The sequence below is a fragment of the Schistocerca serialis genome, chromosome 10, assembly GCF_023864345.2.
Source record: "Schistocerca serialis cubense isolate TAMUIC-IGC-003099 chromosome 10, iqSchSeri2.2, whole genome shotgun sequence".
Lineage (NCBI taxonomy): Eukaryota > Metazoa > Arthropoda > Insecta > Orthoptera > Acrididae > Schistocerca > Schistocerca serialis.
Genome location: NC_064647.1, coordinates 142,943,113 through 143,945,087, shown reverse-complemented (window position 1 = coordinate 143,945,087; position 1,001,975 = coordinate 142,943,113). Strand labels below are relative to the sequence as shown.

The window sequence follows — 1,001,975 nt, the reverse complement described above, 5'->3', positions numbered from 1 at the left end:
ACCCCAGCCGAAGGGCTCACATTATTTACACCCTTCGCCAGTTTATCACGCCGCTCACTGTCGCCCATCACGTATCAAAGGCAAGGGCACTGAAATAAACTACTCGCGAAACCATAAAAGCAGCGAGTTCTGGGGGCACCTTCACTACCTGTCTGTCCGACGGCCATCAATCTCGTGGAGTCTGGCGCCAGAGGAGCTCTGAGCTGAGCTGGGGACAATGGATCGCTCATTGCGGAGGGGCAGTCGTATCTTTACTGCGACGGCGCTCCTAAATTTACTTGAAATAGTTGCTGGAACTGCGCTTTGAAGGGCAACGAGAGGGCAGGAGGTTACTGAAGTCAGTACTGTGGGTGTACTGACCTAGTCTGGCGATGACATGTCGAGGACTATCAAGAAAGCAGGCTCGTTTTCATTTATGGCGGGGCGGGGAAGGGGGGGGGGCGGCGGGGTAAGGAATATGAGGATTATCCGCAAAGTAACGTTATAAGGCATGTAGCTATAGCACGGAATGTCCGTGGGGAAAGTTGGTACCACTGGCTTGTAGCGGGAAGCTAGCGGAAGGGACGAGCATTCCCAACGATCAGTAGCTCGTCAATTATTGTTGTGGTGACCGCTAGAAATGACCGTTCTCTTTCCGGTTCCTGCGAAGGTGCGCGCTGTAATTCGCTAACTAAATGCTAAGGGCATGAACGCCGCTGCGATTCATCGCGAAATTGTTTCAGCTTATGGAGAGGACGTAATGTCAAGGCAGCATGTCACGAAATGGGAAGGACGCAAATTCACGATGAAGACAGAAGCGGAAGGCCATCTGTTGTCACTGCTGATGCAGTGCACAAAACTGAAGAACACCTTCCCTCTGATCGCCGTTCGACAATTGACGACCCGCATGTAGTTTGAGTTTGTCCAAAAATGGCGGTGAAAACTCTGCCCACGTTTGAAAATTCGTAGAAACTGCGTTGTCAGACGACCATAACTCACAGAAATGAGCGTGTTCACCTCGCCAAAACAGATGAGAAAACTCCGCAACATCAAAGCCATAACAAGCTGTAGATTGTGTAGCAGACTAGCTACCAACTTAAATACCCAATAGCTTCATGTAAGTAAGCACAAAAAGTGCTGAAACATATCTGGGTAAAACGAAGCTGAAGAGATGTCTTGGAATTCCTCGTCATATTTTCAAGCAAGCACGGATACAAGAGAAACTGCAACCCCACAAAATGATTATTTGCCCAAACATTTCACGAACTCATGAAATCATAACTGATCTAATAAATTATCGCAAGTCGTGTGCGCGATGAGTTCCCAAGATGGTAACAGAGGCACAGGAAATGAAGTCAGTGCAGCTCGCGAAGCCCGCCTGTGCTGCCGAGCGGTTCCAGTCGCTTCAGTCCGGAACCGCGCCACCGCTACGGTCGCAGGTTCGAATCCTGTCTCGCACATGGATGTGTGTGATGTCCTTAGGTTAGTTAGCTTTAAGTAGTTCTAAGTCTAGGGGACTGATGACCTCAGATGTTAAGTCCCATAGTGCTCAGAGCCATTTGAACCTAGAACCGCACGGCCACTCCGGCCGGCCGTTCTCTTGCAGTTCTCCTCTTTATGTGCTGCTTTCCACTTTGCTACCGTTGACGTGTACACTGCCTATGTAGACTGTCACCTTTAATTTTAGTCTTAATTTTCCACTTGCTGCATTTTAGTGACACTCGTCTGTTATTGTTTTCCGTTCGGGCGCTAAAGACCACACTGTTGAGCGCCCATAACACCATATCCATCCACACACAACCATCCATACTGCCGTACCAATTTGCAGTTAGGGTGCGTGGTATATCGAACGTACAAACCTGTTAGTATGACTGTTTGCAGACTCGCTAGCTGTAGGCTACAAGTTAGACGAGATATGTGTTTGCGTGTAGGCCTCAGCTGTCAAACCGCTCCTCCCCTACTGCGTGGCTGGGATCCCCACCCCTGCCATTGCCACCCCCCCCCCCCCCGACTGTGTTCGTAGGGATGTCGGATATCTGATCTTTTACCGGATTCCTGATATTCACAGAACACTCGTGAAATGGTTGTACGCGAAAATCCCCACTTCATCACTACCTCGGAGATGCCGTGTCTCATCGCTCGTGCGCCGACTATAACACAACGTTCAAACTCACTTAAATCTTGATAACCTGCCATTGTAGCAGCAGTAACCGATCTAACAACTGCGCCACACACTTGTTGTCTTATATAGGCGTTGCCGACCGCAGCGCCGTATTCAGCCTGTTTGCATATCTCTGTATTTGAATAAGCTATTTCTTGGGCGTTTCAATGTAAAAACTTAACACTTCATTCATAGTGTTCAGTAAAAATATCTTATGTATTTGTCTACATACATACCTTAATCTGCTTTCTGCACTTCAAAACGGACAAAATGACACGATAAATGGAGTTCTTCAACCTCAGTGTTCACCCTTTAGCACTATTCCTAATGTTCAAATAATGTTATGATCCCCGATAACATTATGACTTTTGAGCAGAGTTTCAAGAAATTACCATAAATAAGAGAATGTTGGTGATTTTCCGTAGTAGTCAACCACTTAGCACTTTTCAAAAATAGCAGCAAATGGTGGACGGAGTAAGTGTTTTTTATTTGCCTATTTAATTTAATATTTTGATTCTATGTATTTTATAAGTGAGGGAGTGAAAATTTTTTAGTCTTTCTTCGATTTCTATGTTTATTATAGGAAACAGGAGGAAAAAAGTCAAAATTGGTTATTTCAGAAACCAGTTATTTTGAGCGGATTTAACCCTCCTGTTAAAATAGCGTTGAAAAAACCAATATAATCGAAAACCGGTCGTTTCAGCAAAAAACGTCATCCCTGCCACCAGACGATATTCAGTCTCACCTGAGCAGTAGTCAAAATCTTTTAGGTGATCAGTGTATAATTGTCCGCAAACGATAATTTTACATGTTAATTGGAAGAACAGAAATAAAATAACAAAAGAAAATAACTCACGTAGAATCTGCATTGTTGGGGCAACTATTCCTAACGAACAATGCGTGAGTCGCGGGCTTAGGCGCGCGCGCGCGCGTGTGTGTGTGTGTGTGTGTGTGTGTGTGTGTGTGTGTGGAGAGAGAGAGAGAGAGAGAGAGGGAGGGAGGGAGAGAGAGCGCGCGAGAGCCCATTTATTGTGACGCTTTAGTCACACATAACGAGATTTTGAAAGGCTTATAACCGACATGCAGATGTGTACCAGTGGGATTTTTGTGCCACGTCTTTACAAGATTTCCTCGTCAGTTACTTTGGTTTGCAAAACCCGTGCTGCTTGATCACATGGGAAATAATGTATGCGAATATTCTCTTTCAGAGCTTTCCAGCGCACTGATATGCAAAGAAATACTCGTCCATTATTCACACAACAGATTCAATTCCGCCGCTTGATGGGCGCAAAAGAGCAGTGCATAATTTCGGCCGTGTTATTGCAACTTACTTTACACGGGAAATGAGACTTTAAACAAAATTTCCGGCGCCGCTGGTCCGTTTAATACTGGTGACCGTGCTTCCAGCTTAAAGTAATATTCTAATAGCTGCAGTTTCTGCTATAAATAATGCACACGTGTTCCAGACTAATAGACGGTGATATTAATAATGATTTTATAATGCAGAATTCACGAACACTGAAATATGTTCTAGATAATGAATGCCTGTTACGTAACAGTGGACAGTAATAGATATAACGATTTTATGGTGTATTACACACGAATATAGAAATACATTGATGAATTTCAGCGATTTTCCAATGTGCCAGTTCGCTCTGATTGGACGTGGCTACTCATATCGCCAAAGAACCGAAGTACTTGAGAACACGGCAAGTGCCATGACCCGATTTCCCAGGAATTTCGCTCAGTGGAACAGAAATAAGCGGGCACGTATCTCGGCTTATACGTCGACACTCGATCGCTTCTGTAGAAAAGCGACAACCGAATTTTCGAGTATTTTCGAGGCACTGTATGTGGTGTCTAGGAATCCTGCGTACTCGATTCGCTAGACAAACATTCAAACAAATCATGTTAACGAGTTTTAATACAAAAAGAAAAGATAGAATACTTAACTTTACAATTAAACAGATGTGTCGCAAGCAAAGAGCGACATACGAAATATTCAAGCTTCATCGGTATAAAAATTCACAATTCCGTGATATAGAGAGTACAAGCGAACTAAATAGATTTGACGCTGCTATAGGACTGGGCTGTCACCATTCGGTCACAGCACTTATGTCCTCTTCACATAGGGGCCACTGCTGTGGCGTTGTCGTCCTGAATGGAGGTCCGGTCAGCGTGCGATTGGCTAACGTCTTCTCAAAGCCTTCTCTTCCCCCGTCGTTCCCGACAGCCGTGCCGGCGCTTGGGTTTACGCTGCAACATGTGGCTGTTATCGCTTCACGTCGTTAGACGAAATAGTGGCTCTGTGGTTAGCGTCTTTGCTTATTAATTTTGCGCCTCGTGTTCGAAACCCGAATATTGTTTTTATTTTTATTATTTTCATTTATCTACCCATGACCGTAGAAGGTTTCTACACGAACGTTTCTTATCAGATTAAGAGATACAAGGGCGTTATATTAACTGCAAAAAAATCAACTGGATTTCACAATGAGGGTGATACATTAATTATATATGTGTGCATAGTATGTTGAGAGGTTACAATATTTTTAAATTCTCATATTATGATATTTCATTCTTAAATATCAATTCTTGTGTTAATTCTTATATTTTATTCGTATGTTTATTCTTCAGGAACGTTTAGTGCATTCCCTTTCATGGTACCGATCGTAGAAACATTCGAATCACAGATATTTCGAACACAATGCGCGAAGGCAGGTTGCCACAGTGACATTTCTTCGTACGTATCTCACTTGGCAAAGGAATGTCGTTATTACTCATGAAACCGAGCAAGATGGCGCAGTGGCTAGCACACTGGACTCGCATTCCGGAGGACGACGGTTCAAACTTGCGCGACCGGCCATCCTGGTTTAGGTTTTCCGTGATTTCCCTAAATCGATTAAGGGGCTCCGGAAAGGCTCAAAATCATGAAAAGTTCAATTTTTACTTTTTTGCGTTTTCTGAATCTGCAGACTATTACCTTTTAATAGATATATAATTTATTCAATTCCGAAGACTACAACTATTTTTAAAATTTTTTTTTGAAATGTGTTCTACATGGGCGTGACCCACTGTGGCGCTGTTAAACTGCTGTCAAATGGTGTTATTATTAACATCCGTGTTCATCAGGTACATTTTAGTGATGTGAGATAAAGTATGTGTTGTGGCTAACCTGTGATGGTTCAATATATATCGCTGGTGTGATTGTCGATTGTTTCATGTTTATTTACTCTGTCGTTATCTCGAAAATATTCGTAATTAATTCTGTTTCTTGAGTCTCTGTTTTGTTGAAGTATAATAATGAGTAAAAGTAAAGTTATTAGAAATCCTCTGAAGGCTTTTAAGAAAAGGAGAAATGTTGGAAAGCCAAAGGTATGTGTTATTACTGTAAACAATAACGACGATAACCAAGTGAGTGAACCTAACCTCTCAAGTACACCTGCCCATAGCAGTCAAAGTGGGAAAGAAAATACTTCACAGAAGCAGCTTGGTTCAATGAGTGAAAACTATGAATGTTTTATGGGCGAATCGGATGTGAATGAAATATTTGATATGTCGGTTCTCAAAGGAATTTTTTCAAACTGTGTAAGATGTATTCATTGTAGTGAAGTTGGTCTGGAACTCTCCATAATAAAGCACGTAGGACTTGCTAGTGAAATACAACTGAAATGTGATAAGTGTTCATACATGACCACCTTTTGGAACAGTGTTGCAGTAACTGCAACTGAAGAAAATGGTAGCAAAATCTACGAACACAACAACGAGCGATGCTTGCTTTAGACAAGGGACGCCTTCGGGCTGCAGACAGGGCTGTAAAGAGTCTAGAAATACAAGCAAGAGTAAACAGGAGGAGGAACAAGAGGAAGCTGGAGAAGGAGTTTACAGAGGATGAAGATAATCCATCCTATGGACCTGGAATGCACTAAAAAGTTAATCCAATCTTTGTCGCTCGATTCCCAAAACTTATTTTCTCATACTAATTACATGTTTTCTAAGGATCTTCGAAACATATTTGTTTCAAACTTTCAATAAATGTTACACAGTACCTTCTGCATAATTTAACACAGCCTTTTTCCAAAAAACTCTATATTTTTGAATACATAAACAAAAAATTGCAAAAAAATGTTGTGAATTTTCATTACAATTGAAAAAAAATCATCTTTAATAACTGAACTAAAATTTTGTAAAATCCCTGTGTTAAGTTGTAGCCCATATTCCAATAAATAATCTGTAAAAAGTTCAACTTCCTACCTCAAATACTTTGTGAGGAAAGATGTAATTTATAAGCGTTATTTTAACATTGCAAGTATAGGGCGTTCCGGAGCCCCTTAAGGCAAATGCAGGGATAGTTCCTTCGAAAGTCGCCGGCCGATTTCCTTCCCCATCCTTCCCTAATCCGAGGTTGTGCTCCGTCGCTAATGACCTCGTTGTAGACGGGACGTTAAACAATAATCTCCTCCTCCACCTCAACGCTGGTGAAGATTTCGCGCGTTGGCGGCAATTTCGCGGCAAACCATGCTTTCCGAAAACTAGCGCTTGCAACTGACTGTCAATCACAATAGGCTACAGGAACTTAACCGAAAACAATTTCAAATAGGATGAGATTTTCACTCTGCAGCGGAGTGTGCGCTGATATGAAACCTCCTGGCAGATTAAACCTGTGTGCCCGACCGAGACTCGAACTCGGGACCTTTGCCTTTCGCGGGCAAGTGCTCTACCAACTGAGCTACCGAAGCACGACTCACGCCCGGTCCTCATAGCTGGCAGAAGTAAAGCTGTCAGGACCTGAAGTGAGTCGTGCTTCGGTAGCTCGGTTGGTAGAGCACTTGCCCGCGAAAGGCAAAGGTCCCGAGTTCGAGTCTCGGTCGGGCACACAGTTTTAATCTGCCAGGAGGTTTCAATTTCAAATAGTTTTCTCAGTCTTTCTTTTTTTAATTCATTGGTCTGACATACAATTAGTAGACGGATAAGGACAATTGGAAAATATTCTTGTAGTAATCTTCTACAAACATATATAAATGAAACACAAAAGTAAAAGTAATATCCGGTTTCGAACACGGGGCGCAAAATTAGTAAGCCAAAAAGGATAACCACTATGCCACCGTTTCGCCTGAGGATATCATGCGTAAAAGGCACATAAAGTACTGGAAAATACCTCGAAAACTTTGACCGTCGTTTCTTCAGAAGCGGTCGAGTACCTACGAGTAAGCCAACACACGTACCAGGTATAGAAGTATGAAACCGGAACTTCCCTATAGATGGTGTTAGCACTCCGTGTAGGACTCTTGAGACAGCGTCTGCAGCTTCATCTGCTTCCTGTCACGGCTGACGACCACCGTCAACACAGAATAACCCAAGTTCCATACATCGGTATCTGTTTCAAACCCGTAAACATGTCGAGTTCTGTGCCTACGAACTACGATTTACGGACAGCATTGGTTTTCTGTTATCATTTGAAGAAAACTGCTGCAGAATCGGATCGAATGGTTGTCGAAGCTTTCAGCTAACATTATCTTCGAAAAATACAGTGTTTCTAGTGATACAAAAAATTCAAAAGTGGTGATTATGACGTGAGCAAGGCCTAGCGCGGGAAACCAACGAAAACGTACGAAGACAACGAATTGCAGGAATTATTGGATGAAGATGACACTCAAACTCACCAGGAACTCGCGCAAGAATTGAAAGTGATGCAGAAAGCCGGCCGCTGGTGGTTCAAAAATGGCTCTGAGCACTATGGGACTCAACTGCTGAGGTCATTAGTCCCCTAGAACTTAGAACTACTTAAACCTAACTAACCTAAGGACAGCACACACATCCATGCCCGAGGCAGGATTCGAACCTGCGACCGTAGCGGTCTCGCGGTTCCAGACTGCAGCGCCAGAACCGCGCGGCCACTTCGGCCGGCGGCCGCTGGTGGCCAAGCGGTTCTAGGCGCTTCAGTCTGGAACCGCGCGACCGCTACGATCGCAGGTTCGAATCCTGCCTCGAGCATGGATGTGTGTGCTGTCCTTAGGTTAGTTAGGTTTAAGTAGTTCTAAGTTCTAGGGGACTAATGACCTGAGATGTTAAGTCCCATAGTGCTCAGAGCTATTTTTTTGTGATGCAATAAGCCTTTTCTCTTCGGTTGAAAGCTATGGGAAAGGTGAAGAAAGTGGGAAAACGGGTTGCTCATCAACTGAATGAAAGACAGCAAGCAAATCGGAAGACCACTTGTGAAATGCTGTTCGCCAGATAAAAAAGAAAGTCGTTTCTCCATCGAATAGCGACAGGTGGCGAAAATGAATATATTTTGAGAATCCTAAGCGTCGCAAATCATGACTGAATGGAGGCAAACCGTCGACATCCACTGCAAGACCAAACCGCTTTGGAAAGAGGACGATGTGTTTGGTGGGACCGGAAGACTGTTATGTATTATGAGCTGCTAAAACGTGAAACCGTTAACACTGATCGTTACCGACAGCAAATGATAGATTAAAAACGAGCATTAACTGAAAAACGACCTGAATATGGAAAAAAGGCAACACAAAGTCATATTGCCCCATGATATTGTCCTTCTGGAATTGCCCAAGTGCGTCAGAATGCACAACGGACATGCGTCAGAGTCGTATCTAAATGTATCACCGGGTCCCGTATCGTTCCAATTGCACACGCCTCACTCCACACATAACCTGCAGCAGTTTGAACAGCACCTGCTGACTGCAGGGTCCGTGGATTCGTGAGATTGTGTCCATATCCGTACACATCCATCCGCTCGATACAATTTGAAACGAAACTCGTCCGACCAGGTAACATGTTTCCAGTAATCAACAGTCCCATGTCGGTGTTGATGGACCCAGGCGAGGGGTAAAGCTTTGTGTAGTGCAGTCGCCAAGGGTACGCGAGTGGACCTTCAGCTCCGAAAGCCCATGCCGATCACGTTTCGTTGACTGGTTTGCAAGCTCAGACTTGTTGATGGCCCAGCACTGAAATCAGCAGCAGTTTGCGGAAGCGTTGAACTTCCGTCACGTTGAACGATTCACATGAGTCGTCGTTGGTCCCGTTTTTGCAGGATCTTTTTCCGGCCGCAGCGATGTCGGAGATTTGATGTTTTACCGGATTCTTGATATTCACGGTACACTCGTGAAATGGTCGTAAGGTAAAAAGCCACATCATCGATACCTCGGAGATACTGTATCCCACCGCTCGTGTGTGGACCATAACACCACGTTCAAATTCACATAAATCTTGATAACGTGCCATTGCAGCAGCAGTACCGATCTACAACTGCGCCAGACACTTGCTGTCTTATAGGGGCGTTGCTGGCCGCAGAGCCGTATTCTGCCTGTTTACATATCTCTGTACTTGAATATTTATGCCGTACCAGTTTCTTTGACACTTCAGCGTATCTGCTAAAACACTACTGGCCATTAAAATTACTACACGTGCTACAGACGCGAAATTTAAGCGACTGGAAGAAGATGCTGTGATATGCAAATGATTAGCTCTTCAGAGCATTTACACAAGGTTGGCACCGGTGGCGACACCTACAACGTTCTGACATGAGGAAAGTTTCCAACCGATTTCTCATACACAAACAGCAGTTGACCGGCGTTGCCTGGTGAAACATGATGCCTCGTGTAGGAAGGAGAAATGCGTACCATCACGTTTCCGACTTTGACAGAGGTCGGACTGTAGCCTATCGCGATTGCGGTTTATCATATCGCGACATTGCTACACGCATTGGTCAAGATCCAATGACTGTTAGCAGAATATGGAATCGGTGGGTTCAGGAGGATAATACGGAACGCCGTGCTGGATGCCAACGGCCTTGTATCACTAGCAGTCGAGATGACAGGCATCTTATCCGCATGGCTGTAACGGATCGTGCAGCCACGTCTCGATCCCTGAGTCAACAGATGGGGACGTTTGCAAGACAACCACCATCTGCACGAACAGTTCGACGACGTTTGCAGCAGCATGGACTATCAGCTCGGAGACCGTGGCTGCGGTTACCCTTGATGCTGCATCACAGACAGGAGCGCCTGCGATGGTGTACTCAACGACGAACCTGGGTGAACGAATGGCGAAACGTCATTTTTTCGGATGAATCCAGTTTCTGTTTACAGTATCATGATGGTTGCATCCGTGTTTGGCGACATCGCGATGCACACACATTCGTGTATTCGTCATCGCCATACTGGCGTATCACCCGGCGTGATGGTATGGACTGCCATTGGTTACACGTCTCGGTGACCTCTTGTTCGCATTGACGGCACTTTGAACAGTGGACGTTAGATTTGAGATGTGTTACGAGCCGTGGCTCTACCCTTCATTCGATTCCTGCGAAACCCTACATTTCAGCAGGATAATGCACGACCGCATGTTGCAGGTCCTGTACGGGCCTTTCTGGATACAGGAAATGTTCGAATGCTGCCCTGGCCAGCACATTCTCCACATCTCTCACCAATTGAAAACGTCTGGTCAATGGAGGCCGAGCAACTGGCCAGTTACTACTCTTGATGAACTGTGGTATCGTGTTGAAGCTGCATGGGCAGCTGTACCTGTACACGCCATCCAAGCTCTGTTTGACTCAATGCCCTGGCGTATCAAGGCCGTTATTAGGGCCAGAGATGGTTGTTCTGGGTACTGATTTCTCAGGATCTATCACCCAAATTGCGTGAAAATGTAATCACATGTCAGTTCTAGTATAATATATTTGTCCAATGAATACCCGTTTATCATCTGCATTTCTTCTTGGTGTAGCAATTTTAATGTCCAGTAGTGTACATGTCTCATTAGTCATGGTCAGATAGTATAGATACGGTGCTGCCATTTAAGTTAGTACGTCTTTCGCACAGAGAGGACCTGCCACCGCGGCTTAGGGCACAGTGCAGTGACCGCACGAGCGGTGTCGAGGGCGTGCTGCAGACGACGCGCTGTCCAGAGCGCGGCGTCCCCGCCGCCCGGTCGATTTCCCTGGGGGTGGGCACCCCTCTCCGGGGGTGTTGCGCCCCCGTAAACACCGGAATTAATTAAAATACTGCCGCGCTCACAACTTCCTCACTCCGGCGCCAACTTGCCGCCGGCGCTCCCAGCCTGGCCGCATGCAGCTTTAATGGCCGCCGGACAGGTGCAGACTCCCTCCCCATACAGCCACAGTACAGCACTGCACTGCATACCGTGGCCCTCCCAGGAGGCCGTCTACGTGGCGGGCAGTTCCCTCTGCGTCTCTATTTCTGCTCTGTACAGTAATTCGTACACTCTGCCGTTTGTGGCGGAGGACATTGCCAACACACCAAATTCATCTACATCTCCACCTGCATGTACACCTTCATGATTACTCTGCGGTTCACAATTGACTGTTTGCCGATGATGCTGTAGTCTACAGGAAAGTAATATCAAACGAAAGTTGTGAACAAATCAGTGAGGATTTGCAGAAATGGTTCAAATGGCTCTGAGCACTATGGGACTTCCCAGGTCATCAGTCCCCTAGAACTTATAATTACTTAAACCCAAGGCAGGATTCGAAACTGCGACCGTAGCGATCGCGCGGTTCCAGTCTGTAGTGCCTAGAACCGCTCGGCCACACCGGCCCGCATTTGCAGAAAATAAATGCGTGGTGTAATGACTGGCAGTTATCTCTCAATATTGGTAAGTGTAACCTACTGCGTATAACAAGGCGAAAATCCCCATTAATGTACGAGTAAAAAATAAATACCCAGTCTTTGGAAGCGGCAACATCCGTCAAGTACCTGGGTGTGACTATTCGAAAATGGAATGATCAGCTTACACAAGTAATGGACAAGGCGAACTCTAGATTGCGGTTTATTGGTAGAATCCTGAAGCCATGCAGTCCTTCAACAAAGGAAATTGCTTACAATACGTTAGTTCGTCCAGTCTTAATTGTTCGTCTGTATGGGACCCTTACCAGTTGGGTGTAGGAGATTGAGAAGGTCCAAAGAAGAGCGGCAAGATTCGTGACTGGTGTATTTAGGCGATCGTGACAGCTTTACAAATCCCATAGGAAGTTCGAAGTGGGACACACTTGTAGATAGGCGACGAGCTAAACGGAGGCTCTGCTCACTAAATTCCGAAATCCGATCTTCGCCGAGGATGTAGATAATATATTATTACCACCAACTTTGAAATCGCGTAATGACCATCATTCAAAGGTAGGGGAAATTAGAGCTCGTAGTGCCCCTGCCCGTTACACTCATTACTCGCGGCAGACAATCTTACCGAGTCCCGTAAGAGCTCGGGCAATATGTGTGCATGCGGACAGAAGAAAAAGGTCAATAGCCTGTTAAACTGTATGAAGGTGGTTTCTGTTCTTTCTTTTGATGTATATCAACGCCCGACGACAGCGTAGGGTCTTGATTTATTTATCATTTCAAACTTATGAAAGGCACTGTAGCTGTTCTACGTGATAGAATGCTCGACGTTTCGATCCCTCTGCTGAGGACTTCTTCAGGTTTGTTTTTGTGTACTCTGGTGCTTCGACACCACGAGACACCAGAACAATCATGAAGAAGTTCTCTGCAGAGGGGTCGAAACGTCGAGCACTCTGTCATTTAGAACAGCTATAATACACGGCCTAAGATCTCGGAAGATGTTATCACGAGGAACGGAGCTCTGCTATCTCGTCCAAGCGCCAGTCCGGAGAACGTTGGCGAGTCTGCTACCGCCGCTGGCTGACGCGCACACGGAGTTGGCTCGGGAACCCAGGAAACGCGCGCAGTGCCTGGGAAGTGCGGAGGCTGGGCCGGTCTGCTGTGGTGACTCAGCCAGCCATTGGCGAGCAGCTGGGCGCTCGCGGCGCGCTTCCCACCCACCGCCCTACCTTGCAGCTAACACCGCCCTCACTGCCCGGGACCCTCACCTACCAGTACTGCTTCCTACGGTAGCGCGTGGTTAGTTCTACAAAAATTCACAGCATAACCGATTATTTTTCAATTCATGAATTGTTAGTAGACCTTGAATTCAAACGAGGGTCATTCAATTATTAAAGAGACAAATTGGTCTGGGGAAAAAACTGTTGGTAGGGCAAGTTTGATACTTTTATGGCTCCAAAGGGATGAGCCCTGATCAGCTGATGTATCAACATTGTTTTGTTTATAACCTGAAAAATACATTTCACGATGGCGAATCGGCTTGAAACGTCCACATTAGTTGAACAACGTTTTGTTAATGTTTTTTACTTGCTGAAGGCGAGAAACCAGTGAATATATAGTGTAGAATGTCTAAACTTTATGGTGAAAGTTGTATGAATCCAGCAAATTTTTACAAGTGGGTAGAGCAGTTCAAAAATGGTCGCGACTCAGCGACTGACGGACACCGGTCTGGCCGACGAGTTGCAGTTTCAACGCCCTCACTTGAAATCGAAAAAAATGGTTCAAATGGCTCTGAGCACTATGGGACTTAACTGCGAAGGTCATCAGTCCCCTAGAACTTAGAACCACTTAAACCTAACTAACCTAAGGACATCACACATATCCATGCCCGAGGCAGGATTCGAACCTGCAACCGTAGCGGTCGTGCGGCTCCAGACTGTAGCGCCTAGAACCGCTTCGCCACCCCGGCCAGCTCTTGAAATCGAATTGATGACGTTATTCGTGCCGACCGCCGTGTGACCGTGGAAATTATAGTTGATAAGGTTCAAGTTAGTACTGGTACAGTTCATTACATTATCTGCAACAAGCTGAAATACATATGCAAGATGTGCACAGAGGCTGCGAGGTGCCGGGGCAAGCAGTGTATTTAACACTAAATTCTAGAATCTACATATGTAAATGATGCTCTAAGCCCCCCCTATTCTAACTCCGACTTTTGCTGTTGCACATGGATTAAAAAATATACGCGAACTGACTGTAATCAACCCTGCAAGTGGAGTAGAAAAGAGTTTGGCACCTGCAATAATTTAATTTGATAAATAAGTTAAATAAAGGAAGGTTTCATTAACGTAGTGAGAAATGATGGGTTGCTCTACCGATTAACAGAATGAAAGTTCTGTCCAAAATAACAATATGATTTATTAAGACTAAACACAAAATAATAAACAAAAACACATGAAACATTTATAATACATCAAATTGGCTCAAATTGGATACCCAAACAAACGCTGTGAAGGTGAAGTTGTCCCTAAGCTAGATTGTGAGGTTTATGACGAAGTGGTATGTGGAGCCAATTCCTTGCCACTCAAATCTTAAGAGAGACACACAGTTAACCCAACATTAATTGCTGCTACTCAAGACAGAACAAAGTTAGAAAAAGACGAACAGGCGCGCTCTGCTGAGCTCTGATTATCACCTAGGAAAATCCCTATCTGCTGGTGCTGCGGACATACATTACCAAACTGTCTTCTTAACTGCCAGAACACGATCTGGCGTACCGGAGGCGATGGCTGGTTGCTTCGACGTCCTCGACCGAAAGGCGAGAGCCGATTACTTCTGAGCACCCGTACAGGCCGAACACAGAACATTCCCGCCCCCACGACAGTGGCCGTGGTTAAACGTTCCAATCAGCAACTCGAAAACCGGCGGAAAATTCCACTCTATTGCCGGAGCACTACCATTCCACCAATGGAGATTCTTGGCGCCAAATTCTGCGCTGATTTTGCTACGTCACGGAGCTATGCCCTGAGCAAGCCAATCACAGTTACTATTTTGCAGAAAGCGCGGGAATTTTCCCGCCACAACTGCCTGGGTACACAAGCCATTCCCACGCCTCGCTGGCAGCCCGCCAGAAAGTGTTTTCGCCAAGTTTCTGCGAAGTAACGGAATCTCTAGCCCAGCCGCTACTTCATACCCCTACGGGCGTGTCTTTTAACAATGTCGGCGTTTGCAAAGCATTCACTCGACTTCCTCACACCCGTCGGCTTAACCCTTTCCAGATCAGCAGTGCCCGCCTGTCACCGGACCACCCGGGTGACGAGAGACGCTGCGTGGGAAGTCCGCGTGTGAAGGAATAGCAACTTTTCACTGCATGCAATTAGAGAGGAAAATCGTAAGATAGAAATATGAGAGGGGGCTCATGCCACCTCTCAAGGTAAAGCAACGTTACGAAAGAGAATATGAGCACTTCCTCAATAAAATTTTAACTTGTGATGAAACTTGGGTTCACTATTACGAACCAGAATCAAAAAGACAAAGCATGGAATGGAAGCACACCAACTCACCTCTCAAGAAAAAATTCAAAACCCAAACATCAGCTAAAAAAAGTCGACAGTGTTTTGGGATGCTGAAGGGCCAGTTTTTTGTGATTATCTCGGAGATCAGCGTACAATGAACAGCCAATACTACTCGGATTTGATTTTAAACAAGGTGAAGCCAACCATGAGAGAGAGGCGTCGTGGATCTCAGAGGAGAGGTGTGGTTCTCCAGCAAGGCAACGCACGTCCCCATATTACTCAACTAGCCCGTGAAACCATCGACAAAATGGGCTCATCCCCCTTAAGGTCCTGATTTAGCACCTCCTGATTTCCATTTGTTTGGTGCACTGAAAGAGGCATTATGTGGGAAGAGGTTCCAGGACAATGAGGAAGTGAAAAAGTTTGTGGGAAATTGGTTCAAACATCAAGATAAATAGTACTTTGCAGCCAGTATAAAAAGGCTTGTAGCCCGTTGGAACAAGTGCGTACATGTTCAAGAAGATTATGCTGAAAAGAACAGATACCAAAAAAAGTTTTGCATCACCCCTGTTCCCAGAACTCCTGAAGATAGACGTTGACTATGTATATTGTATCAAAAACACAGTCCCATTGACTGTTCAGAGATCTCACTGAACCCGCCCAAAGATGTAAACAACCATGCATGAACAGCGGCTACTAGACAGAGGGGGTGCGACAGTCGATCAGTTCCAGTCATTCACCAGGAAGGAGTTACACGGCTCGTGTTCTCTGTAGTTCAACCATGCCTAGACGGTCAGTACCGCGGTTCTATCGCGTCCGCATTGTTACTTTGTGCCAGGAAGGGCTCTCAACAAGGGAAGTGTCCAGGCGTCTCGGAGTGAACCAAAGCGAAGATTTCGGACATTTTAACGTCGCTCAGTGCGGGAATACAGGAGGAAGTAAAATCGATAATACTGGCACGATGTACCCTCCGCCATGCAATGTGCTCTATTTGTGGACATAATGGAGATGTAGATGAAAAATACAGTATTAGGGGTACAAGTGCAGATGTTACTATTGATGGTTGAGGATAATGTTCTCAACAACATTAGGTCAGTATTTACTTAATATGTCCGCCCCTATAGCTGAGTGGTTCCCGGCACGGTAGCTCAGCGTGTTCGGTCAGAGAGCAGCGTGCTCTCTGTAATTAAGAAAAAACTGAGTCAAGGAGTCAACGATCAACTTGAACGGATGTCTTGTGACGTCCGCCTAGACCAAACGCAACGAACTAAATCGGGAAAAAAAGTGGTCAGGGCGGCGGTCTGTCGCGCCTAGGGACTCGGGTTCGATTCCCGGCTGGGTCGGAGATTTTCTCCGCTCAGGGGCTGGGTGTTGTATTGTCCTCATTATCATTTCGTCATCATCAGTGGAAGGCAACGGTACACCACCACTGGAATCACTTCGCTAGACGCTAATGCGGTGGACCTCCCTGACGAGGCTTCCCCCTTGACCAGACCTGCCGCAAGGCAGAACACAAAGTTTAAGTTACTTCATTTGCAGACTAATCGGCTAGAAAAGGAACTAATTCTATGGATCATGCAGTGTGGAGCTTGATCGAAGGGTAACAATGTAACAGCGCCGTAAGCTAGTCTCCTGCGGTCATCAGAAAAGGTGCCACAAACACGTGACCCACTGTACCAAACAACATGAATCAGGTGTCAGAGTTGCAAGAGTTCGGTGCGAGCTGCGAGCGGCGGGCTGCAGCGAACCCTGGACGGGCGCCAGCTGCGCGCAGCCCGAGAGCTTGCAGTCACACACACACACACACACACACACACACACACACAAACACAAACACGCTGCATGTACACTCGCTTCCCGCCGTGACTCACCGCCCACGGTATGCACTGAGAGGAAGGCTGCAGCATCACAGACTACGTCCTTGTATCCCAGCGGGCGCTAACGCCAGTCCCGTTATTCCGTAGATACTTCCCAAGATTATCTTGTCGGGGTGTTAACCGTATGTTTCCAGCGTGTTTCGGGAACAATACTGTATCTGCCCGGCACCACTCCGCAGCTCCACTCCTCCCAAAAAAGGAAAAAAAAGTCCTTTCGGACACCTTGCGAATTGACGCGATTATGAATCCGCCAAGATTTTATAGGAACTCCTCGTAAAGTTTCACATGCGTAACACTTACCCTGCACTCACGCAGACGAACAATTTACCTTCCGTTTTCAATTCAACCAATCTATTCACAAAAAGAGAACATTACTAACGTTTTGATAATTACTATTACTTTCACTACAGACTCTGCATGAATAAGTGTAACGTATGTGATACGCCCGCTAAACCCGCAGGCCAGAACAGGTGATTAGGATTGTGGAAAGGGCCAAATAAGGTGGTGGTCAGTTTCACTTCAAAATTGTAATTTAATAACACATTTAAACCAAAACGGCACATAGCCGAACCTTTACAACTACGAGTTTCAAAATCCAATACTTTCCAAGGCCTCCAAACAAGAAATGTTAAAAATCAACAAGATAAATTTTAAGTGACTGAAGACACGCTGTTAAAATTGCAAATAAAATAATTGAAAATATATGTATATATTATAGTTAGGCTGAAAGCCTTGGGGCAAAAGTGGATACAACAATCATAAACAAGGTGCAATACCAACGGATGAAGGCCACAATTAAATTTCAAAATTTTAAAATATATTACCATAATCTTTTAAGGTAGAAGGCCGCAATGTTTTCTCTTAAGGGGAAATAAGAATAAGGTTTTAAGCGGCTGAAGGCCCACAACTGATTTTCCAAAAATTCAAAATACCTTAAGCCTTTAAGTTTTAAGTGACTGACAGCGCACTAAATGAAAAGATAGCACAACAACAGTAACTTTCAGCATAATATCCACTTGCCAGAATTCAAGCTTACTTATACCGGCTTAAGGCCCTTGATTTACATAAAACACAACAAAAAGATTTTGCCTTTAAAGCATTGGCTATAATAGATTACCAACAGACCATTAAACACCCATGAAAAGGACATTATAGACAACGGCAGAGGGGGAGGTGGACTGCCCTCGAAACATTAATGTTCACTTAGGTGAGACAGGTGGTGGACCCAACTACACTTGATCCGTCGGTAACCCAAGCAAGAGACAGTCACAGACCGACCGACCAATCGACTTGCTAGCCACCAATCGGTACATGAAAACTCAAAGACCAAACTGTTACGGACGTGATTATCCACAATGAAATATGTATTAAGCTGTCAGAACTACACACCGTGTTGGACAGCGACAACAGGTGAGGAAAGCTCACTGCCTGAAATTACGTTAGTGGCCAGGGAAGGTAACCGGAACACTAACGGCCACACGGCAGAAAATTCCGCTGGTGCACTTGAATTGTAGTGAACGAATATAGTTAATTCCACTGCACGGCGGCTCGATTTCACCACTACAAACACTCGGTGTTGCTCACAGGAAAAGCTCCCCAACAGCGAACCACCGGAACGAATGACACAACATGAACGGACGTGGTTTGGGTACTTAACACACCACTCAACTCTGTCGTCCTGGGTCGGTGAGCTACGAAGTTCGTAGCGATCGGACAACTCCACACACGCTCCGACACTGCGCAAGGACCGCCAGCGGACTCAGCCGACTGCGCCGCATGGAGATATCCTCCCTGGTCCGCACCGACCGACCGACTGCCCGCACATCCCCTAGGCGGAAACTACAGGGTGTTTCAAAAATGACCGGTATATTTGAAACGGCAATAAAAACTAAACGAGCAGCGATAGAAATACACCGTTTGTTGCAATATGCTTGGGACAACAGTACATTTTCAGGCAGACTAACTTTCGAAATTACAGTAGTTACAATTTTCAACAACAGATGGCGCTGCGGTCTGGGAAACTCTATAGTACGATATTTTCCACATATCCACCATGCGTAGCAATAATATGGCGTAGTCTGTGAATGAAATTACCCGAAACCTTTGACAACGTGTCTGGCGGAATGGCTTCACATGCAGATGAGATGTACTGCTTCAGCTGTTCAATTGTTTCTGGATTCTGGCGGTACACCTGGTCTTTCAAGTGTCCCCACAGAAAGAAGTCACAGGGATTCATGTCTGGCGAATAGGGAGGCCAATCCACGCCGCCTCCTGTATGTTTCGGCTAGCCCAAAGCAATCACACGATCATCGAAATATTCATTCAGGAAATTAAAGGCGTCGGCCGTGCGATGTGGCCGGGCACCATCTTGCATAAACCACGAGGTGTTCGCAGTGTCGTCTAAGGCAGTTTGTACCGCCACAAATTCACGAAGAATGTCCAGATAGCGTGATGCAGTAATCGTTTCGGATCTGAAAAATGGGCCAATGATTCCTTTGGAAGAAATGGCGGCCCAGACCAGTACTTTTTGAGGATGCAGGGACGATGGGACTGCAACATGGGGCTTTTCGGTTCCTCATATGCGCCAGTTCTGTTTATTGACGAATCCGTCCAGGTAAAAATAAGTTTCGTCATTAAACCAAATGCTGCCCACATGCATATCGCCGTCATCAATCCTGTGCACTATATCGTTAGCGAATGTCTCTCGTGCAGCAATGGTAGCGGCGCTGGTGGGTTGCCGCGTTTGAATTTTGTATGGATAGAGGTGTAAACTCTGGCGCATGAGACGATACGTGGACGTTGGCGTCATTTGGACCGCAGCTGCAACACGGCGAATGGAAACCCGAGGCCGCTGTTGGATCACCTGCTGCACTAGCTGCGCGTTGCCCTCTGTGGTTGCCGTACGCGGTCGCCCTACCTTTCCAGCACGTTCATCCGTCACGTTCCCAGTCTGTTGAAATTTTTCAAACAGATCCTTTATTGTATCGCTTTTCGGTCCTTTGGTTACATTAAACCTCCGTTGAAAACTTCGTCTTGTTGCAACAACACTGTGTTCTAGGCGGCGGATTTCCAACACCAGAAAAATCCTCTGTTCTAAGGAATAAACCATGTTGTCTACAGCACACTTGCACGTTGTGAACAGCACACGCTTACAGCAGAAAACGACGTACAGAATGGCGCACCCACAGACGGCGTTGTCTTCTATATCTTTCACATCACTTGCAGCGCCATCTGTTGTTGAAAATTGTAACTACTGTAATTTCGAAAGTTTATCCGCCTGAAAATGTACTGTTGTCCCAAGCATATTGCAACAAACGGTGTATTTCTATCGCTGCTCGTTTAGTTTTTATTGCCGTTTCAAATATACCAGTCATTTTTGAAACACCCTGTATATGCACAAGACCAAAGATGGTACACGGCGCAAATATCGATACGCATCGCTGCTGCCTCACGTAGGAGGAGGAAGAACCACGGCATAACCGCAACAACGGCGAGAAACCAAACCCAGATAGACAGCCAAGTTCAAGTAAACGCATAGTTCGGAGTGAGCATGGCTCATAAACAGACGGAAGATACATTGTCTTTCGGTTTCACAACTGGCTCTCAATCCCCGGAAACTGTAACGACTGTCAAATTTATAGGTACGTGTGTCTGTAGGAGCGAACTTCTAACAACCACAAGCTGTTATGTCCTCCCGAGATAGAATTCGGTATGCATGCTACATCATGTGTATCTAATACACTGATCCCCAAAACATTATGACCACTTACTTAATAGCTTGCTTGTCCGAACGAACGAAATACATCACTCATTCTGCGTATCAGGGTCCGACAGTTTGTTGGTAGGTTTGTGGAGGTGTGTGGCACTAGATGTCTACGCACAGGTCAGGTAAATCGCGTAAATGACGGGACGCTGATTTGTGTACGCGGTGATAGCGCCTGACAGCTAACCCAGATTGATTCCACAGGATTTACATCAGGCGAATTTGGTCGCCAAGATAACAACCCGAGTTCGGTATGGTGCTCCCCAAAACACTGTACCACGGTTGTGGTTTCGACACAAGGACAGTTATACTGCTGAAAGATGACATAGCCGTCGGGGAAGACATCAAGCATGAAGGGTTGCATGTGGTTCGCAACAGTTAGCACGTCTTCCCTTGCAAGCGCAGGAGATTGTCTCCCACAGCATATACTGCTCCCACCAGCCTGCATCCGCGGCGCGTGGCACGTTTCGAGCCGCCGTTCACTTCAGTGACGGCGTTTGTGGAGACGAATATCGACCTGGTGTAGCAAAAATGTTGTAACACCGCACCCGTCACTCATCCGGTTTTGGCGTGTGTTCACCCTGTTCACCCCAGCTAATTGACTCACAGATCAACAGAGAGTGCAAAACTGCCGCAATGTCGGATAATGCAAAGAAAGTAATAAGGCCCTGTGACTCCTGATTGAACTGTGGTGGCAGTGTTGACATTAATTGATTCAGAATTGTTCCCTTTTAATTAAAAAGGGGTGCACATTGATGTTATATTCAGCTATTGACCACCAGATGCAAATGTTGAACATTAAATTAATTAAGAAACTGACTTGGGATTTCAACTACTTGATTGAAAACAGATCCAGTCCATTAGCACAAATTTATTTTAACTCACGACCTTCAATCATCACATTACATGACTCTCCTAACAGGCAGTGGGAATGAATTGCGTTTACGTGGAGAAAACGCGATAAATCAAAATTAATTCTTATCGACTGACCCAGGCATAATGCGAAATGCAAGAAGAATTCTACAATTCACGGCCCATGAAATCCTCGTGGAAACTTTGCCAGTGTGATCCAACAAATTAATCAGTGGCCTAACTCAAGCCGGAGCGGGCGCAATATCATCGAATTCAGCTTGGCAGGGCGGCGCCGTTGTGCGGACATCGGTCGGCTTCGTGGTGCTGCAAGGCTGTGCTCGTCTATTCACTCCTAGCTATCTTGCTCAGTACATAGCTGAACGAAAACTTTCTATCTCCAAGCTCAATCGTTCCATTTGCTAAGTCCTAAACTGCAGAGATGCTCACTCTCTCTCAGGCAAGCTGAGTAAAGAGTGCCACGTCCGCACTCTAGGCAAGCTAGGAACGGAAGATTTCTACCGAGACTTCTGCCAGTCCGCTCTTCACCTCGGTTTCCCCTCCAGCAAAATCACTTACGCCAATTGCAGTGCAAGTCATGTTAATTATGTGTCGCTCCTCAGCACCAACGACTGTCTGCTCTGGGAAGTGAACAAATTCCCACAAAATTTCCCTTCCTCTCAACTTCTGCTATTTAGCTCCTCCCTGGCATAAAACACAAATTTTTCCGAAATTCTGACTCCCAGGAGAGTACTTCAAATTCCTTGGTCCTACATTCCCATCGGAGGGTGGCGTATTTCATTCTGTCGCTCTTCACCTTATTTACTTCATACTCTGTGGACCGTGAATTCAGCGTGAAGTTTCTATAGTCACGAATACACGTATTTCGGCCTCTGTTGACTGCTCCACCATACCACGGTGCGGCTTTCTCGCATATTTCACTGAAAACGGGTCAACGGACATTTGTCAACAGGCGTGCAAGTTGTCTGCTTTCCGCTACACCAGCATGGAGTCAACCACCCCCTTACTGTCACTCATCTTAAGGCAGCTGGAGGCCGCGCCCCGTTACTGGTTTCTCAGAGGTTGAGCCACCCTAAGCTGCCTATTGTCACTTCCTTTTGCCGCTCCCCAGCCGCGCGTCGCCACCTGGCCGTGGTCCACTCTGAATACTTCCCTGGGATAAACTAGCCTCCAGTAAATCGACGCGTTTCCACAAAGTTTTCATGTCGCGTGAATTACTTTAAAACCATCACCCGACATTAATTATTTCAATACGTCCATACTATACCATCTACAAGATGCGTTGTGCCTTGTCAGTCATTTTTGTTCAGCCCTACTGTTCGGTCAACGTGAGTTCGGTGATATTTAATGACTTCATGTAAGGGGCATAGTTCTTGCCATCTTACAATGTGACTCACCCGAAGAGCCAATACGTTTCCATTGACTGATGGGGGAAATCAGGGTGGCTCGTGTCCACTGCTTTCGTAATTGACCATGTCGTAGAGTCAACATGTGAACACGTAGGGATGGATGCTGAGGAGCTCCATGTTCAACAACGTACGACGAACAGTGCCCCGAAACACTTGTGCGTGCACCAGCATTGTGCTCCTTCAGGAGAGATGCGACAGATCACCACATGTCCTACTTTAGAGAGCAGACAACCCTCCGACCCCCCCGTCCTGTGATGAGTCGTGGACGTCCAACGATTTCCGTAGATGTTCACGACACTAGCACGTGAACATTCTACCAGCTTCGCCGTTTTCGAGATACTCGTTCGCACGCTCTGCGTAGTAATATCTGCCGTTTGTCAAAGTCGCTTATCTCAATGGATATCCCAATCGGCATCCAATGTCACGGTGTGCAGTGGTCATAATGCCGGTCATAAAAACGGGATTTTCGAGAGCCAATACCTCGGGTTCTATTGATGATTAAAAGGTAGGGACGAGTGTTTTGGATAGCCCTTAGGTTATGGACCATTTGTATACTCAACATAAGAATCTTCTATTGTCACTATCCTACAGTATAGTGTCAAACTACGAATATTACACACTTCCTCCTGCTTAGGCAAATGGAGCAAATCGTTTGGTCCCCTTTGCATTTGATGTGGTCTTCGGCGGGCTTGATGGGACTTACGGAGACACCTTTAGTTCACGGGCGGTTCCTCGGAAAACTGCAGAAAAAGGTTTTTTTACTGTATTTTCGCCGTCACCAAATAATGGCTCTAAGCACTATGCAACTTAACATCTGAGGTCATCAGTCCCCTAGACCTAGAGCTACTTAAACCTAACTAACCTAAGGACATCACACACATCTCCATGCCCGAGGCAGGATTCGAACCTGCGACCATAGCAGCAGCTCGGTTCCGGACTGAAGCGCCTAGAACCGCTCGGCCACTCGCCGCCACCAGTTGACCAAAACCCATCCGAGGATTTCAGGACAGTTATCTGCATCAGATGTCTCTAATGTTTACGATGTATTCTTAAAACCCCGATTTGGAAAAAACCTTTAAAATTTTCGTGCTAACTTTACCCGTTTTCGAGGTACAAAGCTACCCTACTTGCACAGGTAAAATACGCACATAAAATTCGATGTAAAGCGAAAAGTAGTTCATAAAGTGACGTAGACACGTCACGTAGTGTCATCTGGGAAGAGTACCATTTGTATTACTGAAATACATGCAAATTTTTTTCCACGTCTAATCCAGTCTGAGGTGTAAAATAAGTTTTCACTTATTTTCAGTCTCGCGCAAGTAAACTACCGAATATTTTGAAGAATCAGCCTCAGTTGCGCAAATTTCTGGTCTTTACCATGTTTCGGCTAAAGTAATCTAGCCTTCTTCAGAAGCATAAAGTTACTACAACATGCCAGAGTAAGGCACAGTCAACACTAAAATTAAAATCTATAGTACCGTGGTACCATGTCGAATTAAAACTACAGGGTTATTACAAATGATTGAAGCGATTTCACAGCTCTACAATAACTTTATTATTTGAGATATTTTCACAATGCTTTGCACACACATACAAAAACTCAAAAAGTTTTTTTAGGCATTCACAAATGTTCGATATGTGCCTCTTTAGTGATTCGGCAGACATCAAGCCGATAATCAAGTTCCTTCCACACTCGGCGCAGCATGTCCCCATCAATGAGTTCGAAAGCATCGTCGAAGCGAGCTCGCAGTTCTGGCATGTTTCTTGGTAGAGGAGGTTTAAACACTGAATCTTTCACATAACCCCACAGAAAGAAATCGCATGGGGTTAAGTTGGGAGAGCGTGGAGGCCATGACATGAATTGCTGATCATGATCTCCACCACGACCGAGCCATCGGTTGTCCAATCTCCTGTTTAAGAAATGCCGAACATCATGATGGAAGTGCGGTGGAGCACCATCCTGTTGAAAGATGAAGTCGGCGCTGCCGGTCTCCAGTTGTGGCATGAGCCAATTTTCCAGCATGTCCAAATACACGTGTCCTGTAACGTTTTTTTTCGCAAAAGAAAAAGGGGCCGTAAACTTTAAACTGTGAGATTGCACAAAACACGTTAACTTTTGGTGAATTGCGAATTTGCTGCACGAATGCGTGAGGATTCTCTACCGCCCAGATTCGCACACTGTGTCTGTTCACTTCACCATTAAGAAAAAATGTTGCTTCATCACTGAAAACAAGTTTCGCACTGAACGCATCCTCTTCCATGAGCTGTTGCAACCGCGCCGAAAATTGAAAGCGTTTGACTTTGTCATCGGGTGTCAGGGCTTGTAGCAATTGTAAACGGTAAGGCTTCTGCTTTAGCCTTTTCCGTAAGATTTTCCAAACCGTCGGCCGTGGTACGTTTAGCTCCCTGCTTGCTTTATTCGTCGACTTCCGCGGGCTACGCGTGAAACTTGCCCGCACGCGTTCAACCGTTTCTTCGCTCACTGCAGGCCGACCCGTTGATTTCCTCTTACGGAGGCATCCAGAAGCTTTAAACTGCGCGTACCATCGCCGAATGGAGTTAGCAGTTGGTGGATCTTTGTTGAACTTCGTCCTGAAGTGTCGTTGCACTGTTATGACTGACTGATGTGAGTGCATTTCAAGCACGACATACGCTTTCTCGGCTCCTGTCGCCATTTTGTCTCACTGCGCTCTCGAGCGCTCTGGCGGCAGACACCTGAAGTGCGGCTTCAGCCGAACAAAACTTTATGAGTTTTTCTACGTATCTGTAGTGTGTCGTGACCATATGTCAATGAATGGAGCTACAGTGAATTTATGAAATCGCTTCAATCATTTGTAATAGCCCTGTACTTAAGTGAAGTCCAGCCCCGGCGTTTCTGCACCACGTGGTCGGTCGGCAGCGGCAACTACGCTGGCACTGACAGTTCAGTGGTGAAGAGATGCCGGCGATGGACTTCAGTTAAGTAGTTTTAATTCGACATGGTACCACGGTACTATAGGTTTTAATTTTAGTGTTGACTGTGCCTTACTCTGGCATGTTATAGTAACTTTGTGCTTCTGAAGAAGGCTAGATTACTTTAGCCGAAACATGGTAAAGACCAGAAAATTAACGCGGCTGAGGCTGATTCTTCAAAATATTTATCACAGTTGCTGACGAGGCTGCAAAAAAAATGGTTCAAATGGCTCTGAGCACTATGGGACTTAACATCTGAGGTCATCAGTCCCCTAGAACTTAGAACTACTTAAACCTAACTAACCTAAGGACATGACACACATCCATGACCGAGGCAGGATTCGAACCTGCGACCGTAGCGGTCACGCGGTTCCAGACTGAAGCGACGAGGCTGCAACATGCTAAAAATTCTTAAACTACCTAAACTTAAGTGACCAATATTTTTGTTTTCATGTGAGTCACATGCTCACGTGCAGTAGGAAACAGAAGGGAACCAGCGGAAAAATGCTGCTATCGGAGAACAAAAATGCGAATATATTTCTGTGTATTTAAAAAGACTGAAAAGTGGGGTACCAGCTGCCTCATTCTGTCTTTCCTCGGCACCTTTAAAATTTTCCAAATTCTGGCTTTTTTTATGCCGAGAGAGAAGGAGACTATAGCAAAAAGGCGAAAATGTAATAAATACTGAAAGATAGGCATAACAGCGCTAGGAAAACAGTGAAGGAGACAGTGCCAGTGGCAAAAAGACGACAAAGTTATAAATACTAGAAGACAGCTGACATTGGTTGTGTTATACAAAGAGCGAACGAGGCAATGGCAGTGTGAGAGAAAGACAGTGGCAGTGGTACATAGCTGACAGTGGCAGAACAGAGCTAAGAAAAGAGGAGGAGACAGTGCCAGGGGGGAGGAATAAAGAGAATGTTGAAGGGGGTGAGAGCCAGCGAAGTGAGAGACAGAGTAATGACACTGACAACGAGGGAGAGAGAGATAGTGACAATGAGAAGAGGCGGCAGCAGCAGCAGGGATGAAGGAATGAGGTTAGCAGTAAGAGAGAGAGAGAGAGAGAGAGAGAGAGAGAGAGAGAGAGAGAGATAGCGGGACTCAAACAGGTGTTGGCAATAAGTTAGGCTGAATGAGCGGGTGAGATAAGACAACTGTCAGTAGATGGTTCAAATGGCTCTGAGCACTATGGGACTTAACATCTGAGGTCATCAGTCCCCTAGAACTTAGAACTACTTATACCTAACTAACCTAAGGACATCACACACATCCGTGCCCGAGGCAGGATTCGAACCTGCGACCGTAGCGGTCGCGCGGTTCCAGACTGTAGCGCCTAGAACCGCTCGGCCACACCGGCCGGTGTCAGTAGATGGATATGAGCGACTCACAGCGGTGGCCTAGTGCGTGTGAGTTATAGTCAAGGGAGCTTGGGGAAGTTTGAGGCTACCTGCACGTTAAAAAAAAGCGCTAATATGTTCACATGCCAAAACTTTTTGAGAAAATTCTTAAAGATGCTGGGGAAGGTAGAACGAGGCAGCTGCTAATTGGAGCACTTTCCGTTGGTGTGTTTATACTGTGGTAAGCATACACCATTCAGCAGAACATTACAAGCTCTGGCCGCTGCCACGCTGAATGCCATCTGGTAGCGTTGCGACCGCGTGACGCTGTCAGAGAAGTTTATAAGCGGAGCAGCGCCGATACGGGCTGCAAAAGGCGGGAGCGACTTTGGCAAAGGGAGGATTGTTATGGCCCGGAGCTTGGGAAACTCCCAAGTCTTTCCGCATGCTACTGTCCCGAGCATCTAGAAAAAGTGGTGAAACAACGGGCAGCTGACAAGGTGTTGGACGACCGCGCCTGATCTCAGAACGTGGATGTCGGAGGCTTGCTGGTCTGTAAAGCAGGAACGGCAGCGATTTGTGGCAGGTCTAAGGACGATGCTGGTGCAGGGACAAGCGTTTCGGAGCGCTTCATTGTGCTAACACTTGCGGCCCCGCAGCAGACGACTCTTACTGTTGTCATGTTGACCCAGCAACGTCATCAATTACACATGCAGGGGACACGCCCCGTCTTGACTGTGAGTCTTCCGTCCGGTTCAGCATCCCCCTCGGCAGTGCGGATACTGGGCCTCTTTATCATTGGCGTCCAACTTGCGACGAGAGCTTTCCGAACAGCCTACCAGTCGAGACTGGGGTCCGTCCATTGCCCATTAGGCGCCAACAACAGCAGCTGAATTACGCTATACGCGTTCGTAGTGTCCCTGAACATCTCAGCTGCCGTATCCTCTTCCCTGGAAGGGAGCTCCACTTCCACATAACAGCGGCGCAGAACTGGGCTTAAAACTGCTGCACGCCTACGCATGTGTTAAAAAATACATATATTGAAGAACTGGCTACGTAAAATGACGCCCGAATTAGAATTGAACTTGGTGTCAAAATTTCAAAGCAATCGGTCCAGAACTTCCGGAGAGTAGCCATTTTGAAGAAGCCAACGTTTACATATTTATAACGTTTCCTCTCGTATTAAATATATATTAGACATAAACCAGGCGGCGTTCCAGTAGGTATAAAAAAGACGGGAGTATTCGACTGCAGCGTTGTGCCAAAATTTCAAAGCAACCCATGAAGAACTTTCGGAGATTTTACAAAGAAACGAAGTTCTACGTTTGTACTTATGTAGAAACTGTAAATGTTCCTAATCCCAATACCCTGAAAGTTTTTGACCAAATGCTTGGAAATTTAGACACACCATTGCCTTGGAATACGCATGTGGTTTTATACAAATATTTTTTAATATCTATAATATATAATTTTTTATAAATTTAAAAATAGGGAAAAGCTGTTACAAAAATATCTCAAAAAGTTACTTATACGTATATTATACATCATGTATTAAAGAACTAGCGTAGCGTCCGCTGCTTCGCTCTCGTAGTCTGTAACGTCTGCAGGGATTTTTTTGTTTTTATTTAATCCACTTTTAATGTTCTTCACAAACTGAAACACCTTCTAAGTGCCGGCCGGGGTGGCCAAGCGGTTCTAGGCGCTACAGTCTGGAACCGCGCGACCGCTACGGTCGCAGGTTCGAATCCTGGCTCGGGCATGGATGTGTGTGATGTCCTTAGATTAGTTAGGTTTAAGTAGTTCTAAGCTCTAGGCGACTGATGACCTTAGAAGTTAAGTCCCATAGTGCTCAGAGCCATTTGAACCATTTTTGAAACTTTTAAGCTTTTCTTTTACGAAATTACTTCTGACAAATAAGCGATTGTCGTAACAGGAGTCCAAAGTTTTTGTTAATCAGGCCTTTTGCGTTCTTGTGGAGATATTTCCATTGCAACTTCCATCTCCTAACAAATATTTCTTTGTACCTGACCAAGAAGTGAGATACTAATTTTGATAAAGTTAGTTTTAAAACTTTTCTAATGTAAGGAAATATTTTCTTAAAAATTTTAATACCTTGTTACACTCCCCTAAGGGTTGAATTTCCGGAAAGACTGATTCATGTTTTTGTCTATTTTTAACCGAGAAGTCAAATACCAAGTGTCATAGATGTAGTATTAAAAATCCTTTAGTAGTTCCGTAGCAATTATTTATTCTCAAAAAAACTTTCACCCACTGTTTTATCGCCTTACTGCTTGAACTTCCAGAAGTGCTGACACACGTTTTTTTCTTTAATTTTCTGACTGAGGAATTGGGTTATGTAACGTGGCGTGTTCCCCTCGTCAGTATCTCTTCTCTGATGACGGTTGCGTCTTCGCCTCTTCCTGCAGTGACGTATCGTGCACACGTTCCCTTTGCTCGTTTTGCTCCTTGGTCTCGGGGTAACGGTGATAAACGCTCAGCTCTGCGGCGAGGAGGCGGCTCAAGGCGTCAGCTTGATCAGACTGACACAGTTGCAACATTATCGCTGGTGTCGCCGTCCGACAGCCTGTTTTGATTGAATGTCAGCAGTCGCGGGACATAGTGGGCGGCGACCGTTCTGGGTGCTGAGAATGTCGTGCGGTGTGTTCGAAAACTGGTCAGTGGCTGATTTTCACTTTTCAGACCATAGCTTCGATTGTGATACGCCGGTATTCGAGCACCAGGGCCTGCATTTTCGTTACTACACTTCCCGGTTCTTCACTGGGAGGTAGTCAGCAAGCAGTCCGTAAGTGGAATACGAAAAACGTTGTGTGTAAGTGGGTAATCACTCGTGCTCGCTAGACGCGGGAGCTTTCACTGTCGCCGTGGGTAGGAGGGCACTGCCCTCTTAGCTTGTGTGCAGACCACTGCGTGAGACACGCATAGCTGCGCTACGCCCACACGTGCTGTCCTGTCTGTCATGTCGGCCGGGCGCGGGCGCCGACACAAACACACAGACAGCGCCGGACGAAGAGCTCAACGCAGGGACAGCAAAGATCCGTTTTTTTAAATATGTAGCCAATATCGGTGTAATTTTTGCTGGTATGTACGGCAGCACGAGTGGTCACAGGTTTGTTTCACTTACGTCATGGCGTCACATAGATTCTGAAAAATATGGACTGACAGACCCTTGAAAATAGACGAAAACCGTCTCGCGAAACCCTGTTCAAAGCTTAGATCTGTTGATATAATATATATCGATATTCTTCGAAAAACATCGATATACTGCTACAATGTGTCTCAGGATATATCGATATATAAATGGCAATAAGTGCCGATAGTTTTATATTTCTTTCGTAATTTTCGATATTGCAGTAATATTCGCGAATATTATCGAGAGATTTGTTACTGTCTATGTTTATGAGCAGGCAACTTCATTGTATACTAAGATAAACAGGTACTGCAAAGATGTAACAAGTACCAAAGAAAATAAATTCCTCCTAACCATGGAGGTAAGAATAAGGGGAGATGGCGCTACGTATCCCAGCCGTACTACGTTTTGAAGCCATGGGGGCGAGGCTCGCTGCCATGACACTCTGACCAAACCATTGCCAGTGTGCTATGGCGCTGCGTGTATTACAGTCGCTAATTGCACCATATACGCATGTAACGTGATCAGACTGGTTGTTTCAAAGTTTTTGTTTAAAATAAAATCTCGTAAAGGCGAAATTCCGCGTTTCTTCTGATTAAAAATAGTTTTTAATGCAATATTACGAATAGCTAGCCTTCAATGTAAACGATACAATTTTGTTAATTCAATAATAAACGTGTATCACAAACTAAATAATAGAGACTGAAAACTAAGTTAGCTATACCCTCCCCATAAATACATCTTGTTTGTAATACGTACTGGGACATTTCAGTTACGTTACACTACTGGAAAACACTGCTCATTACCACCAATATTCACTGAAATACGGTACATAGAATGGCAAATCTACACAGTGTCCTGTTTAGGCCTATACTTTACGCCAGTTAATGTAGTTTTAGCTTTTAATTTGGTACATGATGAAGACAAAGTGAGTTACTCAACACTTCGATTGTCGACGATACGTACGTATTATACTGAAATGTGAACTTGAAAACTAAGAATTTAATTCTTTGAATTAAGATACCTTTTGCAAATGTTTTGGGTGTGTAGCGAAAACTGATGGTACAGCATTTTCTTGGAGCCTTACTGTTGAAAGGGAAGTTCGGTCTATGTCCTCTTCTCGGAAATGCTGAGAACATATAGTGCTCCATTTAGACGCACGCCAATTCTTCCTCCCCACGGCATTCTCCCACACAGCTTTCCGACTTTCATTTTTAGGAAATCTAAAATCATACAGGGGAAAAACACGCTATAGTACAAGTACCGATGTAGCACACGTTCATTCACAATGAAGTTGTAAAATCACACTTAACGGGACAACTTACACACGAAATGTTATTCCCTTCGATTTCGCATCACAATCAGAACGATTCGTACATCCGAACATCACACAAGTCACCATAATAGCGCAAAATCCTTCCAAAAGTGAGCGACAAGCCTATGCACACAAGCTTACAGCAGCAATGTTTTGGTCGGATTGAGATGGCTACCCTCGGCTTCACATAGCTTCACAACTGTGACGTCACGGCGTCTCCCTCTATTCTTACCTCCATGCTCCTAACCTTTCCTATCCTACCGGACACTGAGTCCAAAGATTAAAAGAAAAAGTCACCTGCTTCTAACAGGAATTTCTTTCACCAAAACAATTTGACACTTAGCCAACTGTCATTCAGTTAAGATGGTATACTCGGTGATGAAACAAAGCAGTAGGCTTTACCAGAAATATCGACCCTTAGACAATGTGTCTAATAGCGTATTTTAAATACGAGAGTATGCCATCTTAGGCACTGTATAACACTTGGGAGTAAGCATCACAAATAAGGATACTTATATGGTTGTATCACTTGTTATGTATTTCACTGTTATTGTCTAATATGCTTTCAGGAAACACTTGATAATGGCACTTTGAAGCCGAAATCATGATCGTGTAAGTGTAAATGCCGCGCGGGATTAGCCGAGCGGTGTCAGGCGCTGCAGTCATAGACTGTGAGGCTGGTCCCGGCGGAGGTTCGAGTCCTCCCTCGGGCGTGGGTGTGTGTGTTTGTCGTAAGGATAATTTAGGTTAAGTAGTGTGTAAGCTTAGGGACTGATGACCTTAGCAGTTAAGTCCCATAAGCTTTCACACACATTTTTTTTAAAGTGTAAGTGTAACACTCCAAATAAACAACAGTACGGTACTGACTTTAAAGGCCACTGCATTGTCCGTGGGGAGAGGTAATGCCTGAAATGTTGTATTCTCGGCATACTCTTGACACAGTAGATGCCAGAATACTGAATTCCCTAACGATTTTCGTAATGGAATGTTCCGTGCGTCTTGCTCCAGCTACCAGCCCTTCTTCAAAGTCTGTCAATTCGCGTCGTGCGGCCATAGTCAAGTCAGAAACATTTCCCCATTAATCACCTCAGTACAAATGATAGCTCCGCCAATCCACTGCTCCTGTGTACGCAATAGTATCGTCAAGTGTATATGTGCATATCGCTACACCGTGACATTTGTCAACTCACTGTAAGCTATTAGTTGGGCAATATTGGCATCTGTCAGCGCCTGCCATATTTCTTGAGGCCTCAGGATATTTCACCTGTCTCGTATGCCTTCGCGCTGTGAAGCTAAAGACACCGGGTGTTGGGTTATTTCTGGCGTCGTCGTTTAGGTGAGGTTTTCCAGTACAGGCTGCAGGCCGGCTGAGGCGTCGGGCGCTCTTCTGCTCGCCTCTGCGCCTGCGGCTGGCTGTACCGGCGAGGCGTGGGCGCGTCGTTTTTCGCAGATCGGCCGCCCAGCGCCGCCATATTGGGAGCGGGCGTCGGCGGCGGCACGTGGGCGGCCCACGTGGGGGGGACGGGTGCGGGTATACAGGTACGAGTATATAGGGGCAGGTGGCGGGGCGGCGCCGCCCACGGCGAGCTGCCAGCCATACAAACAAAGCTCCCTCACCCCAGACCAGCGCCGCGGCGGTGTGCCGGCATAACACGGCACCCAAGTGCCGGCCACCTGTCAACATCAAAATCCGTTTTTTTTTTTTGTCATCAGTCTACTGACTGGTTTGATGCGGCCCGCCACGAATTCCTTTCCTGTGCTAACCTCTTCATCTCAGAGTAGCACTTGCAACCTACGTCCTCAATTATTTGCTTGACATATTCCAATCTCTGTCTTCCTCTACAGTTTTTGCCCTCTACAGCTCCCTCTAGTATCATGGAAGTCATTCCCTCATGTCTTAGCAGATGTCCTATCATCCTGTCCCTTCTCCTTATCAGTGTTTTCCACATATTCCTTTCCTCTCCGATTCTGCGTAGAACCTCCTCATTCCTTACCTTATCAGTCCACCTAATTTTCAACATTCGTCTATAGCACCACATCTCAAATGCTTCGATTCTCTTCTGTTCCGGTTTTCCCACAGTCCATGTTTCACTACCATACAATGCTGTAGTCCAAACGTACATCCTCAGAAATTTCTTCCTCAAATTAAGGCCGGTATTTGATATCAGTAGACTTCTCTTGGCCAGAAATGCCTTTTTTGCCATAGCGAGTCTTCTTTTGATGTCTTCCTTGCTCCGTCCGTCATTGGTTATTTTACTGCCTAGGTAGCAGAATTCCTTAACTTCATTGACTTCGTGACCATCAATCCTGATGTTAAGTTTCTCGCTGTTCTCATTTCTACTACTTCTCATTACCTTCGTCTTTCTCCGATTTACTCTCAAACCATACTGTGTACTCATTAGACTGTTCATTCCGTTCAGCAGATCATTTAATTCTTCTTCACTTTCACTCAGGATAGCAATGTCATCAGCGAATCGTATCATTGATATCCTTTCACCTTGTATTTTTATTCCACTCCTGAACCTTTCTTTTATTTCCATCATTGCTTCCTCGATGTACAGATTGAAGAGTAGGGGGCGAGAGGCTACAGCCTTGTCTTACACCCTTCTTAATACGAGCACTTCGTTCTTGATCGTCCACACTTATTATTCCCTCTTGGTTGTTGTACATATTGTATATGACCCGTCTCTCCCTATAGCTTACCCCTACTTTTTTCAGAATCTCGAACAGCTTGCACCATTTTATATTGTCGAACGCTTTTTCCAGGTCGACAAATCCTATGAAAGTGTCTTGATTTTTCTTTAGCCTTGCTTCCATTATTAGCCGTAACGTCAGAATTGCCTCTCTCGTCCCTTTACTTTTCCTAAAGCCAAACTGATCGTCACCTAGCGCATTCTCAATTTTCTTTTCGATTCTTCTGTATATTATTCTTGTAAGCAGCTTCGGTGCATGAGCTGTTAAGCTGATTGTGCGATAATTCTCGCACTTGTCAGCTCTTGCCGTCTTCGGAATTGTGTGGATGATGCTTTTCCGAAAGTCAGATGGTATATCGCCAGACTCATATATTCTACACACCAACGTGAATAGTCGTTTTGTTGCCACTTCCCCCAATGATTTTAGAAATTCTGATGGAATGTTATCTATCCCTTCTGCCTTATTTGACCGTAAGTCCTCCAAAGCTCTTTTAAATTTCGATTCTAATACTGGATCCCCTATCTTTTCTAAATCGACTCCTGTTTCTTCTTCTATCACATCAGACAAATCTTCACCCTCATAGAGGCTTTCAATGTATTCTTTCCACCTATCTGCTCTCTCCTCTGCATTTAACAGTGGAATTCCCGTTGCGCTCTTAATGTTACCGCCGTTGCTTTTAATGTCACCAAAGGTTGTTTTGACTTTCCTGTATGCTGAGTCTGTCCTTCCGACAATCATATCTTTTTCGATGTCTTCACATTTTTCCTGCAGCCATTTCGTCTTAGCTTCCCTGCACCCGTAGAGCTCAGTAATCTACACTTTGATCAGCTGAACATCATGAACACCGACCTGCTATCGATGGAGGTGTCACGTGGCGAGGAACGACTGCTAGCCAGAGACACGCACGGTGCATGTAATATCAGTGAGCGTGTAGAATCGGGAAGGCGCGCCATCTGTTTGACCGAGAGCAGATTGTGATGGTCCGGAGGCTCTGCACGAGCATTTCGGAAACTGCACACCTTGTCCAGTGTTCGAGGAGTGCTGTGGTGAATGTCTTGAACACGTGGCGAAGCCAAGGTGAAACCATGTCCAGATGTCGAGGCGCTGGACGGCCAGCCCTCACTACAGATGTCGGACGTAGTAGGCTGGGCAGACGTAAAATACAACAGGCGGCGAACTGTGGCGCAGCTAACATCACACTTTAATGTTTGGCGTAGTATAAGTGTTTCTGAACACATCGAGTGTGCCGAACTCTCCTAACGCCCGCAGCTCGTGGTCGTGCGGTAGCGTTCTCGCTTCCCGCGCGCAGGTTCCCGGGTTCGATTCCCGGCGGAGTCAGGGATTTTCTCTGCCTCGTGATGACTGGGTGTTGTGTGATGTCCTTAGGTTAGTTTGGTTTAAGTAGTTCTAAGTTCTACGGGACTGATGACCATACATATTAAGTCCCATAGTGCTCAGAGGCTTTTGAATTTTGAATCACTCCTAACGAAGGGCCTTTGCAGCCGACGACCTATGCACGTGCCGATGTTAACGCCACGACATCAGCAACTGCAACTGAAATGGGCACATGACCATCAGCACTAGACGTTGGCGCCGTGGCAGAGCGTTGCGTGGTCTGGTGAATCTCCATAGCCGGCCGCTGTCGACGAGTGGTTCTAGGAGCTTCAGTCCGCAAGTGCGCTACTGCTACGGTCGCACGTTCGAGTCCTACCTCGGGCACGGATGTGTGTGATGTCCTTAGGTTAGTTACGTTTAGGTAGTTCTAAGTTTACGGGACTGTTGACCTCAGATATTAGGTCCCATAGTGCATAGAGCCATTTGGACCTTTTTTTTTAATCCCGATATCTTCTTCACAGAGAAGAGAATAGAACAGAATAGAAGCTTTCGAAATTTGGTGCTAACAGAAGAATGCTGAAGATTAGATTAGTAGATCACATAACTAATGGAGGTAATGAATAGGATTCGGGAGAAGAGGAGTTTGTGGCACAACTTGACTAGATGAAGGGACCGGTTGGTAGGACATGTTCTGAGGCATCAAGGGATCACCAATTTAGTATTGGAGGGCAGCGTGGAGGCTAAAAATCGTAGAGGGAGACCAAGAGATGAATACACTAAGCAGATTCAGAAGGATGGAGGCTGCAGCAGTGCTCCGGTAGTTACTGGGAGATGAAGAAGCTTGCACAGACCACAACAACAACAACACCTTCATCACGCCGATGGGAGGGCGCAAATCAGTCGTCTCCCAGGGGGACAGCTCCTTGACGCCCGCACTGCGGCAGCGAGACAGGCTGGCGGCGACTCCACTATGCTCTGGGGAACAATCACGAGGGCATTCGTGAGTCCAGGGGAGGCCGGGCAGGGCACCTTCACAGCCAAGCAGTATCGTACACAGTTTTCAGACCACGTACACCCCTTCCTGACGACCATGTTCCCCGACGGCGGTGACATTTTTCACCACGATAATGCGCAGTGTCACAAAACCGAGAGTGTGATAGAGTGGTTCGAGGAACACGGTGGCGAGTTCCAGTTGAAATGCTGGCGCCCCAACTTGCCAGATCCGAACACGATAGAGCACATCTGGGATGTAATTGAAAATTGTGTCAGAGCTCATCGCACTCCTCCACGGAATTTGCAGGAATTAGGTAGTTTGCGTGTGTAGATGTGGTGCCAATTCCCTCCAGTGAACTACGAAGGCCTCATTGCTTCAATGCCACGAGGCGTAGCCGCTGCTATTCGTGCTAAAGTTGGACATACCGGCCATTAGGTAGCTGATCGTAATGTTCTGGATAATTAGTGCATGAAAGATTTGAGAACAAGAAAATCACTTGTGTAACACTATAAGACTTACTTAGAGCCATTGACTGTATTACACACTGTTAGAAAGGCTAGAACATATGGTGTTCCAGATAAGATGTTAAAAGTATTTCAGTCATATTTAAGCAACAGAATACAATTAGTGCAGGCGGACAACCAAAACTCAACACCCATCAAAATAAAGAGGGGAATCCCACAAGGCTCAGTGCTTTGGCCTTTCCTGTTCAGTGTGTACATCAATGGCGTACCAAATTACATGCCGTGTGAAAATATACTCTCTGCTGATGACATGACACTAATTAAAGATGGAGAAAATGTGCATGGTGTCTTTCAATACAACAAAGTAGCAACTGTAATGAACAGCGACTGCTGCAGGGCCGATCTTTTACCTATAAATAAAATAAAAACTGACGAACTCAAAAGACATTTTAACCAGATACAAATGGCTGGCTCTGAGCACTATGGGACTTAACATCTGTGGTCTTCAGTCCCCTATAACTTAGAACTACTTAAACCTAACTAACCTAAGGACATCACACACATCCATGCCTGAGGCAGGATTCGAACCTGCGACCGTAGCGGTCACGCGGTTCCAAACTGAAGCGCCTAGAACCGCACGGCCACACCGTTAACCAGATACAAAAAGCGTCAAATTACTGGGATTGAATTTAAATAAAAAACTCACGTTAGATATGCATACAAATTATCTACGTGGCAAACTAGCTCGTACTGCCTTCCTACTGCGCAAGCTGAGACACGTTGCTTGTAAAAACTTATTACACTACTGGCCATTAAAATTGCTACACCAAGAAGAAATGCAGATGATAATCGGATATTCATTGGACAAATATGTTATACTATAACTGACTTGTGATTACATTTTCACGCAGTTTGGGTGCATAGATCCTGAGAAATCAGTACGCAGAACAACCACCTCTGGCCGTAATAACGGTCTTGATGCGCCTGGGCATTGAGTCAAACAGAGCTCGGATGGCGTGTACAGGTACAGCTGCCCATGCAGCTTCAACACAATACCACAGTTCATCAAGAGTAGTGACTGGCGTATTGTGACGAGCCAGTTGTTCGGCCACCATTGACCAGACGTTTTCAGTTTGTGAGAGACCTGGAGAATGTGCTGGCCAGGGCAGCAGTCGAACATTTTCTGTATCCAGAAAGGCCTGTACAGGACCTGCAACATGCAGTCGTGTATTATCCTGCTGAAATGTAGGGTTTCGCAGGGATCGGATGAAGGGTAGAGCCACGGGTCGTAACACATCTGAAGTGTAACGTCCACTGTTCAAAGTACTGTCAATGCGAACAAGAGGTGACCGAGACGTGTAACCAATGGCACCCCATGCCATCACGCCGGGTGATTCGCCAGTATGGCGATGACGAATACACGCTTCCAGTGTGCGTTCACCGCTGTGTCGCCAAACACGGAGGCGACCATCATGATGCTGTAAACAGAACCTGCATTCATCGGAAAAAATGACGTTTTGCCACTCGTACACCCAAGTTCGTCGTTGAGTACACCATCGCAGACGCTCCTGTCTGTGATGCAGCCATGGTCTCCGAGCTGATAGTCCACGCTGCTGCAAACGTCGTCGAACTGTTCGTGCAGATGGTTGTTGTCCCCATCTGTTGACTCAGAGATCGAGACGTGGCTGCACGATCCGTTACAGCCATGCGGGTAAGATGCCTGTCATCTCGACTGCTAGTGAAACGAGGCCGTTGGGATCCAGCACGGCGTTCCGTATTACCCTCCTGAACCCACCGATTCCATATTCTGCTAACAGTCATTGGATCTCGATCAACGCGAGCAGTAATGTCGCGTCACAATAAACCGCAATCGCGATAGGCCAGAATCCGAACTTTATCAAAGTCGGCAACGTGATGGTAAGCATTTCTCCTCCTCACACGGGGCATCACAACAACGTTTCACCAGGCAACCCCAGTCAACTGCTGTTTGTGTATGGGAAATCGGTTGGGAACTTTCCTCATGTCAGCACGTTGCAGGTGCCGCCACCGATGCCAACCTTGTGTGAATGCTCTGAAAAGCTAATCATTTGCATATCACAGCATCTTCTTCCTGTCGGTTAAATTTCTCGTCTGTAGCATGTCATCTTCGTGGTGTAGCAATTTTAATGGCCAGTAGTGTAATTACTGAATTTTTTTCTTCCCAATAATATGGAGTACCACTTTGGCGTAGAAGAAGTCAGTTAGGTGTATATTAGGTCTAGCACCAAGGCAACATTGGAAAGGACGCGGAGGTCCTGTAACATGGCCTGCTAGATCACCGGAATTAAAATCCCCTGGATTTTTACCTGTGGGGACATCTGAAAGGCCCTGAGTATGCTGAACCAATCCATGATGTGCCGACCGTAAAACGGCGTGTTCGTGACGCCTGAGACGCTATTCGGAGAGAGACCGGAACCTGCGAAAGACTGGAGCAATCCATGATGCGACGTGTGAAAGCGTGCATTGCATCCCATGGAAGACACTTGGGACATCTGCTGTGACGTGGGTGCGATGCAGCTCTGTGCAGGGTGTTTAAAATTGGAGTTAACAACTTTGAAAATTCATATAAATTAATACATAGTACCTACAGAGGTGATTGTAAGTTCAGTCTGTAGGGAAATATATAAAGTTTTGTCTCGAGTTTTTCGCTAGTGCGGAATCGCACCGTAAGGAGCGCTAGCGGCAGTTGCGTTAAAGATGGCTGCCTTCATTGGACCCGAGCATGTTTTTTTGTCTGAAGAATCGAAGTCGGCGACAACCCGTTCTGCGTAATTTCCGTAACAAGTATGCTAAAGATCCTCCTAGTTGGCCTGTTCGTGATAGCCCTAAACTGAACGTTTTTGTGCATTGAGCAAGAACAAAATGAACGGCTCCACTTTTCCGTGAGAGTAGCATCAACGGGATAGTGTACCTGGATATGTTACAACAGTTTTTGATACCACAGACCGATTAGGATGACCAAGAACGAACTGTTTATTTCATGCAAGATGGTGCACCACCCCACTACCTGGCTGATGTCCGGGATTTTCTCAGTGACCGCTTTCCAGGTCAATGGATTGACTGTGACGCACCAATTGCATGGCCCCCATGTTCCCCAGACTTGACACCACTCGTTTTTTTTTTTTTATGGGGATTCGTCAAGGATATCGCGTGTGTAGCTACTGTGCCGGCTTTTCTGCCTGAACTCAGAGCAAGAATTGACGTCGCCACTGAGCAAGCTACACCTGCAATGCAACAGCGAGTTTGGGAAGAAATTTGACTTCTGATGGGATGTGTGCTGGATAACCAACGGAAGCCACATACGACATCTTTGGTTTAAGGTAAAAAAAAGTGATGTGTTTCTCTTCAAAGTAACACTAAACTCAGCGCTATATCTTCTCTAAAATTTTGAAGTAGTAAAGTCCTATCTGAAACACCCTGCACTGTGTTCCAGGAAGATTTGTTGTCGATGTGACAACACAAGTTCACAGGATCTTTTTTCCTCTATTTCTAGTCAGATTTCTGTCCATGCAGTTTGTCGGCTTTGTTAAGGTTCACCTTGCACACAGGGTAAACGGTATAATCTGCCAAAATTATACAAGTGGTACATCTCGCTGTGCTTTGCAAAAAGGTCTAATGAAATGTCGTTGTATCATGTTCTTTATTTTTGTATTTCTAAAAGACAGACATTTGTACGTTTGACAGTACGCACATTTCCGTTTACGTTGTCAGCTGACGACACATGACCTTGGTTGTGTATTGCCGACAGTGACGCGGCGTTCATACAAAGGTAACAGACGGACCAGAGCTATGTAAACATTGGACTTGTATAAGGGCGCCGCGCGGCTGCTAGGTACTACCGAAACACGCAGTGTAAACAGTCTCTGGGTTATCAAGAACGTACAATTCGTTTTACGTAAACAATGAATTATGTACAAACAGACGTGTTCTCTTTTACAACATTACCATTACGAAGGTCGTGGTAGTAAGGAAAAGCTGACTTAAAATAAAATGTGTTTTCCTTAGTACGAAATCAACCAATCACAATGTAACTTGTGCGTTAATTACAGTCAACTGATTCCTCTATTTACAACAATACCATAACGCAAATTAAATTAATTATTTTTGTTTTATACAACAGTACCGTGACGAAAATGAAACCACATTAGTTTGTTTCCTATTACACCAATACTGCGACAAGCGTTCAAAATCCCCGCCATTCGAATCGATACGTGCTTAATTACGGCGAAACCAGTTTTGTAGCACCCGTTTGCACACACGCACATTTGTCTTTATAGTATTGGCAGCATCTGAAATCCTCTGCGTCAGTTCGTCCACATCATTTGTTTATTTAAGTTCCTTCTTACGGCCCCAAAAGTAAAAATCCAGTGGATTTAAATCAGGACTGCGTGCTGACCTGAGACGTGGACGAAATTGCCTTATCCAACGTCCTTGAAATCGTGTACTCAAAAATCTTCGTACTCTCTGACTAATGTGGGGTTGCTCACCGTCGTGGAGAAACCACATGTTATGACGTACGGTCAACGGAATATTTTCTAGCAAAGTTGGTAGCAACGTTTTCTCCGGAAAATTCTGGTAATTATTAACAGTCAATCGTGCAGGTAAAATGTAGGCCCAGTACTGTAATCATCCATTATAGCAGCCCAGAGATTTACGGAAAGCGGCACCAAAAACTTGTTGCTACTATTTGGCGCGGATTTCTACATACATCTACATGGATACTCGGCAAATTACATTTAAGTGCCTGGCAGAGGGTTCACCAAAACACCTTCACAATTCTCTATTATTCCAATCTCGTATAGCGCGTGGAAAGAATGAACACTTATACCTTTCCGTACGAGCTCTGATTTCCCTTATTTTATCGTAGTGATCGTTCCTCCCTATGTAGGTCAAAAATGGTTCAAATGGCACTGAGCACTATGGGACTTAACTACTGTGGTCATCAGTCCCCTAGAATTTAGAACTACTTAAACCTAACTAACCTAAGGACAGCACACACATCCATGCCCGAGGCAGGATTCGAACCTGCGACCGTAGCAGTCGCGCGGTTCCGGACTGCGCGCCTAGAACCGCGAGACCACCGCGGCCGGCCCCTATGTAGGTCGGTGTCCGTCGCAACGAAAAAAGCCTTTCTCTTAATGATGTCCAACCCAAATCCTTTATCATTTCTGTGACACTCTCCCATATTTCGCGATACTTCAAAACGTGCTGCCCTTCTTCTAACTTTTTCGTTGTACTCCGTCAGTCCTATCTGGAAAGGATCCCACACCGCCAGCAGTATTCTAAAAGAGGACGGACAAGCGTAGTGTAGAGGCAGTCTCCTTAGTAGGTCTTTACATTTTCTAAGTGTCCTGCCAATAAAACGCAGTCTTTGGTTAGCCTTCCCCACAACATTTTCTGTGTGTTCCTTCCAATTTAAGTTGTTCGTAATTGTAATACCTAGGTATATAGTTGAATTTACGGCTTTTAGATTAGACTGATTTATCGTGTAACCCCAATTTAACGAGTTTCTTTTAGCACTCATGTGAATGACCTCACACTTTCCGTTATTTAGGGTCAGCTGCCATTTTGCGCGCCATTCAGCTATCATTTATAAATCGTTTTGTAGTTTGTTTGATCTTCTGATGACTTTATTAGTCGATAAACGACAGCGTGATCTGCAAACAACCGAAGACGACTGCTCAGATTGTCTCCCAAATCGTTTATATACACTCCTGGAAATTGAAATAAGAACACCGTGAATTCATTGTCCCAGGAAGGGGAAACTTTATTGACACATTCCTGGGGTCAGATACATCACATGATCACACTGACAGAACCACAGGCACATAGACACAGGCAACAGAGCATGCACAATGTCGGCACTAGTACAGCGTATATCCACCTTTCGCAGCAATGCAGGCTGCTATTCTCCCATGGAGACGATCGTAGAGATGCTGGATGTAGTCCTGTGGAACGGCTTGCCATGCCATTTCCACCTGGCGCCTCAGTTGGACCAGCGTTCGTGCTGGACGTGCAGACCGCGTGAGACGACGCTTCATCCAGTCCCAAACATGCTCAATGGGAGACAGATGCGGAGATCTTGCTGGCCAGGGTAGTTGACTTACACCTTCTAGAGCACGTTGGGTGGCACGGGATACATGCGGACGTGCATTGTCTTGTTGGAACAGCAAGTTCCCTTGCCGGTCTAGAAATGGTAGAACGATGGGTTCGATGACGGTTTGGATGTACCGTGCACTATTCAGTGTCCCCTCGACGATCACCAGTGGTGTACAGCCAGTGTAGGAGATCGCTCCCCACACCATGATGCCGGGTGTTGGCCCTGTGTGCCTCGGTCGTATGCAGTCCTGATTGTGGCGCTCACCTGCACGGCGCCAAACACGCATACGACCATCATTGGCACCAAGGCAGAAGCGACTCTCAACGCTGAAGACGACACGTCTCCATTCGTCCCTCTATTCACGCCTGTCGCGACACCACTGGAGGCGGGCTGCACGATGTTGGGGCGTGAGCGGAAAACGGCCTAACGGTGTGCGGGACCGTAGCCCAGCTTCATGGAGACGGTTGCGAATGGTCCTCGCCGATACCCCAGGAGCAACAGTGTCCCTAATTTGCTGGGAAGTGGCGGTGCGGTCCCCTACGGCACTGCGTAGGATCCTACGGTCTTGGCGTGCATCCGTGCGTCGCTGCGGTCCGGTCCCAGGTCGACGGGCACGTGCACCTTCCGCCGACCACTGGCGACAACATCGGTGTACTGTGGAGACCTCACGCCCCACGTGTTGAGCAATTCGGCGGTACGTCCACCCGGCCTCCCGCATGCCCACTATACGCCCTCGCTCAAAGTCCGTCAACTGCACATACGGTTCACGTCCACGCTGTCGCGGCATGCTACCAGTGTTAAAGACTGCGATGGAGCTCCGTATGCCACGGCAAACTGGCTGACACTGACGGCGGCGGTGCACAAATGCTGCGCAGCTAGCGCCATTCGACGGCCAACACCGCGGTTCCTGGTGTGTCCGCTGTGCCGTGCGTGTGATCATTGCTTGTACAGCCCTCTCGCAGTGTCCGGAGCAAGTATGGTGGGTCTGACACACCGGTGTCAATGTGTTCTTTTTTCCATTTCCAGGAGTGTAGATAAGGAACAGCAAAGGGTCCATAATACTACCTTGGGGAACGCCAGAAATCACTTCTGTTTTACCCGATGACTTTACGTCAATTACTACGAACTGTGACCTCTCTGACAGGAAATAACAAATCCAGTCACATAATTGAGACGATGCTCTATAAACACGCAATTTCACTGCGAGCTGCTTGTGTGGTACCGTCTCAAAAGCCTTCCGGAAATCCAAAAATACGGAATCTACCTGAAATCCCTTGTCAATAGCACTCAACACTTCGTGTGAATAAAGAGCTAGTTGTGTTTCACAGGAACGATGTTTTCTAAATCCATGTTGACTGTGTGTCAATAAACCGTTTTCTTCCTGTACACGTTATGGAAATTGGTTATTCCGTCGCGAGTGAAACACGCTTCATCTATGACGATTATTTTGTTTACAAAATCATGTTGCGCACGTTGTAATGAAAGCCACTCTGAGAATTCTCGTCGCGGAGAGAAATCTTGCTCTTCCAACGCTTGCGCGCGTTGAATGTGGTAAGGCTGCATACTCTGCTCTTTCAGAGAGTGATGAACGACAGTGTGTGATACACCCACTTGGCGGGCGATTGTTCTAGTACTCTGCGTAGCATCCTCGTGGATGCGCTCCAGAATTTGTTCCTCAGCTTGCAATGTACACTCATCACGTCCTGGGCATCTGCCTTCCGCTCGGGGCAGTAAAGAGGCAGAATCTCTCAATATGTGCAAATTAAATACGTACTCGTAACCTGTATTCTGTCGTGATTTAGTTAATAATAGAACGAAAGGATATCAGAACAGATAGTACGTTTCCAATACAGAATTGAAGATAACTACTAAACTTTGTTGCGTATGAAACTCAAAACTATCGAGTAAAAGTAGAGAATTATGATGATACAAACCTTTGGTGAACAGAAACAAATGCCGATCGTGCAGGAAGTCTTTGTTGTGGGAAGCATTCTCGTTAAATTCGTACAGCTGCTCTCGCAACACCTTTCGCCTCGATATAAATTAAATGAATAATATAAATAAATAAATAATTTTTATTTTATTTAAAAACTCTCTCTCTCTCTCCCTCTCTAATACACACACACACACACACACACACACACACACATATATTCACAACGCAGTTTAATGCAGAAAACTGAGAATGTTGGTAACACTTAGAAAAACAAGTGAAACTGTGTATTAAAATGATGGCAGTTACAGTGATGTGTAACGTAAACAGTGAACTGTAAGATGTCCACCTGGTTGCCAGATGAGAAAAAGCAATTTGCTCAGGTGCAATGAATTTCAAGTTACCTGTAAGTACCTTTCCATTTGATAAAAAGAAGTTAAGGAACTGTTTTTAAATCTATAACCTAGATGTGAAACCATAACGTATGTGTAAAAATGGACAAATAATGTAAAGTTTGGAGACACCCACTGGAGATACCTTGTAAAAAAGGCGAAACGCTTCTGGGTGCATAAATAAAAATAAAAATTTCGATGTGCAGCATGTAAAAAAGGCATTTTCTCTGAAACAACTGCAACTTATGTCACTAGACGTTTTAAATCAGTTACTTGTGTTCTACTAACAGGATTAACTTGTACCATTTACACCCTGCATATACTTGATTGCTATGTTTGTGATGTGCGCGACTTTTCGATGACCCTGTACTGAACTGAAGTATCGTTCCTTTCGGTATGTCCCGTTCCGCGTCGCGCCTCACGTTTTAGCATATGAGCCCCCCCCCCCCCTCCCTCCCTAATGTGACCGACACTTCCTGTGGGCCGCAGCAGAGCGTGACGGCCTGTCCATCCCGTCAGCGGCCTGTGTGAGAGGTTGTTGGGGATTGGGGAGTCAGGGAGTGAAGTGCCACCGGCCAGGTTTCTGGGACGCCGGAAGCGCCCCGGGCCGCCTAGCTGAGTCGCCGCTTCCGGGTAGCGGTTTCGTCGTGACCGTCACTCCCTCTCTCTTTCCTTCGCCAGCCCCTGTCCACTGGTGTGCCCAAGCGGGACGAACCAGGGCGAAGCACCGGTTGACACGCTGGCGGACGTCTACACCACCCGATAGTTGATTTCTGCGCGCCGATGCCTCCACAGAACGTAGGAGAGGAAGTCGTAGAGTTTTAATTATCACCTCGCAAAAAAGAAGAAAAAAGAAGCTGCGAGTATGAAACTTGTGACATGTCAGTGGACGCCCCAAGATAAGGAAACAACGGGCGTGGGAAAGGGGCTGGACATTTATCACGGGTCATTTGCTACTTCACAAGAGTCCAACAATCTCCTATTGCACAGATACCAAAACACTAATAAAATACGAATGATTCAGCGTGTTACTCCAAAATTTCTTCAGTGAAACCAAAAGAAAGCAGGCGTTGACAGTGTTAAAATTACCGAAGTCACGGCTGCAAAATACTAACACGAATTCTGTTGTGGACTGACAAGACAGCCAGTCCACAGTGACGGGTAACCGAAAGGGACGCACTTAAACTCACGCAGGCTGGCGTGAGGTCTGAAACAGGATACGTAATGAATGCTATAAAGAAAAGTACGTAGCTTCTGGAATACTTAACTTTAATCCACAATTGGTGAACATTGGTCTTGTTACTGTACATGCTTCATTAGATACATAGCAAAGGATAAATGGCGCCTTGCTAGGTCGTAGCAATTGACTTAGCTGAAGGCTATTCTAACTATCGTCTCGGCAAATGAGAGCGTAATTCTCAGTGAACCTTTCATAGCAACGTCGGCTGTACAACTGGGGCGAGTGCTAGTAAGTCTCTCTAGACCTGCCGTGTGGCGGCGCTCGGTCTGCAATCACTGATAGTGGCGACACGCGCGTCCGTCGTATACTAGCGGACCGCGGCCGATTTAAAAGGCTACCACCTAGCAAGTGTGGTGTCTGGCGGTGACACCACAAATTCTTTACAGACGAATGGAAAAATTGTTAGAAGCCGGCCTCAGGGAAGATCAGTTTGGATTCCGAAGAAATGTTGGAACACGTGAGGCAATACTGACCCTCCGACTTATCTTAGAAGATAGATTAAGGAAGGCAAACCTACGCTTCTAGCATTTGTAGACTTAGAGAAAGCTTTTGACAATGTTCACTGGGCCGGCCGCTGTGGCCGAGCGGATCTAGGCGCTTCAATCCGGAACCGCGCTGCTGCTACGGTCGCAGGTTCGAATCCTGCCTCGGGCATGTATGTGTGTGATGTCCTTAGGTTAGTTAGGTTTAAGTAGTTCTAAGTCTAGGGGACTGATGACCTCAAAAGTCCCATAGTGCTTGGAGCCATTTGAACTAATGTTGAGTGGAATAATCTCTTTCAAATTCTGAAGGCGGCAGGGGTAAAATGCAGGGAGCGAAAGGCTATTTACAATTTGTGCAGAAACCAGATGGCAGTTATTAAGAGCCGAGGGGCATTAAAGGGAAGCAGTGGTTCGGAAGGGAGTGAGACAGTACTGTAGCCTATCCCCGATGTTATTCAATCTATATATTGAGCAAGCAGTAAAGGAAACGAGCCGGCTGCTGTGGCCAAGCGGTTCTAGGCGCTTCAGTCTGGAACCGCGCGACCGCTAAGGTCGCAGGTTCGAATCCTGCCTCGGGCAGTCAAGTGTGTGATGTCCTTAGGTTAGTTAGGGGACTGATGACCTTAGATGTTAAGTCCCATAGTGCTCAGAGCCGTTTGAACCATTTGAAAGGAAACGAAAGAAAAATTTGGAATAGGAATTAAAATTCATGGAGAAGAAATAAAAACTTTGAGGTTTGCCGATGATTGTAAATCTGGCAGAGACAGCAAAGGACCTGGAAGATTACTTGAACGAAATGGATAGTGTCTTGAAAGGAGGATATAAGATGAACGTCAACAAAAGCAAAATGAGCATACTGGAACGTAGTCGAATTAAATCCGGTGATGCGGAGGGAATTAGGTTAAGAACTGAGGCACCTAAGGTAGTAAAGGAGTTTTGCTATTTGGGGAGCAAAAACACTGATGATGGTCGAAGCAGAGAGGATATAAAAATATAGACTGGCAATGGTAAGGAAAGCGTTTCTTAAGGAGAGAAGTTTGTTTAACATCGAATTTAGATTTAAGTGCTAGGAAGTCTTTTCTGGAAGTATTTGTATGGAATGTAGGCATGTATGGAAGTGAAACATGAACGATAAATAGTTCAGACGAGAGGAGAATAGAAGCTTTTGAAATGTGGTGCTACATCATCCATTGGTTGGCTATACCATCAATCCCATAAAACTAATCTAATAGGTAAAACCACTTCTTTGAAATGTATGTGCCGGAAACACAAAAAAAAGCATCTTCAACACTCTTTTTAACACGGAACAAAGAAATGGTGGTATACAGTCGACACCCACTTCAGGGCGGTTGGTGAGCCCTCAGAAGTGTTACGCGACATTCTCACGAGGCAGCAGCGCCTAGCAGCAGAATCGCCGGTATGCCACATTTCCTGACGCTGATATTGCGCGTTATCAGGCAGTACCTGAATCTCCTCTACGTGGCACGAATGCTGATTGCGGAAGCTCAGAACCGGCTGCCAAACCCCAATTCCAGATTCGATACGGGGGTGTTTCGACGATCGACGAGTAGTAATATTGGGAAATCGGTTTATGGAAAGCTAGATTCGAGACAATAAACAAATGGAGAGCAGGGTAGGGTAGCTTGGGCGAGTGAGGGACTGTCTCCGGAAACACGAAAATTTGGTCGGGCTAGGAACAATCGACTGCGGTGTATGATATAAGCACGAGAGCTGAAAACTGTTTGCAGGATACTGTGGCGAAATAAATAAAAAAAATTAAATTTTTGGTTTTTTGAAAAGAGGAAAAATTATGGACATGGAACTGTAGCTTTAGAATTTTTGAAAGGCTTTTTACGGACTGTACTGACCGGCTTGAATGCGGACAAATTCAGTGCTGCGTGAAATTTGGTTGTAATATAATTTACCATTCCGATTAATTACATTTTTGAATTCTACGTCATTGTTGATTTATTCAGAGTTCTCACCTTAGACATAAAATTCGTCCTTCTGCCACAATATTCATTAGTCACCATCGATGTTCTTCTGTTTTTTGACCGTGTGTACCTTCCTGAGTCGGCATCGGTTCACTTCACGAAGACGGTGGAAACCAAGGAATACAATGCTACGTCGCTTTAAATAGTTCTCGTAAAACTTAGATACTTCTCACTATTTTTTATTCACAATACAATAAGGCTTGCTCTGCTCATCTCACAAACCATAAACACTAACAATGTGGCTGCCTTTCCGCGCACACCAAAAATTACGTCCATCCTCTACAAGGCAACAATCGAAAGTGTCTCTTAGCTCCTTCTTGGAGTATGAAACAAAAGAGGATCCAATGTGAACATTACAAAGATTATAATCTACATGCCTCTCAATTTAATCTTTAGCGCACCCTTCAAGGTATTGTATGTCTCTGCGTCGGAATGTGTCATTACAATACGCTATTTTCCTGTTTTAGAAACATGATTCGGATTGTTCTTATTGTGATTAATTATAACATCTAAATAGCGTTTATGGTAATATTCCCACGAAAAGTTATTTTTATGTAATTAAAACTTAAAAATTGTTAAATATCAAGTTTGGCCACGTGATCGAAAACGCTGTGTTATTGGCTGAAGTTCTGGTGGGGTCAGAGATTAAACGTAAGACGAGACTATACGTGTGTCATAAGTGTTAGCCGCAGTTACGAGGTTTTTACATGCTTTTTCTGCAAACAGCTTACCTATTTAGTGAAGAAAAACGCAATTACAGCTTTTAAGTAGTAGTAGAAAGAGGTTTTGTGGACGCTGATAGTGGCATCCTTGCGAAAGCTGATAAATTTATGCTCGATCAATTTGGAGTGGCGATAAGTGGAACGATGGGCATTCTTGTCTCTGCTCCCTGCAACATCATTAAACTCGCTCAAAACTGAGGATTGTAGAACTTTTGCAAATGGGTCATTATATTATACTAGATTGTTAACTATCAGTCATGAGCTACTGCCCAAAGCAGAATAAAATTATTCTTGACAAACCTTAGTGCTGATTTACTCTCCAGAACACTCTCACCAGGTGCTTTGTGGCGCAACGGACAGCGTATTTGAGTGCGGATAGAAAGGTCACACGTTCGGGTACTGGTAACGTAATACATTTTTAAAGTTTTACACGAAATGCGAAAACAGCGTAAGCAATAGCTGATTTTAGCACTTGTTTCGATTGTGGGATGTAGTATATATATCTCCATATTAATCTGAGAAATGGACGACAGAGGATAAATGCATTTACTTTACGAAAAAACAATTCACATTTTCTGGAAAGCATTGCTACTACCATACAACGAGATGTAGGACGAAGAGGTTTTCTGTATGAAGAGGTATAAAGCGTGTACAACACGCAATTAGCACAAACGTGACGGTTGCGATATTCGTGAGTGTAAACTATGTCAGTGTCTGAAGCAGACTTACTTCATCTATATGTAAGATGATGAAACTTCATAAGTTTAGACAACAAGAATCCCTAGCTGGACAGTACCAAGATAAAAAGCGTTTTTTGCAATAAAATAAAAAGTGTGTGGCTACATGAACTAGAAAATATCGTTTTGAACGTGACGTGTTTGAACAGCGATTGCAAATGTAAGGGCATGTAGACAGCAAGGAAAAAATAATTTTCAGGTCTGATCGGTAAGGTGAAGTTTTGTAGTTGTGACTGAGTTTTCATATGAGAGGACTGTCAAGGGGTTTTACAAGCAGATTGAAATATTCTTTCGGGTTGCATTCGAACTAGCGATCTGTGGACATCATCTTGTTAAATTCGACGCTCTACAGTTCTAACAAGTGAGCTACCGAATAATTTAAATGAAAGTGGGTAAAATGGCAGTTTTCACGAAGAGTTTAATTTCGTCGAATGACGCTGTCCTTCCTTGTAATAGTGGAAAAACATATCTCTGAGGTAAATTAATGTCAACACATTTTAATTGAGTTTGTTAACTTGTGCGTCGACGTGGTGACAGTCTGCCGGTACAGTGGAACCACATTTTACGCATCTTACCATTGTCTGGAAGGCTCAGTAACAACTTTTCAGGAGTTTTTATAGATGTATTTGTACAGTATGGTACTCCACACCATTTGTAACCCATTTTCCGAAACATAAATTCCAAAACAAGACGTCACTGTGAATTAGCATTATGACAGTAGGGGCACCGAGCTAGCCAATGACGTCTCAGGCATCACATGACTCGAATGGAGCGTTTTGGCGGGTTTTCGGATTACCTGAATTTTATTTCCGATTTTATAAAAGAATACTGGGGCAACGGCCTTGCCGCAGTGAATACACCGGTTCCCGTGAGATCACTGAATTTAAGCGCTGTCGGGCGTGGCCAGCACTTGGATGGGTGACCATCCAAGCCGCCATGCGCTGTTGCCATTTTTCGGGGTGCACTCAGCCTCATGATGCCAACTGGGGAGCTACTCGACCGAATAGTAGCGGCTTCGGTCAAGAACACCATCATAACGACAGGGTGAGCGGTGTGCTGACCCCACGCCCCTCCTATCCGCTTCTACATCTACGTCTACATACATACTCCGCAATCCACGGTGCGTGGCGGAGGGTACCTCGTACTACAACTACTCCCTGTTCCACTCCCAAACAGAACGAGGGAAAAATGACTGCCGATATGCCTCTGTACGAGCCCTCATCTCTCTTATCTTTTGTGGTCTTTCCGCGAAATGTAAGTTGGCGGCAGTAAAATTGTACTGCAGTCCTCAAATGCTGGTTCCCTAAATTTCCTCAGTAGTGATTCACGAAAAGAACGCCTCCTTTCCTCTAGAGACTCCGACTCGAGTTCCTGAAGCATTTCCGTAACACTCGCGTGATGATCAAACCTACCAGTAACAAATCTAGCACCCCGCCTCTGAATTGCTACTATGTCCTCCCTCAATCAGACCTGATAGGGATCCGAAACGCTCGAGCAGTACTCAAGAATAGGTCGCATTAGTATTTTGTAAGCGGTCTCCTTTACAGATGAACCACATCTTCCCAAAATTCTACCAATGAACCGAAGACGACTATCCGCCTTCCCCACAACTGCCATTACATGCTTGTCCCACTTCATATCGCTCTGCAATGTTACACCCTAATATTTAATCGATGTGACTGTGTCAAGCGGTACACTACTAATGGAGTATTCAAACATTATGGGATTTTTTTTCCTATTCATCTGCATTAATTTACATTTATCTATATTTAGAGTTAGCTGCCATTCTTTACACCAATCACAAATGCTGTCCAAGTCATCTTGTATCGTCCTACAGTCAGTCAACGACGACACTTTCCCGTACACCACAGCATCATCAGCAAACAGCCGCACATTGCCATCCACCCTATCCAAAAGATCATTTATGTAGATAGAAAACAACAGCGGAGCTACCACAGTTCCCTGGGGCACTCCAGATGATACCCTCACCTCTGATGAACACTCACCATCGAGGACACGGCGGTCGGATGGTCCCGGTAGGCTACTCGTGGCCTGAAGACGGAGTGCTTTTTTATATAAAAGAATACCGAAATCTAAGAGGAAAAAAAGCATTTTAGGAGTATAAAATGACATAATTATTAGTTTAACAAGGGGAGGGCGCCAATTGTGAAATTCAGATTCGATTCATACTGCGCATAATAAAAGCTCATGGCAAAGCACCAAGATGCACTTCTCAGCCGTTGTCGTGAAGATCGACAGTTAAAAGAAACCTTTGCGGTGAAATACTCTCTACGATTAATAATTTTCTACAGCGTCGTGGCGCAGCGGTAAGCGCTCGGGTTTGTAATCCGAAGCTCGCCGGATCGAATCTCGCGCCATGCAACATTTTTTTTGTATTTGTTTTTTGTAATTCAAATGTGTATATATATATATATGTATGTATATATATATATATATATATAGTATTTGTTTTTTGTAATTCATATATATATATATATATATATATATATATATATATATATATATATATATATATATATAAAATTCCTGGCAATCAGTTGCAACAATTATGCATATAATAAGTTGTTGAAAGTCGTTTGTCGTGGAAAAACTGGCGACTTCGAACATCATTATGTTTTCCGCAAACAAAGTTGTATTTCACAAATGTTATTAATTGTCTTCATAATGTTAACCACGTATAGTTAACGGAAGACGTAGAAACGATATTCCGAAACGAATACGTATAGCGTAAGTCAAACGTTCGAATTAGAATAGAGACCCCACGAACACAAATTTGCTGTGGCGGGTATGAAATATAAACTCCGTTACTCGCTCGTTACTCTTGAAGGACAGTTGAATGGGCCGAAACGAGCCGCTGCATAACAGCGTAGTTACCTGCTAACTTCCAAAGAAGGTAGATGCGGTCCCTAGCGCAACTTATAACATCGTCGAAAATCAGTGCGGACGGGAGAGCTTTGGTACACCCTGTTAAAAAAAACGGAAAAATGGAGGCGGTACAATTGGAGAGCGATCCGCATAAGCAATTCATTAATAGTATATATATATATATATATATATATATATATATATATATATATATATATATATATGAATTACAAAAAACTAATAATAAAAAAAATTGCATGGCGTGAGATTCGATCCGGCGGCCTTCGGATTACGAACCCGAGCGCTTACCGCTGGGCCACGACGCTGCAGAAAATTATTAATCGTAGAGAGTATTTCACCGCAACGGTTACTTTTAACTGTCGATTTTCTCTACAACGGCTGAGAAGTGCATCTTGGTGCTTCGCCACATTGCACCTCTGGCCATGAGCTTTTATTATGCGCAGTGTGAATCGAATCTGAGTTTCACAATTGGCGGCCTCCCCTTGTAAGACAATTTCCAGAAAGCAGTCAAATACCCTATTCGATTCTCGCCGTGCGCAAGTTGTGTGGCGTGTGAGCGCTGGTGAGTGTGTCACCCCGGAAGCCGAGCAAGTGCTGCAGTGGCCGCCAGACAGCGGAGTGCCCGGTGAGGTGTGGAGTGGACAGCTGAGCCGAGCCGAGCTGGTCGCGTGCTGCGCCCGCCGGCTCCAGCTGCAGCCAGTGAGTGTGTGGGACCTCCTGACTCCCCCACCAGGGGGGGAGGGTCTTCCTTCCGGCCAGCTGCCGTGGCCGCGGCCACTTCAACACCTCCAGCTGACCACACCTCTCCCCTACACCGACTGGAGCACTTAAGGACAGACGCAGGGTGTAAAAGGTGTACAACTTTGCTTCCGCTGTTTTTTCCCCAAAATTTGAGGCTTTAATGAAACAAACTGGTTACACGTATATCATTCGAAGTATTTTCCATCGCTGGCCACTACCTTCTCTCATCTTTCGGGCTGTGTACGAGTCCCGCGTCGAAAAAATTGTTCATCTTTTGAAGCGATCTACGAGGCGATCCAGTTTGTGTCTTCTTCATGAAAAAAATGTGTGTGAAATCTAATGGGACTTAACTGCTAAGGTTATCAGTCCTTGGCGGCCGGGGTGGCCGAGCGGTTCTAGGAGCTACAGTCTGAAACCGCGCGACTGATACGTTCGCAGGTTCGAATCCTGCCTCGGGCATGGATGTGTGTGATGTCCTTAGGTTAGTTAGGTTTAAGTAGTTCTAAGTTCTAGGGGACTGATGACAGCAGAAGTTAAGTCCCATAGTGCTCAGAGCCATTTCATCAGTCCCTAAGCTTACACACTACTTAACCTAAAGTATCCTAAGAACAAACACACACACCCATGCCCGAGGGAGGACTCGAACGTCCGCCGGGACCAGCCGCACAGTTAACCTTTGTTGCAGCGCTTAAGGCCCTATAAATCTATCGCTAAGTACGCCTGCCCGTGCGTTGATTGAGAATCGGTGTTGATTCTCCTTTCCTGAATTGCTTGGGGACCTGCATCAGCCCATGCATGCTGGTTATGGAAATTAACAACACCATTTCCTGTGAGCCCCGCCTCATTGGTAAATAAAATCTTGGCTGTTGACCTGCGGCACACTGCAACAGCCACTGACAGAATTGCTGTCTGCCATGATGATCCTGTAGACTTGGCCTGAACGCGGTGTAGATGATATTGTAACTAACCTGTTTCTACGGGTTATTACGTTAAGAGTGGGAATGGAAATGCTTATTGATTGTGAAATTAACGTGAGAAGATTAGGGTCGCCACCGACTCTAACCATACAACTAATCAAATGTTTGGCCGAGTCGGAAAATAAATTAATTTGATCACAGACCAAAAACTCATAAAAATACGTACGTCGTGATATCGCTCATAGGGGATGCGATGTAATAAATAGTATTTCCCGTTCACTATTCACGAGAATCTACCATTTAAAATAAAATAGCACATGCATGAACACTGTGCAGAAGATCAGCTCCCAGCAACACACCTAAAAATAAGACTTAATCTAAAGCATTTGTTTTAAAATAAAAGGGGAAACTCATCACTGGACCTGTGCGTAAGGAAACGCGTTGGATGTGCTAACAGGAAAGCTACGAGGTGAGTGGCTTAGGTGCAAAAACGTAACCTCGTAATGCAAGATAAAATTGTGTATAAAATCATTCATTCCCAAGATATGGATGTGAGGAATGTACACAATTCCTGATAACGTTAATTCCTAAAACATTAAAGAAAAGCATCGATACATTCACCGTTATAATCTACAACTAAAATCATTGGTGTGAATCATTCATACAACTGCTGTTGCCTGATAACTGATCGCAATAACTCGTGAAACGGTACACGTTTCGCAGTACACCCGCGTGCCCATGTGGTTTGTGGAGATGCAATTTCTAGGTATCGTGGCCAAGTTGCAACAATATCACATCACACAATCATGAACAGGTAACATTCTTTAAAACAAACATGAGATTGGCCAGTTAGTGATGACGGTAGCCCAACAAACTCTAATGTTCAACCACGCGGTCGGCTCCCCTAGGAAAATTTACAAGAAGGCAAAGCTATTAATATTTAGAACAATGAAATCTTATACAGGCACAGCTGAATGCAAACAGACATTCGTACAGAAGCGAGTGCTTACTTCTTATCGACACCTTTGTGTGGCGCTCTTCCGGTGGATCCAAGTCTGCTATAGAAATTTACTAAAAGAAAAATCTGCCAAAGTTTTGCATTCCTTGCTGCGACAAGGCAAAGCAATCTTTCAGAGTTGAAAAGCGAGACCAAAAGCTAACAGCTCTCCCCTCGCCAAGTAACAACGCGCCACGCGGTCAGTCTAACTCACCCTTCTTCGACTGGAGCACAGCTGTGGACGCTTCACGTACCGGCGGCAGACTGCCTCCCTCTTTCATCTCCAGCCTCCTCCACGCTCCGCGTGGTCCGGAAAACCCAAGGATGCCATTTCCGCCACCAACCTAACGCAGGTGGATTTCTCACAAGTAGCGCAAACCACTTTGCCTACTTGACCACTACGAGAGTTGGCTATTCTGTACAATTGCTGCTGAATCTATATCACTATCGCAGACTTCCTGCAGCAGACTACGCCACCGTCTAGCAGCGTGACACACAAGCACATTCATTCAATCACACCACTATGAGAGCTATGAGAAAAGAGAAACAAGGAAAAGAAAGAGAAATGCTAGTGAAAATGGGCTACCGTAGTAATGAAAGGTGGCGACATGACCCTTTCAATATGGGTACAGCAATTGTTAATGAAGTATCCCCCAGACAAGTGAGTGAGGCACGGCTTCTGCTGCTGCTAATTGTCGCACACTGGTCCCACGTGTTTCTTCCACCGAACGTAGCACACGCTTCTCCATAGCGTGCGGACCGTACGGTGCCTTCCACTGTCAGTCTTCCGATGTGCCAGGGGACCTCTGTCCCTCAGTCTGCGGTACAGCTTGCCAGACGGCACTCTGCACTGTGGATATCTTTCAGCGTAGAGGGCTCGGGCTCGCAGGCTGCGTCCACTTGCTAAACCATAGCAGAATATCGTATCCTGCATTTCACTTGTCGAGTAGTATGCTTGCATTGCCAGCAAGTTGTGGAAGAGAGAAAACGTAAATGTACCATGCCATCTGTACGCACAAACAGCAAATTAACAGTAATCACATAAGCTAACCCCCATTTGGAAGAAGGTGAAACATCGTGATACGTACCCAGCATTGACAGTACAGTACGGTAAGGCATACAAACACGATAAAAACTAACGTAGCCCACAACATGACGAACCACACAACTGACTGCAGAGCACCTAATAGCCTGTTGAGTACTGTCAGTAAGACATCATAATACACTGCCGACACATTTGACGCAGGACTGTGCTAATATTCGAAATCAAACGTCGCGCAGCCCTTTCTATAAACCCGTGTTTATCTCGGGAAGTATGGGTTTCCGGTCTCATGTTATTGGACTTACTTGTTTTGTCTCGATGAGTACTACCACCTCTCAAAGTATTCGACACTTTTTTTTTAACACCCTGTATGCCGGGGGGGCTTCTTAAATGTTTCAGCGCAAATATCTCTAGTACAACAGCAGATACCGAAAAACGATTTTCACTGTTATGAATGTAAGGCAGGAGCTCATGAAAATAAATACTATGAGACATTCTAAAACGTAAGCAAATATGAGTTTCAACACAAACTTGTGATTCTTTTAATGGACATCCCATATTACGAGGTATGTTCACAAAGTAAGTTCCGTTTGGTTATTTAAAACAAACGTCTACAGACACAGAAAAAATATTTATTGTACAAAAATCTATAACTGTTAAACCACTTTCCTACATAGCTTGCGAAGTTTTGTAGGTACTTGTCATAGCGTGGCACAAGAGTTTGTATGCCTTCTTCATAGAAGGTTGCCGCCTGTGTTTTCAACCATGTGGTAACATGTTCTTTCAGCTCGTCATCATCGTTGAAGTGTTGACCACCAAGGACAGATTTTAGGTGTAAGAAGAGATGAAAGTCGCTAGGAATTGTTGTGCTTAACCTTCTCTTCAATTGTGTGAACCAGTTCATCAGTAACCACAGACGGGCGTCCACTTCGTTCTTCATCGTGCACTTGATCACGTCCTTCATTGAATAGTCTGACTCATCTTCTAACCATGACTCACTCATAGGATTTTGTCCGTAAACCTCGCAGATTTGCCGATGATTTTCCTTTTGTTTAACTTTCTTTGCATTTAGAAAACGAATCACAGATCTGATTTCACACGCGGCGGCATTTTCTATTACGGCTGACATTATAAATGGATCTTGAGCTTGTTTTATTCTTATTTATTTTTTATCACGTTCTGTGGGACGATGTGGGTCAAAGCTGTTAAATAATTGGAAGAGTCACTATATACATAGCCGACAAAAGACAGATACGAAACTCGTCAGAAGAAAATTAAAAGATACCCCATCTGGCGCCGATACAGTAAAGTGAATGATAGGCGGCTGACGGAAGTGGGTCAGACTGTGAATAGCCCACGGTAGCAGCTGCAGCAGCAGTTCGTCTTCTGTTGTATCAGACTGGGAACAACCATTCGAACAAGAAATGAGTCCTATTGTTGTATATAATTATCTTCTGTAATACAGCATATATCAGTGAAGGTCTGACTTAATGAGGTGTCTCGAACGGAATGACCAGCCCCTTGCTACATAGGTGGTACACCTAATAGTGTAAGGACCAACAGAAAGAGCGCCTCCATGCCAGCCAGCCAGGTTTCCGAAAACGCCTGTAGGGAAACCCAAATCCACTTTCCTCACTAGATGGATTCAGTATTTCTAGATGGAAAATCATTCGACTCGGTACCAAATCTTATCAAGGAAATGAAGGTCATACCTGTGGCTGCACTGAGAATTTGTTGATAGGGAGGACGCAGAATGTCGTCTTGCGCGGAGAGTCAGTTACTGAACTAGCGACCGTAACTAAATGACTCTGAGCACTATGTGACTTAACATCTGTGCTCATCAGTCCCCTAGAACTTAGAACTACTTAAACCTAACTAACCTAAGGACATCACACACATACATGCCCGAGGCAGGATTCGAACCTGCGACCGTAGCGATCACGCGGTTCCAGACTGAAGGGCCTAGAACCGCACGGCCACACACGCCGGCGCGACCGTAACTGTTAATGTTTTATCTTAATGATCAGGCCGAGAACATTCATAACACCCTCGGACTTTTCGCTGATGATGCAGCTGTCTATAATGAAGTATTATCTTAAAAAAGATGCACAGACATGTATTCCGATCGTGATAAGATTTAAAAGTCTTTCAAAGATTCCCAAGTTGCTTTAAATGTTAAGAAACCTAAAACTGTGCACTTCATAAAACGCAGAAACTTGAGGTGTGTTTATATATAATGCTTCTACTACCAGTTATGGTTTTCTTTCTTTACTTTTCACTTGACGCATTTCGGGAAGTGATTCCCATTTGCAAGAAGGTCTTTTTGTGTGTATTATGCCATTTCTATGTGATGTCGGTGTATGAGAGTCTGCTTGATTTCGTTTACTTTATTGCAATATATAAGAAACACGCGATTTTTAGTTAGTTATCGATCCTTTTGTGAAGTTAGTGGCGAAATTTAGAAGAATTTGTATTTACAGTTTTCTTATGGTCCATTTGTGCAGAGTCTCACACACACTTAACATCACACAAAACTTGTTGTTCACTTTAAACATCAAATATATCGTACATAAATAAAACAGTTACTAAGATATTCCTACAAGTAGTCAACAGAGATAAATTATAGGTCTTCCAGACAGTATGTGATCTCTGTTGACTACTTGTAGGAACATCTTTGTAACTGTTTTGTTTATGTACGATATTTTCTATGTTTAAAGTGAACAGCAAGTTGTGAGTGATGTTAAGTGTGTGTGAGAGTACACAAATGGACCATAAAAAAACTGTAAGTAGAAATTCTTCTAAATTACGCCACTAACTTCATAAAAGGATCGATAACCAACTAAAAATCGAGTGTTTCTTATATACTGCAGTAAAGTCAACGAAATGAAGCACTCTTATACATCGACATCATCACATAGAAATGCCATAATATACGCAAAAAATGCACTTGAAAATGGGAATCATTTTTCGAAACGCGTCGTATGAAAAGTAAATAAAGAAAAACGTGACTGGTATCAGAAGAATTATTTTAAAAAAATCTATTGTTTTCACAGTCGCAGGCTTTCAGAACCATTTATAATGAATCAAACGCGGAAACTTGATATCTAATGACTACAGTATCAATGAATGTCAGTTGTAAACTGTTTACTCATACAAATACCTGTTGTACGGGTATGGAATGGAATGATGACATGGCACAGTTGTATGTAAACAGGTTGTACAGTTAGGGTCACTGGCAGGATTCTGGGATAATGCAATTACACTGCAAAGGAGACACCTTACAAACACTTGTGCGACCTATGTTGGAATACTGCTCAGGTGTGTGCGATCTATCCCAATGTATATATTGAATGTATACAAGCAAGAGCAATACGAATGGTCATAGGTTTGTTTGACTCACGGCATACTATGACTGGAATGCTCAAGCACATGTATCGGATACACTTTGGGATACCCGCCAGTTACACCACGTGTTTACTTCAGAGAAAATGTGAGCAAAAAGAGGAAATTAGGTAATGATCTACCACAAGGCTCCGTCTTAGCTGTGAGGCCGAGCGGTTCTAGGCGCTGCAGTCTGGAACCGCGTGACCGCTACGGTCACAGGTTCGAATCCTGCCTCGGATATGGATGTGTATGATGTCCTTAGGTTAGTTAGGTTTAAGTAGTTCTAGGGGACTGATGATCTCAGATGTTAAGTCCCATAGTGCTCAGAGCCATTTGAGCCATCTTAGCCCCCCTGTAATTCAACCTATATATCGCCGATCTCCCCAATACCAGGTCAACAAAATTTTGATACGCGGACGCGCTTTGGTTTTAGAACCAAGGATCTTGGACGAGCGGAGACAATTCTCACAGAAGATTTAGCTGTTGTGAGTGCCTATTTTAGAAAGTGGCGGCTTAAACCCAGTAAAAGTGAAGTATGTACATTCCGTCTGACAAACAAACAAGCTAACGCGGACCTCAGAGTAAACTTACCGGAAACACTCATTGCCACAACAAATACCATAAGTACCTTGGTGTCACCCTTGACGGCACCCTTTCATACAGAAAATGTTTTGAAAATACTGCTGCCAAGATAAAAACTCGTAACAAAATTTTTCAAAAATTATGTGGAATGACATGGGGAGCTTCAGAAGATACCTTGGGCACACCATCCATTGCGTTGGTCATCTCAGCAGCCAAGTACTGTGCGCTGGTGTGACTAAACAGCTACCACGCCAACTTCATCGACGTCCAGTTGAACCACACTGTGCTGTTAATAACTGGGACAATCCCAGCAACACCGATGTATTGGCTTCCTCTGCTGAGCAACATCCATCCCAAGCTATAGGGCCGGCCGAAGTGGCCGTGCGGTTAAAGGCGCTGCAGGCTGGAACCGCAAGACCGCTACGGTCGCAGGTTCGAATCCTGCCTCGGGCATGGATGTTTGTGATGTCCTTAGGTTAGTTAGGTTTAACTAGTTCTAAGTTCTAGGGGACTAATGACCTCAGCAGTTGAGTCCCATAGTGCTCAGAGCCATTTGAACCAACCCAAGCTATAGGAGAACCTGGTATTGCCCACACGCGAAGACATACCAAGTTTACGACGAAACAGATTCCGTGCAAGAAACCCACCATTACGACAAACAGAACAGCTAGATGCCAGTAATACCGGGGTGAGAGACCTGTGGGATCAGAGCTGTCAACTTATTGAAAATACTGAAGAGAGCGAGTGGTTCTCGAGGTATGGCTGTGATACTGGTAGCACAGAACTCGACAGCAAACTGTGGGTGAAATTGAACAGAGCTCGCACTAGGCATGGCCGATGTGCATGCAGACTCTCATTACAAATGGGGTGCTACAGAATCTCCGATTTGAGACTGTGGGGCTCCGAACCAGACAATCAAGCACATTAGAGATGAATGCCTCCTGCGTTCCTACAGGGGAGTTGGAGCGACCTCATGAAGGCTGATAATACGGCTCTTATATGGATTAGGAATCTAGATATTGACATTTAGTTAGTTTTACATGTAGTTTTGTATATTCACATTCTTGTATATAGTATTACTAATGTCATGTGCTTGTAATTTTAAGCTGCATGTGAACCGTACGAATAAATAACCCCACGTTAGCTTAATGATGAAGATTTAAGAGCCAATATTAGATAAGGGATCCAACAATATGCAAAAACCCGCTACGTGTCGCTCCCATAGGGATCGAAAGAACAAGATGAGGGTAACTACAGCCCACACAGTTGCATATAAGCAGTGACCCTTTCCGCATTCCATAAGCGAATGCAACGGCAAGAAACTCTAGTAAGTGTTACATTGTGAAGTACCCGTCACCATGCACCTCACGGAAACACTGCAAGAGATCCATGCTTGATCATAATTGCAGATGCTAGCGAAGGCTTGAGGTTACGCCATTGTGTTTGATCGCAGACGGCACCTCTGCAGCGTCCTCGGCACCTTACAAGTGCCTGTCGTGGCCCGAACGGTTGTGAGTGTACCATGTCGCAGGGAAGTGACTGTGAACTTCAGCAAATCATTGGTGTATGTATTGGTTTTACCCTCCGTAACCATGGTAGTGGAAGTTGGTTGGATGACTTGGGGAGGGGACCAAACAGCGAGGTCATCGTTCCCTTCGGATTAGTGAACGATGGGGAAAGAAGTCAACCGTGCCCTTTCAACACAACCATCCCGGCATTTTCCTGAAGCGATATAGGGAAATCACGGAAAACGTAAATCAGGATGGCCGGACGCGGGTTTGAAGCGTCCAGTGTGCTCCACCTTGGTCGGTGGTAGCGGAAGTATTTTACACTACTGGCCATTAAAATTGCTACACTAAGAAGTTGGCGAGCTACAGACGCGAAATTTAACCGACAGGAAGAAGATGCTGTGATATGCAAATGATTAGCTTTTCAGAGCATTCACACAAGGTTGGCGCCGGTGGCGACACCTACAACATGCTGACATGAGGAAAGTCTCCAACCGATTTCTCATACACATACAGCAGTTGACCGGCGCTGCCTGGTGAAACGTTGTTGTGATGCCTCGTTTAAGGAGGAGAAGTGCGTACCATCACGTTTCCTACTTTGATAAAGGTCGGATTGTAGCACATTGGAAGCGTGTATTCGTCATCGCCATACTGGAGTATCACCGAACGCAATGGTATGGGGTGTCATTGGTTACACGTCTCGGTCACCTCTTGCTCGCATTGACGGCACTGAACGTTGGACGTTACATTTCAGATGTGTAACGGCCCGTGCTTCTATCCTTCATTCTATCCCTGCGAACCCCTACATTTCAGCAGGATAATGCACGACCGCATGATCCAGGTCCTGTACGAGCCTTTCTGGATACAGAAAATGGTCGACTGCTGCCCTGGCCAGCACATTCTCCAGATCTCTCGCTTTCTCCAATTGAAAGCGTCTGAGTCAATGGTTGCCGAGCAACTGGCTCGTCACAATTCGCCAGTCACTACTCTTGATGAACTGTGGTATCGTGTTGAAGCTGACGCCATCCAAGCTCTGTTTGACTCAAAGCCCAGGCGTATCAAGGCCGTTGTTACGGCCAGAGGTGGTTGTTCTGGGTACTGATTTCTCAGGATCTATGCACCCAAACTGCGTGAAAATGTAATCACATGTCAGTTCTAGTATAATATACTTGTCGAATGAATACCCATTTAGCATCTGCATTTCTTCTTGGTGTAGCAATTTTAATGGCCAGGAGCGTATGTTTCAAGGGGCACCGTATCGAACTTTTAGACTGCGTACAGGGAAAGCAGAAAACTATCATGGGCCGAGTTTACGTCCTAAGAGTGAAATGTGGCGGCGATTTGGTAGATATTTGGGCTGCCACTTCGTGATATTCCATGGACCCCATGAGAACTTTAGGTCGCATTACTGCCAAGGATTATGTGACCACTTTTGGCTGATCAGGTCCATCCCATGGTTCAATGCTTTTTCCCAGTGGTGGGACTGTGTCCCAAGACGACAGCCCCCTGTCCACACAGCTCGCGTAGTCGTGGACTGGTTCTGTGAGAACAAGGATGAATTATCGCATCTCGCCTGGTCACCACACACACCAGATCCCAATTTTGTTGACTGTCTGTCGTCTGCTTTGGAGTAAAGGATGTGTGACCACTGTCAAAAAAATGGTTCAAATGGCTCTGAGCACTATGAGACTCAACATCTTAGGTCATAAGTCCCCTGGAACTTAGAACTACTTAAACCTAACTAACCTAAGGACATCACACACACCCATGCCCGAGGCAGGATTCTAACCTGCGACCGTAGCAGTCCCGCTGTTCCGGACTGCAGCGCCAGAACCGCTAGACCACCGCGGCCGGCTGTGATCACTGTCCATCTCCAGCATTGTTACCCGAACTTAGCTGTATTTTTGCAAGACATACGGCAAGTTGAAAAAGAGAGGCAGAGAGACGGTGATATATATGTGCGTATGATAAACCCTTTCCCTTGAAAATTTCTCTCCTTCATACCTCCTCTGTGTTACCACAGATGACGTGTCACCGATCTCATTTGTACACGTGAGGTGCCTATTTGCTTCCACTGCCATTAGTGGTACGCTTAGGTTGTAATTAATGTTCACCGACCTGTAGTCTTCTATAGTTGTTGTCCCCTGCGCGGTTCTAGGCGCTTCAGTCTGGAACCGCGTGACCGCTACGGTCACAGGTTCGAATCCTGCCTCGGGCATGGACGTGTGTGATAACGTTAGATTAGTTAGATTTAAGTAGTTCTAAGTTCTAGGGGACTGATGACCACAGATGTTAAGTCCCATAGTGCTCAGAGCCATGTTGTTCCCTGCGCAGAAAACAGCATGTAAGCCGTGAATCCGTTATCTTGAGGCAGTAATAAACTCTAAGGGTGGAACTGATGTTGAATAAATAATTACATCTTCAATTAACCCGCCAGGTTAGCTGAAAGCTAATGCACTGCTTCCTGGACTCGGGTAGGCGCGCCGGCCGCGGATCTAATCCGCCCAGCGGATTAACGACGAAGGCTGGTTTGCCGGCCAGCCTGGATGTGGTTTTTAGGCGGTTTTCCACATCCCGCTTGGTGAATACTGGGCTGGTCCCCATGTCTCGCCGCATTTGCTCGACTCGCAGACATTTGAAAACGTTCACACTATTTCATGGCTTACAGCTGGGCTACACTACTTCCACCCCGGGGGTGTACGTGGTGGTGACAGGAAGGGCATCTGGCCACCCTCTGCCACTAACATTGCCAAATCCATACTAACAGGGCCGACCCCACATTGAAGTGGGACAAAGGCCCAAGACAAATTATGATGATGATGATGATGATGAATGATATCTTCAATTAGTTCATTTATACGGGATGCCACTCACTTTTATTAACAGCATATGAGAAACTGCACAGTTATACACCACTTTATGAATCACAAATAATTTCCTTCCTTCCCACTTTTATAGAAAATGAGCAAAACAGTCAACTACGTATTTGCGTAATTACTATCAAATTTTTCTCAGTTACATGTCCAAATAACCAGAGATTGCTGAATAAGTTCTTAACTGAACCAGCCACGGCAGAGAACACGTCGTCCTCCGAGACTGCCGAACCCAGCTCTGATCGTACAGCCGAACCACTTCCCCCGCCATCCAAGTTAGGCGCGGTCCAAATCCCTGCGAAGCGCTTCATCTGCCTTTTCGTTTAGCAAAGGTTTATTATTCTGCTGGTAAAAAACACTTTTGAAATAATGGAGAGATAGCCTGCTATTGAAAGATACTTTTACATGAAATGCAAGTAAAGACATTTTTTAGTTTTTCAGACAATAATAACAGAAGATTATAATTTTAGCACGCAACTTCCGAACGCAGCAGCTAATAGCTGAGAAGGACCACAATTTAGGCGGTCTTTCTCAGGGTATCCGTACCGAACAAACCATCTGTCACCAATACTTCACATCACATTACGTCATCTTGTCAGTGCTGCCTTCTCAACTAAAGAGCTTTTTGTAGCCGAGTGTGATGGCTGTAAAGCCAGAAATATTACAGAAGAATGGTGTAAGTGTTGTGTACATAGTTCCGCATAGTCAGGACGTACACAACTTTCCCACTAGAGCGCGCCCCGCTAAGCACTACAGCGCAGGCGCAGCACTCGTCCGTCTCCACACTACGAGATGGCGCTGCCATAGAGACGGACCAAATTCTGCTTCCGCTGATCCACGTATTAATATGTATCGCAGCCAATGAGATTACTGCTAACATAGAACCTTTTCTCCTCGTGGATCACACTCGCGCAGTGATACCTGAATGCACGAGGTATTATAAAGAGTGTACAGACCTCCGATTAGTCAGTCTGCATTTATCTGCACCAGTCTGTACCAGTCTGCATTAGTCTGTACCAGTCTGCGCCTAATAAGATTATCCTATTCCTGTACATAGCCATGAAGAGAAATGTATAGACACTTTGTCAAGTATCAGACTAAAATTAACGTACCAAGGAACTTCAGATTGTCAATTGTAAATAGCATCCAGAACCAAGTTAAGTAATTTTTATGCTTGTTATTATTTTAATAAATGTGTGTGAAAATTATCCAAGTTCTGTTTAAAGTTGGTCACCGTCAATCTGCTACTCTAAGCGTGCAAGTGGCATTTCTATCGTCTGACCTAACGGCAGAAGATAAACACGCCACGATAAGACCACGAGACATATTGCTGGCTCTCGCCTACTTCGCTAGAGCGCCAAGTCAAATAATCTGATGGTGTGTGTACCGAAGGTCTTACAGTACGCACACCACAGTAAGTTTACTTTGTAAGCACACAGGACCTGTATTTATTAATTCCGAGGCGACTGGAAGTTGCTTTAAATGCCGACGGTTTTCCTACACCGCATTCGGCACGGTAATGTGTTGTGTTGTTTTGTTTCCGTATTTTTGTCGACCTCTGTAGATGTCGTTGTAGTGCGCTATAGTCCCCTAGCGCCTAACCAGATAACACTGCGCTCGTGTCGAGACAGCTATGCGAGAGCGTGCCCGCGGAGTTCTGGGAAGAGCGAGTGTTTTTGCGAGGCCGTTAAGTGGGTGTGTTAGCGGGAGTAATCGGCCCTGCAGCAGCGGCGGTGACGCGTTAATGAATGGCTTTGGCACGCAGGATGCGTGGCGTTAACTCGGCCGCTGCGCAGAATAAGCGGCCGGTTTAGAGGCGCCCGTGTCTGATGCCCGTGAGAGCGGCCGGGCCGCTCTGTCCGGCGAGTAGCGAGGGCATGCATGCTAGGTGGAGCTGTAAGTGACACATCGTAAAACAGCTTTTGTACAAACACGCTGGAGAAAAAAACATAGTCACTTCCAGGAGGGACCACGCTAATAACGTGCAGCAGCACGTGATGGTCTCAATAAGACAGGGAAGGCCAGCCGCTGTGGCCGAGCGATTCTAGGCGCTTCAGTCCGGAACCGCGCTGCTGCTACGGTCGCAGGTTCGAATCCTGCCTCGAGCATGGATGTGTGTGATGTCCTTATGTTAGTTAGGTTTAGGTAGTTCCGTCTAGGGGACTGATGACCTCAGATGTTAAGTCCCATATTGCTTAGAGCCATTTGAACAATTTAGACAGGGATGAGAGTCGACAGTTTACAGGTGGCGGAAAAACGAAAACTTCAGCAATTGGCAAGGCCATTCTTGAAAAGCAAAAGGCATCAATACACATACTACAGGACGAGCAAAATAAAAGTGATATGGAAACTACTTCATGCATCCTAAGACAGGCTTCCCAAGTTACAGCTTTCGCGTCAAGCTATTGGACGACGTAAGTTGGGCTGCCTATCTAAAGGTGCATGAAGCAGTTTCCATGCACTGTTACATTCCCCACACTGTACAATCTAGAACTTGAAACGAGTTGCAACTGTTTTACAGGCAGTGTGGGGCCTTGCATTGTCATGTTGCAAAAGGACACCTGCTGACGGCAATCCACGTCGCTCTGATTTGATTGCAGGCCGCAGGTGATTTTTTAGGAGATCTGTGTATGATGCCCTGGTGACAGTGGTCCCTCTAACCATGTAATGCTCCAAAATGACGCCTTTTTTGTCCCAAAAGAGAGTCAGCATAACCTTCCCTGATGATGGTTCTGTTCGAAACTTCTTTGGTTTTGGTGACGAGGAATGGCGCCATTCCTTGCTCGCTCTCTTCGTTTCCGGTTAGTGGAAATGAACCCAGGTTTCGTCCCCCGTAACGATTCTTGCAAGGAAGCCATCACCTTCTCGTTCAAAGCGCCGAAGAAGTTCTTCACAAGCGTCAACACGTCGTTCTCTCATTTGAGGAGTCAGCTGCCGTGGCACCCTTCTTGCTGACACTTTGTGAAACTGGAGCACATCATGCACGATGTGGTGTGCTGACCCATGACTAATCTGTAAACATGCTGCAGTGCCATTGAGTGTCACGGGCGGTTTTCCTTCACTATGGCTTCAACTGCTGCAAAGTTCTGTGGAGTCACAACTCGTTGTGCCTGACCTGGACGAGGAGCATCTTCCACTGAAGTCACACCATTTGCGAACATGCATCACCGTGCTGAACCTTCGTTCGTCGATGAATTTTCTATAGGTTTCACACCTTCACTACGCAAAAACCGAATAACAGAACGCCGTTCTTCCCTGGTGCAAGTCGCAAGTGGGGCGACAATCTTTATACTGGTACTGCGACGGTATGTGTGCATCTGGACTATGCTACCACCTACATGCCATTCTGCACGCTGTTTGTAACACGCTTACCAACTTACAGGATAACGGCGCAAAATTTCGGTTTGTTATTATGAAAGGTATGTGCTGAGATTCGATCAGGATAGAGCCAGTGAAAAATGTCGATAGTTCCCAACCGCAAGGTTGGACGAGTAGTACATCTTCGAGTAGTAAGATCTTTGACAGCTAACAGAGCTAGGTGCACGCGGTAAAAGTTTGAGTAGTGGTGAGGAGATGCGCAGAGACAGCAGACGTGTTTCGAGTCGGAGCTAGATGCCTGCAGGAGGCAGCCGGGTCGTGACGGCATCAAAGTAAGAATTGGCGCTACGCACACAATAAGCTACATATTGAGCGAAACTCGGCACACACCTGGGGAAACTAGAAAGAATAATTAATAAAATAGGTTTTATTTGGTTAAATAATGTCTAAAAGCGAGACAGAAATCCCATTGTTGATGCAATAAGCGTTTTGTGAGACTTTCTCGTAAATCCATGCTATAGAAGTTTTTTTAGTTTTTCACATGTGCCTTAAAAGTTTGAACAATAAATATTTTTTAGATAAAATTAGGGTTTCATTTCACACCTTATGTCGTTCTCCGCATCCTGTACTTGCATTTAACCAAAAGGTACATTAAAGTAAAGTTCCCATGAGTGAAGCTAATAATTTCATTTATCAGAGTAAAATAATCTATACGCCACTGCACAGTTGGCAAATTATTCAGATCAGGACAGTATTTTTATTAAGTAACAAACAGGGCCAAAATGAGTAAAGTTATCTAGAATGACAATTTTATGCCGTTGCACTACGGCTGAGTTGAATATATGTTTTATTAGTGGCTAAACGGGAAGGAGCGCACGAGCTAAGTCCACAGACGGAGTCACATGCAGGTTGGTGACTTTCATATATTTTTACCACTAAACTTTCATGCAGTCAGATGTGTATTTTGAGTATTAATTTTCCAACAATATTTTCATGCAGTCAGATAAAGTTCAGTTCAGTTAAATACGCAGTCAGATGCAAGTTTTATTAAAGACTAAAGCAGTCACATGCAGTTCAGTCTAGTTTAAATAGAGAATTTTATTAACAATACTTTCAATTACAAATTTAATGTTTTCATTTGACTTACCCTCGTATATAGAATACAATAGTATTGGTTTATGATTAGAATACTACTACAGAATCTGCATTTGAAATTATAATAAACAAGGTGCAAGGGCAGAGAGACGGGGGAAGAGGAGATGGACAGAGTGGTGGGAGAAAAAGGAGGAGATGGACAGGGTGGGGGAGGGGGCATTGGAGCGGTAAGAGATGGAGGGAGAGAGGAGGAGGCAGACAGAGAAAAGGGGAGGTGGTGATAGATAGAGAGAGGGGGAGATAAAGAGGAGAGGAGGAGGAGATGAACAGGGAAAGCGGGAAGGGGCAGCAGGCGGACAAAGAAAGGCGGAAGGGGAGATGGACAGAGAACGGGATTAGGACGTATATCCAGCTCCCATACATATCAGAAATGTGGGCTTTCTCATTTCCTTCTTTTCCACTAAAGCAGGCGGAACCACAGCAACACGTGGGCCGATACAGCTTTTTAATGATAATAGTGCTAGATGTGACGGCGTCGGTCGCTTGCTCCTCCAGCAGCAGGGAGTGTAGACATCGACGCATGGCCGCCCGGCTCTCGCGACGTTACGTTCCCCTCGCCCTCGCGTGTGATTGATCGCCGGCGCTGACAGCGTATGTAAATATTGTCGATCGTCCCGTCGTTCACATGTCGCGCTTGTGTGTCAGGGACGTCTCGCGCCACAAAAACCAGTGTCGGCGTCTCGCAGAAGACTATTCTGAACCAAATGAAGAATCTGTTTTGATTGCTTTGTGTTGGGTAACAGCTTAATCTCGTGTTTATTTTGGGCTGTGAATCTACATCTGACCCCAGTTCTTTTTGTATCGCGCGTAGCTTTGTTACAATACGACCCTCGATAATCCTTTGGCAGCAAAGGTGAGTAACTTTCATCCTCCGGTGCGCTCCCCCTTTCCACCTGATGTAAATTTCAACTATATGTTCAGGCGTTCCCATTTCATCCCAGTCTCAGAAAGCTATTGGTCGTCTCCATATTCTGTGTGAGTGGTCGGGGTAAGGAGAGTTTCCAGCTAGTCATCTCATCTATGCGGCTCGTAGAGTGTCTTTATCACTTGGAAGAAGGGGCTTAGGGGCGCTCAATGTTGAGGTTGCCGGCACTGTAGCACCCGGGAAAAAGTTATAACACGCGCCTACTGGTAGTCCTATGGTTCCAGTCGCGCCGCCATTCACCTGATCTCCAGGCCCCGGAGTTTGATTCTATTTCTGATACTCTATTTACCTCTGAAATCACTTCCACTCGGTGGAGCTTGTCTCGACATAACATATCGTAACCGAACGGTGGGGCAGTGTTACCAATATACACTATGTGATCAAAAGTATCCGGACACGTGACTGAAAATGACTTAGAAGTTCGTGCCGCCCTCTTTAGGTAATGCTGGAATTCAATACGGTGTTAGCCCACGCTTAGCCTTGATGACAACTTCCACTCTTGCAGGCATACGTTCAATCAGTTGCTGGAAAGTTTCTTGGGGAATGACAGCCCATTCTTCGCGGAGTGCTGCACTGGGGAGAGGTATCGATGTCGGTCGGTGAGGCCTGGCACGAAGTCGCCGTTCTACAACATCCCAAAGGTGTTCTATAGGATTCAGGTCAGGACATTGTGCACGCCAGTGCAGTACAGGGATGTTATTGTCACGTAACCAAGCCGCCACAGGCCGTGCATTATGAGCAGGTGCTCGATCATATTGAAAGATAACAATCGCCATCCTCGAATTGCTCTTCAACAATGGGAAGCAAGAAGGTGCTTAAAATATCAATGTACGCCTGCGCTTCGATATTGCCACGCAAAACAACAAGAGGTGCAAGCCCCCCTCCATTAAAAACACGACCACACCATAACACCATCGTCTCCGAATTTTACAGTTGGCACTACACACCCTGGCAGATGACGTTCAAATGGTTCAAATGGCTCTGAGCACTATGGGACTCAACTGCTGAGGTCATTAGTCCCCTAGAACTTAGAACTAGTTAAACCTAACTAACCTAAGTGTTGTGGCGTAACAAGTTTGCTACGCCACACTGGGAAGGGAGCCGAAAGAAAGGCACTCGTACACACGCGCCGACTGGCGTCAAGTCTGGAACAGGATAACTATTGAATGGTAGCAAGAAAAGTACGTAGCTGCTTTATACTTAACTTTTATTCTTTGATGAATACAGCGTTCTTCTTGAGACATTTATACGATAACTCTCAAACTAGGTAAGGCTAATGGCGCCTTGCTAGGTCGTAGCCATGGACTTAGCAGAAGGCTATTCTAACTTTCTCTCGGCAATTGAGAGGAAGGCTTCGTCCGTATTGTCGCTAGCAATGTCGTCGTACAACTGGGGCGAGTGCTATATCGTATCTCGAGACCTGCCTTGTGGTGGCGCTAGGTCTGCGATCACACAGTGGCGACACGCGGGTCCGACATGTACTAAATGGACCGCGGCCGATTTAAGCTACCACCTAGCAAGTGTGGTGTCTGGCGGTGACACCACACTAAGGACATCACAAACATCCATGCCCGAGGCAGGATTCGAACCTGCGACCGTAGCGGTCTTGCGGTTCCAGACTGCAGCGCCTTTAACCGCACGGCCACTTCGGCCGGCAGATGACGTTCACCGGGAATTCACCATACCCACACCCTGCCATTGCATCGCCACGTTGTGTACCGTGATTCGTCACTCCACGCAACGTTTTTGCACTGTTCAATCGTCCAATGTTTACGCTCCTTACACCAAGCGAGACGCCGTTTGGCATTTACCGGCGTTATGTGTGGCTTATGAACAGCCCCTCGATCATGAAATACAAGTTTTCTCTCCTCCCGCCTAACTGTCATAATACTTGCAGTGGATCCTGACGCAGTCTGGAATTCCTGAGTGATGGTCTGTATAGATGTCTGCCTATTACACATTACAACCCTCTTCAACTGTCGGCGGTCTCTGTCAGTCAACAGATGAGGTAGGCCTGTACGTTTTTGTGCTGTACGTGTCCCTTCACGTTTCCACTTGACTATCAGATCGGAAACAGTGGCCCCAGGGGTGTTTAGGAGTGTGGAAATCTCGCGTACAGACGTATGACACCAGTGACACCCAATCACCTGATCATGTACGAAGTTCGAAGTCCGTGAGTTCCTTGGAGCGCCCCCTTCTGCTCTCTCACGATGTCTGCTGAGGTAGCTGATATGGAGTACCTGGCAGCACAATGCACCTAACATGAAAAACGTACGTTTTTGGGTGTGTTCGGATACTTTTGATCACAAAGTGTAGCTTCGTGTCGTACCGAATACCCCAGAAAGCCTGAAGCCTCCTCTTCACCAGAAGGAACACGAGCGAACGTGCAACAGCTAAAGACAATTGTCTCTGGTGTAAATGCTAGGCGGGCGTTCGCTAACCTCATTCGGTCGTGCGCGGTTCGCATTCGCAGTTGTTCACTCGTGTTCCACTGGTTGTCTGTTTCCAAGCGAACCGCCGAAGGAAGTCCGCGTCCTCTCCACTCCTAGCAGTTTGCTATCTTGTCTGCTCCTATTGTTGATGTGAGTCGCGTGACCGGCGGAGTGGTCCGAAGAGAATGTAATATTGCTGACAGAATACAGATATCATACCTGATTCTGAGATCCAAAACCGCACGGGATTAGCCGAGCGGTCTGGGGCGCTGCAGTCATGGACTGTGCGGCTGGTCCCGGCGGAGTTTCGAGTCCTCCCTCGGGCATGGGTGTGTGTGTTTGTCGTTAGGATAATTTAGGTTAAGTAGTGTGTAAGCTTAGGGACTGATAACCTTAGCGGTTAAGTCCCATAAGATTTCACACACATTTGAACATTTGATCCAAATAAATGGCGAAGAAAAACAAATATGATTGGAGATAATTGCCGAAGCATTCAGTCGGGACGTGAGTAAGACGATAGCTTCATTAGATGGTGAGAGTGAATAAGCACGAGCTTCATAATTCATTTTTATTAAAAGGGAAAAACAAAATATTTCCTCTAAAGTAAACATGTGCAGTGATATAATGTAATACGTATCTATTATGCTCGAAAACATTTTTCGACACGAGGCACCTCCCTCTTTCGTCCCTCTCTTATACAGGGTATTTCGGTATGAGCGTGCAAAACCTTAACAAGACATAGAGGATGATCCACTGAACAACTTGAGGTACGGAACCAGGGATCGGAGAAACCAGCTTAAGGAGACAGCAGGAATAAAATAGGATTACTGTTTACTTTTTTATTTACATTACTTACAGTTAACTGCAAATACCTTCATTGACACAAAGAACGTACCATTTGTACTGTATCTTACAAAGTGTGCTGACGCTGACGGTCGTCAACCTCAATGTAATCATGACATCGGCGAGCAAGGTTCTGACCCACCCTGATGTGCTTCGAATCACATCACAGGCAGCTACAATTCTGGCAACTAATTCCATATCCGTACCCGGTGGGGTCTCATACACCAAGTGACTTTAGATATCCGCGTAGGAAATAATCAGCGGGATTCAGGTCAGGTGACCTCGCAGGCCATGGAATAGGACCTCTGCTTCCAATCCAGCGACCTGGAAATACAGCATTGCGGGCATCCACACGGAAGTGAGGCGGTGCGCAGTCATATTGTATCCACATCCTCTCACGAACAGCCAAGGATACGTTCTCCAAGAACTCATGTAGAAGTCTTTGCACGAACATCAAGTATAGGTGGCCATTCGAACGGCCAGATAGAAGATAGGGCCCATTGAGATTGCCGCCTACAATGCTGGCCCACATGTTCACAGGAAAACGCACTTGATGAGATGATTCTACTACAGAGTGAGGGTTTTCCTCATCCCACACATAGCTATTCTTGCCGTTCGAAATACCATCACGATGAAATGACGCCTCGTCAGTGAACTGCACGATTTGGAGAAAATCTGGTCGATCAATCCACTGTTCGAGGAACCGCTGACACAATGCGACCCTTTGTGCAAAGTCAGTCCGTCACAAGCATAGCGTCGACTCGTTGTGGGTGATGTGGGTGTCATTGTTGTTCGTGGAGTACTCACCGCAAGCTAGTATGTGCAGCGCCCATTTCACGTGTAATTCGAGTACATCTACATCTACATTTATACTCTGCAAGCCACCCAACGGTGTGTGGCGGAGGGCACTACGTGCCACTGTCATTACCTCCCTTTCCTGTTCCAGGCGCTTATGGTTCGCGGGAAGAACGACTGCCAGAAAGCCTCCGTGCGCGCTCTAATCTCTCTAATTTTACATTCGTGACCTCCTCGGGAGGTATAAGTAGGGGGAAGCAATATATTCGATACCTCATCCAGAAACGCACCCTCTCGAAACCTGGCGAGCAAGCTACACCGCGATGCAGAGCGCCTCTCTTGCAGAGTCTGCCACTTGAGTTCGCTAAACATCTCCTTAACGCTATCACGCTTACCAAATAACCCTGTGACGAAACGCGCCGCTCTTCTTTGGATCTTCTCTATCTCCTCCGTCAACCCGATCTGGTACGGATCCCACACTGATGAGCAATACTCAAGTATAGGTCGAACGAGTGTTTTGTAAGCCACCTCCTTTGTTGATGGACTACATTTTCTAAGGACTCTCCCAATGAATCTCAGCCTGGTACCCGCCTTACCAACAATTGATTTTAGTGTAGTAGTGGTGTCCGCTGCAATGCGTCCCAGCACTTCCACTTCAACATCGGGTGCGCGAGTGGTCCTCATGTTTCCAGGTCCCTCTTTTCTTCTTCCCAATGAACCGCATTCGTCGATCGAGAGAAATTGACGGATGATGCCTGTCAGGAAATCGTTCTCTGTATAGCCTTTCAGCAGCGAGAGCATTTCAACGTACTTTCGAATAGACAAGGTGCATGCCACTGAGTTCTGCGAAACTGTACCCGAGCTGCTCCATCGTATTGTATTGCACGTCTGTGAACAGCACCGAGTAATGAATCGGTCTGTCGTTGACTCATAGCGGGTTCTCTCATGGGACAATGTAAATAGAACAAAGATACCTTGTGGACAAGTAAAGTAAACAAAACCTGCATCATTACTTCCTAGTAATCAGGCTCGTCGTCCTAGTTTGCTTGCAGGAAATAAAGAATGTACATGTAAATAAACAGTTCAGTACGTGTGAAGTTATACGCATGTTAGTTGTAAATAAGCTGTAAGGCGGTAATCTAGATAAGGCTGTAGACAAATTGACTTCCATATCTGCTTAAGCTGCCTCCCCCGACTGCACGTTCACTACTTCAAAGTGTTCAGTGGATGTTTCTGTATGAGCAACGTATTTACACCTGCTACGTCTACGTTCTTAGATCATAGCCCACATGTTTGCATGAAAACACAGTGTATTTGGCTCTGAGCACTATGGGACTTAACTTCTGAGGTCATCAGTCCCCTAGAACTTTGAACTACGTAAACCTAGCTAACCTAAGGACATCACACGCATCCATGCCCGAGGTAGGATTCGAACCTGCGACCGTAGCGCCTAGAACCGCTCGGCCATCCCGGCCGCCACAGTGTATTTCACGAGTACACATCGTATTAGAGAAATATGCAGCTAAACTTTATAAAACTGAAATGTGGACGTGAAAATGATTGTAAGTGTGTAACTAGCTGTCACCACAGCGCAAGTGTAATAGTGATAATAGTGATGCTTCATCTTTATGTAAGTAGAGATATATTTTCGACAAATGCTGCCTTGCCACTTACAATTGTCCCATTTGTATCTGTTTAGTCACCAGCAAATAATTTTTTTGCATTTATACAGTGATTTCCAGCAATATAAACTGTTGTGACTTGGCAAGACAGCCAAGCCACTAGGAGGTGAAGCCGAAAGGCACGCGTTTGAGCTCACGCAGGCTGGCGTGAGGTCTGGAACAGGTAAGGGAATTTATAGTAGCAAAGAACGTAAGTAACTACTGGGATACTTAACTTTAATTCATAATTGGTGAACATCGGTCTGGCGGTACATGCATCACAAGATAAATAGCAGTTGATAATGGCGCCTTGCTAGGCCGTAGCAAATGACGTAGCTGAAGGCTATGCTAACTATCGTCTCGGCAAATGAGAGCGTAATTTGTCAGTGAACCATCGCTAGCAAAGTCGGCTGTACAACTGGGGCGAGTGCTAGGAAGTCTCTCTAGACCTGCCGTGTGGCGGCGCTCGGTCTGCAAAATCACTGATAGTGGCGACACGCGGGTCCGACGTATACTAGCGGACCGCGGCCGATTTAAAGGCTACCCTTAGCAAGTGTGGTGTCTGGCGGTGACACCACATAAACATGTACAGGAATGTATAAACACTTGAGGATCGGCGCAAGCCCGAAACCGGCCGTGTGACAAATAAATAACCTTTTATTGTGACTGGTAGCGGAAATTTTTCTACACCCTACATCAGGCGTATTTGGTCAGCGAGACATCAACGTGAGTCTACTATAATGCTCATCAAATCATTGTAGCACGCTTGTAGCTCAGGGACATGGACAGTTGTACTGCTGTAAGATGTTATCGACGTCGGGGAGACATCAGACATGATGGGATGAAAGTCGTTCTTAGCTCTTAGTATGTCTTCGACTAGTACCGCAGGTCCCATGCGAGAGGAGCAGAATGTCTCCCGTAGCATAATAGAGCTCCCACCAGCCTGCGTCCATGGCGCGATATACGTTTCGAGCCACCGTTCGCCTTGATGACAGCGTTTGCGGAGACTGCCATCGAACTACTGTCGCAAAAATGTGACTCACCCGAAGAGCTGACGTGTTTCCGTAGATCGACTGTCGAATCCTAATAGTCCCGTGCACGCAGCAATCGTAATTGACGATGTAGTTGGGTCAACATGTTAACACGAAGGGACGGTGTGCTGCGGAACTCCATGTTCAACAATCAGGGTATATACACTCCTGGAAATGGAAAAAAGAACACATTGACACCGGGGTGTCAGACGCACCATACTTGCTCCGGACACTGCGAGAGGGCTGTACAAGCAATGATCACACGCACGGCACAGCGGACACACCACGAACCGCGGTGTTGGCCGTCGAATGGCGCTAGCTGCGCAGCATTTGTGCACCGCCGCCGTCAGTGTCAGCCAGTTTGCCGTGGCATACGCTCCATCGCAGTCTTTAACACTGGTAGCATGCCGCGACAGCGTGGACGTGAACCGTATGTGCAGTTGACGGACTTTGAGCGAGGGTGTATAGTGGACATGCGGGAGGCCGGGTGGACGTACCGCCGAATTGCTCAACACGTGGGGCGTGAGGTCTCCACAGTACATCGATGTTGTCGCCAGTGGTCGGCGGAAGGTGCACGTGCCCGTCGACCTGGGACCGGACCGCAGCGACGCACGGATGCACGCCAAGACCGTAGGATCCTACGCAGTGCCGTAGGGGACCGCACCGCCACTTCCCAGCAAAATATGGACACTGTTGCTCCTGGGGTATCGGCGAGGACCATTCGCAACCATCTCCATGAAGCTGGGCTACGGTCCCGCACACCGTTAGGCCGTCTTCCGCTCACGCCCCAACATCGTGCAGCCCGCCTCCAGTGGTGTCGCGACAGGCGTGAATGGAGGGACGAATGGAGACGTGTCGTCTTCAGCGATGAGAGTCGCTTCTGCCTTGGTGCCAATGATGGTCGTATGCGTGTTTGGCGCCATGCAGGTGAGCGCCACAATCAGGACTGCATACGACCGAGGCACACAGGGCCAACACCCGGCATCATTGTGTGGGGAGCGATCTCCTACACTGGCCGTACACCACTGGTGATCGTCGAGGGGACACTGAATAGTGCACGGTACATCCAAACCGTCATCGAACCCATCGTTCTACCATTCCTAGACCGGCAAGGGAACTTGCTGTTCCAACAGGACAATGCACGTCCGCATGTATCCCGTGCCACCCAACGTGCTCTAGAAGGTGTACGTCAACTACCCTGGCCAGCAAGATCTCCGGATCTGTCCCCCATTGAGCATGTTTGGGACTGGATGAAGCGTCGTCTCACGCGGTCTGCACGTCCAGCACGAACGCTGGTCCAACTGAGGCGCCAGGTGGAAATGGCATGGCAAGCCATTCCACAGGACTACATCCAGCATCTCTACGATCGTCTCCATGGGAGAATAGCAGCCTGCATTGCTGCGAAAGGTGGATATACACTGTACTAGTGCCGACATTGTGCATGCTCTGTTGCCTGTGTCAATGTGCCTGTGGTTCTGTCAGTGTGATCATGTGATGTATCTGACCCCAGGAATGTGTCAATAAAGTTTCCCCTTTCTGGGACAATGAATTCACGGTGTTCTTATTTCAATTTCCAGGAGTGTAGATGGACAAGGAAATAAACTTCCCTGATTTTTCCCGGAGTTCCCGGTTGAAAACACACCTTCTCCCGGATGAAAATACACTTTTTCCGTGTTAAGTGACAGTATACTTTTCCTCGGCACTTATCAATCCTTTGACTGTTTATGGTCTTATACACTGACGTAGAATTACCCGGCACTTTAGAAAACGAAACTCAGGAGAAAAAAAACACGCTTCGGAAAGAGCTTTGATGTGCAGCAACATGTAGCTGTATTTTTTTGTGTTACGAAAGTATAAATTCGAATTCCACCAAACACCGCATGTTACTTTCCGAAGCATTGAAATCGAGATTGCGACGCGCTTTCGTAAGCCAGCCACAGCTCATGTCACGTGATCTCGCCAGCTGATGACAGCATAGGACACGTGATGTAGTCAGTCAATATCAAGATTACTCATAAGTAGCGCGAACATACAAATAAGGAAAGTTAATGGTTTAAATTAATATACATTTTGTAGCTACAAGAAAAGCAAAGCTTTCATATATAATATGGGTCTCTAAGATTAATAAGCTGCAAGAGAAGCTAAGCTTCGACATATAATCTTGATCTCTTTTGCGCGTGTTACACTTTAAGATACATCACATAAATGTACCAGTAAAATTTTTAATAACGACGTAAATGTCTGATCTTCTGGGCTCGAAATTCTTCTAGATGGTCGTCCTCAAAGAGTTGATTTTTAAATGAGAGTCAAACGCTCTGTGGTTTAAGAAATTCGTCGTACACTCTCTCACATAGTTTATCTTACATAAAAGGAAATTTACTTTGAAAGTAACGCTTTTCAAAGCAATATTTGCAATATTTTTCCGTGACCTATTAGAAAGGTATGTTTCAGCAGTTGCCAGAGAGCACCAGATAACAGGTGTCACTGCACTTGCGCAACTACGATGACGCAGGAAGGCCGTATGTTCGTACATGTAAAACATTAAAGGAACTTTCATTAAAACGAATCTAATGTAAACAGCTCTCACGTCACGCTCATTGGAGGCAATTTGTTGTTAAGAAGCATTGCATAGTCTTCCTAAACCCTTTGACATACTTTCCTGTTGGCAGACGTTTGTATGAGCACTGTGTTTTGTTGAATACAGCGCATTTCCTTTGCGACTTAAGTTTTATTTTTTTTCTCTCCTTCATGTATTGTTCCTGCAATATTATTCTGCAGAAGCGGGATACAGTAATATTCTTTGTTACAGTATTGGTTCTTACCAGTGAAAATCCCAAAAATTTAACTGAAAACTAAAACAATGAAAAATTCCCGGAATTCTGAAAAATTCCCGCGTTTTTCCAGGTTTTCTCCCGGATGAAAAAAATTCCCGGGTTTTTCCCGGATCGCCCGGTTGTCCCGGGTCGTATACATCCTGACAATGTACGAGTAATATGTGATCCGAAACACGTGCGTGTGCACCAGCATTGTGCTCTTTCGGCAGAGATGCCACAGATCACCATCTATCTTACTTTACAGAGCCGACAAACCTCCGAACCCCAGTACTGTGAAGAGTCATGGACGTCCAGCCATTTAGCGCCTAGTGGTACTTTCACTGTCCTTCTACCTCTTTCCCTAGATTCTTACGACAGTAGCACGTGAACACTTGACCAGCTTCGCCGTTTCCGAGATACTCGTTAACAGGCTCTGGGTAATAATAGCCTGCCCATTGTCAAACTCGGACATCTCAATGGATTTCCCGATTTGCCGCTAGGGTGATCGCCCATAGTGTCTGCTCCGCTTACATTCTTTTGTTACCGCGTCACGCGCCCGCAAAGCCACCACACGGCATCCGACGTCTCGGTGAACATTGGTCATAAAGTTTTGGCTTATCAGTGTGTACTACTGATGACTGACGACTCTCTCATGTGTATCTGCTGTGTTTACTAAACTTTTGCGAAAACGCTACGAACTTACGCACGAGCCTAGTAGTATACCGTGTGTACAAATATTGCGATAAAGGCGCTCCTCTCAGCTTGGCAGCATAAGAGACCGCCTGCGTCGCTTAGGCCTACGTCCTCAATTTTGCTGGATGAATTTCAATCCTAGTACCATGGGACTCATTAACAGATGTCCTATGATCCTGTCCATTTTCCTTGTCAGTGTTTTCCACATATTCCTTTCCTCTCCGTTTCTACGGAGAACCTCCTCATTCCCTACCTTATCAGTCCACCTAACTTTGAACATTCGTCTGTAGCACCACATATCAAATCTTTCAATTCTCTTCTGTTGCGCCGGCCGGTGTGGCCGTGCGGTTCTAGGCGCTTCAGTTTGGAACCGCGTGACCGCTACGGTCGCAGGTTCGAATCCTGCCTGGGGCATGGATGTGTGTGATGTCCTTAGGTTAGTTAGGTTTAAGTAGTTCTCAGTTCTAGGGGACTGATGACCACAGATGTTAAGTCCCATAGTGCTCAGAGCCATTTGAACCATTTGAACCATCTCTTCTGTTGCGGTTTTCCCACCGTCCATGTTTCACTACCATACGATGCTGTGCTCCAAACATATATACTCAGAAATTTCTTCCTCAAATTAAGGCCTATATTTGATACTAGTAGACTTCTCTTGGCCAGAAATGCCCTTTTTGCCATTGTTAGTCTGCTTTTGATGTGCCAGTGCTCCGTCCGTCATTGTCTATTTTGCTGCCTGGGTAGTAGAATTCCTTAACTTCATCTATTTCGTCACCATCTACCCTGATGTTAAGTTTCTCGCTATTCTCATTCTGCTACTTGTCATTATTTCCGTCTTTCTTTGATTTGCTCTCAATCCATATTCTGTACTCATTATTCACTAACTCAGGATAGCAATGTCATCAGCGAATAGTATGATTGATATCCTTTCACCTTGATTTTAATTCCACTCCTGAACCTTCCTTGTATTTTCATCATTGCTTCATCGATGTACAGATTGAAGAGTAGGGGCGAAAGACTACACCCATGTCTTACAACCTTTTTAATCCGAGCACTACGTTCTTGATCGTCCACTCTTACTATTCTTGGCTCTTGTACATATTGTAACCGAAGCATCAAAGAAACTTATGTAGGAACGCGTACTCAAATATAGAGATAGGTGAACAGGCAGAATACGGTGCTGCGGTCGGCAACACCTCTATAATTTTGGAAATTTTTGATAAGCTTCTATGGGACCAAACTGCTGAGGTCATCGGTCCCTAGACTTACACAATACTTAATCAAACTTAAACTAACTTACGCTAAGGACAACACACACACACCCATCCCATCTACATCTACATGATTACTCTGCAATTCACATTTAAGTGCTTGGCAGAGGGTTCATCGAACCACAATCATACTATCTCCCTACCATTCCGAACAGCGCGCGGGAAAAACGAACACCTAAACCTTTCTGATCGAATTCTGATTTGTCTTATTTTATTTTGATGATCATTCCTACCTCTGTAGGTTGGACTCAACAAAATATTTTCGCATTCGGAAGAGAAAGTTGGTGACTGAAATTTCGTAAATAGATCTCGCCGCTACGAAAAACGTCTTTGCTTTAATGACTTCCATCCCAACTCGCGTATCATATGTGCCACACTCTCTCCCCTATTACGTGATAATATAAAATGAGCTGCCCTTTTTTGCACCCTTTCGATGTTCTCCGTCAATCCCACTTGGTAAGGATCCCACACCGCGCAGCAATATTCTAACAGAGGACGAACGAGTGTAGTGTAAGCTGTCTCTTTAGTGGACTTGTAGCATCTTCTAAGTGTCCTGCCAATGAAACGCAACCTTTGGCTCGCCTTCCCCACAATATTATCTATGTGGTCTTTCCAACTGAAGTTGTTCGTAATTTTTACACCCAGGTACTTAGTTGAATTGACAGCCTTGAGAATTGTACTATTTATCGAGTAATCGAATTCCAACGGATTTCTTTTGGAACTCATGTGGATCACCTCACACTTTTCGTTATTTAGCGTCAACTGCCACCTGCCACACCATACAGCAATCTTTTCTAAATCGCTTTGCAACTGATACTGGTCTTCGGATGACCTTACTAGACGGTAAATTACAGCATCATCTGCGAACAACCTAAGAGAACTGCTCAGATTGTCACCCAGGTCATTTATATAGATGAGGAACAGCAGAGGTCCCAGGACGCTTCCCTGGGGAACACCTGATATCACTTCAGTTTTACTCGATGATTTGCCGTCTATTACTACGAACTGCGACCTTCCTGACAGGGAATCACGAATCCAGTCGCACAACTGAGACGATACCCCATAGGCCCGCAGCTTGATTAGAAGTCGCTTGTGAGGAACGGTGTCAAAAGCTTTCGGGAAATCTAGAAATACGGAATCAACTTGAGATCCCCTGTCGATAGCGGCCATTACTTCGTGCGAATAAAGAGCTAGCTGCGTTGCACAAGAACGATGTTTTCTGAAACCATGCTGATTACGTATCAATAGATCGTTCCCTTCGAGGTGATTCATAATCGAGGGAGGACGGGCCTCCGATGGCCCCCGATGGGAGGGGGGGGGGGGGGGGGGGGGAGCCGCGCGCAAGACGCCTCAGACAGCGTGCCTACCCCGCGCGACCACCTGTATAAGACAAACAAATGTCTGGTGTAGCTGTTAGATCGGTTACTGCTGCTACAATGGTAGGTTATTAAGATTTAAGTGAGTTTGTACGTGGTATTATAGTCGGCCCACGAGCGATGGAACACGGCATCCCCGAGGTAGCGATGAACTGGCTATTTTCCCTTACGACCATTTCACGAGCGTACCGTGAATATCATCAACCCGGTAAAACATCAAATCACCCACATCTCTGCGTTAGGGAAAAGATCCTGCAAGAACGGGAACGAGGACTGAAGAGAATCGTTCAACGTGACAGAACTGCAACTCTTCCGCAAATTGCTGCAGATTTCGATGATGGGTCGTCAACACGTGTCAGCGTGCGAACCATTCAACGAAACATCATCGATATGGGCTTTCGGAGCCGAAGAACGACTCGTGTACCCTTGTAGAGTGCACGACACAAAGCTTTACGCCTCACCTGGGCCCGTCAACACTGACATTGGACTGTTGATGACTGAGACGCCCGCTAAACCCGCTGGGCAGAGCGAGTGATTAGGATTGTGGAAAGGGCCAAATAAGGTGTCGGTCAGTTTCACCTCAAAAATGTAATTTATTGTAATTTAATATCACCTTTAAACCAAAACGGCACATAGCCGAACGTTTAGAACTACGAGTTTCAAAATGCAATTCGTGCACGCCTGAGGGCCTCCAAACAAGAAATCTTAAAAATCAACTAGGTGGAAAGCCTCAAGGCAAAAGCAGATAGAACCAACATACAAAGTGCAATACAAACGGCTGAAGGCCACAATTAAACTTAAAAATCTTAAAATATATTACCATAATCTTTTAAGGCAGAAGGCCGCAATGTTTTCGTTTAAGGGTAAATTCTGAGAATAAAGCTTTAAGCGGCTGAAGGCCCACAGTTGATATTCCAAAAATTCAAAAATACCTTAACCTTTAAAATTTCAATGGCCGAACGCACACCGAATGAAAAAGTAATGGAACGACAATAACTAAATTTAAGAATAAGGTTTTAAGCGGCTGAAGCCCCACAATTGATTTACATAAATTGATTTACAGAAAATAATTTTTTTTCTTTTGAAACGTTGGCTATAATAGATTACCCACATATCATTAAACACCCATGAAAAGGTCAGTACAGACAACGGCACTCAGACGCCTCCAGGGGGAGGGTTGGGGGGGGGGGGGGGTTGGGCCTGCCCTCGAAACAATAATGCTCACTTAGGTGAGACAGGTGGTGGGCCCAACTATATTTGATTCGTCGGTAACCCAACCAAGAGACAGTCACAGACCGACCGACCAAACGACTTGCTCGCCACCAATCGGTACATGAATACTCAAAGACCAAACTGTTACGGACGTAATTATCCACAATGATATATGTGTTAAGTTGTCAAAACTACACACCGTGTTGGATAGCGACGACGGGTGGGGAAAGGATCGTGCCTGAAATTACGTTAGTGGCCAGGGCAGGTAACCGGAACACTAACGGCCACAAGGCAGAAAATTCCGAGAGTCGTTTCAAATTGTATCGAGCTGATGGACGTGTACGGGTATGGAGACAACCTCATGAATCCATGGAGCCTGCACGTCAGCAGGGGACTGTTCGAGTTGATGCAGGCTCTGTGATGGCATGGGGCGTGTGCAGTTGGAGGGATATGGGACCCCTGATACGTCTAGATACGACTCTGACAGGTGACACGAACGTAAGCATCCTGTCTGATCACCTGTATCCATTCATGTTCATTGTACATTCCGACGGTCTTGGTCAATTCCAGCAGGAGAATGCGCACTGCATACGTCCAGAATTGCTCCACAGTGGCTCCAGGAGCACTCTTCAGAACCATTTCCGCTGGCCACCAAACGCCCCGGACATGAACATTATTGAGCATATCTGGGATGCCTTGCAACGTACTGTCCAGAAGATATATTCACCGCCAGCCGCTGTAGCTGAGCGGTTGTAGGCGCTTCAGCCGGGAGCCGCGCTGCTGCTACAGTCGCAGGTTCGAATCCTGCCTCGGGCATGGACCTGTGTGGTGTCCTTAGCTGAGTTAGGTTTAAGCAGTTCTGAGTCTAGGGGACTGATGACCTCAGAAGTTAAGTCCCATAGTGCTCAGAGCCATTTGAACCATTTTGGCCACCAAACGCCCTAGACATGAACACTATTGAGCCTATCTGGGGTGCCTTGCAACGTACTATTCAGAAGAGATATTCACCGCCGGCCGCTGTGGCCGAGCGATTCTAGGCGCTTCAGTCCGGAACCGCGCTGCTGCTACGCTCGCAGGTTCGAATCCTGCCTCGGGCATGGATATGTGTGATGTCCTTAGGTGAGTTAGGTTTAAGTAGTTCTAAATCTAGGGGACTGATGACCTCAGATGTTAAGTCCCACAGTACTCTTACGGATTTATTGGGAGCCCTGCAGGATTCATGGTGTCAGTTCCCTCCAACACTACTTCCGACATTAGTCGAGTCGTGTTGCGGCACTTCTGCGTGCTCTTGGGGGCCTCCACGATATTAAGCAGGTGTAATATTTCTTTGGCTCTTCTGTGTCTCCTTATAGCTTACCCCTATTTTTCTCAGAATCTGGAACATCTAGCACAATTTGGCATTGCCGAACGCTTTTTTCCATATCGACAAATCCTTCTTCTTCTTGCGTTACGGCCTCTGTAGGACCGCGGGTAGCCCCTTCGTGGACTGAATTTTCCTCTTCTTCTCCCAGAACCTCTTCATTCTTTCTCTTCTCCTCTCCCGCTCTTCTTCCGAGATTTTCAGTTTCCGTTTCTCCTGGCGGCTCCACTGGTGACATTCTAATCTTTTCCTGTATTCTCCTCTGTCATTAATCTCCGGCATATTTGTCGGTGTATATTTGTTCCTCCAATTTTCCTTTCCTTCGACCTTGATCCCCAATTCCAACCAGTCCTTCCGAAGTTCAACAATCCACTTGGTTCCTGTCTTTCCGCTTGTCCTCCCTGTTGTTTCCCACACTCTCTTCGTCATTCTGTCCATACTCATCCTAACTACATGCCCAGCAAACCTTGCCCTTTTGAGTCTGATTTCCCCGGATATTGTTCTCAATGTTCCGGGATCCACCACTGCAGCCGGACACGTCATTCATTTCCGCTGACCCTCACTACTGACAAATCCTCCCCCTGCGGCAACCTGTATAAGACAAGTGTCTGGCGCAGTTGTTAGATCGGTTACTGCAGCTACAATGGTTATCAAGATTTAAGTGAGTTTGAACGTGGTGTTTACTCACCGCACGAGCGATGGGAGACAGAATCTCAGAGGTAGCGATGATGTGGGGATTTTCCCGTACGACCATTTCACGAGCATACCGTGAGTATCAGTAATCCGGTAAAACATCAAATCTCCGAGATCGCTGCGGTCGGGAAAATGTCCTGCAAGAACGGGTCCAGCGAAGACTGAAGAGAATCGTTCAACGTGACACAAGTGCAACCCTTCCGCAGATTGCTGCAGATTTCGATGATGGGCCGTTAACAACTGTCAGCGTGCGAACCATTCAACGAAACATAATCGATATGGGCTTTCGGAGCCGAAGGTCGACTCGTGTATCCTTGATGACTGCACGACACAAAGCTTTACGCCTTGTCTGGGCCCGTCAACACTGACATTGTTGGTGACCGGAAACATGTTGCCTGATTGGACGAGTGTCGTTTCAAATTGTATCGAATGGATAGACGTGTACGGCTATGAAGACAACCTCATGAATCCGTGGACACATAGACACTGCATGTCAGCAGGTGACTGATGGAGGCTCTGTAATGGTGTGGGGCATATGCAGTTGGAGGGATATGGGACCTCTGATACGTCTAGTTATGATTCAATGGGGGAAGAGAGAATGGGACTCTAAATTAAAATGGGTACAACGTTTACCTGGATTTTGTAGAAAGAAGGAACTACACTCCTGGAAATTGAAATAAGAACACCGTGAATTCATTGTCCCAGAAAGGGGAAACTTTATTGACACATTCCTGGGGTCAGATACATCACATGATCACACTGACAGAACCACAGGCACATAGACACAGGCAACAGAGCATGCACAATGTCGGCACTAGTACAGTGTATATCCACCTTTCGCAGCAATGCAGGCTGCTATTCTCCCATGGAGACGATCGTAGAGATGCTGGATGTAGTCCTGTGGAACGGCTTGCCATGCCATTTCCACCTGGCGCCTCAGTTGGACCAGCGTTCGTGCTGGACGTGCAGACCGCGTGAGACGACGCTTCATCCAGTCCCAAACATGCTCAATGGGGGACAGATCCAGAGATCTTGCTGGCCAGGGTAGTTGACTTACACCTTCTAGAGCACGTTGGGTGGCACGGGATACATGCGGACGTGCATTGTCCTGTTGGAACAGCAAGTTCCCTTACCGGTCTAGGAATGGTAGAACGATGGGTTCGATGACGGTTTGGATGTACCGTGCACTATTCAGTGTCCCCTCGACGATCACCAGTGGTGTACGGCCAGTGTAGGAGATCGCTCCCCACACCATGATGCCGTGTGTTGGCCCTGTGTGCCTCGGTCATATGCAGTCCTGATTGTGGCGCTCACCTGCACGGCGCCAAACACGCATACGACCATCATTGGCACCAAGGCAGAAGCGACTCTCATCGCTGAAGACGACACGTCTCCATTCGTCCCTCCATTCACGCCTGTCACGACACCACTGGAGGCGGGCTGCACGATGTTGGGGCGTGAGCGGAAGACGGCCTAACGGTGTGCGGGACCGTAGCCCAGCTTCATGGAGACGGTTGCGAATGGTCCTCGCCGATACCCCAGGAGCAACAGTGTCCCTAATTTGCTGGGAAGTGGCGTTGCTGTCCCCTACGGCACTGCGTAGGATCCTACGGTCTTGGCGTGCATCCGTGCGTCGCTGCGGTCCGGTCCCAGGTCGACGGGCACGTGCACCTTCCGCCGACCACTGGCGACAACATCGATGTACTGTGGAGACCTCACGCCCCACGTGTTGAGCAATTCGGCGGTACGTCCACCCGGCCTCCCGCATGCCCACTATACGCCCTCGCTCAAAGTCCGTCAACTGCACATACGGTTCACGTCCACGCTGTCGCGGCATGCTACCAGTGTTAAAGACTGCGATGGAGCTCCGTATGCCACGGCAAACTGGCTGACACTGACGGCGGCGGTGCACAAATGCTGCGCAGCTAGCGCCATTCGAAGGCCAACACCGCGGTTCCTGGTGTGTCCGCTGTGCCGTGCGTGTGATCATTGCTTGTACAGCCCTCTCGCAGTGTCCGGAGCAAGTATGGTGGGTCTGACACACCGGTGTCAATGTGTTCTTTTTTCCATTTCCAGGAGTGTAGATACGTGTTACAAACTAGACGTAGATGATACCTTGCCAGCAACAGATGACACATACGTAAGCGTCGTGTCTAATCACTTGCATCTATTCTTGTCGATTGTGCATTCCGACGGGCGCAGTGGTTAGACACTGGACTCACATTCTGGAGGACGACGGTTCAGTCCCGCGTCCGGCCATCCTGATTTAGGTTTTCCGTGATTTCCCTAAATCGCTCCAGGCAAATACCGGGATGGTTCCTTTCAAAGAGCACGGCCGACTTCCTTCCCCGTCCTTCCCTAATCCGATGAGACCAGTGACTTGGCTGTCTGTTCTCTTTACCCAAACAACCCAACCGACCCATTCCGACGGTATTGGTCAATTCCAGCAGGACAATGCGCACTGCACACGTCCAGAATTGCTCCAGAGTGGCTCCAGGGACACCCTTCTGAGCTTAACCATTTCCGCAGACAGGATCATCGTTGGGTTGGCAGAAGAGCCAACACCGTGTTACTAAAGGAGGCCGAAAAGCACGCGTTTTAGCTCACGCAGGCTGGCGTGAGGAGGGAAGGACTATGACGTGAGGTCTGGAACATGACAAGGAATTAGAATTCAGAAAACGGACGTAATTAGTTTCATACTTAACTTTCATCCATTACTGATGAACGTCGCTCTTGACGGTACATGATTCACAATATTATCTGTTCAGAATAGTAACTGAATATGGCGCCTTGCTAGGTCGTAGCAAATGACGTAGCTGAAGGCTATGCTAAACTGTCGTCTCGGCAAATGAGAGCGTATGTAGACAGTGAACCATCGCTAGCAAAGTCGGCTGTACAACTGGGGCGAGTGCTAGGGAGTCTCTCTAGACTAGACCTGCCGTGTGGCGGCGCTCGGTCTGCAATCACCGATAGTTGCGTCACGCGGGTCCGACGTATACTAACGGACCGCGGCCGATTTAAAGGCTACCACCTAGCAAGTGTGGTGTCAGGCGGTGACACCACAAACATTATTGAGCGTATCTGGGATGCCTTACAACGTACTTTAAAGAAGAGATATTGACACCCTCGTACACTTACGGATTTATTGGCAGTCCTGCGGGATTTATGGTGTCAGTTCTCTCCAGCACTACTTCAGACGTTAGTCGAGTAGTGTTGCGACACTTCTGGGTGATCGCGGGAGCCTCCACGATGTTAGGCAGGTTTTCTTTGGGTCTTCAGTGTATAATACCCGTGTCTCCCTATAGCTTACCCCTATTTTTCTCAGAATTCGGAACATCTTGTACCATTTGACATTGGCGAACCCTTTTTTTTTTCCAGGTCGACAAATCCTATGAGCGTGTCTTGATTTTTCTTTCCTCTTGCCTCTAACAGCAACCGCAACGTCAGAATTGCCTCCCTGGTGCCTTTTCCTTTGCCAAAGCCAAACTCATCGCCATAGTATTTCGCAAAAGTCGTCGGAGCGGTGAGGCACGTGAGCGCGTGTCGCGGTGACGCGCGTGGGCAGACAGACCCCTCGCCAGCAGCTGATGGCTGGCGGCTTCCCCGGCGCCCACGTGCGCGGCTGCCTCCGTGTCTCGCGCTGTTGCCGCCGCTGGGGCCTGCTCCTCGCTGCCGCCTGCACGGCCTGCGTTGCCGGTTGCCTCCCCGCCGCTCCACTGCCGAGTCTCGCGCCCCGCCCCTCCGCGTCAGACGGAGCAGCCGGCAGCCAACGGGCACCAGTTGGCCCGCAGCCGCTTCAGCGCGGAGGCCAGGCTGACGCCGCGCCAGCTCGCGAACTCCAAGACTTCTCCTCTCTGCCCGCCGCGTCGCCCTCTGGGCGCTACCTCGTATCGCACCCACCGTCCGAGGGCGCTGCCTTCGGGATCCACCACTGCAGCTGCACGCGCCATTCATTTCCGCTGACCCCAGCTAGTGAAGTGGCGACGAAGCCAGTGTAATCTGCACGACCGCCCCGTGTCGACCATCGATTTCAGCCTGTTGGCCTACTCACACTCAGCTCGCACTGTTTGCATTCACAACTGCGTGACTGCAAAGCAGTAAATACCACTGGAAGTGTGCGCAAGAGCCGTCAGCTGTCGAACGCACCAGACTGTTGTTGCAGCCTCTGCTTTTGACTACTACAACTCAAGACTCCGCATGCACCATTGCCAGCCAACTGCAGCTAGTACAGCTGGCCAGCACCAAACTCATTGAGCCTTCCTGTCCACCGCAGCATCGACTGTCGACCACTACAACTGAAAACAATAAGAACAACCACAAGTGTTGCTCAGTGTGGACATTTCGACAGTCGATATTCTACTTCCTGGTGGTACAACGTCGATAGTCGACAACAACAGCTCGAAGACACGTTTAAAATAGTAGTATTTACAATGGTATCTTCGAGATTTGCCCAACTTTAGCCATCACCTACCACTGTCAATTCCTCGACGCCATCAAGAATACCGGTCTTTATTTGTGGACTGTGGACCACTAAACTTCGAAACACTAAGAACAATGTAGGAGCCTAATACAGTGTCACCATTATGACAATCGATTTTTCCTTCCCGTCATTCTAACATCGACAGTCGACAAATGCTGCTCTGATCTGTGAAATCCTCGTTATTCCATTTATAGCTCTAAGAAGAGTCCAGATTCAGCCATCGTATATTGCCCCAACACATGTGACCATGCAAGTCACGATTCCCCCATTAGAACAATGTTTTGTTTCTTCCGACTTCGGCCTAAGATGGTAACAAGTGATGCCTTAAGTTGTGAGACAAGTCGTGCACAAATCCGCTGCTGTGTACTTCATGTAAAGGTTCTTCGGAGTAATACAGCCTAAAATTTCGATTTTGTGACGTATAAAAGCGTGTGACGATAGTAATTACTATACAGCGACAGACATTCATAATAGAAAAGAGCCCATCTTCCTGACAAATTCTCCACAGACCCACTACCGCCTCAGCGACCAGTTTTCCACAAGCCCGCTGGAGGACATTCTATTAGCGAAAGACAGTTCTCATGCTTATAGTTCCAAAATAAGAAACCGTGTGGCGTGTTCAGACACTATCTCGACAGCCTGTGCAAGTGCCTCAACATTGGAAATTCGCTACCTGGGTGGAATGGAACCTGTTTCACTGACAAATGAGTTGTTTACTATCATAGTGCAGTGTCTTCGTGTACTGTTCGGTTGCACTGTGTACGTATGTGACCTGGTGGCTGCTTCTACACCGTTGACAGTGTGTTTACGCCAGGATTAAAACCTGCAATAAAAGAAATATTTGCGTTTTAGGTACTCTTTGACTGAAGTTTTACGCTATTTATCCAGGCGTGTTGCTAAGCCGTTAACGCCGTTTCCTCTGCGTTTACTGTGCTGACCCTTGGTGTGTTTCTACGAGTGGAACGGACGCTGCAGTAAGACGATCCAAGTACGAGATGTTCGGAAGTGAAATCACCATCTAAACATAAAAGGCAGTGTTTTGAACACAGCCCTGCTATCGCGTTGACAGCAACTCCGCCGCCTTATCTCGTGCTTGCCCGTGACCTTGAACCCGTTCTAGCCAGATTGCCGATATCCCGATTTCCCTCTCGGCGAGCTCAGATAACGGACCCGCGTCGCGTGCTGCGCCGAGGTTGTGTTTGCGCCGCGGAGGCGTCGGTTACTTCGCAGCTGCGTGGGAGGCAGAAAAACGGCCGCTTGAGTGGCGTGTGACGCACTGCTAATAACACGACCCGTCCTAACGACGCGCCAGCAGCCAGTTATTTCCAGCGTCGCGTCTTCTGGAAGCTTCAGCGCATTTATGAGCGTCAGCTGGTGCCGACTTCATCCCGAGCTAACGAGGATACATTTCTCGAGAACTTATTTACCTCTCGTGTGGTTCGGTCGTTGAAAGAAGACGACAGCTGTCGCAGCTTGTGTAGGCACCAAGTGGGCCAGTAATCGGCGAAATAGTGACCGGATCTGGGGATTGAGCAGTGATTCACTGGACGCAGACGTGCCGAGCAGTGGAATGCTATCTGCAGTGAAGACGCGCCTTCCTGGTGCTGGCTGACGAATTCCGACGAGCGACGTGCAACGTGCAGCATCGGCGATGCTGATAACGCAGTACACAGCGCTGCTGCTTCAGTCTTCGCGAAGACTAGCCGGCGACGCCGAATCAGGGTAAGCAACTACGAGAGACGTTCAATACGTAACACCCCTCAGAACATATTTATTGTGAAGAGTCAGAATTTTGTGACAATATACATTAACATGTCTTCTCCATGGCCTATTTTTCTGGGTTCTATGGCCGTACGCCAACGTTGTGGATGGGCATGTATTCCCTGCTGGTAAAAGCTCTTGTCCTGTAGGCGTAGCCATATTTTCACTCCAACACTGACACTCCCGTCATCTTCAAAGTGTGTTCCCTGTAGAGAATCTTCAAGCAGCCTAAAGAGATGGAAGTCCGACGGTGCCAGGTTTGGACTGTTGTGTGGATGAGGCAATGATGTCCAACCCAATTTGGCGATGTGTTCCCAGGTTCTCAGTTTTTGTGTGTGGTCGTTCGTTATCGTGTTGGAGCAAGATTTCTGTCCGATCGAACACATCGGAAACGGTTTTTGAGTCTTCACGTATATCTGAATTGATAGTTGACCCTCTTGGCATCACATCACCGAGAATGACGCCATCACAATCCCAGAAGACTGTCACCGTGACTTTTCTGCCAGAGGAGGTTGTCTTGAATTTCTTCTTTTGTGGTGAATGAGGATGATGCTTCTCCATGGACTGCTTTCGTCCCCCGTAGCGATCTGTGACAGAAAGACCTCTCCGTCGGTCTCAAAACGCTCCAACAATTCAGATGAAATGGCCTTTCTTTGAATATTGTGGTCCGCTGTGAGCATTCGTAGAACCCATCGTGAGCACCTCTTTGAATATCCGAGAGTCTTGATCATCGCAGGCGCACTTCCAATGCTGACCGACAACTGTACAGCCAATTGTCGAGTTGTGATGCGCCGGTCGGCACGAATAATGGCATCCGCACGATTCATCAGGAGCAGTGGCTGTGACAAGATGTCCCGAGCGTGGCTGATCATGGAGCTCTGTTTCTGCAATTCCTCAGGCTGAAACTCTCTTTGCCCATCGCCCTACTGTACTATCAACAGCAGCATCGCCGTACACTGCACACAAACGTTTATGGATGTTCACCATGATTTCTTTTTCTGCACACAGGAATTCAATAACAGCACGTTGCTTGTAACCTGAGTGTATGTAGACGCCATTTTGACGCTGTGCTACGGCTCTGCCATCTGCCAGAACGGTTAGAAACTTCACCGGCGCACAGAACGAACATCAAATGTGAAGCAATGAAAGGACATTTCCCTATTATATAAGAAACTATCAGGCTCGATTGCGGTAATGAAACCAACCTTTACCTTGGTTTCAGCCCAAACAATTGAGCCTTCTTCAGAAGATATACCTGAATCTATAATTTGTGTAAGAGGGCATGATCTAGAAATAAAACTAAAACAGCCTGAATAGGCGTAGTAAGGCTGCTTTAGTTTTATTTCTAGACCATGCCCTCTTAGACAAATTATAGATTCAGGTATATCTTCTCAGGAAGGCTCAATTATTTGGGCTGAAACCTAGGTAAAGGTTGCATTCATTACCGCACTCGAGGCTGACAGTTCCTTATATGGCAGATTAAAACTGTGTGCCCGACCGAGACTCGAACTCGGGACCTTTGCCTTTCGCGGGCAAGGAAGTTTCATATCAGCGCACACTCCGCTGCAGAGTGAAAATCTCATTCTGGAAACATCCCCCAGGCTGTGGCTAAGCCATGTCTCCGCAATATTCTTTCTTTCAGGAGTGCTAGTTCTGCAAGGTTCGCAGGAGAGCTTCTGTAAAGTTTGGAAGGTAGGAGACGAGGTACTGGCAGAAGTAAAGCTGTGAGTACCGACCGTGAGTCGTGCTTCGGTAGCTCAGTTGGTAGAGCACTTGCCCGCGAAAGGCAAAGGTCCCGAGTTCGAGTCTCGGTCGGGCACACAGTTTTAGTCTGCCAGGAAGTTTCATATCAGCGCACACTCCGCTGCAGAGTGAAAATCTCATTCTGGAAACATCCCCCAGGCTTTGGCTAAGCCATTTCTCCGCAATATCCTTTCTTTCAGGAGTGCTAGTTCTGCAAGGTTCGCAGGAGATCTTCTGTATAGTTTGGAAGGTAGGAGACGAGGTACTGGCAGAATTAAAGCTGTGAGTACCGGGCGTGAGTCGTGCTTCGGTAGCTCAGTTGGTAGAGCACTTGCCCGCGAAAGGCAAAGGTCCCGAGTTCGAGTCTCGGTCGGGCGCACAGTTTTAAGCTGCCAGGAAGTTTCATATCAGCGCACACTCCGCTGCAGAGTGAAAATCTCATTCTGGAGTTTCTTATATATTATATTATCATGATTGCTGACTGGGCTGCAACGTTGGTTCTCTATGTATATTAATGGATTTTTAAAAGGCAATGTAGGCCATTACTTACTGAACGACCATCATAAGAAAGCCTCTCAAACGATTGCGCATTTACGTTGCAGTATTTGATGATTGGTGTTGTGGGGGGACCTTTACTTTGAGGAAAATGTGTTGTTTATAAGTGATCGAATGAAACAAGTTCAATGTTACCAGTCACTGTTTATACATCTCCACGGCGCGCTTAGAATGTTTAAAACTTATACATCAGGTGGATTTGTGTGGACTAATGTGGCATGTATTTGTTGTGTTACGACTTTGGAGTAACTTGGCCACTGTGTAATAGAGAGAAAGAAACCATTGTTTCAGTAAATAGCCCACAGATTTATGGAGGTTTCCTATTGAAAGGATGAACGGAAATAAATGTAAAAGTACTTACTGGCTGGCTCTGAGCACTGTGGGACTTAACATCTATGATCATCAGTCCCCTAGAACTTAGAACTAATTAAACCTAACTAACCTAAGGACATCACACAACACCCAGTCATCACGAGGCAGAGAAAATCTCTGACCCCGCCGGGAATCGAACCCGGGAACCCGGGCGCGGGAAGCGAGAACGCTACCGCACGACCACGAGCTGCGGACAAAAGTACTTACTTTACTACTTCGTGTCGGGAAGCCAATGATAGTGTTTCAGAGCAGTGTTGGGCCACGTCCAGGGCTTCTTTCTTGCCCGGCCACAAATCGTCAAGGTTGCATCTGTAGGGACAGGCCAGGACTTGTTCCAAGTCCTGCAAAGCACGACAATCGCACTTATCATCACATTCCCATGGTCCCACCTGGTCACGTTTGGTTTCACCGCGGTCACCCCTTTTATTATAGAGTTCACGGTCCTCCATGTTTTCCAGTTTGTTATGGAGCCACCTATTTTTCTTTCACGAGAGGTGGAGTCCCTCCACGCCCACACCGGCATGATGGCCAACTCAAAAGGTCTACCGCCATCTCTGCATAAGGGTTAGTTTCCACTAAAGTGAGGTGTCGCAGGATGTGGGTACTGCGATGCTTGCGTACATCTGGTTAAGGTCAACCATTAAAACGCGCTCATCTGGAGATAGATTGGGTCGAAAGTCGAACGAAAAGTAGCGGTTTGAAGGGCAGAGGGAAAAAATGCCAAGGCAAGAGCTAAGGGAAAAAAGCAGTAGCGACAGTTCATGCAAGGGTAGGCTTTGCTAGTAGTGGGTATCGTGCATGTCGATACCTTTGACGTTGGGCGGTGCAGTTACTCGGCGGAAGTTTGCCATAGGTGGTTATTCCCTAGCTAATAGTGTCTTTGGCCGCTTTTGGTTCCACCTACGATTGTGACCATAGTTTCCCAGACTGAGGATGGAAGGATTTCTGTATAGTCGTGTGGCGTGTTTTTTGAATACTTCCTTGAGCTACCTGTCCTGGTGCATAGTCAGGTGGTGGTTCTTCAGTGGCCATGTTTCAGAACCTTTTACGGGATCTCAGTCGTCCAAGCTCGCACTCACAAGGGGAGGCCGCCAATTGTGAAATTCAGATTCGATTCATACTGCGCATAATAAAAGCTCATGGCCAAAGGTGTAATGTGGCAAAGCACCAAGATGCACTTCTCAGCCGTTGTCGAGAAAATCGACAGTTAAAAGAAACCGTTGCCGTGAAATACTCTCTACGATTAATAGTTTTCTACAGCGTCGTGGCGCAGCGGTAAGCGCTCGGGTTCGTAATCCGAAGGTCGCCGGATCGAATCTCGCGCCATGCAACTTTTTTTTTATTATTAGTTTTTTGTAATTCATATATATATATATATATATATATATATATATATATATATATATATATATATATATATATATATATATATATATACTATTAATGAATTGCTTATGCATGTTGGTGAAGGCGGATTGCTCTCCAATTGTACCGCCTCCATTTTTCCCTTTTTTTTTTTAACAGGGTGTACCAAAGCTCTCCCGTCCGCACTGATTTTCGACGATGTTATAAGTTGCGCTAGGGACCGCATCTACCTTCTTTCGAAGTTAGCACGCAACTACGCTGTTATGCGGCGGCTCGTTTCGGCCCATTCAACATCTGTCATTCAAGTGTAACGAGCGAGTAACGGAGTTTATATTTCATACCTGCCACAGCAAATTTGTGTTCGTGGTGTCTCTATTCTAATTCGAACGTTTGACTTATGCTATACGTATTCGTTTCGGAATATCGTTTCTACGTCTTCCGTTAACTATACGTGGATAACATTATGAAGATAATTAATAACATTTGTGAAATACAACTTTGTTTGCGGAAAACATAATGACGTTCGAAGTCGCCAGTTTTTCCACGACAAACGACTTTCAACAACTTATTATATGCATAATTGTTGCAACTGATTGCCGGGAATTATATATATATAAAATCAGTGTGGACAGGAGAGCTTTGGTACACCCTGTTAAAAAAAAAAAAGGGAAAAATGGAGGCGGTACAATTGGAGAGCGATCCGCCTTCACCAATATGCATAAGCAATTCATTAATAGAATATATATATATATATATATATATATATATATATATATATATATATATATATGAATTACAAAAAACTAATAATAAAAAAAGGTTGCATGGCGCGAGATTCGATCCGGCGACCTTCGGAGTACGAACCCGAGCGCGTACCGCTGCGCCACGACGCTGTAGAAAATTATTAATCGTAGAGAGTATTTCACCGCAACGGTTTCTTTTAACTGTCGATTTTCTCGACAACGGCTGAGAAGTGCATCTTGGTGCTTTGCCACATTACACCTCTGGCCATGAGCTTTTATTATGCGCAGTATGAATCGAATCTGAATTTCACAATTGGCGGCCTCCCCTTGTCAGTGCTAATGAGAGGATGTCGCTCATTGGTGGTCTGTCTGAGCCTCACTGTAAATTCAAGAGATGTTGTTTGGGAGCTGGGACACAGCTCTGTATATCCTATGTAGGGGCGTGGCTTTCATACAACCTGTTCTTATTCTCCATATTTTATTAACACTTTGCCGTCCTCACGCCTCGTAGAAATTTATTCTCTTGGCGGCGGCAGCGCTAACTCGGATTACTTGGCTTGTCGGCGGCCGCTTGTCACCTTTCCGTTGATGACAAGCTTCAAACACATTGACTTATGCGTGCTTTAATTTTCCTGAAATCCTCCATTTTGCCGTATCGTTCCACAAACTCGAATTTTCTTTTTAAGCAACTTCTCTGCAAGTTCTACACCGTTATAATAATCGTCCACGCAGAGGTGATGCCACTTTCCATCACAAGGTGTTACTAGTTCCATCACTGTTTTTACTAAAGGCTGCCTTGAATGAGGAAATGTATCCCGTACTCGAATCACACAGCATCCGAATGAGTATGCCGTACTTCATAATTTTCGACGGATTGTAAACTTTAAAATTTAACCATCCACGCCACGGTATCATTCCTCCATCAATTAAGATGTTTTGACTTAGATTAAGCATTTCTTTAAACTTTGGAAAAACAATCAATTACGAATTGCGCTTTGACATGCCGGTCGGCATTATCCGGTTTATTGTTGCTGTCGGAAAAATGTAAAAATGATAATATTTGTCTGAATCGGTTGCGGGACATCGGTGAGTCTATCAACGGATTCGTTGACCAAAATCATCGATCCATGCGTTTTTTACAATTCCCATAAGGATAGCAAACCCAAACCATTTTCTAAGTTCGGGTCCCGTTACGTCGACAAATTTGGCATTTTTTAAAATCCAGTTTCCTTCCGTTGCAATTTTGACTGTAATACTTGTTGGTTTCGCTGCCAATATATTCACTTAGATCGTTCCCTACATATATAATTACGATATCCTCGACGTTGGGAAATATGTTTGGACCCGGGGATCCGTCAAAGTTCTTACTGTCCTCGGTAAATCAAAGTCTGACCACTGTGCACTGTCTTCTTCGTCTGATTCAGCCGAATCAGATGGCAACCGTAGCGTTCGCCGAATTCTTCTTTGGTCGTATTTCACTATCTTCCTAGAATTCTGCTTCACTTTCATTTTTTTGATATCCAATGTCGGCCAAGTCGTTTGGAACGTCAGACAAGACGTCCGCGCATTCATCGGAAATAATCCTATTGTCTCTTTCGTCCGCCATGATGAAAGGGCGTAAGTACTTATAAAAACAAAAAACTTGTTGTTGGGTGTCACTTACTATTACCTAAACAAAACACGAACAGAATGTAAAGGATACTAAAGTGCTGTCGCCGGCTCCTGCGCCATACTATGCTCACGACACCACTGTGGTGTCGCCGGCCACTGAGCGATACTATGCAGACGACACCACTGTGATGTCGCCTGACGGCAAAGTGTTACGGCTTATGTCGACTTTTCTCATATGGGTCGATCTTGTCCACACTGGGCGGGCATAGTCATCTTTAGAGAAGCATATTGCTTGTGCGGTGGTTCTCGGGATGGTGTGTTTCGCTCCCCATTTGCTGCAAAGTATTATTTCTGGAAGCCGCCTGCTGACGGATTTTTTCTCAGCGGTGTTTATATGTGAGAGATCTGTCCAAAGTCACACCCAGATCGGTTGGTTTATCTGTGTTTTCCAGTGTGGTATTATTCCAGGAAACATTGACCTTTCGCTTTGCTTGCCAAGATCAAAGGAAAGCGTTTGCTTGACTCTTAGAAGTATTCTGTTTAAAGGAGTCCTGGAAAGTCCTCCGCTGAGTTGTGATTGCCAGGTCGTCTGCATAAATTAGGTACTGGCTCGTCATTAGTGTGCAGACAGATTAAAAAGGGAGGTGGCCAGAACGCTTCCCTGGGCCATTCCTTTGGTTTCTCCATCGACTCTTCTTTCAAACGAGAACGACGTAAAATGTTCTATTTTGTAAGAGAGACTCTTTGTAAGAGAGACTCTTTGTAAACACTCAGGCAAAGAAGGTGGCGTCTGCGATGCAATAAGAGCATGTAGGAAAAGAACACTACTTCGGAGCAAGTCGCAAAGCACTGTGGATATCTTTCGTTGTGTAGATGAATACATCTCCAGTGATCCGAGACGGTTTTCTGCAAAGTTTACACAACTCCATTCTTTGTACACACTTAAGTAATCAGGATTGCATATTAGAAACATTAAGTGCAATAGTTATGTTGTCAAAGGAGGCAAAATAGGTATGTAAACAACAATGTACTAATGATTCCTGTCTTACATAGGTGGTTCGTGTGTGTGTGTGTGTGTGTGTGTGTGTGTGTGTGTGTGTGTGTGTGTGTGTTCGCGCATGCGTGCGTGCGTGCGCGCGCGCTCGTTTGTGTGTCAGTGTAAGTGAGGTTGGGAATCAGAGGAAAAAAATTTTGCTTATTCCAGAGCTGTGGGTTGTTAACATTCGTCTGTTGTATACTCTATGAAAATAAAGATTGAACTAAGGTATTGGTTATGAGTACAGATATAGTGTTAATAAACGAAAATATTGGCATTCGCAGTTTGGTAGTGAAGTTTTCAATTTGTGTTAGGGATTTCTTGCAGAAGCTGTCTACATGTACACCCATATTGCGCAAGCCAGTGTGGAGTGCATGGCAGAAGGAACTTGTACAGTAAACACACATCAAAAAAAGTTATGCATCACCCCGATTCCCAGAACTCCTGAAGATAGACGTTGACAATGGATATTGTATCACAGACACAGTCCCTTTCTCTGTTCAGAGATGTCACTAAACCCGCCCAAAGATGTAAACAACCATGCATGAGCAGCGCCTATTAGACGGAGGGGGTCCGACAGCCGATCAGTTCCAGTCATTCCACCAGGAAGGAGGTAAACGGCTCGTGTTGTCTGTAGTTCAACTATGCCTAGACGGTCAATACCGCGGTTCGAAGGGAAGTGTCCGGGCCTCTCGGAGTGAACCAAAGCGATGTTGTTCTGACATGGAGGTGATGCAGAGAGACGGGAACTGTCGATGACATGCCTCGTCCAGGCCGCCCATGGACTACTACTGCAGTGGATGACCGCTACCTACGGATTACGGCTCGGAGGAACCCTGACAGCGACGCCGCCACGTTGAATAATGCATTTCGTGCAGCCACAGGACGTCGCGTTACGACCCAAATCGTGGGCAATAGGCTGCATGATGCGCAACTTCACTCCTGAGGTCCATGGCTTTTGTTGCTGTTCGAGTTATTAACTCTTTTCGAGATACTGTCCATTCCGTTAAAGAGTTCTCCCCTTCCCTTTGACAGAATTGCATTATCATCGGCAAATCTTAAAGTTTTTGTTTCTTTTCCCTGGTACATTCAGCAACATGATGAATAAGCTACGACCATGGCTCACACTCTTTTGAACTGCTGTTTCCCTTTCATGCGCTCCTATTCTTATATCTGCAGTCTGAATTCTGTAAAATTTATAGATAACTTTTCGCTCCCTGTATTTTATCCCTGCCGCCTTCAGAATTTCAAACAAAGTATTCCAGTGAACTGTGTAAAACGTTTTCCCAGATCAACAAGTGTTATAAACGCAGGTTTGCCTTTCCGTAACCTGGCTTGTAAGATAAGTCGTTGGCTTAGTGTTGCCTCGCGTGATCCTACATTTCTCCTGAACCCAAACCGATCTTCCCCGATGTCGGCTTTTACCAGTTATTCCATTCTTCTGTGAATAGTTGGTGCTAGTATTTTGCAAGCATCACTTATTAAACTGATGGTTCTGCAGTATTCATTTATGTCAGCGCCTGCCATGATTGGAATTGAAATTATCACATTCTTCCTGGCATCTGAGGGTATTTCTCGTTCCTCTTGTACGTTCCAGACCAGGTGCAACGGCGTTGTCGTGGTTGACTCAACAAAAGTTTTCAATAGCAGGCCTGGTTTCGTGTTAGGCCTTTCAGTTCACCACGAAACTCTTCTCATTCTTGATTTACTTTCTTCTACCTTCTATAATATTACACTACTAGCCATTAAAATTGCTATACCACGAAGATGACGTGCTGCAGACGCGAAATTTAACCGACAGGAAGAAGAAGCTGTGATATGCAAATGATCAGCTTTTCAGAGCATTCACACAAGGTTGGTGCCGGTGGCGACACCTACAACGTGCTGACATGAGGAAAGTTTCCAACCGATTTCGCATACACAAACAGCAGTTGACCGGCGTTGCCTGGTGAAACGTTGTTGTGATACCGCGTGTAAGGAGGAGAAATGCGTACCAACACGTCTCCGACTTTCATAAAGGTCGTATTGTAGCCTATCGCGATTGCGGTTTATCGTATCGCGACATTGCTGCTCGCGTTGGTCGAGATCCAATGACTGTCAGCAGAATATGGAATCGGTGGGTTCAAGTGGGTAACGCCGTGCTGGATCCCAACGACCTCGTATCAATAGCAGTCGAGATGACAGGCATCTTATCCGCATGGCTGTAACGGATCGTACAGCCACGTCTCGATCCCTGAGTCAACAGATGGTGACGTTTGCAAGACAATAACCATCTGCACGAACAGTTCGACGACGTTTACAGCAGCATGGACTATCAGCTCGGAGACAATGGCTACGGTTACCCTTGATGCTGCATCACAGACAGGAGCGCCTGCGATGGTGTACTCAACGACGAACTTGGGTGCACGAATGGCAAAACATCATTTTTTCGGATGAATCCAGGTTCTGTTTACACCATCATGATGGTCGCATCCGTGTTTAGCGACATCACGCTGAACGCACATTGGAAGCGTGTATTCGTCATCGCCATACTGGCGTATCACCCGGCGTGATGGTATGGGTTAGACGTCTCGGTCTCCTCTTGTTCGCATTGACGGCACTTTGAACAGTGGACGTTACATTTCAGATGTGTTACGACCCGTGGCTCTACCATTCATTCGTTCCCTGCGAAACCCTACATTTCAGTCCGCAGCTCGTGGTCGTGCGGTAGCGTTCTCGCTTCCCACGCCCGGGTTGCCGGGTTCGATTCCCGGCGGGGTCAGGGATTTTCTCTGCCTCGTGATGACTGGGTGTTGTGTGATGTCCTTAGGTTAGTTAGGTTTAAGTAGTTCTAAATTATAGGGGACTGATGACCATAGATGTTAAGTCCCATAGTGCTCAGAGCCATTTTTTAACCCTACATTTCAGCCGGATAATGCACGACCGTATGTTGCAGGTCCTGTACGGGCCTTTCCGGATACAGAAAATGTTCGACTGCTGCCCTGGCCAGCACATTCTCCAGATCTCTCACCAATTGAAAACGTCTGATCAATGGTGTCCGATCAACTGGCTCGTCACAATACGCCAGTCACTACTCTTGATGAACTGTGGTATCGTGTTGAAGCTGCATGGGCAGTTGTACCTGTACACGCGATCCAAGCTCTGTTTGACTCAATGCCCAGGCGTATCAAGGCCGTTATTACGGCCAGAGGTGGTTGTTCTGGGTACTGACTTCTCAGGATGTACGCACCCAAATTGCGTGAAAATGTAATCACATGTCAGTTCTAGTATAATGTATTTGTCCAAAGGATACCCGTTTATCATCTGGATTTCTTCTTGGTGTAGCAATTTTAATAGCCAGTAGTGAACTTTCAAAGTGGTACTGTAGTGTACAGACTTAATAAGGGCTGCATATTACAATACCAAAATCCGCTTAAACCGCCAGTATTTCACTCTGGTAATCCATCAAGGAAAGTGGCGCAGCAGCCGCACGTCAAGTACCTGAATGTTGTGGTTGTTGTGGTCTTCAGTCCTGAGACTGGTTTGATGCAGTTCTCCATGCTACTCTATCCTGTGCAAACTTCTTCATCTCCCAGTACCTACTGCAACCTACATCCTTCTGAATCTGAGTAGTGTATTCATCTCTTGGTCTCCCTCTACGATTTTTACCCCCACGCTGCCCTCCAATACTAAATTGGTGATCCCTCGATGTCTCAGAACATGTCCTACCAACCGATCCCTTCTTCTAGTCAAGTTGTGCCACAAGCTCCTCTTCTCCCCAATTCTATTCAATACCTCCTCATTAGTTATGTGATCTACCCATCTAATCTTCAGCATTCTTCTGTAGCACCACATTTTGAAAGCTTCTATTCTCTTCTTGTCTAAACTATTTATCGTCCACGTTTCACTTCCATACATGGCTACACTCCATACAAATACTTTCAGAAACGACTTCCTGACACTTAAATCTATACTCGATGTTAACAAATTTCTCTTCTTCAGAAACGCTTTCCCTACCATTGCCAGTCTACATTTTATATCCTCTTCACTTCGACCATCATCAGTTATTTTGCTCCCCAAACAGCAAAACTCCTTTACTACCTTAAGTGTCTAATTTCCTAATCTAATTCCCTCAGCATCACCCTACTTGATTCGACTACATTCCATTATCCTCGTTTTACTTTTTTAGTACCTTAATACTGATAACAAAACGAACAGCTGTATTGGCTGACGTACATTCTTGCTAACTGTTCCCATCTGAAGAGTTACTTCGTCTTTGTCATTGCGGATCGCAGGTTACGCTTGAGGCCTGAAGATGACACCATTTTGTGTCGAATCCGGCAGCATGTGTTATAAAGAATAAACGACTTTGGATTCCAATGCAGGTGTTGGCTTTATCAGTATTCGAGGATAGTATTTCACTCTTATACCCATTTAGCCTTGTACAGGAGCAGCTCTCCGGCTGGCACTGGACATTTCCAGAGGCGTGCCTGCATGCTGAACGGCCGGAAGCACTTGCTTCTGACCGCCAGACCGTGGAGGACTCGAGCTACTTGCTGCCGCCTGCTGCTTACTTATACGGGCCTTCTCATGACTCAGCCGGCGCGGCATTAAGGCGCTGCAGTCTCCCCACCCACCACTGACCGTTCTCTCTCTGTCTCTCTCTGCGCACTCCTTTTCCCTGTATACCCACCCCCTCCATCTGCTGAAGGCTTCATAACGTCACGCAGCCAACAGCTCAACATTCCAGGGTACAAAACGCATACAAGTTACAATACAATTAGCAGAGAACATGTGCGCGTCACATCCTGTATGTACACTATCTGATCAAAAGTATCTGGACACCTGTTACTGGACTTTAGTGTGGAGTGTATCCACCCTTCCTCTTCTTGACGGCTTCAGTGAGATGGAGGAATGGTATCCTGTTCTTCCTCAAGGGCCAAAACTAGAGAACGTAGTGATCTTAGGGTAAGGCAAAGAAGCGATATGGAATGGAAAGATTATGTGAAATCAGTATTAGGGAAGGTGAACGGAGGCTTCTGGGAGAGTGCGATGCGAATGCAAAAGAAATCGCGTGAGCAGTATTCCAGTGTTTGGAGTCCTTGTGTTGAAGAAGGGACAGCAGCCATTGGACAAAGTTAGAGACGCAGTGTTACGTTCATAACAGGTCGGTGTAGATCACGCGAGAGTAAAACATAAAATTACATAGGAATCATTGGAAGAAAGACGGCGTAATTTGTTACGAAACCCTGTGGGCTAAATTTCGCGAACAAGTATTCAGGGGCGACTGTGTGACCATTCTGCTGTTAGCGCCGTATTTCTCTCGTAGTGAGCATGACAGAGATGGGTGCTCGGACAAATGCGCTTAGATAGCCGTTTTTGCCTCGCACAGTACGAGAATGAAATAGGAAAGAAAACTGATAATATCGGAACATGTGCCCTCTACCTTGCACTGTACTGTGGCTTGCGTAATATGCATCCAGAATGAACCAGATATTACGCTGTGCACGGTAGAGAAGTAATTTGCATAACCACATTCCTTACTGTGTGTGGTAACGCATAATCTCTGGTTGTTGAGGGCATTTTTGTTCTGTCGTTGCAACTACAAAAAATGCGTGATTTTTTCACCATACGCTTTTCACCTCCTCCTCAAACTCACACTGCTATATACTTATGTCCACTCATCATGGTTTCCCCCCCCCCCCCCTCCCCCGCAAAAAAATCTCCATTGCTCTTCCTTCTCTACTCTTACACAGTACATAAATACACTGAAACATAATTAAAAAGAATTGCCCACATACAATAATCTTCTTTTTTTTTTAATGTTGTAGATCAAAGACAAAGTAGTGGAAAGGTTATGTTGACAACACTACAAAACGCAAAGAACAACACATACTTCAAGTACAAAAACAAACAGAATATAGTGGTGTGCATAAAGGTGTGTTGTGAGAAATGCATAGTGCTGCAGAACATCTAAAAATTAGACCAACAGTGTCTAACACAGAAAAACAACAATGTGCTAGCAGGCGACATTTCCCGATGTAAGCTGGAAATCAACCGAAAAATCACCGTAAGTACAAATCAACCTATTCTTAACGAACTGTTTTCGATCTAAAAAGCAAATCAAAATGTAAATAACTTGATTCCAGACCACTGATGATACTTTACCTCAATAAAGCGAAATTCGCCTGGTGAAAAAATCACCATTTTTTATAGTTGCAACGACAGAACAAAAATACCCTCAAGAATTATAAAGCAACTATGGCCATACAAATGAGGAATTTAATCTCTGTTTGTTTCCTTATTTAAATCGTGAGTCTTTTAGGAGCACCTGCTACCATCGTCTGTGTCATCCTGTCTTTTGTCAGACAATACATCAATTACCTCCCATCAGTAACATCAGTAGATGCCAAGTTCATTTTGTTTGCAAATGATACAAACAAGAAAATGGGGCCCGAGGGAGGTTTGAACAGAGATCTCCTCCTTCGCAGTCCATCATCCTAACCACATTACCGTGACACTGTGGCTACTGAAAGTCACTCGATGTTGCACAACCTGAACTGGGCTCGTTTCTATTTTGCTTCTTTTTTTTCACAGTTCAGTACTGCTTCTCTTGATCTGTGTTCAGTTTTTGACGGGCTATCTACTGGGTCATGTCGCCGTTAAATGTGAGGGGGATGCGATGAGAAGTTTCCCTTGTTCGTAGAGCCGATTAACGTATGGTGAGTCACTACGTCCATCAGTGAGCTCCTTCATTGTGTTTGGAATGAACTGAGAATGTTTGAAGGTTCCTTAGTGTTGCATGCTGTCCGTCTCGCATGTCTCTTTAGTCGTCTCTTTTATAGTATTAATTCACCCAATCGCCGTCTATACAGGTGATTCACAAAACAAGAACAGATTTCAGTTGTTTGTTTTCAAATATGAAAGATAGTGTGAGGCGTCCGCATTTTTGGACCTTACATGAGCTTGATCCATAATGACAGTACGATACAGTATGGGACCGTCAGAAAATAATAATTACATTATATCAACACAAGGCAGTTGCAGTTAATCTCATGTACCAAAACTAACATTTACCATTTACCATTATATGGACAGGGGCATGAATAAATAAATAAGTTAAAGTGAAACGCATTTTGGAAACGAACAGAACAGATGGTTAATGGCATCCGAAAACCCCAATTAACAAGAGAAAGGCGAGCTTCAGCACAGATGGGGATAAGGCCAGAACAATACATTATTCGATTTAACGTAAATACGGCCGCGACCGAGGGTAAGTGGCTGCACGGTATTAACAGGGCTAGGCTGCGACCCAGCAAGAAAAATAAAATTCACCTCTAGCGAGATGGTGATTGGCTAAAACCCTACTGGGCTACGTGGATACGACACGTTGGGGAGATCCCCATTATATAAACGCATTTTGAGACCTAAAATTAAGACTATGTCTCTCTCATCTCGCAGTAGACTGCACAAGTGTGTGGAAATAGCGAGGGCGTAGAGAGCTTTGCTTTCTGCGAAGTAAGGACGGTATGCTTCACGTATTGTGGCGACAGATAGCAAAGAGGTAGTTAATTATGCCTGCGGGAATATTTGTGGGCCAAGAAATTGTGCACATCACTCCAACCCTTGGCGAGTGTGCAGTGGCCATTATTTGGAGCAGGGAAAGATTAACGTTCTATGGAACGCAGGAAAGTTGGGACAGAGCGATTTCAGTCAAGGCCAGAGTAGGGAATTAGCGTTTCAGGTCCAGCACAGAGACGACACCGTTGCAGATGCCACTTGCCAAAGTACCATTGTGCATTAGGCCACAGTAAATGTTGAGTCTAGAATTGCTCACTCCAACTTGCGTACGCTTTGACCATTGAATATCAAAAGCTAGGATACCAACCTACCCTTACATTGAGTACATTGGTTCATTGGTTCAAAAAATGGTTCAAATGGCTCTGAGCACTATGGGACTTAACATCTGTGGTCATCAGTCCCCTAGAACTAAGAACTAGTTAAACCTAACTAACCTATGGATATCACACACATCCATACCCAAGGCAGGATTCGAGCCTGCGACCGTAGCAGTCCCGCAGTTCCAGACTGAAGCGCCTAGAACCGTTCGGCCACTCCGGCCGGCTTCATTGGTTCAAACAGTAAACTTATTGTCCACGAACTCAGTGCATTGACCACCTATGACAACATAGATGTAAATGAGCTGATGAAGATTGTTAGTCATTCTTTCGTGTGATAAAATATTTTTATGGGTAGAGTTAATGATTTTAAAATGGTCAATTCAATATGTCCAGCCGGCCGCGGTGGTCTAGCGGTTCTAGGCGCTCAGTCCGGAACCGCGCGACTGCTACGGTCGCAGGTTCGAATCCTGCCTCGGGCATGGATGTGTGTGATGTCCTTAGGTTAGTTAGGTCTAAGTAGTTCTAAGTTCTAGGGGACTGATGACCCCAGAAGTTAAGTCACATAGCGCTCAGAGCCATTTGAACCAATATGTCCAAGAGTTAAATATTTTGTTATTGTGTGTCAAAAAGTAATTGAACATGATTGTTGTGTATCACTTGAACCCTGAAAGCAAAGATGATAAATTATATTTAGAATAAAAAAGGGAATAGCTGTTTTGTCTTTCTAGAATAGACAACAAACTGTCATCTTTATTAATTCTTGCATTTTAGTTGTGTGACAGCAGCGTTTCTAACGATTTTTGTTATGATCCGCACCCGATATTAGCTGCCTTACAGGACCAAGTTCATATTTATTTAGAATGTCTGTTTAACATCCTGGGCTTGAGAAGACAGTTCAGATGTTTTGTGCATTCGCGTGCTAAGTGGTAAGCTAAGTGTGCAGATACAAATGTCGGACGATGACAATAGAAACAAATAGCGCATGTCAACGGATAGAGGAAGGTTCACACTCTTATATTCATGCAGATATTATACCACATAGTCAACAAGAGCATCATGCGGTGCTCGACAAACATCGAAATTATAATCCATTTCATTCTATATAGGAATCAATAGATCCCTCTTAATTAAATCGACAGCTTCAACAATTCGATTTCTCTGCTCTTGAAGAGCAACTGCCATAGGTGGGACAAAGACTGTGTTTTACGTACCCCCTCAGAAAGAAATCTCATGGTGTGAGGTGTGATGACCTGGGGGGCCAAAAGCAGTGAACAATATCGTGGCGTTCACCTCTTCCAATCCAGCGTTGTGGGATGGTGTAAATAACGCCGGCCAGAGTCGCCGTGCGGTTCTAGGCGCTACAGTCTGGAACCGCGTGACCGCTACGGTCGCAGGTTCGAATCCTGCCTCGGGAATGGATGTGTGTAATGTCCTTAGGTTAGTTACGTTTAAGTATTCTAAGTTCTAGGAGACTGATGACCACAGCAGTTAAGTCCCATAGTGCTGAGAGCCATTTGAACCATTTGTAAATAACGCCGCACCTAAGTGTGAAAGTGAGGCGGGGCTTGTTCATGCAGAAAAATGAAATCATTGGTATCTTCGTAAAGTTGAGAAAACATGTCCAGGCCTGGCTTTTCTGTTACAGTTTCCTCGGCAAAAGATAGGTCCATAAATAGAACCGTTAAAAACACATGCAGTTTCGGTGAGTCTTTTCAATGTTCGATGACAACGCCGGGATTTTCTGCCCCACAAATTCTCAAAATATGGCTGTTTAATGTACTCGATAGATGAAACGTCGATTCGTCCGAAAAGTTGAGTCATTCGGAAATAGTATCCTCTGGCATATCCTAGAGAATTAAAAATGCAAAATTCGCGCCTTGTGTTACAGCGGCCGCGACGCAACTGCTGGAGTAACTGCAACTTGTAAGGCTCCATATGCAGGCGTCACTTCAGAACACGGCACACCGTTTTTGGAGGATGCTGAAGTTCCTGGCCTGTCCGTCTTATGGACTTCCGAGGCCTCCGTGTGAGCGCATCTCGGATACGCTCGACATTTTCATGAGACGTGCGTGGCCGACCAGTTGACTTTCCTTTGGATACGCAACCAACTTCCAAGAATTTTGTATGCCAGTCCTAAATCTGCTTGTGCAGAGGCGGCTGAGACGCCCTGCTAAACCTGCAGGACAGGACAAGTAGTAGGAATTGTGGAAGAGGAGCCAGAATGTGCGGCTGTCAGTTACACTCCAAACATAACACTTTATTTAGTTGTCCAAACATTACAGCGCAACTTATAAGCTTGACTATCGACAGAAAACGTCTTTAATTCTAAAACGGCTGAAGGTGCATGGATTAAATACAACTGCTATGAATATATATATATATATATATATATATATATATATATATATATATATATATATATATATATATATTAGACTGAAGGGTCTAGGCTTCACCTTAAATAGTATTTAAGGCGATGCTTTTGATGACAATCCAATAAATTTTCAACATGCAGAAGGCTCAAGCTTTAAAGACTTACTTTTAAAAGGGCTCAAGGCCTTTGTTTTTAAGAACACAATTACAAGCATACAACTTCCAACCCTCGGCTATGAGCTGTTAAAAATACACAGTTAAACGCTAATAAGTATAGGCAACGGCGCTCAGAAGTTTCCAGGGGGATGGGCTGCTCCTGAAACCTTAACATTCGCTTAGGTGAGACAAGAAGTCGGCCCAACTATACTCTATCCGCCGGCAACACAACCAAGAGACAAAAAAAAAAAAAAAAAAAAAAAATGGTTCAAATGGCTCTGAGCACTATGGAACTTAACATCTGAGGTCATCAGTCACCTATAATTTAGAACTATTTAAACCTATCTAACCTAAGGACATCACACACGTCCATGCCCGAGGCGGGATTCGAACCTGCGACCGTAGCGGTCGCGCGGTTCCAGACTGAAGCGCCTAGTACCGCTTGGCCACAGCGGCCGGCCAACCAAGAGACAGTCAGGGACCCACTGACAAGACGACTTGCTAAACACCGACCAGTATACGAGAATTCCAAACCCAAAACGTTACAGACATAGCCTTCCACAACCAAAAATGCATTAAGCTGTCAAAAGCTACACACCATGTTGGACAGCGAAAACAGGTGAGGAAAGGACACTGCCTGAATTTACGTCAGCGACCAGGGCAGGTAACCGGAACATTAACGGCCACAAGGCAGAAAATTCCGCTGGTGCACTTGAATTTCAAACCGACAAATACAGTTAATTCCACCACACGGCGGCTAAATCTTCACCAACTCGAAGACTCGCTGGAATACCGCCAACAGCGAACCACCAACAAAGGAGACAACGTGAACAGACGTTGCTTCAGTAATTAAATAAAAATCAACTTTCATGTCTTGGGTCGGTAAACCACGAACCTCGTAGCAGCTCCCACACGCTCCGACACTGCATAGAGACCGCCAGCGAGCCCGGCCGACAGCGCCACACGGAGACTTACTTGCTAATCCGCTCCAACCGATCGGCTGACTGCCAGTACGCCGACAACATTTAAAACAAGTTGTCAGTGGAAATGACACCTACTACACACACACTCTGACGAACACTTGCGCGAAGACTTGAACGACACTGAGCAGTGGCTGTGCAATCACGAAGACAAAGCGGGAGTCGACACACACACACACACACACACACACACACACACACACACACACACACACACACAGCCAGCCCATAAGCGACCGGCGAGCCAATTCACGTCGTCCGGTAGAACGACCGACCGACGATCCACGAAGACTGTCCCCAGCTCAAGTGATGCGTGGTGGCAACGGTCGGGCGAGCCATGGACATCCAGGCCTCACCACTGCTCCAACCCGACTGAACTGTCGCCTGATAAACAAAGTAAGAGCCTACGGAATATCATACCAGCTGTGTGGCTGGATTGAAGAGTTTTTAGCAAACAGAACACAGCGTGTTGTTATCAATGGAGAGACGTCTACAGACGTTAAAGTAACCTCTGGCGTGCCACAGGGGAGTGTTATGGGACCATTGCTTTTCACAATATATATAAATGACCTAGTAGATAGTGTCGGAAGTTCCATGCGGCTTTTCGCGGATGATGCTGTAGTATACAGAGAAGTTGCAGCATTAGAAAATTGTAGCGAAATGCAGGAAGATCTGCAGCGGATAGGCACTTGGTGCAGGGAGTGGCAACTGTCCCTTAACATAGACAAATGTAATGTATTGCGAATACATAGAAAGAAGGATCCTTTATTGTATGATTATATGATAGCGGAATAAACACTGGTAGCAGTTACTTCTGTAAAATATCTGGGAGTATGCGTACGGAACGATTTGAAGTGGAATGATCATATAAAGTTAATTGTTGGTAAGGTGGGTGCCAGTTTGAGATTCGTTGGGAGAGTGCTTAGAAAATGTAGTCCATCAACAAAGGAGGTGGCTTACAAAACACTCGTTCGACCTATACATGAGTATTGCTAATCAGTATGGGATCCGTTCCAGGTCGGGTTGACAGACGAGACAGAGAAGATCCCAAGAAGAGCGGCGCGTTTCGTCACAGGGTTATTTGGTAAGCGTGATAGCGTTACGGAGATGTTTAGCAAACTCAAGTGGCAGACTCTGCAAGAGAGGCGATCTGCATCGCGGTGTAGCTTGCTGTCCAGGTTTCGAGAGGGTGCGCGTCTAGATGAGGTATCGAATATATTGCTTCCCCCTACTTATACCTCCCTAGGAGATCACGCATGTAAAATTGGAGAGATTCGAGCGCGCACGGAGGCTTTCCGTCAGTCGTTCTTGCCGCGAACCATACGCGACTGGAACAGGAAAGGGAGGTAATGACAGTGGCACGTAAGGTGCCCTCCGCCACACACCGTTGGGTGGCTTGCGGAGTATAAATGTAGATGTAGATGAACTAGTGCCGCGTTCCAACTCCACGACTGGCAGGTTCGAACTGCCCTCCCGGCATGTTCCAACTGTCTCCACGACAGATTACAACCACGAAGTAATAGCAGTGCAGCGAAGATAACACGTGAGGGTTATATCGATAGGCGCCGCTGGTGCATCTGACAGGCACACAAAGCAGCAACTCAGTGACAACAAAATTGAAACTAACGTAACGAGGTGGCAACACGAAAAAAACAGGATGTAAAATAAGAGATGGCACGAGCACGAGCCACGCACGGCTCAGCGGCTTCTCGCTGAATCGACGGCGGAATGCACGTTTCACATGCACCTCCCGCAAATTTCAACGCACAGAATTATTTGCCTTATGATGGAGACGCCATACTGCCACAAACAACAAACAGCGCCGCTGTGTCGAAATTCCGAAACTTCCTCTATCCAGTGACATGCGCACGCGGTGTCTGTCTATTTTTTAGAGTTTGTCTGTAATAAATAACTGAAAATCTGTTCTTTGTTTCGGAATGTTGTGTACATAGTTCTGCGTAGTCAGCGCGTACACAACTTTCCCACTAGAGCGCGCCCCGCTAAGCACAACAGCGCAGGCGCAGCGCTCGTCCGTCTCCGCACTACGACATGGCGCTGCCATACAGACGGACCAAATTCTGCTTCCGCCGATCCGCGTATTAATATGTAACGCAGCCAATGAGATTGCTGCTAACGTAGAACCTTTTCTCCTCGTGGATCACACTCGCGCAGTGATACATGAACGCGCGAGGTATTATAACGAGTGTACAGACCTCCGATTAGTCAATCTGCATTAGTCTGTAGTCAAGTTTCAGTCTACGCCTAATAAGATTATCATATTCCTGTACATAGCCATGAAGATAACTGTATAGACACTTTTGTCAATTATCAGAGATATATGTGAGAATAAGATTAACGTACGAATACCAAAGGAACTCCAGATTGTGAATTGTAAATAGCTTGTTATTATTTTAATAAATGTGTGTGAAAATTAATCAAGTTCTGTTTAAAGTTGGTCACCGTCAATCTGCTACTCTAATCGTGCAAGTGGCATTTCTATCGTCTGACCTAACGGCAGAAGATAAACACGCCACGATAAGACCACGAGACATATTGCTGACACTCGCCTACTTCGTTAGAGCGACAAGTCAAATAATCTGATGGTGTGTGTACCGAAGGTCTTACAGTACGCACACCACACTGAATCACCCAGTAGTTTGTATCGGTTCTGCGCACGCCTCATGAAGTTCCCGGCTGATGGCGGGACGCCGGTGTGTCGGCCCTGTCGCCCCCTGCGTGCCGCGGCCATTACGCAAATTCGCCGCCGCTGCTGGCCGCGTGTAACTCGCGGCGCCTCCTCCAGGCGGCAGACGGAGGTGGAGTCGGCGGTACTGTATACGTGGCCCCGATCCTCGCCGCCGAGCCGGGCATCCATATGCAGCGGCAGCCGCGGTGTGCCGCACACCGCCCTCCCTGCAGCGGGCATTCCGCTCAGCCCACACGCTGACTCATGCCTCTGTCGAATCTCTCTCTGCCTGGGGAAATCGAGGCCCGCCTCATACCTTACTGGCCTAGCGCCCGCAGCTTCTTCTCTCTCGTAGCTGTACGGCCCACAGACATTTTACTGTTTTTATTTAACAGAATTTTTATGTTGCTCACAAATTGCAACATCTTCTAAACTTCTGATGCTAATTAGGCCCTATAAGCAAGGTGTTTTCCGGATATGCTTTGAGCAAAAAGTAGCGCGAGTCCAACGTTTTTGTTAATAATGCCTTCCGCGTTTTTGTAGAGATACTTCCATAACAACTTTCATTCCCTAACAAATAGTTCTTTATTTAGTTTAAAATTTTTTTTAATCTACCGAAATAGTCTATTAAAATTCCCCAATTGTACCCCAATAGGGGTTGAATTTCCAAAAACAGTGAAACACGTATTTTTTATTTCTAACCGAGAAGATAACACCAGTTGTCATAGATATAGCATTAAAAATCCTTTAGTAGCTCTTTAGCAATTATTTATTTTCAAAAAAGCTTTCACCCACTATTTTACCCCCTTGATGGTTGAATTTCCAAAAATGATGTAACACGTATTTTTTTATTTTTTACATATTTTGCAGCTTAAAACGTGACTGTATTCAAAATGTTGGAGGTATGAATTAAACAACGCCTTCAGTCACAATTTTTTCGTGTTTTATTAACTACACCATGTAGTTTATTAATTACACCATGTAGTTAATAAAACACGAAAAAGTTGTGACTGAAGGCGTTGTTTAATTCATGCCTCCAACTTATTTTTTTATTTTCTGAGAAGCTAAATACTAATTATGCTAGTTATAGCTTCAAAATTCCCTTTATAGAGCCTTTCCCGAGCGAGGCGGCGCAGTGGACTCGCATTCGGGAGGACGACGCTTCAAACCTGCCCCCGGCCATTCTGATGTAAGTCTTCCTTGGTTTCCCTAAATCTCTTCAAATGCCGGGATGGTTCCTTTCAAAAGGGCACGGCCGACTTCCTTCCCATTCCTTCCCTAATCCGATGGGCCGATGACCTCGCTGTTCGGTCCCCTCCTGCCTCAAATCAATCAATCAACCAACCAACTAATCAACCCTTGATCCCGTGTTTCACCTCCTTAGCACTTCGGACAATTCCTTCTTAAACGATGCCTACAGTATATGATCGACAGCCTCTCCAAACTCCTTAGCGGTCTGGACTGGGCGATGAATCAGTCAGAATCTATTTCAGCACCTTAGAGGTTGAATTTCGAAAAATGCCGAAACACATATTTTTTTAGAATGAGATTTTCACGCTGCAGCGGAGTGTTCGCTGATATGAAACTTCCTGGCAGATTATAACCGTGTGCCGGACCGAGACTCGAACTCGAGACCTTTGCCTTTCGCTAGCAAGTGCTCTACCGACTGAGCTACCCAAGCACGACTCACGACCCGTCCTCACAGCTTTAACTCCGCCAATACCTTCCAAACTTCACAGAAGCTCTCCTGCATACCTTGCAGTCCGGCACACAGTTTCAATCTGCCAGGAAGTTTGATATCAGCGCACACTCATTCTGGAAACATCCCACAGGCTGTGGCTAAGTCATGTCTCCACAACATCCTTTCTTCCAGAAGCGCTAGTTCTGCAAGGTATGCAGGAGAGCTTTTGTGAAGTTTGGAAGATAGGAGACGAGGTACTGGCAGGAGTAAAGCTGTGAGGACGGGTCGTGAGTCGTGCTTGGATAGCTCATTTGGTAGAGCATTTGCCCGCGAAAGGCAAAGGTCCCGACTTCGAGTCTCAGTCCGGCACACAGTTTTAATCTGCCAGGAAGTTTCTCGTAATTTTTTTATTTTCTGCCTGGGGAAACCAAATGCCGGTGTTCGTTGGTGTAGCTTCAAAATTGCCTTAATAGCGACATTAAAAAAAAAAAAAGAAAGAAAGAAAGAACCACTTCATCCCCTGACCGTTGGAAATTTGGAAACCCCTCTTAAACGACGCCTACAGTATAATATCCACACCTTCTCCAAATTTCAATTTTCTGGCTGGGCTTTGATGACTCAGTCAGTCAGTCAGGACATTAGCTTTTATACAAAAGACACGGCACGACTTTCACGTCTCGGGGGCGCCGCTTCAGCTGGAGTCGGCACTCAGCGGGAACGAACCGCATTCCGCCACCGGCACCAAAGTTGACGCCCCCGCTGCCTCGCCGATCAAGTCGGTCCACTCAGGAAACCACTGAGTCACTGAGTAGAAATTTTCGCAATTCCGGTTGGGCATCGCTCACTTTATTTTACATCCGCAGCATGCAGAGCAAGGTTGTTGACAGGCCGATATTGACCAACGGAAGACCAAAAGGCGTACACCTCATCAGGGTGCCTGCGACACATGCAGTGAACCAAAGACACTCTGGAGCACAGGATTCTGTCTCGAACGGCAGCACACGTTTGGAAAGCTAGTAAACCGATACTCGCAACGAGACCACGCGGCAATCGGATTTTCGTAATTTTTTTTTTCATTTATGCCTGTGCACGGTTGGTAACTATCAACACTATCAGCACAGGCAGGGTGACGACTCCAGCGAGCGACCAAATGGTGTAAATTGCCCTGAAGATGACCCCATCGCGGGTTTAAACCAGTTGGTGGCAAAATGAAATATACACTCCTGGAAATTGAAATAAGAACACCGTGAATTCGTTGTCCCAGGAAGGGGAAACTTTATTGACACATTCCTGGGGTCAGATACATCACATGATCACACTGACAGAACCACAGGCACATAGACACAGGCAACAGAGCATGCACAATGTCGGCACTAATACAGTGTATATCCACCTTTCGCAGCAATGCAGTCTGCTATTCTCCCATGGAGACGATCGTAGAGATGCTGGATGTAGTCCTGTGGAACGGCTTGCCATGCCATTTCCACCTGGCGCCTCAGTTGGACCAGCGTTCGTGCTGGACGTGCAGACCGCGTGAGACGACGCTTCATCCAGTCCCAAACATGCTCAATGGGGGACAGATCCGGAGATCTTGCTGGCCAGGGTAGTTGACTTACACCTTCTAGAGCACGTTGGGTGGCACGGGATACATGCGGACGTGCATTGTCCTGTTGGAACAGCAAGTTCCCTTGCCGGTCTAGGAATGGTAGAACGATGGGTTCGATGACGGTTTGGATGTACCATGCACTATTCAGTGTCCCCTCGACGATCACCAGTGGTGTACGGCCAGTGTAGGAGATCGCTCCCCACACCATGATGCCGGGTGTTGGCCCTGTGTGCCTCGGTCGTATGCAGTCATGATTGTGGCGCTCACCTGCACGGCGCCAAACACGCATACGACCATCATTGGCACCAAGGCAGAAGCGACTCTCATCGCTGAAGACGTGAAGACGACACGTCTCCATTCGTCCCTCCATTCACGCCTGTCGCGACACCACTGGAGGCGGGCTGCACGATGTTGGGGCGTGAGCGGAAGACGGCCTAACGGTGTGCGGGACCGTTGCCCAGCTTCATGGAGACGGTTGCGAATGGTCCTCGCCGATACCCCAGGAGCAACAGTGTCCCCTAATTTGCTGGGAAGTGGCGGTGCGGTCCCCTACGGCACTGCGTAGGGTCCTACGGTCTTGGCGTGCATCCGTGCGTCGCTGCGGTCCGGTCCCAGGTCGACGGGCACGTGCACCTTCCGCCGACCACTGGCGACAACATCGATGTACTGTGGAGACCTCACGCCCCACGTGCTGAGCAATTCGGCGGTACGTCCACCCGGCCTCCCGCATGCCCACTATACGCCCTCGCTCAAAGTCCGTCAGCTGCACATACGGTTCACGTCCACGCTGTCGCGGCATGCTACCAGTGTTTGCGATGGAGCTCCGTATGCCACGGCAAACTGGCTGACACTGACGGCGGCGGTGCACAAATGCTGCGCAGCTAGCGCCATTCGACGGCCAACACCGCGGTTCCTGGTGTGTCCGCTGTGCCGTGCGTGTGATCATTGCTTGTACAGCCCTCTCGCAGTGTCCGGAGCAAGTATGGTGGGTCTGACACACCGGTGTCAATGTGTTCTTTTTTCCATTTCCAGGAGTGTAGTACTTCCACTCCCACAGACAGTTCTCGTCTCACAACAATGCTTAGAATCTCGCTCCCATGTTTCGCCCTCAGATTGTTACCATCGATATCTGAGTGCTTACAAAATGCAAAGAATAGCAGTGACTACATTGTTTTCAATGTAATGGAGAGTACTGACACACTCCTCGCAACATGACAATATCATGCAAGAGCAGGTGTGTATACAGACTGACTGGGTCGCGATGACAGAAGTCAAATAATAGGCACGGAATGACGTTATTGCTCATATGACGTGTTCGGAATTTACCTGTCATCAGGTATCCAGGAGTGATTATTGCATATTGATATGGCGTTTCAGTTAGTACGTAAAACAAACTACAGAGTAGTCTGCGAATGTTTGTTTCACATATAACTTGGAACGCCATATCTATGTGCAATAATCGCTCCTTGATACCTGATGATGGATAAATTCCGAGCATGTAATATGCGCAATAAAGTCATACCTTGTCTGTTGTTTGGCTGTTTGTGACACAGTCTGTCTTAATCAAGACAATCAAGTTTTACAGCGATATAGCAAATGACAAAAGAAATATTTTTTTCGTGCAATATAATTACAAGTTAGCAATGTTAGAACTTTTTCCTTCACTTTTACTGTGAAACCTTGCTTCTTGCCAATTTTCATAATTCTAGGCCAACGGGAAGTACCCTATGATGAGTGCGTTTGCAAGTATTAAAATATGTGATCTAAACGGCCGTATCTTTTGGTTGTAATTGAGAAGCTTCAAATTTTTACTCCGCCTAGGGCCTATAGACCTCTGTATGTGACATAACGTCTACCCTTTCCTGAGATAGTGGAGTCTTAACAGTCGGACGGACAGATAGTCGCATAACAAATTATAAAAACTTCTTTTCGTGTGATATAATTATAAATTTACGGTTTTCTGATTTGTCCTTGTGGTTGTGTTGTGCAAATTTCATGATACGTGAAGTAAGGCAGTATCTTTTGAGTACATTGACTTAGAGGCTTCCATGTCTTACACCACTGAGGGGCCATAGACCTTAGTATGTGACATAAATTTCAACTTGATACGTCTACCCGTTCCTGGGAAAAATGGCTTGTAACGGTCGGACAGACAGATAGACACAGACGGACAAGAAAGTTATCCTGTAAGAGGTCCTTTTTTACCGAATGAGGTCTGCAACGGTAAAAACTGTAGTGGACACCGGCAGCCTTGTCGGGCGGTCAACAAAATGTGAGACGCCTCCCGCCCAATTCCAACCTTATCCACACACACCACTGATGTAGTGCCCCATGCCTATTATCGTCCTTTCTCGCTGCATTTCGCCGATTTCCTAGAAGTTCGCGCCTCGTTGTACGTCCTCACCTTAATTGTAGGTGTGTTGTCTGTTCTTTCGGACTTGCCCGCTACTTCCCACTAAGCAGCACACCCAAGTTCGAATCTCGGTCCAGCACAGTTTTCAACTTTTCTCGTTGATTTAAATCAACGGCCACTGGCAGGTTATGTATTTAAATCCTTTGCATGTTCGTGTCTGGTAGAAGAATTCATTAAAACCAATACATGTATTTTAAAATCTTGAATAATACGAAGTAACTGGCTAGATTGAAATATTTTCAAAAGGTGGGCATAAGGTGCCTCCTCCACTCCCCTCCCACCTTGGTATCGCGAGGGTTAACAGACTAACAGTACCCCAAATTCGGCAGTTCCGTCTATTCACTGCACCGTGTAGTGTAAAATGTGCTTCGTCACTCTACCGAACACTGTCCGGCCACATGTCATCAACTTCGATCATTGCCAGAAACCGAAGGATCAGAATGGTTTCAGTTCTTTAGGACAAGTCCGAAAGAATAGGCAGCACATATAACGAAGGAATTGAGTTTGAATGGTAGACCAGCTCGCCATTAATCAGGTGTTCATAATGTTTTAGCGTATCAGTACACGTGTTAAAATCTTCCTTGTCATTATGTATGTATTACAGGCTGCGATATTTGTTAAATAGTAAATAATGGAAATCCGCAATAATGAAGTTACTAACATTTCTTTTCTACTTATTTCAGGTAAGCCACGATGCTTGTTTGGATTTCGTTGTGAAACAAAACCTACATCTGTAAGTACAAGCCTGTTTGTTAGCTACTTCTTTTGCTGTGTAGAATTTAACTGGAAATTTTCATTATAGTGTCATAACATCATCTGTGGAATCACATATAAACGTAAAACTGATAATTGTTAGTTGCTTTACTTAATTTGTAATGAACACGCCTTCTAGTAGACGAACGGGTTTGCATTTTTACGGCACTACTCCACTGCCGAGAGACAGCCCTTATTTCAGCGGCGCTTTGAACGCTTTCTTTTTGAGAACTGTGTACAAATTTCAGTTGACGTTCAAATGGTTCAAATGGCTCTGACCACTATGAGACTTAACTTCTGAGGTCATCAGTCCCCTAGAAATTTGAACTATTTAAACCTAACTAGCCTAAGGACCACACACACATCCATGCCCGAGGCAGGATTCGAACCTGCGACCGTAGCAGTCGCGCGGTTCCAGGCTGTAGCGCCTAGAACGGATCGGTCACCTCGGCCGGCCCTGCCTCGGGCATGGATGTGTGTGATGTCCTTAGTTAGGTTTAAGTAGTTCTAACTTCTAGGGAACTGATGACCTCCGATGTTAAGTCCCATAGTGCTCAGAGCCATTTGAACCATTGCGACTGGTTCGGAGCGGCCCGCTACGAGTTCCCCTCCCGTGTCAACCACTCCATTGGAGAGTCGCACTTACACTCAACATCCTCGATTATTATTCTGTATATTCCTGTCTCCGTCCTCCTCCATACTTCGTGCAGTCTACAGCTTCCTCTAGACTCGTATACTTTATTCCCTCAATTTTGATATGTCGGAAGGCTTCTGGATCTGTAAACAAAATAGAATGCAATACGTTGATTCGAGTGATTCCAGAGTTTTGTTCTATCACAGGAATCTATGTCTGGTAGCCACGACAGCAGACATCAGCGAATTCAGTGACGCGCTGCTGGGATCATAACACCTCGATATAATCACAACCCCATCCACGAGCTGATCTCCTCCACTTGGGTTCGCCTCTGGTATATGGATGGTGCGGGCGTTGCAATGGTTCAAATGGCTCTGAGCACTATAGGACTTAACTGCTGAGGTCATCAGTCCCCTAGAACTTAGAACTACTTAAACCTAACTAACCTAGGGACACCACACACATCCATGCCCCAAGCAGGATTCGAACCTGCGACCGTAGCGATCGCGCGGTTCCAGGCTGTAACGCCTAGAACCGCTCGGCCACCCCTGCCGACCGGGCATTGCAGGCGTTACAAAATCCTACTTGAGAGGTGGGATCGGCTCTCAGGAAATGGGTTGCGAATAAAGCGCTCTAACGTGAGTAAAGATGAGGTCGATAAAGAGGCTTGTTTGTGAGACAAGAAGTACACCGTTGCAGGCCGGCCTAAGTGGCCGAGCGGTTAAAGGCGCTACAGTCTGGAACCGCACGACCGCGATGGTCGCAGGTTCGAATCCTGCCTCGGGCATGGATGTGTGTGATGTCCTTAGGTCAGTTAGGTTTAAGTAGTTCTAAGTTCTAGGGGACTTATGACCACAGCAGTTGAGTCCCATAGAGCTCAGAGCCATTTGAACCATTTTTGAACACTGTTGCACCACCAAGGCGGGAAATGTTGTCGTCGACTTGGTGCAGAAAGGAGTTGAGGCGGTAGGAGCAAGTACACTGGGCTGACAGAGCAGAGAGAGTGTTTGCCCGGGTCACCAGGCGGGCTGTAACGGTTCGGCAGGTTTCCGCTGGCGCCGGATCTGCGCGCCGCTGCCTTAACGTCCCGCCTCAAACCCACCTCTCTGTCTGTGCTAGCGTCACGACACAAAATTACCTGCCTTCCTGTCGGTGCACACACCTCCGTTTATGTATCTCCTGCCACGTCATGGGAAAAATTGTGTGTGTGTGTGTGTGTGTGTGTGTGTGTGTGTGTGTGTGTGTGTGGCTGGCCGCGGTGGCCAAGCGGTTCTTGGCGCTTCAGTCCCGAACCGCTCGGCTGCTACGGTCGCAGGTTCGAATCCTGCCTCGGACATGGATGTGTATGACGTCTTTAGGTTAGTTAGGTTTAAGTAGTTCTAAGTTCTAGGGGACTGATGACCTCTGATGTTAAGTCCCATAGCGCTCAGAGCCATTTTGTGTGTGTGTGTGTGTGTGTGTGTGTGTGTGTGTTGTCGTGACGGGTTGTCACGAATGAATTGGGTTATAAACGACTATTGCACACATAAAATGTATACTATGTGATCAAAAGTATTCGGACACACAGCTGAAAATGACTTACAAGTTCGTTGCGTCCTCCATCGGTAAAGCTGGAAATCAACATGCTGTTGGCCCACCCTTAGCCTCGATGACAGCTTCCACTCTCGGAGGCATATGTTTAATCAGGTGCTGGAAGGTTTCTTGGTGGATGGCAGCCCATTCTTCACGGAGTGCTGCACTGAGGAGAGGTATCAATGTCGGTCGCCCCGTGAGGCCTGGCACGAATTCGGCGTTCGAAAACATCCCAAAGGATTCAGGTGAGGACTCTGTGCAGGCCAGTTCATTACAGGGATGTTATTGCCGTGTAACCACTCTACCACAGGACATGCTTTATGAACAGGTGCTCGATCCTGTTGAGCCAATTGCCATCCTCGAATTGATCTTCAACAGTGGGAAGCAAGAAGGTGCTTAAAACATCAATGTAGGCCTGTGCATTCGCCATACCCACATCCTGCCATCGGGTCGCGACGTTGTGAACCGTGATTCGTCACTCTACACAACGTTTTTTCCACAGTTCAATCGTCCAACGTTCAAGCTCCTTACACCAACCGCGTTGTCGTTTGGCATTTACTGTTGTGAAGTGTGGCTTATGAACAGCCGCTCGACCATGAAATCCAAGTTTTCTCACCTGTCGCCTAACTTTCATAGTACTTGCAGTGGATCCTGATGCAGTTTGCATTTTCTGTGTGATGGTCTAGATAGATGTCTGCCTATCATACATTACGACCCTCTTCAACTGTCGGTGGTCTCTGTCAGCCAACCGACGAGGTTGGCCTGTATGCTTTTGTGCTGTACGTCTCCGTTAACGTTTCGACTTGACTATCACATCGGAAACAGTGGACCTAGGGATGTTTAGGAGTGTGGAAATCTCGCGTACAGACGTGTGACACAAGTGGCACCCAATCACCTGACCACGTTCGAAGTCCGTGAGTTCCTCGGAGCGCCCCATTCTGTTCTCTCATGATGTCTAATGACTACTGAGATCGCTGATATGGAGTACCTGGCAGTAGGTGGCAGCACAATGCACCCAATATGAAAAAAGTATGTTTTTGGGGGTGTCCGGGTACTTTTGATCACATGGTGTAAGAAGTGAAATATAGTTACAGTCAAAGTGAACGCTTACCTCTTACTGTACCACTTCTTTGCTGTGACTGTGGGTCGGAGCGAAGGTACATTTACATTGAAGCGACAAAAATCATCGGATAACACATACAGATGGCAGTGGTATCGCACTTTTTTCTGACTTTTTTGGTGCGGCCCGCCACGCATTCCTCTCCTGTGCCAACCTCTTGATCTCAGAGTTGCACTTGCAACCTACGGCCTCAATTATTTGCTGGGTGCATTCCAATCTCTGTCATCCTGTACAGTTTTTACCCTGTACAGCCCCCTGTAGTATCATGGAAGTAATTCCCTGATGTATGTCCTACCATCCTGTCCCTTCATCTTCTCAGCATTTTCTATCTATTCCCTGCCTTGCCGATGCTGCGTAGAACCTCCTCATTCCTCACCTTATCAGTCCAGCTAGTTTTCAACATTCGTCTCTATTATCACATCCCAGATGCTTCGCGTCTTTCCCCTAGAACATGTTTCAAAACCGTACTATGGCGTGCTCCAAAGTAACATTCTCAGAAATTTCTTCCTCAAATTAAGCCGTCTGTTTGATACTAGTAGACTTTACTTCGCCAGGAATGCCATTTCTGCCAGAGCTAGTCTGCTTTTGATGTCCTCTTACTTCCTCCGTCATTGGTTATTTTGCTGCGTAGGTAGCAGAATTCCTTAATCTGCTTAATGACCATGAATCCTGATGTTAAGTTTCCCGCTGTTCTCATTTCTGCTACTTCTCATTACTTCTGTCTTTCTTCGATTTACTCCCAATCCATATTCAGTACTCATTAGACTGTTCATTCCCTTCAGCAGATCCTGAAGTTCTTCTTCGCTTTCACTCACGATGCAAGTTCATCGGCAAATCGTATCATTGATATTTTTTCTCTTTGAATTTTGCGCCGGCCGTTGTGGCCGAGCGGTTCTAGGCGCTTCAGTCTGGAACCGCGCTGCTGCTACGGTCGCAGGTTCGAATCCTGCCTCGGGCGTGTGTGACGTCCTTAGGTTAGTTAGGTTTAAGTAGTTCTATGTCCAGGGGCCTGATGACCTCAGATGTTGTCCCATAGTGCTTAGAACCATTTGAACCATTTTTTCTCCTTGAATTTTAATTCCAAGCCTGTACCTTTCGCGTGCACAAGGTATAAAAGGGCAGTGCCTTGGCAGAACCGTCATTTGTACTCAGGTGATTCTCATGCAAAGCTTTGCGACGTCATTGTGGCCGCACCATGGGAAGTAAGAGAGCTCGGAAGCGGAATGGTAGTTGGAGCTAGCCGTTTGGGACATACCTTTTCTGAAATAGTAATGGAATTCAATAGTCCGAGATCCACAGTATCAACAGTGTGCCTGGAATACCAAACTGTTTGGAATTACATCTCGCCACAGACAACACAGTGGCCGACAGCCTTCACTTAACAACCGGGAGCAGCGGCGTTTCCGTAGAGTTGTCTGTGCTAACAGACAAGCAACGCTGCGCGAAGCAACCGCAAAAATCAATGTAGGACGTACGGCGAGCTTACCCGTTACAACAGTGTAACGAAATTTGCAGTTAATGTGCTGTGACAGCAGACGACCGATGCGAGTGCCTTTGCTAGCAGCACGACATCGCCTGCACCGCCTCTCCTGGACTCGTGACCACATTGGTTGGACTCTAGACAGCTGGAAAACAGTGGCTGGCTTGGATGTCCCGATTTTAGTAATAACCGGCTGACGGCAAGATTCGAGTGTGGCGCGGACCCCACGGAGCCATGGTTCCAGGTTGTCGACAAGGCACTGTGCAAGCTGGTACTGACTCCGCAATGGTGTGGATTGTGTTTACATAGAATGGAGTGGGTCACCTGGTCCAACTGGACCGATCATAGACTGGGAACCCTTATGTTCGGCTATGTGGGGAGAATTTGTGTGTGTGAAATCTTACGGGACTTGACTTCTAAGGTCATCAGTCCCTAAGCGTACACACTACTTAATCTAAATTATCCTAAGGACAAACACACACACCCATGCCCGAGGGAGGATTCGAACCTGCGCCGGGAGACCATTTGCTGCCATTCATAGACTACTTGTTCCCATGACAATGCCCCATGTCACCAGGCCAGAGTCGTTCGAGACTGGTTTGGAGAACATTCTGGACAATTTGAGTGAATGGTTTGGCAACCCAGATCGACCGACGTGAATCCTTTCGAACACTCATGGGTCAGTTCGTGCACAAAATCCTGCACTGGCAACCCTTTGGCAGTTATGGACGGCTATAAACATGGCTCATTTTTTCTGCAGCAGACTTCCGACGACTTGTTGAGTCCACGCCGTGTCATTTGCTGCACTATGTAGGGCAAAAGAAGACCCGGCACGATATTAGGAGGTGCCCTGCAACTTCTACCGTGTCAGTGTGTATATATTGATAAAACCAGGCTAACTCTTGCCACGAATAGACTGTCGTTGGTAATAACGAAGCACTGGTCAGTGGACATTCTTTCTCATACCACTGTTTGTTCAGTACAAGTACGAAAAACAGGAGAAGTAACACAAGATAGTCGAGAGGTCAAGAACTATGGACAAATGATGTAGATTAGTAAGAATAAGTAGAGGACAATAAGTAACAACTCACAGAGATGAGGGAATTTACAGAAACAGTAGATGAGGTGATGGGCTATCAAGGAGAGGAAACGGGGAAAGACGAGTAGATAGCGGTTCTAGGCGCGCAGTCCGGAACCGCGCGACTGCTACGGTCACAGGTTCGAATCCTGCCTCGGGCATGGATGTGTGTGATGTCCTTAGGTTAGTTAGGTTTAAGTAGTTCTAAGTTCTAGGGGACTGATGACCACAGCTGTTAAGTCCCATAGTGCTCAGAGCCATTTGAACCATTTGACGAGTAGATAGATGGGAACATAGCAAGAGGAATCAGTGAAGAATGAAGGGCGAGAGGCACGTTGTAACAGGAGAGGAATACACACATTCTATAAACCCAAATGAGAAGTCCTGGAACGTTCCTTCGGCCGATTATCAGAGCAACCATGGAAATGCGGTTACAATTCTAGTAGTCTTTTCATATTTGAAAAGTAACTTTGTTGACCAAAAAAGCTCACTAGCTGGAGACTTTAGAAAGTTCAGTACAATCTCTTTCTCGTAGCAGTGTTGAAAGATAAAGTTTACAAACAGAGGCAAGGACTTGCAGATTAACTTGAAGAGTGTGATTGGTTCTCTCGCTGCTTGCTGTGGACTAGGCGTTGACAAGAACATAGCCTGGCGTAGGACTGACCTTGGTCCGTGTGTCGGTCTGTATCAAGAGAGGCCGACCTCGTGTCTGTGTGTCGTTTTGTACGAAGAGAGGCCGCCGATGGCCACGCCGAGAACTTCCTTGGACGTGCCTCGCTACTTCCGTGTCGTTGGAGTGGCCAGCGCTACCCCTATCAACTACACATGTTGTGTGAGTGGGTGGATCGGTGAAGCGGATAGAGGAAATGGCTATATGGCGAGAGAATGGAGATGTAGACGGAGAAAAAAATCATGTATAGAAACGAATGGAGACATAGAGACAGAGAGAGAGGGAAGGAACTGTGAAGTGTAACATCCGGCTGCATCTGTGTGTGTCCGCAGCTCGTTTTCTCGCGGTCGCGTTCTCGCTTCCCGAGCACGGGGTCCCGGGTTCGATTCCCGGCGGGGTCAGGGATTTTCACCTGTCTCGAGATAACTGGGTGTTTGTGTTGTCATTTCATCCTCATTCGTGAAAGTGGCGAGATTGGGCTGAGCAAAGGTTGGGAATTTGTACGGGCGCTGATAACCGCGCAGTTGAGCGTCCCACAACCAAACATCATTATCATCATCATCATCATCATCATCATCATCATCATCATCACCTGTGTGCTCGTTCTGTTGTGGACGCCAAAGTCGGTCACTGCTATCTGGACACTTTTCTTTTTGCCAAGCTTCGAGATGATGTGTCAATCTTTCCTTAGTGCACCTAAATGGGTTGTGGTCGGAGCCTACCAGGCTGGCGTAAGCGCCCGTCACCTTCCACAGCCGTAGGTGTTCTGCGGCACCCGTTGGAAAGGTGCTTCTGGAAGAGCTGGCAGGGAGCAGCACTTTGCACAACAGCACTGTTAGTTCGAGTAGGACGCGGCCAACCAAAATGTCTACATTCTGATTCTGAATCCGAATGGCTGAAAGGGTTAAATGCAAAAGTAATAAAATTTTCTGAAGTCTCTTCCGCATCGAGTTGTTACGTGTGCATGAAATTTCGTGCAAGTACTCCTCATCCATTTTTATGTGGTGACTGTCGTGTGGCCTCTCGGATAGGCGTGCTAGCGGTTGTGAAGTCACTGGTGCCCAGTCCATCGCCACATAGGATAATGTTTTCGGTGCACGCCCGCTTCAACCTTCCGATGGGCGGGCGCCCAGCAGAAACATTGACTTACACTGCTGCAAATGGAAAAAAGAACACATTGACACCAGTGTGTCAGACCCACCATACTTGCTCCGGACACACCAGGAACCGCGGTGTTGGCCGTCGAATGGTGCTAGCTGCGCAGCATTTGTGCACCGCCGCCGTCAGTGTCAGCCAGTTTGCCGTGGCATACGGAGCTCCATCGCAGTCTTTAACACTGGTAGTATGCCGCGACAGCGTGGACGTGAACCGTATGTGCAGTTGACGGACTTTGAGCGAGGGCGTATAGTGGGCATGCGGGAGGCCGGGTGGACGTACCGCCGAATTGCTCAACACGTGGGGCGTGAGGTCTCCACAGTACATCGATGTTGTCGCCAGTGGTCGACGGAAGGTGCACATGCCCGTCGACCTGGGACCGGACCGCAGCGACGCACGGATGCGCGCCAAGACCGTAGGATCCTACGCAGTGCCGTAGGGGACCGCACCGCCACTTCCCAGCAAATTAGGGACACTGTTGCTACTGGGGTATCGGCGAGGACCATTCGCAACCGTCTCCATGAAGCTGGGCTACGGTCCCGCACACCGTTAGGCCGTCTTCCGCTCACGCCCCAACATCGTGCAGCCCGCCTCCAGTGGTGTCGCGACAGGCGTGAATGGAGGGACGAATGGAGACGTGTCGTCTTCAGCGATGAGAGTCGCTTCTGCCTTGGTGCCAATGATGGTCGTATGCGTGTTTGGCGCCTTGCAGGCGAGCGCCACAATCAGGACTGCATACGACCGAGGCACACAGGGCCAACATCCGGCATCATGGTGTGGGGAGCGATCTCCTACACTGGCCGTACACCACTGGTGATCGTCGAGGGGACACTGAATAGTGCACGGTACATCCAAACCGTCATCGAACCCATCGTTCTACCATTCCTAGACTGGCAAGGGAACTTGCTGTTCCAACAGGACAATGCACGTCCGCATGTATCCCGTGCCACCCAACGTGCTCTAGAAGGTGTAAGTCAACTACCCTGGCCAGCAAGATCTCCGGATCTGTCCCCCATTGAGCATGTTTGGGACTGGATGAAGCGTCGTCTCACGCGGTCTGCACGTCCAGCACGAACGCTGGTCCAACTGAGGCGCCAGGTGGAAATGGCATGGCAAGCCGTTCCACAAGACTACATCCAGCATATCTACGATCGTCTCCATGGGAGAATAGCAGCCTGCATTGCTGCGAAAGGTGGATATACACTGTACTAGTGCCGACATTGTGCATGCTCTGTTGCCTGTGTCTATGTGCCTGTGGTTCTGTCAGTGTGATCGTGTGATGTATCTGACCCCAGGAATGTGTCAATAAAGTTTCCCCTTCCTGGGACAATGAATTCACGGTGTTCTTATTTCAATTTCCAGGAGTGTATATGAGGCTCGAATGCGCCAGTGACGTCACGCGTGGTAGCAGAGGTGCACATGCAGCAACCATACGTCAGTCAGCACTTGATAGTGAGCATGATAATGATGATGATGATGATGATTCAAATGGCTCTGAGCACTATGGGACTTAGCTTCTGAGGTCATCAGTCCCCTAGATTTAGAACTAATTAAACCTAACTAACCTAAGGACATCACACACAGCCATTCCCGAGGCAGAATTCGAACCTGCGACCGTAGCGGTCGGGCGGTTCCAGACTGTAGGGCCTAGAACCGCTCGGCCAAGATGATGGTGATGGTGATGGTAATAACAATAATAATAATAATAATACTATGGAGCGGCTCTAGAGCCTGGTGCAAGACTGTCTATTGGACGCCACGGCGGCGACTTGTGTGTTCCTAACCTATCCAGTTCGTCCTAATGGCGAAAGGGGACTTACAGTTTAATCTGGAATCTGAACCACATGTCGTTCCTGACGAATTTTGAAATCATTTAGAGATGAAGGGAAACTGAAATATTCCGCGGCCCGACAGGTATTCTATCCCGCGACCTTCTGATTGCCAGGCACACTCTTTACCATCAGACCAGCAGGCCTGGCGAAATGGCCGAGGAGCATTCATCTGAGAGTCGTGGATATTTGAGACGCTGCTTGAAGTTCGAGAAAAATTTTAATAGTCTATATATAGCCGTGAGGTCATGCATTTATACACAGACATAAAATAATTTCGTGTTGCGATTTGCACGTCACGAGTTCGAGAAGCCGGCCGACGGCCCTCATGGTGTAATGAAAAGAAGTCTTCGGTGTTCTCGAGCGGAGAAAAACTTAGGCCTTGGGCGACTGTTGTTCGTCGTTGCCAAGGGTAAAGTTTTTCTTCCGTTCATTAGTAAGGTCAGAGATCGCATTGGGAAAGTTTTAAGCAAGTATGGGGTGGAAACTATTTTCAGACCCACCAGGAAATTAAAAGAATATGTAAGATCGGCAAAAGATTTACGACATCCTTTGGCTACACCGGGGGTACCGTACATAAAATTTATTGTGGTTGTGGACAGGTTTATAGCGGTACCACAAAGAGAAGTGTGAACATAAGAGGAGTTGCCGCCTGGATCACACGGATAAATCGGCCGCAGCGGAACGTGTTTACCAGGAAGCTGATCATGAACTAAAATTCAGCGAGATGAGCGTCATATCAAAAACCTCGCATCATTATGCACGCACATATAGCGAGGCTATCGAGATTGAGAAACACCGTAATAATTTTAACAGGAAAGACGAAGGTGTTAAACTGGATAAAATTTGGATGTCAGCGTTGCACCGCAAGCGTGACGATCGATTACTTTCAATCGAGAATGTTGGCATTACCAGAGACAATCTCATAGCCGACGCCACGTGATCGACAGTGGCGCCCTCTGTACTGCCTATACAGGGTGTTACAAAAAGGTACGCCCAAACTTTCAGGAAACATTCCTCACACACAAAGAAAGAAAATATGTTATGTCGACATGCGTCCGGAAACGCTTACTTTCCATGTTAGAGCTCATTTTATTACTTTTCCTCAAATCACATTAACCATGGAATGGAAACACACAGCAACAGAACGTACCAGCGTGACTTCAAACACTTTGTTACAGGAAACGCTCAAAATGTCCTCCGTTAGCGAGGATACATGTATCCACCCTCCGTCGCATGGAATCCCTGATGCACTGATGCAGCCCTGGAGAATGGTGTATTGTATCACAGCCGTCCACAATACGAGCACGAAGAGCCTCTCCATTTGGTACCGGGGTTGCGTAGACAAGAGCTTTCAAATGCCCCCATAAATGAAAGTCAAGAGTGTTGAGGTCAGGAGAGCGTGGAGGCCATGGAATTGGTCCGCCTCTACCAATCCATCGGTCACCGAATTTGTTGCTGAGAAGCGTACGAACACTTCGACTGAAATGTGCAGGAACTCCATCGTGCATGAACCACATGTTGTGTCATACTTGTAAAGGCACATGCTCTAGCATCACAGGTAGAGTATCCCGTATGAAATAATGATAACGTGCTCCATTGACCGTAGGTGGAAGAACATGGGGCCCAATCAAGACATCACCAACAGTGCCTGCCCAATGCCCAAACGTTCACAGAAAATCTGTGTTGATGACGTGATTGCACAATTGCGTGCGTATTCTCGTCAGCCCACACATGCTGATTGTGAAAATTTACAATTTGATCACGTTGGAATGAAGCCTCATCCGTAAAGAGAACAATTGCACTGAAATGAGGATTGACACATTGTTGGATGAACCATTCGCAGGAGTGTACCCGTGGAGGCCAATCAGCTGCTGATAGTGCCTGCAAACGCTGTACATGGTACGGAAACAACTGGTTCTCCCGTACAGTGACGTGGTCAACATTACCTTGTACAGCAGCAACTTCTCTGACGCTGACATTAGGGTTATCGTCAACTGCACGAAGAATTGCCTCGTCCATTGCAGGTGTCCTCGTCGTTCTAGGTCTTCCCCAGTCGCGAGTCATAGGCTGGAATGTTCAGTGCTGCCTAAGACGCCGATCAATTGCTTCGAACGTGTTCCTGTCGGGACACCTTCGTTCTGGAAATCTGTCTGGATACAAACGTGCCGCGCCACGGCTACTGCACCGTGCTAATCCATACATCAAATGGGCATCTGCCAACTCCGCATTTGTAAACACTGCACTGACTGCAAAACCACGTTCGTGTTGAACACTAACCTGTTGATGCTACGTACTGATGTGCTTGATGCTAGTACTGCAGAGCAATGAGTCGCATGTCAACACAAGCACCTAAGTCAACATTACCTTCCTTCAATTGGGCCAACTGGCGGTGAATCGAGGAAGTACAGTACATAGCCCTAACATGGAAATTAAGCGTTTCCGGACACATGTCCACATAACATCCTTTCTTTATTTGTGTGTGATGAATGATTCCTGAAAGTTTGGCCGTACATTTTTGTAACACCCTGTATAATCATCGCTTCCTCGAGTTCTCTTCGCAATTCGCCGCTGTACCTCGGAGGATGTCTCCCGCAGTCGGGGACGAAACGTCAGGGAAGAGTTTTATACTTCGACCACGGCCTATCAGCCCGGAAGTTTTAAGTGAAGACAGTACTGGTCGCGAAAGCTGACCTTGTATGATTAAGTGGATGGGTGTTTGTAAGATGCGAAATTATAGCCACCTTACAGTAGCTCTTCTACTGAGAGGAGAGTAAAGGCATTCCTTTGGCCTCTCGTGCTGCCGGCAGAGCTGCTGTGGCGTCCCAGTACGGTGCGTGCTGCTGTCCTCTGGTTCTCTACCGGGGGCGGCGTCCGCCTTTGGGAGCGCGCGTGCCGGCAGCCCCCGCCTGTTGGTTGGTGTACTGCGCGCGTGTGCGAGCCGGCCGCCGCCTGTCATTTCCAGCGGGCTGTGACGTCACCGGCGAGGAATGCGCGCCTGCTGTGGCTCCCCAGTCTCCAGGGCCGACCGTACGCTCAGCGCCACCGCCCAGCTTAACAGTCTCGTTTTTGTTAACCCCAGCGATAGCAGCGTCCCAAGCGGCCAGCAAGCAACACTAATGAATTCAATCTCGGGTGAGTGCTAATACTAACGTTTATATTGATCTGTAACATGTTATTGTTGTTGTGGTCTTCAGTCCTGAGACTGGGTCCATGCAGCTCTCCATGCTACTCTGTTCTGTGCAAGCTTCTTCATCTACCTACTGCACCCTACATCCTTCTGAATCTGCTTAGTGTATTCATCTCTTGGTCTCCCTCTACGATTTTTACCCACCACGCTGCCCTCCAGTACAAAATTGGTGATCCCTTGATGCCTCAGAACATATCCTACCAACCGATTCTTCTTCTAGTCAAGTTGTGCCACAAACTTCTCTTCTCCCCAATTCTATTCAATACTTCCTCATTACTTATGTGATCTACCCATCTAATCTTCAGCATTCTTCTGTAGCACCACATTTCGAAAGCTTCTTTTCTCTTCTTCTCTAAACTACTTATTGTCCACGTTTCACTTCCATTCATGGCTACACTCCATACAAATACTTTCAGAAACGACTTCCTGACACTTAAATCTATACTCGATGTTAACAAATAGCTCTTCTCAGAAACGCTTTCCTTGCCATTGCCAGTCTACATTTTATATCCTCTCTACTTCGACCATCGTCAGTTATTTTACTCCCCAAATAGCAAAACTCCTTTACTACTTTGTCTCATTTCCTAATCTAATCCCCTCAGCATCACCCGATTTAATTTGACTACATTCCATTATCCTCGTTTTGCTTTTGTTGATGTTCATCTTATATTCTCCTTTCAAGACACTGTCCATTCCGTTCAACTGCTCTTCCAAGTCCTTTGCTGTCTCTGACAGAATTACAATGTCATCGGCGAATCTCAAAGTTTTTACTTCTTCTCCATGAATTTTAATACCTGCTCCGAATTTTTCTTTTGTTTCCTTTACTGCTTGCTCAATATATAGATTGAATAACATCGGGGATAGGCTACAACCCTGTCTCACTCCTTTCCCAACCACTGCTTCCCTTTCATGTCCCTCGACTCTTATAACTGCCATCTGGTTTCTGTACAAATTGTAAATAGCCTTTCGCTCCCTGTATTTTACCCCTAGCACCTTCAGAGTGTGAAAGAGAGTATTCCAGTCAACATTGTCAAAAGCTTTCTCTAAGTCTAAAAATGCTAGAAACGTAGGTTTGCCTTTGCTTAATCGTTCTTCGAAGATAAGTCATATGGTCAGTATTGCCTCACATGTTCCAACATCTCTACGGAATCCAATAGTTTTTACAATAGGGTGTGTACAGCTTAAAAATCGACAATAACTAAAAAATTTCATCACACCTGTGGTTTTAGGTTACTTCATTTAAAATGTACCTTTACCGGTTTAGAGTTTTCCACCATTAAAAAAATGTTCAAATGGGTGTGAAATCTTACGGGACTTAACTGCTAAGGTCATCAGTCCCTAAGCTTACATACTACTTAACCTAAATTATCCCAAGGACAAACACACACACACACACACACACACACACACACACACCAATGCCCGAGGGAGAAATCGAACCTCCGCCGGGACTAGCCGCACAGCCCATGACTGCAGCGCCTTAGACCGCTTTTTTTTTTCTTTACTTTTTTTTTTGTTCGATATAGTTCGTTGCGTTTGATCTGGGCGGACGTCACAAGACATCCGTTCAAGTTGATCGTTGATTCCTTGACTCAGTTCTTTTATTACCGAACACGCTGAACTACCGTGCAAGCACCGCTCGGCTAATCCCGCGCGGCTTTTCCGCAGTTCATCTTCTGAAGGTTTTTATACTTTTATCAAAAATAAATTATACGTTGGTTTCCTGTGAGTTGCCCTAGGATCACGGTAATTCACAACTATAAATGTGTAACAAAGTGAGTGCGCTAAATATTTGTGTTGGAATGCAACTTACATAAAATGTCCATCTGGTGCATTTGTTTTTGCAGTTTTCTTGCTATAAATTATAATGTATTATCATCATCGATGTTCAAATAGTACATAAGGAGTGAACACACTTCTTGCCCACATCTAAGGTTCAAATGGTTCAAATGGCTCTGAGCACTAAGGGACTTGAAATTTGAGGTCATAAGTCCCCTAGACCGTAGAACTACTTAAACCTAACTAACCTAAGAACATCACACAAATCTATGCCCGAGGCAGGATTCGAACCTGCGACAGTAGCAGTCGCGCGGTTCCGGACTGAAGCCCCTAGAACCACTCGGCCAGAGCGGTCGGCCAGGGAGGAGGTGTCATCGTTCTATAAGAACCTGGATTAATTCGAAAAACTGACGTTTTGCCACTCGTGCACCGAGATTCGTCGTTGAGTACACCATCGCAGGCGCTCCTGTCTGTGATGCAGCGTCAAGGGTAACCGCAGCCATGGTCTCCGAGCTGATAGTCCATGCTGCTGCAAACGTCGTCGAACTGTTCGTGCAGATGGTTGTCTTGCAAACGTCCCCATTTGTTGACTCAGGGATCGAGACGTGGCTGCACGATCCGTTACAGCCATGCGGATAAGATGCCTGTCATCTCGACTGCTAGTGATACGAGGCCGTTGGGATCCAGCACGGCGTTCCGTATTACCCTCCTGAACCCACCGATTCCATATTCTGCTAACAGTCATTGGATCGCGACCAACGCGAGCAGCAGTGTCGCGATACGATAAACTGCAATCGCGATAGGCTACAATCAGACCTTTATCAAAGTCGGAAATGTGATGGTAAGCATTTATCCTCCTTACACGAGGCATCACAACAACGTTTCACCAGGCAACGCCGGTCAACTGCTGTTTGTGTATGAGATATCGGCTGGAAACCTTTCTCATTTCAGCACGTTGTAGGTGTCGCCACACGGCGCCAACCTCGTGTGAATGCTCTGAAAAGTTCATGATTTGCATACCACAGCATCTTCTTCCTGTCGGTTAAATTTCGCGTCTGTAGCACGTCATCTTCGTGGTGTAACTATTTTAATGGCCAGTAGTGTATGTAAGCGGAGCAGGGCCGGACGGGCAATCACCCTAGCGAATATATGGTCTGCAAGCGGGGAAATCTATTGAGGCAAGCGACTGACAAAGGACAGATGACTGTTACGCAAAGCTTGTGAATGAATATCTAGAAAACGGCGAAGCTGATCGAATGTTCACGTGCTACTGTCGTGACATTTACTGGAACAGGTAGAAGGGTAGTGAAACTACCACTAGGCGTTAAATGGTTGGACGTCCACGATTCTTCACGGAATGTGGGCTTCGGAGGCTTGTCTGCTCTGTAAAGTGGGGTAGGTTGCATCTCTGCCACACTAGGTCGACGGTCGTCTCCACAAATGCCGTCATCGAGGTGAACCACCAGTACAGTGCATAGCGGACGCAGGCTGGTGGCAGCAGTATTATGCCATGGGTGGCATTGTCCTGTGCTTGTATGGGGCCTGTGGTAGTAATCTAAGACACGATGACATCTGGTGGACTACTTGCTTCCCTTCATGCTTGATGTCTTTATTTTTCGACGTAGCCTGCTTTTAGACTTCTACACTTCGTCCAACGCTGGTCTAATCTGTTGATCCCTTCCGAATAATAGGAATTGTCCAAGTCTGTAAAATAGCTATTAGTTGCTGCAATCACCTCTTCATTTGAATAAAATCTTTGTCCTGCCAGCCATTTCTTCAAGTTGGGGAACAAATAGTTGTCTGAGAGAGCCAAGTCTGGCGAATAGGGGGGATGTGAAACGAGTTGCAATCCTGTTTCCATTAATTCTGTGATCACAACTGCTGAGATGTGTGCTGTTGCATTGTCGTGATGGAAAAGGACTTCTTTGCGGTCCAGTCGCCGGCGTTTTTCTAGCAACTGGTTTTCAAACGGTACAAGAACGATAAATAATATTCACCTATAATAGTTTTATCCTTTTCCAGGTAGTCGATGGGGATTATCCCTCGCAAATCCCAAAAGACAGTCGCCATAACCTTTCCGGCCGCAGGAATGGTTCAAATGGTTCAAATGACTCTGAGCACTATGGGACTTAACATCTAAGGTCATCAGTCCCCTAGAACTTAGAACTACTTAAACCTAACTAACCTAAGGACATCACACACACCCATGTCCGAGGCAGGATTCGAACTTGTGACCGTAGCAGTCGCGCGGTTCCGGATTGAAGCGTCTAGAATCGCTTGGCCACCACGGCCGGCGCTGGAATGGTCTTCGCCTTTTTTGGTGCAGATTCTCTCTTGGTAACCCATTGTTTAGATTCTTGTTTGGTCTCAGGAGTATAGTAATGTATCCATGTTCCATCCGCAGGGACGAAACGACGCTTAAAGTCCTGCAGATTCTTCCTCAACAGCTACAAACCATCCTTGCAACACTTCACACGAATCCGTTTTTGGTCAAGCTTTGGCAATCGCGGAACCGTTTTTGTGGATAGCTTTCTCATGTCCAAACGTTTATGCAAAATATTATGTACCCGTTCATTCGAGATGCCCACAGCACTAGCAATCTCGCGCACCTTAACTCATCTGTCATCCACCACAGTATCATGGATTTTATCAATGATTTCTGGAGTCGTAACCTCCACAGGGCGTCCAGAACGTTCAGCATCACTTGTGCCCATATGGCCACTCCGAAGATTTTGAAACCACTTATAAACTGTTCTAATCGAAGGTGCAGATTTACCGTAATGTTTATCAAGCTACTCTTTAGTCTCCTGAGGCGTTTTGCCTTTCATAAAGTAATCACCACACGAAATTCTTGTTCGTCCATTTTTTGACAGTCACTCGACTTCCTTGATTCACAGGAATGCCAAACACAAATAAATAGACCAATATGGCTGAAACTTGGCATCCAGAGATGCTACTAACTAAACATGACCTTGATACCCGCCGGTGGTGCCATCTCTCGGACTTTGCACGGACTTTTCAAACACCTGTCGTATGAGGGAGCTACTTGTACCATCCGAACACGAAGGCTTTGTCGGTCCTCGAAATATTGGCTTCAAAATGGCAAACAATAACTCGGAAGAACGTCCGGAAACATCCAGTGAAGATGAAGATGGACTTCGTTTCCGACCCTCGCGCAATCCGAGATTACGCTCAGTTCCTGAGCTCGCCCGTGAAAAACTGTTCAGCGCACTTGTTCTTCTCCCAAGCATAGTGCGAGATAGTGTGCTGCGATGAGGTTTTGGAGTAGCGAAACGTTGGTGGCTGAAGTCTGCGATACCTGGAGATGAAGCAGCAGCCTGTGTGCGCGGAGCCACTCGTGGTGGCTGCGAAGCGAAAGCCTCTAACGACTCAGGGGAAGCGGCCGGCGAACAGGTTGTTCCCGTGAGTCAGCGCTTCCTTTTCCGCCAGCTCTGGGCGCCGAGCAGCTGCAAGTCCGAGAAGCGCCCGCCAGCCTCTCCTCTTAGCATTGCAGATCGGCCCGAGAAGCTCTGCTGAATCAGGCGACTGGCAGCTTCGGGGGGAGACGACTAGGATCGCTCAGAACACACAGCAGCCGGATTTTTCCTTATTAAATGCAAAGTGCTGCTCCATGAAGGGTTTTCTGTCCTGCTACATCTACATCTATACTCTGCAAACCACCGTGAGGTGCATGGCAGAGGGTGAGTTCCATTGTACCAATTATCAGTATTTCTTCCCGTTCCACTCACCTAGGGAGCGTGGGGAGAATGATTGTTTGAATGCCTCTGCACGTGCAGTAATTATTCCGACCTTGTCCTCACGATTCCTATGTGAGCGATGCGTAGGGGCTTGTAGTATGATTTAAAGTCGGTTCTTGAAATGTTGTTAATAGACTTTCTCGGGATAGTTTACGTCTGTCTTCAAGAGCCTTCCAGTTAAGTTCCTATCTGGTACGGATTCCATACACTTGAGCAATGTTCTACAACCGGTCACACGAATGGAAATGAGCGTTTGGCGTCATTGGCCGGGAGGTCCCTTACAGGGCAGGTCCGGCCGCCTTGGTGCAGGTCTTATTACAGTCGACGCCACATTGGGCGACCTGCGCGCCGGATGGGGATGAAATGATGATGAAGACAACACAACACCCAGTTCCTGAGCGGAGAAAATCCTCGCCCCAACCGGGAATCGAACCCGGGCCCTTACGATGGCAATCCGTCACTCTGACCACTTAGCTATCGGGGCGGACGTCACACGAATGATTTGTAAGCAATGTCCTTTGTACACTGATTGCACTTCCCCAGTATTCTACCAGTAAACTGAAGTCCATCACCTGCTTTAGCCACGGCTGAACCTTTATGATCAATCGATTTCCTATCCCTACTAAGTGTTACACACAGGTATTTGTATGAGTTGCCCGATTCTAACAGTGACTGACTGACGCTATAGTCATAGATCCTACGTTTTTTCGTTTTGTTCAAAATGGTTCAAATGGCTCTGAGCACTATGGGACTTAACATCTGAGGTCATCAGTCCCCTACAACTTAGAACTACTTAAACCTAAGTAACCTAAGGACATCACACACATCCATGCCCGATGCAGGATTCGAACCTGCGACCGTAGCGGTCGCGCGGTTCCAGACTGAGAGCCTAGGGCCGCTAGGCCACAACGGTCGGCTGGTTTTGTAAAGTGCGAAATTGTATATTTCTGAACATTTAGAGCAAGTTGCATATTTCTGCACCACGTTGAAATCTTATCAAGATCTGACTGAATATTTATGCAGCTTTTCTCAGATAGCACTCCATTATAAATAACCGCATCATCTGCAAAAATCCTGATTTTACTATTAATACTGTCTGCAGGGTCATTAATACACAATATGAAGAGCAAGGGCCTCAACACACTTCCCCGGATCACACCCGAAGTTACTTCTGCAGCTTACGATGACTCTCCATACAAGATCACTAGCTCTGTCCTGCCTACTAAAAAGTCCTCAATCTAGTCGCAAATTTCACTTGATACCCCAAATGCTTTTCGAAAATCAAGAAATACAGCATCTACCTGGTTATCTTGATCCAAAGCATTTAGTGTCATGTGAGAAAAGTACGAGTTGGGTTTCACATGATCGATATTTTCGAAATCCATGCTGGTTGGCATTGAGTAGGTCATTCTGTTCAACACCCTACTCCGCGTAAGCAGAACACAGTTTATGCTCACTCTTTCTGGCCATGACACAGAGACTGGGGGAACACCCTGCAGTCGATGACGACCGAGTTCACAGAGTGAACGGCTAGTCAGTAGCAGCTGGACGTGGGCGGAATATAAGTGGTGGTAACTGGTAAAGTTGTTGCTGTGCAACTGAAATTAATTCGCAAGCAACTAAACTGATTGAAAAATTTATCCCTCGCACAGACAATGCGGATGTCTTTTTCTACTTGCAGGACAGGTTCGCTTCCTGTAATATTACTGCTAGTGAGAATCGTATCTTGCAGGGCATGAGGTAATTCCTTCCTACCCCCCCCCCCCCCCTTGCCGAACGTAATACAGGGTGTTCATAAAGTCCGGTAACACTTTCAATTATTTATTGCACAAGAACCGAACATTGAACAGATATCATACATATGTCATTTTGAAGAAAACCCCTGAAAGTTTTTTTTTCTTGATGTATAGCGCCACAGCGTACTTTGGCAATTTGCCGATAGTCACCGTTAGTCGCAAACATGTCGAGTTCAGGTGCGGAGAGAGCTTTCTGTATGTTGGAGTTCGACAAAAACAAGTGTGTTACAGCTGTTCAACGGATGGTTAGAACCAAGTACGATAAGAAGCCGCCAAAAAGGAAGGCCGTTTACCACTGACACAACAAATTCGTTACGATGGCTTGCTTGTGCCTGGGAAAGAGAATCGGACGTCCCAGTGTCAGTCAAATGAATGTGGAGCGCGTATGTTGGGACGGGTATGGCAAGAATTCGATTACCGTATTGACGTATGGTGGGTCACTCGTGGTTCGCATATCGAATGTTTCTAAAAAAAAAACTTTCAGAGTCTCTCTTCTAAATGCAATAAGTATGACATCTGTACAATGTTTAGTTCTTGTGCAATAGCCGGCCGCGGTGGTCTAGCGGTTCTAGGCGCTCAGTCCGGAACCGCGCGACTGCTACGGTCGCAGGTTCGAATCCTGCCTCGGGCATGGATGTGTGTGATGTCCTTAGGTTAGTTAGGTTTAAGTAGTTCTAAGTCTAGGGGACTGATGACCACAGACACACCCATAGTGCTCAGAGCCATTTGAACCATTTGAGCCTATCTTGTGCAATAAATAATTGAAAGTGTTCCCGGACTTTATGTGCACCCTGTATTAAGAGTTAGAGTATTCTCTAAGTAAACTTGCTAAGTTTCTCCGTTGAGCTTGGATGGAAGAAGATGAGGCCCTAACCGTCACCATCATTCCTGGCCCAAGCGTTCACAGGATTCTCGACAGCCCAAACGCGCCGACATGTCCGAAAGAACAGATACCATCACCATACCGTTAAGGCTAACTGGCCATTGACCTTCTCCTGTGCTAGTGTAGTGGGCAGGGGCACTACGAATGTAGTGTGTGGACATTAAGTTGGGAATGTGGGTCTCACGGGGAGCGTGCAAGGGATAAATCCCTGCAGTCGCACTATTCTCTGTGCCCTCGGTGGCTCAGATCGATAGAGCGTCTGCCACGTAAACAGGAGATCCCTGGTTCGAGTCCCGGTCGCGGTACACGTGTTCAACTGTCCCCGTTGATGCATATCAACGCCTGTCGACAGCTTAAGGTACTGACTTAATTATCATTTCATTTACACTGAAGCGAGGGTTGACACATTGATCAACAAACTATTTGCAGAAGTGTACCCGTGCAGGAAAATCAGCTGCAGATAGTGCCTGCACACGATGTACGTGGTACGGATAGAGCAGGTTCTCTTGTAGCACTCTCCAGACAGAAATGTGGTCAACGTTACCCGTTGCAGCTAATTGCCTTAAGCCGACACTAGGGTTGTCCTCAACTCCACGAAGAACTTCCTCCTCTCGCTAAGATATCCTCGTCCTTCCAGAGATTAATCGGCTTAAACGTCCCATGCTCCCTCAGACGATGATCAGTTGCTTCACACGGCCTATTGTCGGTGCACTTTCGTTCGGGAAATCTCTCCCGATACAAACTTTGAGCGCCAGGACCAATACTATCTGCTAATACGTAGGTTGGAAATTAAATAGTGGCAACATTGCTGTGGAGACACTATGCAATGGAATCTGCTATTGTCGCTGATAGCACATGTTGTTGACATACTTACCTTACCTCCGAGCAAATGGACTCGCCCGTCCCACGTCACCGACGTGCGCAAAATCGAGGGAAACAGTCACTTGTCAGCGAGCGGTCTAACGTAACGGTGTCACAGTGTTATTGAAACAGGAACAATGGAGTTGTATCAAGATTGAATGTGCCAGAGGTCGTACAGCACGACAGTGTCATTAAGGTCTTCAAGAGGCGTGCGGGGAATCGGCATTGCCGTACTGAACAGTGGCACGTTGGGTAAAAGCCTTCAACGTAGGTCTGCAGACTGTGGCAGTCATGCATCGGGCAGGTCGTCCTAGCGTCTCTGAAGAAGAAGTGCATGCTGTTGCCACGTTAGTGACAATGATCGACGACATACGATTCGTGAGCTCACCCACGAAACCGGATTAGCGCATACGACTGTGCTTCACATCCTGAAGGAACGCCTGGGCATGCGAAAAATTGCATCACGATGGGTTCCGCATGACTTGACGGAAATGCAGAAATGGATGCGTTACGACGCTGCTCAGACGCACTTGGAGCGCTATGAGCGCGAAGGGGAGGCTTTTTTAAGCCGTATCGTAACACTGGAGGAGACATAGGCCACATCGTACAAGCCAAAACTGAAACGCCAATCCAAAGAATGGCGTCATTATGGGTCGCCGAGAAAGGCAAAAGTGCGTCAGAGCCCCAGTGTGTTGCAAGTTGTGGTTATCCTCGTGTACGACTGTGATGGTGTTATGCTAACGCGTTACGTTCCTCCATGGCAGACCGTCAATGGACAGTATTACTGTTCGTTTTTGGAGCGCCACCTGCGACCAGCTTTGCGAAAGAAGCGGCGACACTTTCTGCGCAACCCACCCATCATTTTGCACGACAATGCGCGGGCGTATACAGCGCAAGCTGTGGCTGATCTGTTCGGTCGATGGGACTGGGAAGTACTGTACCATCCTCCATACTTAAGTCCTTGTGGCTTTGGTTTGATTCCGAAGATGAAGGATCCACTTCCTGGGATTCGCGTCAGAACTGTTCCACAGATTCGACAGGCAGCAGACCGCTCCATTCGCGCCATCAACAGAACAGGCTCTGCTAACGGTATACTACGCCTTCCACATCGCTGGCAACGAGTTCTACACAACGCTGGTGACTAATTTGAAGGACAGTAACAGGTACAAACATGTAACTCTTTTGTATCGGTTGAGAATAAATAGTTGCCACTATTTAAGTTCCAACCCTCGTGCATACAGCAAATGGGCATCTGCCAAGTGTCATCTGAGTACACTCCGTTGCACTGTACGGCAAACCAAGCCCTGATGAACACTAAAATCTGATGCTACGTGCTTCATGCTAGGAGAGCGATGCAGTCGCATGTCAACAAAAGCAGTGAAGTGAGTCGCATGTAGACATTAAGTTCGTTCCACTGTAAAAACAAACACTGGCGTTGAACCTAAGAATTACAACTTATTGTACATTTAATCAAACGTAACCAGTAGGGTATTTTGAACATTTCATATAAGAAAACGTTTCGTATACTAATGGTACACTCTATTCCTGTGAACCTCTCTTGTTTAGTGTGATTATGAAGAGAAGAAGAAAATGAGTTCTAACATGGAAATAAAGCGTTTCCGAACCCATTTGAATATAACACGTTTTATTCATCTACGTGTTTCTCGCGTTACCTTTTTGTTATACCCCGTAATTGCACCGACAGCAATCGTAGTACACACACATCAGACTCTAACACCATGCTATTACGCGCTGTGGAAGAAAACACTTTCCAATTCTACGTGCGAACCAATCCTTCGGGATCTCCCAACTATCAATAGTACATTGAATTGATGGGATAGCGATATGGGCAAACACCTTTGCGGTCTTTAATGTCAGTACCGCCGTTACACTGTTGCTTATTTACAGTGTTACATTTACGCTTACAAAATCATGATTTCGGCTTCAGAGTGCCATTATCAAGCGTTTTATGTGTTATAAATTGCCTGGGATGGCATACTGTCGTATTAAAACACACTATTAGACACATTGCCTAAGAGTCGATATTTCAGTCAAGATGGTGTACTCAGTAATGAAACAAAGCAGTAGGCTCTGCCAGAAATATCGAACCTTAGACAATGTGTCTAATAGTGTATTTTAATACACTTAAAACACTTGATAATGGCACTTCGAAGGCGAAATCATGATTTTGTAAGTGTAAATGTAACACTGTAAATAAACAAGTCTAATGGCGGTACTGACTTTAAAGAAATATATGATGACTGTGGCCCCGCATTATGAAAAAATTATTACCTATTGCAGTAGTAGCACGTACACAAGCTATAAACGTGCAGTGCATTCGCAGAGCTGCCTTTTGCACTCAAGTGATTCATGTGAAAAGATTTCCAGCGTGATTATGGCCGTAAGACGGGAATTAACAGATTTTGAACGCGGAATGGTAGTTGGAGCTAGAAGCATAGGACATTCAATTTCGGAAATCGTTAAGAAATTCAGTATTCAGAGATCCACAGCGTCGAGAGTGTGCCGAGAATATCAAACCTCATGCATTACCTGTCACCACAGACAATGCAGTGGCCGAAGGCCTTCACTTAACAACCAAGAGCAGCGACATTTGCGTAGAGTTGTCAGTGCTAACAGACAAGCAACACTGCGCGAAATAACCGCAGAAATCAGTGTGGGAAGTATCCATCAGGACAGTGAGGTGAAGTTTGGTATTAACGAACTATGACAACAGACGACCGACGTTAGCGCCTCTCCTAACAACACGACATCGCCTGCAGCGCCTCTCCTGGGCTCGTGACCGTATTGGTTATACCCTAGTCGACTGGAAAACCGTCGCTTGGTCAGGTGAAAAAACCGTCGCTTGGTCAGATGAGTCTCGATTTGAGTTGCTAAGAACTGATGGTAGGGTTCGAGTGTGGAGCCGACCCCACGAAGCCATGGACCCAAGTTGTCACCAAGGCACTGTGCAAGCTGGTGGTAGCTCCATAATGGTGTGGACTGTGTTTACATGCGATGGCCTGGGTCCCCTGGTCCAACTGAACCGATCATTCACTGGAAATGCCTGCTTACGGCTATTGGAAATCATTTGCAGCCATTTATGACCCGGCGGGGTCAGGGATTTTCTCTGCCTCGTGATGACTGGGTGTTGTGTGATGTCCTTAGGTTAGTTAGGTTTAGGTAGTTCTAAGTTCTAGGGGACTGATGACCATAGCTGTTGCCTCCCATAGTGATCAGAGCCATTTGAACCATTTATGACAAAAAACGACGCTGAAATTTTTATGGACGACGACGCCCAATGTTATTGGTCCATCATTGTTCGGGATTAGTTTGGAGAACATTCTGGATAATACAAGCGAACGATTTGGCTACCCAGATAGCTCGACATGAAGCCCATCGAACACTTATGGGGCATAATCGAGAGGTCATTTCGTGCAGAATATTCTGCATCAGAGTATAGAGACAGCATGGCCAATATTTCTGCGGTGGACTTCCAGCAACTTGTTGAGTCCATGCCACGACGAGTTGCTGCACTACGCCGGCCGCTGTGGCCGAGTGGTTCTAGGCCCTTCAGTCCGGAACCACGCGGCTGCTGCGGTCGCAGGTTCGAATCCTGCCTCGGGCATGAATGTGTGTGATGTCCTTAAGTTAGTTAGGTTTACGTAGTTCTAAGTCTAGGGGACTGATGACCTCACCTGTTAAGTCCCATAGTGCTCGGAGCCATTTGAACCTTTTTTTTCTGCACTACGCCGGGCAAAAGGAGGTCCGCCACGATATTAGGAAGTGTCCGATGACTTTTGTGACCTCAGTGTATGCGACCCTGTCTTTCTTTCTAGCCACATGCACGTGGGTATCACTTCTGGCGAAGTCTGCCAGAGGCGAGTGGCTACACGCGTGCTGTTGGAGACGAGGAGGTACGCAGGACGGCTACACTGCGGCAATGAGAACAGAACCAGGTCTCCCAGGTCTGTCCCGTGCTGTCCTGTCGTGGGAGAGTTCCCAGCCAGCTGGCTGATGCGCCGTGCTCACCGCTTCCGTGTGCTCTGCTGCGCAATTATGACTGCTCTGACTTGCAACAGAGCCAGACCAGGAAGCGTCGAACACAAGTATCGTTGCTACTCAGAAATTAACCTCTGACTGACCACTAACAAAAGAGAAAAAAATAGAAGTTTTTGAACAGTCCCTACTTACATGTAGACATTTTATCTGCACATAGTCGCCACTTACATTCATACATGTGTCATACAGTGATACCACGTACTTTATCTTCATTTTGAGTTCCAGTACAGCACTCGTGGCTGCCGCATCGCGGTCGCGAAGTGGGACCGAGGCAGTGCCAGATACGTCGCTATGGGACTTAACTTCTGAGGACATCAGTACCCTAGAACTACGTAAACCTAACTAACCTAAGGGCATCACACACATCCATACCCGAGGCAGGATTCGAACCTGCGACCGTAACGGTCGCGCGGTTCCAGTCTGTACCGCCTAGAATTGCTCGGCCACCCCGGCCGGCTAAGTTTTACAGTTTGACGATAATTTATGGATTTGTAGTTTTAGCTTGACGATGTCCACTATGGACAAACGGTAGACACTGTTATTCTGAAGGAGGTTGGGTTATCCCGACTGAAATCTAGGTAAAATCTAGGTAAACGGTGCAATTGAGAATGTTCATTATTAAAATTAAAATTAACTTTATTTTATTCTTTGCTGACAGTGTATCTTCCATGACTAAACTACTTTCATAAAAGAACTACCGCTTTCAGTCAAAATCGTGATTTTATTCCAGTGCATGATGCAAAATGGTTCAAATGGCTCTGAGCACTATGGGACTTAACATCTGAGGTCATCAGTCCCCTAGAACTTAGAACTACTTAAACCTAACCAACCTAAGGACATCACACACATGCATGCCCGAGGCAGAATTCGAACCTGCGGCCGTAGTGGTCACGCGTTTCCAGACCGTAGCGCCTAGAACCGCTCGGCCACCCTGGCCGGCTTGACTTGTGTCACCTCAGCTATATGTACATAAACATGTTTACTCACATTGTGCTTCAAAACCATGTATCCAGTACTGGAAGCAGACCGTAATTAACGTAAATTTGAAAAACAAATCGACGTAGACCTGAAGGAGAGTTGCCACGGCTTGAAATCCACCGTGTACTGAAATAAAATCACGATTTCGACTCAAGTCGGTTCTTCTTTATTTTACATATTCTTTATTCCTTAATCGAAGAATGGGACCACCTGGTCAGCCACTTGTTGACACCACACTGGAATTCGTCAATCGTGAACTTATGAGTAACCAGCGAGACCTACATCTTGGGGAAGAGATGAAATTCGCTTTGGTTCCAAGTCAGGATTGTAGGGAGAATGCTGATAAATCTCGCAGTCAAAAAAGTTTGTTTTGAATTGACTTTCGGAGTCTCGTTAAGTCTCGCAGTAAACCTTTCATGAAATCTTGGATGACGACAGTGATGGAGGCAGTGATCGAAAGCTTGGGATTTTATCCGAATTTGAAGTGGTAGATTCAAGGCATCAGTCGCGAATGTCTTTGTAACTATCTCGTAAAATCAAGTGGCTCTGAGCACTATGGGACTTAACACCTGAGGTCATCAGTCCCCTAGAACTTAGAAATACTTAAACCTAACTAACCTAAGGACATCACACGCATCCATGCCAAGGCAGGATTCGAACCTGCGACCGTAGCGGTCAAGCGGTTCCAGACTGTAGCCCCTAGAACCGCTAGGCCACCTCGGCCGTTATCTCGTAAAATCTGCTGTCAACATTCTTTTACTATCGCAAAAAGAAATTATAATCACCATTTTGGGTTTCACAGCAGCTGCTTGAATTTTTTTGGTTACTGACAGAATGAGGGTGCATCCACTGCTTGGGCTGTTGCTTAATTTCAGAATTCACGTACTGCACCCATGTCATGTCCCCAGTCAGAATTACCTTAATAAATTCCTCCCCTTCTTCATGGCTACGCTGGAGGAACATCAAGCCAGCACCCATTCTTTTAGTTTTGTGAACTTCGATTAGGCATTTGGACATCCATTGTGAAGAAAAGTAGTGCTAACGTAACTTCTGTCTGACAATCTGACCCTCGCCCCACCACCCAAACTATGGATACGCGCCTTGGTTCTGGACGGGCTACTTATTGTCTTCGTGGAACACAACATGAGTATGATGTTCAGTTGGCAACCACAACATGTAAACCGCACACAACCGCAACAGGAACAAGTTGTTCAGTGGGCGGTATGAAACGACGACAGGATTGGAGGAATATTATGGAGGGAGTTTGCCGTTGTACGGTGTCTTTCCCTGCTTGGCGTGTCCTCTTTTCCCTTCTGTTCTTTTGTGGAGCTGGTCCCGGGAGCAGCACGCATTCGCGGTTGGCTCTTGACCTCGCGTGGCCGCCAGCTGGTGTGCAGATGGTCTGCACTGCGGTGGAGGGGCCGGGCAGCGGCCGACACGCACGCTTTGCTCAGACACGGAGGACCAGCGAAACGGGAGAAAGTAAAGCGCCTCGTAGCCGCGGGGTTAAAAAACATCCTGAAAGTACTGGATTTCACGGGCCATTACGCACCTAGTCTAGAATTCCACCTCAAATGATCATATTAATAAAAAGTAGAAAGCTGACGATTCGATACATCACACACTACTTTAATATACATTATGTATAATAACACAGGCCAAGGAAATTTAAAAAAAAAAACTTTTTTTACTATGATAGCTGATCTGTATAGATTTTTATGAGCTGCTTTGTAGCACCTGTAGTTTTCGAGCAATATCCTCTTTATTATATAGTATAAAAATCCTATGCTATACGGTTGTTGTTGTTGTTGTGGCCTTCAGTCCTGAGACTGGTTTGATGCAGCTCTCCATGCTACTCTATCCTGTGCAAACTTCTTCATCTCCCAGTACCTACTGCAGCCTACATCCTTCTGAATCTGCTTAGTGTTTTCATCTCTTGGTCTCCCTCTACGATTTTTACCCTCCAATACTAAATTGGTGATCCCTTGATACCTCAGAACATGTCCTACCATCCGATCCCTTCTTCTGGTCAAGTTGTGCCACAAACTCCTCTTCTCTCCAATTCTATTCAATATCTCCTCATTAGTTATGTGATCTACCCATCTAATCTTGAGCATTCTTCTGTAGCACCACATTTCGAAAGCTTCTATTCTCTTCTTGTCCAAACTATTTATCGTCCGCGTTTCACTTCATACAAATACTTTCAGAAAACAGTCCCTCACACTTAAATCTGTACTCGATGTTAACAAATTCCTCTTCTTCAGAAACGCTTTCCTTGCCATTGCCAGTCTACATTTTATGTCCTATCTACTTCTACCATCATCAGTTATTTTGCTCCCCAAATAGCAAAACTTCTTTACTACTTTAAGTGTCTCATTTCCTAACCTAATTCCCTCAGCATCACCCGATTTAATTCGACTACATTCCGTTATACTCGTTTTGCTTTTGTTGATGTTCATCTTATTTCCTCCTTTTTAAGACACTGTCCATTCCACTCAACTGCTATTCCAAGTCCTTTGCTGTCTCTGACAGAATTACAATGTCATCGGCGAACCTCAGAGTTTTTATTTCTTCTCCATGGATTTTAATACCTACTCCAAATTTTTCTTTTGTTTCCTTTACTGCTTGCTCAATATACACATTGAACAACATCGGGGAGAGGCTACAACCCTGTCTCACTCCCTTCCCAACCACTGCTTCCCTTTCATGCCCCTCGACTCTTATAACTACCATCTGGTTTCTGTACAAATTGTGAATTGCCTTTCACTCCCTGTATTTTGCCCCTGCCACTTTCAGAATTTGAAAGAGAGTATTCCACTCAGCATTGTCTAAAGCTTTCTCTAATTCTACAAATGCTAGAAACGTAGGTATGCCTTTCCGTAATATTTCTTCTAAGGTAAGGCGTACGGTCAGTATTGCCTCACGTGTTTCAATATTTCTATGGAATCCAAACTGTTCTTCCCCGAGGTCGGCTTCTACAAGTTTTTCCATTCGTCTGTAAAGAATTCGCGTTAGTATTTTGCAGCTGTGACTTATTAAACTGATAGTTCGGTAATTTTCATATCTGTCAGAAAATGTGTGCAATATTATCGGACTTAACTGCTAAGGTCATCATCCCTATCACATCTGTCAACACCTGCTTTCTTTGGGACTGGAATTATTATATTCTTCTTGAAGTCTAAGGGTATTTCGCCTGTGTCATACATCTTGCTCACCAGATGGTAGAGTGTTGTCAGGTATACGGTAAACGGGGAAATTAATGAAACGCTTTGTTAAAACATAAGAATGGTTTGTATATACAGTAAGCTCCTTAAAACAATGATATGTGTTAATAGAGGTTTCACTTGTCAGCAGGAATTTGTTTGTATTTTCTTCCTCTTTTTGTCTTTGAAGCTTCTTGTTCAGCGTTTTCAACGCTGAGTCGCTTGCTGAACTTCTCGGTGGAAGTGACCAACAGTAGTCCCCCATAATGTTGGTGTTCCAGCGGCCTTGGTAGCGTTTTTCCATCATTAGTTTTGAATGAATCAATAAACAGTCTCCAGTCTTCCTTTTTGTATTCAAAAACCAAACTCATACACTCCTGGAAATGGAAAAAAGAACACATTGACACCGGTGTGTCAGACCAACCACACTTGCTCCGGACACTGCTAGAGGGCTGTACAAGCAATGATCACACGCACGGCACAGCGGACACACCAGGAACCGCGGTGTTGGCCGTCGAATGGCGCTAGCTGCGCAGCATTTGTGCACCGCCGCCGTCAGTGTCAGCCAGTTTGCCGTGGCATACGGAGCTCCACCGCAGTCTTTAACACTGGTAGCATGCCGCGACAGCGTGGACGTGAACCGTATGTGCAGTTGACGGACTTTGAGCGAGGGCGTATAGTGGGCATGCGGGAGGCCGGGTGGACGTACCGCCGAATTGCTCAACACGTGGGGCGTGAGGTCTCCACAGTACATCGATGTTGTCGCCAGTGGTCGGCGGAAGGTGCACGTGCCCGTCGACCTGGGACCGGACCGCAGCGACGCACGGATGCACGCCAAGACCGTAGGATCCTACGCAGTGCCGTAGGGGACCGCACCGCCACTTCCCAGCAAATTAGGGACACTGTTGCTCCTGGGGTATCGGCGAGGACCATTCGCAACCGTCTCCATGAAGCTGGGCTACGGTCCCGCACACCGTTAGGCCGTCTTCCGCTCACGCCCCAACATCGTGCAGCCCGCCTCCAGTGGTATCGCGACAGGCGTGAACGGAGGGACGAATGGAGACGTGTCGTCTTCAGCGATGAGAGTCGCTTCTGCCTTGGTGCCAATGATGGTCGTATGCGTGTTTGGCGCCGTGCAGGTGAGCGGCACAATCAGGACTGCATACGACCGAGGCACACAGGGCCAACACCCGGCATCATGGTGTGGGGAGCGATCTCCTACACTGGCCGTACACCACTGGTGATCGTCGAGGGGACACTGAATAGTGCACGGTACATCCAAACCGTCATCGAACCCATCGTTCTACCATTCCTAGACCGGCAAGGGAACTTGCTGTTCCAACAGGACAATGCATGTCCGCATGTATCCCGTGCCACCCAACGTGCTCCAGAAGGTGTAAGTCATCTACCCTGGCCAGCAAGGTCTCCGGATCTGTCCCCCATTGAGCATGTTTGGGACTGGATGAAGCGTCGTCTCACGCGGTCTGCACGTCCAGCACGAACGCTGGTCCAACTGAGGCGCCAGGTGGAAATGGCATGGCAAGCCGTTCCACAGGACTACATCCAGCATCTCTACGATCGTCTCCATGGGAGAATAGCAGCCTGCATTGCTGCGAAAGGTGGATATACACTGTACTAGTGCCGACATTGTGCATGCTCTGTTGCCTGTGTCTATATGCCTGTGGTTCTGTCAGTGTGATCATGTGATGTATCTGACCCCAGGAATGTGTCAATAAAGTTTCCCCTTCCTGGGACAATGAATTCACGGTGTTCTTATTTCAATTTCCAGGAGTGTACATCAGGCCGGGGATGTGTGTGCAGTACACTAAAGCCCCTTCTTCTTGAAAAAAAGTTGGAAAATTGCTGCTCTCTCTTTCTATACATGTATATGCTGGTTCCAACTGCCAATAAGTTCTTTTCTTTTGATCTAGAGCCAAGCAATTTAACTTCTTCTTTCGTTATGCCCAGATCCCTAACCAAATCCTTAAGCTCGGTCTGAGTAAACTATTTGGGCTTTAGACTTTCTGTATTACAATGGAATTCATCATCATCTGGTTCATGTAAATCAGATTGTACATCAGAAAATACTTCTGTTGGAATAGAATTTAAATCATCTAGTGGTTCAGGAACCAGCAAATCTACACCATGCCCTGGTCGGATGGTGGACGAAAGGCTAGGATAGCTTATTACCTTCTTGTTTTACAAATTATGACCAGTAATATCAGCACTGCAAAAGTAGGAATCATCAGAATGATTTCTTGGCTCCCTGCATATCATAGGAACAGCTAATATAAAGGCTTTTTTTTCTCCTTTTTGGACCATTTTCTCAGATCTTCAATACACACTTAATATACTTTATGGGTCGCCCAAGATTTTTCTTGCTCAACAAGTTTAGATCCAAGGTATGATAGATAAACTTCTTCACAAGTTTGTAATGTTTCTTTGGCGTTTTTTAATCACAAATTCACCACAAATATAACAAAAACTGTCGGCAGAGTTTTTACAACCACGATTAGACATTGTACTGAGCACATGCGCAGGAAACGGGAAAGTGAGGTTAGGTTGACAGTAAACAAAACACCATCTGTTAACACAAAAATAGAATCGACCTTTCTTTGCCAGCAAATGTTTTTCAGCTGTGCTACCAACGTCATCTACATTCACTATACCTCCTTTTTAAATTATTTCAACTATATAAGAGCTGAAACTTCCTGGCAGATTAAAACTGTGTGCCCGACCGAGACGCGAACTCGGGACCTTTGCCTTTCGCGGCAAGTGCTCTACCATCTGAGCTACGGAAGCACGACTCACGCCCGGTCCTCACAGCTTTACTTCTGCCAGTATCTTGTCTCCTACCTTCCAAACTTTACAGAAGCTCTCCTGCGAAACTTGCAGAACTAGCACTCCTGAAAGAAAGGATATTACGGAGATATGGCTTAGCCACAGCCTGGGGGATGTTTCCACAATGAGATTTTCACTCTGCAGCGGAGTGTGCGCTGATATGAAACTTCCTGGCAGATTAAAACCGTGTGCCCGACCGAGACTCGAACTCGGGACCTTTGCCTTTCGCGGCAAGTGCTCTACCATCTGAGCTACGGAAGCACGACTCATGCCTGGTCCTCACAGCTGTACTTCTGCCAGTATCTCGTCTCCTACCTTCCAAACTTTACAGAAGCTCTCCTGCGAAACTTGCAGAACTAGCACTCCTGAAAGAAAGGATATTGCGGAGACATGGCTTAGCCACAGCCTGGGGGATGTTTCCAGAATGAGATTTTCACTCTGCAGCGGAGTGTGCGCTGAGCTTCTGTAAAGTTTGGAAGGTAGGAGACGAGATATTGGCAGAAGTAAAGCTGTGAGGATCAGCCATGAGTCGTGCTTCGGTAGCTCCGATGGTAGAGCACTTATTATGGTAGAGCACTTGCCCGCTAAAGGCAAAGGTCCCGAGTTCGAGTCTCGGTCGGGCACACAGTTTTAATCTGCCAGGAAGTTTCATATCAGCGCACACTCCGTTGCAGAGTGAAAATCTCATTCTATATAAAAGCTGTTAAATTCTTTAAAAATTGTAAAATGTGAAAAAATGGAGGGTGATACAATTTTTTAAGTATCATATTTTGATTTCCCACCCTGAAAAATTTAAGAATAAGGTATTTTCAGCAAAAAAGTTTTTCCATTGTGGGCCTGTGCTGAAGAAAGTAAAATCTTTCACATGGGAATCGGTTGTGACAGTGAATTTTCTCTATTCGTCTATGTTGAGTCAGTTGTCTATGAAGTGTCATAATTGTTATATTTTCAGAACAACCAGTATCATGTAACGTTGCAAGTGATGATTGCCTACAGCTAGATCTACGTCTAGAAGACTTACGGTGTGTCATGGAGGGTACATCTCATTCCCCGTTTCCTGGTCCATTCACGAATCGTGCGCGAAAAAAATGACTGTCTGTAAACCTCCAAATCAACTCTTAATTTATCTAGTTTTCTTCTTGTCATCACTTCGCGAGACGTACGTGGGAGGAAGTAGCACACTGCCTGAGCGTTATTGGAACGGAAGCTCTCGGAATTCTGTGTGATCCAAAATGCCTCCCGTGTAGCGTCTGCTATTGCAGTCCATAGAGCATTTCCGCAACTGCCACGCACCGGTGTCGTGGGGTTTCCTACGAGCAGTGGCGCACTAAACCGGTCAGAGCCCGTGGCTGGCAAAACAAATTGAGGCTCCCCTTGCTGTCCCCTCCAATCCTCGTCACCACACAATAGCTCCTCTTCTCGCCTTATACCGTTGAGTCTTGGAGCTGTCATAATTCGGAATATAATGGTTCAAATGGCTCTGAGCACTATGGGACTTAACGTCTATGGTCATCAGTCCCCTAGAACTTAGAACTACTTAAACCTAACTAACGTAAGGACATCACACAACACCCAGTCATCACGAGGCAGAGAAAATCCCTGACCCCGCCGGGAATCGAACCCGGGAACCCGGGCGTGGGAAGCGAGAACGCTACCGCACGACCACGAGCTGCGGACTTTTCGCAATATATGCCACGAATTCTAATCCTTTCTCTTTCAAATCTTGAAATTCCTGCTTAAAAATTTGGGCTACAGGCACTGTCTTTTCTTCACGAACTCTTTTACTGCTATTATCTTTTCTTAACTCCACATCATTTTCGTCAGGTGAACAAGAATGTTGCTGTTGAGCAACAATTTCACCATTTACAATTTTTAAACGACCTTTGCACCTACTCCGTTCATAATTGACGCACATCCAGTTCGTATATTCTTCATTTTTCCTATAAATACGGTAGCGATGACCATCCTTGATAAGACACGGCCTCCCTTTCGTTGTTATCACTTCCATCGTGTACACTGCATAGAACAGAAGTCGTATAAGAAAACGTTCGGAACGAAAGCTATCGACGACGACACTGACTTATAAATTGTGGCAACACCTGCACTGAGGGTGAGCGACTGGTGTAGACAAGCAGTGGGGGAGGATCAATTCGCAAACATCTCGTTAGGGAACCGGTTGCTCGGGACAGCTTCGCTACCTGCTGCACCCTTGTAGGAAACCCCACGTAGCCCATGCGCCGAGTAAACGATCTTTAACTCTTATGCCAATCTTACTATTACTCCTTTTGTGTGCCTTAATATACTTTCGCCATACACCTTTATTAGACGAGAAGTAGGCTACATGGAGGAGCCAAGACGGTACACAGGATTTGAGCAAGGGAGGGGACAACTCGTATCAGTTTCTCGGCGACCGGGCAAATAATTTTAAAATTTCACCAGAAATGGCTGTGAGGACATTAGCTGCTAGTCAGTATCCATTACGTGTGCCAACTTTCTCCAAACTGACACTGAACTGGTACGCCTCTCTCTGTATTAAAAGCGGCAGTGGCTCTTAACTGCTGGCAATTTATTGTTTTGTACGAATGCATGCATTCGCGGCGACATCTGTTAATAAAACATTCTCGGGTTTCAAGCCGCGTCAAGTTGTTTACTGTCCACGAGCTTTCGGCAGAGGTCTCCTCTGCCATTGTCAAGTGGATGACTGTCGTGTGGTCGTCATTGCCGTGCTTATATAGCCACGCCGTCGCTCGTGACGTCACTGGTGGTCGGTCCCGCATCATATCAACACCGACTCAAAGGAAGGCCTCGGCGCTTGTTCGTGACGTCACGTCAGCTAGGCACGGCGAACGCCAGGTCCGTTGCAGGCATACTCATAATGGTGGTGTCTCCCTACCTGACACAGGAAAATGTGACACTTGGCGGTAGTTGACCAACACACATTGTTCTGAGAGATTTCTAGAATCAATTAATTGTGCAATTCATTACACTTCTTAACGCCGGCCGGGTTGGCCGAGCGGTTCTAGGGGCTACAGTCTGGAACCGCGCGTCCGCTACGGTCGCAGGTTCGAATCCTGCCTCGGGCATGGATGTGTGTGATGTCCTTAGGTTAGTTAGGTTTAAGCAGTTCTAAGTTCTAGGGGACTGATGACCTCAGACGTTAAGTCCCATAGTGCTCACAGCCATTTGAACCATTTTGCACTTCTTAACAAATAGTGTACTCCTGAACTTAAATTTCCACCTGTTTTAAGGATTGACATACAAAAACAATGGTCCAGCAGCAACAGAATTCGTGCATCTTTACCTTATTTGTAAATCTGAGGAGGTTACATTTGTACTGGGTTGCGTTTACAAGAAACTGTGAACATATTGGTGCTCTTCTTTAGGTATCTTGGTTGGCAATGGGGTGAGTAGCATCGAATGTTAATGAAATACACTCCTGGAAATGGAAAAAAGAACACATTGACACCGGTGTGTCAGACCCACCATACTTGCTCCGGACACTGCGAGAGGGCTGTACAAGCAATGATCACACGCACGGCACAGCGGACACACCAGGAACCGCGGTGTTGGCCGTCGAATGGCGCTAGCTGCGCAGCATTTGTGCACCGCCGCCGTCAGTGTCAGCCAGTTTGCCGTGGCATACGGAGCTCCACCGCAGTCTTTAACACTGGTAGCATGCCGCGACAGCGTGGACGTGAACCGTATGTGCAGTTGACGGACTTTGAGCGAGGGCGTATAGTGGGCATGCGGGAGGCCGGGTGGACGTACCGCCGAATTGCTCAACACGTGGGGCGTGAGGTCTCCACAGTACATCGATGTTGTCGCCAGTGGTCGGCGGAAGGTGCACGTGCCCGTCGACCTGGGACCGGACCGCAGCGACGCACGGATGCACGCCAAGACCGTAGGATCCTACGCAGTGCCGTAGGGGACCGCACCGCCACTTCCCAGCAAATTAGGGACACTGTTGCTCCTGGGGTATCGGCGAGGACCATTCGCAACCATCTCCATGAAGCTGGGCTACGGTCCCGCACACCGTTAGGCCGTCTTCCGCTCACGCCCCAACATCGTGCAGCCCGCCTCCAGTGGTGTCGCGACAGGCGTGAATGGAGGGACGAATGGAGACGTGTCGTCTTCAGCGATGAGAGTCGCTTCTGCCTTGGTGCCAATGATGGTCGTATGCGTGTTTGGCGCCGTGCAGGTGAGCGCCACAATCAGGACTGCACACGACCGAGGCACACAGGGCCAACACCCGGCATCATGGTGTGGGGAGCGATCTCCTACACTGGCCGTACACCACTGGTGATCGTCGAGGGGACACTGAATAGTGCACGGTACATCCAAACCATCATCGAACCCATCGTTCTACCATTCCTAGACCGGCAAGGGAACTTGCTGTTCCAACAGGACAATGCACGTCTGCATGTATCCCGTGCCACCCAACGTGCTCTAGAAGGTGTAAGTCATCTACCCTGGCCAGCAAGATCTCCGGATCTGTCCCCCATTGAGCATGTTTGGGACTGGATGAAGCGTCGTCTCACGCGGTCTGCACGTCTAGCACGAACGCTGGTGCAACTGAGGCGCCAGGTGGAAATGGCATGGCAAGCCGTTCCACAGGACTACATCCAGCATCTCTACGATCGTCTCCATGGGAGAATAGCAGCCTGCATTGCTGCGAAAGGTGGATATACACTGTACTAGTGCCGACATTGTGCATGCTCTGTTGCCTGTGTCTATGTGCCTGTGGTTCTGTCAGTGTGATCATGTGATGTATCTGACCCCAGGAATGTGTCAATAAAGTTTCCCCTTCCTGGGACAATGAATTCACGGTGTTCTTATTTCAATTTCCAGGAGTGTATCTTGCGATTGTACACGTTGGGGGAGGGGGTTGGGGACAGAAGAAGAGGCAAAAGAGAGATACTCGTTTTATCAAATTAAATTTTTTTATCTTATAAAGTTTCTCCTTTCAGTTGCAAGAGGGGAATATTTATCTTTTCTAATGTGCATGTTTAAAAAAGCTTTAGCTCTGCAGTATTTTCGATGTATGAAACTATTTTGTTTCCTGTTTAGAATTCATTTCGTTGAAAACGACTGTAATCTAGTGACTGGCAACAGTTGGACATTTACACATGTATATTAGTTCACATTTCCAGTGACGATGTCAAACGAAAATAAATAAATGAATAAATAAAAGAAACGAGTTCATTCTAAGGGGGTTGGGGTAAGTTTCGATAAAAAAATGGATCAAGTAAATATAGTTACTTGAATGTAAAATTTCCGAAGCTTGCAATGGGGCAAAGCATCTTCTCATATTGATCTACGTTTGTTTCGACAGGATTCAGTAACACAGAACTACGATCATCATTTGTAGCTTTACGATAGTAAAAAAATCTTTCATCTAAATAAAACTGCAGAATCCAAAACAATACCTAACAGTTTGTCCAAAAATAAGAGATTTATAGTGATAAGCACGCCCAGGCGTTTCTGCCTGCAACAGACCTGGCGTTCGCCGTGCCTAGCTGACGTGACGTCACCAACAAGCGCCGAGGCCTTCCTTTGAGTCGGTGTTGACCATATACGGTAACGTTTTGGCCGCGCGACCGCCGGGCCCGCTTCAGCTCCCTCAACACCGCATCCCACGCTGTACTCAGCTGCAGTCCACCGTCTGTATTGAAGGTGTCGTCAGAAATTCTAATCTCTATGTCTATCACACTATCCCAGAAGCCATTAGTCCGTTTAATAATAGACGTCTCATCGAATGCAATTCGGTGTCCGTTTTCCAGAGCATGTGCTGCTACAGCTGACTTTTCGGGATAGCGCAGACGGTAACACCTTTCATGTTCTATGCGGCGCTGTTCAATAGTGCGAACAGTCTGTCCGACATAGAACTCCCCACATCCACACGGTATCTTGTAAATTCCTGGCGTTCTGAGGCCTACATCGTCTTTCACAGATATCATTATTTGCCGGAAGATTGTGTCTATTTTATGCCTCTTCAGGAGCCGACTAATATTCCCTGTTGTCGAACCACAAAACGGTAAGAAAGCAACCTGCTTGATGTCTATTTCAGAGGTCTTCTTCCTTTGAGGCTTGGATGACACTGCTTGTGGGATCTCTTTGTTGTTGTAACCGTTTTCCTTAAAAACTTTGCGTAAGTGGCTCAATTCTCTCGGCAAGTTTTCAGCGTCTGAGACGGTTTCAGCTCGATGTACTAAGGTCTTCAGAACTGACTCTTTCAGTGCTGGGTGTTGGAAGCTAGTGGCGTGCAGATACCGATCCGCGTGGGTGGGCTTGCGGTAAACGCTATGACCTAGAGACCCAGTGGCTTTACGCCGGACAAGCACGCCTAAGAACGGCAGGGAACCCTCCTTCTCTGTTTCCATTGTGAAGTTGATGTGGTCATGGATGCTGCTGAAATGCTCCAGGAACTCTTCCAACTTTTCTTGTCCATCTGAACAAATGACGAAAGTATCGTCGATGTAGCGATAAAAACAGCTCGGCTTGGCAGGAGCCGTGTCTGTAGGAATCAACATGGATTCATGAGACAGCGATCGTGTGAGACCCAATTCGCTTTATTTGTTCATGAGATCCAGAAAATATTAGATACAGGCTCCCAGGTAGATGCCATTTTCCTTGACTTCCGGAAGGCGTTCGATACAGTTCCGCACTGTCGCCTGATAAACAAAGTAAGAGCCTACGGAATATCAGATCAGCTGTGTGGCTGGATTGAAGACTTTTTAGCAAACAGAACACAGCATGTTCTCAATGGAGAGACGTCTACAGACGCTAAAGTAACCTCTGGCGTGCCACAGGGGAGTGTAATGGGACCATTGCTTCTCACAATAAATATAAATGACCTAGTAGATAGTGTCGGAAGTTCCATGCGGCTTTTCGCGGATGATGCAGTGGTATACAGACAAGTTGCAGCATTAGAAAACTGTAGCGAAATGCAGGAAGATCTGCAGCCGACAGGCACTTGGTGCAGGGAGTGGCAATTGACCCTTAACATAAACAAATGTAATGTATTGCGAATACATAGAAAGAAGGATCCTTTATTGTATGATTATACGATAGCGGAACAAACACTGGTAGCAGTTACTTCTGTAAAATATCTGGGAGTATGCGTACGGAACGATTTGAAGTGGAATGATCATATAAAATTAATTGTTGGTAAGGCGGGTACCAGGTTGAGATTCGTTGGGAGAGTCCTTAGAAAATGTAGTCCATCAACAAAGGAGGTGGCTTACAGACCTACACTTGAGTATTGCTCATCAGTGTGGGATCCGTACCAGGTCGGGTTGACAGAGGAGATAGAGAAGACCCAAAGAAGAGCGGCGCGTTTCGTCACAGGGTTATTTGGTAAGCGTGATAGCGTTACGTAGATGTTTAGCAAACTCAAGTGGCAGACTCTGCAAGAAAGGCGCTCTGCATCGCGGTGTAGCTTGCTGGCCAGGTTTCGAGAGGGTGCGTTTGTGGATGAGGTATCGAATATACTGCTTCCCCCTACTTATACCTCCCGAAGTGATCACGAATGTGAAATTAGAGAGATTCGAGCGCGCACGGAGGCTTTCCGGCAGTCGTTCTTCCCGCGAACCATACGCGACTGAAACAGGAAAGGGAGGTAATGACAGTGGCAGGTAAAGTGCCCTCCGCCACACACGGTTGGGTGGCTTGCGGAGTATAAATGTAGATGTAGAAGGCGGTGTCTTCGAAATGCTCCATAAAAAGGTTAGCTACTACTGGAGCTCATGGACTTCCCATCGCCACGCCGTCGGTTTGGTTAAAATATTCTCCATCATGTAAGAAATATGATGACGTCAGAGTGAGCTTAAATAAATCCTCGATGGTGTCGTCAAAGAGCTGGGAGAGCAAGTCAATAGAGTCTGTGAATAAGGAAACCACATCGAAGCTAACCACAATATAACCTTCAGCAAGTCGCAGACATGAAGTCCGCCGTATTCTTTATATGGTGTCCACAGTGTCCAACGTTCGTAGAGAGTAGGCTGGCCAGATGTTTAGCAAGTTTATAGGTCGGCGATCCGATGGTACTCACTATCGGCCTCAACGGCGTGTCCTTCTTATGTACCTTCGGTAGACCATACAACGTGGGCGGTCTTGGTGCCTTCGGGAGGAGGTTCTTAATAGTATTTCTTCCAGCGACGACCATTTGAGAAGTGGCCTGTCTTTCTCGTGGGCGGCTATATAAGCACGACAATGACAACCACACGACAGTCATCCACTTGATAATGGCAGAGGAGGTCTCTGCCGAAAGCTCGTGGGGAGTAAACCACTTTACGCGGCTTGAAACCCGAGAGTGTTTTATTAATTTATTGTTTATTTATTGCGATTGCAATTTCGAATATTACCACAAATCGTTAGGCAGGACACTTAATACAAATATCCACAGAGGCTTAAGTACAGCGGCTAGTCCAAACACTAACCGAGTACTAACGGTGTCCAAGTCATAACGTGCGCGAATAATGGCGTTGTAACTTGAACACCGCTAGTGCTCGCTTAGAGTTTGGACTCTCCGTTGTATTTACGCTTTTGTGCGTACGAGGTCCGCTCAAAAAATTCCGAAACATTCATAATTTCGCGCCAATAGAGCGAAATGCGTTTGGCATCCCTATGCACGCCTGTGTTTAATGTGTAACTGCCGGTACTTTCATTGTTAGTCATTGTTCAGTGCTGTACTGAGTAGAACGTTGTGTCACACAGTTTGCGAATTTCGAGACAGCAGACTTAGAGGAGCACCGCGTCTGCATTAAATTTTGCGTGAAACTCAGTAAACCCTTTACAGAGACACACTAAAAGATGCAGGAAGCCTAAGGTGATGAGTGCTTAAACCGTATTCGGTGTTACGAATGGTTCACTTGGTTTAAGAAAGACCGGAAAGAAGTTAAAGATGACCCTCGTTGAGGAGGCTCTTCGACTACCGACGACGCTGAGGTTAGGAACGTCAACGAAATTGTGCGTGCCAATCGAAGACTGACTGCCCGAGAGATTGCGGAGGAATGTAACATTTGAGTTGGATCATGTCACGAAATCCTGACACTGCATTTTGAAATGGATCGTGCTGCCAAGTTCTTCCCACGGTTTATGACTCAAGACCAGTCCGTGGAGGGCTTTTGGATCGCGCAAAAGAGAACGAATGTTGCTTACGAGATTCATAACTGGTGACGAGACGTGGGTCTACAGTTATCATGTTGAGACCAAGATTCAGTCTTCACAATGGATCGGGAAAGGTTATCCAAGAGCGAAAGTTTAAAACCTGTGATTTTGTCGTCTATTTTATTCCACAACCATATCAAATGAATAAGTCATGCTAAATGCCAATAAATTAGCCTGTTACACAAATGTTCTCGCAATTACTTTTGACAGAATTGTTTTGTATAACCGAAGATACATAGTTTGCCGGTGACTTGTGATCCACTCAGCGTAGTCCTGTATTCCCTTGCGACACGCTTTATCAATTTCCCAAGCAGAACAGCAAAATCGTGCAGCAGTGTTTCATTCTAACAGCTCTGACGCAACGTGTAAACATTGATTGCAGCGCTTTTTTTTTTTTTAAGAGCAATGCATTCGTGGGGACGTACCGCTACACTTTTTTATTTTTTTATTTGTTGCCACATATTTTACATACCGCACACACACCATCTTGTATCATACAGCCTACTTCTGCATGAAGACTGACGCGTGATTTCCTTCGATTGTCGAACGGCATGTCACTTACCTCCGTCCTGCTGTAGCTACCTTTTATCGTGGTTAACATGTGCGTCATGTGATTTCCGGGCAAACAATGTTTTGCGGTTTTGTCGTCGGTACTTCCGTATGGTTTATATACAGAGAGGTAGCAACGCTGGAGATTTGTAGCGAAATGCAGGAAAGCTTGCAAAGGACTGACACTTGCTGCAGGGAGTGGCACTTGATCGTGATCGTAAATAAATGTGACGTACTGAGGATAAATAGATGGACACAGCCACTTAAATACCTCAGAGTATGCGCACAAAGCTACTTAAAGTGGAACGGTAACATGAAAGTAATCTTAGGGAGGAAGATACCAGGCAGTTTCATTGCAAGAATCCTAAGGAAGAGTAGAAGGACGTAGCTTACAAAGCCGCCGTCGAACGAAACATAGGACTGACCAAAATGACAAATGCTCCTAACAAAGCACAACAGGCGTCTACCTCCAGCCAGTTGTCTGGGACCAGACACCTGGGTTTCGGTTCTCACCTGAGAAGACTGTGTGTGCCAATTTTAATCGTGCTCGTCGGAGTTTTAACCAACCAGAGCTTACAATGGGGGACCGTATTTTACGTTTCAAGACTCTGTGCTCTTTCTGGGTTTATTATTTGACGCTAAATTAACATGGCTCCCACACCTGAAAGACCTACGAACAAAGGGCTTCCGGTTGTTGAACATTTTGAAATGCCTTGGCCGAAAAACATGGGGAGCTGACAGGTCCCGGCTCCTGCAGTTTTATAGGCCATTTGTTCGACCGCGCCTAGACCATGGCAGCGTGGTCTGCGGATCGGCCCGTCCTTCCTACCTCCTGATGTTAGATGCTGTCCACCATCAGGGCATTCGGATATCGACTGGAGCCTTTCCGACCAGCCCACTTCAGAGTCTGTGTGCAGAGGCTGGTGAGCCACCACTCCGGATTCGGCGACGTATTATTTTGGCTCGACAGACGCTGAAAATCTCGTCACCTCAGTCATTGGCATTTCGTGCAGTGATCCGACCCACCTTCGAACGATTGTTCAGGAATCGGCCCCAAGCGACCCAGCCATTCGGTATACGTCCTACGGCCTGTCTCAATGATCTGAATCTCTCGGGCATGAAAATACACACCCAGAGATGGAACGCACTGCCGCCTTGGTGTCTTCAGAGACCCAAAGTGATTTTATGCTGGACAAACATTCTGCGTGGTGTCTCCCTACCACTTTCGCGCAACGACGCTCTGAGCGTGTTTTTTAGAGAATTCACTAGTTTGAACCTGGGACCTGTTGCTGGTAAGGAGCCGCCAGACCACACATGACATGTAGAGTTCAGAAGAGTTCAGTGAGACTAGCGATGATATAAACAAATACTTAATGATTTCAGCGTCAGCTCCACTGCACTCCCTGTAAAAGAATCTTAATACTAACTAAATTTAGTGGAAGGGGTTCAAGGCTTTCCTAGTTTTAGTTAGCTGGTAAAATAACGTCGAAAAAGCAGTTAAGTTTACCATTGGAAATTTTATTCTACTCACAAAACATTGTTTATAAATTGCACTATTGAGTAAAGGAAATATTTTAATACAGGATGATAAAAACCAACTGCGTTCAACAAAAATGTGAACGAATATTCCCTGAATGGGTTTCCAAGTTCTATAATGGATCGAAGGATGACCTATGCCATATCACATCTATAATCTAGGTTTAAGTTAAGTTTCATAAAACAGAAAACTATCAAAATGGTCTACAGTGACCCTCAATTATCTTTAATTACTTATTTAACTTGTCGTAAATTACAGTGGCTGTTGTGGCTTCTCAATAATTATATAACAGAAAAATCATCGCGTTTCAGGTTTTAACTTCAAGTAGAAAATGTGAACACCATGAGATTTAATTGACGATCGACACTAGTATTACATAAAAAGGGGATGTAACAGATGAGACTTCTGCAGTTCTGAGTGAAGTCTTATGCGCTCTTATGCGGCATCGCGTGTGTTCATTACCTTGTCGGTGGTTAGTCAGCGTCAGGGGGCGGCGGGCGGCACAGCTCCACACACCTCGCCGTCTCGGAAGGAACTCTCTCGAACTTCTCTTTACTACCATTTGGTTTAAGAAAAAGGTATCTGGCTGAGTTTTCAACTGACCAATCAGGGTCTCAGTGTTAACCTTAAGTCCGCCTACAAAAATTCTGTCTACCCAATGAGAAACGTTATACTTTTCGTGGTGGGGCAATGTTTTTAAATTTTGCAACGCGACAGAGACGCGAAAAAGTCTCACGCTAAAACTTGCAGCTGGTGTGGCCCTTTTAGTGTTATCGTAAGATCTATACTGTTCTTCTGGAGTGCTCTATCTTTTAACATGAGCTGGGGGCTTCTCTTGGTGATGTGGGTGTCCGTCCCTTATCGTAGGGCCCTCTAGCTTACACGGCTCTGCTCTCGGCTTCTGTTCTCGTTTCTCCCCTCGGAACTGCGTCTGTTTCACGATGGAAAGGGATGACATGCATTTAGGCGTTCTTGTGGTATTCCATTTGCTGACTCGTTGATTGTATTACTTTGCTTAATTTAATGACGGGATTTATTCGGAGCTATGTGACATACTGCCGGATTTGCTATCATGTCAGGGTTTTCATGGAAGGTGTTGGATTTACCTGACACCTTACAACAGTACACGAAAAGTTGTACTCCAAATCCGGTTTTTACAACTCTGTTTTCGTCTATTGTAAGTATGTGCCATAGTTTTATCGTTATTTATACAGACGGATCCCAGCAGGAGAATGCTCTCGGTTGTTTTGTGGTTTCTAAAGTACGTCTTCCAGAACAATTTACAAATTATGATGCGGAGTTATATGCCATTATGATGGCACTGGAAGAGTTCACAGACATCACCACCGTACGAGTTTTCTTGTCTGTTCCGACTCTCTTAGTGCACTGCAAGCACTTCACCAAATGTATCCGCTAGACTCGCTGATTCAGCTCCGTGACTCCTTACAGCGGCTCCAACGCCTTGACAAGGAGTTGATGTTCTGCTGGGTGCCTGGCCACGTTGGGATACATGGTAACGACATGGCTGACAAAGCTGCCAAGGAAGCATGTCGGGATGGTGCTGTCCATCAATGCGCCATCCCGCTGCACGCCATTATCTCATTTTCCGACAGATGCATCATCAGTGGGAGACTGAATGGTTGCAGGTGTCGGACAACAAACTGCGGTCGCTCAAACCGACCACAAAGGCTTGGTGGACTTCGTGTCAGGCTCACCGCTGGAAGGAGGTTTTGCTTACCATACAGCGCATCGGGCATAGCCCTTTCACACATGGCTTTCTCCATTCTGTGACGTTTGTGGCGTGCTGCTTTCAGCACATTATGGCTACGTGTGTCCTGTATACTGATATTAGGGCAGCCCTCGGTCGCGCTGGAGGTCTGCCCACCGTCCTCGCAGATACCGATACCAGTGTTAACAGAGTGGTGAAATTTTGTGAATTGTCAGGCCTCATCCCTGAACTGGTGGTGAAGGGCGGCAGACTTCTACACATAGTACGCGAAAGAACTTGCCCCCCTTCTAACAGCCGTGTACCGCAAGTCTCTAGAGGAACGGAAGGTTACAAATGATTGGAAAAGAGCACAGGTAGTCCCAGTTTTCAAGAAGGATCGTCGAGCTGATGCGCAAAACTATATCTCTGACATCGATCTGTTGTAGAATTTTAGAACATGTTTTTTGCTCGCGTATCATGTCATTTCTGGAAACCCAGAATCTACTCTGTAGGAATCAACATGGATTCCGGAAACAGCGATCGTGTGAGACCCAAATCGCTTTATTTGTTCATGAGGCCCAGAAAATAGTAGATACAGGCTCCCAGGTAAACGCCATTTTCCTTGACTTCCGGAAGGCGTTCGATACAGTTCCGCACTGTCGCCTGATAAACAAAGTAAGAGCCTACGGAATATCAGACCACCTGTGTGGCTGGATTGAAGAGTTTTTAGCAAACAGAACCCAGCACGTTGTTCTCAATGGAGAGACGTTTACAGACGTTCAAGTAACCTCTGGCGTACCACAGGGGAGCGTTATGGGACCATTGCTTTTCACAATATATATAAATGACCTAGTAAATAGTGCCGGAAGTTCCATGCGGCTTTTCGCGCATGATGCTGTAGTATAAATAGAAGTTGCAGCATTAGAAAATTGCAGCGAAATGCAGGAAGATCTGCAGCGGATAGGCATTTGGTGCAGGGAGTGGCAACTGATCCTTAACATAGACAGATGTAATGTATTGCGAATATATTGAAAGAAGGACCCTTTATTGTATGATTATATGATAGCGGAACAAACACTGGTAGCAGTTACTTCTGTAAAATATCTGGGAGTATGCGTACGGAACGATTTGAAGTGGAATGATCATATAAAATTAATTGTTGGTAAGGCGGGTGCCAGGTTGATATTCATTGGGAGAGTCCTTAGAAAATGTAGTCCATCAACGAAGGAGCTGGCTTACGAAACACTCGTTCGACCTATACTTGAGTATTGCTCATCAGTGTGGGATCCGTACCAGGTCGGGTTGACAGAGGAGATAGAGAAGATCCAAAGAAGAGCGGCGCGTTTCGTCACAGGGTTATTTGGCGTTACGGAGATGTTTACCAAACTCAAGCGGCAGACTCTGCAAGAGAGGCGCTCTGCATCGCGGTGTAGCTTGCTGGCCAGGTTTGGAGAGTGTGCGTTTCTGGATGAGGTATCGAATATATTCCTTCCCCCTACTTATACCTCCCGAATGTAAAATTAGAGAGATTCGAGCGCGCACGGAGGCTTTCCGGCAGTCGTTCTTCCTGCAAGCCATACGCGAGTGGAACAGGAAAGGGAGGTAATGACAGTGGCACGTAAAGTTCCCTCCGCCAAACACCGTTGGGTGGCTTGCGGAGTATAAATGTAGATGTAGATGTAGATGTAGATGTTATAAACTGCTCCGCATGTGGGGACAGACTTCGTCCCCACCCATGAGGTTTCATGTTGGCTTTTCGTCAGGGCGCTGATGACTATGATTTCGAGCGCCCCCTCAACCCAAATCATCATCATCATCTATCCCACAAACTGGCTTCTGGCACCTGTATAACACACGTTTGCATGCTTGCATTCAATATTCTGGCGGTTGCAACGGTAATTAATGTACCAGCACTTTTACTTTTGCAGGGGTTAATCTTGCTCTTTAATTAACCTATGGCCTTGCATTGTTCATCACTCAAATATTTTACCTAGACAAATGTATTCGCGAAATTTCATTACTCTGCATTAATTATTTGTTGGCGTTGCAATTTTTTTTTTTTCTTTTTTTTTTTTTTTTTTTTTTTTTTTTTTTTTTTTTTTTTTTTTTTTTTTTTTTTGTCAGTGTATGGCCGGTACTACGATATACTTTTGTAAACAGATTCTGTGGTATACCAGTATGTTGATACCGTGTGCAACATATGTTGCGGACAGAGTTAATAGCCAATAAGTACTAAATTAAAACTTTATACCTGGTGCTGAGGTTTTACTCCACGAGCAGCGATAAACTTCTTTTCGTTTCCTTATTTTGTGCTGGGTATCAGCGTGTAAATGTTTCGAAAACATTTGTAGTTGTGGGTTGAAGTATGATGGGAGTCGCTAAGCGCTCTCATTCGCAAACACTGGCTCAGTACAGTGTGGACACTTTGCGCTCCGTTTTAAGGAAATACTATTTTTTTCACGCATCTCAATATATTTCCTGAACGATGTGTCGTACAATGATATAATGTAGCAGGTACATTCAGTGGTGTAATTAGATACTGTTTGCAAAATTCGTTCCCTTATGCTGAAGTTTTACTGCATGAAGAGTGAAAATGTAGTATGCGAAGTCATTTTTCCTGTCGTCATTTTGTGCGGCGTGTCACGAGAAAAAATTTCGTCAAGTTTTGAAATTATGTGTGAAGTTTGTTGGAAGTCGCTAACTGCTCTGAGCTTCAAATACTAAATGAATAAAGCCGGGGTAATTTCCGCGCCGTAAGTTGCCCTTCTTCGTGACAGACACACAGATTGTAACTGCAATGCTTGTTTTATTGTGTGAAAGCATTAACATATGGTTATACCTCTGAATGACTAGATTACAGCAATATTTCAGATTTTTGAAGTCCGTCAAAAATTATACGAAATACTGAAAACTAAATGAATGTATCCCTCGAAGCAGTTTGAAACGTATCCTGCTACTGAATCCGGGTGTATTTAGCTGTTTAATAAATATACTCAGTGTTTCCGTAAGGGCGTGCAAAAATTTAACAGCACATAGAGGATGCTACACCGAAGAATTTGAGGTAGGCAAGCTGGGGTCGAGAAGCCAGCTTAAAGAGAAATGAAAGTAAACTTGCCTACCGCTTTGCCTAGCATTACTGTTTCCTAGCTTATATACAACTAACATGCGTACGAGTTTCACGTACTGTGCTGTTTATTTACATGTGCATTCTTTATTTCGTGCAAGGAAACGAGGAAGACGAACCTGAGTACTAGGAAGTCATGATGCAGGTTTTGTTTACTTTACTTGTCCATAAGATGGCTCTGTTGTATCGTATTTACATTGCCCCGTGACAGAACGTGCTAACAAGGGAACCTCCCCATCGCACCCCCCTCAGATTTAGTTATAATTTGGCACAGTGGATAGGCCTTGAAAAACTGAACACAGATCAATCGAGAAAACAGGAAGAAGTTGTGTGGAACTATGAAAAAATAAGCAAAATATACAAACTGAGTAGTCCATTGGCAACATAGGCAATATAAAGGAGGATATAAGTGTACGGTCGCCGTGGTCCCGTGGTCAGCGTGAGCAGCTGCGGAGCGAGAGGTCCTTGGTTCAAGCCTTCACGATAGCGAAAATTTTACTTTCTTTATTTTTACAAAGTTATGATCTCTCCGTTCGTTCATTGACGTCTCTGTTCACTGTAACAAGTTTAGTGTCTGTGTTTTGCGATCGCACCGCAAAACCGTGCGATTAGTAGACGAATGGACGTGCCTCTGCAATGGGAACCGAAAACATTCGATCCAGTAAAACACGTCTTATATATTCTATACGACACTGGTGACGGCATGTGCGTCACATGACAGAAATACGTTGTGGACCCACCTAACTTGCACACTTGGCGAATGGGTAAAAAGATTCTTCTACCTTGCTCCATTTAGGTTTTCTTGTGGATGTGATAATCACTCCCAAAAAAGTGATGAAAACATAAGAGTTTGTCACATAAACTGCAACAAATGAATGAAACAGTTTCCCAGTCGCACAGTTTGCCCTGTGCTCTGTCAAAACGTATGTTTTTAACGTTTTCAAATTTTTCCGTGTGTAGACCTGTATATGTCCAAAGAAATCTGCACATGTCCTGGAATTTTGGAGAGCGAAGTTGATTATGTTTGAGTGCCTGAACTCTGATAATTGAATGAAAATAAAAATTTTCAGTTGATGGAAGACTTGAACCAAGAACCTCTCGATCCGCAGCTGCTCACGCTAACCACGGGACCACGGCGCTACTGAGCTCGCATCATTCAAAAAGTTGCCTATCACGTACATGGACTACTCAGTTTGTATATTTTGATTATTTTTTCATAGTTACACACAACTTCTCCCTGTTTTCTCGACTGATCTGTGTTCAGTTTTTCAAGGCCTATCCACTGTGCCAACTTATAACCAAATCTGAGGGGGGTGCGATGGGGAGGTTCCCTTGTAAGAACCAACGACAGACGCATTCATTACTCAGTGCTATTCACAGACGTACAACACAATACGATGGAGCAGTACGGGAACAGTTTCGCAGAATTCATTGACATTTACCTTGTGTATGGGGAATTACGTTGCAGTGTTCTTGCTTCTGAAAGGCTGTACAGGGAACGATTTCCTAACTGGCAGAATCCTTCACTAAGAGTGTTTATCCCTCTAGGTCGACGAATGCGAGAGACTGGTTCATTGGAAAGAAGAAACGAGAGACCTGACAACACGAGGACCACTCGCACATCCGATTCGGAAGAGGAGATGCTGGAACGCGTTGCAGTGGACCCCACTACAAGTACTCGTCGAATTGCACGTGAAATGGGCGCTGCACACGCTAGCGTGTGGCGAGTTCTCCACGAACAACAATCACACCCACATCACCCACAGCGAGTCCATGCGATGCCTGTGACTGACTCTGCACGAAGGCTCGCATTGTGTCAGCCCTCGCACCTGATGCAGCTGATTATGACTTTCAAATCAACTCCCAACCGCCACTGTTATCTTAAGTTCGGAAACACATTACAACGTAACTAATCAACACATTAAATTAAGTATTACCACTATCAAGACAACACATTTTTAACAGACGTAACCATACACGCAGAAGGTACAAAGGGAAGAACTGTCACATCATAGCTATGTCAAATTTCCATGTCTTGTTTCTTCCATTAAATATGATACAAGTATAAACAAAATTGCTTATCAGTTTACCCTCCATTCAGAGGCTGTTGCACGCAGCGACTATTATATTGACTTGTAAATAATAGATTTCAGCTATCAGTCGTCCTTTTGAAACTTTACTGGCAGATCTAGATTTCAGCTAGAAGCTAGCCATTCTCAATGCACTATCATTTATGATAAATGCCTGTAATGCCTGTTGGTCGGGCTTCATCCACAGTTCATTGAATACTAATGCGCGTTTGTACTTTTTTCTTTTTCTAAAATTTCCAACAAAAAAATAGATTTACTAGCAATAAAACTGAATGTTTATGACAGAACATGTAAAATCTCACAATGTACCACCTGACAGGCAGCAGGTCTTTACTTAAGAAATAAATAAATAAAATAAAAATAAATTAATTACGTCATTGGTGACTCCAGCAGAATTGATCGACCAGTTTTCTTCCTAATTGTGCTGTATACTGATGAGGCCTCATCGTGATGGTATTTCGAACAGCAGGAATTGCCATGTGTGAGATAAGGAAAATCCTCACGCTGTAGTAGAGTCACACCATCAAGTGCGTTTTGCTGTGAATATGTGGGCCGCCATTGTAGGTGACAATCTCACTGGGCCGTATCTTCTATCTGGCCGTCTGAATGGCCACCTGTACTTGAGATTCGTGCAAAGGGTTCTACCTGAGTTATTGGAGAACGTACCTTTGGCTGTTCGTGAGAGGGCCCGATACAACATGACGGCGCACTTCTACATCTACATTTATACTCCGCAAGCCACCCAACGGTGTGTGGGGGAGGGCACTTTATGTGCCTCTGTCATTACCTCCCTTTCCAGTTCCAGCCGCGTATGGTTCGCGGGAAGAACGACTGCCGGAAAGCCTCCGTGCGCGCTCGAATCTCTCTAATTTTACATTCGTGATCTCCTCGGGAGGTATACGTAGGGGGAAGCAATATATTCGATACCTCATCCAGAAACGCACCCTCTCGAAACCTGGACAGCAAGCTACTCCGCGTTGCAGAGTGCCTGTCTTGCAGAGTCTGCCACTTGAGTTTGCCAAATAACCCTGTGACGAAACGCGCCCCTCTTCTTTGGATCTTCTCTGTGGATGTCCGCAACCATCTCATTGCTGTATTTCCTAGTCCCTGGGTTGTAAGTGGAGGTCCTACTCCATGGCCTGCGAAGTCCATGACTATTTCCTACGGGGATACCAAAGTCACTTGTGTACGAGATCTCAGTGGATACGGAGATGGAACTGGATCCCACAACTGTAGCTGCCTGTGATGTGATTCGGAACACATCAGTGATATTTGTCATGGTGCTTCAAAATCCTGTTCCCTGATGTCATGCTTGCATTGAGGTTAATGGCCGTCCGTTTCAGCACGTTTTGTAAGAGACAGTACAAATGGTACGTTCATTGTGTCAGTGATAGTATTTTCAGTTAACTGAACTAATGTAGTGTCGTGTGACTAGGGCCTCCCGTCGGGTAGACCGTTCGCCGGGTGCAAGTCTTTCGATTTGTCGCCACTTCGGAGACTTGCGCGTCGATGGGGATGAAATGATGATGATTACGACAACACAACACCCAGTCCCTTAGCTGAAAAAATTTCCGACCTAGCCGGGAATCGAACCCGGTCCCTTAGGATTGACTTGCGCTGACCACTTTATATATATATATATATATATATATATATATATATATATATATATATATATGAACCTATCAGCAATCCAATTAAATTTATTTTTTAAATTTTTATTTATTTTTTTAAAGCCCCTTAGGAAAATGGAACTAAAAAAGAAATTAAGTGCCACCGCCACTTTTTATCCTATAACAAAAAAATCTGGTCCACTTCAGGCGTTGGCTCCTGAATAAACTTACCCCAGAGAGCTGCCTATATACCAGGGGAAATATGGGAATTAAAGGGTAAGGCTACCCTTACAAACAAAACAAAATCTTCCTTTTTCTGAATTTTATTTTTATTTGTATTTTTTTTCTTTTTGTTGTGTAATTGATGAGAGGCCTTCTGCGTCCCGCTGGTAATATGTTGAGTCACGTCTTCTCGAAATTGATGTGTTCCGTGCAATTGTTCAGAAATGTTCATTGGTTGAAACAGGAAACCTTCTCTCTTGGTTTAACACATTCCAGCTGCGAGGCGGGTCGTGGAAAGCACTCCCAAGTAAGTTCGCGAAAAATTGTCTGTATTTTGGGTGACGGACAACGACATAATGACGGTCATTGAGGTATGTCCAAAAATCGAGTACAGAGTCTACAGTTTGTCCAAATAGGTAGTGAACGGCATGTCCGCGAATCCAATTCACAGCATTGGTCTTTGTCCGAGGAAAATAGTCACGTTCCGGAAATAACAATGAAAGGGGAGTAATCCGATCCGGAATGTCCCGCGTTAGAAAAACCACAATACGACGAATGAATTGCCAAACCTCCGCCGCCGGTCCGAAAACAAACCGATGATCGTCATTGTCTGGCACTCCACACGTGGAACATAGAGGTGATTGGGCGAGGTGGATACGATGAAGGTGAGATTGGTTGATTTGCTTGCCATTGACAGTTAGGTACCAGACAGATTGAACATTCGTGTCAAGGTAACAGGCGAACACCGCGCGCCATACATGACGCCAGTTAACCTGGGGGAACTTTTGTTCAATCGAGTTAGGTGGACGACCTAATTGGAGGAATTGTCTCGTATACTGCCTTGTCTTAAGTAAAAGCTGTCTTGGTAAGGTGAGGCGTAGATAACTGAGTTCAAGAAAGAAGTATCTTACGTAATGGAACTGGTCCGGAACATCCGAGATCATCACTGGGGCTGAGAGTGAGACCGGCGAATATGCCGACAGGAGAAGACCAGTGAGGCCCGTTGGGCAACGTGTCCATACCGTCATCTGGGTGCTTACAGATAGGGCGCGAGCTCTGTCCGGCACGTGAAACAGACCTATCCCTCCACTCAGCTACCGGGGGCGAACACTAATGTAAATAAAGAAGTGCTTTTATACCTATTATCTCCTTAAGCTGGCTTCTCCGAGCTCAGGTTCCCCACCTCAAATTGTGGAGTGGAGCATTCTCTATGTCCTGCAATATTTTTGCACGCTCTTACGGCACGTTGCCTCGAAACATTTACAGTGCTGTTTTAGCACGAGGGGATAATTAGTGTTTTGAGTGGTTGGGGGTACCACAGCCGAGCCGCGGAGTGCACTGCGGTCGACTTCTGGAAAGCCTCTCTGCTGCCAGAGCAGACAGCGCGGATTTATAAGCGCGGCGAGTTGGCCAGCGCGGCGGAGAATTGGAAAGGCGCCGTCGCATACAGATGGCCCACAACGGCCCCAAACCCACCAGTCTGGGGCGGAGCGGCCGCGCCGTTTGAATCCAGGGCGTAGTTACTCTCAGCTGTAATAAATGTCAGCGCCGGCTACCGGCAATTTCGGGAAGCTGCTCGCGGCTGCAGCCAACCAACACTCTGAATGCAGACCATTGCTTACCGCAGGGAACAAAACACTCAAACTAACGAGACTGTTACCTCTGCATACATCTACAGCTACATACACTACTGGCCATTAAAATTGCTGCACCAAGAAGACATGTGATTACATTTCCACGCCATTTGGGTGCAAAGATCCTGAGAAATCAGTAGCCAGAACAACTACCTCCGCCCGTAATAACGGCCTTGATATGCCTGGGCATTGGGTCAAACAGAGCTTGGATGGTGTGTACAGGTACAGCTGCCCATGCAGCTTCAACACGATACCACAGTTCATCAAGAGTAGTGACTGGCGTATTATGACGAGTCAGTTGCTTGGCCACCATTGACCAGACGTTTTCCATTGGTGAGAGATCTGGAGAATGTGCTGGCCAGGGCAGAGGTCTAACCTTTTCTGTATCCAGAAAGACCCGTACAGGACGTCCAACATGCGGTCGTGCATTATCCTGCCGAAATGTAGGGTTTCGCAGGGATCGAATGAAGGGTAGAGCCACGCATCGTAACACGTCTGAAATATAACGTCCACTGTTCAAAGTGCCGTCAGTCCGAACAAGAGGTGACCGAGACGTATAACCAATGGCACCCCATACCATCACGCCGAGTGATACGCCCGTATGGCGATGACGAATACACGCTTTCAATGTGCGTTCACCGCGATGTCGCCAAGCACGGGTGCGACCATCACGACGCTGTAAACAGAACCTGGATTCATCCGAAAAAATTACGTTTTGCCATTCGTGCACCCAGGTTCTTCGTTGAGTTCACCGTCGCAGGCGCTACTGTCTGTGATGCATCCCCATCTGTTGACTCAGGGATCGAGACGTGGCTGCACGATCCGTCACAGCCGCGCAGATAAGGTGCCTGTCATCTCGACTGCTAGTGATACGAGGCCGTTGGGATCCAGCACGGCGCTCCGTATTACCCTCCTGAACCCATATTCTGCTAACAGTCATTGGTTCTCGAGCAACGCGAGCAGCAATGTCGCGATACGATAAACCGCAATCGCGATAGGCTACAATCCAACCTTTATCAAAGTCGGAAACGTGATGGTACGCATTTCTCCTGCTTACACGAGGCATCACAACGTTTCACCAGGCAACGCCGGTCAACTGCTGTGTGTGTATGAGAAATCGGTTGGAAACTTTCCTCATGTCAGCACGTTGTAGGTGTCGCCACCGGCGCCAACCTTGTGTGAATGCTCTGAGAAGCTAATCATTTGCGTATCACAGCATCTGTCGGTTAAATTTCGCGTCTGTAGCACGTCATCTTCGTGGTGTAGCAATTTTAATGGCCAGTAGTCTACAGTTTCCGGAGCCACAGTGCGTTGCGTGGCGGAGGGTATCAGCTCCTTTCCTGTTCCACTCGCAGATGGAGCGAGGCGAGAAAGCTGCCTACACTGAGGTAACAGTCATGGCATAGCTCCTAGTGTCGTGTAGGAACTCCTTTTGCCCGGTGCAGTGCAGTAACTGCACGCGGCGTGGACTCAACAAGTTGTTCGAAGTTCCCTGCAGAAATATTGTCCGCCCCGGTACCTGAGTGGTCAGCGTGACGGATTGCCGCCCTACGGGCCCGGGTTAGATTCCCAGATGGGTCGGGGATTTACTGCGCTCAGGGACTGGGTGTTGTGCTGTCTTCATCATAATTTCATCCCCATCCGGCGCGCGGGTCGCCCAGTGTCTACATCTACATGGTTACTCTGCAAATCAGACTTAAATGCCTGGCAGAGCGCTCATCGAACCATTTTCATACTACTTCTCTACCATTCCACTCTCCAATGGCGTGTGGGAAAACGGAACACCTAAATCTCTCCGTTCGAGCTCTCTCTTATTTTATTTTGATGATCATTTCTCGCTACGTAGGAGGGTGTCAACAAAATATTTTCGCATTCGGAAGAGAAAGTTGGTGATTGAAATTTCGTAAATAGATCTCGCCGCAAATAAAACCGCCTTTGTTTCAGCGACTGCCACCCTAACGCGCGTATCATACCAGTGACACTGTCACCCCTATTGCGCGATAACACGAAACGGGCTGCCCTTCTTTGTACTTTTTCGATGTCCTCCGTCAATCCTACCTGGTAAGGATCCCACACCGCTTAGCAATACTCCAGCAGAGGACGGACAAGTGTAATGTAGGCTGTCTCTTTAGTGGGTTTGTCGCATCTTCTAAGTGTTCTGCCAACAAAGCGCAGTCTTTGTTTCGCCTTCCCCACAATATTATCAATGTGGTCTTTCCAATTTAAGTTGCTCGTAATTGTAATTCCTAGGTATTTAGTCGAATTGACAGCCCTTAGATTTGTGCGATTTATCGTATACTCAAAATTTATCGGATTTCTTTTAGTACCCATGTAGATGACGTCGCACTTTTCTTTGTTTAGTGCCAATTGCCACTCTTCGCACCATACAGAAATTCTCTCTAGATCATTTTGTAATTGGAATTTATCGTCACGATTTTACTAGACGGTAAATTACAGCATCATCTGCAAACAATCTAAGGGGGCTGCTTAGATTATCACCTAGATCATTTATGTAAATCTGGAACAGCAGAGGGCCTATGACACTACCTTGCGGAACGCCAGATATCACTTCTGTTCTACTCGATGATTTACCGTCTATCACTACGAACTGTAACCTCTCTGAGAGAAAATCACAAAACTAGTCACGCAACTGAGACGATATTCCATATGCAAGCAATTTGATTAATAGTCGCTTGTGAGGAACGGTATGAAAAGCCTTCTGGAAATCAAGGAATATGGAATCGATCTGTGTTGCACAAGAACGATATTTTCTGAATCCGTGTTGGTTATGTATCAGTCAGTCATTTTCTACAAGGTGATTCATAATGTTCGAGTACAGTATATGCTCCAAAATCCTATTACAAATTGAGGTCAGTGATATGGGCCTGTAATTCAATGGGTTACTCCTATTTCCTTTCTTGAATATTGGTGTGACCTGTGCTACTTTCCAGTCTTGAGGAACAGACCTTTCGTCGGGTGAGCGGTTGTATATGATTGCCAAGAAAGGCGCTATTGTATCTGCATACTCTGAAAGGAACCTGATTGGTATACCATCTGGACCGGAAGACTTGCCTTTCTTAAGTGATTTGATTTGTTTCGCAACACCTAAGATATCTACTTTTATGTCGCTCATGCTAACAGCTGTTCCGGTTTCGCATTCTGGAATATTTACTTCGTATTCTTTCGTGAAGGAATTACGGAAAACTATATTTAGTAACTCCGCTTTAGTGGCACCATCATCGGTAACATTTCATTCGCTATCGCGCAGTGACGGTATTGACTGTTTTTTGCCACTGGTGTACTTTAGATACGACCAGAATCTCTTTGGGTTTTCTACAGGGTGTTTCAAAAATGACCGGTATATTTGAAACGGCAATAAAAACTAAACGAGCAGCGATAGAAATACACCGTTTGTTGCAATATGCTTGGGACAACAGTACATTTTCAGGCGGACAAACTTTCGAAATTACAGTAGTTACAATTTTCAACAACAGATGGCGCTGCAAGTGATGTGAAAGATATAGAAGACAACGCAGTCTGTGGGTGCGCCATTCTGTACGTAGTCTTTCTGCTGTAAGCGTGTGCTGTTCACAACGTGCAAGTGTGCTGTAGACAACATGGTTTATTCCTTAGAACAGAGGATTTTTCTGGTGTTGGAATTCCACCGCCTAGAACACAGTGTTGTTGCAACAAGACGAAGTTTCCAAAGGAGGTTTAATGTAACCAAAGGACCGAATAGCGATACAATAAAGGATCTGTTTGAAAAATTTCAACGGACTGGGAACGTGACGGATGAATGTGCTGGAAAGGTAGGGCGACCGCGTACGGCAACCACAGAGGGCAACGCGCAGATAGTGCAGCAGGTGATCCAACAGCGGCCTCGGGTTTCCGTTCGCCGTGTTGCAGCTGCGGTCCAAATGACGCCAACGTCCACGTATCGTCTCATGCGCCAGAGTTTACACCTCTATCCATACAAAATTCAAACGCGGCAACCCCTCAGCGCCGCTACCATTGCTGCACGAGAGACATTCGCTAACGATATAGTGCACAGGATTGATGACGGCGATATGCATGTGGGCAGCATTTGGTTTACTGACGAAGCTTATTTTTACCTGGACGGCTTCGTCAATAAACAGAACTGGCGCATATGGGGAACCGAAAAGCCCCATGTTGCAGTCCCATCGTCCCTGCATCCTCAAAAAGTACTGGTCTGGGCCGCCATTTCTTCCGAAGGAACCATTGGCCCATTTTTCAGATCCGAAACGATTACTGCATCACGCTATCTGGACATTCTTCGTGAATTTGTGGCGGTACAAACTGCCTTAGACGACACTGCGAACACCTCGTGGTTTATGCAAGATGGTGCCCGGCCACATCGCACGGCCGACGTCTTTAATTTTCTGAATGAATAGTTCGATGATCGTGTGATTGCTTTGGGCTATCCGAAACATACAGGAGGCGGCGTGGATTGGCCTCCCTATTCGCCAGAGATGAACCCCTGTGACTTCTTTCTGTGGGGACACTTGAAAGACCAGGTGTACCGCCAGAATCCAGAAACAATTGAACAGCTGAAGCAGTACATCTCTTCTGCATGTGAAGCCATTCCGCCAGACACGTTGTCAAAGGTTTCGGGTAATTTCATTCAGAGACTACGCCATATTATTGCTACGCATGATGGATATGTGGAAAATATCGTACTATAGAGTTTTCCAGACCGCAGCGCCATCTGTTGTTGAAAATTGTAACTACTGTAATTTCGAAAGTTTGTCTGCCTGAAAATGTACTGTTGTCCCAAGCATATTGCAACAAACGGTGTATTTCTATCGCTGCTCGTTTAGTTTTTATTGCCGTTTCAAAAATACCGGTCATTTTTGAAACACCCTGTATGTAGTAAGACCTGCACCAAGGCGGCCGGACGTGCTCCGCAAGGGGCCTCCCGGCCAATGACTCCAAGCGCTCATTTCATTTCATTTTTGCAGAAATATTGAGCCATGCTGTGTTTATAGCTGTCCATAATTGCTGAAGTGTTGATGGTGCAGGAATTTCTGCTCGAACTGACTCTTCGATTATGTCCCATAAATGTTCGATGGGATTAAAGTTGGGCGGTCTGGGAGGCCAAATCATTCGCTCGAATTGTCCAGAATGTTCTTTAAAAACCAACCGCGAACAATTGTCGTCCGGCGACATGGCGCATTGTCACGGGAACATTGTTTCTATGAATGACTGAAAAGTAGCCGAACATTGCTATTGCAGTTCAGTTGGACCGGAGGACCCAGTCCATTCCATGTATACTCGACCCGCACCATTGTTGTTGACAACTTCGGTCCATGGTTTCGTGGAGTTCGCGCCACGCTCGAACGCTGCCATCAGTTATAAAATCGACATTCTTCAAACCAGGCTACAGTTTTCAAACCGTCCAGGGACCAACCGATGTGGTCAGGAGCCCAGAAGAGACGCTGCAGGCGATGTCGTGCCGTTAGCAAACGGTCGTATGCCGCCATAGTTCATTAATGCTGAATTTCGTCGCACTGTCGTAACGGATACGTTCGTTATACGCCCCACATTGATTTCTTTCACGCAGTGTTGCTTGTCTGTTGGCGCTGACAGCTCTACGCAACCGCCGCTGCTCTCGGTCGTTAAGCTTAGGCCATCGCCCAAACCGATGACCGTGGTGAGTTGAAATGAATGAAATTTTGTATTCTCGCCACACTCTTGACACTTTGAATCTCGGAATATTGACTTCCTTATCGATTTCCGAAATGGAACGTCCCATGCGTCTAGCTCCAACCACCATTCCGCGTTCAAAGCCTTTTAATTCCTGTCGTGTGACCATAATCACGTAGGAAACCTTTTCACAGTAATCACCTGACTGCAAATGACAGCTGCGATAATGCACTGCCCTTTATACACTACAGACCATTAAAATTGCTACACCAAAAAGAAATACAGATGATAAACGGGTATTCATTGGACAAATATGTTATACTAGAACTGACACGCGATTTGGGTGCATAGATCCTGAGGAATCAGTACCCAGAACAACCACCTCCGGCCGTAATAACGGCCTTGATACTCCTGGGCATTGAGTCAAACAGAGCTTAGATGGCGTGTACAGGTACAGCTGCCCATGAAGCTTCAACACGATACCACAGTTCATCAAGTGATTGGCGTATTGTGACGAGCCACTTGCTCGGCCACCATTGACCAATTGCAATTGGTGAGAGAACTGGAGAATGTGCTTGGCAGGGAAGCAGTCGAATATTTTCTGTGTCCAGAAAGGCCTGTACAGGACCTGCAACATGCGGTCAGGCATTATCCCGCAGCGATCGAATGAAGGGTAGAGACACGGGTTGTAACACATTTGAAATGTAACGTCCACTGTTCAAAGTGCCGTCAAAGCGAACAAGAGGTGACCGAGACGTGTAGCCAATGGCACCCCATACCATCACGCCGGGTGATACGCCAGTATGGCGATGACGAATACACGCTTCCAATGTGCGTTCTCCGAGATGTCGCCAAACACGGATGCGACCATCACGATGCTGTAAAGAAAACCTTGATTCATCCGAAAAAATGACGTTTTGCCATTCGTGCACCCAGGTTCGTCGTTGAGTACACCATCGCAGACGCTCCTGTCTGTGACGCAGCGTCAAGGGTAACCGCAGCCATGGTCTCCGAGCTGATAGTCCATGCTGCTGCAAACGTCGTCGAACTGTTCGTGCAGATGGTTGTTGTCTTCCAAACGTCCCCACCTGTTAACTCATGGATCGAGACGTGGCTGCACGATCCGTTACAGCCTTGCCTCTCATCTCGACTGCTAGTAATACGAGGCCGTTGGGATCCAGCACGGCGTTTCGTATTACCCTCCTGAACCCGCCGATTCCATAGTCTGCTAACAGTCATTGGATCTTGACCAACGCGAGCAGCAATGTCGCGATATGATAAACTGCAATCTCGACAGGCTACAATCCGACCTTTATCAAAGTCGGAAACGTGATGGTACCCATTTCTCCCCGTTACACGAGGCATGACAATAACGTTTCACCAGGCAACGCCGGTCAACTGCTGTTTGTGTATGAGAAATCGGTTGGAAACTTTCCTCATGTCAGCACGTTGTAGGTGTCGCCTGCTCTGAAAAGCTAATCATTTGCATATCGCAGCATCTTCTTCCTGTCGGTTAAATTTCGCGTCTGTAGCACGTCATCTTCGTCTTGTAGCAATTTTAATGGTCAGTAGTGTACCTTGTGTACCCGATACTACTGCCATCTGTGTATGTGCGTATTGCTATCTAATGACGTATGTCACCTCAGTGCGCAAACCTTCGGACGAGTCGTAATTTTCCTCGTCTTACCTTCGTGGTCCTTATGAGAAATGTACGTTGGCAGTAGCAGAATCGTTCTGCAGTCACCGGAAATTTGTCAATTGTGTTACGCGAAAACGATTTACATTGTTTTTCACGAAGCCTGTCCGTAATACTCAGGTGTTGCTCGAACCTACTGGAAACTCTGAAATGTTTCGATTTCTTCATTTAATCCGACTTGGTGTGGGTCACATACACTCGAATAGTACTCAAGAATGGGTCGCACTAGTGATTTATACGCGTTCTCCTTTGCCGATGATTCACACGACTAAAATTCCGCCAGTAAACCGAAGTCGACCATTCCCCTTCCCCACTATCGACCTTACGTCCTCGTTCCACTTTATATCGTTTCGCACCGTTACGCCTAGATGTTTACCCGACGTGACTCTATAGCACATTACTAATGTTCTGTTCTAACATTACAACATTGCTTTTGCTCTTCAGCTGCGTAAAATTACATATTTCAATATTTAGATCAAGCTGCCCTTCATTACACCAACTAGAGTGTAAGTAATCGTGTATGCTCCTATAGTCACATAACGTCGCCATCTTTCCGACCACCGCAGCGTCATCAGCAAACAGCCGCAAATTGCTTCTCACCCCACCCGTCACCGGCATGTATGACCGAGCGGTTCTAGGCGCTTCAGTCTGGAACCGCGAGACCGCTACGGTCGCAGGTTGGAATCCTGTCTCGGGCATGGATGTGTATGATGTCCTTAGGTTAGGTATAAGTAGTTCTAGGGAACTGATGAGCTCAGATGTCCCATAGTGCTCAGAAACATTTGAACCATTTTTGAACCCACCCGTCTCATCGTTAATATGTACAGATATTAACAGCCGTCCTGTCACACTTTCCTGGGGAACTCCTGACGATATCCTTGACTCTGATGGACATTCACCGTCGAGGACAACATATTGGTTTCTGTTACCTAAGGTTCCGTTATCCTCTCTCAGCCCATAAAAAAAGCTTAATAAGTCAGTTTTAGACTACAATGTATTGTTTATTTAAACGAGCGATTAGCTAATTCGACTATGCGCCATTGTCTAGCACATTTATCACATCTGTAATTTCATGTCAGTTTCAAATCACTCTTAATTACAAGAAAAAACTAGCCGTAGGCCTACTTCGTTATTTTACGACTGGATCCACACTACAGTTACTTCTGACAGGGATGCTGCAGTTACCATGTTGTTGTACATAGAGCAAAGTTCAGAATACGATCTTAAAAGATGTCAGTGTAGTGTGCAGCCCTTCGTAAAATGTTGGAATGTGGCTACTTTTTTCTTGTAATTAAGACTGATTTCAAAATGACATGAAATACAGATGTTGCAAATGTGCTTGGCAATGACGCTTAGTCGCAATTAGATAATCGCACGATTAAATAAACATCGCATTACAGCCAGCTGTCGACCATGTTTATGTTTGTTGTGGTTGGCAGGAGAGCCAACACCGGGTTACTAGAGGAACCAGAAAGGCACGCGTTTTAGCTCACGCAGGCTGGCGTGAGATCTGGAACAGGACAAGGAAATTAGAATTTAGAAAAACGGACGTAGCTGGTGGAATACTTAACTTTAATCCATAAATGGTGAACGTCGCTCTTGACGGTACATTATGCACAGTATCAATAGTAATTGGTAATGGCGCCTTGCTAGGTCGTAGCAAATGACGTAGCTGAAGGCTATGCTAACTATCGTCTCGGCAAATGAGAGCGTATTTTGTCAGTGAACCATCGCTAGCAAAGTCGGTTGTACAACTGGGGCGAGTGCTAGGAAGTCTCTCTAGACCTGCCGTGTGGCGGCGCTCGGTCTGCAATCACTGATAGTGGCGACACGCGGGTCCGACGGATACTAACGGACCGCGGCCGATTTAAAGGCTATCACCTAGCAAGTGTGGTGTCTGGCGGTGACACCAGAATGTTTATGAAGCATTTGGAGGCTGTCGATCCCCACAAATAAAAACTTTTATAAAATAAGGGACATTTAAGACTTTTGTCGATAAACTATTGAAACAATGAACGTAAATTTATTTGTACATTATTTGTTGATTCTTGAAAAACATTTTCTGATTTTTAAAGGAATTCAATCGTTATTAATCCCCTCATCCGAGGAGTTGAAGTTGCTCTGTTCAAAATGTGGTGTGTGTCCATGATAGGAGTCCTCCAGTCTGCTGTAATTAGAAAAAAAAATTTTTATTAATCTGTAATATACTGGATAGTTGACTGAAACTTGAAAAAATAATAAAATGGCGCATATTTGAAACAAAGATGAATTTTTGTTGAGTGTTTTTAGTCACGATTTCTGCAATGACTAATGAATAAATTAAAATAAAAACGATTAGTCTATTACTCCTTGCAGACATGCCCGAGGAATATTTCAGCCAAATTTCAGAAAGATATCTTTCTTAGTGCGCTCGCTATCCATTCCGTCAGCATGAGATACAGTGGGTAAAGCTGATGGAGTGTTAATGACGTCGCCATGGTTCACGTTTCCGCGTTCCCTGCACGCACGCCGGAAAGACGTGAATGCCACCGATAATCTCTTGCGTACATGTCGGTGCTTATACACCGTATCGGAGTCAGGCTGAAGCAACGCCCCCAAACGGAAAATTTTTGATCGCCACCTTACAGTTCATCATAAAGAAGTGCATCATCTGGAAAAAAGTCTGATGTTACGAGTCAGATCGTTTTTAAGAGAGCAACTAAACCTGAGTAGTCATGATTTCTTCTTCTTCCTTCTTTCTTCCCAAAATCTCTTCATAATCTCGCTGTGCTCTCTCGTGCGTTCTTCCGACCATTTACGCTCAAGAATCTAAGAAACTGGTACACCTGCCTAATGTCATGTTGGGCAGCCGCCAGCACGCAGAAGTACCGCGACGAGACGTGCCATGGTCCCGACTGAAGTAGTGCTGGAGGCAACTGACACCATGAATCTGTGCAGGGCTGTCCATAAATCCGTGAGTACGAGGGGATGGAGACCTCTTCTGGACAGCACGTTCCAAGACACACTAGATATGTTCAATACCCAGAAGAGTGTTCCTGGAGCCACTCTGTAGCAATTCTGGACGTTTGGGGTGTCACATTGTCCTGCTGGGATTTGAAAAGTCTGTCTACAATGGGCATGAAATGATGCAGGTGATCAGACAGGATGCTTAGGTACGAGTCAGCTGTCAGAGGCATATCTAGACGTATCAGGGGTCCCATACAACTGCACACGCCCCACACCATTACAGAGCCTCCGCCAGCTTGAACAGTCCCCTGCTAACATGCAGGGTCCATGGATTCATGAGGTTGTCTCCATACACATATACGTCCATCCGCTCGATACAGTCTGAAACGAGACTCGTCCGACCTGGCAACATGTTTAGTCATCAACAGTCCCATGTCGGTGTTGGCGCGGGCAGGCGAGGAGTCGTCAAGGGTACACGAGTGGGCCTTCGGCTGCGAAAGCCCATATCGATGATGTTTCGTTGAGTGGTTCGCACAATGAGGCTTTTTGATCGTCCAGTATTGAAATCTGCAGCAGTTTGAGGAAGGGTAGCATTTCTGTCACGTTGAACGATTCTCTTCAGTCGTCGTTGGTCCCGTTGTTGCAGGATCTTTTCCGGCAACGGCCATGTGGAGATCTGATGTTTTATCGGACGGAAATGGTCGTACGGCAGAAAAATGGTTCAAATGGGTCTGAGCACTATAGGACTTAACTTCTGAGGTCATCAGTCCCCTAGAACTCAGAACTACATAAACCTAACTAACCTAAGGACATCACACACATCCATGCCCGAGGCAGGATTCGAACCTGCGACTGTAGCGTTCGCGCGGTTCCAGACTGTAGCGCCTAGAACCGCTCGGACACTCCGGCCGGCCGTACGGCAGAATCCCCTCCTCTGAGATGCTGTGTCCCATCGCTCATGCGCTAACTATAACACCACTTTCAAACTCACTCACATCTTGCCATTGTAACAGTAGTAACCGATCAAACAACTGCGCCAGACACTTGTTGTTAGGCGTTGCGACCACAGCGCCGTATTCTGCCTGTTTACATATCTCTCTACTTGAGTACGCATGCCTATACCGTTTTCTTTGGCGCTTCACTGTATATCCTTTCCTTTTCTCGGTTTGTTTTTGTTTAAGTGTATGTTTATTTAAGATGTTCCTGAACTGTTTTAGATTTTTTGTGTTGTTTTGTGTGATTCCTAGTTTCTTAATGTCTTCTTCTGTCGCAGTGATCCACTTTGTCTACATCTTGCTGGTGTTTGCTACGTCGTAGATTTGCCTTGTGAGCCAGTTCTTGTTCATCCTGCTGACATGTGCGTAAAATTTCATCCTTCTCTTTCTAAAGGTGTCTGTTATTGCTTCCGTCTCTTTGTACACCCCTCTTGTTGGCCTCTTTATCCAAATACCTTGACGAAACACTCAGAATTTTTTCTCTCTTGGTTTTCAGTCTATCTGATTTTGGCGTGACCAAGAATCGCTGTAGTTCCTGCAGCGTAGAGTGCGTCTGGTTGTGGTGGTGGTTAGTGGTGGTGGTTAGTGTTTAACGTCCCGTCGACAACGATGTCATTAGAGACGGAGCGCAAGCTCGAGTTAGGGAAGGATTGGGAAGGAAATCGGCCGTGCCCTTTCAAAGGAACCATCCCGGCATTTGCCTGAAACGATTTAGGGAAGTCACGGAAAACCTAAATCAGGATGGCCGGAGACGGGATTGAACCGTCGTCCTCCCGAATGCGAGTCCAGTGTGCTAACCACTGCGCCACCTCGCTCGGTAGTGGTGGTGGTGGTGGTTAGTGTTTAACGTCCCGTCGACAACGAGGTCATTAGAGACGGAGCGCAAGCTCGGGTTAGGGAAGGATTGGGAAGGAAATCGGCCGTGCCCTTTCAAAGGAACAATCCCGGCATTTGCCTGAAACGATTTAGGGAAATCACGGGAAACCTAAATCAGGATGGCCGGAGACGGGATTGAACCGTCGTCCTCCCGAATGCGAGTCCAGTGTGCTAACCACTGCGCCACCTCGCTCGGTAGTGGTGGTGGTGGTGGTTAGTGTTTAACGTCCCGTCGACAACGAGGTCATTAGAGACGGAGCGCAAGCTCGGGTTAGGGAAGGATTGGGAAGGAAATCGGCCGTGCCCTTTCAAAGGAACAATCCCGGCATTTGCCTGAAACGATTTAGGGAAATCACGGGAAACCTAAATCAGGATGGCCGGAGACGGGATTGAACCGTCGTCCTCCCGAATGCGAGTCCAGTGTGCTAACCACTGCGCCACCTCGCTCGGTAGTGGTGGTGGTGGTGGTTAGTGTTTAACGTCCCGTCGACAACGAGGTCATTAGAGACGGAGCGCAAGCTCGGGTTAGGGAAGGATTGGGAAGGAAATCGGCCGTGCCCTTTCAAAGGAACCATCCCGGCATTTGCCTGAAACGATTTAGGGAAATCACGGAAAACCTAAATCAGGATGGCTGGAGACGGGATTGAACCGTCGTCCTCCCGAATGCGAGTCCAGTGTGCTAACCACTGCGCCACCTCGCTCGGTAGTGGTGGTGGTGGTGGTTAGTGTTTAACGTCCCGTCGACAACGATGTCATTAGAGACGGAGCGCAAGCTCGAGTTAGGGAAGGATTGGGAAGGAAATCGGCCGTGCCCTTTCAAAGGAACCATCCCGGCATTTGCCTGAAACGATTTAGGGAAATCACGGAAAACCTAAATCAGGATGGCCGGAGACGGGATTGAACCGTCGTCCTCCCGAATGCGAGTCCAGTGTGCTAACCACTGCGCCACCTCGCTCGGTAGTGGTGGTTAGTGTTTAACGTCCCGTCGACAACGAGGTCATTAGAGACGGAGCGCAAGCTCGGGTTAGGGAAGGATTGGGAAGGAAATCGGCCGTGCCCTTTTAAAGGAACCATCCCGGCATTTGCCTGAAACGATTTAGGGAAATCACGGAAAACCTAAATCAGGATGGCTGGAGATGGGATTGAACCGTCGTCCTCCCGAATGCGAGCGTCTGGTATAATCACTGTGTTGTAAAGCCTTTGTTTTGCTTTGACAGAAATAGATTTTTCATTTTAGTGAGTCCAAGTGAGCTGATAAATTTTCTGTAATTTGGAGATTCTTTCTTGATTGGCTATGGAGTTCAGTCCTGATGGTTCAATTATCTCTCCTAGATACAACACGAACAGTAAGAATCCAAATATCCGGCGCTGGGGAAAACCTGAAGTTATTTTAAATCTGTCGACGACGCTGCATCGCAGATAACATGGTGTGTCCTCCCTACCAAATAATCAACGATAATAAGCGTAGCGAGTCAAATGCTTCTCGGAAGTCAAGAAATACCGCATCTACGGATTACTTTGCGCCATGGATTTGAGGGTGTCATATAACAAAAATGCAACGGGTGTTTCCCATGACAGATGTTATAGGAATCAGTGCTGGTTGGTCATTCTGTTCGTGGTACAGTATGAACCTATCGTACAAAGAAGGGCACCGCTAATTGTCACAGGTTTGTGAACACACTGCAGTGTGTAAAGACTATGCTGAGGAACCTGTGCTGAGAGGTTGATGATAAAACAAGAAACACACACGCATGCAAATTTCAGACAGATATCTTTATTAGTGCCATGATTTACAGCTGAGGTCTACTTAATATTTATTTCTGTCAATCTAAAGAGTCCCCGTCAATTTACATCCGTGGATACCAAAGTCCACAAATACCTAGGTATTATAATTACAAACAACGAAATTTGGAAGGAACACACAGAAAATGTTGTGGGGAAGGCTAACCAAGACTGCATTTTATTGGCATGGCACTCAGAAAATGGAACAGACCTACTAAGGAGACTGCCTACACTACGCTTGTCTGTCCTCTTTTAGAATACTGCTGTGCGGTATGGGATCCTTACCAGAAAGGACTGACGGAGTGCATCGAAAAAGTTCGAAGAAAGGCAGCACGTTTTGTATTATCGCGAAATATGGGAAAGAGTGTCACAGAAATGATACAGAATTTGGGCTGGAGATCGTTAAAATAAAGGCGTTTTTCGTTGCTACGGAATCTTCTCACGAAAACCCAATCACCAATTTCTCCTCCGAATGTGAAAATATTTTGTTGACACCGACCTACGTAGGGAGGAACGATCACCACGATAAAATAAGGGAAATCAGAGCTCGTACGGAAAGATATAGGTGTTCATTCTTTCCGCGCGCTATACGAGATTGGAATAATAGCGAATTGTGAAGGTGGTTTGATGAACCCTTTGGCAGGCAGTTGAATGTGATTTGCAGAGTATCGATGTAGATGTAAATGTACGGATATAATTACCTTCGTTCGCTTTTTTTTTCCTAAATATGCAGGATCACGCCTTGTCTTCACGCCAGTTATTTCGCCAAATCTGCTAATGACATAGTAATTTCCTGTAATGGAGGAACTTTTGGAATGTTTTATTACAAGAACTGTTTCAGTAGGGAGCTGTTACCTTTCATATGTTTAGCTGTTTCCAGCATACAAATAATGGTGTGTGCTGGTAAGTCTGAAAGTACATTCCTATATGATCGCGGCATTTAAGTCGAAGCGTTACGCAGCTGCTGTACGTTTAAATGAAACCTAACAGAGGCACAAAGGGCACCAGCGAACTGTGTGGCCTTTAATGCCCTTTAAACCACAAAACCTACTGCCCGTTGTTAACAGCGGAACTCTTGGAAAATAGCCCCCTCAAGCGTTTTTTTTTAATTTTTATTCTGAACCGCACGAATGGAGGTTTTGTTGGATGGAGCTGCGTGTTATTCTATATTCCGCAAAAAATCAGCCTCTCTCGTTTTCCAGCAACACACAAAGACGCGGCGTACAGAACAGTGATAAACAGAGAATCCACTGAAAATGGTCTGCAGTCTTAACACAATTAAAGAAATATCATTTGCTTATGATTGTGCAGAGAATAAAAACCACACACACCAACAGGAGCGCGAGCGCGCACGCACAAGACGGCGGTGGGGTGGGTGGACTGCTGTGGCCTGTTGTGGGGTTGTGAACCACTGAGGGCTACGGGGGGACGAAGCCTCTCCGTCGTTTCTAGGTCCCCAGTTTAAATACACAGTACACACACAATCTAAAGGCTGCCCCGTGTAATATGTAACAGCCCTTTTATTCCGTCAGCGGGTCAAGATATCGGTACCAGGGTTTCGGCAAATGACAGGAGGCAGAGGGCTTGTAAATTTGTTACATGGTTAATACTCTCAACCGAGATCCTGAAGGTAGAATAATGGTTCAAATGGCTCTGAGCACTATGGAACTTAACATTTGAGTTCATCAGTCCCCTAGACTTAGAACTACCTACCCTAACTACCCTAACAAGGGAACCTCCCTATCGCACCCCGCTCAGATTTAGTTATAAGTTGGCACGGTGGATAGGCCTTGAAAAACTGAACACAGATCAATCGAGAAAACAGGAAGAAGTTGTGTGAAACTATGAAAAAAATAAGCAAAATATACAAACTGAGTAGTACATGCGCAAGATAGGCAACATCAAGGATAGCGGAGCTCAGGAGCGCCGTGGTCCCGTGGTTAGCGTGAGCAGCTGCGGCTCGAGAGGTCCGTGGTTCAAGTCTTCCCTTGACTGAAAAGTTTAATTTTTTATTTTCAGACAATTATCAAAGTTCAGGCACTCACACATAATCAACTTCGCTCTCCAAAATTCCAGGACATGTTCAGACTTGCTTGGACATATGCAGGATTTGACGATCTACTCACGGAAAAATTTGAAAACGTGAAAAACATGTGTTTTGACAGAGCAGAGGGAAATCTGTGCAACTATGAAACTGTTGCATTCATTTGTTGCAGTTTGTGACAAACCCTTATGTTTTCATCACTTTTTTGGGAGTGATTATCACATCCACAAGAAAACCTAAATCGGGCAAGGTAGAAGAATCTTTTTACCCATTGCCAAGTGTACATGTTAGGTGGGTCGACAACATATTCCTGTCATGTGACGCACATGCCGTCACCAGTGTCGTATAGAATATATCAGACGTGTTTTCCTGTGGAGGAATCGGTTGACCTATGACCTTGCGATCAAATGTTTTCGGTTCCCATTGGAGAGGCACGTCCTTTCGTCTACTAATCGTACGGTTTTGCGGTGCGGTCGCAAAACACAGACACTAAACTTATTACAGTGAACAGAGACGTCAGTGAACAAACGGAGAGATCATAACTTTGCAAAAATAAAGAAAGTAAACTTTTCACTCGAGAGAAGACTTGAACCCAGGCCCTCTCGTTCCGCAGGTGCTCACGCTAACCACGTGACCACGGCGCTCCTGAGCTCACACTCTCCTTGATGTTGCCTGTCTTGCGCATGGACTACTCAGTTTGTATATTTTGCTTATTTTTTTCGTAGTTCCACACAACTTCTTCCTGTTTTCTCGATAGATCTGTGTTCACTTTTTCAAGGCCTATCAACTGTGCCAACTTATAACTAAATCTGAGGGGGGTGCGATGGGGAGGTTCCCTTGTAACAACATCACACACATCCATGCCCGAGGCAAGATTCGAACCTGCGATCGTAGCAGTCGCGCGGTTCCGGACTGAAGCGCCTAGAACGGCTCGGCCACCGCGGCCGGCGTAGAATAATGTGTTTTACAGAAAGATGCACCACACTTCCTTTAACGGCATTCTGAAGCTATTAAAAAGCTGAGTCAGTGAAATAACGCTCCTTAACTTTCGCTTTGAAACTCTTCGCAAAAGTATCCCAGAGTTTGGTGTATAAGTTGAAACACTATGCGGCTGGGATCGGCGACTGTGCTCGTGCCATGTTCTCTTTTTATATGCAGCAAGAAAGTAGGCCTGCTGGAAACTCCCCATAGCATCCCCTTCAAATTTATTGCTTCCCCGTACTTATACCTCCCGAGGAGATCACGAATGTAAAATTAGAGAGATTCGAGCGCGCACGGAGGCTTTCCGGCAGTCGTTCTTCCCGCGAACCATGCGCGACTGGAACAGGAAAGGGAGGTAATGACATAGCACGTAAAGTGCCCTCCGCCACACACCGTTGGGTGGCTTGCGGAGTATAAATGTAGATGTAGATGTAGAAGGTTAACCAGTGGACAAAAAAATTAAAGCAAGAAATCTAAAAGAAGATCAAGACATAATTCTATTTAATAATCTAAGTTCACCTACCAAATTTAAAGGAGGAGGAGCGGCTATTCAAAAACTGAACAAAGATGAAGCATGAAAACGGGAAGAAGCTGTACTGAACTGTGAAAGAAGAAGCAAAAGAGAAACAGTGAATTGTGCAAGCTCAAGATGTGCAACATCGCGCGAACTGGGAGGACACGCTGTGAAAATGTAAAGGGGGGAGGTCCGTGTGTAAATCTCCCTTGTGCCAAACTTTTTTATCCCTCCACAGAATTATGAACTCTCCATCTGGTCATCGACGTGTCCGTTCTTCTTCTGTTGTCTTGGCAGTTGTCATATTATACAATGGCTATGCAACGTGAGTCATGTGGTAAGAATATATTACCGTCGCAATGCCATAAAAAGTGATAGCAGGCGAGACGCCAGATAGACGTCTCAAAGCATGCCACGAGTGTTCTATAGGATTCAGGTCAGGACTCTGTGCAGGCGAGTCCATTACAGGGATGAAATTGTCGTGTAACCACTCCGCCAAGTGCCGTGCATTACGAACAGGTGATCGATCGTGTTGAAAGGTACAGTCGCCATCCCCGAATTGCTCTTCAACAGTGAGAAGCAATAAAGTGTTTAAAACGTCAATGTAGGGCTGTGCTGTGATAGTGCCACGCAAAACAACGAGGGGTACATGCCCCCTTCATGAAAAACACGACGGCGCCATAACACCACCGTCTCCGAATTTTACTGTTGGCACGACACACACTACAGTCTGGAACCGCGCGACAGCTACGGTCGCAGTTTCAAAACCTGCCTCGGGCATGGATGTGTGTGAAGTCCTTAGGTTAGTTAGGTTTAAGTAGTTCTAAGTTCTACGGGACTGATGACCTCAGAAGTCCCATAGTGCTCAGAGCCATGTTTTCTTAACTACAGACGCTGGCAGATGACGTTCACCGGGCATTCGCCATACTCACACCCAGCCATCGGATCGCCGCATTGTGCACTCCACACATCGTTTTCCACTCTTCAGTCGTCCAATGTTTACGCTATTTACACCAAACGAGTCGTCGTTTGCCATTTATCGGCGTGATGTGTGGCTTTCGAGCAGCCGCTAGTCCATAAAATCCAAGATATCTCACCTCCCGCCAGGTACAGTACAGGGTGATTCAAAAAGAATACCACAACTTTAGGAATTTAAAACTCTGCAACGACAAAAGGCAGAGCTAAGCACTATCTGTCGGCGAATTAAGGGAGCTATAAAGTTTCATTTAGTTGTACATTTGTTCGCTTGAGGCGCTGTTGACTAGGCGTCAGCGTCAGTTGATGCTAAGATGGCGACCGCTCAACAGAAAGCTTTTTGTGTTATTGAGTACGGCAGAAGTGAATCGACGACAGCTATTCAGCGTGCATTTCGAACGAAGTATGGTGTTAAACCTCCTGATAGGTGGTGTATTAAACGTTGGTATAAACAGTTTACAGAGAATGGGTGTTTGTGCAAAGGGAAATGTTCTGGACGGCCGAGAACGAGTGATGAAAATGTAGCACGCATCCAGCAAGCATTTGTTCGCAGCCCAGGAAAATCGACTCGCAGAGCTAGCAGAGAGCTGCAAATTCCACAATCAACTGTATGGAGAGTCCTACCTACACGTCAACTACCCGAGGCGATGGATCGGCCGCCAGGCAGCCCGTGACAGAGCACTTCATCACTGGCCTCCAAGAAGCCCTGATCTTACCCCCTGCGATTTTTTCTTATGGGGGTATGTTAAGGATATGGTGTTTCGGCCACCTCTCCCAGCCACCATTGATGATTTGAAACGAGAAATAACAGCAGCTATCCAAACTGTTACGCCTGATATGCCACAGAGAGTGTGGAACGAGTTGGAGTATCGGGTTGATATTGCTCGAGTGTCTGGAGGGGGCCATATTGAACATCTCTGAACTTGTTTTTGAGTGAAAAAAAACCTTTTTAAATACTCTTTGTAATGATGTATAACAGAAGGTTATATTATGTTTCTTTCATTAAATACACATTTTTAAAGTTGTGGTATTATTTTTGAATCACCCTGTACTTGCAGTGGATCCTGACGCTGTTTGGAATTCCTGTGTCATGGTCTGGATAGACGTCTGCCTATTACACATTACGACCCTCTTCAACTGTCGGCAGTCTCTGTCAGTCCACAGACGAGGTCGGCCTGTACGCTTTTGTACTGTACGTGCCCCTTCTCGTTTCCACTTCACTCTCACATAAGCAACAGTGGACCTAAGGATGTTTTGTTAGTGTGGAAATCGCGCGAAGTATGACACAAGTGACACCCAATCACCTGGCCCCATTCTGCTCTCTCACGATCTCTAATGGCTACTGAGGTCGCTGATATGGACTACCTGGCCGTAGGTGGCAGCACAATGCACCTAATATGAAATACGTATGTTTTGGGGGTTGTGCGGATACTTTTGATCACATAGTGTACGTAGTAGGTTCCTTCCTTACACCTCGCTGTTGGAAACGGACGTTACACCACGACAAGACACAAATATGAACACAGCGAACAGAAATGTGAATGATTGGACGGACAGTCCATACATAACTTTGTGGGGGAAAAAATACGGGGCCTAAGGGGGACTTGAACACGGATCCCCCTCCCCCTTTCGGAGTGCAACACCGTGACGACATAACCACGTCGAGGTGGTAGTACACATTTTTCGTGATTTCATGCTTGATCTAAGTTCAGTTTTTGACGGGCTATCCACTAGCCCTTCTGGGCGCTACAGTCTGAAACTGCGCGATTGCTACGGTCGCAGGTTCGAATCCTGCCTCGGGCATGAATGTGTGTGATGTCCTTAGGTTAGTTAGGTTTAAGTAGTACTAAGTTCTAGGGGACTGATGACCTCAGAAGTTAAGTCCCATAGTGCTGAGAGCAATTTGAACCACTGGCCCTTCTTACCACGAAACATAAGGGGAGGGGGTGGGGGGGGGGGCGGGGTTGCGACGGTGAGTTTCCCTTGCAAGATAAGAACGTAAGAGGCCTTGTCTGTGCTAACAAGTGGTTATGCCGGAGCACGGAACCCTGGTTTAGTTGCGGGTTGCCTGTCTAACTACTTCCACGGCATCCAAAATTTGATTTTCAATATTTTATATAAATAAAGGCGCAATTTAAAAATTCAAAATGCTGCCGTAATCTGCTCTTTAAGAGGTACAGTCTACGTTATAGGTTTGATACAATGAATCAGATATTAATATTACAAACTCTGTAAATGTCTCAATGTAGCATAGCTCCTGGCGACTTCCAAAAAACTTGACAGATAATTTCAAACTTTTTCGAAGCTTTTTCTCACTGACCTTCCCCCCACCCTCCTAAAAAAGTAATGAAAGGAAAACAATTACATTTTCGCTGTTCAACTTCCGTAGCAGGCGTGATGGTTTAATTTATTACTTCTTTACTACTAACTCTTTTCGCAACACATTTGCAAACACTGTCCATGTGTACCACTGAAGATACCAACACAAATATATAACTTTACACGTGTAAAAGGGTTATCACTTTTTTGTTGTACCAGTTTTGGTCCTGATTTTTTCATTAATCTGTGGGTGAATAATCCGAAAATAACAAAACAAACCGTTTTAGGTTTTGCGTCTCTAACCATAAATGTTTCACATGCTTAATGCCAAATATTTAACAGTTTAACTCATTTTTAATCAGACATTTGAAGCCATTTTATGCTTTGAGTCTCATTCTTTAAAGAATTGGGAGTGCGGGCTGGGGAGGACGGTTGTTAATGGAACGACAAAATTACGTGCCCCTCTCCGTAATATAATTCGGTGAAAATCTCATTTTTTTTGGTATCTTGAACAGTTTACGAAATGAAAGGTGCGTTACGTCTTACGTGACTCACCATCTACAGTATATAATTGCTGCAACGATCTGAGCGCTTTTTGTTTTAGTCTGCTTGAATCGTGGGAGCTTCTCAAGGAAGTTACAACCATATTCCGGCGATACGGCATCAGCACAGCATTCTCAGCACCTAGCGCTGCAGAACGCAAGGTCGAGCGCACGGTAAACGCAAACACAGATAAGTACGTACTCTGCAGTATACACGAGTGTCCATAATATTTGCGAAAGACTTCCGAAGAGAAACTTTTCCACGATCTATACACGCAGCTCATTAAAGCCTGCCGCCTAAACAACGATTAAGAATCAACGCTGGCGGCAAACATCAAAGAAGTCCTTTCAGTAGCCTGGAACGTGATCTAATCACAACACACAAGACTAAAGTAAACATTATTTTGGACGGAACTAGGAAGCCGAGAGTTTCATAAACTTAAAAACTACAGTAAGGTGTTAAAAATATTTAAATTATTATGAGATAAGAGAACAAAATTTGAAAACAGAAAATTTGTCGTGAGGAAACTATGTTGCATTTATGTGCGCTGACATCATAATTCCCGAGACACTACAGTTCACACATTTGCATAAGAAGTCAAACAAAAAATCTCAATGCCGACAAGTTCCAGAGATGACTCAGAGAAAACTTGTATGACTGACGTTTAATAGCTACCTATACATTTGCTGCTAACAAATATGTGAAACGTTAACACATTTATTTGACAACCAGTTTGGCTCTAGGATTGGTAAAGGCACCACAGAGGCAGTTCTGACGCCATGGAAGCAAGACTTAAACGATCAGGAAACTTTCATAGGATTTGTCGACGTAGAAAAAGCATTCGACAATGTGGAATGGTATACTATCTTCCGAAGTTCTTTAAAAAAATGATGTAAACTTGAGGGAAAGACAGCTGTTATACAATGTGTACAGAGTGGGGCAAATAAAATTGGCCCGGAGCACAGGGCACAAAAAAACACACCAGAAGAAAGGAAATACAGTACTAAACTGACTATAGTAGATGTTGAAATTGAGCACCAATCGTCTCTCGGCACTTTCGGGCTCTGGTCAGCAAGCTTCTGAAGGGAGATCGCAGTTGGACTGCTCGAATTGCTGCAGCATCATCCGAAATGTCCTGCTGCGGTTCTTGAAGACTAGGAGGGTTGTTGCGATACACCTTAGACATGAGGGCTCCCCCCACACAAAGTAATCTGACACTGACTGATCAGGGGATACGGGTGACCAGCTAGGACCACGACCAGGGTGACCTCTACTAACAACTGTGTCAGGCGTGAGGATTGTGCAAATGGGCTCCAAGGTTCGGCCGGCTGTATGGGTAGTTCCACCATCTTGTTGGAAGTAACTGTAGGTCTTTTCCACCTCCGTTAATGCTGCCGCAAATGGTTTAAAAATGTTGGCGATGTAACGCGCCAAAGTCGGCGTCTGATGGAAGACGATAGGACCAATAATGCGGCGTGCAGACACTGTACACCAAACCCCAACCTTCTGACCATGCAATGGTGTTTAGTGAAAGTAATGCGAATTCTCCACTGCCCAGAATCCGTAATTTTGAGAGTTGGCGTAACCAATCAAGTGAAACCAGGCTTCATCAAACATAAAGAACAGATCTGTAGCCGGTCGCTGTGGCGGAGCAGTTCTAGGCGCTTCAGGCCGGAACCGTGCTGCTGCTACGGTCGCAGGTTCGAATCCTGTCTTGGGCATGGATGTGTGTGATCTCCTTAGGTTAGTTAGGTTTAAGTAGTTCTAAGTCTAGGTGACTGATGACCTCAGATGTTAAGTCCCATAGTGCTCAAAGTCATTTGAACCATTTTGAATTTGAACAGATCCGTGTCCAAGCCGTTCATTGTTATCTCAGTGCACAGCCACTCACAAAACTGGAGGCACTGAGGAGCGTCCTCTGGTTTTAATGCATGAACAACAGACACTCAGTAGTGATTATTTGTTTATTTATAGACGCAATCACATTCTTATGACACAGTCATAACCGGTTTCGGCCATACAACGACCATCTTCAGATTATAAAACAATACAAAAGAAAATTTATGTTAAAACCTTATTTTTAGGTTTTAATATAAATTTTCTTTTATATTGTTTTAGAAGCTGGTCATCGTATGGCCGAAACCAGTTATGACTGTGTCATAAGAACGTGATTGCGTCTATAAATAAACAAAAAAATTTTACAAAATAATCTATCACTCACTCCTTGGACAAACTGTGGTTTCTTTTTTTTTTTTTTTTTTTTTTTTTTTTTTTTTTTTTTTTTTTTTTTTTTTTTTTTTTCAAAAATTCAGTAGCGATGCATGTGCAGGTCGAGGTGGAGCATTCGTCCGCATGATCGACGTGATATGCCGGTCTCTTGCAACAGGCGTATTGATTTGGTAGGACTTTGAAGCATTTTCTGGTGAACTGCAGTCACATTTTCTGATGTGCGGACACGTTTCGCAATGTTTTTTGGCTTGTTTCAAAACAGATCCTGTCTGACGCTATTTTCGGACTAAGCGTTACATGTCACTTTGATACTATTAAACTTCTCAGCAGACAACTGACCATACTGTTTCCACGACTTTGTTGTCACGTAACTTCCCACAAAGAACACCCGCTGCTAAACTGAGAGTACCATCGTCCTCTTTGCACTGCTCCACTCACACACTGACACAGGCCGCACTACGCCTTGAACCGGTGTGAATCACGTGGCAGCGTACACGTGGTGAGCTCGTCACGGGGTGTGGTTACATGCCTACATTCACGTCCAATCGTACCCATTCGTCCGGGCCAGTTTCATTTGCTCCACTCTGTGTAACAACCAAGAGGGAACATTAACAACGGAAGACAAGGAGCTCGGCTTACAGGGGGTATAAGACGGGGCTGCTGTCTTTCCACACTGTTGTTGTAACATTACATCCAAGAAGCAATGAAGGAAATAAAATAAAGGTTCAGGAGTGAGATTAGAATTCAGTGTGAAACAATATCACGGGTAAGATTCGCTGATGTTGTTGCTCCCCTCAGTTAAATTGAGGAAGATTTACAGAGGTTAGTGAATAGAATGGACAGGCTGCTGAGCAGAGAATATGAACCGAGAGTGAACCGAAGAAAGAGGGGCGTCATGACGAGCATCAGAAATGAAAATAGCAACAAATTAATATCAAAATTGTGGACTACAGGCATTCTACCACCTCGGAAGGAAAATAACGTATGGCGGGCGAAGCGAAGGGGACATTCAAAGCAGACCGGCACACGCATGGAGGACATTTCTCACCAAAAAAATCTACTCGTGTCAAAGATTAATTTGAGTAAGACGTTTCTGAGAATTTAAGTCTGGAGCTCAGTATTGTAGTGAATAAAAAGAGAACTTAATCGTTTGAGATATAGTGCCACAGAAGGCTGTTGAAAATTAGGTGGACTGATAAGGTTCGGAATGAGAAGATCCTCTGCAGAATCGACGAAGAAAGGAACATATGGAAAACACTGACAAGATGGGACGTGATGATAGGGCATTTGTTAAGACATCAGCGAATGACGTTCATGGTACTAAGGAGCGATAGATGGTATAAACTGTAGAGGAAGACAGAAATTGGAATACAGCCAACAGATAATTGAGGACGTAGGCTGTAAGGTGCTACTCTTGCCCACTCGCCACATACGACGCCGCATATATTCACAGGAATAAATAATAATGGATTGCAGTTTAAACTGGTAGACTTGTAGTATTCGCCAAGCAAAGTTTTCGCAAGCTTTGTGAGATGCAGATTTTCTTCGTTCTTATATTTTGCATTTGTGCTCTCTTTCTCCTTCTCCTGCTTCCTCTCTCCAGTCTCCCATTCCCTTCTTCGACATCTTCCTCCTCCTCTTCTTCCTCCTCCTCTTCCTCCACCTCTCATCTCCTCCTTTTCCTGCTCTTACATGCTCCATGTTCTCTTCCTGTTCATGCCCCTGCTTCTTGTCCCGCCTTTAGCCTGCCATTCCTCCTTCCTGCTTCCTCGTTCATTTTCCTGTTTTCTCACCCTGTCTTTATCCTTCACATCACCTCTTCTGCTCCTTGTACTTCACATTGTCATCTTTCGCTAACACCTTTCCTACTACATCAGCTTCTCCTCCACCTCATCTACATTAACTTTTCCACCAAAATCACGAATCAGGCTGGCGGAATCTGTATAGGAATTGTTTTCTTGATACTATAGTCCGTAATTGACCTGCCTCGCAACTCGGTGCGCGTGAGATGAGAATTCCGGAAGCACAGTGGTACATGAATACTCAACCAACACCAAAAGAATGAACAGATATTGGCATGTTGTCCTTGAAGAAATTTCGTAGTCACTAGTTGTGAAACATGTTCTGTTTTCCGTCTAGATAGTTTTTTTTCTAAAAATGACCTGTTTTGGTTTATTTGAACCATCACAAGACCTGAAAATTCCTGGCAGATGGAAACTCGACGCCGAGACCGCTGCCTTTCGGAGACGAGTGCTCTAGTGGCTGAGCTGCCCCACCACCACTCACCACCCGCCTTCGCAGCTCTTACTTCTGCCAGCAGCTCATATCCTACCTGCAAAACTTCACAGAAGTCCTGCTACATACCTTGCGCGACTAGCATTCCTGGCGGAAAAGAAATTGCGTACACGTGGCTTAACCACAGCCAGAGGGTTGTTTCCAGGCTGAAGTTTCATTGCAGTGGAGTGTGCGCTGGTTTGAAACTTACCGGTAAAATTAAAGCTGTTTGTAGGACCGCGACTCGAACGTGGTACCTTCGCCTATCGCCAGACTGAGGTATCCAAGCACGACTGACGATCTGCCCTCACAATTTTGAGTGAAATTTAGTTCAGGTTGGTTTGTTGCTTGATTTGGGGGAGGGATCAAACAGCGACGTCATCTGTCGCACAGGATTAGACAAGGATGGGGAAAGAATTCGGGCGTGCCCTTTCGAAGGAACCATCCCGGCATTTGCCTGAAGCGTTTAAAGGAAATTGCGGTAAACCTAAATCGAGGTGGCCTGACGCGGGTTTGAACCGTTGTCCTCCCGAATGCGAGTCCAGTGTATTAACCACTGCGCCACCTCGCTCTGTTTACTCCTGGGAAACAATGGGCCAGGCTGTGGCTAAGCGATGTCTACGCAGTAACGTATTAGTAATACAAGTCAGGGAGGAGAACTTCTGTGAAGTCTGAAGGTAGAAGGTGGAGTACTGGAGGAAGTAAAGCTGTGAGGACGGACTGTGGTTGTGTAGCCCAATCGCTATATAAAAAATGGAAAAGTACAAGAAAGAAAATTGTCGATAGAGCACTTGCCGGCGAAAGGCGTACTTCCCAGGTTCGAGACCTGGTCCGGTACACAGTTTTAATCTACCAGGAAGTTTCGAACCAGCGCTCATTTCGGTTCAAAAATGGTTCAAATGGCTCTGAGCACTATGGGACTCAACTGCTGAGGTCATTAGTCCCCTAGAACTTAGAACTAGTTAAACCTAACTAACCTAAGGACATCACAAACATCCATGCCCGAGGCAGGATTCGAACCTGCGACCGTAGCGGTCTTGCGGTTCCGGACTGCAGCGCCTTTAACCGCACGGCCACTTCGGCCGGCGCTCATTTCGGTACGGAGTGAAAATTCATTCTGGAAGTCCTCAGACCCGAGTGTGTCCGTTACAAGGATAAGCTGTGCAATATAGTAGCAAAATTCTACATGTTACGTCACAGGATAACCTTTTACTCTTGTAACCGATACAGCCAGACCCGATGATATACATGGAATGTATTCATAGATGCGAATATCGACTGCCATCAGCTTTATAATGGAACGACGGTAGTGAAAATTTGTGCCAGACCGGGACTTGAAACTGGATTTGCCGCTTATCGCGAGCGGTCGACTTACCATGAGGTTATCCGAGCACAACTCAAGACCAGACCCGACCTTCCATGTTGTTGTTTGTTGTGGTCTTCAGTCCTGAGACTGGTTTGATGCAGCTCTCCATGCTACTCTGTTCTGTGCAAGCTTCTTCATCTCCCAGTACCTACTGCAACCTACATCCTTCTGAATCTGCTTAGTGTATTCATCTCTTGGTCTACCCCTACGATTTTTACCCTCCACGCTGCCCTCCAATACTAAATTGGTGATCCCTTGATGCCTCAGAACATGTCCTACCAACCGATCCCTTCTTCTTGTCAAATTGTGCCAGAACTCTTCTCCCCAATCCTTTTCAATACCTCCTCATTAGTTACGTGATCTACACATCTAATCTTCAGCATTCTTCTGTAGGACCACATTTCGAAAGCTTCTATTCTCTTCTTGTCTAAACTATTTATCGTCCATGTTTCACTTCCATACATGGCTACACTCCATAAAAATACTTTCAGAAACGACTTCCTGACACTTAAATCTATACTCGATATTAACAAATTCCTCTATTTCAGAGACGCTTTCTTGCCATTGCCAGTCAACATTCTTTATCTTCTCTACTTCGACCATCATCAGTTATTTTGCTCCCCAAATAGCAAAACTCCTTTACTACTTTTATGTATCTGCTGGTAAACCATTCGGGATGTGAGGTCGTGGTCCAAGAAACTCTTCTGTTCCTAACGTTTCATCCGGGACTGCGCTGGACATCGTCAGACGCGATCCTCCACTGAGTCTTGCCGTTGGCGGAGGAGCGCTTCTGAGAATGTCCAGCGCAGTCCTGGACTAAACGTTAGGAACAGAACTGCGGGTGTCTAGCGCAGTCCTGGACGAAACGTTAGGAACAGAAGAGAACAAGAAAGTTCCGTTGGCAAGACTCAGCGGAGGAGCGCTTCTGAGGATGTCTAACGCAGAAGAGTTTCTTGGACCACGACCTCACGTCCCGAAATGTTTACCAGCAGCTATGTCATGCGGTCGTGAAAGCCTTCCTTCCATATATCGTCAACCAAGTGTCTATAGCCTGTACTCGTACATCCATTATGTGTATTCCCATACAGGGATACATTCTAATGGGAAGTGGCTTTCCCAGTGTCGGCGCATGAATATGATATTGTAGTGCCTGTGTTATTCTGAATTAGGATGAAAGTAATTCGGAATAATACAGGCGATCTATACGAGCGCCAGAATTTGTTTAAAAAATGAAACGAATTGGGAAGGTGATATGACAGGAACGAGAAACGTAGAGAGCAGGGAATGGTGCGGTGGCGCCGCTGTGAGACGGTCTGTGGAGGCAGAACGCCAGCTGGCTGTCTGCTGGTGCGGCTCCTCGGCTCCTCCAAGGCCCGGCCACTCAGCCGTCAATTGAATTCATTCGTGTGGAGGCAGTAAATCGAACGGCAAGCAACGCACTGAATGAGCGCAATTGTCGGGGTGCCGCCGCCAGTAAACACGCACCAATTAGTGGCCAGCACCCATGCGGGTCTGGCTGTACTGCTGCTACAGCGGCGGTCAACCTTTCTGTGGCGAAAACGTGGTGGGACGGGAGTAAAGCGGCGGCATTTCTGAAGTGAGCTGATCCATTCGCGTGTGGTAATAAACTCGCAACAACTGCGCCACCCAGTAGTGGCTGGACTGAGTACGGCTTAATAACAGACAGTGATCAGCCAGTCCATCAATCTACCATCGATATAAAGCCGTCCAGTCGGTAGTAGCTGCACCTGGTGAAGAATATCTGCTAGTCAGACACAAGCACAGGCGTGTAATATCAGTGATAATGGGAAAGACGCGCGATCTACATCATACTCCATAAGAAACCTAATGGTGTGTGGCGAAGGGTACTTTCGGTACCACTATCTGATCCCACCAATCCTATTCCACTCGCGAATAGTGCGTAGGAAGAATGATTTTCGGTAAGCCTCTGCATTGGCTCTAATTTCTCGAATTTTCTCCTTGTGGTCAATACGCGAGATGTATGTAGGGGGAAGTAATATGTTTCCAGAATGAGATTTTCACTCTGCAGCGGAGTGTGCGCTGATATGAAACTTCCTGGCAGATTAAAACTGTGTGCCCGACCGAGACTCGAACTCGGGAACTTTGCCTTTCGCGGGCAAAGTTCCCGAGTTCGAGTCTCGGTCGGGCACACAGTTTTAATCTGCCAGGAAGTTTCAAGTAATGTGTTGTCCGACTCCTTCTGAAAAGTGCTGCCCCGAAATTTCAATAGTAACTCTTCGTGACGCACAACGCCTCTCTTGTAACGTCTGCCAGTGGAGTTTGTTTAGCATCTCCATAACGCTCTCTCGGCAGCTAAACATTCCCGGGACGAAACGCGCCGCTCTTCGTTGAATCTTCTTTATCTCCTCTATCAGTCCTACCTGAGAGGGATCCCAGGTAGATGAACAATACTCAAGAACCGGTCGAACAAGCGCCTTATAAGCCACTTCTTTCGTGGATGAGTTACATTTCCTTTAGATCCTTCCGATGAATATGAGTTTTGTGTCTGCTTTTCCCACTATCTGTTTTATGTGCTCATTCCACTTAAAATCGCTCTGAATAGTTACGCCTAGATATTTTATGGGAGACGCTGTCTCCAGCTGTTTGTCATCAATAGTCTGACTGTACAATAGTGGGTTTCTTTTCCTATGCATGCGCAATATGTTACATTTATTTACGCTCAGGGTCAACTGCCAGAGCCTGCACCAATCATGAAATCTCTGCAGGTCGTTCTGCAAATCCTTACTATCTTCTGGCGTTGTTACTTTGGTGTAGTCAACTGCGTCACCTACGAATAGCCTTAAATAGCATCCGACGCTTTCTACTAGATCATTTATATATACTGTGAACAGCAACGGTCCTATCACACTCCCCTGTGGTACTCCGGATATTACCTTTACATCTGTCGATTTAGTTCCGTAAAGAGCGACGTGTTGAGTTCTGTCTGCAAGAAAGTCTTGAATTCAATCGCAAATCCTCCGATACTTCGTAATCTCGTATTTTTTCATTAAACGGCAACGCTGGACAGTGTCAAATGCTTTACTGAAATCAAGGAACACGGCATCAGCCTGAGGGGCGTTGTCCACGGCGCTGTGGATCTCATGGAGGAACAGAGCGAGCTGAGTTTCGCAGGATCTCTGTTTGCGGAATCCATGTTGATTTTTACAGAGGAGATGTTCATTTTTCAAATACGTCATAATCTTCTGGTAAACCTTCCGGGATGTAAGGTCGTGGTCCATGAAACTCTTCAGCTCCTAACGTTTCGTCCAGAGCTGCGCTGGACATCTTCAGAGGGGTGTTTCTCCTACGGTGAGTCTTGCCGACTCACCGTAGGAGAAACACCCCTCTGAAGATGTCCAGCGCAGCTCTGGACGAAACGTTAGGAGCTGAAGAGTTTCATGGACCACGACCTTACATCCCGGAAGGTTTACCAGAAGATATGTCATCTGGTCGTCAAAGCCTTCATACTACGTCATAATCCTTGAACACAAAACATGTTTCATAATTCTACAACAGATTGCTGATGATAAAAGTGGGAAATACACGTAACAGTTCCGAAATATCTCAACAAAATGCCTCCTCCAGGTTCTACATAGTCCCTACAGTAGTCCAGAAATTGCTTCGTTACTCGTTTTGGAACAGTTCAATGAATTAATTGACAGCACAACACAGCATTTACTACATGTTGTTGTTGTGGTCTTCAGTCCTGAAACTGGTTTGATGCACCTCTCCATGCTACTCCATCCTGTACAAGCTTCTTCATCTCCCAGTACTTACTGCAACCTACATCCTTCTGAATCTGTTTAGTGAATTCATCTCTTGGTCTCCCTCTAAGATTTTTACCCTCCACGCTGCCCTCAAATACTAAATTGGTGATCCCTTGATGCCTCAGAACATGTCCTACCAACCGATCCCTTCTTCTAGTCAAAATGGCTCTGAGCACTATGGGACTTAACATCTGAGGTCATGAGTCCCCTAGAACTTAGAACTACTTAAACCTAACCAACCTAAGGACATCACAAACAGAACCGCTCGACCACACCGGCCGGCCATAACGGCTCCTATCATTATTATTAGTATTATTAGAATGGTCAGATGCCAAGCATTAACGGCCTGAAGTCATCCAACTTCTGCTAGTTCAGGAGCAAGGAGTTCAGCAATCAAGTGTGATTTACATACAATAAGTATGTCTGAACTTGAGGTTGCAGTACACAGGTCAAGCAAGTGCCGCCATGGAGAGGATTAACGCAGGGGAAGCATGTTTTGTAGCAAGTGTCTGCCCTCACTGCGGATAATTAGCTCTCTTCTCTGAGAAGGAGTTGTGGGTAGCTCTTGCGATGCACCACGAACTGCTTCATCATTTATTATAACAAACACACACACACACACACACACACACACACAAAGGCGCGCGCGCGCTCCTGCCATTAATGATTCATCTTTTTTTTAAAAAAAAGTGTTCTTAGATAAGTCTTTCATTCTACAGTCTAGCTTGGCGCTAAATTCGGTGATAGTGGAGGGGACGGGGCAGAAACGGGAGAAGGTGGGGGGAGATCGGTTGTAGATAATGTCTGTTTGCAGTCGGGGGTAATGGTCTAAGAAAGGTTGGGAACCACTGTTGTACAGTAATTCTGATGATTGAAGCTTGCTTCTTCGAGACACGTCCATTCTAGTGCTTTTCGAAATTTGTGGTAAGGTCTTATGGGACCAAACTGCTGAGGTCATCGGTCCTTAAGCCTACGCACTACTTAAATTACGCCAAGGACAACACATACACACCAATGCCCGAGGGAGGACTCGAACTCCAACCTCCGACGCGGGGGGGGGGGGGGGGCCGGGGGGGGGGGGGGGAGCCGCACGAACCGTGACAAGGCGCCCTTGACCGCTCGGCTACCCTGCGCGGCTAGTGCTTTTGCATTGCGGATGGTGGTGGAGTACGCATTGCCTTTAACAACCACGACTTCGTATCCATCGCGGATAAAATCGAACATCCTAACATAATTTGCAGGTTCTGAAGAGCAGGTATCACACAATCTCGTAATTTAGTGCACACACCGTTCTATTCAGTTGGGTTTCCGTCCACATGTTTGTTGTGGGGCATCACTTCGTGTAAGGCAGGTGTAGTGCAAGGAGGGGGAGCAGACTGCTACGCAGTTGTGGAGCAGCAGCTGGCGCTCAAGGTCGCTTCCAGGGATGTGCTGGCCTCGCACGCTCTGGAACTCCGCATTTCGACCTCCACACTCCGTGCTTTCCTTATCCGCACATGCCAGCCACAGAACCGATATCTACATGTACGTCTGTACTCCGCAGTCCACATTACAGTGTGTGGCGGAGGGTGCTTCTCGTACGGGTATCCGATCTCGCCTTCCCTGTACCATTCGCGAGTGGCGCGTGGGAAGACTGATTATCGGTAAACCTCCATATTAGCTTGAATTTCTGCTATTTTCTCGTCGCGTCATTTCGTGAGACATATGTAGGAGGGCATGATATGTTGTTTGACTCTCCCCGCAACGTACTCTTTCGGAGTTTCGACAATAAACCTTTCCGTGATGCGCAATGCCTCTCTTGTAGCGTCTGCCACTAGAGCTTTGTGAGCAACGCTCTCGCTGCGAGTAAATGACCATGTGACGAAACGCGCCGCTCTTCTTTGAATCTTGTCTGTCTGTTCTATTCTGAAAGGAGCGACTTACTTTTACTTTTATTATTAGTGACTAGCACTATGGAAATCAGGCAGGTGTCCTAGCACTGTATGAGGTGCGACAATAAAGTAATGAGACTGATTTTCTTTGCAAGATATGGCAAACCTGCAGGCTTGCATAGGCACAATATCTTTGACCTTGGTCTATAAGCTGCTTGTAGTCCAAGCGGCACATCGATGCAACTGCTCAGTCGTGAGTTGTGCTGTAATAAGTTAACACATGTTTGTGTCTCTCGTCACGGAAATGGAACCGCATAATATTGCGCAATGATATGCCATTTCTTTTTTGCGTTAAACTGGGTGAAAACGCGACGACAACTTACGGTAAGCTTCAGAAGGATTTTGGAGAGGAGGTTATGTCAAGAGCTCAAGTTTTTCGTTGGCATAAAATGTTTAGTGAAGGCGGAACGAATGTTGAAGATGAAGACCGCAGTGGACGACCATCAACCTCACAGACGGATGTCAACTTGGCCAGGGTGCGTGAACTCGTACGATCTGATCGATGATTATCCGTGAAAATGATTGCAGAAGAACTGAGCATCAATCGAGAAACGGTTCATCTAATAATAACTGAAGATATTGGTATGAGAAAGATGTGCCATCCCATACTGCTCTGTCAGAATAGCAATTTTCAACCTCAAAACAAATTTCAGTACTACCACAACCACCTTATTCACCAGATATCGCTCTGTGCGACTTGTTTCTATTTCCAAGAGTCAAAACGTCGCTCAAGGGACACCATTTTCAAACAACACAAGATGTCCAAAAAGTTGTGACGAGGGTCTTGGAGGGTATTACAGAAGATGAGTTCCAGAAATGTTACCATCAATGGCAGAAGCGTTGGTTGGAAAAAGTGTGTGCAATCAGAAGGGAACTACTTTGAAGGAGACAACACTAAAATTGACTAAACGGTAAGCAACATTTTTTTTCACATCAGTCTCATTACTTTATTGTCGCACATCGTAAGCACGCTTCTAAACGTACGCAACTACAAGTAAATAAAAGGTAACATAAGCCTAATAATAAAATACAGAGAAAGGAACACGTAAGCTGGTTCGCATGATCTCACGGGCATAGAAATGGAACTTAAGGTTGATTTTCACGAAGATAATCTCAACTTCATTCCAGACATCTAGCTACTACAACAAAACAAGAAACCGGCCGCTGTGACCGAGCGGTTGTAGGCGCTTCAGTCTGGAACCGCGCGACCGCTACGGTCGCAGGTTCGAATCCTGCCTCGGGCATGGCTGTGTGTGCTGTCCTTAGGTTAGTTAGATTTAAGTAGTTCTGAGTTCTAGGGGACTGATGACCTCAGATGTTAAGTCCTATAGTCCTCAGAGCCATTTGAACCAAAACAGGAAGTTTAGGAGAATAATGAATTTATGGAACTAAATATTCTTGGCTCGACGTGGTGTGTTTCAGAAACAAGATAAAAATTAGCAGAAAATTGCAATGTTTGACGAGACAACGTCTGGCACTTGGCAAGTCGTACTAGGGCAACATACTTTCATAGATGCTGAATGAAACCGTCACAAAATCGATCGTTGAAGCAACGTTCATATCTTGTAGTTCAAGAATAAATAGAAATATTAAACTGAAATCACTGTACAGGATACCTGTTACATTAGGGCAGGTCGGAGCGTACGTGGGTAACTTCCGTACCTCGCGCCTAACAGCAAGGTAAGAAATGCGGACCAGCTATAAAGAGAGATACAGTATTTAAGCTACGAAGTGAAACGGACTCACCTGGTGCTGAAGGGAACCGGCACGATCGGAAAGGAATTTGTTTCTTGGCACCCTTGGGAGTACAGGGGTGCCAAAACAGCCGAGCATGTAACGGGTAGAATAGTCACCTGGTATTCATAGTTTTTTTTTCATCAGTTTACTGACTGGTTTGATGCGGCCCGCCACGAATTCCTTTCCTATGCTACCCTCTTCATCTCAGGGTAGCACTTGCTACCTACGTCCTCAATTATTTGCTTGACGTATTCCAATCTCTGTCTTCCTCTACAGTTTTTGCCCTCTACAGCTCCCTCTAGTACCATGGAAGTCATTCCCTCATGTCTTAGCAGATGTCCTATCGTCCTGTCCCTTCTCCTTATCAGTGTTTTCCACATATTCCAAACCTCTCCGATTCTGCGTAGAACCTCCTCATTCCTTACCTCATCAGTCCACCTAATTTTCAACATTCGTCTATAGCACCACATCTCAAATGCTTCGATTTTCTTCTGTTCCGGTTTTCCCACAGTCCATGTTTCACTACCATACAATGCTGTATTCCAGACGTACATCCTCAAAAATTTCTTCCTCAAATTAAGGCCGGTATTTGATATTAGTAGACTTCTCTTGGCCAGAAATGCCTTTTTTGCCATAGCGAGTCTGCTTTTGATGTCCTCCTTGCTCCGTCCGTCATTGGTTATTTTACTGCCTAGGTAGCAGAATTCCTTAACTTCATTGACTTCGTGACCATCAATCCTGATGTTAAGTTTCTCGCTGTTCTCATTTCTACTACTTCTCATTACCTTCGTCTTTCTCCGATTTACTCTCAAACCAACTATGTACTCATTAGACTGTTCATTCCGTTCAGCAGATCATTTAATTCTTCTTCACTTTCACTCAGGATAGCAATGTCATCAGCGAATCGTATCATTGATATCCTTTCACCTTGTATTTTAATTCCACTCCTGAAGCTTTATTTTGTTTCCATCATTGCTTCCTTGATGTACAGATTGAAGAGTAGGGGCGAAGGCTACAGCCTTGTCTTACACCCTTCTTAATACGAGCACTTCGTTCTTGATCGTCAACTCTTATTATTCCCTCTTGGTTGTTGTACATATTGTATATGACCCGTCTCTCCCTATAGCTTACCTCTACTTTTTTCAGAATCTCGAACAGCTTGCACCATTTTATATTGTCGAACGCTTTTTCCAGGTCGACAAATCCTATGAAAGTGTCTTGATTTTTCTTTAGCCTTGCTTCCACTACTAGCCGTAACGTCAGAATTGCCTCTCTCATCCCTTTACTTTTCCTAAAGCAAAACTGATCGTCACCTATCGCATTCTCAATTTTCTTTTCCATTCTTCTGTATATTATTCTTGTAAGCAGCTTCGATGCATGAGCTGTTAAGCTGATTGTGCGATAATTCTCGCACTTCTCAGCTCTTGCCGTCTTCGGAATTGTGTGGATGATGCTTTTCCGAAAGTCAGATGGTATGTCGCCAGACTCATATATTCTACACACCAACGTGAATAGTCGTTTTGTTGCCACTTCCCCCAATGATTTTAGAAATTCTGATGGAATGTTATCTATCCCTTCTGCCTTATTTGACCGTAAGTCCTCCAAAGCTCTTTTAAATTCCGATTCTAATACTGGATCCCCTATCTTTTCTAAATCGACTCCTGTTTCTTCTTCTATCACATCAGACAAATCTTCGCCCTCATAGAGGCTTTCAATATTCTTTCCACCTATCTGCTCTCTCCTCTGCATTTAACAGTGGAATTCCCGTTGCACTCTTAATGTTACCACCGTTGCTTTTAATGTCACCAAAGGTTGTTTTGACTTTCCTGTATGCTGAGTCTGTCCTTCCGACAATCATATCTTTTTCGATGTCTTCACATTTTTCCTGCGGCCATTTCGTCTTAGCTTCCCTGCACTTCCTATTTATTTCATTCCTCAGTGACTTGTATTTCTGTATTCCTGATTTTCCCGGAACATGTTTGTACTTCCTCCTTTCATCAATGAACTGAAGTATTTCTTCTGTTACCCATGGTTTCTTCGCAGCTACCTTCTTTGTACCTATGTTTTCCTTCCTAACTTCTGTGATGGCCGTTTTTAGAGATGTCAATTCCTCTTCAACTGTACTGCCTACTGCGCTATTCCTTATTGCTGTATCTATAGCGTTAGAGAACTTCAAACGTATCACGTCATTCCTTAGTTCTTCCGTATCCCGCTTCTTTGCGTATTGATTCTTCCTGACTAATGTCTTGAACTTCAGCCTACTCTTCATCACTACTATATTGTGATCTGAGTCTATATCTGCTCCTGGGTACGCCTTACAGTCCAGTATCTGATTTCGGAATCTCTGTCTGACCATGATGTAATCTAATTGAAATCTTCACGTATCTCCCGGCCTTTTCCAAGTATACCTCCTCCTCTTGTGATTCTTGAACAGGGTATTCGCTATTACTAGCTGAAACTCAATTAGTCTTTCTCCTCTTTCATTCCTCGTCCCAAGCCCATATTCTCCTGTAACCTTTTCTTCTACTCCTCCCCCACAACTGCATTCCAGTCGCCCATGACTATTACATTTTCGTCCCCCTTTACATACTGCATTACCCTTTCAATATCCTCATACACTTTCTCTATCCGTTCATCTTCAGCTTGCGACGTCGGCATGTATACCTGAACTATCGTTGTCGGTGTTGGTCTGCTGTCGATTCTGCTTAGAACAACCCGGTCACTGAACTGTTCACAGTAACACACCCTCTGCCCTACCTTCCTATTCATAACGAATCCTACACCTGTCATACCATTTTCTGCTGCTGCTGATATTACCCGATACTCATCTGACCAGAAATCCTTGTCTTCCTTCCACTTCACTGACCCCTACTATATCTAGATTGAGCCTTTGCATTTCCCTTTTCAGATTTTCTAGTTTCCCTACCACGTTCAAGCTTCTGACATTCCACGCCCCGACTCGTAGAACGTTATCCTTTCGTTGATTATTCAATCTTTTCCTCATGGTAACCTCCCCCTTGGCAGTCCCTTCCCGGAGATCCGAATGGGGGACTATTCCGGAATCTTTTGCCAATGGAGAGATCATGATGACACTTCTTCAGTTACAGGCCACATGTCCTGTGGATACACGTTACGTGTCTTTAATGCAGTGGTTTCCATTGCCTTCTGCATCCTCATGTCGTTGATCATTGCTGATTCTTCCGCCTTTAGGGGCAGTTTCCCACCCCTAGGACAAGAGAGTGCCCTGAACCTCTATCCGCTCCTCCGCCCTCTTTGACAAGGCCGGTGGCAGAATGAGGCTGACTTCTTATGCCGGAAGTCTTCGGCCGCCAATGCTGATTATTTATCAAAATTTTGGCAGTGGCGGGGATCGAACCCGGGACCGAAGACGTTTTGATTATGAATCAAAGACGCTACCCCTAGACCACGGGTACACCTATTCGCAGTACTCGCTAGTAACTACGCTGAACTGTGAGCACTGCACTCACGTATTAATGAAGTCCTGATACAGGGAGTACGAACCGGGCGTCCGGCATCAGGCTTTACTGCAGATGTGTGAAGTCTCCTGAGAAAGTGCAGCTTAGGACCAGTGCGTGGAAGACGAGGTACAACGCCTTTCGCCTGCACTATAGCTAGGGTTGACCGGCCGGGAGGACGGTCGGGAGATGTGACTTGTTGAAGCAAGAGCGAAGACTGAGTCTCGTGATCGTCACGAGCGCTGGGGTTTCTGAAGGGGTTGGTGTTAAAGGTCTGTCGTAGGGAAGCAAGCCCAAGCTAGTTCGGCGAATAAAGTATGGGTTTTTCTCTCAGTCGCTCAAGGTCAGTACAACTGAGCGCCGGAGCATATGCCGTGAGCTGCTAGCAAAGAGATTGACCCATGTACCTGTGTAGAACTTACGTTTTAACGTCATTTCAGCTTTTGTAACACTAAGAAAATGTTAAACGTTGTAAATCTCAACATGAACTCACTAATTAGTTACTTCCAAAATCGCCTTTTTGTAAAATTGTAAGAGGCGCGCAGTATTAAAGCTAGAAACTTCCACTTTTGGAATTAGATGCAGTTTGTCATGAAAACACATCGTAGAACTTCACGTTTTGAATTAGTCTCCTTTTTGGCGAAATATTAGAAGCGCATAGTGTTACAGTTGCAGAGTTCAATTCTCGAATTAGCTTCAGTTTGTCATAAAAACGTATGGTAGAAGTTTCCACAAAGGTACCTCATCTACTTCTTGAATTATTAAGAAAAAGCCAGATTTTGTACCAAAATGTTGCAAGACGTAACAATGGTTCAAATGGCTCTAAGCACTATGGGACTTAAAATATGAAGTCATCAGTCCCCTAGACTTAGAACTACTTAAACCTAAGGACATCACACACATCCCCGCCCGAAGCAGGATTCGAACCTGCGACCGTAGCAGCAGCGCGGTTCCGGACTGAAGCGCCTAGAACCGCTCGGCCAAGCTACAAAGTCATGATGAAGATGTAGCAAATATGAAACTTCCTGGCACATTAAAACTGTGTGCCCGACCGAGACTCGAACTCGGGACCTTTGCCTTTCGCAGGAGAGCTTCTGTAAAGTTTGGAAGGTAGGAGACGAGGTACTGGCAGAAGTAAAGCTGTGAGTACCGGGCGTGAGTCGTGCTTCGGTAGCTCAGATGGTAGGGCACTTGCCCGCAAAAGGCAAAGGTCCCGAGTTCGAGTTTCGGTCGGGCACACAGTTTTAATCTGCCAGGAAGTTTCACATCAGCGCACACTCCGCTGCAGAGTGAAAATCTCATTCTGGAAACATCCCCCAGGCTGTGGCTAAGCCACGTCTCCGCAATATCCTTTCTTTCAGGAGTGCTGGTTCTGCATGGTTCGCAGGAGAGCTTCTGTAAAGTTTGGAAGGCAGGAGACGAGGTACTGGCAGAAGTAAAGCTGTGAGTACCGGGCGTGAGTCGTGCTTCGGTAGCTCAGATGGTAGAGCACTTGCCCGCGAAGGGCAAAGGTCCCGAGTTCGAGTCTCGGTCGCGCACACAGTTTTAATCTGCCAGGAAGTTTCATATCAGCGCACACTCAGCTGCAGAGTGAAAATCTCATTCTTCAAGATGTAGCAAGTTTCAAGATAATATTGTAAAGCTTCAAGGTGTAGAAGATAAAAACAGAGGCAGTGCAGAGTCCCCTATCCGCTGTCGACCCATTCTGGAAAATTCTTAAGTTCAAAATTCAAGAGCTATCGGCCTAAGAATTTTGTAGAACATGAATAAAGTATAAAGATACATAATCTTCAACTAATAACGATATAAATAATTTTGTAGTCATAAAGGGTGCTAGCTTGACACCGCTGCCAGTGCTAGCAACGCGTGAAATAACCGCAGAGATCAATGTGGGACGTACGACGAACGTATCCGTTAGAACAGTGCGGGGAAATTTGGAGTTAATGGGCTATGGTAGCAGACGACCGACGCGAGTGCTTTTGCTAGCAGCACGACACCGCCTGCAGCGCCTCTCCTGGGCTCGTGACCATATCGGTTGGAAGCTAGACGAGTGGAAAACAGTGGCTGGCTTGGATGTTCCGATTTCAGTTGGTAAGAGCTGGTGACGGTGTGTTCACGAAACCATGGATCCCAGTTGTCAACAAGGCATTAGTGGTGGCTCCATAATGGTGTAGGATGTGTTTACATGGAATGGACAGGGTCCTCTGGTCCAACTGAATCGATTATTGACGGAAAATGGTTATGTGCGGCTACTTTGCAGTCATTCATGGATTTCATGTTCCCAAACTACGATGTGATGTCGCTGGGCCACAATAGTTTTCGACTGGTGTGAAGAAAACTCTGGACAATTCGAGCGAACGCCCCATATGAATCGCATGGACCATTTATGGGACGTAATCGAGAGGCCAGTTCTTGCACAAAATCCTGCACCGGCAACACATTCGTAACTGCGGGCGGCTATAAAGGCAACGTGGCTCAATATTACTGCAGGTAACTTCGAGCTATTTGTTGAGTCCATGCCACGGACAGTCGTTGCACTACGCTGAGCAAAACGGGATCTGACTATATTACAAGGTATCCCATGACTTTTGTCACATTGGTGTATACGGTTTCGTTAAACCATAGTAGACTTTTATTTATCCATGCGGATGGTAATTCCTTTGCATTATTCTTAGAGTTCTCCATCAATTTCTGGCTGGCCGCAGAAATAACTTTCATGCCCTTCCAACAGGCTTGTGGTATTCAGAAATCGCACAAGACTACCAAACATTTCAGCTGCAACGTTAGAGAACAAATATAGCACATAATAAAATTTTAATCGCCGCCCCAGAGCAGAAGTTACCAGCGATGGTACGCTTGCTGACAGGAACTTTCCCGGCCGCCGGTGTTTCGTAAGCGGAGCGCGTCGACGGCTGTGTGGAGAACGAAGGGTGTCGCCACCACCTAACGTAGAAACGATTCCAGAATGGTGATGAATACTCAAAAATCCGTCGAATGTTGTGTGGGCACTGAGCTTCCAAATGTACAAATATTAAGCGGAGGTTTACTATCTTTGGCCCGAAAAAAACATGTTCTTCGAGAATTCTTTTCTCGGGATGTGTTATAAATATCAGTGTCAGATTTGGTCAAAATGTTTATTGATGTTTTCTCTACAAACTGTAATTTTTTCTACCGGAAATGTCGAAGAGCAAATTGTGGTGTCACCGCCAGACACCACACTTGCTAGGTGGTAGCTTAAATCGGCCGCGGTCCATTTAGTACATGTCGGACCCGCGTGTCGCCACTGTGTGATCGCAGACCGAGCGCCACCACAAGGCAGGTCTCGAGTTACGGAATAACACTCGCCCCAGTTGTACGGACGACATTGCTAGCGACAATACGGACGAAGCCTTCCTCTCATTTGCCGAGAGACAGTTAGAATAGCCTTCTGCTAAGTTAATGGCTACGACCTAGCAAGGCGCCATTAGCCTTACCTACTTGAGAGTTATCGTATAAATGTCTCAAGAAGAACGGTGTATACAACCCTGATTAAAAGTTAAGTATAAAGCAGCTACGTACTTTTCTTGCTACCATTCAATAGTTATCCTGTTCCAGAATTGACGCCAGTCGGCGTGTGTGTACGCGTGCCTTTCTTTCGGCTCCCTTTCCAGTGTGGCGTAGCAAGCTTGTTACGCCACAACACAAATGTGGAAGTGCCGTCGGAACCAAACAAAATTTCGATGCAGACCTCCACGCTCGGTATGTCACAGGTCAGCCGGCTCGTCTGAAATCAAAATTGAGTTGACGTTAGCGAAGCATATAAGATTCTTTAGGAGTACCTCGCTTAAGTTATTTGGACCACAGGAAACAAAATGGCGGCCATTTGAAAAAATAGGTTTTTCATCAATTTTTCTACTTCGTCGGACAAGTAAAAATATTTATAGTTGATGGATCGGAATAAAAGTGGTACAACGCCTAGACAATTTAGTTAGCTTCGTCGGAAACAAAGAATCATGCCAATAGGTTCAGCAGATTTGAAGTTACCATACCGCGCGATAAAGAAAACGTCGTTTCGAGAAAAGTTTTGACTACATATAAATGCAATATTATGCTTACGTTCAATCTGCTATTCCGGGCCCGTAAACTAGTCATTGCTCTTCCTCGTAGAGGGCGTTCTGCTCGATCTGGGCCATCCTGCGCTGCTCCAGAGCCTCTAGCACTGCCGGTGAAAAGCAGTTTTCGGCCGCTCGAATCCGGTGGTCGTCCGAATGCTTGGCGAACTGCGTCGAATAGAGTCCCAGGGTGACGTCCATCGTTGTCATGGTCTTCAGAATCACTGAACACCCTTCGTTAAAGCTGATCACTGCCAGCAAAGTCGCAGTCTCCACAGTCTTCGCACCAGAATGCAAATGCTTGGGGGCTAACTTCCAAACCCACGCGTTCAAACTTTCATTTGAATTTTGTGTGTTTCCTCCCAAGCACCGGTACAATAACTCGTCTTCCGAAAGAAAAAAAACTGGTGCGTGAAAAAGGACGATTTCAGGCAGGTGCATTTTTTTGTTCAACCGCGAATAACAAACATTTCCGTTCCGTATTCGGAAAAACCGTTTCAGAGGTGGATTCTAAACACTTTTATGGATCCAAAAATGCAGTTTAAAAAAATCGATTTTTTGAACCTAAAGATACAATTCTGGCCATTAAAATTGCTACAGCAAGAAGTAATGCAGATGATAAACCGGTATTCATTGGACAAATATATTATAGTACAACTGACATGTGATTACATTTTCACGCAATTTGGGTGCATATATCCTGAGAAATCAGTACCCAGAACAACCACCTCTGGCCGTAATAACGGCCTCGATACGCCTGGGCATTGGGTCAAACAGAGCTTGGATGGGGTGTACAGGTACAGCTGCCCATGCACCTTCAACACGATACCATCAAGAGTAGTGACTGGCGTATTATGATGAGCCAGTTGCTCGGCCACAATTGACCAGACGTTTTTCAATTGGTGAGAGATCTGGAGAATGTGCTGGCCAGGGCAGCAGTCGAACATTTTCTGTATACAGAAAGGCCCGTACAGAACCTGCAACATTCGGTCGTGCATTATCCTGCTGAAATGTAGGGTTTCGCAGGGATCGAATGAAGGGTAGAGCCACAGGTCGTAACACATCTGAAATGTAACGTCCACTGTTCAAAGTGCCGTCAGTGCGAACAAGAGGTGACGGAGACGTGTAACCAATGGCACCCCATACCATCACGCCGGGGATACGCCAGTATGGCGATGACGAATACACGCTTCCAATGTGCGCTCACCGCGATGTCGCCAAACACGGATGCGACCATCATGATGCTGTAAACAGAACCTGGATTCATCCGAAAAAATGACGTTTTACCATTCGTGCACCCAGGTTTGTCGTTGAGTACACCATCGCAGGCGCTCCTGACTGTGATGCAGCGTCAAGGATAACCGCAGCCACGGTCTCCGAGCTGATAGTCCATGCTGCTGCAAACTTCGTCGAACTGTTCGTGCAGATAGTTGTTGTCTTGCAAACGTCGCCGTCTGTTGACTCAGGGAACGAGACGTGGCTGCACGATCCGTTACAGCCATGCGGGTAAGATGCCTGTCATCTCGACTGCTAGTGATACGAGGTCGTTGGGATCCATCATGGCGTTCCTTGAACCCACCGATTCCATATTCTGCTAACAGTCATTGGATCTCGACCAACGCGAGCAGCAATGTCGCGATACGATAAACGGCAATCGCGATAGACTACAATCCGTTCTTTATCAAAGTGGGAAACGTGATGGTACGCATTTCTCCTCCTTACACGAGGCATCACAACCACGTTTCACCAGGCAACGCCGGTCAACTGCTGTTTGTGTATGAGAAATCTGTTGGAACCTTTCCTCATGTCAGCACGTTGTAGGTGTCGCCACCGGCGCCAACCTCGTGTAAATGCTCTGAAAAGCTAATCATTTGCATATCTCAGCATCTTGTTCGTGTCGGTTAAATTTCGCGTCTGTAGCAATCTTCGTGGTGTAGAAATTGTAATGGCCAGTAGTGGAGTAAACCTCTCCTTAAGGAAACAGCAGTGGGCCACACCGTATTGTCCCCGTGTTAAACTACTTGTTCCGTGTCAGATGCGGGCTATCAGAAGAGGAAATAAATATCAAGCGCCAAGCTCTGTTTGAAAATTTTGTTTGGATGTTTTGAAAAGGAACTCAAAAGTGATAAAATATGAGGGGGCAAACGGGTGGGGTTAGACGTCATTATTCATTCCACAAGGTGGCTTCCCTCGGCTGCACTCGAAGGCGACGTTTGCAAGAATTACCGCCGTCGCCACCAGAAAGTGCCGCCGGCGCCGTTATAAATTAACAGTCATAAGGCGCGCCCCGCTGGAAGAATGCAATTAATCGTTGCCGGAGCGGGACGGCAGGAGGACAAGACGCGACGACACGAGGACGAGGACGAGGACGGCTCGCGGTGAATGCGAGCGCAGCCGCGCAGGCAGAGGCAGCCCGCCACGGCAGGAATAGCAGTGCGGGCACGCCAGCCCCGGCCCGGGCCGTGAATATTTCGTCCGCGGGCGCTCTTCCCAGGGGACACGGCAGGGGCTGCTCGTATTGCTTTTAATACCCTCCGCCTGTCGCCCCAGGATTTAGGGGCGGGCTGCGAGGGCGCCCCAGGCGCGGCGTCTCGCAGCGCACCCTGGGCTGCTCCACTCTGCAGCGCCTGGCGACCGCCAGACGCCGCCTAAAGCCGCCGGCACACGGACCGTGTTGTCGAACGTCAACGTTGAGCGTGCCAAGTTCAACGTGCTGCTGAACGCTCACGAACGATGCGACTTGTGCATACGGTACGTGGGCCCCAGTGTGGGCTCGCGTAAAATTCCCACGTTAGCTCTATTAAAACGCACATTTCCTGCATCGTCCACGAAAAGGAAAGTACCATGTCCAATAAATAAGGACACAGGCTTATAAAAGTTCCATTACAAACAGTGCGGTAGTAATTTGGTTAGTAAAACCCCAAGATCAGTCTTACATGAGGACTGTTCCTACCCCCCCCCCCGTTGCAGAAGCTTTGATACATGTGAATTACGAAGAGTAAAAGAAAAAGGAGCAAAATATCATTATACAAGTAGCGCAAGCAAGATTAAGCCAATCGAACAAAGTCACCCCTCAAAAAATGGTTTACATAATATGAAATATTGTAATATATACTTATATTAAACTAATAATAAAGTATCAGAACCCAATTAAAACGCGAATGTTAAGAAAAAAAAATATGAGAGCGTCGAGACGCGATCCTGATTAGCACCTGAGCAGAGGGCACTGACGCTGCTCATTACGCTACACGAGCAACATACAACAGACTTCCAATTATTTTATGTTAACCGTTGCTGAAAACCCTAATCGTAGATATGTTACTAACTGAAATTTAATCATAGGAAGTTGTACCAAGACCAGTGGTTTTTGGGTGGATCTTCAGTGCGTCGCTACCTTCAAATAGCCTACTCTCATAATACGCAAATTACAATACTTCTTTTGCCACGAATATGATGTTTCTCATTATTTTATTGGAACGAATCACACAGTTAACAATGGGATTTCCAGTGATTCTCAATTTGCTCGTACTGAGAAACGGCACATATAGGCTTGAAATGAATGCCAATATGGCGCCTCACAACTCTGTACTGAAGGGAGACGGCGTGCGTGTGACGTAGGTGGCGTTGTGCCATCTCATTGGTCAACGCTCAGACGCACGCTCAGAATATCTGACATGTCAGATATTGCTCTGCACGTTCGGAAAGACTCACGAACGTGCTATTCTACGCTATGACGCCAGAAACTCGGCACGCTCAACGCTCAACGTTCGGATGCACGGTCCGTGCTGTCGAACGTTAACGTTGAGCGTGCCAAGTTCAACGTGCTGCTGAACGCTCGGGAACGATGCGTCTTGTGTATACGGTACGTGGGCCCCAACGTGGTATACGCGATCGCAGCGCACTCCAGCGGCAGTTGAGGGATGTTTCTAGTTCGTAAATCACACTGTTTTACTCAACGGGACAGCGTAAAATCCCCACGTTAGTTCTATTAAAACGCACATTTCCTCCATCGTCCACGAAAAGGAAAGTATTATGTCCAATCAATAAGGACACAGGCTTATAAAACTTCCATTACAAATAGTGCGGTGCAAATTTGGAATACTTCTCCGCATAAGGAGAACAAATAAAGTTTATTATTTCATCATTCCCACATTTTAGTAAAACCCAAAGATCAGTCTTACTTGATCACTGTTCCTACCCACTAGCAGAATCTTTGCAACATGTGAATTACGAAGCGTAAAAGAAAAAGGAGCAAAATATCGTTATACAAGTAGCGCAATCTGTCTAGTCGATAAAGTCAATCGAACAGTCACCCCTCAAAAGAAGGTGAACTTATATTTACATAACATCAAATATTATACTGTATAATTATATTAAACTAATAATAAAGTATCAGAACCTAATAAAAACGCGAATGTTGGGGAAAAAAAATCTGGTAGTGTATAGGCGCGAACCACCACCCCCACAGTCATTTCATTACATGTTGGTAATTCTACTCATTACGCTAAACCAACAACAATCCCTTGCTACTAACCTCAATCGTAGATAATTACTAATTGAAATTTAATTTTAACAAATTGTACCAAGAACAATGCGTTTTGGGTGGATCTTCACTGTGCCGGTGCCGTCAAATAGCCTACTCTCATAATACGCAAGTTACAATAATTCTTTTGCCATGAATATGATGTTCCTCATTATTTTATTGGAACGGATCACACAGTTAACAACGGGTTTTCCAGTGATTCTCAATTTGCTGGTGCTCACAAACGGCATATATACATATAGGCTTGAAATGAATGCCAATATGGCGCCTCACAACTCTGTACTGAAGGGAGACGGCGTGCGTGTGACGTAGGTGACGTTGTGCCATCTCATTGGTCAACGCTCAGACGCACGCTCAGAATATCTGACATGCCAGATATTGCTCTGCACTTTCGAAAAGACTACCGAACGTGCTATTCCACGCTGTGACGTCAGAAACTCGGCACGCTCAACGTTTGGACGCTCGGTCCGTGTGCCGATGCCTCTAGACACCGCACCCCACCTCAGGCCTACCGGCAGTAACTGTTCAAAATATTCTGCTACAACAGCAGACGGGCTCTACGAAAGGTAGGTCGCGCACGGACAATACTTTCGCTATTACACAAATCATTGAGAGACATAAAAAGGTCAGTAGAGGCACACATCTGCTATTCGTGAATGAGATTTTCACTCTGCAGCGGAGTGTGCGTTGATATGAAACTTCCTGGCAGATTAAAACTGTGTGCCGGACCGAGACTCGAACTCGGGACCTTTGCCTTTTGCGGGCAAGTGCTCTGTCATCTGAGCTACCCAAGCACGACTCACGCCCCGTCCTCACAGCTTTACTCCTGCCAGTACCTCGTCTCCTACCTTCCAGTTGTGGCATGTCCTATACTGATCAGACTACCAGGGTCGTAGAAGACAGGTGTACTGAGCATACGCGTCACACACGCTTACAACAGCCGAGAAAATCGGCTATTGCACAACAATGTCTTGGCACCGGTCATCAAATGGAATATAACACAGACATTGAAACGTCCCCTTAGAAAAATTAATTAATTACTGTGTTGATAAATATCTTATGCCGGCCGGAGTGGCCGTGCGGTTCTAGGCGCTACAGTCTGGAGCCGAGCGACCGCTACGGCCGCAGGTTCGAATCCTGCTTCGGGCATGGATGTGTGTGATGTCCTTAGGTTAGTTGGGTTTAATTAGTTCTAAGTTCTAGGCGACTGATGTCCTCAGAAGTTGAGTCGCATAGTGCTCAGAGCCATTTGAACCATTTGAAACATCTTATGTTATTTGATTTTCAAACAGCTGAGCAAAACTGAACGTACTCAGACATTTACTAAAGTGACACACAATATTTTTAGCGCAACGCAATCAGACTTTCAGTAATCCCTACAAAAGAATGGCCCTAACTAACAATAACCTATACCTTTCATGAATGACTTACCTCACAAAAATCTTCGTTACTCGAACTACTGCAATACAGCGAGCGCCACTAATGCCAGCTAAATAAAAGATTCAAGCTACTGAAGGCACTAACTACTGATAGGCATAGTTAGCAAATGAAAGATTTTGATACAGAACAAACAATGTATTTACCTTAATAGTGTTCAAAAGTCATAATATATATATAGCAGTGGCATCCAGTCTTACAAGTTTACTGTCTCTGATGGACACACGTCCAGATCATTCGCTCTCAAAACTCCGCCATTTCTCTCCCCTCATCCACCACTGCTGGCGGCCCACCTCCAACTGCGCTACGCTACGCGCTGTGTAACAGCCAACTGCCCAACACTACAATAGCGAATATTACAACAATGCTAACCAGCCACAGACTGCACACAGCACAGCCAGTGATTTTCATACAGAGCGCTACGTGGCGTTACCAATATAAAAACCTAAACAGCCTACTTACAACATTATAATATATGACATTATTTGAACATGTTTCACGTAGCATATCCCCGATATTATTCGGTCTGTAAATTGAGCACGCAGCGAAGGAAACCAAAGAATAATTCGGCGAAGGAACTAAAGCTCAGGCAGAAGTAATAAAAACTTTGAGGTTTGCTGATGACATTGTAATTCTGTGAGAGACAGCAAAATACTTGGCGGAGCAGTTGAGCGGATTGGGCAGTGTCTTGAAAGGTGGATGTACGATGAACGTCAATAAATGCAGGACAAGGATAATGGTATGTAGTCCATTTAAATCAGGTGATGCTGAGGGAATTAGATTAGGAAATGAGACGTTTAAAGTAGAAGATGAGTCTTGCTATTAGGGAAGCAAAGTAACTGATGACGGTCAAAGTACAGAGGATACAAAATGTAGACTAGCAATGGCAAGGGAAGTGTTTCTGAAGAAGAGAAATTTGTCAACATCCAATATGGATTTAAGTTTAAGAAGTCTCCTCTGAAAGTATGGTTGGAGTGTAGCCATGTGTGGAAGTGAAACATCGACGATAAACAGTTTAGATGAAAAGATGAACCTTTGATCAGTCCAAACTCGCCACTTACATGAATGATGATGAAATGATGAGAGCTCTCCTGCGAAACTTGCAGAACTAGCACTCTTGGAAGAAAGGAAATTCTAGGAGTGCTAGTTCCGCAAGGTTCGCAGGAAGGTAGACGAGGTTCTGGCAGGAGTAAAGCTGCGAGGACGGGACGTGAGTCGTGCTTGGGTAGCTCAGATGGTAGAGCACTTGCCCGCGAAAGGCAAAGGTCCCGAGTTCGGTTCGGCAGGAAGTTTCATCTGCTATTCATATTGTTGTTGTGGTGGTCCTCAGTCCAAAGACTGCTTTGATACGGTTCTCCACGCTACTCCATCCTATGCAAGTCTCATCACGTCCGTATAACTACTGCAGCCTACGTCCTTCTCAACCTGTTTACTGTATTCATCTCTCGGTCTCCCTCTGTGAGTTTACCCCATCCCCCCATCCCCCCCGCCACACTCCCCACATTTCCGCACTCCCGTCTAATACTAAACTGGTAATCCCCTGATGTCTCAGAATGTGTTCTATCAATTGATCCCTTCTTTTATTCACAAATTTCTTGTCGTCCAATTTCTGTTCAGTACCTATCTAATCTTCAGCATTCTTCTGTAGCACCACCTTTCAAAAGCTTCTAGTCTCTTTTCATCCAGTCCGCAGCTCGTGGTCGCGCGGTCGCGTTCCCGCTTCCTGAGCACGTGGTCCCGGGTTCGATTTCCAGCGGGGTCGAGGATTTTCACCTGCCTCGAGATGACTGGGTGTGTATTGCCCTCTCATCATTTCATCATCATTCATGTAAGTGGCGAGACTGGACTGAGCAAAGGTTGGGAATTTGTACGGGCGCTGATAACCGCGCAGTTGAGAGGCCCACAACCAAACATCATCCTCATCTTTACATCTAAACTCTTTATCGTCCATGTCTCACTCCCACACATGCCTACACTCCAACCACTACTTTCAGAGAAGACTTCTTAAACTTAAATCCATATTTGATGTTAACAAATTTTTCTTCTTAAGGAACACATTCCTTGCCATTGGCAGTTTACATTTTGTGTCCTCCCTACTTCGACCATAATCAGTTATTTTGCTTCCGAAATAGCAAGACTCATCTACTACTTTAAACGTCTCATTTCCTAATCTAATCCCCTCAGCATCACCTGATTTAAATGGACTACATACCATGATCCTCGTTCTGCATTTATTGACCATCTTACATCCACCTTTCAAGACACTGTCCAATCCGCTCAACTGCTCCGCCAAGTATTTTGCTGTCTCTCACAGAATTACAATGTCATCCGCAAACCTCAAAGTTTTTATTACTTCTACCTGAGCTTTAGTTCCTACGCCGAATTCTTCTTTGGTTGCCTTTGCTGCATGCTCAATTTACAGACCGAATAATATCGGGGATAAGCTATGTGAAACCTGTTGAAGTAATGTCGTGTTATAGTTTATCATATTCCATATGATGACCGGTGCCAAGACATTGTTCTGCAATAGCCGATTTTCTCGGCTGTTGTAAGCGTGTGCGACGCGTATGCTCAATACACCTGTCTTCTACGATCCTGGTAGTCTGATCAGTATAGGACATGCTACAACTGCAAGGAATTCAGTAGACACTCGCCTTAAGCAGCCCAGGATCATCCTTGACGGAATCTAAATGGACCCTCATCTTAGATGGAGATCGGAAAACACATTTCCCATCATACGAGGGTCACTCCAAAATAAATGCACACTCTTGTTGTAAAAATACAGTTTTCATTCTGCATGTGTGAAAGTTTTACTGTGTGTAGATACATCGTTCCCGCTTGTTGTCAAACTTAGTTCAACCTGTTCCCGTGAGGGGCGCCGTCACAGTACGTCTTCAAGATGGCTGCTACACGTGACGTTTGTCAGATGCAACATGCTGTCATAGAATTCTGTGCTGTGAAAACGAGACAGTGGGAAACATCCACAAGAGGTTGAAAAAGGTGTATGGAGATGCTGCTGGCGATCGCAGTACAGTTAGTTTGTGGGCAAGCAGGTTACGTGACGTAAGCGGGCACGGCAATATTGAGGATTGTCCTCGCAGCGGCAGGCCCCGTACTGCACACACTCCAAACAATGTGCAGAGTGTTACCGAACTGGTGACTGCTGACAAACGCATGATGGAGCCGTGTTTCATCACCTGTCACAATTCTTCCAAGGAATTCATCTCCACCATTCTCGTACTGTTCCAAAAGTTCTCTGCATACTGTTTTTCTTGTTTCTTTGTGAGCCACTGTCAACATACAGGGAACCCACCTGGCACAAATCTTTTTTTAACGCCAACACTTTCAGTATTCTGCAAACATTTCCTTCCCCTATCCCAACATAGCGTGACAATTCGTTCCCTGTGATGCGTCTGTCAGTAGTTCGTTAACACTCTGCACATTGTCTGGAGTGTGTACAGTACGAGGCCTGCCGCTGCGAGGACAATCCTCAATATTGCCGTGCCCGCTTTCATCGCGTAACCTGCTTGCCCACCGACTAACTGTACTGCGATCGACAGCAGCATCTCCATACACCTTTTTCAACTTCTTGTGGATGTTTCCCACTGTCTCGTTTTCACAGCACAGAATTCTATGACAGCATGTTGCTTCTGACGAACGTCAAGTGTAGCAGCGATCTTGAAGACATGCTGTGACGGCGCCACTCACGGGAACAGGTTGAACTAAGTTTGAAAACAAGCGGGACGGATGTATCTACACACTGTAAAACTTTCACACATGCAGAATGAAAACTGTATTTTTCCAAAAATAGGACTGACCCTCATACATTTCATACGAGGCATCACAAGACCTAACATGCACGAAACGCAAATTGATAGCGGCCCTTATTTTTCACTGCAAACTTTAAGAATCTCTTGCTGTAGTTTACCGAATATCGAAATATCACAATAACTGCGAGTTTTGAACCATTTTTTGAGAACCTGTGGGACCACCTAGGTCCGTCTTCCTCGCCATGGACCCTCAACTGAGAAACCCAGCTCACGTAAGTCTGCAGACTTTCGCAGCTGTTGCCACCAAAGTTAAAATCTTCTGGGGTGTTAGGCCGCGTCAAATTTCTCTCTAAACTAATCGACGTTTCGACCCCTCTGCTGCTCGAACTGTGCTCGAGCAATATGGACACCGAAACATCCTGAAGAAGATACCAGCAGAGGGGTCGAAACGTCGATTAGTTTAGAAGGTAATATGACGCGGCTTAACAACCCAGAGGATTTTTTTAGAAACCTAGCTCAGCTGGCCACAGCACTTGTGTTGCCATGGGTGAACATCCCTGTCGCTGATGATGATATTGCTGGTTTATGGGGCTCTCAGAATTGTGATTATCAGTGCCTGACCCTGTCAGCGCCGTTCAGAGCGTTATTGACCTCTTCTTGCGCGTCTCGCAGAGGTCCGCACTGCAAAGGATGGTTATTCAGGTTCACGACTGGTCAGGTTGAGGTGACTGTATAGTTTATGTACAGTAAATATTTATAGAATCTGTTCAAGCTTCGCTGTTCTCCGTAGTTGCGGCAGCTGATTACTGTTTTTTCCCACTACCACTTCCTCTGCAGTTGATCATTTCGTAGATCCCATCATTGCCACATATCAGTCCAGCACTCCAAATGCGAATTATACGAGGTGCGACAATAACGAGACTGAATTTCTTCACAATATGTGGCAACTCTGCAGGCTTGCGTAGGCACAATATCTTCGTCTGTAAGTTGCTTCTAGTCCAAGCGGCACATCCATGCAACTGCACAGTCGTAAGTTGTGCTGTAATAAGTTAACACATGTGACACACACAGTGGTTACGGTTACTACAAGCCACACCACAAGTTGGGAAACGGGGCCAAATTTCTAGAAGTTCACTGTCGAGTTGAGATTTTCACACACGTTTTATACATATCTTACAGAAACTAGCAGTACGGCGATAAACAGCCTTTTAAACACGCCGCTAACGGCGATCAAATCATTTATAGCAATACAGCAATTTGAAAAAAAAATTCTTTAAAAAAACGGAAATAAAGTCATTTATAGCAATACAACAGTTTAAAAATTTAAAGAACACTAGTAAACAGGCTACTAAAGTAAATACAGAACTTTGTTAATAAGGTACGGTGAGATAGTGAAGCTACCAACACCGCTATTAAAAAAAAATAATGGCAATAAAGGAATGGAGTAATTTAAAAAAGTTTTTAAACAAAAGTGTCCTGGAATATCATTAGAACATAACAGATATGACGAACCCGTGTAAGGCGGCCACAAATCACCCACACAGGGATGCTCAGGCTAGGCAGAATACTGACCAATTTAAATACGCCCGTAAACACAATTGCCACTCTCAGGCTGGTCACTGCACCGACTTTTAGTCAGCGAAAACTTGTAATAAGATGACTTGCTGACAGAATTAGAGCTAACATTGTGCAAGGAAACATTGCACCACACAGTCCTGAATGAGCGACCACATGATCAACCAACAAGAAGCATGAATTTACTCATAACCCACGACAGAATAGTGAAACAATTAAACTGCCAAAACTACACCTCCCATCGGACAGTAACGAGAGGAGGAGGAAAGATCACTGTCTTCAATTACACCTGTGCCGGGGACAGGAAACCCGATCGCCGGAAGCCACAAGGAAGAAGAGACATTGGTTACGCAAACTTATTACTTAATGATTACACCTTCCACTAACTTAACTTGCAATTATGCTCGAACAGGCAGTACACGACCTCCGATGGCAAGGATCCACACATCCGACCGCGCACGCGTCGCCAGCATACCCAACACGCCACGGTCACGCGACAACACGCTCTGTCACCGGAGTTCACGTCTTCTCTGCAACGTTGACGGGTAGTGACCGCTCCTTCATGTTAGGTGTCTCATTTTTAAACTCCAGTGTTGAAACGGAGGACTTAAAGAAGCTTGTTAACGTCCCACCAAGGTGAAATGAACAGCATCTACTCGTGGGGCGATTCTGTATACAACCAACCCGCGGGGAGATCTTCCGTCGACTCGACCCGCTCGTTACACACAACCGACATACATCACGTGGTGACTCGGTACAATCGACCACGCCTGCTTCGCGCTGGAGAGCCACACTGCCCTCCCGTCTCCACCACACTCTGCGCGCCACGCCCCTGCTTCCGCGCCAACACACGAGGTTACAACCGGTCAAAGATCTCACTTCCTCCATAGCAGTTTCCCGGAAGCAAAAACGCACATATCGATAGCAGAGGGAAAAGACAACCAAGCAACCACTTAATGACAGACAACATATCAAACAAACATGTCAGGGGAAGAAAAGGAAAACTATTGCAATCTAAACACAAGGTGTAGCACGAGTCGATACACGGCTCAACGTGTTTGTGTCTCTCGTCACGGAAATGGAACCACATAATATTGCGCAACGGTATGCCATTTCTTTTTGCGTTAAATTGGGTGAAAACGCGACGACAACTTACGGTAAGCTTCAGAAGGCTTTTGGAGAGGAGGTTATGTCAAGAGTTCAAGTTTTTCGTTGGCATAAAATGTTTAGTGAAGGCAGAACGAATGTTGAAGATGAAGACCGCAGAGGACGACCACCAACCTCACAGACGGATGTCAACTTGCCCAGTGTGCGTGAACTCGTACGATCTGATCGAAGATCCGTGAAAATTATTGCAGAATAACTGAACATCAATCTAGAAACCGTTCGTCTAATAATAACTGAAGATCTTGATATGGTCTCCAAAAATCTACCACAACAGCGAGAAACACGGGAAAATGTGGCAGCCGATCTGTTAGAGCAAACGGAAATCAATCCAGAATTGCTGAGCCGTGTTATCACTCGTGATGAAACTTGTTTGTTTCAGTACGATACAGAAACAAAACGCCAAAGCTCGCAATGTTGCTCAGGGGGATCATCCAGACCAAAAAAAGCTCGTAAATCAAAGTCAAAAGTGAAATGCCTGCTTGTGTGCTTCTTTGATTCCAAGGGAATTGTTCATAAAGAGTGGGTGCCTCTTGGACAAACAGTTAACCAATATTACTACAGAGAAATTTTAAAAAGACTTCGTAAAAGAGGTCTTCGTGTGCGTGCCAACATTGCTGATAATTGGATTCTGCATCACGATAATGCGCCATCCCGTACTGCTCTGTCAGTACAGCAATTTTTAACCTCAAAACAAATTTCAGTACTACCACAGCCACCTTATTCACCAGATATCGCTCCGTGCGACTTTTTTCTATTTCCAAGAGACAAAACGGCGGTCAAGGGACACCATTTGCAAACAACACAAGATGTCCAAAAAGCTGTGACGAGGGTCTTGGAGGATATTACAAAAGACGAGTTCCAGAAATGTTACCATCAATGGCAGAAGCGCTGGAAAAAGTGTGTGCAATCAGAAGGGAACTATTTTGAAGGAGACAACACTAAACTTGACTAAAACGGTAAGCAACATTTTTTTCACATCAGTCTCATTACTTTATTGTCGCACCTCGTATATGGAACAGGTAATAGTACATTTATTACAGTACATTTATTACACAGTCATCATTACTTATTGTTATGAATTGTACTCGTATACAAATCCCTTACCTTGAATAGGGCTGTCTATTAATGAAGACCGTATCAGAGTCTCTACAATAGTTCCTGACGTTTAGTCTTTACACATAGACAGAAAAACGCGGTGAGGGAATTTTAATTCATAAAATGTGTAGATGTGCAACCTGTAGAACTTACGCCGCCATCTTCAGTTGTACAACTTCTGTGAAGGGTACGTGAGTTTGTTGGTGAATGTTGCTGGGATAAACGGTTCAAATGGCTCTGAGCACTATGGGACTTAACATCTGTGGTCATCAGTCCCCTAGAACTTAGAACTACTTAAACCTAACCAACCTAATCACACACATCGATGCCCGAGGCAGGATTCGAACCTGCGACCGCAGCAGCCGCGCGGGCTGGGATAAATGAACAGACTATCATGTACATCAACACACACACACACACACACACACACACACACACACACACACAAAGAGAGGAGGGGGGGGGGGGAGGGTACACATAATCTGGTTGATTTGTTACCCACAGCTTTCCGTCTCATTATATTATTTTGTGTGTTTTCTCGGACACACGCGGCACTGTTTTGTGCAATTTATTACGACAGACGTTAACAAGCTACGGATTTTACTGTATGCGGATAATTCTCGTTCACTCGTGTTTGGTAAAACCTACGTATTTGCCTACGGCTATAAATTAACTCGTCCTATTCCGCGTGGAGCAACACTTGCAATCCGATTAATTGGCAGTCACGTCATAACGAAAATTATGCAGTTTAATTTGTATTTAATGTTTGACGGGGTTCGGTGAAAACGGGCGAAACACATCGCTAGCCACATTTGCGTCTACATGATTACCCGCCTGTTTCCCGAACGGATAATCGGGGCCTTTTTAAAACATTTTTTTCTCTTCGATTTTGTGCTAGCTGTCCAATAAAAGTACTTGTGCTCCCATCTTCTGGACTACAACTATAAGGTGTACAACTTTGCTTCCGCCGTTTTTTCCCCAACATGAAACAAATTGGTTTCACAGTTATCATTCAAAGTATTTTCTATCGCTGGGCACTACTACCTCCCATCTTTCGGGCAGTGTACGAGTCTCGCGTCGAAAAATTTGTTCATCTTTTGAAGCGATCCACGAATCGATCCCATTTGTGACTTCTTCATGAGATCGGAAGTGTAGGTCAGCCAGGCCGTGCGCCATTGATGTAAACAGGTGATAATCAGAGGGCACAATGGAGAATACGGCGGGTGGGGTAGAACTTCCCATTTTAACGTTTTCAAGTACGTTTTGACCTCTTTTGCAACGTGGGGTCGAGCGTTATCGTGCTGCAAAATCACTTTATCGTGCCTCTCGCTGTACTGCGGCCGTTTGTCTTTTAATGCTCTGCTCAGACGCATTAATTGCGTTCTATAACGAGCACCTGTGATTGTTTCACTTGGTTTTAACACCTCATAGTATACGACGCCGAGCTGGTCCCACCAAATGCAGAGCGTGATCTTGGAGCCGGGATATCCGCATGATTTTTTGCGTTTAGGGTTATCGCAATGAACCCATTTTTCGTCCCCGGTCACAATGCGATGCAGATATCCCTTCCGTTTTTGCCTCTGAAGCAACTGTTCACAAACACACAAATGCCATTGAACGTCTTTTAGTTTCAGCTCACACGGGACCCAAGTTCCTTCTTTCTGAATCGTGCCCATAGCCTTCAGACGTTTTGCAATGGCTTGCTGTGTCACTCCCAGTAATCGTGCCAATTCTTTTCGAGTTTGACGCGAGTCTTCACTCAGCAATGTCTTCAATTCAGAATTTCGTAAACATTCTCTCTTCCACCACTATGCCGGTCTACGACGTTAAAATCACCGTTCTTGAAACATTAACACCACTCACAACACGTTCTTTTACTAATAACCTCCGTACCATAGGCACTTGAGAGCATTCGATGAGACTCAGCCGCTGTTTTCCTCATACTGAAACAAAACAGTAACACCTCCCGCAAATGACGTGAATTAGGCTCGTAACCTGACATTTTCAATCAAGAACTACTTTATGATGCAGACACAAATCGACTAATGTTTAAATGTGGTTATGTTGACCGAGATCCAAGCTAACTGCCTGACGACTGCGATCTGTTTCTTTCGACCGCTACTTACCGTTGTCGCCACCTATCGGCAAACGGAGTAAGCAAAGTTGTACACCTTCTACATTGCCTGACATCAGATGACTAGAAATAAATTTGTTCTCAAAATATTTTTATGCTGATTTGAAAACTGTTGTCAGTTTTCTTCTTCATTTTCTAAATACCTGCTAAGTTTCTACGTATAAACTGATCTCGAATCTCAATGCTGCAAACGTCTGACTCGTCTTATTCCGCGTTTCAGGCTTTAGAGCACATCGCGTCGTTGTGACGTCACATACATCGACTGGCTCGGCGACCACGCTGGCTGCCACGGCTAAAGCCGTCCTCACACGGGGCGCGTTTGTCATCGCGAAGCACATCAGACGTCGTGCCCGCTCTGAAACGACTTTCTACATCTCACGGAACGTGCTCCTCACCGTGATGGGCGATCACAGCGCTTTTCATCAAAATAGTTGTCGGCTGCATCTAGATGCGAATCGCACATTTGTTAACGAAAATGAACACCCTTGAAGCAGCTAACACTGTTAATGACGATCGGACAAACAAAAAGTTCTACAAAACACTTCGTCAAAAATTATATTTTAAAAGACCCTATTAATCGTAAAATACGTATATTACCTGGCCCGGCTCCACTTCGCTTGTTCTGTGCTATTTTTCTAATGTCCAAGTTTTAAATGTTCTGCGTACTTAAAAGTTTTGTTTGGGGTTGAAGTCAGTACTTTGGCCTGATGCATTCAGCTTTGTCAGACACGTGGGATAGTGCCTCGGCTCGACAACGTCCTAATTCTCTCTTTTAACGTGATGTAAGCGCCACTCCTCCTTGATTGAGTCTATTAAGACCATTTATTCCCATCACCACATGCTATCTCTCTTTGTAGTATACAATGAGATAGTTAAAGTTATGGGATTCCTCCTAACATCGCGTCAAACCTTTTGTCTGGCGTAGTACAGCAACTCGACGTGACATGGTCCCGACAACTCTTTGTAAGTCCTCTGTAGAAATAATAAGCCATGGTGCCTCTATAGCGGTCTATAATTGCGAAAGTGTTGCCAGTCCAGGATTTTGTTCACGAACCGACCTCTCGATTATGTCCCATAAATGCTCGATGGGATCGAGTGTCGGGTGATCTGCATAGCCAAACCATTCTGTCGAACTGTCCAGAATGTTCTTCAAACCAGCTGCGAACAGTTTTGGCCCAGTGACATTACGCATTGGTTCAAATGACTCTGAGCACCATGGGACTTAACATCTGTGGTCATCAGTCCCCTATAACTTAGAACTACTTAGACCTAACTAACCTAAGGACATCACACACATCCATGCCCGAGGCAGGATTCGAACCTGCAACCGTAGCAGTCGCGCGGTTCCGGACTGAGCGCCTAGAACCGCTAGACCACCGCGGCCGGCCATTACGCATTGTCATCCATAAAAATTCCATCGTCGTTTAAGTACATGAAGTTCATGAGTGGCTTCAAATGGTCTCTAAGTAGCCGAAAAACCATCTCCAGTCAACGATCCACGTAAGCACAGCCCACACCAATATGGAGCCACCACTACCTTGCACAGTGCCTTGTTGACAACTTGGATCTACGGCTAAGTGGCGTCTGCGCCGCACTTGAATCCTACCATCAGCTCTTGCCGACTGAAATCGGAACTCGTCTGAGCAGTGCGCGGTTTTCCAGTGTTTAGGGTCGAACCGATATGCTCACGACTCCAGGAGAGACGCTACAGCTGATGTTGTGCTGTTGGCAAATACACTCACGTCGGTCGATAGCTGCGATAGCCCATTAACGCCAAATTTCGCCGCACTGCCCTGACGGGTACGTTCGTCGTACGTCGCTCAATGATTTCTGTGTTTTTTTCACGCACTGTTGCTTATCTTTATTAGCACTGACAACTCTACGCAAATGTTGCTGCTCTCGGTCGTTAAGTGAGAACCGTCGGCCATTGGATTATCCTCGGTGACATATAATGCCTGAAATTTGATATTCTCGGCATACTCTTGATACTGTCGATCCTGGAATATTGAATTCCCTAACGATCTTCGAAATGGAATGTCCCACGCGTCTGCCTCCATCACTTCACGTTCAGTGTCTGTTAATTCTCGTCGTGCGACCAGAATCATGTCGGACAACATTTCACATGAATCATCTGAGCAAAAATGACAGCTCCGACAGGGTATTGCCCTTTTATATCTTGTATACGCAATACTGCCTCCATCTGTATACATGCATGAGACTGTCCCATGACTTGTGTGACCACAGTGTAAACTGTATTGACGAGTGAGGGTTTCACCCGCTGATGGATGAACAGTAAATAACAGCGCTGTATCCGGATCGCTGTGTTGCTGCGGCCGGAAAATGATCCTGCAAGAACGGGAACAATGACGACTGAAGAGAATCGTTCAAGCGCAAACCTTCCGCAAATTGCTGCAGACTTCAGTGGTGGGCCATCACCAAGTGTCAGGGTGCGAACCGTTCAACGAAACATCATCGATATGGGCTTTCGGAGCCAAAGGCCCATTCGTGTACCCTTGCTGACTGTAGGACACAAAGCTTTACCTCACCTGGACCCGTCGTCACCGACATTGGACTGTTGATGCCTGGAAACATGTTACCTGGTCGGACGAGTCTTGTTTCAAATTGTATCGTCGGGGTGGACGTTTACGAGTATGGAGAGAGCCTCATGAATCCATGGACTCTGTATGTCAGCGGGGGACTGTTCAAGCTGGTGGAGGCTCTGTAATGGTGTGGGCGGTGTTCAGTTGCAGTGATGTGGGAACCTTGATACGTCTAGATAGGACTTTGACAGATGTCATGTCTCACCACCTGAATCGTGTCCATTGTGCATTCGGACGGACTTGGGCGATTCCAGCAGAACAGTGCTACACCCCAGACGGCCAGAATTGTTACAGAGTTGCTCTAGGAATACTCTTATGAGTCTAAACACTTCCGTTGGCCACCAGACTCCCCAGACATGATCATTATTGAGCATATCTGGGATGTCTTGCAACGTGCTGTTGAGAAGAGTTCTCCCCCCCCCCCCCCCTCGTACTGTTACAGATTTATGGACAAACCTGCAGGATACATGGTGTCAGTTCCCTCCTGCATTACTTCAGACATTAGTCGAGTCATTGCCACGTCATGTTGCAGCACTTCTGCGTGCTCGCGGGTACCCTACAGGACATTTGGCAGGTGTACCAGTATCCATGAACCATGGACCTTGCCGTTGGTGGGGAGGCTTGCGTGCCTCAGCGATACAGATAGCCGTACAGTAGGTGCAACCACAACGGAAGGGTATCTGTTGAGAGGCCAGACAAACGTGTGGTTCCTGAAGAGGGGCAGCAGCCTTTTCAGTAGTTGCAAGGGCAACAGTCTGGATGATTGACTGATCTGGTCTTGCAACAATAACCAAAACGGCCTTGCTGTGCTGGTACTGCGAACGGCTGAAAGCAAGGGGAAACTACAGCCGTAATTTTTCCCGATGTATGATTAAATGATGATGGCGTCCTCTTGGGTAAAATATTCCGGAGGTAAAATAGTCCCCCATTCGGATCTCCGGGCGGGCACTACTCAAGAGGATGTCGTTATCAGGAGAAAGAAAACTGGCGTTCTACGGATCGGAGCGTGGAATGTCAGATCCCTTAATCGGGCAGGTAGGTTAGAAAATTTAAAAAGGGAAATGGATAGGTTGAAGTTAGATATAGTGGGAATTAGTGAAGTTCGGTGGCAGGAGGAACAAGACTTCTGGTCAGGTGACTACAGGGTTATAAACACAAAATCAAATAGGGGTAATGCAGGAGTAGGTTTAATAATGAATAGGAAAATAGGAATGCGGGTAAGCTACTACAAACAGCATAGTGAACGCATTATTGTGGCCAAGATAGATACGAAGCCCACACCTACTACAGTAGTACAAGTTTATATGCCAACTGGCTCTGCAGATGACGAAGAAATAGAAGAAATGTATGATGAAATAAAAGAAATCATTCAGATTGTGAAGGGAGACGAAAATTTAATAGTCATGGGTGACTGGAATTCGAATGTAGGAAAAGGGAGAGAAGGAAACATAGTAGGTGAATATGGATTGGGGCTAAGAAATGAAAGAGGAAGCCGCCTGGTAGAATTTTGCACAGAGCACAACATAATCATAACTAACACTTGGTTTAAGAATCATGAAAGAAGGATGTATACATGGAAGAACCCTGGAGATACTAAAAGGTATCAGATAGATTATATAATGGTAAGACAGAGATTTAGGAACCAGGTTTTAAATTGTAAGACATTTCCAGGGGCAGATGTGGACTCTGACCACAATCTATTGGTTATGACCTGTAGATTAAAACTGAAGAAACTGCAAAAAGGTGGGAATTTAAGGAGATGGGACCTGGATAAACTGAAAGAACCAGAGGTTGTTCAGAGTTTCAGGGAGAGCATAAGGGAACAATTGACAGGAATGGGGGAAAGAAATACAGTAGAAGAAGAATGGGTAGCTTTGAGGGATGAAGTAGCGAAGGCAGCAGAGGATCAAGTAGGTAAAAAGACGAGGGCTAGTAGAAATCCTTGGGTAACAGAAGAAATATTGAATTTAATTGATGAAAGGAGAAAATATAAAAATGCAGTAAATGAAGCAGGCAAAAAGGAATACAAACGTCTCAAAAATGAGATCGACAGGAAGTGCAAAATGGCTAAGCAGGGATGGCTAGAGGACAAATGTAAGGATGTAGAGGCCTATCTCACTAGGGGTAAGATAGATACTGCCTACAGGAAAATTAAAGAGACCTTTGGAGATAAGAGAACGACTTGTATGAATATCAAGAGCTCAGATGGAAACCCAGTTCTAAGCAAAGAAGGGAAAGCAGAAAGGTGGAAGGAGTATATAGAGGGTCTATACAAGGGCGATGTACTTGAGGACAATATTATGGAAATGGAAGAGGATGTAGATGAAGATGAAATGGGAGATATGATACTGCGTGAAGAGTTTGACAGAGCACTGAAAGACCTGAGTCGAAACAAGGCCCCCGGAGTAGACAACATTCCATTGGAACTACTGACGGCCTTGGGAGAGCCAGTCCTGACAAAACTCTACCATCTGGTGAGCAAGATGTATGAAACAGGCGAAATACCCTCAGACTTCAAGAAGAATATAATAATTCCAATCCCAAAGAAAGCAGGTGTTGACAGATGTGAAAATTACCGAACTATCAGTTTAATAAGTCACAGCTGCAAAATACTAACAAGAATTATTTACAGACGAATGGAAAAACTAGTAGAAGCCAACCTCGGGGAAGATCAGTTTGGATTCCGTAGAAACACTGGAACACGTGAGGCAATACTAACCTTACGACTTGTCTTAGAAGAAAGATTAAGGAAAGGCAAACCTACGTTTCTAGCATTTGTAGACTTAGAGAAAGCTTTTGACAATGTTGACTGGAATACTCTCTTTCAAATTCCAAAGGTGGCAGGGGTAAAATATAGGGAGCGAAAGGCTATTTACAATTTGTACAGAAACCAGATGGCAGTTATAAGAGTCGAGGGACATGAAAGGGAAGCAGTGGTTGGGAAGGGAGTAAGACAGGGTTGTAGCCTCTCCCCGATGTTGTTCAATCTGTATATTGAGCAAGCAGTAAAGGAAACAAAAGAAAAATTCGGAGTAGGTATTAAAATTCATGGAGTAGAAATAAAAACTTTGAGGTTCGCCGATGACATTGTAATTCTGTCAGAGACAGCAAAGGACTTGGAAGAGCAGTTGAATGGAATGGACAGTGTCTTGAAAGGAGGATATAAGATGAACATTAACAAAAGCAAAACAAGGATAATGGAATGTAGTCTAATTAAGTCGGGTGATGCTGAGGGAATTAGATTAGGAAATGAGGCACTTAAAGTAGTAAAGGAGTTTTGCTGTTTGGGGAGCAAAATAACTGATGATGGTCGAAGTAGAGAGGATATAAAATGTAGGCTGGCAATGGCAAGGAAAGCGTTTCTGAAGAAGAGAAATTTGTTAACATCCAGTATTGATTTAAGTGTCGGGAAGTCATTTCTGAAAGTATTCGTATGGAGTGTAGCCACGTATGGAAGTGAAACATGGACGATAAATAGTTTGGACAAGAAGAGAATAGAAGCTACAGAAGAATTCTGAAGATTAGATGGGTAGATCACATAACTAATGAGGAAGTATTGAATAGGATTGGGGAGAAGAGAATTTTGTGGCACAACTTGACCAGAAGAAGGGATCGGTTGGTAGCACATGTTCTGAGGCTTCAAGGGATCACCAATTTAGTATTGGAGGGCAGCGTGGAGGGTAAAAATCGTAGAGGGAGACCAAGAGATGAATACACTAAGCAGATTCAGAAGGATGTAGGTTGCAGTAGGTACTGGGAGATGAAAAAGCTTGCACAGGATAGAGTAGTATGGAGAGCTGCATCAAACCAGTCTCAGGACTGAAGACCACGACAACAACAACCAGTATCTTTGACTCTTCAGCGTAAATTTTACAGCTGGTAGCAATATAATGTAAACCCAGAACAGCAGCTATTAAACCTAATATAATAATTTGCCAAAATGTACCGAATCTATTTTTATTTACGCAATAACAATTAAACAAATAAACATTTAACAGAGATACTTTACGTAATGTGTTTTAACATCTTTTTGAATACAGGGTGGTCCATTGTTAGTGACCGGGCCAAATATCTCACGAAATAAGCATCAATCGAAAAAACTACAAAGAACCAAACTCGTCTAGCTTGAAGGGGAAACCAGATGGCGCTATGGTTGGCCCGCTAGATGGCGCTGCCATAGGACAAACGAATATCAACTGCATTTTTTCAAATAGAAACCCCCATTCTTTATTACATATTGGTGTAGAACGTCAAGAAATATCAGTGTTTTAGTTGGACCACTTTTTTCGCTTTGTGGTAGATGGCGGTGTAATAGTCACAAACGTATAAGTAAGTGGTATCACGTAACATTCCGCCAGTGCGGACGGTATTTGCTTCGTGATACATTTCCCGTGTTAAAATGGACCGTTTACCAGTTGCGGAAAAGGTCGATATCGTGTTGATGTATGGCTATTGTGATCAAAATGCCCAACGGGCGGGTGCTATGTATGCTGCATGGTATCCTGGACGACGTCATCCAAGTGTCCGGACCGTTCAGCGAATAGTTACGTTATTTAAGGAAACAGGAAGCGTTCAGCCGCATGTGAAAAGTCAACCACGACCTGAAACAAATGGTGATGCCCAAGTAGGTGTTTTAGCTGCTGACGCGACTAACCCGCATTTCAATAGCAGACAAATTGCGCGAGAATCGGAAATCTCAAAAACGTCGGTGTTGAGAATGCTACATCAACATCGATTGCACCCGTACCATGTTTCTATGCACCAGGAATTGCATGGGGACGACTTTGAACTTCGTGTACAGCTCTGCCACTGGGCACAAGAGAAACTACGGGACTATGACAGATTTTTTGCACGCGTTTTATTTATCGTCGAAGCGTCACTGACCGACAGCGGTAACGTAAACCGGCATAATATGCACTATTGGGCAACGGAAAATCCACGATGGCTGCGACAAGTGGAACATCAGCGACATTGGCGGGTTAATGTATGGTGGGGAGGAAGGATAATTGGCCCCTATTTTATCGATGGCAATCTAATGCTGATTTCCTACGTAATGTTCTACCGATATTACTACAAGATGTTTCACAGCATGACAGAATGGCGATGTACTTCCAGCATGATAGATGTCCGGCTCATAGCTCGCGTGCGGTTGAAGCGGTATTGAATAGCCTGACGTCCCCGGATTTCTTGCTGTGGGGAAAGTTGAAGGATATTTGCCATCGTGATCCACCGACAACGCCTGACAACATGCGTCAGCGCATTGTCAATGCATGTGCGAACGTTACGGAAGGCAAACTATTCGCAGTTGAGAGGAATGTCGTTACACGTATTGCCAAATGCATTGATGTTGACGGACATCATTTTGAGCATTTATTGCATTAATGTGGTATTTACAGGTAATCACGCTGTAACAGCATGCGTTCTCAGAAATGATAAGTTCACAAAGGTAGATGTATCACATTGGAACAACCGAAATAATTTTTAATTTAAAAAACCTACCTGTTACCAACTGTTCGTCTAAAATTGTGAGCCATATGTTGGTGAATATTTTCAGCGCCATCTATCACAAAGCGAAAAAAGTGGTCCAAGTAAAACATTCATATTTCTTTACGTACTACATGAATGTGTAATAAAAAATGGGGGTTCCTATTTTAAAAAACGCAGTTGATATCCGTTTGACCTATGGCAGCGCCATCTAGCGTGTCAACCATAGCGCCATCTGGTTTCCCCCTTCAAGCTAGACAAGTTTCGTGCTTTGTAGTTTTTTCGTTTGACGCTTATTTCGTGAGATATTTGGTCTGGTCACGATCAATGGACCACCCTGTATAACAACAAAGCTACAAAACGTATTGTGATGCTACTGTGGTTGTTAAACGTTTTTTGTTTCTAGTGTTAAATAAGAAGTTAGGGATTTGGTACCTTTTGGAAATGAACTTCTCGTATGGCACCTGCCAAGTCGAGCTTGTGCCGTAGAACGCTATCTTCCGCCTGATTGCCCACGTTCCCGTCCATAAGAAACATCTGACCTGTCCTCTTCAGTCGTGAGTCCCGCGCTACCGCGCCACAATACCGCTCTAGCCCCTCACGTACGCGGCTTCGCCTCCGCCCCCCTCTGGGGCAGGGTTTCCGGCCGAGCAGAGCCACCGCGTCCCTGCAACGGCAGCCCGCGGCCTTGCAGCGGCCAGTATTTTTAACGCAGGCCAGGCAGCCTCTCCCCTCTTCCGCTATGCTGCTTCCGTAACGAACCACCCGCTGTCCCGTCCCGGTGCCCCAGGTCAGTCCACACGCGGCGCGCGCTATTTTTTTTACCTCTTTTTGAGCACGCGCCAGTCTTTCGACAGCTGTGGGGTTCCCGTCTTTTCCTGTCTGGCACTAACCTTTCCATCTCTGCATATACAGGGTGTCACAAAAAGGTACGGCCAAACTTTCAGGAAACATTCCTCACACGCAAAGAAAGAAAATATGTTATCTGGACATGTGTCCGGAAACGCTTACTTTCGATGTTAGAGCTCATTTTATTACTTCTCTTCAAATCACATTAATCTTGGAATGGAAACCCACAGCAACAGAACGTACCAGCGTGACTTCAAACACTTTGTTACAGGAAATGTTCAAAATGTCCTCCGTTAGCGAGGATACATGCATCCACCCTCCGTCGCATGGAATCCCTGATGCGCTGATGAAGTCCTGGAGAATGGCGTATTGTATCACAGCCGTCCACAATACGAGCACGAAGAGTCTCTACATTTGGCACCGGGGTTGCGTAGACAAGAGCTTTCAAATGCCCCCATAAATGAAAGTCAAGAGGGTTGAGGTCAGGAGAGCGCGGAGGCCACGGAATTGGTCCGCCTCTACCAATCCATCGGTCACCGAATGAGAAGCGAACGAACACTTCGACTGAAATGTGCAGGAGCTCCATCGTGCATGAACCACATATTGTGTCGTACTTGTAAAGGCACATGTTCTAGCAGCACAGGTAGAGTATCCCGTATGAAATCATGATAACGTGCTCCATTGACCGTAGGTGGAAGAACATGGGGCCCAATCAAGACATCACCAACAATGCCTACCCAATGCCCAAACGTTCACAGAAAATGTGTGTTGATGACGTGATTGCACAATTGCGTGCGGATTCTCGTCAGCCCACACATGTTGATTGTGAAAATCTACAATTTTATCACATTGGACTGAAGCCTCATCCATAAAGAGAACATTTGCACTGAAATGAGGATTGACACATTTTTGGATGAACCATTCGCAGAAGTGTACCCGTGGAGGCCAATCAGCTGCTGATAGTGCCTGCTCACGCCGTACATTGTACGGAAACAACTGGTTCTCCCGTAGCGCTCTCCATACAGTGACGTGGTCAACGTTACCTTGTACAGCAGCAACTTCTCTGACGCTGACATTAGGGTTATCGTCAACTGCACGAAGAATTGCCTCGTCCATTGCAGGTGTCCTCGTCTTTCTAGGTCTTCCCCAGTCGCGAGTCGTAGGCTGGAATGTTCCGTGCTCCCTATGACGCCTATCAATTGCTTCGAACGTCTTCCTGTCGGGACACCTTCGTTCTGGAAATCTGTCTCGATACAAACGTATCGCGCCACGGCTATTGCCCCGTGCTAATCCATATATCAAATGGGCATCTGCCAACTACGCATTTGTAAACATTGCACTGACTGCAAAACCACGTTCGTGATGAACACTAACCTGTTGATGCTACGTACTGATGTGCTTGATGCTAGTACTGTAGATCAATGAGTCGCATGTCAACACAAGCACCGAAGTCAACATTACCTTCCTTCAATTGGGCCAACCGGCGGTGAATCGAGGAAGTACAGTACATAGCCCTAACATGGAAATTAAGCGTTTCCGGACACATGTCCACATAACATCTTTTCTTTATTTGTATGTGAGGAATGTTTCCTGAAAGCTTGACCGCACCTTTTTGTAACACCCTGTATAGGATACACCCGATTTCCACCGACAAAATTTCGAAGATTTCTCGGGGGTATTTTCTCAGTATTTTGATATACGGGGGCCGTGCTTTCTGGTGAATGCTTAAAGAGTAACTTCATGTCGTTTCATTAGCCTTCAAGCTCATCTGATCTCAACGTACGCAATTTCTTCTGAGTGGTTTTGAGAAAGAGGTCTTGTATAGTGTGGTCAATTGATCGTGACCGGGCCAAATATGTCACGAAATAAGCGTCAAACGAAAAAACTGCAAAGAACGAAACCTGTCTAGCTTGAAGGGAGATACCAGATGGCGCTAAGGTTGCCCCGCTAGATGGCGCTGCCATAGGTCAAACGGATATCAACTGCGTTTTTCTTAAATAGGAACCCCCATTTTTTTATTACATATTCGTGTAGTACGTACGCTATGGACAACACACACACACACACACACACACACACACACACACACACATGCCCGAGGGAAGACTCGAACCTCCGACGGGGGAAGCCGCATGGACCGTGACAAGGCGCCCGAGACCGAGCGGCTAACCCGCGCGGCCAGAATGATTTCTCTTCTGGTGTAGTTGCCATGTTCCTGCAAACAAGCGACAGCGCTGCTACGCTTTGAATCTTCCTGTATCCGGTGACAAGCGCACGATTGCGTGCCTTTCTATCTTTTATAGTGTGTCTGTAACAAACAACTCCGTTCGCTCTTTTGGAATCACCCGCCTTTCATGTTTTCTCCTGCGATTGGCGATTAGAGGAGTTAGGCCTGGCTCACCTCTGTGGCGTCCGTTCTCTGCGGTTTGGCCGTGGCGCGGGACCTGCTATGCGGACACGTGTCGCCTTCCTGGCCCGGGACGTCGTTTCCTTCCGTCGAAAGTCCGCTGTTTGCCGACGGCAGGTCCCCGGCCGAGTTCCATTTCCTCGATTAATTTCCAGAGTGCGGCCAGAAGCATCGGCCGTGGAACACGGCCGACAGCCTCACCGAGCATAAATCACAGCTCCTTCATAAAGGATTTTCTTGTTGTCCTCTGCGTAGAAAGACACCCTCCGTCTAAATAGTTCCGAAATTGCTTTCATTCCTAGCGTAATAAGCGACGTCAGACCAGTAATTGCTATTGCAGCTTGAACAAACAACTGTGAACAACAAGAGAGCATTCGACCATTCATTTCTGAGCAGTTAACCAGCGACCGTGCGACCGTCGTGTGTCAGTGTCGTGTCACAAAGTGCGGTGGGGCAACAAATTTAGCACTTCTAAATCAAACGTTCAAGACTTTCTCCAGAGAAGTACACCGAGACCTTTTTTTAAACTGATTTTTATGATTTTCACGTATACTGAAGCGCCAAAGAAACTCGTATAGGCACGCGTATTCAAATACAGGGACATGTAAACATGCAGAATACGCCAATATAAGACTACAAATGTATGGCGCAGTTGTTAGATCAGTTACTGCTGCTACAATGGCAGGTTGTCAAGATTTAAGTAAGTTTGAACGTGATGTTACAGTCGGCGCACGAGCGATGGGACACACCATCTCCGAGGTTGCGATGAAGTGGGGATTTTCCGTACGATCATTTCACGAGTGTACTGTGAATATCAGGAATCCGGTAAAACATCAAATCTGCGACATCGCTGCGGCCTGAGAAAGAACGGGACCAACGACGACTGAAGAGAATCGTTCAACGTGACAGAAGTGTAACCCTTCCCCAACTTGCTGCAGATTTCAATGGTGGGTTATCAACAAGTGTCAGCGTGCGGACCATTCAATGAAACATCATCGATGTGGGCCTTCGGAGCCAAACGCCCACTCGTGTCGCCATTATGACTGCACTACACAAAGCTTTACGCCTCGGCTGGGCCTGTCAGCGCAAATATCCGACTGTTGATGAAACTGGAAACATGTTGCCTGGTCGGACGAGTCGCGATTCAAATTGTATCGAGCAGATGGACGTTTACGGGTATGGAGACAACCTCATGAATTCATGGACCCTGCATCTCAGCACGGGACTGTTCAAGCTGGTGGAGGCTCTGTAATGGTGTGGGGTAAGTGCAGTTGGAGTGATATGGGACGCCTCATATGTCTAGATACGACTCTTGACGGGTGACACGTACGTAAGCATCCTGTCTGATCATTGTGCAATCCAAAGGATTTGGGCAATTCCAGCGGGTCGATGCGACGCCCCACTCGTCAAGAATTGCTACAGAGTGATTCCAGGAACACTCTTCTGAGTTCAAACAACTCCGCTGTCCACAAAACTCCCCAGACATGAACATTATTGAGCATATCTCGGATGCCTTGCAGCGTGCTGTTCAGAAGAGATCTCCACACCCTCGTACTCCTATGTATTTATGGACAGCCCTGCAGAATTCAAGGTGTCAGTTCCTCCAGCACTACTTCAGACTTTGGTTCAGTCCATGCCACGTCGTGTTGCGGCACTTCTGCGTGCCCGCTGGGGCCCTACACGATACAAGGCAGGTATGACAGTTCTTTTGGCTCTTCAATGCATATATTTATTAGTGACCACAGCCAACAGCCGTAACAGTAATTTGTAGTTATGAGTTCGAAAAACAGATTTCTTCCAGTGGCGCGACAATAACCTCAAGCGCACATAAGGTAACACTACTGCGAATCAGCAATAATGAAAATAAAACATATTTTACGCTAATCATAGTTTATATTAGGATTTGTTAATCGGCCTTCATTATTACAAGTTAGGAACAGCAGAGTAATATTATTAGGTAGGTAAGGAACATAAAACATAATGAAACTTCCTGGCAGATTAAAACTGTGTGCCGGACCGAGACTGGAACTCGGGACCTTTGCCTTTCGCGGGCAAGTGCTCTACCATCTGAGCTACCCAAGCACGACTCACGAACCGTCCTCACAGCTTTAATTCTGCGAGTACCTCGTCTCCTACTTTCCAAACTTCCCGAGTTCGAGTGTCGGTCCGGCACACAGTTTTAATCTGCCAGAAAGTTTCGTATCAGCGCACACTCCGCTCCAGAGTGAAAATCTCATTCTGGATAAAACATAATATCATTAATTACCTAGTGGCCGGTAAGTTGAGATTGCTACAAAATCAGCAACAAAATCAATTTGCCTTCTCCATTTCGACAACAGACGCAATCCAGTCACAACTGTGAGGCGTGATTTTCATTTAGAGTACGGCCCTGCAGCTCCTACAGATATCAGTTATTTATGATGGTAGGTTTACTTCTCCCGTGCATTGTACATCTGGTCATCTGCATACGACAAACGTTATCTGCTTTTCGTCCGCTCTAGGCCGAAAATCGGTATATTATATCGCATTATTTAGCGTATTACGGTTTGTGATCCTCTAGTTTTGCTTTCCTTCTGTGCGAGTTCGAAATAATAATGTTATCTTCAAGGTCTTACCGTGAAGTGTAGATAGGAGGAACCGATATATTGCTTGTATCTTCTGTTACTATACGGCCGGCCGCTGTGACCGAGCGATTCTAGGCGCTTCAATCCGGAACCGCGCTGCTGCTACGGTCGCAGGTTTGAATCCTGCCTCGGGCATGGATGTGTGTGATGTCCTTACATTAGTTAGGATTAAGTAGTTCTAAGTCTAGGGGACTGATAACCTCAGATGTTAAGTCCCATAGTGCTTAGAGCCATTTGAACCATTTTTTTCTATTATCATACATTCTCGCAATTTTTAATGTAAACCTCTGCGTGATGCACAACGCCACGCTTGTAACGTGTGGCACTGAAGGTTCGAATCCCGCCTCCGGCATCTGCGTGACGCTTTCGCCCTTTTTTGTGAGCTGCCTGCTGTGTGGGTTGACTGCACTTCTTGAGAATTCATCCGATGAATCTTAGAGTGGCATCTGCCTTTCCTGCAATTACTTTCATGTGTTTTTTTCTGTTTTAAACCGATCTGTGCGAATACTCTCAGATGTTTTATGGACGTGACTGCTTTCAGCGACTATTCATACAGTAACGTGTCATCCCGGCTATTTATGTGCAGTACACCACATTGGGTTATGTTCAGGGTCAGCTGCCAACCCTTACAGCAAGAGCCGAACCCCTACAGATCTTCCTGCATTTCACTACAATCGTCTAGCGTTCCGAGCTCTCTATAACAGGTGCTCTCCTAAGAGTTGTCAGGCGCTTGTTCTCTGATGTTTCAGGAAATATCTGCAATTTCGTTTTTGCAACGAGTCGTCCCAAAAATGTATAGCTCATCATGTCTTTCACGCCGCGCCCAATGTCGACGGAGAGAGTCCGTTTGTTTCCCGCTACAAACAACAAGATTTTTAAAGTGGAGTTTTATGTGCCTGTTTTATAGAGCGGATTTTATAGAGCGGACCCAACCTAATCTAGTGCGATATTAGCTTTATCAATATTCGTTAACAGGGACAGTAAAACACGAAAAATAACCAGTGGTGCAGCAGCGACCACGTCGCCCTGGCGCGTACTGACTGCTAGTGCAATGCAGCAGTGCTGCTTGGTCTACATCTACATCTACATCTACATTTATACTCCGCAAGCCACCCAACGGTGTGTGGATGCCACTGTCATTACCTCCCTTTCCTGTTCCAGTCGCGTATGGTTCGCGGGAAGAACGACTGCCGGAAAGCCTCCGAGCGCGCTCGAATCTCTCTAATTTTACATTCGTGATGTCCTCGGGAGGTATAAGTAGGGGGAAGCAATATATTCGATACCTCATCCAGAAACGCACCCTCTCGAAACCTGGACAGCAAGCTACACCGCGATGCAGAGCGCCTCTCTTGCAGAGTCTGCCACTTGAGTTTGCTAAACATCTCCGTAACGCTATCACGGTTACCAAATAACCCTGTGACGAAACGCGCCGCTCTTCTTTGGATCTTCTCTATCTCCTCCGTCAACCCGACTTGGTACGGATCCCACACTGATGAGCAATTCTCAAGTATAGGTCGAACGAGTGTTTTGTAAGCCACCTCCTTTGTTGATGGACTACATTTTCTAAGGACTCACCCAATGAATCTCAACCTGGTACCCACCTTACCAACAATTAATTTTATATGATCATTCCACTTCAAATCGTTCCGCACCTATACGCCCAGATATTTTACAGAAGTAACTGCTACCAGTGTTTGTTCCGCTATCATATGATCATACAATAAAGGATCCTTCTTTCTATGTATTCGCAATACTTTACATTTGTCTATGTTAAGGGACAGTTGCCACTCCCTGCACCAAGTGCCTATCCGCTGCAGATCTTCCTGCATTTCGCTACAATTTTCTAATGCCGCAACTTCTGTTTATACTACAGCATCATCCGTGAAAAGCCGCATGCAACTTCCGACACTATCTACTAGGTCATTTATATATATTTTGAAAAGCAATGGTTCTGAGCACTATGCGACTTAACTTCTGAGGTCATCAGTCGCCTAGACCTTAGAACTAATTAAACCTAACTAACCTAAGGATATCACATACATCCATGCTCGAGGCAGGATTCGAACCTACGACCGTAGCGGGCGCTCGGTTCCAGACTGTAGCGCCTAGAACCGCACGGCCACTCCGTCCGGCGGTCCCATAACACGCTTCTGTGGCACGCCAGAGGTTACTTTAACGTCTGTAGAAGTCTCTCCTTTGAGACTAACATGCTGTGTCCTATTTGCTAGAAACTCTTCAATCCAGCCACACAGCTGGTCTGATACTCCGTAGGCTCTTACTATGTTTACCAGGCGACAGTGCGGAACTGTATCGAACGCCTTCCGGAAGTCAAGGAAAATGGCATCTACCTGGGAGCCTGTATCTAATATTTTCTGGGTCTCATAAATAAATAAAGCGAGTTGGGCCTCACACGATCGCTGTTTCCGGAATCCATGTTGATTCCTACAGAGTAGATTCTGGGTTTCCAGAAACGACATGATACGCGAGCAAAAAACATGTTCTAAAATTCTACAACAGATCGACGTCAGAGATATAGGTCTATAGTTCTGCGTATCTGCTCGACGACCCTTCTTGAAAACTGGGACTACCTGTGCTCTTTTCCAATCATTTGGAACCTTCCGTTCCTCTAGAGCAGGGCCGGCCAGAAATTCTGCACGCGTGCGGTGCTCCTGCACATGTGCAACTTCCGGGCCACAGCGTGCACGCCGCAGCCGTCAGCGTTCATGTAGTGCGTGTTTCTACCCACAGATGTCGCTTTATACACTTGCTGGGATACTCCGTACCGGCGCATTCTAGTGCTCCTTCCACAGCTTGCAAGCCAACCATGGGAAGGTATTTCGCGTATTAAACATTTAAAATGCTGTCACAGTCTACTCATTGGGATGTCTACTTTTATGTTAACAGTTTAACCCAGTAATACAAGTAATACAGTTAACAGCCGTGGGTTTTTATTGAGGCAGCTCGACTGACGGCGACTTCCGACGAACCTTATTCATGATTTCAAATAACATTAAACTAATGCAAGGTTTCCTATAACTAATTCTCGGTGTCCTCAGTTACACCCACATAATTTCTGTCTCACTGACCACTGAACAGAATGATAACCGCAGACCTCTCAATGATCACCTGTTATGTCAATACCATTATTGCTATATCTTTCATCAGTTGCGTCTGAAATCTGCATAATAACCGACAATTAGATGAATGTTATGTTTTATCGACTTCAGCTGACCGTAGCCCTTCACACATTAAAAAAAAACCCTAAATGTAAATATACATTGGAACAATCGATTTAATGACGAACTTTCCTGATAATAATGTAACATGGAGCAGAATGAGGCAATAATGCACAGTTAGTAAATAATAACTTTTAATTATGAAAGGAATAAATCCAAACACGTTTATCACTGGTCAAGAGAAATGATAATCGAGTTGATGTGTCTCATCCATTTTCTTAAAGACATTTAATTTTGCTTGCCGTTCTTCACTCTTGAGTACACTACACTCGTCTTTGTGATATGTATTGTAGGGTCTTTCAATTGAAAACTTACGCTGGCCGCCTATTATTCGGCGGCACAGCAAACACTGAGTTTTCGCCAACGGCTACAAAAAAAAAAAAAAAAACATTGCAGTACCCAGTTATTTTTAAACGACTGAGAACATAGATCTCCCGTGCTTTGCTTTTTCACAGTACCTGCCATTTCTCAGTACTTCTCTGTTAAGGTTACGGTTACCAGGGGTAAACGAGACTGGGTATGTTGCACTCTTGCTTGTACCACATAAGCAGGGACGTGGAGCCGCCGCCGTTCATTTAGGACACATGTCTAATAACAGATGTGGCTGTCGCTCGCTGTCGCACACGTGCGCACATGTGCAGCACTTCCGCACGTCTGCACACTGTGCAGCGTTTGGCCGGCCCTGCTCCAGAGGCTTGCGGTACACGGCTGTTAGAAGGGTGGCAAGTTCTTTCGCGTACTCTGTGTAGAATCGAATTGGTATCCCGTCAGGTCCAGTGGACTTTCCTCTGTTGAGTGATTCCAGTTGCTTTTCTATTCCTTGGACACTTATTTCGATGTCAGCCATTTTTTCGTTTGTGCGAGTATTTAGAGAAGGAACTGCAGTGCGGTCTTCCTCTGTGAAACAGCTTTGGAAAAAGGTGTTTAGTATTTCAGCTTTACGCTTGTCATCCTCTGTTTCAATGCCATCATCATCCCGGAGTGTCTGGATATACTGTTTCGAGCCAGTGGCTTGTTTGACAAATCCGTCGCTACAGATAAGAGCGAATTTCACAACCAAGACAGATCGTTAGAGGCTCTTAAAAGAATTGTAGACTTGTGTGTGCCAGTGGAAAAAATATTCAACTAACGGCTTGCTGCTGCAGCTGAAAAACAAGGAGGGTCGGGAATCCTTTGTGACACTGGGCGGTTATGATTACTTATATATTATGTAGTACGAGCCGTTTCTAGTTATGCTTAATATTCGATTTGTCATTTCCATTGAAGCATGCTGATTTATCTGTATCGCTCGTGACCAGTATTCGATACTACCAAGGTTATACTGTCAATATTACTAAGTATCGGTACTTTTGTTTCGATACGTATGCTAAACTGGTAGAAGCGGACCTCGGGGAAGATCAGTTTGGATTCCGTAGAAATGTTGGAACACGTGAGGCAATACTAACCTTACGACTTATCTTAGAAGAAAGATTAAGAAAAGGCAAACCTACGTTTCTAGCATTTGTAAACTTAGAGAAAGCTTATGACAATGTTGACTGGAATACTCTCTTTCAAATTCTGAAGGTGGCAGGGGTAAAATACAGGGAGCGAAAGGCTATTTACAATTTGTACAGAAATCAGATGGCAGTTATAAGAGTCGAGGGACAGGAAAGCGAAGCAGTGGTTGGGAAGGGAGTGAGACAGGGTTGTAGCCTCTCCCCGATGTTATTCAATCTGTATATTGAGCAAGCAGTAAAGGAAACAAAAGAAAAATTCGGAGTAGGTATTAAAATTCATGGAGAAGAAGTAAAAACTTTGAGGTTCGCCGATGACATTGTAATTCTGCCAGAGACAGCAAAGGACTTGGAAGAGCAGTTGAACGGAATGGACAGTGTCTTGAAAAGAGGATATAAGATGAACATCAACAAAAGCAAAACAAGGATAATGGAATGTAGTCAAATTAAATCGGGTGATGCTGAGGGGATTAGATTAGGAAATGAGACACTTAAAGTAGTAAAGGAGTTTTGCTATTTAGGGAGTAAAATAACTGATGATGGTCGAAGTAGAGAGGATATAAAATGTAGACTGGCAATGGCAAGGAAAGCGTTTCTGAAGAAGAGAAATTTGTTAACATGGAGTATAGATTTAAGTGTCAGGAAGTCGTTTCTGAAAGTATTTGTATGGAGCGTAGCCATGTATGGAAGTGAAATATGGACGATAACCAGTTTGGACAAGAAGAGAATAGAAGCTTTCGAAATGTGGTGCTACAGAAGAATGCTGAAGATAACGTGGGTAGATCACGTAACTAATGAGGAGGTATTGAATAGGATTGGGGAGAAGAGAAGTTTGTGGCACAACTTGACTAGAAGAAGGGATCGGTTGGTAGGACATGTTTTCAGGCATCAAGGGATCACAAATTTAGCATTGGAGGGCAGCGTGGAGGGTAAAAATCGTAGAGGGAGACCAAGACATGAATACACTAAGCAGATTCAGAAGGATGTAGGTTGCAGTAGGTACTGGGAGATGAAGAAGCTTGCACAGGATAGAGTAGCATGGAGAGCTGCATCAAACCAGTCTCAGGACTGAAGACCACAACAACAACAACAACAACGTATGCTATTGCTGTCGATACCATGTAGTCGATAACTGCTTAGTTTCATAAAGGGCACCACTCACGAGCGTCTGGTGAAGCGATGTATCTGCAATGAGCCGTTCGAGTCACGTACTGATGTGCTTGATGCTAGTACTGTAGAGCAATGAGTCGCATGTCAACACAAGCACCGAAGTCAACATTACCTTCCTTCAATTGGGCCAACTGGCGTTGAATCGAGGAAGTACAGTACATACTGACGAAACTAAAATGAGCTCTAACATGGAAATTAAGCGTTTCCGGACACATGTCCACCTAAAATCTTTTCTTTCTTTGTGTGTGAGGAATGTTTCCTGAAACTTTGGCCGTACCTTTTTGTAACACCCTGTATAAATGGCAAGTCTGGCCTCAATTTCACCTTTCAGAGTGTTTGGTGGTCCCTGAATAACTTGTTTCGTTCAGATGAATTCCTTCCCTTTAGATGTTCAATCTCTTGCCGTAGGAATAAAATTTCCGTATAAGCAAATAGGACTACAATACTTATTATTTGTATAAATTAAACGCTCGTTTCCTACAGTAGTCGTAATATTTCATTTTCTGAAGAGTTGCGCCCTGTATATTAATAGCATCTTCATTGGATTTGTAGTTTTTTGTCGATCCTGAGAATCTTTCTATAAAATGTAATATATTTTTAATTACCAATCACCAGAAAATGCTAGTGTTCATAAAAAAGGAAAATTTCGTGCTAAATTTTCAGAATATCAAATAGAAATTAAATACATTTTTATTCCTAGAGATTATGAATGGATACAAACACAATATTAAAAACAGTAATGTGTGTATAATTTTTTTCCATTTAAGTACGTAGGTTGGAAGTTAAATAGTGGCAACACTGCTGTGGAGACGCTATGCAATGGAATCTACTATTGTCTCTGATAGCACACGTTGCTCACATACCTATCTTACCTCCAAGCAAATAGACTCGCCCGTCCCACGTCACCGGCGTGCGCACAATCGAGGGAAAAACAGTCACTTGAGAACGAGCCGTCTAACGTAACGGTGTCGCTACGTTTTCGAAACAGGAACAACGGAGTTGGATCAAGATTGAATGTGCCAGAGGTCGTACAGCACGACATTGTCATCAAGGTCTTCAAGAGGCGTGCGGGGAATCGGCATTGCTGTACAGAACAGTAGCACGTTGGATAAAAGCCTTCAACGAAGGTCGGAAAACTGTGGCAGACATGCATCGGGCAGGTCGTCCTAGCGTCTCTGAAGAAGACGTGCATGCTGTTGCCGCGTTAGTGGACAGTGATCGACGTCGTACGATTCCTGAGCTCGCCCACGGAACCGGATTAGCGCATACGACTGTGTTACGCATCCTGAAGGAACGCCTGGGCATGCGAAAAATTGCATCACGATTGGTTCCGCATGACTTGACGGAAGTGCATAAATGGATGCGTTACGACGCTGCTCAGACGCACTTGGAGCGCGAAGGAGAGGCTTTCTTACGCCGTATCGTAACACTGGGTGAGACATAGGCCACATCGTATGAGCCAAAACTGATAAGCCAATCCAACGATTGAGGTCATTATGGGTCGCCGCGAAAGTTGAAAGTGCCTTATAACCCCAGCATGGTACGACTGTGACGGTGTTATTCTAACGCATTACCTTCCTCCACGGCAGACCGTCAGTGCACAGTATTACTGTTCGTTTTTGGAGCATCACCTACGACCAGCTTTGCGAAAGAAGCGGCAGCACTTTCTCCACAACCCACCCATCATTTTGCACGACAATGCGCGGGCGCATACAGCGCAAGCTGTGGCTGCTCTGTTCGGTCGATGGGACTGGGAAGTACTGTGCCATCCACCATACTCCCCCAGACATAAGTTCAAATGGCTCTGAGCACTATGGGACTTAACTACTTTGGTCATCAGTCCCCTAGAACTTAGAACTACTTAAACCTAACTAACCTAAGGACATCACACACATCCATGCCCGAGGCAGGATTTGAATCTGCGACCGTAGCAGTCGCGCGGTTCCGGACTGCGCGCCTAGAACCGCTAGACCACCGTGGCCGGCCCAGACTTAAGTCCTTGTGATTTTGATTTGATTCCGAAGACGAAGGAACCACTTCGTGGCATCCGCTTCAGAACTGTTCCAGAGGTTCGACAGACAGTGGACCGCTCCATTCGCACCATCAGCAGAGCAGGCTCTGCTAACGGCATATTTCACCTTCCACATCGCTGGCAACGGGGTTCTACACGACGCTGGTGACTACTTTGAAGGACAATAACAGGTGCAAATATGTAAATCTTTTGTATCGGTTGTGAATAAATAGCTGCCACTATTCAAGTTACAACCCTAGTATAAAATACTAGCTGATAAACCCGGAGTTGCCGGGGCCTTCATTTAGTCAATTTTCGCTTTGAAACAAAAACAAAATAGTGAAATATAGAAAAATTCTTGTTTTAAGTTATTCGTAAAAACACGTTTAATATTATGAAACAGTTGTACAAAGAAATATGCATATGTACTACAGTGTAAGTACAGTATCCCGAACTGTTGCTGTATGATGGGTGCAGCTGCATCGCATGTCTGCAGCGCGGTTCTGTAAAGTTTTCTATGGCAGAGCATCTTCATAGCTATATTGAGGGCCACTTTTTCTCCTACAGCCGTTTGCGCTTCCTAGTTGAAAGCTGTCAACAACGCTGCCAGATGACAGCAATTTTCCTGAGGTGACTCGACTGTAGGAGTGTCGTAGTAGTAAAGCATAAATGTATTAAAACTTCATGTATGATGCGGAATTCATTTGACCAATGTCAGGGTTTATTGCGTCATCTCTTGAACTGCGTGTCGTACAGTGATATATCTGTGTAGGTATTTTCAGCGGCTTATCTGGCTACTGTCTGGAAAATGTGTTGCGAATTGAGTTAGTAGCGAAGAAGTATTAAACTTAAGCGTCATGCATGATGCTTTAGTTTCTCACGCATCTCATTGTTTGTGATGTCATATCTCCTGAACTATAATATGTAGGTAGTTATTACTCCCACAGCGATTGTTGCCTGACAGTAAGGGGTGTGCGTACCAAGTTTGGTTGTAAGCGGTCCAGTGTTTTAGGAGAAGATGTTGAACAGACAGATAGACACATATACACTCTTTTCCGAAGTGAACACACAGTGCGTAGTGGGGCGATCACTCTGTTGTAGAAATAATTCAAAAGCCAATATCGCTTAAATACTGTTTACTGGACGACTGGTTTCAACACACTAAAGGTGCCATCATTACATTCAGATCTGATGATGGGACCTTTAGCGTGTTGAAACCGGTTATCCAGTAAACAGTATTTAGGCGATATTGGCTTTTGAATTATTCCTACACATACATCCATTTCTATAGTATGTACGTTGATGTGTCGACAGAAGTGCCGACACAGTGTTATTTTGAGGGGGCCGATATGCACGCTATAAGCTCACGCAGAATATCGTGAAGCCTGAAACAGGATGCTCACTGAATGCTATAAAGAAAAGTAAGTTGCTTTTGGAATACTTAACTTTAATCCATCCTTGTTGTATACATCGTTCTTGTTGAGACATGCTTTAGACGATAATTATCAATTGCTATGTAAGGCTAATGGCGCCTTGCTAGGTCATAGCCATGGACTTAGCTGAAGGGTATTCTAACTATCTGCTCGGCTAATGAGCGATGCTTCGTCAGTGTAGTCGCTAGTTACGTCGTCCGTACAACGGGGGCGAGTGCTATTCCGTATCTCGAGACCTGCCTTGTGGTGGCGCTCGGCCTGCGATCACACAGTGGCGACACGCGGGTCCGACATGTACTAATGGACCGCGGCCGATTTAAAGCTACCACCTAGCAAGTGTGGTGTCTGGCGTCACATATTTCTGATTTCGTGTGATTAGTAGTCTACTTACAAATAAAAGATGTTTTTTTTATTAGAAATTTGTGATTCGTTCTTAATTATCATCTCTGTTGCATGATAGATATAGAATGCGAGGAAATGTAAAAGAAAGTTGTGTCTATGGAGAATAGAATTCCGGCCGAGAATAGAATGCCGGCCGCTGTGGCCTAGCGGTTCTAGGCACTAAAGTCTGGAACCGCGAGACCGCTACGTTCGCAGGTTCGAATCCTGCCTCGGGCATGGATGTGTGTGTCGTCCTTAGGTTAGTTAGGTTTAAGTAGCTCTAAGTCTAGGGGGCTGATGACCTCAGATGTTAAGTCCCTTAGTGCTTTTAGAATAGACTGAGCAACCTCGCGATTACAAAACTAGTACACTAGACAGGCAGATACGGACGACTCTGCCAAAATTCACGGAATATTTCATAGGGTACCTAACTGCGCCCGGAACACGTAAAAGTTGATATTTTTGAAGAATGCATCGCACTGTTTCAGGAAATGGATGTCCGGACAGTGACTATCAAATGGTGTTAAGTATGAAAGAAATCAAAAAGAGCCTGTCCGTAATTTTCCTTTCTTAAATGTTTCACGAATTGTTTTAATTAACAACCCTGGGGCTTAACCTTCACGATTCACGAACTGTTTTAATTACAGCTCTACGTTCGCGGCTGGTTTCGCGTGTTGTCTCACCCGAGCGCCACACGGGACTCGCGAGAAGGCTTGTAAACAGTCCGCTTTGTGCAGCCCTGGCGCTGCGTGGGGACGCGTCTTGCACGGCGGCCTCTCCCTCCCACTCCCCCCCCCCCTCCACCCCCCCGCCTCCTACGCTAGACGCCCACGCGCCAGGAGTGCTCGGCAATTTCGCGCACTCGCGGCGCCGCGTTAAAAATACCCGCCTTCCCAGGGGACTTACCTACACTGCAACAGCGTCTTATGCGGACGCCTCTGCCGTAACCGGCTAATGTCTCTTTCTACAGAATGAGCCGTGGGGGCGTGCTGACGCCTGCGCTGCGTCGAATAGAGGCACGTCGTAACAGCACACAGCATGCAGCACGGGCAAGTATATCACTAAGAAGAGCCACCAACCCTCGCTACCAGTTGCGTGTTGCCTATCCAACGCCTTCCAGAAGCAACAATAATTTGTTCGAAAGAACAGATACCATCGGTGACCTTGCAGCCCATTGTTTTAGAATGAAATTACAATTAAATCACTACGCTTAGCCGCATACAGGCGTTGATATACGTCAACGGGGACAGGTGAAAATGTTGTGCCGACCGGGTGTCGAACCCGGGATCTCCTGCTTACGTGGCTGCAAGGTCACCGATGGTATCTGCTCTTTCGGATTCTGTGCTGATGCACAAACAGTGCCCGAACTCTTACGGGAATCGGCAAAAAGCCGCGAGTAATGAGTATAATGGGCAGGGCCACTATGAATATAATGCGGGACAATAAGTTGAGAATGTAGATCTCACTGGAGGCGTGCCTGAGATAAGTCCCTGTAGTCGCGCTATCCTCTGTGTCCTCGGTGGCTCAGATGGTTGCCGGCACGGCAGCTTATAAACTGACTTTTTTTAATAATAGTATTAATATTTATATATGTGTTTGGAGAGAGAGAGAGAGAGAGAGAGAGAGAGAGAGAGAGAGAGAGAGAGATTGATTTTTGATTAGGATTTTTACTTTAAGTCGTAACTGGTAACTGAATTTTGGTTGCTGCCTCCTCGAATGATCAGCTTCTGCACCAGTTGGTGACGTATGACAATTTGGAGGAAGCTATTGTTCTTTAAGGTTTAAAATACAACTCAGTTACTTGGCCGTATTGCGGATAGCCTTGAGCCCAAGTTTTCGTAGCTTTTCATACCTAAGGGACCAGTGTTGTAGCCGGCCGAAGTGGCCGCGCGGTTCTGGCGCTGCAGTCTGGAACCGCGAGACCGCTCCGTTCGCAGGTTCGAATCCTGCCTCGGGCATGGATGTGTGTGATGTCCTTAGGTTAGTTAGGTTTAACTAGTTCTAAGTTCTAGGGGACTGATGACCTCAGCAGTTGAGTCCCATAGTGCTCAGAGCCATTTGAACCAACCAGTGTTGTAAGTAAATAAGATCAAACAGCAATCTGCTTCCTTCGAACTACACGTCCTGCTACACCAAAATTGGTCAGTGGAGTTCCTCACCATACTATTGTACAAGAACGTAATCAAATTACTGTAATTAAGAAATTATGAGAGATTGTTACGTATTGAATGAAAACTGTAGAGAATGCGTTTCTTTTTCTGTATTTTAGTGAACTTTGTACACTTACAATTTTGTCGACTGATAGACGACAACGACAATGAAGTTCACCTCCTTTTCCAAAAACAAGATATTTCTATTCTTCACTTTCAGAAAATTTGTATACATAAATCTTTGGGAACTCTTACACATACTTTACTCGGTTTTATCACTAAAATATCAATTTTCTTTAAATGTAACAATGCGTACTGAGCGACGGCCTAGCAACATGTCCTCTTTCCACAAGATACAGATTAACAGTCCTTTTTTTGTTAATAAATCAATTAATTCTCTCTCTTTTTTTTCCATACTCAGAGATTCTCTATTACTGAGCTTCACAGAATAAAATCAGGCACACATTCGTTAAAGAAAAAAAGCAGTGAGGCACACATAACATTACAAGCTCAGCGTGTTCGGTCAGAGGGTTAGCCACGCACTGTAATAAAAATCAGTGTAAGGGTCAACGAAGAACCTAACCGGGTGTCATCGGACGTCCGCCCCGAACAAATTCAACGAACAATAAACAACAAAATGAGAACAACAACAACAAAAAATGATGGATAGAGGGTCTACCATGCAAGCAGGAGATCCCAGGTTCGAGTCCCGGTCGGGGCACACATTTTCACTGTCCCCGTTGACGTATATCAACGCCTGTATGCAGCTAAGCGTAGTGATTTAATTGTAATATCAATAATTTGAGTATCAATATTTTTCGTATAATTATTTACCGAGTTTGAAAATTTAAGATCTGCTTATTAAAGTACGCTAAAAGTTTGTCAGTAGATTTCAAGTATCCCAGTTAGAAACTATGCATATGCCCTGTGGCAGCATAGGTCACGGCAGCAAATTGCCCAGACTATTTTCATCCAGAATTTCAGAGTGAGAACACCTAGCGACTTCCAACAAACTTTACACGTAATTTCAGATCTTTTCGAAATTTTTTCTCGCTAACTCCCCTCACACAGTAATTAGACGAAAAAATTGTGACCGCACGGAGTGGCCGCGTGGTTAGAGGCGCCATGTCACGGATTGCGTAGCCCCTCCCGCCGGAGGTTTGATTCCTCCCTCTGACATGGATCAATGTGTTGTTCTTAGCATAAGTTATTTTAAGTAGTTTGTAAGTCTAGGGACCGATGACCTCAGCAGTTTGGTCCATTAGGAATTCACACACATCTGAACACACACATTTTGAAAAAATTGTGGATGAAAACAGACGATACTGGTGTAATATTCACAATATTTATTATTTATTTTACAAACCGTTTTCGGCTGTTACGCCTTCATCAGGAACAAAGATAAATATGCGTGGCTGTGAAATTTTTGTAGTGTCAAATATTTTAAATCAGCGCATCTACACAGAATCTGAGTTCGTATCCAGTGATGACAGTTGTTAATATTCTATTTAGGACTAAAACAAGGGGAATTATTTATGTCAAAATACAATGTATAATTATTGAACTTATGACCATTGCATAAGCAGATATATACCAGATTACAACAGTTGTTTGAGAAGACAATAAACTGAACAATAAACTAAGGTGACATATTGCAGGGGAGTGACTCAACAAAACAAACCTGTCTTTAACACGTCCAGTATTACAGACAGGGAAAACATACAAATGAGGTCAAGCAGGTAAAGAAGCAGTTGTGATTATCCAAAGTATATCGGTTTGTAAAATAAATGAAAAAATAAAATACTGTACAATATTTCACCAGCGACGTTTTGGTTTTTATTCGAAACGTTTAAAATATTCCAACAAGAACGAACGGTAAAGTGAGTCAGTGACAGGAAAGAAGTTTATAGCTTGCAAATTTTTTGCTGTTGATTTAGTAGAACTTAAAAAAATTGGTGTGACGTTTTAATTAATTTGCCGGCCGCGGTGGCCGAGTGGTTCTAGCCGCTTCAATCCGGAACCGCGCGACTGCTACGGTCGCAGGTTCGAATCCTGCCTTGGGCATGGATGTGTGTGATGTCCTTAGGTTAGTTAGGTTTAAGTATTTCTAAGTTCTAGGGGACTGATGACCTCAGATGTTAAGTCTCACAGTGCTCAGAGCCATTTGAACCATTTTTAATTAATTACTTCTTTTCATAGTATGAAGGCTTTCACGACCGGATGACATATCTTCTGGTAAACCTTCCGGAGGAGAAACACCCCTCTGAAGATGTCCAGCGCAGCTCTGGACGAAACGTTAGGAGCTGAAGAGTTTCATGGACCACGACCTTACATCCCGGAAGGTTTACCAGAAGATAATTACTTCTTTACTAATAAATCTATTCGCAACACATTTTGCAGACCATGTTCAATTATATTATGTGATCAAAAGTTTCCGGACACCCCCAACAACATACGTTTTTCATATTAGGTACATTTTGCTGCCACCTACTGCCAGGTACTCCATATCAGCGACCTCACTAGTCATTAGACATCGTGAGAGAGCAGAATGGGGCGCTCCGTGGAACTCAAGGACTTCGAACGTAGTCGGGCGATTGGGTGTCACTTGTGTCATACGTCTGTAGGCGAGATTTAGACACTCCTAAACATCCCTAGGTCCACTGTTTCCGACGTGATAGTGACGTGGAAATGTGATGGAACACGTACAGGAAAAAAGCGTACAGGCCGATCTCGTCCGTTGACTTACAGTGACCGCCGACAGTTGAAGAGCTACGTAATGGCTTGGCTCTGAGCACTATGGGACTTAACTTCTGAGGTCATCAGTCCCCTAGAACTAAGAACTACTTAAACCTAACTAACCTAAGGACATCACACACATCCATGCCCGAGGCAGGATTCTTTCCTGCGACCGTAGCGGTAGCGCGGCTCCAGACTGTAGCGCCTGGAACCGCTCGGTCACAAATGCCGGCGGTACGTAATGTGTAATAGGCAGATATCTATCCAAACCATCCCACAAGAATTCCAGACTGCATCAGGATCCACTGCAAGTACTATGGCAGTTAGGCGAGAGGCTGCTCATAAGCCACACATCACGCCGGTAAATGCCAAACGACGGTTCGCTTGGTGTAAGGAGCGTAAACATTGGACGACTGAACAGTGGAAAAACGCTGTGTGGAGTGACAAATCACGGTACACAATGTGGCGATCCTATGGCAGGACGTGGTTAAGGCGAATGCCCGGTGAACGTCATCTGCCAGCGTGTGTAGTGCCTCGTGATGACTGGGTGTTGTGTGATGTCCTTAGGTTAGTTAGGTTTAAGTAGTTCTACAGGGTGTTTCAAAAATGACCGGTATATTTGAAACGGCAATAAAAACTAAACGAGCAGCGATAGAAATACACCGTTTGTTGCAATATGCTTGGGACAACAGTACATTTTTAGGCAGACAAACTTTCGAAATTACAGTAGTTACAATTTTCAACAACAGATGGCGCTGCGGTCTGGGAAACTCTATAGTACGATATTTTCCACATATCCACCATGCGTAGCAATAATATGGCGTAGTCTCTGAATGAAATTACCCGAAACCTTTGACAACGTGTCTGGTGGAATGGCTTCACATGCAGATGAGATGTACTGCTTCAGCTGTTCAATTGTTTCTGGATTCTGGCGGTACACCTTGTCTTTCAAGTGTCCCCACAGAAAGAAGTCACAGGGGTTCATGTCTGGCGAATAGGGAGGCCAATCCACGCCGCCTCCTGTATGTTTCGGATAGCCCAAAGCAATCACACGATCATCGAAATATTCATTCAGGAAATTAAAGACGTCGGCCGTGCGATGTGGCCGGGCACCATCTTGCATAAACCACGAGGTGTTCGCAGTGTCGTCTAAGGCAGTTTGTACCGCCACAAATTCACGAAGAATGTCCAGATAGCGTGATGCAGTAATCGTTTCGGATCTGAAAAATGGGCCAATGATTCCTTTGGAAGAAATGGCGGCCCAGACCAGTACTTTTTGAGGATGCAGGGACGATGAGACTGCAACATGGATCTTTTCGGTTCCCCATATGCGCCAGTTCTGTTTATTGACGAAGCCGTCCAGGTAAAAATAAGCTTCGTCAGTAAACCAAATGCTGCCCACATGCATATCGCCATCATCAATCCTGTGCACTATATCGTTAGCGAATGTCTCTCGTGCAGCAATGGTAGCGGTGCTGAGGGGTTGCCGCGTTTGAATTTTGTATGGATAGAGGTGTAAACTCTGGCGCATGAGACGATACGTGGACGTTGGCGTCATTTGGACCGCAGCTGCAACAAGGCGAACGGAAACCCGAGGCCGCTGTTGGATCACCTGCTGCACTAGCTGCGCGTTGCCCTCTGTTGTTGCCGTACGCAGTCGCCCTACCTTTCCAGCACGTTCATCCGTCACGTTCCCAGTCCGTTGAAATTTTTCAAACAGAACCTTTATTGTATCGCTTTTCGGTCCTTTGGTTACATTAAACCTCCGTTGAAAACTTCGTCTTGTTGCAACAACACTGTGTTCTAGGCGGTGGAATTCCAACACCAGAAAAATCCTCTGTTCTAAGGAATAAACCATGTTGTCTACAGCACACTTGCACGTTGTGAACAGCACACGCTTACAGCAGAAAGACGACGTACAGAATGGCGCACCCACAGACTGCGTTGTCTTATCTTTCACATCACTTGCAGCGCCATCTGTTGTTGAAAATTGTAACTACTGTAATTTCGAAAGTTTGTCTGCCTGAAAATGTACTGTTGTCCCAAGCATATTGCAACAAACGGTGTATTTCTATCGCTGCTCGTTTAGTTTTTATTGCCGTTTCAAATATACCGGTCATTTTTGAAACACCCTGTAAGTTCTAGGGGACTGATGACCATCGATGTTAAGTCCCATAGTGCTCAGAGCCATTTGAACCATTTGAACTAAAATTCGGAGGCGGTGGAGTTATGGTGGGGTCCTGTTTTTCACGGAGGGGCTTGCAGCCCTTGATGTTTTGCGTGGCACTATTACAGTACAGGCCTACATTGATGTTTTAAGCACCTTCTTGCTTCCCACTGTTGAGCAATTCGGGGATGCTCATTACATCTGTCAACACGATCGAGCACATGTTCGTAATGCACGGCCTGTGGCGGAGTGGTTACACGACAATAACATAGACTGGCCTGCACAGAGTTCTGGCCTGAATCCTTTTGGATGTTTTGGAACGCCGACTTCGTGCCAGGCCTCACGGACCGACATCGATACCTCTCCTCAGTGCAGTACTCCATGAAGAATGGGCTGCCATTCCCCAAGAAAGCTTCCAGCACCTGGTTGAATGTATACCTACGAGAGTGTTTCAAAATGGTTCAAATGGCTCTGAGCACTATAGGACTTAACTTCTGAGGTCATCAGTCCCCTGGAACTTAGAACTACTTAAACCTAACTAACGTAAGGACATCACACACATTCATACCCGAGGCAGGATTCGAACCTGCGGCCGGAGCGGTCGCGCGGTTCCAGACTGTGCGAGAGTGGAAGCTCTCATCAAGGCTAATGGGGGGGCCAATACCATATTGAATTCCAGCGTTATCGATGGATGAGCGCCAAGAACTTGTAAGTCATTTTCAGCCAGGTGTTCGGATACTTTTGATCACATAGTGTATAGGCCATTGAATTGCAACGTCGTACTGATAAGTGTGTTCTGACTCGATTTTGTAATGAGTTCAATATCACATACGCTCTCAAGCCGCGAAGTTTCATTTCGCTGCCTCCTCGCCATGTGGACCATTCTCCTTGTTTGTGAGGCAGTGTATGTAAATCACGTCCGATGTGTGTGTGCAGCCATCACACAATGTGTCGTCTAGCGGACGGCGCCTGGTGCCGGACGCAAGGTGCGTGGGCAGGCTTACGCAGCAGAGCTTTAATTGCCGTCTTTGTCGGCGACTTCGCGCCGCGCAACGCAAGCGCCGATTGTACGGCCGGTCGGCCATTGTATGCAAATGCGATGGGGATATTCACCTCGGCGCCCAGCACGTGGAACCTCGCCGCTCAGATCGCTCTCTTTCTTCTGTTGCAGGTAAGCCACGTTTGAGCTGCAGGCCCACGTCATATGACCAGTCCGTGCTGTGCGGTACGGGTCCTACGTGCAGCCAACTGGTAAGTGACGCTCCAGCTGCGTTGGCCAGCCTATACGGACGTTTCCAGAACGCCGCCCGGAGGATCGACGCCCCACAAAATATCGCTATTCTGACAAGTATGCTGTTCCCGAACGTAGCCTTACAAATATACAGCGGCGCGGAAATCGTGCATGTGTTTCAATAGTCTACAATTTTTTTGTTTGGAAATGAATCTACACTACTGGCCATTAAAATTGCTACACTAAGAAGAAATGCAGATGATAAACAGGTTTTCATTGGACAAATATATTATACTAGAACTGATATGTCATTATATTTTCAAGCAATTTGGGTGCATAGATCCTGAGAAATCAGTACCCAGAACAACCACCTCTGGCCGTAATAACGGCCTTGATACGCCTGGGCATTGAGTCAAACAGAGCTTGGATGGCGTGTACAGGTACAGCTGCCCATGCAGCTTCAACACCATACCACAGTTCACCAAGAGTAGTGACTGGCGTATTGTGACGAGCCAGTTGTTCGGCCACCATTTACCAGACGTTTTCAGTAGGTGAGAGGTCTGGAGAATGTGCTGGCCAGGGCAGCAGTTGAACATTTTCTGTATCCAGAAAGGCCCGTACAGGACCTGCAACATGCGGTCGTGCAGTATCCTGCAGAAATGTAGGGTTTCTCAGGGATCGAATGAAGGGTAAAGCCTCGGGTCGTAACACATCTGAAATGTAACGTCCACTATTCAAAGTGCCGTCATTGCGAACAAGAGGTGATCGAGACGTGTAACCAATGACACCTCATACCATCACACCGGGTGATACGCCAGTATGGGGATGACGAATACACGCTTCCAATGTTCGTTCACCGCGATGTCGCCAAACACGGATGCGACCATCATGATGCTGTAAACAGAACCTGGATTCATCCGAAAAGACGACGTTTTGCCATTCGTGCACTCAGGTTCGTCGTTGAGTACACCATCGCAGGCGCTCCTGTCTGTGATGCAGCGTCAAGGGTAACCACAGCCATGGTCTCCGAGCTCATCCTCCATGCTGCTGCAAACGTCGTCGAACTGTTCGTGCAGATGATTGTTGTCTTATAAACGTCCGCATCTGTTGACTCAGGGATCGAGACGTGGCTACACGATCCGTTACAGCCATGCGGGTAAAATGCCTGTCATCTCGACTGCTAGTGATACGAGGTCGTTGGGATCGAGCACGGCGTTCGGTATTACCCTCCTGAACCCACTGATTCGATATTCTGCTAACAGTCATTGGATCTCGACCAACGCGAGTAGCAATCTCGCGATACGATAAACCGCAATCGCGATAGGCTACAATCCAACCTTTATCAAAATCGGAAACGCTATGGTACGCATTTCTTCTCCTTACACGAGGCATCACAACAACGTTTCACAAGGCAACTCCGGTCAACTGCTGTTTGTGTATGAGAAATCGGTTGGAAACTTGTCTCATGTCAGCACGTTGTAGGTGTCGCCACCGGCGCCAACCTTGTGTGAATGCTCTGAAAAGCTAATCATTTGCATATTACAGCATCTTCTTCCTGTCGGTTAAATTTCGCGTCTGCAGCACGTCATTTTCGTGGTGTAACAATTTTAATGGCCAATAGTGTAGTTGTTCCTGTCTACGATATGAGGTAAGTGGTTCGGAAATGTGGAAAACACAATGCGTGAAAAATTGTGACTTTCAAATGACCAACATTAGCAACCCTACTTATACGCCCTGCTTAACCCGCAGGACAGGACAGGTAATTTAAATTGTGGAAAGGGGCCAAAGTAAGGGGCTGTCAGTTAAACATGCAACTTTAATATTCGATCAAACATTACAAGAGCCCAAAAAAAATTCTTTTAATGCATAGCTTTAACCTTTGTGACTCAATTACCGGCTGAAAGCGACTTTAGTTTAAAAACGGCTGAAGGCCAATAACTTAAAACGCAAGCATAATCAGAAATTTAAAAAGCAAAGCTTTATCTTAAAACAGTTCTTTAATTAGGCTGAAGGCCCAAAGAATCAGACACTTCAAGAGCAAACATGTTTTCAAATCTGCATTAATTTTTTTAAAATACAAAAGGACTTACGTCAAACAGTTCTTTAATGTAGGCTGAAGGCCTTAAGAGCAAAACAAACTCAAAATCGGCTGAAGGCTCAACACTTAAAATTCAACAACATTAAAACGTTTAAAATGTCAAACAGTTCTTTAAATTGGGCTCAAGGTCTAAAGAATGTTACGCCTTAAGGGTAAAACAACCTTAATTTAAATTAAAAAAAAAACGGCTAGAAGCCTTACAAATACAAACAACGAGAAGCAGTAAAAAAAAAAAAAAAAGGCAGTACACTGAAGGGCGTTCACATGTTCTAGGGTCGGTCTGGAATTCAAACACTCACACTCTCTTAGGTGAGACAGGCAGTCGGGCCAACCATTAACGATCCGACGACAACCCAACCGACAGACAGTCAACGGACCAAGCGACAGGAAAACTAATTCAAACGACACAATGTGACCAGTTGGGGCTGGCTGGAAGGTTAAGTAAAGACTCAACCTTCGTGTACAGGATCGGTGAGCCACGGACCTCGTAGCAATGGGAACAGCCCCTCACACTCCGACCGCGCGTGGACGCCCCCAGGCCCCGGCCAGACACGCGCCACGGAGACTTCCTCGCTGCTCCACGCCAACCGACCAGCTGCCCAGGCCCGGAAACGGCGGAAGCACCATGTATACGTCGGCCGATGAGGCGACCAACCAACGGTCGTCCCGCTCCAATCTCCCTCCGTCGCACAGTTCATGTGCGTCGCCAGCGGTCGGCGAGCACTGGCTGTCGGCGCCTCACCGGCGCTCCGTCCCCGACTTCACTGCTGCTGCGTCCCGACTGCACTGCTGATCCGTCTCCAACTGACTGCCAGACACACGACGACCCGGAAATACTACCGGTCGCTCCAGAGATGGTACGACAGTGCTCTTATCGATACGCGCTGCTGCTACCGCTCACGGGCAAGTAAGGCAGGAAGTTAGTGACGTCAGCAAATGGAATAAGAAAACGAGGCGGCAGTACCATACTAGAAGATGACAAACAATAAATGGGATAAACGCGAGCCGTGCACGGTTCACTGACAAAGAGCGTTGTTCATAATTTTGCGAAGTACTACTGGCTGTAATTCGTGAAACTCATCTCGTATAATGTTTTTGAGCTGCTGCATGATTGCTGGTTTGTTGACGTACACAGACCCTTTGAGATGTCCCCAAAAGGAAAAAAATCAATTCCGAAGCGTTTAGGTTTGTAAACTGTCCACGTGCCGCCGTGAGGTAAAGTATACTGGGCACGGCAAAATGGCGGTATCCAAAACTCGTGCCGAAGCAACTGTGGTGCGCTACCGGCCATAGGTGATAAGTGTGCATGACGGCTGCGGAGATGTGTTCGGGCAGCTGTTGAGCAGTTGACCGCTCAGATCAACCAAGAGGCTCCTCAACGACCATTGTCCGCAGCTCGTGGCTAGCGTTGCTGTCTCTGGATCATGGGGTCCCAGGTTCGATTCCTGGCCAGGTTACGGATTTTTCTCGGCCCGAAGACTGGGTATTTGTGTTTCCTCCATCATTTCATCATCATCATCATCATCATTCGTAACAATAGATTGATTGGACTGTGTAAACATTGGACTAGATAAAAATTGGGACTTTGTACGGGCGTTGATGACCGCGCGCCCCACAAACCAGGCATCATCATCAACGACCATTCACCGAACGTTGCTGCGTACGGTCCTCCGTAACAGGCGCTAGGTTGATGCACCCATGCTGACCATCGGCGACGAAGGTTGGGGTTCGCACGACAATATCCCAAATACTTGTCCAGTCAGTGGCAACAGGTGGCCTCATCAGACGAATGACGTTTTATGGTCCATCAGTCAGATGGCCATTGGCGTGAACGGCGTGAAACGTCTGAAAGAAAAGGATGCAGGCTGGGGGAGGAAGCATTACGGTCTGGGGAATGTTTTCGTGGCATTCCCTGGCCTCGAAATCATGGAGGCACAGTGGATGAACACAAGTAGGCATCTATTCTTTCGGACGATGTCCACTCATTCATGCATTTTGTTTTTCCGCGCCACGATGACATCTACCAGCAGGACAATACAACATGTCACACGGCTCGCAGTGTACATTCGTGGTTCGAAGAGCATCAGGCCAGCCGGTGTGGCTGAGCGGTTCTAGGCGCTACAGTCTGGAGCCGCGCGACCGCTACGGTCGCAGGTTCGAATCCTGCCTCGGGCATGGATGTGTGTGATGTCCTTAGGTTGGTTAGGTTTAAGTAGTTCTAAGTTCTAGGGGACTGATGACCTCAGATGTTCTATAATGCTCAGAGTCATTTGAACCATTTGAAGGGCATCAGGATGAGTTAACCGTATTGTATTGAATGGAACCGGGGACGTAGAAACGACGGAGAGGCTTCGTCCCCGTTGTAGCACACAGTGGTTCACAACCCCACAACTGGCTACAGCAGTCCACCCACCCCACCGCCGCCCCCCACCGAAACCACGGTTATTGTGCGGTTCGGCCTCCAGTGGACACCCTGTAAATGTGAACGTCCTATTTCTAGTCGTTCAAGGTGGTATTCTGTTTTTTCTGAACACGGGTCTAGATAAATTAGATGTCGTGGCGTACATTTGTTCTGGTGCCCGGACGCAAAATGCTAACTAGAAACAGGACTTTATTTCTGAGCTGATGAAAACAAATAAGCAGGTGGAGGAGACCTGTGACGCAGAGCAGCCTCGTTTAACAGCAGGAAATGCCTTCGCGTGACTGGAGCGCCCGCTACGGAGAAGTCGCCCGCTCGGCCGAGTTGAGTTTCCTTGTACGGCCGTAACCTTGAGGTGGCGCGCTGCCGCCTGAAAGGTCCACTCACACTTGACGGCACGGAACGGAGCGTCAAGACATTCCACAGTCCGTTTCAAGCGGAGGCATTCACTCAGCCCGTCCCCAGAACGTTCACGTCAGCGTTTCCCGGGAAGAAACTTGTAACGTCGGCCGGGAGACGGAGGCGCTGTTTGCTAGCATCGGACGTTAACCTACTTTCGTTGCCCTCACTTCTGTTGTACTGAAGGAAAAAAATCATTTACGAAGCGTTTAGCTTTTTAAACTGTCCACTTGCCATCGTCAGGTAAAGGATCTGACTGTCATCTAATTTTTCTGTTTGTATTGTATTGTATGTTAACCGGGTGCCTAGAAACGACGGAGAGGCTCCATCCCCGCCGCAGCCGCAGTGGTCCACAACCCCACGACGATTACTGCAGTCCACTTCACCCCTCCGCGGGAACGTCTCACACCAGACGACTGTAAACCCTATGTTTGCGTGGTAGAGTAATGGTGGTGTACGCGTACGTGGAGAACTTGTTTGTGCAGCAATCGCCGACATAGTGTGACTGAGGCGGAATAAGGGGAACCAGCCCGCATTCGCCGAGGCAGATGGAAAACCGCCTAAAAACCATCCACAGACTGGCAGGTTCACCGGACCTCGGCACAAATCCGCCGGGCGGATTCGTGCCGGGGACCAGGTGCTCCTTCCCGCCCGGAAAGCCGTGCGTTAGACCGCACGGCCAAATAATTTTTTTGTTTACTTGCAGGAACGTTTCTGCATTCCTGGTACACACTTAAATCTTGCTGGTCAGAGTACCATAGCACGTCGCTAGAAAAGACAGAACAAAATTGCGCAGCCGACTCGTAGAGCGTAATATCGTGCGATAAACGGGTTCTAGCACTAGCTGAAATAATGGTTCAAATGGCTCTGAGCACTATCGGACAACTTCAGAGGTCATCAGTCACCTAGAAGTTAGAACTACTTAAACCTAACTAACCTAAGGACATCATACACAACCATGCCCGAGGCAGGATTCGAACCTGCGACCGTAGCGGTCGCGCGATTCCAGACTGTAGTGCCTAGAATCGCTCGGCCACCCCGGCCGGCTAGTTGAAATATTACACCTATTTCGAGCCATTCCCGATCACTTCTTTTTCCGTGCGTATTGGTGTAGCTTTCCGTACGCTGTCTCAGCTGATCAGGGGTGTGCGCCATTTCATTTTGGCTCCCATAGCGGCGTGCTGGGGTACTGTGGCGCAGGGAGTTCGTTGCGTCTTCTCAGTGTTGTTGTACTGTTTGGTTTGTTTTCATAACACGTTGCAAGTGTTCCGTGCCGGGAATGTTTGAATTCCATTAGTGTTCTTCCACAGAAGAGCCAAATATCCAAAAATGATTTACGCTGTTTTGTCTAAAACTGACATTTTGAGACCTTGACTGTGTACAAAACACAAATTGATTCTCGCAATGAAGAAAGGAGCGAGCGGCCTCTTTTAGTAATGCTATTTATTTACACAAATATCGTTGTTCTATTGACTGCTTGTGTTCACGAAAAGCAAAAAATATGTATAAAAAATTTTATAAATGAATATGCAGATACAGTGGAGCACTACATACAAGGGATTTTCGCCAGGAGGAGGGAAAACATCCGATAACTACTGTGAACAACAACGGATGTTTTCAAAAATGTCTCTAAGCACTATGGGACTTAACATCTGAGGTCACCAGTCTCCTAGACTTAGAATTACTTAAACCTAACTAAACTAAGGACATCACACACATCCATTTGCTATTTTCTTCTTTGGAAGAACCAACTTGGTGAATGATTTAAGATTTCCGATAAGTGGACAAGAAAAACCCTACAGCTGTCCTGCTTGTGTTCACGAAAAGCAAAAAATATGTATAAAAACAAATAAAAATTACAAATACAACAATATCAAAGTCAGTGTCCTGATTCGACAGCTATAAACGGTGGACATTGCTGGCGTTCGTCAGAAAATTCGCAACATTATCTGCTATCGCCTAGCGACAACCTCTCGTAGATGTACGATAGTCATTCCAAAATAAATTCATAGTGTTTTTCTCAAGCATCCAAGTTATTTGCCATACCTTTGATTACAGTACGTCGAAACTGTCTTGAGAGCAGAATGTCATTTTCCCAGATAACCTCCGTTCCTTTCAACTGCCTCACGCCACCGTGTAACCGAGACCTGTCTGCCGACACGGCATAAGTGAGAAGCAGCACATCTGAGGTATTGTTTAGAAGCTTTCAAAACTCGGCCCATTAAGCGCTTTCTTCAGTCTCTCGAAAGGTAGTAATCATACGGTGCTAGAGCAGGTCTGTAGAGTGGGTGTTTTCGAGCCAAGCTCTGTCATGTCGGTGGTGTTTCTCTCATCGACATGTGGTCCGGCGTTATCATACAACAGCAAAACATTGTGGCTTTGCCGATGTTGTCGAAAGTGACACGTTCGAGCATCAAGTTTCTTAATGGCTCCCACACACTCGTCAGAACTGACAGTGTTTCCCTGTGGCATGATGTCCACAAGCAACAGTCATTCTGAATCGAGAAACTGGAGTAGCCATCACTTTTCCTGCTGAAGACACAGTTTTAAATTTCTTCTTCTTCGGCGAATTTGCGTGGTGGCATTCCATCGATTGCATTTTAGTCTCTGGTTTAAAGACGTGCAACCATGTTTCATCTCCCATCATGCAACTGATGTGTTGGCAAATGTGCCAATACCTTGTAGATAGAGGAGGCCGAAATGCACGCTATCTAACGCAGACGGGCGTGAATTCTGGAACAGGATAAGTAGTGAATGGTAGCAAGAAAAGTACGTTGCTTTGGGAATACTTAACTTTTATATAGTCCTTTGGTTTACAACGTTCTTGATGTTGAGACATTTCATACGATAACTATCAAACTATGTAAGGCTAATGGCGCCTTGCTAGGTCGTAGCCATGGACTTAGCTGAAGGCTATTCTAACTGTCTCTCGACAAATGAGAGAAAGGCTTCGTCAGTGTAGTTGCTAGCAAAGTCGTCGTACAACTGGGGCGAGTGTTAGTCCGTATCTCGAGACCTGCCTTGTGGTGGCGCTCGGTCTGCGATCACACAGTGGCGACACGCGGGTCCGACATGTACTAAATGGACCGCGGCCGATTTAAGCTACCACCTAGCAAGTGTGGTGTCTGGCGGTGACACCACAGCAACCGTGTTTCATCTCTTGCAGGGAAATCATCTCCAGAATTCTCATACTGTTCTAAAAGTTCGCTGCTCACTGTCTTCCGCGTTTCAACTATCTCGATAATCTCCTATTCCCAATGGTTCAAATGGCTCTGAGCACTATGGGACTTAACATCTGAGGTCATCAGTCCCCTAGAACGCATAACTACTTAAACCTAATTAACCTAAGAACATCACACATATCCATGCCCGAGGCAGGATTCGAACCTGCGACCGTAGCGGTCGCGCGGTTCCAGACTGAAGCGCCTAGAACCGCTCGGCTACACCGTCCGGCTCTCCTATTCCCAGTGACAGTTTGTTCACGGTTGTGAGTTTGTCAAAGCGAGATCGTGAATACGGCGCACACGGTCAGGAGTCAGTGCAGTGCTCGGTCACCCGCTGCGAGGGATGTTGCGAGTATCGACGTGCCCTCTTCCACAACACAACACTTCTATAGCTGCTCATTGCTGCAGATGAACGTAAAGTGCTGAACCCAAGTTGACTGGGTGCTGCGACAGCGCGGCTTGCGGAAACAGGTTGAAGTAAATTTGAATGCAAGGGGGGGAGAGAGTTTCTATTACCTCCGTAAATAACAAATGCCTACATCTACATGACTTCTCTGCATACACACTCAAGTGCACGGCAGACGGTTCGTCGAACCACCAGATTGATTGTCCACCGTTTCGCTCTGGAACACCGTGCGAGAAAAACGAACACTTAAATATTACTGCGCAACCTCCAGTTTCCATTATTTTATTACGATGACCATTTTCCAATATTTATGTGGGCGTCAAGAAAATATTTTCACTTTCGCAGAAGGCAGTTGCTGACTGAAATTTAGTGGAAAAATCTGGACGTAAGGAATAACACTTCAGTTTTAATGATTATCTACCCAACTTGTGTATCGTATTCGTCACACTCTCTCGCCTATTTCGTGATAATACAAAACGAGCAGCCCTGATTTGAACGTTCCGTCAATCCTATCTAGTAGAGATCCCATACCTTGTAACAATATTCTACAAGAGGACGGACAAATGTTCGATTTTTATTTATTTATTCGTATGGCTAGGGCTTCCCGTCGGGAAGATCGTTCGCCGGATGCCGGTCTTTCAATTTGACGCCACTTCGGCGACTTGCAGTCGATGAGGATGATACGATGATGATCAGGACAGCACAACACCGAGTCCCTGGGCGGAGAAAATTCCCCGACCCAGCCGGGAATCGAACCCGGGCCCAGAGGATTGACTATCCGTCACGCTGACCATTCAGCTAGCAGGGACGGAAAACGTTCCATACGCACTAGGCAGTCTCTTTACACAGTCTTTGGTTCGCCTTCCCGACAATATTTCCTATTGATGGTTCAACTTACATTGTTCGTTACTGTAATCCCTAGGTATGTAGTTGAATTGAGAGCCTTTAAGTTTGTGGAATTTATCACGTAACCAAAAATTAACTGACTCTTTTTAGTACTCGTGTGAACGCAGTGTTATGTAGAATCAACTGCCGCTTTCCGCATCATACAGATATATTGTGTAAATAATTTTTACAATTAAAAGGTGGAAAACAAAAGTTTGAATACACTCCTGGAAATGGAAAAAAGAACACATTGACACCGGTGTGTCAGACCCACCATACTTGCTCCGGACACTGCGAGAGGGCTGTACAAGCAATGATCACACGCACGGCACAGCGGACACACCAGGAACCGCGGTGTTGGCCGTCGAATGGCGCTAGCTGCGCAGCATTTGTGCACCGCCGCCGTCAGTGTCAGCCAGTTTGCCGTGGCATACGGAGCTCCATCGCAGTCTTTAACACTGGTAGCATGCCGCGACAGCGTGGACGTGAACCGTATGTGCAGTTGCCGGACTTTGAGCGAGGGCGTATAGTGGGCATGCGGGAGGCCGGGTGGACGTACCGCCGAATTGCTCAACACGTGGGGCGTGAGGTCTCCACAGTACATCGATGTTGTCGCCAGTGGTCGGCGGAAGGTGCACGTGCCCGTCGACCTGGGACCGGACCGCAGCGACGCACGGATGCACGCCAAGACCGTAGGATCCTACGCAGTGCCGTAGGGGACCGCACCGCCACTTCCCAGCAAATTAGGGACACTGTTGCTCCTGGGGTATCGGCGAGGACCATTCGCAACCGTCTCCATGAAGCTGGGCTACGGTCCCGCACACCGTTAGGCCGTCTTCCGCTCACGCCCCAACATCGTGCAGCCCGCCTCCAGTGGTGTCGCGACAGGCGTGAATGGAGGGACGAATGGAGACGTGTCGTCTTCAGCGATGAGAGTCGCTTCTGCCTTGGTGCCAATGATGGTCGTATGCGTGTTTGGCGCCGTGCAGGTGAGCGCCACAATCAGGACTGCATACGACCGAGGCACACAGGGCCAACACCCGGCATCATGGTGTGGGGAGCGATCTCCTACACTGGCCGTACACCACTGGTGATCGTCGAGGGGACACTGAATAGTGCACGGTACATCCAAACCGTCATCGAACCCATCGTTCTACCATTCCTAGAGCGGAAAGGGGACTTGCTGTTCCAACAGGACAATGCACGTCCGCATGTATCCCGTGCCACCCAACGTGCTCTAGAAGGTGTAAGTCAACTACCCTGGCCAGCAAGATCTCCGGATCTGTCCCCCATTGAGCATGTTTGGGACTGGATGAAGCGTCGTCTCACGCGGTCTGCACGTCCAGCACGAACGCTGGTCCAACTGAGGCGCCAGGTGGAAATGGCATGGCAAGCCGTTCCACAGGACTACATCCAGCATCTCTACGATCGTCTCCATGGGAGAATAGCAGCCTGCATTGCTGAGAAAGGTGGATATACGCTGTACTAGTGCCGACATTGTGCATGCTCTGTTGCCTGTGTCTATGTGCCTGTGGTTCTGTCAGTGTGATCATGTGATGTATCTGACCCCAGGAATGTGTCAATAAAGTTTCCCCTTCCTGGGACAATGAATTCACGGTGTTCTTATTTCAATTTCCAGGAGTGTATTTTAAGCAATGCTGAGCATTTCTTTTGGACTGACACTCACTAGATCTGGATACATTTGGCGCGACATGGAAGTTAAGTAAAGTACCTTCAACATTTCGCGGCCCTATCAGCAACTGTATAAATATTAATTTTAATTTTAATAATCAACAGCCTCAGTTGCACCGTTTACCTAGAATTTACCTAGGTTTCAGTCGGGATAACCCAGCCTTCTTCAGAATAACAGTAACTACCGTTTGTCCGCAGTGGACATCGTCAAGCTAAAACTACAAATCCATAAATTATCGTCAGACTGTAAAAACTTATCTGAAACTGTCTCGGCCCCACTTCGCGACCGCGATGCGGCAGCCACGAGTGCTGAACTGACAGTCTGACGATAATTTCTGGATTTGTAGTTGTAGCTTGACGATGTCCACTATGGAAAGACGGTAGTTACTGTTATTCTGAAGAAGGTTGCTGCTGCTGATGATGATGTTTGGATTGTGGGGCGCTCAACTGCGCTGTTATCAATGCCCGTATATTAATTCCCAACCGTTTCTCAGTCCAATCTTCTACTTGCATGAATGATGATGAAAGGATGAGGACAACACAAACACCCAGTCATCCCGAGGCAGGTGAAAAATCCCTGACCCCGCCGGGAATCGAACCCGGGACCCCGTGCTCGGGAAGCGAGAACGCAACCAAAGAAGGTTGGGTTATCCCGACTGAAACCTAGGTAAATTCTAGATAAACGGTGCAACTGAGGCTGTTGATTATTAAAATTAAGTAAAGTAATGCGTGACTGGCTGGGAGATCACGAAGGGCAGCAGGTTCAGCTGCCTGAATTAGAGAAGTGCTTTCTACCCTTCGCTACCTAGCCTCCATTTTTCGCGAAGTGTGGGCGTTGTGTGTGTTTTAAGTGTCACTGTTAAGAGTACATGACTGTAATGGATGTGTGTTTAGTGCGGCATCATGTGTGTTGTGTTGTGGTGCTGGTGATGATGATGATGATGATGATGATGAGGGAAGGGAGGGGGTGAAAGTCGGTGCCGTCACACAACCTACTCCTCTCAAATAACAACAAGGGGGATGCCGGGCTTAAAACCACCGGCCAACAGTTTTTTTTTTTTATTATTTAATCGTATGGCTAGGGCCCACCGCTGGGCAGGCCGTTCACCGGGTGCCGGTCTTTCAATTTGACGCCACTTCGACGACCTGCAGTCGATGAGGATAATAGGATGATGATGACGACAGCACAACACTGAGTCCCTGGGCGAAGAAAATTCCCTGACCCAGCTGGGAATCGAACCCGGGCCCAGAAGATTGACAATCTGTCACGCTGACCACTCAGCTACCGCATGATGATGATGATGATGATGATGATGATGATGGAATGGAGAGGGTGAAACCCGGTGCCGTGACACAGCCTCCTTCTATCGAATGCTGAACTTAAAACATCCCCATCCCATGGACGAATCATGATGATGATGATAATGATGATGCGGAGGAGGAGGAGGAGGAGTAGGAGGAATGGAGGGGGGCCGCCGGGCTTAAAACATTTCCATCCGACGGATGAAGCTTCGTCAACAATGTGACGTACCCTCACTTCACGAGACACTACGGAGGGGTTTGAAATTTAATTCAGGACTTTGTGGTGCAAAGACAGCTGATCCGGGAATTAAAGGCCACCACCCCTGCAGTCACCTTCGCCATAAACAGCACACGGCATACCCAGACACCCATCCAGATACTGGCCGCGTCCGACTGTGCTCAACTTCAGCGACCTTACAGGAAGCGGTATATCCTCAGCAGCACGGCCGTTGACAGACGTTAAAGTAAAGGTAGAGGGATTCGAGCTCCCACGAGGGCTTTTCCTAAGCACGTCGTTTTTGTCCCCGCGCAGCATTCGCGACTGGTACAGGGAAGGCGGGAAGTGGCGGTGGTACCGTCCACCACACACCTTCAGCTGCTTTGCAGAGTATAGACGTAGTTGTTGACGTATGTAAGTCTGCAGGCTTCCGTGGCCGTTGTCACTGAAGTTAAAATCTTCTGGGTTATTAGGCCGCGTCACGTTTCTTCTAAAATGTTCGACGTTTCGACCCCTTTGCTGGGCTCTTCCTCAGGATCTTTTGGTGTCTAGCAGTAGTGGACACCAAAAGATCCTGAGGAAGATCCCAGCAGAGGGGTCGAAACGTCGAACATTTTAGAACAGGGCTTCCCAACCTGTGGTCCGTGGACCCCTTAGCGGTCCGCCGGCTCTTTCTAGAGGGTCCGTGGTCTCCTTTCACCAAATCGTGTAAAATAATGAGTAAAATTATTGAATAAAAATGTGAAAATCAAATTCATCACTGTTTTTTTCATGTGAAATGGCTCTGAGCACTATGGGACTTAACATCTATGGTCATCAGTCCCCTAGAACTTAGAACTACTTAAACCTAACTAACCTAAGGACAGCACACAACACCCAGCCATCACGAGGCAGAGAAAATCCCTGACCCCGCCGGGAATCGAACCCGGGAACCCGGGCGTGGGAAGCGAGAACGCTACCGCACGACCACGAGATGCGGGCTTTCGTGTGAAAAACATGTGTACTTTTACTTCAGGTCGTATCCCCAAGCGGCCTTTGCGGTTCCTAAGTGAGAACGTATACACAGTTTAGTGCCGGAGAATGCGGCTTCTCTGATCGACTGTTTCGCAACAATACGGGGCTCGTTTGTGCCCCGGCTCACGGCGGTAGATGCTCTGAAACCTTTTACGCATGCGCGGAGCGAGCTTTGTCGATCAATCAAAGCGCTCGCTGGCACGTATGCGGCCCCAGGCATCATTAAATGCTTAACTTGCTTTGTCAGTGCGCTACCTGTTTCATAAGTCGATTTTTGACCAGTTTATTACTTCTAACATGGATCGTTGGCTGAAGTCAGGATCACTGAAGAAGGGTGCAGTTTCTCCATCGCCTTCACAACAACGGAAGTTTCCAGTTGAAATGAATGACGAGGGAGGTCAAAGGAAGACTTTACATACATTTGAACATTTTTCTTCGGATTTCACGAAAAACCACACACACGCACACACACACGCACACACACACACACACACACACACACACACACACACACACACACACACACACGACTGTTGCGAAATATGCATGCTCCTTACACAACAGTAGCCAAATAGTGGAAGTGAACAGACCATAAGCGACAGCGTGTCAACATCGAACAGTTTGGACGTGACGTTGATTGCTCCTGAAGGAAGACAGCTCCATCGTGTGAAATTTCAATTACCAAGTAATTTTAATCAGGCTATAGCGTGTTGCACAAAGGGAGTAAATCCACTAGTAAATGTCTGGATACAGTGGGAATTCAAATTGAATCGTTAATTTCGTTTTCATTCATCTCTAAACCAAAGACTATTGATACTTCGGGGGGAGGGTGGGGGGGGGGGGGGAGGGAGAGGGGGGTCATTGGGAACATGGCACTTGCATTAAGAAGCTTTCAGTTCCCATGGGTTTCGCTCTGAAATTTAAAGTTCATGTGCTCTTGACTGACTAGGGGTCCGCCATGGATTTTCGACTGAAGAAGGGGTCCGCCAGCTGAAAAGGTTGGGACGCCCTGTTCTAGAAGAAACATGACGCGGCCTAATAACCCAGAAGATTTTAACTTCAGTAGTTGTAGATGTTTACTTGGGCGGGAGAGTACAGTATTTTCGTTAAGGGCGTGTGAAGGCGGTCTGTCTAGTTTCCCTGCCCGGCCGGCAGCAAACCCACGCGGCCCTAGTGGGGCCTCGCGCAGCAGCAAGGCGGTAAACAGCCGCGTGTGGCGAGCGTTAACCTCGGCGTGGCAGGTGGACGAGCCGCAGAGGCCGGCGTGACGTCACCGCCGCTGGCCCGCCTCCAGCAAACGTTCTTCCTCTCCGGACACGGAGCAGGGAGGCGGCAGCCCTCCAGTGGGATTCCGATTCGCTCCCGTGCGAAGTACATCATCCTCATCTTACTTTCAGGGGTTACGCTACTGCCTGTTCCGAACTCGCAAACCAAATCATCCCAATCATTTCTGAGGTCTTCCTATCTCTCTTTTTCCACTCGGCTTGCAGTTCAGGATCCTGTAAGCAGCTCTATGACTTCGCATTCTCATGAGATGTTGTCTCCAATCCTCAAGACGTTTTTTTTATTTTTTTTCATTCGTCTTGAAAATATTTATTTCTGTTCTAATATCTTCATTTCTAATCATTTCTCTTCTTGTACAGCTCTTCGTCTCCCTCTCGCTCAGTCAATTTTCTTTTCTTTTTTTGTTTGTTTTTTGTTGTGTGTGTGTGTGTGTGTGTGTGTGTGTGTGTGTGTGTGTCCCAGCGTTCGGTTCTTTAGGATAACACACGAGCCGCCATCACTTCATAGAATTTCGAGGTTGTTTCTTTTTGTGCTTTATGGTCCAGTGTCACGATAATGGGACCACAGAAAGCTTCTTGGCAATTATTTTCGAATAATTATTTTCAATATCGGAGTCAAACTCAAAACTTACACCACAGCCTATGTAACAGATTCGACAGGTTTGTTCTAAAACTGAATATTTTAAAAAAAATTTGATTTCACTATGTATGGAACTACAGAAAGCTTCTTCGCAATTATTTTCGAATAATTATGTTCTACATCGGAGTCAAACTCAAATCAAAATGGTTCAAAAGCCTCTGAGCACTATGGGACTTAACACCTGAGGTCATAATTCCCCTAGAACTTAAAACTACTTAAACCTAACTAACCTAAGGACATCACACACATCCATGCCCGAGGTAGGATTCGAACCTGCGACCGTAGCGGTCCCGCGGTTCCACACTGTAGCGCCTAGAACCGCTCGGCCACCCCGGCCGGCAGTCAAACTCAAAACTTACATCACAGCCTATGTAACAGATTCGACAGGTTAGTTCTACAACTGAATTATCTAAAACAATTTTTGATTTCACTATGTATTTTCCTCGGAGTCCCATTCTTTTCGTTTTATTACTAGAAACTGTCTGCCCCGATAGCTGTGTAGTCAACGTGTCAGAATGTCAATCCCAAGCGCCCGGGTTCGGCTCCCGGGTGGGTCGGAGTTTTCTCCGCTCAAGGACTGGGTGTTGTGTTGTTCTAATCATCATCATTTCATCCCCATCGACGCGCAAGTCGCCGAAGTGGCGTCAAATCGAAAGACTTGCACTCGGCGAACGGTCTACCCGTCGGTAGGCCCTAGTCACACGACATTTACATTTTGCTAGAAGCATTTGAATTATATTCCTTACAGTTGAAAGAAAAACAGCCCTCGGTCACGATTTTTAACAAATTAACCTGGTTTCAACACTGCTAGGAGTGTCTTCTTCAGAATTTAAATCAAAGAATGGTCTATATTCTATAACATGGTCACAGAATTATGACTAAAACGTATTCTGTGACCATGTTATAGAAAATAGACTATTCTTTGATTTAAATTCTGAAGAAGACACTCCTAGCAGTGTTGAAACCACTTTAATTTGCTAAAAATAGTGACCGAGGGCTGTTTTTTTTTCAACTGTAACTATTCACGGTCTCTGAACGTGCAGCCATGTACAAAATTTTGATATTCCATACACTTTTCGCTGAGCGGGCTAGCGCAGTTGTTAGCACACTGGATTTCCATTTGGTAGGACAACGGGTGATGGGGGAGGCGGGTGCAAAGACTGCGACACATCAGCACATCTCCGTAACGCCTCATGCAGTTTCTAAAAAACAAACCCGCATCCGGCCATCCTGATTTAGGTTCTCCGTGATTTCCCCAAATCGCTTTAGGCAAATGCCGGGATGGTTTCTTCGAAAGGAAAGGGCCGCTTTCCTTCTGCATTCTTCCCTAATCCGACCTTCTGCTCCGTCCCTAATGACCTCGATGTCGACTGGACGTTAAACACAAATCTCTTCCTCCTCCTTCCCCTTGCATTTTTCGTTCAGCTTGTATACTGATCTTTGAAGGTCATCTTTATAATAACAATATCATATGCAAACAGAAGCACATTCGTACACCCGATTCCTTTGTTTTCTGTACACTTCCTTTTACGAAGAGTATAGATGTTAAAAACAGTTGGCGATCGCACACGCCCTTTTCTTACACCTTGGTTAAAAGCTATGAGGCGCATCCAGACAACAAGTTCCCCCCTTTTTTTTTTAAACAAAGACAACATAGTTACACGTTCAAAAATGTTCAAATGTGTGTGAAATCTTATGGGACTTAACTGCTAAGGTCATCAGTCCCTAAGCTTACACACTACTTAACCTAAATTATCCTAAGGACAAACACACACTCTCATGCCCGAGGGAGGACTCCAACCTCCGCCGGGACCAGCAGCACAGCATAGTTACACGAAAAACTTCGTTGGCAACAGATATAGTAGTGTCTGAGCTATTTTTCGACATAATCACCAAAAGGATTGAGACAAATGAGTCTACCGCCAGGTTCTTCGGCACTCATCTGGCACACAATTTCTTGAACAGCAGATGCTTACAAGGGAACCTCCCCATCGCACCCCCCTCAGATTTAGTTATAAGTTGGCACAGTGGATAGGCCTAGAAAAACTGAACGCAGATCAATCGAGAAAACAGGAAGAAGTTGTGTGGAACTATGAAAAAAATAAGCAAAATATACAAACTGAGTAGACCATGCGCAACATAGGCAACAACGAGAGTGTAAGCTCAGGAGCACCGTGGTCCCGTGGTTAGCGTGAGTAGCTGCGGAACGAGAGGTCCTTGGTTCAAGTCTTCCCTCAAGTGAAAAGTTTACTTTCTTTATTCTCGCAAAGTTATGATCTGTCCGTTCGTTCACTGACGTCTCTGTTCACTGTAATAAGTTTAGTGTCTGTGTTTTGCGACCGCACCGCAAAACCGTGCGATTAGTAGACGAAAGGACGTGCCTCTCCAATGGGAACCGAAAACATTTGATCGCAAGGTCATAGGTCAACCGATTCCTCCACAGGAAAACACGTCTGATATATTCTATACGACACTGGTGACGGCATGTGCGTCACATGACAGGAATATGTTGTCGACCCACGTAACTTGTACTCTTGGTGAATGGGTAAAAAGATTCTTCTACCTTGCCCGATTTAGATTTTCTTGTGGATGTGATAATCACTCCCAAAAAAGTGATTAAAACATAAGAATTTGTCACATAAACTGCACCAATGAATGCAACAGTTTCACAGTCTCACAGTTTTCCCTGTGCTCTGTGAAAACATATGTTTTTAACGTTTTCAAATTTTTCCCTTGTGTAGGCCGTCATATCCTGCATATGTCCAAGCAAATCTGAACATGTCCTGGAATTTTGGAGAGCGAAGTTGATTATGTGTGAGTGCCTGAACTTGGATAATTGTCTGAAAATAAAAATTTAAACTTTTCACTCCAGGGAAGACTTGAACCAAGGACCTCTCGCTCCGCAGCTGCTCACGCTAACCACGGGACCACGGCGCTCCCGAGCTCACTTTCTCCTTGATGTTGCCTATCTTGCGCATGGACTACTCAGTTTGTATATTTTGCTTATTTTTTCCATGGTTCGACACAATTTCTTCCTGTTTTCTCGATTTATCTCTGTTCAGTTTTTCAAGGCCTATCCACTGTGCCAACTTATAACTAAATCTGAGGGGGGTGCGATGGGGGATGGGGAGGTTCCCTTGTTAGTAACAATTTCATGCAACAAGGATCGCGATATCTGCGGAAAATGGCTGCTGAGCTCCGTAATCGTGAAGCGACGGTTCTCCAGGATGCGCTGCCGCACCACCTCAGCCAGGTATCATTGATGGGGGACGGTCGCCCACTGCGGCCCCCATCGTGGACTCTTTGACGAACTTCGGATAAAAGCCTACACCAGCGACGCACCGTCTGTGTTTTTGCCTGTAGACCTGAAAGAGCTGATGATGAATTTCGGTGGGCACTGTGCTTTGTGAATCAAGGAACCTTGTGACTACCGAACCTCGCATGCGGTGGGAGAACGAATAAGAGACACCATTTCGGGGCACAGCTGCCGCGGTATTGGTACGATGCAGGACCAGTCTGGCCGGCATTTGTCACGTCATAGATCTGTTGTGCATGCGCAATTTTCTCTGCTAAATACGCCAATTTTAAAGGAAACAACATCGGACAGACAGTAAGTCTGCATGCTCCTCGCATTTCTTCTACAATGTGTACAACTTTGCTTCCGCGGTTTGCCGATAGGTGACGGCAACGGTAAGTGACAGTCGAAAGAAACAGATCGCAGGCGTCAGGCAGTTAGCTCGGACCTCGGTCAACATAATCTCATTCAAACATTAGTCGATTTGTGTCTACATCATAAAGTTGCTCTTGATTGAAAATGTCAGTCTACGAGCCTAATTCTCGTCATTTGCGGGAGGTGTTACTGTTTTGTTTCAATCTGAAGAAAACAACGGCCGAGTCTCATCGAAATGCTCTCAAGTACTTATGGTAAGGTCGCTATTAGTGAGAAAACGTGTCGTGAGCGGTTTCAACGCTTCAAGAACGGTGATTTTAACGTCGTAGACCGGCATAGTGGTGGAAGAGAGAATGTTTTCGAAGATGCAGAATTGGAGACATTGCTGAGTGAAGACTCGCGTCAAACTCAAGAAGAATTGCCACAATTAGTGGAAGTGACACAGCAAGCCATTTCAAAACGTCTCAAGGCCATGGGCATGATTCAGAAAGAAGGAACTTGGGTCCCGTGTGAGCTGAAACCAAAAGACGTTCAATGGCATTTGTGTGTTTTTGAACAGTTGTTTCAGAGGCAAAAACGGAAGGGATTTCTGCATCGGGGACGAAAAATGGGTTCATTGCAATAACCCTAAACGCAAAAAATCATGGGCATATCCCGGCCATGCTTCCACGTCGACGGTCAAACCGAATATTCACAGCTCCAAGATCATGCTCTTCACTTGGTGGGACCAGCTCGGCGTCGTGTACTATGAGGTGTTAAAACCAAGTGAAACAATCACAGGTGTTCGTTTTCAAACACAATTAATGCGTTTGAGCAGAGCATCAAAAGAAAAATACAGCGAGAGGCACGATAAAGTGATTTTGCAGCACGATAACGCTCGACCCCACGTTGCAAAAAAGGTCAAAACGTACTTGGAAACGTTGAAATGGGATGTCCTACCCCACCCGCCGTATTATCCAGACACCTTTTTAGATAAATGGCGCATGGCCTGACTAACCAACACTTGCGATCTCATGAAGAAGTCACAAATTGGAGCGATTCGTGCACTGCCTCAAAAGATGAACAATTTTTTCGACGTAGGATTCGTACACTGCCCGAAAGATGGGAGAAAGTAGTGGCCAGCGAAGGAAAATACTTTCATTGATACTTGTGTAACAAACCTGTTTCATTAAAGCCTCAAATGCTGGGGGAAAAACGGCGTAAGCAAAGTTGTACACCTTGTAATTACTACCTGTGTTTATTATAGTCCTTATATTTTCACTACCTCTATTCGGTGATAAGGATATGGCGAATACACGGCCACAAAATTAAAAGTGAGCACCTCGAAGCAACGGCCTCACACGACTGAACGTCCATTCAACGTTAAACAAACTGTGAGCTGTACAGGATGGTAACCACAAGTTGGTGCACTTATGAATAGACGGTTTTCAGCGAGAATTCCATGTCTTAATAGAACCCGCACTAACTGCAGCACGGTCGTACATGCAGAAGATCTTAGAGTTGTCGGACGTACGCTGGTAATTAAAATACCAGCTCCAGGAAGAATAGCATATAACGAAATTACATGTATTGTGCACATTGAATTAAATCAGGTGAAGATGAAGGAGTTAGACCAGGAAATTATTAAAAGTACGAAGGGACTTCGAAAAGTAACTTAAACATGTTGTTCCAAGCTAAGACCATTGCGCAGCAGGAGTGGCTTATTGTCAAACAGGGTACATGTTCTGGATTTGCTGCCGACAAACTTCTGCAGGTCCATCGCAACGTGGGATTGAATTGCCGTGGCAGTTGGAAATGTACTCCAGAAGTCGAAGTACACCGATCAGTACTATTCTTGTGTGCAAAGTCTAAGTTGCTATACCACAAGAGTAGTAGGGCAAGCTTCATTGTTAGCGCGGGTTGCCTACATCAGTGGCAGATATGCACTTAGGAGCAAACCTATTGTTCTCCTTTGATTGACAGGTACTTAATCTATTGTTCTCCTTTTATTGACAGGCGCTTATCCTATTGTTCTGCTAAAAGGATCCTTTTATCAAAACAATAGGTTAAGTGCCTGTCACTCAAAAGGAAGGATCCTTTTAGCAAAACAATAGGTTAAGTGCGAGTCAATCAAAAGGAAGGAGCCTTTTAGCAGAACGATAGGTTAAGTACTTGTCAATCAAAGGAGAACAATAGGTTAAGTACCTGAGTGCACACCTGCCACTGATGTAGGCAAACCGCACTAACAAAACGTGCCACAACAAAGTTTGCCCTACTACTCACAAGGTCCGACATGTGGGTGATGCTGATCGGGAAACAGTGCCGTCGACATCAACCACAGACGACACTATCCAGGCAGTCGCGGAAGTGTGTATGCAAAGTGGCATGACTCCGATGGGGGTATGCACTGAGGTGACAAAAGCCGTGGGATAGCGATATGCACTTGTACAGATGGCAGTAGTATCGCGTGAACAAGATATGACAGAGTGGAGTATTGGCGGAGCTGTTATTTGTACTCAGGTGATTCATGTGAAAAGGTTTCCGATGTGATTATGAATGCATGATTGGAATTAAAAGATTTTGAGTGCAGAATGGTAGTTGCAGTTACACACACGGGACATTCTATTTCGGAAATCGTTAGGGAATCCAACATTCCGAGATTCGCAGGGTCAAGAGTGGCCCGAGAATACCGAATAGGCGGTATTACCTCGCACCACTGAGAACGCAGTGACTGTTGTTTTCACGACCTAGAGCAACGGCGTTTGTGTAGAGTGCTCAGGGCTAACGGACAAGCAACACTGCGCGAAATAACCACAGAAATCAATGTGGTAGGCACGACCAAAGTAACTGTTAGGGCTATGCAGCGTAATCTGGCGTAATGGGGTATGGTTGCAGACGACCGACGCGAGTGCCTTTGCTGACAGCACGACTTCGCCTGGGTGCCTCTCCAGGACTAGTGACCATATCGGTTGGACCCTAGATGACTGGAAAACCGTGGCCTGATCAGCTGAGTCCCGATTTCAGAGAGCTGATGGTAGGGTTCTAGTGTGGCCCAGACCCCACGAATTCATGAATCCAAGCTGTCAATGAGGCACCGTGTAAGCTTGTGTTGGCTCCATGGAGGTGTGAGGTGTGTTCACATAGTATGGTCTGTGTGCTTGGTCCAACTGAACCGGTAATCGATTGGAAATAGTTAAGTTTCGTTACATGGAGACCATTTGCACCCATTTGTGGACTTCATGTTCCCAAACAACGATGGAATTTTTATGGATGACTCTACGGCGTGTCACCTGGCCGCAATTGTTTGCGATTGGTTTGAAAAACATCGTGGACAGTTTGAGCGAATGATTTGGCCAGCCACATCGCCCGACATGTATCCCATCGAACATTTATGGGATATAATCGAGTGTTACTCAGGAAGTGGGGATGAGGGGTGCACTTAGGATGGAAGTTCAAGGCCTCTGTAATGCTACTCCTCAAACAACAACTGCCTAATACATTGCCGGCCGGAGTAGCCGAGAGGTTCTAGGCGCTACAGTCAGGAACCGCGCGACCACTACGGTCGCAGGTTTGAATCCTGCCTAGGGCATGGACGTGTGTGATGTCCTTAGGTTAGTTAGGTTTAATTAGATCTAAGTTCTAGTCGACTGATGACCTCAGAAGTTAAGTCGCATAGTGCTCAGAGCCAGCCAGCCAGCCAGCCTTTGTTACTTTAATGCAGTGGCGTAGGCGATCCACGTATGTGTCGTCTCAGGGTAATAACTTGCAGCACCTCGAATGCTTGCACAGTTCACGCCAGCCCTCCCAGGGTCACGCAGTGCTTCAGCGGCAGCTCGCTGCCTTGGCTTGTGGGCCGTTAAGAGAGCGGCTGTCGTGTAATTAAGGACCGTCTGTCTCCCGGATACAATCTGCGCCGCCGCAGAAGCTCCCTACTGTGCCATCTCTCTCCCCGCCATCGCTTCATCTGCCTATACATCCTCCCCTTCTGCTCTTTATGTATCGCTTCTGATCAGAGGCAGCCGCTTTGATAATTCTGCTGTGCCGGTGGAAATACGGTGACAGAGAAACAACTCAATTCACCTGCGTGCAGTAGCGGCGTAATAGGAGCTTCATCACAACACACCTGCCTGCATTTTCCCCAGAACAAGCGCCCCCCCCCCCCTCCCCACACACACACATACACCTCTCCCCCTGCTGTCTCTCTCTCTATCTCTCTCTCTAGGACCCTACAGAGCGGTTCCTTGCATACAAACAATACCAAAATGACTCTTAACAAAATGTTATACCGCGCACATTTTCTATAGAAAACGGACTACAAGGAAAGGCGGTCTGACAACACTGTACTCACAAGTCCGACGAGTATCTTCATACGCTGTTGTACAGCTGTTCTGATGAGTTAGTGCAGAGAGTACAGTTTATCGTTACAATACTACCTTTCGACAATTTGGTTCTGTATCTAGATGTAACATTTTTTATTTTTATTTTGATCTGCCCAATGTTTTGTATTGTACAATGTTTCTCGAATGATAGTATCTTACAACTGTAATCTTTTAACAGTGAACTTAATGGTTATTGGTCAGCTTATCAGAGATATTAATGAGGAGTAATAATCAGTTAAAATTAAATTACCCATCAGAGGGCAGAAATAACTATAAAACTTAAATATGTGTGGATGTCAAATGTTTAAGATGCATTCAAAAAGAAACGAACCAGAGACTGTAAATTTAAAGCCGCGCGGGATTAGCCAAGCGGTCTCAGGCGCTGCAGTCATGGACTGTGCGGCTGGTCCCAGCGGAGGTTCGACTCCTCCTACGGGCATGGGTGTGTGTGTTTCTCCTTAGGAGAATTTAGGTTAAGTAGTGTGTAAGGTTAGTGATTTATGACCTTAGCAGTTATGTCCCATAAGATTTCACACACATTTGAACTTTTTTTTCTTTTTTATTTATTTATTTATTTATTTTTGTAAATTTAAAACCCTGTAGGTGCAACCACAACGGAGGAGTATCTGTTGACAGGCCAGACAAACGTGTGGTTCCTAAAGAGGGTTAGGTTAGCGTGTTTTAACGTCCCGTCGACAACGAGGTCATTAGAGACGGAGCGCAAGCTCAGATTAGGGAAGGATGGGGAAGGAAATCGGCCGTGCCCTTTCAAAGGAAATATCCCGGAATTTGCCTGAAACGATTTAGGGAAATCACGGAAAACCTAAATCAGGATGGCTGGAGACGGGATTGACCCGTCGTCCTCCCGAATGCGAGTCCAGTGTGCTAACCACTGCGCCATCTCGCTCGGTCCTGAAGAGGGGCAGCATCCTTTTCAGCAGTTGCAGGGGCAACAGTCTAGATGATTGACTGATCTGGTCTTGTAACACTAACCAAAACGGCCTTGCTGTTGTGGTACTGCGAACGGCTGAAAGCAAGGGGAAACTACAGCCGTAATTTTTCCCGAGAGCATGAAGCTTTACGAGAGCTGCATCAAACCAGTCTCAGGACTGAAGACCACAACAACAACAACAAATTTAATACCACTGAAGAAGTGGTAATGCCATTGCCAACAGAGGAATGTGTGGCCTCTATAAGAGGGCTGAGGCTCCAAACTCCCCTCTGTTCCTTATACTTTGATGGGCCACGTTGTTTATGTTGAAGGTTAATAATTTAAAAAAATAGCAAAATTGGTTTTATTCAGTGATTACTTCGATTTTTAAAAGAAACTAGTAACACAGAAATCATAATAAAATGAAATCAAAAAATAGTATCATCAGAATATCGAAAGAAAAGAAAAACGATGTCATTAACAGTCTTTCGCGGAGCACTTATTCACGCTAGTGTACCGCGAAGCACAGTTTGGGAAACGCTACTCTAGAGGAACAGCGAGCGAGCGCCACCACCGTCCACTGCACTCAGCCCTGCTGAAAACAGGCGAATGGTGACTTCAGAATAAGAGCAAAGTTGTGTAGGTCGCTTCTTGACAGTGGAAGGACTACTGGGAACGGAAATTGATCGAAGAAAGGCACAGTTGTGTGGAGGGCACTGCATGTCCATTGCAAGGGCCAAGGCGTGGCAGTTCAAGGAAGGACTGCATCGTTGACCGATGATACACAGTCTGGAGCACCGCACAGCATTGCCGATATCATTGCCCAATGAGGTGGATGCCCTCATTAGTCTAGCCCAGCGATTACGGTGACAACCTTTGCCCTAGAGATCGGATTCAGCATCGGAATGGCAGCAGTCGCACAATGCTCAAAATGGACAATACATGGGTGCATTTGCGTGGAAATTCGGGCTCTGTCCATGACAGTATGGGGTAGATGGGTTCGTGAGTTCCACAGTCAAAGTCATGCAGCATTTCAGCGGCCCCACTCGACTAGCACCTGAGGGGACAGAACATTGTTCGACTGTGGAGGATCGTGCACCCATGTTGCGTACCGTGTGTCACGAAATGAGCTTGTTCGCAGCAAGATGAGTATCAACTCGGACAGGCGGCGACTTCCGGAGCGCCACATGCTGTCAGCTCGGCGACCATTGCTGCGACTGCTCTGACGGGGCAGCAGAGGGACATAGCAGCGCTGGACATAGCAGTGCCACCACTTCGCCCTTTTAGACCAGTCTCAGTTCTGCGTACAGCATCATAATGGACTTGTCTGAGTGTGGAGGCTCCGAGTTAAACGAACGTTTCGAGATCGCATTCGTAATCGTCATACCAGACCAGCACATGGCCTGAAGGTATGGAATGCCACCAGGAATACAGCATGATCACCTCCGGCTCACATAACCGCAGGTTTTATATTTCTGATGTTTTACAGCAGGTTACAGTGGCCTACCCTAAAGGTCTCCGTGACATTTATCTTTCAGCAAGATAACACAACACCGCAAATTACCCTTGATGTCTGATCAACCTCGATACAGAGGGAGTTAGAGTTTGGCCGGCCGAAGTGGCCGAGCGGTTCTAGGCCCTACAGTCTGGAACCGTGCGACCGATAGTGTGATGTCCTTAGGTTAGTTAGGTTTAAGTAGTTCTAAGATCTAGGGGACTGATGACCGCACCAGTTAAGTCCCATAGTGCTCAGAGCCATTTGAACCATTTGGCGTTAGAGTTTGTCCTGGCCAGCACGTTTGGCAGATCTCTCGCCCACTGGAATAAATATCTGGTGACGGGTTGTCGAGATTCTGGTACGCCACCAGTCACCACAGTTCTGACAGACAGTTGAAGCAGCATGGAATGATTTACCCGTATCTCTCACCCAAGCTCAGTCCGACTCGACGCTTAGCGGGGCTAGAGCTGTTGTTACTGCCAGACGTGGCAACAGCTCTGTGTACTGAAGAATTTAACGTCCTGTATACCCACAAATGACTTAACAAATTTAAACATATACTCTTCGTATTATATTGCATAAACACTCTAGGAATAATCCGAATGGGACTGAAGTCGGTAGATGTGATGCACACATACAGACAAACAAATGATGTGTTTCCAGACGTTTTCGCTGGTCACATGCACTGGTCGTTGGGGCTCAGTTCGAAGATAATCACTGAAGATAATTTTATTCCAGTCAATGAGACTTCAGGCCGAAGATGTGTCTGGACACGCCTCGGATAGGAGTGGGATACCAACCTTAGTGTCACACGGCAACCAGGAATTACCATCTGGGGTGCCATTTCATTACGTAGCAGGACCCCTCTGGTTGTCATCCGCCGCACCCTTACTGAACAGCGGAACGTCGACGATATTCCACGCCAAGTTTTGTTGTCTTTCACGGCAAGCCATCATGGGCCTACATTTCATCAAGACTATGCCCGCTCGCAATCGGCAAGAGTTTCTACTGCTTGTCTTTGTGCTTGCAAAACCCTACCTTGGCCGAATCTCTCCACAACAGAGAAAGTTTGCAATATTGTGGGCATGGCCCTCCAACGAGCTCGGGATATTGTCGATGTAATACGCCAGCTGGGCAGAATTCGGCACCATATCCGTCAGGATGAAATCCAACAGTGCTTATCAATCAACGCCACGCCGAATACTTGCTAGCATAAGGGTCAGAGGTGTACCAATACGTTATTGAAGTGTTCGATTTGTGAAGCTCTTTCTCTTGAAAAAAAAATCGTCCAATTTTCCCGACATCGTGATAATTGCCCGCATCTCGTGGTCGTGCGGTAGCGTTCTCGCTTCCCACGCCCGGGTTCCCGGGTTCGATTCCCGGCGGGGTCAGGGATTTTCTCTGCCTCGTGATGGCTGGGTGTTGTGTGCTGTCCTTAGGTTAGTTAGGTTTAAGTAGTTCTAAGTTCTAGGGGACTTATGACCACAGCAGTTGAGTCCCATAGTGCTCAGAGCCATTTGAACCGTGATAATTTATGTGTACGTACACCGTAAGTAAAATTACGCAATTTCCCGTCCTTCCTTGTGTTGCAGTTTTGGTGGCTTGCACAGTAATTGCGAAATGAACAATTATTTTTCATGGTACCATATTAACAGGCTAGTTTGTCGTGTTTTTGAATCATAATTCCCAACTTATATTTTTGACGCATGTTGGAAAGAAATACACATACACAATATATGTGGACAAATGTGGACAATGACAAGCTCGTTCAGTCTTACGGTTCCAGATCTAGTTGCGTGATGCATTCGGTCACTTCTTCAGATCTGTGGTTCCTACACTGGAAGTGGCAGTATGGCGTATTGACTGTAAGGAAGCATCGCAGCCACAAAATGGTTCAAATGGCTCTAAGCACTGTGGGACTTAACATCTGAGGTCATCAGTCCCCTAGACCTAGAACTACTTAAACCTAACTAACCTAAAGACAGCACACACGTCCATGCCGGAGGCAGGATTCGAACCGGCGACCGTAGCAGCAGCACGGTTCCGGACTGGTGCCTAGAACCGCTCGGCCACAGACGTCGGCTCGCAGCCACAGTTTTCAGAACCAGCCCATTCCCTGTTGTGCATTTGGTGACCACACCTATCTCGTCCGGTTAGAGTGTGGTTAAAGATACTCCATTGACGTCTGGGGAGATGGAAACCTTGCATCCACATGGAAGAGTCCTCAACTAGATGTTTGTTGAGCGCAGATGAATGCCTCCACTGGATTTTGAGTGAAAGAGGATCCAACGAGCCTGTTCGCTGTGCACCGTGACGGTTTCCTCGATTTTAAGCGTAGGCGTTATGCTTTTGCAATACCTCGATGAACGGGTAGCCGAGGATTGCTCAGAATGTTGTTGTGTACCTTCTGGAGAGTTTCTGCTCTTCTTAGAGCTGGAGGTGGGATAGTGCTGAGCAGGAAGCCATAGGGTGTTCGTGCTCCGAATACATACTGTAATTATTCGCATTGCCTGATAGTTGTACGTCTGTTTTCCTAGTGCGAGAATTGTTGGTCCAGGTCGAACGGCCTCTCCATGAGGTACCAGCAAGCTTTTTAAGAATGCTGTTTCTCCTTTTTGACATTAGCAGCTCAATTTGAGAGATGCAGCTTACGTGTTAGTGTTTTATTAAGTGTTTTTCCTAGCTATTTTGATGCACTACAGTATCCCAAGACTTGGCTCTCTTCGATTATACGTTGTATTGTATTGTATGTTAACCGGAGACCTAGAAACGTTGGGGAGGCTCCGTCCCCGCCGCAGCCGCAGTGGTCCACAACCCCACGACGAATACCGCAGTCCACTTCACCCCTCCGCCTCCCCACACCGAACCCAGGGTTATTGTGCGGTTCGGCCCCCGTTGGACCCCCCCCCTCCCTCCCCCCCGCCCCCCTCCGAGGGAACGTCTCACACCAGACGAGTGTAACTCCTATGTTTGCATGGTAGAGTAATGGTGGTGTACGCGTACGTGGAGAACTTGTTTGCGCAGCAATAGCCGACATAGTGTAACTGAGGCGGAATAAGGGGAACCAGCCCGCATTCGCCGAGGCAGATGGAAAATCGCCTAAAAACCATCCACAGACTGGCCGGTTCACCGGACCTCGAGACACAAATCCGCCAGGCGGATTCGTGCCGGGGACCAGGCGCTCCTTCACGCCCGGAAAGCCGTGCGTTAGACCGCACGGCCAACGGGGCGGGCTGAGTATACGTTACTTCACTTCCGTAAGTATAACCTTTAGCTACACGTGAGCCCCGAGTGGTGCTGAGAATCCAACAGTAATGACACCAAAACAGGCTGAAAAGATCTCTCGGCCAAAGGACATACAAGAAGTTGGAAGATTTTTTCACCACAAGTTAGTAGAGTTGGATCACCCTTGCACATAATTCCAGAGAGATTTGATATGCGATTTTTTGGGTGAAACGGAACGCTTATCGGATCACTTCGTTGTCCTATCTGTCTGTCTGTCTGTCTGTCCAACTGTTAAAAACACTCTTACTCAGGATCGAGTATACGTATCAAGTTGAAGTTTATGTCACGCACTAAGGTCTTTGGCCCCTTGGTAGTGTAAAAAGTGTAAGCTTCTAAGTCTTTGCTGTCGAAGGATACGACCATTCTTGTCACATACTTTGATACTCGCAAACCCACTCACCATAACCTGTAGAGTACATCCTGTTGACCTAGAGTCATAAAATTTGGCAGGAACTAAGGATTAACAAAGCAAGTAAAGCAAAAAAACCAGAACGCTGCTAATTTGTAATTACATCACACGAAAAACATTTCTGTCGTAGTTTATTTTCCGACTTCAAAAAAATGGTTCAAATGGCTCTGAGCACTATGGGACTTAACATCTTAGGTCATCAGTCCCCTAGAACTTAGAACTACTTAAACCTAACTAACCTAAGGACATCACACACAACCATGCCCGAGGCAGGATTCGAACCTGCGACCGTAGCAGTCCCACGGTTCCGGACGGCAGCGCCTAGAACCGCAAGGCCACCGCGGCCGGCTTCCGACTTCAGACTTAAAATTAAAACGTTCTCGAAGGTCTTGGAATTTCCGGGACCTATGTCTTGTGAGTGTCCTACTCGAACCTGGCCATTTTTCCAGTCTCTGATAAGCGGTTGACGTTATTTTGTGACAAAAAATGGTTCAAATGGCTCTGAGCACGATGGAACTTAACTTCTGAGGTCATCAGTCCACTATAACTTAGAACTACTTAAACCTAACCTACCGACATCACACACATCCATGCCCGAGGCAGGATGCGAACCTGCGGCCGTAGTGGTCGCGCGGTTCCAGACTGAAGCGCCTAGAACCGCTCCGCCACTCCGACCGTCTTTTTTGTGACGCCCCGACTTAACTGCAGACGAATGTTCTAATGCGCTGCTGCATTTTTGTCGTAAGTAAGAGACGCGATGCCAGCGGGGATTTAGTCAGAGAGCCTGCGACGGCCTCAATGGCGCCACTGTTCTCCTAGCATTAAGTCAACGTCGCAGAGGATACGGTACGCAGCCGCACCGAACCGAGATTTCCTTGCGGCTTTGCGCGGGTTGCGGCGTTGGTAGCCCTGGCGCAATAACGGCAGCCAACCCGCGGCGTCTGGATTTATTAGTTTCATAGGGGCGCACGCCGCGCCGCCAAGATTGGACCCGTAAATTCGGCGCGTGTTGCCGCCGGAGCAGCCGACCCCTGCGCCTCTCGGAGGTTGGCTACCCTGCACAACCTCGCGGCGTCGCTGGTTGTCTATACGGAGCGCATAAGGCGGTATCGGAAATTTCTGTCTTAACGAGATGCTCAGGCGCCACTCTCGCGGATTTAAATTTGCATCGCACCACAAAAAAGAAACAGAATACTGAAAAATACAAGGTTTAATTTCGCAGTATTTCCTTTAGCTAATGTAAGTTTTACTTTCGGGATCCGACCGAAGCGATATGTAGACCCCATGGAAAAAACGGGGCAAGTCCATTTAATTAAAAAATGAGTTTATGGAAAATTCTGATGGCCAGCCATTGGTACCACAAGGCAATTGATTGGTGAAAACACCGAGATACAAAGTACATTAAGTATGTGGTAACACTATCGTGCAATTTAAGAGTATGCTGTATGACCTGAGCCTTACGCTGCATGACGTTAGCCTTTAATGGATACGGCTCTACGCTTGCGCTGTCAATGCTTTTTGTACATTTTTAAATTCGATAGAATGGATGCACATTAGGTTTGTTATATGCAGGAGTAACAGGAGGTCAGTTTCGTTCTCTGTTACAGGATTTTGATTTGAGTGTCAGCTATTGTACTTTTTAGATCTTTCACATGTCAACTGATTGTTTTTCCCTACGTAGGTCGGCGTCAACAAAATATTTTCGCATTCGTGATTGAAAAATCTTCTTGCCATTTGCTTTAATTTTACGATGACTTTACTAGCCGATAAACGACAGCACCCTCTGCAAACAACCTAAGACGGCTGCTCAGATTGTCTCGTAAATCGTACATACATGAGGAATGACAGAGGGCCCATAACACTTCTGTTGTACTCGATGACTTTCCGTCAGTTACAACGAACTGTGACCTCTCTGACAGGAAGTCATGAATGTCGTCACGTAACTGAGACGATATTCCATAAGCACACAATTTCACTACAAGCCGCTTCTATGGTACAGTGTCAAAAGTCTTTCTTCTTTTGCTTGTGCCCTTGTCCGGCATCTACGCAGCGTCAGCATGGTTACTATTGGATTTGATAAGGTTAATTTAGGGGGTTGTAGCCACCCTATACCCCGTGGGACAGAAGTAGTGTACCCTAGCTGTCTGTGTCTAGTGTAAGCCATGAAACAGTGCGACGTTTTTCAAGTGTCTGCGAGTCGTGTAATTGAGGCGGGACATGGGACCAGCCCGGTATTCACCTAGCGGGATGTGGAAAACCGCCTAAAACCACATCCAGGCTGGCCGGCACACCGACCCGCGTCATTAATCCGCCGGGCGGGTTCGTTCCGGGGCCGGCGCGCCTGCCCGATTCCAAGAAACAGCGCATCAGCGCTCTCGGCTAACCTGGCAGGCGGTACAGTGTCAGAAGTACGGAATCAATTTGAAATCAATAGCTTCGTGTAGCGTGTAGAGAGGTAGTTGTGTTTCACAAGAACAATGTTTTCTAAATTCGTGTTGACTGTGTGTCATTAGACCGTTGTCTTCGAACTAATTCATAACGTTGGAGCACAATATACGAGGGTCACTCCAAAAGAAATGCACACCATTTTTTTGAAAAATCCATCTTTTATTCCACACGTTTGAAAGTTTTACAGTGTGTAGATACACCCTTTAGGAACAACACTTTCATTTCTCCACAATTTCCATCCCTCTTGGAACCAGCGCCTGTATACCCGCACGGTAAAATTCTGGACCAACCTGTTGGAGCCACTGTTTGGCAGCGTGCACAAGGCAGTTATCATCTTTAAACTTTGTTCCACGAAGTGAGTCTTTCAGTTTCCCAAAGATATGATAGTCACATGGAGCCAGGTCAGGACTGTAAGGCGGGTGTTTCAGTGTTGTCTATCCGAATTTTGTGATCGCTTCCACAGTTTTTGGACTGACCTGTGGCCGTGCATTGTCGTGCAACAGCAAAACATCCTGCTTGAACACGACTCAGTCGAGCTTGAAGTTTCTTCAGTGTCGTCACATATGCATCAGAATTTATGGTAGATACACTTGGCATGATGCTCACAAGCAAGAGTCCTTCGGAATCGAAAAACATCTTAGCCATAACTTTTCCAGCACAAGGTGTGGTTTTGAATTTGCATGAAGCCACTCCATTGATTGCGTCTTCATCTCTGGTGAAAAATGATGGAGCCATGTTTCATCACCTGTCACAATTCTTCCAAGAAATTTATCTCCACCATTCTCGTACTGTTCCAAAAATTCGCTGCATACCGTTTTTCTTGTTTCTTTGTGAGGCACTGTCAACATCCTGGAAACCCACCTGGCACAAACCTTTTTTAACGCCAACACTTTCAGTATTCTGCAAAAACTTCCTTCCCCTAACCCAACATAGCGTCTGTCAGCAGTCACCAATTCGTTAACACTCTGCATATTGTCTGGAATGTGTGCAGTACGAGGCCTGCCGCTGAGAAGACAATCCTCTATATTGCCGTGCCCGCTTTCATCACGTAACCTGCTTGCCCACCGACTAACTGTACTGCGATCGACAGCAGCATCTCCATACACCTTTATCAACCTCTTGTGGATGTTTCCCACGGTCCCATATTCACAGCACAGGAATTCTGTGACAGCACGTGGCTACTGACGAACGTCAAGTGTAGCAGCCATCTTGAAGACATGCTGTGACGGCGCTACTCACGGGAACAGGCTGAACTAAGTTTGAAAACAAGCGGGATGGATGTATCTACACACTGTAAAACTTTAACACATGCAGAATGAAAACTGTATTTTTACAAAAATAGTGTATATTTCTTTTGGAGTGACCCTCGTATGTTCCAGAATCCTGCTGCATGTTGTTGTTGTTGTTGTTGTCTTCAGTCCTGAGACTGGTTTGATGCAGCTCTCCATGCTACTCTATCCTGTGCAAGCTCCTTCATTTCCCAGTACTTACTGCAACCTACATCCTTCTGAATCTGTTTAGTGTATTCATCTCTTGGTATCCCTCTACGATTTTTACCCTCCACGCTGCCCTCCAATACTAAATCGGTGATCCCTTATGCTTCAGAACATGTCCTACGAACCGATCCCTTCTTCTAGTCAAGTTGTGTCACAAACTTCTCCCCAGTCCTACTCAATACCTCCTCATTAGTTATATGATCTATCTATCTAGTGTTCAGCACTCATCTGTAGCACCACATTTCCAAAGCTTGTATTCTCTTCTTGTCCAGACTATTTATCGTCCCAGTTTCACTGCCATACGTGGCTATACTCTGTACTGTCGGCAGACTTGCCAACACTACGTACACTAATAGAAAGAGGCGGCCAAGATGCACGCGCTAACTCACGCAGGGTGTCGTGAGGTCTGAAACAGGATACGTAATGAATGCTATAAAGAAAAGTACGTAGCTGCTGGAATACTTAACTTTAATCCATCATTTGTATACAGCGTTCTTGATGATATAAGTGAGACTCTCTCTAGATAAATACAATGTAATGCTAATGGCGCCTTGCTAGGTCGTAGCCATGGACTTAGCTGAAGCCTATTCTAACTAGCTGCTCTGCAAATGAGCGAGTCTTCGTCCGTGTAGTCGCTAGCAAAGTCCTCCGTACAACTGGGCGAGTGCTAGTCCGTATCTCGAGACCTGCCTTGCGGTGGCGCTCGGTCTGCGATCACTGACAGTGGCGACACGCGGGTCCGACATGTAGTAATGGACCGCGGCCGATTTAAAACTACCACCTAGCAAGTGTGGTGTCTGGCGGTGACACCACATACTCCATACAAATACTTTCAGAATCGACTTCCTGACACTTAAATCTATACTCGATGTTAACAAATTTCTCTTCTTAAGAAACGCTTTCCTTGCCATTGCCAGTCTACATTTTATATCCTCTCTACTTCGACCATCGTCAGTTATTTTGCTCCCCAAATAACAAAACTCATTTACTACTTTAATCTTCTCATTTCCTAATCTAATTCCCTCAGCATCACCCGACTTAATTCGACTACATTCCATTATCCTCGTTTTGCTTTTGTTGATGTTCATCTTATATCCTCCTTTCAAGACACTATCCATTCCGTTCAACTGCTCTTCTGAGTCCTTTGCTGTCTCTGACAGAATTACAATTTCATCGGCGAACCTCAGAGTTTTTATTTCTTCCCCATGGATTTTAATTCCTACTCCGAATTTTTCTTTTTTTTTCCTTCACTGCTTGCTCAGTATAAAGAATGAATAACATCGGGCAGAGGCAACAACCCAGTCTCACTCCCTTCCCAACCACTGCTTCCCTTTCATGTCATGTCCCTCGACTCTTATAACTGCCATCTGGTTTCTGTACAAATTGTAAATAACCTTTCGGTCCCTGTATTTCACCCCTGCCACCTTCAGAATTTGAAAGAGAGTATTCCAGTCAACACTGTCAAAAGCTTTCCCTAAGTGTACAAATGCTAGAAACGTATGAAACTTCCTGGCAGATTAAAACTGTGTGCCCGACCGAGACTCGAACTCGGGACCTTTGCCTTTCGCGGGCAAGTGCTCTACCAACTGAGCTACCGAAGCACGTATGTTTGCCTTTCCTTAATCTATCTTGTATGACAAGCCGTAGGTTCAGTTTTGCCTCACGTGTTCCAATATTCTATGGAATCGAAACTGATCTTCCCCGACGTCGGCTTCTACCAGTTTTTCCATTCGTCTGTAAAGAATTCGCGTTAGTATTTTGCATTAAACTGATAGTTCGGTAATTTTCACATCTGTCAGCACCTGCTTTCTTTGGGATTGGAATTATTATATTCTTCTTGAAGTCTGAGGGTATTTCGCCTGTCTCATACATCTTGTATATGGACGCTAATTATATGAGCCTGTGGATTACTCCTACTACCCAATTCAGAGAAATTCACCATATTCTTGAGAGAAGTGTTGAGGATGGAGAGGGCTGTGCCGACCACAGAGTCCATGTCAATACCGCTTTCTGGCGGGGACGCCAGGTAGTGAGCTGTGTTCTCGAGAATCCAGATGCGGGGTAGTTGCGCCGGCGCCCTGCTCGCGGCTGTGCAAGTGGTCCCGTTCCCCCCGTGGCGCGCTGCCTTGCGGCGGGGCTTCCCCTCGCCTCTTATAACGAGACGTGACCTCGACCGTGCCCTGTCCCGTTTCGCCTGCTCGCCGCAGGACGTGCTGCCGTCACCGCGACCGGGACACGTGGACGCGTCTCGCAGCAGGCCCGGCCTCCGTCTCCACGGTGGAGGCGGTCGCTGCCTGGCTGCGGCCGCTGGCACCGGAAAACCGCGGCGCCTCCGCAGCCAGAGGTTTTCCAGGCACGCCCGAGGTGCTGGAGAAATTCGTCGGACAAGGGGAACGAGTGGTTGCGTACAGTCTGCCAGCGTCACTTGCTCTTTACTCGCACGAAGTTTTCTTTTTTGTTATGGTTCTAACTAACTAACTAACGCGAATTCTTTACAGACGAATGGAAAAACTAGTAGAAGCCGACCTCGGGGAAGATCAGTTTGGATTCCGTAGAAATATTGGAACACGTGAGGCAATACTGACCCTACGACTTATCTTAGAAGATAGATTAAGGAAAGGCATATACCTACGTTTCTAGCATTTGTAGACTTAGAGAAAGCTTTTGACAATGTTGACTGGAATACTCTCTTTCAAATTCTAAAGGTGGCAGGGCTAAAATACAGGGAGCGAAAGGCTATTTACAAGTTGTACAGAAACCAGGTGGCAGTTATAAGAGTCGAGGGGCATGAAAGGGAAGCAGTGGTTGGGAAGTGAGTAAGACAGGGTTGTAGCCTCTCCCCGATGTTGTTCAATCGGTATATTGAGCAAGCAGTAAAGGAAACAAAAGAAAAATTCGGAGTAGGTATCAAAATCGATGGAGAAGTAATAAAAACTTTGAGGTTTGCCGATGACATTGTAATTCTGTCAGAGACACCAAACGACTTGGAAGAGCAGTTGAACGGAATGGATAGTGTTTTGAAAGGAGGATATAAGATAAACATCAACAGAAGCAAAACGAGGATAATGGGATGTAATCGAATTAAGTCGGGTGATGCTGAGGGAATTAGATTAGGAAATGAGAGACTTAAAGTAGTAAAGGAGTTTTGCTATTTGGGGAGCAAAATAACTGATGTAGAGGGGATATAAAATGTAGACTGGCAATGGCAAGGAAAGCGTTTCTGAAGAAGAGAAATTTGTTAACATCGAGTATAGATTTAAGTGTCAGGAAGTCGTTTCATAAAGTATTTGTATGGAGTGTAGCCATGTATGGAAGTGAAACATGGACGATAACTAGTTTGGACAAGAAGAGAATAGAAACTTTTGAAATGTGGTGCTACAGAAGAATGCTGAAGATTAGATGGGTAGATCACATAACTAATGAGGAGGTATTGAATAGGATTGGGGAGAAGAGAAGTTTGTGGCACAACTTCTTAGAAGAAGGGATCGGTTGGTAGGACATGTTCTGAGGCATAAGGGATCACCAATTTAGTATTGGAGGGCAGCGTGGAAGGTAAAAATCGTAGAGGGAGACCAAGAGATGAATACACTATGCAGATTCAGAAGGATGTAGGTTGCAGTAGGTACTGGGAGATGAAGAAGCTTGCACAGGATAGAGTAGCGTGGAGAGCTGCATCAAACCAGTCTGAGGACTGAAGACCACAACATGGTTTTAGGGCGCAAAACTGCTACGGTCATTAGCGCCCGGTCTGTGACTTAGGAAATGGTAAAAAAAAACGAAACTGGAAACCAGCAGTAATGGGAGCGAAACTCAAAAAAATGGGGAAACCAAAAACAGAGGGAAAGCTTAAAAAAACACTATAGAATGGGGGTTGTTTGTCTCCAAAAAGAGCTTCAAATTACTGACGTCATATCACTGTCACTAATGAACTCAAGAACGCGATTGGCTGAGCACGTGTCATCTGCTAGAATGGAAGATATATCAGGCGACAGCCATAGACGGGCGCGTAACGGAGTAAAATAGGGGCATTCAAGTAAAAGGTGTCTCACCGTCCACAGTTGAGAGCAGTGGGGGAGGATCGCTGCTTAAAAGATGTCGATGGCTAAAAAGACAGTGCCCTATCCGGAGTCCAGTTAAAATTACCTCCTCCCGACGACGCGTTCGGGAGGAAGAGGTCCAAGCACAGGGAAGAGCTTTCACGTCCCGCAATTTATTATGGGGAAGTGTCGACCAATGTGCATGCCACAAAAGAGCAACAAGACGACATAAAACACTCCGTAGATCGGCGAAGGGAATCATGCGAATAGCTGGCCGAAAAAGAGAGACTGCAGCCTTGGCCGCTATATCGGCCGCCTCATTTCCACAGATACCAACGTGTCCTGGGACCAGAGGAACGCCACAGAGACGCCCCCCAAGTGGAGCAAGCGGAGGCAGTCCTGAATCCTGTAAACCAGAGGCTGGACAGGGTAGAGAGCTTGGAGACTGAGGAGAGAGCTGAAAGAGTCTGAGCAGATAACATACTGTATCCGCTGATGGCGACGGATGTATTGGACAGCCTGGAGAACAGCGTAAAGCTCCGCAGTATAAACCGAACACTGGTCGGGAAGCCGAAATCGATTTGGGATGTCACCAACAATATAGGCACTCCCAACACCAAACGATGTTTTGGAGCCATCAGTGTAAATAAATGTGGCATCCTTCATTTGTGCGCACAGATCAGCAAATGCCCGACGATAAACAAGAGAAGGGGTACCATACTTGGGAAACTGACAAAGGTCACGGAGCAGGCAGGTCCGGGGCCGGAGCCAAGGCGACTCGCGCGATGTGTTGAGCGCTATTGACGAGGAATTTCAAATTGACTCCGTATTTCTAGATTTCCAGAAGGCTTTTGACACCGTACCACACAAGCGGTCTGTAGTTCAAATGGCTCTGAGCACTATGGGACTTAACATCTGAGGTCATCAGTCCCCTAGAACTTAGAGCTACTTAAACCTAACTAACCTAAAGACGTCATACACATCCATGCCCGAGGCAGGATTCGAACCTGCGACCGTAGCGGTCGCTCGGCTCCAGACTGTAGCGCCTAGAACCACTCGGCCACTTCGGCCGGCTCCTCGTCAGTCCTGACACATTATCACGGCTTATTTCGTCGCGTCCCCGGCGTAACACGTTATTGATATGGACTCTGCGGCCAGCTTAGAAGGTGTGCACGTATAGACTCGGTTGGGTACTGGGGCCACCCTTTCTGCGAGGAACCGACGCACCAAGACACGCCAACGAAAGTGGATACTGAAAAAAATCGTTTTCTTTTACTCTTTGTCCTGTCTGACGAATCATTTAATGGTGCGGTCTAAATTAAATGTACCGCATTGCACATATAGAAGGAAATACACTGAGACGACAGCTCATGGTATAGCGATAAACACATGTAGTGTGGCGCTAGTATAAAAGGGCAGTGCCTTGACGGAGCTACCATTTGTACTCACTTGATTCATGTGAAAAGGTTTCCAATGTTCTTATGGCCACACAACAGGAATCAACATACCGGGTGATAAAAAGTCAGTATAAATTTGAAAACTGAATAAATCACGGAATAATGTAGATAGAGAGGTACAAATTGACACACATGCTTGGAATGACATGGGGTTTTATTAGAACCAAAAAAATACAAAAGTTCAAAAAAATGTCCGACAGATGGCGCTTCATCTGATCAGAATAGCAATAATTAGCGTAACAAAGTAAGACAAAGCAAAGATGATGTTCTTTACAGGAAATGCTCAATATGTCCACCATCATCCCTCAACAATAGCTGTAGTCGGGAAATAATGTTGTGAACAGCACTGTAAAGCATGTCCGGAGTTATGGTGAGGCATTGGCGTCGGATGTTGTCTTTCAGCATCCCTAGAGATGTCGGTCGATCACGATACACTTGCGACTTCAGGTAACCCCAAAGGCAATAATCGCACGGACTGAGGTCTGGGGACCTGGGAGGCCAAGCATGACGAAAGTGGCGGCTGAGCACACGATCATCACCAAACGACGCGGGCAAGAGATCTTTCACGCGTCTAGCAATACTTTTTTTGTTTTCTTTTTTCGTTGTAATAAAACCCCATGTCATTCCAAGCATGTGTGTCAATTTTTACCTCTCTATCTACATTATTCCGTGGTTTCTTAAGTTTTCAAATTTATACTGACTTTTTGATCAGGCAGTACTATTGAGAAGCAACATGTCTTTATTGAAACGATTTTCAGTGAGTAGGCTGCAATAATCTTTCGCTGACATGTATAGTACATGCTGCGCAGATACGATTTACTGGTGTAATAAGAGACTTTCATTTACATAGATTACATAATAATTCTTTCAGATCAATACTAAAAAGAAAAAAAAAATGGAGAGCACACAGTAGTTGTGCACATTTATGAAATATTGTCTATGAAGTTCATATGTAGATTCCATCGTTTTATAGCTTTATAACTTTATGGATTTTCTTTGATGTATGTAGCCCTCTAATTAAAGCCTTTGTATACGAGTTGTAGGTCTGAAGATGATCACAGTAGTGGTCGAAAGCGGTCACCGTAATAAATAAATTGTGATCAAGACTGTTTTTGATAGTAAATACCGGGTGATCAAAAAGTCAGTATAAATTTGAAAACTTAAGAAACCACGGAATAATGTAGATAGAGAGGTAAAAATTGACACACATGCTTGGAATGACAAGGGGGTTTTATTAGAACAAAAAAAAAAGTACACAAAATGTCCGACGGATGCGCGTTGTTTGGTGATGATCGTGTGCTCAGCCGCCACTTTCGTCATGCTTGGCTTCCCAGATCCCCAGACCTCAGTCCGTGTGATTATTGGCTTTGGGGTTACCTGAAGTCGCAAGTGTATCGTGATCGACCGACATCTCTAAGGATGCTGAAAGACAACATCCGACGCCAATGCCTCACCATAACTCCGGACATGCTTTACAATGCTGTTCACAACATTATTCCCCGACTACAGTTGTTGTTGAGGAATGATGGTGGACATATTGAGCATTTCCTGTAAAGAACATCATCTTTGCTTTGGCTTACTTTGTTACGCTAATTATTGCTATTCTGATCAGATGAAGCGCCATCTGTCGGACATTTTTTTGAACTTTTGTATTTTTTTGGTTCTAATAAAACCCCATGTCATACCAAGCATGTGTGTCAATTTGTACCTCTCTATCTACATTATTCCGTGATTTATTCAGTTTTCAAATTTATACTGACTTCTTGATCACCCGGTACTTTGAACGCATTCCGGTAGTCGGAGCTAGACACATGGGACATTCCATTTCGGAAATCGTTAGGGAATTCAATATTCCGAGAGCCACAGTGTCTAGACTCTGGCGAGCGTACCAATTTACCTCACAGCACTGGCAACGCAGTGGCCGACGGTCATCGCTTACCGAGCGAGAGCACTGGCGTTTGCGTAGAGCTGTGAGTGCTAACGAACAAGCAAAAACTGCGTGAAACAGCCGCAGAAATCTATCTGAGATGTCGGCGAACGTAGCCGGTAGGACAGTGCTGCGAAATTTGGCATCGCCTGCAGCACCCCTCCTGGGCTCGTGACCATATCGGTTGGACCCTAGACGATTCAGATGAGTCTCGATTTCAGTTGGTAAGAGCTGACAGTAGGCTTCGAATGTGGCGCTGGCCCCTCGAAGCCATTGCCTAATGTGTCAGAAAGGCACTGTGCTAGCTGGTGGTGGCTGAACAATGGTGTGGGACGTGCTTACATGCAACGGTCTTGGTCCACAGGTCCAACTATACCGATCATTGACTGGTAGTGGTTATGATCGGCTATTCCCAATGGACGATGGAATTTTTTTGGATGATAGTCTTCCATGTCATCGGATGAAGTTTGCTCGTGACCAGTTAGAAGAACAATGTGGACAAATCAAGCGAATAATGTGACTGGCGAGATCGCCCGACATCAGTCCCATCCAACATTTATGGGACATAATCGAGAAGTCAGTTCGTGCACAAAATATTGCACCGGCAACGCTTTCGTAATTGTGGACGCGTGTAGATGCAGTATGGCCGAATATTTCTGCAAAGATGTTCAGTTCATGCCGTGTCGAGTTGCTGTACTACGCAAAAGCGGGTTCGATACGGTATTAGGAGGTATCCTATGACCTTTGTAACGCCAGTATAGATCCACTACTGTATAACTACACTCTCTCTTTCCAAGCATTAATCCCGACTTGCGGGGTCTGTTGTTATGGTTTACTGGATTTGGCGAGTTAATTTGAAGGGGTGGCCGGATGCTCTTCATGTCATCACGCCTTATTCCCCCCCCCCCCCTCCAGGACGGAATGTGTGTACCCCAAGTGTCTGTGTCTAGTGTAATCCATGGAATGGTACGAACGTGTTTCAAATGTCTGTGAGTCGTGTAACTGAGGCAGAACGTGGATTGGATTGGATTGTTTGGGGAGCAGACAGCGAGGTCATCTTCTCATCGGATTAGGGAAGGAAGTCGGCCATGCCCTTTCAAAGGAACCATCCCGGCATTTGCCTGGAGCGATTTAGGGAAATCACGGAAAACCTAAATCAGGATGGCCGGCCGCGGGATTGAACCATCGTCCTCCCGAATGCGAGTCCAGTGGCGGAACGTGGGGAACCAGCCCGGTATTCACCTAGCGAGATGTGGAAAACCGCCTAAAAGACACATCCAGGCTGACCGGCACACCGGCCCTCTTCGTTAGTCTGCATTGCGGATTCGATCCGGGGCCGGCGCGCCTACCCGAGTCCAGGAAGCAGCGCGTTAGCGCTCCCGGCTACCCCGGCGGGTTACTGTATAACTACACTATTGAAGATAAACTGCTGGAAACAATATCCTTTGTAAAATACCAAGGAGTGTAATGACCACATAAATAGCAGGCAAAGCGGATGCCAGGCTGAGATTCATTAGAAGTATCGCGAGGTAATGTAATTCATCAAGGAACGAAGTAGCTAACAAAACAATTCTCGAATACTGCTGTTCAGTCTGGTCCTTGCCAGTTTGGATTAAAAGTATAGGTAGAGAAGATCCATGTAACAGTCACGGGATCGTGTAATTGCCGCGAGAGTGCTACGGAAATGTTCAACATATTGCAGGGTCAGACCTTGCAAGAGAGGCGCTTTTCATCACGGAGAGCTTTACTGTTGAAATCCCAAGAGAGTACGGTACGGGAAAAGTAGGATTCCAAACTTGTCTTTCGAAATGAGCAGAACGAGAAACTTTGAGAAATTACAACTCGTACGGAGAGTTGCTGACGTTCTTCCGAAGCACCATTCGCGAACTGAACAAGCAAGGCAAAAAGGGCGGGGGGGGGGGGGGGGGGGGGGGAAGAAGGAGAAGAATTGTACACAAGAAGTACCATTCGCCACACACTGCAAGGTGGCTAGCGGAGTGTAGGTATAGACAGATGTGGGAAATGCACAGATCTCTGTATAGCGAACGATGGTGCACATGCATATGTCGTGGATACGTATCGGGAAAGATCAGTTTGGATTCCGTAGAAATATTGGAACACGTGAGGCAATACTGACCCTACGACTTATCTTAGAAGCTAGATTAAGAAAAGGCAAACCTACGTCTCTAGCATTTGTAGACTTGGAGAAAGCTTTTGACAATGTTGACTGGAATACTCTCTTTCAAATTCTGAAGGTGGCAGGGGTAAAATACAGGGACCAAAAAGGTTATTTACAATTTGTACAGAAACCAGATGGCAGTTACAAGAGTCGAGGGACATGAAAGGGAAGCAGTGGTTGGGAAGGGAGTGAGACAGGGTTGTAGCCTATCCCCCATGTTATTCAAACTGTATATTGAGCAAGCAGTAAAGGTAACAAAAGAAAAATTCAGAGTAGGTACTAAAATCCATGGAGCAGAAATAAAAACTTTGAGGTTTGCCGATGACATTGTAATTCTGTCAGAGACAGCAAAGGTCTTGGAAGAGCAGTTGAACGGAATGGACAGTGTCTTGAAGGGCAGATATAAGATGAACATCAACAAAAGCAAAACTAGGATAATGGAATGTAGTAGAATTAAGCCGGGTGATGCTGCCGGAATTAGATTAGGAAATGAGTCACTTAAAGTAGTAAAGGAGTTTTGCTCTTTGAGGAGCAAAATAACTGATGTTGGTCGAGGTAGAGAGGATACAAAATGTAGACTGGCAATGGCAAGGAAAGCGTTTCTGAAGAAGAGAAATTTGCCAATATCGATTTAAGCGTCAGGAAGTCGTTTCTGAAAGTATTTGTATGGAGTGCAGCCATGTATGGAAGTGAAACGTGGACGATAAATAGTTTGGACAGGAAGAGAATAGAAGCTTTCGAAACGTGGTGCTACAGAAGAATGCTGAAGATTAGATGGGTAGATCACATAACTAATGACGAGGTATTGAATAGGATTTGGGAGAAGAGGAGTTTGTGACACGACTAGAAGAAGGGATCGGTTGGTAGGACATGTTCTGAGGCATAAAGGGATCACCAATTCAGCATTGGAGGGCAGCATGGAGGGTAAAAATCGTAGAGGGAGACCAAGAGATGAATACACTAAGCAGATTCAGAAGGATGTATGCTGCAGTAAGTACTGGGAGATGAAGAAGCTTGCACAGGATAGAGTAGCATGGAGAGCTGCATCAAACCAGTCTCAGGACTGAAGACCACAACAACAACAACGTATTTTGTATATCTTTGTAAGTACGTCGTTGGCTGAGGGGTACGGGGACTTGTCGGACGCAGTATACAGTCGGCGCGTGCATGTTAAGCGAAGACAGTTCGTGTGTTACCGGAACGACTCCGCACCCGAGCACATCTGGCACGCTACTGGTCGTCGACGCCGGCAAACAGCGCATGCGTGGAATGCAGCGATCCTAGCGGCGGATGCTGCAGTTCGCAGACGACAACCAACAAGACGCGCAGCACGGGTCAGTCGTGCGTGGGTAGTGTCGTGGTGCGGTTGACGTCAGCGTTAAGCCGTCACAGTTGCAGCCAGCTGCGTGTGTCGCTGATCATACGCGCGGCTGCAAGTGTTTCACGTTTGCGAGCAGTCCGTCACTTGTCGTTTACCTGCAGCAATTTGCAGCGGAGTCTTTTAAAGGCAGCCTCCGCACGCTATTTACAAAGTAAACCCAAGGCGTTAACCCGTGCAGTTAACGACAAGATACGGTCGTTTTCTACAAACAGCATCTGACGCTAAAGAAAGTGCGATACGGGCGTTTGAAACGTCTTCTTCAATGCCTGTTCCTCTACTCTATTGGTAAATATTAGCATTTGTTTATCTTCCTCCTTATTATCCTCTTGTATTCCACAATTATTTAGAATCCATCCCTCTCGTTTCATTTTCATAAACAATTTCGCACTTCTGTAAATCCCCTTCACCATTCTTTTGTAGATCATGCTCTGTTAAGGGTTTTATAATTCCATAACATTATAAAGATTATTCCGTTGTAGGTTTCGTCCCTTTCGATATTGCAAGAAAATCTAAACTGCCCATGCACATTTTTATAGAAATGTCGTGCAGTTGTGGATTGTTTATGATAAAACTAGGCACCCAACTGGAGCCGAATATGTGATGATCAAAAAACACGGGAAGTAATAATATGCATCTGCTGATTAGAGCACTTTCAGTAAACGCTGAGTGCAGCACCTTTTTCTTCTGTCGTTTGCTCTCACGAAAAAGCTGGAATTACAGCTTTTTCTTCGACACCTAACGCTATGTCGATGATACTGTCGTTAGCGGGAGCTGTAGGTAGCTCTTCTTGACGAAACAATTAAAGGGAATGGACAACAATATTTTTAGAGGAAATAGCCCAGATGTCATTGCAGGTGTTGTTGGAAAACACTGAAAATTAAATCAGGATATTGTATGAAAGGCGTTTTTGTATGTGTATTCTCAGCTGCCTTTTTTTTCTTATTTTATTTCACACTTGTTTCGAGTATGGTTCATTTTCAAGCTATCATAAACGTATCTGCAATCTCATGTATATAAACAAAGTAGTACGTGTCAAGAAAGTTTATTTGTGCGCGGTACTAAAACGTAGCAGTATTAAAAAACCGCTAGGGTGAAATCCCGATTGAACTATTCGGATTTAATATTTCTTGTATATGATACAATAAGTTGCATGAAATGCATTTTTTAAAATATGTCTTCTACCAGTGCTGGAATTTATTCCTTTGTTGTGTTGTTATGTTTTTCCACAGGTTTTGAGTGTGCTACATTTTCACCCTGCATAAAATGAAACTATTCCTAAACAGAGTAGATAGCAACTCTGGTCAAATAGACGTATAAACTTGCATTACATACAATTTGTTGTAGCTGCGAGACAGCATATACAAAAGATATTAAACCAGGATAGTTCAGCTGGGATCTGAACCTAGCATTTTTTTAATATTCTACCTTTTAGTGCTGTGCACAGTCCTAGTAAGTAATACTTCTTGACATGTACGAACTGCTGCAGGTGAAAGCTCGGATCAGCGAGAGATGTGGCACGGAGCGTTACAGCACTGAGTAGAGCGGTTCGGAACCTCGTTTCGGCACCGTGATTTCAATTTTTTCATGGTTTCGCTGAATCACTCGACGTTGATGCTGGAATGTTTGCTGAAACAGGGGACTGGCCGGTTTGCTTTCCTACCCTGCTCCAGTTCTAGCTTGTTCTACGTCCCCTACTGAACGCGTCGTCGACGGAGTGTTAAAACCTCATTTTGCTTCCCTTTTTTCCGAGAGAGACGTGATGAACAATCAGCTTTCACAGTCTTGTAACGAAATAATATTTATGTTCTCTTTGTGAAACATGCGATGAAGAGAGAATTGAAACACCTGTAACGTGAACAAGTCAAGAGATCCCTGCGCCTAGACCCGACTCCCTTGTGCTTCTACTGTCATAGAACTAGATGGCCTAGTGGTTAAAAGATATTAAAGGTATTTAAAATGCCTCTGTACAAATACAAAAAAAGTATTTTTATCACCATACGCGATTCCGTCTCTTTTTTACGTAAAACATCAGATTCTGAAGCCATTTTGACTATTTTTCGACCGTGGCTGTCTCAAGAAATATGTAAAGGTTTCTTTTTAAATTACCGCTACCAGTTACAAACTTTGTCAACTATTGTACGAGTATTACTTATTTATTTAGCGACATGTTTCGAGGGTTAAAACGTCATCTTCAGCCTAAATGGCACTACAAAACAACTTTACAATAAGGTCATACTGATGTTACGTAGTCTTTTCGTAAATGCTGTGGTCCTCTTTGTTCTTCTGGCGTGGCAGTCTCGCTGTGATGTGTTGCGGTGTATCCATTTTCGTGGCTATCTTGGCCACTGTTCACAAATTGTCATTAATACAGCAGTGACGTGGAAACACAATCACGAACAGTTCTGTAGTGCATAGCATTTGCGAAAAGACTATGTAATATCGGTATGACTTTATTGTAAAGTTGTTTTTGTAATGGCATTTAGCCTGAAGATGAGGTTTAACCCTCGAAACACGTCGCTAAATAAATAATACAATAGTTGACAAAATTTGTGACTGGTAACGGTAATTTAAAACAACCTTTAGATCAGATGCCTTTAATGAAACATATTTACAATATAGTTTGCTTTCCAGATCTAAAAATGGCTCTGAGCACTATGGGTCTTAACATCTGAGGTCATCAGTCCCCTAGACTTAGAACTACTTAAACCTAACCAACGTAAGGACATCACACACATCCATGCCCGAGGGGAACCTGCGACCGTAGTGGTCGCGCGGTTCCAGACTGAAGCGCCTAGAACCGCTCGGCCACACTGGCCGGGTGTTTCCAGATCTAAAACAGTTCGTTGCAGAAGGTGGTGTGTGATTTGACTTACTGTAACAATCATAAGAAATCAGCGGAAAGAATCACTAGTGAGTTTCAAAATGCTACCAGTTGTCCTGGTAGCACAGCGACTGCATGGAATTAAAAAGAACGGGGTACGATGGTGTAGCAGCTTCTGATACGCCACAAATTTCCGTAGTCAAAGCTAAGCGACGCCACTGGAAACGAGTGATTTGGAGAGATGAGTCACGCTATACGACATTGTTTAGATGCTACAAAATTTCAGTCACATATATGGCCTCCCTTTCAGCTAACAGTTTCAGTGTTGTACTGTTTTTGCTTCTCTCTCTCGTGAGCTGCTCTCTCATTACGCGTGGGTCTAAATTAGGACTACTCCAGTCCCTCTTAATCTCACCCTCTTCCTCTCCCCCGCCCATAGAATCTACGAGAAATTAAGAATGTCCGTATTGGAAACAGTCTCCATTATAAACGAACAGCCAATTTCTAGATTCCTAGCAAGAAATAGAACTTTGCCACTCTCGAATGAACCGGGCAGAACGTTTCTTTGTAGTCCAGCGATCTTATTGTAACGATTCTAGTGATTTGGGAAACTCACACCAGCCGGCCGCTGTGACCGAGCGGTTCTAGGCGCTTCAGTCCGGAACCGCGCTGCTGCTACGGTCGCAGGTTCGAATCCTGCCTCGGGCATGGATGTGTGTGATGTCCTTAGGTTAGTTAGGTTTAAGTAGTTCTAAGTCTAGGGGGCTGATGATCTCAGCTGTTAAGTCCCGTAGTTCTCAGAGCCATTTGAATCATTTTTTGAAGGAATGTAGTACTGACTGACTGTTATCATACCGCAACAATACACACTAGGATCAACTCGCCTTTCATTGATCCCCCGGTGCCATCTCTCATTAATTTAAGAACTTAACTGTGTCAATAAAACAGAAATATACGAGACATTCCCAGTGTGTACTAAATTCCATAATCAGCTAGTACATAGACAATAATATCTGCGAACATTCAAGGGTTATTGATGGAAGCTGATAAACCTTTTTACAAACGGATTTGATAGGATTCAACGAATGCATACAGACTGCTAAAGTAACTAAATCAAATTACTCAGGGAAACAAATTAGTAAAAATAGACTGGAACTCAATTGCTATCTTACTCCAGAGTAATAAAAAAGAACAAAAATGTCTTTGGATCCGTCGTGGTTGAAGGTGTATGAAATATCTCTGCAAAAACGCGATCAATTTTCAAGTGCTAGTTCACACGACTAGATTCACAACGTGATTCAGAGATGTTTTATGCCTGACCCACACGGCAGGGAATGGTTCTTAACTGGCCGGGATAATATATACACAAACGTTTGAGATCAACTCCGCTGTCGCGGTGGGGGGGGGGGGGGGGGGGGGGGTGCGGAGAAGCGATATCCGATACATCTAATTGCAGTCTACTAATAAAAAATAAAATAATTTAATCTATAGTTTTACGACACCTTCTGTGACGAGCATTTTGTTTACATTTCTGTAAAACTTTTTGTTTTACTACATGGCGCTTCTTCAGTATGTTCTAAGCATTCGATTATGTGAGTGAAGATGCGCCGTAGTACGTCGCCGTATATTTAATCTAGGAATTGTTTTATGACTTTTGGTGTTGTGAGTGTTTTATGTGTTATTAGTCGGCCGCAATTTGATGTAGGTTTTATGAATTTAATTCATTATTTGATTATCGCTAGTTAGTGATGCCGTTGGCAGATCGTGTCTTAGAACGCGGACATGTTCTCTTGTTACTACGGTACTTGCTGCCTCTAGCGTATTTACTTTAAAGCTGTTTTTATCCTGGTGCTGTTTGGCAAAATGGTTCAAATGGCTCTGAGCACTATGGGACTCAACTGCTGAGGTCATTAGTCCCCTAGAACTTAGAACTAGTTAAACCTAACTAACCTAAGGACATCACAAACATCCATGCCCGAGGCAGGATTCGAACCTGCGACCGTAGCGGTCTTGCGGTTCCAGACTGCAGCGCCTTTAACCGCACGGCTACTTCGGCCGGCCGCTGTTTGGCAAGAAGCGCTGATAACACGCAGTGGATGAGCTCGTAGATCTTACTCATGAATGCCGATTGTGACTGTTTGCAAATGTACCGGTTATATTACGTGTCGATACGTTCCGTGAAGGCAAGTAACTGTTCCTGTATAAAAGCGAGAAATGTGAAATTGTTTGTAAAAGTGCTGTGATTTGTTTATAGGCGATGGTTTGATAATGTATGTCGTGTCCGAAACTAGTCACCGCAAATGAAGGATTTTTTCGTCGTCGGGAAGTTAAACACTAATCCTATCCTCATCGTTACTGATGAAGCATGCTTTCGAATACGAATATAAGGATAAGGAAGAGAGGGAAACCCTAAGGGAAGAGAGAAAACGGAAACAGAACCTTCTAGATCAGAAAAACATGTCGTTCTGCAAACAGGAAATTGTTCTTTGTTCGCTAGTAAACTGATTCCACAAAAGCCGCGATGTGAACCCTAATGTCTCCAGCCATGTCTAAGGTCTCATTACGCGAAATGTACGTCGGCAACAGCAGAGTCATACTACTAAAAGCCTGTTGTCTAAATTTTCTCACTAGTGTTTCTAGACAGGAGGAGGAAAGCAAAAGAAGAAATATTCGCGAAAATAATGTCACTTTCCCTCCAAGGATTCCCATTTGAGTTCAGGAAGCATCTCCATAATAACCGCGTTTGATCGGACCTGCCAGTAACAGATCTAGCAGTTCGCCTCTGATGAATTTCTTCGACGTCTTCCGACCTATTAGGGACCCCAAACACTCGACAGTACTCAAGAATGGGTTTAACTTCGTGTTTTGTACGCTGTCTGCTTTATAGATGAGCTAAGATTTCCTAGCATTCTCTCAGTAAACAAAAGTCGACCATTCAACTTCCCTTCATGTTTCCATTCCATAGGCCTCTCACCTTACAGCGTTATCCCTTGATATGTAATCGGAGTGTAAATAGTTAGATTACAATAAAAAATTAATTAGATATCCACATATTTTTCCTTAACTGTTTACTCTTACCTGGAAATCCCTTAGGTATTTTTAGCAACTTGCCATCCGACGTATGGTTCAAATGGCTCTGAAAAGGGAACCTCCCCATCGCACCCCCCTCAGATTTAGTTATAAGTTGGCACAGTGGATAGGCCTTGAAAAACTGTACACAGATCAATCGAGAAAACAGGAAGAAGTTGTGTGGAACTATGAAAAAAATAAGCAAAATATACAAACTGAGTAGTCCATGCGCAAGATAGGCAACATCAAGGACAGTGTATGCTCAGGAGCGCCGTGGTCCCGTGGTTAGCGAGAGCAGCCGCTGAACGAGAGGCCCTTGTTTCCAGTCTTCCCTCGAGTGAAAGGTTTACTTTCTTTATTTTCGCAAAGTTATGATCTGTCCGTTCTGATATATTCTATACGACACTGGTGACGGCATGTGCGTCACATGACAGGAATATGTTGTCGACCCACCTAACTTGTACACTTGGTGAATGGGTAAAAAGATTCTTCTACCTTGCCCGATTTAGGTTTTCTTGTAGATGTGATAATCACTCCCAAAAAAGTGATGAAAACACAAACTGCAATAAATGAATGCAGCAGTTTCACAGTCGCACAGTTTTCCCTGTGCTCTGTCAAAACATATGTTTTTAACGTTTACAAATTTTTCCGTGTGTAGACCGTCAAATCCTGTATATGTCCAAGCAAATCTGAACATGTCCTGGAATTTTGGAGAGCGAGGTTGATTATGTGTGAGTGCCTGAAATTTGATAATTGTCTGAAAATAAAAAATTAAACTTTTCACTCGAGGGAAGACTTGAACCAAGGACCTCTCATTCCGCAGCTGCTCACGCTTACGGCGGGACCACGGCGCTCCCGAGCTCACACTCTCCTTGATGTTGCCTATCTTGCGCATGGACTACTCAGTTTGTACATTTTGCTTATTTTTTCATAGTTCCACACAACTTCTTCCTGTTTTCTCGATTGATCTGTGTTCAGTTTTTCAAGGCCTATCCTCTGTGCGAACTTATAACTAAATCTGAGGGGGGTGCGATGGGGAGGTTCCCTTGTGAGCACTATGACACTTAACATCGGAGGTCATCAGTCCCCTAGAACTTAGAACTACTTAAACCTAACTAACCTAAGGACATCACACACATCCATGCCCGAGGCAGGACTCGAACCTGCGACCGTAGCATTTGCGCGGTTCCGGACTGGAGCGCCTAAAACCGCTCGTCCACCGCGGCCGGCATCCGACGTGTCCTGTTTAGCATTTCCTATGATGTCCAGTATCTAGACTGCGCATACAACAACTGAAAATACGAACTCGTTCGTTTAAGCGTAGTTTTGGCAGTGACTCTGTGTGTGTGTGTGTGTGTGTGTGTGTGTGTGTGTGTGTGTGTGTGAGCGAGAGAGAGAGAGAGAGAGAGAGAGAGAGAGAGAGAGAGAGAGAGAGAGCGCATTAGTGCGTATATCGGGGATACTGTTTATTTATTTGTTCTATTGAATTTTATTTTGTGGTCGAAGGGATACGTATTTGCTTGCTCCATTTGTACCAGTGCGTGCCTGAGTCTCGTTTGATTGTATCACCGATCGTCGGTGGCCGCACCTCCTGTATTTGCGAGCCCTGATTTAATTGGTCGCTGTTCGGTGTCCGCGGGCGCGTTGTCCAATCAGTGCGTCGGGTTTGCAGTACGCGCGTAGATGGTGCGTGTAGCCCATGTTCGTAACTACTCTAACACTGGTTTTCACATATTTATTTCGTTACAGTATTAGTCTCTGCCTGGTGAGTTTTATCTACAGCGCTGTTATCAGCACGTAACTGGTATCTCAATATGTTAGTGGCAATAGGGATCATCGCTGAACGCGTACTAGCGTGCAAAATGCTTTTCATTGCAGCCAAGCTGTGTATAACGTGTTTCTCTCCTCGTGAATGGTGGTTTATGATGTGTGTTGATAATTAGGATAGATGGAACTATTATTTCTGTCGAGATTGTGATGAAAAAATCACTGCCGGCCGCGGTGGTCTAGCGGTTTTAGGCGCTCAGTCCGGAACCGCGCGACTTCTACGGTCGCAGGTTCGAATCCTGCCTCGGGCATGGATGTGTGTGATGTCCTTAGGTTAGTTAGGTTTAAGTAGTTCTAAGTTCTAGGGGACTGATGACCATAGATGTTAAGTCCCATAGTGCTCAGAGCCATTTGAACCATTTTTTGAAAAAATCACTTATTTGCGGTGACTAATTTCGAACACGATGTCCATTATCATTCCATCGCCTATAAACAAATTACAGCACTTGCTAAAACTTTATTTGCAGCAAACAAGTTCACATTTCTTGCTTTTATACAGAAACATTTACACGCCTTCATCGTACGTATTGACACGAAATATAACCGGTACATTGGCAAATAGCCACAATCGTCAATCATGAGCAACATGTGCAAGTTCATCCGCAGTGTGTTATCAGCGCTTCTTGTCAAACAGCAACAGGACAACTGATACGCGGCATTACGACGGCTTAAAAGTAAATACGCAAGAGGCCGCAAGTACCGTAGCAGCATGAGAACCTATGTGCGCTCGAAGGCACTATCTGCCAAATACCTTATAATGATATTACTACCTAGCGTTAACCAAATAATAAACTACGTTCATAAAAGCTACATCTAATTAAGTCCCCTAATAAAACATAAAATCATTTAATCTAGGTATTGTTTTATGACACTCTGTGTGGAGAGCATTTTATTTCCATTTCTCACGATATTTTTGTAAAATTTTTTGTTTTACTACATGACGCTTCTTTAGTATGTTCTAAGCATTCAGTTATGTGAGTAAAGACACGCCGTAGTATCGCGCTGTGTATTTAAGCTAGGTATTGTTTTATGACTTTTGTTTTATGAGTATTTTATGTGTTACTAGCCGGCCGTCATTTGAGGTAGGTTTTATGAATTTGATTTTTTATTTTCTTAACGCTAGTTAGTTATAGCATTTTACGACACCATGCAGATCGTGCTTTAGAACGCGGATTGGTTCTTCTGCTACTACGGTACTTACAGCCTCCTTCATCAGAACAAGCTGAAGTGAGCAACCGCTTCCAGCCATCCTGACACAGGAGGTGTAACAGTTTTGTGACGTCACTTTCTTCTATTTCACGTTAAGGAGGAAACGCAAAACAGGCTCTGCGATATTTCTGCGACGTGCTGCGAAAAGTTGACCAAATAAGAGGGAATAACTTGAAGATCTCGTATTATATTTCGTAGTTTTCAGTTGAAGCTCATATTTGATGCATTTCGTATTATAGCTTATGCCTACTGAATATATGCTATTTCAGAGCACCAGCACACTGAGGAGCGTCTCTCGAAAACGCATCGTTAGTGGTATAATTCGCTGTAATAAAATGACGGGGAACTTGATATTGGCGGTTAAAGAATTTTCGTATTTGCCTATTTGCGTCTTACGAAAAGTATGCTGTTTTACGGCAACAGCACAGTGCGAATTCATCAAAAAAACTTTGTTCTTGGCAGGAATTGTTATAACGAAATGTCATTCAGTAACATGTCGGTGATTAAAGCCTTGAGAACATCGTAAGCTAAAATAAAATTTCGCCTCTTACGCAAGTTTAGTGTAGCGTAGAGGGCAGAGACGTCGAGTGAAATTAATATGTAGCTCGCAAGGGGTTTGCGTCTTGCTTCTTTCATTCGTCTCCGCCATTTTTAAAAGGTTGTAAAACTTTATTAATAACATAATACAAATATTTTCTGTAATATTCGATGTTATGTAAATGTAAGTATGCTCGCTCTCAGGAATGCGTTTCTACGACTTCGTCAACTTTTATAAGCTGATATCCTTACTGACAGGACATGGATCTTACATTTCTGCCTCATAACATGTTTATGCGTATTGAAATGGTTCAAATTGCTCTGAGCACTATGGAACTCAACTGTTGTGGTCATCAGTCCCCTAGAACTTAGAATTAAACCTAACTAACCTAAGGACATCACACACATCCATGCCCGAGGCAGGATTCGAACCTGCGACCGTAGCGATCTTGCGGTTCCAGACTGCAGCACCTTTAACCGCACGGCCACTTCGGCCGGCTATGCGTATTGAAATTTTTCTTTATGTATAGTACAGGTACAACAGCTTGACAAGTATATGGAAAGAGGAGCAATTACGTCTTTTAATTGAGTTAACTACGGTTCGGTAGTTTTCGTACCCTATAAAAATGTCGTAGTTGATGGTAGCATTACCGAAGTTTTGGTAGCACTCGTAGGGGAAAAAAAGAAGTGAATGTGTAAGAGAGAAACTGGGAGCCGCTGATTTCTCTTTGGTTTTTGTAGTTTGATTGATTGTTTTTCACGTAATTAGAACAGCACGTCCTTCATCGTTAGTCCATTGTGTATTATATGTTCTTACAAATATAAATTGCATTCTGTAAGCAATAAAAATTACTGGACTGCTTAACTACTGCACTTTTATGTATCCAAAGCAGTTACTTTTGATGCAAGTACAGTTTGCATCCACAAACAAAAAAATATATAAATTATTGTTGCTATTTTGTATTCAGTAGAACGTTCATCATCATGACCGAAGGCAAGAGTTTCCAGTTATCACAGATAAATGGGAAAGTTGTTCATGGTCAACAAAAACATGTGCTATGGAAGTTCGACGAAGTATAGAAGCGGTATTTGATATATTTTTCTTTTGCCTTTTTCATTTTACCCTTTTGTTGAGGAAATGGCGTTTTGTAGCTCTATATGATAAATCTGTTTTTATTTTTTATTTTTACTACAACATTCCTTTTTTCACGTCAATCAACAATTTTCGAATAAAACCTGAATTAAACATTGACAAGTTCAGTATTGCAGTAAATACTATTTATTTTTAATTAACAGACAAGAGGATAACTATGTATAGCAAAAAAGTTACACACAAAATAATGTTGCACCACCCTTTACATATACGGGGTGTTACAAAAAGGTACGGCCAAACTTTCAGGAAACATTCCTCACACACAAATAAAGAAAAGATGTTATGTGGACATGTGTCCGGAAACGCTTAATTTCCATGGTAGAGCTCATTTTAGTTTCGTCCACCTACGCTCAATGGAGCACGTTATCATGATTTCATACGGGATACTCTACCTGTGCTGCTAGAACATGTGCATTTCCAAGTACGACACAACATGTGGTTCATGCGCAATGGAGATCCTGCACATTTCAGTCGAAGTGTTCGTATGCTTCTCAACAACAGACTCGGTGACCGATGGATTGGTAGAGGTGGACCAATTCCATGGCCTCCACGCTCTCAACCCTCTTGACTTTCATTTATGGGGGCATCTGAAAGCTCTTGTCTACGCAACCCCGGTACCAAATGTAGAGTCTTCGTGTTCGTATTGTGGACGGCTGTGATACAATACGCCATTCTCCAGGGCTGCATCAGCGATTCCATGCGACGGAGGGTGGATGCAAGTATCCTCGCTAACGGAGGACATTTTGAACATTTCCTGTAACAAAGTGTTTGAAGTCACTCTGGTACGTTCTGTTGCTGTGTGTTTCCATTCCATGATTAATGTGATTTGAAGAGAAGTAATAAAATGAACTCTAACATGGAAAGTAAGCGTTTCCGGACACATGTCCACATAACATATTTTCTTTCTTTGTGAGTGAGGAATGTTTCCTGAAAGTTTGGCCGTACCTTTTTGTAACACCCTGTATTCACTTAGTTTCTACACGGATTACCGCTTCAGGTTTTTATGGGAATCTAGTAAGACACTGATCGCATACGTAAAGAAAGCGATCGTTGTGAGGTAATGCGGTGTAGGTATGCAACCCACCTCACGTACAGGTAACGCGGCTACGACCTGAACTGACCAAAGCTACTAGGAAAACTGCCGAAGTCTGCGCTTGCTTGTGAGAGTTCAGGACAGCCTACGGTAGTTTTGCAGCTCTAAACGGTGCGGTTTGCGAGCGACATACAGCTGGCATCTGCCGCCAGAGAGCGCTGCGGTAGTAAATCACGCCAAACAGCACGTTCCGTGTGATGAAGGCACCGTGTCTCGCGAGGCTGGATTTCCTGTCCGCGCCCACGGTCACGTCCGCGTCAGCTGTGAGGACGGCTTCAGTGTTTTGCGGTACGTGACGTACGCTCCCGCGACCCTGCCGGCCCACGCCTGTGGCGGCTTATCGCTAAACGGTACACTGGAAACACCGGAAACTTCGCAGATAACCTCGACCGCAGCTCTCCCTGGTGAAAGCCACGGCGCCGACAATGTCCTTTCGCATCTACCGTTAGCTTCCTCCAGCGTGTACATTCCGTGTATCTTGCCAATTCAGTTGCCGAAATCGTGGCTTCAGCAGTGTCAAAGATTGTGACAGATGCTGAAAACAAATGTGACTTAAGGATGTCTTTTGACGGAGACTGGATGTCCGCATAAATATACGAGTACATTCGAGCATCTATCGGTAGGTTTCATGATGCCATTCTTTATATGCACTGAATCTCTGCTCACACTGCCTGACGAAACATCTCAAGCGCCAGAAGACATGGTTGGGGAGGAGTGGAGGGGGGAGGGGGTGAGGAGGGGGGGGGGGGGGGAGAGGCATGCACCTAGCTGATTAGAGCTGCAATTCTCAACGGCCAGCAGAGTGCATTACTGTTATTTGTCTTCAGTGTTGTTACCAAACCTGGTAGGTTATATAAAGGATATAAATAGCGCCAAATGTTGAGAGACGACTAAGAACACACAGATGCTGCTTACTCTCATTACCTTCCATGTCCTCCTTACGGCGAGGAAGAAGAAATGGTTCAAATGACTCTAAGCACTATGGGACTTAACATCTGAGGTCATCAGTCCCCTAGAACTTAGAACTACTTAAACCTAACTAAGCTAAGGACATCACACACATCCATTCGAACATGCGACCGTAGCAGCGCGGTCCCGGACTGAAGCGCCTAGAACCGCTCAGCCACAGCGGCCGGCTCACACACACACACACACACACACACACACACACACACACACACACACACACACACACACACACACACACACACACACACAACACACACACACAGAGAGAGAGAGAGAGAGAGAGAGAGAGAGAGGAGGGGGGCGCTGTCCCTTTCTTCATGTTAAAGAAGTGGTGTACGTCGCGAGGCAGATGATCGATGTCGCATTTCTGTCTTTCGTCTTATTACTCTCGGGCGAGGAAGACGTGGAAGGTGAAGGCGCTCTTTGGAGTAAATCGGAAAAGTCCTACTCGTGTACTTACTGTGCGTCGTGTGGCGTGACCCGTAGTACGAACCAGACATGTAGTAGCGTTTGTCATTGCTGGTGTAGAGAGCTTTTGTCCATTTGATAAATTGCCTTTTTTGTTCTTGTTCCATTATGCGTTTGACTGAGGGGCACATAAGTATACTACGAACCTGTCGAAATCATTTAAAGGGACTAAAATGGGGAAATCAATGTAGTCTTACGATATTGCAGGGCCCGCGCCATTCCAGATTACGATAAAAAAAAAGTCGTGTGACTAAGGCCTCCCGTCGGGTAGACCGTTCGCCAGATGCAAGTCTTTCGATTTGACGCCACTTCGACGACTTCCGCCTCGATGTGTATGAAATGATGATGATTAGGACAACACAGCACCCAGTCCCTGAGCGGAGAAAATCTCCGACCCAGCCGGGGATCGAACCCGGATCCTTAGGATTGACATTCTGTCGCGCTGACCACTCAACTACCGTGGGGCCGGACTCCGAATTACGATGCAATGTTCGTTTGGACACAGCGGCGATTACAGCCGTTATGAAATACATGAAACGTATTCGCAGTTGCGCATATGGACAACCATCAGCCGTATAATGGATTGACGACAATGAAAATTTGTGCCGAACCGGGACTGGAACCCAGATCTCGGGCTTATCGCAAGCGGTCGCCTTACCATTTGGCTGTGATTGGCGACGGGATAGAAGTCTGGGTCTGGCCGTGAGTGGTGCTCGCATAGCCAAAATGTTAAGGAGACCGTTCGCGATAAGCGGGAGATCTGGGTTCGAGTGCGGTTCGGCGCAAATTTTCACTGTCGTCATTCTATTATACGGCTGACGGTTCTCCATATATTCTCAACTGCGAATACATTTTATGCGTGCACGAATGTAGGCTTATTTTCGTAACAGGCAAAAATGGGCGACATTGGACACACAATTGTTCTTTAATTGCTGTCAGCCTGTGTGGTGTCTGCACGAGATTCGAAACGTATTGCGCGGTGACAAAAAATGTTTCTTGTGTTCAATCACTGAATTTTAGATAGGGAGGTAAACTGTTCTGAAAATCTTTTATTGCATTTCTGAACCTGTGGTCACACGACTGGTATCTTGACCGGTTTCTACTTATTACCTAGTTACCTTTTTGAAAAGAAACAAAAGTGGGTGTAGGAGAAAATTAGGGAATTGAATTTGAAGTCAGATTGCCTTGTGTACACAATCAGAGAAACTTGAATCCTCACTAGGACAGGAGTGCCCTTTAGTGTGTAGAAACAGTACTACTGCGCCAAAACGATACACAAGTTGTATAAAAAGTAATTTTTGAGGATTTACAAATTATAGTGCGTAGCAATCAGTCGTCCTTTTTAGATTTTATTATGCAAATCCAGATTTCGGCTAGTAGGCTGTGAGCACTATGGGACTTAACATCTGAGGTCATCAGCCCCCCCAGAACGTTGTTGTTGTTGTGGTCTTCAGTCCTGAGACTGGTTTGATGCAGCTCTCCATGCTACTCTATCCTGTGCAAGCTTTTTCATCTCCCAGTACCTACTGCAACCTACATCCTTCTGAATCTGCTTAGTGTATTCATCTCTTGGTCTCCCTCTTCGATTTTTACCCTCCACGCTCCCCTCCAATACTAAATTGGTGATCCCTTGATGCCTCAGAACATGTCCTACCAACCGATCCCTTCTTCTAGTCAAGTTGTGCCACAAACTTCTCTTCTCCCCAATCCTATTCAATACTTCCTCATTAGTTATGTGATCTACCCATCTAATCTTCAGCATTCTTCTGTAGCACCACATTTCGAAAGCTTCTATTCTCTTCTTGTCCAAACTATTTATCGTCCATGTTTCACTTCCATACATGGCTACGCTCCATACGAATACTTTCAGAAATGACTTCCTGACACTTAAATCAATGCTGGATGTTAACAAATTTCTCTTCTTCAGAAACGCTTTCCTTGCCATTGCCCCCAGAACGTAGAACTACTTAAACCTAACTAACCTAAGGACATCAAAGACATTCATGCCCGAGGCAGGATTCGAACCTGCGACCGCAGCGGTCACGCGGTTCCGGACTGAAGCGCCTAGAACCGCTCGTCGGCTTGTAGCTAGCCATTCTCAATGCGCTATTTTTTCAAAGAACTGTAACTGACGCGTCTGACACCTATTGAGTATTCTCGTATACGTTTGTGGCACTGAGTTTGTTTCGCGAAAATCAAATCGAATCACCATCTTCTCCTTTCCAAGAATGTCTGAAGTAACTAACTGCGATTTCCTATACACCAAAGACATTATTTTGAAATATTACTATACACATAAGTAATTATGCTGGTTTGTACATAATTTGTGGGACTATATCCTCCAGAATGTAGCGAACATGGGTGTGTGGTCAAAGCCATCTTCCGTCTTTCATTGTCATGACAATAAATATGATTTGTTATTGATTTGTTATACTTCTCTCTACAATTCCCATCCTGATAAAATCATTTTAAAATAAAAAAAATCACTCTCAGAATCCTGGGTTCACATGAAAGAATTTCAAAATCGGTCAGCGTTGGTGGTGAAAGTGTGTTATTTACCACAAAGGAAGACAGTTTATGACCTTTTCAAATAGGAGCAAAATAAATTTTAATCATGAAAGTGTTAAACACTGATGTTTTTTTCGTTTATGAAACAATAAGACTGTTCACATCGTGTTACTGTACAGGTGTTTCATTTTAAGTACAGGGTAGGCAAAATAAAAGCACACCAGAAAATATGTAATGCGCCTTATGATAGACGACCCAACTTATCATCCACGCTGGGTGGAGATAATGTAAGCTGTACGTTATACGGGATGTTACGGGTATAAATTCAGATATTTTTATTGGTGACTGAGGACATCGTACTGAGCAACATGACATCAGTAATTACTTAATCTGCAGACTAATAATTAAAGTGATTACCGGTATGTTGACAATGTTGACTGGAATACCCTCTTTCAAATTCTAAAGGTGGCAGGGGTAAAATACAGGGAGCGAAAGGCTACTTACAATTTGTACAGAAACCAGATGGCAGTTATAAGAGTCGAGGGGCACGAAAGGGAAGCAGTGGTTGGGAAGGCAGTCAGTCAGGGTTGTAGCCTCTCCCCGATGTTATTCAATCTGTATAGTGAGCAAGCAATAAAGGAAACAAAAGAAAAGTTCGGAGTAGGTATCAAAATCCACGGAGAAGAAATAAAAACTTTGAGGTTCGCCGATGACATTGTAATTCTGTCAGAGACAGCAAAGGACGTGGAAGAGCAGCTGTACGGAATGGACAGTGTCTTGAAAGGAGGGTATAAGATGAACATCAACAAAAGCAAAACGAGGATAATGGAATGTCAAGATTTTAAACATGGCTGCAACAGCAACTGTTGAAATTCTTCACGATAAAGGATGACAGCCAAAAACAGTTGCAGGATAAAAATTTACTAAAATTCTTGACCAAGGTTTCGGTACATATAAATATATCTTCATCAGAAGTAAAAACTCTAAAATTACATCATGCAATGGAGATTAATTAAACAATTGTGCCAAAGGCGTCGTCAATAATTAAGACATCTTCATTTGTACAACATGACTATGGGCACAGGCGCTAAACTGTTCGCATTAGCATTAAGAGTAAATGATGCATTGGTGACAGATGTGTATAGTGTTGCAGAACTTTTTAACAAACATTTTATAACTGTTACTGAAAAGATGGGGTTGTCAGGTTCGGTAGATGCTGCTATGGATTACCTTAGACCAGACATTTCAAGTAACTTCCATAATATGAATTTGACCCTCACTACCCCAACAGAAATAATGTCCATCATAAAATCTTTAAAATCAAAAACATCTAGTGGGTATGATGAAATATCAACAAAGTTAATTAAAGAATGTGATTCTGAGCTAAGTAACATATTAAGCTATCTGTGTAACCAGTCGTTTATCAGTGGAATATTTCCCGAATGGCTGAAATATGCTGAAGTTAAGCCACTGTTTAAGAAGGGAGATAAAGAAATAGCATCAAATTTCCGTCCAATTTCACTGTTGCCAGCATTCTCAAAAATTTTCGAAAAAGTAATGTACAGTCGTCTTTATAACCATCTTATCTCAAATAACATACTGTCAAAGTCACAGTTTGGATTTCTAAAAGGTTCTGATATTGAGAAGGCTATCTACACTTACAGTGAAAATGTACTTAATTCATTAGACAAAAAATTGCAGGCAACTGGTATATTTTGTGATCTGTCAAAGGCATTTGACTGTGTAAATCACAATATCCTTTTAAGTAAACTAGAATATTATAGTGTAACAGGAAATGCTGCAAAATGGTTCAAATCTTATATCTCTGGCAGGAAACAAAGGGTGTTATTAGGAAAGAGACATGTATCAAGCTATCAGGCATCATCCAACTGGGAACTAATTACATGTGGGGTCCCACAAGGTTCCATTTTGGGGCCCTTACTTTTTCTTGTGTATATCAATGACCTTTCATCAGTAACATTACCAGATGCCAAGTTTGTTTTATTTGCTGATGATACAAACATTGCAATAAATAGCAAATCAAGTGTAGTCTTAGAAAGATCAGCCAATAAAATAATTGTAGACATTAATCACTGGTTCCTAGCCAATTCTTTGTCACTAAACTTTGAAAAAACACACTACATGCAGTTCAGAACTTGTAAGGGGTGTCCCAAGAGTATATGTCTAACATATGAGGACAAGAAGATAGAAGAAGTGGACAGTGTTAAATTCTTGGGATTACAGCTTGATAATAAATTCAACTGGGAGGAGCACACCACAGAACTGCTGAAGCGTCTTAACAAATCTCTGTTTGCAATGCGAATTTTGTCAGACATAGGGGATATAAAAATGAAAAAGCTGGCATACTATGCTTACTTTCATTCCATAATGTCATATGGGATTATTTTCTGGGGTAATTCATCAAGCCAAGCTAAAGTTTTCCGGGCACAAAAACGTGCAGTAAGAATTATATGTGGTGTGAACTCAAGAACATCCTGCAGAAGCCTGTTTAGGGAACTAGGGATACTAACTACAGCTTCCCAATATATTTATTCCTTAATGAAATTTGTCATTAAAAATATATCACTTTTTCAAACCAACAGCTCAATTCATGGAATCAATACTAGAAATAAGAATAATCTTCACAAGGATTTAAAGTCACTTAGTCTTGTACAAAAAGGTGTGCATTATTCAGGAACACACATTTTCAATAACTTGCCAGCAGCCATAAAAAGCTTAACAACCAATGAAATTCAGTTTAAGAGAAGCCTAAAGGATTTATTGGTGGCCAACTCCTTCTACTCCATTGATGAATTTCTGAGGAAAACCAACTGATTTGTATATAAGTACAACATAACTTCTGCACAATTTCAGTGCAGTAATGTGTTCACTGAAAATTTGTGTGTGTGTGTGTGTGTGTGTGTGTGTGTGTGTGTGTGTGTGTAAGTATAATCTAACTTCTGCACCATTTCAGTGCAGTAATGTGTTCATTGTAAATAAGTATTACAGTAGTTGTATTACATGTTTCTTACCTTATAAATAAATATAAAACTTTTTTATTTTAAATTCAGTGCAATAGTATTTGTAAAATGACTCTTAGTGTTCATTAAAAAATGACGATCATTCCACTTGGGACCTGTGGAATGGTACATTAGCTTATTTGTTTTAGTTTAAATATTTGTCATGTATTGTTGTTTTTCTGACATGTTCCACATCCTGGAGGACCTCCTCACTACGGATCAATTGGAATGAAAGTAAATCTAATCTAATCTAATCTTTGACCCTGTGCCCATAATCATGTTGTACAAATGGAGATGATGTCTTAATCATTGACGACGCCTTTGGCACAATTGTTTAATTAATCTCCATTGCATGATGTAATTTTAGATTTTTTACTTCTCATGAAGGTATATTTATATGTAACGAAACCTTGGTCAAGAATTTTAATAAATTTTTATCCTGCAACTGTTTTTGGCTGTCATCCTTTATCGTGATAATAATGGAATGTAGTCGAATTAAGTCGGGTGATGCTGAGGGAATTAGATTAGAAAATGAGACGTTTAAAGTAAAAGATGAGTATTGCTATTTGAGAAGCAAAGTAACTGATGATGGTCGAAGTAGAGAAGATATAAAATATAGACTGGCAATGGCAAGGAAAGCGTTTCTGAAGAAGAGAAATTTATTAACATGGAGTATCGATTTAAGTGCCAGGAAGTCGTTTCTGAAAGTTTTTGTATGGAGTGCAGCCATGTATGGAAGTGAAACATGGACGATAAATAGTTCGGGCAAGAAGAGAATAGAAGCATTCGAAATGTGGTGCTACAGAAAGATGCTGAAGATTAGATAGGTACATCACATAACTAATGAGGAGGTATTGAGTAGAATTGGGGAGGAGTTTGTGGCACAACTTGACTAGAAGAAAGGATCGGTTGGTAGCACATGTTCTGAGGCATAAAGGCATTACCAATTTAGTACTGGAGGGCAGCGTGGAGGGTAAAAATCGTAGAGGGAGACCAAGAGATGAATACACTAAGCAGATTCAGAAGGATGTAGGTTGCAGTAGGTACTGGGAGATGAAGAAGCTTGCACAGGATAGAGTAGCATGGAGAGCTGCATCAAACCAGTCTCAGGACTGAAGACCACAACAACAACAACAACAACCAGCATATTTTTAGGTTGATTATTATCTCCACGTATGTGTGGCAAGAGCAAGCCATTAATTCCCGGGGAAGCAGGTCAGTTACTGAAGTGTAGACGCATGGACGCAAAGCGGATAGTCTATACCGACAGACGTAGTTCACTTGGTGGCGCATTTACGGCCGCGTAGATAACACCCAGTAGTAAATTATGTGACATGCTGTGCGGGAAGATTGTTAGACGCAGAGAAAAATGTGTACACATTGAGGTGCCAATGATCACGATATCTCTACCTATACCGGTAACACCCTAAATTTTCCATGCCAGTATTATTTTTCGTAGTTCTTTACTTTAAAATGTTAACTTAGTATCAAGATGGTTTTATTGTATCCAGGTAGTGAGGTATGTTGTAGCTTCTTGACGATGCATGTGGAACTTTCTTTGCAATTCAGTTTACTTAACGATGTAGTTTTAACTGAATCCTTGCCAACTGGCGACCTGCACTTCACGATAATTCGGCGTGATTTGCTTTGTGTAATTTTATTTCTGTTCCGCATATGGCTCTGAATGTAACAGACATGTTGCCCATAAAGTGCTACTATAATTTGAAAAAATAAGTTGCAGACTATTATACCTACATCTACGTGATTACTCTGCTATTCACAATAAAGTGCCTGGCAGAGGGTTCAATGAACCACCTTCAAGCTGTCTCTCTACCGTTCCACTCTCGAATGGCACGCGGGAAAAACGAGCACTTAAATTTTTCTGTGCGAACCTTGGTTTGTCTTATTTTATCGTGATGATCATTTCTCCGTATGTAGGTGGGTGCCAACTGAATGTTTTCGCAATCGGAGGAGAAAACTGGTGATGGAAATTTCTTGAGAAGATCCAGTCGCAACGAAAAACGCCTTTCTTTTAGTGATTGCCACTACAATTCACGTATCATGTCTGTGACACTATCTCCCCTATTTCGCGATAATACAAAACGAGCTGCCCTTCTTTGTATTTTTTCAATGTCATCCATCAGTCTCACCTGATGCGGATTCCACACTGCACAGCAATGCTCCAGAATAGGGCGGACAAGAGTAGTGTAAGCAGTCTCTTTAGTAGACCTGTTGCACCTTCTAAGTGTTCTGCCAATGAATCGCAGTCTTTGGTTCGCTCTCCCCACAATATCATGTATGTGATCGTTCCAATTTGTGTTATTCGTAATCCCCAAGTATTTAGTTGAATTTACAGCCTTCGGATTTGTGTGAGTTATCGCGTAATGGAAATTTAGCTGATTTCTTGTAGTACTCATGTGAATAACTTCACACTTTTCCTTATTGAGGGTCAATTGCCACTTTTCGCACCATACAGATATCTTATCTAAATCGTTTTGCGTTTTGCAAAAGACGGTAAATGACAGCGTCATCTGCAAACAATCTAAGACGGCTACTCACATTGTCTCCTATGTCGTTAATATAGAACAGAAACAATAGAGGGCCTATAAAACTTCCTTGGGGAACGCCGGATATTACTTCTGTTTTACTCGATGACTTTCCGTCTATTACCACGAACTGTGACCTTTCTGACAGAAAATCACAAATCCAGTCGCACAACTGAGGCGATACTCCGTAGGCACGCAGTTTGGTTAGAAGACGCTTCTGAGGAGCGGTGTCGAAAGCCTTCTGTAAATCTAAAAATATGGAATCAATTTGTCATCCCCTGTCGATAGCACTTATTACTTCATGAGTATAAAGACCTAGTTGTGTTTCACAAGAACGATGTTTTCTGAAACCGTGCTGACTATGTGTCAATAAATCGTTTTCTTCGAGGTACTTCATAATGTTCGAATACAGTATATGTTCCAAAACCCTACTGCAAATCGACGTAAGTGATATAGGCCTGTAATTCAGCGGATTACTCCTACTTCCCTTTTTGGGTATTGGTGTGACTTGGGCAGTTTTCCAGTTTTTTTGGTACGGATCTTTCAATAAGCGATTAGTTGTATATAATTGCTAAATATGGAGCTATTTTATCAGCATACTCGGATAGGAACCTGACTGGTATACGATCTGGACCGGAGGCCTTGCCTTTATTAAGTGATTTAAGCTGCTTCGTTAAAAGAGAGAGAATCTTGGTTTGTTGTAAAAAAAAAATTTGCAGATCTATTAGATTTTGTCCTGTTTTGACTGAATTTCAGTGTGTGCCCTACCCGTTGTTTGAAGAATGTAGAACATGAAGAGGATACTACAGTTCTGCCCATGTACGGGTAAGCGTTATGGACGGTTGACGCTGCATCCTGAAATTTGCGTGACACACCATGAACTGACTTTTAGGGGCTGCGTTGGATGCAGCTTGCACCTTTGACAACACGTGCTGTAGAAGTTCTACAAAGTCTTTGGCAGCGGCTTTCTCTTTAAAGTCTTTCTACCATCTCATTATACGTTTTTGTCCGTAGTACTCCCCCCCCCCCCCCCCTTATTGCTTTGATAAATCATGATTTCCTTTAAATAGTAGCGGGACATTGTAGACACCCTGTGTTTTTATGTCACATTACGAATTTGTTTCTCTCGTCCTCCGTTTCTTTCCCCTGTAATACACTACTGGCCATTAAAATTGCTACAGCACGAAGATGACGCGCTACAGCCGCGAAATTTAACCGACAGGAAGAAGATGTGGTGATATGCAAATGATTAGCTTTTCAGAGCATTCACACAAGGTTGGCGCCAGTGGCGAAACCTTCAACGTGCTGACATGAGGAAAGTTTCCAACCGATTTCTCATAAACAGCGGTTGACCGGCGTTGCCTGGTGAAACGTTGTTGTGATACCTCGTGTAAGGAGGAGAAATGCGTACCATCACGTTTCCGACTTTGATAAACGTCGGATTGTAGCCTGTCGAGATTGCAGTTTATCGTATCGCGACATTGCTGCTCGCGTTGGTCGAGATCCAATGACTGTTAGCAGAATATGGAATCGGTGGGTTCAGGAGGATAACACGGAACTCCGTGCTGGATCCAAATGGCCTCGTATCACTAGCAGTCGAGATGACAGGCATCTTATCCGCATGGCTGTAACGAATCGTGCAGCCACGTCTCCATCCCTGAGTCAACAGATGGGGACGTTTGCAAGACAACAACCATCTGCACGAACACTTCGACGACGTTTGCAGCAGCATGGAGGATGAGCTCGGAGACCATGGCTTCGGTTACCCTTGGCGCTGCATCACAGACAGGAGCGCCTGCGATGGTGTACTCAACGTCGAACCTGGGTGCACGAATGGCAAAACGTCGTCTTTTCGGATGAATCCAGGTTCTGTTTACAGCATCATGATGGTTGCATCCGTGTCTGGCGACATCGCGGTGAACGCACATTGGAAGCGTGTATTCGTCATCGCCATACTGGCGTATCACCCGGCGTGATGGTATGGGGTGCCATTGGTTACACGTCTCGGTCACCTCTTCATCTACATCTACATCTACATTTATACTCCGCAAGCCACCCAACGGTGTGTGGCGGAGGGCACTTTACGTGCCACTGTCATTACCTCCCTTTCCTGTTCCAGTCGCGTATGGTTCGCGAGAAGAACGACTGTCTGAAAGCCTCCGTGCGCTCTCTAATCTCTCTAATTTTACATTCGTGATCTCCTCGGGAGGTATAAGTAGGGGGAAGCAATATATTCGATACCTCATCCAGAAACGCACCCTCTCGAAACCTGGCGAGCAAACTACACCGCGATGCAGAGCGCCTCTCTTGCAGAGTCTGCCACTTGAGTTTATTAAACATCTCCGTAACGCTATCACGGTTACCAAATAACCCTGTGACGAAACGCGCCGCTCTTCTTTGGATCTTCTCTATCTCCTCCGTCAGACCGATCTGGTACGGATCCCACACTGATGAGCAATACTCAAGTATAGGTCGAACGAGTGTTTTGTATGCCACCTCCTTTGTTGATGGACTACATTTTCTAAGCACTCTCCCAATGAATGTCAACCTGGTACCCGCCTTACCAACAATTAATTTTATATGATCATTCCACTTCAAATCGTTCCGCACGCATACTCCCAGATATTTTACAGAAGTAACTGCTACCAGTGTTTGTTCCGCTATCATATAATCATACAATAAAGGATACTTCTTTCTATGTATTCGCAATACATTACATTTGTAATGTATTGTTCGCATTGACGGCATTTTGAACAGTGGACGTTACATTTCAAATGTGTTACGACCCGTGGATCTACCCTTCATTCGATCCTTGCGAAACCCTACATTTCAGCATGATAATGCACGACCGCATGTTGCAGGTCCTGTACGGGCCTTTCTGGATACAGAAAATGTTCGACTGCTGCCCTTGCCAGCACATTCTCCACATCTCTCAGCAATTGAAAACGTCTGGTCAATAGTAGCCGAGCAACTGGCTCGTCACAATACGCCAAGTCACTACTCTTGATGAACTGTGGTATCGTGTTGAAGTTGCATGGGCAGCTGTACCTGTACACGCCATCCAAGCTCTGTTTGACTCAATACCCAGGCGTATCAAGGCCGTTATTACGGCCAGAGGTGGTTGTTCTGGGTACTGATTTCTCAGGATCTATGCACCCAAATTGCGTGAAAATGTAATCACATGTCAGTTCTAGTATAATATATTTGTCCAATAAATACCCGTTTATCATCTGCATTTCTTCTTGGTGTAGCAATTTTAATGGTCAGTAGTGTAATTAATAGACGCGAGGTATACGCATAAAGGACCGAAACCGCTTACCTAAATAAATTTTAAGAAAAGTGTCTTGGAGGTTGTTTGTCTTGGAGCCTTGGAAGTCTTCGCCGTACCCTGTGCGCATTACATCTTCAATTCTGTTACACTGCCTGTCCGCAAGTCCGCCAGTTCATTCTGTAACGAGTTGCGGCGTTCCGCTTTCGCTCCGCCCGCCCACCAGCGGTCACAGCCGTGATTGGCTGTCACGGCCAGATGACCACACGACCCGTGGCCCCTCGGTCGGTTTCCGGTTCGTCACACACGTCCCCTCTCCCTCCCGTCCTGCTTGCCGAATCTGTTTGAACAGTTTGCGAAGTCCGCCTCAGAGGTAGGCAGCCCGCGTAGCCGCTCTGTCCGTTGTGTTGCATACCAGAGTAGGCTGCGATTTCCTAAAGCTGGTGCTGCAACCAGTCTCTGCAACACACAAAAACACGTGTCGTATGGACTAAATCTCAGAACAAAACCTCACTGACTGACCGGTCTGTATTACATGCATGCTTATATAATCTGAATATCACTGCCTGGACATCAATTTTATAAAAGCCGAACGACGTCCTTTCCATTAACTTTATAACTCACTTTCTTCAGTTTCTTAGCCGTAGACTAACTGATCGAAACATTTGTATCTAAAACTGGAAAAAAACTAAACTATTCCCCAACAGGGCATGAAGGCCCAACGGTACCGACCGGCCACCGTGTCATCCTCAGCCCACAGGCGTCACTGGATGCGGATGTGGAGGGGCATGTGGTCAGCAAGGCCGTTAGCGAAACATTTGTATCACGGGAGAGTATTTCCACAAACATTGCCAAGTAACAGCCGCCGACAGTGTTAGCAAACATGTAGCTGCAACTATCGTAGCCGACAAAGTTTGCGTGCTGTATTGTTAGCAGTATGCACTATCTAATCAAAAATCTCTGGACACTCCTACGTAACGGGAAATTGACGCTAGGTATCACAAAAAGTTCATTGAAGAGCCGAAGAAACTGGTACACCTGCCTAATATCGTGTAGGACCACCCGGGAGCACACAGAAGTGCCGCAACACGACGTGGCATGCTCTCGACTAATGTTGTTCTGTTGGCAGAAGAGCCAACACCGTGTTACTAGAGGAGGCCAAAATGCACGCGTTTTAGCTCACGCAGGATGGCGTGAGGAGGGAAGGACTATACTGACGTGAGGTCTGGAACATGACAAGGAATTAGAATTCAGAAAGCGGACGTAATTAGTTTGATACTTAACTTTAATCCATTAATGATGAACGTCGCCCTTGAGGTACATGAGTCACAATATTATCTGTTCAGAAGACATTGTAACTGAATATGGCGCCTTACTAGGTCGTAGGAAATGACGTAGCTGAAGGCTATGCTAAACTGTCGTCTCGGCAAATAAGAGCGTATGTAGACAGTGCACTATCGCTAGCAAAGTCGGCTGTACAACTGGGACGAGTGCTAGGGAGTCTCTCTAGACCTGCCGTGTGGCGGCGCTCGGTCGACAATCACTGATAGTGGCGACACGCGGGTCTGACGTATGCTAACGGATCGCGGCCGATTTAAAGGCTACCACCTAGCAAGTGTGGTGTCTGGCGGTAACACCACAAATGTCTCAAGTAGTGCTGGAGAAAACTGACACAATGAATGCTTCAGGGCTGTCCATAAATGCGTAAGGGTACGAGGGGTGGAGATCTCTGCTGAACAGCACGTTGCAAGGCATCCCAGATATGGTCAATAATGTTCAGGTCTGGGAAGTTTTGGTGGCCAGTAGAAGTGTTCAAACTCAGAAGAGTGTTCCAGGAGCCAATCTTTAGCGATACTGGAAGTGTGGGGTGTCGCATTGTCCTGCTGGAATAGATCAAGTCCGTCGGAATGCACAGTGGACATGAATGGATGCAGATGATCATACAGGATACGTACGTGTCACCTGTCAAAGAGTTTTATCTAGACTTATCAGCAGTTCCAAATCGCTCCAACTACACACGCCCCACACCATTACAGAGCCTACACCAGATTGAACAGTTCCTTGTTGACATGCAGGGTCCACGGATTCATGAGATTGTCTCTATACCCGTACACGTCCATCCGCTCGATACGATTTGAATCGAGACTTGTCCGATCAGGCGATGTGTTTCCAGTCATCAACAATCCGGTGTCGGTGATGACGGACCCAGGCGAGGCGTTCTTCTCCGAAGGCCCATATCGATGTTTCGTTCAATGGTTCGCACGCTGACACTTGTTGATGGCCGAGTACTGAAATCTGCAGCAGTTTGCGGAAGAGTTGCACTTCTGTCACGTTGAACGATTTTATTCAGCCGTCGTTGGTCCCGTTCTTGCAGGATCTTTACCGGCCGCAGCGATGTCGGAAATTTGATGTTTTATAGGATTTGTGATATTCACGGTACACTCGTTAAATAGTCGTATGGGAAAATTCTCACTTCATCGCGACCTCGGAGATGCTGTGACCCATCGCTCTCGTGAGCCGACTATAGCATCACGTTCAAACTCACTTAAATATTGATAACCTGCCACTGTAACAGCAGAAACCGATCCATCAAATTCGCCAGACACTTGTCGTCTTATATAGGCGTTGCCGACCGCAGCGCCATAGTCAGCCTGTTTACATATCTCTGTATTTGGCGCTTCAGTATATATAAACATTACTACCTTCTCCGGTTTCGGCTCTTGAGGAAGAATGGGGTACCATTCCTCCACAAACTTTCAGACATCCCACCGGAACTAAAGTGTCTGCAGCAGAGTTGAAGCCGCCATAAAGGCAAAGGATGGACACACGCTATATAGAATAGATGTCAGTGTAGTTTTGGTCAAATAGTGTAAATTGTGTATGGCCCATGTAAACGCCCGTTACGGACCACTTACAACATTAACCGTGGGGACATCTCCATCCATGCCTGCTCCCGTGTTTTGCTTCATCTGTGATGTGCTCCACATGGACGGCACGTTGATCGCTAACGAAGAGCAAAAGTAGCTGAACTTAATCGTTTTGAGAAGCTCACTAATATGCATCTTCAAGTTTTCATCAATATGTACACCCAAAAATTTAGAGCATTCTACCCTATTGCTGACTGCTGCTCATGTGCTACATCAGTTGTTGACTTTATTTATTGTACAGAAATGAACATAAGTGTGATTTCAGAATGAGATTTTCACTCTGCAGCGGAGTGTGCGCTGATATGAAACTTCCTGGCAGATTAAAACTGTGAGCCGGGCCGAGACTCGAACCCCGCTGCAGAGTGAAAATCTCATTCTGGAAACATCCCCTAGGCTGTGGCTAAGCCATATCTCCGCAATATCCTTTCTTTCAGGAGTGCTAGTTCTGCAAGGTTCGCAGGAGAGCATCTGTAAGGTTTGGAAGGTAGGAGACGAGGTACTGGCAGAAGTAAAGCTGTGAGGACAGGGCGTGAGTCGTGCTTGGCAATCTCAGTTGGTAGAGCACTTGCCCGCGAAAGGCAAAGGTCTCGAGTTCGAGTCTCGGCCCGGCGCACAGTTTTAATCTGCCAGGAAGTTTCATTGTGTGTTTTGTCAAAATTTAGCCAGAGTCCATTTTCTGAGAACCACTTTATAATCCTTTGTAAAAAAAAATGGTTCAAATGGCTCCGAGCACTATGGGACTTAACATCTTAGGTCATGTCCCCTAGAACTTAGAACTACTTAAACCTAAGTAACCTAAGGACATCACACACATCCATGCCTGAGGCAGGATTCGAACCTGCGACCGTAGCAGTCCCGCGGGTCCGGACTGTAGCGCCCAGAACCGCGCGGACACCGCGGCCGGCCCTTTGTAAAAACATCATTCACAATTTCTTCTGCTGCTTTTCTCTAAGGGAGTTTATTATAACCTTAATATAGTCTGAAAGAACGACCAATTCTGCTCGTTAAATGTTAAGCGGAAGGTCATTCACCTATTTTGTTTGAATTACTCAGCGCAACCTTTTGCAATCTACTTGTTAAGTATGATTCAGACCAGCTGTGCGTAAAGCCATCAGCTCCGTAAAATTCGAGTTTTTTTTAAGAGAGTAACACGATCTACACAGTGGGACGCCTTGGAAAGATCACAAAAAAGTACCATTTGCCGATATATATTTTTTAAGGCTTGTACTATTTGATGAGTGAATGTATAAATAGCATTCTGAGTCGAGCAACCCGTCTGGAATACGAATTGTGATATGCCAAGTAAACTGTTTCGATGTGTGTGTGTGTGTGTGTGTGTGTGTGTGTGTGTGTGTGTGTGTGTGTGTGAGGCTACCCTGGAATGTATTACATTTTCGAATATTCTGGAAAAAGATGTCATTAAGGAAATTTGACGAAAATTATTTATGTCTGTTTTGTCACCTTTCTGATGATGAGGTTTAAGAATTGCATATTTTAACTTGTGTAAAAAAAAAAATTCCGTGCCAGTGATGCATTGCATATATCACTAAGGACACTTGCTTATGAAGTCGGAACAACTTTTCAGAACTCTTACATTTCATTAACGCCAAATGGAGAAGATTTCTCCAGACAACCAACGACGTGCGCCCGGAAGTGTGCGCGTTTAAACTAATGTGGCACACTTATCCCTGAAGATGATATGCACCAGTCTTTCACCGTGTAGTGTTGACAACAGCGGATTGCGCCCGCGTTTTCAAAACGTGCACTAACTTCTCTTTCTTTTTGAGTCATCAGTCCCCCGACTGGTTTGACGATGCCCACTGCAAATTTCTCTCCTGTCGCCAGCGCATTCGTCTGATAGTAGCACTTCACACTACGACCTCGATTATTTGTTGAATGTATTCCCATCTCTGTCCTCCCCCTACAGTTTTTATCCTCTGTGTCTCTATCGTACAGGTGTTGTCGTAACACACATTTGCTTTTCCTTACCGCTTCTGCGGAGAACCTCTTCACTCCTTATCAGTCCACATAATTTTCAACATTTTTCTGTAGCACATCCCAAATCCTTCGATTCTCCCGGTTTTCCCACTGTTCACGATTCACAATGTTGTATTCCAAACGAACGTTCCCGCAAATTCCTTCCTAAAATTAAGGCCTATGTTCGGTACTATAAAGCGTTCATCATAAGAATAAACCTGATGTAAACAAACATAAACGCGATGATTTGTCAGTAGTCGTAGCACACATACACTGGTGTTGTTACGCTCTTGGAAGTAGGTCCAACTTATGTATTAGATATCTTATTACTAAGTTAAGAAACTTTAAGATAGTGAAATGTATTAACAGCCATCAACGATTTTGTTAATCACGCTTTAGCTACGTAGTTTTTATTTCAAATATCGTGAACAGTCACAGCCTCTGCAGTGTTGTGCTCTGATTGTCGCGCTGTTAATGCGCAGTATGGAAGTGACTGAGGCTGCTTTCTGTTCTGTAGTGAAACATCCGCGTGTGGAACACGTTTAAAAAGTGCCGAGAAGTAGGCTGTTCTTAATGTTTTTCATAAATCTACGGAGAAAATTGGCTCTGAAGTTTCCCCAGAGTTATATACAATGCAGTTGGTAGGTCGTTGTCATTGATTCCGTAGCGCTGTCGGTAGCGTATTGGCACATTCACTGACTGAGGATGTTTGTGCGAACGTTCAACTCTCACCGCTGTTATTTTTTTTTTCTTGTTCAACTTGAGATAACTACATCTCTTAATTATAAAACTCATCATTTTTTTGTGAATAATGCACGTCTTCTTGTTTCTAATCACATATTGGACGCGAAATTCCTGTTTCCATTTCAAATACAAATTCTTAAGTATCGAAGTTTTATAAAATACTGTTAATAAAAGTTGCTTAAATTAAGAAAACATAACATTTTAATTTTTAAGGCGAAAATGAAAAACTAAATCCTCTTTATTTGGGCTATGTACATCGTTTTGTACTACAGATGTAAATAAGTATCATAGAAACATGAAAAACAATCATTTTCACAGCATCGAGCACATCATACAAATGCTGCATTTTTACATTTGCTACTGTACCATTACAATATGAACCCAACAGAACTGATCTGGAGCCAAGCTGAGGGATTTGGCCCCAGAAGTAACAAGACCGTTAAGCTGTCAGATGTACTGGAACTAACGCACGCAGCTTTTTCACACGTCACTGTCGAACGCTGGCGGGATATATAACGGCTCGTCATAAAAGAAGAGAAAATGCTGCGCCTGGTTGGCTTCGTGGGTTCTGTTGTTGATAGGCTGGTTATCAACGTAGCAGGTGACGCTTCCAGAACTGAAATGTATTTCTCGGATTCGGATAAGGTTCAAATGGCTCTGAGCGCTATGGGACTCAACATCTTAGGTCGTAAGTCCCCTAGAACTTAGAGCTACTTAAACCTAACTAACCTAAGGACATCACACACACCCATGCCCGAGGCAGGATTCGAACCTGCGACCGTAGCAGTCCCGCGGTTCCGGACTGTAGCGCCAGAACCGCACGGTCACCGCGGCCGGCTTCGGATAAGGAAGCAGCTAAGAGATCACCAGCCTTCAGTGGCGTCAATATTTTACTGTGAAATCCTTCAATACTATCTTACGTTACATAAAGCTTATGCAGGAAAATTACCCCGTGGTTGAGTCAGGAATTTTCATCATTCTTGTTTTTAATCACAATAGTACGTTAGCTAAAAACTATAACGTGTTGAGGTTTTCGTCTAGTCGTCTAAGGAGCGTATTGTGGATGATTGGCAGTGTATTATTTCATTCTGCTTAGAAATTAAATGACATTCGAAGCTGTATTTTTCCTCTGGTCGCCTCTTTTTACATGTGAGCTACAGCTGGCCACGTCACTGCAGACTAGCTGTGCCAGCTGACCGGCCACTGCTGTCCAAGTTCAATGCGCCGGTAAAGCTGTTGTCCCGTATTATCGCTAACTCGATGTGCTCGTAAGGCACAGCGCGACACGTACACCTATTATCGTACTCGACAGCACTCGAGACAGCTTGGCTGCAGTCCCACGTGAAACGGAAATCCAATGAGGTTCCAGCAAACGCGGAAGAATACACAGTGCAATGTTTACATCCGGTTTATTCATATGATGAACGGATTATAGCAGAATTCTCTTGGCCAAGGATGCCCTCTTTGCCTCTGCTAATCTGGCTTGCTTCGTCCGTCATGGGTTATTTTACTACCTACGCAACAGAACTGATTAACTTCGCCTACTTGGTGGTCCCCAATGCCACTTAGATTTATAGCTAATGTCACTTCTCATATTTCTCATTACTTTCATCTTTCTGCCGTCCACTCTTAATCCGTAGCGTGCGCACATCTAGATGGCTCTGTTCCATTCAGCATATCTTGCTTCCGTTATCAAGCGCAACTTCAGAACCGCGTCTCTGATGGGTTTACTTTTCCTGAACCCAAATTAAGTTAATTGAATACAATTGTTTCCGTTCAACATTGAAAGCTAGGCAAACTTGTTCTATGAGGTCTCTGATGGGTTTACCCTTCCTAAACCCAAATTAAGTTAATCGCATATAATTGTCTACGTTGAACATTCAAAGCTAGGCAAACTTCTTCTGTGAGGTTTACGGGGTAAAGACTATTAAATCAACCACATTAAAAGTACCGTAACGCCATTACTTCAAGATAACACGCTGTAATGCAGAAACGGCAGTGCAGCAAGGTAGTTGACAAGTGCCATGCTAAGATGCAGACTGTTGACGGAGGTCCGAGCATATGGAACAGGTTAGAAAATTTCTGAGTGGCTCGAAGACTTTTCAAGTAATACAGGTAGAACTCCGTATGCTGTCCTCAACGGCGAGTGTTGATCAGAGACAAGGATATCATCGACGCCCTAGGGGGGTGTAATAGGACCGCCGCTATTTTGTATATAGATAGAAGACATGGCGGACAGCTTGAGCAGCAATCTGGGGCTGTTTTCCTAATGACGCTGTGGTGTGTGATCAGGTGCCAAAGTTGAGTGACTGTAAGAAGATACGACTTAGACAAAATTTCTAGTTAGCAGTACCTCCAAATGAGGAAAAATGTAAGTTAAAGCGGAGACTAGGAAAAAGAATCCTGTAATGAATACAGCATTGGTATGGTGCTGCTTTGACTCATTAATATCGACTAAATATGTAGGCATAATGTTGCAAAGCGATATGAAATAGAACGAGCTCCTCGCGTTCAAATGGCTCTGAGCACTATGGGACTTAACATCTGAGGTCATCAGTCCCCTAGAACTTAGAGCTACTTAAACCAACATAAGGACACCTCGCACATCCATGCCCGAGGCGGGATTTGAAACTGCGACCGTAGCGGCCGTGCGGTTCCAGACTGTAGCGCCTAGAACCGCTCGGCCGGCCATGCATCGTACCGTGGCTTGCAGTGTGTGTGTGTGTGTGTGTGTGTGTGTGTGTGTGTGTGTGTGTGTGTGTGTGTGTAGACATAGATTAATAATGAAATCTAAAGACCACACGTTTCTAATATTTAGTATCTGATCAAAAGGATCCGAATATCCGTACAGAATACGGAATTTACCAATAGATGTCACGAGAGGTCTACCGTCTAGAAATGATGATGATGATGATGATGATGATTGTGGGGCGCTCAACTGCGTGGTCATCAGCGCCCGTACAAAGTTCCAGTTTTTACACTGTCCAATTTTTTTACACATTCCAATGTAGCCACTGTCACGAATGATGATGATGATGAAATTATGAGGACGATACAAACATGTAGTCCCCGGTAGAAATTCCCCCACCCGCTAGAGAGACGCAGTAAGAGCAAAATGGATCGGTCAAGAGACTTCTCATTGGATGTCGCCTGAGTAAGAAATGTCCACCACGGGCATTCCAATACTTCTAAAGCTGCCCATGTCGACTGTGAAGTGATGTGACTGTGAAGTGGAAACGCGAAGAAACAACCATAGCTGAACCGAGACCAGGCGGACGAAGGTAAATCGAGCATTGTGGAGGGTAGTTGTAAAAAAAAAAATCGCACGAAATCAGTGGAAGGAATAACTCTTGAGTCCCAAAGTGCTGCCAGCAGCCCACCTACTACGGCAAGAATTGGAAACAGTGGGGTACAGATGGTCGAGTTCTTCCTCATAAGCCAAATATTACAGTCAGTGCTAAACGACGCTCGAGGTGTGTGAAGAGATAATTTGGAGAAATGGTGCACGCTATGGAAATGGGTGATCTGAAGTGCACGCAGTACCCTGTGGCAATGCGATGGAAGGGTTTTGATTTGGGGAGTGCCGGCAGAACGTTACCTGCCGTCATGGGTGATGTCAGCATTGGTATACGGAAGAGATTGTGTTACGGTATGGGATTGTTTTTCCTGGTTAGGGACGACTTAGGATGTGATCCCCTTTTTGTTAGGAAGAGGAAAATTTCACGAAAACAAAACAGCTAAAAATAACGCTGTACTGGCGGTTTTTTGCGAGCTAACGCGAAGTCGTCAATTTTAACGAAATATCTCGAAATTTGCCTTTTTCTTGTACAAAAAAATTTATAAATCTGAAGACAACAGTTTACCAGTATCCGTAACTGAGTGTTATTGAATGCTGAAATTGCGCTCTTCTTTCTTTTTCCCCCTATGGTGAATAATCTAAAAATGACATTTTATGTCCCGTGATGCCATATGGCGTCAAAAATACCACCTAAATTGGCGAAAGAATAAAAGCGAATCTGGAAAAAAAAGTGCCACTGAATCTAGCAAAAATTGGCACCGAAACTGGCAAAAAATGAGGAATTTGGCAAAAAATGATACCGAATGTGGCAAAAAATGATACCGAATGTGGCAAAAAAAACATCTGAATACGGTAGGAAATAACACGTGAATGCGTCAAAAAATAACACCGGAATATGGCAAAAAATAGCAATGAAACAGGAATAATAACAGGGAAAGGCAAAAATTAGCAAAGAAATTGGTAAAAAATATTTTCGAATTTGGCAAAGAAATACCGAACATGGCAAAAATAGCTGCGAAATTGCTAAAAAAAATAACACCAGAAATTACAAAAAAAGAGAAATTAGGCAAAAATACGAAATTAGCAACGCAATTGCACTAAATTTGGCAAAAAGTATCACCGAATGCCTTCATTAAAAAATAACAGATTTTACCCATAAAATAAAAAGATTTTTTCCTGTCTCTAGTTATTGCGCTTAAAGAAACGCAAAATCCAGAAGGTTATGAACACAATGTGCAGCATTGTTTATTTCGTACACAAAGTTTCAAGAACCAACTTTAAGCAAGAAACTTGGAGATTTTCTTCAGCCCCAACGTAGAGCTCCCGTAGCGGTTACGAAGACAAGGATGACCGTACCGGTAATTACACCGCACGTATGGGTGTTTGAGCAGTCATTCTTCCCAGGCTGCTAATAGCTGCAGCAATGAGAAGTAACCTCCGCTATGCACTTCACAGTGGTTTACAGATTATAGAATGATGTAGTTTTAGATGTCCACGTACATCAGTAAGAAGTTGCGGAATGTTTGTTTTCTCTTGTTTGTATCGTCTCGGGACGAGTTTTCTTTCACAAGTGTCCAGCAGGTAGCAGGAGTGAGCTGCGGTGGCAGCGCCGCAGTCGGCAAGCGCGGAAACTACTTGCTCCCGAACGTCGTTTTGAGGTTATTGTCGCGTGGATCGCCGAGTGGTGAAGATGTGCTCGCGCGTGTTTAGTGTCGAGTGTTCGGTGCCACTGCTTGCCCATGTTCACAGCTGGGCCACCGCCCGTCAGGCGACGCTGCCGCGTTGAGGCAGTCTGCATCAGTGTTACTCGTGTGCTGCACCTACATAGTTACTTTTCCGGACGCCTGTGAACAGCAGTGTGTGCTAGTGCCAACGGAACCGCCTCGCGCTTGACACGTTTACAAATACGGTCGCACGGGAATACGAGTCGGTTGTGCAAGTTTCCAGTTGTTATGTTCGGTCTCTGTACAGGAACTACGTGTCCTCTCAACGAATCCGCGTAGTGAAGTGTGTTAGGACTGTGTGATTGGCTCACTGCGTGGGATCTGCCATTTTTTTTTTGTTTGTAAGCCCCCCGCACATACCTGTTGTTGACTTTGCGCCTGACAACAAACCGTCTTGGCGCTGCTGCTATTTGGGAAAGCTCGCAGTATTCAAATGCCTCATGAAAAATAAGCTGCTTTGGTATGTTGTTTTTTATGTTTATTACGTACAATGGTAATGTTATTAATTTGACTAATGACCACCCATAGGGAACTAGACGGCGCATAATTGATATCACAGTTCTGTGAGAGTTTAAAGACACAATTATGCTCTATCCAGTTTGAAAGAGAATTTTGTCGAATTATCTCGTGGCTATTTTCATCCACGGGTGTTAGCTAAGAAATGTCAAGAACTTTCATAAAGACGCTGTCCTATGATTTAGTTACGTAACACTTGCTCACAGAAATTTACTTCACATTGAAAAAAATGAAAAAAAATTTTCTGTTTATCGAGAAGTGGAATATTTTTATTAATATATGTATTTTTAAGCCTGCAGTAAGAATACTGATAAATCCATATTTCTTTCGTTTAATCTCACAAACTCAAATTTCGAGAGCCAACAATGGGCGCAAGTTCCTAGTTTGTCTGCGTACTGAACGAAGGCATTCATATACTGGTAGCTGACTATCATTTATCAATCGTTTGAGGCAGAGTTTGAAACATTTGTCCTATATTTTCACAGTTAAATTGATCAAACCTAATGTATTACACGTGATTGCAATACATACGACTCTTATTACTTGCAGCACCAATTAATGTTTGGCTTTGTTTTAACTGCTTACTGGTTAGGAGTGAATACTTGTCTCTGATATTGTGGAGTGTTATGATCATTCTGCCATAATACGTTATAGAAACTACTTTGGAAGGGGCATATCCGGGAGGGAGTGGTTGTGGTTAGGACACTGGACCTGTATCCGGGTGGGACAGGATTCGAATCTTGGTCTGTCTTCTTCAATTTTCTAGTGGTTTTCTTATGTCACTGCAGGTGAATGCTGGGATTTTTCCTTTCCAGTCACTGTTAATTCGTGTCCTGTCGTCTTCCTGTGTAGGCTTACGCACGATATCGACGGAACTTTATTTAAATTTGACTTCCCATACTGTTTTCACTCATCCGCGTGAACCCTGCTCCTCCGCCTTTCCGTCGACTTAAACTGTGTGGCCTTCTTTAGTGTTTTCATATTCGCGTTCGTTAACGGTATTCATCTTTCGCGATCTACACATTAACTCATACGCCTTGTCCGGGGTTACCTTGAACTCCTTTGTCCACATTATTTGCGTCTGCCTGAATGGAAGAGTTCGAGAATTTTTGTTGTAGTTTTATTTTCATTCAGTCTGTGAATGTGTGTGTGTGTAAAATTATGTTCTTCTTTTCCTGCGTGTCATTTAGTGTGTGTGTGTGTGTGTGTGTGTGTGTGTGTGTGTGTGTGTGTGTCTTTGATGGCTGCTTGGCGCAAATTTCTTCTATTTATTGTTCCAAAACTTTCCTAACGATTTTTGTTTTTAGTATGTGTACTGTTTCTGAAAATAGTGCCATAGTTTTGCGTTGATGGATAGGGATCTTTTGTTCCAGTGATTCCTCGTGAGCATATAATTGTCTCCTGCAGTTTTCTGATTCTTTCTGGCTTGGAATTTAAGTGAAACCATGATGATTGAATAGTCAATATTATCAATTGCAGTGATCGAAGAGAGAGAGAGAGAGAGAGAGAAGGGGGCGTTTTGGATAGTTGGAGAAATGTACCAGCTAAGTGAAAACAATGTATTAGGTTGGTGCATACGACATTCATTGCGTGCAATTTACAAGTCTGCCAACGCCGGGATAAGGTCGATTCCGCGACTGTAGAAATCGCGTGGTTTTTGAGGCGAAGAATTCGTCGTGCCATGTTCGGAGCACATTTTCATCCAGAAAGGAAGTTACGTGAAGACTGTTCGTTGTAGTTGTCTTTGTCGTCTTCAGTCCAAAGACTGGTTTGACGCAACTCTCCATGCTACTCTATCCGTACAAGCCTCTTCATCTCAAGAGTAACTACTGGAACTCAGATCCTTCTAAATCTGTCACAGCGGCAGAGGTGAAACTCTGACGGTTGAAGACCGTGTGAGATGGGGTGGGTGCGGAATGACTTCCCAACCCAACTTCTGTGTGGTGGTTTTTGTCATTCAGCAGTGATTGTTAACCTCGGGAAAGCAGTTCGTAGTACACCGCTATTCCGCTAGATGCTCAACATTATCTGTTATGGATTCGTGCACGTCTTTGTGCTTTGCTGCTGTGTTTGGGCTCAACCATTACTTTCTCTCCCCTATGTTAGCATAAAGACACCATTTCTCGTCACCAGTAATTATACAGGATAGCAATGGTCGGTGCTGCTCACGAGCCAATTGATGACGAGAAAGCAGAGACGCACATATTGCCTTCTCCCCCGCCCCCTATTTTCGTTATTTTGGCTGTGGTATCCATACACCCGATTTTTTTAACCTTCTCCATTGCATGAAAATGTCGCACGATGGTTGAATGATCAGTTCCTCAAAAATGGTTCAAATGGCTCTGAGCACTATCCGACTTAACTTCTGAAGTCATCAGTCACTTAGAACTAATTAAACCTAACTAACCTAAGGACATCACACATATTCATGCCCGATGCAGGATTCGAACCTGCGACCGTAGCGGTCGCTCGGCTCCAGACTGTAGCGCCTAGAACAGCACGGCCACTCCGGCCGGCGATCAGTTTCTCACATTTGCAATTTCTCGAGTACAGTGACGTGGATTAATGCGTTTAAACCATATTCATCAAACCCCCGAAGGTCATCCTCAATTTGGAGAGTCACTAATGGCAAAACGATTCTCCTTAAGAGAGAAATCCATTTTATCGCCGCGCCCTGTCCAATGGCATTATCCCGAACACAGCACAAATGTTCCTGGCTGCCTCTGCGGGTGTCACCCCTCTGTTGAACTTGGACAGAAGAATATGTCGATAATGTTCCAATTTCTCCACTTGGCACTCCATTTTCCAGCGTCCATTCACTATCTTCAAATGACAGTATGTAAACTCAAATAGGAACTGGACTACGAATAAGAAATAGCAATCGATAAATAAACCTATGGCAACTGGAATACTAACATGCAATGCAAATATGCTACGAACTTGTGCACCAAACTACATCCAGGGCGGGTGTAGCGTGCCTGTCTGAACTGCCATCCTAGTCAGCAGTAGCATCACTGACTTTTTAGCAACATTCGGATCAGTAAATCTTCAGGAATGTATTGAACATTACGATACTGCCGTTTTTCTTTGACCAGTGACATCACTTTACTATTGAAATTATGGTGCCAGACTGATATGTGGCGTAGTCAGAGGACTAGATACTAGTTTGTTCGCGGTTTGTTAAAGCCGTCGGATGATTCAAAAAATATCAAAAAATAAATTATTTAAGTGAAGACTGTGACAAAAAGCTGATCTGTAGCGCAACCCGAGGACAAGGCAAGATTAGAAGCTCATAGCTTGGTTGTGAGTTGGCGAAGCCAACGAAGATGTCCTGGCATCGCACGCTTCGCATTCCGTCGCTATATTTACGACAACGCTGAAAACCCGTATTTTTGAATTGTGGTAAAATTATTTTTCAGATTATTACTGTTTTTGAACCAGCTAATAACACCCCAGCTCAAAAATTCCATATTCCATCAGGAATCACGATGCTTTATCAATTAAATTAAGCGTGCTTGTATGATGTCACTCGCCATACTAGTTGCTAGCGTCAGTGTCAAAGCAGGCGGCTTGTATTGTAATCTTCAATACTTTTCAGTTATAGGTATTTCTCTTTTGAAGTATATGGGAAATATTGTGAGTTTGGAAGAAGCTTGTTGTTATTTGAGTGGTCACTGTAAGTAGTGTTCTGTTAGTATGAGAATAGGGCGTAAGATCTTAGGGATATCTCTCTTTCTCTCTCTCTCTCTCTCTCTCTCTCTCTCTCTCTCTCTCTCTCTCTCTCTCTCGCTCGCTCTCCTTGTTTTCAATATTATGCTCGTAAATTCAAATTTTTTTTTTTTTTTTTTTTTGCAATTTTTGTTTTGTGTCTCCTTGACGACTCTGCAATTCACAATTAATTAATTGCTTGGCTGAGGGTTCAGACTACTCTACCGGTCCACTCTCGAACAACGCGTGGGCAGAAACGAGCGTTTAAGTCATTCCGCACGAGTTGTGTGCTCTCATTTTGTTTTAGTACAGTGACCCTACATTCACACATAATTGTCGTAAAGGAATGTGGCTATGATATAAGTTAAATTTTTATTTGACACTTACAGTAGTGAAGCCATAGTCACATTACATAAAATTTTTCTTTAAAAAAGGAGTTACATTATTGATTTCAACGAACTACGTTGTCACTTCCAAATTGTAAAAGATCAGTTGGAGAATATATTATGTATTTTCCTACTGATGTTTTACATATGAGAATGAGGACGTAGTTCGTTGAAACCGGTGCTGTGACTATTGGTTCACAATTGTAGTGTCAAATAAACATTTAATACAGTGATCATTTCTCCCTACGTAGGTGGGCGCCAGCTAAATATTTTCGTATTCGGAGGAGAAAGTTGGTGATAGAAATTTCGTGAGAAGATCCTGCCGCAACGAAAAACGCCTGTTTTAGCGATTGGCGTATTACACCCGTCGTTCTTTCCCCGGCTCTGCGATAGTACAGAACGAGCTACCCTTCTTTAATCTTTTTCGATGTCCTATCTGTTAAGTATCCCACACCGAGCAACTATACTGTAGAAGAGGACAGGCGAGTCTCTTTAGTGGGCGTGTTGCTTCTTCTAAGTGTTCTACCAATAAAACGCAGTCTTGATTCGCCTTACTCGCAACATATTTGTGATTGTTGCATTTCCAGTTACTGTGCTAAATAAAATGGCTTATGCCATGTTTGAGACTCGTAGGAATAACCTGGAGGAGCTGTAATTAGTCTGCGAAATTACTTGCTTGCAGAACACTGGTTCAACCGACTTTTGTGTACTGCTCACAGTGTGGCAGCCTCACCTGGCTGGATTGATACAGGGGACAAATAAAAGCCAACGAATATCGGCATATGTCGTCACGGGTTCATATAATACTCGCGAAAGCGTTACGTAGATGCTCAACAAACCCCTGTGGCAGACGCTACAGAAGAGGCGTTGCGCATCAGTGAGAGGTATATCTTTGAAATTGCAAGAGCGTCTGTTTCTAGAAGTCTGGCAACATATTACTTCCTCCCACATATGTCTCGGGAAACGACCGCAACTAGGAAACCGCAGAAATTAGAGCTCGTTGGAGGTTTACAGACACTTGTTCTTCCCACACACCAATCGCGAATGGAACAGGAGAGGTGGAGGGGGGGGGGGAGAATAGTGGTACAAGAAGTAAACTCCTCCACATACCGTCAGGTGGCTTCCGTGGTTTAGATGTAGAATACCGAATGTGCGTGAGTGTGATTTTCTGAGCGGGGGAGGGGGGGGGGGGGGGGGGACGAACATGTGGACACACACTTTTTTTCAGTGTGGGTGGCTCGCGCCGTATCATTAGTGACGTGTACCGGATGTATACCGCTGGAGAAAATTGTTCTGTCTGAAGTGGACTACCCAGGAAAAAATAAACTGGTTTCCGGCCACGCGGGCAATCAGGGGCTCTTAAACCATTCACTTTACGAGCCAGCAGCTATATCCAGAGGGACTTTGTGGACTATGAACTCGATTATCACTGACGTGGCCTCTCTCTGCCGCATTAATGATTCAAACCAACATGTCAGTCACATGACTGCAGAAAAAAAAGTTCTGTCACTACGCACTATGCAGAATTGAACTGACCTTTACAGTTTTCCATATTTATAGCTAAAATCAAGCTACGATTATAACAGTTGAACTACTTGTTGTATTAGTGTTGCACATGAAGGATTACAATTAACCTAATTACTCCGAAATTTCCAGTATTAAGGCAATGCGTTGTTTTTTTTCCATTTGGTCAGATGAAAGGGTAACAAACAGTCTGAAATATTGTATTAACAGTTTGTGTTATATATATATGTATATATATATTACTTTGAAAACAACGAATTCATCAATATGTAAGGTAGGTAACTTATAGCGTTATACCATTTAGCAAACGTACTTTGTATGCCTTCATTTTCGTCACGACCTATCAAATTTTTCAGTGTGTGTAGGATACAAGAGCGGCTCAGCTCAATAGGTTATGACGATGTGTAATGCCTGGTGGCTAACACATTGAATTAAGTAATAATATTTACTGGTGTATATCATAGAGTGGAAGCTAAAATGTGTGATATTGTTCTTCACCTCTTTTATGCAATTTTCTGTATGTTAGATCTGAAGATTGCTCGTCAGTGAGCTGAAACTAGCAATCAATAAAGGAATTTTAGCGATATTGAGCAGGAAATTTACCCACACTTTTTAACATAACAGATCGCTTGTCTTCAGATTTGACTGTGTCAAAAAACAACGCTCATTTCATTCAACACATTAGGCAATTCTTCTTCACGTTCACTGAGGCTAGCAGTGCCATCAGCAAATCTCGTCACTGATGTCCTGTCACCGTGATTTTTGATCCCACTTTTGAACCTTTCTTTCATTTCCGCAATTGCTTCTTCGATGTGTAGATTAACAGTAGAGACGAAAGGCTGCATGCCTGTCTTACCGATTTTAATCCGAGCACATCGCTCATGTTTCACAAGCTGCGACATGGCGGCGAATGAAACAGTGATTCGAATATATAATAAATTTCCTTTACTTTAGCCTATGATCACAAACTTTTTGTCATCAGACTACCGGTTTCAGTGTATAATGACCATGTTCAGATCTACAGCAAAATATGGGAACACATAAATACGCTAGCAGATTGTCTACAGCTTAAAACAGTAAAACAGATCATAATGAAAAGTACTACTGGCATACACATACATTTGTGCGATTTAAGTATGAAGAGGCATACCTGTTTTATAAAAACATGTCCTAATGTACTGCAGCCCTAGTGGCATGGTCAAATATTAAACACAAAATCAGCACCAGCATCGTCAAATGTATATAAATAACAGCATATGCTGTTTTTATAAAACAGGTATGGCCCTTCATACTTAAACCGCACAAATGTATATGTACGCCAGTAGTACTTTTCATTATGATCTGTTTTATTGTTTTAAGCTGTAGACAATCTGCTAGCGTATTTATGTCTTCCCATAATTTGCTGTAGACCTGTTGATGGACGTTATAGACCGAAGCCGGTGGTCTGTGACCATAGCCGTAAAGTAAAAGAAATTTAAATCCCTCTTGGTCTTCCAATCAAATGGCTCTGAGCACTATGGGACTTAACTGCTGAGGTCATCAGTCCCCTAGAACTTAGAACTACTTAAACGTCACACACATCCATGCCCGAGGTAGGTTTCGAACCTGTGACCGTAGCAGTCACGCGGTTCCGGACTTAAGTGCCTAGAACCGCACGGCAACCGCGGCCGGCTGGTCATCCATTCTTGGTTCCTGTACATACTGCGTGTTTTCAGCCTCTCCCTATAGCTTACCCTACTTTTCTCAATGTCTAGCACGATTTTACATTGGCAAATTTGTTTCTGCGTCTGCAAATCTTGCGAACTGGTCTTGATTCCATTATCAAGCATAATGTCCGAAATGCCTCTGGTGCCTTTGTAAAGCCAAATTATCGCGTTCCAGCAGATCCTCAGTTACCTTTTATTCTTGTCAGAAACTTGGAGAAATGAGCCGTTTAGCTGAGTTTGCGACAATTCTCCTCCCTTATCCTTTGCGCGCGCTCTACTAATTATTCCAGTCATGTCTTCGCCATCCCTGTAGAAGTGGTACATAAGGGGTTGCGGTATATTCCTATTTTCCTCGATTAGAGCCGTTTCTTGAAACTGTCTTAGACTTTCCCGTGATATTTTGCATCTATCTTCGCGTGCAGCTGTTTCAGTATCTTGATGTTCTACAGCGTATCAAGCGGACCTGCGATCATTTTACTGCTCTTCTCTGTATATGTTCAGTAACTCCTGTTAGCTCTATCTGGCACGGGTCCCACGCAATTGAACCATATTCTAGGTTGGGTCGCAGGAGTGTTTTTTTTAAACAACCTGCTATGTAGACATATTACGTTTTCCTAGTACGTATCCAAGCAGTGAAGCAGACTCTGCCACATGCTTTATCTCAGATTGAGACTATGCACTCACATATTCTCCATTGCATTACACCCAGGCATTAGTCACAGTTCGCCGATTTCAATTGTGGCTCATTGATATTCTAGTCATAGAATAGTACTTCTCTGCATTTTGCGAAATGCTCAGTTTCACATTTCGACTCGTAAATCTGTCATTGACTGTCCACCCGAAAGAACATATTGCGTCTTATGTGCCAAGAAATCCTGAATCGAGTCGCAAATTTCGCTTGATACCCTATACGATGGATAATGGAATGTAGTCGAATTAAGTCGGGTGATGCTGAGGGTATTAGATTAGTTAAGGAGACACTTAAAGTAGTAAAGGAGTTTTGCTATTCTACAGAAGAATGCTGAAGATTAGATGGGTAGATCACATAACTGATGAGGAGGTATTGAATAGGATTGGGGAGAAGAGAAGTTTGTGGCAGAACTTGACTAGAAGAAGGGACATGTCCTGAGGCATCAAGGGATCACAAATTTAATACTGGAGGGCAGCGTGGAGGGTAAAAGTCGTAGAGGGAGACCAAGAGATGAATACACTAAGCAGATTCAGATGGATGTAGGTTGCAGTAGGCACTGGGAGATGAAGAAGCTTGCACAGGATAGAGTAGCATGGAGAGCTGCATCAAACCAGTCTCAGGATTGAAGACAACAACAACCCTATACGTTCGTAATTTTGATAGTAAGTGTGTGTGCAGTATGGAGTCAAACGTATTTCGGGAATTAAGAAACACTGTATCAGGCTGACTGGCTTGATCCATGGTTTTCTGGATGTGTTGCGAGAAAAGATCGAGTTGGATTTATCGTGACGGATGTTTCAGAGTCCACGCTGGTTGGCATGGAAAAGGTCTTCTGCTCCAGATACCTCATTACGTTTGAGCTGAGAATATGCTCCTAGGTCCTACGGGTGGAACCCCTAGGCGTCTTACATCCGAATTGTCGTCAAACGGTCGATAGATGCGCTACTCCTTCGGTTAGCAGAAGGCCATAGATTCAGTCATAAAAGATAGCGAAAATAACGTGGCGAATGCGTTGTTGTGTGTTTGAAACAGAAAATAAGTGGCCAAGTGGGGTTAAGACTCGAACAGTAAGAGTTCCGTACAAACTTAATTATGTATATACATAGTTCATCCATCCCGGTAATCGAGATTTTCGACGAGTTTTGGCTGTTACCGATATCGATACCTTCAGGAAAATCGGTACCGGGAATTCCAAAAACCGTTTCGAAATCTGTACGCTAGTCCCTGAGACTAACCCGGACATACAAAACGAAGCAAGCAGGGAACTTCCGTTTATATATGTGCAGAGAGGAGATTGATAAAATATTTTTATTTAATTATTCTTTTATGTAGTTTTCTTCGTGGCATGTTTAACAAGGACTGAGGGATGAAGTATTGCACTTGTAAATAAATCTGAAATCGCAGTTGTGGAAGTAATAGTCAAATGCTGAAAACATTCTCATTTAGATCGGATTTAGTTTAATGAGTACAGATACGCATTTTGTTGTTGTCGTCGTTAGTCCGAAGACCTGCTTCATGCAGCTCTCTGTGGTACTGTCATGTGCATAGCGATTGAAACCTACGTCCTTCTGAATCTGCTACTTGTACTGATCTCTTGGTTTCTCTGTCAGAGTTTTACCTCCCTCCCCCCACACACACACACCTTCCTCCAATAACTAAACTGCTGATCCCGTGATGTCTCAAAATGTGTCCTGTCAACCAATCCTTTCTATTACTCAGGTTATGCCCAGAATTTTTTTGACCCCAATCCCATTCAGTACCTCCTCATAACTTCCAGCATTCTTCAGTAGCACCACATTTCAAAAGCCTCTTTTCTCTTCTTGTCTGACCTGTATATCATCCACGTATCACTTCCATACTTGGCTACACTCCATACAATACTTAAATGTATATTCGACGCTAGCAGATTTCTCTTCTTCAGAAACATTGTTCTTGCCAGGGCCGATCTACACGTTGTATCCTCTCTACTTCGGCCATCGTCAGTTATTTTGCTGCTCAAATTGCAAAACTCATCTGATACTTTACGTGTCTCAATTCCTAATCTAATTCCCTCAGCATCACCTGATTTAATTCGACTACATCCCGTCATCCTTGTTTTGCTTTTGTTTACATTCATCTTACATCCTCCTTTCAAGACATTGTCCATTCCCTTCATCTGCTCCTCTGTCTGGCAGAATTATGTCATCGTTAAATCTCAAGGCTTCTATTTCTTATCACTGATCTTTAATCCCCATTCCAAATATTTCTTTTTGTTTACCTTACTGCTTGCCCAGTGTACAGATTAACATCGGAGAGTCTCCATACAGAATAGATTTAAGTAGCTAACGAGATTTAAGTAGCCAAGTGACGTTTTTATAGTCCTGACAACGTGGCGACGCGTTGACAGCTTTCTGAATACATCTTAGGGAAGTAGACATCCGATAAAGGATACGCGAGCCCCCCCGTCACGCCAGCAAAGTAGCTCCGGTCGGCCGTATCTGCTTTACTAAGGACAGAGATCGATCGCTGTTCTCCCTTCCCTCGGCGGCGCCGGGCTCATGAGGATGGCAGAAGAAGGGAGTGCAGGAGAAAGTTCCGCACCCCCCTGGGATTGGCCAGACTGCGATGAGAAATATTTGCCGAGAGTCCCGCGCCGTAGCGGCAGAGTCGGGGCTTGCCACGGACGGATACTTTCTGCGGGGAAGGCAACAGCCCAGAAAAAAAAGTTCCGCCCAGCCAGTGTTCCAACAGCGGGAGGAAACGCGAGCGGGCCGAGTTGTTTCACACTGACGCGTCGCGTTTATTCTGATAATGGCAACGACGATTATTGTCAAAATAATTATTACAAAGTTGTTCTGGACCGGCTGCTCGTCGCTTTTAAACACATCTTCATGTACACAAAATTTGAAAACGCAAATAACATTAGCATGATGTGTCATTGCGAAATAACATAGCTCAGTGAAACTTGAAGAACTTATACAGTATAGGACAAAAGGTAATCGAAAGAAATACGCAGTGTCACAAATAGAAATGACACTTTTATTGAAAGATAACAAGGGAAGGGAGTGAGACAGGTTTGTAGCCTATCCCCGATGTTATTCAATCTGTATATTCAGCAAGCAGTAAAGGAAACAAAAGAAAAATTCGGAGTAGGTATTAAAATCCATGGAGAAGAAATAAAAACTTTGAGGTTCGCCTATGACATTGTAATTCTGTCAGAGACAGCAAAGGACTTTGAAGAGCAATTGAACGGAACGGATAGTGTCTTGAAAGGAGGATATAAGATGAACATCAACAAACGCAAAATGAGGATAATGGAATGTAGTCGAATTAAGTCGGGTGTTGCTGAGGGAATTAGGTTAGGAATTGAGACACTTAAGGTAGTAAAGGAGTTTTGCTATTTGGGGAGCAAAATAACTGATGATGGTCGAAGTAGAGGGGATATAAAATGTAGACTGGCAATGGCAAGGAAAGCGTTTCTGAAGAAGAGAAATTTGTTAACATGGAGTATAGATTTAAGGGTCAGGAAGTCGTTTCTGAAAGTATTTGTATGGAGTGTAGGCATGTATGGAAGTGAAACATGAACGATAAATAGTTTGGACAAGAAGAGAATAGAAGCTTTCGAAATGTGGTGCTACAGAAAAATGCTGAAGATTAGGTGCGTAGACCACTTAACTAATGAGGAGGTATTGAATAGAATTGGGGAGAAGAGGAGTTTGTGGCACAACTTGACAACAAGAAGGAACTGGTTGGCAGGACATGTTCTGAGGCATCAAGGGATCACAAATTTAGCATTGGAGGGCAGCGTGGAGGATAAAAATCATGGAGACCAAGAGATGAATACACTAAGCAGATTCAGAAGGATGTAGGATGCAGTAAGTACTAGGAGATGAAGCAGCTTGCACAGGATAGAGTAGCATGGAGAGCGGCATCAAACCAGACTAAGGACTGAAGACGACAACAACAACAACAATAATTACAATGGCGTCACCATTATTTATGATGATCTACTGGACATCACAAAAGGCGGTGCATGGTTCTTAATAGTGATCGCCACACAACGGTGGTAAGGAGTTTTTGTGTTAGCGCGTTCCATCTACATATATACTCCGGAGGGTACCCTGTACCACTACTATTCATTTCCTTGCCTGTTCCACTCGCAAACAGAGCGAGGGAAAAACAACTGTCTATATGCCTCCGTATGAGCCATAATTTCTCGTATCTTATCTTCGTGGTCCTTACGCGCAATGTATGTTGGCGACGGTAGGCGATCGCCACTAAACTTCAAATGGCTAGTTCTCTAAATTTTCTCGATAGTGTTCCTCGAAAATAACGTCGCCATTCCTCCAGGGATTCCCATTTGAGTTCCCCAAGCGTCTCCCTAACACTTACGTGTTGTTCGAACCTACCGGTAACAAATCTAGCAGCCCCCCTCTGAACTGCCATGATGTCCTCCCTCAATCCAACCTGATACGGATTCCAAACAGTCAAGTAGTACTCAATAAAAGGTCGCACCAGCGTCCTACATGCGTTCTACTGTCTATGTGAACCAATTTCCCTAAAATTAATAAACCGGTGTTGACCATTTGTCAAGCAGGCCACTAGTGATACTGTATCCGAACATTACGGGTTTGACCTTTCTACTCATTCGCATTAGCTTACAGTTTTCCACATTTCATACCATCTGCCATTTATCACACTAACTGGAAATTTTGTCTAAGTTGTCTTACATCTCCCTATAGTCAGTCAACTTCGACATCTTACCGTAAACCAAGGACATGTCCGAAACAACAGACACCATATCCATGTAAGTATATAGGTCTGACAATACCGGCCATGACCTCCTTCTGTGCGGATGCACACATATTCCCCGAACTCTTACGGGACTTGGTAAGAATGTCTTCCACGAGTAATGAGTGTTTTGCGTAGGGACACTACGAATGTAGTGTGTGGACATATAAGGTGAGACTGAGGGTCGTGCCCGAGATAGTCCCTGCAGTCGCACTATCCTCTGTGCCCTCGGTGGCTCAGTTGGATAGAGCGTCTGCCATGTAAGCAGGAGATCTGGGGTTCGAGTCCCGGTCGGGGCACACATTTTCACATGTCCCCGTTGATATACATCAACGCCGGTCAGCAGCTGAAGGTATTAATATATAATTCTAATTCCGTTCTAGACATCGGCAAATCATCATATCAGTATATAAAACTTCTAGTTATAAAAGGATCTTACTTCACCTCATGATGCCGTTGGTTTGTTGTTGTTGTTGTTGTTGTCTTCAGTCCTGAGACTGGTTTGATGCAGCTCTCCATGCTACCCTATCCTGTGCAAGCTTCATCTCCCAGTACCTACTGCAACCAACATCCTTCTGAATCTGTTTAGTGTATTCATCTCTTGGTCTCGCTCTACGGTTTTTACCCTCCACGCTTCCCTCCAATACTAAATTTGTGATCCCTTGATGCCTCAAAACATGTCCTACCAACCGATCCCTTCTTCTTGTCAAATTGTGCCACAAACTCCTCTTCTCCCCAGTTCTATTCAATACCTCCTCATTAGTTATGTGATCTACCCACCTAATCTTCAGCATTCTTCTGTAGCACCACATTTCGAAAGCTTCTATTCTCTTCTTGTCCAAACTATTTATCGTCCATGTTTCACTTCCATACATGCCTACACTCCATACAAATACTTTCAGAAACGACTTCCTCACACTTACATCTATACTCGATGTTAACAAATTTCTCTTCTTCAGAAACACTTTCTTTGCCATTGCCAGTCTACATTATATATCCTCTCTACTTTGACCATCATCAATTATTTTGCTCCCCAAATAGCAAAACTCCTTTACTACTTTGTCTTATTTCCTAATCTAATTCCCTCAGCAATACCCGACTTAATTCGACTACATTCCGTTATCCATACACATAGCTTGTCCATATTAAACATCCGCCAAAACAACCATTTCAGTTTTCACTGCTTCGCATTTCGGAAACAGATTTTTTATTTCCACACCGGTGAAAACGCACAACCAACGACGCTAACCGTCTCCTCGCGACTCCAAACTGCTACTTCCTTTTTGCACGCTCGCCACGCGCAGCGATAATGCATTTACAATTTATTACACTATTTGACACTTGGCCAGCGTGTCTACTTACAAGATGTTAACATTCCATGCGCATTCTCTTTCTTAAATAACAAATAGCATTTGCAACTTGACAATATGTTTGCAAGAATAATATTCAGCACAACTAGTAAAACAAACTTCGTAAAACACGTAGTAGAAAATGTATGATCATCCACAGAGTTGAGGTGTTATAATACAGACGGTGAGCGTAAGGTGTTACTGACGTAGAGGTCGGTATGCCCCTGCAGCGTTATGTCTCCCCACACCATAACACCTACACAAGCAAGACGATCATGATCGCCAACGTTCCTAAGTGCATTACGTACTCTCATACGGCACCCAGGATCATCATCCTTTTCGAAAATGTTTTTCTTGCTATTTCAATTTTATATCCTCTCTACTTTGGCCATTGTGGTTTATTTTGATAACCAAATAAGCTCATGTAGTACTTTTAGCGTCTCATTTTCTAATTCGGTCAGCGCCACCTGATGTAATTTGACTACATTCTGTTAGCTCTGTTCTACTTTTGTTCATGTTCATTTTATAACGTACTTCAAGACACTATGCAATCCGCTCAACTGCTCTCCCAACCTCCTTGCCGTCTCTAACAGGATTACAATGCCATCAGCAAACCAGAGAGTTTTTATTTCTTCACCCTGAACTATAACGCCTTTTACAAATTTCTCCTTGGTTTCCTTCGCTGCTTATTCATTGTACAGATTGAATGACATCACGGATAGGCTAGAATGTTGTCTCATTCCCTAGTCTGCTAATGCTGCCTTTTCGTGTTCTTCTATTATAACTGCTGTCTGTTTTCTCTAAAAGTTGCAGGTGACCTTTCGCTCCATGTATTTTATCTCCGCTATCTTCAGAAGTTCAATTTTCGCCAGGCTTTTCACAATCAATCTTTCTCGAAATATTCTAATGCTATAATTGTGGGTTGTGAAACGTACGTCACATTCTCCAGCCACAGTTTAATAAATACCCATCATTCTTTCGTTTTCCCCCTGTAGCTGGATCTTGCGATTTTATCTTTTTAATAGCAACGTGTTTGTATGTGGCAGGGCTCCTTTTCTTTGTCTTATCGTGATAGGCTATTCGTTTAACTCTCCCGAAACTGGACTGTTGTCTGCATACACGAATAAGCTTTTTTGAGACCTCGTTTTGGCCAAATGTCTTAATCGAACGAAAACAAGATTCCCCGTAAACTGCAATATGGATTTTTGCCCGAATTTTCAGAGGCAAACAAAGAATAGGAAATGGACAATTGGTGTACTAAATTGACTAACCTGAGGTCTGGTTAAAAATATTAATTGCTTGGAAGTAATCATGGTAATTAAGAAAAATATAATTAGTGATTTGAGGGAAAATTGAATTAAAATGAAGGCTCTACTTGTCTAAATTAAGTCTCAAAAAGTTTCTCTCTTCTAAGCCTCGTCATAATGCGCACAAAAAGTTAAATTGGTGCGATATTCAACTCTCAGAAGGGCTTCCTTCGATTCAAGTAGTAAATTTATGGCAATTACAGAACAGAACAGGCTAGGAAGCTAATTGAGCTGTGAAAAAGTTCATCTCGTCAAGGTGTAGTTGCACTGGTCAGGTATTTGATTTTTTAAATGGCTTCTTTCGATTCAAGTATTAAAATTCACGACATTTCGAGAACAAAAGACGCTAGCAAAATAGTGTGTCGAAGAGGTCACGCTTTCTGAACAAAACATGAAAATAAAAAACTGAAAAAAAGTTTGTCAAATGTTTTTTGAACTGATTATTCGTAAGAAATAAATTAGAGAAACATTTGATGCATCTTTGAATGATCGTAAACGAGGTTTGTTAAATGTTTCTCTAATGTGTTCTGGTTCTTACTTTTAGACAAATCAGTTTACAACATATTTAGTCACTTTTTTGACGCTGCACGAGCCATTGTGTGAATTTCCAACCGTAGTCGTGACCCTGCCTTTACATACAGGGCGATTTAGCTGCACCTACCTATGGATTTTGGGCAAACCGCAACACATTCAAAAACCACGCTCGGTAATTACGTATTCTCTCGCTCGCTACAAGCAAACAATTAGACCTACAGAAAAAATGAATTCGACTTTTTTGCAGAAAATTTAATGTCGTTCGATTTAGTTCTGGGATAAGTTTTCGCTACCACAATTTTCGAATTAGTCAAGAAAAACGTGTTGACTAATTCGAAAACTACGGCCTCTAGCGAAATCATATCGCCCTACAAAATGTAGTTAACGACAAAAAGGTCCTGTTCAGTTTTTTTCTGTAGGACTAAAAGTTCGCGCATAGCGAGCGAGAGACCAGGAAAATCTTGCGCGTGTATTTGAGGGCGTTGCGGGCTGCATAAAACCAATAGTTAGGGGCAACTGAAGCACCACACGCATCCGAGCTGGCGCCCGTACGAGTTGAGCTGGTTCAGCATCTGAAGTGTAGGCTGCGCGGCTCGTCTTTAATTGCCCGCTCCCAATTACTGACCGCGAGCTGGCGCCGGACGTTGTAGTTTCCGCTCTGGTAACACTCCAGAGCCGGTCAAAATAACACGGGGATGAAGCTGTCCCAGTTACAAGCCCACGTAGAGCGTGCAACTCACACTCCGATCACGTACTCGTCGCTCTTCCCTTCTGCGGCGGTGCTGCTGTTTATATTGAACGATTGGATTTAATTGCGATAATCTCAACCACCAGTTCCCGAGCGCTACAGTCCACTAATAATATCAGTTCTGCTAATTTGGCTGGGGTGAAGTGACCACAGTAGAGGCCTAACGTGAATATCCCGACTGTTGTGATATAGCCAGTACAACAGACATAATGGGGCCCCAAAATACGCGATCTGTTAGAGATTTTGGTCCAAATTCGTACTGCCGGCCAGAGTGGCCGAGCGGTTCTAGGCGCTACAGTCTGGAACCGCGCTACCGCTACGGTCGCAGGTTCGAATCCTGGTTCGGTCATGGATGTGTGTGATGTCCTTAGGTCAGTTAGGTTTAAGTAGTTCTAGGGGACTGATGACCTCAGAAGTTAAGTCCCATAGTGCTCAGAGCCAAATTCGTACTATGAGTTCCGCAGCTCCGGACATGAAACAATTCCAAGTAATCCACATTATTTCAAAGATGAAGTTCTCACCATCTGTATCAAGCATCAAATAAAAACTGCACTAAAATGTAGACTTTCACGGCCGGAAATGTCACGTCCATTATAATTATCCGGGCTGTTATGCCGTGGTCGGTTGATGACTTCTGTGTAAATTCCCAACGTTTCGTCCCCGTCTGTGGAGGATATCTTCAAGGGGGTCTGTAGCTCGATGGAAGGTCCGACACACCCACTGGCTCGCTACAGACCCCCTTGAAGATGTCCTCCGCAGACGGGGACGAAACGTTGGGAATTTACACAGAATTCATCAACCGACTACGGCATAACAGCCCGGATAATTATAATAGACAAAAACAGCACTGCTCTGCACAACACTGTAATGGAGAATGGTGCTACCTAGAGCTTCGGAACGTATTCTGATCACTTTATCTGAGAGATCGTTCCAATTTAGGTTATTTGTAATTGTAATTCCTAACTATTTAGTTGAATTTACAGCCTTCAGTGACTTATCGCGTAATCGAAATTTAATGGATTCCTTTTAGTACTCATGTGAATAACTTAACATTTGTTTATTCAGGGTCAATTGCAACTTTTCGCACCATACAGATATCTAAATCATTTTGCAATTCGTTTTGATCATGTGATGACTTTACAAGACGGTAAATGACATCATCATATGCAAACAACCTAAGACGGCTACTCAGATTGTCTCCTATATCGTTAATATAGAACTGGAACAATAGAGGGCCTATGACACTTCCTTGTGGAACGCCGGATATTATTTCTGTTTTACTCGATGACGTTCCGTCTATTGCTACGAACTGTGGCCTTTCTGACAAGGATGTTGTGTAACAACTCCCGACACAGGCCGTACCTTATGAACAGGTGCCTGATCGTGTTGAAAGATGCAATCGCCATCCCCGAATTGCTTTTCAAGAGTGGGAAGCAAGAAGGTGCTTAAAACATCGGTGTAGGCCTGTGCTGTGATAGTGCCACGCAAAACAACAAGGGGTGCAAGCCTCCTCCATGAAAAACACGACCACACCATAACACCGCCGCCTCCTAATTTTACTGTTGGCACTACACACGCTGGCAGACGACGTTCACCGGGCGTTCGCCATACCCACACCCTGCCATCGGATCGCCACATTGTGTGCCGTGATTCGTCACTCCACACGTTTTTCCGTTGTTCAGTCGTCTAATTTTTGCGCTCCTAACACCAACCGAGGCGTCATTTGGCATTTACCGGCGTGATGTGTGGCTTATGACCATGTAATTAAAGTTTTCTCACCTCCCGCGTAACTGTCATAGCACTTGCAGTGAATCCTGATGCAGTGTGGAATTCCTGTATGATGGTCAGGATAGATGTCTGCCTGTTACACATTACGACCCTCTTCCACTGTCGGCGGTCTCTGTCAGTCAACAGACGAGGTCGACCAGTACGCTTTTGTGCTGTACGTGTCCCTTCACGTTTCCCCTTCACTATCACACCGGAAACAGTGTACCTAGGGATGCTTAGGAGTGTCGAAATCTCGCGTACAGACGTATGACACAAGTGACACCCAATCACCTGACCACGTTAGAAGTCCGTGAGTTCCACGGAGCGGCCCATTCTGCTCTCACGGTGTCTAATGAGCACTGAGTTCGCTGATATGGAGTACCTGGTATTTGTTGGAGCACAATGCACCTAATATGAAAAACGAATGTTTTTAGGGGTGTCCGGATAGTGTACAAAAGTAAGTATGTGGTGCAGTGAAATTTTGTTGAATGAGTATTTTTGTTCCTAGCGTTATGTTTACGAACGCTACTATCGTGTTTACACTGCAGCTGACAGCGACATTTGCGAACGGAGGTGGGTGAACTGTGCCTCTTGCACAGCGAGAGGCAGAGGGATGGTTGCGACACGTTCAGTTGTCTGTCTGTGTCCTGCTGCTAGCTGCATGTCACACGCTTGAGCTGCTCTCGCCCGAGGCTTGGCAACGTTGGGGAGTTCCTCTCGTAACGAGTCAGCTGCTGCTGCTTCCGACGATTCTTTTCAGAAATGTACGGTGCTGCCTGTCTGCCCACCAGACACTTGCTCGTGTTACACTCAGTGTCTCTGAGTTGGTCGCGAATCATTACGCTATAAAGTGATGAAAAAAAAGACAATAGACACCAGAACACGTTGTTGTCTTGTGCGGCACACTCTTAATGTTTTGAAGGACAGACATCATCTTTACGCCGGTGACTATTGCACATTACAATTTCGGCCTTAGGCCATTATCAAGTGCTGATATTACGGCTTTAAGCCATCTCAACGTAATGTAAGCTGACACATTTACATGTCGTTGCCAGTACTGTTCAATACACTCCTGACTTTCTTACACAGTGCAAACACACGTATTCAAACATCGTAAAACAACATAATCTGTAAGTTAAGTTGTTTTACGATGTTTGAATACGTGTGCTCGCACTGTGTAAGAAAGTCACGAGTGTATTGAACAGTACTGGCAACGACATGTAAATGTGTCAGCTTACATTACGTTGACATGGCTTAAAGCCGTAATATCAGCACGTGGGAATGGCCTAAGGCCGAAATTGCAATAGTGTCATAAAAACTTATAACAGTCGCTGACGTAAAGATGATGATCTTCAAAAAATGTTTTAGGGCTGTGAGGCCCAGCTACAACAAGTGCTGTGCTGCTTCTCATTACGAATTTTTATGTTCTGAAAAAAAGGTTTAAAATATTTTCTTTGTATGAAAATATAAAAAATATGCATAAAATATAAAAACATTTTGTCACCGATAACCAATTGTATCACGTTCCCAAGTCCTACTACACTGGGAGCAGGAAAAACTGGTAGTGAGATCAGATCAGGGTAGGGTACATCGAACCGGGCGAAATGTTTTCCAAGTAAATACAGGTCTGAAATGCACCGATGTGCAGCTGCGGCAGTAAAACTACAACCAATCAGTGACAAGCTTCGGAAATCTGTTCGGTAAGAGAACTTGTTTGGGTGTGTCGAGCAGCGCGACCTTGTCCGACTAAGCTGCTACTGTGTTTGTTGCGCTTCGTCATACTTGTGAAATTTGTAGCTATATCGGCGGCAGCAAATGTCAAGCGTTCTCAGTAAAAAGAAAAGAAAGATCTGAGAAGAACCTCTTTAAAATTTGCCTGTCTACATCTACACACATACTCGGCAGTCCACCGTGCGGCGCATTGTGGAGGGGGAGAAAACGACATTCTATATGCCTCGGTATAAGCACTCATTTCTCGTATCTTAATTTCGCTGTCCTTACGCACAGTGTAGAAAGATGGAAAGAATACTTCTCAGAAGAATCGCCCAGGCCAAGATGAGATATTACCTGCAAACACTACGGAGGAAAGGAAAGATGAATAAGAATGGGAAGTTAGTGAAGAAGACGTGAAGATCTCAATCAAAGGACTGAGGAACAAAAAGCCCCAGGGGAGGAGAGAATAACATCAGAATTAATCAAAGAGGGAGACGAGAGCTTACACTTAGAGATATATAAACTGACCCAGTTGATATGGGAGAACGAGACACTGCCAGAAGAATGGAAAACGCCCAATATACAAGAAGGGAAGCAATATGGAATGCGGTAACTGCAGAGGAATCAGCTTGTTGAATGTAACGTATAAGGAGCTGTCCATCATTATCCTCGGAATATTGCAACCATTCATAGAGAACAACATACAAGAGTACCAAGCTGGCTTTCGACCAAACCGATCGACAATAGATCACATTTTCACAATTGTTTGAAAAACATTGGGAATATGACTAAGATATCTACAGCCTGTTCATCGATTTTCAACGTGCATCTGAGAGCACCCACAGGAATAGACTATACAATGCAATGAGTGACTTCAGAATCCCTGAGAATCTAGTGAGAATGGTGCAAGCTGGTATGGAAGGGTCAAAGGCAGCAGTACGCTTTTGAGGAGTCACATCAGAAACATTCGAGATTGAGAGAGGCCTCACACAAGGGGATGCTCTCTCATGTGTTCTGTTCAATGTCATTTTAGAGAAAGTAATAAAAGAGTGTGGGCAACAGGAGTGGGCTGGAGAAGAGATGGACGGTAACTTCAATTGTCTCGCATATGCAGATGACATAGTACTACTAAGTGAATCAAAGCACGAGTGGAAAAAAATGTACCAGAAAATGGACAATTATGCACAGAACGTAGGGCTCAAAGTGAGGACAAAACAGAGTTCATGAAATTAGGACGAAGACAAGAGCAGAAAGAATTTCTTGAGATAGACGGCAAGAGGTTCAAGAGAGTACACCAGTTTAAATACTTGGCATCTTGGCTTACCAAGGACAACAACATAAAAATGGACATCAAGGAAAGAATAGCAGTGGGAACGAAATGCATACATTCCTTCAGAGAGACGCTCGGCTCTAAATCGATGTCAGTGAACACTAAGATGATAATCTGCAATACAATGATATGCCCAGCAGTAATGTACTGTTCAGAAACATGGAGCATGACTAAGCGAGAGAGGGAAAAACTATTAATATTTGAAAGAAGAGTAATGAGGAAGATTGGGGACCAGTTTTAGATAAGTTGGAGGTGGAAAAATGAGGAAATCTACCTTCTGATGCGACAACCAATTATGCTACAGAAGTTAAAGAGCAAAAGAATACAATGGGTGGGCCATATAGTCCGTATGACAGATGGAAGACAGGAGAAGATCGCACTAGCGGGGAAACCAAACACCAAACGCCCCATTGGACGACCAAGGCAGCGCTGGATGGACGACCTGTCGAAGGACCTAGCACCCCTGGGAACTGAAGACACCTGCACCAGGAACCGGGCACAAAACAGGAAGGAATGGAGCCAGCTTGTGGAAGCAGGGCGTGGTTGCAGGGCCTGTGATCGCTGAATATCTATCACAGTGTATGCTGGAGGAGTGGAATTGTTCTGCAGTCAGCTTCAAATGCCGCCGGTTCTCCAAATTTTCTCAGTAGTGCACCTCGAAAAGAACTTCTTCCCTCCAGGGATTCCCATTTGAATTCCCAATCACGGCCGCAACATTTGTGTGTTGATCGAACCTGCCGGTAACAAATCTATCAGACCGCTTCTGAACTGCTTCGATCTCTTCCTTTAACCCGACCTGCTACGGATCCTTAACACTGGAGGAGTACTCAAGAATAGGACGCACTAGCATCCGATCTCTTTTCCAGATGTACCACACTTAACTAGAATTCTCCCAATAAACCTAACTAGCATTGGAGGGTAGTGTGGAGGGTAAAAACCGTAGAGGGAGACAAAGAGATGAATAACTAAGCAGATTCAGAAGGATGTAGGTTGCAGTAGTTACTGGGAGATGAAGCAGCTTGCACCAGATAGAATAGCATGGAGAGCTGCAGTAAACCAGTCTCAGGACTGAAGACCACACCAACAAACACCAACAAACCGAAGTCGACCATTCACTTTCCCTACCACAATCCTCACATACTCCTTCCATTTCATATCACCTTGCATCTTTACACACAGGTATATAAACGACGTGACTGGAAGTCAGTACACTTCTAATGCTGTATCCGAACATTACGGATTTGTTTTCCCTACTCATTCGCATTAACTTAATTTTTTTCTAAATTTAGACTTAGGTGGCATTCATCACACCAACTAGAAATTTTGTCTAAGTCATCTTGTATCTTCCAGCAGTCACTAAACTTCGATACCTTACCGTCAGCAATGGAGATAATGCTGTTGGTTACCTATTATCAGATCTGTAATACACATTAAAGGAACTTATAAATGAGAGTTTCTTGTTATAAAGAGTGGGCCAAATAAAAGTTATCCTTAAAAAAATGCACCTGGAAATAGGAAAGCCAACTTACACCATGCACACCTGGGACAAATGATGTAAGCTGGGTTGCCTCTCTTAAGGGACATGAAATACTTCTAGGGCTTCTTTTATTCTGTCCACGCTGTGCTTTAAGTCGAAAAAGGACGAAAACTTAAAGGGTTACAAACGATTTAAATAGTTAAATTTTAAGAAAGTTCACCCACTAGAAGTTATAAAAACAGCATACGGTGTCATTAAGTAAAACCTGTGTCTGCATAGGCTGTCAACTGTCAGAGTTAAAGAAAACTTGTCGACATATTTAAGTAAACTCCACATTAACTTATTGCTGACAGCTGTAAGGTAATTTTATGAATGTGCCATTGTACTCATTAAACTAAGTTTATTTGACTTCGAATGACCGTGGTTTTAAAGAATGGCTGTCGATCTATAGATCAGCACTGAAAGAAAACGAAAAACGACCCCACACTATCGCCACTTTGCGCCTAGAACTTTTATCTTTGGAAAAGAAACATTTGAACCAAGTTGGCAGTTGATGTCCCGCTTAGGCGTAAGTTGTACTGGCTGGCACTGAACATTGTCTTTACAAGTTATAAGTTTTGGGGAGAGAAATTTTCAGTTTTTTTTAACCTGTAAAGTTTTCGTCCTTTGTAGCATGATTTATAACGAACACTTCTCATTCTTATGTTCCTTTAATTTTATTTACAGATCTTATGATGACAGTAGCTGGATTGAAGTTATAAGTAAAATAACGTACCACAGCGACCTACACGGTATTATTCACGAAAAGTGCGAGGGTAGTCCACAAAGTAAATTCCGTCTTTATTTCTATCCGCGGCAGCGGTACGATCGCAGTTCCGAGCATGCGCGGCAGTTACTCTGACTCAAGGAGAAGACATGTACGCCATTTTCTGATCGCTGCTGCCGACGTGTGCTTTATAATGTCAGCCGTAATTGAAAATACCACCGCGTGTGAAATCAGATCTGCGATTAGTTTTCTAAATGCAAAGAAAGTTAAACCAAAGGAAATTCATCGGCATATCTGCGAGGTTTACGGACAAAATGCTACGAGTGATTCAGTGGTTAGAAGATGGCTCAGACTGTTCAATGAAGGACGTGATCAAGTACACGATGAAGATCGAAATGGACACCCGTCTGTGGTTACTAATGAAATGGTTCACACAACTGAAGAAATGATTGAGCACAACCGTAAGTTTACACTTAGTGCCCTTGCTATGGAAGTTCAGCATATCTCATGATCACTAGTTAATGAAATTGCTACTGAAAAACTGAAATTTCGAAAACTTGGCTCACGTTGGGTACCCAAAATTCTAACTGAGCAACACAAAAAACGGCAGTGCACTTCAGTTTTTTACACCCTACAATGAAGAAGGCCATGGTTTTCTTTCTCGGATAGTCATGAGGTATGAAACTTGGGTATCGTACGACACCCCTGAAACAAAACGGCACTCAATGGAATGGAGGCACACTTCATCCCAAACGAAGGTTAAACCTAAGCAAACCTTGACACCTCGAAAAGTCATGTGCACCGGTTTTTGGGACAGAAAAGGTATTTTGCTGATTGATTTCTTACCAGGAGGCGAAACAATGAATGCACATGGTTGCTGCGAGACCATTAAGAAATTGCGCCGCGCTATATAGAACAAGCGCCGAGGATTACTGCCAAAATGCCCGACCCCACACGGCGAATGTGACCAAACAACTGTACGGGAATTTCACTGGGACACGTTTGATTATTCTCCGTATAGCCCGGACCTCGTCTCCTAGCGACATTCATCTCTTCTTACACCTAAAATCTGTCCTTGGTGTGCCGGCCGCTGTGGCAAAGCGGTTCTAGGCGCTTCAGTTCGGAACCGCGCTGCTGCTACGGTCGCAGGTTCGAATCCTGCCTCAGGCATGGATGTGTGTGATGTCCTTAGGTTGGTTAGGTTTAAGTAGTTCTACGTCTAGGGGACTGATGACCTCAGATGTTAAGTCCCATAGTGCTTAGAGCCATTTGATTTGTCCTTGGTGGTCAACACTTGAACGATGACGAGCTGAAAGAACATGTTACCACATAATGGAGATGCAGCTGTGTAGAAAGAAATGATAATTACACTACCGGCCATTAAAATAGCTACGCCGCGAAGATCACGTGCTACAGACGCGAAATTTAACAGACCGGAAGAAGATGCTGTGATATGCAAATGATTAGCTTCTCAGAGCATTCACACAAGGTTGGCGCCGGTGGCGACACCTACAACGTGCTGACATGAGGAAAGTTTCCAACCGATTTCTCATACACAAACAGCAGTTGACCGGCGTTGCCTGATGAAACGTTGTTGCGATGCCACGTCTGAGGAGGAGAAATGCGTACCATCACGTTTCCGACTTTGATAAAGATCGGATTGTAGCCTATCGCGATTGTGGTTTATCGTATCGCGACATTGCTGCTATCGTTGGTGGAGATCCGATGACTGTTAGCAGAATATGGAGTAGGTGGGTTCAGGAATGTAATACGGAACGCCGTGCTGGATCCCAACGACCTCGTATCACTAGCAGTCGAGATGACAGGCATCTTATCCGCATGGCTGTAACGGATCGTGCAGCCACGTCTCGATCCCTGAGTCAACAGATGGGGACGTTTGCAAGACAACAACCATCTGCACGAACAGTTCGAAGACGTTTGCAGCAGCATGGACTATCAGCTCGGAGACCACGGCTGCGGTTACCCTTGACGCTGCATCACAGACAGGAGCGCCTGCGATGGTGTACTCAACGACGAACCTGGGTGCACGAATGGCAGAACGTCATTTTTTCGGATGAATCCAGATTCTGTTTATAGCATCACAATGGCCGCATCCGTGTTTGGCGACATTGCGGTGAACGCACAGTGGAAGCGTGTAATCGTCATCACCATAGTGGCGTATCACCCGGCGTGATGGTATGGTGCCATTGGTTACACGTCTCGGTCACCTCTTGTCTGCATTGACGGCACTTTGAACAGTGGACGTTACATTTCAGATGTGTTACGTTCCGTGGCTCTACCCTTCATTCGATCCCTTCAAAACACTAGATTTCAGCAGAATAATGCACGACCGCATGTTGCAGGTCCTGTACGGGGTTTTCTGGATACAGAAAATGTTCGACTGCTGCCCTGGTCAGCACATTCTCGAGATCTCTCACCAATTGAAAACGTCTGGTCAATTGTGGCCGAGCAACTGGCTCGTCACAATATGCCAGTCACTACTCTTGACGAACTGTGGTATCGTGTTGAAGCTGCATGGGCAGCTGTACCTGTCCACGCCGTCCAAGCTCTGTTTGTCTCAATGGCCAGGCGTATCAAGGACGCTATTACGGCCAGAGGTGGTTGTTCTGGGTACTGACTTCTCAGGATCTATGCATCCAAATTGCGTGAAAATGTAGCCACATGTCAGTTATAGTATATTTTTCCAATGAATACCCGTTTATCATCAGCATTTCTTATTGGTGTAGCAATTTTAATGGTCAGTAGTGTATATGATGACCCTACGCTGTCGACAGGCGTTGATATACATCAATGAGAACAGTTGAAAATGTGTGCCCCGACCGGGACTCGAACCCGGGATCTCCTGCTTAGATGGCAGACGCTCTATCTGTGCCACCGAGGGCACAGAGGAAAGTGAGACTGCTGGGAGTTATCCCTTGCACGCTCCCCGTGAGACCCACATTCCCAATTTAATGTCCTCACACTACATTCGCGATGCCCCTGCCCACTGCACTCATTACTCGCGGTCCGGTCGGGGCACACATTTTCAATTCCCCGTTGATGTATATCAAGGCCTGTGGACAGCGTAGAGTCTTGATTGAATTATCATGTTACCACATGGCTGAGTACGCAGGCGGCAACCTACTATGAAGAAGGCATACAAAAACTTGTGCCACACTGTGACAAGTGCCTACAAAATTTCAGTTGTAGATTTTTGTACAATAAATATTTTTTTCTGTAGCTGTACATGTTTGTTTTATATAACCAAACGGAACTTTGTGGACATACCTCGTACATTTTTTATTAATTTACACTAATACACCCGATTATGAACGAGGTTTAAACTTCCGAAACGTGTAATGGATGGGCTTAGTTGGGGCAGTCCCGTTTGTGTGATTGGAAGCTGAAGTCGTCCAGCATTGCTAGACAGGCGCCCTGCCCGTCGAGACTCGACGTTATCGCTGAGTGGTCGTGAGCGGTGGAGGTCGTTGCGCCGACGGACAACCTGCGGGCCGTCTGCCTGCTAGCGCAGGTATTTTCGGAGGCGGCGCGCAGACGCGAGGGAATATTTCAACCCGGAAGGTCCCGCTCACCACTTTCAGAGGACGTCTCTCGCCCTGACGTGCTTCCAAACGCCCCCTTTCCATCTATCAACGTAGATGCTCCGTTTCTCGCTACACACAGTGCCTGTAGTTCGATTAAAATTACCTGACACTTACACGTAGCAGTTTTCCTCCAACCAGAGCGCTGAACGTCAGCCAAACTGTTACAACAGTTAGTTCACTTCCAGTTCCTTGTTGAGCATTTTTTCTTGATGTGTTTGGATCCCGAATCATGGGTCCGACACTTTTATTTCGTATTTCATCACACATGATAACCACACCAAACCAACACATTGATACAACGATACTAGTGAAATACACATGTTTCACACACTGCAGTAGGCAAACACGGCCGGACACTTCCGCACAAGGTGCGACTCAGCGTCATATGTACAGTTCCCACGACCGCAGAAATCGTTCTTACAATAGACATGCTTCGCAGGGCATTGCATGAAGCCGGTTTTTGGAGGCTAAAGTCCATCTTGGCGACTGGGTCACCACATTCATACATACAACCAGTTAACCCAGTGTCGTGTCATAGCGCTATGGTTAGCAAATACACACTAAAACCTTAACGTTTCGAACTTTGTAAGTTCGAATCTCGTCGAATGTAGTGAAATAATACACTACTGGCCATTAAAATTGCTACACCAAGAAGAAATGCAGGTGATAAACAGGTATTCATTGGACAAATATATTGTACTAGAACTGACATGTGATTACATTTTCACGCAGTTTGGATGGCGTGTACACGTACAGCTGCCCATGAAGCTTCAACAATATACCACAGTTCATCAAGAGTAGTGACTGGCGTATTGTGACGAGTCAGTTGCTCAGCCACCATTGACCAGACGTTTTCAATTGGGAGAGATCTCGAGAATGTGCTAGCCAGGGCAGCAGTCCAACATTTTCTGTATCCAGAAAGGCCCGTACAGGACCTGCAACATGCGGTAGTGCATTATCCTGCTGAAATGTAGGGTTTCGCAGGTATCGAATGGAGGGTAGAGCTACGGGTCGTAACACATCTGAAATGTAACGTCCACTGTTCAAACTGCCGTCAATGCGAACAAGAGGTGACCGAGACGTGTAACCAATGGCACCCCATACCATCACGCCGGGTGATACGCCAGTATGGCGATGACGAATACACGCTTCCAATGTACGTTCACCGCGATGTCGCCAAACACGGATGCGACCATCATGATGCTGTAAACAGAACCTGGATTCATCCGAAAAAATGACGCCTTGCCGTTCGTGCACCCAGGTTCGTCGTTGAGTACACCATCGCAGGCGCTCCTGTCTGTGATGCAGCGTCAAGGGTAACTGCAGCCATAGTCTCCGAGCTGATAGTCAATGCTGCTGCAAACGTCGTCGAACTGGTTCATGCAGATGGTTGTTGTCTTGGAAACGTCCCCATCTGTTGACTCAGGGATCGAGACGTGGCTGCACGATCCGTTACGGCCATATGGATAAAATGCCTGTCATCACAACTGTTAGTGATACGAGGCCGTTGGGATCCAGCACGGCGTTCCGTATTACCCTCCTGAACCCACAGATTCCATATTCTGCTAACAGTCATTGGATCTCGACCAACGCTAGCAGCAATGTCGCGATACGGTAAACGGCAATCGCGATAGGCTACAACCCGTCCTTTATCAAAGTCGGAAACGTGATGGTACGCATTTCTCCTACTTACACGAGGCATCACAACAACGTTTCACCAGGCAACGCCGGTCAACTGCTGTTTGTGTACGAGAAATCGGTTGGAAACTTTCCTCATGTCAGCACGTTGTAGGTGTCGCCACTGTCGCCAACCTTGTATGGCCAGTAGTGTATTTACAAATGTAATCAAAAGAGTGCAAATATTATATTTATTCAATTAATTGTTTTAAATGTAACTTTTTTATTTCTAATTTTTGCTGCGTTATTTTCATCGTCGTACTTTTGGTCTTATATTTATATATTTGTTTGCTCTTATTTTTCTTTCTACGACTCTCTTCTCGTTTGGAATCTGCCTGTGTCGCCTATAATCTGCAACGAAGTGTCGACGAGGATTGGTCAGCTCGTGTAGCCATAGTGGGGGTAGTTCTAGGTAAGCAATGAGAGTGAGACACTATAGTTTGCTTTTACCGCTGAAACTTAATTTTTTTTCTCGTTTCGGTTTGCTCGTAGAGGTTAGCTTTAGTCGCCGTGAACAAAGCGATCGCGATTTTTATTCTACCGCAGATTGTTGACCTACCGTTTTCTCGGACACACTGCACATCACGAGGTAATGTTTAGCTTGGGACTTGGATTATTTAGCGCTACGAAACTCGTCGTCAACCGCAGTTCGGTGATCGGTCACGTAAATAAAATCAGTTGTCGACGGAGCATCTCGCTTTTCCATCACACCTCTCGACGGCCCCTTCCAGCATTGCTCCCCGCTACACATTAACAGCGTTTGCGAAGTGACCCTTCCTGTTCGTGTCTCTCCTATAACTGAGAGGTAGCCGACAGCTGATGTTGCTACACTGTAGCGCAAGTGACATGCGTCAACTGTCAACGGGCTATAGAATTACTTCCTGAGTGTCTCGTGTATCCTTTTCAAATCACTGTTCAATTCAGTTTCTTCCTTAAAAAATAGACTCAATTACAGGAAAAAATGATTCAAAGTATCTCGCATCGAGTTAAGCGAAGCTTTCGATACCGCCTGTTCCCATTCACCCCAACATTGTCGTTTAAATAGTGGGTATAAACGACTCTTCGATACCAGATGTGCGTAACGTAGGCTCATATAGCATTTGAAGATGTAGAAAAAGCCTTTGTAACGTTGACTGTAATAAAATGATAATTAAATCAAGACCCTACGCTGCTGACAGGCGGTGATATACACCAACGGGGACAGTTGAAAATGTGTGCCCCGACCAGGACTCGAACCTGCTTACGTTGCAGACGCTCTAGCCATCTGGGGCACAGAGGATAGTGAGACTGCAGGGACTTATCCCTTGCACGCTCCCCCTGAGACCCACATTCCCAACTTAATGTCCACACACTACATTCGTAGTGCCCCTGCTCATTACCTTCAGTACTCGCGGCAGACAATCTTACCGAGTCCCGTAAGAGTTCGGGCAATGCGTGTGCATCAGCACAGAAGAAGAAGAAGGTGAATGGCTGGTTAGCCTTAAATATATGGTGGCATCTGTTCTTTGGGACATGTCCGAAAGAACAGGTACCACCTTCATATCGATTGCAATACTCTCTTGTAGGTTCTGAAAGTAGCAGGAATAAAATAATGGGGTTGAAATTATTTACAACTTGTTCAAAAACCATGGCAATTCTTAGAATCGAAGGGCATGTAAGGAAAGAAGTGGTTGAGAAGGAAGTATGATAGGGTTGTAGCCTATAGTATATGTTATTCAACCTGTACCTTGACGAACACGTAAAGGAAACTAAAGAAAGTTTTGTTCAGGAGGAACCAATAAAAATTCTGAGGTTTGCTGATGACATTGTAGTGGTCAGAGATAACAAAGGACTTGGAAGATGAGTTCAGCGTATAGGACCATCGAAGGAGGTGGCGCAGTTGTCAGCGCACTGGACTCGCATTCGACAGCACGACGGCTTAAACCAGCGTCCGACCATCCTGATTTAGGTTTTCCGTGATTTCCCTAAATCGCTTCTGGCAGATGCCGGGATGGTTCCTTTGAAAGGGCACGACCGATTTCCTTCCACATTCTGCCCTAATCCGAACTTGCGCTCAGTCTCTAATGAGCTCCTTGTACGCGGGATGTTAAACACTAATCTGCTCTTCCTCCTCCACGAAATGGACGGTGTCTCGAAAGGAGGACACGAGATGAACATCAGCAAAAGTAGAACTTGGGTAAGTCGAATTAAATCCGGTGATGGTGAGGGAATTAGATCAGGAAACGAAGCACTTACAGTAACAGATGCGTTTTACTTTTTCGTCACTAAAAGAACCTATGATGGTCGAAGTGGAAAGGATATAACGTGCAGGCTTGGAGTAAAAGCTACATTTAACATGTAATATAAATTTAAGTGTTAGGAAGTCTTTTTGAGCGTAGCGTTGTACAGAAGTGAAACATGGATGATAATGAGTTGAGACAAGAAGAGAACAGAAGTTTTGTAATGTGGTGCTACAAAAGAATGCCGAAGATGGCCGTGCTAGTAGCGATGAGGAACACCGAAACTTAAAAAAAAAAAACGATACCGATATTTTAATTGCCGGCCAGTGTGGCCGAGCGGTTCTAGGCGCTTCAGTCTGGAACCGCGCGACTGCTACGGTCGCAGGTTCGAATCCTGCCTCGGGCTTGGATGTGTGTGATGTCCTTAGGTTAGTCAGGTTTAAGTAGTTCTAAGTTCTGGGGACTGATGACCACATATGTGAAGTCCCATAGTGCTCAGAGCCATTTTTGATATTTTAATTCTGAATAACCGGTATTTTTCTGTGTTTCAAATGGCTCTGAGAACTATGGGACTTAACATCTGTGGTCATCAGTCCCCTAGAACTTAGAACTAGTTAAACCTAACTAACCTAAGGACATCACACACATCCATGCCCGAGGCACGATTCGAACCTGCGACCGTAGCAGTCCCGCGGCTCCAGACTGAGCACCTAGAACCGCTAGACCACAGCGGCCGGCTTTCTGTGTTTGTTTGGTCTCGGTTATAACAGGTATTTTCTTATTTTTAGTAATAACCGAGTAAAAGACCAAAATATCAATTAACCACAGTAGATGTGGTGAAATATTTCACCCGCCAGGATAGCCGAGAACGCTAAAGCGCTGCTTCCTGGACTCGTGTAGGCGCGCCGGCCCTGGATAGAATCCGCCCGGCGGATTAACGAAGAGGGCCGCTATGCCGGCCAGCCTGGATGTGGTTTTTAGGCGGTTTTCCACATCCCACTTGGTGAATACCAGGCTGGCCCCACGTTCCGCCTCAGCTGCACGACTCACAGACATCTGACAAATGTTCGCGCTGATTCATGCCTTACACTAGACGCAGACAGCTGGGGTACACTACTTACATCCTGGGGGATTCGGGGTGGTGTCAGCAAGGGCATCCAGCCACCCTCTGCAACTAACACTGCCAAATCCGTAATAACACAGTCGACGCCGCATTGAAGTGGGAGAAAGGCCCAAAGAAATAAAGATGTTCTAAAATATTTCATTTTGAAATAAACCTTTTTTTTAAAAATGAAGTATTTTTTATTTGTAAAATTTGCATTACCTTGTGATAATGGGAAAAGTGCAATTTTATTAACAGTGCCAATAGAAACAAGCAATAAGCACGTGGCGTATAATTGGTACATTGTAGCTAAGACAATGGTGTCGTGGCTGTGTTTGCCTCCCCCACCCCTCCAATCCCCACCGGTCTATACGGTAGTTTCCCGCTATCGTCGCCGGAAGTCTCCAGAACGGCACCAACTCCAGTCTGGAAATATTTTTACGATGTGGCATAGAAGTGAAATGCTATGCTTCATTTGTTTCAAAAGATTGAAGATTTGTCTTGTCGTTTCCGTGTAATAATAAAAGAGGAAGGAAATTATGGTAACAGTAATCAATTAAAAACTCAACAATAATTCATTCATAGTATAACATAAAAATATAAAATTGCCGATATGCTGCCTGTGTGTACATAGTATGCCTTTATCTGGTCATAGCCTTTGAAAACGGACAAATTAACACGACACACAGTCCTCAACCGCAGTTTTCACCCTTACCGCTATCTATTTGTAATGCCCAAATAATGGCGTTTCAAAAAAATAGAATCAGTGTGAGAATACTGTAGATTTTCTGTAGTATTCAATCACTTACCACTTTTCGAGAAAAGCAGCGACGACGGATGGACTAAATTTTATTTGACCATTTAATTTAATATTTCGATTCTGTGTGTCTCGAACGTGATGGAGTCAAAATGCTTCAGTCTCCGTTAGATTTCTACTTTTATTACAGCAAATAATAAGAATAAAAAACCGAAATCGGTTATTTCGAAAACCGATTATTTTGAGCGATTAAACTAGCGTACAAAAAAACCGATACAACCGAAAATTAGTTGGTTCAGCGTTAGTCGCCATCCGTAGCAACAGACGTTATTGAATCTCAGTACGAGCAGTAGGCATAATGTTTTAGGTCATCAGTGTATAATTTTCCGCAAGCGATAACTTTACATGTTAATGGGAAGAAAAGGCTGAAACTGATGGAGTGCAATACTTACGCAGACATGAATGCAGAATCTATTCCCGACAAAACCTACTAACTCAGTGCGATTAAGGTATGAAAACAGACCTATAACTTAAATGAGTTTCATTTTCTTGCCTAAAGTGGCTGTTGTGTTAAATCAGAACCAGTTGTTATTACGTGAAGATTTAGATTATGGCGGACAAAGACTCTACCGTCCCAAGACGTTGATTACGTGTAGTTAGAGTGCTTGCAATGCTTCTTTGGTTTACGAAAAGAGCGGAGAATGAATATGTCGTGAGAAGCTGCCTTATGCGAAGGGAAAGAAAGCGAGAAAGATGTCGGCGGTTTTGCCGGGACGCCGGAAATTGCATCAACGTGCGATGATGGCTGGCGCGTGCTGCGCCTCGCAACACACCGCTGATAACCCAGACGCTCACCTCCCAAAGCCGACGCTACGGCTCGAGCCCGCACCACGGGATGTCAGGGTTTTCCCTGCCCTTTGTCCGCAATCGTGGGTTACCTCATAAGCACGCTAGACGAGAGTAGTCGCCCCCTTAAAATAACACGCTGCAGACGGTGTGGGAGGAGGTGATCTGTACGCGCCGGTCGGCTGTTTGGAATCAGTGCTGCAACAAGGGCCGGCGTTACAGATCGGCAGAGAGGAACTGTTGTGTTTGGACGTGACTGTGACCACACCGTGAAAGAAGTTGCTCGATTGTGGCGTGTCAGCGCAAAGTGTCTACAAGAGATGCTGTTTCAGTAAGCAAGGCAACACCTTTTTCTTCCTCAGCCAATTTCGGTTGAAAAAACGCGGAATTTGCTATGGGACATCGTGGAATATGCTCGTTTCAGCCCGTATAGTTTCATGAAGTTCCGGTGGTTGGTGGTGTACCATACGTAGCCTTCAAAATTATGTCTGGAAGGGAGGTGCGTTCCAACTAGAGCTGTCGTTGAGTTTATTTCGGCGGGAAAACGGAGCATCGGAGAAGGGGCTTGCAGAGTGCTTACGGAAGCCTGGTAGTGAACAAAAGCACGTGGAGTCGTAGGGCGAGGCGTCTATCATCGCAAACGTGTCGGATTTCCCACGTGCGGGTCCCCCACATACGGCTGTGGCTCTTGCAGTGTTGGAACGTGCGGACACTCTCATTCGAGGTGATCGACGCATCACAAACAAACACGTCGCTGCTCAACTGGACGGCTCTGTTGGTAGTGCTGACACACTCGTCCTACTCTGTAGGAATCAACATGGATTCCGGAAACAGCGATAGTCTGAGACCCAACTCGCTTTATTTGTTCATGAGACCCAGAAAATATTAGATAGAGGCTCCCAGGTAGATGCCATTTTCCTTGACTTCCGGAAGGCGTTCGATACAGTTCCGCACTGTCGCCTGATAAACAAAGTAAGAGCCTACGGAATATCAGATCAGCTGTGTGGCTGGATTGAAGATTTTTTAGCAAACAGAACACAGCATGTTGCTCTCAATGGAGAGATTTCTACAGACGTTAAAGTAACCTCTGGCGTGCCACAGAAGCGTGTTATGGGATCATTGTTTTTCACAATACATATAAATGACCTAGTAGATAGTGTCGGAAGTTCCATGCGGCTTTTCGCGGATGATGCTGCAGTATACAGAGAAGTTGAGCATTAGAAAATTGCAGCGAAATGCAGGAAGATCTGCAGCGGATAGGCACTTGGTGCAGGGAGTGGCAACTGACCCTTAACATACACAAATTTAATGTATTGCGAATACATAGAAAGAAGGATCCTTTATTGTATGAGTATATGATAGCGTAACAAACACTGGTAGCAGTTACTTCTGTAAAATATCTGGGAGTATGCGTACGGAACTATTTGAAGTGGAATGATCATATAAAATTAATTGTTGGTAAGGCGAGTGCCAGGCTGAGATTCATTGGGAGAGTCCTTTGAAAATGTAGTCCATCAACAAAGGAGGTGGCTTACAAAACACTCGTTCGACCTATACTTGAGAATTGCTCATCAGTGTGGGATCCGTACCAAGTCGGGTTGACGGAGGAGATAGAAAAGATCCAAAGAAGAGCGGCGCGTTTCGTCACAGGGTTAAGCGTGATAGCGTTACGGAGATGTTTAGCAAACTCAAGTGGCAGACTCTGGAAGAGAGGCGCTCTGCATCGCGGCGTAGGTTTCTGTCCAGGTTTCAAGAGGGTGCGTTTCTGGATGAGGTATTGAATAAGAGGTCCACATCAACCAGCGAGCGAATATTTCCACTGGAACTCCGTGCAGTGGACGTTTGGACTAAGGTACCCCGCAAAAGACCATTGCCCGCCACGTCACATATGTCTGTATGTCCGCAATCAGCCAAACAACACTGGACTGGAGTCGTATAGGCTCACCATTTCGCCTGATTCGAAATGCTGCGAGGAGTCGAGTGCAGCCTCGGCCAAGTGAGGCGATCAAGCCGAAGTGTGTGGAGGGTACAGTTCAAGCCAGAGGTGCTTGTCTCGAGGGCGTTTTTCACACCATACCTGGGCCTTGTTTGCCGTGAGCATGAAGCACAACATTCTCGGTAAGCGAGTGTACGCCTTTCTTCTACGAGGGAAGTTCGAGAAGTAGTGCAACACATTTTTTTCTGAAAGCAATTTGGCTTTATTCAGGATTCGAATGCACCAGATTACTCCCCACCCTTTTGCCTACAAAACTGTTCTCCAACACAGTCTTCGCTCAAAGTCGGATCAAAGATCTTGCTTCTTCAATAACATCCCATCATCCAGGTACTGCTTCCCGCGGTGTGCACTCTTCACTAGCCCAGATGGAAGGTGCGAGATCCGTGCTGTACGGTGGCTGAGGAAGAACAGTTAGTTCAAATTTTGTAAGCTGCTCTCGGCTGCGCAGACGTGTTTGGCGGCTTGCTTTGTCGTGGAGAAGGAGAAGTTCGTTCGCCGCGCGGGATTAGCCGAGCGGTCTAAGGCGCTGCAGTCATGGACTGTGCGGCTGGTCCCGGCGAAGGTTCGAGTCCTCCCTCGGGCATGGGTGTATGTGTTTGTCCTTAGGATAATTTAGGTTAAATAGTGTGTAAGCTGAGGGACTGATGACCTTAGCAGTTAAGACCCATAAGATTTCGCACACATTTGAACATTTGGAGAAGTTCGTTCGAATTTTTGTGGTGACGAACGTGCTGAAATTGTAGCTGCGTGCGACCGGCAGGCGCGCAGCAGATTGGAGAGGTTTGCGGAGCTTTTTGCAGTGATGACGGACGCTTCGCCCAACGACTCACCGTGCTTTTGTTCACTGCCAGGTCTCCGTAGACGTTCTGCGAGCGCCTACGAGTATCTCCGATTCCCTGGTATCCCACCAAAAGAAACTCAATGACAGCTCTCTGCTTCGAAAGCACCGATGCCATTTTGAAACATACGTATAGCGCCGCACCTACTGGAACTTCATGAGACAGTAGAGGCTGAAGAGGGAATATTTCATTATGACCCGTAACAAATTCTGCATTTTTCCAACCGAAATTGGCCGAGAAGAAACAGTGTTGCGTTACCCCTCGTGCATCTTCATGATTATGTTGTGTACGTCTGCACCGGCCGGGGTGGCCGAGCGTTTCTAGGCGCTACAGTCTGGAACCGCGCGACTGCTACGGTCACAGGTTCGAATCCTTCCTCGGGCATGGATGTGTGTGATGTCCTTAGGTTAGTTAGGTTTAAGTAGTTCTAAGTCTAGGGGACTGATAACTTCAGAAGTTAAGTCCCATTGTGGTCAGAGCCATTTGAACCATTTTTGTGCGTCTGCGTTTTTCAAGACGAGAACATTCGCTTTCACGGGGATGCACGCATACGTTTCTGACCCTCTGAATCAATCGATCATATTCCCATAGATAATGATTGCGATTTTGTGGAAGAACGAGTGGAATATAACTGCCCACATCCCTGCAGTTCGGTATAGCTATGGGATCTAATCAGCAATGTCTGCACCCGGACATCGTATAGCTAAAGAAACTGGAGCGCTCTGTCTTCGTCGCCGAATCGAATACATGTTAGAGGCCGTGTAACACTGTACGATCGTGAGGAATTCTGTGGTAATATGCATAGTCATGGATTGCCCGGCTCTCTCGTGTGTGTGTGTGTATGTGTGTGTGTGTGTGTGTGTGTGTGTGTGTGTGTGTTCCGGTTTCCAGGCCTCCTGGCTGGACCGCGTAGTAATTAGCGAGGAGAAAGTGAGTGGCGTGGCAGTTTTGTCGTGTGCAGCAGTTGCGTAATTGGGGGGGGGGGGGGGCATGGCCGGAACTGCCCCACACGTCTGTACTCTTGAGCTGGACGTTTCTGCACTGCCCACAGGGTCTGTACGACCAGCACACCTCTATAGGGGGTGCTGGCACAGAAAAGCTTTTTTCTTCCTTTTTTTCTATATTTATTTTAGCGGTGAAAGAGATGTAGGTATCAACTACGATGCTTTTCATTACTGAAAACTGTTGCCATTCAATCCTGCATGTATAATTTTTGTGCCCAGACTTACGTGCTTATTGGTTTCCAGTAACTACAATACACGTCGAAGCCACTTGGCGTAATGGTCATCACTTCTGTAATCACATCTGTCTCTATATGCCGTTCATTTTTGGAACACAACCTCTGACAAGCTTAGAGACAGACGTGATGACACTTTCTGCAGGACCTGACCATCATTTTGCAGGACAATGGTCGAGCACGTACAGTGCAAGCTGTTGCTGATTTGTTTTACTGATGGTGCTGCTAAGCGCTATACCACCCACTGCACTCCCCTGACTTAAGCCCTCGTAAGTTCAACTCGATTTCTAAACTGAAGGGAACACTTCACGGCATTCGCTTCAGAACTGCTACAAATTCGCCGGGCAATAGACCGCACGACTCGAACTGTCTACACAACTGGCACTGCTAACAAGGGAACCTCCTCATCGCACCCCCCTCAGATTTAGTTATAAGTTGGCACAGTGGATAGGCCTTGAAAAACTGAACACAGATCAATCGAGAAAACAGGAAGAAGTTGTGTGGAACTATGAAAAAAATAAGCAAAATATACAAAGTGAGTAGTCCATGCGCAAGATATGCAACATCAAGGATATTGTGAGCTCAGGATCGCCGTGGTCCCGTGGTTAGCGTGAGCAGCTGCGGAACGAGAGGTCCTTGATTCAAGTCTTCCCTCCAGTGAAAAGTTTACTTTCTTTATTTTCGCAAAGTTATGATCTGTCCGTTCGATCATTGACGTCTCTGTTCACTGTAATAAGTTTAGTGTATGTGTTTTGCGACCGCACCCCAAAACCGTGCGATTAGTAGACGAAAGGCCGTGCCTCTCCAATGGGAATCGAAAGCATTTGATCGCAAGGTCATAGGTCAACCGATTCCTCCACAAGAAAACACGTCTGATATATTCTATACGACACTGGTGACGGCATGTGCGTCACATCACAGGAATATGTTGTCGACCCACCTAACTTGTACACTTGGCGAATGGGTAAAAAGATTCTTCTACCTTGCCCGATTTAGGTTTTCTTGTGGATGTGATAATCACTCCCAAAAAAGTGATGAAAACATAAGAGTTTGTGAAGTAAACTGCAACAAATGAATGCAACAGTTTCACAGTCGCACAGTTTTCCCTATGCTCTGTCAAAACATATGTTTTTAACGTTTTCAAATTTTTCCGTGTGCAGACTGTCAAATCCTGCATATGTCCAAGCAAATCTGAACATGTCCTGGAATTTTGGAGAGCGAAGTTGATTATGCCTGCACTTTGATAATTGTCTGAAAATAAAAAATTAAACTTTACACTCGAGGGAAGAGTTGAACCAAGGACATCTCGTTCCGCAGCTGCTCACGCTAACCACGGGACCACGGCGATCCTGAGCTCACACTATCCTTGATGTTGCCTATCTTGCGCATGGACTACTCAGTTTGTATATTTTGCTAATTTTTTCATAGTTCCACACAATTTCTTCCTGTTTTCTCGATTGATCTGTGTGCAGCTTTCAAGGCCTATCCACTGTGCCAACTTATAACTAAATCTGAAGGGGGTGCGATGGGGAGGTTCCCTTATATGCCACATCGCTGGCAACGGGCTATACACTATGCTGGTGAATAGTTTGAAGGACAGTAAAATTTTCAAACACTCATCTATTTTGAATGAGCTGTAAATAAATAGTTGCCACTATTATAGTTCCAACTCTCGTATATAAAGCGTGTCGTAGGATGCGGGAAACAATTCAGTCGATGTCGTAATGAAAATGTTGTGGGGAAGGCAGACCAAAGACTACGTTTTATTGGCAGAACACTTAAAAAATGTAATAGATTTGCTCAAGAGACTGCCTCTTTTGGAGTACTGTTGCACGGTGTGGGGTCTTTACCGGATAGGATTAACGGAGCGGCGCGTTTTGTATTATCGCGGAATAAGGGAGAGAGTGTCACTGAAATGATACAGGATTTGGGGAGGACATCATTAAAACAAAATCTTTTCGTTGCGACGGAATCTTCTCACGAAATTTCAGTCAACGAGTTTCTCTTCCGATGGCGAAAATATTTTGATGACACCGACCTACGTAGGGGAAACGATCGTCACAATAAAATAAGGGAAATCAGAGGGCACGGAAAGATATAGTTATTCGTTTTTTTTCGCGCGTTGTTAGAGATGGAATAATAGAGAATTATAGTGAAGGTGGTTCAATGAACTCTCTGCCAGGCACTTAAGTATTATTTGCAGAGAGAGAGAGAGAGAGAGAGAGAGAGAGAGAGAGAGAGGAATTATATACCCTGATATTTGATGTATTGCGTGCCTTGTTATCTATTTCCAATGCGCCGTTAAAGCACATGACATGTGTTTTTCTCGCTGAGCCGGGACATTCGCCATGATGTTGTCGCTCCCAGGCATGGGTCTTTATCAGCTGCCGCTGCCTTTGCCAGGCCTTTTCTGTCTGCTAAGCGCGGTGAGAGGAGAAACTCGCTACTGCCTACTCACTCAGCCTCCGGCATCGGCGACATTCATCCGTTGCACTTACTCAAATCACTCACCTTTTGTGATGAACGCTCGCTATTTTCATCATCAATAAAAGGAGAAGAATGCCATCTTGTGTGTCTCTCGGTTCTTGAAATCGCAGTCGGGTCCCCTCGGCCGCTGTGCCGTTTAGAGTGAGACGTGTTTGTAACTGAAAAGGCAGGCATAATCACGCCTCCAGTAGATGCCTGTTCAGGCACTTGTCGCAGCCTCTGTGGCGGTTTTGTCGTCTTTCTCGCTGTTGTCTCACGTACCTCCCAGTGTTTGCGCAACAGGTGCTTTCGGAAGGAATACGTAGCTGTGAGGAAGGAAGGAAGCCGTGCCTCACTTCTGCGTTTCCGACTATCGCGCGCCACGAGATGCTCTGCTACTGAAGTGAGAGAGAGAGAGATTGAGAGAGGGTGCGCCGACTTGTCAGGCATTGCGGAAATCCGCGTCGCTTTCCTTGGCGAGAGTTTACCGTGGCTCCCTGCCAGGGTTTTTTTCCAACCTGCTAAACACGACTCACCGCGGGTTTGGCTGACCTCTTTTTTTCTCTCACACAGTTCCTGGCCTACATTCCCACAAGTCTACAGATCTTCAGAGCAACTAGGAAATGTTTGCACCATGACGCATTTTGGTTCTGAAATTTCCGTCTCTTTTTCGGTAATATATACAGGGTGGTCCATTGATCGTGACCGGGACAAATATCGTACGAAACAAGCGTCAAACGAAAAACTACAAAGACGAAACTTTTCTAGCTTGAAGGGGAATACCAGGTGGCGCTATGGTTGGGCCGCTAGATGGCGCTGCCATAGGTCAAACTTATATCAACTGCGTTTTTAAAATGGAACCCCCATTTTTATTACATATTCGTGTAGTACGTAAAGAAATATGAATGTTTTAGTTGGACCACTTTTTTCGCCTTGTGATAGATGGCGCCGTAATAGTCACAAACTTATGGCTCATAATTTTAGATGAACAGTTGGTAACAGGTAGGTTTTTTAAATTAAAATACAGAACGTAGGTACGTTTGAACATTTTATTTCGGTTGTTCCAATGTGATACATGCACCTTTGTGAACTTATCATTTCTGAGAACGCCTGCTGTTACAGCGTCATTACCTGTAAATACCACATTAATGCAATAAATGCTCAAAATGATGTCCGTCAACCTCAATGTATTTGGCAATACGTGTAACGACATTCCTCTCAACAGCGAATAGTTCGCCTTCCGTAATGTTCGCACTTGGATTGACAATGCGCTGACGCATGTTATCAGGCGTTGTCGGTGGATCACGATAGCAAATATCCTTCAACTTTCCCCACAGAAAGAAATCCGGGGACGTCAGATCCAGTGAACGTGCGGGCCACGGTATGGTGCTTCGACGACCGATCCACCGGTCATGAAATATGCTATTCAATACCGCTTCAACCGCACGCGAGCTATGTGCCGGATATCCATCATGTTGGAAGTACATCGCCATTCTGTCCTGCAATGAAGCATCTTGTAGTAACATCGGTAGAACATTACGTAGGAAATCAGCATATATTGCACTATTTAGATTGCCATCGATAAAATGGGGGCCAACTATCCTTCCACCATACATTAACCCGCCAAGGTCGCTGATGTTCCACTTGTCGCAGCCATCGTGGATTTTCCGTTGCCCAATAGTGCTTATTATGCCGGTTTACGTTACCGCTGTTGGTGAATGACGCTTCGTCGCTAAATAGAACGCGTGCAAAAAATGTGTCACCGTCCCGTAATTTCTCTTGTGCCCAGTGGCAGAACTGTACACGACGATCAAAGTCGTCGCCATGCAATTCCTGGTGCATAGAAATATGGTACGGATGCAATCGATGTTGATGTAGCATTCTGAACACCGACGTTATTGAGATGATTCTCGCGCAATTTGTCTGCTACTGATGTGCGGATTAGCCGCGACAGCAGCTAAAACACCTACTTGGGCATCATCATTTGTTGCAAGTCGTGGTTGACGTTTCACATGTGACTGAACACTTCCTGTTTCCTTAAATAATGCAATTGGTAAACGGTCCATTTTAACACGGGTAATGTATCACGAAGCAAGTACCGTCCGCACTAGCCGAATGTTTCGTGATGCCACGTACTTATACGTTTGCGCATATTACACCGCCATCTATCACAATGCGAAAAAAGTGGTCGAACTAAAACATTCATATTTCTTTACGCACTACACGAATATGTCGTAAAAATGTGGGTTCCTATTTTAAAAAAAAAGAAACGCAGTTGATATCCGTTTAACCTATGGCAGAGCCATCTAGCGGGCCAACCATGGCGCCATCTGGTTTCTCCTTTCAAGCAAGACGAGTTTCGTTCTTCGTAGTTTTTTCGTTTGATGCTTATTCCGTGAGATATTTGGCCCGGTCACTATCAGTGGACCACCCTGTATATATATACAGTGTACAATGTAGAGGTAGCCGGCTCATAACAAGCCACTACACAAAAATGGTAAATGTCCACATATTATGGCCACGTGCGGTGGTACGTCTGGTGAAAACTTCCAGTGTAGGGAGACTACACGTGGTGCGTACTATCTGCCATAAAATATTCAGGCTGCACGGCAAGACCGCTCACAATGGCCAAGACACCCTGTGCTGCGTCCCCTCTACCAAGAAGACCTCATCCTGTCACATTTCGTCTGATAACGTATTATTATTATTATTATTATTATTATTATTATTATTATTATTATTTTGTTAAATAGACGTTGATGGGATGTTAAGCACAAAGCTTCACGAAACACTGACGTACCTGTGGTTAGCCTTCAGGACCATTTTACACTAGAGCTTTTTGTTTTTAATTACTATTGATAGAGCTTGTCTGTTTTGAAGGATGATCGTAATTCAGTGTCGCGAACAGAGTCCAGTTTCTTAACCACTATAGTGTGTGGCACAATGTTCTCTTGCAATGTACCCCTTAAGATTAATAATTGCACAATATCGTCACTTGCACAATGTCCGTTTTGGATTTTGTTGGCTGTTGAAGTCCCGTCTGTCTTCAAACCGACTATTCTCACGTGGCTGTCTTCTATCGCGAGTAGAGCCATGTGTCTGCCTAGATTCGCATTTGGCAGATCCATTTATGAATTATTTGCGTAACGTTAGGCGGATGCATATGTAGTCGTTTGTCTTTTGCACTTAGCGTGTTGCGCCTGAGTCATAGGCCGCCCGGTGCTCTACTATGTATGCTGTGGACACAGCAGTAATCCAGCAATCCCCAATGTGATAAACAAACTGCGCCACAACCCAACAAAATATCCATACGCCTATGGCTGAAAAGCGATGGGTTACCCTGCAATGGCTATCACGTCTGCTTTAAGGTCCCCGTACAAGATGCAACAATTCTTCAAATTTTACTTTGTTTGCGAAATATTTGACCGCGTAGACAACTGTTCCACGTGTTTGTCAAATATGGTGCGTGTATCATGAGTTGACCAGGAATAAGACAAATTTGGCAAGATCGCGGATGTTGTTTGTGCTGATGTTTCGCTGCATTTGTTCAGTGATAAATAGCTCTAATAAAATTTATCTCACTGTATCGTGAGTTTCCACAGCTGTGGCAATTGCGATTAAGGATAAAAACAAAATAGCACCAGCAATTACTAATGTTGTAGCAGTATCCAATTGTTCCCAGCCATATATTACACAGGAAGAGGTCGGGAAGAAAATCAGTATTGTACACATATCATATAAGCGAAAGTGCAATAAAATAAAATAACGACGTTCGGTTGTTCCACGGAAAATATGGGCTGTATATTTCCACATTGTGGTATTTTACTGAGCTGTCATTAGAGAAGCAAGCAGAAGAGGATAAGTAAGTTTTCGCATACTTATGTGGTCTTAAAAAGGGCTCTAAGAAGTGTGGGACTTAACATCTGAGGTCATCAGTCCCCTAGAACTTAGAACTACTTAAACCTAACTAACCTAAGGACATCACACACATCCGTGCCCGAGGCAGGATTCGATCCAGCGACCGTAGCAGCAGCGCGGTTCCGGACTGAAGCGCCTAGAACCGCTCGGCCACAGCGGCCGGCCGGTCTTTTACAGTATGATGGCGAAGTAACTAGTTAGATAAGAGCGAATTTGACTTCACGACGTTCTGAACAAGTTATTAAAAATTTCGCTGTACCTTTGCAGAAAATTGATGTAATTATCAGGGTTTGAGTGTACCAATTCCTTTAAGTGATTTTCATGTGTGTAATTCTCTCTCATTTTAAACATTTTCCTGGACCAGCATCTTCTTTTCTTCTTCTTCTTCTTCTCCAAACAGAGCACTGGAGTCAATGTTGCAACCATTCCTACTGCAGTCAGAATATAGCACACAAGAAAAGCGCCTACTTCAAAAGTAAGGTTAAATAGACAGACTTTTCGGTAAGCGCACATTCTCGTTTGACACAACCGTGGTTAGGTAAGAGCGAATTTGACTTTACGGCGTTCTTCACAAAATATTAAAAGTTTCATGTCGATTCGAAGAAAGTTGATGAATTTTAGTGTCCTGATAGTAAGATTTACTTTAGCATGTTTTCCTGGGTGAATCTCTCAAGCCATTCCCAGGACCACAGCTTCTTCTTCTTCTTCTTCTTCTTCTTCTTCTTCTTCTTCTGCTGCTGCAGTGCCAGAACAGCTTTGTCTGCATTTGTGGCCACAGTCACTACTGTCAAAATACCAACACGTCTGCTTGAAAGTGTGGTTAAACTGACAAATCCGCAGCTAGATAAGGGTGAATTTGACAAGCCGTTTTGCTCGTTCACGGGAACCTTTAGGGACATGGCACGATAAAAAAGTAGTCTGGTTGTAGCTCAAGCAGCGAATACACGTTACAATACAGCTCTTCTCCTGAAGAATATAGCTGGGTCGGTGGTGGTTACGTTACGCATGAAAATGAAATCAACCGCTCGGCTGGACGTTTTAAGAGTACCTACTGTTCCGTCTCTCCCCGTCCGTAGCGTAGATGACTGGGTATTTGTCTTGTCCTCATCGTTTCATCATCATTCAGGTGGCGAGATTGGGCTGAGCAACGGTTGGGAATTTGTACAGGCGCTTATACCCGCGCAGTTGAGTGCCCCACAAACCAATAATAATAATAATAATAATCATCATCATCGTCTTTTCCCCTGCTCCTCTTCCTCTGTCCCCTCACCCTGGAGCTTCCTGAAGTTGCTGTTGTAGTAAGTTGGCATTTGATTTTAGGAACATTAGTATGCTGTTGGCGTTCGTGGGAGGAAGAGGCTAGAAGGAATGTCCGCTGGCCGGCTTAGGGATTCCACTGAGCGCGGCGTCGTCTCTCGGTGAATCGTGTACGTTAGTGCGCGTGTGCGGCCGCCATGCTGCCTCCGTTGGTGGAGCTGGACAATGACGCGAACTGCGACGAGAGCAACAACAACAACAATAACAACAACAACCACCACCACGCGGGCAGCGACGACGCGGACGTCGCCGCCGTGAAAGCGCGCGCCCGCCCGGCCAGCGGGAACAACAACGGCTGTTCGTGGTGGTGGTACGCCGAGCCGGGACACAGGTGAGTCTGGCCCGTGCGATAGAGGTGGAGTAGCAGGCACGTCCGCTGGCGCCCACTCCACTCCACTCCCTCAGCCGGCGGCACGGGCCAACACCGACTCAAAGGGGGGCCTCGGCGCTTGTTGGTGACGTCACGCCAGCTAGGCACGGCGAGCGCCAGGTCTGTTGCAGGCAGAAACGCGTGGGCGTGCTTATCACTATAAATCTCTTATTTTTGGACAAACTGTTTGGTATTGTTTTGGATTCTGCGGTTTTATTTAGATGAAAGATTTTCTTACTATCGTAAAGCTACAAATGAAGATCATAGTTCTGTATTACTGAATCCTGTCGAAACAAACGTGGATCAATATGAGAAGATGCTTTGCCCCATTGCAAGCTTCGGAAATTTTACATTCAAGTAACTATATTTACTTGATCCATTTTTTTATCGAAACTTACCCCGACCCCCTTGCAATGAACTCGTTTCTTTTATTTATTTATTTTCGTTTGACATCGTCACTGGAAATGGGAACTACTTTACATGTGTAAATGTCCAACTGTTGCCAGTCATTCGATTACAGTCATTATCAACGAAAGGAATTCCAAACGGGAAACGAAATAGCTTCATACATCGAAAATACTGCTGAGCTTAAACTTTTTTAAACATGCACATTAAAAAAGGTAGATATTCCCCTCTTGTAACTGAAACGAGAAACTTTATAAGATGAAAAAATTTTATTTGATAAAACAAGTATCTCTCTTTTGCCTCTTCTTCTGTCCCCCCACCCCCTCCCCCAACGTGTACAATCGCAAGATATTTCATTAACATTCTGTGCTCCTCACCCCATAGTCAACCAAGATACCTAAAGAAGAGCACCAATATGTTCACAGTTTCTTGTAAACGCAACCCAGTACAAACGTAACTTCCTCAGATTTACAAATAAGTTAAAGAAGCACGAATTCTGTTGCTGCTGGACCATGAAGTTGTTTTTGTATGTCAATCCTTGAAATAGGTTGAAATTTAAGTTTAGGAGTACACTATTTGTTAAGAAGTGTAATGAATTGCACAATTAATTCATTGCAGAAATCTCTCAGAACAATGTGTGTTGGTCAACTACCGCCAATAGTTTCACATTTTGCTGTGTCGGAGACACCACCATTATGAATATGCCTGAACAGACCTGGCGTTCGCCGTGCCTAGCTGACGTGACGTCACGAACAAGCGCCGAGACCTTCCTTTGCGTCGGTGTTAAACGGGCCCACCCAGTTACGACTCCGTGGGACGGAAGATATTTACCGCTAGGACTTGACTACCCCCTACGCATCCGCACTTGCCATTTTCGTCTTACGTGCTCCTCGCTTCTTTCACAGAGGACTTCCCGTAGCGCCAACGTAGTAGTTTCGTCCGCGCCTTCTTGGTCCAACTTCACAGGGGCGTTTGCCATGCTGAGCTGCGCAGTATGCTGGGTTCCATGCTACGCCGTGGCTATTACGCGAGGTTTAATTCTTACTGTACTTGCTTCGTCTTGAATGACGTTAAGGGGGGCAGGACGTCAAACCGGCCGTCTTGGAGCAGGAGAGGCACCACAGGACATTTTAATTTCCACTGTTTATACTTTTACAAGTAAATTCATAAAATTTTGTCAGCATGACCAGGAAGGATTCAGGATTCACTCTCGTAGCAGCCGAAGTTCAAAAACATAACAAAATAATTTTTTCTGCATGTGAAATTTCATCATTTTTTCACTTACTATTAACGCATTTGTTGCTATAGGTACACTTTTCTTCATAAATAAGAGAGACTGTTCGACGAATTTTGCACAGCATACAAACCATACTTAAGGTGTCTGAAACTCTAGAATCTATTTAATTTGTGAAAGAATCAATGAGCAGTTACGTTTTAAACTTTATGCTTAAAAATATCAGATTTTGTAGTTTATTAAGACTGTGGTAAAAAGTCAGATAATTGATTTGGAAAATTCTAGAGTTTCATACACCTGTAAGTATGTTTTGTATGCTGTGCAAAATTCATCAAAGAATCTCTCGTACTTGTGAAGAAAAATGTACCTATAGCAACAAATGGAGCCAACAGTAAGTGAAAAAATGATGAAATTTCATATCTAAAAAATATTTTATTATGTTTTTGCACTTCCACTGCTATGAGTGTGAATCCTGAATCCATCCTGGTCATACTGGCAAAGTTTTATGAATTTATTTGTAAATGTATAGACAGTAGAAAATAAAATGTCCTATGGTGCCTCTCCTGCTCCAAGTCGGCCCGTTTGACGTCCTACCCCCCCTTAAAAGATTAAAGGAAGAAGGAATAAAAACATTGTGTTAGCAGAGGTTGCCTGGTACACGCGGCGCTCGGGGACCACAGTACAGCTATGACACCTGAGGATGGGCTTATAAAAGTCCGAAATCGGTCTAGTGAAAATAAAGTAACATACAACTGAAGTGGTATTTTCAACCTCTGCTATAATGTTCAGTTGCGGATGTTGTGCCAACAGGATTGTTTGTAACTTTGTGTTAGTTTTGTAAAAAAAAGCATCTTTCTCGTTTCAGGCGCGTTTTGCTTTTTACTATAAGCAGGGGTGGCCAGACTTTTAGCCCGCTACGGTCGCAGGTTCGAATCCTGCCTCGAGCATGGATGTTTGTGATGTCCTTAGGTTAGTTAGGTTTAACTAGTTCTAAGTTCTAGGGGACTAATGACCTCAGCGGTTGGGTCCCATAGTGCTCAGAGCCATTTGAACCATTTGACAGTAAATAAGGAGCAAAAGAAACTGAGAGAATAGTGTCGTTTCTGATTGAAAAAATTCAGTTTATCTTAACTTTTGCTACGGTCGCAGGTTCGAATCCTGCCTTGGCCATGGATGTGTGTGAAGTCTAGGGTGACACTGGTGACGGCATGTGCGTCACATGACAGGAATATATTGTCGACCCACCTAACTTGTACACTTGGCGAATGGGTAAAAAGATTCTTCTACCTTGCCCGATTTAGGTTTTCTTGTGGATGTGATAATCACTCCAAAAAAAGTGATGAAAACATAAGTGTTTGTCACATAAACTGAAAATAAAAAATTAAACTTTTCACTAGATGGAAGATTTGAACCTAGGACCTTTCGTTCCGCAGCTGCTCACGTTACCACGAGACCACGGCGCTCCTGCGTTCCTATGGTCCTTAATGTTGCCTATCTTCCCTTGAACTACTCTGTATATTTTGCTTATTTTTTCACAGTTCCACACATTTTCTTCCTGTTTTCTGAATTGATCTGTGTTCAGTTTTTCAAGGCCTATCCACTGTGCCAACTTATAACTAAATGTGAGGGGGGTGCGATGGGGAGGTTCCCTCGTTAGTATCTGGTAAAGTCAGTCCGAAGCAGATAAATAAGACTGGCGGATTCCTTTTAAGATGTAACTGCTAGTGACGTCAGAGACGTAGTACGACGACGTGGAACGTAGTGAGATAGGAGGAAAAGGTAATGAGGAAGGAAGAACTTGGGGGCCTGGCTCGGTACAGCGCGCCGTCGACGCGCGGAGTGTGCGGCACGAATCGCAGCGCTCCAAGGCCACACAGCAGCGGCTAGGCGGCTAGGCAGCTCGGCTCGTAATTAGAGGCGGGACGCGTAGCGGAATGCGCCGGCCGACGGAGTTACTGCGGGCTGCTGGCAGCGATCCAGTGCGGCGGCGCTAGCTTCGCCTCCGCCTCTGCCTCGGCCGCTCGCTTCCTCTATTTTTACTCTTTCTCCCGTTCTCCCCCGCGCGAGGCGATCAAGGTCAGGCCCTGGCGCGCGGGGACGCGGATGATGTTCGCGGAAAAGCGAGACCGCGTCCGCCGCCCGCTGGTCCCGCAGCCACACACCTGCACCGAATGGTCCGTACCACCGATGCGGCCAGATTCTACCACGTTTCCACGAGGATAATTGAAAATAGAACCCAGTGCGTTGTCCTCCATGGCGAGTGTTCCTCGGAGGTGAGGTATCATCTGGAGTGCCCCAGGGAAGTGTGGTAGGTCCGCTGTTGTTTTCTATCTATATAAATGATCTTCTGGATAGGGTGGATAGCAGTGTGCGGCTGTTTGCTGATGATGCTGTGGTGTACGGGAAGGTGTCGTCGTTGAGTGACTGTAGGAGGATACAAGATGAATTGGACAGGATTTGTGATTGGTGTACAGAATGGCAGCTAACTCTAAATATACAGGGTGTTACAAAAAGGTACGGCCAAACTTTCGGGAAACATTCCTCACTCACAAATAAAGAATAGATGTTATGTGGACATGTGTCCGGAAACGCTTAATTTCCATGTTAGAGCTCATTTTAGTTTCGTCAGTATGTACTGTACTTCCTCGATTCACCGCCAGTTGGCCCAATTGAAGGAAGGTAATGTTGACTTCGGTGCTTGTGTTGACATGCGACTCATTGCTCTACAGTACTAGCATCAAGCACATCAGTACGTAGCATCAACAGGTTAGTGTTCATCACGAACGTGGTTTTGCAGTCAGTGCAATGTTTACAAATGCGGAGTTGGCAGATGCCCATTTGATGTATGGATTAGCACGGGGCAATAGCCGTGGCGAGGTACGTTTGTATCGAGACAGATTTCCAGAAGGAAGGTGTCCCGACAGGAAGACGTTCGAAGCAATTGATCGGCGTCTTAGGGAGCACGGAACATTCCAGCCTATGACTCGCGAATGGGGAAGACCTAGAACGACGAGGACACCTGCAGTGGACGAGGCAATTCTTCGTGCAGTTGACGATAACCCTAATGTCAGCGCCAGAGAAGTTGCTGCTGTACAAGGTAACGCTGACCACGTCACTGTATGGAGAGTGCTACGGCAGAACCAGTTGTTTCCGTACCATGTACAGCGTGTGCAGGCACTATCAGCAGCTGATTGGCCTCCACGGGTACACTTCTGCGAATGGTTCATCCAACAATGTGTGAATCCTCATTTCAGTGCAATGTAGAGATTCTTCGTGTTCGTATTGTGGACGGCTGTGACACAATACGCCATTCTCCAGGGCTGCATCAGCGCATCAGGGATTCCATGCGACGGAGGGCGGATGCATGTATCCTCGCTAACGGAGGACATTTTGAACATTTCCTGTAACAAAGTGTTTGAAGTCACGCTGGTACGTTCTGTTGCTGTGTGTTTCCATTCCATGATTAATGTGATATGAGGAGAAGTAATAAAATGAGCTCTAACATGGAAAGTAAGCGTTTCCGGACACATGTCCACATAACATATTTTCTTTCTTTGTGTACGAGGAATGTTTTATGAAAGTTTGGCCGTACCTTTCTGTAACACCATGTAGATAAATGTAAATTAATGCAGATGAGTAAGAAAAAGAATCCCGTAATGTTTGAATACTCCATTAGTAGTGTAGCGCTTGACACAGTCACGTCGATTAAATATTTGGGCGTAACATTGCAGAGCGATATGAAGTCGGACAAGCATGTAATAGCAGTTGTGGGGAAGGCGGATAGTCGTCTTCGGTTCATTCGTAGAATTTTGGCGAGATGTGGTTCATCTGTAAAGGAGACCGCCTATAAAACACCAATACCACCTATTCTTGAGTACTGCTCGAGCGTTAGGGATCCCTATCAAGTCGGATTGAGGGAGGATATAGAAGCAATTCAGAGGCTGGCTGCTAGATTTGTTACTGGTAGGTTTGATCATCACACGAGTGTTACGGAAATGCTTCAGGAACTCGGGTGGGAGTCTCTGGAGGAAAGGAGGCGTTCTTTTCGTGAATCGCTACTGATGAAATTTAGAGAACCAGCATTTGAGGCTGACTGCAGTACAATTTTACTGCCGCCAACTAATATTTCGCGGAAAGACTACAAAGATAAGAGAGATTAGAGCTCGTACAGAGGCATATAGGCAGTCATTTTTCCCTCGTTCTGTTTGGGAGTGGAACAGGGAGACAAGATGCTAGTTGTAGTATGAGGTACCCTCCGCCACGCGCCGTATGGTGGATTGCGAAGTATGTATGTAGTGTAGATGTAGAAAATTATGCGTCGCAAAAAATGAGACTACGACTAACGGGGGATACTGAATGTATGCCAGAGGTATGTTTTAATTACCTCGGTAAAATGAGACAGTGACCGTGAAACATGATGTCCTTGTTTGTAAAAAATGTCGAAACACAACACCGTCAAACGTCCGTCCAAATTTACAGTTGTTATTTTGTTGAGCGACCAGTTTGAACGCTACAATACATCTTCAGGCGCCCTGACCGACGTGTAGGCATCTGTATGGTGCGAAATATCTCGTAATATATCAATACCGAACTGGCAGTATCGAGTGCCGATATTTTTATTTTATATTTTTTCGCAGTTTTCGCTAAATATTTGGAATTGCAGTAAACATAATTTTACCTTCACTTTGTTAAGAAGTCTTGCTACTTCATCAGCTTCCATCACGTTCAGTCTGTCTCTTTGACTGTGTGAAGCAAGTATACGTGGCACAAAACAGATGTCCGATTGCAGTGCGGGGTGGCTGTGTGAATGGAATAACCAGATTTCCCATACAGTTTTGAACAAAAACACAATTTTTCACGCGACTACTGTTCTATTTCTTCACGTCAGCATTCCGGCGCACGGGGTCCCGGGTTCGATTCCCTGCGAGGTCAAGGATATTCTCTGCCCCGAGATGACTGGGTGTTGTGTGTCCATCATCATTGACTCGCAAGTCGCCGAAGTGGCGTCAACTAGAGAGGACTTGCAATACGGCGGCCGAACTCCCCCGCACGGGACCTCCTGGCCAACAATGCCATATGATCATTTTTTTCAAAAACATTTGCTGAAAATGATAAACAAAAATCGAATTGACGATTGGTCCTTGCTCTAGGCGGAGACGTGAGAGGGTAAATGCTGACGTAATCGGCGCTCGGCGCTGTCTACAGAAACTGTAATGTTTAACTTCACCACGTAGTTTTGACACTACAACTGCCGAGTCGCTAGCGTTTGCGGAAATGAAAGAACGGGGAAATCGACATGAGCTGTTCCGAACACATCCGATATGTGACAAAACCGAACGACGGACTCATCGGACACGTTGAAACTTCCCCTTTGAATGTAAAGAACGACTATGCTAGTAAAACTTCTACGTTACTTGATTTTCAAACTCCAGACTGAAACTGAACGTACTCAGACAGTTCTCTCTTTACTTATTCTGATCATCACTAAACTGACACACAGTATTTTAGCGCAACGCAGTCTCACCTTCAATAATCTCTACAAAAGAATAGCCCTGAGTAACAATAACCTATGCCCTTCATGAATCACTTACCTCACAAAAAACTTCGTTACTCGAAATACTGCAATACAGCAAGCGCCAATACTGCCAGCTAGATAAAACATTCTAACTACTGAAGCACTAACTACTGATAGGCATATAGTTAGCAAATGAAAGATTTTGGCACAGAACAAACAATGTATTTAACATATTTTCTTTTTTTTTGACGGACACACGTCCAGATCGTCCGCTCATATTAACATCTCGAAACTCTGGCATCTCTCTCCCCACCTCCACACATTGCTCCCCACGTGCACACATTGTTGGCGGCTCACCTCCAACTGCCCCACACTGCACTGGCGAATAACATCCAACAACGAGTCCAACCAGCCACAGACTGCACACAGCGCAGTCAGCGATTTTAATACAGAGCGCTACGTGGCGTTACCAACATAAAAACCCAAACAGCCTACTTACAACCTTTTACTGTGCCACTTACGTGAATTTACCATTGTTAGAAAAGTTATGGCGAAACGTGAACGTGCATCGTTTTCCTTTAAGTTTTTGCTCCAAGGGGAATATGCAGGCTGCTAGCTTGTTGATGTACAGAATATCTAATAATAAATGCATACTTAAAAATACAGCTCTAAAATCGTCAGTATATTTACAATGTACAGTCTCCTTTTATAGGCCTGTACGTCGATATTTTTCCCACAATATATCGATATTTTTCAGTAGACCGAGTGCCAATAACACAAGGGTTGGAACTTAAATAGTGGCAACTATTTATTCACAACCGATACAAAAGAGTTACATGTTTGCACCTGTTACTGTCCTTCAAAGAAGTCACCAGCGCTGTGTAGCACCCGTTGCCAACGATGTGGAAGGCGTACTATACCGTTAGCAGAGCCTGTTCTGTTGATGGTGCGAATGGAGCGGTCTACTTAACTGCCTGTCGAATCTCTGGAACAGTTCTGAAGCGAATGCCACGGTGTGCTTCCTTCATATTCGGAATCAAATCAAATTCACAAGGTCTAAGTCTGGGGAGTATGGTGGATGGTACAGTGCTTCCCAGTCCCATCCACCGAACAGAGCAGCCACAGCTTGCGCTGTATGCGCCCGCCCATTGTCGTGCAAAATGATGTGTGGGTTGCACAGGAAGTGTCGCCGCCTCTTCCGCAAAGCTGGTCGCAGGTGATAATTCAAAAACGAACAGTAATATTGTGCATTGACGGTCTGCCGTGAGGGAACGTAATGCGTTAGGATAACACCAATTGCAGTCGTATACGAAAAGCACCATACTGGGGCTCTGACGCACTTTCGACTTTCGCGGCGACCCATAATGAAGCCATTCGTTGGCTTGGGGTTTCAGTTTTGGCTCGTACGGGTGGCCCATGTCTCACCCAGTGTTACGATACGGCGTAACAAAGCCTCTCCTTCGCGCTCCAAGTGCGTCTGAGCAGCGTCTTAACGCATCCATTTCTGCATTTCCGTCAAGTCATGCGGAACCCATCTTGATGCAATTTTTCGCATGCCCAGGCATTCCTGCAGGATGTGAAGCACAGTCGTACGCGCTAATCCGGTTTCGTGGGCGAGCTCACGAATCGTACGACGTCGATCACTGTTACGTGGCAACAGCATGCACTTCTTCAGAGACGCTAGGACGACCTGCCCGATTCATGTCTGCCACAGTTTACCGACCTTAGCTGAAGGCTTTTACCCAACGTGCCACTGTTCTGTACGGCAATGCCGACTCCCCGCACGCCTCTTTAAGACCTTGATAACGCTGTCCTGCTGTACGACCTCTGGCACATTCAATCTTGATCCACCTCCGTTGTTCCTGTTTCGAAAACACAGTGACACCGTTACGTTAGACCGCTCACTCACAAGTGACTCTGTTTCCCTCGCCGGCCGTTGGTGGCCGAACGCTTCTAGGCGCTTCAGTCTGGAACCGCGCGACCGCTACGGTCGCAGGTTCGAATCCTGCTTCGGGCATGGATGTGTGTGATGTCATTAGGTTAGTTAGGTTTAAGTAGTTCTAAGTTCCACCCAACATGTTGTTGTAGTGGTCTTCAGTCCTGAGACTGGTTTCATGCAGCTCTACATGCTACTCTATCCTGTGCAAACTTCTTCATCTCCCAGTACTTACTGCATCCTACAGCCTTCTGAAACTGCTTAGTGTACTCCTCTCTTCGTCTCTATGATTTTTATGCTCCACGCTGCTCTCCAATGCTAAATTTGTGATCCCTTGATGCCTCAGAACATGTCCTACCAACCGGTCCCGTCTTCTTGTCAAGTTGTGCCACAAACTCCTCCCCAATTCTGTTCAGTACCTCCTCATTAGTTATGTGATCTACCCATCTAATCTTCAGCATTCTTCTGTAGCACCACATTTCGAAAGCTTCTATTCTCTTCTTGTCCAAACTGTTTATCGTCCATGTTTCATTTCCATACATGGCTTCGCTCCATACAAATACTTCCAGAAACGGCATCCTGACACTTAAATCAATACTCGATGTTAACAAATTTCTCTTCTTCAGAAACGCTTTCCTTGCCATTGCCAGTCTACATTTTATATCCTCTCTACTTCGACCATCATCAGTTGTTTGGCTCCCCAAATAGCAAAACACCTTTTCTACTTTGTTTCATTTCCTAATCTAATTCCCTCAGCATCACCCGATTTAATTCGACTACATTCCATTATCCTCGTTGTTCATCTTATTCCTCTTTTCAAGACACTATCCATTGCGTTCAACTGCTCTTCCAACTCCCTTGCTGTCTCTGACAGAATTACAATGTCGTGGCGAACCTCAAAGTTTTTATTTCTTCTCCATGGATTTTAATACCTATCCGAACTTTTCTTTTGTTTCCTTTACTGCTTGCTCAATATACAGATTGAATAACATCAGGGAGAGGCTACAACCCTGTCTCACTCCCTTCCCAACCACTGCTTTCCTTTCATGCCCCTCGACTCTTATAATTGCCATCTGGTTTATGTACAAACTGTAAATAGCCTTTCGGTCCCTGTATTTTACCCCTGCCACCCTCAGAATTTGAAAGATAGTATTCCAGTCAACATTGTCAAAAGCTTTCTCTAAGTCTACAAATGCTAGAAACGTAGGTTCGCCTTTCCTTAATCTTTCTTCTAAGATAAGTCCTAAGGTCAGTATTGCCTCACGTGTCCCAACATTTCTACGGAACTGATCTTCCCCGAGGTCGGCTTCTACCAGTTTTTCCATTCGTCTCTAAAGAATTCGCGTTAGTATTTTGCAGCTGTGACTTATTAAACTGAAGTCTGAGGGTATTTCACCTGTGTCATACATCTTGCTCACCGGATGGTAGAGGTTTGTCAGGACTGGCTCTCAAGGCCGTCAGTAGTTCTAATGGAATATTGTCTACTCCCGGGGCCTTGTTGCGACTCACGTCTTCCAGTGCTTTGTCAAACTCTTCACGCAGAATCGTACCTCCCATTTCATCTTCATCTACATCCTCTTCCATTTCCATAATACTGTCCTCAAGTACATCGCCCTTGTATAGACCCTCTATATACTCCTTCCACCTTTCTGTTTCCCTTCTTTGCTTAGAACTGGGTTTCCATCTGAGCTCTTGATATTCATACAAGTGGCTCTCTTTTCTCCAATCGTCTCTTTAATTTTCCTGTAGGTAGTATGTATCTTACCCCTACTGAGATGTCTCTACATCCTTACATTTGTCCTCTAGCCGTCCCTGCTTAGCCATTTTGTACTTCCTGTCGATTTCATTTTTGAGACGTTTGTATTGCTTTTTGCCTGATTCATTTAAGTCATTTTTGTGGTGTGACTGCCAGACACCACACTTGCTAGGTGGTAGCCTTTAAATCGGCCGCGGTCCATTAGTATACGTCGGACCCGCGTGTCGCCACTGTCAGTGATAGCAGACCGAGCGCCACCACACGGCAGGTCTAGAGAGACGTACTGGCACTCGCCCCAGTTGTACAGCCGACTTTGCTAGCGAAGCTACACTGACCGATAGGCTCTCATTTGCCGAGACGATAGTTAGCATAGCCTTCAGCTACGTCATTTGCTACGACCTAGCAAGGCGCCATAGCCTTTGATAATTAATATTGTGAAGCATGTACCGTAACGAGAGATGTTCTACAATTGTGGATTAAAGTTAAGTATTACATCATCTACATACTTTATTTGCAATTCTCAAGATATTGTCCTGTTTTAGACCTCACGCCAGTCAGCGAGTAATTAAACGCGTGCATTTTGGCCTCCTCTAGCAACACAGTGTTGGCGCTTCTGCCAACACTACAATTTTTATATTTTCTCCTTGCATCAATTAAATTTAGTGTCTCTTATGTTACCCAAGGATTTCTCTTAGCCCTCGTCTTTTTACGTACTTGACCCTCTGCTACTATTTCATCTCTCAAAGCTACCCATTCTTATTCCACTGTATTTCTTTCCCCCATTCCTGTCAGTTGTTCCTTAATGCTCTCCCTGAAGCTGTGTACAACCTTTGGTTCTTTCAGTTTATCCAGGCCCCATTTCCTCAAATTCCCACCTTTTTGCAGTTCCTTCAGTTTTAATCTACAGTTGATAACCAATAGATTGTGGTCAGAGTCCACATCTGCCCCTGGAAATGTCTTACAATTTAAAACCTGTTTCCTAAATCTCTGTCTTACCATTATATAATCTATCTGATACCATCCAGTATCTCCAGGATTCTTCCATGTATACAACCCACCCTACATACATATAACAACACATAATAACTATATCGTTATCTAAAGATGTATCCACCCTACATACATCTTTAAGTAACGAAATATCGGATTTCCCGATATTTTTAAAAATAGCAACAGACCTAATGCAGACAGACGCTGTTTTTATGTGGATTCCTGGTGAGAGCAGGGACATTTCTGCAGGCTGCCCGCCACATAATTTTCTACCGCGTGGCTAAATCAGACCCTGGCCTGTCCTGGCTCGGCGCCCAGCGTCCTCTCGCCAACCGGTCCTCCAGCGCCTTTAGCGCTCCCGCTGCCGCCCGTCAGGTGGAACCGCCAGTCCAGACAGTCGCTGTACGTATTTCACGTTCGACGCTTTTATCCTCTGCAGCATGGGCGGAGCGCGCGGCTCCCAAGTTACGGGGACCCGTGGGCGTGTCACGAACCTGCCACCGCTCGTAAAACGACTTTTTGTGTTATCGTGTCAACGGGCTTTTAAACAATTTCACGCAAAAAATTTTCCATGTTGTATTTACGGTTATGTTTCGGTTATTAGGATTCCTCTTTATGCAAAAGACATTTTTTCCCATTTTTTATTCTTTACTGAAACATATTTCGATGCCTACACTATGTAATCCGAAATATCGGGACACGTATTACTGGACGTTAATAAGCGGTGTGTCCATTTTCCGCCTTTGTGACGCCTTAAAATCTCCTGGCGACACTTTCAGCCATTTTGCACTTTCAGCCATTTTGCACTTTCAGCCATTTTGCACTTTGAGCCATTTTGCACTTTGAGCCATTTTGCACTTTGAGCCACTTTGCACTTTGAGCCACTTTGCACTTTGAGCCACTTTGCACTTTGAGCCACTTTGCACTTTGAGCCACTTTGCACTTTGAGCCACTTTGCACTTTGAGCCACTTTGCACTTTGAGCCACTTTGCACTTTGAGCCACTTTGCACTTTGAGCCACTTTGCACTTTGAGCCACTTTGCACTTTGAGCCACTTTGCACTTTGAGCCACTTTGCACTTTGAGCCACTTTGCACTTTGAGCCACTTTGCACTTTGAGCCACTTTGCACTTTGAGCCACTTTGCACTTTGAGCCACTTTGCACTTTGAGCCACTTTGCACTTTGAGCCACTTTGCACTTTGAGCCACTTTGCACTTTGAGCCACTTTGCACTTTGAGCCACTTTGCACTTTGAGCCACTTTGCACTTTGAGCCACTTTGCACTTTGAGCCACTTTGCACTTTGAGCCACTTTGCACTTTCAGCCACTTTGCACTTTGAGCCACTTTGCACTTTGAGCCACTTTGCACTTTGAGCCACTTTGCACTTTGAGCCACTTTGCACTTTCAGCCACTTTGCACTTTTGAGATGTTTGTATTCCTTTTCACCTTTTACTGCAGTTTTATTTTTTCTCCTTCAAATTCAATCTCTCTTCTGATACCCATGGATTTCTACTAGCCCTCAAATTTTTACCTACTTGATTATCTGCTGCCTTACTATTTCATCTCTCAGAGCTACCCATTCTTCTTCTACAGTATTTCTTTCCCCTGTTCTTGTCAAGCTTTCCCTAATGTTCTCTCTGAAACCCTCTACAACCTCTGGTTCTTCCTGTTTATCCACATTCCATCTCCTTAAATTGCTACCATTTTGCAGTTTCTTCAGTTTTAATCTACAGTTGATAACCAATAAATTGTGGTCAGAGTCCACATTTGCCACTGGAAATGTCTCACAATTTAAAACCTGGAACCTAAATCTGTTTTACTATTATATAATCTATCTGGAACCTTCCAGCGTCTCCAGGCCTCTTACACGTATACGACCTTCTTTGGAGTAAATCGGTCAAAAACTTTTCGTCATTTTTGCTAACAACGTCAAACGACGACTTGCATTTATTTATAAAGTAGTGTAGATTTTAGTAATTCGTCTTTCACAGAAATTCGTTTCTTGCTATTGCCTGTCCACCTTTTAAATACATTTTGCTTCGGCCGTCATCAGTTATGAAGGTCACTCCAAAAGAAATGCACACTATTTTTGTAAAAATACAGTTTTCATTCAGCGTGTGTGAAAGTTTGAGTGTGTAGATACATCCTTCCTGCTTGTTTTCAAACTTAGTTCAACCTGTTCCCGTGAGTGGCGCCGTCACAGCATGTCTTCAAGGTGGCTGCTACACTTGACGTTCGTCAGTAGCCACGTGCTGTCATAGAATTCCTGTGGTGTGAAAACGAGACAGTGGGAAACATCCACAAGAAGTTGAAAAAGGTGTATGGAGATGCTGCTGTCGATCGCAGTATAGTTAGTCGGGGCGCAAGCAGGTTACGCGATGAAAGCGGGCACGGCAATATTGAGGATTGTCCTCGCAGCGGCAGGCCTCGTACTGCACACACTCCAGATAATGTGCAGAGAGTTAACGACTGCTGACAGACGCATCACAGGGAACGAATTGTCACACTACGTTGGGATAGGGGAAGGAAGTATTTGCAGAATACTGAAAGTGTTGCTTGTGGACATCGTGTCAAGTGTAACCAACATAAATTCTGATGCATATGTGACGACACTGAAGAAACTTCAAGCTCGACTGAGTCGTGCTCGACCACATCGGCAAAAGCAGGATGTTTTGCTGTTGCACGACAATGCACGGCCACATTGCAGTCAACAAATCATGGAAGCGATCACAAGACCCGGATGGACAACACTGAAACACCCGCCTTACAGTCCTGACCTGGCTCCATGTGACTATCATCTCTTTGGAAAACTGAAAGACTCTCTTCGTGGAACAAAGTTTGAAGATGATGACTCCCTTGTGCACGCTGCCAAACAGTGGCTCCAACAGGTTGGTCCAGAATTTTATCGTGCGGGTATACAGGCGCTGGTTTCAAGATGACGTAAGGCAGTTCCGAGGAATGGAAATTAAGTAGAGAAATGAAAATATTGTTCCTAAAGGGTGTATCTATACACTGTAAAACTTCAAACATACAGAATTGTTGTGTACATAGTTCCGCGTAGTCAGCGCGTACACAACTTTCCCACTAGAGCGCGCCCTGCTAAGCACAACAGCGCAGGCGCAGCGCTCGTCCGTCTCCGCACTACGAGATGGCGCTGCCTTATAGACGGACCAAATTCTGCTTCCGCCGATCAGCGTATTAATATGTAACGCAGCCAATGAGATTGCTGCTAACGTAGAACCTTTTCTCCTCGCGGATCACACTCGCGCAGTGATACATGAACGCTCGAGGTATTATAACGAGTGTACAGACCTCCGATTACTCAGTCTGAATTTGTCTCCACCAGTCTGTAACAGTCTGCATTAGTCTGCAGTCAAGTTTGTCTGCGCCTAAGAAGTTTACCATATTCCTATACATAACCATGAAGAGAAAGGTATAGACACTTTGTCAAGTATCAGAGATATGTGAGAATAAGATTAACGTACCAAGACCAAAGGAGCTTCAGATTGCCAGTTGTAAATAGCATCCAGAACCAAGTTAAGTAACTTCTATGCTTTTTGTTATTTTAATAAATGTGTGTGAAAATTAATCAAGTTCTGTTTAAAGTTGGTCACCGTCAATCTGCTACTCTAAGCGTGCAAGTGGCATTTCTATCGTCTGACCTAACGGCAGAAGATAAACACGCCACGATAAGACCACGAGACACATTGCTGACACTCGCCTACTTCGTTAGAGCGACAAGTCAAATAATCTGATGGTGTGTGTACCGAAGGTCATACAGCACGCACACCACAAGAATAAAAGATGGATTTAAAAAAAAATAGTGGACATTTTTGTAGTGACCCTCGTACTTTAATGTCGGAACAGCAAAACTCATCTTCTACATTTAGTGTCCCGTTGCGTAATCTAAAACATTCCATCGGCTCTCCTGATTTATTTCGGACTGCATTCCAATATCTTTGTTTTACTTTTGCTTCGGGAATGCAACAAGAGCAGATATGCGTACGAAGGAAACTAAACGTCATTTGTGCTCCCACTGATTAAAATTTCTCCAGCTTTTGGGATTGGAACTGGCTACTAGCACGCGTCTATAAGATACGCTTGATCAGGACAGCACTGGCGTCAGCTTAAATGCCAGCATACCTCGTCTGAATACGGTAGCAGTATCCGCGGTAATTGCACGGGGCCTGTTGGCTGGCGTGTTGGCGAGTGTAGGAATGTGAAAGCTGCTCATTGCTGAGGTTATACAGGAAAACAGCGGACTCGGTGCCTACCGTAAACATTATCGCCCCCAGCCTTCAGCAGGTGCCTTAGTGGACGTTAAAAGCGCAGCCGTGCCGTCCGCTTTACGAGCTGCAGCCATCTTGTAGAGGAAGCGATAAACGAAACGCTACCTCAGTTGCAACTCTCCTCTACCACACTTTCGTTGACTGCCAATACTCTCTCTCTCTCTCTCTCTCTCTCTCTCTCTCTCTCTCTCTCTCTCTCTCTCTCCCCCCCCCCCCCCCCCCCCAGCATACTACTGCACACTTACTTTTAATTCTCCAGCATGAGTTTGCATTTTCTCTCGCACCTTCTCCTTGTACGTTTGCTGCCTACTTGTTCCTGTTCTTATCTCTGTTGGCAGTCATGTTTAGGTTCATGGAAGGCCAATGATGAACAGACAAGGACATAATCAGAACAGCACCGGGCTATTTGACAGAATCACTCTTGTTCTCTATAAAAGCCAGGTGTCCCTCCTAAGAGTGGTCAGGCGAATTTTCTGCGGTGTTTCGGCAGATATTTTCAGTTTAGTTTCTACAGTGTGTAGCTGGGGTACCCCAGACAAATGTTGCCCGTCGCGTCTTCTTTGGGACGCCCCGTGTCGGCGGAAAGCGTCGGTTTGTTTATCGTTATAAACAAAATAATTTTTAAAAGCAGAGTTTTACATTTGCTTTGTTTCAGGGCGCAAAAGCAACTAGGGTCGTACGCGCCCCTGTCAGAATCAAGAACAAGAAGAAGAGGGAGAAGGGGCTAAAAGCGACTACACTTTATGCCCAGTCGACGGAAGGAAAGACAGCTTAAAACAGGGACTTTGAGAAAGGTCCATAAAATACGCCATAGAGACCACGGAGGCACTGAACTAAAGATTAAATGTTTTTCGCCATATTGCTACGTCGGATAAAAAGTATAACGCGCTCCACAGCCCGAGCGTCGTTCACTAAAACGGCCGATAACTTAGACGGCACATAAATGAGAACGTAAGTGGCTATAAAAAGGGCGCTCCGTCGGAAAATGGCGAACCTTCAAAGGTTGAGGTCAGTGAGCACAAAGTGGTGGGTGATCACCACATAACATGTGGCGATGGCTAAAGAGACGGTTCCCAATACACAACCTGGCACGCTTGAGAACATTCAGCTGACGAGTCTCAGTGGGGGCACGCGTATAAACCTTCTGATGTATGACGCGAGTAGCTGTCCACACCTTTGTGTCGAGATCTTAATGACACCCTCAGCATTCGTCCGTGGTGATCAGGCGCCTTAGGAAGAAATCTTGATTGGGCAGACACGCTGCCAACATTTTCGCTGCTGCTTCGCTTCGGCGAGTTTCTTGAATGGGTGTCAGCAGTCAGCGAACCCAGCGAGTTTTTCTAGTGTTCAGAATGTCGTGCATCCAGTTGTGAACTGGTCCATCACTGATTTTCCCTTTCTCCACTGTCGTCTCCATTGTTATACTTCTGTCTTTGAGCACCTGGGCCTGCACTTTCCCCACGATTCACGGTTCTTCGCACAGAAGTGGTCTGACACTCGGGTTCCCCGTCATTCAAACTCGTCTGAACACGATGGAAGCGACCGCTGTGTCACACGATGTTCAAGCTTGCCGTACATTCTAACGAGGTGAGCGTGGATTCTTTCTGCTTTATTCCCCTACATTCCTGCAAATCACAGCACGATGGACCGACTCTCATCCGTGGGCTCTGCGATTTCGTTTTACCTGCTGTAGCGGGGTTTTGCAGTCCGTGGCACGGGGAATTCGCTGTGTACCGGGACTGCAGGCACGTAGCTGCAGACAAGCAAGCAAAATTAATTTTATAATTTCATTTTTTTCGAGGAAATAATTAAAAATGTATGACTGCCTCTCCAGTACGGTGTAGTAAAAAATATTGCGCACACACTGGACGAGTTGGTGGAGGAGTCGAAATAAAACAACTATCGAACAGGAAATTATGATCTTGGAAATAGTCTTGAGCGATTTAAAGCTTAGGAATATCACAAACAACAAGGACAATCTATGCACATGTAGCGTTAGTCGAGCGGGGATAATGTACTGTTTGTGTGTGCGTACAAATTAACGTACCAGTTAACATGCATCGTCAGACGTGGATGAAACTAGACGGAGCACCTGTAGACTTTTCTGTGCAACTATATGTCGTACTCAGTGTCACATACCAGTATCCCAAGGGTCCAGCTGCGTGACTACTTTCTTTTTCTCAACCCCTCCCCCTCCTCCCTCCTGTTGTAAATGTGTGTGTGGGGGGGGGGGGCGGCGGCAAGGGGAGCGGATATCAAAATTCTCGACTGCATGACACCAGTAATCGATGGAGAAAAACTTTACGCCAGCGACTGATAATTTTCATGTGATGCCTGCTGTACTTGGTAGAGCCCGCCAGAATTTTCTGTGGAGATATTATGCCTATATTAAATACGGCGGTCGCCATTCTGAGCCCCTTCTGCCCTAAAGCGCCAAAGAAACTGGTATACGCATGCCTATTCAAATACAGATATATGTAAACAGGCAGAATACGGCGCTGTGATCGACAACACCTATATAAGACAACAAGAGTCTGGCGCAGTTCTTAGATCGGTTACTGCTGATACAATGGTAGGTTATCAGGATTTGAGTGAGCTTGACCGTGGTGTTATAGTTGGCGCACGAGCGATGGGACACAGCCTCCGAGGCAGCGATGAAGTGGAGACCATGTCACGAATGTACCGTGAATTTCAGGAATCCGGTAAAACACCAAATCTCCGACATAGTTGCGGCCGTAAAAAGATCCTACAACAACGGGACCAACGACGACCGAAGAGAATCGATCAGCGTGACAGAAGTGCAACCCTTCCGCAACTTGCTGCAGATTTCAATGTTGGGCCAGCAAGAAGTGTCAGCGAAACGTCATCGATATGGGCTTTCAGAGGCGACTGCCCACTTGTGTACCCTTGACGACTGCACGACATGAAGCTTCATGCCTCGAATGGTTCAAATGGCTCTGAGCACTACTTAAACTACTTAAACCTAACTAACCTAGGGACATCACACACATCCATGCCCGAGGCAGGATTCGAACCTGCGACCGTAGCAGTCGCGCGGTTCCAGACTGAAGCGCCTACAACCTCTCGGCCACAGCGGCCGGCTTTATGCTTCGCTTGGGCTCGTCAACATTGGAGTGTTGATGACTGGAAACATGTTGCCTGGTCGACGAGTCTCGTTTCAAATTGTATCCATCGGATGGACGTGAACGGGTATGGAAACAGCCTCACGAATCCATGGACCCTGCATGTCACCAGGGGCCTGTTCAAGCTGGTGGAGACTCTGTAGACCCTGATACGTCTATATACGACTCTGACAGGTGACACGTACGTGAGCATCCTGTCTGATCACCTGCGTCTATTCATGTCCACTGTACATTCCGACAGGCAATTCCAGTAGTACAACGCGACACCCCACACGTCCCGAATTGCTACAGAGTGGCTCCGGGAACGCTTTTCGGAGTTTAAACACTTCCGCTGGGCACCAAACTCCCCAGACATGAACATTGTTGAGCGTATCTGGGATGCCTTGCAACGTGCTGTACAGAAGAGATGCCCACCCCACTCGTACGCATTTCTGGACAGCTCTGCAGGATTCATGGTGTCAGTTCCCTCCAGCACTTCATGAGACATTATTCGAGTCCATGCCAGGTTGCCGGCCGATGTGGCCGAGCGGTTTTAGGCGCTTCAGTCTGGAACCGCGCTGCTGCTACGGTCGCAGGTTCGAATCTTGCTTCGGGCATGGATGTGTGTGATTCGTTAGGTTAGTTAGGTTTACGTAGTTCTAAGTTCTAGGGGACTGATGACCTCAGATGTTAAGTCCCATAGTGCTCAGAGCCATTTGAACCATGCCAGGTCTTGTTTCAGCACTTTTGCATGTTCGCGGGGGCCCTTCACGATATTATGCAGGTGTACCAGTTTCTGTGGCTGTTCAGTGTATAATGGACAACATTGTTGAGTAAACAGTATATTATCTATGCTACGGCGCGTGTACATTGATTGTCCTTGTTCTGACCGTCCGAAGCTTTCACTGGCTCACGGTTACTTCGAAGACAATAAATTGCTATGCCGAAGTGGTATTTCGACCCTTTTATCAGTTACTTCGATTTGTGCGCAATGTTTTGAAATACCCTTTGTAACGAAATCGTTAGAAAGTAGGGCAAACAACCAGTGTAGGGCTCTCGAAAACGTGGAATTGACGAGATGTTACAGCTGTGAAGAATGGGTGAACCGGTTCGAGAGGGAGAACACAGATGGAGCCAGCAGGACAGAGAGGCGCGCGTGCAGACGGCCGACGTGACCGGGACAATGTGCGGAAGCCGACACCGCCGACCTACAACACGAGGCTGGACCGCAGCTCGCTCGCCGGCGTGTCTCCAGCGGCCGACATCCGGACAGCTACGCGGCTCGGGGATTGCCTTACATAGGCGCGCAGTGGGCCCGCTGAGTTTCGCGCTGCCTCTCTTCACCCGCAGGAAGACTGGCGTTGCGCTTCAGAGCGTTCACATTTCTTGCCGTCCATCTAGTAACCTCTTTCCAAGACGCTGCCCGTACCGCTCACCTCCTCTGCAGAGTCATTTGCCACTTCCGACAGAACTGCAGTGTCATTGGCAAATCTCGGAAGTTTTTTATTTTTTGAAGCCTCTTGCGAGATTAAATCTGTGTGCCAGACCAGCAATCGAACCTGGTACCATTGCATTTTCCGTGCTCTGCCGACAGAGCGAGACTGACGACCTGTCCTTAGAGCTTTAATTCCGCTAACTCCTTATCTCCTCCTTTCCCTGGGCTTTAATTCCCTTGTTTCTCCTATGTCCCCTTCACTGCTCGCACAGTATACAGATTCGGAAACATCGAGAATAGGCTGCAATCCTATTTCACTCCCTTCTCAGCTACTGCTTCCCTTTCATGTCCTCTGACTTAGGTAGTTTATTCTGGTTTCTGTTCTAAGATAACGTTCCGCTTTCTGCTAGCAGAAATCCTTGGGTAACACAACGAATTTAATTGATGAAAGGAGAATATATAAAAATGCAGTAAATGAAGCAGGCAAAAAGGAATACAAACGTCTCAAAAATGAGATCGACAGGAAGTGCAAAATGGCGAAGCAGGCATGGCTAGAGGACAAATGTAAGGATGTAGAGGCTTGTCTCACCAGGGGTAAGATAGATACTGCATACAGGAAAATTAGAGAGACCTTTGGAGAAAAGAGAACCACTTGTATGAATATCAAGAGCTCAGATGGCAACCCAGTTCTAAGCAAAGAAGGGAAAGCAGAAAGGTGGAAGGAGTATATAGAGGGTCTACACAAGGGCGATGTTCTTGAGGACAATATTATGGAAATGGAAGAGGATGTAGATGAAGATGAAATGGGAGATACGACACTGCGTGAAGAGTTTGACAGAGCACTGAAAGACCTGAGTCGAAACAAGGCCCTGGGAGTAGACAACATTCCATTAGAACTACTGATAGCCTCGGGAGAGCCAGTCATGACAAAACTCTACCATCTGGTGAGCAAGATGTATTAGACAGGCGAAGTACCCTCAGACTTCAAGAAGAATATAATAATTCCAATCCCAAAGAAAGCAGGTGTTGACAGATGTGAAAATTACCGAACTATCAGTTTAATAAGCCATGGCTGCAAAATACTAACCCGAATTCTTTACAGACGAATGGAAAAACTAGTAGAAGCCGACCTCGAGGAAGATCAGTTTGGATTCCGTAAAAACACTGGAACACGTGAGGCAATACTGACCTTACGACTTATCTTAGAAGAAAGATTAAGGAAAGGCAAACCTACGTTTCTAGCATTTGTAGACTTAGAGAAAGCTTTTGACAATGTTCACTGGAATACTCTCTTTCAAATTCTGAAGGTCGCAGGGGTAAAATACAGGGAGCGAAAGGCTATTTACAATTTGTGGCAGTTATAAGAGTGGAGGGGCATGAAAGGGAAGCAGTGGTTGGGAAGGGAGTGATACCGGGTTGTGGCCTCTCCCCGATGTTATTCAATCTGTATATTGAGCAAGCAGTGAAGGAAACAAAAGAAAAATTCGGAGTAGGTGTTAAAATCCATGGAGAAGAAATAAAATCTTTGAGGTTCGCCGATGACATTGTAATTCTGTCAAAGACAGCAAATGACTTGGAAGAGCAGTTGAACGGAATGGTTAGTGTCTTGAAAGGAGGATATCAGATGAACATCAACAAAAGCAAAACAAGGATCATGGAATGTAGTCGAATTTAAGTCGGTTGATGCTGAGGGAATTAGATTAGGAAATGAGACACTTAAAGTTTTGCTATTAGGGGAGCAAAATAACTGATGATGGTCGAAGTAGAGAGGATATAAAATGTAGGCTGGCAATGGCAAGGAAAGCGTTGCTGAAGAAGAGAAATTTGTCAACATGGAGTATAGATTTAAGTGTCAGGAAGTCGTTTCTGAAAGTATTTGTATGGAGTGTAGCCATGTATGGAAGTGAAACATGGACGATAAATAGTTTAGACAAGAAGAGAATAGAAGCTTTCGAAATGTGGTGCTACAGAAGAATGCTGAAGATTAGATGGGTAGATCACGTAACTAATGAGGAGGTGTTGAATAGGATTGGGGAGAAGAGACGTTTGTGGCACAACTTGACTAGAAGAAGGGATCGATTGGTAGGACATGTACTGAGGCATCAAGGGATCACCAATTTAGCATTGAAGTGCAGCGTGGAGGGTAAAAATCGTAGAGGGAGACCAAGCAGTTTCAGGAGGTAGGTTGCAGTAGGTACTGGGAGATGAAGAAGCTTGCACAGGACAGAGTAGCATGGAGAGCCGCATCAAAGCAGTCTCAGGACTGAAGACAACAACAACAACAATTAGAAGATTATTACAGGTCATTCTCCTAAAGCCATCTGCGATAGCAACATTTTGCACACTGAAAAGAAAGGGCGTAGACCAGATATTCTATAAGAATTAGAGATTTTCAAGCATTTTGCTCGAAAACATAGCCTCATTCTTAACGAACAGCTACAGCTACGTAACAAATTTTCAGCGGTATAAAGCCGTTACCCGATATCTGACTTCGAGTCTCCTTGTGCAGATTGCCGAAATGTTTTCTCCTTCTAAGCTAGTCCTATGTTTTTTAGTTATCAAAATGTTTCTTGCTTGCTTTTCACGTCAATAATGCTTCCTACAAGTTGTCATTCAGTCCTATCTACATTTTCGTAATGATGTTTTCATGTTTTATCTTGCTGTTATAAACTTTGATGTAGACAAAATGTTATGTTGTATGCTACTATCAAACAAACATTGCTCTCCATTATGTACCAAATACTGTTTATTTATAATCATTTCTGCCTATATTTCAATGTGAAGTGGCCTAACTGTATCTACGGCTACTAGATGGCGCGCTCGTTGCAGTGCCACGTTCACCCGGCCGCATTTGTTAACGCGGGCAGCGGGCACCTCAGTTCGTTTACAACCTGCACCAACGCAAGCAACAAGCAGCCCTTAGTGGCTCGCCATCACAGTTTATCTTTAATATTTTTGCGACTGATACCCGTTTGGCATATTTATTATGTTATAAATGACATATAAGTACTGCCAGTCTTTCACGACGATTCCGTACTTGTATTCTATCATACGTTTTTAGTTGTAATTCTGTGACCATGTTATAGAATACAGACCACTCTTTGATTTAAATTCTGAGGAAGACACTCCTAGCAGTGTCGAGACCAGGTTAATTTGTTAAAAATAGTGACCGAGGGCTGATTTCCTTCAATTGTAGTGTTGTCATTATCGATCTGTGTAGAAGGGAAGACGGAGGAGGTCGGTTCTCTCGAAATAGGGTCTCATGTTTTGTTATGGGTACAGGAAAGTATGTTGTGCGTGTAATCCATGATGGCATGACAGTAACATTTTGTATAAGTTCACAAACAGCACAGATTCATGTTTGCCAAAGTCAACCTTAGATGGTCCACCATTCTTGCACCCCGATTTGCGCGCTCTGAACGTTTCCTGGTTGAGTTTTTTTCCCAATGCATTTCTCTCGCACAGCCGAAACTGATGTAAGTCTTCTGCGTATTACACCGTGCTTTTAAGTATAATCAGCAGTTGTCGTCGTCATATGTATACTTGAATTTGCAGTAGGCTAGTGAACGCATCCTTATATTTGGCGCATGTGACGCCACATATTGGCGGCGGGAAGGGCTCAGCAAAGCAAGGAAGGAGTGGGGTTATTTTGTTTCTGGCGACCATGAGGGCAACGTGTCCGTATAGTATTGCCTGCAATGCAATTTAATAAATGTCTCCAATTCGAATGGAACTTTACATAATCCATCGCGAACGATATTCAACAGTTTGTAAAAGTATTTATCACTTACTATTTTTAAGCTCTCGTAGAACGTCATAGCTGTTTGCTCGCAGTTGAAACGTCGGCATTTCACTGTGAGCAGGTGAAGTTGCAGTGCGCCGACCAAGGCCAGCAGCATTCATTACCTCTCAGAAGTGGGCACCGGGAGTTCCTAGTAAAACCGCACACGCTATCCGTTGCCACCGTTTGCCTTAGAGGAGAATCAAATAAAAGGGGGGCGACATTCTAATCAGCGTATTGTGTTTGCGGCGGGATTTTCTTTGAAAGTTTGTCGCTTTCTTCGTACGGAGAAAAAAGAGATCAGAGGGCTGGCGATCAGGTGTCAGTCGCTTGCAGATCGAGGTAAGCCGGTGGACTTTGCGCTTTGGCTAGCGCCCTGCGATAGCGGGACGCTGATATTCTGCCGTAAACTGGCCAAGGGGATTACGGAATTCGCTAAGACGACGTAACTTGAAAAGCGAATGAAAAGGAATTGGTTAAACGATGAACACTATGCAGTGAATGACTGCTTAGATTAGGCGGAGTAGAGGTTTGGAGGAGGAGAAAAAAAAAAGAAAAAAAGCGATGAGTGTGAATAGAACTCGCGCCTCGAGGGATCCGCAGAAATCTACACTGCTGGCCATTAAAATTGCTACACCAAGAAGAAATGCAGATGATAGGCGGGTATTCATTGGACAAATATATTATACTAGAACTGACATGTGATTACATTTTCACGCAATTTGGGTGCATAGATCCTGAGAAATCAGTACCCAGAACAACCACCTCTGGCCGCAATAACGGCCTTGATACGCCTGGGCATTGAGTCAAACAGAGCTTGGATGGCGTGTACAGGTACAGCTGCCCATGCAGCTTCAACACGATACCACAGTTCATCGAAAGTAGTGACTGGCGTATTGTGACGAGCCAGTTGCTCGGCCAACGCTGAACAGACGTTTTCAATTGGTGAGAGATGTCGAGAATGTGCTGCCCAGGGCAGCAGTGGAACATTTTCTGTATCCAGGAAGGCCCGTACAGGACCTGCAACATGCGGTCGTGCGTTATGCTGCTGTAATGTAGTGTTTGGCAGGGATCGAATGAAGGGTAGAGCCACGGGTCGTAAGACATCTGAAATGTAACGTCCACTGTTCAAAGTACCGTCAGTGCGAACAAGAGGTGACCGAGACGTGTAACCAATGGCACCCCATACCATTACGCCGGGTGATACGCCAGTATGGCGATGACGAATACACGCTTCCAGTGTGCGTTCACCGCAATGTCGCCAAACACGGATGTGACCATCAGGATGCTGCAAACAGAACCTGTATTCATCCGAAAAAATGACGTTTTGCCGTTCGTGCACCCAGGTTCGTCGTTGAGTACACCATCGCAGGCGCTCCTGTCTGTGATGCAGCGTCAAGGGTAACCACAACCACGGTCTCCGAGCTGATAGTCCATGCTGCTGCATACGTCGTCGAACTGTTCGTGCAGATGGTTGTTGTCTTACAAACATCCCCACCTGTTGACTCAGGGATCGAGACGTGGCTGCACGATCCGTTACAGCCATGCGGATACGATGCGTATCATCTCGACTGCTGGTGACACGAGGCCGTTGAGATCCAGCACGGCGTTCCGTATTACCCTCCTGAACCCACCGATTCCATATTGGATTTCGACCAACGCGAGCAGCAATGTCGCGATACGATAAACGTCTAGATAGGCTTCAATCCGACCTTTATCAAAGTCGGAAATTTGATTGATTGTACGCATTTCTCCTCCGTACAAGAGGCATCACAACAATGTTTCACCAGGCAACGCCGATCAACTGCTGTTTGTGTATGCTAAATCGATCGGAAACTCTCCTCATGTGAGCACGTTGTGTGAATGCTCTGAAAAGCTAACGATTTGCGTATCACAGCATCTTCTTCCTGTCGGTTAAATTTCGCGTCTTTAGCACGTCATCTTTGTGGTGTAGCAATTTTAATGGGCAGTAGTGTAAGTTTAGGAGAGCTAACATGGGAATTTGACGCCAGTTCATTCCGTCAACAGTGTGATGTACGAACTAGATACAGCCGACAACTGCCGCTGGAGCGTGTTGCTATCGCGCATACCTCGATGGGGCCCACGTTACTGAGCATTCAGCAGCACATCGAACTCGGCACGCTGGGAGGTTGTCGTTCGACGGCTGTGGGTTGGACGCTGGTGGACGCCGCGGATGAGTCGGTGGTGCGGCATCAGCCACCGAGGAGCAGGGCGGCCAGCCGGCTGGGTGGTTCTCCCGCCCCGCCCCGCCCCGTGCTGAGCGGCGCGCGTCGCCCGGTTGCCTGGTGCGCCTATCGCAAACACACGTGCCGTATCTGCTCCGCACGTCCTGCCGCAGCCGCCCAAAACAGGAGAGCTCTCGGCTCAGATTGCCCCCACACACTTTCAGCCACGTACGTTGCTGCACAGATAGCAGCATTGCACTGTCCTTACCTTTGATGCTGCTGCTGCTTAGAACGTCCCTTTCCAAATGCACACTTCCGATTCTCGGGAAATAACTACAGAATCTACAATTTTCGTATGGCTAAAGTTGTTGTTGATGATTTTTTCTTCAGTCAGTCCTCAAGGGGGGTACGACGTCAAACGGGCCGACTTGAAGCTGCAGGAGCACCACGATTGGTCGATAAGTAGTAAAGTGACACTGAACATAAAGAAAACCAATGCCATGAATTTCAGTTTGAAGCGTCACAATAACAATGTTAAATTAAATGTAGATGGCACCTCTATAGACTGTGTAACAAATGCAAAATTTCTATGAATGAATGTTGATTCTCAGTTGAAGTGGTGTGAACACACAAAGCTACACTACTGCCCATTAAAATTGCTTCACCACGAAGATGACGTGCTACAGACGCGAAATTTAACCGACAGGAAGAAGCTGCTGTGATATGAAAATGATTAGCTTTTCAGAGCATTCACACAAGGTTGGCGCCGGTAGCGACACCTACAACGTGCTGACATGAGGAAAGTTTCCAACCGATTTCTCATACACATACAGCAGTTGACCGGCCTTGTCTGGTGAAACGTTGTCGTGATGCCTCGTGCAAGGAGGAGAAATGCGTACCATCACGTTTCCGACTTAGGTAAAGGTCGGATTGTAGCCTATAGCGATTGCGGTTTATCGTATCGCGACATTGCTGCTCGCGTTGGTCCAGATCCAATGACTGTTAGCAGAATATGGAATCGGTCGGTTCAGGAGGGTAATACGGAATGCCGTGCTGGAACCCAACGGCCTCGTATCACTAGCAGTCGAGATGACTGACATCTTATCCGCATGGCTGTAACGGATCGTGCAGACATGTCTCGATCCCTGAGTCAACAGATCGGGCCGTTTGCAAGACAACAACCATCTGCACGAACAGTTCGACGACATTCGCAGCAACATGGACTATCAGCTCAGAGACCATGGCTGCGGTTACCCTTGACGCTGCATCACAGACAGGAGCGCCTGCGATGGTGTACTCAACGACGAACCTGAGTGCACGAATGGCAAAACATTTTTTCGGTTGAATCCAGGTTCTGTTTACAGCATCATGATAGTCTCATCCGTGTTTGGCGACATCGCGGTGAAGGCACATTGGAAGCGTGTATTCGCCATCGCCATACTGGCGTATCACCCGGTGTGATGGTATGGGGTGCCATTGGTTACACGCCTCGGTCACCTCTTGTTCGCATTGACGGCACTTTGAACAGTGGACGTTACATTTCAGATGTGTTACGACCCGTAGCTCTACCCTCCATTTGATACCTGCGAAACCCTACATTTCAGCAGGATAATGCACGACCGCTCGTTGCAGGTCCTGTACGGACCTTTCTGGATACAGAAAATGTTCGACTTCTGCCCTGGCCAGCACGTTCTCCAGATCTCTCACCAATTGAAAACGTCAATGGTGGCCGAGCAACTGGCTCGTCGCAATACGCCAGTCACTACTCTTGAAGAACTGTGGTATCGTGTTGAAGTTGCATGGGCAGCTGTACCTGTACACGCCATCCAAGCTCTGTTTGACTCAATGCCCAGGCGTATCAAGGCCGTTATTACGCCAGAGGTGATAGTTCTGAATACTGATTTCTCAGGATCTATGCACCCAAATTGCGTGAAAATGTAATCACATGTCAGTTCTAGTATAATATTTTTGTCCAATGAATACCCGTTTATCATCTGCATTTCTTCTTGGTGTAGCTATTTTAATGGCCAGTAGTGTACTTGCAAACTGAATGTCATCAGCATGTTATGCCCTTAGAATCCTATCATCAGTGTGTAACATGCACCGTCTTTTAGTTACACATTATTCAAATGTATACTCAATTCTTAGCTATGGAATTCTTTTTTGGGGAACAAATGCACTAAATATGAACACAATTCTCAAATTCCAGAAAAGAACCATAAGAATAACAACCAAAAATACTAGTCGAGCTCATTGTATAGATCTGTTCAGAACACTGGGGATTTTAATTGCTCGATGTAAATACATTTACCAGTCACTTCTACACATCAAAAATAACATTGGTAATTACTGCAGAAACAGTTCTGTCCATGAGCATGGAACAAGAGCTAGACTCAACTTACATTTGCCAATGAAAAATAAACATAAAACTCAAAAGAAATAAAACTGTACAACAAATTACCAAAAGAGAATAAAGAAATTCCCAAAATACACTTATTTAAAAAAGGCAGCTAAAAAGTACCTTTTACGCAATACATTTTATACATTGAAGGATTACTTAGCTAAAACAGAGTAGGGGTTTGATAAAAAAATGTTTTACAAATAAATAACAATAATAATGATTATAAAATATGCAACATTCCACATAACAACTTCACTCTGTTTCTTTTCTCCTTTCTAGAAATACTTACCCCCATGCTATGCATAACCAAACAGTAACACCTCTTCCTCTTTCTGAGCTCACTCATTATGGAGGGATGCTGACTCAGTTTTTCAGGATAGCAGATGGGAAGTTGCGGTACAGAAAATGGCCCTGTGTGTGTGTGTGTGTGTGTGTGTGTGTGTGTGTGTGTGCGCAGTGACAGTGAGATATGAGTGAACAATGAATACGTAAAAACTTTGACATGTCCTATATCCTTGTAAAAAGAGATCTACAGACAAATAAAGCTGCTACTACTACTACTACTACTACGACATTTTAATTTCCAGTCTGTACTTTCACAAATAAATTGATAAAACTGTGTGAGCATGGCCAGGAAGGAATCAGGATTCACACTCATAACATTGGAAGTTCAAGAACACAACAAAATAATTTTTTGTGAAATTTCACTTACTTTTAGCTACATTTGTTGCTATAGGTACGCTTTTCTTCGTAAGCAAGAGCGATTGTTGGATGCATTTTGCACAACATACAAACCATACTTACAGGTGTATGAAACTCTCCAATCTATTAAAAACCGTGGTAAATATTGATATAATTAACTATAACATTTGAGTTTTTTCTAAACATGAAGTTTAAATTGTAACAGCTCATTCACTTTATCATAAATTAAATAAATTCTAGCCTTTCATACACCTGTAAGTATGGTTTGTATGCTGTGCAAAATTCATCGAAGAATCTCTTACTTGTGAAGAAAAGTGTACCTATAGCAACAAATGCAGCCAATAGTAAGTGATAAAATGATGAAATTTGACAAGTAAAAAAAAATATTTTGTTATGTTCTTGAACTTCCACTACTGTGAGTGTGAATCCTGAATCCTCCCTCGGCATGCTAACAAAGTTTTATGAATGTATTTGTAAAAGTGCAGACAGTGGAAATTAAAATGTCCTGTGGTGCCATCCTGCTCCAAGTTGGCCCGATTGATTTCCTTTCCCCCTCAATACTGGTTTTATCGCAGATCTCTGCGCTATTCTATAGTGTGCAAGCCCCTTAATCTCCGAAAAAGTGTTGCAGTCTCCACACGTTGCAACCTGCTAGCGGTTATCATCTCTTAGTTGTACCGGCGTAAAGTCGAGCGCCGGCACGCCAGTCGGGAACGATAGAGCGGAGAGGGGTGTGAAGAAGACGTCAGCCAATCACACGCTGACCGACCCCTCTCCAGGACGACAACGGCCTCTATGCGAAGAGGACACCCGACTGGCCGCGGCCCACTTCTACAGAAGCTTCACGACTAGCCACCTGAATAGAAGAGTCTACTGTATCACTTCACTTGTATTAGGAATTGTATATACTGAAGAGATTTCTTATTTTCATGTCTCCCTTTGCTTGCGACACTTCTGTTTTATTGTCAAAGTTAAGGACTGCCATTGTTCATTTCGTAATAAAACTCGTTAATACGATTTGTTTCAGTGTTGTATAGCGATCCGAGAAGGCAGGTTTCCTAGACTCCACATATTTGACGTCAAGGCAGGATTCAAAATTAGTCTCCCTGTGCAATTTGTACCCCACTACCCACCAATGTATCATTCCTTGATGTTTAGAATCTATTCTTTCAAAATATCCGTCCAATTAGTGAAGTAAGATATTGCAGTGCCTGTGGCGTTCAGAAGTACAATACAGTATTCAACTGGTATAGGTTAATTGCCACCTTTAGCAACTTGGAAAAAAAAAGCGTTTCGTTTTATTTTAAAGCATCTACATCTTCAGTGGTCAGATTTCTTGTTTCCAGAATGAGATTTTTCACTCTGCAGCAGAATGTGCGCTGATATGAAACTTCCTGGCAGATTAAAACTGTGTGCTGGACCGAGACTCAAACTCGGAACCTTTCCCTTTCGCGGGCAAGCGTTTTTTTTATCTCATTTTGTTCGTTTTTGTTCGTTTCATCTGCTCGGGGCGGACGTGGTCGTAAGACAACCGTTTAAGTTCGTTGTTGATCGATGAACTCAGTTTTTTTGTTACAGAGGATAGCTAACCCTCTGACCGAACACGCTGAGCTACCGTGCCGGCGACCATCTCAGCTACCCAAGCACGACTCACGCCCCGCCCTCACAGCTTTACTTCTGCCAGTACCTTGTCTCCAACCTTGCAAACTTTACAGAAGCTCTCCTGTGAACCTCATTCTGGAAACATCCCCGAGGCTGTGGCTAAGCCATGTCTCCGCAATATCCTTTTTTTTCGGGAGTGCTAGTTCTGCAAGGTTCGCAAGAGAGCTTCTGTAAAATTTGGAAGGTAGGAGACGAGGTACTGGCAGAAGTAAAGCTGTGAAGACGAGGCGTGAGTCTTGCTTGGGTAGCTCAGTTGGTAGAGCACTTGCCCGCGAAAGGCAAAGGTCCCGAGTTCGAGTCTCGGTCCGGCACACAGTTTTAATCTGCCAGGAAGTTTTAATCATATTCGATGTTAAGAATGTCCTCTCCTTCACAAACACTTTTCTTGCAAGTATACACTTTATATGTTCTCTACTTCGGTTATCATCACTTATTTTGCTGCGAAAATAGCAAAACATATCTACTGCTTTCAGTGTCTAATATCTTAGTCTAACTTCTTCAGCATTGCCTCATTTAGTTCGTCTACATTCCTACATTCCGTTACCGTTGTTTTACTTTTATTGATGTTCATCTTTTGACCTCTTTTCAAGACACTATCCATTCTGCGCTTCCAAGTTCTTTGCTGTCTCTGACAGAATTACAATGTCATTGGGTAATCTAAAAAAAAAAAAAAAAAAAAAAAAAATTCTTTACATTCCATAGGGCCTGCACCGTAGTATAAATCACTGACATACGTATTAGATCGTTGGCAACTGTATTTTTAATTCTCGTTCTGTATTTGAATTAAGATGGCAATTAATCTGTTATTTGACAATTCTGTAGCTGCGATTTGCACAAGTTACCCTGTATCCTGCTAAACTGACTGAATGACGACCTGTAAACAGTGGCAGATAGTTTATGTATGCAGAGAACAAGAGCAGTCCTATCACACTTGCCTGGGCAGTCTTGACAATATCCTTGTCTCCGATGATAGGATAGGCAGGCCACAGAATGATGTCTTGAAGTTGGAGTCATCGACAAGGATAGAAGTAACTTCAGGTGTGCCCGAGCGTAGTATATTGGGATCCGCGCTGTTCTTGTTAACGACCTAGGTAATAAATGCTAATAGTCAGAATTTTCTACTTGTGGTCTGGCGCTTCAGCCGGTTGCACTAAGCCACTCCCCTCCTTCCTCCCCAAAAAATAAAGAAAGTGAGAATGTGAGGGAGGTGGCAGTATTTTGTAGGTGTAAATATGTACTACAATCATGAGAAAGATGAGGCAAGTCGGTGAGCCATTGGATGTATGCATCCCTCATTATCTGCCGTTTTCATCCATTAAAAGTGGTTAGTGGAAGCCTGCACCTGTAAAAACAATGGGTTTCAGCTACAAGTGACGATTTTCATTTTTTATTTGTTGTTGTAAGACCATTTTTTTCGGAAATTATTCCAATTTTCAAGTACACCTTTCGTATATTTCGGTATTTATCAACAAAAAAAAGGCCCAGTAGGCCATAATGTACGGAAAAACGCACTTGAAAATATGAACCATTTCCAGAAACACGCCAAAAATGTTCAAATGTCCAAAAATGTTCACGTGTGTGTGAATTCCTAAGGACCAAACAGCTTAGGTCGTCGGTCCCTAGATTTACACACTACTTAAACTAACTTATGCTCATAACAACACACACACCCATGCCCGATGGAGGCCTCGAACCTCCGGCAGGAAGGGCCGCGCAGTTCGTGACATGAAGCCTCAAACCGTGCGACCAGTCCGCGCGGCGTAAACACGGCGAGCAAGCAATAAATGAAAGAAAATTTCGCGTGTTAGCAGCAGACGTTACTTTTGTAAACAAACCCGTGTCAGCTTTCGTAACCGGAGAAACCACAGTCAGACGAATCCCCACTCCCGCGATTGACACCTGCTGCTCGCGGCGGGCTGTGATGGCTGTCGGCGGGAACCGCCGCTGCCAAACGGCGAGTCTCTGAGCGGCAGGGAGCCAGCCAGCCGCTGGTCGGCCTCCAGCTCTGCCGCAGTGAGTCACCGCCTCTGTCTCTCTCGACAACTACCCACTCTCCCGCTTCCTGCTTCGCCTCACTCCTCTGTTCGTTGTACGCGTCGGTTCGTATCCGTGACGGTGTAGGTCGTTACACAGCTCGACTTGCTTATTATTTGTTACGGATATGGCTTCTATATCGTTCTCCGTATAAACGTCATATTCAAGAAGAATTTAATAATTCCAATCCCAAAGAAACGAGGCGTTGACAGATGTGAAAATTACCGAACTGACAGTTTAATAAGTCGCGGCTGCAAAATACTAACGTGAATTCTTTGCAGACGAATGGAAAAACTGGTAGAAGACGACCTCGGGGTAGATCAGTTTGGATTCCGTAGAAATTTTGGAACACATGAGGCAATACTGACCTTACGACTTATCTCAGAAGCTAGGTTAAGGAAAGGCAAACCTACGTTTCTAGCATTTGTAGACTTAGAGAAAGCTTTTGACAATGTTGATTGGAATACTCTTTCAAATTCTGAAGGTGGCAGGGTAAAATACAGGGAGCGAAAGTCTACTTACAATTTGTACAGAAACCAGGCGGCAGTTATAAGAGTCGAGGGGCATGAAAGGAAAGCAATGGTTGGGAAGGGAGTGAGACAGGGTTGTAGCCTATCCCTGATGTTATTCAATCTGTATATTGAGCAAGCAGTAAAGGAAACAAAAGAAAAATTCGGAGTAGGTATTAAAATTCATGGAGAAGAGATAACAACTTTGAGGTTCGCCGATGACATTGTAATTCTGTCAGAGACAGCAAAGGACTTGGAAGAGCAGTTGAACGGAATGGACAGTGTCTTGAAAGGAGGATATCAGATGAACATCAACAAAAGCAAAACGAGGATCATGGAATGTAGTCTAATTAAGTCGGGTGATGCTGAGGGAATTAGATTAGGAAATGAGACGCTTAAAGTAGTAAATGAGTTTTGTTATTTGGGGAGCAAAATAACTGATGATGGTCGAAGTAGAGAGGATATAAAATGTAGACTGGCAATGGCAAGGAAAGCGTTTCTGAAGAAGATAAATTTGTTAACATTGAGTATAGATTTAAGTGTCACGAAGTCGTTTCTGAAAGTATTTGTATGAAGTGTAGCCATGTATGGAAGTGAAACATGGACAAGAAGAGAATAGAAGCTATCGAAATGTGGTGCTACAGGAGAATGCTGAAGATTAGATGGGTAGATCACATAACTAATGAGGAGGTATTGAATAGAATTGGGGAGAAGAGGGGCTTGTGACACAAATTGACCAGAAGAAGGGGTCGGTTGGTAGGACATATTCTGAGGCATCAAGGGATCACCAATTTAGTATTGGAGGGCAACGTGGAGGGTAAAAATCGGAGAGGGAGACTAAGAGATGAATACACTAAGCAGATTCAGAATTATGTAGGCTGCAGTACGTACTGGGAGATGAAGAAGCTTGCACAGAATGCTGGATAATTCTAGCAATCTCCTCGCTTTGAGTCGGCATACACAAATCATCTTGTAGTTATTATTCATTCTGAATGAGTTTTTCAGCTCCTCCTTCCTCTTCCTTCCCGTCCTCAGCTCGTGGTCTAGTTGATAGCCGGCACGGGAGCTCAGCGTGTTCGGTCAGCGAGCAGGTTGGCCTCTATAATAAAAAAAACTGGGTGTAAGGATCAACAAACGAACTTTAAGGGGGGTAGGACGTCAAACGGGCCGACTTTGAGCAGAAGAGGCATCACACAACATTTTAATTTCCACTGTCTATACTTTTACAAGTAAATTCATAAAACTTTATCAGCATGACCAGGAAGGAGAAATTCACACTCGCAGCAGTGGAAGTTCGAAAACATAACAAAATTAATTTTTTTTACATGTGAAATTTCATCATTTTTTTCACTTACTATTGGCAGCATTTGTTGCTATAGGTACACTTTTCTTCATAGGTAAGAGAGATTCTTCGATGAATTTTGCACAGCATACAAACCATACTCAAAGGTACATGAAACTCTAGAATTTTAAAAATCTATTACAAACTGTGGTAAAAATTGAGGTAATTAACTAGAAGATTTGTGTTTCTTCTAAACGTTAAGTTTAAAATATAACAACTCATTCGTTTTTTCATAAATTAAATAAATTCTAGAGTTTCGTACAGCTTTAAGTATGGTTTGTATGCTGTGCAAAATTCATCGAAGAATCTCTCTAATTTATGAAGAAAACTGTACCTATAGCAACAAATGCAGCCATTAGTAAGTGAAAACATAATGAACTTTCGCACTTAAAAAAAATTATTTTTTATGTTTTCGAACTTCCACTGCAATGAGTGTGAATCCTGAATCCTTCCTGGCGATGCTGACAAAGTTTTATGACTTTTCCAGAATGAGATTTTCACTCTGCGGCGGAGTGTGCGCTGATATGAAACTTCCTGGCAGATTAAAACTGTGTGCCCGACCGAGACTCGAACTCGGGACCTTTCCCTTTCGCGGGCAAGTGCTCTACCAACTGAGCTACCGAAGCACGACTCACGCCCGGTACTCACAGCTTTACTTCTACCAGTACCTCGTCTCCTACCTTCCAAACTTACTGGTAGAAGTAAAGCTGTGAGTATCGGGCGTGAGTCGTGCTTCGGTAGCTCAGTTGGTAGAGCACTTGCCCGCGAAAGGCAAAGGTTTTATGACTTTTGTTTGTAAAAGTATAGACACTGGAAATTAAAATGTCCTGAGATGCCTCTCCTGCTCCAAGTCGGCCCGTTTGACGTCCTACCCCCCTTAACAGATGTCATCCGACGTCCGCAACGACCAAACACAACGATTTAAAAAAAAAAAAAAATCCGGCACGGTAGCTCAGCGTGTTCGGTCAGAGGGTTAGCTGCCTTCCGTAATAAAAGAACTGCGTTAACGGATCACCCGGCCGCAGTGGGCGAGCGGTTGTAGGCGCTTGTCTGGAACCGCGCGACCGCTACGGTCGCATGTTCGAATCCTGCCTCGGGAATGGATGTGTGTGATGTCCTTAGGTTAGCTAAGTTTAAGTAGTTCTCAGGTCTAGGGGACTGATGACCTCAGCTGTTAAGTCCCATAGTGTTCAGAGCCATTTGAACGGTTCAACAAACAACCTGAACGGGTGTCATCGGACGTCCGCCACGAACAAATTCAACGAACAAGATGAGATTTTAAAAATGGTAGAGCAAAAACAAAACAAAAAAGGTGGCTAGCGTTGCTGCCTCTGGATCACGGGATGCCGTGTTCGAATCCCGGACATGTTGGTTTTTTTTGCTTGGGGACTGGGTGTATGTGTCGTCCTCATCATTTCATCATCACTACCATCATTTGTGACAGTGGCTAGATTGAGCTGTGAAAAAAGTTGGACTATGCAAAAAGAAGGGCGTTGTACGGACACTGATGACCGCGCCGTTGGCCGCCCCACAAACCAGTCATCATCAGAGCCTCCTCTTCCTATTAGCCCGAATAATTAAATAATTAAATGGCAGTTCCAGGATGCCTAGACGGCTTTCAGAGGCAAAAAATTTCATTTTCAGTGTTAGGCGTAATTATTGACCAAATTTAAAATGATTAAAATGCTGCTGTAATTACTCATGGACAGGTATAATCTTTCGTTAAAGGTTTAATACAATAAATCTAGCACAGGATTAGTCAAAAAGCACGTCACAGCTTTGGAATGATACGGAAATTTATTGCATAATCGGTAGACGTGTCGTTTTGTTGCAAACAACCTCAAGTTTGACATAAAAATATCAAGTGTAATTTTGGTTCTATGGACTACAATTTGTGAAGCGACAAACATACTGTATACCTGTAATCCATTTCTTCCCACACTCGTTGCAGCAAATCGGCCGTAACTTGTCCAGCGTAGACTCGATTATTCAGATCGGCTAAATTGTTTGGTAGCGGAAGAACACACACTCACGATCTTTACTGAAACCCCAGAGAAAGAAGGACATGGTGTAGAAAAGATCTGAGGATGGCCAATACTGACGGAAACCGGTCATCGCCAGAAGAATTGATACTGTGATCAAAGATTGGAATAAAAAACAGTGCGACTGGCCTTTCGCCGCGTTGTTTTAAGGCGCAATCTCATGGATTCCGCGGCCCCTCCCGCCGGAGGTTCGAGTCCTCCCTCGGGCGTGGCTATGTGTGTTGTTCTTAGCAATTTAGTTTAAGTAGAGTGAAAGTCTATGAACCGATGGCCTCAGCAGTTTGGTCTCTTAGGAATTCACACACATTTGAACATTATTGACTGGCCGTTCACGGCCAGTATGTACTTCGACCTGGGAAGCGATTATCGAGGAAACCTCGAACTACCGCGAGGAAATGGAGTGGTACACTGCTTTGCTGGTAGTAAACCATCCCATCTCGGTCATCTTCATCGATCTGTGGAATTAGAGAGTTTTCTTGAAACAAAACACACAGCGAGCACGCTGCGCACCAGTGAAAGTAGCCATTTTAACTGTGCACTACGCTGGCGCTCCTGGTGGCAGAATAGGATACTGAAGGACTACGTGAATGAAACTTGCTGTTTGCTACAAAGTGACCCATCTTTCTATTCTGAAAGTTATCTCAATAAATTTCTTTATTGTTCCAAAGTTGTAAAATCTATTTTGAGTTACCCCGTATTAAAGTTAAAAACTGAGTGCGTCTTGATGCTGTGTGACTTACGTCACGGCAATTCACCCAGACTATATTTATCCAGTATTTGAGAATGAGTGCACTTGGCCACTTCCGACAAACTTTTAACATACTGACAAACCTCTTCTAAACTTTTTCATTACTATACGGGTGAATAATCCTTAACTAATAAACTAACAATTTCTGTTTTTGCGTCTATAGCTACACAGATTTTACATGCTTAACATTAAATATTTAACACGTTAACTTATTTGTAAAGTAAACAGACGTCTTGAACTGTTTTATACATAGGGGTTTGATTCTGTAAAGAATCGAGGTTGCGGGGGAGGCGGGGGCGTTGATCGTACAATTTATTGCAGTCTAATATTTGTGACATCTTTCAACAATGTTTGCTTCCTTTACTACGTACTGCTAAAGATGCGTTCGTGCGCCATACCGTTTCATCTTTAATGAACGACGTAACCTACAGCCTTCTAGATTATTTCAAAATTCCATATCTTAAGTGCCTAGATGGAGGTCAAGTTTCCTGTGTTCCTCTCTCTCTCTCTCTCTCTCTCTCTCTCTCTCTCTCTCTCTCGCTGTCATCAAAGTGAAAAATCGTTGATTCCTCAGGATCCCTTCTATTAGCCAAGTCGCCCGATGCTGCTTGTTCAAAGTACCTCATCAATAGCTACTCGATATACTCATCTAATCTTCGGCATTCTTTGCTGCCCCATGCTTCGAAAGCTACCATTCTCTTCTGTCTGTGATGTTCTTTTCTTGACATCGCTATCTAAGCTGTGTTCATAGTCGTCTCTTCTTGAAGTAATTCTAACGATGTCATGTTATGCATCCTAATTCCTAAAAAAGTATCGCGAAAGCTGAAATAGAATGTTGTTGATAGATGGGTTGCAGGAGATCTTGAAAGATCATTCGAAAGTTTCTAAGCATTTGTACTTTCATCTAGAAATTATTAGTCAGCAGTGCGTACGTCCAAACATTTAAATAGATTACCGTCACCGTACGAATTTACTACATAGTGCGTTCGAGAAGTGTATCGCTATGTCTCCATGTCTTCCTTGACGTCTTGCGGAGCATCTCAGGAGTTACGCTGCGAAACGCTTCCTCAACAGATTTGCCAAATTGTTATGCAGCCTCGACTGGACGTTGAGGTGCATGGGACTTGATTACTCACTGCGATGAGTTTCCTAGCGTGGTGAGGTCCGGACTTGATGTTGGCGATTTCTCCAAACCATTCACCGTGCAAGTCACGCACCTGAATAGCAAACTCTGCTGGACCTCCGTCTTGCTGTAACCACACATTATCCACGATTCTCTCGTCTTGGAGCTGACGTATTAACCATGTTTCCAACTTGTCTAAATGAAAATTTCGATACTCTTAAAAAAATATATTGTCCAGGCAGCTATTATTAGGACATCCTAGCCCATATTATGGCACGGTGCAGATTCCTTTGCAAGTCTTGCACAAAGATGGGAATTTATTTCCGCAACTGTACAGTCAAGAGAGTTATGGGAACTCTGGGACAGTATGTGCGAGGGTGAGTCAAATGAAAACCTTAAATTTGTAATAACAAATCGAAATTTCGCGCCATTATCCTGTAAGTTGGTAAGCGTGCTACTAATAGCGTGCAGAATGGCCTGTAGGTGGCAGCATAGTGCAGATGCACACACATCGTCGCAGTATCAGTATAAAGACGGCCGCCCCACTTGCGACTTGCACCAGGGAAGAACAGCGTTCTGTTTTCGGTTTTTCCGCAGTGAAGGTGTGAAACCTATTGAAATTCATCGACGAACGAAGGTTCAGTACGGTGATGCATGTTCGCAAATGGTGTGACTTCAGTGGAAGATGCTCCTCGTCAGGCACAACGAGTTGTGACTCCACCGAACATTGCAGCAGATGGAGCCATAGTGAAGGAAAACTGCCGAGTGATACTGAAGGACACTGAAGCATGTTTACAGATTAGTCGTGGGTCAGCACACCGCATTGTGCATGATGTGCTCCCGTTTCACAAAGTGTCCGCAAGATGCGTGCCACGGCAGCTGACTCCTGAAAAGAGAGAACGACGTGTCGATGCTTGTGAAGAACTTCTTCGGCTCTTTGAACGAAAAGGTGATGGCTTCCTTGCAAGACTCATTACTGGGACGAAAGCTGGGTTCACTTCCACCAACCGGAAACGAAGAGAACGAGCAAGGAATGGCGCCATTCCTCATCAGCAAAACCAAAGAAGTTTCGAACAGAACCATCAGCAGGGAAGGTTATGCTGACTCTCTTTTGGGACGAAAAAGGCGTCATTTTGGAGCATTACATGCCTAGAGGGACCACTGTCCCCAGGGCATCATATACAGATCTCCTAAAAAATCATCTGCGGTCTGCAATCAAATAAAAGCGACGTGGATTGCTGTCAGCAGGTGTCGTTTTGCAACATGACAATGGAAAGCCCCACACTGCCCGTACAACAGTTGCAACAATCACAGACCTGCATTTTGAATGTCTCCCTCATCCACCATACTCACCAGACCTTGCCCCACGTGATTTACATATGTTTGGACCACTCAGAGACGCAATGGTAGGAAAGGAGTTCCGTTCTGATGAAGAGGTACACCACGCGGTGCATGAGTGGTTGCGCGGACTACCAAAAGAATTTTTTTCTAGAGGAATTTATGCACTTTGCAAGCGCTGGAGGACTTGCATTGAGCGTGGGGTTGTTGAAAAGTGATACAGCTTTGTACCACTTCCGCACAATAAATAATATTTAAAAGATTTAAGGTTTTTCATTTGACTCACCCTCGTAGATATGAGGGACAGGGGACTCTCCACTACTTGAATGGGACCGGCTGTCGCCGTGGTGACTGTTCGCCTTTCGCGGAAGACGGGAGTGCTAAGCGCCCGGCAGAGGGGGGGAGCCACCTAGAGCGGCTGAATGGGACGCAGGGACCCAGAGCGGGCCGGTAATGAGATAATCTTGGCCATAATTCGCCGCACAATGGCATCGCCTCAATTGAGGCGAGCCCCCTGGCCTGCAGTCTGCATTATTGAAATGGCCGCTCATCCCGCCAGCTTGGCCAGGCGTTAGGCTCCTGATGCGAGGGCGCAGTGCAGGCCCCGGTATATACTGCACAGTGCAGCCAGCCACAGCGCACGCTGTGTAACTTCTTACATCTACTCCATACTTCGTCCATGCGTTGTCCCGGCGCTGGATCTGTAAGAATCTTTGTTCTAGTGGTACACTGTCTTACGAAATAAACTGAAGAGCCAAAGAATCTGGTACAGCTGCGTAATATCGTGTAGGGCCCCTGCGAACTCGCAGAAGTGCCACAACACGACGTGGCATGGACTCGACTAATGTCTAAAGTACTGCTGGAGGGATTGACTCCATGAATACTGCAGGGCAGTCCATAAATCCCTAAGAGTACGAGGGGTACAGATCTCTTCTGAACAGCACGATGCAAGGCATCCCAGATATGCTCAATAATGTCCATGTCACGGGAGTTTGGTGGCTGGGGAAGTGTTGAAACTCTGAAGAGTGCTCCTGGAGCCACTCTGTAGCAATTCTGGACGTGTGGCGTGTCGCATTGTCCTGCTGGAATTGCCCCAAGTCCGTCGGAATGCACAATGGACATAAATGGAGGCAGGTGATCAGATAGGAAGCTTAGGTACTAAGGTACTAGACGTATCATGGGTCCATTATCACTCCAACTGCACGCACCCCACACCATTACAGAACCTCTACCAGAATGAAAAGTCCCTTCTCACATTCAGGGTCCATGGATTCACGAGGTTGTCTCCATACCCGTACACGTCCATCCTCTCGATACAATTTGAAACGAGACTCGTCCGACGAGGCAACATGTTTCCAGTTATCAACAGTCCAATGTTGGTGAAGACGGGCTCAGGCGAGGCGTAAAGCTTTGTGTCGTGCAGTCATCAAGGGTACTCGAGTGGGCCTACGGATCCGAAGGCCCTTATCGATGATGTTTCACTTGTTTTGGCCCAGCATTGACATCTGCAGCAATTTGCGGAAGGGTTGCACTTCAGTCACGTTGAACAATTCTCTTCAGTCGTCGTTGGTCCCGTTCTTGCAGGCTCTTTTTCCGGCCGCAGCAGTGTAGGAGATTTGATGTGTGTACACTCGTGAATGGTCGTATGGGGAAAATCCCCACTCCATCGCTACCTCTGAGATGCTGTGTCCCATCGCTCGTGCGCCGACTGTAACACCACGTTGAAACTCACTTGATAACCTCCCATTGTAGCAGCAGAAACCGATCTAACAACTCCGCAAGATACTAGTTGTCTGACATAAGCGTTCACGATCGCATTTACGTCTCTGTGTTTGAATACGCATACCTGTACCAGTTTCTGTGGCGCTTCAGCGTAGTATGCAACAGTGTCGTGTAACTCGAACATGCTTCACATGTCCACACCCGACGTCTTGGAGGGGTTTTGTAGGAGCGGATGCAGGAAAAGCAGGCTGAAGTCTTACACACTTCACCCATTCGGCGTTTTTCTGAGTTTAATCTAATATAGAGGGTGAGTAAAAAGGACTTGATAAATTTGGAATGATACAGAGGTTTATTGAGATAAGTTATGGATTCGGTGGATGTGTCATTTTGTAGCAACCGACTAAGAATTTGATTCACGTAGTGAATCAGTACCCAATTCTGTCACCAGGTGCGCGAGCGTAGCGCACAGTTAAAATGGCTACTTTCACTGGTGCGACGCCCGCTCGGTGTGTGATGTGGCTTCGTGAAACAAACTCTGCAGCATCTGTTCGTCGGAAAGGCCGTGTTTGTGTTCCTCCCCAACCAAACAACGTACCCGACCTGAAAAATCTAGTCCAGGCTGCCATCGCACAAGTTGGGCCCGATTTGCTGCAACAAGTGTGGGAAAAATGGGTTAATGGTGAGAAGTTTGCCACATCACATCCACAATGGCTTGAAACTTGAAGTTGTTTGCTACAAAATGGCAACACAACCAATTCTGTAAGTTATTGAGATAAATTTGTTTAACATTGAATCATTGTAGAATCCTTTTTGACTTTCCCTGTACGTTATCTAAGTGTACCAATTATCTGTAATACACGTGCAGAAAAAGTTTCGAAAATAAATTCTCTGCAATTTGAAAATATAACCCAATAGGTGGTGAGGTGCAAACTGCTACTACACTCCTGGAAATTGAAATAAGAACACCGTGAATTCATTGTCCCAGGAAGGGTAAACTTTATTGACACATTCCTGGGGTCAGATACATCACATGATCACACTGACAGAACCACAGGCACATAGACGCAGGCAACAGAGCATGCACAATGTCGGCACTAGTACAGTGTATATCCACCTTTCGCAGCAATGCAGGCTGCTATTCTCCCATGGAGACGATCGTAGAGATGCTGGATGTAGTCCTGTGGAACGGCTTGCCATGCCATTTCCACCTGGCGCCTCAGTTGGACCAGCGTTCGTGCTGGACGTGCAGACCGCGTGAGACGACGCTTCATCCAGTCCCAAACATGCTCAATGGGGGACAGATCCGGAGATCTTGCTGGCCAGGGTAGTTGACTTACACCTTCTAGAGCACGTTGGGTGGCACGGGATACATGCGGACGTGCATTGTCCTGTTGGAACAGCAAGTTCCCTTGCCGGTCTAGGAATGGTAGAACGATGGGTTCGATGACGGTTTGGATGTACCGTGCACTATTCAGTGTCCCCTCGACGATCACCAGTGGTGTACGGCCAGTGTAGGAGATCGCTCCCCACACCATGATGCCGGGTGTTGGCCCTGTGTGCCTCGGTCGTATGCAGTCCTGATTGTGGCGCTCACCTGCACGGCGCCAAACACGCATACGACCATCGTTGGCACCAAGGCAGAAGCGACTCTCATCGCTGAAGACGACACGTCTCCATTCGTCCCTCCATTCACGCCTGTCGCGACACCACTGGAGGTGGGCTGCACGATGTTGGAGCGTGAGCGGAAGACGGCCTAACGGTGTGCGGGACCGTAGCCCAGCTTCATGGAGACGGTTGCGAATGGTCCTCGCCGATACCCCAGGAGCAACAGTGTCCCTAATTTGCTGGGAAATGGCGGTGCGGTCCCCTACGGCACTGCGTAGGATCCTACGGTCTTGGCGTGCATCCGTGCGTCGCTGCGGTCCGGTCCCAGGTCGACGGGCACGTGCACCTTCCGCCGACCACTGGCGACAACATCGATGTACTGTGGAGACCTCACGCCCCACGTGTTGAGCAATTCGGCGGTACGTCCACCCGGCCTCCCGCATGCCCACTATACGCCCTCGCTCAAAGTCCGTCAGCTGCACATACGGTTCACGTCCACGCTGTCGCGGCATGCTACCAGTGTTAAAGACTGCGATGGAGCTCCGTATGCCACGGCAAACTGGCTGACACTGACGGCGGCGGTGCACAAATGCTGCGCAGCTAGCGCCATTCGACGGCCAACACCGCGGTTCCTGGTGTGTCCGCTGTGCCGTGCGTGTGATCATTGCTTGTACAGCCCTCTCGCAGTGTCCGGAGCAAGTATGGTGGGTCTGACACACCGGTGTCAATGTGTTCTTTTTTCCATTTCCAGGAGTGTATTTACAAGCAGGTCTTCTAAATCGTACCCGGCCGCGGTGGTCTAGGCGCGCAGTCCGGAACCGCGGGACTGCTATGGTCGCAGGTTCGAATCCTGCCTCTGGCATGGATGTGTGTGATGTCCTTAGGTTAGTTAGGTTTAAGTAGTTCTAAGTTCTAGGGGGCTGATGACCACAGATGTTAAGTCCCATACTGCTCAGAGCCATTTGAACCATTTTTTTTTTCTAAATCGTACCACTGGTACTATAAATTGTACCTCTAAAGATTTCCTCAACTATAGCAAGAAGTACAGAAATGTACAGAGCACTGGCTGGATTTATTTCAATTTTTTAGAAATTAGCAAATAAATTTAAGCCCTTAATGCGAATTCATAACGTAAAACTCCCTTTGAGGTTGGTTTCACATCAATCACGGCGTTTTCAGGGGCAAATCCAAACACGACACCTCCGTCAAGCCGTTCTGTTAAGTTTTTTTACGTTGAGCCATGTTACTAGTTGGTTGTATACGAGCAACTGACACACACACACACACACACTCACTTCACTTCACTTTACTGGCAAGACTTGGCGTCACCACTGGAGGGCCACCCACCACAAGACCGGACCGGATTGTACACCTGTGTGCGGGTTACGACGCATGTCTTGCAAGCTATCGTGCAGCGCTTTAACCCGCGAAACCGGTGTACTGCTGTGATAAGAGCGAAATTGATACGGCACGTTAATCCGAGTATGAAATAAGCGGTGAACTCGGCGGGAGTGAATAGCGAATTGAAACTTCGTAACTGATCGGAAGTACGTGTAAAGCAAGCGCTGCGCCCTCGGGCGGGACACAATTAATTGCTACAGTGTAATAATTAGGTGTCGGCGCCTAATCCGGCGCGTGTGCCCGCGAGATAATGGCGGTCGTGAATGAGCGATGGCCGACGCGCAGACAACGGCCGCCATTTTGCTGACGTAGCGGGGCGCTCGCGCGGCGCCATTGTTGCGATGTCTCTGCCGTTGCTCGGGGCTTCCCCGGTGACAGGTGGGCCGCCATTCAGCCGGGATTAGCGCGTTATTAGCCGCGCAGATAATAATGCCCCGCGCCCCATTGCTGGCCGTTCTCTCGCACCGACGCCTCTGCGCCCGAATGCGGATGTCTCCGGAACAGTTCTGACGTACAATTTCACTGACTACAATTGAGGCATTGATACGGGGCAGGTTGTAACTGTGAGAAAGAAAACTCCTCGGGCGAACGAAAGAAACAATGAATTTGTTTTTCGCCAACACTACAGAATCTGCTTGGAACGGGAGGTACATACTCATTCTTTGTGTTCCGCATGACATTTCAAAAATTTGGCTTGTTTTTTGCCTATGAAATCTCATTTTCTATGTATAAAACATACGAAGTCACACGTTATCCAAAACGAGAATTGCTGTTATTTGTATTTTATGCACAGATTTTGTAGTAAAATATGTGGTACTTCTTATCAAGGAAGTTCAAATTAGATAATAAACTTTGCTTCCATCTGGACTTATGGTCGTCTTTCAGGGCGTTGCAAGTACTACATACTAGTGACTAACGTGAATCACTGTGCTTTCATAAACTCTGAATCCTCCACATTTCAGTGTCATTCAATGACTGTCTTTTTATGGCAGGAAAATTATTTCTTGGCAGTCTAATCCAGCTGATGGAGCTGATCTTTAAAGGAGTTGTGTTCAGAAACTTGTCACAATCTGCATAAAATTCAAACAAGTCCTCATCCTTCGTCATTATTGTATTACTAGCTCTTACCCACTGCTTCGCTCACATATCAGTAGTGTTATGACGAGTGATGGTTAGTTATTTTATGAGGTCGGTATAAATACTGGTGTAGAGACGTGTGTATAAAATTGCATGCAGTGTCACATGTAGTCATACAATGAATGTATTTCTATTATTTTGCTGTACGTCTAATATGAAAGCATGCGTTATATTTTCTAATTATGTTTAAAAAAAGCCTCTATTCCTTACATTCGTGCAGAAGTAAAGTTTTTAGGGGTTTCTCTGGCTCACCTAGAGCTTGAACGTAAGATTTTGCCATCAGAGCAAGATGTACCAAACGTTTCTCCCTTCCATTTAAATGCATTATGGTGCCTACATTTATAATTTATCACCGAATGGTGACTACTTTATGATTAACATAGTCAGTTAATACATCGTAGTAAAATGCAGCCTCCCACGTCCACATGTACGACCCTCTGTTTGTCGTACAACCTTATATGGCGACGTCGTTGTGAGTGAAGGACATCGCCTGTACGCCAGTGCTGATAACGGCCTAAGGCCGAAATTGCAATAGTGTAATAAAAACTTATAACAGTCACTGGCGTAAAGATGTACTTCAAAAAATTTTTTATGACTGTGAATCCCAGCTACAAGAAGTCGTTGTGAGTCTTCCAGCGTCTCGGAAGCTGTAAGAGACGCCTGACGGTCCTGTGTCACTGTTCTAATGACTCTGTAGCCCTCAAGGTCGCGCTGAAGTTGTATATCCAAGTTCCGGCGGATATGAGACTGCTCTGATTTTTGTTGGATTCCTGTAAACTTTCGCAGCTTGAGCTCTCTTACAACTACGCGCTAAATCAAAATTTATAGTTTATAGTAACAGTTTTGAACATGATTCTCGGGCTTACTTTACGATTTTGTTGTTGTATGTCCACCAAAACTCTTCCAGCTTTGCCAGGTGCTGCAGGAACTCAACACAAACAACACGTACAGAAACACTGGATTTGCGCTGTGACGGAATAATCTGTAGACAGAAAGAGTGGCCGATCATCGCGCCGCCGTTGTCTGTATGTCATTCCTGCATACCATATTTAAAAATTTTAACAATACTCAAATGGATAACAGCTTTCTCAAGCAGCATATGGCCTTCCCCAGCGTTCGAGCCATCTCCATACCAAATACCGTCGCAATCGGTTAAACGCTACAGTAGTGAAAACGAACAGGATGAATTACTGTCGAAATTAATAATACTGGTATTAGTACGGACGTATTGATTAACCACGTTCAGAACTGAGTAAGCATTATATTGATTACGTTGAATCGTATTACGTAGAAAATATCAACCAATAAAAGAATTTTCAGAAATATGATAAAGTTCAAAAGTCGAAGAGTAAATAGCTTCCTGTAAGACTAAGAATTTTCCTTGTTGTTGTTTTTTGTGGTCTTCAGTTTAGAGACTGGTTTGATGCAGCTCTCCATGCTACCCTATCCTGTGCAAGCTTGTTCATCTCCCAGTACCTACTGCAACCTACATCCTTCTGAATCTATTTACTGTGTTCATCTATTGGTCTCCCTCTTTTATTTTACCCTCCACGCTGCCCTCCAGTACTAAACTTTTGATCCCTTGATGCCTCAGAATGTGTCCTACCAAGCGATCTCTTCTCCTAGTCAAGTTGTGCCACAGATTTCTCTTCTACCCATCTAATCTTCAGCATTCTTCTGTAGCACCATATTTCGAGGGCTTCTATTGTCTTCTTGTCCAAACTATTTTCACTTCGATACATGGCTACACTCCATACAAATACTTTCAAAAACGACTTCCTGACACTTAAGGGGCTCCGGAACGCCCTATACTTGCAATGTTAAAATAACGCTTATAAATTACATCTTTCCTCACAAAGTATTTGAGGTAGGAAGTTGAACTTTTTACAGATTATTTATTGGAATATGGGCTACAACTTAACACAGGGATTTTACAAAATTTTAGTTCAGTTATTAAAAATGATTTTTTTCAATTGTAATGAAAATTCACAACATTTTTTTGCAATTTTTATTTATATATTCAAATATATACAGTTTTTTGGAAAAAGGCTGTGTTAAATTATGCAGAAGGTACTGTGTAACATTTACTGAAAGTTTGAAACAAATATGTTTGGAAGATCTTTAGAAAACATGTAATTAGTATGAGAAAATAAAAGTTTTGGGAATCGAGCGACAAAGATTGGATTAACTTTTTAGTGCATTCCAGGTCCATAGGATGGATTATCTTCATCCTCTGCAAACTCCTCCTCCAGCTTCCTCTGGTTCCTCCTCCTGTTTACTCTTGCTTGTATTTCTAGACTCTTTACAGCCCTGTCTGCAGCCCGAAGGCGTTCCTTGTCTAAAGCAAGCATCGCTCGTTGTTGTGTTCGTAGATTTTGCTACCATTTTCTTCAGTTGCAGTTACTGCAACACTGTTCCAAAAGGTGGTCATGTATGAACACTTATCACATTTCAGTTGTATTTCACTAGCAAGTCCTACGTGCTTTATTATGGAGAGTTCAAGACCAACTTCACTACAATGAATACATCTTACACAGTTTGAAAAAATTCCTTTGAGAACTGACATATCAAATATTTCATTCACACCCGATTCGCCCATAAAACATTCATAGTTTTCACTCATTGAACCAAGCTTCTTCTGTGAAGTATTTTCTTTCCCACTTTGACTGCTATGGGCAGGTGTACTTGAGAGGTTAGGTTCACTCACTTGGTTATCGTCTTTATTGTTTACAGTAATAACACATACCTTTGGCTTTCCAACATTTCTCCTTTTCTTAAAAGCCTTCAGAGGATTTCTAATAACTTTACTTTTAGTCATTATTATACTTCAACAAAACAGAGACTCAAGAAACAGAATTAATTACGAATATTTTCGAGATAACGACAGAGTAAATAAACATGAAACAATCGACAATCACACCAGCGATATATATTGAACCATCACAGGTTAGCCACAACACATACTTTATCTCACATTACTAAAATGTACCTGATGAACACGGACGTTAATAATAACACCATTTGACAGCAGTTTAACAGCGCCACAGTGGGTCACGCCCATGTAGAACACATTTCAAAAAAAATTTAAAAATAGTTATAGTCTTCGGAATTGAATAAATTATATATCTATTAAAAGGTAATAGTCTGCAGGTTCAGAAAACGCAAAAAAGTAAAAATTGAACTTTTCATGATTTTGAGCCTTTCCGGAGCCCCTTAAATCAATACTCGATGTTAACAAATTTCTCTTCTTCAGAAAAGCTTTCCTTCCCATTGCCAGTCTACATTTTATATCCTCTCTACTTCGACCATCGTCAGTTATTTTGCTCCCCAAATAGCAAAACTCCTTTACTACTTTAAGCGTCTCATTTCCTAATCTAATTCCCTCAGCATCACTCGACTTAATTCGACTACATTCCATTATCCTCGTTTTGCTTTTGTTGATATTCATTTTATATCCTCGTTCAAAGACACTGTCCATTCCGTTCAGCTGCTCTTCCGCGTCCTTTGCTCTCTCTGACAGAATTACAATGTCATCGGCGAACCTCAAAGTTTTTATTTCATCTCCATGGATTTTAATTCCTACTCCGATTTTTTCTTTTGTTTCCTTTACTGCTTGCTTTTCCTTAATTTGCTTAATATTCTTCAAATCTGTAAATATTTTGTACTACACACATCTTAAAGTGGCCTATGTTCTTCCTCAGCGTTCAAGCTACGCCCCTACGAAATTTTATTCCAATCGGTGCAGCGGTTTAGTATGAAAGCGTAACAGTCAGCGCTAGCGCAACGAGTTGTTCACGCGGTATTCATTGGACTGATCCGTTTCGCGTGCCACGTCAGTGCTCTTGGAAGGGAGCTATGGCGGTGAGGTGGCTCTGTTGTTGTTCCCGCGTAGTCATTTGCAAATATGGCAGTAACGAGATTCGAGCAGTGATTAAGTACTTCGTAAAGAAAGGTATGAGAGAAAAGGACGTTCATGCAGATTTCCAGAAGACACTGGAGGACTCTGCTCCTTCATATTCAACTGTTGCCAAGTGGACAAATGAGTTTAAATTTGGTCGGGATAGCTTAGATGATGATCCCATAGCCCATGTATGGGATATGTCGCCCAAGATGTGTCACTACTCCAGAAATCATTGCAAAAGTGCACAAAATGATCATGGAGGATCACCGATTGAAAGTGCGTGAAATTGCCCACGCTTGACAGATGCCATCTGAAAGGGTATATCAGATTTTAACTGAACAATTGGAAATGAAAAAATTATCTGCAAGATGGATGCCGCGACTGTTGACACTGGATCAGAAACGAATGAAAATGGACATATCTGAACAATGTTTGGCCCATTTTAGGAGAAACGAACAAGATTTTTTTGCGTCGGTTTGTGACCACAGATGAAACTTGGGTGCACTACCATACCCCAGAGTCAAAACAACAGTCAAAGCAGTGGAAACGCGTTGATTCTCCGCCACCATATAAAGCAATGACAGTTCCTTCGGCGGGGAAGGTCATGGCATCGGTCTTCTGGGATGCGAAGTGGATTCTGTTAGTAGATTATCTCTGCACTCGGCAAACAATTACTGGAGAGTACTGTGCGAACCTTCTGGACAAATTGCGACAAAAGATAGGCGAAAAAAAAGCCAGAGTTAGCAAGGAAGTAAGTCATCTTCCATCAAGAAAATGCGCGCTCACACACATGTGCCGTCGCCATGGCAAAATTACACGTACTAAGGTATGAAACTTCCTGGCAGATTAAAACTGTGTGCCGGACCGATACTCGAACTCGGGACCTTTGCCTTTCGCTGGCAAGTACTCTACCAGGCAAAGGTCTCGAGATCGAGTCTCGGTCCGGCACACAGTTTTAATCTTCCAGGAAGTTTCATATCAGCGCACACTACGCTGCAGAGTGAAAATCTCATTCTAAGGTATGAAATGTTGCCACACCCGCCTTATTCGCCGGCCGCTGTGGCCGAGTGGTTCTACGCGCTTCAGTCCGGAACCGCGCTGCTGCTATGGTCGCAGGTTCTAATCCTGCCTCGGGCATGGTTGTGTGTGATGTCCCTATGTTAGTAAAGTTTAAGTAGAGCCATTTTGAACCGCCTTATTCACCTGATATGGCTCCGTCTCTTCCCAAAACTGAAAATTTTTCTTGGTGGACGAAGATTCACTTCGAACGAAGAATTGATAGCCGGAGTTGACAACTATTTTGCGGGCCTGGAGGAAACTCATTTTCGAGATGGGATGAAGGCACTGAAACATCGCTGGGGCAAGTGCATTAACCTACAAGGTGACTACATTGAAAAATATAAAAGTTTCAGTGACGAAAGTACTTCTTTTCTATTCCGTTCCGAGAACTTTTCAAACCACCCTCGTAGAATAATGGAACTCATCTGTATTAGAATAAACACTAGTACGAGAGGCGTTCGGCAAGTAATGGAACATATTTTCCCGACCAATTTCGGTTGAATGCAGAATTTGTTGCGGGCATTTTCCCCTCTTGAGCGGCCATCGTTTCATGAAGTTGAGATAGATGGCGCCTTGAGAATGGCGTCCGTAACAGAGGTGCGTTCCAACCAGAGAGCTGTCATTGAGTTTCTTTTGGCGGAAGACCATTGCATCGCAAATATTCATAACCGCTTGCAGAATGTCTTCGGAGACCTGTACAATTGCACACGTCGTGTTGTGCCGACTCCATTGTAGCTTGAATGGATTTTTAAGTTTGTTTTATATGCCCGGCTTCTAATTTCACCACACAAGTCTCGAGGGTTGAGCAGTTATTGCCCGATGACGACACGCAATGCAGTTTGTTAAAGCGGAGTTCGCCGTTATTAATTATGTTTTTAGATTTAATTTTAATACTCGTACAGAGACTCAACGTTCCTTTGTTTAACAGCGCGTCGTCAAAATAAGTATGAAATGCTAATGTCTCTGCAATACATAATGTCGACTATTGAGCTAAAGTTCGTACCTATTTTGCCATTTTAGAGAAGAGAGACCTTAAGCGCTTCTGCTTCTTTAGTCTCAGTATCAAATGTTCACTTATTTCAGTTTACTTCCTATCTCAGTTCAGTATTTAACACAAATTACATATCAATGTCATTTCAGAGATATTGCGTCGGTTCCACATTAACGAAATAACACGTAATTGTCACTTAACATCACTTTTATTAATAATCCTTTTTATTATGACGTAAATGTTAATGAATGATCACTATCTAGGAGGAAGAGGGATTGATCCTAATCATGAGATAATAGCTTTTAATGTGCCCGCAATCGTTAGTTAAAAAAAAAGTCACGTTCAAGGATGATACGCGAACAACTTTCGTTACGTCCGTTTTCACGTATCTGTCAAAACTAATCCTGTCGCCCACAATTCAAATTAACACTGACGTTAACCCCTTTTGTCGGAACATCGAATCGTAACTATTATGTGAAGGTTTATTCTAGTCCCCGAATTAATTCCTTTCAGATACGCGCACGACCGAACAGCAGAACGGAACACAAACAAATTGTTTTAACAACCGAACAACGCGATGACGTTACATTACTACAATGACCGCCCAATGAGCATCTCTTTGACTTTATCTTTTCTACTCTGCTTAATTAAATTATTCTTAATTACGATTTATTCAGCTATTTAACGAAAAAATCTAACAAAAAATAAAATAAATTTATCCCAACGTAAAAGATCCGTTATACCTGCCAGCGAACAAAAGCACAGTGAATCGTTGGGTGAGGCGTCTATCATCATTACCATCATCATCATCATCATCATCATCACCACAGCAAGGTCCCGCATAGCTGTCCTATCTCCCACGCGCCATCCCGCCGCACACAGCAGTCACTACTGCAATGCTGGAACGTGCGGACACTCTCACCTGAGGTGATCGACGGATCAGAAACACTTCCGTGCACAACTGGACGTCTGAGACACGGCAGATTCTGCAGGTGTTTATCGTCAGTATAACAGGGTGTAGACAGGTGTGAGCGGTTGGGTGAGAAGTACTGTACGAGAGTCCTGGACTGAGCACATGACGCAAGATCTGGCGGCGGATTGGAAGGGCCGGGTGGCAAGGTGAAGGCCGGCAGTACCTGGCTGGAGCCGCGCCAGGGCCCTGGAGCGTAGCAGCCACTCACAGGCGGCTCCGTCTGCCAACAGCGCCCCGACTGCAGTGCAGTGAAGCTACTGTACCTCTGGGTGGCGCAGCTGTCTAGGTGTCTCGGGTACCGTGCACAGGTGTGCGGACATTTGGCACGCCGGACATTTGCCACGATTTTACCTGCTCCGAAGGGTTGGTCCCCCCCCCCCTTCTCCTCCTCCTCCTCCTCCTCCTCCTCCTCCTCATCCTCATCGCTTACTGAGCCTTTCCGCTAGTTTATCTAACATAGAACAAGAATCTCTTTGGATTTTCCCCCACTTTTCTAGAGAGTATTAATTTATTTGGTATGAATCTCTCGAGTGCTGTTGATACTATTTCTTTGAACTTAAGCCACATATGGTCTTCACTTACATAGTTTGGAAGGATTGGAGACTGTCTCTTAGAAAGACGTCAATCGAATTTTTTGTTGCTTTAATAAATAAATATATTTCGCGTTTAGTTTTGTTGAAATTCTTTGTTACGGAATTGAGCCTCGCTACGACTGTGTGTTCACTAAGCCCTGAATCCGTCGTGATGCTCAGGATTATTTGTGGCTAAGAGCTCAAGTGTGTTTTCGTAACCATTTACAATTTGAATGGCCTGGTGAACTAATTGTTCAAAATAATTTTTAAAAAAACATTTAGAACAATTACGGAAGTTGTTTTCTATCTACAATAGGGTCTGAAAATGTATTTTTGTCAACATACAGAAGGTAGATTGAAGTCACTGCCAACTATAATTGTATGAGTAGGGTACCCATTTGTGATGAGACTCAAGTTTTCTTTGAACTGTTGAGCAACTGTTTCATCTGAGACCGGGGTTCGGTAAAAGGAGTCAGTTATTTATTTATTCCGGTTGTCGAATATAACCTCTGCCCATACTAAGTCACAGGAACGATGGTCGCTTGTGAGCTGGAACACACATTACATTATTTTTCCTTAAGTTGTGCTGCTTTTTTCTGTTGTAGTGCAGATCATTACAATTACGGCTTTTCCCTCCAAAACCTACTACTCTTTCTCTGTGACTCGGTAAATACCAGACTAAACAATGTAGAACAACAACGTACGGTACAAGGATAGCATTCTGTATTACTTCATTTCCTTATTTCTGACATTTTAAAATTGTACGTAGACTTTAGATGACATGTCAGTCATAGATGTTCTTATCTCTATTTAGTGAACGTATTTTCAGTCATTATTAACTAATGTTTCGCCGCAAGGGATATCGCATTTTAGAGAGTAAATTAATACGGAGTATGTCGTTCTTCTCTTCAAACATTCACATACCCATTTCTTCGTTCCTTACATCTACACATCTACATCTATACTCCGCGAGCCACCTTACGGTGTGTGGCGGAGGGTACTTATTGTACCACTATCTGATCCCCCCTTCCCTCTTCCATTCACGAATTGTGCGTGGAAAGAACGACTGCTTGTAAGTCTCCGTATTTGCTCTAATTTCTCGGATCTTTTCGTTGTGATCATTACGCGAGATATATGTGGGCGGTAGTAATATGTTGCCCATCTCTTCCCGGAATGTGCTCTCTCGTAATTTCGATAATAAACCTCTCCGTATTGCGTAACGCCTTTCTTGAAGTGTCCGCCACTGGAGCTTGTTCAGCATCTCCGTAACGCTCTCGCACTGACTAAATGTCCCCATGACGAATCGCGCTGCTTTTCGCTGGATCATGTCTATCTCTTCTATTAATCCAACCTGGTAAGGGTCCCATACTGATGAGCAATACTCAAGAATCGGACGAACAAGCGTTTTGTAAGCTACTTCTTTCGTCGATGAGTCACATTTTCTTAGAATTCTTCCTATGAATCTCAACCTGGCGCCTGCTTTTCCCACTATTTGTTTTATGTGATCATTCCACTTCAGATCGCTCCGGATAGTAACTCCTAAGTATTTTACGGTCGTTACCGCTTCCAATGATTTACCACCTATGGCATAATCGTACTGGAATGGATTTCTGCCCCTATGTATGCGCATTATATTACATTTATCTACGTTTAGGGAAAGCTGCCAGCTGTCGCACCATGCATTAATCCTCTGCAGGTCCTCCTGGAGTACGTACGAGTCTTCTGATGTTGCTACTTTCTTGTAGACAACAGTGTCATCTGCAAATAGCCTCACGGAGCTACCGATGTTGTCTTTTGGGCATGCAGTTTAGTAATTAAAGTAGGCACAAATGCAGTGATAAAAAATAAATGATTAGCGTACATTTGCGTTCTCTTTACATCGTTCCTTTCTTCTTACTTCCATGCTGTTTCTGTCTCAACCAGTAAGCGTGAAAGGAAGCTACCGTACAGACAGAGGGATCTATGTTTATACTTGGCAGAACTAATTACATACTGACATAATCATCGGTACTGCTTTCGTTTCCCAAAAGTTATAAATATTTCCATTTCCGAAAAGAAGCTCTGTATTTGGCCAAGATGTCGAAGAAGAAGGTCCCTTACGTACTGGTTGTATCGAGCAAGATGTGGAGACGGCGGTTTGAAAGCAGACAGAGATAGTACGAGGAAGGGCGTCCTTACCTCAGGGATCGCTACCTGACGAAGGGGCAAGTGTGGCAAATGTCCGGCGTGGCAAATGTCCGGCATTCCGTACAGATCCCCAACAACTGAACCCGACATTACTCGCGCCCCACTTGCACTGAGGAAATCTACCTGGGCGATGCGCGCTCATCGCTTTGGGAAGCCGCCTGCGGCGTCTCCTTGAACACTGCTGCTACTTGTCTCACAACATCCTGGTACGGCATACGGAGGAGGTGGGACATTGGCTAGGAAGCAGTTGTTGGGTTAACACTTGCAGGGAATTTTTCTACATCTACGTACGACAGTGATTTGATAAGTCTGGTAAAAAAAAAAAGTTGTTTCGAAAACAGCTCCCCTTACTTCTCGACATAGTCTCCTTTGAGGGATACGCACGTGTTTCAGCGATCCTCTATCATTTTAATACCATCGGAAAAATAGGTTTGTCTAACTCTGCAACTATCACTTCCTCATTCGAAGAAAATTCCGTCGCAGCAGGCCAAAAATTCAAATTAGGCAGCAGGAAGAAGTCACTTGCGGCTAACAAGGGTAGGCCACGACGATTGGAACGCGGATTTACTGCAAACTTCGTACACTCGTAGTACTCCATGAGGACAACAAAATGTGTGAGCAGTAGCGCGTACTTCTCAAGCGTTACTGAGAAAATCGCAAGATAATTTTGGTAGTCAGATATATACCTGTGCGTGGCCATTTTTACGGTGAAGCGGCGGCAGCCGAGTGGTCGGCGTTGAAGCCCAGTAATCGCTGGATCGAATCCCGTTCGTCAGTTTCTTTTTATTTTCAATACAGTCATTTTCTTTACTATTTTTATTACAGTTGATATAATAAGAAAACTATGTATAATCGGATGAACTTTAAATTTACAATGTTATTTGGCAGTCTACAAATTTTTATTATCACAAATAATATAATATTCATAACTATCGACTAGTAAACGACCAAACGCATAACGTGATACTGAAAATGTATGCTTGCCCGTGTGTTCAAAATTGTTCGTATTTAATCGAAAGAGAACGAGAAATTGCTTCTCGTGAAGACGCTATTAAAATACACTCGATACTGCAAGACCAATTATCAGCGCCGCTATTTAAGGAAATGCTGCGTTATGCATGGTTTGCTTCCAAATTATCGGCTGAAAGAGAGGTTTCTGAAAATGTTAACGAGGTTTGTTTTTCCACGGAAAACCTCAAAAGACCTTGCGTATGCGGAAACATAGCATTTATTCAATGCAGCTGGTTCCGTTTAGCTTTATGTTTTTCATTTTTTTACGAAAAATACCATCCTGCAACCTGTACTCGTAATGTCGAAAGCGACTATTAATTGTACACCTTTGGAAAGCCGTCTGTGCCGGTCAAAACTTGCAGGTAACATCGTTTCGGGCTCCTTCCAGGTATAGGGGACTTCTCAAATCACGGACTAGCATATTTTCCGCGTTCCAAACGTCGAGGCCTCCCATTGTAAGTCTGGTGAATATGGTCGATAAGGAACCAATTCAAAACCCAATTCATGCACTTTCGCCTGTGTTATCGCTGATGTGAGGGATTGTTCATTATTCTCGTGAAAGAGCACTTTGAGTGACAACCTTGGTCTTCTTTCAGCCAACGCAAGTTTCAGACGATCCAACAATGAAGCATAGTAGGCTCCAGTTATAATTCTACCTTTTTCCAATTAATCGGTGGAGGGTATTCCAGGGGAATCAAAAAAATAGTTGCCCTCACCTTAGTAGCTGACAAAATGGTTTTGGTCGTCTTCGGTGGGCTTTCACCAGCCTTTGTCCGCTGTTCTGCCTTCTTGACTCTGGTGTGTAATGATGGATCCATGTTTCATCAACAGTCGGAAATCGGCGCAAAAAGTCGCATGGATTGCGACTAAATATCGCCCAAGCACCAGTATCCAGGATATGAAGGACCAGGTCAACAGTTGTATGCCAGTTTGCGTCAGGAGAGCATACGATAGCTTCATGACACCCATCCCTACCGAATCAGTGTATGCGTCCTGGCCAGAATGTAGATGCAGGGTCATATTGACAAGTTGACTCATACTGGAAAGTTCTTTGTACGAGGGGCGTTTGAAAAGTCCGTGCAAAAATAAAAACTACTTACGTGTTTGGGGTAAACCTTTTTTTATTTTTCGACATAGTGTCATTTTAGACTTATACACTTCGTCCAACATTGTTCTAATTTGTTGATCCCTTCCGAATAATAGGAACTGTCCAAGTCTGCAAAATAGCTATTAGTTGCTGCAATCACCTTCTCGTTTGAATAAACTCTTTGCCCCGCCAGCCATTTCTTCAAATCGGGGAACAAACAGTAATCCGAGGGAGTAAAGTCTTGAGAATATCGGGGGATGTGAAACGAGTTGGAATCCTGTTTCCATTAATTCTGCTACCACAACTGTTGAGGTGTGTGCTGGTGCATTATAGTTATTCTTGCAGCTCGGTTTTCAAACAGCTCGGTTTTCAAACGGTCCAGTAATGATGAATAATATGCACATGTAATAGTTTTACCCTTTTCCAGATAGTCGATGAGGATTATCCCTTGCGAATCCCAAAAGACAGTCGCCATAATCATTCCGACCGAAGGAATGGTATTCGCCTTTTTTCGAAGAGATTCTCTCTTGGTAACCCATTGTTTACATTGTTCTTTGGCCTCAGGAATATAATAATGTATCCATGTTTCATCCGCAGTGACGAAACGACGCTGTAAGTCCTGCTGATTTTTCCTGGACAGCTGCAAACCATCCTTGCAACACTAACACTTCACACGACTCCGTTTTTGGTCAAGCGTGAGCCCATCTTGCGGATAGCTTTCTCATGTCCAAATGTTTATGCAAAATATTATGTACCCGTTCATTCGAGATGCCCACAGCACTAGCAATCTCACGCATCTTCTGTCATCCATCACCATATCATGGATTTTGTCAATGATTTCTGGAGTCGTAACCTCAACTTGTGCACAAATGGACACTCCGAAAATTTTGAAACCACTCATAAACTGTTCTAATGGAAGATGCAGAGTCACCGTAATGTTAATCAAGCTTCTCTGTTTCATCACCACACGAAATTCTTTTTCGTCCATTTTTTGACAATCGCTCGACTTCTTTGATTCACACCAATGGCAAACACACAGAAATAGACCAATATGGCTGAAACTTGGTGTGCGTTCTTTCCAAAGATGCTACTAACTAAATATGACCTCGATACGCGCCGGTGGTGCCGTCTCTCGGACTTTGCACGGACTTTTCAAACGCCCCTAGATTTTGTAATCAGTGACATATCACCACATACCTTCTCGACGACTGAAGTTTCATTTCGTTTGCTGCTCTTCTTGTGGAGGCAATACTTTTTTTGTGAGGCAATGTTTTTCATTGCCTGTGCCTCCAAATGCTTTTTGGCCCATAGAAGTTGCGCAGTTTTGTATTGTTAGATACCCTGAATGATTGCTTCATGTTCATGGAAGAGCTAATAGTCTTCAATTTGCAGGATTGATGGTGTTTTTCCAGAGAGCTCCTTGGATCTGTCGTTAACAGAACATCGTTCTGAAGTATGTTAGCGGCAAGAAACTATCAATGCCTTCTCTGCGCTATAGCAATGGACATACTATCGATGACAGTGCTGCAAAAGCAGAGTTACTAAACACAGCCTTCCGAAATGCCTTCACAAAAGAAGACGAAGTAAATATTCCAGAATTCGAATCGAGAACAGCTGCCAACATGAGTAACGATGAAGTAAATAACCCCGAATAGTGAAGCAACTTAAATCGCTTAATAAAAGCAAGTCTTCTGGTCCAGACTGTATACCAATTAGGTTCCTTTTTCATCCGAGTGCAATATGGTGTTTTTTCCAGTAACTGAACGTAATTTAAGAGAGACAAGAATTCTGTTATTTAGAAAACGGCGATAAAAATTTTCTGAACGAAGGAAACTTAGGATTTGGCGTTTTCTGGTAGAAGAGGGGATTGCCCTAATTGATTCAAATTGCTCTGAGTCTGATTCAGTACCCCATGACAAAATTATCTGACCATGAAATTTTATTCTTGTTTTTCCAAACTATGATTTTTCTAAGTTGACAGTGACTCCCGTATCTAGAAAATTAGCTCCATACTTCTTAACAATCATATGCAACCGTTCGCTCGACAAAAGATCCGTACCCAAAGACTGGAAATTTGCACAGGTCATACCAATATTCAAAAAAGTTAGTAGGAGTAATCCACTACATTACAGGCCCATATCGTTAACGTCGATATGTTGCAGGATTTTGTAACATATGTTGTGTTAAAACATTATGAATTGCATCGAGAAAACTGTCTATTGTCACATAGTCAACATGGGTTTAGAAAACATCGTTCTTGTGGAACACAACTATCTCTTTATTCGCGTGAAATGTTGAGTGCTATTGACAAGCATTTCAGATCGATTCCGTGTTTATGGATTTCCGGAAGGCTTTTGACACTGTACCACATAAGCGGCTTGTAGTGAAATTGCGTGCTTATGGAATATCGCCTCAATTATGTGACTGGATTCGTGATTCCCTGTCAGAAAGGTCACAGTTCGTAGTAATTGACGGAAAGTCATCGAGTACAACAGAAGTCTTATGGGCCCTCTGTCGTTCCTCATGTATGTACGATTTAAGAGACAATCTGAGCAGACGTCTTAGGTTGTTTGCAGATGACGCTGTCGTTTATCGACTAATAAAGTCACCAGAAGATAAAAAAAATGGCAAAACGAATTAGAAAAGATATCTGAATGGAGCGAAAATTGGCAGTTGACCCTAAATAACGAAAAGTATGAGGTCATCCACGTCAGTGCTAAAAGGAATTTGTTAAACTTCGGTTACGCGATAAATCAGTCTAATCCAAAAGCCGTAAATTCAACTAAGTACCTAGGTGTTACAATTACGAACAACTTAAATTGGAAGGAACACGTAGAAAATGTTGTGGGGAAGGCTAATCAAAGACCGTGTTTTATTGGCAGGACTTAGAAACTGTAACAGGTCTACTAAGGAGACTGCTTACACTACGCTTGTCCGTCCTCTTTTATAATACTGCTGCGCGGTGTAGAATCCTTACCAGAGATGACTGACAGGTAAATCGAAAAAGTTCAAAGAAAGGCAGCACGTTTTGTCTTATCGCGAAATATGGGAGAGAGTGACACAGAAATGATACAGGATTTGGACTGGACATCATTAAAAGAAAGGCGTTTTTCGTTCCGACGGAATCCTTTACGAAATTCCAGTCACCAACTTTCTCCTCCGAATGCGAAAATATTTTGTTGACACCGACCTACATAGGGAGAAGCGATCACCACGATAAAATGGTGTTCGTTCTTTCCGCGCGCTTTACGAGATTGGAATAATAGAGAGTTGTGAAGGTGTTTCGATGAACCTCTGCCAAGCACTTAAATGTGATTTGCAGAGTATACATGCAGATGTAGATGCGGTGCGTATCTGAGAACTCTTCTTGTTGCTGGAACCTAAGCCGTTGCGAGGGGAAGCTTACGTACAATGCTGCAGTTTTCACAGAAGAATAGAAATGCGCAAATCTTGTCCCTTCAATTAATTGGGGGGGGGGGGGCGGGGGGTCGTACCTGCGTAACAACCTTTGGTTGGCCTCTCTCTCTCTCTCTCTCTCTCTCTCTCTCTCTCTCTCTCTCTCTCTATGGGACGTTGAACTTAAATGGTGACGGTTGGGAGAAATTGGGTTGTTATTCTCGTCGCGCAGTGTTGGCCCCCGTTTCTCGGAAGTGGAGAACAAAGTTAATGACTCTTATATGGCAGCAGCGGGTTCGAGCGAGCCTTTTGCGCCGCTGTTGGAGAGCGCCATAAATCACGTGGCCAGATAAGGCCACGACTTCCAGTCGGCGGCGTCAAAGCGAGCTGCCGCTAGCGTTCCTCCTGGCACAGTTGGGGGTCCGTCCTAAAGATAAGCCCGGTTTCCGCCCCGTCTGTCTCTGCACCACCACCAGAAGCTAAAAGATAAGCGTAGCTTCTGTGTCGCCTATATTCCCCAAATATTCTCTCCCATCTGCTAGTTCTTCCATTCTAGGAGTACCAGCGTCCGGCTGCATTTGCTCCCGTAATACCGCTGGTTAATTACGTCTACATCTACACGGATCAGCCAGAATATCATGACCACCTAACTAAGTGCCGGTATGTTCAGCTTTGGCACGGATCACAACGGCGACTCGTCGTGTCATTGAAGCAATGAGGCCTTGATAGGTCGCTGGATGGAGTTGGCACCACATCTGAACACACGAGTTAACTAATTCCCGTAAATTCCAGGTTGGGGGCAGAACTCTGATGCCAAGTTCAATCACATCCCACATGTGTTGAATCGGATTCAGATCTGTCGAGTTCAACCTGAACTCGCCACTGTATTACTCGAACCCTCCAATCACACTCCCGGCCTTGTGAGAAGGCGCATTGTCTTGTTGGAAAGTGCTACTGCCGTCGGTACACATGATCGTCATGAAGGGATGGACGTGATCTGCAACCAGTCTTCTATACTCCTTGGCCGTCATGGTGCCTTCCACGAGCTCCACTGGACCTATGTTACCCCTGTGAATGTAACTCAGAGCCGCTGCCAGCTTGTCTCCGTCCTGCGGTACAAATGTCAAGGAGCTGTTCCTCTACAAGACGACGGATTCACGCCGCCTTATCGACCGGAATTCATCAGACCGTGTAACGCTCTGCCACTGCACCAACTTCTAGTGCCGATGGTTACGCGCCTATTCCAGTCGTAATTCCCGATGTCGTGGTGTTAACATTGGCACATGCACAGGTCGTCGGCTGCGGGGGAGGTCCGTCGTTATGGGGTGTTCGGTGCTCTGTGTATTCAGACACACTTGTTTGTCTTCTGCCCAGCATTAAAGTCTGATGTTAGTTCCGCCACGCCGGCCTCTGTAGCCGAGCGGTTCCAGGCGCTTCAGTCCAGAACCGCTCTGCTGCTATGGTCGCAGGTGCGAAACCTGCCTCGGACATGGATGTGTGTGATGTCCTTAGGTTTAAGTAGTTCTAAGTCTAGGGGACTGATGACCTCAGCTGTTAAGTCCCATAGTGCTGAGAGCCATTTCAACCATTTTGCAGTTCCGCCACAGTTCGCCCTCCCCTGTCCTGTTTTACCAGTCTGCCCAATCTACCACGTCCGACATCCCTAATGAGGGGTGGCTGCCCAACTCCACAACTCTGGCCATGGTTTCTGTTCAATCTGGCACAGAGTGAGAGAGAGAGACTAGACGGGATGAAATTTAAAAACTAGTATGACTCCCTCACACAATGAAAGTAAAATTATGTTCTACTACAATTTCTAAAGAACAATTTCAAATATTTACCGAAAATTGCGAAAAAAAAATAACATAAAATATTTGATTCGAACAGTTGTTGTGGTCCTGAGACTGGTTTGGTGCAGCTCTCCATGCTACTCTATGCTGTGCAAGCTTCATCATCTCCCAGTACCTACTGCAATCTACATCCTCCTGAATCTGCTTAGTGTGTTCATCTCTCGGTCTCCCTCTACGATTTTTACCCTCCACGCTGCCCTCCAATGCTAAATTGGTGATACCTTGATGCCTCAGAACATGTCCTACCAACCGATCCCTTCTTCTTGTCAAGTTGTGCCACAAACTCCTCTTCTCCCCAGTTCTATTCAATACCTCCTCGTCAGTTATGTGATCTACCAATCTAATCTTCAGCATTCTTCTGTAGCACCACATTTCGAAAGCTTCTGTTCTCTTCTTGTCCAAACTACAGGGTGAAAAGTATTTAAACCGACAAACTCTTGGGGGGGGGGGGGGAGGGGTTGTAGGGTACATCAAAACAAATATTTTCCCCTAATGTCATTTTTTCCTATGAGCAGTATGTAAACCGGTAGAGGAAGGTTTCTCTGGCGGCAAATTAATTAAACCAACAAACACTTTTCCATTTTTTTATGACCAAGAGACAACGCATTAAAACAACCCAATTTCAATTACAGTAGATTTTCAAAAATGCCTTCATTGACACGTAAACAAAGGTTACACCGTCGGATCATGTTCTGTCTGACACGGGCAGAAACCCCAGGAGTATCCTGAATTGTTCCTGTTGCTGCTACTATCCGGACACACGGATCCTCTTCTGATGTAACAGGAGTTGCGTAAACAAGGTTGCGTATCTCTCCCCACACAAAAAAGTCCAGAGGGGACATATCTGGGGATCGAGCAGGCCATGGTTCAGGACCATCTCTGCCAATCCATGTTTCTGGGAACCGTCGGTCCAGGAATCGACGCACACGATGACTGAAATGTGCCGGCGCCCCGTCATATTGGAACCACATACGTTGTCTTGTAGGGAGTGAGACGTCTTCCAGCAATTCTGGCAATGCTCTGGCGAGAAAATTGTAATAGTGCCTGCCATTTAATGGCCTAGGTAGCAGATACGGCCAAATTGAACAGTCCCCAACAACACCGCCCCACACGTTAACGAAGACCCGCACTTGATGAGCGCTAGTAACTGTGGCATGTGGGTTATCCTCACTCCAGACATGCGAATTGTGCATGTTGAAGACTCCATCACGCCAGAACGTTGTTTCATCGGTAAACAACACAGAGGATGGAAATGTAGGATGCATTTCACACTGTTCCAGGTACCACTGCGAAAACTGTGCTCTGGGTGGATAATCAGCTGCTTCCAGGTTGTGGACACGCTGTAAGTGAAATGGACGTAACAATTGCTCTCAAAGGACTGTTCTTACATTCGTCTGATTCGTCCGCATGTTACATGCAGTTGCACGAGTGCTGATTGAAGGATCCCGCTCCACATGCTGCAAGACAGCTTCCTCAAATTGCAGCATTCTTACCGTGCGTCGGCGTCCCTGTCCAGGTAATCTGCTACATTACCCGGTCTCACGCAGACGTTGGTGCACAGCACCAAAGGTCGTATGATGCGGGACACGGCGATTAGGATATTGATAAACCCGCTGTGCAGCTCGTCCTTTGTGGTGCGTAGTACGCACCAACCATATACGTGTACTCATTCCAGGTGTATCGCTCCATTAGTAAACAGAGACAATGCAGTACTACACTGGTGGACGGCAGTTGCCTCCAACTGAAGATCGTAATACAGCCTCTAACAACTGAAGAGCGTAATACGGCCTCCAACTGTTTAAATAATCCTCATAGGAAAAAATGACATTAGGGAAAAATATTTTTTTTTTTTGGATGTCCCCTACAACCTCGCAGAGTTTATCGGTTTAAATACTTTTCACCCTGTATTTATCGACCATGTTTCACTTCCATACATGGCTACACTCCATACAAATACTTTCAGAAACGACTTCCTGACCCTTAAATCAATACTCGATGATAACAAATTACTCTTCTTCAGAAACGCTTTCCTTGCCATTGCCAGTCTACATTTTATATCCTCTCTACTTCGACCATCATCAGTTATTTTGCTCCCCAAATAGCAAAACTCATTTACTACTTTAAGCGTCTCATTTCCTAATCTAATTCCCGCAGCATCACCCGATTTAATTCGACTACATTCCATTATCCTCGTTTTGCTTTTGTTGATGTTCATCTTATACCCTCCTTTCAAGACACTGTCCATTCCGTTCAACTGCTCTTCCAAGTCCTTTGGTGTCTCTGACAGAATTACAATGCCATCGGCAAACCTCAAACTTTTTATGTCTTCTCCATGGATTTTAATACCTACTCCGAACTTTTCTTTCGTTTCCTTTACTGCTTGCTCAATATACAGATTGAATAGCATCGGGGAGAGGCTACAACCCTGTCTCACTCCCTTCCCAACCACTGCTTCCCTTTCATGTCCCTCGATTCTTATAACTGCCATCTGGTTTCTGTACAAATTGTAAGTAGCCTTTCGCTCCCTGTATTTTACCCCTGCCACCTTTAGAATTTGAAAGAGAGTATTCCAGTCAACATTATCAAAAGCTTTCTCTAAGTCTACAAATGCTAGAAAGGTTTGCCTTTACTTGATCTTTCTTCTAAGATAAGTCGTAGGGTCAGTATTGCCTCACGTGTTGCAACATTTCTACGGAATCCAAACTGATCTTCCCCGAGGTCTTCTACCAGTTTTTCCATTCGTCTGTAAAGAATTTGCGTTAGTATTTTGCAGCTGTGACTTATTAAACTGATAGTTCGGTAATTTTCACATCTGTCAATACCTGCTTTCTTTGGGATTGGAATTATTATATTCTTCTTGAAGTCTGAGGGTATTTCGCCTGTCTCATACATCTTGCTCACCAGATGGTAGAGTTTTGTGAGGACTGGCTCTCCTAAGGCCATCAGTAGTTCAAATGGAATGTTGTCTACTTCCGGGGCCTTGTTTCGACTCAGGTCTTTCAGTGCTCTGTCAAACTCTTCACGCAGTATCGTATCTCCCATTTCATCCTCATCAACGGTTGGTACGGCGCAGATCTCTAGCTACAGCGGCGCCAGTTTGCGCCACCCGCTGTGCTTCTGAGCTGTGGCGGGCGGCTTACGAGGGCGCCGCGCCGGCCATTCCGCTGCCCACGCACTTCCGCATTGAGTCACGGCCGTCCCCTGCCTGGCTGACTCGCGACTACGTTCACGAGTCCAGTCTCCAGACTCTGCGAATTCTGCGCCGCGTCAGCAGCGGCCCACAGGCCTCACTGAACTGCACTGCACTGAGACCAGCCTTACTCACCCGGCAGCCGCCGCCAGTGCGTCACGTTACGCAGAACCACAAGCCTTGTCTTATACTACCACCGTCAAAGGCACTTTACTCGTGCCTGTATTTTTAGCCCCGATTCTCGACCTAGGTAGGATGCTGATTAATAACATTCCGCTGGACTGACCACACCATAGCCTGTTTCTCACAAGGGAACCTCCCCATCGCACCCCCCTCAGATTTAGTTATAAGTTGGCACAGTGGATAGGGCTTGAAAAACTGAACACAGATCAATCGAGAAAACAGGAAGCAGTTGTGTGGAACTATGAAAAGAATAAGCAAAATATACAAACTGAGTAGTCCATGGGCAACATAAGACACATCAAGGACGGTGTGAGCACAGGAGCGCCGTGGTCCCGTGGTAAACTGAGCAGCTGCGGAGCGAGAGGTCCTTGGTTCAAGTCTTCCCTCAAGTGAAAAGTTTTCTTTCTTTATTTTTGCAGAGTTATGATCTGTCCTTTCGTTCATTGACGTCTCTGTTCACTATAATAAGTTTAGTGTCTGTGTTTTGCGACCGCACCGCAAAACCGTGCGATTAGTAGACGAAAGGACGTGCGTCTCCAATGGGAACCGAAAATATTTGATTGCAAGGTCATAGGACAACCGATTCCTCCACAAGAAAACACGCCTGATATATTCTATACGACACTGGTGACGGCATGTGCGTCACATGAAAGGAATATGTTGTCGATCCACCTAACTTGTACACTTGGTGAATGGGTAAAAAGATTCTTCTACCTTGCCCGATTTAGGTTTTCTTGTGGATGTGATAGCACTCCCAAAAAAGTGATGAAAACATAAGAGTTTGCAACATAAACTGCAACAAATGACTGCAACAGTTTCACAGTCGCACAGTTTTCCCTGTGCTCTGTCAAAACATATGTTTTTAACGTTTTCAAATTTTTCCGTGTCCAGACCGTCAAATCCTGCATATGTCCAAGTAAATCTGTACATGTCCTGGAATTTTGGAGAGCGAAGTTGATTATGTGTGAGTGCCTAAACTTTGATAATTGTCTGAAAATAAAAAATTAAACTTTTCACTCGAGAGAAGACTTGAACCAAAGATCTCTCGTTCCGCAGCTGCTCACGCAAACCACGGGACCACGGCGCTCCTAACCTCAGAGTATCCTTGATGTTGCTTATGTTGCGCATGGACTACTCAGTTTGTATATTTTGCTTATTTTTTTCATAGTTCCACACAACTTCTTCCTGTTTTCTCGACTGATCTGTGTTCAGTTTTTCAAGGCCTATCCACTGTGCCAACTTATAACTAAATCTGAAGGGGGTGCGATGGGGAGGTTCCCTTGTCAGAGATTTGGTTTCGAGAAAGGCGGCGTCTTAAACAGCATTATATTAGAACAAATAAGCCCTCGGTCACAAATATTAAGTCAAAATTGACCAGGTTTCCACGCTACTATGAGCGTCGTCTTCAGAATTAGACTAACTGTTCTAAAACATATTAAGTATATAATATATTAATAAAGTTAAAGTTTGTACTGACTGTAAAAAGATCATCTCTCTCCCTCCCTCCCCCCCCCCCTCCCCCTCCGTGTGGTTCTTTATGTTTGTGTAACTGTGTTTTACGAAATTACGAAGTACATCGTGATGTGTGTATTGTAACGAAGTGAGTCAGCTGTCAAGTTTATACCACTGTGCCATAATTTTTATCAGGTGAAATGGGCTTTGCTTGAATCCCTTAAACAAAATAGGACGACGGAAGACGTACAGTACTGCCTTACGGAGACCAACGACTCTGTACGACGTTCAGGGGTCGGGGCAGGCATTTTGGCTCGACTAGGGCGCTAGCCTGTGGGGCTGTTGACGCCCGGGGCACGGCCCACGGTCCTTCCCGCGGTTAGCCAACTGCGGCGGCGGCGCTCTTGTAAGGCCCGCTAGACGGCGCTCCGTCCCGTTTTCACTCGTGCGGCGTTGCGTAACTGGCGTGAGTCAAGCGGCTACTGTTGACACATGCCCGCCGATTCTCGCGCCCGGCTTAACTGGTGCGACCGCTAAGCGCGCCGCGGCGCTCGTTAACGCAGCTATTCCAGCCGCCTACACTTCCTCCTCCTCCAACACCTGCCCGTCACGCTTGGGCAGTTCGCATTGGACGAGGAGCAGCACCGCCTTCCTGCAGCTGCGGCGACGTCACGCTTAACGGAGAGAAATCTCCCGCCGTTAACGTGTCTTTGGGCTTGCGCCAGGGGCTACTTACACCACCATAGTGGTCAGTCGTTTTTGTGACCATCTAGGAGATGGTTCATTTTTAACTAAAACAAATGAAACATTACTACTACTACGTGATCAGGCCCATTGGACCGCACGCATCTACAAGGTTCCTCCTCCACTGTATTCTGTCCATTGGTGCTATCCGCCATTCGTCCACATCTATTAACACTTGCTTTAAATCTTCATGTAGTCCATCCCTCCAACGCTTCTTGGGTCTCCCTGGCGGTCTCTTTCCTATAGGTGTGAAATCCAGGAGCTTCCGAGGCCATCTGTGATCCTCCATCCGGGCCACATGGCCGGCCAACTGCATTCGTTTGGCTTTGACAGTTCCTGCTACGTTGGGCTGCTGGTATAGTTTCTCAAGCTCTTGGTTGTATCTGATCCTCCATCCCCCTGTATCTGCATCCAGAACCGGACCGAAGATCTTCCAAAGCACTTTTCTCTCAAAAACAAGGAGCTTATGGAAGTCCTGTTCCTGGATACTCTATGTCTCTCAGCCATATAGAACAACAGGCTGGATCAGGGTTTTGTACAGTCGAATCTTGAACTGTCTGGAGAGAGATTTGGACAGAAGTAATTGTTAGAGGCTGTGGTAAGATCGGTTTCCTGCTTGTATTCTGGCATTGATCGCTGCTTCGCATGGCGAGTTCTCAGTGAAAAGTGCCCCTTGGTATTTGAATTCTTGCACTCTCTTGTAGGACTGGTCCCCAACCTGCAGTTCTGTTTATCACATGAATAAAAAGATTTGCTTAGCTTGAGACAGTTCTTTGCCACAGGAGAGTGTAGAATTTTTACAACTTTCATTGAATATGAAAGAATTACTTGGTGTATGCAACCATAAACTGTTTTCTTGAAGTACAATGTTCGACATTAACCCCACTACGCATTCCACTGAGACATCGACTATAACTGTCCTACTAGTTGATGTTTACTGCTTCAGATGGTCACGGACTGTGCGAATTCTGGCAAGCACAACAGTGTATTGACCTCAGTGCGAGGGTGCAGCAGAGCTGGAAGGCGAGACGTGGTCTGCTGAAGCACCTCCCAAACGTTGCGGACAACAGCGAGCCCTCAGTAATATCTGTGGTATCGATTCGCGTCGCTAACTTTGGTGTGGCATTGATAAGAGTCCGCGGAGAATAACGTGGTCGGTAGAGGCGCGGTCGGCAGGACATGCGTGGGGAGAGCGGTAGTGGTGGGGGTTACGGGCAGGCGCTGTAGGGGAATGCCGAGCGCAGGAGGGGAAGTGCCATTCTAACCTGTAGCCTACACTTACATTTTTTGTAAATATTAAGTCGAACCCTACCATGACAACGTTTACATGGTGACCATACACAAAGATGTAACGTCTCTGCTTCAGGTAGGACCAAAAGAGAGTTCTGTGGAAAATGCAGCGATTTATTTTCGCCTGGCGGCATTGGTAACACCGGTTTCCGTCGTATCACAGAAGTTAAGCGCTGTAGGGGTCAGCTAGCACTTGGATGGGTGACCATCCGGTCTGTCGAGCGCTGTTAGCAACCCTTGTGACGCGAACTGAGGAACTACTTGATTGAGAAGTAGCGGCTCCGATCTCGTAAACTGACATGCGGCCGGGAGAGCCGTGTGCTGACCACATGCCCCTCCATATCGGCCGGCCGTTGTGGCCGAGCGGTTCTAGGCGCTTCAGTCCGGAACCGCACTGCTGCTATGATCGCAGGTTGGAATCGTGCCTCGGGCATGGATGTGTGTGATGTCCTTAGGTTAGTTAGGTTTAATTAGTTCTAAGTTCTAGGCGACTGATGACCTCAGAAGTTAAGTCTCATAATGCTCAGAGCCATTTGAACCCTCCATATCGACATCCAGTGGCGCCTGTGGGCTGAGGATGACACGGCGACCGGTCGATACCTTTGGGCCTTCCAAGGCGTGTTCGGACGAACTTTAGTTTTATGTTAATAAGTCATAACTTTCAGAGAAGCGTCGTGAGTAACGAATTTTGAGTAAAACCTACACATTTCACTTGTTGCCATGTTCAGATTTCCTTTTTTCGCCGAAACACAGCTAAGTTTACACAGTTTAACCTCACTAACATGTTGCGCAGACATAATTGCGAGAGAATTCTGAAACAGTGGTTTATTGAGGACAAGCTTGCGAAAAAGCACTTCCTCGCTACAAAAATAAATGTGTTGTTTCAAAACCGACAGCATTTCTCGCTTCATCAACTACCGATGGCCCTTAAAAATTACATTCTCCCATTGAAAAAGTCTGTAGTTAGTGGAATAACACAATAGACAATAAAGTTTTGCATGATAAACATATGGCAAAATACTCTCCCCTTTGTGTGCAATCATTTGTAAAAATCCCATTTAGAGATCTGAAATCTTCGGTGAAATATGATGAATAGTGTGGATATTTCACTCCTGCCCTCTCGCTATGTTAGCTTTATTTCATACTCGGCAACATATTATGTGATATGCACCAAACGCAAAATCATAGCGACCCCTATTTTTCATTGCAAACTTTTTCGAATTTGGCGCAGTGTCTTACTTCCATGCAAATATCACAGTAACTATGACCATTAACGAAATGATGGTTTCTATAAGATAGAGGAAAAATTGCAGGGCATGCGCATCGATTCTGTCATCGCCGACCGGCCGAAAAGGACGCAGACTTTGTCGGCCTCCCCTTCCAATCAAACGAATGAGCTCACTCAGCGCTTTGGACGACAACTGGTCGCTGCACATCGGTCACCTAATCCTGCGCTGATTCAGCCACATACGTACACACAGATGAGCCAAACAATTAGAACCACAGCAGCCCAAAGCGAGACTAAAATTGACGAAAAGCAAATTGTTATGGACTGGCGCCGCGGAACGAGTGTCTCGGAAACGCCGTAGCTGGGCGACTGTTCCTTTGCTATTCTCATGCGCGTGCAAGGAAAGTCATTAAATGTATTCGGACAACCATCAACTGTAGAATGGAGTGACTACAATGAAAATTTGTACCAGACCGGGACTCAAACCCGTATTTTCTTCTTGTTGCATCATAATTCTATACAGGCACCACAGTGTCGTACTTATTCGCCGACACTGAGCAAGCGACTTTTAATTACAATTTCTCTCTTTTACTTGAATATACATAATGAATGTAAGAGTACAGGTTGTAGACGCCGTGAGTTCTGCGCGGATAGCCAAAGGATAGGCCGCCCTTCGCGATAAGCGAGTCCTGGTTCGGCACCAATTTTCACTGTCGTCATTCCATTCTACAGCTGATGGTTGCTCATATTCGCAACTGCGAATACATTTAATGTATTTCATAACGCCTGTAGTCGGCGCAGTGCCCGTTCCTTTGGACATCCGTGCATGTCCTAAGGAACTTCGCATCGTAGTTCAGAATAACACAGGCACTGCAAGGGTGGGTGACTATCTGTGTTACATTTGACGATAGAGTTGAATGACGGTGCAGGCATTTCGGAATACTCCGTTCACCGCAGATAGTCGGACATGGGATTTCGCAGCAGACGACCCCTACTGGTTCCCATATAGACACAACCACGTCGTCAATTACGATTACAGTGGGCACCGATCATCGGATTTGTACCGTGGGTCAATGGAAACCTGTGGCGTGGTCGGTTGGATCACGTTTCTCATTACAGCAGGTCGATGGTCGTGTGTGGATACAGCATCATCCGGGCGAACGTGTGCTCGGCACCTTGACGACGCCAAGGGGCACAGTATTATACCATGGGGGACGTTCAACTGGGCTTCTGTGGGACTTGGGCTAGTAATCGAAGGCATCGCGACGGCTGTGGATCACCTTCCATGCTTTCATGCCTGATATCTTCCCCGACGGTAACGGCATCTTCCAGCAGGATAATGCTGCGTCTCGCAAGGCTAGAATCCTGTTGCAGTAGCTTCAGCTGCGTGATAGTCAACTCACGTTGTCTTTGCCACCGAAGTTGCCCGGTCTCAACCCGACTGAATGTGATGCTATCGGCGAAAGCTCCAAACCCACAAACCACCGTCATAAACACTACTGGCCATTAAAATTGCTGCACCACGAAGATGGCGTGCTACAGACGCGAAATTTAACCGACATCAAGATGATGCTGTGATATGCAAATGATTAGCTTTTCAGAGCATTCACACAACGTTGGCGCCGGTGCGACACCTACAACATACTGACATGAGCAAAGTTTCCAACCAATTTCTCATACACAAACAGCAGTTGACCGGCGTTGCCTGGTGAAACATTGTTGTGACGCCTCGTGTAAGGAGGAGGAATGCGTACCATTACGTTTCCGACTTTGATAAAGGTCGGATTGTAGCCTATCGCGATTGCGGTTTATCGTATTGCGATATTGCTGCTCGCGTTGGTCGAGATCCAATGACTGTTAGCAGAATATGGAATCGGTGGGTTCAGGAGGGTAATACGGAACGCCGTGCTAGATCCCAACTGCCTCGTATCACTAGCAGTCGAGATGACAGGCATCTTATCCGCATGGCTCTAACGGATCGTGCAGCCACGTCTCGATCCCTGGGTCAACAGATGGGAACGTTTGCAAGACAACAACCATCTGCACGAACAATTCGACGACGTTTGCAGCAACGTGGACTATCAGCTCGGAGACCGTGGCTGTGGTTACCCTTGACGCTGCATCACAGGCAGGAGCGCCTGCGATGGTGTACTCGACGACGAACCTGGGTGCAAGAATGGCAAAACGTCATTTTTTCGGATGAATCCAGGTTCTGTTTACAGCATCATGATGGTCGCATCCGTGTTTGGCGACATCGCGGTGAACGCACATTGGAAGCGTGTATTCGTCATCGCCATACTGGCGTATCACCCGGCGTGATGGTATGGGGTCCCATTGGTTACACGTCTCGGTCACTTCTTGTTCGCATGACGGCACTATGAACAGTGGACGTTACATTTCAGATGTGTTACGACCCGTGGCTCTACCGTTCGTTCGATCCCTGCGAAACCCTACATTTCAGCAGGATAATGCACGACAGCATGTTGGAGGTCCTGTACGGGCCTTTCTGGATACATAAAATGTTCGACTGCTGCCCTGGCCAGCACATTCTCCAGATCTCTCACCAATTGAAAACGTCTGGTCAATGGTGGCCGAGCAACTGGCTCGTCACAATACGCCAGTCACTACTCTTGATGAACTGTGGTATCGTGTTGAAGCTGCATGGGCAGCTGTACGTGTACCCGCCATCCAAGCTCTGTTTGACTCAATGCCCAGGCGTATCAAGGCTGTTATTACGACCAGAGGTGGTTGTTCTGGGTACTGATTTCTCAGGAGCTATGCACCCAAATTGCGTGGAATTGTAATCATATGTCAGTTCTAGATTTGTGCAATGAATACCCGTTTATCATCTGCATTTCTTCTTGGTGTAGCAATTTTAATGTCCTGTAGTGTAGTTTGCGTGTATTGTGTGAACTGCGCGGAGAGGTCTCGTGCTACATTCCTCCGTATACATAATGAATCGTCGAGTCTATGCCTCGCAGAATCGCTGTCGTGTTGCTTTCCAAATTCGGACGAGCACGCTTTTAAGCACGTGATCCGTCTTCCGCTGGGTACCAGGTCATGTGGTTATCCGTGGAAATGTGTTAGTCGATGGCGCCGCTGAGGAAGCATATACACTTCCGACGTAACCGACTGCAACGTAACGCAGGCCCGAGCGCGCCGCGCTGTCATTGCTGCGAAGGTTCGTCATGCGTCTTTGGGGGGTGGGGAGTGTCTGTGTGCGACGTAAAAAAAGTTGTGGTCTATAACAGAAACTACGAGTCTGTGGAGCGCCTCCTTCCGGCCAGTTATAATTGATGAACTCTGTTTAACGTGATGTCGAATAGAACACATCAGTCCGGAACCGCGCTGCTGCTACGGTCGCAGGTTCGAATCCTGCCTCGGGCATGGGTTGATGCTGTCCTTAGATTAGTAGTTCTAAGTCCAGGGGACTGATGACCTCATATGTTAAGTCCCATAGTGCTCAGAGCCATTTAAACCATTAGAACACAGCCACCTGACCCATGGTTTCCATCTTCGACGTAAAGGACCGCCTATTTGTGACGTATGTGGTGTGCTTGCCACACATTAACCGATTGTATTTTACGGAACGACGAGAGGATACAAGCTGGTTTACCGACAGTCCTTCTCTCAATTTTAGATGACAATGAGCTGAATGTTCCCCGTGTTTTCCGGTTTTGACTTTCGTCTTCCCTTCTGCCGAAGGTCTTTGGTCGAAGCTTTTAGTTTGTTAGAGGACAATTAGCTCAACTAGTTATGATTTTCGTGATCCGCCGATCTTCTTTTATGGACTTGCCTCTTTGTGGCTGTCTAGATATGATATCATTGTTTTTAATGGCCTGCCTTGACTCGCTTGCTCCATTGTACTGTTCAGAGGAGTCGTGTGTGTTCATGTAAATAACAGTAAAAGCGAGCGATGTGATCTTATGTTTTATTTTAGGCTATCCTCATGGTCAGTGCCATGGCCCCATTCGCCTAACACAGTCAACGTACGGGTGCTGGTGACCTCGGTGTTGACCGCCCTAATGATGCAACAACAACATCTACTACTACTACTACCACTACTACTTTATCACGTAGGAGGCTGTATATAAAACTCGCGACGGACGCGTAAATAGATGGACAGGTATGATTGCCAAAGAAGTATTGGAAGCAGTACTCCCATTAGATATCCGGGAGTATGCGAGGGGAGTGATTTAAAGTGGAGTGACCACATAAAACTAACAGCTGGTAAGATAGATGACGCACTGAGATACACCAGTGGAATCCTCAGGAAGTGCAGTCCACCAACGAAAGGGATAACGTACAAAACCCTCGTTGGACCGTTACATGAATATTTCTCCCCAGGGACCCAAGCCATAAAAGGATTCTTAGAGTAGATCCAAATAAGAGCCCCAACTTTCGCTACAGGTTCGTTTAGTGAGTGCGTAAGCCTCATGGAAGTGCCCATCCATCTCCAGCTGAGACACGGCAAGGAAGGCGTTCAAAATAATGGCTCTGAGCACTATGGGACTTAACATCTGTGGTCATCAGTCCCCTAGAACTTAGAACTATTTCAGCCTAACTAACCTAAGGACATCACACACATCCATGCCCGAGGCAGGATTCGAACCTGCGACCGTAGCGGTCACGCAGTTCCAGACTGAAGCGCCTAGAACCGCACGCCCACAGCGGCCGGCAAGGAAGGCGTTGCCCATAACGGTTCGGCTTACTGCTAAAGTTCCGTAAGCGTACTTCCATAGAAGTGTCTACCAATAAATTTCTTTCTTCTTCCTATATCTCGCGAAAAGACAGTGAGAATAAAAAAGTGATTCAAAATCACACGGACTCTTCCCGTGGGCTCTTGACGCAAACAAGCTAGATGCCCTCTCTGCAAATCTTTAAGCGCAGTTGATTCGAGATATCGGATATAAATTGTACAAATGCCAATGGAACGCATATATGCGATTGCAATCTTTCTCGGCGTATTCCACTGATGAATTCTTCTCGGGTTATCAGCCGAGTGGTGGCGTCGTCTTCTCGCAACGTTTCGATGAGTTTCGTACCCATCAACGTTCAGGCCGCCCAAGGGCTACTAATGCATTGGATGACGGCTACCGACGAGTTATGGCTCGGAGGAACCCTGAGAGCTACGTCACCCAGGGCGTCGTGTTACGACTCAAACTGTGCGCAATAGGCTGCAAGATGCGCGACTTCACTCGCGACGTCTACGGCGAAGTCCATCTTTGCAACTACGACACCATGCAGCGCGGTACAGATGGGCTCAATAACATGCGAAATGGACCGCTCAGGATTGGCATCACGTTCTCTTCACCGATGATTGTCGCATATGCCTTCAACCAGACAATCGTCGGAGACGTTTTTGGAGGCAACCCGGTCAGGCTGAACACCTCAGCGAGTGCAGCAAGGTGGATGTTCCCTGATGTTTTGGGGTGGCATTTTGTGGGGCCGACGTACGCCGCTGGTCGTCATGGATGGCGCCGTAACGGCTGTACGATGCGCGAATGCCATCTTCCGACCGATAGTGCAACCATATCGGCAGCATTTTGGCGAGGAATTCGTCTTAGCGGACTACAATTCGCGCCCCCATCGTGCACATCTTGTGAATGACTTCCTTCTGGTTAACGACATTGCACAATTAGTGGCCAGCATGTTCTACAAACCTGAACCCTATCGAACATGCCTGGGATAGGTTGAAAAGGGCTGTTTATGATTTGGCTCTCCAACCACTCTGAGGCATCAACGCCGAATCGCCGTTGAGGAGTGGGACAACCTGGACCAAGAGTGCCTTGATGAAATTGTGGATAGTATGCCACGACGAATACAGGCACGCATCAATGCAAGAGGACGTGCTAATGGGTATTAGAGGTACCGGTGTGTACAGCCATCTGGACACCACCTCTGAAGGTCTCGCTGTATGATGGCACAAAATGCGATGTGTGGTTTTCATGAGTAATAAAAAGGGCGGAAATGATGTTTATGATGATCTCTATTCCAATTTTGTTGTCAGGTTCCGAAACTCTCGGAACCGATGTGATGCAAAACTTTCCTTCGTGTGTGTATAATGTTACGTATTAATAAACAAAGGATGATTATTTATTTTGTCATTACATCGCTGCCGCTCGTAAAAAAAAATAAAAAAAACTCTGGCCGTTCCTATTTAGGTGTTATCATTCACTCATGGATGTCACCTTCGTCGACCATGTTCTCTCCACCGAGTCCTTACTTCCCGACAGACAACAATATCCTCGTCTGGCACGGAGCGTCTTTCTCTGTAGCGTATGTTATGAACATTGGTTGCGGCATGAAAAACGGAATAACAGCGTAAGTGTTGACTACTCGCTCTTTTCATGCGTAGTTTAAAAGAGCGTTGTAGTTAAAAGAACGTTGTACTTAAATTACATTTAGGGTGAGCAGACGTCCGGATTAATCCGGACATGTCCTCCTTTTTAGCTCTTTGTCCGGGGTCCGGGGGGATTTTTACAGTGTCCGGCTTTTTCGCAAAGTTAAATTTACAATTCGTCCCGCTGTATTGCTCCTTTCTTAAATACTTTAACTATTGGCACAGCCTTCGTGGTAAACACGCACGTAGGCGGTGTTAGTAGGTGGCGCCAGGATCGTAGATATTATCGTTGATCGACCTATAAGCGAATGCAAATATCGATTATGTAAAATTTTCGTTTCGTATCTTCGCTTTGTATTGGCTTGGCTTCATGTAGTGCACGTGTGATTTGTGAGTGTAATTTTTAACCGAGCGAGTTAACGTAAAATATTTGGCTATGCGTAAACGAAAGTGTACATTTTCTCATGTCCTTTCCTGCAAATATCCGGCTTTCAAGAAAGGGAGAAATGAATTTGAAGCGGAAAGTAAGATATGTGGAGCTGGAACGTACGTTACGTCTCAGTGGCCAATAAAGGTAAGAAATAACTCGACAGATTAACTGTCATCGTTTTATTTCATTGTTTCATAGTCATTCAATTTATTTGTATTCGGATGTTGGTTGCGGTGGTCTTACGTTTTCTGCTTTGTAAGCAATTCCGTGTTGTTGACATGAAAAAACAATTGACGCCACACTGTCACCACAATCAATGTTTTTAATTTTTTTTATATTGCGCAGTCAATCACCACCTGTCCATCAGTAACAATTAAATACTAGTTTTACCGGTAATTCCCGGCAGTCACGTGACTTGCACAAAGCTGACGGGTGGTATCTTCATCTGCAGTTGACCCGTTTTGTGTGTCCTCTTTTTTCTTCCTTTGTCCTCCTTTTTGAAGCTGTTTGTCCTCCTTTTTAAACAATTGCATCTGGTCACCCTAATTACATTACATTTGAGTGTCGTAAAGAAATTACTGCATTTTGAATGGACAAGAACACGCAGCTTACGAACAAGGCGTGAAAAGTAAACACGAGAAAGTGTTCGATTGTAACCTTAAACCACACCATAGTCACACGACTTTTGGAGTCAGTGTGTCCTGGCGACATGCACACATACCCGTACGCCGTGTAACTCACATGTGATTTCCCTAAATCACTCCAGGCAAATGCCGGGATGGTTCCTCTGAAAGGGCACGGCCGACTTCCTTCCCCATCCTTCCCTAATACGATGAGACCGATGACCACGCTGTCTGGTCTCCTTCCCCAACCAACCAACCAACCCGTGTAACTCGACCTGCGCAGCTTGCCCGTCACCTGGCGCGTGATATTCGGAGCGCGCACGTTCCGTCTGCTCCCCGTGCTCGCTCGGTGCTCTTGACTTTCCGTCAGGCTCGGCTTCCCTGGACGGATTGCCCCAGTTTCGAGACGCCACGCCGTTGCTTTCCCGCTCTCCCGTCTCTTGTAGTTGGGACGCCGCTGTTTCCCCCGCACACACAGACAGAGATTTCGTCACAGCCGACGGGAAAGCACCGCCAGCGTCCAGCGGCCTATGGACCTACTCTCCCTTCACGAATCACCTCCTTTCTCGTCTTTCCTGACGCTCCACACACGCCAGACGTAACTGACAATAATTTGTCACGTCCTTAACCACATTGGCTTATTAACAGTAACCTCAAGACTGTTGTTAGGTGATGCAGTTGTCTATAACGATGTACTCTCCGAAGAAAAACTGCGCAAATATGCAGGCAGATATCAGGAGGATTTCGAAGTGATGGAAAGATTCGCAACCTTCTTTAGAAACGTTGAGAATTGTAATACTGTGCGCTTCACAAAGCGCAGAAAAGTAGTTTACTTTTACGAGAGTTGCCCAGAAAGTAATGCACCGCATTTTTTTCAAAAGTTCTTTAAAGGGGGTAGGACGTCAAACGGGCCGACTTGGAGCAGGAGAGGCACCAAGGACATTTTATTTTCTACTGTCTTTACTTTTACAAATAAATTCATAAAACTTTGTCAGCATGACCAGGAAGGATCCAGGATTCACACTCATAGCAGTGGAAGTGCAAAAACGTAACAAAATACATCTTTTTTTAGATATGAAATTTCATCATTTTTTTCACTTACTGTTGGCTGCATTTGTTGCTATAGGTACATTTTTCTTCACAAGTAAAAGAGATTCTTGGATGAATTTTGCACAGCATACAAACCATACTTACAGGTGTATGAGACTCTAGAATTTTCCAAATCTACTAAAAACTGTGGTAAAAATTGAGATAATTAACTACAAAATTTGATTTTTTTCTAAACATAAAGTTTTAAACGTAACAGCTCATTCATTTTTTCATAAATTAAATAGATTCTAGAGTTTCAACACCTGTAAGTATGATTTATGCTGTGCAAAATTCATCGAACAGTCTCTCTTACTTATGAAGAAAAGTGTACCTATAGCAACAAAAGCAGCCAATAGTAAGTGAAAAATGATGAAATTTCACATGTAAAAAAATTATTTTGTTATGTTTTTGAACTTCGGCTGCTATGAGAGTGAATCCTGAATCCTTCCTGGTCATGCTGACAAAGTTTTATTAATTTACTTGTAAAAGTATAGACAGTGGAAATTAAAATGTACTGTGGTGCCTCTCCTGCTCCAAGTCGGCCCGTTTCACGTCCTACCCCCCTTAATTATAAAGAGAATTTCACATACGAAACAATGGTGTTTTATCACGTGTGGTGTTCTTTACGTAATCTCCATCCCGTTTTATGGCCTTCCATCGCGAAAGAAGGCCGGGCGTGTATGCCCTGTCGGTGACAACCCCTGTCGGGGTGGCGGAGCCAGTGCTTCGCTGTGCGAACCACCACCTCATCGTCCTCAAAATGCACTCCACGAGTGGCATCCTTTAATGGCCTCTCTGCGAATGACATCAGCTCGCTCCACCATGTCACGTGTGACAGCCGTGAATGGTCTCCCCGACCGCTGCAAATCGTGGAGCTCTGCCGAACTGCCTTCTGAAGACCTCACCCTCCGTGCCCAGCGACTAACTGTACTTCTGTCGACAGCAGATGGTCCATAGGCAAACGTTCGTGAATATTCCGCACAGTTCCGTCTCCTACCTTCCAAACTTCACAGTTTTAATCTGTCAGGAAGTTTCATATCAGCGCACACTCCGCTGCAGACTGAAAATCTCATTCTGGAAACATCCGCTAGGCTGTGGCTAAGCCATGTCTCCGCAATATCCAGGAGTGCCAGGTATGCAAGATTCGCAGAAGAGCTTCTGTGAAGTTTGGAATGTAGGAGACGAGGTACTGGCAGAGTTGAGGTTGTGAGGACGGGTCGTCAGTCGTGCTTGGGTAGCTCAGTTGGTAGAGCACTTGCTTGCGAAAGGCAAAAGTCCCGAGTTCGAGTCTCGGTCCGGCACACAGTTTTAATCTTTCAGGAAGTTTCATATCAGCGCACACTCCGCTGCAGAGTGAAAATCTCATTCTGGGGACTCAAGAATATTGGCCAGGTGTATGGGGCACTTATCAGGTATGATTGGCTAGGGATGTTGAACGTATACAGAGAAGAGAAGCACACAGATTTGTTTGACGCGTTCGAGAACGTCACAGAGATGCTGAAGAAACCCGAACGCTTTGAGATAAGTAGCAGGTGCCCGAAGACATGCCAATTACGGAAGCCTGTTTGTAAAGTTTCAAGAACAGCTTTAAGTGAGGAATCGAGAAATACTCTACGGGCTTGTCACGTTAATCGTATTTCGACCGAGCGCGAGCAGAAATTGCGCAGCTCTGGTACGGCCCCGTTGAGTGAGTGGCGGAGAAAGGTGTATCGGGTGCGGCTAGGCGGCGGGTTCCCAGCAGTCTCGGAGGACAGCACACTCCCACGCAACCCGACCCCCGACAAGGCGTAACTAATACCCCAGACCAGCGCCGCTGACACTGCGACCTTCCCACAGGCGGAGTCGACGCAGGTTCTGCCGGCCGCATCTCTGCGAATGACGTACGTACAGTCTTCCAGCGACACCTGTGCCCTGTGCCGCGTTATTGGACAATAACAGTCTCTTCTTGTCTGTTCCTCTCGGTAAAGTTGTCCAACATAATACGAAAACCCATCTGGAATGGCTTAGGGCTATCGTAATGTAAGCTCACCGGATGACATATTAAGTCATCCCCTTAAAAGGGCGCTGTTGTCGCTTCGAAGCACTGTACATGTCGTTGTACTGCTATCAAGACTTCACATCAACCTCCACCGCTAACGCAAGGCACGGCAGTAAAGTGGTGGGTACGTGCCAAACGCTCGCAGAGGTCGACCAAACGGTTATTTCGGAGGATCACATAGCGCAGTTACGGTTATTTTTGATACCAGTTACTTTAAACAGTTATTTTTAGTATCGAATTACCAAGGCGGGGGCACAGTTTTAAATTTTGAGTGTCAGGACTTTTTCCCCCCCAAACGATATTTGGGGTCGTACTCTTTCTGCTGTTTCTTTAAGAATTTCGCCGGCCGAAGTGGCCGTGCGGTTAAAGGCGCTGCAGTCTGGAACTGCAAGACCGCTACGGTCGCAGGTTCGAATCTTGCATCGGGCATGGATGTTTGTGATGTCCTTAGGTTAGTTAGGTTTAACTAGTTCTAAATTGTAGGGGACTAATGACCTCAGCAGTTGAGTTCCATAGTGCTCAGAACGATTTGAACCATTTTTTTAAGAATTTCTATTTCTTTTTGTGGTGTTTGAATGTCCTCACATACACTCCTGGAAATGGAAAAAAGAACACATTGACACCGGTGTGTCAGACCCACCATACTTGCTCCGGACACTGCGAGAGGGCTGTACAAGCAATGATTACACGCACGGCACAGCGGACACACCGGGAACCGCGGTGTTGGCCGTCGAATGGCGCTAGCTGCGCAGCATTTGTGCACCGCCGCCGTCAGTGTCAGCCAGTTTGCCGTGGCATACGGAGCTCCATCGCAGTCTTTAACACTGGTAGCATGCCGCGACAGCGTGGACGTGAACCGTATGTGCAGTTGACGGACTTTGAGCGAGGGCGTATAGTGGGCATGCGGGAGGCCGGGTGGACGTACCGCCGAATTGCTGAACACGTGGGGCCTGAGGTCTCCACAGTACATCGATGTTGTCGCCAGTGGTCGGCGGAAGGTGCACGTGCCCGTCGACCTGGGACCGGACCGCAGCGACGCACGGATGCACGCCAAGACCTTAGGATCCTACGCAGTGCCGTAGGGGACCGCACCGCCACTTCCCAGCAAATTAGGGACACTGTTGCTCCTGGGGTATCGGCGAGGACCATTCGCAACCGTCTCCATGAAGCTGGGCTACGGTCCCGCACACCGTTAGGCCGTCTTCCGCTCACGCCCCAACATCGTGCAGCCCGCCTCCAGTGGTGTCGCGACAGGCGTGAATGGAGGGACGAATGGAGACGTGTCGTCTTCAGCGATGAGAGTCGCTTCTGCCTTGGTGCCAATGATGGTCGTATGCGTGTTTGGCGACGTGCAGGTGAGCGCCACAATCAGGACTGCATACGACCGAGGCACACAGGGCCAACACCCGGCATCATGGTGTGGGGAGCGATCTCCTACACTGGCCGTACACCACTGGTGATCGTCGAGGGGACACTGAATAGTGCACGGTACATCCAAACCGTCATCGAACCCATCGTTCTACCATTCCTAGACCGGTAAGGGAACTTGCTGTTCCAACAGGACAATGCACGTCCGCATGTATCCCGTGCCACCCAACGTGCTCTAGAAGGTGTAAGTCAACTACCCTGGCCAGCAAGATCTCCGGATCTGTCCCCCATTCAGCATGTTTGGGACTGGATGAAGCGTCGTCTCACGCGGTCTGCACGTCCAGCACGAACGCTGGTCCAACTGAGGCGCCAGGTGGAAATGGCATGGCAAGCCGTTCCACAGGACTACATCCAGCATCTCTACGATCGTCTCCATGGGAGAATAGCAGCCTGCATTGCTGCGAAAGGTGGATATACACTGTACTAGTGCCGACATTGTGCATGCTCTGTTGCCTTTGTCTATGTGCCTGTGGTTCTGTCAGTGTGATCATGTGATGTATCTGACCCCAGGAATGTGTCAATAAAGTTTCCCCTTCCTGGGACAATGAATTCACGGTGTTCTTATTTCAATTTCCAGGAGTGTAGAACTACCAGGTCGTCTGCAAAAGGTGCGCGTTGTAACCTCGCGGTCTAACGTGCCATGCCACGGTTCACGTGGCTCCCCCGTCGCAGGTTCCAGTCCTCCCTCGGGTGCGGGTGTGTGTGTTTTATCCTTAGCGTAAGTTACTTTAAGTTCGATTAAGTAATGTGTAAGTCAAGGGATCGATGACCTGTGCAGTTTGGTCCCGTAGGAACTTACCCCAAATTTCCAAGGTTTTCGTCTGCAGAAGCTAAGCCGTCTGTCCTAATACTGGTTCTTCCTAATTTCGTTCTTCAATAAATTTTATAATATTTGAAACTTCATTCGTATTGTGTTACTCAGATAGTCCCACAATAAAATGACAATTTAGTAGAGATCCTACGCTGCCGACAGGCGTTGATATACATCAACGTGGCTAGTTGAAAATGTGTGCCTCGACCTGGACTCGAACCTGGGATCTCCTGCTTACATGGCAGACGCTCTATCCATCCTTATTTTGTTCGTTTTCGTTCGTTGTGTCTGCTCGGGGCGGGCGTCGCAAGACACCCGTTTCAGTTCGTCGTTGATCCATTAACTCAGTTTTTTTATTACAGAGGGTAGCTAAACCCTCTGACCGAACACGCTGAGCTACCGTGCCGGCATCCATCTAAGCCACCGTGGGCACAGAGGATAGTGCGACTGCACCGATTTATCCCTTGCACGCTCCCTGTGAGACCCACATTCCCAACGTAATGTCCACACACTACATTCTTAGTACTCCTGCCCACTACACTCAATACTCGCGGCAGACAATCTTACCGAGTCCCGTAAGAGTTCGGACAATACATGTGAATCCGCACAGGAGGAGGAGGTCAATGGCCGGTTAGCGTTAACTATATGCCGACGAACTCCCAACTAACCGTATTTGATTTTGAGACTTCATAAAAACATAAAATAGAGATACTCTTTTCTGTTTCGTAGAAACTCCTGAACTAATCACAGACCCGGTCTGATATTGCGTACGCTCCGTTTTGTTCGCTAGGCGACAGTGCTTATGTCAAACAACAAGGCATGAACCTGGGTGCCGGAATCTAGTGCGCGCGTGATTGTCTAGACAAATACAGCACAACTATACTGTATTGACAATACTGCACAATTACGCTGTATTCATCGACGCCTGTAGAGACCACTTTGCGTTGTCCGCTGAGGAACTATTGGCGCGGTAACTAGACTCACATAATTATACGGACACTCAGTAATAGCCTTTGCGACACACTGGCCCTGCGGTTCAAAGAAAATAGTGTACACGCAAATTAGTTATTGATATTCCTGTTCGACAGAGTCAGCACCACGGTAAAGTGATTACGTCTATGAAACAGGAGAGAAGCAGCGATCCTGGGACCTCCGGACGCCGTTAACGTGCGTCGACAAAGTTATTCGGACACATTCGGTTGTCCTGTGGGGGTCGTGTGTCGAGGAACCACGGACAGTGTTAACGCAAAACATTCAGTGAGGTGAGGTGGTGTGGAGTTGAAGTAACGATGGGTCACGAAGGAAGAGAAAGCACATTCGAACAGCAGCTAATTTTTCACCATGTGCTAAAGGCAAAAATTGTCGTAAAATTGCTGAAATGTTACAATTGAAGAAGAGCGCAATTTCCGATACACTCAGACGATTCCGGGAGGAGGATAGGATTGACAATCTACCGCATACGGAACATCCAAAAACGATAGCTGCGTGACAAGAGCGTTTTATCGTCAGGAAAAACGAGAAAGGGCCCCAAGGTAGGTGCTCCAAAACTCACTACTGAGATTTTCAAAGACGTCGGAAAGGAAGTGCACCCCGAATGGATGCTCAGAGGAGGTAACTTTCACGGGCTTATTGCGACACGAAGTCCTTTAAAAGTAAGATAAATAAAAAAAAAAAGAGAATGCTGTTTGCCAAAGAGCATATTAGAGACGACAACATGTGATCGAATGATGTTAGATTCCCTCACGAGAGTAAATTTAAGGTATTTCAGTCTGATGGGACAATAACGGTTTAGCGGCTACCTAATGATGAGCTTCAAAAGAAAAATTTCAAAGCAACTGTGAAGTATGGAGGTCGATATATAATGGTGTGCGCGGTGCATGTCGGCGAATGGAGTTGGTGAATCGGTTTTTATGGATCACTTTCAATAACTCAGAAAACTTATGGACAATTTGCAAAAGAGAATTGGTGACATAGGGATTGGGGAACATTTTAAGTTTTTTCAAGGTAACTACCCGAAATATACGGCTGGAATGTGAGGATGTGGTTATTATTGTTTAACTGTCGGACGGTGCTTCATCCCCGCCTCAGTCGCCAGACGTGAATGTGATTGAGAATCTTTCGGACAAACTTGATGAAGAAATAAGGACAGCACCAATCATACCTGGAAAACAGCTGAAAAAGACTGCAAGAAGGGTGGCAGAAATTATCTGCCGAGTGCGCCAGAAAATTAGCCAAGAGTATTCCAATTCGTCTCAGAGAAGTAATTAAGATTAAAGTAATGCCTACCACATACTGAACTTTTGTACCATAAGTAGAAAGAAAGAAATCCAAATAATTTGTGCAATATTGGTTTTGTTTTTGATTGCGTTTGTTAATTCTTATGTCTGTATTTGAAGTGATCTTTAGGGATACGAGGCACAATTTGTTTTTACATTCCTTACAGGAACTTGTATTTACTTTATACCACTGCTTTATTTTTACTGTCATTACTACATCTACATCGATCACACTTTTTTTAAGTGCCTGGCAGAGAGTTCATCGAACCAACTTGATAATAATTCTCTATTATTCCAATCACGAACAGCGCGCGGAAAAAACCAACACATGTATCTGTCCGTACGAGCTCTGATTTATATTATTTTATAATGATGACCGTTTCTTCACCTGTAGGTCGGGATAAGGAATGTTTTCTCATTCGGAGGAGAAAGATGGTGATTGAAATTTCGTGAGAAGATTTCACCGCAACGAAAACACCTTTCTTTTAGTGGTATGCTGTATCGAGTCAATGACGCTCTTTCCCCTATTTCGCGATAATACGAAACTTCCTAGAACTTTTAGTGCACTCCGTTAGTCCTATTTGGTAAGGATCCCATACCGCGCAGCAGTACTCCAGATAAAAAAAGTGTAGGCAGTGTCTTAGTAGATCTGTTACGTTTCTAAATGTTCTGCCAATAAAACGCAGTCTTTGATTTGGCTTCCCCACAACATTTTCTGTGTGTTCCTTCCAATTTAAGTTGTTCGTTATTATAGTCCCTAGGTATTTAGTTGAATTTACAGCCTTTAGATTTGATTGATTTACCGTGTAGCCGAAGTTTAAAGGATTCCTTTCAGCAGTCATGTGGACGACCTCACACGTTTCGTTGTTTAGGGTCAATTGCCAATTTTCGCACCATACATAGCCTATATCTTTTCTAAATCGGTTTGCAATTTGTTTAGATCTTCTGATCACTTTACTAGTCTACAAACGACAGCGTCATCTGCAAACAACCTAAGAGGGATGCTCAGATTGTCTCCCAAATCGTCTATATAGATAAGGAACAGCAAATGGCCTATAACACCACTTTGGGGAACGCCTGAAATCACTTCTGTTTTAATCGATTACTTTCCATCAACTTCTAACTAACTGTGATCCCTCTGACAAGGAATCACTAATCCAGTCACATAACTAAGACGATATTCAATAACCACGCAATTTCACTACAAACCGCTTATGTGGTACAGTGTCAAAAGCCTTCCGAAAATTCAGAAATATGGAATCAGTTTGAAATCCCTTATCCATACCACTCAACACTTCGTGCGAGTAAAGAGCTAGTTGTGTTTCACAAGAACGATGTGTTCTAAATCCGTGTTACTGTGTGTCAATAGATCGTCCTCTTTGATTTAACTCTTAACGTTCGAACAAAATATGTTCCAAAATTTTGCTGCATGTCGACGTTACGGAAATGTGCCTGTAATTTAATGGATTACTCCTACTACCTTTCTCGAATATTGGTCTGACCTGCACAACTTTCCAGTCGTTGTGTACATACAGGGTGCGTCAAAAAAATATATACACACTTTGAAGCGTCATAGAAAATTTATTTCCCGTTCTGCAATGTTAAATTTCTGGAAATGGATAGCTTAAAGTTCAATTGGAAAAATAAATGTACTTTGCAAATGTGATTAATGTTCAAACTGGTGGCCTTCAGCATCAATACATTTCTGAGTACGAGTCACCACTGATTCCGTACATCGTACCAAAGTGTCCAATGAGATTTCTGCACACACCGCCTGAATCTCATTCCAAAGTGTGTCCAGGTTACGTGGTTTACGTTTGTACACCTCATCTTTTACTGTGCCCTGTAAGAAGAAATCCAGCGGCGTGAGGTCTGGAGAGCGTGCAGGAAACTCGATTGGTCCCCTGCGTCCTATCCACTGGCTTGGCACATTGTGATCCATGTATGCTCGTACGTCCCTATGATAGTGCGACGGGGCGCCATCTTGTTGGAAATAACTCATCATTACGGTATAATGGACGAATGGCAGGGAATGTGGAGTCAGCAAGCACTGTTAGGTACGTTTCTCCAGTAACAGTACCTTCAAAGCGGAAAAGCCGAATGAGTCCCATTGCAGACAAACCACACCACACATTTACACCAGGCAAATTCACAGCCTTTTCAACTGTAATGTGAGGACAGTTCCATTGAGTTCGAATTGGGCTTCATCCGACCAAATTAGACTACCCATAAATCCCGGTTCACGTCTCACCATCTCCTGAACCCATTCACAAAATTCTGACCTTCGATCTGGATCGTCGTCACTTAGCTGTTAGACCAGCCTTGGAATGTACACACGAAACTTGCCTTTCTTCAGAATGCGTAGCATACTACTAGCACTTACATTACTCTCACGTGCCGGTTACCTTGAAGATTTTTGAGGCGAACGCTGAAACAGTTCCAAGACCGCAGTTGTGGAATCATCACTTGTAGTTGTACGAGGTCGCCCTGATCGACCTTTACGCACATCACACACTGTTCCATGAATTTCGAATTTGTCTCGTAGACGTGTAATTGTTAACCTTGAAGGTGGTTCTGTACCATACTCACTTCTCCACTGCCTTCGAACCGCACCTACGATCTCAAACCTCCAGTACCACTTAATTATCTGCTTCCGCGCTTCAAAGCTCAAAAGCACGTCCGCCATGTTGCAGTTACTTCCTTGCCACTGCAGCCACCTGTTGAAGAAACATAACATTACTGTCTCACAGATATTTAACCTCGTAGAAAGGGAAATAAATTGTCTATGACAGTTCAAAGTGTGTGTACATTTTTTTGACGCACCCTGTATATTTCGTTGTGCGAGCTGTTGTATGTGATTTTTAAGTATGGAGCTGTTGCATCAGCATACTCGGAAAGGAACCTAACTGGTATACAGCCTGAACCAGAAGACTTGCTTTTATTAACTGATTTAAGTTGCTTCACTACTCCGAGGATATCTACTACCAATACGAAGTGAAGTATAATAGACCATGTCTGTCCGAATAATTATGTGAGTCAGTTTGTATAAACAACTCTGACCGGTCTTGCTCAGTGCGCTGCCCCTCTGGACAAGCGTACCGTAGCGTACGGCACCCAGTGAAACACAAACAGCGCGGCAGCCCGCCTTAACGAGGCCGCAGCGGCACTAATTATGGTGTTTACCATGGCACGGCGCGGAGCGGTCGTGGCCGCTGTTCGTTAGCTGCCTTCACTGTGGCAATGGGACGCGGAAGCGTAGACGAAGGGAAGAGGTGTGTTTGTCGTGGTCGTGGAGGCACACCTGACGTGCACGAGGACATCCCGAACTGAATGACCAGCAGTGTAGGTAAAGCTAGCAGTAAACTACTGCTGTGTCGCTTCACGTCGAGCGCACGTGATCCGTCGCAGTTCAACTTTTTGCGTCTTGCGAAGTGAGCCGTGGCGGCTCGGGTTTGATCTATCGAACGTACCGCGTATAATATTATCGCTGTATCGCGGAGGGAAGGGATAAGTGGCGCCCCCTCGTGGGGGAAGTCGGCGAGGCACCTGTGACAGTCGAGTAGTTGGGTTTTGGAGGGCGAGCAGAAACAGTGGGATAGGCAGTAGTGCGCGGAGCGTGAAGCCGTGTCTGCCGACGCCGTGTGTGGTGGCAAGAGGAAAGTTTGCCACGTTACCTGATTGTGTTTGGCCGTTTGCGCGGTATGTTTAGATGACTCTGAATTCACTGTGTTAAGTGGTGTCCTCTATTTATTTTTATTTAGCGTATGGCAAGTACAAATCACGTATGAAAAATCTAAAAGTATATAACACACAAAACAGTTCCAATATCACAAACAAACATCTAGGTTAGAAATATAATAGATTGCACTGTTAGTCGCATCCATGAAGTCCCTTGTTGGCCCAGGGTAGGCCCTCAGATGGCATTCTACCACGATATGGTGAATTGTCTGCCTGTCAGCGCCGCAGTCGCACCGTGGTGATGGCACTATGCTCCATTTGTACAAGGAGTCCGCACAACGGCCGTGGCTCGTCCTGATCCTGTTAAGGGTAGACCAGATTTTGCGGGGCAAATCAAAGCCCCGAGGTCTGTTAGATGTTCCCAATAAGGTGTTAACCTGAGGCGGTGTCTTTTCCTCCCATTCTTCTCTCCAGCGGTCCTCAAGATTAAAAGTGTTCTTTACCAGATCTTTGGCACTTGCGAGAGGGGGGTGTCTGGATTTCAATCTATTTTGCTCAATTCCATTACTCAGGGTGTGGATAGGAAGATCTGGGCTATTTTGGATTTTTCGACACTCCCTGACAAGTGCGTGTTCTCTGCGCAAATGTGGCGGCGGGATATGGCTCAATACAGGCAGCCATTGGACAGGAGTTGACCTGATCGTTCCAGAGATAATCCTCATCGTTTGGTTCAAGACTGCATCCACCTTCTTGATGTGAGCACTATTTAACCATATTGGGAAACAGTACTCTGCTGCAGAATAGACAAGTCCTAGTGCAGAGCTACGCAGAACGGAGGCAGTGGACCCCCAACTAGTGCCACAAAGCTTTTGGACAATGTTGTTTCTAGTTCTGACTTTTTCAGCAGTGTTTACAAGGTGGTGTTTATAGCTCAATGTTCTATCGAGTGTCACGCCCAGATACTTTGGTGTTCTATTATATGGAAGAATGCCGCCATCAAAGCGGATCTTGAGCTCTTTGTTTGCTAATTTGTTATTCAGGTGGAAACAAGTGGCCTCTGTTTTGGATGGGCTGGGTTGGAGCCTCCAGTCACGGAAGTATTTTCCTAGAGTGGTCAAATCGCTGGATAGTGTGATCTCAGTTTCCTCCATCACTCGGTGTTGTGTGGCCAAGGCCCAGTCGTCCGCATATACGAACATTTTGGATCTCGTCCTAGGCATATCGGCTATATACATGCTGAAAAGCAGTGGAGCCAGTACTGAACCTTGGGGCAGGCCATTATTAAGTTTCATGAATTTACTTCTGTTGTTACCGATGACAACCTGGAATGGTCTATTGCAGAGCATTTCGTTGATAAGGTTAGCCGTTTTTAGACACGGCACGATGCGGAGGAGCTTATAAGTCAGGCCCTGTCTCCAGACAGTGTCGAACGCCGCCGTCAGGTCAACAAATACCACTGATGTTTTTTGCTGTCTTTGGAAGCCCGCCTCGATGTAGGTTGTTAGAGCGAGGACCTGATCCGTGCAGCTTCTTTTCGGCCGGAAGCCCGCCTGTTCTACCGGTACAGCCTCCAGGATGACTTCGCTCATTCTGTTGTACATAAGTCTCTCCAGTAATTTATAGATCATGCTGAGTAAGGCGATTGGGCGGTAGCTCTGAGGTTGGTCACTCAGTTTGCCCGGTTTTAATATGGCAACAATTTTAACCTTTTTGAGAGTGTGCGGAATTTTTCCAGTTTGCAACACGTTAGAGAAGAATCGCGCAAGCCATAATCTTGCAAATTTACCACAGTGGAGCAGAAATTCTGGGTGAATCCCATCAAACCCTGGGGCCTTTCCTGGTTTTATGTCGTTCAGGGCCATATTTAACTCTTCGACTGAAAAGGGTTGGGAATAAGGTGTATTGTTCTCTGCTGTCGATTTTAGCTCTTTAAGCTCCTTTTTAATTTTTATAGTATGGGCTCGTTCCTTTGGGGCCCTGGACGTCTTGCTGATGTGAACCGCAACTGTATTTGGGGACATAGCGCTGGTCATTCGCAGATTTTTACCTCCACCTCCAAGTCTCCGAAGCAAAGACCACGCCCTTCTGCTTGATCTTGTAAAATCCATTTGTTCCACGGTCTCCATCCACTTAGCACGCCTGGCCGCGTCTAGGCTATGTAATAGATCGTCTGCAATTTCTTTATCCCCATTGTCCAGAAACTGTCTATAAAGCCGTTCACTTTCCTCGCTCCATCCTGGCACATATTCGTTTCTGAATCCTCTGGGCATACTAACTTTAGCTGAGCTGATGACGGCTCCAACAAATCTTTCGTAGTTCTTATACGTTGGGGGTATCAATCCAAGGCATTTATCAAGTTTGTCCGAGAAAGCAGCCCAATCTGCCCTCCCAAAGTTCCATCTAGGACGAGGATAAGAGGATATCAGGGGAATAGTAAGACCTATTTCTAAGAGCACTGGACGATGCTGAGAGTGGGGGAAATCCTCAAGTACCCTGCGAGAGACCGGCAGGGGTTTGTTGTTCTTGTCAGTTGTAACAAAACTGAGGTCAGGGCAGGTCTCAGCCAAGCGGCTGATTTAAATGTACCTCGGTCTTTGGCGTCAAAGATTAGTTGAGTATTATGATCTTCTGTCCATTTCACCAGGTCTTCGCCGTTTTGGTCAGATATTCGATATTTCCACAGTTCATGGTGGCTATTAAACTCACCCACGTATATTGCTGGGTGAAGCAGGATTTGAAGGGCTTGTGGGGGCCACGATTGCCCTGGAGGCTTGTATATATTATTTATTGTGACTTCACCCACTTTCATAATGACTTGGTGAATCTCGTTTGTGGTAGATGTTGATACGAGAGCCACTTCTTCGATATTTCTCCTGACGTATGTTGCCGTGCCATAATGTCTGTGGTGTGTGGCGCCTATTAGGTCATAGCCAGATAATATGCCCCTTTATCTTAGCTGCTCGTCATCTTCAGTATGGGTCTCCTGAATTGCGACTATGTCAATGTCGTTCTTTGTTAAAACTTTATGCAAGTACATGCATTTGGCTCTACTTATGCCTTCAATACTCAGGTGGCAGACTCGAATCAGCGATCCGAGTTCTCTAGTCAAAGGGTTTGTTTTGCGAGAATTCATCGTGATTTGCCGTGACCAGGAGATCAACTAAGGATTATCTGGTCGCCTGTACTTTGCTAGTTCATTTAGCGTTACCCAGGGTGCACGTGTAGTATTCTACTACGGACGCGAACTAGCTTTACACCCTTCGTGTCCTCTGAGGTGCTGGAAGTAGTGGATAGAAAGCTGTTTTGGACACGTTGTATATGCAAATAATTTATGTCCTTATTACGTCGGTGAGTTGCTTGCCCTTTGTGTCACAGGTGGTGCTAATTTCATTAATTTCGCCACCGGTCTTCGCAGAGGCTACGGGAGGAACCGACCCTCTGTGGCAAGCAGTTACGTAGTCGCGCCCGCCCACCGTAGCGGGCGTTGTTTACTAGCCCGACGCCTTCCTGTACTTGGAGGCGGGAGCGTGTTGACTGGTTTCTTACGGCTTGCAGTCTGGGAAACCGTGCCTTTGGTGTACACGTGGAAGAGTTACCTTTTGCTTCCAGTACCTCAGAGTGGGTAATGAGAACGACTTATGTTGTTGGTGGCTCAGGCCGAAAGTGGTTCATTTGCTAAAGGTGTATATGCATTTCTTTCCCATAATTCTGTAAACATGTTTAGGTGGTTGTGTTTTTTTTAAGTCAATTGAATTGTTGTTCAGAGGTTACTATGTATGGACATTAACTTATGCAGACATTTAATAGCAAGGATGTGTATTGAATTCTGATTTCAAGTTGTGTTGATTATGTGGGGAAATTGCTTTGAACAGACATTTAATTAATTAGTAAACAACTGAGTTGAGTGAGTTGAAGTTTATTGTGTTCCTAAACATATTAACGATTATTTTTAGTAGTTCACTTATGCAGTTAGGCGATTGTTTCCTTTTAAAAGTATCATCAATGTTATTAATAAAGAAGTGTGTTGTAAAAAAAAAATACAGTGAATGAAGTGCCTCAAATCCCTTTGGTCCACACCTTCCGTCATTCACCGTTGGGTGGTATTAACAAACCGTGAAACCCCATTTCACGAAGGACTGTTTCTGCAGCTTCCCACCAGAGCAGCAAACTGCAAACTAATGTGCGCAGGTGATATTCAGCGACAGTGTGTTCTTACTGAAACCTGTTTGGTAGGTACTCAGAGAACGCACAGGATGTCACGACTGTGGATGGGGCCATAAACAGTTGCTGTGAGTTGCACAATCAAACACACAACTTTATTTTTCTAAGAACCACTTATTTGCACATTACTTTGAAAGATCACAATTACATAATACGGCTGGAGGCCTAGTTAAAGAAAACTTGAGATGCTTTCTGGGCTGAAGGCCTGGATTAGAAATCAAAAGCAATTAAAAATAGAAGGTAAAATTTAAAAAAAAACATGCAATTGAAAACAATTTGCAGCTGAAGACCTACACTACACGTCTGAAGGACAACTATAATTAAAACGCATTAATAAACAATTTTTTCTAACCAAGATATTCATTTTTAAACTAACAACTGAACAGCCAAAAGCCTAATTAATGGTTTTGTGTTAGCAGAAGAGCCAACACCGCGTTACGAGTGGAGGCCGAAATGCACGCGTTTTAGCTCACGCAGGCTGGCGTGAGGAGGGAAGAACTATACTGACGTGAGGTCTGGAACGTGACAAGGAATGAGAATTCAGAAAGCGGACGTAATTAGTTTCATACGTAACTTTAATCCATTAATGATGAACGTCGCTCTTGACGGTAGATGATTCACAATATTATCTGTTCAGAATACATTCTTGAACATAGTAAGTATAGTAACAATAAGGCGCCTTGCTAGGTCGTAGCAAACGACGTAGCTGAAGGCTATGCTAAACTGTCGTCTCTGCTAGCGATGGTTCACTGTCTACATACGCTCTCATTTGAAAAGTCGGCTGTACAAGTGGGGCGAGTGCTAGGGAATCTCTCTAGACAAGACCTGCCGTGTGGCGGCGCTCGGTCTGCAATCACTGATAGTGGCGACACGCGGGTCCCACGTCTACTAACGGACCGCGGCCGATTTAAAGGCTACCACCTAGCAAGTGTGGTGTCTGGCGGTGACACCACAACTTGAGATGCTTTCTGGGCTGAAGGCCTGGCTTTGAAATCAAAAGCAATTAAAAATAGAAGGTAAAATTAAAAAAAAAAACATGCAATTGAAAACAATTTGCAGCTGAAGGCCTACACAACACGTCTGAAGGACTAATAAATTTTTTTCTAACCAAGAAATTCATTTTTAAACTAACAACTGAACAGCTAAAAGCCTAATTAATCGAATATTAACTTATTGCACAGTTGAAGGCCACAAATAAATTTGAAACAACGGCTGAAGGCCTGAACACCAAGTCTGACAAACAATCTAAAATAAACCCCTTCCTTCTTATAAAAAAATTCTCCTTTAAAGGATACACAGGGCTGAAGGCCTTATTAAAAGGGTTTCACGTAAATCCTCGGCTGAAGGCCACACAGGCCGGCCGTAGTGGCCGTGCGGTTCTAGGCGCTACAGTCTGGAACCGAGCGACCTCTCCGGTCGCGGGTTCGAATCCTGCCTCGGGCATGGATGTGTGTGATGTCCTTAGGTTAGTTAGGTTTAATTAGTTATAAGTTCTAGGGGACTGATGACCACAGATGTTAATTCCCATAGCGCTCAGAGCCATTTATGAAGGCCACACATAACAGATAGAACAACTAACGGCTTAGGGCCTGGATTACAAACAATTTCAGATAGGCACGTTGGCATTGAGGATGCGCTGGTAGCTAAATCTAGCGGATTTTTTTCTGAAACTCTAGACCATGCCGATTACATCTAGCGCTTTTTCAGTTACCTAGTGACATTTGTCTCAATGTTATTACTAGTTAAAATCGGTACATTCTTTTTGGGACACCCTGTATTACCTGACCACCATTGACATCGCAAAAAAGAAGAATGGCAGGTCCCGTACGTTGTGTGGTATAGGCTTGAGCGGTAATTGATCGCCGCTGCACCCGACCCGGATTGCGAATTTTGGGGCTGGGAATTGAAGTGCAAAGCACGCTCCAGCGGATAACGAATGTGGTTCGTAATAATAATAACGGTGAGATGCGATCGCCGGTTTCTTGTAACAGGGAACCAGCAGCGTGCGGCCGCTTAATGGCAGGCTGGCGTGTAACCGTGCCGCTACAACGTGCTTTATCGGCGCCTTTGCCGTTTAAATACCGACGTACACGTGCTGTTACACTCGACGGAGCAACGACCTGGACGATGACTCCACCCTGTTCAGTTAGCCCTAGTCACTGCTTCCAGCGTTAAGCGTTTTTACTCCACCACTGTTACTTAAAAGCCCCAAACGTCAGGAAGGAAGTGAGACATTGTGTGATATGCACCATAAATTGTAAGTAGGAAGCGAGATACAAATTATTGTAATAAAATAGTGACAATGCAATTTTGTCTTATAATGACATGGTTGGAGACCGTGGCTGTTATTTGATGACAAATGTTGATGGTGTTGAGACGGCAACCAGCCACAAATTTATTTTCAATTCCTCTATTCAAAAGCTACCGTTACCGGTTTCGAATCATTACGATTCATCTTCAGAGCTTCCATTAGAACATGTGGTGCGTTTTTTAACAGATTAATTGTCGTAAAATATAAATAATACATAATTATAAGCACGCCACACAGATGGTTGCGTTACAGATTTGCATTGGATGTGACTTACGTAATGTCGGTTTGGAGTGTTTGTTTTCATATTTTTCGTCCAACAGACGTGAATACAATAGTGACAACGCTTTGACCATTTTATACGTTTCTAAGGAGCACATCCACAGTACTTGGAGAACGGGCTCGAACATTTAAGAACGGCCTTCATAAGAAATGGCTACCCTGACAAGCAGTTAAATAGGGCAGTACACCATAAAATTTCTGGAGATATTAATCAAAAATAAAGAACTAAAGCGAAAATTTACCTTCCATTTGTAAAAACTATAACAGATCGCATCAGCGAAGTACTCGAAGAAGACAGTATTGATACGATATTTACACTGCATAGAAGCTACGTCCGCCGCGTGCCATAGCAGGAGTAGATGATATGCTTGCGGCCAAGTGCATATCATCATCATCATAATCATCATCATCATCATCCAATTCAATCATTAAATGACGTAACCTCTTCGAGTCGCGGATTCAGGTAGACTTTCAGCAGTCCTCTCCAAGTGGAATGGTCTTCGGCAGTTCTCTGCTAGGTGCTACCAGCGATCTTCATGATATTTTTGTCCCTTGTGTCCGGTGGTCTTCCTCTAGGCTTCCGATACTCTCTCGGACTCCACTCTAATATTAGCTTCGTCCATCTGCTGTCTTTTCTTTTCGCGATGTGACCAGCCCACTTTTTAAAAATTAGTTCTTAAGTGCACTTCTCTTAGAGAACAAGGCAAGCTTAGAGAAGTGCACATAAGAAATACAAAAGAAAAACCTGCATCAAGGGTCACTAGAGCATTTGTCGCCTAGCCAGCAGTAGCAGATCATGAACTCTCTCTAAGCATTAATCCCGACACGCGGGGTCTGTACTGGTTAATCGGATGTGCCATGTTAATTTTAAGGGGTGGCCGGATGCCCTTCCTGTCGCCACACCGTACCCCCCCCCCCCCTCCCAGGGAGGAATTAGTGTACCCCAACTGTCTGCGTCTAGTGTAATCCATGTAATAGTGCGAATGTGGTCAGATGTATGTGAGCCGTGTAAGTGAGGCGGAACATAGGGAACAGCCCGGTATTCACCTCGTGGGATGTGGAACACCGCCTAAAAATCACGTCCATGTTGGCCGGCACACCGGCCTTCGTCGTTAATCCGCCGGGCGGATTCGATCCGGGGCTGGCGCAACGCCTTAGCGCTCGCGACTACCATGGCGGGTCAGTAGCTGATCATGCACTAGGGCTGGCTGGCAAACCACCAAATTCGTTTCTCTGACACTGTGGTTTTAGCAATATTTAATAATTGCCAGACTAGGATTACACAGAGCCCATAGAAATTCAATAGCACCATAGCAGTTTCAACAGAAAAGATTGAAATTAGACCAGTTGTGGGTCCTTGTGCTAAATCAAACAGCGCCAACCCTTGCCCTCTTCACGCTCCACAGCATACGTCGACGCGTCTTCGCGACCTTAGTCAGGAGTGTGACGACGTCATCACCGCCACTGTGTGGATACATATACACTGAGGTGACGAAAGCCGTGGGATACCTCGTAATGTCGTGTCGGACCTCCTTTTGGCCGTCGTAGTTCAGCAGATCAACGTGGCGTGGACTCAGCAATCGTTGGAAGTCCCCTGCAGAAATATTGAACCATGCTACCTCTATAGCCGTCCGTAATTGCGAAAGTTTTGAAGGTGCAGGATTTTGTGCACGAACTCAAGTCTCGATTAGGTCCCACATATGAAGGGCTTATTTCAATAGTGGTAAAAGTTCTTTACCTCCACTTTTCTGCCTATAATGCTTCTGAAATTAATGGTTCAAATGGCTCTGAGCACTATGGGACTCAACTACTGAGGTCATTAGTCCCCTAGAACTTAGAACTAGTTAAACATAACTAACCTAAGGACATCACAAACATCCATGCCCGAAGCAGGATTCGAACCTGCGACCGTAAAGGTCTTGCGGTTTCAGACTGCAGCGGCTTTAACTGCACGGCCACTTCGGCCGGCTGAAATTAATGATCCAAACAAACAGAAAGAAAGGTTCTTCTCTAACAAGAAGCCATATGCTTGAATATTTCTGGTATCTTCACTGCAAATTTTTCGCGCTCATTTAACTTTAGGACTCTGTATCTCAAAATAAACAGAAATGTACTTGTACCACTATTGAAATAAGCCCTTCATATGGGCGATTGGATTCATGTCGAGTGATCTTAATGTTGAAGTCATTCGCTCGAATTATCCAGAATGTTCCTCAAACCAATTGCGAACATTCGTGCCCAGTTGACACACCGCATTGTCGTTGAGACCTGGTTGGTAGGTACTCAGAGAGCGCACAGGATAAGGTTATGGTTGTGGATGGGGCCGTAAACAGTTACTGTGAGTTGCACAATCAAACACACAACTTTATTTTTCTAAGATGCAAAAAATGCTTTAACCATGGCGGCACCCGAACGATGTACAAACTCAGCCGTATCGCAAATTATTCTACTCTTGGCCTGAATGCCAATAAACATGTTTTTGACAACAGATAAATCGTTCCGTTTTCCCGTTACTACGACAGCGACTGCAGTGTCCCGCCCGCGCCACTTCCCTCCCTCCCCCTCTCCCCCCTCTCCCCCCTCTCCCTCCCCCTCTCCCTCCCCCTCTCCCTCCCCCTCTCCCTCCCCCTCTCCCTCCCCCTCTCCCTCCCCCTCTCCCTCCCCCTCCCTCCCCTCCTCCTCCCTCCCCCCTCCCCTCCCCTCCCCCTCTCCCTCCCTCCTCCCCCTCCCTCCTCCCTCTCCCCCTCTCCCTCCCCCTCTCCCTCTCCCTTCCTCACCCTCTCCCTCCCTCACCCTCTCCCTCCCTCCTCCTCCCCCTCCCCTCCCCTCCCCCCTCTCCCTCCCCCCTCTCCCTCCCTCACTCCCTCCCTCCCTCCCGACACGCTTTATAGTCCCCCCGCTGCTAGTACTGCCACCTACCGTCTGTGAGCGATTATTGGACGTCGAAGTCGAAATCAGGCGGTGATCACATTAATGTGAATGGATCTTGTAGGGGGTGTTCAAAAAGTCTCTCCGCGGTGCCGTATGATTTTAGCCGCGCGTGCCATGTACCGCAGTGAATATACCGAAATGAAACTCAGTGAAATACAAGTTATTAATTTACTAAATATTCATTTTTACTTACAAATTTTCGCATTGAATGTTGAAAGTGTCCACCCTATTGTTGAATACACAATTCAATTCGTCTGATCATGTTTCCAAACACAAGCTGTAACATTTCTTCTGTAACAGAAACAGTGAAAGTGGATATTGCAGTTTTCATATCATCGATGGATCTTGGACGATTTTTTATAGACAGTTGCTTTCGCTGCACCCCAGAAGAAAAGGTCAGGCGTTAATGTAAAGGCCAAAGCCCATGTGAAATTATGCGGTCACCAAAAACATCAGCAAGCAGTGACATTGAAACGCGAGTTGTATGCACGGTTGCACCATCTTGTTGAAAATAACCGTTCAGTATTTGACTTAACGCAAGTTCTACTATGAATGGGTACAGAATATCACTGCAGTATCGTTGTGCGTTTATTGTTTCGTTGAAAAATATGGGACGCACAATCCTACGTCTAGAAATTGCGATCCAAACTCCTACCTGCACAGAATGAAGTGGTTCCTCATGAATACACAATGGATTTGCAGTATTCAACATACGAGAATTTTGCGAGTCCATGTACCCGCATAAATGAAACCGCTCCTCATCAGTGAAAAAGGTTTCATTAAGAATATTCCTTCCATTTTGTTGAATGAAATTTTTGAACCATTGACAATAATGTTGTCTCTTGCCATGATCAGTATTTTTCAGTTCTTGCACGACTGTCACTTTGTATGGGAAAAGTTCTAATTTTTTCCTTACAGCTGTGTGGGCGAGTTTTCTTACTGACTTGTTCGGTCTCGTGGACATTTTATCGGAAATAGCTAGGACGACCACTTCTCGCTGCATCTGTCACTGAACCAGTACTTCGAAATTTGTTAAATCTCGCACAGTATCGCGATGTGGGAGAGTTGTCTCCGGGAAAACTGAATTAAATGTTCGAGGAACTGAAACTGTGTATTTACCGTCACCTTTGAACACTTGTTCGACTAAAAACACACGTTCTTCAATGGTTAGCAGTTTAACAGTGACAGAAACGAAACAAACGGACAAAGGAACTAAACTTAAACGTTCACGTCAGCACGTAACGGGTCCGAAGCTCGTGGTCTTGGGTTAGCGTTCTCGCTTCGCGCGCAGGGGTTCCCGAGTTCGATTCCCGGCGGTGTCAGGGATTTTCTCTGCCCCGTGATGACTGGGTGTTGTGTGTATTTCATCATCATTGACTCGCAAGTCGCCGAGGTGGCGTAAGCTAAAAAGGACTTGCAATTTCGGCGGCCAACAGTGCCGTACGATCATTTCATTTCAGCACGTAACGACACAGACCAACAATACTACTGACGCTGGCTGAGATAAACGAAACAGTGGAATGTTGTGAGAGTCCACTTGAAGGGAAATAACCCAGGCAGGCGAACAATCATACGGCACTGCGGAGAGACTTTTTGAACACTCCGTACTTCGCGACACGAAACACACAGCTATTTCAAAAGCGAGATTAAATTTTACAAACTTGGTTCGTTCTTGTTTGATAAACGTGTGGATATGAGATAGCGAATTTGACAAACAAGTTTGATCGTGAAGAAGGGCCCCACGGCACGGGGAGAGGAGGCTGGGCCGAGGCGCGTGCTGCTTAGACCGCAGACAGCTGTGAGTGGGACGCTTCCGGCGGCCGAGTAACGGGAACTCCACAGACACAGGCACCCAGCACAGCCCACAACACACTCTGCATACGCGGCCAAGGCGCCGCCGCCGCCTCTGCGGGCTTTCGCAACTATTTTTTAACTCCAACTGCGGCCTTATCTGACGGCGCCTTCCGCTGCCGCGATGCAACGCGCAGCAAGGTCGCAGCCGGCACCCACCGAGACGTACGTGTCTGATAAGCCAGCCACCGTGCTGCCACCTAGCAGCAGCTCTGAAAAACACTGCGCTGCGCAAACTCTGCGGATGCTTACACGCATTGATAAGAACCTGCAGGTATAATGAGGGGAGGTGGCGCCACAGACACAACACTGTAAGTTGCTTTGCAGCCGGCGCCGCCGTATTAGTAGCCCCTAAACATTAGCACACTACTGTTAACAAGTGCTACTTGTTTGTTTTAAATGGTAAACATTACAGTACTTCGTGAATGACAGTGTATCAGGAAGGCATTTCCAGGTGTTCAAATGGCTCTGACAAGGGAACCTTCCCATCGCACCCCCCTCATATTTAGTAATAAGCTGGCACAGTGGATAGGCCTTGAAAAACTGAACACAGATCAATTGAGAAAACAGGAAGAAGTTGTGTGGAACTATGAAAAAAATAAGCAAAATATACAAACTGAGTAGTCCATGTGCAAGATAGGCAACATCAAGGATATGGTGAGCTCAGGAGCGCCGTGGTCCCGTGGTTAGCGTGAGCAGCTGCGGAGTGAGAGGTTCTTGGTTCAAGTCTTACCTCGGGTGAAATAATTTATTCTTTATTTTCGCAAAGTTGTGACCTGTCCGTTCGTTCATTGACGTCTCTGTTCACTGTAGTAAGTTTAGTGTCTGTGTTTTGCGACCGCACCGCAAAACCGTGCGATGAGTAGACGAAAGGACGTGGCTATCCAATGGGAACCGAAAACTTTTGATCGTAAGGTCATAGGTCAACCGATTCCTCGACAGGAAAACACGTCTGATGTATTCTATACCAGACTGGTGAAGGCATATGCGTCACATGACAGGAAAATGTTGTCGACTCACCTAACTTGTACACTTGGCGAATGGGTAAAAAGATTCTTCTACCTTGCCCGATTTAGGTTTTCTTGTGGATGTGATAATCACTCCCAAAAAAGTGATGAAAACATAAGAGTTTGTCACATAAACTGCAACAAATAATGCAACAGTTTCGCAGTCGCACAGTTTTCCTTGTGCTCTGTCAAAACATATGTTTTTAACGTTTTCAATTTTTTCCGCGTGTAGACCGACAAATCCTGCATATGTCCAAGCAAATCTGAACATGTCCTGGAATTTTGGAGAGCGAAGTTGATTTTGTGTAAGTGCTTGAACTTTGATAATTGTCTGAAAATAAAAAAATTAAAATTTTCGCTGCCGGGAAGACTTGAACCAAGGACCTCTCGTTCTGCAGCTGCTTACGCTAACCACGGGACCACGGCGTTCCTGAGTCAATATCCACATTTATATTGCATATGTTGCACATGGACTACTCAGTTTGTATATTTTGCTTATTTTTTTCATAGTTCCACACAATTTCTTCCTGTTTTCTCGATTAATCTGTGTACAGTTTTTCAAGGCCTATCCACTGTGCCACCTTATAACTAAATCTGAGGGGGGTGCGATGGGGAGGTTCCCTTTTGAGCACCATGGGACTTAACATCTGAGGTCATCAGTCCCCTAGAACTCAGAACTACTTAAACCTAACTAACCTAAGGACATCACACACATCCATGCCCTAGGCAGGATTCGAACCTGCGACCGTAGCTGTCGCGCGGTTCCAGACTGAAGCGCCTAGAACCGCTCGACCGTGACCGGCCGGCTTTCCAGGTGTTTTTCTGGTCTTAAAGGTGTGTTTTGCCTCTTTAATGCCACTTTCTCATTCTTACTCGTTCCGAATAACACAGAAGCGAAGTATATTACGGAAAAGGTTGCCTTCGCAATTCGCCGGCCGAAGTGGCCGTGCGGTTAAAGGCGCTGCAGTCTGGAACCGCAAGACCGCTACGGTCGCAGGTTCGAATCCTGCCTCGGGCATGGATATTTGTGATGTCCTTAGGTTTAACTAGTTCTAAGTTCTAGGGGACTAATGACCTCAGCAGTTGAGTCCCATAGTGCTCAGAGCCATTTGAACCATTTGAACCTTCGCAATTCAACAATTTCCTCAATACGGAATGACGAAACTGATTCGCGAGGACGACGGTTCAAACCCACGTCCGGCCATTCTGATTGAGGTTTTCCGTCTGGACGGTTTGCAATATTTCCTTCTCTCAGCGTTGAACTAGAACGCTCTTAGAGTTGTATTGATAGGAAATCTAAAGTAAGTTACAGTAATAAAACTACAGTAAAATTAACCAGCGCAACTGAAATTAGTATATATAAAAGAAAATATCGCTTGAACGAGCCCACTTACTAACGGAATGTGATTCCTTTACATTTTAGACTAAATCAAAACGATTAGTACACCTGTAAATGATGCGATCTTGGATTTTTCATAAAAATACTTCCAACAGAAGCTTAAGTTAGGAGCTACTAACATGGCGGACGTCGGCTTCAAGTCTGTGACGTCACGACAGATCATCTTATTATACCTGCATGGATAAGATGATTAGACTATATGGTCTGTGTTGTTGTTGTTTTCAGCCTGAAGAGTGATTTGATGCAGCCTTCGACGCTGCTGTTATCCTAAGCAAGCCACACCATCTCCAAATAACTATTGCAGCCCACACCAATTTGAACCCGCTTACTCTTTTCGTACATTCATACCCCCTTCCATTCCACCACCGCCCTCTCACGCATTATCAAATTCGTGATTATTTGATTCCTTGGGATGTATTCTGTTCGTTCTTTTAGTTCTAACATCAATTTCTTTTTCTCCAATTCGATTCAGTACCTCGATCTACCTATCTAACCTTCAGCATTCTGCTGTATCACCACGTTTCAAAAGCTTCTTCTTATATGAACTGCCTGTCGCCCACGTTCATTACCGTACAAGCCTATACTCAAGATAGATATGCTATTTATATTACGAGTAGGTGTTAGTAAAATCGTGTTTTTCCCGGCTGTTTTTCTCTTGCTTTAGCCAGCCTGTATTTTATATGCTCTACTTCGGCCACCATCTGCCCAAATAGCAGAACTCGTCTATTACTTTTAGTATCTCATAGCCTAATCTAATTTCTTCTGCATCGCCTCATTTAATTCGGCTGCACTCCATAATCCTTATTCTCTTCTGTCTTTTTCAAGACACTGTCTATTACAAAGAAATATGGTAGTGTAATATCGGCCTAACGGTACCTCAGTTACCACCGCGCGACGTGCATTCTGCTGTCATTTCAATATTGCGCCCCGCGGTCGTGTTCCTGGCCGGAAGTCGGTTGTTTCATGCATAAATAACTTAAGGGAAACTACTGATTTGTATGACACGCGTGCTGCTTTAATTATGTGTACAGACAGTCCATAAATTCTGAGAATCTAGAATCTCGACGATTTTTGCCTGTTGTCGACGTTAATGCTCGCAAGATATAGGTGCCACGGAGACCAAGACTCCCGAGAATGTTTTAATTCCAAGTTTGAAGTCTTACAACAAGTGACAAAAGAAATATTTTGTTGACGAAATAATTCTCGGGTGAACAGCCTTGACTGTGCATAGGACTCAATATTTCGGCAGCTGATGATGGCAACGTGGTCGATTGTCGAAATATTGTGTCCTATGTATACTCATACCAGACTGTTCACCCGAGATTTATTTCGTCATAAAATATGCCTAGAGAAATTGAAGAATAACAAATATTTTGTTGGTGTGATACAATTAGAGATTTACTATCTCCTGGCTTTTATCCTTTACTTGTACTGTGAAACCTTGCTTTTTGCTCAATTTCATGATTGTAGGAGAACGGGAAGTACCCTATAGATGTCGATGAGTGCGTTTGCGAGAATCATAAAATATGACATAAATGGCCGTATCTTTTAATTGCATGAACTTAGAAGCTTCAATTTTTAACACCGCCAAGGGACCGTACAGCTTACTAATTGACCAAACGTTCAACTTGATACATGTACCCGTTCCAGAGAAAAAGAGTTTTTAGCAATCCGACGGACGAACAGACAAACAAGGACAACAAGGTGATTCTGCAAGGGTTCCGTTTTTGCCGATTGAGGTATGGAAAACAAAGAAAAAAAACCTTGGGTTTCTACGAACAGCTAGGCCAACCCCAAAACATTGACATTGTTGTAAGGCTTTCTAGTCTACGATCTCATCAGCATTCTGTCCGCAAAAATGCATCTGCTGTTGGGTTTTCTGCTCGTTTTGTGAGACGAATCCTTCATGAAGAACGAAAATTTCGTGCGTACAAAGTGGCTGTGGGGCAGTCATTTAATTCACGCGATTTCGTTGCTCGAGGAAATCCACGTGAGGCGCTTCTTGACATGCTTTAGGACTCACTTGTTTCTTCAGTAATGAGGCTCACTTCCACCTTTCGGTATCTGTAAATAAGGACAACAAGCGCTGCTGGAGCGCGATACTCCCAGTCAACTTCATCAGCGTCCCCCACATTCACAACGTGTAACTGTTTGGTGTGCACTATCGCGAGTTGGAATAACTAGTCCGTGTTTTATTGAAGAAAACGAACGGGTAGTTTCGGTGACCTCTGACCACTATGTCGACACGATTCAGGGTTTTTTCGTGTCATCACTGAACCAGACAGATGTTCGAGATGTACTGTTCCAGCGTGTGTCAGTGAGTGTTTAGCGGCAACATTCAGGACGCTTCAATTTCATAAAGGAGCGATCGACATTGGCCAGCACGGTCGCCAGAAAATGCTCCATGCGACTATTTCTTATGGGCCTCCCTAAAATAATTTCTGTACAACGATCGCCCTAGAACTCTGCTTCACCTGAAGAAAAACATTAGTCGCGCAGTCAACATCGTACCCGTCGATATGCTGAAAAGATCAGAACGATACTTCAGTGCCGGTCGGGGTGGCCGAGCGGTTCTAGGCGCTACAGTCTGGAACCGCGCGACCGCTACAGTCGCAGGTTCGAATCCTGCCTCGGGCATGGATGTGTGTGATGTCAGGTTAGTTAGGTTTAAGTAGTTCTAAGTTCTAGGGGACTGATGACCACAGAAGTTAAGTCCCATAGTGCTCAGAGCCATTTGAACCATTTAATACTTCAGTGTTCGATTAACGCAGCGTATTGAGAATAATGGACGCACTGTGCGAGGCATCATCTTCAAATCTGTATAAAGATAAGGTTTAAACGTTGCATTTGATGCTATTCAAACAATTAAATATAAATCTACATTACTTATTTAAAAAATTGAAGTCTTATGTAAAAGGGTTGCTCTGCCCCACCCTGTACATTCATAATAATGAAATTTTTCTTCTTTGCTATGCTTCGTGTTGTTGGAGTTTTAATGATGTGCGCTGTACTTTCGACAAACAGTCTCAGAACAGTGCTCGTGTAAAGTTTTTGTGTAGAGACTGGTGTGTGAAGGCGAGCTGGCCGACTGAGAGTGGTGGTGTTGTGTGTTGACAGGGCCGGCGACGCAGCGAGCAATGGCCTGCTGGAGGAGTACCTGCCCGAGCGGCCGTCCAGGGCGGCGGCTCCAGGCGTGGGTCAGCTCCAGCTCCAGCAGGCTGCGCAGGGGGCGGCGCCGCCCACGCAGCTGGGGGCGGCGGGGGGCGGCAGGGGCGGCGACGGACACGCCGCCACCAGCAGCGCCGGCTCTCTCGACAGGGTGAGTCCCACACCAGAATGGATTTCGCTCTGCAGCGGAGTGTGCACTGATTTCCAACTTCCCAGCAGATTAAAACTGTATGCCCGACCGGAATTCGAATCTAGGACGTCTGTCTTTCGTGGTCAAGTCCTCAGCCGACTATGCTGTTACAGCTTTACTTCCGTCTGTATCTCATCTCTTACCTCCCACCCGCGCGGGGTAACCACGTGGTCTGGAGCGCCTTGTCACGGTTCGTGCTGCTCCCTCCGTCGGAGGTTCGAGTCCTCCCTCGGGCGTGTGTGTGTGTGTGTGTGTGTGTGTGTGTGTGTGTGTGTGTGTTTTGCCCTTAGCGTAACTTAGTTTAGGTTAAGTAGTATGTAAGACTAGGGACCTACGACCTCAGCAATTCGGTCCCATAGGAACATATGACAAATTTCAAAACTTTTCTTACCTCCCAAACTTCACAGAAGTTCTCCTGCATACCTTGCAGGACTATCACTGTTGACCCTAGATTCGAGTCGCGGTCCGAGACACGATTAAAATCTTTCAGGCGGTTTCAGACCATCTGATGTATTTTTTCTTCCATCTTTTGTCATCAATGTTGTGGCTGGTTGGATGTGGCCCGCCACTAATTTGTCTCCTGTTTCAACCTCTTCCACCCTAGATCGTCTACATCTAGCTCTAGTATCACGCAAACGAGTCTCTGATGTCTTAACACATGTGCTATCGTCCTGGCCCGTATTAATATTTACCACGTATTCCCGTCTTCGCCAATTCTGCGGAGGACACAGCACGGATCCATTAGGCAGAGGGAAAGGGGGGGGGGGCGGGAGGAAGGCTGGCTGTCATGCATGTCATGACCACCTGACTGATGTTTCTACATCATTCCCATTACATTAACGTATTATATACTTTCTTTTTCTTCTTCTCAGACGGGCGAACCAAGGACCAGGTGCCAGTTTCAGTTCCTTAGTCGTCGTTCTTTTCTTTTCTTCCAGTATACTCTTTCGTCTGTTCGCTATGTTTTTTTTTCCTGTCTTCTGACCACTTCAGACAAGATTTTCTCACACTCCTACTGTGTTCTTCCTTATTCAGTACTTTTCTCCAAATACTTCTTTCAATTGTTTCTTCATCTTTTATATTATCTTTAACTGAATCCTTTTGTTTTCCTTTGTGGATCCATCTTGTTTCTGACACACATATTCGGAGGTCTTTTTGGTCAATATCCTGTCTTGCAGTCGATTCAATTTATTCTATACAAATGCCCAAAAATACCAGTCTTCTTTTTCTCATTAATTCTGATTTGTTTTCTGTGTCTCGATAAATTTCATCCTTACTTCGTAATTTTCAACCTTCCATAGTTTTTCCGGAGCCTAATGTTTTCCTAATGATTCACCTTTCTAATGTTTACAATTTACGTAAGTTATACTTCAATGCTAGACATTCGTTTGCATATAAACATGTTCGATTCACTATTGTATTGCAGAACCTTATTTTTGCAGTTTAGACATGGGTTTTTTACTGTTAAAGTATTTAGTTATAATCAAGCTCTTCCCGTTATATGAATAATTTCTTCTACAGCAGCTTTACGCAGGCCAATTTTTTTGGATTATCTCCCGAAGATATTAATGTTTTTAACCTTCTCTATCTAACCATTATCGGTGTTCGGAAATTTCGGCGCCTTTTTAATTCTTGTTAAAAAAAATTCTGCAGAAATTCTTAAGCCACTCCGACTGACTATTTCTTCTAAATGTTCAAACGTGTGTGAATTCCTAAGGGACCAAACTGCTGCGGTCATCGGTCCCTAGACTTGAACACTACTTAAACTGACTTATGCTAAGAACATCACATACATCCATGCCCGAGGGAGGACTCCAACCTCCGGCGGGTTTCTTCTAAAGTCTTATTATTATTATTATTAATAAAGCCCGAGGCATGTGTTTCACGTTAAATGTGTATTTGGGGAGTGGTGGGGTGAGAGTAGAGCCGGTAGAAGACGGTGACCCACAAAATCAGACTATGGCTCCATGCCTAGGAGGATCAACTGACTACGTTCCAGCTCACTTGATTTATAAGATCCTGCTATAGCAGCACATTTCAAATGCTTCGATTCTCTTCTTTTTCGGATTTCTCAGCAGTCATTGATTCACTTCCGTACAGTGCTGTGCACCAAACGTACAGTCCTACCCTGTCCTTTATTGGGCAGTGCTCAATCATAGTCTCAAAACTGAAACTGAGGACGAGAGGAACAGACAGCAGTATTGTCTTACTCCTTTCCTTAAGTCAGTCCAATTGATACTTCGCTCCCCCCCCCCCCCCCTCTCTCTCTCTCTCTCTCTCTCTCTCTCTCTCTCTCTCTCTCTCTCTCTCTCTCTCTATGCATTTGCAGTCTACCCTCGTTTCGCTCAGTATAGTTGTAATCTTATGCCAAATCACGATCGACTGCCTGTTAGTTGACGTAATTATTTGAGAGCACTTACTCTCGTCAAATTGTTTACTACTAATTAATGCCATAACTATATCTTTCTCTGTGCAATTTACTTACGGATATATATATATATATTTTTCATCCATATTTTTCAGTGTTTACGGTTGTATGTATCGCGTATTTTCCTAATTTAACCATTTTACTTCGAAATCCAAATTGTCTTACGCCCGCCCTACGTTTCCTCGTCAGTGCTGTGGAACGGTTGCTCTGATGCGCATGGCGATCTAGCACCATATTCAAAGCGTTTCTCAGTAATCTGTTTCATTGCATATAATCAATCGACGGTGGCTCTACCTCTTCAAAATCCACATTGGTATCCTCTATTGTTGGTGGTTGCTATTGACTGTTATGGTGAAAGTTTTCTAGACTAGCGCAATACCCCTGTCATATAGCTTTATCTCATTTGTTGTGCAGCGAATGTCAATGCCTCTAAAGCGCGAAAGAAAATAAATAATTTGTTTTAATGTAATAAATGTAAACTGGAAGAAAAGTTTAGCAAATCAAATGAAAACAGGAAAATTTATCGTCCAATCAAGCAGATTCTCAAAAGATACCACTCGAAACCAGTTGTCGATTATGAAAGAAGAGAAAGAGATAAAAAACGACGGACAAAACATTTGTAGTACTTACTGAGTCAAGAAGAAAGGGGGAGGGGAACAGCTGTGTGCAGAAGATAGAGAAAAGAGGGAACAAAAACCCTATGTGTAACCATACGGGACCCAGAAATACGAAGAGAATTAGCCAAAGAAGAAATAGACGACTTAAAAGAAACAAAAGACTGGGCGAGATGAAATAACAGATGCATTCATAAAACACTCGGGTACTAATTTTTTGTTTTCACACTTTTCCATCTCCAAATTGACGACTCCCTGATGCCTCTGGGATGTCTTATCGGTGGATCTCCTGTTTTGGTCTAATTGTGATAAAAAAAATTTCTCCCGAAGTCGTTTCAGTAGCGCGTTATTAGTATTATTAATTAGACATCTCATTAACACCGTAAGCTGCAAGAAAATATTTGATAGCCGTATCAGTTTCAGAGTACAGAGCTCATCCTCAGTGACATATATTATGCACGTCTATCAAATCTACATCTACATCTACATTGATACTCCGCAAGCCACCCAACGGTGTGTGGCGGAGGGCACTTTGCGTGCCACTGTCATTACCTCCCTTTCCTGTTCCAGTCGCGTATGGTTCGCGGAAAGAACGACTGTCTGAAAGCCCCCGTTCGCGCTCTAATCTCTCTAATTTTACATTCGTGATCTCCTCGGGAGGTATAAGTAGGGGGAAGCAATATATTCGATACCTCATCCAGAAACGCACCCTCTCGAAACCTGGCGAGCAAGCTACACCGCGATGCAGAGCGCCTCTCTTGCAGAGTCTGCCACTTGAGTTTATTAACATCTCCGTAACGCTATCACGGTTACCAAATAACCCGGTGACGAAACGCGCCGCTCTTCTTTGGATCTTCTCTATCTCCTCCGTCAACCTGACCTGGTACGGATCCCACACTGATGAGCAATACTCAAGTATAGGTCGAACGAGTGTTTTGTAAGCCACCTCCTTTGTTGATGGACTACATTTTCTAAGCACTCTCCCAATGAATCTCAACCTGGTACCCGCCTTACCAACAATTAATTTTATATGATCATTCCACTTCAAATCGTTCCGTACGCATACTCCCAGATATTTTACAGAAGTAACTGCTACCAGTGTTTGTTCCGCTATCATATAATCATACAATAAAGGATCCTTCTTTCTATGTATTCGCAATACATTACATTTGTCTATGTTAAGGGTCAGTTGCCACTCCCTGCACCAAGTGCCTATCCGCTGCAGATCTTCCTGTATTTCGCTACAATTTTCTAATGCAGCAACTTCTCTGTATACTACAGCATCATCCGCGAAAAGCCGCATGGAACTTCCGACACTATCTACCAAGTCATTTATATATATTGTGAAAAGCAATGGTCCCATAACACTCCCCTGTGGCACGCCAGAGGTTACTTTAACGTCTGTAGACGTCTCTCCATTGATAACAACATGCTGTGTTCTGTTTGCTAAAAACTCTTCAATGCAGCCACACAGCTGGTCTGATATTCCGTAGGCTCTTACTTTGTTTATCAGGCGACAGTGCGGAACTGTATCGAACGCCTTCCGGAAGTCAAGAAAAATAGCATCTACCTGGGAGCCTGTATCTAATATTTTCTGGGTCTCATGAACAAATAAGGCGAGTTGGGTCTCACACGATCGCTGTTTCCGGAATCCATGTTGATTCCTACATAGTAGATTCTGGGTTTCCAGAAATGAAATGATACGCGAGCAAAAAACATGTTCTAAAATTCTACAAGAGATCGACGTAAGAGATATAGGTCTATAGTTTTGCGCATCTGCTCGACGACCCTTCTTGAAGACTGGGACTATCTGTGCTCTTTTCCAATCATTTGGAACCCTCCGTTCCTCTAGAGACTTGCGGTACACGGCTGTTAGAAGGGGGGCAAGTTCTTTCGCGTACTCTGTGTAGAATCGAATTGGTATCCCGTCAGGTCCAGTGGACTTTCCTCTATTGAGTGATCCAGTTGCTTTTCTATTCCTTGGACACTTATTTCGATGTCAGCCATTTTTTCGTTTGTGCGAGGATTTAGAGAAGGAACTGCAGTGCGGTCTTCCTCTGTGAAACAGCTTTGGAAAAAGGTGTTTAGTATTTCAGCTTTACGCGTGTCATCCTCTGTTTCAATGCCATCATCATCCCGTAGTGTCTGGATATGCTGTTTCGAGCCACTTACTGATTTAACGTAAGACCAGAACTTCCTAGGATTTTCTGTCAAGTCGGTACATAGAATTTTACTTTCGAATTCAATGAACGCTTCACGCATAGCCCTCCTTACGCTAACTTTGACATCGTTTAGCTTCTGTTTGTCTGAGAGGTTTTGGCTGCGTTTAAACTTGGAGTGGAGCTCTCTTTGCTTTCGCAGTAGTTTCCCAACTTTGTTGTTGTACCACGGTGGGTTTTTCCCGTCCCTCACAGTTTTACTCGGCACGTACCTGTCTAAAACGCATTTTACGATTGCCTTGAACTTTTTCCATAAACACTCAACATTGTCAGTGTCGGAACAGAAATTTTCGTTTTGATCTGTTAGGTAGTCTGAAATCTGCCTTCTATTACTCTTGCTAAACAGATAAACCTTCCTCCCTTTTTTTATATTCCTATTAACTTCCATATTCAGGGATGCTGCAACGGCCTTATGATCACTGATTCCCTGTTCTGTACATACAGAGTCGAAAAGTTCGGGTCTGTTTGTTATCAGTAGGTCCAAGATGTTATCTCCACGAGTCGGTTCTCTGTTTAATTGCTCGAGGTAATTTTCGGATAGTGCACTCAGTATAATGTCACTCGATGCTCTGTCCCTACCACCCGTCCTAAACATCTGAGTGTCCCAGTCTATATCTGGTAAATTGAAATCTCCACCTAAGACTATAACATGCTGAGAAAATTTATGTGAAATGTATTCCAAATTTTCTCTCAGTTGTTCTGCCACTAATGCTGCTGAGTCGGGAGGTCGGTAAAAGGAGCCAATTATTAACCTAGTTCGGTTGTTTAGTGCGTGTCAATTGTAAATTCTCTGTGATATCAAAATCGATGTTAATCTCGCAGTACACAGGTCGTTTGTACATGTTACTGCATTGTCTGCAGTGCCACATTGCTAAAGTTTTTTTTCCCTGCGTCGTCTGAACTGTTTATAGTCCATGCTTCACTTGAACACAAGACTACACTCAAAGAAATAGCTACAGAACAGATTTCTGAATACCTAAAATTTCCAGTCGGTGTTAACAAACGTCTGAAGCACATTTTTATTGAAAACGGTGCGTCCAGTTTTCTTCCGGTAAAAAATGCGTTTTAACTAAACTAAGAAAATGTGAATATAATCGTGAACACTAGATTTCTGTAAGCTGCTGGAAAAAATAAAGCAAAGAGCTCCAGAAACTCACATGGAAACTGGGAAGAATATACTACCGAGGAAAAGAGCTCTCGAAGCTGAACATTTGTTCTTTAAATCGTTTTTTTGTATTTTAGCCTTTTTTGACGCCGTCACAAAGCTCTTCCTGATTATTTGAATGACGCTTAATGGAAAAAAATAAAGTTCGTAGAATAATGGCACAGTGTAGGAGAAAACTTTTTCTTACACCTTTAACTTCGAATAAACTTGAAAAAATTAGTAAAAAATGACAGTTTTCAGTCTCATTTCAAAATTATCGCCATCATGATGTAAGAACATTAATGCCAGCCTTTGTATCTTTGCATCTGCGGACGACATGCATGCTTTGAGAATTCTGTTGTCACCAATAACTGTCCCACCCCAGATTCTTTAAAGAATCGACCTGCCGTGTATAAAACTGGTTGCATATGATCGGGAATTTGCGTTCCGGCTTAAGAAAAACTAGTTTTTCAGTATCTCGGTGTTTGTCAAATCTCTTGAATTATTTGTCGTACAGTTATTCGCAGGTGCATTCAGTGGTATATGTGGCTACTGCGTGCAAAATGTGTTGCGAATATAGCTAGTATTAAAGAAATAATAAATTAAAACATCAAGCCTAATACTGAAATTATGCTCCATGAAAAGCGAAAAATAATTATTTTTTCTTTAATTATTTTATGTGGGGTGTAGCTAGAAAAAAATTCTGTAAGGTTTTTAAGTTGTGTGTAACGTATGTTGGAAGTCGCTAAGTTCTATCGTTCTCAAATTCTCTGTAGTTATAACCTGGGTAATTGGCACGCGTCCGCAGCTCGTGGTCGTGCGGTAGCGTTCTCGCTTTCCGCGCCCGAGTTCCCGGGTTCGATTCCCGGCGGGGTCAGGGATTTTCTCTGCCTCGTGATGACTGGGTGTTGTGTGATGTCCTTAGGTTAGTTAGGTTTAAGTAGTTCTAAGTTCTAGGGGCCTGATGACCATAGATGTTAAGTCCCATAGTACTCAGAGCCATTTGAACCATTTTTGAATTGGCACGCCTAATTTTAATATCTGCGCGTTATGGCCTCGCGGTTATAGGCGCCATGTTACGGATTGCGTGGCCCCTCCCTCCGGAAGTTCGAGTCCTCCTCCTGGCATGGGTGTGTGTGTTGTTCTTAGCATAAGTTAGTTTAAGTAGTGCGTAAGTCTAGGGACACATGACCTCGGCAGTTTGGTCCCTTAGGAATACACACACATTTGAACATTTTTTAATTTTAATATTTGAGTTAAACCTGTAACGCAATAGGTTAGCATTTTGAGTTTTTAAATTCTGTCAATAATTATATGAAGAAGTAAAAAAAAAAAAGTTCTGTTGCCCCAAAAGACGTTAGGTAGGCAACATGCAACCGGGACCGTCTTACCTGTTTCATAATACAGATATGATATCGCGTGTTTGGTGTGTACAAGAATGACATAATCTTCTCCAGTACAACCTGGTGACTTTGTTGGCCAAGAAACGAGCCCTCCTCTACCAAACCATCGCCAGGATTATATCGACTTTACGTGCGCCAAGCTACCAACAAAAAATATGCTGGGCACCCACTTCCCTGCAATCAATTTAACGTTTGTGCCACTAGAGAGACATGTGTTAGCATCTCCGGCTGTGCGTCTAAGAGAAATTGAGAGTACCGCTCACAATTCAATTGTTCATAAAATAAAGGCTTGATAATTTTGTCGTGGATGAGTTTAAACCAGTTGTATACGCTCCAGACATAAATTTTGATTCAGGTCAAAAGGCGATTCGTGTATGCAATTTCTTCGCTTAATATGAACATCTTGAGCACTTCACACCGCATAATTAGTCAGGGGTAGTACTAACCAGAGAAGTGCGTGACATCGAATAGCGAGAATCGCACAAATATGTCCATCTAGTACACTACTGGGCATTAAAATTGCTACACCAACAAGAAATGCAGATGATAACCGATATTCATTGGACAAATGTATTATACTAAAACTAACATGTGATTACATTTTCGCGCAATTTGGGTACATAGATCCTGAGAAATCAGTACCCAGAACAACCACCTCTGGCCGTAATAACGGCCTTGATACGCCTGGACGTTGAGTCAAACAGAGCTTGGATGGCATGTACAGGTACAGCCGCCCATGCAGCTTCAACACGATACCACAGTTCATCAAGGATGGTGACTGGCGTATTGTGACGAGCCAGTTGCTCGGCTACCATTGACCAGACGTTTTCAATTGGTGAGAGACCTGGAGAATGTGCTGGCCAGGGCAGCAGTCGAACATTTTCTGTATCCAGAAAGGTCCGTACAGGACCTGGAACATGCGGTCGTGCATTATCCTGCTGAAATGTAGGGTTTCGCAGGGATCGAATGAAGGGTAGGGCCACGGGTCGTAGCACATCTGAAATGTAACGTCCACTGTTCAAAGCGCCGTCAATGCGAACAAGAGGTGACCGAGACGTGTAACCAATGGCACCCATACTATCACGCCGGGAGATACGCGTGTATGGCGATGACGAATACACGCTTCCAATGTGCGTTCACCGCGATGTCGCCAAACACGGATGCGACCATCACGATGCTGTAAACAGAACCTGGATTCATCCGAAAAAATGACGTTTTGCCATTCGTGCACCCATGTTCGTCGTTGAGCACACCATCGCAGGCGCTCCTGTCTGTGATGCTTCGTCAAGGGTAACCGCAGCCACGGTCTCCGAGCTGACAGTCCATGCTGCTGCAAACGACGTCGAACTGTTCGTGCTGATGGTTGTCGTCTTGCAAACGTCCCCATCTGTTGACTCAGTGATCGAGACGTGGCTGCACGATCCGTTACAGCCGTGCGGATAAGATGCCTGTCATCTCGACTGGTAATGATACGAGGCCGTTAGGATCCAGCACGGCGTTTCGTATTACCCTCCTGGACCCACCGATTCCATATTCTGCTAACAGTCATTGGATCTCGACCAACACGAGCAGTAATGTCGCGATACGATAAAGCGCAATCGCGATAGGCTACAATCCGACCTTTATCAAAGTCGGAAACGTGATGGTACGCATTTTTCTTCCTTACACGAGGCATCAAAACAACGTTTCACCAGGCAACGCCGGTCAACTGCTGTTTGTGTATGAGAAATCGATTGGAAACTTTCCTCATGTTAGCACGTTGTAGGTGTCACCACCGGCACCAACCTTGTGTGAATACTCTGAAAAGCTAATCATTTGCATGTCACAGCATCTTCCTCCTGTCGGTTAAATTTCGCGTCTGTAGCACCTCATCTTCGTGGTGTATCAATTTAAATGGTCAGTACTGTATTTTAACCGTGGCTTTTCCAACAGCCAAAAGAAGGCACAACAGCGGGGGAGGATCTGGTCGGTAACGCCACATTGCACAACTGGTACTAACTCCGGCATCTCCAAAGGGTCAGAAAGTCCACGTAGCCAATATCCACCCACACTGCGATGATCACCTGGAACAAATTGCAGCGCACCAACTGGTACGTAGTAATGGCCTTGAAATAAAACGCAGAGTCTCTCGGTTGTTATTGACGGGAAGCATTTACATGTTTTGATTTATTTGCGCATTGTTAGTGTACATAATTTCCTGTTGAGCCAACATTTGTGTAGCAACCCGAACAGCCGCGCCAGGCTACTCGTGCAGCGAGTCCCTTTGAAACAGCTGATTGGTGCGTTAGCCTTTTGTAATTACGCGAGCAGCAAATTATGCCGTCAGTAATTTATAATGCGACGTTAATTTAACGGCGCCGCTGTTCGCAAACGAATGACGTCGCTTGTGTGACGCAGTGGGAAAAAGCGCCTCTGGACGAGGCTACTGTGTTTTCCATTGTATTGTTATAATGAATCATGGCAAAATAAAAAAAAGGCATGGAAACTGAAGACATTTTCTCTTGACAATTTACCCAACATAAAAAGTCTCCTGCTGTGTGTGCAAAAAACTCGGTGAAGTACAGAAGCCAAACCAAGTAAAAGTGAGCTCGTCTTCAGACAAGGTTGTCCTTCAAAGGAGCAAAAAATTGGCAAAGTTTGGATATTTTTTGCGACAGTGAAAAGAATGCGAAGAATCTGTTTGGGGATTATGGTTTATCATAATTTGAACTTTATTTTATTGTCGATAAAAAAGGCAAAATGGCCCGTCATTATAGTTTGATCAAGGGCCTGCGAGTTTGAAATACGCAGACTGCGTGCAGTTAGCCCCTCAGGAGGTATCTGAAATCAAAAATGGATAACATCTCACCGATACTACATTATATTTATGGGATCTTATACCTAACCACGATGAAAAAAACCTTAAATTTAACGATATGGTGCTAACTCGAACTTTGGGTTCGATTTTTGGATGTTTGTTGCACTCTTTATGGCTTCACAAAAAAATTTAATACCAACAAATTTCGTATATTATAGGCATAAGCTCCCAAGAAAAGTGTTACTTTTTCGGGGTCAAGGGTAGAAGTTAATACTTTGAACGGTTTTTATTTTATGCTGCACGCAGTTTTAAAAAATTTTTTCCTGGAGAAAAACCTGTATAGTTTAGGTAAAGCTATTATATGTATTCTTAGTTCAATTTACATGGAAACTACATGTTGTTACATATTTTTGACGTGCTGAACACAAATCAGAAATTAGATTTTCAAAATTAATAATTGCTAATTCAATATGACGGACCAAAAAACATGTTTTTACCAATTTTGACCAAAATCTGACTGGTCGTAAGTTATGATTGTGTAGCTGATTCGTTAGAGCACTTGCCCGCGAAAGCAAAGGTCCCGACTTCGAGTCCCGGTCCGGCACACAGTTTTAATGTGCCAGGGAGTTTCAACATATTATCCTTAATAAAAGTGCGAGGTGAGTTCTGGAGCAATTTCACACATAACCGGATTTTCTATTGAAAAGTAGAAGTGCTCGACGGAACACGTATTCGGCCAGGCAATCCACGAAATATTTGGTGCACAGCAGTAAAATTTATTATTGTGCTTGTCACAAGCATTTAGCTAGGATCCTGGCTAATCACACCCTCGGAAAAAAGCATCAAAAAATATTGACGACCGTATTAAATGTGAAAGCTTAGCTTTTTTTGTAGCCCTACTGTATGTGTATCAATCTAAACCTTCAACTTTTGGTATTAGTGTGTGTTCGCGCTACTTAACAATGATGCTGCTATTGGCTGACTACATCTCGAGTCCTATACTTTGAATATCTGCTGTCATTGGCTGGCGAGATCACGTGACATGAGCTATGATTGGCTGACAAAAGCGCATCGCGCAACGCAATCTCGATTTCAGTGCTTCGGTAGTCATTGTGCTGTACTTGGTGAAATTCGTATGCATGCTTTAGTAATACAAAAATATGCAGTGTAGACATTTCCATCAATGGTTTTTTTCAAACCGCTTTATTTTTGCTGGCTTTCATTTCCTAAAGTGCCGGCAAGCTCTACGCTGGTGGATAAAACCATTTCCATTCAAATGACTGAGGGTGGAAAGTATATTGTCACTTAACACGAAAAAAATTTGTGTGCATCAGGGATACAGTGTGTTTTCACCCGGGTAAAAGTGTATTTTTAACTGAGAAATCCGGTTTTTTTTTTCTTGTCCGTGTGTACACACTGTCAATGGAAAGGAGCCCTTGATGATGAAGGGCAACAGAGAAATCAGCTGAATTATCCACCATCTGACGAAATCAGCATCGCTAACAGTGTTCTAAAGTCACAGATATCGACTTAATCTCTGGTAGCATATGAAAATTCCGTGACTCTGTGACGTCTCAATAACTAACGTCCTACCCAAATCATCTCCCGGCTATGACATCACGGAGGAGGAAGTCATCGGCAGCTCGAGACTGAGTCTGACGCATTAAGAATGACCGTGAGTAAGTGCATTCTCATATCGCACTATACTCTACTTCATCACTGAGCTGCGCTATAATTTTTTTCTCTGTGTACCGGCGTGCTACGGTAAGAGGAATGAAGGAAGATTGGGTTTGACAACCGGTCGACATCGAGGTCATTAGAAGCGGAGCACAAGTTCGGATTGTGTCAAGGATGGGGAAGGAAATCGGCCGTGCCTTTTCAAAGGAACCATCCAGGCGTTTGCCTGGAGCGATTTAGGGAAATCACGGAAAACCTAAATCTGAATGGCCGGACGAGGGTTTGAACCGCGGTACAGAGGCAAGTGGATTTCATTGTTCAAATGGCTCTGAGCACTGTGGGACTTAACTTCTGAGGTCATCATCCCCTAGAACGTAGAACTACTTAAACCTAACTAACCTAAGGACATCACACACATCCGTGCAGGCAGGATTCGAACCTGCGACCGTAGCGGTCACGCGGTTCCAGACTGTAGTGCCTAGAACCGCTCGGCCACCTCGGCCGGCGATTTCATTGTCTTCCTGGAAACTAACAAGAAATTAAGGATGTATATTTTTTCGGACGTGATAGTAACGTTGAGTATCCCTCGAATGGAGAAAATTGTACTGGAGGTGGGAAGACTGCTTCATTTAACTCTGCGTTAGGCGCGTATTTTTGTGTTGCACAGTTAGGCGCTTGGGATGACTCAAGTCCGCCGTCTATTAAAATGTCTAGAATAAAGGAAATCATTTTTTAATAAAAATTTCACATGATGTTAATTACAGGTCTACTAAATGTACTGAATTTTTTTTTCAGGGAGACTAGACTGATTCCAAACATATTACACAGAAGTCTTTGAGACGTTCACAACCGTCTCTTACACTTGAAGCACCACTTCCTTAAAGGTTTGTCACTTCGTCTTCCACAGGCTGGACAACTTCGTCACGAGCTTAATAGCTTAAGATCGGCCGTTCCCTCTTCCTTGACTCCAAGTAACAGTCGGCCCCTCCTTTATTCCAACTTGTCCGTCCTCTTTTAGAATACTGCTGCGCGGTATGGGATCCTCATCAGATAGGGCTGACGGAGTACATCGAAAAAGTTCAAAGAAAAGCAGCACTTTTTGTATTTCGCGAAATATGGGAGAGAGTGTCACAGAAATGTTACAAGATTTGGGCTGGACATCATTAAAATAAAGGCGTTTTTCGCCGCGACGGCCGCTCGTGGTCTCGCGGTAGCGTTCTCGCTTCCCGAGCACGGGGTCCCGGGTTCGATTCCCGGCGGGGTCAGGGATTTTCACCTGCCTCGAGATGACTGGGTGTTTGTGTTGTCCTCATCATTTCATCATCATCCAGGAAAGTGGCGAAATTGGACTGAGCAAAGATTGGATAATTGTACGGGCGCTGATAACCACGCAGTTGAGCGCCCAACAAACCAAACATCATCATCTCTTCGCCGCGACGGAATCTTCTCACGAAATTCCAGTCACCAACTTTCTCCTCCGAATGCGAAAACATTTTGTTGACACCGGCCTACATAGGGAGGAACGATCACCACGATAAAATAAGGGAAATCAGAGCTCGTACGGAAAGATGTAGGTGTTCATACCGCGTGCTATACGAGCTTGGAATAACAGAGAATTGTGAAGGTGGTTCGATGAACCCTCTGCCAGGCACTTAAATGTGATTTGCAGAATATCCATGTAGATGAAACTGAGTGGAATAATCATTTCCCAGGCGTTATTCTCCAAAAATCTCCTTTTGCAACAATTTAGGTGAACTGGTATTGAATTTCAGAAGGCAAAACTCAAATTGCACATATATTCAGACGATCCAAAAAATCAGAACCGTCCGTCTTCTAGTGGTCGTAGCAAGATAATTTTCGAAGCAACTCGTGCACGAGATTGACTCAAGTTTCTGTACGACTGTAAAATGTGATAATTCCAGGTTTCCGATCATCACCGGTACCTTCGTCAGTTGCATCATCTTGATAGATGTCGATAAAATGAGAACAGTTTTATTGTCCTTTGTGGAATAGGACACAGGAGTGCAATAGTTTCTGGAAACAAACACGGAGGATACACTATCTGTGCAAAAGTACCCGCACATCTGTATGCAATGCGGAATTGACAACCACATGTCACAAGAGACTGACACACGAGTGTAAAAGTAGGAGGCGGGGAGTATCGTGTTGTCAGTAGAGAAGCAGTGACAACAGAAAGAGTCATTCGGGTGAGCTCAGTGACTTCGGACGTGGACTAGTAACTGGATGTCACCTGAGTAACAAGTCCGCAAGGGACATTTCAGTTCTTCGAAAGCCGACCAAGTCGACCGCCTGTGATGTGATTGTCAAGTGGAAATGCAAGGAACAACCAGAGCTTAAGACCAGGCTGTTTTTTGTGATTAGGTGCAGTCCCCTTATTGCGCTCAAGGTAACACTAAATGCGGAAGGATATTAAGGCATTTTACTGTTGTTAGATGCGAGGTCCGCCAGTTATGCAAAACACTGTTTTTCTCAGTACCCAAACATATTTCGGCACGACTGTGCCATCATCAGTGGGTTTTCGTTTTTATTAATTTTTTATGAGCTAAAAACCAAAACCAGAATCGAAACCTGTACTTGAAGAGACGAATGAGAAGAAAGCTCATAAAAAATTAATAAAAACGAAAACCCAGTGATGATGGCACAGTGGTGCCGAAACATGTTTGGGTGCTGAGAAAAAAACTGTGTTTTGCATAACTGGCGGACAACAATTTTAACTGCAAACACGGCCAACACAAGGAGCTGCAAATCAAAATGATGAATATTACTGGATTGTGTTCCGCGTGGCCAGCCGGAGTGGACCAGCGGTTCTAGGCGCTACAGTCTGGAACCGCGAGACCGCTACGGTCGCAGGTTCGAATCCTGCCTCGGTCATGGATGTGTGTGACGTCCTTAGATTAGTTAGGTTTAAGTAGTTCTAAGTTCTAGGGGACTGATGACCTCAGAAGTCAAGTCCCATAGTGTTTAGAGCCATTTGAACAATTATTTTGTGTTCTGCGTACCGTAGAGGGACAGTTCGGCGACTATTTCAGCATTACAATGCACCGTGTCGTAAAGCAGCATCTGTGATGTAATGATATGTGGCCAATAACATTCGTGAAATGGACTGGCCTGCCCATAGTACCGATCTGAACCGAACAGAAAATCTTTAGGGTGAGTTACAATTTCGACTTCGCTACAGACATCAGTACCTTGTCCGTTTTAGACTGCCATTGCTCCACAGAGATTCAGACACCTCATCGAAAGTGTCCCCAGCAGAATTCAAGGCCGTCGTAAAAGTGAGGTGATTATACACACTGTATAAATATCCCCTGATAGGTGTCTGCATACTTTTGATCACATAGTGTACCTGTCTTTGTTCTTATTTGGGAGCTTCTTTTTAGCAATCTCTCTTCCTCGTTTCCGTCGTCCCAACGTACGTGAGTTTCTTTTCTTCCAACAGTGTCTGGGTCAGCTTGACGCTATTTAATGAGTTATCACCTGTTACATTCCCATTTGTTCCACAAATAGTTTCCACTAGCCTCAACACAAAATTTCTTTGAGACTGTTGGCCGGCGTATTGTTCTAAATTTATTGTATACCCTGTTTTAGCATCAACAAGAGCAAACATCTGTAATCCATGTTTTATAGGTTTACTGTGTATGTACTGTATAAAATAGCAATTTCCCCTGAAAGATAGAAGATGCTCGTCGATTTTCTATATACTTACGGAGAGAAGATCACTAAACTTACTAACCATAAATTCAAATACTACTTTGATTGGAGCTAGTTTTATCTTCCAGCTGATGAGAATTACGCACATTTACATCATCAAAATTCAAACTTCGGTACAGAAAACGAAATCCCTTCTCATTCAACAGTAAAAAAACCACACTGCAATCCATTGCCATCAGAGTTATCCACATATGCTTCCAGTTTTTTCTTGGACAACGCATCGTACCAATGATATTAACGATTCCAATGAAAGATCTTATCTCTGTGCTATCTATTAACCTCGCATCACTATCTCTGGTAAATCTTGAACGAGCGTTTTCAATGTATAAGTTAGTATAGCAAACAATAATTTGCAAATTCTCGTTGTTAAGATAAAATTCAATGTTGCATTCGCTTCCAGGGAGATAATGACGTTACTTGCTTGAGTATGCATGTTGTTTCGGGGAACATGTGTGTACTGTCGTGTTTCACGATTCTTTCAGCTGAATTGAATGCCTTATTATCACTCAGTTCAGACGAATTGGATCTGTTTTCCTCGTCACTGACCTGTTGTATCGATTGAGTGTTGTGGTCACTTGCAGTTCAAATTCAAATGGCTCTGAGCACTATGGGACTTAACATCTATGGTCATCAGTCCCCTAGAACTTAGAACTACTTAAACCTAACTAACCTAAGGACATCACACAACACCCAGCCATCACGAGGCAGAGAAAATCCCTGACCCCGCCGGGAATCGAACCCGGGAACCCGGGCGTGGGAAGCGAGAACGCTACCGCACGACCACGAGATGCGGGCTTCACTTGCAGTCACGTGATGAATTTCGTGATCACTTTCATCAGTTTTACTTGTGACGTATATAGCGCGCGGTTGGCAACTGTCACTCAAATACCCTACTGGTAGGGTAAGTGATTTCTTACTAACTGTGGACGGAAAACAGAGACGTGCTGTTGCCACAACACCGAACACCAACAATAAACTTTTAATTACTCGAAGACGCGACTCGAAAATTGGCGCACAGTTTTGCAAACGAACGACTAATGTCACGGGAGGATATCTGCCAACTACACTCTTTATCTAGGATTAAATGGAATTACGGCAGGTGTTGAAAATTCATAATTGTTGTTCTACTCCATAACTTCGTTGAGGAATTGCTGCATCAGAGCCTGTCACGGTGTAGAGTCGTACAATAATTTATTGCCCTCGTTTGTTGCGAGTATAAAGTGTCTTCAAGAAGAACGAATTTGTCGATGAACAAAAAGTTTGATCCATTGCATATGACGGATAAAGGATATCTGTTGGAAAACACCGCATTCTCGTTGTGTCCCATCCATCGTATTCTGCGGACCTAGCCCCAGGAGACTTTTCCTTGTTTCCCAAACTGAAACACACGTTGGAAAGACGACGTTTCCAAACCATAGAAGAGATACAGGACAATGCGACGAGAAACCTGAACGCCATCCCACAAAATGTGTTCCGGGAGGCGTTCCAAAACTGGAGGAAACGATGGGAACGGTGTATTGCCAGTAGAGGGGACTATTTTGAAGGGGGCAGTGCTTAAAATGTTGTACGGTAAGCAATAAAGCTGATACAGCAGAAGTTCGGTTTCTTTTTGAACATACCTCGTAACTTTGTACACACACAAACCTTCGGTCGCTATGTAGATGATTGGAGTTGCGGTTCTCTGTGTCAGGTAGCATTGCCAGCAGAGTGCACCAGTGCTGTTCGCGTTTAGAGTTGTTACCAGGCCGGGTAGGGTATAAAAGGGGACGTGGACAGCGTAGGCTTTTGAATGATCGCTGTGAAATGAAATACGCGTGATACGTGTTACAAACCGGACACAATAGGAAGGACCAGGCCCCTTTGCTTTTTTTTTTTTTTTTTTTTTTTTTTTTTTTTTTTTTTTTTTTTTTATAGCTCGTTTATTACATCAGAGAAATACACATTTTAAGACAAAATTTAACTACATGAAATATTGCTCCCAGTAAAGGTTAACATAAGCAGTGACAAAACTTAGTTTTCGTAAGGGTTTCTGCTGGCAACAAATTTTAAGGAGGTAACGTAAGGTTTATATCAATTCAGCTCAAACACGTAGCTAGTGATTGAATCACGACACAGAAACAATTTTGGCAACAAATAAATAGCGTGAATTTGTACTCGCAGTAACCAACTAATCAACAGCCTTGCCATTCAGTAAGTAGTAGGCCAATCGGAACGAATTAGCAACACCCAACAACTAGGGGAGTTAATACCAACAGTCTTTAAATGTCTTGCTCCCCTTTAAATAAACAAACTTACAGTAATTAAATGAATAACAGATCAAACACACTACGCTCCACTCAAACTCTTCAGTGGAAGCCAAGCCAAACTGAAGATTCCATTAACTGACTAGCACTGAGGTCACACTAAAGCTCATCTCTGTGTTCCCAGACACACATGGGGCAAACTTACACAAGACAAGATTTTGAAGGGAGCACATCAGTAAAATGGTAGTGGAGCTAACTCGTGCTACTGAAAATTAAGGTACTAGACAGGGGCACAAGGTGGTATACAATGAGGTTGCCTTAGTGCTATACTGCGCTCCAAAATATTAATTCAAATGGCCAATTCAAAATTAAGTACACATAAACTAGCATTAATTAACGAGGAGTGACACCAGGTCACTCGAAGGGATGACAACACTTAATTGAAAAGACGAATACCGGAGGCGGCAGTAACATCAAACACCTTCTCCGAGTTTTAACCAGGAGTCACTTCCCGCTATACAAGTAAACATTTAACCAAGCACAAGGAAGGCTTTTTGCAGATGATGCTGTGGTGTATCGACAGGTTGTAACAATGGAAAATTGTACTGAAATGCAGGAGGATCTGCAGCTAATTGACGCATGATGCAGGGAATGGCAATTCAATCTCAATGTAGACAAGTGTAAAGTGCTGCGAATACATAGAAAGATAGATCCCTTATCATTTAGCTACAAAATAGCAGGTCAGCAACTGGAAGCAGTTAATTCCATAAATTATCTGGGAGTACGCATTAGGAGTGATTTGAAATGGAATGATCATATAAAGTTGATCGTCGGTAAAGCAGATGCCAGACTGAGATTCATTGGAAGAATCCTAAGGAAATGCAATCCGAAAACAAAGGAAGTAGGTTACAGTACGCTTGTTCGCCCACTGCTTGGAATACTGCTCAGCAGTGTGGGATCCGTAACAGATAGGGTTGATAGAAGAGACAGAGAAGATCCGACGGAGAGCAGAGCGCTTCGTTACAGGGTCATTTAGTAATCGCGAAAGCGTTACGGAGATGATAGATAAACTCCAGTGGAAGACTCTGCAGGAGAGACGCTCAGTAGCTCGGTACGGGCTTTTGTTAAAGTTTCGAGAACATACCTTCACCGAAGAGTCAAGCAGTATATTGCTCCCTCCTACGTACATATCGCGAAGAGACCATGAGGATAAAATCAGAAGAGATTAGAGCCCACACAGAAGCATACCGACAATCCTTCTTTCCACGAACAATACGAGACTGGAATAGAAGGGAGAACCGATAGAGGTACTCAGGGTACCCTCCGCCACACAGTCAGGTGGCTTGCGGAGTATGGATGTAGATGTAGATATAGAAAGAGAAAATTCAAATAAAACCCCCAATAGACTATAATGGACAGGGAACCTCAACTATTTAAATTTAAAAGAATTAGCTCTCCCCAAAGGCAGTGTAAACGCTAAGACCACACTTAAGAGGCCACCAAAATTGGTTACAAAAAGTCTTATACATTTGCTCCTCTTCTTTAAAAGAAACACAAGGCTGCTTAGCTTCTGCTGGACGTCCGGTATGGCTCGTGTAGGCAGCAACCCAAGCTAGACGGTCGCAAGGCACGGCGATCAAAATCAGGAGAGCAGACAGGCAGGCAGCCAACACATATCCTCCATCCTGAACCGGCAGACCGCGTACAACCAACTCCACATATACGTGGTTGCTTCCGACCTCGTACCTCGCGGCGTCTCAGCAGGTCGCCAGAGCAAACGTCAAACTGCCACTCGCCCCGCGAATGCGGAAAATAACAAGGCAAGCAAAAATAAGAAACATCGAAGGATCGATAATGGACATCCAGGAGACTGGCGCGCCAGTAACGAGCGCCACGGCTCAACGCGTAAGGCATTTTGCGCTGCGAGTTCCTTTCTGGGGAATTCGTCTGCCAGGCGGAAGTCTTTTGTATTTGACGCCATGCCGGGGACTTGCGCGTCGATTATAACGAAATGACGATGAGGACAACACACGCACACAATCCCGAGCAGACCCACCCCAGCCAGGAGTCGAACCCCGTACACGGAGATGCCGCTTACTCGTGTTATCCATCGTTATCAGCGCCTGACAGAGAAGGAAAGTGACCTCGTTGTGGGGGTCTATTTCGCCGGCTGATTAGAGCAATATCCAGATTTTTGTGGCATTCGGATGTGGCAGTGGCCTCGTGTTGGAATGCACGGAACGTGATGGCAAGCATACTCCTCGTCAAGGCTTCGATCGACCTCGTCTGAGTATCGCTATGTTGTGCACTGAGCACATCTGCGCCTGCCATCCGAAAACAAGTAATGGGCACTCTCCAACATTCTGTCGCCCCAGACGTTTGCTTGGAGACTAGCAGTAGCTGGACAAGGGAATTACCACTGATAGCAGCGCAACACAAACGTCTGTGTTTGGAGTGGTGCCGTGATTGGGAAGCATTCACTGGGGCGTTGCTATGTGTGCAGCAATGACTCGTGGTTCTGCATTGCCCCATATGATCATCGTCAGCGACCTGGGGAGAGGTCCCGTTTTCCATTGTTTTTGAGTGGCAGAGCAGTGTTACTCTGGGTGTCACAGTATGGGGATCCATCGGTTAGGACTTCCAGTCACAACTGGTTGTGGTTGAGGGAGATCTTGATATCACAACAGTATGTGAAGGACATCCTGCATCCTCATGTGTTACCTTTCACGCGACAGCATCATGGTGCTATTTTTCAACAAGACGTGGCACACGTATCTAGGGTTGATTGGTTGCTTGCTTGATTGGAGGGTGGGGAGCACAACCAAACAGTGACATCATCAGTACCACGATCTAAGGTAACAATAGAAGGGGGGAGCAACACAAACAGCACAATACCGTCGAAGGGAGAGGAAAATGGGCAAAGAGACAAAATGAACGTCGGGGCAGCAGGAAGGTTAAAGAATAGGAGGGTCGGGAGGGGAAGGGACAGCAGGTGGCGCCCAAAGGCGTTATGCACGGTGGGGTGAAAGCATCGCAGCCGACCCATCCCGAGTCCCACACCACACCGCACCATACCATACCGACACAGTGGGGACAACACAAGGGGAAGACGACAAAGAAAAGGAGAAACATAACGGCACAAAAGACGAGACAAATCGTAAGGGAAGCAGGGGAAAACCATTGCCATCACTAACCTAGGGACTTCCATATCAAAAGGAAATTCATATACGTAAGTCTGGGAGAAAAAACTACTTTTGTGAAGAAAAGAGGATGGACATAACGATGTGAGGATCGTCTGCTAATACCGGAGACAAGAAAAGTGGGAGGGCATATTTAGTGTGAAGGGCCAAAAGGTGGGCTCAGCCTATATGTGAACCATTTGCTTGGTGCTGAGGTATTCCAGTGACCAGCAAGGAGCCTTACATCTGTCCCCGACGGAACACACGTGGGTCCAGCTCGCACATCAGCTCTGTCCCAGTATCCAGGACATCGAACACGAGAGAGGACACTACAGCTTCGTCACACCGTTCTCATTTGAATCGGTGCACGCATCCGGGCTAGACAGGATGCAATGTCGTACTGATAAGTTGCTCACATTGCCAAGTCGTTTGTAAGTTTCGCTCGATTTTGTAATCACTGAACTAACGTCACATACCCTCTCAACAGAAGGCAGTTATTAGAGTCGACGGACATGAAAGGGAAGCAGTGGTTGGAAGGGAGTGAGACAGGGTTGTACCCTATCCCTGATGTTATTCGATCTGTATATTGGGCAAGCAGTAAAGGAAACAAAAGAAAAATTGGAGTAGGAATTAAAATCCGCAGAGAAGAATTAAAAACTTTGAGGTTTGCCGATGACATTTTAATTCTGTCAGAGACAGCATAGGACATGGAAGAGCAGTTGAACGGAATGGACAGTGTCTTGAAAGGAGGATGTAAGATGAACATCAACAAAAGCAAAACGAGGATAATGGAATGTGGTCGAATTAAATCGGGTGATGATGCGGGAACTAGATTAGGAAATCAGACACTTAGAGTAGTAAAGGAGTTTTGCTATTTGGGGAGCAAAATAACTGATTATGGTTGAAGTAGAGAGGAAATAAAATGTAGAGTGACAATGGCAAGGAAAGCGTTTCTGAAGAACAGAAATTTGTTAACATTGAGTATAGATTTAAGTTTCAAGAACTCTTTTCTGAAAGTATTTGTATGGACTGTAGGCATGTATGGAAGTGACACGACGATAAATAGTTTAGGCTAATACAGAATAGAAGCTTTAGGAATGTGGTGCTACAGAAAAGTGCTGAAGATTATATGGGTAGATCACGTGACTAATGAAAAGGTACTGAACAGAATTGTGGAGAAGAGGAATTTGTAGCACAACTTCACAAGAAGAAGGGACCGGATGGTAGGACATGTATGAGGCACTTTAGTATTGGAGAGCATCGTGGAGGGTAAAAATCGTAGAGAGAGACAAAGAGATGAATACACTAAGCAGATTTCGAAGGATGTGGGTTGCAGTAATGTATTGTGTATTTAAACTGGGAACCTATTAACGACGAAGAGGCTTCGTCCCGCCATATCCCTCAGTGGTTCACAACCCCACAAGAGGCCACCCACCCTACCGCCGACCCACACCGAACCCAGGGTTATTGTGCGGTTCGACACCCAGTGGACTCCCCCTCACCCTCCCCCCTCCGCGGGAACGTCTCATACCAGACGAGTATAACCCCAAGTGTGTGTGAAATCTTATGGGACTTAACTGCTAAGGTCATCAGTCCCTAAGCTTACGCACTACCCAAGCTAAATTATCCTACAGACAAACACACACACCCATGCCCGAAGGAGGACTCGGACCTCCGCCAGAACCAGCCGCACAGTCCAATCCTAAGACCGCTCGGCTAATCCCGCGCGGCCAAATGTTTGCGTGGTACAGTAATTGTGGTGTACGCGCATGTGGAGGCAGTGTTTGCACAGCAATCGCCGACATAGTGTAACTGAGGCGGAATGAGGGGAGCCAGCCCGCATTCGCCGAGGTAGATGGAAAACCGCCTTAAAAACCATCCACAGGCTGGCCGGCACACCGGACTTCGACACTAATCCGCCAGGCGGATTCGTGCCGGGGACCGGCACGCCTTCCTTCTCGGGAAGCAGCGTGTTTGACCGCGCGGCTAGCCGGGTGGGCTGGTTGCAGTAGGTACTAGGAGATGAAGCTTGCACAGGATACAGTAGCATGGAGAGCTGCATCAAACCAGTCTCTGCACTGAAGACCACAACAACAACAACAACAACAACAACAACAACCCTCTCAATCTGTGAAGTTTTATGCAGTTTTCTCGTCTCATTCTGAGTGCATAAATTTTTTTGTTGTGCAGTATAAATATAACACGTTTGCTTATGGCATTTAAACCGCACCGTTGCAGATTTTTTTCTGAAATTCACAATTCTCCGGATTTTCGATAACCCAGATGGCCTACAGTCCCTGTTAGACGGTATAAACGAGCTTTCACTGTACTGCAAAAATTGCGCCTTCCTCTAAACTGTCAACTTTCCCTTGTGACAACGAGGATGGGCCGCAATCTGCAAGTGTACGCCCGGGGAACAGGAAACGGCGAGTGCATCTCGTATGTTGTCAAACAAAAGCTGGAGCCGCCGTGGGCAGCCGTCGCCATTGTGTCCGCCGCCGTGATGAGAAAGCCCCGTCATAATCTGGCCGCCATTGTTCGCCGCGCAGTCATTTGTCACGGCTGCACAGCGTCGCCGTCTCTGTGCGCACTCCGACGTTTTTTTGTTCAGGCCGTGAAAAGGCGGAAGCAATCGCACTAACAGCGACACTGATGCTGACAGCAACAGCGCACAGTGCCGGAGAGCCCCAGTGGACTGTAGATTACAGGGCAGCCAGCGCATCGCAGCGGGCTGCGGCGTTTTGCCAACATCTGCAGTTGGCCTCGGCCTCATTCCACTGGACAAAAAGCAGAACTTTTGGAGAAAAAAATAATGTTCACCTGTCGTGGTGTCTTCCACACTGAAGTGACAAAAGTCATGAGATGACGGTAGTATCGCTTACACCAGGTATAAAGGGACAGTGCATTGGCGGAACTGTCATTTTTACTCTGGTGATTCCTGACACGATTATGGCCGCACGACACGAATCAACGGACTTTGAACGTGGAATGGTATGGCCCATGCCATTACGGAAATCGTTTGGGAATTCGCAACTCCGAGATCCACAGTGTCAGTAGTGTGCCTTGGATACCAAATTTTAGGCATTATCTCTCACCACGGACAACGCAATGGCCGACGGCCTTCACGTAACGACCTAGAGCAGTGTCGTTTGCGTAGAGCTGTCAGTGCTAGCAGACAAGCAACACTGCTTGAAATAATCGCATAAATCAATGTGGGACGTACGTCGAACATAAGCATTATGACAGGGCGGCGAAATTTGGCGTTAATGGGCTATGGCAGTAGATGACCATCGCGAGTGCCTTTGCTAACAGCGCGACATCGCCTGCCGCCCCTGTCCTGTGCTTGTGATCATATCGGTTGGACCCTAGACGACTGGAGAACCAGGACGTTGTCAGATGAGTCCTGATTTCAGCCGGTGAGAGCTGATGGTAGGGTTCGAGTGTGAAGCAGACCCCACGAAGCCATGGACTCAAATTGTCAACAATACACTGTGCAAGCTGGTGGTGGCTCCATTGTAGTGTAGGCTATGTTTACATGGAATGGGCGAGGTCCTCTGGTCCAAATGAACCGATCATTGGCTGGAAACGGTTCTGTTCGGCGACTCGGAGACCATTAGCAGCCATTCAAGAACTTCATGTTCCCAAACAAATGATGAAATCTATTAGGATGACAATTGTCATGTCTGCAGGCCAGAATTATTCGCGACTGGTTTGAAGTACATTCTGGACAGTCCGAGCGAATGTTTTGGCCGCCCAGATCGCCCGACAGGAATCTCATCAAACATTTTTGGGACATAATTGAGAGGTCAGTTTGTTGTGGACTGGCAAGACAGCCAATCCACGAGGACGGGAGGCCGAAGGGCACGCGTTTAAGCTCACGCAGAATGGCGTGATGTCTAGAACAGGTCAAGGTCTTATAGTAACAAAAATAGTACGTAGCTTCTGGAATACTTAACTTTTATCCATAATTGCTGAACATCGGTCTGACGGTACATGCATCACAAGATAAATAGCAATTGATAATGGCGCCTTGCTAGGTCGTAGCAATTGACGTAGCTGAAGGCTATGGTAACTATCGTCTCGGCAAATGAGAGCGTAATTTGTCAGTGAACCATCGCTAGCAAAGTCGGCTGTACAACTGGGGCGAGTGCTAGGACGTCTCTCTAGACCTGCCGTGTGGCGGCGCTCGGTCTGCAATCCTGACAGTGGCGACACGCGGGTCCGACGTATGCTAACGGACCGCGGCCGATTTAAAGGCTACCACCTAGCAAGTGTGGTGTCTGGCGGTGACACCACACAGTTCGCGCACAAAATCCTGCACCGGCAATATTCTGGAAAGTACAGGCGGCTGCAGAAATGAAATGTGTGTGAATACCTAAGTGACCAAACTGCTGAGGTCATCGGTCCCTAGACTTACACACTACTTAACCTAACTTATGCTAAGAGCAATACACACACTCATTCTCGAGGGAGGACTCGAACCTCCGGCGGGAGGGGTCGTGCGATCCGTGACATAGCGGCTCAAACCGCGCCGCGTGGCTGCAGAGGCAGAATGACGCAGTATTTCTGCAGATTACTTGGAACGGGTTGTTGAGTCCATGCCATGTCGAGCTTCTGCACCAGGCCGGGCATTCGGAGGTCCGCCACGGTAATAGAAGGTATTCCACGGCTTTTGTCAGCTCAGCGTACACGATATAGTTGAAAACACCGATGATTTTGCTGTTAAGTGATGCTAGTGGATTTTGCACGATCTGATTTTAACACACTTTTTCGTATACAGTTATAAGTCGCTACAGGTCCGTGAACTGTTGCGCAAGAAAATTGGTGATACATGGCGCCATCTATACTGAGGAAGTTTACTACGAAAAAGTGTACACTAAACAGCCAACTGAGAGGCAGCATAAAACTATGAAAGTTTTTGTGTATGAGTGGTCAAAGTAACCACGGCGGTCGACCTATACCACGTCTACGTTAGTGTGCTTCCCTTCGCGGTGCGCAGCGGTGTGTGTGTGTGTGTGTGTGTGTGTGTGTGTGTGTGTGTGTGTGTCCGCCAAATTTGGACAGCGGCCTGGAGGTGGAACTAAACACGTGGGTGTCCAAAATTAAAGCAACAAACCATTATTTCCCTGTCCGGAGTCTAATTCAGGATATAATCATACAAACTGTCAACAGATGTCCGTACTTAAGTTAAAATCTTCTGGATTATTAGGCCGCGTCATGTTTCTTCTAAAATGTTCGACGTTTCGACCCCTCTGCTGGGATCTTCCTCAGGATCTTTTGGTGTCCACTACTGCTAGAACACGGTCAGAGACGAATGTCGCGCCCACTTATAAAGGGGGAGTTTTTGGCGGTACTGGAGAAGTGATAGTATTGGTTAAAATTCATATGGCTACCATTGGTGGGCCATAGTCATAGGCTAACATTCCCGCTCTGATACAGAAGAGGGGCGTTGGTAGCCCATCTCCTGTAGATACCATTGGCGGTCATCGTCATTGGATAGAAAGGCACTGTTCCACTCTTATGCTGGAGAAGGGTTATTGGTTGAAATGTCTGCTACCGCTATTGGTTGGTCGTCATCAGTGGCTAGATTCGAAACGGACAGAGCAAGAGAGGAGGAATGTTTACCCAAAATATTATTGTCAGCCGAGGTGACTTGCAGCGCGTTGTTTATGCCGCTCACACATCGCGGTCGCGTATTCACTTCCTTGATGGCGGGGAGCCACGATGCCGGAAGCCTATAGCCATCCTCTCTATTGAAATTAGATGCATTCTTAGAAATTTCAACAGCTTCTCGGACCTTTCTTCTATAAATGTTTGTTTCTTTAGCAAGTACACGTACGTTATTAAAATCGATGTCAGAGCCACAGTACTCGTGTTGTTCCGCTACTGCCGATTTTGCACTTTATTTTAGCCGCATGTGCCGTTCATGTTCCTTAATGAGTTCTTTAACAGTTCTTCCCGTTTCGCCTATATACACTTTGCCGTAGCCACATGGCAGTTCCTTAATGAGTTTTTTAACAGTTCTTCCCGTTTCGCCTATATACACTTTGCCGTAGCCACATGGCAGTTGATAGACGCCTGCATTGTGGGGGTAATAAGGTACATCCGTTGTCCGTCGGAAAAAGTCGTTTACTTTGTTTTGACTAAAGAAAGATATCTGAATACCATTTTTCTTTAAAATTCTACTTATGCGGTCAGTGACACCAGAAACGAACGGTGACCTGACGGAGTGGGAAGGCTGTTCCTCGTCATTCTTATTAGCGTTATAAATATTCCGCCGTAAAAGCCCTGTCGATTGAATAACTATCATACACATTTGCCTTCAATGTCCTCTTTAAAAAATTTCAACTCCGATTCCAAGTTGTCGTCATCGCTGATACGGAAGACACGTGAAGACAAGAGTGTTGACTACTGCTTGCTTCTGGGCTAGGTGGTGCTGCGAAGTGGCATCTAAATACCTGTTTGTGTTAGTCTGTACGCTCGTGTCCTGCACGGAAGATAGCAATGTGGTCAACGGACAACCACACCAACGATGACGTTAGGGCACCTACCAAACGGGATAGTGTTTGTCGGATAGTTCCTCATCCACAATGGTTATGTACACAGTCACAGGCGGTGCAGTATGGCACAGAGAGGAGACAGTCTGTGGTGGAAAGCCATGGGAAGAATGGGAGCAGGACAGACGCAAACTGATGGGACCCGATGGCTTAATGTGAATCGTTCTGTTGTTTTTCGGATGTGACGACAGTTTATAGAGATCGAAACTGTATCGGGAAAACCAGGGTGGTGCCGACCACGTGTGACATCAGAAAGGCAGAATCGTTAATTTGGCTGCAGGGGCACGACGGTACCGCCTTAGTACCGCGCGGCAACTGGCATGTGACCTGGCAACATCCACTGGACGTGTCGTAGAGAGGCAAACGGTATGCTGAAGCCTTCGGCAGAGTGGCTTTTACTGTCGGAGACCTGCTGTGTGTATACCTCTGACGCTTCACAGAAGGGGACGTCTGGAGTGGAGCTGTCATGCCACCTGAACGGTCGGACAGTGGGCGAATGTTGTTTTCATAAATGACTCCAGATTTGGTCTGGAGAGTGATTCTCGACGGATTCGCATCTTGAGGGCACGTGGAACACGATTTCGGGACCCAACTATTGCGCAAAGAGACAGATATCAAGGATGATCCCTAACGGCGTGGATCATTCGAACTCCTCTTCACAAAATTGTACCGCTGAATCGGCAGTGTGTAACTGCGGTCAGGTGTCGTGACATCTTGAGATCTCATATGCGGCTGTTGCGAAGTGGTTTGGGCCCAGACTTCGTGTTGCTGTACGATAATGTTCGACTTCGTACAACACGCGTTGTTGCTGTTTCTTTTTTTGGAAATGGAAGATATTGCACGCTTCATGGCGTGGCCTGCTCGCTCTTTCAATTTGAATCTCATACAGCACGTCTGGGATGCACTAGGGAGACGGGTTGCACCGCGTCAGCGTCCATCATCCATTCCGCAAGACTTGCGAGCAGTGCTGCAGGAAGAACGAGCGTTTTTGCCTCAATATGAGATTGATGACATCATTCACAGCATGCCCCGTCGTTTGTCATGCCGGTATTGCCGCCAGAGGTGGTTACACAGCTTACTAAGCGTATTAACCTGTTGTCAGAATGTGTGTGCAAATCCCTTAAGTCGGTAAAACAAAGAACATTTTTTTCTACCGTTATCAGGATTGCTACAAGTTTCTCCAAGTGAAATTCCCTGATATATTCCGGATTTCCCGACGTTTTAGGATTATTCCCTGACAAATTTTGATATCTCGAGGGTACGTTAAGACGTAAGTTGACAACCTGTCCTTGGAGCTACGCTACAAGAAACAATAGTGCAAACGATGATATATATAAAGCATGCAAGCAGATGGCATTTCCTGATGTGAGCAAAAATCTTAAGTACTAACATAAACATCTGTCGTAATCAACTGTTTTTAGCTGGAGAAATCAAGCCAAATGGTACATGTGTTTCATTAAGACCACTGATGGTATTTCAATAAAACGAAACACTGAAGTTAAAATCTTCTGGGTTACTAGACCACGTCATATTTCTATTAAAATGATAGACGTTTCGACCCCTCTGCTGGGATCATCCTCAGGATCTTATGGTGTCCACTACTGCTAGCAGTGACAACGGCCACGAAAGCCTGCAGAATTACATATAACGAAACACATTTGGAGACAAAAATACGCATTTCCTTGTAGTCGCAAGACAGATTTAAAATATCTTCACTGATTTCAGAAGTAACCTGAGAAAAAAGTAGGCCTCTTGAAAGAAGTGTATAAGCAGGGGAAGAATATTGTGTAAACTAAGACTGTACGTGACATGTTGGTTCTGCTATGTTCGTTATTGTCGGTTATTACCCGCTGTGTTACATCATTTTACAGGTATTGTGTGATTTTTCTTTCGAGAAATATATAAGTACAAAGTGTACAAACCGCCAGCAACTGCCACAAGTTTCTTCTTATTATCGTCCACACTCCTAACAAATAATCTACTTTTGAAGCGCCACAATGTAATAGAACAAATATTATGTCTATAAAACGCCACACTGCACAACGTTCTTGTGGCAAGACAGTCGCAATTCCTGAAATTCATCAGCCATGACCTGCTGAAGAGAACTGCAGTCCTGGGTCCATGAGTAAACCACGACAATCCGCTGCATTACGCTACACACCAACAGACCCGACCTGCGGGCGGATCTGTGAGACTAGATCCAACCGGCAGGGACTGTACTTCAGTGGCTTCAGATCGGTAACCTCGATCCATTACAGGTATGTACAGAAACTGCCGGCGGTTTTGGCCCGTCGCGGAAATCCACTCGTTTAGCCAGCTGTTCGCGAGCCACAGACAGCATGTCGATGAAATGAGACCGCGGTGATCAATCCATGCGACAGATAACTTCTTCAGATATTCTGAGAATCAATAATAATGAGGATAGGTAGCAACTCGTCGTAAGGATGATTGCTGAGCCGCACACCGGCACATAGAAAAATCACACTCTCACAACTCTCGATCATATCCTTTGTCAGAAAACAAGAGCATACGCACATCCACACAGTTATTCAGACGCCGGCAGGAGTGGCCGAGCGGTTCTAGGCGCTACAGTCTGGAACCGCGCGACAGCTACAGTCGCAGGTTCGAATCCTGCCTCGGGCATGGCTGTGTGTGATGTCCTTAGGTTAGTTAGGTTTAAGTACTAAGTTCTAGGGGACTGATGACCTCAGAAGTTAAGTCCTATAGTGCTCGGAGCCATTTGAACCATTTGAAGTTACTCAGACACAACTCGCGCATACATGACCGCCATCTCCGGCCGCTGCGTCAACAATCTCTCTGAGAATCAGATCCAAACAAACCACCCGTCACGCCTTCCAGTCTGTCGTCGGTAGCTTCTAGGTTAGTGGCCAGAAGTGGTGGCAGCACTGACTGCAAGCTGAGGGTAGTGCTAGGAAGTGGAGAAGCAGTAAGAATGAGGGAGTAGGGAAGAGGCGCACGTACTCAGCTGCGCCCAGCCAGCGACGATCCACGACACCACAGCAAACAAACCATTTCATCTACTGAGACAAAAACGATATATATATGAAGATGGTATCTGAATGTAAGATGGACATCAACAAAAGAAAACGAGGATAATGGAATGTAGTCGAACTAACTCGGGTGATGCTGAGGGAATTAGATTAGGAAATGAGACGCTTAAAGTAGTAAAGGAGTTTTGCTATTTCGGGAGCAAAATAACTGATGATGGTCGACATAGAGAGGATATAAAATGTAGACTGGCAATGGCAAGGAGAGCGTTTCTGAAGAAGAGAAATTTGTTAACATCGAGTATAGATTTAAGTGTCAGGAAGTCGTTTCTGAAAGTATTTGTATGGAGTGTAGCCATGTATGGGAGCGAAACATGGACGATAAATAGTTTGGACAAGAAGAGAATAGAAGCTTTCGAAATGTGGTGCTACAGAAGAATGCTGAAGATTAGATGGGTAGATCACATAACTGATGAGAAGGTATTGAATAGAATTGGGGAGAAGAGGAGTTTGTGGCACAACTTGACAAGAAGAAGGGATCGGTTGGTAGGACATATTCTGAGGCATCAAGGGATCACCAATTTAGTATTGGAGGGCAGCATGGCGGGTAAAAATCGTAGAGGGATACCAAGAGATGAATACACTAAACAGATTCAGAAGGATGTAGGTTGCAGTAAGTACTGGGAAATGAAGGAGCTTGCACAGGATAGATTAGCATGGAGAGCTGCATCAAACCAGTCTCTGGACTGAAGACCACAACAACAAGATCTGTTCTGTCGGACATGCCCAAAGGAACATATACCATCGGTGACCATGCAACTGTAGTAGAATGAAATGATGATTAAATCAAGACTCTAAGTTGTCGACAGGCGTTGATATACATCTTTATATATAGTTAACGGAAAGCGCCCATTGACCTCCTTCTTCTGTGCTGGATGCACACGCATTGCCCGAACTCTTACGGGACTCGGTAAGATTGTATGCCGCGAATAATGAGTGTAATCTGGAGGGGCACAACGAATGTAGTGTGTGGACATTAAGTTGGGAATGTGGGTCTCACGGGGAGCGTGCAAGGGATAAATCCCTGCAGTCGCACTGTCCTCTGAGCCCTTGGTGGCTCAGATGGAGTCCGCAGCTCGTGGTCTTGCGGTAGCGTTCTCGCTTCCCGCGGGGTCAGGGTTTTTCTCTGCCTCGTGATGACTGGGTGTGTGTCTTTCATCATCATTTCATGCCTGCACGGTAGCTCAGCGTGTTTGGTCCGAGGCATAGATGCCCTCTGTAATAAAAAAAAACTGAGTTAATCGATCAACAATGACCTTAAAAGGGTGTCTTACGACGTCCTTCCCGAGCAGATGCGACGAACGAATGCGAACAAAAGAGATTAAAAAAAAAAAGAGATGGATAGTGTGTCTCCCATATAAACAGGAGTTCCCGGGTTCGAGTCTCGGTCGGGGTACACGTTTTCAACTGTCCCCGTTGATGTACACTCCTGGAAATGGAAAAAAGAACACATTGACACCGGTGTGTCAGACCCACCATACTTGCTCCTGACACTGCGAGAGGGCTGTACAAGCAATGATCACACGCACGGCACAGCGGACACACCAGGAACCGCGGTGTTGGCCGTCGAATGGCGCTAGCTGCGCAGCATTTGTGCACCGCCGCCGTCAGTGTCAGCCAGTTTGCCGTGGCATACGGAGCTCCATCACAGTCTTTAACACTGGTAGCATGCCGCGACAGCGTGGACGTGAACCGTATGTGCAGTTGACGGACTTTGAGCGAGGGCCTATAGTGGGCATGCGGGAGGCCGGGTGGACGTACCGCCGAATTGCTCAACACGTGGGGCGTGAGGTCTCCACAGTACATCGATGTTGTCGCCAGTGGTCGGCGGAAGGTGCACGTGCCCGTCGACCTGGGACCGGACCGCAGCGACGCACGGATGCACGCCAAGACCGTAGGATCCTACGCAGTGCCGTAGGGGACCGCACCGCCACTTCCCAGCAAATTAGGGACACTGTTGCTCCTGGGGTATCGGCGAGGACCATTCGCAACCGTCTCCATGAAGCTGGGCTACGGTCCCGCACACCGTTAGGCCGTCTTCCTCTCACGCCCCAACATCGTGCAGCCCGCCTCCAGTGGTGTCGCGACAGGCGTGAATGGAGGGACGAATGGAGACGTGTCGTCTTCAGCGATGAGAGTCGCTTCTGCCTTGGTGCCAATGATGGTCGTATGCGTGTTTGGCGCCGTGCAGGTTAGCGCCACAATCAGGACTGCATACGACCGAGGCACACAGGGCCAACACACGGCATCATGGTGTGGGGAGCGATCTCCTACACTGGCCGTACACCACTGGTGATCGTCGAGGGGACACTGAACATTGCACAGTACATCCAAACCGTCATCGAACCCATCGTTCTACCATTCCTAGACCGGCAAGGGAACTTGCTGTTCCAACAGGACAATGCACGTCCGCATGTATCCCGTGCCACCCAACGTGCTCTAGAAGGTGTAAGTCAACTACCCTGGGCAGCAAGATCTCCGGATCTGTCCCCCATTGAGCATGTTTGGGACTGTATGAAGCGTCGTCTCACGCGGTCTGCACGTCCAGCACGAACGCTGGTCCAACTGAGGCGCCAGGTGGAAATGGCATGGCAAGCCGTTGCACAGGACTACATCCAGCATCTCTACGATCGTCTCCATGGGAGAATAGCAGCCTGCATTGCTGCGAAAGGTGGATATACACTGTACTAGTGCCGACATTGTGCATGCTCTGTTGCCTGTGTCTATGTGCCTGTGGTTCTGTCAGTGTGATCATGTGTTGTATCTGACCCCAGGAATGTGTCAATAAAGATTCCACTTCCTGGGACAATGAATTCACGGTGTTCTTATTTCAATTTCCGGGAGTGTATATCAACGCCTGTCGACAGCTTAAGGTCTTCATTTAATTATCATTCCAAAAACGAAATATTTCCAGTGTTTCATTCTTTTTTTTCAAATTTCCCAGATGTGTTTGAAATTCCCTGGTACTCCCCGATTTACAGACTCTGGCAACCCTGCCTATCCATGTTGCAGTTGTTTACGTTTTGTATTCTTTGTATTGTTCCTACTTTACTATCGCCCGATTGTACTGTTTTGTGGCAAAATAAACGCAACCGTGCAAAAATTTGTTGGCTTTAAATTGCAGGAGTCGGCGTCGGGCTCGTCGTGTGAGGGCTCCGTGTCGCACGAGCTGGACGAGACGGACGAGTGCGACGGCGAGGCCGACGAGGAGGCGGCGGCGTGCGACATCGGGCTGGTGGAGCGCCTCATTCGCACGCACCCCGTCTGGTTCCTGCCCGGCATCCAGCGCGCCGGCGCCTTCCACCTGCTGCAGGGCAAGGAGGAGGGGGTCCGTGCTCTGCTCGCTCTCATTCCATTTCATTTGATTTATTGCTCGTTTAGAGACCTGTTGTCATACATTTTATAACAGCTATAGTTCAATTCTTTTATCTTCGCGGTTCGCGCATGCCCGGCCAGACGCGGGAGACTGTTGTGTTGCCAGCTGCACGCGCCAGGGGAAGCAGCGCCATAGTATAGTTCCTAAACTTACGTTTAGGGGGGAGCGCGCAGTTTATGAAGTAAAGCCACCACGGCCGCATTAACCCTTTCGCTGCTACAGAGACGTGCACCCCGCATTCCGCGCTGTGCGCGATTTTATCATTGCACTGCTCGCCTGTGCAGACACATGATGTTTCGACTGCTTTGACACACTTTATCATTCGATTTCACAAATACTATTTGGCCCAAAAATTTGAGTTTTACACATCTTCTTGACTGATATCTTCTCCCCATAAATGACTTAATTTTGTTTCGAAGTTCAACGCAGTTATTGTGCAGCATTAGATGTAGTAAACCATTGCACGAAATTTTGAAGAGTTTGCAGAGGTAAAAGTCCATAGCGTATAGTTGCCATTAGAAATTTCAAAACATTACATTCAAACGAATAAAATTCATGAAGTGAGACACTTCGATATTGTTTTTAAATAAAGAAAATAATTAAGCACCGAATAAGGTTTCAACTCAGAACCTTTCGCTTCGCGGCCATACACTTTAACCATTATGCTAACGCAGCACGACGTTTAATACAGCTCTCGAAGGACTTTAACATATCACGCAAAATACATTGTTGGTATGACTATGAATTACTCACGTTTCGTCGAAGTACAATAGGAAATAAACAATTGCCGCTGTTCTTTATTGCGAAAAAGCGGTTAGTGAGAATGATACGAACATCTTTCCTTGCTATCGTCTGAATTAAGAGGCTTATTGCTTGTTTGGTTCAATTAATTAATAGAATATGAAGCAATTGGTATAAAGAATGCTTTTTCCAAACTTTCTATAGAAGAAAGTCTGCTATCAAGACACTCATTTGTTCAATTACTTTATTTATGACTGAACGTTTCTAAAACTGAAGACACTTGTCCGTGGTCTGCACTGCAGTCGAGCTCTGGCAACGTCGTTCTCTGTTCATTGGCTGACTGTGTTTTGTGACGTCAGATGCGCAGAACGAACCTAAACTTGGCCGCCGTCATAAATGACGCGCGCTTCATGTTACACCTTTCCATGTAGATTACAAAACGTATTCCATGTTAAAAACAGCAATTACAGTGGAAGTAAAAATAAATTAAAAATACATTAGAAAGTGAAAGAAAAAACACAAAAATATTCAGATTTTAAGACGATATGATGATAGAATATAACCATTGAAATTGCTACACAACGAAGATGAGGTGCTACAGACGCGAAATTCAACCGACACGAAGCAGATGCTGTGATATGCAAATGATTAGCTTTTCAGAGCATTCACACAAGGTTGGCGCCGGTGGCGACACCTACAACGTGCTGACATGAGGAAAGTTTCCAACCGATTTCTCATACACAAACAGCAGTTGACCGGCGTTGCCCGGTGAAACGTTGTTGTGATGCTTCGTGTAAGGAGCAGAAATGCGTACCATCACGTTTCCGACTTTGATAAAGGTTGGACTGTAGCATATCGCGATTGCGGTTTATTGTATCGCGACACTGCTGCTCGCGTTGGTCGAGATCCAATGACTGTTAGCAGAATATGGAATCGGTGGGTTCAGGAGGGTACTACGGAACGCCGTGCTGGATCCCAACGGCCTCGTATCACTAGCAGTCGAGATGACAGGCATCTTTTCCGCTTGGCTGTAACGGATCGTTCACCCACGTCTCGATCCCTGAGTCAACAGATAGGAACGTTTGCAAGACAACAACCGTCTGCACGAACAGTTCGACGACGTTTGCAGCAACGTGGACTATCAGCTTGGAGACCGTGGCTGTGGTTACCCTTGACGCTGCATCACAGACAGGGGCGCCTGCGATGGTGTACTCGACGACGAACCTGGGTGCAAGAATGGCAAAACGTCATTTTTTCGGATGAATCCAGATTCTGTTTACAGCATCATGAGGGTCGCATCCGTGTTTGGCGACATCGCGGTGAACGCACATTGGAAGCGTGTATTCGTCATCGCCATACTGGCGTATCACCCGGCGTGATGGTATGGGGTGCCATTGGTTACACGTCTCGGTCACCTCTTGTTCGCATTGACGGCACTTTGAACAGTGGACGTTACATTTCATGTGTGTTACGACTCGTGGCACTATCCTTCACTTGATCCCTGCGAAAGCCTACATTTTAGCACAATAATCCACGACCGCATGTTGCAGGTCCTGTACGGGCCTTTCTGGATACAGAAAAAGTTCGACTGCTGCCCTGGCCAGCACATTCTCCAGATATCTCACCAATTGAAAACGTCTGTTCAGCGGTGGCCGAGCAACTGGCTCGTCACAATACGCCAGTCACTACTTTCGATGAACTGTGGTATCGTGTTGAAGCTGCATGGGCAGCTGTACCCGTACACGCCATCCAAGCTCTGTTTGACTCAATGCCCAGGCGTATCAAAGCCGTTATTACCGCGAGAGGTGGTTGTTCTGGGTACTGATTTCTCAGAATGTATACACCCAAATTGCGTGAAAATGTAATCACATGTCAGTTCTGGTATAATATATTTGTTCAATGAATACCCGTTTATCATTGCATTTCTTCTTGGTGTAGCAATTTTAATGGCCAGTAGTGTATGTTGTCCTATCCGAGAAAAAACTTTCTAGGCACTCTATAAGAGACGAGTGGGCAAGATTCCACAACTACCCTGTTGCATACCTACGTAGCAAACGTGTTTTCAAACGGCTGTAGCATGGAAACGGTTCGTTTTTGGACGAGGGTTCATATTCAGTATATTATATACTCACTCCCCTCTACAGGTCCTAGAAGTATGTACCGAACACCCTATATAACACTCCCTTGGGGGAAATTACTTTTACGTCTGAAGACTTCTATCCATTGAGAATGATGTGCTGTATTCTGTTTGCTAGAAATTCTTCACTACGATCATACTTCTGGTCTGATATTACATACTTTCGTATTTTTTTCAGCAGGTGGCAGTGCGGAACTGTATCGAATGCCTTCTTGAAGTGAAGGAACACGGCGTCAGTCTGATTTCACAAGATTGTTGTTTTTGGAACCGATGTGATTGCAACAGATGAGATTTTCGGTCTCTAGAAATGTCAATATGCGACCATAAAACAAGTTACAAAATTCGACAACAGGTGTAGTCAGAGATATTGCCTTCGCTCCTCCGGCGACCAGCGGTACATTGTTCTAGAGGAGGAGCAATATCTTTCGCATACCACAAGGGAAATTCGCCACCGCAATCCTCTCAGATTTAGCGGTAAAATGATACCAGTGGTAGCCCGTCAGAAATTGAACACAGACCAAGCATGAAACCAGAAGGAAGATGTACTGAACTACGAAAAAAGAACGAAAATCGAAACAATGATTCTTCCAAACTTGAGATGTGCATCATCGAGGGAACTGTAAGAAACAGTGTGTCGTGGTTGTGTCGTCACGTTGTTGGACTGCCAAGCGGGAGATCAGTGTTCTAATCTCCCTCGTGCCCAATGATTTTTTTTTTCAGAAATTGATTAACTGTTCGTCCGTTCATTGACGTGTCTGACTTACATACATTGATTACAGAATACGAGTCATGTGGTTAAAATATATTACCGTCACAAGTAAACATGATGAAGTGAGGGCAGCCGAGATGTCGCATAGACCTATTACAGAAATGTGAACAGCAAACAAACAGTTGTGAACTGTGTTACAACAAAGGAATTCGAGAGTCAAAACTTCCAAAACAGAACGCAAGAGTCATAAATGTGATACTCCTGTACCACAAATAGGAGCTACGTATGTCTGGAGATCCCTTCGTTATACTGCGTTGTTGTAATCGCACGTTACACCACGACACAAATTTGACGTCAGTGACCGGACGGATAGCTAATATTTTACGCAAAAAAAAGAGGCACGAGGGAGGGGGTGGGGGGTTGAACACGGATCTCCCCCTTTTTAGTCCAACACTGTAACCGTAGATTCATGTCGCCATAGCTATTGAAACTCGGTCGATCTTGCACGTTTTGCTCTTGGACCTTTATCTGTTTCTATTTTGCTACTTTTTTCACAGTTCATTACACCGTTTTCCTTTTTTCGTGCTTGCATCTGTATTCAGTTCTGTCTGCTGGACCATCTTATCACTAAATCTGAGAGGATTTGCGATGGGGAACTTCCTTTCTCAGTTAGAATTGTATTGGTATCCCTTCAAGTCCAGTGGTCTTTGCTCTGTTGAGCGATTTCTGTTATTTTTCTGACACATCGCCTTGATTTCGATATCTGTCGTTTCAACCTTCGTGGGACGATTTAAAGGAGGAACTAAAATGCGATCTTCCTTAGTGAAACAGTTGTGGAAAAACACGTGAAGCAATTATACGAAAGATTTTACTTGGCACGGCTCGAAGTTTTTTTATCTGATACTCTGCTGATGGGCTCCGCCCGAAACGAGTAAAAAAAATAGTGTGCTCTACCAAAACTATATTTAGGTAAATTCTTCATTTGTGTGGCCATATTGTCCGTAGTTGCTTTACAATTTCTGAGGGTATTTTCGTTCTATCGTTGCAACTACAACAAAATGCGAGTTTTTTTCGTCAGACGCGTTTCGCTTTATCGAGGTAAAGCATCATCAGTGATCTGTAATTAAAGATATTTACAGTTTGTTTTGTTTTTTCGATCTGAAAACGATTGTTAACAATATGTTGCTATTCGTGTTTCGGACAGAAATTCTCAGCAACCTGTCTGGCAACTTTTGCTGCTTACAGAAATGAAGTAATTGGCAGGATTACCGGTAGTATTGTTAGCATCGAAAGGGGAAGAAACATAAATGAGTGTCTAAGAGAGGAACGTATAGCCGCCGACTTCTGTTTGTTTTTTCGTTTGTTTGGTAGTTCGTTTTGCATATAATCACCGCACATAATTCAGCGTTAGTCCATTGTGTATGTCACGTCCTTTTAGAATATAAATTTCATTGTATAAGTAATAAAAATAAGTTGATTACGTAACTTTCGCGCTTTTATGTAACCAAAGGAATTACTTTCGGTGAAAGTACAGTAGACATGCACAAACATAAAAAATTAAATAATTATTGTTGTTATTTTGTATTCAATAGAACGTTTATCATCATGGTTTACTGATAAATGCGAAAGTTGTTTATGAATGACAGATCCATGTTTTATATAAGCTGGACGAACAATTGAAGGTATTTTTGATATATTTTTGTTTTGCGATTTTTCGTTTTTTAAATTGCGTTTTTTGCACTATATGGTAAATCTGTTTTTTTTTTAATTTTTACTAGTACATCCCTCTGCTTCACTTTACAAATCAGTTTCGAATAAAACCTGAATTAAACATTGGTGTTTTCAATTCTCTACTAATACTGTTCATTTTTAAATTACAGGAGGATAGCTATGTAGAATCAAAATCTTCCGTAGGTTTCGCAGCCCTTTATACAGGGTGTATCATAATTAATGGCGTAAACGCATACAGTTGAAAGTATACGATACTAGAAGCAAAAAAGTCTCAGTAAACATGGGGTCGAAAATGGATACCGTAAGGGCTACGAGCAATTTTTCATCTTCTACTGGAAGCTCTTTGCTTTCCACATTTTGGGAAGTAGTAGTATGGACCAAAACAAGAAAAAATGTCCAGTAAACATTTGCTCTAAAATGCATATCTTAAAAAGTTGTGAGCAATTGTTCATTAGAAGAGTTGTGTTTCGGTAGCGAAGATGAGCATGTGCGCAAAGCTCTTAAGGTATGGATTTTAGAGCACATTTTTACTGGATATTTTTTTCTTGTTTTGGTCCACATTACCATTTACCAAAATATGGAAAGGAAAGAGCTTTCAGTAGAAGAGATTTACTTCACAGTATCGAAGATGAAAAATTGCATTTTCGACGCTATGTGTATTGAGACTTTTTTGCTTCTAGTATCGTGTACTTTCAACTGTATGCGTTCACGCCATTAATTATGATACACCCTGTATATCGTCACTCAGTTTCTAGATGGTTCACCGCTTCCGGATTCCAGGGGAAACTAGTAAGACACTGATCGGATATGTAAACGTAACGCGGATACGATCGTAAACTGACAAAGGCTACAAGGAAAAACTGCGGCAGTCTACGTTTACTTAAGGAAGTTTTACAGCTCTAGCTTTCACTCTAGTGGGCTGTTTTTACTAGTGGTATAATGAGCTGCTGAGAAATACGTGCCCAGTATTAATGTAATGGTCACAGACCTCCTGTGAGTCTTCATGTCGCAACTTAAGCAAAGGGAAAATAGACCAAGGAAGTAATAACTCTAAACTGCTGCAGCGTAAGGTACTATTATTCCTCCATAAACTACGGTTTCCCAGACACTAATCGACTTTCGCCCCCATTAGCCACAGCGCCAAGTGTCAACTTAATTTGCGCGTGTAGTAGTCATTAACATCAGTGTCCGCCAGGGAGACTCCCCCCCCCCCCTCCCCTCCCTAGAATTTATGATGCGCAGTATTTGCTAATTAAAGAATTATGATACATATCTAGGAGTGATTGCCGCGATTCCGTTGAACCTATCGCTTAGTTGCTTGTAGCATTACGTGGCTGTGCGCAATGCGACAATACTATCGGGTTAGCAGTTGCTGTATGACTTCCATTGTTTGCAATTTCAGAGTCGTGTCGTGGTCATTAGGCTCTCACCTTATCACTCAATAGAACTTACCATTAACCCTGCCGCCCTCAATTTAGAAAAGGTTTGAAATTTGTTGGAAGTCGGTATGTGCTCTCATTCTTAAATAATGAGTGAATGTAGACTAGTTAATTTCCATGCCGTGAGTTAAGCTGTTCCTAACTGCAGTGCGTTGAGCATAAGACTATGACTCTTAGTAAATAAATTATGACCGCATTTTAACTTTTTAAATTCGGTAGCCTCTCCCCGGTGTTATTCAATATGTATATTGAGCAAGCAGTAAAGGAAACAAAAGAAAAACTCGGAGTAGGTATTAGTCCATGGAGAAGAATTAAAAACTTTGAGGTTCGCCGATGACATAGTAATTCTGTCAGAAACAGCAAAGGACTTGGAAGAGCAGTTGAACGGAATGGACAGTGTCTTGAAAGGAGGATATAAGAAGAACATCAACTAAAGCAAAACGAGGATAATGGAATGTAGTCGAATTAAATCGGGTGATGCTGCTGGAATTAGATTAGGAAATGAGACACTTAAAGTAGTAAAGGAGGTTTGCTATTTGGGGAGCAAAATAACTGATGATGGTCGAAGTAGGAGGGATATAAAATGTAGACTGGCGATGGCAAGGAAAGCGTTTCTGAAGAAGAGAAATTTGTTAACATCGAGTATAGATTTAAGTGTCAGGAAGTCGTTTCTGAAAGTATTTGTATGGAGTGTAGCCATGTATGGAAGTGAAACATGGACGATAAATAGTATGGACAAGAAGAGAATAGAAGCTTTCGAAATGTGGTGCTATAGAAGAATGCTGAAGATTAGGTGGGTAGATCACATAACTAATGAGGAGGTATTGAATAGAGTTGGGGAGAAGAGGAGGTTGTGGCACAACTTGAGTAGAAGAAGGGACCGGTTGGTAGGACATGCTCTGAGGCATCAAGGGATCGCCAATTTAGCATTGGAGGGCAGCGTGGAGGGTAAAAATCGTAGTGGGAGGCCAAGAGATGAATACACCAAGCAGATTCAGAAGGATGTAGGTTGCAGTAAGTACTGGGAGATGAAAAAGCTTGCACAGGATAGAGTAGCATGGAGAGCGGCATCAAACCAGTCTCAGGACTGAAGACCCCAACAACAACATATGTTGAAAAACAAAATTTTAGCTGCCGCTGGAAGCCCTACGTAGGGAACCTGCAAATGCGATCGCGCCCCGGATCAGCCGCTTAGTAATTACAAGTTAAAGGCAAAACATTTTTTGTTGTGACAGGTGCCCGTTTATCTCCGCTCATCTCCTGTTCCCGGTTTATGAAAATACGATTTATTTTTAGGATTTCGTTCACGTAATATGTTCAGTCCAATAGCGAGAAAGTTCGCCGTATGTTGAAAATTCGGCAGTCTCGTCGGGAAACGCGTTTTCCCAAGCTCCCATGTATTGTCTTAATAATTTGCTGCCGTATATAAAGCTAAAATGAAAAGATAGCGCAGCCTATCCAGAACGTACCCGTGCCAGTTTCATGTGTCTACATTGAGTAATTTGCGAGTTAAACGAAATGTAAGATGACGCGTGTGGGACATTGCTGTACTTCTCCGCGCCAGCATGTGCTGCTGCCTCGGGTCATTTTGAACAGAGTATAACAAGGGTCTTGCCGTCATGGGAACCTAAGATTGTGAGAGTTAAATATTTGTTTACAGAGAGATTTTATCGGGATGGTAAATGATTATAGTGTCGCTATAACATGACGGTAGCAAAATATTTGAATCTTGTAGTTTTAAAGGGACATCTATCCGTACGTAGTCTGGTGGTTTTTAGTTTGCTGTTGCTTCAGATAGTATATTTGTAACTGCACAAACTGACATTAAATTAAGGCCGGCCAGGGTGGCCGAGCGGTTATAGGCGCTACAGTCTGGAACCGCGCGACTGCTACGGTCGCAGGTTCGAATCCTGCCTCGGGCATGGATGTGTGTGATGTCCTTAGGTTAGTTAGGCTTAAGTAGTTCTAAGTTCTAGGGACTGATGACCTTAGAAGTTAAGTCCCATAGTGCTCAGAGCCATTTTTTTGACATTAAAGCGGTATTAGTCCGTCAGTTAGTGTGCATTCTATAGGATTCTGAAATACAATTTTATTTAGGGGCATCAATCAAATTGAAAATAAAGCTCACATAGCAGCTCTGACGATGCTGGATATAATGTAATACTTTCTACTCGCACCTCTAGACAGCATTACCAGTGGTGTTGAGAAGAAAACAAAATGCTAGAAATTGCTTTGATTGTTGTACATTGTTGTCCACGCACCTAAACATGCATTGCACTATTGCCTGGCAGTAGTGTGTACCGATTATTTGCAATGCAAAGAATGCTTCCAAGAGTATACTACAAGAATACACCCAACTTCGTTTGTTCTCTGACAACTGCTCAATTCAGGATAAGAATTACACTCTCACAGCCAATAGATTTCCCTTGTGCTCAACCAATCCTGGGAAACTGAACATTAATTTCTGGTGAGAGGACACAGTTCCATACCCTGTGGTAAGGAATGCGGCGTTAGAAAAAGGCAACTATCTACGAAGAAATTTTGAAGAGGTCTGTAATGAACGACAGCCAAGACGACGAGTCATTGGACTGTGAGATACTGATTATTCTTGTAGAATGATGTATTACTATATTCAAACAGAATTGTACGGGTCATACTGTTTGCAGTCGTGATAGTGTTGATGTGAATAAAAAGGAGTGCACGATTTCAGTATCTTTTACGTTTTTCTTTTCTTAAAGCATCAGTTTCCAGTTTTTAATGATTAATTACATTACTAAAATATAACATTAGAAATTCAGTCTCTTGTCTGACTGCATCGTGGAACATAAAAATACCAATACAGATCGCCATATAAAATTATTATACAAATTAAAGTTTCGTTTGTTTCCCACAAATGTGCCTCAGTTGATTCAATCCACTTTAAAAATATACGATTCATTTATTTTCGTGCAAATGAAAAACTTGAAATGTTACATGCAAATTTTCTATACAGAATTTTAAAATGGCTTTGATGCATACACATCTGTGAAGTATGCTGAAATGTATGCGTCACTCTAACTACAAATCGTCTACAAACCAGCAGCTTTACTGACGTGAGTAATGTAGTTACGTTTGAAAGCAATGTCTGTAAAGAGTGAAACACAATTACTAGTAACCTTCCTGGAACGATGATGATGTCGATTTGATGTGATTTTTGTAAAACAGATGCACAGTTATTTCGTTTAACTCGCAAATTATTCAGTGCAGAAACATGAAACTGACACAAGTGCGTTCTGAATAGACTGCGCTGTCTTTTTATTTGAGTTTTATTTACGGCAACAAATTATAAAGCTAATATATGGGGAAATGCATTTCCCGACGACGCACCGAATTTCCGACATATGGTAAACTTTTCCGCTACTGAACTGGACTAATCTAATCATATTATGTGAACGAAATCTTATAAACTAGGTCTTAGTAAGCTCGAAACCGGGAACTCGGTCAGAAATCAAATAACAGGAGATAAGCAGAGTGCTATGGGACGCCTAATGCTCCGATCATGCATCAAAAGCTAAGCGGTCACCAGTTTGATTTCATTACAAGAAACTGATCGCTGCGTTTATAATTATTCTGTTATGTTTTCTGATCGTGCTTACGCCTGTCATGACAAAAAATGTTTTGCCTTTAATTTGGGTCCACCTCTGTAATTAATAAGCGGCTAATCCGGGGCTCGATCCCATTTGCAGGCTGCCTGGCTTCCAGGAGCAACAAAAATATGTTTTTCAATATTTCATACAGTTATTGACCGAATTTAAAAAGTTAAAATGCGGTCATAATTTATTCATTAAGAGCTATATTCTTATGCCAAAGGTATTGCAGTTAGGAACTCTGTTTAAGCCTTAAGAGGGCGTAACTCATGGCATGGAAAATACTGCCTTCGTTCAGCCAGTATGTAAACACTTTTCCTCCAGCTTGATCTTTCACAATCTTCTATAAGGACATTTCACTATGGCCCTCACTTCACATCACGGATACTCCGCAAATCACACTCTAGTACCTGGCAGAGGATTCATCGAACTACCTTCACAATAATTCTAATCTCGAAAAGCGCCGAAACGGCAGACACTATCATTCTGTTCAAGCTCTGATTTCCCTGATTTTATTATGACGATCGTTTCTCCCCATGTAGATCGGCATCAACAGAATACTTTCGCATTCGGAATAGATAGCTGGTGATTGAAATTTCGTGAGAAAATTCCGCCGCAACGAAAAACGCCTTTGGTTTAGTGGTGTCCACCCAAATTCCTGTATCATGTCAGTGATACCGAGGGTCACTCCGAAAGAAATGCACACTCTTTTGTAAAAATACAGTTTTCACTCTGCATGTGTGAAAGTTTTACAGTGTGTAGATACATCCTTCCCGCTTGTTTTCAAATTTAGTTCAACCTGTTCCCATGATTGTCGCCGTCACATCATGTCTTCAAGATGGCTGCTACACTTGTTCGTCAGAAGCAACATGCTGTCATAGAATTCCTGTGCTGTGAAAACGAGACAGTGGGAAACATCCACAAGAGGTTGGAAAAGGTGTATGGAGTTGCTGCTGTCGATCGCAGTACAGTTAGTCGGTGGGCAAGCAGGTTACGCGATGAAAGCGGGCACGGCAATATAGAGGATTGTCTTCTCAGCGGCAGGCCTCGTACTGCACACACTCCAGACAATGTGCAGAGTGTTAACGAATTGGTGACTGCTGACAGACGCATCACAGTGAACGAATTGTCACGCTACGTTGGGATAGGGGAAGGAAGTGTTTGCAGAATACTGAAAGTGTTGAAAAAGGTTTGTGCCAGGTGGGTTTCCAAGATGTTGACAATGGCTCACAAAGAAACAAGAAAAACGGTATGGAGCGAACTTTTGGAACAGTACGAGAATGGTGGAGATGAATTTCTTGGAAGAATTGTGACATGTGATGAAACATGGCCCCATCATTTTTCACCAGAGACGAAGAGGCAATCAATGGAGTGGCATCATGCAAATTCACCCAAGAAAAAAATAATCGAAACCACACCTTATACTGGAAAAGTTATGGCTACGGTGTTTTTCGATTCCGAAGGACACTTGCTTGTGGACATCATGCCAAGTGGAACCACGATAAATTCTGATGCATATGTGAAGACACTGAAGAAACTTCAAGCTCGACTGAGTCGTGTTCGACGTACATCGGCAAAAGCAGGATGTTTTGCTGCTGCACAATGTACGACCACATGTCAGTCAAAAAACCATGGAAGCGATCACAAAATTCGGATGGACAACGCTGAAACAACCGCCTTACAGTCCTGACCTGGCTCCACGTGACTATCATCTCTTTGAGAAACTGGAAGACACTCTTCGTGGAACAAGGTTAGAAGATGATGACTCCCTTGTGCACGCTGCCAAACAGTGGCTCCAACAGGTTGGTCCAGAATTTTACCGTGCGGATATACAGGCGCTGGTTCCAAGATGGCGTGAGGCAGTTGAGAGGGATGGAAATTATGTGGAAAAATGAATATATTGTTCCTAAAGGATGTATCTACACACTGCAAAACTTTCAAACATGTAGAATAAAAGATCGATTAAAAAAATTAGTGTGCATTTCTTTTGGAGTGACCCTCGTACAAAATGCTCTGCTCTTCCTTGAACTTTCTCGATGCAATCCGTTAATCCTGTCTGGTGAGATCCCAGACCGCGGAGCACTATACCAAATGAGGGCGGACAAGCGTTGTGTAGGCAGTCTCTTAAGTAGATCTGTTGTATTTTCTAAGTGTTCTTTGGTTTGTCTTCCCCACAACATTTTCTATGTGTTGTTTCCAATTTAAATTGTTCGTAATGGTAATTCTTAGGTATTTAGTTCATTTTACGGCCTTTAGATTTGACCGATTTATTTGGTAATCGAAGTTTAACGGATTCCTTTTAGCACTAATGTAGGAGACCTCACACTTTTCATTATTTAGGGTCAATTCTCAATTTTCGCACCATACAGATATCTTTTCAAAATCTTTTTGCAGATGATAAACGACAGCAACCAACCTAAGACGGCTGTTCAGATTGTCTCCCAAATGATTTACGTGGATAAGGAACAGCAGAGGGCCTATAACACTACCTGGGGGAACGCCAAAAATCACTTCTGTTTTTACTCGAAGACTTTCCGTCAATTACTACGATCTGTGACCTCTCTGACAGGAAATTACGAATCCAGTCACATAACTGGGACGATATTCCATAAGCCCGCAATTTCACCACAGGCTGCTGGTGTGGTACAGTGTCAAAAGCCTTCCGGAAATCTAGAAATGCGGAATCAATTTTAAATCCCTTGTCAATAGCACTCAACACTTAGTGTGTGTAAAGAGAGAGTTTTTCACAAAAGCGATGTTTAACACCGAAATATTCCACAATGCATTTCAAATTTTTCGATTGAATATTCATCCACAAGAGAGGTCAGATATTTGAAAGTGAAATATTATTTACGTTTTACAATAGCAGGACAGAGCTGACGCCTAAGGTGCATAGAAATAAGAACACAGGTCAGTCAACCAATTTTCATAAAACAAAATATTAAGTGAAAAATGAGCTCTAATGAAGGAGAAAAAATAAGTTGTTTATAACGTTATTAATTACGTAAAAACATAATCGTAAACGGGTCATGTTTACTTTGTTATAAATACTGTTTAGTGTGTAAGTATATATTTTCGATAGCAAAAAGAAAGTCGATGTTTTGAAAGGTTCCGCTTCGCAGCACTTCACAACACATAATTGATCAAGAACGTGCGTTACGAAGTTTTCCTTGGCCATTAATAAACTTTATCGTTATTAGTTCCTCAATTCCGATATCATACTCTGACTTTTTGTGTAACGGATTGTAACTCATAATAACCTCACTTTCACCTTTCGGTCTGGGCTAAGTGAATTGACGTGAAAGCCAGTGTGAATTAGCCTTTTATGTATTCCTCCCACTCCAAGGTCCGTAGTATTTTGTTCCAAGTTCTGGAAGCTTGTCTCTAAGTGACAGTACCAGGCGGAAGAAAAAGTGTAAGTTGATAGATCACGTAATATTTTTGTCAGATTTGAGATTTAAACAAGGGGAGACCAACCCGCGGGCCGCATGCAGCTCAAAGCTAGTATCAGCGCGGCCCAAGAAGTGAACATGTGTCACAAGATCGGTAAAAAATAAAAATAAATAAAAATATACTGTAAAATTTCGATTACGTACAGTTATGATAAACAGAGTACTTTCAATTGAAACTCCCGCTACACGATGATTTGTCTCGTCGGTCCATTCATTTTTTTTTGTTCTCTGCTGTTGTTAGTGCTAATGTTATATGCGGCCCAAAGTACTCGTTCTCTTCAAATGCGGCCCGGCTAAACTAAGAGGTCGATCACCCCTGATTTAGTACAAATCGATGGTTTTTATGGCCGGTATCGAATTTCTTTGACATAGATCTTTGACGTGGTGCTTAAAAGGGGTGTTACTCTGTCGTCATATTTTTTCGTCAAATTTCAAGATGGCGAACAACAACTTGTCGCTATGCGCTGCAGTTGCTAGTACCACAATTGCATAGTGTGTGTGTTTCTAAGAAAAGCGATGGAAAAAAGGAAACATACTTGGATGAAGCCATAGGTATGACGTCGAGATAATAAAAACATTCAGCAAAAAATTATCAATATACCGTAATATTACACGCAACTGAGGAAGACAGGACTACAAAAGTTGAAGATGTCACATTCAGCAAAATTTGTTACGAGAGCGCAAGTGGAGGACGTCAAGTCTTATATATAAATTACTTGCGATTGGATGACAGTGTATTTCAGTATTTGCTCAGTGGAGTGGCTTTCATATTACAAAACAGAATACTCTGTTGAGAAAAGCTATATTTGCCGAAGACAGGCGAACTGTGATTTCTTGATACAGGAGTGAGCTACTCTAGTTTACAACGCAGCACTCGAATATCACATTGCACATTAATCAAAATAATTCCAGAAACGTGTGAAGCGATTTATAAAACACTGAAGAGAGAATGTGTGAAGGTAAATAAATGCTTCGTATAGTATGTGGGCAATAAGAACTATTTTCATTTTGGAATAATTTAATTAATGGGATTAGTGTTCCAATAACTACAAAATTAATAAGAACTACGAAAACAGATGAAGCGCTTTTTAACTTGTGGCATCCAGAGTTCAAAAACAGACAAAAGTAGAGTGGAGACCTAAGAAAGAATTTTTTTGTTTTAGAATGTGATCACGTCGTCTGTTCGGCTTGCTGAAAGGCTGCCCGGATGTTTCCAGACGTAGGAGTGGCTGGTTGTAGCGGTGGTTGTGGACAAGAAGTCACCTGCAGCATATTCCCCCTGCCCACCAACACACAATTAATAGCATGCGATGTGACACTTGCTCACCCCCACCCTAGTCAAAAATGGTTAAAATGGCTCTGAGCACTATCGGACTTGACTTCTGGGGTCATCAGTCCCCTAGAACTTAGAAACGACTTTTATGATCAAATCTACGGCGAGGCCCAAGAATTGAACACATTTATTTGGCGACAGGCGAGAGTTGACAAAGTTCCCTATTACACCATTAAATTTGTTTGACATAAATATTCGATATATCACCTTTGACAAAGAAATATGATAGTGTAATACCGGCCTAAAGAGACTACTTTCAATTTGAAACTCCCGCCACACGATGATATATCTCGTCGATCCGATCCAGTCCTTTTTTGTTCTCCGTTGTTATTGCTAGTGCTAAGTATGTTAAGTGAGACCAAAAAATACAAATCCTCTTCTAATGTGGCCCGTGTAAGGCCGGTATTACACTATAAAATTTCTTTGTCAATAATATTTGATGGTGTAATAAGGAACTTTGTCAAATGTCATCCAATATTTGATCAAATCTAGGGCCTCGCTGTAGATTTGATCAAAGAAGTCGCTTGTCTTCTGTTCACTGCAATGTGACATGTTACCACATGGAGCGCTAGCATCGCTGCAGTGTTCTGTCGTCGGTAGTGCTTTTATAAACATTGCCGGCAAATACAATTGGTGTGTGCCGACAACTAAAGAATTAATAGAGATGTATGAAGCTGATGAGGCGCTTTACAGCGTGAGGCACCCTGAATACAAAAATAGTTGAAGAAGATTGGAGACCTGACCTGACCTAACTTAACCTAACCCTCTCCTGTAGCAAGGAATCGGACTGTTACAGTGAGCCTGTCTTCTGCAGATGTAGCAGTTCTTAAGTGAATATTGTGCTTTGTGATATGAAGATACAGTTCACTGAGCACATACAGAAATGTATGCTCATCCATTCTTAAGTAATTGATATACGACTTGACGTCCTCCACTATAAGCTCATGTAACAAGTTTTGTTGAACGCTTTTATCGTGTCGTCGTAAAACCCACGGCTTCACCCAGGTATGTTTCCATTTTTCTCCCGCTTCTCTTCCGCATGTGCGCACAGTGCAATTGTGGTACATGCAACTGCTGCAGTTAATGACAAGTTGTTGTTGTCAGCCATCTTGAACTTTGACGAAAAGTATGATGACAGTGTAATACCCCTTCTAGCGCTACGTCAAAGATCTTTCTCAAACATATTTGACGGAATATTTGATCACATCTTTGACAAAGAAATTTGATAGTGTAATTCCGGCGTAAGCTAAAGGGCCGGTCTCCTTTGACTTAGACAGTACAGATCGATTATTCGGCCGCCAGACAGCTTGTGCCTGCTCTCTGCCTGCAGAACTTCGTGGTGCGGCAGTCGAGCCAGCCTGACACGATGGCGATATCCGTGCGGCTGCCGGCGGGCAAGGGTCCTTACATCGAGCACTACCTGGTGCAGGCGCACGGCGGCCGCCTCGGGCTCGAGAGCTCCGACAACCGCTTCGACAACATCCCGTCGCTCGTCGCACACTACTCACAGTGCTGGTAAGTGCAAACTCTGCTTGTCTAGAGTGTATCCGTGTGATATCTAGGCACAAGTTTAACAACAGTGGACGGCAAATTCTTTTGCCGTAGCACTTTGTTTTGCAAGGTCATCTCACTGTTGTGTAAACACGAACATTTCACAATGCTGTAACGAGTTCCGACCAGCCAGTGGTCGTGTCAGTACAACCGATCGGACAACATTAGGTACAGGTGGCGGACAAAGTCGGGGTCTGTTCATTCGTGTCTATCCACAGTGCTTCAGCATACCGGTATATTTTCATGACTTCCTGTTGTTCGTTACACTTCTTCGAAACAGGCTTCATGAGAATTTGAATTTTTCAAACACTGCAGAATTTAAAACACTTTCTAAACTAATCACAGCAAAATATGCAGTTCATTTTTATTGTATGTATTGCTAAAATAACAACACGCAGTTACCTCCCTGCTCACTCACAGATTATGGTCAGGGAGATAGTATTTCAAATTCGCAACATAACTGTTTGCAAAAACACATTTCGGTTATCACAAATTGTGTTCGCAACCAGACTTTATTACTCATCATTCCAGCCTTAGAGAAATTATTCCACCCCATGATTCCATCAATGGAGAAATTTTCCAAATTTTTATTTTAAAAATCAAGAAGTAATTATCTTGTGAATTCTTCTGGGGTCCTGAATCAAATTTTAATATCTTTCAGCCTGCATGCATTTCATGCAAATCCTCCTACAATTCTCCAAACAAATCGGAACACCACACTGTTGACACGGATTTCTTCTTTTCCACTTCAAACAAGGACTGCAAAAGGCTGATGTTTACCGTTATTCAAAACATTATTTCTATATTTGAGGCCAGTATCTCCAAAACAGCACGTTTTCTCCGAGACTTATCGGAATCTGTTGCAGTCCAGGCAGCTGCAAGGTAATGTTGAGTTGCCTTGTTCTTATGTTAGTTAGCGCGCCTTCTATTTTGTCCATCGAAATCAAACCGAGCGAGCACATCCTGATTTAGGTTTTCCGTGATTTCCCTAAATCACTTCAGGCAAATGCCGGGATGATTCCTTTGAAAGGGCACGGTCGATTTCCTTCCCAATCCTTCCCTAATCAGATGGGACCGACGACTCGCTGTCAACCAACCATCGAAATCATCTTTTTGTTTGTACCAAAGAAGTACGCTTCTCCATTGTCATCACCTGTCGCGTTGTCATCACTTTCAGTTTCCTGTTCCGAATTGGTATCGTGATCACTAAATCATTATCACTGTCATCAAAGCTGTCATCTGAGAATTCACTGAGGCAGTCGTTAAGTCACGTCCGTCTCGCATAGAGAACATTGCATAGAAGGGCTAGCGTTCCTTACCACGGAGAAACGGTAACGTTCAACAAAAACACGACTTGCAAACACTATTGTACGTATTGTTGGATGTAAGGTCCGCCAGTTATGCGAAACCTCGCTTTTTTCCAAATTCCCAAACGTGTTTCAGCACCACTGTGCTATCAACAGTGGGTTTGTTTTATTTAATTGTAATGTGCACATTTTTACTAAATGATTACAAAGTTATGTGGATATTTAGTTCAAACAATAATTCGTTTCATTTTGTTAATACCTTTACACTTGGTGTGCATGATCTTTCAGGACCATTTGTGCATTATTTATTACAGGTGGCTTGTCATCTGCAGCTGAACGATGTTGATGAGAAATTTTGTTGGGAGTTAACCTATCATTTTATGCTCTAAACGTAATTTAGTTTGTCGCCATATTTCGCGCATATGATGGTTTTTACTAAAGTTTTCGTGTGGCAAGCCCTTTCATTCTCAGCATCATATTAAGATGTTGTGAAGCACACTTAAATATAACACGTATTTTCACAAATAAGGTCGTAAAAGCACATTGTACTTCACCAAAACAGTGTAATTGTGGTTGTGTGTCCCAGCCCAGTCGGTGTTCATTTGTTCACCAGTGAGTTCGGCTCCAAATTTTCATTACATCACTCTGTTGCTGCGTACAAGTGTTATCATGCAAAAATGACACACTAAAAGTATTAAAGAGCGCAGTTGCATCAAATTCCTGCCAACAATATATGTGATTATTAGCTCGTAGGTAACTGCTTCATTGTGGGGTTGTGCTGCTAGCTCGGAATCTGGGTCATTTTTGATGTGCATTGGCAGGAGAGCCAACCCAGGAATACTAGAGGAAGCCGAAAGGCACGCGTTTTAGCTCACGCAGGCTGGCGTGAGGTCTGGAACAGGAAAGGGAAATTAGACTTCAGAAAAACGGACGTAGCTGGTGGAATACTTAACTTTAATTCATTAATGGTGAACGTCGGTCTGACGGTACATGAATTACAAGATCAATAGCAACTGATAATGGCGCCTTGCTAGGTCGTAGCAAATGTAGCTGAAGGCTATGCTAACTATCGTCTCGGCAAATGAGAGCGTATTTTGTCAGTGAACCATCGCTAGCAAAGTCGGTTGTACAACTGGGGCGAATGCTAGGAAGTCTCTCTAGACCTGCCGTGTGGCGACGCTCGGTCTGCAATCACTGATAGTGGCGATACGCGGGTCCGACGTCTACTAACGGACCGCGGCCGATTTAAAGGCTACCACCTGGCGGTGACACCACAATTTTCTTGCCCTGATCGTATATATAATTACTGCTGCTCATTTTGACTGGTAGCGTATCACCATGATAGCTGAATCAATAATGAAAGAATGGGTACGGTCTCGCTATTATAAAACAACAATGGAATGGCGCAAGACAATGTTATTTATGATTGGCGCACTGTACACATGGGACGCCCGCCGGAAGGTTAACAAGAAACTTCTTAAACATACTAATGGTTCAGAGACGAAAATCTCTTTTAGCACTGTCTCCAAAAACATATTTTTTGAGTTTATGTAATCGTAATATATTGAACAATATCTGCTTAAATTTTTACTAAAATGAAACTTCAGTATGGTTAAATACTGCAGATATTTGAAATAGTTAACATAAAAAGTTCCCGAGAAAAATTATTCACCACTTCTTTTGGAAACTTCTTCATACTTCGAATGTACAACAGTTTTCTTTCTCAATTTGCCGCTGTTGTATCTCTTAGAATTTTGTTGCCCTTTTCTGACTATCACATCTACCTTTGCTTGCATGAGCTTCCTTTGTGCCGAAGTTCTGCTTGATTTTCCGTTGGGTAATACTTCCCTCTTTGTTGAGACCATTATTGCTATGCATACGCATAAATTTGATTGTATGATATTACCACAAAACTGTCATTTATTGAGTAAGGCATTTGTTGTGCTTGGTCACATCTACTATTGGGCAAGGGGGGGGGGGGGGGGTAGGAGACTCCATGACCAACTTAATTATTCTTACATTTTTGGATTAAGTATAACTAAAAAATTTGAAGTAATTTTAGAATCTGGTAGAAAATCCTTTAAAGGCACTTTTATTCAAAATTTTAGTTTAAAAAGGCATACAGCTGCACTACAGTAGCTACAGAAGGTGTAGATAAAGTACGTATGGCTAGTGTAGACACATCACCATGTAGAGTGCCTGTGAGCCACTCCCCTTCACCCTATCTCCCCTCCCTCTTGAAAATTGGGCACAGTGTTGTGGAACGCTCATGTGATTGTATTGTAAAAATATATGGAAAACAAAAGATTTTTAGCAACCAGTCACTTAATCTCTGTGGAAAGACTGCAGTTTTTTCCCATTATGTGGGCATCAGTGATTATTTCTGTTGCAATAATTTCATCAAATACTTGTTATGTGCTGAAAATGATGACAGGTGGCCCATCAGGGTTGGTCACAGCTATTCTGTTTTGGTAACAAAGGACCAGGGAAAGCTATTTCAGTCACAGAGATTATGTCGTTTACAAAACTAGATCCCAGCAATGGCAGGGAGTATTCTGCTGATGGAAGGGTAGGGAGCAAGTTAATGTCAAATTTGAAAAGAGGGAAGAGATGTCTAAGACTGAGTAAAATAACATAAGGAAGGTATATGAATCAAGGTACACTATAGATATATAATAAGCCATGGCTGCAAAATACTAACACGAATTCTTTACAGACGAATGGAAAAATGGGTAGAAGGCGACCTTGAGGAAGATCAGTTTGGACTCCGTAGAAATATTGGAACACGCGAGGCAATACTGACCCTATGACTTATCTTAGAAAATATATTAAGGAAAGACAAACCTACGTTTCTAGCATTTGTAGACTTAGAGAAAGCTTTTCACAATGTTGACTGGAATACTCTCTTTCAAATTCTGAAGGTGGCAGGAGTAAAATACAGGGAGCGAAAGGCTATTTACAATTTGTACAGAAACCAGATGGCAGTTATAAGAGTCGAGGGACATGAAAGGGAAGCAGTGATTGAGAAGGGAGTGAACAGCGTTGTAACCAATCCTAGGTGTAATTCAATCTGTATATTGAGGAAGCAGTATTAGAAAAAAAAGAAAAATTCGGAGTAGGAATTAAAATCCATGGAGAAGAAATAAAAGCTTTGAGGTTCGCCAACGACATTGTAATTCTATCAGAGACAGCAAAGGACTTGGAAGAGCAGTTGAATGGAATGGAGAGTGTTTTGAAAGGAGGATATAAGATGAACATCAACAAAAGCAAAAGAAGGATAATGAACTGTAGTCAAATTAAATCGGGTGATGCTGCTGGAATTAGATCAGGAAATGAGACACTTAAAATAGTAAAGGAGCAAAATAACTTACAACGGTCGAAGTAGAGAGGATATAAAACGTAGACTGACAATGGCAAGGAAAGCGTTTCTGAAGAAGAGAAATTTGTTAACATTGAGTATAGATTTAAGTGTCACGAAGTCGTTTCTGAAAGTATTTGTATGGAGTGTAGCCATGTATGGAAGTGAAACGTGGACGATAAATAGTTTAGACAAGAAGAGAATAGAAGCTTTCGATATCTGGTGCTACAGAAGAGGGCTGAAGATTAGATGGGTAGATCACATAACTAATGATGAGGTATTGAATAGAATTAGAGAGAAGAGAAATTTGTGGCACAACTTGACTAGAAGAAGGGATCAGTTGGTAGGGCATATTCTGAGGCATCAAGGGATCACCAATTTAGTATCGGAGGGCAGCGTGGAGGGTAAAAATCGTAGAGGGAGACCAAGAGATGAATACACTAAACAGATTCAGAAGGATGTAGGTTGCAGTAGGTACTGCGAGATGAAGAAGCTTGCTCAGGATAGAGTAGCATGGAGAGCTGCATCAAACCAGTCTCTAGGCTGAAGACCAAACCAATAGCATAGATATATAAAAGGAGGGGACTTGCAAGAAATAGAATGGAAATAAAAGTAAGTCATTGAGAAATGTGAATTATTATGTTCTTTGAGTATGGAGATTTACTGATAATCAAGAACAGAACCAGATTTAATTTCACTGGAAAATAATTTGTGATTTCTTGTTGAATTTAGAGAACTTCTGTTGCAGACTAATGATTCATAGAAGTTATGTGCAACAGAAGAGGGCTGAAGATTAGATGGGTAGATCACATAACTAATGATGAGGTATTGAATAGAATTAGAGAGAAGAGAAATTTGTGGCACAACTTGACTAGAAGAAGGGATCAGCTGGTAGGGCATATTCTGAGGCATCAAGGGATCACCAATTTAGTATTGGAGGGCGGGGGCCAGTGGAACTGAAGTGTGTCAGTGGTGTTGCTATCAGAATTATCCTCAACTTCTGTCAACCACAGTTTGACATTATGCTCCCAGTCTGAAGCAGTAAGTCTTTTAACCACATCTAACTGTGAAGACATACTTGCTATACAAGGACAGCAATGTGTATATGCATTATTTTTTTACCCTCAGTCCATTCTTGTCTAGTTTGTGTAGATTGTTCCTGTTTGAGAAGTTTGTAGCCCTCAATACATAATTAATTAATTATTACATTTTGGTAACATTCAATGAAAACTTTGATACAATTTCCTTTGTGTGTGTGTGTGTGTGTGTGTGTGTGTGTGTGTGTGTGTGTGTGTGTGTGTGTGTGTGTAATAACAAGTATTAAACATTATTCCATGTGCACAACCATAGTTGTGATACATTAAAAAATGGTATCGGGAATGGATGGGCCGCAGTGATGAGTTTTTAGAAGTGGACGGGCAGTATTCGTTTTGAGCCACAAAAGACTTTTCATTTTTTATGTTTTCTTGTGTTGTAACCAGTTCACTGTTCCTTTTGATATGTATTGTGTATCACCTTTCTGCACTATATACCTTAAAGATACAGGATGAGGAACCTTGTGAATATTTTTTCCAGTGCATTTTCGGTGTCTTGTCCAACAATTTATCGGTTTATCAAAGCTTCTTGAGCTTATTTTTCTGTGGGAGGTGGTCCAATCAAAAATTTTGGAGTCCATTTCACTGCCTGCTTTGAATTAATTTATTTATCATCTGCCGTATTCTGCATCTGTTTGTGTTTCAGTGACGAGCTCCCTGTGCAGCTGACATTACCTCGCGCTCTGAGGGAGGCACGGAACAGGCAGCAGCTTTCTTCCCTTGCATTGCTTGGGCAGGGTGAGTATGTCTGTGACCAATCTTGTCTGCGGTGTTACTATCAGAATTATCCTCAACTGTCAACCACAGTTTGACAATATGCTCCCAGTCTGAAGCAGTAAGTCTTTCAACCACATCTAACTGTGAAGACATACTTGCTATACAAGGACAGCAATGTGTATATGCATTATTTTTTACCCTCAGTCCATTCTTGTCTAGTTAGTGTAGATTGTTCGTGTTTGAGAAGTTTGTAGCCCTCAATACATAATTAATTAATTAATACATTTTGGTAACATTTAATGAAAACTTTTTTACAATTTCCTTGTGTGTGTCTGTGTGTGTGTGTGTGTGTGTGTGTGTGTGTGTGTGTGTGTGTGTGTGTGTGTGTGTGTGTGTGTGTGTAAAATAACAAGTATTAAACATTATTCCATGTGCACAACCGGACATTAAAAAATGGTTTGGGGGGGGGGGGGGTTGTAACAGTGGCCAGCATTCCCTTTTTATTGTTAGTCTTTTCTAACAGAACAAGACAAGTATTGGAAGAAGGGGAGGAGGAGATAAAATAAAGAAGGAAAACCATCACTAATTGTGATGGACCTAAAAATGAACGGCTCCCTCTCTCACATAACTTCTCTTTTATAGTCGTACCTACTAGTGTAAAAACTGTTTGCTGGATCCATTAGTTGAACTATTCAGCACAGTTTTATACTTTAAGTTTGCCAAAGGTTATGTAAACAATAAAACATTCTATTTGCCTGAATGTAAGCTGATTTTTTTCTCCAAAAATCAGCAATGGAAAATTAGTGGGCAACTTATGTGTGCAGCACCACAAACATTGCTATATTTTAATATCTTACAAACTTCGACTGTAGTGTTTGTTCATTAATTACTAATAGAATCAACACTTTCATTGAAGTTTGGAAATTAGTTGTTGTATATGATGTAACAGTGTAACTGTCTTACATTGTTGACATTTCATGTAGGTAGTGACTATTATCATGTTCAAGATTCTACACAAAAGGACAAGTGTACTTTTCTCAAACTGAGGAGTTAGATTTGGTTCGCACCATTCAATGTCCCCCCAGGGGGTCCACAACTCTTTTGTGGACACGTGCGTAGCGAGCACGGGACCCCGAGCTAATGTGGCCCTCCTTCCTTTTCCGGGCTGCATACCTTCCCTTCCCTTTCCGCATCCCTCCCCGTCCCCCATCTTCGCCCCCCCCCCCCCCTCACCTCTGTCTCTTTCCTTCCTTTCTCCCCCTCTGGGAGTATGGTTTGTGCCTACGTCCGGAGACGGACGCTCGAAACTGTTCCAAATTCCTTGCTCTTACACTTGCCAGTCCTCGTCCTTCCTCTGTCCTTCTCTTTTCCTTCCCTCTTCTCCTTGCCCTTTTCTCCGCTACGGCGTTTGAGACCCCCTCTTCTTTCCTTTCCCTTTCTCTTCTTTCCTCCCTGTGCGTGTCTGAAGGCCGACCCACGCACTTCCATGCGTAGCCGGTGACGGGGTAACGCGTAATTCCCCGCCCCGGGTAGACAGGTAGGACACGTACGTACCCCCTGGTAACGGCCAGGCCCAGGGAGGGGTGATTACCCGAGCTGATACCTTCCGAAAGTGCCGATTGGTCCCTCCGTCCGTTTGTCGGGAGGTGTGACCTGAGGTGTGAACAATCACCTAAGGCGGGTGTGCCCTCGGCGAGGGCCCCCACAAGGGAGGAGCGCGCCATCGGAGACGCCGGTAATCATGGGGGATTCTTCCGCAATGGTTTCCTCACCTTCCACTATGTCTGCTCACAAACGTAAGTTCACTGAGTCTCAGCCACAGACTGTTCTTCCATCGTTGCCACAGTTCCTTGTTGTTTCTCGGTCTGACGAAGGTCACGACTTTTCCACGGTCAACCCTTTCATTATACAGAAAGGTGTCGACGCAATTGCGGGTCCTGTAAAGTCTTGTTCCAGATTACGGAACGGCACCCTGTTGTTAGAAACACACAGTGCCCTCCAGGCTCAAAAATTGCTGCGTACTTCTCTGCTCCACACCTTCCCTGTCCGGGTGGAACCGCACCGTACCTTAAATTCCTCGCGTGGAGTCGTTTATACGCGCTCCCTCGATGGATTGTCTGACGAAGAAATTCAGCATTACCTGTCTGACCAGGGCGTCACAGCTGTTCATCGGGTTATGAAAAGGGTTGATTCGAACATCATTCCAACCCGCACTGTCTTCTTGACATTTGACAAAGTTCAACTCCCATCAAAAATCAAAGCAGGCTATGAGATAATTTCCGTTCGCCCTTATGTCCCAAACCCTACGCGTTGCTATCGATGTCAGCGGTTCAATCATACCAGCCAGTCCTGTTCCAATCCGGCCAAATGTGTTACTTGTGGCAAGGATGCCCATGAGGGTGCTTGTCCACCTCCATCCCCTCGCTGCATCAACTGTATGGGTGACCACGCTGCCTCCTCTCGAGATTGCCCCGTTTTTAAGGATGAAAAGCTCATCCAGGAAATAAGAGTGAAGGAAAAGGTGTCGACCTTTGCTGCTCGAAAGTTACTCGCCAGTCGACAGCCCACCGTGCCTCAGAAAGGTAAATACAGCGCTGTCCTTGCTTCTCCTCGACCAACAAAGGAGGCGGCCACGCAGACTTGCGACTTCACCTTTAGTACCACGGTCGTCAGATCGGCCAGCGCAAAGATCGCCTGTTCAACCTCACCCCTTTCGCCTGCCCACTCTATGGCTCACCCTTCATCGGGTTCTGTTAAATCTCGAGCCCAAAAGTCAGACGCCAAGTCTTCGAAAAAAGAGCATTCTCGTGAAGAGTTTTTACGTACCGCAACTTCACAACCATCGGTTCCTCCTTCATCTAAACATCATACTTCTAAGAAGGCTACGAAGAAACACAGTTCCTCTCCTTCTCCGCCAAGGCGTGTCCCATCTACAGCACCACCTGGCGGAAATCGCCCTCGGCCATCTTCTGTGTCGCCGAGGCGCACTGCTGGTGGCCGGTCAACTGGCCGATCGTTGGTGGCAGGAGCTGCTCCTGACCAACCTATGGATCAGGATCTTCTGCCTTCGACTGAATGCCATTCCATGCTGTCGGTCGCAAGCTCTGAGCAGTCGTTGAGTTGACAGCACCCTTGGTCACGTTCCTCCATTTTCTGTTCACCCTATGTCCATTATCCACTGGAATATCCGCGGCATTCGCGCCAATCGGGAGGAATTGTCGATCCTCTTACGATCCTACTCGCCGGTCATCTTCTGTCTTCAGGAAACAAAGCTGCGTCCCCATGACCGCTTTGTTCTCCCTCATTTTCAGTCCGTCCGATATGACCTCCCCTCTGTTGAAGGCACTCCAGCCCATGGAGGACTCATGATTCTGCTCCATGATACTCTCCATTATCACCCAATCCCCTTAAACACTTCCTTCCAAGCTGTCGCCGTCCGTCTTTCCCTTTCTGGATACACGTTCTCTCTTTGTACGGTATACATTCCATCGTCTACACCAATGGCACGAGCTGATCTCCTTTATCTTCTTGATCAGCTTCCGCCCCCCTATTTGCTGGTTGGGGACTTCAATGCCCACCACCCGCTTTGGGGATCTCCACATCCTTGTCCACGTGGCTCACTATTGCTAGACGTCTTCCACCAAGCGGATCTAGTCTGCCTCAACACTGGGGTCCCCACATTTTTGTCTGCCTCCACGGCAAATTTATCTCATTTGGACCTTGCGGTCGGTACTGTTCCGCTAGCTCGGCGCTTCGAATGGTTCGCCCTTGATGATACACACTCCAGTGACCACTTTCCATGTGTTCTTCGACTGCAACCTCAACTGCCATATATGCGCTCGCGTCGCTGGAAGTTTGCCCAAGCCGATTGGACACTTTTTTCGTCTCTAGCGACATTCGATGACCGTCGCTTTCCCAGCGTCGACGAGGAGGTCACACATTTTACCGACGTTATTCTCACAGCTGCGGAACGTTCAATACCACGCACCTCCGAATTGCCCCGGCGCCCTCCAGTTCCTTGGTGGAACGAGGCATGCCGTGACGCAATACGTGAGCGGCGACGTGCTCTTCGCATTTTCCGTCACCATCCAACTTTGGCCAACTGTATCCGATATAAGCAGCTCCGTGCGCGATGCCGTCGCGTCATCCGCGATAGCAAGAAGGCAAGCTGGAAATACTTTATTAGCTCATTTAACACCTTCACTCCCTCCTCGGAAGTTTGGAGTCGGCTTCGACGGTTCTCAGGCGCGCCTAGTTTCTCCCCGGTCTCTGGGCTCACTGTCGCGCATGATACCTTAGTGGACCCCGTCGCAATTTCTAACTCATTGGGTCAGCACTTTGCTGAGATTTCGAGCTCTTCAAATTACCCGCCAGCGTTTCTCCCGAAGAAACGTGCAGCGGAAGTGTGACATCTTGCTTTCTCCTCTCACAATCGCGAAAGCTACAATACTGTTTTCTCCATGCGCGAACTCCAACATGCACTCTCTTCTTCTCGCTCCTCCGCCCCAGGACCGGATGGTATCCATGTCCAAATGTTGCTGCATTTATCAACCCATAGCCTGCGTTACCTCCTTCGCCTTTATAATCGAATTTGGACCGACAGTACCTTTCCCAGGCGATGGCGGGAAGCTATTGTCGTTCCCGTTCCGAAACCTGGAAAGGACAAACATCTCCCCTCTAGCTATCGCCCCATTTCTCTCACGAGTAGTGTCTGTAAGGTTTTGGAGCGTATGGTGAATTACCGTTTAGCTTGGTGGCTGGAGTCCCGCAGTCTTTTAACACCAGCCCAATGCGGATTCCGAAAGCATCGTTCTGCCGTTGACCATCTTGTTGCTCTCTCCACTTATATCATGAACAATTTTCTCCGGAAACGCCAAACGGTAGCAATATTTTTTGATCTGGAGAGAGCATACGACACCTGTTGGAGGACAGGCATTCTCCGCACACTGTTCTCTTGGGGCTTTCGAGGCCGGCTGCCCCTTTTTCTTCGCGAATTTATGGCAGAGCGCACATTTAGGGTGCGGGTGAACACTACTCTCTCCCGTACTTTCTCCCAAGAAAACGGGGTACCCCAGGGCTCCGTGCTGAGTGTTGTACTGTTTACCATCGCCATTAATCCAATTATGGATTGTCTCCTTCCTGATGTCTCGGGCTCCCTCTTTGTGGACGATTTTGCGATCTACTACAGCTCTCAACGGACCAGCCTTCTTGAAAGACGTCTTCAAGGATGTCTCGATCGCCTCCACTCGTGGAGCATCGAAACCGGCTTCCGTTTCTCACCCAGTAAGACCGTTTGTGTAAATTTTTGGCGACGTAAGGAGTTTCTTCCGCCCTCCTTACATCTAGGTCCTGTCAACCTTCCGTTTTCCGACGTCGCTAAATTCTAGGGTCTTATGTTTGACAGAAAACTGTGCTGGTCCTCCCACGTTTCCTATCTTTCGGCTCGCTGTCTGCGTTCGCTTAACGCCCTCCGTGTCCTGAATGGTACCTCTTGGGGAGCGGACCGAGTGGTCCTTCTCCGCCTCTATCGCGCCTTAGTGCGCTCGAAATTGGATTATGGAAGCATAGTCTACTCCTCTGCTCGGCCGTCTATTCTTCGGCGTCTCGACTCTATCCACCACCGTGGATTACGTTTAGTATCTGGAGCTTTTTACACCAGCCCTGTGGAAAGCCTTTATGCTGAGACTGCTGAACCTCCGCTGTCCAATCGGCGGGCAGTCCTTCCGAGTCGTTATGCTAGCCATCTGTCTTCCATGCCTGCTAATCCAGCGCATGACCTTTTTTTCGACGCCTCCTTTGATGTCGGGTATGCAGGCCGCTCCTCCTCCCTACTACCCCCGGGAGTCCGCTTCCGTCAACTGCTCCATTCTCTTTCCTTCCGCTTTCCTAAAACCTTCTTGACAACTTGGGGTACAGCACCGCCTTGGCTCCGTCCCCGGATCAACTTGCTCAGAGACCTATGTCAATTTCCCAAGGATGGTACCCCTACACTTGTTTACCGTCGGGCATTTGCTGCTCTATGTGCACAAATGACGGAAGCCACATTTATTTACACCGATGGCTCGCAAACATCGTTAGGTGTAGGGAGTGCCTATATTGTTGGCGACACCCCAAATAACTTTCGGCTTCCCGACCAGTGTTCGGTTTATACTGCGGAGCTTTACGCTGTTCTCCAGGCTGTCCACTACATCCGCCGCCATCAGCGGATACAGTACGTAATCTGCTCAGATTCTCTCAGCTCTCTCCTAAGTCTCCAAGCTCTTTACCCTGTGCACCCTCTGATCCACCGGATTCAGGACTGTCTGCGCTTGCTCCACCTGGGGGGCGTCTCAGTGGCGTTCCTCTGGCTCCCGGGACACGCTGGTATCTGTGGAAATGAGGCGGCCAATATAGCGGCCAAGGCTGCAGTCTCTCTTCCTCGGCCAGCTATTCAGTCTCTTCCGTTTACCGATCTACGGAGCGTTTTATGTCGCCAAGCTGCTCATTTATGGCATGCGCATTGGTCAACACTTCCCCACAATAAATTGCGGGAAGTGAAAGCCCTTCCTTGCGCTTGGACCTCTTCCTCCCGAACACGTCGTCGGGAGGAGGTAATTTTAGCTCGACTCCGGATAGGGCACTGTCTTTTTAGTCATCGACATCTTTTAAGCGGTGATCCTCCCCCACTCTGTCCCCACTGCTCTCAGCTGTGGACGGTCAGACACCTTTTAATTGAATGCCCCTATTTTAATCCGTTACGCTCCCGTCTACAGCTATCGCCTGATCTATCGTCGATTTTAGCAGATGACACGCGCTCAGCTGACCGCGTTCTACAGTTTATTAGTGACAGTGAAATGACGTCAGTCATTTGAAGCTTTTTTTTGGGGGACAACCAACCCCTTTCTATAGTGGATTTTTAAGCATTCCTTCTGCCTTTAGTTCTCAAATTTTATGATTTTGTTCCCATTGCTGCTGATTTTAAATTTCGTTTTTTTCCTGTTTTCTATGTCACGGGCTGGGCGCTAATGACCATAGAAGTTTTGCGCCCTAAAACCACAAAAAAAAAAAAAAAAAAAAAAAAACAACCATTCAATGTCAACACTGGTGGTAGGGCGACAGGAGATTAACTGTCTTTGGATCTCTAAATTTCCAGCTCACAGCTATTTGTTATGTGAGCAGTATATGTAGTTAAGAAGCTTTCAAAAGACATGGATCAAGGAAAGCTGCAATTATGCAAAAGTCTCACTGTATTGTGCACAGCTTTTGTAAGTGGGTAACATAATACAGATTTTTCTCCACTATATTCCTCTTTCCTTCCCCCCCCCCCCCCCCCTTCCCGCCGCCCCCTGTGAAAAGTAATGGTGTGGCTGATATTTGGATGTGGCTTATATTCAGGCCAATACAGTTATCCTAAGTTGTGTGAAATGTACCAGGTGATAAAAAAGTCAGTATAAATTTGAAAACTGAATAAATCACGGAATAATGTAGATAGAGAGGTACAAATTGACACACATGCTTGGAATGACATGGGGTTTTATTAGAACCAAAAAAACTACAAACGTTCAAAAAATGTCAGACAGATGGCGCTTCATCTGATCAGAATAGTAATAATTAGGAAAACAAAGTAAGACAAAACAAAGATGATGTCCTTTACAGAAAATGCTCAATATGTCCACCATCATTCCTCAACAATAGCTGTAGCCGAGGAACAATGTTGTGAACAGCACTGTAAAGCATGTCCGGAGTTATGGTGAGGCATTGGCGTCAGATGTTGTCTTTCAGCATCCCTAGAGATGTCAGTCGATCACGATACACTTGCGACTTCAGGTAACCCCAAAGCCAATAATCACACCGACTGAGGTCTGGGGACCTGGGAGGCCAAGCATGATGAAAGTGGCGACTGATCACACAATCATCACCAAACGACACGCGCAAGAGATCTTTCACGCATCTAGCAATATGGGGTGGAGCGCCATCCTGCATAAACATCGTACTTTTCAGCAGGTGTTTATCAGCCAGCCTGGATATGATGCAATTCTGTAATACGATTGTCAAGCGCAGTCACTGATGTTTTGCTGTCCATCCCCATGTCATTCCAAGCATGTGTGTCAATTTGTACCTCGCTATCTACATTATTCTGTGGTTTTTTAAGTTTTCAAATTTATACTGACTTTTTGATCACCCAGTACTTAAAGGTGTATGCTGAGAATTGTACTAAGTTTTCGGTTGAACATTTCAGAGTTCTGGCGGTACCCGATGGCAAACCCCCGCCCTCCTGAAGTTTCCCTGCACCAGCAGCAGCATCCTCAACAGCAACATCCCCAGCAGCAGCAGCAGCAACAACAACAACAGATGGTGGTCGGCACACTGGAGAGTGTGCAGAGGATGCAGACCAACACCGTCGTCAGCGTCGGCACCGGCACGACCGACCAGACATCGCCGAGCAGTGCAAGTGCCAGCTCCCTCAGCAGCTTCGGGAGCGGTATGCGTGTTTCTGCTGGGGACTGTGCTTCTGTAGCTTTCTGAAGCTTTGCAGTGGCCATCTGTACTCTACGCTCAAAGTTTATCTCAGTAATACCTATCGGAAACGTTCGTAGGAAGTTGTGGGGGGTGGGTGAACAACTGATTATATAGCTGATTGTGTAATGAAGTTTTCTTTCCAATCCCAGGAGGAGTATTTTTAACTGCGTGTTAGAGTGTGATAACGCTACCACCACCACCACCACCACCACCACCACCACCACCAACAACAACAACAACAACAACAATAATGTAATGTACACAACTCCCAACTCCCAAACTCTCGGTCCTGCCAGAAGCAAAGCGAACAAAGATATACTTAACTGTAGAAAAATAGTTTTGATCTGCTTTTTGTAAAAGACATTATTAATGTTGTAAGTGATTATGAAAATTGTTATAGTAATAATTGACATTGGTAATGTTTTCAAGATTACAAAATATGTTTGACAATTTTTTGGTATTATGATACTTTTTCCAGTTAGGTCTTCCATACATATTTCCAGTGCTTTGTTCTAAAAAAAAGTTTGAGGGTACTCCGACACTGGATATAATGCAGCGAAAATTAGTTATAACTGAAGCACGGGATACCACCCGTCTGCTTTTAGCCATGACGTCAACAACATTTCAAACTACAAAAAAAATGGTATCTGACTCTTCAGTTGATTTAGCTCAAATGAAGCAGGCGATACTGAGAAACATACAAGAGAATGTGGTATCGAACACTTCAGTTGATATCACCTCAAATGAAACACAGTTTGTTAGTTTTCTGCTCATCTCGCACCTCCAACTTAACTTACAAGTTGCAGTGAAAGACAGGACACACTGTAAAACTTCACACAACCGACAAGAACGGGACAGCAAGCGCAAACGAATAAAGAACAACAAAACAAAAATGGCAATGAATCGCGAAGGATCATTGCAGCGGGACTATAGAGACATCTGTCGGTAGCTCGGCGTTTGAGCGTACGCGTATCCTTTTAGCACTACCGTCGCCTTCTATTAGCGGGTGAGGGCACTACACGCACACTTGTCAAAATGGCTGCCAGCAATTCAGTTGTTGAGAACATTTACCGCAGCTTCGAAATGCTTGAAACAGTCAATGACATCACTTTTCCCACCAAAAACTGCACTGGTATCGTTCGTATTGCAATTACCAACACGAAAAAATGAAATAAAAAATTTATGTCCGTGAAATAAATCTTTGGCAATCTTCCAAGTTCTCAACATCGTGAAAAAGTTACTCTGTTGATGAAAAAGTTTAGGGGTACGCATCCCCCAGCATTTCCCCAGAAAAACAGCACTGCGTATTTCTACATAAACAAGTTACATATCCACCTGTGTGGATGTAAATTAAAGTAAAAATTACTGTTTGCAAAATGTTATTGGTTCAGGTGGCAACTTTATTATTTATTATGTATCATTGGCCTATACTAAAAAAATAAAAAGTATTCCACTGACCAGTTCTGTTATAATGTGAATTACAAATATATGATAGCGAGTTAGACAATATTTAATAAGAGACACGTAATCACACTCAGGGAGCCGGCAGAACAGCAGCTGCGGAGGCACGCCGACATCGGACGTCCTGGGACCCTGCGAGTCGAGGCCCGTCGTGCTTGAGCTGGCACCGCTGTCGCCCTCCCCCTCCAGTGTGGGTGACGGCCAGCCACACCACACTCTCTCCACCTTCAAGGGGGCATCGGTGTCCACTGACAGTGGTGCGTACCAGTACTCCGGCAGCAACGCACTGCTAACTTCTTCTTGTCTGCAGCAGATGTTGTGAATTCGATGTTCTCAATTGTTTTGTAGACTGTTTGCCTGGAACGACGACGATATCTTCTGTGTGTCAGAAGTGGTGAAAAAGTATCATTCTGATACGAATGCTTTATCACCATGTAATGTCGAGTAGCCAGTGTGACGTAAGATGTCGTTGTTTTGACAACATAGGGATCAGTGTTTTTGTTGACAGTGCAATAGAAACCTTATGTCACTGCTTTGTGGTGCATAAGTTCGTAGCATTTTTCCGTAAGTTTGATAAACACAACAGATAATTTAGTCATCATATTCTCTTTCACTATTTACAACAGTCTACCAAAGCTGAAGTAACTTTTATATTCGGCAACTATAGAAATCACGTGGTTTTAAAGCGAAGAACTCGTCGAGCTGCGTTTGGAGCACATCTTCGTCCGGAAAGGAAATTACTTGAAGGTTGTTTGATAGAGAGCAGAAAGGTGACAGTCTGAGGGTAGAAGATGAGGTGATAAGGTGAGTGCAGAGTGACTTCCAGAACCAACTCCTCTATAGTGTTTTTTGTCAGTCTGGCTGAATGTGGGTGGGCGTTATCGTGGAGTATCATGACTTCATGCAGTCTTCCTGGTCATTATTCGTGGACTGCATCTGCAAGACATCTCAGTTGTTGACAGTAAATGTCAGAAGTGTTGGTTGCATCTCAGGGAAGCAATTCATAGTACACCACACATTTGCCATTCCACCAGATGCATAACATAATCTTTTGTGGATGCATGCAGGTTTTGGTTCGTGGGGTTGCTGCTTTGTTTGGGCCCAGTGATTCCTTTCTTTTCATTATGTTATCATAGAGACACCATTTTTAATCATCAGTAATGATACAAGATAGGAATAGTCAGTGTTGTTCACAGCAGTTGATGGTGGGCAAACAGAGGTGCACGTACGGCCACCCACCTGCTGATTTCTATGATTTTGGCTTAGAGCTTGGGTTACCAGTACACTCGATTCTTGACCGTTTCCCATTGCGTGCAAATGTCGCATGGTGGTGTCATGATCACAGTTCATTATGTTTGCCAGTTCTCAAGTTCACAGACATGAAGCATTGTGCATTAATGTATTTAAATGATTTTCATGAGGCCCTGAAAGTCTCGGAGAGCGTGGAGTGTCACTAATGTCAAAAGGATCCTTCTTAAAATGAGAGAACCATTTTTTTCCATGCCGTGACCATTGGCATTATCCTCATACACACCACAAATGTTTCTGGCCACTTCGGCTGCTGTCGCCTCTCCATTGAACTCAAACAGAAGAATATGTCAGAAATGTTCAGATTTCTCCATTCAACACTCCATTTTCTAGCATCCTCATCTTCTCTCTCTCTCTCTCTCTCTCTCTCTCTCTCTCTCTCTCTCCAGATGACAAATGGCAATATATAAACTCAAATAGCAACAGTGAACTACAAATAAAAATGACAGTCGATAAATAAACCCATAGCAAACGGAATACCAACATGCAAAACAAAAATGCTATGAACTTAAGCTCCAACATAGTCTGATAATGACCACTAGCTGGTCAAAATTGGTAACTGCATTTTGAAATGTGTTTGTGTGTGTTGTCACAAAAAATAAGACAAGTTTTTAAAGCTGAGTGGAATTGTTAGAATGTGTAGTGATATTTTTAGCAAACAAAAGTTGAAATAGCAGGATGTTTTAATCAGCAGTAATGGTATCTTACCTATTACATATAAGTGAGATTTCTGACAGGCTTATAATGGTTAATAGCTTTCACAGGTGTAAATTAGCATTCATTGATTCATTCATTCATTGTGTTCTGTAGATTCTTTCAAGAAGGGGAGCCACCAGGAACATGGGAAAAGCCAAAGTATACATTAACAAGAGACAAAGAAATCATAGAAACTTATTCTGTATACAGTCTTATCAGTAAATTATCACAACAACTCTCAATGCTATACACACACATGCTGTCTAAGCTTAAGTGAGTAAGTTAGTAAGAGAACTGCAACTTTAAAAAAATCTGATGTCTTCTCAGATATACAAGAGAGCTGCTGTTCACTTGCTATTAGTAACTTAATGTGTACTTCATTACACTGTGTCTTTTTTTTCTGAGGGAAATATGTGTGTACAAATTTAAAGTCTTTTTTTTCCCAAGGAAATACAAATATACAAATTTAGATGCTATGTCCTAATTACAATACATTACTTCTTGTTGTGTATCTTTACAATAAACGTTGCTACTTGCTACAGAACTTTTTCATTCCCTGTTTGTAGGTATCCAGATAAATTAAATGAGTGGTTAATAAAGTATATTTTTAATTTTTTTATGAACTGGTAGGAATTCCCAATTTCCTGCTTGGTGTAGGATGGGAAATTATGGAAAACATTTACTAAGTACTTAACTCCACTCTGAACATTACACATGGAGGAAAGAGCTACAGTTTTAATTTTTTGTCTTTGAGTACGGAGAATTTACTAGGGCACTGGGCTCACCATCCAAACCCTCTTAGTGCTGCTGTGATTAAAGGCTGTACTTATAGTTGGACTAACAGCCCAGTCACGAGCTTGTGCCACAGATTTTACTTTGTTGTGGCTGTGTATATCACAGTTCAGCTAAAACTGATTTTTATTATCTGCAACAAGTACCATAAAGAATAAATGTGTTTGAAATTCAATGTAACAATTCAGAGATCTTTAAATTTACTTTTGATGCACTGCCCTAGAAGACAATTCCAGTAGAAAGCAGGGCTTGAAAATGTACAAAATAAGCAGGTCAATACAGTGAGAGATGCTTCTAAGGATGTTAGACATTAAACTGACCGTCTTGATTACTTTTTTTAAATGGGGATATCGAAAAAACTCCATTGAATAATAAAATAACCGTAAAGAATAAGAAACAGTTTTTTAATGTTTGAGGTGCTTCCAGTATAAATTATTATCCAGCTGTACTCCAAGGAATTTTACACTACGGTTTTCATTGAGTGTGTGACCAATAATGTTTACATCAGGTGGAAACAGATTAATCTTACTCTCTGGGACCAGAAAGAGTTGCCGACACAGTCTTCTTTTTATTGTGTATGTTACAGGTTCCCTCTTCTTATTTGATTGCAGGCAGCCCCACGAGTACTAGCCCTCCGGTAGCCACAGCCCCGCCACCCCGAACGACCAGGCCCACCCCACCAAACACCCTGAATCTCGTCTGTGCTGCAGCTCCAGGTCAGTTTTAGACAGCTTTTTTTAATGGCGCTTGCCTGGCATCGCCCGTCTTGATATTCTATATATTTAGCAATGACTCTCATCTCATAATTATATAAAAGATATTTATAATTATGAAACCACTATCCAAGCCTTTAAAAAATAAATGTTGACATCCTTACTTGCAGTGTCATACAGTGTTGAAATCTACAGGATGTCCATAATTAAAGTTCCAGTTTCTAAACACTGTAGAAAGAGAACCACAGCTTAGAATGTCGTCAAATTTGAATGTTCAAATTTCAGCCTATTACTGATGCAGGGGGGGAAGTGACGAACAAAAATTAATGAAAATTCTTGCAATAGAGGACACTGCAAGTGTCATAAAATATGCCGTCCACCATTTTCTGCCACAAGTTGAAATCGAGAAACAGCGTGTTCCACAGCAGATTGGAATGCCTCGGGAGTCACGTTCAGAATGCATTGTGCAACGTGTGCCATAAATTCAGCACGGAACGCAACTTTTGGATAACCCCACAGCCAGAAGTCACACAGATCAGATCAGGTGATCTGGACGGCCAGACTGTAGGAAAATGATTGCTGATAATTGTAGCATTTCTGTAATGCCTGTGCAGCACTGCTTCACTGGCTGTGCAATGTGTAGAGGAGATCCTGCACACACATCCACACGGATGAAGCATCGGAATGACGTCGGTGCACAAAAGACACTTGTAGCGCTTACCAGTGACTGTACTGATAACAGGATCCACAGGCCTCATCGGCTCGAAAAAACGTGACCGTATGATAAACACTGGAGTCAACCTGTGCCACACAGTGGCCTCTGCAGAGTCAAGTGGTACTGGTTGATGTATGTGCAGATTGTCCATTGCTCATATTCTGCAGTTTTGCGTAGTGACATGTCCTCGGAGAGGAAAATGGTCGTCATCTGTCCACAGGATGTTCCATGCCCATTCATAGACCCCTTCCGTGGAAGCAAAAAATTCCAGCCACTGGTTCAGCCACTGTTCTCGTAAAAGACCTTTATCAGCAGCGTGTGATCTTTCGTGGATACAACATATTGGGTGTCTTGGATGTAAATTGAGGAACAGTCATGGGCAAGGCATCTGTTGGTGTGAATAGTCTGCCAGATACAGCGCCATCTATTGGTCAAATTTTTGTTAAATGCTGTTTTGTTCCGTGGCATTTCCCCCATAAACAATAGGAAATTTGATGACATTCGAAGAAGTGGCTCCAATTTTACAGCGTTTTTAAACTGGAACTTCAATTACGGAAGCTGTGTAAATGACAGAAACAAAATTTCTGTGCCTTCCATTTTACTCTTTAAATTGTTATTTTGACTACTAGAAGAGACAATCCAAAAGTTACACATGGTGAAAACAAAGAAATTAACTGAAATTCAAATCTTACACAGTATGTGCATTTTAATAAAGATAATCAGAATTTGTAAAAAGAAATGTACTGCAGAAGTTGCAGGTCTGTTATTCTGTATTTAGTTATGTCAACAAGTGTATTAGGTGTAAATGTAATGCAAATATACAAAACTGTACAAAGGCAGTGCCCTTATGTAATGATGCATTTTGTATAACCTTTTGGTGTGTGTCCACTGCTGTGGTTAACTGTTAATGGCTGCTTCTTTGGTGGATTCACTCGATCCTGAGACTTCAAGTGCATGCAGAGCACAGCACCAGTACGGAATGCCCACTGCAGTGGACTTCCTGCATTTGCAGTGTCAGGGCTGATTGAAGACACCAAAGAAGTGACCATTAACAAGTGTCCTCTGCATTGGACATGGCGCATAACAGGATAAATTAATTACATCTGACTACTGAGGAATAAATACATACCAGTTTCTAATTTAGAAGGTTATTAAAAAAAGAAACTAATGGAAAAATATGTTTAGTCAGATAAGCTAAGTTGCCTAGTACTAGTCCAGGAGAAAGATTGTACATATGTAGAACCATCAAATTTAATTCTTAAATTCTGTGACTCAGTGTATGCTTTCAAAATTTCAATTTCTCCCATTCACCGTGGTTGCAATCACTAACTCCTCTCTTGTGCCTGTAGCAAGTGCCCTTATTCTGGGGTGTAGGTACTTATCCTCCATTTGATTTCTTACAGTATGATATATTTAGTAGTGTTGACTATTCACTTTAGACAATATTCAAAACAACAAAGGAATTACCTCTACTAACATTTGATACATATTTTGATCTTGTCTTATTGTCTCAGTTGTCATTCACATTATTTGGTATATTCTAGTTACATAATAATGAATCAAATGAATTATTAGCCTGTGGTTTCTTGCAGCTTCATGTGGTGAGAGCATAATTCTGTATGGTAACATACCTGTAGATATAAACTTCTTTAAATTAGTCATCACATATTTAGTGTTGGCAAATAAGATTTTGACAAGTTACCTCTCAGCCTCGATTTAATCACCAGAAGCTAGAGATGTTGCAAGATGATGATGGTGATGACTTGGTGCAATGTAAATGTAGACTGTACAAATTTTATTGCTGAATAACTGTTATGACCAGCCTCAAATCACTCTGTAACTTACGGTGCTTGGGGTTCAATCAAAATGAATTTTTTCAGGGATATAAGGTTTGTGCTACTGACTGTAGTTCTGTTAATTCTTTAATTCTGTTACTTATGTGCAGGTCCTTGTATTTTTAATTGACAATTTCAATGTGTAGTAGAGAAGAGTGGTGGAATGTGACTACAAACTTATTCCAAAGTGCTTCAGTTATCTCAAATTATAAACAAGATGTGCCACCATATGTCATAGCAGGTTTTATATTAGTGAAGAAATAAGGTCATGACTTATTTGAGGAGGAATTTTGGGAAAAAGAAAGTCAGGTTATTACATAAGTGACAGAAGCAGAATTATTTTTAGTGATTTTGGCTGCATATATCCAGTGTGTCCTTCCAAGTAAACTCGTACATTGGCAGACGAAATATTGTTGTCATGCTGCACAAACTCTGATCATTTGAAACATCCAGGTACAAAAAAGTAACAGGACACATCATACACATCATCGTTTCCAAATTGTTACAATCTCTGAAGCTGCTAATTAAGTAGTTTCAAGGTGTAGATAAATTTATAAATAGGAGGTAAACCCTGTATTTACATTTTCTCATGATAGAAAGTAAATTATTGCTGTACATAATTCGATTTTGATTTTTGATTTTAAGAAAAGGATAGCACCTGCATTTGCAACATTTCTTGCTAAGAAAAAGGGAAACCACCTGTTAACTGTCTAGCTGGTAATTCTATTGCCATCTCATTATTTTATTTCACTCTGGTGGATACACATCTGCAGTTTCAGCTTTGTAGCCTTTTCAAGTGATACATTGTTGTCCTTACTTCATGCCACAATACGTATTGATGCACACTTGTACAGTGGCGCTCAACTTCCGGGTAAGCCAGCCTGGGGCAGTTGTAAAAATTTTCACTGCCAAGTACTTGGCTGACCGGGGGCGGTTGGTGATGGCATACAGTTGCTGATCACCAGGCATTGCACCAGTATTTTGGTTTGAATATCAAACAAGCTCGGTGGCCCCACTTGGTGCTATTGGCTACTGGTTGTGTGACAGCTCTGGGTTTTGGGTTTCACTCTCTCTCTTCCCTCAACCCCCCCCCCCCCCCTCCCTTACACACACACACACACACACACACACACACACACACACACACACACGTAGTATTACAGATATTGTAATGGAACATGTTATTACTGAATAAACAAAAAAAATGTGGGAACATCAAATTTTTGGTTTGACCATTGAGAAACTGTCTTCTTAATGCAGCTTGTATAGTATATTAGAGTATCAAGTGAAAGTATAATTTAGGTTATCAACAGTTTTACAGCTAAATATACAGTGTAGCTTAATTTCAAAAGGACAATAATGAATCACTTGAAAATGGCCACAAAGTCAAAATCACAGAGTTTATTCAGAAGAAAATAAAACAGCAGTCAAGCATTATAATTCAGTCAGTTCTATATGACAGATGGTAAGAAAACCGCTTGTTTTTATTTTTTCACTATAGAGACTGCACAGTCAACCAAATTTTTACTTTATGAGATCCAGTCTGCTAGATTAATTATGAATAGAAGAAATATCTGGGCTCTCATGCACACGATAAAAATGTTCTAGTATTTTAAAATGTCAAGGAGACTGTACTACTGATTGACATGCATAAAATAAAAGCTAACTTAGGTTTTGGAACTTTATTTCTTGGGGAGGAAAGGAGGGTAGGTTAGGAAAGGTTAAAAAGTAAGAGCAGGTCACACATATATTCGAATTAACTCTGAGAGTGTTATAGTTATGACATTAGAGTGAAATAATTTGCTGTTTGTTGCACTTTCAGCTGCACCTCTTGGCCCTCCTGCTGTGATTAGCCCAGGCACAGCCACAACGGGAGGCAAGACCCCACCTCCACCGCCTCCTCGATGGGCCAAACCGTCGGTCTCGGTTACCAACAACTTCACCGTAACGACAACTGTTACATTTAGTGTGAACCAGAACTCGACGACACCCCCGGCGCACGTCGAAGTGTCCTGTGTGCAGGTGAGCAGTTAGTTCTGTAAGTAGCAGCTGAGGCTGCAAAAGTAGTGTTAGAAAAATCCAATTGTTCTTTACAGTGATGTTACCCTGCAAGATATTTTTCGAGAAAACTCAGAGCGTTTGTAACTGGTGGCAAATTTCTGTGTACAGTACAGGCTTATTGATAAGTACCTCTGGGATTCCAGAAGATGACTGTGTACCTACAACACATACAGGAAGTACGCTGAGATGACAAATGTTGTGGAATAGCGATATGCGTATATACAGATGGTAGCAGTATCACATACACGAAGTATGAAATGGCAGTGCATTGACGAAGCCGCCATTTGTACTCTGGTGATTTGTGTGAAAATATGTCTGATGTGATTATAGCTGCACGACTGGCATTAATAGACTTTGAACATGGAATGGTAGTTAGAGTTAGACACGTGGGCCATTCTATTTCTGAGGTTGTTAGGGAATACAATATTCTGTGATGTACAGTGTCAAGAGTGTGCCGAGAATACCAAATTTCTGGCATTCTCTCTCACCGTGGACAACACAATTGCCAACAGCCTTCACTTAATGACCGAGAACAGCGGCGTTTCTGTAGAGTTGTCAGTGCTAGCAGACAAGCTACACTGCATGAAATAACCACAGAAATCAATGTGAGATGTACGTCGAATGTATTCACTAGGACAGTGCGGCAAAATTTAACATTAATGCGCTATGGCAGCAAACGACCAACGCGAATGTCTTTGCTAACAGCATGACATTGCCTGCAGTGCCTGTCCTTGTCTCGTGACCATATCGGTCGGACAGTTCTGCATTCTGGACAGTTCAAACAAAATTCATGATACATAATTAAGAGGTCAGTTCGTGCACAAAATGCTGCTCCAGCAGCACTGCCACAGTTATGGACAGCTATGCAGTCAGCATGGCTCAGTATTTCTGCAGGGAATTTCTGACAACTCTTTGAGTCCATGCCACATCAAATTGCTGGACTGAACTGGGCAAAATGAGCTCCGACACAAGACTATAATGTATCCCTGACTTTTGTCACTTCAGCGTAAACATTTATCAGTGGATAGATTGTATCCAAGATTTTCATTCACTTTACAGGCGCCCAGTAAGGGCACCATTTCTGCCACAGTAAATTTCAGTACATATGTGCAGTTCATCGAAGTCACTGATAAGAATTGCCCGAGAAGGCACAGCAGCAGCCTACTTTGGAGATGTGTTTATTGGGTTGATACTCTAGCAAAGAATTTTTTTTCAGCCTGCAACTGCAGAATAATATTGCAGCAATGAAATGTAAACAAGAGAATAACACCAAAATAAAACTTCATATTGTGGGGAAAATTTTGCGAATGATAGTTTGAGAAGCATTACTTTAAAATTAAATTTTCTTTTACCCAAATGTATTAAGTTACATGTGAGAGTGTACAGTGGATTTCGTGAACCACGAAGTGTTTGACTCTCATTCAAAACTTAAAACACTTTGAAAACCAGGATATCTGGGAATTTTCTTTTTTCATCTCCTCCCTCACATTCTATACGAATAACCCTGTATATCTACAACATTTGACTCAATGATCTTATGTCACCATCTTACGTACGGCTATGCTGGCTAGAGATTTCCATACTCTTTGTCTCCTTTGCCATCTTGTCAATGCATACTGTCCCTCACATCTTAGTGCTCCTGCCTGAACAGCACAGCAGAAACACCAATTCCCATCAGAGCAAAATCCTCAATGTCCCACTCCATCACTCAACTGCTTTCTCAAAGTCTATTCAGTTACAGGAATCCAACTCTAGAATGGTATCACTCACTACACAGAACTGAATAATGTCTCCAGCTTCAAAAGACCGCAAATGGCAAATCTGCTAAATAACAGTAATTTACTTTGTTGTTTTGTAGTTTACAGAAACTAAGTACCTTTCTTTCCTATCAGATCTTCCTCTTCCCCAAAGTCTTTGACTTCTGTAGTCTTCCTCTGTGCTCTCTGTCAGAAAATATTACTCTTGTACACTGATAAATACATTCTGAATCTACTACTTTCACCAGTTATTGTATTGTTATTGTTTCCCGTAGTAGCAATATACTAACACTATTAGTTTTTAGTCAGTTCAGCTACTCATATTGCCGTGAGACACATTCAAACTTTGTTTCAAATTATTACTATTTATCATCTTGAAATTCTCACTTCTTTAAATAACTTTGATGAAAAAGTTCTGTGTTTGTAAAACTCTGGTCTGATGTAAAGGAGACATGGGCCTCAAGTTACAGATCTCACCAGGTTAAGTAAATTAATTAATTAATTAATAATTAAAAATAAAATAAATAAATAAATACAGTAACTACTAAAGTTATGCACAAACCAAAGATGTAAAAAAAATACTTCTCATTTGATGTCTAATTTCTTGGACATCCATCTTAAAACTTCGGTTGTCTGGCTGAAATCAGTTTGCATGTTGCCTATTCATACAACAGGCCTATGATAAAAGTTTCTCTTTTGGTATTGACATAACAATTTGCTAACATTTAAGTGTATTGACAGAACTGAATGCTATTTTGTCAATAGCTAATGTGTTATGTTATTTATAACTGCCCCAAAGATATGTATATTTGAAGTTTTTTCTGGTTTTACAAGAAATGTGAAATTGGAATCTATAGGCTGCAAAAAACTACATGCAAAGTTTACTTCACTTCCTCAAATTTATACTCTATTTGGAACAGTTCCTTTGCTCTGTGTGAATGTGTGTTAGTGTTTGATAACATTAGTGGTATTTTAAATACATAACATGTTATTGCAACTAATCATCATGAGGCATCGTTGCCTATTCCAGTCAATCTGCTTACCTTCTTCTCGGTTACTCCATGCTACTTTGCTCTGATAAACACTGTCCTCGAAACGTATTGTATTTTGATACAATTATTTTCATTAGTCTTTAATATTATCATTCATACCTAAGTTTTGTTTTGTGGAATCGGGCCACTTCTGACGCAATCTAGTCTCCCATATATCTTAACTTCCATTGCCGTTTTTTCCAGTCATTTGGTTTTTACCTTTGTGCAAGTATTTTCTTATCCGAGTTTCTGTGCCATGCAAAAAGGTTGCTATGGTGGTGGTGTGTGGTATTCATCAGAACCACCTTCTCCACCAGCACCATTGGATATGGCAGTAATTAAGAAATATTTTTTCAAGTTTGCCTTGTGATGGAATATTGCGTCATCTTCTGGGTGTGATCCAGGATGTGATACTTCTTCTTCCTGTTATTTCAGGTGGTAAATTTAAAGCCATCTTCAGTGCATCAGAGATAAGGTTGTCAGTAACAAGAGTGTAAGTTGTAGACAAAACTATGTGTCTAATGGTAGAACATAGCAAACACAGAGTCAGCAAATCCAGAGGAATTATTGTAATGATTCATTCCATTACGTACCATACATACGTTTCTAAAGGCTAATGCCTTGTCAATGCAACCACTCTCTTCTGTCATGAGCTGTTCATTTCAGTTCCATCTAATTGTCACACTCTGTCCTCTTCCTTCCTTACCCAGCGTTTTCCCTAGAGAAAAGAAAAGAAAATGACCAAGCAAGGTGGCGCAGTTGTTAGCACACTGGATTCGCATTTGAGAGGATGACTGTTCAAACCCACATCCAAGCATCTTGATTTAGGTTTTTCTTGATTTCCCAAAATTGCTTCAGGCAAATGCTGGGATGGTTCCTTTGAAAGGGCACTGCCGATTTTCTTCCCAAGTACAATCTTGTGCTCTGTCTCTAATGACATAGTTGTTGACAGGATGTTAAACACCAATGTCCTCCTCAAGAATAATTATTAAAGTGTTGTGTGTGATGACATGCCTAATAAATCTTATTTTTCTCTTCTTCATTTCCTTTAATAATCTTCTCTCTTTGTTAACTTTCCTTAAGACTTCAAGATTGGTTTTTCTTCCTGTCCAGCTCATTTGTCATTTTCTACCATATCCAGTTTTAATAAAAAAAAAAAAAAAAACACATAATTTGTAAATACTGAGGATGTGCTGACTTTGCGCTTGCTATCTTTACTCTTACATGCTTAGTTATATCTATGACTGTCACTCTTATTGCCAGATGTGTTGTCTCCGACACATGCACATTTAATCCACATTATTTTTTTGAGTGGTATAAATCCTGTCAGTGACTCATCTTGAAGATGGCTGTGAGGTTATCAGCCAAAATAACTGGAATAAAATATAGTTCCATCCCAGATGCATGTGAAAAAGGTGATGGAACAAAAATAGTTTAGAAAGTTGTGACCTTATGCTGATGATGTGGTTGCCAGTAACTGTAGAAGACGGTGTCACATAAATTACTGAATTCCACTGAGATTCTTACACTGTATGCAGCTTTGTCTCGGTGCAAACTTTGAAAGTGGTAGCTGTTGCCCCAGAGTTATTCAGATTGCTTTTTTCATCCCTGAGAATTGATGAATTTGTTGTGACGAAGGAAGATTTGTCCCAGGCATAGATAGTTTCTTTTTAACTACTGGTCATATTAAAATTAAATTTAAGTTTGATACAGAAATGAGAAATGCATATAATGTTAAATGAATACTGTTCAATTTCCAGAAATAAAAAAATTAATTTATTTTCTATTTGATGTTTTTCATTTTTGTACCAAAAGTTAATTTACTATGAAAACTTGCCTTTTCACATGAATAGCAGTTAAAAAAACATTATTCCTATTAACAATATTTTGATCATTACTTATTAAGGAACTTCTCCATTTGTTATTAAATGTAGAATTTAACTAAAAGAAAAAAAAAATTGCTATGAGCAGGATTTGAAATAGCAACTTTAGTTGTGTAATCCCTGTTGCAGTACATATTCACCTACCATTGAATATGTTAACATGCAAAAAAATATTTTTTACTTGCAGGTGCTCAGAAATTTTCGAATTTTGTTTTGTACTATGTTAGCAAATTGATACCCAGACAGTGATTTTCAAATACTGTAAGTTTGTAGAAATTTGGAGAGGATCGGTCTCTAAGGTTTCCTTGTAAGAAAAAGCAATTGTATCACTATGGCAATGACCGATATGTGGGATTTAGTGTAAGGCTTTTGTTTTGATACCAGCATCGGTTGCTCTGTTTAGGTGACACCGAAGAGACCTCTGTCGGATAGCCAGAGCCCCCCGCCAGGACCGGTGTCTTCCCTGCTGTCCCCGGTGAACTCCCCGACGTCGACGACCCCACTGATGGAACAGCAACAGAAGGGAACGAGGGCCGGCACAAAGAAAGGAGGTACCAGGTCCCACCACTCCCGGCAGCTTTCCTTGAAGGAGTCCCACCACTACCAGGTCAGCGCATACCACAGGCCGAGGACTGGGATCTATTCCTCACTGTGACAATCTGTTGTGCCCTTTGTCAACATTACCATTCCTCATTTCACCCATTTTGGCACATTTTAGTTTCATTAACACTTCTTTACTGTTCCCATTAATTTCCCATCTTCTAATTTGTAGTTATTTACACCTCAGAATTTTTCATGTGAAAACTCTTAAATCTTTTTAAATAAAACGAACATTATTAACATTCTGTATCTTTATTCTTCATGTGTAAATATTTGTTTATTGAATAGACACCCTGGCAAGGAACACTCATTTTTTAGACAATGAAAATTGGATGGGGCCAAGTCTGGACTGTATAGAGGACAATCGACGATACTGAACCCGAGGCGTCAGATTGTTGTGGACGTCATAACACTCGTGTCTGGTTTGACATTGTTGGAAGGAGTGCTCCATGTGTGGACGAACTCTTCAAATTCGAAACTTGATTACAGCATGCGTTTCTCTTGCACCGACGTAGTTGCATTATACATTGATACGTTACATTCTACAATTCGGAGCCGTCTAGCAACAGAGGGTTGCAGTTTGTGTCAGCAAACTGAGAGGGTTGATTGGGTAATATGAATGACACGTAATGTTTTAAGCAATATTGAGAACAGAATAAATACTGAAACTTCCTGGCAGATTAAAACTGTGTGCCGGACCGAGACTCGAACTCAGGACCTTTGTGTTTCACGGGCAAGTGCTCTACCACCTGAACTACCCAAGAACGACTAATGTCCCGTCCTCACAGCTTTACTTCCGCCAGTACCTCGTCTCCTACCTTCCAAACTTTACAGAAGCTCTCCTGCGAACCATGCAGGACTAACACTCCTGAAAGAAAGGATATTGCGGAGACATGGCTTAGCCACACAGTTTTAATCTGCCAGGAAGTTTCATATCGGCACACACTCTGCTGCAGAGTGAAAATCTCATTCTGGAAACATCCCCTAGGCTGTGGCTGAGCCATGTCTCTGCAATATCCTTTCTTTCAGGAGTGCTAGTCCTGCATGGTTCGCAGGAGAGCTTCTGTAAAGTTTGGAAGGTAGGAGACGAGGTACTGGCGGAAGTAAAGCTGTGAGGACAGGGTGTTAGCCGTGCTTGGGTAGCTCAGGTGGTAGAGCACTTGCCCGCGAAAGGCAAAGGTCCCGAGTTCGAGTCTCGGTCGGACACACAGTTTTAATCTGCCAGGAAGTTTCATATCAGCGCACACTCTACTGCAGAGAAGAAAATCTCATTCTAGAATAAAAACTTTGGAAGCATTACTTTTCAGTATAGCCTCCCAGTAGTAGTAGTAGTAGGAGGAGGAGGAGGAGTAGTAGCAGCAGCAGCGACAAGAATGGGACAGGTAGTCAGCCATGGCCTTAAGAGTCCAGGCGTTTGCATGAAGCAGTTAGGGAAACTTTGGAAAACCTAAATAAGGATGACTGGTTGGAGATGGGGTCCTCTACCCTTTTGAATAAAAGGCCAGTCTGTTCAAAACAGCACTACCTCATTGCTGTTTATCCTTAGTGTACAATTCGGTTTTGCAAAGAAACTATTTAAAAATGTAAAAAGCTTAATATACTTTTTCATTAATTCATTCCTCAATATTAGTCGCTGCACACTGATTATTTCATAATGTAACACAACATAAACTATCAGCTATTATCGATACATTTAGCCTTCTCAGTGCTTCTTCCTTTCCACAAGTCATCCAGTTCCTCCAAACTGCCAATGCAACCTGTGGATGTTGTTGACATTTGGAGGTTCTTGGTTGCGTCACAGATGAAATATTCTCTGCAATATCATAACAGAACAACTGCTGAATTGTAAAACGCAGAATGTCTTTTGCACAGGATCCACAATTTTCATTTATAGCATTTCAGTTTTCACTTACACATAGCTGCATGTGCAGAGGTTTCTGGTTCTCTGTGCTTGCAGTGGCATTAAAAAATTTATCTTTCACTTACATTCACTGTAACTTTGTCACTCTCCGTTAAATAGTTACTGGCGTTTCTAATCGTCATATTCATTTGGAATGGGCCTGTACTAATGCGTGCGTGTGCATGTACATGTACACGTACACGATAAGCATTGCAACTGTCAATATTGTATCTCGTTTTTCAGGAATCGGACATTCTGGAGTCACCAACTGTGTACTACCGCAGTTCTGTAGCGGACAAAGCGAGTGACTACGAGGACATCTGGGGCCCCGGCTCGAGCTCGGGGCAAGGAGAGGGCGTGCTATCCACGTTCCGGCCGGCAGGCCCTGCAACGTCGCCCTTCTCTTCCCCGGAGGGTGGCCCCCCTCCGGACCTGCTGGAGCGGCTCGCACCCCTGACCTCGCCCGTGGGTCTGGCACCTTCGCTATCCAAGTCTCGGCTGCCGCCACTCGTCACCAACACCGGTGCGGCCCAGCCGCAAGTGCCATCTCCGGCGCAGTCACCTTCGACTCCGGCAGATGACACTCCTCCTCCACCGAAGCAGGTATAATCAAGTCTAGGGGTTTTTAGTGACAAATGTCTAGTCGGGTTTGCTCTGTAGCTTGACTCTCGAAGAGATTACGTATGTATGATCGTGCTAACTACTGAAGGATAACATTACTTGTAAATCAAATGAATAATCTAACAACGATGTATCTCGAGTGAGTGTGAACATCATCAAATGTCTGTGTCGAGTAGAGTGGCAGAAAAATATTTTTTTGCTTGCTAATGTATAAAATATGTTGCTTCAGCCACTGTAAATTGCATTGGTAAATGAAAGTTGTATCTGGAACTGAACTGGAAATACAGAACAGTCACTGTACTGACCCATCCAGTAAATCATTGTATTTATAAAGATGAAGTAGTGAGAAAGCTACATTGCTTCTTTTTCACCCAGAGCCACTGTTCCAAATAATAGCTCTATTTGGAAGTACTACTAAATGGCAATCTATTTTTTGATACTTTTTTGGTGGCAAAATATTACATTCATAATGACTCAAAGTACTGGTGCAAAATGAATGGTTAAAAATGTGTTGCTTAAAGCTTTCCTGGTGGACTAGTTGTTGAGATTTCATAACAATATCCCAACATTTCATCCCAGAATCATTTCTACAATGCTTAACGAAATGGTATAACTTGCCTTCCAAGAAAGTTGTTTCAAAAATTCAAGCTTGGACTGAAAGTTGCTATGCTGTAACACCCTTAATCTCAAACCAACATTATTCAGGGATATTGCAGTAATACTATTCTTTGAATATGTCTTTTTGTTCTCTTTAACAATATCTACTACTACACGCATTTTACCTCATTGAAAAGTAAATGATTCAATCTACGTGTCTTCTGCAGTCCCATTGACTGTCTCATTTGCAGTGAGATTAATGTGATTGGGGGTCAGGAGGAAGAGATTTATAACAGATGGAAAAATATTCAATCTTTACAGACTCTCCCTTTTTGACAACCAGGTGGTATCTTGAATCTTCATGGAACATTATGGATGGTTATATTAGACAAATTGTACTCTTGGGAAATAAGGCAGCAGAGTTGTTACTTTGGACATTCAGGACTGGCAAGTGAATGTACTGGAAAAATCATGGAAATCTTATAAAATTCTGAGAGATCCCAAGGGGAGGTAGTGTTCATTGATAGAAAGAAATGTTCTCAGTCATTTTGTTGCAAATCACTGTGAAATTATGCTTAAGAAATAACGTATTTTGGAGTTAAGTAAGAGAAGTTTTAAAATGGACATCGATAGTTGTAATATTTGTTGCTCAATCTCAGTAAACTCTGGCACGATCACCAAACTATGGAATCTTTGTAATTGTCAGTGAGTTTTCGGGATCCAAGTCTGTTTTCAATTGCACGATTGCGAGTGTGACATAGTGCAGCATTCACGTGAGAATTTCTCACATAGATTGAAGTGTTTCAGGTTGGCTTGGGCTGTGTGGTGGTTTGTTATGCTTCACCTCAGCAACAAACACTTAAATAAGTTGCCACCTGAACACCCTTTTATGTAAATGAATGTTGCTTACAGACTATTTGGTCGCCGTTAAATATTATTAATCAGGGTCCAGTTAGTCTGTGCTCTGAACCTGTATCCCTTCTTCCTCCAACTTGGCTCTGACTTCGCCTCCTTACAGGCTGCAGATAAAGGTGCTAAAATTAACTTCTTGTTCTCATTCACACCTCCACATAAATAAGAAGTAAGATTCAATTTGCCTTCTTATATTATCTTGAAAATTACAATCAGTATATGATAAATGAAGACAGCTGCCAACTCGTACTACGTACACAACAGATGTGATATTCAAATTGACAATTAACAATTACAATTAATTTATTATCTTTGACATTTTGCATTCTTAGATTTCATGGAGCTGTTTCTTTCACACTGCCCACACCGTAGAACTCCAATCTCCAACTCAGCTGGTAGGGTTATCTGACTGCTGCTCACTTGTGTGCAGCCACTGGATCGTTAGGTCTGGCATCACCACCTACCATTTAGAACACCTCCCAACAGTGGGGAGCTAAACACTTATCGGGTACTCTGTCATGAACATCTTTTCTGTGACATATATATTTAAGGATGTGATACCTCTCATTCAAGGAGTGGGATGTATCACTACAAGCTGTGTATTTGTCACTCACATAAAAGCAAAAGTGGGTTTTTAATTTTACAAAAATTATAAATATGGATCTACATTTGTAAATGCATGTTTTGTTGATTGGCAATGATTATTCAGGCTTCTATTCTGCAATGGTGAAATGTTAAACAGTTGTAATGGAATACGTTAAAGAGTGAAGTTGGGAAGGAAGCAAAGAGAGCGAGGAAACCGTGGATCACCAATGAAATGCTGGAAAAGATGGAGGAAAGGAGGAAGTGTAAAAATGTTAATGATAAAGAATATAGAAGACTTAACAACGCACTCAGTAGGACCTACAAAGAAGAGGAAGGCATGACTTTATGTAGCAGAAAACAAAGGAGCTGAGAGGTATATAAAACAAAGGAGTGAGGACTTTCGGGATATAAGACTTTAGAGGATAAATGGTTACTGAACAAACGGAGGTGCTGAAAGTATGGAAATTATATATTTAGGAACTCTACTATCAGGAACATCGCCCACAAGGCATTGAAATAGAGACAGAGGAAGAGATTGACGAAGACGAAGAAGGACCTACCGTACTGACAACTGAAGTAGAGAAGACATTTAAGGTCATGAAGAGGAGAAGAGCCTCAGGAGATGATGACATGCCGGTGGATTTTCTGAAAGAAATCTGAAAACAGGGTTTGAAGGCATTGATGCATCTCATAAACAAAATTTACAAAACTGGGGAATGTTCAGGGCTTTTTGGATGTCACAATGGTTGCTCTTGAGAAGAAACAGCAATCCAAGAAATGTAGTGATTTCAAAACAATCAGCTTAATCTCACACGTAGCAAAGATTATTGCAAGAATACTCAACAGACAGCTGGAACACAAAATTGAAGAAGTAGTAGGAGAGGACCAGTTTGGATTTAGGAAGGGAAAAGAAACCAGAGACGCCATCGGCATGGTGTGGATATTGCTGGAGAAAGATTTGGCTGTTAACGAAGAGTGCGTGTTTGCTATATAGATCGGCAGAAGGCCTGTGACAGAGTCAACTGGATAAAATGGATGAACATCCTTAAGGAGATAGGAGTAAACTTGTACCTGGGACAAAGAGTAAAGGTATGGCTAAACTACGGAGAAACAAGCAGCGTGGAAATAGGAAGAAGTCTCAGGCAAAGCTGTTGTCTATCGCCGGGTCTCTTCAACCTGTGTGTGGAATGCCTGGCGAGAGAAGCTTTGAGAGGATGAGGAAACTTGAGGATAGGACGACGCCTCATCAAACCATCAAGTATGCAGATGACCTGGTAGTGTTTGCTGAAAATCAAAGACAGCTGTAACACATGATGAGCTAGTTGGTCGAAACTAGAAGGAAATACGGCACAGAAATCAACATCAAAAATAAAAAGTGATGCAGATATCAAAAAGTGAGAAACATTTTAGGATAACCGTCGACAATCGAGGACTGGAGGATGTGAGACAGTTCAAGTACTTGGGAAATTTGGTGACAAAGTATTCCCAGTGCACCAGTGACATTCGAGCAAGAATCACTAGGACCAAAACTGCATTCAATAAAAAAGAGAATCTGCTGACCAGCAAGTTAAGCTTGGAATTAAAAAAGAAACTGGTGAAGTGCTACATCTGGATCATTGCACTGTATGGAGCCATGAGAAAGTGGTGAAGTGCTACATCTGGATCATTGCACTGTATGGGCCATGAGAAGAAAAGGAAGAAAAATACCTTGAAAGTTTCGAAGTGTGGTGCTGGAGGAGAATGGAGAAGATCAATTGGACCCATCGGGTGATGAATAACATGCACTGAGAACAATAGGAGAGAAGAGAGACATTCTGAATACAATTCTTGAGAGGAAGGCCAACTGGATCGGACATGTACGTAGACACGAAGGGCTCATACACGAAGTCATTGAAGGGAAAATTAAAGGAACGGTAGGACGAGGAAAAAGAAGATTTCAACTTTTGGATGACATAAAAAGTGGAAAGAGATACAGCAGACTGAAGGAAGAAGCTGAAGATAGGGAACATTGACATCAGAAATTCTCTGTATGAAGACACAGACCTGCCACTAGGCAGAATACTACGTAATAATAATAATAATAATAATAATAATAATAATTCTTTTTGACTAATTTTGATGAAAACTTTGCATCTTTCAAGTTAACAGTGATTGTTGTGTGAAAAACATCCTGCTTGAAATATGATGTGTCATAACTATCAAAGTTTATTGATATTAGATTCCAGTGACAAATCTTCGAAGTGTTCCAATGCAGATCTTTCACGTACATGAATTCACTGCACAGTGAGAATGGCATGGTGTGGAATGGTGATGGATGGTGGTGATGAAGGCATTTCCAAAGGGGAAAGAGCTTATAACGTGCAGAATAATTGATAAAACTGTAAAACCTAACATAACTTGGAATAATCACTAATAAATCAACTGACAATTTAAAAAAAAGACATTTGTTGCCATGAAAACCAGTAAAGTAAAATTTTCTTTCACGTACAACAAGAATTGGTGCAGGAAAAATTGGAGTTTCAATGTGAAAGTCTAAGAGAAATCTTCTGATACAAAAAAGTTCTCACAGTGTACAGACAATCTGAGACACTCTTTATGAGGAAGCGATAAAGTATCGAGAACTTGAATTAATTCTTGCTGTTGGTGAAGAGAGGGCAGTAGTTGCACTAGTGCAGCATAGTGGACAGCAACACAAGACCTATTTAGCACTAAAAACATTAGGCTTTCAGATCTGTGTGTGACTTTAGAGTGGAATGAAAGGAACCTAATCTATTTAGTGCTTGTAACATGTTGGGTTTTGTACCTACAGAATGGCATCTATGAGAAGTGTAACTTTTCTGCTTTCATGTCAAGAAATCTGCTGCGGAAAGCCATTGTTTGTTAATGGAAGTGTATGAACAAAGTACTCTGTTGGAAACTTTGTTGAGAGATTGGTTTTAATGATTCTGAGATGACAATTTTTAGGTGCGTGACAAAATGCATCCTGATCAGTGTGGTGTACCACGAGTTGATGCAGTTTGGTAAAGCAGTGAGTTCTGTATGCTATAAAGCATATTTTCTCAATTTGAATTGTGCACTTAAAGACAAATGTCTGCAATATCCTCAGACATATGACAAAGTCATTCTGATTCATGACAGTGCCAAACCACATGTTGCAAACCGAGTGCAGGAAACCTCACAGGTACTTCAATGGGACATCTTACCCCCTCCACCATATTCACAAGATATTGCCCGTTTTCAGTCCCATGTCATTCCTTTTGAACAACATTTCACATCTTTTCAATATAATGGAAGGAAACATTCCACGTGGGAAAAATTATATATAAAAACAAAGATGAGGTGACTTACCGAACAAAAGTGCTGGCAGGTCGATAGACACACAAACAAACACAAACATACACACAAAACTCAAGCGTTCGCAACAAACTGTTGCCTCATCAGGAAAGAGGGAAGGAGAGGGGAAGACATACATACATACATACATACATACATACATTCCACGTGGGAAAAATATATCTAAAAACAAAGATGATGTGACTTACCAAACGAATATATATATATATATATATATATATATATATATATATATATATATATATATATATATGTCTGCTTGTGTCTGTATGTGTGGATGGATATGTGCGTGTGTGATATATATATATATATATATATATATATATATATATATATATATATATATAATGTCTGCTTGTGTCTGTATGTGTGGATGGATATGTGCGTGTGTGTGAGTGTATACCTGTCCTTTTTTCCCCCTAAGGTAAGTCTTTCCGCTCCCGGGATTGGAATGACTCCTTACCCTCTCCCTTAAAACCCACTTCCTTTCGTCTTCCCCTCTCCTTCCCTCTTTCCTGATGAGGCAACAGTTTGTTGCGAAAGCTTGAATTTTGTGTGTATGTTTGTGTTTGTTTGTGTGTCTATCGACCTGCCAGCGCTTTTGTTCGGTAAGTCACCTCATCTTTGTTTTTATATATAATTTCACATCTTTTAACGCACTTTAAAAGTGGTCCCATGAGTGGATCTCCACAAAATAACCTGAACTTTCTTTCTCGCAGAATCCATATGCTACCCAAAAAGTGGGAAAAAGTTGTAGCTGCTAAATGACGCTACTTTGAGTAAAATATCTTATACCATTGTATTAAAATAAGCTTGTGTTTTCTGTCCAATGAGAAATAATTCAATTATCAAATACTTATACATATTTGTTTCTCATTTCTTAGGGAAGCCCATTCTATGCGGAGCCGGCTGACGCAGTGAAGTCATCACCCCTGGCAGCATTTGGGCTGCAGCGGCGTGTCCCTCAACGCCACGGGCCGGTCCCTGCCACCCACCGACACTCGGACCCTGCACCGCTGGTGTCCGCCGCTGCGGCAAGGGGTGCCGGCTCTGCAGCCCCTCGGCAGCTGCAGAGGATCGACTCCAGCGAGGAGCTGGCACTGTCTGCGGATGACGTGCGTCGGCCCTGGGCACGACGTCGGCAGGGGCCAGTTGCGGGGGCAGAGAGAGGTGGTCGGGGACGGAGGGCGGCCAAGAGGGCGGTGGCACCTGCTTCAGCCTGGGCACTCGACTCCTCCTGGGAGTTCATAGGTATGCAGACCACTACAACATTGAAATGTTGTGAAAAATAATTTTTTCGTGTTACCTATTCCACACCTAAAACATTTACCTTGAATATATGAAATCTTCAAATTCTTAATTAGGCTACTCTTGAAAATGGTATAAACACTTTATTTTGCAATAATTTGTATAAAGAAATATTATAAATTTACAACAGTAAAGGAAAAGTACATAAAATAAGGGAAAGGCAACTGCTCACCTATAGTGGACTGATGTGTGGCACACAGAAACATGCAACCAAAAATGGTATCCACACTAACTTTTGATCTCTTGCTATTTTTCTAGTATGTACATGCACGCGCACGCGCGCACACACACACACACACACACACACACACACACACACACTCTCTCACTCTGTCTTCTCTGCTCTCTCTCTCTCTCTCTCTCTCTCTCTCTCTCTCTCTCTCCCTCTCTCCCTCTCCCTAAGTAGTGCATTTGGGTGTCTGTGGGGTTGTTTGCGCATGAATGTGTGTACTTTTACTAGAAAAAGTGCAAGAGCTCAAAAACTGGTGTCAAAACTATTTTTGATTACGTGTTTCTGTGTGTCACTCATCTGTCTGCTGTAGACAAGTGGTTGCTTTTCCCTTATTTAACGTATTCTGAATTCAAGATTTACTAAAATGGCGTGCTCTTCAAAATTTGACCTCACTAATAATTATTTGTTTTTGGATTGACATACATTATTGAAAGCCCTAATCGTCCACTTCCCAATGGGCATCTTACGTTTTCGGAAAAGCGTACATTTAAAAAGTGCTACTTATTTAAAATTAATGTATTCAAGAATGTTTGAATCTTAAAATGTAATCCCTTGGAGAATCCAGTGTTAAAATTTTATAGCCATATTTCCACTGATTCCAAAACTGTATAACTTTTCTTGGAATGATGTTATCCTGTGATGTAATCGAATAGATAAAAAATCTACTCACCAAGCGGTGGCAGAACACACACATAAAAGAAGTTTATAATTAGGCCTAATTACAACCCTCTTTTATGTATGTGCTCTGCCGCCGCTTGGTGAGTAGATCTTTTTATCTATCCAGTTACATTATATTGTCAAAAATGGATTGTTTTTGTTGTTATGTTACCCTGTGAAATATTCCAGTAAAAAATCCTTAAAGTTTCTTGGCGAGTTTTGAAAATCCCAGTGTTCATTAAAACTTCCACTTTATAAAACAGTAGCTTTCATTTTGGAATTTTTGGTTTACACAGTTTTGGTTAAACAGCTTTACTTCACTGCCCAATATGCTTCCTATTTTTATGTGTGAATATCGAAAATGTGATAGCTTCATATTTTGTAATTTCTGTGCCCCCTGCACAATTAGGTGTTGTGTAGTAAGCCACAGTCAGTTGTAGTTGAGCAGTCAAAACATATATAATTGCCGTGTTAGTCACTCAGTTTTCATGGTGTTAAGTTCTATGTCACTCAGTCAGAGGGGGCAAGCATTTGAGCAGTGCGAACTCTGTCGAAGTTGTCATTGTGTTATCTTCTGTGTCAAAATATCCATACAGCCAATTCACCACTATGTTTAGTTACCAGTATAACAATTATTACAATAAAAATACATTATTCAACCACTTATCTGTGAATGAATAATCACTTGTTACTTTTTGGTTGGCAAATTGGTTTGCAAATTTTGGTGATAAACATCTTAGTAAATTAGCTTACTACGCCTATTTTCACTCATTGCTTTCATATGGCATCATATTTTGGGGTAATTCATCACTGAGGAATAAAGTATTTATTGCACAAAAGCGTGTAATCAGAATAATAGCTGGAGTCCACCCAAGATCATCCTGCAGACATTTATTTAAGGATCTAGGGATATTCACAGTAGCATCTCAGTATATATACTCTCTTATGAAATTTGTTATTAATAACCAAACCCAATTCAAAAGTAATAGCAGTGTGCATAACTACAATACTAGGAGAAAGGACGATCTTCACTATTCAAGATTAAATCTAACTTTAGCACAGAAAGGGGTGAATTATACTGGCACTAAAGTCTTTGGTCACTTACCAAATAGTATCAAAAGTCTGACAGATAACCAACAAGTATTTAAGAAGAAATTAAAAGAATTTCTGAATGACAACTACTTCTACTCCATAGAGGAATTTTTAGATATAAATTAAGAAAAAAAAGAAAAAAAAAACAAAACAAAAATATAAAAAAAATAAAAATAAATAAAAAAAAATAAAAAATAAAGGAAAAAAAAACACAAAAAAATAAAGTCGTTATATTAACTTAAGTATGTTGTTAAATTAACCTAATTATGTCATGTATTGGAAAATTCGACTCGTTCCACATCATTACGAAATATCGTATTCATGATCCATGGAACTAGTATTAATCTAATCTAATCTAATCTAATCTACTTAGAACTTATGTGAGCTGCTGCCCTGGGGGGAAATAACTAAGTTACCAGCTGATGTTTGTAAACATTAAATTTAAAAGAACTAGAAATTAATATCGACAGCGTTGTGTTGAATATTTATTAACTGTTCGAATCTCCTGGTAATAATCAAAAGAAATTTAGCCGAGATAAAATCTGTGATGATGCATATGAGGCACTAAACAGCTTGCAACTTCTGAGCCAAATATACCGACTCTTTGTGCACTCAAAGAGAACTGTTTTGATGAGAGTAACCGTGCTATGAAATAGAAAAGGTTGCAAAAATCAGTCTCATAAATTTTGTAACAGTCTTCATATATGTGTGAGTTGAAACTTTGATGATGCTCGTACCCACATAGAATGCTATGTACAACAAGGAGATAATTTCTTATGCTGTATCATTAAGGCACAGATAACATCCTGGCAGAAATACTGAAGGAAATTGGAGAATCAACAAAAGAGTACTTATATAAACTTATTAAAGAGTACTATGAAGATGTAAAAGAACCACCTACAGATTTGCTTAACAGCACAACAGTTATAATCCCAAAAAAAGGAAATGCTCTGGACTGTGAGAACTGTAGAACTATCTCCTTAGTACCCCAAACTTCCAAAATAATGGTAAACATAATAAAAAATCGAATAAAAAAGAAAATTGAGGCGAACCTAGGAGAAGACCAATTTGGTTCGAGATTCAGAAAAGGAACTAGAGGGGCAATACTAGCTCTGAGGACGGCATTAGAAAGACGAATTGGAGTTAATAGGAAAACCTACTTGACCTTTATAGATTTACAAAAAGCATTTGACATGGTTAATTGGCAATTGTTATTCTGAACAATGAAGGAAATAAATCTTGATTGGAGGTACAGAAGATTAATCTGGGACCTGTATAAAAGGCAGGAAGCAGAGATAGAAGTGAATGATGTGAAGAAGAAAGCAAAAATAAGGTGGGGAGTAAGGCAAGGATTCCCATTATCACTATATTTGTTCAACTTATTTATTGGAAAAACCATTGAAAAATTGAAAAGAATAACCAAAGGAATTAAAATTAATGGGGAACGAGTACACTGTATCCATTTTGCAGATGATATATTAGTACTTGCTGACTCAGTAAAGGAAATGGAGTTTATGTTGCTAAAATTTGTCAAAATCCTAAGAGAATTTAATCTAAAAATAAATAAGAAGAAAACAAAAACTATGGTAGTAGGGAAGACAAAAGAAAATGGTAAAGTTAATAAAGGATGATGATCAGGAGCAGATTGAGAACATCAGTTATTTGGGGAGCACAATCACTGACGTCAATAAGTGTATCACAGATATAAATAGAATAATAGCCTTGGCAAAGCAAGCTTTCCAAAATAAATGGAATTTACTAACAGACAATCATACAAGCCTAGAAAGTAGGAAAAAGTTTGCCAAAGCTTTTGTCTGGAGTGTCTTAACATATGGATTTGAAGCATAGACTCTGGGAAAGGCAGAGAAAAAGAGACTGGAAGCAAAGGAAATGTGGATATGGAGAAGAATGATGAAAAAAGCTGGGTAGATAGAGACAGCAATGAACAGGTCTTAAGAGAAGTTAATGAGAACAGAATGCTGCTAAATTATATAGGAAGAAGAAAATCAAAAATGATAGGGCACATAATGAGAGAGACAAACAGTTCCTAAAGAATGTATTTGAAGGAAAAGTTTTAGGGAAAAAACCAAGAGGCAGGCCAAGAGCAATGTATTTTAATAACATCAAAGAAGATATGGGGATAAAATCATATGAAGAATTGAAGAGGATGACAATGGAGAGAGGGATGTGGCTAAATTGACAAGGCATAGCCTTTAGTTTATGATGATGATGATGATGATGTATCATTACATGAAGGAGGCTTAGGTCAAATCATAAGAGCCACACCTGAAATACCCATCAGAAGAAATAGCCTCATTATGGGTCTCGACGAAGACAGAAAATTTGTCAGAACCTGTTAGTGTTAAAGTTACGATGATTCTTCTGTACGGCTGTGATGACGTTATCCTAAAGCATACTGTTCCCCAACAGCAGGCCTCCTGTGTGCTATATTGGTGTTCATTTTAGGAACGCAGCCTGTGACCAGGTTTCAGAAAGAAGCAGCGACAGTTTCTGTGGAACCCACTGATCATTTTGCAGGGTAATGTTCAGGTGCACAATTGCAAGTTGTGACTGATTTGTTCGACTGATGGGTCTGGTAAGTGCTGTATCATTCACCACACTCCCTGTACATAACCCTTTGTGACTTTGAATTGATTTCTGTGCTGGAGGAAGCACTTTATGGCATATGCCTCAAAACTTCTAAAGAGATTCGTCGAGAAATAGATGCTCCATCCGAACCGTCAACACAGCTGGCACTTCTAAAGGTATCATACAGCTTCCACACACTAGTGATGGTGTATATACAATGCTGATGCCTACTTTGTAAGACAGTAAAACTTTGAAATATGCATCTGTTTTGTATCAGTTGTAAGTAAATAGTTATCGTTATTCAAGTTATAACCCTCATATATGAAAATTAAGTGATGTACTGTGATAGGCAGGCAGTAAACGGCAATGTGATGGTGATACTTGATAAAACACAAATATGCTCAGGAGTAGCAAACCTTGTTAAAGTTGTGAGATGTAGTGAATAGTAATGTAGTTTTTCACTTATGTATATAGCATTTTACCACATTCAAAGCAAATAGATTTTAATTTCTTCAGAGCTCTTACCAATATATTCATCAGTTTTCCTGATGTTGATTCTCTTTAAAATATTCCTGAATGAACTTGAGTCATAAATAAAGCAGACTAACAGCTCAGCTATTGGAGTCAATATTAGATATGAGAATAACATTCATAGGGATGTAAAGTCATTTACTTTAATCCAGAAAGGTGTCCATTATTCAGGAAACACAGTTTCAGTAACTTGCTAGCACCCATAAAAAGTTTAGCAGCTAACTAAGTTTAGTTTGAGGAGCCTAGTGGAGTAATTGGTGGCCAACTCCTTCCACTTCAGTATTTGTCAGAAGAACTGATTCATGTGTGCATATTATTAATATTGTCAGATAATGTGTTAGGTAAAATCTGACCTCTGCACACCTTGAGTGCAGTAATGTAATCAGTGTAAATAAGTACCATAAACTTATTTTCTGTTTAACAGTATGTGATTACAATATCCTAAGAATAATTGTATGCACCTTTCATTATTGTTCATTTATGTGGTTTTGTAACAAGTTTGTTACTAACTCTTAAATGAAAATATGTTTTTAAGATTTTTTTTTTACTTATTCCACATACATGAAAACCATTTCACTTGAGGTCTGTGGAAGGGACACTAGCATTTCTCTCTCTCCCCCCTCCGTTCTTTAATTTAATTATCTTTTTATACTTGTTCTACATCCTTTATTACCTCCTCAGTTTGGATCTGTGAAGAAAAACAATGTGTGATCTAATCCCATCTAAAAAGCAAGTGTCATTTCATTATTTAAAGAAAGTAATTAGCAAAGAGGGGGAAGTATTACATGTGTCACTAACCTATTAGACTTTGGTGATTTGTATACTGAATGATGGCAGTAGACAATCTCTCTTACTGTTCAGAATGTTGCCCCTGCATTGCAGTGAACGATGACGATGGAGAGGAAGGTCTGTCTGGGGGTGAGAGCGAAGCCGACGACGAGGAGTGTACGGAAGAGCCGTCGATTACCGGAGACGATCGCGAGAGGAGGTTTCCGTCGCTGGAGCAGCAGGAGAACACTCTGGAGGAGGACAGTTCGGTGACACCGTGCACTGTCCACGACCTCATCATCCAGAGGTGAGTTGGCACTCCTAATATGATGCACTCTGTATTTGTGTTGGGTTATACTTCCTTAACATGCAATATCTGATGTTTTCTCCATGTGATTGATTAACAATTTGGTTTGTAGTGTTCACTAGGCTGGTGGGTGGTTTCCATTTTTGTCTGTGATATTGCAGTGACCAATTCAATTGTTGCCTTCTCATGGTGTGAGCTGTGTCATTACTTCTACTCACTGCCTGGACTCAGACCTCACTGTGATTACTGGCGATGTCATGCCACTATTTTCAGCTGATTTTGACACCCGGCATCCACTGTGCCCTTAGGTGGTCATTTCTTTTTCAGAGCCTTCACTGTTATTCTGTAAAACGCACATTCTTTCAGTTTGCCAGCTCTGGTGGATGAGATCGCCGGCTGTATCTTGATAAACTGAATGCTGGATGCAAGCCTTGTTTAAATAGAAACCACCCTTCACAAAAAAACTTCACACTGAAGACTCTGGTCCGTAGAGCTCGAATGCTGTCAGATGAGGAGAGCCTCGAAGTATCAGAACAGGTTTTAGGGATTTGAAATGGACTGATAATGTACCATCAGTTGTAGGTATGGCAAGTGGCAAATGTATCTTCATTGGCAGGATCTGGGAATATGCAGTCATTCTACAAAGGTGACTGCTTACAAAATGCTTGTGCATCCAGTCTTAGAAAATTCCTCGAATGTTTGGTGCCTGTACCAGATGGGACTATTGGGGATAATACGAGGGTTGCCCAGAATCACCAACAATTCTTTATTGAACGTAATGAGAATTACACTTACGAAAGAATTTTTCCATGTTATCTCCATCCTGTTCTCCGGCCTTCCTCCAGCACCATGCCCTGTCGGTATGTCCTGTCAGTACCAATCCTAGTCCCGATGGTGGAGCCAGTGCTTCACTGTGTGAATCATCACCTTATCTTCTTCAAAATGTCTTCCACAAATGCGTCTGTCCTCGCAAATGATAACATCAGCTCGCTGCAACATGTCAGGTGTGACAGCCGTGGATGGCTTCCCCGACCACTGCAAATTGTGGAGCTCCACCGAACTGCCCTCTGATGGCCTCACCCTCCATGCCCACCTACTAACTGTACTTTTGTCGACAGCAGGTGCTCTGTGGACTTTGCACAAGTGTGTGTAAATATTCCCCACTGTTTCTTTCTCTGCAGTGAGAAAGTAGATGACTGCACATTGCTTGTAATGTACATCACCTACATACATCATTTTCAAACTGTTCTGCAGCTATGCTATCTGTTGGTAGTGACGGAAACTTGGTGCACTCTCTCAGGAGACTTCAAATAATACATATGTTACATTTCACATTCATAGCATTGCTTTCGGCTGAGAAAAAAAAATGTGGTGCATTACTTTCTGGGCAACCCTTGTGTAAAGAAGGGTGACACAAATGTTCACATGTTTGTTTGACTTGGAGCAGAGTGTCACAGAAATTTTGAAAAACCTGTACTGGCAGACTCTTGAAGATAGACACAAATCATCCTACAAAGTTTGCGTACAAAATTTCAAGAGTGTGTGTTATGTCAAGAATCTAGAGGTAATATGCACCCCTCTACATATTGCTCCTGTAAGGAGCATGTAGATAAGATTAGACCAAGTACAGCATGCACACAGCCACGTAAGCATTTTTCCCACACTCCATATGCAATTGGAATGGGAAGTAACCCAATTTGTGATGTTTGCCAAGTACACTCTGCCATGCACTTCACAGTGGTTTGCAGAGGATGTATGTAGATGTAGAATTGCAAATCATGAATAGTGCTCCCACTGATCTGTACTCAGATTGAAAAATGGGGCTGGTATTGCAGTAAAAATAGACAGTGCCTGAGGAAAGGGTTGAAAGTGAGGAAGAAAGAGAATCCCAAGAATTGTTATCTGCCTGTAGCTGGCCCAATCTCTGGCGGTATCCACAGACTCCTTTGGAAGTGTGCTGTCCAGTGTATGTCGCTACTGTCAGCAAAGCTTAAACATTTTCTTTGTAATGGTAAAGATGTTTTAGTCCTCCAGAAATCAGGTTTGTGTACCATGTTCCATCAGTGACAAAAATTAAATATGTAGGTAAGACATCAGAAAATATACTAAACTGGTACAGTGGCTTCAATTTAAATAAGATTTTGAGTCATGCACTCAATTTATTAAGATCTCACTGGCCATCTTGTCCCAAGAGCTAAAAAGTGCTGAGAGAATGTGGCTTTCATGGAACAACAGTGCAGATTTGGAAAATGGAAAAAGTATCAAGAGCATAAATGAAGACAAAACCCTAACAATACATTAGTGTAGTTGGACTCCATTCAGCGAGTACGCGTATTACCACAGCTCTCTTCACTTGAAGAAGGCGACTGGTTTGGCTGTTGAAATATTGTGCAGAAAAATGGAACCGAGAGCTCGGCTGAGCACCCTAAAGCACACAATTTTGTAGTCATGTTAATTGTTTCTAATGATAAATGATTTCTTGACTGCTTTATACCTGCATGAGTAGAATCCCTAGGACAAAATTATATTTATGTTTGTCACTCTGAAAGTTATTATTGTTTTTAATTCTCGAGACAGTCTTTTTACAGATAAATTTCCTGTTACTGCAACTATCAAATGTAATTGCAGATAATTTTAATCTGTATCAAATAAGTTACAAATGTCTGCTAACCAAGGCTGAGTTCAGAAACTTCTCGTTATTGAAATGGCTTGATAAAAAAGCATAAAACATCCAAATTTATGTTACAGTGCTGTGTTAAAATCACAGTTCAAAATTGTTGTGAAGTTAAATATGAGTAAGATGCATCTAAAGTGAAAGGTCATGGACTTTTTTTGGAGGTGATTGTGCCATGAATGGAAATTGAATATGGCAGGAACAGTATGTAACTGTAAAAGCGTGAATCATTACATTCGGGCAGAGGTTTCTGGGTAGTTATGTGTGCCCAGGTCCACTGTCACAGCACTTCCTTCTTGTAGAAAAGGTGTGGAAGCTGACCTGATATAAGTGATTGCAAAATGTATGTGAGAAAATGAAAACTGAAAGTTTGATTTTTGAGTGGGAGAAGAAATCTGAACTGTCAAGAAAAAGAAAAAGAAAAGGAGACTGAAGTCTTTAGAAAGAAGCAATGAAGTTAGGAATCAAACACATCATGCTTCAAGTATTTGTTTCTTTCTTTTGTATCCATCAGAGGAAAGTTATGAAAATATAGTGTGTGGATAGTATAGGTAGTAACCCAGGGTCGAATGTGAGAACTTAAATTTGTCCATTTAATGTTTGAAGAGACAGATTGTTGTTCTGTTGTACTTTCCGTCCAAAACTAATGATTTCCTGAGCCACCTGCCAAAAGATTCTCTCAAAGATGAGATGGCATCTCTGGTATGAACTTTAGGTTTTGAAACTTCTTTAATCATTTATTTGTTGCATATCTCATAAGTTGATGAAGAACACTGATTTGTAAACTTAGTGTCCAAAAATCTCTGCACATTACTGAATACATTGTGTGTGTCATATCTGGATATGTGCCTGATGGTAGTTAAATGCAAGTACAACATGAATACGTAATCAATGTGTTGGCCACCTTACGAATCAATGAATAAAATTGACAAGTTTTGAACAGGGCCCAGGAATTTTCGTATTCAGGCAGAGGTTTCTGGGTAGTTACGTGTGCCCAAGTCCACTGTTAGTGATGTTAAGAGGTGGAGACTGTAGTGGTGGTCATTAAAAAAATTATGTTTACCACGTGTGGCAGTAGTCAGACTTGTTTGGTAACTAACTTCTGTTATAGCTCTCCTAAGGATTTCAGTGACTAAACTATTCTTTGAAAGGTTTTAGTATTTTAGTTTCTCAGTTGTGTTGTTGGCCATAAGTCATCGATTGCTAGAGTGAATGTCTGACTCGGCTGGGTGCTGCAGAGAGTACTATCATTAGTCTGCCTAGCAGTGCAAGATGGTTTTATGGAATGATTTATGCGATATTCCTTTGCACTCGGGGGGGGGGGGGGGGGGGGGTACGCAAACTTCTTGTTGATGTGAGAAATTGTGTTTCCTCCGTGTGTTGTGGCTGAAGGGAAAGTCATTTGAGTTTTATTTTTAATGTAGGTGCCTTATGTAAATATTTTAGACATCATCATGCATTGTGCCAACTGGTTTGGAGTCCCCTTTTCTTTATGATAGTTAAGAGAATATGTAAGAAAATAAGCTACATGTATCATACCATACTAAAACCTTTGTGCAACAAGATGAGAGTTTTGTCGGAAGAGAGTACATATCCTGCAGAGACAGTTGTGCTGCTCTACAGATAACACATGCATCACATTTGTGTGAGTGAAATTGCATAACTGGAAGCATATTCCAGAGTTAAACACACATATTGTTGTAACGGCGACCGGAACAGTCGCGGGGTTGTAGTGACGGAAACGTGGCGGGACCCACGGAGCAGCCCGCGAACAACAACAACACAACGGGAGAGGACGGACACGACCAATGAAGGACCTTATTGCTGTGGTGCACACAGCCACGCAAATACAACGGGCAGCTACCGCTGCAGAATAAGCCGCACCTGCAACGTAGTTCCGGCGCATTCCGCCAGCCGGCATTAGAGGCATTTCCCACCAAACATGAAAGCAGCCGCGGAATACACACGCGCGTGAACCCTGTTCCGACGCAGATGGTAATACGATGAAATCACCATCCGCCAATCAGGTATCGCCAACGGCCGCCAATCCTCACGACAGAATCCGCAGAGGAAGACTAGAGCCGCCGGGTTAAATAGCGGCAGGAAAGGAAACAGGCGTCTTTCGACCCGCCGCGGACCGCCGCCAGGAGGAAACATTGTTGCAGCCGGATCGACCAGGTGCCCATCTTCAATAAGCCAGTCTTCGACCCGGAAGCGGCGCCCATCTAACTCCTCGGCATCCGTGGGAGAGCATTGACAGAGCACCTTCAAGCAACATAAAATCAGTTCAGTTATAAAAGCCAATTTTATTAAGGTTGTATATTCGTGTTTGGATACTAAATTTTTGGGCAGGAGAAAAGCCATTTTTCTGTTGCAAAATTAAGTGGTGTCCTGGCTACACCCAATAAAGCAAATTTTATTATCATGTGGGTGTTGATCAGTGTATATGACACTTACGACACAACAAGAACGGACAACAAACACGAAAACCAAACAAGACAATCACGTCCACTCGTAAAGAAAACACAAAAGTCAATATGCTGTCTAATGCAAGGTGATATGTCCTGAGATGTACGCAAGGTTAGACTGCAGGCTGAGCGACAGGCAGGCGCTTAAGTACTCGATCGGGGACGCCGCTATTGGCCGCTGCAACCACGTGTTCCACTGTGATGCCCTCACTCTAAATGCAGGCCATGAGGCGCGCGCCGCTACACCTTATGGCGCGATGGTACAGTGACCTCTATGGGTCTTCGACGTCCATGACATCTGGCGGGGATTCAAATTCCATGGCACGCGGACCAGGCATACAACAGTATGATTCTTGGGGGCAAAACATATGAATGGCACACATATTCACTGTGAAATTTCTGGCAGTATATGGACCAAATGCGATGTTGTCCAGCCACTGTGAAATGATGCCAATAACTTGTCAGAGGCTGAATAGACATGTGGGATGCCTACAGGGAAGGAAGGCCATTGACGTGTATTACAGACGACAGTGTCCGGGCAATCGAGAAACTGATTTGCAGGAATTGTAGAGTGACTGTTGGAGACATTGCTCAGTAGGTGCATCCCTCAATAGGCAGTGCTACTCCATCATTCGAGACCTACGGCAATATTGGAAATTGTGCTCGTGCCGGGTTCCGTGATCACTGTCACCTGTACGCAAAGGCTATGAAGAATGAGAGGTGTGGAAAACTAAGTGAGGCCATTGTTCTCTTGTACAACAGTACAACACCCCACATGGCATGGACAACATGAGCTTTCAGTGTTTTTAATGGGAGTTTTGGAAGTATGTGTCATAGAGTCCAGATCTTGTACTGTGCAATTTCCAATGTTTTGACAAGCTTTAAGAACAGTTGGGGGAAAAGAGATTTTCTGATGACGATGATGTTGATGATCAGACAGTAGTTCTCAAATGGCATCATCACCAAGGAGTGGATTTGTATTGTTGAGGAACTGAATGATTCTTAGAACATTCCAACTGTTATTTACATAGATTTGATGACTGTGCTGAAAAGTATATAATGTGTCTGTGTCACTTTGACGTGTTGTGCAGTATTCAATAAAAGTTACTTGGCCTGCCATAATAAAGTGTAACTTACTTTTTGAAGTCCAGTCTTATAACACTTTGTCCGCAAAATGAGGATCGTGCATTGTGGTTCGATATAAATGAGGTGAATTTGCTGGTTTGGACTTCTCAGACTCGTACATAAATCTCTGTGTCTATTGAGGACTCTTCACAGTGCTTCATTAGAAATGGAATCAAATTCTTCCTTGAGCGCCTGAGAAGTTACTGAAAAGCCTTCTGTGAAGATTAACCACTCCGATAGCAGGAGGAGCTCTTAGACACTATTAGCAGCGCGCACGTGTGTGTGTGTGTGTGTGTGTGTGTGTGTGTGTGTGTGTGTGTGTGTGTGTGTTATCTGCGCAGTTTCCTTAAACGAGGGATACATTTTGCTGCTTAATGAAAATCGAATCTGCAGTGATAAAAACTTACACAAGTTTAAAAAATAAAATAAGTAGGAGAAGGGGGAGGGATGGTGAGATGCCACAAATCCCAGAGCATATGGGGCCCAAAATCTGTGTAACAGTAAATAAATGAGGTGATGTGAGATTATTATGAAGATGAGAAATCTGTTGGGTATACTCACGCAGGAGTAGTAATGTAGTAGTCATTATTACCAGTCATATTTAGAAGAAATGGAACTGTTTTCACAGAATGATTTGCTGCTGTTCTGACATAGAAGAATATTTCACTACACTCTTGATCTGTTAAGAATGTACGCCATTGTTGGACTTGGATAAAGATTCTGTCATTGCGTGGACAGTACTTCTCCTTTTGAGCTGTCTATCACTGCTTTGCAAACCAACTTAAAGAGGCTGTAGCAAGTTAGTGCCTGTCTCTTTCTCGTGTCCAAGTCCATAGCAGGGAGATGATTTTAACCATTCGGGAGGAGTCAACTCAAGTTATGGAGTGTTTAAGTTGTAAGCTATTTCATCCCTGTAAGTGACTAGTTATGAAGAGAACGCACATAATGTGAGTCTCCCATTTTTTATTTGGATTGTTTGTATCTAAGTGAAAAGCTGGGCACATTCTTCAGCCAGAGGAAAGTAGGAATCATCAAAGAGGTAGCTGAGAGCACAGTTTCTATATGTCAAGTTTCTCTCTCGCAATGTGGAGTCATTAGGGGAAGAGGGAGGAGAATGGTTCTTAGAGATGCTGAAGTGCCTTGTTGTCGAAGACTTACTTTTTATTCTTGCATACAATATCAAACTTTTCATGGCCATTGCTTATTTTCTCACCGATGACTGTTAGGTTTTGAACGTAATTTTCTGCCTGATGTTTTGTCTCCCTCCATGTGATCTGTCACCATCAAGTATTTAAATTCGTCAATTTGTTGTTTTGAAAAATGAATAAAGGGCAATTCAGTACCAATATAACAATTACAAATGGGCATAACTATTAAATGCATAATCAATAAAAATGACAGAGAATGTAAAAGAAAGTTCAAAAGTTTGACCAGCACAATTTTAAGTTGACATCTTCAGAACTGTCAGATTGTACTGGGCGTGACGATACTGAGTTCCGCTCTTGGCCACCTGACATTGCGTACCTAACTCCTGTGGGTTTCCTTTTACAAGATTATGTCAAAGACCTCGATTATGGGCCCCCTTCGTCAAAACCAATTCTGGAATTCAGAATTTGCATCACTAGTGGCTTTGTATCAGTGACTGCACATACTTCATAATTTATGGCCTAGATTAGATTATCACTTATATGTTGTCTGTATGACCGACAGGATTTACAGAACTATTGTTAAAGATATAAAGAAAGTGAACTTTCTTTTACATTCTCTGTGATTTTTATCGATGTAACATTATGCTTTAAATAGTTATGGCCATTTGGAATCACGATACTAATTTTGAATTACCCTGTACTCTAAAGTGAGAACAGCTGCATTTAGAGTAGCAACCATCAGAGGATTCAAACAAATACCTCTGTAGCATCTTAAGATATCTCATGCCATAGGAGACAAAATGTTATATGATAGTTTTTAGTACAGATTTCTACATAATTACCAAAACCAGAAGGCTTCAAGGAGGTATCACTGTAAGGACATTCTGAATCGTGTTTTGAGTTTGTGAAGATGAGAAATAGAAGTAAGAGAAGCGCCCTGAACGAGCGCTCGGAGTGAGAGACGGCCGTTGGGTTGGACGCAGGTTCCCCAGCCTGCGGCTGTCCCCGGACCCGCTGTCAACTCCCGGAGGCTCCGCACCCCCCTCGGGTTCCCCACCTCCTGCCGGTGGCCCTCGAGGGGGCACCCTCGCAGACGGAACCTGCTCCAGGGTCTCGTCGTATGACAATGTCGAGAACGGCCACCGTTCACACACCCCCGACAGGGAAATGTGAGTTACGTACTTGAGCTTCTAATCGACACCGGTGCCTGACCGTTGACACATTTGTAATGTCTTTCTTGTAGATGCACTTGTCTGGCATTGGTATTAAACACTAAGAGCACGCTGTATTTAATTTCAGTAGAGGTGTATCTCACTGTCTTCTGGTGAAGTTGGGCACCACTGTAAGACAAATCACTAACTTCTTTTAATGAAAATGGTATGCATGCAGCATTATATTGTAGTTTAAGTACCTGTAACATTTCCTCTCAGTGAGAATCTTAAATTACACCAAGACTGAGAAATGATACACTCTGAAATAACACTTGAGTAGACATTTGGAAGATATGTTTTTACTGTTATGTTTTTTAGTCTGAAGACTGATTTTCAAAACTAGGCATTCCTTCCTTTGGAGGGTTAGAGGTGTGGCAAAAATGAACATAATTTCCTCTAGCTAGGTACTGGACTCGTGCTCCTTGTTACCACATTTTATGCCAGTTTCAGCATAACATTAGGTCTTTGATGTTCCTTACCCATGTTAGATAGTTTCTGTTACTTTTCTGTCTTCAGCAATGTTTTGTAAGTGTTCGTATAGCAAGAAGTATCTTTTTCTTAATATAATGTAACACCTAAAAGGACACACAATATTTGATGTATTTGTGCCAATTTTGCACATCAGATGTGAGCATCCTAAATGTTCATGGCAACATATTATATGTTTACAGCACCACTCTGTAGCATCGACAACATGAATTGGTCTGCAACACACCACTGGGTCTGCAACACACCACTACATGTAGACAATTGCACTGAACAGTGCTTAAAACGTGTAGCATGTTGCCACCAGGGTAATAAGTGTCTAAGGATGCTAACATTTATGAGCAAAATTGGTCCTAATAAATCAAACAATATGTGCCCCTGTGGCTATTTACCTTTACATTAATTACAATGCTTGCTGTGTTCCCGACAGGCAGTGCTTACGTTTGCTAGGTATCTTATTCTTCTTTATCAGGTGACACACACTTTTGCTTGCCTCTGTCTCTCTTTTCTGATGCATCCTAGGCTAGTTGTTTGTCATTCGCTTACATACTTCTCTTCTGTTTTAATCTTGTACATATCTGGCCATCATTCTTGTTGTTGTTGTTGTTGTTGTTGTGGTCCTCAGTCCTGAGACTGGTTTGATGCAGCTCTCCATGCTACTCTATCCTGTGCAAGTTTCTTCATCTCCCAGTACTTACTGTAACCTACGTCCTTCTGAATCTGCTTAGTGTATTCATCTCTTGGTCTCGCTCTACAATTTTTACCCTCCACGCTGCCCTCCAATGTTAAATTTGTGATCCCTTGATGCCTCAGAACATGTCCTACCAACCGGTACCTTCTTCTTGTCAAGTTGTGCCACAAACTCCTCTTCTTCCCATTTCTATTCAATACCTCCTCATTAGTTATGTGATGTACCCAGCTAATCTTCAGCATTCTTCTGTAGCACCACATTTCAAAAGCTTCTATTCTCTTCTTGTCCAAACTGTTTATCGTCAAATGTTTCACTTCCATACATGGCTACACTCCATACAAATACTTTCAGAAACGACTTCCTGACATTTAAATCTATACTCGATGTTAACAAATTTCTCTTCTTCAGAAACGCTTTCCTCGTCATTACCAGTCTACATTTTATATCCGCTCTACTTCGGCCATCATCAGTTATTTTGCTCCCCAAACAGCAAACCTCCTTTACTACTTTAAGTGTCTCATTTCCTAATCTAATTCCGTCAGCATCACCCGACTTAATTCGATTACATTCCATTATCCTCGTTTTGTTTTTGTTGATGTTCATCCAACATCCATAAAATATTTATTTCTCTTCCAGATGTGTCTTATTAAGGCCTGTCCATATAGTTTTTGTCTTGATATACATCCTCATAGCCCTTTAAGGCTTTCATCTTCTTTTGCCTTTTGAGAATATCACAGGTTTGAAATTCCTTTATACATTTTTTAAAAAATTGTAGTTCAGTGTCCATTTTACTTTGCCTCTTTCAGGAGATTAATTCTGTGAGTAACGACATCTCTCAGCTGCTCGCAATCAAATTCTTCGCTCCCAGTAATGCTTTAATCTCAAACTGGTGCTCACTGTTTTGGCAGTAATGGATGATGCTATAAGAGACATGTATGATGGAAAAATTAATCAGTCAGGATGGTGTAACATTCAAAACGCATGATCCATCTACACTTTGAAGGTCAGTTATCATCTCAACTTAACAAGGGAAGTGAAACAAAACCTACAGATAGAGTCCGAATCGACCCACTAATGTAATATTCAATTCAGTAAAATTCTTTTGAGAGTGTGATTATGTCATGATCAAGGTTGCCTGTAACTCTATCCTTGATGTGAGATTTTATTTTAAACTGTGAGACAGTCCCACACTGAAAAGTATATTACTAATAAAACACCCACTGCAAAAACTATGCTGCACAGCCACAAAGTATAGCATTGATCTTAACCCTAGCAATACCAACACATTTTCAATAACATATACCACCTACAGAAGGATTTTCAACAACATGTACTACCAACAAGAGGGTACTTTATGGAAAACAAGTAGTTGTTAAGTTTTATTACCAACATATTTTTTAAGATATACTGACATTCAAATAGGATCCAAAACCTGAAAATATCTTTAAACACTGTCTTCCGCAGTATCGGCACATTTTTAACAACATAACTACTAAAAGGGGGTGGGCTGTTATTTATCTTCATAACCACCATAAATTTTAAAAAAATAAAAGTTTTTGTAAACTGTTGTTGACTTTTGTTAGCAACATACTTTTTAAAGAGATACTTATGTGTGAGAAGGGACCAGAACTGGAGAATACCTTTTAGTGCTGTTATTTAGTGAATGAGACATGCCTCGTGAAAAGTTACATCTATTATGAACCGATGAGACCGTATGACGATGTCAACTACACTAAAATTTTTGAATTACGTGTAACTGAAAGAACTTAAAATAATTATAGAATGTGGTAGAAGAGTTCATTAATAAACATTTTCCCCCAAAATTTCAAAATACAAAGTAGACTACTAGATCACAATATTTACGAAAGGTGGGCATAAAGTAGCCCTCTCCCCCATTGGTATTGCTGGTGTTAATGTACAGTAACACACATAAGACTGCTCCTTGGATTACCTTTTAATCTATGCCCCCTATCCTCACAGACTTTCTAAGCCCTCTGTAACATTAAAAAAGGTTGTTGGTGGTGATGGTATATTTCTGCTCGTTCAAATGCCACTGGACACTGCTGATAAAATTGTTGATATATGTGTAGGTGCATTGCTAGTAAAATTCTTTTAGAAAATTTTATCACTGCATGTTTTTTACATTCTTTCCAAGTGTAAACAACAACAAAATATTAGAATGATAGAAGCACGAGTGCAGCATGATATGTGTCAATTAGCATATAAAGTTTCAAATAAACTTTTCTGTTAAAGTATTTTGTATTTTTCCTAGTGTGTACTTTGGTAGACGAGTAAAATATTACCATATGATATTCAGAAAACCATTTGTAGTAACTTTGTAGCTTTTACTTCTGAAATTGCAATTGCCACTGTTTACATCCACAAATGCCACTATCCTATCAAAATACCATTACCATATAAGAATGTATTTGTATGACAGCAAGACACATTGCCAAAGGGCAGACCCAAGCCAGAGGAGATTATCTCCAAGTTTTAAACTCAATGTAAAGTGTTCATTGTTGCTGCTCTTGTTATGAGACAAACATGAGTATGACATTCTAACTGTTGGCCTACCTGGCTCCACATGTCACAGCTGTTATCTGTGGACGCATTTGTAATCTGTTTCATACCATGTGGAATTAAAGTCACAAAGACAAAATGATATTTTATGTAACACAGAGATTACCGAGAAGAGCAGAGTTGTCATGGGAAGCAGGCTCAACCAAGTGTTGTGGATGTGACTTTGTAGTTTTATGCAGTGACATGCTTCAGTCAATGCTCCGTGGATTTTATCTGTGTGAGATTTGTATGTAAACTCGAACTTTCATGACTTCATCGCTCATCAGGAGTTATCTGTAAGCCAGTCCGTATTTTAATTAATTGGTCACTTGGAGACATTTCAAAGTCGTGGAACTTCCATATGCTACCAGAGCTTGTCAGTGCCTACGATGGAGTAACATTTAGCAATGCTGATTCTGTTACGTGCTGGATAACTCTGCCTGTTTTTTCTATAGCCTTTCAGCATCAAGCACCCATTTGCATGCACCACTAAAAGTATAGTTAGTTTCCTGATTAAAATTGATATTGCACATTTTGATCTGAACAGTTTCTTTGGTGATGGAAACCCCGTAAATAGATGTGTGGGATAAGATTTTCTAATGGGGTACTTAATCTTAGTAAAATGATAGTGCTACTCACCATGAAGATGACTCATTGAGTTTAGTTGCAGACAGGTACACCAAAAAGACTGTTAAGCTTTATAGCTTTCAGCCAAAGCCTTCTTCAGTAAAAAAAAAAAAAAAAAAAAAAAAAAAAAAAAAAAAAAAAAAAAAAAAAAAAACCGCACACACATTCACATGAGCAAGCACATATCATACGCATGACTGCTATTGCCAGCAGCTATGACGAGAATTCCAGATTTCGGTCAGAGCTCCCGGTGACAGCTGTCATGTGTATGGAATGTGCTTGCTTGTGTGTGTGTGTGTGTGTGTGTGTGTGTGTGTGTGTGTGTGTGTGTGTGTTTTTGTTTTTGCTTTTGCTTTTGCTGAAGAAGGCTTTGGCCGAAATCTGTAATGTGTAACAATCTTCTTTTCAGTATGTCTGTCTGCAACTCAGTGGGTCATCTTTATGGTGAATAGCAATCTGTGCTTTTCCTAGTATTGTTGATATTCCAACCTGCATGTCCAGTATTTGAAGTACTTAATGTGATAGCTATGGAGAAAAAATATCTAGCAGTCTTTTTCAGGATACTTGTCTGCCATTTGATGACTCCTCTACTGATCACTAGCTTTCTATCCTTTTCGTATTACATTTGATGAAACAGACATGATTATGCTTGATGAAACAAAAATCTCATCCCATGCATCTGCCTACTAGGATTCTGTTGTCGAAGAAGCTGTCATGATCAAAATGCGCAAAATTTTAAGCGGCACGGCGACTATACGCTTAGTGGTGCATAGGATTGGGCATTCGATGCCGAAAGGCTACAGAGAAATAATCTGTGTTGTTATCCATCACTTAATGGACTCGGATCACTACTAATGTTCTGCTGTCATACATGTCAACGTAATTTCAGGTAGCATAAGAAAGTACCGTCACCTTGTAATGTCTCCATGACATAATTTCATCAACTAAGTGAAGCATCACATGGCCTGCAGATGATTGCTATCAATAACAATGAACATGAAAGTCATTGAAGCTTTAAGTTTACATGCAAAATTGGCATGAAAAGAAATATGTGATGCATTTGTTCAAGTATTGTATAATGAAAAAGATTACTCACCAAACAGCTGCCAGTGTTTATTTATTTGCCAACAATTTCTGAGTGTTATACTCCATCTTCAATGCTGCAATTCATCTCATTAATGTGAAATTCTAATGATGCCATGTCAGATTAGATGCTCCCTTGAAAACTGACACATGTTAATCCAAGCACATATAGGATGACAGTAAGAATGTAAAGTACTGATGACCAGTTTAAAAAAAAAATGAGTATGTGAGTGCAACAGGTGAAGTGCAAGTAATTGCAAGGGCGAGTGTCTTTTAGTAATTGCTCTGTAGGAAAAAAGAAAGAAAGAAAAAAAACCTTCTCCTTATGCTGATGGCTAAGTTGACTACATGCACTTCATGTCTCATAGACATGTATTCAATGTTATAAAAGAGAATGGAATTGGCCATCAGTATTTCATCTTCTTATTGTCATTCTTGTATGTGCTTGGATTAACATGTCCCAGTTTTCAAGGGTGCTTGTTATCTTTTTCATTGCCAACAGTAATTGCTCTAACGTGATATTATTAGGAGCCTAAATGAATGAGACAAAGTGTTTCATTGTAGCTATAGTGGCTGTCTATGGCAGAACTGAAATGACAGCAAAAATGGAAACCTTAGTAATAAACTCTGTCCACGGTCTCTTAGCAGTGTTTTCACTGTGTCAACGTACATTTTGAGGTCACAGCTTCCTCGTCAAAGTGAGCGAGGTGGCGAAGTGGTTAGCACACTGGACTCGCATTTGGGAGGGTGACGGTTCAAGCCCGCCTCCGGCCATCCAGATTTAGGTTTTCCGTGATTTTCCTAAATCGCTTCAGGCAAATGCCAGGATAGTTCCTTTGAAAGGGCACGGCTGACTTCCTTCCCTGGTCCAACGGGACTGATGACCTCGCAGTTTGGTCCCCTCCCCCGAATCAACCAATCAACCAGCTTCACCATGTAACTTCGTCATGTATCAGAAAATGAAGGTATACTGGAAGAAGAAAAGAATAAGATATGGGCCCTGTGGTCCTTGATAAGCCAAAACGATGATAAAGAAGATGTATAAACAACATGTAGGAATCAGTTCATCATGATGCCATATTTAGGGTGAACCAGAATTCCACCAACAAACTTTCAGAGGTTGTTCAGGGATATCAAATATTTTGGTATAAGGGACCTTCGGTCTCTGTTTGCATAGTAATAACTTTAAGAGGTTGTTCAGGGATATCAAATATTTTGGTATAAGGGACCTTCGGTCTCTGTTTGCATAGTAATAATATAATTATGATTTACTCAGTTCACTACCTCAGTCATCCTTCTTTCCATGAAAATAACTCCACAACATTGAGGAAGCCTGCAATATGCAGTAACCAAAACATACAGCACACAATAAACAACACAGATTAATGCAAAACCCCTGAGACAAAATACCTACACTTTCATCACAGTGTGTTCAATCTGTTCTGTCGGTGCACCATAGAACACGTAGCAAATGTAGAACTGTTTCCTTACAGATACTGTTCAAAATTCCAACCACCATGGTTACAGCAGTGTGTACAGTGATGCACAATCGACTGTCTTACCGGCTTGAAAATTTCGTTATTTTGGCGAACTACTCGTGTGACTGCGATAATCCGACAATAAGATCCATTCGAGTATTGTCAGAGCATCACAAACGAGGCTCTTCACATGCCCCGCAGATGAAGAAACAAGTCATACAGAACATACTGTCAATATTTGCACTGTTGTGCATTGTTTACAGTGCAGTACAGATACAAAGCTAATTTGGGTAAGGAACCAACTGAAAAAGCAATAACTCTTTAAGAAACCACTGGAGACCATGTCTACATCTACACCTGCATCTACATCAATACTCTGCAATCCACCTTATGGTGTGTGGTGGAGGATACTGTATACCACTACTAGTCATTTATTTTCTACGGGCCCCTTATACCAAAATACTCAGAGGGTATCCCTGAACAACGTCTGGAAGTTAGTCGGTGAAGTTATTGTTTAACTTATATAAAGAAATTCAACAAAATTTGCAGATTCTTGCTTTTGGGTTGTTGATACCACATTAAACGTTTTTACATATGTGCTGAAGTGGTGGTGGTGAAGCTGTGGCTTGAGACTGTACATTGACATAGTAAAAATACTATAAAAGATCATTGCTGGACTTTATTATTAGGACTGTGAAACAAATTGTTGCTTTGGAAATGGATCCACAATATCCCAACAGATTTGCAAATAAATAAATATTGGTAGCTGCTTGGTATATAATTTTTCCCCTACACAATGAATAATGGAGCTGCATATGCAGTGCATTCCACCACTGTCTGGAAAAAGCCTAAAACAAAAATATTGCAGATGTGTGAATGAAAATAATGTGGGATCATTATCATGACTCAAAATGAAGTCATCACAGCCATCGTGTAACTGTGGGATAAGCCATTGTTGCAACAGGTCCAGGTATGCAATACCAGTAACAGTTCTTGGCACAGAGGAATATGCTCCACTTGTAGTGACATCGATTAGTTGTTTTCTCCATTGTATATAACTGAAAATCTCTAATGAAATGTCACAGTTGAGTCATATTTAGTTAATTCTAGGATTTGAAACACACGTATGGCTCTCGTGTACACTATGTTTGCCTTGTTTTAACACTATTGCCCCTGTGGAGTTATATTCCACAACTACACCACGGTATAAATTATTTAGGCCCTAATGAAAATTAGGAGAATAATTCCATTTAATGAATTACGCATGTCTCTCTTGTAGATATTGTGAAGTTGTGTATTAGAAACCTGGAAGTGTTACCCGAAAAAGTGAACCATGGACCCGGCCGTGGTGGGAAGCGACATGATCATGTAAGCAGGTATGGCTGCAGTCCAGTTCAGAGTAGAATGCCCAAGCCCAGAAAGTAATCGTAGAAAATGCCTTTGTGGATAGTTGCCACGGTTTGTTGTTGACGTCACTGAATTTATTAAATGTTGAAAAAAAGAAAGGAGTAATAGCACAAGCATAAAACATGATGCAACACATAAGCAAAATGTTAATGGTAGAAAGGACACAATGGTGTGTGGAATGGGATAAAAAGATTTATGTCAGTGGAGAAGAAGCAAATTTGAGTTCATACGAGGTGTGGTTAGAAAGTTTTAAGAATGGAGTTGTAATTGTACAATGGTGGTACTTACATGCTACTGTGATGCACCTACTTCAAAGTAGTCCCCTTCTGACTGAACACACAGACTCCAACAGCGTTCCCACTTTTGGAAACATTCCTAGAATTTTTTTTCCTGAAGTGTATTAAGGACGCTCTCCGTAATACACTTCAAGAAAAAATTGTAATATTCCTGGCTAATTGTCTGTCTTCCAGGTGTCAACTCATGATGCACAATACCGGTAGAATCGAAAAAAATCATCAGCATTGTCTTCACCTTTGACTGACTTTGCCGTGCTTTTTTCGGTCTTCCACTACGAAGACTGCACTATGGTTTCAGGATCGTATCCATATACCCACAATTCGTCACCTTTAATTACCCTGTTTAACAAATCTGGGTCACTTTTAGTCCCATTAATCAGTTCTTTGCGCACTTCAAGTCGCTATTGTCTCTGGTCACTTGACAATACTTTTGGAATGAATTTTGCAGACACTCGACTCATGTTCAGATCTTCAGTTAAAATTGACTGAACTGCATAGAAACTTCAATTAAGTTCATCACCCATCTCCTAATTGTAAGCCTACAATCAGAGTGCACTAAGTCACGCACTTTCACAACATTTTCATTTGTTTTTGAGGTGGAAGGAGGGCCGGACCCTGGTTCATATTCAAATGATTTGCAGTCATTTTTAAATCTGTTGAACCAGACAAAAACATTTACTGGCTCAAACAATTATCTCCAAAAGCTGTTTTTAATAGTTCGTAAGCCTCAGAATCTGATTTACCAGTTTTGAAACAAAATTTCACACAAACTCGTCGCTTCGTTTTTAGTCCATTTTCACGCATACAGAATCCGGCAACAAGCCCTAACAGACCTGCACTCAACCAGCCGCCACAATGAACTGAATAAAGGAAATGCAGTTTCCTGTCAGAGGGCATTCAAGGACAAGGCAATGACTCATTCCCCACCCTCTGTGTACCTGCCCACCAAACCAGTCAGCAGTAGTGGATCCATTCTTAAAACCTTCCAATCACACCTCTTAAGTATCCCATGATGATAATGGATAACTGCATTATTAGACAGAAATTGCTGTGCTGAGATGAACTGTGTGAGTAATAGCCACTGCCAGTTTTGTGTGAAAATTCGAAGTTTTGTTGCACAAAACTGGACTTGCGAGGCTACTCGATTAAAAATTTTTCTGCTGTGGCATTTCATTTTAGGAGGTGTCAGTGTAAAGGAGTCGTCGCGTGTGTGGACGAGATGACACAGTTTCAGAAGAAGCCTACTAGTTCAGAGTGTTACTAAAAAATGAAGCACCAGAATTAACGTGGCCTGTCATTTTTTGAGACAAAATATGAATTTTTACACATTACACTGTTAATAAATGACATCACCATTATACTGTGTGAGTAGTAGTGTCAAACATAAGTGTTGCTCAATGTTGTATAGCTGTGCTATGCATAAAAATTATGTGTCTCTAAATGTCGAAATAAACCAATGAATACACATTGACAAAACATGCTGCAATACCAGTGCTACAAAATGTTAAAAGGGCAGAAGGTGTATTTTCTTGTAAGCTCGATTACAACTGTATTGCCACCTACTATACTTGAGAATCACACGTGTAGCCTCGTTATAAAGGATATCAGAGGGATGCCGATACTGCCTCCCTTCCCTGTTTCTCAGCTGCAAACACTATGGTGCTGTCCACCCCTGTCAGGTCTCCAGTTTGCTTTGCCAGGTGTTACGACCAAATGTCTTTGTCTCACTACAAAAGACAAATCAAACTTCTGATTTTATTCTATTTCAATTGTTTACAAAATGGCTGTTGCATGCTTGCACATAATAAAGGAAGCTTATATCTGTCCGATCACTCTGAGTGAGCGGCTGCCACTATGTGTTTGGATCTGAGTACCTCTCGGTTTTGCATCTAGTGAGCGCAGCAGATCGTCGCACCAGCAAGATGAGGATACACTGACGGAATTCTCCGAGCCGTGGGACAGCTCTCGCTGGGAAAGTCTACTGGGTCCGACCGTGGCGACGAGTCAGGGGAATGGCAACAGCAACAGCAATGGAACGAACGTGCACACTTCAGACCGCAAAGAAAACGGGGGCAGCATTGCGCCGACGCCTCAGGACGTCACCAGTGTCACACCACCTCAGCCGGTCCTGGGAACGGAGCCCCTGCTCTGTAAGTTTTAGCTGTTGTTCAGAATAAACTAAACACGTGTCGCATATTAGTCACTGAGGACACATCAATATGCAGTTTTTAATTTTTCAATAGTAATATGAAAGACAGGACAAGTAGAGAACATATGCACATATTAGGCAGTAAAGTTATTTTGATGAACAGTTGGTTACATGTTCTAAAATAGTGCGTATAGCAGGTTCCACTGTTACGAGCGAAATTTTGAGCATGCACTTTTACTCCTTGGATTTAGCAGAGCCAACCAAGAGTTTAAAAAAATAGTTTATCGCTCGTCACATTGTACCTAAGTCATGTTATGAACAGCTTTCTGTGTGCATATTCCTGATGTCCTTATATGAATAAAGGCAAATTATAATATGTAGTTTTGTAGGGTGCTAATGGATAATGTCTGTGCCTCAAATGCTTTTACTTTGTAATTGATGTACTTTATAGTGATTGTAGTATGTACAGGAAATGTATGCGCAAATGTGGGCTTTGCATGGGTATGTGACAAGCGGTTATAGTAAAGTTGTGTTTTAGTAGTAATGAGTGGTTATACCGTGGGACTGTGTATGCGCTGCTTGGACAGTGCTATCTGGTGTCTGGTTGTGAACCGCTAGAACCACAGCAGGTAAGCCTGCGCCCAATAGGGCAGTGATGATGCCGACCGGTGTTAGGCGAGCAGTGGTAGTTTTATCTGGTGACTTCAGTTTTATACTTTATGGAAAGAACGACCATGAGAGCAGCTTTTTATTATTTTTTATTGGTTGTGACAATGATTTTATCAGATGGACTGCCTCACATGCCATGATGTCCATACGCAGATCTGATGATGGCACCTTCAGAGTGCTGAAACCGGTCATCTAATAAGCGATTGAAGCGATTGTGGCTTTTCAATTATTTTAAAAACAGAGTGATCGCCCCACGACACACCATGTGTTCACTGCAAAAGAGTTTAAGAACCCAGATTTTCTACTCATAATATTTCAATAACTTGCATGTTACTGAAGTAAAATTTACCTTTCCTGGAACATCAAAATCCAGATGACACTAGATTCAATAGTTTTGAGTAGGTAAAATTTTGTAATTTTACAGTTTTCAGAAAAAGCAAGAAATAATGGTGGCCTCAAATAAGGCATGTCAACTGTAAAGCAAACAATTATAGTCTGATCCTAGAACGAACGATGGCAGTTTGCGCATCTCGAGACACGGAAGGGGGTTGCACTGTTGACAATTCCGAGCAAGAGTTGCGGTATGTGCGTGCGTGCACTTTTCGCTTGAAGAAAGCGTATATTCTGCAAATTGTGTCTCTCGCTTACTTATACGTACTTTATCAATTGCTACCAAAATCGGCAAAGACAGCTCGCAACAAGTGAAATTGAAATTCATAAAGCGACTCACTACAAACACGTTTAATGCTCACAGTAGCTACAGCAGAACGCTCAGAGTATACTCTACGCTCGTTGGCTGTCGGAGCATACGTGGCATCGTTTGTGACACCAACTATGGCAGCACGGTCAAATTTTCAAGTGTGTGTGGTTTCAGTAATTGCAAATTCTGAATATTTGAATAAATAAAGTATTTCAGCATGAACTGTTTAAACTGACAGTGTCATCGGTTTGTAAATTATACACTGAATGATGAAGTTTTGAAATTGTAGCTTAAAGAGGGATTTGGAGATTTCATATATGCATGTGGTGTACATATTGGATATAAAAAAGAGAACAAAAATTAAAAACTGATATTTGTGTGTGGTACAGAATGTAAATGAAAATTAAATTAAATTAAACTGCTGCAGAGTCAGTAGATTATATTGAAATGAAATTTGATGTATGGTATATAATTTAAATGTTGCATATATCAACATTATTGTTACAAAAGGTGTTGAGGATGGTCATCCTGGACAACAGTCCAGTGATGAGAGTTGCCTGACGCAAAATGTTGTTGTTCCCAAATTGCATTGATTTCTCGTTGAATGTTCCACATCCAGTTCATCAGTATTGTGGAGACTAAATGCATAAACTCTCATCAAGTAGGCCCAAAGAAAAAGTAACAGACAGACGACTCTGGGGAACTCGGAGACCACAGAACACTGCCGACAACTCATTTATTTGTGAAAGCTGCATTAACATGATTCAGTGAAGCATTTGCTGTCTGAAACATCACTCTGACTTGTTAGAAGAAGCTGTATTCGTTTTCATTGTCAGGTAATTATGCAGAGAATTCTTCTTAAGTGATGAGTTTAACTTGTGTATTGATAATGAAGTAAAAATAAATTGTCCTACTATACAGTTAATGCAGTTTTCTCATCACAAAGTAGATGCTTGAAAATTTGGTGAGGATTTCTTGCCATCCAGTACTTGTTGTTTTGTGAGTTAACATGGCCAGACGGATGAAACCATGCCTCGTCTGATGTGAAATGTGACATCAGGTCTGTCTGCCCACCAAAAATGTTATCATGAAGTCAGCTGCAGGAATCAATTCATTCCAGTTTGCTTGTCCCCTTCAATTGTTGCACTGTTGAAAAGTTATATAGTTTCAATTTTAATTCATCAAGATTTTTAATGAAAATATGTGTAATGAATACGGGATCGTTGAGAACTTGCTTACTGATTTTTTTGACTCGCTGTAGTACGCGTTTCAGTATCAGTGATGGCCCTCGTGTTCCTAAGAGAAGTTTTACTTCAAAACAGCACCTGTTGTATTCCTTTCTCAACTAAATTGTGTATGCTACTCTCTTCTGGGATATTGATGTTCAGAAGTTTTTCTTCGAACACTTGACGTGTTTCTTCGAACGAGAGAGAGAGAGAGAGAGAGAGAGAGAGAGAGAGAGAGAGAGAGAGTAGATATAGGTCTCAACTATAGCTATCTTCTCCTGGTTCAAGTAAAGCATTTTACGGGAGCCTAACTGTACTCACAGTACTGCATTTGAATGAAACATATGCTGCATGGACACACAACAACCTGAGAAATTAAACAATCAGCAGTAACTTATAGATCCACTAGTAGCACTAGTTGTGAGAGAGTCTTTCATAAACAGTGTCAGGTAGCGGATTCATTGTGAGTTTGTTATTGTATTCCAGACTCAATAGTGCAAGCACAGCTGTCCGACGTGGCTACTTTTCGATTTGCTGTTATGTCAATGTCAGTGATGCCTGCCTCCCATGTTCCAGCTCCCCCACGGCTGCACACGCTGCGCAGCGCACGCGCTCTCTCCGAGGGGGGCTGCGGCAGTGGTGGGGGCGCAGCAATCCGGGCCTACGCCCTGCACCTCGCCGCCGACCGCTCCACCACGTTTGCCCAGAACGTCGACAACTTCATCGCTTGCACACGCGAGTCTCGCGAGACCAGTCCACAGGTCGTGATGCGCAACATGCGGCAGTTCATGTCCGGCATGAAGAACTACCTGGTGAAGCACGGGGAGCGGGAATTTGAGAAGGAAGTCGAGAAAGAGAGGGTCAAGGTGAGTGATTTATCACTGTACTGCTCCTTGTTGCTGTGACTTGTTATTGTCTGCATTGAACTTTGTAAGACTCTCGGAAAACTCTGTCCTTTTTCGTACCAGTGGTGTAAAATAATTGCGTGAGATTGCAGCGGATGATGTTGAGATCTTGAAACAATAGTCCACCTGACAACATGGCAGCCGTCTCAGGTGAGTTTTACACTGGAGAATGGTGATGCACATTGCTGCATTTATATGAAAAATATGTGTGGTGATGCATGCGCATAGGTTATTGCTGCATGACCTTCCTGTATCTGTAGACAAGTGGTCACACCACAGACCCACAGTTCGTGAAACGTGTGTGGAGTATGTTACCACATTCGTGCCTTTGGTGACCCGATAAATAACCCGTAGCTGAGCTGTATTACCGTGGGACGTCCTGTAGATTATTCTGCCACAAAAATCTCTGTCATGAAGGGGTCCGTCTGGGACTCAATTTCAACCGTATAAGGCATGGGACTGATGATTTCGTTACTATATTTTTTGCCTAAAGCCACATCTAGCAACAATTAATTTTATCATTTTGACCCATGACCCCAGAATTTTTACTCTGCGAGCCTGCAATTTCACAGAGGGTGTTCACTCTTTATCACCCTTACAAGTGCTCTTTTTGGCATCGGCTGGAGTGATATTTGACAGTGGACACTAAATTCAACAGAGGGCAATTCTGCAATTGCTACTGGCCAATTTTTGATGTAAATTTAGCAATGTGTACAAGTAATCTTCCATGTGAAACTGAAATGGCTGAATGGTTGTTAGCTAAAATATTGTGGCAAGATGCTGACATTATGTGGCTGTAGTCCTGAAATGTTAGGGAACACTCGGTGCACTGGGAAACCTCCAAGAATCGTAATGATGTAAAATACTGCTAATGTGGTTACAATAGTGAACGTAAAATAGTGCTAATGTGGTTATGCTAGTGGGTGCTTTGTATTGATACTGCTACCAATTGCTTTACAGTGATTTTCAAAGATGTCTTTATTCTTCCATTAGCTAGCTTTTGAGTCACAAGTCTTTTCTTGAGACAGTTGGTATTTGCAGGCAGATAAGGTTTTATACTAGTTGCAGCTATTCACAAGGATTATGACACTGGTGGAAAAGGAATCAACTTGATGCTGGAACGAAGGGAGACAGTAAAAATTTTTAGAGGGAGACCAAGGCCTGACTACAGTAATTGGTTTCAAAGGGCTGTAGGTTGCAGTAGTTATGCAGAGATGAGGTGGTTTGCACAGAATAGAGCAGATTGGAGATATGCATCAAACCAGTGTTTGATCTGAAGAAATCATCATCTTACAACATCTACATCTGAACTAAATTTGCGTAATCCCTCTTTTCATACTGAATAGTACCAGTCTGAGTGTTCAATAAACTACACATACTTCTGTCAAAGAATCAAAAAGACATTTTTTGTTTGTCGTCTGAGTGACCTGTGAATGTTTTCCTCCAGCTCCGTGCTAACGAGTTCCTAAACCTGGACGCCATCCTGGAGGGCGTGATGCAGAGGCTGGTGGTACGGCCACTGCGCGACCACGTCTACCGGCTGTTCGTCGACGACTACGGGCGGCGTGGGGAGGTCCGGAGGCTGGCGTCGGCCATAATGTCTGCGCGCTCGTGTTCCCTGCGCGAGCTGGGAGTTCGTGCCGGGGTGCGACCACCCACGGCTGCGGGTCTGGCCACCGTGACTGCCCACCTCTCCCGCCTGCAGTCGAGGGACCTGCCTCTCGACAAGCTGGCGGCACTGCTGGATGCTGTCGCTTCCATATTTACCTCGGTAAACTGTTTGTTTCTAGTTGTCTGTACTTCCTGGTATACTGTATGAAAAGGTAAATTCACTTAAGAAAACTATAAAATTGTGTGTACTCATCATCATAAAGTGAAATATGAGTACTGACAAAGGGTGGAGGGGAGTTACTGTCCGAGTTCTTGGAATTAAAGTTTTTCTTTGGAAAAGAGTGAGGGATAAGCCATGGTTGCAAAATACTGACACAAATTATTTAAAGAAAAGTGGAAAAATTGTTAAAAGTCTGGCATACAGAAAAATGTAGGATCACGCGAGAAAGTACTGCCCCTACAACTACTCTCCGAAGATGGGTTAAGTAATGCAAACCTACATTTATAGAATATGTAGATTTAGAGAAAGCTTCTCGCACTATTGAATGGAATACACTCCTTGAAACTCTGAAGGTAGAAGGGATAAAAATAGGCAGTGAAAGGTTCTCTACAACTTCTAAACAAAACTGACAGGAATTATAGGCATTGAATGACACAAAAGGGAAGTAGTAATTGCGAAGGGGGTGAGGCAGGATTGTAGCCTATCCCCGATGTTATTCAGTCTCTACATTGAGTGAGCAGTAAAGGAAACCAAGGAGAAATTTGGAGCAAGAACCAAAGTTTCAAGAGAAATAGAAGGGGAAGTAAAATTAAAACTGAACAGCTACCGTAACAGCAAATCAGAATGGTTTCATTCAAAAGTAATCCACACATGCGTTAAGAGACATATATCCCACAGGGAGATGAGGTGATCAGTTCCTATTTTATAGAACACAGTTGGCTGCTGACGGATCCACAACCACACCTACTCGTGCATTTCGTCTTCCATCTGAAACCGTGTTCGTGCACATCTTTCTTCAGGTTGCCAGAGATGTGAAAATCACACGGTGAAAGATGTGGGCTGTACGGAGGATTTTGCACTATTTCCCGACCGAGTTGCCGAAGCGTAGCCTTCATCTGATAGGCACCATGGGGGCAGCCCAGATGTACAATATTTCTAAGCAGGGGCAAAAATGTGATACCGGCGCCCGCCGCCACCCCACCATCCCCTCCCTCTGGTAGTCTGAATCTACAGATTTCACTAATAATTATAACAGTGCTTATCATTCGCACACCCAGTCGACCACATAAACAAACAGCAATTGGCATTCATGTGTTCGGGTTTATTTGTCGCAGCTTGTATAGCTCTGCCCCATTTGTCTCTAGAAAAGTTATTTATTTTTGATGCCCTGGTCGAGACATCACACTAGGCACGCATTCAAAAATCAGCTTAAGATCTGTTCAGAAATGAACTTAAAATGTGTTAAAGAACCAACGGGAATGCATTTCAGAATCATGTGAATAATCAATAGACTAAAGTGCACCAGATGCTAGGCGCTTTGTGCAATGAGACTTTTCCCTTCAAGAATACGAATTTGGCACCCCCTAAAACTGCCGCCTGGTGCTTATACCCCAGTTTGCCACCCCCCACACTCTCCTACCCTATATCTGACCCCAATTGGGGATGGGTGGTGTTGTGCAACAGGACGCTTCCTCTGCTTCTCAAGTTCCTCGAGCCGGAATTAAAATCAGTGCGCAGTGCTATGAATACTGTTTATTGAAATGGTGATGCACCCTAAAGTCAAAATGCTCAGGAATGCTATCAGACAGAATCGTCATGTAGCATGGTAATGTTTGCCCCCACATTGCCAATCAGTTGAAGGCTACACTTCAGCAATTGTGTTGAAAAACACTGCAACATTGGATCTTTCACCATGTGATTTTCACATCTTCAGCGACGTGAAGAAAGACGTGCATAGACATTGGTCTCAGTCGGGTAAAGAACAGCAAGAGTGGGTGCGGTTAAGGATCCGTCGGTGGCCGGCCATGTTTTACGAAACAGTAATTGATCATCTCGTTTCCCATCAGGATAAATCTCTTTAATGGGTTTGGTGATTACTTTTGAGTGGAAACATTCTGTGGTCTTGTTGTGGTGAGTGTTCAGTTTTCATTTGACTGCCCTTCATATTAAAAACTTAAGATTTGGTGATGACATTGTAATTCTTTTAAAGCCAGCAAAAGACTTGGAAGAGCGTGACCCTCATTTCCAACATGTCGGTCCAGAAAAACAGTGTTTCTCAGGAGTGTAGCCTGGTACGGAAGAGAAACGTGGAAAGTAAATAGTTCAAACCAGAAGAGAATAGATTTTTTAGAGTTGGTGCTACAAAGAATGCTGTAGATTAAATGGGTAGATCGATCAAGTAATGAGGAGGCGCTGAATTGAATTTGGCAAAAAAAAAAAAAAAAAAAAAAGAAATGTGTGGAATAGCAGGACTAAAAGAACAGATTATTTGATAGGGCAGATCTTGTGACATGAAAATAATTGTCAATTTGGTAATGGAGGAAAGTGTGGGGGATAAAAATTGTAGGGTGAGGCCGAGGGATGAATACAGCAAGCATGTTGTAATGGACTTAGGTTGCAGTAGTTACTCGGAGATGTAGAGACTCGCGTAGGATATAATGTGGAGAGATGCATGAAATGAGTCTTCAGCCTGAAGACCTCAACAACAACAACAGGAACAGGAACAGCAAGGTTGGTCCAGTCATCCAGATGCCAGCTTTGTTTCTCATTCTTTCCCAACACTAATGACCCAGTCATTAGACTTCTGTAGTTAAGAATGCATCCAATTGTGCTAGAAATAAGGTTGTGCTACCGTCGGTTTGTCTACAGTTTTCATTAAGAATAAGGACTGCAGTTAAATATGCTGCCACAAGCATAGTTCATAAGATAATTCGATTTTTGCTGACAAAAAACGCACAATAACTATCGTTCATTGTGCTCTCTATAGACAAAATGTAATGTGTGGAAGTGTCATGCATCAGGCGGTTTATAATATGAAACAGAAAAGGAAAACATTTGTGAGAATGGACCGAGTATCTGACAGTCTGTAGTCAGTGATAACTTCGGACACATTAAAACTGTGGCGGACTGCGATTTGAATCTGGACCCTCAGGCTTTGTGGACAACGTGTGAGCTACTTTTGCACGAGTCACTGCTTGATGGGAACTGTTAATCAGACCAGACCCCTCCGTGCCTATTTATATAATATGACAGAGTTCCTCCACATTCTTTGTTTGACTTTGACCCCTGGAGAAAAGACATGGCAAAAGGTTTGATACAGTCTATTTGTAGTTTTCTTATTTGGTTAGCTCAGTCTGTAAATATTCTGCCCAAAAATGGCAGAGGTCAGAGTTTGAGTCCCAATCCTTTTGAACCGCCAGCACATTTTAGAAATGTAACAGGTCCACAGTATAGTTACATTGACCAGATCATAATAGAATGGCCGAGCTTATTAATAAGATTTCATGTATTCTTTTCTTATGTTGCAGGTGAAAGCAGCAAATGCCGGTCGTTCAGTTATGCTCACTGCAGACGATTTCCTGCCGCTGCTCGTCTGGGTGCTGGTGCAGGCGGGAATGGTGAGCTGCATTATTATGATAAAAATTCTGTTACGTAGTTGCGCTGACACACCGCTTCTGCGAGGGCTTCCCTAACATAAAAATCAAGTTATCCTATGTGTGTTTCTACTTTTACACTAAGTGCCGCATCAGTTCTATTTGTAGCATTGTCAAGGACGGGTGGCAGGGCCATGAATGCCCACGAAAGGTCAAAATTAGTAGTCTTCAGATTTTTTAATCTTCAAATTGGGCAGGAAAATACATATAATGTACACCTTATTTCGGTGACGCATTCACTTAACTGGTCGGAAAATACTGCTGCTTTTCAACAGAACAATCATTTTTGAAAGCTTAAATACTGCCAAATGAAGAAAACAAAGGCTATTTCGGAGGAATAAGGTGTTTGAAGTTTTTACAGAAGCAAACATTCCAGTCAAAAACCTCCCAATGAGAACTTTTTTAACAGTGAGTTTCAAAGAATTAATAATTTGTTTGTCTTCATTCATGTAATGTGACAACCTTTTAAATTTGTGCATCTGATCATTTACAAAAAAATAAAATATATGTGAATTTTGACAAAAATAGATGCAAATTTTGCAAAAAAATAAATGTGAATTTTGGCAAAAATTGATGCTACATTATCCGGTCCCTAGCTATAAGTAATGTGCTTGCTTCTGAAGCTGTGGCAAATGTAACATATGGTCTTTCGTCTGTAGTCAGTGCACAGTTTGCATTTCCCCCTGTGCTACAAAATGACTTCTAAGTGCCCTGTTTACTGTGAGTGCTAACTTCTCATACGGCTTGTGAGTGCTCGTGCTCACCGAGCAGCTTCTTGAATAGGCCTGGTCCAGAGTGCCACACATACACATAACATAAATATTTCAGCCACACAAATATTTGTACACAAAGACAGGAATTTGCAAAGATATAATGGTGCCAAAGAAAGCATCTGTCACAGAAGTTACAATTTTTTGGGTATAAATGTTAAAGTCAACAGAATATAAATTGATTGAGCATTATTTGTAAGAAATGTATACAAGGAAAGAAAATCAATTAGCCGTAAAAAAACATTATGTAAATAGGTGTTCCATTAAATTTTGCAAAAGGAAAAGACGAAATAATTTTGAGAGACCTGTATACACAAATATTATGGCAGCAGATAATATGACAGCCTGTTCTCAATTTGCATTATGATAAATACTGTGTGTTGTGTAATAGACAAGCGAAGAGATACAATTTTATGTGTATAGATTAACTGCCATGTTGGGCCACTTGTGGTGCCCTGTTGTATCTTCTCTAAAACTTAGAGCCGCGCTCCTTGGACTATCAGTGTGAACTTATTTGAATGCCGGATACAGGCTCAGCTTCCCCGCAGCTCCGGCGTCTTCTGCTTGCATCAAACTCTTCTCCGACAATTCTATATGTTGAAGAAGGTGAAAATTCACCTACTATTCCAAAATCCTATTATCTAGTCCAACCCCCCAGGGGGTCCACAACTCTTTTGTGGATACGTGCGTAGCGAGCACGGGACCCCGTGCTAATGTGGCCCTCCTTCCTTTCCGGGCTGCATACTTTCCTTTTCCGCATCCTTCCCTATCCCCCATCTTCGCCCCCCCTCCCCTCCCCTCACCTCTGGCTCTTTCCTTCCCCTTCTCCCCCTCTGGGAGTATGGTTTGTGCCTACATCCGGAGACGGACGCTCGTAAATGTAACGCATTCTTGGCCTTCTCTGCTTGTATGTCTTCATCCTTCCTTTGTCCTTCTCTTTTCCTTACCTATTCTCTTTACCCTTTTCTCTTTACCCTTTTCTCCGCTGCGGTGTTTGAGACCTCTCTTCTTTCCTTTCCCTTTCTTTGTTTTTCCCTTTCTCTTTCATCCTCCCTGTGCGTGTCTGAAGGCCGACCCACGCATTTTTGTGCGTAGCCGGTGACGGGGTAATGTGTAATTCCCCGCCCCGGGTAGACAGGTAGGACACGTACGTACCCCCTGGTAATGGCCAGGCCCAGGGAGGGGTGATTACCCGAGCTGATACCTTCCGAAAGTGCCGATTGGTCCCTCCGTCCGTTTGTCGGGAGGTGTGACCTGAGGTGTGAACAATCACCTAAGGCGGGAGTGCCCTCAGAGAGGGCCCCCACAAGGGAGGAGCGTGCCATCGGAGACGCCGGTAATCATGGAGGATTCTTCCGCAATGGTTTCGTCATCTTCCACTATGTCTGCTCACAAGCGTAAGTTCACTGAGTCTCAGCCACAGACAGTTCTTCCATTGTTGCCACAATTCCTTGTTGTTTCTTGGTCTGACGAAGATCACGACTTCTCCATGGTCAACCCTTTCATTATTCAGAAAGGTTTCTACGCATTTGCAGGTCCTGTAGAGTCTTGTTCCAGATTACAGAATGGCACCTTGTTGTTAGAAACAGTCAGTGCCCTCCAGGCACAAAAATTGCTGCGTACTTCACTGCTCCACACCTTCCCTGTCCGGGTTGAAGCGCACCGCACTTTAAATTCCTCACATGGAGTCGTTTATACACACTCCCTCGACGAATTGTCTGACGAGGAAATTCAGCACTACCTGTCTGACCAGGGCATAACGACTGTTCATTGAGTTATGAAAAGGGTTGACATGAACATCGTTCCAATCCGCACTGTCTTCTTGACATTTGACTGAGTTCAACTCCCATTGAATATAAAAGCAGGCTATGAGATAATTTCCGTTCCAAACCCTACACGTTGCTATCAGTGCCAGCGGTTCAGTCACACCAGCGAGTCCTGTTCCAACCCGGCCAAATGTGTTACGTGTGGCAAGGATGCCCATGAGGGTGCTTGTCCACCTCCATCCCCTCGTTGCATCAACTGTATGGGTGACCACGCTGCTTCCTCTTGAGATTGCCCCATTTTTAAAGACGAAAAGCTCATTCAAGAAATCAGAGTGAAGGAAAAGGTGTCTACCTTTGCTGCTCGAAAATTATTCGCAAGTCGAAAGCCCACTGTGCCTCAGACAGGAAAATACAGCACTGTTCTTGCCTCTCCTCGGCCAGCAAAGGAGGCGGTGTAGTGGTTAATAAAAAAGAGAAAGAGAAAAAGAGAAGATAAGAAAATAAAAGAAAAGGTTGAAAATGGTGGGAAGAAATAGTGAATAAAAAAGGGTTTTAAAATCGTAAATGACGGTGAAAAAGGGAAAGAATGAAAAGCAAATCGGACTTCATATTACAGAAAAGCTATCGGACTTCGTGATTTGGAAAAGCTATTGTCGGGGTAGTCCTTGTGGCGTTTTTGAACAAAAGTTAAACCAATTTCCACTACAAAAATTATTGAAAAAGAACAGAGACTAACAAAATGTAACTGACAGGGGGAAACGGCGTAGATAAGAGTTCATCCTTTACCAGGTTAACATGTCTTCTTTCGTGCGGCGTCCAGGTCTTCAAAAATCTCCCTCAATTCTGCGTGAAAAGTCTGCTCCGAAATCTTACAATAAGTTTCATTGTCCAGGAATTTCTAATGTGTCCAAAACCATCTTGATATTAAATGCAATTTATTTTAGTTGCTTCTCTCCATCCTCCGAATTTCATAACAACTTCCACAATGTCTACACATTAATAAGTTTTTTCGTCTTAATCAGATCATGTCTGCATTAAGCTTCCGCTCTCTAGAGACAATAGAGAAACGGATAGAAAAACAAAAAAAGTTACAATTTTAGTATTTTCTCTGCCGTCGAGCGCTCATACTGCTGCGACGGTATAATTTTTATCTGAGGGAACGAGTGTAGCACGGCGAAATTCAAAGTCCTGTTACAGCGGCCACGCAGACTTGTGATCTCACCTTTAGTGACTCGGTCGTTAGATTGGCCAGCGCAAAGATCGCCCGTTCAACCTCCCCACTTTCGCCTGCTCAATCTGTGGCTCACACTTCATCGGGTTCTGCTAAATCTCGATCCCAAAAGTCAGACACCCAGACTTCCAAAAAAGAGCATACTCGTGAGGATTTTTTACGTACCCCAACTTCACAACCATCGGTTCCTCCTTCATCTAAACATCATGTTTCCAAGAAAGCTAATAAGAAACCTAGTTCCTCTCCTTCTCCGCCACGGCGTGTCTCATCTACAGCACCACCTGGCGGTAACCGCCCTCGGCCGTCTTCTGTGTCGCCGAGGTGCACTGCTGGCGGCCGATCAACCGGCCAATCGCTGGTGCCAGGAGTTGCTCCTGAACAACCTATGAATCAGGACCTTTTGCCTTCGGCTGAGTGCCGTTCCACGCTGTTGGTCGCAAGCTCTGAGCAGTCGTTGAGTTGACGGCAACCTTGGTCACATTCTTCCATTTTCTGTCCATCCTATGTCCATTATCCATTGGAATATCCGCGGCATTCGAGCCAATCTGGATGAATTGACGATCCTCCTACGATCCTACTCGCTGGTCATCTTCTGTCTTCAGGAAACAAAGCTGCATCCCCACGACCGCTTTGTCTTCCCCCATTTTCAGTCAGTCCGATTTGATCTCCCCTCTGTTGAAGGCACTCCAGTACATGGAGAACTCATGATTCTTCTCCATAATACTCTCCATTATCACCCAATCCCCTTAAACACTTCCGTCTTTCCCTTTCTCGATACACCTTCTCTCTTTGTACTGTATACATTCCACATCAATGACACGAGCTGATCTCCCTCATCTTCTTGGTCAGCTTCCACCTCCCTATTTGATGGTTGGGGACTTCAATGCCCACCACCCACTTTTGGGATCTCCACATCCATGTCCGCGTGGCTCACTATTGCTAGACGTCTTCCACCAAGTGGATCTTGTTTGCCTCAACACTGGGGACCCTACATTTTTGTCTGCCTCCACGACAAATTTCTCTCATTTGGACCTTTCGGTCAGTACTGTTCCGCTAGCTCGGCACTTCGAATGGTTCGCCCTTGCTGATGACACACTCGAGTGACCACTTTCCATGTGTCCTTCGATTGCAAACACAACTGCCTTATATGCGCCCGAGACGCTGGAAGTTTGCCCAAGCCGATTGGACACTTTTTTCATCTCTAGCGACATTCGATGACCGTCACTTTCCTAGCGTCGACGATGAGGTCACTCATATTACAGACGTTATTCTTACAGCTGCAGAACGTTCAATACCATGCACCTCCGAATTGCCCGGCGCTCCCCAGTTCCTTGGTGGAATGAGGCATGCCGTGACGCAATATGTGAGCGGCAACGTGCTCTTCGCGTTTTCCACCACCATCCTACTTTGGCCAACTGTATCTGCTATAAGCAGTCCCATGCGGGATGCCGTCGCGTCATCCGCGACAACAAGAAGGCAAGCTGGGACTTCTTTACTAGCTCATTTTACACCTTCACTCCCTCCTCGGAAGTTTGGAGTTGGATTCGATGGTTATGTGGTGCGCCTAGTTTCTCCCCGGTCTCTGGGCTCACTGTCGCGCATGATACGTTAGTGGACCCCGTCGCAGTTTCTAACTCATTGGGTCAACACTTCGCTGGGATTTCGAGCTCTTCAAATTACCCGCCAGCGTTTCTCCCGAAGAAACGTGCAGCGGAAGTGCAACCTCTTGCTTTCTCCTCTCAAAATCGCGAAAGCTATAATACTGTTTTCTCCATGCGGGAACTCCAACATGCACTCTCTTCTTCTCGCTCCTCTGCCCCAGGACCAGATGGTATCCACATCCAAATGTTGCTGCATTTATCAACCCATAGTCTGCGTTACCTCCTTCGCCTTTATAATCGAATTTGGACCGACAGTACTTTTCCCAGACGATGGCGGAAGCTATCGTCGTTCCTGTTCCGAAACCTGGAAAGGACAAACATCTCCCCTCTAGCTATCACCCCATTTCTCTCACGAGTAGTGTATGTAAGGTTTTGGAGCATATGGTGAATTGCCATTTAGCTTGGTGGCTGGAGTCCTGCAGTCTTTTAACACCTGCCCAATGCGGTTTCCGAAAGCATCGTTCTCAGTTGACCATCTTGTTGCTCTCTCCACTTATATCATGAACAATTTTCTCCGGAAACGCCAAACAGTAGCAATATTTTTTGATCTGGAGAGAGCATACGGTACCTGTTGGAGGACAGGCATCCTCCGCACACTGTTCTCTTGGGGCTTTCGAGGTCGGCTGCCACTTTCTCTTTGCGAATTTATGGCAGAGCGCACATTTAGAGTGCGAGTGAACACTACTCTCTCCTGTACTTTCTCCCAAGAAAACGGGGTACCCCAGGGCTCCGTGCTAAGTGTTGTACTGTTTGCCATTGCCATAAATCCAATTATGGACTGTCTCCTTCCCGATGTCTCGGGCTCCATCTTTGTGGACGATTTTGCGATCTTCTACAGCTCTCAACGGGCCAGCCTTCTTGAACGACGTCTTCAAGGATGTCTCAATCGCCTCCACTTTTGGAGCATCGAAACCGGCTTCCGCTTTTCTCCCAGTAAGACCGTTTGTGTTAATTTTTGGTGTTGTCAGGAGTTTCTTCCACCCTCCTTACATCTCGGACCTGTCAACCTTCCGTTTTCGGATGTCGCTAAATTCTTGGATCTTATGTTTGACAGAAAACTGTGCTGGTCCTCCCACGTTTCCTATCTTTCGGCTCGCTGTCTGCAATCCCTCAACACCCTCCGTGTCCTGAATGGTACCTCCCAGGGAGCGGACCGAGTGGTCCTTCTCCGCCTCTATTGCGCCTTAGTGTGCTCAAAATTGGACTATGGAAGCATAGTTTACTCCTCTGCTCGGCCGTCTATTCTTCGGCATCTCGACTCTATCCACCACCGTGGATTACGTTTAGTGTCTGGAGCTTTTTACACCAGCCCTGTGGAAAGCCTTTATGCTGAGACTGCTGAACCTCCACTGTCCAATCGGCGAGCAGTCCTTCTGAGTCGTTATGCTAGCCATCTGTCTTCCATGCCTGCTAATCCGGCCCATGACATTTTTTTCGACGCCTCCTTGGATGTAGGGTATGCAGGCCGCCCTTCGTCCCTATTACCACCGGGAGTCCACTTCCGTCGACTGCTCCATTCTCTTTCCTTCCGCTTTCCTAAAACCTTCTTGACAACTTGGGGTACAGCACCGCCTTGGCTCTGTCCCCGGATCTGCCTGCTCCATGACCTTTGTCAATTTCCCAAGGATGGTACCCCTTCACTTGTTTATCGTCGGGCATTTGCTGCTCTATGTGCACAAATGAAGGAAGTCACATTTATTTACACTGATGGCTCGAAAACATCGTTAGGTGTAGGGAGTGCCTATATTGTTGGCGACACCCCAAATCGATTTCGGCTTCCCGACCAGTGTTCGGTTTATACTGCGGAGCTTTACGCTGTTCTCCAGGCTGTCCAATACATCCGCTGCCATCAGCGGATACAGTATGTTATCTGTTCAGATTCTCTCGGCTCTCTCCTCAGTCTCCAAGCTCTCTACCCTGTCCACCCTCTGGTCCACCGGATTCAGGACTGCCTGCGCTTGCTCCACTTGGGGGGCCTCTCGGTGGCGTTCCTGGTATCTGTGGAAATGAGGTGGCCGATATAGCGACCAAGGCTGCAGTCTCTCTTCTTCGGCCAGCTATTCGATCGATTCCCTTCGCCGATCTATGGAGTGTTTTATGTCGTCGTGTTGTTCTTTTATGGCACGCACATTGGTCGACACTTCCCCATAATAAATTGCGGGACGTGAAAGCTCTTCCCTGTGCTTGGACCTCTTCCTCCCGAACCCGTCGTCGGGAGGAGGTAATTTTAACTGTCTTTTTAGCCATCGACATCTTTTAAGCGACGATCCTCCCCCACTCTGTCCCCACTGCTCTCAGCTGTGGACGGTAAGACACCTTTTAATTGAGTGCCCCTATTTTACTCCGTTACGCGCCCGTCTGCAGCTGTCGCCTAATATATCGTCCATTTTAGCAGATGACACGCGCTTGGCTGATCGCGTTCTCGAGTTTATTAGTGCCAGTGAGATGACATCAGTCATTTGAAGTTCTTTTTGGGGACAACCAACCCCTTTCTGTAGTGGATTTTTAAGCTTTCCTTCTGCTTTTAGTTTCTCCAATTTTTTGAGTTTCGTTCCCATTGCTGCTGGTTTCCTTTTTCATTTTTTACCGTTTCCTAAGTCACAGACCGGGCGCTAATGACCATAGCAGTTTTGTGTCCCCCCCCCCCCCCCCCCAAAAAAAAAAAATTGTTCAAATAAAGACTCTCAGAATTCAGTTGCTGTTAACATATTATATATTCAAAATTCAATACACCATTTCACTGCCACATTAAACAGTAAGCCCACACTTTCGTAGGGCGTTCGCACACAACTGAATTAAACCAAATTAAATAACATTTTTTTCTCAACGCTACAATACTAATATACATGTCCGTCTGCTCGAAAGCAAGTCACTATTAATAAATTTTTTTTTTTTTTTTTTTCTTCCTTAGTCTCTCCACAACACACAACAATCACCATTGTTTTTCGTGCATGAAATTTGTCCACGGTATTCTGGGCCGAAAGTTTTTCTTTTCTTTTGGCAGCAACCGAGCACGTCACTTGTTGGTCCGGTTTTGCTCTTCTTTCTCAGTTAGCCTGCACAAATTACGTTCTGCGGCAGTGTGTATCTGTTTATGCTACAACCCACTACAAAATAACGTGTGTTCGAAGTGGCTGGAACACAAATGACTCCAGACTTTCGTAAAATTCTGGGGGCACTAGACACTGTTTCTGCTTCTGAGTTTCTCTAGGTAAATTTTTGTGCTCATAAAACTACTGCTGTCACTTGTTAATGTTATACTTGCCACATTTGTCGTGTGCTGCTTGCAATGACCAGTATAGTATCAAAGTAGCTTCACGGTATCTAAACTAACACTATAATCAATGCTAAATGTTCTGTATGGTCACCGAAGTGCACACTACAGACAGACACCGCAGAAATGATGTTGGCTGGAGCACGATATGGTACACTGATGCTTGCTACTGTGAATCACATCACCACCATCTTCTTCTGTGCATACCACTATAGTAGTCGTGGTGGTGGTGGTGGTGGTGGTGGTGGTGGTAGTTGTAGTAGTTGCAGTTGTAGTAGTGGTAGTGGTAGTGGTAGTAACAACATTAAGGTGGGATTCCAAGTCAGAATCAGTAAGAGAACAGGTATGAAGTAACATGAAGAAATACGGTGAATGAAATATTGCCACATTGTGGCAGTTCTCATATTTAATGGCCCAGAAAGGTTGGGTTTGACTAATAACTGTCCCAGCCTCCTGTTCCTGAGTGCTAAAAGTTCATTGATGATATAGTTCTTACAGTTCTGGCTTTGGTGAATCGTCCATCAGAAAGGGGACTAACATAACAATCCCCAGTTATGTGCAGTGGATAATTACGTAAAGTCTTACTGAGGTTGTAAATTTAGCATTTGAGTGCTTACGCACTTGTAATTCGTAACGTAGCAAAAGTTCTACCGTTCCAGGCAAATAACAATTTCAGATTAAGCAGCACAATCAAAGAATAATTCTCTCTCCCTGCAACACAATTTAACTGTAATGCGATAAATTCAAAACTAAATCACCATCAAGTCACTCGTATAGTCTCCTTGTGTAAAGAAAATGTGTATTCCTAAAGAAAAATATCTTTATTGTATTCTGAAATCACAAATTTGCAATCTCTGTGCCCCATGTAGAAAAACTGCCTAACCTTCATGTAAATCTAACAGTGTTAAGTTCCATATCGATATTATTTAATCTAACCTAGCATAAAAGAATAAGAGCCGAGACGTGACGCGTTACAATGTAATTTGTGTTTTCGTTATTCTCGTCAACTGTTTCTGCAAGTTTTGTGCCATCTGAGTCACTGTCATGTTGCTATCCGTCACAGGTCAACCGACCGTGTGCTTCATCCGCTGTCAGGTTGAACTACTGCGTGGCAGGCCATTACTAGACATCAAATAAGTTTCTAAAACAAGTAATACCGTGAATATCCTCAACTTGCCCACACTAATTCTATCACTCGGCAAATATTTATATGGAATTTACCGAGCATTATTACTTTAAATGGGAAATAAAAAAGCACGTGTACGGCTGATACACTTAGGCCATTACAGCGTGGTATAATGTTTCCTTGTTTTCATTTTCCTAATGGGGATTTAGGAATACTCTGTCGAAACAGTCCAGCAGTCGGTGCGTAATTTCCTTATCTTATTAGGTTTCTCGCTTCTCTTTTTCTCGTGCTCTCTGTAAAGTACCCCATGTCGCAGGGTTCCTACCAATGCTGCGTGGGTCCTGCTATCAAGTACTCTCGAACCGTGACACACCTTCTTCCCTGTGGTCTTCAAACGGTTGTGGCGAAGCCGAAAGATAGTTCTCGTGTTCCAGTAGGATAACACACTCTGATAAGTTCGTCTCGATGTGTTTCTTATAATGTACAACTCTTAACTTCTGTTTATGAATCAACTACACGTGCATTACATTCCAGCTGTCTCAGAGAATACTTAGAACAATAGCAAAGTAAAAACAGAACACCAACGCCGTGAACGTTTCTGTGGTGTCACGGAGGTCACATCTGCTCCGTGCCTTTCCCTTGCAGCCTCACAGAGCAAACGACCCCCCTGGCCACTCCGTGGCCCTCATTGCTGATAGCGTGAGATCGGTACAATTCCAATCTGCACAAACCATTAAAAAGCTCCTGAAAGTGGGGTGCTTCCTGCTTACTAACTGCCTTAACTCACAAACATCTTTCATCAGCCGATGGATGTCAGGACATGGACCACTGCATTCTGTGAATGGCATATTACACCTCTATGGTCCCTAGTCCCTAGTTCACTAAACTGGAAAGAGAGGTGAGGAGGGGAATATTTTAGCACAACCCCTACAGCTTTCTGATCACTATAAATCAATAAATACACAACCAAGAAAGAAGGTAACTAATCATCCCCCCCCCCCCCCCCCCCCCCCCCCCGCCCCACTCTCTCTCTCTCTCTCTCTCTCTCTGACTCTTCCCACTTTCACTTTCACACTTTCGCTACACCTTTTTCTGAGGGTAGACCTCACAACACCAGTGGTAATGCTGTGCCCTTGTCGCTTGTCACCAGGTGGCGGCTGAGATTGAGGCGGACCTGATGTGGGGCCTGCTGCAGCCGTCGCTGCTGTCCGGGGAAGCGGGCTACTACCTGACAGCGCTCAGCTCGGCTGTTCACGTGCTCAAGAGCTTCCGCCGCTCCCCACCGTCTGCTGCCGGTTGCCCTCAGGTAAACCTTCAGATACCTGCATCTGACGTACAAAATGACTGACGTCTGATGGTTACCTTTAGAACTGAAATGCGTAGTCCTGCAGAGACCAAAACACTAAAGACCTTTTTCCAAAACTATTTGCCAAAGGAAAATCATACTGCAGTTGCTCCTTTAAAATTTCACATGAACGTCAAAATTACTGTTATAAAAGTAAGTGACCGTGGGATAGAAAAATGACTGAAATCGTTTGATGGAAGAAAGGCCACTAGATCTAATGGGATATTAGTACAACAATGTACAATGTTTCCTTCTATTATAGGGATATTAGTATATTTATAAATAGGATGTGCAAAAGAACTTTATCCTCTTCTGGCATTCGTGTACTGTAGGTCACTGACTCCTAATAATTGTGCAGCTCATTCCCATATTCCAGAAGGGTCATTCAACATATGAACAAAACTTTTGGCCTATATCTGTGAAATCAATCCATTGGAGAATTTACGAACCTGTTTTATGCTCTCACCTTACGACATTTCTCGGAGACTGAAAATCCCCGCTGTGGGAATCGACACGGATTCTGAAAACGGTGATTCTGTTGAAACGCTGCTCGCACTGTTCATCCACGAAATCCAGAAAGCAGTTAATACCAGCACCCAGGTCGATGGAAGTCATTCGATACGGTTCTGCATTGCCATCAAATGAACAGAATAAGAGCGCACAGAATTTTGTACTAGCTATCTGATTGGATTGTCAGTTGACCCTTAATATAAACAAATGTAACAAAGTGCACAAAGACCCATTAGAATGCTTTCGTGATTGCAAAGCAACCACTGGAAGCAGTCACACCCTTAAAATTTCTAGGAGTGTGCATAAAACTAACTGCAGGTAGGGCAGATGCTAGACTGTGAGTCATTGCGAGAATACTCAGAGAGTTTAGTGCATCAACACTGGAGGTAGCTTACAAAACACTCGTTCAACTTGAATGTTGATCATCAATCTTAGATCTGAACCAGTTAGGATTGATAGAGGAAATAGATGAGGTCCAAAGAAGAGCAGCACAGTTCCCAGGAGTTCATTCAGCAAGTGCGAAAATTTCGTGATGGTGCTCAGTAAACTTGAGTAGCAGACATTGCAAGAGAGCCGTTGGGCATCATGGTGCGGTCTACTGTTAAACATCCACTCGTGTGCTTTCTTATAATAGTCAACCAATATTTTGCTTCCTCTTTACATGTCAATAAAAGACCATGAACATAAAATTAGAGAGCAATTTGAACTCGCATAGAGGCTTACCAACAATCATTCTTCTCACAAACCGTTTACAACTCTTAACACGAAATGGAGGGGGTGTTGCACTGGTACAAACCACACTCCATAAGGTGGCTGTGGAGTATATTTATAGATGTAGGTGTTGACTCTTATAAAATTGCACTCACTATCAAAGTTTTTGGAACTCTTAGTTCCTTCATCAGGGAGGTGAGAAGGTTGTGGATGGTTAAAAAGAGGTGGCAGGTCAATCAGACCCCACCGTGAAATGGAGCAACTTGCATTGAGGATGAGCGTAGGCAGAGAGATTTGTCACTCTGATTGGGGGTCTGAGCAACACATTGTTCCTTTCCCTGCCTAGTCGTCTTTCCCACTCTTCAGTGGTTTACTTCGTTAAACATCTTATTCTGTAGATATGCTTCATTACCTATTTTTATTTTTTGGTTGTGTCCCTCTGGAAAGACTGTCACAGACTTGAATTGCTACTTCACTAGATGCTGTTGAATAATATAGAAAGATCTTTCATTTCTGGTGCACAACCCATATATTGCCCATAAACATATACTTCATTAGCTTCACAACATCAGTGTCCAACTTCATGTTTCATAGAACAAATGAATCTGAATGTAACATTTCATTTGTCTGTATCAATATTACAACTGCTGTCAAAATTATATATTCTCGGGGAAGGGGCGGGAGAACAGGGAACTTTGCTCGCAGTTCGGCAATGTGTTCGTCAATCCTGAAGATGTTGGTCAGTTGTGCCAATGAAATATTGTCAGAATTTCATGACAACATCCGACATCTCACCCTTGAATCATTTGTGCAGAACACACAATACTGTTAAAATGTACATGGTGTCCTTCCTTATCAGAGTTGGCATGAATGTTTGACAAATCAAAGACAGTTCACAAATACCGAGCGAGGTGGCGCAGTGGTTAGCACACTGGACTCGCATTCGGGAGGACGACGGTTCAATCCCGTCTCCGGCCATCCTGATTTAGGTTTTCCGTGATTTCCCTAAATCGCTTCAGGCAAATGCCGGGATGGTTCCTTTGAAAGAGCGCGGTTCCCCATCCTTCCCTCACCCGAGCTTGCGCTCCGTCTCTAATGACCTCGTTGTCGATGGGACGTTAAACACTAATCTCCTCCTCCACAGTTCACAAATAGATGAGAATTGCGTAGAACAGCTTTGTGTTACATCACGTGCTACCATTTACAGAGCGGCATAGCTCCAGAGGTGGAACTGCAGTCAGTGCTGAAGGTGGTGGTTCCTGACGAAGTGCACGGATCCATAATCACCAAGACACTACCCGTGCGACCCCACATGACGACCAGGGAAGTCTGCAAGATCATTGCACACAAAGTGCGCATCACAAATCCGCAGGATTATGGTCTCTTCAAGTTGGTGGATGGTGAAGGTAAGTGTAGTCTGAAAACAAAAAAATTTTGTTTTTTCTCCCAAATATTTCAGTAACTTGTAAATTAATTTTCAAATTTGGTAAAACTGAGTTCAATTTTTGTTTAATAGCCACTACTTTTGTATTTTCAAGTGGTACAACAGGAGTGATGCATGTGGTGTGGTATATTTATCTTACCAAAACACAGTGAACTGCCTTGACTTGTGGATGAAGCATGCAGAGCACCAAGTTGTGTTGTTTACCAAGAAATTATAATTATGTCCCACAGTTGAAACAGTTATTTTCTCATTAGTTCACTTTAAAGTTATCTGAAGGAAGGGTAGGAATCAGGGAGAACACGGATAAATTGACAGTAACTGTAACTGAACAGTTTCACTATAATATAAATATGCACTAGTTCTGTAATGGCAAGACAACAAGAATTCAATAAGTTCTATGAGCAATAGGAGAAGAAATTAAATATTTTTCAAAAGTGTTGAGTTTGGATGCTATACTCTTATAATTATTTTACTTGTATCTTAAGTTTTTATTATTTCTTTCACTCCAAAAATATTGGAATAAACTGCTTGTACCTGAATGGTTGCTGTCCAAGTCATTTTTTCGTTAGTTTGCATGAACAAGCTATAATCCTCGTTTACAGTTGCACGACTTCAAATTACAAATAATCTGTTATGTACAATAGTTTAACATTGGCATCATAACTGAATGTACATATTCATATTTTATCCATGATAATGATGGTGAAGCTGTACAGGCAAGGATTATATTACATGAAGAAATACAGCAACCGGACACTTCTCATGTAGATATATGCCCATCTTCAACTGGTTTAACACATTTATATATTCGTCAGTATAACATTATCTGGCAACTGTATTTTGAATGCTGCATCTGTGCTAAGCAAAATAGCAATTCATTTGCTACCAGGTTTCCTGAGTTGTACATTTATGTTTAATTTACAGTTAGGAACACTTACTGTTATTTTGGAACTTGACAGCGTCTTTCTCTGCCTTTATACACACTTTTTAGCTTCGCTCGTGCAACACAGCATTCAGTTTGTGACCCACTTGTGCATTTGTTTGTATTGGAAATCATACAGAAAGCTACAGGTTTCTTATACATTCAGAAACTACTCCTGAAGTCAGTTGTTTATGTAGACTTTAATATCACCAACTTTTGAATTTGTTACATGCACCTGTATGACTAAACAATTGTTTTGTCTACTGTAATGAGTTGCAGACACATGGATGCTCTTTGAATGAATGAAAAATTCTTAGCAAATACAACCTTGCTCTATATGTTGTTCAAGATGGGACAGACATAGTGTGTAATCTATAAATACTGCTCCTGACCAACAGAGGCAAGAGAATGAACATATGCCACGAAATAGAAATTTATTCCCTAAGTGCGCGCCTCCAAATGACATACCAAATGATCAAATGGAATGATCCAACAAATTGTTTGTAAGAAATTTCTGAAAAATTACTCAAACAATTCAGACATCAACCACACTCTAGGAAAAACATAATTAATGATAATAAATACCATAATTTCTGTTCCTGTTTCCTATGTAACAATTTAGTAACTTGTATAATGTAAGTCATTTACTATTTTTTTATTTCTTCTAAACTTTTAGTTGCATATGTATGTAAAATATGTGATATTACTTTTTATATGTAGGATCTGCCATACTCATTTCTGTTAATGCTAGCTAGTCACTAATCCAGTAGTTAGACAATCATTCATGTTAATTCGTAATATAGTCATTTGGCATCATTAATAAAGAAGAAAAGACTGCCTCTAATGTAACCTACCATGATTTGTTACAGTTCACACAGTATATGTTAAGCCAATTGTTTGTGTTTTAGAGACAAGTTTTATTAAGTCTGAAAACACAACTGACTTCAGAAATAGACAGAGGTGTGAGCCAACCAGGTGGCAAATGCAGTGAAACTGGAAGTGGATTTGCTATGCATAGAAATGAAAAAAAGGAGACACAAGTTACAGAACAAAAGTAGATCCACCTAACTATTAATTAAACTTAAATAACAACTCAGGAAACAAGACCGCCAAACAAATTGTTATTTTGCTCAGGGAAGCTGCATCATACAAAATGCAGTCGACAAAACCATTGGGTTGATGAAGATCTACCGTATTTACTCGAATCTAATCCGCACTTTTTTTCCGGTTTTTGTAATCCAAAAAACCGCCTGCAGCTTAGAATCGAGTGCAAAGTAAGCGGAAGTTCTGAAAAATGTTGGTAGGTGCCGCCACAACTAACTTCTGCCGTCGAATATATATAGCGCTACACAGGCATGCTTTGCAGGCACAAAGATAAATACTGGTGCCAAAACCTCTGTGTCTGTAAATAAATTTAAAAAAAGAAAGAGCTTTTTTCTCCGCCCCGAGTTTCGACAACTGCATTTTCATACATTATCCAATGAAGTAAATACATATTCCGTATTGTTCATCTTCGAATGTAGCAGCATTTCAATGTACTACGGAAATCTGACTGGCAAAACTGTTTGGGATGTTTGTCAATATGGTTAACTCTACGTTCTGAATTTTTTCCTACCTGTGAGAAGAGATGGTTGCTAATAGGAACTTTCTTGAATTATGAATCACATGCAATATTCTCTTCACCATAAGAATAATACTAATATAAACATTTTGCCATGTATTGTTTCGTGTTTGCTGCTATTTCATTTAAATCCTGTCTGCCTAATAAACTGCGAAACTAGAGTGAGACAACAGCAAACACGGAAGAATATACATATCATGTCATGTTTATATTCGTATTCTTCTTATGCCTAATAGTGATACAGTCAGAAATGAAGCACGGCAATTGAATAGATTTTTAAATATAAGATGACTCTAATTTCTGTGCAGAATGTAAAGTACTAAAGAGGCGTCTGCAAAGATTTTCAAATGGAGAAAAATTTTCGCTAAACTCTCGTTCACAACATCTATCATACGCAGTCTGTTATTTGGTTCTTGTTGATCATTATCAAAGTAAGCAGCAGTGTAAGTAACAACAAATAGCAGTCTCTTGCCATTGTTTTGCCCATGAGATGATTCCTCTCTTTTTTTTTTTAAAAATTGTAAGCGGCGGTAGCGTGCACGAAGGCAAGCCATGCCGCGAGCAGCGACAAGCCGTAAACACTCATTATCAGAATGCGACAAATAATGCATGACACAGTACAGTAGGATGGAGCACCTGTCACATAGCAATGGCTACCTGGTAAAGCTTAACTGCTAAGCTTACGACTCGAACCAAACTACTGTAGCTGTATCATCATTCATGTGACCTAAATCGTGTCTCATATTACAATGGACCAACTTTGTTTTGATTTGGAGGTGCTGCCTAAAACTTTTCTCTCCCCTTGAATTTCGAGTCTCAAATTTCAGGTGTGGCTTCGATTCGGGAACATTTTTTCCCCTTGATTTCGAGTCTCATTTTTCAGGTGCGGCTTAGATTCGAGTGCGGCTTAAATTCGAGTAAATACGGTAAATGAAGTCAAGTGAAAGTTCAAAACATGTCTTGTTGTAAGTAAAGCTGTCAAAAAATGTCTAGCTGCTGTATTTCTTCAAACAGTTGAATGTACGTACGTGTATTCGTAAGTGTCCCTTGTTTTGTGCTTGTCTAATTAAAAATTTGTTTTTCCTTGCAGAGACATTGCTAGCAGACAGTGAATGCCCTCAGGACGTGCGTGGCAACGTGACTAGTGCCGGGAAGCACTGTATGTTCGCATACAAACGAATAGACGCCAAGATTGCGTGGCCTCGAACATCGTGACAGGTGGCGCACCCGCATAGTGTGAAAGACTGAAGGCGAGGTGTAACTGTCTGTATTTATTTAAGCACTGCCTGTCAGTCCCTGAACACAGCATAATTAAGTTAACTGCTGATTGAAGGACTTGAGACACTTGCTGCTGGCCACGCGTGTAAGTTGTTGGAAATATTTGTGTGACAGAATGTTTACTTACGAAGTACCTACGTGTCACTGCAAGTGGTAGTGTGGAGAGTTTCAAACAGAAATCTCAGATAATTGTGATTTTTTTCTGTTGGGTTCCCTGTGAGAAATCTGCTGTGTGATGAGTTGGGGTTTGGTGGTCTTAAATTTTGAGGTAATGCTCTTATCGTTTCATGCATTACAAAGAAAAGTCTGAAGAAGCACTACATCAAGCAGCATAAGGCATGTGACTAACTCATGTTTTCATATGTCTGGACTCTGAAGCTGTCAGTGACTTATAATTTACAGCAAACTTCGAAGTTTTTGAAAAGCTGGAATTTTGCTAATTTCTCCAATTTCAAGTCTCGAAGTTAGTGTATTAACTGTGATATTTATTTACTTTAGAGGGAGAATATATTGTGGTAGTTTCTCTTGGCACTGAATTAAAGTTGCTACTTAAGGCATGAGCTATTTTTGCTTTGTATATGCAGTCTTTATTTCATCGGATTTTCTTATTTTCTTCTCAGTTGAAAATGTTTGTTGTTATATTGTACGCCTTCTATTAATTATTCAGATGATGAAAGTTACTAAGAAAAGTAGGAGGGAGGAAAGAAGAGTGTCTGGCAAACATAAAAATTGGTATTTACTGCAGTCGAATCCTTTTTGAGTTTTCCTTGTTACAAAATGTTGGTAATTTTCAAATTGGTGAGATTTTCTGGTGCTTAGCTATTGATATTACAGCAAATGCATTGTGCAATGCATGGTTTGCATCACTGAGGTGAAATGAATGTCAAATACCTATCAGCTGAAAATGTCTGCTGTAACAATGGCCTACAGAATTAACGAAAATAATGTTGCATGGCACCGTACTGAACAACTAACTTCTTCCAACTATTTGGACAGAATCAATCAAAACAAGGCTGACAGCTTTTTCTGTAATTGTTCCAGTTTCAGTTGTTGATAAATAACTGCCCATTCGGTCTAAAGTAGTGTAATGATGCATATTCATAAATCATATGCAGAAATGTCTTACACTGAATATTTCAGTACCTGATGGTAATCTTGTAATGTGATCTGATAGCATATATTATATTTGTTCAAGAAGCCATAATTACTCCAGCATATATGTGCCCTGAACTTCCCCTCTGTTAACTGTTCAGCATGAGCACAATATTTGTTTGTTTGCTGATTAGTTGGATACAGCCATACTTATAATTCAGATGTCAGCGATTGGGATTGTTACTCAACTACATTCTAATTATGTGAATTGATGACGATGTGCTCTGTCGCATATTGTGCGACCCGTGTTCAGTATTAACAAAAGAACTTAAATGATTTTTATTGACACTGCATCATATGACCTGTATATAGCTCATGTAAGATGTGTAATTTGAGACTGTGATTGAAATTTTCCTCTTGCCTTGTATGTACTAGACATCTTTTATAAAGTTTTATTTTTGAAAACTTCGTTAAAAGATGTATTTTCTAGTATGTGGGTCACAAATTATCAGCACCCTTATTTTCTATTACCACATCTCCTCCCATTCTAAGCGCTTCATTAGTCAGTCAGTTCTGTTGTACTTAGCAGCATGTAAGTAGAATAGTCTTCTGATCATCATCTTACATTGGATGATGATAATAGATAAGGCAACAACCAAATTCAGATAATAAAACTGAACAAATATGTACTCACTTTATGTCTCTGTAACACTATTACTTCTGTGCTGTGGACTCATGGGACTCTTAAAGACACTTGTAATTAATCTTGCCAAGTCTCATATACGTATTTATACACTTATTGTACTACCGTCAAAAATAAAACAAAAACAATATTGTTCACCATTCGTGTAGTGCTAACAGTCTCCCTGATGTAATTGGGGTGCAGTTGAACCAGTAAACAATAGATCAGTAATATCAACATCTCAAAAGAAGGAAAAGAAAAACTGTGTCATCTCTACTTAAAAGAAATAAATAATAACTTGTGTATCACATTGGCAGTTGTTCAGGATTCAAGCAGGGAGCATAGTAATGTCTCCAAAAATATTGTGCTGAAATTGTTGATGCCAAGCATTCACAAAGACACTTTATAACAGCCTGCAGTCTCTTGGAGGCAGTTGCTACATGACACTCAGAATGGTGAATAAATTCTGTCTTATATTGTTGTTAAGATTGCATTGTACTGTTTGTCTTTATTTTTTTACTAATATACTAGTCATTATAAAAGAGATACAAAGAAAACATTCAATAACATATTAAAAAATGTTTTTTGTATCCACAATGTGTAAGAAACTTGTATATTTTCTCTTCCAAGATGTACATTTTCTCAACATCTCTTTCGTACATAACCATGTGAAAATGTAGCTTTGTCCTTAGGGTTACATATATATATTACTTTTAATACATGCTTACTTCTCTTTTGTACTGTGAATATGTCTTTCATTCCCCTTATTCCTGCAGTATAATCTGCAATCGAACAAAATGTCGTATACCCACAGTGTGTTCTCAAAAGTAACTGTCATCTCTACGAGATGCTGATCATCCGAGTGCTGCCTGATGAAGATGACTTGGTGTGAATCATGCAAAAGTTCTTTTTTATTGTATAAGATATGTACATTTTAAAAAGGCACATAAATGTGTCTATAAACTTTAAATATTGAAAATCGTAAGAAATTTCGAACGCCACCCAAAATTAATCACATCAGTAGAACTTGTGTTAACCAACATAATACTGAAAATCGAGTTCAGAGGAGAGTTTTTAGAGCCATTCTCCATAAATACAGGATCAGGACGGAAGGACTCCTTCCCCTACTACTGTTTAAGTGAGAATTGGAATGTACAACATGTTTCACAATTCATAGGGGTTGTAGAAGGGGCTTAGAAGATGAAAACTTCATAAGGAACCTGTGTCCAGAAATGTAGCGTGTAAATAAGTTTGAAAATCTAGTCACTTTCAAGTCCCCCACTTCACGACATGTGCACAAACTGGCAGGAAGATGCTGTGGTCAGTCCCTGTTATAATTATGAAATCGCGTAAAATTTTTCTCCGACTAGAACAACAGCTGAGAGAAACTGTTTCGTTCACAATGAGAGGTACTCCACAGATACACCACAGTCTTAGTATTGATGAGTACATGCTTTGTCAAGTAGAAGAGAATCCCACAATAAGTAATTGACACACAGTCCAGTAGAGCACACAGGTCTGGTCTCATTATCTCTGCTGTGTGTGTACCATGAAGCAGGATAACTGACAATGATATGATCTTCAAACTCATTTTACATTGGCACAGAACACTTCCAGACACGATTTTTTTAAATCAAAACTTTATCTACTAAGACCCCTTACAAACCATAGAAGCCTGTAATAAGAATTGTGAAACATCTTTTATAATGAGACAGTGGTACTAGGTTAACCCCAAGAACATCAAAATTGGAAGATCCAAACACAATATAAATTTAAGCTTTCCAACATTTGCAGATGACCTTCCTATTCTCTCCAACAACATTCAACAAACTCTAATTTAAATCACTTTGGAAAATAGCACAGAAAATCAGCCTCAGAATATTTTCTGAAAAACCAGAAATAAAATTAACTGACCCACTGCTCAGAAACAAAATCACAATATGACAACAAAAAACCAACAATGTAGAGATATTTAACCCCATCCTTCCCTAATCCGATGAGACTGATGACCTCACTGTGTGGTCTCTTCCTCCAAACAATCCAACTCAACCCAAAAAAGATTCCAAAAACTAAATCGGGTAAGTCAGCATATATAAGAGATGTTGAGTTGCAGGCAGGCACAACTAAAGGACTGCTATACATTCGAGTTTCAGCCGAAAGACTTTCTGAAATAGAGAACACACACACAAAAGGACAACTCACACATGTGAACAATGGGTCTTGTGATATAGTTTGCAATCCAACCACAGCGGCTGGAGAAATTGGTCGTGTGTGTGTGTGTGTGTGTGTGTGTGTGTGTGTGTGTGTGTGTGTGTAGCTTCCTTAAATGTATAACAGTATTTTCGTAGTACTTGTCTCCTTTGTAGGGTGAGTAGCAATCTATCCTTTTCATAATACTGTTGTTATTCCACCCTGTACTCTCCATTGCTTGAATCAGGAAATTGGAAGACACACACACAAACCAGATGAGGGATCAAGATCACTAAACAATGGGAATGGTGATTTAATACTATGGAATAAACTTGAGGTCTGAAACTGACCAGAGTGATCCAATTAAAAAGTGTAAATAAATTAGATTTATTTTTATGTACTTAGTTTTCATGTTTTCTTCTTTAGGACTTGGGATTCGATTTTAAGTTTCTTGGTAAAATTACTGTGTAAAAACATGGCACTGCTTTTTCAAGAATGGATAATATCATCATTCTGACAGGACATCTGCCCCAGTGTGTAACTTGTTAATCACCAGTAACTCCCTTCACCCCCATTTCATTGAAGCTATGATTTTCAACCTTTTTGAGTTCAGGGCTCCCCTAACCGACTATATTTTTTTCTAAGCTCCCCTGTAGGATTCCTTGTAAGAACAGAAATAATTACTAGAAAAATTTTTGAATAAAATACTACCCACTTAGGTGTGACACTCGAGCTTGCTTCTTATTATACAGTTTGTCAAATTGTGGTACCAAATGGGATACGGCTACTCACATTTCCTTCTTTGTACAAAGTCTTGATCTGTATTTGGTTTTAATAACAGCCACTTCCGAAAACCCACTCTCGCAAAGATAGGAAGTTGCAAAAGGAATTAATTCCTTCTGTACTTTCCTGCTCGAGCTTGGAAACTCTTCTTACTGAATACCAAAATGTTGGTGAAGTCATTGATGAAAACTTCAGTTTTAGTGACGAATTTGATGACAGTTCTGCCAACTCCTCCTCTCCTGCAGTATTGAACTCAGGAGGAAGAAAGTATTTTTCAAAATGAACATGAATTTCAGATAAATGTCCTTCTATTATATAAAAAATATCTGCGGTAAGGCCCGTCTCATTTTCATTTATAGAACGCTGCAAACATGGAAAGTAGTCTATTTCTGCCTCCTCATTCATTTTTCTCTTTCAAAGAAGCAGCTTTATTTTTTAAACCAGAAACTTTGTCAGTAAGGTGAGTGTAATAAGTTTCACTTCCTTGCAGAGACTTGTTCAGTGATAGAAAGTCAGTGTCTAGAAAGCACTTAGCATTGATATTATTTTCTTCTTCCACGTAAGAACGGACTTCTCACTTAAGTACAAAAATGCGCTCTAATATATTTCCCCTCAAAAGCTAACAAGTGTTACCTTTCTGAGGACAAGTTTTAATAAAGTTCACCACATGACAGTCTGTAGTACTTGTTTCAGATAAACCCTTTTGAAACGAGTGCTTCACTATGGATCCACAGAGCAACAGGAGTGTAGACCACTGTAATGCCCCAACACGGGTTGTGCCCCATTAGTGAATATACTCATCTTCCATCATTTTATTACTATTTTCATCAACAGATCACACATATAAAGTTAAATGAGCATCTCTATTGGTATCGATGGCCTCATCGAGCTGCAGTCCAAAATCCCCCTCCTAATTTTTTCTACAATTTGTTTGCGAAGATCCTCCCGTAAATCCTGAATCCGATGACTAATTGTAGTGTCACACAAAGGAATGGGCAAAAGCTGTTTTACCATGGACTCTGCAAGTCTAGTGGACAGTATTTCAATATCACATAGTAGAATTACTAACTTCTGTAATAGGCCTGCTTACATTTTGCTATTCTGTAAGCTAATTGTGAGATTCTGGGAGAGCTTTATTCGAGATTTTCACCTGCTTGGTAAACAATGATTTCTGTTCATTCATTTGACTCAGTTTCCTAGAAAATGTGTCCTCGGTTTGATCGTGTCATTCATATGTACACATTCTAAATGACATTTTAATCTGTTAGGCAGCATACTTTCAAACACAAAACACACTGTGTATGCTCTTCATTGTTTGCATCAGTACACACAAAACCAAATCCAAGCAGCTATCGTCATATTTTCTGTACTCGAGTTTCTTATCTTCATTACTTCTTTCCTTCTTATCCTTGGCAAATTCTCGCTTTTCACTTCCACTTGACAATTTTAAAAACTCTTCGGTACTACTAAGTGTGATATGCAGTAGTTCAGCTTCAAGGTTTTGTTTGCTTAAATGAGCTGGGCACCGTCTGAATGGATCTCTGTCGAGGCCACATAGGTCGATACCATAAACTGAAATTTCCCACAACTGTCTTTCGCAAGCGCACACGAGACAAATCCAGGATGCCCCAGATGGTCATTTGTGCCACACTAGGACTCTGTGGCACACAGATTGAATACAACTGTATTAAAGAATTGAACCCCCACCTGTAGATCAGTTGCAAACTTCTGATTACTTTACAAACGAGAAAATGTGTTAAATTTTTGATGTAAAAGTTTATAAAAGGTCTGGAATTGTGTAAAGTTCACTGCAAGTCACCAAGCACTCTCATTCTCATATACTGGATGAATATAATTTAGGTATTTACTTGGGGTGCCTCGAGACATATACACAGTTTCTGATTGTAATACTTGTCTCACTGTTTTAAACCTTAAACATAAGATTACACATCTTAATGAGTAGATTATGACAGATTTTTAAATTCAGTCAGCAATCACGCTGGTTTGCAAAATATAAGGACAAAATAACTTTTGTGGGATGTGTCACTGCCAAGTAACGTAGCGTGCTGAAGCTTGGGACCATATGTAGAAAGAAAGGCTACAGTTCAGTATAGTGCAGAAGGTAACTGAAAGAAATACACTATGAGACGAACAGCGATAACACTTTCATTTGAAGACAATAATTACATGAAGTAACCATAATTTTTCGTTACAAAATGTTCTTAGTGGGGTGTGTGATCACCACAGACAGCAATGCATGCCCCGCAACATGTTCCCGTGCTAGCCACAGGAAGGTAAAGAAGTTTTTGTGGTGGTTGTGGTCTTCAGTCCTGAGACTGGTTTGATGCAGCTCTCCATGCTACTCTATCCTGTGCAAGCTTCTTCATCTCCCAGTACCTACTGCAGCCTACATCCTTCTGAATCTGCTTAGTGTATTCATCTCTTGGTCTCCCTCTACGATTTTTACCCCCACGCTGCCCTCCAATAGTAAATTGGTGATCCCTCGATGTCTCGGAACATGCCCTACCAACCGATCCCTCTTCTAGTCAAGTTGTGCCACAAGCTCCTCTTCTCCCCAATTCTATTCAATACCTCCTCATTAGTTATGTGATCTACCCATCTAATCTTCAGCATTCTTCTGTAGCACCACATTTTGAAAACTTCTATTCTCTTCTTGTCTAAACTATTTATCGCCCTCATTTCACTACCATATGTGGCTACACTCCATAGAAATACTTTGAGAAATGACTTCCTGACATTTAAATCTATACTCGATGTTAACAAATTTCTCTTCTTCAGAAACGATTTCCTTGCCATTGCCAGTCTATATTTTATATCCTCTCTACTTCGACCATCATCAGTTATTTTGCTCCCCAAATAGCAAAACTCCTTTACTACTTCAAGTGTCTCATTTCCTAATCTAATTCCCTCAGCATCACCTGACTTAATTCGACTACATTCCATTATCCTTGTTTCGCTTTTATTGATGTTCATCTTATACCCTCCTTTCAAGACACTGTTCATTCCGTTCAACTGCTCTTCCAAGTCCTTTGCTGTCTCTGATAAAATTACTATGTCATCAGCGAACCTCAAAGTTTTTATTTTTTCTCCATGGCTTTTAATACCTACTCCGAACTTTTCTTTTGTTCCCTTTACTGCTTGCTCAATATACAGATTGAATAGCATCGGGTAGAGGCTACAACCCTGTCTCACTCCCTTCCCAACCACTGCTTCCCTTTCATGTCCCTTGACTCTTGTAACTGCCATCTGGTTTCTGTACAAATTGTAAATAGCCTTTCGCTCCCTGTATTTTACCCCTGCCACCTCGAGAATTTGAAAGAGAGTATTCCAATCAACATTGTCAAAAGCTTTCTCTAAGTCTACAAATGCTAGAAACGTGGGTTTGCCGTTCCTTAATCCAGCTTCTAAGATAAGTCATAGGGTCAGTATTGCCTCACGTGTTCCAACATTTCTACGGAATCCAAACTGATCTTCCCTGACGTCGGATTCTATTAGTTTTTCCATTCGTCTAAAGAATTCGCGTTAGTGTTTTGCAGCTATGAGTTATTAAACTGATAGGTCGGTAATTTCCACATCTGTCAACACCTGCTTTCTTTGGGATTGGAATTATTATATTTTTCTTGAAGTCTGAGGATATTTCGCCTGTCTCACACATCTTGCTCACCAGATGGTAGAGTTTTGTCAGGACTGGCTCTCCCAAGGCTGTCAGTAGTTCTAATGGAGTGTTGTCTACTTCGGCGGCCTTGTTTCGACTCAGGTCTTTCAGTGCTCTGTGGTAGGGCATTCCATTCCTCTACCAGTATGGGCATGCCACTCCATTTGCCAAATACCTTCCGTCCCGAGAGCTCCCGCACCCGTGCTGTACTATTCAGTCACACGTTATCCATAAAAATTAAGTCTGGGTCAAATGCATCCATGAAAAGACAAACACGAGGAAGGAGTACAGTGTTACAGTAACATTGACTGGTAAGTGTTCAACTTTATACCTCCACACACTGTAACACTGAATCCTCAAAAATATCATGTTTGACAGTGTTCTCGAGTGCAGTATATATCCCCATCCCTCGACATATGACTGTACTAGTCAGAGGTATGCTGAACGGTGCCATCGGTGTACGGGTGTCAACAGGACACGGAGCGGCGGCTGTCAGGCGAAGAGACCACTCGTGTGCAGTCACTGTGCCACTGTGGAGTGTGACTTTGTGTGCCTTTTAAGTCCTGTTAAATGTGGTTGTAATTGCACTCACTGTTTGACACTGATTCCTTCATGCCCATTGCACTATATAGTGGTCATCTGCTGCTGCAATTGACTGTGGTCGACTACCATCTCTCCTGCAGTGCCTGTGGTTTGGAACACACCCCCTGCATGTGAAACAAAACCAAATGTGAGCAAAACCAAACTACTAGCTATGCTTATCACACTTTGTCCTCACTCCTTCCCCGTGTGAAGTCGTGCAAATGTTGTCTCCAGGCCATGTTGTAATGAAGACCACCACCACAGTAAACCGTAACTGCTTGCTGATAGACAACCACTGTCTTTTCCTGTTGGGTTGGCAGAAGAGCCAACACCGTGTTACTAGAGGAGGCTGAAATGCACGCGTTTTAGCGTGAGGAGGGAAGGACTATACTGACGTGAGGTCTGGAACGTGACAAACAATGAGAATTCAGAAAGTGGACGTAATTAGTTTGATACTTAACTTTAATCCATTAATGATGAACATTGCTCTTGACTGTACATGATTCACAATATTATCTGTTCAGATTATAGTAACTGAATATGGTGCCTTGCTAGGTCGTAGCAAACGACGTAACTGAAGGCTATGCTAAACTGTCGTCTCTGCAAATGAGAACGTATGTAGACAGTGAACCATCGCTAGCAAAGTCGGCTGTACAACTGGGGCGAGTGCTAGGGAGTCTCCCTAGACTAGACCTGCCGTGTGGCGGCGCTCGGTCTGCAATCACTGATAGTGGTGACACGTGGGTCCGACGTATACTAACGGACCGCGGCTGATTTAAAGGCTACCACCTAGCGAGTGTGGTGTCTGGCGGTGACACCACATTTCCCATCCTTCAACTGCCTCGTGTTGTAGGGCCAGACCCAGTTTGCACTACAGTCTTGCTGCCCTCCCACTTTATGACATATGACCCCTCGTGCACTTAAATTAATTTCCACCAAGTAGTTAATATTTTATGTTACTTTATCTAGCTTGTCCTCAAGTTTTGCAGTACAGTTTGTGCAAAATACTGAAAACAAAATTTTTGTTCCTCACGGAAGGCATTAGATGTGCAATATGGAACTAGGACCGGATACCATACCCCAGTTTAGCCGTTCAGTAATATAGATGCCAGCATAGAGGAGTATAATAGTAATACCTTCCCTCCCCACCTCCACCAGTGTACCTCTTCCTTTCCAGCACCCCTCCCCCTGCACGTAAGGAGCATGGGAGAGGGCAAAGCCACCCTCCTTAGCTGTCAGCATAGCCGACATTTTTATGACACTGTGAGTAAAAAACAAACCGTGATCCGTGCATACATTGATACCACTGTACACCACTCAAAGCCAATAAAGTTCAACATTCAAAATGATCAAACAGCAATTTTGATGAAGCATTCCACCACTGAGAGAGGCACGAACTTTCAGTTGGTAAAGAGTCGTCCAGCACAATGGAAAAAGAGAAAATTTGATTAAAAATGCATTTCTACAACATAATTTGTTATCAGAACTTGGTTTGATTACATCATTCTTATGAACAAATTCTAAATGACATTTTAATTTGCTAGGCAGTATACTTTCAAACACAAGGCACGATGTGGATGCTCCTCATTGTTCACTGTCCCAGTGAGACTGAAGTTTCAGCCTCTGTATTAACATCATTATTTGTAATACGTTTGATTGTTCACAAAATTAATTTTATCAGATCCTGTGAATTTGGATGATTCCCAGTTAATAAGTTTGTTCAAAATTAGTGAAATCTTGTGTGATGGTGTAATTATCACTTCCAATACAATGTTCTCCAGAACTTGATTATATGTTTAATTTATTAATTAAGTTAGTACATCACAGAAATTTTCAGAACATTTTATTTAATTCCAAATTTATATAGTATCTAAATTTATAAATTACAGTGTTAGTTTTTATTATCAGATATAGACTTTGTTCTTTCCTGTGTTTCATGAGAATGAGCGTGTCAAATACAACAGAAATTTTTGTTTATGGTACAACGTGCACATTATAAAAGTGCAACTATTTATTCTCTTTCTCTCTCTCTCTCTCTCTCTCTCTCTCTCTCATATGGAAATTTTAGTATACTGTACTTTACAGACTTGCATAGCCATGGCTGTGAAAACTAGTTAAGAGGTGACACGTGCTGCTGTGCCCAAAAATTTCATTTTTCAATTTGGTTTCCATTTGGTAATAAAATTTACATACAACTATTTCCCAAAGTTTCATTTTTTATATTGTATGGGAAGCGATAAAAAAAAAAAATTTCGATGTTGTTCAATGTTTTCTGGTCACACTCCTTTTCACTATGTTTACTGAATAACAATTTAACACCAACATGGAATGCATTCCTGACTGTGCAATGAATGCTATCAGGCCACATTTAGGTTCCTGAGAAATGGTGTCTGTGGTGTGTGTGTGTGTGTGCCTTCGGTACACACACCATCAGATTATTTGATTTGTCGCTCTAACGAAGTAGGCGAGTGTCAGCAATATGTCTCGTGTTCTTATCGTGGCGTGTTTATCTTCTGCTGTTCGGTCAGACGATAGAAATGCCACTTGCACGCTTAGAGTAGCAGATTGACGGTGACCAACTTTAAACAGAACTTGATTAATTTTCACACACATTTATTAAAATAATAAAAACATAGAAATTACTTAACTTGATTCTGGATGCTGTTTACAATTGACAATCTGAAGTTCCCTTGGTCATGGTACGTTAATCTTATTCTCACATATCTCTGATACTTGACAAAGTGTCTATACATTTATCTTAATGGCTATGTTCAGGAATATGGTAATCTTATTAGGCGCAGACTGAAACTTGAGTACAGACTAATGCCAACTGGAACAGACTGATGTAGACAAATGCAGACCGACTAATCGGAGGTCTGTACACTCCTTATAATACCTCGCGCGTTCAGGTATCACTGCGTGAGTCGCGAGTGTGATCCGCAAGGAGAAAAGGTTCTACGTTAGCAGCAATCTCATTGGCTGCGTTACATATTAATACACGGATCGGCGGAAGCAGAATTTGGTCCATCTCTAAGACAGCACCATCTCGTAGTGCGGAGACAGACGAGCGCTGCGCCTGCGCTGTTGTGCTTAGCGGGGCGCGCTCTAGTGGGAAAGTTGTGTACGTGCTGACTATGCGGAACTATGCACACAACAGTGTCCTACAAAGGAAGTGTGTTCATGGCAAAACACAAAATCCAAATGAGTCTCTGAAAGACATTGCCCCAAGACAACACTTTGATCATCTGTAGTTGCAAAGCTTGCAGCATATGATGCTGTAATTGTTTTCAATCATGGGAACAGAGAAAGAGTTAAAGTGCTGCAGTATTTGGGCTTCAGGGGTGGTGCATTAACTTTAAATTCTTGAGAAAATTAACCATTGTCATGTGTCTAGAGCTGAACTGTTTATTCAGGAACTAGTGAAGGAAACAAAATAAAAGAAAAGAAGTCAGGTCTCAAGGACAAGAAAGATTCTGAGTACTGTTCGGGGGCATTCTGAGCAGGTCTAATTGAAGAAAATATCAGTTTACTTTTTAAACTGATTTTCCCAGGAACTACGTTTTCTGACACTTGTGTACCTTTTTCTCAGTAGTGATGTAATGCCTTGATATTTGGCCCACATGTTTCTCATAGTGCAACAAACATACACACAAAGCTATAAATGTTTTCTTTAAGATGCGATACATAGGCAAAAGTGCTGAAATCTCTATACTAATTCCTACAAAAAAGATTTAAAACACTACACAATGTTTTTTATCACAATATTCAAAATTGCTTATGTATAATTGTTTCTATGGATGGAGACATCACACAGTTCAACTAGGGCAGTGATTGGTGTAACAGGTTATGTGGGAAAGGAACACTAATAAATATCAATGTATTAAAATAGATATTTTTTTTAGTGATTTCTAAGTTTGAAAAAAAGTTTTGAAAACTGAATTTCAAGTTGCATTACACTATTGCTAACGCCCACACAAAATTTTACTTGTTCATCTTCAATATTTTAGACACAGTGTTAGATAACATAAGAGTATACATTTCATGCATGTTCCCCCTTAAGGGTAATAAAACCAGTTTGCTAACATAAATGGTGAAGATGCAAAGCAAACAGCATAAACTTGTTTATTCACAACTACTGTTGAATAATTTACTTTAATTCAGATATGGAAGTTTAGACCAGCTAACGGTGGTATAAGACTTCTTTTTCTTTCTTTTTTGCCATAATGTCTGAGTCTTATCTCTTACATTATTTCCACAAACACATTACTGGCAAATACCATAGGCCAAAAGATGAGCTATAGTGATTTGGCAACAGGCCTACATCTGATTTATCAGTTCGAAACATGTAGAGGCACTATTATACGGGGTGTCCGGATTAAACGTGTAATAATATAAAAATAACAACTTGAGAAGAATTGAGATATTTACTAATGGAATGCTTCTACAAGTATGGTAACTCAAAATGTTGTTTCACACAGATAATACACTTCGATATGTGCACCATTAGTGGTGCAACAGACATCTAATCTGTATTCTACTTCCCTCCAAGTATTTTGCAGCACTGTATTTTTTGTGACAGCTGCACGAATGTGATGGCACAGATCTGATAGATCATCAACTGCTGTGTGCACAGTTGGTGCATGATAAATCCCAAAAGAAAAAAATCAATGGAGTGTCTCAACCTATCCAGTGATCTTGGAACTAGTGGTCCAAGAAATCCCTCACAATGTCCCCTAAATGGCACAGGGCCGCAATCTTGTTGAAAGTTCATGAGAAAGTTGTGGCACAGCATTACACCTCCAACATATCTATGTTCATCATTGCATTAACTGTATGCTCCAAGAGAAGAAATGGGTCTATAACCCTGTCCTTCAACAATCTGTACCACACATTGACTTTCAGAGAGTCACGTCTGCACTCTACCACTCCAAAGGGGGAGGGGGGGTAGAGTTCAGTACCCCATGCACGTGTTTATCGTGCTGGAAATGTGGAATGATTTATATTCAACCGAGAAACAGACAAAACTGAGGAATATCTCGTTTCATCCATTTTTGCCAGGATAGTCTCCACTAATGAGTTCTTTCTTGACCTATTCTCAGACTTCATTTTGTGGTGAAGCTGCAGTTTCTTTTCCACAGACCCAACCTTTTATGGACAACATTGTGTACTCTCAAATGAGGTACCTAACTGCCTTCTTGCTTGTCTGATTAACTTATGAGGGCTTTGCAGGGGAAGGACATACGGATTAATGCAACAGCAGCATCCTCTTGAAATGTGTGCTTGGCATGATGGCCTGACATAAAGAGCAAATTCCCAGTTTCCCAAAGCTGCTTATCCCATTTCTCAATTTTTATGTAAGTGGGCACATCATCAGTCAGTTCCAGTCCATACTGATGCCAAAAACAATATTGTGCCAGTGTGACAGATTTTAGCTCTCTTGAGGAAGCACAAAGAACACCTTTCGCTGTGGAGTCCAAATGACTACTGACACAGTTTTATGTGAATAAAGCAGTTGTGTGCATGCACAAACATTATTAGCTGCCGCAACAAGCAAACATAGAAAACATTTTGTATACTTGCAGAGAAGCAAACTGCCATTAAATATCTCAATTATGTCTCAAGCTACTGTATTTTATACAAGCTTATGTTTAACCCAGACAAACTGTATGTGTAAGTGGAAATGTGTTTTACTGATTTGACTGCTTTACTGATGAAGGCCAAAAGCTATATGTGAGTGTCTTCTACTTGTGCCTGTCTGCAACTTTGACATGTCTTCCTTACTGTTAGTAGCAATCTATCTTTCCCTACATTGTTGATTATTTTTATGGTGTACGTATCTCAGGTGATTCTCCTCTGTGGACGCTACGAATCTCAAAAATGTTGTTGAAATATAAGTTTCATTAAGTTCGAGTTTAAATTTTCTGTAAAAGCTTGCAGAAATCCTTCGTTAAATTCCCTCCTCTATTATAATAATTAAAACTGCAACAGTGATCCATAGGACACATCACATTTAAGATGAAGTATTGAGCAATCCTCATTGCATCCAGCTCTCGTTTTTCTTTGTAACAATGAAATTAAACATATGCCAGGTGTAGTGTCTTGAAAGGAGGGTATAAGATGAATATCAACAAAAGCAAAACAAGGATAATGGAATGTAGTCAAATTAAGTCGGGTGATGCTGAGGAAATTAGATTAGGAAATGAGACACTTAAAGTAGTAAAGGAGTTTGGCTATTTGGGGATGCTGAGGAAATTAGATTAGGAAATGAGACACTTAAAGTAGTAAAGGAGTTTGGCTATTTGGGGAGCAAAGTAACTGATGATGGTCGAAGTAGAGAGGATATAAAATGTAGACTGGCAATGGCAAGGAAAGCGTTTCTGAAGAAGAGAAATTTGTTAACATCGAGTATAGATTTAAGTGTCAGGAAGTCGTTTCTGAAAGTATTTGTATGGAGTGTAGCCATGTATGGAAGTGAAACATGGACGATAAATAGTTTAGACAAGAAGAGAATAAAAGCTTTTGAAATGTGGTGCTACAGAAGAATGCTGAAGATTAAATGGGTAGATCACATAACTAATGAGGAGGTATTGAACAGAATTGGGGAGAAGAGAAATTTGTGGCACAACTTGACAAGAAGAAGGGACCAGTTGGTAGGACATGTTCTGAGGCATCAAGGGATCACAAATTTAGCATTGGAGGGCAGCATGGAGGGTAAAAATCGTAGAGGGAGACCAAGAGATGAATACACTAAGCAGATTCACAAGGATGTAGGTTGCAGTAAGTACTGGGAGATGAAGAAGCTTGAACAGGATAGAGTAGCATGGAGAGCTGCATCAAACCAGTCTCAGGACTGAAGACAACAACAACAACCCTCTTACAAGTCATCAGCCACATTTTCTCTGGTGATTCAGCAGTTATTTGCAATTTTGTTTCTGTAGTGTGACTGAAGTCATCCTGCACAATACTGCTCCTCACATCTTTCCTATGACACCCAGTTTTTATGGAAAGAATTGGTTTTGTTTCCATTTATAAACAAAATTATTTTTAAAGTGGAATTTTAAATGCCTCTTCGATAGAGTGTCTCAAATTAGTCTAGCATACTATTTGCTTTATTGATATGTATTAATAAGGACACTAAAATGTGAAGAATAATCAGTAATCCAGCAAAACGAGCACTATCCTTGCACATGCTGACTGATGCCGCCAAGCAGCAGCTCTGCTGGAGTACTGGTTATTCTTTTATTTTATTGTTAAACAATGATAAAACACACATCATGCTAGACTAATTTGGGACCACAAACACACACACAGAATTCCACTTCAAAAATAATTTTGTTTGTAGCAGGAAAGAAACTAACACTTTCTGTCGACACTGGACATCCCACAATGAGCTGTATTTTTTTGGGTTAACTCAAGCTACACATTACAAAAACAAAATTGCAAACATCTGTTGAAACACCAGAGGAAATGCGCCTGGGAGGGCATCCTGTATGCATGAGAATTTGGGGAGATTCTGAAACTTGTCATTTTCATTAGGTTGTATTTTGCCTTAATTACTTTTCTCTTCTGCTTAACACCTTCTGTTTTGTTTTTCCTATTTGCAAAAGCCATTTCCTTCCAAAGACCATACGTTAAAAGTTATAAAACCTACAGGCTCAACTTCTTGATTTTCATCATCTGTTTATCAACAATATATAATAATAATTTAAAATCAGTCAATGTAATTAGGAAATTTCATTATCCTTGTAGAGTGTTCTTGGCAGAGATAGTATGCTGCCTCATCTAACACAAAAGCTGTATCTTTTGGAAAACTGGAGACAATCACCCCATCCTATTCCAAAGGTTACTCTTGGTCGAGGAAACCATTATTTGATTCCGATTCCCGGATCAATTTTTCATGTTTTGGTACGTCTTTTATTTCAGTGTCCTCTGTGTATCTTCAAAATTTATTTCCTGGTGTTATCTGTGCCCATTTCACCCCTTATTTTTCCTCAAGAATGTTCATTATCCATTTTGTTATGCCTCAATGTATGGTTTACAAATTTATGTTTCTCTCGTTTGGTTTCTTTGAGAAATTGCTTTACTTCATCTATTTCTTTAATGATCTTCCAATTTGCTTTCCTCTAGTTCCAGCTCAGATAAGTCGTAGGGTCTGTGTTGGCTCTCATGTTCCAATATTTCTACGGAATCCAAACTGATCTTCCCTGAGGTCAGCTTCTACCAGTTTTTCCATTCGTCTGTAAAGAATTTGTGTTAGTATTTTACAGCCATGACTTATCATACTGATAGTTCGGTAATTTTCACATCTGTCAACACCTACTTTTTTTGGGATTGGAATTATTATATTCTTCTTGAAGTCTGAGGGTATTTCACCTGTCTCATACATCTTGGTCACCAGATAGTAGAGTTTTGTCAGGGATGGCTCTCCCAAGGCTGCCAGGAACTCTAATGGAATGTTGTCTACTCCCGGGGCCTTATTTTGACTTAGGTCTTTCATTGCTCTGTCAAACTCTTCATGCAGTATTATATTTCCCATTTCATCTTCATCTACATCCTCTTCCATTTCCATAATATTGTCCTCAAGTACATCGGCCCTCCATATACTCCTTCCACCTTTCTGCTTTCCCTTCTTTGCTTAGAACTGGGTTTCCATCTGAGCTCTTGATATTCATACAAGTGGTTCTCTTTTCTCCAAAGGTCTCTGTAATTTTCCAGTAGGCAGTATCTATCTTTCCCCATTTCCTTAGTATTTAGCATTAATTTATATTTCTATCTGCATCTATTACCCTGAAAAAAACTGTGAAGTGTACGGCAGAGGCTATATCCCACTGTACCAGTTATTATGGCTTTTTCCTGTCCCATCCATGTGGGGAGCATAGGAAGAATGAATGTTTGCATGCCTTTATTTGTGCTGTAGTCAACCTAATCTTGTCCTCAAGATCCCAACTAGAGTGATTAGTAGGGGGTTTTAGTGCACTCCTAGAGTCGTTATTTAAAGATGGTTCTTGAAATTTTGTGAGTAGGCTTTCTCAAAATAGTTTACATCTATCATCAAGAGTCTGCCAGGCCACTTGTTTCAGCATCTCTGTGACACTCTCCAAAGGATCAAACAAAACTGTGACCAACTGTGGTGCCCTTTTCTGTGTGCATTCAATGTCCTATTTGGCACATGTCCCACATACTTGAGCTATATTCCGGAAGCAATTTGTAAACACTCTCCTTCATAGACTGACTGCAATTCCCTAGTATTTTCCCAACAAACTGAAGCCTGCTACTGGCTTTACTTATGGCTGAGCCTATGTGATTATTCTATTTCATATCTCTTCAGAGTGATCAGAGGTTGCTAGCATTTTCCAGTAATATGTTCATAGTCTTTCCTCAATATGTAATTAAAAAAATATTATTGGTAAATAATAAGCTATGATTAAAAAGGAAAAGCACAAAATATTCCATCAAATAGTTAATGTCGAAGAAATCCAGGAAGATAAAACCACAATCAGATAAGATACATTGCTTCTGACCACATAGAGGACGTACTGTGTCACACAGAGTCACGACGGAAAAGAATGCTAGATATATTCAGCTATCAGACTAAGTTCTTCATCAAATGTTGAAAACTAACACACACACACACACACACACACACACATACACACACACATACACACACATGGCCACCACATCTCTCTCTTTAGTGCTAGGAGACCATCTAACAAGAAGCATCATAAATTACTGTGTGTTCATAATAGTTTCATTGTCCAGATTTTAAGACTTAGGTATCCAGTAATAATAAAATGTTGCTCCTTATTAAAACACATTTCAGAAATGTTTTGTTTCAGGGTTGATCTACAATTCCAACATTTCTATGGAATTATCGTCTTTGAGCAATCCTCCTTTTACATCTGACATCAAAATTAAACACTTGCATTGAATTAATTTGCAGTCTTTTTATTTCTTATTTTAATAACAGAATTTATACAGTAGTAAATATTGGTGAATTTCCCTCAGCAGGAGCATGATAAAAATCTATATAGAGGAACAATAGGACATTTCAATAACTGAAATGAAAATTGCTTTAAAAGTTATCCACTATCCAAACATTTCTGACATACCACTGAGAGAAAGCATGAGATTGGCTAAGCAATATAAATGTGATTCAGACTTCAGATCAAAATTTAATAACGTATAAACAACACACATTAACTCAATTCACATATCAATTCATTACATCATGAAAGATAAACATACTAACATTTATATTAAGTTCTAAGTCTGCAGATAACTGTATAGGCTCTGTACTTTCCCTTTGCACCTGTGCACACACATGTATGCATGTGTTCTCTCTCTCTCTCTCTCTCTCTCTCTCACACACACACACACACACACACACACACACACACACACACACACACAGCTCTCTCTCTCTCTCTCTCTCTCTCTCTCTCTCTCTCTCTGCCTCCAAAAGGTGCTACACATTAACATATAATTACCACTGAAACTTGTTCAAAATCATCTGGAGTTTACATTCGTGTGATGTACAACTCCAACTTTACATTCTAAATTCAGTCACCTTTCCAGCATTGGACACTAAAAAATACTGCTCAACAGTGAAAAATTATAATCCTCAGCAACAATCACTCTTACAGAGATAAGTAATCATACAGTTCAGAACTGACCAGAATTTGAGTACAGGATGTATAGAAAAAACATTTTATGGAACAAATGAGAAAAATGGGCTAAAGCTTGTAGGCATTTTCTTAAATCAGATGGCAGTACACTTGTTCTGCACACACAACAAAAAAGAAAGTGACATTCACTACAGCGTAGCATCTCGTGGCAAGATACAAAGACCTGTCATACAGATGGATGCCGTGGCACTCCACATTTGGGTAAACCCTCTAGGAGATACGACACTGTCCTCTGCCTATCAGCAGGCTCGCAGAGGTGCTGCCAGCAAGAGGGCCGGCCCCGAGGATGGCTGTCCCGGGTGGGGAATCTTGACGAGCGACGGGGAGCGGGCGCGTCCCGCATGGCCTTTCTCCTGGCACATCTCGCACAGGAAACTCGTGATGCGGCTCGCTTCACGGGGCACTACATTACAGCACTCTGTGAACAGAAACATCGGGACCTGTTAGCTACTGCGAGGAATACACATTGTCTTTGGAACGGGACATTTTAGTTTTGTTTGGTTTTTATTCCGTACGCTATGCTATAACACCATAGAACATTAGATGGATATAAATTAACACACCAAATCACAGCAAGTAATACACTAGACCCTTGCTAATTGGGCCATTCCTTCCACAGCTGGGTGCCAGATTAGCAGAACTGCCAGATTATTGAGTGTGTCTGAAAATTAGTTTAAATGCATAGGACCTGTACTTTATTAAACCCAAAGATACATTTATTTTCATGGAAACACAATCCTTCAGCACATCCTGAACTTTTACTTGTTGCAATGATGAAACTCGATGGCAACATACTTTATCATGTGACCACTTTACGAGCACTACATTGGTACTGTATGCACGTGGTTGTTGCATAATGTACTCCAGGAAGATTCTGCAGCTTCAGCATCAGCAGTATGAGAAATCTTCATCTCTGTCTTCCTGTGTCCTCTTGTCCATCATTTTCGTCATTACTTTCCAGCATGCTATTCATTATTATTCTACATCTACATCTACATCCACACTCCACAAGCCACCTGACGGTGCGTGGTGGAGGGTACTTTGAGTACCTCTGTCAGTTCTCCCTTCTATTCCAGTCTCATATTGTTCGTGGAAAGAAAGATTGTCGGTATGCCTCTGAGTGGGCTCTAATCTCTCTGATTTTACCCTCATGGTCTCTTCGCAAGATATACGTAGGAGGGAGCAATATACTGCTTGACTCCTCGGTGAAGGTATGTTCTCTAAACTTCAACAAAAGCCCGTACCGAGCTGCTGAGCATCTCTCCTGCAGAGTCTTCCACTGGAGTTTACCTATCATCTCTGTAACGCTTTCACAATTACTAAATGATCCTGTAACATTGACGTCAGTTTGCAGTACGGTTCTGGAGCATATACTGTATTCAAACATTATGAATCACCTCGAAGGGAATGATCTATTGATACGTAATCAGCATGGTTTCAGAAAACATCGTTCTTGTGCAACGCAGCTAGCTCTTTATTCACACGAAGTAATGGCCGCTATCGACAGGGGATCTCAGGTTGATTCCGTATTTCTGGATTTCCGGAAAGCTTTTGACAACGTTCCTCACAAGCGACTTCTAATCAAGCTGCAGGCCTATGGGGTATCGTCTCAGTTGTGCAACTGGATTCGTGATTTCCTGTCAGGAAGGTCGCAGTTCGTAGTAATAGACGGAAAATCATCGAGTAAAACTGCAGTGATATCAGGTGTTCCCAGGGAAGATTCCTGGGACCTCTGCTGTTCCTGATCTATATAAATGACCTGGGTGACAATCTGAGCAGTTCTCTTAGGTTGTTCGCAGAAGATGGTGTAATTTACCGTCTAGTAAGGTCATCCAAAGACCAGTATCAGTTGCAAAGTGATTTAGAAAAGATTGCTATATGGTGTGGCAGGTGGCAGTTGACGCTAAATAACGAAAAGTGTGAGGTGATCTGCATGAGTTCCAAAAGAAATTCGTTGGAATTCGATTACTCAATAAATAGTACAATTCTCAAGGCTGTCAATTCAACTAAGTACCTGGATGTTAAAATCACGAACAACTTCAGTTGGAAAGACTACATAGATAATATTGTGGGGAAGGTGAGCCAAAGGTTGCGTTTCATTGGCAGGACACTTAGAAGATGCAACAAGTCCACTAAAGAGACAGCTTACACTACACTCGTTCGTCCTCTGTTAGAATATTTCTGCTCGGTGTGGGATCCTTACCAGGTGGGATTGATGGAGGACATCGAAAGGGTGCAAAAAAGGGCAGCTTGTTTTGTATCATCACATAATAGGGGAGAGAGTGTGGCAGATATGATACGCGAGTTGGGATGGAAGTCATTAAAGCAAAGACGTTTTTCATCGCGGCGAGATCTATTTACGAAATTTCAGTCACCAACTTTCTCTTCCGAATGTGAAAATATTTTGTTGAGCCCATCCTACATAGGCAGGAATGATCATCAAAATAAAATAAGAGAAATCAGAGCTCGAACAGAAAGGTTTAGTTGTTCATTTTTCCCGCGCGCTGTTCGGGAGTGGAATGGTAGAGAGATAGTATGATTGTGGTTTGATGAACCTTCTGCCAAGCACTTAAATGTGAATTGCAGAGTAGTCATGTAGATGTAGATGTAGATGTAGATGTAACGAAGCACACTGCTCTTCGTTGGATCTTCTCTATCTCTTCTATCAACCCTATCTGGTACGGATCCTACACTGGTGAGCAATATTCAAGCAGTGGGTGAATAAGTGTACTGTAACCTACTTCCTTTGTTTTCGGATTGCATTTCCTTAGGATTCTTCCCCTGAATCTCAGTCTGGCATCTGCTTTACCGACGATCAACTTTATATGATCATTCCATTTTAAATCACTCCTAATGCGTACTCCCAGATAATTTGTGGGATTAACTGCTTCCAGTTGCTGACCTGCTGTATTGTAGCTAAATGATAAGGAATCTTTCTTTCTATGTATTTGCAGCACATTACACTTGTCTACATTGAGATTCAATTTCCATTCTCTGCACCATGCGTCAATTCGTTGCAGATCATCCTGCATTTCAGTACAGTTTTCCATTGTTACAACCTCTCGATATACCACAGCATCATCCGCAAAAAGCCTCAATGAACTTCCAATGTTATCCACAAGGTCATTTATGTATATTGTGAACAGCAACAGTCCTACGACACTCCCCTGCGGCTCACCTGAAATCGCTCTTACTTCTGAAGAGTCTCTTAATCTTTGCGTCATTCAGCCACTTAGCATCATCTTCCTCACTAGGGTCTTCCTCTCCTGGGAGCTTGGAGCACATGTCAATGTACAAAGTGTCAGCACCTGATGCTCTGAATTTACTGGCTCATGGCTGTTACTCAGTACCATACGCGCAAACTGAGTTGACACTCAGTGCGGTGGCTGATAGGGGTGACCTTAGATGCATTTCCCATTTACAGTTGTTCCCATCAGCTACAGCGCTGAGTGTCAACTTAGTTTGCTCATATAATACTGGCTTCTACTCTGTGTCAGTTGATGGTCACATCTGCTCATTGGCCAAGATGGTGCCGATAGGAAAAAGTAATAATGCTTTGCTCTCATCAAAAACCAAAAAACAAACAATTTTTCGTGTAGAGAACGTGAAAAGCAAGTAATGAAGGGTATTTTGTGCGTCAAGTGCAATTACTGGATGCATGCAAATTGCGCAAAAGTGAACCTAAAATTCATCAGTGATGATATTCCATGGACTTGCTACGTTTGTTTAGGAATTGAAAGAGTCGATCTTATAAATAAAAAAAACGAACTTATAAAGTTTCTGTAAAATGGCATTGAGGCATTAAATACCTAAATAGTGACTAAAAAAAAAGAAAAAGATAGATTAATACAGGAAAAACAGGCCTGTGCGTGTGAAACAGAAATAAAATAAGGTACAAAAAACGAAATTATAAAGCAGCTACACAAGGACATTGAAGCATTGAAAACCGAATTACTGACTACAAAGAAAGAAATGATAGATTAATTCAAGAAAAACATTTCTGTTTGTGTTATATCCATCAAACAGAAATATGCGAAATGGAATCCAGGGTTTCTGAGAAACACCAGCCAAGTACCAAAACCTTCAAAATACACATGCGAAATGTGATCAAAAACAATGCAGAAAACCCACCCACCGGACTATCACTAAACAAATACAAATGGGAAACAGTGACCTACAAAAAAAGCAAATGTGGAATGCCACAGCAAAACCGATTGAAAAAAGGGACTTCTTTGTTGTTGGCGACTCCATACTGAATAATGTTACAACTCCAGGCTGTGAAATCGATGTTCGTCCCGAAATCCAATCGCATCAAATCAGTAGACGCTTTCAAAATATTCTAAATTCAAAATGAAGTGAAACTGAAATTGGAATTTAAAAAAAGGACAAATACAAAGGTGTTTTCATTCATGTTGGCATAAATTCCATCCGGAAGAGCAGTGAGGCAGAAATAGTCAGTGAAACACAGAATTTGATCTGCTCAGCAAAAAGTGTGTTTGGAAATTAAAAAATTGTCATTAGTGCAATTTTACACAGGTCAGTAAGTGATACATATATAAATAAGATAAACAATGGAATCAGGGGACAGTGCGACAAACTGGGTGCAATTTTTGTTGACTTAAATAAATTTGTAAATGGTAAGTGTCTGGGAAAGGATGGGCTATGAATAGGTTAGGTTCAATGACTTTCAGCAAAATGATCGCAGACATCCGCAGAATCATTAAAAGCAAGGGGAACTGAAAACTTCCGAAAGGGGTGAGAAAACAAAAGTGGTGATCCAAAATGGGAACTGTAAATATAATGGAACAAGTGAGGCTCTTCAAAGTATAAACAAACTGAAAAATTCTATCTTGATACATCTAAATATAAACTGTTTAGCAGAAAAACCTCCAAATCTAGATTACTTTAAAATTGATGAACTGCAAGTTATACTTTCTGAATTGGCAAACATGAAGGTAGTCTGCTTAAACGAACACTGGCTCACAAAAGAACATGTAGGCGTTCTAAATAAAATTAGCAATTTCAAATTTGCCAGCAGCTTCTGTAGAAAAAACGAATCTCATGGGGGCTCCTGTATCTTACTGCATGCCTCCTTACACTTTAAAGTGAAAGAATATTTTAGTTAGCTAAATGAAGAATGTATTTGAAAGCTATTGTGCAGAGCTGTGTGATTTAAATACTGTGATAATATCGATTTACAGAATTCCTGAGAGTTCTGCTACTATATTGTTCTTAGAAAAATTTCAGTATCTCTTAGATAAACTTAAAAAAGAAAACAATAAAAAGATTGTGATTGAAGGAAACTTTAACTTAAATACATTAATTGAAAGCAAAGACATTGAAAAATTTTGCGATTTAATCCAAAATCTGGTTTCAAGTTAAACTTTACTATGTGCACTAGAGAAAACTTCCACTCAGAACCCTGCATATTATTACAAATTATCAATTTGATGATACAAGGAAGTTTTGCCTAGACCTAGGGATATCTGACCACTCAGCATTGTTTATAGAGTTCCCCAAAACAGAGAAACTAAGATCTGAATCTTATATAAGAAGGAATTTTAGCAAAGAAAATTTAGAGTTGTTTTGTGATCAGTTAAGTGTTATAAGCTGGCCTTTAGACCACTGTGATTCAAGCAACAAAATTTTGATAAATTTCTAAATTGTTTTTTGGCTGCATTCAGTGAAACATTTCCCCCAAAATCTTATCAAATCAGCCAGGAACAAACAAAATTGGATTACACCAGGCATAAAAATTTCACGTGCCAGAAAAAGACAGCTGCACAATGAGCTCAAAGTAAATAGAGACCCTAATTTTGTAACTTATGTTAAGCGCTATAAGACTATGTTCAAAAAAGTGGTACTGGCAGCAAGAAAACTGGCAAATAGTATAAACAAAGAACTAAAACAAAGGCATGAAATAATGTGGCATACTGTCTTGATTACCATGGAAGGTATTCCAGCCCATCCAACTGAATTTTTGTTTTTTAATGATAATACTATGTCTTCCACATCTTTCTGAGTGATTTTTCTGAAATTTTTAAAACAAATCTTTTGTATGTCATCTTTATACCTGCAAATCATATTGTCCTGATGGGGTGTCATGCCTACTTCAGATTTTGCTATATTGACATTTGAACATGATTTACAATAATGTCACCCTGAAACATAATTTGAGAAGTTTCTTCACTTTTAACATTGACTCCCAACTCTGATTTCACAACAGACGCAGTTTCATATCTCAAAGTTCGCCGATGACATTGTAATTCTGTCAGAGACAGCATAGGACTTGGAAGAGCAGTTGAACGGAATGGACAGTGTCTTGAAAGGAGGATATAAGATGAACATCAACAAAGCCAAAATGAGGATAATGGAATGTAGTCGAATTAAGTTGGGTGATGCTGAGTGAATTAGATTAGGAAATGAGACACTTAAAGTATTAAATGACTTTTGCTAGTCGAAGTAGAGAGGATATAAAATGTAGACTGGCAATGGCAAGGAAAGCATTTCTGAAGAACAGAAATTTGTTAACATTGAGTATTGATTTAAGTATCAGGAAGTCTTTTCTCAAAGTATTTGTATGGAGTGTAGCCATGTATGGAAGTGAAACATAAAAGATAAATAGTTTGGACAAGAAGAGAATAGAAGCTTTCGAAATGTGGTGCTACAGAATAATGCTGAGATTAGATGGGTAGATCACATAACTAATGAGGAGGTACTGAAAAGAATTGGGGAGAAGAGAAATTTGTGGCACAACTTGACTTGAAGAAGGGATCGGTTGGTAGGACATGTTCTGAGGCATCAAGGGATCACCAATTTCGTATTGGAGGGCAGCGTGGAGGGTAAAAATTGTAGAGGGAGTCCGAGAGATGAATACACTAAGCAGATTCAGAAGGATGTAGGTCGCAGTATGTACTGGGAGATGAAGAAGCTTGCACAGGATATAGTAGCATGGAGAGCTGCATCAAACCGGTCTCTGGACTAAAGACCACAACAACAACAACGGTACTCATCACAAGGAAAACTTCAAGCTCAGACACCACTGTACATGGGGCTAAAAATATATAACAAATTAAAAGGAAGAAGCATATTAACAATGGACCTTGGTTTGCTGAAAAGTTTATTCCAAACTATTGTTACTGCACCATTGATGAATTCATGGAAGACGGTCTAACACTTAGAACAATAAAAATCTATAGCTAATATTGTAGTGCTGTCTGTGTACAACAAAGGAAATTGGTAAAGTGTTAATTTATAGTAAATTTTGTAGTGTTATATTTATTGGCATTATTTTTAAAATAGTGTAAAAAGAATTTATGTAAATCATTATACATTATATTTTTGATAAACTTGATGTGTCTTCTGTACAACAGATCATATGATGTGTACAATGTATGTAATGAGACTAATAAATCACATTTTCACATTTACATCTTCAGCTCTGTATTATGGTAGCATTCTCCACTTATCCTGTGCTTCTGCTTTTGGGAAAACAACGCCAAGAAAGGTGATTACTTTCCACATCTTCAACGTAATCTCAACAGAATCTTTTTCAGGTTAGTTCAACAAACAGACAAGAAATGCATGTCAATAGTGACATTGGATGGAAGAAACAATGCTTGTAATATATACCATTGGATTTTAGAGTCACATCAGATGGACGACTGGGAGCACTGTCAATTACAAGGACAACTTTCAGAGGAAGCTTGTTTTGCCTCAGCTCTTTTGTATGGATGGTACAAATTTTTTTTATGGAACCAGCAAGAGACTATTTCTCTGTCCATCCATGCTTTCTCCTGAGCACAGTGTCCCACTGTTAACGTATTTCTGTCATTGTGTTGAAAACAATGTGGATATTGATATTTTGCAGTCAGCATGAGTGGTAATTTATGACTCTCATTTGCATTACAACATGTCATTAACATCATGCAGTGTTTCTGTTGTTTCTACCCTCAGACTTCCTTCTCATTCTCGGCAGGTAATGTTTTCAAAGGAAGCATCTAGTAAAAGAGGCCAGTTTCATCAGTACTGAACACGGCATCAGCAGCTAAATGTGCTTTATTAATTACCTCCTGTGTCTTCACTACAAACCCTTAAACATCTTTCTTGTTACCTATGCAACATATTCTGGTGACTGTCAGCTGCTGCACGCCATGTCTGGTAGCCTATCCTTGTTTGCTGCAAACAAGTTGCTGCTGCCCAGTGGTGAATATATATGGGGGGGCACACGGCCCCTCCCCCCTTGTGTGGCCACCCACACCGCCCCCGCCAGTAGTCCCCATGCTATTTGTTTGTTTCTTTCATCAGTTGATTTGACTGAATCGAGTTATTGAGAAGCTGTACTTTTCTATGTAGCACGTGCGTCCACATCATCGTATTTTATATGTTTATCTCTGGCACATAGGGATCGACTTAATGGCTTAACTCTGCTGGACACTCACCCTGATGTTGATTGTCCTATTGAAGATGTAATTTGTCAGGAAGAATAGGTTCATGGAATTCATCATTTAAGGAAGAAAACCAGAACTGTAACTTTTTTATATCATAAGATGGCATTGTCTTGTATATGTGTATAATCAGTTTACATAAAACTTTCTTAAACTTTGTGTGTGACTTGATTATTTTTTATTACAGTAAAAGTAAAGGTAGATGAAGATATCTTTAGCGCCACCTCCTTGAGGTTTTTCTGTATCTGTCACTGCTGCTGCCTGGTTATTTTTTTAAAATGCAACCACTCTTTCCTCTATTACCTTGCCACTGAATTGTTATATGATCCATCTATAAACATCATAATCAGAGCTCATCCAACATTGTACTCAGCAGCAATGACTTTCTGTGAACAACTTCAATAAAACTTATCAAAATTTTCAAGCTTCTGCTTGGGGTTAGCATGATGAGACTGAACTGTAAAGAAAGCCATGATTTCATACGCTTAGAGCATTGTTTAACGTCATAATTTACAATATTATTGAGCATGGTAATTCATTGTTGTCTACATCATTAATGCTTGAGCAACTAGATGCTAGATGTAGTCTGGATTACTGGGAGGCCAGTTTACTGAGGGCTGCATAAGTGAGAATTTAGTGTAGTGATAATAAAAGTAATATTCTACATGGATGATGTTAAACTATATGCCTCAGCTGAAATACAGATGACTCACCTCCTAAAAGCAGTAGAAATGTTTTCCAGAAAGAAGCACATTGTTTGGCCTGGACTAGTGCACATAAGGAAGGGCAAGATCCAAGATACTCGGTTTGAGGTGAGTGATGGGAACATAATCATAACTATGAATGAGTTTGACACTCACAAGTACTTGGGACTCCTTCAAGAGAGATGACTGTTGCATAAAACAGTAAAACAAAACATGTCACAGCTACATAAATCAGCAGAATTTCTTATCCTAGATGGAAAAAACACCTTCAGTGCCATTAATACCTAAGTAGTTCCTGTGCCTCATTAACTGGACAAAAACAGATCTGGAAGAAACAAAGAGGTAGAAACAGTGAATTTTCATGAAGTATGGCATCCATCTGCCTGTATCAGCTGTCGAAGGGCCATCCCACATGAAAAAAGAGCCCTGTGTACAGAAAGCTACTCTGGAGTGTGAAGCATTGTTTTCACAAGAGCGATTCACCAATCCATAAAGCAGTAGTAGCAACAAACAGCAAAACAAGCTCTTTTGGGTTAGTACTTTCATCTGCTGAGCCCTTCAATTCACACAAAGATAATAGGTTGACTAAACAAACTGCACAGGTTACGTGCAAATGATCTCAGCCAGGATAATGTCAATTTGCGAGTACAGAACAATTGACTGATGCACGCCCATTTGCAAACAGGAACTGAGGGCTTTCTTGAAGCACACAGTATCTCAATGTAAAACTGTGACACTCGTCAAATATTTTGAAAAGATTTGATGAGGTGACCAAAATAATTCTTCACAAGTTGGGGCAGCACTTTCAATTAATGAAAGATTTTCCTCCAGTCTAATGATCCTTGTTGTAAAAAACAAAAATGTCAACATTCAGTGGAACTGCAGCATAATAACTGGTGAAACAACCCATTGTAACATACCTGACATAACAATGATCAATAAAGCTGAAGGAGTCACTTTCCTTGTAGACATCGCTAAATCCGACACCCGTAATATGCAAACCTCCTCCATTGAGAAGACAGTCAAACACAAGGGCCTGGCAGATGAAGTAAAATCCATGTGGAAACAGAAGTCAGTATACATCTACATCTACATCTACACTGTACAAACCACTGTGAAAAGCATGAGAGAGGCTACATTCCACTGTACCAATTATTAGGGTTTTCTCCTATTGCATTCACATACTGAACAAGGGAAGAATGCTTGTTTAAATGCCTCCATTCGTGCTTTAATAAATCTAAACACGTCCTCATGATCCCTGCTGGTGAGAAGCAATCCCTTTGTTTTTAATATTTTTCATAACTTGCAAATGGCCCATTGTTTTATATACATATCTAACGGCAGCAAGTTCCTTTGCCCAAATTACCACATTCTCCTTGTGATAATATTGTGCAGGATAGCCATCTCAAAATGAGATCTAAAACTGCCATCCTTGGTCTGTTGGCAATGACAGAAGGCAGCTGTACTGAACATGTGCCCAATTGTTCATTGGGTTCTTGGAGAAAATAAGCTCATCCGAAAAAAAATTTGTCAACCCCGGTGCGTATGCACAGATGAATTGTTAAACTTTGACAGCTGGCACTGCAACTGAGTCACGTGCTGAACTGCAACCACACTGTCTCTACGTGAGCACCAGTCAGTAGTGATCAGTGAGGCATTTGTGTTTCAAGTGGACACTGTACATAAACACAAGTAAATGTAAGGATGTGACAAAGGGGCAACTGTGTTTCGTTGTGCTCGTGGCCAAGGAGCAAGTGAAGTTGATGGATTTGTTGGTGTTTTGCTGCAAACTGGTAAATTTTTCTACTAGCAGTGGTGTAACACGTGTGGCCACAAAACATGATGTCAGAATTGTGGTAGGAACAAGATACTGACAGAGGGATCAGAGATGTGTTTCAAGGCTTGTGAACCAAAATTACTTCCAAACCCGAGAGGAATTGCTGTAGGCAATAAATGATGGTCATTCTCAACCTGTCAGTGAGAGATCATTGTGAAAGCTATTGCACACAATGAACGTTTGAAGACAGTCACCTCGCAAGAGGTCGTTGTTCACATTAGGTACATTAAGATGACAACAGCAAAGTTTGTTGGGCTGGAAGAATATGTGACTGGTTTGGCTGAACACTCCCTAACCCTATTACATCTCAGTTGAGCTGCAAAATGAACTGACTTGAACACCATAGAAAATCTGTGGCATGTTGGACCAGTGGGACCAATGTCAACATAACTGTACCCGCAATGACTTTCCCAGTAGTATTACCCATGGTGAAAAAAATCCTCTTCGCTGATGACAGTAATATTATAGTCACTGAGAAAACAAGAGAACTCCTTGACGAGAAAGCAAATGAAACTCTCAAGGAAGTTTATGATCGGTCAATAAGTAATAAAGTGACATTGAACATAAAGAAAAATAATGCCATGAATTTCAGATTGAAGAGGAAAAATGACAATGTTAAATTAAATGTAGATGGCATTGATTCTCAGTTGAAGTGGTGTGAACACACAAAGGTACTTGCAAACAGAATGTCATCAGCATGTTATGCCCTTAGAATCCTATCATCTGTGTGTAACATGAAGTGTCTTTGAGTTACATATTATCGATATGTGCACTCAATTCTTAGCAATGGAATTCTTTTTTTGGGAACAAATGCACAAAATATGAATACAGTTTTCAAACTCCAGAAAAGAACCACAAGAATAATAACCAAAAAGACTAGTCAAGCTCATTGTAAAGATCTGTTCAGAACACTGGGGATTTTAACTGCTCCATGTAAATACATTTAGCAGTTAGTTGCACACACCAAAAATAACATTGGTAATTACTGCACAAACAGCTCTGTCCATGACGATGCAACAAGAGATATACTCAACTTACATTTACCAAGAAAAAATAAACATAAAACTCAAAACAGCATTTTCTACCAAGGAATAAAACTGCACAACAAATTACCAAAAGAGATTAAAGAAATTGCCAAAATACACTTATTTAAAAAGGCAGCTAAAAAGTACCTGTTATGCAATACATTTTATACACTGAAGGATTATTTAGCTAAAATAGAGTAGGGGTTTGATAACAAATGTTATACGAATAAATAATAATAATAATGATTATAATATATCCAACATTCCCGTGTGGAGTTGATAGTCTCCCATCGGGCACCTCCCCAGGTGGCGGATAGGGGAATGCTCTCCAGATATGGAGGGTACCGGGGAAATAAAATACCCGGGGTGGACCAAAACTATCAACCGAAATCCACTAACGTCTGCCTGGTATCCAGCGGTTAGGGGTCAGCGTCTGTTCGCCTAGATGGTGCGGCTGCAGCAACCTTCTTGATCTCAACAATCAAGTCGTATTCCTCGTGATCTTTCCTCGGAAGGACCACCACCAAGTTAGTTTTCAACTTGAAAACCAAACATGATGATAATACAAGGAATGAATCCACTACCCCGGGCACCAGTCGCAAGGCTGGCTTTACCTGGTCATCGGATTCCGGGGGACCAGGAGCATCATGTTACACCTAAGGTTGAGAACCAGACGACGTCCAAATTATTACACACAAAACAAAGACACTTCATCGGTACACTTAATACTAATACTCTTTTCAAACTGGGCAAGATCAAACAACTTACAGACGTGCTGCAAAAATTCCAGATAAAAATCCTTGCAATCCAGGAAACACGATTTACGGACGAAAACCATTTTGATACAGACAACTACAGGATCTACAAAGGAAAACCAGCAGTTAAAACTAATGAGAAAGGACTCAAACTGTTTGGCACAGCATTTGCAGTCCACAAATCTATCAGCAACTCTGTCATTGACTTACAGTCTGCCTCAGAACGTATATCAACACTCTCCGTCAAATCGGCCAACAAAGCATATACCTTGATCAACGCACACGCACCCACAAATACCTATAACAAGAAGAACTGCCATAAAGTGGATGACTTCTGGAATGACCTTGAGAAACGACAAACAAAATTGCCAAACACCATGTAATAATCTTGTTAGGCGACTTTAACGCACAATTAGGTAAAGAGAAAAAATACAGGAAAATCACTGGAATCCATACAGCACACAAGAGAACTAACAAGAATGGGGAAAGATTGATAAGCTTTTGCGAAAATTTTGGCCTCGTAATTATGTCAACACAATTCAAAAAACCCAACAAGAAACTGTATACTTGGAAGTCGCCCAACACAATGTTGGGTGAATTCCAGATAGACCATGTGGCCATCTCCAAGAGTAACACAACAGAAATTCTGAATGTGAAAACGAGAAGAGGATTTTTTGACTCAGACCACCATCTGCTACAGATAAAGACCAAATTACAACCAAATAGAAAAAAGCCAAAACTAAACAAAGTGCTGAGACCAGACCCCGAATACATAAAACTCAACAAGGAAAACATCTTACAGGAAATTAGTCAGACAAACACCACAAACTGGACAGAACTTGTGGACGTCCTCAAATCCACGATGAAATTGGGTCAACTCCCACGAAGGAGAAAACACAGGTGGTGGAATATAATATGTGACCAAGCAATAGAAGAAAGGACCAATGCCTGGAAAAACTTGAATAGTCACAAAACATCAGAAAAATGGCAACAATTTCTAGTAATCCGAAAACAAACATCGAAAACTACTCGGAGGGAAAAAAGAAATTGTGACAAACGGTGACTAGATGAGATAGAACAAGATTTTAAGAACAACACCAGGAATTTTTATAAGACGTTTAAAGAACATATTGCAGGATACCAGCCACCCAATCTTTGTTTCAAGAAACTGGATGGTTCACTAGAAACTAACACGAAGAATAACTGCCAAATCCTCGCAGACTATTTCAACAAACTTCTCAACTGCGAAAGACCTACAGAGAATATTCACTACGAGACGTCTACGCCAAATCCTGACGCTAAACTGCCAACCATCAACGAAATAGTAGAAATTATCAAGACACTGAAAAACTATAGAGCCCCAGGAGAAGATGGAATTATTGCAGAACTATGGAAACTAAATGATGAAAGAGTAACAGGAAAAATTCACAAAATCATATTAAACATTTGGGAAACAGAACAGATCCATTCTGAATGGAAATGTGCACTCATCCATCCACTCCACAAAAAAGGGGACAAAACTGAACCAAATAATTACAGGGCTATCTCACTTGCACCAGTCACATATAAAATCCTATCAAAAGTTTTCATGAATAGATTAGAAGAACAAGCTGACCCACAAATAGGAGAATACCAGGCTGGTTTTTGCAAGGGACGATCATGCATAGAGCAGATCTGGAATCTGAAAATGATTCTCCAGATGAGAAACACCCGAAACACAGTGGTTACTTTTGTAGATTTTAAAAAGGCCTACGACTCAATAGACAGAGTAGTGCTCTGTAAGACGCTGGAAGAATTCAGCATTGACAGAAACACAAGAGCAATCATTCGGGAAACATTAACTGACACAGTCTCCAAGGTTAAATTTATGGGGGATATCTTGGAACCATTTGAAATCCAAACTGGAGTGCAACAGGGTGACAGACTTTCACCATTACTCTTTAATATCATTCTTGAAAAAATTATCAGGACATGGGAAAAAGAAGTCAAAGGAATCCAAATTGGCATTAGAAAAGATAATAGATTCAATGTGAAGTGTTTAGCTTTTGCGGATGACCTTACAATCCTCACAAATAATAGAAAAGAAGCCACTAACGCCATAGAGAAGTTACACGAAATTGCACAAAGAACTGGCCTGCAAATCTCATATGAGAAAACCCAGTACATAGAAAGAGTGCCACAAGACAAATTGCCTATTGTGACAACCCACGGGAAAATTGTACAAGTACCACATTTTACGTACCTGGGAGAAATCATCCAGCCATCAGGGATCAACCTAAAGGCCAATGAGGAAAGAATAAAAAAACTACAGAAAGCATATAAACTCACGTGGAACTATTATAACAAAAAGTCCATATCCATTAACACAAAATTGAGGCACTACAACACTGTCATACTTCCGGAGGCACTGTATGCATCTGAAACAACACAAATAGGTGGGCAAACTGAAATCAAAGAAATAGAGAAACAAGAAAGGAAAATTCTCAGGAAAATTTTTGGCCCGATACAAGAGCAAGGAATCTGGAAGAAGAGACCAACATCAGAATTATATAAATACACAGACAAGATTACGGATACAATAAGGAAAAGAAGAATGCAGTTCTACGGACATATCAACAGGATGAATGAAAACAGAATTTCAAAGCGAATTCTTAAAGTCATCAACTCAGGCAGGAGAAAAACAAAATGGATAAAAGAAGTTGAAGAGGACCTCAGACAAGCACACATAACAGTAAACGATGCAGAAAATAGAACTGAATTCAGGAACATCATCAAAAAACATAAATTTGACACCACAACACAGAAGAGACCAGGATGCAAATGGACAGCAGAGCGAAAGAAACAACACAGTGAACACATGAAGAAAATTTGGGCTCAGAAAAAACATAAACAATCATCATAAAGGAATTCAAGTTCAAACGCTCTCTTAAATGGGAATAATCGAAAATAATAATAATAATATCCAACATTCCACGTGACACCTTCACTTTATGTTTTTTTACCGTCTTTTTTTTTCCTTTGTAGAAATACTTACTTTCAAGCTATGCATAGCACAATACTAACACCTCTTCCTCTTTCTGAGCTCAACATCGCACTCATTATGGAGGGATGCTGACTCAGTTTTTCAGGTCAGCAAATGGGAAGTTGCAGTACAAAAAAATGGCCTATAGATCCCCAGTGTGTGTGTGTGTGTGTGTGTGTGCGTGTGTGTGCAGTGAGTGAAGTGTTATGAAACAATGTGTGTATAGTGTGTGAAGTGACTGATAGTGAGATATGAGTGAACAATGTGGCATTACATTATTTAATAAGTTATTTTTAAAAAAAGTATTGTATAACAGGAGTAAAGCTAATGATTGCCTCTAAATAGGTCTGTAAATATATGTGTATACGAATTAGCTTATTTTAAATTGATCTAAATTTGTAAATACTTTGACATGTCCTATATCCTTGTAAAAAGAGATCTACAGATGAATAAAGCTACTACTACTACTACTACTACTACTACTACAATTTGGTGGAACTGCGCAATCAAATCCTCAGTAGGTGGCTTCACCTGGATGCCATACACCTGTAAAACCTTGTGGACTCACTTCCTAAGCAAATGCAGGTGGTTGTCAATTTCAGGGGCAGAATTATATGGTGTTAAGTAATGCTTCTAATGACTGCATCAGATAACTGTACCCATTGATAACACCAGCACTGAGTGCCCATAAGCACATGGCACCAGTCTCCTACATAAGAACATATAATACATACATATTTTCTGTGTTTGTATAATATGTGCAGTGGTAAAAATAATCTGAAATTAAAACTTTTTTTTACAAAATTTTAAAACAATTTCAAAAGAGTTTATTATAATGAGATATGACATGGCAGTGGCAGTCAGCTGTAACAGACGCAATGTTTACAAGCAGACAGTCTAATTGCTCAAAACATGTCAAAATATAAGAAAAACATTTCACAAGATTCTACAATTAAAACCAAAAAATGAAGTGGACTAAACAGGTGACAGCAAGAAGCATTTTGGAATATGGTTAATTTCATTCTTGACAGAACACTGTTTTACATTTATGCAAACATTTTCAGTGTTCGTAGCTATGTTAACAGTATAATAGTAAATTACAGACAGAGTTCATGCTTATTAATTGGTATGATCTAGACTAAACATAATTGTGATCCACAAACAAAGCTACAGATTTATACAGAATACATCTATACCATTTAACATAGACAGTGACAGCTATATACATAATTGAAATTGACCTTTTCGCAAAGTATATAGACACTTATTGTGGATAAACTGTACATTACCATCGACTAACAAACAATTTTCATGCTGATGGTAACAGTATGTCTCTGACTGTGTTGAACAGTGTAGATGTATTCTATGTAAACCTGTAGCTCTTGTGCACCGGTGGCAGTTATGTTCTGTGTAGAGCATACCCATCACTAAGTGTTAACTCTTTCTACAATTTACTGTTATACTATTAATGTAGGTAAAAAACATTGTAAATATTTGCATAAATGTAAAACAGTGTTCTGTCGAGAAGAGAAATGTACCATCTCCCAAAAAGCCCCTTGTTGTCACCTGTTTAGTCCACTTCATTTCTTGGTTTTCATCGGGGAATCTTGTGAAATTTTTTATGATATTCTGAAAAATTTTGAGTGATTAGACTGTCTGCTTGTAAATATTACATCTGTTGCAGCTGACTGACACTGCCGCATTGTATCTCATAATAATAAACTGTTTTGAACTCATTTTAAAATTTTGTATAACAAATTGAGGATTATTGTTATTGTTGTATGTATTGTACAAATACGGAAAATAGGTACATATTATGTTCCTAAGTTATCATGTAGGAGACTGCTGCTCTCTGGTGGTACTCCATAATATGATACGGTCCGTTTGGCTATTGCTTGGTAGTGTGCCGTCAGCTGCCAATACTTGGCAGTGTGCCATCAGCTGTCAACACAGACAGAGCAAGTAATGCTTATGTACCAAATGTATTTTGTCAGCAACCTTTGTGAGTATTTATCACACAATTATGTATTAAATACTTATCGTATGATTCTACAGTTGTGTGTCTGTTCCAATGAGGTATGTGCATCTCTGATATGGTTTATTATAATTTTAAAGTTGGATTTTCCGTAACTGCTTTTATCTACATTTCAGTTGAGCTCCTATATGTTCATGAGTAGATGGTAGTGCATTACACAGAGTGGCACAATATTTGGGGTAGGCAGTTATAATGTAATGCATATATTTTGAAAATATGTTCTTCATAATGAATTTTGACTTTTAGACTGTAAAAAGCTGTTGTAATATATATCAAAAAACAAAGATGATGTGACTTACCAAACGAAAGTGCTGGCAGGTCGAAAGACACACAGCCAAACACAAACATACACACAAAATTCAAGCTTTCACAACGAACTGTTGCCTCATCAGGAAAGAGGAAAGGAGAGGGAAAGACAAAAGGATGTGCGTTTTAAGGGAGAGGGTAAGGAGTCATTCCAATCCCGGGAGCGGGAAGACTTACCTTAGGGGGAAAAAAGGACGGGTATACACTCGCACACACACACATATCCATCCACACATATACAGACACAAGCAGACATATTTAAAGACAAAGAGTTTGGGCAGAGATGTCAGTCGAGGCAGAAGTGCAGAGGCAAAGATGTTGTTGAATGACAGGTGAGGTATGAGTGGCGGCAACTTGAAATTAGCAGAGATTGAGGCCTGGTGGGTAACGGGAAGAGAGGATATATTGAAGAGCAAGTTCCCATCTCCGGAGCTTGGATAGGTTGGTGTTGGTGGGAAGTATCCAGATAACCCAGACGGTGTAACACTGTGCCAAGATGTGCTGGCCGTGCACCAAGGCATGTTTAGCCACAGGGTTATCCTCATTACCAACAAACACTGTCTGCCTGTGTCCATTCATGTGGATGGACAGTTTGTTGCTGGTCATTCCCACATAGAATGCATCACAGTGTAGGCAGGTTAGTTGGTAAATCACGTGGGTGCTTTCACACGTGGTTCTGCCTTTGATCGTGTACACCTTCCGGGTTACAGGACTGGAGTAGGTGGTGGTGGGAGGGTGCGTGGGACAGGTTTTACACCGGAGGCAGTTACAAGGGTAGGAGCCAGAGGGTAGGGAAGGTGGTTTGGGGATTTCATAGGGATGAACTAACAGGTTACGAAGGTTAGGTGGACGGCGGAAAGACACTCTTGGTGGAGTGGGGAGGATTTCATGAAGGATGGATCTCATTTCAGGGCAGGATTTGAGGAAGTCGTATCCCTGCTGGAGAGCCACATTCAGAGTCTGGGCCAGTCCCGGAAAGTATCCTGTCACAAGTGGGGCACTTTTGTGGTTCTTCTGTGGGAGGCTCTGGGTTTGAGGGGATGAGGAAGTGGCTCTGGTTATTTGCTTCTGTACCGGGTCGAGAGGGTAGTTACGGGATGTGAAAGCTGTTGTCAGGTTGTTGGTGTAATGGTTCAGGGATTCCGGACTGGAGCAGATTCGTTTGCCACGAAGACCTAGGCTGTAGGGAAGGGACCGTTTGATGTGGAATGGGTGGCAGCTGTCATAATGCAGGTACTGTTGCTTGTTGGTGGGTTTGATGTGGACGGACGTGTGAAGCTGGCCATTGGACAGATGGAGGTCAACGTCAAGGAAAGTGGCGTGGGATTTGGAGTAGGACCAGGTGAATCTGATGGAACCAAAGGAGTTGAGGTTGGAGAGGAAATTCTGGAGTTCTTCTTCACTGTGAGTCCAGATCATGAAGATGTCATCAATAAGTCTGTACCAAACTTTGGGTTGGCAGGCCTGGGTAACCAAGAAGGCTTCCTCTAGGCGACCCATGAATAGGTTGGCATACGAGGGGGCCATCCTGGTACCCATTGTTGTTCCCTTTAATTGTTGGTATGTCTGGCCTTCAAAAGTGAAGAAGTTGTGGGTCAGGATGAAGCTGGCTAAGGTAATGAGGAAAGAGGTTTTAGGTAGGGTGGCAGGTGATCGGCGTGAAAGGAAATGCTCCATCGCAGCGAGGCCCTGGACGTGTGGCATATTTGTGTATAAGGAAGTGGCATCGATGGTTACAAGGATGGTTTCCGGGGGTAACAGATTGGGTAAGGATTCCAGGCGTTCGAGAAAGTGGTTGGTGTCTTTGATGAAGGATGGGAGACTGCATGTAATGGGTTGAAGGTGTCGATCTACGTAGGCAGAGATACGTTCTGTGGGGGCTTGGTAACCAGCTACAATGGGGTGGCCGGGATGATTGGGTTTGTGAATTTTAGGAAGAAGGTAGAAGGTAGGGGTGCGGGGTGTCGGTGGGGTCAGGAGGTTGATGGAGTCAGGTGAAAGGTTTTGCAGGGGGCCTAAGGTTCTGAGGATTCCTTGAAGCTCCGCCTGGACATCGGGAGTGGGATTACCTTGGCAAACTTTGTATGTGGTGTTGTTTGAAAGCTGACGCAGTCCCTCAGCCGCATACTCCCGACGATCAAGTACCACGGTCGTCGAACCCTTGTCCGCCGGAAGAATGACGATGGATCGGTCAGCCTTCAGATCACGGATAGCCTGGGCTTCAGCAGTGGTGATGTTGGGAGTAGGATTAAGGTTTTTAAGAAGGATTGAGATGCAAGGCTGGAAGTCAGAAATTCCTGGAAGGTTTGGAGAGGGTGATTTTGAGGAAGAGGAGGTGGGTCCTGCTGCGACGGAGGACGGAACTGTTCCAGGCAGGGTTCAATTTGGATAGTTTCCTGGAGAGTTGGATCATTGGGAGTAGGATTAGGATCATTTTTCTTCGTGGCAAAGTGATATTTCCAGCAGAGAGTACGAGAGTAGGACAGTAAATCTTTGACGAGGGCTGTTTGGTTGAATCTGGGAGTGGGGCTGAAGGTGAGGCCTTTGGATAGGACAGAGGTTTCGGATTGGGAGAGAGGTTTGGAGGAAAGGTTAACGACTGAATTAGGGTGTTGTGGTTCCAGATTGTGTTGATTGGAATTTTGAGGTTTTGGAGGGAGTGGAGCTGGAAGTGGGAGATTGAGTAGATGGGAGTGGCTGGGTTTGTGTGCAATGAGAGGAGGTTGAGGTTTGCTGGAAAGGTTGTGAAGGGTGAGTGAGTTGCCTTTCCGGAGGTGGGAAACCAGGAGATTGGATAGTTTTTTAGGTGGAGGGTGGCATGCTGTTCTAATTTGCGGTTGGCCTGTAGGAGGATGCTCTGAAAAGCTGGTGTGGATGTGGGAGAGGAAAGATTAAGGACTTTTATTAAGGATAGGAGTTAACGGGTGTGTTCATTGGCTAAGTTGATGTGTAGGTGAAGGATTAGGTGGGTGAGGGCAATGGATTGTTCAGTTTGGAACTGGTATAGGGACTGATGGAGAGAAGGGTTGCAGCCAGAGATGGGAACTTTAAGTGTGAGGCCTTTGGGGGTAATGCCAAATGTTAGACAAGCCTGAGAAAATAGAATATGGGAGCGTAATCTGGCTAGGGCGAAGGCATGTTTGCGGAGGGAATGTAAATAAAACTTAATGGTGTAGTGAGGGTGATATGGTATTGAAAGGTGGAAAGTGTATCATGAGGCTGAAATGAAAATGAAAATAAAAATATATGGGGAGAGATAAAGGTGAACTGGAAAGTAACTGGAGATCTGGTGTGAAAAAGGCGAAAAGGTGTTGGTTACAGCTGGGCTATGTTGGACTTGGGTTGGTACACAACGATGTGCACAAAGGTTAGGTGGTTGTGTTGCCACCAAAACACGCTAAAGGACGGAGAAATTCGGGAAAATTTCGAAAAAAATGCGTGTAATGTATTAAAAGGAGTGGTTTAGTGGTGGCAGATTATGAAAATGAGGCTAACAATTGTCTGACGAAGAAATAATGGAGGAGGTATTAAAATCCATGGAGAAGAAATAAAAACTTTGAGGTTCACCGATGACATCGTAATTCTGTCAGAGACAGCTTAGGACTTGGAAGAGCAGTTGAATGGAATGGACAGTGTCTTGAAAGGAGGGTATAAGATGAAAAAAAACACAAGCAAAACGAGGATAGTGGAATGTAGTCGAATTAAATCGGGTGATGCTGATTAGGAAACTAGTCACTTAAAGTAGTAGATGAGTTTTGCTATTTGGGGAGCAAAATAACTGATGATGGTCGAAGTAGAGAAGCTATAAAATGTAGACTGGCAATGGCAAGGAAAGCGTTTCTGAAGAAGGGAAATTTGTTAACATTGAGTATAGATTTAAGTGTTAGGAAGTCGTTTCTGAAAGTATTTATATGGAGTGTAGCCATGTAAGGAAGTGAAACATGGACAATAAATAGTTTGGACAAGAAGAGAATAGAAGTTTTCGAAATGTGGTGCTATAGAAGAATGTTGAAGATTAGGTGGGTAGATCATGTAACTAATGAGGAGGTATTGAATAGGATTGGGGAGAAGAGAAGTTTGTGGCACAACTTGACTAGAAGAAGGGATCGGTTGGTAGGACATGTCCTGAGGCATCAAGGGATCACAAATTTAGCATTGGAGGGCAGCGTGGAGGGTAAAAATCGTAGAGGGAGACCAAGAGATGAATACACTAAGCAGATTCAGTAGGATGTAGGTTGCAGTAGGTACTGGGAGATGAAGGAGCTTGCACAGGATAGATTAGCATGGAGAGCTGCATCAAACCAGTGTCAGGACTGAAGACCACAACAACAACAACAACATCGTCACTGTTGCATTTTGAAATCTTTTCTGTCATCTTACTGTCTCTTTATGTTTCCCACCACCACCTACTCCAGTCCTGTAACCCGGAAGGTGTACATGATCAAAAGCAGAGCCACGTGTGAATGCACCCATGTGATTTACCAACTGACCTGCTTACACTGTGATGCTTTCTATGTGGGAATGACCAGCAACAATCTGTCCATTCGCATGAACGAACACAGGCAGACAGTGTTTGTTGGCAATGAGGATCACCCTGTGGCTAAACATGCCTTGGCGCACGGCCAGCACATCTTGGCACAGTGTTACACCGTCCGGGTTATGTGGATACTTCCCACTAACAGCAACCTATCAGATCTCTGGAGATGGGAACTTACCTTTCAATATATCCTCTCTTCCTGTTACCCACCACGCCTCAACCTCTGCTAATTTCAAGTTGCCACCACTCATACCTCACCTGTCATTCAACAACATCTTTGCCTCTGTACTTCCGCCTCGACTGATATCTCTGCCCAAACTCTTTGCCTTTACATATGTCTGCTTGTGTCTATATTTGTGCGGATGGATGTGTGTGTGTGTGTGTGTGTGTGTGTGTGTGTGTGTGTGTGTGTGTGTGTGTGTGTGTGTTTGTGTGTGTGTATACCTGTCCTTTTTTCCCCCTAAGGTAAGTCTTTCTGCTCCTGGGATTGGAATGACTCCTCACCCTCTCCCTTAAAAACCACATCCTTTCATCTTTCCCTCTCCTTCCCTCTTTCCTGATGAAGCAACCATGGATTGCGAAAGCCTGAATTTTGTGTGTGTGTTTGTGTTTGTTGTGTCTCTATCAACAAACCAATGCTTTCATTTGGTAAGTTACATCATCTTTGTTTTTATATATATTTTTTCCTACATGGAATGTTCCCTCTATTATATTCATATCATCAATTTGAACCCAACAATTACGTTTCTTATTGTCACTGTTGCATTTCTAAATCTTTTCTGTCATCTTACTTTCTCTTTTTGTTTGCGCAAGTAATCATCCCTATGAAATACCCAAACCACCTTCCCTACTCTCTGGCTCCTACCCTTGTAACTGCCTCCGGAGTAAAACCTGTCCCATGCACCCTCCCACCACCACCTACTCCAGTCCGGTAACCCGGAAGGTGTACACAATCAAAGGCAGAACCACATGTGAAAGCACCCACATGATTTACCAACTGACCTGCCTACACTGTGAAGCTTTCTATGTGGGAATGACCAAGCAACAAACTGTCCATTCACAGACAGTGTTTGTTGGTAATGAGGATCACCCTGTGGCTAAACATGCCTTGGTGCACGGCCAGCACATCTTGGCACAGTGTTACACCATCCGGGTTATCTGGATACTTCCCACTAACACCAACCTATCAGAACTCCGGATATGGGAACTTGCCCTTCAGTATATCCTCTCTTCCCGTTACCCACCAGGCCTCAACCTCCGCTAATTTCAAGTTGCCGCCGCTCATACCTCACCTGTCATTCAACAACATCTTTGCCTCTGTACTTCTGCCTCAACTGACATCTCTTCCCATACTCTTTGTCTTTACATATGTCTGCTTGTGTCTGTATATGTGCGGATGGATATATGTGTGTGTGTGTTTGTGTGTGTGTGTGTGTGTGTGTGTGTGTGTGTGTGTGTGTGTGTGTGCGAGTGTATACCTGTCCTTTTTTCCCCCTAAGGTAAGTCTTTCCGCTCCCGGGATTGGAATGACTCCTTACCCTCTCCCTTAAAACCCACATCCTTTTGTCTTTCCCTCTCCTTCCCTCTTTCCTGATGAAGCAACTGTGGGTTGCAAAAGCATGAATTTTGTGTGTGTGTTTGTGTTTGTTAGTGTCTCTATCAACATACCAACGCTTTCGTTTGGTAAGTTACAAAGCTACATCATCTTTGTTAATTAATGCAATCTAGACAAATAAAACTTCTCTGTCAAGAAGATTATATTTTTCATAACAAGAGGTCACTCTCCTAGTGACAATGTCAGGTAACCCTAATAAATATTCCACTGATACATTAAGACCTATACTACAAAAATGCTTTGACATGGTCTTTCATAACTATTACATTATCCGATAGGGTTAAAGTCATGGGTGGCTGCTGGTTATCTGGTATTCACAGTCTGCCAAGTTCCAAGCAGTTCATACATTTTTCTGTTGAGACTAGTATCGAGAAACTGGCCTTGTTAGCCTTGTTAATGCACTGATTTCCGATCTAGTTCTACGCTTTCTCACTTACCTCAATGGATAATATGACTTCAGTTCCAGAGCAACAATGCCACAAGAGATATTAAAAATTGCGGCATCCCATAAGATTTTTTCATGATGTCAAAGATTTTTTCCTGATTTCACAAATCATTATCACAGTTTTCTGTAACCTTGGTAATACAAAGTTTTAGGGCGAACATTTTATTTTATTTTCTTCCTTTTTCTTCACTAACATCTTATTGTATTTACATTACTGGAGCAAAAGCTGATACATTGAACCATGAATTTAATTGGAATGGAAGCTTTCATGGGAACTGCAAAATTCAGTATAATTGTTCAAATGTTGGAAGCAGAATCAGCTTTCAAAACTAAGTGCCAAGTGTTTCAGAAGGAGAGAAATTACTGGGAGGAAATAGATAAGGAGGATGTAAATTGATTGCTGGTCTCCTTAGTTTTTAATTAGATGAAATACAGAAAATTTGAGTGATTAATGAAAAACTGTATTCAGTAGCAGGAATATCATCAGTTGCAAGTGACTGGCACGGTAGAAAAGGTGACAGTGTGTGACGTTCCAATATGTAGCAAGTCAACTACCGTGGTGAGACAAAACGATGTGAATACTTTAGTATGAAAACAGCATTTCCAGAGCTTTAAGTCGGACGTGCCTGGCAACACTCTTCAGGCTAATCGGTCCTGACTGACTGCCATGTCACCTTCAGTTGAAGGTGTCATCGGATGCAGTACGCAGGGGCAGGTGGTTAGCACACTGCCTCCTGGCAGTTGTCAGGTTTCTTGACCTCATCACCAGTACTGCTCAGTCAAAGTAGCTTCTCAGTAGGGTGGGTGCTCCTTGTTCCAGTATTCTCACCAAGGAAAAATCTCTGGCAGTGCCAGAAATCGAACCTGGGTCTCCCGTACAGTGGACAGCCACGCTGGCCACTTGACTACAGGGGTGAACTGTCTAGCAAATGTACAAACATTTAAACTTTATCCTTGTACTAGCTGCATCTGGTTACACATTGCTGTGGCTCAGTTGGGTTAAATGGAAAAGAAAGAAAAGAGAAAGCACATGTTTCTAATATGTATGGGAAATGCATCTACATCTACATCTACATGATTACTCACATTTAAGTGCTTGGCTGAGGGTTCATCGAACCACAATCATACTATCTCTCTACCATTCCACTCCTGAACAGTGCACGGGAAAAACGAACACCTAAACCTTTCTCTTCGAGCTCTGATTTCTCTTATTTTATTTTGATGATCATTCCTACCTATGTAGGGTGGGCTCAACAAAATATTTTCACATTCGGAAGAGAAAGTTGGTGATTGAAAATTCGTAAATAGATCTCGCCGCGACGAAAAACGTCTTTGCTTTAATGACTTCCATCCCAACTCGCATATCATATCTGCCACACTCTCTCCCCTCTTACGTGATAATACAAAACGAGCTGCCCTTTTTTGCACCCTTTCGATGTCCTCCGTCAATCCCACCTGGTAAGGATCCCACACCGCGCAGCAATATTCTAACAGAGGACGAACGAGTGTAGTGTAAGCTGTCTCTTTGGTGGACTTGTTGCATCTTCTAAGTGTCCTGCCAAGGAAACGCAACCTTTGGCTCACCTTCCCCACAATATTATCTATGTGGTCTTTCCAACTGAAGTTGTTTGTAATTTTAACACCCAGGTACTTAGTTGAATTGACAGCCTTGAGAATTGTACTATTTATCAAGTAATCAAATTCCAACGGATTTCTTTTGGAACTCATGTGAATCACCTCACACTTTTCGTTATTTAGCGTCAACTGCCACCTGCCACACCATACAGCAATCTTTTCTAAATCACTTTGCAACTGATACTGATCTTTGGATGACCTTATTAGACGGTAAATTACAGCATCATCTGCGAATAACCTAAGAGATCTGCTCAGATTGTCACCCAGGTCATTTATATAGATCAGGAACAGCAGTGGTCCCAGGACGCTTCCCTGGGGAACACTTGATATCACTTCAGTGTTACTCGATGATTTGCCGTCTATTACTACAAACTGCGACCTTCCTGACAGGAAATTACGAATCCAGTCGCACAACTGAGACGATACCCCATAGGCCCGCAGCTTGATTAGAAGTTGCTTGTGAGGAACGGTGTCAAAAGCTTTCCGGAAATCTAGAAATACGGAATCAACTTGAGATCCCCTGTCGATAGGGGCCATTACTTCGTGCGAATTAAAGAGCTAGCTGCGTTGCACAAGAACGATGTTTTCTGAAACCATGATGATTACATATCAATAGATTGTTCCCTTCAAAGTGTTTCATAATGTTTGAATGCAGTATATGCTCCAAAACCCTACTGCAAACTGACGTCAATGATATGGGTCTGTAGTTCGATGGATTACTACTACTACGCTTCTTAAACACTGGTGCGACCTGCACAATTTTCCAATCTCTAGGTACAGATCTATCGGTGAGCGACCGGTTGTATATGATTGCTAAGTAGGGAGCTATTGTATCAGCGTAATGTGAAAGGAACCTAATCGGTATACAATCTGGACCTGAAGACGAATCTTCTCCTCCACCTCTCCTTGCCCATCTCATCTTCCTTTCCCCACTCTCTGTCCAACACCTCCTCCCTCCCTTTCTCTGTCCACCTTCCCCCCCCCCCCCCCCCGCCCCTCTCCTCCAGGCGACCCATCTCTGCCCATCTCCTCCTGCTCCTTCACTCTGTCCATCTCCTCTTTTCCACTCTCTACGTCCTTTTCCTCCTTTCCTCCCATCCCTCTGTCCATCTCCTCTTCCTCCCCCTCCTCCTCCCTCTCCTTCTCTTTGACCTTGAGCCTTGTTTATTGTTACTGCAAATTCAGATTCTACATTAGCCAATAAGCCAGACATCCAGTTTTCTTGTTTTCTGTGAAAATGTTTAAAAATGCTTAAAAATATGTAACAATGGAAACTCCAGGGTGAGATACCAACATTACACAGCATTTTAGATTGGTACGACTACCAACCAGCTGTCGACTAGGACGAACGGCCACCATCAAACTGTGGCCGAGAGCAAAGTTGATTACCCAGCACCACGACATGAAGCTAAACATAACCTTCTTGATTTCAATGGCTCCATCACAACCCTGGCCGTATGGATCCTTTCCCCTGCCACCAGCTTATCTTAACTGAACAGAGATGAGTTATCTTTACAACAAGTTCTCCACTCCCAACATAATCCCAGCCTCAACCTACCGTAACCTACTGCCTCACATCCTTCACCCAACAGTTACCACCCCCTGTGTGATCCTATTCTTGTCCCCTCACCCTCACTATCTGCCAGCCCCTGCCAGCACATCCACTTTTCTTCTGCCATCCCTGCTCCACTCCTCCTCCCTCCTCACCTACCTACTGCTCAATGCTGCACCTGGGGGCAGTGTTGCCATGCATCATCCATCTAGTCCCTGCATGTTCCACCAGACAGCACTCTTCTCTCCGTCACACTCATACCCTGCTATCCCTTCCCCTTCCCCATCTTCTTCATATTGCTGAGTCCATTCTAAGTGGCAGGTCCATTCCGGCCGTGTGTTTGTTTGTGTGAATGTATGTGTGTGTTTCCTTGTCTTACGAAGGCTTTAGCTGAAAGCTAAATGTAACTGTCTTTTTGTTGTGCCTGTCTACAACTCAATGTGTCATCTTTGTGGGGAGTAGCATTCTAACTTTTCCGTATATTGTTAAAAATAAAATATAATGAGAAAGAATATATGGGAGAAACAATTTGTCTAATGCATCAGTTCCCCACTATTGTGATTAAAACAGCCTCCGACAAAGTCAATTTTGCAATCAGTTCTAACAGAAACGCTATACACTCTCATTAAAAAAAATAGTCTGTGTCTGTTTGAATGTTTAATAGAGCCCCAATGACCAGCAAACATTTTTCTGGAGATGCTCTGGACAACAGTGGGATACCAACCCGACTGTCACCCAGCGTACTGTCCAAGAAGCAGGAGTGATGGTCCGGGGTGCCATTTGCTTCCACAGCAGGGCCCCTTTAGTTGTCATCCACAGCAGGCCCAGTTTTGTTGCACTTCATGGCCAGCCATCCTGGGCTTACATTTCAGCAAGGTAACACCCACCCTCACGTGGCGATATTTTTTACTGCTAGCCTTCATGCTTGTCAAACTCTATCTTGTCTGGCAAAGTTGGTGGATCTCTCCCCAGTTGAGACATTAGGAACATTATGATCAGGACTCTCCAACAAACTTGAGAGTTTGACAGCCTAACATGGCGACTGGACAGAATGTGGTATGATATCCCTCAGGATATCCAACAACTCTGTTCAATCAATGCCAACCTGAATAGCTGCATGAAATAAGGAGCAATGTTGTACAAATGCATTACTGATGTGCTCAATTTGTGAGGCTCTTTTTCTTGAATAAATCATCCATTTAGGATAGTTTTGGCATCATTCTTGTGGATGTGCTGACAAAAGGCATATGTAAAGACTCTGAACAAACTCAAAAACTGTTTCTCATGTGTTTGGCCTAACAAAAATTCAAAAGAAATCTTTCTTCAACACACAATGTACACCCACACACGAATGTTAGAACCTGGGAACAAACAACCATATAGGTTTGGACAATACTGGACATCCACACTGTAGCCCAGACCTGCTGTCCTCAAACTTTGACATGTTTGATCTATTTATGGATTCTCTTCATAGGACACACTTTGAAGATGATGAGAGGTAATTTGTGCAGTTAAAACATGGCTACATTCACAGGATAAGAGCTTTTGCCAACAAGGAATACATCCTCTTGCACTGTGCTGGCATAAGTCCATGATGGAGACTATGTAGAAAAATAGTATGTGTGAGAGAAATGTTGACCTACATCTACATCTACATTTATACTCCGCAAGCCACCCAACGGTGTGTGGCGGAGGGCACTTTACGTGCTACTGTCATTACCTCCCTTTCCTGTTCCACTCACATATGGTTCGCGGAAAGAACGACTGCCGGAAAGCTTCCGTATGCGCTCAAATCTCTCTAATTTTACATTCGTGATCTCCTCGGGAGGTATAAGTAGGAGGAAGCAATATATTCAATACCTCATCCAGAAGCCCACCCTCTCAAAACCCGGACAGCAAGCTAAACTGCGATGCAGAGCACCTCTCTTGCAGAGTCTGCCGCTTGAGTTTGCTAAACATCCCCGTAACGCTATCACGCTTACCAAATAACCCTGTGACAAAACGCGCCGCTCTTCTTTAGATCTTTACCTCCTCTGTCAACCCGATCTGGTACGGATCCCACACTGATGGCAATACTCAAGTATAGGTTGAACGAGTGTTTTGTAAGCCACCTCTAACTCTTACGAGTAAATGTGTTCTGAGAAAAAAACTGTGGGGCTTTATTTATTGAATGATTCTCATAAAACTAGTATAGCACCTCTGAGTACAAATTAATAATTAGCTTTGTGAAGGACTGTGCACACAGGCTTCAGTTGTTACCCGGGTGTGGTGCACCCCACAGTAGGGCCGCATCTGCATTTATAGAAAGGCAACGCACAGAAGGAGCAGAGACATACCAGCGTGCATCCACTTCTGGCAGACGGAGCAGCAGATGAGCCCCGGCTCCTCCTCCGGGCGGTTGTTGAAGCAGCGGCAACACAGCTGGCAGTAACGCCCCTTGTGCCACAGCCTGAGGCAAAACAGCAAAACAACACATTGTCAGCTTCTGTTCATTTTTTTTCAAAACACCCTATCCAGAGACCACTACAGTCCTACAAGTCCATGACAGAAATTTTAACAGATATTAAAACTGCAATAGCAAAATTAAGTTACTCAAAATCATAAGACATTTATGGTCTCCCCAATTTTGTAATAAAAAAAATAGCAGATGTAATAGCACATCCACTCTGTTCTCTTATGAACCGGATGTTTGTCAGTGGCTGTTTCCCTTCATCCTTAAAAATGGCAGTCGTTACTGCACTGCACAAGAAAGGTGACAAGTCTTCTCCTAATAATTACCGTCCAATCTCCCTTGTACCCATCATATCAAAAGTAGGGAATATTGCATACAGCTCCAAATCAGTCAACATCTGTCTGTGAATAATATTCTTAGTGACTCTCGGTATGGCTTCAGGTCCGGCCTGTCAACGGCAAAAGCAGTTGAATATGTTGTTTCATATATATTGTCATCATTCGAATCAGGATTATCAGTTAATGCCACTCTTGTGGACATCAGCAAGGCATTTGACTCTGTCAGTCACAGGATACTACTAGAAAAACTGCACTGCTATGGTATTAGAGGCTCAGAACTATCTCTGATCAGATCCTATCTGAGTGACAGAAAATAAATTGTGCATTTTAACAATACAAGGTCAAATGTCTTGGATATCATGCAGGGTGTACCACAAGGCTCTGTGTTTGGACCTTTACTTTTTATAATATATGTAAATGACTTGCCCAGCACCATGTTACGTAAATCCACACTCTATGCAGATGATACAACTTTTGTTACAGCAGGGAAAGATTTAGGAAAATCAAACGAGGAAAGTGAGGCTCATCTCAGAGCAGCCATCAAGTGGTTCCAACTCAATGACTTGCATAGAAATCATGATAAAACTGTAAATATTCTCTTTATCTTGTGTGTTAAGATTGAGAAGATTGATTGTGTCTCAGCTAAACTACTTGGGATCCATATTAACTCATAATTAACATGTAAGAGTCATACCGATTACATTTGTACTAAGTTAGCACGTGTGACATATATGTAAGGTAAACTAAGGTCATGTGTTAATGGTAAGTTATTACTCAATGCATACTATGCCTTTTTCGACACCCATTTAACATATGCCACTTTGTTGTGGGCACACTCACCCGGAGCAAAACAGGTTTTCATTTGGCAAAAGAAGGCAGTCAGATGCATCCATGGAGTCAGAAATAATGAGTCTTGTAGACCATATTTCAAAAATCTAAAAATACTAACAGTTGCAGCCCTCTTTATACTAAGTTGTCTGATACACACAAAAGAAAACCAACACAGTCACAAACTACGACAATCTATCCATCACCATGACACACTTATAAAACAGCAAATTGACATCCCAGTTGTTAGACTAAAGAAAACTCAAGATAGTTACAAGTACATGGGAGTAAAACTATTTAACATGTTGCCAATAGAGGCATGTAATGTGACACTGAATGAGTTTAAAAGTGTCACAAAGAAATGGCTTAGAGAAAAAGCTTTTTATACAATAGAAGTGTTTATAATGTGCACTAAAGATGATCTTAAGTACCGGTACTAATATAGTTTCACTTAGATTAAACTTATACATGTCAATATAATGCAAATACCTTGTGCAGCATCAAGGACAAATTTTTGTATCTTATTAGACAATAATGATCTACAATACATTACACCATTTCTGTTAGTTATGTAAACTGTATATGTACACAAATGACGACATCAATTGCATTTTTAATGCCTAAAGATGGATAGTAAAATAAATAAATAAATAAAAAATAAACAATCCTCTTCTTATCCTTGCCCCCTACTCCCACATTCCTGCTATCATATTACAATTCACATTTATTTATCTTGTAATCCCACCGGACGTATCAACAAATTGACTGATGTAATTACTTGTACTTCCAGTGAAGTCACTCAGTGCAGTGAGGAGGGATACATCCACTGGTGCCACCAGGTCACTCGGTTAAACCACAGTGGCAGATATAAGGATTGTCACACACCATCCCAGTCTCCCTTGTCTCAGCTTGCCAATGTGGACTGATTTATAATTTGGCTATTTTCTTGATATTTATTTGGTTTCTACTATTCCTGGCCATGAATGTTTGGCTCACATATGCTCATCATTATTCTCATAATGCGATGCAGTGCAGTCTCCGTATTCTGTTCCACTGCATGTGAGCTACCATGAGTGCACTGAGAGATTGGTTCATATTAGGGCACTTTCCAGTCTGATTAAGTTACATTATTCTCCAGAACTAATGTTTGACTTATTCAACAAATCTCCAGGGTACTTTTATCACACAGAGGTATCCATCTCTAGAAGTTTTTGTTTCTGTTTGGTTCCAGCACAATCAGGATGTAATTTTTCTGTGATCTCTTTATATGAGGGTTGAATGAAAAGTAATGCCTCCACCTTCATTAATTGGGTTTGGATGGCAATATTTTAACAAATCCAGTGCAGAAATAATCCTTAGAATGCGATCTTTAATTACCAATATTCACTTTTCCACATAATCACCAGCCGATTGGATACATTTCTGCCAATAATGAACAAGTTTTCTGAAGCTGTCACGGAAGAAGTCGACACTCTGTTTCCACAGCCTCACAGTTCTCTCAACATCTTCATCAGAAGCATAACGATGTCACTGCAGATCATCTTTCATTATCAGGAACAGATAGAAGTCAGACAGTGTCAAATCTGAACTTTCATTTTTCATTTCATTTTATTTTATTATCTTCCTGTATATCATTTACATGATGTAGGAATTGTCACAACAAAGTTATCATACTAGTACAAGTACTACAGACATAATAACGGAATATCACTTTCAAGGCATTTTTTAAAAATAAAAATTTAGACATATAAATTAAAATTTTTGGCAATACATTTACACACAATCAAAGTACTCATCTATGTCATAGAAAGTTTTGCTTAAAAGGTAATTTTTAAGCTCAGTCTTAAATTTTACTTCATCTATTATTGCCTTCATGTACACTGGCAGAGCACTGTAGAGTTTTATTCCAAAATAACTTACATGCTTTTGGGTTTGTGTTGTCCTTACCCTTTCTACATACAAATTCTTACGAGTTCTAGTATTATAATTATGGCAGTCCTCATTTGTACGTAGATTTTTCATGTGTGCTCTTGTACACAGAATGCTTTTAAAAATATACAGTGATGGTATTGTGAGTATTTGCAGTTCTTTGAAAAGGGGCCTACAATGAGTTCTTGGAGAGTTATGTGTTATGATTCGTATAGCTCTTTTCCGAAATTTGAAGATATCTGTTAAGCTTGATTTAGTTTTACCCCAGAACACTATGCCGTAAGACACGATGGACTGAAAGTAAGCGAAATACACTAGTCTAGTACAGTCTGTGCTGCATACTCTAGATAATATCCTCAATGCAAAACATGCCGAATTGAGCCTGTGGGATAAGTACTTGAGATGGTCTTTCGAGCTTAAGTTTTGATCAATGTGCATGCCCAAAAACTTTGTGGATTGTACACTCTCTATCTTCTTGTCCATTAGTTTTAACTGGAGGTCCATATCTTGAGTTGCTTTGCCATAGTGTATATAATTTATTTTACTTAGATTAAGTGTTAACTCATTAGCATTAAACCAATGTTGAATACATTTCAGGATTATATCAGTTGTGGTGGTTAATGATTTTTTATCATCACTTATAATTATGCTAGTGTCATCTGTATGGAGGATGCCGTGGTGAGATTCAGTCTCTGAAGCAATAATGTGACCCACATGTTCTTGTGAGATGCCAATTGTGCTTGCAGTTTCACTCTGAGTGATACGATGATCATCCTGAATCAATCTGTCAACATTTTGCTTGTGAAACTCAGTGGTTGCTGTCACAGCATGCCCAACTCTTTGTTTGTCATGCAGGTCAGATGTCCCCACTTCAATATCTTTAAACTTACTTGACCAATGATGCACAATGCTCATATCAACACAGTCACCATAAACTGCTTTCATTCTTTGATGATTCTCCTTCGGGTGACACCTTCTGCTGTCAAGAATTCAATAGGGTTCCATACTTTACATTGTAACAACACAACCATTGAATGGTAAGGCTTCCCACCAACTGGAGCTGTAGAGAAGAGGCTACAGAACAAGCCAGTACCTGCCACATACCAATGCTGCCAACTGTTGAAGAGTTACAAAGGTGGAGGCATTACTTTTCAGTCAACCCTCATACTTAGTTGGTGTTCAATAAAACACATGTTCTTGAAGGAGCAGATGCACAAAATTTATCTTCCTTTCTTTAAGTCTTTATTTTATTGCTCTTTCTTTTCATCATTTGTGTTTTATTTTAATTTTCTCCAATGCTGAACCATTTTGGTTTTAGCTATGCCTCTGGTTTCATTTGAACTTCCTTGCTTTAACTCTCAAATTGTCCTATCTGCCATCTCTAGCTTGTCGGGTTTCCAAACTTTGGCTGTTGTTATCATTTCACTATTAATTCCTATCTTACCTTATTCTAATGACTCTATTCCTTCAATCCTTTCCTTCATTTTGGAGGGAAAAGAAAATACTGGTTCTGAAAGTTGTAAACCTTTCTCTTCCTTTTGGTAACAATCAAAAGAAGTGGAAAATTTTAAGATCTGAAGCTTTTCCTAAAAAATGAGGTTCATTACATAATACAGTATGAAACAATGAGACAGGACTACATAAATCAATGCCTCACACATGAAACCAAATCCTGCATGGGTAAGCCATAAATCCTGAAAGGCACATGAATGCCCACCTCCAAGTGAAAATTTTCATGGTTCATATGCAGATGGCTGTCATGGAAACTCTAACTCCTCTTTTCATACTATGGTCAAATTGCTGCCTTGTAAACAGATAACTAATCTGAATTTTTAAATTTTCGCAATCTTCTTTCTTTATTGAAAATTCGAAGTTCTCTTCTATGTCTCCTGATATTTCCTTACACTTTAGATAACTCAATAAATAGTAATTTATGCATTTTACCAGACTTCGTCCTTGTTTTTATTTAAACACAACATTTATCATACTGACAGTATCAGCTCTAATGGCAACTGTTACTAAAAACACACTCTCAGATGTTTTCATATTAAAACTGGGACCATGGCACGCAACATCTGACTAGCTACCCAGGCATTCATAGACCTGATTGTAGTGGGATGTAATAAATATAGCTATTCACTACTACAGAAGGAGCTTTTGAATGAGAAAGGGACAGAGAGAGACAGCTCTTTCCCCTTCAATGACAAAATAATTTTGCTGTTCCTTAGCTTATGGTTTCAAATCCTGAACAGTCAGCAAGCAGGAAGAGAGCTTAGACAGAGATAGGAACCTCTAAGAAGTTGGAAGGAAGACCAGGTCATCTGGGACCCTTAACATCTAGATATGAACTGCAGTGCAGTTGGAACCGGGCTGACAAAGAAATACAGTTAAAAATGTCTGCTAGTGCAGAACTGTTCTGTATGGCAACCTGCTAAATATTTATGAAGGAGATGAAGGTAGAATGAGTAAGACAATTAAGACAAGCAGAGAATGGAGACTGCAGTAATGGTGGCACAACAAAAAGTAGGGATTTGGTTTAAGTTTTATATATTAACATTTTATTTTCATTCGACACAATCACAAAATATCTCAAAATGTTAACTGGTATCATCCTACCCCGACCACACTAAAACCAAAAGATAAAGAATGAAAGAAAAAGTAGCCTACAATATTTCTGTCAATCCTATGTATAGAAGAATGCATAAATAATAAGTTTTTTATACCTGTACAATAAAAGCAGTAAATGGTAATCACAAAGTCATGTAATATATTGTCATAATGGAGAGAACAAATGGTGAAACATAATATATTTTTTCTTTCTTTCTCTTCTTCTCTTTCAGTTATGATAGCCAGCATAGACAACATCAACAAACATTTAGAAGCTTTTTGGGATTCTATCAAATGAAAATAACATGTTAACAATTTAATCAATCACATTCTCTGACAACAAAATGTCATTCTTTCATAAAAAATTCAGCTGTTCCAGAAGTAACTATAACAGCTATACCTGATAGCAAATTTTATATTAGAATAAGAAAGCTTCACATTCAGCATTGTACAGAAAGTCCAGCAAATCTTGCCCATTTTATCTATCTGGAGAAAGAACAATAAAAGCTGTGTAATTTCCCAATAAGCAAAATAATTTGATATTATCTGATTTCTAAAACAACTTAAAAATATTAACCTACATTTACCAATAAGCAAAATAACTTGAGATTACCTTATTTCTAAAAGAACTTAAAAATATTAACCTACTTCGATTGAGAAACTAAAAAAATTTCAAGCAACTTTTTAAAAACAGCTACCAATTTTTTTACCACCTTATTTTTATAGAAAAGGAAATAATTTCTCAGTCTACTTCATTGGTAATGAAAGCTTTTAAAGATTATGTTAAATACAGGTACAGTTCAGCAGTTCACTGATTAATTAATTGCTATTGCAATGCATAATTTTGAGTAAATAAATTATTGCTTATCTAACAATAATGATATACATGAAGACTAGTTCCTTAGCAGCTGTTGGAATAAACTTGTACTTACTTGGAGCATGGGACACAAAGTGTCTGGGCATAGACTCTAGTGCCTTTCTCTCCTTTCTTGTACTGAAAGAAAGAAAACGAACTTCAACAAACACATGAAAATATTAAGTTTAAGCATAAAATGGCTAGTTAAAGAGCTGTCTTAAATAACAATAGGAGACTCATTATGTGTCAGCAGGGGTGCAGCATATGTAAAGAACAATGAGTCCAAATAAATGTAACATACTAAATAATCTACACTTGTCTGTCAGTTACATCAGGCTGGCTGTATTCATTGTAATTTCAAGCAATGAGTTTGCCCAAGGCTCAGTATCTGAAGGTTGACTGTAATGTCATGTCTAATGGTTATGTTATAGTGCAACTTTTAGTTTGGTACACTTGTCAGCCAGTGTGTGGTTTTTAGGTGGTTTTCCATTCATGTAGGCAATTTCTGGTCTGATCCCCAATCTGTGCCTCAGCTAATTTAATACACAAACAGTTAAAATATGATTATACATGAAACAAACTATAGACATTTCACAGACAGATGGTCCCTCTCTTAGGTTAACTGATGACTGTGGGGACAGGTAGGGTATTAACCTACAAAGTTACCTTTTTCAGGGGCAATGAGAAGTATATTTACCATCAACTGTATTTATTTGCTGCATTCGCAGAAATCCACCTTACCATCTCTGTGTACACTTCAGTCACTGTAGTTTCTGCTTGTTGTGAAATAAAGCTTTTAACTGTTGTGAACTCTCTCTTGTGCCTTTTAGTGGCCATGAGAAATTTATGTGTCACCAAATAATGTTGTTTTAAAGGCCAGTGGGAAGTATGCTAACTACCAAAGTAATTTTTCCACAAGGCATGTGAAGTTTACTCAGGGCCAAATTGGGAACACTTATCCACATAAGCAACTTATCATTTGGTGTCCCCCAATCATCCCTTTCACCTTCTTGCAGTGGAAACTAGCAGCATCAATTTTCACTACTAATTGTGATATGCACTGAATAAACATCTTGCACTCAGGTGCCCCCCTCAGCTTGGTACCACAAGTGGCCCCTACTAATTTTGACATGTCTTATGTAGAAATCTTAATGTTGTTGCTGCTCTGGTGCCCCTTTCAGCATGCCACCCCAGTTTGCGGCTTGTCTTGCTTGGGCCTTAAACCAGCCCTCCAGTATACTTAAAAAAAATTAATATTTCTGTTTGTGGAATGTGGGAAGTGTATTTACCATCAACACAATTGTTTTACTACACTCATTGGAACAGGTCTTATCACCTCTAGATATGTCTATCATCTTGTGGGAATATGCTGTATCAGTTGTACAAAAACTGGTACAACAATCAGTTTCAATTTGCTGTGAGATCACAACTGCTGTCGTTAGTGAAGTTGGAACACATTGCTTCATTTCTGCTTATCTATTACTGTGACTTACTATGCATTGAGATAATAGTATGAACAAACAGAAATACTGAATTTTCAAATCTGGGGCATAGCAAGTGGGCTTCAACAGATATTTAGTGTCATTAAGGGACTTTTGAAGACTGTGTAATGGCAACCTACAGCAGCTCATAAAATGGTATTGGAAAGCTCTTATTTACCACCATAGTTTTTTGGTAAAAATCAGAAAAATAAAATTATCAAAAATTAAAAATAGTCACAATTCTAGTACAATAAAAATAGCTTCCTTGAATCATTGCAAAAAATATGCTCACTTGCCCCATGCATGTCCGAAGGAACACTGCATTGTAATTCAGAATAACAAAGACACCGCAATATCATATTTACACACCGATACAGGGCAAGTGACTTTCAAATAAAATGTCTCCCCTGTCTGGGAATATTAATAACAGATGTACGAGTACAGGTTGTAGACACATGGTTGATGACATCCGGAAGTTTGGCTCTGGGCAGAGCCAAATTTCATGCTTGGGTAGCCAAATGGGAAGGTGACAGCTCGCAGTAAGTAGGAAATCCGGGTTCAAGTCCCAGTCCTGAGGATATTTTCTTTGTCATCATTCCATCACACAGCTGACGGTAGCCCATATTCACAACTACAAATACATTTCACATACAGGTGTACTACTACACACCCAAAACCAAGCAAGTCTCTATGAAATGGAAACATGCTGATCCCCCAGTATGAAAAAACTTCAGAGTGATTGAATCTGCCTGAAAGTGCTTGTGATAGTGTTCTGGGACATGCATGCTGTGTTATCATTGGATTTTACTGAACACAAGACCGCTGTGAATGCTGCAGTGTACATTCAAACTTTGGTTAAGTTGTGTCATGCCCTTCATGACAAATGCCACAACATTAATGATGATGGTGTCAAATTTCTTCATGGCAATGCTCGTCCCCAAGCTGCTATTCTCGTTCATGAGAAAAACATTAAATTTGGGTGGGAGGTGTTCCAGCATCCACCATAGAGTCTTGACATTGCATTGTTGAACGTATGTCTGTTTGGTCCCATGAAGAAATTCCTGGCTGACCAACACTTTGCAACACATACGTAAGTGAAATCACATCTGCAGATGGCTAAACTCCAACCAAATGGACTCCTACGAACAGAGCATATTGGAACTGTTACCACAATGGGAGAAATGTGTTGAGAATGTTGGTGACTATGTAGAACAGTACATAAAAGATGTAAGTTCATTTGTGTCTTTTTGGTAATAAAATTATCTTCCCTTGTACTAACGCTCTCTAGTTTTCTTCCTATCATAAAGAAGTACATCTCTAATCATGTATGTACTTGCCAATGGTGTGTACATGTACAAACTTACTATCCAATCACGTCTTCTTGGTGCTTCACCTATCTTGTCAGGCAGTGTACTTTATGAACAACAAGGATCCCAGAACTGGTCACTGGGGCATACCAGTTTTTACCATAGGTGGATCAGAGATGTGCTTCTTAATAAGCTAGCCTCTTTGTGTTCAATTTGTGCTAGTAAGCATGATTGTAAGAGATTCCTCAAATACCATAAGTTTTGTCATAAGGCACATAATGGTGACTAACCTTTCTTTGAAGCCATTCTGTGTTTCTAGTAACCTTTTTCTTCACAACAACATTTTTTTAATCTCTAGCACTTTAATGATTGGTCAGTAGTTTTCAATGTTGTCACTATTGCCCGTTTAGTGAAATGGATTACTAAATCACCATAATTAAGCAGAACTAGAACTATGACAAATTGTTATGACAATCTGAACTGATACGCAGGTATCAGGCAATAGCAGTCCACTGGTTCTGCCAAGCAATCTTACCATGTTTTCTGGTAACCTTATCGAGTATGGTGGCTGTTGCCTCCTCTGACCCATGTCTACCTGTATTAACAAAGACTGCATCTTCACCTTTATGTTTCTGAAATAACAATACATGGCATTGTTATGGCCAACTTCTTTCAGTTTGCATTATAACTCACATTAATCTACCTTAGGATCTGATTAAGTGTGACATTTCACCAACCCAATTCCTTGCATGATGTTCAGCTTTTAAGATATACCATAAAGAGAGAACCAACCATGACAGAAACATTCCATATGGGATGAACATGAGGTACATGGAATATCCTCAGACTCCAAGAAGAAGATAACAATATCAGTTCCAAAAAATGCAGGTTCTGGTATGTGTGGATACTACTAAACCATCAGTTTAACAGGCCATAGTGGTAGAAAAAACTAACACACATTATTTACAGAAGAATGGAAGAACACGAGCAAACTGACCCTGTGCAAAATTAATTTGGAATCTGAAAGGCAATACTAGTCTATGACTTATCTTAGAAGATAGGTTGAAAAAAGGCAAATCTATATGTACTACTTGTATATTTCAAGAAAGCTTTTGACCATCTAAACTAGAATACACTTTTTAAAATTCTGAAGATAGCAAGGATAAAATGCAAGGAACAAAACATTATCTACAACTGTTACAGAAACCAGATCATAAAGACTGGAGGGCATGGAAAGGAAGTATGGGTTTAGAAGGGAGTGATACAGCATTGTAGCCTAGCCCCCATGTCATGCAATTTGTGCAATGAGCAAGAGAGAAACTTAATGAGAAATCTGGAAAGGGAATTAAAATTTAGAAAGAGAAATAAAAAACACCGTGGTTTATCAGTAGGATTGTAATTCTGTCAGTGATGGCAAAGGACTTGGAATATGAGTTGAAAGTAATAGATAGTGTCTTCAAACGAGGTTATAAGATGAATATCAACAAAAGTGAAATAATGCTAATGGAGTGTAGTTGAATTAAGTCAGGCGATGCTGAGGAAATTAGATTAGGAAATCAGACACTGAGAGTAGTAGATGGATTTTTTTCTATTTGGGTACCAAAATAATGGAAAATATCAGAAGTGGAAAGGATAAAAAATGAGGACTGGCGATAGCAAGTGAAGTGTTTAAAAAAAAGAAATATTTTAACGCTTAATATAAAGTAAGTGTTAGGAAATATTTAGTAAAAGTGTTTGATGTTTCTGAAAAAGAGAACTATTTTAACACCTAATATAAATATAAATATGAATATAAGTTAAATTGAACAATGGAAACTCCACGTAGGAATACCAACAACATAGGAAAAGATAGATTGCTATTTACCATATAGAAGACTCCAGCCCGAGACACTTGAGTTGGTGGCCATGTGTGCGTAAGGTGTGCTTGCTTGTGTGTGTGTGTGTGTGTGTGTGTGTGTGTGTGTGTGTGTGTGTGTGTGTGTGTGTGTGTGTGTGTTTTTACTGATGAAGGCTGTGGATGAAAGTTACGTGTGAATGTCTTCATGTGAGTATCTTTAAATGTGCCTGCAACTGGACGTGTCTTCTTTACGGTAAGTAGGAATCTATCTTTTCCTACAATATAAGTTAAATGATTGTCTGATGTAGCCTTGTGCGGAAGTGAAACACAGAAAATGAACAATTCAGGCAAGAAGTCAACAGAAGCTTTTGAAGTGTGGTGCTACAGAAGAATGCTAAAGATACAATGGGAAGATTGTTTAATTAATGAAGAGAGACTGAATCACACAGAGAGAAAAGAGTCTTCCAGGAACACTCAGTTTGATAAGTGAGGGAATGGTGTGGGTAAGAATTATAAAGAGACCACTAGGCTCAACTACAGTAGCCAGGTTTTAGTGGACGTAGGCTGCAACATCTATCAGAGGTAGAGATGCTGCAGAGGATGAACTAATGTGGGAGGCTGTATCAAACCAATATCTGGCCTCTGAAGCCCACAACAGCAGCAATTCACCATGTATTATGTCACTATCACAGAGGGTAACTCACACCAGCTGACAAGCTTATGAATATTATGGAAGTTACAATGGCCATTGTTTTAGAGAATGAAGAAATTTTAGCAGCTGCGTATGTTTTTTCTCTGGTTGTCATTTAAGACTCCTCACATTAAATGGGGGTATATAATAAACAGGAAACAACACCATAATGTTTTTGCAAAATTACACTGCCAGAAAAAAATGCAACTCCCACAAGGATGAGGTCATTTTATTAACAAGTGATGTGATCAATATTCCATCATTGTAGAAATATATGATAACAAATTCAGACCAAATGAAACACACATCTCACAGTAAAAGGTGCCCAAACAGGCACATCAACACACAGTTATCACCCTCTGGTGGCAACACAGTTGTGTGTTCTCACATGCAAACGATCGTAAAGCTGCTGAATGGAATCCTGTGATAGACTGTCCCCAGAATCTTGTGCCTGAGAAAGATTGCCCCTAGCACCTTATGCCTTTTGTTGCAATTCAGCAATGGTTCTTGCAGGCCACCTGGAGAATGAATAAGTTCCCACTTCATCATGATCCATACATGTTCAACTGGTGAGAGATCTAGTGATCTTGCTATCCGGGACAACTGCTTTACACCACGAAGAGCACATTGCATCAGTGCAGCCGTATATGGAAGTGCACTGTCCTCCTGAAAAAGCACATCACCTTCCTGTCAAAGGAAAGGTAGTAGCAATGTAGAGGGCACTGGTTACTTTACCCTGTAGAAATGCCAGGTGTGACCATGTGACCACGAGTTGTAACTGATGCCCCCCCCCCCCCCCCCTCCCCAGTGAAGCGTGGGTTGGGACCTGTGTATTGTGGGTGAATGCACTCTGGAATAGGCAGCTCACCAGGTCTACAGCATATATGTTTATTTATTTCTTTATTTATTTATTTACATTTTCTTTGTGTGGAGCCATCATAATGATGGCTTTTGCAAACGTCAGACTTAATACTATGGTTATATTTATACTTATAAAATACACTATATTCTGTAGTTGTTGCTTCTTATGTCTATTTTTTACATTTATCACATTACAACTGATATGCTAATGCGTCATGTTACAATCACCATCTTAAAATTCATTGAAAGAATATAAACATTTTTCTATTAGAAAAGATTTTAATTTTGTTTTAAAAACATTTCCCGTGTATGTTCTTAGAGAGTTTGGTAGCTTGTTATACCAAATCAAACCACTGATATACGGACTTCTATCAGTCATTTTTAATGTTGTTCTGTTACGGAAATAGTTACACTTTCTTCTAGTGTTGTGATCGTGTACATCACTGCCCTTGATAGCTTCTGTTCGTTGACTTATAAAAAATACAACTACTTTGAAGATGTACAGAGAATATATTGTCAAATATTCGTGCTGCACAAACACTTCACGACATGAATCTCTATATCCCACCCCATGTATAAGTCTTATTGCTCTTTTATGTAGTAGTAGTATTCTTTTTAAATGAAAATCAGCTGCACAGCCCCATAGTTCAATTCTGTAATTGAGAAAGGGGTAGAGTGTTCCATAATATACTAATTTCAGTGCTTGGTTAGGAACTATCTTTGCGAGTTGGCTGAGGAGATATATGGCACTACTGACTTTTCCGCATAATAAATTCATGTGGTATGTCCACTGCAAATTTTCATCAACATATACACCCAGGAATGTACAGTTACCATTTTCTGTTGCAGAGATATTACACCCACTATTCATATTGTTGTGATGTGAACTGACTGTTTTAAATGTCAGTAGTTGAGATTTGGTGACATTCACCTTGAGTCCCTGATCATTGAAGTATTTTGTTACTTCTGTTACACCACTAGTAGCAAGAGATTCTAGCTCTTTAGATTCGCTCCCATAGAATAAGATAGCTTACAATATGGGAGTTAATGGGTTGTGCAATGTTGTTAATGTATATAAGGAAGAGAAAAGGTCCAAGGATTGAGCCCTGTGGTACACCTCGTAATACAGGTTCACTGGTGGACTGGGAGTTCATGATTTTATTATCTAGTTTGTATGACAATTTAGTGCTTTGCTTACGATTTAACAGGTATGTGATTAGAAGATTCATGGCTTGATTCCCAATACTATAAGATTTTAGCTTTTTAAGAAGTACCCTATGGTTTACAGTATCAAATGCTCTTGTCAGGCCCAAAAATATACCTGCCGTCTGCATCTTCTGGTCCAACAGACAGTAAACTTCGTGGATGAATTGTGTAACTGCTGTGGTTGTACTTTGCTCTTTTTGTGAAGCCATGCTGTGAATCTACAAGGAGTTTATGTTTTGTGAAAAAGCTGAGAAAGGATATTGCTTTTGAATATCTTACTAAAAGTGGGAATTAATGATATTGGTCTATAGTTGGAGACTTCTTCCTTATTTCCCTTTTTATACACTGGTTTCACTACACTCATTTTTAGAACTGTTGGATACATGTTTTCTCTAATGCTGCAATTAATCAGGTGAGTAAGAGGTTTAGAAATTTCTTTTAAGCATGCTATAGTAATAGCATTGGATATGCCATCCCATCCAGATGAAATTTTTTTCTTTAGCATGTATATTGCCCTGCAAACCTCTTGCTCATTCACTTCCACAAATTCAGATTCAGTACACTGGGTGAGATGACACCGGGTCTCTATCTGTGAATCTGTAATATGTGTTGATTGTTCACCATAAATGTAGTAGTTATTAAGAATATTACATATAGTATCTGGGTTTTTTATAATGTTTCCATCATGTCTTACGCTGATTGGTTCCATGTTCATCTTGGGACCTTTTTGGTATTTGTCTATCAGCTTCCAAGATGCTTTGCTTATGTTGTCAGAGTGTTCTATTGTTTTGCTGTTAATCTGCTTCCTTAGATTGACAATTTCAGTTTTAAACGTTTGCTTGGCCCTATTGTATTTTTCCTTGAAAACCTGCATAATAGTAGCTTTATAAAGCTGGTTTAGATCATGTACTTACTGCCTGAGCCTAATCAGATTTGTTGGGAGTTTTAGTCTAGGTACATCTTACACCTTACACCTTAGTGTAGGTACACCTTACACTTGCATACGGACAGCACCCTCTCTCATCAATGAAGACAATCGAGCCATTCCACTCTCCAGTCAACTTCTTTGTGACACCAGAGTAGCCATGATTGTTGGTTTCCTGGTGTCCGTGGTAGCCTTGCCAGAGGCACATGTGATTTTAATACTGCTGGAAGCCAGACAATTCCCAATGGTCCCTGATGACACAGCTGTTGCATTGTGTGCTCAGATTTCATCCCTGGATGATGTTCAATAGGCCACTGCTGCTTGCACAATGTGTCAGTCTCGGTGTGCATTGTACAATGTGGACATCCAGAACCTGGTCGGCAGGCCACTGTTAAAAGCAGCAACACACCACCAATAGATAGTGACTGACATGTGCAGCAGTACTTTCCTATGTCCCTCCAGCTTCCTGCACATCCACAATGCAACCCTGTTTAAATGGCTGAAGCGGTTCAACAGGAGTATGTATTTGCCACTGGAGCACAGTTGTACCCTAGAATGAATGTTGCAGACATTCACCTCTAAACTCAGCACAGTTACTGCCTGCAGAGTCAAACAGAGGGTGCACAGACAGGCCTCGTCAGTGCCGTCCGATCACCAATGATCGTGAAAAACTTATCACTAACACTACAACCCCTCAGTATGCACATACTTATGCTGGTGCCATTGAACGCAGTCCTTGAAGATGTTGCATTATTGTTCCTGCAATGTATATGTATTTGGTCACAAACCTGCTTTCGGCTTTTTAAATCACTGTCCCTGACAACAATGGCCTAAGAAGCTGAAACCTGGTTCATGACCAAGTATAACTCTTTAGAACATTTGCAAGTGTTTCCTATTTATTATTGTGTCATGTTCTGCCAAGCAGTGAGTGAGTGAGTGAGTGAGTGAGTGGAAGAGAGGGAATGAGTGAGTGAGTGAGTGAATGAATGAATGTGGGTACAGGTAATCATGTACTTAACTGACCCTTCCTTGCTCTCCTACACCAGTTCTCACACATTGACTTAGCTTAGTATTCTTGACATCCGACTTACCTCGTGCTGCCACTGTGGGTTCACTATTACAGAAGCACTGGAGCCATTGTTTGTGGTAGTCGGGTCAACATTGCCAGCAGGAGTCAGTGCTCCACAAGAGCCACAGATGGAGCACTCCTTGCAATGCCAGCGTCCACTCGGCACACGCCGTAGCCCCACACAGTAAATGTGATACCTGCAGTCACCGTAATATCTTAATTTGGCAAACACTATAAAGGTAACTGAAACTATTCTCTAAAATTATTACAGGCAGTAGAGAACATCAAAACAAACATATTTTGATAAGAAGCATATGGTCTCCAAAATCTAATTGTAATGTTAGAGAATATTTTGTTAGTGATGCTGACGTAAGCTGTTGTGCCCGTGTCATTGACTGGGAATGTGTGTTGATATTCAAAACTATTCTGTGTAGGGCAGATGTACCTGAGAATGTTAGACAAAGGATGCACTGGCAGCATGATGGGGTGTCAGCCCATTTGAGATTTACTGTGTTGAATCATTTGAGAGTCACCTGCAGGAATCGACGGATCGGCTGGAGTGGTTCTGTGACCTGGCCACCCAGGTCCATGACTTCACCTGTCTGTATTTCTTCCTTGTTGTCATACGAAGCAGCTGGCATACGAAACTGTTGTAATAATGTAATAAGACTCGGAACTAGATTCGTGTCACTGCTGGTACAATTGAGAATGCACACTGAGGATGTACTGCGTGCTTTCAAGCAGTTCCTGTGAATGCCATTGCTGAAATTAGCATGCTAAGCTACGTTCTCTGAAACTTGTCCCTAGCATCAGCAATTGGCATCAGGGGCGATATACACACAACAAAAAAAGTTTTGCATCACCTCAGTTCCCAGAACTCCTGAAGATAGACATTGACTGTGGATATTGTATCACAGACACAGTCCCTTTGACTGTTCAGAGATGTCACTAAATCTGCCCAAAGATATAAACAACCATGCACGAGCAGTGTCTATTAGATGGAGGCGGTCTGACAGCCGATCAGTTCCAGTCATCCCACCAGGAAGGAGGTACAGGGCTTATGTTGCCTGTAGTTCAACAATGCCTAGACGGTCAATATCATGGTTCAATCACATCTGCATTGTTACCTTGTGCCAGGAAGGGCTCTCAACAATGGAAGCGTCCAAGTGTCTCAGAATGAACCAAAGCAATGTTGTTCGGACATGGAGGAGATACAGAGAGACACGAACTGTCCACAACATACCTCGCTCAGGCCGCCCGAGGGCTGCTACTGCAGTGGGTGGCCACTACCTATGGATTATGGCTTGGAGGAACCTGACAGCAACGCCACCATATTGAATAATGCTTTTCGTGCAACCACAGGACGTCGTCTTATGACTCATACTGTGCGCAATAGGCTGCATGATACGCAACTTCACTTCCGACGTCCATGGCAAGGTCCATCTTTGCAACCACGACACCATGCAGGGCGGTACAGATGGGCCCAACAACATGCCGAATGGACCGCTCAGGATTGGCATCATGTTCTCTTCACCAATGAGTGTCACATATGCCTTCAACCAGACAATTGTCAGAGATGTGTTTGGAGGCAACCTGACCAGGCTGAACGCCTTAGACACACTGCCTAGCGAGTGAAGCAAGGTGGAGGTTCCCTGATGTTTTGGGGTGGCATTATGGGGGGCCAAAGTACGCCGCTGGTGGTCATGGACGGTGCCATAAAGACTGTAAGATACATGAATGCCAGCCTCCTACCAACAGTGCAAGCATATTGGCAGCATATTGGCGAGGCACTGATCTTCATGGATGACAATTTCTGCCCCCATCATGCGCATCTTGTGAATGACTTCCTTCAGGATAACGACATTACTCGACTAGAGTGGCCAGCATGTTCTTCAGACATGAAACCTATCGAACATGCCTGGGATAGATTGAAGAAGGCTGTTTACGGATGACATGACCCACCAACCATGCAGAGGGGTCTATGCCGAATCGCCGTTGAGGAATGGGACAGTCTGAATCAACAGTACCTTGATGAACTTGTGGACAGTATGCCACGACGAATACAGGCATGCATCAATGAAAGAGGACCTGCTACTGGGTATTAGAGGTACTGGTGTGTACAGCAATCTGGACCACCACCTCTGAAGGTCTCACTGTATGGTGGTACGAGATGCAATGTGTGGTTTTCATGAGCAATAAAAAGGGCGGAAATGATGTTTATGTTGATCTTTATTCCAATTTTCTGTACAGGTTCCGGACCTCTCGGAACCGAGGTGATGCAAAACTTTTTTTGATGTGTGTACTTTTGTTTTCATGTTTTCTACTTCCTGTATTAATTTGAACAAACAGTTTCAGAACACCATGTATATCTACATCTAGGTGAAATTATTATTTAATGAAGTACAAATTTCAAATTTATACAGATATGTGAATGTGTGGTGTCTGTTCTTCCAGATGTGTGCAAAAAAAAAAAAAAAAAAAAACCACAACACAGAATCCGCAACTGTGAAACATTTATGTAAAGTGAAGGTGGCAGGGGGAGAAAGAAAAGGCATGAGAAGGAAGAGTTGATGCCAGCTGCATTGGGACTTTATGTGGAATCGGGGGTGCCTCGATGGGCAATGAATCTGCCGCCTTTAGCGCAGACACACAATTACGTTCGACTTCCTAACGGAATCTCAAAGGAGCTAACATGGAGAACATGGAAGGGGACTGTAAACAGGTGGTGGTAGGTGGGAGTGTGGGTCAGCCAGGGTGTGTGCCGAGACTGTCCAAGCAACTGCAATAAACACTGTTTCTGGATGGTGCAGTGGTTAACACAACTGCCCAGTAAGCAGGAGATTCCAGGTTCAAATCCACGTCTGGCACACATTTTCACTCCTTACCACTGATTCTGCATAAAGTCCCGATGCAGCTGACATCAGTAGTTCCTTCCCCTTCCTTTCCTTTCTGCCCTCTCCACCTTCAATTTACACAAAAAATATTCAGATATGTTGCAAGGAGAGAAATACAAAGATAGTTTCTATATTTCATCACCAACTTATTTTGAATGTGCACAGGAAAGCAAGGAATGGCACCTGAAATGTAGGTGTACATTAGTAATGCGAGCTGCATTAGTTTATTGCCTGTTCTGTATCTTGTACTTGTAACATCTTGTCATGATGTGAAATGTGTCTGTAGATTTGCAAATATGATACAATTTCTCTGTGAAAACATGGCTACATGCTAGTCATTTACAAATCTGGATTTTTAAATCTTAATCTGCAACAAAATTTGATAAGTGCAAACAAACCACTTGCACATTACTTACTCAGAAATTCATCTAGGCAATAGAAGGGTGAGTCAAGTTTCAATTTGTTTTTAAAACTCCTGTGATCTACCAGCACTTTTAATCTGCAGGATAGGTTATCAAATGTTTTTATTACTGATTGCTTTGCTCCTTTCTGTGGAAGAGTTAGGCTAAGTTTTAGACAGTGGAGGCTGTTTCTGTTTGTGATCTTCATAAATTCTACTATTACTTTCCAAATTGTGCCTAATTCTTTACAAATAGTGTAAATGTATTTTGAGGCTGTCATTAGCGTGCCTTATTCTGTTAAATAGTTGCCTATGTGAAGTTCATAGATGAACACCACATTTATATGCAATGAATATTTTGTGTCTATCTGTGGAATTGCATCATAAAATTATTCCATGTGACATCAAAGAATGGAAGTGTGTAACGTAGGTAAAAATAAGTCACACTTCATCATAAACCTATGAATGAGTATCAGTTGTCATAGGGTTTGCACGTCATAAGGGAACCATCAGCAGCATTCTTTAATCAAGGAAGGCAATCAGTTGATGATGATTTCTGTGGTGTCACCGCCAGACACCACACTTGCTAGGTGGTAGCCTTTAAATCGGCTGCGGTCTGTTAGTATACGTCGGACCCGCATGTCGCCACTATCAGTGATTGCAGACCGAGCGCCGCTACACGGCAGGTCTAGAGAGACTTCCTAGCACTCGCCCCAGTTGTACAAGCGACTTTGCTAGCGATGGTTCACTGACAAAATACGCTCTCATTTGCCGAGACGATAGTTTAGCATAGCCTTCAGCTATGTCATTTGCTACGACCTAGCAAGGTGCCATTATCAGTTACTATTGATATTGATTCATGTACCGTCAAGACCGATGTTCTTCATTAACGGATTAAAGTTAAGTATTCCACCAGCTACATCCGTTTTTCTAAATTCTAATTTCCTTGTCCTGTTCCAGACCTCAGGCCAGCCTGAGTGAGCTAAAACGCGTGCCTTTCGGCCTCCTTCTAGTAACACGCTGTTGGCTCTCCTGCCAACCAGAACAATTTGAGCGGCACAGAGACAGCCAAGAAAGTCATGAAGGAAACTGTGAAATGTACTGAGAGCACAATTTATCTACAACTGAAGGAAAAAAGGTTACAACACTCCACTAAAAAAAAATGAAGGTTCTGTACATGCTACATGAGCATCAATTAATGCATAATAGGTGTCCAAAAACAATCTCCAATTTCTGCCATTCAGAAGCAACTTCAGACTAGTGCAAGCAACAAACTTTGAGTGAGAGAGAGAGGAAGAAAAAAGCAGGGGCAGAGGCAGAGGCAGAAGCCAGAGGCTGAGGCAGAGGCAAAGGCAGAGAGAGTGAGTGAGAGAGATAGATAGATAGATAGACAGATAGAGAGAGAGAGAGAGAGAGAGAGAGAGAGAGAGAGAGAGAGAGAGTCTGCAGTACAGTGATGACAATTACACTGAGGAGACAGAAGTCTTGCAATGCACATATACACATGGCATTAGTATCACCTACAACAAGGTATAAAAGTGCAGTGCACTGGTAGAGTTGTCATTTGTACTCAGATGATTCATGTGAATCGTACTCAATGAGATTATGGCCAAGCAGCAGGAATTAAAAGACTTTGAACATGGAATGGTAGTTGGAGCCAGATGTATGGGACATTCCAGTTGTTAGGGAATTCTATATTCCGAGGTCCACTGTGTCAAAAGTGTGTCGAGAATATCAAATTTCAGGCATTACTTCTCAACACGGACAAAGCAATGGCCAACAGCCTTCACTTAACAATTAAGAATAGTGGGACCTGCGATGAGTTCTCAGAGCTACAGACAAGCAACACTGTGTGAAATAATGACAGAAATGAAAGTTAGACATATGATGACTCCATTAAGACAGTGCAGTGAAATTTGGCATAGAGCTATGGCAGCAGACAACTAATGCAAATGCCTTTGGTAACAGCACATCATTGTTTGTAGCACCTCTCCTTGACTTGTGACCATATTGGTTGGAGCCTAGACAATTGGAAAACTGTGACTTGGTGACAGCAGATGGTAGGGTTCGAGTGTGACACAGACACCATGAAGCCACTGACCCAAATTGTCAAAAATGCACTGTGCAAACTGGTAGTGGCTCCCTAATGGTGTGAGCTGTATTTACACGGAATGGACTGGATTGTTCACTGGAAATGGTTATGTTTGGCTAACTGGAGACCATTGGCAGCCATTTGTGGACTTCCATGTTCCCAAATGATGGAATTTTTATGGATGACAATGCACCATGTCACCAGGCCACAATTGTCTGTGATTGGTTTGAAGAACATTCAGGACACTTCAAGTGATCTGGCCACCCAGATCACTTGACACAAATTCCTTCAAACATTTATGGGACATAACTGAAAGGTCAGTTTGTGCACAAAATCCTGCACTGGCAACACTTTTGCAATTATGGATTGCTATTTCTGCAGGGGACTTCCGATGACTCGCTGAGTTTATGCCACACCGAGTTGTTACACTATACAGGGCATAAGGAGATCTGACACAATATCAGGAAGTATCCCATGGCTTCTCTCACTTCAGTGTATGAGGCGTGTTTTTTAAGTGTTGTGTACATAGTTCCGCGTAGTCAGCGTGTACACAACTTTCCCACAAGAGCGCGCCCCACTAAGCACAACAGTGCAGGCGCAGCGCTCGTCCGTCTCCGCACTACGAGATGGCGCTGCCATAGAGACGGACCAAATTCTGCTTCCGCCGATCTGTGTATTAACATGTAACGCAGCCAATGAGATTGCTGCTTACGTAAAACCTTTTCTCCTAGCGGATCACACTCGCGCAGTGATACATGAACGCGCGAGGTATTATAACGAGTGGACAGACCTCCGATTAGTCAGTCTGCATTTGTCTGCACCAGTTCGCATTAGTCTGTGCCAGTCTGTACGAGTTCTACATTTGTCTGTACCAGTCTATAGTCAAGTTTCAGTCTGCACCTAATAAGATTACCATATTCCTCTACATAACCATGGAGATAAATGTATAGACACTTTTGTCGAGTATCAGAGATATATGTGAGAATAAGATTAACATACCAATACCAAGGGAACTTCAGATTGTCAATTGTAAATAGCATCCAGAACCAAGTTAAGTAATTTTTATGCTTGTTATTATTTTAATAAATGTGTGTGAAAATTAATCAAGTTCTGTTTAAAGCTGGTCACCGTCAATCGGCTACTCTAAGCGTGGAAGTGGCATTTCTATCATCTGACCTAATGTCAGAAGATAAACACGCCACAATAAGACCACAAGACATATTGCTGACACTCGCCTACTTCGTTAGAGCGCCAAGTCAAATAATCTGATGGTGTGTGTACTGAAGGTCTTACAATATGCACACCACATTAAGTAAGGTCTGGTTTGTTGCAGACATTAGTAGTTCGCATGCATACTGCAACGAGTGTGTGTGTCGTGTACCGGCATGCCTCAGGAACAACTGTGCTCAGTTTCAGCTCTGTAGCTAACCTGTATGGTTCTGTTCTGTGCATTCAGAATGTTTAAGACTATCAACTCACCCGATGTGTGTGAGGTTCACTCAGTGATACAGTTCTTGTCAGCGAGGAATCTGTCTGATGCGGAAATTCATCAACAGATTTGCGAAGTGTACATTGATACTGTTATGAGTGAAAGCAAAGTGCGTAAGTGGGTACGAGAATTCAAAGATGGCCATGACAATGTCCTTGATGAGGACTGCTCCGGTCACCCTTCTCTGATTACAGACAATTTGATGGCTTTAGTTGAAGCGAGGATTTGTGAGAACAGGCGCTTCACAATAACAGGTCTCTCAAATGAATTTCCTGACATGTCAAGATCAGTGCTTTACAACACTGTTTCTGAACACCTAAAGTTTAGGAAACTGTGCTCCTGCTGAGTCCCAAAACTACTAACAGAGGACCACAAAAACCAAAGATTTGAGTGTGTGATGAAATTCTTGACTCATTATCACGAAGAAGGTGACGTCTTCTTGAGTCAGATTGTAACTGGAGATGAAACATGGGTTTTGCATATCACGCCTGAATCAAACCAACAGAGCACGGAATGAAGACACACACACTCGCCTGTAAAGGTGAAGGCCAATCAGACTCTGTCACATCGCAAAATCATGGCATTGGTGTTTTGGGATAGGCATAGTGTTTTGTTGGTCGACTTCATGCAATGAGGAAACACTATCAATGAAGAAGCATACTGCCAAACCCTCAGAAAGCTTGCAGAACAATTCAAAACAAAAGACATGGCATGCTGACAAAGGGAATTGTCCTTCTCCATGACAATGCAAGACCTCACACTGCAGGTCAGACTGACAATTTATTGGACAGTTTTGGCTGGGAAGTTTTATACCACCCACCCTTCAGTCCTGATCTTGCGTCGAGTGATTACCATCTGTTCCTCCACCTCAAACAACACCTCAGTGGCAACCCTTACAATGATGATGACGGTGTGAAAATGGCAGTGAACTCTTTGTTATCGGAGCAGGCGGCAAGTTTTTATGAATAGGGCATTTTAAAATTGGTTGAGAGGTATGATACGTTTTCAACAAACTTGGCAACTATGTCAAAAAATAGTACTTTCTGAAAATAAATTTACTTTTTTGAAATAACCTTTCATTGTGTACTTACGTCCAAATGGACCTTTCTTAAAAAACACGCTTTGTATAATTTTAAAATGGGAACAACTTTTTTATTCACATCACCAAACCAGTCTCAGATACAAAAATCCATCTTCAATTGGCAGTTGCAGACTTACTTTGTTGAGGCCTCTTTTTGTGCTCACTTAGTGTGGAGATACCAAGGCATCGTGGCATATATTGTTGAGAAATGCAAAATATAGAGTGACTATGTAGTGGTTTATATTCCTGAGTGACAAAATATATGACAACTGCAGCAGAAACATACACCACGGTGCTGCAACAATAAGCACTCATAAAATGAGCCAATAAAATTTTTTTTTGTCTGAAACTGGTTATAATGACTTCTGAATGAAAGTCTTAACATTACTTGTGTGTCATTGTTGTTTTTAAGTTATAATCTTTGTAAAAGAGAGGAGCCAGATACATAAGTATGTATTCAACAATTTGTTAGAACACATAACTGTCTCACTGGTCATATAATGGAGTTTTATAGACAGCTAAGGAGCTCCTTCCATAGTGCTGAACAGTGTCTCCACAGGGGTTCTTATCTCCTCCTCCTTATTCATTCCATTTTGGGCATCTGAAAACCACATTCATTCAGAATAGCTTCATTTCTTCTGGTCTTCTTCATTCTCATACTTCACAACTTTCTTCACTCTTCTGTCCTTGATGTTTTTGTTCTGGTTCTATTTCTGTCCTGGTCCATTTTAAGGATATGTCTGAAGAACATGGTTCTACTTCTCCTGATGGTGTCTGGGATCTTCTGTACCTGGATATACAGTTCTTGGTGCACTTGTCTCTACACTGACCATCTTGTGTTCTTTGAGATCCCAGTATCCTGCTGAGATCCTTCTTTCCATACATTTTAGCCTCCTAAGTTATAACATATTTCGACGGTTTACATTTTGTGTTCTGTATAATGTGATTGGGTGGATCACTGTCTGGTAATGACTTGATTTTGCATTGATTAAAAGATTCTTGTTGTAAATGTTTATAGTGAGTTCACATGCTAAAATCATTTTGTTTATTAATGCTCCAATGGCTTCTTTTCTGTGAGGCCAGTTTATACCCATTATCATACATATTTAAATCTCTCTATAACTTCTGAATGTGCCCTCTTTTTAATGTCATCCTTCTAATAGCTATCTTGGTATTTGACATATATGGGTTATCTTCTCAACAGAGATCTTTAAACCTGCTTTAGCCTCTTGTCACTAAGGGCTCTTATATTATTGTCAAAAGCATCACTTGATTTATATTGCCACTATAATATTACAATATTTTAACTTTAAGAGATTTCATTTGTATTGTGCTTAAATAGAAGATGCATATTTACCTTCCACATACTGGATACTGCTATTCTAGCAGCCTACTGAATACAGGTTATATAATGAACTCTGTAATGGGACCCATAGAACATGATGCATATACTGTAATGGAGATCTGTGATTGGACCTAAGGAATAATTACATGCAACATAATTGATGTTTCAAGCTACACTGAAGAGCCAAAGAAAGTGGTACACCTGCCTAATATCATGTACGGACCTTGTGAGCATGCCGAAGTGTCACAGCGTGATGTGGCATGGGCTCAACTAATGTCTGAACTAGTGCTGGAGGGTACTGACACCATGAATCCTGCAGGGAGTTCCATAAATCTGTAAGAGTACGAGGGGGTGGAGATCACTTCTGAACAATGCATAGCAAGGCATCCCAGATATGCTCAATAATGTTCATGTCTGGGGAGGTTGGTGGCCAGCAGAAGTGTTTAAATGCAGAAAAGTGTTCCTAGAGCCACTCTGTAGCAATTCTGGATGTGCGGGGTGTCACATTGTCCTGTTGGATTTGTCTAAGTCTGTCGGAATGCACAAAGGACACGAATGGATGCAGATGATCAGACAGGATGCTTATGTACGTGTCACCTGTCAGAGTCCTATCCAGACGTATCAGTGGTCCTATATCACTCCAACTGCACACACTATGCATCATTACAGAGCCCCCCCCCCCCCCCCCCCAAAAAAAAAAAGACTTGAACAGTCCCCTGCTGACATCGAGGGTCTATGGATTCATGCCGTTGTCTCCATACCTGTACACATCCATCCACTTGATAAAATTTGAAACAAGATGCCTCCAACCAGCCAACATGTATCAAGTCACCAACAGTCCAATATAAGTGTTGACAAGCCCAGTCGAGGTGTAAAGCTTTGTGTCGTGCAGTTAAGGGTACATGAACAGACCTTCGGCTCCAAAAGCCCATATCAATGGTGTTTCATTGAATGGTTTGCATGCTGACACTTGTTGATGACCCAACACTGAAATCAGCAGCAATTTGCAAATGGTTTGCACTTTTGTCACGTCAAACAATGCTCTTCAGTCGTTGTTGGTCCTGTTCTTGCAGGATATTTTTCTGGCCACAGCAATGTTGGAGATTTGATGTTTTCCGAATTTCTGATATTCACAGTACACTCGCGAAATGGTCATACCAAAAAATTCCCACTTCATCGCTACCTCAGAGGTGCTGTGTCCCATCGCTCGTGCGCCGACTGTAACACCACATTCAAACTCACTTAAATCTTGATAACCTGCCATTGTAGCAGCAGTAACTGATCTAACAACTGCACCAGACACTTGTCGTCTTGCATAGGTGTAGCCGACCACAGCATTGTATTCTGCCTGTTTGCATATCTCGTATTTCAATACACATGTCTATACCAGTTTCTTTGGCACTTCAGTGTGTGATCCTCAGTCAAAAAGATAATTGATGTAATGGAAGCATATAGGACAGGATGTCCCATCATGCCTGCAACTGCCCACTAAGCAAGTGCACACAGTAGGCACCAGATGGCGACATTACACAGCTTTTGTACCTTGTTCCAGCATGCGCACAAAGATTCTCTCACTGGTATAACAAATCATTTAAATGAGTTAAACACTTCAAGAGAATGATCTTCTAACTACTGACATTTGTAAATTTTATTTAAATGTCTTTCATTGTGACATATACATTCAGAAATGTGTTTCATCATTTATTGACAAAAAATTGTTCACTTTCATCAGAGTTTTCATAGAAAGATTCAGAACATGCATAACCCAGAAAATGAACTGAAATTATTTAGCACTCTGCTTTCTTTAAGTAGCACCACATACTGCACCTTTGGAAATGCACTTACAAGGAACCCCTTGAGTGTGAGGTCCCAAGTTCAATCTTTAGTAAGGTTCATTTGAAACTCTTGTGTTAACACTTATGACAGGAAAAATGTCAGCTGCTATTGACCCAATGTGTGCAACAGGAGGGCAACAGAAAATGAGTGTCTGGGAGATGCAGAGATCAACCTTCTATGAGATGTACATTTTACACTTCACAAAATGGACATTGTCGAGATTCGAGAAATGTTCAAAACAAACCATTAACTTGCACCATGAACATCTAATGGAAAATGTTGCACCACTGTGATCACAAAGATTCACACCATCAAGATCAAAGGTGAATTCCTTGGGAGTTACAGACCACGCAGGACATTCAATTAGGTATCCACTCTTCACGAACGCATATGGAATCATATTGGTGTAACGAAATGGTGAGAATTAATGGAATGTGATGGCATGCAACCAAATGCAAAACAGTCTGTCATGGAGTTTATCATGAAACTGGTTATCGTTTAAGGCTGCAGATAGTTCAATAATATGTCTCACAGGCACAGAAAAAACAAACATCCAGAGGCTGAATTTGTTCAGTAGTTCCAGGTGGTATGAATTGCAATGTCACACACTTTTCAAGATGGATAGTTTGCCCGAAAGGCGTATGATTTTTATACGCATACCAGGAATTAAGTAAGGTTATTACATCCAACTATTAGCCAAAAGCAGTGATCATACCATAGTAGTAGTTCTCTTATGTCCATTTTCCCACTCTTGCTTGCTGTGACATAAATATTCCCTATTGTCCTTGCAAGATCATACACAAGAGAAAGAATCGTAGGGGCAGAGCACCTCCAACTTCTCACAGTACAATAAATAACTTTCCAGATAATTTACCATCCAGATTAACAGTCAGCATAATTGCATATCAACACATTAAGGCATTGATGTTAGCTGATCTTGATACAACTCTCCTTGTACCTCTAGTTTCCAGGGTTCCTTTCATATGAATTTCCTCTTCAAATCCTGACTGGTCTGAGTTGAAAATAAATTCGTTATTGAATGATGGGACAAGTTTGTTTATCTCCTCCATAAATTCTTGGGCTAATCCTGCAGCTGTGCATTGCCAAGTTGATGCTTTGTTTGAAATTTCATTATCTTATGCCTTCCAATTCTGTAACACTGTTTGAAATTATGCAACAATCCACTGTTCCCTTGAAATCATTGTAGTCTAAGTTGTGTGCAGTTTGATGTGCATGTAGTAAGTCACTATCATGCACACTCTGTAAATTGTATTGAGCATCCTTGAAATGCACAAACACCAATTTTTGTGCCCTTTTTATTTATTTATTTATTTATTTTGCATTACTCAGTCATACTGCTGCAAACTTATTTCAAATCTGTTCATAACTGATTTTTTTACTATGCTGTGGGTGATCTTCCACATATATAAGTATGTCTAGTATCAGACATTTGGGCAACTATTGTTCTTTACTATGATGCACTGGAGATGGGATCTGTGGCTCCCTGTCTGATAAGGATGATGAACTACATGGCTTGACAACTGTTTCAATATCACTTACACTTCTTAAGAATATACTGTCATCATTATAAGCCCCATGTCCGCACAGTTGAGGTTATACAAGACCATACATTCCATTGGCTTATCTTGCAGAAACACTAGTATTTCACCTTCCACTTTACTCTCACTCTGGAAATTTCTTGGGTTCCTTTCTGATGAAATGTGAACTTTGGCAACTGTTGTTGTAGATATAATGCAATGTTTGGATATGAGGAGGATATGGGGACCAGTTTTAGATAATGGAGAATGGAGGAGGAGGAAAAACAAGGAAATATACCTTCTGATGTGACAACCAAGATGAGCAAAAGATAAAGAGCAAAAGAATACAATGGGTGGGACATGTAGCCCATATGCCAGGTGGATGGCAGGCGAAGATGGCACTAGTGGGGAAACCAAACACCAAACGCCCCACTGGACAACCAAGGCAGCATTGGATGGACAACCTGGCCAAGGACCGAGCAGCCCTGGAAATTGAAGACACCTGGAGGAACCGGGCACAAAACAGGAAGGATTGGAGGCAGTTTGTGGAAGCAGCGCGTAGTCTGCAGGGCCTGTGATTGCTGAATATCTATCTGTATAATGACATAAGTGTACAAGAGTTTCTCTGAGAACACAGAAATACAACTGATATGCACTCTGTGGATCAGCAGCTGATATGCACTCTGTGGGTCGGCAGCTGTTTTCTTTGATGATTTTTGTTTTATGGGAATTAGGCCATAGTCTGAGGCACATGTAAGTGCCTAATATGTTGTCTTCTAACGCTGGAGACATTATAGGAGGCTATAAAAACTCAAACAGCAGTTTCAGGCTTAAAAAAAGGTTCAGTGAGATATCTTGGGTCCTAACTTCATGAGCCAACACTGATGTGCATCCTGTGTCTCACAGAAACAGAGGGATTGACAAAAAATATTTCATCAGTTGTGAATAAAAAGAAATGTCATGTTCCACATGTACTAAAATGTTGATATTCTTTGTCAGCGTGAATTTTTCTATGATACATCTGTTACAAACGTATTTGCCAAGCTATAATCAGCTCAGTAGTTGGTATCATAAAGTACTAAAGTTACTGTCAACAAAAATCCAGAGAAAAAAGGAACACCTGCAGAACACGTTCACTCAGTGTCTCTTCTTAGTTGTGGTTACAAACTCTTGCAAAGAAGGATCTTACAACAAATGCATGACAAAATTAGTTCTGTGGTACCATCTGAACAAGCTGGATTTAGACCTAGTAGCAGCTGCTGTGAGCAAGTGCTCTCCTTGACTACTCACACAGAATCTGGCTACTGAAGAAACTCAAGACCAGGGTAGTTTCCATTGACATGTCAGCAACTTATGGCATGGTGTGTTGTGAGGGTCTAATATTGAAATTTCTGAGAACAATACTTCATACAACTCTGAGTAACCTCTTACAACATTTTAAGCAACTGACACCTTAAAGTACACCATGGCAAAATGAAGAGCAGATGGCATGTACTCAATGACGGTTTGTATCAAGGCTTTGGGGTTATTCAATCTCCATGCTGCAAATCTGTCAAACTTGATCTGCCACAAATTCCAATGTGCTGATCTCCTTGAAATTTCATATCAAAGTGATGATCTCTCTGATCGTGAAGAACACCTAATAAATAGCCTCGCTACACTTAATCAATATTTTAAGACATGGTGATGTAAACCTGAAGTTCCTAAAACAGAAGCATGTCTTTTCTACCCCCTTAATCATGCAGCATCAGCAAAGATCAGGCCACAGTTTGGCCCTCTTGCCATTGTAAAATATAATGACAAGGCATTAGACAGATTACTGACATATCATAAACAGCTCTCCAACACAGTTAAGAAGCCTGGTGATAAAGCTGGCAGGTAATACAGGCAGAGCAAATACATCAGTCATCTACTGAGCATCCCTTGTGTTGGCATAATCTGTAGCAGAATATTACACCACAGTGCTCACATGAAGAAACTTGACGTGCATATTAATGTAGTTATGGGAACCATTAATGGCACAGTCAGACTACATCCACATGCTGGCTACAATTACTAACAAACATCTGTCCAACTCATCTTCATTGAAAGGTGGCTCTCTACAAGCCCTACCAAGTTTCCAAAAAATACAAACTTTTCACAAAGCTTTATTCTTGCAGACTAGGAAATTACCCAAATCCACAACACTAGCATATGGAGAAGGAATTCAAATGCTCTGCACTGGGTTCAACCAGGATGCTGAATGGAAACTTCAGTAGCAAGCTATGAAAAACTAGAACCACAAACTTATTGACAATCCAAGTGTTAAAGGTCCAGGTTTTCATCATCCTAGGGAGATGTCGGTACAGTTTATGTGAAAATACAACATTCACAAGCAGGGGTTTTGCACTGAAGGTACATGTGACTATGGTGATATTCAGATATTTCCCTGGTGGTACCAAGAGTGTACATGAAGTATCCAAAGATGAGCTCCACTGAATCAAGTTTTCTGACATTTGTGTGTAATCTAAGGTGTTGAATGTTTATATGGTGTCAATAGTTGTACATGTCTACTTTTTGATTAAATATGTATAACAATTTTGTTATTGTAAATGATGCAAATGATAATAATAAACTGCCTGTGTGAGAGCCATTTGTCAACTGCAACCTTTAGTATAGCTTTGAAATACCAGGAAGCAGTAAAGAAATGAGAAATTTCCAAAAATTGTGTGGGTTCAGCACAACAAGACATAGGTTCACACAGTGTAACACTACTTCAGTCATATTCCATGGATTCTGAAGAATAGGTGTAGTGACAAGTATTACTCCAGGCAAGTGAGGCATATCCTTATGTCTTGTTACCGACAAATGATACTCGCAATGAACATAATTTATGTAGTAAGAGAATAATAATGTAAAATATTACTTCTAATATAAATATTCAGATATTGTGGGTTGCTGAGAGCCATACTGAGATGTGACATGCATCTTCAGCACGGACAGTAGTCACAATGAGTTAGTGGGACAAAATACCTACTTGGACTTGGTGTAAGCATTCTGCGTAATACCTTCCTGCCCTAGAGATGTACAGACTTGCCATAAATTCTATTCAATGATGCTGAAATGTTTGAGAATGAGGATGGACTTGTCATTTGAGATATTAACACAACATACGAGTTGTTGGTCCATATGAAGGTCTTAACAACTGGTATATAAAGTTCATCCCTGCAATATGGTGCAAAAGAAAGATTTAGTATTTGAACTTGAAGCAGTAATCACAGCTTTGGTAATGGAGTCCAGGAGGCCAATGTGGGAAGGACATGGTCAAATTACTGTTACACTTATTTAACAGCAGCCCCACATTTGAAGGAACAGCTACACCGCTCAGGACTGTGTGATGTGGAAATAAGTCAGAGATCTACAGTTTTATGTGCAATATAATGAAATGACTTCATGCAAGTCCTGTTTAATGCAATAGAAACAGTTGTGTAACAGAAAGTTCTTTAATTCAATCATTAACTTCATCAAGTTACTCACAAAACATTCAACATGCTCTTTCAGGTTGCTAAATGTATGTGTATCCATGTATCTAGCTCCCTTCTGTCCTAATTTTGACCATTTTAAACCTTTTTAAATATTGTTTCTGTCTTAGTATTGCTTAATTTTGCACTATCTTTTGAGAAAAGAGGAATATTGGTACAACAAAGGACATTAATGAATAAATAAAAAGTGAAGTAATTGTCAAAATACCAATGTTTCTGTGGAGGTCTCTGTGACATGTTCTAGAATGAACAGAGGTATAATTCTTATAATAAGATTCTGTGTTCTATCAATCCTAGCTCTTTAAGTTCATTTAATATTTAAATATCTTAAATATTATGATTAATACTTATGAAAAATGACTTTATTTGCACAAATGAAAGTGCAAGACAGCCATGTAGAGGTATTACTAGGCTGCTATTCACACCCCAAGTTCCTTCTTCTCTAATAACAAAGAAATGTTGGAGAACATTTTGCAGGCAAAGATAGAAAATACTTTTCTAGAAACACAAATTTGTTAACTTCACACCACATAAAATATGTTTTTTCTTCTAAAAGGAAAATTAATGTATGTTTCCTATTTTAGTCAATCTTCTTTCTTATCTTGGCTGAAAGCTTTTGGGTTTTATTATGTGTAATCAGAATGAATTGGCAACCTGTGAAGGACAAAATAATTAACATTCAAACCACATTTTGGTAAGAAAATCTTGTTACACACAGAAGATTAAAAAAGCAGCTTGATGGACGGATGAGCATCACAGAACAGCAAATCACATATTTGTTGTGCAATAGAAAGAAACATTAATGTTGTAAGCACGAGAAGTACACAGGGGCTCAGATTTTCACAATTAAAATAATAAACTTATAAAGTGATAAAGTTGATTGAAGAGATTATATTTAATCACTCAAACTGAATATTTGGAAAGTTACAATATGATAAATGATAATGCACAATAAAATCAGAAGTTCACTATTTCAGATTCGCACACAGTCAAAGAGGAAAATGAAAAGTTATACAACAGATAAAAATACTTTCACTTATCACAACATTGACATTTTTCTTATCTTTTTCTTTTTCCCCTCACTTTTCTTTAATGGTCATAGATAAAAGTATTGGTCCAGAAAGCTTAATATTCTTACATGCTTATCCAGTGGTCAACAGCCCTGTACACCATAGTTATGCATTCTTTCTATTGCTGTTCCTCCCAATTGACTACACTCATAGCTTTCACATCCTTAATTATGTCACCTTCCCACTGTTCTTGGTCTGCCCAGGGATATTCTGTTGTAATTTGGGCAATGAAAACTTGCTTAGGAAGTCAAGTCTCTGGCATGCAGATTATGTGACCTGCTCACTGGAACTCTCTCTCTTCTGATACTGTGAAACAGTGGGCTAGTTCATAATCTGACAAATTTCACTATTATTTCTTGCATTTCAAATATCTCTGCCATCAATGGGGCCCAAAATTCTCCTCATCATATGTTACAAGTTTTTACATCTCCTTTTTAGATAGTGTACAGCTTTCTGAACTGTGGAGGACAATGGGGCATATAACGGTATTGTGTACCTCCTTTTTTGCCAAATGTGATACTGCTTTACACATGAATGTATTTTTCAGAACATCTAGACATCTGGAGCCAGCAGAAATCCTTTCATTTACATCAATGGGTACTTCAAAAAAACAACTGTACCAATTTCCCAGGTACTTGAACTGACTGGCAGACTTGAATCTGTCATTGTAAATTTTAAAGACCTCTTGTGCATACTTAGTTCTGCCTACCTGCATACATTCTGCAGCTTAATAATGAGCACATCAAGCAACTGCCAATGAGAATACATATTTCCTAGGTTTGGGTTCTGCAAACTGTGTCCAGTCGACAATCAAAAAATTCATTCAACATCCCCTGTTCAGAATGATTACCCACTGTTTACCCCAAGAACTGATGACAATAAAAGCAATAAAAGACATAAAAGGATGCAGAATTTTGGCATTGTGACTAATTTTTAAGTATCCAGAAATAAAATACAAAGTAAAAATGGGAGGCAGTTGAAGTAGAACTTCTTCTATTTCACACACTTTAGGTATGTTTATGATTCAGTTTACCTATCTCTTGACATCTTTCACACTAATCTGAGTGCACAAAATTTGTAATATGGCGAAGTTGCTACATTTACTACCAGGGAACCATTTTCAATCTCTACAGGCCAGTCTCACTTCGGCACAAAAGTGTTCACTGCACATAAGAAGACAATTAGAATGACAATTGCAGTTCATACACATAAATCTTGCAGGCATGTGTTGAAACGATTGGGAATACTAACCACAATTGCACAGTAAATTTATCTACTCGTGAACTTTGTTGTCAGTAATCCATTTTGTTAACTGTGTTAAACTGAATGAAAACTTAAGTCTTTACAGTGTAATATCTCACACCTACCTCAGCTGTGACTTAACACAATCCATTTAGTTTCATAGTTGTAATGTAGTGTTTGCTTCTTTATTTTTTTAATTCATGGTTCTTTTGATATCAATCAAAATTTTAATTAAAAGCAATACCTCCAGGGCACAAGAAAGGGAACTGTTAATGAAATATACTTTTTGTTCCGTTTACAAGTATCTGAAGGCAAACTTCCATTGACTATATGACCTCATCCATAAATTTTAAGAAAATTAAGTTCTAAATACATGGTTCAGACACATTAATGTGACCACCTCTCATGCCCATTTTTAGTGTGCAGTAATCACCAATGGAGAGCAAGGGGCAGCACTAGCAGTGGAGGGTATATAAGGCAGGTCAAGGGATGTGGAAAACAGTGCATTTGTTGTCGTAATGCACAAACGGAGCAATTTATGTGACGTCCAAAATGACATGATCATTGGCTTTTGGGCCAAGGGTGAAAGCGTTACCAAAACAGCTAATTTTGTAAAATGTTTGCATGCCCCTGTGGTTAAAGTAGTGGCAAAATGGCACTATACAAAACTGGCACCGGGCAAATGCGCTGCACCACAGGTCATAGATGATAGTGGTCAATGACAGATATCGATATGTGAACAAGCGAACAGACGTGCAACTATTGAGCAACTGACCACTCAGATGAACCATGTGGCTACCAACAGTGTCTCCTCAATAACCGTTCAGTGAACATTGTTGCGTACGGGCCTCCACAGCAAGCACCTGGCTCGTGCGTCCATGCTGACTGGTGTCGTTCAGCAATGAAGGCTGGAATTTGCCCACCAGTACCACAATTGGATGTCAACTGAGTGGTGACAGGTGTCATTTTAAAATTAATACGGTTTTTTACTCCATCAGACAGATGGCAAACATCCTGCAGCACTCGTTGGAAGGATCCAGCCTGGGGAATGTTTTCATGGTTTTCCCTGGGTGATTTCATCAATCTGGAAGGTACAATGGAAAATCGGGCTGTTCGCACCATGGTGTCTCAACTGAGAAACTTAGCATAGCTGGTCTCAGTGCTGCAGTTGGCACAGCTCCATATTGCTGTCGGTCCCTTCCAGAACATCACAGACTCTCTTCCTGCATGTTTTTCAGAGTCAATGCTCCAAAAGGTGGTTATTCAGGCTTCCGACAGTTGGTCACATTAATGTGACTGGAAGTTTATATTGTGTACACAGTGGTCAATAGTGCTACTGCTATTTATTTATTTTTTTTTTTTATTTACAGTTTTCTAGTTGCTCAATATCCTGTACAGCTGTTTAACTATAAAGTTCATAAATCAAATTACGAAATATTATGCCTGTATTTATAAGTATATAATAATCTATTAATGTATTAGTATTATTATTTATATTTTTGTGTATACAGCCACTGTGTCTTTTGTCTTTTCTACAAGTGCTGGAACTTAAATAGTGGCAAGTATTTATTCACAACTGGTACTAAAGAGTTACATGTTTGCACCTGTTACTGTCCTCCAAAGTAGTCACCAGCATTGTGTAGAACCCATTGCCAGTGATGTGGAAGGCACAGTATACCATTAGCAGCACAACTTCCAGTCGCCAAGCGCTCGCAGCGCGCCTTATCACACCCGACTGCACAACCGGAAATGAATTTTAGAGCAACGCGGGCCTAGTAATACTAGGGCCCGCATCTCAGGCAGCCTCGTCCAGCGGCTTAAGTCCCGTTCAAGGTCATCCGCCTAGCGAGCAACCAAGACTGGCACTGCCACCAAAACAAAAAGTGAATACTTTTTTTTTTAAAAAAAGGGGAGGGAGATAAGGAATGGAGATAAGGAAAGGACATAACACACTTTATTGTCTATAGTAAAACTTACAGTCACCGTTGATCTTTATTTTACAATTGCCATTCCCGACTTTCGCACACGAAAACAGGTACTCATCAGCATTTAACTTCTTCTTTCTTCTAGTAGACAATACAAATGGCATGCTTGGAACAAGAGTACCATAAGGCTGTTTAGCCAACAGTCCTGTAGTCTCAGCAATACTCCACGTCTTCCAAGCCAAAATGTTAGCATCTGGAAAGGCTTCAAGGCCACCATAATCTGCCTGGTTGCCCATACAACAGCCAGTGTCAGCCATGTGCTACCTCCAAACACTGTAGTAGAGCCTGTTCTGTTGATGGTGTGAATGGAGTGGTCTACTGCCTATCGAATCTCTGGAACAGTTCTGAAGCGAATGCTGCAGAGTGGTTCCTTCATCTTCAGAATCAAATCAAAGTCACAAGGAGTTAAGTCTGGGGAGTATGGTGGATGGTACAGTACTTCCAAGTCCCATCGACTGAAAAGAGCAGCCACAGCTTGTGCTATATGCGCCTGTGCATTGTCGTGGAAAATGATGGGTAGGTTGTGCAGAAAGCATTGCCGCCTCTTTCGCAAAGCCGGTTCCAGGTGGTGGCCCAAAAATGAACAGTAATATGATTTAAGTCCTTGTGACTTTGATTTGATTCCGAAGATGAAGGAATCACTTTGCAGCATTCCCTTCAGAACTGTTCCAGAGATACGACAGGCAGCACACCACTCCATCCACACCATCAACAGAACAGGCTCTGCTAACAGTATACTACACCTTCCACATCGCTGGCAACGGGTTCTGCACAACCTTGGTGACTGCTTTGAAGGACAGTAACAGGTGCAAACATGTAATTCTTTTGTATTGGTTGTGAATAAATAATTGCCACTATTTAAGTTACAACCCTCGTATATCTCATAGTCACTATTGTTTTTGGCAGAACAAGTGTGCACAGTTTTGATGTCTATTTTCATTTATTTGCTGCTTAAAATAGATGGTACTCCAGTGTAGCAAATACTATACATTTTTTGCACAAATGCTTATCTGTTTGAAAAACATTTTTTACTGCTTACTTAAAGTGATGTTGTCTGCCCTATATATTTGTGGAAACACAATACAAGATGTCTGGGCTTCAATAAATTAATATATCTCAATTGCCGACTCATTTTCATTTGTCACCAATGGAAGGAGGACAATAAAAAAGGTTACTTAGGCCTCTCATTCCTGTAGTGGTCATAGAGATTGGATCTAAACAAAAGTGTGCTCACATTTTGTATGTAATTGTACTCAGTATAGTGTGGACATGGTAAAAAAAAGGTGCAGCCTGCATTGTTTCAAGAGCAGGCATTATTAATCCCAATATATGTTTCAGATCATCCAGAAAGCAGAAATAAAATATGGAGGGCAGATGGCAGAACTGAAAAGATTGGAGATTTGTAAAGATTGAGGGGAGATTGATTTCAGTTACATACCCACGGTCGCACATGTCACAGAAGAGCATCTTATCCTCATCGGCAGGGTCCTTGCACTGGATGCATATCTTGCAGTCGGTGCACTGCCAGTCGTAGCGACGAATGTGAGGCACCATGTCCACGGTGAGGTTGAGGCAGGTCGTGTGACCTGCACATTTCAAGTTAGTTCTCCTCTCTCATCTGTCTATACAGTCACATTGATGGAAAAGCATTACAGAATACACAGTCAAGATGTAAACCCTCAACCAAATGATGTATGTGTAATTATTACTGGAGCTAACAGTATTTATAAAAATGAGTCGAAAAATGCAATCACAGCATTACGAAATGCACTGGAAAGAATCTCGCCAAGAAAAACAATCGTCGTTAGCATCCCACACAGACATGACCTAATAAACAGTTCATGTGTAAATAATGAAATGAAATTCACAAACAGAATGTTTCAAAAGGTATGCAAAGCTTTCAAGGACCTGAAGTTTTTGGACAGTAATTCAGAAGAGAGAAACCAGTTTACTCGACATGGAATGCACAGGAACTGGCTAGGAGCAGTCGAGCAGCTGACCCGAACGGAACGCTGCTCTCTGCACCTGGCATAGCTGCCGGTGATGCTCTTCTGAACGCCACGAACCAGCGCAAGCCGCTTAATGCTTCCAGGTGCTAAGCGGCAAGAGCTATGGCTCAGCTTCTCACAACTCCAGTTGCAAACCTCCCCTGTGGGATGCTCCTGTTTTTTGGTAGGGTATCTCAGTGTCAGGGGCCCGTTCACATCGGATAACCCCACGCACTGTAGGCCACTCTCTTCTATCTGCGCTCTCTTGTGCTGCGCAGATAGGTCATAGGGACTCCCCTCTTCCTCAGGGACACAATACACTGCACTTTCACTGAAAAAAAGCAATAATTGTAGTGTTGTAAAAAGAACAACATTGTAGTACATCCTTCCCTATCTGAATAAAATTCCTCCAAGCAGCAAAGATGTCTGATCTTTCCTGTGATTCCCCACCATTAACCCGCAGCAAAGCTGCAGCTCAAGAGGCGGGAATGCCAGCTACACCCGCCAGCATTTCTGTCCCACTGTCCATCTTCCAAGAGGCAGTCGCCTTGAAGGACAAGCAAATGCAGATCAGCAAGAGCGGATGCACTGCTGATGGGCAGTGAACACTCACAAAGAGCAACACTCACACCACACATGCAAGCGCCTGCTGAAAACTCGAAAGATATGCCCCCTCTTTCACCTTCAGCGGCCCAGGCACCGATGGAGCCAGAGCCAACAGAGGACACAAATAACACAGAAGACGGACCACGGCAGCAGGTCAGTCCGCGACGCAAACAGCCACCAAACACGCAAACAAGTGAGCCCAAAAACTCACGAGGCAACCATTGAGTGCTGTTGCCAACTCCAACTACACCATAAATTAACAACAATGGCAACACAGGGACCAACACGAACAACCCTGCGACTGCAGCACTCACAAACTCACAATCAGCTATGTACAACTCAAACAAATCCGCGACTGGCTTCCCACCAGTCATCATACACAACTATGGAGACCTTAGTCTCCTAAACAAAGAATTTAGTAAGAAGCACAACCCCACAACATACTACTCGAAACTCACTGGGGAACAAGCCACACTGTACATGGCAAACAAGACAGACTACTCGAATCTGCTAGAATTTCTTAAAGAAAGGAAGGTAGAGCATTTCACATACAGAACAGTCCTTGAAAAGACACAGCAGTATGTGATAAAGGGGATAGATTCACAAACCCCAATCAAAACAGTACACAAAGAACTCCCCGCTCTCGGATGGGAGTGCATTCGTTAATCGAATGACAGAGTTCAGCACAGCAAGACCATTGCACAACTACATGAGAGAATTGGCCGACACGGCCAAGTCCCGAGACCTGTTGAAGTTAAAATTGTTTCTTCATATGGTTGTCAGTATAGAGATATACAATACGCCGCGCAACCCCCAACAATGCCACAACTGCCAGTGCTTTGCACACATGGGTATCCGATGTGATCTCGTCCCTGCTGTCACATTTGCACTGGCGGTCACTTGACCCAACAGTGCAAACTCCCCAACACAGCACCTCACAAGTGCGTCAACTGTGGTGCTGCCCATCCAGCAAACTACAGGGGGTGCGTTGCACACAAAGCAGCTCTGAGGCGCAAAATAGCTAAATATGCCAAACCTACCACCATCACAGTTTCGAAACTGCCCCCACACCCAGTAATAGGTGGAACATCCTCTGCTGGAGTGGTTGCTGGCAGCTCCAGCAGTGCGGGATGGTCAGAGGAGCCCCAGAGCTCAAGACACACACAACAAACACCCCAGCAACATACACACAACAGACACACTCAATACCTAACACCACACCAGCATCGGGTACACCACACGACACCAGTAACAACATCAACCTACCCACTGAGATCGAGGACTGCAGCCCACCACAGGCTGCAGAAGACGCACCAATACAGGGACGACCAAGCGTCAGAGGAGGAGAAGGAGATACAATCGAAACGGGAGGAACACAACCACACCACATCAAGTACACAGGCAACAGGACACCGATCCTCACGAACACAATCCGGACACCAACTCGACAACCCACACAACACACTCTCTCACCACAGTAAATACACAGACGCCCACAACCATCACACGAACAGCTGACACACAAGCCAGCCTTCACCAGGCGCCAACACAGGCACAAGCGGCCACTAACACGACCACCAACACACAGGCCAACACGCCCAACATTACATCAACATTCTGGAGAATAATGGAGACATTATTCCCCGGACTCACGACCACCGAAGTAGTCACAAAGATTATGGGGTGTGTCTCCCAACTCTTCATGCAGTTCACATAGAGCACGCTCAACTGGACTAGCTTCCAAGCCATTGTCACGCCACTTTTTACACTACTACATGGATAATACGCCACACCAGCCCCGAAATGCAGACGCTAACACAAACTCACAGATCCTGTTTTGGAATGCCAATGAGATCACAAACAAAAAGCTGAAATGGCCGCGTGCATGGAGCAAAAGGGTATCCGATTCGCTCTCGTGAACGAAGCACTGCTTACACCTCGCAAACAGCTAAACATCACAGGGTATTGAGTCTATCATACCGACCGAGCGGATGGCAGGAGAGGAGGCGGCACAGCAATTATCATACACACAGACACAGAACACACAAACATTGAGCTCCCTGTGCTTGAAAGACCAGAGGTCACAGCCGTCAGGGTCAAGTTCAATGGAGCTAACACTGCACTGGTATTGATGTACAATCCTCCTAAAAACATAGTAACACGTGATATCAGCACAGAACTCAACATAGCACCGCGGGTAATCGCCGCTGGAGACCTAAACGCAAAGCACCCCGATTGGAACTCATGAATACGAACCTCCAAAGGCAAGAAACTGTACGAACACACACTAGGCCGAAACTACATTATACTTGGGCCGAACATTCCCACGTTCGTGCCTACACAGGCCTGACTTGTTAGACATAGCCCTCATAAAGGGCATCACATGCACACTCAACCTTATGGTTGAAAACGATCTGGACTCAGACTACATGCCCGTAATACTGCACATGGAAGAAACACTGCAGGACATCGAACCACGCAGGATACTGAACTACAGGCGTGCAAATTAGACACTGTTCAAGGAAACGCTTGATAGTTGTATTCCTGACAACCATGAAATTAACAACATGCAGCAAATCGATGAGGCTGTGGAGGCTCTCACAACTGCCGTCCAAGAGGCAATGACTGACGCCATTCCATATATAGCATCAAGACAACACTTGACGGCCCTGGCCCATGAGATCCTGGGCCTTATCTCAGGAGATACTGGCAGCATACCAGGCGCACGTCAACAGACTCCAGGGCATAATACGGGATAAAATACAAACATTCAAAAATGAACAATGGGGACAGAAACTCGCTGGGCTAGATACTACATGTCCTGGCGTGTGGAAGTTAGCCAGACACTTCACCAGGGAGAAACATTACATTCCCACACTACACGGACCAGACGGGCCAGCCTACTCCACGATGGAGAAGGCAGAGCTTATGGCCACAACACTTGCAGCGTCTTTCATGCCGAATCTGGTTTCCTCAGGCCCAGTATTCCCACTTTAAACGGACCAGGAGGTTACACGACTTGTAGCCCAGCCCTTGCGCAACGAAATTAGACACACTAGCGCAAATGAAATCACACCAATGCTAGGAAAACCCCTAGGCCTGATGGCATTCAAAACCGTGTCCTCCAGGAGTTCACAGATAAAGCCGTAGAATACCTTACACACTTAACGAATGCCATCCTAAAACACCAACACTTCCTTGACTTTTGGAAGGCGGCCCAGGTCCTGATGTTCAGGAAGCCAAGGAAAGACCACTCCCTCCCACAAAATTACTGACCCATCAGTCTGCTGTGTTCACTCAGCAAGATTGTTGAGAAGGTAGTATTAAAACGTATCACTAGGCACTGCATCGCCACATGACACCCTAAGACTGGAGCAATTCGGTTTTAGGAATCACCACTCGACAACACAACAACTCCTCCGCGTAGTCAAACATATAACACACGGCTACAACATGAACAAAGCCACAGGGGCTGTGTTCCTGGACATTGAAAAGGCTTTTGACCGTCTCTAGCACAACGGCCTCATACGCAAACTAAGTAAAGCTGGTTTCCCGGACAGACTCGTACGTCTCATACACTCATATCTCTTGAACAGATGTTTCAACACTAATGTGCAGCATAAACAATCAACACAACATGGTATCCAAGCTGGAGTACCCCAAGGAAGCATCCTAGGGCCCATCTTGTTCAACCTGTACATTAATGACTTCCCAGCAACACAAAACACGACGTTAGCCATCTACATGGATGACACCGCCATCCTTGTGCAAGATTGGAAACCATCGAACATTAATTCACGAACACAGACAGCACTCAGAAGAGCTGAGCCTTGGTTGCAGCTTTGGCATATTAAAGTAAACGTCAACAAGTGCGAAGCAGTTCTGTTTACACACAGACCGAAACTACTGCGCAAACATCAACACAGTAGACTGATAACACTACATACACTCCCAATACGTTTCCGAGAGAAAGTCAGATACCTAGGTGTCTGGCTGGACCTGAAACTTACATGGGGAGACCACATCAAGTACGTTGCCAACAGAGCGCACGTGAGGCTCAAACAGGTCTACCCAATGCTCAACAGCAAAAGTACACTGAATAGGAGGGTGTCAAGGTCCATATACATGACACTGATTAGACCTCTGATGATGTACGCAGCTCCCGTCTGGGGATATGCAGCTCCTACACGACTGCGCCACCTGCAAATCATACCGGCGCCCAGCAGCAGCCTCTGAGCAACACCACCGCACAATACCCACTACTAACAAAGCCTACCCTTGCACGACCTATTGCAGGCAGTAAGACATCCACTACTGCTCTTACCACCCGACCTAAGTATCGCAGAGGTTTTTTTCCCTTGACTCTTGACTTGGCACTTTTTTTCCTGTGCCCTTCAAATCGCTTCCCTTCGTTCGACTTTGACCCAATCTATCTCCAGATGAGCGCATATTAATGGTTAACCTTAACCAGACGTACACAAACATCGCAGTACCCACATCCTGTGACACCTCACTTTAGTGAAAACTAACCCTTATGCAGAGATGGCATTAGACTTTTTGAGTTGGCCATCATGTCAGTGTGGGCATGGAGGGGCCTTTCCCCCCCCCCCCCCCCCCCCCTAGGAAAACGCTAAAACACTATTAGCAGAAACATTCAATCTATTTGAAAACACCAGTCCTCCAATCACACCAAAAGCACCTGTGCCCATTGAAACTGTACCACTGGAAGAAATACAGACAGTGTCATCAAAATACTCTTTCAAAACTAATGGAATAGCTGAAGGGAAGACTTCATAAGCAGCAGCACCTGTACGGGAATCAACACAAACAGGTCTTTTATACAAAAGCAAGACAGCACCAGCAATTACAACTCAAGTAGGAAAAGTCAGTCCACTACCAACTTGTGAAGCAGCAGCAGTCTTTAAGGAGGAAGAACGGTCATCAGTAGCAGAAACAGCAACACCAACACCCACAGGATCAAGTGTACAGGCTGACAGTATAGAAACCTCACCAACAGGAGACCCATCCTCTAAGACAAAAAAGGGCACATTAGTGACTGCAGCTGCTCCACATACGATGTGCCTGAGATTAAGAAAGCCTCAGCTGCAAATGGGGATTTTTTTATGGTACTGGGGCTGAAGAGGGAAGGTTCCAATCAGAATGTAAGTAATGCAGTTAATAACAAATAATGTGGGTGTTACCAGCACAACAGCTCCCCCTTCCCTGCAGAGAACTGTTCCTGTAATACTGGTATGTCAAAAGAAATAAAACTCAGTCCCAACAGTGGCAGCACCACAACCAATCATATAATTAAAAATAAGCTCAAAATTTTTCACCAAAATATTCAAAGCCTGCTCTGTAAGTTAGACCAATTTATTGTAAATATTGATGAACCAACAGGTGCAAATTGCGCTCATATTCTGTGTCTGACAGAACACCATGTCACTTTCGGCATCGAAATGCACAATATTCCAAACTATGTATTAGCAACCTCATTTTGTAGAAAGCATATGTGCAATGTTGGGGCAGCTATTTATGTGAAAAACAGCCTGTCCTTTAGTACAATAGATGTAGAGAAATATTGTGTAGAGAAAGACTTTGAGGCATGTGTCACAGAAATAGTAGAAGCTAACAAGAAACTGGTAATCGTAACAGTATACAGGGCTCCATCTGGTAATTTTAAAGTGTTCATGAAACAATTAGGTTCTGTGCTATTGTATCTCACAAGGAATAATAGGAACATTATAGTGACAGAGTTTGCAAATTTAATGCATACCTACAATCTTGTCTCCACTGTCAGTTTTCCCACAAGAACCACTGCTACTTCCAGCACTCTAATAGACAATGTCTTTATAGATATGACTATAATGGAAGGAAACATTCCACGTGGGAAAAAATTCCACGTGGGAAAAATTATATATAAAAACAAAGATGAGGTGACTTACCGAACAAAAGCGCTGGCAGGTCGATAGACACACAAACAAACACAAACATACACACAAAATTCAAGCTTTCGCAACAAACTGTTGCCTCATCAGGAAAGAGGGAAGGAGAGGGGAAGACGAAAGGAAGTGGGTTTTAAAGGAGAGGGTAAGGAGTCATTCCAATCCCGGGAGCGGAAAGACTTACCTTAGGGGGAAAAAAAGGACAGGTATACACTCGCACACACGCACATATCCATCCACACATACAGACACAAGCAGACATATTTAAATATGTCTGCTTGTGTCTGTATGTGTGGATGGATATGTGCGTGTGTGCGAGTGTATACCTGTCCTTTTTTTCCCCCTAAGGTAAGTCTTTCCGCTCCCGGGATTGGAATGACTCCTTACCCTCTCCTTTAAAACCCACTTCCTTTCGTCTTCCCCTCTCCTTCCCTCTTTCCTGATGAGGCAACAGTTTGTTGCGAAAGCTTGAATTTTGTGTGTATGTTTGTGTTTGTTTGTGTGTCTATCGACCTGCCAGCGCTTTTGTTCGGTAAGTCACCTTGTCTTTATAGATATGAGTAGAACTCATCACATCAGAGTTGAAAAAGTCATAAATAGTCTCTCTGATCATGATGGGCAAATACTCACAATTGACAACTTTAATACAAATCGGAGCAAAGCTGGTGCACAATGGAAAACCATTAGAAACATGAATGAGGAAAACATCCAAAACTTGAAATTATGCATTTGGGAGACTGACTGGATGTATGTTCATCTTGCAAATGATGTTAATACAAAATATAATTTATTTACTGATGAATTATCAGATATACTTGAAAGTGTCTTTCCAAAAAAGATCTGCAGACTACAGAAGACGCAATCAAGCAAAAAACCATGGCTCACCAAGGGCATAAAATTATCATGCCAGAGAAAAAGAGAACTGTATATAATATCCAGACAATCCAATAATCCCATCCAGATGAACTATTATAGGACATACTGTAAAATCTTAACTAAAGTCATTAAAAAATCTAAAAGTATGTGCATACCATCTGAAATTAATTATTCAAATAATAAAATCAGAATGATTTGGAATGTAATAAACAGATACTGCACCATCTGACAATGTAAAAACTGCTGTCCTAAAAATTAACGATTTGGAAATAACTGATAGTAAACAGATAGCAGGCACATTTAACAACCACTTTCTAACTGTCACTTCTCAAATAGGTTGCAGTGGTGACCTAAGGGAAGCTGCAGATATTCTGAAACTTAACCTCCCACAATGTTTTAATGTTATAAATGTAACACCCATAACTGTTAATCAAATAAAAAAAATAATTCACTCATTGAAAAGTAAAGGATCTTCAGCTAAAAAACTTTTGAAAGCCTGCAGTAATTATGTAAGTGTAGTACTTGTTCACATAATTATCATACTGTCTCTCTCTTAAAAAAATTTTCAAAGGTTCTTGAAAGGGCAGTGTATAATAGGATTGTGGCACATCTTGATAAATTTAATATTACTAACCACAGACAGTTTAGTTTTCAAAAAGGGGTTTCCGCAGAGCGTGCCATATTGTTTTGTTGTTGTGGTCTTCAGTCCTGAGACTGGTTTGATGCAGCTCTCCATGCTACTCTATCCTGTGCAAGCTTCTTCATCTCCCAGTACCTACTGCAGCCTACACCCTTCTGATCCTGCTTAGTGTATTCATCTCTAGGTCTCCCTCTACGATTTTTACCCTCCGTGCTGCCCTCCAATACTAAATTGGTGATCCCTTGATGCCTCAGAACATGTTCTACCAACCGATCCCTTCTTCTAGTCAAGTTGTGCCACAAACTCCTCTTCTCCCCAATTCTATTCCATACCTTCTCATTAGTTATGTGAACTACCCATCTAATCTTCAGCATTCTTCTGTAGCACCACATTTCGAAAGTTTCTACTCTATTCTTGTCCAAACTATTCATTGTCCATGTTTCACTTCCTTACATGGCTACACTCCATACAAACACTTTCAGAAACGATTTCCTGACACTTAAATCTATACTCGATGTTAACAAATTTCCCTTCTTCAGAAATGCTTTCCTTGCCATTGCCAGTCTACATTTTATAGCTTCTCTACTTTGACCATCATCAGTTATTTTGCTCCCCAAATAGCAAAACTCATCTACTACTTTAAGTGACTCGCTTCCTAATCTAATACCCTCAGCATCACCCAACTTAATTCGACTACATTCCATTATTCTCGATTTGCTTGTGTTTTGTTCATCTTATACCCTCCTTTCAAGACACTGTCCATTCCATTCAGCTGCTCCTCCAAGTCCTTTGCTGTCTCTGACAGAATTACGATGTCATCAGTAACCTCAATGTTTTTATTTCTTCTCCATGGATTTTAATACCTCCTCCGAATTTTTTCTTTTGTTTCCTTTACTGCTTGCTCAATATACAGATTGAATAACATTGGGGAGAGGCTACAACCCTGTCTCACTCCCTTCCCAGCCACTGCTTCCCTTTCATGTCCCTCGACTCTTATAACTGCCATCTGGTTTCTGTACAAGTTGTAAATAGCCTTTCGCTCCCTGTATTTTACCCCTGCCACCTTCAGAATGTGAAAGAGAGAATTCCAGTCAACATTGTCAAAAGCTTTCTCTAAGCCTACAAATGCTAGAAATGTAGGTTTTTCCTTTGCTTAATCTACTTTCTAAGATAAGTATTGCTCACGTGTTCCAATATTTCAACGGAATCCAAACTGATGTTCCCCGAGGTCGGCTTCTACCAGTTTTTCCATTTGTCTGTAAAGAATTCGTGTTAGTATTTTGCAACTATGGCATATTAAAGTTATAGTTCGGTAATTTTCACATCTGTCAACACCTCCTTTCTTTGGGATTGGAATTATTATATTATTCTTGAAGTCTGAGGGTATTTCGCCTGTCTCATACATTTTGCTCACCAAATGGCAGAATTTTGTCAGGACTGGCTATCTCAACCTGTCAGTAGTTCTAATGGAATGTTGTCTACTCCCGGGGCCTTGTTTTGACTTAGGTCTTTCAGTGCTCTGTCAAACTCTTCACGCAGTATCATATCTCCCATTTCACCTTCATCTACATCCTCTTCCATTTCCATAATATTGCCCTCAAGTACATCGCCCTTGTATAGGCACTCTATATACTCCTTCCACCTTTCTGCTTTCCCTTCTTTGCTTAGAACTGGGTTTCCATCTGAGCTATTGATATTCATGCAAGTGGGTCTCTTTTCTCCAAAGGTCTCTTTAATTTTCCTGTAGGCAGTATCTATCTTACCCCTAGTGAAATAAGCCTCTACATCCTTACATTTGTCCTTTAGCCATCCCTGCTTAGCCATTTTGCACTTACTGTCAATGTCATTTTTGAGACATTTGTATTCCTTTTTGCCTGCTTCATTTACTGCATTTTTATAATTTATTCTTTCATCAATTAAGTTCAATATTTCTTCTGCCACCCAAGGATTTCTACTAGCCCTCAATTTTTTACCTACTTGATCCTCTGCTGCCTTCACTACTTCATCCCTCAAAGCTACCCATTCTTCTTCTACTGTATTTCTTTCTCCCATTCTTGTCAGTTGTTCCCTTATGGTCTCCCTGAAACTCTGTACAACCTCTGGTTTAGTCAGTTTATGCAGGAGCCATCTGCTTAAATTCCCACCTTTTTGCAGTTTCTTCAGGTTTAATCTACAGTTCATAATGAATAGATTGTGGTCGGGGTCCACATCTGCCCCAGGAAATGTCCTACAATTTATAACCTGGTTCCTAAGTCTCTGTCTTACCATTATAGAATCTATCTGAAACCTGTCAGTATCTCCAGGCTTCATCCATGTATACAATCTTCTTTTCTGATTCTTGAACCAAGTGTTAGCTATGATTAAGTTCTGCTCTGTGAAAAATTCTATCAGGCGGCTTCCTCTTTCATTTCTTCACCGCAATCCATATTCACCTACTACGTTTCCTTCTCTTCCTTTTCCTACTATCGAATTCCAGTCACCCATGACTATTAAATTTTTGTCTCCCTTCACTATCTGAATAATTTCTTTTATCTCATCATACATTTCTTCAATTTCTTCGTCATCTACAGAGCTAGTTGGCATATGAACTTGTACTACTGTAGTAGGCGTGGGCTTCGTGTCTATCTTGGCCACAATAAGGTGTGCCATATATTCACTCACAAATGATGTCTTGGAGTCTATTAATAGTAAGAAGTCACCAGTTGGTGTCTTCTGTGATCTTTCCAAGGCCTTTGATTGTGTAAACCACAAGATACTCTTGGAGAAAGCCTATCATTACAGAATCAAGGGGCCTATAGGTAACTGGCTAAAATCATATTTTAAAGACAGGAAACAAAAGGTGGTTCTAAATGGCTGTAACAAAGGATCTTCTAATCGAGTGGATTCTGAATGGGGCAAAATTTAGCATGGATTTCCCCAGGACTCTGTTTTCGGACCCTTGCTGTTTTTAATATATGTTAATGCTTTACCCCTGTCTATTAGTAAAAATTGTGAATTCGCAATGTTTGCTGACGATACAAGCATTGTAGTAGATGGTACATCTACTGCTGATCTGGAGACTGATGTTAATGATACACTCAGAGAAGTTACAGCTTGGTTTTCAATTAATTCTCTTTCAGTTAATATTAAAAAAACTAATTTTATACAGTTCCACACAAAAAATAAAACTCTAGAAAATATAGTAATTGCTCATGACAACCAGGAACTAGAACAGGTGCACTCCACTAAATTCCTGGGGGTTCACATTGACAGTAGGCTCAACTGGGAACAGCATGTGTCCCTTACTCTAAAAGGCAACTTTTGGTTTAAGAATTTAATTTTGGAGACATCAACATTTTAAAATCAGCTTACTTTGGATACTTTCACTCATTAATGAGTTATGGAATAATCTTCTGGGGTAATTCACCAGCCTCAAAAAAAATCTTAACTGCTCAGAAGAGGGCAGTCAGAATCATGTGTGGGGTACCTCCACGAACCTCATGTAAAAACTTTTCACACAGTTACGTATACTGACCACAACATGTCAGTACATATACTCTCTGATGAATGTAGTTAATACAGACTATGCTCAGTATGAAACAAATTGTTCATACCATAACTACAATACTAGAGGTAAAGATGATCTACATGTCGAACTAAAAAATTTATCACTTGTACGAAAGGGAGTAAAGTATGCTGCTATAAAGACTCTTAATGCATTGCCTGATTATATTAAATGTACAAGAGAAAATGAAATGCTGTTCAAAGGTACGTTAAGAAAATACGTGCTTGACCATCCACTGTACTCCTTAGATGAATTCTTTTCCAGAAGTAATGAACTCCCTTAATAATAGATCTATTTAGTCTCTTAGTTATTGGATGGATGATATGATATTATGTAAATGTTATAGTGTTAATGTTATAGTGTGAAATGCTATACTAGTTAATTGACAGCTTGTAAATGAGAAAAAGTGATACTTATTAATATCTATATCATTGTATTATATTACTATTCTGTAGCATTAATTGGATTTGTACAATTGTATTGACACGTTCCACATTCAGGCGAATCACTCACATGTATGGATCCATGGAATACACATACCAAATAAATAAAAAATAAAAAAAAAATACCAGAACTAATTTCACAAAACAGGGTGTGCACAATGGTCATCTTCTGTTCTTGTTGCTGTTGTTATTGTGGTGGTGGTGGTGTTGTTCAGTCCAAAGAGATGTAACTTTCCATGGTAGTCATCATAACTATTGCAACCTAAATACCTCTACATCTACCATTATGAGCTGCACGGCAGAAGGTATTTCCAATTGTACCAGTTATTAGGGTTTCTTCCAGTTCCATCAAGTATAAAGCCAGTTCTTGAAACATTGTTAATAGACTTTCTTGGGGTAGTTTACATCTATCTTCAGAAGTCTTCCAGTTCAGTTTCTTCAGTATCAGTGTGACACTCTCCCATAGATTAAACAAACTTGTGACAATTCGTGCTGCCCTTCTCTATGTAAATTCAATGGCCCCTGTTAGTCCTATCAGGTATGGGTCCTACACACTTGAGCAATATTCTAGAACCGGTCACAGGAGTGACTTGCAAGCAATCTCCTTTGTAGACTGGTTGCACTTTCACAGTATTCTACCAATAAACCGATGTCTGACACCTGCTTTACCCACAACTCAACCTATGTGATCATTCCATTTCATATGCCTACAAAGTGTTACACCTAGGCATTTGTATGAGTTGGCTAATTCCAGCAGTGAGTCATTGGTATTATAGTCATAGGATATTATGTGTTTTCATTTTGTGAAGTGTACAATTTTACATTTCTGGACATTTAAAGCAAGCTGCCAGTCTCTACGCCACTTTGAAATCTTATCAAGATCTGACTAAATATTTGTGCAGCTTCTCTCAGACAGTACATCATTATAGATAACTGCATCATCTGCAAAACACATGATTTTACTATTAATAGTGTGTACAAAGTCATTAATATATAACATGAACAGCAAGGGTTACAGCACACTTCCCTGGGACACACCTGAAGTTACTTCTACATCTCACGATGACTCTCCATACAAGATAACATGCTGTATCCTCCCTACTAAAAGTCCTCAATCCAGTCACACATTTCATTCGCTACCCAATATGATCATACTTTTGACAATTAGTCAAATGCTTTTCAGAAGTCAAGAAACTCTGCATCTTCCTGGTTGCCTCGATCCAAAGCTTTCAGTAATGTCATGAAAGAAAAGTGCAAGTTGTGTTTCACAAGATTGATGTTTTCGAAATCCGTGCTGGTTGGCATTGCAGGGGTCATTCTGTTCAAGATACCTCATTATGTTTGAGCTCAGAAAATGTTATAAGATTCTACAACAAATCAATGTCAAGGATATTGGATGGTAGTTTTTTTTATCACTTCTACTACCGTTCTTGTAGACAGGTGTGATCTATCTACATCTGAGCCTGCTTACTGTAGTCAAGGCTTGTCCTCCCTCTACAATTTTTAACCCTGTCCCCTCCACCACTACAAAAATGATGATTCCTTCATGCCTCAGAATGTGCCCTACCAACTGCCCATTCTTTTAGTCAAGATTTGACATACATTCCTTTTTCCCAATTGAGTTCAGTACCTCCTCATTAGTTTTTTGATCTACTTATCTAGTCTTCAATTTTCTTCTGTAGTACAATATTTCAACAGTTTTAATCTCTTTCCATCTGAACTGTCTGCTTGGCCACGTTCCACTTTTGTACTAGGTTACATTCCATAAAAATATCTGCAGAGAAGACTTCCAGATACTTAAATTTATATTCAATGTTAACAAATTTCTCTTTTTCAAGAAATACTTTCATCGGTATAGGCAGTCTGCATTTTATATCTTCCTTCCTTCTGCCAATATCAGTTATCTTTCTGTCCAAATCACAAGACTCATCTACTATTTTTACTTTATCATTTCCTACTCCAATCCCTTCAGCACTGTCTTACTTAATTTCACTAAATTTTACTTTTCTGGATGTTCGTTTTATAATCTCTTTTGAAGACACTATCTTTTCCATTCAACTGCTTTTCTAAATCCTTCGCCATCTCTGACAGACTTACAATGTCATCAGCAAACCTTAACATTTTTATAGTACCTGAGGAAAACAGTGAAGTGCCCAGAAGACTTGGTCTGATGTGAATTTTGCTTCATACAAGTATACACCATGTAAATGATTAGAGCTGCAGATTTCTGTGGGAAGTGGAAAGGTCACAAGAGTGCATTAGTGTTGTTCATATTCAGTATAGTTACTGTGCTGAGTAGGATATAAAAGGGGCATGAACAGTGTCAGATGTAGAGTGATCAGAGTGAAGAGAATGTGTATGTGCATGAGACAGGCTTATCAGTACCTGACAGAGTTTGAAACGGCATCACTGTGAGTGTCCATTTGACCCGCTGATCAGATTGTGCAATATTCCGATTTGCGGGGCATTCGGACGTGATGGTGGCCCGATGTTGCACTGATAGAAATGTGAGAGTAGGCAGGCTCATCGTAAGGTTTTGGTTGATCACATATCGCTACCAAAAGTGAGGATTGTAATCTTGAGAATTGAGTGCACTGTAACCCCTTCACGTCAGTTCCCACCAACCAAGAACAAGCAATGAACCCCCTGAAACATTCTGCGTCATCTTGAGTAGCCGAACCAGGGAATTACCATCCCGTGTATAGGCTACCACTGGCAGCAGAACACAAATTGACGTCTACATCTACACAGATACTACGCAAGACACCATACGTTATGTGGTGGAGGGTACCCTGTACCACTACTTGTAATTTCCTTTCCCATTCCACTCGCAAACAGAGCGAGGGAAAAATGACTGTATATATGCCTCCGTATGAGTTCTAATTTCTCATATCTTATCTTTGAGGCCTTTATGTGCAATATATGTTGGTGGCAGTAGAATCATTCGGTAGCAGGTCCGAATGCTGGTTCTCTAAATTTTTTCAATAGTCTTTCTTGAAAAGAACATTGCCTTCCCTCCAGGGATTCCCATTTGAGTTCCCAAAGCATCTCCACAACACTTACATGTTTTTGAAACCTACTGCTAACAAATCTAGCAGCCTGACTCTGAATTGCTTTGATGTATTACTTCAATATGACCTGGTACAGATCCCAAACACTCGAACAGTACTCGAGAATAGTTTGCACCAGTGTCCTGTATGCAGTCTCCTTTACAGATGAACCAGTTTTTCCTAAAATTTTCACAATAAACTGAAGTCAACCATTTGGCTTCCCTACCACAGTCCTCACATGCTCATTCAACCTCGTATTGCATTGCACCGTTGTGCCCAGATATTTAAACGACCTGACTGTGTCGAGCAGGATGCTAGTAATACCGTATCCAAACATCACAGGTTTGATCTTCCTACTCATATGCATTAAATTACATTTTTCCACATCAACTGGAAATTTTGTCTAAGTGACCTTGTATCTCCCTACAGTCACTCAACTTCGACACTTGATTTTAATTGATTTGATTTTAACAGGAGGGCTAAAACAGCTTAGGTCTAACCCGCCACTGCCCGCACCGAAACTAGGTTTATTGTGCAGTATCGCTCCCTGTGTATCAAGTAAAGCCAACCAGTGCCCTTACATAGTGCAAGGAATCCCTCTACCAATTTTTTGTTAGACACAATTTCTTCAGGTCTAGCTGTCCCGAAGATTCTGTATCTTTTACTCTCCAATGCCATGCATTCAAAGATTAGGTGTGATGCAGTTTCTTCACCCTCATCACAGATCCTAAATTTAGGGTCCTTTTCCATTATACCCATTGTGTGTAGGTATTTTTTGAAGTTCCCATGGCCGGTCATCAGTCCAGTCATGAGTTTGATCTCTTTCCTGTTCAATCGCAGGATTACAGAGCTTCTTTTAAAACATGGCTTGGGCATCATTACCTTACCACGTTTTTGTTTATGGACCTTGGTCCAATATCCTACGTTCTGTTTCCTAAGCCAGTTCCATAGTTCTAATTTGATCATAGCCTTGGTGATTGCCAAGACAGGTTCTGGTCCAATAAATGAAGTTGTTACCCCATCCTAGCCAATCTATCGGCTTGTTCATTGCCACACATCCCTGAGTGGCCAGGGACCCACACTAGGTACACCCTATTGCTTCCCCCTAGCTCCACCAGAGCCCTGTGGCAATCTGCGACAATCTTAGATCTTGTTGCAGGAGCTGCCAATGATTTCAGGGCTGCCTGGCTGTCTGAATAGATGTAGATGCTACGATCATTGTAGCACCTACTCATATTCTCCTCCACACATGCCCTGATTGCAGTAATTTCAGCTTGGAATACAGAGGCCAGTTTCCCTAGAGAGATGCTCCTCTCCAGTCTTGGCTGAACTCTGTACAACCCTGCCCCAACGCCTTGATCTGTTTTCGAACCATCGGTGAACCAAACGACGTCCCCTGTATGGTGTCGAACTGTTTTCTCCCACTGACCCCTACTTCCAATTATTATGTTGTAAGGCTTGTCGAAGCAGTTAGGAGCTATTATATAGTCAGCGGGAATTTCCCCAGCCTTACCTCACTCACTATGTTAGTGTGTGATTCTGGATATCAAAATGAGACCCAGTTTTGGCCAGTTTTAAGTCTGTATGCCCCAACTGCTGCCTCCATCTTAACCCAAAGGTGAAGTGGAGGCATGTCCAGCATGGCTTCCATTCCGGCGGTTGGTGTGTTGCTAATTCCACCCGTTATGGCTAAGCAGGCCAATCTCTGCACCTTAGCAAGCTCTTTAGCAGCAACCCACTGTTCTACCTTCTTCCACCACACTATGGCCCCATAAGAAATGCTAGGTCTAACCACTGTGGTGTATATCCAGTGCATACCCCTGGGGCTTAGGCCCCAGTTTTTGCCACTTTGACACTTACCATACACAATGGCATCATCAGCAAACAACTGCAGATTGCAACTGTCTGCCAAATCATTTATGTATGTAGAGAACAACAGCAGTCCTGTCACACTTCTCTGGGGCACTCCTGATGATATCCTTGTCTCTGATGAACACTTGCCATCGAGGACAACGTACTGGGTTTTATTATTCCAGAATCTTTCAGCCACTCACATATCTGTGAACTTATTCCATATGCTCGTACCTTCATTAACAGCCTGCAATGGGGTACTGTGTCAAATGCTTTCAATTTAGAAAAATGTAAGTACGGAGTGCCACAAGGTTCTGTCTTAGGACCTCTACTGTTCCTCCTTTATATTGGTGATATAAATGACTTTATTAAATTGGGAAAACTAATCTTATTTGCTGATGACAGCAGCATATTAATAACAGCTGCTGACAAAATCTCATTGGAAGTAGAAATAGATACTGTAATGTTCCAAATTACTAACTGGTTTCGAAAAAGTAAAATAATAATAAACAAAGAACAAACTGTCTTTATGAATTTCTACTCTTTTCCACATGTGCAACACTTTGTTACAGTACCATACCTTGAAAATACGTTACTGAACTCAGTTACTGACACTAAGGTTCTAGGCCTATGGGTACAAGATAATTTAATATGGGACTGTCATATAAAAGAGCTTGAGAAAAAACTTTCAAAAGCTTGTTATGCTCTGCGTGTGTTAAATAAAAGTGCAAGCAAGTCAACAGTTATTCAGGCGTATTATGCATACTTCCATGCACTACTTTGATATGGGCTAATCTTCTGGGGAAATTCAGCCACCAGCATAAAGATCTTTAGGATGCAGAAAAGAGCAATGAGGGCTATCTGCAACCTAAGAAAACTGGAAACATGTAGACCGCATTTCATCCAGATGAAAATAATGAGCCTTTACATATATGAGTGTATCCTGTTCACAACTGAGTGTCTTTTAAACCAAACTGGACATCTTCAACAAAATAAGCATATACACGGTCACAACACAAGAAACATAAATAATATCCACATATCACAGTGTAGAACAGCACTGTACCAAAAAAGTGTATCACAGATAACAGTTCAGCTATATAACAGCCTACCCAGTGATTTAAAATCACAGCAACATAAAATTTTTTTTAATCATAATCGTAAGTCACTTCTAGTGGAAAAATGTTTTTACTCTGTAAAAGAATTTTTAAATTACAAAAAATAGCCTTGTAAACAATGATTATGTAATAATGGTTAAATTCAAATTGCCATATTTGTCACTTGTAATTTATGATTGTCATGCTCTCTCTCTCTCTCTCTCTCCCTCTCTCTCTCTCTCTCTCTCTCTCTCTCTCTCTCTCTCTCTCTCTCTCTCTGTGTGTGTGTGTGTGTGTGTGTGTGTGTGTGTGTGTAGTGTGTGTTTCTGCTCCTTTTGCAATTTTGACTAGTACTATATTCAATGTACTGTTTAAGTATGTAATGAATCAAATGGACCAATAAAAAAATGAATGAATGAATGACTGTTGCCCTTCACCCACAGTTCTCAGTATATCATGTGAGAAAAGGGCAAGCTGCATTTCACATGAGCAAATGGCTGTGTTTGGAATGGTGCCTTGTCTCACGTATTACCTCTCATGTGACAATATGGGTGATGCCATTTTTTGAACGTGACAATGCACATCTACAGATGACGTATGTCTCTATGAGCTGTCTGAGTGATATTGAGGTACTTCTGTTGCCTGTAAGATCCTCAGATCTGTTCCCAATAGAATACGTGTGGGGCCAGTATCGATATCCATGATATCGAGGACCATTTACGACACTTATGGACAAGCATGACTCAGGAGATGATACAATAGCCTTCTGATACCCTTTCCAATCAAATCAGTGCATGCATCCAGACCAGTGGTGGTGCAATTCTGTACTAATAAGTGGGCTCATACTCTAAGTCCTTTATAATTTTGACTCAACTTTGTAGTCAATGAAATAACGTCATATACCCTCTCAGCCCTCAAAGTTCCAGTTTGTTTCCTCCTGCCCTTGTGACTGCTTCACTTTTTTATTGGGTAGTTTATATTGCAATATTTATATTAGTTGCAGGATCCTAGAACATATTCTGAGCTCAAACATAATGAGCTACTTCAAACAGAATAACCTCCACAATGCCGACCGGCACAGATTTCGAAAACATTGATTGTGTGGAACACAACTTGCACTTTTCTCGCATTACATTACTGAAAGCTTTGGATCAAGGCAGCCAGAAACACACAGTGTTTCTTGATTTCCGAAAAGCATTTGACTCAGTATCACACCTATGCTTATTGTCAAAAGTATGGTCGTATGGGGTATCGAGTTAAATTTGTGACTGGATTGAGAACTTTTTGGTAGAGAGGATACAGCACGTTACCTCGGATGGAAAGCCATCATCAGATGTAGAAGTAACTTCGGGTGTGTCCCAGGGAAGTGTGTTGTGACCCTTGCCATTCACGTCATATAGAAATGACTCTGTACACACTATTAACAGTAGAATCATGTGTTTTGCAGATAATGCAGTTATCTATAATGAAGTACTATCTGAGGAATGCTGCATAAATATTCAGTAAGATCTTGATAAGAATTCAATGTTGTGCAGAGATTGGCAACTTGCTCTAAATGTTCAGAAACGTAAAATTGTGCACTCCACAAAATGAAAAAAACGTAGTATCCTATGACCATAATATCAATGACTCGCTGCTGGAATCAGCCAACTCATACACATGCCTGGGTGTAACACTTTGTAGGGATATGAAATATTACATAGGTTCAGTTGCAGGTAAAGCAGATGGCAGACTTTGGTTTATTGGTAGAATTCTGTGGAAGTGCAATTGGTCTACAAAGGAGACTGCTTACGAGTCACTTGTGCGACCGGTTCTAGGATGGTGCTCAAGTGTGCAGGACCCGTACCAGTCAGGAGTAACAGAGGATATTGAACGTATACAGAGAATGGCAACATGAATGGTCACAGGTTTGTTTAATCCATGGGAGAGTGTCACAGAGATACTGAAGGAACTGAACTGGCAGACTCTTGAAGACAGATGTAAACCATCCCGAGACAGTCTATTAACAAAGTTACAAGAACTGACTTTAAATGATTACTCTAGGAATGCCCTATGTATCATTCACATAGGGGTCATGAGGGTAAGATTAGAATAATTACTGCACACGCAGAGGCATTCAGACAATTATTCTTCTTGCACTCCATATGTGAATGGAATGCTCTCTTTCAAATTCTAAAGATGGCAGGGGTAAAATACAGGGAGCGAAAGGCTATTTACAACTTGTACAGAAACCAGATGGCAGTTATAGGAGTCGAGGGGCATGAAAGGGAAGCAGTGGTTGGGAAGGGAGTGAGAAAAGGTTGTAGCCTCTCCCCAATGTTATTCAATCTGTATGTAGAGCAAGCAGTAAAGGCAACAAAAGAAAAATTCAGAGTAGGTATTAAAATCCATGGAGAAGAAATAAAAACTTCGAGGTTCACCGATGACATTGTAATTCTGTCAGAGACAGCAAAGGACTTGGAAGAGCAGCTGAACGGAATGGACAGTGTCTTGAAAGGAGGATATAAGATGAACATCAACAAAAGCAAAACGAGGATAATGGAATGTAGTCAAATTAAGTCGGGTGATGCTGAGGGAACTAGATTAGGAAATAATTCACTTAAAGTAGTAAATGTGTTTTGCTATTTGGGGAGCAAAATAACTGATGATGGTCAAAGAAGAGAGGATATAAAATGTAGAGTGACAATGCCAAGGAAAGCGTTTCTGAAGAAGAGAAATTTGTTAACATCGAGTATAGATTTAAATGTCAGGAAGTCGTTTCTGAAAGTATTTGTATGGAGTGTAGCCATGTATGGAAGTGAAACATGGACAATAAATAGTTTGGACAAGAAGAGAATAGAAGCTTTCGAAATGTGGTGCTACAGAAGAATGCTGAAGATTAGATGGGTAGATCAGATAAATAACGAGGAGGTATTGAATACAATTGGGGAGAAGAGGAGTTTGTGGCACAACTTGACAAGAAGAAGGGACCAGTTGGGAGGACACATTCCGAGGCATCAAGGGATCACAAATTTAGCATTGGAGGGCAACTTGGAGGGTAAAAATTGCAGAGGGAGACTAAAAGATGAATACACTAAGCAGATTCAGAAGGTTGTAGATTGCAATAGGTACTGGGAGATGAAGAAGTTTGCACAGGATAGAGTAGCATGGAGAGCTGCATCAAACCAGTCTCAAGACTGAAGACCACAACAACAACATGTGAATGGAACAGGAAGAAACCCTAGTAACTGGTACCATGCGTCATACCCTCTGCCATGCACCTCATGGTGGTTTGCAGAGTATAGATGTAGATGTATATATTCTTCCTGAATTTTTATTCTTTTTCCAGATTTCACTTTGGTTTTCTTGACACCTTGCTGATTGTACAGACTAAATATACTCACAAAACCTCAGTTAAGTGGCTGACATGGCAACATGCAAATGAGTCCCTCAGTTATGAGTTATCTGATTACACAAAGGAAGCAGAAAGGCACCAGCTTCCATTTTGCATGGAGCACAGATAGTGTATTTCTGCAATTTTTTCTGTCAGATTTGGCACATTTCATAATTTTGTAAGTGGTTGTAATAAAACCACAGGGTTACTAAAAAAATTACTTAAATTAACTGTATTGATCAAAAGTACAGTACACAAAACATTAAATTTATCATTGTAGTAAATAAATTACAAATTCTATAAAGATGGCGGCTACCAAACTGCACAATGATTTTGGTATTGCTCTATCTGCTATTCAGAAATTATTAATAGTGCATAAGTCATTAATTAGGAATAAAAGAAAAGGATCTGTATTAGTAGTTTAGCAACTTCTTTTTTACGTTTTTTTACACGAGGACTAAACTTAGGTGAACAGTGTCTATAGGCACGATTACTAACAATTCCCATAATATTGTTAATGAGCCACAGAAAACTTATCCTTTATTTTTTTTTTATTAGCACAGCAGATCATAGCTACCAAAACCTGGGTAAAAAAGGAAGTGATTAGAGGGGCAAGTAAACTAGGCATCTCCAACGCATTTTTGCTTGCTTCCCCACTATAGCATCTCACTCCAGCCCTCGGCTAACAAAAATCAGAAGCCTTCTGTCTGATAGCACATTTTCTTCAGCAACCCCCACTAGCTTTTGAGATCCTAAAATAACTGAGTAAAGGAGCAACTAGAACTCTGCTGTTGAACATGAGCTAGTTGTGTAGACAGCAGCTGTGTAAACCACATGCACTGTTACCACATACATCACATTAGTGACATTTTTTGCTACTGTTCACTTCTTTACGTTGCTATTTGGATGAGAAGATGGTAGAGACACAACAGTGTGTCTTTTCCAATCATGTCTGAAGGAAAGGCTTCCCCTGGCAGGCTGTAGGAAGGAATACAAGGGATAGGAGAACTCACATACTTCTCCCAATTTATTCTTAACCCATCTTTCTTTCTTGTTTCTTCGGTCATTTTTTGTGTTCTCCTTGTGTCTGTGCTGTTAGCTAGGGGCTGTCTGACCGTGCCCTAGATATGGATCTGGGCAGGTAACACAGTTGTCCAACATCTGTGAAATGACCATTTTCCCACTTCAACAGCAATTTTTGTTTACTTTTCATCACTGGCTGATTTTGGCTATTTGTGATTTTTTCAAGTGTTGTTGTTGTTGTTGCTGTTGTTGTGGTCTTCAGTCCTGAGACTGGTTTGATGCAGCTCTCCATGCTACTCTATCCTGTGCAAGCTTCTTCATGTCTCAGTACTTACTGCAACCTACATCCTTCTGAATCTGCTTAGTGTATTCATCTCTTGGTCTCCCTCTACAATTTTTACCCTCCACGCTGCCCTCCAATGCTAAATTTGCGATCCTCTGATGCCTCAGAACATGTCCTTCCAACCGGTCCCTTCTTCTGGTCAAGTTGTGCCACAAACTTCTCTTCTCCCCAATCCTATTCAATACTTCCTCATTAGTTATGTGATCTACCCATCTAATCTTCAGCATTCTTCTGTAGCACCACATTTCGAAAGCTTCTATTCTCTTCTTGTCCAAACTATTTATCGTCCATGTTTCACTTCCATACATGGCTACACTCCATACGAATACTTTCAGAAATGACTTCCTGACACTTAAATCAATACTGGATGTTAACAAATTTCTCTTCTTCAGAAACGCTTTCCTTGCCATTGCCAGCCTACATTTTATATCCTCTCTACTTCGACCATCATCAGTTATTTTGCTCCCCAAATAGCAAAACTCATTTACTACTTTAAGCATCTCATTTCCTAATCAAATTCACTCAGCATCACCTGACTTAATTCGACTACATTCCATGATATACATTTTGCTTTTGTTGATGTTCATCTTATATCCTCCTTTCAAGACACTGTCCATTCCGTTCAACTGCTCTTCCAAGTCCTTTGCTGTCTCTGACAGAACTACAATGTCATCGCCAAACCTCAAAGTTTTTATTTCTTCTCCATGGATTTTAATACCTACTCTGAATTTTTCTTTTGTTTCCTTTACTGCTTGTTCAATATACAGATAGAATAACATTGGGGAGAGGCTACAACCCTGTCTTACTCCCTTCCTAACCACTGCTTCCCTTTCATGCCCCTCAACTCTTATAACTGCCATCTGGTTTCTGTACAAATTGTAAATAGCCTTTCGATCCCTGTATTTTACCCCCGCCACCTTTAGAATTTGAAAGAGAGTATTCCAGTCAACATTGTCAAAAGCTCTAAGTCTACAAATGCTAGAAACGTAGGTTTGCCTCTCCTTAATCTACTTTCTAAGATAAGTCCTAGCATCAGTATTGGCTCACGTGTTCCAATATTTCTACGGAATCCAAACTGATCTTCCCCGAGGTTGGCTTCTACCAGTTTTTCCATTCATCTGTAAAGAATTCGCGTTAGTATTTTGCAGCCACAACTGTTAGGTTGGTAATTTTCACATCTGTCAACATCTGCTTTCTTTGGGATTGGAATTATTATATTCTTCTTGAAGTCTGAGGGTATTTCGCCTGTCTCATACATCTGGCTCACCAGATAGTAGTGTTTCGTCAGGACTGTCTCGCCTAAGGCTGTCAGTAGTTCTAATGGAATGTTGTCTACTCCTGGGGCCTTATTTCGACTCAGGTCTTTCAGTGCTCTGTCAAACTCTTCACACAATATCGTATCTCCCATTTCATCTTCACCTACATCCCCTTCCATTTCCGTAATATTGTCCTCTACTACATTTCCCTTGTATAGACCCTCTATGTACTCCTTCCACTTTTCTGCTTTCCCTTCTTTGCTTAGAACTGGGTTTCCATCTGAGCTCTTGATATTCATACAAGTGGCTCTCTTTTCTCCAAAGGTCTCTTTAATTTTCCTGTAGGCAGTATCTATCTTGCCCCTAGTGAGATAAACCTCTACTTCCTTACATTTGTTCTCTAGCCATCCCTGCTTAGCCATTTTGCGCTTCCTGTCGATCTCATTTTTGAGACGTTTGTATTCCTTTTTGCCTGCTTCATTTACTGCATTTTTATATTTTCTCCTTTCATCAATTAAATTCAATATTTCTTCTGTTACCCAAGGATTTCTACTAGCCCTTGTCTTTTTACCTACTTGATCCTCAGCTGCCTTCACTACTTCATCCCTCAGAGCTACCCACTCTTCTTCTACTGTGTTAGTTCATGTGAATGACCACAAGTTACCAATCTGACCAGAGTTATACTAACTGTACACAAAACTTCTTGTTGTAAGTTTTACATTTGGCACCACATGATAGTGGCTAGACAGTTCCATGGTCTGTCCTCATTCAAACTAGTTATTTACTGTTAAGTGTTTTAGGGTGCTAAATGCCAAGGTTATCATTGCCCTTGTATGAAAATACAGAGATGAAGGTTTTTAAAAAAAAAAAAAAAAAAAAAAAGAAAAAAAAAGTAGATGACATATTTTTAAAAAAAGCAGTGTCAACAAACAAGAATTTAAAATACAACACTGACATTGGGAGAGTCATAAAAAATCATCCAAAAATGTAGATAAAAATGGCAGAATAACTGTACATGAAATCAAGTATAAAATACCAGCACAGAGACATTTGAAACAGAGCAGGCTGGGCGACTACCGTATTTACCCGAATCTAAGCCGCACTCGAATCTAAGCCGCACCTGAAAAATGAGACTCGAAATCAAGGAAAAAAAATTTTCCCGATGCACCTGAAAATTGAGACTCGAAATTCAAGGGGGAGAAATGTTTTAGACCGCACCTCCAAGCCGAAACAAAGTTGGTCCATTGTAATACAAGATAATTTCGGTCGAATGAATGACAATACAGCTACAGTAGTTTGGTGCGTGTGGTAAACTTAGCAGTTAAGCTTTACTACGTAGTCATTGCTATACATCAGGCACTCCGTTCGTATTTCTACTAGAGAGCCTTTTTCACGTGCTTCGTCTGGTTTGAATTGATTGCTTATTTTTCTTTGGTTTGATAAGTGCCGTTCTCTTTGTTATAGGTGTTTCCGTCGCTCTAAGCTCAAAATGCATTACTGTACTGTGTCATGCATTGTTTGTAGCATTCAGATAGTGCGTGTTTTTGGCCTGTCGCCGCTCGTGGCATGGTTTGCTTTTGTGCACGTTACCGCCGCTTACAATTTAAAAAAAAAAAAAGAGAGATGAATCATCTCATTAGCGAAACAATGGCAAGAGACTGCTATTTGTTGTTACTTAGACTGCCGCTTTCTTTGATAATGATCAACAAGAATCAAATAATAGACTGCATATGATAGATGTTCTGAACAAAAGTTAAGCGAAAATTTTTCTCCGTTTGAAAATTTTTGCAGACGCCTCTTTAGTACATTACATTCTGCTCAGAAATTAGAGTTTAAAAATCTAGTCAGTTGCCGTGCTTCATTTCTGACTGTATCACTATTCAGCATAGGAATAATACGACTATAAACATGACATGATATGTATATACTTCCGCGTTTGCTGTTGTCTCACTCTAGTTTCGTAGTTTGTTAGGAAGACGGGATTTAAATGAGATAGCAGGAAACACATAGGAATACATGGCAAAATGTTTACATTCGCATTATTCTTATGGTGAAGAGAATACTGCATGTGATCCACAATTCATAAAAGTTGCTATTAGCAACCATCTCTTGTCACAGGTAGGAAAAAATTCAGAACGTAGAGTTGGCCATATTGACAAACATCCCAAATAGTCTTGCCAGTCGGCTTTTCATAGTACATTGAAAGGCTGCTACATTTGAAGATGAACAATACGGAATTTGTAATTACTTCATTGGATAATGTATGAAAATGCAGTGGTCGAAACTCAGGGCAGAGAGAAAAGCTCGTCTTCCACCTTTTTTTTTTAATTTGTTTACTGATGCAGAGGTTTTGGCGCCAGTATTTATCTTTGTGCCTGCAAAGCATGCCTGTGTAGCGCTACATATATTCAACAGCAGAAGTTAGTTGTGGCGGCACCTGCCAATATTTTTCAGAACTTCCGCTTACTTTGCACTCGATTCTAAGCCGCAGGTGGTTTTTTGGATTACAAAAACCGGAAAAAAGTGCGGCTTAGATTCGAGTAAATACGGTTCTTGGAAATGATGGGTGACCAAGGCACTCTGCGACACACCAAAATCTCAAATCCGGTATTTGGGCAGGAGTCCTTAGAACACACAAAATCTTAAAACATGAACCACACTCATCTAATTGCCATTTAAAATAGAGGGCAGGTCCTTTGGGAGAACCAGGTTTGTCCTCAGGTTGTCATATGAAATACACTCAATTAAAACATGCCGTATCTCAGCCGAGTCAACTGCTGCCTGAAAATGGCAAACAGAACAAGAAATAAATAAGTAATAATGGGGTTGCAGGAGATTAACATCTACATCTACATCTACATCCATACTCTGCAAAACCACTGTGACATGCATGACATAAGCATCTATACATTTGGCACCTTCATAGGTTTATACAAATCAGTAATAATATTTGATATTTAACAAACAGAAATGTATTAAAAGAAGTGTTTCCTGCTGTAACATTCAGTTAATATATAAGATTTGATGAAGAAGCTATATCTCTTATTTTGTGGATTCAAGAGATAGTTCGGACAGACATTTTTAGCACCAAGATTTCAGTCTACAGAGATGAAGACGACGACAAGAATAAGTCTGGTACATCAGCACGGTAAATCAAAAAGAGGTCCTCAGGTAATGTATTATGGTTCCTAAACCTTTTCAGCTATAACTTTTAATCTAGCTACAAATTAGCAGTGGCAGAATACAGATAACACTTGACCATGCCCTCTGCAGTCATAAATAATGATGTCAACACGGGCACACAATCAAAGTGTCTGCTGAGGAGCCCCACTTTCAAACATGTGCACTGAACTATGTGCTCTGAAACACCTGTGCATGCACTGGCATCAGATCTGCCACACATTGCTGCCTATCACGCTTTACAGAGCTGGCAAGCTTCCAACATCCACATTCCGTGATGAGCCCTGTACTTCCAACGTCTTGTCTACTCATGGTTTCACCACCCTTCAACCACTTTTTATAGATGCTCTTGACAGCAGCACGTGAACTGCTGACTGGCTTCACCATTTCCAACTAGCTCATTTCAAGGCATCATAATATGCCAATCTGCCTTCTCTCAAAGTTGCTTATGTCGTAGGGTTTCCCCATTTGTGGCCCGTGTTATTGCTAAAATTACTCCTCCTTAAGCTTTGCTCCACCTGTATACTTTCCTTACAACCGAGTTAGGTGGTGCAATGGGTTAGCACACTGGGCTTGCATTCGGGAGAACTACGGCTCAAACCTGTGTCCAGCCACCCACATTTAGGTTTTCCGTGATTTCCCTAAATCGCTCCAGGCAAATACCAGGATGGCTCCTTTGAAAGGGAATGGCCAATTTCCTTCTCCATCCTTGACACAATCCGAACTTGTACTCCGTCTCTGATGACCTCGATGTTAATGGAATGTTAAATCAAATCTTCCTTCCTTCTTATACTTCCCTTATCATGTCATGTGTCTGTAATGAGATAAGGCAGCATTCAATCTCACCATTGGCAGTGGTCCTAATGTTACGGCACATCACTGCACATGAGAACACATTAGAGGAGGTGAAATAATGACTTCCTGCAGCACTTGAAAACTTCCATTAGCACTACAAAAAAAGAAAACCACAAGATCAGGTCCTGAAGATCACATGACAGTTAACTGATCACGATGTCATCTTCATTCATCCATTATTGGATGCAGTCTGCATGGCCACAGGGTCAGCACACCGCACTCCCAGCTGTTGTCGATGTTTTGACCTTGGAGCTACTACTCCTCAATCGGGTAGCTCCTCAACTGGCATTGCAAGGCTGAGTGTAACCCAGTCCAGTCGTCCCATTAAGGAAAAATCCCTGGCAGTACCAAGAATTGAGCCTGAGTTATCAGCATGAGGGTCTGTTTGATTGACCACTTGGCTATGGAGGCAGACCCAATAGTGCTACACGAAAGATAAAGTTAAGCCAAACACTACCAAAATGTAGTTTTCTGCTTACCTTATTCACAACAGCTGAAGGAAGCTTATAGAAAGGTATGGTTCTTAAGCAAGATACTAACCCCAAATACTTTGGAGTTATTTTCAACACTAAGTCAATAGTCAATGGCAAAGACAGTGTACAATGGAAGATATGCGTCACAATTTCTGGAGCCAAGCTGTCAGTTGTGAAGATGACAGTTTTAGTAATGTGTTTATCCATTTGGCAACTACCTGGCTTAGTGTCGTATGTGTCAGAATACTGCACACTCAGTTTCAATCATTTAGTCATTCATTCATTCGTCGAGTTCCATTTTAGATGCTACCAAGAAGGAGAACCTTCAGCAATATGGAATTAGTCACGGGATACATTAACAAAGCACAAGAAAAATGTACAAACTTTACCTATACACTGCAGTAACAAAACACAATCACCATACAGATTAATACCATTTGTGATTACTGCAGCCAAATGTTGTTGTTGTTGTTGTGGTCTTCAGTCCTGAGACTGGTTTGATGCAGCTCTCCATGCTACTCTATCCTGTGCAAGCTTTTTCATCTCCCAGTACCTACTGCAACCCATATCCTTCTGAATCTGCTTAGTGTATTCATCTCTTGGTCTCCCTCTACGATTTTTACCCTCCACGCTGCCCTCCAATACTAAATTGGTGATCCCTTGATGCCTCAGAACATGTCCTACCAACCGATCCCTTCTTCTGGTCAAGTTGTGCCACAAACTTCTCTTCTCCCCAATCCTATTCAATACTTCCTCATTAGTTATGTGATCTACCCATCTAATCTTCAGCATTCTTCTGTAGCACCACATTTCGAAAGCTTCTATTCTCTTCTTGTCCAAACTATTTATCGTCCATGTTTCACTTCCATACATGGCTACACTCCATACGAATACTTTCAGAAATGACTTCCTGACACTTAAATCAATACTGGATGTTAACAAATTTCTCTTCTTCAGAAACGCTTTCCTTGCCATTGCCAGCCTACATTTTATATCCTCTCTACTTCGACCATCATCAGTTATTTTGCTCCCCAAATAGCAAAACTCCTTTACTACTTTAAGTGCCTCATTTCCTAATCAACTTCCCTCAGCATCACCCGACTTAATTAGACTACATTCCATTATCCTTGTTTTGCTTTTGTTGATGTTCATCTTATATCCTCCTTTCAAGACACTGTCCATTCCATTCAACTGCTCTTCCAAGTCCTTTGCTGTCTCTGACAGAATTACAATGTCATCGGCGAACCTCAAAGTTTTTATTTCTTCTCCATGAATTTTAACACCTACTCCGAATTTTTCTTTTGTTTCCTTTACTGCTTGCTCAATATACAGATTGAACAACATCGGGGAGAGGCTACAACCCTGTCTTACTCCCTTCCCAACCACTGCTTCCCTTTCATGTCCCACGACTCTTATAACTGCCATCTGGTTTCTGTACAAATTGTAAATAGCCTTTCGCTCCCTGTATTTTACCCCTGCCACCTTTAGAATTTGAAAGAGAGTATTCCAGTCAACATTGTCAAAAGCTTTCTCTAAGTCTACAAATGCTAGAAACGTAGGTTTGCCTTTCCTTAATCTTTCTTCTAAGATAAGTCGTAATGTCAGTATTGCCTCACGTGTTCCAGTGTTTCTACGGAATCCAAACTGATCTTCCCCGAGGTTGGCTTCTACTAGTTTTTCCATTCGTCTGTAAAGAATTCGTGTTAGTATTTTGCAGCTGTGACTTATTAAGCTGATAGTTCGGTAATTTTCACATCTGTCAACACCTGCTTTCTTTGGGATTGGAATTATTATATTCTTCTTGAAGTCTGAGGGTATTTTGCCTGTTTCATACATCTTGCTCACCAGATGGTAGAGTTTTGTCAGGACTGGCTCTCCCACAGCCGTCAGTAGTTCCAATGGAATATTGTCTACTCCAGAGGCCTTGTTTCGACTCAGGTCTTTCAGTGCTCTGTCAAACTCTTCACGCAGTATCATATCTCCCATTTCATCTTCATCTACATCCTCTTCCATTTCCATAATATTGTCCTCAAGTACATCGCCCTTGTATAAACCCTCTATATACTCCTTCCACCTTTCTGCTTTCCCTTCTTTGCTTAGAACTGGGTTTCCATCTGAGCTCTTGATATTCATACAAGTCGTTCTCTTATCTCCAAAGGTCTCTTTAATTTTCCTATAGGCGGTATCTATCTTACCCCTAGTGAGATAGGCCTCTACATCCTTACATTTGTCCTCTAGCCATCCCTGCTTAGCCATTTTGCACTTCCTGTCGATCTCATTTTTGAGACGTTTGTATTCCTTTTTGCCTGTTTCACTTACTGCATTTTTATATTTTCTCCTTTCATCAAGTAAATTCAATATTTCTTCTGTTACCCAAGGATTTCTACTAGCTCTCGTCTTTTTACCTACTTGATCCTCTGCTGCCTTCACTACTTCATCCCTCAAAGCTACCCATTCTTCTTCTACTGTATTTATTTCCCCCATCCCCATCAATTGCTCCCTTATGCTCTCCCTGAATCTCTGTACAACCTCTGGTTCTTTTAGTTTATCCAGGTCCCATCTCCTTAAATTCCCACCTTTTTGCAGTTTCTTCAGTTTTAACCTACAGGTCATAACCAATAGATTGTGGTCAGAGTCCACATCTGCCCCTGGAAATGTCTTACAATTTAAAACCTGGTTCCTAAATCTCTGTCCTACCATTATATAATCTATCTGATACCTTTTAGTATCTCCAGGGTTCTTCCATGTATACAACCTTCTTTCATGATTCTTAAACCAAGTGTTAGTTATGAATATGTTGTGCTCTGTGCAAAATTCGACCAGGCGGCTTCCTCTTTCATTTCTGTCCCCCAATCCATATTCACCTACTATGTTTCCTTCTCTCCCATTTCCTACACTCGAATTCCAGTCACCCATGACTATTAAATTTTCGTCTCCCTTCACAATCTGAATAATTTCTTTTATTTCATCATACATTTCTTCAATTTCTTCGTCATCTGCAGAGCTAGTTGGCATATAAACTTGTACTACTGTAGTAGGCGTGGGCTTCGTATCTATCTTGGCCACAATAATGCGTTCACTATGCTGTTTGTAGTAGCTTACCCGCATTCCTATTTTCCTATTCATTATTAAACCTACTCCTGCATTACCCCTATTTGATTTTGTGTTTATAACCCTGTAGTCACCTGACCAGAAGTCTTGTTCCTCCTGCCACCGAACTTCACTAATTCCCACTATATCTAATTTCAACCTATCCATTTCCCTTTTTAAATTTTCTAACCTACCTGCCCGATTAAGGGATCTGACATTCCACGCTCCGATCCGTAGAACGCCAGTTTTCTTTTTCCTGATAACGACATCCTCTTGAGTAGTCCCCGCCCGGAGATCCGAATGGGGGACTATTTTACCTCCGGAATATTTTACCCAAGAGGACGCCATCATCATGTAATCATACAGTAAAGCTGCATGCCCTCGGGAAAAATTACGGCTGTAGTTTCCCCTTGCTTTCAGCCGTTCGCAGTACCAGCACAGCAAGGCCGTTTTGGTTATTGTTACAAGGCCAGATCAGTCAATCATCCAGACTGTTGCCCTTGCAACTACTGAAAAGGCTGCTGCCCCTCTTCAGGAACCACACGTTTGTCTGGCCTCTCAACAGATACCCCTCCGTTGTGGTTGCACCTACGGTACGGCTATCTGTATCGCTGAGGCACGCAAGCCTCCCCACCAACGGCAAGGTCCATGGTTCATGGGGGGGGCAGCCAAATGTAGCCAACTAAATTAGAGAGAGGGACACTATTTCGAAAAGTTATTTGACCTTGTTGTTCTATTTTCATGAACAAATATAGACTGTATTTTTTTTTATATAGATAGTTTCCACTATTTATATCACAGTAATTTCTAAATTAATAATATAGGAACTGAATTTCCTGTATGAATTTATGATCATTTTGAATATTTTGTGAAACAACCATCTAGATCGCTTATTAAAATTTCTTTGTCTATCATGAAATTTTGGCTACCACTGTCACCAGATATCTACAATTAAGACAAAAGGAACATAAAGAGATAAAGGCATTTGTTATACAACAATAAGCTAACAAAAGTTAATAAAGTAAAACATCTTTTTAATAATACACTCACTAAAAAGTTTAGAAGTTATAAAAGAAGGTTGTGTATCAGTATAATCTACACCTAATCAGGACAGCTTGATTTAAATATTTTTAAAAAGTTCTCTATCTATTATGGTGTTTTGGCTGTTATTTGCCTGTTGTGTACTTACAAAAAGATAGATTGAAACAAAAACATTCAAAGCTGAATTATAAAACCATGATTTAAATGAGTATAGTTCCATACTTGTCAAATTACCTATTCAGATGGAGCCAATTAGCCTCTGGATCTGTATGGTGGGGTATGCTGTAGGTAACATACAATGTGATATGAAACGGAATAATATTGCTTTATTGCTCAAATGTTACACATCAGCAAAGTGCATCTGCATGGTTCAGGGCCATAGAGCATACTAACTATGTCCAGTCAACACCAAAGATAATCTGCTGTGGAGACAAAGTGCGAAACCCTGGGGAAAGGTGATTGCTGTGGGTCAATTATGATGTGATAAGATGCACCCATATGACTGCCCGTTGTGGGCGATGTCTTGTGGGCTTTAAATTGATTGGTGTCCAAGCTAGACGTGTTGGGTGTGGGTGTGTTGTGGTCTGGCTCTTGTATCATCAAGGTGGTAATCTTGCAGGCATGTCCAACCTGCAGCCAGTGGGCTGCATGCAGCCCAAAGCAAGTATCAGTGCAGTTCAGGAAGTGAACATCTAGCACACGATCAGTAAAAAAAAAATTTCCATAAAATTCAGTTTGTTTAAGGTTATGATCAATTGAACATTTTCAATTTGAAACTCATGCCATATGATGCTCTTTTCTCATTGGTCTATCCTTTTTTTTCCCCCCACCTCAGTGGTTATTGTTAGTGTTAAGCATATTATGTATGGCCCAAAAGTACTTATCTTCTTCCAATGTGGCCCAAGGAAGCTAAAAGGCAGGCCACCCTTGGGTTCACAATGGCTGCATTGTTGATGTGTAGTATCTGGTTCAGTGCCTATTTGCCATAATTGACAATAAACGTGGGTCACCAATGTGGATCCATACAGTGAGGTATGGTGCAGATAATGTACAACATGATACCGTATGGGATAATATTACTTTTCTGCTCAAATGGTACATAATAGCAAAGCACATCTCCATGATTTGAGACCAAGATGAGTACTAACTATACACAGTCAATATCGAAGGTAGTTCATTGTGGAGCAAGATTGATTGTCAGTGGGATTATATGACGTGGTGTCACCGTGAACCCCCAAAAGATATAAGTATGCCTTCTTCAGGTTTATGATACACATAATCTTGAAATTACATTTGGATGAGAACAAAGTTGAGAAAAAGTTTCAAATAATTATGCAAAGAGGTGAAGCAAACACATAGCTTCATCAAATTACATGAAAATTAACTACAGAAAAATTACTCTACCAAGGAGGCATCAGAATAATAAAAGATATGCAACATTAACATTTAGTGGTTCGCATTCAGAAAGCATTGCTCACAACTTCGAGAAAGCTAATGTCACTATAGACTTTCAAACTACAGAGAGCCTGGGAAATACATTATGCCACAAAGTTGGGAACAGATGTGACACATACAGTGACTCAGGAGCGCACAGAATAAGCTGCAGTGATTGTGATACATTTCATATATGACAATTTGGAAGAAAATTCATGACTAGCTTTAGAAATCACTCCTCAAATGAGGATAGTAGTGCACTGACAATGCACTTAACAACTCAGAAGTGCAAGTTAGGTAAGATAACTGAAAGCATGGAATTATTGCACAGAGCTCAAAAGGAACACGGCTTAAACATGTTTGACGACATAGATATTTTCAGCCACAAAAAAAGAATGTCACATACAATTTTGAATTATTCCACCCCTTACTGGTTGTTCAACATTTTTCAAGAATGGCATGCTCTCCTGTGAAGAGGTGGGCCACAACCCGTCTCACATCTGCTAGGCTGGCAGAGCTCTCGCTGGTGTGCTCCAAACAACCTACCTTGGGGGGACAAGTTGCTGCTGCCTCCACAAGATGGAGCTGCGTTCCAAAATATTTTAATATAATAATAAAAACAATAATAAAAATAAGTTACATCATTTTTGTTTTTAGATATATTAATATAATAATAGGTTGTTTTATTCTTTATGATATTTTATATAAGTTTACAGGTTTAAATGTATTGTTTGACTGTGCTTTAGTTCACATGGCACAGTTTTATATCATATGTGCTTAACTGTAACAGCAAGTACTACTTTTATAACAGCAACATCAAGCTTATGTAAAAAAAATTTAAATAATACCAAAGTTCATGCTGCTGTTATATAGATGTTACTGTGTAGCAGATTTAATGAATACTTGTTAGCTTGGAGAACTTCACATGGACTAACTGGCACCATTTGAATAGCCAATTTGACAAATAAGGAATTATACTGCTTTAAGTCACGGTTTTATGATCTGACTTTGAATATTTATGTCTTCAAGACAATTCATCTCTTTATAATTATGTAAAAATAATATTTGAAGGAAACATTCCCAACACTAGTGCCATCTATAAGGTAAAACTTGATGCCCCCATTACGATACTTTTAGCACTGGCACAGAACCTTCTTTTATACGTTCTGAGTTTTGTGGTGAGCATACCGTTACACATTTATTATTCATATGTATGCTTTTTTACTGTAATACCCATTCTATAAGATAACAGAGCTATTTGTTGACAGTGGATGTTAAGAATACTGATAAGGAAATGAAATCAAATTGCAAGAATTTTTCTGTAAGAGTATCCTTGGTATGAACTGCATGTTTAATGATTCAACCTATTGTGCTGTAGAAAGTAAAGTGTAAAGAAAGATTTGAATTTAATGTAAGTGTACACATATTTTACAGAGCTCTGACAAAAACTGTCCTGACACACATACATGATAACTAGTTCTTCACATGAGGAAACTGAGATTGTAGCCTACACTCATAAATATCTGCTACATGATCTGTCTGTACTAATATAACTTTGTTGTAAAGATCACGGATGCCACCAATATAATATTGTGTAGGCTACACAGTCATCATCATCAGTTATCTGCTATATTAGCAGGTCCTTTGCCTCTCCATTTTCTGCGATCCATTGCTTCCTTCTTAAGGCTGCTGTATGTTGTACCGTCCATCATGTCATCCAGTATCTGGAATCTCTTCCTTCCTCGCTTCCTTTTCCCTTCTACATAACCTTCTAAAACTGTTTTTATCAGTCCGTCATTTTTTCTTAATATATGCCCAATCCAATTTCTTTTTCTTCTCTTTATTACATCTAGTAACTGCCTTTTCTCTCCCACTCTTCTCAGTACCTCTTCATTTTTTACTCTGTCCATCCAACTTATTCCTTCCATCTTCCGCCATGTCCAGATCTCAAAAGCCTCCAGCCTTTCTCTGTCTTTTTTCCTCATAGTCCATGTTTCAGCGCCATATAGAAGAACACTCCATACAAGACATTTTATGAGTCTCTTTCTGAGTTCTCTGTCCATACCGCTGCAGAAGATTCTCCTTTTCTTATAAAACGCCTCTTTTGCCATTGCTATCCTTGTTTTAATTTCTGTGGTGCACTTCCAGTCGGTGTCTATCCTGCTTCCAAGATACTTAAAATTTTGCACCTGTTCTAGTTTTTCTCCATTCAGCACAATTTTTAGTTCCTTATTTCCTCCTATTGCCAATACTTTTGTTTTATTTGTGTTAATTTTCATTCCATATTTTTTTCCGTTAGTTGCAATGGTGTCCACCAAATCCTGTAATTCTTTTTCCCCTGTGGCTACACAGTATGTAGACAAAATCCCAATAAAATTAAATAAAAAAGAGGGAATACTGCAATTTGTTTTACCAAAGGCAATGTTGTTAGCAAGCATACAAGAATCTGCAGTGGTTAAATTCAATGCTTTGGCAAAGGTTAGGGTATTGTACTCTATGATGTTAAAGGCAGCTTAAAAAACTGAGAAACTAATTGCCAGAATTATTTAATCATTTTATTGCTCCTCTTGTCTTGAATGACACAAATTATGTGAGTGTAAAATAATAATATACAAATACTAGTTGCTTAAAAAGATGCAATGATTATTTCAAAATGACCACTTTCCTACACTTGGTAAACAGACCAGGCAAAATTGCCTCGCCTACTCCTTATTCAATGAAGTAAGAGTGTCATTTCAAAAGAGAGCATTCATTACATAGATGTATGGAAGCAACCACAGTAAATTAACACATGTGTAACGATTTAGCATGCTCATAACACTACAGAAAGTAAATGAATCTGGTGCGGACTATCCAGCTAAAAGGGAGAGCATAGAGAAATGCCTAGAGATAAAAGTATTAAAAATAACAATGTAAATATTGTTTCCATGAAAGACATAATTTGTTACACTATTTTATTCACATAAAGTGAGATAATGCTCCTGTTCACTGTTGTTTGAAAAGAGCCATAAAATTTTAATTATCACCTTGAAAAAATAAAGTTATGTAGCTAATTTTTACTTTGTGTGCAGTCCTGGTACACATTGAAATCCTTGCACCACAGTATCAAAGCGTACCAGTAAAGGAGCCAAAACAAACAGGCACAGCTCTTTGATAAAGTGCAGCATTGTGCGATAATTTATTTTCTGCATTTGAGGGGACACAATCCCTGCAACAGTCCATGATGAACTGGTGCAAGTGTACAGCAACAGTCCACCATCATATGTCACAATGGTTAGATGGTGCTCTGGTAAGTCTGAAGGATGAAGAAAAAAGTGGCAGACCCTCTTCCTGTAGAAAACTAGGGATGTGAACTGATATTTATACAGGTGACCAGCACATCCTGATTCGCAAGTGCACAACAACATATGGTAAGTGACGCTAATAATTTATAGAATGAGATACCTTATGTCATAAAATAGTGTGTCGTTTGTTTGTGTTTGTTTCTCAGTTGTGAAGAAGCAGACATGAGGGCAATATAGTTCCTGATGCACGTGCTGTAAGCTAAGAATCTGGACATCGTTGTCACTCGACTGACAGCCACATACTGGGAGAAGCAGCTGCTGTCACTATGGCCACGTCTTGTGCCTCTTGTTAAAATATGAATTTACATTGTTTTTATTGAAATGAAAAATGTTCTGTTTGTAAAATGAAGTCACTCTGTGTTGACATTCAGACACAAACACACTTCATAAATGTGAATGTTTGATGTAAGTGGTTATCTGCAACAGTGTACAACCATTTTGAACTAAAACATCGAGACAGACTTGTTGGAAATGTATATACCCCAATTGTGAATTTTATTTCCAAAGTATTTATTTTGAAGGAAGTTTTAACCTACTCAACTGAAACAAGAGGATTTAATCTGAAAAACTGACTGATATTTTGCCTACAGGAAATTACCACAATGTGGTTACATGTCGTCTTTGTAAACTGGGTATACTGAGACTGAAAGTTATAGTGAAAGATTATGTCATATTAGCCTAAAATATTATCTGAGTTGAGAAAGAATGGTCTATAAATAATTTGAGATTAGATAAAAGTAGAAATGCTACTGTGATAGTTGCACTCTTCACCACAGAAATGAAAGAAATGTTAAATCAAGTTTACAATAATTTCACAAGATTCAACTTAAATATCGCTCACTAGTAATATTAGAAGAGTTTGTGCCACTGATCTGTAGACTGTAGGATTTGCAACATTAAAAACTTCTCGAGAGAGATCGTGCATATTGCATGCAGAAGTACAAAGTATAAATAATATACAAAAAGTTAACATATTACTATTACATCTTGAAGATGTAACTGATGCTGAACAGTTGCGACAGTTTACTTGAGCTGATTAGGATACAAATATTCTCGAATAATCTGATCAGTGTAATTGCATCTGGTCATTAAAAGTTATCTTATGAATCTGAGTGCGGACGCTTGTATGCTGTGTGATTGGGACACAGTCTGCAATACCACCACAATTGCAAGATGAGTGGAAGCCTTGGTGTTAGAAGACTGACATATCACAGTCAAGACAATAGTGGAAATGGCAAAAATCAATGATGGATCACTTTTCAACATCTTGCATACAAACCCCTCCTCACTCCCCGGGTTCCACAACCAGTCACACCCATTTCAAAAAGCCCACTGTACCCATGTAGCAACAGAAATTTTGCAGCTATGTCAGGCCTGTCCAATCCAGGTAATTTCTTTAGCTGCTTAATCACCGCAGTTGAGTACTGTGTATGTCACTATGACCCCAAGACAAAGGAGAAAGCACGCAGTGGAAGTGTGTGGACTCATCACCGCCAGAAGTGAGAAAGACCCAGCCATCACTGGGTTGGTAGTCGATGGTTGGAGAGACAACATCATCGTTATGGTCTATGGAAACCTGTCCACAGATGTTGGCCACTGACGGATTTGTGTATGTGACTGGAGTTAACCCTCTCAGCATCAGTTAACACCTGGAGATGGTGTACTGAGTTACTGAAACTGGTAGCCGTATAACAAATAACATCAAAAGAAAGCTGTAGGTGTCCTATTTTATTGCATCAGTGGGTGAGGTGATGCTCTGCACTTTTTGAGACTTCTACTGGGTGGTGCTAACAGTTTGTGCTCTTCAGGGACAAACCGTCACAGGTGCATACTACTGAAATCTTCTGAGGTTATAGGAGGCGTCATGGGAAGCCATCTGAGGGAGTGTTTTAGCTCCATGACAAAGTCCCAGCTCATTCAGCATGAGGCACAGTCACAAAAGCTGCTTCGTTGGGCTCTCAGATTTTGCCATATCTCCATATTCTCCTGACATGGCACCCAGTAACTTCCTCCTCTTTCCTCGGATGAGGAAACGTTTGCACAGTAGCCATTTCAACAATGATGACGAGGTGATCTTCGAGGTGAAATGTTTCCTGAATAGCCAAACTGCAGACTTTTACAACTGAGATTCCAATGAATCATCCACCATTGGGAAAAATGCTCACATTGAAAGGTGAATACCAACTTTCATGTTTGTAATGAGATTTTTTGGAACATATAATAAAAACTTTATGAGGGCATCTCATACTATCGCACTTTCCTGTATAAATGATAAATACAAAGGCATTGGACAAAAATATGGAAACACTATGAGAAACACGTGCTTGAACATACAATGATGTGACAAAAGTCACAGGGTACCTCCTAATATCGTGTTGGGCCTCCTTTTGCCCAGCACAGTGCACATTCAATGTGACATGGACTCAACAACTTGTTGGAAGTCTCCAGCAGAAATACTGAGCCATGTTGTCTCTACAGCCATCCATAATAGTTAAATTGTTGCCAGTGCAGGATTTTTTTGCACAAATTGACCTCTCTTTTATGTCACACAAACGTTCAACGGGATTCGTGTCGGGCAACCTGGGTAGACAAATCTTTTGCTCAAACCGTCCAGAATGTTTTTCAAAAGAACAACAACAACAACATGGCCCACTGACATGGTGCATCATTGTTTGGGAAAGTGAAGTCCACGAGTAGCTGAACCTGACCCCTTCCAATCAACAATCAGTTCAGTTGGACCAGAGGACCCAGTCAATTCTACATAAACACAGCCCACTTCGTTATGGAGCTACCACCAGCTTGCACAGTGCCTTGTTGACAACTCAAATGCGCAACTCCTCAGAGTCTGCGCCACGCTCAAACCCTACCGTCAGCTCTTACCAACTGAAATTGGGACTTATCTGACCGGGCCACAGTTTTCGAGTCATCTAATGTCCACGAAATACAGTCACGAGTCCAGGAGAGGTGCTGCAGAAGATGTCAATCTGTTAGCGAAGGGGCTCACGTCAGTCTTCTGCTGCTGTTGCACAGTAACGCCAAACTTCACCACACTGTCCTAACGGATACATTCATTGTATGTCCCACATTCATTTCTGCAGTTATTTAACACACAGTTGTTCGTCTGTTACTGCTGACTACTCTACGCAAATGCCACTGCTCTCCATCATTAAGTGAAGGCCGTCGGACACTTTCTTGTGTACAGTGAGAGGTAATGTCTGTAATTTGGTATCTCAGCACACTCTCGACACTGTGGATCACAAAATATCGAGATTGTTAACGATTTCTGAAATGGAATGTCCCATGTGTCTAGCTCCAAGTACTATTCCACTTTCAGAGTCTGCCAACCCCTGTTGTGTGGCCATAAACATGTCAGAAATCTTTTCAGATGAGTACCAATGACAGTTCCACCAATGTAATGTCCTCTTATACCTCGTGTACGCGATACTACTGCTGACTGTGTACGTGTGTATTGCTATCAAGTGACTTTTGTCTTATCAGTGTAAATGCATATGATAGCCAAGCTGGCAGGCGACACTGTCGTATTTGACCATGAATGGCACCTGTTCAGAGTCCTCGACACGTTACAAGTGTCAGTCATGCTCAGAACATATTCTGTATCACTGTAAGTGCATAAGTAAAAGCTAAGTGAATTGGCATCCAGACAAACTGTCAGTGCTTCTACGCTGGGTGTTTCCAAAATTGAGGTAGCCAATATTTGGTGCTTTAAGAGGGAAGAAGAATGGGTAGCTTTGAGGGATGAAGTAGTAAAGGCAGCAGAGGATCAAGTAGGTAAAAAGACGAGGGCTAGCAGAAATCATAGGGTAACAGAAGAAATATTGAATTTAATTGATGAAAGGAGAAAATACAAAAATGCAGTAAATGAAGCAGGCAAAAAGGAATACAAGCTGAGGCGTAGTGCCGTATAACGATCCTGCCTTGGAGGTGGTTAAGTGGGAGATGTGTCTCAGAGCTGGATAGTGGCAGATGGTGATGCGAGACTGGACGCACACGTAGTTTATGTATCAGCCGATAGAGGACAGTATCGGATAGGGGAGTGATTTAGTTTCGATTGTGCTCAGTAAAGTGCACTAAAGTAATAGAATGTTTTTCATAAACTGTTCTAGTATTTTCATAAAGTGTTATTGTCTTTTATGTGTATGTAAAATGTTATAAATATGTTTTCGCAGTATGAATGATGCATGAGTGTGGTTTAAGGTTAATATGAAGATAACTGTTTAATGAGTTATGTAGTAGGATTTAGTGTGGGAACATTTCGAAGAAGTATGGATGTGGACAAAGGAGATTTTTGAAGAATAGTTTTGTAAAGTAAGTTTATGGTAAAGGGAAAGTTAATTCGGGTATAAATAACAATAGTAAATAACTTTATGCATAAACAAAACTTCAGTATATTAGATAATTATGTCGGTAAAAAGTGCAGTCGTGAGGTTTACTATTTTGTGATTGGTTATGGATGAAAAGTGCGGACTGATGCGGGAGAATGTTGTTTTGCTATTGGCTGTTAAGTAAACTGACCAATGGTAAAGCAATATTCTTCGCGCGCCTTTCTCTGCTGGTAGAGAAGACTTAGAGTATTCTAGAGAAGAGTCGAAACCTAGCCATGAAAGAGATTGTACGTGTGCAGTAGTAGTTCTGATGGAAACGATAAGTTGCCGGATCTAGCAGTGTTTCATACATCAGAAGTGTTGGAAAGTGACGGCATAATTATTCCGATGTGTGTGTAGAAATTTCGGAATTTTTAAGTGAATTTTGTGACGAGAAAAGACATAAATTCTGTGTGGCGTATTGAGCAGGTTGGTGGCTAAAAATTGCGACCGCATTTGGTACCGACAGACTTAATATTTGGCGAGCATTCTCAATATAAAACAAACAGAATTTTTGTAGCTATTACGTTTTCGGGAAATGCAACACCATCAACTTGCTAATGTGAGTGAAAGGGATTATGAGTGACTGTGTTAAGACTAGCACGGGCTTGGCAGTGATACTTGTTCACCTAAGTTTCAAAATATATTAACTGAGGACAAAATTTTCAACCTTTCATTTCGTGTTTCTCCCGAAATGTAGATTAGTGACTTTAATTGCAGCCTGGTTCACATCAAAGTTCAGTAGGTTTCACTCGGCTTTCCTACTGATGATCTGCTGAGACAATGTTCACGGGTAGGTGCAGGTCCATCATAAAGGGACGGAGAAAGTACCGCGCCGCCGCAAAAAGTCTCACAAATGAGATCGACAGGAAGTGCAAAATGGCTAAGCAGGGATGGCTAGAGGACAAATGTAAGGATGTAGAGGCTTATCTCATTAGGGATAAGATAGATGCTGCCTACAGGAAAATTAAAGAGACCTTTGGAGAAAAGAGAACCACTTGTATGAATTTCAAGAGATCAGATGGAAACCCAGTTCTAAGCAAACACGGGAAAGCAGAAAGGTGGAAGGAGTATATAGAGGATCTATACAAGGGTAATGTAATTGAGGATAATATTATGGAAAGGGAAGAGTATGTAGATGAATATGATATGGGAGATATGATACTGCATGAAGAGTTTGACAGAGCACTGAAAGACCTGAGTCGAAACAAGGCCCCGGGAGTAGACAACATTCCATTAGAACTACTGACAGCCTTGGGAGAGCCGTTCCTGACAAAACTCTACCATCTGGTGAGCAAGATGTATGAGACAGGCGAAATACCCTCAGACTTCAAGAAGAATATAATAATTCCAATCCCAAAGAAAACAGGTGTTGACAGATGTGAAAATTACTGAACTATCGGTTTAATAAGTCACAGCAGCAAAATACTAACGCAAATTCTTTACAGACGAATGGAAAAACTGGTAGAAGCGGACCTCGGGGAAGATCAGTTTGGATTCCGTAGAAATGTTGGAACACGGGAGGCAATATTGACCTTACGACTTATCATAGAAAATAGATTAAGGAAAGGCAAACCTATGTTTCTAGCATTTGTAGACTTAGAGAAAGCTTTTGACAATGTTGACTGGAATATTCTCTTTCAAATTCTGAAGGTGGCCGGGGTAAAATACAGGGAGCGAAAGGCTATTTACAATTTGTACAGAAACCAGATGGCAGTTATAAGAGTCGAGGGACATGAAAGGGAAGCAGTGGTTGGGAAGGGAGTGAGACAGGGTTGTAGCCTCTCCCCGATGTTATTCAATCTGTATATTGAGCAAGCAGTAAAGGAAACAAAAGAAAAAATTAGAGTAGGTATTAAAATCCATGGAGAAGAAATAAAAACTTTGAGGTTCACCAATGACATTGTAATTCTGTCAGAGACAGCAAAGGACTTGGAAGAGCAGTTGAATGGAATGGAGGAATGGACAGTGTCTTAAAAGGAGGATATAAGATGAACATCAACAAAAGCAAAACGAGGAAAATGGAATGTAGTCAAATTAAGTCGGGTGATGCTCAGGGAATTGAATTAGGAAATGAGACACTTAAAGTAGTAAAGGATTTTTGCTATTTGGGGAGTAAAATAACTGATGATGGTCAAAGTAGAGAGGATTTAAAATGTAGACTGGCAATGGGAAGGAAAGTGTTTCTGAAGAAGAGCAATTTGTTAACATCGAGTATAGATTTAAGTATCAGGAAGTCTTTTCTCAAAGTATTTGTATGGAGCGTAGCAATGTATGGAAGTGAAACATGGACGATAAATAGTTTGGACAAGAAGAGAATAGAAGCTTTCGAAATGTGGTGCTACAGAAGAATGCGGAGATTAGATGGGTAGATCACATAACTAATGAGGAGGTATTGAATAGAATAGGGGAGAAGAGGAGTTTGTGGCACAACTTGACAAGAAGAAGGGACCGGTTGGTAGGACATGATTTGACGCATCAAGGGACCACCAATTTAGTATTGGAGGGCAGCGTGGAGGGTAAAAATCGTAGAGGGAGACTGAGAGATGAATACACTAAGCAGATTCAGAAAGTTGTAGGTTGCAGTAGGTACTGGGAGATGAAGAAGCTTGCACAGGATAGAGTAGCACGGAGAGCTGCTTCAAACCAGTCTCAGGACTGAAGACCACAACAACAACAAGAGGCACCGTATCGAAGATTTATACCGCATACACAGAAAGCCAAAAAACACCGTCTGCTAAGTCATGGCATGGACGAAAGTGTGTGTCAAGTGAGTGTGACAGACAACCACTGAAGAGGATTGTGACTAAAAATAAGAGGACAACGGCTGCAAATGTTGCTGCTGAAGTGAATGTCACACTTACGAACTCGGTCAGCATCAAAACAACAGGAAGGGAGCTCTATGTCTGTGCAAATGTCACGCAAGTGTCTGTAACAGGAAAATGTAGTGCCAAAGCCACGAAACCTGGACTACGGAGCAATAGAAGGATGTTACTTGGTCAGGTGAGTCTCATTTCATAGTGTTTCCAACTTTTCTGTGAGTTTCTGTAAGAGTGAAACACGGTGGTGGTTTGGCGACAATTTGGGCAGTCATATATTATGGTATTCCACATGCCCAATGTTTACTCTTCAAGGTCACGTTACTTGTGTCCTGTCAAGGATTATGTGACCATTTTGGCCGATCAGGTCCATTGCACTGTATAATGTTTGTTCCCCAACGATGCTGACGTGTCCCGAGGCTACAGGGGCCGTGTTCACGCAGCTTGCATCATCTGGGCATGGTTTTGTGCACAGGAGGATGAACTGTCACATCTGCCCAGGCCACCACAATCACCAGACCTCAGTGTTACTGAGCCTTCGGGGTCTACTTTGAAAATAAGGGTGTGCGATTACTACCCTCCGTAGCATTGTTACCCGAATTTGGAATTATTTTGCAGGATGATAAAGACTCCCTTGAAAACCATACAGTAACTGTATTTATCCATTTCGAGATGACTGGAATCACTTTTGAATGCCAAAAGTTTGCTACACCATATTAGGCATGACAATGTGTCATGATTTTTGTCCACCCTCTGCACATTAATTCAGAGCTGTGCAGTAACTTACCACTGTCACACACACACACTACAGCCAGTCTCAAAACTGTCAGCCGTACAAGAAAAGTGACACAGCCTGTGACATAATGTCATTTTAGTATTTGTTTCCTTTTATGAATGTTACATTCGTGCATGGGATGCTTGCGGACGTCTGTTGCTTACTGTCATTTCTGAAGCACAAATATCATCATTTTTGTCACCATCACTCGCTCCGTCCTTTCCTCTGTTTTAGTCTTTTTTCTTTTTCATATATCTTATTTTTTTAGTATCTTCAACGTGATTATTATTATCACAGCCTTCTTAACTGTTACAAGAGCTAGACGCAATACAGGAGAACATTCAAAGGCATTAACTCCGAGTGACACGAATTAATGAAATCGTCTAGCATCCAGCCACATCAAATGGTTAAATTCTCACATGCGTTCAGCTGATTACTCCTCAGGCACAGTCACACGGTAACTGGCTGCCACACAGTTGAGAGGTTTGTCCGCACATATCCACACTAGCAGCTGTAATATCCGGCACTCAGTGAATCAGTATACAGAGCAATGTCGTAAGTGTCCACCGTGCCCACCTTAACTTCACAATGATTAATGTCCAAACTCTGCTAGGCTACAAGGCACAGTCTGTTAAGTGTGTTTCCAAATATTACGATGTAAGGGCTTCTTTTATTATGCAGGGTGACCTATGAGAAAATTGATAATTTTAGACCGACTAGTACACTGCTGTCGTTCACTTCAATTCTATTATTTCAAAAGCAGTGGAACCGGGAATGGGGCCCACGTCCGCACCATGTACTTTTGTCCTAAATGCTCACACTAATGTTGGAAAGTGGCTGATACTTCACTGCATTTTAATTGCACAGCTCTGAATTGTAATATGATACAATGATGGGATACAGTTTCCAGAATGACAGGAAACATTCTTAAGAAGTGCCAACTTGTAATGAGAAAGTGAGAACACCTGAAAACATGCGACTGTGAAGAAAGGAGCTGTCTGGCATATGAGATGATCTGCATGTCAACGTGCATAATGTCTATGGATGAGGCGAAAGTCTATGAGAAAAATGTTTGGTTTGGGTTTAAAATTCCATCCGTATGAAATGCCGGTTGTTCAGCAGACCACAGACTGGGATTTCCAACAATGAGAAGATTTTGCTGTGCGTGTGCATGCGATCTTTGAAGATGACTCAAATGCAATAGTGTTTAGAAAATGAGGAAGCACATTTTTATTTAAATGGACCAGCTTGAAAAGAGAACTATAAGGTTTGGTCCCCTGAACAGCCTTGTGTAGTTTATGGAAAACGTCTTCACACCACATGTGACCATTTGGTGTGCCGTATATCTGATGGTGCAACTGGCCCTTATTCTCTTGAGGAGGACAACACAGGCGTGAATGTTACGTCACATTCTGAACATGTTATTTTTGTCAGAATTGCAGAGATAGATAGACATAAGGAGAGTTCATTTTCAACAGGGAAGAGAACATCAGCGCACTGCACACGCATCTGTGGCCATTGCAAGAAACAAATTTCTTGGACACTTCATTTCTCATTTTAGTGAACTGCTGTCGCCACAGAGATCGCCACACTTGTCCAACTGTGACTTTTTCTTGTGGGATTAATTGAAAGAGCATGTTTATGTTAACAAACCTCACAGTTTAATGCTAATTGACAGCTGCCATTACAGAAGAAGTGGGTCTGCTTACCCAATGCCTGATTGCCCAAGTTTCAAAAAACTTCTACCAGTGTGTTGAAAATCGTATATCTCAAAAACTATTTATCCATGTGATGACAGAGATGTTGGCACAGAACTGCATTCAGTATTTTCTTAAAGAGTGATCCACTACAACTGATATCTTGCAGAAGCGTAAGCACAAACAATTCTCATGTTCTATTCAACTGGTTTATAGCGCAAAGTGACTCTGAAGTTGGAACTTACAGACTCACATGACATTTTGTAAGAATACAGCAGTCTTTTAAGTTCTACCTTCTCCTTCACACTTCTCATGAGTCGACTGAATTTTGCTGCAGAACATAAGTTGATTTGTTGCTGGATCTCCTCAGCAGCTGGCAAACTCCAGTTTCTTACCCTGTAGTTGGAAGGTGTTTGGCCTGTAGGTTCTTCCAGAAATAGTTTGTAGTATGCGTCAGTGGTTGAAACCAGCTTTGCAGAAAACTTTTCATGTTTTACTCAATTTATTGAGACAGGTTTTTAGTGTCTCGGATAGTTTTTGCTGAATGCATTTCTGACAAGGGAATATAATAACAGGTCCGTAAAGGTGAGTTTCCAGAAAAACCTGTAGCTGTCACTGAGTGGGAACTGTATCCGAAGACACCTCTGTCGTCACATAGACAAACATTCAAATCTATATCTTCTTCTTCTTGCATTACGGCCTCTGTAGGACTACGGGTAGCCCTTTGTGGACTGCATTTTCCTCTTCTTCTCCCAGAACCTCTTCATTCTTTCTCTTCTCCTCTCCCGCTCTTCTTCCGAGATCTTCAGTTTCCGTTTCTCCTGGCAGCTCCACTGGTGACGTTCTAATCTTTTCCTGTATTCTTCTCTGTCATTGATCTCCGGCATATTTGTCGGTGTATATTTGTTCCTCCGATTTTCCTTTCCTTTGACCTTGATCCCCAATTCCAACCAGTCCTTCCGAAGTTCAACAATCCACTTGGTTCCTGTCTTTCCCCTTGTCCTCCCTGTTGTTTCCCACACTCTCTTCGTCATTCTGTCTATGCTCATCCTAACTACATGCCCAGCAAACCTTGCCCTTTTGAGTCTGATTTCCCCGGATATTGTTCTCATGTTCCGGTACAATTCTTCCCTAGGTCTTCACATCCACCTCTTTTGGAGCCTAGTATTTTTCTCTCTTCTTTCTCTAGTTGTTCTGCCCCATTTCTTCCTAGTGTCATCGTCTCAGCAGCATATAATACTGCATTCCTCACTGTTGCCTTGTAGTGGCTTATCTTTGCCTCTGTGGATATATTCTTTTTATTGTACATCTCTCTCGTCATGCAGAAGGCTGACCTCACCTTCTTTATCCTCCCTGTTATTCCCTCCTTGCTCCCGTTCCTTCCTGTTATAAATTCCCCAGGTATTTAAATTTGTCCACTATTAGCACAGTGCCTTCTGGTGTTTCCCAGTTAGCAGTGGTGTTTAATGTCTTTGTCTTGTTATAGGTGATCCTCAGTCCCACCTTTCTGGCTACCTTACTTAAGTTGTCGAGTTGTGTCTTTGCATCTTCTTCCGTCTCACTTACTATTGCTATGTCATCTGCAAAGGCTAGGCAGTCCACTTGAGCCCTGTTGTTCTTTTTGTCCCCCACATGGGTCTTTGGTATTCCCATTTCCTCATTTATTGCTCTCCACTGCCTGATCACTTTGTCCAGTGCTATATTGAACAACAATGGTGACAATCCATCTCCCTGTTTAACACCAGTCTTAATCTCAAATTCTTCTGACAGTGCTCCTCTGAAGCTCACCCTTGCTTTTGTGTCTGTCAGAATTTCTTTTATGAGTTCTTGTGTAGTTCCATCAAGTCCTCTGTTCTTCAGGATCCTAACAAGAGTCTGTCTGTTGATGAAGTCATATGCCTTTGTGAAGTCCACGGAGGTTATTCAAATCTATATATATACACTGCAAACCTCTAAGAAGGGCATGGCACAGCGTACTTGGCACAATAGCACATTTAAGGGTTTCTACCCGCTCCAGTTGTGTATAGAGAGAAGGAAGAATGAGAGCTTCAGTGTCCCTGTGCATGCTGTAATTAGTCTAATTGTTGTTATTAGTCTTCTTGGTCACTATAGGAGCTATATGTAGCAGACTGAAGAATATTTCTAGATTCTTCACATAATACCGGTTCTCAAAAGTTTGTAAGCAGGCTTTTGCAGGATAATTTGTGATTTTCTAAACATTTTCATGACATAGGGAAAATGTATTTGCAGTTGCAAATATGAACCACCTTCAACTGTATATTGGAATGACAACAGTGAACCTTTTTGCTGAACCAGGGCTCAAACCCAGATTTCCCACTTTACACAAACTCTTGCCTTAACCGCTTTCGCTATCTGTGCACGAATCACAGTCAGACCCAAACTTTCAAATGTTTTCCCACCAACACATCCAAGAACCAGCTACAACGGAATGCCCATTTCATCACCCATACCACCTCAGACTGGAACAACTGAACCACATCCTTTGTCAGAGCTTTGATTATCTATCATCATGGATTGGTATGAGTAACATCCTATCCAAGATCTCTCTCACCACTCTGAAAGTAGTGTTCCATTGCCCACCCTACACCCTAGTCCATCCCCGTGCCACTCCCAATCCCAACCCCTTGACACAAGGATCTTTCCCTTGTGGAAGATTTGTTGCAAGACCTGCACTATCCACTCCCTCAGCACTCCCCAATCCAGTCCTGTCACAGGTCTATCTTACCCTGTCAAAGGCCAGGCCACCTGTGAAAGCAGACGTGTCCTACACCAGCTCTGCTAGTGCTACAAACCAGCTGTGCGCCAGGATGAAAGGCCACCGCCAAACTGTCACCATGAGCAAAGTACACTTCCCTGCGGTACAGCATGCAGGGTTGTCACGAGTTTCCCTGAGTGAAATTCCCTGATATTTCCCTGATTTCCAGACAATTTTTAGCATTTTTTCCTGACACATTTTGATATCTCAAGGGTGAGTTAAGACGTAAGTTAACAGTCTGTCTTTGCAGCTACAGTACACAAAACAATGAGGAAATATCTAACAAAAACTTGCAAACACATGACATTTCCTGATATGAGCAATAATATTATGTACTAACATCAACATCTTTTCTAATGAACTGTTTTTAGGTGGAGAACGCAAACCAAATAGTATATGTTTTTCATTTAGACCACTGATGATATTTTATTTCAATAAAACAAAACACATTTGGTGACAAAAATATGGATTTCCTTGGGGTCGCAAGACAGATTTAAAATACCTTTACTGATTTCAGAAATAACCTCATAAAAAATAGGACTCTTGAAAGAAGTGTATAAGGTGGGGAAGAATTGTGTAAACCAACACTGTAGGTGACTGCAATGTTCATTATTGTCGGATATTATCCACTGCGTTACATATATTATTTTACAGGTATTCTGTGATTTTTCTTTCCAGAAATCTATGAGTACATAGCATGCAAACCGTTAGCGACTGACACAATTTTCTTCTTCTTAACGTCCATACTTTCCAACATATAAACTACTTTTGAAGTGCCAAAATATACTACATCATCTGTGGTCTCTGGTGTGCTGATGAGCACTGCAGTCCTGAGTCTGTGGATAAACCATGAAAATCTGCTGTTTTACACCACACCCAGCCTGCAGGGAGACCAGTGAGACTAGGTCCGACAGGCGGGGTCTGCACATTAGTGAGAACCGAATGGCTTCAGGTCAGCAGGCACAATCCATTACAGACATTGGCAGAAATAGCCTGTGGTTGAAATCCACTTGCGTGGTTAGCTATTCATTACCCATAGACAACATGTGGATGAAATGAGACCACGGTGATCAAGCTACACAACAGATAATTTGTTCAAGTACTCTGAGAATCAATAATAATGAGGGTAGGTAGCAACCCACCATCAAGATGATTGCTGAGGAACAGACAGGCACTTATGCTCCCACAACTAAATTTTCAGCCATAGTTTTGTTCAGAAAACGAGAGCACATGCACATTCACAAAATCACTCACACACAACTCACGCACCCATACTGCTGTCTTTGAGAATCAGATCCAAACAAACCACTTCTCATGCGTCCCTGTCTCTTTTTGGCAGCTGCTAGACTAGTGGCAAGGAACGGTGGCAGCATTGATGGCAAGCTGAAGGGAGTGGTAGGAAGGAGAGCAGCGGTGTAATGAGGGAGTAGGGAAATGGAACACGTACTCTGTTGCACCTAGCCAATGATGATGCACGACTCCTCAGTAAACGAAGCCTTTCATCTACTGAGATAAAAACAAGATTTTTCCAGAGTTTTTTTTAAAATTTCCCTGATATGTTTGAAATTCCCTGATTTTCAGAAACTGTACTAGATTTCAGTAGCTGCTTCACAACCTGGGCCATCTGGATCCTCCACTCCATCTCCAACTTCTCTCAACTGCACACATGGGAGTGACCTCTGGCGTGCCACAGGGGAGTGTTATGGGACCATTGCTTTTCACAATATATATAAATGACCTAGTAGATAGTGTCGGAAGTCCCATGCGGCTTTTCGCGGATGATGCTGTAGTATACAGAGAAGTTGCAGCATTAGAAAATTGTAGCGAAATGCAGGAAGATCTGCAGCGGATAGGCAGTTGGTGCAGGGAGTGGCAACTGACCCTTAACATAGACAAATGTAATGTATTGCGAATACATAGAAAGAAGGATCCTTTATTGTATGATTATATGATAGCGGAACAAACTCTGGTAGCACTTACTTCTGCAAAATATCTGGGAGTATGCGTGCAGAACGATTTGAAGTGGAATGATCATATAAAATTAATTGTTGGTAAGGCGGGTACCAGGTTGAGATTCATTGGGAGAGTCCTTAGAAAATGTAGTCCATCAACAAAGGAGGTGGCTTACAAAACACTCGTTCGGCCTATACTTGAGTGTTGCTCATCAGTGTGAGATCTGTACCAGATCAGGCTGGCGGAGGAGATAGAGAAGATCCAAAGAAGAGTGGCGCGTTTCGTCACAGGGTTATTTGGTAACTGTGATAGCGTTACGGAGATGTTTAACAAACTCAAGTGGCAGACTCTGCAAGAGAGGCGCTCTGCATCGCGGTGTAGCTTGCTCGCCAGGTTTCGAGAGGGTGCGTTTCTGGATGAGGTATTGAATATATTGCTTCCCCCTACTTATACCTCCCGAGGAGATCACGAATGTAAAATTAGAGAGATTAGAGCGCGCACGGAGGCTTTCAGACAGTCGTTCTTCTCGCGAACCATACACGACTGGAACAGGAAAGGGAGGTAATGACAGTGGCACGTAAAGTGCCCTCCGCCACACACCGTTGGGTGGCTTGCGGAGTATAAATGGAGATGTAGATGTAGATAGAATAAACTCTCTGTTCCCAAAATCATCCTGGCATCAGCCTATGGTAACCTGTTGCCCCCACAACCTTCACCCATCTGTTTCTGCCTCCTCTGTCCTGTCACCTCCTCTCGCCTCCATTGTTCCCTCCTCTCTGCCAGTGTATCCACTGGTCTTTTCATCTTCTCTGCTCTCCTCCTTTCCACTATCCTTTGTTTTCCCTTTCTCTCCCTCCCCTCAGCCTCCCAATTTTGTGCCTGGTACCATCTAGTCCCCGTACACACTGCCAGATGGCACTCTCCTCTCCCCTCACCGATACTCTGCTATCCCTTCCTTGTGTACTTGTCTGCAACTCAACTTGTCATTCTTATGGTGCATAGCAATCTAGCCTTTCCATAATTTTGTTGATATTATTGATACTGAAATGAAAAACATGGATAATTCTTCAGTGTGGATGCACAAATATGTGTGACCTGCTTTGGGAATCTCAGAAGAGCGAATACGGAGGAAATGGACAGGGGCTGAGGACAGGTGGCACTCGATGGGAGTATGGAGAGCTGAGATAGTCCGTGAAGTTATGATAGCACTGTGTCTCAGATGGCACAGTGGTTACCACACCTGCCTAGTAAGCAGGAGACCCTGGGTTCGAATCCTGGTCCGGTACACATTTTCATTTGTTGCCGTCAATTCCGCATAATGTCCCAATGCAGCTGGCAGCAGTGATCCCTCCCTTTCCTTTTCTTTCTTCCCCTCTCCACCTTGAATTTACATATCATGTATAACACCTGTGGGTTCTGTATGGTGTCTATTCTTTCGGATGTGTACATTCATATAATGTAATTTTTATTTATGTAGTGTTGTGTATTTGATTACAATTTAGAAGAAATTTAGGTGAACATCATCATTAGTTGTGGAAAACTTCACTTACCTTAAAAAAAAAGTAGTTAAAGTTTGCTGTGCAATGCTTAAGCACAGTACATTTTCCTCAGTGACAATTTTATTCGAGATCATCATTAAAAATGAAGTGCAAAGAATACAGAGAAAGAGAGTGTTAACAACTCACACCTTTTGAAAGCCGTGAAATGATGGCAGTACTGATAACACACATGTAAGTGTAATTCAGAAATGTTTTATATGTAAACCTTACACTCGGGTGATCAGACCAGTACATTTCCGACAAGGTTTTAAATGCAAATGTTCTACAACACATCCACTGAATGACAGCTCTGTTTAAATGTAAAGAAATAACAACAATGTCGTCAAGAAAGTGGAAGTAGCTGGTAACACCATACTACAAGATTAGTTTCCATCTAGAGCCTATAAACGGAAGAAAAAACTTGGTGTAATATTATTGACAATATGAAATGGGAAGAATGTGTGAAATCAGCAGTAAAAGGAAAGTGAGATTAGGGTTTAATCTCTCATTGACAGTGAGGTCTTCAGACACGGATCATGTGATCAAATTGGAAAAGGAAATCAGCTGTGTACTTTTCAGAAGAACCATCCCACCTTTGGCCTTAAACAGTTTAGAGAAAAAATAGAATACCTAAATCTGGACAATCGGATGGAGATTCAAACTGTCATCCTTGCAAATGCGAGACCCTGTCTAATAAACAAACTGACTTATTGGTCAGTCAGTAGTAGGGAAAGCAAATGGAATACACGACTTTTACAGAAGCCAGTGGGCATATGTAGTCACCTGTAAAGAAAACTGCATGGAAAACTCCAGAGTGACCAGTTCTGAAGATTTAGACTGATAATACCACTAGTGGAGGAAGATTTCACTTTCCTTAAAAAATAATACATAAGGTCTGATACAGTGCTTTACTGCATCGAGACAGATTTTTTGTGATAATTTTATTTCAGATCTATATTTATTATTATTTCACTGTGTAACAATAAACTGAAAACAAACAAATGTACTGTCTTAAGGCTCTGCACTTTCGTGCCTACTGCCAAATTTTAGCAACAATAATGGCATTATGTACACTACCTGCTCAAAAGTAACTGGACATCCATTAGTGGACATTTATACAGGTAGCCCCCCTTCTTCGCCTTCATGATGGCTTGAATTTGACCGGGGACACTTTCGATCGGGCGTCTGAATGTCTGTGGAGGGATGGTAGTCCGTTCGACTTCAAAAGCCTAGACCAGAGAAGGTAATGAAGTTGGACATTGGATTCAGGTGCGAAAGAGATATTCTAACTAATCACAAAGGTGTTCTATTGGAACCAGGTTGGGACTTTATGCAGGCCAGTTCATTTCAGGAATGTTACTGTCCACAAACCACTGCCTCACAAATGACGCTTTACGACAGGGAGCATCGTCATAACAATACAATCAATAGTAGTCTCCAAACTGCTATAAAACATATTCATATCCTAACCACAAAAAGGCAACCCCGTACTGTAATTCGTATCCTCCGTACTTCACTGTTGGCACTATACACAATGGCAGGTAAAGTTCTCCATGCATTTGCTAAACCCAAAACTTTCCATAGGATTACCACAGCATGATTCGTCACTCCAAAACACTCGTTTCCACTCATCCACTTGCTCGTTACACCAGCTCAAGCTTCACCTAGCACTGAGTACAGAAATGTGAGGCTTTTGAGGAGCTGCTCGACTGTTGTAGCCCCATTATTTTTGGCTTCCTACATACACTACTGGCCATTAAAATTGCCACACCAAGAAGAAATGCAGATGATAAACGGGTATTCATTGGACAAATATATTATACTAGAACTGACATGTGACTACATTTTCACACAATTTGGGGGCATAGATCCTGAGAAATCAGTCCCCAGGACAACCACCTCTGGCCGTAATAACGGCCTTGATACGCTTGGGCATTGAGTCAAACAGAGCTTGGATGGCGTGTACAGGTACAGCTGCCCATGCAGCTTCAACACGATACCACAGTTCATCAAGAGTAGTGACTGGTGTATTGTGACAAGCCAGTTGCTCGGCCACCATTGACCAGACGCTTTCAGTTGGTGAGAGATCAGGAGAATGTGCCTGCCAGGGCAGCAGTCGAACATTTTCTGTATTCAGAAAGGCCCATACAGGACCTGCAACATGCGGTTGTGCATTATCCTGCTGAAATGTAGGGTTTCGCAGGGATCGAATGAAGGGTAGAGCCACGGGTCGAAACACATCTGAAATGTAACGTCCACTGTTCAAAGTGCTGTCAATGTGAACAAGAGGTGACCGAGACATGTAACCAATGGGACCTCATACCATCACGCTGGGTGATACGCCAGTATGGCGATGACGAATACACACTTCCAATGTGCGTTCACCGCGATGTCACCAAACAGGGATGCGACCATCATGATGCTGTAAACAGAACCTGGATTCATCCGAATAAATGACGTTTTGCCATCTGTGTACCCAGGTTCGTCGTTGAGTACACCATCGCAGGCGCTCCTGCCTTTGATGCAGTGTCAAGGGTAACCGCAGCCACGGTCTCCGAGCTGATAGTCCATGCTGCTGCAAACGTCATTGAACTGCTCATGCAGATGGTTGTTGTCTTGCAAACGTCCCCATCTGTCGACTCAGGGATCGAGACGTGGCTGCACGATCCATTACAGCCGTGCAGAAAAGATGTCTGTCATCTCGACTGCTAGTGATACGAGGCCATTGGGATCCAGCACGGTGTTCCGTATTACCCTCCTGAACCCACCGATTCCATATTCTGCTAACAGTCATTGGATCTTGACCAACGCGAGCAGCAATGTCAAAATACAATTAACCACAATCGCGATAGGCTACAATCTGACCTTTATCAAAGTCGGAAATGTGATGGTACGCATTTCTCCTCCTTACACGAAGCATCACAATAACGTTTCACCAGGCAACGCCGGTCAACTGCTGTTTGTGTATGAGAAATCAGTTGGAAACTTTCCTCATGTCAGCACATTGTAGGTGTCACCACCGGCGCCAACCTCGTGTGAATGCTCTGAAAAGCTAATCATTTGCATATCACAGCATCTTCTTCCTGTGGGTTAAATTTCACGTCTGTAGCACGTCATCTTCGTGGTGTAGCAATTTTAATGGCCAGTAGTGTACATTCACTGTGCTAACAGGCTGCTGGTAGCACTCTGAGGCTCACAAGTGGTTCCTTCTGCTGACTATGTGCTATTTTTTTTTGACCACTCTCTGCAGTGCTCGATGGTTCCTGTCTGTCAGTACGGGAGGTCGGTGTGGTTTTGGTTTAGCTGTGTTTTCATTTCACAATAACATCATCAATAGTCGACTTAGGCAACATTGCACAGGTTGAAATATCCATGACGCATTTGTTATTCAGGTGCCATCCGACGACTAGACCGTGTTAGAAGTCACTGAGTTCTCCTGACAGACCCATTCTGCTGCTGCTGCTGACAACACAATACTCACCATCTCCTTTTATACTGGCCGTTGTGCTTCTCGTGACATCTAGTGGTCAATTTTGCATTACATGAGGGGAAGGGGGGGGGGGGGGGGGCGGTGTCTGGACACTTTTGATCAAATATTGTAAATGTGATTTAATTTGGGATTGTTTTATACTAAGAAACGAGAGGCTTTTGAAAATTCCATGCAAAGTCCGAGAGATGGCACCATTGGTGCTTATTGAGGTCATGTTTAATTAGTAGTACCTTTGGAAAGAACGCACAGCAAGTTTCAGCCATACTGGTCTATTTCTTTGTGCTTGGCATTCATGTGAATCAAGGAAGTCGAGTGATTGTCAAAAAATGGACGAAGAAGAATTTCGTGTGGTGATTAAACATTACTTTATGAAAGGCAAAACGCCTCAGGAGACAAAAGAGAAGCTTGATAAACATTACGGTGACTCTGCACCTTCAGTTAGAACAGTTTATGAGTGGTTTCAATATTTTTGGAGTGGCCATATGGGCACAAGTGATGCTGAACGTTCTGGATGCCCTGTGAGGTTACTACCCCAGAAATCATTGATAAAATCCATGATATGGTGACGGATGACAGAAGAGTTAAGGTGCGTGAGATTGCTAGTGCTGTGGTCATCTCGAATGAACAGGTACATAATATTTTGCATAAACATTTGGACATGAGACAGCTATCCGCACAATTGGTTCCGCGATGGTTCACTCTTGACCAAAAATGGAATCGTGTGAAGAGTTGCAAGGATGGTTTGCAGCTGTTCAGGAAGAATCTGCAGGACTTTAAGCGTCGTTTCATCACTGTGGATGAAACATGGATACATTACTATATTCCTGAGACCAAACAACAACAATCTAAACAATGGCTTACCAAGGGAAGATCTGCACCAAAAAAAGCGAAGGCTAGTCCTTCGGCCGGAAAGTTTATGGCGACTGTCTTTTGGGATTCGCAAGTGATAATCCTTATCGACTATCTGGAATAGGGTAAAACTATTACAGGTGCATATTATTCATTGTTATTGGAGTGTTTGAAAACCTAGCTGCAAGAAAAACGCCGGTGACTGGACCGTAAAAATGTCCTTTTCCATCATGACAATGCACCAGCACCCACCTCAGCAGTTGTGGTCACAAAATTAATGGAAACAAGATTCCAACTCGTTTCACATCCCCTCTATTCTCCAGACTTGGCTCCCTCGGACTACTATTTGTTCCACAATTTGAAGAAATGGCTGGTGGGCCAAAGATTTTATTCAAATGAGGAAGTGATTGCAGCAACTAATAGCTATTTTGCAGACTTGGACAAATCCTATTATTCGGAAGGGATCAACAAATTAAAACAGAGTTGGACGAGGCGTATAAGTCTAAAAGGAGGCTATGTCAAAAAATAAAAAAGTTTACCCCAAACATGTAAGTAGTTTTTATTTTTGCATGGACTTTTCAAATACCCCTCGTAATCAGACTATGTCATTTCTGATGAAGTTCTGGAACAAAAATGTTTCCTATGTTACTGACGATATTTGTTTTATGCGCATTAGCCCTCTGTGCAAGGCAAATTCTCTACCTAACATTTCAGTCTTCCAGTGCTGGAGACATCACCAGAATTTGGCTTGCCGAGCTTGCCTGAGACTGTAATCGGTTTCTGAGTCATTGAAGCTCTGATGATGTCTCCAGAACTGGAAGAAGAAATGTTAGGCACAGAATTATGCCTCAGACCGTGGCATAACATCCGTAAAACAAATATCACCAATAATGCAAATACTGGCTGTTACCCCATCTACTTAGTGTACAGAATGACAACTCATTCTACATGTCGACAGATGCAGGAACAGGAATCAGGCAGAAGGACCAAAATATAATGCTGTTCTTTAAAATTGCAACACCAGGAGTGATAGCAAATATCAAAATTTTGCTTATCGTATGAATACAGTATAATGGGATGAAAACACGATTAAATTTCTAGGTGATTAGATGTGTACAGGAGACAAAATTTAATTCATAGACCTGTCACTTTTGGCAACAACAATGGCTCTAACCTAGTTGGCCATTGAGTCAGATTGAAGTCAGATGACAGATAAGGGTAGGTACCGATTCCACACCAGAAGTCTGCCGAGTGGGGGCATGCCAGTATCTCACCAGCTAATCAAGAAATGTTTCCAATGAGTGAGAGATCTGGAGAATTTGCTGTCAGTCAAACACCATCCGGTCAGGACAGCTCAGGCAACATTCAAACTCGCATTATCTTGTTGAAAGATAATGTCACGGATGACAAGGTGTAGCCACTGGCCTTAAAATGTCAGAAATGTAATGTCTGCTGTCTGAATTATCATCTATGGGAACCAATGGTGATTGAGTTGTGTACCCACCATCATGACAGCTGCTGGGATTGCATGGCAATGGCAAAAGCAATCTGGCAGTGTCTGTTCTCCTCAGAGCCTCCTCACATAGATACATCCACTGTGGTGCTGTGCCCAGCAGCCCCACTCTGTATCATCTGTACCAATCGGTTCTGTAGGTTAGCTTCATAGAGACATGACTTCCAGTTCGGTAGCCAAAGTGGATATTCTGTACATTCCCGAGGCCTGTTAACAACCGGTCCACCTGCTGACTGTTCATCTACTTACCGAGAGATGGTGGGGTGGCAGTTGAATTGTTTGTTCAGTTCAGTGTGCTTCGACTGTGGAGATATTTTGTTATTTTAGAAGTATTGAGTGATTTTTAGTTTTGGATTTATTGATTAAATTTTACTGAAGATTCACTGGGATGCATCCAGATGGAAAGTGAGTTTACAAATGTTGTTATTCAGCCACAAATTATGGAAATGGACAAGGTGCACATGGTGCTACTAAGAAGAAAACAATGTGATGAAGGCGGCTTGAGGAAATACAGTGCCATGCAATTTGGCAACATAATCTACGTGACAAGACGAACCCATCTGAAATGCCCTAGAGCAAATTTTTGTTGAGGTACAGATTGAGCTGGGAGGTGACCAGTAACTTGCTTGAGAAACTGCAGCTGTGTATAGGAGTCCATCACAAAGCTACAGCCATCCCATTGCACCTGAAAGAACATTTGTTTCGCAAGTCCCGAACTGACTAAATCAGTTGAACATTTCAGCTGCCATGAGTCATTCGAGCATCTCGAGGTGCATTGACGAAGCTGCGGAGATTCTCAGTTGTGGCCAAATGGCTACAATTTTTAACACAGGCTGTTAGTCTCAGGAAAGACAAACGTACTGGTCAAAACCAGTCAATAAGGAAGTGTCTTTCTGCATCCTGGTTGCTACTCTTGTTTCAAATATAGCACACACAAACAACAGATGCACAGTAGCAATACACAAAGCCACTTCAGTGTCCCTGAGGTGTGAACATCCTAACCTTCTCATTTTCTTCTGACATTTCCACTCCATTAATATATTTTATTCACTGTAAATACACTTTCTGGAAACAATAATGGGAATAGCGTGTCCAGAAGTTGAGTCAGCTGGCCGCATCAAGTGTGTGGCCCTGTGCGTGCTGCGGTGTGCCTTGCCAGGTGTGCAGTTGTTGGGTGAACATGCCCGCCACTGTGGTCACTTATTATTCATTGGCTGGCTTGGGGAGAGACAGCAACACAGCAAAAGGCCCAACTCAGTACCTGCACCGACTCGCTACAAAATAGTTTACAGCATTACACGGAGGCTAGGTTGCAGTAGCTCTACTGCTCGGTGCACTAACATACAGAACCAATCAGCAGAGTGACCAAACGATACAGAATAGGGCTTTAGGCCAACAATCATCTGAAAAAGCAATGTGGTTCTGCTTGTGTGTCCAGTGCTATCATCAAACGCACCACTGTCGGGGCACATCCCTGCTATCACATCAGGGAAGCCACAACGATGGTTGGCACGCTGACAATTCATGTTACTCCAGATGTCATACTGACAGTATAAACAATTTTCTCGCTACAAACGGGCCTACTTCCTGCCTTGAGGTATATGATGTGGCTGTAGGATCCTGCGCAACTGAGTGAATATGTCTGTCTTCTCGGGCACTACTCCTGTACGGCCGTCATGATCCTGCTTTAATATGGCCCTCCTGAACCGGTCAATTCCATATTTGCTCTAAAATGAGCATGGCGATTGATAATCCAGTCTCATCTGTCATATGGCGGTAGGCTTTCCTATTTCTTACACAAGACGTCATGTGATTTTCTCACAGAAAATTTTTGAATGAGAAAGGTACTGCACAATCTTTTCTTACACCAACAGAATGTAGGCACTGTACAGCCTACCTAATTTGTGCAGGCCCACTGAAATGCTACTCATCTGCATATATGAGTGCAGTACGCTTATTGCAAATTTGACATGTTACATACCATATTCATATGGTTGCAGTTCTAATGGCTAGCCATATACTTTTGTATAAACAGTAAAGCCCTGGTCTTTCAAACAATTGAACTCCCATGTATAAAATAGTTTCAAACTTCTGGTTACTCAACAAATGTATATAGTCCGGTTAATTTGCGGTCCCATATCCAGCAAAAGCTATTTTTCATGCATGTCAAAGTTTATGACATTATACATCCTTAACTGTGTGTTGTACAATGATACAATGGCAAATCCAGGATGGAGTAACAACAGTATAATGAAAATGATTGATTGCTACTTACCATATAGTGGAGACATTGAATCCGACCACAGAAGCCAGAGATAGTGTTTTGTGTGTGTGTTTTTCTAATTCTGAGGAAGGCCTTCTGGCCAAAAGCTTAAATGTACAACAGCCTTTTTGAGGTGCCTGTCTGCATCTTGATGTCTCCTTTACAGGGTGAATAGCAATCTATCCTTTTCATAATACTGTTGCTGTACAACGGTATACTTTTGCAGGCATTTTCAGTGGTATATGTGGACAGTGTATGCAAATATAGCAGTAAAGATGTAATACTTTAAAATATAATGTCTGATGTGGCAGTTTACTGCTCCAACAGTGAAAATGTACGGGGATGGTTCGGTATGAAACAAAAAAAACTCACCTTACTTCTCGATATAGTCTCCTTTGAGAGATATAAACATGGTCCAGTGATCCTCCAGCTTATTCATCCCAACAGAAAAATAGGTTCTGTTAGACTCTGCAAAATACTCCTTGACTGCAACTATCACTTTCTCAGTTCATAAAAATTTCTTCTTAGCAAACCAAAGTTTCGATTTAGGGAACAGGAAGAAGTAGCTTGGGGCTAAATCTGGTGAACAGGGCAGATGGAATCAATTCAAAGCCTAATTCATGCACTTTTGCCATTGTTATTGCTGATGCGTGGGATGGTTCATTATCTTGGTGAAAGTGCACTTTTTTGCCTGTCAACCTGGGCCTCTTTTCAGTTAACATAAGTTTCAAACCATCCAACAATGAAGCATAATAAGGTCCAGTTATGGTTATGCCTTTTTCCAAATACTCTATGAGGTTTATTTCTTGGGAATCTAAAGAAACAATGGCCATCACTTTGTCAGATGAGAAAACGGTTTTTGTCTTCTTCGGAGCACTTTTATCAGCCTTTGTCTATTGTTTTGACTGCTGTTTTGACTCTGATGTGTGATGATGGATCCACGTTTCATCAACAGTCACAAACCAGAGCAAAATGTCTTGCGGATTGCAACTAAACATTGCCAGACGTTCCAGTGAAATGCCGTCGATTGAGCTTTTGGTCACCTCTGAGCAATTGCAGCACACTTCACTGACAGTTTATTCGTAGCCAATTATCCGAGCAGGGAGATTATGCACTTGCTCAGTGGAGATGCCTAAGTCTCAGCAATCTCGTGAATTTTTATTCAGCGGTCTTGCATTACCATGTCATGGTTTCCTTTCTGGTGACCTCATTTGGATGGACTGCGCATACTTTGTCTGTGGTGCTTGTCCAACCACATTTAAAAATCATTAAGCCAAAAGCAAATGGTCTTTAATGATGGTGCAGGGTCCACAATTCTGTTTTTATTTGTGCAGCAGTATAATCCTTCAAATGAAAATGTTTAACAACAGCATGAAATTCCGTTTTCTCCATTTTTAATCACAGTCGACTCACTGGCCAATTCAGACGGCTGTCAGTAATGAACTGTATGCTATACATTGTTGAAATTCTTTATAAGGCTCAACAAAAATGTTCCATTCTTCCACGGAAATTTACCAGACTAATCAAACCAGCCCCATAATAAGAGATGAATTTTTCATCTTTCATCTTTTGTGGTTTAATGTGTGTGTGTGTGTGTGTGTGTGTGTGTGTGTGTGTGTGTGTGTGTGTGTGTGTGTGTGAGGTGGGGGGGGGGGGGGGGTGTCTACAAGAAAAGGTTTGAAATTGTGTGTACAGTTCGTTGCAAGTGCCCTCACTATCAAATTATGGGTGAACATAACTTGGAATTCTTGTCTCACTGTGTTAAACCTTCAACATTAGATTTTTGTGTAGATTTTGACAGCATTTTACCTACAGACAATAATTATGCAATTATTAAAAATCAGATTACTGTTGCCCCTGCAAGCTGTTAGATAGAGACAGGCAACTGGGAATGTGCCTATGCACCATGTTAGCTCTTCAATAATATGGATGTTACAAAACAATATAAAATGGGAGAAATACATAAAATCAATAGTAGGGAAGGTGAACAGAAGACTTGTTTTGTAGAAGGGGTTCTGGGAAAGTGTAGTGAATTTGTAAAGGAACCTGCAAAAAAGATACCTGTGTGGCCTGTCCTGTAGTACTGCTATAGTGCCATGAATCTTTACAGAGTATAGAGTATGTTTGATTTATAAAGTATTGAATGTTTTCAGTGCAAGTAACATGGCCAATTTCTTCAATAAGCATTATCTTTCAGGTATATGTTTATAAAATTTTATTTCTATTTGTATGGCACACTTTTATTTTAAATATCCTGAATATTTAGAAATATTGACCAACACCTCAAGCCAATTGCCTATAATCTAGCCTCTCATGGCAAAGACACAAACCTCTTCCTTCACCAGCTTTCCACCATTCCCAGTTCTTTAACTCCTAGTTCCCCAGTGGTCACTGTTAATGCCACTTCCCTGGACATCAACATCCCTCATATCCATGGTCTTGTCAAAACTGAAAACAACTTTTTACAATGTTCTTCAGACTCCAAACGCACTACCTCATTCATCATTCACCTAACCAACTTTATTCTAACAGAAAAATATTTCTCCTTTGAAGATAAGGTACACAAATGAAACCAGAGCACAAGCCATGGGCACTCACATGGCACCCTCCTGTACCTGTCTGCAACTTAATGTGTCTTCTTTATCGTAAGTAGCAATCTATCTTTCCCTACGTTGTTGTTTTTGGGCCTTGTGGAGTTTCCTAGCCTGCTAAAATCCCAAAACCCTGTTCTGGTACAGGCTTATTGACCATATCTTCATCATCTGGTCTCAGGACCAAGAAAGCTTATCCTCATTCCTTCACAACCTCAACATTGTCTCTCCTATCTGCTTCACCTGGTCATCCTCAATCCAGCACGCCATCTTCTTAGACGCTGACCTCCTCCTCCTCTCTAATGGCTCCATCCACCCCTATGTCCAAATTAAACCCACCAACAGCACCTACATTTGGACAGCTGCCACCCCTTCCACATCAAAATATCCCTGTCATACAGCATTGACAGTGACAATAACTTCCTTGCCCCATATGCTGGATCTCACCAAGGCCTTCACAGACACACACGACTCCCCGGACCTGGTCTGCAAACAGATTTCCTGTTCCATTCCCCCCACCCACAATCCTTCCACCACCCACAAGAGCCAGCAACAAAAGAGTGCCTCCTACATCACCCAATACCACCCAGGACTGCAACAGCTGAACCACATCCGGCGTCTGGACTGATTATCTGACATCCTACCCAGGATCCCCCCCCTCCTAAAGTGGTGTTATGTACTCGCCCAACCTCCACAACACCATATCCATCCCTATGCCTCTCCCAAGCCCAAAGTCTTGCCACAGGAATCATATACCTGTAGAAGCCCCATGCGCAAGACCTGTGGAATCCACCCACTCAGCACTTCCTCTGCAGGACTATCACAGGTGTATTCTACCCCATCAGAGGCCAGACCAACTGTGACAGCAGCCATGTTGTACACCAGCTCAGCAGTGACCACTGCACAGACTTTTACATTGGTATGACTAGTTGTCCATCAGGGTGGATGGCCACTGCCAAACTGTGGCCAGGAGCAAAGTGGGCCATCCTGTGGTACAATATGCAGCTGAACACAACATGTTTAATTTCAAAGGTTGCTTCACAACCTGGGCCATCTGGCTCCTCTCCTCCACCACCAGCTTTTCTGAAATGTGCAATGTCTGTTATCTTCACAGCACATTCTCTGATCCCGAAATTATCCTGGCCTCAACCTACGGTAACATACTGCTCCCACATCCTCCACTCAGCAGTTTCCACCCCCTCGTTCTATCACCTCCTTCCTTTTCACATTCCCCAACCCTCTCTGTAGCCGCCCTCTGCCGATTCACCTGCCTGTCCTTCCCTCTTCATGCCCCACAAGAGACTGCTCTTCTCTCCTCCCACCTGACTCTGCTATTCTTCGCCCTTTCTCACCCCACTGCAAATTGCTATTCACATGACAGTCGTCTTCTGGCCTGAGATGTTTGCGGTAGTGGTCACATGTGCATGACTTGCACTTATTTCTGAGTGCATTTTATTTGCTGAAGAAGGCTTTGGCTGAAAACTATTATATATTATAGTCTTTTCGTTGTGTCCATCTCCAACTCAATGGGCCATCTTTACGGTGAGTAGGCCTGAGATGCAGGAGTTGGCAGTCATGTGCTTGTGAGGTGTGGTGAAGGCTGTGGCCGAAAGCTCGTGTGTCTTAATTGTGCCTGTCTGCAGCTTGACATGTCTTCTTTACGATAAGTTGCAATCTGTCTTTTTCTACAGTGTTGATATTCCTACCAGAAGATCTTATCCTAATGAACAGGGTGGGTTTTTCCTCTGTGTTCAAACTCTACGGATTGCTTGATGAGAGGATACGGAACAAAAAAGGTCCAACGAACTTCTGTCCGGAAATGCACGATTTCCATGCTAGAGACCATTTATTAAATCATACTTTGGTATAGAGACTGTAGTCTAATATGTGCTGTACCATGCAGCCACAGTTAGAGTATTCATGATTTCCTCGTAGAGGATGGCACTGTTCTTCATACGTCAAGCCCTAGTGCCCTCTCCTGCTACAGTAATTGGTAATGTGGTGTCCGAAACACTTCTCTTTCTGACTCACATTGTAGTGGATGTGATACAGCATTCTACACACTGTATTTGAGAAAGGCAAATGGCAACAGGTGGCAGGCAGCAAGGTTGTATCAGGAGACCTATCCCCACTGACAAAAGCCACAGAATTCAGTGTTTGCAACAGTGTTTCACCATTTGTCTGAGACGGAGTCATTTTGGGAAGCAGGAAATCATGAAGGACTTACCTGAAATGTTCGGACCCCAAACTTGGAGGAACACGTGATTAATGCTGTGGAAGGCAACTGCTGCGTCACTACTAGACAGATGGCCAGTGTGGAACATTCTCCATAACAATTATCACTACCCTTATCACTTAAAGTGTGTGCAGGGCTTACTAGTAACAGACTTTCCACATTGGGAGCAGTTTTGTCACTGGTTTCTTCAACAGGCAACCACAATTCTGGGATTTGTGTAACCTATCTTATTCACAGATGAGGCCACTTTTACACAGAGTGGTATCTTCAACTTTCATAACAGTCGACTGTCGGATAGTATGCAGAACCCCCAAGGCAGTGAGTCCTCTGCATCAGTGCATTATGGTAACAGTCTTCCTCCCACGTCACCTAACAGGCAGAACTATCGGCATTTCTCGTGCGTGGCTTTGCCTCCCCAGCTGGAAGAAGTCCCATTGGTGATTCGAAGGGTTATGTGGCTGCTAAATGACAGCGCTCCAGCCCACTTTGCCATTAACGTCTGGACGCACCTCAATCGTGTCTCCCCTGGTCGATAGATCAGACGAGGGTGTCCAGTTGCATGTCCTGCTCATTTACCAGATCTCAAATCGTGTGATATCTGGTTATGGGGCCATCTCAAAAAGTATCATGTATGCAGAGATCATTCCAGATGTGGAGACAATGGAGCAGTGTATGCCACCTTTGACACTGCTCGGATGCAGCCTGGCTGATGTGAACATTTGAGACGGAGCATGCTGCAGTGCATACATGCAAGTCCTGAGGTACATGGAAACCATTTTCAACACATACTGTAACTGTGGCTGCATGGTATAGTACGTATTAGACCACAGACTCTGTAACAATATATGATTGAATAAATGGTCTCTAGTATGGAAAGCATGCATTTCCAGACATAAGTACATTAGACCTTATTTGTTCTGTGTCTTCTCATGTATCAGATCCCTGGAGTTTGTACATGGTGGAAAAAATCACCCTCTATGTATACGATTCATGCAGTTCCTGATATCTCTGAACAGCAAGAAACTTACGGCAAATGTCCTGCTGCTGCTGCTGGAGATGGAACACACAGATGTGACCACTTCAAACAGATTTAAGATACCTCAGAATAATAATCTGCATGACTGGATAGTGGCAACAATGCGGCTCCACCTGACAGCATGCTAACAACATTAAGACCTCGCTCAGTACGTGGGTATTTGTACGTGAAATTTCATGATCATATTCTAGAGAAACAATTGCTGTATAACAGAGTGCTAAATGTGTTTTAAAATACGTATAATACTATTTCACTAAAGAAAAAATAAAGCAGGGTGACCAATAAGCAATTAAAGAGTGGAAATGAAACCAGTTCAAAGTGCAGTTTCTTTCAAAACACATTCTCAGTGTTACTGTCTTCTTGATGCTCTGCTGCATGTCCCTAGACTCATTCCAAATGTCAAATAGTGAAGAAAATGTTCCACACATTCATAACTAGATGATGCATGGTCTTTTGCCAAGCACTACTTAAATTTAAAGCTGCTGCTGAAAAGCTGCTGTTAATTTGGCATGTATGATCTCCAAATGCAGTATGATCAAACACCCTTGTACTCACTTATCTCAAAAACTTCTCAAAAAGAGGTGAGGCTATGGATGATGTGTGAGATGCCATACTTCATCTGAAAGATCAGCCATGTTCATCAGTTGCAAAACAAAAAGACTTCGATGACGTTGTCATTTCTTCCTCAATAGCGTACACTAAACTTCGGAATATCTAATTCCGAGAATGGAGTTATGTATGAAACAAAAGTCAATATTGAAAACAATATTTTGCAAAATTAATTTTGTTATTCTCATGCTAAAAAAATGTAAAAGAAATGAAATTTTTTTTATCAATTACAGTATCACTAGTTAATGTGTACGTTTGGAGCTTACAGGCGCTCAATGGGAAGGTTGTGTGTCCTTACGCATATTAAAAGAAGCAAATGTGGATAAAATTATGAAAATTATCACACGGTGAGGAGGTGAATTCACTCCCACCTCGCTCACATTCATTCACATAACCACTCTATCTCACACGCCTTACAACAATTGAGAAAGGGTGAAAGGTGCTATACCTGGGATTAAAACGGAAGTAAAACCACAGGAGAGCTAAAAGAAAGACACTCGGAAACGCCTGGCTGACCACAACAAAAACTTGGGTGAGCCACTCACCTTTTTAACAAGTTAAAAACATCTCTGTAAATTTTTTTAAAACAAGTTGGGAAAATCACAAAACCTTAAAAGTCTCACCATATTCTTTTGAGCGTTACTTAAAATGGAAGGTAGATCTATTGGCAAATCTGCAGCTCCCTGGACAGAAAGTAAAAGACTGTCCAATGAAATGAGTTGAACAGTGATCTGTGCGCCACAAGCAACACACACTGGAGGGTCCTCTTGTCAGAGCATCAGAGCAAGAAGCCAACGTGTCTTAGGGCTGTGGCCTATGCGAATATGCGTAAGGAGGATCTCGTCCCGTCAACATCGCTGAAAGGAGGTACGCCGCGGCCGCATTGTGGCCTTTAATAAACGCAGCTTATTATCTCTCACTTTGAGCTGACGCTCCTCCCATTGATGCAAGACCGTGTATTTCAACAGTGAGGCAATAGCATGCATGGGGATGGCATACTGAACTAACAGAGCATTGCGACATACCTCCTTGGCTGCTAGACCTGACCCTTCATTTCCTACAATAGCCATGTCTCCTATTACTACTAGTTAAAATACTCTGCTTTTTTGCAGTAATAAGGTGAATCTGTGGAATCAGAACACATTCCACTTATTTTTACAAATGAGTTATTTGCACAAAGAGATAAAAATGTGTGACTTGACACTTAGAATGTTTTAAATTGGATCCTGTGTGTGTGTGTGTGTGTGTGTGTGTGTGTGTGTGTGTGTGTGTGAGAGAGAGAGAGAGAGAGAGAGAGAGAGGAGGATCTTGAAAAATGGTGAATGGGTTGTAGTGGGAGAGAGACGAAAGGAGGGAGGAGACGCAAAGGGAGGAGGAGAATGGAAGGAGTGGAGAGGTGTTTTAACCACCAACTCACATTGCTTGAAACAAAATGTGGGCAACACTAAACACTGTTGCACAGCTCCCCATGTAACACATGTACTGGGCCCTAATCAGAAGACATAATCCTATGCGTCAGTCCATTAGCACGGCTCAACTACTCAGTGGTAAAGATCGGACTATGGATCTAAAGCTCCAGGTTTCATCTCTGGTTAATCCTAGGATTTTTATCTGTAACATATCACTTCTTTCACCATCACTAAAAAAATTTTAATGTGATAAATGCACAGTTGCGCTGTGGCTCAGAGTCACATTGAACTATATGTACCCCCGTAACTGGTACATTACCATTTATGCATGCTTCTCCTCAGGTGATGCATAAGGGCACCTGAACTATAAACTGATTTTCTCTCAGTGCATCACACAAGTTTCAGCATTCTACATTCGTAAGCTCAAAGGATGCTACTGCTCAACTTAAATTATTATGGATGGATAAAAGTGGTCCATTGCTACATTTATTTTTTGCAGTCTGTCAATCTACAAATCATTTCTTTCTATATCTTTAGTGAGCTGGACCATTGCAGCAGACTATTTCACATTGACAAAAAGCTTGATTCACTCGATTTAGTAATTAATGAATATTGTTGATGAATAAAATAAAAAATCTCCAAATAAAAACAGAGGTACAAAAAACTGTATGCGATTACAACCTGAATTAACGCACCGTGTGACTGAGTCATTAACTTACAGCTGGAATACCAGTATTGAAACTATTACCTTTCAGAACTTTTTACGTCCTGGCTTCATTTGTGGAAAATAAATTTTGATGATATACGTGGATATATATATATATATATATATATATATATATATATATATATATATATATATATATAATAAAAAAAACAATCACCTCCATTTTCAGACACTATATATATATATAAAGGCAGTGTCTGAAAATGGAGGTGATTCTTTTTATTATTCTGCAATCATGAACTACACAGAGCTGTCTGCAAATTTTAACTTTCTGATGAACATAAGCTAGAGAAAGTTTTTCAGAGCCATACATAGGAGGGAAATTTTAAAGCAATACAACTAAACACGAGATAGAAGCTCTGTGAGGGATAAAACATAATAATGACTGTCAACGGCCACTTCAGGAAAGTATATATATTTACACCAAAAATATTTACAAACAAATGAATGAAAATAAAATAACATAAATAATAAAGAATATGTAAATTTTTTCACAAACATCCACTGATGAAGAGGATAGAGAACAGCACAAGCCCAAAATAAAAGTCTGTTAAAGTAAATTAAATTAACATCAAAATAATATGGCTTATGATGAAAAAGATTCATAGTTGCTGTCTCTAATTGAACAACACAGAAATAACTAGAAAACTCAATCCGGCGTAATGTCAACTGATTGAAAATACATCAAGTCAACTTTAAGTACGACATAAAACACACAGCACACACAATATAGAAATAAAAGAGCCATGAAATGAAAGGAAAAAAATCTCTGTGATCTGGAGTAATTTTTAAGAGAATTCACAGGACTAAAAAGCTGTAACAATTGTTGTTGTTCTCACAAAAAAAAAGACTGCTTCAAAAATGATTAAAAACTTGCACTGACATACTGCTTACAAATTCCATGTCAACAAAGTACTCGCAGCAATTACAAGAAGCTATGGCCATACTAGCAAAACCAATCTCTAAAATGCACATACTTTATCAGATTCCACAGCTAAATACAAAATGCTTCTAACAAAGTAAAGCCATTAAGATGTTATTTAACAAGAAGCATCATTAATGATACTTAAGCAGTTCCAACTACTAATGAACAGCACCATGATGATAACATAAATAGAAATTAGTATTTAAGCATTAAGTCATGTGCAAAAGTGAACAGTGCAATGTGCTTTAATTCTTTATAATCTACTATCAGCACAATCAGTTCAATTCACAGTCTGCATGTCAATTAAATTGAGGCATGCAAAGCATATGATGTACAAAATGTACTATATGGCATTGTATACTCATTAATAAAGTTTTCATATAATGTAGAAAGTGTCACTGGTTATTAAAGGACACGATGTAAAAACTGGTGTAATTCCATGTTTGTATCTGGTACTTTGCTAATCCTATGACACATTTACAATTGAAGTTATCCCTATAACTGCTAGTTATGTACTGAGAAGCACCAACACAAACAAAATGAAACATTAATATTATTTTCTGATCGTCAATACTTGGACACCAATTGATACTTTGCATCAACTACTTAAGTGTCTACGATGACGAGCCATTTCTGATGTTATGGAATCTATCAAAAACTTACTTAACATTCATCAGTAGTATTTCTTCTAGATTCTTACGTAATTTCAAAATTTTGTTATTAATACTGCTGGACAACTGACGTGTGATCTTAACAATTATCTTTGTTTACCAAGCATGCATCTTCAATGAAACAAATGCTCTCTACTTCATAAAATGGTAACAATTTTTGGAAATATAACATTATTTATGATTTTGACAGTAACTAAAACGAATTATTTCTGTTACAAAGAGAGACCATGTCATAGGTGTAATATTTAAAAGTTCACTAAATGCACGTATCACATCTCATTCAATGTACTACTTTAAAAAAGTATCGTATTCAGTAAAATTGCACCACTGTAGCTAAGTCTGCGAACCTCATTCAAAAGATGCCGAGGCAAGAAAGCAAATGATCATTTGAACCTTCACAAGCAAAAAGTTGCACATCCTAGTTCCTTCCATGATGTAATTAAAAAACAATACAAATTAGAGCAAACCAAACAATGTCTTCTATAAAGAAATTGTAATAAACAAAACAAAGCATTACTTCTGGTTGTACCAAAATGTCAGTTATGAATAAATAAATTGGAGATATTAGTCAAAAGACAAATGTAAATACGTAAGGGAAAAGAAACCATCTATCAGCTTGCAAAGATCACTGGTAAAGTACAAGATGGGAAGAAGATTGTGGAATGGCGTAAGAGTGGGCTCCAATACAGTCTTTCCTGAACAGCTCTAAAAAAAAATATAGCCCTTTAATACACAATGACACCACTTTCACCAGATACCAATCTATTTTTCCTTTCCCCCCTGTCAATTACAATGTATACTACTGAATGTGTGTCTAATTTTAGATAAACTAAATCATAAACACATGAAAATAAAACAACATACAAAAAAATAAAGCAAATTCCTCACATTTCTAGCGGCATCACCATTGCATGTAAGATTGTCAACACATTTGCTTCAGTCTTATAGTGCTCTTACAGACAACGGCAGCCTACTGTTGAAATGAACAGGACACCGCTGTGTCATCTGGTAGTGAATACTGGATAGTTTTTTTCACGTATTACGCATAAACTTGTATACTGAAAATCTTTTTCTTTCATCCCTAAATGGAGAGATTCACTGTCTGGAATTCTGCTGTCCATTTCAATGAAACTAGCTAGCTAGGCTAATATCGGGAGTGTGTGGTGACCTATAAAATAAGTAGTGTAAAATGATTGAAGAAGCAGTCATCTGCAATGTCCTGCCTTCTGCAAATGCCAAACTAGCCTCCAGTCTGTCCGTCTACGATGTCTGCTGTGTACCCCCGGTGGCAACGGGGCCCACTCGGGAGTCGAGTGACTGTCACCTGGTGAGACGCACGACAAGCGACCTACCGCTCTGTGTGCAGCTCGCACAGTGGACCAGAGGCTCCGGCCGGCCCGTCTTGATATTGCGGTTGCGGTCGCCGCCACACACTTTGCACCGGGCAGTCGCGTCCCTCAGCTCTGCCGCGTCTTCGACCTTGATGACTGTCCCGTTGACTGTAGGCGTGCCGCCGCCTGCATTATCGTCCGACACCGCAGGCTTCTTATCGTCCGTTCGGTCTACCACATCACCGGCTTCAGATCCACTGTCGTCCGAATCCTGGCTCCCGTCACTCGAAGAGCTGCTACTAAAGGAAAACAAATGTGTGAGGGGGCCCATGTAACACAGTGAATCAAGAATAAATGAAAATTCTATTAAACACTTTTACAAAGTTCCTATACTAAACGGAACAGTAAGAGAATTCACTTACCAATCAATTACCAGTAAGAGAAAAGAATTTCATTCTATTGCCATAGTTGCTGTTTACAAGGTATATGTATGACCTATCAGAAGGCAATGGATGCCCTTTGAGGCTTTTCGCAGACGGTGCGGTTGTCTACAAAAAGTTAGCAGTGCTAGAAAACAGTAACAATTTGCAGAAGTACCTGCAAGGGGTTGACAAATGGTGCAGGGACTGGCAGTTGACACTAAATACAAATAAATGTAGGGAAAGAAATATACTACTGTACAACTACACTACTAATGACAAATTTCTGGAATCACTAACCGCTGTAAAATATCTACGAGTATCTATCTGGAGTGACCGTAAATGGAATGACCAAGTAAAGCAAATAGCGGGTAAAGCAGATGCTAGACTTAGTTTCACAGGAAGAATCTCAAGGAAATGTAATTCATTCATTAAAGAAGAGGCTTACAAGGAGACTTGTTCAATCTGTTCTTCAGTAGTGTTCATCTATCTGCAACCATTACCAGGGAGGACTGACAGAAGAGAGGGAGAAGATCCAACAAAGAATGGCACATTTCATAACAGGATCGTTTAGTCAGCGCAAGAGCATTATGGAGATTCTCAACGAACTTCAGTTGCTGATGCTCCAATGTTCCAACAGAAGCACTGTGCACCACAGAGAGATTTACTATTGAAATTTTGAGAAAGCACTTTCTGGGAAGGGCAAAACAACATGTTACTTCATCCCACATACAGCTCGCAAAAAATGACCATGACAAAGAAATCTGAGAAATTAGAGCTAATACAGATCTTTACCAAGTGTCATTCTTCTCGTGCACAATTTGTGAATGGAACAGGGAGGGGTGAGGGAAGAGGGTGGAGGGATAGTGACATCAGAAATACCTCCGCCACATGCCATCAGATAACTTGCAGTCGGCTGATGTAGAAATGTATTTTCTTGACATTTATAACAACATATCTGTATTGAAATGGTACACAACAACCAACGGATCCTATTTAATAACCTAAGTCTTGGGAGGGGGAGGGGGAGGGGGAGGGGGAAGGGGGGGGGGAGGGAGAGAGAGAGAGAGAGAGAGAGAGAGAGAGAGAGAGAGAGAGAGAGGGAGGGGGGGGGGGAGGAGGGGCATAACAAATAGTGGCACAACTCGTCATGAGACTCAGTGCAAAAGCATTACATACATGTTGTTGTGGTCTTCAGTCCTGAGACAGGTTTGATGCAGCTCTCCATGCTACTCTATCCTGTGCAAGCTTCTTCATCTCCCAGTACCTACTGCAACCTACATCCTTCTGAATCTGCTTAGTGTATTCATCTCTTGGTCTCCCTCTGCGATTTTTACCCTCCACGCTGCCCTCCAATGCTAAATTTGTGATCCCTTGATGCCTCAAAACATGTCCTACCAACCAATCCCTTCTTCTAGTCAAGTTGTGCCACAAACTTCTCTTCTCCCCAATCCTATTCAATACCTCCTCATTAGTTACGTGATCTACCCACCTTATCTTCAGCATTCTTCTGTAGCACCACATTTCGAAAGCTTCTATTCTCTTCTTTTCCATACTAGTTATCGTCCATGTTTCACTTCCATACATGGCTACACTCCATACAAATACTTTCGGAAACGACTTCCTGGCACTTAAATCTATACTCTATGTTAACAAATTTCTCTTCTTCAGAAATGCTTTCCTTGCCATTGCCAGTCTACATTTTATATCCTGTCTACTTCAACCATCATCAGTTATTTTGCTCCCCAAATAGCAAAACTCCTTTACTACTTTAAGTGTCTCATTTCCTAATCTAATCCCCTCAGCATCACCTGATTTAATTTGACTACATTCCATTATCCTCGTTTTGCGTTTGTTGATGTTCATCTTATATCCTCCTTTCAAGACACTGTCCATTCCATTCAACTGCTCTTCCAAGTCCTTTGCTGTCTCTGACAGAATTACAATGTCATCGGCGAACCTCAAAGTTTTTATTTCTTCTCCATGAATGTTAATACCTACTCCAAATTTTTCTTTTGTTTCCTTCACTGCTTGCTCAATATACAGATTGAATAACATCGGGAAGAGGCTACAACCCTGCCTCACTCCTTTCCCAACCACTGCTTCCCTTTGTTGCCCCTCGACTCTTATAACTGCCATCTGGTTTCTGTACAAATTGTAAATAGCCTTTCGCTCCCTGTATTTTAACCCTGCCACCTTCAGAATTTGAAAGAGAGTATTCCAGTTAACGTTGTCAAAAGCTTTCTCTAAGTCTACAAATGCTAGAAACGTAGGTTTGCCTTTCCTTAATCTTTCTTCTAAGATAAGTCGTAAGTTTAGTATTGCCTCACTTGTTCCAACATTTCTACGGAATCCAAACTGATCTTCCCCGAGGTCCGCTTCTATCAGTTTTTCCATTCGTCTGTAAAGAATTCGCGTTAGTATTTTGCAGCTGTGACTTATTAAACTGATAGTTCGGTAATTTTCACATCTGTCGACACCTGCTGTCTTTGGGATTGGAATTATTATATTCTTCTTGAAGTCTGAGGGTATTTCACCTGTCTCATACATCTTGCTCACCAGATGGTAGAGTTTTGTCAGGACTGGCTCTCCCAAGGCCGTCAGTAGTTCTAATGGAATGTTGTCTACTCCTGGGGCCTTGTTTCGACTCAGGTCTTTCAGTGCTCTGTCAAACTCTTCACGCAGTATCGTATCTCCCATTTCATCTTCATCTACATCCTCTTCCATTTCCATAATATTGTCCTCAAGTACATCGCCCTTGTATAAACCCTCTATATACTCCTTCCACCTTTCTGCCTTCCCATCTTTGCTTAGAACTGGGTTGCCATCTGAGCTCTTGATATTCATACAAGTGGTTCTCTTCTCTCCAAAGGTCTCTTTAATTTTCCTGTAGGCAGTATCTATCTTACCCCTAGTGAGACAAGCCTCTACATCCTTGCATTTGTCCTCTGCTTAGCATCCCTGCTTGGCCATTTTGCACTTCCTGTCGATCTCATTTTTGAGACGTTTGTATTCCTTTTTGCCTGCTTCATTTACTGCATTTTTATATTTTCTCCTTTCATCAATTAAATTCAATATTTCTTCTGTTACCCAAGGATTTCTATTAGCCCTCGTCTTTTTACCTACTTGATCGGCTGCTGCTTTCACTACTTCATCCCTCAGAGCTACCCATTCTTCTTCTACTGTATTTCTTTCCCCCATTCCTGTCAATTGTTCCCTTATGCTCTCCCTGAAACTCTCTACAACCTCTCATTCTTTCAGTTTATACAGGTCCCATCTCCTTAAATTCCCACCTTTTTGCAGTTTCTTCAGTTTCAATCTACAGGTCATAACCAATAGATTGTGGTCAGAATCCATATATGCCCCTGGAAATGTCTTACAATTTAAAACCTGGTTCATAAATCTCTGTCTTACCATTATATAATCTATCTGATACCTTTTAGTATCTCCAGGATTCTTCCAGGTATACAACCTTCTTTTATGATTCTTGAACCAAGTGTTAGCTATGATTATGTTATGCTCTGTGCAAAATTCTACCAGGCGGCTTCCTCTTTCATTTCTTACCCCCAATCCATATTCACCTACTATGTTTCCTTCTCTCCCTTTTCCTACTGACGAATTCCAGTCACCCATGACTATTAAATTTTCTTCTCCCTTCACTACCTGAATAATTTCTTTTATCTCATCATACATTTCATCAATTTCTTCATCATCTGCAGAGCTAGTTGGCATATAAACTTGTACTACTGTAGTAGGCATGGGCTTTGTGTCTATCTTGGCCACAATAATATGTTCACTATGCTGTTTGTAGTAGCTAACCCGCACTCCTATTTTTTTATTCATTATTAAACCTACTCCTGCATTACCTCTATTTGATTTTGTATTTATAACCCTGTAATCACCTGACCAAAAGTCTTGTTCCTCCTGCCACCGAACTTCACTAATTCCCACTATATCTAACTTCAACCTATCCATTTCCCTTTTTAAATTTTCTAACCTACCTGCCCGATTAAGGGATCTGACATTCCACGCTCCGATCTGTAGAATGCCAGTTTTCTTTCTCCTGATAACGACGTCCTCTTGAGTAGTCCCCGCCCGCAGATCCGAATGGGGGACTATTTTACCTCCGGGATATTTTACCCAAGAGGACGCCATCATCATTTAATCATACAGTAAAGCTGTATGTCCTCGGGAAAAATTACGGCTGTAGTTTCCCCTTGCTTTCAGCCGTTCGCAGTACCAGCACAGCAAGGCCGTTTTGGTTAATGTTACAAGGCCAGATCAGTCAATCATCCAGACTGTTGCCCCTGCAACTACTGAAAAGGCTGCTGCCCCTCTTCAGGAACCACATGTTTGTCTGGCCTCTCAACAGATACCCCTCCGCTGTGGTTGCACCTACGGTACGGCCATCTGTATCGCTGATACATACATACTCAGTGAATTTCATGAGACTCAGTGCAAAAGCATTACATACATACTCAGTGAATTTGAAAGACAAGCACTAAAAGAGAAGTGTTGTGCATCACAGACAGGGTTATTGTTGGAATACTGAAAGCATACATCCCAAGAATAGACAGGAAACATACAAATTACATCTCACAAAATAACCATGGTAAGAAAAATAAGAGCTCAAATGTTTAGCAACAGACATTTCTCCCATACTCCATTCTAAACTAGAGCAGAGGAAGGATTTCATATAGTGGTATCAGACACAACCACTGCCACACATCATAAGGTGGCTTGCAGAGTATATATGTATATTTGCATGCAAAATATCTACTTTTGTTTAATCTAGTGTAACATGGGATCATTAGGCATGCAGATAAACAACAGTACACAATCACACAGACATCACAAGCAGATGATATCACAGTGACAAGCAAAGTTAAAATACAAACTGAAAAGCAAGGTACATGCCGTAAAAGCAGACCTGCAGGTCTACAAAGATAAGATCGAATACATGTTAATGTCAAGAATGAAGAATGGTAAAATCCGACCAACTGCAGGCTAAGATTCACATATGTGGACAAATTCACACACACAATGCATTGGGCTCAATTTAAAGGAGAAAACACAAGCAAGAGAGACTTTTTTTTTTTTTTTTCAGTTTGTTAAAAGCCCGAGGTATAAAGCACTGTTATCTAGAATACATTTGTCTAATTATATATATCTTGAATACACTACTGGCCATTAAAATTTCTACACCAAGAAGAAATGCAGATGATAAACGGGTATTCATTGGACAAATATATTATACTAGAACTGACATGTGATTACATTTTCACGCAATTTGGGTGCATAGATCCTGAGAAATCAGTACCCACAACAACCACCTCTAGCCGTAATAGCGGCCTTGATACGCCTGGGCATTGAGTCAAACAGAGCTTGGATGGCGTGTACATGTGCAGCTGCCCATGCAGCTTCAACACGATACCACAGTTCATCAAGAGCAGTGACTGGCATATTGTGACGAGCCAGTTGCTCGGCCACCATTGACCAGACATTTTCAATCGGTGAGACATCTGGAGACTGTGCTGGCCAGGACAGCAGTCGAACATTTTCTGTATCCAGAAAGCCCCGTACAGGACCAGCAACATGCAGTCGTGCATTATCCTGCTGAAATGTAGGGTTTCGCAGAGATCGAATGAAGGGTAGAGCCACGGGTCGTAACACATCTGAAATGTAACATCCACTGTTCAAAGTGCCGTCAATGCGAACAACAGGTGACTGAGACGAGTAACCAATGGCACCCCATACCATCACACCGGTTGATACGCCAGTATGGCGATGACGAATACACACTTCCAATGTGCGTTCACCGCTATGTCGGCAAACTTGGATGCAACCATCCTGATGCTGTACTCAGAACCTAGATTCATCCGAAAAATTGATGTTTTGCCATTCGTGCACCCAAGTTCATAGTTGAGTACACCATCGCAGGCGCTCCTGTCTGTGATGCAGCATCAAGGGTAACCACTCCATGGTCTCCGAGCTGATAGTCTATGCTGCTGGAAACGTCGTCGAACTGTTTGTGCAGATGGTGGTCATCTTGCAAACGTCTCCATCTGTTGACTCAGGGATCGAGACGTGCCTGCATGATCCGTTACAGCCATGTGGATAAGATGTCTGTCATCTCTACTGCTACTGATATGAGGCCATTGGGATCCAGCACGGTGTTCCGTATTACCCTCCTGAACCCACCGATTCCATATTCTGCTAACAGTCATTGGATCTCGACCAACGTGAGCAGCAATGTCACGATACAATTAACCACAATCGCGATAGGCTACAATCTGACCTTTATTGAAGTCGGAAATGTGATGGTATGCATTTCTCCTCCTTACATGAGGCATCACAACAACGTTTCACCAGGCAACGCCGGACAACTGCTGTTTGTGTATGAGAAATCGTTTGGAAACTTTCCTTACGTCAGCACGTTGTAGGTGTCGCCACCGGCGCCAACCTTGTGTGAATGCTCTGAAAAGCTAATGATTTGCACATCACAGCATCTTCTTCCTATCAGTTAAATTTCGCATCTGTAGCACGTCATCTTCATGGTGTAGCAATTTTAATGGCCAGTAGTGTACATAGGGAGATGGCTAGAAGGAACTTGATATCTTTGAAACAAAGGTGATGAGGAGAATCTTCAAACTTGTTATAAAGATGGAGACGAATGACGGCAAAGGACGAAGAAAGAAACTTACAATATAATGAAAAGATATCAGATTATGAATATTGTAAAAAGCAGGTAGATATAATATGCTGATCGTGTAAAAAGGATGTCTGAAAATACCATTCCCGAAGCTGTTATGAGGGAGGGAAAACCTTGAGAAACACATATTTCATGTACCATTACTCTGTTGGCAGAGTGACTGAGAAAGCTAACACATCTGGGTATAAAAGGTGGCTAAAAGATGAAGCCCTACAGTGAAAGAGGTGGAGGCAGAGCATGGTATAGGGGGCCTGTAACCAATGGATGATGTGGAAGTCGCGTCACATCCATCTGTCAAAAATGTTTGTAATCATTAAATTAATTTTGCAACAAGAGCTACAAGCTTTTTTTTAATTATCTGCTGCGTTTTAACATACAAATTTGCCACATAATATTTCTTCCTTTTTAATTCCAAAACTAGTCTCCATATAATCTATTTCCTATTTCCAAGTTTAAACAAAATAAAAAAGAAGACAAAGAGTATGTGTTCAGCGAAAAGTGTAATAATTATATATTTACTGCATTTAAATTTTTGGCACGGTGTACTGGTAATTCTGTGATAAAACAGCACTTAGCAATGAATGAAAAAGTGGGCTGAGCGCAAGAAGCAAGTAGTCCAATCTTCAAAGAGAAAGTGAACATGGAATGACTAAAGTGGCCCAATGTGGCCAATCAAGTTGTTAATAATAATAATAATAATAATAACACTAATAATAAAATAGCGTTTATATCACTGGGTCAACCTTTTCATGTTCTCAAGCAAAGTTCCCATTTAAGGTAGGAATATTTGGGTCTTTAGTGCTTTGTTAAAAAAAGTGTTTTGCTATAAAAGCTGAAAATCATCGCTCCTTAAAATAATCAATACTTAGAATGTTTACAATAGCAGCAAAGATAATCAACACATTTCCAACAGCATTTACATGCGACTGAAGATGTAATTAGATATGGATCACAAAATAATAATTTATGATGTTGTTCATAGGTGTAGTTCAGCATGTTCAAATATTTCAACAAAGATAAGAAGTCAGCTGTCAGTTGCACAAGAAAACCTTTATCTGGTTTCATTTGTTTAAGCTGTCATCTTCAGAAGTGAAATAGGCCTAAATCATTGGTAAGCCAACATAAAAAGGGCCTTTTTTTTTACGATGGCTTATCAATGATTTGGGCCTATTTCGCCTCTGAAGATGACAGTTTAATCTGTCGAAATCGGTAAAGTGAACCAAGTAAAAGTTTTCCTGTGCAGCTGACAACAGACTTTTTATGTTTGTTGAAAATAATACTACAGGTAGATATCTAAAACTAACAGTGAATAAGTCAAGGTTTATCAGGATATACTCAACTCCACAATATTCAAAACTGCAACAGCTCCAGAACTGTGAATGACACACATTTCAATAAATTATGAGAATTGCTGGCCAGACTTTTGTCACTCCTCCCGTACTGGGGTCTAAATGGTATGTCGTTTCAATTTAACTCTTCTCTCCTTGCTGAGGAAAGAACTAATAGTTCAAAAGCTGAAAAGTGTCTCCTTTTACTTTTCTGGGTCAGTCAGCACTAGGACACATTTCACTGCCTGAAGCAATTCTGTCTCATAATTTACTAATTTTCTCAATCGAAAATTACCGAACTATCAGTTTAATAAGTCACAGTTGCACAATATTGACACGAATTCTTTACAGGTGAATGGAAAATCTGGTAGAACCGACCTCAGGAAAGATCAATTTGGATTCTGTAGAAATGTAGGAACACACGAGGCGATACTGACCTTACGACTTATCTTAGAAGCTAGGTTAAGGAAAGGCAAACCTGCATTTCTAGCATTTGCAGACTTATAGTAAGCTTTTGACAACGTTAACTAGAATACTCTCTTTCAAATTCTGAAGGTGGCAGGGGTAAAATACAGAGAATGAAAAGCTATTTATAATTTACACAGAAACCAGAAGGCAGTTATAAGAGCCGAGGGACATGAAAGGGAAGCAGTGGTTGGGAAGGGAGTGAGCCAGTTTTGTAGCCTATCCCCAATGTTATTCAATCTGTATATTGAGCAAGCAGTAAAGGAAACAAAAGAAAAATTCGGAATAGGAATTAAAATCCATAGAGAAGAAATAAAAACCAAGAGGTTCACCGATGACATTGTAATTCTGTCAGAGACAGCAAAGGACCTGGAAGAGCAGCTGAACGGAATGGACAGGGTCTTGAAAGGAGGATATAAGATGAACATCAACAAAAGCAAAACGAGGATAATGGAATTTAGTCAAATTAGGCTATGCTGAGGGAATTAGATTAGGAAATGAGAGGCTTAAAGTAGTTGATGAATTTTGCTATTTGGGCAGCAAAAGAACCAAGAATGGTCAAAGTAGAGAGGATATAAAATGTAGACTGGCAATGGCAATGTAAGCATTTCTGAAGAAGTGAAATTTGTTAATATCGGGTATAGATTTAAGTGTCAGGAAGTCTTTTCTGAAAGTATTTGTATGGAGTGTGGCCATGAATGGATGTTAAACATGGACAATAAACATTTTAGAGAAGAAGAGAATAGAAAATTTTGAAATCTAGTGGTGCAGAAGATTAGATGGGTAGATGACATAACTAATGAGGAGGTACTGAACAGAACTGGGGAGAAGAGGAATTTGTGGCACAAGCAGACTAGAAGAAGGGATCGGTTGGTAGGACACGTTCGAAACATCAAGGGATCACCAAATTAGTATTGGAGGGAAGCGTGGAGGGTAAACATCTTAGAGGGAGACCAAGAGATGTATACACTAAGCAGATTCAGAAGGATGTAGGTTGCAGAAGTTACTCGGTAACGAAGAGGCTTGCACAGGACAGAGTAGCATGGAGAGCTGCATCAAACCAGTCTTTGGACTGAAGACCACAACAACTTAACTGAATTTTCACTGGAGACACATTTTAACAACAAATTTTCTATTTCATGAAATATATTTTTCTTTTGGAATTTGACACTTCTACCTAATGCACATGTGATTTATACTGAAGCAACAAGGCAAATATAAATAAATTAAAATCGTTTTTGAAGATTATTTTTGTCTCGTGTTATGAATACCAGCTTACATTGCAATTAATCGTGGGCTGACATAAACATAAATCATATTGTGTTTTGCTACTGAAATATTTTTATATAAAATGTTACACCAGCAGAAGAGGAAAGGCAAGAAACAGGGAAGAGAGGGTAAGCAGTACATATGAAGAAGAGAAGTTAAAGAAACTACAGAAACACATTCTGCTTGTCAGGTATCCTAAACGCCAGGATTTGGAGCGCCTTTTCCTTCTCTTCAACACTGGAACTTCTTTTCTCTTATCCCTGTTTCACTCAAGGTTAAACTACTTCAAAAAGATCTCATGTCTAGTCATGTTGTTACTGTTTCAATACCTGGTAAAAAGATTTTGCATTTCAAATTGAATAGTGATGATGATTACAATAATACAACTAATAACCATAATAATAGGTCTGAAAAGATGACTTGAAGCAGGTTTGCATGTAACGCTTAAGGCAGCAGCAATTCAATAACACTACTACTGTGGTGGAGACTTTGATTAATCGAAACAGTTTCCCTATATTTCCAGATTTTTACTGGTTGAAATTTCAAATTTCCATGGACTGAGCGCTGTTGTATTTGATGGCAAGGTTCATGTACTGGTTTTCACAGTTGCATACATAGTTTAGTAGTGATTATTCCAAGTTTAGCTAGGATTTTCAATCAATGGTTTTGTTAAGATGTAAACTACAGCTGTGCCTGAAAATTCCTTCGATGCCTTCATCTGTCACCATTCTGTGCCGTGCTGTGCCATTCACTGTGCAATAGCCTTACGTATATGAGAAATCCATGTAGAAACATGCTTCAAACTTTTGTCAACAACATTAGGAAAAGAATAGATTGCTACTCACCATAAAGATGACCCTTTGAGCTGCAGACTGGCACAACCAAAAGACTACCATGGTCGTGTGTGTATGTGTGTGTGTGTGCGCGCACTGACCTGTGCGAATATGTGTGTGTTGTTTGCCAAAGAAGAATTTGGCTGAAAGCTATATGTGTAATGGTTTTTTTGTTTTGTTTGTCTGCACTCAATTGGTCATCTTTAGGGTCAGTAGCAATCTATCCTTTTCCTAATAGTGTTGATATTCCAACCTGTAGTTTCCATTGTTTTATTTTTGTCAAACTGATAGAGAGAGAGAGAGAGAGAGAGAGAGAGAGAGAGAGAGAGAGAGAGTTTAACAAAATGGTTCAGGACATTTCTTTCCATCAACGAACAGTTCAACTCCACCTAGAACCTCTCAGAATTGTCAAGATTTCCTTGATTAAATTTGCGAGAGAATTCCTCATTTTCCATGCTGTAAAGACACGTCATCAACCTGATTAACGAAGCAGAGTCAACCTGGAATATTTTCTGACTGATGTATAAAGCATGCAGGAACGGGTACAACACTACCACGGACTACTAACTGAGAACAGAGCAGCATTCACCGAGAACCCACCAGACATTTGAAATCAGTAATAATATTACACTGACAGCCTCGAAGAAAGTCCAAAATGAAATTAATGCCATGAAAAATAGAAATTCACCAGGTCCAGGATTAATTTATATAGAACTGGTCAAAAGCAGCACCGTCAGAACTCTTGAGGTATTGGCAGTGATTTTTGACAAAAGCCTTCGAGGTGACGAAGCCGCAAAGGAGTGGAAAAAGGCAACAATTACATCAATATTTAAGAAAGGCAACAGGAGAAATTGTGCAAACTATCGTGGTATTAGTGTGATGCCATCCGTGGCGAGAATCTATGGCAGTATCCTAAAAAGAGGATAGAAGAAGAAGAAATTACCGAATCTGAAGACCAAAATGGATTCAGATTGGTCACTCCTGTATTGATGGGAATATTTACCCTCAAAAACCTAATGGAGAAAAGGACAGCAAGAGGCCTTACGACCCACCTTGTCTTTGTAGGTCTCCAGAAACCTTATGACACAGTTCCACAGAACAAGCTATGAACAAGTCTAATTGATAATGGCATGTCACTGAGCTATGTGAAAGCCGTCAGTCTCCTCTGCCAAGGTTGTATGGCAATGGTAAAATTGAGAAATCAACTGTCTCAAGAGTTTTAGGTGACAAAGGGAACACACCAGGAATGTGCACTCGCCCCTACATTCTTTAAGATTTACCTAGAGGTGGCACTAAAATCCTGGAAAAGGAAATGAGGAGGAATGGGTATCCCCATAGACGATGAGATCTTGTTCACCTTAATTTTTACTGACGACTAATTGTTAGTAGCTGGAGATGAGAAAGATGCAAATTACATGCTCTGCAAATTAAAAGAAGATATGAAAAATAGGGTCTTGTCATAAATGTATCTAAAACACAATATCTGAAAGTGGGAGAAAATGCTGTTAACGACTTACAACTCCGTGCTGATACTATTAAAGGGTGTCATAATTTTCAGTACCTGGGAGTGACACTGTCGTCAAATGGTAGAAATATGGATGATATAAACAATAAAATTGGCCAGGGCAAGTGAGCCATAGAACAACTAAATGGTATTCTCTGGAGCAAAAACATAATATGCAGAACAAAACATACAATCTACCACACAATTATTGAAATTATCACAACATGTGGTGCAGAGTTGCGGGAATTAACTCAGAGGCAGAAAGACAGCCTGCTGCCTATCGAGATGGATTTCTGAGTACGGAGTTGTGGATATTCCAGGCATGATCGTATTAGAAATGATAGGGTCAGAGAGGTTATGAATGTTGAAAGAGCAATCCTGGAGTACATAGAAAGGAAGCACCTACTCTGGTATGGTCACTTACAGCATATGCGAGAGACAAGACGGCCGAAACATGCATGGCAATGGATTCCACATCAAAGAAGCAAGAGCGGTAGACCTGTGAGACGCTGGAAAGACAATGTCAATGAAGCAATGGTGGCGAGAGGTCTTAATGGAGGAGACTGAAATGACCGTGAACAATGGAGACTGGGTTGCCAGAGGTGGCAGCAGCTTGCAATATGAAGTCAGAGCCTGTACTGACCTCGAATCTGAAGAGGAGCTGGAATCGTCGGAGTCGGACTGGCTCCCATCTGAGCCGCCACCGCCAGAGCCTGGCAGAGGCTCCTGGTGTCGTTCGTTGGGCTTCAGCGGACCGTACAGCACCGTGTTGAGAGGGAAGTAGCGGAGCTCCGCAGGTGTATAGCTGCAAATTGAAAAACGAGCATTCACAATTAAATACTGCCAACATGCATTTGCAGTTACACTTTTTTCAATACAAGCAACACATACAGTGTGCCAGTCACATTTTAGCATCTATATTATGACTATCCCAGAAAGCAATACCAGTTGCTGGCTGCTATTTAACGACTTCCAGAGGCAAAAAAAATTTGATTTTCAACATTTCTCATAATCACTGACCAAATTTAAAATTTTGTTATAACCTACTCATTAAGGGGCATAATCCTGACAGTATTACACAGTAAGATAAGTATTACAGTTACAAACTAGGTGTTTGTCCCAAGGCAGTGTGACTGACAGCAAACGAATACCTGGACTTTATTCGCACGAGATTTCAGAACGTGAGCACTTAGTTACTTCCAATTAACTTTACACGTAACCTCAAACCTCCATAAAACTTTTTCTCGCCAAGATCCCCGACAACATGACAAAAGAGAGAAAAGTTCATGCAATAAAACTCCAAAATCACATGTGATGTCTTAATTTATTACTCCTTTACTGTCAACTCTATTCGTAGCACAGTTCGCACACAGTATCCAGAAATACCACTGAATGAACCTGAAAAATTGTATCATTGAACAACACACAGTTCAGGAGATATGTCATCATAGACATCTAGATGCATGAAAAACTTGTTGTTGTTGTCGTCGTCTTCAGTCCTGAGACTGGTTTGATGCAGCTCTCCATGCTAACCTAACCTGTGCAAGCTGCTTCATCTCCCAGTACTTACTGCAACCTACATTCTTCTGAATCTGCTTAGTTCAAATGGCTCTGAGCACTATGGGACTTAACTGCTGAGGTCATCAGTCCCCTAGAACTTAGAACTACTTAAACTTAACTAACCTAAAGACATCACACACATCCATGCCCGAGGGAGGATTCGAACCTGCGACGAATCTGCTTAGTGTATTCATCTCTTGGTCTCCCTCTACGATTTTTACACTCCACGCTGCCCTCCAATGCTAAATTTGTGATCTCTCGATGCCTCAGAACATGTCCTACCAACCAGTCCCTTCTTCTTGTCAAGTTATGCCACAAACTGCTCTTCTCCCCAATTCTATTCAATACCTCCTCATTAGTTATGTGATCTACCCATCTAATCTTCAGCATTCTTCTGTAGCACCACATTTTGAAAGCTTCTATTCTCTTCTTGTCCAAGCTATTTATTGTCCATGTTTCACTTCCATACGAATACTATCAGAAACGACTTCCTGACACTTAAATCTATACTCGATGTTAACAAATTTCTCTTCTTCAGAAACGCTTTCCTTGCCATTGCCAATCTACATTTTATATCTTCTCTACTTCGACCATCATCAGTTATTTTGCTCCCCAAATAGCAAAACTCATTTACTACCTTAAAAGTCTCATTTCCTAATCTAATTCCCTCAGCATCCCTCAACTTAATTCGACTACATTCCATTATTCTCATATTGCTTTTGTTGATGTTCATCTTATATCCTCCTTTTAAGACCCTGTCCATTCCGTTCAACTGCTCTTCCAAGTCCTTTGCTGTCTCTGACAGAATTACAATGTCATTGGCGAACCTCAATGTTTTTATTTCTTCTCCGTGGATTTTCATAACTACTCCAAATTTTTCTTTTGTTTTCTTTACTGCTTGCTCAATATACAGATTGAATAACATTAGGGAGAGGCTACAACCCTGTCTCACTCCCTTCCCAACCACTGCTTCCCTTTCATGCCCCTTGACTCTTATAACTGCCATCTGGTTTCTGTACAAATTGTAAATAGCCTTTCGCTCCCTGTATTTTACTCCTGCCACCCTCAGAATTTGAAAGAGAGTATTCCAGTCAACACTGTCAAAAGCTTTCTATAAGTCTGCAAATGCTAGATACGTAGGTTTGCCTTTCCTTAATCTTTTTTCTAAGATAAGTCGTAAGATCAGTATTGCCTCACGTGTTCCAACATTTCTACGGAATCCAAACTGATCTTCCCCGAGGTCCGCTTCTACCAGTTTTTCCATTCGTCTGTAAAGAATTTGCGTTAGTATTTTGCTGCTGTGACTTATTAAACCGATAGTTCAGTAATTTTCACATCTGTCAACACCTGCTTTCTTTGGGATCGGAATTATTATATTCTTCTTGAAGTCTGAGGGTATTTCGCCTGTCTCATACATCTTGCTCACCAGATGGTAGAGTTTTGTCAGGACTGGCTCTCCCAAGCCCGTCAGTAGTTCTAATGGATTGTTGTCTACTCCCAGGGCCTTGTTTCGACTCAGGTCTTTCAGTGCACTGTCAAACTCTTCACACAGTATTGTATCTCCCATTTCAACTTCATCAACATCCTCTTTCATTTCCATAATATTGTCCTCAAGTACATCGCCCTTGTATAGACCCTAGCTTCTGCTTAAAATGGTGCATAGCAAAACTCCAACATCTGGCATGACATTTTAATTTGTTACTTCTTTACTACTAAATTCAATTGCAACACACTTTGTAGACAGTATCTGCATATATCACAGAATACACATGCAAAATTGTATCATTGTACAACCCCTAGTTCAGGAGATATGGTACCATAAATATTCAGATGTGCGAAAAACTAATTTATGCTTAAAACAGAGTGCAATTAACTCAGACTATATACATGTAGTTGTTGATGATGAGAGCACTTAGCGACTCCCCATGAACTTTAAGCATAATTTTAAACCTTTCCCCACTTGTATTCTTAATGTCAAATATTTAATACATTAACTTATTTTTAAAGCAATCCGACGTTTCAAGCTGTTTTAAACATGACAGTTTGGTTTCTTAAAGAATCAGGCGTTTACTGGTAAAAAAAGAAATTGAGATCCTGCGTATGGCAGTGTCCTCCACATGGCCCACTGTTGCCTTCTGTGAGTTTCCTAACATCCTAGTCAAGCTGTAGGGTATTTCCAGACCATCCGCTCAACCCCAATGTTCCTGCAATTATATCAGCCATAAAAACATGCCTTGTGCACCCACCCGCCGCTGACTACTCTAGCTCCACCACTGATAAATCCTACAAATTGAAGGAAAGTAATGTGCAAAAGCACATACATTATCAACTAACTTTTGTCCACAACACAGCATTTTTATATATGTACGACTGCCAATAAAGTGGATGAGCACATAAAGGACGTAGAAGAACAGGCCACCTTTGGGACGCACAGCTCCCAGTTTCTGAACATGCTCTACAGCATTGACTCGTGGGATCTGAGTGCCCGTTATGGGCAAAACTAATCCTCCCACCTCATACTAGGTTCTCTGAACTCTGGAGAAGGGAACTTACCCTCCACCAGATTCCCTACTCTCATTTCTCATACAAAATCTGTCTTCTCAACTTTATTTGCTGCTTTTACCTTTTCATCTCTGTTTGTCCTGGAACCTGACCACCATTTTCCTTTCCCTGTTATTTTCTGCATCTCCTTTTTGTCCTATTTCTTAAACAGTAAACTGCTGAGTCTTTGAAGACTTGAACATCCACATTAAAAAGTTTCGATTGTTTCATTACTTCACAAATGAGTAAATGTATAAACAACTGATGCGAAGGACGTAAATTTGAAAAAGTTTAGAAAAGGTTTGAAATTATGTTTACCAATTGTTGGAAGTCACTAAGTCCTTTTACTATGAAACACAGGATGAATATAGTCTCTGTAATTTGCACTCCATTTTAGGCAAAAGGCAGTTTTTATGCATCTTGATGTTTATGGTTATAATAGAGGGAAACATTCCACGTAGGAAAAATATATCTAAAAACAAAGATGATGTGACTTACCAAATGAAAGTGCTGGCAGGTTGACAGACACACAAACGAACACAAACATACACACAAAATTCAAGCTTTCGCAACAAACTGTTGCCTCATCAGGAAAGAGGGAAGGAGGGAAAAGACGAAAGGATGTGGGTTTTAAGGGAGAGGGTAAGGAGTCATTCCAATCCCGGGAGCGGAAAGACTTACCTTAGGGGGAAAAAAGGACGGGTATACACTCGCGCGCGCGCACCCACACACACACACACACATATCCATCCACACATATACAGACACAAGCAGACATATTTCTTGATGTTTATGGTGTCATATCTCGCAAAATGTGTTAGGAATAGAGATAGTACAAAAGAAGTAATAAATTAAAATGCATTTACTGATGCTGGAGTTTTAATAGATGTACAGCGAAAATGTAGTAGCCAATAAACTTTTTCCATTCATCAATTTATGGAGGAAGTCAGTGAGATAAAGTTCTGTAAAGGTTTGTCAGCAGGTGCTAAGTGCTCTCAGTCTCAAATGCTGTTGAATATTGCCTGAGTATTTGCATGCCATTCAGTTACACTGCCTCTAGACACAGACAGTTTCAAACTGTAAAACTTGTCTCACTGTGTTAAACTTTTAACATAAAATGACACCTCTCAATAAGCAGATTATGACAGAGTTTTAAATTTTTAAATTCAGTCAATAATTATGCAAAATACTGAAAATCAAATTTTTTTGTTAGACCCAACACCAAACAAGTTTAAAGCTGATTCAGCTTGCTATAAACAGTTCCCATCAAGGAGTTGTGTTCAAAATAGTTCTCCCCCATAAGAACACATATTAGTTACTTCTCCTTTGAGTGAAAGATGAACAGACAAATCTGCAGCACCGCCATGGGCACCCTCATGGCACTCTTGTATGCCAATCTGTCTATGAACCATCCAGAGGAAACTTTACTTGACACCTAAAATTCCAAACCCTTGTCTGGTTCAGGTTCACTGATAATAACTTCATGGTTTGGACCCAGGGCCAAGACACCAAATACTCACTGCTCCATAGCAGAAACACCTTCTCCCCCATTGGTTTCACCTTGTCCTCCTCAGATATTTCTGAACGTTGATTTTCACCTCTCGGATGGTTTCATTCACAACAATCCCACTAACCATCAACAGAACCTGTATTTTGCCGGCTGACATCCCTTTCAGGCCAAAAAAATCACTACCTTATAGTTTGGCCACTGGGGGACAGTGCATCTGCAGTGACGAGAATTCTGCTCGAGGTCTCACCAAGGTCTTCACAGACCCAGACCTGCCAGATTTTCTGCACCATATCATCTTATACACTTTGTCGTCTTATAATACTCAAGAACAGCTGGAAAGGCGTACCATCCCCCCAAAAAATCTACACAATATCCTGTTCCATCCTTATGCCACACTCATGCAGGAGGTTGTAGTATATTTATAGAATCATCATTTAAAGATGGTTATTGAAACTTAAGAGCCTACCAGTTCACTGAAGTCTACTGCCGGCTTTACGCACAACTGAGACTCTATGAACATTTACTTTCATAAAGTGTTACACCCATGTATTTGTATGCGTTAGCCATTTCCAACTGTGACTCACTGATATCATTGTCATAGGATACTACATTTTTGTTTTGTTTTGTTTTGCGAAGTGCAAATTTTACATTTCTGAACATTTGAAGCAAGTTGCCAATCTTTGCACCACTTTGAAATCTTATCAAGATTTGTGTGTGTGTGTGTGTGTGTGTGTGTCTATATATATATATAATGGAAGGAAACATTCCACGTGGGAAAAATTATATATAAAAAATTATATATAAAAAAACAAAGATGAGGTGACTTACCGAACAAAAGCGCTGGCAGGTCGATAGACACACAAACAAACACAAACATACACACAAAATTCAAGCTTTCGCAACAAACTGTTGCCTCATCAGGAAAGAGGGAAGGAGAGGGGAAGACGAAAGGAAGCTTGTGTCTGTATGTGTGGATGGATATGTGCATGTGTGCGAGTGTATACCTGTCCTTTTTTTCCCCCTAAGGTAAGTCTTTCCGCTCCCGGGATTGGAATGACTCCTTACCCTCTCCCTTAAAACCCACTTCCTTTCGTCTTCCCCTCTCCTTCCCTCTTTCCTGATGAGGCAACAGTTTGTTGCGAAAGCTTGAATTTTGTGTGTATGTTTGTGTTTGTTTGTGTGTCTATCGACCTGCCAGCGCTTTTGTTCGGTAAGTCACCTCATCTTTGTTTTTATATATAATTTTTCCCACGTGGAATGTTTCCTTCCATTATATATATATATATATATATATATATATATATATATATATATATATATAATAGAGGGAAACATTCCACGTAGGAAAAATATACCTAAAAACAAAGATGATGTGACTTACCAAATGAAAGTGCTGGCAGGTCGCCAGACACACAAACAAACACATACATACACACACACATTTGTGTGTGTCTATCGACGTGCCAGCGCTTTCGTTTGGTAAGTCACATCTCTCTCTCTCTCTCTCTCTCTCTCATATATATATATATATATATATATGCCCAAACTCTTTGTCTTTAAATATGTCTGCTTGTGTTTGCATATGTGTGGATGGATATATGTGTGTGTGCGCGCGCGAAGGTATACCCGTCCTTTTTTCCCCCTAAGGTAAGTCTTTCCGCTCACGGGATTGGAATGACTCCTTACCCTCTCCCTTAAAACCCACTTCCTTTCGTCTTTCCCTCTCCTTCCCTCTTTCCTGATGAGGCAACAGTTTGTTGCGAAAGCTTGAATTTTGTGTGTACTTATTCTATCCCATCAGCGGCAGGACCACAGGTAATATCAGTTGTGGCATAAACTGCCTCTGAACATAATTACACAGTGCTACTCAAACATTAATTATCAATTTAAAAACAGAAATCAGACACACTGGGTTATGTCCCTTGTAGCACTGACATTGCGTTATTGAATTATAGATTCCAGACAGATTAAAGAAGTATTAAGAGGGTTAATATTTCAAAAGAAAGACAGTTAACATCTTCTATACACTCAATGCTCTAGGGATTACACCAATTTCAGGAACTTGATAATGACTAAAATTTTGACAGTGCTCCTGAGCATTTATTTAAAATTTATCAAGCCAAGATTACTACTGGACCTCATATCCACCATCACCAACACAACAGATTCATGTTTCACAATCTTCATCTATTAGACAACAAGGTCCATTGCAAACTGTTGCGCCACTGAAGGCAGGAAGGCGACTAATATTGCTTTGGCATAATAATTCTTTATTAACCCAATTAAGCTGGCATCGAGATTTTAGTCACTAAGATGTGCCTGAAAACGAGTTCGTTTTTTGCAACCAACATAATTATTTGTTCTCTATATGAATAAAGCAGCCCACGGAGCAATGACTTCGCATTAAAATGATGGTATCTATTCGTGTCTCCTTATAACTGTATGATATATAATTGACAATTCCCTGATTATGGGAATTGTCAGGATATTAATGATTCAAGGATGTTTCTGAAAGGAAAGGAGTACAATGGGGAAACTGTACACAGACCTCTTATAATAATCAGTATACTGTCCAGGAATGAGCGCGACTGGGTAATATCCAATTTTGGGAACATCCTTCGGAACCATTTTCACTGCACGATTATGCGGGTAGTGGATGGTGAACGTCTGCAGATCAAAGCAGCAACGGCGCTGGTCGCGGCGACCACGATTGAATGTGGCATTCCATTCGGCTGCAGACTGGATAGCTTTCTCCTTGGTGTCCTGCTGCCGATTCCCGGTACCTACAAGAGAGGACATTGCTGCAACAGAAGACACACATTCATAAAAAATGTTCTACTATTTTCACATATTTAACAGACGACCTTTGGAAACACATTAAAGGAACTCTGACTAAGACGTTCAGACAGCCGAAAAAAGAGGAGGCAGATTTTTGAAGTCAGTCAGTATCAGTGTTATTAAGGACAGAGCAACACCTTCACTGGACAAGGAAACTTGACCACTGTCTTGTTCAAGGTATCATCTTGGGAGCTGGATCAAATGGTTCAGGGAAACCACAGAAGATTTAACTCAAGATTGCTCTCAGTTCCTCCTACCTTGATACACAATTCTGAACTTTTCTTACTTTAACAACAATATAGACAGAATATAGTTAAGTTTCTTCCTGCGACATTTCCTATCGGAGTCTCTTGATCACTTTCTTGGCATTGATTGACGAACATGCAAGCATTCAAAATTTTATTATTAGGTTACTTTAATCAGTGGAAAACAAAAGATATTTTTTCAAAATTTATAATTTTTTTCATCATCTGTATCAACAGACTGTAGTAAGCACTAGCCACGTAGGTGCTTAAAATGTGTTTCATAAAAGGCTGCTTCTTCAGGAGTTTTAAAATGAAGAGGTCATGTACACTATGTGATCAAAAGTATCCGGACACCTGGCTCAAAATGATTTTCAAGTTCATGGCGCCCTCCATTGGTAATGCTGGAATTCAATATGGTGCTGGCCCACTCTCAGCCTTTGTGACAGCTTCCACTCTTGGAGGTATACGTTCCATCAGGTGCTGGAAGGCTCCTTGGGGAATGGCAGCACATTCTTCGCAGATTCAGGTCAGGACTCTGTGCAGGCCAGTCCATTACAGGGATTTTATTGTGATGTAACCACTCCGCCACAGGCCGTGCATTATGAACAGGTGCTCGACCATGTTGAAAGATGCAATCGCCATCCCCAAAATGCTCTTCAACAGTGGAAAGCAAGAAGGTGCTTAAAACATCAATGTAGGCCTGTGCTGGTATAGTGCCATGCAAAACAACAAGTAAGCCACCCCCATGAAAGACACAACCACACCATAACACCACTGCCTCTGAATTTTACTGTTGGCACTACTCACCCCCCCCCAGATGACGTTCACCGGCATTCGCCATACCCACACCCTGCCATCAGATCGCCACAATGTGTACTATGATTCATCACTCCACACAACATTTTTCCACTGTTCAGTCGTCCAATGTTTAAGCTTCTTACACGAAGCAAGGCATCGTTTAGCATTTACTGGTGTGATTTGTAGCTTATGAGCAGGCGCTCGATCATGAAATCCATGTTTTCTCACCTCCCACCCTACTGTCATAGTACTTGCAGTGGATCCAGATGCAGTTTGGAATTACTGTGCGATGGTCTGGATAGATGTCTGCCTATTACACATTACGACCCTCTTCAACTGTCGGTGGTCTTTGTCAGTCCACAGACGAGGTCCGCCTGTACGCTTTTGCGATGTATGTGTCCCTTCTCATTTCCACTCTACTATCACATCGGAAACAGTGGACCTAGGGATGTTTCTGAGTGTGGAAATCTAGTGTACAGACGTATGAGACAAATGACACTCAATCACCTGACCACGTTCGAAGTCCGTGAGTTCCACAGAGCTCCCAGTTCTGCTCTCTCACAATGTCTAATGACTACTGAGGTCGTTGATATGGAGTACCTGACAGTAGGTGGCAGCACAAGGCACCTAATATGAAAAACGTATGTTTTGGGGGGGGGGTGTTCCGATACTTTTGATCACATAGTGTAACAAATACCAAAAATATACAAACATGTGATGCTGTCAACACTGTTGTGTGTAAACGAAGATGGCCAGCTACCTATGAAAGTGAAAATATAAAGTCGTCACTGCCCATGAAAGCGCTGACCATAAATGTATTATTGATGCATTACATAAAATAAATATAAGTAATGGTTTTCTAAAAAGGTAATAACATTTCTTTGTTACAGCAGGAACATTTGCATGTGTCTTCTCACATTTCATTCCACCTCAAATGCCATCTCAATGCTAAATTTATCATACAAGGAAGTAATCCATTCCTTCACTGCATTCTTCTTGTTCTCATGTCTTTATCCCGCATCGATGCAGGTTTAGCATAGTTATGAACAGATTTACCACGGTCAATTTAATGGGTGGCCTGTCACCACCCCATTAAGACACCCCCCCCCCCTCTTTCCCCAGGACAGAGTGTGTGCGTGAATTGTTTAACTGAGGCAGGACTTGGGTACCAGCCCGCTATTCACCTAGTGGAATGTGCAAAACTGCCTGAAAAAGACATCTACATTGGCTGGCACACTTACCCTCATCATTAAGCAACTGGACGGATTTGATTTGGGGCCAGCGCACTGCCCCGTCCGAGAAGCACAACATTAACACGCACAGTTATCTGGACATGTATATTCCTTCCTTGAACTAATTGCAGCAGTAATATAAAGCATAATGGGAACAAAAGGGAGGAAAGGTTGTAGAAAACTGATAGAAATAGCATTGCCAAAAGAGACATACTCAATTCGAAGGATAAGATCAGAGTACAAGTAATAAAATCCAACACTGAAATTCAACTTCCAGGTTGGACCTGTTTTATCTTATGGTCTATATAAACTTTAACAAACTAATGGATGAGGGTTTCATCTAAATTCTAAATTTATACCTAGATCTACTGCTCATGAAAAGCACTTAAGTGCATGGCTGAGGGTACTTCTCACTGTAGCACTTATCAGGAATTCTTCCCATTCCGTTTGGATATGAGGTGCACGAAGAAATATAGCTTACATGCCTCTCTGAAGGCTGTAATTAGTTTGGACTAGTCTCTGGGAACCCTACAGAGGTGGTATATAGAGGTTGTAGTATATTACTATAGTCTTCATTTAACACTGATTTTTGAAGTTTTGTAAGTAGGCTTTCATGGGATAGTTTGCGTCTATCTTTAAGTGCCTGTGAGTTCAGTATTTTCAGCATCTCCCACGGGTCAAACAAACCTGTGAAAATTATTGTGTTGTTCTTTGTATACATTGAATATTCCACTTTGGTCATTTTGGTATCAGTACTTTGCCAATCGAGCAATATTATAGGACAGGTCACATGAGTGTTTTGTAAGAAAATTCCTTTGTAAACTGGTTGCACATAGAACTACATATTAAATATAAGAAGTTACCATTACTATACACAGAAAAGTCTGCTTACCTTTCTGCCTAGAGCTAAGTTCCTTTGCCTGGCGATCGCGGAGATATCGGCGATACTCTTCGTACTTGTCCTGGAAATCTGTGTACATGATATCTAACACTTCTGACGAGAGTACTGCAGTTAGACCTGTGGGAAGCCAAAGAGAGCAGATTTCACAATCTGAAATATTACAAAACCCAAATGCAAACTATCAATTATAGGCATTTGGCAACTGTCTTGGTAATAAAACTTGGGGTAACTGTAGCGTACACACATTCATTGTGTTACATAGACCTCATCATGGGAGAACTTTCAGAGATGTGGAATGTGTACAGTACACATCAACACAACACAAGCAAAACATAGGAAATTAATCTTTATAGTATATTAACAATAATCGATCACTATATTGCTCAAGACTATACATGTTTACGCTGGCTAAATTTAATCAAGCAAATTAGAAATATAGGTGATACTCTGAAAAAAGCTACTGTCTGTCCGCAAGAGAGACGCTGGGGAGAAACTCAGTGGAAAGGAAGAGGAGGAGGAAGAGGAGGATACTTGTCGTCGTTATCATCATCCATCATCATCATCATCTCATCTACATTCATTTATCAAGTAACTGAATCTTCAACTAGACATTTCCACCCACACTTATCTTTAGCTCTTCTTAATATAATGACCCGTAATCTTCTTCACTTAACCCGACCACATGCTCGCTGCCTTTCCTTGTGGTCTTTTGCCTACAATTCTGCATTGCAAGATGGTCTTTTCTAAAGTATCCACCCCTTTTCCCAAAATGTGCCAAAGGAACTGGAAGTAGCTTTGGCACAAGAGGATAAACTACTTTTGATGCAAAGTTCTTCTATAATAGAAGCATTGGTTGTTCTCTCTGCCAATGATACGTGCATCTTCCTTCAACACTACATCTTGGAGGAATCAGTCTGGATCTTGTCACTAGTTTTCATGGTCCACATCTTTGTTAACACCGAACATAAATTCCAATATTAGGCACAGTCTGTTCTGAATGCCCTTGTCTGGAGTGTAATCTCGTATGGAAGTGAAGTGTGGACAATAACAGCGCAGACTAGAGAACACAAGTTTTTGAAATGTGGTGCTGCAGGAGAATTTTAAAGATTAGATGGGAAGAGCAGAAGACTAATGAGGTGATACCAAATGAAATTGAGTAAAAAAGAAATACATTGCACTACTCTAGTAAAAGAAGGGATCAGTCAGTAAGACACATGCTGAGGTATGAAAGATTCATCAATTTGGGAATGGAGGTAAAGGGGGGCTGGTAAAAGTTTTAGAGGTAGACCAGGAAATGACTACAGTAAGCAGGTTCAAATGGATATAAGTTGCAACAGTTATGAAAAGGCTCGCACAGGATAGAGCAGCACGGAGAGCTGCATCAAAGCGACCTTTTGATTGAAGACAATAACACTGCCGACACCCTGGCTGAATGCTGTCAAGCATACCCCAGTACTTCCATGTCTGTGTGGTATGCTGATTAACATTTCATCCTTACACGAGCTTATTTTTAGTATTTTCAGTAAAGAAAAAAGTCATTCCAACAGATGAATAATGGTGCCAGTACATTATGCTATTGAGTTAATGGAATGTCTCAGATGAAAATGCCCAGAGCTGTGCATAATGCATCTTATGGGCATCTGCCAGACTTTGAGAAAACTCAAATCACTGGGACGGGCGACACTTTAACAAAAGGTCGCGAAGATAGTTGTCTGCAGTCAATTACTGCAGAAAACTGCTGATGAAACAAACATAGGATAATAGTGTGGCACAAACAACTGCACCACGAAAGGGTCATAGGATTGTCTGGCTGTTTTGACAAGTACACATATCAAAGAAGCTGAAATCAGGGCAGAGCTACAGGCAGAGTGTCACCGTAAAACATCAGGATCAGATTATGGGAAGCTGGGTCAAGATATCAAGTTGCATGCATCGTGTACTGCTGGCACTGTTCCACAGACAACAAAGACTAGCATGCAGTAGAGTAGGAGTGCTCGGTAATGAGTCTCACTTCCGTTTACAGCGGTCAGATTGACACCGATACATTCGTAAGAAATCCGGCGAAAGGTCACAGGAAGCAGCAATTCTCGAGACCTGTAACCTCTCCAAACAATCTGTAAGCCACCATACAGTACATGGTGGAGAGCACATTGTACCACCACTGGTCATTCTCTTCCATGCTCTACTCACAAATGGAGTGACATAAAAATGACTGTCTTCACGCCTCTGAAAGAGCTCTGATTTTTCTTATCTTGTCTTTGCAGTCCTTACACAAAATTTACTTTCTCAAAAGTGTTTCACAAAAAGAACATCATCTTCCCACCGAGGCTTCACGTTTGAGTTCACAGAGCATCACAATGTGCAGAGCAGAGTATTTGATGACAGGACTGATTTGGCAGCTGTTAGAGGATGGGGGGAGGGAGGCAGAATGCTCACCATGTGGGAAGACTGGCAAAATATATCGCCATACCCTTCATGACCAGAGCACCAATGACGTACTTGAGTAGGATACAGGAAGACTCCACACTGCAGTTAACACCACAAACAGCTAGGGGAATGTAGTGGTCTGCCTGGTCACCTGATTTTTCTCCTAGAGAGCAGCAGCAAGCATTTTTGTGAACTGACACACCACGTGTTCCGTACACGGTGAGAAACACCTCAATATGACATTTAGAAACAGTTTTCTTGCATCTCACAATGATTGCAAGAGTGTATTCATGGCTACTGGATCATATTTCATACTAACACCGATGTTGGACATCATTCCTGAACAGAATGAAAGTTTACTCACTGCATAACCAATATGTGATGATCATCTTCACAAATTTGAATGCTGGATAGATGTTTCGTGGTGTGATACTTTCCATTTCTAGCAGTGTACGTTACTAAGGTGAGCAACGATTTTAAAAAACTGACTAATAACACCAGAGACAGCCTCTACTACATATTACCAACACTACATCCTTCCAACCTGTATGTAAGTTCCAAAACATCTCACGGAAAGGGGAATGGTTCAAATGGCTCTAAGCACTATCGGGCTTTACATCTGAGGTCATCAGTCCCCTAGACTTAGAACTACGTAAACCTAAGTAACCTAAGGTCATCACACACATCCATGCCTGAGGCAGGATTCGAACCTGCGACCATAGCAGTCGCGTGGTTCCGGACTGAAGTGCCTAGAACCACTCGGCCACAGCGGCCAACGGAAAGGGGAATGTAAAGTTTAACACAATTCCTGTGTACTATAACTTCGCCCTTCCTGCGAGGAACATTCCCTTAAAAAAGCAGGGATGAAGGCATCCTTCAATACCCTGATGTAATTCGAACCTCTCAGAATGGAATGGATGAAATGAACGCCTCATTATTTCACCACAGCTTGTAATTAATCATCAGTCTGAAGTGTCAGATGTTGAGATATGATATATTGAGCCATAAAAGGACTTTTATGGGGAGTAAGGGTGACTAATATGTCTTCCAGTTGAGCACAATTTTAAGGTGCCTGTGTTTGGTTAGCATTTACATCCATATGACCTGTTGAGTTCTAGACAGACACAACAAAAAGACCATTACATGTTATAGCTGTCGGCCAAGGCCTTCTTCAGCAAAGAAAACACACACACACACACACACACACACACACACACACACACACACACACAAGCAAGCTCACATGACTGCTACTGCCAGCAGCTCCAACCAGAATTGGGCACAGCTGCCTGTGGGAGTGGTCATGTGTATGAGGTATGCTTTCTTGTGAGAATGAGTGTGTGTTTTCTTCACTGAAAAAGGCTTTGGCAAAAAGCTATAATGTGTAACAGTCTTTATACTGGGTCATTTTTACAGAGAGCAGCAATCTATCCTTTTCCTAATACCGTGGGTATTCCAACCTGGAGTTTCCATGTTTGAATCTTCATCCATACGCCATTTACAGTGTGTAGTAGAAGGTACTTTGTGTACCACTTTTTTTCAGCATGAATGGTTTGCAGCAAGAACAGTTGTTGATAAGCTTCCTTATGAGCTCAAATCTCTCTAATTTTGCATTCCTGGTCTTTTCTCAACGTATATATATGACGAAGCAATATATCGGCTGACTCTCCTAGAAATAAACACATCAAAAAAAGTTTTGCATCTCCCCAATTCTCAGAACTCCTGACGATAGACGTTGACTGTGGATATTGTATCACAGACACAGTCCCACTGACTGTCCAGAGATGTCACTAGAACAAACCAACGATGTAAACAACAATGCATGAGCAACGTCTGTTAGACGGAGTGGGTCCGACAGCCAATCACTTCCAGTCATTCCACCAGGAAGGAGGTACACGGCTCGTGTTGTCTGTACTTCAACCATGCCTAGACAGTCAATACTGTAGTTCGATTGCATCCTCATTGTTACTCTGTGCCAGGGAGGGCTCTCAACAAAGGAAGTGTCCAGGCGTCTTAGTATGAAGCAAAGCAATGTTGTTCGCACATGGAGGAGATAGAGAGACAGGAACTGTCGATGACATGCCTCGCTCAGGCCGCCCAAAGGCTATTACTGCAGTGGATGACCGCTACCTACGGATTATGGCTCGGAGGAATCCTGACAGCAATGCCACCATGTTGATTAATGCTTTTTGTGCAACCAGAGGACGTAATGTTATGACTCAAACTGTGTGATGCACAACTTCACTCCCAACGTCCATGGTGAGGTTAATCTTTCCAACCACGATACCGTGCAGCGCAGTAGATGGGCACAACAACATGCCAAATGGACCGTCAGGACTGATCTCACGTTCTCTTCACTGATGAGTGTTGCATATGCGTGGACCAGACAATCGGCGGAGACATGTTAGGAGGCAACACGGTCAGTCTGAACGCCTCAGACACACTGTCCAGCGAGTGCAGCAAGGTGGGGGTTCCCTGCTGTTTTGGGGTGGCATTAAGTGGGGCCGATGTACACCGCTGGTGGTCATGGAAGATGCCGTAGCAGCTGTACGATACGTGAAAGCCATCCTCCAACCGATAGTGCAACCATATCAGCAGCACACTGGTGAGGCATTCATCTTTGTGGGCGACAATTTGTGTCCCCATCGTGCACATCTTGTGAATGATTTCCTTCAGGATAACGACATCGCTTGACTGGAGTGCCCAGCATGTACTCCAGACACAAACCCTATCGACATTCCTTGGACAGATTGAAAAGGGCTGTTTATGGCTGACGTGCCCCACCAACCACTCTGAGGGATCTACGACGAATCTTTGTTGGGAAGTGGGACAGTCTGGACCAACAGTGCCTTGATGAACTTGTGGATAGTATGTCACAATGAATACAGGCATGCATTAATGCAAGGAGACGTGCTACTGGGTACTAGAGATATTGGTGTGTACAGCAATCTGGACCCCCACCTCTGACGGTCTCCCTGTGTGGTGGTACAACATGCAATGTGTGGTTTAAAAAAAAGGGGTGGAAATGATGTTTATGTTGATCTCTATTCCAATTTTCTGTACAGGATCCGGAACTCTCTGAACTGAGGTGATGCAAAACTTTTTTTTTTACGTGTGTATATTTCAATAGTAAACCACACCTTTACATAGAATGCTTCTCTTTTAGCATCAGACACTGGAGTTGGCTGTGCAACTCCGAGACACTTTCAAGTTTACTTACTAAATGAACATGCTACAAACGATGTTCTCTTTTTTGGATAGTCCGTGTCTTTTTAGGTGGATATTTCCCGAGGATTCTTCCGCTGAATCTCAGTCTGGCATCTCCCTTAGCTATGATTATGTTTATGTGGCCGTCCCACTCTAAATTGCATTATACACATAATCTAAATCGCACAATATGTATATTCCTAGATGTTTTATGGATGTGACTGCTACCGGCAAACATTTGGCAATAATGTAATAATACAATAATGCGTCTTTCTGCCTACTTATGTGTAATCCACTGTATTTGTTTATGTTGAGGATAAACTGCCAATCCCTGCATCGAGTATCGATCCTCTGCATGTCGTACTTCACTACAATTTTCTAACATTGCGACTTCTCTGTACAAAACAGCATCATCTGTGAAAAGCTTCTTAGAGCTTCCAATGTTATCCATTAAGTCATTTATAATTATTCTGAAATGTTACGATCCTACGACATTCCCTCCAGGTAAGATCAAACGACCCATACTCCCAAAGATTTCTCTTCGTTGAGAATGACATGTTTGCTGCAAACTCTTTAATCCAACAATACAGTTGCTCTGCTATTCCGTATGTGCTTATTTTGTTCAGCTGATGTTTTGACTATCAGAGATGCATTCTCATCTTTTCTAATCTGATCGTTTCCAAACTTCCCCTCAAAATCCAGAATGAATTTTTATATCTGTAGCAGAATGGACAAAACTTTCTGGCAGATCAGAACTGCCTTGATCAACCAGGAAGTTTCAAACCAGTGCCCAATCTGTTGCAGACAATAAATTCAGTCTGGAAACTATCCTCTAGGCTACAGCTCAGCTATTTCTCTGCAATACGCTTTCTTCCAGGACTACTAGTCCCATAAGGTATGCAGGAAAACTTCTGTGATGTTTGGAAGTTAGAAGATGAGGGACTGGCGGAAATAAAGCTGTGAGGACAGATTGTGAGTTGTGAGTGGATAGATCAGTCAATAGAACATACGCCTGAGAAAAGCAACAAGGATTCGAATCCCAGTCCAACAGACAGCTTTAACCTCGCAGGAAACTGCCCTCATATGTTTCAAAAGAATAATAGTTTTGTTACTATAAAGGGATCTCCAACAGTTCTACAACATGCCAGATCCATAATAAATAGTTTTAGTTCTATTTCTTTCTGTCTGTCTCTCAGTCCAAGGTGGGACCAGAGATGGGGAGGAGTCATAATTCCATCTCCCCCCCCCCCCCCCCCATTTAAGCTGCTAAAATCTACCTTCTGCAACTGAAGAATCACTATGGCCATTTCTTTGGGTAAGATTGATCTGTTTTGTCTGCAGATCATCAGTTCTGACTCCACAAACCTCAGTCAGTCACTCCACACCCAATAAACAAGGCATTATCTTGCACGCGTGTGCATGTGGGGAAAAAGAAAGGACACACACACACACACACACACACACACACACACACACACACACACACACACACACGTGCGTGCATGCGCATGCACTGTGGGAATGGGGTGAAGTTTTACTGTAAAGCACACCAAAAGATAATTATGACATAAACTGAAGTTTATTTTGGGTGAGAATTGAAACAGCATAGGGTTCTAATTGCCACCAAGTTGTCAACATGTAGTATTTCCTGTGACAGGATTCCATTTACTCATCTCGTATGAAAAGTACGAGTTATTGTGGGGTTATTCTGACCCCAGGCACACAAAGAATATGCCTGGTGTTATCACTCACAAAAGAATTTGGAGCCCCATAGCAGGTCAACAATAAAGACAATTAAATGCAAATGAAACAATAACTTCTGTTACATGTACAGTATCAGTGCAGTATTATACATTTGCTATTTCACTGCATTAACAACTGTATCTGAACATAAAAAATTTAGTTTTTACTTTCTCTCTTTAACTGTATTCATTTATTTTTATTTATGAACTTGGCCAGCTATGGACCACAGACAACTTAAGACTTATGGGGTTTCTTTTTCTTCCGTTCTTCCCAGTATTTCTTCATTATCTTGCCAACTACTCGTCTCTGCTCATCTGTCCGCACTCTCTTGGGTCGAGGTTTTGGCTCATCTTCTTCATAGTTTGCGTTTTCTATCAGTAGCCTGAAGTAATTACTGTCACGTATTATTTCTTCTGTAACACCTATTATATTGGCATCTTTCTTTACTGCTTCTATCCATCCTGCAGTTTTTTTCAGATTAGTAATGTAATTAAAAATTTTCTTTGTAATCCATGTTTCTTCCATTGTGTTTAAATGTCCATACAATTTTAGCCGTCTCTTCCTCATTGTATCTGTGATCTTTTCTGTATTTTTGTATAAGTCTTCATTTCCCCTTTTAATCCACCTATTTTCCTTGTTTTTCTCAGGACCTAGAATTTTTCTTAGTATTTTTCTCTCTCTTTTTTCTCGTTCTCTTAATTTGCCTTTCTTATTCAATGTTAGGCACTCTGATCCATACGTTGCTTGTGTCCTAATAACTGAATTATAATGTTTAATCTTTGCTTGTATTAATATGTATTTCTTACTGTAGTAGTTTTGTGTTAATTTATATGCAAATTCTAACTTTTTTATTCTTTCTTTATTTGTTGTGTTGTCCAGTCCATTGGCTTGGATCCACTCCCCCAGGTATTTGAATCTATCAACTCTTTTAATTTTTCCATGCTTTGTTTTCATAAACTTTTCTGTATTATGTTTGTGTTCTATATACTCGGTTTTTTCATAGGATATTTTTAGCCCAGTTTTTCAGCAATCTCGTGTAACAGATCAAGCATAACTGTTGCGTCTGTTCGGTTTTCAGTTATCAATGCCATATCGTCTGCAAAGGCTAAACAAATTTGTTCTTTCCTTGGCTCATGCTTATACCCTTTGTGCCTCTAATTTTTAATGTGCTTTCCCATGTTTTTACTATTTTATCCACAACCAAGTTAAAGAGAATTGGGGACAGTCCATCTCCTCGTTGAACTCCTGTTTTGATTTTGAATGGTTCAGAAATTTCGCCTTGAAATTGTATTTATAAGAATATATAATAGCAAATATCTAGGCTTGTTAAAAAATGTAGGTAAATTAAAATAGAAGAGGAATCTGAAAAAGTTCTTTATGTGAGGACAAGTGTTGACAATATTAAAAAAGGAGGTTTGTGTTTACTGTAGGAAGCAAATAAAATGTACGATTCCCGCAATGTGGCAGTGACTAATTTACTAAAACAAAATATTTTACCAACAATAGAAAATCCAGGATGCAATAATGTCTGGCCTCAGCAGCCAGAGACAGTGGTCACACACGTGTGTGAGAGTTGCGTTTATGTGATTGTGTGGGTGTATGCTGTCTAATTCTGAAGAAGGCCTTTTGGCCGAATGCTTAGTTGTTTAGCAGTCTTTTCGTCTGTCTGCAACTCGACATCTTCATTACATGGTGAGTAGCAATTTGTCCTTCTCATAACATTATTCCAATAAATATTTGGGGTGATATGTTAGCAGTCAAACATAGCTCGTTTCAAAGTTGAACTACTGACAAGTTTTTATCTGTTGATCTACTTCACAAAAATTTATATAAAAACATGATGGCAAATGATTCCTTCTCCATTAATAGATAAACATATCCACTTACCCATGTCACACATGTTTTCAGAGACAAGCCCTTTGTCACGAAGGTAGGTCTTCTCTTCGGCATCTATGGGACGTCGCTGAAGGTCAGGATATTTTCGCTTGAATGACTTTATACCGAGGTACTCGGAGATTTGCTCTTGAATCATCAAGTGATCGCCAGACTTTTCTGGCCACTGGTACTCTGCTATCTGATCCACTGTGAACACCTTGCTGCAAAGATAGATGGTGGAACATGTAACAGAGTGCTCACAGTATTATCACACACATGTAATTGTGGAGGGAGACACAGTCTTGTCTAAACTAAGCTATGTCAAATGGATGCAGGCTGCAGTAGTCATGCAGAGATGAATAGGGTTGCACAGGACAGTCATGGAGAGCTACATCAAAACCTCTCTTCCTACAGCAGACCACAACAAGATGTTTTTATTGTGTCGAGTTACTTCAGTCCTTACAATTACAACTTTTGTATTAGTGGCATACACTGAGGTGACAAAAGTCACGGGATAGCCATATACACATATACAGAAGGTGGTATTATCCAGGGTGTATATGCGGACAAGGAAAATAAATTCCTGGATTTTGCACGGATTTCCCGGTTAAAAATACACTTTCTCCCGCGTGAAAAAACACTTTCTCTGTGTTAAGTGACAGTATATTTTCCCTCGGAACTGCAAAACTCATCAACCCTTTGAATGGTTATGGTTTTATATACGGACACAGAATTTTCCGGCACTTTAGAAAACAAAACTCAGGGAAAAAGGTACGTATTGCAAATGTCTTTGATGTGCAGCAACATGTACGTTGCGTATTTTCGTATTACGAAAGTATACACTGGAATTCCATCAAATGCCGTATTCTACTATCCGAATCATTGAAATCGAGATTGCGATGCACTTTTATAACCCAGTCATAGTCATAGTGATCTCACCAGCCGATGACAGCGGATATTCAGAGCATAGGACACGTGACATAGTCAGTCAACAGCAACATCATTGGTAAGTAGCATGAACACACAAACAGGGAAAGTCAATAGTTTAAATTAATATACATAGTATCGCTACAAGAAAAGCACAGCTTTCACATATAATATTGGTCTCTAAGGTTAATCAGCTGCAAGAGAAGCTAAGCTTTTGCATATAATGTTGATCTTTTTTGCAAGTGTTACACTTTAAGACATATCACACAAATATACCAGTAAAATTTTTAATAATGACATACAGGTCTGATCTTCAGGGTTCGAAATTCGTCTAAATGGCTCATGATCAAAGAGTTGATTTTTAAATGAGAGTCAAACGCTCTGTATAGCTGACTGTATAGTGAAAGGCTACCCGGCCACTGACCACCTCCTGTGCGAATGCGCACACTTTGCTCAAACTCTTACGGGAATTGTCACCTTAGATCGCGCGAGTAATGAGTGAATGGGCAAATATCCTTTAGGAACATTACAAATGTAGGTTATGGACAGTTGGGAATGTGGGTCTCACGGGAAGCGTACAAGGAATATGTCCCTGCAGTCGCGCTATCCTCTGTGCCCTCAGTGGCTCAGATGGATAGAGCATCTGCCATGTAAGCAGGAGATCCCGGGTTCGAGTCCCGGTCAGGGCACACAGGTTCATCTGTCCCCATTGAGGTATATCAACAACACCTGTTGGCAGCTGAGGGTTTCGATTAATTATCATTTCTTTCTAGAGAAGCTGCATGGTCATCATTGGTATTTGTTCTTTCGGAACAGTTACTATCTTCGGGATGTAAATTTTCTTGGATCATCAGTACTGTATTATATCATGTTTGGTTCTTTATTATGGCATAATGCCATACGTACCCTTGAAATGCAGCGAACATTTGAAACTAGCCAGTACTGTTTTTTCGTTTTAAATACATTGACTGCCTCTGCGGTTTAATAAAAGTCAAATTTCTTTATCAAACAGACAAAAATAACTAAATTGTTCTGCAAGGCGATTAACGTTTGACTGTCTGAAAGGTGAAAATAAAATAAAATCTGAAACTAAAAACATATGTTAGCCTTCCGTAATTATGTGAACATATTTTAATTCACTTAATAGCTCCCAGCCACAGATATCCGTTTTGTTTTCATTTGACGTGAGAGTGAACGAAGGGTAAACAGCAAAATCACTAAATGTAAACACGGGTCACGTGGAGACTACCCACTATAACTCACACTGCTCTGCGCATCAGCCCTGAATCTACGATATTTGCTGACCGGGTAAATACTGAAAAATCGAATATTTAAAAATATGTTCATCTTGTAGCGCACATCTTTCTGAAAAGGCTGAAACCTAAAACATATGTGTTCGAGGAAATGTAAGACATGTTATTTGTTCAAAGTGCAAAGTGTGTCAAAGTGCAGTGCCAAGCCTCTTCAGACAGCATTCTTCTATCACACGTCACTGTATTTCGCTCTGTGGAATTAAAACATGTATATTTTGTAAAAGATGCCATCAAACTATATTCAGGACAGTGGAAATTTTAATGTCCTGTGGTGCCTCTCCAGCTCCCAATCGGACGGTTTATTTGGGGATGGGATTATTTGTAATCAGGAGAACAAGAACGCTTCAGAAAATTTGCACTCTTTATTGCCTATTAGCTAATACGTTGCTGTTTTGTGTGACATAAAATTAAATATAGGATACATAAAACCAATAAAGACAAGAGACAAGCAAGAAAGTACACATTTCTTAAATCCTTAGCTCCTAGCATTTTTTTCTCTCTAATCTTGCTACAGCTTCACATGGCGTGCTTTCCTTTCTGAGAAAGAGTCTATTACCTCAAAGTTCTTCAAACGTTTTCCTACATGAAGAATCAAAATGTCGTTATATAATACTGAAAAATCTGTTAATACAAGTAATACCCAAGACCGGTGTAGTTTCTGTATCCGGTTACGTCTATTTTGTCACTGTGTGCTGAATTAAACAAAATAGGACTTTCTAATATTGTAGCAATTTTGTAACACAAGCCAAACAAACGAGACTGTTTTGGCACAAATGGTCATTTTTATAACACGACAGAATGTAATTCACGAAGTACCAATATCAAATGACTATTAGGCCTACTACAAGCAAAAAACTTTATGTTAGAAAATAGTTTCACATTTCATTCATATGCACCAGTTTCTCAAGCATGAGATTGAAAAGTAGTATTATGAAATTTTTTTATAAAATTGGAATCGTCTTATTATTCCATAATTTGTGTGACGTCACCGTTTCTTCTCCTTCCTCGTTCGAACAAACAATCTTGTCATCACCAATTCTGTAGCTATTCCTGTCATTGTCAAAATTTGTTCGCCAATTAACTTCACTAACCCTGTCAGAATCACAGGTTTAGTTATCTCACAATTATTCTCCGGTTAGGTGTTGTTACATGTTCGTACAACACGTTTTCTGTGTTGCTTCCAGAATAGAACTTAAGCGGCTGCTAGCTGGGGACTGTACAACTGGTCCTGTAGCGAGCTGGCCAAAAATTTTCTGTCAAAGTTTCATTTTCTTGGACACACCGAGAAGATAATACATAATCTTTCTCACCTGTTATTCCTGTTAGTCGTTTATTTCCACTCTGGTAGTCTGAATCTATGAATTTCGCTAGTAATTATAACAATGCTCATCATTCGCAAACCCAATCAACCACATAATCAGACAGTGATTGGCATTCATCCGTTTGGCTTTACTTTGCTCAGCTCGTATAGCCCCGTCCCCTTTTGTCTGCGGAAAGTTTATTTCTAGATGCGACGAAGATTCTCCTGACAGACACATCACATATACTATGCACGCATTCAAAAATAAACTTATGATTCATTCAGAAATCAACTTAAGATGTGTTCAAGAATGTTCAAAAACCAACAGGGATGCGTTTCAAAATCATATGAATAATCGATGGACCAATGTGCGCTGGATGCTAGGCGCTTTGCGAAACAAGTTTTCTTCCCCACAAGAATATGAATTTGGCGCCCCCTTTACCCGGTAGCATCTAGCTGCTTGCTGCGACTGCACAGATTCCTGTAGCCAGAAGCAGGAGAATCTACTACTCAAACGTGACTCAACTGTGCATGTGCATGAGCCCGCTCGTAACTGCTAAAATGAATCTAATGTAAACCGTTGTGACTTCATGCTCATCGGAGGCAATTTGTTGTTATGAAGCATTGCATAGTCTTTCTAAAGACTTTGACACATTTTGCTGTTGGCAGACATTTGCATGAGCACTGTGTGCCGTTTTTGTATGTGGCGCATTTCCTTTGCAATTTATTTTGGTTTTTTTCTCTAGTTTATGTTTTATTGTTGAAGTATTATTCTGCAGTACAGGATACAGTAGTATCCTTTGTTAAGAGTATCAGTTCTTACCAGTCAAAACTACAAAAATTTAACAGAAAACTAAAACAATGAAAAATTCCCGAAATTCTACGAAATTCCCAGGTTTTTCCCGGTTTTCTTCTGGATGAAAAAATTCCCGGCTTTTTCCCAGATCTCCTGGTTGTCCTGGGTCGTATACACCTTGTTATTGCACACACAAGGTATAAAAGGACAGTGCATCCGTATTCAGGTGATTCGTGTGGAAAGGTTTCCGGTGTGGTTATGACTGCACCGTAGGAATTAACAGACTGACTGTGGAATGATAATTGGAGCTAGATGCAAAGAACATTTCCTTTTGAAAATCATTAGGGAACTCAATATTGCGTGATCCGCAGTGTCGAGAGTGTGCCACAAATACCATAGGCATTACCTCTCACCGCGGAGAACACTGTGACTGATGGCCTTCACATAACAACCGAGAGCAACAGTGTTTGTGTAGAGCTGTCAGTGCTAACAGACAAGCAACACTGCATGAAATAACAACAGAAATCAATGTGGGACATACAACGAATGATATGTTAGGACAGTGTAGCAAAATCTGGAGTTAATGGGCTATGGCAGCAGATGACTGACACAAGTGCTTTTGCTAACACCATATCACCTGTGGCACCTCTCCTGGGCTCGTAACCGTATCAGTTGGAGAACCGTCGCCTGGTCAGATGAGTCCCGATTTCAGTTGGTACGAGGTGATCGTAGGGTTTGAGTGTGTTGTGGACCCCACTAACTCGTGGACCCAAGTTGTCAGCAACACACTGTGCAAGCTGGTGGTGGCTCCATAATGGTGTGGATTGTGTTTACATGAATCATTGACTGTAAATGACTATGTTCAGCTACTTGGAGACCATTTGCAGCCATTCATGGACTTCATGCTCTCAAACAATGACAGAATTTTCACGGATGACAATGCACCTTCCACCTTGGCACAAATGTTCGGAAATGGTTTGAACATTCTGCACAATTAGAACAAATGATTTGGCCACACAGATAAGCCAACATGGGATATAATCAAGAGGTCAGTTCATGCACAAAATTCTCATCGGAAACACTTTCACAGCTATGGGCGGGTTTAGGGACAGCGTGGCTCAATATTTCTGCAGGAGAATTCCAAGGCTTTTCGATTCCATGCCACATAGATTTGTTCAACTACACCGGGGAAAAGGGAATCCGGCACGATATAAGGAGGTATCCCATGACTTCTGTCACCTCAGTGCATTTTTAATACAGTAATATAGTACATTGCGCTTTACAATCACACCATTTTGAAACGTGTTGTGTGACCGATTTTTATTCTGGATCTTGTTCATTAACAGTACTGGAAAGGAAGGGCGATTTTGTTGCCTGGTACATTTAAGAGACAGAAAAAGACAAGAAATATAAGTGAAAAAGAGAGAGGGGGGGAGGGGGAGCAGCTGTAATCTTGATTGCCATTTGGTCATATTTGAGGAATTTGAGTAGTCTAAATGGAACCAATCTGTTGGTATATTATAGAAAATTGTTGAAGTTTGGCCTGTTACTGTAAATGTCAAAAAACCAACCCAGCCTATCAACTATGCCTACGTGCTTGGTAAATTTTGTTTCAAATGAGATGGCAATCAGAGATGAAGATTTGTTGTCTAGGCTTTTAGTAGTACACGCTAACTGTCACACTGGACATTGTATATATGTTACGGAAGAGATGGATACATCATCACCTGTGTGTTCCCCATTGGAATATTGGATATTTCGTCGGGTGAAATGATGTCCGACAGTTCGCAGACTGATATGATGGACACACTATAGGCATAGGATTATAACATCCATTTGTTTGGGAAAATTTGTCGGTGGAAAATGCAGTTTGTCGAAACATTTAATGTCAAGTTCAGCTACAGCGGTAAAACTGAGAAGCTACCAGGCCAATTTGATTCATACGCTGCGAAATTTCCTGCATTTAGGCATTACAATGTTAAGGATGAACTAAAATTTTTAAAAATAAGTACCAGAATGCAATTGTTAAAGTCCAGACATATGTGTAAAGTTCTAATTTTCGGATGGACAGAACAACAAATGACGGTCAGACATGGAAGAAATTTTTTGAAGAATCTGGTTCTATGGAAAAAGTAAGATTGTGTGTCAGCAATAAATTGGGACAATTTAGTTGTCAAGGATTTGACGCTTCTGGGGTGCCTTGGCACAAATAGACTGGTAAAAACGCATATGAGATTGTTATGTATAATAAACCTACCAAGTCAGTGACAGTAGATGATGTAACAGACTGGAGAGATATAGACAGTAAATGTGAGGCATAAAATACTGTATATCAGAGCAATCAATTTTACGTTGGTATATTGGTTAGTAGTTCGGAGCCTAAGGCTGATGATAATATTCAAGTTGAAGTTCAATATTTTCCAAGTATGGTAAAAAATGTAATACATCAAACATTTCGTAAACGGAAGAGTAAAATAACATTCTGAATAAAATTTTGTCTGAGCTGTGGTACCAATACTAGAACCTCAATAAAATAGAAACTTCAAAAGACACACAGCCTCGTGCTTAAGGAGGCATCCAGTATTATAGGGTATAACATATAGGCTGCAAGCAGTTGCAAAAGAGCAAGGAATTAAGTGTATGTAAGTGCCAGTCTCACAATGTTTAATGTACCCAATTTTAAGTCTCTTAATAAACACTACAAATGCCTGTGCATGTGTATACGAAGATAGCTGCGAACACACATTTTACTTACATTTCTGCATCACACACCTCCATACGATTCTTCTTTTTCACACTTTCAGTTGTCGCTGTGCTGATCACACTGCCCTGAGATTCTTCACCAACTCCTTCTGCACCTGTTGGGAGAGAAATTGTGCATGTCAGTGTTTGCTAGGTTTATTTTTTAGTCTGCTCATTTTCACAGCCAATTATTTGTCTAGCTAGAGCAAACAAAAAAACCTAGTTTCAAAACACAGTCCATACACGCCACATACCAAATTAAAATTAAAGTTTTGATTTGGTAAGAGGCACATGTGTATTGTGGCATTCATTCTGCAAGCATTATGAAGCATGTGTTGTCACTTTGACGTTTAGTATCAAGACCAGGTACTGTCAGTGCAGCCGCACCAGGCCAGGCTTGAAAATCAACCTGTAAAGTTCGAAACTAGTCACCTGATATAAATACTGTAACTGTTGACAGAATGAAAAGTAAAAATTTTAAGGAATTTAAAAAAGTTTCCGATTCCCTGTCAACAAAATGGTGAAACTGAAGTAATGGTTGCATTTTTTTGTACGTGTATACTGCTGGCTCCACACATTGAGAGAGAAAGAGAAAGTGGATGTGCGTTTCTCTGCCCGCAAACATAACTCTCGAAACTGTTTCAACTGTCAAGGGAAACTGGTTTTCTCTGTGGGAGCTGTAGTGACATTAGAAGCCTTAAAATTTGTCGGCTCCCTTTAGGTTTCCTTAGTCCTCGTTTTACCTGATTCTATGTCAGTTTTACAATCTCTAAGGCACCTTGGTAATCATTTGGCAATGCGTCCAGTGTGAAATCCAAGTAGAGATGATAGAATTTCTGTGGTTTAAATCTTGCTGCAGCATAATTCATAACAAAGATGTTGATACCCTTGTTAAAGAAGCCAGAAAATCCACAACTTCCACAATGACCTCAAACTTTGCCTTCTGAATTGTACTGCGTGGCCACACAGAATGCCTTGCAACAATGGCAACAAGCTTGAATGTGTCTTCATTATTCAGAGGAAGACATTATGCCTGTGTTCAGCTTGTTATACTAAGCAGAACCTGGTGTTGCGATGTTCGCTTACTACATTTCTGATATCTACAGTCTGTCATATGTAATTTAATCATGGGAGCATCCCAATGCATCTCCTTCACATTGGAATACTGTATTTTTTATGCAGCGTTATTTTTATTTAAGCTCTGAACAGTTGTGTTTCTAGTGCACCTATTCTTTTGTTTTATCTGTTAAATTGTGCTGCTGCGGAAAATTGAAACACAGCATGTTTCAATACCTTTGTTAGATGTATATGTGCATTTTTATTTATATTTGTGCCAGCATCACAATGTTAATCGTTAATGTTGTTCTGCACCTACATCCACATCTACATATATACTCTACATCTACATATATACCAGTTGTCAGGGTTTCTTCCCATTTCATTCACATACAGAGCATAGGAAGAATGATTGTTTGAATGCCCCTGTGCTACATGTTGAAAACAGAGTACCATGGCCTGGGTTCCAGGATGGTCATTTACTAAGATACATGGCTCACTGGCAATTCAATACGTCAAAAAATGAGCATACTCAAAGCAAGGAACATCAGGAACATTAAAGACTTCAAAGAGGAAAGAAAAAGCATAGCACTTACAATAAATATCCCACTGATACGGATATATGTGTTTTTTGGGAGGCAGCAATTTCTGCTATGTTGGGAAGAATACAAACACAGACTTGGTGAAAACTTGAAAGCTTTTGTCACAGAGAATTGGACTTCAATACTAGAATGGCAAAAAAATTGTTCTGTGCATAAGATTTGGTTTTAATCCATTACTGGTCACTGTCCCTTTTTTTGGGACGCGTATATTTTACTTATTTCTACGTAAGCAATGGAGCTTTTAGCCTTTATTGTTGCACCTGTAGGTTCAACTAACTGCTATAATGCCTGTAAATGTAAAATAAGTACTTCACGTCAGGAAAATTATACATTTGCCGATTTTTCGTTCTCGCACTTGGCAACACTGTATGTCTGCTGGTAGTTCCTTGACGACAATGAGCTGTGATTTAGTTGTCTGGGCGTGTTTGTTATGAACAGATGGATGTCTGTGTAAGACTCGAAAAGAATGGCAAAAGAAAAGGAACGAGGATTCTATCACTACATGTTTGACAAAGAGAATGAACTTCTGGTTGTGAAATGGAGTGACAACAAACTAGTATGTGTAGCAACAAATTACAGCACTGTTACTAATCTGAGTTCTACTAAAAGATACTCACGGGCAAAGAAAATAGAAATATCTGTTACAATACCACATCTCATTGAAGAATACAATGCCCATATGGGTGGCGTAGATCTACTGGACAAGCAGATATCACTTTATAGGACGAGGATAAGGTCAAAGAAATGGTGGTGGCCATTATTCACACAGATGATAGATATCTGCGTAGTAAACACATGGCATGCTCTCACTTTTGGATGTCCAACGGAGAATAGTGATGTTTTACCTATCAAAGGAAACAGGATCAGTAGCAAAATGCAGAGGACCACAAGGAAGCAAATTAATGGGAGGACGGGTGGGCACGGATGTACGACTAGATCCAGGAAAGCATTTCATTGTGCCAAGTAAAACGCAGAAGAGATGTGCTTACTGCAAGGAAAAAAAAAATTGTGATAGGTGCAATGTTGGTGTACACGACAAGTGTTTTGCTTCATTTCATACTGAAGACATTCAATAATATTAAAACATTCTTTATTTATTGTCTGTGTTGTTTCTTACAATATTATGCATGGAGAATAAGGTTGTGAATTTGGATAGCACATTTGGCCAATGTCCCAAAAAATGGGACGGTCTGTAGTTTTTGTTCTAATAAACTGAAAATTTTCAAAACAACTTTTTATTCAATTAATCACTCAATGTAACATATTTAAATATAAAAGTTTGCAAAAAAAGATCCGATAGAGTTTTGGCTAGTAATGGGTTAAAAGGTACCAGAATGAATAAGGCGCGTGCATGTGAGAGAACACAGTTTTGAAATACATGTACAAAATTACATTTTTACAAAACAATGAAATATCAGAATAAAAACTGCCAGTGGTTTCTTCAGATGAAACACTGATTCCGACACATACGTGAACAAATGTTATCACACAGATAATGTACAAGGAATATTCTCAAACAAAAGTGTGGGTCGCCTGTGCTACACAGGGCATTGACGTATAGACACGTAGCATGTGGCTGCATTCCACTTGCAAGAACACCAGAGTGCACACTGCCCTTCTCTTCCATCTCTGTTTTTTGGGTGTAAACATGACAGTGAAGCTAATGTGGTCAGGTCTACAATTCGCTTTGCCAGGTAATACAGCACCCATGTTTACTCAATAGCTAACTAGATCACACAATTTTATGAATGGGAGGAAGCGCAGCCCTACATACAACATGTGTTCAGATCCTCAGACAGTGGCATACGGCTAGAGACAGAAAAGTTCCACTTACCTGGTGTCTTGGCCACAGGGATCTTGTCAGGGATCTGCACCGGAGACTGAGCCCGACTGCCTTCTGCACTCTCAGGCTCTGCCATTCTCCCAACTACTGCACCCTCGGCACTCATGCGCGTCTCTTCTTCGAACACCTGCACTGTACTCGGAGCAGGACACGGTGATGGAGGCTCGCTTGCCATCGGTGGAGCCTGTAAACCAATGTATGTCTAGCTAAAAACATTTTTACAGTTATATTATCTATTCCGACACACAGTGATATGGAACAGTGGTCGACAAAATTGGTAAAAAAAATTTAATTTACAGTTGTACTTTTGTCAAATGAGTACAGGTTTTGATCACCAGGCAATCCCCTTGTACACCACTGTCAAACCCGATTACCTGAGCCAATGCATCACTATAAAGATAAAATAATGATGCTCCTACTCGGTTAAGCAGGTTCGTCGACTGTGAGTCTGTGGATGGCCTGATTATCAAAATCAACAGTCGTTTAAAAAGTAAAATCCCAACTGCAGACTAAAGCAAATAATAGTTTTTCATTCTTTGAGTCACGAGTCAAGTAAAAGCGATACTCCATGAAAGGTATTTGAGACTCTGGCTTTAATTTATAGAAAAACTATGAATATTAAATGACTACAATTTTAAATAGGAAACATTTCCTAATATTTTTCAAAATATTACTAGAAAAATATTTACATAATCACAAATTTTGTCTTATTATACCTAGAAAATTCTTGGAATGAATATCATTGATATTGCAGACACTGCCAACGGTTATGTTTAATATATTAATAGAATATGTTTGAAACTAGAGCAGAAAATCATTTACAATAAGATAATGAACAACGGGCCTCATTAAAATATGGAAAAAATTAACAGTTTCTTTAAACAAAATTTTCCTAACAAAATATTACATGCTACAAATAATTTTTTAAACGGGACACAGAACACAATTATTCACCGTGTCCCCTTTAGCACGAATTAGCAGCCTTTTATCTAAGTCTATAGTACACACATGGCGTAATGTATCACAATTAATGCCTGTGACGCTGTTCCTCAAAGCTAACACACTGGGATGCTAAGATTTGTCTGAGACACCTTCAACTATAATCAATATGTTGCAATATAGTGGTTTAAATTGGGGCTGTGGAAGTGCAAAGTTCTTTAGACCAAAGCGTGTCGAACTTGTCTGACATCCAGTGTGTACCAAGTGGTACATGTAAACCAGTGCACCATATGGAGTTCAAGACACCACTGTTTCCATCCATGACTGTGGAAAACCTGCACTAACATTCAAATAAAGCTCTCTTGCGAGTTCTCTTTTATACTTAGAAATATTTTTGCTGGACACAATTCTTAGCACATTCCCTGGGTTGAGTGAAAGTCAGAGGTCATTTCCCCCATCTATTTTTGGATACACAATGAAAATGTCATCAGAAAAGAACTTCATTCGACTTGAGATATCTGTATTTACAACCAATATTTTAACTTTTAATTTGAAACAGCTATTTCTGTTCCAGTGCTTATCGGAATACACAAAGATACACCGACGTGACGACAGTCATGGGATACCTACTAATATCGTGTTAGACCACCTTTTGCCCGACGTACTGCAGCAACTCAATGTGGAATGAACTCATCAAGTCATTAGTCCCCTGCAGAAATACTGAGCCGTGCTGCCTCTACAGATATCCATATCTGCGAAAGTGTTTCCGGTGCAGGATTTTGTGCACAAACTGACCTCTCTATTATGTCCCATAAATGTCTGATGGGATTCACATCAGGTACTGGGTGGCCAAATCATTTGCTCAAACTGACCAACGCGTTCTTCAAACTGATCGCAAACAATGTATGCCCAGTGACATCGTGCATTGACATGCATAAAAATTCTATCATTGTTTGGGAACACGACAACTATGAATGGTTGCAAATGACCTCCAATTAGCCAAAAATAACCATTTCCAGTCAATGATCTGTTCCAGCATAACGACAAGTGCTGGCACGACGTTCAAGAATGGAAGAGCAGAGAGGGGGTTCTGAGACGATGACAGCCAATAGTACGATGGTAAACCCCAATCTAGGATGACACCAAGATAGGCGTGGCCTCGACAATATAAGCGCTGATGCCAGAGTGGAAGATGAGCCATCATACAAACACTACAGCAGTGACTTGTGAACTGTATTCTTTTGCTTGCAATGAAACTGTATATACCAAAGAACAGTGGTTATTTGCATGTTGCTATTTGCTTGCAACACACCTTTATGAATATGCAAAGTTAAGTATTGTTAATTTAACTTACTATAATAAACTCCTGCCTATCACGAATTGGCATCTCCGCTATATGGTGAGCGGCAACTTTCCACTCCATTAATTTGATCTGCTTGAATCGTTGTCTAGTGATCTGAGAAAACAGCTTCCTAGGTACCCTATATTAGACAAGTGGGCAGAACACAATAATTGATGACGAGGATTTAAAAAAAAAAATTCCCTGCGCCTCGGGGCCATGGAATTTTCTTTTGTGTATTGCTGGTGCCATAATTCTCGTTTGTCTTTTCTTTGCAAGGGTGTTTACTTGCTTAAACAGTCTCTTACCATGTTTTTGCTAAAGTGTTTTCAGGTGGGTGTTGCAGAAATTTTATTTGCTTTTGTACTTATTTTTCTTGCATGCCTTGTCTGTTTCTTGCATTTGTCTCTTCCAACATGCCCATCCCACCTATCCCACTCCCTGCTCATTAACCACAGCTGCAATGCGATGCAATGCAGCTAATGCAGATGTTTCAGTTTCAGAGCCAGCAAATACCCTCGCTGCCACACACGGTATGGCAGTTTCTGGCTAACCAAACTACTAATACAGCACAAGCAACACACACAGCAGCGCCACGTGCTATACTGCCTTTTCACCAGTTTCATGAATAAGAATAGGAATGGCTCGAGTGGTTGCAACAGCTTGAAGCCCACATAATTGCTCACAAAATACCTCGTACTGTAGAACTCCCCTATTTAATGTCCACGGTAGGAAATGCAGTGTTCAGATTCACTCAGAAGTTGTTTCCTCACACCACTCCAGGGGAACTTTCGTATGATCAGGTTGAAGATTCGCTAACAAACTATTGAGACCAACAAGTAAATATGGTAGCAGCTAGATATCAATTCTTTAATTGTAAAACGTGGTCAGAACAAAATTAACGCGAGTGGGTAACAAATTTGCTGGGTATGATAAGAAAATGCAAATTTAAATGTGCTTGTGGTGCTTTATATTCAGAAGTTACGTTGTGTGATGCGATCCTGTACGATGTAACTGATGTCAAACTAAGAGAACAGATTTTGAAACAGTCCGATCCATCATTTCTGCAAGTAGTGCAAACACTAGATCAGTATGATTCACGTGCCCTCTCAGCCGATAAATCTGAGCAGCCGGTAATTTGTCAGGATGAGTCCCTTGTTTGCGACCGGCCCATTCGGCAGCAGCAGCTTTCGCTTGCCACACCGCATAAGCAGCTCGGTAAACATGCGGCTCCACAGGCGAACAGAATTAAGTCATGCCTCGTGTTATTCACAGCACAAACGCCAAGACTGCACCTCCCAATAAGCACAGTGTTTTATGCTTGTGGCAAGAAAGGACATGTACAATCCATATGTTTGCAACGGAACAAACATAAGAATCTGGTACACACCCAAAAATCTAGTCGCAAGGCCCATGTCATTAATGCAGTATATTCAAAGCCTGCAACAGGAATTAGCAAAACTAGCAAGTGAGCAGTTTCTTCAGTGCCAGTCCAACAAATTTTTTGTTCATTTGCATCTTAGTGGAAAATGTGTGAATTTTCAGTTGGACACAGGCACCTCTGTTACATCGCTGAGTCATCACACATATGAAATGTTAGGCTCCCCACACACGTCTAAAACTAGCACAACCTGACAGCTTATAATGGACGAGACAATCCCGTTTTTGGAAAATGTACTTTTCCTGCCACGTATCGCTTGCATATGTGAACAGTGACTTTTATGGCACTAGAATCATGCGATTGAGAGAATATATATGGTCTTGATTCATTTGATTTGTTTGGTTTTAACATTCAGGAGAACGTGTTGTCAGTGTCTGCACTGCATGCAAAAAGACAGTGTAGCTATCTTGCTGAAAGAATTCCCGGAATTATTTTCTGAAGGCTTAGGTGGTGGTGGGGATGGGGGTGGGGGGGTGGGGGGATGTTCCAGTATAATGACAAGTGCCAGCGCGACGATCAAGAACGGAAGAGCAGAGAGGGCTGTGAGACAACGTCAGCCAATAGTACACTGACAAACCCCTATCTAGGAAGATACCAAGACAGGAGCGGCCTCTTAACAAAGAGAATATTAGCGCCGCACCACCTAGCCCCCCCCCCCCCCCTCAATGAACCATGGACCTTGCCGTTGGTGGGGAGGCTTGCGTGCCTCAGCGATACAGATAGCCGTACCGTAGGTGCAACCATAACGGAGGGGTATCTGTTGAGAGGCCAGACAAACGTGTGGTTCCTGAAGAGGGGCAGCAGCCTTTTCAGTAGTTGCAAGGGCAACAGTCTGGATGATTGACTGATCTGGCCTTGTAACAATAACCAAAACGGCCTTGCTGTGCTGGTACTGCGAACGGCTGAAAGCAAGGGGAAACTACAGCCGTAATTTTTTCCCGAGGGCATGCAGCTTTACTGTATGATTACATGATGATGGCGTCCTCTTGGGTAAAATATTCCGGAGGTAAAATAGTCCCCCATTCGGATCTCCGGGCGGGGACTACTCAAGAGGATGTCGTTATCAGGAGAAAGAAAACTGGCGTTCTACGGATCGGAGCGTGGAATGTCAGATCCCTTAATCGGGCAGGTAGGTTAGAAAATTTAAAAAGGGAAATGGATAGGTTGAAGTTAGATATAGTGGGAATTAGTGAAGTTCGGTGGCAGGAGGAACAAGACTTCTGGTCAGGTGACTACAGGGTTATAAACACAAAATCAAATAGGGGTAATGCAGGAGTAGGTTTAATAATGAATACGAAAATAGGAATGTGGGTAAGCTACTACAAACAGCATAGTGAACGCATTATTGTGGCCAAGATAGATACGAAGCCCACACATACTACAGTAGTACAAGTTTATATGCCAACTAGCTCTGCAGATGACGAAGAAATTGAAGAAATGTATGATGAAATAAAAGAAATTATTCAGATTGTGAAGGGAGACGAAAATTTAATAGTCATGGGTGACTGGAATTCGAGTGTAGGAAAAGGGAAAGAAGGAAACATAGTAGGTGAATATGGATTGGGGGACAGAAAAGAAAGAGGAAGCCGCCTGGTAGAATTTTGCACAGAGCACAACTTAATCATAACTAACACTTGGTTTAAGAATCATGAAAGAAGGTTGTATACATGGAAGAACCCTGGGGATACTAAAAGGTATCAGATAGATTATATAAAGGTAAGACAGAGATTTAGGAACCAGGTTTTAAATTGTAAGACTTTTCCAGGGGCAGATGTGGACTCTGACCACAATCTATTGGTTATGACCTGTAGATTAAAACTGAAGAAACTGCAAAAAGGTGGGAATTTAAGGAGATGGGACCTGGATAAACTAAAAGAACCAGAGGTACAGAGATTCAGGGAGAGCATAAGGGAGCAATTGACAGGAATGGGGGAAATAAATACAGTAGAAGAAGAATGGGTAGCTTTGAGGGATGAAGTAGTGAAGGCAGCAGAGGATCAAGTAGGTAAAAAGACGAGGGCTAGTAGAAATCCTTGGGTAACAGAAGAAATATTGAATTTAATTGATGAAAGGAGAAAATATAAAAATGCAGTAAGTGAAACAGGCAAAAAGGAATACAAACGTCTCAAAAATGAGATCGACAGGAAGTGCAAAATGGCTAAGCAGGGATGGCTAGAGGACAAATGTAAGGATGTAGAGGCCTATCTCACTAGGGGTAAGATAGATACCGCCTACAGGAAAATTAAAGAGATCTTTGGAGAGAAGAGAACGACTTGTATGAATATCAAGAGCTCAGATGGAAACCCAGTTCTAAGCAACGAAGGGACAGCAGAAAGGTGGAAGGAGTATATAGAGGGTCTATACAAGGGCGATGTACTTGAGGACAATATTATGGAAATGGAAGAGGATGTAGATGAAGATGAAATGGGAGATACGATACTGCGTGAAGAATTTGACAGAGCACTGAAAGACCTGAGTCGAAACAAGGCCCCCGGAGTAGACAATATTCCATTGGAACTACTGACGGCCGTGGGAGAGCCAGTCCTGACAAAACTCTACCATCTGGTGAGCAAGATGTATGAAACAGGCGAAATACCCTCAGACTTCAAGAAGAATATAATAATTCCAATCCCAAAGAAAGCAGGTGTTGACAGATGTGAAAATTACCGAACTATCAGCGTAATAAGTCACAGCTGCAAAATACTAACACGAATTCTTTACAGAAGAATGGAAAAACTAGTAGAAGCCAACCTCGGGGAAGATCAGTTTGGATTCCGTAGAAACACTGGAACACGTGAGGCAATACTGACCTTATGACTTATCTTAGAAGAAAGATTAAGGAAAGGCAAACCTACGTTTCTAGCATTTGTAGACTTAGAGAAAGCTTTTGACAATGTTGACTGGAATACTCTCTTTCTAATTCTAAAGGTGGCAGTTGTAAAATACAGGGAGCGAAAGGCTATTTACAATTTGTACAGAAACCAGATGGCAGTTATAAGAGTCGAGGGACATGAAAGGGAAGCAGTGGTTGGCAAGGGAGTAAGACAGGGTTGTAGCCTCTCCCCGATGTTGTTCAATCTGTATATTGAGCAAGCAGTAAAGGAAACAAAAGAAAAATTCGGAGTAGGTATTAAAATTCATGGAGAAGAAATAAAAACTTTGAGGTTCGCCGATGACATTGTAATTCTGTCAGAGACAGCAAAGGACTTGGAAGAGCAGTTGAATGGAATGGACAGTGTCTTGAAAGGAGGATATAAGATGAACATCAACAAAAGCAAAACAAGGATAATGGAATGTAGTCTAATTAAGTCGGGTGATGCTGAGGGAATTAGATTAGGAAATGAGGCACTTAAAGTAGTAAAGGATTTTTGCTATTTGGGAAGCAAAATAACTGACGATGGTCGAAGTAGAGAGGATATAAAATGTAGGCTGGCAATGGCAAGGAAAGCGTTTCTGAAGAGGAGAAATTTGTTAACATCCAGTATTGATTTAAGTGTCAGGAAGTCATTTCTGAAAGTATTCGTATGGAGTGTAGCCATGTATGGAAGTGAAACATGGACGATAAATAGTTTGGACAAGAAGAGAATAGAAGCTTTCGAAATGTGGTGCTACAGAAGAATGCTGAAGATTAGATGGGTAGATCACATAACTAATGAGGAAGTATTGAATAGGATTGGGGAGAAGAGAAGTTTGTGGCACAACTTGACCAGAAGAAGGCATCGGTTGGTAGGACATGTTCTGAGGCATCAAGGGATCACCAATTTAGTATTGGAGGGCAGCGTGGAGGGTAAAAATCGTAGAGGGAGACCAAGAGATGAATACACTAAGCAGATTCAGAAGGATGTAGGTTGCAGTAGGTACTGGGAGATGAAAAAGCTTGCACAGGATAGAGTAGCATGGAGAGCTGCATCAAACCAGTCTCAGGACTGAAGACCACAACAACAACAACAACAACAACCACCTAGCCGAGGCCAGAGTGGAAGATGAGCCGTCATACAAATGCTACAGCAATGATTTATGAGCTGTACTGTTTTGCTTGCAAAGAAATTTTATATCCCGAAGGACATTGATTATCTGCATGTCGCCATTTGCTTGCGACACACCTTTGTCAATACGCAAAGTTAAGTATTGTTAATTTAACTTACTGTAAACTCCATTAATATGATTTGCTTGAATTGTTGTCTAGCGATCCTAGGCACCCTGTATTAGACGAGTGGGTAGAACATAATATGGTCAGTTCAATTGAAGTGGAGGACCCAGTCTACTTCATGTAAACACAGCACACACCACTATGGAGCCAGCAGCAGTTTGCAAATCACCTTGGACAACTTGGGTCCATGGATTCGTGTGGTCTGCACCACCCTACTGAAATCTAGACTCATCTGAACAAGCTACTGTTTTGCAGTCTAGGGTCCAACCAATATGGTCACAAGCCTAGGAGAGATGCTGCAGGCAATGTCATGCTGTTAACAACAGTAAGTCAGTCGTCTGCTGCCATAGCTCACCAACACCAAATTTTGCCGCACTGCCCTAACACATACATTCATAGTATGTCTTACATTGATTTCTGCAGTTACTGCACACAGTGTTGCTTGTCTGTTAGCATTGCGAACTCTACACAAATGCTGCTGCTCTCTGTCATTAAGTGAAGGCTGTCGGAGACTGGGTTGCCCATGATGAGAGGTAACGCCTGAAATTTGGTATTCGGGGCGTTCTCTTGACGCAGTGGTTCTTGGAATATGGAATTCCCAAAATGGAATGTACCAGATGTCTAGCTCCGACTACCACTCCACATTCAAACTCTGTTAAATCCTACTGTGAGGCCAACATCACGTTGGAACCCTTTCCATGTGAATCAGTTAACAGCTCCGATAATGCGCTGCACTTTTATACCTTGTGTATGCAATACTACAGCCATCTGTATCCCATGACATTTGTCATGTCAGTGTAAGTTGATTATGTCAGTGTAATTTGAGTTATATATATATGTACCCTATATATATCTAAAAACAAAGATGATGTGACATACCGAACGAAAGTGCTGGCAGGTCGATAGACACACAAACAAACACAAACATACACACAAAATTCTAGCTTTCGCAACAAATGGTTGCTTCGTCAGGAAAGAGGGAAGGAGAGGGAAAGACGAAAGGAAGTGGGTTCTAAGGTAGAGGGTAAGGAGTCATTCCAATCCCGGGAGCGGAAAGACTTACCTTAGGGGGAAAAAAGGACGGGTATACACTCGCGCGCGCGCACACACACACATATCCATCCACACATGTATGTGTGGATGGACTCTTTGTCTTTATTTAAATATGTCTGCTTGTGTCTGTATGTGTGGATGGATATGTGCGTGTGTGCGAGTGTATACCTGTCCTTTTTTCCCCCTAAGGTAAGTCTTTCCGCTACCGGGATTGGAATGACTCCTTACCCTCTCCCTTAAAACCCACTTCCTTTCGTCTTCCCCTCTCCTTCCCTCTTTCCTGATGAGGCAACAGTTTGTTGCGAAAGCTTGAATTTTGTGTGTATGTTTGTGTTTGTTTGTGTGTCTATCGACCTGCCAGCGCTTTTGTTCGGTAAGTCACCTCATCTTTGTTTTTATATATATAAAATGAGAGAGAGAGAGAGAGAGAGAGAGAGAGAGAGAGAGAGAGAGAGAGAGAGAGAGAGAGAGAGAGAGAGAGAGAAAATCACCTGCATCGGTGATGGTGGTCCTGATGGTACAAGAGATACACTCTGTGCAGTTGCTGTAGGTTCAACAGTAGGCTCAGGGGTGCGAGGTTCGACGATCACATCTGGAGTTGCCGCAGTCGGCTCTCCGTCCGCAGGCTGAATTTCCCTCGTCTCTGTTGACCTTCTTCGAGTCGTTTCAGTGACTGCCTCGGAATCTGCTGGTAGTGCCTCCTTTTCTGCAGCCACCAGTGACGCTCGCCTAGCAGTGGCGGCGGACTTCTTTCCTGGCCCTGTCTTCTGGTGCTTCGATGGGGGTGACTTGGGTTCAGGGGACTTCACCCTCGGAGGAGACAGCAGGCCAGGAGGCGACCTGAGTAGCGCAGGAGGTGACTTCTCGCCCAATGCGAAGCTCTTCTTCCCCGGCTGTGGTAACGCTTCATGTGCAATAGCACTGGATCTGGGTAGTGTGGGAGGAGACTTCTCGCCTAATGCAAAGCTCTTCTTCACCGGCTCCGGCAACGTTTCTTGTGGAATAGCACCCGACCTGGATAGCCCGGAAGGAGACTTGTCACCCAACGTGAAGCTCTTCTTCCCCGGCTGTGGTAACATTTCGTGTGGAATAGCACCAGAGATGCTGGTTGGAGAGAGAGACCCAGAGAAGCTGCGTGCAAACTCAGACAGACCACCTGGACGATGATCTGTGAGTGTGTCACCTCTGCGTCTGCGACCGCCTGCAAAGCAAAGACCTATTAACACTTTTCCTTTCTAAATTATATGTATCAGTTTGTACAGATATTAAATGGACGATCAAATAGGTGGTACAGCTTTACGAGGGGCCGCTCGATCTATAACGATGAAGAATACGTTGATAAATAATGTCAGCTGCGAGCTGTAATGAATCCTGCCTCCTTCCTGCCTCCTCACAACTTTTGTATTTCAGTTGAAATGTTCAATTCTATATAAATTTTGGTTCAACTTGGGTCAATTTTTGTACTTAAATTATATATTCAAGGATATGATAAGTGAGCTGGGACACCAAACATTAAAACAAAGGCATTTTCATTGGGGTGAGAACTTTTCATGAAGTAAATCACCAAATTTCTCCCCCGATTGCATGAAGTGACCACTGTATCTACACCTACATGAGTACTCTGCAATTCAAAATTAAGTGCCTGGCAAAGGGTTCTCTAAACCAATTTTAGACTATTGTTCTACTGTTCCACACTAACAGTGCATGGTAAAAATGAACACACATATCTTTCTATACAAGCCCCAATTTCTGTTACCCTCAACTCACCTATACGTAACACTTTCTCCCTAAAACACAATAATACAAAACGAGCTGTCCTGCTTAGGACTTTTTTGATGTCCTCCAGCTGGTAAGGATCCCATATCACACAGTAATACTCTAGCAGAGGGTGGAAAAGCATAGTGTAGGCAGTCTCTCTAAGTAGAGATGTTGCATCTTCTAAGTAATCTGCCACTAAAACACAGTCTATGGTTTGCCTTTCCCACAACATTAGCCATGTGATTGTTAGTATTTGAGTTGTTTGTAATTATAATTCCTAGTTATTTAGATAAATTGACAGCCTTTAAATTTGTGTGATTTATTGTATGATCAAAATTTAATTGATTTCTTTTTGTACATATATGGATAACCTAATACTTTTATTTATTCAGAGGCCATTGCGACTTTTTGCAGCGTACAGATATCATGTCTAAGTCATTTTGCAATTATGATGATGCTACTAGACTGTAAATGACAGTATCATCTGCAAACAATATAAGAGGGCTGCTCAGGAACAGTAGAGCTCATAACACTTCCTTCGGAACACCAGATGTCACTTCTGTTTTACTTGATTTTCCGTAGATTATTACGTACTGTGACCTTTCCAACAGGAAATCATAAATCCAGTCGTATAACTGAAGCGATACTTCACAGACACACAATATGACTAGAAGTCTGTTGTGAGGAATGATGTCAAAGCTTTCTGGAGATTGAGAAATTTGCAATCAATCTGAGAGCCCTGTTGATAGCACTCATTACTTTTTATGAATAAAGAGCTAGCTGTGTTTCACAAGAACAATATTTTCTGAATTCATGATATAATGTCTGAACAAAGTGTATGTTCCAAATCGATGTCAGTGACACGAGTCTGTAATTCATTGGACTATTCCTATTTCTTTTCCTGAGTATTGGTGTGACCAGCATTTTGGTACTGATATTTCATTAAGTGAGTCGTATGTGATTGCGAAGTCTGGAGCTACTGTCCCAGTGTAATCTGAGAGGAACTTAATTGGTATATTGCCTGGACCGGATTATTTGCCTTTATTAAGTGATTTAAGCTGCTTCGCTACAACGAAGATATCTATATGTAAGAGATAATAAGAGAAATCAGAGCTTGCACAGAAAGTGTGTGTGTGTGTGTGTGTGTGTGTGTGTGTGTGTGTGTGTAATCTTATGGAACTTAACTGCAAAGGTCATCAACTTACACACTACTTAACCTAAATTATCCTAAGGACAAACACACACACCCATGCCCGAGGGAGGACTCGAACCTCCGCCGGGAACAGCGCACAGTCCATGCCTGCAGCGCCTTAGACCGCTCGGCTAATCCCAAGCTTAGGAGTTTATTTTTACTAAGTGCTATTCAAGAGTAAAAAAGTTGAGTAAAAGTCTGAAAAAGGTTCTAAGAGCCCTTTGCCAAATACTCCACAGGGAGTTGCAGCGTAATCACGTACATGTAGGCAGTCCACATCTCCCTCATCCACAACAACATCTTTCATTCAATCAGTATCACTATCCTCAAACTTACGAGATAACTTGTGACTAATTTCTTCATCAGTCCAACACCTTGCAACACTGATGCAACTGAGATTGTGTAGACTGAAATGTGGCACCATAAAGAATAATAGAAAAAAAAGTATACATTTCCCCAGCATGTCCGCTCACCTAGTGGACGATACTTTAGCTACAGTCCTACTGAGGAATCCAGTCATATGAGGAACACACAAACACACACAGGAACAAGGGGGAAAAATCGAGAAACTGTACATGGAAAATTATGGGATCTAGATGTTCAGGCAGGTCAGCCTCACCCATATTTTTAAAATGTGTTGGCTTCAATGAGTCAAAGTTGCAGGAATGAAAGAAAATGTTACAGCAAAAGTGGATTAATCAAATCCTTCGATATCGCTTTGCAAATACACAGCAAAATGGTCACCTTTCAACCCAACAGAGCCCTCAGGCTGCACTACAGACCGGCATATCATGACATCTAGGATATTGTAAGCTGACCTCCGATATCAGTAGGCTCAGTTGACCCACAAAAACTACGTACTGATACTTACCACCTCTAGCACGGGTCTTCTTCTTTTCGACGAAAGGAAGCTCACGGCCACGGCACGACCTTTTTGGCCTTCCGGAGGCCGTCAAGCCGGGATCTGGGACTTGCTGGGCAGGTGGCAGCACCGGCTCCTCGTGGTGGCGCGAGACAGGGCTCGTGGGCTGCACACTCATTCGCCGAGGTCGGCCTCTCATTCTCTTACCACCACGTGTCGGCATTTCTGGCATACGAGCTGGTGGCATTGGTGTGCCCACCTCTTCGACAATGATCACATCCTACAACAAAATGCTTGTAATATTAGTACTGGTACTCACATAAGCTCTGTCATATTTCACTTACAGTGAAAATTTTACAGTGCAAATCAGGATATCTCAATTATTAATCACGCTATATTAAGGTTTTGTTTATATGAGGTAAAAGGTGTGTGATTATATGATTGTATATTCTTCCAAGCAAATTTACAGGCACAGAGGCTCTCATTCATCGTGCATCAATTGGCAGAAGAAATCTCTTTCTGCATCCTACCAACTTAAGGTTGAAGAAGTCTAATTAGATCTACCTCTGAACTTTACATTTATTTTGAGAGAACTGAATATCAGATGGTACTAAAGATAAAATTGTTCAAGTGACTGCCGCAGCAACAGTAAAGGGTAGTGACAAGAAAAATTAAAATGAAAACACTGCAAAGAATTATGAAATTAAATAAAATAAAAGAAAAATAAAAATGAAAATAAATGAAAAGAGCTATGTCAGAGCTGTAGGAGGTATGATATATTGATAAGGTTCAAGGGAGAATGTCTATTTCCTACAAGGGACAATCTCAGATAACTACTCAGCAGATAATAACTACTCAGTTTTTTTTTTCTTCTCCATGTATACTGCCACGGCATAGTTTGATAATTTGCCGATAGTGCACGCTAGTCGCAAAAATGGCGAGTTCAGGTGCGGAGTGAGCTCTCTGTGTCTTGCAGTTCTACAAAAACAAGTGTGCTACAGCTTTTCAACGGACGTTTAGAGCCAAGTACGGTAAGAAGCCAGCAACAAGGAAGGCCATTTATCACTGGCACAACAAATTCGTTACAACAGGTTGCTTGTGCCCGGCAAAGAGAAGTGGACATCCCAGTGTGAGTGACGTGAATGTGGAGCGCGTATGAGACACATTCATGAGGAGTCCAAAGAAGTCGATGCATCGTGCATCCCATGAACTCGAAATGGCTCCAATAACAGAGTGGAACGTCCTGCGACAGAAGCTGTCTATGAAACCATTCAAATTGGAGCTAGTGCAGAAGCTAAATGACGACGACAAAGACAAGCGTTTTGAGCTTTGTTCGCAGTTACAACAACTGAACAAAGACTGGGATGGCATTGTTGATCGCTTAATTTTTGGTGATGAAGCCACTTTTCACACTAATGGGAAAGTGAATCTGGGGTACAAAGCATCCGCACGAATGCACTGAATTTGAGCGTGATTCCCAAAGGTAAATGTTTCTCGTGCCTCGTCGTGTCGAAAACTGTATGGGCCATTCTTCTTCGCTGAGAGCACTGTCACTGGATGTTCCTACTCGGATATGTTGCAGCAATGGCTGATGCCTCACATGCAATCGGACAATCTGTTCCATCTTTCAGCAGGATAGGGCCCCACCCCCATTTTAATCGTGAAGTTCGTGGGTAGCTGAACACGGAGCTGCCACATCGATGGATCGGCTGTGGTACAGAAGGGGATAGCTGTTTCACGAGATAGCCTCCCGGATCACCAAATCTCACTCTGTGTGACTTTTTTCTGTGAGGACACATTAAAGGTCTGCTGTATGTACCGCCAGTACCACGTGATATAGCAGAGCTCCAGGAGAGAATACGGGAAGCATCTGCCACAGTTGACGATGCCATGCTGGGACAGGTATGGCAAGAATTTGATTACCATATTGATGTCTGCTGGGTCACTCTTGGTTCATATATTGAATGTTTGTTAAAAAAAAAAAAAAAAACACTTGTAGTCTCTCTCTTCAAAATGCAATATGTATGACATCTGTACAAAATTCTTGTGCAATAAATAATTCAAAGTGTTCCCAAACTTTATGTATACCCTGTGAATTACACGAGTTTTGGAATGATGCAGGCAAAAATTTATAAGTGATAGAAGTCGGTAATTTGTTCCTATGAAAAACTAGTACAAGCAGTAGTCGCAAATTTCATTATGGGGCTAAAAGAGTGACAGTGGAGGGTTAAACAGTATTAAGTGTCTCCTCCTCCTCACTTAAGCAAGTAGTTCACTCTGGTATAGAATCTGCATTATCATTTAGAAATTATGACCTAGTGGCACAGTTTATATATACAAGGTCTGTTCAAAAAATTACAGAACATTTGTAATTTCGTGTCAACAATGTGTTGGAGTGAAATGCAGTTGGCATCCTTACGCATGCTTGTGTTTAATGTGTAACTGCTGGAAGTTTCATTGTGGTATGCCTGTTAGTTATTGTTCAGTGCTGTACTGGGTAGAACATTGTATTGTGCAGTTCGCGAATTTTGAGATGGCAGAGTTAGAGGAGCAACGTACCTGAATTAAATTTTGCATGAAACTCAAGAAAACCTTTACAGGAACACACCAAATGAATCAGGAAGCCTACTCGGTGTCACAAATGGTTCACGTGGTTTAAAAATGGCCAGATGGAAGTGAAAGGTGACACTAATTCAAGATGCCCTTCAATATCTACCAACAACACTCGTGTCATGAATGTTAACAAAATTGTGTGAGCCAATTGAAGACTGACGGTCCGAGCGGTTGCAAAAGAATGAACATTTCAGATGGATTATGTCATGAAATGCTCACACAGCATCTTGGAATACATCACGTTGTCGCCAAGTTCGACTCACGACTCTCGAGTCAAGACCAGAAAGACCTTTGCTTCGCAATCTGTCAAGAGCTTTTGGATCACAAAAATGAAAACGAGATGTTCCTTAAGAGAATCGTAACTGGTGATGAGATGTGGGTCTGCAGTTATGATGTTGAGACCGAGGTTCAATCTTCACAATGGATTGGGAAAGGTTCTCCAAAACCAAAAAAAGCTTGTCAGGTCAGGTCAAATGTCAAAGCCATGCTGAGAGTTTTCTTTCACTTTGAAGGATTAGTCCACCAAGAATTTGTGCCACAAGGGCAAACTGTTAATCGATGGTACTACTGGGACTTGCGACTCCTGTGAGAAACTTTGAGAATGAAACGGCCTGAAATATGGGGAGACAATTCATGGCTCTTGCATCACGATAACACACCCACACGTCCATCCTTCTTGGTGCATGACTACTGCACAAAAAACCAAATCACTGTGTAGTCTCATCCGCCATACTATCCAGACCTGGCCCCTGTCGACTTTTTTTATTTCCAAAGTTAAAAACCCTGTTGAAAGAACAAAGATTTGCAACGACAGACGAGATTAAAGAAAATTCGCAGACGGCACTATGCGCAAACCAGCAAGAGGCATACCAAGACTACTTCTGGAGGTGGAAATGGCGTTGGGAGTGGGGTATGAAATTTGGATGAGAGTGTTTCGAAAGAGACCATGCACAATAAGTGAAAGGTAAGAGTAGAAAAAATTTGTGGACAAAGTTCCTGAATTTTTTGAACAGATCTCATAGATTAAACAATTCAGGTACATATTAACAAGCAGGACTGATGTGAACTCTGGTTTCGATGAATGCAGCATTTGTACATATTGTATTTGTTTCAAAAAAGCTGTAACATGTAAAAAAATAAAATGAACTGGCACAAATACTACAGGCATCCTGCACAGAGAGTGAGATCACCTGACATCGAGCCAAGTGTAGCCTACGCTCAGTTAAGCTGCGTTTCATAATAAGAAATTTGTATGGTAGGCTTCCTATTTCCATAACAACAAAGGCGGAGTAAGGCAGGGATTCATTCTTGAATGTAGGGATTAATATATAGGCATCTTGCCTTTCTGCAGGAATGATTACTTATTTATGTATTTTATTATTGTACAATGGAAAAGCCAGGATGGAATATTGACAATATCATGAAACGGACAGTTACAACTCACCTTATAGCTGAGATGCTGAGTCACAGATAGGCACAACAAAAAGACTGTCAAATAAAGCCTTCAGCTTCAAAGGCTTCACAGGTAGCTCTGCCTTTGATGGGACACGTGGTGATTGTAACCAGACTGGAGTAGATGGTGGTGGGAGGATGTATGAGCCATGATGCAAGGGGTTGGGAGCAGGGATTGTATAGGTATGGCCAAGGATACTGTGGGAGGGATGCGAAGGATAGGGGGTAGGATACACATCCTCCCAGCACTACCTACTCCAGTTCGGTCACACGCATAATCTATCCCATCAAAGGCAAGGTTACCTTTGAAATTAGTCATTTGATCTACAAACTAAGCTGCAAACACTATGCTGCATCCTACCTGGGCATGACAACCAACAAGCTGTCTGTCCGCATGAATGGTCACTGACAAACTGTGGCCAACAGTTGGACCACTGAATTGCTGAGCACGATGTCCAATGCTATGTTCTTCATTTCAATGACTGCTTCACAACCTGTACCATCTGGATTCTTCTCACCAACATCAGGTTTTCTGAACTGCACAGGTGCCCATAACCCTCCTGGCCTCAACCTTCGTTCATCATTGTCCTTTACAGATCTATCCCCTTCCTTTTTCCCATTCCAGCACTACACAGCCCTCTATTCCACCAACACACTCACTGTCTTTTTACTTCTATCCTCTTCTGCTGCTCCCCCTGCCTCCCCCCCCCCCCCTCCATCTAACCTCCCGGCTGCACCTAATTGCCCTACCCTCTCTCCACCTCATTCCTGTATGCTCCCACAAGCAGCACTTTAGCAGCCCCCCCCCTCCCCCCCCCCCCCCCCAACACTTGGCTTACTTCTCCCATCATGTTCTGCTGCTTGCAGTCTGGCCTGGGTGTGCGAGTTGCATTTATTTTTGTGTGTGTGTGTGTGTGTGTGTGTGTGTGTGTGTGTGTGTGTGTGTGTGTGTGTGTGTGTGTGTGTGTGTGTGCGTGTGTGTGTGTGTATTCTGATGAAGGCCTGTTTAGCCAATAGCTTTGCCTTCCAAACCGCACTGCACGCTCTATTTACGAGCCACATTCTATTAACCACCTCTGCTGTACACAACAGTGTCTCATATCCCACATTACTCCTGTCAATATCATAATCCTAGAACTTCAAATTGATCACTCTAACTGTGTACTCTCACATATTTTCTATACCTTCCTGTGCCACATGAACTTGTATATCATCCTCACCCTCTTCCCACCTCTTCTCCTCTCTATTCCAGTTCGCACGTAATAACATCACCTAATCTATTCACATCTGCCACCCCCTTCTTCGCACATACCCACCCATGAACCAGTAACCCACATTACAATAGTTTTACTTATTTTTTCTTTGATCTTCTAGTGTTTTCACATCGATTTCAGTTGGTTTTTGTCTTTCACAATCGCCTACTCCCTCAGATTTCCCCATACTTCATCGATTTCATCCTTTTCGTGTTTTTCCCATCTGTTTTGGTGTATTTGTGCGAAATTTTTCGGACATATTTCCATGTTATTAAAATATTTTTATGCATTTTTATCCACCACCATGAATCCTTGCTCCTCCCATCTGCAACAAGATAAGAAGTTCCAGCCAGAACTCAGTCCCACATACTGTTCCTAAATTCTCGTTTGGCTCATGGAACCCCAAAATGGCCTTACCAATCTAATTACCCATCTCTAGCTGCAAACCCTTTCCTGGATCCCATAATAGATATTGAAACTCTTGCCATCCAGGAACTAGAGCAGCATGCAAAACGCCACCTACAAAAACTCTCCACCCTATTCACTTCTTACTTTCACCTTGGACTACCACTATCCACCACCTCTACAACAACCTCCAAACCTCCCCCACATCTCCTCAAAGCTGACAAACCCTGCCTTGCAGACCTACTACATTTATCCCACCCCCAAAAACTCACTCCCACCAACAAACTGAATTCTGAACGTAACCAGACCAAAACACAATCATTAACCTTTTCTCCAAAAGCCTTAAGCACTGCAGAAGTATCAGCCCTTTCCAAACGCCTCACCTTTTGCCCCACTCCCAAATTCTGTCGTCGTTCTATTCCCAGCCCCTACAGTGGAAACACTTTTTTGCCACCAGCCCTGCCAATCAGACTCATCCAAAGACCAATGCTAAACTCTGCCTAACTCAGTTCACTCCTCCATTCAAACGTGATCCACCCCCACTGCCACCAGATCATTCGCTATTAACATTCCAGAATTTCTTAACCTGTGTTACCTTGCATCATCATCATCATTCCCCAAATCCCTCACCACGCAAGCTAACCTTACATCCACAGACAGAATTGCAATACACCACATAAAAACTGACCCCGACCTTATACTTCTACCTCCTGATGAAGGATCCACCAATGCTGTTTTGAACCATAAAGATTAACTTGCAGAAAGACTCCACCAGCTGTCAATTCATCCACCTACAAACCCTGTCACAGTGACTCCATCCCAGAACTTCTCTCCGGAGTCCATCTCTCTCCTCACCCCTCCCACTCCCCATGCTTACACCTTCTACATGCTCCCTAAAGTCCACAAGCCCAACCACCCAGGACATCCCATTTTGGGCAGTTACTGCACCTCCACTTAGAAAATCTCTGCTTTTGTAGACCAACACCTTCATCCTCTTACCAGGAACATATCCTCCTGTATAAAAGATACCAACCATATCCTCCACTGACTCTCGACAGCTCGCTTTCCTTTACCACATGGTGCCCTGCTCGTCACCACTGATGCCATCTCCCTTTACACTAACATCCCTATATCTACTTCTCCTTTGAAGGCAGCACCTACAAACAAATCCAGGGTAAGATATGGGCACCCACATCGCACCATCCTGTGCCAACCTATTCACGAGCCATATAGAGGAATGCGTTCAGATTCACTGATGACATCTCCATGATATACAACAAGGGTGAGGACACCTTATCCACATTCCTCCAGAACCTCAACACCTTCTCCGCTACTCAATTCACCTGCTCCTTCTCATCCAAACAAGCCAATTTTCTCGATGTTGACCTCCACTTCCAAGATTGCTACATCAAACCTACCAACCTCCAGCAATACTTCCACTTTGACCCTTTCCTTATCGAGAAGTCCCTTCCATACAGCCTACCAACCCGTGGCCGTTGCATCTGTAGGGATGAGCAGTCGACATATACCTAGTGTCTCACGGAGGTCTTCACAGACTATAATTACCCTCCAAATCTTGTACAAAAACAGATCTCCTGTGCCTTATCTCTCTGGTTACCCATCACTTGTTAAAGTCTTAACTGTCTGGCCACGGAGGAGCATTCCCCTCGTAACTCAGTACCACCCAGCACTGGAGCAACTGAATTGCGTTTTCCGCCAGGGTTTCGACTACTTCTTGCTGTGCCCCAAAATGAGTAATGTTCTACCCACTATATCTCCCATCCATTCCACAGTGGTATTCCACCACCCACTGAACCTACACACGCCTTCATTTGAAGGCAATGTTACCTTCTGTTCCATTGATGTTGAGTGCGAATCAGCGTAAGACCAATGCAACCAATACGCATTCAGCTTACCAGACAAACAAACAAATTACAACTGAAGCACTGTGTTTTTCCCCAATCTGTTTAGTATATTTCTTATTTCCAAATACAGATCATATAAATTTCACATATCTAGATAGTTCATGTACCTGTGAGCTATTGTCATCAAAGGCATCAACTGGGGGCGGTTGGGGTGGTTTGAGCGGCTGCCTTTCCACCACCTCTATTATCTGTACATCCTCAGACGAAGCACCGGAGGACTCGTCGTGCGTGGGTGTCCTATGGCCCGCCAGACTGATAGACATGTCAGGACCCAGTACAGCGCGGAGGCGTTCCACACCTGCAGCAGGAGGGACCACTTCCAGGGGCTCGTCTGGAGTGTCGCCAGAAGGTCCGGAGGATCCCCGCTGCCTCTTCACAGGCACATGTGCTGCTGCCGGCGACAGGGACTGTCGTTTGTGGGGAGCTGAGCTGGCGGGAGGCGGTGAGCCTGCTTCTGTTTCCAGGCGCAACTGTCGAAAGAATGCACCAAAGTTTCAAACTGGCATCTTTAACAACATAGTGTAATAAAAAGTTATAAATGTAAGCATGTAACTGGTTTACAAATTGTGCCAACTGGATGAACAAGCAACCAAATCTTAACAGGTGAATGATATGACAGATCCATGGAAGAAAATACTGACGATGTGAGCAAACTCTGTGCCCCAAAAAATCTTAGTTTCCAAGCATACCTTGCATACCATGAACAAAAACTCAACAGCTGAAAATGAGTTTTGTAATGGTTTGAATGTGACATACAGGTGTAACAAAAAGGTACGATTGAACTTTCAGGAAACATTCCTCAGACACACAAAAGGAAACATTTTATATTAACATGGGTCTGGAAACATTTTATTTCCGTATCAAGCTCATTTTCTACTTCTCTTCATAAACACATTAGTCGTAGGAAACACACACAAACCTAATGCACTAGCATTACATGAAATGTGTTCTTGCATGAAATATTCAAAATACGCTCTGTGTTATGTTTGGTTACAATTTACAGTAAGATGTAATTCTTAAGGTGTGTTTACACCTGTGTACCTTGTGGCTAGTCGCTATGTGACTGTGCTTATCCCACACGTAAGTAGAGGCACGTGGGTGTAGGTGCATGCCTCTCCCTCAACATGTGCATGAAATTGATTCCATTCACACCTGTGTTCACACTGGCACCTCTACTTCTATGTGAGGCAAACTACAGCCGCACAGCGACTAGTTGCAAGGCGCACAGATGTAAAGGCACCTTCACGTTCACTGTTCGCATTTGCTGTTCAAGTGGAATGAAGGTGATGGTGATGTATAACTCATTTCACTAGACATAAGGCTAGCGTCATTGCTCTACTACCATCAAGGACGTAGCATCCAGCTGTTTAGTCGATGGTGGGTTGGTGCATGTATCTTTGCAATCAGAGGCATTTTGAACATTTCATTTAGGAAAGTGTTTCATACTGTGCTGATACATCCTTTTCCTGTGTGTCCTTCACAATTTATGTGATTATGAAGAGAACTAGAAAATGAGCTCTAACACACAAGAAGAATTTAACAGAGCACAGTCATCCATCTAACTTTTTTAAGTGGAAGTCCATACTTTTTAATACCATTTTCAGTGATGTGGTCCCCCCCTCCCCCCCCCCCCCCCCCTGAGAAAAATTCACATTCTTTTAATGGAATTCGCAACTTCACTACTGTCGAGTATTCCTTCCTACTATAATCCAATGAATAGCATTGGTCTGGAATTAATCATGATTGGTAACTGATGCTGCTGCTTTTTTTTCTTTCCACGAGTACTTAAAAACACAATGCTTTCTCCACCGGAGCTTTGCCCCACACTGTTTATTTCGGTATCTTGCAAGTCTTGAAGTAGCATCCCTTTTCTTGAAACAGTTCTCTGAACAAGTCCTAGAGTCTTTGAGGTACGGTCTAAGATTTTATCAGTAGGAACCGAAACATACCCATGAACAGAAACAAATTCTATTTCTTGCTCATGAAACGCATACTTCCTTCATAGCAATTCCAAAGCCTGACTATTTGATGGCATTCCATAGTGCAATGGACTGTCACTTGGTGAATAAAGTTGTTTTGATGACATTCTTTAATAAACAGAAACTCCAGTCAAGGCAGTAACACAGCACAACGCAGAAGCAGGCAGTTGCACACAACATATAGCAATGTGGTATCATTGATGCTGGAACCAGCTTTTATTGCTGTTCTGTAACTGCTTCAGAAGATGCAGTGCGTCATGTTCCTCACTTGTTTGTCAATCATACCACCAACTTTACAGTGCTTGTGGTGTGAACTTGAAGTGATATGTTTCAGCGGCCCAGTTATAGTCAAAGATTACTGACCTGTGTGTGTGTGTGTGTGTGTGTGTGTGTGTGTGTGTGTGTGTGTTTGGAGCTTATGGGTGCTCAATTCCCAGGTTATCAGTGCCCTTATGCATATTAAAAGAAACAGTTGTGGATAAATACACAATGAAAAGGAAACCTACAAAATGACTCATTCACTCACCGCCACCTCAAGTTGATCCACACAATCACTCTGGAGAAGGGTGAAAGGTGCTGGGCATGGGATTAAAACAGAAGTAAAACCACAGAAGAACTAAAAGAAAGGCACAGGGAAATGTGACTAGCTGACCACTTAGAAAAATCAAGGCTGAGCCTATCATCCTGTCAGCAATTTAGAAAAATTCTCTAAAATTTTTGGAAACAAGCTGGACAAGTCACAAAACCTTTAAAGTATCACCACATTCATTTGAATGTCACTTAAAATAAAGGCAGAGCTGCCACTTCTCTCTGGTCCGAAAATAAAACACACTTATCTGCATGCCAAAAGCACCACACATTGGAGGGTCGTCACATCAAAGCAAGAAGCCACACACCAGAGGACTGTGGCCTATGCAAAGAGAAGTAAGGACGACCTGATCCCATCTTCGTGGCTGAAAGGAAGTACGCCACAGCTGCAGTGTAGGCTTTACTAGGTGCAGCTTATTATCAGTCACTTCCAGCCACGTGTTTTCCCATTGACGCACGACTCTGTTCCACAACAGCGAGCATGCAGGTGGAGGGCACACTGAAATAACTGAGGATTACAACATGTCTCCTTGGGTGCTATGTCTGCTCTATTGTAGCCCACAATACTCCTGTGCCACGGTACTTAGAAGAAAGACACCTACTTCCCCAGCCATTGTAGTTATTACAGGAGGGTGTCCTGGATATTCTGAACTACTTTACCTGCTGTGTCCAGGTGTTGTAAAGAGTGAAAGGCACTCAAAGAATCAGAACAGACAAGGAATTTAGTATTTGAAGCAATCAGAAAATCTGAACAGACAAGGAGTTTACTACTTGAAGCACATCTGATCTGCTCCAGTGCCCACAAGATCCCAAATAATTCTATGAATGCATAGTGTCTGTTCTTTCAGACATGTCCGAGAGGTATGCCAAGATAGTCCACACATTTGCGATAACACTGTGTCCCAGATGGAACAGTGGTTAACGCACCTGTTTACTAAGCAGGAGATCCTGCTTTCAAATCTCGGTCTGCTACACATTTTCACTTGTCGCCACCGATTCTGCATATTTTCCCTATACAGCTGACATCAGTAAACTCTTCCCTTCCCTTTCCTTTCCTTTCCTTTCCTTTCCTTTCCTTTCTTTTCTCTCCCATCCACCATCACTTTACATATACAGCATATAATTCTGCGTCAAGACAGTGAAGTCTCAAGGCATGGGGACATGCTCAGGAAAAACAACAGAGCATCCAATGGAGCCCCCATTTTGACCCATCCATAAAGACAGCTGTAGAGTTGTCGTGCTCAGTTAAAATGTCACAAAATAATGATTAAAAACATATGCTGGACTGCAAGCTCTCCTGCACTGCACCAAGTTCCTGAGCAGGAGAAATGTAGAAACTTGTGGGGGCCACACTGATCCTAGGATTTATCTTAAAAGATAGGTTGAAGAAATGTAAACTTACATTTATCCCATTTGTAAATTTAAATAAGGCTTTTGACATTGCTGACTGGACTACAAACTCTGACATTTGGAAGTAGTGGGGATAAAATACAGGCAGCGAAATCTTATTTACAATCTGTACGGGAACTGCACTGCAGCTAATAGTCAAAAGGCATGATTGGGAAGCAGTAGCTGAAAAGGGACCGGCACGAGGTTGTAGCCTTTACTGGATATTACTCACTCTGTACCTTGAGCAAGCAGAAATAAAAGCAAGTAGAAATTTTGAAAGATAATTAAAGTTAAAAGAGGTTATAAGACATGAACATCAATTACGTTATGTAACGGAATTTGGTCAGCTAACACTGAGGAAATTAGAATAAGAAATGAGACATTTAAAGTAGTAGAAGGGTCTTGCTGTCTGCAAGTCAAAGCAGAAACTGAAAAGCCTTGAGAAGATATAAACTTCAGGCTTACAATAGCAATAAAGACTCTGTTGAAAAAGAGAAATTCGTTAACATCTAATACATAGAAGTAATGTCTGAATTTAATGTTATAATGGAGTTAAACGTGGAAATCAACACTACACAGAAGAAGGAAACAGAAGCTTCTGAAAATGGATAAAGTTGAAAATGTGAACTTTGAATGGCAGCTACTTAAAAGAAACTGATGAAACAGGGTCAAAATCATCACAGGTGATTCAATATTGCTGTACACACTATCTACAGTATCACGATTGACAATTTAGAAGTGTGAAGTTGTGAGTGTGTGAAGTCTGCTCCACATCTGCTGACATCTGAGCAGAAGAGTAGCACATACACGCATCCCAGAACTTTGGTAAGGCAGCTGATATGGACGTGGATTGTTTGTCGGACTTCATCGTGGAGGACAAAACGTGCTCCTATGAGGCCATCGGTCAACAAAGAGGAAAGTGGCTGTCATGTGAAGACGGTTGCTTAACTGTGTGAAAATCGCATTTGTCACATTTTTTGATTCTTGAAGTATTCACCGGTCCTGGCCAGTGACATGAAAATTCTATGTGGATGTGGTGAGATGCATTCTTGTAAGAATTTTTCATGTCCAACTGTTGCATAGTGATATGCACTGACAATTGCAAAGCTGTAACAAATTTTAGTGGCCAGATGTCCAACAGAATGCATTCTGAAAAGCTGTCATCTGTCAGCTCTGCTGGTCTTTGCAGATTGTTTAAATCACACAGCAACCTGTAAATTAATACAGTCATTTCTCATATACTAACAGTTACAAAATTTTATATGATCTTCTAGAATGACAATAGTTAATTGCTGTATGAGTTTCAGGGCTATAACTTAAAAAAGTTAAGAAATATTCAAAATTACCTACAATCTAAATTTTGTAACTTCCCATAAAAAGCAATTTCCCAATAGATCAAAATCACTTAACAACAAACCAACACATCAAAATCACTGAAAGACAAACTAAACTCTTCATTGCTAAATAGTACATTAATATGTTTTTTGTTTGTAATAGTCTAAGTTACGTAAATATGTTTTTTGTTCGTAACAGTCTAAGTTACGTAAATATGTTTTTTTTGTTCGTAATAGTCTAAGTTACATACATTTTTCAGTTTGAAACAGGAATTTTTATTTTCTGTCGGTACCTTGTTAGAGTGAGTAAAGGGATGAATGTGGCTTGTATGTGATGTACGAATCTTGGAATTTGTCAAGCTGTGGAAATACAATTTGCGAACAACCTGCACAATCGACATGAGGGATTCCAGCTGAAAAATTAATCTGTGCTACCAGAGGAATTATTGTTCTAATTTTTATCTGCCTGGCATTCCAGTATAAGACATCCAATTTAATACATAACCACATAATTCATAAATACTGTGGATTTGCTAACTCAGCACTTGCTACATTATATTCTTAAGATGCATAAAGTTTTACCTATGACTGACACTCTTGTTGCTGACAGCATTATGTCTGTGTGCATTTACTCCATAGTATTGGGTGAAGAGGTTTTAATTCAACCAGTTCTTGCCAATATAATTTAGGCATTAAGATAGTACGCAAAAACAAGGCATTTCATAAGCAAGGATAGGGACATAGCAATCAGTTGCAATCCCATTGTTTTTAATTATTATTATTATTATTATTATTCTCGTATGTCCAGATTTCTGCTGTAAGTAACTATCTTCAGGGCATCTGAGTAAGTTACAATTCAACAAACTTGCAGCAGTACATGTCACCATACACCTTTACTGGTGTATAGTCAGTTTCCTTCTGCCTATACAACAGTAAAGTACTGCTGTGGGTTTGTTGGATTATAACTCACTCTAATGCATTCATGATGGTTATTTGCAGCTGAAATCTGGATGTGCAAGACTACTAAAAAACCAAAGGGATTGCGACTGATCACTGTGTTCCTCTCCTCCTTACAATAGTCTATGCTTGCTGTGCACGACACTTACTTATGGTACCAATATTAGTTAAGCCAGTTCATATTTTGTATTCTTATTTACTTATGTCATGAACACACATTTTCTCATCTATCAAAAACAGACTGAAAACTACACATCACTTTTCTGTAAACAACAACAACAACATGAAACTGCCAGCACAATTGTAAATTCGCCAGATGCCTGTAGCGCGCATTCCACCAACCCCAAACAACCGTCATTTGTGACTTCAGTGGTTGGAGGGTAGGGTGAAGGTTTATTGTGTTCCCTGAGGAAAGCTGGTTCTCCCTTGGTTCCAGTGACGATCTTCTGTTGGTTGGCACGAATCCAGTTGAGGGCCTGCAACCAATCCGCGTACTGGACCTACACCTGGAGTTATGGTTTGGGGTGCAATTTCTTATGAAGTGAGGAGCACTCTCGTTGTTATTCCACACACCTTGACTGCTAATTTGTACACCTGTCTGGTGGTTCAATCTGTTGTGCTGCCATTCACAAACAGCATCCCAGAGGTATTTTCCAACAGGATAACACTCGACCACATACCACAGTCGTAATCCAACATGCTGTACAGAGTGTAAACAAACAGCCTTTGCCTGCTAAATCACAAGATCTGTCTCCAATCAAGCACATACGGGACATCATCGGACGACAACGCCATTGTCATCCACACACAGCGTTAACCTTACCTGTATTGACCAAGTGCAACAGGCATGGAACTCCAGCCCACAAACTGACATCCGGCACCCATACAACATAATGTACACATGTTTGCATTCAACTTTCTAGCAGTTACATCAGTTATTAATGTACCAGCATTTCACATTTACAATGCCTTATCTTGCCCTTACATTAATCTGTGATCTTGCAATGTTCATCACTTAAATATGTTACCTACACAAATGTATTCCCGAAATTTCATCAGTCTACATTAATTATTTTTTGGTGTTACAATTTTTTCCTGTCAGGGAACTTAGACAATATAAATGGTATGAAGTAACAACAGGCACCACTCTGGATTACTCACCTTCTTACTAGGAGAGGTGTCTTCAACAGATTCGACAGAGGACCTAGACGAGCGTGAGAGCTTCCTGGCTATAGGAGTGGTTGTGCGTATGGTTTCTATACTCTCCAGATCAGACTCTCTCTTTTTCCTGGTCGATGGTGACTCACCGTCATCGATATCACCCAGTTCTATCACTTTCACAGTAGATTGCTGATTCTGGTTTGCTGGCGGTGGTGATGACAACAAAGAACCGGTGAGTCTCTTCTGTCTTCCCTGAAACAGTTCAGCTGTGTAGAGCCCAGCACACAAAGGTCTTTTGCATCTGTGATAAATGCAGAGGATGGTCGTATAGAAAAGAAGATTTGTGTCTGTTTCCTTTCAGCTACTCTCCCTTCCAAAACTTATCACAAAGGATTTAATCTTCAATTTCTTTCAAACGTTGCAATCAAAATCCTACTAATTTAGACAATTATATACATTTTTTATCTTACTGAAATACTGATACTATTGAAAACCAAACAATTAAAATATAAGAGGACTTTCAAGTTGCTGAAAAAAATCTGTCACAGACCTTACATATACATGAATTGGCAAAACACTGAAGTCTTGCTTTTGCAACAACAAAATTCTGCAATTAACATTGATTCCAGAAGAGTGGCCCACAATGGCTACTTTGAATCTGCTTTAACATACGGATCTTCTGGAGGAATCCACATAATATAAAAAGAATATTAGCAATACAAAAATAATTATTATAAATCTGTATAATGCAAACCCTAGGGATTTATGTTGGCCATTATTTAAAGTTATATAGTTTTTTAACTATTATCAGTCTAACAAACCGCATATTTTTTAAATTCGAGCATCATACAACAATCCAATTTCAATATGTTTACAAGACGACAAATAAAGATAACTTTGACATTTCTATTTCACAAATTAAAATTTCATTCCCAAACTAAAAAGTTTACAGACAAGAAACCCCACAACAAAGTAAACTGGTTAAACTCCCATTATAGCATCTTCAAGTGATCACAGCATTATCTTTGGAGAACAGTGCAAGCATGAACTGCATACACAAGGACTACATGGTGCAGAATCACACTAAACTGGGTCATCACGTGGCATTCTGCAGTATTCAGTAATGAATCTAACTTCTGTTTGTCGTAGTAGAGGAGCTAGTGAAAGGATATAGCAACACAACTGATTCGGTAATTGTTGAAGCCGAGCTGACTGTTCGCCAATGTGTGGCAACAATGGTAAAGTTTTTCTTTGTTTTTTAAGACAGCATATTTACACCAGTGACTGTAACACTTTCTATAATTCATGATTGAAATTTCAGCCTTAGGCCATTATCAAGTGAAGCTAAAAAATACAGAATGTTTTTAAATTATTTAACAAAATCGTTGTGTATCTTGGTATTTGGCTGATAACACAAAATGAAAAATGCAATTGGGTAATAATTACATGTTATGGCTATTAGGCCATGTTAACCTAAAACGAGCTGACACATTTACATGTCTTTGTCACTACTATTAAATACATTGGTGACGCTGTTACATAGTGTGAGCACACATATCCGTATGTCATAAAACAACATAGTCTGAAGACACTCATGTTCGTTAGCCCATCACTAGTCACATGTGCACTAAACTGCAGCGGCACATTACTGTTTACAGGCTACTGGTAGCCGTTTTGGTGTGTAAACAGATTACAGATATTGTTTTGCTCTGTGTGGAGCACCATTTCCATCCAGTGACTGTACTAGGAAGCTTAGTGTGTGCCCTCATTGCGCCACTATAATATCTTAGGTAACCCATTTTTTATACATCGTACATAAAACACATGGAGATTGATCACCGTTTTACTTACATAAAGGAATACATCGTTATTCATCATTTTACATACATAAAGTACAGGGTGATTCAAAAAGAATACCACAACTTTAGGAACTTAAAACTCTGCAACGACAAAAGGCAGAGCTAAGCACTATCTGTCGGCGAATTAAGGGAGCTATAAAGTTTCATTTAGTTGTACATTTGTTCGCTTGAGGCGCTGTTGACTAGGCGTCAGCGTCAGTTGATGCTAAGATGGCGACCGCTCAACAGAAAGCTTTTTGTGTTATTGAGTACGGCAGAAGTGATTCAACGACAGTTGTTCAGCGTGCATTTCGAATGAAGTATGGTGTTAAACCTCCTGGTGTATTAAACGTTGGTATAAACAGTTTACAGAGAATGGGTGTTTGTGCAAAGGGAAAAGTTCTGGACGGCCGAGAACGAGTGATGAAAATGTAGCACGCATCCAGCAAGCATTTGTTCGCAGCACAGGAAAATCTACTCGCAGAGCTAGCAGAGAGCTGCAAATTCCACTATCAACTGTATGGAGCGTCCTACGAAAAAGGTTAGTTATGAAACCTTATCGTCTGAAATTAGTTCAAGCACTGTCTGCAGCTGATAAGATTAAAAGAATCGATTTCTGTGATTTTATCCTTGCTCAAATGGAAACAGATGAATCTTTCGTTTCAAAGATTGTGTTTAGTGATGAAGCAACTTTCCACACTAACGGGAAAGTCAACCGTCACAATGTCTGTATATGGGGCACTGAGAATGGATCGGCCGCCAGGCAGCCCGTGACAGAGCACTTCATCACTGGCCTCCAAGAAGCCCTGATCTTACCCCCTGCGATTTTTTCTTATGGGGTTATGTTAAGGATATGGTGTTTCGGCCACCTCTCCCAGCCACCATTGATGATTTGAAACGAGAAATAACAGCAGCTATCCAAACTGTTACGCCTGATATGCTACAGAGAGTGTGGAACGAGTTGGAGTATCGGGTTGATATTGCTCGAGTGTCTGGAGGGAGCCATATTGAACATCTCTGAACTTGTTTTTGAGTGAAAAAAAAAAAAACAACCTTTTTAAATACTCTTTTTAATGATGTACAACAGAAGGTTATATTATGTTTCTTTCATTAAATACACATTTTTAAAGTTGTGGTATTCTTTTTGAATCACCCTGTATATACACCGTTATATCAACCGTGTGTGTTTTTTTTTTTTTTTTAAAAAATAGGAACCCCCATTTTTTATTACATATTCATGTAGTGCATCAAGAAATATGAATTTTTTAGCTGGACCACTTTTTTCGCTTTGTGATAGGTGGCGCTGTAATAGTCACAAACAGATGGCTCACAATTTTAGACAAACAGTTGGTAACAGGTAGGTTTTTAAATTAAAATACAGAACGTAGGTACGTTTGAACATTTTATTTCGGTTGTTCCAATGTGATACATGTACCTTTGTGAACTTATAATTTATGAGAACGCATGCTGTTACAGCGTGATTACCTGTAAATACCATATTAATGCAATAAATGCTCAAAATGATGTCCGTCAACCTCAATGCATTTGGCAATACGTGTAACGACATTCCTCTCAACAGCGAGTAGTTCGCCTTCCGTAGTGTTTGCACATGCATTGACAATGCGCTGACGCATGTTGCAGGCATTGTCGGTGGATCGCAATAGCAAATACCCTTCAAATTTCCCCACAGAAAGAAACCTGGGGACATCAGATGCAGTGAACGTGCGGGCCATGGTAAGGTGCTTCGACGACCAACCCACCTGTCATGAAATATGCAATTCAATACCGCTTCAACCGCACGCGAGCTATGTGCCAGACATCCATCATGTTGGAAGTACACCGCCATTCTGTCATGCAGTGAAACATCTTGTAGTAACATCGGTAGAACATTATGTAGGAAATCAGCATACACTGCACCATTTAGATTGCCATCGATAAAATGGGGGCCAATTATCCTTCCTCCCACAATGCCGCCAAGGTCGCTGATGTTCCACTTGTCGCAGCCATCATGGGTTTTCCGTTGCCCAATAGTGAATATTATGCCGGTTTACATTACCACTGTTGAAGAATGACGCTTCAATGCTAAATAGAACGCATGCAAAAAATCTGTCATCGTCTCGTAATTTCTCTTGTGCCCAGTGGCAGAACTGTACACGACGTTCAAAGTCCTTGCCATGCAATTCCTGGTGCATAGAAATACGGTACGGGTGCAATCGATGTTGATGTAGCATTCTCAACACTGACGTTTTTGCGATTCCCGATTCTCGCACAATTTGTCTGCTACTGATGTGCGGATTAGCCGTGACAGCAGCTAAAACACCTACTTGGGCATCATCATTTGTTGCAGGTAGTGGCTGACGTTTCACATGTGGCTGAACACTTCCTGTTTCCTTAAATAACTTAACTATTCGGCGAACGGTCCGGACACTTGGTTGATGTCGTCCAGGATACCGAGCAGCATACATAGCACACGCCCGTTGGGCTTTGTGATCAGAGTAGCCATACATAAACACGATATCGACCTTTCCCGCAACTGGTAAACGGTCCATTTTAACACGGGAAATGTATAACGAAGCAAATACCGTCCGCACTGGCGGAATGTTATGAGATACCACGTACTTAAGTGTTCGTGACTATTACAGCGCCATCTATCACAAAGCTAAAAAAGTGGTCCAACTAAAACATTCATATTTCTTTATGTACTACATGAATATGTAATAAAGAATGGGGGTTCCTATTTTTTTAAAAACACAGTTGATATCCCTTTGACCTATGGTAGTGCCATCTATTGGACCAACCATAGTGCCATATGGTTTCCCCCTTCAAGCTAGATGAGTTTCGTTCTTTGTAGTTTTTTCATTTGATGCTTATTTCGTGACATATTTGGCCCGGTCACTATCAACAAACCACCTGTGTACTTGTAGGTATATAACATGTAAGTAACATGCTTATGCAATTGCATTTTTCATTCTGTGTAATCGGCTGAATATCAAGATACACAACGATTTTGTTAAATAATTTTTAAAAAATTCAGTATTTTTCAGCTTCACTTGATAATGGCCTAAGGCCAAAACTGCAACCATGAAGTAAAGAAATTGTTACAGTCACTGGCGTAAATATGTTGTCTTTTATAAAGTTCTACATGACTGTGAATCCCAGGTATATAAAGTTAATGGTAAAGTTTGTTGGACCCTTCACAATCAGGACACTAAATGGCATAATCCAGGTGGATAATGTGCCACCCCACACTGCAGTTCACACCTGAAATGCCTCGAATAAAGTACAGAGCCCCGATTTGCCTGCCCACTGCCCCGATTTGTCACCCACAGAACATATCTGGAAGGTTACGATACGACAATATTTTCATACCAGCTTTCTAAAAAATGGCTCTGAGCACTATGGGACTTAACATCTGAGGTCATCAGTTCCCTAGAACTTAGAACTACTTAAACCTAACTAACCTAAGGACGTCACACAAATCCATGCCCGAGGCAGGATTCGAACCTGCGACCATAGCTGTCGCGCAGTTCCAGACTGAAGTGCCTAGAACCACTCGGCCACACTGGCCAGCCCAGCTTTCTATCGGCAATCTTGATGGACTGACACAGAATGAGTTTCAGGCATGATAAGAAACTTCTCAACATGACAGACTGTTTATTTTTCATGACACAATGAATACAAAACTTACTCATGCCCTTGGGGGTTAAATGTCACAATAATAATGAGGATGAGGAATGAGCATCCGAAGCAAAATGTCTAGTAAACATAGGCTCCAAAAAGGATACCTTTAGAGCTATGAGCACTACTACATCTTCAATACTGTGAAATAAATCTCTTCTACTACAAGTTCTTTGCTTTACATTTTTTAAGAAGTGGCAGTATAAACCATCACAAGAAAAAAGCATGCAGTAAACCTGAGATCCAAAGTGCATACGTGACGAGCTATGAGCACTTTTTCATAATGTCACTATTCAAATTTCTGTGTGCAAGTCCAAAAATAGCTTTCTGAAGTAAGTAGATTTAAAACTCTGAAGCAACAAACAGGCAGACATCTCAATACTTTGAAAACTGAGGTTGTTCTGACTGGTCCCTTCTATGTAACACACACTGAAAACTACCTGCAACCAGTATATCGACTCAATCCATTATGTGGCAGTATCTCGATTCAATCCCCTATGTAGCCCTCATCATGCTCCAGATATTTGTATGTATCAAATCAGTGTGTGTGTGTGTGTGTGTGTGTGTGTGTGTGTGTGTGTACGCGCGCAACTACAGACCACATTTACACTTATAGTCTACAATTCATATATCCAATTAATATACTCACTGGTATCTTCAGCAACTTGGGTATATCTGCCGTCGGCAGTCTTGGTGCCACTTTCTCAAGATTGCTGGACTGTTCAGCTCTCGAGGATGTCGAGTCACCGAGTTCCATTGCTGAAGCACTCTGCTTCTGCTTTGGAGACAGAAGAGCTTTTTGCTTCGGGTTAAGCTTTTGCACTCTCACTTCCCGCTCTATTATCTGCTCACCTGAGCTTGCCCGTTTCTGTCTGGCAGCTACCCTATCTCGATTATGGAGCGCTCCACTCTTAACTTCGAAAATTTCCAGTTTAGAATGTGTGCCATCACCACTCTTTATTTCACGGCTAGCTGCACTGCTGACATGCACCGATTTACTGACTTCTCCTGCCATCTTTGCCCCTTTAGCTGGAACCTGTTCCTTTGCCACTTTTCTTTCTGAGGAAGAAGTACTTACTTTTTCACCCTTCACAAGAGAAGCTTTAGATCGTTCAGAATGAGCTACCGATGTAACAGGTTGTTCTCTTGCAAGTGCTTCTTTGAGGATAGACTGCAGTGGTGACACACTTCTCTTGCGGGCTGACGATTCGTGTACACGGCTGTCACTTATTCCGGCTCTGGAGCCCTGGCACTCTTTTGTTTCTGAAACTTCTGTTCCCTTCTGTTTGTTTGTGCCTCGTACGATTTCTTCAGATTCTATGACATCAAAATCTTGTGAATCTGAGAGTCTTCCAATACTTTGCACGTCATCGACAGATGACAGTGATCCCGTTTCCTGTTCACTTCTGACATCTATTATCACCGGTAACTGTGACATTAGGGTATGTTCAGATTCTTGTTTAGAAATCAGTGTCAAAAGATCTTCTGGCTCCCTCGTGTCCTCTCGATTTCCTCCTCCAATTTCCTCGAATGATGAGACCTCATGCTTTCCACTTTCTTCAACTGGTGCTTCCAAATTTGTAGGCAGCTTTTCTAAAGTTTCTTCACGTTCTTCACATTCTTTGGAAGATGAAGTTGCCACAGAAATTTCTGTAACTGATTCCTCTATTTTTACAGCAGCCGACACCAACTTCATTCCTTTGTCATCTCCAGTAGTTTCAGCTTCTGTACTCAATTTTCTATGTTTGTCCTTCACCTTATGTGGCGATGCCGGACGAGCAGTGACATTTTCCTTCTTAGGAGAGTCCTTTTGCACCAGTGGGTGTTTGCCTTTGGCAGTACTTGCCCCAGAGGCTCCTCTACCTTTTAATGGTAAATTCTCAACATGCATTTCTTCTTGTCTTTCAGAGTCTTTAACCACTGTAGCTTCACTGCGCGTCTGTAATTTTGGACGCTTATTCTTATCAGAATTTCCGTGCTGCACTTCAGTCTCGTGCCGCTTCTGAGCACTAGAAGTCGCACTTGTCTCTGATGCTCTTGTCACTTTTGGTGAGAGTTTCTCAATTTTCCCTCCATCTTCCTTTGGAACAGGAGAGGAAACTCTAAAGCTGCTCTTGCTTTCCACGTCTTTAGAAAACTTCAGAGTCAATTTCTCCATTTTCCTTCCTTCTTCAATTTCTGCTGCAGGAGATGCAGAGGTTTCTCTCAGTTTCAACATTTTTTGTGAGGGTTTTTCTATTGCAATTTCATCGTCTTTTGTCTCTGTTGCCAAAACTGTGAGACATGCTTGTGCCGCTTTTCTTGTTTTTGATGAGGATTTGTTTACTTGGGGTTCTTCAGTTTCTGCTGTTGCTTCAATTGCTATGCTATCAGCTGACTTCAAGGGTTTTGTAATTACTTTTTCTGTTTTAACTATTTCTTTTGCAGTAGCATCAGTACTGGTAGCTTCCAACATTTTTGCCTCAGTCGTTACTTTCGGTGTTAACTTTTCCACCTTCGGTTCTCCCTCAACTGATGCTTCTGGAAGATTACTACTCGTCTGCTTTACATCTGCTACTTTCGCAATTTGTAGCAGCAGTCCGCCATCATTAGTTCCCACTTCCTTATTCTCTTCCTCTGCAAATGATACACTAGCCCCATCACTTTTTGGCACTTTTTTGTGAAATTTTTCAGTTTTAGATTCTCCTTGCAGACTATCATCTTTTGTAACAGGTGAAAAGTGACCTTTCACCTTTTTCAGTGTCAATTTTTCCACCCTCCCTTCTTCTCTTGACCTGGGTGAGTCAATATATGGTTCTGAATGTTTTCCTTCTCCTTGCTTAGGTATCTTAATGGTTAGTTTCTCTAATTTTGGTGACTGCCTGCATTCTTCAGATGGTTTTTCTGCTGGTATACTTATCTTTAACGCTACTTTCCCTCTCTTACTTTCTTCAGCAGATAGCTCACTATGAACAGATTCCAGATCCACCTGTTTTTGATGTTTCGGACTGCTCCTTTCAGACTTCTCCGTTTTCAGACTTGCCACAGTATCGTCGGCTTTCGGTATTTTTATTGTCAGCTTCGGAACTGTAGGTTCTTCGGCACTTTTGTTCCCTGTACTTGCTGCAGATTTTGGAGAATATGTGGCTGGGTCCATGGGCGATTTTCTGCTGTCTCCGTCAGAAGAGAGACTTTGCGTTCTCACTCTCAAGATTATTTTCTCTTGTGATGCTGAACTGTCTGTCTTCAACAGTTTTGCACTTGGCTTCTCATCATCACCTTTACTATCCTTGTCTATCGGTTCACTGTGAGATCTATCTCTTCTACGTTTTAGAGATGATTTTGTCGGTGAAGGGCTCCGCCCAGTTTCAGATTTTTCAAGTGCCTGGACTTCTGGAACACTGACCTTTGAAACAGAAGTGGAGATATTGCCATCAGAATCCACAGCAGCATCCTGTTTGTCTGCCTCAATAATAAGTTCCTTTGCCTGCTCTTTGATTTCCATATCTTTTGCAGGAATTGTTTTCACGGACTTACTTTTCGCATCGTGAGATTCAGTTTTGCTGACAGAAATCGCAGGTGTCCCCACTTCCTGTGAACTATCCAAAGATACATCAATATCTCCAGTGGATTTTTTAATTTTGACAGACTGAGCTGGTTCAAGTTCTCGAGCAATTTCTTCCTTGTCATGAGGTTTTTTCGCTGACTTACCCTCCCCTTCTTTTTGACTACTCAGAGATGCATGACTGTCTGTAGCAGCATTTTTATTTTCAGCAGCCTTATCTAATACAAAGTCTCGGGCATTTTCCTTCTTGTCAATTGGTTTCTTTCCTGACATATCTTCTTCCTGTTTGTTTTCAGTAACCTGATCCCGTCTGAGTTTTTGACCAACTTTCTTTTTGTCAACTGATTTCTTTATTAATTTGTCCTCCTCTTCCTGTTTATTCTCATTGCTCTCATCTGGTATTAGTTCTTGGTCATCATTTTTCTTGTCAACTCGTTTCTTTCCTGACTTATCCTCTTTCTGTCTCTTTTCAGTAGCCTGATCTTGTTCGAGTTCTTGACTAACTTCCTTCTTGTCAACCAGATTCTTTCCTGATTCGTTGGCCTCTTCCTGTACGTATTCAGTGGTCTGATCTGGTCTGAGTTTACGGTCACCTCTTTTCCCTTCAAGTGGTTTCTTTGGTGACTTGTTCTCCTCATGTTCATTTTCAGTAGCCTGATCTCGTCTTAATTCTTGACTAACTTCCTTCTTGTCAACCGCTTTCTTTTTCATTTTCTCTTCCTCCTCTTGTTTATTTTCAGTAGCTTGATGTGGTCCAATTTCTTGGTCACCTTTTTTCCTGTCAAGTGGTTTCTTTACTGACTTTGCTTCTCCCTGTTTATTTTCAGTAGCCTGATATTGTCTGAATTCTTGACTACCTTCCTTCTTTTCAACTGGTTTCTTTCCTGATTTGTTCTCCTCTTCTCGCTTCTTTTCTGTGGTCTGATCTGGTCCAAGCTCCTGTTCACCTTTTTTCCTGCCAAGCTGTTTCTTTACTTTTTTATTCTCTTCCAGTCTATTTTCAATAGCATCACTTTGACTGAGCTCTTGACTAAATTCCGCCTTGTGAATTGGTCTCTTTCTCAATTTTTCCTGCTCGTCCTGTTTGTTTTCGGTGGTCTGACCTGGTCCGAGTTCTCGGTCACCTTTTTTCTTGTCTACTGTTTTTTTTACTGACTTTTCCTCTTGCGGTTTATTCACAGCAGGCTGATCAGGTCTGGCTTCTTGACTATCTTCCTCCTTGTCGACTGATTTCTTTCTCGATTTCTCCTCTTCCTCCTGTTTATTTTCAGTAGTATGATCTGATCTGAGTTTCTGGTCACCTTTGTTCTTGTAAGTTGGTTCCTTTCCTGACTTCTGCTCTTCTATTTTATTTTCAGTAATCTCATCTGGTCTGAATTCTCGGTCACCTTGCTTCTTATCAACTGGTTCCTTTACTGACTTAAATACTACTTGTTTATTTTCAGTAACCTGATCTGGTCTGAGTGCTTCACTACCTTCTTCCTCATCAAGGGGTCTCTCTATTGACTTGGCCGCCTCTTCCCATTTATTTTCACTGATCTGATCTGGTCTGAGTTCCTGATCACTTTTTTCCTTGTCAACTGGTTTCTTTACTGACTTACCCTCTTGCTGTTTATTTTCATTTGTCTGATTTTGTCCGAGTTCTTGACTAATTTCCTTCTTGTCAACTGTTTTCTTTCCCAATTTGTCCTCCTCTTCCTGTTTACTTCCAGTGGTGTGATCAACTCTGAGTTCTTGGTCACATTTTTTCTTATCAACTGGTTTCTTCACTGACTCACCCACTTGCTGCTTATTTTCAGTTGCCTGATCTTGTTTGAGTTCATGACTAATTTCCTCCTTGTCAACTGGTTTCTTTATCGATTTGTCCTCCTCTTCCTGTTTATTTTCAGTGATCTGATCTGGTCTGAGATCTTGTTCACCTTTTTTCTCATCAACTGGTTTCTTTACTGACGTATTCACTTTTTGTTCACTTTCAGTAGTGTGATTTTCTCCAAGTTCTTGAATGACTTCCTCCTTTTCAATTGGTTTCTTTGTAGATTTGTCCTTCCTTTCATGTTTATTTTCAGGGATATAATCTACCCTGAGTTCTTGGTTGCCTTTCTTGTTGTCAGCTGGTTTCTTTCCTGGCTTACCCTCTAGCCTTTTTGTTCCAGTAGCCTGATCTTCTCCGAGTTCTTGACTAAATTCCCTCTTGTCAACCGGTTTCTTTTCCAATTTGTCCTCCTCTTCCTGTTTATTTTCAGTGGCTTGACCAGGTCTGATCTCTTGGTCGCCTTTTTTCTTGTCAGCCGGTTTCTTTACTGACCTGTCACCTTGCTGTTTATCTTTAGTAGCCTGAACTGGTCTTTGACTAACTTCCTCCTTGCTGACTGGTTTCTTTATCGATTTGCCCCCCTCTTCCTGTTTGTCATCACTGTTCTGATCTGGTCTGACTTCTTTGTCACCTTTTTTCTTGTCAGCTGGCTTCTTTGCTGGCTTATCCTCTTCCTGTTTATTTTCAATAGCCTGATCTTTGAGTTCTTGATTAATTTCCTTCTTGTCAACTAGTTTCTTTCCCAATTTGTCTTTCTCTTCCTGTTTATTTTCAGTGGTGCGATCTGGCCTGAGTTCTTGGTCACCTTTTTTCTTGTCGACTGGTTTCTTTTCTGGCTTATCCTCTTCCTGTTTATTTTCAGTGGCTTGTTCCGGTCTGAGTTCCTGAGAATATTCCTTCTGGTCTATCAATTTCTTTGCTAATTTATCCTCTTTCTGTTTATTTTCAGCAGTACGATGAGGTCCAAGTTGTTGAGCACCTTCCTTCTCATCAGCTGGTTTCTTCCCCAATTTATCCTCTTCCTGTTTCCTACTCACAGGCTCTTTAGTTTGTACAAAGCCTTTTTTATTTTTGGCCAACTGTGCTCGATCGAGTGATTCTTCTCGAGCAATTTCCTTCTCATTGACTGACTTCTTCCCAGACTTATCTGCTTTGCTTCCACTGTGTTCAAGTGATGAATCAGACTTTGTTACTGCTGTGTCAACTTGCTTACCAGTGCTATCTGTATCCTTCAAAATTGAAGTATCTGTCAATTTCTCTTCACCCATCAACTTGGAATCCTTCATGTATGAATCTGTTTTCTTTTCTTGACCTTCATCTGATGGCAGAGCCTCCTCTAAGCTTACAACCTTCTTTAGGGTTTTTTCAGAGTGCTTCAGTTTCTCTTCAGTATCAACTTTGGGCACATTGTCCAACAGAAAACGCTTACCCTCAGCTTTCTCAACTACAATAGAAGCTTCAGGCGAAGGTTTTAACACTTCTAAAGCCTTTTCATCACCTGTGGTGACTTCCTCATGTTTTTCAACAAATTTCAAGTCATCACTTGTTTCATGAGAATCAGTATCTTCTTTTTCATCACTTTTTTCAGTCACAACACTTTCCTGTAGAAACTTTTTCCCTGCAAATACCTTCAACACACTAGGCTTACCTTTCACTACATCTGCTTTTTCATTCTTTGTGATGGTTATCGTCTCTGTCTCATTTGTGGTCTGTTTCTTATCTTTAGTAACACAGATGTCTGTATTTACCATAAGTGGGCCAGATGCTGAATGTTTAACCTCAGCATGTCTCAACTTAAAATCTCCTTTGTCATCATACTTTGCTTCATCAGATTTCTCATCAGACTTTGAGACATTGTCATCTTCCTTTGTTTTCAACACTGTCTCTTCTATTTTACTTCTTTCACCTTTCTTTTCCTCTAATTTAGTTTCAACTTTAACTTTCTCTGCAGCATCCTTCAATCTTTCTTTATTCAAAGACTCCTTTGAAGACAACACGGCAGTTACATCCTCTGACATCTTCACCGATTTCTCTTGACCACCACAAATGTCTTCAGGTTTGGTCTTCATTCTGTCCTCAACAGCTGTCGTGTTCGTCGCTTGAGCATATTCAGTTATTGTTTCTGTTTCTTTGGAAGTCTGTGGCTTTCCCTTGAGAGCTGCAAGATTTGTTGCAGGCTTTGTTGCTTCACCCCTCACACTATCTGGAACTAACTTTTCTTCCTCTGTTTTGGGCAGAAGCTTCTCCACTCTTTCTGTCTCAGTTAACTCATGAAGATCAGAAACCCCTTTTGAAGCAACTGGTTTCCAGCTTGACACTGAAGACCCTGTTATTTGCCGTTCTTTCATACTAGCACCTTGCTCTGTTTCAATTTTCTTAGCAGACACCTCCGGCACGACTTTATGTGAAACGTCCTCTGAACAGACAACAAGAGTTTCTGATGTACTTATTTCTGAACTACCCCCGTCCTTAACCAAAGGCATCCCCTTATTATCTATTTTGCTTGTAGAGATAACATTCAGATTTGCCAGAGAAGAAATTAACTCTGGATCTTTTGAGCCTACAGTTACACTCAAAGAATCTTCTTTAATGGCAGCTGGTATTTGACTCTCAGTCTTGTCTTCTTTCTCTCTTTGCTCCTTTGAGCCATTCTTCTGTTTAATTATTTCTTTTTCACCAGTTTGTGGTTTTCTCTGTTCTGATGGTGACAAAACGGGTGGTCTTACTGTTAGAGAAACATTATGAAGCTTCTCAGAAACTTCTGTGGTTTGTATAACTGAGTTGTTTTCAACTCTATCTACAGAATCTGTGCTGAGAGCTTTCATCAATGACAGACTTGCTTTCTCCTCAACAGTATCAGACTTAGTTTCTGTTTTCTTTTTGGAGGAAGATTCCACCTCTTCTTTTTTGTGCAGTGCGGCAGATTTTAATTCAGAACTGGGCACTGATGCTTTAACCTGTTTTGGAACAGATGTCTGTTTTTCTTTGGCCATTTCAGTATCAGAACTTTCAGATGAAATTTTCCCCATTTTGCTTGCATGTAATATTGTTACAGGATTTTCCTTTACTGATCCAGACTTAAGAACACCTGGTTTTGACGACTGAGGCATCTGAATCTTTTCATGATGCCCTTTTGGTTTCAATTCAAGTTTAGGTACAGTTGATTTTACCTCTGTGTAAATTGGTTTTTGCTTCCCTTCAATTACTTTAGTGCCAGAGATTTTTGGCAATTTTTTTTCTGTTGCAACATTTTCTTTGGCAACGAAATGACTAATTTCACTTTTCCGTGCCACCATTGCCCTCTTTTGCTCCACAGGCACAGCATCAGTTTTTAATTCAGACCCAAATATTTTTTCTTTAGTTGCATTCTGAATTGCTTCCATTCTCACATCCATACTCTTTTGTGGAATTTTTTCAATAGTTTGGGCTGGTAACACACTCAATTTTTCCATGATGATAGCAGACCTAATTTCAACTTTGGTTGGGGATGCTGGCCAATTCTCTTCTTGTGATTGTTCAACTGATTTTAATTCAGCTTCAGGAGCAAGCGATTCAGTTTTTGGTGTCAATGGTTTTAGATTAGCTTTAGCTTCTCTATCAGCAGGCCCTGATGGAATTCTCTCCACTTTACCTGTTGGAGACAGAGTACTCAGTTTTTCTTTAGCATCTGCAGAATGACTTGCTGTTTCTTCCAGTGGAAGAGTCAGCTTTCTACCTGTAGGATGAGCACTATGTTTCATTTCAGCTTTGATAACAGTGTCCTTTGCTTCTGTTGCTGGCAATGGCTCTCTAGTTTCTTCTTTCATTTGCACATTCTCTGTTTCTGGAGGACTTTTATGTGATTCATTAGCTTGCACTAGTGTGCTCAGCATTTCCTTCCTGACTCTGGAATTAATTTCAGTTTCCTCCTTCACAGACTGAACACTGAGCCTCATTTCAGGTCGTTTTATTGTGTCTTTTGCTTCCACAACAGCAGCTTTCTGCAGCTTCTCAACAACTGTTTGCTTTCTTTTCAAAGGCTCAGTTTTCTGTTCCATTATCTGAGGGAAACATTGTTCTGCATGTATCGTGCTAGCCTTTGGTTCAGTGTGCCTTGGATGTGCCTTTGGTCCCTCTGTGGAACATTTACGTTCAGGTACTGATGCTGAAGTTTCACATTTTTGTTTGACAGATGTCACCACTGAAGTACTTTTCCTGCGGTCTGTTTCTTCAGATGATTCTCGAGTTGGTTCTGGAACAATCTCCTTAGGTTGACCCACTCCTGCACTCACTGTTTCAGCTTCACTTACTTTTGTGTCATGTTTACTAGATCGCTCTGAAGTCTTTGATTTAACATCTGCCTCAGATGGTGAAGTTCCTGTTTCATTGTCATTCTGTGGCATTGGAGTTTTCTCCTTGTTTTCTTTCGGACCCTTTTCTGATTTCTCCTTTGATGTCACCTTTACTGTCTCTGGCACTTTTCTATTATCAGAAGGAGCATCAGAACCCTCAGTATTCTTTTCTTTTACTACAGCGTGCTCTTTCTTATCTCCAAGAGTTTCTGAGATAATTTTTAAATTTGATTCAGGATCCTTCTTTTCAGCTACAGCCTTTTTAACCACTTCTTCAACTAATGGAGATATGTCTTCAAACACCGCCACACTTGACTTCGTTTTGTCTTCCTGTCCCTTGCTGTCAATCAACTCTGGTTGCATTTTATCAGCTGATTTAGAAATGTCTGTCTTTGAGGGTTCTGTCACCATAATGTCTGTATTATCCATTGCAGAGGGTTGTATATTTTGTGATTTTTTTGACACAGCTTCATCAGTTTCTTTTGCACCTGCCACTGAAAGTTTTGTTTTTTTAGGTTCCTTACTTTCAACTATTGGAGAAGAGACATTTGCCTGCTTATTAAATGCTGACATTTTCTGCAAAACATCTGATTCACTCTCAATTACAGTTGACGGTGGTTTCCTTTTACCAATAGTTGGTGATGCTTCCAATGAACTTGTGGACGGGCGATCTATATCTACAGTGACCTCACTGGTCTCCACTTTATCCTGCTGTGATGTTTTATCCTTCTCTTTACTGATACTTGAAGCTGGGAGTACAGAACTAATTGTGTCCGATTTATTTACTGCAACTTTTTCAGGAAACTGACTTTTTGCCTTCGGCACACCATCGGTTTTTTGTTTCTGTTCCAAAGGCAGTAATGCTTCAGAGACAACTGGTGCTCCTTGTATGCCCCTACCTTCCAGTAAATCAATGGAGGACTTAGGTCCAGGACTGGTCGAGATGTTTTCGCCCTCTTCTGTTCCTTTACTCCCTTGTACACTCTGAATTTTTTGAGATGAAGTTGCATCTACTTTGACAGATTTCTCAACCAACTTGTATGCAAAGTCTTGAGAAATTTTGTCAGAGGCCTTTTCTTCAATTGATTGGCCATAAGAGCTTGATTTCTCTGAATATATTTCAGAAAGCTCTTCAGAATCCTGTGACTCCTCATCACCATAAGCATCCATCAACTGTTTCAGAGCTCTAGGTGCAACAATAGAGGGCTTTTGTTTACTTAAAAATGATCCTGTATTTGCAGCTGATGTACTTTGAAGCCTTTCTGCATCAGCTGTCGGCAGCTTTGTAACAGATGGCTCTACAACTTGTGATTTGAACGGAAATTTCTTAGTTACTGAGTGGTGCTCTGTTCTACTTATTTCAGCAGTAACAATTTTCTTTTCCTTGGACAAGCTTTCAAAAAGTTTCTCTCCTTTTACAGTAACTTGTGGTTTTACAATGGTAGTGGCTTTTCTGTCTGTAACATTTTGTGATATGTCCAGACACACAGAGTCCACATCAGCTGGTTTTGTTTCAGTGACTGTTGAAGGAAGAAACTGTTCCCCCGTAGCTATTTCCTCCAGTGCATCTTTTTCTTTAAAAACCTTGCTGACTCCTGTTTCCACACCAGTCTTAAGCTCCTTGGCAGGTGATGTTACTAGAGTTTCTGGTTTTTGGGTGAGACTGGCTGTTTCAGTAGCTTCTTCACTAGATACCTGTTGAGTATCACATTTTTCTGAGGAATCTTTCAAGTCTTCCATCAAGAACTTACTCTGCGACTCTTTTTCGACACCTAACACTGAAGGGGTTTCAAAAGTTTTCTGCTTCATTCCAAACATCTGCACCTTCACAGTACCTTGTGCTTTGGGCACAGTTGAGACCACTTTTGCTACTTTTGCACTATCACTGCCTTTAACACTGACCCCATCTCCCGCACTCTTCCGCTTCTCAGCAGTTTTAATACAACTCGGCTGCGAGAGTGAGGGTGCAGCCTTAGATGGCGACGCCTGTTTCTCCTTAAATGAGAATTTCACATCTGACTGCTTGGCAGCTGTTGTGTCACTGTGTAAACTACGGATTGATGGCGTCTTAGCACCACCACCTACTTCTGCAAATCTCTGCACATCTGGCTTTTCTTCTCGCGCTGCACTGGCCGAGAAATCAGTCATGGATACAGACTTTTTTAATGGCGAATAACTTTCTGGCACAATTTCTTTCATTTCTGGAACTGAAGGGCTTTTACGGACCAATACACATGACGGCGTACTTTTTTTCGGTACATATGTGCCAATTTTTTTGTCTACAGACAGCTGACGTTCACCGCTCACTTCCGTCCTCTCTTCTGTGGGTTCTTTCTTTCCGAAATTTATTTTCTGGCTCTTATCGCTGCCCCCAACAGGTTTAGTGACAAGCCCCTTCAGTGCTGAGGAGGCCCCTGCGCTAGTGTTTCCAACAGACTGGAAAGGAAGATTTGTTAACTTTTTCTTTTCTGCCAAAGAAGGTGGAGTCCCAAAACTTATTTTCTTCACCACTGGCGTTTGTCGAGTTTTATCCACTGCTGACTTAAGACCTTGCGGTTGCACAGGTGGTAATCTACTTGGAGCCGGACTCAATGATAACTGGCCACTCGGTGGTACCGAACCTTCAGGTGGTGGCACTTTTGATGAGGTCTGAACCTGTGATGTTTTAGAGGGTGAACCACTAAGAGGTAACTTCAAAACACCACTAGATGATGGCTTTACATGTTGCTCGGTTTGTGTTCTTCTGATCTGTTCTCGAAATGGAGGAACCTTGACAGCCATCATCCCTACTTGTGACGACTGCGAAGCTCCTGTCGATGACCTCGAAACCTCTTTCTTCACAGTTACAGACGAGCTGCTGTGACTCTCTGTTGCTCGTTTGGGTACAGAAGGGCTAGAAGGGGTTTTTACCACTTCAGGCCTACCTACCACTTTTATTTTTGGAGTCGTCTGTGCTGTAGTGGGTTCAGCTTTACCTTGCACTTCCAACTTTGTAGTCGTTTGTGAAGTTGTGGGAGTTCCAACAGTTGCTTTTGAAGATGAGGCATCAGATGGAGTCCTCCGAATACCAATTTTCTGGATCTTTGTTTTCGCATCCGCACTCAGTACAGCAGAAGGTGAAGACCCACGGATGTGAACTGATTTCAGCTTTCTTTCTGAAGTTGGCATGTCCATTTTCTGACCTCTTCCCTTGCCCAAATCTGTTATAGAGGCCAAATTCTTCTCTGCCGCAACAGCTGCCGAGTTATTTTCCGGCATTTTCTTCGGGACGCCAAGTCTCTTCATGTCTACATTTGCAGGTTTTCGCATCTGTGGTGAAGACGTCAGTGGAGCAGGCATCTCAACTGTTGTCTCCTTCACAGCAGGGCCTGAATTGTCCCTAATAGGCTGCATGCGTTGAAGTGTCTTCTCTGCCACAGACGGTTCCACCGTAGCTTTTTTCAACACTTCTTGACTGGCTGCTGAGACTGCACCCTTGCCGACTGCTTCATGAAATGAGCTTTGTGCAGATGTTTCCTTCTGGCTTTCCAAATTCTCCTGCTGTGGGGCAGGCTTCACCTCAGCTTGACTTTGTAATTCAGTTTCAGAATTAGTGTCATTTTGAGCAGACGTGGCAGCTAATGAATCTTCACTTTGTTTCTGCTTATCCTCTTTCATTTTCACACTCTTCCCTGAGGTACAATCTTCCGAGCTCTTTTCCAGACGGGAGTCCTGCCCCACAGCCATTTCGACAGGTGCGACCACCTTCATACTCTCCTCTGGCTTTTCTGGCATCATCTGCACTTCCACAGTGTTACCTTTCGAGTCATCTTTAACAGTGTTGTCTGGTCCCTCTGTTTGCTCATCTTTTAGGTCTGAAAACCTCTCTCTTTCACTTCCTTCAGAAGATGGGGCCATAGAAGAATCGAACTGCTTCTCAGCTTGAGGCTCCTCTGATGCAGGCTCTCTTTTCTGCACTGCAGTTTCCTCTAAAGGAGGATGAGATACAACTTGACTGGCTGGAGCACCAATGGGCAACTCACTTCTTGGTGTAACCTCTCTGTTTACTATGTCACCTGAATTGGCTAATTTTGATTCTGAGGAAACAGCTGATTTTGGCACACTACTGGCATCGGCAGGTGCCAATGGGGAAGTCTGGCAGTCATCTTTCCTAGTCTTGAGTACTCTAGGCGTAGGATCTGAAATGGGCTGCTCTAAATTGACATCGGCCTTTACAAATGGCACCTTTCTCTTCTCGGAGTCCACGGCAAGGTTCTGATCTGCAGGGAGGCGTTCACCAACAGATGAATTTTCTAACCGTTGTGTGGAACAGACAGAAGTACTCGCTTTGGTGGTGCTTTGAAGGAGAGTTACTTCTTTAGCCTCAGTATCAATTTGGACCCCGGCACTATCCTCCACCGATTTCTCTCCCTCAGAAGGGATATTGTTCTTCTTTTCCTCTATGGGAGAGCTAGTGTTTTCTGTTTGACATAAACTGACATACTCGTCAGCTGCAGGTGGTGGTGAGGCAGTTTCACGAGTTGCTATTTGTGGAGAGTCTCTGCTGTCACTGTCAATTCCGATGCCCGGTTCTTCGACTGCTGGAGCGTTGGATGAAACAGGCCTCAGCTTAGCAACTGGCTTCGCTTCTGGTAAAACAGATTTTAATGATTGCAGTTCCGAAGAGGTTTTTTGCAAGTCATCTTGTGAGGGCTCAACACTAGGAACAGTTTCTGTCAATGGAGCAGAGGGCTGCGAGACCTCGGTGCTGAGATTTGGATTCTGTTTGCCATCTCCATCAATTACACTGGCAGTTGTATCCGATTTTGAAGCTGCGCTGCTTGTATCACTAGGTGTGTGTCTACTATCCACCTTAGTTTTTGGAACTGCAGCTGAAGATTTATCTACAGTTTGCAAGTTAGTTGCACTTGGTGATTTCACCTCAGTTTCTGCAGACTGCAAAATGCTCATTTTTACCTGGTTCGATGAAGGACCGGGCTCATCTGATTCTGCAATACTTTCCAATTTTTCATCTGATGACTGTTTATATTCTGGTGTTGTAGACGGTTTTGCTGGACTCTGGAGTTCAGCTCCAGCTTCCCCCAACTGTGGCTTAGCCAGAGAGGAGGAAAGAGAAGTGTGGTTTTCTACTGGTGGCAACGGAATGTCATATGGAGCCAAGTCAAAGGGACTAGATAGCCGAGATAGTACCTTCCCTTCTGTTTGAGAAGATGAGTTTTCTGCCTGTGAGGTTCTACCTGTTGGCGATCTCTCTCCCTGTTTTACAGTTGCTGAACTTGGCTCTGTACCCTCTCCAGTTTCTCCTGGTATGGGAATCTCTTCTACAGACACGTCGAGCGACGGGACAAGATCCAGTGACAGTGAAACATCTTTCTTTCCAGAAACCGGCTTTTCTGGTGGAAGAGGAACGCTTGCAACATCAGTGACATTAGGAAAAGTAGATTCTGAAGCAGGTGGTGGAGCAGCTTGTACCTTAAGTTCACGAGGTGCTGGAATGCCAGCAGGCAAAGGAATTTCAGATACTTCAATTGTTTCCACAACATTTTCCAATTTTTTCTCTGCGGTTTGCTCACTACTTCCAGGAACTCCAGTCCTATGGGTCTCATTCTCATCAGTCTGTTCTATTTCCCTTTTATTCTGTTCTGAGGGATCTCTGTCAGAAGCTCCGGGCTTCAATGCCTCAGGCTCTTCTGGTTGATCTGCAGCCTTTTTCTTCTGGAAAGTGGATGCTCTCTCAGGTAATCTTGCTGCAGATTGTGCAGAGCTGCCACTTTCACCTGTCGGGTGTTCCACTGTTTTCTTCAGACCAGTTTTTGACAAGGTGAACGAAATCGGTTTATGCGAAGCGGGTAGTTCTGGCCCCTTCATAGAAAATCTCGGTGCCGGTGAAGGCATTGTACTACTGTGTGCAGACACTGGTGGCTGAATGGTTGAAATCTGAGGTCGTGGTGAGGGCACTGGAGGCCTAGCTCTATCTGTAGGTACAACCGCCACTTTTGCTGCCAACTGCACATTTTGTGAAGTATTCGATAAAGTTCCCTGCTCAGGAGGCAGCGGTATCGACAGCAAGGGCACTGTAGGCCCGGCAGCAGTTTCACTGGACAGGCGCCGCTTCACTTCTGATGGTCCACTAGAATCTTCCACAGTCAGAGGCCTCTTAGAAGGCAGCTTTAGTACGCCTGTAGCTTGCGGATTTAATGTGGCTCGTTCTGAAGGAGATTCTGTCCTCTGAACATGAGGTTGTGACCTAGCAAGTGAGCTACTGCTCTGGGAAGCTCCCTGTGCCACCTGTGGCTTCCCTGCAGCATTTCCTCGATTCTCTCCATCTATTCCGCCACTCCCTTTGTGCCTCACGTTACCTGAAACTCCAGGAACTTTGATGTCGCTTCTTGAACTTCCAACAGGTGAAGACAACTTTGCATAAGCTTCCGAAGTTTCTCGTACGCCAGAAGGCCCAGCACCATGGTGCCTCGTGCTGGCCTCTGTAGACGAAGGGCCAGCTCTGGTACCAGACGGAAGTTTGTGTGCCGAAGAGCTGCTAGATATCCCGGCCCCACCCTGACCTCTTCCAGATGATGTAGTAGACGTACTAGAGACCCCAGACCTCGGTGTAGACGGTACATCTCCACTTCTGCCTTTACTTCCTGTAAACTGTCTGTTGCCACTCGAAGACACATTGTCTCTCTTAACCACTGATGACGAGCTCTGTGAAATACGACTATCTGGGCTCGATTCTCCAGTACGTGGCCTCTTTCCTGTAGAGCACTCGACTTGGCTGTAATCTTGAACTGATTCTACAAAATCTCTCCTCCGACCCGAACTGCTGGGCTGCTCCTGAAGTGCACTGCAGATCGCACTATCTTGCCGGTTACTGGGCCTTGTTCTTAACAATTCAGTCTCACTGCTTGGTTCGGCCATCCTCCGCACGATCTCTCCTCCTTCGCTCGATTCTGCCGCCGCACTCTGCACCACCTCATCCCGGCCGACTCCACTGGGTTCTGCTACAGTATTCGATACATCTGGCACCTCTGGCATCCTGACACTGCTTACAGAAGGCTCGCTCGGCTCAGCGGCAATCCGTACTACGTGTTCGCTGCTCTCTGTGACCGCTTCGTGGGATTCTCTTCCACCATAGTGCTCCAATGAGCCGTCGGAATCGTGTCTGCTCCTCGATTCTGTGGCGGACACCTCAGACTGAGTGCATTCGTCTCCCTGAGTGTCTCCAGCTCTGCCGGTGTCACTACTCTCTTCTCGAACCAATTCGGGGACCCTCATCATTCCTCTCGGTATTCCAGACTGCGTACATTCTTCTGCCTGCGGAACTTCGGCATTCGTGTTTACTGCCGCATCTACGTCCATCGCTCTCGACTGCGTACACTCGTCCGCCTGGGCCGATTCAGAGATTCTCACAGAAGGTGTGCTAACAGCATTCAGGCTATCAGCAGAACTGCTTCCTGGCGCACCCTGTGCAATACCGGACTGGCTGCATTCACCAGTTTCAATCTGCTGTGCACCGAGTTCGTTGTCTCGTGTCCCTGACTGGGTGCACTGACCATCTCGAGTCTCAGACGTTGGCAATTGCTGCACAACATTCTCATCTCTCGTACCTGAGACAGAGTTATCAGACTGTCCTGGCAAAACTGATATGTACACTTCTTGGCTCTGTCTAAGTGGTCGCTGGACAATTCCTAAAAAGAAAAAAAGAAGAGAATGACTACAATTACAATATGTAACATTATAGGAGTGTTTTTAATACTGGCACTGTACTGTTCGCTAAACAGAAACTTGTTATCAACAGACTGGAAAGAAGACTTAAGAGTACAACTGGGCAAAGTGAGGTGTGAAAAAGTAACACAAATATACTTGGCTTTAAGATTTAGGTTATAAACATCAACAGATTGGTTCTTGCACAATTTTGGTAAACATTTTTGGAATTCAGTGATCAATTAATTGTTATATTTAGATTAAAGTTCAGTCTTGATCACGTTATGTCTGTTTTAATGAGTAACCGGTTTCGGTTTTATAGAAAAAACCGAAACCGGTTACTCATTAAAACAGACATCACGTGATCAAGACTGAACTTTAATCTAAATAGATTGGTTCTTCTACAGAAAGGGCCACATCCTGCATAGAAAAGAAAGTTAATTTACTTGAAGCCTCAATAACTCTTGTTGGTTTCTGGTTTTAGTTTTAAGAACTGATCTAATGACAGGTACAAGTGTGAAAGTAGTGGTGCAGAGGTAATGAAATTACTTGTCAATAAATGATTTAGGCTATTTTTTATGAATTCTAATAGTTTCATAAAGACATGCATAAAAACACAGCATTGTGAAATATTATAAGCAAGAAAGATCACAAATAAAAGCTGGAATCCCCAGATTACCGCAGCATGCCACCAGCGAATGCAAAACAAAATTCCACAGCCCACTGAGGCAGTTTAGTATTGTGTGTTATTTCATTTTCGGCAGAAGTGGAACTGTTGCCGCTGCGTCAGGCCATTTCAAATGACTTTTTATAGTTTACAAACTCTATAGACACAACTTCTTATCTGTGAAAAATGCACTGCCAACAATTTGGAGACTTCAGATAGGAAGGAGGAAAAGGAAACGAAAATTCACGGATTCAGAGATGACATGTGATATTACTGGTGTGGAGGTTCAGCCACGGGTAAAGCAAGTGGTAGACTTTGGTTTATTGGAAGAATACTGGGGAAGTGCAGTCAGTCTACAAAAGTGCTTACAAATCACTCGTGTGACCAGTTCTAGAATACTGCCCGTGTATGAGACCCTACCAGGTAAGACTAACAGGGGATACTGAACGTAAAAAGAGAAGGGCACTGTAAAATGTCACAGGTTTGTTTAATACACGGGAGAATGTCACAGGGATACCAAAGGAACTGAACTGACAGACTCTTGAAGACTGACGTTAGCTATAAACAAATTTTCAAGAAGTGGCTTTAAATGATTATACTAGGGATATACTACAACCCTCTATGTATTGCTCACACAGGGATTGTGAGAGTAACATTAGAATAATTACTGCAGGCACAGAGGCATTCAAACAATCATTCTTTCTGCACTCCATACATGAATGGAACAGGAAGAAATCCTAATAAATGGTACAATGGTATGTGCCCTTTCCTATGCACCTCACAGTGGTTTGCAGAGTAAAGATGAAGATGTAGTTGTGGTTAAAAAATCAACTTCTGTTTACAAAGAATGTGACAGTATGAACTCACTTATCAGTATCGTACCTGCCAACTTTTGAAAAGGACAATCAGTAAAACCCACACACGACAAAAAATCTAATGATTTTTGACATATCCCAGCCTGACAAAAATAATAATACTTCTGGGTTGCAAAATACAATAGTTCATGCTTTAAATAGGATACATCACATAAGTCGCATCTAATGACATCATAGGCCAATGATTTGTAGGTGAACATAGGGATCAAGAAGAAATCCATGTTAAACAGGAGCAGCCCTGGTGAATACTTGTTTGGAGCGTACATAACAGGACTTCCTTGATAAATTAAGCAGACATGCAATAACTGAATTAGGCTTTACACAATAAAACTTTTTTAATGTAACACAGGCAAGAAATAATATAATCCACACCGCAAATCACATGCCAGTTCGCCTTAATAATCATAGCTTCCTGCAAAAAGTCTTGAGAAAATGTTTTTCATAACAGGGACCAGAATTTCTGGTTTTCAAAATAGAAATAGACTCCAGAGATTCAATGGACACGGATGATCTGAACTCTCTTCTATTTTTCTTCACAATGCTGAAAACACATTGACATTCTGCTATGAGGTATGATGAGAATAGATAACATTACCCTAGAAATTCAGTTAAATTTAATGAGTCCATCAGTTCAACAAATTCTTAATATTTGTGACCAACTGGAATCATTTGCAGCCAAAGTGTCATCCACTTGAATAGCTGTGAACGTCTTCTGAACCTCATTAACTACATCATCTGTAGTTTCATTCTCTTCCTTGCATAACATGACGTGAAACTTTTCCGGGGGTGGGGGGTGTTTGTACCGAATTGAAGAAAACAGCATATTCAATTTGTCAAACCTAGCAACTTGAGCATGCTTTACTACCTCATCCTTCATCCTTCAGTGGAAGCCTGACAATTATGTAGTCACAGGCAGTTCAAAAGTAGTTCCTCACTGATGAAAAGAAGAGAAATTTATCTGTAACCTAGAGACCATTCACTATGTTTGAAGTCTGAATGCCAATAACTTAACTCATCATTGCTTCTTTGATTCTGAATCAAGCAGTACTCAACTTCAAGCAATGATGAGCTTTCGACAATTTTGGGCTTAAAAAACTTGGTGAACAACTGTTTTAGTAAATGCATTAGAGGTTCTAATAAAAAGTGAATTTGGGGGGGCAAACACTGACGGGCAGCATTCAATTTGTCAAGTACAAGAATAGTCATGTGAAGGGAAGTGCAAAAGGCACTGTTCAAGTTTGATGACAGGAACATAAACAATTTTTCCTCGCGTGCTGTAGCAGAAGTCTTACTTTTTAGTACAGGTTTGTTACATTTAGAAGAATATGCTACTCTTTTAGGAGCATGTGTAGAATCAGAATCAAGAATTCTCTTCTTCTGACACTTTTTGGATCCACTTTGTCCAACGATAAGTATTCTGACTTCCCCCCATGAACCATGGACCTTGCCGTTGGTGGGGAGGCTTGCGTGCCTCAGCGATACAGATAGCCGTACCGTAGGTGCAACCACAACGGAGGGGTATCTGTTGAGAGGCCAGACAAACGTGTGGTTCCTGAAGAGGGGCAGCAGCTTTTTCAGTAGTTGCAAGGGCAACAGTCTGGATGATTGACTGATCTGGCCTTGTAACAATAACCAAAACGGCCTTGCTGTGCTGGTACTGCGAACGGCTGAAAGCAAGGGGAAACTACGGCCGTAATTTTTCCCGAGGGCATGCAGCTTTACTGTATGATTACATGATGATGGCGTCCTCTTGGGTAAAATATTCCGGAGGTAAAATAGTCCCCCATTCGGATCTCCGGGCGGGGACTACTCAAGAGGATGTCGTTATCAGGAGAAAGAAAACTGGCGTTCTACGGATCGGAGCGTGGAATGTCAGATCCCTTAATCAGGCAGGTAGGTTAGAAAATTTAAAAAGGGAAATGGATAGGTTGAAGTTAGATATAGTGGGAATTAGTGATGTTCGGTGGCAGGAGGAACAAGACTTCTGGTCAGGTGACTACAGGGTTATAAACACAAAATCAAATAGGGGTAATGCAGGAGTAGGTTTAATAATGAATAGGAAAATAGGAATGCAGGTAAGCTACTACAAACAGCATAGTGAACGCATTATTGTGGCCAAGATAGATACGAAGCCCACGCCTACTACAGTAGTACAAGTTTATACGCCAACTAGCTCTGCAGATGACGAAGAAATTGAAGAAATGTATGATGAAATAAAAGAAATTATTCAGATAGTGAAGGGAGACGAAAATTTAATAGCCATGGGTGACTGGAATTCGAGTGTAGGAAATGGGAGAGAAGGAAACATAGTAGGTGAATATGGATTGGGGGACAGAAATGAAAGAGGAAGCCGCCTGGTCGAATTTTGCACAGAGCACAACATAATCATAACTAACACTTGGTTTAAGAATCATGAAAGAAGGTTGTATACATGGAAGAACCGTGGAGATACTAAAAGGTATCAGATAGATTATATAATGGTAAGACAGAGATTTAGGAACCAGGTTTTAAATTGTAAGACATTTCCAGGGGCAGATGTGGACTCCGACCACAATCTATTGGTTATGACCTGTAGATTAAAACTGAAGAAACTGCAAAAAGGTGGGAATTTAAGGAGATGGGACCTGGATAAACTAAAAGAACCAGAGGTTGTACAGAGATTCAGGGAGAGCATAAGGGAGCAATTGACAGGAATGGGGGAAATAAATACAGTAGAAGAAGAATGGGTAGCTTTGAGGGATGAAGTAGTGAAGGCAGCAGAGGATCAAGTAGGTAAAAAGACGAGGGCTAGTAGGAATCCTTGGGTAACAGAAGAAATATTGAATTTAATTGATGAAAGGAGAAAATATAAAAATGCAGTAAGTGAAGCAGGCAAAAAGGAATACAAACGTCTCAAAAATGAGATCAACAGGAAGTGCAAAATGGCTAAGCAGGGATGGCTAGAGGACAAATTTAAGGATGTAGAGGCCTATCTCACTAGGGGTAAGATAGATACCGCCTACAGGAAAATTAAAGAGACCTTTGGAGATAAAAGAACGACTTGTATGAATATCAAGAGCTCAATTGGAAACCCAGTTCTAAGCAAAGAAGGGAAAGCAGAAAGGTGGAAGGAGTATATAGAGGGTCTATACAAGGGCGATGTACTTGAGGACAATATTATGGAAATGGAAGAGGATGTAGATGAAGATGAAATGGGAGATATGATACTGCGTGAAGAGTTTGACAGAGCACTGAAAGACCTGAGTCGAAACAAGGCCTCCGGAGTAGACAACATTCCATTGGAACTACTGACAGCCTTGGGAGAGCCATTCCTGACAAAACTCTACCATCTGGTGAGCAAGATGTATGAAACAGGCGAAATACCCTCAGACTTCAAGAAGAATATAATAATTCCAATCCCAAAGAAAGCAGGTGTTGACAGATGTGAAAATTACCGAACTATCAGCGTAATAAGTCACAGCTGCAAAATACTAACACGAATTCTTTACAGACGAATGGAAAAACTAGTAGAAGCCAACCTCGGGGAAGATCAGTTTGGATTCCGTAGAAACACTGGAACACGTGAGGCAATACTGACCTTACGACTTATCTTAGAAGAAAGATTAAGGAAAGGCAAACCTACGTTTCTAGCATTTGTAGACTTAGAGAAAGCTTTTGACAATGTTGACTGGAATACTCTCTTTCAAATTCTAAAGGTGGCAGGGGTAAAATACAGGGAGCGAAAGGCTATTTACAATTTGTACAGAAACCAGATGGCAGTTATAAGAGTCGAGGGACATGAAAGGGAAGCAGTGGTTGGGAAGGGAGTAAGACAGGGTTGTAGCCTCTCCCCGATGTTGTTCAATCTGTATCTTGAGCAAGCAGTAAAGGAAAAAAAAGAAAAATTCGGAGTAGGTATTAAAATTCATGGAGAAGAAATAAAAACTTTGAGGTTCGCCGATGACATTGTAATTTTGTCAGAGACAGCAAAGGACTTGGAAGAGCAGTTGAATGGAATGGACAGTGTCTTGAAAGGAGGATATAAGATGAACATCAACAAAAGCAAAACAAGGATAATGGAATGTAGTCTAATTAAGTCGGGTGATGCTGAGGGAATTAGATTAGGAAATGAGGCACTTAAAGTAGTAAAGGAGTTTTGCTATTTGGGGAGCAAAATAACTGATGATGGTCGAAGTAGAGACGATATAAAATGTAGGCTGGCAATGGCAAGGAAAGCGTTTCTGAAGAAGAGAAATTTGTTAACATCCAGTATTGATTTAAGTGTCAGGAAGTCATTTCTGAAAGTATTCGTATGGAGTGTAGCCATGTATGGAAGTGAAACATGGACGATAAATAGTTTGGACAAGAAGAGAATAGAAGCTTTCGAAATGTGGTGCTACAGAAGAATGCTGAAGATTAGATGGGTAGATCACATAACTAATGAGGAAGTATTGAATAGGATTGGGGAGAAGAGAAGTTTGTGGCACAACTTGACCAGAAGAAGGGATCGGTTGGTAGGACATGTTCTGAGGCATCAAGGGATCACCAATTTAGTATTGGAGGGCAGCTTGGAGGGTAAAAATCGTAGAGGGAGACCAAGAGATGAATACACTAAGCAGATTCAGAAGGATGTAGGTTGCAGTAGGTAGTGGGAGATGAAGCAGCTTGCACAGGTTAGAGTAGCATGGAGAGCTGCATCAAACCAGTCTCAGGACTGAAGACCACAACAACAACAAGTATTCTGAAAGATGTCAAGCTTGTGGAAATGTTTTGGGTACATAATATTGTAGTGATTTGAGAATTGCTGTGTAAACTATAGAGCCACTCAGCCTTCCACCATCTCGAACACATGATATTATGGATATGAGTGTGGGATGGTATAATCCTACCTACTATGCATCACGTTTGGGTGTGCATGTTTAAAATCAGTTGTGGGAAGAAAGTAGACGCGGCGGATGAACGGCACCAACAATTACCTGTTGGGCAATCCATAGATGTTTTAGTGAGTGTGTAAGGAAGAACCGTGGAGTTTATATGTAGCTCTGTGTTTATTGGGTTGTTGACTATTGTTATTAAAACAAAGACAGTTGAAAAAGAGCTCTTAAAAACTTTTGACATAACCTTGCTATAGGCAAGACTTATTTTCTGATTTATGTTAAAAGACTGTTGGCTTTGATACCATAACTTTTCTTAACTGTAATTTAATTTGTTTCAGACGTTCGACTGTAGGAGGGACTTACCAGAAGTTATATTTTTATGCTGAAAGTGAGAGTTTTATTGTGTACGACAGTCAAATACATTGTTAACTGACGAAAACCAAATTTTGTATATCTACTTATATCATAAGTAGAAAGAATCTAAAAATTCCTGTACCAAGCATAATTCGACAGAGAAGAAGTCATGATGGTTTCCACCAGCTGGCTATCCGGTAAAGTGACTGCAAATTCCAAGTAAGTCACCTCGTAAAGAAGTGGAAGGTGGTTTGGGGGGATAAACCGAAATAACACAGATTCACACCCACACTTTAAGTCAGAAACGTAAGAATGTGGCGACTTGTAAGAAAGGACTGAGAAAACAGGAATTTTAAGTGAAGAATGAGAAAAGAAGCTGTTACATGTTGCCATAGAAGACAAGGGAATTACTCTGAGAAATTAGAATAAGTTCAAGTATCCAACGGAGCAAAATTTAAATGGAAAAATGGTGAAGAAATGAAAAATTCACAATGATAAAAACAGCAAAGATGATTTCGACGTATTTGTCTAAGAATACGCATAGAACACTTCAACCAAGAAGATCCAGAGTGGGCAGTATACAGCTCTCACACAGACCGCGGTGATGCAGAAACCAACAAACATCTGACGCCGCCGGCACCAGATGCTGTTCACCACTGCTGACCTGCCTCCACATCCACTCACCTACACACTGTGAATTCTAGGCCGGGTGAGCACAAAACAAAACTTGATTACTTTAGTAAGAAGTTGTAGAAGATACTGTTGAAAGCAAGAGTTTTATTGTGTATGAAAGTAAAATACATCATGTTGTGTACATAGTTCTGCGTAGTCAGCGCGTACTCAACTTTCCCACTAGAGTGCGCCCCGCTAAGCACAACAGCGCAAGCGCAGCGCTCGTCTGGCTCCGCACTACGAGATGGCGCTGCCTTAGAGACGGACCAAATTCTACTTCCACCAATCAGCGTATTAATATGTAATGCAGCCAATGAGATTGGTGCTAACGTAGAACCTTTTCTCCTCGCGGATCCCACTTGCACAGTGATACCTGAACGCGCGAGGTATTACAACGAGTGTACAGACCTCCGATTAGTCAGTCTGCATTAGTCTGTACCAGTCTACATTTGTCTGTACCAGTCTATAGTCAAGTTTCAGTCTGCGCCTAATAAGATTACCATATTCCTGTACATAGCCATGAAGATAAATGTATAGGCACTTTGTCAAGTATCAGAGATATGTGAGAATAAGATTAATGTACCAAGACCAAAGGAACTTCAGATTGTCAATTGTAAACAGCATCCAGAATCAAGTTACGTAATGTGTATGCTTTTTATTATTTTAATAAATGTGTGTGAAAATTAATCAAGTTCTGTTTAAAGTTGGTCACCGTCAATCTGCTACTCAAAGCGTGCAAGTGGCATTTTTATCGTCTGACCTAACGGCAGAAGATAAACACGCCACGATAAGACCACGAGACATATTGCTGACACTCGCCTACTTCGTTAGAGCGACAAGGCAAATAATCTGATGGTGTGTGTACCGAAGGTCTTACAGTATGCACACCACACATCATTAACTGACGAAAAACCAAAGTTTGTATGTCTACTTATGAAACAAGTAGAAAGAGTCTAAAAATTCCTGTACCTAGCATTATTCGATGGAGAAGAAGTCAAGAGCTTTTCCAGCAGCCGGCTATCCAGTAAAGAACAGTGGCTTCAAATTCCAAGTAAGTCACCTTGTAAAGAAGTGGAAGTGGTTTGGATAAATAAACCGAAATAACCCAGATTCACACTCACACTTTAAGTCAGAAACGTTAGAATATTATTTCCTCCTTGAAGAAAGAACTAAGCGCATCCCACTGATCCAGTTGTCTATAAAACATCTGCCTAAAGATAACCACCTGGTACATACATGCTTCAGAATTTTCTTTGCTTCTTTACCGCACAAATTCTGAAATTTCTAAAAGCATTATTTTCTTTTGACATTCTGCTTTAAGAAATAAAATATACAAAGGATCTCATCCACTGTAATGGTAATCTTCCAGCTCCTTTTCAACTGCAAGATTAATCAGATGGCAAAAGCAACCTATGATGGCAGTACCTGGTTTAACTTCCTTCAGATGTGCTGAAACACCATTTTTGTGTCCTATCTCATATAGGTGGCCGTCCATTACTTTCCTGAGGGGCCGCTGCAGACACGAAAGGGTTACGATGTGCCCCCACACAATATGACGATCCTCCCTCGTGCCGGATCCTCGACATTGAGTATGCCTGCCCTCACATTCTGGCACAGAACATCTGACCACTGTTGCACCAGAATGCCCCACAAATCTGGATACTGCACGATTAGGCCGACCGTCGAAATTGACCCTAACAGTGAGGTCCCTTTCACACAAGTATGCGGCACCTCCGTGTCCTTCACAGTGACCACTCGACACCTTTCTCTGTTCGTAGTCCTTGCATGCCCTACAGGCCTGGCAACAACCCTAAATACAAAAAACACTAATGCACTCTGTTGGCTGTTCTACGTGTCATAGACAATTTTAACTCATTTACATATTGTCGACGGCGTGTACGTGCGCAAAGTTACGTTGACAACAGACTGTGTCTGCCGGGTGTCTCACATTTTTTGTCAGGCAGTGTACTATTAAGGGTGAGTGAACTGTAGAGATAAGGGGGGCAGAAGATTACATATCAGAAGCAGTCTTTGGCAAAGCTACGCAGATTCATAACAATTCTAGTGACGAAGTCTCAAGTTTATTCAAACAAAATTTAACTGAATAGTGTTTAGAAATGAACAGCACACTCACGATGTCTTCCCACCATTAACGATTCCGCACATAGTCACAGAATGTACAAAAAATGCTTAAAATCATTCTTGTGAACCTTTATGTTCTGTGGAATCCTTATATTATACACGAGGAATTTCACTTGAGAAAACTGTAAAATTGTGAGAATTGCTGCTCAGTACTACTTTTTACTTTCAGCACACAAAAATTTCAGTACTGCCAAGGCACACACAACTGCAGTGTCCTAACTGTCCTTTCCCATTATTATTAATGATTCCGTATTACAACATTTCCCACATTTTAAGTTTCCTTTGATGCTATTATGAACTTTAACACTGGTTTTCATACAGATACCTCCACACAGTGCTTCGTATTCCTTTTCAAAGTCAGCCTCGAAACAAAGCAGAAAATGCAAACTATATGCAAAGTTATTGATCGTGTAAAATAACATTAGCGTGGCAAGCGTGATTTTCACTGTCGGTGTGTCGGGTCACTGCAGCCTGTATTATAGGTTGGCAGTGCTTGAAAGGGTAGTAAAGCATGATGAGTCACTGCCTTGATGATAATCACAATCTGACAATAGCGACTCTAGTAAAAATCTTCCTTTTGCTCATTGTGTTGTTTTGCGAAAGCTTTAATTTAATTTCACAGCCACTTATTCAAACCACTTTTGAAGACAGCCATCTCTATAATGAGCTTTCATTAATTAGTTACTTCTGTGTGAAATACGCTAATCTGTACTAGGCATGCAGTCTTAGATTGGTTCAACTTGATGTTAGAGATTCGAGATTCTCCGATTTCCACTCTCTTTCTCCCCCAGAATGTCCCCAAACTAAGTGACCAACTTATTGTCAATAAGTGGTAGATTTTGTGCCTATTGTTCCCTGTTTATGAAGACTGTCAACTTTAGTATTTTAACCAATATTGTCTTACAAGTTTTATTTACCATAAATTTACCATAATTTTATAATGATTATCAGTCACAAGTCTCACACTAAAAAAATGAGTATCTTTTTTAATGTGGCTTCATGAAAGACTTACTTCTGTGTTTTATTCACACCACTGTACAACAGAAGGAAGAGAGAAGCCTACGCACTTTTTGTGTGTGTGTGTGTGTGTGTGTGTGTGTGTGTGTGTGTGTGTGTGTGAGAGAGAGAGAGAGAGAGAGAGAGAGAGAGCACTCAGCCACAGCCTTTATGACTATATATTGTGGAGACACAAGCAAAACCAATTGCTGTTAGCAAGAAACAAAAACATTTATTTCAGATTTTTTAAATAGAAAAAACTCAAAATGTTTAAATTACATATTTTGAACAATATAAAGAGAACAACAGTAAGAGTAATTTATCCATTTTTGCTTGTTCTGTTTCCTATGCTTTCCCATATTTTACACATTTTTGGGTCAGTCCACTGAATAGTGTAAACGGGGGATTTTACTGTACATTCTCTTTCTCTTCCACATAAGAATTTAACTGCCGCTAACCTATTTCTTCCCAGTATGGTGTACACACAACATGAAGTTTAACTTCACAAAATGCAGTGAAAATAAATTTATTATACAAAACGCATCACGCACATGTTAAAAGCCATTCACGTATTCGCTGACAACACTTCTCTATATTTCACAATTAGTTTACCCCTTTTGGAGGGGAGGAGGGGGGGGGGGGGGATTATTGAAAGCTTCATGTTGCATGTAGCGAACACTGGGAAGACATGGGTTAACTGAAACTGAGAGTCACATATGAACAGTACTTTTTACAATAGCAACAAAAAATGTTTTCGAAGTAGGTATAAGGTCCCAAATTGGTATTCCAGTAAGTGTGTAAAGGACACTCATACAAAAATGCATTTCACTTTTTTACTTATGAGCGGTTATGTGGAGTATCCTGTTAACATTTCTGTAAAAACAACTTCCTTTCAGAAGCAACTGAGCACTAACAACAGCACAAAGATAATTACCCGAGTTTGCAGATTGGTCACACAACAATGCTGAAACCCGTGATGATGCAGCTGCTGAAGGACGCAAGGTGGTGGTGGAAACTCCTCCTGAAATTGGTAGCTGGTGGCTCGTCGACACCAGAGGGGACACAGAGCCAGATGCAGAGCCTTCGTCACTCCCATTGCCAGTTGTCGAGACCACTTCTTCGGTAGCAAATATCTCCAACAGTGAACGTTCGATCCTGTTAACATAGGATCAGCAGAAGCCCTTTTTAAAAAATCAACAGATGTTCACATAAATCATTATTTTCACAGATTAAGGCACAAAAACAAATTTTTGAGGATCATCGTAACAACCTTTGAACATTTATCTAGTGACCTAAAAGGACAGGGGAAAGGTAAATCAGCAAGTTCCCAAATATCCAGTTGTGGGTTATTAAATTTGCAGATTACTTGTGCATAGGTCAGAGATTGTGGAGAAAATAATAAAAATCTCAGCCTGAAGTTTACTCTCATAATTAGATCAAATATTTTCATTATAATACACCCTTATGCATATGACTCTCACTTTACCACCAGAAGGTGTATAGGACACTGTTCCATTGCTGGTCATTCTTAAAATATTTTTCCATTTTTCTCATGCTGTCTTCAGGTAAATGTGGAGATTGTACCCTGTAACTTTGCCTAGTCACTAAAAGATGATAATTATCAACCTGTTGTTTCTGGCAAGTTACGTGTAAGTTATGTGGCAAACTTGCAAATCTGACATGATGCTTGTTTTGCAAATGCATTAAGTAACTGAGAGTTTGTTGTGTGTAAATTCATTGTTTAAAATTCTTGGATGTGCATATCGATCAGATCTTGGAAACTACACATCAAAGATCTTCTCGAGTCCAGAAATATTGGTTCTACACGCAATTGCTGAGCCTGGCGATGAAATTATTAGAAAATTAGCTTACTCTGCAAATATCCATTCACTGGTCACATGGATTAATTTTGTGGGGCAATTCCAAGCACAGACACAAATTATTATTCCAGAATGAGATTTTCACTCTGAAGCGAAGTGTGCACTGGTATGAAACTTATTAGCAGATTAAAATTGTGTGCCGGAACGAGAACTCAGGACCTTTGCTTTCTGCGGGCAAGTGCTCTACCAACTGAGTTACCCAAGCACGACTCACGCCCTGTCTTCACTGCTTTACTTCTGCCAGTATCTCGTCTCCTACCTTCCAAACTTCACAGAAGCTCTCCTGCAAACCTTGCAGAACTAGCACTCCTGGAAGAAAGGATACTGCGGAGACATGCCCTAGCCACAGCCTGGGGGATGTTTCCAGAATGAGATTTTCACTCTGTAACGGAGGTTTGCAGGACAGCTTCTGTGAAGTTTGGAAGGTAGGAGACGAGATACTGGCAGGAGTAAAGCTGTGAGGACAGGGTGTGAGTCATGCTTGAGTAGCTCAATTGGTAGAGCACTTGCCCACGAAAGGCAAAGGCCCCAAGTTCAAGTCTCGGTCCGGCACACAGTTTTAATCTGTCAGGAAGTTTCAGAAAGTATTATTGCATAGAAAAATGCTACACACTTCATGCAGGCAACTGTTTAAAAATTAAGGCATACAAACAGTGTCACAACAGATCTGTTCTGTTATGAAGTTTGTTTTGAAGACTTAGACACAATTTTAAAATAATAGTAGCATTTGTGAACTGAGTACTATAGTCCGCTTAAAATTATTTGATGGGTGACATTTCACGTGTTGGAGGTATCTTCCTCCGATTAGAGCACTCAACATCACACCCAAACTGTTTGCCATTGACAAACTGCCACAACAAATGGTCAGTTCATTCCCGTTCCTTGTCTGGCTTTTTTTTTTTTTTTTTTTTTTTTTTTTCTTGTTGTGTTTGGATCCCGAATCCTGGGTCCAGCTCTTTTATTTCACATTTTATTACAGTGATGAACACACGCAAAACAGCAAACACAAAACAATGGTTACAAAATAACACAAATTTCATACACACCACTAGCCAAAGACTACTGGATGATCCTTTTGCACTAGATGCAATCCCATTTCACATATTCGATAATTGTCATCACAGAGATCGGCTTATAGTAGGTAAACTTGATATGGTGTGAAACCGTAGGCAGCAAATGATTGTTGCAACTGGTTCTATAGACATAACACTATAATCTGAGGGTCTTAAATAGCGTAGTGGTAAAGATACAGTCGTAAAGATACAGTCTGGGAGACAGAAGGCCATGGGTTTAAATCTCTTCGGATGATATCTTTTCTATTTTTAAATCTTTATCAACATTATTATTATTATTATTATTATCATCAATAATATTTATTATTATTTTCAGTTAATTGGTTTCAGTGTAATTTCTTTTATTTTTAGTCATTTGTCACAGCATTTTCATAATTGTAGTGACTTTATTTGCTTTTGTTTTTCTCTCTATCATTCTTTTTTCATTTAGAATGTGCTGGTGTCACCTGTAACTCGTTAATGACTTCCAACCAGGACCACTTATCGGTTGGTACCGTGTCAGCTTCCACACCAAAAGTGAGATGTTACGATTCGCTTTTAGCACTGAAGCTGAATTTTTTTCTGTCTCGAGTTTGCTCATACAGATCAGCTTTAGTCACCGTGGGCAAAGCAAGCACGATTAGTAGTTCTGCCGCAGACTGACCTTCATTTTCTTGGATATGTTGCACATCTAGAGGTTGTGGTTAGGTTACGACACAAGTGTAAATTCAGAGTTACAAAATGTGTTGATTGGCTCAGTTCAGTCACTGGTCATTTAAAATCAGCTACCGACAGAGCATCTCACATTCCTGTCATAACTGATGGCAGCAGCTTCCAACAGTGCTCCGCATTACAAGAACAGCATTTTAGTACTTGTGAAGTGACCTGCTGATTTTGTGTATAGCCTTTAACCGAGTGGTAGATGATGTGGCAACATTGTAGTGCCAAGTGACAGATGTCAATCATCAAGTAATTTTAATTCGATTACAGTAACAAAAATAGTCACTATAAACAACGGAACTGTACTATTGCAAAGAAAGGAGCAATATATGTGGTCATAAAAATGTGTGATAGCCTCCCTTGTGAATTAAAACTGCTGGCCAATAATGAGAAATTTTAAAAACAAATTGAAATCATCCCTGTGAATGTATTGACTTTCCCTAAGAATTAATTCATTGCATTCTTGTCGGGTCAGCAGCCAGACTGTTCTGTCATCTCGACTTGATTTTTCTATGGACCATCTTCAGGTGAGAATGCTGTCTGCTAAATCTCCCCATAACTGATTGCTGCCACGAACAACAGTTTTATACAATGCAGAAAACCAACAGTGCCTGTGAGAGAAATTATTGTTGTTGTCCCATAACACTAAGTGAAGGCACAGCGATCCAGCGGTGAAAGCTGGCTGAAACGATGAATCACTATGGAGTATGTGCCTCCTTGTCTGAGTTAAGGACCGTTGTTTTTTAAGATAAAACAGGATTCCTTACAGGAAGCTCTCGTCTCTATTGATAATTTTATATGCCAGTCTAATTTCAATCAACTCCTTTAAGACACAGTCCCAATGCAAGAAGTTAGCATCCAACATGTAGGGACATTGAGGATGTTTGTGAGGGAAGCTGATGCCATCTTGTATACAGAAACTTTAAGCTTGTGTACATGCACAATGGCTACAATGACAAACTGGCTACACTGACCTTTGCCAAAACCAGCAGAAGACGTATATAGCTCAGTTGCTCTCCTACCATATGATGGTAGCATACCTTCAAGGATACGAAGGATTTTACAAAGACATAATATTAAAGTGTATTTCAGGACTAAGAGAGAGCGGCATTTACAGAATCCCTTGCCATTGTGCTACACACAATTACTACAACCTGAGGAATCTGTGGTGGAGGAGCACTGCATAACTTGTGGACACAGAATAATGTACAGTGAGACACAGGCAGTTGGTGCAGTGTCTCACTATTGGGACCCTACCTTATAGGAATCGACTGAAATTAGAGTGGTAGATAATATTTATAAATAGAGATGAGAGTTATTCTTTAAGTAAAATGTGGAATCATGTTCTGTCTCAAATTAAACAACAGTCTTTCACTAGGGTGGCAGAGGCGTATACACTGTAGTGATGCACAGTTTCTCACAGCTTTCATCACAGATGCGCTGTATGTTCACTTTGCATCACGAGGCAGCAGCAAGAATTTACCTAGAAGGCACGTTAGTTCTCAAGATGAATATAAGTGCAACTGTTCATGGCAGGAATCAGTTCTGGCGAGGTTTAGTGAATAGCGATCTCATCTGAAGATGGTGACCATATGGAGCATTGAAAATTCATGTGAAAACGAATGTATGACCAGGCTGGAGACCTGACAAACATATAATGAAATTATCCCTGGTTGATATTCCTAATCCACAAATGAATATCTGAGAACTAAGTATGTATGTGGTTAGAGCACTTTTTTTATATTAACAAAAATCATAGATTCCATCTTACATTTTCTATTTATTTGTAGAATAAGATAATTTTCTAAAAAATGCAAGTCTGTAAAAAGCCCTCATTTAGCCATGTTTTAACAGAGAAAATGTATCTTGTATGTAAATCTACAGACATGGCCTACATCGTGGTGAGCTGTCATGAGTATGGCCCATTGAACATGTAAAAAGACTAAAAACTGACAGATAACAATACTTTTATAAAGTAGACCTAATTTTACTTTCTTGACAACATCTGTTTCATAGACTAATCTATTATTATATGATTCTATACACAAAGTCATTGGTGACTGGAATTCGAGAGTAGGAAAATGGAGAGAAGGAAACATAGTAGGTGAATATGGATTGGGGGTAAGAAATGAAAGAGGAAGCCGCCTGGTAGAATTTTGCACAGAGCATAACATAATCATAGCTAACACTTGGTTCAAGAATCATAAAAGAAGGTTGTATACATGGAAGAATCCTGGAGATATTAGAAGGTATCAGATACATTATATAACGGTAAGACAGAGATTTAGGAACCAGGTTTTAAATTGTAAGACATTTCCAGAGGCAGATGTGGACTCTGACCACAATCTATTGGTTATGAACTGCAGATTAAAACTGAAGAAACTGCAAAAATGTGGGAATTTAAGGAGATGGGACCTGGATAAACTGACTAAACCAGAGGTTGTACAGAGTTTCAGGGAGAGCATAAGGGAACAATTGACAGGAATGGGGGAAAGAAATACAGTAGAAGAAGAATAGGTAGCTCTGAGGGATGAAGTAGTGAAGGCAGCAGAGGATCAAGTAGGTAAAAAGACGGGGGGCTAGTAGAAATCCTTGGGTAACAGAAGAAATATTGAATTTAACTGATGAAAGGAGAAAATATAAAAATGCAGTAAATGAAGCAGGCAAAAAGGAATACAAACGTCTCAAAAATGAGATCGACAGGGAGTGCTAAATGGCTAAGCAGGGATGGCTAGAGGACAAATGTAAGGATGTAGAGGCTTATCTCATTAGGGGTAAGATAGATACTGCCTACAGGAAAATTAAAGAGATCTTTGGAGAAAAGAGAGCCACTTGTATGAATATCAAGAGCTCAGATGGAAACCCAGTTCTATGCAAAGAAGGGAAAGCAGTAAGGTGGAAGGAGTATATAGAGGGTCTATACAAGGGCAATGTACTTGAGGACAATATTATGGAAATGGAAGAGGATGAAGATGAAATGGGAGATACAATACTGCGTGAAGAGTTTGACAGAGCACTGAAAGACCTGAGTCGAAACAATGCCCCGGGAGTAGACAACATTCCATTAGAACTACTGACAGCCTTGGGAGAGCCAGTCCTGACAAAACTCTAGCATCTGGTGAGCAGGATGTATGAGACACGTGAAATACCTTCAGACTTCAAGAAGAATATAACAGTTCCAATCCCAAAGAAAGCAGGTGTTGACAGAAGTGAAAATTACCAAACTACCAGTTTAATAAGTCACAGCTGCAAAATACTAACACGAATTCTTTACAGACAAATGGAAAAACTGGTAGAAGCCGACCTCGGGGAAGATCAGTTTGGATTCTGTAGAAATGTTGGAACACGTGAGGCATTACTGACCTTATGACTTATCGTAGAAGCTAGATTAAGGAAAGGCAAACCTACGTTTCTAGCATTTGTAGAGTTAGAGAAAGCTTTAGACAATGTTGGCTGGAATACTCTCTTTCAAATTCTGAAGGTGGCAGGGGTAAAATACAGTGAAAGGCTATTTACAATTTGTGCAGAAACCAGATGGCAGTTATAAGAGACGAGGCACATGAAAGGGAAGCAGTGGTTGGAAAGGGAGTGAGACAGGGTTGTAGCTTCTCCCCAATGTTATTCAATCTGTATATTGAGCAAGCAGTAAAGGAAACAAAAGAAAAATTCAGAGTAGGTATTAAAATCCATGGAGAAGAAATAAAAACTCTGAGGTTCGCCGATGACATTGTAATTCTGTCAGAGACAGCAATGGACTTGGAAGAGCAGTTGAACGGAATGGACAGTGAGTGTCTTGAAAGGAGGATATAAGATGAACATCAACAAAAGCAAAACGAGGATAATGGAAAGTAGTCGAATTAAGTCGGTTGATGCTGAGGGAATTAGATTAGGAAATGAGACACTTAAAGTTTTGCTATTAGGGGAGCAAAATAACTGATGATGGTTGAAGTAGAGAGGATATAAAATTTAGACTGGCAATGGCAAGGAAAGTGTTTCTGAAGAAGAGAAATTTGTTAACATCGAATATAGATTTAAGTGTCAGATAGTCGATTCTGAAAGTATTTGTATGGAGTGTAGCCATGTATGGAAGTGAAACATGGACGATAAATAGTTTGGACAAGAAGAGAATAGAAGGTTTCGAAATGTGGTGCTACAGAAGAATGCTGAAAATTAGATGGGTAGATCACATAACTAATGAGGAGGTATTGAATAGAATTGGAGAGAAGAGGAGTTTGTGGCACAACTTGAGAAGAAGAAGGGACAAGTTGGTAGGATGTGTTCTGAGGCATCAAGGGATCACAAATTTAGCATTGGAGGGCAGCGTGGAGGGTAAAAATCGTAGAGGGAGACCAAGAGATGACTACACTAAGCATATTCAGAAGGATGTAGGTTGCAGTAGGTACTGGGAGATGAAGAAGCTTGCACAGGATAGAGTAGCATGGAGAGCTGCATCAAACCAGTCTCAGGACTGAAGACCACGACAACAACAACATTACACAAATATATAGACTCAGGAGCAATTGCATTTGGGAAGAGGGGAAGTGGGGATGGGCGGCGGGAGGGGAAGTGGGAGTATAGTTTGGCATGTCTTGTGACAGTTGAGTGCTGGAAAAACAAGAAATGGAACATAATTGTATTTGATCAGAGCTTCACTTTAATTGTGCTCAATGCTCAGGATACTCAACATACCTCCAAGGTTGTGCATGCACTGGGTGTTCGACACGCCACTGTTTAGTGTATAAGGAATGAGCACCCTTTACATTTTTATAAAATGAAAGAGAGAATAACTTCTTTTTATATAATTGCTCCGCTGCCATCAAAATATTCATCTACAAGATTATTACACTTTTTGTAAGGGTTTGTTCGGAAGAAGTGAAACTTCTTGCAGTTAGACCCCAGTGTCTGTCAGATGAAAACCTTGAAAAACCACAAAAAAATCTTCTTACGGTGGTTTCCAAGCTACTAATAGAAAGCCAATGTATTCTTTAACGGCTTTGTGTACTACCTATGCATTAACTGATAAAAAATCAAAACATTCATTTGACAACTTTAATATATTTTTCAGGTGGAATCAACATCAAAATCTGACTGACCAAACGTTTTACATCAAATCCCAAATATCTACTTCAACTGTTGAGAAGTACATGGCATAGAACTTCTCCAGGAGGGACACCATGGTGTGGTGCACAGCACTGCAGTCTACCAGGAGATATTGCATGGTGATGTAAGCACATCGTAAGGAGACCCCACTCCACCACACGATGCCCCAGGAGTACAGAAGGTGTATTTTGACTGACTGACAAAAGAAGGATGTACAAAACAAAAATGTACAGAAAAAAACAGGAATACAGCAGCATTATTTGCTTAGGAATGAAATAAATAGGGAGTGCAGGGAAGTCAAGGTGAAATGACTGCAATAATAATGGGAAGAAAATGGAGAAGGAAAGATTGTCAGAAGAACAGATACAGCATACAAAAAAGTCTACATCATCATCTGTGACAAAGTCAAAGGTAACAATGCTATGAGAGTGACACAGAAACTCCACTGTTAAAAATCGAGGTGAGGACAAACATGTGGAAACAGTATCCTGCAGGCCTCTACGAGGGGGAGGAACTGGCATAATATGATAGAAGAAGAATTAAGACGTCGACATCGAAGACACAGGGGATTCCTATTAGAGTTCATCAGGGAGTTAGAATACTTGTGATCCAATATGGTGGAAGGCATTGATACCATTCCTTTGGAATTTAAAAAATCGTTGGAGGAAAAGATAACCAATGACTATTCAAGTTGGTCTGTAGAGCCTGAGAGACTGGAGGTACACCATTAGACTTTCAGAAAAATATCATCCACAATGTCCAGAAAGAGCAAGAGCAGATAAGTGTGTGAACTATTGCACAACTAGCTTATGAGCTCATGCATCATATTACTAAGTGTGCGGGACATGATTAACAGGGGATACTGAACATATACAGAGAAGGGCAGCACTGATGTTCACAGGTATGCCTGACCCATGACCCTCTGCCATGCATTTCATGATGATTTGCAGAGTATGGATGTACATGTAGATACTGGCACGAATATTATACAGAAACTTCAAAAGGAAAACGTGAGTCGCAGATAGGCACAACAAAAAGACACTCACAATTTTAGCTTTTGCCCGTTAAGGCCTTCGTCAACAATAGACAGACATACACGCGTGCGCACACACGCATCCATGCGCGCGCGTGCACATGCACACACATGCACAGATTGCAGTCTCAGGCAACTGAAACCACACTGTGGTGTGTGTGTGTGTGTGTGTGTGTGTGTGTGTGTGTTTGTGTGTGTGTGTGTGTGTGTGTGTGTGTGCGCGTGTATTGCTGATGAAGGCCTTAATGACCAAAAGCTATATAGTTGCGCCTATCTGCGACTCACCATCTCCGCTATATGGTGAGTAGGAACTTTCTTTCTCATAATACTGTTCCATTTCATCCTGGATTTTCCATTGTTTGAAAAGGAAAGGTGTGTGTGGCAAAAATATTATACACAAAGACTAAAAGGAAAACCCAGTGTCTTTCAGATCATTATCAGTTTGGCTTTAGGAAAAGTAAACGCACCAGAAATATTAGTAATATACTATGTTTACTAAACACAAGGAGGGAACATAAATAGAAGACCGAGAAAAAGTACTTAGATGAAAATAAGTATACAACAAGATGAAGTCTTCTGCTCCTACTTTCAATTTATATATCAATTAAGCAATGACAGAGGAAAAAGAAAAGTTTACAAGTGAGATTGCAATTCAGGCTGAAGGGATACCAGTAAGATTCACTCGTGACATTTCTACTTTCAGTGAATGTGAGGAAAAATTGTAGGATTTAGTGAAAGAAATGAACATTTTACAGAAAATGGATTGAGAGTAGACCAAAGAAGGTAATGAGGTATAGCAGAAAAAAAATTGTGAGAAACTTAACATCAAAATTGGGGACCATGAGGCTTATGAAGTGTAGGTATTCTGCTACCATGGAAGCAAAATAAAACATGACTAAAAAAGCAAGGAAGATATACAAGTAAACTAACAGAGGCAAAGAAGACATTCCTGACTTAAAGAAGGTTGCTAGTATCATTTGAGGTCAGAATTTCTTAAATGAACGTCTGGAGCACAGGATTGTATGCAGGTGATTCACAGCCTGTGATGAAACTGCAAAAGAAGGAAGTCAAAGTGTACAAGATGTGGTGTTATAGAATGGTGCTGAAAGTTAGGTGGGCTGGTAAGGTAAGGAATACAGAGCTTGTTCGCAAAATATGTGAAAAATATCAGTAGGAAGATGGAATAGGATGATAGGGTGTGTGTTAAGAAATCAAGCAACAACATTCCTGGCTCCTGACGGAGCTTTAGGAGATAAAAAGTATAGGGGACATAGATAGGAATACATCCAACTGATAACTGAAAACATTGGATGGATTAGATGAAGAGGTTGGCACAGGAGAGGGAAGTATGGCAGGCTGCATTAAACCAGTCAGAAGTCTTATGGGGATGCTTAAACAAATGAGTACAAGCTAATGAAACAAATATTTCTGTATCTCTGGAAACAGACAATGATAGCACAGATTACAGACACAAGAAAAGAATAGAAAGAAATAAAAACATAAAAAATGCTAATAACAATAAGAAACTTTTTAAGGATAAAATACTAAATTTATAAGGCTTTCAAGGAAAGAGAAATATAAAATCAGGAACAACAGAGATAGAAGGCAGGAACAGTCAACACGGAGAGAAGACAAAGGAGTATTATAATAATAGAAACAACAACAAAAAGAAGAGGAATTCAAGTTGTTACACAATACAATTGTTGGTCAATACAATGATTTAAAAAATCTTAAACCCAGTATTTGAGCAAACTGGCTACTCACGTGTTGTTGTTGGCTTCTGGGGCAGTAGTGCTGTCTGGTGGAAGTCCGGACATATGCCGGATACCGGCAGCAACTACCGCCGGATCACCATCCTCGTCTCCCCGCCCGAGCAGCTGGCTCGATAGTGACTGCTGCGAGTCGTCGGAGAGGAGTGCATCTGAGCCAATGGTAGGAATGGCACCGGCTGTAGCCACCACCTCCTCGCAGGCCTGGTCGTCGCCCTCGCCCCATTGCAGTATTGCCAGCTCTGCCTCCCCCACAGTGGTGCTGATGAGGACACTCTCATCATCCAGAGCGCCATCACCCACCAGCACTGGGTCAATGTTGCAGCCGTCCTCCGACAGTAGCTCCTCCACGGTCGCTACTTCCACTGAAGGGCCCTCCACCTGTCATAAATAAGTGACAGGGGGTGCTCACACACAACACGTACTTTAAATGACGAGTAATCAAATGTAAAAGATGTTGTTATAAAATGCGTTCAGAGCAGGAGAGTGGCATTTACTTACAACTAAAGTATTGCTTGACAAAAAGTTGTTTTGAACACTTTACTGAGAACCGTCAGTGGTACACCCTTTGCTGCTTCTAAACTGGAAACTATCACACCCAGTCAGTTACAGCAGATCCTAAGGTTTAGCTCTGAGTGTGAATGATGGGCCAACTTATTTAACATATACTAAGCATTATGCCAAAAGAAATAACGAACACTTACAGATCAAGCCCCAGACAATGGGCTTAGTTGTCTAACATAAGCACAGCCACTAGTTCACCAGTTGCCAATTCAAGGATGATTAAATGTACAATTTTAAAAAATTTAAAAACAGTTACACGACACAGTTTTCACAGCCACATACAAAGGCACATCGGACAAACTTCTTGACAAATCATTTTTATTTTTTCAGTACTAAACAGCTTTGTTCATTGAAGGCATGTTTAGCTGTTACAATATTTTCCACGCTGCATCAGTTGCCTTTTGTAACTAAGATGCATAAATAACTAAATTATCAATTTTTTTTTCAATCTATGTTCATATGTCCTCAATTGTTATTTTCTTACTAGCAAAGTTTTGTTTTTTGCCTTTTAAGTTCAACTTTTTTTTCAAAACTGCTGAAAATGCTGAACATATGATATGCACATTTTTAACTATCAGTTATTTTAAAGCAATGGTTGTGAAATCTGGACACCGTTAAAAATGGACAGAAAGCACATAGAAGTGATGTAAATATAGCTCTGGAGAAGGTTCGTGTGGACCAGCTGGACAGAAGAAAACAGCAATGTAACAATACAGAAAGGACTAACAATTTCTTTTTAAATTGAGAAGCAATAAGTTTTTAATAGACATACTGGAAGGAAAAGTTCTGTGATGGAAAACCAAGAGGAGGCCGAGAAAGAAAATAGGTCTACTGGAAGTAACAAGATGACAAGATTATCAGGAAATGAAAAGGGCACTACAAAACAGGAGAGGATGGTTGCAACGACAAGGAATAGCCTTTAGAAGAAGAGGATGACGATTTTGTGACAACAGAGAAAGAAAGAAAAGGACACACAAGATAAACATTGAAGAGAAAGATAAGCATTCCTGACCATAATATTAGAAGACATTTAAGGTGCAGCAAAGAATTCGTAAATTAATACAATTTACAAATTTTTTGCTATACAGATGTGGAACAATATGACCACAAGAATATACGTTATCAGAAGCAATTGGTTGCACTGTTAACTCTTTGACTGCACATTCAAGACTTTGTGGGAATGCCTCAGCTGCTGCACTATCAGATGTCTTACCGTGCAGTCAGTGCCGAATACTTCCGACAATCTTGCCGATAGAGATGGATAAAAGTAAAAGTTAAAAACTTGCTAGCTTTTGGAACTAATAGTTCTTTCCTCAAGAAGGAGAAAGCAATGGGTGAGAAATGTTAAAAAGGAAGACCAGGTTATTCAGACCCACTTCTGAAAGTTCCAAGTATCTTATTTTTACTTTTACACACTACCTGACCAAAGTATGTGAGCTGAATACCTGAGGGTAAAAGCTGAATACCTGGGGGGAAAAGCTGAATACCTGGGGGGAAAAGCTGGATATCTGAGGGGAAAAGCTGATTCTTCCTCTAGGGATGAAACCAGAAGAGGTGGTGGTGACGGACACTAGAATTTGGAAGCACAGATGACATTCTAACTGATCGCACAGGTATCGCACTGGATTCTGGTCGGAACTCTGGGCAGGTCAGTCCATTTCGGGAAACCATTGCCTAATAGCTGCTGCTTTATAACAGGGTTTGCTGTCACACCAATACAATCAATCTTTGTCTCTGAACTGTTCTTCTGCTGTATACAGTACACAATGCAATGAAATATGTTTATTTCCTTCCACATTTATCATTTTCTTAAACACAGTAAGAGGATAGCATCCAAACCACAAAAAATACCCACATATAACTCCAACTCCTCTGTTCCTCACTGCTGGCACTACACATGATGGCAGGTAATGTTCTCCGAGCATTCACCAAACCCAAACCCTTCATTGGATTGCCAGATGGTAAATCACTCATTTCCAGTCATCCACCATCCAGTCGTATCTCTTTTTTACACCACCTTAAGTGTCAGTGTTCAGCACAGAAATGTGTGGCTTGCAAGGAGCTGCTCGAGCACTGTACCCAGTTCTTTGTAACTGCCTCACGAATTCTTTGTGCGATTTCTTACAACAGTTTGCAATGACTGACAGTTCCTGTCTATCCTCACACGGTCTCTGCTCGGTCTCCGGTTAGCTGCAATTGTTCCTTCGCATTTGGACTCGGTAACGACATCGCCGACAGTCGACTGCAGGCCTGAAATGCCCCTGGCAGATTTGTTATCGGGGGATATCCAATCACTGGCCAACGTCGGGGCTCTCCTGACTGACACACTGCGCTCTTACTGACAACACTACTCCCCGCCTCATTTAAACTGGCAGGTCCGGCTCTGCTTTACATAGGAGAGCCCGGATATTTTGATGAGACAGTTTGTGAGCATATTGGTAGTATTACACAAATCACCCCCTGAAGGTAAATCGTTGATAGCAATTCTGCCTGAAATTAACCAGTTTTCTTAATTAAATTTTCCTTTGATACAATTAACTGGCTTCCTTATGCTTTGTGTTTTCCTGCTTAGGATCTGAAATGAGAAGCAACACATCTAACCTGTTTTTTTACCTACCATATTTGATTTTTTCCTCTTCCTTTTATTATTATAATATGTATCTTGGTTGGTCCACCATAACTCCTGACAGCTTTTTGCTTCTTGTCTCTCTCCCCATATCCTAGACTTAAATTGGCTTTTACTTCTCTTCACTTTTTTAACATCTTATACTTTGTTTTTCTCGATCCATTTCTAATGAAAATTAAATGACTGCTTCCAAATGGACTTATGTAACCTCACAATATGACAAATCGATCACATAATTACACGTAAGTTCGCCGCGTCTGCTAGGTATAGCACGAAAGGATATGCCCGCCAGAGTCAGGTCGTGTGGCAAAACACTTAAGACAGATTTAGGGGCCACGTTGACAGGCACTGCCTCACTTGTTGCAACCAGGTGGTGTTTACAGCTAGCTCTCCCTCGTATCTATTGATGACAACCCCATCCTATAAGGTTTTCTTCCGGGTTGTGATATGAACTTTGCTGTTAGCTACTGTCAGGGTTTGGCTATCCCACAGAATTGTGTGTCTGCCTAAGATGGTACTGTTTTCACACACCGCTCCATCGGCCATTGTGCTTTCAGTGAATGAACTGTAAGTAAACAGATACACAGAGTGTGGTTTGTATTCACTTACTTCCTAACCAAATCTACCCAGTGTTCTATGCTACTGTGCGAGTCATCCGATAAACTTTGAAGAACACTGAATTGTGCAAGAGATATGCATCTCCATAAGTGTGTGTGTGTGTGTGTTTCCAAGGGAACTATTACTTCCTGTGATTCGCTGTACATAATCAGTGTATAAAAAGTTGTCTTCTTGAAGAAGCAGATTAACAGTAGGCATCACATCATTTTGACTAGACTATTAGTTTAAATGAGTCTTTTATTAAGCAGTATTAGCAAGCTTCGAGTGTGCGGTCTTTCTCAGGTACATTAACGGATGTGGACACTTCACCCTCTAAAGAATTTACCAATGTCACATGCAGCACGACTACGGAATAAATATTCACCAAACAAACATACATAACATTCTTTTTCATATCTGTTTCAGACTCAGTCTATTTCTGTACACATACGGAAAGGTATAATACCTCACACTTACCTGACATTCAGGTTGCAGGTGCACAATGAAGTCCAAGCACGAATCCTGGCAAAGCAGTGGAGGAAATTGCGAGAACAATAAATGACCAAGTAAGAGGTATTCAACCAATCACGTTACAAAAATGAGCATGCCAAGAAATAGTATTTGTAAATGTATGAATACAACATGTTTCAAGAGCATTTCACATGGCATCAAACTGTCACAATGAAAGTACAGGCAATACCATGCTGGAGGATACCACCGACACTTTGTTAATAATACTAAAATGGAAACACTTTGGAAGTTGATCACGAAACAGCTTTCAGCTTCTTTGGCCATCACCAACTGATGACCCAATGTGACAACCACAGCTACAGAACATGCAACTTACACAGATATTACTCATACCATTACAGTAAATGACGAGATACACAATGGTTACACAAGAGAGAATTACTTTTTTACTTTACACAGAAATTATTATATTTAACAAAATATGAAAAATATATTCGAATTTACTGTTGTAATGTAACATTTGCATACCTAAAACTTAATGTAACAGAAAGAAAACAGAAAGTAGTGTTTGGTCATTTAACTGTAAGCCAGCATTCTGTGTCATATGATTATCTACATCAGCTACTTTGGGTAATGACATCTTTCTGCTTTATAAAAGATCTTCTAACACAAAACCACTGGTACAACACAGATAACACCGTTTGAAGCACTCCAAATCGATAAATGTGTCACAGAAAGGCAACATAGTTTTACACCAGTAAACCCCGCTTCTTTACTGAATTGAACTCCTGTATATAAAACAGTTTGAAAAAGGCGATTTACTTTAAAAATGAGTTAATGTGTTGAATATCTGCCTTTATGTGTGCAAGCAAGAACAAGTTCAGGAACAGTTTGACATTACGCTTTAAGTTTGTTAGAAGTCACTAAGTGCCGTCGTCATGAAATACTGGATGGATATAAAATCATTAATTTGTGCTCTGTTTTAACCAAAAGACAGTTTTCCACACGTCTCGGGGTTTACGATGTCATATCTCCAGAGCTATGTGTCACACAATGATAGAACTCTGCAGGTACATTCAGTGGTACTGTCTGCAAACTGTGTTACAAATAAAGTTTGTAAAGTAAAATATATCAAAATATCATGCCTGATGCTTGAAGTCCGACTGTATGAACAGCAAAACTATGGTAAGTGATACCTAGTTTTCCTTTCATAATTTTGTGCGGGGTGTTAACAAGAAAAAGTTTCGTAAAGGTTTGAAATTATGAGTAAATTTGTTGGAAGTCACTAAGCACTCTCATTCTCAAATACTGTGTTGATACACTCTTTATTAATAGATTATGAAAGCATTTTAAATTTGGTTAATAATTACGTGAAATACTGAAAATTGAATTTTTGTTGCCCTTAAGCTGCAACTGGTACCAGGTTAGCATTTTAGTAATAAAGACTACATTTTGATAACTTTTAGGGATGAAATTCTTCAGCTTTTTCTTTTTGGTGTCCCATTTTTTATTCCTTGTATTGTATAGATTCCTACTGTGACTAATTTTGAAATAAGCACAATCGTTTGGGGGAAAAAAATAAATAAAAAAAAAATCACTTAAACTGTCATACACTTGTTTTATCAGCAGATGAACATTCCTTAAAATGCACATACATTCAAAGGATTGGTTGGTAGCATACTCCCGCTATACCAAAATTACCTAGCACTTGTCTCATAAATAAAGGGCTGTACAGTCTCATAAATTTGCTGTATGATTTTACTCCTTCATTACATGTGTCTCAATATTAATCGATACATACAGCGCCTCTTACTAGTACCATAACAACAATTAGACCTTTGAGAGAAGTAACTTTTTTTCCTTTGATAAATTTGAATTTGCATCTTCAGTAGCAAAGATTTGGTACCATTATTTTGTGTGTGTGTGTGTGTGTGTGTGTGTGTGTGTGTGTGTGTGTGTGTGTGTGAGAGAGAGAGAGAGAGAGAGAGAGAGAGAGAGAGAGAGAGAGAGAGAGAGAGAGAGAGAGAGAGAGAGAGAGGTGAGAAGAGCAGTACACTACGCTTAGTCCACTCTACCAAATTCACGTATCATTTTGTGTGTACAGTTATCACTGGACCATGGCCTAAGAAGCTAAAAATCCGTTTCAAGAGCAAACAATACGGAAAATTCAGTTAATGTTACTTCCTCAATAACGTGTGAAAAAGTGAATTACTAATCATTCACTCAAAGAAACCTCTCAACGTAGTGTCTCACTGGAGTAGCAGTTCCAACAGAAGTCAAATAGCCTCAGTTTGTAATGACTTTGTCAACTTTTAACTAGCAGATGACACTGTATTCTTCAGTAACACTACTTAATAGAAAATGAAATTATATCACTCCTGGGCAGTGGATTTCCTCTGCATGTGGTCATAGAACATGAAAACATTTACACAAGACCCATACGGACACCAAACTGTCCGAGTACTGAAAGTTAATATTGGCGGAGACCAGAAACAAGTGAATACCCATTATCTTAAAAAGTTTTCTGTCGAAGTAGATACTCGGATCAACCACCCTCCTGCGAGTAGTCTCGGAAATAATGAGTAATACATCATATATCGTATTATGTGACATTCAATTGCAATACATGTACGTTTATGAAAATGACTTACCGTAAGATCACCTAAACCACTCTGGCCGGGCTCAAATGGCTGGCACAACAACTCGAGAGCAGATTCGGATGTGTCCGGCGACAGCGACGGCACCCCGCTTACGACGTCACCCATCACTGAGCCATCCAGCACTTCCTCTTCCACCTCCTGCTCCTCCAAGCCCTGCTGGGGAAACACTCCGGCTTCGGACACCACCATCTGTTCGCCGGCCTCCGGAGGTGGCACCAGGGGGTCGGGTCCCGCCGCCCCCCTCTCGTCGCTCGTCGAGGACGAGACCTCCCCCTCCAAGACTGGGAGGGCATCTTGGCCCTCCCCAGTCACCAGATCCATCTCTTCACCTCCCCCACCCTCCTGCTGAAACTGACTCCGCAGGTTCCCCAGCTGGAACTGTGCTTTTCTACTCTCGATCTGAAACTGTGAAATTGAAATTAAATGTTGTGCTAGCTAGAAAAGATTGTGGGTCTGTATAGCAATTTAGGGAAACCTTTTGACAGTGATTACTGCCACACTCTCTTTGGAATTTGCTACAGTCTGATTAGAATCACTTGATAGTTGACGTCTGTCACTTTCAACTACAGAGTTGCCAAATCAGCTGCCACATACCGCTCTGTCACGGGTGAACCACCAACACAGCATGCCATTTTGCAAATGCTGTTAACGTGTAACATGGAACAATGTTGGAAGCAGCCGCCACAAGGTATGACACAAATGCGAGATACTCTGTCAACGGGGTGTGATTTGTAGTCCTGAATTTAAACTGACGTCCTAAGCTGAACCACAATCTTGCAATGTGCAATGTATCCAAGAAAATGGCAGTTAGCAATCAATGGCAGAACTAAAATCATGACTGCTTTGTTCACAGTCACTGAAGTTAACCTCTACGGGCAAACTCAGGACAGAAAAATTTCAGTCTGAGCACTAAAAAACAAATTGTAATTTCTCACTGTCTTTTAGTGGTTGGCTGAGACTATCCTCACACGAGTTACACGTAACGCTGCTTTACCAACTGACAAGCAGTCCTTGTTAGAACTTTACTGTGCATTATAGATGAAGCCGGCATATTCCAAACGAAAAAAAGCATGGTAGGAAGAAAAAATAAGTGCAAAGTGATAATGAAAATGACACACAAAGTATTATAAATTAAAAAAAAAATGTTTAACTCAATTAATTGAATAAAAATAAAATGTAAGTATTTTGTTTGGATTTAGAAATTTAAAACTGCTGTATTTCACAAGCTTCAAACTTATAACCTTCTGCACAACAGATTAATGTGCTAACCATTGCACTACAACATTACTATGCATACAACTGTTCATTTATGATACGTATATTCCCATGGCAACGATGATTTATGGCCTTTAAAAATTTAGCTTCACATCTACATCTATACTCTGCAAACCACTGTAAGGTTCATGGCAGAGGGTATGTCCCACTGTACCAGTTATTAAAGTTTCTTCCTATTGCATTCATGTATGGAATGAGGGAAGAATGATTGATTGAATGCCTCTGTGAATGCAATAATTATTCTAATCTTGTTCTCATGATCCCTATGTCAGCAATACATAGGGGGCTGTAGTATATTTCTAGAGCCAACATTTAAAGCCAGTTCTTGAAACTTTGATAATGAACTTTCTTAGGATATGTGACACTGAACTGCATCAAGTGTTTGGAAGGATCCAGTAGTATTTTGTTAGTGTTGTGCATGAAATGTGTGTATATCATTGGAACCGTGTGTGTGTGTGTGTGTGTGTGTGTGTGTGTGTGTGTGTGTGTGTGTGTGTGCGTAATGAAATACGAAACTACAGGGTCAAACCCATGAGTCAGGATCTGAACATAACAAGAAAGAAAGCCGGACAACATGAACTGACCAATTGTTGTGGCATGTTGCAGTTTGGCAATGGCGAACAGTTCGGGCATGACAGTGCTCTGATAGTAGGAAACCAGCACTGGGCCATGAAGTGTCAACTATTAAATTATTTTAATCTAAATGTAGATAGTAGTTTGTCAAGAGACAGCAAAGGACTTGGAAGATCAGTTGAACACAATGGGTAGTGTCTTGAAAAGATGATGTAGGATGAGCACCAACAAAGGAAAAACAAGAATAATGGAGGGCAGTCAAATTAAATCAGGTAATGGTGTGGGAATTAGATTAGGAAATAAACACAAAAAGGAGATAATGGGCTTTGTTATTTGGGTTACAAAATATCTGTTGATGGCCAAAATAGAGAGAATATAAAGCGCAGACTTGATAACCAACCAGAAATTTTACAAATGACCTATTTGTCTTTATCGGATGTTGCAGATAGTAATTTTTTTCCACTTTTCCATGTACCACAGTTCAACTGACAGCACCAAAAATGTATTTCAGTGTACACTAGTTTTATGATTTTGGTGCAAGCATTCCAATTTCAACTCTGGTCACAGTGATTTTAACACAATGCTGTCTGGGGGAACTATGTTGGTGTCATGCGAACATCTATCGGGCAGATGCTGCTGGCACAATGTTTGTGTCACGCAAATACCACTGGCACCAGATTTGTGTCGTGCACAGAAAAAGCTGGCAAGCACTGGTGACACAACTGTGGTGCCATGATCAACACTATCAAACAAACACCAATACTCCATGTTTTCTGCGTCAAGGGACAATAAGGTACAGACATTTCAGCACACTGTTTTTATAAAAACTCATGCTCTTTGATAAGGGCAAACGAAGGAGAAGACACAGGTATACATTATGAATGCACTGACACGTTGTTTGATATTCCAGTTGAATTCGGGGTTTGCAAAGAAGTAGAAGACATTACATCACCAGAAAAATAGCGCAAAGCAGAATCTTCTAATGACTCTGAAATATGTACATGGAGAATTCAACAAACACTATCACGGCCAAGTGATACGGAAGAATCAAACGAAGATCACACTGTGAGTGATCAGATGTTGATTTATCGAGGACCAATAATGAAACTGAAGGATTTCTGGGTCTTAACATATTTCCCAGCAATATACAGAAGATTGAGGATGTCACTAAATTATTTTTAGGGAGGAAGCCAAATAACAAAAGTGTCAAGTTTGTAGATGTGAAGGCAGCCAAACTTAGAAAATGTTTTGGGTCTGCTATTCTGATGGGAATCATAAAAAAACCAAAGGTGGACAATTATTGGTAAACAAATCTGTTATTGGAAACCACCAATATTTTGCAAAATGATGTCTCATAACAGATTTCAATGAATATTAGCATTTTTAAGATACCAATAATAAACAGGACAACACCGATTGACTCTTCAAGGTGCAAACTACAACTGATTATGTCTCTAAGAAGTTTAAAAAAATTTTAATCTTGGTCAAAATATTTTTATCAATGAAGGAATGATATCTTGACATGAACAACTACATTTCAAAATTTATAGCCCATACAAAGTTACAAAATATGGCATACTCTTCCAGATGCTGTGCAGTTTAATAATGGGATGTATTTCCTCTTTCAAAATATACTCTATAATATTATGAGAAGGAAAGTTGACACCATATAGTGGAGACACTGAGTCGCAGACAGGCACAACAAAGAGACTCTCACAATTATAGCACAATTCTCAAACACAGTACGGTTTCAGTTGCCTTAGACTGCAGCTGCAGGTTTGTGTGCGAGTTGCATTTACGTGTGTGTGTGTGTGTGTGTGTGTGTGTGTGTGTGCGTGTATTGTTGACGAAGGCCTTAATGGCCAAAAGCTGTAATTGTGAGAGTCTTTTTTGTTGTGCCTATCTGCGAGTCAGCATCTCCGCTATATGGTGAGTGGCAACTTTCCTTCTCATAATATTGTAACATTCTATCCTGGATTTTCCATAGTTTGAAAATATACTCTACCATTTAACAGCCTTTAAAGGAGACAGTGATGAAACTAATGACACATGTTTGTGGAAAATGGCTCCATCTATACATGGATAGTTACTGCAACCATGTAGAACTTGTAGAACATTTGCTTACAAAGAAAATTCAGGTTTATGGAATGATGTGACTAAAAGGCAGATTTCCAACAATGTTAAAGAATGCAAAATTAAATTTATTTGGAACTAAATATAAAAAAATTGTGAAGTACTGGCACAATTATAGAGAGCATTGAAGACAAAAATGATACGAATAATTTCTACCATATATAATGCCAATTTTTTAGACACACAAAAAATATACAGAAAAACCAATCGCATGAGTCAAAACCCTGAAGCTGTACTGGATTATAACAAATACATGATGGGAACAGATTGCGCAGACCGATTCCTTAGTTACTACCCTACATAGAGGAAAACTATAAAACTGTAGAAAAAAGCGGTGTTATACATGTTTAAATGTGCTTTATATACCAAGTTCACACTGTATCAACATGAAAATGCAGTATAAATGGATTTGACAGTACATCCTCAAAACTTTGGGAAAATAGAGAGACAAGATTGAGATCTAATGTGAACATTTCACTGTAATATGTAAAAATTTGAAGTAAATCGGTGGAGTACTTTTTGAGATTTTTGGTAACTATGTTTAACCCTTTATATATTTCATATGTATTTAAAATATATAGGCCGTCTGTCTGAATGTTCCTTAGGGTAATGTGTAAAAATCTGAAGTAGATTCAGCCAACAGATTTTCAGCCAACACAAATCTCCTTCAAAGATGAATGACGAAGGCACCATGTATGTTACAAAAACAAAAAAAATTAGGACAACATATTTTACACATAAGCCTCGTGGGCTCACGTTACACGTCAGAAATTGTTTTGCTTCCTATTATGTAAAGGAAAATGCTAAGTATTCAAGAAAATATCAATAAATAAATAAACACAAAAGAAATTTTGCTCCATACAGTCAAACCTGTTTTTTTGTGGTAGATTGAAATAGCACAAACAACAATGGATTAAAAGAACATTATTCAAAAATGTATAAATAGTTATAACAAATAATTACTTACAACATAGTAAAGAAATTTGTTATGCAGTGGAGAGAGACCACAAAAAAGGGTGTATAATAAAATAAATAGCACAAAGATAATCTTATAGAAACGGACCACTCATATAAATGGGTTTGACAGTACATCCTCAAAACTTCGAGAAAATAGAGAGACAGGACTGAGATCTCACGGGAACTGATGATGAGATTAGTTAAACTTGAGGATGTACACTCTCCCGAGGACCTCGACAGACCACCAGTGACACGCAATATGTTCGGAATCAGTCCTACCAGTGCCAAACAAAAGAATACCAATTAAAAGTGTGGACATCATAGCAGTAATAAACTGAGTATCAGATACCAAACCTGGGTTACACCATAACTCAAGTTCTCTCAGCACAGTTGATTAATAGTGAGGTTACGTATGTTCAGGCTAGTTGTTTCCGTTTAATGTACAAAATTTCAATGGCTGACATTCACGAGCTGTGGGTGTGCTGTTATGTGTACTCACCATGTGGACTCCAATCAAACTGTGAAATGGAAACATCAACTTGGTTAAACATTTGTAAGGACATAATTAGGTTTTGGTTAGATAGCTTCTGTAGCTTTTTATTGTTTACCAGCTGTTTCCACACTCAAATTGCTGTAGCTCTGTCTCATTAAGTGAAAAAGAAAGAAAAGAGAGAGCACACATTTCTAATATGCATGGGGATTGGATATGTATCCTTATCTCCTCCCCCCCCCCCTTCTCTCTCTCTGTCCATTTCCTCCTTCCCACTTTCTGTCAGTTTCCTCCCACCTCTCCATCCATCTCCTCTTCACCACTCTGAGCCATTGTTATAGTTACTGCAAATTCTGAATCTGTAGCATTCCTATCATATGCTGATAAGCCATAAATATATCTTCCTGTTTGCCAACAATGTTTCACTGTAAAATGTAAAAATTTGAAGTAAATCGGTGGAGTACTTTCTGAGATATTTGGTAACTACGTTTAGCTGTTTATATATTTCATATGTATTAAAAATATATAGGCTATGTCTGTCTGAATGTTCCTTAGGGTACTGTATAAAAATATGAAGTAGATAGGTCAAAAACTTTTAGATGTTTGGTAATAACATTCCCCCTTTATGTATTACATTTTTTTAAAAAAAGTACAAAAACACACATATTTGAAGGATATGTTGTGTCAAAATTTCAGAGCAATTTGTGAAGAACTTTTGGAGATTTAATATTATGAAAAAACAAATATTTACAATTTTTTATAGATTTCCCCTACAATTCTTACATATATATTTGTACATTATGTAGCACTCCAGCAAGTATATAAAAACACGTGCACATTTGAATGCAGCAGTGACTCAAAGTTTCATGGTAATTTGAAGAACTTTTGGAGATATACAATGTTGAACAAATGAACACTTACATTTTTATTTATAATATAAAAGATACGAGGGCTATTCAGAAAGTAGGGAACATTTTGGCATAAAAAAAAGTACAAGAAATACTTTTTATTATATACATCTGAAAGAGCGACTGACATACTACCTATCCACACAGTCACCAAACACATTGAGGCACTTATCATAGTGGTGGACAAGCTATGAAAGACCATCATAAATTCTGCCGCCTGAGACTTCAGGCAGTGAGTCACGCCCATCTGGAGTTCCACGTTGTCATCAAAGCGCTGCATTGCAAGCCATTTCTTCACCTTGGGAAACAAATGGAAGTCGCTTTGTGCAAGATCAGGGCTGTAGGGCAGATGAGGGAAAATTTTGCATTTGAATGAATCAAGTTCTTTAGTGCAGTCTGCCATGTGAGGTTGGGCAAAAACAAAATTTTGGACGTCAGCTTTCCTCGGCGTTTGTTTTGAACTGCTCTTCTAAGGCTGTGCAAAATGACAGTACCGAGCAGAATTTATGGTTGCTCCACGTTCAAGAACATCCATAAGAAGCACACCTGGCATATCCCAAAACACTGTCGCCGTCAACTTCCTTGCTGACAAGGTTTGCAAACATTTTCTTTGTTTTTGGGAGACCTTGTGTGCCCCACTCCATGGACTGTAATTTTGTCTCGCAATTGACATTTTTCACCCAAGTCTCGTCACCAGTTACGATTCGATCCATTGCTGGTCATTATGGTGCTTTGTAAGCATTTTGGGCACCAATCACGGACAAAATTTGTGGTAGCCTTGCTTTTGAGTAAAAATTTCAAACAACAAAGACCGCGAAACTTGTGGAAAAGAAAGCGAATGCACTGTTATTGTGAAGCAACAGTTTTCAAAATTGTTTCACCAACTTTAGTGACAAGATCATCAGTCACAATACCTCATCATCAGGAACATTGGTTTGGCCATTTTTAAACCAAATGGACCATTTCCAGATGGAACGTTCACCCATTACATTGTTTCCGTACACCTCGCACAGTTCACGATAAATTTCTATAGGTTTTAGGATTTTTGCCAACAAAAACCATATTACGGAATGCTCCTCACAACTGGCGGGATTTTTGATTGCAGCGCACATTTCAAATCCAGAGAAAAAAAAAAGAAAACAGACATGCAGAGACGTTCCCACTGTCACGGATGGTTGCTGACTGAGCTGCCGAGCATGCACATAAAAAAATACATGCAATCGGCACACACTTAGCAGTGTCAGGCGGAAACGTTCCCTACTTTCTGAATAGCCCTAGATTTCACAAGATTCTTATGGAGACAGCTTGGTGACAGCTTCCTTAACAACAGTGACGAAGAAATCTGGAGCTTATACCGCAATACACATCTTCTCATCTTGCTTCACAATGATGCTACAGAGCTTTGTAACAGCTAATTTGTTTGGCTGTTGCAGCCACGGATGTGACTGGTGCATATTTTACCGTTCCTCAATTGTTCTAATAGTCTGCCATACAAAATACATGCCGTACTAGCAACCAAAGCAGCATACATCGAGTTTTTGGAGCTATAGATCATCTTTAACACTTCCACCTACAATGATGGGGCAAAACATTATGACCATTCACATAAGAGCATGTCGCTCCACATCTGGAATGCAATAAAGCAGAGTGTCAGCAGGCCCTGGGTACACATTTGGCACCAGATGTCTATGCCTTGGTCACACAATTCTTGTAAATTATGGGCCAATTGATTGTGGGTGTAGAGCTGGAGTCAATAGTGTCTCAGGTGTGTTCCCACCAGTTCTGATCTGGTGAGATTGGTAGCCACAAAATGAATGAGTGTTCATTATCATGCCCTCACATCTTTGTAGAACCATCCTGTTCTTGTTATACGGACAGTTGTTCCAGTGGAAGATGCTATCACCATGGACAGAAAAACCAAGCATGAAGGGAAGCATGTCGTCCACAATAATGTTACCCTAGTCCACAGCTATCATGGTACTACTGATTACTGCCACAGGTCATACTGAAATCTAGGTGAATAGCCCTCACAGTAATCATTTCCTTTGCCAGCACCCGTGGCACAGTGTACATTTTGAGCCTACACTTGCCTGAATGACAGTGTATCTGGACACGACTGTCGATGTGCTGTAACGTGCTTCATCTGACCAGGTGACACATTTCCCTCTATCCACAGTCCAACCTTGATGATCCCGTGCCACTGCAATCATAACTGAAAACATTGTCGTGTCAACATGGGAACGTGTAGAGGTCGTCTGATCTGGAACCTGCACCAGCAACATACTCTGCCATCAGATATGCCACATATTACTGCCTATTCTGCTTTACAGAGCGGACAAGCTACCCCCCCCCCTACCTGAACATTCTGGTATGAAGTGCTTGCCACCTACTTGTGGCTTCACTGTCCTTCACCAGTTTGCACAGAAGCAGGCGAACAATTGTCCAGATTTGTCAATTCCCAGATGCTCATTCCCAAGCTTCTGGCCATAACAATCTGCTTACATCAGAGACAAATTAGGTAGGAGAAAGGTTTGAGTAAAGATGGTTCCAAATGTGGTGCACAATGACAAGAAGGAAATCCGTATGCCGAAGAGTCGTTAGTTTTTGGAAATGCTGGAAAAGTGACCTAATTTTTTGGCCATAGTAGTAACAGGCAACAAGACTTGAATTTTTGGGTACATCCTTAAATCACAGACTGACGGAGCGCAGGATTTTTGTCACACTGCCTTAAGCAGTTTCCCGGCGAGACCTTCCAGGAAGCCTATGAGGACTGCTTGGCGAAGATGCATGGGTGCAGAAGATATCGGCGTTGAAGATTATTAAGTTTTTGTACGTTAGAAAGCAATAAACCTCTATAAAAATATATTTCAAACTTTTGGGCGGATCCAGTAAAACTATTTGGTGACGACACTTCAGTGTACGAGAAAGTGTCGTCATTGAAAGCAGTAGGGTGATTCAGGATTACTTGGTAGAGAAATTCCGTTTATTGCGATGAATGGCAGCATTTTTTAAGTGTATAAAAATCAAAGTTTAATGCCAATGAGTAGGAGAAACCTCTATTAATGTTAAAGTACATTACTAGCAGCATATGCTCATCTGCTCCCACCATTAAATATGGCTTTCTCCATTTGCAGCTTGTACTGTTGCTGCAATAATTCCTCATTCATCTCAGTTTCAATTATATACTCTTCTTACAGCTTCACTTTCCTGTAACAACATCAGGCAACACACAGTCTCATAATGGGCATTGATCATAATTTTTTGACTTGTCTCTGAATATATGTGTACGGAGATACATTGTACAGTTGCTAGCTATTCCCTTTCCTGTTCCACTCATAAATAGAGTATGGGAAAATGGTAGCTTGTATGCCACTGTACAAAGCTCATCTCCCTTACGAAAGCTGAACATAGGAGGCAGCAGAACCTTTCTGCTGCCTGTTGCAAATGGTGGTTCTCTAACCTTCCTCCATAGCATGTCACGAATGATTGTCTCCTTCCCTCCAAGTAGTTCCATCTAATCTCTTAAGAGCACTTCCATTAACACTAGCACACTGACTGAATTTTTAATGAGCTCCTCGTCCAGGCCGTGAAGGTCCAAGGGATGTCTACTGGCTGTCATGTCAACCTCTGCTTTGCAGCGTCCTGCGGATGCGGTACGGAGGGCCACGTATTCGGCACCCCACTCTCCTGGCCATTTTGCAGACTATTCGGATCATGGAGTTGCTACAAGTCGATCAAGTAGCTCCTCGATTGGCATCATGAGACTGAGAACAACCCGTACCAATGCTTCCACCAAGAAAGTGTACTGGGAATCGAACCTGGGTTCTCCACATGGCAGGCATCTACTACATCTGTTAATATTTTAAAAAAATCAGGAATCCAATATATCAATATTTTAAAAAAATATCGTTATCAGCCCTCGATATCTCAGAAAAATAGTACTGATACACCAACGAAAAAAATTTCGACATTCCAGCCTATAAAAACAAGTATTTGATTTATTAGTAGGTATTCTGTATGTCAACAAGCTAGCAGCCAGCTTATTTCCCTTAGAGCAAGAATTGAAAGGAAAACGATACATGTTCATACTTGGCGATATCCTCTTTGCTAACAATGGTACCCACATGTAAGAGGCATAATAAAATTGTTTTTTAATGCAACTGGTGTGCTATTTCTCCACATCGGAAACCTTGTTATTCCATTCATACCACCACCATCTACTGCAATCTGATTACTTCTGTGTGCCACCTATACTTGGTTAACACAGTCAAAGAGTAAGACTGGGCATGATGGGAGCTCAAAAAGTTCTACTACAATTTCATATAGGCCTATTTACTGAAAACTGCGGAAAAATATAAAATAAAAATATCAGCACTACATATTGCCATTTCGATATCGATATATTGAGGAAAAAAATATTGCCAACATATATCTATATTTTTTGGAAAAAATATTGATATATCAATATATTATCAGCAGTGCTACAGTCTATGCTGACCACTCAGCTGTGTAAGTGAACTTACTGACTGAACTTCCCTGCAAGAAATCCAGCAGCAGACCTCTAAATTGTTTCAATGACTTCCTTTAATACTACTGGGTGGAGATGCCAAACATTCGAGCAGACCTTAAGACTGTGTCCATCAATCATTCTATATGCAGTCTCCTTTACAGGTGCATAAAGTTTACTCACAACTTCTCAATAAACTGTAGTCAGTCACTCATTGTTCCAACAACTGACAAGCAATTGTTCCATTTCATGTCATTATACAAAGTTTTATTTATTGGAAATGCAGTCATGCTGTGCAAAGGTTTACATTCACATTACTTGTCTTTGCTATAAGCTACGAAGGATTTCTGTTTATTCCTGCATTTGATAATATGGTATCAGTCACAAAATTCCAAGGACAGCTCTCTCTCACACACACACTCGTCATTTGGTTTGTGAAGCGATTTGTTACAACACACCTTGTGGTGAAAATCGTGTGTTGCCAGTCTCATCGTCATGTGCCACATTTCATGGTTAGTTTCCATCCAGGTCCTGTCTTGCATAGCAGACATTGCATACAAGTCCTATGTTGTTTCTCTTCTCCTGGAGATCTTGTAGAAGCTGTTTGAAATTGGCACTGGCTGGGAGTATGAGCTCGCATCATAGATCCTCTGTGAGGAAGTCTCCCTGGTAAGCTCGTACACTAGCCTCGATCTTGAGTTCTGCGAGACGCCTAAAATTCTCTTCATGTATGTAGCCTTTAATCGCTCAAATTCTTCAAGCTGTTTGTATGTGAGGTATTCTCCCACTGAGTCTAGGCCATACGTCAGTACAGGCAGTATCTTTAGCCTAACCAGGTCTATAGCTGTGGTGATCAATAGTTGAGTGATGTTTCCGATTTCATTCATAGCTCTAGTGGCCACCACTGCTCTAGATCTTATACGTAGTCTGAAACTTTTTCCTTTTGTTTGGATTGTGATGCCTAGATATTTGAAATTGTTAACCCTCTTGAGTGGTTTTCCATTGCACTTTACGTTCTCTGCTTCAGTGAGTCTTCCTCCTTTCCTGAACACTACCAACTGTGTCTTCTCTTCGTTTATCTTGATGGCGTTTCGCCCCGCCCATTCACTTAATGTGTTTAGCTCTACTTGTAGTTTGTCTATATCTGTCGCTGCGATGGCTGTGTCATCATCGTATATGTACATGCTTATTCCTGCCATTCCTTTCGTGACACCATGCATGAGGATGTTAAACAGCATAGGGCTGAGTGGATCGCCTTGGAGGACGCCATTCGTCTGTGGCAGCCAGTTAGATATGCCTATTCCATCACCAATCTGTATATGGTTTTCTGCCAGTATATTCGATATCAGGGCCATTGTACTCGTTGTTCCAATTAGTTCCTCCAGCTTGTCTATTAAAACTTTTCTGTTGACCAGGTCGATGGCTTTTGAGTAGTCAACAAAAACCACATATAGTTTTCCTTCAGGTCTTCCTATCACTGTTTAATTTGTTCCATCAGGTTTTCTACTGCCACGGTCGTTGACCATCCCTTCCTAAAACTGAACTGCTTCTCCGGTAGAAGGAGTTCGAGCTGCTCTGCCTGCCTTTTGGTAAGGATTCCCGCTAGGAGCTCCGGTGGCATAAATTCCAATGCTGTTCATCTGTAAGCATTTGGGTTTCCTGTGTCTCCTTTTCCCTTATATAATAGTTCGATTTGCACTTTCTCCATTCGCCCAGTATGCTTCTAGTTGCAAAGTTAAGCCTAGATATTTAATGGATATGAGTGAGTTAATTTCTCATAATCAGTGGCAGTAAACTCTGAGTTTTACTCATTAAAAACAAGCTGCCATTCATCGCAATGAACACGATTTCTGATCAAGTCATCCTGAATCCCTCTTCTGTCTTTCAATGAGACATTTTTCCATATGCTAAAGTGTCAATACCAAACAGTTTTACTGGGTCTGCTCCAAAAATTATTCTTTAAGGAAATTTATTGCTTTTTAAAATACAAACCCTTAAAAGTCTTCAAAGCTCATTTCTTCTGCACCTATGTATCGCTGCCACTGCTTCATCCACAAGTCCACACAGGCTTCCTAGACAGTGCCATTGGCAATATCCTTAGGGCAGCGTGACAAAATTCCCACCCCCCACCCGAGATCAGGATCATACCTGAAAAGCCACGCCTTGTCACCTGTCACTACTCTGGAAGAGGAAGAGGAAGAAGAAGAAGAAGAAGAAGAGGACAGGGTCACTTTCCCAGCATTTCAACAACTAACGATACTGCAGGTACATGGCAAGTAACTGTGTTCAGTGCAGTCAACAATGTTATCAAAAGCATAGACTGTTACTCACAGTAAAGATGACATGTGGAGTTGAAGATAGGCATCATGAAGAGACTGCCTTTTCATCACACACATCTGCAACCCATCGTGTCATCTTTACGATGAGTAGCAATCTATCCTTTTCATACTGTTGTAGATAAACTTTCCACTGTTTCAGTTTTCAGTTTAAGTCAGCTCAAAAAATAACAGAGTTCTGAAAGCAGGATTCAGTATTTACAGGTGCAGATCACTATTTTCTTCTCAAAACACCAGAGTAATTAAGCTACCAATATAACATAAACAGCAGTCATTTAACACCATTTGAACAGCAACTTTTTTTTCAAAGCAGCAGCTTTCTCTCTAATTTACTGGCTTACATTTATCTGGAAGTCACAAATGGTATTAAGCCATATGGTGGTTTGTTGGCAACATGAAGTTCAAGTTTCTATGAATTTCTTGTCTTCTGATAACGCATACCTTCACATTCGTTCTGTCTTACTGAGCACTCTCCCTGGTTGTGACTGGATCATTGGATCACAAAGAATGAATAAAAACATATCTGAGAAACCATTCCTTACATTTGGACCTATGTCAATTGTCTACACTGCTTTCCAGAAATCTACAATCCTGGAAATGGAAAAAAGAACACATTGACACCGGTGTGTCAGACCCACCATACTTGCTCCGGACACTGCAAGAGGGCTGTACAAGCAATGATCACACGCATGGCACAGCGGACACACCAGGAACCGCGGTGTTGGCCGTCGAATGGCGCTAGCTGCGCAGCATTTGTGCACCGCCGCCGTCAGTGTCAGCCAGTTTGCCGTGGCATACGGAGCTCCATCGCAGTCTTTAACACTGGTAGCATGCCGCGACAGCGTGGACGTGAACCGTATGTGCAGTTGACGGACTTTGAGCGAGGGCGTATAGTGGGCATGCGGGAGGCCGGGTGGACGTACCGCCGAATTGTTCAACACGTGGGGCGTGAGGTCTCCACAGTACATCGATGTTGTCGCCAGTGGTCGGCGGAAGGTGCACGTGCCCGTCGACCTGGGACCGGACCGCAGCGAAGCACGGATGCACGCCAAGACCGTAGGATCCTACGCAGTGCCGTAGGGGACCGCACCGCCACTTCCCAGCAAATTAGGGACACTGTTGCTCCTGGGGTATCGGCGAGGACCATTCGCAACCGTCTCCATGAAGCTGGGCTACGGTCCCGCACACCGTTAGGTCGTCTTCCGCTCACGCCCCAACATCGTGCAGCCCGCCTCCAGTGGTGTCGCGACAGGCGTGAATGGAGGGACGAATGGAGACGTGTCGTCTTCAGCGATGAGAGTCGCTTCTGCCTTGGTGCCAATGATGGTCGTACGCGTGTTTGGGGCCGTGCAGGTGAGCGCCACAATCAGGACTGCATACGACCGAGGCAAACAGGGCCAACACCTGGCATCATGGTGTGGGGAGCGATCTCCTACACTGGCCGTACACCACTGGTGATCGTCGAGGGGACACTGAATAGTGCACGGTACATCCAAACCGTCATCGAACCCATCATTCTACCATTCCTAGATCGGCAAGGGAACTTGCTGTTCCAACAGGACAATGCATGTCCGCATGTATCCCGTGCCACCCAACGTGCTCTAGAAGGTGTAAGTCAATTACCCTGGCCAGCAAGATCTCCGGATCGGATCTGTCCCCCATTGAGCATGTTTGGGACTGGATGAAGCGTCGTCTCACGCGGTCTGCACGTCCAGCACGAACGCTGGTCCAACTGAGGCGCCAGGTGGAAATGGCTTGGCAAGCCGTTCCACAGGACTACATCCAGCATCTCTATGATCGTCTCCATGGGAGAATAGCAGCCTGCATTGCTGCGAAAGGTGGATATACACTGTACTAGTGCCGACATTGTGCATGCTCTGTTGCCTGTGTCTATGTGCCTGTGGTTCTGTCAGTGTGATCATGTGATGAATCTGACCCCAGGAATGTGTTAATAAAGTTTCCCCTTCCTGGGACAATGAATTCACGGTGTTCTTATTTCAATTTCCAGGAGTGTAGGCATAGAGATCTACCAGTCTGCCTTTGTACATAGTACAAAGTACATACTGTGTGAAAAGAACTAGCTCTCTCATACCAACAATACCTTTAAAAGCTATGCTGATTTATGGACAGAAGCTTTTCTCTTTAGGAAAATCATTGCATTAGAGCTTCAAGATGATAAGAGTGAAATGCAATGGACACTGTAAAAAATTGCCAACTGATTTTCCAGGAGATTGAGCTGCCATAACATATATAAGTGACTGTTTCTTTTTATTTCTCCATCTCAACTGTCCTGCAAACATTGTCAATTTTGGCTGCAAGGTTCAGCCTTTGTGTAGCACAGAAAAGAATGAGGTATTCAACTGCAAAAATGAGAGAGAGAGAGAGAGAGAGAGAGAGAGAGAGAGAGAGAGAGAGGGGGGGGGGGGGGGCAGAACAAACGTCACAATCATTATGAAGGGATGCTGACTCCATTTTTTTTCAATCATTACGAAGGGATGCCAACTCAATATTCCAGGCAAGCAAATGGCAAATTGTGGAGCTAAAAATGGAAGGCATATATTGTCATCAGGGTCCTGATGTTAGCTGTCAGTGTGAATGGTGTTATTTCTTACACACTGAAACCGTCAGTGTCAAGCAGATATTTCCTCCTGCAAAGTTGCTGCAAATGCTGTGCCATCCTGAAGGTGCACTTCATCCTTCAGTACGACTCACCACAGACAAATAAAAATAAAAGTGGCTCACAATATCAGAGCTTTTACCTACTACACCTTATTTTACAGTTTTAATTTGCGAGTATATTTCATCAGTAAGAGGACCTAAGGAAACATGCCACTCATCTGGCACAGTATGCATCAGTATGTATCACCAACCACACACACTTTGCTTCAGTGATGGAGCATAGCTGGAAGTTCCCTGAGACTGAATTGTGACACTTAAAAACTCCAAATTCAAAAGTTCAGTTTGTAATAAGAAAGAAAAGCGACTGAATCGGTATATGAGTAATTGTTTGAGAAGGAAACCAATATTTTCCACTGAACCTAGCTGAGGAGTAATTTATGTTGAGTTGATGTAGTCATTGAAAAGAACAACCAATTCAAATCACCAATGCTTATGTTCTACTTTCCGAATAATTTTGGATGAAACTGTTGTTGTTAAAAAGAAGTGCTGTGAGCAAATGATACTAACAAATATTGAGTTGCTGCACTAATCTCACACTGGCACAGTTTAATGCAAAAGATGTGTCACAGAGCTCTATCAGCATGAGGGGTGGGGGTTAAGACATAGTTGTGCCACTTAAGTCACTATCAGTCAATGGAACACAGGTACTCTTTGTTATCAATAAAACTGAGTACTTTTGTTATCAATAAAACAGAACATTCTGATGTTATTCAGACACCCAACAGGAGGGCAGACAAGAGGTGGTGTTAGTGAACACAAGGCACTAACACTGATGCAAATGTGTCAAGTCACATGCTGTGCAAACTATGTTTGAAAACCTCTATGTAACTGCATGGCATGTCTGCAAAAGCATTATTCTGATGCAAGATAATAGCCAGTAGCATTTCACAGCCAGTCATAACAATAACTGAAGAGTGGGAATGGAAAAGGTTGTAAGAGCCACTTTTTCAAAAAAAAATAAAATAAAATAAAATAAAAAAATAAATAAATGTTTTTTCAAAACTGTTTTGTTCTCAGTACACTGTTGCTCATCCTTAGACTTTATCCAGAAGCCAAACCACAGAGAAAGTCACTTGAATATTCATTAGTAGATCGTGCATGATCTTTGTGCCAAGTTGTGCTTCCTCTGGAGATCCAAAATTTAGAAGACATGAGAAGTGGTTGTAGTTGACTACAGTTTGATTCGTTAAAAACCTAATGCCGTATTTCAACACAAATAAAATGTTGTTTTTGTCAAAAACTGACATTTTTGAGACTGTTGCTGTGTATGAAATAGAAGTTGATTGTTGTAAATAAGAAAATAGCAACTAACCACTGTTAATAATGATAATTATTTAAGCAAAAAAGGACTGTTACCAGTTTTTTCAAGTGTCTTTTCATGTTTATATTAAATTTGATGTTGTTTACATTAGTTGTTGCATAAAAAAGCTAACAAAGAATGCAAACAATAACAAATGTGAACAGCTGTCGGAAGATGAACCTTTCAACCCGAAAACTGTAATGGCGCTATTTTTGGGAAAAAAAGGCATTATTAACAGTGGCTGGCTGCTGTTTTCTTCCCTGCAAGAATCAACTTGTATCAGCCTTCTTTAAAACCAGTCAATTTCCTGGCATGGCACTTAACACGTTCTTAATGAAGTATTAAATTTACTAATTTGTCTCACTATTTTTTGCAGTGATGCAGTGAACAGCATAATTATGCAGTATCTGATTATCTTCTTAATTTTTTGGATACAAATCATTTACATACAAATAGATACACATTGTTCTTTCATTCTCCTGATAAATATCATATTTTTTACACAAAACAGTTTCGTAACACTTTATACAGGATTAATCTGGGTGCCAGTAATATTCACCTTATTGTGACCATATTCAATCTCTCTCCAAACAGTGCATCCTTGTGGATGATGAAAAAAGAATTACCAGATGGTCAGCATAACAGACTGTACAGTAAATTCCAACAGCATGGGTACAAAAAAAGTGGTTTGATGCTCTAACACACATCTCCACGATTGATGCAATTATGTAAAACTGTCCAAAATGAAACTATCTTCTTCCCCCCCCCCCCCCCCCCACCACCACCACCAAAAAGAACCCTCCCCCCATGCACCATATTATTTCTCCCATCCAGGTAAGTACGAACAGCTTCTGTGGAAGAAAGGGAAATTAAAGTTAAGCATCACTCCGACAAAGGCCATCAGAGATACAAGACTAACTCAGTGGTTAAGGTATAAGAATACTGCGGAAGAAGCTATACTTAATGAAAGTTTGAAACCATAAATCAGGCCATGAAGTGTGTCTGGCTAGATCAGTCAACAAGAACATGGAAAGCAAGGGTGTAAATGTGATTAAGTCTAATTTCTTTTTAACCTGTCTGGAAAGTTAATGTAGTAAAGCATAACAGGTGGACATATCAGGACGAACCTCATACTGTGTAAACTCTCCCTCCCCTCCCTTTCTTCCCACGGAGAGAAGCTGTAGGCAATGTGAGTCGTAAAAGTACGTTCTGAATAATGACATGAAGTGTTCTATTAATGCGGATCTCGGAAAAAAGTGTCCTACAGCAAATATAAAAAAATTTAAATGTGTGATGGACATAGTCCACACCTCATAATTTTATAGTGCATAAGGAAATTGTGAGTCAGTAAACAACTGCATCTTCTGCACCAAATTTCAAATGTATTACAATATCACAAATGACAAATATGGACATGGTGTACAGCAGTTCCTGTTGCCAATGAACAATTATGGCCGATTTGTGCTTCCTGTGGACCATAAATATTCTCTAAAGACCAGATGCCAGATCATTTTTCATGGTGGAAATAAATCCTTAACAATTGAAAAATAAAGAGCTTTATACAAGAGTCAGTCCCCTTCCATCTCCTGTGAATCACATTAGCCACATCTCGCCCTGATGTGGAACATTTCACTAGGGTCACAATTTTCTTTAGAAAATATAGATACATGCAAGTCATTTACTTAACTGAATTTGGTTTTGTTTTAATCTTAATTTAAAGTTAAATTTGCTATACGTTAATACAACCATATCACACTGTCAATTCAGACATCAATCTGTGAATCGGAAGGAGATGTTAAGAAAAATTTTGTTGTCATTGTTGTTGAAACTTACTTTATCTGCCAGCAATTTCAATTCAGAACGAAAGTGATCAAATACTTTTCTGACAGCTAACTTTACATTTCTGTGCAACAGTAAGGTTATGGCTAGTAGAGGTTAGTTTTGTTCTTAGTGTTATATTCATGAATGCCTCTATTATTACCAAATAGTGTCCGATTCTTCACAACAATCATTTTAAACAGTTGCAAACATGAAGTTTGAGAATCGACACCAGATTTTATCCCTTCAAAATGTTTCTGTGCAACGAATGTTTTGTATCTGTGTGTGCAACTCCTTCACAAAATTATTCTGTACAAGTACAAAGAAAGAAGGAAGGAAGGAAGCCAAGTTTCTGATGCTGTATTCACCAAATCAGCTATTACACAAAAGCAAATGTTCCTGAAGTCAAGCCTTCATGAAGGTCTATAGTACGAGAATGAATCAAATATAAATGAGACCTTTTTTTAATATTTTTAATTGGCAATAAAAGCACACACATGGGTAATTTTTCTAAATATACCATCTCTGCTTCCAAAACAAATTTTTTCCACTGAATAGGTGACCGATATCCTGCCTCATAGAATGAAGTCGATTCTGTATGCAGCCAACAGTGCATACAGGCTTCAATCCACCATGATGAACCTTTGGACCACTCAAGGAAGTTATGACAGATCACAGGCACAAAAGTTGCCAGCAAATTGGTCTGGGGTGAAGAGATAGTGTTCAAGTGTTTCCCACACAAGTTGTCCCATTTTTGTTTTATTAGGGCTGCTTTGTGGGGCCATGTGTAGTCTGGCAGAAGAATCACTTCTCTCACTGATATGTTGTTTTTGGAGATATGCCTATTTAACCTCACTCAAACCATCACAGTAATATGCAGCATTTATTGTCAGATGCCTGTGCAAAATATCGAAATGTGACAAGCCACGCCACTTAGGGGGGGGGGGGGGGGGGGGGCATTTGCCCTGACCTTGCCGGCTGACAGCTACGACTTCACTTTCAATGATCCATGCTACCCCTCCTTTCTCCATTATCTGCTTGCTTATTTTGATTCAAGGTGATGTAATGATGGACCCATGCTCCATCACAGGCGATAATGTGAGTCAGAAATGAGTCTCCCTCCTCCTGAAATCTACCCAACAGTTTTTACAACACCTGCAAATTGTTCAATTTCTAATGAGTTGCCAAAAGGTGAGGAAGCCATCCTGAAGCCTAGCTCATCCAAGATAACGACAAATGTGCTGCCTTAACTTATTCCAACCTTATCTGCAATCTCAGCAACCATCAAAATACCTCTCACCCTCAAGAAGCTGCTGAAACATGGTGAATGTTGCTGCTGTTGGTACTGTTGGTGGAGGAGTGTATGAATGCAGCCCTCATTCTGAATGTGCTCGTGAAGGATCCCTCAGTTGTTGAGAACATTTCAAACAATGAACTAGCACACAGGATAAAATGCACAGAAAAGACATTCACATTCAGAAAAAAATTTATGATGTTACTTAATGTCACCTTCTCTCTATAGCTTAAAAGAATACCTCACAGAACCTGGAAAGTAGAGACTATCTTCTTCAAACAAGAAATTCTTAAGATGTTTGTCTATACATGAAGCAGGAATCATGTACACTAAATTTGCGTTCTTTTCCTTTATACAAGAATGGTCCTGTTGCTGCTTGCTCTGTTTTGTTTGTCCCAGGTAACTTGGACACACAGGACACACGAACTGCTCGGGCCAAGCAAATACTGAACATCCTCAAACTCCGTCTTCCTTGGTTGTTCAATCTCCTGAGGATTTTGCCTGCTTTTACACTTTCCAGAGCAAAAAACTTGACAGTAATGTGTTTCACAATCAGAGACCAGTACTTCTTGCCCAAACATAGTTATAATGACTAATGACTTAAGCAAATGGCCCTGCTCAACTGCTTCCCCCACTCTTCACGTCGCTCATTCAACACAGAGTAGTGAGAACTCTCACATTTCAAAACTGCCCATGCTGCATTAACAATCTCTTACATTCAATTTACACTCTTATTTTATTTCCAATTCGAGTTATAATAAAGATGCATGCCCAGGACTTTTAAACAATCAAGTTTCAAGTATTTCCTTTCCCTCGTGCAGAATTGTTATTAACTACATCTTCCACTCTGCAGAATTGAGTATGATGTGGTTTTCCTAGATTAAGTGACAGGCTATTTACCGAGAAGCAATCAGTGATGATTCTGAATACTTCATTTGTTGCTGATTCTGTGACTGTAGGTTTTGTTTGGCTTCTTTATGACGTATGTCACGATTTAGTGTTATAGGTTGCTATGTGAAACAAAACAAGACTGGAAAGACTCAGATGTTAAAACTACCATATTTATCCAGGATAGAGGTTCAAGCTGGTACATTCACCATAATATACATAAATCACTTGGTAGACAACCTAGGTATACACGTCCAAAATTGTTAACAGATCACAGTGCTCTGTACAGAAGGACTGTATCATTGGCATACTGTTATTAAATGCAGATGTATCTGCAAATGGTCAGTACCTGGTGCCGTCTGTCAATGGAACTATAAGTTATGTGCGTTAAGAAGTTAAATATCTCTGTACTGTCTGAGTACACCATAAAGGATAAATTGATCAAACCAGTCACATAAATGAAACACTTATAAGTATTAATCTGCAGGTATTTATGGCACACCTGACACATAGGTTACTGAAGCTTCTGAAAAAGACTGTCAGATGTATTGCAAACCTGCCCCCAAGACAAATGTGCAGAAATAAATTCAATGAACTTATCATCATGACTTAACCATTCGCGAAATATTTCTGCAGCAAATTAACAATTGAAAAAATGTACTGTTCAGTTATATAGGCACATGCAATACGAGAAACAAAGATGATTATTAGCTATGTAATAAATGCCTTGAATTAACTAAAAAGGATCCCACAGTTGTTGAGAACATTTCAAACAATGAACTAGCACACAGGATAAAATGCACAGAAAAGACATTCACATTCAGAAAAAAATTTATGATGTTACTTAACGTCACCTTCTCTCTATAGCTTAAAAGAATACCTCACAGAAGCTGGAAAGTAGAGACTATCTTCTTCAAACAAGAAATTCTTAAGATGTTTGTCTATACATGAAGCAGGAATCATATACACTAAATCTACGTTCTTTTCCTTTATACAAGAATGGTCCTGTTGCCGCTTGCTCTGTTTTGTTTGTCGCAGGTAACTTGGACACACAGGACACTATAGAAGTGAAACTTTTTAATCAAAATAGATAATTCAATTAAGAAAACTAACAATTATGAGACAAGAGTTGCTACCCAGTATTTAGCTTCCAGAATTTAAACACTGTTTATTGCCAACAGACACACATCAAAGTAAGAGATCCTATTGCTCTCTCCTACCTGAGGATGATCGATGCACTAAGCCTACAATAACATACATTAATGAAGGACTTTGCTGAGAACCTAAGAAAATTCTGGTCCTACATAAAATCACTAAGCAGATTGAAGGCTTCTATCCAGTCACTCATTGACCAGTCTGCTGTGGCTATAGAACGCAGTAAAACAAAAGCCAAAGTCATAAACTGCATGTCTGAAAAATCATTCACAAAGGAAGACTGAACAGACTTGCTATCATCTGACCACCAGATAGACTCCTGTAAGGACGACATAGGAACAGGCATCCCTGGTGTTGAGAAGCAATAGAAAGAGTTGAACATAAATAAGTTACCAGGTCCAGACATAAGACCAATTTGTTTTCACAGAATAACCTTAACCTAGTATGCTGCAGAATTCTTGAACACATTCTAAGTTTGAATATATTAAATTTCCTTGTGACTGAAAAACTACTGTCCGCAAATCAGTACGGATTTACAAAGCATTGTGTGCATGAAAATCAGCTTGCTCTTTTCTCACACAATATCCTGCAAACCATGAAGGGCAACAGGCAGATTCCTTATTCCTAGATTTCCAGAAAGTGTTTGACACAGTGCCGCAGTACGGACTGTTAGCGAAGGTCCAAGTGTATGGACCCCAGACATGTGAGTGGATCAAAGACTTTTTAAGTAACAGAACTCAGTATGTTGCTGTTGACAGTGAATGATTATCACAGACAATGGTGGTGTCAGGAGTGTCCCAGGGAAGTGCTCCTGTTCTCTATAAATATAAATGATCTCATGGATAGGATGAGTACAATCTGCAATTGTTCACTGATGACTCTGAAGTATAAGGGAAATTACTGTCATTGAGTGACTGGAGAAGGGTACAGGATAACTTAGACAAAATTTGCATTAGGGGTGATGAACTGCAGTTTGCTCCCAATGTACAAAAATGTAAGTTAATGCAGATGAATAGGAAAAACAATCCTGTGATGTTCAAATACAGTGTTAGAAGTGCACTGATTGATGTTGGTTAAATATACAGGTGTAGTGCTGCAATCAATATGAAATGGAACAAGCAGGTAAGGGCGGTAGTAGGGAAGGCGAATGGTTGACTTAGGCTTATTCGGAGAGCTATTCTTCGGAGCAATTCAAAAGCATGCATCTGGATTTGTTACCTGTACATTCGATCATCACACGAGTGTTGCGGAAATGCTTTGTGAACTCACATGGGAATCCCTGGAGGGAATACAATTGTTTTTGTTTTGTTTCATTTTAGGGAGCAAAAACAACTAGGGTCATATGCGCCCATTTCAGAACCACAGAACACGAAGACAAAAAAAGGAATTAAAAATGACAACACATTAAGCCCAATTGATGGAAGGACGGAAAAGCTAAAAACAGATACTTGGAGACAGGTTCATAAAATACGGCATAGAGAAACGGAGGTCCTGAACTAAAGATTAAATGTCCTACGTTATGATGGATAAAAAGTAAAATGCGGTCAACAGCCTGCGTGTCATTCGCTAAAACAGCTGATAACTCAGACGGCAAACATAAATGAGATTGTAAGTGGTTAAAAAAGGGCATTCCATACGGAAATGACGAACCGTCAAAGGTTGAGTGCAATGAGGACAAAGTGGTTGGGGAGCACCACTTAACAAATGGTGATGGCTAAAAGACAATTCCCAATATGCAACCTAGCTAAAATGATCTCCTGATGGCGAGAGAGCCGAGGGGAGGTAGTCCAAGTTGGTAGGAGAGGCTTAACAACACGAAGCTTGTTCCCATAAAGGGAGGACCAGTGGTGATGCCCGAGTGATACCACATGCTGGCGAATGAAGGCGAAGATGAACACCACCACATGAAGCAAAGGTGGTGAAGGGTTCACACCCATTGGGAAAGTGGCAGATAGCATGAAGTTAAGCTACCAGAGCAAGAACCGAAAGCAAACTTCAGGAGTCATTGGCGAAGGAGGCATAGGATGGGTAGCCATGCATGGTGGAAAAATGGCATGTGTACCTGCTGAGGAGGAAATCGCAGTTGTATGACTGCAGTAGTTCAGCAGTCTCTGCAAAGAGACACTCAACCGGGCTAGTGTAAAAGGCACCAGTGGCTAAATGGATGCCAAGATGGTGGATAGTATTAAAACGGTGTAAGAGGGACAGACTCACAGATGCATAAACTAAACACCAATAGTCTAGTTTTGAACGGGCAAAGGAATGGTTCAAATGGAGGATGGTAGTCCGACCTGCTCCCCACGAAGTACCGCTGGCATGCAGGACATAGAGGAACAGTGCACAGTGGGTGGCCAGGCAAGATATGTGGGAGAACGATGAAAGTTTCCTATCGAGAATGAGCCCCAGGAATTTCGTGATTACGACAAACAGAAGAGCAACAGACCCAAGATATAAAGACATTGGACGAAACCAACTGTGCTGTCACAAATTCAACAAACAGTTTTGTCAGTGGAAAAGCGAAAGCCATTGTCGATGCTTCATGAGTAAAGACGACTGAGGTATCACTGAGGACGCCGCTTGAGGAGACAAGTCCATGGAGAACTGCAAAAGGTCCTAAAATCGTCAATGAAAAGGGAGCCAGAGATGCCCAGTGGGAGACAGGCCATTATAGGGCCAACAGAGATACCAAAGAGGACAATGCACAGGAATGAACCCTAAGGCACACTGTTTTCTTGGATTAAGGTGTCCAACAAGGCAGAACCCACACATACCTCGAAAACTCGCTCTTTTAAAAATTCTACATCTACATCTACATGATTACTCTGCAATTCACATTTAAGTGCTTGGCAGAAGGTTCATCGAACCACAATCATACTATCTCCCTACCATTCCATCCCCGAACAGCGCGCGGGAAAAACGAACACCTAAACCTTTCTGTTTGAGCTCTGATTTCTCTTATTTTATTTTGATGATCATTCCTACCTACGTAGGTTGGGCTCAACAAAATATTTTCGCATTCGGAAGAGAAAGTTGGTGACTGAAATTTCGTAAATAGATCTCGCCGCGACGAAAAACGTCTTTGCTTTAATGACTTCCATCCCAACTCGTGTATCATATCTGCCATACTCCCTCCCCTATTACGCGATAATACAAAACGAGTTGCCCTTTTTTTGCACCCTTTCGATGTCCTACATCACCGCGCAGCAATATTCTAACAGAGGACGAACGAGTGTAGTGTAAGAGGTCTCTTTAGTGGACTTAATGCATCTTCTAAGTGTCCTGCCAATGAAACGCAACCTTTGGCTCGCCTTCCCCACAATATTATCTATGTGGTCTTTCCAACTGAAGTTGTTCGTAATTTTTTATACCCAGGTACTTAGTTGAATTGACAGCCTCGACAATTGTACTATTTATTGAGTAATCGAATTCCAGCGGATTTCTTTCGGAACTCATGGGGATCACCTCACACTTTTCGTTATTTAGCGTCAACTGCCACCTGCCACACCATACAGCAATCTTTTCTAAATCGCTTTGCAACTGATACTGGTCTTCCTGAAGGAAACGAGGTTTGCAGCCATGGAAGCCCCACATGCAGAGAGTACGGAGGACATAAGCCTTCCAGCAGGTGTCGTAGTCTTTCTCCAAATTGAAAAACATGGCCACAGTCTGGTATTTCCACAGAAAACCATTCATGACATGGGTTGAAAAAGTGACAAGATGGTCAACTGCAGAACAGCGTGCTCGAAACCAGCACTGTGCAGTGGTCGGTAAATTGCAAGACTCTAGCCACAATATCAGCTGGGCTTGAAGCATATATTCCATAACCTTGCTAACACAGCTGGTGAGAGAAATGGGGTGATAACTAGAAGGAAGGTGTTTGTCCTTACTGGACTTAGGAACGAGTATGACAATTGCTTCCCGCCAGCATCTGGGAAATGTGCCCTCTGCCCAGATACATTTGTATGCATGAAGGAGAGAGTGCTTGCTCGTGTGAGAAAGGTTCTGCAACATCTGAATGTGAACATCGTACAGCCCTGGGGCAGAGGATCAGGATGAAGTGAGAGCACAATCTAGCTCCCTCATAGTAAAGATGGCATTGCAGCACTCACAATTCTGGAAGAGAAGGGTATTGCATGAGCCTCCTCCATTCAATTCCAATGGAGGAAGGCAGCGCGATAGTGCGTGGGGCTCAAAATCTCGGAAAAATTGCGGCCCATGATGTTTGAGATAGAAATAGGGTCCAATATGACATTGTCCGCTACTGTCAGGACGAAACTTGTGAAATGGACCCACAGAGCTGTCAGAGATTGGCCCACACAATGGAAGAGGGAGTGAAAGTGTTAAAAGAACTAGTAAAGGAAATCCAGCTAGCTTTTTTGCCATCCCGAAGAACACGATGACACTGTGCGTGCAACTGTTATAATAAACGCAGTTTGCCATCGTATAGGGAAGACCGTGTTCTTTGTGTGAAACGTTACAGAGGAAATTCACAGAATAGACAATTTCAGCTGACTATACAATGATTCTGCTCGTGAATGTACATTTTGCATAAGGAACATAAGGACAAGATAAGAGAAATTGGGGCTCATATGGAGACACGCATATAGTCATTTCTCCCTCACTCAGTCTGCAAGTGGAATAGGAAAGGATATTACCAGTAGTGGTACAAGGTACTGTCTCCACTCCATTTGTGGGTGTAATGGGGAAGAAAATTACTAGTAGTGATGCAAGGTATCCTCCACCATACACCATATAGTGATCTGCAGAGTATGTATGCAGATGTAGATAACCTCCAATATTTGTGGATATGTTATTCAATCTCTAGCTCTTAATTCAGTTTGCACAAATATCATAGAGAAAATGGTATATAACTGACAGATGTTGTTCAATGGAAGTAAGGTTTGCGGTGCCAACTGAAATATGAATAATTTGCAAAGCTAATGAACGCAGAATTGTATACTCAGCCACCATCACATGCAGTGAATACAAGATTATATGACACAATTTACAGAGCTGGAACTGTGATGAGAAGAAATTATTGTTTTTCACTTGTTATCTCACAACATTGCACTCTTCTAATGGAAAACACCAGAAGTTTAACTCAGGACATCATCGATGTGGTGGACAGTGCCATTTCACCATTACGTAATAAAATAAGGTGACCATGATGCCGCACATTAAAGATGTGAGCAGAGTGAGGGAAAAACAAAAAAAAAAAAATATTACACAAAATATAATCAAAATCTTTTAAACAGGACATGAAACCAACCAGACAGCCACGAGAATTAGGGGGTTTTGGATGGGGTCAAATAAAATAAATGATGTTCATAATATAAATTACATTCCCAAACAAAAACGTCACAAAAATCGAGCAAGCCAACATTATACAAAATCCACAGAATTGGTATCGCCAACTTCAAATAAACTAAATAGAGTAACTGAACTCTGCAATACCAGACACAAATAAATCTGCAAAACCCTGGAATCTGAAGTTTCACTCGACATATGCAGATGAAACAATGTCCACAGTACCACACAGTACCACGAAACAATAACTCACTCTGTAACTGGTATTGGAAATTTCACCTGACCTATATAGCTAGAAGTAGTCCATGAAACAACTCACTCCAAAAGCTAGTATTGAAAACTTCATTTGACCTATAAAGCCAGAATAAATTGCACAATATCTGAAGGTTGAATGAAAAGTAATGCCTCCACCTTCATTAACTGGGTTTGGGTGGGGATATTTTAATAAACCAAACGAACAAATAATCTGTAGAATGTGATCTTTAATGACCAATATTCACTTTTCCAAATAATCACTAGCCAATTGGATACATTTCTGCCACCGATGAAAAAGTTTTCTGAAGCTGTCACGGAAGAAGTCAACACACTGTTTCCGCAACCAAAGTCTCACAGTTCTCTCGACGTCTTCATCAGAAGCATAATGTTGTCCCCACAGATCATCTTTCATTATCGGGAACAGATGGAAGTCAGATGGTGCTAAATCTGGACTGTATGGAGGATGCCGTACGGTGGTGAGATTCAGTCTCTGAAGTTCTGCTGTGGTGGCACGTGATGTGTGTGGTTTGGCATTGTCATATTGCAGGAAAACATTTCCCTTTTTCTTTCAGATCCTTGTTAGATGCCGTTTCAGAGTTTGCAGTGTTGTGATTTAATGCTCTGAATTTATTGTTGCGGCATGATCAAGGAAATCAACATGGATAACACCATCTGTGTCCCGGAACACCGTGGCCATGATTTTTCCAGCTGAGGGCTGCGTCTTGAATTTGTTTTTCTGGGCGAGTCTTTGTGTCGATATTCCATAGACTGACATTTCGTCTCCGGATCATAATGGTGAACCCACATTTCGTCTCCTATCACAATTGAATGGAGAAGGCATCACCTTCATTCTCGTAACGTGAGAAGAGTTCCTGACAAATTTCAGCTCGGTGTGCTTTCATTTCAGGAGTCAGCATCCAGTGTACCCATCGTGCACAGATCTTCCGATGGCCAAGCAAAGTAATAATGTGACCCACATGTTCTTGTGAAACGCCAATTGTGCTGAATCTATCTGTCAACATTTTGCTCATGAAACTTGGTGGTTGCCGTCACAGGCCATCCAACTGTTTGTCTCGCAGGTCAGATGTTCCCACCTCTACATCTTTAAATTTACTCGCCCAACAATGCACAGTACTCACATCCAACTGCTTTCATTCTCTGATGAATCTCCTTTGGGGTGACACCTTCTGCTGTCAAGAATTCAATGACTGCACGTTGCTTAAATCGCACTGACCGACCGCCTGCACAGGGTTCCATACACAGTAACAGTACAACCGTTCAATGCTAAGGCTTCCCGCCAACTGGAGCTGTAGGGAAGAGGCTACAGAACAACCCAGTACCTTCCGCATACGAATGCTGCCAACTGTTGAAGAGTTACAAAGATGGAGGCATTATTTTTCAGGCAGCTTTGCTAGATGACGCACACAGTGGTGAATGTCAACAGATCACTACAGTTACAGTTTGCAAACATGTCTGCTAATGTCTTAATGGGAGTTATTAAGATAATACCATGAGGAAAGCCTCTATCAGATGAAGAGCAAGCAAGTATGAAAGTGTACAACGAAATGGATATGTCCAATCACCAGATTGCTACGAAATTGTGGTGCTGCAGTTGTGTTAAATTTTGTTAAACGGGATGCACAGTATGGTAAAAAAGGCAAATATGACTGGACATAAAATTGTCAGCATCAGATATGCGTCTGGTTCTATGTAAAGCAAAAGTCAATGGCTTGTGTTCCTCTCAAATCATGGCTGATTTGCAGTTATTTGTCACTTCCAGCTACATTAGGCAAATCCAAGCATTCAAGAAATGGCTCTATATCTTTAAACAAAATGCATAACAAAGCAGAAGAACGTATGTCATGGACAGTAGAAGGGAACAAAGCAATTTTCATTGATAAGAAGTTTGTTTTGGATGGGCCAGATTGTTTCCAGTATTACTAGCATGACAGCCACACAGAAAAAACATGTTTGGACAAGTAGAAATTTTAGCTGTGGAGGCATTATGATCTGGGCAGCATTTTGTGTTAAAGATACATCCAACATCATGGCTACAACACAAAATGAAGTCCGATGATTATACAGGAATGCAGGAAATTCAATTGATCCATATGTATGAGGAATCTGACAATGGTAATCTACTATTCCAACACAATAATGCTGAAGTTCACAGGAGTGCCAAAACTAATTCGTGGTTCCAAGATAAAAAAAATCTACTCTTGAGCTGGCCATTGAGAACTCAGGATTTAAATCCTATGGAGAATACAATGGGAATCCTAGCACAACGTGTTTATCACAATGGACGACAGTCTGACACGGTGGCCAAGCTGAAAACTGCAATTTGATTGGAGTGGACCTCAGTCTCGAAAGAAAAGATCACTGCCCTTATACAATCAATACCTAAAGAGTATTTTCACAGTTACTAACAAGAATTCAGGTGCAATGAAATACTAGGTCATAGGTGTGACCTATTTACTGTATACATTAGGTTATCCTGACAAGAATTCATAAGTGCCCTAATACCAACTTCCACCCCTAAGGTCGCCTTGTTTCTTTAAATTGGCTAATGGTAAAATGAGAACATATTATGTTTTGCTTTGTTACTAACAATAATTGAGGTTCAATTAAATACTAGGTCATAGTAGTGATCCATTTACTGTAGCCTATACATTAGGGTATTCTGACAAGCACTCATAAGGGCACTATCCACCCCCAAGATTGTCTTGTTTCTCTAAATTTGTTAATGGTAAAATGAAAATGTATTTTGTTTGGCTTTCTTGTAAACTGTATGGGAAAAATAAGGCAATCTCAAATACGTAAATAAACACACTTTCCCTACAAATAACTAACTGTCTTTTACAAATTTCCACCATTGTATAAAGATGTTTCTAGAAATAAGTTCTGTTTGAAACAGAACTACAAAATTTTCATCCCAGAAATGAAAAAGGATGACAGTATTAAATTCTTTATATCACTGGTTACAGTGTTGTTAAGAAAAGGAAAGATGCCACACATCATATAGTGGAGATGCTGAGTCGCACATAAGCACAACAAAAGGACTGTCACAAATAAAGCTTTTGACCATTAGGGAGTTCGTCAACAGTAAACGACACACACACACACACACACACACACACACACACACACACTCTGCAGTCTCAATCCACACACTCTGTGTGTGTGTGTGTGTGTCTCATTTATTGTTGTTGACAAAGGCCCTAATGGCCGAAAGCTGTATTTGGGACAGTCTTTTTGTTGTGCCTATATGCGACTCAGCATCTCCGCTATACAGTGAGTAGCAACCTTCCTTTCCATAATAATGTTCATTCCATCCTGGATTTTCCATTGTTGATTGGGTACAGGGTTAAGAATATTTATGGCTGAACATCTAACTCACCACACTATGGCTGAGTGAAGGGCAGAGAAAATAATCTCATACTGTATTTATAACTGACTATTAACAACAAACTCCACAAGGCAGCGAATGTACTGTGAAGTCGTATCAGTATGCAAAACTATTCAAAGAGGTTCTAAAGTTGACACCACATGTTATCTGTATTACACATTCCTGTGGAATAAACAACTTGTTTCTCAATTATCATGCATCCCATTATAGGGCACAAAACATGACGAATTAAAAACTGTTACATCTTAAAACACACTCACTTTCAACTTATTTTCCATTGCTGAACATATAACCTGCAACTGTTTTAATAACACTAAAAACAAAGGACAAATAAATGCTTAGTGGTGCAGCTACCAATTAAAACGATTTCTATTTAAAAAGACATTTTTTATCAACCGTTGATCACAAAATGTCACTTCTCATAACAATTTCACAGGCGAACACAGTGTAGTACAATTATTTAGTGTTTACAGTGTCAAAAACGTGATTTAACACATACATGCAACAAAGAATTTGGGTATATTATTTCCAATATGAAAATTATAGTATATTAGGTTGCTCAATAACACATCCCGGGTGTGATACTGGTCCTTCCAAACCCCACCTTAAATTTTGGTTGTCGTGACAGACTGATCTGCAGTGTTGCCCGCGGTTTGGTTTAGGTTCAAAGTTCATAATCTGGTTGTAAGTTGCCAAAACCAACGAACGTGATTCTGAAATAAAGGTTGTCGTAAGGGAGCGACATGCAGCGTCGCCTAATGCCCACGTTCACATCATATTTAACGCACTTTTCACTTAAAAAAAACACATATCACAGTAAATTCAGAAAACGTGTATCAGATAATGGGGACGTCTCCCACGAGTATTTTGATGCATACCATGCACACACAATCGCATACAAATTACGAAAATTCAGGTAGTCCACCACGCAACTTATGCCAACAACAGAAAAAAATTTTTTTCACAATGAAAAACGAAATCTCCAAACAAAAAAGGTGTTCTAAAGTCAGCTCCGATCTAAACTTCACCAGGAATTACTGCATTCCGAAAATGTTTTCGAATTCATTCATAAACAACAGATTGTAATGAATAACTGATGAAATAAATAGTAACAAAAATGTATAACACTTTCAATACTTCAGTAAAATTAAACCGAGAAAAAGAAAACCGACGGTCTGCTAAAGTATGGAGCGAATTATATGTAACACTGAGCCAAGTAAACACAACGAATTTCAACACTGTACATAACATGTTACGATATCAACAAAATTGGGCCAATCAGGGGGGAGTTTATGACAGCAGGAAACAGAAATGGTGAAAAACAATTTTAACACAGAATACATAAATACACATCAATATATGTAACCCACCATTCTCATTCAGTCGTACACAAATATTCTTACCTGTCAGTTTTTAAACTGCAGCGGTTACATATTTCCTTGTACCACCCTTGCTACGCTGTTACACTACAGCACTATTTATCTAACAGAATCCGCACTCTTTAAGCAGTAAACAATTCAAATCTGAAGAGCTCACTTCATATAAATATACAACAGACATATAATCCAAAAACAGGCAGCGGCATTTTGGATCACTTTAGTCAAAGATCTTATGACCACCAGTACGCAAGTTTAGCGTGCACACAGATAATGATTTTCACTTCCGCATGCCTATTGTATGTTCAAAGTGTAGGGCTATCGCAAGTAGTATCAATACAACAATCAAATTTTAGCCAAATAAATATTCCATATTACATTTAACTGTAAAACACAGAACAGGATCAGGTCAGGTGGCCACGATGGTGTCGTGTATAGAAGTTGTAGTCAATCGCGCCGTAAGTCAAGATTATTTAGTGTCAGTGAAGTGCATATTATGCAATAAACTAGTGTCAAGAGTCGTCTGTATACGCTCAGTTATGTATAAATGGTATCATTCGCATTGCTTCGCGAAAACAGATTGACACAATATATTGTGTGAGTGTGGGACGAAGTGCAACGGTTGTTTTGCCACGACGGAAAGGCGCAATTGTTAAAAACCATTCAAAAGCGAAGATCGTATAAAGTATATTTCTTATTGAAGGCAACCGGTTTCAATAGTCTTAGCTGTCATCTTTAGGTCTTAGACTTTAAAAAAAAAAATGTTCATTTTAAGCTGAGCCTCATTCGCAAAATATCAAGTGGATAAAGCTCTGACATATAACATGAGGCTCAGGGTAAAACGAACATGTTTTATCACAAAAAAGTTTAAGACCTGAAAACGACAGCTAAGACTGCTGAAACCTATTGTCTTGATTAGAAGAAATATTTTTTGTGCGATATTGGCTTTTGAATGGTTTTAACAAAACAGATCGCTCTTCAATACTCTCACAATGACAAAATTCAGACAAAACGCTCAATACCACCTGTGAACTTAAAGTGCTGGAAGAATTTCAAGAACATTTGAAAACATCAAAAGAACACGTCATGTTGCTGGGATGTATGGTAAAATACTTGGAAACCACCACACCGAGATCGAACATCTAAACCTGCTTCAGAAGTACTCAAGCTTTCTTCATAAAATAGAGCCCGAAATTTTTTTAGTCGACGAATCTAAAGCTATTGAGACATAAAAATCAAATCAAATACACCAATCTGGATAGCTAATAACAAAACGCTCAAAGCCCCAGCTAGGTCACAGTTAGTAGAACTCTACTGTCGTAAAAGAAAGATATACAACAGTTTATCAACGACACTGAAACGACAAAAAGAAATAATATTAACACAGTTCTGCTTGGTAACAGCCACGATAGGGGGATTACAGGAATGCTTAACTACCAGCAGGATGCAAATATTACCAGCATTGTGAATCTTGGAGTTGGATTGCAGAAATTCTCGAAACGACTGTAAAAACAAAAATCGTGAGTTAAAAATCAATGTCTCATGATTCTAGGTGGTGCAAATGATGTGTACGAAACGGAACTCAAAATTGTCACCACACCTCTGAGAGACAGATTATGTAAAAAACATGGTCAAAAGGCGAGTGTGATAGGCATACCACACAGGCATGACCTTATGGAATCTTCTGTTATAAACAAAGAGATCCAAACGGCCAACATGACTTAAAGACGCTTCTGACAGTCCAATCGAAATGCTTCTTTCTTCAGCATAGATGATCTGGAAAGAAAACACTTTATGGCACATGGCATGTATCTGAATAAAAGGGACAAATCATTACTCAGTCATAGAATTACCGTGATTCTGGGAAGTGTTCATCATAGAAATGAGAACTGTGACACTGTTGCACTGTCATCAGAATGAAAGGCATGAAATAGCATGGACAACTAAGGCCATCATAGGCCTGCAAACTCCTTTTTTATCAGCTGATCCAGTAGACGAGGATATTGTCACTGGATTCCCATCTGCACTCACAGCGACAACAAAGGCAGTACAATACACTGAAACACCACCAACAGGAGAAGAGAATACAACTGTAAGTCTGTCTGCACTCACAGCTACATGAACAGCAACAGCAGCATTAGAAGATGTATAAAAACAACATACAGAAGAAGAGGACACAACTGCAAATGAAGTGTGTAGTGTAACACGCACCATAATAAGAAGAACTAAATGTTTAACAGTATTTCATCAAAATATACAATCCATAAAGAATAAAGTTCAACAACTTAAATTAGAACTGCAAACACTAGATAGTACCATCGTATGTACAGTTGAACATTGGTGTTAGGAAAATGAAATTGTATGTTTTGCATTCACATCTTATTACCTGGCCAGTTCCTATAGGAGAATTTCCATGGAATGTGAGGGTTCATGCATTAAAGGGGGAAAAGGTGTTACATTAAAAATCAGAAAAAAAACTTATAGCACTAAATAAGACAAATATTTTCAGTTATCAGCGGTTGAAATAACAGAAAACAACATGTCGAAGAAATTAATTGTATTTTGTTTGTGTATGACACCTAGTGGTAATCTGGACATTTTTTTCCTTAAAGCTCAATCAGATCTTGGACAAAGTATCTAGTCCAAAAATGAACACTGTCATATGTGGGGATTTAAATACCAACACAATGAAATCAGATGAAGTTAGCAATACATACTTGAATATTATCTGTAGCTATGGTATGGCGTCACTCATATACTGTCCAACTAGAGTGGGCAAACAATCATCCTCAATAATAGATAATGTGACAACAGACATAGAAATAAAGCACTGCAAGTTACTTGTTCAAAGTCTAGTCCTATCAGATCAACTCTGTCAGATATTAAAAGCAAGGATTTATGTAGAAAAGCCTGCTATATTGAAAGCAAACATATGTCAGTTCTCATTCCAGCTACAACATGAAGAACATGAAGAATCAAATGCAAACAAAATGTGTAATAGGTTTGTGAGAGTATTTACACAAAAATTTGAGGAGCTTCGAAAACAGTATACAACTGATCAGAATACCAAAAAAAAATCCTCTGAAACTCTAACGACTATCACATTCATCAAAAATAGCCAGACTGATCCAATTTTTCAGAATTTTGCAAAATTTACAGGAGAATGTATAGAAAGGTATTGCTAGTTGCAAAATAAAAAATAAGGTTGCAAACAGTAAAACATTACTGAATGCAGATAACAAAAGCAATGCAATCTGCAACATCATCAAATAGGAGACAGCAAATGTTGGACAAAAACATCTGGAAACTCATATTAACAACAAAGATGTTCAACCCAAATGCACTAAAAATTTCATGACCGTATACATCAGTGTCATTGCTAAGAAACTGCAAAAAAAATTCCAGACACCTACGTTCTATACCACCAGAACCAGCACTCAACGGTGCTCTTTCCAACAATAGAGAAAGAGATGGTAGAGGTAATGCACCGGTTAAACAATAAACAATAACACAGGGTTATAAGGCATCCTGGTCAGCGTCCTTAAGAAATGTATAAACAACACAAAAACCTCATTAACAATAACGATTAATGAATCTTTCCTAAATATCTGAAATACCAATACTAAAAAATGGCGTTGCAGAAAATGTATAAGACCACAGACCAATTTCTTTATTATCTACATCTACATAGATACTCTGCAAGCCACCATACGGTGAATGATGGAGTGTAGACTGTCAGTTGAAATTGACAGAACACGAAAATTTTGGCAAAGAAGATATCCTCAGTGTGTTATGCCTTGTATTCAATTTTCACTTATGGGATAATGTTTTAGGGAACATACAGATATTTTGAAGCCATAGAAAAGAGCTGTCTAAATAGTAACAAATAGTAGTAACAGGACACACTGTAAAGAATTATTGAAAAAGCTAGAAATTCTTATAGTTTCTTGTGACTACATCTATAACAACCTAATCTACATATATAAGAAAAAATCTTAATCTGTACCTCATAAACATAACAATATATAACCATGGAACCATTATCTTGTGTTTTCAAAACATACTCGTAGAAACCATAATGAAAAATAGACTAATGCACTATCTAAATAAATACGACCTTGCCTGATATGAAAAATTCTGTTTCAGGCCCATAACAAGGACTCGGTCAGCTATAGAACAGTTTCCTCTAGTTGCACTCGCAGCAGGCATTTTTTTGGATCTATCAGAGGCATTCGACACCGTTGACCACAGAATTTTACAACACAGACTAGAAAATTAGGAATAAGAGGTATGGCACAGAACTGAATTAAGTCAACGTGGAACAACAGATGCAAATTGCTGAAAGGTCCCATATTTCTAAAATACTAGTAGTAAAACACGTATCAGATCTGAAACATATAATATAGGCGTCCCCCAGGAAAGTATATTGAGCCCAGTCCTCTTCTTTATATATATAAATGATTTCCCACACAGTGTCACGTGTGAAGGAAAAATACTGTATGCTGATGACAGCACCATAGATTACAGATAAAAATTCAAATCGGTTAGCAGGAAAATACAATGAAACTTTCAGAGGGATCCACAACTGTTCATTAAAGAATAGAGTAACTTTAAATGTGAAAAAGATGAACTGTATAAACTTCTGACCAAATAAAAATCCCAAGGATAGTTTACTGGTAGCAAAAAATTATGTACTAGATTGATACCAAAAACTTGGGGATGATTGCAGACCATCAACTGAAATCGACAGAACATATGAGAAGCCATCCTCACTGTGTTACACACCAGTATGCAGCACTTCATGCCTCAAAGTAGCCTGATTTGCATGTATGCATCCAATCCACGGTTATGGGATAATGTTTTGGGGAATAAAAGCTGGGAACATACAGACTAAATTCAATCTACAGGAAAGAGCTGTACAAATAGTAGTAACAGGACACACTGTAAATAATTATTAAAAAGCTAGAAATTCTGATAGTTCCTTGTAACTACATACATCACAACATAATGTATATAAGGAAAAAATATTAATCTGTACATCATAAACAGCGCAATACATAACCATGGAACCGAATCCAGAATATGTTTACCCCAAAACAGGAGAAACAAGTCAAAAACTCGGATTAGTGTATTATACTACGGAAAACATTGGAAAGTAGACTGCTACAGGAAATAAAAGATACAAATGATCCCCACACCTTGAGCCAAAGGCTAAATTTTAAAATCACCATAGACTCTAGCTTAATGTTCACGAACATTGTACTATGTAACAATTTATGATAGTTAGAAAAGCAGAACCTAGTATAGAACATATAAATACTGTAAAAGTAATTTTTATTTTAATAAGAAATATTGTATAACCAGTTTTCGATTTCCATACAATGTATATTGTTTTGTGGATGAATAAATATATCGCTGAATCAGTCATAAAATAAAAAATTATTACAGACTGGATCAACTTCTTTAAACACAGTGAATGGTCCCAAAAATAAAAATTGTTATTAGTACAAGTGTGTTTCATGTCTTGAGATTGGAATCAGACAAAAAGTCACAGCAATTCTTTCATGTTGGACTCATTCATTCTGATGCAGATATTGTTATTTTACTCACAAAATGAGTGCAGCTACATACGCTCAATTTAACAGGAATTGATGACGTCATTCCACATAAATTAAGTTCACATGTGTTGTACAATAGCATACAATTACTATGAACCAGTTAGGAATATGGATTAGTATAAAACCCAATGAAGATTTTGCAAAATTTGCCTTTCAATTAGCTCTAAAACACTGGAATCCACGTTAATTAACGAAAATTTCTAGATTTCATGCCCCATTTTACTTTCATGATGAGTGACATATGCCTCAGTTTGAGGAAGAAACTTCTGAGAATACACATCTGGAGTATGGTACCAAACTATGGACGTGATGCTATAGAAATATATTGAAAATTAGGTGGACTTTTAGGATAAGGAGGTTCTCTGCAGAGTCAGCAAGGAAAGGAACACATGGAAAACATGGCAAGAATATGGGACAGGATGACAGTACGTGTGTTAAGACAGCAGGGAATCATTTCCATGGTATTAGAGGGAGCTGTTGAGTGTAAAAATGAAGGGGGGGACAGAGATTGGATGTAGGCTGCAGCGCTACTCTGTGAAGAGAAGGCTGAAGGGGGAGAGGAATTCGTGGCTCATTGCATCGAACCAGTTAGAAGACTCCATTGAAGAGAGTGTACAGAAAGGTCTCTGCAGTTCGGTTGAGCTACCACCGAGGCTTTATGGATTGCCCAAAATTCATAAAGAAAATGTTCCGTTAAGACCGATACTTAGTGCCATTGGCTCGCCCACCTACTCGTTAGCTAAGTTTTTGACTACGCTGTTAAAACCATATGTGGGCCGTTCGGACTCGTATATAAAGAATTCGACACATTTCATCAGCAGATTGAATGGCATAGTGGTCCAGCCAGAGGACTTATTGGTCAGCTTCGATGTGGTATCGCTGTTTACCATGGTTCCACTTAATGATGTATTGGAACAGCTGGATCGAATTTTTCCTGCCGATATTTTAGAGCTGTTTAAGTGTTGTTTGACGACCACATACTTCAAGTGAAATGAACAGTTTTATGAGCAAACGGATGGCGTGGCTATGGGAAGCCCCCTAAGTCCTGCAATTGCTAACTTCTTTATGGATAAATTCGAAGAACAGGCCTTAGGTACTGCCAGCAAGAAACCAAATGTATGGTTCCGATACGTGGATGACACGTTTGTGTTGTGGAGACATGGTAGGGAGGAACTAAGCCGGTTCCACGAACATCTGACCAGTATAAACTCAAGAATTCAGTTTACAATGGAGGAGGAGGTAGACGGCAAACTACATTTCCTCGATGTGCTTGTGTTTAGAAACGAAAATGGTAGTTTGGGCCACTCAGTGTACCGCAAACCCACGCACACGGACCGTTATTTGCACCGGGGTTCGAACCACCACCCACAACAGAAGCGGGGTGTTATCAAGACGTTAGCGGACAGAGCTAGAAATATTTGTGAACCTGAGTTGCTCGACGCTGAGATGGAACATCTCCACAATGCACTAACGAAGAACGGATATTCGTCCACCGAAATAAAACGTGCGTTGAGGCAGCCACGCAGAAATCATACTGACGTACAGGCTACTGCAAAATCTAAGGTTTTCCTGCCGTTTGTTAAAAATGTAACGGAAAGAATAGGGAGGATCTTGACGAAGCGGAATATTACCGTAATTTACAAGCCCACCAGGAAGATACAGGAATACCTTAGGCCTGCCAAGGACGCTCGCAAACCATTGGAAAAATCTGGAGTGTATAGGATCCCATGCAGCTGTGGTGAAGTTTATGTGGGTACCACCAAAAGAACTGTTTCTAAACGTTTGGAAGAGCACAAGGGAAATTGTAGAAGAGGAGAAACGGAACGATCAGCTGTTGCGGAGCATGCTTTCCAGCCAAGGAACCACAATATTCGTTTCGAGGAGACGCAAGTACTAGCGGCCACGAGCGGATACTTCGAAAGGCTCTACAGGGAGGCAATCGAAATCGCTAAACACCCAAATAATTTCAACCGAAAGGAGGAGGGCGTCAAATTAAACGGTATATGGATGCCGGTGTTAAAGAAGATGTGTACCACCCGTCCACTACTGGGTGATGGCAACGGCGATCGACGGCGACGGACAGCGGCCAATTGCACTGACGTTTCCAAAACACGTGACGTCACGCCGCGGCGTGGGGGCGCGCGGACACGGAATTTAGCGGCAGTCAGTAGCGAGCCAGTGTGTGTGTTGGACCTTCCATCAAGCTACGGACCCCCTTGAAGATGTCTCCCGCAGTCGGAGACGGAACGTTGGGAATCACCACAGAATTCATCAACCGACCACGGCATAACAGCCCGGATAATTATAATGGACATGATATTTCCGGCCGTGAAAGTTTATATTTTAGTATCAGACGCCTCTACGGGGAGTAGATGTCAAGAGAAGTGCGACGCCTGGAAGGACTCCAGAAGAAGAGAGTGCAGCTTTTGTGTTCCCTCACATTCCTGTCTCGTTGCAGAGCCGTCGGCGTTATACCGAAGTTTCTGAAGATAAAGCGACTGTTCTATTCGGGAAAGGCACAACGCATTTTCAAACGGACTGAGGAGGCCTTACTACGAGAGCGCATTCAGCAGACCCGACGGGACTTGGCAAGTACAAACTGTAAGTTAATGTCTCTCCATATTACGATCAGTAATAAACTGTGCAGCAGTGACTGGGATAAAATTGATAGACTACTGCATGATACCATGGGGAAGCGTATGTTGACGACGTCTAGTAGACAGAAGAAGAAGTTGATAATTTGCTACCTAATCAGACTGTTCGGCATTTAGACGTTTCCCGGACCGTTATCAATTTGTCCAAACGTTCGTTATCTGACGATGAGACATCTGTGCTTGCCAAGGGAGGAAATTTTGCTGCCCACGGAAAAAATTATAGCCAATGTAGAAGCAGGAATTCGCAGTGTAGATTCTGTAACAGCTGAAGAAATCCGTATAGAAACAGTGAGAATATTAGCCAATGCAAAACCGCCGAAAAGTAATATAACTGTGGGTGAGAGAAGAGCTTTAAAACTCCTGAATGACGACGATAGTATTTTGGTTCTCCCAGCTGACAAAGGAAGCGCAACGGTGGTTATGGATGTGGCCGACTATCAGAGAAAAATTACGGATCTACTGGATCCGCAAGCATATAGGAAGCTGAATAAGGACCCCATTAACAACGTTCTCAGAACTGTGTCGCGGTTAATAAAAAAGTCCTCCATTGAAGAGAGTGTGCAGAAAGGTCTCTGCAGTTCGGTTGCGCTTACCACCGAGGCTTTATGGATTGCCCAAAATTCGTAAAGAAAATATTCCGTTAAGACCGATACTAAGTGCCATTGGTTCGCCCACCTACTCGTTAGCTAAGTTTTTGACTACGCTGTTAAAACCATATGTGGGCCGTTCGGACTCGTATATAAAGAATTCGACACATTTCATCAGCAGATTGAATGGCATAGTGGTCCAGCTGGAGGACTTATTGGTCAGCTTCGATGTGGTATCGCTGTTTACCATGGTTCCACTTAATGATGTATTGGAACAGCTGGATCGAATTTTTCCTGCCGATATTTTAGAGCTGTTTAAGTGTTGTTTGACGACCACATACTTCAAGTGGAATGAACAGTTTTATGAGCAAACGGAAGGCGTGGCTATGGGAAGCCCCCTAAGTCCTGCAATTGCTAACTTCTTTATGGATATATTCGAAGAACAGGCCTTAGGTACTGCCAGCAAGAAACCAAATGTATGGTTCCGATACGTGGATGACACGTTTGTGTTGTGGAGACATGGTAGGGAGGAACTAAGCCGGTTCCACGAACATCTGACCAGTATAAACTCAAGAATTCAGTTTACAAAGGAGGAGGAGGTAGACGGCAAACTACATTTCCTCGATGTGCTTGTGTTTAGAAACGAAAATGGTAGTTTGGGCCACTCAGTGTACCGCAAACCTACGCACACGGACCGTTATTTGCACTGGGATTCGAACCACCACCCACAACAGAAGCGGGGTGTTATCAAGACGTTAGCGGACAGATCTAGAAATATTTGTGAACCTGAGTTGCTCGACGCTGAGATGGAACATCTCCACAATGCACTAACGAAGAACGGATATTCGTCCACCGAAATAAAACGTGCGTTGAGGCAGCCACGCAGAAATCATACTGACGTACAGGCTACTGCAAAATCTAAGGTTTTCCTGCCGTTTGTTAAAAATGTAACGGAAAGAATAGGGAGGATCTTGACGAAGCGGAATATTACCGTAATTTACAAGCCCACCAGGAAGATACAGGAATACCTTAGGCCTGCCAAGGACGCTCGCAAACCATTGGAAAAATCTGGAGTGTATAGGATCCCATGCAGCTGTGGTGATGTTTATGTGGGTACCACCAAAAGAACTGTTTCTAAACGTTTGGAAGAGCACAAGGGAAATTGTAGAAGAGGAGAAACGGAACGATCAGCTGTTGCGGAGCATGCTTTCCAGCCAGGGAACCACAATATTCGTTTCGAGGAGACGCAAGTGCTAGCGGCCTCGAGCGGATACTACGAAAGGCTCTACAGGGAGGCAATCGAAATCGCTAAACACCCAAATAATTTCAACCGAAAGGAGGAGGGCGTCAAATTAAACGGTATATGGATGCCGGTGTTAAAGAAGATGTGTACCACCCGTCCACTACTGGATGATGGCAACGGCGATCGACGGCGACGGACAGCGGCCAATTGCACTGACGTTTTCAAAACACGTGACGTCACGCCGCGGCGTGGGGGCGCGCGGACACGGAATTTAGCGGCAGTCAGTAGCGAGCCAGTGTGTGTGTTGGACCTTCCATCAAGCTACGGACCCCCTTGAAGATGTCTCCCGCAGTCGGAGACGAAACGTTGGGAATCACCACAGAATTCATCAACCGACCACGGCATAACAGCCCGGATAATTATAATGGACTCAAAACTAGTACACAGTGGCACATCGTTAGTGTAAATAAGGAACAAAAAGGGACCAAGAACAGACTGCTGTAGGACTCCACAGCTTAAATGAAATCGATGTTTCGTTTGTAATATTTAACAAAACCTCCAGCTTTCAGTCATTCAGATATGATTTAGTCCACATTCTTCCTGGCCCACTTAACTCGTTAATCTATTCCTTTCTTAAAAGATCACAAAAAAGGAAAATATAGTAAAAAATAGTTGAAACTGAATGAAGACATATATGCTATTGAAGGAAGAACATGAAACAGTTTTTTGTAATATAGTTTATTTTCTGAAAAATGAAAGTACTGTATATCTCTATGTTGGTGAAATTATATTAGATAAATTATTATGTACTCCTTTCCTACTCCCAGCGGAAAAGCAACCATTATCAATGAGGAATATATTTTACAAAAAGTGTTCTTGCGTGGTTGCAATTTACATTACTAGAATGTCAGAGGAATATTTCAAGTCCTTGTAGTAAAAGACACTAATATCACAGAGAACATAAATATTTATGCTTTAGGTAATGTAGCTTTCATAATTTTATGAGCTCAGATAAAGACATATTTTCACAAGTATTAAGTACAGTATTAAAGGGGATTTTGTTCTGTATTTATACATTCCATATAGTTAAATATTTACAGACTTATTTCATGATTTGTGTTTTTTAAAATATAATTTGAATTCCATATTTTGTAAGCACATATCTAGATTTCCACAACAGAGAGAACGATAAATTTCCATACAGCTGCACTTCATTTCCATTTTATTTAATAACTTTTACCCCAACGTTCTATATAACTTAAGTACTGACCAGTTCCTTGGAGTCTTTCAAGGTTGCATGTTTGAATAAAATCTAACTGTAGTGTACAAGAATAGACTTAAATTAGTTGGTCCAGGTTGCTATACTGTTTGTAAACAAACATGAGTACAAAGTCATAGGAAATTTAGTTCTGAAACATATTTCAACTGTTATGATAGATGACTTCATTTGGGAGGGGGTGATGTAAAGACATCGAAAATTGTATAAGCGAGACTCTTCAATTGTATTATAGTGCCTGTGCACGAAACATAATAAGAACTCGACAGGAGGGAAAAATAGTGGCCTTTAAAATGGAGCTAGAGGGTATTAGGAAAGAAGTAGAAAGGTTCACTTGGGAGCAGGGTAAATAGATGTCGGAAGTGACAGTAGGATAATTTTGTCATTAGCTGTCTATACCCTGCTACCTCACTCAGGAAGTGTTTCCAGTAGATGTACATGTAGCCAATAGGTTTTACTAGGAAGCCAACGGTTTTAAGAAAATAACAAAGAATAAGAAATTTCTGATGCTGGGTAGTAGTCATGGAAGGTTAGTGGGTCAATTTTGTAGTTGAAAAAAAAAAAAAAGGGACCCTTGGCTGGTAAAAATATATTCAGCAATAAACCACACGAAATTTGAGTTTGTTCATGTTCTTAGGTTTTATGTTTGTTTGTTGCTGAATAGCTATGTGAGCTGAGTCAACACTGCATCACATATTAGCGGAATAATATTAATGAGCTTCTGATTTGTTTAGATGAACTGCATTCAACAATTCTCCAGCAAATCTCTAGCATAGCTGATTGGAACTTCCATATGTGGTCTCCTTTGTAGATGAAACACACTTTGGCTGGCCATGGTGGCCGAGCGGTTATAGGCGTTTCAGTCCGGAACCATGCGACTGCTATGGTCACAGGTTCGAATCCTGCCTCGGGCATGGATGTGTGTGATGTCCTTAGGTTAGTTAGGTTTAAGTAGTTCTAAGTTCTAGGGGACTGATGACCTCAGATGTTAAGTCCCATAGCGCTCAGAGCCATTTGAAACACACTTTCCTAGTATTCTCCCAATAAACCTTTTCTATCATAATCCTTACATGCTCGTCCATTTCAAATTGCTTTGCAACACTATGCCCATATATTTAAATGACATAGCTGTGTAAAACAAGAAATGACTAATGCTGTAATCATACATTATGGGTTTGCTTTTTCCTACTCATCTGCACTAACTTACATTTTTCTACATTAAGCGCTAGCTGCAATTCACCAACCAAACTAGAACTTTTCTCTAAGCCATCTTGCATCCTCCTACAGTCACTCAACTTCTACACCTTAATGCACACTACAGCATTATCAGCAAACAACTGCATATTGCTGCCCACCCTCTCTGCCAAATCATTTATGTATACAGAGCATAATAATGGCCCTATCACTTCCCTAGTCTCTGATGAACAACTTCCGTCGAGGAGCAAATACTGGGTCACTGGGTCCTATAACTTAAGAAGATTTCAAGCCACTCATATATCTGGGAACCTATTCCATATGCTCATATCTTCTTTAACTGTCTGCAGTGGAGCTCCGTGTCAAATGCTTTCTGGAAATCTAGAAATATGGAATCTGCCTGTTGCCCTCATCCAGAGTTCGTAGTACATTATGTGAGAAAAGGAGAGGCTGAGTTTCGCACGAGAAATGCTTTCTAAAACCAAGCTGTTTCACGGACATAAGCTTCTTGGCCTCAAGAAAATTTAATATATTCGAACTGAGAATATGTTCAACAATGGTATAGCAAACCAATGATAGGGATTTTGGTCTGTAATTTTGTGGGTCCGTTCTTCTGCCCTTCTTATACACAGGGATCATCTGCGCTTTTTTGCAGTCGCTTGGTATTTTGAGTTGGGCGTGAGATTCACGACAAATGGAAGCTAAGTAAGAGATCAGTACCGTAGAGTTCGAAAACCCGAATTCATATTCCATCTGGACCTGATGTCATTTGGTTTCAACTAATTGTGCGCCAGGAATGCTTATTACCATGTCGTCCATATGGGAGTCTGTTCGGTCGTATGCTACAACCTCTCTATATTCTAAAACATTCAAAGAGAATTTATGGAATAATCATAAGGGAAATTTGTATAACCTATAAAATGTACACTATATTTCAATATGACTTAAAATCTTTAATCTTTAAACTTCAATTTCTAACTTAATATATTTTAATATACTTTATTTTATATAATATTTTTGTACCTATTTTATATTTTTGTATACTATATGCTGTAAATATGACCAAATGCACTTCTGCAAGAAATATTTAAATAATAAATAAATGCATGTACTTGTACAGCAAAAGGCTGAAAAGGGCAATGCAAGCCCTCAAGCAGCCCGTCCACCCCCCTCAGGGGTGGGAATCAAATGGAAAAAAAAGATGGTCAACCGACTATATGTTTGTACGATTCTCCTGCATGAAGATTTCTTGAATGTGAAATTTAAAACATCGGCTTTTGTTTTGCTATCTTCAACTGCCACACCAGACTGGCGAACACGTGGCTGGATGGAAGCCTTATCTCCAGTTCACTGCCAGACCTTTTGCTAAGGTATGGAGGTTGTAGTAAGTGTATGTTTTGCGCATAGATCTTTTTACAGTCGCATGGATCTCTATTAACCTTGGCTTGTCGTCATTTCCGCGTTCTCTTTTGAACCGAGTGTGCAATAGGCTCTGCTCCCTCAGTAGTTTTCGAATCACGTTATTTATTGGGAAAATTCTAGGAAAAAGTTGTACGTCTCTAAAACAAACCGCATATAGGACGTTAGTGTGACCTATTCTTGCCCACTGTTTGGGTGTTTGGGATCAGTACAGGTCGAACTAATGGAAGACTCCGAAGCAATTCAGAGGTGGGATGCTACGTTTGTTACTGGCAGGTTCAAACAACACACAAGTGCTTCAGGAATTCAAGTGGGAATCCCTGGAGGGAAGGCGACATTCTTTTCGAGAAACACTATTCAGAAAATTTAGAGAACCGGCATTTGAAGCTGACTGCAAAATGATTCTGTTGCCTCCAACATACATTGTGTGTACAGACTACGAAGATAATATGATAAATCAATTCTCAATTGGAGGCATACAAATAATCGTTTTCTCCTCGTTTTGTATGCAAGTGAGACAAGAAAGGAATGACTATTAGTGGTATGGGGTAGCTTCTGCCACATGCCGTAAGGTGGGTTTACTCACACCCCTGTGACCTGGGCTTTTTCCATTCCAGCATTTTGTTACCAGTCACGTAGCCACACTACCCTGACTAGATAAAGACAATCGTTCCTGCTTCTTAGCGTCTCTGCTGATGTCAAGTTACACTTCCAGACACACACAGACACACACACACCCACCCACCCACACACACACACACACACACACACACACTGTGCGATGTTACAACCCTTAATACCTCACAGTACTCATTCACGACAGCTGGACCACTGATTTAGAAATATTGAATATGGGTGGATGTAACTTAGCAATCAGTTACTGCAGATCTAGTATGGGCAAATATTTTTCCACTTACGTTTAGAAAGGATAATATTGAGCTGTCCACTGAACTACTTATTGTGTTCTACTCTACACTTTCATAGATACTTTAGAAGTCACTGCTTTATGTACATAGATGAGCAGTTCGTGCCAATACTGCAGAATCTCTGGTCTAGTCTATTTGAGAATTGAGCAAGGGAGAATGATTGGCTATGTGCCTATGTACTCATCTTTATCTTTTTATTTTACTCCCATGATTTTTAACACAGGATGTATAAGAAGTTAGCATAATGGTCCCATAACCTTCTTCAAATACATGTTCTCTAAATACACCCAACAGGTTTTGGGAGAACTACTTTATCTTTCTTCCAAGGATTCCTATTTAAATTCTATGAACATTTTTGCTATTTTTATATGGTCTGCACTAGCAGCACATCCCTTAATATTTCTATTTCTACTGCCATTGCTACTTGATGTCGACAACAAACTCTGGAACATCACTCCAGAATTGGTCACACAAATCTCTTGTACACACTGAGCAGCACTTTTCAATAATTATCCCAACCCTATGTATGTTATTTGCCTTTTCTAAGGCTGATACATCATCATCCCATTTCATATTCTTAGTATTATGCTTAAATACTTTAACCATACAATGTGTTCCAGATATTCATTACTCACCTTGTGTTGTAACTATCAGAGTCTCTCCCTACGATAACATTTACATGTTACCAGTTATCTCTGTACTGCCTGGAGGTAGGTCTCTGATCTTAGAACATGGACTCTCGGAGTGCCTGCAGATTCTTGTAATCTGCATAGTCCGCCATATTGTAATAAGGCAAAAAAATTCCATCCAGTCTCTAAGAGATAAAGAATTCTTTACTTATTTATGGCTTCGACTTTTTTATCAATATGCGATGTAATAGGCTGAGGTGTTTGCAGGACTGAAAAGTATTTCTGTTGTCCATTCTCATGATATTTCGTCGCAGCCATCTTTTAGTTAGGCAAAACTTCCAGAAAAGACTTTGTGAGACTTAGATCTACACTCGATGTTTCTCTTCTTCAGAAACGCTTTTCTTACCATAGCCAATTTATAAATTATATATCCTCCCTACTTCGACCATCGTCAGTTATATTGCTGCCCAAATAGCAAAAATCATCTACTGCTTTAAGTGTCTCATTTTCTAATCTAATTCCCACTGCATCAGCTGATTTAATATGTCTACATTCCCATACCCTTGTTTTGCTTCTGTTGACGTTCACATTATATCCTCCTTTCAAGACACTGTCCATTTCATTCAACTGCTCTTGTAAGTCGGTTGCTGTCTCTGACAGAATTACAATATCACTGACAAATCTCAAAGTTTTTATTTCTTCTCTATGGACTTTAATTTCATTTCCAATTTTTGCTGTGTTTCCTTTACTGCCTGATCAATATACATATTGAATAATATCAGGGATAGGCTACAACTCTGTCTCACTTCTTTCTCGACTAATGCTTCCCTTTCAGCTCCTAGGCTCTTTTAACTGCCATCTGGCTTCTGTACAAATTGCAACTAGCCCTATGCTCTCTGTATTTTACCACTGCCACGTTTAGAATATGAAACGAATATTTCAGTCAACAGTGTCAAAAGTTTTCTCTAAGACTACATATGTTATAAATGTAGGTTTGTGTGTCCTTAACCTATCCACTATGAAAATTCGTTGGCTCAGTATTGGCTTTCATGTTTCTACATTTCCCCAGAATCCAAACTCATCTTCCCTGAGGACAGTTTCTACCAGTTTTTCTATCATTGTGTGAATAATTCATGTTAGTATTTTGCAAGTGTGATTTATTAAACTGATTGTTCGGTAATTTTCACACATGTCAGGACCTGCTTTCTTTGAAACTGAAATTATTATATTCTTCTTGAAGTCTGTGGGTATTTCGCCTATCTGGTACATCTTGCTCACTAGATGGAATTGTTCTGTCATGGATGGCTCTCCCAAAGCTAGCAGTAGTTCTAACTAAATATGGTATAGTCCTGCAGCCTTGTTTCAGCTTAGATCTTTCAGTACTCTGTCAAATTCTTCACGCAGTATCATACCTCCCATCTCACCTTCTTCAATGTTCTCTTCAATTTCCATAATATTGCTGTCAAGTACATCTCCCTTGTAGAGGCCCTCTATATACTCTTTCCATTTTTCTACTTTCCCTTCTTTGCGTATGACTGGTTTTCTATCAGAGTTCTTGATGAACATACAGGTCGTTCTCTTTTCCACAAAGGTCTCTTTCATTTTCCTGTAGGCAGTATTTGTCTTTCCCCCAACTGAAATCTGCTTCTAAATCCTTACCTTTGTCCTCTGGTCTATCCCTGCTTCGATATTTTGCAGTTCCTGTCAATCTCATTTTTTAAACATTTCTATTCCCTTTTGCCTGCTTCATTTACTGAATTTTTTATATCTTCTATTTTCTTTGGCTAAATTCAATATCTCTTGTGCCACCAACGGATTTCTACTAGCCCTCGTGTTTTTAACTACTTGATCCTTTGCTGCCTTCACTATTTCATCTCCCAAAGCTACCTGTTCTTCTTTTACCGTATTCCTTTCCCCTGTTCCTGTCAATCATTCCCTTATGCTCTCCGTGAAACTCTCTACAACCTCTGGTTCTGTCATTTTATTCAGGTTCCATCTCCTTAAATTCCTACCTTTTGCAGTTTCTCCAGCTTCAACCTACAGTTCATAGCTAATAAATTGTGGTCAGAGTCCACATCTGCCCCTGGAAATGTCTTATAATTTAAAACCTGTCTTACAATTATATAATCAACTCTAAACCTCTTGGAGTCTCCAGGTCGCTTCCATGTACACAACCTTCTTTCGCGATTCTTAAATCAAGTGTTAGTTGTGATTAAATTATGCTCTGTGCGAATTCTACTGGGTGGTTTCCTCTTTCATTATTTCCTCCAGTTCATATGCAATTCCCTTCTCTTCGTTTTTCTACTATATAATTCCAGTCCCCCGTAACGATTACATCTTCGTCTCCCTTCACTATTGAATGATTTCTTTAATCCCATACATTTCTTCAATTGTGTCATCATCTACAGAGCTAGTTGGCAGATAAATTTCTACTACTGTGGTGGTGTGGGCTCTGTGTCTATATTGGCTACAATAAAGCGTTCACTATGCTGTTCATAGGAGCTTATCTTGTTCCTGTCTTTCTATTCATTACTGAGTCTACTGTTGCATTACTCCTATTTGATTTTGTATTTATAACCCTGTATTCACGTGATCAAAAGTCCTGTCCCTCCTGCCACCGAACTTCACTAATTCCCACTATATCTAAATTTAACCTAAACTTTAACCATCTCGCTTTTTAAATTTTCTAACCTACCTGCTCGATTAAGGGATCTGACAGTCCATACTCTGATCTGTAGAACGCGAGTTTTGTTTCTCCTAATAACGACGTCCTACTGAGTAGTCCTCGCCCAGAGATCCGAATGGGGGGACTATTTTACTTCTGGAATATTTCACCCAGGAAAACGCCATCATCATTTAATCTACAATGTATCCTTCTGCTATCAGTGGTATAGTTAATGTTCGACCTCTTAGGAAGATTACTCTCGCTTGTCATGTCCTACACTCCTGCAAGCTATTATCTGTAGTAATGGTTTAACAGATTCATGTGGTCCCGCGAGTTACTGTTGGGGTATTACGAGGTGCATTCAAGTTCTAAGGCCTCCGATTTTTTTTCTCCGGAGTGGAAAGAGATAGGAACATGCGCATTGTTTTAAAATGAGGCCGCGTTCATTGTCAGTACGTCCCAGAGATGGCAGCACCGTATGGCAGATGGAATTTTACCGTCAGCGGCGAGAATGTGAACTGTTTTAAATACTTAAAATGGCGACGTTTTTCTTACTTGAACAGCATGCAATCATTCGTTTTCTGAATTTACGTGGTGTGAAACCAATTGAAATTCATCGACAGTTGAAGGAGACATGTGGTGATGGAGTTATGGATGTATCGAAAGTGCGTTAGTGGGTGCGACAGTTTAATGAAGGCAGAACATTGTGTGACATCAAACCGAAACAACCTCGGGCTCGCACAAGCCGGTCAGATGACATGATCGAGAAAAGTGGAGAGAATTGTTTTGGGGCATCGCCGAATGACTGTTGAACAGATCGCCTCCAGAGTTGGCATTTCTGTGGGTTCTGTGCACACAGTCCTGCATGACGACCTGAAAATGCGAAAAGTCCCATCCAGGTGGGTGCCACGAATCCTGACGGACGACCACACGGCTGCCCGTGTGGCATGTTGCCAAGCAATGTTGACGCGCAACAACAGCATGAATGGGACTTCTTTTTGTCGGTTGTGACAATGGATGAGACGTGGATGCCATTTTTCAATCCAGAAACAAAGCGCCAGTCAGCTCAATGGAAGCACACAGATTCACTGCCTCCAAAAAAAATTCGGGTAACCGCCAGTGCTGAAAAAATGATGGTGTCCATGTTCTGGGACAGCGAGGGCGTAATCCTTACCCATTGCGTTCCAAAGGGCACTACGGTAACAGGTGCATCCTACAAAAATGTTTTGAAGAACAAATTCCTTCCTGCACTGCAACAAAAACGTCCGGGAAGGTCTGCGTGTGTGCTGTTTCACCAAGACAACGCACCCGCACATCGAGCTAACGTTACGCAACAGTTTCTTCCTGATAACAACTTTGAAGTGATTCCTCATGCTCCCTACTCACCTGACCTGGCTCCTAGTGACTTTTGGCTTTTTCCAACAATGAAAGACACTCTCCGTGGCCGCACATTCACCAGCCGTGCTGCTATTGCCTCAGCGATTTTCCAGTGGTCAAAACAGACTCCTAAAGAAGCCTTCGCCGCTGCCATGGAATGATGGCGTCAGCGTTGTGAAAAATGTGTACGTCTGCAGGGCGATTACGTCGAGAAGTAACGCCAGTTTCATCGATTTCGGGTGACTAGTTAATTAGAAAAAAAATCGGAGGCCTTGGAACTTGAATGCACTTCGTAATAATTTCTAGCAGGTGGGTTTAACCTACTGATAAAAATCTACGCAATGGATAACGCAATATTTTTAGAACCACTACAGAAGGGCTTAACAGGCAGCATTGAGTTTTTATTTACTTTCATGGCCCAGCATTCGACTGTGGTAGTGACTTTCACCTATTCTTTACGATGAAGGGAGGAAATAGGCAGTTGAGGGGATAGATTAAGTGATATTTATTCTCTAGCGATGGCATTTCAACAACTAGCCATGTATCTGTTGGAATATACATCACCACAACTGGTCCCTCTAGTTAACATGGTTTGCTTTCGCCACATAATTATGGAAAAGGAGAGAGGAACGCAGACCTGGCTTCAATGGAATTTTATGCGGGCACACAATTATAACTGAACCCATGATTATTACATTTAATTGTTATAGGTCAAGCAGGACAAGTTCAGCAAAGACACTACAAGTGAACTCGCTCAGGGCGGAAGAGAATCTGCCTAAATGTTTCAATTTTGATTAAAACGTAAGCTGAAGAGGGGGCAGCAAGTGGTGCACTTGACTGTGACTGCAAATTTTGGTTTAATGTTGCGTTCAGAAACAGCACCACATTACTGAGCTGTGGGGAAGAACATTTTGGCGGGAAAATTTTGTAAGTTTTTACTCCATCATTGGGCATTAAAATATGATCTTTCCTAGATACAAGAGCTTAACCGTGTATTTTATGTAACGTGCTACATTGTCAGCAAATCAAATAGTTATGGGGGGAACAAGAAACATTAACTAATTATGACATTAATGCTATTCCACACACGTGGCCAAGTTGCGGTAGGCAACAGAAATGCAAAAAATACTGACATACAAGATTATTCCTTCCCTATTTTACGCTCACCCACCACCGTACAGTTTTTCATTCGTCTACTACACATTTTCAGACCGAAACTGCACTTTAGCAATGAGGTGGTTGCTCCAACCGACCACGTAGTGGGAAATCAAGTACACAAAGAAAACATTCGAAAAATAAAAAAAGATCCCCCAAAATATTTCTGTAAAAGAAAGACCACATTAAAATACATTAAATGAGTTAACTTCCGTTAAGTACACAGCAATAACACGACTGTGAGCTTAAGGCCCATGGTGCTTGGTCTGACCAAGACACAAACGCAAAGTTCTTACCGAAATTTGACTAAAATACGACAATAAACAACCTTATGGAGGTTTAGTGATAATCTCACACCTGATTTCAACATCTGGACCTTTTTAACGAGCAGATTTGAAACATTGTAATACCTTTGTTAACATTTCCAAAATCGAGAGCTGCGTCTCCACGACTGTCCAGCACTGCTACCCAGGAACAAGTGCCGGCCGTAGAGGCCGTGCAGTTCTAGGCGCTACAGTCTGGAACCGAGCGACCGCTACGGTCGCAGGTTCGAATCCTGCCTCGGGCATGGATGTGTGTGATGTCCTTAGGTTAGTTAGGTTTAATTAGTTCTAAGTTCTAGGCGACTGATGACCTCAGAAGTTAAGTCCCATAGTGCTCAGAGGCATTTTTTTTTTGGGACGTTCAAACTGCACAGTTGACTATTATGTGGTTTAGCGACGATGAGCTCAGAAGTTACGTCGCATAGTGCTCAGAGCCTTTTGAACCAGGAACAAAGTGACCTGCGGCCACAACGCCTAACTATTGCTCGTTAAAAAGGTGATGGAAGGTGTGTTTCGCCAACCTAACAGAGCCAATACTCGTGCATTCGCGACCTCTCTGGCTTGACTTGCTCACCTTCTTTGCCAAACTTGTTCGCGTTTAGGGGGTTGGTACTATCCTACCACAGAACCACTCTACTCTTGCAATGCTACGACCTTTGACCAAAGCTTTCAGCTACTTCAGAAGATTTCTCATTCATACCGTCTAGATCACATAAGGGGGAGGATGCAGGGGAACGTGGCACGCTCGAAATAAAATCAATCCATAAATGAATAAACATTGTTTGGTCCATTCTCTCCTGCTCGTTAACCACTGATCCATTTCTGCAAAGTAAGATTACTCTCGCTATAATTCTTCTGTACGGGAATTTATTGAGAAAAATATGGAACAAGTTCCGCTTCAAACGATACAGTAAAGCTGCATGCTCTCGGGAAAAATAACAGCTGTAGTTTTCCCTTGCTTTCAGCCATTTGCAGTACCAGCACAGCAATGCTGATTTGGTTGATGTTACACAGCCAGTTTAGTCAATCATCCAGACTGTTGCCCTGCAACTACTGAAAAGGCTGCTGCCCCTCTTCAGGAACCACACATTTGTCTGGACTTTCAATAGGTAAATCTTTGTTACTACTACTGTACGCTGAGGCATGCAAGCCTCCCCACCAATGGCAAGGTCCATGGCTCATCTACTAGCTGATGTATGTAATGATACCTTGTCTCCATGTGTTTTGACCATAAAATCCTGCTCTGTTAATAAATTTTATAGCATTTAGGCTATCTATTTGCAAAATAGGAGTAGACATCAACAGCTGCAATTTCTTTCAGAAGCTGATCTAACCACAGAAGTGATTTACAAGCTTCACTTGCAGTCACATACGAGGTCTGTTCAAAAAATTTCGGAACTCTGTCCACAAAATTGTTCTACCCTTACCTTATTTATTGTGCATGGTCTCCTTCGAAATACTCTCTTGCTAGATCGCGCGAAACGCCGTCTGAGGGTTTTCTTTTATATCGTCTATTGTTGAAAATCTTCGTCCTTTGAACGGGGTTTTCGACTTTGGAAATAAAAAAGTCAGCAGGAGCCAAGTCTGGGGAGTACGGAGGATGAGGTAGTGCAGTGATATCGTTTTTAGTGCAACAGTCACGCACCAACAGGTATGAATGTGCGGGTGCATTATCGTAGTGCAAGAGCCATGAATTATCTCGCCAAATTTCAGGCCGTTTCGTTCTGACATTTTCTCGCAGGCGTCGTAACATGTACCATAGATTAACAGTTTGTCCTTGTGGCACAATTTGTTAACGAGTTAATGCTTCAAAGTCAAAGAAAACTATCATCATGGCTTTGAAATTTGACCTGACCTTTTTTTAGGTCTTGGAGAAGCTTACCCAATCCATTGTGAAGATTGAAACTTGGTCTCAACATCACAATCATAGATCTACGTCTCATCACCAGTTATGATTCTCTTTAGGAACATCTTGTTCTCATTGCGCAATCCAAAAGCTCTTCACAGATTGCGAGGTGAAGGTCTTTCTGGTCTTGAACCATGAGCCGTGGAACGAACCTGGCTACAACAAGATGCATTTCAAGATGCTGTGCCAGGATTTCGTGACATGATCCAACTGAAATGCTACATTCTTCTGCAATCTCTTGGAAAGTCAGTGTTCGATTGGCACGCATAATTTCGTTGACGTTCCTGACATGAGCGTCGTCAATAGACGCCAAATGGCGTCCTGAACGACGGTCAACTTCAACTGCCATCTGGCCATTTTTAAACCTTGTAAACCATACGTAAAACCGAGTATTACTTAAGCACTCATCACCGTAGGCTTCCTGCAGCATTTTGCGTATCTATGTAAAAGTTTTCGTGAGTCTCACGCAATATGTAATGCAGACGCGATGCCCCTCTAAAGCTTCCATGTCGAAATTCGCACTCTGTGCGATACAACGTTTACTCAATCCACCAGTGAACAATAACTAACAAACATACAACAATAAAACTTCCAGAAGTTACATATTGAATACAGGCCTGTGTAGGCATCCGAACTGCATTTCGCGCCAACACACATTTAGCGCGTAGTTACGAATGTTCCGGAAATTTTTGAACTGGTCTTGTATTCTGCCTCCACTGAAGAAAGAGCAATACACTAACTTACCACACTTTTCCACAAAATTTGCGTCCATGGAACTTGAGTAGAGTGCCACTTGTTGGTCGTCTTGTTCTTATGCCCTCACCATGATCAGTGTCACTATAAGCTTCAACATTACGATTTTCTTCTTCGCACCGTTAATCTCATCTGTAGTTGTTGGGTTTAAGATACCTGAATATTCTTTGAGCAATGAAAAGTGTGCCTGTGTTCATTACGCTCAAACCTCAATTTAAACATCGTTTATGTAATTTTTTTTCCATGCCTTTTGTTCAGTAGGTAAATCATGGAATGTAATGTGAAGTTGTAGTGCTCGAAATTTTAAAGCCGTTACGATATACATAAAATTGCCCTTCATTGTGGCATTTGTATATTAAGTAGTAATGAAGCAAATATCTTAAACTGTAACTGAGTGCGGCATTTGCATATTAAGTAAAATGATCGGTAATGCCAGTTGGGATTATTGAATATTTATTTCTTGAAGTAATACGCCAATGTGTCAAATAAAATTACAGATTACATTTATATACGTGGGCAGTTCAATAAGTAATGCAACACATTTTTTTTCTGAAACAGGGGTTGTTTTATTCAGCGTTGAAATACACCAGGTTATTCCCCAATCTTTTAGCTACGCAACACTATTTTTCAACGTAATCTCCATTCAATGCTATGGCCTTACGCCACCTTGAAATGAGGGCCTGTATGCCTGCACGGTACCATTCCATTGGTCGATGTCGGAGCCAACGTCGTACTGCATCAATAACTTCTTCATCATCCGCGTGGTGCCTCCCATGGATTGCGTCCTTCACTGGGCCAAACATATGGAAATCCGACGGTGCGAGATCGGGGTTGTAGGGTGCATGAGGAAGAACAGTCCACTGAAGTTTTGTGAGCTCCTCTTGGGTGCGAAGACTTGTGTGAGGTCTTGCGTTGTCATGAAGAAGGAGAAGTTCGTTCAGATTTTTGTGCCTACGAACACGCTGAAGTCGTTTCTTCAATTTCTGAAGAGTAGCACAATACACTTCAGAGCTGATCGCTTGACCATGGGGAAGGACATCGAACAGAATAACCCCTTCAGCGTCCCAGAAGACTGTAACTATGACTTTACCAGCTGAGGGTATGGCTTTAAACTTTTTCTTGGTAGGGGAGTGGGTGTGGCGCCACTCCATTGATTGCCGTTTTGTTTCAGGTTTGAAGTGATGAACCCATGTTTCATCGCCTGTAACAATCTTTGACAAGAAATTGTCACCCTCAGCCACATGAGGAGCAAGCAATTCCGCACAGATGGTTCTTCTTTGCTCTTTATGGTGTTCGGTTAGACAACGAGGGACCCAGCGGGAACAAATCTTTGAATATCCCAACTGGTGAACAATTGTGACAGCACTACCAACAGAGATGTCAAGTTGAGCTCTGAGTTGTTTGATGGTGATCCGTCGATCATCTCAAACGAGTGTATTCGCACGCTCCGCCATTGCAGGAGTCACAGCTGTGCTCGGCCAGCCCGCACGCGGGAGATCAGACAGTCTTGCTTGACCTTGCGGCGATGAAGACACAGCTTTGCCCAACGACTCACTGTGCTTTTGTCCACTGCCAGATCACCGTAGACATTCTGCAAGCGCCTATGAATATCTGAGATGCCCTGGTTTTCCGCCAAAAGAAACTCGATCACTGCCCGTTGTTTGCAACGCACATCCGTTACAGACGCCATTTTAACAGCTCCGTACAGCGCTGCCACCTGTCGGAAGTCAATGAAACTATACGAGACGAAGCGGGAATGTTTGAAAATATTCCAAAAGAAATTTCCGGTTTTTCAACCAAAATTGGCCGAGAAAAAAAATGTGTTGCATTACTTATTGAACTGCCCTCGTATAAGAAAAGTGAATAATAATTCGCCCAACATCAATCACGAAAACATCAGAGTCGTTACCTGTGTGTTCAAAACGTGGTTGCTATGACACAAACAGAACTGACCGACAGACTTGGACGGCAGATGAAGTGCATTTTTACAAGGTGGTGATCATGATGATACTGGCACAGACGAATATGCACTACAGGCAGCTTGAGAAGGATTAGTTGTGGCATGTAGCCGGCAGGTGGGAAAAAAGTGAGCGTGCGCAGAGCTGGGTATCTCATATTGGTGACGTGATGGAATGCATTCAGCAACCTAGTATCATATCTCGCTCAACGACAGGAGGTCTTCCCCTTTCTCTTTGCACAACAAGTATCTCAAAGACGACCCCTTGGCGTCCTCCAGAGCTGTGTCCCTGGGCATGTCCACACATCGGCAGGTGGTTCACATTCTTCTCCACTCAATTAAATCATTGTTCATCATCTTTGTAAAATGTTTTGTACACCCACAGTTCCCACGGCTCAACGACTACATGCACACTCCACTGTGTGTGGAATTCCTGTACTGGGCAAGCTCCATGGCGCTACTTAAGAACAGGTATCCTGTGTCCCTTCCATTTGTCACCATCTTTTCCTCCTTTGCTATAATCTTACAATTTTGTACGCTTTTACCCATACTCCGCTGAGTAGGAGAGAAGTTGCAGCTGCTAAAAGGCATTTGCAGCAAGCATTCTTTTCCTTAGCAAATTTCAAACAAATAAATTAAAACCATAGAAAGAATATACACATACTCAGTTGGACATCAAGAATCTGTCCTATTTCCGTGACCCTAAGTCGACGTGAGGTTTACATCTGAATCAAAATACGAGGGTACGTCAATTATTATCCGCAGTTTAGTTATATTTTAGTTTATTCTGGTAGTACTGTCGTTGCCAACGGTCTTGCAGCAGTGGTAACACTGGTCCCCGTCAGATCACCGAAGTTAAGCCTGTCGGGCTGGGCTAGCACTTGGATGGGTGACCAGGTGCACTCAGCCCTTCTGAGGCAAACTGAAGAGCTACTTGGTTGAGAAGTAGTGGCTCCGGTCTCGGAAACTGACATACGGACTGGAGAGCGGTGTGCTGACCACATGCCCCTCCATATCTGCATCCAGTGACACCTGTGGGCTGAGGATGAAACGGTATCTTTGGGCCTTCATGGCCTGTTCTGGAGGAATTTAGTTTTTAGTACTGTCGTTTTACGTTGATGACGCATGCTTTGTTTATTTGTTATTATATCTTCGCAATTTTCAAGTTGCTAGGATAGTTTCGTTATCAAATGGCTCTGAGCACTATGGGACTTAAATTCTGAGTTAATCAGTCCTCTAGAACTAAGAACTATTTAAACCTAACTAACCCAAGGACATCACACACATCCATGCCCGAGGCAGGATTCCAACCTGCGACCATAGCGGTCGCGCGGTTCCAGGCTGTAGCGCCTAGAACCACTCGGCCACAACGGCCAGCAGTTTCGTTATCGCTGCCATGCTGTTAATCATGGGCTTCTCCGCTGTCTATTTGCACCAAAGAAGAGCGACGTCCAGTGAGCTGTTTCTTGTGGTCGGAAGGCGTATCAGGGGCCGAAATTCATCGAAGACTTTCGGTACAGTATGGGAAAAGGGTTTTGTCACAACGGAGTGTCTATGAATGGATTGAAAAATTCCAAAATGATCGCACAAGTGTTACACATGATGAAGGGGCCGGACGACCGTTTACCGCTACAAATGAAGAAACCATTGAGCGTTCACGTGAAATCATTCTCTTAGACAGACGATTAACAACTGACGAAGAGGCACATCATTAACTACTGGCGAAGTGGCACGTCCTCTACAAATTAGTCACGGTTCTGCCTACAAAATCATCCACAACAGGCTTGGGTTTCATAAAGTTTGAGCAAGATGGATCCCAAAACAACTCATACAGTTGCATAAACAAATGCGCTTGGGCATATGCAAAAAACGTTTGGATCGATATGGTAACGAAGGGGACAACTTATTAGACAGAATCATTACTGGTGACGAAATATGGATCCATCATTACGAGCCAGATAGTAAACGGCAGAGTATGGAATGGAAACATCCAAATTCGATGTGCAAGAAAAACTTCAAGACCCAATCGTTCGCTGGAAAACTGATGCTTACGGTTTTTTGGGATGCAAAAGGTCCAGTACTGGAACATTATGGGGAAAGGGGCACAACAATAAACAGTGTACATTACAGTGAGATGCTTACTGCCAGGCTAAAGCCTGCAATTCGAAGCAAACGCCGAGGATTGCTGTCAAAAGGCGTTGTGTTGCTGCACGACAATGCCTGTCCGCATACTGCTGCCCGCACTGCTGAAACGCTCCAGAAACTCAAATTTGAAGTACTGGATCATCCTCCAATAGTCCCGATCTTGCCCCATCTGTCATTTGTTTGGTCCACTCGAACAGGCATTAAGGGGCCGTCGATTTGCCTTTGACGAAACAGCGAAAGAAGCGGTGTACGAGGTGCGACAATAAAGTAATGAGACTGATGTGAAAAAAAATGTTGCTTACCCTTTAGTCAAGTTCAGTGGTGTCTCCTTCAAAGTAGTTCCCTTCTGACTGCACACACTTTTTCCAGCACTTCTGCCATTGATGGTAGCATTTCTGGAACTCATCTTCTGTAATATCGTCCAAGACCCTTGTCACAGCTTTTTGGACATCTTGTGTTGTTTGAAAATGATGTCCCTTGACCGCCGTTTTGTCTCTTGGAAACAGAAAAAAGTCGCATGGAGCGATATCTGGTGAATAAGGTGGCTGTGATAGTACTGAAATTTGTTTTGAGGTTAAAAATTGCTTTACTGACAGAGCAGTATGGGATGGCGCATTATCGTGATGCAGAATCCAATTATCAGCAATGTTGGCACAGACATGAAGAACTATTTTACAAAGTCTTTCTAAAATATCTTTGTAGTAATATTGGTTAGTTGTTTGTCCAGGAGCCACCCAATCTCTATGTACAATTCCCTTGGAATCAAAGAAGCACACAAGTATGCATTTCACTTTTGACTTTGACATACGAGCTTTTTTTTGGTCTGGGTGATCCCTTTGAGCACCATTGCGAACTTTGGCGTTTTGTCTCTGGATCGCACTGATAAAACCAACTTTCATCACCAGTGGTAACATGGCTCAACAATTCTGGATTGATTTCCGTTCGCTCTACCAGATCGGCTATCACATTTTTCTGTGTTTCTCGCTGTTGTGGTGTGAGATTTTTAGGGACCATTTTTGCACAAAGCTTTCTCATACAAAGATCTTCAGTTAATATTAGATGAACCGTTTCTCAATTGATGTTCAGTTCTTCTGCAATCATTTTCACAGATAATCTTTGATCAGATCATACGAGTTCATGCACCCTGGCCAAGTTGACATCCGTCCATGATGTTGATGATCGTCTATTGAGGTTTTCACCTTCAACATTCGTTCTGCCTTCACTAAACACTTTATGCCAACGAAAAACTTGAGCTCTTGACATAACCTCCTCTTCAAATGCCTTCTGAAGATTGCTGTAACTTGTCGTTGCGTTTTCACCCAATTCAACGCAAAAAGAAATGGCATACCATTGCGCATCATTATGCGGTTCCATTTCCGTGACGAGAGACACAACTCATGACTGACAGTTGCATCGATGGGCTGCTTGGACTAGAAGCAGCTTATAGACCGAGGTCAAAGATATTGTGCCTACGTGAGCCTGCAGAGTTGCCACATCTTGCAAAGAAAATCAATCTCATTACTTTATTGTCGCATCTCGTATGCGCTTGCAGCTCAACCGAGAACCTTCTTCTATGAGAGTATCAGGAAGCTTGTACAATGATGAAGCAAGTGCATTGAAATGCACAGAGACTATGTCAAAAAAATGATGTTCGTGTAAGTTTCCTATTTGATTACAATAAAATTTTATAACTGCTTATAATAATTGACTTACCCTTGTATTATGCATGTGTCTCAGGTACTTATCTATAGACAAGGAACCGAAACATATCGATTAGCACTGGAAATGAAGAAAATCATTCATGTAAAGACACTTTAAGGAAAATAAATATAATAATGCGCATGCCGCGTTAGATGATGGATATTCTGCTACTGGGAAGCTTCTCTAACCAGCATCTGATATGAGGAAACCTATTACAACCTTACCTGATTTTGCTTGCAGCTTAAGTAATTGGACTATGCACAGCTCCAAAAAGAACAGTTTGGCACTTTCCAAGTGATGAGGCATACACGTCTGCTTTCATGCCTGAATGCTAACTCGCTTAAAATAACAACGTGATGATGTAACCCTGCAGCGGTAAGAACAGCAAATTAATAAAATAAACAGAAATATTATATCAAAGATAAATGAATAATTAAGAAGGTTCTATTCTAACATCTGTAACTGATGTGGATTTGTTGCATAATGCTCATTCAAGAATGTAAATCTTAAACAAATAGTAAGTGGTCCTGCAATAATCAGTTACTGTGCAGACAGCAAGTAACCTTATAAAATGCAATGAAATTGCGTTAAGTGCTTTGTAAGAACGGAGCAGAATCTAGAAACTAAATAGTCATTCAAATCACCTGAAAATCTAAGTCCAATTCATGATCACAATACACGAATTATTCGCCAGCTCAAATAATCCACAGCTCAATATTACAATTTACTCAACAATACAGGAAGATAAAGAGTAGAAATACATAGTCTGTCTATTCTCAGGTCTGGAATGCAAGCAGAAAATTAAAGTCCTTCACATTCAGATTTTGCAAAAGTCCGAATCCCTTTAAAAGTTAAAATATTGCAACAGCCATTCACTGTCCACAGTCAATCAATGGCATGACTGAATAATACATGTTACCACAGAGAGGTCTGTTGTCCACCATCTCCAACGTAGAAGTGTCCTGAATTGCTCCTTTGAGTGTGCAACTCAAAAAGTGTCTGTCTCCGCTTGATTCCAGTAGTGTTTAATCTCTTCTAACTTTCACTGGTAGAAGGCCATCCCCACCAAAGCATATTTTTCTTATGTTCTACAGACATGATTTGACCACAATGTGATCACTTTATACATTAAACAAATATATTACAACAATATTTAAATAAAGAATTGTTATAAACATTCAGTCACACTCAGATAATCCACAATAAATGTAAATAAAGGGTTGTTCATAAATAAATAAACTAGCATTCTTTCGCCTGCGCACTCACATTAAAAGACAACAAAATGTCGTTAAATATTATTTAAACAATTATTTATGTTTGCTTGGCAGAAGCAACACAGGGGATCGACCACTTCTTAAATAACCATGGTTTTTAGTATCGACTGTAATTATATTTAAATAAACTTATTGGTAAAAATAAAAACTTATTATTTAGCTACAGGAGTATGAGAAGATATGAGGTATTCATGCTGCCTTCAGTTGCTGTGTTTCTGAGGAGGATACGCTGTTCTGAGAAACATACGCATAATGAAAAAGAAGCAACTGAGATATCATTTGCGGAAATTGCAGAAGCATTTTAAAACTGTTAATTCTAAGATTCATTATGAAAATGTTTAATTACTGTAAAATATTAACTTCTCTACTTTTTGAGTTATTGATATTATTGTTTCATTGGATGTGCCTCATTTTGCTGAGCTCGCTGATGCATTCAGATTTGCTTTGTTATTGAACTGTGATTTATTACAGAATTTCTAAGAGTTGTAAGTAGTTGTGTTTCAGACTGTCTTACACTACGCCATTTCTGTGCTTTGCCTGTCCTTCTTCTAAATGAACAGCTGTCATCCACATGTTCTGGGGTTTAGCCATTTCTGACTATGCCAACACCTTTGCACTGGGCAGGGTAGTAGTGTTTGCCTCAGCTGGAATGACCACAGTGCGCTATTGACCAGCTGGTTAGCGTTCAGCCACACAGACAAATATTCCTTATCTCCTACGAATTCAAGGTGGCCAAATAATTCGCCTATGTACTTCAATCGCTATACATAGAAATTCAGTCATTGTTAACACTTGTTGCTAAGCACAAGAACAGTCACCATGTGAAAGTATGTAAAAAAGCTCCTTTTGCATTCAATTACATGATTACATGATATAGTTCCATTCTGTCATCATGCTACATCAAAAAGTAAAAGCACCTGCAATAGAAGATACTAAGAGGTTTAAGAACAATGATTTTCTATCTTGTAAGAAAGAAAGTACATCCTTGACTTTTTGGCAAAAATGTTTCCTGTCTTTTTTACTGTATCCTATTGATTCATTGGAAGTCCCAAATTAAACGTGAGCTGTATTTAACATTCTCTTAAATGAATTGTGTGGAATCCGCCAACATGATGTCACGGCATATAAGCTTTGTATGTGGCATCGCGGCTCGGTGACAACGGGGTACCCACCAAGTGGGTGTCACACGTGCACTCAGTATTTTGCTATGTTAGTTATGTTTCCCACACAGTGGTCTTCTCACATGAGCATCAAAGGAACAAGGAACAACCTGATTGGTTGACAGTGGACGACGCTTGCTGACATAACAAGGCGTCGCTAGCTTTTGGCGGCATGTCTCTCAGTTTGAGTAGGATTTTTCATAATGTTCCTCAAGGTATTGTGTGCAGTGATTTGTACAGTTGTAATTTTCACTAAGACTCACAACCACCCAGTGTTGGCAACTGTGCGTCTTGGTGGGATTAGTGCATTCTAATGTTTTCGGAAACACAGAAAAACTTTTTTTTACAGCACCTCTATTGCAGACTGCCAGAGAGAGAAGACGTGAAGCAGAGACCAGAGATCAGTAGGATTAAGAGTATTCGTGTTCTTGCTGGCAAGCACAAAGCTTTTTTGTAAATGCTAGTTGGGATTGCTAGTCAGCTTAACTCGGGTTCGATATCATATCTTATCAGAATATTGCCCTCGGGACTAGTCAACATCTCTGACTGCAATCTGTAGCGCAGCCCATCGCTGACAGCTGACTCTGCATGAATCATCACGTTTTGTAAAATATTTAACAGCTCCAACAAAGTAGGGACTCAGTTAATTTGACACCCCTAGAGTCATGCCAGCCCCCACACTGCCCACAGCAGATTTGCATTTGAGATTTTACAGTTGAGTCCTGTTACTTGATCACTGTACCACAAGTTAGGGAATTAGTAACCTGTTAGGATAAGCAGCCCACTCCCAGTAGAGGACAGGGGACTACAGTCATTTGTTGCCAACTAATTATTCATGGAAATATGCAGTAGTTGTAATCTATTGGAATAGTCATGTATTGTCATAATACTGAAGACTGGATTCATTTGTGTATTTAATCATCTTATTGTGATGCTTATCCCATTGCCATTTCAGTAATTTATAGAACCACATTAGGACATCCTGTACTTTACCACATTTTGGTAGAGATTATACAATATAGCATATTGTAAATTAGTTAAAGGGGTCAGCCCATGAATTGTTATTAAAGACAGGGCCAAACAGATTCTTATGCATTCTGCCATGCTTGAATCTGATAGGAAGGGTGACAATTCCTGGGGGTGGTGTGTATATTCACAACACTGAGATACAGGTTTTATTCAAATCAGGGGAGTAGTTTCATTTTGCCATGAGCCAACATTTCATAGTATGGCGACCATACCATTGATAACAACTCTTATAAAGACGCCAAGAAGCAGTAGTAATTAATTGAAATATCAATTTTTTTTCCTTTTTCTTAATTCTGCAATGGAATAGCCTGCAAGCGCGAATTTCTTAATAGATGTGTTTCTTTCATTCTGATGTAGCTAATTCTTTTATCTATTTATTATTTTGTGTACTGTAGACGTAACTGTGTTGTGGTTTCTGCACCACATACCATCTTGTGGCTGATGGACTGATGGCTGTGGGTGGGTTTCAATTGTGCAGATATTGTGCTGTGTTAGTTTTGTGTGTGATATGAAACGTAGTTTTCGGATTATTTCTTTGGTGTCATGTGCAAATTTTATGTGAATGCTAACCAGTAAGGCTAAATTAGCAAAAATCGAGAGTTGATTAATATACGATAAGACGGAGGAGAATGCACATGACAGGGACGAAAATTTATCTGGGGTTGAGATGACACACTAACCCACAGAGAAGAAAGCAGCGAGTGCAAACGAGAGCAGGACTGTATGAAATGTGCATGAGGCTTTGAAGGAAATTAACGACCTGACTGGGGAAGAACAGTTGGTTGCATTTAACAGAAAAGTTGACGCTATCATCCATTTGCAGAATGAGAATCCCGTGTTGCGTCACCTGTAGGATCGACAAGTAAAGGACGTGAGAACAAGGAGCGAAACAAGATTTAAAGAATTAGCACAGAATACGGTCAAGTTCCACGTTTGTGCAACAGAAGTATTGCCTACTTCTGTTGATTGATATAAAATCTAACCAGACTGCATGAAGGGTGAAGATGGAGAACGGATTTACCAGAATAGAAGCGACAGGAGCTAAGAAATTAGCTAACTAACAAATAATTGTGCCAGACTAGCTAGCCACACTGCAAATGCTAACTGTATGACGTTGTCATCACTTCCAATACAGGGTCTCAGTGCAGTTGCCAGATCCCAACAAAGGATCGAACAGCTGAAGGACCTCGTAGGCACACATTGATCAGCAATTGTGAAGGGGTACACGAAATCACGTCTCTGGCGGCAACCTCGCCGCACGCGTCGCTAAAGGGATGCACGACACAAGCCACTTACCATGGAACGGAGAGTAAAGTTCCACACAATAGCACACCGATGAGGAGATGCAATGCGGAGTGCGATTACCGCGAAAGTGTAGGACAGATTGGTATGAATATAAGATATGAACTTTCGGAACATGGGGAGCAGCCTAGAGTGTCTGAGTCCAGAACAACTACAAGCACGAATGCGGAATCGACATTCGATTACAAGCAGTTTCTGTCGGTGCTGAAAATTCAAAATTACAGAGACAGTTCCAGCCCTCTCCACCCAAAGATATGGCTGTCCCAATACAGTAATACATTGCTCATGCCATAACCATTAGAGGCAAAATTAGTACTCATTTGCAGTCACTTAGAAGGACCGGAAGCAGAGAAAATGCGCAGAATAGTGACCACTTGCCGTACATACCAAAAATTTTAAGGACCCCTTTCTGGGAATCTATTGGTACTGAGAAATTCGAGAGAGGATGACGCGAGAAATCATTTTGTGGCGGGATTTTGAGTCGTGTGGTTATAAGATTCCATCGAAAATGTTGTAGGGCTAGCTGAAGAAAACTCATTTCCTGTACACACCCTGGAGTGAGAGCGAAATAATTAAATTATATTTTTCCAAACCGCCAGGGACGACTTGCAGGCTCTGGTGGGTGAAAGAAGAGACAGCATCTAAACATTTAAAAGCTTCTTATCCCAACTTCAGCTAATATTTGAATCAAAGAACGCGATAGGAAGAAAAAGGAACCAGAAGAGCAACACAGAAATAATGAGAGGAGGAACGAGTGAGAAGCACCGTACAGAAGGCAAGAGAATAGAAGACCCAAAATGGCTCTGAGCACTATGGGACTTAACATCTGAGGTCATCAGTCCCCTAAAACGTAGAACTACTTAAACCTAACTAACCTAAGGACATCACACACATCCATGGCCGAGGCAGGATTCGAACCTGCGACCGTAGTAGAAGACCCAACTCTGACCGACAGGGAAATTGGAATCAATTCAGTGGCGGCAAAACGAACGGCAATAGGATCGCAACTGGCGCGAGAGCGACAGAAACTACCAAGGAGGCGAGAGAGTGAAGGTTCATAGGCCACATCTGACCCGTGAACGATACACTCAAAGTCCTTCAAGGGATTGATACCTAGCACGCATGGAAAGGCCTCAGACGAATTTCGCAACGATAATTGGAGTGAGGAGCTTTCAAATGTTGGATCATGAGCATGTGTCACAAGTCTTAACCAGAAAAGACGGGAAAAGTCACAAAAAAGGATGCACCCCATGATCACTGCCACTATTGGACATGAGGCTGATAGCCACACGACTTGAGACCATGTGACTTGAATTTAATTGACACGACGTGACGGACAGCATGAACTGGCGAATAGATCAATCTGCTGTGTTAACAGATGGGGACACCATCTCACTCAGCAACGTCAACGGTAAAACCTTGACCTTGCTGTCCCATTCCATTCTGTTCCATACCGTTTCATTGGTAGCTCGTGTGAATGCCGACATCTGAATATAATGTGGAAAGTTTTGATATTCCGTTTCGTTCCGCCGAATGTACTTTTTGTGTAATTTCCAGAAGACATTGCATATCGAAGTCGTGGCCTGCCACTGACCAATGTACACCAAACGCACGATTCTCGAGACAGCAAATATGGAAAACATTCCGCAAAGCATTTCAAATGACGGCATCCATACTCGCCATCACACAGTGTAACATCACGTCACAGCGCCCTCAAGCTTCCCCGGGAAGAAAGTTTTTGCGGCTGACGTCATCGTCTGTTGATGACCTCATGACCCCCAAGCTCATTTCCCCTTGATACACAGCCGTGCGCTCATCCTCCATAGTTCATTTCTTATTCGTTATTTGTTATAAACAATTTCGTTTCGTTATTCTTTTGGTAACATGACGAAAGATTAATCGAAACAGTGACGCAGCAGCCTGAACTGAACAACATAAGCGATAGGATGTACTCAAACACTTGTCAGGGAAGAAGCATTGTAGAACAAATAAAGTGTATGTGAGGTCTGATTCCTTAACATCTTAAATCTTCATCAGGTTACCTTATATTAGAAAAGTGGGTGCACTCAGCGACTGTGATATGATTTATAAATTACAGATTGCATCAATCAGTTGTCCTTTTTTTGCAGGTTTTATTTGGCAAATCCAGATTTTGGCTAGTGCCTAGCAATTATCACTGCACTATTTTCTAGTCTCGATGAATGTTCAGGCGTCAGTCACAGATATTTGAATAATTCTGTCAAGTAGTATTCAAAGAAATGTGACTAACGCCTGAACAACAGGGGACTGACATGCATCGTGGCTAGAAAATAGTGCATTGATAATGGCTAGCCATTAGCCGAAATCTGGATTTGCCAAATAAAACCTGCAAAAGGAGGACGACTGATTGCTGCACTCTATAACTTATAAATCTTAAACCTTTTCACAAATGTGTTGTAATTATCACTTGTGAATATGGATTTTCAAAAGTACTTAGAAATTATTTGCTCTCAACTATATTGACAAAGTGGCTTTTTGTACATATCGGTTTAAATATTTTAAAATGAAATGGATTGCAATGTGGCTGCAGCCTGAAGTGAAAAAAGTGCTGTGGCTAGAATTAGACTGATTAGCAAGTGGAGTTTATTTGTATGTTGTCAGGCATTTGTAATTTTTGATAAAGAAATGGACTGAAAACGTCAGATACTGCAGGAGTTGCAAAATGCTTTTTTTGTGCAGTATACATCACACAACACATTAGACTTGTTTGTTTAAATATGTATTTGTGGCAGGCTTATTTATTATTTAGTAGCTCTGTGGACTGTATGTCAAACAGTTTTGCAGGCACCGGTTGTCAATATTTAAGTAATTTCAGTAGCTAACCACAGTACAAATAAGGGCTTGGAACTATTAAAAGCCAGATGCAAAATATAAAGGAAACCAATAAATCTTGAAGGTAAATGTATTGAGGGAGAAGTGACTGTCAAACTAAAGTATGCACTGGATTCGGAGCTGAACTTGACACTAAACAAATCAATAGTTCATGGGGTGTACTGGTAACACTGTGATCCTTTTAGTAATTCTAGGTGAAATTTCGCATAACAAATGAAAGAATTTGTTCTTTGACATTCCTAAATATTTATAAAACTCAGATTCCTCTTCGTCACGCTCTTTTGTAGTGTGTGTGAAATTCCCCTTCTCTACCATGTAGTGACATACTTTTTCATACCAACACTGCTTTTGTGTTGTTTCGCAATTCTGTCTTCCTCATCTGCTACAGAAGCTATCCCTTTAAGCTGCAAACCATATGACAAGAAAACAGTTGAAGACAACTATGAGAGTTGAGATCATATGAGCTGAATTGGTCTGACATGATGGACAGTGTGAATACAGCATGGTGTGTTAGTGTCATAACATGATGGTGCTGTGACAGGCTGTTAAATTGGCCTTCTTTACTGTAGGTTCATTCAGGCAGCTGCCACAGTTCTACTTTCAAGGGCTAAAAAACATGCATTACTGCTGTAATCAAAGCAGGGTGTTGGGCCCAAAGATAATTAACTGTGGAGTTGATTGATTGAGTATACAATATGAGGTCAAATTTATTGATCAAATTACACAGTTGTCACCCCAACCTTGAATAGCATAATTAGTATAATGTAGTGACTCCTAGTTAATATAAGAATGACTGACTGGATGAAGCTACTAAAAACGAAATTGCTGCAGCAAAATCTTATTAAAAAAACAGTTTCCAACCCGTAACTTCCATAATATAGTTTTTGATAATGAAAGACTTAACAGGATGTTATTAAGACAAGAAGCTGTAAAAACAAAAAATAGAAAATCCAAAATTGTTACTTTTATAAAACCTTAACACAATCGTTTTGATTTATCCTCTTTGGGCCTCAGTAGATGAACACCTTTCACAGCCTTTTTACAGAAATACAGAAATCTATAATGAAAACAAAATAATGCTTCCCTTCTATTGCAGCATGCATCAACTGCTCCCACTATCCCATCGAATAATTCAGCATTATAGAACATATACATGGCATGTTTTCCTTTTATAGAAGCAAAATTGCATGGAGTTCATTGGGCCTCATATACATAGTACCTCATCACTGGTTTCATTAACCTGTGATAGGCATATGTTACACACTGTAAACAACAATGTTTCACCAACTTAACAAATAATATGCAAGCACATGTAACAGTGTTGGTAGTGTCAGACTGCTACAGAAACTATTAGAGAAACCATAGTCTGCAACTCTGGCGGCTTATAGGGATGCCTTTAGTGTTCCTTTTAAAATACCACTGACACATTCTGAACAACTGACCCCCATTAAATTCAGCACTTTTTCTCTGTGTCACAGATAGTGCTCAGTATTTCACAAGATACAGACTGTAACAAACAGAGGCGAAGTGTTCCAAGAGGCTTCTTCAGTAAACTCTCAGCAGAGGCACAGTACAACCATACCTTAATTCAAATGGTGGTTCTATACTGCTCACACCACCACAAATCCAGCTATCACATTTTCCAATCAAGAACTGATACTTCAGCAGTAACATTGCTTGCTCAGGGCACCAAGCACACCACTTGTTCCCAGCCATTTCTCTTGGCCCACTGGTCGTGCCTCACCAGCCTCGCTTCTGGCTTGCCCCATTCCAGTCAGCAACTATTTCACTGCATCAGAGTACCTCCAGCGTTTCCCAGTCCAAAGAGAGGCCATTGCCTCTTGGTGTGACTTTCGCTAATTGCCCACATGGTGCACTGTGAATGTGCAGCTATATAGGATGACATAGAAACCTGTGTTTGGTGTTTGCTCTGCTTAAACTCTTGGCAAAGTGTTGACGGCTGAACACACTCTCATCATGAACAGAACCTATAAAACCGACAATTAAGTCCAGAATCCGTCGGTTGCGACCACAAGCTATTTATAACTGCATGGAAAAACAGTTTTTCGGATGAAGATATGACTGGGGATGTTTTTGAGAACCGTCTCTTCTAATTAGAGTCCTGTGGATTGCCCCAGTCACACCAGGCATACTATTTCCTCGGACATTGGTCTCAATTTGTGTCTTTTACTCGGCAGAAGGCCATTTTATAGCGCCTGCTCCTCAACTTCTCTTTCTATGACATGGTGCAAAAAGCCAATAAAGATGTTAAATGTGCCTGTCACGTCTCAAAAGCTTACCACTTCATGACTGGAAAACCACAAAAATGAAGAGAATGTGCTGTAGTGGAAGGAGGTTCTCGTTTCCCCCTGCCAGATGATGTCTAAAGTTACTGAATTTTTCACTAAACTCCTCTGCCATATGCCGCCAAACACGAAAATATGCCATCACTCCAGAGCCCCCTATACTGCAGCACCTCATTCTCGAAATAATTTTCGTTTTTCATTTCTTTTTTTTAATCTTTTGGTACGATGTAACACTTCCAACTCCTTGTTACTCGACAGAAAATCCTATTCTGATTCGCTGGACATCTGGAATAAATGGCACTCATAAGTTTCAAGTTTCAACCAATTGCAGTTCTTTTGCACTTCTACAAGTAAAATGCTTACCTAACAATTAACGATGATGCATAAATATGAAACAGTCAAACATGGGAACTGCAGCAGCTTCCAAAACACTAAAGTACTCACCACAAACAAAACATGGATCAGATGGAGTCTACCCCCACTCTAGCTGAGACAACTCAGGGCAAGTGTGGATGTGCGGTCTGGCAGCTTCGGTGCACCAAAAAAATTTTTACGAGTAGAGGCTGGCTGCTTGATCTCACTGCGCATACAGCAAACAGCCACAGTCCCAAGTACCCAGAAGTGGGAGAAGGTGCTGCTTATGTGCGATTTTAGCTCTGCACATGCACAAGAGCTCGCTGGCAGCTGCTTGAACTAAGACAAATGAAGAATATTTTATAACAAAGTTATTTATAAAGGAAACTAGTAATTTCACGTACTGTACTTGCCAGCCAAACCTTCAGTGTGAACACTTTCACAAGTGGTGTAGGGAGCCAGAAGCAACTCTCTTTCTCCACAGTGGGGATACACTCTTGATAGTTACGTCTCTCAAAAATATTGGCAGAGTCTCGCATGCAACAATTTTTCCAGAAATGGTAAACTGTAAAATAGAGATACTTATGTGGGTAAATATATAGTTCGTCTCGAACTCTTGCTCTGCCCTCACTCTTATCATTTCAAAGGTTTGCTCTGTCCCTCATTATTCTATGTGTGCATCGATGGAGCGTTGGAAGAGACAAATTCTTTTTTCAGAGTTTTGTAAGAGTTCCAGCTGTCAGGTATATGTACGTATGTATTAAACTGGGGACCTAGAAACGATGGGGAGGCTCCATCCCGCCATAGCCCTCAGTGGTTCACAACCCCACAACAGATCACAGCAGTCCACAAACCCCACCGCCGCCCCACATCGAATCCAGGGTTAGTGTGCGGTTCGGCCCCTTAGTGGACACCCCCCCCCCCCTCTCCTCCCCCCCTCGGGAGCCTCTCATATCAGACGAATGTGGTAAAATAATTATGGTGTACGCTGCCGCATACATGGAAACAGTGTTTATGCAGCAGTCGCTGACACTGTGTATCTGAGGCGGAATAAGGGGAACCAGCCCACATTCGCTGAGGTAGATAGAAAATCACATTAAAAACCATCAACAGACTGGCCGGTATACCGGACCTCGACATGAATCCCCCTGGCGGATTGGTGCCGGGGACCGGCACGCCTTCCCACTTGGGATGCAGTGTGTTAGATCGCGTGGCTAGCCAGACAGGCTGTCAGGAATAACTTTGCTTCCTAGAAAAATGAAATGATTTATAAGGGGCACAGAAGTCTTGTTACCCGTAGAGTGTACTCGAAGTGTAAAGCAACACCTAGATTCCCCTTCAGTACCTCCGAAAACCCATACATGTTCTGTTTCCTCTCCCATACATTCCATTGGCAATATGTGACTCATCAACTTCTACAACCTTGTTCTCACCACTGGTATACTTCCATTCGTGACAATAGCGTAACTCATCTCACGACTAAAACCATAGTAGTCTCCGACAGTATTCACTGACACTTCAGTTTCTGACGCAATGGCTTGTAAAGTGTTTTCTTTTATCTAGCACGGTACTATAATGATACTCTTCTTGGTGGTCAACGTGAAAATATCAAACGAAGTGTTTTCCTGATGGAAGTCCTTCATTTGCGTTTTGTGCAGTATAACTGAAAAAGGCATTTTACATTGGTGGCCTTCTTAGAGGGTGTCACACAC

General features: G+C 43.1%; 3 protein-coding genes, 2 non-coding genes and 1 pseudogene across 10 annotated transcripts; 4 read left to right on the top strand and 2 right to left on the bottom strand.

Moving 5' to 3' along the window:
* Positions 1-51,874: 51,874 nt before the first annotated feature.
* On the top strand, positions 51,875-51,992 carry LOC126425593 (5S ribosomal RNA; annotated as a pseudogene).
* A 41,183-nt stretch (positions 51,993-93,175) lies between these two features.
* LOC126424745 (protein sprint) lies at positions 93,176-645,055 on the top strand. Of its 4 annotated transcripts, none has more exons than XM_050087463.1 (22): positions 310,853-311,156; positions 392,304-392,631; positions 500,032-500,233; positions 534,458-534,661; positions 551,208-551,392; positions 557,834-557,925; positions 566,123-566,365; positions 567,942-568,121; positions 571,272-571,376; positions 575,746-575,945; positions 581,059-581,262; positions 583,399-583,758; positions 590,109-590,475; positions 596,516-596,708; positions 605,107-605,292; positions 615,855-616,111; positions 619,282-619,571; positions 621,058-621,381; positions 624,750-624,839; positions 635,854-636,009; positions 638,477-638,675; positions 642,347-645,055. In XM_050087463.1, the coding sequence occupies exons 2-22, from the start codon at positions 392,438-392,440 to the stop codon at positions 642,469-642,471; spliced, it is 4,356 nt and encodes a 1,451-aa protein (XP_049943420.1). In that variant the 5' UTR covers positions 310,853-311,156; positions 392,304-392,437; the 3' UTR covers positions 642,472-645,055. The 4 variants fall into 4 exon arrangements, with proteins under 4 accessions (XP_049943421.1, XP_049943420.1, XP_049943419.1 ...); XM_050087462.1 differs by lacking the exon at positions 310,853-311,156 and adding an exon at positions 345,987-346,489; XM_050087464.1 differs by lacking the exons at positions 310,853-311,156; positions 392,304-392,631 and adding an exon at positions 93,176-93,773.
* Positions 95,860-95,934, top strand: Trnas-cga (transfer RNA serine (anticodon CGA)). The gene has a single exon. It is a non-coding gene; the product is annotated as a tRNA-Ser (tRNA).
* On the top strand, positions 359,555-359,629 carry Trnat-ugu (transfer RNA threonine (anticodon UGU)). Its single transcript has one exon. It is a non-coding gene; the product is annotated as a tRNA-Thr (tRNA).
* Positions 645,056-661,490: 16,435 nt separating the features above from the next.
* Positions 661,491-894,972, bottom strand: LOC126425277 (microtubule-associated protein futsch). Of its 3 annotated transcripts, none has more exons than XM_050088249.1 (17): positions 882,006-894,972; positions 875,841-876,092; positions 868,540-868,902; positions 860,794-861,064; positions 857,464-858,173; positions 848,042-848,234; positions 844,563-844,665; positions 837,484-837,692; positions 828,211-828,336; positions 824,754-825,006; positions 817,238-817,399; positions 804,086-804,363; positions 730,461-730,608; positions 708,552-708,726; positions 699,229-699,290; positions 692,479-692,591; positions 661,491-662,645 (listed from the first exon to the last, which is right to left on the bottom strand). In XM_050088249.1, the coding sequence occupies exons 1-17, from the start codon at positions 894,939-894,941 to the stop codon at positions 662,467-662,469; spliced, it is 16,533 nt and encodes a 5,510-aa protein (XP_049944206.1). In that variant the 5' UTR covers positions 894,942-894,972; the 3' UTR covers positions 661,491-662,466. The 3 variants fall into 3 exon arrangements, with proteins under 3 accessions (XP_049944206.1, XP_049944207.1, XP_049944208.1); XM_050088250.1 differs by having other exon boundaries at positions 804,086-804,360; XM_050088251.1 differs by having other exon boundaries at positions 824,754-824,988.
* Positions 894,973-895,012: 40 nt separating this feature from the next.
* On the bottom strand, positions 895,013-960,644 carry LOC126424619 (mucin-4-like). The gene is made up of 6 exons (XM_050087356.1): positions 960,467-960,644; positions 927,774-928,187; positions 920,860-921,245; positions 910,245-910,465; positions 895,092-898,732; positions 895,013-895,042 (listed from the first exon to the last, which is right to left on the bottom strand). The coding sequence occupies exons 2-6, from the start codon at positions 928,101-928,103 to the stop codon at positions 895,013-895,015; spliced, it is 4,608 nt and encodes a 1,535-aa protein (XP_049943313.1). The 5' UTR covers positions 928,104-928,187; positions 960,467-960,644.
* Positions 960,645-1,001,975: the final 41,331 nt, after the last annotated feature.

Bases quoted from the DNA above. Each gene is read 5' to 3' on its own strand.
- LOC126424745 (XM_050087463.1), top strand. From the start codon at position 392,438: ATGCTGCCTCCGTTGGTGGAGCTGGACAATGACGCGAACTGCGACGAG. The intron at 551,393-557,833 runs GTAAGTGCAAAC...TTTGTGTTTCAG, and splicing joins GCACACTACTCACAGTGCTG to TGACGAGCTCCCTGTGCAGC. The intron at 596,709-605,106 runs GTGAGTTGGCAC...GGTTGGACGCAG, and splicing joins CACGACCTCATCATCCAGAG to GTTCCCCAGCCTGCGGCTGT.
- LOC126425277 (XM_050088249.1), bottom strand. From the start codon at position 894,941: ATGGCCCCATCTTCTGAAGGAAGTGAAAGAGAGAGGTTTTCAGACCTA. The intron at 876,093-882,005 runs GTGAGTATATTA...GAACTGTTTCAG, and splicing joins CCAAGTTGCTGAAGATACCA to GGAAGACAGAAGAGACTCAC. The intron at 817,400-824,753 runs GTCTGTGTACAG...TTCAATTTGCAG, and splicing joins TATACTGATTATTATAAGAG to CTATACACCTGCGGAGCTCC.
- LOC126424619 (XM_050087356.1), bottom strand. From the start codon at position 928,103: ATGGATCTGGTGACTGGGGAGGGCCAAGATGCCCTCCCAGTCTTGGAG. The intron at 910,466-920,859 runs GTGAGTAGCCAG...CTATGTTAACAG, and splicing joins CCAGAAGCCAACAACAACAC to GATCGAACGTTCACTGTTGG. The intron at 898,733-910,244 runs GTAATTATCTTT...TTTTCTTTTTAG, and splicing joins TGACCAATCTGCAAACTCGG to GAATTGTCCAGCGACCACTT.